General features: G+C 37.5%; 3 protein-coding genes across 6 annotated transcripts; all 3 read right to left on the reverse strand.

Moving 5' to 3' along the window:
- Positions 1–2,925: 2,925 nt before the first annotated feature.
- On the reverse strand, positions 2,926–47,017 carry LOC124156251 (sulfite oxidase). Of its 4 annotated transcripts, none has more exons than XM_046530667.1 (11): positions 46,882–47,017; positions 41,089–41,143; positions 40,790–40,977; positions 29,133–29,426; positions 20,385–20,544; positions 19,339–19,525; positions 17,471–17,602; positions 15,758–15,950; positions 9,774–9,974; positions 5,684–5,859; positions 2,926–4,837 (listed from the first exon to the last, which is right to left on the reverse strand). In XM_046530667.1, the coding sequence occupies exons 2-11, from the start codon at positions 41,127–41,129 to the stop codon at positions 4,697–4,699; spliced, it is 1,713 nt and encodes a 570-aa protein (XP_046386623.1). In that variant the 5' UTR covers positions 41,130–41,143; positions 46,882–47,017; the 3' UTR covers positions 2,926–4,696. The 4 variants fall into 4 exon arrangements, with proteins under 4 accessions (XP_046386623.1, XP_046386622.1, XP_046386625.1 ...); XM_046530666.1 differs by lacking the exon at positions 46,882–47,017 and adding an exon at positions 42,446–42,534; XM_046530669.1 differs by lacking the exon at positions 46,882–47,017 and adding an exon at positions 42,347–42,365.
- Positions 47,018–97,918: 50,901 nt separating this feature from the next.
- LOC124156252 (putative tyramine receptor 2) lies at positions 97,919–942,372 on the reverse strand. Its single transcript, XM_046530670.1, has 10 exons — positions 941,470–942,372; positions 781,702–781,872; positions 701,186–701,230; positions 614,714–614,850; positions 524,683–524,821; positions 406,929–407,007; positions 341,473–341,536; positions 243,833–243,896; positions 167,101–167,220; positions 97,919–103,646 (listed from the first exon to the last, which is right to left on the reverse strand). The coding sequence occupies exon 10, from the start codon at positions 101,908–101,910 to the stop codon at positions 100,243–100,245; it is 1,668 nt and encodes a 555-aa protein (XP_046386626.1). The 5' UTR covers positions 101,911–103,646; positions 167,101–167,220; positions 243,833–243,896; positions 341,473–341,536; positions 406,929–407,007; positions 524,683–524,821; positions 614,714–614,850; positions 701,186–701,230; positions 781,702–781,872; positions 941,470–942,372; the 3' UTR covers positions 97,919–100,242.
- LOC124155235 lies at positions 291,891–293,586 on the reverse strand. The gene is made up of 2 exons (XM_046528952.1): positions 293,473–293,586; positions 291,891–292,415 (listed from the first exon to the last, which is right to left on the reverse strand). The coding sequence occupies exons 1-2, from the start codon at positions 293,584–293,586 to the stop codon at positions 291,891–291,893; spliced, it is 639 nt and encodes a 212-aa protein (XP_046384908.1).
- Positions 942,373–1,146,369: the final 203,997 nt, after the last annotated feature.

Consider the following 1,146,369-nt stretch of genomic DNA (forward strand, 5'->3'; position numbering starts at 1 on the left):
TGTGACTATGCCATTACTAGATTTTGCTATAATATTTTAACCTTGTCTGTACGCCATGTTTTAATTGATTTGGTTAGTTTTCTTTAGGTCATTTGTCACCCAGTTGGTGTTTGGGCAAGAATAGCCTGTGTGTGTGGGCTTTGCAAATAAATGAAGTCAATGAAATGAAAATGCGTTGTCACCAATGCAACCTTTTGTAATTCTTCTATTTGTCACAAGTTATGCCGACAATTACGTAGCAAATAATTTATTTCTATGATGTTAGAGTTGGTATTGTGACCGTATTCCATTAATGCTAATCAAAGAAGTACTGACGTGACTAAATAGTTTTCATTTAATTTTGACAGAAAGATTCTTGTCAATTTTTCAGTTTCTCCTTTTTCGTACAAGGTTCAACACCCACCGTAAGCATTGAGAAATAAAATAGCATTGCTTATAATTGGTTGGTATACCGACGGCAGAAGGTTAGTTCTACTGTTGGTGCGTAGTTAGTCCTACGGTTGGTGGGTGATTGGGCTGACAGTTGGCAGGTGGTTGGGCCATCACAGTTGGACAACAGACAGCAAATGGTCATAAATAACCGTTGTCTAACCTTTATGTCCACTGTTTCACCAACATTGGGCCAACTGTTTGTGCTGCTCGGGTTATTACCAGCGATGAAATGTGGATGTTCCAGTACGAACCAGAAACAAAAGTCAAAGTTCAGACAGACACAAGCAGGGGTCCCTGCATCTGGAAAAAGCTCAGATGTCAAATTCCAAAATCAAAACCATTCAGATTGTTTTTCCCGACCGACGTGACATCGTTCACAAGGAGTTTGTGCAACTGGAACGACCATAAACGCTACATTTATTTACATGTAAATACGGACACGCCTGCGAAATCAGTGCCCCAAAGAAAACGATTTTTCAAAATATGGTTTCTCGGAGTTCACTTAAATAACCTCACGTTCACTGTAAATCACAGTAGCACATGGTTTTAGGGTAAGAGCATATATTATCTCCCTCATTAGTGTAATTGATTCTTCAAATTATAAAACAGCTGGTGAATTCTGAAATATTTCTCTTTTATAAGAAAGATTTGAAAGAGAAGAAATACGTAGGTGTGAAAAGATTAGGTGATAGGTGAATTGAGTGGAGAGCTGTATCAAACCAATCTAAGGCTTGTTGACCAGTGATGACAATGAGTGCTGGGCAGATCTCCGCTGCCGTATTAGAGCACGGGTGACAAAAATAACTAAGGCCACCATTACGACTGGCAGCATCTTAGTTACTCACGATCTAGGTGACCTAGACAGGAAGGTAGTAAGTGTGATTGGAGAATGTTCCTCAACAGGAATAGATAGCCCACCTGACTTGGGTTTCATCATGGGAAGCTTAGACTTTTCTCAGGCAAACGTTCAGAATAGGTGTTTTTCCTTGTGACCAAATAAATAACTTTTTCTATCAATGTTTCCATGCAAATGAATATGAAGTGGCCATAAAACCTGAAATAACAGATGCATCCTGTTACTTAAGAGGATAGGTTTGAAGGAGAAACAAGTGATCTGGAAGAGTGATTTTGCAGTTTTAACGAATGTTTGCACTGCAAAACACTTTGTTCTATTTCCATTATTGTTAGTCTCTTTAATATTCATTGTCTGAAGAAGATAAGTGAACAGCCTATTAAATACCATTATGGCATCGAGTAGACTTCGTTCTTATATTACTTTGAAGTTAAATCCATTCACAGCTCTCTCTTGACAAGTGGCCATAGTTGTCTGTCCTTGATATTGCCCACCAAAGGTAGTCCTGATATCACACTGGACGAAATTGGAAGGGTACCTATATATCAGTTGACCACAAAGGCAATGTTTGCTTTGTCACAGATGGCTCCTAAGAAAAGGAAACAGTAGTCAGAGGGGAACATGAGGCAAGCAATATTAGCTGTGAGAGCTAACGAAATAGGTTTATTACGTGCCACTTTAGTTATATGTTGAGCCAAAGTCAACGTTTAAGTCAACAACATGGACATAAATATTGATGAACTAGTATCAACAAAACTAGGGAAAACCAACATTTAATATTGAACTAGAAACAGCCTCAGTAGTTTATTGTGACATGGCAGACCGTTTTTATGGACTTGGTGCTGATTTAATAAATAAAGGAGAGTAACAAAATTGTGAAATTTACTCTCCACCCTTTTAGTCGCCTCTTACGACAAGCAGGGATACTGCGGTAGAATTCTTAATCCCCAATCCGCTGGGATATGTAGAGCCCTTGCAATAAGGAAGTATGAAATCAATTTAGGCACTCAAGAAGTCACCTTCTCCTGCCCTTTCACAAACATGGTGGCAACTGCCGAGGAAAAAAAAATCAGCGAACAAAAAACCAATACCATTAGACAGAAAGAATGCATTAAGTAAAGACTTCATTGAGTACTTCACCCTACAACTCCCTACTAATAACATAAAAAGAAATTAAGGCATGAAAATTTTGAAACATGAAATCAGATACTTAACTCATTATCTGTAAGATGAACATACACTGGCTAGAACACACTAGATGTTCAAGGAAACTATTAAGAATTTCTGCACAAGAAAGTTGGACACTAATATGCATGCATTTGAAATATGCAATAAACAATGATCAATCATTTTGAAGAAAAAGAGAATATGAATGAGAGAGGAGAACTACATGAAGAAAGGATGTTAAAAGACATCCAAGATAGAAGGATGATAGGTATGCAGAAAAGTGAATATGTCTCACAGGGATTTGAGAAGGAAAGCTCAATTTGGGTGCAATTGTGGCGATTCACAAAATGCTCCATGTAAACCTACCTTAGCCTGCAGAATATCTTTAGAATCAAGCTTAAAAAAATAAATGACAGTCCCTAATGAAATAATACTTATATAACGAGAAATATATCAAAAACATAAATCCTGAGTTGTTAATGGGAGAAAAATTTTTTCCATGTTTAATATTTTCATTAACAAAATACATAAAAGCTATACAAATAACAAAACATGTTCACCCCTGCATTTCCACATAAAAAGTTCACCACAAGTAGAAAAAATGGCTTTTTGTACAAGTTTAACTATAACTTCCCTGGCCACTAGGGCTTTGCCAAGTCCATCAAACAAAACTATTCCCCTGAAAGCAGAAATGACAACTGATTAATATACGAAACATAATAGCACCAATATTTTACAACCAGCCTCCACAAAAGATCAATACTACATCAACAAGCAAAAGTTGGAGCTCAATGATTCTTTTGCTACAGTAGCAAATTCATTCATAAATACATTTGATTCTTTCATGATTGTATACATAAAGTTAAAACATTTTTTCCACACCATCAAACATTATGTGCATAAAAACAATAGATTCAAAACATCTATAACAATTACTTCGATTGATTGTTTTATTACAAATATGGTTAGGGTCTTCTTGCTTTAAGGTGGACATCGCCAACAAAATTTGAATTTTCTCAGTTAAAAATTTGCTGATATTATACTGATAAACCATGAACTAATAATGCTAAATGAAAATTACTTTTAAACTTTAAGAGGATTCACTTCATGGCCAAAACTATGAAAAGCAACTTGGATAAATGAATTGGACAGACGAAGATAATCAGCTAAAACATCTGGAATAGATATAATAAAATCTCACTTTTTCCATAATAGTTAAGAGCCTACAAAAATTTATAAAAAAAGGCCCACAAAGAACAAGGAAAAAGAACAAGGCCCACAGGCATAGATCATTGGCAGAGTCTTAAAGTATACAGACATGATTAAGTTGACCCATACATTTCGTACATCAAGTTAAGGATACTTGTCTACGACCACAATGATACTTATCCTTACATTTCCATAAGCAATGAAACTTGCTTGCACTTACTTTTACTTGAATGCAATAACTAAGATGAATATCATCCAGCACAACTGCTAATAATAAATTGACATTACACAGAGGGTGAATATTATTAGATAAAATATGTACTGATGCACAAAATTCGAGGAGAGTAGCAGTTATTGGCATTACATTTTTAATCATAAGCACTACATGAAACTTAACGACATAATGTACACTTCAATTCCTAAGCATAAATCCCACCTAATCTAACCTTAAGTTCTTGGTGTGATGATGTATGGGTAAACATAAATTATTCAAATAAGTTAGCATAACATTCAGTTTTCATTAATAAAAGCAATGATATAAATTGTACAACAAGGATTGAGGAGCTCACACATACAAAACAGCGGTTCACATAAAATTCAGAAATATGCTCTATTAGAACATAACAAGGATTAATGCTTTTCTTTACAAGGTACCTGCAAGAAGAGGAGGTGCATTGGAAAAACAGAAAACAGTTATAAAATATGGAAATAGCATTGATCATATCATCATGCAACTCCACGAAAGTGACGAGAAAAATAATAAAATGACTTCATTTGATACTTTGTTCACATCATATGACCATATAAACTCATTCCTATATGTAAAAAAATATAATTTGCAAAAACATATTCAGAGCAACCACCACTTGCGATCCACAAATTTTACATGGCCCCTCTCACCAATGATCAAATATTTTCCCCTTAAGAATAAATACTATAAAAAATATTGGATGTAAAGAGTATTCTGAGTGAGTTTGTAGCACAGAAAAGGAGAGACATTTTGCATGTTGCCAGGCACCTATAATGACTATGTCTTTATTTTCCCTTTCTTCCCTTGGTGTTGACTCTAATCCGATGATATGCATTGTTCAATACACCTCGAAGATTCCAAATGTTTTCAAAACTTTCAGGCTGGGTGTTGTAGGAGGAATCCACAGCTTTCACCCATATCTCCACCTAGGAGAGAAAATATTGGATTTGAAGGGAGGATTAACTCCAACTTTAAAACGAACTTGCAACTATCTCAAACACTAAAATTCCTTCTGTTTAAAATATTAATGAATACATATTAGCTGAAAGACTTCATGGAAAATGTTGACTTACTTGAGACTGCAACATAATGTAAACAAGCCACCATGTTGTTTGTAAATAATTTAAAACTAACAATGGTAGTGAGGGACACTGAGATTGTTGTGAACGGAAAAAGGGGAGTCGTGTATGAAGAGAAGGAAGGGATAGACGTGTTAAAAAAGATTCCGAGAAAAATTTAAGTAGTGGTGTATTGAGAGACCGGAGGAAGAAATACGGCAGAATTCAAGATCGGCAGAAAGAAGAAGAAGACGCAGAGAAAAAGCAGGCGTCTACGAGAAAGAAAGAGACCGGAGGAAAGAGATACGGCAGAACTCAAGATTCCCACTGGCGCAGTTTATGGCGGTGGTTCAGTGAGTGGTAGTGCCGATAGTACAAATGGGATTGTAATAGTCATGGCGGCTTGTTGATGTTGTTTATGCTCACGAGTTTTAAATTGTAAATTTTCTTTATAAAGCATTATAAAAATCATTTGTTAAGTAAGAGAAGTGGAAAATTAATTAAAATGTTACAAGACTTTACATGAATGCAACACTAGCATAATTAAGTTCACAATAAATTGGAGAATTTTTAACATTAAACACTTAAGTCTAAAGTTAACGTCAATGCCAGAGAATTGAGTTCTTTTTGCCACGTCTACCGTGATTCATCAAGACAAACTTTGTTTTAGATCTTACTATCATTTTGTTAAAACATGAGACACTCAAAACTTACCTCTCCTCCTGTTTTGGCTTCCACAGGCACTTCTGCTGTCCATAAAGTCCATCCCCAGTGCCTAGGAGGTTTTCTGGAGTCCTTGGCTGTGAATTCAGCAACATGCCATGTTTTACCCTTATCTGCTGTAATGTCCACTCTGATGATTTCTCGACCTCCACCAGACCAAGCATACCCTGAATACAAGATAAACGTATCTTTATATAATACATAATATAATACAAATAAAAGTTCCCTTTTTATTATTGAATAGATAATTTCTTTTCACATAAGTTATTACATGAAAAAGATGCCAAAACATACATTTCTTCTTCTACCTTCTTCTAGCAACCCAAATACACATCAAAGCAATTAAGAGTTACAAATGTACTAATCGTAACATAGACTTCATATACTGACAGGTGTAAGAGTCACCCAGTGAAACACAACTGGGCATTTTTTTGTTACTTTTCACTTTAGCATTTTCTCATGAATATGGAGTACAAAATTTTGCACTAAAATTTAGCACCCCAACCTCCTCTCAGTATTTTTTATCAACAAACTTCTCATGAAGAATAGTATGTCCCAGAGGCATTTAGAATGAAACAAACAGAATAAAATTTTGCCTTGAATTTTTTTCATTTCTCCTCATCTAAGGATCAAAATCTGCCTTACAATGAACACCAGGAGTACTCTGCTTATTCCGATCAAACTTGGTAGAATGGTTGTGATTGGTAATTAACACCTTTGCTGCAGCTCACTCCCCAGAAACCTACCCGCCATATGAGGCAAAAGCACAAAGCCCACAGCAAGGAGGAAGAAAAGGTATGTTTGCAGCAGCCAACCATGTATCAGGTACATTCATTGCATCAAAAGGTCAAAGGCCTATAAGTGAAGTTTTCCGAGGCTCTATGTCTCTGTGATTGTCCCATTGAAATAAATAACTTTATCCAAAATTTGTATTAGTGAAAGTTTCCTACCAATGGAATTCATGGGTAAAAAGTCACCAGGAAATCTTCCATGTCAGAGGAAAATGATATTCAGCTGGTTCAGTGGCTATGAAACTTCATGGTTCTTGTTGTTGTTTAAATACACACCCTAATCTTCCTAATGCATTCTGTCAGCAGCAAGGGCACAGGCCAGTGCAGAGGCTTTCCTCTCAGCTAAAGCTACCAGCCTCCTCACTATTGACAGGCAAGCAAAATGCCTCTTAGAGGAAAATTTTGCAGGCTATATTTGAGGGCGTATTGAAAAGTAAGGCCTCGTATTTAAAAAAAATATTGGAAATAGATTTGTTCTCAACTTAGGGTACATCATTGGAAATCCTGAGCATTTAGCTACTTTTCTACATAGTCACATTGATGATCAATTATTTTTTGCACCCTTCTAAGCAGCTTTTTAATACCACTCTCCTGCTGCATCCCAAAGCCAACGGACAACTGTATCTTGCACTCCCTCATCTGACTAGAATTTATTTCTGCCACAGTGTTTTTTGAAAGTGGGAAAAAGGTGGGACAACTTTCGGACTGCAAGGAGTGTGTTTGATACCCCAGCCAAATTCATTGAGTAGGGCGAGTGCTTGATAGACACATGTCAAGCTTTTTCTTGATTTCTTCGGTGAGCTGCTTAGGTACACGTCTGGCAGACACCTTGCTGTAACCAAGGGCCTCTGACATATTATTCTGCACAGAGAAGTAGCCACACTCTTCATTAAGACCTTGTTTTATCTCATGAAGGGTTATTCTCTGGTTATTGCGCACCAGCTTGTCAATTCGAGCCACCGCCGATTCTGACAAACTCGGCCTACCCTACTGCTGCTCATCATGGTGGTTTTCCCGTACATCAGAAAACTCACAGCAACATTTCTCCACATTTTTGATGCCCATACACTTCTCACCATAGACTTCCACTAACTGGTGATGAAATTCTATCAGAGAAACCTTTTTTGCATTCAAAAATCAAATTACTGAGCATAGTTCGCACCTGGCAGGCGAGCCAAGTGGGAGCTCCATTCTTAAACACTGCTATACAGCGACTGAGCGGCCTAAAGTCACCTAGGTGGTTCTAAACTATGGCGAAGGACCATGGAATGCAGCACTGCAGCCAAATTTTGCCTAGCGACTCGAGTTTGGAAATGGCATCGTTGGAGACCTTACTTTTCCATACACCCTCGTATCTCAACTCAAAGCCCATCGTGGCACAAGAACTTCAACGAAATATCAAAAAAAAAATTTACGCTGTGAGCATTTATACAGCAATGGAGTAAATGGAGTATTTTTAGCATGTTCCGATTGTAAGTTGTCGCCGCACTAGAAAAATATGGCAATTCATAGCTTTTGATTGTTCAAAACGTTTTCAAGAACCAAATTCTGCAGTCGCCAGTGGAATGCCTTGATCTGCGCTCTCTTCTGGCCTATCGGACGAATCATACACCGATGGGCTGCTGTCATGCAAGTGTGCCAGCTATTGTCTGAATCTCAGGCGTTATAAACATGCTAGGTCAATATTTTAGATGGAAACTGCCTCGCCTTCCTTTTGCCGAGCTTTTTTACCATTTCTGATAAACCTCTTCGATGGACACAGCAAACCCTCAACATCCTTGGTTATTCCTGGAAATGTTCTTTCCATGATTAATATTTGACACCTGTCCTCAATCGTTTTCTTCCCAGAAAAATTTTTCTTGCAGTTAATACATCCACTTTTCGCTAAGTCTCTTAAGGAGATATCCAGCAAAGTAAATGATTGAGCAATGTTCCAAATTTAAAACATCTTTAACTTCCACTGTGTTATCCGAGACAAATGATGAACCACTTGAGCTGTCATCTTCTTCCTCCTCTGTCTCTTGGTTTGCTGATGGCATGCTACTACTAGTAATTTGAAATAGTACTAATTGATACAAATATTCTCATGAATGAGATAGTGTTTGTCACCCACTCTCCTCTCCTTAGGATCCCCTTCCCGAAAACAAATCATCAAATTCTTGCTTAACCGACCCCAACCTCCACAGGGTTTTTCTGTCTGCCCATTCTCTTTCCGTATTGTGTTGACCATTTTCTTCCACCTGCATTCCCTTCCGGGAACCCCTGCTAACTCTCACTCCTTTCTCAACTACCCTTCAGCCTTCAGCTAAACCTCTACCCCGCCTCTTTCCTGCTTCACTACTTATTCCCACCTCTCCATTTCTAATGACACGCCACCTCTCTTTTTACCCTACCCTCTTTACTCCTTTCAATCCTCCCGTTATTCTACATATAAGTCTAGTGCCCTCTTCCCATCTTGGATTTCCCATACCTCTCACTGGTACCTTTTCTCACTGTCTCCAGTCTGTACACCTGTTTCCCACCCCTTTTTCAAACATGTCAAATACTCCTCCACCTCTTTTTCAAAGGAAAAAGGTGATGTTTCTAAGTAAGAGAGTGTCTTGTACCAGACGATGGCTCTGTGAGCCGAAACACGTTGTACGCATTAAAATGTTGTGGAAAATTGCTACCAGCTTTTATTTAAATAAATGTGAATTCTTTTGTGTATTTTTTTGCATGATGTCATTCGCAAACTTTTACATTTTATATGTCCTTAATTCCTGAAATATGAAACTCCAAACCAAAAACTCCTATTATCATAAATGCATCTCTGCTTTCACATCAAATTTTCAGCTTGGAACTAATTCACGGGTAATATTTCCTTGCCTTATTAAATGGAATGCAGAAAGTTTCAAAAAGTGGCTCAGCATCATGTCTTCCAACAAAAGACCATCGGTGATATTATCGCTCAAATTTGAAAATGTTCCAGTACCGTATTGCAGAAGGCTGTAGTACTTCATCAAAGAAATCACTGTCTCGCATACTATAACACTGCTAAATGTAAAACCCCTCTAACGTCCATTCGATATTCGATCAAAAATAAGATGCTTATTTAATAACACATATAGAAAACTCCTGGCAATCAAATTTCATTTCCAGAGGTCTATATGCAACATTGCAGGCAACTGGAAATTTTGCCAAAACTGAATTTCCTTAATTTGATTCATCAATGTCAAGAATAAGAAACCACGAAACATTTACCAATTAGGTAAATGCTCAGTGGTTAATTTAAAAATGCATCCTCAACTTACCTCTAACTTTCAGTTTGCCATTTGTGATTGTCACAGATTCTCCATCCACAGGATCACATATAGCAGAGATGACAGGAAGTTCTTGAATGGCAGGTGATTTGGAAAAATCCACATTGTTCCAGTCTACGCTTGGAGAGAATCCTTTGTAATCACCTTGTTGCCAGTGCGAGTCACTCTCTTTGCCAGATACAGTGATTTTTCCTATAAAAAAAAAAACAAAATGATAAAATTATTGAGGCATTTATCATTGGTTATTGATAAATTCCACAACAAACATGGTTCAGAAAATTTAAATTTCCCACAGTTAATTGACCTTTCATTCCCCAAAGACCAGGTGATTCATTTAAAGAAATTTCCTTCGTAAATACATGAAATAGAGAACTTTTTCTGAGGAAGTAACTTTACCTTATCCTACCTTTCACCAACTATAAATCAATGAATACAGTGGAACCCCGATTTATCGTTCCCGCATTCATCGTTTTCTGGTATTCATCGCTCGCCGCTCCTGGTCCCCAATTAAGTTCCATAAAGACAATGTAATATTTTCTTGCATCTATCGTTCCCCGAAGTATCGTTTTCCCGCATTGATCGTTCGAAGATCGCGGTCCCGTCGTATTTCTTTCCCGCATTTTCCCGCATCCATCGTTTGACAAAAATAAGACGAAGTGTTTACAACGTGTTGTTTATGGCTAATAAGAACAGACACAAAGTTTGAATCTTCCCCAGGAGATTGAAATACGATAGGGAGAAGCTGAGTGCCGTGGGATAGTTACATTATCGCATTTCCCAAGATCCGGTATCCCCCTCCATTCAGCACTCGCCTGTCCCCGTCTGAAGCTTTCCTCTTCTCCGAAATAAAAAAAAGGTCCCAGCTCGAGCAGGGATCGTATTACGAAGACCTTAGCTTCGAAAGAAAATATCAAGTTACTCGAGAACAAACGAAACCTTTTTCACGCTTCCCCCTTTCTCAACCGCTGACTTTTTTTTAGCTGACTCGCTTCAAAGATCCCCACCTCAGGAGGTCAACTGCTGCATGAATCACCGATTAGCTCGAAAGGTGTGTAAAAATGAATTTCGGCAATTGGTATTATATTTTTTTTAGATTGAGATATTAGTGATGTGCACGTAATTCAAAAAAGAATGATACCAAACACGACGTATTTCTAACGTTATTTAACCATTCAGTGTGCATGGACCAAAATTATTTTCAATTCAATCAACAGTTTTATAGACAAAACCACTGTCTCTCTATGGGCTCTCCTCTCTCGCCTATCCTGGCTGATATCTTTATGGATAACCTGGAAAGTAAACTGTTCAGCTCTCATCACCCCCTCTTAAAAAACTTGTGCTACTACTTTAGATATGTTGATGACATTATTTGCTTATGGACCGGTAGCAAGAGACAACTGGCCTCCTTCCTTGGGCTACTCAATTCCCTCCACCGATCCATCAATTTTACAACTGAACTTGGAGGTGACTCAATCCACTTCCTAGATCTTACGATTTCCCTCAAAGAAGGCAAACATGACTTCTCAATCTACCGGAAAAGTACTTTTACGGATGTACTTATCCCCGCAGACTCTAACCATCCTTACTCCCACAAGATTGCAGGCATTAACTCTATGTTAAACAGACTCCTTTGTATACCAATGACTGCTTCAAGTTTCAACCAGGAACTTGATGTTATCAAATCGATATGTTCTAATAACGGCTATCATTATGACCTCATCCGTAAATTATTGGCCAAAAAACCCGAATAAGAGTATCGCCCACCCTAACCAGTTTGCTGCCGGTCCCCAAAACGGAACCCAAACGGTGGTGCAAATTACCTTTCCTTGGCCCCCTGTCTTACAGTGTTCACAACCTCATACCCAAAGACAAATACAGAGTGTGTTTTTACTCCCCGACCTCCCTTGGTAAAGTGATTTTTAACTCCAAGGACAAAGTGAATCCTGAAGACAAAAGTGGTGTCTATGCCCTGACATGCGATGAGTGCAACGGTGTGTACGTTGGTCAAACGGGCCGCAAGTTTAAAACTCGTGTCGATGAACACAAAAGAAGTGCTCGTTTGAAAGACTCCATTTCCCACTTTTCTAAACACCTGTCCGAATCCGGCCACAACAGTGATTTTAATATTAAAATTTTACATGTACATGACAAAAGTGTAAAACTGGATATTTTAGAAATTTTAGAAATCACCAAATGCACTCTTGCACGCAACATCGAAATTTTTAATGATATTACTGTATTCAAATGTTCTAACTTTTTATCTACTGTTTTAAAATCTGACTTCTTCCTTGACAATCCTTCCTCCTCCCCTTCTCATTAACCTCGTTACCACCTGACTTTTATCTGCCTGCCCCCACCCCACCTCCCCAAACTTTTATACTTTTTGTTTTGAACCTCCTATCCAACCAACAATGCCCAACCAACAATGCTCAATGCTCCTCCTCATTTAGTTCCCCCCCCTCCTCCTTCCCTCACACTATTGTTGGATAAATAAGGCTGGATGTTGTATGCTTTTCTCAGTTAGTCTTGATAATGACGTTGTAACGTTGAAACTAGTAGACTGCAAATATAAGGTTGTGGAATAGTACTGTGTTTTTTATTTAACCATGAATATCTCATCGTTCCACCAAGTAACGCCTAAATCTGTTGATGTTATTTAACCATTTTAAGCAAGGAAATAGTTGGAATAATACGATGGTGATTTCTGGCGAATATCGATATCCTCACAGCTGATAGTGAGCTTCACGGCAGTTGATGCGGATTTTTTTTCGAAAACAGGGCATCTGGTTACAATTTACGAGTTACGCTACAAGCCTCACTTGTCTGAGGTGCTAATGAAGCGATGTCTTCTCAGGATATTTTGTTTCTCCCTACTAGCAATCTGAATTCATCTGCTCATCTAGAGCTACGCTACTTATTGTTACAAATGAGTGGGTAAGCTGCCTTCTCCATAAAATAAAAAAATTGCGCAGTCTTATGGTCATGCTTCACCCTCTGCAGTTAGCTCTGCTTACGCCGTACGCGATAGCATTAGTGCCGAACTTCGCCTCATACGAGTGGTTCCGTACTTTCCAGGGTGGGTTGACTTAAAACCGGCGAGTGTTTTCCGTGTGGGTTCTATAGAGTCCGGTTTCATTTTTATTAGTTTTATTCTTATTTGTCTTCGGACCGTGGCCCTTTCGAAGACACGAGTGAGAACTTTAAAAGATAGACTGAAAATAATTGAAGACGAAGAAAAGAATCCGGGCTAGAAATGCGATAATATTACAGCACGCCTCAGTATGTCTGCTAGTACATGACAGCAGGGGTAGAGGTAGAGCGAGATCCCTGGTGAAAACAAGAAGTGGGATGAAGCTGAGGATCAGTTGGGCGTGCCGCTGACGATTAATGCCACATTGCCTTAATCATATTAAAAATTTAATTGCAAGAAAGGAACATTTCAATTAATAAACTATTTTTGGCCTTCTTGATCCATCTCATAACCAATCACTGCGACGGCAAAATCGGTTGTTTGAGGCATAACACGCACATTTCTCTCGTAAATACGTGTACTTGAAATGGCATTTGATGGATAAGAATTTTTACATCGGACAGAAATGCATAATAGCAGTGAAAATTCCGAGTGGAGTGAAACATTTTTTAGCAAGGCGGCGTGTTCCTTCAGGATATTTGAAAGATATAATCCGAATCAACAATATGACCTAAGTGTTTCGATAAAGGAATAATTATTCCTGTAATCAGCTAAAATATTTTTTAAATCCATTAATGAATGTCATAATTCGCAAAAATCCAGCGTTTCCTGGGACATAGGCAACCCAGACAAACATTCCCGAATTGATCGTTTTCCCGCATTCATCGTTTTTTTCATCCATCCCCCTGAAAAACGATAAATCGAGATTCCACTGTACAATAAAACTTAAATAGCATTCAACTCTAACCATTGATTCAGCCTGGAGGTTGGTATGGATATATGAGGGTACAGCTTAACCCACATGCATGTAAGCATTACATATTCAAGGTAGGAGGGCCATTTCATTTCTCTGAGCCACCTAACACTCATAGGATTTTTGATTGAGGGTGCCTGGAGGCTTCACTTAAGATTTTAACTCTGGGTCCTTAGGACAATAGCCTGTTGCAATAACTACTGGGTTACCACACTTCCCTAAGCAAATTAAGAAAAGGTCATGAGATTCAGGTCACGGTCAACATGAATTGGGCATATTATGAATGAAGAGCAAACTGGATTTATTATAAAATACAGTATCAATCTAATATAACAATAAATACTTGATAGTGATCGGTAAGAAAAAAATCTGGAGCGGTCAGAGTTAGAGGAATTCCACATCTGATATTCTCACTCCCCTCAAAAGTCCCAATAATAATAATTTCCCCAGGAAAATACCAAAGCCCATAGAACAGTGTGGCAGGTAACTACATACATAGCATACTTTCACCCTCCTTGAATAGAGAAGTCAACTCCTGTTAGCAGTTATGGCAGAGAACAAATTTAGATCTGTGATCAGTATTTCATAGAAGGAGCTTTTTTCCCCTGGAATGCCGACAAACATTCACAAACTTTACTCATATCAATGATTTTAATAGGACTGAAAGAATGACGCTCATAAAAAAGGATGAAATAAATGACCTCAAAAGTCAACCTCCTTTGATCTGAGGTTTCCGCATCGTTTCTTCATATGAGTCTTGGCTTCCGGGCGTTCCTCCGCGTTTAGATGTCCATAAGTGACGACAGTTTCTCCAGCAATCCTGCTGGTGTCTTCAGGTCAGAAGTGACTTCTTGTGAAGTGCCACTTCTGACCTGAAGACGCCAGCAGGATGGCTGGAGAAACTGTCGTCACGTATGGACATCTAAACGTGGACGAACGCCTGGAAGCCAAGACTCATTTAGTCAACCTCCTTACTTTCTTTCCCTGTGTCTTAACATTTGTGAGATGGTTCACCACAACCCCATCTACCCCTCAAGTACATACTACCCAGCAATACTGAGATAAGGCCCACACATCTTACTTCTGCTTCAAAAAGACTTCACCACGACTTACATCTCTTCTTTCAAGTCATGAATAAAATAAAATTTTGAATTTTTATAACAAAATGGTTTTTTGATGACATAAAAAACCAAAATAAACATTATTACAGTGAATTTTAGATATTATACGCCTTAAATCTTTGCCTCAACTGACTGTAACTTCCCTCTACATTCTACATTCCCTATTCATTCTTCACCTCTCTACTTTGACTGTAACATCCCTCTACATTCTGAATTTAATGGTATTCATAAAAAAGCGTGTACATTTTCTCCCAAAAAATGCTGACTACCATTCGCATATGACAAGAACAAAAGACTACCTGCATGTTCTTCCTAGAAAGACAAAAAGGAGTAGTGATGGTCCTCTCCATAAGGGAACAAAACTTTATAACCTTCTACCTGAACAGTTAAGAAATTTATCATCAATTGAACTCTTTAAAGTGAATCTCAAAAGATACCTAATTAAAAATACCTTGTATAGTGTTGATGAATATATGAACTATTGTAAAGAAAACATTTGTAAACGTATTCTATGAGCAGTGCTTGTACTTAAAATTTTATGCTGTGACAAATGTAACTTTCCAAATGTATACTTTTTTATGTGAATGTTACCTGATATATCATCCCATGTTATTCATCAGTGTATTGTATTGACGAAGCCTATACCATTTACTAATCTGTATTGGTTCTCTTGGCTAATAAAACTATTACTATTATTATTATTAACTTAATGCCAACAAACTAGGTCTTAATAGACACAAATTCTATATTTCAATTCCTAGCAGACTAATTTTTTCTTGGGAAATCTTAAGATATATCATGTCTTGAGGAAGTCTTAGCAGTTACGACAGAAAGCAAATTAATATCGTTGATCAGTATTTCATAGACAGAAATACCAGTGAAATCATAAAAAAGAAAAGGCAAAACTCACCCAGCCACTTAACATTTCGTGCACCGACAACACCTGGGACAATTACACGAACAGGGAAGCCATGGTCACGTGACAGGGGCTGCCCATTCATTTTCGTGGCTAGAATAACATCACCATTTGGATCCATGGCTTTTTCGATTGGTATGGAAGCTCCATATGGAACATTGGTAGGATCCGTATCTAAACCTTCAAACTGAGTACATAAAGAAAAATCAGACTTAATCAATATCCCAAAAAAGAAGTGTTATCATGTCAACTCCACTCCCTATTTATGTAACAAATAAGGGGAATAATTTTGAACTCCTTTATAGGATAGCCATTTCCAAGGAGTGAATTTTTTTATTATGTATGTCTTCAATTCCATCAAACCCACAAAAGCAGCAAAAATATTTAAACCAAATTTTTAAACTCCTATCAGTATGCTACCACTGTATTTTCCAATAAACAAAGAAAAAACCATAAGAATAAAAAAACATGAACTTCAACAACATACTTGCAGATTTAGGCTCATTACTGCACTATACGTAGAATAAAAAATTGGGCAAAAAATATTTCTTAAAAATACTATAGAAGGCAGTGATGATTAGCCACAAACATATTTTAATGAAAAATTCTAAGTTAAGATTCTTCCCGTGAAGAATAAATCACCTTAGTAGAAAATTTAAACAAGAAAAGAAGTAAAATTTTAGACTATCATCAGGTTACAAATGAAACTGGTAGTTTCAAGTGAGATGTGATAGAAAAAGCCATTTCAGAAAAGTTGCTAGTTTCGCTGAAAAGTGTTACTTACAAGATTTCTTTTATTCATCCTTTGGTACTATTAAATAAATATTTAATATAATAATAATTGATGCATTACAAAATGATTTTACCCATTCTTATGATTTGCACAATTTACAAAAAGAGGAATTTCATTCATCTTTGCATTACAAATCAACCAAATTAAGCCACAATCAAATTTCTTTATTTTCAAAAGAATTACAATTTTTTACAACATCAGTGGGAGTAATGTGTAAGACTTCAAATAAACTGCTTTAGCTCATACTCTTCTCAAGATAAAATAATTAGGTTCACAGTTAAGATGCTGCCCCAGGTTTTAATCAGGTGAATAATTAAACATTAAAACTATACATAATTTTTAAAAATTACTGATGAAACTAATGATGTCAATCAGATTACAAAAGGTGAAAAAGAGATAGCCAATCAAGGATCAGATAACCAAGAAACTTAAACAAATATGGATGGCTAGAGTACAACAGTTGAAATATTGACGAAAACAAATAAATTATACACAGAGGTAATTGTTACCCCAACAGCAAAGGACAACATAATTCTTATTGAACACAGCCTTATTATACTTCGAAGTACAAATATAATCATCATTATAGATCTACGGCATAGACCAGAGGATAGCAAACACTGCTTGATTGAGAAAAATTTTAACGGTGCAATGATTGGCATTTATTTAGAGCCAATTTTTTCAATCTTAAGCCTTTTAACTATCCCATCTACTAAACTGACATCTGCCAAAGAAAATTAAAATATGAAAAAAATATCAATTTCATCCCCATTGAATGCTAATACCTAAAAATAGACTAGCCATAACTGAATATCAATTTCTGTGCAAGGACCACAACCAAACAGCCAATGAGCCCCACACGGCTTGAAAGTCAAAGTTTGCTAACCACTGGCCTTCACCAAACTAACCCTTACCTGTACATGCTGAACTCCTGGCTGCCCTTCCTTAAGGCCAGCATCTCGAAGAACATCATAAAGACGTGGACCAGACCACTCAGCATTCCCAATTGCACACTGGCCCCAAGCTAACCCTTTAACTGGTTTTACCTGATATTATGAAAAAAATAGGTAACTTATACAACCAAGGTATGCCATAGAGTAAACTTAAACATTAGCTTATTGATGAAGGAAAAAAAAGACCTCTTGAAAGTTTTCTGTGCGACAGAAGATTTCAGAAATGTACATGTTGTCTTGTTATCATGGTATTCTTATTGCTAAGAACTATCATAAGAAATTCCCACTTAAATGGAACAAAAGAATCACCATCATTGCAGCACCCTCACTTAGAATTCTTGCAAGTATTCCTTTGAAATCTGGTCTATAATTTCAATTATAAGATAAAAACATCTTAAATAATCTTTGAAAAAGACAGAACAGCAAATAATTACATCCAACACCCCCAAATTTATACCTTGATGGTGATTTTCAGGTTACTTACATAATTAGTCACTCAAGTACATGGTCTACGATAGGGAAATTTCCTCCTATCAAAACTTAATTATTAAAGGAAGCCATAATATAGGCCTTTATACTTATCTCATGGAGATTTTGAGCAAAAAAGGGGGTCATCTTAGAATCATGCTTGCCATAGATTTGTGCAAATTTTTTTTTTCTTTTTGCTATTCCTCACGTACGGCTTAAAAATATGGTCCCAGCCAATGACCGCTTTGGTCCACAAAGGGGTAAACATGAGTGGATGGGTCTTAATTGGATAGAAGTATTTCTAGAGGTTTATTTTAGCAGAGTAATTGTTTTTTTTTATTTTAATTGTTAATTAGGTAAAATTTATCCTCAGTTCCACATTTCGCAGTTGAGGGAGTGAGACAAGTTCAGAAAATTTCCCTTCCCTCTTCACTCCCACTCACCACTTGCCAATGAGTGTAGTTAAAAATGGCCAAGAGGTCATCACACTATTGGCATTAAATATTATGCAAGGTGGGGCCAACTGATATATTATATAAGAGGTGCCAAATTACATAGGGCTGAATTAATGCAATACAAACTCTATGGAGTTTTACAGCATTCATAAATTTTTGTACCTCTTGAAATAAATATCAAGCAATATGCACCAATAATTAATACCACAATTTAGCATTTTACCATGAATGCCCTGAAAAATTACTGACCAAAATGACCATGTTAAATAAAAACTTTTGGGCTATGTTGCCACATCAATTTTTGGGTGGCCCCAACATTTCCTAACCAATGCAGGTAGCTTTCTCATGGGAATCATGTTTGAAGGTAATCAATTTGAAATTATTGCTCAAGATTCCCACGAGAAAGCAACCAGCATCGGTTGGGAAACATTGGGGCCACCCAAAAACTTTCGTGGTGACATAGCCCAAAAGTTTTTATCTAATACACTCACTGTCGTTTCGGTCATCATGACCAAAGAATAAGTCACATTTTTGCCTTCGCATAGCATGCCATTTGTCTCTGCTACTTTGGTGCCGTGTATATGGTGTGACTGATACAGCACAAATAGCCGAATACATATAAAAACTCAAATGGAAAGGATCCAAGTTTTAAAGAGGCAAGACAAAGAATTACACTATGGCACAATGGGTGAATTTGTCTAAAAATCTGTGGCAGGGAACGTGTAAACATGACGAGCACCTGCCAAAGTTTTAACCAAGAATTAAAAATGACCACATTTTCCAATCGCCCCTCTAATCAAAGCCACATTCATGAAGCATGCTCCTTATATGGCAATCTCATTCCATTATTCCCAGGCATCACAGATCACTGTCACAAACATTAGTTCATAGGAATCATATAGTAACCTTAGACATCTCACTCCTCCTGTTTCCAGCACACTGAATTGCAGCAGTCACAGAGTAAGTTTTATACCTTTCAAGATCTTTCAAATTTAAGGTGACATTCTTCACACCTATTCCAGTTATTTCAAGCTCATATGTTGCAGGGTCAACTTCAGGAACAGGGAGATGATTGCGGACATAGAAAAGGTCACTGGAAAAAAAGAGAAAGATGTAACTTCATTTGCAAAAATCACATGAACATATTTCTTCAGCCCCAAGTTTCTCTTACTCAAATTACTGAATTGTAAATTTCGTTTTGAAAGTCTTTGTGCCCTCACATTACTTACATTTTAACAGTATTGCAGACGCAAAAGGAGGGATTGGGTAGAATACTCTGGGAGTCAAAGAAGAGGTAATTTGGAATTCAAAATTCAAAGAAAATTATAGCATCATTCATATGTATTAAGAACATTGTATATATCTTGAAGTTATTGGAGAGAGACAATATATTGAGTAACATCAAGATATATATAAATGAAAGAAGTCACAAAACATTCACTTTTATTTATCAGCACACTACATATATGTACGAGTCTTAACTGAAGGGGAATTATATCGGCAGGGAACTGAATGATTCCAGCTGGCTACTCTTGCTGGAGGTGCAGAATCATGTAGGATAGGCATCAAGAGACAAGTATGTGGAGGAAAATTGATAGATATACATAATATCACTGACTGACATTTCAAATTTAGGAACATGGAGCCCTCACCTCCAGCAATAAAAAGGAGAAGAACATCTTTCTATAAAGTACATTCAAACTAGAAGAGGTGGAGGCCTAAGTAATAACGGGACTACAGTATTTTACACACAAGTCAAGTCAACAGCAACTTACATAACTTCATGAGACCTCAAAGACTATTAGAGAAAACTGGATATCAATCAATGTTCCACTTCACTACCAATTTAACATCTGTAGTAACACCTGAACTGCTGGCAGTTACTATACCAAGTGCAGCATCATAATTCCCCAAAAACTGAAATAACAACATTAGCAATGCCTCAAACTTACGAGGGTGATAAAAAACTGTCCACAAGAAGACCTGGTGGAGGTTCAGCATTGTAGGGTTTTAGGGAGCTGGGTTTCAAAGCAGGATGACGACGTGGATCTACAGCATATGGATCCTCCATATTTGATGTGGCTGACTTTGCCTCCTCCTCCGAGATATTGCCTAAACAAAAGAAAAAAAACCATGTGATAAATACTGAAAAAAATGTTGTTTTTAAATAAAGATCATCATTCAATCATCAATGTATAAATTAGTAAGTTCAACCGCTTGCCTAAGTTATTAACAAGGCCCCTAGTTCCTTTTAGTCAGCCATTTGCCCTCAAAGGCTCATATGGGGTGCAAAGTCAGCAAGATGAGAGCAGAGCTATAGTAAAAACAAAAATGTTTAGCCTTGAGGCTTGAAAGAATAGCAAAGTCAAATAGTCTTAAGTTTCCTCTTCTAAATCATGTCACCTTCAAGAGCAATGCTTGAGCTACATGCTAAAATTTCAGAGCATTAAAATCAAAGCTACAATTTAGTAATACCCTTTGCTTTTCAAAAACCCCACTTTGAAGCACAAACCCTCAAATTCCATATGGTATGGTATGGCATTTTGAGGAGGTGACCGGCAGCTAAGGTCACTTGCACCATGAGGGAAGGGTAGGTAAGGAAGGGACGAGAGAAACCTGGTGTCAGCATTAGCCTGCTCTTAACGAAAGGCACCAAGAGGATCACAGCTTAACGTACCATCCGACCGAGTATTACCCTTGAAATGTCCTCCACATAACGTTCAAGCAGGGATAAGACACACGCTGAAAATTCTCTGCCACTGCCAAAATTTGAACCCAAGGCCATGGGACACTAAGTTCACGTTACCAATCCGTGGACCCTATCTTTGAACTGAGCACCATAAGAAACCCATTGTGCAATCTTTATTTTTGCTATTACGATTTATCTGCAACCTTTTTATGTATTCTATCCCTTTACAAAGAAAAGAGAAGAAAAAAAGATGTGCAAAGGAGTAATTTGACTGCCTGAGTCCCACCTGGTATTTATTTAAGTCCTCTGTTGTTCAAGGAGAAAAATGGAAAAGAATTAAAATGCACAAAAAACACACAAATTCTTTTGCACCAAACAGTCCTAGGGTGTTTAGTTCGAGGTGGAGATAGACCCATACAGACATTTTCATCAAAATCTGTGACCATATAGGAAAAACGTTCGTTGAATTGAGGTAGAATGACCAATTAAATTGCTTTGTTAAATTTATACCGTATATCTCCGAATATAGTCCCCCCCCCCTAATTTTGAGACCTCAGTTTTGGGAAAAATTTTAAAATGCAAAGGAAGGCAATTTTTCTGTGGTTAGCAAGTTAAGATTCTAGAGTAGATAAAAACTATTATTTTCTGTGAAGATTAAGAACAAATCTGTTCACATATTTTCCATCACAACAAAAGAACTATACCTAAAACATGTTGTGATCCATTGCATGTATCAGTAATTTATAGTTCCTTAACCAGATGTAATGAAGAAATGAGAAAATTTTTTAAGTATCCAAGGCTATTGTATTTTTTAAACATTCACAAATTATTAATATTTTTGATTTCCAAATGACTACAAACAATGTCAATATATAAGCTTTAACTTAAATCCCATAAACAGTATTGCATTATTTGGCCCTGAAACTTCCTTAGATCCAGTGTAACACACCCATCAAGTCATCACAAATCCAAGTGACCTGAAGAATTTAGGAAATCTAAATAAAATTGTGTTAAATAAATTATAAACATTATAAAAATATTGCCATCAAATGCCTGCTAAGCAAAATAATTAAACTACAGGACTTACAAATATCAAAGTAATAAAATTAAGAAATAAACTTTTTCCAACAAACATTAAAACTGAAAAAAATATTACAGTGGAACCTCGATCTGTCGTTTTTCAGGGGGATGGATGAAAAGAACGATGAATGCGGGAAAACGATCAATGCGGGAATGGTTGTCCGGGTTGCCTATGTCCCAGGATCAGCTGGATTTTTGCGAATTATGCCATTTATTAATGGATTCAAACGAGATTTCAGCTGATTACAGGAATATTATTACACTATCGAAACACTTAGGTCATATTGTTGATTCGACTTATCTCTCTTTCTAACATCCTAAAGGAACAAGCCGCCTTGCTAAAAAAATGTTTGCACTCCACTCGGAATTTTCACGGCTATTATGCATTCTGTCTGATGTAAAAATTCTTACCCATCAAATGCCATTTCAAGTACACGTATTTGCTAGAGAAATGTTCGTGTTATGCCTCAAACAACTGATTTCGCCGTCGCAGTGATTGGTTATGAAATGGATCAAGAATAAGAATAAAACTAATAAAAATGAAACCGGACTCCATTGAACCCACGCGGAAAACACTCGCTAGTTTTAAGTCAACCCACCCCGGAAAGTAAGGAACCACTCGTGCGAGGTGAAGTTCGGCACTAATGCTATCGCGTACGGCGTAGGCAGAACTTACTGCAGAGGGTGAAGCATGACCATATGACTGCGCGATGAAATTTTTTATCCTATAGAGAAGGCAACTTACCCACTCATTTCTAACAATAAGTAGCGTAGCTCTAGATGAGCAGATGAATTCAGATTGCTAGTCGAGAGAAACAAAATATCCAGGGAAGACATCGCTTCGTTAGCAACTCAGACAAGTGAAACTTGTAGCATAACTCGTAAATTGTTACCAGACGCCCTGTTTTCGAAAAAAATCGCATCAACTGCCATGAAGCTCTCTATCAGCTGCGAGGATATCGTTATTCGCCAGAAATCACCATCGTATTATTCCAACTCTTTCCTTGCTTAAAATGTTTAAATAACGTTAAAAATACGTCATGTTTGGTATCAATCTTTACTGAATTACGTGTACATCACTAATATCTCAATATAATAAAAGTATAATACCAATTACCGAAATTCATTTCTACACACCTTTTGAGCTAATCGGTGATTCATGCAGCAGTTGACCTCCAGAGGTGGGGATATTTGTAGCGAGTCAGCTAAAAAAAAGTCAGTGGTCGAGAAAGGGGGAAGCGTGAAAAAGGTTTCTTTTGTTCTCGAGTAACTTGATATTTTCTTTCCAAGCTAAGGTCTTCGTAATACGATCCCTGCTCGAGCTGGGACCTTTTTTTTTATTTCGGAGAAGAGGAAAGCTTCAGACGGGGAGAGGCAAGTGCTGAATGGAGGGGGATACCGGATCTTGGGAAATGCGATAATGTAACTATCCCACGGCACTCACAGTCAGCTTCTCGTATTTCAATCTCCTGGGGAAGATTCAAACTTTGTGTCTGTCGTTATTAGCCGTAAACAACACGTTGTAAACACTTCGTCTCATTTTCGTCAAACGATAGATGCGGGAAAATTATACGACGGGACCGCGATCGTCAAACGATAAATGCGGGAAAACGATACTTCGGGGAACGATAGATGCGGGAAAAAATTACATTGTCTTTATGGAACTTAATTCGGGACCGGGAGCGGCGAACGATCAATGCGGGAAAACGATGAATGCGGGAACGATAAATCGGGGTTCCACTGTATATCAATTTTCAATGCCTCGTCGCGAATCATTGCATAAGTTACACAAAGAGCTTCTGCTCTGCATTTGCGCACAAATTCGACGATATTTTCCTCTAATTCTTTGAATCTGCCGCATCGAGACCCCCGAAATGACTTCCGCAATGTATTAGCGCTTTGCAAGCGCTGTGAATACTATGATTTACGGCGTATTCTGCAACGGCTATTTTTAAATTGGCATCGAAACTCTGTCTTTGATGGCCTCTAATCTGCCGCAGGATTGATCCTCATCTTTCTACTTGATCCATCACCTCACTGTTGAACGTAAAATTATTTTTAATAAAGAAAATATCGCGGAAATAATTGCGAAACGTTATGTGACGTAATTTATCGATCCTACTTACCCTGGCGAATTGAATATATTCCTCAATAAATTGATCACACTTTTGATGCTGAGTCGCTGGATTTCGATCAAATGCAGTAATGCCGGCGCTTCTGGTTTAAAGTCGTCGATTATTGCACCTTTTCAGAAACAAATGCATCACCTATTACGCATTCTTGTTCTGTGAAGGCGGTAAAGGCAGTGGTTGTAAGCACGAACCGCACGGACGTATAGTAGCTACGGACGCAATGAAATGCTAAATCGTCACGAAAGGTTCACTTTATCTGTTTATTTTTCGCAATTATTTAAATCGTGTAACTATTAAATGAGCGAAGGGTACATATACTATTGATTCAATTCCAGTGTTCGATTGATGTAATGATAGTGTGTGTTTAGTTTTCATTTTAATTATTTACTGTTTTGCGTCATTAAGTGATCAGTGTCGATTGAATTATTCTAACAATACTTTTCCAAGAAAAATTAACGGCTACCCAATGGATTCCGTGAAAACGCATATTCGATATGCTATTTGAATTGGAAGAATCGTATCTTTACAACATTTGTGGTAAAAATTGTCTAAATTTCCGGTAAAACGTGGCAGTATTTACTAATATCTCCGATTATAATCCTCATAAATATACTCAAATAGAAAGACTACGAGAACATTAGCCACTATGCCGTTATTTATAACTTTATGGTCACCTTTAGTATGCTAAACTGGATTACACTCGATTACCCCCCCTTACTTTTCCGCGGCCATTTTTGGAAAAAAAGGGGGGACTATATTCGGAGATATACGGTAATTTGTTTCATTCACTATGCTGTAAGTACAAATATAATTACTGTAAAGAATCGCTAGACATCTACTAATTTAATTCCTTATTACAATGCTTCATCATAATTATAGCACTTCCATACTCAATTTGAGGTAAAACACTGTTATTGACAGTAATTTATTTTCTCCTAAACCACTCTCAGCACGTCTCGTATCTTTATATAAAACGAGTCGATCGGCGCTTGAATTCATCAAGCTGGTAATTAGGGGGTGGGAACATATTTGTGTCACCTGTGTTCAAGTACTGGGTCCATAAGTTGCTAAAAAAAGCGAAAAAAACACTCAAAATATCATTGAAACGGGCCGAATGGGCGAACAACTCGCTTATTCGCCCTCAACAGTACTTAAGATCGTCTTAGTTACTACGATGATGTGAACGTTGGGAGAACGATTTGAACTTAATATTTACGTAATGGAGAGAAATTTAAATTTAATGACGGATGTACTTGTGAAATATAGCCAATTTTCGTATTTTAGCCCTTACCCTAGGATTGTAGCACCTCCATTTTTTGTGATGAGCGTTTGAACACACCAAACTGAATTAAATTGAAAACATCATTTTTAGAAAATAAACGCACTGAGACTAATTTGGAAATGACTATCAGAATTAATATGTCTCGAATAATGAAGTAATGTTCGGATGTCACTGACGACGTATGTCTATTAATGCTGTCACATTTTTATACCTGAGGAAGGTTTAAACAACGAAAGGAATTGATCACAATAAATATACGAATACGGTTAAGAAACTTGAATTGGAGAAAGAACCATAGAATGCTCAACTATCCCCGTAGATGTTAAATTCTATTGATAATAGCAGTTCGACATATTTTACGAAAACGCAGATTCGAAATGTGTCGAATGGGAGCGTAGTAAGCAAATATATTTCAATAGTGCAGCATGAACAATGCTATGATGAACATATTTATCAAATATCTTCGGACTTACATCAATAGTTATAAAGGTACGACAATTTGCATATTTACTACCATAATCGTATCGAATTATGGAGTATATTGACAGGTGTATTGAAAATTTGCAATCCTATTGATTTAACTTCCAGTCTTTGATCATCAACCCTAAACTTCCTGGTCAACTATGCCCTTGGATGTAAAATCCTATATGTTAAAGCAATTCGATACCTTTGAAGAAAAAGCATATTCGATATATATCGAATGTAAGACTACATAAAAAACATAATTCCATTGAGCATTGTGAGGAATACCAAGATGTACACATTCGCCAAATTTCATTGGCCCAACGGATATAATATTCAAGTTATGCCAATTTTATGTATTTGCTATATTAATCGAATCGATCTTTCGACTATACTGGCATCTGTACTGTAAAATACGCATTGCTATTGGTTTAACTTCCAGTCTATGGGTATCTACTATATATTTCCTGGTCAATTATGTCCTTGGATGAAAAATCCTTTGCGTTATAGCATATGCGATGTATTTTAAGAAAAAGTAGAATCCATACATATCGAACGTGAGACTTAATACAAAACACATTTCCATTAAGCATTGTGAGCATCATTCACCAAATTTCTTCTGTCCAACATATATACTAATCAAGTTAATCCAATTCGCGTATTTGCTATAATAATCGAATCGATCTTTCGATTAAACTGCCACCTGTGCTGTAAAATCCGCAATGCTGTAGATTTTAATTCAAGTTAATGGTCATCTACTTTATAATTTCTGGTCAACTATGCCCTTGGATGTAAAATCCTATATGTTATAGCAATACGATACATTTGAAGTAAAAGCATATTCGATATATATCGAACGTGACACTACATACAAAACATATTTCCATTGGGCATTGTGAGGAATACCAAGATGTACTCATTCACCAAATTTCATTGGTCCAACGGATATACTATTTAAGTTAGGTCAATTTGCGTATTTGCTACAATAATCGATTCGATCTTTCGATTATACTGACATCTGTACATTATTATCCGTAATGACATTGATTTTATTTCCAGTCTATGATCATCTACTATCTAATTCCTGGTCAACTATGTCCTTGGATGTAAAATCCTATACGTTATAGCAATTCGATATATTTTAAGAAAAAGTATATTCGATATATATCAAACGTGAGACTACATACAAAACATGTTTCCATTCGGCATTGTGAGAAATACTAAGATGTACTTAATTGCCAAATTTCATTGGTTCAACGTATACACTATTCAAATTATGCCAATTTGTGCATTTGCTATAATAATCGAATCGCTTTTTCGATCATACTGACATCTGTACGGTAAAGTCCGCAATCCTATTGGTTTAACTTCCAGTCTATGGGTATATACTATATAATTCCTGGTCAACTATGTCCTTGAATGTAAAATCCTATATTTTATATCAATTCGATATATTTTAAGAAAAAGTAGATTCGATATACGATATTCGTATATCGAACGTGAGGCTGTATACAAAATATATTACCACTGAGCATTGTGAGGAATACCAAGATGTACCCGTTCACCAAGTTTCATTGGTCCAACGTATACTCTAATCAAGTTATGCCAATTTGCGTATTTGCTATACTAATCGAATTGTACTTTCGACTATACTGACATCTGTACTGTAAAATCCGCAATCGTATTGATATCCCTTCCATTCTATGGTCACTCCGTTATCCCTGCCATCTCTACTATCCCCGATTTCAAAATTTAGCCTATGTTCTTATATATTGGTGACGTAGATAGACGCGATGCGTGTATTTCTTACGGGGGCCTATTACAAAAAGATATAAATTCATATTGATATGTCTGCATTAGGAAAGATTACTCATCTAAATAATTAATGTGTACGCATAATTCATTCCTTCCCTCACGTATTGTTAAAATTTTTATCCCCGTAACTATGTAAATAGGTCTGGAAAATGGCTCCATCTAATGCAACATTTTATCGATCATAACTTCGACTGTAATTAATCGATCTGCTTGATTTAACTTTTACCGGATGAAACACATTAGCAGTTGTGTTGTTTATGACTTTCATATTCAAAACTTGATTAACAAAAAAGTTATTAGCGATTAAACCGTATCCAAGGAGATATGTATCGATATAACTCGCACATGAATCGATTGAGCGGAATGGCCATCATTGCAAAAGTTGACCATTTTAATAATATTATTACCCTGAAAATTTCATTAATCTAGATGAAACGGTTGCTAAGATATTCAAGATTGTATGCTCTACATAAAAATGGTGACAATGATTTTTCGCGTGCAGGACATTTTTCGGAATTTAATTATGAATTAACCAAAAGGGTTATGGGAAAAGCAGTTAGAACGTGAGGGTACGAAGTACCCTCTACGGTTTTTCCAGAAGATTCCAAATTTTCATATGGCACATGTCTCAAGACCGAAATCCGAGTTTGAAAATTTGCCCATCACGACAATGTAAAATCGAAATCGTTTATTCCTCGGAATTGTTTCGACATATGAAAATTCCAAGATAGCCAAAAAATCAACCAAAAAATCCTTCACCTTATAAGTCAAGGAAATTGTCGTACGATTATGGCAAGTTGGTCAAAATAATTCCTAAAGTTTTCCCATAAGAAAAGCATTGAAAGCGTTCAAACAATAATAAAAAATACTAAATATCAATTCGTCGCTATGGCAACCACATCAAAAAATCGACCAAAAAATCTACTTTATGTCCATAGAATATCATGTTCCTCAAGCGTTTAAAAGTACAAAATAAAAGCAAAAATGTTTTAGTTCCATAAGGCTCCCATGTTAATTCAAGTCGATATATCTCGAAAACTAATAGACTTTTTCAAGTTTTCAGATTTTTTCTCCCGGTGAATTTTTTTTTACTTTTACGTCCAATAAGCCAAACACCCCCACCTATCACAGTTTGGGCTGCGAATTGTGATGAATCAGTCAGTCAGTGAGTGAAATCGCAGCCTTATATATGTGTTAAACATGTGAAGCATTTAAACAGTAATCTTAAAATAAAACTCACCAATTCTGTACTGCTCCAGCATTGCAAGAATGCCTGGTTCTTTGTGCACACCATAGAGCATCCAGAATGGCTCCACAGAACCTCCAGCAGCCAGAAGAATTTTATCGCCACCAGGGTGCTGGTCAATAAAAGGAGTAATGTCATATACTCCAATGCCATATGTAACCCAGACCTTGCCTCCATTTTCTACTGAGGAGTGCTTAGCAACTTCTTCCATGGTGTATGATGGGAGATCTAGGCGTTTCATGCCAGGTACAATTGGTGCAGAGGCACTCACGTTCTGGTGCTTTTTGCCTATGTTGTGAAAATACAATTAAAAGATCATTGGAGATTACATCACAAAAAGTTTTTGATGGGGAGGAGAAGCATTTTGAACTTTGAAATCAGAACATGTGAAAAAATTAGGTTCCACAAAGTTTTCACCACATTGCTACATTTTGAAGACTGTAATACAGTAGAAAAAAATTTTGAGGCACAAAACCCAATCACATAAGTACACTTCTTCCAGCCCCTATTTCTCTGGCAGCTGTAATTTGACAACACAGCCACAACAAGGAATGCCACCTTGAAAACTGTGGATGGCATTGGGAGCCCCAAAGCAATGGATAGCCCTGAGTGTTTCATGCTTAATTAACTGACACAGTGTCCTTAGGGTGAAAGTAGTGATATTTAAATTCTATTGACCTGTTCATGCTACAATAAATGTCAAATGTTGATTCATAAATATTTAATATCTGTAGATAACAATGAAAACTTATGCTGAGTTGAGTTTGTTTTACATGAAGTCACATAAACGTACAGTTTATTTCCCAAAGCATATTTACAAGCCAACACAAGAGAAAAATTCATTTGCATGCTAAGTTTAGAATGCCAAATGCAGCACCCAGAATGGCTAAATGGGGAATATTTTTATCATAGTAACTTATCTTTCCCTTCCATTTATCATATTATGTATTTATATGGCTTACACTTTCGTGTCTGCGTGAAGAACCTCATTCCTTCCAAGAAAAAGAGATACCACAAGTAATTAGGGCATAAATGAAACCTCATTCTAAAAGTATCCTGACATTAGCCTTTTAGGCTCTTAATAGAATACCATTCAATGATACTTGTTGATACTGGTAGTTCATATTCAATATGGATCAATATGATTCTAAGGTCTATGATTGAATCTACAGGCAAACTTCCACAAATAAATTTATTTTTTGCAGAAATTTGACCCTTACATTATATAACTTTTTTTAAAAGAAGAAATTCAGCTGTTTAAATGGTGAAGGTTGTGGTTTATATCACACCTCAATGAGTGTGAGTCCTGTAGGGTGAAACTGCAGTTTTTCAATGAATGAAGTCTACGGAGACACTTGTACCTCCAGAGGGAAATACAGTAATGTCTGAATATAGTCCCCCTTTTTTTCCAAAAATGCCTGCGGCTAAAGTAAAGGGGGGGACTATATTCTAATGCATTTTTTTAATTTTTCCCAAAACTGAAGCCTCAAAATTAGGGGGGGAAGGACTATAATCGGAGAAATATGGTAATTTGTCTCAGCAATACTTTTCATACAATTCTAATGAAAATTTGCAGGTTTACTATAGAAGTCATGAGGATTCCAAATACTAATTGTAAAAGATCCTAAGTGATATAGAACATTCTCTAAACTCATATGTTCCATAATATTTTAGAAAATTTTTGTATTAAAAACATGGTTCTAAAAAAGATCAAATTTTGACCTGAGACAATACGTGAATCAAGCTAAATTATTTTTTCTAACATTCCTTAACGTATGACCCACCACTTGTAAAAATAAAATTCATGGCTTTTTGCTTGTTTTGTTGTTAAAAAAAATTATGTAAAAAATCCCTTTTCACGACTCTGGTAGTCAGTGTTGGGTTTTCCTTCAAGTGTGATGAAAAGCTTGTGTTAACAGTTTTCTTTGACCAAGCAAATATTTATAACATTAATCTAGTGCATAATAGGTGCAACAATTAAAACATTTTTCTACGTGCAGGTTGTTTTTCTCCCTATAAGAAAAATGTATATTTTTAAAAAGAATATTTTAAGGAATTCATAGCACTAACCTATCATTACTGGAGATAACTTGATTGTTGCTTTGGAGTACACATCAAAATACAGAATGATTGCCAATACACGTAAACTTTCTCAATTTTGTATAGACAAAAACTTCAATGATGTGTTGTAGTTATTTAATGGTGCACAACTTAAAAAAAATAATTGTAATTTTATAGGTACAAGAACAATATTAATTTTACTTTCATAAAACTTTAATGGCCACTAGCTCATGGATACATAACACATCATAGCCAACAAGATGAAACCATAAGGAATCATAAATAAAATAATTGCCTAGGACACAGCAATTGTCTCAATGTGATCAACATGAATTCAATCAAATTACAATAATTTGAGGAGAAAATACATTCTCTAACCTTGACCAGCCTTTACTCTAATGAGGACTAGATATTAACTTGTAGCAGTAAATTCTTTGAAAAAATTATACTTTTTAACTTTATAGTGGAACTGAGAAAAGTATCAGATTAGATTGAAATAATGTAACCACATCTTTTCGACCCGAACAGGGTTTAGTTCGGGTTTATTGAACAGAAAGTGAAAATGAACTGAATAAGCCCTGCCACTGTAACTATTTATGTACAAATTAGTTTTTCTCTCAGGAGGTAGGTATTGTTTGCCCTCTGTCTACCCCTTTTGCCCTCCAACTTTGGCAGTGTTAACACCAAGTCTTTTTCAAACAAGCTTTATGGTTAATATTTACCTCCATCTCAAGAAACCAGGTATGTAAACCATAAGGAAAGTATTATGACACAATTTGTTCTTTCTGTCTCACTTAACAATCATTTGTCACTCTCATATTTTGATTTACCATTTAGGCTGATGCTGTAATGCCAGGTATCAAGAGCTAGGTAACTGTAGTCTACGAGAACATATAGTGCTACAGAGTGCCATAAAACTAGCTAAAATCAGTTAGTGAATCTCCTAAAATTTGAAGAATTAAGTGCATCAGAAAGACTATAACTCACATAATTTATGATTGAACTTGGAAGTGGCATAAGGTCTGGGCTTCTTTTGAGTATTTGTGAGCCTCATGAAACCTACTTCTTAAAAAAAGTATGAAACGTATCAAACTACTTGCTATGATCAATTTAGATGTCATAGGAAAAAAATTGGTAAATCACTACAAACAGTAACCCCAGCATTTTCATTCAAGATAAATAGCATACCAGAAATTGTTAAAGCAATCCTGGGACATAAAATATGCAATTCATGTACAAAAAAAGTGGATAAAGACACCATATCAAAGGTAACTGTGGCATTGAAGAGCTTATCCCAATTGCTGGCAGTGATTATAGTATTGTAGATTTGGACTAACAAGGGGAGACCACGTACCTTGCTCCGCCTTTTTCAATGCCGTATTTTTTATGGCCTTCGGAATGGTGAACACATCCCTGAACTAGTAGTGGTTCCGTTGAATGGGCCTTAGTTTGGCTGTAATTAATTAATTTTCATGCGGTACTTTTCACAACCCGCATATAGTGTTATGATATCGCACCCGTCCTCAGAAGGGTCAGGTGGGGTAGTGATTAGCGTTTATGGCTACCACCCGGGGGGCCAGGGTTCAAGTCTCCGTGATGGCTTTATATTTTCTTGTCTTCATTGTGATCACACGGCGTCAACTTTTTCATTAATTTTAATTGCGACAAGCATAGACATAAGACTATTTTTTTATCACCATTATGACGTTTAGGTATTTAAGCAGTGTCATTTCAAACACGGAGATACGACGACTACACGAGCAAGGGTTGGTGTGCGCCAAATTGTTAATTTCTTCATTGGTTATACTGATCAACTTCCACATTAAAAATGGAAACCACTCTTGCAAGAGCACATGGCATTATAGGCTCGCGGCGACCAACAACATGCGTACAGACATAATTAATAAGAACACAAAACGAATATAAAATGCCATATCTCTCGAACACTTGTAATTCACTTTACTCCAAAGGGAGTTTACTTACACAGTACCTATGTGCTAAAAGAACCATTCCGAAATATAATTTTCATTAATAAATAGGATGAAATAAAAGTTTATGACCCTGGACCGGACGTGCTGGCGTATAAAATACGTCAATCTTCGAAAGCCAAGGATTTCAACATCGTACGTACATTCTGGGCTAGAATGGTCTCGTGTATTCCTACAATGTACTTTGACTGTCTATATTGCGAGTTTTCAATGTTCGAGGTATTGTAGCTAATTTTTTTTAGATCAGCAAGAGGAACCCGTCACACGTGGCGTATTCATTACGCCGGGCGACCGGCCGTATACCACCTCTGTACCTATATATCTGTATCACCTATAAATGTACAAGATTATACTAATTTCTACAAATAAAGATTAATTTTAACAAAAATCGAGTATTATCATATATGCACATAACATGGGAAAAGTACGCCATTCGCCCGGTTGTGAAGAAATAACAGTCGCGCCCGCTAGAGGGTTAAAAGCAACAATTACACCAAATGTGTCTTGTGCTCGCCGCTTCTCAAAATCTTCCGTAGCCCTTCCAATATAATAACAAGGTATGCACCAACAAATGTCATTTCTTCCAAAAAAAAGCCACTGCTTTAGCCCCCCGTTAATCTTTCGTTATGTTTTTAGGTAGAAAGTGGAGCCATCACTTCTCCGCGTTGAAAATGACACTGCTTAAATACCTAAACGTCATAATGGTGATAAAAAAATAGTCTTATGTCTATGCTTGTCGCAATTAAAATTAATGAAAAAGTTGACGCCGTGTGATCACAATGAAGACAAGAAAATATAAAGCCATCACGGAGACTTGAACCCTGGCCCCCCGGGTGGTAGCCATAAACGCTAACCACTACCCCACCCGACCCTTATGAGGACGGGTGCGATATCATAACACTATATGCGGGTTGTGAAAAGTACCGCATGAAAATTAATTAATTACAGCCAAACTAAGGCCCATTCAACGGAACCACTACTAGTTCAGGGATGTGTTCACCATTCCGAAGGCCATAAAAAATACGGCATTGAAAAAGGCGGAGCAAGGTACGTGGTCTCCCCTTGTAAGATTCATTGAAAGAAAAAGCACTGGAGGAAATAAATTCATCATTCTAGGAAATGGACATGTCTCCTTTAAAACTCCATGCAGTTTCATCCCACAGCAAATAAATGTATGCTAAAAGGAAACTGACAGTTGCAACTTCTACTTCGAAGAAAAAGGTTTGTAAAGTATTGGATAAATATTTTCTTCCAGAGTATGATTCAGAAGTTCTTGGTAAAGGGAGTGATATGGATGGGCTAGTTGGGTTACTAAAAGAAAAACTGGTGACAGCAGGCAGTCGGCAAGAGATAATTCAGCTACTAACACAGGCTTCGACTTTGTGGAGTAGGAAAAAAGTAGCCACCGACTTTAATGCAAGTGAATATGCAATTTGGTAAGCTAGGGAACTTCTGAGAGTGAAAAGCATCATAGCCATACCAGGTCCATGAAGGGAAAAAAACATAGAACAAAAACTACAGTGGACCTTAGATCAGTCATTTTACCAAAATGATGAGTATTCCCACCTTATGCCGGGAATGAAAGATAAGGTGAGTGTACGTTCCAAAATGTCCAGATGTAAAAGAGGTTACTACTAAGTAACCTTAATGAGCTGTATGCAAATTTTAAATTTCAGTACCCACGTGTAAAAATAGGGTTTTCAAAATTATGTCCGTAGCGACCTAAATGGTGTGTGTTGGCAGGCTCCTCTGGAACCCATTCTGTAAGTGTCTGTGCTATCCATCAGAATGTATCACTTCTTCTTCATGCATGCTCCATAGAGGAGACCTACAACGACCTCATAAATATGCAATTTTCCTGTAAATAATGTCATTTATAATGTGGAAACTCCAACCACAAAAGGCTCAAGAGGTATCTATTACTTCTCAGAGAAAGACATGGAACGTGTGAATCAAAAGCTGTTGGATTTAAAAGGAAAACTTGGAATTACCACTACTGGGAAAGAAATGAAGCTCTAGTGTCAACTGAAATATAAGCTTTTGTTGGGAGTTGCAATATTTTCAAGGCATTCCATGGCACACAAGTAGTGCCATCTGTGTCTTCTGAATTATGTATTGAAAAACAGCTGACAGCTGCGTTAATAAAGAGGCGAAGTCTTCCGTTGAGTGTCAAAGAGAATGGACGTTCTTTCTTTCTAATCCAACCTGCGCCAACAGGGTTATGGGCCCAGATTAACGGACATGTGAAAAAAAGTTCTCTTTCTTAATTCTGTGCGAACTTGTCTGGGCATCGTGCGTACTGACCGAATGTGTCGTGCCGTGTGTGTCGAAGATCGCAGAGTTTAAAATGGAGGAAGAGAGATATAGAATTCCGTTGTTTGACGGTAAAAACTTCAATGGATGAAAATTTTCCTGGAAGAGAAGGAACTTCTTGAACATTTAGATCGTCCGCTACAGGAACAGTTAGATGAATACGAAGAGAATGAGAATGATACGCCATCGCAAAAGAAGTGTAAAGAAGAGAAAAGAAAATTAATTATGAGAATGGACAGAAAGTGCATGAGTGCCATAGTACAGAGAATCCAAGATGGGCAACTAGAGATAGTCAAAGACTCGTGCAGTGCATTTGACGCATGGACAGCGTTAGCGGAAAGATTCGAAAGAACAACGGCAACTTCCAGAATTTCACTTACTAATAAATTACAGAAACTATTCTTTCACCCTAATCAAGAAAGTTTTCATGACTATTGTTTAAAATTTGATCGTCTTGTTCGGGACTTGAGACAGGCGGGAGATAGGATGGATGATCAGGGGGCTGTAATACAGTTTTTGATGCTCGTGCCAGTAGAGCTCGAAAATATCGCAGTTGCTCTGAAAACAATGGCAACGAAAAGGTTGAAAATGGAAATAGTGAGAAATCAGATAGAAGAGTGCCTGAGTACGAGGAAGAATAAGAATTTAAGGTCATATGACGGGCCTATTGCTTTTTCCGGCTTCAAGAAGACGTCTGGCGACAGCAACTATAGAGGAGGAGGCTCCGGAGGTCGAGACTTCACCTGCAACAACTGTGGCAAACGGAACCACAAGGCAGCAGATTGCTACCGGCCTGGAGGCGGGGCATACCGGACTTCCCATACCAGCCGTGGCAGAGCTTCCATCTGGAGAAATCGAGGGGGTCATGCCTATGACTGGAGTCATGGTCATGGTCATGACTGGAGTAGGAGCGGCAACAAGGGCAGGCATCAGGCAAACTTCTCCGACAACTACACGGGTGAAGACGCTGGTGGACCTGACCAGGTTGTAACTTATAGTTTTTGCACAGAAGTAGAGGTTAGTGATGAATTTGGATTTAATGTAGCAGCTAATGGCAAAGTATTAGTGGATGCTGGTTTTGTTGGTAAAGTAAAAAATGCAAATTATGATTGGACTTTGGATTCTGGGTGTTCTGATATAATTGCACGGGATGATACTCCTGCAGAAAATGTTAGAACTTTGATTGAACCAGTGAAGATACAAGTTGCAAAGACAAATGATTTTATATTAGCCAAAAAGATTGGGGATATTAAAGGTATGACTGAAGTAGATGGAAAGTTGGTGAAGCTAGACTTTAATGATGTACTTCTTGTAGAAAATCTTAAATGCAATCTTTTGTCCATATCCAAATTAGAAGATAAAGGGTGTAAAATGACTATTGATCAGGGATTATTTACAGTTTTTCTCAATGATTATAAATCAAAAGTCGCTGTGGGCAAAATACAAGGTAGCTTGTATAAATTGCCATTTGAAATCTCTAGTAATCAACAGTGTTTCCTTGGTGACTCTGAACAACTGTGGCATAGGAGAATGGGACACATTAGTTCAGAGGGTCTTAGAAAATTGTGTAAATCAGCTGATGGTGTAGATGAAATTCCTAAAATTCATGGTAAATTTTGTGATATATGTGTCGAATGTAAACAAACAAGTACCACTCACAACCATCCAAGGAAGAGAGCAGAAAGACCTCTAGGGAGAATACACAGTGATGTATTTGGACCAATAACACCAATTGCATATAATGGGGTTAGATACCTTTTAACACTTGTTGATGATTACTCCCACTTTGCTGCTGCTTATGGTCTTAAACAAAAAAGTGATGTACCAGCACTGATTAAGCAGTATGAGGCTATGGCTACAGCTAGGTTTTCAACGAAAATATGTCACTTCCGATGTGATAATGGTAGAGAATATGTCAATAATGAAGTGACTGAATTTTTCAGAAGTAAAGGAATACAATGCGAAACCACTATTGCCCATACTCCAGAACTTAATGGTGTTGCAGAAAGGCTAAATCGCACAATAGTGGAGAAAGCTCGTTGTATGTTAAGAGACTCAAACTTGAGTAGAACCTTTTGGATAGAGGCATCATTGACTGCAGTCTATCTAATCAATCATAGTCCAACCAAAGCATTATAGGGAGATAAACTTCCAGCCGAGCTGTGGTACGGGTACCGTCCTAACTTAAGCAAGCTAAGAAAATTTGGTTGTGTGGCCTTTGTTAAGAAACAAGCATCTGAGTGTCAGGGTAAATTTGACACAAAGGGAAAGAAATGTATTTTCTTGGGATATTGTCCAAATGGATATAGATTATGGAGCTTAGAAGATCATAAAGTAGTAAGCGCATGTGATGTAAAGTTCGATGAAAGTAGAACTAAATTCCAAGATAGCTGGGAAGATTTCTTTCAAAATGAACAGCTAAAGCCAACAAATGATTCATTTGAAAACGTAAAAGAAATGACTGAGTCAGTAGAGGGTTCAGATGGTGGGGAAGGTAATGCTATGAATGATAACGTAGTAGATGGTGAAACAACTAATGCTAACAAAGAAGTAGAATTAAGGAGGAGTAAAAGACTTAAGAAAACCCCATCATACCTCAAGGATTATATTACAGATAATTGTCATGATTTTGTATCAGAAGAAGAAAGAGAAAGAGTTGAATTTGCTTTGTTAATGAATATTCCCAATGATGGTAATGTCAAGTATGTTAATTTTGATCATGAAGGACTTATGCTAAATGCCATTTCTTACAGTGAAAATGTTCCTAACTCATTTGAGGAAATCCGTGGTAGGCCGGATGAAAATGAATGGCTAAAGGCAATTAGTGAAGAGATGGAGGCAATTGAATGTAATCAGACTTGGGAGTTAGTTGAACTACCACCTGGTAAAAAAACCAATTAAATGTAAATGGGTATTCTCTGTTAAATATGGTGATAATGGTGAAAGAGAGAGATATAAAGCACGTTTAGTGGCAAAAGGGTGTTCTCAAAAGTTTGGGCAAGATTTCACGGAAACATATGCACCTGTGGCCCGAATGTCAACTTTACGAACATTGTTGTGTGTAAGTAACTATCAAAAGTTACATATACACCAGTTAGATGTAAAAAATGCTTTTCTAAATGGTGTCCTGAAGGAGGAGATTTATATGATACCTCCTGAAGGTATGCAAGTGCAAGAGGGACTGGTATGTAAACTTAAGAAAACACTCTATGGCCTGAATCAATCACCAATGGAGTGGAATGACCGGTTTGATAAGTTTGCTAAAAATATTGGTTTTGTTCAATGTAAAACTGATTTATGCATGTATGTAAGTACTGTTAACAATTTCATAATTTACCTACTTCTCTATGTTGATGATGTAATTGTGCCATGCAGTGATCTTGGTGAACTGAGTAATCTCAAGGGTACGTTAATGAGAGAATTCAAAATGAGAGACCTGGGTGAACTGAAATATTTTCTAGGAATTAAAATTGAACGCATTAATGATTCTTTGTTTTTGAGTCAAGCAAGCTATTTGGATAAAGTAATTAAAAAATTTGGAATGGATTCTTGTAAACCAAAATTAACCCCTCTGGGTATAAATGAATTTAATGATATTCCCTCACAACCTGTAGACAGTAAACCATATAGAGAACTTATTGGTTGTTTGATGTATGCATGCTTAGCAACTCGTCCTGATTTACGTGCAGCCATTAATTTCTATAGTCAGTATCAAAGTAAAGCCACACAGGCTCTTTGGGAAGGTTTAAAAAGAGTGCTACGTCACATAAAGGGAACATTGCAGTATGGACTTTGGTTTAAGGGTAATACTGATGTAATTGTATGTGCCTATGCTGATGCCAGTTATGCCAATAATATTGATAGAAAATCAGTAACTGGATATTTACTTAAAGTTTTTGGTGATACAGTTATATGGGGTTCTCGCAAACAGAGCACAGTTTCAAAATCTTCAACTGAAGCTGAGTTCAAGGCACTAGCTTCAGCATCAGCAGAATTGTTATGGCTTAAACAGTTATTAGCTGAGATGAAAATTGAAACTACTCAACCCATAACAATGTATGAAGACAATCAGTCATGCATATGTGCGTTACCAAACTGGGAGCAGAAAAGATTAAAACATATGGATATTGTTTATAAATTTGCTAGAGACCTAATTAAGAATAAGATCATTAATGTAATTTACATTCCATCTGAAAGTCAAACGGCAGATGTTCTAACAAAGGGTTTACCATATGATGTTTTTTTTAAGCATCGCACTGAACTTGGTATGTGTGAAATAAAACCAGACTAATTGTAAGTGTGCCTTGTAAATATTGAGGAGGAGTTGCAATATTTTCAAGGCATTCCATGGCACACAAGTAGTGCCATCTGTGTCTTCTGAATTATGTATTGAAAAACAGCTGACAGCTGCGTTAATAAAGAGGCGAAGTCTTCCGTTGAGTGTCAAAGAGAATGGACGTTCTTTCTTTCTAATCCAACCTGCGCCAACAGCTTTCTCAGAGATGGCCTCAGTGAAGACCTTGGATACTGTGCTATTTAATCTCTAACTGATGCACAGACCAAAATTACTATATTGTGATAGTTGATTTATAAGTTGTGCAACATCAGCCAAGTTTCATCAAAATCTAAGTCGGTGGGTGTCATGCCTGGATGACCTGACATCGAATGACCCAGGATAATCTCTTCAGGATACCCACAGAAAGTATTTTTTCCTCACAAGAGCACCATATTTGGTTAGTGAATTGAGAGATTGGCAAGATATTTGGAGGGATATCCGCCAAGATATTAAGGATATTGGGTAAAATTTTACAAGAGGTACAATCCGGATTTTGCCATCAAACCTTCACTTTCCTATTGTATAGGGAGGTAGAAGTGGGTAAATCACTTTCCGGGCTGGTCAACTAGAAAAAAATATCCCTCGAGCTGGTCCAGTTGGTAGGGTGGGAGGACTATAGGAAAGTGAAGGTTTGAAGGCGAAATCTGGATTGTACCTCTTGTAAAGTAATGCCGGATATTGATTATTCACAGGCATAATGAGTGTATTATCATCATAAGTCAACATTCCTAATATTGGTTAGATGCAGCTCTCCATTCCTCCCTCTTATTGGATAGACTTTTCATAGCAACATAGCCTTCTCTTCCACATCCTTTACAACCTGTCCTATGAAACTTATTTAGGACAGTCACTTGCTCTTCTTCCCTCAACTTCAGCAACTCAAATAAGATCTTTCCCTAGCTCAAGCACCTCAACAAAATGCCGTCAATAATCATTACTATCATGAATCTTACCTTGGTGGTGTAAAAGCCATGACACTGCTGCTGCACCAGCAATACCAAAAGATAAAACCAGTAACTTCTTACTTCGTCTTTCATTAATGCGTTCACTTCTGGAGGAGTAATTTTGCCTCTCCTGATAGTTCACATTTCTAGCTCCCAGTGATGCCATAGGCATCAAGTTCTGGTATACTCCTAAACATCTTCACGAAATAAAAAAGAAAATAATTAGGATGAGCTAGCTTGAAATGTATCACACAGTGATATAACTAACTCAATCTATACTCATTTACTTTTAATGAGATTGCTTTCACCTTTGTTTGGAGGGAAGAGATATCATGAGCCTGAGTGCCATTTTAGTCTAGTGCTCTGAAAAGAAATTGGAATAAATAGCTACCACATCTACAATTAACTTTAAGAATATAGGATAAATCAACAAAGGCAATGTACATCTGTCAACACGCAGAAAATAATTTTTTTCTTTCAAGCACATACGTACTGATAGTCTCTCATTTCCCTTTTCAAATTATGCCATCAGGAAAGCTGACGATTAATTCATAAAGAAATTCATTAAACTCAATTGAGAAATGCGTTTCACAGCATCAACTTCACACGGATACTATCATGGATAACAGGATTCTGACCCCAAAATGAGATTTTTGACCTTGAGAGGATGCTGTAGATACAGTATGAAACTCAAAATGGATTGAGTGAGGCCCAACAAACAATTTCAACCTTGAGAAGCCAAAAAACCAAGAAAAATTTGCACCTTCGTCCAGTGCAGGTGAGGCGATGGTAAAGCAAATATAACACAAAAGGCATATGACAGTCCTGGGGGGTAATCTTTGAATAAGGCATTTCCTGGAGAAGTAACCGCAAATTGAAACAAACCCGAGAATATCTTACAGGGCCATTCCACTTCATCAAACAGAAATTCATCGATATCGTCAAAATTAACAAATGTCGTGTTCATTAGCATTTCAACGACGAGTTAAGCGTGATATGACTGAAGCTGCCTCACCCAAAACTACGGCAGCGATTCGTGGAATTACAACATTTATGAGTCAAAGGGCAAGTTTATAAACTGGGGCAAGCTATGATTCAGTATATGGAATTAGAATGCAGAATCGCTAGGATTTATAAGGGTTCCATCAAGAAATAATTGAGAAATCGAACAAGCAACCAAAATTCCCCCCGATATTAATCATGAAATTACAAATAATGCGTACAAATAATAACACAGAGAGAATAAATGGGGCAATATATGAAACTCGCAGGAAGACGACAACACAAATATGAAAAATTAGCTAATAAATAAACAGAGCCCTATGCGACCGGCTTCTCCGGATTAACGATCATCGCAGTCGTCCTCCACGACATGAAATTCACCAACTAAACAAAACAGATACGAGTAAATTACACATTTTATCATACGGCTAATTAAAGGTAATAGGAGGTGCCAACGACGAACTTTATCGAACACTTAACGGTATATAAAAGCTATGGGATGTCTTCTTAATTTCGAAGAGACTCGTGACATGAACACCCTTCCAAAAATGCCTAGGTAGTTACCTACGCATCAGGCTTTCCTTAACATATCATTGAAGAATGACAGGTGGAGATCTATGGCAAAATCACAAGTCCCTGGTTATATTCAGTTAGATTACTTACTACGTGCCCTCCTTCTCATACCATGACGCCATCTTATTTTTCGGCAGTATGCAAAAGCGGAAGCGCGTTACGGAAACACGGAAACACCACGGAAACACGGAAATATCATGTATCTCATATATTATCCAATAGGTAGCGCTGCAACCTGAAAGGCATTTGGAGGGAAAATTTGAAAAGTAAATTCCATTAACTTATGATGATACCTCCAATTGAATCGTCATATCATATGCTTTTACGAATCAATTCGGTTGATTTATTTCATAATTTACAAAAATAAGTAATTCTTTATAATCATACGCGTATATCGGAGGTCTGTAGGGTGTCTGTAGTCGTCCCGATTTTTACCAGCGGGTTCACACAGGAAAAAGGTAAATAGTTTGGCAGATTAATGCCATGAAAAACCCTCAGAGCCGAAATTTAGCTCTTATTTCAATAACGCTTTTGGGTAAGAAGCACTGGAACTCCCGTTTCCCAAGGGCAGAGCCACGCATAGTCCGGTACACTTCGCCAACAATTAAACCGTAGAACTCATTGATTTTTTATTCTTGCCCATTTCCATGCCTCGAAGAAAAGGAGGAATGAGAAATCCATATAATGCAATTAATTTGCATTAAAATTACCAAAGTACTTACTCGATTTAATACAGTTCTTTGATTCCAAAATAAGACAATCACATTTACATTCTTCCTCTAATTAACCCGGCGGTAGTCGCGCCCATTATCCAAACATAAACGGTCGCGTGGGGTGTCTCTGACACCCCAAAATGTTTTCTTCAATTTCTTTCAAATAGTATATATTATTTAAAAATTTCACATCTCGACGTATCCTTTGTTTATTTAGGAATGGATATACTACATATTTCAAACCATAAATTCAACTTTTATTATTTTTTAGAAAATATTTTTGAATACCCTATTTTCCAGGAGGCAGTCCCAGTTCCTCCGGAAAAATTGCCAACTTTTTTTTTGTTTCAGCCAAAGAACATAATTGAAATGTTGAGATATAAATGCATGGGATATAATTTTATAAACATCAATCACTGTATCTCATGATATTTTCAGCGTCGACCTCTATTTGCCTTACGTAAATACTAATAAATGTACTAAAATAATTTACTTATCGATATTGAATCGATTTCCCAGAATGTATTCTTGAGGAAAAATTTACGATGATATTACTGTCACTTATAACTATTGAAATAATCCTGTTACAAATTATATACAGCATTGGAAAGGTAAATAAAGAAATATGTAGTCCTCAACAGAAGTTCAATTTCGCGCTATTGAAAAGTTTTATTGAATCTAAAGAATGTAGAAAGTAAATCATGTAAACTATTTACTTACTTCTAATCACTTCTCAAAATTATCAGCAAATGTGTACCACGCATTAGTTTCTAACACAGTTCACAGTATATTTTTCTTTTTATATCTGTTGGAAAAAAACACATCTTCCAAATTTTTTTTCTTGTTTTCTCCTCATCCTTTTCTCCGGCTCATTTTACGCATATTCCTCTATTTTTCAAGTCTCTAGAGATCGTGTTCAATATGGATTTATACTGTATGGAAAAGTTAACGATCGAGTTATCTCACGAAGAAAACTTTGCAATTTTGATTGTGAATTGGAATACCGAGGTATAACAAACGCACTGATGTCAGCAGTGTTTGTCAAATGAAAGAAAATGGCCATGGATCATCTACTGATGTTTCTGTTTGTATGATAGGTGCTGCCTATTTTGTCTAATGTGGCTAGACCTCCTTCAGTGCAGTTAGAAAAGGTCAATATTTCCGGTTTTCTTTTATTATCTGATCGTCTTGGATTCATTGACAGAAATAGCTGTATGAATTGTTGGCGAAAGAATTACATTCTTTGACCATTTTACAAAGCAGGAAACTAGAGCTTTTTTCTTCCTAAACCAAAATAAGCTGCTATTTTCTTCTTTCTTTTACTTATACGACTTACAGTGATAAATCTCTTTTATTTTTTGCGCACTGTTCCCGCAACCGTCAAATTATTGCTTAGAATTTCATCTGCTTGCGGAATATTATTGAACCAGTTGTTCAAATTACGTTCCTTCCGTTTCTGTTTACAAAAGAAAAAATTCGCTTTAACTCCTCTTTTGGACTGTTATCTACAAAAAATGGACCCTCTGGTTGCCACCCTGAGTAGGTACATCTTCAAATACAATCGAATTTGCCGATGCAAAAATTTTGATGCTATATTTTGCGGGGTTCGAAGGTAAATATTGCCCATATGAACATCTTATTTGAAAAGGAATCACTTGCTCATCAGCTTTTTCTCATGGCCCAATTGTGTTGGCCCTATAATGTTGCCGTGTACTGCGAGCAAACATCTCAAATACATCTCTACTTTGTGCTAATTTTCCACTTTTCATTTTCTCTACTCTAGCAGTCACGTTATTGAAACGAAAAGATAAAGGGGAAAAGAGAAATATGTTATGGCTCATGGGGGAATAACATATTTCCACTCCTAATCCATTTTGGTTCCAAAACAATAAAAAATTCTGTTACTCAGTTTTATTTGCCCTGGCTAAAAGTAAAATTCTATTCAGGAACACTAAGTCTTTCCTGTCTGTTTCACTATCTCTCTTACGAGAATAATTTTCAGTGACTTTTTCTACCTGAATATTAGTGCAATTTACAATTTTCTCTACCATTTTTTCAATGAACATTATACGAAAACAAACCATTCGTGTTTTGAATTTGAATTTATTTTGCTAATAGTATATAATTATAATAATTATATAATAAAAAATAATTTAATTTGAATTTATTTTTGCTTCTCAGTAACACTGCCACAATTTTATGTCCTTATGTTTGGTCTTGATCCCTGCGTATTACACGTTGCAACTCCATACGTCCCAACGTACATAAGCTCCCTTCCCTTTTACAAAAGTTCATCATCTCTGCACTGTTGTTCAGTGTAAGTATCATGTGCAGCTACATGACACCCATCTTCTTTTTCATCAGAATCAATCTTCTTCCCTCAAAGATTCATTCAAAAGACAAAGACTCTTTCTTTTACTCTAGAGGTAACTGACATCTAGTATGAATTGAAAACGATGAATGTAAGTATTACAAGGCCAACCTTCAATGGTAAATTCACAGAAACATGTAAATAATGATTTTTTTAAATAACTACTGCCCTATCGTTATTGAACGAAGTCTTCAAAAAATCACTTCTAAAAAATCGCATTTTTTACAAAAGTTGACGTCAGAAACAAATAATTCCTCATCCAAATTTTCAATCAAAAGTCAAAGTATATTAGCTTTTTCCTTTTTTTAGAAAGACTGCAGGAATCCATAGTGTACTGAATTAACGTGCTGTACGTACTACATGATCGATTTTTCGTGGCTCACTTCGAGAAAAATCACTGTAACATTATAAGAAATTACTAACTTTCTATTTGTTTACATAAATTTAGGCAAAAAATATACCAATAAATAAATATTTATTGATGTAAACGTAAAAAGACAACTTTCATGGCCAGTTTCAGAAAAGTAGCTATCAAATGCGATGAAAATGGATGATAAATATTCAAGGCGACTTTAAATACTAGGCGGCAAACCGTAACGAGAACGGTCGCGTGGGGTGTCTGGCGCACCCCACTCTGCAGAGCTTTGACAAAAGTAATTTTTCTTAAAAACTTACATTGATTTTTTAATAATCTTTTACATGTATCCTCAGAAAGCTTAAAAAATCAGCTAGAGGAGGTTACAGGTCATTGCAGTCACAAATGCAAGAAAAAATAGCGCTTATATAAGGCTGGGGTGTCTAGGACACCCCACGCGACCACTGCCGGGTTAAAAGAGCAGGCATTCTATTCTTAGCTTAATTAACAATTTATAATTATGCCATTCATTTGTATCATGAATTCTGTTTATGAAGATTACTCATATATTTCCATTCCCGTCCATTAGGAGTCACCACCTCATATCACGTCCACCCAAGGTCAGTAAAAGACTTTTTTTACTGACCTTGCGTCCACCCCGCAGACCTATCGTTGATCGTAATCGTCTCTTCAAGAAGGATGGAAAATGGAATGGAGATGTGATAGTATCACAATAATCGTGGAGCCCTTCGTAATATGTCACCATAATTACGATTCATTAACGAAAAGGAAAAAGGTAACTCTCATTAGGATAATGAGATGGAACCTCAGCGAGATGAACCAAAGAAAATGAATGAAGAACGAAAATCATGGGGCAGGGTCCCAATCTAAGCCAACAGCGAAGACCATGGGTAATACTACGCGACGAATCAAATACCAAAATAGCCCTTTTCAAACTAAAGAGAAATTATCGAGTATTTAATAAAGTAGTGTTCCTATAAATTAGAGCTGAATATCGTGCTCACCAGTTTTTTCGCGGTACTACGATAAAATAGATGTATATGTATATTCAGTTATATCCACTTACATTTACGTTCATATGACTCTCCTCACCGGTCTCTTAAAACTTGACGTATGGGTGAGTTGTTTGTTGGCTTCATTGACGTAAACAGAAGAGAAGTATTCGCCGGACTCAGGAGAAATGTAACTGCTGGCGATTACATATCCGATTCTTCATCTGTCTGGTGATGAATCTTAATAATCGGAACCCACTCAAGGCTTGTTGTTCTTGATAAGTTTCCCAGACAGCCGACACATCTAACATTCGTGCGCGTTGCGTAACTTTACTCGCTGTTTTCAGTGAATATCTTTTAGTTATCTCCAGCCGTCACTTATCTATTCCATATCGTTGGCAGGAGGGGTCAGATTTGAGAGATTTTTTTCGACGCGGAGAATTGGAGGACTCGTTTTTTTATTAACATTGGTATTCTTACGCAGATTTAGTATTTCTATGTTTTCCACCATTCTCTGAAGTATTTGGAAAATGACCGGTGGGTGCCAATAGCGTGGCCAGGATTTTGAAATGGAGAGGGTTTGCCGGAGATATCGCGGCCTTCTGGGGTGTATGAAAACCACCTCAGGGAAAAGGAAGGTCCAGGGATTTTCGAAGATGAAAACGTGACTTTTAGGACTCAAAAACAGTAATTTTGTACGAGTTTTAATTAAATAAAAGTATTTTATGTATTTATTCAGGCCATCTTGCTCGTTTTTGGCGCATTTTTTTAAAGGCTCATTCACAAGAAAACTAAGGTTATGCGGTTTCGTAAAGCATCACGAGCGAGGAATGTGAGACTTAAGATAAAGGTAGGTGGTGAAAAACTTGAGCAGGTTGAGCAATTCAACTATTTAGGCAGTACGTTAGAGGAAAACGGATACAGTAGTAAGGACATCAGGAAGAGAATCGCATTAGCGAAAGAGACGTTCATGAACAGGAAGGAACTTCTAAGAGGATCGTTATGTAAGAGTTTAAAGAAAAGGTTAGTGAAGAGTTTGATCTGGAGTGTAGCTCTCTACGGTGCGGAAACGTGGACACTGAGGAAAGAAGACGAGAGAAGATTGGAGGCATTTGAGATGTGGGAATGGAGAAGAATGGAGAGGGTGAAATGGACGGAGAGGAAAAGGAACGACGAAGTGCTGGATATGGTTGGCGAGGAGAGGCAGATTTTAGATGAGATACGGAGGAGACAGAAGGTATGGATGGAGTCAGTGCTTAGCGGTGAGGGGATGTTGAAAATGGTGTTAGAGGGTAGAATGTTAGGGAAACGAGGGAGGGGAAGGAAAAGAATAGGATTTTTAGATAGATTGAAAGAGAGTTGGCCTTACTGTGAGTTAAAGAAGGCAGTGCTGGAAGGAAAGAAAGGCTCCCAGATCACTTCTTGCGTACTCCATGGAAACCTACCTTAATCGGTAGAATACTATAATAATAATAATTGGGGGGGGGGGGGGGGGAGGACGTTACACGAAAACCCCCAACGGTTACGGTGGCAAGACACGCATCACGAGTCCCGTGGCTCAAATTTCGGTGTTGGCGGAGACATTTCATGGAATTCAAATATTTTTAGAGGGAAATATTGGTAGTTACTCTAGTGCGTTTAATGGATATAACGTTAAGCATAGGCGCTCATGGTGGCATTCCAAAATACAAATTTATACATACCTACCTACTATGAAATTCATGGTTAAAATTCTAATTCATATAGAAATATAGACCGATTGAAAATCATATTACTTTAAGTTACTCACTATCCATTCGCAAGGTTTTACTGTCGTCACGGGGAAAAAAATTAAATTTCCTCTGAAAATGTGGCTGTGGACCGCCGGAAAATGGCAACATGGCTTCAGAAAGGGTGAGTTAGCGGGCTTTTTGAATGGGCTCACGAGCGGTGCCTTTATCTCTTACCCGTCTTCCCTGTTTGGACAGACTATATTGATAGTAACGTGGAAGATCATTTATCCCAGTTATGGGTAAGGCAATAATCTACTTTAGGAAAGGTTAATTTTAATTTAAATATTTACCGATTACGGTAGGTCGGAATGGAGTATTTATGAAGTATTTTGGCGGTATCACCTCCTTTATGGACTTTCGTCTTCAATAGGGTGGTTTCCTTCATCAAAGAAAACGAAAGGCATTGATTGCGATTCGTTACCCACCATTAGTGTATTCATAATATACAAATTATTTTGTTTTAGAAGTACCGGGTTAGACGAATGGCAATGGTCCATTTTTATCCTCATTTGAAAAGGGCCAGATTGGCGCCCATGCGATGCCACTCCACGTGACGTCACAGGGACCTAGTTTCTATACGAGAAGATAGGAGTTATACGTCGTCTGAGGTTACCATTGCATGCATGAGGCGCAGAGCTCAGGGAAACATGTCTTAACAATCACTTATTAAAACTGGCTAATGTCGGAAAGTTTTCCTCGTTTGATAAGTTATTAATAATCCTTATTTAAGCCAAGCGCTACCAGCCAGCAGGGTACTAGGCTAGCCGCTAGCAGCCTGCGTCGTATCAGCGCTATGCCTCGCCTCAAGGTCACCTCGCAGGGCGGGAGGGGGAACCAGAAATACGTCACGCGAAGAGACTTCCCGACATTCATACTTAAGGGTCGCGTTTTCGCGCGCTTGAAAATTTTCACTTTTCATTTAATCGCGAAAAATAGATATCGTCATTTAAAAATCTAAAAGCGTGAAATACGTACTCCAGGAGTAATAATCTTTCGATTTAGGCAATAAAAAAATAATAGGAAACCACCCTATTCACGATAAGTTCTACCCCCTTTATTCTATCAAAAAATCTTATTCCCTTTCCTCGTCTCCTCGTTTACCGAACATTCTAAAACATTCTAATTTTTAACATCCCCTGGCCACTAATCATTAAAGTTCTCGTGAATTTTAAGTAAAGCATTTTCGGGTTAAGGTAAGTACACTTGGAGTATCTATGAATTATTCCAGCGGTATCCAAACCCTTCATGGACTTCCGTCTTTAATTCTCAATATGGTCCACTCCCTTCCGAGGATAACACTATTCCTTCAATCAGAGGCCACAGTACATCCGATCTACCCCCCCCCCCCCAGTAACGGCTTCAACCAGCCACTCTGTTTCGTCCTTATCTCCAGGTTCAGTTCAGTTTTTTAGTTCATAAGTTCAGGTTAGCTTTATGAGTTTTCCCACTCAACCAGCCGTGATGAGGGCTGCTTCCTAATTCGTCCTCTTCTCCGTCAGTCCCTAATCTTCCCTTGGCTCACATTTCCATGGTTTCTTGAATCTCCCACCCCGAGAGGCTTTGGATCGTACCGCTCAAGATCCCGGATGGGTTGTAATGGCAGTGAAAGTTGGTTGACGGTCTTGAAGGAATTAGGCAATCCCACAAAGATTTTTAATTGAAAAATAGTGCTAGGAAAACTTTCTGACAGAATATTAGACTTTTCTAAAGGTAATTAAATCGCCTGGGTAAAGGTGACAGGAATTTGATGAAACTCTGATCACATATTCTTTTTAAAGTTGCACTTTCAATGATCTAAAGAAAAAAGTATTCCCATGTGTCGTTTTTGAGATATTTGATGGTAAAATTAGGATAATTTAACATGGGTTCTTATGGAGAAATGCGGCTTTTTTGAGCTAGCGAAATTTTGTGAAAACTATACAAATGTAGGAGAAACTATACATCCATGATAAAATAAGAAAGATATTTGGGAAAAACTGCCTGAAACTGGCAAAACGGCTGATAATCTCTTGTAAAAGCATTGCAAAACGAAAACCACTACACAGACTTCGCCAACATAACGCAAACATATTTAGCTCCCCGGCTTTTACATACGCCTCACGTATATTTTGTTTGTAAATAATTATATTTATGTATGATTTACCACATAGATTGTGAATACTGTGTCAGAAGTGTCCTTAACACTTCAGCGTGTAAAGGTTCGCATCTTTGTTGAAACTAGTCAAGTTGACTTCTGTAAATACCTTTTAAAAACCATTTTTACGTTTGCATTGTGCTGAGGTGCCAAATTGAACTTACATTTCATTTCTAATTATGTTTTCTTTTGTTTAGATTTTTTGGCGACTCTTATGTTAAATAATAGGTACCTCGAGTGCATCAATTGACTTCAGCCGATGCCGCTCTTAATCGAATCCAATGCAAGAATTAGATAATAGTAATGAGCAGGAATCAGTCACTCACCCGTAACAAAAAAGTGACATTCAATTTATAACTGTAATTCCATTATCTAATATCTTTATAAAACTGATAATCGAGGTGGGATCAAAACAAACATGACGATGCAAGAGACCACCACCAGGAAAGTTAGTTAACCTCACAAAAAAAGGACGCCATAAGATATAGCTCTAGGTTTTCCAAAAGTTCATCATTGACATGACCAGTGGCGCAGCGAGGGGGGGGTTACTAATAGAATAGTGTAAGGATTAATAAAATATCCCTCAGGAAGCCGTAAAACTCACCATTTTGAACCGTTCATCTTAATATTCCGCAATTCATAAATCTCGCACCTACCGTTTATCCTGGTGGGTATTCCATACCCCCACATACCACGGTATTAGTTGCACCTAAACCCCCCCCAGCCTCAATTCCTAGCTGCGCCCCTGGACATGACAGTGCACATTCCTCAAACTTGCTGAAGTTGATTGCGGGCAAGCAGTGGCGTAGCCAGGAATTTCGTTAGGGGGGGGGGGGGGTCCAAAACCAGGGGGGGAAACGGGGTATTCAGTAATGGGTTTTAAACTAATTTTAAAACTTTTCATAATCGAACAAAGTTCATTTCTTAAATAAATAATTTGTAAATTCATGATTTTTCAATATTTTGTTTTCATTTATGAGGGAAAATAACTATTATTATATTTCGGGGGAGGGGGGGCTCCGGACCCCCCGGACCCCCCCCTGGCTGCGCCACTGTCGGCAAGCTTGCTGCAGACTCATCACTTTACTCTGGCTAAAAACACGGATATATCTTCAAAACTTAAACAAACTTCACCCGTAACACAAGGCCATGGATTCATTTTAGAGGGGTTCACTCAAAAAAGGTGCACTGAAAGGTTAACCTCAAATATAAATTGAAAGGATGGGAGGAAGAGGGAAACACTCTCCTTGATTAAATCTTTTAAAAATTGAAAAATTTTTATTCCCTTGAAATTTATATGGTTGATTGAGTCAACCCTTGTCGACTTGCATGTGCTACTCTAATACAGAAATTTAAAATCTGAGAAAATTATGAACTAAAATTTTATACAAAGAAAAATCTTGGTAAGAGGCTACTTTATATATCCTTATAATTTTAAAATTATAGCTTAGCTGTTAATGACGTAGTGGATCACTAAAAAGACCGGTTGAGTACCAATGGTATGCAAGCGTATCCATCATGTCAGACTCGGCGTATACTATCGTTCAGGGAGGGACCGAGCGACGTTTTAAAGCATCAAGTTTATCGCAGTCATAAAATTTATACAAGGTCAGACATTATGATAAAGATAAGAGGACATGACACGAAGAGGAGGGTCTTGGCGTATGGAATATGTTTTTTAACGCGAAAGTATTATTTTATTCAGCTTCAATGGTTGGGCATAAAAATATCACCAACAATGGGAAGCGTGCAGAATTAGGTGGGTAATAAATACAATTCATATTGTCACTCTTCAATTCAAGAGAAAAAAATGGACTGTTTCTACTACGAAAAAATAAGCTTATATCATAGCAAACGGTGCAAAACAGGCAAATTTTATCAATATTTTAACTTAAGCATAATTGGCACCGGTGAAAAATATAGTCAATATCTACTCTATGCAAATGCATTTAAAAAAATAAAAAAATGTAGACGATGGGCTCTATTGATATAATAGATAGAAATGTAGTATAGACTGATAATCTCTCTATAAAAACGTAAAAAATAATGAGATCAGTGGTTGAAATGCACGTGTCAACCAGATTTACTCCTTCATTTAGTGTAATTAGGTATTATCAAACAAAGATAAAAAATAATCAGCTAAAACAAAACGAACTGAAGTTCATAGTGAATAGTAAGCTAAGCAATCGGTAATTTTTTTCGGTGTGTTTACTGAGTATCTGTTGGACATGCTTCAAATCAATAATAGCCGTTGTTGGATCATTTTAAAGACGGCAAACCGTTGAGTTTTCATTCATGAACTCAATTTAATAGTTTTACTTAGACACCATCTATTCTAGCATAGTAAAGTGTAATGAAATAATATGTTTTCAAGCTTTAATTTTTGGACGTTCTAATTTTAAATGTCCGATCAATGTCCTGAGTTTTAATTCTAAATCTCCGTGATTTGAATCTCAAGACTCTATAATGGAGCCTCCGCATAGTCTTTCAGCCAGGTAATTATTAAACCTTAACGGCAACCTGTGGGTTATAATTCAAGACGAGACAAACCCTTGAAAAACTTCTCATTTTACGTGACAATCGTGGAGTCCCAAAATTCTCCAATAAGAACGCTATATTCAGAGAAATTGGAGAGCGGAGAAAATGCGAGAGTATGACCTTGACCTCAAGAAAAGAGGCTCACTCGATGGGCAATTGACGCCGACTTTGGATATTTGAAATAAAACTAAGAGCCCAACTCTTGATAGGGAGCTGAACTGATATTCGTTGATTTTTGATTTCACTCGGCTCAATACAATGACCTGCATGATATGAGGCACGATGGTGGACGTCAACAATATTCGTTAAATAAGTAATTGCAATACTTCCACTGACTTTATTTGAGCTTGACGCGTTTGATTGTTACAACGTTTATTTATGGGTTGAGAATGATAATGCTGTTTTTTCGATACGACTCCTATTTCTCGAGCGGTTCGTGATGAAAAATTTTACTGCCTCCAATTTCTTTGCGCTAGTAATTTTATCGCGTCATGAACTCTTGCCGAGCTCATCACCGCTCCTCCGTTACTTCTCGGCCTTGTTCACAGGCCGCGTGTGGTTCTTGGTATTTTACACACATGTGAGCCTAAGTGAGACATTCTCCATGAACTAGCTAATTAGTCAGATCTCTGATGACGTCATCAACTCTAAAAAAGTGGGCGGCGCGTTTATTATTTCACAATAGCGAAAGGCTGAGTGGTGAAAACAGTTCTTTCGTCGAGACGTACCTTTCCCATCCATGCACTGAATTCTTTCAATAGATTGAATTTTTGGTCAGAGTGAAAGACCCGATTGCATTCCATTTAAATACAAGGGAAATCAAAAATTTAATACAATGTACACCATTTAAAAGGAAATCGATTGAAGCAGGTCCCGCTAGAATCGTCATTTTTACACGCTTAATTCGTCTAACTTAATCGGTCCGTTTGCCGGTTTGATCGATAAAATCTTGTAATTGATTTTTTACTCATTTCCCCATTGTCGCATCGTCTTGATACTTGGCTCACTCACTTACTTTCAATAACAATACAATATTCAATAATCAGACATTTGAAACTTTTTTCCACTCTGACCTAATTAATTAACTAAGTTTCCATGTATAAAAATACCTTTATACTTTCTCAGTAGAGGGGGTAGGTTATACATTTTTGGCGAACATTTTTTAAACACCTTTAATTTAATCGATTACATAATTCATCACGAAAAATTAGATACTAAAAATAATGTAAAAAAGATATAAAACAAGCTTTTTCCAAAAGCAATACAAAATGCACTTAAAAGTAAAAAAATTAGATTTTTATCACTCGGAGAATAAAGCGTGGGGGCTGATTTGGATTAGCTTTTCATATTTCGTGCCCGTCCTAGGTGAGACGTTCTCCATGAACTAGCTAATGAGTCAAATATCTGATGACTTCATCAACTTATAAAAAGTGGGCGGGGCGTTTATTATTTCACACTCGCGACGTACCTTTCCCAACCATGCACCGAATTCTTTCAATAGATAACATTTTTTGATCAGAGTGAAAGACCCGATTGCTCTCCATTTAAATGCATGAGAAATCAATCATTTAATACAATTTAGATCATTTTTTGAAGGAAATCTATTGAAGCTTATACAGTCATGTCTTATAAACCTAATCTCAGCATACGCTACATCCTGTGTATTAGTGATGAGCGGATTTGTGATATTTGAATCACTTCGTCACTACTGCTGGTGCTACTCATCAGTAACGGTGATTCTTAACTGTGATTGTGATAACCGAGGAGAATCTCTCATGCAAGTCAGCCGTGATTTATGGCGCTGCTATTCCTGCTAAATTGTCCACTTACAATGAATGAGCTCTCCACACAAGGAACGAATAAATTTATTGAAAATTAGGAAAACTATTTTTTTGAGGGAAAAGATCTTATTCTGAGTTTATATTACGATAATTAAATACATTTGATATGGTAAAGGAATTGATAAGCGGCAATCAATAAAATCCCGTCGGCATTTTTCAACATATTTGATATTCAAACCGTTAGCTGTATATCTCTTAAAGGATGTCATATTCATCATAGAAGATGAATAAGATATCCATTATTATACTGTTGGTAGCAGTGGTAGCAGCCGAAGCTGTTTTCACCGTATTCACAGACGTAGTGATTTCGAGTATTTAGTGATGTAGTCACCGGCAGTGATCGGCTACTTCTCTTCAATCACAGGTAGCGAAATACCGCTCATCAATTGTTAGCAGCCTGAGCTATCTTCACCGAATCCAGTGATCCAGTCACAGTGATTTTGAGTATTGAGTCACCGACAGTGACTGCTACTTTTCAGTAACGGTGATTCAATCACAGTTAGCGATAAATAGCTCATCACTATTGTGCATGGTGATAAACTTATTTATTAATTTTTAGTATATTTCATACTGTTTTTGGAAAAAGCGTGTCTTTTAATAACACTTTTTTAAATTAATAAATTATAGTAGAGGTAAATATCAGTGACTGACTTGAGATCAGTAGCTACTGTTGTGTATAATTTTTTTAGGCTGTTGAGGACAGAAAGTATTCCAACTTCCATGCTTTTTTGTCAATTATTATGAGCTTGTGCATTTGTGATATTTCTCAGCAAACAACAAATCAAATACCTCTCAACATGAAAATATTATTCGTCGCTAAATATTTCGCATTAACTTCTCAGTTTCCTTTCAGACGACATTTTCTACCGAATGGTATTCCCTCGGTTGAAGCTATGTATAACGATTGGATATCATTGGGACACCTAAATTAAAACTCGCCCATAGACCATAAAATTATTTACTTTTTGAACAGCATGTCAGACGTATCTAAGATAGGAAAAGAAGTTATGCGATACCGGCTATCAGCGATCGTCAAAACTTCTCGAGTCATCGAAAAAATTCTACTTTTAACTTTATCCTCACAGACCGCCTTAAATATCAACTGCGTACGACAGCATGAGAGGGAGCAAAGTCCCTTTCGAAGAGCCCCATTGCACGTGATACAAACATTTTAGCGCTCTTCCACGTAAAGATGATAGAAAATAGGCATCGCAACGGTGGAAAAGTGAACCCGCCCTCTGAAGGTTAGAGTCCAGATTTCTTCACATTTATTTTCACTTACGCAGTCATCAAATCCGAAATTTGGTTAGGTTAACGTGGAGCTCACCACGGGCTAAGCCCCAGACGTGTAAATAGTGGTAATTCAGGGTAGAGGATGCAAATTCTATTCCTTGACCATCTTGCACTTTGATGATTTTTATTTTGGGGATTTGAATCCTGGACCTTCCGATAAGAAGCCCAACCCAACTTTACTCTCCGGGTCACCACGATCCATCACTTTATATTCGCAGCTGAAATTATCTCACTGAGAGAAGCACTAAGAGAAAAAGACTTACGCCAAGCAGTTCGAAAATATTGGTTCTAGTGCCATTGAAAACAATATCTTATGCAATTTTAAGTCCAATTCCAAACAATAAACTTAGATATAGAAATTCATCCAACGGAGAAGTGATGTGCTCAACAAAAATAATGCCACTCCCATTACATGGCCTTCGAGTGTATCGTTTTTGGTATAGCATTGTCAAAGTAGGAATATTTTGTTGAATTTTTTATTTTTGCCACTGATGTATATTTCTCCAGATATGATGGTCTGATGAGACAATCCTCGAGGGACAAGTAAATGGTAAGAACGTTACCAGGGAAGATCTCGAATATAATAAATGAAACAGGTAAAGCAGGGCGTGGAAGAAAATAAATATGAATATGTGAAGATGTGAATATTTTATAAAAATATAAACTTTATGAGTGAAAATATTAGCTGACTGTCGAATTGAGACGAGAGCTGCGTAAAACCAATGTTAAGATTATTGACAAGTCATGACGTTGCCACTGCATACAAACTAGAAATTGAAAATTTTTTTAGTCGCCGTTATACGCCGAATGTATTTTTTTTGTTAAACATCAACGATGGTGGCCCCTTAATTCCGTGAGGTGTTTTGCGATTTTTGGACCCGCACTTCCACTCTTAGTGAGATATCGTTACTCTTGGCTCGTCCCCCTCCCCTCTAATCTCACGTTTGATTGTTCAAACTGCCTATTTTCAGTGTAAATGCGTTAATCTATGCTTCATTTTGTTGGCTTTATTTAAAAAAAACACAATTGGTTCGGTTTTTATTGGTTATATTTATAAGACTAGTTCAGTTACTTCTTAAGATTACTAAGATTGCAATTTTACACTGTTTCTTGCAGAAAAAAGACGTGACACTTGCCAGGACCACTCCTCTCCCCCACGTGAGATTGGGTGAGAATCGGCTTGACCCCCACCCCACCTTACGCCTCACGTAATTAATGGACCCCCCCTTACCTTCTTTAAGGAACTGAATGAAGCTAGCCCCTTGTGAATTAGGCTTAAAACTTGAAAGAGAGGACAAGGTAGAGGTTGTGGATAGAGGAGGCGAGGATAATCACGGAATCTATAATGCTCGAATGTTTACCCTTGCATGTAAGAGAAGCGAGTAAGGATCCTTATCTTCGCGGCAAGGTGGCAATGCTCTCTTAATATCCGAGTTTAAGTTGTTGAAGATGCAATCATTTGTATCAAGGAGCGCATGTCGACAGCTGCGTCCATAAAATACTTATATCATAAAAAGATAAGTTATAAAATGTTGTGATTCACTGATCTCCCAGCAATGGAAGCCATATAATAATTACATTTTATGTATTTGTTTTCTTTGGAACGTGTCTTGACTTTCCAATGGGCCGAAATGTCAGCAATAAACGATTTTTAAGCGTTTATTATAGCAATGCTTTTAATGAATTTCCACAAAGTTAACACGTCTTATTGGGAAAACTTTGTTGGATGTTTTTAATGCATTCATAATGCTGCAATTCATAGTTATCATGTGGTTAGTTAAGTGTCGCTCATCAATTATTCCTTCCCCAGGTTAGTTCATTCATTTTCCTCATGTATTTCTCCATCGAGCCTTTCTTCATCTCCCCAATATACCCCACTTACACTCCTGGGAAGATTTTCCTTCTCTTTTTTCCTCCGTTGTATTTCTCACGTAAGTAATACTATGTCTCATTCAATGACCTATCCACTGGATCCTTCTTCTTCGTTCCGCAGTCCTTCTTTCCTCCGAAGTTCCTTTTTTCTCATATTCTTCGGTACAATTCCTCATTTATCAGTTTGTCTCTGCTTCTCATTTTGAATATTTTTTAAGAACCATTAAAATGATATTTAACCTAAAATATTTTGCTTAAAATCCCCTTTGTGAGAGCAACGAGTTGAAATGCATGGCATATCTATGAAACTAGGCATTAAAATTTTTTTGTAAGCATATTATAACAGTGGTAGGGCTTCAGGAAACGATTTCTTTGGCCATCCTGTACATGAATGCTGGAATTTATTTCTTGTGAGTTATTCATGTTGGGGGAAATATCGATAATGTCCACCTGATGAGTTAAAGTCTGCATGGAACAGTAGGAGATCAATAAAATCAGTAGGAGACAATCGGTTAACCGCCACAGAAAAAAAACTAGTTGAATCGTTCCCTCTAACCAGTGTCACATCCCTGGTGAAGGCGAACGCAATTCAAACGGGATAGAATCCGTACCATTCCGTCAGGTGGTGCCTCACGCTGAGAGGAGAGGCAAATTTGTCACCCGCAGAGGTTTGGATCCTTCGTTTCCATGGAGAGGGATGGATGGGTGCCGCAGCCATTCGGGTGATTGAGTCAATCGCTTCACTCTGAAGGCCAAGAGCTGACAATTTTATGCCTAGTTTCATAGGTATGTCATGCATTTCAACTTCTTACATTCTCAAAGAGGATGATATGTTTTGCTGTATTCACGAATATTACGAAAGAGGATCCTAAAGTCGACCTCTGAATGTGCTGTCACCCACCGCGAATTTGAATGGGTTTACAAAAGTCGCCACTCGCGTCGATGACGGACAAAGTGATCCGAGTCACACGGGGAAATAGGTTATAATTATGGGTGTCGACCGAAATTTTCATTCATGATGATGTGTTTTATCAAATTCATAACTCTTCAATGCTATTCCTCGCAATTACAATGACTTAAATGCAAAATATTGGAAAAAAGTGGATCGCATTACACTCATCACCGCGCCGCGGACATTTTTGAAAACCGAAGTGGCAACAGAAATCAGCCTAACATGGGATTGAATTGGGCCTCCTCTATGCAGCCCCCTTGGCTGTATAATTCAACTGTAAATTTCAAATATAATTATTGGCAAAGCATATTAGATTAAATGATACCTCCCGGTATCATTCATTTAAAATGGGAAATATAGAAAAATTATACATGACGAGTAGGAGAAGAAAAGGAACTGCGGAGGAAAGATGTGCTGTGGAGCGTTAGAGAAAGACTCGATGGACAGGCTATGTAATGAGACGTAATAAATACTCGAGAAATACAATGAACAATAAAAAAATTAAGGAGAAGTCTTCCCAGGAAAACCAAAAGGCATGGAGCAGATGAAGAAAGACGAAATGGAGAAGAACATCAGGGAACTAAAGGGACTAGCTTATGAAAGGAATAACTGGAGGGCGACAGTTTACAAATCATATTATCATTATAAATTACAGATTTATTCATGTATAAAGAACATTCAAAAACGTTTTCCGAATAAGATCCATTATTGACGAGTCAATGTTTTGGAAATTCGTTGTAATAGCTTTTATACGAATTAGATTTAGAGCCGTTAGAGACTTGGATGTAATTTGCGAGGCTTATATCAATTGACCAATTAAGAACATATCCCTTTCATCTTAACACGAAGAACATTACTTTAGAACCCCATTTTATAATAGAAGGTGCTACATCAACGATATAATTAGTGAACCACGCCCCCTTTTCATTATTACATGGCATTAATCGAAGTCTTTTGCTTTCAATGTTGGCTTCAGCTTTCATCTACTGCGCAAAAACGTTAAGCACTTAGCTTATTCTACCCTGAGTTAATGAAATACGGCACAACAGAATTAAAGGAAGTAACATAGGCTTCGAGAAGAAGAAAAGGGGAAAAGAAGGCATATACCTTTAACCCTTCCTTGACTGTGCCTAGAAAACTTACATGAACAACATAGAGGGGTATCTCAGGTTCCCAATTTATAATACATAAATTATATGTCGTATTTTAGTATTTCCTGTAATTCAACGCCATGTCTCTTTTTTTAACGATATAATATCTTGTTTTGTATATTTTATGAATACTTTGTAGGCCACATTTAGGTTTTTAGATTGATTTTGTGAGAAATTGCAGGAATATGTCATATTTTGCTATTGTAACTGTACATTGACTAACATGCTGTGAAAAAACTGGTATTAAGGGTACCATCGTGTAGAATATTGGCGTTATTGAAGTTATACTATAATAAAATTTAAGGAATTCAACTTTAATCCCTGCACTCATATAAAATACATGTTTTTTCCGCCAACAGTTGTGCGGGTTAACTCAGTTACCCCACGAATAAAAATTGACGTTTTCAAAAACAATTCAAATGTTAAAAAAATCATTCGTGGCCTGAATAACGATAGTGTGTTTGAGCTCAAATATAAAAAATATCGAAGGGACAAAATTAAAAATGAAAAAATTCTAAAGCATTAAAATAATTTGGGGTAACTGAGTTACCCCGCAGAGTCACGGAAGGGTTAAGACAACGCATCACGTGACCGGACGTATTTTGTATTTATTCACGACAAATTATTCGTTTTAAACATAGGTTGTCACTTCGAAAGTTTGGTATTATATAAAGGAGAAGTTTTTCGACATTTGTCTGTCTCAGTCTCAAATGTGAAACTTTTACTGTAGAGGAAATACCGAGGTAAACTTTTCGAATTTGAGATCATACCTCAAGTTTTGAAGGAGTAATTCGACGCGTGGAATCAGTAGGAGGACAAAACGAACGTGGAGCGGGACAAATTGCCACGTGGGAGAGATGAATTATATCAAATAGGAGGAAAGAGGGATACGAAGTTATTGTGGCCAATTATAGGATGAGGTGGCCTAGAAGTTTGGTGAATTTTCTTAAGAAAGCGCAAGTGGGTAGTTGGGATAAGGGCGGACGCAATGGTCGTGGAAGATACAGAGTCAGATTTCACCTGCTGTTAACAATGGGCCACGTGAGATGGTTGGCTCCTATCTCTCACCAATTATCAGAGGAGTTAGTGGAGAAACTCGAGAGCCCTCAATATGCCAAACGAGCAAGGATCGGGAGCTGTTAAAAAATATCCTTTGACGCGAGGAGAGTAGCATGAGGACCCTCTCTTTTGAATAATATCCCTCAAATAACGAGAGAAATCAGCCTTTGAATATGAACTTTTATTAAAGGGTCAATTCACCACTTTATTTCAATGCCCAATCGCTCATAATCAATCAGTCAGTGCTACAATCTGCTAATTGGTAAAGATAGAGAACACCCCGTACAAATTTATAATCGAAATATAAAAAAATTCAAGGTAAGGGATCGGATTCTTTCCATAGGCCACCTCACACCGCGATGACTTCAGAGGCAGATTCCGTAAAGTCTTTTTCACAACTACTTTACTTAACTTGGCGTTGCTATGGAGTTGATACTCGATAAGAGCGTTTATTGGTTCACAACAACGTAAAATGGTGTAACTCGACTTACCACATTCACTGGTTAATAAAAAAACTAATATACTTTGAAATCAACCGGTAGATAGGTACACAACGGAGGAGGAAGAATAGTTTTTTATTGAGGTAAAAGTGATTTAACAGCGATTTCACAATTATGGCGTCAACAAATGAAAGTGATCATATCTTAATTTTCAGTCTCTAGATAATTAGAAAAAAAATATTTTAAATTATATAGAAATCGCAATATATTTAATGTACTTCACAAAAAAGGACAGGAATATAGATTTCAATGCGCTATACCAATGGCAAGCACCATGGAAAACCGTTAGAAATATTCTAGTTCGTTCCATTTAAATGTAATATAAGAATGACAAAATGCCAAACAGATGAGTGTGAGATTTTTGAACCGCCACGCGCTATGAATGACTGAGAAAACGACAGAAAGGGACAGTGGGGAAGGACCTCCATTAACATCCATTGCAGTTTTTTGCTTCTTTTCTATTTCGAGTCCATGTCTCTGAATCCTCTGTTTTTCCCTTTGTGTCCCAGATTTCTCACCACAAGGCTCTGAGGCTCCTAAGAGAGGGGCGGCATATAGGCAATAAAAGAAAGATAGGGAGAGATGAGAAGGGAATTAAGAAAAATGGACCAACGAAAGGGACGACGGAGAATGGTGGATATTTTTTATTTTTTTTATTTTATTTTATGCTCAAACCACCGGATACAGCTCTTATTGGCCATTTTACACCGGGGTGTTCAACAAATGTAAGAAGAAAACGTACACAAACGACCATGCCCTGGACGGGGGAAACCTACCCAGGCGGGACTCGAACCCGCGACCTCTTGTTTGGCAGGCGAGAACGTTACCCCTACGGCACCGAGGCCGGCAAAGACTGGCTGGAAAAGGAAAAGGTGTATTGCTCTCGGATAGTTTTCTCAAGAATTTGGAAGATAGAAGAAGATTTAACGTAGAAAAAAAATGAGTGTAAGCATTCTAGCCGAATGATCAGCTAAGATATTCGCATCGCCCACGAACTTCATTAAACAGCTCATAACACGCGTTTCGATTGTTACGCAATCATAATCAGGTGATTATTACACAGTATCATCACTTGAAAATACTCTCTATTACGATTTCTTAACTGCGAAATGCCGCAATAATGGTGAGATACATGGATGATGGTACTGAGAGCAAAGTACGATGTGGTGTTCTCTGCACAGCATCGAAGAGGTTCGGATTTTTATGAAAAGATTATTGCTGCCCCTTAGATGAAAATCAATGAAACCGCAACCACTAGATCCTCACATGCGATTGTTATACGGTCTTCGTCACCTGATGGTGATTGTATAACAATCAAAACACGTGTAGTAAGCTGTTAAGGCGGTTTCACACTGTCAAATTCACGTCAAATTCCGTTCAAGAATCGTTGAACTAGTTTACTCAAATGGATATGACGTCATGTCAATCGTCACGACTGCGGACATTTCGTCTTGAATGTTCTTGAATCCCTTTGTTTCCATCACATTCGTTTTGTCTGGAACGGTTCTAATTTTTATTGAATCTCGAATGGTGTTGAAGCGTTTCGACCAAACAGAGAAGGTTTTCGAGCCTTTCCAGCGCTCCATTGGAGATGGGGTATTAATAAGTATTGACATCATGGCCGCCCTCATTCAATTTTACGAGGGACAAAGGTGTTTATATTAAGTGAACTACCACATGAAGCAGAAGAGAAGGTCGACATTGCAAGAAGTTAATACAAATTTGTTGCCCGTACGTTTAATTATGATTTTAATTCTCTCTCGGTCTCGCTTTTCGTTATCCATTTGTCAATCATGTTTTCTCTCGTTATTCAAGTGAATTCAAGCATCTTACAACAGTTTGAAAGGTCTTTCAACTCCTTTCAAGATATGTTGAACAATCATTTGTGGAAAACCGCCTCGAATCGTCTTGAATATCATTTTAGCGGCAAGGCGACTTGTTCCACGTTCCTTGTTCAACGCATCTCGAGTACTAGTGTTAAAGATGCTTTATAATAAAATTTGTAGTCAATACGATATCTTTGTCGATTATTAGATATGTTATTCCACGACACCTCCCCGCAAAAGGCTGAATTTATTTTGGTCGACTCTAACAAAACCTCATACTACTCACACATATACAATGACACATGTGAGAATCTACTGATTACGGTCTTATTGAGTTTCAAATCTGGGTAAATGGAAAAGTCCGAATCTCTTCGATGCTCTGCAAATAGCACCACATAATACTCTGCACTCAGTGCTTTTATCAATGTATCTCACAATTATTGGGGCGCTGCGCAGTTGAGAAATTGTTATAGAGAGTGCTTTCAGACTCGACCTCGCTAAATTGTAGCATTCTTAATTACTCATTCTCATATTTAAAAAATGTCTTAAGATTTAGAGCTACACAAAACAGGCCGCAAAGTAGCAAGAAACATTTCCTCCTACCTGTCATAAACATTTCCCATGTCATCCAGCATTGAACCAAATCTTAAAGTTGATCCCCTCCTACTTTTCCCCTCCCTACCAAAAGATTACTTTACATCCATCTACATAATACCTCGCAAGCCGAAGTGCTGTGGGGTTTTTAGGGCACTAGCTGATTCCAGGAACTAAAAAATAATAAAATTCAAGTGGAAGATATACTTAACTATTTCATCGCTTCTGCCGAACCTAAAAACACAGTGGGGTATCAAGGAGATGTTCTCTATAAATCACTTTGAAAGATAACAGTTCATAGTGAATCAAAAAATCTACACACTAGCACGCCGCCTCTGAGTCCCCACCGGCTCGCAGCCTAATTCGCATAAAATCTGCGTAACTATCCCCGTTCTCTTTCGTAGCAGTTTTTAAACTGTTTTTGATCTATTCTACATCTATATGTATAGTACTCCGGAAGCTGTATAAAAAGGCGTGGGTATTAGAACTAGAGCCATCCACATGTGAAAAGCAAATTCTCAAACAAAATTACGAATAGCATTCATTAAAGTTCTTTATAGTACGGAAGAAAAACGAATTCCCATATCTATCCGTTCGGCAAAATATCTCTCTTAATTTATCGCTTCCGTCGGACCTGGGCATATAGTGGGGCTCTACTGTAATTTTTGAGCGAATAAAGGAATAAATTTGCGATTCCAGTTACTTCTGACCTTTTATTTGACGAAAATATCGCCAGGTGAAATTCCGGTAAAACCTTTGCCTCTCAGAATAGAACAACCTGGAGAAAATCTCAAGAGCTACTTTACTGAAACTTCAAACCGTCGTGCAAGTCTTTGTTAGGATTTCAAACGAATAAGGCGTTTTGCATCAATGGCCCTCTATTTTTGGCTCCACGTGTATCACAACGCATCCTCTGTTCCTTTGTTTTTTTATGCTCTTGTCTGCGTGGGTGGAACAGTCTTTTATTTCTTTTATTGCCCACGTCAAGCTCTCACCGGCAATTGGATGGAGGAACCATCTCGCACTATCCCTGGTCTCATCTCTGGGATATGGCTCAATGGAGAGCTGTGCGATATAAAAACCCAGCCGATTCCTTCGTACATACATGTATATATGTATAGCAGTAAAGAGTTACTGAAGAAAAAGGTGTGTAGAAAAGGGAATCTCACACATTTTACACAGTTGAAAATTTATTTATATGTAATGCTTATGCATTCTTTCTCCGTGGCATTCACGAAGTTATATTTTTATGCTCTCGATTTTATGGAGGCGCTTCGATATTAGCACTTTCGTAAAAATATATGACGGTAAAGAACCTCATTGAAGGGGTGAAGACAGACCAGCAGTGTAGGAGCATATAATATTATAAAATCGACAAATTTGGTATGGAAGTTTCCTAATGTCTTCCTCAACTAATGAGACGATGGGTGTATGGTGATCGGGTTAGTGTGGTGGCACAAGTGTTGGATTCATACTCCGTAGGCCTGGGATCAAATCGCGGAGTTGGGAGAGAATCAGGTACTGCCCGATCAATGCTTGAGTGTTGATTGGAGGGCACTCCACCACTTTTATTATGATTTTGACTGTATTTAGATTGTTATTTAGAAATTAAAATGAAGAATTAGATTAGATTAGAAGATGGAGATTAGTTAAAAAAACATGATCACCAAAATCTGATGACGACGCTGCCATCATTTTAAGGAACGAGAAGTTTAGACACATATCCACAAATTTGTTTACACCAAAGTTCATTGAAAAATTGATCGAACAAAATGTAGTGGTATTAATTTTAGTTCGTGATAGAAACATTTTTTATAAAAGCTTATTCTCATCTTGTATTATTATTATATGTTATTTATATGTGATTTATTGTAATACTTATATGGTTTATCGTTATATTTATGTGGTTTATCGTTGAAATGCTGGTATTTTATATATATTTATCGTATCATGTTGGCCTGACGGTGGTTTCACAGTCTCCCCACCGTCCTCGGGTGAATGTCGGGCTGATACCACTCCCGTGCCAGTGATTCAAACCCAGTAATGCATAGAAGTAACAAGCAAGTCTAAACAGGTCTCAAGGCCGTTTCACATTGTCGATTTCCGTTCAAAAATCGTTGAACAAGCGATTGGATTTGACGTTATGTCAATCGTCATGACTGCGGCCATATTGTCTTTGATCACTTTGTTTCCATAAAATTCACCATTTCTTGAACGGTTCTAATTTCTATTGAATACCGAATGGCGTTGAAGAGTTTCGACCAATCACTGAAGGTTTTATAGCCTTGGCAGCGCTACCTTGGAGATGGGATGAGTATTGACGTCATGGACCCTTGGGATAAAAATACGCCGTCATTAAATTTTACGAGGAGTAAAGGATAAAGGTTACGCTTTACTTTATTATTTTATCGATCATGTTAACTATCGTTATTCAAGTATATTCAAGCTATCTAAAACAGTGTGAAAGGCCACTCAACTCGATTAAAGTCATGTTTAACAATCACTCTTGAAAGAACGACTCGAATGGTCTTGAATCTCGTTTTAGCGTTCAAGACGACGTCGGCAGAAATGGAGAGGCTGACCCAGTCAAAAGCCCGAGAAAAATCCACCGTAGGGCTTCCCCAGGTAAACACGAAATACCATTTCTTAAGAGTGCTGGAGGTTATGCTCGGAAGGATGACAAAGTTTTGGAAACTAACAATTGATTCACAAAAATTTTATCTCTTGCTGGTGAAGACGTGCCTATTTTAAAGCTTCCTCGACCACTTCCTTTCCACTGTTTTTTCATCCCAAATGAGAAATTGTGATTGGGTTTCGACGATTACTTGCTTCTCTTTACTAAGGTCTGCCTTAGGTAACTACAGTGCCGGATTCTGCAGGAAAATTCACGTTAGGAGACGTCTTATGGTTAGGCTGAACAAAATTAAAACGTGAGAAGTCCGTTCCTTAATTTCCCTAAGGTGTTGCCTACGCCGCGGGGCGGAATAGCGAAACTTGAGAATTTTCTCGCGACACTCTCGTGTTGTAAACCTTTTAAGTTATTTTTTTAATTACCCTTCACAAGTTTTAACGGCAGCATCACGAAGCCTTGGCAAAAAAAAATTCGCTTCCCGAAGGCCGAAGGAGTTTCAGTAACAAGACACGACCCTAGACGACGCGGAGCATTAACCCAGTCCCATGCGTAAAGTGGTGAGAAACAAAAAATGAAAAGACGGAGGCATTGAGCGGGTATTTTATTTCAACGCGCGTTCACTAAGACAAGAAAGTATGCGCTCGCCGAAATTTAATCAGCGCTTCGCTTTCATGATCCTCAGGTTGAATGACTAGGTATATAGGTGCTTCTTTGCGATCGCATAAAGATATTTTCTTCCCTGTAAAAAGGCTTTCACGAAACTGAGACAGGCCTTTAAGGGGCCGTATGTATCCTGATGGGAACGAGTAATGCATTTATGAGCACACTTTAGAACGTGAGTGTCTCGAATACACATTCTTGAAAAAATAAAAAATAAATTTATTCACGGTGGGAAAAAAATACTCTTCCCGAGCAAGCGATCAGCTCGCGGGACTAGGGTGAGAGAACGGCGAGTACCTACTCCCGAAATCATCCTAGTTGTCCTCCATCAATAAAGAAGATGGGAAAATCGCAAGCGTGTCGCACTCGGAATGCAAAAACAGCAAGCTTCCTAAACTGAATTCGATATTGTGATCCATTTATGTTTGAGACCACACAGAGATGTAGATGCGCTCACGTATTCACTTAAAAAAAATAACTCCAGGACCGCAATGCACTCCGATCCTCTATACAGGATCCATCCCCGGGAGAACAGTTATCTTTTTTTGCGAGCATGGCATGAATTTTGCTGCGATTCCGTCCTTACAGGATGTTTGCCAATGGATTTTCTCCTGTGGAAAATTAAAAATTTCGCCCTACAAGAACGGATTCGAGAGGAAAAAAAAACGTTACTACCCCGAGGAGAAGCGGAAATAGGTTGAACTATAACGCTAGCGAGCTGTAACTATGCGGGCGAAAGGAGATGGATATTTTTATTTTAAAATTTCGATCACTTTTTTTTGCAAAGGCCCCGAAGGTTTCCGTGCGGGCGAAATAGGTGAAGCGAGTCTAGAAGCATGTCAGGAATGGAAGAGAGGGCTGGCGGACACCTTGCGGAAGTTCACGGGCACGGTCTCGCCGGGAGCGAGACACACGGACGAGTCTGTGTCCCGGATGTAAGCGTGAAAAGCCGGTAGCTCCGTTCACTCACGACCTTGGTGTCAAAAACTCTGTCGTTCGGAGTGTCATGCTTCCTGCCCTATCTTGGATGAACCTCACCTGCGGCGGGGAGTGACTGCCAGAATCGAAGAGAAACGAACTATTCCCGACCATTAATCAACCCTTAATCCCTTCAATTTCCGCATATATACTGCAAAATCACACTTTATATGTGTCGATTAACACAAGGTTTTATATGTCAATTAATGGCTTTATTGGCTCATAAATTTGGAAAATTCTCATCCTAAGCTTTAACTTCACCGGCCCAAATTTTGATAAGTGATAATTAATTGGGGAATTCGAAATAAAAAGATAAAGATCAGACAGAACATTGATAATTTGCTTAGACAGTTTCAAAGGAAATGATAGGTGTAACAAATAATAGAATAGAATAGAGAGAGAATAGATCCTGGAGAATAAACCACAACAGGGAAATCAAACAAACTTTGCGACTCGCCAGACGTAGTAGCTGAAACTAAGAGCCGCAGATTGCGATGGGCAGGGCACATAATGCGAATAGAGCAAGAGGCCCCAGTAAAACAAGTCTGGGTAGAAACCCCAGATGGAAGACGACCTCCAGGAAGATCGAGAAAAAGATGGAAGGATGAGGTGCTGATTGAAATGGGGAAAATGGGAGTCAGCGAGGCGGATGTAGAAGCTAGAAAGAATTGGAGGCAGACAGTTGACGAGGCTAAATACCATTTGGGGTATATATGTCCACGGGAGTTAGTGAGAGTGAGTGAGTGATTAGCTCATAATAATAAAAACAGTAAGCCATAGCACTTAGTAAAAATAACTCAGAAAGAACATTCAGGAAAAAATATCTGGAGCTTTCGAAGCCAATGGTTTCTTTCACAACGATTAGTGCCGCCTACTACTCGTTGAGAAAGAAGCCATAGGCTCCGCAAGCCCCAGATATTTTTTCCTGTGTGAGAATTCTTTTTAAGTTTTTTTCACTAAGAGGTGGTGACTTCATGTTTTTATGATAATCTATTTAGTATATGCAAGGTCCATTGAAATTTTGATGGCGGCGGCCGGGGTTTGTTTTGCGGCCTAAGCGTGCCTCGGCGTTCATGCCAATGATTCATGCGGTGCAAATAGGTTACTGGCAAGTAATATGGAGCTCAAATGAAGTATTACTTTACTTTTGGGAAACTTCGTCAAAAGTCTGTACCAGCCAAAAATTTTAAATTTCAAATCACAAGTCCATAGGAGATATGGTTAATTCATTATTAATTATGAAAATCTATGCAATTGCGTAGAAACATTCGACGCATGAAATCTTTCTTTGATATTGAGTCCGGACGAAGTAAGATGGGTAATTTTTCAAAGTTCAACCCCATTGATCATTGATTTACATTTTTAATTTTAAACGATATCTCTCACCTTATTCAAATTCATGCGATTATTGTAGTTCCGTGCATCTCGACGAAAAAATTCCAAAATTCACTTCCCAGATATAACGCCTTACCCGCAAAATATACCTATCCGTTGGAAAAAGTGTCCCACATATTTAATCGTTTTGTTGGACATGGAAATATAGAGCGGTTCTGAGACAATATTCTTCTTGTTACGCTTAAAGGAATTTTTCCTTTATTGACTAAGGCTAATATGAGGCTATCAGGCAATAGCCTCCGAGTCTTAGCCCGTCAACGCCCACAGGTGCCATATGGCACCCAGTGCAGTGCCGAGCCAATACTTTTGCAATGCATATAATATGTGAATTTTAGCATTCATTTCGGTGCACATACTTAGTAGAAGGTTTCCTCTATTGTTCAGTCAGTTTGAATTATGCTCACTGTGTTGAGCTCATATGTATCGTAATATATAAAAAAGAACTATGTGTGATTAAAAAAAAACTTTGGGCGCTGACGGGTTAGGTAGCGTTCAATCTAACTTTTTTATGCTCTCTGTTCACTCTGTGATTAGTACAATCCGCAACTTCTTTTAACGAATTCCGCCTATTTCGTTTATTTAATATTTTTATAGGTTAAAATATTTCTTTATCATTGAGTAAGGACGAAGTGAGACAGGCAATTTTTAAAAGTCACCCCACAATTAATTTCTAAAAATTAAAACGATTTCTCTCACCTGATTGGAATTCATATGGTTATTCTTATTCCGTGAATCTCGGGTGAAAGCATTCAACATTAAATATCCAGATATAACTCCTTACTCCTAACGAACACCTTCCCGTTATTCTAATCTTATAGTGCTTTTTGATTCCCGCTACCCTTTTATCTTATATTATCCCATTCGACAATCTCAGCTAATTGCCCCTCATCAAGATTTTCAGCCCCATCTTCAGCCAAATTACAAATTTCTATTTTCCTCTTCAACTAAATGAAAGGCCTAAGTTTTCCTCCTCCCAAACGCTTGAGTAGAAGGAGGGAAGCGGGCTGATTGCCCCCAACGGAGACGACTGGCTGCTGGAGTAACTTGTGCGATCGAGGAAAAGTGGGTAAGTTGGATGGAGACTAATTATTTCTGGAAGAAGTGTGGAGGAAACTAGAGGACGATATTGGCCTACCCTTGACGGAAGGTGCTACGTTATTCGCAGTTAAATATCTTCGCCCGTGAAGCACAGAACTGCACTTGAAGTCAATTTAGCACGTACGTGAGGGAATTCGTATCCAAATCGTTCGCATGTATGCATCGAGTTTTTGGAAATGAAAGGTTGGATTGGGTCGAGGGAGGAATATCAGATTCATGGGCAAAAAAATTGGGGGGGTACTAAAGATTCCTGAGTCCCCCCCCCCGGCTACATGATTGGTTTCAAAGATTAAGACGTGCAAAACTAAGATTAAATTTTGAGTATTTATTCCAGTAACTAGTACACTCAGTGGATTTGATTGGTGTAGTAGCTAGAGTGTTGGCTTTCCACCCCGTGGGCTCGGGTTCAAATCTAGGTGGTGACAGAAAGTTTTTAGAGACCGCCTGATCCCTGCTTGAATGTTCAGTGGAGGACATTTCAAGTGCAATACTCCGTCCGTCGGACGAGACGTTAAGCCGTGATCCCCTTTGTGCCTTTCGTTAAGAAAAGGCTAATGCCGACGCCGGGTTTCTCTCCACCCTTCCTTCCATACCCTTCCCTCATGGCGCAAATAACCTCAGCTGTCGGTCGCCTCCTCCAAATACCATATCACTATGAGTTCATTCTAGAAGATATTTTTTTTATTTAATCCCAAACCACCGAATACATCTCTCATATGCCATTTTATATCGGGATACTCAACAAATTCAACGATTACACGTAACGAACAACCATACCCTGGATAGGGAAAACTTACCCAGGCGGAACTCGAACCCGCAACCTCTTGTTTGGAGGACTTTACCCCGCCGCTACCGAGGTCGACACAAGGGTATAGAAGGAAGAGTGTAGAGAAACCCGGCGTAGGAATTAGCCTGCTCTTGACGAAAGGCACAAAGGGGACCACGGCTTAACGTCCCATTAGACGGACGGAGTATTGCACTTGAAATATCCTCCAGTCAGCATTCAAGCAGGGATCAGGCGGTCTCTGAAAATATCTTATGTCTTATCTTAGATATAAGATGTATCTGAAGATACATATCATATATTCAGCTGAGTCGGCGTGGGCGCCACGGATTGGACTCGTTTTCGGCGTCGTCGGCGCGTCAGCGTCCACCTATTGAGTACGAGGCGATAGATATTGTACTATCGCTTTACAGCGGGATAACCATCATGGCATCATAGTGCTTGAAGTGGGGGGACGGAGGAGGTTGATAACAAGACGAGGAGAAAAACGAGAGTGGTTCGAAAGGGAAGTCGAGATTCTGAGAAAAAAGAAGAAAGAACAAAGAGGAAATTTCACGGTGGTGTTTCGGGCGAAACCCAACCTCTCTCTCCCTCAGCCCTCCCCACGGCAACCGAGATCTCTCTGAGGCTAACCCTCCTCTTCTCGTGTGCCACTTGCCACCGCATCGCTTCTAAGGCCCCCACGGGATTATCTCCTGCATCCCTCCATCACCCGAATACACACCGCTTCTTCCTCGAGCCCATCCCTTCCCCCCCGGCAAACGCACCGTCTACAAAAGCCATTAGCCCAAGGCGGATAAGAGAGCACAAGGAGTGGGGACGAGGAAGAGTTGGATGATGGGGGATAGTGGCGTGGCAGGATAAGTGGTTGGAGGGTGAGAAAGAGGCAATAAGGAGTGGAGTGGAGGCTTCTTTTTTTTACAAGACAGCCCGAAAAAAAGGAGTGTCATGTTTTGAGTAGCCAAGTAAGTATATATAAGTTCCTTCCATTGTAGCTTTACAACGGTTGTATCGAGTATTAAGTAAAAATATTGATTTCCTTACAATGTTTAAAGAAGTGTTGCCTGTGAGAATGATAAAGGTGAAGTGGACCGAGAGGAAAAGGAACGACGAAGTGTAAGACATGGTGAGAGCGGTGTGATACGGAGATACGGAGGTATCAAGGTGAGATACGAAGGAGCCAGAGAGTTTGGACTGATCAAGAACTAAACTGAGATGATATGTTTAAGGTCATGTTAGAGGGAAGAATACACTGGACGGCATGAAAATCGGCCCTGACACCATTCCTGGTGATTCGTATGCAAAATGACTTCCTAAATCCGAATATGAACTCCGTTTTTCCACATCACCCACCATTTTAGGGGGAGCCCCCCTCCAATTTTCATCACTTTCCGGTCATTTGAAGGAATTACAATGATTATTTTCGCATTTGAATTTCTTCTAGTTGCTTTGAGGGGTGCAAATTTATAAAAAAAAAATAATATTTATGGTATGGAGGTAAACATCAGGCAAGCGGGGGGAGGAAATAAATGTTTTTGGGAGAATGAAAGGGTATTGATCTTATTGTGAATTAAGTCGATATCCGAATATTCATGCGTGATGGAGTGGAGTTTTTTCACATCGTAATAAATATTTGCAATTTTCCACCAATGAACAATTTATTACGACCTAGGTTTCGATATATCACTACATCATCTCTATCATGCATTTGAAGATGATGTAGTAAAATCGTATCCTAGGTCGTAATAAATTTTAAAATCGAGGAAAATTGCAAACATTTATTTCAAAATTATTCCGAATTGAAAAGGTAAGTCCATCTTGGGACTGGATACAGGAAGTTCCGAAATGCTCCATTTGCACCCTCTATAACCGATAGAATACTTAAACAATGATAATACAAAATTTTAGAAGCTCTTTGTAGACGATGAAAGGTCAGTAGTCTTGCCAAACAAACTATTAGCCTAGTCTTGGGCAGTTTAACACCTGTTATCCTCCCTTATGATGATTGCCTAAGACAACAGAAAAACCGAGTATGGAGATATTTTTTCTTCTAACCTTAATTGGCATTTGAATTCCCTTTCCCCCACTTATTCTGTGGATATAATGAAAATAGAATTTTAAATTGTAAATCACAGCAGCAAAAGACATGCCATGATTGTAGTTAGCCTATTAAACTCATTAACTGATATCGAATTTCATCACTTCAATATTGGTCCCATACACAATAGCCGGAAATCACTTTCGTACATGTTTACCATCAGATTTCTACACACGGGAGTCTAAACCTGAAGCCTCTCCTGTGTGTGCTGAATTGGGAGGAGTGCGAGAGGGTTAGTTGGTTAATGGGTGGATTGAGGGGTGAAGGGGTCGGATGGAGGTCCCCAGTCCCTTTCCATCCCCTCCAAGCCGCACCCGAAAACAGTTACCTCCTCAATAATGGTGTTTGCCATCTCGGGGGCCTGGAGGCAAGGGTAGGCTGAGCGAGGCTAATGCGTAAGAGGTAGGGCGTAAACTACGCCAACAACTTAGGGGTCCCTAATATCTTACTGCATGTAACGAGGGAGAAAGTAATTAGCCTATTGACAAATGAGTACCTAGTTAGTTGTGTAGTCAAAGAAACGTGTCCGTTATATGGTGCCTGCTAACTTAACTCGCTTTTCAACACGACGTTGACAATAATAGTTTATCAGGAATAAGGTCAGCTGGGTATATCTCAATCTCCAATCTTAAACGTAAACGTAATGTCAGTAAGCCACAGTCTCGAAACTGCTTGTACTGCTACCTAAGAAGTGTTCATGTCATGACATTAATTGTATTTTAGCCTCAATATGTGTGAAATGGAAATCTAGTGTCAATAAGTTCCATGGCGAAAGTTGAAAATAGGACTCGTAAGGAGAAAAAACCCGAAATGAACGAGAAAATAGTTTTAAATTGTAAGTATGAGATGAAGAGGCATCGTAACATTTGAAGGAGTGGAGGGGAATGTGAACATAACACATCTCAAACCATTTTATCACGAATAATAGCTCACGTGGTATTTCTCACTCCCGAAGTCTTCTACTTAAGCTCAATATAAGTATGCTGTTTCCTCCATGATTTCCACATACTATGGAATTTCTCCCATCTTCACCTTCATAAAATGGTGAGCAGAAGGCAGTTACAAGACAGATTTAAAAATGTAAGTAAAGAAGAGTGAAAAAGTATGCAATAATTGACAAAATATTTAAAGGAGAAAGCTAGAATTGAAGATCATCAATTCATAAATTTATCAATACAGTGTATTTTTTCACCATACTATTCGGTATGAAAAATTAAATAATTGGCGGAAGACGTGATCTTTGAAGTAACATACTCACTGTTCAGCGTGACATTTTGGGTCCTATTCTTTTCTGGGAATGAGTGTCGTTTTTAGTGGTTGGTTAAAAATCTGGAATCGTAGAGTCAAATACATTTTTCAAATGGCGGAGAATCTTTGAAAATATTACGTTTCAGTGTTGTTATTCTCGACCTCTTGATTTTATTTTTATTACATCTTTATTAAAACATACGAAATATTGAGTTTACGTCTTACGCAATGAAAAACTTATCCTCCTTAAATGATTCGGATATTTGATATTTCCGTCATCCGAGCTCTTCAAGTGGTAGACCGTAAGTCACAATCAACCACAGTTACAATTTGAGGACCAAATGAAAGCATCAACAACAACGATATAAACTCACAGAATTGATAATACCTTTGAATATTAAAGCATCATTGATGGTCAGATTAATTTGATTTTCGTTGTGTTATTGACACCACGTTTGCCAACTTACAATTAGGGGCGAAGGGGATAAAATATTATCGAGAAAGTGATAGAAGTTTTCGAGGAGATAGACCGAGGAAACTAATGCCGTGGAAACACTCAGCCCCTTGTGGGTTACGGGACCTTGCTACAAACATCTTTCGTGCGGGTGGCGAGTTTTCGAGGGATGAACCTCTTACATGCAGAGCTACGTTAGCGACGCATCGACCTTCTCCGATAAATGAAATGTTAAAAAACTCCAAATTGAGCCTAGTAACTCAAAAACATACGGGCAGAAAATTAAATTCGTGATATATAACTTATGTGGCTTACGCTTAGCTAAATTGAAGAATTAAGATTCCACATTAAGATTAATATATTATGTATACGGATTCCTCATATTTTATTGCTTACTTAAATATATTAATTCAGTAATCGTAATAATAATCAATAAAAGTAATTAAATAAAAGTAAATAGAAACCCTTTTAATAATCGTAGTAATAATTAATCGTAAAGTGACATTTTAATATCACTCTACGATTAATTATTACTTATGATTTGATATGACAAATACAATAATAGGCGGAAGACATGCTCTTTGAAGTAGATAATTCACTGTTCAGCGTGATATACGGAGCTCTATTCTTTTCTTATATTGAGTTTCATTTGTGGGGGTTGGTTCAAAAAGGGGGTGATATTAGAGTAAATTATTAGCTAACGCTCCAGCGCGAGTTGAACTCCATTTAAAGCCACAAACTATTTTATCACTCTGAATGCATTAGGAATAGAATTAAGCAACCATTTACTACTAAACGCTCAAAATATATTTATGTGCTAAGTTGATTCATATAAAAGTACTTTGCCTCATCATAGCCATAAGTAATTAGCCCATAGCCCACTTCTATGTAAAATCTATTATTTTATTTTCAATAATTTGACATAATTCTAAATAAATAGCCGTATTGATTACGAGGGTCACTGTGCATTTTAAAGATTCCATTGAGAGAGGTATGGAACCATAAAATAAAGAAAAGTTGTTCATATAGTTACATTAGTGATAACATACCTACAGAGCAAAGAGAAAACGCCTTAATGCATGAAAGGCTCCCGATTAAAGTATATACAGAATATACCTATCAAATTGTGTTCTAAAAGTACACTAAAATTTTCCGTATTGTAGCCTGGTTAATGCACGAGATAAACGAGTTGGTATTGGAATACAATAGTCGCCGCTTGCATTGGTTCTAACCCGGACCTCATCGAAGTTTTTGCTATTCTTGGTTCCAAAAATATTCAGACCCTCTTATTAGGCCTAACATTACTCAAAATAACATGGGTTCAGCAGAGATGCACATTTTTCTACAATAAATCCATTTTCCACAGAGATACTTCTCTCAGCCTTCGCGTTTGGAAATATGTGTGCAACTGTAAGGGGCAGGATGAAAGAGAATACGTGCACAGGATTATTTCAATGGAGAAGAAGAGTGAAAAAATGTTTTAGAGTCTAAAAAAAATTTAAATATTCGCATAAATATTGCGAAAAAGCCATCGATACGTGGCTTATTTAAACGGCTTTTTGCCGCATAAAACAGCGAAAAAAACTGAAGGTCAAATGCCAATCGAGTTCAGGTCTAAGAGATATGTCCCAAATGTGTGGCTTCTCCTATAAAACGAAATCAAATGCATAAATAAATAATTTTTATTTGATCATCGCATGGTGGAGGGGAGAGCGCACATGAATCCGAAAGTACCCTGCAGGAAGGGAAGAGGGCATGACGGTTTGCGGGTTAGCGGAGGCGTGAAGGCCTCAACACCTTTCGGCCGCACGGAGCTTCCACGGTCGAGGGGATGAAGCGCGCGGCGACGACGTGGGAGCAGAAGTCGACCCACGGAGAGCCCCACCGTGACCGCAATGCCGAAGACCGGGATGAATTTTAAGCGGGGGACGAGGCGTCGCCGGCCGGAACCGTCGCGCAGTGGACGCGGGGCTTGGAGGGAGAGGAGCTGACCTAGGTGTAAAGGCGGAAGGGTGGGAGGGATTCAAAGTGAAGAGAGAGAGAGTTTAGAGCGAGGATAACTGGAATGGACGCAACGCCCTCGCACCTCCATGCAGATTGGAGTCAGGAAGCCCATCGTCCAATAGGTTCAATGGAAGAGTGGCGTAGCTTCGGTTAGCGTCACTCGGGGCAGACGTCAACAAATGTCCCAATTGAGCAAACGCAATGGTTTGAGGCGTGACTTGATGAAACTCCTTCATAACTATCAGGAAAGAATAGAACTATCAATTTTTAAATAAATAAATAAATTATTACCATTTGTGTATAGCCTCAATTCCTTTCTAGATGTATAATATGCTTCTGCAGTAAATTTTTTTTTGATATTTTGGCGTAATTTTTCTATGAGGATTAAAAACCATCTTTTTGGAGCTTTATATTTTCTACCCTATTTCCTCATTTCTATGAGGGAAGAATAAATCTTTGCTAGATCTACAACAGTTAATTAAGTGACCGGTTCCGATACAGTCTATCAAAGGTACAGCCAGAAGATGATAAACAGATGACGTTAGTTTAACCAATAACTTTAAACCTAGTGGACTCTTTCCTCAACAATAGATGCCAGCGTGTAAAACTTCCTGGCTGCTCATCCCAATGGTCACCCACAACATCCGGTGTACCTCAGGGAAGTGTACTCGGGCCATATTTATTTAATCTTTTCATTGACGATCTGGCCTCCCTTGTACATCCCTCTCAAGCCCATACCCTTTTTACGCAGATGACTGCAAAATTTTTAAGCAAATTAACAATATCGCAGACTGCCATAACCTACAGGACGCATTGAACAAGGTTTCAGAATGGTGCAACACCTGGAATCTCCGCCTAAACGCTAATAAATGCAACATAATTTCCATTTCGCTAAAAAAGTTCCCTTATGATTTCAGGTACAGTTTAAACTCCCTTCCCCTCAGACGAGTCTCCACCATCAAAGACTTAGGTGTCTTAATGGATCAAAAATTAAATTACTGTGAGCATATTACAAAAATTAAAAACAAAGCTATGTCTCTCCTTGGCCTCCTCTACCGCTTCTCAGAAATTGCAGACCCAATAGCATTACGCGCATATTTTTCAACTATTGTCATTCCCGTTATAATGTATTGCTCCCCCATTTGTACAATCTCAGCCCCATCCAATGTTTTGGCTCTTAAAAGTGTGACAAATTTTTTCACTAATATAGTTAAGTGCAGAGCCCCTCATCTTCGTAATATGTCCGCTGATTCTGTTTTGCACACTCTCTCTAAATCTAATATTCCAAATTTAATCTTAAAATCTGATTTAAAACTAATACATAGCATTCTAAACTCTTCCATTGACTGTCCCGATCTCGTCTCCAATCTAAACTTTAAAGTTCCATGCAGACCCACTCGAACGCATTCGCTCCTCCATGTGCCCATTCCCAGATTGTCACTAACCAAACGTTCCATCCTCTCCCGCCTCTCTTCCCTCATAAATTCCCTTCCAGATCACATTGACCCGTTCTCCATTCCAAACCACTCCTTTACAAACCGCGCTCTTTCCTACCTTAATGTAAGCTCTTAAGGTCAAAGAGCTTATTACTTCAATGTATTGTTATTTATTTAAATTAATTATGTTTGATTGTGTTTGTGCTTTTATGTTTGTTATACTGTGCCACTATAAAGTGGCAAACTATGCTGTATGTGGACAATTTGATAAATAAATAAATAAACTTGTAACTTCTGAAGGTCCAATAGCGGGTGACGGTAGCACTTTAAGAATTAAGATTAATATATTATGGATACGCATCCAGTATTAATTATTGCTTCTTTAATTTAATTTATAACATCAGCATATTATTTCACGTTTACCATTTGATATGCAAAAATGCATTAATCGGCAATATTCATGATCTTTCAAGAACCATATTCACTGTTCAGGGTAATACACTGAGTCCTTTTCTTTTCTTGGATGGTCTCGTTTGTAGAGGTTGGTCCAAAATGTGGTGCCTTAATAAAGTAAAATATTAAGTACTGCTCCAGCACATGTTAAAGTTTTTAATCTTAAGCTGTATATAACGTCAAGAAATCAAAACAAATTTAACTGCAAAAGCATATTAAATCTAGAAAGGGACTTCAATTATAACGGGACCTCACATAAATAGTAATTATTTATAAGTGCTAAAAAGTTACATTCAAAACGTTAAATGTTAGTCCAAACTACCCTCTCGATGCTATTTCAACGTCAATTACGAAACTGTTAATGATTTGTGAACGAAAGCTGGAGAAGCTAATTGCTGCCAGTAAGCAGCAATGAAATACCTGCAACTTCTGAGTATTCTTTCATCACCATACAAGTTTCCGTGATTATAAAACACATATTTAAGCAGAATAAAATTAGGAACTTAAAAAGTTCTAATATCAAAATTACGGATGTAAATCTCTGACTTTTGCATTACTATACACATTTTCAAAGAAAGATATTATTATGCAACTATAATTCATCGCAAATAAAAGTAATTATTTTAATTTAATAAAGTCAAAGGAATATTACAGAGCTAAAATATAAAAAATTCCTATAATATTAAACATAAATACATAAATATAGAATTATTAAATATAATATTTTAAATTATATAAATGACAAAATTAAATAATTCAATATTTAAAAATGTATAAGAATGTTTATTTTTTTCTACCCTTATAACTAAAATACCATGGAAAAATAACATGGTTTAGCACCGTCAATCCTCACCGAAAAATTTACATATTTCAGAATAAATGAAATTAAGTTTTAAAAATTTATAACAATGCTTAAAAAAAGGTTCCACTACCCTGTACACTGCGATAAAAAGTTTTCATGCAAGACAATCATTTTAAAGTCACCAATCAAATACAAATGAAAATTACAAAAGTTAAAACAAAAGCGCAAAAAGTAATTGTCGTTAGGTTAAAAAAATAGATATCACTCCATTTTAGTGCATGACACGCAATTTTCATCTGGGAAATTAATTAAATAAAATTGAGAGTGCATGTAAAAATAGATATATCGTTACAACTAAAGAATAAGCTATTTTGATCGGAACTTTCCCGCCCACAGCTGGTCGAGGTTGGCTCTGCCTTTGCAACTCCCACGCTGCCACCGAGGCCACTGCACTGGTTTGCGCTCCATGAGAGATGGAAACATCGCCATTCCGTACGAGCGCCTCACGTCCGTCCAACACGTAGGCAAAGCCTGCGCACGAACTTACGCATAAATATACATGCACGAGAAGAGGAATAAAATAGAGTTTGTGGGAGGAAATAAAACGGATTGGATTCTGCGGCATTCTTTCTCTCTCTTTGACGTTTAGCGTTTCCCGGAAAGGTGATGTGAAAGGCCCAGCAATGTGGGAGGTGGTAAAGAACTATCACCTTTCGGGCCAACCTAACCGGAATACGTTCGAGGAAGACCTTTAAAACATCACGCTTCAAGGTAGGACCATAAGTTGTGACCCTAAGCCAAAACCACGGCGACCCCTATAGTGTCCGGTAAATAAATAGATAGATCAATACGATATAAAAAAGTAAGCGATACGAAGTATAAATATACGAAACCTGGTGATCCGGTAAAACTAGTATAACCTCATTATATCTATCTTTATAAGGAACAATCAATTGCTGTTCGTTCGTCTCGCTAAAACTCGAAAACAGTCTTTCAACCACGTTTCGGATTATCGAACCATTGTGTTACAGATAATTATGCCAACAAAAAAGTACCTGCCTACAATTTTTTGGTCAGTACCGTTTGTGGCTTATAACAATTAAATGCGATTATTAAATTAACCTTCCCTACATTTCAAATGAATACAATGTTTTCATACATTAAATAGAACACATGTACAACAGGGTTCATAAATTTAAAGTTTTCCGATAAACTTTATTTTTAAAGTTTTTTTCGGTAATTTAATATACAAACATGACGAATTCATTTGAATATAACTGTTATATTTTCAAACGTTGGCCAAAAATTGTCGAGAAACATTTTCCATTCCATAAACTATGGAGCGAAATGCACAACATAATCCAGTACATTCACCGCTGTATTTCAACGTCTTATAATATTTACAAATGATTTTCATTTCGCCATCTGTTACTTATTTGTTGGTACAATGATCTATACTACCCGACAGTAGTTGAATGCTACTCTTTTCAGGATCACAGCAGAACTGCGTCTGCGGTATCGATTTATTTCATTATGTCGTGCTTGCTGTTGTTGTGTTTGATGTTCACAGACTCTTTGAATTCTAAGCCTATCTGCTTCATTTTCAGTCCCCCTATAACGCATTTGTGCCATATGAGCAAAATAATACTATTATTATTATCTCTCTCTCGCTGGTCATCAGAAGCTCGTTTGATTAAATTCGACGACCTAAGTTAGGTCGACTTCTCCTTTGCATTGTAAATAATCAAGGAAAAGAAAGTTCTCGCGCACTTAGCGGTAAATAGAATCACTCTGTCAAACTACATAAACGAATGACTGTCTTTACATCAACAATAAACGGTTCGTAACGAAATTAGCCTAAGTAAGTAAAAAAGTTTTCGCACGATAAATTAGTGACTTAATAATGACATATGATCTTTTTAGCGACTAAATTAAAGGATTTATTTTGTGAATAAACTTAGAAAGAGATGTCAATCTACATTAACAATGCTGACTGTCGTTAAGGGAATAGTAAGCCGAAAACGCTCAAATTTCAGCGTTTTTATTTATACTTTTTCTAAATTAATCGTAAATCACTAGGAAAACGAAAAAAAATTGGAAGAATAATAATTGTTATTTATTTTTCTTTTCGATGGTGTATGTTTAAACTATATGTGACCATTATTAAAAATTTAAATATGCAAGAGAAAAAAGGTCTGCAGTCATCAATAAGGAAATTTACATGTATTTCTTATAAAAACGAGTCAGGGTCCTGCAAAATAATTTTCTTATCTTTCCTAAACTTTCACAAATATTTTACAACCAAAATTAGCCAAATCAGTGCAGCTATTCTCGAGATTTAGCGAGAATAACGCACAGTGATTCATTTTTTATATAGAATAATCGATATCAAAGGCTATTTTTAAACACATGTTTGTGCACCTATTAAAACAGACTATCCTCTTTCAATAAAGATTCGACAATCCTGATCCTAGGACGGCATGGATTTGGATCCTAGGATCCAAATCCAATGTAATGCGTCGGACAGCATGTGAGCCTTTAACGGCAAAATATAATCCCCTGAACCGTCGTATGTCCTCATTCGGAGGTAGATTAAAAATCCATGAAATAAAATAAAAAAAGAATAATTATTTAACTTACTTAAATGAATAGAGTAGGGTTGCAACAGAGATTTCTTAAAATAATTTGATTATCAGCCCAGGGACTCGAACCCAGGTCACTCATGGCTAAGATTATAGACCGCTCCTCTAAACGCGATGGGGTTTGTTGGAATGAAGCGCTTCATCTATAGGAGAGTACTGCCGCGCCAAATCTTAACTTGCAATTACATCTCTCGAACGCGGGCCTATGGGGAAGAAAGCCACTTTTTCTACGTTTCCTGCATAGTTTCCGAAAATAACATCGTCGTTCAAATCCCGATCGTCACTCTCGCAATGTCTCCTTGTGAAGTCTGATATAAGTAGACAAGTGAATTTTACACATTCATCAGTTATTTTTAAGAATTTTTTATTAGTATCTAAATGAAGGCTGTCATTGAAGAGCCACCTTTAAGATTACTATCTATCCGTCTTCTCAGTTTTATACAGTAAGTACGGTGGGGGAATGGAGGCGGCCGTCATCCTTTGCCCTTTATCCGCCATTGCTGTGTCCCATGCAGATACGCAGACTTGAATCACTAGCTCTCGGGTTTGAAAAGGTCGCCTACGCATGTTCTAGATCGTTCTATGAATAAAAGAAAACAAAAGCTAGGAAAAACGTATTTAAGTGACTACATGCCTTAAAAATTCCGTGAAATACTTCAGAAATAGGACAGAAATTTTCAAAGTGCGCCTTGCTAATGTATAAGCATGGTACAAAAAATTAATAGTTCACGGCCAAATGATGTTAAGCCGACATAAATTTCATTTATGAACCTAAAATAGTTATAGCTTCGAGGAATGCGAACTTAGAGGAATTTTCTCAACGTTGATTAAAAAAAAACACCACTGTAGGAAACAATCAAGATTATTCCAAGAGAGAATTTAATTAGTTTCCAAATATCCAGTTTCCACAGAAATAACGAGACCTCTTGGAAAATTTACTGTTAAAATGAGCTAAAATCGAATTTCAAACATCCTGGCATATTTCCGAACGTGTAATGAGAGGAAGATGCAATTCGCACCCAAAGCTAGAAATTTGTGTGGCATGGCAGAAATTGGGTAAAACATTGTGATGCTGATATGAGGGATTCGGGTAGAAACCGAGTGGTAAACTTATGTGTGGAGAGCTTCAATGTGCAATTAACTGGTTATGAAAGCCTCGCAGTGTAATAGCAATTAACATGATAGACAGAATGCATAATTTGACTCTTGACTTCAAAGACTCGTTCCGGAATGAGATTTAATCTCAAAGATAGGTACATAATTAAATAACTATAAACGCATATCCTAATTGAAGAGAAAATTAGTCGGTCGAGGCCGGAATACCTTCGGGTTATTACCAATTTATATTGTTTCCATCGAAACTGATCGATAAATATCGTATTTAGCGGTAAAAGAATACGCAGGAGAAAATCAATGCAATGTCAATATTACCACAGTGGAAACCTGAGACTCGACAGTGCTTTTTTACTAGTTTAAACATTAACTCGTTGGAACATATGTGATATGAGTGAAGAAAAGCTACGTCAGGATGAGTAACTTCAAAAACGTTGAATTAATATAATTACTGGTTTAGTATTGATGTACAAGAATGTAAACAAAAATGTTTCACTCAAATGATCCGCCTTTTCTCACTATCACATGATATCTTTTTTCTTCATCGTAGCCAAAGGTCTATGACCCTTCATTTTATGTACGAGCGCTGTTGGCTTCCTCATTGTTTCCTGCGTAAACCGCCCACATCTTTCCCTAAATCCACCAAAGCCTGCAGAGAGGGAGTTTTGGGCTTATAGGACCTGACAAATTAATAAGCCTTTGCTTGGTAAATAAAAGAGACCTTCGAACCAAACAAAAACGAATGTTGAAAAATACGAGGCCAATGAATACACAGCAAGATGGCTGGGAGGATGGAAGTTCAAACAGATTTTAGATAAGAAGTGCAAAAAAACGTTTTTTCGCAACGGATGAAGTTATTTAGCAAAATTATATTAGATATCTAGTAATTACTACCGAATATAAAAATGGATAATTATACAAGATGAAATTTCATTAAATATTAGTGGTGATTTGAGCTCATTTAATGCCATGTTGCATCATGAGTACCCATCTGTCTTTCTACTGCATGGAACTAGTACAATTTAAGATTCGAGTTCGACCAATAAAATTTTTCTGATTAGCGAATAAAAACTTAGGATCTTCCAAACGGTGCGAAGGTTTGTATAATAAACAGAATTCCATCACACTATGGCAGCGTATTATTGAATGGTAAGTTTGGTGAATTGGTAAGTAAATTGAATGGAATGGTATTGAATGGTAAGAAAAGTTGAGTGCTTAAAAGTAGAACGGTGACTTTGCCCTTCATTTCAGCTTCACTCGGTAACGTAATTTCGCTAGATTTCGGCTGCTCTAAATCACAATATGGAATAGAAGTTCTGAAAAAGTTGAACGCTAGAAGTTCTAAAAAAGTTGAACCAAATTCCGTGTGACCGTTAAAAAAACGAGCAAAGCTGTGGGGCTAAATGAAATCGTAGGGACGCCAGTCCAAGCTTCGTAAATGCCATCGCTCTTTTACGTAATTCCGCAGATTTATTTTTCCCCTGAGCAGGGGTATGGACGGTAAAGTATTGGATTGCTGACGAAATTCAACGAGGTTTTTGAAACTAGCAAATTCCTCTAATCAAGGAGAAAATTGGGTGGAATAAATGGAAAGGTTTTACTGAGAATCGGTCTCCCATTCACGCTTGTCTAAATCTTTTACTATTAAAAAAGTTTCAACAAAGATTCCAAGCCTTACATTGGAAAATGACTGTGAGACTAGAAATCATGACAAAATGCGGCAGAACTTGGTAAAATAATGTATACCGTTATGTAGCCAGTTAATTTATGACGCAGAATGCAGGAAAATTTAGCGTATCTCAATGTGGACGGGTAAAAGTGTCTAAGTAAGTGCTTCTATATTATTATCACTCACTATACTCTTATTTTCATCTTCACGCCATCCAAGCCCCTCTAATTCCCTATATATTTTGACCGAGCTCCAATATGACTCTTCAGCGCCAAATAGAGGGAAAGATTATCAGACCAGAGAGGCTGACAAAACCAAGCCAAATTTCGTTTCATGTTTGAAATAGGCCGAGAGTCTGTTAAGTTATGAATCGGGCTATTTACCGGGGAATCGGGTTGGTTTGCTTGTTTAAGTATTCGCTTAACTCCTTCTGGGGACGGGTTCAAGCCTCGGCTGCAGCAGAGATTTTTCAAAGATTTCTCCTTTTTTAGTGCTTTTGGGAGGACACTTCAGGTGTTGTGCTGTGTACATGCTACTCTACGTACCACACTGTGCTAAACAAAATCTCTTAACATTCAGCGTCATAATTTTATTAGCAATATACCTGTATTCATTATTTTAAAAAGTTTCGTCGCTTTTTTGCCATCAATTCAAGTCTCACAGCGTTTTTTCTTAGTAAGGCTTGAAATATTATTGAAACTTTGTTAAATAGAAAAGGATTTGGTTAGGCGTGAAGGGGAGACAAGTCTCCGTCCGTCAGATGGGACGCTAAGCTCTGGTCACCTTGACCACGGTTTTTCTCCACCCATTGTTCCCTACTCTTGCGCAAATGACCTAATCTGACGGTCGCCTCCTCCGAATACCATGCCATAAAAATGTATAAAATCATTTAAGGCTTAACTAGGTGGAAGTTCGATACATCCATGATAAAAACTATAAATGGTAATTTTCACACTTAAATACAAAACTCTATGCTTGAAGGAAGGGGAGAATCCCAGAATGCTCCTTAAGTACTCCATCGAAACCTACCTTAATCGGTAGAATACTTTAATAAATAATAACTAGTACAAAAACTAGTGAACTACCGACCATGGTTTCGACATGTTGTGCCATTTTCAAGGTTTTTGGGAAATCGTATGTGGCATTGAAATTGAAGAAGTTGGTGAATTTGCATGTATGGAGCTGATGACGGAGAAAACCTAGAGGGTGTGGAGTTGTTGAGTTTGAAAATGCAGAATCTGTTAAGAAGGTAGTTGAGAAGATGCGCAGGTGGGAGTTGAAAGGAAGAAAATTGTTATTAGGGAGGATTTTGATATTGAGAGGGACAAGTATGCCGGGCCAATGAAGGGAGGTTCCAGTGGTGGTGGAGGAAATTCCAGTATGAGTGGAAGATGTAGTCGCCCCAGAGATGGGCCACGGTCTAGCTGGCACCAATACCTTTACCTGTTCCAATCGGTCCTACCTCACCTGCAATTCAGAACCAGTGGAGCAATACGTATGGACTGAGCCTACAATTTTCAGAATGCCGGGGAATAAATGGACCCCTAAATGGATCCACTGCTTGCTTCTGCCGAGTCAGTGGCAACCAAGCGATTCTTTTCTCCTCCCTCTCCCACGATGGAGCTGCTGGTACGCATATAAAAACATCTACATAAATAATCTGCAATATTGACTTCATTAGCGATATTTAATGAAAATGTTATAAGTACTAGTCTTCAGTTCATCGTACAGCATACATCAGCACCAATTAATTTCAATTTATCCATTGGTTTCGTAGTTGACAGGGATTTGCGATGTTTACAAAAAGAAATCCATCAATTTCCTTGGTATAAACAACTTGTTTTCTGCAAACTCTGAATATTAGGTTCCTCCTGTCATATTCCAAGTAACTTGAACGAAAGTTCAGCTGGGCAACTTGATTTTACGCTAAAAAAACGGGTATTTTTTTCAGAAAAAATGAAATATAGGAAAAAATATCGGGCCAAATTTTTTAAAAGTAAATAATCAAACGTATAAATAAATTCTCTTAGTGCTTTTTTTGCATTGAAAATGATTGCTTCCTTTAGACAATAGAGGTCCTCAAACTCAGGTGTCTCGCTTTTTTTACAGACAGTAGTCAGCAGAGGTTTTTGGAAATGGCATATAGATTTAAAAATGGCATAAAATGTCGAAACCAATTGTCGGTACTTAGTTGAGTTTTGTATTGAAGTACAGAAATTACAATTTTTGTAGTTTTTATCATAGATGCACCATAAAAAATGTTGCAAAATTTAAAAAATAGCAAGAATCGTCAAAGAGCTAGGCTGGATGGGAAGGAATGTTAGGTTTTAATAGTTTTGGTGGGCGGACGAGTAAAAACGTGCTTCGGCACCTCTCCCGCGCTCATTCCAACCCCTCGTGCCACATTCCCGCATTCTTCACCCCCACGCCATCATTCCCACGGAGGAACACGAACGTGTTGGAGGAGAAGGGAGAGAACAGGAGAGGGGATAGTGCAGGGGGCGTTGCCTCCCACACTGGCGGATAACACGTCCCTCAGCTGTCCCAGTGGGCACACGTGCCTCATGGAAAAAGGGACGGACGTGGACGAAAGCCATTGCAGAAGAGGGAGAAGGAGACATGGAAGTGCAATATATAGGATGATAAATGTAAGACACTGCCTCCGGCGTTACTTTATGGAACTACTTCATCATAAAATAAAAATAAAAATACTTTGTTCTATTCCACACTTTATTTTAAATAGTACTACCCGGGTTTCTGAATATCATGCTATCATCAGGTGATGATAGCATCTGATATCACCTGATGATAGCATGATATGCAGAAACCCGGGTCGTACTATTTAAAATAGGTAAAGTGTGGAATAGAACAAAGTATTTTTATTTTATGATAGGATGATAAACAAAGACTTCACATTTCCCTCTAATTTTATTTTAACCCATCATAACCCTTAATAAATATAAATATTATAAACGTCCTTCGGATGGGACGTTAAGGCGTGGTACCCTTGATACCTTTCGATGAGAGATGGCTTATGCCGACGCCGGGTTTCTGTCCACCCTTTTTTTCCCTCTCCTTCCCTCATGGCAAGAATGATCTCCGTTGTCAAGAACCTCCTCCTAATACCATACCAAATATAATGTACCACTTAAAGAATTCTTGTCACATTTAGTTAGGCGATTTCGGCTTTGAGATTTTATTCTGCCAATATCGCGCGATTTATAGCAATACTTGAAGATAATGGCTTGATAATGAGTAGGGGGCCCAGATTAATGTGAAGTTAGAATAACTCATAGTAAGCAAGGCTACCCTTGATACTTCACATCTTAACATTTATTGATAACATTACATACGACGCATTATCACTGGTTACTTCGGCTTTGCTCTCCCGCATTATTCTTTAATTACCTCATTCCGCGGGTTTGGGGGTCAGGCCTCCTCGGCTGCCACTCATACACACCTCCAGGCAGAAATATATATAGAAATAAGGGGCTTTCACCCAATACTAGCGAAGTGGTTTGCTACAGCTTGGTATGGGAAGTGCATGAATTTTTAAACATTGTTATGATCCTCTTTTTCTTTTTAAACTTCAATGTAAGGAATATATTTCATTTTTATGATGCAACAGTTTTAAGTCACAATCATTTTAAGCAGTGCTTTCAGTATGATTAAATGAGTACAAAAACTTTCTCACTTTGATTGAAAAATATTTTGAGGTATTTACCATCGCTGGTGTGTATTTGTGCTGTGAAAGATGCCGTTCAAAAGTTAATTGTGGAGGTTTTGGAAGAAATTGTAATGGTAAGTCACATCTAACTTAAATGAGCCTCAATGAATCCTTGTGATGATTAAGTACTTAAATTCATATAATCGCATCAACTTGGTGATGACCCATTATAGTAGGATAAAAATTAAGTTGACGTACGGCCAGAGGTTAAAGGTCAATTTTTATACTCTGCCGACTACTTACCAGTGAATGTTAGAGTGTATATTTATATCTTGGCTCGCTAGGGTTCTTCTCCGCTTTTCCGCCACTCCTCTCCTTCCCCTTGCACCGCAGCCGAGCGTGTCCAGAGGTGGACCCGAAGAGATATAGCCCCCACACAAATTGGCGAGATTACCTCAGCATTAACGGGGGTGACGGGGCTGGGAACATAAAACCGTTTTCTCTCCCTCCCACTCTTTCGTTAAATCTCCGTCTTATCTTTTTTTCCACACGCCGGCACGTAGTGGGTGCGAATTAGTTCTCACGTTCTTTTTAGGCGACAGCTGAGGACATTCCTGTCACGAGGATAGGTTTGATGAGTCGGCTTGTGGTCAGGATTACCTACTTGGGGAAAGGAAGAAAAACGTCGCAGTTATATGCGGCAGTGAGGACTTGGCGAATGGCTTAAAAAAACCAACGTTTTTTTAAAATGAAGCAGTAGAATTAAAATCTGTTGAATCTGGCATACAGGGGCGGATAAAGGTCGCTGTTATTTTGGGGGTTGGTTCATTACTCCCCGCGGCGCCTTGGTGGTATACAATAACTCTCAGCCATAACGCGTCTGAGGTCTGATTTGCGTATACACGTGCTATTTTGATATTCAGATATGATACATATACATTGATTGTTAAACTGGCGAGGTAAAAGCATTCATAGTTGATGTACATTTAAGAAAACCGTCTTTTCAGTTTTTTGGATATTGCGGAGAGAGGGGCGCGACCGCCCTCAGACTTACTCTTATTTCGCAGCTCCAAAAGCATAATGTGCGAGTAGAATATTTGTATTTCAACTAATCAAGCGCTCTAATCACCGAAACAAATTGATCCTAGAAGATCCCGAATTAATTCAGTCAAAACAGGGTTAGCAAAATGTTCTGGTTTTGAATTAATTTATTTGATTACACTCGCATTTACGACTGCAATTGGAATCTGATTATCACCATCATTGCCTGGAAACAAACCTTAATTGGTCTGAAGCAGACTGGAACCTATTATCTTAAAATAAATGGCTATGGAAGACTTGAAGGCAATGGGAGTTACGACTTGGAAGGAGTAAGTGAAAAACTGAATGAAAGCACATTGTGGAGGAAACCAAATCCCACACTGGGTATTACAGACATGGATAATTGTGATATATCTGGACTATGTCACCTTAGCACGGTCAATTACTAGATAAAACTCCGATGAATTACTGCATCTAGCGGGTCGACAGTAGATACAGAAAAGGATTTGGAGGGCTTGGTTTTGAATTAGAGTGTCACATCTAGACTTTCTCACACCGAGTGGTTGAGGTCTTCCGTTTGCCGAAACTTTATGCAAGTGAAAAAGGAACTGGATCCCTTGTATTATGGAATATGTGAGTTTCGACCGCCGACGGCTCCATTTGAGGTGACGTCTACTATCGACGAATAAAATTAACCATGACGAGGAAACACCAAGAGAATGCATGAATGAATGCGGCGTTGGCTATTGGAGAGACGGGGCGAGTGATTTGAAGTAATTTCGGGAATCGGAAACCGCAGAAAAGGGGACCGGGAGAGGAAAACATGCTTCGCGTACAGAAAAGAGGGAAATTAAATACCAGGTAGCACGAAGAGGAAACGCTTTCATACACACTCGACCAACCCTTGGCACAATGGCTGGCTGAAAAAAAAACGAGCGGTACTTGTGTACACGTATATTTTATCAAATCATTGAGCAGATTATTCGGACTGACCTTAAGTGACGCATCAAATTGAATATTGATTTCCACCTCGTAGCACTTACCTCGTATGTGACATTACCTCGTGCCTTTCCCAGAGAGCAAATAAATTCCTACGAAAAGTATACGTAAGAAAAAAGTACCTTACAATACGGGCAAGATTATATCCAATGGCGACTTAAATTAGGTGGATAAACCTATCTATTTGGATTGGACGCCTTTAGATTCGAAAACAATATGTTTTGGCTACTTAGAGAGCATAGACTCAGATGTACTGGTCAGAAGAGGCGATGAACATATAAATGCCAATAAAGCAGCTTTTAGAGAAGACATGATAAAATATTTCATTATTATGCAATTCCCAAGACTAAAGGTAAGAAGAGTACACAAGCTGTTGTTTTTCTTTTTGCTATTTTTCATATGCTTTTCAAACATGTTATTTTAAGAAACACCGAATACTGAGGAGGCAGAGATAGGACTGCAAGAAAAGAATCAGCTAAAATAATGGCAAAGGAGGAAAATCAAAGCTAGAGTTAATCATGACCTGGGAAAGAGAATTGGTGTCCTCTTGATGAATAAGATATATTGTATCGCAGTTTCGCGTTCCACCTTGCAGAAGGAGAGCTAGTATTGAATTGCTCCAGCAGAAATAGTCCGTAAAAAGATAATCATAGCTATGTCATTCTGAGTTTGTTTAGCTCAAGAAGGGCAGATATAAAATTGTGGCATATTAAATATTAGGCATCACTTGAGAATAGAATGTCATCATCCCATCGAATTGAGTTTATTGGATATGAGCATATTAAATAGTTAACTTGAGCATCTTATTGGATAAAGTGATTATGTCCGCATAGAAGAAATCCAAATACCAATTGAAGTTAATATCTCAGAAACCGATTTTTCGAGTATCTGTGACAATCATGAACGGTAAAAAGAGAGCAGCTAACCCGCAAAATCAAACGCTTCATCAAAATTTTCTACCCGCTATTGGTTAATTTTTAAAATTTAAGTATTCTACCGATTAAGATGGGTTTCCATGGAGTACTTAAGAAGAATTCTGGTGGCCTTCCCTACTTTCACGTACTTCCCTCTTCAATTCACAATATGGCCTACTCCATTTCACCCTGATTAAAGAAATCCAAAATAAAATTGGCTACAATACTTTGTGCTTTAAAAACTCAAGCTATATTAATAATTAAAATTATTATTGTTCTTATTACTATATTCTGCCGATTAAGTTAGGTTTCCATAGAGTAATAAATAACTAATCTGGGAGCCTCCCTTTCCTTCCAGCACTGCCTTCTTCAATTCACTGTAAGGCCTACTCCCTTTCAACCTATCCAAAAATCCTATTCTCTTCCTTCCCCTTCCTCGTTTACCCTCTACCACTACCACTTTCATTCTACACTACTACTTACATTCTACCCTCTACCACTGTTTTCAACATCCACTCCGCGCTAAGTACTCGCTCTATACATACCTTCTGCCACCTCCGTTTCTCATCTAAAGGCCTCTTCTCACCCACCATGTTCAGCACTTCGTCGTTCATCCTCCTTTCGTCCACTTCACCATCTCCAGACCCAATTTCGATCTCCTCCAGTCTTCTCTCATCCTCCTTTCCAAGTGTCCATATTGAATGTTTATGACAGAAAAAAAAACAAAAAAAAACAATGTTGGAGATATTTTCCTTCATAAACTTTTCATCTACATCTACATACTACCCCGCAAGCCGCCTAAAAGGGAGCGTGGCATGGAGTGTTGGGACACCTGTCGTTTACAAATGAAAAAGGAATGCTTTAACAAATTTCCGCATAGCTTTTATTGAAGTTCTTTATTGTTCTGGGGAAAAACGAATTCCCACATCTATCCGTTCGGCGAAACATCTCTCTAAATTGATCACTTCTGTCGGACCTGGAAATATACTGGGGCTCTAAGATAATGTTCTCCGTGTCGGTCCTAAAGATATTTATTTTCCATTGTTCAAGTAATCTAAGCCTAGCGCGCAGCCTCCGAGCCTCTAGCGGGTCCCAGCCTAAATTGCTTAACATTTGGGTGACGCTGTCTGTACGTCCGTAGCAATTTTTGACGAATCGCGCAGCCTTCCTTTGTATTTTATTCAGTTCACAGATTAGATCTTTCGGCATTAGATCCCATATGTAATGGTCACTGCATATTCCAGGTGCGGTGGGAGGAGTGCGAAATAGTAGGGGAGAGCGGGATAATAGCGTACACATAAGCATTTTTATTTCATATCTTTCAATTGAAAACTTCAACGGAAGAGGAAATCATATTATTTTGAAAGAAATTCAATTTCACACCAATTCTTTGCTTTATATTTGAAAAATTAAACTTACTTTGAGTGTTACACCAATTTTACAAAACACTTACACTGCTCAGTATTTTCCCGAGTGGCGGGACAATACCGTACATCAGTTGGGGCAATACCGCTCTGTGCAAACGATACTACAAAGACAGTGGGGGGAAACAAAGATGGAAAACGTAATTTAATGTTTTATTCCTTCATCGAAATAAGTCAAATAAAGCATAATAGCTAACATTAAAATAGAAATAATACCAACCCCTATCTTAGTTGTCATAAAAGTGAGCTAACATAAAAAAATTAAATAAAATCCTTTTCTAGTTACGATTAAATGTTTCATTGTAGCATTAAAATATGAAAATCCATAATAAGTGCAGACAAACTGACGACACGATGGATGAAGGTCGTTTGGATTATTGAGGTGTTCCGACTATCGTGTGCTCGGATTATCGAGGTTCGACTATACTTAGGAGGATTGGCAACTCACACATTCAAAGTCCTTCATAATTCATATAAGCATTTTAATGTTCAAGTTGCTCAGAAAATTTATAAATTTAACTATATGGGGCATTATCGTTCAACACGGGGCAATACCGTACCGCCTTGTACGGTATTTCCCCTAAACAACATGACGCAGCATTTTCAACCCTAACCTAATAAAAAAAAAAAATGACTTGTTTTTGGTATTAAAAAATAGCCCATGATATGAGCTATTTAAAACAGCTAGTTTAAATATAGCCACTTATAACATGTTTCCCTGACCTCAGTTCGAGTTAGTCTTTAAAATTATTATAAGAAAAGTTGACAAAACAGAAAAACTTTCGTCACATGCAGGTGCGAAAAGGCAGAAGCTCTCAGATTTTCTTTATCGGTTTCGCTTTCTTTCCGCTATGCAGCAGTACTTCTCAGCGCATACTACAGACTCCAGTTGATCTAAAATTATGGCGCACGGTATTTCCCCGCCGTAAGGTATTACCCCGCTCTCCCCTACCTTTCTTTTACTTTTTCATCTGAAAATCTTCCCACAACGCTTGACGAATCCTAACTTCTTCAGTGCTATGCCGCAAACATTCCTTATATGCGTTCCTTACAAGAGGTCCAAAGTTAGCGTAACTCCTAGGTACTTCACTTCGTCTATTGCCTTTATGTTAATACCATCCACAGCATAAACATGCTGTGGACTTAAATTGAGCAAGTGCATGGGGGTACATTCTTTGCAGAGCTCTCGCAAATATATACCATCCACAGTATGTTTATGCTGTGGATGGTATATATTTGCAAGAACTCTGCAAATAATATACCCCTAAGCACTTCCTCAATTTTAGTTAAGAGTCCCCACTCTTCGTCTCCACAAATGAACGTTGTTAAATCTGATGATAGAATTTAAAAGTGAGAGTGATCACAACTTTCACGATAGATGACAGCTTCGTCAGCAAATAAACGCATTTTACTGCTAATTCGGGAGCAGATGTCATTATTATATGTAATGAACAAAAGGGGGCCAATTACGCTTCCTTGTGGGACAAATAAGGTCACTTTAACTACATCTGACAATGAGCCAATTCCATCAAGAACTACTTTTTGTTTACGATCACTCAGAAAGTCGCGTACCCAGTTTATCGCTGTTTCGTTTAATCCACTTTTATTATCATTCAAATATCCTTTCGCTGGACATGTTCACTATGAGAATGGTGTCTTAAAACCCATACGTCTTTAATGGCGGCGTGAGTGTTTTCCTGTCCTTTTTCCTTTCCATTCCACTCCCTGGGTGCGTGGGCGTATCAGTTGAATTACTGGGTCCCGGTGCTTTGTAAGCTAGTAAGTACCCCCCTTAGGTTCTCATTCTCTGCCCCATCACCCCCTGCCACACGCCTTTTAGGCGGCTTGCGGGGTAGCATGTAGATGTAGATACTTAGGCCACATGCAAAGATATGGTATGCGTGCGCGTTTTTTTTGAACTTACACTTTTTTTACGATAGAATTTTTTATCAATAACGACCATGGTTTCAACGGTAAAAATTATCTTCTGGTTAAGATGACGGTAACCACGAAACCACAGTCGTTATTTAATAATAAATTTTTTGAGGAAAAACAAAGTTTCAGTTATTCATTCAAAATGTTCAGAAAATTCCACAAATTATCACTGGAAACCTTCAATCCCTGCGATTGACGCAAAGGATTCATGGAGATCTATGATTAGGTCCTTCTACTCCTCGTCTTTCTCATAGAGTGGCATAGAATTCAAATATCGGCCTCAATGGCACTGCCGTTTTGGAGGCGCGCGTGATGGGGAAGTGCACCCTTTGACCGCCATCGGACGGGACGAGGTCATTGGAGCGGTGGCGGACTGAGAGATGGCGAAGAGAGAGTTGCTGGGTTGCTTCAGGGCTGAATAGGAGATCGGACCACTGGTAAGGAGGATGAGGTGGACCATTAGGTGCGGACGTGAAATGGCCGTGGCTAATAGTTCGACCGCAGGCTTACACCCTGAGCTCGTTGACAACCACACACTTGCTGCCAACACGCCCCTGTAGTCACGTGGACCATAATCAGCCCTACTCTGGGGTAAGGAAGAATTTTAGGACGACACGCTTGATGGATATGCTTCGACACAAAGTTAGCTCAATCAATAGTCCACGTCTGTTTCAAGAATATGATCATTTCAAGAAGATGACCCTCTATTATAGGACGGAGAATAAAATCGTTCTAAAATTTTCATTTTAAATGTTTGAATAACAGGTCAGTTGACTAAAAGCACAGAACAAAAGAAAAACCTGTGAATCATATCTATTTAAGAAGAGGATTGATGGCTTAAAGATGCAAGGACCCGCACATTAAAAATTAATTACATTTCTTATGAATACACAAACATTTTAATGTAAAATATGACGTCCTTTGAATAAGATTTTGAGAAATAAAACCCGGAAGAAATGATACTATAGCTTGAGGTCAAAGTCGTAAGCAAAGCTATCATAATATGAGGGAAAGCTTCGAAAAACATGCTGAAATGATTCAAAAAAGCATAGGAAGTTTCCCCAGGATCATCAGAAGAGCCTCATAGAATTAAATCAACACCTAAAACCTTTCCTGAGAATTATTAATTATTTAAAAATGGACTTGATCAGCGGACGCTATTGAAAATGTCTAGAAAAATCAGTGAAAATGTAATCACGCTTTAATACTGATAGGTTTTCTGTGGGTCAGGAAAATTAGTCCAGGAGTGAATAATAATGAAGTTAATTGAGCCTTAATAATAATGAATTGACATCAAATTTGATCAAATTGCAAACTCAATTTTTGGAGACAAATTATGTTCAAATAGGATAGAGCAGATAAACAGGCTGGAAGGTTAATCAACTAAAATAAATATGTGAGGATAATTCATGTTCAAAGATATATATCGCTGACAGAAAAAATGAAAGAATGTGAATTTGAAAAGATTATCTGATTAGAGATTTGAACTGCAGAGTTGTTGTAATCCCATCTTCGAATTGTTGGGTGGTGATGATGATGTGAAATTTATTTTGCAGATGGTATATAGAGTTAAATGAAATACTCATCAATACGATTTAAGAGCAGTAAGGCTTATTTTGTGCTAAGAACTCAAATCTTTGATGATAATTGTCACAAAGTGAAGGCGTGAAATGACAACATATATTCAAGATAGCTGAAGGTAAATATAAAAAAAATTACAATGTCATCCGTATAGGAGAGGATGTTTCAAAGTAGTTATTCCAAAAAAAAACATAGAGAGGTCACCTTTTGGCACTAAAAATAGAAAACATTGAAACGCTTACTTTAAAAATCGACAAGACAGAATCTCAGGCCTAAAGAGTATTAGGTTTTCCTAATTAAAAGCAAAACATATATTAGTATAATATCATCAAACAAGATCCGTTTCCATGTTTACCACAAAAATCCACTTACGAGGACTTCCATAGGAAGACTACTTATGGAGGATGAGGTCTCAAAATACAACAAAGTCAGTAACACATGAAAAGAAATGGAATTAGAGGCTTGGATTAACCGTAGTTGTTAGTTGACGCAGCGAGAGGATGGCTGCATGGCTAAGGAAAGGCAAAAAACACCAGAAATGAATATAGACCATTTGTGGAATCCGTATTACACTCATATATTTCACAGTTTAGACTTAAGTATAAAAAATTGAAATCATAACTTAGAGCTATCTGAAAGCAAGTGATTGGTGCATTGGAGGAGCTCCATCACAACTGCTTAATTTAAAGCTTGTTCCGCAGTTATTCCGGTCCAACTATTCCCGGATGAGAATAAAGGACAAGAAGACTTGTATCTGGAGTGACAAAGCCAACATTACATCATACACGAATCTCTACCGGGGAAACATTCAATTTTACTCTGTACAAATTTGTTTTAAATTACCTTTTTTTTTTTTTACATATATACAACTGCACTCATCTCACAAAATTAACAACTTCATATTTAGATAGAAGTAATCTCTGATAACAGTTTGAGCAATTCAAATGTAACACAAATTTTAAACCCGAGAAATATAGACGTTTCTCTCCTTTTTAAGCACATTTAACGTTATTTACGTATTATAGACATACTCTTTCGAAGGTATCCATATCGTAACCAAACGTTTTGGAAACTTTATTACTTTGCAAATTACGCATGTTGCAAACAGAAATTCTATTCTGTGTCACTACGTTAATAAAGTCAAGGAGTTTTTTATTAGCATATTAGCAGATGTACTCCCGAAGGTATAAGTAAATCTGTCATATTACGGACAATATGGGAACTCAAGTGAAATATTGCATTGGAGAAAAATTGTCTGAAGTTTAAAACTTTACTTTCCGCCCGAATTAAAAAAATCGATGAGTAAATCGATTGCTTCATCGATCGTATGTACCATAAAATAGTAAAAAAGGCAGTTTTTACAGAAATAACAAATACAAATAATTAATAGCTGTAAACTATTTAAATGCATTGAAACTGGATAGATATGACTTGAAAATTTGAAGATTTTTAAAATCTCTTGTTTGAATATATTCACTTCATAGGTCACAACTTTTGGGGTTCTACATGCTTTAGGCAGCACAGAAGAATCTATCTCTGGGCGATGAAATACTAACAGTGAAAGATAATCCTGTCAATTTCATGGTTAAGGTGATAGAAGGCAATATGAAACAAAAGACGCCATAAAAAAATCATGCCATATTTTTTAGCCGATATTCTATGACAGTGGTGGATTCAAATGTAAGGTATGATATTTTATTGAAATATTGAGCCTTTAAAACATTCGCTGAGTGTACCTCCGGTTAAGAGAGAAACATTTAGCGCGTATTACTGATGAATTCTACTTGGAAATGAAAAGGATTTTGGGTAATATTCATGCTTTATAGAAGGTTACATCGTTTGAAAAAATATGAAAATTAACTTAATAATATTAAAAGGTAATCAGAATAGCCCAATTTTGGCATATTTGTAATTAGTTACTTGATTTCACACAAAAAGGCATTCATTTGGAGCATACTACCCGGTGATCAATACTGATGCATAATTTTCATCCATCCCTAGCAAATTCAAAATAACGATTATGTATTTTTATCAGGGAGGACCATCAACATAACGCGAGCACATATACAAGCAAAGCACTTATTTTACATTGGAGAGGTTTCTTATATGTCATGTCAGTCAGTTAAGCATAAATGCACATCCATTCTCTCTCTCTTCGTCGGACAATGGAGCTCATGAATTGTCCGACCGAAGACTTCCTGCATAATTTCATCCCACAGTTTTTTCACCATAGAGTGACATCATATAGCACACGCAAAAATATTCAAGAAAGCTAGCCTTCTAAAAGAAGAGTCCAGGAATATGGAAATAACTGTAATAGTGGAAACCAAGAAAACGCTATATCGAATCAATTACATCCCTCTGATATCGTGTGGTAACGACAGAAGCGAACCAAAAAAGACAACTTTTCAAACAAATGGTTGAAAGGAACTGAATTAAAAGTTTAACTTCCGCCATTCATTCTTCAAGCCACAATATGTAAAAAAACATAGGACAATCAAATGACTTAACAAACGATTTTCGACTCACAAAAGGTTACGTACGGTCATTGAGCAAATGAATCACAAATGTTCCTCAAGAAAAATGAGAAGTTAAAAATCACCGCTGAATCTGCATCATAAATATCACTGGCATTATTATACAATCACAGCTGGTTCACTGTTGCAATAAACATAAACTCACTTTCACACACGCTACACCCAATATACTTATAAAGACACTAGACATATCTATTTTCTCTGCACTAAAGGAACGAGATAAACTTCGATAACGACTCCTAAAACAATTGTTCTGTCCCGCAAAACACTCTTGAAATTAATTAGACGTGTGAGCAAGTACTTCATAACCGTCGTAGTAAATTAATCTATCAGATTTTATCAAGGTTTCATGTGCAAGAGTTTTTTGAAAGCCCTCCTGAAGTCCAGATTGAATATCGTGTATATTATAGGATTGAGAGCTGAGTTGATGTACCCCAGCCAAGTGATAAAGTTGACCAGCTTCTCTGGGGGGCAGCAAGATTTGCAGAATGGCAGGATGACGTACATTAGGAAGAAGGGCAACCAGCAGACCACGAATGACCCCATAATGACACCCAATGTCCTCGCAGCCCTCCTCTCCTTCGACAGCGATATCCTCTGCCTCTCCTCGATGAACTGGTACACTGGGGCAGAGGAGCCGGCCGGCTTCTTGACCAGCGGGGCGGACGGAGACGAGGACACCGCCTTTTCCGCCGCCTTCTCCGCCCGTTTCTCTTCTGCGGCGACCGCGGACGCCGCCAGCGGACCGTCGTGACCTTCGACTCCGTCCGCCGCACTCACCCCGTTCTCTCCGCACACGTCCGTGACGGAGTTATCCCTCACGGACTGCTCCTTGGCTTCGGCGTTGTTCTGCGCCGCCTTGCTACCCCTCCGCCACTTCTTTCCAATGCCTCCTTTAACCTTCCCGCTACCTTTCCTCCTCTTCTTCTTACCACTACCGCCGCCACCGCCCGTGGACGCAGACAGGGGCTGGGCCTCCACATCGTTGTGGTTGGTCTCGCTGCTCACCGACTCCCCGTCGTGAGTGGCTCCTCGGATGGAGTCCGATGACCTTTCGCGGCGACCCACTTCAATGGGCCGGGCTCCGTCCGCGTTACCCTGGGCGGGTGCGTTGGCACCAGGAGCAGGAGACACCACGCTCTGCTTCACGGCGTTCAGCTTGGACGCCTTGGCCCTCTCGCGGAGCCTCCGGCGGGCCGCCACGAAGATCTCGGCGTACACGATGGTCATGACGAAGAGGGGTATGTAGAAGGAACCGAGAGAAGAGTAGACGATGTAGCCGGGCTGCTGGGTGAGCCTGCAGGCCGTGTTGTTGGTGAACTCTTCGGGCCAGTCGTTCCATCCGGCCAGCGGAGGTGAGGAGATGGCCCCAGACGCGAGCCAAACCCCGGCAATCATGAGCATCACCCTGCGGAGGGTTCGCTTCTGGGCGTAGGCCAACGGGTCCGTGATTGCCCAGTAGCGATCCAGCGCGATGGCGCACAGGTGGAGGATGGAGGCGGTGCAGCAGAGAACGTCGCAAGTCAGCCATATTTTGCAAAGGGTTATACCGAATTCCCACCGCCCTATGAGGCTGTAGGCCACGTTGAAGGGCAAGACCAGGAGCGCCACGGTGAGGTCCGCGACTGCGAGGGACACAATGAAGAAGTTCTGAACAATACGCAGCGGCTTGTAGGTGAAGACGGAGAGGATGACTAGGACGTTGCCCACCAGAGTCATCAGGATGATGAGGGTGAGGACGAAGGCCGTGAGCAAGGCCTCCCATTCTGGCACGGCCAGGGTGGTCCCAAAGAGCACGCTATCGTAGGCTTGGACGCTGCCCTCCATGCATCCCAAGGGCTCGCCACCGCTCGATCCGTTGTATTCCGGGTAGCTGTTGTTATCGTACGTGTAGTCATTGATGGTATTCTCGTACCTCAGGTCGTCGCCTTCGTCGAAACTATCTAAAATCACGTCTGGATCCATGGCGACTAGACTATCTTTATCCCCCAGGAGAGAGAGCCGCATCGGGCTCAAAGACGATGGAAAACTTAACACTACTCACATGAAATTGACACTTTTTAATTCTCACGTCGGTACAATACTGAATACCCACAGACTATTATTTGCTGTCTAACCACCAAATAGCTTCATACACTAAATTAACTCGTGGAAAGAAAGTTTGGACCAACAACCTTCCTCTTGGAAGTGAAATATCCTAGATAGACCTTACCTAGGTAAGCGCCTACTCGGTGAGCTTAGCATCTTCTCACAACTTGGGAGAACTTTTGGTAATACCAGAGCTTGTCACAAGGTCCTGGTGATACTTTAAAAATAAATCTCTGGCTTTCAAGTTCAGACTGACACATTTGCACAAGAATATTTCATATTTACACGCATAGATTATTGCATATTCCATCTTCAATTCGCATAACGGACTTTCTTTTAATGGCTTATCGATGAATTAAGTATATTCTATTTCCTGCATTATTTAAATACTTTAAACTGCAGGGTTTATTGTCTACCCAACACTACGAATACGTATTCTCTCCATTATCTAATTTGTGTTTAACTTATGTTGTTATCCGTATCTCATATAAATGCAATCGAAATATTAACATCGCCACCAAAACCCTTCTATTACGCTGATATTCTTCAAGGATTTGTCAAGAAAGAGTGCCTTATTTATAGAAGGCTTAACTCTATGGTCCGCGGCAAAATTCAACAGATAACCGATGATTTTTATTAAATGTTTAAAGTAAATACTTAATCAATTTTCAATAATAGCGACATAGAAGTTGTGTACGTGATCCTATATTTTACTAATTACTGTTGATATTCAAGTCGTAAAATTGATTATTTACCTGAAAATTGAAAAAAATGTTCTTCCTCCGAATAAAAACTAAATAATAAATTTATAGGCAAAAATATGCCTAACCGATCGGAAAACGTATCACGTGTTCTTTAATGATTCATCGGCTGAATTTTTAGCTCCATCTCACAAAAAGAAAATATGATAGAGTCATTTGTTTCTGCGGTTATTCTTCCATCAATGGTAACCATTGTCATTTGTCGTTCCTCCGTGGGATATACCGTTTATATCCGTTACTGAATGGAATAGAGAAAAAGAGGAGAGATAGGTGAATGCAATTTTGTCACCAAACTGCTTCCGACCCCATTACATCTCCGATTGCACAGAAGCCAGGAGAAGGACAGGCGCCGTCCCACTTGGGCCCGCGCCGATGTGGAAATGAAGGAATGCAAAAGAGAAGAAGACCCCGAGAAAGGGACGTCTCGACGGGTCAGCGAGTGGACAGGCGACTATGGGTTCGAGGGAGGAGGAGGATGTCCACTCTGCGAGACGCAGCGAAATCGATTTCTTCCACTCGTTGAATTCTCCGGAGCATCGATCCATCGATGCAGAATCGAGGGCCGCGACCCATCGTCGCTGTCGTCACAGTGACGGTCATCGCCACCTACTCCCTCCTCCTTGGAACCTAAGATGATGAGTTGCCTCGAGTTTCCCTGCCGGTAAGTCATGCCATCCTCCTGCGACTAAACACTTTACACTCCATGGCTCCACGACCATGCATCAGCCTCAACTTCAGTGTATTCCGGGGTCTCTTCCGACGGCAAGTACTGTTAGAGGGAGGATTCTTCTTTTATTCGCCATTCACTTCGGAAAGCTCCCAAAAACAGCACGATATGGCGTGCAGTGGGCAGCAAAGATTGTGGATGCGGTGATGATTTTATGTTTTCCCGCACTGGAAAGAGAGAAGATTTCTTTTAAGTTCTTTAGCGCAGAATAAATATAACAGCTCTAAACATACAGAGACTAAAATTGGCACCAAAATATTTTTTGGCGGTAAAAATGTTTTTTGACTCTTTTTTTGGCGGTAAAAATGTAAAGCCTCTTGGTATGTGGTGAGCTCCTTGGAGGTGGGAAGGAACGTTAACACAAAAACCCGATCCTTTTCATACCAGGCACTATATATATGCATCTTACACAATACAATGCATGTTATCCGTCACTCAGTTACGCACTGACGCCTTTAATAGCGTCTTTTCCATTCTCTCACTTATCTTCCGAGAGAGATTTCTCTCCCAATTGGCTTGCTTGCTCTTGCATGTTCGCGTCCAAATTGCATATTCCCTTACATGGGTAGGCAATAGCTCGAGGCGGCCGGCAGGGGGTGCTGTGTGGGTGGGGAGGTTTAGATTAGCTAAAAGTGTAGGTTAAGGAGTAAGGGTGTCAGGGAAAGGCCGCCAACCGCCTCTTACACTGATAATTTTTAACCAACGATTTTAAACTAGATTAAGAATGCGTTCCAATTGTATTTCCATCTAATATTTATATTACTTTATCTCAAATCACGCTCCTTGGAGGATTCATTTATTTTTTGACTAGAGGTATTTATGGGTGGAATGATTACAAACACTGTCACATTATATTTGAGACTATTGGTAGTCTCAATTGATCCTTATGGGCAGTGTTAATCACGAAGCCAAAGCCAAAGTGGGTATTTACCACTTAAAATACTGAAAATTACCAGAAACTCCTTGAATATGAATATAACAATTTAAAGAGCGTAGATAACGACATTTATTTTTACACATAGATGTTTAAGCTGAATGAATAATGAACATTAAAAATGAAATAAGATGTAAAGTATTGATACCCATGGGATAAATGTTATCAATATTCCGATACCTGTTTTAACGTAAACAATATAGAGCTTCCAAAGACACAAGGGCATTTATTCAGGTTGAACCAGATATTTCCCCCTACATTCAGAAATTCAGAAACACATTATTCACATTCATAAATGCACGCGGTGTACGATTGCACGTTGTGTGCTATTTCCCTGACTATTGAACTATCGCTCTTTAATTGGCAACTACTGGGCCAATAAGTGTACAATATTATCGACAAAATTAGCCCTGTTACACGTTGAATTAACAAGAACGAGAAGTTAATAAGTTCACAGCAGAAAAATAAACCTCTTAGGAGTTCGATCAAACAAATAGGAGTCTAATACAATAGAAACTATTGTGTGTGTTATTTATGAAGAATATAGTGGATTGAAAATATGTTGACATGCTTAGAAGAAATATCACTTAAATAGGGCTATGGTTAGGAGAAATATCACTTAAATTGGGGTAGATAAGTGATGAAACGAATAAAAATATTATACAGGGCTTCAATTAATCAGTTTTAGAGTTGAAGTTGGAGACACCATGCTTGACCAAATGGAATTTCGTATGGGGAGAATAAAATAAAATCCGGCAGAACAATTTTAAAATAGACCCATGACAAAGGAAAAAGTATTTAGAAACAAATTCCTTTCAACACTTCTCGGGTAGGTGCTAATCCATTCCCACCCTTTCCTCACCCTAAAACCATTCTTCTTAAAAGCTCAACTGTCGAAAATGTAGCAGGATGCCAGTTAAAATCCGGATTGTTAGCGGAAAACAGAGTAACCTCTTTCATCTCAACAATCCTCTTGAATGACCAATATTCTCATTTCCACGTCACCATATTTTGAAATTTCTCCTTTTCATATAACTAATGTATTTACCTCCTAACTATGACTATACTGTCTACAATGAGGGATCAAAATGAAATACCGGCACTGAGTTTATAATCAAGAAATATTTGGGGAAAATGCATTTCCTCCTCATCCAATGTAATACGCCATCGTTTGGAACCTAACTCTGGGCCACCTGACTGTTATATTATTTTATTAAACAGCTGCAAGAATATGGAACTAACAACCGATAGAACTAAGAAATTTGTCATCAATACTCGTATTTAAGTCTTTTCTTGATAGTTAATCATAATATCAAGTTAAACTAGCCATGCTGGTGTGATTAGCTACTAATGTGATGAGGGGAGATTATATCTCGTCTTCATGATATAATTTTCTATTTGTGCTACGTTTTTCTGTTAGACCTGAATATTTTCCTGTGAAAAAATAGTATTATTGTTTCCAATGTATTTAAAATCCTTGGAAATGTTGTGCCGCTAGATTCCCGAGTATCCGCATTCGGGATGCAATTTTATGTATGTATATGCTTGTATCGGTTTATATTGTGTTTTTCACCTTTGTTTTTTTTACTTTTTTATTTTCTGAGCCATACTGTCGTGTTTTTTTCTTTGTACCACTGTCAAATGCTTTTTCCTGAATTTTTGTGCACTTGTAAAATATCTCATGGGCCAAAAAAGCTCACCATAATAAATTAATTGAGTTGAATTGAATTGATGTAAATATATTTACGGTAGAGGGATGGCGGAGCACCAACTCAGTACTCTCATCTTTAATCCCAAGGAGATGAATTTAGCGCTCATCTCAATTCATCCATCAGTCTGGATCCGGGGCGAGGAACTAGGTGAGAAAATCCGCAACTGCTGCGGTATTACCCTCGGAGATGGATACGTATGTTTCCCTGAGTAGTAAGTAAAAATTTTATCGCCGAAAACTTAGCAGCTGAGTGAGTGGGATCGGTTGCTTTACGTCCATCTTTCGGTCACATCTCACGGTAAACCAGATGGTCATTACGGCAGCATAAGATGAGGAATAGACGCAAAGATAGGAGTCGGAGAGGGTCGCGGACTTCATCCACCACTCTCTGTCAAGTCACTCACGAATCATGAAAGAGGTAGGTAAGTGACTGCGCGGCAAACACTATTCGCATACACCATAAATAAAATATTGCAGTCATGGATGACATCCGTTGAGGCAAAAGATAAAAATTAAGGAATTGTGGGTATTTCAATCCTTATTTTTAAAAATTAAATGCTTTAATAATTTTAATGCTTTCTTATCATACAATGCATCATTGCAATGTATTATACTATACAATTATAATTAAAGTAGTAAGGAAGCAATTCATCATATGCAACATACGGAGCATGTTTCTCTATGAAAGCGAGGCTTGGATGTTGATAGCAGCACAGAAGTCAACAGTGGAAGCATTTGAAATGTGGTGCTACCGAAGAATGATTAATGTAAAATGGATGGACCGTGTAATGAGGAAGCGCTAAGAAGGGAAGTCTTCGAAAAACCTTACGCAGAAGACGGGACAACTTGGGTGGCCACATAATGAGACATGATGGCTAGATGAAAACAATAGTAGAAGGACCAGTGGAATGGAAGAAGGGCAAGAGACGACCTCGAATGAATAACATACAATAGGTTAGGAAGGATGTAATAGAGATGAAATATGTCGCCACGAAAAGGCTAGCTGATAGGAGAGAAAAATGGAGAGCTACGTCAAACCAATCTTAGGATTGTTGACTAATGATGATATAAATATAAGTAGCATACTTATGATAGGCTATATCATTATTTAATATCCTTGACAAAAAGGGTTTTGTTCTGACTATGAAGACTAAGCAAAGCAATCGATATAGATCCCTCGGAGATGTGTCAACGACGTAATCTAAATGAATGAGATTTGATTGATTTTTAGATACGCACCTGGAAGGTTCATCTTTTAAATACTTTCTTATATGCGTAAAATCTCTCGCCTGTATTCAATATAACTGTAGCCTATTCGAAGAAATACAGAACTCTCATTCAAACTTGGATGGCTTTTAAAATTAGCTTACAACCTCCGCGAAACATCCTTATTCAAATTTTTCTTCATCTATAATTAATGTTTTTGTCCACTTAAAGTCATGTCTCTCATTTTTCATGTTTATAGTCATGTTTCAAAGTCACTTTATAGTTTAAACTATGCAGCATGAGAATTTCAAAAACCAAAACAAAGACTATGACATTTTTAGGAATCAACCCGATACGAACAAAAACTGTTATTGAGGATCAAATCCTGGAACAAGTGTCAAATTTCCAATACTTAGGATGCGATATAGCATATGACGAGGACAAATATATTAAAAATAAAGTTAATAATTTCTTGAGAATATGAGGCAAAATTAGAATAACTCTTTTTAATAAAACGAGATAGAAACAAAAATAAAATTTTACATGGTGATGGCATTCCCTACTCTACTCTACGAATCGGAATGTTGAGTACCAAAAAAGAATGAATTAAGGCAGATGAAATCGTCGGAAATGAATTTTTAAGATCAGTGAAAGGCTGCACAAGTTTTGATAAATTAATAAATACTCAAAAATAGATGAACTGGGTGTCCAGGCAGCTACTGATAAATTTAAAGAATACGAACACAGATGGAAGGAGCATATACTTCGAATGCCAAATTAAAGAATTTCAAAACAAGCAATGGAATATTAATCAATTGACAAGAGAAGTGTTGGAAGACTAAGAGAAAGATGGTAATGTGGAGCCAGAACAGGCTAAGTAGCCTAATCTTGGAAAGAAGAAGAAGCCCGTTTATTGCTCTAGGACTAGAGTGTAGGAGTATGCAAGACTTATTTTAGATTATGGACTTGGATATTCCCTCATTGTATAAGGGGATCCAAAAAACCCAGGGAGCAATATTTGATCATTGGCAAAAGCTTTCAGGATATTCTGTCAAGGCGAATAGATTGTATACAGAAAGACATGATTCCCATCACATTTAGTGATGACAATCGGAAAAAAATTAGTGCCAGCATTAATACATTAGACATTAAACCCGAACGCTAAGGCTATGCAAAAATATAACAATATTTTTCACGGAAAAATTCACTATATGTTGTGCTGCGTGTAAAGAAATTGTTTCTTTCAAGTTTCACAGCAATTAACGCTGAAGTTTTTCCGAAAGTTAAATAAAAAAAATCCCATACCAAGTGATAGAAAGTCACGTGGTCGTATTATTTCCCACTGGTTCATTGTAAACGCAAAATAATAGCTTAGATGAATTTAAAAATATAAATACCGCTTATGGTTTTTATTATACTTGAGTTTCACGCTCAACTAGAGGTGAAATAATCATAATATGATCACAAAATTCAGATGGGATGAATGAAAAACTTTACTCCCGATAGTTCGCACAAATACTTAATATTCAAGGCAAATGACGTTAAAAGAATCTGTGTAATTCTGCTTGATCCGTTAGGTTAACAAAAGTGGCGATACTTTCGAACATATAAAACTGTCCATTTATCACCATACAAAATGTGTGGACCAAACAGAAAGTTATCAGGAAAAGCTATACGACGTGATCCAAAAATTGAAATTTATCAATTGATATCAGAATAATGAATTGTTCGAGGGAAGAATATTGACATAAGCAGGTGTTTTTATCAAATTAAACTGGAGATAGGTTTGCCCTGCACAAAATAGAGTTGCAATAGCGCATTTTTAGGTTAAGTTTTGATGTAAAATTATTACAGCGAAGCGTGATATAGGCCATAAATACTTTATCCACATAAAACAATTTCATGATTTACAATTTCGGAAAAATTATGTTTTCTATTTTTGACGTGAATGTATTTTAAAGGAAATATACAAATAATATTTATGTGTGGCGATAGGGATAGAAAGAAAACTTTTAGAGGAAAACAAAACTGAAAGAAATATAACACCATGTGAAACATGGCCAAAACTAAATATACCCATGATAGATTATTCAGAGTTAAAAGCGGCTCTTTGCAAAATAAACTCTATTGATGCACGTTAATAATGCGTTGAGTAGGTAATTAAGTATCATTATTTTATCCAATGACTGGACTTTATACTTCCACAGAGAGGAACAAAATATGATTTGACTCGAGCTTTTCTGAAATACACAACAGCATTTCAAACGCTTACCTGATAAAAGCAAAAGGAGCAAAAATATAAAAATTCTAAGTTATATGCTCTAGTTCTGAGTATTTCCCGATTTTTTATTTGTCCACCACATGTAATAAAGGTTAAATAAAGATTTTGCGACCCTGAAAGAACATTAGAAATTCATAATTCATGGTTTTGCAATTAAATTACTATTTTTTTTGTTCCAGTTAAGAACTGATTGAATGAAGGTACGGAGGATAAGAGCATACTCGATATAGTAAATGTACGATGCAGGTGATAAGACGATAACGGGCCCAGGATTTTTGCACCGATGAGTTCGAATACCGATCGGCAAGCGTAGAAGCCACTTATGGATTACCAAGCGGAAAGGATCTAGGGGTATATCACAAGCGATACCGCATGATGCACCATTCCAACCTTCCATTCCACCGCCATGCATCTCTTCTTTAGAAGAGCCCCATTAGCGCGGGACCGACTCGTGTAGCGGCGCAAAATATTGGCTCGCGCGCTTCTCGTCCATTCCCTCAGCGCTATCAAGCAAAAGGGTTCCAGCTAATCACTTACTCAAGTCTCAAGGGTCGCAGGATCGCTCGTTACGAGAGGAATGATTAAGGGGGTTTGAAAGAATGGAAGAAAAAAATAATAAAACGAGCCGAGTATGTCTAGGTCACTGATTTGATCGTAGGTATAAGAGCGGTCGCAATTGCGTTAGCTCATTACCAAATACAATCCCAGCTCAGTCTCTCGGGAGATGACGATCATTATTAATCTCGCGTTCCAGCTTGGGCTTTTTTTTTTTTTTAGAACTGCCGGCCAAGAGGGAAGTCTCTTGGCCACCACTATTCACGCCCAGCGTTTAAAATCCAGGCGAGCACAATTAGAGTTCCACCCGGGGAGGAAATTTATGCCCGGTAATTAAGATGAGATATGGCCACATCTTTGGGAGCACTTTTAAAATTATCACCGTCACCTCTACTTGTGTCTGCCAGGCTAATTATTCCGGAAACCGTAGCATGAATGAACGTCCATCATTTTGTTAAAAAAAAAGAATGCTAACCCACAAATATACGATTCGGGAAAACCCGCGCAATAATGATGGCCACATCAATAATATACCTCTAATGCGTGACAAAAAAGATGGACGGACAATTCTGATGAAAATTACGAGGAAAAAATGTGCGAGTGGAGAGTTTCCACTATATTCTCAGAAAATAAACCTCTGGTTCCACTTAAAAACATAAATCTTAGAGAATTTATGAAAAAAATGTCACCTCCGCTGGTAATTTTTACTCTTCTCGACCAGTCTCTGCAAACTTTGTGCCAAGAAATGTATGCAACCTGTAAACTGGCTGTTTATCCAAAAATATTCGAAATCTAGGAGAGTGCACACAATGAAAGGGTTGCTACTTATCTATAATTTTCTGAAATTCCCTGCCTTTTTCAGAATTTCCTGACTATTCTTCATTTTTAAGACTTTGGGATGTTTTTTGACAAAATATTGATTTTTATCTGAGATTAAATTATGATTAAGTGTAGAAAAATAATTTTTAAACCAATCGAGAGCAACATGAAAATGGATTTTAGCATTATGAGTAACATATGAATGATACATCAGGAATAGGATTTTGATACTGAAGATTTACTAATTTTCTGGAGATGAGGTAATGTTACCATATAAAATTCAGAGAAAATACGATTGTGCAGAGTTTTTTTTAGTAATTTTTCCTGATTTTACATGAATTTCCTGGCAAAATAAAAATCCCTAACTTTCAAGTTTCACAAGAGTATCAACTCTGAGTTACACGTTTTCAACGTTTTCCTCTTTAAATCATGGGATTTTCCTCTTTACCGAGGAACATGGGATGGTGGTTTTTCTGTATTCCTCATTGTGTGAAGGCATTTAAGAAACGGGGAGATAGACAAATCGCATTTCGCGAAACAGCTATGGGAGAGTGACTACAGGAGCGATTTGGTTCCGGAAATTCTCCACCTTGTGGAAAAGGGGAGAAGGATGGACTGCTTGGAGGAGTTGGAGATTAGGAAACACATCAGGAATGGAATTTTAGCAAATGAAAATATTTTTGCCAACTATTCCCCCCTCTTGGATATTCCCCTGAAGTTGAGTAACGCTCCAAACCCATCGCAACCCTCCCCTACCAACGCGTAATAGCAACGAATAAACAACAAAATAAATATAAAAATAACGATTTCTGCACCTGAAGATGTCGCCTCTGCGACGAAACCGGTCGTCTTAAATTCATTGTGTGAAAAAGTACCATAACTTTTTATTGTGTAGTATTAAGGCTAGTTAATATCAAAAGCGATAGTGAAAAACGATAATCTGGAGTGACCTTTGCAAGGCATATACACATCAATCGCGAAAATCGTTAAAAAAAATAGCCAAGCTATATTAAGTGAAAAACTAACGGTTTGGTCGATATTGAACGTAGAATAAGCAAATAAGGGGCACATAAGTGAATATTCATATCCTATTTGGTGATTCCACAAAGTAACGCTAATTGATAAACAGTGATTAAGTCGGGATGAAAGCTTCTCGGGTTTCCAACCGGGTCAGGGTCTGCATGGTGTAGGCCGACGTTTCGTTGGGAGACTTTCCCAACATCCTCAGGGCTGATGATGCCCTCCACGCTATTCACCGGGAAAAGCTCAGATTTTTCAGTGATTAAGTCGATAGCGTCAGCATTTTTCCTCAGTATTCGGTATACTTCTGCTAATTACCATGGGGGGGGGGGGGGTAGATAATGTATGCTGAAAAATAGCACGGGTCTCAGAAAAATAAGATCAGGACTAGACTGGAAGATAATATAGAAAATAAATCGATTGTAAGTGAAAATTTGCGGGGTAGCCAGTCAGTTCTTACTAGAACGATTGATGCCGTTTAGATAGATATATTTTAGAAGCATTCTTTTTTTCTTATTTTGTGAAGCAGTCATGGGGAAAAAGTAATGCCATTCTAAGGGAGTATTGGTCCATACCTGGGTATGGCAGACCATTGAAATGATCCCGAAACCGGTCAAGGTACCGTGAAATGGAGACGAAATATTCAAGATTTTCATGGATTTCATTTGAATCAGGATAATATTGATTGTGAAAGGAGAATAAAATTTAAATAGATAATTTTGAACTTCTTAACACATAATCCTACCTTTTCATAAGAATTTCGATATCCTTTGTAAACCCTGAAGTAATAATTGACTTATAACATACTTAACACTAAGAACTACATATTTAAACTATTGATTAGCTGCTTATGGCTATGACCAGGCTACATCCTGAGGAAATTGGTTAAACCCTTAAAAGAATTATTGCCAGGTCCTTGACGTGTGCAGAGCTTTAAAGCACATACGTTTTTCCAACTTAAAATAATATATTTCCTTGAATCAATATTGTATTCGCTTAACCAACAGAGAAGTAACTACCATGGGTAAGTCATTGCTCAATATTTATCAACAGTAGAATGGTACGTAGCGTTAGCTATGTAGCCTGGTCACTTGGCACAAGTTTTGAATAATACCATGGATTACATCAATCGGAAACTTCATTTCCACTCCAAAACCGTTCGGAGTCAAGCGTCACAGAAGTTGAAGCCGATTAAAAATCGAAAACAATCAATAATATACCGTATCTCTAATACACAAGCGGCCTTCCCTGTAATCTAACGTCATAACTTTAGGATTCCGGGATTAAAAATATTTCTTCCCGGACGGAGAATAAAGATTTCCATTCGAGTCGAACATCGAGGAGTGTTTCGGCCGATAAGGAAAAAGGTACGTTTCCCGCGCGGGGGAGGAAATAAATCGGCCGCGGTCTGATATCGTTCGTTCCCACTCCAAGGGTCTTTAAATCAGAGTCAGACGAAGGAAAATTGCCTTTATCAAGAGAATTTTATTGCTCAAAGGAGTTCATGGGCAATCAAGGTCGTATCTTCGACGGAGGAAGGAGGTGGAGGATGGAACGGGTACGATCGTGAGAAAGGGTCAGGCGGAGAGCGAAGTATTTAGGGTTCCGATCCCGTGGAGAGAACGCCGCCGCCGGGCAGGACAGCGGTCTATATCAAAACTTTCAGGTTTCAAAGTGGCACTGCTAACCTAACCTTCCACTTCCAACCGTTGTCGGGAATCGACCTTCGACGGGTTGAAAGAATTCGTGCGAGGTTGTTATCGCTTGATTTCTGTTTTGCGTGTCTCGCATCGTTTTCGATCAGGATGTAGGTATATAATAAAACGTGGCCAAAATTCCAACTAAAGGAGAATTTATATAGGTATGCATTTTCTACAGGGATGGGTCGGAAGGTCTTCGGTTCCATCGATTCTTGATATTAGAACCGCAGCGGAAAACAAAATGAATCCTTGCCGAAGTTATTAGCGCATAGCTCAATTTCATAAATTTCCAAGAGCATAATGTGCATAACTAATTAAAGTAGAGTGATGATATGCACATATGCATCAAATATAGACTTCTATTTTGCGTGTTTCACATCATTTCCATTAGAATGCAGGTGTATAAAAAAGTGGTAAAAATTCCGCTGAAAGGAGAATATTTTTGTATATCCAACAGGGTCGGTGTGATTATACTAATTCTTGATTTTGGAACCGCAGTGAAAAACAAAATGAATCGGTGCAGAGGTAATTTCTGCAGAGCCCAATTCGATAATTTCCCCGGAGTATAATTTGCTTCAGTAATTATTGCATGATAATTTAAGTGATACTATGCACTTTTATTCATCGAATATAGATAAAATATTACATTTGAATACAGTGATGATATGTAATTGTATGCATCCAATCATTAGTGCGGTAACTTGATGCGTTATTTCAGGCAGTTAATACGCTTATCCAAATCACTGATATCTTACGAGAAAATTCAGTGGCAACCAAGCACTTAACTGCGAATTGTAACCGAGATTCGGAACCAGAAATGGCGAAAAATAGAACCGACCCATTCTTGATATCTATTATAATGCAAAGGAAGGAAAAAAAAACCGATAACCGATTAGAGAGGAGGTTTCATTCGTTTCACTGAGCTGAGTTTTGGCACCTGTGAAGCATTGAATTTCTTTCACGTATTTTACAATTTAAAAAAAGTATGGGTTTTAAAAATACTTTCCTTAATATGATCTGGACATCGTTTCGTACAATTTAGTGACCGAAGAATATAATAGAAATATTTGCTTCCACATGCTATTTTGATATCAGTTGGGCATTAAAATTTGTTGAGAAAACTATAGAAACGTGAATACATGATGTAATAGAAAAAACACTAAAGCAACTGTAATGAGGAACTGAATGTCTAAAAAATTGGATCTTCAAGTACACCTCGTATTCTGCAGAGGTTTGAACGCGCTTAGCAGTGGTTAGCTTCACTCCAATAAGTTATTTCCACAAAAATGTTATTACATTGATTTTGAAGTCATTAGTCGGTGTTGCCATAGGTACATATGTTAAAAATCAAGGCCTCGTAGTTCTAAAGTAAATTATTTTTTTTTCAAAGCCTGCAGCAAAGTGAAATATACCTCATACCAATAAAAATATTTAATCTTACGTCTTTAAAGTCCATTATTTACATAATTAGTTCTTAAAATAATTGATTGACAGTGGAATACAATTGAGAATATCAAAATATCAACTGTCAAGAATTATTTACATCAGTAAGCACCAACCATTTTTCTCTTTTCACACGCATGACTCTTGATGATTTACTTACCATCTAAAATATTCATTTCATGAAAATACTTCCTTGAAGGAGCTTCTGTAATGAAATCGAATTTATCGTTTTTAATATAAATCCTATTGTTATTTATTTAATTAAATATGAAATGAATGAACTTTGAAGCTCTATGCTCATCAGTTGGGGATTTTCTTTTTCCAAGGTATGTAAAGTGTTGGAATGTGCTACATTCTGATATAAAATCAGTTTTTACAAGGCGCGCGTGGGAGTGAAATGTGCTGCAAATATTAAAATCGCAGTCCTCTCGACTTTTTTCGCCTTCAGAAAGCGCCACTTTCCCCTCTGCTCTCAAATATTTTCAAACTTGGGCCCTGAGAGGAAATTTCTGCACGTGTCTCGGTTGAATGGGTCTTCGTAGGGAGAGAGAGCTAGAGAGATAGGAAAACCCTCGATGCCAAGGGCATGAACGCCGCTGCGCTGCACCGAGAGAAGAAGAATGCCCCCACGTGTTTGATGCTCTCAAATCCCTATTTGGAGCGATGCGGCGCGCAGCTCGCACGGGATCAGCTGCCAGGCATCTTTGTATCGAGGCTGAGCAGGATTGCATAGCAAGAGGTGAGAGAGGTTGATTGGCATAGAGTAAGAGAGTCAAGTGACTGACGATCAAGTGCTTGTAAAGTAATTTCGTTTCATTTTTTCAAGTTTGATATTTTCCTTCTCCCGGATTTTATTCTTTACTTAAGAAAGACTCAAAATTATTCTTAATGAATGGAAGAATCGCTTCACTTATTAGTTTTCTTTCAGAATGGTATTCTTTTTCTAAAATGATCATTTTTACTGTCATTGATGTTTGCCATTTCATTTATCAATAAGTTTGATGTAATTTTAGAGAATAATTTCGTATTATTTGTTTCCTTAGGATTTAGCCCGTCCTCCACACAAATATGCCTCTCTCTTCCCGTGTGAATTGCAAGTTAAGCCACAAAAAGGATTAAAAGCGTCACAACATCAAAAATAATCGCTATAATATTACAAATATTTGTGCGCGCGTGCTGAGGTGAAATGTGACCAATTTTACCTCAACTTGATGAATGGAAATTTTAATGAGAATTAAAATAACAAAATTTATTGATAAACATACCAACATAACAAGAGTAAAATGAAATTTACCCAAAAAATTTATCTACTGCCACATAATCGTTACTTTATAGAAGCTATTTTTCATAATTAGCAGCAAAAATAACATGAATACGCTTATGTGGCAGTAGATAAATTTTTTGGGTAGATCTCATTTTACTCTTGTTATGTTGTTGGTATGTTTAGCAATAAATTTTGTTATTTTTATTCTCATTAAAATTTCCATTCATCAAGCTGAGGTAAAATTGGTCACATTTCACCTCAGCACGCACACACAAACATTTGTAATATTATAGCGATTATTTTTGATGTGGTGACGCTTTTAATCCTTTTTTGTGGCTTAACTTGCAACTCACACGGGAAGAGAGAGAAGAGAGACATCTTTGTGTGGAGGGCGGGCTAGATCGTAAGGAAATAGGCAATTGATCGAACTTCTAGAATCTATTAGTTTACTTTTCCATTTTTTTTTAATTTTGCATATTCTTTGGATTAGGACTCCTTCTTCAGCCAATGCATTATAACGTTTAAAATGCATTTTTATATACGTAGTTTTGCATAAGCGTTAATTTTCCTGTTCTTAATCTCTGTTATTTCATTTTACCAAAACAGTTTGCACTATTGAAATAAATATTAAAAATCATTTCGGATTGATTTCGTAGCTTAAATATGTATGGAAATTTTCCTCTAATTTCTTCTTCAAGCTTTTTAAGGTTATTACTACAGTGGATTGTTTTTGCACATTTCGTATTTCAGTCATTACACTTGTGGACTTATTTTTATGCCTACTATAATTTTGTGTTAGGTAAATAGAGAGAAATTGATCTCTTTACTTGCCTGAGAGTCATTTATAATCAGAATTTTAAATCTCATTGCATTGCATTTGCGTATGTTGTGTGTGACGTTCTCCTGCCTCTATTTGCAGTGATGCAAATCGTAGCTCACAAGAGCGCCGTGGGCGGTGCATCTTTGTATTGAGTGAATACGGGATCGTAAAGCAAGGGTTGATAGAGGCTGATTGCTAAGGCGAAAGTGAGGAACGAGAGGTAAACAATTGAATATAAATGCTAGTTTAATTAGTTTGCTATTACTGTATTATATTAGCCGGATTTTAATTTATATAAAAGCCTGAATGCATTTTTTGTCTCAGTTACTTTATTTTATGAAACGTTTTTAGGAAGATTTCAGCTATTTTTTTTTAAAGAAAACTGGTCTTAAACATTTATAGGTCTCTGCTTCTTATTTCTTCTACCGTTATTTTTTACAGCAATGATGATGCCAAATGGTAAAATTGGTTGGCACGTAAAACCTAGTGTCTATTATAATAATTAATACGGAAAAATAATACTGGGGATTTTCATGCAAATAATCGCTCCTAATAAAATAATAAACGGGAGCTATTTTCCGATGGAGTGAAGCATATGGTAATTCCTGCAACATGCTTTTCCAATGGAGTAGCTGCTATTCTTCGGAATAACATTTAAGTGGTTTTCTCTCGCCTTCTACATCGCAGTGCCATTGCCGTCAAAGTAAATATAACCACACCTAAGACCAACGCCCCCTCAGAACGCCGTCGATTTCGGTCCGTCACTGCTTATTCCATAAGTTCACTGACTTAACTGTATCTACCTTCTTTATTTACCAATTATCTCACTCAACAGAAATCGTTCGGTTTTTCCCAAAAATGTACACAACTTTTCTCACCATCTCTAGTTAAGATATCCACAACGACCATTTTCGAGTATTAGCCATAAATTTCAATATATATGTTCAAATTTTACTGATATTTTAGTAAAGAGACAAGATGCGAAGTGAGAGACAGAAACCGGTCGGGGGAGGAGAAGAAAGAGAAGAATGGCAGAGTAGAAAATAAGACTAAACGACATATACTGAAATATATTTTATCAAATAAAAATTAAAAGCACATGATGATGATAATTTTGCCAACACTTCTGAAGCAGTGAGGCTAGGATACTTTTCAGCATTATAGGCATCGTTGTTACGTCCTGGAAATTCTGTACTCTCCACGGTCCTTGTATCAACGCATGGCCAATGATCGCGCGATCGAGACTTTAACGCCGAAACGAAAAGAGATGTAGATGGAGCATAAATCAAAATTCAGGGCGTCAAAAGTTTTCCGCGGAGGAGTCAAAATTTTTTTACACCCCTCCCGAACCCCTTCCAAAACACACCCGGGCAAATTTTCGCGCTCTTTTGTGCGCTGCTGGAGGGTAACGACTTCGGATCGATGAAATATGAACTGGAGTGCCGTCGGAAGCTTAAGTCTGCGTGAGCAACGGGGCAGATGGGTCTCTCGCACTTGAAAAACTCCGGGCGTAAAACATCCCAAAAGGGAAGCAAGCGAAGTAAATCTGCGCCCAACAGTCGCAGGGGAAAGTGTATATTTTCGAACAAAATATTGTTTGTGATAGGAGTCGAGGATATCCTCGAAAAAAAATGACAACGCGTGATTTGTGTCGTAAAAAAATGAAAGTTGGCTTCGCATTTTTATGAGTATCGGTATCAGGAGCCGACGAGTATATAAATTGAAAGATGTGAGACAAGGGAAAGGTTGGATTCAATTTTAGATTTACTTTCTCAGGCATGTAGATGTCATGTGTGAGAGAGAATAAGTTTACGTTCAAATTTAATCTAGAAAGATATAGAATACACTTGCTCAAAAGTTTTCAAAGATCAAAGTTTTCATGGTAAATCCGAATCCCTTGGCACCGAAATAGGAAATTACGATAAAAGGATAAAAGTCCTCTTATCATACATCACTAACTTTTATGCTGTAATATATGGTATTAATTGATGAAACCGAGAGATTTAACGAAATACGATGACGCTATTAACATCCCAAAAGTTCAGGTCAGTTCTATTCACTATTTTTCAGCTTATCTCGGAGATTGTCTTGAAATTATTTTATTAGCTATTCTAGTTTATTCCCACCTGACTAAAACTTTTATACGAGTCGTGCATCGTACCACTTCACAAAAAAATGTAAAAAAAACCATAATACCTGGTGAGGAACTCAATAAATTTGGTAGGAAATATTTTTCGAATATATAAATAAGCATGGTATGCAAAAGAACAAATGTGGTTTTTACCAACTTACAGAGAAAAAGTGAATGGAAATTAATATTTTTAACACTTTCGTCGGATTTTTATGCCTTTATAACGTGATCTTGGGTATTCTATGCTGCGAAATACTTTGACAAAGTAGTCGTAACAAAATAACTTCTTAAGGACACATATTTATTAGAAGCCTATAGATAATGGGCGGAGTAATAAGACGAATTTAATAAATCTCACGGATAATTGAGTACAATTTCAGAATGGGTTAAATGTTATTTAAAGTAAGCGATCTACCACTAAAATACATTCAAGCAAAGCCAGGAACGTCTAAACGATGCTTAGAGTGCCTACACTTAGGTACTGCATAGCTATATGATCCTTAGCCTTAATTTAAATTCCTCTAGTTTTCCTTTCATCAATATACTATCTCTTGCTTCAGAACTTTGCCACCATCATTAATTGGTCGGCTTTGTATGGCATACTTGACTTATATTTTCCTGTACCATCAACATATAATCCAGCGAAAGTACGTATTCACTACCTCGTATCCTTCAAAATATGTACCAACCATGTTGAACAGTTCCTCAATCGTCTCCATTCCTAATTGGGCAAAATTTTCGTTCTACAAATCCATATTTCCAACTCTTATATAAAAAGACTATATTAACTACCTTTTACTCCTCATTATGAACGTTATAAATTTCATAATTCATTGCCATATATAACGTGGGACTAGGTGAAATTAAGGATATCAGTTCTTCCAAATCCCTATTAAATAAGCTTATACTTAATATATACCTAACCAGGAAGGAAATCTAGACGCATTTACCGTATATTTTCATATTTTCAACGTTGTCATCCTTTATTTCATCATCATTTTCACAAGCAATTATTTCCCAATCATGAATTTCATTTTTAATTGGACCAAAAAATTTTAATTCAATTATCGTCATTCAATTTTGCGTTCACGTTTTCGTGAATTTCTGCGGAATCGTAATTCATTCGTGGTAAGGTTTTAACGGAAACTCTGAGAGATAATAACCAATTTCTCTCAAAATTCCACTGGACTTAAAAAAATAATCATTTTTTTCAACTGTTTATTCCAAATTAATATTTTTTAATTCCACCATAAAAATCGGGACGAGGACAAGCAAACAATATGACACCATATTTTCGCTACTTAAAACAAGAAATTGAGCACATTTACAAAACTAGTTTATTTCGTCAATGAAATTTCGACTGTGGCAAAAGAAACTATTAGAAAATTATTTGCCTTACTATCCTCAGCGGTAATAGGAGAGAGTTGCCTAAATCGCACCGCTTCCCAAATGGCACAACCATCCAAGAAAACAAAGTATTTGATATATATGCAATATGATTGGTGCATTTGCAACTTCCTACATCACCAAGCACACCGCACTCCAATTGTGGCCACCAGCGTAGTGACAAGTCATGTGCATAGGTGTTAAGAAAAGAAGTGTCTCTTCTGCTATTTTTTCATATATTCACAAGAATATTGTAAACAAATAAGTAGTATTTACAAAGTTTTAGCTACATACCATATTTTTGTAGTCTATTGTGTTTTATTTAGTGCTATTAGCAGCATATGATCACGTACTTAGGCAATGGAAATGATTTCTTATGAAATGGCAGTCGCTCCTAAATCGCACCACGTCTCTCTATACATGTGCGATGTAAGGATTCTTAGAAAAGCCACCGAGAAAAGACAATTCTAAAGCATAATACTTTACAAAAGACTTGTAAAGTTTGTTTCAATTATTGCAGATTGTTCATCAAGCAAAACAACTACATCTATTATTACTGTCAAAGTTATGACTTATTAAATTTTTTCCTCTCCTTATGTATCGGGTATTAATGCACATGTTTGCTATGTTTAGGGATCTAATAAATAACCTTAAATAACTAGCCTCTCTGCCTCTCATTGTCGTTGAAACATCAATTCCTAATTTTTGCCTCTAGTGCACTGCACTGATGCGATTTGGGAAACCGGTTGCCTAAATCGCAGAGGTTTGCAGAGGTTTGACATTGAATTTTTACACATGTTTTCAACTTGGATTTCATTGTCCCCAAAAAATGTGAGAGAAGTAGACATTTTTACTAAGCAGCATTAAAAACTTATATTGTGTTACTTATTTTTGAGTTAATTCGTTTTTTTCCAAAATTGGTGCGATTTAAGCAACCTTCCGCTAAATCCTTGTTACTACCTCGTAGGACATTAAGATGCCAATAGAAGTACACCGAGTAACAATGAAATAATAAGTTAAAATAGCCACCAGGCAAGTAAAGTGACATTTTGCTCCCAGCTTGCATAAGTTTTACACAGTTGTTGAGATTAACCAGTAACTACGGTGAATAAATTACCTAAACTTTGAGATAATTAATAGTGCGTCTCTAAAATGCGGCTGGTACGTGAGCTTGCGTCGTCAAAGAGAACCTCATTCGATGACATTTCAGCAATATAACGCTACTTAGTGGAGGGACCGAAAATTAGGTTCGTTACGAAGGGCTGGGCACAAGGTCACTTCGTATTAAACCCAGGGCCAGCAGGATTCCCATAGCACTGAAGAAGGAGTAGCATTCACCCTCTAGCTGATCCATACGAATTCCTGGTAAGTACCTAGGAAACCCTAGCGCTTGCATTTTAGATGGGGTCGTCGAAAGAGGGTTAACTCGGATTAGGTCCAAAGTTTGCCGGTCCAAAGAGAGCGACCCTTTCCACTCGAATGTCCCGGAGCCATTTTCATTTAAAGCGACATCGAATTTTTGGTAAGTGCGACAAAAGATTTTGATTTCCTTCCTAGATATTTCCGTACAATGCAGCAATGCTCTCTGCGAGACTCTTATTCGCGGTGCAATTATGTTAGTTGAATATATTTTCAGAAAATAAATTCACCTCTCCTCTTTCGTATTAGTTCTTCGCTCCTCCTAATGTAATTTACGCCGGAAAAAATATTTTAAAACGGCATAGTTTATTTGGGAAAATATTTTATTAAAAAAAGTGAATGTAGAACCAGAAGTTATCATAAAATTTATATACCAAGTGCTTCCCCCGGAATGTATGATCGTGTCACGTGGAAAATATACTGCGCATACACTATAATTTGATGAAAAAATAAGCTTAATATCCGGGAAAAATTTTCTTATGGATAACTATGTTTTATAATTAATCGTAGCGGGCGTAACTTGGTGGAAATCCATAATCGCAGGAATACAAGGATCAACAACTTTGCTGTTTCCACGTTGTAATTTATTAACACCGACCATGGTTTCGTTACTGAGTAACATTATCAAGGTGAAAATTCAGGTACATTGACACTATATATAGCGGAATACCGGGAGCCGTTATATATACTGTCAATGTACCTGAACTTTCACCTTGATAATGTTACTCAGTAACGAAACCATGGTCGGTGTTAATAAATTACAACGTGGAAACAGCAAAGTTGTTGATCCTTGTATTCCTGCAACTATATTTTACTTGAAGCTTTATTCATCAAAATCTGCTCCTACTCATCAGATTAATTTCTTTACTATATGACCACGATTTTTTTTGCAGTACCTACCTCAATTTTAAATAGAAAACTTACAAGAATAGCTTTTGAGAAATAAATCGTAGATTAGCAAAGTAATTACCACAAAATAGCGACGTAAAATATTAAACAACGAAAATTTACTAATTCTTTATGAAGAATTGAATCAATAATTGAAACAAGTTATAATTTTCCCTAAACTTAATTTCTAATATTGAAAAATAAATCTTGATATCACGTGATTAAAATATACCTTAAGGATAGCATAGTTAGAACTTGTTAATAAAACGAGCCGGAAAGCATTTCAAGCCATCTGGATCAATTATTTTTTTATGGCCAGAAAGCATTTTAAGCTTACCCTATCCAAGGCTAACACAGAGTTTTCTTCGATAATTATATCTTGTTACTACGTGTAGACTTACTTGCTACGTGAAAATAAATACATTTTCAAAGAAGGGTGTAAAGTAAATAAAAATTTGATATCGAAACAATTAAAAATAAATCCCCCAGTTTTACGATAATGCACCTCAGAAGTTTTGGGTATTGCTGAATCATATTACAGAGATAGAAAATAGTAGTTTTAACCGATGAACAGGTTGTTATAAGATAAAAATAGTCAATAGTGAATATATTACCTCATGCTAATGAAAGGAAGAGAAAAAGTTGGACTATTGCTTACTCACGGCGATCAAAACTCCATCCTTAAATGAGACTTACCATACGTTACTGAGTGATAAAGTACACAACATAACCAACAGTTATAATTGACGATTAAAGGACAATACATCTGACTAGTAGCTATGGTTTTTCAGGCATATCATATAGAAAACAGGATTTTGCTTATCGCACGCATAAGAATTGGTTGAATAATGTTTTACATAGCAATACTGATTTATTTACCGAGCTAGACGCTGGTAATCATCCAGTAAATACATTCACCAGTTTAAAGTAATTGATTGTTAATTTCAGTCTACGCAGGGGCAACATTTGAGGGAAAAGCGGTACAATTTCCAATCGTTTCGCCGCATTTGCATTAGCACTGGCGATGCAGATGGTTACTCGAGGGGACAGGTTAATGGAAACACAAGCGATGAAGATAAAACAAGGGGATAGATACATTGGGCGTAAATGCGGGCTGGACCACTAGAAAATTGTGTACCTTGCGACTTCCACGTGTCGGCAGAAATTGCGCGTCCCGTTCATTTACGTTTCTTCGTTCATGTCCGTCTGTTTAACGTTCCATTTCATCGCCGTTTCGGTACGGAAGCGCACTCTATTTGTCGTGCACTACGCGTGCTCTTGACACACGCCACGTTGTTTTGCTAAGTTCACATTACTACCCGAAGGCTATCGGAGGGAAGCGTTCGAAGATTTTGACGGGGATTTACCCTCCGGCCATTCTATCGAATGTAAATACGTGGAATGTAATGCCTAACTCCTCTAATGGAGATCATACGAGGTTAGAATTGCGCGATATCACAACGAATCAAATCAAATCAACAAATCATTCGCGAATCAAATGAACAAAATATAAGATCTCTGAGAGGATCTCTCAAAATATAAGAGGATCTCTGCAAGAATTTCTTTTGTGGTGTAATTCTGGTAATTTAAATTTTTTTAGGAAATAAATTCCCTCTCCTCTTTATTAATTAAAAAAATTAGCTCTGCCCAAGTTTATTTACTACAAATGAAAATATTTGCAAAAAATATAGCGTATTTCAAATAAATTTCACTGCACAAAAAGAATGTGGTATCCAGAGTTGAAAATTTGAGGATACGTCTTAAAATATTCACCCAATTAGAACTTAAGAACAATAAATTTTAGTCTAAAGCTGACTTTTAGTTATTTTTATTTTATTCTCAAACTATCAAATACAGCTCATTTTGGCCATTTTTACATTTAGGCATTCAACAAATTTAACAAGTTAATGTTCACGAACAACCATGCCCTGGGCAGAGAAAACCTTCCCAGGCCTGACGCGAACCCGCGACCGAGTTTGGCTGGCGAGGACCCGCCACCTAGGCCGGCAAAAAATATGTCTCCGCCCGGAAAAACTAATTTTAGTAGGACAACTTTAAGTTAGTTTTAGCGTTAATGTTTTGTTAAAACTTCTTAGTTAAAAATCCTCAATAAGAAACTTGATACCTCAAAATTCATACCAAACGTGGCCTCTTAAAAAATCTCTTTTAATTTCCACGCATTTCATCGATTCTCAGACAGTTTCATCACCTTTATATCATTGTCATAGAATTTTCTGAGTGATTATCACTTGTCAAAACCATGATTTAATGGAATATCACCACAACTAGTGATAATTTTGAAGACAGTTATCTCAAAATCGATCTGCATTATTAAAAAATCAAATAGGAATTAACAATAAAAAATCGAAATGAAAAAATCCGAATCTAACCTTAATACAGATAGATAATCGTCTACTATTGGAGCAGTATTTTTTAAGACTCAACATTTTCCCCAATTCACTCGACAGGTATCGCAAATAAAAGGGAAACGTTAGACTTTGTGATTAAGAAACTTAATCTAAAGAGTCGGATATTTGGTATGTGACAGAATTGGTTAGACCCAATGGAATAAAGCTGGATTACAGTCTATTAAATTAAATATGTAAAAAATCAAATGGCTACTGCTTAAAATGATATTAAAGTACCGTGATATATGCAGTTTAAGGAATGGAAGTAGTATGACGAAGTCAATTGTAGAAAACGGAAAATTAAAGTCACAGGTGTTAAATGCAAAAGTGCTCAAGAGATGAAGAGAGAAAGCAAATGTCACAGAGAAAAATAATTTTCTAAGCATGCTGTATTTAATTACTGGAGTCACCTTTTGTGTTATAGCTCCAAAGAAATCGGATAATTTAAGAGTAATTTTGGGTAATTATTGGGTACGTTTAACCATTTTTCCATTTTAGGCAGGTTTTCTACCCAAATATGAACCAAACATCGGTAACTATTTTACTCGGTAAATAGGACACTGAATTGGATTTCTCTCTTTAACTAGCTGTGAGGCTCACAATTTCTAAATTGGCTGCTATAAAGGCAATTCTACTCCCTATCTTTATGCGATTAAACCCGATGGAATAAGAAAAAATTCGATCAAGTAAAATTTGGATATGCTATCTCATATAGATGACAGGCAGAAATAATTAATTTTTGGCTCTTCAATTTGGTGTCTGGCTCCGATGGCGTCCGATAGTGAATTTACATAATACATCCGGGGTTATACATAGCATCCAAAACGATGCACTACCGCAATAGGACGATGGTAACCTCTAAAAAAACTGATTTTGTATTTTTTTGCCCAATATTTCATTTAGGGTTAAATAAACAGATATTCAACTATCCGAGGGTTTCAATTCAATGTTTATAAAATAAGCATTCAACGGTTTGCTTGATCCTAATTAGTACACAAGTGTCAATCATTTGTATCTAATCAATTAGCGATAAAATTTCCTCACCCAAAAATATAAAAATGAAAATGTGAAACGCGAGGATAAGCAAAAAATATGCTAATAGGCACTGATTATCTATTGAAATACCTCAAATTTACACTTATTATATCGGCATAATTAATCTCATGGATGAACTGTGACATTTGAATAATTGATTTATCAAAAACGTGGCACTAACGTCAATAAACCATTATCGGGAATCATATTTAAAAATGAAACTTTGGCTTTTGAATTCCGAATTATATTAAAGGAAAACTTCATTATTTTTCCAATTTAACGCATTTCAACCACAGTAAATTATACTTTACTAATTTCCTCTAATTTTGTAAAGACACCAAACTTATAGAATTGTTTTATAGCCATAACAAGGCGAAAAGAAGATTAAACAACAATTCAGTGCCGGCATGCTCATTTTTATTTACACGTAAGGAGGCTGGGATATAAAATATATTTAACACTGCTCAGATAAAACAGAAAAAAAACTACCATCATGAACGACAGAGCTTCGATAAATATCACTCAGCTCATCGGAACACACAACAGAACAACCAAAAAATCCTGCCCAAAATATTATATGCCTCGAAATGTGCACCATAATTCACATAGTCAGAGCACATTAAGCTGAACAACTATTTTACTCGGTATATAGGATTCCGAAGAAAAGTGTGTACTTCATAAACTATGTGAGAACATAAGAAAAGCGTATTGCGAACAAACTCCCATGTTAGAGTATGCTTCATTTGCAGCTTTCTGAAACAGATAGATTTTCATCAACGCCTTACAAAAAGTGAATATCCAGGAGCAAGTGTAAAGGGAATCTTTAATGCGTAAGGTAAAACATTTTACCTAACGTTTCCTATAGATTTTATCAACGGGAACAATGTAAAAATGCTGAACACATCTTCAACGTCAAGTGACTTATGTATATGTACAGGATTAAGAAAAAAAGCCGAACTAAATTTTCATTCAGAGCTGACTGTTTCCCTTTACATAGACTATTCTGGATTCTTCTGACATAAATTCTATCCATGCAACTAAATAGCACCCTATAAGGTACCTATACAGTGATAGGATTTAAATCGCTAATAGATAATAATTTCCACACTTTAATATACAACTCCACTACCGACGATAGTTTTGACACTCTTATGGTATTCTCAATGAGTCGAAATTTATAAAAAAGAGTGTTGAAACCATGATCGGGTTTGGAGTTGTATATTAATATCTGGAAATTACTACTGGTTTATTAAATTTTATCATCAACTAGCAGGCCAGCCTGCGGAACTGGGGAAGGATATTACCCTGAGTAGTGGGAAACTTGGACTTGGAATTCATATGGGATTTTTGTTTTCTCTTTAATCGTGTGAAGAGGTATACCTGTAGGAGCGATAAAGAGAACACCATCTTAGAGCCCCACTATATTTCTAGGTTCGGCGGAAGCGCTAAATAAAGAGAGCTAATTTTCCGAACGGATAGATAAGCGAATTAGTTCCCCCCCCTCCCGAACCATAAAGGATTTTAATAAATGGTAGTCGCATTTTTGTTTGAGCACTTAGGTAAAAAATGAAAATTGCCGAAATCCAATACACGCTGAATTTTTCACCTTGTTAGCAGATAGAATACGTTTTATGACACTGAATCTACGCTATTTGAAGTACCCCATGTTCACAATTACAGTTTTAATGAGGGTTGTTCTTATAATATGTGGGCGGCTGGTGTCCTAATACCCCCTGCCACACGCCTTTTTTTAGGCGGCTTGCGGGGTAGTATGTAGATTTAGATGTACCCGGCAGGATGTCCAACCGCAGAGGTTGTAGGTCGTGACGTAATAAACGGTAATGATAAAACGGCATAATGGAACCGTCGTGCGCCACCGAAAGTAGCACTACGGGGCGCGGTAGCATGCGATGCTTCTATGTACAAACTTTGGTCGAAATCCGTGCGGCCGTATGGAAACGCATAGCGGTAAGACATAAAGACCTCCTCTTTTATATCTATAGATATATTCCATTTCCACCACGTCAAGTCTTAATCGGTTTTATATCTTAGCCATTTTTTATTTTGGTGCTGATATTCATTACTAATTAGGTAGAAAAAATAATATGCACAACAACCTGAATATATTACATGACCATGGATACACCCAAGAATGCTCAAAAGAGGAACTTCGACCATGGTATGAGTGCTTATTGATTCAATCCACAAATAATTAACATACCTAAGTTTAATAATTTCGTTCCAGATATTAATAAAATTGTTCAAATTTTCCGAAAACATGGGAAACCTGGAGGTAAAATATCATCTAAAGAATTTTATTTAACGGCTGACTGGTAAGAGTTGTAATTTTGAAAAATGAAACACGTCTAAAAATGTATTTCTTTTAATATGACTAATGCAATGAATACACCACTGAGGATGAAGTAAATTTGAACATTAAAAAAAAGCGTTACCTCGTTATGAAGCACATAAAACATCCTGACGATGGGAGAAGTATATCCAAAAACTAAAGTCGTGTAACGGAATCAAACACTTGAAAGGAATCGATCGCATCAATTTGAAGTGAGAATCCATAATTTCATCAAAGCCTTTGCCACTTTGCCAATAGATTGCAGAATTACCAGCGGCGGGATGACCACTATATCAATATTTGGTGAGAAGTTTGGGGATTCCCGCCAGAAGCGTTGTGCAAACGATCGGAGAGTTATGATGGCCGTTTGAGTTTATAAGCTGCTCACAGAGATGAGGGGAAGAGTTAAGAACTTTATTGGAAGTTCATGCAAGCTCACGGTTTGCTATCAAACTCCAATTCAAGCAATATCTCATTTCTGTAGTACGATCACAATACATGGAAGCAAAACAGAAAGTCATAGAACTCAAGATCTCATCCAACCATAAAGCCATTCAACACTAAGAAACAAAGACAGATCTCGGCACTTCAAAGTTGCTGTAATAATTTCCAAATTTAGCAGTCATTAAGCTACGATCAAAGACAAAATTGAGGAAATTATCAAAAAGTAATAATGGTACTAAAAAACTGCCTTACACTTTGTATAGGACAACGCAAATCTATCTTTATGATGTAGGTAACTTCTACTTATAGATGATTTCAATTGAATGATTCATCTCTGCGAGTTATTTTTCTTCAAGGATGGTACAGAAACTAAGAAAGAGTAATTAAAATCCAAAGTAAGCACCTCATCAATGATAAGTAATCATCGTCCCCATATGTAGATGTAAGTAAAAAAAATACTTTAAATATTTTTAAAAATGATTTTTTGTTGCATTGCTCTTAAAAAAAACCATTGCATTGCGTTGCAAAAATTGCATTATTTGCCCGTGCTTAGTTCGTGGAACAGTTACATGAAAAGCTATAAGCTAAATTTCACCCATTGATGAGCCACGATGACGCAAAATAAAGCAAAAGCCGTATGGGTAAACGAGGAAATTAATAAGCTTGGGAAGGATACTGCGCATTCCACATCGAAAACGATTCCGAAAAACAAGATCCTGCTTGACAATAATTGCGGTGCTCGTTAAAATTTGCATCTCTTCCCTCCCCACCCCCAATGCTTCAAGCCGGGAACGCTGCGATTCCCATGGACGTAACTATGGTAGAGAGAGGAGAGGAAAACGCAGGAATCAAGACTGTCTCGCTCGTTAAAAATAAATTCTCTCACGGCCATTGAAGAAAGACGGCAGGAGAAACAACTAAAGAAGGAAGCGGGAAACCCCGCAGCGTTTGGACCCCCTCCCGGTTACCATGGGAAAGAGGGCAAGCGCGGTAACGAACTCCGAAAAAGGAGAGAAAAGATTTAGCTTAATGATTTTCCCTGAAATGTAGGTTGAGAAGATTCGCACTTGACATCGTCACACGAGATGGATACAAACAAAAAAATAAGAGAACAAAGGGGAGGATGAGTTAGGAGGTGGGGGAGATAGAAAATAAAAATGGCGAGTGGGATGAGGGAGGAATACCAACTTCGAAAAAAATTGCAGTAATCTTTTAATATTTTTTTTCAAACTGTCGTCATGCTTCGCGCTCTAAGGTTTTTCGTCGAGATGTCTGTGTGTGACTCGGTCGCGAATGAGTCTTAACGTCACCCAGCCATCACCGCAGCAAACAGACAAATTCTCGAGTGTGTTTATACGGTTTATTAGGAGCTACTTAGGAACTGAGATGCGCCCCCCAGGAGACGTGCGCGGTGGAAAACGGAACTATTTTAGAACGTTACGGAAACGTATAAATGGCAAGAGAAGGAGAGAGGGCGCACTCGAAGCGCTTCAAGTGTGTGTGGCGAGGGAAGGATGAAAAAAAAAGGCAGAAAAAAACCATATCGCGGGGCGTTTCGGTGGTTTCAGAGGGGAGGGGAAGGGTGGCATTACCTTGACGCAAGAGAGGGACCGAAATTAGGGTGACGAAGGAATGAGAAAGAAAAGGTGACGCTAAGGGAAGCATTAAGCAGATACGTCACGTTCTTTCCTCCGGTTTATTTTTTTCGATGGTTCCTTCGTGGGCACTCGAATTAAAATCCTACGATAGTCTAAAAACGAAATTTACAGAGGAGAAAAACATTTTTGGGAGCAGGCACCACGGGTGGCATACAAAATTCTCAGTTTCCGCCGTGGATACCCATTGAAATTCAGTGTAAATAGAAAGACTGGGTCGTTTACCTCGATAGGAGGCCTAGTCATTTGCCTATGAGGACCAGGATTTATTTCTGCCCTGAAAATAGGAATTAAGTTCACATTGTATCTTACAAGACACCATGACATGGATGTTTTCGGTATACATTTCCGGATTGGTGAATTATGAATAAAAAACTATCATTCTATCAAAACTAACAAGTTCTATAGAAACCATTGGCGAAAAAGACTTTTTGGTTAAGTTAAAATTACGAAGTAGTTACTTATCTACTAAGTGCTTATATAGACCAAGGTCAACATAAAAAACACCAGGTTGTTTGAATCTGGATACAAAAATATTACGGCGAGTAAAACCGAAAACAATCTCGATAGAAATATTTTGTATTGAGCTCCATTTCCTCAGAAATATTTCAAATAAAATGAATAAATCCGTGTAAATTTTTGATGCCCGGTATGTAAAGTCGGTATATCTATATAAAGTTATTATACTGTAAATGATTTTATTTTACGGAATCTATCCGAATGAAGTTTTAAATTTAAATATATACCACATTCCTATCGATGGTATAATTTATTAGAATATTCAAGGAACATCTCATTCAAGTAAATCATGAAAGGTTAGGAATATACTCAAACGATAGTCGTGAATAATTAAGTGCCTATGTTGGCTGAAATATTTTAAACTTTCATTCACCGACCGATATACGTATTGAGTTCAAGGAAAAATACGTTACGCCCAATTCCAATTCGTTTTTAAATGTCGACTTACAATCTCCTCGATCACTCATTCATTCAATCTATGAATCAACCTAAAGGTTGTATAGAATAGGTGCAAGTTGGGCTCACATTAGTCTAAAGGTACGTTTTCATGAATGTGCTTGGCGAACAAGTCCGCGACCAGACGCGTTATTCTTCGCGTGAACTCTTCTCATGAAAGCGAAACTAGGCACAGGCGAACCTAAGCGTAGGAGATTCCCACCCGCTATCTGCAGCAGAGAAACGACAAAAAAATGAAACGTGACGACCGTGAATACTTCCGCGGTAGCGGTGTTCTAATTATCGCGGTATCTTCTGTAGATCATCTTACGCAAAGAACTATAATTCTTACATTTTCTCTGGGAGTCCACTACTCTCAGCCACACGTCAATTTGCAGTTGGTACAGGATGTGATATTTGTTACGCAGAGACTTCCATCTGGCCGACACTAAGTATATTTCAGTAATGTAAGTATATTTCTCCCTAATTCGGGTATAATAAATTCATCAACAGAGAAAAGACTCTCGCAAGCAGCCATACCTATTGTCGAGTTTCACTTGCTTCGCGTGTCGAAAGTTGAGAAGATTCTCGCATGAACTCACGCGGAGGATTCCAGGCTTCTGATTGGCTGAATATCTCGTTTTCGCCTCTTTTCACCTGAAACGCGTCCATGAAAACGTACCTTAAGCTATAGGCGTGTGGGATTCATGCGCTCATGGCAGGGGAGGCTTTTTCTTTCCATGGGTCATCTGGTGGCATTAGGCGGATTTTAGTTTTAAAGGTTACGAAGGTGCGAAACATCCACAACCAAAAAAATCATTCGCCTTGACCAGGATTCGAACCTATATCCCCCGATTTTCGATCGAATGCTATAGCCAGTTAAGTTACCGATTGTGATTTCGTAATTTTTGATACATTCATTGCGGGTGACTCCGTAAAGTTATCACCATGGCTAGTCCCGGTATACTTAAAATAGTTACGAAGGCTTCAACAAGTATTGGAACCAGGAGGCCTTGAATCAGCGGCCAAGCGCTAAACCGAAAAGACTACCACTATTTCCCTCCCAGTTCAAATGAAGGTGGAAACATGTAACAAAGTTCCTTGCGTTAGCGTGCAGCAGGGAAATCCTGCTTCCAATCGCTGAGATGTATGAACAGTGAGATGAAAATTAGCAGAAAATAATATTTTATCCACATCCTTAGGCTGAGATGATACTTTTCAATTTTCATCCAAAGAAAATTTAATAATTAGGTCCCAACAAAAGAAACGTACATAATACCTGAACCATTAGGGTCACTTTATTGGAGATTGTACTGCCTAAATTTTGCTTTCTTATTTTCACAAAGACGTGTAATTCAAGCCTCCTGTACTTTGGTACTGAAAAAGCTTAAAAGAGAATATGGTTTTACGAATATTGGTAATAGAATAATTAAATATTAGGTTAATACAATTTGAGCGAAAAAAATTTGCACGAGGAAACATTTTTACCTGGGGATTTAAATCTTTTATTTAAAAAACTGGGGATTTAAATTAAAATTCTAAAACTGGGTTATGTGCATATCAAAATAACAAACATTTATTTTCCGCAATCCAATGATAATTCAATATTTACCCTCGTAGCATTTTTATAATTGGCAATTACGACCCAAAAAGATGAAAATACAGCATGAAATATTGTATTAAAAGAAATAGATTACATAAAACGGGGAAATTTCTTATTTGACAACACAATTCAAATCCGATTTCGGCATTCAAAAGCTAATGATATTACGGCGGATAGTCCGGATACCACATTCAAATGTTAGTGTGCAGTAAAGAATACGTGGATATAATTTATGTAATATATATTGTTTAAAAGTATAAAAACCTGCCTAATTACTGCCGCTAAACAAATTTCTCTTTAAAACCTCCCATTAAATGCCCTCTCCCATTAAATCCTCCACCATTAAGACAACAATGTATATAAATTTCATCAGTTTCCATGACAATTTTTCGGAGCTAGGTAATGGAGATTATGGTACGAATATGATAAATGAGATCTCAAGAGATCAATAAAGCAAATTAAAGCAACTAAAAAGGGGAAAATTACTGACGATAAATTTTTAAAGGTATTAACATTAATTTAAGAAAAATGAGCAGTTGTTGAAGAAGAAGGGTATGACATAAAATTAAATGCTTGAAGGCATCAATTTTGGATGACGACCAAATATAAAAGTGTGTCTGTGCAAAGAAAACTAATTTTGTATACCTCACCTAAAAGATAACGAACTAATGAGTGAAATAGAGGGAATCCATAGCAATGCCCTGTAGCTGATGCGACGCTTGACTCTGGTTCTCTGAGGAAAATATTAGTTCCCATCTTAAATGCGGGAGAAATATTCCACAAAATGTGGAGTAAATTATCCAAGAGTTTAACTGATATATGTATAATCAGTGGCAATGCTAGCACAGTAGTAGTATGCAATGCTAGTACAAAAGAAGGGCCTGGATCTTCGGTAATTTATATAGATATCCGATAGAATTCACAGTTTACCAATAGTGTATCTATCTCCTCTCTATGAGGATAAGTAAAATGGTTATAGCAATGAACATTATGAAATCGAAAAGTAAAGAAAAAACATGTAATTAACCGCCATAGAAACCCAAAGAATCATAAATATACTTTTTCGTAATAAACGAATCATTTTATAAAATAAATAAATAAAAGAACTGTGAGTCATAAGCACACTTTTTTGGAGTCCAAAGAAACGTTTAGTGTTGCATAGCGTCACATTATGTCCATGAGAAATAATTAATGAAAAAAGGATTTCAATTCAATTTTCTATTCCAGGAGGCAATCAGCCATCATGAAGCACTACTTACAAACGCTTCAAATTTTAAATAATGCACAGGATGCAAATAAATGAGAATTTCTGGCGAGGAGTGGCAACGAGGAAAATATCCGACAGTTGAACGAACCTCAGCATAACTAACTTAGTACCTATAATGCATAGAAATTATCAATTAATGCTTTTACTGCAAAGAATGAGCACGGCTGTGAAAAGATTTAGAAATATTTCTTCTGCGTTAGAAATGATGCAAATATAAATTTAAATTTATTGTTTATTACAAATTTCTGCTTCATCAAGAAACCTCAGACTTAGAAAAAATATTTGGAGAAAGTCTTTTCTCGAGTCCGATAATATTCCGCCTGACCTTCCACCATTAAGTTGCGATCTCATCTCCCACATCCAATTCCCTGTGCCAAATGAAACAGATGCAGCTCCCTAAAGTTTTTCCATTACCTCTGAAGCCCCCAGGATACCAACAAAAGTCACGTGGGGGAAACCTGCCCCTATTATCACGGTATTCAGTGAAAAAAATAGAGAATAAAATTTAGAGTAAGCAGAACTATTTTTTTTGAAATACCGCTCGTATCGAGCTTGTAGTGGTGACTTTGGAATTTGTTCTGTCTCCCGGATTTTCTTCGCGAAAAATACTCATTTTTAGTAGCCGCGAATAAAAAAAACTTCAGCTCAGCTTGACACCTTTCAGCCGAGACGCACGTAGAGTGCCTTCCATTAAGAGTCTGCTGATGCCACCTCCTCCTTAATATCCACCTCGCGCTAATTAGCCACCCTTCCTAATTGGCATGGAAGGTTTCACGCAACTAGAGAACGGCCTTAGATCATCTAATCTTCTCATTTCCTCGTGATAACCTCCATATTCTACAACAGCGAAGCGATGTTTTCACTCAAAAATTCAGTGGTTCAACCTGTAGGTCGGTATTATAGGCGAGGGTACAGTTCACTCCAGAATAATCCACAAGCGTGTGAAGTTTTACAGGCTAAAGATAGGTGGACCACCGTTTGCCCTTGGATTTTGTATCGGCGTGCTTTTTTTGCGAATTGATGCAACATGATTACTGCTTCTTGAATGCAAATGTTAATTTGCGAAATAAATTTTTCAAATATTTCTAATAGCAGTGTGCAATTCCTTAATTTGAGTGCACAAAATCACCAACTTTCTTTGCGTGAAAGTACGAAGGTGTCTACCTTGCCTGATGTCTGCAATGGCGTGATGTTTATGCATCTACTGCGTACGTAAATTAATAACATGAGATTGAATTTATGCTATTAAACACAAATAATACCTTTATTTCTACGTCAGTGACAAAAAAATTACTAACTCACTCAGTTATTCAACTCGAGGATTGGCTTGGAGTAGGTGAAAGTAGAGCACATCCAGACTAAGCCATGAACGTGAACTGCTTGAATTGTTTTAGTACACACGTCAGGCTTTTACATGCAACCAAGCATGAGGAAATTTTCTATGAAAGGTAAAATTTACTTAGTATTCGTGACAATCATGGGTACCCTACCATATGGATTCACTGTTAAAATCAAAAGTATCACGAATCGCAGTCATCAGCATACAGTTTAATGCAGTAATTTTATTCAAATAAGTCTATCTGTGCCCGAAATAAAGGAAACATTTTATTTAGCATTGAAATTGTGAAAGTCAGTAAAATGATAATGAAAAGGAGGCTAAACTGTAATTGCAAGCGGCGCGGGCGTAAATAAAGGAAAACACTGCTTAAGGTTCAGTGTATGAAAAGGTTGAAATATATATGGGTGACGGTTTAACCTTGTGGAATGTATTAACAGTCATGATGGAAAATTAAACGAGTAATTTAATAAGTTCATATTTCGTGAAGAGGTAGCTTCGACCATATAGTGAAACGTGATGAACGTTATAGACGACACTGAATTATTCATTGATAAAAAATTCACCTATATACGAAAACAAATTCATAAAAAGATTCCAGCTGAACAAAGCAACTCAAATTCCCAAATTTGATTCACCTAGATAGACCACTATTCAAACATAGTAACTGCGAGAGATACCTTTACTTTTTCCGAATTCCTCAAAAACGTTTTTATTAAAAAGCAATTCCTATGCAATCAAAGACACCTCTTGACCGTGCAATTAAAACTCGGATACACTGACGAACTGCGGAAAAATTAATGGGAGAGTGGAATTTAAAAGATTCGGTTTGCATAGAAATCGACATTTTAATCTTGTAGTTATCCACAAAAAGAACATCACGTTTTAGTCCGTAGAGGGATTTTTTTGATTTAACGAGCACATTTCACCGAATACTGACGGATTATAATAATTTTTTCCACCGTGTATCTTCCACGCAAACGTTTTGTTTCCAACTTGCACTAGAGCGCAGGGATTTGTGCTACGAATCCGCAATCGCTATCCCTAAACGAGTTTAGCCCTGACGTCCAGAATCGGGTACGTAAATAAAAGAGAGGCATGGTCAACAGAATGGAGCACTACGTTTTAGGCCGCCACTGAGATTCAATTACGTCTCGCATTTGGCAAAAGAGTTAACTACTAATCCGCAACAAAGAAAAATTTCAATGAAAAAGTATCCCAGCTCCGACGCTGACCTCTCATTTTAAGCTATCAAAGGGTCGTTTTTCCCCTCCGAAAATAACGTTTGCACATGCGAACAAATGGAGGAAAGATTAGAGGCGGAAATTGCCACTCGGTAACGTACTCTTTCCCCTCGTCTCGATGACTGACATGACCCGAATACCCTAAAATGCCCTGAAATCACAAGTTTTTGCGAGCGGTCGCAGAATTATGAAGGGGCCAAAGATGGATAAGGAATTTTCAGGCGATTTTCGATCGTATTTGGGGAAATTTATTCATAAAATATCGGTCGCGCAAAACATGATAAACATGCTAGAAGCAGGAGGCAGGTACGGAGGCGGTCATGAAATTAATCTGGAGTAACGTTCAGGAGCGAATTAATGGTCCACAGATGCCGTTTGCAAAATAATTGCTGCACCGTGCCATAAAATGCATGCGACTCAAAAGATAACAACGGAGTCTGCCCTATTTTCCGAGAGTAAAAAAAAGTATCGCAAACATTCCATATGACGAGTGATCGGCCAGTGATTTTAAGCCGAGTTGATGCCTGCGGCCAGTACCACACTCCAAATTTACAAGAGTAATAATGACCGCGATGCTCGCTTTAAAACCACGTCGATTAGATACGATCAATTACAAACGAAACTTTAAAGCTTAGGGAAATGGAGAAATTATCAAGATGACAAAGCAACGGATGCAAATGAAATAAAATTTAGAGATAGGAGAGATTTGAAATAAAAGAAGGAATTAAAATTGTTATTTAGGTTCATCATAAAAGAAAAGTGTGTTTGAACATAGTCAACAAAAAGAGAATTACTTACAGTTTATGTTTATTTTTCGAATTGGTCGTCCCAAAAAGCTTCTTTTATGCATAATTGGTAAATATCTTTTGCGTGCGATTAGCTCGTCAAGAGAGAGACCCGGCGTTGACATTAGCCTACTGCCAACAAAAGGTGCCAAGGGGACCACGGCTTAACGTTCCATCCTACGGCCGGTAAGCCGAACTTGATGTACCCTATGCGAAGCACTCCAGCAGGAATAGAACCATCTCTGAAAAATCTCTGCCACCCTATCTCTACTTTTTTCCAATGAATTACTGAAACTGACCATTATTCCTATGTTTAGGAATAACTTATCCACGAAGAAGATATCCTAAAATTGATCTAGAGTAGAGTGTATCTAATAACCGGAAGAAACTTAAAAGCATATGTCAGAGACATAGATATATGCCCACCGTACCGCGTGAGTGGCCACAAACTTTACAGTAATTTCAGTAGGAAAAAATTTCCCTAAACCGATAATCGAACCACGGATCTTTGACTTTCCTGGACACCACGCATACCACTACGCTATGCAGATTCCTTAACCTAAATGGATATTTTTATAGGCCATAAAATAATTGGATAATATAATTGCCTCTATCGTAAATACATTAATATCAATATACTCGCAAGTCAAATATTCAAGCTTGGGGTAAAGGTAAATGTCAGCTAAATTCTTTTTACTCCTGTATGCCCTAGATACCCAGAAAAAAATACAAGTTGGTTGCAAAAGTTTTACACAATTAACAAGTCAGCATAAAAGAGCAAATACGATAGCTGGATCGATATTGATAATAAATAGGAAAAATTATGCAGGAATTAAAACAAAATATATTAAATTCATAAATAAATAAAAAAATTACCGAGAAAAATAAATGGGATTATTTTTTGCGGCAGTCAAAATTTCGTGAATTCAGACCAAAATAAAACAGTAAGTGCTTTAGAGTTATCGCCTTCAAATTGCTGCGATACAATTCACCTATCTTATTTAAAATGAATTTATTCTTAGTCTTGAATCATTATCATGAGTCGGAACAGCTCGTTTGACTCGATGGGATTGGGATTCCAAATCAATATTTACTAAAAAGTTGATTTTATGAGTATTGTTTCTTCAATTTTGTGTTCACTTTAATACCCTTATCACCGGATTTTTTTATCGCGAAGCACAAATGAGGTTTTTAATTTCACACCCACTTTCATGATTTTCTCCCTACGATTCGAGGTTGTCAATTTTTTAATCTCCATTTTCATTCACATCGACGCTAAAAATATATATAGCACCTACTGGTACAAAAATAATTGCAAACATATTTTATTAACCATTAGCACCTTAAATTAAAGTCATAAAGGTTTAGAGATGATAAGAATCTGTCACGGTGCGATGGTATTGAAAGTGCTTGAATCCACAGCTTGCATGGTTTGATTTTCCTTGCTTACTTGTTCTTAATTTTGCATTAAGTAATTGTTATTAAAAATTATAATAAAAACTAAATATAAAATATAATAAAGGATAATATATAATTATTCTAATTCTTGAATCAAGGCAATGAAATATTTCATCAATGTAAATGAGGAATGAAATAAATATTCGATAGCTGTCAGTTCTAATATTTTAAGTCATTGCAAACGTTTTACATACTGTATGAATGTATTCCCGGCGTATCAGGTGCAGAAAAGTTTCTCGGGCTTTCCAACGGTTAATGTTCTCCATGTCTCCCGACGTTTCGAAAAGCGACTTGCTGTTCATCCTCAGGGAATCTTCTGAATGCCGTTTCTCAAAAACGCGGGAACCAATCAGGTTACACCTGACCATGAATGGGGTGTATATATACGTGTCAAATTTTGAGGAACGGCATTCAGAAGACAGAGTTTAGCGCTTTATAGCACCTTGCGGTGCAGAAACGTGGACACTCAGGAAGGAGGACGAGAGAAGATTAGAGGCATTCGAGATGTGTGTGTGTGTGGCGAAGAATAGAGGAGGCGAAGTGGGCGAAGAGGAGGAACGACGAAGTGCTGGACATGGTGGGTGAGGAGAGACAGCTTTAAGATGAGATCTGGAGGAGACAGAAGGTATGGATGGAGCGAGTACTTAGCGGGGAGGGGATGTTGAAACCAGCGTTAGAGGGTAGAATGTTAGGTCAACGAGGGAGAGGAAGGAAAAGAATATATTTTTTAGGTAGAATAAAAGGTAGTGGGCCTTATTTGATTTGAAGAGGGAAGTGCTAGATGAAATGGAGGTTTCCATGATTAATCTTAAGTACTCTATTGAAACCTACCTTAAGCGGTAGAATACTTTAATAATGATTAAAGATAGCTCCCTAATTCCATGAAAGTTGATAATAATTGGATACAAGTGATCAGAAAAAAAAATAAATAAAAGAAATTGACGAATCTTCTTACAAATAATGACGGCAAAGAAATTGACGAATCTTCTTACAAATGATGACGGCAACTCAGAAAACTATAAATTAGTTAAATTTTACTGTGATAGAAAGATAAAATACCTTGAGAGACTCAGAAATATGGGCCATTATATGAGATGCAGACATATGTCGCATCTTGCAAGGTTTTCCTCAACCTCATATTGATTGATTTTCTAATCATATTTCCATGTATCTAACTCAAGAAATATTTAGATCGTCATCTCTATCCAATCGAACTTTAACCAAAATTTACTCTTATCTGACCCACGTATAAAAAAAATTGGAATTGCAGCGAAAAGGAATGGTAAGACGGGATATGAGAAACTTTTATGAGATAAAATAAAACTGATAGAATGTCTTTCCCCTTCTCTACTCCGGGATAGAAAAGACAAAGAACTTCAAAGGAGATGGATGAGACAGGTAATCAATATTTAGTGTCCTGGAGGGAGCAATGAAATCGTTGCGGAGTAAAAAAAATGACAAATGATAATGGAAAAATGCAAAGGGATGAAAAGCGCACATATCCAACTTTGGATGGACAGCGAAGCACTGACGGAGAGCTGAGCGCGCACCGGCATGCATCTAAGTGATTGAAATGAAAAACTGGGAGAAGACGTCTATTAGAAAGACGCATCACTGCAGTTACTCCTCAGCGGGGAAATAGTAAACAAATGGGACACGCAATGACTTCAGGCGCCGTAAAATATTGTTTTGCGTTCATTAAGAAGCGAGAAATCAGTAAAAGGAAGAGGGTTTCATCAAACTGATATCACAGTTCTTCAAGAAACCAAGAGAAAAAAAAATACACGCGCCTGTCCTGGCAAAGCATTCATAAGGAAGAGGGTTTCATCAAACTGATATCACAGTTATTCAAGAAACTAAGAGAAAAAAATACACGCGCCTGTCCTGGCAAAGCATTCAAGACGGAGAAAACTTCAGGAGGCTTGGTTTCTTTCAGCAGCCGTGTCCCATTTGCAAGAGGATTAGCCTTTTGTAACCGAAAATGAACATGAATGAAAAACATGACGTGACAGATGTTTTTTCGCTTTGATGACGAGGACCGTGACATGCGTTGGTTTTAATTACTTGAAAATCTAATTTAGTGACGCAGTAAAACCGTGCACGATAGTCTGTCTTCGTCTGATCTCAAATGAATCAGATTTAAAAGTGTATCAACTCAGTAAATGGTCTGCGTCTCTATTATTGTAAATATAAAGGACATATGTCACTAGCGGTTTTTCACGGCTGTTTCTATACCAAACTATAACTCTTTGATGGTTATAGAATAAAAAGTTAAGGACACAATACGAGAGCAAAAGCCTCTTGCGTGTATTCTCCCAGAAAATGCATGAATTTTCTCAGTCAATGAAAGCTTTTGGTGGTTCACAAATCTCAATATTATACACAGATGATTAGATTCAAATCACACATATCAATTTAAATTAGGCATAGTGAAAATAATTTGACTCCACATTTAAGCAATTCTTAGATTAAGCACCGCGTTAATTCACGTAAATTTTGGTAAATAAATAAAGTCGAAAATAAAAAAAAATTACCATACTCAACATTTTCATTTAAGGTCTGGGCGTGAAGAAAATTGTACCTATTTTGCCTGAGAGTAAACTTCCTTGATTAGAGATTGAAGAAAATTAAAAAGGAGAGCTCAGAAAGTCGGAAGTCGCGAGCTTTCCGCAACGCGGTTCCATTAACCTGATTTAAATGGAAGAGAGAATATTGTGCAGCTCGAGGATTTTGTGTTCTCTGATTGCGTTTTTCGCTTACGCTGCATTATATTGGTGCTGCATGGTAAGCGACGGCAAGGAGAAGGCGAGTGGAGCCGATTTGTTCGAGAGCCAATTAGCTCACGAGCTCACGAAAGAATTTTCATTATTCCCACGTGATCTAATATCCAAGCAATTCGATAAATCAATTTCCTCGAAATCGAAAGCATTTTCTTTTTAATAAAAATAAATCTTAAGCACTATCGTTTCGGAAAAAAATTCCTTGCTATTTTTAACAAATTATTCCCGCAAAGAAAGAATATCAGCGCTAATGAAAGGCCCTGTCGTTTCTCCACGATTTTTCGAACGTTAAAGCGCGTTCATCAGGACGTTTTTAAGAGAAATCGCTTGCGGGGATTTATTGAATTAAAAGAAGCCAAAGCTATTCGGAAAGGTCGTGATGCGTTAGATTTTCCGCCCCAATTGTTCGAACGGATCGTTAGGGAGATTTCAAACGCATATTGTTTGTGTTATCACAATTAGTCCGTGCAGTTTCGATAGCGCTCCACCTTAGCAGTACTTTCTGAAACCCCTTGGGGGAATAATAAGCGAGTGGTTACCATCGTGAACGCGGTGCAAACTGGGGTATCTAGATCGCGGTGCGGCAGGAGAGAGGGAACGATGCGGCAAGCCGAACGGAAAAGAAAACGAAACCGTTTTTATTCACTTAGACTGGGAGGAGCAGACGTTTCGCTCGACTGAGACCAGCTCTTTCTTATCCCTCTTGCCGGAAACTTTCCACGCTTAAGAGGACGAATCACTCCCACTTTACCGACTGCATTTTGTCTTTTTTCGTCACGTTGTTCTCGCCTATAAGCACGATATCTCGTTGGAATTTCTTGGGCATAGATAGTACTATCTCGAGGCTGAGGTTAAAGCCACCGAGTGCGTCCACCGGGTTGCGGATGGCGAATCGACGACTAGATATAGAGGTTACTTGCGAGATAAGCGAGTTTTCTCGTCGAATAATGTATGGTCGCAGCATACGGTAGGGGCATTTCAAAAGATGCTGCATCTGTATCTCAGCTGTATGGAGTGACCGTATGAAAGCAGCAAGAGCAGCGCTATTCAAGTGGCAATAATTTAAAATAGGTGCGATGAAAATAGCCCAAAATCTATATTTCAACTGGAAAAATCTGGGGTTAAACGTGAGACACATTAGCATGCATGAGTTGTCTCAGAAATCTCAATAAGAGATAATCAAAGGAAATAAAGCTGGTGCAGAGCGCTAGTCCACCAGGATATCGTTTCTGTTCAGCAGCATCCATATTACCGGAAGACTCGAGCCTGGATTACAGCCTATATTGAGGAGCAAACTTCTCCACACACGCAGTTAGGATTTTTCTATAGCCAGAAGATATTGCGTACTACTTCCGGGGACATTAGCACTAGGTGTTTATTGATAAGATATCATATGATAAGCAGTATCCATTTATAAAAAGAAATGAAATTTAAAAGAACTCATAGCCCTAAAATATAAATATTACAGCTTGTAATCCTTTATTTCTGTCAAGTAGACATGGTTAGTTTTGGAATACATATGTTAATTTTTTGTTATCTTATGCACTGGAAAAAATGGTAAGTCCCTTATAACATTTTCCTTTATCTCACATTCTTAGATTTTACCTCCGAGGAAGATCTGAGGTAAAATTTTTACACTTACGATACGAGAAAGTGTTGGAAATGGTCAACTCAATCTTCCCGGGAGATGAGAAGAGAAAAGAGAATGACAATAAAAAGTAATAAGTAACCCGTGCGGTAATTTCGCAATTTCACGTTACCAGGGAAGAAGTATGACAAGAGAAGAGAAGAGAATAGAGAAAAAGGTGTATCACAAGGTACTTTCTTTATAATTGTTTTCTTGCAAAAATATACAAAACATATGGATACAATAGAGGCAAGAGAGTGCGGTACCAGTAGGAGCAATCGGGACGTCATTGAATTCTTTTTAATGCTTTCAACATGATATTTTTATTTATTCGAGATACACGCTAATTTTTAAGTTCCTTAAACACGATATCTCTTTTAGAGAATGTTTAACATTTTTCATGCTTCTTAGATTTTATTTTTAATATTTTTGCCTGATCATCTTAAGTTTCTTTGGTATAGTTATGGATTTAACTTGTTTAAAAAATCTCTTTTTGAAGTTTAGAACAAAAAAAAGTGTAGAGTCGATATGCATCGAGCGAATAATCGGCATGGAAAAATCGAAAGTTTTAAGTCAAAATAATGGGTAAACAGTGAAGTTTGATCTTGAAATTGTATTATTTGTTAAAAGCGGGTGATTCAGCGTTTAAAATGATACCTTATTTATCACTATAGGTGCAGCAATAACAGAAATATACCTTTCTGTATACATATGATTACGTCACCAAAAAATACCGATCGCACGGGAGTGACGTGACCTATAAATTCCTCCTTCTCTGCCTCTTATTCCCCAGACACAGTTTCCGACCAGTTCTCTGTATCACCCTGCGAAAATATTTACCTTTTCTTTCCATAAAATATTAAAAAAAGGCATGGCTCTATTATATCCCAGATGGCGTCTGGCTATAAGGGTGAGCTGGGTGTCTGCCAAAACGTCAGACATAAGCATGCATGAGTTGTCTCAGAAATCTCAATAAGAGATACTCAAAGAAAATAAAGCTGGTGCACAGCGCGAACGCACTAGGATGTCGTTGCTGTTCAGTAGCATCCATATTACAGGATGACTCAGGCGTAGATTACAACCGATTTTAAGGAGCAATTTCTCCAGTCACAAGGCTTGAACTTTTCTATAGCCAGAAGATATTGCGTATCAATTTTAAGACACGTGCCCTAGACGATCCTGAGATGAATTGGGATACAAAACAATGAGTCAGCACATACAAGTGGGATGTCTACGGACCTTATTAGAAATTCAATGGACGTAGGTTGTAACTATATGCATGGTTACGGTATGGAAAACTCCTTTGGTGAATTCGTAACCATTTTAATTTAACTTTATACTGCTAATCTCTGAATTTAATTTTATTATGAATGACTACTTATTTCTGTAACCAAAAATTTTTTCAATGAATCTTCAGAGACAATAAAACCAACACTTTGAATGATCGCCATGAACTGATATTATTAAATAAGTATAATAAATTCATAGAAAGAAATAGATACAAAAGCACTGATAGCCCCAAAATATAAATACTAAAACTGACAATCCTTTATTTACTTCCGAGTGAACATGAGTCGTTTTAGAATGAATGTATTTATTTATTTAACACCAAAAACATCACTAAGGCCTTTAAATTGGGTCATACAAAAATACTAAATATGTAAACAATGAAAAATGATGAAAAAGGGCTATCAGAATGAAAGGCTTAGCAGTTTTACTGTTGAAACTCGTGCTGGAGGAAAAGAGATCACGAGAAGAAGAAATATTTGGAAGGGAATTGAAAAGGGAAGTTAAACGGGAAGGGATATTTGAGAAATTGATAGTCGGCATTTGGGTAATGTTTCTAATTTTCGGGTCGTGCGGGCTGGAATTTGGAGTGAAATGAATGAGAGGAGATCAATGCACCTGAAGGACCCATTCATGATGCAGTGAAGAAACATGATGATTGGCGGTGGGCGGGGTGTAATTAGCCAAGTGAAATAGTATTTCTTCACGAGAAGAGAGTCTGATGTGAGGTATGCGATGTCGTACCGTTGCTAAGAAGAAATTGAGTGGATGATTGGTTTTAGTGTAGTGCGGGAGGCAGTCTCGGATTGAAATTCGATTGTTTCTGGCTTTACCTTGTGAAAATCCATTCTGAACAATAAACAGTTATGGTACTTTTTCATACGATTTTTTCAAGACGACCGGTTTCGACGCAGAGGCGACGTCATCAGGTACAGAAATCGTTCTTTTTATATGATGTCGCCTCTGCGACGAAACCGGTCGTCTTGAAAAAATCGTTTGAAAAAGTACCATAACTATTTATTGTTTAGTGTCTCAGGTTTCATTTTATTGCATGTAATTTATTTTGTAAGGAAACATATTTGAATTATAGATTTAATATTTAAGAAGACTAAGCATTAGAAATTAAACAAAAATAATCTATAAGTAATTTCACTCGCTAACTATTTTCATTTCTTGTAACAAAACGAAGAAAACCAAGATCTTAGTATGCAGCAGAAAAGAAGAAATCAAGGCCAACATTAAAATAGGGAGGCAAAAACTGATAGAGGTGGATAAATTCTGTTATTTGGGAAGCAAGATAACCAGTGACGGGAGAAGCAAGAAAGAAATTATCAGCAGAATAGCCCAGGCGAGGAGAGCATTCCACCAAAAGAGAGACCTGCTTACAGCGGGAAACTTAAATATGAATGTAAAGAAACAATTTATAAGAACCTACATCTGGAGTATGCTCCTATACTCCAGATGTATACTCCTGGAAGTGAGGCATGGACAATGACCGCAGTGGAGAAAGCAAGGATAGAGGCCTTTGAAATGTGGTGCTACAGAAGAATGATGAAAATCAAATGGATCGACCGAGTTAGTAACGAGGAAGTCCTAAGAAGGGTAGGAGAGAAGAGAAGCCTCATGAAAACCTTAATAAGAAGACGGAACAACCTTATAGGCCACATCTTGAGACATGATGGCCTGATGAAGACAATCGTCGAAGGACAGGTGGAAGGCAAGAATGGAAAAGGAAGACCTCGAACAAAATAGTATATGGAACAAGTAAAGAGAGATGTGAAAGAGAAGAAATACGTAGGTGTGAAAAGATTAGCTGATAGGAGAACTGAGTGGAGAGCTGCGTCAAACCAATCCTAGGATTGTTGACCAGTGATGATGATGATGTAACAAAACCAAAGTTGGGGTATCAACATGAGACTCAGCATTAATCCTCGAGCGGGCGCGCCTGATATTTTTACACGACCGCGATCGTGGCATACTTTGTCCACGATATATGCTTTTATATGATAGCACTAGATTTTTGTTAAAACTTATCATTATTTGTAGAAATTAGGTCAAGTTTTTACATTTATCGGTGATACAGATATAAAGGCACACAGGTGGTATACGACCGGTCGCGCAGCGTTATTTATGCGTCGCGGGTGTCGCGTTCCTCATGCCGATCTAAAAAATATATGGTACAATATTTTTTTCTCCATAAACTCACGATTTAGACAGTCAAAATGACATTGTGAGAACTCACGAGGCCATTCAAGAAAAGCGAAGTACCAGGTACTTGGCCATCTTGGGAATTTTGGCACACGTCAGCGGCCGTACCCTGATAAGGCATTTTTGAGACCAACCACTTTTTCTGCGCATCGTCAACTTTCAAAATCCACAGAGACCTGACAGCTCAGTGGGAAAGAGCCATTTTGGCATTCATGGGTACAGTTTTTTTTGCATGCTATTCATTTTGACGGGACGTTTCTTTCCATCTTATTAAATATTCATCAAGACGACGTATTAGCATTTTACCAGCATCGTCAGCACTCTACCATGTTTTTCAGGAGGAATCTAAAAAAGGCTGAGCTCTCGCTTAGTTAAGCTTCAGATAGTTATAATCGCACATCTTCGTCGAGCCTTAGAAATTTAAATTCCATAAAAAGCCAGAGTCGAGTACAATGCCGAAAAGACTGAATGCCCAAGCAAAATCGTTTTCATGGTAACAGCAAAGTGCACCCAAAAATATTTGCGTTGCCATGGTTCAGTAACTAAGGAAATGAGATTCCATATATGTACGGACAATAAATGCTTAAAATTGTCCCCTATGCCTCCTGAAGTATTGCAGATTGCTACTGAAACACCTGGCATATAAACTGTTATATACCAGCCTAAATGCTGGTTTGCTCAGTGATCCTGAGATCGAATCTTAACCAGGGGTGTCAAAGAGCCGACACGCGCCGAAACGCTGTTCCAGTACTGGTTAACAAAAGGCATAATGCTAAAATAACACTTTTATCAATTTTGTTGCCTCAAAATTCCTAATATATGTATATACATTCGTAACCAAAAAATGTAATAAAGTGTAAATAATAACTTGTAATAAAAAGCACACTCACTTCTAAGAAAAGCTTAGGTAAGCGCGTTCCGGGACTGCCAATTTTTCCATGACGTCACTGATCTTAACCCTTACCACTTCAATTCATTTATAGTAAAAATCGCGTTCGTATCCTCTATTTATTTTTTTCTATACTTCTTTTTAAATGGACTGTTAGGTAATGAAATGACATTTTGTAGTTTGTACTCAACGTGGGACAGTGAAATAAAACATATTGTCATTCCATACTGTAGATTATCTAGTTCAATACATCGAGAACACATCCATCGCTACTCGTGAAAAATCATTATTTATTTCTTCCAATGTCTCATGCTTTATTAAATATGAGATTTTTTTGTACATTATGGATGCTTTAACACTGTTTAAATTTCAAAGTATTTATACTTTTCCCCTTAATAGTACTCAAAATTATATTAATATAGTAATCAAAATAAAAAAATGCCAGCATTTAGGTTTATACATAACAGTTATATGCCGGAAGTTTCATGAGGAATGCTTAGTAATACTGCAATACTTAGTACTTACAAGTAGGCAGTAGTAGACACAATGGAAAGCAACTTTTGTCCATAAACATAGTGTCGCAACTCCGTACTTACCTAGCATTGGCAACATTATTTAAATTTTTTTAATTTGAGCAAAGTGCGTACCCAGGATCAAAACTAGAGGGGGTCAAGCCGTTGTCGTTAAAGTTATAATACAAAAAAGGTTAAAAAACCTAAATTTCAAGAAAATTATAACAGCACTTAAAATTACATATTTTATACTAATGTCACTTTCCTTGAATTAATAGAACATTTTTTTTTCAAAAATTTCGTTTTGAACTAAATTTACTTATGCTTCTAGGGGAGGGGGGCAGCTGTCCATGCATGATTTGAACTACACTCGTCACTGCGCTGTTTGGCATCGGATGTTCACGACGAGCTAGACTCGTATTTTCAGCACAAGGTGTTACGCGTAGCATGTTTCTTGCCGTATTTCGATGGTTCCCCCACCGCTTTCATCCAGCGCCTCCCTAAGGTTGAGGCCTCCATCGCCTCCTCCTCCTATACCGCCTCCTCAAACCGCTTTCACACTCCAACACATTCCATTTGCTTTTCCCCATTTTCGACGTGTATTTCCTTTGACTTACTCGCCTCATCTCACCCATGCCTCTTCCCCCTAGGGCGACGTATCCTGCTTCTCCCTGTGCCCAGCCTCCCTCTTTTGTTCACAAATAACTACAGAGGGAAAGGGCGGAAAAGATGGAAGAGAAGAAATGAATCCCGCGGCGTCCCTTTCATATCGATATCTTCACGCTGCCACTCACACACGTGAGACACACACGTACTCTTTGACGCACATTTTCCCGCGAGGTTCATCGTCCAATCTTTTCTTTTGAAGAACGCGCTGAGGAACGGATCGAGCGAAGAAAACATCAATATTAATATGGGTTATTATGGAATGGACCCTCATTGGAAATATTTCGCAGGGGAATGGAAATTATTGAGAGTGATTGGAAAACAATATATATTGCGTATTAAGAAGGTAAAAATGTTATTCCTAGACAAATATTTAGATAAAAAAGGAATATAATAATGGAGGAAAAATAATAACAAAGGAAAGGATTTTTATGGAATGGGCCCTCATTGGAAACATTTCGATGGGGAATCGAATTTATTAAGGGTGATTGGAAAACTTTGTAGACAAAATGTGTCACATATCATATCCCTCTGTATTTTTACTTAATTTCGAAAACCCTTCAAAATGAATAAGTTTCCAAAAGAGACCTTATAATAATTTCAACAACCATTGCAAATACACATAACTCAAACAAAAAATATGATGCCCTAATAAAATCAGTACAATCGAAATGTATAGATTCGGCTTCAACTTTGTGAAAATTCACGTTGAATGCATATAAACACACTGTAAATTTTCACTGATTTTTTTTGGAACGGCATGTTTCGTTGCTAAGGCGTCATTCTCGAGTAAAAAGACAAACCAAGCCCTCCCACCCCTAGTCTACTAACCTTTCCAGCCTTTCCTCCCCCGAACTTAGTCACACAACCCAAACACTCCCGCCATCCACCCTCGGCTCCACCCAAACCCCTTCCATTACCTCACCTTCTAGTCCCTAGCGGATTAAACTGAGGTTGGCTCGATTATTGTCTTTGTACTTGACAACTACGCCTAAGCGTCGAAACGCGTCGTATCATCAAAAATTCAGTGAAAATTTACGAAGTATGTTTAGCACAATGGTTTCAATTTTTCTTTCAATATGTTCAATCATTTTTTATTCTCAGGTTTCTCACCTACCATTCTCTAATTTATCTCTTAGTGCCTAGGAATAAATGATCGATACCGTATATTCGTAAATTTCAATCATAGATTTTCTTTGTGGTTAGCAATGTACTATGCGTTCGAGACCATTCTGTAGATAATGTTCAATCACCCAGACGTCCGGGAGCTTCGATGTTCAACCCTTTTTTTTTCAAAGAAAGCATAGGGGAGGAGGCAGTGGATCTCTTGCATGAGGCAGTCGCCCAAAAATAGATCCCATAAGGAAGAATATGCCATCGTTCTTTCCAGAATCAATACTGCTCAAACTAATTGAAATTATTGCCAAATTGGCAGGAAAGGTTTTTTTGTTATTTAAAAAAAAACAGCATATTAGTAATCTCTAAAGTACAATCTCCAGAAAAGTTTGCCTTACACACTATATCTAGGTAAATTTATAAGAATTGAAATGGTTCCGTTCTGACAAGCCCTCAAAGATCCTTGGAAAGATCCTTGACTTAAATTTCCTTTTGTATGTTACGAGAATGAGGACCAGATTTCGCTTCGAGTGAGTTAATCTACTTTAGCCTCACCCATAATGTACATTATTTATTTAAATAAACTTGAGGACAAGAGACTATGAAAGCAACCGAGGAGAAAATATGAGAAAAACCCATTGTATCTTACGCAGAATATATAAATAGTGAGTAAACAAAAGCTCAGGCAAAAGATTTTTTTTATCTAGGAAGCCAAATAACAAACGATAGACAAAACATGAAAGAAATAGGCAGTAGAGTAGCGCAGGCAAGAAAGGCTTCTTACAAAAAGAACAATGCACTTAAATGTGAGAATACAGGTGTAGAAGTGGGGAAGCAATTTATCGGATGGTACAATATAAATCATGTTTTTCACTTTGAGATGTTAAGAGATCAAAATGTGGCGGAGATTTTAAATTCTTTGGCGAAGTATTAGTTCAAAAATATATTCAGAACCTCTGATGATGAAAAAAATTGATCAAAAATGTTGTCAGGAGAATTGTAAGCAAAAAAAACAACACATAATTTAACCTGTTTTCAAGACATAATTTAACTTAACCCTTCCGTGACTATGCGGGGTAAATCAGTTTTGTTGTATGAATGCAGGGATAAAAGCTGAATGCAATAATTTTTTTATACCATGGCTTCAACAACGCCAATATTTTACATGATGGCATCTTTTGTACATGTTTTTTCAATGCATGTCGGTCAATGTACAGTTACAATAGCAAAATATGAAAGATTCCTGCCATTTCGCACTAAATCAATGTAAAAACCTTAATGTAAAAGTGTATTTATAAATTATACAAAACAAGGTATTATATAATTGCAAAAAGAGCCAGGGTGTTCAATTACAGGAAAAACTAAAATACAACATAAAATTTATGAATTATAAATGGGGATGCCCTACACAGTCGTTCGCGTAGGTTTTCTAAGCACAATCACGTAAGAGTTAAAAAGGTCAAGGATTTTTATCCATTATATTTACAGAACTATATTTGTATTCGTTGAATTTTAACGTTAAGTTACTAGTTAATACATTCCCAGATATTCGCGCCAGGTCACAACATCAAGTCTACTCTCCCGTGAGGTCCTGCCTGTATTTTCTTGTTTCGATGACACCGGCACGTGGGAGGAAGACGGAGAGAGAAAGTGAAAGAACAAGGAGACTCCGCTTTAATTATTTCTTCGGCGCTTACAGCTGAGAGGGGAAAGGGAATGTGGATCTTATGTAACGAGAAGAGGGAAGAAGGCTTGGAGATTGGGAAGGGGAGCATATTGAGATACGGAGAGACGCGAGTGGAAAAAGGAAGGGTAGAAGGTAAAAGGGGTAGAAGGGGGGGGGGGGCGAGTGGTAGGGGAGGGAAGGGGTTGCGGATAAATACAAAAGGCGAAGAAGTAATGGAAGAAAAGGGAGAGGGGATTTCTCCACGGGCCCCCGTCCAAAGATGACGTCCGCGGGTCCGCCTTCTATTCTCGGATGTCTTGAGCACTCCATTGTTCTTCTGTATATCAGCGGCAGATAAGAGTTTTTATTAATCTTCTCCCCAGGAATTTCCTTCCCTATAGCAATGCTTAGTAATTTTTTTACAATGTTTAATTTATTGACTTATTATTGCATATTGCTACAAGTTGTTTCAGGATTAACCTTCGAGCGGATGAGCCTGATATTTTTACACGACCGGGCGCGTGGCGTACTTGAATGATATATAAAGAATCTGAGCATTTCCCGGTGAATAGCATGGATGAAAGCTTCTCGGGTTTCCAACCGGGTCATGGTCTGCGTGGTGTAACGGGGAGGAGAGTCATTGCAGCATACAGAAGTTTGCATCGCTGCGTAGTGAGAATGTAAAGCTTCTTTGCCGCTGACCGTATCCTAAACCGGACATCCCGGGCCCTTCTAAGGGAAATAATACCACCTAGGCGAAGGAGGAGGGTATATGTAACACAGCGACATCGGCATCATCAGATCTGAGGATGTTGGGAAAGTCTCCCAACGAAACGCCAGCCTACACCGTGCAGGTCCTGACCCGGTTGGACATTTGAAAAGTTTTCATCCATGCATTTATACGATAAGACTCGATTTTATACGTAATTTATATGCGTGTTAGTATGCGTAATGTATATGCCACGGGTGTCTGGTTCCTCTTGCCGATCTAAAAAGACATTCGCTACAATACCTCGAGCTTTAAAAACTCGCACTGTAGACAGTAAAAGTATATTTTAAGAATACACGCCATTCAAGAAAAGCGAAGCATTAGGTATACGGCCGGTCGCGCGGCGTACTTAGTACGCCACGGGTGTCGGTTCCTCTTGCCGATCTAAAAAGACATTGGCTACAATACTTCGAGCTTTAAAACTCGTACTATAGACAGTAAAAGTATATTTTAAGATTACACGAGGCCACTCTAGACCAGAATGTACGTAGAATGTTGAAATCCTTGGTTTTCGAAGATTGGCGTACTTTATATAAGGAGGTTGTAAATATTTGGGGGAGATATTTCCGAGTTTTTATAGTCTATTCACTTTATGTCTGCGGGTGAGCTTTCGTGAGAGCCCGGACACTCTCGGAAGGCTTCGCTGATAGGGGAGGGGTACTACCGAGAGAGAGAGAAGGAGCGAGTACAACGTTGCCAAATGTGAATAGCCGCCCTACTTTGTCACTGAAAACGTTTGAGTCATAGGTGGCCAAAGGTATTTTGGCCCCGGTGCCGAGACAATATACCTACTCATTTGGAAGGCATTGGGGATAATCCTTTCACAAAAGTGCATGACATTGTCAGCTATTGCGCTGAATGAGGCACCGTTGGTGGAAGGCATACTTAGTCACATGCAAGGAGAACGCGTGAGTTTTGGCAACACTGCTCCACGAGCAGATTCGCGATGTTCACTCGGCGGAGGTCTGAGAGCGACTCACTTAGGCCACACCTACTGTTTGCTGATTGGCAAAGGCAAAGTCACATGTCGAGAAACATTCCCTCCCCTCATTTCCACTTGCTTCGGCCACACCTACTCACCCGCAGAGATAAAATGAACAGAGTATAGCGTCGTCAAATTTCCGTCATCTTAGTTTGACAATTTTTGGCTTTAATTTTCGACTGATATTTTGAGATGGCTAAGTTTTGTTCTAAAAATGAAATACATTAAGTAAAAAATGCTACCGTAATCATTAGTATATTGTCGGCGATTGTCATAGGATTTTTCCCATCATTCGCGATACTTCTGCTAATGTATAAACTATGTGCCTGTTAGCCGCTTTACTGACGGAGATATCCTTGAAAATATTTTTTGTACTGTAATTTTTAGATTTCCGTTGACTATAATAAAATTAAATACCACTATAAGTGCAGGTAAATTACTGGTTTACTGTCGTAAAATTTTATTTCCAGCTGAGCTGGTTGTAGGACGTAACCGTGGTGATTGATAATAATTTTTCCCTGGGAAAAGATATTTGAGTCGTGAATTCGCGAAGCCTACCGATGAAGTAAGACAAAAAGGTTTAAATTGTGGGTTCCATAGGTTATTTTAATGTATTAACGAATTATGACCAAATATTTTACCAAATAGTAACCATTGGCCCTAATGGGATTGACAATGTTTTAGTCAAAGTGGGCATGGCTTGTCCTACCCAAGCACCCTCATTCCGGCTACACTTCGCTCCACGCTAGAAACCAGCGGTGCCCCCTATATATATTTACAGCCTCCTTGACTTTATACGCCAGCGCGCTCACTCGAAGGTTGAAGGTAGTAATCTGAAATAAATGAATGAAAAGACTACCTACCTAAGAACAAAGTAAAGGGACAGAAAATACTCCTATAAAACACAAAAATTAAATCATTCGAATATAATACAACTCACAAATAAATTTTGGAGCAAAAAAGCAAATTAATTTGATCACCATAAAACTGAAAAGTTTTAACCAAATAACCCAATTTCCAGCTCTCCCAAATAGATCACAATGTCATAAATAGAGAATCGACGAAGACTAGCTCTAAAAAAATTTTGTACTTTCGGGGAAGACCTTAAAAATATCTTCATATAGGTCGTTCCACTCCATTATTATTATATGCAGTAAGGATTTTTTCAGTATATCCTTTTTCTGCTTCTTGAACTTAATTTTGATTTTGTGATCGTTCTTCCTATGTAGCAGGGTGAGTCCAGCTTTTGACCTATTTCCTTCCAACCTCGCTCTTTTATAAAGGCTTTATAGATCCCACATAGCCTATTTATGGCTCTCCTCACTTTTAATAGTTTCCATCCCAAGCACCTTCATCATCATCACCGATAAACAATCTTAAGATAGGTCTTACGCATGTCTGCAATAAAGCGTACACCAAATCACCTTATGAGCTCTAAAGGGGTATATCAACATCAAAATTGGCACGACTGTTAATAAAATTGAGACATTTTGAAGGATGGTAAAACGTTTTAAATTACTTCTTTAAAAAACTTTTAAACTTCTGGGTTAAAAATTTTAAACTATTTTTAACCCATAAGTGCCTAACGTACCATATACAGTATGGACTCTATCTCAGACCCCAGGCGGAGGTTTTTACACATATTTTGGAATTGGAATAGAATAAGATTTTAAAATAAATTACTGAACGTGGACCAAATTTGATTTAAAATATTTAAAGCGATAAAGGGTTAAAAACGTCAAAAGGAGACGTAATGAGTTTCAGACCACAGTTCACACTTGGTGGACACACCAATCGGGACGTCAATCAAGAATGGGTGCTGCGCCGATAGTTATCTTGCCAAACGAGAAACTTTTTATGCGACGGCAAGGGTGAAGGACCAATAAACACGACAGGGTAGCTAGATTTCGCGTAGTGTTGCATGCTGAGACGCCTGGGCTTTGGAGGCCTTACTTTTCATATGCCCTTCGTAAATAGATTCGCCCATAGAACTACCGAATGCTATTACTCCTTTCTTGTTCAATCCAAAAAGTGATAGCATTTCCTCCCCGCAAAACTATAACTCTGTTATATAAAGTCATTTAAAATGAAAATATTCACTTATCTATTGCGTAATATAATTCGGTAATTTGGTTTTTAAATAATGTTTTCAGTTGTTGTTCATTGCTTTGCTTTATGGGATGTATATGCTTAGGTTGCTTGAACAATTAAGAATGGATATCTTTAAGAACGACACGGAGAACATTTATATTAGATCCACACTATATTTCCAGGTCCGATAGAAGCGATAAATTAAGAGAGATGTTTTGCCGAACGGATAGATGTATGGTTTTCCCCCGAACCATATAGGACTTAAATAAATGCTTGTCCCAACTTCTTTAGAGCACTTCATTTTTTATCTGTAGACGGCTGGTGTCCTAACACCCCCTGCCACACGCCTTTTAGGCGCCTTGCGGTGTAATATGCAGATGTAGATGTATATGTAATGCTATTGGTTCACATTAAAGACTAAAGTAAAAGTACTTTGTACTTTCCACACAGTTTTAATATTTTACAACCGGTTTCGACGTGTTATACGTCATTTTTAAGGTAGACTGCCATCTCCAAAGAAGCCAGAGTTCGTTTTACATACTTTAAGGTGGGTGAGGGGGAAGTAGGTAGTGTGGATAAGGAAGTAGGGTGAAGGTTGGTGGTTTGATTGGTGAAGGTCACGTACTATTGGGATCCGGGTGTGGAATTAGGAGGTATTGATGGATGTGGAAGTTAACGCTGAGGAGGTTGCAAAATATTAAAATTGTGTGGAAAGTGCTTTCACTTTATTCTATCATGCATAGCTTCCACAAAGTTAATTAACCCTCCATCTACTTCATTGGTATTCTTGGTTTAAGTTTCAGTTCTCTATTTGAGTTAAAACAAAAAAAAAATATTTGACCATAATATCCTTCGTTGCTTTCCTTATTTTAAAATGTATTTTCTTCATTTGAATGTCGCTTGTGAAAATAAATGTTATGCATAAGGAAGTTAAAATGCCACGTAAGAGGGGCATCTTTGTTCTTTGCTATTCGCCGCTTGCTATTAATTTCCTTTTTTTCTGAGCTCACCACTATTATTGTTAATAAACATGTGGCGCTCTAAGGGGTGATGTATCAGAGAATATAAAATATTATTATTACCGCTCTTAAAGTCTTAGTAAATCCTCGCTCGCTTTTTTTCCCTTCACGAAAGGATGTAGGACGGGACGAGAAGACGACAAGACGCAGAAGAGGAGGGAATTAAAAAAAGACCTTGTGAGCAAAGGATTGAATTCTCGATGCTGCGTCCGCTGCCGTGACACACTCCACCAGCCGGCAGGACATCTGCCGTGAAAGGAGGAAGCTATGAGGAGTAGCGTGGAGGGGCTCTAAAGGGAAGCTCTTCATAGCGCGGCCCTATCTATGGGTGTTGCCGCCAATATACACAGAATGCGACAACTCAAAGCTCAGGCGTTGCCGCATCGACGAGGTGATTTTTACTATTACTGCTAGGAGAAAGTGGCGGATCTAGGATTTTTTTCCTGGGGGGACACAATGGCCTTCTCATATTTGAGATTAAAAACAAAATACAACAATTACTGTACAACATATTCTATTTATTTTGATATGAAGGCTATTAATATTTAATTAAATGATAAGGGATCCTTAATACAAAAAATAAAACGAGCGTAATGGTAATCGTATTAAAAATCTGGTCTATTTTTTAAGTGCCGGGGGGGTGGGGGGGCACGCGCCCCCGTGCCTACCCCCTAAATCCGCCTATTCTACGAGATATGAGAACGTGATGCACAATAAGCAGTACCTACGATACATTTCTATTCCAATGGAGTGAACCGGGTAGGAATTTTGCGTATATGTAGAGCGGATTGAATTTCAAGAAGTTACCGGGGGAAACCGTGATAACAGCCACTGCAACAGTACTTGGGCTAAATGTAGAAAAATATTAAAATTGAATCAGATGACAACGGCATAACGTACAATAAGTAGTACCTACGATAATTTCTATTTCAATGGAGTGAACAGTGAACGAACATCCCTCGTTTTGGAACGACGTATAGCAGTTTGGATTTTAAGAACATACTGGAGAAAGTAAAGTGAAAGAAAAGTCACTCCAACCGTACTTGGGCTAAACATAGAAAAATATTAACACGAATCAAATGAAAACGACATATTTCTCTATCAGTCTTCCTCCAGAGTGATCTTTAATACAATTTGGAATTGCAGAATTCAATGAGGAAAAGTTATATAAATTGATAAATGGGCGTGTACGAATAATTATAGAACTGTGAAATTTCAAGAAATATTTTCCTTAAGAAGCTCTTTTGCAAATAATACACAATAAAAATGGAATCGAGATAATATCTAAATATGACTACATAAGCTTACACTAAGGCTGTTTTTTCATAATAATGTTTCAAAATGCCTGTTCTGCAGAATGAGCTCGTCAGTAAAATCTGCATTCACATTTTTAAAAATATTTATAAGTGCTTTCTATGTCTGGGAAAAATAAACCAGTGACATGGTAATGCTATAAACTACGGCGTAGGAGGTAAAATTGAATTAAGTTTTTGTGGTGATTCATGTGGAGTAAGTAATCTTAAAAGATAACGCTAAACTGACATGAACTCTTAAGAGTTTATTAGCAGAGGAGTTTCGTTAACGTTTCCTAAAAACTATTTCGTTCCCAACAAATTCAATAGTTAACCAATTGCGTTAAAATTAAATTTTTAATGTTAAATGACGTTTTATATCAAGCATAAGCCATTTTTTTTATTTTCGTAAAGAAGAGCTACTTTATTAATCGAGTAGTATTGGTACCTTTCATTATTGTTAATACCATCGCCGTTGAGAAAATAACCATAAATATGCTAGCGTATTTTTTTAAGCATACGAGCTCGTATCTCTCAAGCAATCTTTGGCAAAAATTCAGATCCTTTTCATAACTTTTCACTGACAGCATTAGACACTATTGGTGTCTTCTGAGCGTCAAGGTACGACCACAAAATTGCCTTCCCCACGTTTAAGTAACAAATCAAACCCACCTAATGCGATACATATAGCCAAATTAAAAAACGCAATAAAATCTTCAATTACAAGGGAGAATGTATTAGAATTTATTTTTTAGGAAAATGTCCACCTTTGTCTATATGCTGTGAAACAGACCCAATAAATTCACGATACCGAGTATTTATAAAAAGAAAAAAATAACGTCCTGCATGCTACTACAAGTGTGACAATATTTTAAGGGCTAAAACCTACCTTAATCGGTAGAATACTAATAATAATAACACAAACAATATTCTAGGTTTAGAACAACCAACTATTTCCAAACCATTTCAATTTGTTGAATCCATCCTGGCCGTATAACTTGTTCTCAGACTTCTATGGAAAAGGAATACTGATAACAGCCAAAACAACACATGGAAAATTTATTTCCCAAAAGAATCTGGTAGAACGGCTAATTAACTCTGAGGCTTCAAAATAACCGCAACTCTGAGGAAGGGTCGTTCCAAGGTGCATCAACGACGGCATTGAATCTTGAACTGCAGCCACGCGGACAAGCTCAAGGCAAGAAGGAATTAAAATAGATGGCACGTTGCCAACAGATACGCGCAGATAACTAGATTAAACGTCAAACATCGTTATTTTCGAGGGTACGTGACACGAATAAGTGCAAACGAGAGTGTTGCTTTCCGCAAGGTGTTCCAGAGTTAACCGCAGCGCAATAATACTTAGAAAATTAAAATTGAGGAAACCCAGTATTCCGCTGCGTTAGCTTCTGAAAATTATTTCCGGCCACATGAAACAGATGCTGAGACATTCTCTAGGCTACTATCAAAACGAATCAAACTGAAGTTCATAGAAAAGTATAAGGATTATCAAGATTACCATGTCAGACGAGTACGTACATGGAATCTACGGTGAATAGAAAAAAAAGTATGGGAAGAAATCATATGCTACACTGAGTTACCTCTTTAAATTTATGATGAAAACCATCTGGTTTCGCATTGCGCAAACGGAGATTTTACATATTTATTCATCTTCAGAAAGTTGGCAGGCTTAATTAACGAAAACTACTTCCAGACCTGAAATGCACATTGAAATGCCCATGGGAGTCAATGATGAAATCGAGTGAGCCTTGAGTATGATCATAAGGAACGAAGGTTGGATGGAAGAAAAATAATTAGAAACTGAATGCACATTTAAATTTTATTAAAATAATGTCTATGCCGACTTGGGGAACATCCTTTGCTCATAACGATGTCATGAGGGTGGTGGAAGGATAAGAAAAAAAGAAGCGTGCGAATAAAATCTATTAAAACATTGGTTTGCGAGAGGGTTATAAAAACTAGAAATAGTGAAATAACTCCTATCATTATCCTGCAGCAAACTAAGCAAAAATTATAGTTTAATTGAAAGAAAAGTGGTAGGTGATACTATTTTCTGTATTTTAACGGATACATTTGGTGGCTTTCCTTTTTCAAAATTTCTTAAATATATCAATTTTATGTTATTTCGTAATCTGTAAATGTTGAAATGACTCTGAAGCACTACTAATGTTTATAAAGTCAATATCATAAGGTACCACTTATCTTCAGCATTGAAAATCCTTCATTACCTACGGCTGAATCAGAAGACAACATATGATTGTCGAGAATGTCTCCTCAAGTATATTTGATATTATATTCTCTAAAAAATAATAGAATTGGCAGAGAAAGACTTTTTGGTATATTCGACCATTCTCATCGTACATGAGGTGCAAGAGCAGATGATAAAAATTAGTGAAACAATTCCTTTCATTAATAAAACCACGCGTACGCCGGAAAGTATGCAATGGGTACAAAGTATATAATGAGTATCATTTGACAAATACGTGGAATTATTTAATTGGTACCTAGAAATTTTAAATACTAAAGAGCTAGGTATTTTAAATTTATTGTGGAAGCAACACAGAGTCTTTTATTGATAATATGGAGCCCTGCCACCACATACCAGCGTCAAGTTTCGATTTAATTTCGAGGGCGAGTCTGGTAGAGCTACTCGTAGTTTCAAATTCCAGCCAGGCAAAATTATCTTAAGCTGGTAATTTTATATTTTGGAGTTTAAGTTTGAACTTATTGCGAAGGACTGAATAGCGAAATTTTAGTGATTAGCCTCCACAAAAACTTCGGAAAAATTCTATGATAAGGAAATAAAAATAATGAAATAATTAATTAAGGAAAACCGTGCACTCAACGACAAAATACCTCGCATTATTTACGTACCCGTTGAACCTAGAAATTGAGGGAGAAAGAGAAAGATAATGTGAGGTGTAGAAAAGCTGTCATCACTTTTAGAAGGGGGAATCAGGTCGCGATTTATGTGACGAGAAGAAACAGGCGCCCTGTTTACTCCACGATGCAATAATCCGCATTGACGCTTAGGCTATTTAAAATTCAAAGCGTCAGAGACGAGGTCATGAATTGGGCTTCGCATTTGAAGAGGGGAGGTGCAGTTAACAAAAGATAGAGGGATAGCGTTCCCTCGCGGAGTATTGGGAAATTGAAAGGATTGGGGAAATTAGGTATAAAAAGGATAAGTAGGCCCTTCGAATACATTCAATGTCAGCAGCTACACGGATCCTAAGGTAAAAATTTCCACAAGTTTATCGCTTTATGCACCTAATTTCACACGATCAAAGTTTTATGCTTAGTAAGCAGAACTGTTTTGCTTAAAATTTAAGGAAAATAAGTTACGTTTATTGGAAAATTAAAAAGGGAACTTATTTTTGAAAGCCTTCCCACTTATTCGAAGTGCCTACATTGGGTAAATATCATAAATAATATAAAAAATAAGGAGTAATAAAAATATATATATTTAAGAAGATAGTTACGATTAAAAGAAGTATAAGTTTTACATCCCAAACAGCCGAAGACAATAACTTAGCATAAACATTAGAACGTACACTTAACCAGACCTAAGACTAAGTAAATTTTCCACACAGGAGGCACCCAAACCACTACATTAAAGTTAGCCGGTGAGAATCTAATTCTACTACCGCAGAGGCTGAAAAGCATTCAGTAACAAAAATTCAGCAAAAGAGAATGAAAAAATATGTTCAAAATTTCTGTTTGGTCATAAATGCGTAAAAATTTAGGAAAACAATATCGCTAATGGTGGCGTTATCATTGAAAACAAGGGGGGTAGTAATAAAAAAAAAACAGTGGAAAAGAATGTAAGGATTTTCATCGAAGAGGTAGAAAATATGAAAAAAAGACGAGAGAGAAGATGGGTGCTCGGCTCGAAGGGGTGAGGTAGGGATGAATAAGACTGGGATCTTGAAGGGCGGTATTACCCTACTTCTCCACTCCGGGGTGGGGGACAAAAATTTACGCCGTAGGAAAGTGCTAATTTTATGCATCTTTCCCGTGGAGGAACGAGAGAAACGGTGGGGTGGTGGTTAGGCGAGGCTAAAGGTCGAAGGAAAGTAGGGGAAGGGGGAAGATTGAGACGACGTAGGAATCAAAAGCGAAAAAGAGACTTGGGTATGAGCATGAGGAACGAGGTTTGGAGATGGAAGAAAAAACAGTAAAGGAGAAGAAAATTAACTCTGAAACTTGAAAATGTCATTCCTGCCAAATTCTTTAAGAGTCTTCTTCGTCAACTGAAGGGTGAGAGAGAGAGAAAGAAAAAAACATAATAATGTTTCCCGAGGATAAGGAGCGAATTGTGCATTCATAGGACGATCTTGACGCATACGATGGCGTAGATAATAGGATTGAAGCGACGAGCTTCGCGCTTCTAGCGGCGAATCTGCACTTCGCAAGATGGTATTCTTCTTGAAAACTACGCCAAGAACGAGGACATCTTCGCAAAAGGTGGTAGTTCATCAAGTTTTTGTTAATACGCGAGTAAAATTTAGTCCCCAGGAGACCATACTTAGAACTGGGCGGTCGAAATTGTAATTTTAATTAAAAAACCACAAAGTTTCCTCTTAGTCCTTGCTTTCCTAAAATTATTTTTCTTGCATCTATTTTTGCCAAGCATTCAAAGAAATCTTATTTTTTATGCATTCACCGTATGGTAGTTAGGTAGTGCAATAATGTATGCTAAATAGGTAAGCCAAGTAAAAGCAATTATTGGTGCCGTGTAAACTTCTAGAAAAAAAGAGTAAATTACCCTGTTTAGACCCATTACATACGATGTTAATATTCGGAAATAACATGAGAAAGAATGGATGAAGAATAGCTTACATATAAAGATTCGCCGATAAATTATGCACTACTTCAAGCGTAAAAGAAATTTAGCGTGTTTACTGGTTGTTTTTATATCGGTTATATTATTATACAAAATTCAGTGATTTGAAACCAAAATAGATACAACAACAACGTTAGTTAGCTTACTTTAATAGAATCAATATAAGGAGTTGGCTCAATCTGGATGATTTAATCTGGTGGCATTCTTGCATGTTAGCAATAAAATTACAGGAAATTTTTCATAAATACGAGCTCGTACTTGAAGATGCTGCATTACCTGAAGTTAATAACACGTAATGGAAATTCGTGAATTATTATTTCAGTATTAATTTGTAGAATGCAATGAAACAATTACCACTCGCTACATGATTATTGGCTGAGAAGCGATAACGTGCTATGACGTCAAGATAGTGGATAACCTGGCTTTGAACCTCATTATTAATGTAACTTTTATGCGAAACCAAGCGCCTTCTTCTGCTCCAAGGACAAAAAAATTGGAGCGGGAATCAGAAAAAAAACCCTCGGGAAATGCAGCCCTATGTTTTACAGTTCTACATGCCTAAAAGTTTCTATCACGTTCCCTAGTCTGAATACGGCCTTGGATACTTCGTTATTCTTCGAGAGGCATTCGTTCCGCGTGCGTAATGGAACGAGTTATCCAAATATTTTGGCAGTCGGAGGGCACATCACCCATGTTAGTGTTCACTCCAATGACATGTCACCTAACCCAGTTCGCAGTTCCATTATACATCCAGAAATTCTTGTTCCACGGAGAAGCACAGAAAAAACATTCGGCAAATGCTAAGATAATTCCATTATCCAACTTCCAATTACAATAACAGGTTATTATCGTCATTTCAGTCCAGGAACCAGAACCTGTTTCCAATTCGGTAACCCCTGTATGAGTTTTCCATTATTACAGTCAACATCGGTTAGTTTTTCCTATTTTCATTCATTCGCTCTATTATCTATTTTTCATTTTCTTTCCATACTCATCCAAGCAAGCATTTTGGAAAGATCTGGATGCTCTCTAGGAGAAATTCCCTCATCGCGAAATAACTCAGGCATGAGGCCCTACAAGACCACTTCATGGAGCTAAATTAGAAGTTTAAATTATGAGACCATTAAAAACTTTATCGTCATAGTCATTATGCTGCATAGGTGAAAAAATGGATCCTAGGAGCATGCCTTACTAGTCGCAATATTAAATAGTAAATACTTTCCACTTAAAATCAACATATTGCTCTCTGATCTGCAGAGCTACTCATTCTATATTAAATAGCAGTTTTCAACAGATAGGTAGTGGAAAATAGCTTCATGTTGCTAACAGCTGTGACTTTTATTGACATTTCCTGGTGTCGTATAGATTCAATTGATAATTATGCCGCTAATAATGAAATGATAGTTGCAGGAATAAAATAAGTTTCTATGTAGCTATTCTTCACATTACGTGTTTTGAGGATAGCTGAGGGTATATAACACTGACGGAGGTTTTTTTCTCCATTTAACCGAATGATGGTGCAGTGTTCAATGTCTGGATGAAGACAGGATGTTTTCGTAGGGAATGCGGAGTTATCAATTTAGGTAGGAAGCAATTCTAATTTTGTGAAATTTTTCATGCTACGATCTTGGTTGAGGAGTGGTCTAATGTTGGTGATGCTTTTGAATTTTGGATGAGGCTCTGCTTTTTCCGGAGTAAAATTAAATATTTTGCATGAGATATCTTTAATTGACTGTGATAGGCAAGTGAAACTATTCCCTCCCTTTCTTTCCGAGTATTTATGGCTAAGGTACAGCTTTAGGGGAGCAAAATACTTCAATGAAAGCTTCCAATGATTTGATCCAGGTGCCTTTCATTACCATCGGTTTACAAAGTAAGAAGATATATAGAGAGCAAAGAGGCTTTTTCATATCACTCTATCAGTTTCTACGTCCAGAGGTTGTTTTGAATTGATGATGTAGAGCTCAACACAGACATGCTTCAAGTGTGTGAAATACACACATTCAGGGTTTGAGGTCTGTTAAATTCCCTGTGCTGCCTCGCAAGTCCAGGATTTTAATTGGGGGTTTCCGAAGACTTCACCAGAGCATATTGAATGGAAAAATTTTATATTATAATTTTTCGGGATATGAAAGGTTAAAACTACAGCATGTTTTACAGCATTTTTACGGCCTATAAAGTGGAAATTATTCACTTAAATATCGATAGGTACCCTTATTCGCGACAGAAATTTTTAAATAAAGTAAACAGACAATCTGTGCCTGCCACTATTTTCCATGATAAACACGTTAACGCTTCATTCATGACAAAAAGTTTTCTTTTCACTTTCTCTCCGAAACGGTTTCCATAAAAAAAATTCTCACAATTGTAAATTTGATTGTGTCACTCTTAATGAAGGCCTATTTCAAATGATAGAAGATTCTTGTTACAGTATAACATAAAAAAAGGAGTTGAATAATTTCAATGAATATCAGTCTCAAGACAAAACAAAAAGAGAGTCTTCAATGGCCGCAAACATTAGTAAGCACGTGTCAAATCAAACTACTGCTCTACCCGAATAACCCTACTGCGGACATTTACGGGAATACTGCTTCAATTTATTAATCAGTCACAAGATCGGGCAATAAAAATTTGAAATAAATACGTTGTGGATAGCGGAACGACTTCTTCCCAATTTTGCGTCATTATTCTCTATCACTGAACTAGCAGGAGCTTTGTTTCAGCACTAGCAGCAACTGTAACATTTACAACTTATATAGTCTTAGATTGGACGTAGGACAAACAAATTTTCACTAGATAATCATTGAGATATCGCAAAGTCAGAATGCATGCTCTAGGAGACAGTTTGGAACGTTATCATGGGTATGAACTAGTTTATTCAAAGTTATACGTGAGTAATCAATGAATGCACATTCAACTCTCAGGGAAATGCTATGCCTAAGGAAAGTCAGATCTGTCATGATCTCCATTGGACGTATTTTCTAATGTACCTCCAATTATTTCAAGATTTCTCGTAATTTAGAACATTATACCATTTCTAAAGCTTTTGAACTATTTTTCACTATTGAAAAGCCTAGCAAGTATCCTAAATTCTTTCAATAACTTTCTATCCATTCCTATGTTAGCCGTTACGCACTTTTATTTTTATCATCAACTTGGCAACTAGACGATTGCAAAAAATATTACTATGCCAAAATCTGCGGTATCATTTTTGCTAAGGCTATTTCTTTCCCACCTTAATTCACAATGTGACGTGATATTTTCTTAAGCCCAAAGGCGATCTAAGGGTATACATAATTTAACTTATACTGACCACACTTATCACCTCTCTAAAATTAGTGAAACAGCGGTAAAAACGTAAGATAACCACTTTCTCAACCCAAATCATACTTATAAATGATACACAATAATACACAAATAAAACAATATATGATTTTCAATTCCGGTTATATTCAACACTATGGCTTCTAATGCCTAATTCCGAAGTAAAGAAAAAAATGGTAAAACCTTGACTGATAATTTTCCAAAGCGCATATGTAATAGTGAATTTTGAACAAACCCTAAATTCTAGCCATAATTAGAAAAAAATACATGCTGGCTTGATGCGCCGAGCCGAGCGAGCGCCGAGCATTTTCCCCAAACGCATAAAAATCGAGAATTAAGATATATTCAACAAATAGTTATGGGGCTGCCAAATTCAGGAAATGAAAAGAGCTAAAAACTAATATAATTACCTCTGATTGCGGATAATCGGATGGAAATACAGAAGAGTCAGCGTTAGAGTGATGTCAGCAGGACATTGGTGAAGTCATCGAAAATCACTTCCCTCCACTTCCAGCTGATGCGGGATTAATCTGGAAGTAAAAAAAAGAGACTCATTCGCCGGAGATCAAATTTTAAGGAAATCCCGGCCTGAGAACGAAATGGCCGTAGCAAAAAAAAGTGACAGTGGCCAGAATTATTCATCAATGATTGAAATCCACCTGATTGATTTCGAAAAATTTCCACGGTTTTTTAGCAAATGACCGTAGTGAGCTCTAAATAATTAATGCAAAAAAAAGGGGGAAGTCCCTCTTCCATACCACTGTCAGAATTCAATGCCTTGAATCCGGCGTCATGGCGGGAATATTGTTCCCGCATCTTTTGTGGAAAAAAAAGAAAGCATTATCCCGTGCAAGTCCTCTCCAGCGAGGACGGATAAAAAAAATTTGAACGCAAAAAGCTTCGAGGGGCAAAAAAAAGAGACTTCACATTTTTGGGGTCTTTATTTTCCTCCAGAGTTCCATCAGCGAACCCAATACTACGGAGAAAGGGCTTGATGGCTTGAAATGGGACTATTTATTCCACAATTCGTCCCGGTTCCGACCCTATTCTCCCGCCAAAAAACTCTCTATGGCACGATTCGTTCACAACGACGGGAAGAACCACGACCGCGAGTGATGAACGCGCTCGGCCGGAAATGACGTCGCGTTGTCCACTAGCATAGTGGTGGCAGCACATTCGACGTCTAGCGTCCTACATCGACAGATGCGCTGTTGGCCTCCCCCCTCTCTCACCAGTGGGACACCAAGGCCCTTCGTTTTCCAAATGGTAATTTTACCTTTTTTTTTCCTCGAAGCAATCGGTACTACCAGATGTAAGTCGCTTACCAGTATCGATATAGCGGATGCGTCATTGGTCCTAGTTGAAATAGTATTTATCCAAATTGGATTTTTGCCTCAATATCCCGATATTTCAAAAAATAACATTGCCATTTGCTTCATTTCGGACATATATTTTCGAAAATAAAACTTAAAAAGAACATTAATCCTTATGAAAACCGACCTTAGCCTAACATTTAGATAGAAGGTAATTGGCAGCAAATATTCTCCTTTTTCTCCAATTTTTCGCTAAATATCCCATATTTTCATACAAAGGGAGCCCTGTAATCGTAATTAACATAAAAATCAGTAAAAGTTGTGAAGTTAGTGATGTTTATGTCAAGATAATTACATTTTGTTTGCATGTCAAATTTCAGCAGTAAAGCATTTATGGTGAAATGTAATCCAATTGATGAAAAATTGGCAATAAAAAATGTAATACTGGGATTTTAATGCAAATTTCCACTATAATTCATGCTTATTTACAATAAAATATGGCCAATGTGACAAAAAAAACAACCATAACTAGGAAAAAGAATTTCAAAATAAAAATAGGAATACATAAATCACTCTTTCTAAGTATATCACACTATCTTCACCCGAAAATCTGTCAATACATATATGTAAAAGAGGACGCCAAAGAGGATGCCATATTTAAATGAAATTAAATTTTTTTGTCTTCCCAAAAATTTTGAAATTTAATTTTGAAACGGCTTACAGAAAATACTAACCTACTGGTGTATAAGATCACTTGCCGTTATGCACATATCGATACTGGTTGGTATATGTTGCTTCGTATAACAGTTCGCTATGAAAAAAATATTACAAAACGAAGGAGCAAAAGGGAAAGCAGCTGGTCCATTCCAGAGCCTCGCCAAAGGCCTACAGCGGGACAGGCAAGAGAGAGAAATCGTGTTTTTCGCCGTCCATCGTTAAGTTTTTTATTAGCCTTCTATCCAATACCTCGATAGGAGCGTTTATCTTCCTATTTCGTTCCCAAGTACTAAAAAAAAATTCCGGTGAACAGTTGAAGTGATCGAGTGAGACAATGCCTACGTATAAGCGATGCGAGGTCTATTGAAAAGAAAATTGGAAATGGGAAATAAGTCATGCGACATTTTTTGTACCGAATAAATATGGGACCATCACCTTGTAAAAGGATACCCAATTGATTATACCCACTCGATGATCAGTTCCGTTGCAAAATTCAGGGAAAAGTTTATTGTTTTGGATAAATGATGGAGGAAGTATTTATAAAACGTGCATTCCAGTGTAAATTAGTAAAGTTATCATGAATTGCGAAGAAAAAATCTAAATACGAATATTGACAACGTCCTATTGAAATGCGATTGCGAAAAAAACACTTTGTGGAATGAGGAAAAATGAGGTATTTGATTCATTAGTTCATTATGTGGTGCTTATTGGCGAACAATAAAAAAAAATTAGTATTTTTTTATAATTTTGAGGTAATAATTCCAAACATTCACTAAAATGCATATTCTGTTCTGTTTTATTTTTTTAAGATGCAATCATCCTTTCAAAATACATCATTTTCGGAGCAGGAGAGACGCCGACGGCAGCATGAGGCGTGATTGTTAATTAACTTAAATAAATACGATGTTTCTCTGATTAGATACCCACGGGACAAAAATCACGCATATCGATTAAGTTAGGATGCCCTTAATGAATGTTTCCCGTAAAATGGTCTCGAGATGTTTACGGTGCCATGCTATGGAGCTGCTGTCACTGTTTCATCAGCACCGGTAACATGTTATTACATTAACTATCATATAAAAATTACAAAATCTTTCCAGAATTGCATAATAATAGGAAAAAAATCCACGATAAGTATTTCCCAAAGTCTCACTGAAACGGCTGAAACACCAGTTATGCTCATATGGCCGTTACAAATAGCAATACCATTTCATGAAAAAATGAAAAGGAAATACCCTTTCACGATTCTGAAAATCATCGAAGAGATGTTTTGTTTGCAAATGCCTGATTTGGACAAATTTTCGGCTTGCGGCTGTTATCGCTAACCGTGAATGAACGTCAAAATAATTTGAGTTTTGATGCTTGAAATTTATTGCGTGAAGAAAAATATTAAAACTTTATATTTGCAGTGCTTATGAAAGTATTTGGAATGTGTCCAGGAATAAATTGAAAATAAGAGAAATAAGCATCAGCAGAATAGCAGAAAGAGAAAATGTTCACTGAAAACTCTTACAACAGCTAGATATAAAGGTTCAAATACCAACTAATATTAACAAACGGAATATTAGTTAAAGCTACAGAAAAAGTAATAAAAAGAAATATTAGGACTTTTTCGAGTATCTATGCCCACTCAAGAGTGGCAACAATATATTATCCTACACAAGCCAGTAGAACTGTGGGCAAAGGTTTTTAAATACGAATATTTTTCGTTGTCCTCAAATAGTCAGTGTAAATAGCCGCATCAGAAATTAAGATGTGGACATGTGCAAGTGAAATCAAATGCATTTTCCATTGACAATATCAATGTGTTAATCGCGTCAAGACTTTAAATGTCCAACGTTTCCTCTCGTATACCAGAGACCTCATCAGGGCTAATGACCCCAATATCATCATCACCCCACCCCTGATGCAGTCTCTTGGAAAAACATGAACTGTGGAGGTTTTAGTAATTATTTAAATCTTGACCATGATTTTTTCCTAACTGTCAATTACAGAGAAAATAAGCTAGATATAAGAAGACAATACTATAACGAGAGTGTGAAAATTATAACCTGAGTAAAATAACTAGGAATGAAATGATTACCCTGGAAATCAAAACTATTGCACATTTTACTAGCGCACATATTCACCGCTCAACCCAGCATGTTTTCGCCAAATATCTGCGGAAATTAAATGGAAATTCTGTGGTGACTGAGAAGCCAGGGAGGGTTGCGACGCGTAATTAGTGAGAGGTTTGGTGGAGGACACAAAGTGGGAATGGTATGTCAATAATGAGGTAGAAAACTATTTGATGACATTTTAGAGGGAAATAAGTGCGTGTCGGCAAGAGAGACAGAGAGTTGGTCAGAGAGTGAGAGAGAGGGGGGTGAGAAAAGGTGGGTGGCAGGGGGTGGGGGGGGAAGCCGAATAATTCCCAATCGAAACTTTTGGGGGTGCTGCTGACGGCATAGAAATTTCTGGCATTGACCACATGCGTCAAGCGTTCGGCTCCCCTCTCTCAGGAGGGCAGGGCGCGACGGCGACCCGTGTGCGCGAGAGTAGGTGGCCCCACGGGGCCTGTCATGGCCGGCAGTTTCGTTCGAAAGCGTCAAATATTTCAGAAAAAAATATAAAGAAATTCACTCCAAGGTGTCGTGTCGGGGAAACGCAGGATCCGAGCACCAGTGCTATCGCGAATGATTAAATCAAGTGAAACAATTTCGAATTCGCTTTTTCCCGTTCGGAACTGATTCGGGCGTTAAAGCCAGCAGAGCTCGAAGATGAATTTTTCATGAGAGAAAACTCGCGCAGGAATTTAGGGAAAATAACATCTCGCAAATAAATGGAATCTGAATATTTCATAAGTGAAGGATTAAGCAAGGATGTATATGAGGAAAAAAAAATATTACCCGTTTTCCTTGACAATCATTGCGTGAAAATTACTTAACTACAATTTTGATTTCCAAAACTATTGCAGGGCCACGGAATGATGAATACTGTCTGCCACATCATGCTTCAAAGAGGGAGGTGATATAAGAGCAAATTCAGTTGCGTTACAACATCGCGCTGCAGCGTCATAAATACTAAACTACCACATGGCAGGCCTTTCATGAACATCGAAGTATGCTATATGGAAAAAAATATTTCCAGACTTTTCATGTAGGGAAATATTGATATTGTGCGTCTTGCATAAAATAAACCACAAAGACGAAAATCGCCGCGCGACAATGCACGCTACCATACTGGATAATTTTCATTCGCATTTAATTTCATGTACTTTTCTGCACCTCGGAAATTAAAGTCTACCTTACTGCCATTTAAAAAACAAATAATGGGTATATTTTATTTTAAAAAGCTATTTTAATATTAATATGTCCTTCTCTCTATAAAAAAAACAATAAAGTGTACAAATAAAATATTTTTCCCGTGACAAGATGAAGAAGACTTTCGTTTCACCGTTCTCGTTGTTTTTTTGCGGGTTTTTCTATCGACTATAGAAGCTAAACTATCACGTCTAAACATTGTTTAATGATTCATCGTTGTAGTTGAATAAACAATGAGTAAAAGGATATATTACACGACCCTGTGGAGCTTCGGCAGAATTCCATATAAATACTTAAAGATCAGCATTCTACCTTTTTTGCGCCTATAGGAAGTATAATGGAGCTGGTAGGGGAGGTGTTTCCTATTTGCCAGGGCAATTTAACTGTCCTCCATGCTTCCAAAACCTCACTATCATGTCCCATCTACCGTCGAAAACTTTCAGAAAACCCCATTGCTTTCAAAATTGGATATTACATCTCATTGTGAATGCTGCAAGCTAAAATAACCTTCGGGCGGGTTTTAATTATGCATCATTCTCATCGCAAAGGGGAAGGAATTTTTCCTCCATTTCCAAAACAGTGAAAATTAGATTTCTAAGAAACCCTTTAATTAATAAAGTAACAAAATATGAAAGAAAAAAAAAACATAAACCCTTTCGAGAGTTCTTCAAGATGAGCCTGAATTGCCGATTCTTAAATATATGTGACGAAGGGGTACATTCATTTATATTTAAATCTAAAAATCGAAACTTTGGTACCTGATTAAAATTTTCATTTTTATTTCACAACATTTACTTGGAGTAATATAAATTGAAGATACTAAAAGTGACCTAAAGAATAGAAAAGACCTCTTATTGCAATAAGAATTGGTTGAGAATTCCACTTTATTAATAAAAAACTTCAACAAATGCGATGGTGGTTGGCGTAACATGGTGAAACTCCTTCATGATGCACAAAGCGCTGTTTCACAAAATAAGATGTATTTGCGACCGTTTTCGATACAGCGTATCATCATCTGGCAATAACAAGTATCAGTACATAGAATTTATACCCTCAAAAACTTATACCCAAAAACCTATACCCTCTATACCCTTAAAAACTTCAACCGCTAAATTAAGTCACTAATTAATAAAATAACCGAAGAAATTGGATAAGTTTTGAAATAAATAGAAAGTTATTGAGTCTCACGAGTAAATGCCAATTTATCTCCAAATGGAAGAAATGCTGAAGTTTAATGAGAAATAGTAATTTCTAGAACATTGAGATTTCTGGATTTTAAGTAAAGAGTTTTTATCCAAAAATAAATAAAAACAGAGTCTGAATTATTCAAAATTATGAGGTATTTTTTCAACAGTCGAATCTCCTGTAGTACTGTTTATTGCATGATGCGTGTGGATGAAGTATTACCAATCCTTTGATTTGATATTGATTTAGTTTCTTTCTAGTTAGCAAGTTGGCATTTCAAGTGTGATGACGAAACACTGCCTTTCGAGTGAATTTGTGGGCCCTCAGTTTGGCTATACTTGTCTGTGCTACCCTATACTATAATACCAACAAAAATATCTAACGAATAAGACGTTGCAGCTATTTGCATGACTAGCCCTAAAGAAGACTTAATTGACTCCTCAGGAGAGGACATATCCTGGTGAGTCAGACAGTGGTACTGGGCAAAAGAACTTCCGTCCATCAGTCAACAATTCGAAGACTGCAAAAAATATTGATTTGATGAGAAAAATTGATTTAATGGAATGATACCCCTTCGGAAAAGACACTATTTTCATCAAAATCTGAGGGAAAGGGAAGATGTTCACAAAAATGTATGCTGAGGCACAAACCCAAGCTGTGATTTAAATTCTCCATTCTCCATTGCTTTGAATATAAGCTTTTTCTCCGATAAAATTGTAAAAAAGTGAAAAATGATTAATATGGAATCATTATTATTTAATCCAAAGTATTAAAATGTGATAATTTTTTGAGACATTGAAAAACTACGCGAATTCTAAAGAAATAATGTTTTACATTTACGATGCCTTTTAGCCTTTATAATGTATTTCCCAAATAATTTGCAGCCCTAAGCTTCTAGCTAATGATATGAAAAGTAGAGAATGGGCAGAATGCATTTTTTAATGTTAAAATAATCGAAGTATCATCTCATACTATATCGTTGGCTGCAATAAAGAGGGTAAGCATTAGGAAAGATTTTATTATTAAAGGCAAAGGAAAACAGGAACTTGTAGATGAGATGTAAAGAGAAATTCACCATGGAAAATGAGCGATATAAATAATAATATAATAATGTTTCTCTTACACATTCAAAAATCATTCCCCAGCTTCTTTCGATTACTACGCCACCCCATACACGATAGCCTTGATGTTGGTATAAATGATTCACTTACAATTCAACATTTGTTAAATATGAAAGCCATGAGCAGGTATTTAATAGCTATGCCGCTGAAACGAGATAAAAAAATTAGTTTTATTTTCCACGTTAGCAATAAAAACCAAGATAAAGAAAATATGGAGTGATATTCCAAAAATGTCCTTAACGATTACAACTTTTATCATTCTAAGTACTGCATTGAGTAAAAATTGATTTTATTCCCTTGTACACCCATAAACAATTATAAATTCCCAACAATGTAGAATTGGTTGATTCAAACCATCATATATTTCATTCAGAAGTAGGTAAGGGCCATATACAAAGCAGAAACGCTTTAATTACTTGATGACGCATCACGCCATTAAATTTTACCAGTATCTGTGGCTAAGGACCCGAATTCCCAAACTACTCCATGCAAGTTTACACCATCGCGTCAAGTTTGCTTCGGAATCCGGTACGCCATTTCCGGCGCTTACACGCAAATATTTCCAGTTTGAGTGGATTTGAAACGCTCCGATGTTACGTGGAAATGAAAAAAAATTATACACATCCGTACATTACGGGAGTTGACGAGGTTAGGAAGGTGGTTGCTTGCCGCGCGTCGCGCTGCTACGCAAAACTTAAACGCTTGGAGTGCCAAAGTTATAGTTTCGCCGTGAGGTATCTTCCCATATCCCGCGGCTCTCTCGATTCGGGGCTTCAAAGAGACACTCCGGAGCCCCGTTGCCGTCGGCGACACGGAACAAATGAGCGCCACGTGGCCCCATAGCGACAATGCACGTACAAAAGAGAAGCTCGAATTTTGCACGAGATGCCTCGAGCGAACGATTCGACAGAGCGTGGATCCGTTTTTCGAGAAGAGGTCTCGACAACTGTAATCACAGCACGCAAAAATTTTTCATTCCATTCGAAAGGGAAATATTTGGGGACCACGAATACAATCAGAATACAAAGGCATGCAAACATACAAAGCAATACATTGGCAACGGGAATTATAATACTTTGATGCACATTGTTTGAATGACTCAAATCAATTTTATACATGTTTTCATACAGGTTTTCTTTGTTTCATTTCCTGAAATTCATTTGATTTTTATTTTACTTGTTTTTTTTTGTTCTTTAGTGTTTTGGTTGATTTGGCGCCTTGGGGACAGGTTTAAAGACAAAGAACTGTTGTATCAGGAGCCATTTTGAGAAAGAGGAAATAAAGAAAGCATAGAGTGTCAAATGATTTTGAAGTATTTATAAGCATCCTATTGAACATCCAATGCACAATTCAATCGATACACTAGAACTTCAATTACTGCGTAACTACTTGCGCGACACTCGAAAAGTCTTGGATCCATTTTTTGGGAGCCATTTCTATTTTTCCTGAGCTCGAAATTTCCTTTCTTTAGAGATGGGCAGTGTGAATTGGATTCTTAAAATCATCATCTTATGCGATACGTTAATATCACGGATATAATCAGAAGGCAAAGCCACGTAGGCAACGAGAAGAATAATACTTGACTGCGGGTAATCTTGTAAAAATAAAAAAAAAAATTTATACCTACCAATGCCGCTAGGTACGTAAATTAGATTTATTTATTTATTCAAAATTTAGGAAGGTTTCGTGAGAAAACACCTTCGGAGATCGAGGCCATTTCTGTAGTAACCAATGATGACCAAATGTAACATGATGCTAACGAAACTTAACACCTATTCATATTGGAATACATGGTTTTTACTATATGTGCGATTTAACAACAACTTAAGAGTCCTTGCAACCCGTATAACACCAATACATATCTAATGACATTCACGTGTCATTTTACTCAACAATGAAAAGGAAACACCAAATGTACTATACGATGAATCAACGTGAACGCCAATTCTTGCGTTACTAACAAAAAAAAACTTAATGCCTTACTCTTTGCATTACGGAAAACGCATACCACCCAGACGCCGAAAAAAATATAGTTAACCGTCTCCCCCAAAGCAAGGACCTGTTTTCGCCCTCGTTTTGAAATTGGACTTAACAAAGTAAAGCTCCTGGAGCGAAAGCACCAACAACGTCAAACACATGCGCCCTGATCAACATTCCTTTGTCGACGCCACCCTTTTTCAATAGGGTAGTTTCCTTCATCAAAGATAACGAAAGGCAATGATTGCAATTCGTTACCCAGAATTAGTGTATTCATAATATAAAATTATTTGGTTTTTGAAATACCGGTTTAGACGAATGGCAATGGTCAGTTTCAACCGCATTTGAAAAAGTCCAGATTGGTGCCCATGCAATGCCACTCCACGTGACGGACGTCACAGGGACCTAGTTTCCATACGAGTAGATAGGAGTTTTCCATCGTCCCTGATTACCAATGCATGCGTGAGGCACAGAGCTAAGGGAAACATGTCTTAATAATCACCTATTTAAACTGCTTAAGGTCGGAAAGTTTTCTTCGCTTGATAGGGTAATAATAATCCTTATTTAAGCCAAGTGCTACCTGCTATCAGAATACTCTGGTACCTGCTAGCATCCTGCGTTGCATCAGCGCTCAAAGCCTCGCGGCGAGGCCCTCGCCCCAAGGTCACCTCACATGCGGCAGCGGGAACCAGAACGACGTCACAAGGAGTTTTCCTAGTATTCATACTTAGCCGTCGCGTTTTCGCGCGCTTGAAAATTTTCACTTTTCATTTAATCGCGAAAAATAGTTATCGTCGTTCAAAAATCTTAAAGCGTGAAATACGTACCTCAGGTGTAATAATCTTTCGATTTAGGCAGTAAAAAAATTATAGGAAACCACCCTACTATGAGTTGTGAGCCATATGAAAGATCTCGCTTCCCTCCCACAGTGAGGAGAGCCGAGAAAAAGGATTTCATGCACATTTTTATGCACATGGTTAAACATTAGGGTGGATCTAAGAAGTATTTTTTACGGGATCGGATTTTCCCACAGTGGATAATTAAACGCCTATGACAATAGGGTCTCAGAGTCTAAACATTTTAATTCTGGATAATGTCAACAAATGCCACTACGTATCTCAATTTTATTTATTTATTTTCAAAAATTCATGTAAGTTTAGTGTAAAAATATCTACGGAGACGGATTATTTATAACTTTGGCCATTTCTATCGTGACCAACGACGACTAATTCATGCGCGACACTCGAAAAGTCTTAGATCAATTTTTTGGGAGTCATTTTTATTTTTTCTGAGCAGGAAACTTTCTTTCTGTAGAGTTGGGCAGAGTGAATTGCATTCTTAAAAATCATATTCCTATCCGAAGAGTTGGTGGAGCAATCCAGGTTGATTCAAAGATATTTCATTGGAATACCAATCCGATATCCGACATGCCAAACGGGAATCTAACCTCCCAGATAGACCATTTTGAGATCACATACCTATCCATGAATCGGATTGAAATCCTATTACCCTAGCCCTGACGGTACCCATATTCATCCACGACAGCGCATAACCGCAATTATGGTCGATTTTCCTTAATAAAGGACAATCTCGACGGCAATTGGATTTATCTCGTGTGATGTCAGTCATAGTGCAGACAGGAGTTGGCCTTTGAAACCAATGAGGACTCTATGTAAAGAGTATCACGAAGGAATCGTTGGCTTATATGACAGAGAACAAAAATGCATTCTTGTAGATGAGAGGTGTTGATTGCAAAATGTTAACCCAATCACTCACGCACCTCCATGAACGAGTTATCTCAATACCTGCGTGCAATTTCATTTGGAATAGACGAAGAACAATGCCAATGAAGGATCGACGACTACTGTTTCAATGAGAAACGAGAATCATAAGTGAACAAATGGAAGCACTACAGAGTAAAAAAATTGGTAAGGAAGTCGGTAATTGGAACAAGTAATGTATTCCTTAAAATCCATCGATATATGTTACATTACAGCCAAAGAACTTATATTAGAAGTAAAGTTTTGCAATGACTGAGTGCATAAATAAATAACAATTAAATGAATATAGTTCAACTCACCCCCTTGGCAATTCATCCGATGAAGCAATTGAAGCATTTAAAAAGATAAAATATCTATCTGCTAATGAGCCATTAAGACTCCGCGTAATATTTTTTACCTTTCACCTATTCTTCATCAATAATTTTCTTCAGACCATTTGACCATTTTATCAAAAGTAGTCTTATTTTCTAACCAAGGTTTTTAAAAGACAACAATCTGAGTAGTTAAATTCAGCGTTATCAAAAATTTATCAACATCTACCCTTTTTTAATTGAATTTCACTTGACACATTATTCCAGCATCACATAAAATATCTTGAATTCCTTCCCAATAGAGGTTAATCGAGTATATTTTTTGTGTGCTGTAAAATGTATCGAAATAATAACAGTTTAGCATAGAAGCATATACCAATTAGCTGTTGCGTGCATAGGCACTCTTGGGCGTTTCAATTATTGCAGTTACTATCTCCAAAATCATTACCAGAGGAGTTCAACTGTTTCCCATCTAATGGGTTACCGTTTAAAGAGTTTTTCTACGCATTCCAGAATGTGAAATCAAAAAAATAATGACGCATAATTTAGAGTATGTTCATAAATAGTGGTTCGATGTAGATTAAACTAATCCAATCAAGCATGGTATAGGAATGTGACAAAATCAAACGAGGATAATTAGTAATGGAATAACGCAGAGAAAACGTGAAAAATCTGCTGCACATATATCACGGTTCACTACTTTATGTACGTATTAAAATTAATGCTTGCTACATGCATTAGAGGTATTGAAAATAAGAACTGAATGCATAATTATTATGCGGGAAAACATTTGGCTGTATGTGGGGAGGCAGTGTCGATTTAAACAATTGTATAACATTAGCTTGTGATACAAATTTTATTTTCACAGATTATGGAGGTCCAAATAAATAAAATGAATGTAGAATTCAAAAATAAATAAAAACTTATCTTTACTTATCTCCAATACGGCCATAAGTCGAAATGAGACGGAGGAAGAAACTTTTAAGAAGGCTTTTTAGCATTGGTGCACTTGGGAGAAAATCAATAACAATTGGAGGGAGTTACTTAGGATTATCTTTTTAAGTAGCTCCAGTTTAACCTTAAGCTATCAGATACTTTTTATTTCATTTGTATAAATATTTACCTCGGAAAAAAACTTTTAAACGCAATCAAAAGTTAAAAGTAAGAAAATGTATTTTGGGCGAATAGATCATAATTATCACCCCATAAAAGATGGAGATTGGCACACATGAATGGTAAAGAAAACTATTTCCGGGAAAAAATCAACGGTTTTAGTTTATTTGGTTTAAAGAAGATTTTTTCACTCACATTTAGCAAGTGTTAGTGAGAAACGGGCAAAGGGCAACATATTTAAAGCTTTTGATTGGTGAGATATAATACAGTAATATTGTGTGGTGCTCAACACAACGTGGCCCTTACGAAAGGAACTATCCCTATTGATTATTTCGTCACTTATTATTCTACCACCCTTGAATGTCGTCGAGCTCTAATATTACTCAACACTCATCATTGATTTACCGTACTATTGATCTGAAAACCCAAAAAGAGTATTTGTTGGTCATAACTCGGCTTACGATCATCATCAGGTGAAAAAAGTCATATTTCTCAAGAAAAAAACTTGGGCCAAGAGAGATAGTTTTACCTATCGAGAGATATCAAAACTCTCCTGAGTCCTTTAAAAACAATTTCGCAATGGTGCAGTGATTTAAGAAGTACGTCGTTCATTAGTAACCTTCATAACAAGTCTAGTTACGCCAACCTAAGTCGTTGCGAACGGGGCTCTCCACTTTTATTGCCAACAATGACGGCCTCCAGAAGTTTGAAGTAGCCTGTGTTAACAAGATCACGTTAGGATGGTACAAGTTGCGTTTCCGTTGCTTTCTGTGTTTGCAAGTGAGTAAGATGGTCTTCCTTGAGCACATTGGATGCACGTGGAAGCCAAGTGGCCTCGGTTTGGCCTTCACTGACCACGCCGAAACACTGCTCAAAGAAACAAAAGCAAAACGATGATCCGTGCTTGAGGCCGGACCTTGTGACATTGCCCTGGTGGCACCAGCGATGAACTCTCGTAAAGTACTCTGTTCCCTACTCTAGTCCCAGTCTACTACACATCGTGACTCCCACTCCATTAGCGTCGCCGTTGCGCGAGAATTAATCAATGGATAAGAGAAGGAACGACGAAGAGAGCGTGGTCTCAGACCGCAGTCAGGATACGGCTCCAGGTACTCTGTTACTGCTTAGTTAGTCCGCCGCGAGCTACTGTAGGGGTCACAAAGGGTATTTTCTGCTCCTACGGAGAATACGTGTCCTTTATTTCAGTTCTGCGGAGGCAGAAGTGCGAGGAAGTGGACGCATATGCAGTCCTTGGAGTGCTATGTGGTTGTGATGCTCTTTTTTCTGATATTTTTCTGCACAAGACTCACGAAAATAAATTTTAATGAGAAAGTTAAGTTCGCACTACTAATTTCATATACCTGAGATACCTATAGATGAGCAAAATTTTAATACAAGATAAATAAATCATCTAATATAGATTAATAGGCAGAAATTAACATTCATCATCATTTGTCGACAATCCTAGGTTTGGTTTGACGCAGCTCTCCATTCCTCTCTTCTATCCGCTAAACTTTTCATAGCGACGTATTTCGTCTATTTTACAGCCTTTATAACCTGTCCTAAGTAACTCATTCGGGGCCGCTCCTAACCCTTCTTCCCTTCCACCTGTCCTTCTAGGATTGCCTTCATCAGGCCATCATTCGTCTTAAAAAGTCAAATATGTCTTCCCATTTTCTGCTAAACGTTTTTAGGAGACTTCTCTTTTCCCCCATTCTTAGAAATTCCTCCTTACTTACAAGGTCAATCCATTTTATCTTCATAATTCTTCGGTAGCACCATATTTCTAATGCTTCCACTCCTGACAACTATGCTGCTGACAACGCCCAAGACATAAAAACATGCTCCGTATATAGCATCTGATGAATTGTTTTCTTACTTCTATGCTTGTAGTCTCAGCCGTAAGAAGATTCCTCTTTTTTTAGAAAGCCCTCTTCGCCTGCGCTATTGTACTAACTATTTCCCTCTTGCTTCGTCCATCGTTGGTAATTCGGCTTCCCAGGTAAGAAAACTCTTTCACCTCTTCAAACTTATGCTTTCCTAACTTAATGTTTGTCTTAGCCTCCTCTATATTGCCGCATATTAATATCTTAGTCTTCTTTTTGTCGATTTTCAGCTGATATCTGGTCATAGTACAAAAATTAACGATTGCTGAGGGTGAAATCATTGGAATTATTTTCCTCCTTTGCGTCACTAATACATTTGAAAAGGAGATTAATTGGAAATTTTTTTACTTTACCGTAAACATGGCTTCCAAAGTAAAAATGTGAGTTGAGCCATATTGCAGATAATGACCATTAATTTTTCAGTTCTTTGGCTACATATTTTAACTCTTATTTTTCATTCCTAATGTGCAGGGAGAAAATGAAAGGGGAAATCGGCGGTTAAAAGGAAATTTGACCTAATAATAATCAGGAATTATGGCTCTTTCAAATAGCCCCTGCCAAATACGTGAAATTGTTTTCACTGTCATCTCTAGCGACTCCGTCCTCATAATGAAAGTTTTATGAAGAAGAAATTGGACTCATATCGCTTTCCCCTGATCAGGTAACTAATCAAGTGTTTTTTTTTCACATGCCCTTACCTCACGATACGGGTGTTTCTCGCATCCGTGACAGAGAACTTAAGTTCATGTAATTAATCGTAGAGGGCGTAACTTGGTGGAAATCCATAATAGCACGAATACAAGGATCAAGAACTTTGCTATTTCCACATAATATTTTATTAGCACCGACCATGGTTTCGTTACAGAGTAACATTATCAAGGTGAAGATTTAGGTAAATTGACAGTATATATATAGCAGGAGTCGTTGGTTAGGGGGAGGTAAGGGTTGGGGTTGGAGCTGGGTTTGGCGTCACTGTAGGCGGGGTGGGTGGAGGGGTGGATGAGTAAGGGGGAAAGTGGAGGAGGGGGGAGCGAGAAGGGTAAAGGTGGTCGTTAACAAGGTATGAGTCCCTGTGGCTTAAAATTTCCAATTCTTCTAAAGCGTCTAATCTCCGTCCTTTCTTCTCAAAATGCAGAATGGTAGGGATGAAGTCACTAATGTGCCCCATGTCATTAAGGTGTTTTGCAAATTGGGAGTGATCCTTCCCCTGTCTATGACACATCTGATGCTCGGCTGCCCGGATGGAAAAACTCCTCCCTGTTTGGCCGATGTAAATCGCGTCACAGTCGGCGCAATTTAGGCGATATACTCCGCTCCGTTCCTCCGGGATATCCCTATCCTTTGGTGACCCCAGCATGCTCCTTAATGTGCTGTGGTTGTAAAAGGCTGGCCTTATTTTTTCTTTGGGAAGTAATCTTTGCACTCTCAATGACAAATTCCCAAGGAAGGGAATCCGGCACCATTTAGGAGATCCCTCCGGGGGATTATGCGTTTTATATAATAGTCGTCTTGCCATCCGAGTTCTTTTTCTGAGGAAAAGTAAAAATATTCATGGTTGAATAATGTTTGCATTCTTACACATTATTTTTAAAAAAGCCAAAGAAAATATGAACAATCATATAAACAACAATTGCGTTGACTAGTGACTACAAAAACCATACATTTTCTCTATTATTTTACTCTTATAATTTCAGTTAATCATGAAAAAGCAACTTCACAAGTGGTTTTAAACCCGTAGTAAAACGGATCGCTTACATTAAGCGACAAACGAGAATGGTGTAGTGAAAATAATGATGCCGAGAATTTCTCCACTGAATTCAATAGGCTAGTTATTACTCAGCGATTAATGATAAATCAATGATTTATTCTGCGCAGACTTTATGCAGCCGCAATGACGATGAATATTTCATCCTAACTTCAATTTTATCTATCCTCTTACGAATGAGGGCGTATATTTCATCTTCCCTCAAGATATATTTTTTTTCAAAAGTAGTTCATTACAATGTGAATCTTTTTCCACATTTGGAATATATGTAGCTGTCTATGAAGACATTAGCTATTTGATAGCACGAAAAACGAATGATGGCATCGGAAAAAAATTAAATGGATTGGAATTACTTCACGATTTGAACTTCATTTGTCATCTTCCTATAATTCCCTCCGGTTTTTAATGTCATACTTCGAGTGTGATCTTAGCCACACTAGTTTCACAGAATATTTCAATACCTTAATGGAATTTTCTTACAAACCCTCTATACCAGTATTTGAAGAGTCTAAAAAATATTAAGCGAAATAATAAACTCCGCCAAAAAAATCTTCCTCGTGTTTTAGGCTATCTTTGAAACGATATACGGAAATAAAGTAATGGAAAAAAGTACAAAAGACGACCCGATGAATGAGTGAGTTTCCAGAAATCTAATTTATCTATTTTTTTTATTTAAACCCAATCACAAATATTCGCTTTTTAGCATATTTTCTCACTCACGTTTTTGCTCCACCACGAAGAAAATGCAATTATGAATTGCTTTATGTCAAAAAACTTTTGTTATGAAATTTAATCAGGTTTAAAAATAAAACCAAGAATAAACTTCACCAATGATTGAACCTCAGTTGCTAGTAAAAAAAAGTCACGATAAACCTTTTCAATTCTAATTAAATTTGCTTCGCATTAAAATTGAGTTTTCAATGCGTTCGCAAATCAATTTAAAACAGCTCTATTCAAAGAAACGTCCAGTATGATTTTTATATTCTTTTTTTGGGAATGAATGAATGATAATATTTTTGTACATTGCTTTTCGAGTACTAGTCACATGCTTATGAATGGCACAAAAAATAATGAACTATGTAATGTGATAGGGTACTTCAATAAATTAGCTTTGATATTTTTTCCTACAAGGACATTTGAATACGTAATTTGCACCAATAAACATAATATTTACACTTGATTATTTAATTGAAAGACAAAGATAATTCCATTTAGATGAAAGTGTAATCGTTTACATATCAATTGAAGCACTCTTGCAGTGAATAGGATACAGTCAAGCTATCTGAAATGCTGATCATGCTTGATAACCATAAACAGATAGAAATATATGGAAAATTTGACAAGAGTAATTTTCTGATGAAAATTGATTCGAATGTCATTGATTCAATGACAGGATCAACTGAATTGCACAAAACTATGGGGCGCCGTTTTTAATACCAGGGCTTCCTTTCAAATTACCCACTCAATTAAATTGGCAGCTGTCCTTCGCACCAATCATGATTGGGTTCTTCATAAATTACCTTGTGAATATGAAATAATGTCTTTTGAATGGATCCATTGATATAAAGTAGAGGTAATTTTTAACTACCACTAAAATGTCATCTAACATAATGATCGCTCAAAATCACACATACCCCATTCTTAACTTATTTTCTACGATAATAAAAGCAATGAATGAATTATTAATTACTCATTTCAACGTTCATCCAATAGAATTCCACATTGGCCAACATGTGAGAAATGGAGGAAACTTCCTCCAAAGTTGGCAGAAGGCTTAGTGAGTAATTTTTATAACAATTTCTTCGATTGGTTTTAACTAATTATCCTTGGCGAAAAAGTTTTATGCATATAAGATAATTTGGTGATAAAACCGATAATTTACCTCTCCCGGTGGAAATATGGCACTCTAAGCTCCCTTTGTACGAGTTAAAAGTGAGAGCCTACCTAGTAAATAGAAAATTCAAGGTATTAGGATCCACCTCGTTAGGGCGTTTATTGTCACATTAGATAAATAAAGTTATGGAGTAAAATGGAGTACTTTGGTTATTGCAAAGGACATTTAATGCAAATCTATCGCTATTTAGGCTATTTAGAAATCATAAAAGCACGTTTAAAGATAATTATTTTTGCACCAAGTGAGTTTTCCGGGTAATTCCTCACTCCAGAGTTTTATGGAATCGTTTTTATTGTTGAAATACAGACAACGGAGGATAAAATTTTTTACTTATGAAGGACGTATAAATGAACGTAATATACCAACAAGTAAATTTTTCTTATTCCTAGCTAATTTTGCTATATTTGCGGGTACCAAAAGTAAATTAATACTCAATTCTTAGTTTTTTACATGATCTACGAAAAAACCCTTTCATGAAAGTAGGCAACTTTTTGGTGACGATAAATCTAGAATGTGTTTAAAATGTGTAAAAAAACCACTTCCTTAGTAAAAACCAATTTGGATTTTTGTGTGGAAAGGGAACGGAGGACGCTTTAGAGAAATACTTAACTCATATTTATGAATCTATCAATAAAAACAAACGTACTGCCAGTCTGTTCATTGACATTACCAAAGCTTTTGATACAATTGACCATGGCATTTTAATGCATAAGCTTCATAGAGCTGGTATTCGAGGAACTCCACTAAAATGGTTCAAGAGCTATCTTTGTACACGAATGCAGTGTGTAAAAATTGGTAATGTATATAGTGATTATAAAGTGATAACAATTGGGGTTCCCCAAGGATCTGTCTTGGGACCTATTCTTTTCCTAATTTATATCAATGACTTATGTAATCTTGAAGTTAAAGGGCACATCACTGGCTTTGCTGATGATATTGCCTTAAGTTATGATAGTGAAAATTGGAACATTGTAAAAAACAATATGCAAATTGATTTGGTTAATCTTAGGAATTGGTTAGAGGCAAATAAATTAAAAATGAATGAAAATAAAACTAAATACATTTGCTACAATATTTGTAACAGGTATATAATTGACTGGGATTTGTACTACCACTCAAAGGATTGTCACATGAATGAGTGTTCGGATTGTTTGCCCTTACAGAGGGTGTCTAGTTTCAAGTATCCTGGAATAATCCAGGATGAGTGTTTAAAATGGCGTCAACATGTTGAAAATGTTGCAAATAGTATGAGGCAAACTATATCAAATTTTTATTTCATCCGTAACAAATGCCCAACATATTTTTTGAAACTCATTTATAACGCTCTAGTAAATACCAGGCTAAACTACGGTGTGTTTAGTTGGGGTGCAGCTTATAAAAATTCTATAAGATCTATTGTTGTACTGCAAAAAAGGCTTATTAGAGTAATTTAAAAAAAAGAGCCGTCTTGAAAGTTCCTTTTCTTTATTTTGTAGTATAGGCTTGCTTCCCTTGAGACATCTTTTTATTTACAAGGTTTTACGTCGATATTTCATGAGAAGTGGAAATACGGGGTTATTATTATACAACCGTCCTTCATTCACCCTACGAAGATCACCTATTACTTTACCAAGGACGAAGCTTACGCTGTATAAACGTTGTTTCTTGTTTATAGGCCCAAAAGTGTACAACTTATTACCTGATTCATGTCTGAAAGCAAAAAATAATAACGTAATTATGAAAAATATTCAGTCTTGGTTGTTTAGAATGCAAAGTATGGAGGATTTTTTTCTTTGATATAATACCATGTAATACATGTACGTACTTACTTCATTTCAAATGTTGTGCTTAAAATGCCTATATGTCAGCATGACCCCATGTAAAGGATGGTAGCCAAAAAACAGGTTGTCATTAATGGCTACCTAAAGTTACTCCGTTTTATGTAATTAATTCTATTCTGTGCTTTTTATTTTTTGGGGTAATAAACAAATTATTATTATAAATAATATTCTTTCGTTATTACGTTTCAACACTGCTTATTGATACTCAGTTTATCCTCAACTAGTGAAGTTATAAAGTCCGCAGCATAATACAAAATTTGGAAATTATTTTATTGACAGATTTCCATGAAACACGCTGAAATATAAGTATCTCAAGGTTTGAATTTTTATAATATACAATTTTTGGTAGCTAGTATGTGTTAACTGGAAAAATGCAGGGCAATTTGGAGAGAATTGCTATCATCTGGGATTATTAATCAATAGAAACCGATTTTGTACTATTTCCTTCTGTGTAGAGCTGATTCTGCTTACATAGTCTCTTTAATCGTTTTTTTAGCGCTACTGTAGTTGTAAATACATGTTCCAATACGCGAAAGCTGAAAGAAATAAATCAACTTCCACATTTTAAAATATTTTTTGCTATTTTAGTATTTTAATAACTATATCTTTACACACAGATTACAGAAGAAGATAATAAATCAATTCATTCTGCAATAGCCTTCCTTTTACATATAAGCATCACTTTTTTCCATTTTATTTTACAGAACATATTATATAAAGTGATCAGTCACCTGGATGAGGTAAAAAGTATATCGAAATTGGGGGTTTAATTTTTGCCCTTAGCTTTTGGATACTGCACATCCACCATAAGTGAAATATTCACATGTACTTTGAGATAAAATACGCTCTTTTTTCCATTGTTTAGGCTCGATGAAAATGGACCCCAATAGATCCATGGCCTCTCTTCCTGCTTCCAAAACGCATTGACGCGCTAAAATTGGCGACAAAGCTGCCCTCTAAAACCCCAGGGACGGAAAAATAAAACGGCAAGGAAATAAGTTTCGACATCCGTTCACTCGAACGGACGGCTCGCGACTCCACGTCTTCTTCTTCCGACTTCCCGTGGGAAGGATGCTCTGGCTCACGCTCAGTCACCGGCCTACTCGGGCGTCAAACGTCCATTCCCCCCCCTCACGAGCGGCGGCTCTCTGAGGTGAGTCCCAGGCAAGTTTCGCGGACGGATCCAAGTTTTACCTCCAGTTGCCTTCGCTATCTTCCGGACCGTGTGACGCTAGTTCGCTGCTTCGAAGATTCGGTTGCAGTTTAACGCCCGACTGCATACATGGCTCTTTGTAGAAGGAGAGACTCAGCCTCTTTCACGACTGGCGAATGTTCCAAATATACGACGTACGACGTAATGACCAGTGATTGATTAAATGCAATCCATCTTCGGCTGATTCCTCAATTGAATAAATACTTTTGGGGGATACATGCATTAATCGATACATACACCGGTTTCGGGGACTATATTTCGTATAAGAAATTGACATCAGGATGCTTATTCTAAATCCATGCTTAAATCAAAGCTTGAATTTCTTGTTATACAGTGGATATGGAGCAGCTTACCATGACATATTCTTAAATTATACATATCACCCCGTTACCATTGTTTTTTTTCAATTCCGTGTTTATAACACGAGTTTTTCAATTGTTTTAATCGCATACATACTGTTGTCTACTTTGCACTCGTGTCCTCGGTACGATACTGTAATATAAAATGTAGAATTTAACTCAAAAAGCTCTCTTTTATCATTCTCAAATCCTTATATTGGGTACACCTGATAAACATACGTATCATTTACATTTAATATTAACTAGCCAAGGAAAAAACATTCGGGAGGAAAATGGAAGAAATATTTTTCCAAGAGCATTTACTAAATTTTGTTTGGCTCTATATATCATCAAGAGGGATTGATTGAGAGATTGCGTTTCGAACTCATGCTACTCAAATCTCATATCAGTAACAAGTTGGGTAAAAATATTTTGAGGCGTCCGTCAAAAAATACCATTCATCAGACCGAAATCCGTTGCTTTCCACGGAATTTCCGAGAAAAGATCTCGAATCCACGATGAAATAGAACATGACTGACTATTCAGCCATCTTTATTTGATTACATCATGCACTATTTCACTGCCGATGAAAGCTGGGTCAGAGATCGAAGGACAAAAACATGCGAAAAAATCTCTTTTTGAAAATTCAACTGAATTGACAATGACAATTTTAGATAAGAGTATGAATCACCTCTGAGATTCTTTATTTTTTGGATGATTTCTGTCACACTTTTTTTCTAATTACTGGAGAAATACTGCTATATACTCGTAAATAATTATTTCTATTCATATTTCTCGTCCTAATTTGTTACCACATTTTCCCACCAAATCCTATGCATTATATTTTAATGCGTCAATAATTATATAATAATACGAAAGCACTAATACTCTTCTTTTTATTTTTTTATCAACATGTCACAGATATATTTATTTAATCTATGCCTTGTAAGTACTTAGGCGTGGGCCAGAAAAAATCATGAATGACCTTCATGAATGAACGAATGCAAAATATCACTGCAATCTGGATTTATTTCCGTTCGAGAAAATTTTTATTAGAATTGTATTTTTAGGGTAATTTTTTCATAGTGCAAAGATATGTTTGGTTCAATAGCGTAACTACTCTAAGCAAAGGCATAAATTCATTTTCACAAACATGTCACGGGTCATATACATTTCAATTTAAAGTCGAATGAGAATTCTCTTTCTGATTGCATTGTGATGCTAACAAAACAAATGTGTAATTGAGATCTTTGAGCAATAGTCGTTTTTAGCACCACCCATGCTGATTTGGAGGAATGATCTCACATTACCATTTATCGCCATTTTGAAACCTTTTTGTAGAGAATGGTGGTTGCTTGGTGAGAGAATGTAAGAAAATAGATATTCATACATAATTTTGTCTATCAGCAAATAAATGCTTTATAAAAAATAGTTTAAAATATTGCTTTCAAAGAGACCTTGAGAATTAATTTTTTCTGCTGTTTTAAGCCAATTCTCTTTTATCAACATAGAACTACCATTCAACTACAGTGGAACTTGGTTATAACGGCATCGGCTGTAGCGTCAACTCGGGTTTAACGTCACATTTTATACAGACCAGCCAAAATTGAACATTTTATGTTGTACGAAAACCCGTTTATATCGTCAAAAATATTGCGACGCTCGGATATAGCGTCAACAATTTTGCGATTCTTAGGTTGCAAAGGTGGTAGTGTGATTGTATTATGTCCCAAAGTTCGTAGAAACCATTTGTAGAAACGTCAAGAGCAAAAACAGGTCACAAGCTGGACGTTGAGCTGGTGACGACGGAAATATTTAATTATGAATATATTTTTATATTAACGTTTTTTTATTATACATATTCCAATGTACGAGTAGATTTCAATAAACAGTGTTGTATAAAGCAGAACATTTGCGTTTTTACTTTGTCTTTTCGCTCAGATTTAAGGCTGCTTTTTTATAACGTCACTCGGATATAACGTTAAAAATCTTCTGGTCCCTTTGATGACGTTATAACCAAGTTCCACTGAATATATATAAAATACTGTATTATGGTTCACAGTTTTGCTTTATCAAAAATTATTTTAATTCATATTAAGTGGTCTACTTTATTTCCTAGCAAGTCATTTCTCATTTCAAATGAATATCATTTGCTTTTCTTCTTTTAAATTAGTAGCCGTTACTCCTTTGATGTGCCCATCAATTCCGGTCACGATTCATCCCATGCATGGATATCCAGGTTTAAAAAGCTCGAATGAATGATTAGGTCAACCGAACTCACTTCGTGCCAAATTTATGCTACCCTCAAATTGCTTAAGTTACAAATTGGACTTCCGGTGATTAGATTTCATGTAAATGAACTGCTCCATTCCAATTGGAGCAGAATTTCCTTGAACCATCAGATCTTTATCTTTCTTCAAAGGTTACTGCACTCATCGCAAGGATAATGAATTTTAAATAACCAAATCTTCGTGGTCTTCCTCATGGAAACTCACCCCAATGTAATTTATCCCAATAAGTTTCTCGTTGAGGAAAGCCTGGGTTAAAGGGAATTGTCATTCAATTCATCTGTACGGGTATGCTGCCCTAGATTTGTGAACTTCAAGAAACGAATATGACGATTCATGCCCAAATTCATCACTCGTAGGAATATGTTACCGGTCAAAACTCAATTTATTATTAATTAGATACATTTTTACGGGCACCAAATATACGGTAAACTATTGATACAGCATCAATTAAGGAAAGGAAAGATATAAATAATTTTGGACTTAGTTGGCATTTTTAATTTAGAGTTCGTTATTTAAATAATTTATGCTAATCTAGCAAGAAAGTAACCGGAGTTGAGTATTCATTTCCATGGAACCCAAAGGATCTCTACTTCAATAAAGGATACTCCCCTAAACATAGACTTTCCCCTCTGAAAGTACTTTAAACCATTGAGTATGTTAGTTCGGTTTTTTTTTGCTCTTTGGGAGAAAAATTTATAAGTTCCACTTTCATCTCGCTAAACAGTGAATTTAGAAAAAAAAGTCTTCAGTCAAAGTGTAGATATTAACGTTCTCTACTTCTATTAAGATGCTACTGAGAGTCTTAAATAAGTTACCTTTCACAAATTACCTTTATGTCAGAGACTTTACGTCACTGATGAGGGAGAAATATATTCATTTCATTGGGTTTTCATATTCTAATAACAGATAAGTACGAGAAGGTATGATTTTTAATTAAGCTTTTTCGCCTAAAGAACTTCCTTGCATCTTTTGATATTTTACGATATTAAATGATAAGTGAATAATACATGCATTATCCTCAAGAGTACCTTTATTACTAAGCAACTTGTCGAGAGACTATTCTTTCTTTTCAATCTCGTATTAATAATCCCAGAGATTTGGTATTTCAACTAATTTAAACTTGAATTCAGTGTTTGTATCACTGATGAAAATTCCACTCCATATTCGCTTCAGGTATAAATTCAGTTGAAATAAAAGATGGACCCTTATCGGTTCTGAAATAGGCACCGGAGTCACTCATTTTCCTTACTGAATTTTTCCTTAAACTCACAACTCGCGCAAAATTTTCCATTTCCTCGTTTTATGATTTAAGTTGTAATATCCTGAAACTTATGATAAATGTAATTTAATAAATTTTAGTTATAATATGTTTAATTTAATAGACCATAAAAAACACTGAATTCACTAATATACAGACTGTCCCGAGGGTCGTGTGTCATTTTTGACCTGCAATTTTGGTAACTTTGCATCGAGCAATACTCATGAAAATTGGCACACTTATGGAGAAAGGTCCTAAGTTTTGTTGAGTGTGAGCAAAAGTTACTAAAATTACAGGTCAAAAATGACGCACGACCCTTGGGACAGTCTGTATTATGCATACCGCACCTCTAAAAGGTATGGACAGCATAAAAAATCTATGCTTTTGCTCCATTTCATACGATTTATTAAGACGCAAAAATTTCCATTTCCGCGAAACCTATGCTGAATTATTGTCCTATATTCAAGAGTTAATGCCTGAACTCTTCGGCAGCTCACATTTGCGCTAACAATAAATCCTTCACGGTTTAGCCTTACGCTACCTCTCATCGTAGGTTATATGGGTCAAACTGAGTCCTTAGCAGACCTTTCAGTCGGAAAGCTGAATCCGATGTTCCGTAGTTCTTCGGAAAGGAAGCCATGGACGAGTTAGACACGCCATAAGCCATGAGCTCACCATAAGATCACGTATCACGAAGCAAGTAGTGGAAGACGGAGTGCAGCAAGTGTATTGATGGCATACAAGCCTAAGGGAAAAAAAATCAATTTAGACTGAGATGATAGACATGTCTGACGGGAAGTTGAAAACGATGCAAGTTTTAGCGCCCTGCTACTCCGAGGATACAGACGCTTTAATTTTCGTGAATCCTTTGGCGTCAGGAAGAAATAACAATTAGAAGCTAACAGAAGATATGTACCCGTATGTTGATCCATATTTCATCCTTGCTATTCCCTATGCTGCTGCAACCACATTAGAACGTATTTACTAATGGCTGCATACTTCTTCCATCTGTTTAGTTTCCTATTGTCACCACTTGAATTTTACGTTTTATTTTGGGGTCATTAGAGTGTCTCATCTTTCATTTTGTTCTTGTAGATAATAACTCCCATCAAGAGATAAAAAAATTCGAAATATAGTAAGATTTTCTTTCAGATTTTTTTATGATACTTCCTTGCATCATGTTCGTTTTTTTTACAGTAGTAAGATATATAGAAAATGAAGGAATGAGGTCAAGGAAAAGTATGAAGTTCGGAAGATCCATTTTCTATATTGAAGATGTTCTGTCAAAAACACAGCGAAAATGTTTAGATACGCTCCAAAATGGCGGCTTCCATTTCGACGATGGTAGTCAGGATGCGCTCATTTATTTCTAGCAGCGGTTTTATAGTTTAATAAAGGAATTTCAAATTTACATCATGTATATTTTTTGTGCACACTAGCAAGATGTGTAGAAAATGAAGGAATGAGATCAAGGAAAAGTATGAAGTTCGGAAGATGCATTTTCCATATTAAAGACGTTCTGTCAAAAAACACGACGAAAATTTTTAGATACGCTTGAAAATGGGGGCTTCCATTTTCACGATGATGCTTTGGATGCGCTAAATTATTTCTGGCCGAGGTTTTATAGTATTATAAAGGAATTTTAAATTCAAGAAAATCGGTGAAAAATGAATAATTTTAAGGAAGTCCTGTCAGAGAAGTTAGGGTCAGGTCAGAGGCCATGAAATACCTGCCAGGGAAATAATTAAAAGGATGAAGGTCGATTAAGCGTGAAATAATGGAGAATGATGAATGCAGGTGTTTGCAGACCACACTTCTATCCAGGAAAATATATTTATTTTCAGTGTCGTCGTTAACGTCATCATCGTCTGCAAGGAAAATAATAAAATTGTGGATTATTTACCATGTATTTCGGTGAGAATGCAGGAATGCCATTAAAAACTCGTTTTGCCAGTTAGGTACTTTAAACATACATGAGGACGTACTAAGAGTCATTTTTAACTCATGGAGATAGTTATCAATCCGCAGCACAGAAAGGCTTTATATCTATTTTTCCGTCTCGAACTCTCCGCTACATTGGATGTGGATAGAAAAATCACTAAATTGTCGGTATTCACGAAATAAATGATTGTTTTTTATTTATATGAATTATATCCCTCATTAATACCACTCACCATTTAATGACTAAATAAAGCAAAAGGTGAAATGTTACCGGTTTAAGATGGCCTAAATTCGGTCAAGTTTTGAAACATGAAAAATATCTCCAAAAGAAATTACTTTTTGGGGCAAGTTTTAGCATGAAAATTCTCTAAAAGGGTCAATAAAGTTATTACATTGTATCTTATCAGTCTCATTATAAGACATTAAGCGACTAGAAATTCGTATAAAGCGTTCAGAATTTCAGCCTTCTCTTCGGCTGAGTTACTTGTAATTTTCACAGCTTCGGGTTATTTTGAGGGGACTTTATACACGGAAGATACGAACGCCGTTTTTCCACAAAGACACCGTTTTCGAGCGTGACTCAGCAGTCCGCTGGGTGAACAACAGCAGAGAGAAGAAAGAGTTTTTTTTCCACAAACGCCCGCTTCGTTTCACTACGGCTAACTCTTTTTTTCCGTAGCTCGTAATTGTTTCTTTCTTTCGAGGTAGGAGAGAAAGAAAGGATTACATGCTGAGAGTTTCTGCCATGCATTTAAAAATGACCCCTCTCTCTTTCCCTCTACCTCTCGTCCCCTCTCTTACACCGATGCTTTCGGAGCACCTTTCAAAGTAACGAGGGCTAAGGGCTTCAAATCCTTGGTACCAATTTAATGGCGGGTCTGTGCATGGTCACTTATTTTCTTCTCCAATTCTCAGAGTAAATGTTTATGAACCACTATAAATCTCTCAAATATATATAATAAGAAATAGGACAAGCTGAAAAGAACGCCTAATTTTCTCACAACTAGAAACTAATGTTCCAGAATGTATTTTTTCAACTTTCGAAAAATCTTTAATCTGTGTTAGCTTAGCGTTATATCCATCAAGAAATCATCTGACTTAGCTAGGTTTTGATCCTGGATTGGTAGCTTTAAAATTGGGTGTAAAAATGTTTTTAGATGGGTTTTTGTTAGAGATTTGATCCCTGGTGTAAATAACGTTGTACCCTTGACCATTGAGCGAAACTTCATATAAAGCTACTCGTAACATCCAGCACTTGGTATATTTTGATCTTGGTACTTCATTTTTCACGACCGTGCGTGTTCATATAAAGCATTTCAGATATTTTTTGCCTGTAGATTTTGATCATATTTTTGAATAATTAATGTAAAACATTATCAAATAAGACATGAAAAAAACTGGTAATAGGATAAAATTTCATATTATGACGCACACTTATTTACTATATGATTTTTAACTTCTGCGCCGTAATAAATGTTGCTACAAGTCTTTGAATAATTAACTCCAGAACCGTGTTCTGACTTTTTACCGATAAAATGCCTCAATTCCTCAGACATATTCCTTAATTAGTATGATCTTTAGAAGAAGAAATAAGGTCATTCACGAATCACAGTTAGTGAAAAAATACCCCGAAGTAGTCTTTTGAAAAGAAATGATGAAACGACGTCCCTGAAAAGAAATATATTTTCCTGGATAGATGTGTGGTCTACAAACACCGGCCTTCATAGTTCTCCATTATTTCACGTTTAATCGACCTTTGTCCTTTTAATTATTTCCCTGGCTGGCATTTGATGATCTCTGACCTGATCCTGACTTCTTTGACAGGCTTCAAATTTCTTAAAATTACCACTCTTTCCCTGATTATCTTGAGTTTGAAATTCCTTTAAAATACTATAAAACCTCGGCCAGAAATAATGTATCGCATCCAAAGCATCATCGTCAAAATGGAAGCCCACATTTTCAAGCGTATCCAAAAGTTTTCGTCGTGTTTTTTGACAGAACATCTTTAATATATTAAATGCATCTTCCGTACTCCATACTTATTCCTTGATCTCATTCCTTCATTTTCTATACATCTTGCTGCTGTACAGAAAAAATAAACATGATGTAAGGCTTTATTTTGTGCAAGGTTGATGAAAGAATACTCGGTGTTGTCTTCGCATGCACAACGTTAAAATGTGAGTGTGCTTTCCCTATCAATCAATAAAATAAGATGAGAGTAGAAATTCATAATTTTGGAAATTGGTTTTCTCGGCAATTTTTCCAAGTGTGTCAACGTCAAAAGACGTATATAATCATGGGTAAAAATAATATAATAATGATAGCCTAGCATACATCACTGAACTGAAATTGCTATGACGATGCTAAATAAAGATACAATTTCAAGTTTAGAATGACTTTTAAAATAAAAAAATGAGAATAAAATATTTTAATAAATCAGTGTTCTAGCTGCATTTATGAATTGATTTGGCCTTCGACAAAAAATCTAATGTATAATAAAATCTAGATACTTAATTCTAAAATATAGATGTAGAATTTTAGATAATATCTAATATCTCTATAACCTTTGAAAAAAATCCAAAAAGAAAACTAATGATCTCGAGTAAATCGAACTATTGGAGGATTAAAATAAACATAAATATAATGTTCTTAAAAAAGAGGCAGAAAAATTATAAGAACGATGTAACCAGATGAAGATAAATATTTGCGCGGCCACGCTCAGCGAAGCAGTGAATGTTATTGAACATACTATTGAACTAACGAACACGTTACTAAGCTAAGGAGAAAGAAAACAAACATTCTATCTTTGAATAAAATTAAAACGGTTGCATGATAAATGCGAGCTCAACCTAAAATGGCAGAGCATTTTTTTACATAGGATTTTGGTGGTGGACGGTACATGCATGTTTTCGGTGGCCAAGAGTACGTAAGATATCGTAACCTGAAATAACAGTGGTCTTTCCTTCTTTGTGACAAAGGCTAAAAGGGCGGAGAATTTGCGAGCGATCGGGGGATTAAAAAGTGCACTTTTCTATCCCTGGCGGGCATGCTTTAGGTCTTCACTCCGACATGAACTCGAGCGCATTTCCTGGTACTAGATTCATGAAAAACCGGTGGAAAAACAGCCACGGTCGGTTAAACCGTCCGGTACGCAAATCTAGAATCTAGACTCCTATTTTCTTCCACCCTTTCTTCCTCCTTTTGTGGACACAAAAAAAATTCGATCAAGAGTTTTTCATGGAAGAACGGCTTTAAAAAAATTCACTTCAAAGGGTTTCATTACTTGACTGCCAGGCTTGTCAACAGAAATGCCTTATAATGCAGGGAAAGAAATGATTTTTGGCTAAACTTTTATTTCCGACGAATTATTACATTGGTATTGGAAAATACGATTTCATTTATGAAACGGTAGCAATTGTTTTATTTCCTTGAAAGCAAAATAACTTCTTGTAGGGAACTGACTTTTAATTTCAATCAAATAATTTTTTGTTGGAGTACAAAAAAATAATTTTAAAGGTATTAAGATTGAAATGTGGAGAATTTACCGATGGGAATACATCGTTTGTCGTGGCTGAAAATTTATACCGAAATGTTTTACGAACGAAATATTTACAGCTTTTTTAATAGTAGATCATTAATATCAACTCATTGACGTTTAATCGTATCATTTTAATGCCATTTGAAATGCTGTAATCTAATTAATCCGCTTCGTTATATTTTCGCGAATTCGCGATGTAGATCTCTGATTATTCCCATTCAGGGAATAATAGTGGTAATTAAAGAGGAAAAACATTCTTTTTTTTTACAGAAACATGCTCCATAAAGATTATTTTGAACGTCCGCTACCTGCTTTTCAAAATTTTTGGCGACCAATTTACGAATCATAATGCAGATTCAGTGGGATGTTCTTGCTAAAAGGAAATTTTGCAGCGTGGTCGGATTGAATGGTCCAAGCAAATTGATTTCTAATTCGATTCGACTTTGCAAATCACTTATTCATGAGAATTCGTGATTGGAGGGGAAAACTTTTTCATTTGAACGATGAATTTTCAAGCTATCGGAAAAATATAAAATGTTATTCCAAAATGACCATTTCATCGTGAAAAGAAAAATTTTTAAAAAATTAATACTGAATCAAAATCCTACGGTATTTAAAAAAAACTTATAATCAAGGTGACCTATTTGAGTTGCTACACGAAAGTGAGTAATTTTTTTGGCTGGGTTTAAATTAAACTCTCTCTTTGCATGCTAATATGTTCACCTAGCTCCATTATTACAATTACTTACGATGAATACGTTTTTTATTTACGTAATAATATGGATTTTCGGCGTAAAAAAGGGACATTGGTTTTAAAAATAAGTTTTTAAAAATGCGGATTAATGAACAGAAAACGTGAGTATTTTTAGCAGGATATTAGAAGATTAATTTATAGCTTCAGTCCCAATTTAGAAAGATCATTTCACTAAAGTTATCGATTAAAACGAAAAAGTAATATAAAAAACATGATATTTGTTAGTTAAACAGGTAATATTTCTATTTCTATGCACGAAATTGAATCCATTTGAATATGGATAGCATTTTTGCATGATTTTTTTAAGTAAACACAATTTATCATACGAAAAGGGCTCGTAATACTTGAAAACAGGTGGAAGCTGATATAAACTTAAGTTTCAACTCACTTCAACAAATTTCGTTGCTTTAAATCCACTAAATACCGTTTTCGAAATAATTATTTGCAGGTAACGATTATCAACATTATTGCATAAATTCTCGACAAGATTCCGGCCATCTCTCATTACGAGACGACAAATTCAGTTCTCAGAATAAATCTGTCAGTGCCTAAGTGTATAATACAAGAAGGAATAAGTTAACCTCTGGCAACTCTCTATCCTTCATCATTACATTCTAATGTTTTTTCGAGAATTATAAATGGAGTTCTTGGGGAATTTCAATTTCTAAAATATCATTAATAAGTAGGTATTCAAATTAATGTTCCGAAAAGTACACTGCTGAAATAAGTTTGCAGTATAGGTGTTATATAAAGTTGGGTCGTATAGATGAGGGCAGACCTGGAATAAATTATAAATAGTCTTAATTTCAGCTTAAGGGGTTGAGTTCCATTTCCTGGACCACCTGGTATTTTGAAGGTCGTATTTGGGAGTAGATTACGGCTAGGCGGGAGGACTTAACCACGTTACCACCGCTAATATGCAAAGACCTCCGCAGGTATCTTAATAAACGATGTTAGAGTTTCCAAAAACTTTTTCAAGCACTACATCAAATACACTCTTAACATTTTTTTAGATCATTCCATGATTTTTATCTGATATACACGAAGCTGTTGCTCAGGGGGAATAAAACTATGGCGGAAAATGTCACACTGGGAAAGCAATGTCAGCGACTGGTCCTGTATTTATTAATGAAAACTCTATGCACACTGCATTTATAATATAAAGGGAAGATAAAGAATGTAATTACCCATATTTTGAAATTTTCCGATTACGCTGTGCCAGCATTCGTGAAAATTCTCGAAACATTTTAAGTAATGAAGCTTTACTTCATAGGTGAATGTTTACATTCAACGATAAAGGACCAAATTTTACAGAAATGGTGTGATATCTTAATTTTTAGAGCATAGGCTGTATCTTAATTACCTTATATCTCCAATATTATCAATGCTGTTTATATTTATTTCACTATTACCGAAAACAGCACTTTCGCATCGGGGTTAATAAAGACAATTCAACGAGTACTTATGCACGAACAAACACTACCTGGATAGGGGAAACCTACCCAGGCAGGAATCAAACCAGCGACCATGTGTTCGGCAGGCGAGGACTTTACCCCGTTGCACTCAGAGGCCAGCTAAAAATTGACCAAATAAAAAACTTAAGTGCGCCACGGCCGAGGTCAAGTATCGAAATGGGAATTGGTGACAGTAAGCAGCGATGTGTTCCGCGGAGTTGGTGACCCCAATTTAGAACATCTCTTGGGCGTGTTGTTTCAAAACACCACCAGGTGAGGAGTAGCCTTTTGGGGGGGGGGGAGGGGCGGAAAGGATCACACGAAACTCGCCTTGCATCGCCAAACGGACCGAGAGCGTAACCTGCCATCTCCAATCGGACGTTCGCGAAATCCCCGCGAACAGCAACAACAATCCCAGAGAATCTCGCGCACCTCCACAGCGAACGATATAAGCGACGCGGCGCGGCGAAGCGAGGAGATCGATTGTCCAATGCCCTCCCTCCCCCCCGGATATGCGCTCCCCACGCTTCGATAAATCGCGGCGGAATCCGCCGAGACATAGCCCTGAAAAACGGAAAAAACAACTCCATCCATCCATTTATCCTTCACCTCTTCCTACACCACCCACGGTGCTCCAGCCAACGGCTTCTCTCTAAGGAACGTCACCCATGAGCAGTGGTGGATCTAAGGGGTCTAGAGTGGCTGTAGCCCCCTCTCGGGTATCGAATTTACACTAGATAAATGTTAATGACCTTGTATAAGTATATACATGGTGTCCCATTTATCTTGACCACTCGAAATAACTTTTTGTCCAGATGCAAATTCGAAAATTTGTCAAGAAAATGTTCATTAGCCATCAGGGGGACATTGATCAGCGTGACTGCCTTCCTTGTAGCTTTGTTATTTGCAAATATATGAACAGCGGTATGTCTTTTTTTAAATGGCACCCTATATTTTTTATTCGGCAATTCAACGGACGATGGTTGAATGAATGACTGCTGTGCATTTTACTATGTCTTCATTTGTTCACTATCAACGTCAGCAAGTGGAGTAGTTCCAATACCCGCGTACCTGCACTAAGCGTTAGAAAGTCAGTAATTTTTCATAACACTGTGTTTATGTTAACGGTCCACTGTGCTACATTTTTAGAGTCTTTACAAGTATTTAGGAGAGGAAATGAATTGCCGAACAAAAAAATATAGGGTGCCATTTAAAAAAGATATAGCGCTGTTCATATCTTTGTAAATAACAAAGCTACAAGGAAGGCAATCATGCCGATTAATTTCCCCCGGATGGCTAATGGACATTTGCTTGACACATGTTTGAATCTACATCTGGTCAAATAGTTATTTCGGGTGATGAAGATAAATGGAACACCCTGTATGTAAAGGGGGATGTCTGCTTGTCAGTCCGCTATGTATTTCCATATGGTTGGACAGATTTCCACCAAAGTTAGTAGGTAGCTGGAACTCAAGCCCCTTAAGTTCGTAGTGCTACTTTTGGTTATGTCCAACGGGTCCTTTTTCTCATTAACGTTTGTCACGTCACGTCATACAACTCCAGAGGTTGTGCATCCGGCAGGGCAGGGATACTTCTTGACTCGCTCAATTGTAAAACATAACTAAAAGGACTCTACACCTGACTATATCCTCTTTGAGCAAACCTTTTTGCTAGAGCATGCGTACACCCGACATTTTTGGTCCACGCACGTAAGGACGCATGATGATCAATGTTGTGGAGTAAAAGCCGATTCGGTTCACGGTGTAGAGGAATCATTTTTTCCATTGTTTGCTGTTGAATTTTTACTTCATCATTATACCTCCTTTGTTCCTTACCAATTCTGCCATGTGGCCATGAATTCCAAATTCCAAGTTTCCCCTTTTGTCAGGGTAGGCACTACCTACTATCCTTCCCGACCAACGCCGGGTGGTTTTCTAGCAAGGAATAAGAACTTAATAAATTGCACAAACTTACTATGATGAAAAGTTACGAAAAATTTACATAAATGTTTGTTTTAACAATTTGATTCTTTGAAAAATTGATTAAGAGACAACCTTAAAGTGTTGTTACAAGCCTCGAAATGCTCAAAATTTGTCGTATCCTCCCGGACCCCCACTACTGCCCCCCTCTTGTCCCTATCCTGGATCCGCAACTACCTACAGAGGAATTTGCGATTTTCACTTATCCCTACTATCTTCATCGATTCCTGCAGTATAGAACGCGAATTGTGGTTATAAATCTCAAATTTGTTAAATAATTTAATAATGGACATCGGAATCATGAGTCTTTCCACGCATCTTCGACAAGTAATAGGGTAGTTTCCTTCATCAAAGAAAACGAAAGGCATTGATTGCGATTCGTTACCCACCATTAGTGTATTCATAATACACAAATTATTTGGTTTTTGAAATACCGGTTTAGACGAATGGCAAGGGTCAAATTTTATCCTCATTTGAAAAAAGGCCAGATTGGCGCCCATGCGATTCCACTCCACGTGACGTCACAGGGACCTAGTTTCTACACGAGAGGATAGGAGTTATACATCGTCTGAGGTTACCAATGCATGCATGAGGCACAGAGCTCAGGGAAACATGTCTTAATAATCACCTAATAAAACTGGTTAAGGTCGGAAAGTTTTCTTCGTTTGATAAGGTATTAATAAACCTTTTTTAAGCCAAGAGCTACCTTTCAGCAAGGTACTCAGCTACCCGCTGGCAGCCTGCGACGTATCAGCGCTAAGCCTCGCCTCAAGATCACCTCACCGGGCGGGAGGGGGAACCAGAAATACGACGTACGGAGATATTTCCCGGCATTCATACTTGAGCGTCGCGTTTCGCGCGCTTGAAAATTTTCACTTTTCATTTAATCACGAAAAATAGATATTGTCATTTAAAAATCTAAAAGCGTGAAATACGTACTCCAGGAGTAATAATCTTTCGATTAAGGCAATAAAAAAATAATAGGAAACCACCCTATTCCGCAATCAAAGTAGACGTTAGTTAGTAATTATTTTGTAGGTCACTATATAATGGAAAAAATCCTTAAATATGTACTGGAAATTATAATAACGATCCGTAGTAGAAGCCTCTGAGGCATTCTTAGCGACTTTGGAGTTGATATTGAGAATGGCTGCAAAACTCCGAACCATTCCGTCTACCTTTAATACAGAGTTATAAAATTTATCGGTGGTATTGAATAGTGCCCTGACTGGTCAAACTCTGACTAAAAGCCCAGAATAACTGACTAAAATCATATTCATGAACAAATCTAAGAATTTTGATTGTTTTGAGTGGATTACCTAATAAAATGCTACGGTTCTAAGACATTTGGAATAAAAAGATGCTTAAAGAATAGACGCAAATCACCAACACGACTTAGCTCATACCAAATGATTTGGACGGTATACACTTGATCCCAAGACTTGGTAAAATTACGTTTTCATAATTCCTTTCCCATTTATTAAAGCCAATATTTCCCACAACGTCCTTTCAAATGCTTAAATTAAAGCTACTCGGGAGAAATTTCCCGTATTACTCCTCCGTGGAAAATCTAGATTGTTGAAAAAATCAACTAAAAAGAGCAAACAGCCATGATTAAAAACGAGATCGCGAATTATTTGTCCTCATAACCACACTGGCCCCACTTTCAAAAAATAAAAACAACTAGAATCCAGCTGTTTTTTCTCCGCGGTCTGATCGTTAACTGCGGATGCGGTATCGGCCCCCTACTGCCCTGATACAATATCTCCCCCGATGACCACCCCACAAACATCTCCACCATCCGAACATTCCTTTTTCCACCCCCTGACCACCGCAGCCGCGGTAACTCCCGACAACATCGTTCCCTTCCTTCAGATTTTATTTTCATCGAATCCAAGCCATTCGAAGTCGTTTTTATTCTCTCTCACCCGGCCGTTTCCACAGAAACAGATCCGCATTCATTGGGCGGGCGGGCTGGCGGGCCGAATCGAGGATTGTTTGTCCATGGTTGTTCCCTCCTGACACACATATATACGAACACCATTGTTGTGGTCCTTTTTTACGCGAGGAAACGAGAATATAAAAATTATATAAAAAGAAAACAAGGGAGTCCACCCTTTATTTGCGTGCTTCCTCGCGGCCATAACTTATTTAAAGGGGCAATAAATCACAAAAGGCTTTCATAAAGCAGTCCTCTCATCAAGGTTCTCTCGTTCTCTCTCTCGTTCTGGCCTTTGGAGATCATAAAGCGCACCCTCTACTTCCCACGCACCCTGATTCCGATACGTACTACTCTATCGTCCGAAAACAAAGGGGAGAGGGTGGCACCACTGCAATCCGTGGAGAGGAGGCGTGCATGTGAGGTTATAGAATAAACTTATTTATATTATAAATTATTTGAGAGATAAATTATAATTTATCTCTCAAATAATTTTGCAATTGAACCCACTTCCGCCCACCGAAGCCATGTGTCTACACCATACCGTGGTGGGCAAATGAGGTTCTTGATGAAAAACTGCGCACTCTTTTTGTTAATGTCTCAAATATGGTGCTAAAAGTTATCTCAACCTAACCCATCCATTAGTATATTTTTATAGTTGGTAGAAAAAATCCCAGTTGTTAAAAAGACTTCGGAAAAAATCGGAATTCCAATATAGACGCCTATTTTCTGTAAATAGCATAAAAAGTAGTAAAGTATAATAAAAGTTTAATTAGAAATGCATTGAAAATGTGATTTTTACCCACAACACGAGTCATTCTTAGAAAACTGTTAGATCATTGTACCACCAAAATATTAAAAAAATAACTGTAGTAACTTTACACGACCGTTGGATCGGAACACCTCAATATCTTCAAAATCGCAAGGAGACATTTTTCATGGAGGAAATGAGTTAATATTGTGTGTATTAAAAAAATTTACATGCTGTCACGCGCAAAGTTCATTACACCATTTACACCATAGATAAAATTCATGTTGACAGTATACTTTTATCGAATGGCCAATTTTCGCGAACTATCACCCAATTCTGGAATTATAACTCGATTAAATTTTAAATAATCCCAGGAGTAGACGAAAGCGCACCGACAACAATTATATTAATTATTTACATGTTACTTATATTAATAAGGGAATGGTACATCGTTTGCATCGGCTTTCTTGGCAGACGAAAAAAGAAGATCTAATCAAAGAACCACTCATCAACACGAATGAAAAAAGACTTTATATTTGCACCTACTTAAACACCATGCCTAAACCCATCCTACCCCGGCATAATGCGGCCTGCCCCCATCAAAATTTTGATACTCATCCTTTTGGATTTTATATAATTTAGAAGGACGAATTTGTTTCCTTTATACAAATACCATGCCCCGACTTAGCACAAACCCAATCCATCTCGGCATAATCCGGCATTTCTGTCGATCTTTTTTTCATCCATGATGGTTGCTGCAGCGTAAAAATTACCTATTCGAAATCAAGTGCCATTATTACCAAATTTTAATTCTTGTCAGCGCTTTTTTCCACTCTTAGGATTGTTTAGAATGTTAAATAATTTAAAAAATCTAAAATTTGGTGAAGACCGGACAAAAATATGGCCATTTGATAATTGTTTACTGTTACTAAATTTCTTCGTTACGGGTTGCTTGTTACAAGCAATTCTATGAGTAACGGCAAAGCACGATTCCATCCCATCTCCTGCAATGTGGACTCGTGAAGCTAGTACTTCGCTCAGAATATCAAACCTATGGAATCTTGCTAAGAGGAGAATGACTTGGTATTGAAACTGGTTACATACGAGACCCATAAGATATCAAAATAATCTAGCCCTTTCAAAAAAAAATATATATATATAATTTTAATGTAAAGTAAAAGGAGAGAAACTGAAATCCTTTTAAAGACGATTCTATTCGAACTGGGCTCGTACATAAGCGGAAATCGGGCATTCGTATTCGAATCCCAGCCCTTTCAAATGATACATAATGGTGAATACAATCCTAGATTAAAAAGTAGAATGAAAGTTTAAAAACAATAAAATAATGATAGTTAACACTATTGAATGAATCCGACGCGCAGCATGGAAACTTTACTGGCTTCGGGGTACCAACCTCTTTCCTAGAAATCGCAAATTCACGTCATTCTCATCTTGTCAACCATTAATCTCTTCTATTAAAACTTTGGCTATTGTCATAAAACTCAACATCAGTAAAATTATTGCAGCCAAATTTTCATCCATTCAACCGACACTACGACACAACTATCCAGGATCAGTGGAAGGAATCTTGAAAACCCATAACCCACTCCCCACTAAAAAAGCAAGCCAATTTATACATGCGAATTCCTGACTTTCGATTCCACCAGCGTGACCCCAGAATTTCAAACTTTTTTCTCGCCGAAAATGGGTTTTAAACAAACTTTTTTTTACATAAATAGTGGAAAGGAAGAGAATGAGAGGATATTTCACATTCTGACCTATCAAAAGATCAGGAATCATAAAAAAACCAGCAGAATAGGTGGCTCAATCCAGGACTCGATCGGTCGAATTCCACCGTATTTTAATCCGGTCCGGATAAAAATCGCATCCGTCTCTCTTTGAGACGACTGAAATATTGACTCCTCTGTGAACGCATTCGCATGCAAGGGCATTTGCCTCTGACGCGCATCACGGATTGACGTGGATTTGGCTGACGGAAGAATGCCTACAAGACGGATAGAAGGCAATGGTTGTCAGAAACCAGTCCCTAGCCTGAACGGTTGATATGCAGAATGTTTAAAAATGATCATGGAGATTTTGGGCTTCTTTTAGTACTTCAAATTCTTTTAACATACAGTAGGCTCGTTCACCAATTATCTAATACTGTCGATTTCGAAAGAGTTTAAAAATAACGAGACACATATTTTTCCGTTTTCATTTGAAATTTATCGCACAATCGAAGAAATCAGAACAAAAAAATCGAATATATTTCTCGATTTAACGGATAATTTTAGGCTTAACTTTGTGAAACCTTTCCATCATGGTAAATGAAAGAATAAACTTAAGTGTGTGTAAAACAAAGTGAACCTTACCAAGTTCATTCTTTTATTTTTCATAAAATTTGTAGAGCAAGGAAGTTGAAAAATGTGCATTACTTTTCCGGTTTATCTTTTACTGGGCCTACGTTTCGGCAAAACATTTGAGGTAAAAATTGAACAAATCTCGTGAAAAATGACCACCCTCGATTTTTTTCTGAAAATTACCAACCTTATCCTCTTGCTGTAGTTAAATGAATGAATAAGTAAAAATCTTTTTCTCCATTTTTAAGTTTTTACTTCCATTTGGTGGCTAATAATTCCATAAACCCAAGCATTATCTGATAACTTTGTCCAGCGAACCCTTCATAATAGTCTCCACACCCGTTCGGGGGACTGTTTTATCCAAAGAATATTTTACCGAGAGACCCGTCTCTATGGTATATGTCAAAGCAACGCTGTGCCTTGATGGTGATGTGGTGGTTTCGCGGTACTTCGACTGATTGTGAGAAGTTCAGGCTAGACCCAAAGGTAATCACATATCTCCACCCTCAAAATACTCTTTGTGCGTCCATTACTCAGGGAATCTGTCGCTTGGTCGTAAAAGTTCACGAAATCCCTTTGACCTTTATTAATTTTTTAAATTACCTCATCGTTTTGCATTGGCAAAAATTATATCTATACCTCCACTGCACAAACGCTCAACAATCGCTCACCGAATAAAATCCGCTCATCTAGTAGCCCTAGTAGTACTAGATGAGTGGATTTGATTCGGTGGGCGATTGTTGAGCGTTTGCGCATTGAAGGTATCGATGTATTGTACATATTTAAAGAGAATATTTCACTTTTTTTAGGAAATTCATTTAGGACCCTTAATAATTGGACCTTTATGCAGTCGGGAGAGTATACGAAAACGCAGCAGTAATAAATTTATAAATGATATAATTTCGTTGCGCATCGGAAAAGATTGAATATAAGAATATGATTTCGACATAAACATGTGAATATTTTAGACTTCGCGCCTTCTTGTAGAATAATGGGGGTGAAGTCTATGTGAGTACTTACTCGGCCACTGTTTTGCTGCATCCGATGTGCTGATAGTTAACTCTACCATCGAAATATCGCCAAAGCTTGATATATGAGTGTGAAAAATGCCCATTTGTACTGTGGCATAAGTGTGCAAATACACACATGGAGCTTAATAAACCCGATATTTACAGGACAGCTCAGAATTGTATGTAAGAACCCATATATTTTTCTGGGCATTTGAGGGGCAATGCAAAGGAATGAATGAACGCCGGAATATTCTCCCAGGCCTTAGGCGGGTACTTTTATGCCTCCATTTGCACTTGATTACTTATAAAATTACAATACTAGTACTAGGACGAAAAAAACTGGCACCATCAGTGAATGATGACGAGTAATTACATATACTTACAGATGATTACGTAAGTACAAAGTGGCGGTCCAAGATTTTGAGTATAAATCTCGGTACCCACTATAATACATTTTTGAGTACTCGAGAATCAATTGAGATCTTAAATACTAGTGGAAACTTAAATTTGCCATTCTTTATGGCCGAAAAATGTCTTCATGGAAGATTTTTTGGGTATCAGCGAGGGCATCTATGTTTACAGCATTTTACGTATTATGGCACCTGGTATGTAGCACACATTTAATGTATTTTCTTATACGCTTATTAACTTAATTTATCGCCAATATTATTCTGAGATTTATGGTTCTAACTCATCGAGTTTGGCGGCGAACAGTGTATTCACCAGCCTTTAATCACTCTAAGGAGACCCCTATGGTCGCAGATGGTAGGAAACATGAGAGACGCCTAGTGTCGGCTGGTTTAATTAAAGCACTACTAATTATTCGCGAATCTCTTCCCACTTTGAAGTCTCGTCTGAAAAGCTTGATTCAGCCAATAGTAGTCTACCTTCACCGAGCAAACTGTGGACCGGTGAGATTCAAGGCGCAAACAATCCTGCGGTAGGGAAATAGGAGAGCCGTTTTAAAAAAAGGGACTGGAAAAGGGTCGAAAGTCATAACCCCCCCCCCCAGACGTGAGCACCACGAACTTATTTTTATGTATTTGCCGAGAGCCGAAGAGCGTCGATGATCTTTGATATGGCACCTCCTTCCGTGATAAAAACAACAAAATTAATGGCTGAGTAGTGTAAAGGGAAAAGAGCGATGTGGAAACCCAACAGAAACTAAAGAAAGTGATTACAGCAGCCAGCGAGTCTGAGAGAGACGGCTTAGCGATGAAAAGTATACCATACGAGAAAGGAAAAAAATATCTCACAATAATAGAAACTTCTGCGCACTACATAACATCAGACTCCTGTGAGAAAATAAATATTGAAATATGCAGGAGAAAGTACGTAGAATGAATCGCTGTTTCCGATGAAGGATGTATGGCTTTTTTTAGTTAGTTAATACTTTCGGCTACACCGGTTACCGTATTCAACTGAGTGGACAACCTGCATGGTTACAATTTATTTAATTACTAACACTGACCGATTATTTAAACTTTTTTCTCTATCGATCAATTAGTTTTTTATCTAGCAAAATGCAATGTGTGTAATTAATTTCGCTTCGTATTCTTTTGAATGAATATCGTACATGGTAATATTTGATCATACTATCCTTGCTTGGGTATTTATATTTTCTGTGTCAAGCAATTAGTTTTTTACGAAGAAAAATGCATTACATGAAGTGATTCATGTATAAAGGGAGCTCACCCTAGCCCCATTTACGTATATGTGTCTGAGCACTAATTTTCAATGGAAATAAATTGTCTGGCACGCTGTGCGTTGAAGGAATTTTGTCTCAAGGAAACATGGTTTAACCAAGCTCGCTGGATCCCACTACATAGACATAAAATAATTCCGTGTTCGCTGAGTTTTTGGGAGCGTGCTGGTATCAATACTTCTCATTTACATTTCCAATAATTGTCGAGGAATACTTCTGCAGGTGGAATATTCATGTTAGCAATGGAAAAACACGAATATGATGAAAATACATTTATTTTATTATGGAAATCCGTTTTACTGGTCACATTTCAAGCAGTTAGATTAAATGTTACTGTGGATCCGGGTTTGATGTATGTTTATAAATGAAAAGTTGTTGCAAGATGCGTAGCGCTCATGGATTAAATGGAGAATGTATTTGGATATAATTGCACAAAGAACAGCCAAAGAGTTTCAATAGGTACACTTTCGGTGTTGACATAAAAATTAAATGCTCTGAAGCATTTCTCAAAATAGATGAAACATTAAAAGTATTTATGCGTGTGATGGAGCTGTTAATTTTGAATTAAATTGCCAAAGACCAGAATAAATACTCCATACTTTTTCTGAGAAACATGTACTCTCATATTTAATGTAAATCTATCTTTTTAAGCACAAGTGAATGTTACGTGGAAAAATGTGAATCTATAAAAATAAAGTTTAGAAAAAGAAGGTTTAGAATAACACGGACATGAACAATGCAAGGCCATAAAAAATATATTTTTCCTTTCTAAAAACAACTTTGAAGTGACCTGAGAAATATTTCTCATTCTGCTGAACACTCATTTCCTTGACATACAAGCACATCAAAGGAAACGATTTCAACAGCGGGCGAAGACGCAGTGGAGTGGAGGAAAGTGCATCGCGTCACAGAGGCACGCGGAAAAAATACCCAACCCCCGATGCAATCTTTTACGTTAAGTTCAAGAGGGAATGTGCTGCATTTGCACCTCTACGTTGTTAATCGAGGAAATATGAGCACGCAAACATGAAGATAGACAAAGCGTCTCCCACCCAAGAGGATTCTTTCGCGGGAGACAAAGACTGAAGTACATTTTTCCTCTCAGTCAGATTGTAAGTATGTGTCATTTTCGACCTCTTCCAATGAAAAGAGTGCCGTCTAGACAAAAAAAAAATTCAAATATTAATCACTACTACTGCATACTCGGCAGAACACTTCCCCTGGCGTACCTTTTCGTCAAGACAAAAGTGTCCTCCTACTTGGGAGAGAGAAAGAGAAGCGGTATTGAACTTCACATCCAAAAGCATTTGAACTAGAAAAAGGCTGTTAATAAAATTATTCGCAGAAATCTTGAGCGCACATACTCAGAAAAATCTACCAATTATTGGGCACAATAAATAAAAATTATGCATGGAAAAAGTTGATGTAATATGATGATAAAATTAATTATTAAAGTAATGGCTAACAACAGGTTTTAGTAAATATAATTAACGCATTATGGTAGTGCTTTTCTCATTTGGTCTAGTTTAATCAATTAGTCTCCTTCACATATGCCTTACTTTGTAATGGAATGGAGGTTTTATTGGTAAAATAAAACATAATTTTTATGTTTATTCGAAACAAAGTAATATATTTGCTTTGCTGAATCAAAACTGAATCAAAAAAGGCGAAATTTAGATCAATCTTTACTCAAAAATTAATTTTATTTAAAAGAATTTCAGGATTATGTTACATTTTTAAGGAATATTTTCAGCCAAATCTACTAAAGGAATTCACAAAGATTTATACACATCCACAGTAAATATCAATTTCCAATTAATTGCAAAAAAGGTTAAAAAAGCATATTTTCAAATAAATCTTCGAAGATTTTGCTGTTTCACCATAGCTCGAAATATCCTTGTTTCTTATAGGGTTTATGAAGAGTCCATTTTTATTTTTTTTTAGATCTGATAAAATAAAGCCTCTACCTATATATGTTCCAGAGATAGGATAGCTACCCACGCAGCCGGAAATCTTATCATCTCTCATGGTTTAAAGAGGACTGGGAAGGGTTATTATAATACCCAAAATTAAATTTATAAAGGTCAGAAATAGCTAGAGCACTAAAGCTAAAGAGAACACATCTCAAAATGAGTGAGATTGCATAATAGCATCGTTGATATTCGCTGAAAGCTCTCGTTTCATGAAGCACAAGAATTAATTAGTCCAGACAATTTAAGTCGTCCAAACTTAATTATTTAATGCCCTAAAAATTCCAGAGTATTAAATAAAATGTCGAAAAGGAAACATACTCAAGAAAAACCGTTTTCATGGTAACTACAAAGTACAACCAAAGACTGTTTGCGTTCAATCTCAAAATGAGTGAAGTGCGTAATCGTATTATTCATACCCACTCAAAGCTCTCGCTCAATTAAGCTCACTGATTAATCCTGGTGTAATGCGGATTCCTCCAGAAACTTTATACTGGCATTTAGAAAGTTGCCATGGTTGGGACGACAATAGTCGAAATGTAAGGATACCTTCCAAAAAAAGAGAAAGGGAAAGATAACGCTGAAGCCAGAGACTCTTACCCGGCTCCAGGGTTTTTACTACGAGTGTGAGAATTATTCAGCCCGGATTCGAAACCTTCGACTGTTATTCAAGCCTAATATACCCAAAGATTTCCAATCAAATTAATAGAAATGACAAATTTTCACCGAAACACACTCGATTCAGAGATTATACAAGCCTCATCCATACGTGATGATTTGTTATTTTGCATCAAGTCCTATTCATAACATCTCGTGATTCATGATCATCATCATAACTCTCCTTTTTTACGACTTAATATGAGCAAAACACGTTTAGCCATAAATTGAGCAAACGAAATATGCGCGAGGGGTCCTAGAAAATAGTGTTAAAGTTTAGTAGTTTAACAGAAAAGTTAGGGTCAACAGTGTTAAAGATTCCTCAGGAACGCTCACCGTAATTTAAATATTTCGACGTTTATAGGAAGGGTTACAAAATAGTTACCATCAAGCTGATGAATAAAGACCTGACTGAGAATTTTTCTGCTAGAATCATAAATTACCAATTGGTGTGGTATGGTATTTCGAGGAGTCGGCCGACAGCTAAGGTCATTTTCGCCATGAGGGAAGGAGGGTAGGGAGGAAAGGGTGGAGAGAAACCAGGCGTTGGCAGTAGCCTGCTCTAAACCAAAGGCGCCAGTGGGACCACGGCTCAATGTCCCATTTGACGGACGGAAGTGTTGCGCTCGAAACGCTCTCCACACAACATTCAAGCAGGGATTGGGCAGTCTCTAAATATTTCTCTGCCACTGCCGAGATATGAACCCGATCCCACGGGATGGGAAGCTAACTCACTATCCAATACACCGACCCGATTCCTAATTACCAATTTCAACCATTAATCGTCTTCCCTACCATCTCCTGAACTATTAAAGATTCTTCCTGTAACACCCTGTATATACTGGCATTTAGGAAGTTTCTCTGCATGGGGCGACAATAGCCTATGTGCAAGGATGCCTTTAAAAAAAAGTGAAAGTAAAAGATCTCTCCGAAGCTCCGAGGACCCCGATGCAAAGATAGCCCCACGGGGGATTATGAACACCAGAGTTTCCGCTAGAATTTTCGGAGAGGAGATTAAGTTCGAGAGCGAATGTCGGCAGGAGTTATTTTTTTTCCTGCAAAGTCGCGAAGAGAAAATGGAAACGTTAAGCCATCGCCACAGCGGGAGGCCTAAGGAACTCGATCGCTTTCGGGAGTCTGGGGGGGGGGGGATGGAATTATTCCTATGGATTAGGGGAACTGGCACAAAATTCATTGCTTCGTTCGAGAAGCGGAATGGTCAAATATTATTCACCAGGGTCCCCTGAAATCTCTCTCTCGTGAAAAAAATTTCAAACTTTCCCACAAAGAACAAACTTTCACCCTTCACTTTATAAATTTGAAGGAAGGGTTAAAAAAAAACGAGGAAATGAATTTTTTCCCTCTGTAAATTCGAGGCTTTTTTCTTGGGGACAAATTAAACTTCACCGTCCGACTGACGCGCCCACCTGATTCTAATTAATTATCGTAATTCCCGAAACCCCCGAAAATCGATTGGTCTCTCATTATACTAGAGCTCTCATCCACTCTCAATCACTTTTCCGGCCCAGGTATAGCCAAAGTCGTTTGATTTCCTTCAAATCCCTCGCCTTTTCCATCATCATATTTCAGGGAATTCATCCCTGTTTTTTTCGTCGCTAATGGTTAATTTGAGCTAGCATTAGCTTTCCATTAGAAGATATATTGACAATCGTAACGAAAGTCGTTGATTTATCTTCAGCTAAGATTGCAAATAATAATTTGATTTTAACGCCCAGGGTGAGGTTTTTACCTCCAATTTACGAGAGGGCGCATGCCCTGTGGCAAATCGGATGGATTGATTTTTTTCGGAAATCTTCCTCATTCAAAAAATAGCTGTGAAAGTATCTCAAAATGAGGCCCCAAAATTTGAGGCATCTAAGTTCAATCCTTGCCACCCGCATCATTGCCGTCTATGAGAATGAGGTTTAAAATGTATAAAAATGTTTATCTTTTATTGGATCCCATTGTATTTCACCAATTTACTGCCTTCCAGAACGAAAACATTCTCTATTGTATCGTATCTGTGACTCTTTAGCGAGAAAACCGACAATATAGAGCACGTTGGTGAGGTAACCTAGGTGACCTGGGCAAAGAATGGGGGGACGGGTAGTGACCGCTTGCACCTGTTATTATTCACCGCTGCGGACGGGAAAAAATTCATTTTCGATGCGATTTTCGAACAGAATAGCTAATACGCGATGTGCAATCAATTTCATGAGGAACAATAGTAGGGAAAAAATAATTTGAAGCAAAAGCAGCAGATGCCCTTAGTTGACCCACCGCTGGTACTAAATCAGAGACAGTTTCCTCATCGTGGCCTTAGCGGAAATTTTTAGATATTTCTTAGAGGTGAGTCCTTCGGGCATCATTTTCCTCATTCAGAACCTCGAGAAATTTAAGAATGTATATACCCTTTCTAAGAGAAGAGACAGAAATTAATCTTCACCTATTTACTATATTATTTTCCAAAAATCGCAAATTGAGACTCGATAGCTCATTAAAGCGCTAATATAGACGAGAAAGTGCGTTAGAAATTTCACCGACATATATTCATTCCAGCTACACTAAAAAATTTGCAGTTACATTTATTTTTCGAAAACGGTTAAAGTAATCAGCCTCTGAAAAGGTGTGAAAAAACTCCGATTTTATACTCATTGAGATTTGATCACGTAGGGAAGAACACACCAGTGTTCACTATTCATATCCTACGGTGATTATTTCATTAAATGCGATTGTTTTTGCTTCTAAGATTGACCGAGGCACTAGTTTCTTGATCTTAACATTTCTTTTTCTCATTCCAGTTGAAAGAAAACAATACTGAAAATTGCTGTTCCTCAAAACGTTTGAACCAAATACTTTTCAAAAATTTTCATCAAAATCCTCTACTGAAGGCTCATCCTTGGAACACGAAAGAGAGATGACCCGGTTTGCTGAAATTTTTCTCTGCAATGTATTGGAAAATTTGAATTCCATCGACGCTTAAAGCTGTTTTGCATTACCAGAGTTTTTATGGAAATGCAACATGCCTAAGATACGTTTTATAAATGTGATTTTCACCTCAAAACAATATAAAAGTCAAATTTTCCTCATTTTTTTCGTAAAAATATCAGGTTTTCTGTATTAACATTTTCCCAAATGGAAATTAATCTGTCAAAGCTCCAAAACACATCCTTTAAAAATTCGCGCCATTCTCTAATACTGAGAAGTAATACTCCGAAGGACGCGACGTCGGGTTTCTGTCACTCCGTTGAGTCTTTCACCCCTTTCACTCCTCATTCCATCACCTTTCCCTCCCCCTTGCCACGCCCCTATCTCCAACCCCCTGCTACCCTCATCCTCCCAAATCGCGCTAATGACCTTAGATGTTGACGTAACTCGAAGCGCTATGCGTCTCTCTAACCATTAACTCCGACTCCCTCCCCCTCATTCCCACGATAATATCCTCCTTGACTTCGTGTCTTTTCATCCTCTCCCTCGTTTTTCCCCACATTTGTTTTCCCTTTCTCTTTTTCGTGCCATCCGTAGCAGTATCTGGGTCTTTCAAGTTCTTAATATCGAAAGATAATGCCAAAAAATTATCATGTCCATAGTAAGCTTAAGAGGAGATGATTGTTGCTAACAAATTTCAGTCACAATATTTGTCTTTTCTGTACTATGAATGTGAAAGAGATTCTAGTCCGTTTATGTTTTGAAATGCAGACTCAATGAAAATTAATTGTCTTTATAAGGATGGATTTGGGGGTAGACGGAGGGGTAGAAATGAAATATATTGAGTATAAATAGGATGAAAGTGATAGGGTTCATACCGCACTAAGATTATAACTAGTCCGTATATATATCGTCATTTCTTTAACTTAATCAAAGGTTTTAAGATGATATTTCATTCCATTTGATACACCGCATAGCTACAGGCAGAGGTAAGGCATTTCTATCGGTCCAATGACATCCGGAATGGGACTATTACAATGTTGGGCGAACAACTGCTCTATAAATGCGACGCAATAACCGCAACTTTAACTATGCGCCACTGCAGTTAAGGACGTTAATAAATGCTACGCGTAATTACGTTAGAGCATTTCCTTTATATTTGTAAACGGTTAGTGCTCTAAAACCTCCCCCCCCCACGCCTTTGAGGTGACCCGCGAGTAGTATGTGGATATAGATAGATGTAGATGATCTTTGGCCCTCGACGACCTTACAATATCTTTACACTCCCCTCCATTTTTACTACTGGTCAGTTGCCATTCAAAAAATAATAAAAAAAATTGACAATTAGAAAAGGAGAAGAAAAACAAAAAAAGGATTACGTACGACTTCGGTGAGTTTTTCATTAAAAAAAATTGTAGGAAGATCCCATAGAACCATTAGGAGGCTTGGTCATCGAAACCCGAGTGCATGTCTAAGCTCTTGTGCCCAAAATACTTTTTACTCCAGGGATGACAGTTTTTCCTCTTCATCTATTCAGTCAAATCGTTCATCTGCCATCCCGTAGGGGCCGCACTGAACATGGTATTCTCATAATATTCATCCATGTGTGAACGATAGCCTATTTCTCTATTTCCCCGACTCGCGCTCTATCCATCAGGAAAAACCGAGTTAAAAAGGGAAGAGGAATCACGGAAAACGCGTATTTTTTTCGAGATGGAAAAAATATGTCACCGTTCTCATTCATTGGAAAATAGGTAGAACGCCAAATATTCCCAAAGGCACCTCTTCCTAGTTTTAGGGAAATAAAAGTGGGTTAATTAAGCCAAACAATAGCCTCATAGCTTCATGCCATTCTATTCATCACTCACCCAGCGATTCAACCCGAAGGTTGGTTTGAATAGTTGAGGGTAGAAGTCACCCCAGACTATTCTAAAGGACAAAAAAGGGCTCACTATTGGGGTTAAGTGCTCAAAGCAATATCCACACTGATTCTCATCGTTTTATTCATAAAATTTGGTAGAGAGGAGTTTCAAAATTTACCAGCATGTTTGATACCAAAGATTTAGAGTAAGACGGCCAGTTCCTTACCCTGGGTCACCTTAGACTTCGAAGATTTTGACTCGGGAATGTCAGAAGCCTTCTACCGGGGTTTTAACCCGGGACTCACATTGAGAAGCAAATAGCTTAAACTACAATGTTAGCATTTACACTCATTCCATTGGTTGACTGAAGTTAATTTATGAAAAATAAAAAAAGGATTTCATGATTTACCAATGGTAGAAAAAGAATTTTCATGGAAAAAAAGATCTTGATCAGTACTGATACAAAAAATAGTAATATTGGTCCAATCCTTGTTCATGGAAATGAAATTTGATGCCACAAAACTGGCATACGCGGTACAATTAATATTAAAGGTGAAAAAATTACGTATGTAGAATGAAATGAACTATAGCCTATGATTACTGAGATTCTTTACACCAGAAAATAGTGTCATCATCTATTTAAGATTTTTCAGAGAGGAATTTCAAGTCTCCCAAGAAAAAATATAAATTTCCTACAAAATAAATAGTAGAAATAAGAAGACTGGAACGTTAGTTCAATTCTTTGGTAAGATACTGAAATAGGTGAAGCGAATTACACAGGGACGATAGAATCTTGCGAAAAGGTGGAATAATTGCAGCGTGCAGAATTGGAGAGCTTGGTCAACAAATGGATTGTTCAAAAGGCATTTTTATGGAGTGAATTATGCCATTACAGACCCACAGCCCCTATTCACTCTATTCAAAGAGTACGGTAGAAAAGATTTTCATGCATTCCTAAGAAAGGAATTGCATTAAAAATCAGCGAATTAAAGAAAATGCTTTGAGTTTTGCGTTAAAAGGATAATACTTTAAGGATACCGCCTAAGTTTCTTATCTTTCTATGCATGGAGTACGGCGGAGAGGAATCTAATGATTTAACTTGCAAAGAGTAGTTTTATGACCACATCAATACTGGAAATGGGAACATTGTAGAATGATGGCTCAGCACCTGAGCACAGATGAACTTTGAGGCATTGAATTTGAGGAAGGTGATAGAAATAATTATATAAGCTGCATAATTGAATCAGAAAGATAGAACTTGCATAAAACCACCGAAAAACATGAAAGAGCATATCTATAAGATGTACTTACGTCGCGGATCGCGTCACGTCGCCTGTGGATCACGAATAATTAAAAAATTATAAAATATTTTAAATTCATGAGTGGACAACTTCTGCTTTATTAATATAATGATTTTATCACCAATAACGCTCATAATGTCTTTTCGGCAATTATTTGACTCCTAAGCCTCCGATCCGTAATGCTGGCTACAGCTCAATTACCTTTCGCCCTCCCCTCCAGTTAAAGGATCGATATTCGATCTTTTTTTTAACTAAAGCGCAAGGTAGTGATGACTGAGTAAGGAATCCGCCAAAGAAAATTAAGAAAAGTTGGAATTTATTACAGAAACAAATGTTGCCATTATTAAACGGTAAATATTTAACAAGTTGGATCTAAGGTTTCCGCGGCGATTCTCCACACGAGTCTCGAATTTCGGGCGTTCCTCCGCGTTGTATTGTTCATACGGTACGACAGTTTCTCCAGCCATCCTGCTGGCATCTTTAGGTCAGGACTTTTCTGACATGAAGACGCCAGAAGGATGGTTGGGAAACTATCGTCACCTATGGACAACTCAACGCGGAGGAACGCCCAATAGCCGAGACTCATATCAATTGTTAACCTATAAGAACACAATTGCCGCATAAACAAGGAGAAGACCTTATCCTAGATTGAATCACATGTTCAGCGTAGGGGAGGGGAGAAGTACCTTTTCGTGGGACCTTTCAAAGTAAATTAATGGAAAGGACAAATTTGAACCAAAAATACAAAAACACACGCAATTCAAAGATTATTCAAACTTCATTCATACGTGATGATTTTTTATTTTTAACCAAGCCCAATTCATAACATCTCGTGATTCATGATGATAACCATAACACTTCTTTTTTACGAATTTATACCAAAAGAACACATTTAGTCATAACTTCGGAAAATAAATTAAGCGCCAGGGGTCCTCGGATATGTCAATTGTGGCTTAAGATAAGACCTTCCAGTGTTTTATAGATTCCTCACGTACGTTCACCATTAACTTAAATATTCAAATATTAAAAGAGAGGGTAACAGTATAAATCCTAATAAGGTAATGGAAAATCTCACAGCCGATTGTGAATTTTTCTGCTAACACCATTAATTATGGTGGTCAACATTGCAAATGCGATAAAATACTTAAACGAGCTAATAGTATGGATCACAAACGTGCGCGTTCGGGCAGGAAAAAAGGTGAAAACAATTTAATAATCGTAAAAATAAATTCAAAATATAGCTAAGAAAACATGTTATATTTAATAAACTATGACTAACTCATGTGTTTTCAGAAATCAGTACACATATTTCATTTTATTTTCGGAACGGCAAATATTTCACTTTGATAATAATGAAAAAAAGATTTCACAAAAATTTTTGTATCTGTATCACAAAATGTAAGTCAGGTACACTTGATACTGATAATGGCAAGTTTCGGCGAAGCAACACGAAAATTTTCAAAAATTGTGAAGCGTTATATTGTAATTATGATGGAAATTTTGGATTGAGGTAAGAGGTAATGAGATGAAAATGTGAGAAAAAGGCTACACAAACACCAAAGAAAACTAGTACATGCACGAGCAAGTGAACGTAACAGGCAGCGTTTCAGTCAACATTTGGTGCGGTAACATTTCCAGCCAATGAAGAATTCACAATGAAGAAGAGGGACTTTCCGTCTGAAGCTCTCCTCCTAAGACGCAAAAGAAGATTAGTGAAGGCTTTGATAACGAACTAAGAGTTTTACAGCTCCAAAAACTCGTCTCCGAGGAAAGTGGCCGAAAGTAAATAGAGGGCTTCTCGGATTCTGGCTGGGAGTTGGATGAAGGAAATAAGCTGAATAAACTGAAGACTATGTTTGGACTGGCCTTTGAATGCCAGAGGGAAGCGAAAAAGGGAAATGCGCGACGGTGAAAATCACAAAAGACGTTGAATACTACTTAAACGGAGCATACTTCAGAAAGCACAAGAATTCAAAGCAAAGAGAGTAGGTAAACATTTCAATCGAATTTACATTTCTAAGACCTATTTTGTACCTTCCTGCGAGAGGTACATAGTATTACTAGAATAGACTGCAGCTCTATATTGACATAATCTATATGAAATTTTCACAAAAAACACTTGCTAAATTTGCTAAGTAATAATATATTTATACCTGGGTTTGTTAACAAGGTATCATATTGTAATATTAAATTGACTCGTTTACAACAATTGGAGCACTAATACGGCTGAAAATGACAGATTTTTGCATTATTTACCCGCGAACTCTCTTTAAATTTTAAGTTTTATCCACTTTATTCACATCATTCACGGCAAATTACGATATGACGCACCATAAAAATTATTTGATGAAGTTATACATAACATAAGATTATCTCTCGCTTGGTGCGAAAAAAATGTACCAAATTTGAATAAAGAAGATGAATTATATATCTACCATACAGTAGGAGTTACAATGTGTAGAAATGTCTTCTTGCCGCACAAATACCCAAAATAAAGAAATAAAAATAATAAAAAACTGAGGGACACGATTCCGGTAATTCGAAGAGGAAATTAAAACCAAACGCAGTGACTTAGAAAAAGTCAACCTCTCCTAATTTAAATTAAGATAAGAAGAAGCAATCGTCAACGAAAAAGCGTAGGCAGGCTGAATATTTTGATGCTATTATAACACTCCACAAGGTGATTTCAAGGTAAGAAGGGGTGTTTAAGAGATTAGAGATTTAATGAAGTACTCATTAGGCAATGGAGAAGGAAATCGTCGATACGGACTTAATAGAAGCGAACATTGATAAGGCCCTTTTCAAAGCGAGTTCTCTTAAATGCTCTCTAAAAAGGAATGTACCGATTAATTCCAAGTGAGGGGATTCCAGAATCGTTTTATCTCTCGAAAGGTCTTGAAAGGGATCAAAATCGAGCTCATTAAAAAGAAATTAGGCTTTGAATTGCTATTAAATGTGCGCAGGATTAATTGAACTTATCAGTTATCACGCATGTCGCTCGGAAACATTGTTTGCATAAAAGCTGAGCCAAAACGCCGTTCCATTGTCGATTAAGCACGTTCGGGCCATTCATCTCCGCCGAAAAAGTTTTCTTTTATTCAGCTAAGCTCATCCAGGGCGCATTTTTAACCACTGCCCATCAAATGAGAGATATTAGGAAATGACTACTTCGTATGAATTTTTTTCATTGACGTTCCACATCAGTTACTTATAAATAGTGCATAGCTTAGTATAACCTGACGTTTCCTAAAAATAATAAAACGTATTACCACTCAGTGGCTCTCGCTTTCACTCAATGTAATAATTTACTGATCCACTCCTTTTTATCTTCATTCATGCCTTTATTTAAAATGTATTCGTTTTCCTTAAAATGTGTCCATCATTTCAAAGTGTACGTGCATTTTCCCACTAGTCGATATGCTTATGATAATGTAGTTAATTATCCAATTAATCACTCATTCCGTAATTATTCCCCATATAAATATTACAAAGATATTGATTATGATTTAGATTACTAACGCATTCCATCCCTAGCCAACTTTCAAAAATATACATTAACGTGAGTTGGGGCCTCAGGTAACATGTGATTTCGGTTTTCTTTTTAAACCATTGATTCCTTGATTAAATTTCATACGGGGCATATATTTATGCAATAATATGCGAAACCATGAACATTCACTACCTACATCTCTTGCAAAATTCGGTCAAATCACATAATGTAGGAGATGAGAGTTATATTCTTCCAGTAGGACTAAAAGTTTCTCGTTGAAACTTTTAGTGACAATATGTATAAAGCTGCAACTTGAATGACTAACAGACTCAGTCATACAAATTCAAAGCCTAAAACGTGAGGGGAACGGATCCGAAATTTTGTTTGCCAAAAGTTAAATATATATACATTTATCGAGAGAGAAAAATCTCGAAATCCGGGAAAGTTCGATAGTCTTCGATATGTATATATCGACTTGAATGAACATATCAGCCTTATGGAACTAAAACTTTTTCGTTAATATCGATGTTTTTCAAATATCCTAAGGCGAATGATCTCGCACTGACCAATCCTAAATTTTTTGGTTGATTTTTTTGTTTACTCAAAATTTCGAAAAACAAACTTGAATATCGTCGAAATATTTTTTGAAAATCAGCAATGCTAATGGCACAATTTTTAAATATTTTTTCACCAACTTGCAACAATCGTACGACATTGTCCTTGGAATAGGACGTACTTATTTTTTAGTTATTTTGTTTTCCCGAAAATTTCATACGTCATACCAATTCCTAGCAATGAACCATTATTATCGATTTTACACTGCCAAGATAGGCGATTTATCGATTTCAGATTTGGGACTTGAGACTTAGACATACGTATATTTGAAATCAAGAGGAAAAATCATCTTTTTGTCAATCCAGTTATCCCATTAGTTAATTTTTTAATAATTTGTAAAACTTATTCCGCCTTACCACTGCGGCGCCCTAATTTTTCGGACACCCGCGCAAATGGGCTGGGCATGGTTCCGAAGGAATAGAAGCATGGCTATATCTTCGTAAGCAATGTCAGTAGACGGGTTAGATTTGCAGGGGGCACGCATACCACGAATCTTAATCAAGAATTGCTGGAAAGGCATCGGTGGGTGGGCTTATTAATGATGCGTATCCATTCTTTTTTTTTATAGATAAGCATTGGTACTTAGTAACTCCTTGGATTCATAACATAAGAGGTTGGTGTGATCGAAACTGGATTCTATTTTTCTAGGACACGCAAATGGGCATATCTTGGTATGTATTTCCGTTACACCAATGAAATTCGGTGAGTGCATACATATTGGTATTCGCCATAATACTCAATGGAGAAGGATTTAGTAGGGGGCCTCATCTTCGATACACATCGAATATGTATTTTCTTGAAAAGTATGGAATGATTACTTCTAATTGGAATGGCCATCACCGGGTATAGTTGAGCCGACATTATATGCAGAATGACCAATGCCTGGAAGGAAAACCTATATAGTCGGGGATTTTTCACTACAGAGGTAAATTAAATCGCAATATCGATAGCAATATTCATCACAAAACGCAAATGAACATATCTTCTTAGTAAATATTTCCGTTTGACCAATGAAATTTAGTGAATACGTGCATCTTAGTATTCCCCAAATTGCCCTACGTGAATGGGTTTCTTGGGTGGACTCACTATCGATATATATCAAATCTGTTTTTTCATTAAATGTATCGAAAGCGAGAAACTAATACTTGATCCCATCACCTGCGTCATCAAAAATAACAAGAACTGAGATATTAGCTTATTAGAGCTCTCACCCGTAGCTATGCTCACAACTTACTATCATAATACAGGAAAGTTCACATTTGTAGCCATATAAGTACACCTACCGACTTCATAATAATATATTATTTCAAGACTTCAAGACCAAGTGAATTTTCAATCGTCGATGCTTCCAGGAAAATTATTATCAAAAGACTCCTTACTATGACCTCATTTGGTCCAATAGGCCAATAAAAATACACTTTCAAATTTAAACTGTTAATATTCACCGGTTATGTTATTTTAGTGAATAAGAAAAGCAAAAGGCTTCGAGATACGAAGTTTTTTTGGGATTTTTAAGCAGCTTTTAATGAACCTTACCTTGACAGCTCAAGTGGAAAAATTCACGTTTCCTCCTAGTGAAGAAAATTCAGTTTTACGCTCCATAGAAATGACTTGCTCACTAATGGACACTCAATTTCCTCGTCAGAAAAGATACCTTCCTCGCAAATCATCATTTATGAATCTTTCATCACGGCAAGGCCTTTGACTGACTTCTTCATAGAGTTTCTCCCGTCTCCGATATCGCATGCCTCAAATTATCCGAAGGGGTTTCTTCCCGACAATGATGAAAGTCCATAGAAATAATCGATGAGATATTTTCTCGAAGATAAAGTGCGAGAAAGTCAGAATTTGTTATTTGAATTGATACCTTATCCTACTGCTAAATATATCTTCATCCACGTGAATTATGTCCATCAGTACAGAAAAAAGCACGCGTTAGAAGCTAGAAACTATCAAATCGTATATTATTTAAGTCGATAAAAGTTGGTGCACACCATCTTAAAAACTAGGTCACAAAGAACCCGTAAACATTCTTGATAAACTCTGACGCCATGAGAAATTCCTGCGTTAACAGCTTTACCAAGCCAAGAGAAATATTTGCTGTACAACTGTCATTACATGCCGAGATTATCCATATGGACAGTAATAGAGAATGTAACTGTTCATTTAAAACGGTGACATTCAGTGTCAATGACTAGAAAGATTGCGGCTAAATTATAGTAGAGAGCCAATAATCATCATTACATAATATAATTCGAAAATGCTAAGTTAAGTGTGAAGTTTATAGAGGCTCATTACAATGTGAAATGGCATTCCGTTATTACCAAAACATCTATTCACAGAGACGATTGAATACATAAAAATCTCGGCGTTTTTCAATCCCGGAGATTTTTCACATAATTTCGGACCTCAACCCTGCTCAATTGCCTTGTGGAGGGCATTTCAAGCACAACTAAATGTTCGTCGGATGGGGCGTTGAGCCGTGATCACCTTGGTGCCTTTCTTTCTTTAAAGGTCTGGATACACGGTACGTGAACCCGCACGAATTAATGTCTAAATGTATGAACGCGTGAATGAACACAAAAATGCACCGTGTAACCACCCAATTTGTGCGAATGCATGTACAGAAAATAGGACGTGTCATTATTAAATCATGCATTCGTACATGTTCCGTTCCGGTCCAACAAAATCATGCATGTAAACAGACAATAACTGGTACGTGTTAATGCATCATGTAACCAGGGACTCAGAGCAGGTTAGCACCGACGCCGCGTTTCTCTCCACCCTTCCTTCCGTCATGGAGAAAATGGCCTCCTACATTCCATGATGAGTCCTCTGAAAGGAAAGTATCCTTCATTTCAAAATAAACAATCGTTCGCTAAGGAAACATTACACATATCGAGATACGCACTTGGTAACAGACTGCTCATAAAATCAAGAATGTATGCTGGCATCGCGCTATCCTGATATATTTATCCTTCCCTTCAAAGTGAGAACTCCAAGCAGCCGAAAGATTATAATACGTACGTGTTAATGAATTTTATAATCAGGCCTTTAGAGCAGGTTAACTCCGACGCCGGGTTTCACTCCGCTCCTCTTCCTTTCCCATGTGGAAATACTGACTTCCTACGCATGCCATGATAAGTCCTTTTAAGGGAAAATATACTTCATTTCAAAAGGGAAAATCGTTACACTAAAAAGGTACATTAGACACATCGAGATAAGCGCTGAGACTGACGTTGCTCATAAACTGAAGAATGTATGCTAGCATCCCGTAATCCAGAGTTATTTATCCTTCCCTGCAAAGTGAATCCTCCAAGGAGCCGAAACGGTAATACGTGCGTGTTATTGTATCGTATAATCAGGCCTTTAAAGCTGGTTAACGCCGACACCGGGTTTTACTACACCCTTCTTACCTTCCCTTATGGAGATAATGACCTCCTACATATGCCATGATAAGTCCTCTCAAGGGAAAAAATACTTCATTTTAAAAGGGAAAATCGTTACACTAAGGGTACTTAAGACACATCGAGATAAGCGCCGTGACTGACATTGCTCATAAACTCGGGAACGTATGCTAGCATCGCGTAACCCCGAGATCTTTATCCTGACCTTCCAAAGTGAAACTTGCAAGGGGCCGAAACGTGCACGTTATGTCCACTGACCGCTGGGCATCCCTTAGACGCCCAGAATCCTCTTATCGGAGTCCGATTACACGGCGCGGTGATTACGCTCGCAATGTTTACGCAGTGACCCCCAGTGGCTGATGACCTGAGGGGGTAGCAAATTGGTCCACTCTCAAAGGACACTGATCCTAATGAGAGCTGTTTACGGGCGGATGCACACCTGCTTACGCTAAGGGATAACATTATTTTTTTTACCGGCCGTTCAATACGAACTGCTTCGGTCCTTACCGTCTTGTTCAAAGACGTAAGAGCACATGCCAAGGCATCAAACCACGAGGTTCATCGAGATTCATCGAAGCGGGAGTACTGATTTCACAAGTGATTTCGTGCCTTTGTATACAGGTATAAACTGCTGCTCAGATGCTTCCATTACATTCCGGAGAAGAGTAGGTACATTTACGCAACTACTATGTGCTGTTTTAAAGTTGATTTTGACATCAAAAGTAAGCAGAATATTTCAATAAAACGATGAGTAAAGTTGCAAAAAACGCCATTAAGAGGTTACAATACATCTAATATCCCATTGATGGTGAAATATTTCCAATGTAATTTCTATTCTAATGGTTGATCTAACAGTACATCTAGATCTACATAATACCCCGCAAGCCGCCTAAAAGGCGTGTGGCAGGGGGTGTCAGGACACCAGCTGTTTACAAATAAAAAGGGAAGTACTCAAAGGAAATTACGACTAGCATTTATTGAAATCCTTTATGGTTCGGGGGAAAAACGGATTCCCATTTCTATCCGTTCGGCTAAATATCTCTCTTAATTAAACGCTTCTGTCGGACCTGGAAATACAATGCGGGTCTAATATTATGTTATCCGTGTCGCTCTTAAAGATATCTATTCTCAATTGTTCAAGCAATCTAAGCCTAGCGCGCAGCCTCCGAGTCTGCAGTGGCTCCCAGTCTAATTCGCTTAACATCTGGGTAACGCTTTATGTACGCCCGTAGCGGTTTTTGACGAACCGCGCAGCCTTCCATTAACATAAACCATGACATAGACCATTATCATAAACACGGTGTTTGGAAAAATGACTGACTCTCTAGCACTTAGTGCAGGTACGCAGGTATTGGAACTACTTCACTTGCTGACGTTGACGGTGAACAAATGAAAACATAGTAATAACCAGTCATAAAAAACTCGTCCACAGTAAGTGGACGAGTTTATTATGTTTTCATAACGTTTTTATGTTAATGGTCTACTGTGCTACATTTTTGAATAGGTCTTTAGGAGAGGAAATGAAATGCCGAATATAAAATATAGGGTGCCCTTTAAAAAAGACATACCGATGTTCATATCTTTGTAAATAAAAAAGCTACGAGGAAGGCAATCATGCTGATGAATGTCCCCCCGACGGCTAATAAACAATTGCTTGACACATTTTTGAATTTGCATCTGGACAAAAAGTTATTTCGGGCGGTCAAGATAAATGGGACACCCTGCATATAATGAAAAGTAGAGGGTGTACTTATTTTTGGCTCAATAATTTTTACTTTTCTTGCATTAGAGATGCAACACTCAATTTCTGATGTCATGAAGTTAAACTTAGAAGGCTGAAGCTCTGCAAGTCTGATGGAAGGTTAGTTAACTTGCACTCGAAACAAAGTATTCAAGGGAAGTGTTTTTTTAACTTTCTTAAGGAATTAATGTCTTGACAGCCGTCAATTTGAGAGGAGTATTCATAACATTAACAACACTGTGTGTAGACATAAACCCGCTAAGTATACTGTCACAACATAACAACGATAAATATAAGAGCCAATAAAAAATCGGTAATGAAGGTCAAATTTTTCGGAGTGCACTTATTCTCTGGGAAGTAATTAAACTGGCGATGATTTTCATGCGGTTCAAATAAATTTCAATGGGTGAATTTACCAACTGAAATAATTAAATTCGATAATATGAAAAATGATTATGCTAATCTATGCTTGTGGGCAATTCCTTGATGCGTTTAGGTTATTGCTGTGAAATTAATGTGCCATAGTCACTTAAAATACCTAAAAACAGAGTTGTTAAATAGTTCTTAGATGACCTCATTAGACGCTGCGTTTTAATTTTTACATGTTGGTTTTTATAAAAGCAATCTATGCTACTTTAGCAAATAATTTCTAAATAATACACAAGTTTTCACACGAGAAAATATTACATTTACTAAAACTTGGCCAGTTTCAAAGTACCAAGCGTGATTTTCAAGGAATAATTGCTGTCTTGAAGTGAAAAAATTGCAATTACATTTATAAAAAAAAACTATGCCATTAAACTAAAAAACTATTAGTAAGGCTCTTCAAACATATTGTTAGAACGTCCAAGGCTAGTTGAAAAAATGACAACGAAAAATGGAGTGAAACTTCGTAGAAATATGTGGCCTTTAATTCGCAAACCCAAGATACAGACAATGATCCCATTGTTCTAGACTGGATTGTTTTCATTCTGCATCCTGCCAGGTTTATTGCATTTGATGAACATGAGTTTCTCTTCCAGGTGCGCTGTCCCGCAAAAGGACCGCGCAAATGATTTAAGGTTGTGTGCAGTAGGGACACAAAATATACCTCAGATCGCTCCAACATTTTTATTTTTGTTTTCACCGGCGTCGTGCAGCTTTAATTAGCCTATATTTTTGCCGTGAAGGCCAATATCTGTGCTCTTGACCTACCATAAATTGGGACCACCCGCTGGGTAGGATACTAAATAAAACTTTTGGCACTCAACATTCGGCTCATGTAATTTTGGAGGAAGTTACTCAAATTCATGCCCCTTTTTAATTGGCCTCTCATCTCTCGGTAGCACTCGCAGTATTCATTAAAAGAGTCATTCCATCCACGGATGAATGTATTTCAAAGCATTCTGTAACAGACAAAACCCTCTTTGTAATCAGTACCAATCGTTCACATAAATTTTCCAGTGTCCCCCGCCGGAAAATTCAATAGAAGGATAAAAAAAATGTGTGCTCGTATTCTCTTTGAAAAATCTCTTACGGTGAAGTGTCACAAAGAAAGGATATATTCTGCCACTCGTTTCCATTAACCAAAATTCATTACTCAAAAACTGGAGGTAAAGAGCCAGATCTAAAACCAAAACTCATGACAAATACTGGAAATATGTTGGTATCAGAATCGTGATATTTAAAATCGCTTGCCATAACTGTTTGCCAATTATATACACGAGAAAATACGAGACAACGATGAGAAATTGATATCCTAGAATAAGCAGGCACATTAAAAATTAAATTGAATGGAAGTGCTAAAACATAACATTACATTTCTTTCAAAATTTCGTCAGAAAATGAACTATTTTACAGAGGGTTAATTAATCATGATTGCAGTTTCATCAAGTAATTTTATAAAAAAATAAAAAAAGAAGTCATAATTGAGAAAATTCTACTTGAAATAAAAATATATAGTAAAAAGTGAATAACAGCTAGACAGCATTACACTATTTATCACTACGAGTTTTTCTCTATGTTCCTAGTTCCATTCTGCATACCCATCATTACGCTTACGCAACGAAAGTATGATTTCCTCAAATTGTTAGTGAAATAGTTGCGTAATGTTTAGCAGACGCTTATGAAACGAAAGTATGATATGCATAACACGTATTTTTAGCGGGATGCATTGTCTTTTGCTTGGCAGGTAGCATATTACAGCATATAATTGCATCACCTTCCATGATGAAGAATAAAAGGCTCAGGGATTTCATTTTCAGCGGGAAACAAAGCGAGTTGTAGCCTTTCATTCCGAGATAGGTAAGTGGCATCAACTTCAAAAAGGTCGCAAGTTAACTGCTGCACCAGTTTTGTCCCTGAAAACATCCAGGGCCGCTGCGCGATGCCAGTATTCCGTTGAAAGAGGTTAAGGATGCATCCGAGTTGCATTATACTCGAATGAGTTGACGACGCCACTTCGCGAATTTTTCCATAAACAGCCTCGGGACATGCGGAGACATTCCGCCATGGGATGAAACTAAAGATCTTGCGGGCTATTTGGGGATGCGCCCGAAGACTATGGTTTTGAATGGTATGGAAGACCTTGTTTGTAATGCAATAGATGAGAGGGAAGAAAGGTATTTTCAGAATTATTATTAGCAAAGCCCCTTAAGGGATGAAAATAATTGGGTGAGGAAATATTCGATGCGAGACTGAGTCCACCCTCCAAGTAAAGGGGTCTACATCATTCAGTGCTTCGAGCAAAAGGTACCCCAAGGTTGATTTTGATAGGTGAGGGTAGCGCTCATCCGTGAACCATGGGCATGTGATGTTTTATCTTGGGTGTGTCCCTGGATTTAGTATAGTAAATACTATTTGTATTAGTTATATTAATAAAGTCACAAATGGGCAATCGAACCAGTGGTGAAACAGATAAATATTGAAAGAACAATTTACACCTTTGCCCTGGTTGAATGTACCCTGAGATTAAAAGATAAAAAACACCCGTCTTCATCCTATTCTTGAATATTTTTTAGGAAGCGTTCGAGAAGCTTTGCTGGTTGGTCGTTACAATCAGTATTGTTATATTTAGGTATGGAAACTTATTAACGCGAGTCCTTTGTGTTTGGCACTTTATCTTAAACTGGTGATCATTTTTTCCAACAAAGTGTGGCTTTTATATTTTCTTCCCTAGGTCCTCCGATGCCATTTCCCCGGTTAATATTCTGCTCATCCCTCAGATCCTATCCCTGTTTCTCCTTTGCTCTAAGCTATCCTATTCTAGTTCGTGGATCATTTTATCAACACTTTCTGTTTTCATATATCATCCAAACACATACCTGTCCGCTTTTTTTTGGACTTTATCCTATTTCATATAATTTGAACCCGATTTTATTAGTTTCCCAAGCGCTCTACCAACTACACCATAGCGTTCTCTTTTCCAGAAGTTTCAGTGACAATTCTGTCTTATTCTGTGGCAGATAAATCCGTTTTTTTTAAGGAGTTAATCATTTTTCGCGGCGCCTTAGGGGGCAATACCCCTCAGGCGTTAGGGGTATGATGTTCGCGTACAAGAGATTTCTATATAATCATCAATTATTTTTTAACATTAATTTTTTACGGTGGTGGGATGAAAACTTTAATTTGAGAACCGTCTTAATGATTTCAATTTTTAAATTTTTCCAAAAGTAACAGATGGGGAGGGCGGTCGCTCTAAATACGCCACTGGTCTTATTTGACGACGAAATTCACGTTTTATTTATCGCGAAAAATTTATATAAAAATTTAATAACTCTCATAAGGTTGAATTAGCCCAAGATATAACCATTAACATAATCAGGGACAGGGTGAAAATGATTTTACCAAACTGACTCTGACAGCTATATCCATAGCTGATCAACCAAATGCACAACTTCAATTTATCTTCATTTTAATTATCACGCAAATTAGAAAGCCAAAATTCTTTATATGATTCTCGCTAACTTTTTAAAGGGCTATTTCGGCTTAACTGCAGCCATAAATGTAATGCGGAATGGCGACTTTCCCGTCAAATTTCGCACCTCAGTTTGATAACTCGCGGAACGAATCGGCGTAACAGAGAAGGAAATGTGACAACAAGGGACGTTATTCCACCGGCCTCCCATCGATCGGAAATTCCCGCAACGGACCCCGTAATTCTTCGCTTCACACGTCAAATTACCAGGCAGAACTCGGGGTCACCTATCGTTCATGGCGCTAGATATTGAATAAAACGCCGATGATTCACTTAACCCTTTGCAACCTTGAAAGTGCATTCTAGAATAAGGAACTCCTCTATGCAAAGAAGTTACGATAAAAACAGTTTCACAAAATTCGTTGTATTCGTGTTAAATAAAATGTGTGTATCCATAGAATTAAGACGAAAAAAAGTTTTCTTCTGATCACATGCAATTATGAAAAACAAGGACAATGCAGTCAAAATTTCTTAAAGTAATCGAGCAACTAATTCTCTAAAGCAAAGATTTACAATCTCCAGGGCAAAATTACACTAGTTAGAGGATTTTTCAACTGCAGCAGGGCAGGGCAGTCTTTTTAACGATTTTTATGGTTATCATCGGATGGGTATCTATTTTTAGTGGCTTACGAAAATCTTTATTGGTTGACATTGAACAAACCAATACCCTACTGATTTGATAGTTAATAGTACACTATCAAAGCTTTGACGACATAAAATCTCATGTACGCGTTTTATTATTCACAGATGATGGAATATAATACGCAGTCAATTCTAAAAGCTGGTATGTACAATATCAAGGTGATAGACTACAAATTAAAAAATCTAAAAATGAAAATAACATTAAAACAGGAATACACCCTCTAAGTGACAACTCACTATAAATAAACTGACTCATTTCTGATGACGCATGTGATGAGTTTTTTAGGAAGAGATGGGAATGTAATATTACATCAAGAAAAATGAAACTTTAGCCTACATTTTCCATTAAACCAACCAACCATTCGATACGCCAATAGTCATAAATAAGGATTTTTTTTGACAATTCCATCAGTTGAAGTAATCCATAATGGAATGTACATGCAACACTCACGCTGTATGACGGCAGGCCAGTGGGAGCAAGTGAATCAAAATAATGCTGTGCACAGAGTAACAAAAACCTGCTTCTTTTATAAAGAAGGTTTTCTGCAATATAGCCGTAGATTAGTTATCTGGCAGTAAACTCAGAGCTGGAACAATGCTGAAAATAGCATGGACTAGAGAGCGGGAGAAAATGGATCAGTTTTTGATTTAAGCTAAGTATAAGTAATTGATATTATCTATGTCGTGTTTGACCTTTCAATGCATATTCATAAAATATCGTTAATAATATCGATGAAAAGGTAACGGATGAAGAAAAAAAGCCATGCCATAATAGATTAGAATTGGAAAAAGAGGTATTCGGTATCTAGATGGAACTTCAAAGGTAGAGTCCAAAAAAACAACAGGACGTGAGCCAATGAACTACACTATTGGTTGTAGGGTAGATGCAAGGAATTGGTAGGTTCGGTGGGTTGGAATTAAGTATAGAGTTTTTAGACGGATTAGACTGTAGTAATGCATTAAGCACTTAAAGACAATCACTCCATTCCTTCAATCATGGTATTGAGATGAAAAATTTCACCAATGACAAGAAATAATTAAAGGCATTCTGATGATGTTGGCCAAAGTAAGAAAAAAATATCCGTTTAAAAATGTAATCTAATCCATTAAAAAAATTGATCAATGCTTTAGTATTGATGCCGGCTGAAAGCTTTAGACCCTCATTCATGGTAAGTGATTAGCTTCGAGGGAAGTATGTGCATCATGGCTATACAAAAGGTAATAGAGCCAACAATTTTCAAACAAGGTACAAAAGCAAGTTAGATTGCATTTATTAGAGCGTCAAGAGCATCCTGTAACGTATGTGAGAGGGTTGTGAAAGAGGAAATTGCATTTTATGATACCGCGTAGGCACGAATAAGGTAAAAGGGTTGATTAAATCATATTATGCACACCTACACCGTTTTGTTAGGTTACCAGCAATTGGTTCATTTTTTTGGGTTTTAAATTTAAATGTAATTATGGTCGAATACTGACGACGATCAATAATTGCAAGGAACAGTCAAAACAAAGCAGCATTATGATGACTATCATTTGGGACAGCAATCAAACATATAGTCGACTATAATATGACTATCATATTTTTAAAAAAAGACAGTTTTTAAATGCCATTTGGGATATTGACCGCAGATATGAAAAATAAATTTAAAAAATATTAAATTGAATGAAAATATACAGTTATTCCTTCTCATTACATAGAAATAGTGAAAAAATTAGCAAAACATAGCAATCAAAATATCCAGCAACTGCAGTAAATTTCCTAAGAATACAATTTCACGGCAAAAATAAAAATAGTATTTAATGCCCTTAGTAATCACAGTGTTAAGTGTTAAAAAAGAAAATATTAATGACGTCGTTTCAGAAATGGGTAAAAAATATTTATGCCATAAAGGAATTACTTTTCCTTATGACTTTTAGCCATTTTTAGCGATAGAAGTGAGATTTTATGGCTACAAAAATTGTCCACAAAATTGTTCACCACAACATTGAACATAAAAAAGAATTCTCTACCCTCTTTTACAACCAATCCTTCTTCCCAACCTTCATCTGAGGTAAGTTCCAGATAAATATTGACCTTACCTCTATGATCAATGTCATAACAACCTATTTCCAGTTCTGTAACACTGTTTATCATGCTATTTGTTTACATAGGTGTAAATATTAACTTGATATGATTTTGCGCTCTAAAAGTATCACTCACGTTAGTATGCAACGTTTTCTTTGCAGCACTAATAATGTAGCCTAAATGAGTTCGACCACCAAAGAAAACTCTCGACAGTTTCTTTAATAATATGAGCTTGCAGAAACCGGGTCACGCAAAGGACTGGAGATATACCAAGATGTAACGAATGAAGCTGAATAGGGTGAAATATCAATTTACTCTGGAGATCATGACTGTAAAAAATATTGAAATATTTAATAAACTCAGATCATACCTCTGAGAATTTACGGTGACTTAGGCCAAATTATTGAATTATTTAAAATCAAACAACTTTTAGGCTCTTTATACAACTGATGGGGACATTTCATGTGATATTGAAGTGAAAAAGAGTCTGAACGAATTACAGTTCAAAATTAAATATACTACGGAAATTATAAAAACAAAATGCGAAAAATGTCGTGCTAAGAACAGAAATATTCCTTAATGATATATATACATCCGGTGGTTTAAAAAAACTATTATATTTTTCCCAGTAATGCAAATAAAAAATACTGCGGATACCGCGGAAAGTACGAGGTGTGTTCAGAAAATAACGGTGATTAAATTCTTCGATTCTAAGAGTTTGGAGAATCCGATTGTCAATTTTTTTTATTATATGTGTGCTTGCATGAAGTATGAATGTATGATAAAATATTCAGCTGTATTAATTGCTTACTTTGTCAGTGGCAGCAGCTAAGGTTAGACGTGTTTTTCTGATAACGGCTCATACTTCATCTCGTGTTCACGAATTCTTGGCCGAAAGCAATACAGTGACAATGCCTCAGCCTCAGTATTCACCAGACGCGGCTCCGTGTAAATTGTACCATTTCCAAAAATAAAAAGAACGTAAAATGCTGTCGTTTTGCAAGGAAATATGACATTAAAAGAAATCGCTGAGAAAGCAATTCCCAAACTAAGACTATGCCAAAGATCGAGTTTGAGAAGTGTTTCCAGGATTGGAAGACGCGCTGACACCAGCGCAAAATATATAATGCGACTGCCTTCAAGGCGACAACATTAATGCAGTTAAAAAAATAATTTTTTCACGAAACTAAAATTCCCGTTATTTTCTGAATACACCAGGTATTCTGATTCTGATTAGATATTTAAAAGAAAAAACTAAGTGGAAAGGCTTGATGCTCTGAGAGTTCCTGGCCCGTGCAAAAAAAACATTTTTTATAAAATTCTAGGCTTACATGACAAAAACAAAACTTTGCCTAGAGCCGCAGGCATTGCCCACTAGTAGAAAATTACTAAGACTATAAGAGTCAGTCCCTACGTAGTTCTCAACGCCTTTTCTGAGTTTAGGAGAGGAAATAGATTCTAGAATTGTAGATAAAGTAAGTTAAATGTATATCAAAAACCCAGTGATGAAAAATACTTCAGCGTAGATTTAATGCCAAATTTTGTAAAAAGGTAAAAATAAATTTCCTCATCATCAGATAAAGATGCCAATTCTAAAGAAAACCAATATGATGATTCAAGTGAAATTAAACGCTATTTTCCGTCCATACCTAAAATTTTAAGGGTGAAATGCATGAAGAAAACAAAAAGTTATTTTGGGCGTTACTTCAAATGAATTTCCAAATGTGGTAGCGGAGAAAGCAGTGAGCATTATGGCTTTATTTTTAAACCTTTACTTCACAATTTCTTCCAACAACATCACGTCAAAATACGCATGCCAACAAAACCACCACTACAATCAACAACAACAACACCGCAACGATAGGACCAAAAAAACTATGGATAAGAAATAAGGAAAATTAAGAGGCAGAAGCAAAATGTTCATAATAAAGTTGAGTCTTGGCATACTTTTCAAATGGATGTGAAACTAAAACGTTTAAATGAAACAAGGACGAGATTTAACGGAGAAAGAAAAATTTATGTCTAGTGTATGCAAGGCATCCGATGAAATTGGATAAAAATTTCGGCCGGCACGGGACTCGGTGGCGCTGGGGTAACGTCTCCATATGCCATCCTTAAGGTCGCGGGTTCGAATCCCACCTGGATGGATTTACCACCATCCAGGGCATGAATGAGCATGATTTTCAAACAAGTAAATTGTATGAAAGTAATATTTTGTCCTCTATTCGGTTGTAGGAACTAAAGACACTATTATTGCTATTATTCATTAACTTCCTAAATCCTAAGTCGAAAGAAAGTGCATGCATTACAATTGAGTTTTGGATTTAAAGTGCGCCTCACCATTTTTCATATTTTATAATTGGAGGGGATAACGAAATAGGGGCCATTCATATAGGATAAAATTCAAAACCTTGAAAGAAACAAAGCAATCACGATCATCATCGATTCTCGTTTCTCCGCCATATTTCCCAAGGCCGCACGATGGTCAATGCCAATAACCTTTGTTCTAACGAACTCCCGCCCACTCTCTCTCTCTCTCCTCGGAAAAACATGGCAAAACTGATGGGAGAGGGGATCCTTCTCGTCTCTCGTCAGGGAACCCATTACCGAGCGCCAGGGCGTGATTAATTCAAGGCTCTCAGGAAAACCTTCCCCCAGCGCACGACTCATTACCGACTCTCAAAAACCATCTTCGCTCTCCTGTTAAACATCATTATACGGCGGTCCACCTCACCCCCCCATCATGTTCCCACATGTCCCCACATAAGCCCTTCCTGATGACCGGGATTCCATCCATCTTCCGAAAAGACACGCCAGCCAGCCCATAGTTTCAAAGCTTTCTTCACTCTCGTCATTGATCACTCATTCCGTGAAATACGCCATAGCTTCCTCTCCACTCGCACTTTTCCGCGGAATGAATAACATCCCAGAAAACCCACACGCACATATTATCCAACGAGAGCACAAACCACTGGCTCCAACAATCACCTCTCACTCAACACTACCAAAAACCTTCGTCTCCCTCATTCTTACCGTTTCCTTCCAATTCGCGCCATCGATTTTTGTCAGATCCCTCCTCTCCTTCTTCTCCTCCTCGCCTGCGCTTTATTTTCGTTTTGATAAAGGTCCTCGTTATGCCTCGAGTCCCCATCAGTGTCGAGACCACAAAATCAACAGGAAAGGGCCAGAGTTATGGATGCAGGGTTCAAATAAAGAGAGGCGAGCGGGAAAGAGGGAGAGAATTACGCCTCTAACATGGATTTAACCATGAAATTAGGAGGAGTGATGAGGAAAAGGGAACTTTTTAACACATTATCGATGAACCCGATCACAAAATACTCTGCTGGTAATAAATATACTCAGTGGAAGTAAAGAGGTTAGGTCATCATATCTTTCATGATGATATCACATTCTGCAAAAATATAATACCACTCTTCCTTGATTTTTTATGGTATAAATAAGGTATTTTAAACCACATTTATAAATGCTTATTTCAACAGCTTACCTATGCTGGTGAATATAGGAATATTAAAGTTTTTTAGACGTATTTTATTGTTTTAACAAAAGAAGTAGCCTCGAAAAACGGTATTTTATGGAGATATTAGCTATATTTATGATGAATAAAATTCAATTCATCGTTGAAGGAAATAAATTTGAATTGAGATACACCTTAAAGTTATTTCCCAAGGAGTAATCTGCCATGAAGATATCCGATTTTTCATCATATTTTAGGAATTCAAAGTTATTTTCGCCATTTTAGAGTGACAATAACCTGTCATCTATGATTCCTCTAAGTACTTTTTAGTGAATCAGAAAGAAAGGTGAAAAAGTCGTAATTGATGAAAAGAGGGTATTCTATTGAAGAATTACATAGAACTCGAAATAAAGGCTTAAAATATTGATTAAAATATGTCCTAATGCTTATAAAAAATAGATTGGGTTAAATTTCAAGAATTAAATATATAGGAAGAATATAACAGAATATAATGAATACTACAGAGTTTGAATGTATAGAGAAAACGCAATGCAATATGAGTAAACGGGTCAAATGGACACTAACTTATAATGGAATAGGGGGATTTGGGCTCATACAGATTTTTTTTGCCGATTTTGAGAGAGTTTGACTGACAAATGTACCCATGTTTTTTCCTCTTTTCGATCTATCACCTACATTTCAAGCTCTTGGCGGCGAAAAATCACCGGCATTGACCCAATCACCGATACGTGTATACAGTCTAGAGCTTGAGAGGCAAGGCCTTACAGCAACCCTTAATTACCATATATAACACGCACTTAACCGTAACATGCATATCAGCTTTTGGGTTAACACGCCTGTCTCCAAAGCACATTACTAGATTAAGTGCAGGACGCTCGCATAACCGTGACTAATGACAGTCAATTTTTCTTGAAATTCAGATTTCACTAATATCATAACATTTGTGTTGAATGAAAATAAAACTATGCTGTTCCTCATAAAACTGACCGTGTTTTTATGTGGAAAAACATAGTTTAAATTTCATTCAATATGAATAAACTCCATCAAGTAACGCCCCAAACCATTAGCATCATAATATCACTGATTTCATATTTAAATGATCAATGATATTTTTATACGGTCCCTCCCTAATGATTCGTATGCATCGTGAAATAAATACTTGAGATTTTCCACGACTATAACATTTAAAACGACCCAGTTTCCAACGTAACTTCGTCACCTTCAAGGTCCGTACTACATCACCTTGAAGATTGTGCGGTAGAATTGAAACGTAGGTCGTAATAAAGTTTATAATCGCGTAAAGTTTCCAATTGCAATTTCAGTATGGAAAAAATTCACTCCATTACGCTTGAACATTTGTATTTTATTACCATGTTTTATTATACTTACTTTCTTGTTTGTCATTCCGTGAAAAATCTTGCAACTAAAATTTAGACCACTTCGTGATAACCTAGAGCGATGAAAATTTAGGGAAAACTCAGAATTGGATGACAATGCCAAGTTCTTTACCATTTTTAACGTACATTAACCATGATTGTAACAGTAACTCGAGTAAAAATCAGAAATATAAATTAAATATGGAGTTCCAAATGTGGCCACTAAAATCCAATGGAGGCGCTGCAATCATAATAGTCACATGATGAGAGAGTAGTGTTGAGAGAGCAATCTAGAGGACTCTGAATAGTCACAGGGCATATAGCCTTGAATAGATACGATAAAATATCTGTTTGTAAATTATCTGTGTATTTTATATTTGCTGTTTATCTTTATGGGAAGAGTGCGATTTACCATTCCTTTTACAACTTGCCCTGAAAATTGAATATTGCTGAGGGGAACATTCGGCTTTGCACATACCCTCTCCCTTCTCTATGTTCCATTCAACAATTGAATAAGCAAAGTTTGCCACAAAAATAATTCAAACTGAAGAAAGAAGTTGAAAAAAATTGAATTTAAAAATGAAAAGAAAGAAAAGAGAAATTGAGGAACTACATAATAATACAATGTGTTGAGACTCCAATTTCAGGGCATCTACATGAGGTAGGTAATGGATTGTAATTAAACTGTGTAGCAAGATACACAGTTTAATTAAAATCGATTTCCTAAATATTGACGTCTCTTGATGAAACTGCTGCATTAGTTCTTAAGATCTCTTGCAAATTTAAAATAATAGGAATTTAAAAAAATGCAGTTTTTTTGAGAGTGAAGAAAGAAATAGGTAAAATAACTGAATTGCAAACAATAAAGTGAAATGAAAGAAAGTAAAAAGGAAGCAAAGAACTGCATAATAATACTATCTGCTATGACTTCAATCAGAGCAAGGTAGTTTGGCAAGATGAACATTTTAATTAGAATATTTTATCAGATTGACGCACTTGGGGAATTAAAAAAAAAATAATTTTAACATAATAAATAAGTGCATTATGAATTTTCACGGAATACATATTACGAAACTCTGGAGGGCTCTTGATGAAACTGTTGCATTAGTTCTTGAGATCTCTTGTCAATTTAAAATAATGGAAATTATAAAATATATTTTCAATTTTATAATCAGATAAATGGTGAATGGAAGTAAATGGAAAACCATCTATTTTTGAAGTTAATGGAAGCAAATGTTGTTTCACTTGATTCAAAATATGAAATGACTGTAAGTAAATAGGAAAATTATGATGATAATAATAACTACCCCACATAAAATAAAAGTGTTTGTATTATTTAAAGATTATTCTGTCTTGCCAACCAGGAAAGCTTTAACATTTTGTTTTAAACAAATTTTCGCACAGCTTGAAATTATAATAATCACTATCCCTGAAAGTTAAAAGTCGGGTAAGTATAAAAGATAGAATATTTGAGGCAACCACATGGTGGATGCACTTAAAATTTCAATCGATTGCAAAATTCCTCTCTAAGATAACTGAAAAGTCTTAAATACTATGGAAGTACAAAAATAGTATTTTTGTAAAAAAACACGTTTTATAAAAACAAAACGTGGTGGGCATGTATGATTATATTCGCTTTTGATAAGAGACAAGTCTGATATGCATGGACCAGCAAGTATTGAATTTATAATCTTAAATGGCACCATGTTTTTGGTTTTTGATGTCTGAAACGATCTTCTAAAACTTATTTTAACTTTCTCAACAATCGTATTTGAAATTTTCAATAATTTAAGGTGCCGTACGCTGCTATTTTCTTCTTTTTAATAAAAACCTGTTTTTTTTATAAAAATGTTAATTTTCTGCTTAAAGAATTTATTGTCGTAAATTATGAAAGCTCGCTCAGCTTATGTTTAATGCGCATTAATTAACTTCAAAAATGCTGCAAAAACACGTATGACGCGCGTTACACTTGAAAGTTTAGGGTATTCCTCAGCGTGTGTTGAATAATAGTAGACTTGTTTTAATTATAAATTGGCTCTCAAATCTGAAAGTCTAGGACTAAAAATATTTTCGTCATGTGATTATCATACGTGAGATAGGGTACAATTTTGACCGAGTTCTTTTTCCACATCACCTGAAAATTTGAAGATGACAATGTTAGTTTTAAAAGCGTGATTTGTTAAACTATGAAAGAAAAATGCGACTGATCACGAGGACGTGATGTGTCCACTGAATTTTTCAATAGCAGAACTTCAATTCAAGTTGCAAGGTGCTTGAAAACTGATTACCGCTCTCACGAATGAAGTCACCTCGTCGGGCGGCTGAGTCCAAGAGATTGAAAGGTGCTTCCGCTTTGAGACACCACTCGCGACAAAATGTCAAAAGCGATGTCAACGATATAAGGATGCCTTCCCGCCCCCCTAGTACCCTCCTTTCACAAGGAGTGTGCAACGGGGACACCTGTCGGAGATATTGGAAAAAAGCGAGGTGCCTGCACAAATATGCACTCTGCCCCCGCGAAGCCCCTCCTTATTATTCCTTTGATGTGAGCTCCGTTCAACCCGTCCCATATTGGAGGCCATTTTATGCATGACATACCCCCTGCAAACGTGTTTCGTCGTCAGAAGAGTTTTTTTTTTGCAAAAATGCCGATGGTTACTTATTTCAGTCACGTTGAGAAACTGGGCATTATTTTTTTTACCTTGTAGCAGAGAAACATTTTTTGGACGCATTGCTATGGGAAATTGTTCTTTCTCCCCTAAAAGAAGAAAGGACTTTAATAAATGCCAGACCCTGAAATTCAAGTCTCTCACAAAGCCAACCAAAAATTCATTCTGATTTTTTCCTAAATTATTCTTACAGGTTGGTGCCGTAACACCTCCCGCCACTTGTCTACTGAGGTGGCTAGCGGTTGAGTAAGTAGACGAAGATGATCAGCCTCGAAATTTAAGAATGCAACTTTCCTCTGAAACATGCATTATTTAGAGCAAATTTTATTATTAACAATGTTAATTTGGGAATGTCAGCGGGTGAGAATACGACTTAAGAAGAAGAAGTTTAAAAAATCATGGTGAAACTAGAACTAAAACAGGAGAGCAAAAATACCAGCATATAACTATTGCATCGTTCAAATTCCACTAACCTTGTTCTGATTACACATGAATGTAACACACAGTGACTATTTTGATCCAAAACTAAGAATGACGAAACTGAGAGGATAAATTGACTCCAATACATATGGTGCCAAATTCTCTTCACATTGAATTTAAACCGTAGAATTAATACAAACCACATCGGAAAATAAGATATTTAGCAATTTTTTTTATAACAACCGCTTTCAATTTCTACGAGCACATGTATTTCATTTCACATGATTATATAGGCAAAACATACCGTAAAGGTTAAACAGTACATCGCTTTCTAGCCTCACCTCTACCATTACTATTTGAGACAAAAGATGATTTAGCATTGAAATCTATAATTCACCCGCTACGTATGATGTTGTAGTTACATTTTAGTCTTTAAAGTATAACATATATTTGAACAGGTATCGATTTCAACCCCGAAATTATATGTTAAATTTTGACTCTAATTCATCCGAAAAAGCAAAGGGTAGCTTAATTTTTTTCGCTTAAGACATTGAATAAATCTCCAGTACACGCATGTAGCCGACATTTTTGAGACTAGAATCGATTGAACAAACTTCCCAGTTACCACGGTAACGCTTTCATCAGCTGTCTACAGCAGCTGTCTCGGCCGCAGATTAGACCTAATTCGGAAATACTATTGTATTACTTCCCGTTCCCCTGTGTGGTTCTTTTCTCCCCAAAATTATAATCCAAATTCGGTGAATTCAATGCGCTGGCCGTCAGTCACACGCTGTGTGTTTTTCAAGCGCATCGACGTTCGTAATGGTTTAAAGGCGAGCGCTTGTGGTGCCATTCGTTTTCCAAAGCCAGGTACAATACCAGTAATTTTGGCGCTAATTCACAAAATTCGCATTGTGCACAATAATCGGTAAGACACACGCGTGGCCAAAATAGGATATTTAAGTATTTCAAGAGCCTTTCAATCCATATTAACCGGCAAAATTGAACCACACCGTTGCGAATTCGTTTTCAACAGGATTATATCGTTTCCACGAAGTGAAGGAAAAAGATTCTTTATTATTTTAATAATAAGATAGCTCTTCAAAATACCAATGATTCGTCAGAATACTAAAAGGATTTTTGGCGTGATATCGTTGTTTATAAAATTCCGTGGCATTTGCTTCATTTTATACCGCAAACCTCATAGTCCAGAAAATATTCCTCAATCGGTTATTTTTCTTGCAAACAGCGGTAACAGATGCATGTAAAATGCCATGAATAAATATTTGGACTGAATTGGAGCAAAGAGTTTAGCGGTTCAGTGGTAAGAAATAAAATTATGAAGGCACAAAATGACCACTTTTACACAGAAATGCCGTTGAATATAAAAAACACGTTCCGCGAGTTTCATAAAATATTTATTATAATATCAGACTAGTAAGTATTCATTACCTAAGATTTCATCAAAAAATTATCAGTCAAATCTCCAAAGGTTCACAAAAACTGCCCCGGGAAAAATTACCCAGCACCCGGAATCAAAGTTAGGGCCTATAGCTCTGCAGATCGCAGATCATTACCCTTTTTCAAGTTCCATAATTTCCAATGCAAATCAGTTGAATTTTAGCGATGTTCACGCCGCAGAACTTAAATACAGTTCACCACACTCAAAAGGGTAAATCCCTGTCTTTGTGTTCTATGTCATTTTTGAGGTTGAACTTCTCTTTCAAATAATTTAGGCCGTTTCCAATGATAAAAGTCGAGGTTCAAGTCATCAATCATTTTTATGTTTCAATAAACCCAAGATAAATATTATTTAAAGTAAGGCCACTTACCGTTGATTGACAGGGGAGTAACGAAGTCTCGAAGAATGGAACGATCAATAGGTATCCAGCAAACCTGCGGAAGATATTATTAATTGATTAAAAACAGATTTTAACTCATAAATTAATGAGTGAGTGAGCCCAAGTTTAAGAAATAAAATATTTTTGAAAAGAAAGGCATCCCATTCCATTTCCCCATTCAATCCCATATTCGCTTTGCTTGGGAGATAAGTATATAGTATCTATTATAAATAAGAGACTATTCTACTTATTCAAAATTATATTTCTGCGAAAAATATGAAACATTTAGGTACATCTTTATTTATAGATCAAACCAAGGATATATATTCGGGGAAGGATGAAGTACAGCTCATCCCAGTCATTATGATTAGTTGAATTTAAGTTTGCATAGATATGAATATATTTATGCAATGAATTTGAGGTATTTTGCTGCACACTGCTACACTGCAGTAAAGAAAGTTATATCTCCTCGTTGCACTCAAATCGAAAAATTCTTATTGATTCTTACCAAAATACCGGTCGAATATTTAGGCAATAGCTTCATTTCTGCGCCGTTTCTCCTCTCATGGAAATTAATGTATAAGTGCAATAAAAAGATAAACTAAGTATTCCAAGATCCATTTAAGTTATCTAAACGCACAAATGTAACTTTTATTGCCAGTAAATCCATGTTGTTACATCACCTTAAAGTGTGACCTTGTATTGAACAAATAACTAAACTAATCGGCAAAAGTAGGAGATATATCAGGCTTTTCCGTCGAAGAAATTCTTATAGAATCAAATAGACGAACTACACATCTAAGTTCGATTTTCCACGATATGAATTCAATACGTGCTATTTTTTACCGAGAAAATCTCACAAACCTGGCCATGAAGTGAAATAGGTCATGCTCTAGAAATTGCATGCTTGGTTTTTCACGAGTAATTTTGTGGTGCACAGGAAGCCTTGGGACGTCCTCCTTCCAGTTGGTCGGTCTTGAAGATTAAATTTAGTCTTTTTTATGCGAGAGCAGGTGAAGTTCAAACATTTAATTAAAGTCTGTGATTAATTATAAGCACTTCATTACTTATAAGTGATTATGAGTTATATCTCTACAATGCAGGGCAAAAGTCAACAATGACAGAAGCTCGTCATTTGTTCAGTACCTAAAATAAAATTCCCACAATACAATCTTGGTCTTGATTGAATAAGGCGGATAATAAAAAAGAGAGAGGATAAGAAATTCGGAAGAATATTGTAGCAGTTAAGACTCCAGCGAATATTATCTAAAACGATCGCATGTATGGACTAATATTTTTACTTTAATTCCACGCTTACATGTTTTTATAATAACGAAAGTTGTAGCTTTAACAAAAATCGACTTATTTTTAATCCACCTATCCTTAAAAAAAATTCGATTGAAAATTTTTTATTCAAGCACACACGTTTTATTTGTTGCAGTAAGGAGGAAATAGTGGAGTAGCAACAGTAAAAAAATATACCAGATAATTTAGCATAAATGGAGATTTATATTGCTAAAATTCCACGAATTAGTTTACATTTTACAATTACCAAACGTGAAAAGGAATAATTTTGCGCCGCTCACCATTGTGAATCATATAATCTAGCAATCCCTCATCCACCTTTATAACCATAGGTGCTAACTATGCTTAAAGCCAGTTGACAAAGCATCGTAATACAAATCTTATTATTTCATAGACATGACTCTACATTGAATAGGTTGACATTAAACACCATAGTCTTCACAAAAAAGCGCAGAGTAAGCTTAAAGAGAAAGGCATACCTGAATCCACCCAAAAATATCACAACAGTGAAATAAAATTCCAACAATTACATTTCCAACCTAATTAATCTCCAGCATGCCAGGAACGGAAAGCTTAATTACGTAATCATGATTTTGAATATCCCCTGGTACCTCGAAAGTTGCATATGTATGCGAATAACGCAGACAATATGCCTCTCACCTTCTCTTTGGAGCAAAATACCTAATGAAATAATCAACAATGCATTTACTTAAGTAGGTAAAATTTTTACAAAAATAAAAAATGCATAATATAAGTCTAAAAACAATTCATATCAATGAAAACTACGTCTTTAAATTTCCACGAAATACTTGACGCTGATTAGTTACATAATAGACTTCTCCTCCATCGAATATTTTTATATAACCTGTATTTTACTTGAAACACACATATAATAATTCAAAGTTGTCCATCAAAGCATAGAAATATTTTTGTTATGCATCAAAAGGTTAATAGGTGACGCATTAATCATGCTCAAATATTTATAAGTAAAAAAAATGGTTTCCATCTTAATTTTTAATAAATGTTTAGAGTTTTCTGATACTGTAATCTGATTTTTTCAAGCAACATTTTGCAAAATGAAACGTAAGCGTATACTATGTCGATTTTCTAAGGCTACTTTTAAAATAATTATCGACATAGTAAAACTTAATCTCAATAATTAACTCAGATATTGAGCTTTAAGTATTTTCTACTACATATTAGATTCTCACGCTGGTAGCAAAATTACTGGGCATTGGACTTTTTTACAAAAACTTTGTTACGTTACATGTTATTTCTGCCTAAAAATCCTAGACAAGTTTAACAGGGGTCACAGTAGTACATGCACAAGGGTGAGAATTCACGTTAGAAAAGGAAAAGACTTTTTTAAAGACTCAAATAAACTTTCTGTTTTATTTTTAGAAGTTTTTAAGGATGGAAAAAGAGGTGAATAAAGCAAACTTCCAATGTTGGCATGAACGGATCAGAAAAAATTTCAACCCCAATTACGATAAACTTCTTAATGCGCACCATCGCGATTCCTTGAAAGGTAGGTGGCTCAAATACGGGAATAACTATCGTTATCCTCGCTAAAGCGGAAATATGGCTCAAAAGTCTCAATGGGGTGTCCATATCGCGCTCCAAGTACGCATTATTTGCCCTCAAAGGTCGAAAAAAAATCGTCGACCGCAAAGAATAGGTGCCACATGAGATGCTAATAGGCAGCGGAAAATGCTCGCACGGAATGCTGAGATTTTATTGACACTCAACGTCACTAGAACCCCTCCCGACAGGCGAGCGTATAAAGTCGCTTCTGCGCTACCTCGAGAAGGGAAGACACGCTATAAATCGTGAGGCGGTGGAAGGTTGCATTGAAAGCTATCCCGACAATGGATCCTATTCGTTGCCATCGGTGACGCCCATGAATGGAAATCATCGGGACCCCTGGCGTTTTATTGACTGTTGAAAGGCGACCGAGTATCGATCCTTGGGCAGATGATTGATATTACAGAGACGTGCGAGCCATCGACACAGCTCGCATAACTACATGTTTGCGTGCTCAACACCATGGAGAGCCATAATTTTTTTCAACACAAGCAAACCACAATAGCGTATAAAAATAACAACAAACGCATGCATAAAAATACCAAATATAAACCACGTGACTTCTTAATCAATCCTCTTCTTCTAAAGCAAATCATAATTGCTACTACAAAGACAACTTTATTTCGAGAAAAACACTGCATTTGCCTGAGAGGCTTTAGAAATACCAAAAACTCTGTTGAACACCACCATGAATATCGTTATGTAAACAAAGAGATTTTAACTAGGAAAAATTGCGGAACAACGTGGTGCGATTAAGTGGAAAACGGTCAGGGAGGAAATATGAGGATGGGATAAACGCCGAAGATAGCAAAAGAGTTGACGAATCATTACACTACTGGAACAAACACTTTCAGTGATTAAACAAATGTGCACTAAAAGGTATTTTAAGCTTTTGAGCAAGAATGAAGAATAACTAATGTTTTTTTCATAAATTTTGTGGAAAATTCATTTCAACTCGTTTGCAAGCTACTCAATCATAAGTGAAGTAAGTGGTAGCTAGTAGTAGTGACATAAGTAGCTAGCTAATGACCTGAATTATTAACAATTATTAGATTAGCCGATAGGCTATCATAACGAGTAATGACAAACAATAAATTTCAGCTAATTTGATGTTTCTTAAGGCCGAATAAAAACAGAAAGTCGGGAGCGAAACATGAGCATTTGACCTAAATAGATACCTTGACATTTTTCTTAGATTTACTGATTCGTAATTTTTTATTGATTGCATAAATATAATATGTTAGATTTTTCTAATAGATCTAAGTTTTTAATAGCCAAATATTAATTACCGTAGGAATGAGCTTCGTTAATAATGCCCAATGACGCAGTTTTCCATTCATTCATGAGGTGTTTTCATATTTATGGCATTTTTATCTGCTCCGGATAAGAAGGTAATTTTCCATAACCTTACTACCACCACCAAGCATAAGTAGCAAATCCCGCTAAAACTTAGCAGTGAGATAGAAAATGATATTTTTAGGGATACGAGAATATTCTATAACGTACTGAGTATATAATGTACTACATATATGATATACTCGTAGATGAGAATTTGCTCAAGCTTCCAATCAGCCTTAGTTTCCGAGATATTATGGAGAGCAAGAAGCAGAAAAGCACTTCGAGTTTTGCAACCCACAAAACGACAGTCTCTCAATATTAAAAATTCCACTACCCCAATTAATATTTACTGTGACTAAAACTAACAAGATTTTGTAAGATTTTTTCCATAGCCCAGACTCGAGGAAGAGCGTGGAAGGGGCTATATTATCATTGCGTTGCAAGATTGTAATTTCGCGGGTTGCAAAAAAAAATATTGCCGTTCTATTAGTTCTTTTTATCAATAATAATTAAAAAACCTATTTCATACTTGAGCAAATACACTTATCTTTTAAACGTCATCATCTATCATACTAAGATTTTCGAACTCGATCTGCTGGGGAAACTTGATTACCTATACTAGTTAGGTTTCAAGCTGGAGTTCTAACATGGCTGAAATGAATTGAAAGCCGTCACCACCTTTTTTCCACCACCTTTAATTCCACATTCACAACCTTCTCTCGACCTTCAAATTCCAGACATGGTTACTATCCTAGAATTTTTTTACATGCATCTCTATCGATACCATCATGAGTACACACAAAGGGATATTATAAGCCTTCAGTGAGCTTCTTCGCACAGTTGGCTTCCATACAATTCTTTCTTTGTCCTCATGGGAGCTCTCTTGTTGCGTTCCACCTCTCTGGTGGATCATTGTGCCCGATCACTAGAGCGAGGAGCCAAACGTGCGGAGGAGTTGAATGAAGCTGAAATAAACACCGGCTCCTCGGCTCGCAAAACCCAAAAACTAAGACCACATGGCCCACGCAGCACATACTACAGCCTAAATGTGTGCGTTAAATTCAAAAAATAAAATACTTAAGCGCCAGAGGAAAATACATGGGACAAGGCTGGTGAGGAATAAAAGTACGTAATTGTAAGATTCAGTCTATTATTATTAATAGTAAATTATTCCTCTTTAATGCACAAAAGAAAATTCATTACGGTTAAATTTTGTTAGACGATGCTCATTATGTTAAAAAGGTCATCTTAATTACAATCATCACGAAAAATAACCAGACGCAATGATGATCATTAACCAGAGCTATGATACACCTTAAAGTCAAAGAAAAAAGCATAACGTGACAGTTCACCTAAAGTCACCAAAGTTAGGAAACAAGCACGATAATATACTGGTGCGCAATCAACATTAGATACCCTAATCGATACATGTCAAGTTCGTGTACCATGCATCAAAACCTTTCAATTACTTTGAAGCAGGTATTAAAAATTGTAACGTTGAATTGCATAAGAGACGTTGAGTTTCCAGGTTTTTTCTTGGGTTTGTTTTCCTGAGACTGTCGGAGAAATATGTAGTATACTGTTTTTTTTTCAAGAAATTTTCAAGAATAAAAGAAATAAATGGTCGAAAAATCGTTAAATGCTCGAATTCTTGGTAACTTTTCGTGGTAACTTCGTAACTTATTTCGACAATTTAGACAGGTCCAAACTTTGTTCACTAAAGCTCACCTCACAAACACCGCACACTAGTGTGCGAGACAAGTGGGACTCAGGAAAAATGACTCTGGAAAAAAGACTCACACGTTCAAGTGGGAGAACTTGTTTAGTACAACGTTTTTGATCGTTAAACAGTAGAATGCAACTTAGGATATGTTTGGTACTAATAAAATGAGACTGCAGTTATTTATAGTTACTTGTTAGTATATAAAAATTTCATTTCATTTCAAAGCGAGTCACTCACTTTTTATAAAATTCTCTTGTCTAAGAAGTTCATCAACGAGAATATTTTGTAAGGTGGTTTTCTAGCAAAACTTGAGCACACTTGAGAGTTTTAGTTACATCACAGTGTAAGCTCAGCCAAATATTTAATAAAAAAGCCCAAGATTTCCAGGTAATGCAGAAAACTTGCGACTGGGGATAACGTTACATATTCTGACCACTTTTGCTGGTGAACAAAGATACAGTAGTACGTAGAAAATAACGAAAATTACAATAATAATGAGCGACGAGATTAGATTAGGGGCCAGTTTTATACTGTCTAGTTAAAATTTTGCAAAACTCCAAAGTTGAGGTGGATGAGTTATACATTTAGGGGCAGTTTTTAAAGTGGCGGTTATCCTACCCAATAAAACTTATTGTTCATTTCAACTATTCTCAAGTTGAGGCCACGGCTATAAAATCATGCTAATTTTTATACTAATCAGATATTTAATAACCGGAGATGTAATTAACAAAAAGATTAGCTACAACTTGATACTGTAACGTTTACAAGAAAACATCAACTAAAAAGTAATCGATCCAGTAACTCGTAACTTCACTCAGATATCTTTGAAAACAGTACCCCATCCTCTGCTTGAATGTATCGCACACTCTTGAGTTCGACCTTTACTAGGTTTTTCCAATCGACGGGAGAAAGAGAGTTCCTTTAATACTATCGTCGGGGAATTCACACATTCACGGCGGGGATGGGAATGAGAGGAGAAAAAAGCCACTTCCTTTCCTCAGGCCACCTGCGGTTCCCGACGAAAGTCTTCGCTAAAAAGGAAATAGCTTGGAAAGGATTTTTTCTTGGCGGCGGGTGCAAAGAGGCTTTGCCGAGATGGGGAAACCTGGAGCCATCGAATCCCTAGCGATGCGATCAATACACCACAGTACAATACCACATCTCCGTTGGGCTCGTATCCTAGATTTCAAAGCTAGTATTGACAAGCATGGATCATAAACGATTAATGTTGCTTTTGCTGGCTTAAAATTCTCATAATTTTTCGAGGACAAAAAATAAGTCCAAAATATATAAGAAATTTCATTATTTTCATATAATTTTCTCATTGCTCAGATACACCTCATGGGTACGTGTATAATTTATATTTTCTCCTTAATATCTCATGTCCAAACGACTTTTCCATTGAAAAAAATATTCATACAGACTTAATTTATATATAAACTTGAATTATAAAATTTAATTTGCATGATGGAAATATTAAATTTATTAAAAGTAATTTTAAAATTTATCGGTGAAATGAATTTATGCTGAATACTCGTGATGCATTTTAGATATAATGAATTTAAATCACCTCCTACATGTTGAGTAACGAGAGCCTACTTAAAACTCAACAGCACTAATGGAAATTCGTACTAGATGTATAGCCCAAGAAGCTTTCAGAAATCGCATTGAATACAAAATATTTTCCATGAAGGGGAAGGCGTTTAGCGGAAAAAGGAAATCATTCATCGAGAAGATTACATAGGTTCTCAACGTAGATTCACAGGACCGCTAATTTTGAGTTTATCGAGGCATCATATCGGTTAATTTTTTAGGTATCAGGAATGGTTTTGATACGTTTCTCATTTTTCGTTAACGCTATCCTTGTCATGTACTTTACAAAAAAAAACGCATCTAAAATCACCTTTTTCATTAGAAAGAAGCCATTATGAGAAAAAAACTTATCTATAACCAATATTACCACGTATTCTGAAATTCATGACGTGAAATTTAGAAACCGATAGCGAAAAAAGCTGAAAATAATCATTTTAGGTTTGGCATATACGGGTTGTCGTTAATTTAAACTTTCAGCCTTGAGATGCTAAAAAACATACAAATGTGTTGCAAAAGACTAATGCGTGGGTGATAGAAGTTGGAGCTACTCTATCGGTCGATCGAGTATTTTTATATAAATCGAGAGAAAAACGTTTCCAAAGTACGTGAAAAAATTATTCCTAGATTTGTTTCTCAGTAGTAAAAAAAATCCATTTGGATAATGAACCTTGGTGCTGAATTCTTATATTTTTCAAAGCGAAAAATATGCAATAACTATGGAACTCCTCAATGAAACTCTTCCACGGAAAAGCGTAATTTATTTAAAAAATTACCAATTTGTTTAGCGTTGTTTAATGTGGTGTCTTACCGATACTATTATCATAAAATTAACATTGCTCAACGATTTATCAGACCCCAATTATTCATTTCAAATGATCTAACAATCTCAAACAGCAATCTTCATTCCTGGTTACAGCCGGGCTGAATATTTTTCATGCTGAAATAAGTAACAGCATCCGAGTTTGAGCTGAAAAACGTTTTCTCATCAAACAGTAATCATATGATTTGGAAAAAGAGAATCCTTTAAGCATGAAATTTATTTATAAAGAGTTTAAGTCGGATGTATTAAATAAAAATTAATTTAGAAAAATGTAGGTAACATGACAGTGGTGCAGGGGTAGCGATGTGTTTAAGTCGTAAAATATTAAAACAGATGAAGCTATTTGCGGTGCCTTATAATCGGATTATAGTCCGTGCAAATCCTTTTCACTTTTTTCTCCGGCATTATGAGTTCGCTATTACGCTTGGATTACATGATTAGAGAGCTACGTGTAACAACTGGCTCTCTCCCCTTCAAAACCTTGCTTTTCAAAAAATGTTTTTAAGGAGTTTCCACGCCTCGTACCAGAAATTTGCCCTCATCTGCTTTTCACCATACTTCCAAGGCATGGTTATTACTTTGGTCATTTGTCCATGTTCTGCTTCGAAAATTAATTTCGACCATATTCGACCAATTTAAAACTGGAGGATGGATGTGCGTAGATAATGCCCTTAAAAACAACGAGGGCAAAAACAAAAACAAGAAAATGTTCTATTAACTGATAGGATAGGAGCCGAATATGCTACATGCAGAAATCCATCATAGCTACATGTGTAACTATTTACCTTTACATCAAATATAAAATTCTACCTCCGGGTAAATACTGAGGTGAAGAAAGATCTGATGCTTTCCTGGCGAATATATGTATTCAAAAAGGCTATTTTTATTGGCAGAACTGAGGTGAAGTGATCATTTTGAGGCACATAAAATTGTTGACGTGGTTATATTCTTTACTCCAAGAAAATTTCATGTCGAAAACATAAGTTTTAAGCCAGTATTTCGTCACTAATAAACTGAAATTAAGCGGGAGGAATGCGTCGTCTTTAATTGATTAAGAAGACCAGTCGAATGCACTATCACCACTATTTTTTTGCGTGTCGAACGGCACTGATTTATGTTGCAGTAAATTTCAAACACGCCGTCAAATCCTTTAACGACCTCCCTCGGTAGTCTCTCACGTAGAAGGTAAACACTCCTCTTGACTCAGTCGATGCCGCTGAGCCAGAAAGATGGCAAAAGGTCAAGAGTAGCACTGCACAGTCAGACAGAGGCAAATACACAGAGAGCTCAGTGCTTAGCTGTCTCCTTTTGCAGCAGTTCTCAGGGACGTGAAGGTTTCGCTAACGAGCAGCTTGGCGCGCATTCCCGTGAGTAAAGAGCTATCGGTTGCATTTCCAGCGGCCATGCAGAAGATGGCACTCCTGGTGTGCCTTAGAGACTTTAAGACCCGCCCGCACGCTAGCCACACATCTGGCGGCGGTTACTGTGGTCGTGAATTCCTCTGCCGAGGCCTGTTGCCTGTATGACGACCGATAAACTTGACGCTTGTCGGATACCTAAAAAATAACAGTTGCCCTAATATAACCAAGATAATAATATCTATTGAAAACATCGAGTCGTAAATATCATAAAATTTTAACTACAAATGCTGGCCATTAACAACTCTGAGCTTTATTTCTACGTAAAACATCAACTACTTCCAGCAACTAAGCTCAAGTCGTTACTGGCTGTCTTATTTAAAGTAATCGAGAGGCGTTAAGTCGGCCCCCAATATAATATGGAATGCGAATCTGCAATTTTTTTATAAGGTGCTTATATTTTTCTCACCAACAAAAGCATTCACGTACTTCATGACCCAATAATGACGTCTGACAGCGGGTAATTCTTAAAAGATAAGCAGAAGGCACTAAATTTGCTCAGTCATGAATGGGTATGCCTAACTTTTTTCTACTAGAAAATGCGTTGCAACGGTTCGCAATGAGCAATGTGAAACATTGAAATTTAAAAATAAGTTATAGATAATTCAGACCCCTTGTTTTTTCACCGATTAAGTCAATATTGTTTACTTCCGTTCATAATTTGAAAGCGCAATACGAGTACTCACACAATAAGGTATTGTCGCCTCTTTCTGAAGCCCTTAATGATCATCGTTTAAAAAATGATGCGGCAGTTCATTATAAAATGGTATTAATTTCTTGAAAGTAGATACATATTTCTTTCAATTTGAATCCATATAATTGAAACTATCATACTTGGATCAAGAATGGAAAAGATTATTAGCGTTAAGAGTCATATCTTCGTAATGATGTAACACAATTTTCAAATATGCAACAACGTACTCGTTTGATAATAGCTCATGAGAGTAAAACTGAAAATATGTAGTAATTAACTGCGTGTTATATCACTACCGTAGATATATTACAAATCCCAAACATAAATCATCAGGCAGATAAAAACACTTAGGAATGTTTTCAACAAAAAAACCCTTTTCGTTTACACATGATATTTTACATGCATTCATTATCTTGGTTTAAGTAAATATATTACAATTTACAATAAGTGAGGAAAAAATGAGAAATGTTCAGGGAAAAAAAAAATCAGCGAATGTGAAATAATAGCCCATAACCATTAGAACCCTAGGAAAATAATAATAAAAGAACAAACCGTATTGTATCAGGGGAAACCTCTTCATGAAAGTTTACTCGGGTGAAGGAGAAGCGATTACCGTAAATAGGTACTCATGGAGAACAATAGGGAGATAGAGCACAGGCATTTGACGGAATCTTTGAGCTGTGAATCAAGGGAGTGATGACCGTAAGAGGAGAGTGGTGTCTATGAAGGAAGTATACATTAAAATGATGGAGGAAAGATGCATCATTTGAATTGAGTGACATTAACCTTAAAAAATTACTGAGCTGAAAGGAATACACAAGACATGGAGAAATGGCAACGATTCGTGGTTGTTTTTCAAATTTCAACTCTACATTCAGAAATTAATAAAAATAAATCCATAAGAAGTTTTATCATTAATGCAGAGCCAGAAAGTGGATTTTCTCCATCCCCAAAGTGAAGAAAAAACATAAAGTGAAAAATACAAGAACTTAGTTGCCACATAATTTCAAGGTGACATCAAAAAGGATGTGGATAATCATTGGCACTGTGAAAATGAAACGGAAAGCTGACGGTATAAAAATGTCCATATTTGCTTTATAAAAAGACTAAGTAAACAATTAATTTAAATAGCCAAGGATAATTGATGCATGCGGACCAATGTAAAGAAATTAGAAGATCGAGATAGAGGATCAGCATGAAAAAAATAGAAAACATGAACATCGACATCGACGGGTGCTTCAGAAGACCTTTCTTATGCATAGACAGTTTGTTGGGATTTTGCTCAAAAGAAAATTATACTGAAAATTATGTATGACTTCAATTGTGTAGTCCAAATGGATAGCATTGTGTTTTAATACTAATTTATATACTTCAGTGCTTAAAATATGCTAATAAAAATAACATACAATCGAATTGAAAATAGAAATGAAAAGATATTTGGCTCATTTGGCACAACATTTTTGAAATATTTGCAGAACAAGGAAAAAGTTCACTTTTGCATTGTTGACTTGTTTTTTAAAACCTATAAAAATCTTGAATACTTAAATTCTTGCAATTGTTGCTCTTTTCAAAAGTTTCCCAATAATTCCGACTTTTTAGATGGAATTCACAGCAAAAATGATTTGGAGCCATAATAATAAAACTAGTGATATTGTTTTTGATTATTGCATGAATTCTAAATTGACCCATCAGTTTTTTAGGATATATCTAACCCTAAAAAAATAAGTACACACGAATAGTACCAAGCTTTACCTCGTGCATGTCATGGGAATTATTAATTAAATCTTATAGAACAGAATATTTTATGAATAGTATTATTTTAAAATATATTAAATGAGTAAAGATTTTTATTTGGAACATTACATTTATATTAAATGAAATTAAACTTTGTTAAATATCTGAGCACAGCAAAATTAATTTATTTTTATCTCGTCCACTGCCACTGGGAAATACTAACAGGGGGCATTTTACCATTAGACATGCCACAAGCAATTGAGGTGAAAGCCTCACTACCTTATCTACTGAGATGTGGTATGAGTAAGTCAGGGCTGAGTACTCAACTCTCAAGCGAGTGATTTCAATCCACGCCAAGCAATCAAGGGGGATTACCAAGATGCACGAGGTTTAAGTCACCTCAGCATGAATTACAAAAAGATTCAATGTCGCACTTCTCGCACCCCTAACGCCTCGTTACGACAATCGGTCTTTCCAACGACCGATGCTATTGGTGTCAGATGAGTCGTAGGGTTTCCTCTCAGATTCTTGAGAGTGTAGTTCAAGAATATTCACATTTCAATGGGGTATTTATATTGATATCCTCGAATCAGCACGCCATACTCGTATTAGGATAGGAAAGCTGCAATTGCACAGGATAATACCAAAATTACTGATATAGATAGGAAAAAACCAGCTGTTCTCTCTTAAAAAATGTGCAGTGTTCATAGTGAAAATACCCTGGTCAAGGAAATTTGAAGAACACATGCAGATGGAAATAAGAAAAAAGGGATAGACATGTGAGATGAATTTTTTGCTTGGGGAAATAATTTGCAAAAATCTGGCAGCTGTTTCGTAAGTATATCCAATTCTAATGACAGCTCATACGTAATAAGCATAATAAACTTTTGAAACAAACGAAATTACAGATCTATACTCGATGCAAAAACTTTTGTTTCGTGAAACCTAGAAGAAAGCGTCGTGTAAGGCGAAATTTTACCATAACATCACCACAAAGTGTAGTTTTCTGCAGTAGCTTACTGATAAAAAAAGCTTAACTTAGTGATAAATGATATTTATTGGCAAAAGCATAATAAGTTTTTTTAAATAAGTAGGTAGTTTTTAGCAAAATATTGGCCAGAGTGAGTTGCCAAATACACGCTGACAATGAAGCTACCTTTGCATACTCTATACACCCTCTTTGAAAATTGAGAAACGAGTCTGTAGCAGTCAGCAGTTACCAAAGTCCGATCAGTTCAAATTATTAGCTTATTTCAGGCTAATTTGTGACACCTATATTTCCCCCATTGATTGGGACAAAGAAAGAGGATTTGCAACGCCATAATAGTGACAAGATGACGCTAATAAGCCGGTTACGAAGTTGATACCCACAAATTACAGATTTCGGCAGTCGCTCTTACAAGCAAAAAATTATCTACATTGGATAATATAGTAAAAAATATGGCGTAAATCAAGCGCAAATATTTTAACGCTAGATTTCAAAATCCAAAGCAACACTTAAAGAAAAAGGAGCCTTTATCTTGTTTTAAAGGGTTTTATCCTATGAATATTTAGATAAATATTTTTAGTACCTAGTCATTAAGAGTTAAAAAACTCCGTGGATGAAGATTAGATCCCGAATATACAACAAAATAGCCTCCTTAATGATTGAATCAACGACCAGTTTAATATCATATTCACGTAAATGCCCGTCTTGGATATACTGTTTATAACAATCCATTAGGTTTTGATTATTTTTGTACATTTAATACTGAAATCTCTGCTATCATGGCTCATTAAAAGAGAAATATTGGGTATATTTTTTAAGTATTATATTGCTTACGAATTTTAAGGTCAATATAGAATATTGTATTGAAAGAAAAAGCAATTTTCGAGATGAAATACTGATGTCAAATTTTATAAAACTTCGATAATGGCAGCTGTGCATCACAAGCGATCTCGAAAATATTGATGCTATTTCTCAGTTATCCCCACAATTGCCTATCCATGTTAATCTGAAAATAATATCGAATTATTAGCACAAAATGAACTACCCACCATTAATAGCAGTTTGATATGTACTGTACATGTATAATGCTGACTATTATGCGGATATTTAGTGCACAACTGTTTTTCTTGATGGTTGACACATTCCTCGGTATTTCAGATTACTAAAGCCCAACAGAATAAGTCTGGTGGTCAGAATCCAAACAGGATCTCACAAGCTAATTCAAAGTGGAAGAAAGAGCTTGCTATTCAATATCACATTGCTTAAGCCTTCTTAATATGATAAATAAATGATTCTGAATACGTTTAAGTTGACACATTTTTTCAGCAGATATTGAATCACTAAAATATAATAACGAAAGGGCTCTTGATAAAATTTAAAGCACCTCGCGTCATAATCATCACGACCCTAGTTGTCATCATTTTGTTTCCACTTTTCAAAGAGTGGGTTCTTTTTATACCATACGCTAGCGAGATTCTATCCGTTCACCATCACTGTGAAGGCATGGCGCAGAACATAAGGTCTTAAGGATGACAACCACAACGGTTTCAAATTACAAAATGCTGCATTCCCCAACTTTCAATTCACAGACTAAGTGTGTACATTTTTATGCATTGATTGCATGACTACATTTCAATACCGCGCGGGTAAGATTATAATAGAGCGCCGACGTTTCGGGCACCGACTCGCTACCCATTCTCACGGCTACTCAGAGAATCTACTGAGAATCTACTGAGTAGCCGTGAGAATGGGTAGCGAGTCGGTACCCGAAACGTCAGCGCTCTATTATAATCTTACCCGCGCGGTATCCCGAGAAGAGTTTTCAAAAGTTGTTCGCCGGGAAAGTGTTAAATCATATATACATTTCTATATTCTACAAAGGTAACAATAATTACGTCTACATTTGAAATTCAATGAACGTAATACGGCAAATTCTAATCGATTTTTTCACAAAATGTCGAATCCAATATAAGATTTTCCCAAATACTCCGAAGACTTAATTGGATCTTCTTACTTGGTGCTAATATATCCATAATAATTTATTGAGGGTGCTTTCTCCATCCGTATTTTTGTGTCGGAGAAACTAAATATATCACCTTCATAGGTGAATATATTGCATCTGTCTTTCAACGTGAAACATGAAAACGCAGATATCGCTGGAGGAAAAAATACACAAAGTCATCATTCTAAAGAAAAAGACAAAAGATCTTGGAGCTAATAATTTCAAACAAGTGAAAGTCATTAATCACATTCGAAATGGGCTGAGTATTTCTCTGTGATGATTTGATTTACTGCACTTTTCCGACCTTCAAAGTGGCCATCTTTCATCTCAGTTTCCTGAACATCGCCCTCCTTATGTTACCAATTCTTACTGACTCAGCTGGAAACTTAAAGAAATAAATTGTTCCTTAAGCAGAAAATAATCCCAAGATTAAAGAACGGAAGTGAGCACACCGTAACTGCCAAATAATGATATATATATGGTCGTGGATAATCTACCGCTGACATTTTATACGATTCGCTTCAAGTGCTGCAAAAAATTAGTTTTGACAAAAAAGATCTTTCTACTAGAATGTGCGTAAAATAAAAAAATGCAGCTATTGTTGGTATTTCTCAAAGTATTGTGTGAGGTACCAATAAATAAAGAAGAGACTTAATTTGGGAACATGATGAAAAAATTAGACGGTAATTTTTTTTCATACTTCGTTAGTTCTAACGCTGCTACTTTCATCACAGTTTCAAATTCTATGAGCAGAATCGGGTCAAGTTAATTGGGCCTGACTTCAGCAGCTAAATGTTTTCATTCCGGAGAAAAGATACATACCTATTTACACTTGGCGTCACTAGTTTCAGCTGCGCTTAAACCATTTGCGGCCAAAGTTGCGGAAACGCAACATTATTAAGAAATGCAAAAAATAGTTTCAATTGAATTTTATTCATAGAGAATTCTCTTTTGTCGATAATTATAAGTTTAAGCTGATTTTTAGTGAGATAATAATGACATTACATAAGTATTGAGATATTTAAAAAAATACTCAAAATTTGTCAATTATCAAATCACTGATACGCAAGATAAATATGTTTTTTTTAAGTCAAATATAATCCTACTCCTTTTTATTCCATGTATTTGACGGAAATCGTCATATTTGATAATTAAAATTCTTAGATCTTATGTTAGGTGATTCATTATTTAACCCATTATTTAGTCCACTATAAAATAGACATGCATAACAGTTTGAAAGAAACGAGTCAAAGCGAAATTTTTCTCAGAAGAGCATGTATTTCACATATTTAATTGAAATTAATTTTACCGGACAATTCCTGTCAGGACAAAAATTATAGATGATAAAATGGTATGACCCCTATTTCATGGCTTGAATTAGAAATTTTTACCACTCGGAATATTTGCGCATTATTTGTCAATTGATGAGAAAATGGTACCTTACTATGTGTCCAAAGCTTGAACGTGTCCAAAAAAACCAAGAAAGATGCAATTGTAAGATGAAATTCTCCAGTAACCGTAACGTTTTCTACTTGTCCGTTTTACTTTGACCCGGATATTACTGCATTGGTTTGCGGAGATGGAATAAAGACCGCAGGGATCAAACACAGCCCACTTTATGACCCACCAATTCGTTACCCCCTTCCACCTCCACATTCATTTTGTCCATTTATTCCGGCGATGTCCACACTTACTTGTCCATCACTTCAACCTTATGTTATTGTGAAGATAATTCTTCGCGTTAAAATGGGCCTTTTGGAGGCCGAAATAGGGCTATTCGCACACTCTCTTATTTTATGTTACATCTTCACTCGCTCTTCTGGAGCTACTTCTCCTAGCATTTATAGCCTGCGTGTGTTAGTGTGTGTGTGAGTGAGTGATTGAATGAGTGAATGCTTGCCGATTGAGAGGCTATTTTTGTCCCTGCGGTCTTTAGTCTATCCCCACAAACCAATACACTGAACCGGTTCGGCGCTGATGGAGCACTTCATCTTACAATTCCTATTCAAGACCGTAAAGCTCTACTCCTTATATTGAAAGAAAGATGCATTTATTTTAGGCTTTAAACGTTGTTAGATAGACTCATTTACCACGTTTTTATCATAGTCAAGAGTTCTAAATCTCACATTGCGAGAGAGTTTTAAAATAAAGAGAACTGTACTTTTTCGTTTTTCAATAATTTTTTACTTTTTGAGATTTTCGCGGCGAAATCATGACTGATAAAATAATGACGTCATAATTTTCTTTGATAACAGCATGACATCACTGACTCTTGCAGATTGTCACTTCATCTCCGCTACCTTTGGGTCACGGCTGTAATGAGCAATTCTATCTATCAAAGATTTACTGTCTGTAAATGACTTAATAAATCAAAACTTTAACGACGTCACTAACTCATTAAAATTGGGAGGAAACTCTATAATTTTCAATTTATGAAAAATGCCCGAATAAGGAAGAAGTTTTTTCGAAATAACTTATATTTTCTATCTATTCACGAGATATATCAATAGATCAGGATTTTGGGTCAGAGTGAAAGGCCTTATTGCAGAAAAATCATAACAACTGAGTTATATTACTTGCATTCTGTAATATCTTTCCCAGATTTTCAGCCAAGTAGGATTAAAATTTTCCACATTGTGGGATACAACGGAATTAAATTTAAAAACATTCAGATTTTTTTTACCTGAAAGCAAATGTAGTAATTTAACGTTTATTTCTATGAAATGTAAAAGAGCTTTAAAATCGAGTGTAGGCGTAGCACTTAACTGAAGCCATGCATGGTGAATGAACAAAGAGTTATTTTCCAAACTTAAAAAAATGCGAATGGTGTTTATGATTATATTGCCATTCTTACTAACATAAATAATGCAAAAAATTTGTTCTCCGATAGAATTATGGCTTATCTGTCAAAACTAACGGTTAAAAAATTAAAGTTCGCAGAAAACACTCATGCTGATGATGAATGGAAGATGGTGCGTTCTAATTTAACTGATAAAAGTGGATACCTCTATCCAAAAAAACGTCCGCCATCACAAAACGAAATAATCAGCGGCAAAGCTAGACGAATCGAAAGAGTGTTCTATATTCCATTGACCCCTCAAAATGAACCACAGGCTTAAGGAGGACGAATATGATTTATTTTCACTGGTGATTTCCTGAAGTTTTCGCAAAAGTAGTGAAATTTACCGCAATAAATAAATAACATAAAATTCAGAGAAGAAAGATGAATGTAAGTCATCAAAATGTCTCCATTGTGTGTACCTTACGGAAGGGAGGCAGGAGAGGAGAGAACGTAATCAGGGCGAGCAGCCCTCGGCCTGTCCCGCTCATCATCTCTTAGATGAGCCTCGGCTTCTAGACAATTACCCAGCTTGACTACGGTGGCCGAGGACGCCCATGGGCATCGCAGTTCCCGAGCCTTGACCCTCCGGTTGCTTGGTCCCGGAGACTCGCCCTACCATCTTCTGCACATAATGAAAGGTCACAAGAGCCTGGCGGCATTCCTCCCACGAAGGTGTTTTCTCGTTTGCGAGACAATAAAACCTAGTTACTGCCTTCGTTTCACGGGATTCAAAATGATGGTTGTATGCGATAATGAGGTTGTCCTCGTAGAAATTAATACGCTTCCATGTATCTGCGCGCTGGATTTCATTTTCCCATGTGCGAGCTGAACGGAAGATGGTGAGGTCTGATTTCGCTGATAAAAGTGGATAACTCTATCAACGAATGTCATAGAACATAGTAATAGGTGGAAAAGTCAGAGCAATCTGGAGTGTACACTGTTCCATTGACCCATTACTCCTTTCGTTCTCACGGCAATTTCCGCAGTCAATCTCATAAAGCTGAAGCCCGACTCAAGAACGCGTCAGGCGCTACACATTCAAATACTTTGTTATAGATAAAAGCTAAATACTGTAGAAGGAGAATATTTTATCATGAGTGATGAACATTCATATTATATCTAGTATAAAAGTAAAGCAAATTCAAAACAATATAAACAAATATTTATATGCGATTAAACACGGGGAGCATGCATCGGCACCTTGAGCGGATAAAGGTTAAAATTAACCACATTTTTCATGAGGAGGAGATTAAATCAACAAGTGCATAGTTTTTATTAAGTTCTACAATTTATCTTTCATCAGTTATCTATCATATTACTTTTAATGCTTCTTGCATCGACCTCTATTTATCTGCATGCCAAGTCTAGCCCCATGTGTGTTATTTGCCGATTAGCGAAAGCAATCTTGCCGCTTTAGAATATCTTTGAATCTAATACAATTACGTGGAGGAGCGTTTCCGTATGCACAATCTCATCATTTGGAAGTATACCATTAGGTATCATGTCGGCATATTAGGCATGTAGGCAGCAAAGCTGAGCATTTTTAGTTTCCAATCAGCATATAGCAGTCGTCGTGACACAACTTTGTGCTACATGCTTCTGAGAAGGCTCCGACTTACCTATTTATTTTTGGCTCTGATGACACATGTAGGCAGATTTAGGCAAAAATATCTACACCGCCTAATTTCTTGGAAAAGTGGGTGATTAAGCTAATACTTATAATGAATGTTTCACATATTCTCAATCTATCAGATCTACCCCAAGGCTCGCTGATGGTACGAGGGTCGTTCCATAAGTCTCTAGAAAAAGCTACAAAGACAAATTATTTTGGGTCAATTTTTTATGTTGTTCATTATAGTCTTCTATCAGCTCTATCAATTTTGCTAGGATTTTTCCAAGCATTTTAAGCCTTCCAAAAAGTAGAATTTAGGGATATCTTCAATCTTTGGGTGATGATCTCCTTTTTACACGTAAACCTTTGAACGCCGAGCCTTTTTTTCAAGTTTTGAGATTAGAAAAAGTTACTGGAGGCCAAATCTGGAGAATATAGTGAATTTTGTAGCAATTGAAACTTTAATTCTGTTATATTTGTAATTGCAACTGAAATAATGTGCAACAGTGCATTGTATTGTTGAAAGAATAATATTCTATGTTTTAAATACGGAAACTTTTCTTGATTTCTACTACCAACCGGTCCAATAACGATGCATAAAACTCTCCTGTTATCATTTTTCCCTTATCCAAGTAATCAATGTAGACCATTCTGCATGCATCAAAAAACATCGTTGCCATGACCACACCGATCCATTTCCCCATCTTTGACTGCTTTGGAGCCCATTCATCCTCAACGTTCGATATTTAATGCGTTCTTTTGTCTCTTTAGTGTAGTGTTGAATCCATATTTCATCAAGTGTTATGTATCGATGCGGAAAATTATCATAATTGCAAAGGAAAAGCACCAAAATGGTGTGATGACCACACGATTGCGTTTATTCTCCACTGTGGGAAAACGCGGCAGCAGTTTTGCCGAGATTTTTTCACACTCAAATGTTTTTGCAAAATTAAAGCAATTACGCATTTCGATATGCCTGTGGTCTCCCACATATCGCGCACTTTGGTTCGTCTATCGCTTAACACCATGTCGTGGATTTTGCCAGTCATTTCGGGGGTCTACAGCACATGTGGAACGATGTTCATATTTTGGGATGCACGGCCTAGTATAAATTCATTAACCCAATTGTGATAATTGTAAACACAAAAGAAAATGTGCTATGAGCCTTATGCAACTCAGCTTTGATTTCCTATAGCGTTAACCTTTTCAAAAACAAGTGTTTGATCATCGCACGAAACTCCCTTAAACCCATTTTTACAAAGAAATGAAAGTTATTCAATACAATTGGTAACGACATTGAAAGTATGGGATGGATATAGCTGAAACTTAAACAGCTGACTTGTATCAAGTACTGCTTTCTGGTTTGCATAAATTTTTTGTACTAAGAGAGCGATTTCCTGGAGATTCTAAGGACTTATTGAACGACCCTTGTAATAACTATTCTCTCACTCTCCTCTTGCAAATGTTGATTAGAGGATGCCTGCGAGTCTTACCCAGTAGCTGTTAGAGAAAGAGAAGCAGCATCCATGGTCGTAGAAAAGCCATAACTGCCTTTTGCATTGAGATATTTGGAAACATTATGAATAAACATAGCTTGTACATTTCAAAGGGGTTCAGATTCGGCAGAAAAAATGTTTTTTGAAAGTAAAATATTTTTTTTGAAAGTGTACATGATCAATGAATTTGACGAAATAGCAAAATTAAATATATTTTTAATTTATGAAGCATATGCTCAATTAACTGCGTTGTATGCCCTAACGCATGAAAGGACGCCCGTCAGCCTATTTGAATAATTTGTAACGGCATTAATTGATGCAATTCTACTTTAATTATTAGTAAGAAGTACTCTAGGGGGGATGCCCTTCCATTTTGCTCATTATATTCACATGAGTTCATAATTTTAATCAAAACAGAGAATGTAGCTTTAAGCAAAACTGAGAGTTTTTAGTTTCCAATTAGCATAAAGCAGTCGTCATGGCACAATGTTTTGCTACACGCTTCTGAGAAGGCTCCGAAATATTTATTTTGGGCTCTCATGACTTTGCATCACGTTTCTGAGGTGTGTCTTTTTGTAGCGTGGACCAAGTCCCAGGAAAATATTATTTTCATCTCGGGTTTGATGATTTTAGTAGTGATTGTACAAATAGCAGAAATGGAATTTAAAGGGAATGCTGGATAGAATATTTCGGTGGTTCATTATTATGATGGAGTAAATGACAACGGTGGTTGATAATAAAACATATATTAACAAGGCACTATGATAAGAGATGTCAGATTCTAGAATTATTACAACAAGATTGAAAAATACATGTGTGGGACGGATACAATATACCAGCACTTCTTTCAGAAATTATGGATTACAACATTATCAGTATTTTTATTTCAATATCGTAAATTGGAGCATATCAGTACAGCAGTCAATTATACACTTCAGAAATATTCATTCATGAACAAGCACAGGACTCAGGAAAATAAATCATGTCGCACAATTTATACTCACTCAAGTTATTGAAGCATGTCCGATAGAACTATAAGTTAGGAACCACGACACGCAGTGGTCAACTTCTTAACAATTTAATGTTAACGTTTCTCAATAATTAAATTTTGTATATCTTGACAACCATTCTTAATGCATATTTCTTTGCCACGTGCATTAGTGAAATCAATTATAATTTACGTTTTCCCCAACTCTCCATTTATAACATTTTCAACGCTTCACTGAATCTGAATTTAAATAAATTTGAAGGATAATTAGTTCCCCTGCCTTATTCGTGTATGTCGCTTAAAGTTCAATGAATATCGGTTAGAATAGCATGTAATTGACCATAAATAGTGTTCTTTTCTTGATCGCAGAAATACTCCGCATCTGTATCACACAAAAAACCTACTCAAATACTGTTTTATTACGCGCGAGTTTTAATTTTAAAACTCTTCAATTTTCTTGAAATGATGTGCACCATTTCTTTCCACCCCTATGGCAATCTTTTTCATTAAGGAGCCTTTTTTTCGTTAAAATGTGTTCTATTGCAAATTTTTGTGAATGAAAAATGCGAAAGTATGACAAAAAAGGGTGATGTTCTTAATGGAGTGCCGACTTTATTTAATTAATGCATATAGTATAACAGCTTATAAATCCCATGAATAAGGTTACATTGTGGAGAAAAAAAGCTAAACTTCTATTTGTACGTTGTTATCAGTCACATTTAGTGAAATTTTAAAAGCGCATTTCTGAGGATAAACTTATTTATTTGAAGGCAAACTTCACGAAAGAGAGGAATTAAAATAATTTTCACCCGAGTTGTGAAATAAAATTTCATATTTATTTCACCGGAGTGGCTTAAGTTAAACCAACATGATATCAAATGATGTCATTTTACCTTTAGATGTCTATTGTTCCACTATAGTCAGCACAACTGCAAATTTGCAAAGCCCTAGGAAATTGGAATCAACAAGCAAAGATATTATCACTCATGCAAGTCCATCCGAACTATTAGAAGGCTGAGGGTTTAAAGACGTGAATGAGAAAAATAGACAAATGTTCACTTCGAAAAATAATTTTTGCAACAAAGTGAATCCTAAGTAAAAAATGGCTTAGTGCAATTTAAGATATTTGTTAGTGCATGCAGCGAAATTTCATTTAGTAGCATTCAAATTTCCCTCCATAGAACTCTACACGAATTCCTACATTAGTGCTATTAGGTGTTTTGAGGACGCAGCATGAAAAGGAAATTTATGGCGATACAATATTAGCAATATGCAGCGTTGCTTGAGTATAACTCCCTAACCTCATAAAAGAATCCATTTAAGCTATCAAGCAAAAACGTTTCCCGACAGGGATTTCGGTCAGAAATCAGCTCAAAAATCTGTGTCTCGAGATGCAGTGAGCAGATATTAGTTTGGGTGTGAAAACAGTCTTTTGAGCTCAGTCCAGTAAAAAATGTAGAAGGATGATTTTGAAACCTATTTTTTTGCCGATGGAAATTTGGCATGAGTTTCATCTAAGACATACGGAGAGAATAATGCTAAAGCACTCGAAAATAGTCAATAATCGACGAAAGAGGTCGATAATTGATGCGGAAATCTGCCAAATGACCAAGTTAAGAGGTCATTACGAGGCGGCTAGCCCTCAAGTATTTTGGCTATCTTCTGAACGGTTGACGGTTACGACAAAAACATCGTAAAGACGACCTTTCAAGCAAAGACCGGCATTCTAGAGATTGCCTTTGACTATAAAGACCTCACTTCAGAGAGATATACCACGCGAAAATTTTTACGCACATTAAATCTAAGCATTATTCAGAAATAATATGTCAAACTATGGCAAATTGCTAACAAAGTTAAGGAGGCAATATAGAGACAGGAGCTCTTAGAGAGAAAACAGGTAGTAAAAAAGAAATCAAGAGCAATTTACCTATAAATTGGTTCGTTTTAGTTGAATTTATTGCACTTATTTTGAGCTACGAAAGTCACGTCTATTAAGAATTCTCTCACAGACACGTAAAACGCAGTTTAACCTGTCTGTGAGATCTAATGTGTAATCTAATGTAATGTGTATCTGCAGTTAGGCAGATGTCCTTTTCTCTTATCAACTTCTTTTATCGATTATCGACTAGTTTCGAGTGCTAAGTCTAAAAAAAATTTTGTGCAAGCATGAAAGTCGCAACAGCACAACTTAAAATCATCAATCTTTGCATGTAAAGCATTATCTTAGTCGGTAATGTCATTCACAGCCTGTAAAAAGAAGGTGAAATTTTAGATGCACTTCCTTGAACGTCGTTTAGACGCAGTAGTCCACGTTGAAGGAATAAAACCAAAATAAACTGTCATGCTGCAAATTGTGCTCGCTATGCACAAACCAAAGGAATGCATTCTTCAAAGTCTGTTCCCACTATGCGCTGTAGATAGTGAAAAAATTGCATTATGAATGGAGTGCATAAATATTTCCTTCATTCATCCACTATCTCGTTTTTTTTTGTGCTATTTTCATAATTTCTCAAGAAAAGGACACCTCGCCCACTAAAACATGAAAATTGCAGTACAATATTTCTCTGCCACTGCTGAGAAAATGAATGTCGAGCGGATAAAATTTCTCTCAAAGGTATCTAATTCATCAAAAAATATGAAAGCAAGCAAACAAAATCTCAATCAATACTTTCCATTCCCCAGTTTCTTTACCCGAAAACTGCGCCGTGGCTCAAGGGCGAGTATGCATTGGTGGAATGCGTAGCGCTGAAAAATTTATAGCGGCGATTGGACCTCTATTTTTTCATTAAAACTTCAAGCAAAATTAAATTTATAACATAAATCTACAGAGCTACAAATATAAAGCTATATGAATACAACAAGTATAATCACACGTATTGCGTTTTGTCGAAAACACCCTGCAGACGTCAGCGAATATATCAAAATTTCTGCAAGTTTAAATGACAATGTAAGTAATGTATTAAATGATGTAGCTTTTAAATTCATATAGAAAGTTTTGCCTACTACTTAAATAAAACTGAAGGACCTATAGTAGTAGCTATTAAGTTATATCTTCAGTTATGGAATCGAAAGTACGTGAATACATATTGTAAGACTGGGGAAAAAGTAATATTTTAGCTTATTTTTACTCAACTTCAATACCAAAACAAGGAATTTCTCCTCATGACTGAAAAAATCACCCTTACCTTGGAATGTGCTGATATATTTCAGTGGCTTGGTGCTAAAAGGGCCAATGTCAAAGTTGCTTACTTATCAGGGGAGCAATTTAAGCTTTGGTGTAAAATTGAACCTTATTTTAAACTGGAGCTGATAAAGTCATTAGCTTGGAACTTTCAGAAAATTATTACCTTAAGATCCTTCCACTTTGTTTTTCCTATATTTTTTATTTGTTTAGATTATATTTTTAGTGTTCAATCGTGTTGTGACAACGGCTCAAAAACTGCTATAATATTTTTCCTATTTGATTCAGGTATTGACCTTTTTTTGCCTTCATAGTTTTCAAGATTTAAAGTGCTATGGAGGTACAATAACAAAATAGCAAATTTTTGACATTGGCCCTTTGAGCACAAAGCCACAGATTTAAGTTCCCCATGTTAATCGTGATCATCTACATGGACCCTTTCCGACGAAGTATTTCAGCTCCCTTCACGGTAAAAACTTCGACATCTTCAACCTCGGCACCCATTACAACGCCCTCGACCGGGGCCACCCCGTAGGTAGCTTGAGTGAACTGCTCTGGCCAAGTGCTCGGGGGAAAAGCGGCCTTGAATACCCTTGCCGTTGAGACTACAAGGGTATATGTGTATAGATTACACCATTCCCAGTAGGGACGGAAATCCGGAGAGAAAGGCGATGGCCAACGGAAGAAGAAGAAAGAGATCCAAAAATTGGTTCGATCCTTCCATTTTGCCCTGGAGAAACCATCGAAGTGGGCCGGCCGGTTTACCGAAATCCCTCGCTCTATGTGGGCGTAGACGAGAGAGAGGAAAAGGGAAGAGAAAGTGGAGTGTGGGTTCACCAGTGCGACGCCCTGCACACCAATCCTGAAAGCCCACTCTCACTCCTCAAACTCCAAAATAGACGAGGATGGTACCTACTTAAAAAGTCACCCGTATTTTACAGACCGGTATCACAGGGTTTTGAAAGTGTCATCTTGTGTATCGGCAAATTATAATATTTAAACGGCACAAAATGCAAAATCACTACTGCGTTATTAATTGACAACGTTCCTCTTAAAGCTACAAGAGTATAATTTCAAAATAAACGTTTAAAAATATTTTAGTTCGTTTGAAAGTTCGATTCAAATAAATTCATTTATTATTTTATTCACCGCCGCGAAAACAGCGCATTGGTATCCTTCACAACGGGGGATCTAACGAATAATAACGTTGGATGATCATAAACATTACTAGCCTGGGTAGAGGCATCCAATTCAGGTACAATTCGAACCCATGACCTCCTGTTAGGCATGCAAGGACTTTACCCTACTACCTCCGAGGACAGCAGATTATTTAATTTAGTTTGATTTTGATAGTTATTAAGAAAACAAATAATACATTAAATTATTTCAGTCTTACGGATATGCCAACGGGAGGAGAAGAAAGGGATTGAGAGAATTAAACTTGATGTCTTTATATATTTAAATCGATTGGAATAAGTGTTTTTTAAATCCTTTGTTCTATGCGGACCTTGGCGGGAAAGGAGGGTGAAATAGGAGAGAGTCCGTTCATCTATGCGTCGCCTACATCAGGTCTCAATAATCACTCCACGTTTGATTAATACTCATGGTCCATGCATTTGAAGACCGGTATTATAAAGCATTGGAAGTGCAATTATGGAGGCATAGGTATAAAAAACTGTCACAAATACATATTCTTTACTTATTTAAAAAAAGCTCATAAAATGAAGACTTCAGAATCAGATTTCGTAATTAATCAGTTTTAAAACGAAGGTAAATTTATGCAAAATAACTTAATTTTATTTTGATTTACTAATTTCATTAAATATATTGATAAATTATTATGACATAAATTGAATTAATTATGGCTAATATTGAAGTACACCAAAAGGCTTGTTTTCCAGCATTTCGAACATCGTAATTCCACTTCCAGGTATTTTTAGTACAAAACTGTCTGTACCTATACGTAGGAATACCATATATTAATTCTGTCAAATGCCACACTGAAATAGTATACGTTCTGTACGTTTCATCTCACGTAATATTTTAAATTCTATTTTTAGTCACATTATTGTCAGTAAAAAAAGATCGATATTACGTTAAAAATATTGCCATCAGGTTAAATACCCATTTACATTTTCTAAGATTAACATTGGAATTTATTCATCAAAACACGGTATACGATTGCAGTTACAACAATAACAATCTATTAAACTTCGATTTTTCGAATATTTTTCCTGAGTATTTTTATGTAAATTTTGAGTATATGATCGGAGAGTACTTGAAGTATAGGTATTTCAAGCTCCATCTATTCTGGACATACCCGTATTCATAAAAGTGAATACCGGCCTGTACGATTGGATAAAATTACCGCTAGTAATGCCGGACGCTGGTATTTTTTATCGCACCTCTCCTCTACGAGCCGGAACGTAATAACGCCCCTTTCCAAAGGCCCTTCCCTTCTCACACAACCCTTTGCATCCTCACCGGTAAGTGGCCAGGAATAAAATAAAAAAACTACGGAAAGTGAATACTCTCAGAGGCTTCATCGAAACGTGTAAGGGTTGAAAAGGCCTCGAGTGGGAGTGATCTAGGGCCATTAGGGCCCTTTCCGACGCCCCCTATCCAAGCGCATTCCCCCCCGCTCCCCCTCGACCACTTTCACGAAAGTAACTCTCCATACCCCTTGTCCATCCCTTTTTCTCTCTCTCTCTCTCATTTCAGGGGTGGGTGATCTGCGGCTCACGAACCATATGCGCCTCTTTTCGCACAGTTAGCCACAAAGGGCACTGAAGTTAAATATAAAATGGGACAGAAATACTTTTCAGAGAGTATTTTTAAGGTGGGGAGAATTATTTTAAAATATTGCAGCACATTTTTAAATCTCAGCATCAGCAGTTTTCCTTTACTTGATACTACAACAATCTTTCCATTATTATGAAGACATTTAATAGTATGAAAGTCGATTTACTTAGTTTCAGTCTACACCAAAGGTAGCTTGCTTGATTGTGTAGATAAACAAATGTGCTTGGTAGAAATCATGTAGCAATACTAGTATAGACATGTTTATGCGACATTGTAGCATACACAGACAGGTGAAGCCTTCAAAGTTTCATAGCCGAGAACTTTTCGTAATACAAAAAACGCCCGTTCAGGAATATGCTTTTCCAGATCGACACTATGAAGGATACAAGTACATTATTGTTGGCTGATAATACTCTAGCGAAATACGTACATAAAATATTTACCAAAGTACTATTTATACTATAATTAGTCCCAAATCATGATTTTAATATGAAACAAATGTAGATTTTATTAATAGACTTTCAAAATAATTATTTTTATAAATGCACGTTCCCATTATTACCTTTAATTATTTTATTGAGAATATTCCCCGTAATGCAAGCGAGATTTTGAGGATTATGAGCTAATGGATTATGACTTAACAATGTGTTCTTTGAGGACAGGATCAAATAATTAATCCACGGAAATAGAATTGGATGATGCTTATCCTTAGCAAACAAGCAGGTACCCGCAAAAGACCACTATTAATTTCAACCTTTTAATAATGATAAGAAAAAATTGCTTGGAAAGTAACTCTTAATGTTTAAACTACTAAGCTCAGATAAATAACCATTGACATAAATGCGCGATAGCGTTCCACGGAATCCACATCCATGCCCAGAGTAGATTTTCGCATCATATCGTTCTTTATACCACTCTGATGCAGTTCCTAATCCTTCGAGCAGGTCAAGACAATGGGTTACAACAAATGATCAATCGCCCATGCAGTCATTACCGGGGTTTTTCTGGAGTGCCGGTAAAAACGTGGCGGAACAAAAGAGCGCGCGTGCTTTAACTCGCCAAAACCGCTTGGACATGGCCAAGCAGCCGCATGAGATGACCTTTGTGCCCGAGGGAAACAAACCGCAAGGGGATGAGTGGGTGGCGGCTTGTGCGATGCGGATGATATTGTCTCGGATGCGTGCGCGTCATTGTTGCCTGAAATCCTGGGGGCCTAACGAATTCGAATTTTGGCGCTAGTTTGCCGAGGGAGGCTTTGCAGCTGATGGATTAACAAACGACAAAGGTTTAGAATGGAGATGAGTTGATAAAAAGAAAGACAATGGGACACTCTAAGATTTACATGTGGCTAAGAATACAATCAAAACCACTTTTGTAGAAAGAACCTATCATAAAAACGAATCGTTAAATGCAGTAATCTCGCAGCAAAAGGTAATCTTCTGACTAAAATCGAAGTTAAAGCCACTGCTAAAGGAATTAACGCAATATGTGTTCTTACATTAATAGACATGCAACCTGATAATATGGCAATGAAAATACCAATATTAAAGATGAAACATTTATAATGATATTAATAAAACACGACAAACATAGTACCTCACTAGAGGCGGAAAGTACTCCAAACATTTAATTTAAAAACTTAGTCATGCATCCTTCAATTATTTATTGCCAATGAATCAAATCACACGATACCAGCAGTGGGCTCTAAGCGTAGAGACTGCACGATAATTAGTTAATAATGGGAAATATAACCATAAATTTATACCAAATAGTATTTTTTATAAGTAATTATTTCAAATACTTTATCACATAATATCGGCAGTAGTATAAGCGTAGATACTGCACGGCAATTAATTAATTATTGGAAATAAAACAATAAATATATACCAAATGACAAGAACTGTCGTGCCATAAAGCTTTCATATTAGGATTTCTTTCGATATTGCGGGTACAAGCATAGAAAACTCAAGGGGTGTGCGTGATGTTTAAGGCTGGTAATTCTCTCATTGGGCTAGAGAAAAAAAATCGCTAAGGAGCCCAAAAATCTCGCTCCCTTTGTAATCAGCGCAATGCGTCTTAAAACCGCTGTTCACCACATTATAAGCGTGAAGGGGAAGTGCATGCATGGGCAACGACCATTAGGGAAATTAAAGAGGAAACAGGCCTGCGAAGAGCCCGGAGCGATGAAAGCGCGGGAAGCAGCGAGAAACGAAATGAAAAAAGAAAAAATTCTGATGGTTAAAAAAAAATAATAAAAGTTTAAGGGTAATGAAGAGCAGCGCTTGGAAATAAAACTTTCAAAATACTCAACTGGTAGACTTTGATTAAAAAATACTACATTCCATTGCACAGTTTTGCGTCATTTGGCAAGTGTAAAATTTGATATTCATAAGTGCATTTCTCTCGAAAGAAACATCATCACATGTATAAAAGATACATCACATGTAAATATAATTTGTTCTTCATTGTCTAAAATTATTTGAATTGTATAATCGGTAAATATCGTTTGACGAGCATATTTATTGGCTTATTCAATCACAAGGCAGCTTTTATTTACCTACGTAGTAATAAGTAGATTTCAGTATTGTAAGAAAACAGCAGAACGGGAAAATATTATTGGCATTTTTCCACATTAATATTAATTTTGATTGTAACCTGCTAGTCTTATCAAAGAGCTTAACTTTTCTACAGCAGTTTATATGGGTCTCCTTCTTGGTAAGATGGAAAGGAAATGTTAAAATCCCAAAAATATATCAATTTAAGGGGACAATCAGTAATATAGATGATATAGATATGTTCATTAATGAATCGAATATTTAGGACATTCAAGGTATAAAAGCGCAAGTGATAAAAAACTGGAAAAATTTTCAAGGTTACGCAAGCACAAAATTATGATGAAAATCCAGGCACAATTTTCAGTAGCAGGAGCAATCTTACTGCGGCTAGCATTATGGAAATATATTCATGAGGCTAAATAATGTAATGAATAAATATTAGGGAAACCGAAATATACATGTGATAAAATAAAGAAGGAGAAAACAGCAATTTTGATGCGTCTTTCGGTTATCTATACGACCAAAACTTTCATAATATTATGTCGATTACCGTTCCTCGATTTAATATGACTAAAATTTCCATTCCGGAGAAGAAAAAGGTAAATTTGATGAATGTGAAGTTGGGATAAATGAAAAATGTCGCTACTCCTTGTTTACGCTAATTTCCTAATTTCGAAACACGAAAAAACCGGGGACATCCATCATAAAAAAATAAAACGCAAACATCTTTTCCTCGGTTTCATATTCTACGCAACAGCAGAGAAAGAAGGATTAATGCGGGGGAGGAATGGGGGGTAGAGGTAGGGGTTGGGGGGGGGGGGGGGAGTTGGTAGAGGTAGAGGAAAATATTTGGGGAGGGGAAAAATTTGATGCCCGCAGGAAGTGCTCCGTAAGGTCCTCTGCTTTAGACAAATATAAATATACGGTGGACTACTGTGTTTTAAAAAAAGGAAGTAACGAAAAAATGAGAGACATGCTGGCTGAAAAACTACTCTTCATTCAGAATGTATGGGGAAGATAGAGCAAAGTGTGCACGCATGTGGAACAGGCTTTATACAAAAAATTTTATCTTCCCAAAACATAGAGAAACACGGCTATTCTTCCCGGTTAATTGGTGGATTTTGCATAACATAGTTACATAAATCAGTCAATGTACGTCAAGAGGTAGTTTAAAAGTGAGCATTATAGGTTAACATTGCTGAAAATACTCCGTTTTAATGAAAAATTACACCAAGATTTAATTTAATATTAGTTTAACGTGCGAAATACATTTCTTTTTTTTTTGGATTTTAAATCTTTGCGAAGATGTTCAAAAATAAATTATTAGTAGCATTAATGAATATTTAATGAGCTAATCAACTGTAAAGCTCACTTTCTTCTCTGATTTTGCAAAATCTTTAAGAATAGGAATTCGTATGGACCTATCGTATTTAGGTTATGACCTTTCTCATCGCAAACTGATAAAACATGACATTATCAACCTCAACCGCCTAAACTAAATAAAAATTTAACTAGTGGTTTTCTAACGTTTATCGACATGTTCTTTCACTGGTTAGAGCTGATACATGTGCTAATTCCTGTACCAACATTATCACTAGAAAAATTGATGAAAACAAGTTAGAAAAATATCATCAAGTAAGGAATAACATTTTATTTTACTAAGCAATGGACGAGTACAAAGCTTGAACAAAGCCAAAACACGCGTTAAATAAATATGAAAATATAATATTTTCTCGTCTTGAATTCAAAATTGAAGCCCTAACTAATTATTATCTCAAAATATGGAACAGAACGAGGAAAATTTCAGAATTATGAAAGAGGGGCAATATTCCAGGGATTCTATAATGCGATAAAGAGAGATGAGCCAAAATAAACTCAAGGTTTCATAACAAGAATTTTGCTTGCTTTTAGCGGAGTGAATGAGGTCAACAAATATTAATGAGTTTCAAGTATGATTATTGGGGTATATGAATATATATTATATGGTATATTAGAATAATCTTAGATACGTTTGGCAATAAGAAGATCAGATAGAAGACATATATATATACATACAGGTTAACTATATTTTTGTCAAACGAAGTGTTACTAATTTTACAGCTTCTGTGCTTAACAATTTGATTCTTAAATCTGTATAGTTATTTGATTAGATTACACCACCTTAGAAATATTTATACGACGAATTAAGTACAAATGATGAGAAGCATTCACATATTCAGGAGTCATGAGTAGAAAATGGAGGCCAATCATGCTAAGAATTTTCAAGTCATTCCAATATTCAAGAGCTAAATGTGGGTTTTAATAATACTTAGGCTGACATTGGCACATATCCTACTTTTTAGACAGCAATGTTTAAAAATATATTTGTAATAAGGGAAGATAAACTAACTATGTCTAAAGTAACTTATTTTGTAGCATTTAAACTTATTTTTTTAAATTTTAAGAGCCAGGTTATGCAATAAAAAGAGTAAAAAAAATTATACTCCAATTTAACAAAGACCGTGATAGCTTGAAAAAATTAAGCATGTTGTAGAAGGAGAAGAAAAGACATCATAGGGGGATTAATTGTATTTGAACATCGAACGAGATGATACCATGGAAAAGAGAAAATAATATGAATAAGAAAAGAATGAAAAAAGAACTATTCTGTCGAGTATTACTTCATGTAAACTACAGATAAACAGAGTTCTGATGCCACATTAGCTGAAAATTTCTGATAGAAGATTGAACTTCAATCTAAATTTGCAAAGGAAACAATGAAATTATTATAACATAAGACTCTAATTATTAATTATTTTAGTGTAAATATTAATAATAAAATAAATTTACATATGACTATTTTAATTTCTATAAAAATGGTCCAACACAATCTCTGGTGCACCACATAATATTTCGTACTTAAAAGAGCATGGATTCCCACCTTGGCTTAACCCAGCGGTCGCTTAAATTTCGGCTCTCATTTGCAACAGTGACTGAAAAAAAACTTACGTAGCACCTAGGAATCATCGTGATCCCCAAAAGATGTGAATGAATATCAAAGCGCAAGTGTTTTAGCTCAGAGATAATCCCTTACTTCACCTCCACCGCTTTTATTTTCGGAAGAGAAGGCGAGAAGCTTGCAGAGCAATGTACAGATTTAGGACAAGCGGTGGCAGAAGAGAAGTGATGGCTTTTTGACGGAGAGAAAGAAGCCCTAAGCGGAGCTTGACCTACTCGCGTCTCACGAGGAGAGGTCGGACACTCATGCAGCTGATCTCTCTCGTCTTGGAGCAAGAGCGAGGGTAATGAGGCAGCATTTGCTTCGCATGCAAGATTTCACACTGCACCCCGATATTTCATTTCTCTCTCTCTCCTTTGAACAATGCAAGAAAATGAATTTTATGTTTCAGTTTTTTTGCGCTTTTCGCCGAAACGCTGAAAATTACTTCGTCGATCTTTCGGAACAACTTCTTTGGAATTGCATGAAATATAAAAATATTTCCACCATGTGCATTTTCTCGTCTTTTGTTTCAGGACGATGATTATTTCGAGGATTCACACTTATTTATTCATTTGCCAAGATATTTAACATTGCAACAGAGCTTTAAAACGTATTAAATTTATTCCTGGTGCCATTTGATTGGCAACATTAAATTGACACCAATGGTACATTTTAATATATTCACTGTTGGAATAGAGGATACAGTAAGGAGAATCTAGAAAACTCAAATAAATCACCATAACTAACATAACAATACCATTATCAGGTGATTGATAAAACTTGCAATTCTCGAAGGAAACCTAATTCGAAATGTTTGAATATTTCTAATTATCATTTTAGGTTTCCAACACATTGGCAAGTACTTTGAAAGTCATTTTACTGAAATCAACGATTGAAAATCCGACAATATTGATTTTGTGAGTACTACATGTCATAAGATACGATTGGTGGAATATTCTATCAGTCAGTCTGATTCATGAAATTGAATTTATGTCAGGTTTGGGGAAGTAGACGTTAGTTGGCTTTAAAGTACCACCTAAATCACTGAAGTATATCTTGACTAAGTTACTTTCCGTGGTAAGAAATGTATTTACCCACCTAACATTTATATAACCAAGTCAATCTGATCTAAAAAATGTATTTTTTTCTTTAAAAACTATAAGCGCATAAGATTTTCCTCCCCTTTTTGCATGCGCACACATTTTTATCATTTACCATACATTTTTTCAACATTTTTGTGCCACTTAGTCCATATTTTTCCCTTTCTATTGAAGCTTATTCTGGCCATTGCACTCATTAAAATGAGCTGGATTTAAAGCTCTCAATATTCATCACATATTTTCTGTCACTGAAGGCTATCAAGAAAATAAATGCTTTAAAAAGTATAAAATAGGACAAAAAAAGTTGTGTTTTTGCATATATAGGCTCAATTCGTGAAGTAAGCTCATATGGAATTACCCAATGACCATTTTAGAATCTGGCAGTAGGATTGCAACAGGTTAAAACGAATTTAATAAAATTTCCATTTTTTTGGCACTTTTAAAATTAAAAATACCTCCGCAGTGATCGGAATGATTCCATTTTTAATCACAAAGACGACACCTCAAAAATAGAATGAATGATGTTTATTTCAAGGCCATGATTGAAGATTCCAGTGACACAATTTAAAGATAATTTTACTTGAGGCAAGTACCCCGTTTATCAATAAGGCGTAGTTTTTAGGCACATACTTTTGAATTCAACCAGATGGTGATGAGCTTCAATGCTATCAAAAAATAATTTCACAAGTTGAAACGGATTGAAAAATATGACTGAAGGCCTTTCAATTCTCCGCCTCACCAAAGTAACTCACGGAAATCTCAAAAACTTGAGCGTAGGACTGTTTTCACGAGAGTTAAGACGTTTGCATAAAGATTTGTACCAAAATGAGAGGTAAATCCTTACCGACAACCAAAATCAGTTGTCGGGAATTTGAGGATTTCATGAACGTGGTGCGTTGAGAAGAACTTCGCGCACTTTGAGGTAAAGTTTTCTGATTTAATATGCTAACCTTAGTGGAATTCACGGCCGAAGATTCATATTTAGTTCACGAGGAAAACGGGAACTTAGTAATCTACTTGAAAATTATTCTATAAAAAGTCACTTGAATTATATTAGCTAAAAAGATGGCTTACATGATGTGGAAGAATGCAAACTTGCAATAAATAAGATGCTGAAAGGGAAAAGATATTTAATCGTAAGTATTAATGAATTCTACAAAATCCTATGAAATCTACGTAACCGAGAAAAATGGTGTTATTAGTTCAGCTGTTCCAGTTTTTGCCCTCTCAGGATGGGGTGGCGAGCTTTCTTCGTCCTTGAAACATTATTTTCCTGGTTCCTCGCAAATTCATCCAATGAATCACTACCTGTCACTATGAGATGACAGGGTATTAGCAAGAGTTTTTGCTCATTAAGTAAGCAAACTTGATCGAATGAGATTCGCGTCTACATCACAGGTAAATTTTAATTATATTACATATATTTCCGTTCACAAAAAGTTATTAAGAAAGATTTAGCTGATCAATGCTTCAATCCAAGTCGTAGCGCTGGGGGAGAAAACTAGTTACCAATAAAATTTAAGCTTACCAGCTTAACCCTCCGTCAGTCCCGTCACATTTTGGAACGCTATTTGTCGGGTGGCGTCTTACAGACACTATTTTGGAATGGATAAACAGAATGCATGAAAGTAGAATTAACATTTTAAACTGCAATAAATCATTCATTGAATGCTTAATTTCATGAATGGGCAACAAAGTTGTGCATGGTAATGATGGAGATATTTGTACTAATAAAGACTAAATACTACTTATTTTGACGTTTATTACAGTTTTTCTTTCATCGAAGTTATTTACGCACGTTTAATTTGGACAGTAAATGCAAACATATTTTTCACAGTTTCGCAGTACGGATTTTGCTTATAAACTGACAAATAATTTTTACTATAGAGGGAATCATTAATTTTGGAGATATTTTATATAGATAGTGAGTTCAGTTGAGCTTGCACCAAAATATCTCCCATCCGATTGGAACGTTATTACTCGATGCCACAATAAAATTGCTATGTGTATGTTTACGGTTAATGTTATGCACCTACATCAACATAATAAGCCACCATAATAGTAGGCTGCAGAGGGGAAAACGTTGTATTATACGCCAAATTTCACTCAAATTATGTGAGAACCATAGTAAATTCTTCGCAGTAATAGTTTTATTCATGTTTTAAATTGATTACAATAAATAAATCGTAGCAATAAGACGCATATCCATAATTTTATGCTTCACATAGTTGTCATTTTAAATTATAAACGCATTTAAAAACTTTCCGATTACGAAGCTATTAGCATGTAACATATTGTAACTCCAGTTGTCGCATAGCATCTACCATACTCCAAAAACAACAAAATATCAAAATTTATTCCACAAATGTGAAAAAACATATTATCATATTGGTGACTACTTCAGAGTCAAAAAATAATAAGATAAAAGGAATATGAGTTTCCTAAATATGAAAATACGAAGTAAGCAAAGAAAATAAAATTACCTGGTGTCTACTAGACGCCACGCAACCATCCGATGGTTACAGTTTAGCTATGTAAAGCTTTTATCTATATATCAAAAGACTTAATCAACTGCTCGTACCTTGACATGACAAGCGTATATCTCACAGTCAAAAGCGTGAGACCTTATTCAATCTTCATTGCAATTGTAGGAAAATTAAGTACTGCATCAGTTGTAGCATTATTTATTTCTTATAGCATGATTGTGTATGCCTTTTTATCTCTTGTAAAAAAATCAGGAAAAATTCATTTTAGACATTAAATACCCTTTGGTAAAAGTATACATTTTCAGTAAAAAGTTTACAGTATTAGTTCTAAGGTGACCATTGATTGACATTTGACACAGAATATTACAATGTATTTCCAATAATGCAATTTTTATGCCAATTTTTTTATTCAAACATATAAATGTTATTGCAAAACTATTTTTAAATAACTACGGAGGTCATACTCGCTTGAACTCGGATGGATTAAGTCGTTCAATTGTTTTTAAACAACAAACGCTTTAGATAAACAATCAGGTAGGTAATATACTTGCGTTAAAAACGATAATGCAATAACGAACGATATGGCAACTGCTGCGTTAAATATTACCCAAAATATCGTGTAGAGAGCATCCAAACAGAGTATAATTAAAAAAAGACCACAGTAAAAAAATTATTTTTCACTCACCCCCTGTAAAACATAACAACCAAGGTATTTTCTAAGGAATGGATGAAGTTAGGAATTTTCGTTAATCCATATAACTTCCTCATCGTACTCAGCGACAGGGATAAACGTCTGTAGGGCCGGAAAAGTTGCGGCTCTAGAATAACAGAGAGCGAATAGCATACCGCCTTGAAAATATCACATTCGATCTTGATCACTGATTCAGCAATCGATGCGAAAGAAACCCAGTGATTCCGAGAGGGAGATCCTTTGAAGGCGCTTTCCGATGCGTTAACTAAACGGAGCCGACGGATAATTAACAGCCGTGTAAACGTAACTCTCGCCAATTTTCCTCTTGCTCCGGAGTTGACACTTTGCTCAGCGACGGGGACGAGCAGAAATATTTAAGAAAGCCCAACCGCTGTTACCTAAGAGACAGAAACCTTAGCTCTGTAATTAACCCCGTTGCGTTTTCCACCTCTCTAAACTCATCGCTCCGCGAGAGAAGCGTTCGAATACTCGGTCGCGCAGCCACCGTTTGAATGCGAATTTGGTAGAAAATGCAGACGTTGAGAGGGGGGGACAAAATGCGTCACGGGAAAACCTTTTGAAGCGATACTTTAAGAGGAGAGGAAGGGCAGGGAGTTGTAAGTTAAAGGGTTGGATGTAGTGAGCAATTTTGAATCACAGACGAGGTCGGTTGGTGTATCGGCTCGAGTGAGGCAGTACAAATGTGAAAAAAAACCTGAGTTTATCCAACTGCACATCACTGAAGTGAAGGACGAGCGGTTCTCTGATTAAAGTTATCCTAATCGAAGTGTAGTCTAACCTACTGCACTATGTAAGAGTCAAATTATCGAAACTTCCGCGGTCCATGCATCAGCAAGACGTGATGATTTGTTGGTTAATTCGCCGCTGAGGCATTTCTCTAAGTACCTTCCTTTTTTGGCGTGTTACCGGTTTTTCCTGGAGTTCCAGTCCAACCGGACACTGCCGAGAAGAAATCGGATTCTGGGAGTTAACCAATCCTCGCCGATAAATGCTTCCTAAAACCTCACCCCACGAGGAAGCAACGCTTCTCCTAAATTATCTTTTCTTGACTCGTGGAGAACGTATTTCCCCTCGCAGACGTAACCCTCACTCGCGAAAGTCTCTCTCTTTTTGCACTTGGCGTGGTGCTCAGACCTCGCCCAGAATAGCCACGCACCGGGCGAATAAGCTTATTAGAGTTTGATTATTAGAGGCGTCATTTTCATATGTTGGTTCGTATCATTTCTAATTAAGAATTTTGGAAATAGACAGCCTAATTTGTTTTCCATTTGGTATCGTTTGATTATGTGGAGTTTTCCCTAATTTGTGCAACACGTGAAAAGAGCTCTTCTTCTCAACTGGGCGTACGTCAGTTACCTCCGGTTCGAAAACATTGCGCTACACCGCGTCAATATTTTAAAAGGCCATCGATATTTCTCATCTATTGGGACTCAAACTCAGGACCAAATGATCAACCCTAATGATATCTCGACACTCCCGAGTTCATTTATCGAATATATCAGTTGGTAAACTCGAGCTTAACATGGATAATTCAATATTTGTACAATAGAGTGCTTTTGAAACATAACACCTTCTTTTCATTGCCTATATTTCACATTTATCTAAGAAAAAAAACAAATAAAATGAGCAATTTGCTGGTTTACCCATTTTTGTATCGACTTTTTATCCTATGAAAACTTTTCTTTTATGTCGAACTGAAAGATAAAGAGTCCCGTATTTGTTCTTGTTGTGATTCGCTCATCACTTCTTGAGCTATTGATGGCGAATAATCGTTGGCCTTAACTTTTTTTTAGAGATAACTTTATGACATCACGAATTAATAACGTGCGCGTCGTCACCTGTCCCATTCTCCTCGTGCTTGTGCTTGGGTCGTGAGCGGTGTGTTTTTTTAAACTCTTGTGAGCGATTGCTCCCCTCAATGAAACAATATCCCTGACCGAGTATATTAACCAGAACTTAATGATGTCACCAACTCATAAAAAATGGGCGGCAACTTTAGTGTATCTTATTTTACGCTAACGAGCAAATTTCTGAATGGAGAAGAGTATTTTTCCACTACAATTTATCTTTCCTTTCCGAATACCGAATTATTTTAACGAATTGCGAACGCAGGTCTTACAGTGAATGATCCCATTTCGTCGTCTCCCTTTACTGCTCTCTCCCGTCTCTTTTTCTTCCTTGGCTTGCACTGAGTTCAAAATAAAGAACAATAATGAAAATTCCTCTCCCGTCGGTCCCCCTTTATTCTCCGCCGCTCCTTGAGGTGCGTTCCGTCTTCCCTTTCGCAAAAACCTTCTTCTTCGTCTCCGGAGAAGTTCGCTTTTCATCCATATCTTGCACCTCGGGCATCTATCAAGCACCATCGCACTCGATGCCAGCCACGGCTTACACAGCCGCCTCAGACCCCATCACGAGGCGACCATTTCGGAAGGTTATGTGGACAAAAGACGAGTGTGGGCGAAGGCTTCAAATTGAATGCGGGTAGCTTGGATGCAGGAAAAGAATGATTTTAGCCACGAATGTGTGGATAGCTAGAGGGTAATAGTAAACAGGAAGGAATACGCACTCTAAAGCACAAACAAGGAAAACCTAAAAAGTATTCGCTCAATGAACACATTCATTTCTAAGGTACACGTAGTTTAGTTGAGCATTACATTTTCCTTATTTTTGTTATAATTTTTTCATTCCCAGTAACCTCTTAAAAGAATTTAATTGACATCAATCTTCATTTTATCAATACAAATGGGAATATACAACTGATATGCAACAGACGAAATTTTATAATTTAACGCGCGTTCAAATATACATCACTTCTGTGGATTTTCCAGAATATCACTACTCGAACTACTCATAGGATACCTCATAGTTCCATAATGGTGCCTTGACAATCTTTTAATCGAATCAAAATGCCAATTTAATATCGGCACACTGTTCATACACATGCGAATTGGGCAATGAAAATAGGGGTTGGGTTTACCGCCTCTGGGCTTCAACATGAAAAAATAAAAATCTGATACAATCATCAGACACATAAATTACATCAACTTACCGCTTCTTAAGGCATATGTGTCCCTATATACTACATAGTTTCTCAAATAATGATTCGTGAAAAAATTTTCAATGTGAAATAGCACTAAGTATTCTTTCCACAAAAAAATAAAAAAAATACCCAGTATCTTGCCCCCCTGGACATGGCTACGAATTAGAGCAAAAATACTATGGAAAAGTTTGAGGCATATTGGTAGTCACCTACTCTCCTTTCCCGTAGAATAAAAAAATGCTAAGCACTGGAAGATAAAACATAATACGGAAAGGGGCTACTTAAAAGAGTAGTTGACTAAGTTTAACGGCAATAGTTTATCAGCATAAAACTAATTATTATCAAGTAAGTGGTGATCAAAATATTACATAATTTATGGCACTCAAATGTTTTGTATTTGATTCTACCTTGTCCCACAGTTATTTTCATTCATTAAAATGTATGCATTATTCATCTCATTCGGCTGGTTGCGGGTGGTTTTAAGACACCAGAAAATAGCGATAAATCTGTAAAAGAATAGTAATAAATTGGGGTACGCGTTATGAGACATTTCGCTGCCGGTGTTCGACTTATTATTGATTGTGTTCTTTATTTTTTGAGGTGGAAACAAATACCTATCATTATCCTTACGGCTAGGTATCTCACGTATTAGGGGCGCTTGAAGAGAAACGATCCAAAGCCTGTAATGCGCAAACCACTGAAGGCATGGTAATATCGTGTGTGTGCAACGAGATGTGGGTCCTACCAGAGAGTGGGAGTACACAGACCGTCGCAAGAGGGCACGCATGCACGTCACGTGGCTCTACAAATGTAGCAGCAGCATGCATCAAGCGTCCAACGCCGCCAGCCGCATTCCAAACGGTGACATGGAGGCGTCAAAAGAAAAGCAAAGACGTAATTTTCGTTTCCTGCCAGCTGAAGGTAAAAGGGGTACGTAAATTCTTCGAAGAATGTTACCAGTGTAACGCGAACACTGCATGTCTTGCAAGGGTCAAGACGTGACACAAGCGCTTCAGGGATGGACGGGTGTCGGTAGCCGATAATGCACGGTCTGGAGCACCACATAGCATTACCGGGCAGTAAAGGTTATGCTGGCGTTCTTATTCGACCAAGATAGCCCCCTTCTGATAAGCTTCCTGCAGCACAGGACAACAGTGAATGCCCAGCGTTACTCGCGACTGACGACGTTGGACGATTGATGCATTATGATGCCAGCTTTGTACAGCCTCGTGGCGTGCACGCCTGTCCTCTAGCGACGGGCTCTAGACTGCCACTATCTGGTGGGACCCACATATCGTTGCACACCACACGATATTACCATACTGTCAGCGGTTTGCACATTACAGGCTCCAGTTTTTTTTTTAACGCCCATAATATTTCATCTATTCTGTGGGATATAAAAATAAAGTGCGCTTCTAATATGATGCTCGTCTTGTCAATTGAAAATGCCTTCTCAGGAATTTCGAGGGATGCGTTCGCGGATGTTTGTTTTCGATTTGATAAACCCTCCAGAAAGAGGTCTCAAATCGAGGGTATCAACAGCTGATTTTTTTGACTAACATAAAGCTAGTCGTATCGGTGCTGCTCTTTTATTAGCTGGTAATGATAATCCTTTTTTTCGTGCCCCGCAAGGCGCATATCCTGCAGCTCAGTTACAATCCATAGTATGGATCCATACGCTAAATTTACCTTATTTTACACTTGATCTCAATCATTTTAAAACCATTATAACCAAACATAGTGGAGAAACATTGAGAGGTTATGTGGGAGGAGAGGGGAAACAACGAAGTGCTGGACATCGAGGGTGAGGAGACAGAGATATTGAGGCCCGGTGGAGACTGAAGATTTTGTTGTAGCGAATACTGAACGGGGAGAGGAAGTTAATAATATTGCAAGAGAGAAGAATGTTAAAAAAGTAGGGTGGGAAAAAATGGAACAGGATTTATAGAAACAAGTAAAGGGAGTATGCCTTATTGTGAATTTAAGACGAGTTAAGTTCAAGCAAAGAGGGTATACAGGCTTCAGTAATCTACAATATGCTTCATGCCCAGCACCTTGTCCTTCCTCGTACACACTTCATCCTCTCCATTCTCATCCGCAGCGTTGGGTCATACTTTAATAATAATAAGATAACTGACACGATTCCATAGGGGTGAAACATCCTCGGTTAGCATATTTGTACACATATTGTTCCGTGTATGAAGCAAATATAATGAAGATGTAACTTGAATGCTTTTAATATCAACTATTCCTCTGTCAAAGGGATGAGCCCTCAAAGGTAGAAGGTAGGGTAGGTTGACAGAGAGCTGAATAGTATGAGGAGACGGGAGGAGAGGCTCTGTGAATGGAATGCGGGTAGCCTAAACTGGCGGGGAATGTTCCCTGAGAGAGGATAACATAGGGTCTGCACCCACGCGCAATCCCTCTGTCTCAACCTATTTCCTTATTTCTCCACTGCCAACAATTCCCGCCCACGTCAAAGCCTTCCTATCCATCGCTAACAGCTTCCTCATCCACATCATCATCAACATTCGCTCATATGTGTGTGTATGTGAGTCCGGGTACATATTCATCCCCACCCCCCACGACAACCACTCCTACTGTCTACGAATTTTTTTCAATCCACTCCAATTTAATTTTGTCGTCCCTCCACCGTATCCATTTCAACACTCCACGCCCACCCATGGATAATGTAACCGCCTCGATTTCCAAACCGGTGTTTACCCGCAGCGGGAAACTAGATTTCGCACACAAGGTCCACTAATTGGAAGGCCTGGATGAAATCACTATCCGGTCGAAGATGTGTTAAGGTGGGTGTACTAGACGATTAAAGGGTGCATAAAGGTCAGACGGCTCGTAGACACGGAGGGAACACAATTCATATCGAGAAATTTCGACCCTTTACGGTGGGTTCTTTATTAACTCATATAGGTGAATTGTGATGAATTTTGAAGTACTAGTCCTTTCGTTATGAGGCATATTAGGCAGGTTCTTAACCAATAAACGGAAATCTCAAAGCCTGAGAACAGTTGATATTCGTTCATCGAGCATTGACTTGCTTATTTTCTTAGGCATTCAATATTTTAGATCTTCAAGTGAATAATGCTCAATAAACTTCTGTAATAATTGACCTCATTCAAGTAAGAAGGTAGAGTAAAAAAGACACCGAAGAATAAAATCCACCTAGTAACGGAGAATTGAATTATTTTATTGAGTCACTATCCATTGTTATTTTTATTACCACTGGTATTCTCCTGGCTAAGATGGGTTTGCAAGTAATGAATTACCCCATCCAGACACTATTTCACACAAAATATACATGGTCAAAGAGGTAATGAATGCAATTTTACTGGTTTATTCTCAGCATTCACAAATAACTATTTAATATTAAAAAAACAAATGCCTAATTTTTTTTACCAGTCACGGTACTTCGGGTATAATTAGAGCAAGATAGTATGAACTGATGTTTACATACTTAGGTGAAATGATGATTAAAACAGTATAAATTTTGACTTAAAGCCGTGGAGAAGTAATTATTTATAAACAGGCTAAAAAGTCTTTCAATTCAAAACTAATTTACAATCAGTTTAACTGAAACCACCATTTCATAAATTTCTTTCATCTCCACGACAAAGCTATACTTTGGGAAGCATTTTTGAGACATGGATGGATATTGCCGGCCGAGACCTTCATGCGCGAAAAGAAACAGTTTTCCAACGCCCAGTGGAGATTTTTCCCATATAGTTGTATGGCTTTGAGGTTCATGGGAGAGCCTAGTAACACGATTCAAACTCGAAAGCTATTCCATAGAAAATGTGAACCTATATTGCTTTTTTCGGAATAGCTCTTGAAATATTCACCTGGAATATTTTACGAGCACACGGAAAAAATCCGAAATTTGGGTTATTTTAAAGAAACCACGAAAACAGTTTTCTTAAACCTTCTAAAAGGAGATATATTGGATGGGCACCCATATTTTCTTATTACCCAGACACCATACTTCATCTACTTAGCCTTGAGTTGATTGGCAAAAAGCACATTTGAACAGTCTCTTGCATTCGTACAATTGGAATTGAGAGCAGTGTTTAGTTAACAACTTTTAAAAAATGCGTTTGGGTTACTACTACGGTGGCTATCACTTGCTTTTCAAAACTGCTTCTTCACTGATTGGTATAAAATAGAAAAACGAAATTATATCAAATTTATTGTTTACTATTCAATCAAGAAAAGCTAATTTTAATTGAATTAGCCCTTTGACTTGAAAGAGGAATATACCCTCATCATCTTCTAGCGAAAAGGAAAAAGCGCAAGAGAAGCATGTGGGCGAAGTCGTGGCTTGAAAGGAAAAAGTTTACTCATGTTAATTTATTAACCGAACTTCAGTGTTATCCGAAAGATTGGAAGAACTATTTAAGAATGGACGAACCAACTTACCTGGAGTTATTAAGAATGGTTACACCTTTTATTGCCAAGCAAGACACTGTTATGAGGCAAGCTACCCTGTCGATTTCTGAAACAACAATGCCTGTTCGCTGTCCGTTTGAAGTCTGTTGATAGCCTGTTGGAGATTAGTGAACAGAGTATAAACAGCCAACGAACAATCTCGGGTCACACACAAGTAGGAACAACTTACGAACAGCCTTCCAACAGTTTGTACTCTGTTTGCAGCTTGTTACTTAACAGGGAGGCAACAAGCATTTCGGGAGCAATAGTGAACAAGCTTTTAACAGGCAGGGGCCGGTTGGTAGTATGTTTCACCGAACAGGGAATGAACAGACAACAGTGAACAAACACTCAACGCCCTATCGATTTACGTAAAAATAATGCCTGTTCGCTGTCAATTTGGAGCCTTTTGGAGATTTTGAAAACAGATTATGAACAACGTACGAACAATTGTTTTAAGTTTCGGAATTTGGACAACAATTTGGATTAATCCAAATTTAATTGAGTACAAGGAAGTTTAATTGAATCCAAAGAAAATATCATCTACTTAAACAGTAATTATATACGCTTGAATTCATTATCACGATTACCATCAACCACGGTTGACGGTTATTGAAGTGAGCACGCAAATTATATCAGCTATCTGCTCGGCTTACGCACGTTAAATAGTTTACTTCGCCAATTACAGGCAGGGGCCGTATGTTTCAGCCAAAGAGTATGTACTCTGTGGTTTCAGCGGACTGGGAACGAACAGACAATAGTGAACGGACACTCAACAGGCAAGGGCCGGTTCATAGTCCGTTTCACGGTACAGGGTACGAACAGAAAACAGTGAACAGCTAGTGAACAGGTTCTCAACAAGGACGGAAAGATAGCATGGTGCTGCTACCTACCTATAGAAGATAGCAAACGCAAACAATGACGCCAATAACCGATATCGTTATACGGAGAGTTTACGAGCACATGTCGACTGTGTTGTGGTGAAGTTGTTGGTTGTGGAGAAAACAGTTATTTATTTGAGTATTATTTAACCTGTGCTAAATGCCCGCAGTGACGAATTAAGTAAATCGTGCATCCATTCAGTGATAGTGAAAGTCGTGAAGTGATATTTGTTCTTGAGTGTGTTTATTTAATAATTTATTGTGTCTCTTAAATTTTTGAGTACTGAGATTTGTATTGTATTTGTATTATGCGTATGTGCGTTACGTCGCCAATAAGAATCGACAAACATTGTCAGAGGACTGTCTTTCTTGTAGGTTTGTTTGTGAGAAGTGAAATCATCGTGTTCATAAATATTCTTTAAAGGCGTGTTTCTCTATTAAAATCACACGTATTATATTGGCATAGTGCAGAATCCGAGTTGTATTAATTAAAGAAGTACATATTTCTTTGATGAAGGCATGTGAAATATTTGTTGGTGTAGTGGTTGTTCTGTTAATGATGACAAAGCTTGCTTTTCTACAACTATTCAAGATTTTTATAACTAATGGAATATGTGGAAAAGCACAATAAAAGTTTTCTTATAATCATTAAAATGAATTTCAACTTTTAATTCTATTTAAACATAAATTATCTCTTGTCTATTATGTCCTACTTAGCATCAGCGAACAGTTAAGGAACAAAGTATGCGCATAGGGAGAGAACAGACAAATAACCGTCTTCCCACATTCTCACAGACAAGGAACAGACAAGGCGTTCCAATTTACATTCTACGAACAGTCGCCTGCCTGTTCTCTCTTGGTCAAGGAACAGGGAACAAACAACCTAAGAAAACAGGCAATGAACTGACAGCGCACAGTCCCCTGCCTGTTCATTGTCTGTGGTCCAACAGGTAAGGAACAGAGAATGCCGCTTTCTTAACAGGGAGGGAACAGACAAGTAACCCTTTTCTCACAGACAAGGAACAGACAAGGCGTTCCAATTTACATTCTACGAACAGTCACCTGCCTGTTCTCTCTTGGTCAGGGAACAGGGAACGAACAGCCAACTGACAGACAATGAACAGACTTTATTGTTACAGAAATCGACAGGGTATAACGCCTCACGAAAAGTTAACAGCAACATTGCGATATTTGGCTACAGGCAGGACACTGGAAGATTTGAAGTTCACTACTAGAATTTCCCCTCAATCTTTGGGACAAATTATACCAGAGACTTGCTTGGCATTAGCAAAAGCACTAAAGGACTTCTGTAAGGTAAATAAATAAAATAACTGATTGTGAGAGTCAAGCAAAATAAGTGGGCACACCTGTTAAAGTAATATATATATATTACATGAGTTATTACGCTATACATAGTATAACTTCTATATGAACAAAATTTTCTATCTCCCGTGTTGTCTTCAAATTATTAGCCTATTTATACGTTCAATTCGTGTATAGGTACTCACTTTACTTGACTCTTAATGCAATGTACGCAATTTGAAGTCAATTTCTATTGAACAACCGATGGAAATACAAATGGAAATACAAATGCAGGGCTGTTTACAAACACTTCAAACATAAATTGACCCGTATTACTGTCCTTGGTAATGTTAAGTACTTAGGGCCAATATTTTAAATTATAAAAAAATATAAGAAAAAGTTATTGTAAATGGGTGTAATAAACTTGGTTCTATAATGTATCAAAAAAAGATTGCTGCTCCTCAGATGTTGATCGGTAGTTAGAATTAGTTTGATGTTGTTGGACGGATATTTGCGACTGGAAACTGTGATCTGATGAATGTGATGGAGGGCCATATTCCAAAGGGAAACCGGTATTTATTGAAGCATTTCTATGGAGTGATCCTAATTCTGCTTCAAACAGAGCATCATTCATCAGTTTCTGTGCAAAGATTCGCTGTTCAGGAATAAGTAGACGAAGTTTTTGGGCAACATGCTTTCCGTACAGATAAAACTGGTCTTCTTTCTTGACCTCCTGTAATCTTTGGCCCACAGTAACCAAAAGTTGGTCAGTTGGCGTTAGGGGTTTAGCTCGCTTAAATGGCTTGGAAGTTACAGCTCCTGAAGGCCCAGATGGTGTTGACTCAGAGAAGCTCAAGTTATCAGCCTGCTGGGCAAAGCGTTGGGCTGACGACACCTGAGTGGTCCGCGGAGAACATGTATTCTGCTCGGATGTCACATCAATACTCAGTTCTTCCTGAAACCCAACATATATGTTAAGTTCCACAAAATCATTTAATATTGGCTTACTTATAATGCTATTTTTATCATGCACTATTTTTTCAGTGTCCAAAATCAGAAGAGGAATGGAGGATAGTGGCCAAAGGGTTTGAACTGAAGTGGAACTTTCCAAATTGTTTGGGGGCAATTGATGGCAAACATATTGCAATAACACCATCTCCAGGATGCGGGTCTTTTTTCTACAATTACAAAAATTTTCATAGCCAGATACTCCTGGCATTAGTTAATGCGAACTATGAAATACTTTACTTTAACTTTGGATGCAATGGCCGCGTATCTGATGGTGGAGTTTTTGAAATGATAGACATTTACAGAGTTCTTAATAATGGACGCCTTAATGTGCCAAAAGAAGACGTTGACGGAGTCACTCTTCCATATGTGTTCATCGCAGACGATGCTTTCCCGCTTCGTGAAGATCTTATGAAGCCTTTTAACAGCAAAATCACTGACAAAAGGCGAAAAATTTATAACTATCGCTTGTCAAGAGGACGACGCGTGGTTGAAAGTGTGTTTGGTATACTCGCAGAAAGATTCGGAGTTTTACAAAAACCTATTTCCTTCATAAATTTAGACAAGGTAGAGAGTGTTACTGTTGCTTGCTGCTATTTACACAATTACCCTCGCAACAAAATACCTAAAGAATACAGCCCTTCTGACTGGTTGGACAATGAAGATTTGGAAACAGGTACATTTACTGCAGGACCTCGAATGGATCCGAACAAAAGTTTGGCACCTGGATCTAATCGGTCAAAAAGTGATAAAGCGAAAGATGTAAGGGAAAGATTCGTGAAATACTTCAACGACGAAGGAGCCGTGGAGTGGCAGGATAGATACGTGCGTTAAGACTAATAACATATCTTAAATCTGAGGTTATGTAATAATTTACTAATTAGAAAGTACTAAAATAAAGTCATATGTTAGAAACCATCTGAGCCTGCGTTAAGACATTGCAAACATTGATCTATGAGTAATTATTGAATAGTATAATAATTATAATTTAATTGTATGCGTACCTGATCACTTCCATCAAGGTTTGATACACCTTCCATTGCCTCCTCTTGATCTCGTAGGAAGTTCAGCTCGTTGAAGCACCATAGTTTCGGAACGTACGCGTCTTCCGTTCCCATCCCCGATTTTTGTGAACATTTAATTTTTTTCAGCTCTTTTCTGTATGAACTCCGTAAGTTGTTTATTTTTTTAACAACACTGTCCTTAGTTGCCTGCGGGTCAATATTTTTCATAAAATTCAATAAATCCTGATAAGCTGCCTCCCTCATGTCCCTGTTGCGGTATTCTTTGGCTTTAATTTTCCAGATACTTCCGTGGCCCCGGTATTTCTCTATGAACTGAAGTAGGCAATCCCTTGACCAGAAAGACATGCTTCACCTAAAGTATTTCACAAAATCCTTCACAATTCACTACAACGCCAAAAGGCACTCACTACACCATCAACAACAAGACAGCTTTGATGATACGTTCATCAAACAGATTTTCTTATGAATATGTATCCATGTTGCTATGCATGTTGCTATGTATGTTGCTATTATGCTTTTGAATAAACAAGGATGCTGATTACGCTCCATTTTAACAATCAGATCTCAAAACAAGAATAAATATCAAACGCTATTGAATATACTGCTGACATTTAACGTGTATGATCTATGTAATTACATTGCTCACATTCTACAGCACAAAACAATGTCAATAAATTTTCAATTGATCCTTTGGTTTCAAAGTTAGTAAATATTAGCGTTGTTTACAACAAATCTATCAATTTTCGTGGTATCAAAAATTAAATTTCTGCAAATTGTTAACACGTTGCGTACCGGGGTATTTAAATTCCTAGGAATTCTGGGTGGAGGTGTTGAGATTGGAAATATGTGCCTATTAGGGCGTAATGCCTTTGTTTTAAACATGGTTAAAAAGCTAATGTTTAGAATATAACTTTACCCAAGCAAACTTAATGATGCATCAATTCATTATGAATAACGAACAACAATTGAAAACGTACTAACAACTACGCATTGTACGCTTTAAAACTGTTTAGGTTGACGCGCCTAAATGACGAAAATCTTCGACATCCGTCCGGAACGTTCGGGAAAAAAATGACAAGAATTCTCGCCATCTGTATGCAACGTGTTAATAATAGATTTGGCTATCTTATATAAAAATCCCAAGTTATTGGATCGAAAACTACGGGACTACCAAGCGCTCAAAGTTGGGAAACTTGATTTTAGGCGCAAAAAACGGGTACTTTTTTATAACAAAAAAAATTACAGAAAACAATATGGGGCGGAAATTTTTTTACGTAGATGATGCAACGTAGAAATAAATTCCCTTTCGTAGCTTTTCGTTGCATTGAAATTGATTGCCTCATCTAGACGATAGAGCTCCTCAAACTATGGCGTCTCGTTTTTTTTTTACAAACAGTAGATGCGAGAGGGTTGAAAATGTGGTGGGAGGGGGAAAACAAGTGTCTCGAACTGCAGGATTCACCCTTCACACTCCGTTCCGACTCCGTTTCGCTTGGCCTTGAGGCCGGACCTCATTGGATTCCCATCCGGCCGTCCGGCCGACGATCCGCCTCAAGGCATCGCCACACACGTTCAGTTTGGCCTCAAGGCCCGGACTGTACAGTCCGGGCCTTGAGGCCAAACTGAACGTGTGTGGGAGGCGGCCAAACTGCGCAGTCCAAGCCTCAAGGCCGGCCTCGAGGCCAGGCCTTGAGGCCGGGCCTTGAGGCCGGGCCGGAACGTGTGTGGTGGGCCTAAGATTTTTCCTTACAAAATCACCGCTTCTCCATTTCCCAGGGCTCTTAGTAGCGTGAGAACTAGTGACGGGACTCACCACGCGAGATATTTCGTCCGATATGCATTTCCGGGAAAACATGGGAGAAACTTACGCCAGGACGTCTTAAAACTTTCTCAGTTTTCGCTCTACTCGGCTCCTTGCACATTTTGCCCTTCAGTTATCTCCCTCAACCTTCTACGAAGATATGTCTTCTGCTTCTACCACGAAAATCTTTTCACTCCACACATTCTCCAACACGTTTTCTCCCCAGCTTCACATCCAGGGCAGAGGGGAGCCTTTAAAACCAACGCCACCAGTGTTTGTATTCCGTGAATATTTCACGTGCGAAACTCTTTTTCGCTGCCGGAAACGGCCATTTTTATAAAAGAACATCGGCCTCTTAACCATTCACGTCGTCGTCTTCAACGTGCTTCCCTACGGAGGGTATTTATTTTTCATGCAAAACTCCACAATTCAATTACAGCACACCTCGGGAGTTTAGTACACCTTTAACGTTCAGAAAAATGGGGAGGGAGAGAACGGTTAAGGGGAAAAGTGAAAACCCAGAGGTGTAGGAACCGCTCTTTGCTCCTTTCCTGACAATAAATTCGCGTTTTTACACAGGCACATTCACTTTCTCTGCACCTCCCTAACGTTCGCTCAAGAGGCCGTTACCACCAACGATTCAATTGCAACAATTCTCTTGCGGTATTATTTCATCCTGAAGTTCTGTGCTAGTTTCAAAATAATATTATTCAACTACTCATTTTTTAAATTGAAAGTCATCCTTAGCATAATTCATTTGCAGAAGATATCCTGAACTTCATTTTTTTCATTCTGTGTTATTATTATGATGTATGATATGTTTATTTCTTCTGTACGAGTGAAAATGTGGAATTTCTGTTAATGGTAAACAGACATGGAGTCTCTAGTAGGTACTACTATTTTTCATGGTAAAGTCACTTTTTCAAACATACATATTGAATTTTCTCCATTAAAAAAATTCTATTCCGGTCCAGATCAACACAATTTGATGTTTAATTGTGTATAGGAGGTCGTTGTTGCCATATGGAAGTTACTTTTCATTTTCTGACGAATGCCATATTTCTGCTATAGTTCTTGGACATTTATTATTTCTCATTATCTCCTAATTGTGTGAGCAAGCTGAATGTTTATTTGCATGAAGTCTTTAGTACCTCGTGGGTCCACGGTGATAAATGTTTATTATTATCATTGCAATTCAAAAATATCCCAATTATGTGCCATATTCTTTATGCGGTACCCCAAATTTAGAATTCACCATTGGTACACATTGATTCACGCGTAATGCATGGAGGAGAAGGGAATGGGGTATCTAGAAAAAAACTATTCTTAGAGGACGGATTGATCAGTTTTAAATTAATTAAATATACAGGAGGAACACTAAAAAACAGATATAACATAAAAAAGCAGAAAAAAGTGTTAAGAACCACAAAAATACTAGTAATCATATTAGAATTTCCTCGCGTAACATTGAAAATAATAAACACCAAAGATATTGAGAAAGTAATTCCTGATTCATTTTATTGCTCGTGCTTTAACTGCAGTATAGGGAAAATCCATAGCCCTTTAGACATACGTGGAATACAACACTTATTAGGAATATGAAACAAGGGGAACTCAACATATAAAACAAGGGTGTTGACCTAGTAGGTAGGTATTTCGGTTACTGACAGAGGAGTCCGGTTTGCTATCTTGGGTGATGGTTTCGGATTCCAGGCAGCAAGATTCATCGTTTTGCGAGGTGCTCCAGAGAAAGCAACGCCCACGATTTTATAATGTCCATAAGACACTAAATGGAATTTCATTACATTTCCCTGCTTGAGAAACGAATCTCTTAATTTGAATCAATCGCATTAGAGTTCACAAATTTGGAAGTAGCCAATCAGGAGTGACCATGAGCTGAAACTGAGGATATATAACCCGGGCAACCCTCCAAACGTTATTTAAATGAAAACATTAGAAAATTGCGTAAGGGTGTAAGCATTGGAAAGTATTTTCCTCATGAAACCGGCTATCGGAACGATTATTCCAACCGAAATCGCTGCTTCCCCAACCTCCAAACATGATGCTTTGGTGTTCTTTTTGGGATGAGCTCCATCTTCACATATCCAAATCAAATTTTGAGATGAAAGTGAGTTAAGTGAGTTAACATTAACTTCACTTCACGCATTGTAATGTAATGAAATCATTTTTTTAGTGAAAACTCAAACATGTTAGGAGGCAATTATTCTCGTCTACTGCCGAGCACAGATTTGACCTTGACCTTGTTAAACGAGGAGCCATGGAGGTTCGGCAGAGGAAAGCTAATTGGTGAAAGGCAGGGGAATGGGCGGGGAAATCGGGGTGGAGAGTCGGTGGAAAGAGATTGGAGGGAGGAAGCAAAGGACACGTGAGAGTTGGTAATGAGGAACATGCACATGACATGACAAGGAACTAAAAGATGGTTTTAAAAGGTGATAAGGTCTCCTCCGTCTGACTGTTAGGGGGCGTCCATTGCTTACCTACGTGAGGTGATGTTGGCGATTTTTGGACGTCCCCTACCTCTATATAAGAGATATCGCTCTACCTCCTTTCCCTATCCATCTAATCTCACGTGATATTGTTCAAAATGCGTATCTTCAAAAAAATAACGCGATACTTACCCGGACCCCCTCTTACCCCCACGTGAGATTGGGTGAGAATCGCCCTAAATGCATCACGTAATTAATGTATTTCCTCTTACCAGGTACGCTAAAGGAGACAAAAAATTAAGAGCTGAGAGAATCCTCGACTCACGTATACATACATGCTCACTGAATAAAGGATCTGTTTTTTTCCCATGTGCGATGCTGAGTCTTCGCGGGTTGTTTGCCGACTAATATCGACGGTGGCTGTCAACGTTACGACTCTTAATGTGACATCATACTCAGAGTGTATGGGGAATTTTAGTGGATTACACACCCTGAGTTTTAACTCAGGTCATTCCTAATTGGCTGCTTACAAAGCTCTCTCTCTTTTTCCTCTGCAGAGAATCAGCTTCAAATAGTTGCTAAGGTCACCTTTTGTTCCGGGCAAAACTTCCATATACTTTCTGTCCCTTCAATCTTATTTTGACATTATGATTCGTGAGAAAGATTCCAGAGTTTGGCGTCATAATATCGATTAACGCCTTCACCTTTCCCGGTGAAGAACCCGTGAAGGCTTCATCATCATCATCATACGACGAGAAAATACCAGATATTATTCTCATTGAGAAAATTCTGCTACAAAACATAAGTGTATCTAGGATTCACGCAGGCCTTAATTTTGCTGCCTTCTTTGTTGTACCAAAATGATAGAGCACAGGAAATTCTGTGAAAAAGGAAATGCCACCTCTCTCGTTGCGACGCATATCCTTAAAGAGAGATATTATTGTGAATTCGACCCGGAGATTGTCTGCGTGGAGAGGAAAGACCAAAGACTCGACGCACTGGAAAAATTGGAAATTGTGCTAGAAGGAGCCAATCCCATGCTGAACGAACAAACATGCACTATGGGAACGAACAAAAGAGGAGGAGTGAGCCTTCTAGTGTCACTGAATCAAAGTGAATTTTAACATGCAGTGGTATTATTTGCTGTGATATTGGGGAGTGCATGTGAGAGTAGCTTTCATATTTTCGCCTTTATTCACCTCTCAAGTATCCATGACTTTACAGAATCTTAGAAAATTGCATGATTGGGGCATTCTGTCGAAAATGTATTGCAAGTTCCTTTAAGTTACTGATTCACACGGTTTTATCACAAAACGGATTTTCTTTGGCTCAAGCATATACCAATATCATTAGGATTTTTTACACATTATTATACAGTTAATTATTATAGTTCGCAATTTAAGTTTGAAAAAATATTTCGCCACCACACGCGTTTTACAATTTCACGCCTCTATTTCACGTAATGCGTGGGCAAACAAAACGGTTTGAGTGAGCGAATGCGTATTAGGGGCCTTAAGGAACTTTTTGATGGGCTATTTAAACGGGATTTCGTGTATAAAGCTGTGGTAGTCTTAGCGATTACAACCGACTCCAACAACAAGCCGTGCAATTTGTGGGTGAGGAAGGTTAAACTTCTGAGCTAAGCAGACACCAAAAGACGCCAGCTGGCTGTTTAAATCTGCCCCTTTCTCTCTGCTTCCCCTCTCACTCAGGGGCTGGGGACCATTAGCTTCCGGCGAGGTTGCGAACGAGAGCTAGGAGAAGATGTAAGGCGAGTTTGAAAGGAGTAGTGGCGAGGATGGGTGCTGATATATACATATGAAGGGGGGAATGAAAAAGGTAGCAAAGGAACAAAGGCACCCACATGTAAACCTCGTTCGGCAGTATGCTTAAACAAACTTTTGGACGCACTCCAAACAGGTCACGCGGCAAAGTAGTTGTTGCTTCCCCTGCCTGAGGGGACTAGAGTAGAATGCGATCGAGTGGGCAGGATTTTTACTATGCAAACACCCCACAAACTAACCTACAAGTACTGCTCCCTGAAAGAAATAGATGAAGGTGAATTTGCGTTGAGGGTAACAAATGTGACTTTAAAAAAAAAGGAAATAGTCAATTTAAAACGTCTCTGCCAGTACTATGATTATTACCTCGATCACTTGAACACTGTTGTTAGTTTACACATCTTTGTTTAATCCTTGATAGTGATTATCACCATGAATGGTCATGTTACCGTGTATAAAAAGACACCAGATATCATTATGAGAGAATTCCAAGCGACACTTTTAGCAAATGAAGAACATCCGTTAATCGTACACGCGTTTAGATTTAAATTTTACCTTAAAAAATACAATTTTACGCATTGCAAGTACGGTATTTGTTTGAAAATATGGTAAATAAAATGTATGATGGATATTGCCTACGCCAGGGTAATTTCATCACTTTTACGGGTCCATTTATCTTTAAAATATGTGATTTGATATTTTAAAATTTTTATTTATTTATAAAATATTTTTTTTCTTATCAAACCCTTTCGGAACTGTCTGTCATTCATTTCTGAATGTTGATTTATTATCTGTCTTTTACGGCTATGTAACTCTTTTGCTTGCAATAAGGTGCAGATAGAAGCAGAAGGTTGAATTCTTGGCAGAAAAAGTATTTGACCTTGTTAAAAGAACGGATTGGAAGGGACTGAAATTGAATGTATTTAAATTTATTTGGTGGTAATACGAAGTTTATTGTTTTGAAATCTAAGAACAAATACTAAACCTTTTTAGTAATCATTTAACGTGAATTGACTAGACGGAACTGTAAGTTGCAACTCAAAAAGACCGTCTGTTTGTCAAAACAACGTAAAATGGTGTAAACCGATTGAGGGTAGTAATTAGTTTGCGCGAAGCTCAAATTTATCCTGAAATTGACCGATGAAAGAGAGAAGTGGAGTCTATCTACATTTATAGAACCTATTACAAGGACTGTGAAATGGTTTTCCTGAGGAATACGCGACTTGGGCTGTAATTGAAGGAGTATTCCATTAATTGATATGGTTAATTTATATACATTGCGCCAAGCTAAGCTTTAGATAACGAGGCCTTAATTTTGACAGCATGTGTTGCATTTTCGGCAAGGAATTTGGGCCGCTCCTAAGCGTTCATGAGTTTTCATTTTATGAAAATTAATCGTTTCATTGATCCTAACATGGGCTATAAACGATGAGATCTGATCAAGGAACGTGGAGAACGTGGATGATAGTAGACGGGTGGCCAAGGGACGAGCAGAATGCCGTTCATTCGGGCATATCCACAAGTGGGATTTTTTTTAACGACCCTCAACCAAATCATCCCTAACCTCCCACGCAATTCCCTGGAGCGGTCCCAGTACTCCGAATTCCTCCAGGTCCCATGCCATCTCTCTATATATCTCTCTCCTTACGCCCTATTAGTTCCCTGGAGATATGTCCCCATCATCCTCCCACCTCTTAATTTCGGAACCGCAGCACATGTTCTGCCGGTCGGAGGGAGAGAGATAAAGGGTATGCGGGATCTCGTGCCACGGTCGGTTGGTTGCTTAGTGAGACATCGGAGATGATGAGTCGTTTGGGTCATGAAAGGAAGCGTGGGTGGAAAAGGTTGGATCATTGGATTTCACCAAGAGCCTCGAAGCTGAATGAGTGAATGTTTCGGAATGTAATCAAATACAATATGCCATTATCTCCAATCCAATCGCCACTGAGTCGTTGTTTGCTTGGATCTAATACGGCTCAGAATGACTATTTTATTCCATTGGGACACAAAGTGGTTTATACAATTAAATTAATTAGATTTTTGAACTCCAACTATACATCTGGATTATTTCTTGGAATCCTCATCATCATAATTCAACAATTTGCGTCAAAAAGGTTCATGCGACTCAAACTCTCCGTTCCTATCTCCTAACCGCTAGCCTTTTCATAGAGACGCATATCCTTTCTTTTACCTGCCTTATAACCTTTCCTATTTAACTCCTTCGTGGCCGTCCCTTGCCCTTTCTCTTTTCCACCTGCCTTCTACCATTGTTTATATCAAACTACCATGCCTCATAGTGTGACCAACTTATTCGTCCCGTCTTCTCCTTTAGATTTACATTAGAAGACTTCTCCCACCCTTCTTAGCACTTGCTCATTGCTTAATCGATAGATCCAATTTATCTTCATCATTTATCGCAAGCACTATATTTCGAGTGTATCAACTCTTGACTTCCACTCTTTCATATGCTTCCGCTATTGACTTCACCTGTCAACCTCCATGCCTCACTTCCACATGGAATCACGCTCCATATGTAGCATCAATTGTTTCTTCTTTACCTGTATTTACAGCTGTAAGTAGATTCTTCTTGCTGAAGAAAGTCCTCTTCGCACGTGCTATTCAACTGGGTATTTCCTTCTCTCTTCATCCGCCGTTGATAATTCGGTTTCTTGGTTGACAAAACTCTTTCGGATCTTCAAGTTTTTGTTTAATGTTTGTTCTAGCCTCCACTTTGTTACTACATACGGACATCTTAGACTCTTTTTTATTTTATGGCGATATCTGACTATATTCCTTTCCATATATGTTAAAATCTTCTTCAAAACATTCTCTGCCTCGGATAGGACTGCTACGTCGTAAGCAAATCGCAGCATACTATTTCTTCCCTGTTCATATTGGCACCAAAACCCTACTCTTTCATTTCATTGATGGCTTTCTCGATGTAAATTTCTTGGGGAGTGGGTGTGAAATTCTTTTTATATCGACTAAGAGAAACATGTAAAGTCAAATTTCGGAGCTTCATTTTGCCATGATCAAGAGTTTCAGGTAAATTGTTCTGTGCATTTTACAAGGCTTTCGGTATTCTCATCTTCATAACCGTATTTCAAAAATCTAGTGATAATAACCGTTTCAGCTTTTTGGAACGCAAAAAACTCTCGAATTTACCGATATCAGAAAATTTTCAGTTGTCTTTCATTTATTTCATGAGCACACTTATACTCTTTCGATGCATTATTATTCAGTGGAATATAAATTTGAATAAAAACGAATATTTTATCTTTGGCATCTTTGTCTTTACAATTATGAAATATTTGTTACCAAGGAAATTTTCATAGTTATCTAATGGCATTTGCAGACTTCTTATGGGCGTAGAGGTCTCTAGTTTTACTTTTTTACATCAGTTAAATGCTTTTCCAATTTTCCGAAATTTCTCACCCAGGAAGTTCAGTTGAGCTCGGATTTTAGTAATGTATGGAAGTAATTTATGACTTTATTGGCATAAAAAAAGGAAAGCCGATATTTGGGAGCTCTATTTTTCAGCTATCAAGGCTTTCATGCAAAGCCTTGTTTGCACTTTACAAGACATGAAATCTTTTCTTTTTCATAATAGTAGTCCACAAACGCAGTAACATAATCCGTTTGATGTTTTATGCACGGAGCCATCTCTTTTTCAATAATTTCCGAATTTGAGACACAGGAAAATGCTGACTAGCTGCTACCGTATATTCCCAGAGATTTTCATAATCATAGAGTTAGTTTTTTAAGGAGGGAGTCGTCGTGAAAGTACCCCGGTCAAGCGAGACCGATGCGTCTTCCTAAGAAAGATTAGAGGGATAGAATGTGGCAGGAATCAAGCAGCAAGATCGAGAAGCAATAATTTTTACGAGATTAAATTGAATATTAAGGGTTCTCCCCCAGGATTACCCCCTTGACTCCCAGGCGAGCCCCGCCTACCGCACAAAAGATAGGTTAAGAAACTCTCCGCCATTTTTTTTTTACCTTTTCCCACTTTCCCCCTTTCACTCATGCGTTTGTAGTTTCGACCTCCGTTTTCTTTTCCCCTTCCGCGGCAGCGCGTGCTTGTTCATCAAATTGTGCTTACGGAATTTAATTTCGCTTCGCAAGGAAGGAGTTTTCCTGGTGGGTTGTGTCGGGTGGAATAAAATGGGATATCCTTTAAGGAAGCATTTGGGCAGGGAAGATTAAAATAGCGCGAGGCTGCTCTGCTCTAAGGGGTTGCAAAGGGGAAGACTTTCCCAGGGGCGAGAGAGGGTTTTTAGGAGTGGTGGAGAGAATGTTGAGGAATGGAGGGGAGGTGGGGTGACGGCTTGAGAATGTTGCACGAATAGGTTGATTCACAAAGACAGACGTGGGCGGATTTAGGGGTGGGGTACTGGGGCAAGTGTCCCTCCCAGACGCTTAAGGAAAAAACAAGTTCTTTTAATACGGTTATCAGTACGTTCATTTTGTTTTCTACATATTATGGAGCCCCAATCGTTTCATTTCATATTAATAAAATTAATTTGAAATTGAAGAGAATATTTCGTACAGTAATTTTTGCATGTTGTTTTTAAACTCAAATATGAGAATACCGTTTGGCTGTAACACCCCTGTGCCAACCCCAGAAAAAATCCTGGATCCGACCTTGAAGACAGGTATAAGTTAACAGATTTAGAGTAACAGATTTTCAAAAACAGAAAACACTATAATGTTTTGTCGTCGATTTTGTGGTAAAAAAAAACCTGCAGCAAACTCCCGGGATTCGAATTTGAATCTTTTTGCAGAAGCAAACGATTTTTCATTTGAGGAATCTTCGGACATTGCGACAGATGTGCTTTGCCGACGTACAATGCATACAAATTTCCTCGACGCTTCAATAGGGTTAAACGCTTCACCCATTCACATAGAGATTCAACTATATTGTTGGTTTGGATAGGTTGAGGTAGAGCTCACCCCATACTAAGGCCAGTGGCGTAGCCATGGAGGGGTTTCCCAGGTTACAATCCCCTTCCCACCTTTAGCCTTTAAAAAAAGCGCAAATACGAGTAAAATGGCTCAATTAATAACTTTTAATAAGTACTCGGACAAAAATTACTGTTTTTGAGTCCTAAAATTCACGTTTACAGCAACAAAAATCCCAAAATTTTCCGGGGGAGAACCCCCATTTGCCTGGCGTTTTCCATACACTCCGGAAGGGCTCCGAAATCTCCGGTGAACCCCCCAACATTTCAAAAAGGGGCAAGTGTGTGAATATTATAGAGTCAGGTTATGGGGGTGAGTTCCTTTACCTAAGCCACCTAACATTTCAAGGCTTTTATTTGGGAGTGTCTGAGTCCGCCGAGAACCGCCTAAACCGTTATACCCACTAGGTATCCATGCTCCTGTTAAGCAGTTATTCGTAGTCAATGTTTCAAATGCTATCGCGACAACTATGCTTCCGGTACCATCTATCTTTCTCCCAAATAAACAAACCAAAGTTCGCGATATGCTGGAAAATAATGACTGAATACACCTGATGCGGATTAAGGTGGCCAATATCAGGGGCCGAGACCCCCAAAATAAAAACAAAATTATACTTCAAGTTGGCTATTTATTTCTTCGCCATTGTTAAGCTCCTTAAATGTGAAAAATTGTTCAATTTTATCTCATTTTAAGAATAAAATTTAATTTGAGGCTCTAAAAAGCGTAAAAATTGGTAGGTATTTAAGAAAACGTGTACGGAATAACTCTCCTTTCTCTCCCGGGCCAAGGCCATGACCACACCCCAAAAATTTAATGCCGAATCCGCCCTTGGAATGCACATACTTCTTCAAAATACAAAATTAATGATACTTAACACGTACGAATTGAACACGTACCATAAAAATTTTACCTTGAAGACGATAAGCTGAGCTAACGACTGAATTGCCGGCAGTTTAATTTGCTGACTAAGTTTGAGAAACATTTCACATGATGGATGCTGCGCCGACTGATAAAAAATGGCGTGTGTAGGAAAAAGGATTAAGTGATGGGATTACTGATGTAAAATTATACACCAAGAGAAGCTTACACGTTTAATTATTTTAACTTTACCCAGTTCTTACCGTTTAAAATATTTATCAATTGGTGTAGAAGGGTGGACATGATCTGTTGTTTTGTTTAATCGAAACAGCTCCAAAGCTCGAGGGTGTAGTGTATTCGTAATGCCATCATTTTTTTTCGAGTGCTCACTCTAACCATGTGAGGAGGTAATTATTCCCGTCTACCGCCATGCTTGAATCTGACTCTGGCCTTGTTAGGCGAGGGGCCATGGAGGTTCGGCAGCGGAAGGTTAATTGGTGAAAGGTAGGGGAAGATGCGGGAGAATGAGGGGAGGGGGGGTCGTTGGGAAGAGGGTGGAGGGAGGGGAAAGGACATATGAGTGAAAGGTAGGGGAAGGGGCGGGAAAGATGGCGTGGAGACGAGGCGGAAAATGGCTGCTGGAAGGGGAAAGGATTTGAGAGAGAGAGAGGCAATGATAAATACGCATTTGAGATTTGAGTGAACTAAAAAAAATGAGTAAAATACGAATAATTGAAGGTATGACAACATTACTTTTTCCGCATGGTGATTAATTTTGTCCGACCATGCTTTCGTTAACACGTAACATTTTCAAGGTGGAGGTACCGAAATTATAGGGGGACAAAATAAATCACCATGTGGATAAAGCAACGATTTTATTCCTTCATCTCCTACGATAAGGGTTTACACCAAGTCACGCCCGCTACTTTTACTTATAATACGAAGATTCAAGCGTGTTGGAGTGGAATTTTTCAATATTGAAATAAACTCTTCCAATTCTCCAAGAGTATGAAATTTAATACGACCTTGGTTTCAATGGTATGGTATAGTATTTGGAGGAGGCGACCGACAGCTGAGGTCATTTGCGCCATGAGGGAAGGATGGGTAAGGAAGGGTGGATAGAAACCCGGCGTCGGCATTAGCCTGCTCTTAACGAAAAGCGCCAAGGGGACCACGGTTTACGTCCCATCTGACGGACGGAGTGTTGCGCTTGAAATGCCCTCCACACAACACTCAAGCAGGGATTGGGCAATTCCGGAAAATTCTCTGCCACTGCCGGGATTTGAACCCGAGCCCACCGGGTGGGAAGCCAGCACTCTAGCCACCTCAACAAACCGATCCCGCTAGGTTTCAATGCATCTGCATCTCCATCTGCATCAAGGAGGGTTAAATTCGCACCTTGAATAAAAATCACACCTTAAAGATGATGTAGTAAAATTTACACATAGGTCGTTACAAATAGGTCGTAATAAATAAAAATAAAAAAAATTATAATCGTGGAAAATTCCACTGTTTATTCCAATACACTAAAAAATGATTTAACCAAGTTGTAAGGTCCGCTCCGAATGACAGTACTTGGTACCTGTTAATGAGGAGATGCGATTTTCACGAATTTATTGAGTAACATACGACGTGTTTCTAGTGTTTAAACCGTTAGGTCATTTTCAAGTACATTTTGAAAATGTCAAATTCTGGAGTTTTATTTGTTCTTTTTGGATGAGTGGAGCAGGGAACCTGGAAGGAGAAGAATGAGGAATGGAGAAAATGCATCACTGAGTGCTGTACTGCATGTATAGAATGAAAAACGAATTCCCACACCAATTCGTTAAGAAAAATATCTCTCTTGGTTTATCGTTTCTGTCGGACCTGGAAATGTAGTGGGGTTTTAATATCATGCTTTCCAAGTCACTCTAAAATATGCCCATTCTCAATTCTTCAGGCAATTTAAGCTTAGATCGTAGTCTCCGAGTCTCTAGCGGCTTCCAACCTAATTTGCTAAACATCTGTGTAGCGCTTCCTGCAACCCCGAGGCAGATTGATGAATCGTACAATTTTCCGTTGCATTTTATTAAGTTCAACGATTAAGTCTATCTGCACCTTACCCCATATGCTCGTTGTGGCCGGATGAGTGCGAAATAGCACCTCTGTTTTACTTTCTCATCCGAATATATTCTCACAATACGCTTGACGAAGACTAACTTATTCAGGGCTCTGCAACAAATATGTTTTACGTGTGTTCCCCGCAATAGGTTCGAAGCCATCGTAACTTTCAGATAATTCACTCTGTTGCCTTTAGGTTTACCCCAAAATATCCCCTAAAATAAATATTCGTTTTGGTTTTACAGATGACTCTATTCGAATTTTGAAGACCGAATAAATTACCCAGTGATCACATGTACTGTCCATGATATCGATTTGTTTTATCAACTTAGGATGGGTTACTGCTTAAAAGTCTAATATTTTATTTTCTCCTGTGAGCTTGTCAACTACTTGTACAAGAGAGTGATTTTATAGTGCGTTTACTAAGATGTAGCAGATTTCTCTAGTCTTTGCATTTGGTTTTGTTGTAAATAGCCCAATTTACAGATGGGAGATAGAAATATCCCCGAGCAATTATAACACATTTGATATCTCTCAAATAAAATGTAGGTATTTGATTTTCTAATTTGTAAAAAATATCATTTCGTTATTTAATTGTAAATCATACGCTTTCTATTTCAATGTCGGTTAAATAACGGGAAACGCTGTATATATATATGTGTGATTTAACGGCTAGAAAATATCCATCACCTGTCCCATCGCGTCGATCGCATTATAGATTTCATATACTGGCGAAAACATTTTGCTGTCACTTATATCAATCGTAAGTCAACTCTCTGCTCCTTTGACCATGTCTGGGTCATGAAATTTGTACTCTATTTTTGCGCTCTTGTTTATAACGCCATAGCAATTAATTGCGGCAAAGTTAATGTCATACTTGGCAGATAGACAATCGGTTGCTTCTTTCCACGCTTGTGTGTACAAGGTGAACGAATTATACCGGAAGTTCTTATTGAATTTTACATGATTGCTTTGCCTGGAATAGCCGTTTTGAAATTTTTGTTATTTTCCGGCATTACCGCTCCTAAACTTCTTACTCCAGTTGATGTGAAGATTTTCGCAACGCGGATTACCGCGTAGGCTACGATTAGTTGGTTAAATTTACTAGTTTAAAAAATTCAGTCATGAATTTTTATTGAGTCACCTGCTATTGATGCCGTGAAATCAAAGGGTGCAGGTTGCTTTATGCGCCAGTTCTCACCGACCCTGCCCAATCAGTTAAGTAGGTCTCGTGAGTGTCTACATATTACTGAAAACTAGGACATTCGGGTGATACGAAAAAGAACTTGACGGTGAAGAATACCTGCCTGAAATATTTACCATATTATTCGGGCATTGAGATTTCGATAAAAATAAATGATGATATCCGAAGAAAACAAAAAATGAATTTTCGCCAGTTAAAATTTTATAAAGACAGCAATGGTTAATATGAGTTAAAGTGGATAAGAAAAATTAGCTACTTCCATAAAATGTCTCTGAAAAACGTTATTCTGGAGAGGTTCAAACCACCGAATTCGAATTCTACCATGGAAAATCCTCCGCTTTACCACTATGCCACCTCAGTCATTCATTTCATTGGTGTTTTATTACAAGCTTTCCTCAGTCGCGCAAGGGAATGAACGAGTCTTCTAGTGACACTTAATCAAAACGAATTTTAACACGCAGCGGCATTTGCTGTGATATTGCGGTGGATATTTTATTTGTGTGTTATGTTCGCTATCTCTCATAAAAAACTTCAGCGTTAATTGTAAGAAAATATGCTTCGAAGGATCGGCTAATTAACGACAGAAAGTAAATTTTATTTAATTTTTTTGGGGGGTTTATTATCTAGCATGAGCTGCAAAATTTATGTGGTATTTAAACATTGCACGCGTATCATGCATACATTCCCTTTAATGATGTTGTGATAAAACATTGTGGGAGGTGGGAATATTGTTCAAATTTCCCTCTTCCTGGTACAATAGAAAATACCGAAACTCAATTTCCAAACTAAGGTGAAAGTGGCGCCGCTTCATTCGTTGTAATACTTTTGAATCTGACTGTACATATATTCTCCTTGAAGAGAAAAAAAATTTCATAAAATATAAAACCTCTATCATTTGTAATTCATTGCCGTTCAAATAATTCCGTTTCAACCCGTTATCCATTACAAAAGTGCAAAGCAGTACCTTCATTTTGAAAAAAATCACCGTGCTAATCCAAAAGGTAATACAAACAAGAACAGAGGCGTTAGTGATTTCAGCCCATAACTTTCTAATAAAAGCTAACCACTTCGGGATAATCCCTAAGGAATAAATGGCAACGAGACAGTTTAAAAGTATATTTATCGTGTTATCGACCCTTCATTAATAAATGAATGTCTATCGCTAGTATTTGTCGGAGACTAATGGGTAGATTAGGTTTTCGAATACTTTGAGATTCACATTAAAACCTCGGATAAATATGGAGAAGGTAGAGGTTTAATCTGATGCTCATGGTTACGGGAGAGATTCTAAAGATATTGGATGAAATAAAATAGGTACCTTCATGCCTAGGAAGTATTGCTAGCCATATATCAATATTTTTTAAGTGAGTTAAATGGCCGAACTTGCTTTTCGTGCGCTTTTTGGTCGAGATTCCCTCGCGGCGCTAGTTGGGTCCAGGGGCTTGTTTGAAGGCGGGAGATTGGGCTGACTGCATGAGTTTAAGAGCGGTGAGAAATGAGAATGTCGGCTCAAAAGAGGCGAGACAGGGAGGTTTGGGGAAGAGAACAAGCCGCGATAGAGCTTCCGAGATTAATTAGTTGATGTGAGAATGCGTAGTGGAGGGGAGTTGGTACAGAGGCCCTTATACAAGGCGAGAAAGGGTTTTGCACGAGAGGCGAGATTGGATATTACTACTTACACACACGGAAGGGATCATCTCAAGGGTCGGTAAATATTTAGTGCTATATTGTTTGGACGTGCGGGTATACACTGATAGCTGGGAGGCTGGATGATAGGGTTGCTAGATAAGCCTCTAAAGTATCGTCTGAAATGAGCTGTCGGTTTCACCAAAAGGCTCAAACTGTTTTCCTGGATGTTTCGGGGCAATTCCTCTTGCTTACTCTGAATGCACCCGCCTCAAACGCGCAAGATCCCAACTGTCTTCCTTTCCCTATGAAGCCCCCCAAATTTACATCCTTTCTAAGAAGCTCATCTACTTTGTAGAGGCAGTTTGGGCCATGTTTTATATCTTTTAAAATCTACAGACTATTCAATTGTAACGCTTACAATGGTTTCCCGACGTCTTTGAATTATGTTAAAAATTATTTGAGGACTCATTAATGTAGTTTCACATTACACCCTAAAATTTACTCATACCTTGATAAAATTTGCTAATAATAAGAAAAACAATATGTTAGCTGTTGATAAGCTCATTGAAATTTTGGCCTGAAAAACTCTTATTAGGACATAAGTATTCGTGAATGCAAAATTCTGGCGTAGTACATTTATAGTATAGTAGCAGATAACACATTATATGTTTAAAGCATGCTCCACTCAGATTTATTTTAACTGATCAGTGTGTCAAAACAAATACACCTAACCAAGTAATCAATGAGGCAATACTAGAGTAAACGAAATTTTGACCATTTTTGGCACGCATTGAATTCAATTTATAAGGTGCTATACAACTGCTACAAACAGAAACTACTAACTAAAACTCAGTTGATGATCAAAGAGTTAGTGATTACCACTACATAGCTTCATCAGGCAGCAGCGTCGCTATCTCAATTGGTATCAAGGAGTAATTGGATTATTTTTAAATTTTAACTCTCTTCGCTTTAACTCCCTCTCTTATTTTTCATCAAAAATGGAACATCATGTGTAGGAAAAGATATTTTTTAGCTGCTTCGTTATTCCAAGTTGTGATAAATAAATAATCTCTGCAATGTGCTGCGATAATTATATTTACCTAGGACAAGGGTATTCAACGCGCGGCCCGCCAGGTAATTCCTTTGCGACCCCAAGAGCATAAAGAAAATATTGAAACGCGGCACACAATATAAAATATATATCGACACACTCGTCAAAAATAAAAAATGCCAAAAATTTCATTGATTGATTGCTCTTTTTACCCAATAAATATTATTCCACCTGAAAAGTATATATTTTTTATAATTTTATTGATGTGGTACTAGTTATGTGACGAGGAGGACTGGCCGTTCGGACGATATTATATCGATTTTTGGCCCTTGCATTTAAAAAGGTTGAAGATCCCTGCCATAAAAGTTAAATAGAGAATGTAAGTAATAAAAATTTAATTATTTTTTATATATTATTGTCTAATTGCTTGAAGAAAATTCTCAGTAAAAGCGATTTTAGATTTTTTTAACAGGGAATTTACTATAGATAAAGTTTTAGTGATAACCTCAAGAAATAAGTTATGTCATTGATTTGAAATTGCCCGAAAAATATTTTTGTATTTAATATATTTAAAAATATGTGATAATTTTAGGCTTCATTGATTAAGGATGCTTCAAGCTATTGGGAGAGAATAAATATGCACATTACCATGTCACCAGTCATGCGTTATTATTTATATAAAATTTTTGCTTAGTGACTACGCCAGTGGCTTGCGGTTGACGAGGCAGCAAATAGGAAATGAGATGTTAAAACAAATTAGAGAATGCAAGGGTACAAAAATTAACGCTCCACAATCAGTAATTATGGTTTAACTCAGCTTCTATATTCTGAAGAGAATAGACTAATTAATGATTATCATTTCCTTAAATTTACACAGACATGCCAGATGTAAACAAATTTTCAATGTCTGTTTCTAACACAATTTACACAATGACAAGAATTTGGGACAATTATTACATGAAAGAATGAAGTGCACCATCACATGCATTAAAATGCATTGAAATCAACATTTGATAGATGTTCCTCCCAAGATTTTCACCAAATGTAATATGTCATGAAATCCCTTCTCCGTAATTGTTGTACAGTTTCCGACCATATGTCTATCTTAGGAAGGTTGCACTTCATGTATTTTATTCAATTCTACCTATCTATATCACCTTCTTCAAAAAACTATTACCTATCTCTGGCCCAAATAGATATATAAATTCTTCGAAACTTCAACTCGTTCCGATATTGGTCCACCGTCCTCAGTACAACTGCATATATATTTCTACAAGTCAAATTTTAACCTCAGTTCTTATTATCATTATCAAATGCTCGATCAACTTCTAAACACGGTGGAAATGAAGCCGCTCCACGTACAACTCACGGAATTCCCCATGAACATTAAACACGAAATGGAGAAAGGGCTTCTCACTGAGTTGTATCATGCATATCTGAAGTGCTTCTCTCGCACAAAGCACTCTGCTATTGTGGACGTCGACCGTGGTTGCTGCTTTAGTCTGTAATACAAACTTGGCCAAGGAACACGGCATCAAAAGCCGGAAATTTTTACAAGACTAGATAGTGCGCGTCTCAAAACAAAGCTCGTAATAAAGAATCACGTGAGATCTCGAACAGGCGGGCTTTTTTACTCTAGAAATAGGTGGATAACGATTGGCGATCCAACGGATCTTCCGGTGGCGGTAAATTCAGCAATATTCTCACCTCCCCATTATGCTACGGCAAAAGGCACAGAGTAAATACTTACATCAGCGCTCAAGGTGCCTCCGCGAGACCCAAAAGCCGAAGCCAAAAATGAAACACATGCTTGACGAGAAAGTAAATAGTAAAAGAGAGAGAATATTTCTAGATAGATTTAAGAATATAAGGGTGAAAAAAGTAGCTCTTGCTTATCAATAGTTACGGTGTAACTCAGCAACTACTTATTAAAGAAACTTCATTAATCAATAATTGAAACTTAGGCAAACAAAATTTCAATGTCTGTTTCTGACATAATTTATACGCCAATGAGGATAGGGAACAATTATACCATGAAAGAATGCACGTATTCAGATATCTAGGATTAAGGAAAAATAAAACTTCAGCGTTATTTCGAGAAGTTGGAAAGGTTGGTACATAAAATATTTATAAATTGATGATGTCAGAATCCTGACACTTCTCCTTCTTAAGTATTAAATTCAAGTGGGAATAAAAGGTTCAATCCACATTAAAAACATGAAAATAAACACTACCATCGTTATTTGACAATAACAGACTTGAGATCTGTCACGAGATATTAGATTTTTGAATATTTTCAAACTTTCTTTCATGTTTCAATGAATGAACGGGGGACTACCCGGAAATGTACCCCTACGGAGCCATTCGTAAGTGCAGTTGAAGCGCGAAAAATCATTTGCATTCGTTTGTTAATTTTTTTACTACTAGTCAAGTACAAAAATTAACACACAATTATAATATACTTTTCTGAGTATCGCCATTTTGATGACTTGAATTGCCGCGGGGCGATTTTCGTTTTTAAGGTATATTTTAAGTAAGAGGAACAACATAAATTTTCCTTACATGAAAAGTTTGAAGATATTTTTTTCGTATAGCATCTTGTAACGTCGATATTCATTTTCTTTTCTACACTTCGGAAGTTGAAATCTACCTTTCGGCCATTAAAAAAATCGAAGAATGGTTAAAATTTAGTTTTAACAAGCAACTTGTATTGCAAAGATGTCATTCTCTCTCTAAAAATACATTAAAATGTACCAATTAAATATTTTGCCCTTGACGAGATGAAGAAGACGACCGTTTCGCCGTTCTCATGGTTTTTCGCGTGTTCTTATTCACAATTTCGACTGTAGAAGCTAAGCGTTAGCGTTTAAACAATATTTAATGATTTATTGTAGTTGAACAAACAATGAGTAAAACGATAAAGATACGACCCTTTGGAGCTTCAGCAGAATTTCATACAAATGCTTCAAGTTCAGCGTTCTTCCTTTTTTGCGCCAATAGTAGGTCCCATGAGCAGTAGCCGATAAAACTTCCTGTTCATGCGGAACATTTCAACTCAGCCGTTTGAGGGGCTTGAGTGGAAAGAATTTCTGGGAATAACCGGTCCAAGGGAATTTTTCCGAAGGCTATCCAGGCAAACTTCTTGTTTATGTTCACTCTGCACGTGCAGATTTGAGGAAAAAATCGTTTCCAATTCGTACATATAAAAATATTAAACTACAATTGCATACCATCTTTTGACGATCGGTATGTGGCGTTGCGTATCATGACGCCAGCCGTTAACCTTACGGGGAATACTAATAATGCTGCAATGTAAAAATATATAAGAAAACAACGTTTTTATAGTGGCAATTCTTCAATGAACTTTGATGTAAACAAATTTGTTATAAGATTTTCCATCATTCTCCTTCCTTTTTGAAGATCGGATTTTGGTGACTTTTTTAAATAAATAATCTCCATATTTAATTTTAAATTCTGAATAAAAGTCGAGGTACAATTACTATTATAATATAAGTGTTAGAATATTTCATCGTCATCTGGTTCTGAATTGTCCTGAAAATTTCAGCATGATATCGACGAACAACAAAGGGATAGATGACAAACAACAAAGAGAGGTTATAGAAACGCTGTAAAAAATTAAGGCTTGCTACGTGAAAGTCTTTTCTTTCTGAGTTTGACTACGTAGTTATTACATCCAATTTAAGAATACCTGTCTCCTCGTTCGCAACGTATTGTAATTAGCCTATTATTTTGATTTTTGACATTGTACCAACTCTTGTTATGTTATCATCATTCATATGGCATTTTTTCATTTTATCATTTTCATTTCCCTATATTGCCATAGTACAGAGTCTAATAGTATATATATATACTTCAATTTTTTCAAATGATATTATCTTAGGACAATTAATTTATTTCAATAGTTCTTATTTCAAAGCATTTCTGCTGGTTACAGGCGGGGTACGGGTTCCATGAAGCACTCTCGTCTCTTTATTCTGAATTTAAAAATTTTCTGGCCATTCTACTCGTTTAAAAAAAATTGATGCTTTTGGTACAGCAATGACCATGTTTTATTATCATTATTATTTACAGTGTTTTATCTCTATCCTAAATTATACACACCAAAGATGAAATTCGCCAGGACAACATCCAGGACTTATCCAGAATTCGAACCCGGATATCCCGCTTTCCGGTCAGGTGTACTACCAGTTCCACCACCAGGTCATATTCATGTCTGGTTTCTCAAATGACTCTGATACATACTGCCTTTCTTTCCTTCTTATTATAATTAATTCAGAGATAAGATCTTTTTACATCGGATCCCATATCCTTGTCATGAATTAAAAGGTGGGGCCAGACATTAGCGAAGGGGCACCTCCCTTTCACCATTTTCTCTGTACCGTTTTTTCGTACCCCAACATCCTTGATGAATCCCATCTTGTTTTGAGTCTGCCACAAAATTTTATCGAATGTACTCGTCCACAATAGGCTTGAAGTTCCTAACTCAAATATTCTCCTCATCTGACCCCGTAAATACGGTCATTACTCAGAAGTAGCGGCAGTAAAAACAAGTACATGGAGTTAGTACGACATCCTATGCAATAAATGTACTGCCATATACTGGCTGAGATTTACTTCTGCGGATGAGAGGATTTCTGTGTCAGAATGATGACGACGACAGCGCAATCAGAAAATACACAAATTTTACAGCTAAGTTGAGGACTAAGAGCTTAAAGCCTATTTTAGAATATGGTTGGTCAGTTTGGAATCCTTATTTCGAAAAGTACATAAAACAACTGTCAGAAGTTCAACGTATAGTCGCCAGATTAGTGAAATGGTAAATTAAAAAGGAGGCTCAGTGTAGCGAAGATGAAGAACTTACTACGAAGGGGGACACTAGAATTACGGTGAAAGAAACCGCGGTTGAAGGGCATTTTAAAGTCCTATGTTGGTGATCCTACGTGGATGGGCATCACAAATGGATTTAAAAATTCCCCCTAGAAAAGACCACAAGAACATAATAGACCTTCCAAAGTAGCTGAAAAACACTTTGAAATATTTTTACCTGAATCGGGGATAAGGGATTGTAACGTTCAACCAAAGGTAGTTTTTGAAAACCTCCCGAGTAACCTAAAGCCTTCCTTCATAGGTAGTTCAAGTTAAATTTTAACTGTAAGAGTCATTTCCATTATTTATGTTTACTATTTTTAGGGTAAATTTCACATTTTATTGATTGTTTGTGTGTTTTTCCATTCATAACTACGTGTTTTTTTACCATTGAAACTTCATGCATTAATTACAATTAAACTAATTAATGTTACTATCCTACAAAATATTCGAGAGATAACAATATTTATAATAATAATGAGACATAAATGAAGATCAAAAGGGGATCGAATATTTGATTGCGTACCCAACTGCCGAAGAAATTTGTGAAGGAAGTTGAAGGTGTGTTGATATGTAAATAGGACACAAATGGATTTGTGAGTGTAATATTATTTCCCTGGTCTAGAAATTCGCAAGGAAGGAGGGATTCGACACAACCTAATTTTCATCGAATCCCTCAAGTTTTTCCGATATATCTCAGTAGAACCTTACATCTGACGGAAAAAATTGAAAAAGTAGGCATAAATGAATGAAAGTAGGCAAGAATGAATGACTGAAATTAGATCCTTACTCTACTTCCAAGTAATCTTCATCACAGTGCTAAATAAATCACTTTTTAATGTTCTACATAATTTTATTATTCCAACCCTGGGTTTCATCTACTATATAGTCATTTACAAGTTGACGAAATGGTTCTCTGCGAGCCCCTTAACCGCTTACTGTCCAATGTCACATTTGGGAACAGATTTTTAAAAATTCTTGAAGGTTATTTTTCGGATATGTGAGTACTTTAATAGCTTTTTTATGTAAATAAATTATGGAAGTATTTTTAAAGTGAATCGCATTACTTTTGTATAAATTGGTCGTTAATTATACATTTTCAAAATTGGTTATTTTCATCACCTCTGTAGTGAGCATGCGGTTTATTCGATATTTTACCTTACACTCGCCATCCAGTGAAAAGTGCTCATTAATTCAAAAGATCAGTATATAATAATTTATTAACCTTAGTTTTTGGTCAAGAGTATATTTATTTTTCAAGCAATAGCAAACTTCTGTGGCGTGTTACCACTTGGGAATATGCTTAAAAACGCATTTAAAATTTTTTCCGGGTTTTCTTTCATAATATCTCTTAATTAGTCGTAAATAAATACGATATGCAAAAAATAATAAAAATCAGTTGGTAAATTAGTTCGGTCTCCAAAGGGCTAAGGTAAAAGTACTGAAGTGCAGTCAGCAGCACCTTTACACAGTGAGGGTGTAAGAACGTAGATGCAACAGCTGTTGAGAAAGATGCAATGCGGAATTTGATGGAAAGCTTCCGCTTTGACTTAGCCTAAGTTGCCGTACTAGCATTACGAATATACTATAGATATGTGGTACCAACAAGTGAAGGCTGAACGCTTGGTATACAATCTTCACCAATTGGCGCAGCACAAAACTATCTTTGTACAGAATTAAAACCCCAAATCTTCGCCATAGTCTTCATTGTCGGATTACTTCATAAAATGAGACCAATAAAATACAGCGTACGTTCTTGCTCGAATGGTAAATACCTTTAATGAAACAGATGAATGAGGGCTGCTTTCATAGAGTGAAACGTGGTGAATGACCTTGGCAGAATGCCATGTACGGTGAAACTACTGTATCCTCTTCACCAGCCAATTTCCCCAATTCGCTCATTCGGCCACAAATTTCCCACTCACTGCCTGTCCCCTAATATCACCTCACTTAAGTTTATGACCAGCTAGTACTACGTAATAGCAACAGGCTACAGGCACTGTTTTCTTGTAATAGTACCCACTGTTGGAGCTATGGTGCCTCATTCAGTTACCAATAGCCACCACCTGAATCACTCTGTTTATCCCGTAAATACGATCTCCTCTTCTCAGTAGCAGCGGCAGTAAACCGCCATCCGGGAATCCGCATCACATCAAGTCCTCAAACCTCTCCTTCCTGTTTTTCTCTCCCAACCAACATTTTCTTTACGTCTTTCCTCTTGGGACAGAAATAACCAAGAGGGATAGCTTTAATTCAACGCAGACGGGGATATAGCCACAGAGTGAGATAGATAATGGAATACATCCGCAGCATATATGTGTCTTTCTGTCTTTGGAGGAGAAATTTCTCTCCTTCGACGACGAAATGATATCGATAAATACCTGTGGACTTCTTATACACACTCGTTCAGAGTTAAAAGATGAAGAACATATATTAGACCATGTGTATTGGTAATAAACTTAACTGATACGTTTTTATTAATTTTGTTTCCCCAATTATAAACTATTTCATCTGATTTAGAGCTGTATTTTCTTTTGTTACAGAGTTGTAATATCAACACATCATTTTAATCATTCACATTTTTTCCATTTATCAGCCACTAATTAGTTACGATAAACATGTTTGATTGCCGATGAGAGTATTATAATACAACAAAAATGACAATCTAATTAAGCCAAACATGAATGCTTTAGTTTTATGCAGGGGTGATAAATCAATTTCCAAATGACAAATAAAAATAAGCTATAGTGAAGATAAATTAACTTTTGACATAATCAAGGATAGAGTAGATGTATATTTTTCGAAGAAAAAGTCACAAAACTTCAACTGTTTTTCACTTTGGTCAATGAATCTAGTTAATACTTAAGTTAAGTCCGTCGTTGATCAGATTTCAGGTCGACAACGTGATGCTATTCAAGTCTGTAAACTTATCTTTGCCGCGTTTCATAAGAAAACAAAATATAAAAGCAGAGATTAGAGATGATAAAAATCTTTGATATAAATCGTCCTTAAAACATGAAATGCGATAATGAGAACCAAACAATTTATCAAAGTATACTGATGAAAAACATTGACAAGGGATATTTGTGACGATTAAAAAGAATTTCTGTAACTTTCAAAGGGAAAATATCACAATTTAGCACGAATCTCTTAATTTCATAGCCTTTTATCCCTTAGCAGTCATTTTCCGACTGTTAAAATCGATTGGGTAAAATTCAAGCAAGTATTAAACATTTAGGAAATGTTCTCGGGCTCAAAACACGGCTAATTAAATTGGCTAATACGACTGAATTAACTTGGTGAAGAGCCTGAAAAGAATTCCTGAATATTATTCACCAGGAAAAATTAAAATCGTTTAATAAATATTTGTCAGAAATTTCTTGCGATTCTCAAGGGAAAAAGGAAAAAAAATAATCTACCAGTCAATTAGAAATAGTTACAAGTAAATAATTTATGGAAAGTAATAAAGTTCAGAAAGAGCGTCAGAGGAGAAATCAATACCTCGTTGTGCCTTGAAATGCTCTTCGAGTCGCCACGGCCCCAAATCACCAACGAGGACATCGTCCCGGTCTCCCAACTCCTCCTATCCCACTTCCTTCTTCCATCAAACCCTTCCGACGCGCTTTACATTCCCCAGTCCTACCTACGCACATTTTACTCCTCCGTATCTCATCTCCAATTCTTCGACCCTTTTCCCTGCCATCGCAATGGGCAACGCGGTCGTAAAAAGCCGAGGGTTGAGTGTGGATGGGAAGGCCTTAGGCCCGCAGGTAGTGTGCTCTCAGCGGCAGTAGCGAACAACGTCATCGAATGGCAATGCTTCACGCACTTCTCAAAAACCCTAGCCCGGGCCGCGTCCTTGAAGAGTTGGAAACAGAAAGGGGTCACCGAGGAAACAAGGGGAAGGGGTGATGAGGAAGGGGTATACAGGGAAAAAGGTACACCTCTACTCACTCCAACGATACGAATTCCAAATGTAAGCGGATGTATACGATTCGAATTTCTCTCGGCAGTTTATGGCACGAGGAATGTTCACGGAAAAAGAGAACGAGCGTTCTTTTGAATGACACCAAAGATAAGAGGAATTTATTGAACCTGCGACTTTTCTCCACGGAATTCCCGTTATTAACATCTCAGGAGAACAAAGAATTTAGCCGTTTCCTCGTAAGGAAGACTTCCAGTGCAGAGAATTTGTGCAGATCATTTGGTTATGAAATAAGCTACATATTTTATCAATATGATTCCAATCTCGCGCTCCTCTGATTGTTTATGCCTTTGAAATGAGTTGGGACTGATTCTCTTTCATATTCTTTAAAAAAAACTTTCATCAAAACGTGGACGAAAAGATTCGTTCAACCATGACTACGCGAGCACAGCTTCCCAGCAAGATGCGTACACTCCAATTGAATATTCTGATCTTCAATAATAAAAGAACACTTTGACATGACGTATATGGCACAGTAGGCCGGCGTTTATTTTTTCAAAATGATCCGATTTAAAAATTCGTCATCCCAAAATGTGCGAAATGGTGATTTAAATTTCTTTTTTTAATATTTCAGTTTCGTGTGACGCCGGATAGCCGTGCTTGAGGTGCCTATACGCGCCTACTCATAGGGCCTTAATGCAGTTATTTTAAATGTTGAGTTTTTGACCGGGATAAAACGTTTTCTTGGGTAAACATGGTATTATAAATCCCTTTCGACAGAGTCGTTTAGTCATATCTCGATTCCTTCATGCCGAAACTCTACCTCAAGCTCCTTTAGGAGCCTCAGGCACAGCTATATCTGACGTCGCATACGAACCTGAAACTTTTATACAATTTTTTCTCACCAATTCGCACATTTTGAGACTACGAGTTTTTAAATCGGATTATTTTGAAAAATAAATAAGCGCCGGCCTAATGGCACACCTGATTTTATACTGAATACAGCTGAGGAAAATAAAACCACACCCTGAGAAAACAGGTTTGGATGCTACACCCTAAACCCTTTTGGGCGGGAAGGTTTGGATGCACCATCAAGAATGATGCGACGTCAGAACTAACTCTTTGGATGTGAGAACCAAAGGCAAAGAATGTCACACCAAACACGTCCAGTCAACGTCCTTTGGATGGGAGAACCAAAGTTATGGTTGGTGCACTCTGCTGGTTTCGGTGCGAAATCTAAATCTATTGTTACGCGCTCTGGTGGCAATCTCATGAAGCTCTCTAGCGCCCGCAGTTCTGTGTTCAGCCGTGGAAGCCGTAGACACGTGTGGACTTGTTGTGAGCAAAACGGGCGAACTCTGCTGACACTTGTGCTTCGTTGCTCTTGCTGCTCGAGATTATGGACGAGGGGACGGCGAATTTCTTATCGAAGGCTGGACTTGGAGCCTATATCCATGTGTTCGCAGGTAAGGTGCAATGAAATTGAGATTTATTGTTAATTCTCACGGCCATTTTGTGTTAATTCTCACCGCCATGTTGCATTAATTCTCATGCCCGCACTACCACCCTTTGCTTATGAGTTCTTTAAACTCCCATTGTTATCTCTATGTGCTTATTAAAACAAAGTTCAGACTCTCAGATCATATTTTGTCGGCTGTGCTGCTGTGCTTATTAACATTGATCTTTATTTCTGTTGTTGAGGTTAAATTTTCTCATGTTTCTTGTCTTTCCCGATGATATTTTAAATATGTTATGATTTTATTTTAATAATATTTTATATTATTGGCATGGAATTTGAAAATGATATTAATTCACTGTGTTTTGTGCACTTTTTATGATATTATAACGGTGGATTCATCGAGAGCCTTGCGGAGTAATCATTGAGAGCGTTGGAAACGGAGGCTATTGACGAGGAGAGGTGAATGAACAAGAAGAGATTGAGAAAAAATGTGTGTTTGGAGTGACTTTAATGTAACTATGTGTTTACATATTGGAAATAAATGGTCTTTCTAGTGTTCTACAAATAGTGATATTTATGTCTCCACCCACGCACGTTATAATATGTTGAATTATGTGATAATAGATATTATGACAACCACAGAGCTAGGTTTTCTCATTTTTTAGCTGCACTGTCTTAGTGGCCTATTTAGAAATGGGTTGAAGAAGAACAATGTTAAGGTATATTGGGGCTGAAAAGGAGGGAGGAAGGGGTAGGCGCGCAATCCTTTGGGCAGGTGATCTAAAGTTTTCCTTCCGCATCCAAACGTTGTTCTGATGAGCTGCCCAACACTTTGGTTCTCACACCCAAAGAACTCGTCCATCTTCTTTGGATGTAGCATCCAAAGGAGTAGTTGGAACATCCAACTCCTCATCACCCATTCCCTTTGGGTGACACAACCAAATGTATGGACAAGTCCTTTCCTTCACCTCAGGTTTGGGTGTGACACCCAAACCTACGGTTCTCATATCCAAACTGTTTTTCAGTGCACTAATGGGCAAAGCATAAGACAAACGTGTATTTATGAAATCTACCATTTACAGATACTGAAATGAATATCTATGTGCAAACAGGATCTCTGGCAACGTTAAGGATAAATATTAAAAAATTAACCTACAAATGAAATATTTATCAGAAACTTAACATTTATTCATTTTCTACCTCAAAAAATGGGAGCTCATTCTTTTGAACAGTGGAGCATTGACTTGATGTTATAAAGTTGGTCATAAAGCCAGGTACAAACGAGCCAGAATGACGTGCAACCTTAAAGTTTTTCTATGTCATAATTCTACAGTTTCTAAATTTTGAAAATTAGGTTCACTTTGAATTGAAGACTAGTTGGCAGTTCCATAGAGCATGTTGAAATATGCCAAAAAAGCTTTAATATGCCATTAAGCTTTACAAGCATAGAATAGGTTTACGGGCATTGGCTAGAATAGGTTGCAAAAGAGATCAATTCGCTAGCAAGAATTTGACCACGCCATTATGAATAACAAAAATAATGCCCCTCCCTGATATTCACTATTATTTGCATGGCAGAAGGAACAAAAATTTTCATCAAGTTATTTTCATATCAGTGGAGGAAACTAAGAGGGTCGATATGAGAGGCAGCTTTTTGAAGCTTAGTTGTGACGCCGTAGTAATATCAGCGGATGCCTCTATTTTTGTACGTCTATTCACACCAGGGCAAATTTGCAAAAATGCAGTCCTGTGGTCCTGTACTTCTCCCAGATTTTAACCTCTAGTAGGTATTACTGTATACAGTTCCTTCGACATTTAAGGAAATATGATAACCCAGACATTGAAAGTCATGAAATAAGGTAGTTTCATAGAACGTATGTACGTTTTATTATTTGCTGTTTATCCTAGTTTTCACATGGTTATATTATCAGTTCTTCACTTTCCTCAATACTGTGATCAGTTTCTGAGATGAACTCACTACGATTGACCGTCAGATGCCTAGTGCGTCAACGCATCGCATAAATGAAAGCGTGGAATATAGGTGATTACGAGAGGATGTACTCTAATGTTCACGGCAGTATGCGGCCTATAAATACCACGTTGCCAATCCCGTTAACATTTCAGTGTTATTGCGAACTAGCAGGCATAAGTCTCCTGTTTTCAACTCCTTGGGTGCTTTCCATTCATGCGACTCACGCGTCGACTAGTGTCGACTCACGGAAACCGTTTATAACTCTCCTATTCCTGTGCGTTACCGTTTTTTGACTTGTGTCGCAACAGTCAGCGACACACACAGAATGAAACACGAAAACCGCGACGCAAGTCGACTTGTGTCGACGTGTCAATGAATGGAAAGCACCCCTTAGTTAAGCCAAGTTGATCACACCAAATGCTGCATCAATTTAACTTTATGGCCGTGAGGGACAATCACAGCTGTCTCATAGAGGAAAGAGCATGCTTAAAAATTTCTCCACGTAGGTACACGAGTGCAGTAATTAGAAATTTCACTCTAACATCTAAAATGCATAGAGAAATCCAATTAAAATAATCAAAAGTAATACTGCATTAATCAAATTGGCTAATATATTCCTTGGCTAGATCCTATTCTAATTACTTACATCTACAACTCTACTATATAAATTAAGTTTGTTGCGTGTCAGTCTGTCTGCCTTTTGTGCAGTCACACTCTAGGGTCTTTCTCAGATGTAAAAAGTGCTACAGGGATGTAGATTAGTGTGTTAGACGCAGAACCTCTGCGTCTAACACATTAACACACACGCGTATTTTAGACTTGGTCCCAGCTCGACATTGCGCAAAGATACGGAAAAAAACGTCCAAAAACAGCCTGCCTGCAAAGCGGGAGACATACATTGGCAAGATTAATTCCTGTATCCCCCTGCCGTGGTTCTCCTTTGCAAAACCCTAGCACTGGCGAGCCAGGCTTTGGGATGCCAAAATTAATTCCATTTCCCCAATACCCATTGTGACCATTTCTCGCAATTGGCCCATGATTCTCCCGAATGGGCCATGATTCTCATGATTGGGCCATGACAAGCAACAAGGTAACCAACGTTTGCCCATTAAGGTCAATCTGGGTACAGAGTACAAAAATGGGCTCTGCTAGTCTCTCATTAACTCTCCAACACCAATGCCTACGCTGTAACCATCCAAATATATTTTCCCGCCCCCGGCACAGGAAACTAGTTCAAGCCGCGGCGCTGACGCTGATTCAGCTGAAAATTAGATCGTGAATATCTCAGTATGCACTCAGTACTAGAAGGCACACTATTAATTATTTACCTTAGTATTGCCATCCATAATACTGAAGTTATTAATTTTAATCTTTGGTGAGCAATTCGCGATGCAGAGACCATACCAGTGGACGCCGGCTCGCGACGCACGCCGCGAATAATACCCCTCGGACGCCACCGCCATCAAATTTTTACAGTCGGCTTTCATGTCTACCACCAGAGACTCCACCAGACGACCAAGAAGACGTTTTTCATTACATAAATGTGCTCAGGAGGGCAAACCGCATTCTCGCTCACGCGAAGCAAAACGCTGTCAAGTCAGCTCCTTCATTTTATACACCTTTTTTTTAAATATGTTGATTATATCTCACCCCGGCTAACCTCTTCCTTCCTTTCTCCGGCGTGCCGTCTAAGGTTTTTTCCGCCCGCTCCCCTCTTGCACCTCCCCGTTTACTTTTATTGTCTGAGCCGGAGAGTGCCACATCCTGCTGCAACACAAACCAGTACAGCGAGACAAAAGAGCCGAGAGACGTGAAAAGGAATAAAATTTGGAGGAGGGGTGTAAAGGAGGGCAACAGGAGGCGAGGAATATATATTTATCGCAGAAAGCAAGTCCCGCACAGTGGAGATATATGTGTATATGTCTGTATGTGTGTGGACGTGTTATGCACACAGATGTTTTCCACACCCACACGTGCAAGAGAAAGCGCAAAGTCTTTTACACCTCGCGTAAGCATGCAACACGCCTCCGCCGTCGTCCTGATAACTCACTTTTGTTTTATTTCGTACTTTCTAGTTATTTTTTCTCCCACCCTTTTCCTCCCGGCGCTACTGTTGTTTCGCAGCGCCGTACTCTCGAGTGTCTCGTTTCATCCCCCGGCTTTTACTGTTTCCCTTTTCGCTGCTTCTCTTTTTTTTTGGCGACGATGGGGTTTTCAACTCTTGAAAAGGAACCACATGGCCCTCCCCAGTTTTAAGTCTGAAAGAAAAAAACGAGGATCGCGAAGCGTTTCTCGCTTCTTTCCCCATATCTTCCCCGCAATTCCCACCATCCCCCTATCCAGCCGCTAGAACACACCTACCCCGGACCAAAGCCTCGCAAAGCGCGACCTTCATCGTCCCAGGGCATTGCAAATACGATACATCGATATATTTTTTCCCCAGTATTTTTAGGGCACACGAGCACAAATTTTATGAAGCCTAACGACGTAGAATAAGGTTTGAAATAAGAACGCTTCATTCCAAAATTAATTTTCCAAAAGTCAAAAAACAAATATTCACACAATGTTTTGCAATTTTCTACTTTTATCCACAGCCAAAAGAAAAATGTAGCATAGCCACAATATATTTTATATTTTATAATATTTCTTGGAGTTTAGGTCAATATAAAACAAGTTATAGCCAACGTTTCGATTTATTTTAAATCATCCTCAGAGCTATGAAAGAAAAAACATGAACAATATAAAATACAAAGATGACAACGATATACAATATCTTTACATAAAAATGTTACGAATGTTAATACACACATAGGTATTATTTTACAAGAGGTACAATCCGGATTTCGCCTTCAAACCTTCACTTTCCTGTAGTATTTTTGCCTCCTGATTAACGTGGTGACATTCATTCCTGGCGGAAATAAATAGTTTTCGAGATATTTTAACTTTTATGGATAGCGATTTTCGGGTTCTGCGCATGCGCCGCCATTTACGATCTTCACTTACTCACCCTTTACTTTGAATCGTTCCGAATGGAGGTTTGGTATACATGTGGACGTACATCTAAATTCAAGATGGCCGAAAGCGGAATATTATTTGAAAATGTAAACAAAGGCGAATTTTAAGGCTCGAGGCGCATAGAAAAGTACAAATCAATTGGAAACCGTTATTATATTATTATTTGATGCACAATTAGGCCCCGGGAGTGATTTTGGTTTCATAACGTTTGGGTTAACATTTTTGGTGAACATCTTAATGCCGGTATTAATAGGCCTTTTACATAATTTAATGACTAGAATATGTCTCAAAATGATAAAGTGGTTTTGTTTTGATGTCATCTTACTATGGGAAATCATGTTAGAGGAATGTATCAGTGTAAATATTCGATGTGAACTTGGGGTAACATTTCTGATGAACATTTTGCTTACGAGGCATTTATCCCTATTTTCATCATTGTGGGGTAAAAATTCAATAGTGAATAATAAAAAGGTAAACTTTTCTTGTTATATTTCAACTAGAACGCTGATTTGATGTAAATTAAAGCAATGGGAGTTATTTTGGTTTCATAACGTTTGGGTTAACATTTTTGATGAACATCTTAATCCCGTTATTAATTGGCCTTTTACATTATTTCGTGAATAGTATTTGTCTCTAAATCATTAAGTGGTTATGTTTTGATGTCATCTAACTATGGGCATTAATGTTTGAGGAATATATCAGTGTAAACATTCGATGTGAACTTGGGGTAACATTTCTGATGAACATTTTGCTTACGAGGCATTTATCTCTATTTTCATCGTTGTGGAGGAAAAATTCAATAGTGAATAATGAATAGGTAAACATATCGTGTTATTATACAACCATAACGCTGATTTGATGTAAATTAAAGCAATGTGAGTTACTTTGGTTTCATAAAGTTTGGGTTAACATTTTTGGTGTACATCTAAATGTCGGTATTAATAGGCCTTTTACATAATTTAATGACTAGAATATGTCTAAAATGATAAAGTGGTTTTGTTTTGATGTCATCTTACTATGGGAAATCATGTTAGAGGAATGTATCAGTGTAAATATTCGATGTGAACTTGGGGTAACATTTCTGATGAACATTTTGCTTACGAGGCATTTATCCCTATTTTCATCATTGTGGGGTAAAAATTCAATAGCGAATAATAAAAAGGTAAACTTTTCTTGTTATATTTCAACTAGAACGCTGATTTGATGTAAATTAAAGCAATGGGAGTTATTTTGGTTTCATAACGTTTGGGTTAACATTTTTGATGAACATCTTAATCCCGTTATTAATTGGCCTTTTACATTATTTCGTGAATAGTATTTGTCTCTAAATCATTAAGTGGTTATGTTTTAATGTCATCTAACTATGGGCATTAATGTTTGAGGAATATATCAGTGTAAACATTCGATGTGAACTTGGGGTAACATTTCTGATGAACATTTTGCTTACGAGTCATTTATCTCTATTTTCATCGTTGTGGAGTAAAAATTCAATAGTGAATAATAAATAGGTAAACATATCGTGTTATTATACAACCAGAACGCTGATTTGATGTAAATTAAAGCAATGGGAGTTACTTTGGTTTCATAAAGTTTGGGTTAACATTTTTGGTGTACATCTAAATGTCGGTATTAATAGGCCTTTTACATAATTTAATGGCTAGAATATGTCTCAAAATGATAAAGTGGTTTGGTTTTGATGTCATCTTACAATGGGAAATCTTTTTTGAGGAATGTATCAGTGTAAATATTCTATGTGAACTTGGGGTAACATTTCTGATGAACATTTTGCTTACGAGGCATTTATCCCTATTTTCATCATTGTGGGGTAAAAATTCAATAGTGAATAATAAAAAGGTAAACTTTTCTTGTTATATTTCAACTAGAACGCTGATTTGATGTAAATTAAAGCAATGGGAGTTATTTTGGTTTCATAACGTTTGGGTTAACATTTTTGATGAACATCTTAATCCCGTTATTAATTGGCCTTTTACATTATTTGGTGACTAGAATACGTCTCAAAATGATAAAGTGGTTTGGTTTTGATGTCATCTAACTATGGGCAATAATGTTTGAGGAATGTATCAGTGTAAATATTCGATGTGAACATGGGGTAACATTTCTGATGAACAATTTTCTTATGTGGCATTTATCTGTATTTTCATAATTATGGGGTAAAAATTCAATAGTGACTAATAAACAGGTAAACATTTTTTATAATATTAACATAAGGGGACTGACATCAATCATCCGGGCCAGGTGATGGACTTATGTTTTTGCTGACAAAGAAATTTTTAGTTAAAAAGAAAATTAGCTGTTTTTCTTTTGGCATTGAAATGAGGCAAGAATACTTTCACAGAACAATTTTCATTTCAAAAAATTATTTTCAGAGACACTTTCCAAAAATACATAGCCTATTTTCAGAAAAATATCTATTTGTAGCTTAAATATTAAGTACATGAAAGTAACACTCCACAGCTATCCATTTTGGTACTGTTGATAAGACTGCTTTTGATATCACCTTTGCTGATTTTATCTGGATTTGACTACCTTTAGTCTGGTTCCTACCCTTGTAAATTATTAGTGTGAATTTACATGACAATGAGAAAAATTTATCATTGCCAATATTGTGCAGATTTCACGGAACACACAAGCCCTTCCTCCATGACAAGGTAGTAGTCCTTGGAAAGGGACATGTAAACTGCTTATCTACATATTTACAATATAGGTGTAGCTCTCACGTAAAAAATAATGTAACCGAAGATGACCATCATTACCCGGCTGATTTCCCGTGAAGATTTCATCATCAGCATTCGCCGGGAAAGCACCAAATCCTTCTTAACTGAAGATAAATAAATTCTTTGCCCATTCTCTTAACATGTTGAGCCTTCAAGACTTGGGAAAATAGAAATATATGTACATTATTTATCAAGGATATATAAGAGCCAGTTGTTATTGAATGGTTATAGACATGCTGCATATGATTAGAAATGGCTATGCAACTCTGCTTGACATATTCATTTCTTATCATGCTGTTTACAGAACGACTGGACAAAAATTTTCTCTCTTAGCAAGCTGTAATGTACAAGACATCAAATGTCAGGACTTAAAATATTGCAGTTTTATAGAAAGCACCTTAGCACTTCCTTATAGATAAAGCTAAATAAAAGTCATGACCTTGTGGAAGACTTAAGGTGTTATGCATGGCAATGACTAGAATAATCAAATAAAAATTGTCTATCTTGGCATACCTTCCAATACAAAAAATAAAATATGACTAGCACATAAAATGATACAAATGCTATATTTCTGAACTAGGAAGTATGCTCCATCAAATTTGAAAAGATAGTAGGAAGAAGTAAGTAGAAGATGCATGTGATGCAAGTCGTCTCAAGATCTGAAAAAATGTCATGCAAAATATTTAAGGCACACAGGAAAATGAAATAGGAAAGAAGAATGAAAAGGTGCAGCTATTGAAGACACAAATATTCCTTTAACCTCTGGCAATTGGGTAGCCTGCAAGCATGGTTTTCAGTGGCTTCTCCCAGTGATTATGTTGAACATTAACTTCCTGTAGGCAATGGGATCGTAAGGATGATCGACTGGTTGTCCTTTCAGATCTTGCTCAGCAAACCTTGATATGTAAACCCCACAGTTAAGGCCATCAATTTGCAACAGATGTTTTGGGTGAAATGTCTTCCAGTCTGCAATCTGACCACCACATTTATGAGCATGGAATATAACCCACCGAGCAATATTGTATTTATACAGATGCTTAATGCTATCACTGTAAGGGTCATAAAAATCAATTTCTTTTTCATTAAGCCTAACTACTATAGGAGAAGCCTATGTGAATTCAATGGATGAAATGGAATAATTAGCTTAGTTACATCTGTGAAGGTAATTTTCTGAAAAAGAGATACATAATACCTTCTTTAATTTCATATTGCTAACTACAAACTGCAGGATCTATAATTCTAGCCGTAGATATAGATAAGCTTACAATTGTTAGAAAAACTGCGATTACAGTATCATACAGCCAGCCTCTTTGAAAATCTGGTGATACACAGGCTAATTGCTCAACTTCTAAATGACTTATAAAATAATCAAGTGATTTAGATGCACAGAATTGACTGTATAATGGCCACTCCTGCAAACAGTTTTCAGAAGAATACTGTTAGAAGAAATTTGATCTGTGAAAGAGCAACACTCATTATTTATTAATGACTCTTTAATGGACTCTTGTTGTTCTCGGCTAGGCCTCTGGAAGTAGTGCTTGGTGGGTTTGTGATCCTTTGAGGTTTGGTGCAACCTGTACTGAGTTGTTAGTTTAGAGTTAGGGGGTACTCTTGCATGCTGTAGTTTAGGAGGTTCTGTGGTATGCTCAATTGCATCCCATTCCTCGAGCAGTAATTTTAAAGTGTTAAGAACATGGAGAAGGAGAGGCTCTGACTTTTTTTGATTGATTAATGATGTTATTTGCTTCAAACTCATTTCTATAGAATGGAGTTACTGTTCTTTAGATTGATCATTATTGGAAAATGATGATGAGCAAAGGTCCAATTTCGCTGTACTTTCAGCTTCAAAGGCAGGGGCACATGAAGTATGATGATTTCGAACTTGAAAAGAGTGAACTTTATGAACGTGCATTCATATTGAATGTTTGTCACTGCATATGTGTGAACAAAGACCCGCACAAGATAACCTACAGCATTTTACGAAGCACAACTCTGGAAGGCTACAATCACCATTGGCCAACTTGACAAAGCACAAAGACTAAAGGATCAGACTGGGCTCTAACATTCCAACACTATAGCCTTTAGTCACTACCATTATATTTTCATCAGGGATTTTGATGCCTTTGTAATGGCGTAAACAATTTACGTTTGCAAATCCAAGAGGTGGCTATTCAATCATCCTATTGTACTTTAGAGACAGGTACGCTGTTTTTTGCATTCTGAAAATAATTGTTACAAGATCATCTAATCTCCTCTCAACATTCCAGTTAAGGTAATGGGTTTTCAGAATGTGGTGAAATGTTTCCACAAACATATATATTGGTATTAGAGTTGGCATGAGGAAAATGTCTAAAGCACGTAGCCCATTTATTACTCTTACTTGATAACTATAACTTCAACTTACTCAATTGATCATAGGAAGTCATCAATATGAGCTTTTTTTTACCATTTTACTGAATTTTCTATACATAGAAGAATAAGTTTTTCTATAAATTCCTTGTATGGAATACAATTGTGGTTGGAAAACTGGTATATAACAATAGACCCTCGTTAATACGAACAACGTTATTAAGAAGTTCTCGTTTTTTCGAAGCAAATCGTTGGTTCTGACGAAAAGGTCTATCCAAGCTGTAGGAAAAGAAACGTTATTACAAAAGTTTCGTTTTTACGAAATTATGAACCTCAGTCCCGGTCCTGGCGGTTACAAAATGAACTTTACTACGAAGTTCCACGCGTAAGCTATGGCATTTAGATGGATATTCACTACTATAAGTTTTAATAATCACGCCACGTTTAAGTTGTCCTCATGTACTGTGACCGAGAGCGTCATTTATGGTTATTTCTTCACCATTCGCGCAACTTCATAAAACAAGCTTCATTCCTTGGGAATCATGGTGACAGACTCACAGCTCGTAATTTTATGTACAGTTAGTTCTCTTCCTACGCACATTCGATTTACGAACTTGCAGAGATGGCAGCATTCAAAAATTTCGAATTTGGCGCCTTTTGACTTCGCCGTTGTTACGCCGTGCGGCGTAGAGGAAATCGTACTCTGGGCATAATCTGAACAAAGTATCATTCATTCCGGTGTGAAGTAAGAAACTGTTCAGCGTTTTGCCCGTTGTTCCTTGCCGCGGAGAGCGATTGTTTTCGGCTCCGGCTGCGTTGCACGCCCAGCTAGATCAATTCGTCACAATCGTAAGCGCACGTGAAGTGTTGGATTCTGCATGATAACCGTACTCCTCGATGCCTTGCATACAGTACCACCGGTCCGATGATGGCACAATAGGAGGTGCGGATAACCCTTCGCCAGCACGGTTTGCAGCCAATCGCTGTCCCCCAAACGCACCTCACACATGCCTAGTCGTACAACGTTGTCAAATGCATACAGAGCAGCGAAATAAGCCTGATCCAAAAAACATGCCCTTCCTTCGAATCTCCAAAACAAGTAATTCTTCCACTGGGTCCTTCACACTCGTCCTTTCCGTCTCCATTCTTCACGGAGACCCTTGTAGCCGTTTCACTTTCTCACCTGGCAACGCTGCCCCGACGTAGACTATTCTGCATGTCATCGGACAACTCTCGGTGGTAGGTTTATCAACTTAAGAGCAAGGTCTTGGAACGCATCTAGTTCGCAAATCGGAATTACTGTACTCGGGAGGATATCAAACCTCGATTACGTCATGCCGCATGCCGAAACTGAAAAGATTTTTCCTGTTTATATATATTTCCGCGTAATTTAATCGCATTTATCACATACGGTTTTTTCTGACGATTCCCAAAAGAAACGTTCATACGAACTTCGTTATTACGAACCTCCGGACTATCGGGCCGTTGAAATTCGTAATAACGAGAGTCTACTGTAGCTGAATTTTTCCTGCTTCTAGGATATTATATCGGTAGGTATCTGTTCTTGTTTATTTAGATGAGTAGAACACCAAGAAGAAGTAAGGTGTTTGGGTTTCATGTTTACGTGGAAAGTTACATGATAGAGTAAATGTATTTCAGGGTTTCAGTTCTTCCTGTGCATATAACATTAGCAGAGCTCTCTAGTGCTCTTTCCATTCAGGTCAGACTTGGACCATTACTAATATCTCGAATGCTTATTACGAAAAATTGCTTAAGAAACAATTCTATTTTAACATGCTATAAAACAGTAAAACAGATGTTTCATAATAAATTAATCCATATTTATCTCTTTGCGACCCATTGTATTTAAATGAGCACCACTAGCTAGTTTTGTCAGTACATGAGAATTATTAGCCCATGCATAAAAAGAAAATGACTTCATGTATAGTACACTCCCGATTATCCGGGCTAATGATGGGGAGAGACGGCACGAATAATCGGAAAACACGGATAACCCAAAAGTTTACTGAAATGTCTGGTAATGTTAATAATTTACGTAAAAGAACAATATAATATTATGTATGCAGGTATTCTGTTATTTAAGAGTTCTTCCCGGACTCAATGAGAGCTTTCTTCGCCAGTTCGCGATCTTTTTAGCGGCGATAAGATTGTTGTGCTTGCATTATTAATGCTCTATATAAGGCCTGGTTTCGAAAACCACACATCCGTGGCTGTGTGATCACGGATGCAGTAAAGTGGTTTGAACGAATGCTTCAAAACCATTACTCGACGTCGGAAACTACTTTCAGGCACCACGCCACTTATGTTAGTTGCGTCTCGCACAAGTTTCCCAGGTTGCAACTGCTGCGGGACTTGTATCCCAAGGTCGGTAAAGGAGTACCCGTGATCACGGAGCACGGTCGTTCATTGCGAGGCTTGGAAAATAGGAACACGGTGGTCCCGTCGATGCAGCTAGCGCGCGATCGCTTCCGTTTTAAATAGGGGATTCTAGCGGAAATAATAATCCCGGAGTATCCTCGCCATAATGCAGTAATTGCGATGATTTTGCGTCCGATTTTATTTTTAATTTATAGCATAAAAAAATGAGCAAGAGTGACAATAATGCATGGATAATCCGCTACCCAGAGAAACCGTAGGCGGATAATCGGGAGTGTGCTGTACTAACAATAAAAATAAAGGTTTGCCCAGAAAAAGACTGGAACTCTTAAAAGCACATGGAAACACAGTATTCTATCAAGGATGTCAGTGTATGAGGAAAATATTTGCCATTAAGGCTGTGGTATTTATCACACTGCTGTATGACTTTCAAAACTGATTTTATTGGTTTGAATTATTATTTCAGTTATATTAACTGGTCCGACAATGAGATTTTATGAAACCAAAATCGCTATATGATGCTGTGAATAGTTTTTATGCAGTACTTAAGATGCTGTGTACATTTTCACTCCTGTAAATTTCTTGAGTAAGAGTAATAATCCTAAATGATTCTTCCCTGCTCTCAAAATTTTGATCACTCAAAATAAAATTTACTGATAAACCTTAAACAAATGGTGATCGGACTGAGTACATGAAATTCAATCACCTCATCAAGAGATATTAATAGGTAATCATTAGACCATTGGGTAATTCTTTTGGCCTCATGTTACCAGGGGTGTAGCTAGGACAGGTGCAGCAAGGAGGAGTTTTGGGGATAAATAGCTCTCCATATTATCTTTAACAAGTCTAGATACTGGTACAATTCCTAGCTCCGCCAAAAAAGCAATTGTGATACCTATGTGTAAAAAGGTTAACACTGTTAAAGATATGAAAAAGTGGCAAGTCACTGCACAATCAAACTTATGTACAAAGGCACAGTCAAAATTGTGTCCTGTAAAGCAGAGAATTCCTAGGTCGCATTCGAGAAGGCATGGACACGAGATGACAAAATAGCCCCTCTTCTAATACCAAGCTCACATTCTCGCAATTTTATGCCATATTGAAAATTAATGCAGTTCTAACCTGCACAATTACGTGCCCCATGTAAAACAGTCTTTAGTGATTATAGACCATGATTATTCAGTCAGTTTTTGCCAAAGTGTTTGAAAACCTGATTACTGCAGTAATCATGATTAAGGGCAAGGATTTAGGTGCGGTATTTCAACTACTAGGTACAAACCTTTTTGCTTTTTCAGCTCTTTGTAGCTACAGATCTCACTGATCATTTTCAGGTAGAGTGTATTGTGATTTTTCCAAATGCATTCAATAAAGATTATCATACTTCTATCAGCAGCAAAACTGAAAGCCAATGGAATATCTGGTCCCATGCTATAAGTGAAAGAGAGAACTCGCAAATAAATTCCAGAATGCAGAACCATCACAATTTTATGCAACATCTACTGTTCCACAGGGCTCCCACCTGGGACCACTTCCTTTATTACTGTTTGTGAATGATAATTATCATGGATTTTCCATAGAGTCCATTAATGGAGAATGGCCTTAAATCTGAGAAAGCACTCCATCTCCGCTGTTAACTTGAAAATCTTCTATTCCATTGATTCACATAGTGCAGTGTCAGCAGTAATACTACATGATGTCATTGGCCTTCAGCAACGGTTAGATTATCTTTCTACTTTGTAGTACAAAAATAATTTATTGCAGATAAGCATCATTAAATGTAGTGTACTTACCTTTTGTAAATAGAAACTCCCTTTTTTTTTAATATACTAATTATCTGAAAACATATTACAAAGGGTACACTAAAAACAGATCCAAGGTGTACTGTTGGACTACAAACTAACATTAGATACAGATATTGATTCAACTGTAAGCAAATAAATATTAGAGTCCCTTGGTTTCATATGAAGGCATTGTAAAGATTACAAAAAATATTCTCAGTTACCCTTTCCTGAATGCCAACATGGACAGATCTGCAATTGAATAATTTACATTGGTATGAGATCCTTGATATCTCAAATGTGTATCCATTATTGAAAAGGTACTGAACTATTTAAAAAAAGTTGCATTAGTATAAATGATAAACAGAAAGAATTATTTACTGGTTCAGATTTATTATCATAAATATACAGGTTAACAATTTTCATTACAGATCTAAAAGCTTATTTTACATATATTAGTTGTATTTGTCGTTATTTTCTGCCAAAGTTTTGGAGAGCAAGAGATTAAAACATTAGCTTTGCTTCAAATAAGTGTTCCACTGATAATATAACAAGAAATGTATACCTATGCATTATTATCAATTGAAATTTATCTTACAAAGATGAAAATAAAGATAAATGCCTCGTGAGCAAAATGTTCATCAGGGATGTTACGCCAAGTTCACATTGAATATTTAAACTGATTCCTCAACCATGTTTACACATTGTCAGATGATATAAAAACCATACCACTTCATGATTTTGAGACAATCTAGTCACGAAATAATGTAAAAAGTCAATAAATACCGAAATGAAATGTTCACAAAAAATGTTAACCAAAACGTTCTGAAACCAAAATACCTCCAAGTGCTTAGGTTTGCATCAAACAAGCATTCTACTTGTGATATAACAATAAATGTTTACCGGTTTATTATTCACTATTGAATTTTTACCCCATAATTATGAAAATACAGATAAATGCAGCATAAGAAAATTGTTCATCAGAAATGTTTCCCAAAGTTCACATCGAATATTTACACTGATACATTCCTCAAACATTATTGCCCATAGTTAGATGACATCAAAACCAAACCACTTTATCATTTTGAGACGTATTATAGTCACCAAATAATGTAAAAGGCCAGTTAATACCGACATGAGGATGTACACCAAAAATATTAACCCAAACTTTATGAAACCACAATAGGTCCCATTGCTTTAATTTATATCAAATCAGCGTTCTAGTAGTAATATAAGGAGAAATGCTTACCTATTTATTATTCACTATTGAATTTTTACCCCACAATGATGAAAATAGAGATTAATGCCTAGTAAGCAAAATGTTCATCAGAAATGTTACCCCAAGTTCACATAAAATATTTACGCTCATATATTCCTCAAACACGTTTGCCCATAGTTAGATGACATCAAAACCAAGCCACTTTATCATTACGAGACACATTCTCGTCATTAAATGATGTAAAATGCCAATAAATACCGACATGAAGATGTATACCAAAAATGTTAACCCAAACTTTCTGAAACCAAAATAACTCCCATTGCTTTACTTTGCCTCAAATAAACGTTCTGGTCGTATAATAACAAGATATGTTTACCTATTTATTATTCTCTATTGAATTTTTACTCCACAACGATGAAAATAAGGATAAATGCCGCATAAGAAAATTGTTCATCAGAAATGTTACCCCAAGTTCACATCGAATATTTACACTGATATATTCCTCAAACATTATTGCCCATAGTTAGATGACATCAAAACATAACCACTTAATGATTTAGAGACAAATACTATTCACGAAATAATGTAAAAAGTCAAAAATACCGGCATTAAGATGTTCATCAAAAATGTTAACCCAAACTTTATGAAACCAAAGTAACTCCCATTGCTTTAATTTATATCAAATCAGCGTTCTAGTTGTAATATAAGAAGAAATGTTTACCTATTTATTATTCACTATTGAATTTTTACTCCACAACGATGAAAATAGAGATAAATGACTCGTAAGCAAAATGTTCATCAGAAATGTTATCATTTTGAGACATATTCTAGTCATTAAATTATGTAAAAGGCCTATTAATACCGACATTTAGATGTACACCAAAAATGTTAACCCAAACTTTATGAAACCAAAGTAACTCCCATTGCTTTAATTTACATCAAATCAGCGTTCTGGTTGTATAATAACACGATATGTTTACCTATTTATAATTCACTATTGAATTTTTACTCCACAACGATGAAAATAGAGATAAATGACTCGTAAGCAAAATGTTCATCAGAAATGTTACCCCAAGTTCACATCGAATGTTTACACTGATATATTCCTCAAACATTAATGCCCATAGTTAGATGACATCAAAACATAACCACTTAATGATTTAGAGACAAATACTATTCACGAAATAATGTAAAAGGCCAATTAATAACGGGATTAAGATGTTCATCAAAAATGTTAACCCAAACGTTATGAAACCAAAATAACTCCCATTGCTTTAATTTACATCAAATCAGCGTTCTAGTTGAAATATAACAAGAAAAGTTTACCTTTTTATTATTCACTATTGAATTTTTACCCCACAATGATGAAAATAGGGATAAATGCCTCGTAAGCAAAATGTTCATCAGAAATGTTACCCCAAGTTCACATCGAATATTTACACTGATACATTCCTCAAACATGATTTCCCATAGTAAGATGACATCAAAACAAAACCACTTAATGATTTAGAGACACATTCTATTCACAAAAGAATGTAAAACGTAAAAAATACCGGCATGAAGATGTTCATCAAAAATGTTAACCGAAACGTTCTGAAGCCAAAATCACTCCCAATGCTTTAATTTGCATCAAATAAGCGTTCTAGTTGTATAATTACATGATATGTTTACCTATTTATTATTCACTATTAATTTTTATGAATAAAATGATGAAAATACAGATAAATGTCTCACAATCAAAATGTTCATCAGAAATGTTACCCCAAGTTCACATCGAATATTTACACCAATATATTCCTCAAACATGATTGCACACAGTTAGATGACATCAAAACAAAACCACTTAATGATTTTGACACACATTCTATTCACGAAATAATGAAAAACGTAAAAAATACCGGCATGAAGATGTTCATCAAAAATGTTAACCGAAACGTTCTGAAGCCAAAATCACTCCCAATGCTTTAATTTGCATCAAATAAGCGTTCTAGTTGTATAATTACATGATATGTTTACCTATTTATTATTCACTATTAATTTTTATGAATAAAATGATGAAAATACAGATAAATGTCTCACAATCAAAATGTTCATCAGAAATGTTACCCCAAGTTCACATCGAATGTTTACACCAATATATTCCTCAAACATGATTGCACACAGTTAGATGACATCAAAACAAAACCACTTAATGATTTAGAGACACATTCTATTCACGAAATAATGAAAAAGGTGAATAATACCGGCATGAAGATGTTCATCAAAAATGTTAACAGGGATATTTCCGCTAGTGGTTACTCATTTGTTTTTTGATTCCAAATATCAGCATAGGGGCGCTGTCATCGATGTTCGTCAGAAATGTATACTATGCCTCCAATCTCTAAAATTCCTTTACTTTACGCACTTCACCTTCTGCGCATGCGCAAACATTACCATGCCGCCAAATTTAAAGTTTACCCACTGAGGAAGACCTGCCTGGGACATCTGGGCAACCATAAGCACTGGAAGGTAAGCACATTTTACCCACTTCTACCTCCCACCCTACCAACTGGACCAGCTCGAAGGATATTTTTTTCTAGTTGACCAACTCGTACATGTGCCCGGAAAGTGATTTACCCACTTTACCAACTGGACCAGCTCGAAGGATATTTTTTTCTAGTTGACCAGCCCGTACATGTGCCCAGAGAGTGATTTACCCACTTTACCAACTGGACCAGCTCGAAGGATATTTTTTTCTAGTTGACCAGCCCGTACATGTGCCCAGAAAGTGATTTATCCACTTCTACCTCCCACTTTGTTATGTATTGGACCATCACTAGGGATATTTTTCTCTTGTTTACAATTTCAAACATGTTCCGTGAAACTCATTTACCGCCATTCCAATATGGCCGCGCATGCGCAGAACCCGAAAATCGCTATCCATAAAAGTTAAAATATCTCGAAAACTATTAATTTCCGCCAGGAATGAATGTCACCACGTTAATCAGGAGGCAAAAATACTACAGGAAAGGGAAGGTTTGAAGGCGAAATCCGGATTGTACCTCTTGTAAAAATTTACCCACACATATATATAAGAACAGAATAGAATACACAAAAAATTTGACATACCTCTTAACTTTGTATATATTTATTGATGTTATGTTACTAAGGTATTGCCACACCTAGTTACCATTAATTTTGATTGATTAAATAAAAATAAATTTTACTGAGGTTATCAATGTCTGTTTTTTTATTACAACTGTTTTTTGTTTTTGATATGTGAACCATTTCTTTGAAAAGTCTTTTTTTCAATATAACCTCATGATCTAAAATTTCGGCGTTGTCAAAATCAAAAACATGGCCATTGCTTATGCTGTGGCTAGCAAGAGCACACAGTGTTATGCCACCTTTTAACATTTTTATGTAAAAATATTGTACATCGTTGTTATCTTTGTATTTTATATTGTTCATGTTTTTTCTTTCATAGCCCTGAGGATGATTTAAAATAAATCGAAACGTGGCTATATTTTGTTTTACATTGACCTAAACTCCAAGAAATATTATAAAATGTATTACTAGCGAAACTAAAATCTGCTATAGAAAAATTTGCCCTTACGTTTGATAAAACAAATAATGCACTGTTAAAAAATCTTTGGGACTACGAACCTCCGCTGAAACCAAAACACCGCCTCCCTAAATGTGCCCTCAAATCCTTCCCATATCCCTATCCCCTAATTCCCTGTCCAGTATTATTATGCCATGACTCTTTTAATCTGCAAAACGTGATCAACTAATCTGCCTGCAACATTACTAAACGAAAAACCCCCAGGAGACAGCTGCAAAGCTGGGAACTGCGGAAAACAACAACGATAAATATACTTGGACTTGGATAAAATGTAGTAAACAAGGTGAAGAATAGAGGAGGAAAAAATAATATATTTTATACTAATGGTCTAAACGCACCATGAGAAAATATTTAAAAAATTGCTAACAATTAAAATAAATAGCAACAGTTAACATCCTCACGAGAGAAAAAATATAATAGAATGAACTGAATATGGCCTTAAACTGGATCTTATAATTAATATTTATAGCTCAAAATAGACTTCGAATATTTGTATTCAGAGCCAGCAGAAACGCGAGTAAGTTTTTTTCGAAGAAGTTATGAAAGGCTCATTGAAATGTGCTTATTTAAATAAGTAGCCTGCGCAATATTTCGAGTATCAGTAAGTTAAAACACAAAAAAGCCTTCACTGAGTTGGAACTTATAATTCGTAGATTACCATTACAGGATTTCATCAGTGAAACCTACTCGGGGTGGTAGAGATTTCCTTTTGCGATCAAAAAAGTGAAGACAGGAATGAAGACAGCATTAGTAGATCAAATTTCAATTATTGCACACAGTGTATAACTTGAGTTGCAATCACTTACGTTTAAGGTGATGCTCATAGATTTGTTCTACCAGGTAGCTGTATCTGTCACAGGCACAGGCGTCCTGAAAAAAAGTTTTATTTTATTTTAGAAAAGAGCATCAGAGAAATAAGTCATCGTCAAACAACGATGGAATTATCTACATGACTGAATCATATTTCATTAAACATTGATGTACAAGGAAGAAGATAAAATGTTGATTCTTCAAATAAAGGCAGATATAAAAAAACTACTCATTGATTTTTCCAAAGGTAAAAAAAACGAACAATTACCCAAATTTCTGCAATTCCTCACTTTTATTCAGCACAAGACGATAAAGGTACTATTATCATAATACATTTTATGCAAATAGTAAAAATTTATTCCAATATTCAAAATATTTTGCCATTTAACATTTAGAATCACACGAATAATTTTTTGCCAGCCATCATTTAAGCATATCGATATATTCTTTATCGATATGTTTAAATGATTATATATATCGATATATTCCGATAACTTTCCGGAAAATAACTATCGAGGTATATTTACGTTAAGCAATGAATGTAATAGCAACAGCTACCGTTTTCGCGAGTGCAAAATAAAACAGAACCAACTGTATTTGGTGATTTATGTATTCAATAATTCATTGGCATATTTCCTGAGGAGATTGCTTCAATAATATTATCTTCGCGGAACGGAATTTCTCTCAGCATCCATCTCCAAAATCATAAACCAGCGAATAAAAAACCTTTTCTCTCAAACGTCTCAGTTCCTGGAAGAATGCTCGCAGGTTATTGGCGTATAGGTACGTAGGCGCACCCACGCGAAGGATGCTCAAACGCTTCTTCTCAGAGGGTGAGTTTCCATCCGAATGGGGGAATGCATGCTGAGGACTGCGATTCACGCCAGGAGGCGGGCAGTAAACACCCCGCTCAAGTCGACAAACTCGTGAGAGGTGAATCCTGAGAAATAAACTCGAAATATGTCCATACCTAACCCGGCAAGCAGGTGCACATCGTTGGAGAAACCTACCCTCAAATAGGCGCCCACACACATGTATTCCGACTTCATGATCATTTAAGAAAACAGATACGTCCCTTTGCACTGGTGCTTCGGCATGCTGGTATTTGGTTCCAAAATCAACCCTGACTATTGACGTCACACGGTAAATATTTTATGCACCCTGGCCATTTATGAATCCTGGTCGCCATCGTTGTTAACTTCACTGCTTGATGTTTATTTGAAGAACTAGTTTTTTTATTGCCTTGCTTTACGTTTATTCCAATTCTGCCACTCTCAATGTGTATTCATTAAATAAAAAAAACATGACTCACAATCAGTGATTTTAACCCAAAGTTAGGGATGTGAAGTATCAATAATAATACGCCTTTATTGGGCGAGATTGGGACTAGAAAGTCCCATCTTCCATATAACCCCTAGTCAAACATAAAATTTATGCAGATAAATATATAATCAAGTTGCTCATGAAATTATATGCAGATAAAGTACATAAAGAGACAAAGAAGTTCCGTTTTCAATCAAAAAACAAAATTATAAGTGAAAAAAGTTACCATTTACTAAAAGTAAAAATATGTAAGCAAACGTGGAAAAAACGTCCTTATTGGAAAAAACCCACTGCAGTAAAACGCCCACACGAGAAAGGGGGCGTGAATAACCTGCGAAAACCTACTGAGAAACAGCTAATGTAAACCTGGGTATCTAAAAATAAAAGAAATTGCCAGGAAATGTCACACCCAGTACCTGGAAAGAAAAAAGAGAGTTAGATGAAGCCGGAGGAGATCTCGAAAAAGTTTTATGTGTGGTGCCCTTTTGAAGGAGGCGAGTGATGATGTTTTACGTAGCGGTGAGTCAATGTTGCTCCATTCGTGGCATACTGTAACTATGAATGATTTATTGAATCTGACATTCCAGTGGTGAGGTATAGTGAGATTTTCATTTCCCCTCGTATTTGAGTCGTGTAATCTACTAAGTGTTTGAAATTCTTCTCTGAGGTACCGTGGTGTATTTGTTTGCAAAATTTGATAGAAACGACCAGGGATATGCAGCCGGCGTCGTGAACTAGGTTTTAACCTGTTGAGATTGTTAATATAATTGGTAGTATGGTCTGATTTTTTAAATTTAATATGAACCTAATGCAGGCGTTGAAGGAGCGATGAAGTTTAGTCGACAGCACCTGAGATATGCCTTGAAAGGCAACATCGGCATAGTCAAAATGGGGAAATGTTAAAGTATAAATTAATTGCTTCTCTTAGGAGAGAGGAATAATATGCCTGAAAAGAATTAGAGGAAATGATGACTTATTCACTGCTTTGCATATTTTAGTTATATGGGATGACCAAGACAGAATTTCATCAATGATCAATCCTAGAATAATAAATTCGTCGCAGTACCTAATAGGAGAATCAGAAATACGCAGTTGCGGAAGTTGATCCCTGTCGACTGACTTGAGTATTTTAGGATATCCAATGAAGTGAGGTAGACTGGCGGGAGAAACGTTTGGCTACTGACCGTCCCCGGTAGTTCCTGGCTCGAGCCGCGGGTGAAGCCTTGGACCGCGGGTGAAGACAACCTTAAAGAAATACTCTAATGAAAAAGTGCACGCGAAAATTTGCACGCTTCTGTCCAACCAGGGTGGCCAACCGAGAAATATGCGTTGATACTTTTCATGAGCAAGAATAACTAAATATAAAAAGCTCAAGTTCTTGAGACTGATTTAAGAAGAAAAATGTGGTTAGAATAGTCATAAAAATTATATATGTGATAAGCTAAACTCATATTTTGTAACAAATGTCTTGCCTTGGGTATTATTAACCTAATGAGTCATTAAAATTATATTTCAAAGATGAGGTCGTAACACGCTATAGTTTGACGGTTTGGGAGAGTACATGCTTATTGGGATAGTACTTGACAAAACAAAATGATTTTACATTAGATAACGAACGAGAAAAATATGACAGAAGGCTATAAAAATGATGATTTACTACGTATCATTAAGAAAATTCTGTAAATTTGACAATGCTTTTTATCTAATACTTTAATAGAATTTCGTTTGATATCGACTTATACACAACTGCGAATAATACTAAGGTTGATGGTAGTAAAGATTTGTGATCTCCATGGCAAGAGATCATTGGCACTTTCCGTAGCTACCATTGTAAACGGATTTCCTTAATCAAATAAAGATATCAAGTGTACAACTGATCTTCAGCAATCAGTAAAATAATTACTCTTTGATTGAGTTGAATAAAATGATAATACTGATCAATTAATTTACTATTGAATTTATACAGTAAAATTATACACATAAAATTACGCTCAAAATGTATTAAATTTATACAAGAGAAATTTATACAATTTTTAAGAAAGGTGAAGGGTAAGCTGTATAGCCACCTTTCTTATAATCTGCACCTTTAAAATTATTCTCACCTTTCCTAATTTCAGGATTGAATCTGCGTGGGTGAAATTATTTCAATTGACAGGTCTTAATTAGGCTTAATTTCGATAAGTATCAATTAACAAGGCTAAAAAGAACGCCAATCTAAAAAGAACGCCAACGCTGATCCAATATACCTTTTTAATGCGCAGTGGGCTATTGGTAGTCATTAGTTGAGAAAAGCTCAAATTTTACTTGAAATTAACCGGGCTGGAGGTAGTTATGCTCATTGAGAGACATAAAACCTAAGTCCCTTAAAATAGATGTTACGATTTAAGCGCGGTTGTGATGTGATTGAATAAATGTGTCACCAATTGGTCTGATTTACACTTAGAGAAGGTGGGCCAAGCTAATTTGAAAATCCGCTAATTTGAAAGAGCGACCCTATTTTATTTCCAATATAATTTAATGACTTTATCGGTGGATCTTCTCGTTAGGGACGGACTTTATCTCGGAAACTTACGTTGATAAATAACATTCAGTCATGCGTTACGATGCATTCTGGACCCACAGACATGTTTTCGGGGAGCGAAGCTAACAAACGAGTTCAGCGTTCGGCAGCCGATTTTAAGGGCCTCGGGTTTAAACCCGAGTTGATCCGTCGGATACACCCAAAGAATAAATTCGTGAAAGATTTATGTCACCCCTGGAAATAAAATGGCCCACGCTGAATATGTGAAACTATACGTCTCTGGCTTAGTCCAAGATGAGCTCCACCCAAACCTAACCAAACCAACCTTCGGGTGGAATCACTTAGGAAGGGATCATCTGATGTTTGGGTTAATATTTTGCCTCTACAACGCATGTACATGACTGAAGATTCACGGTGCTTGGGCACAGTACCACTACCCCATCATCCCACCCCGGGGGTTATTTGACAGTAAGGGGGCAACTTCACACACGGCTTACATTTGACACCTTTTACACCACTGCCCCCAAGGGAGTAATCGGGTCGCCTCCCTATGTGGTTATTCTGGCTTCAGGGATATATCTCGTACAGCATTACCTCTTCAGGTGGATTACCATCGTATTTGTGCCTTACATGCGACATCATTCATTATGACCCCTGGTAAAGACCGAAGGCTTACTCTGATCGAAAACGTAGCTAAAGAAAACATGGGAATGTTTAACAAAATAATTTTGACGTGCACATGCTTTGGTATAATTCGTGTTATCCTCTAAAATAAAGAATGTGACGAAGCTATTCCGCAGTAAAATAATTTCCTGGAAAACCGACAGACATTTCTTTTGGTACATTAAAATTTCACCAGATTTAGAAACCACACTCTCAATTCTTGAATCCCTCAGAAGTGGTTAATTATCGATAAATAGAGATTTTTTTCAAGATTGATTTTGGTAATGCAGCACAATTTCTAAAGATTTATATTGGGGTATTATTTTTCACTCGAAGTGAGTGATAAATCATCCGATAATGAATAATATTTTCATCCTACTAATGTATGGCATATAAATGCTATTTCCGATCCTGATTAATGATAGGCTTGATATGATTTTACGGTATCTTGTTCTTATCTTCACTCGACTACCTACGTAAGGAAATTTTTAAGTGAAAAATGAAAAGGAATGAGATAAATACATAGGAAGATCAAGCTAAGGCAGTCTAAAATTATTCGAAATGGTAATTTAGAAAATTAATTTTCTATCTCTATCTTCCTAATGGAGAGGACATCGATTTAAAACTTGTGATTCAAAACTTTAGATAGCAAGGTGAAATTTCATACTAACTCAAAATAAGGCACCCTCGAGAATTGAAAAATGCATTACAATTAAAATATCTTCTTACGCTGTTCCGAACGTATTCAAATTTTAAACGTAGTGATTATATTTTCTTGAAATTGTGTCAAAAAAATTGTTTTCTTCGCTAATTCAACCAATGCTATTCATATGGTTTTCTCTCGTGGTCAGAAAACGTCGGGAGTGAGTTACGTCAACTGAAATTTTCTTCACATTTTTCCTCATCGTACCTTAATTCCTAATACTGTCAGGTTATATTTAATAAAACATTAAACTCCATAGACATGAAGTTATACTAGGAGGATTAGTTGGGCGTTGGAAGCCGAAAACACGTAACCATGGGGATCACAACAACCTCAAGGTGGACCTTGCGTAAAGAAACCCGTGCCCCATTTCACATTGGTAGCCTGAGCCTAAAGCTCTGGGGCTGTCCGGGCATTATGGAGAGGTAGGGAAGGAAATGACGCCCAAGGGTACGTCACCAAATTATTAAAGACGTGGATGTGGACATTGGCCCCCAAATAGCACTACAGTTGCCGCGTGAGTGACGACACACGCAAGGGGTGCGACACAGCCTAGACAGTCCTCGACTTTTAAAGCACGAACACATCCCTGCCTCTGACTCTTAGCTCCTCCATTTGTCTCTCAGATCGTTTAATGACTGCAGCTGGTTGAATCGTATGAGATAAAAGCCACACAAACGACACTAGCGTACGGCTATGAAGACGATAGGATTGCACTTGGAAAAACGAATTGCAGGATATAGTATATTTATTTACAATTCTAATTTATTTATTATTCTAATACTTATAACTCTGGAACTTATAAAAATTAGAATTATCATACCTCAGCACCAACCTCTCATTAGTTCTCAAATTCTGATAGTGTATTGCAGAGAATAATACGTCATTAATAACTTCAAGATAATAGTAGGAATTGAATGAATAGTATTGCGAGACTGTTTATTCAAAATAACGCAATGCTATGCATGCAAAAAACGATTGCGTATCAAGAATGAATTCACTACATTTTTTAATGGATGAATTGGAATATAAAGCGATTATTTATTATTATAATCAGTTAGATTTTAGGGCCAATGAAAAAAGTTTCGTTGGAATGGGAAAAACGTGTTCCAAATACTAATAGAATTACATCTTCAAGAATGAATTCAATCTAAGTTTTTTTATGGATGCATTGAAAATTAAAGGGATTAAGATTTTAGGGTCAATGACAAAATTGTCGTTGGAATGGGAAAAGGGTATGCCAAATACTACTTTAATGATGAAATAAACACTATGGCTTGATATAAAATAAATTTATCCTTTATGTTTGGTGGAAGACATTGAAAAAACGCTATATCATTCAAAAGTAATGAATTCATGATTTTTGGAGGGTTATAAAAATTTGATGGGTGAAAATAGATGTCCATACGAGTGAAAAATCCATCACGGGCAAAATTTCGAGCAAAGGATGAACTATAATTTCAGATAAGAAGGAAATTCTACATGTCATCCAGACATTTAAGTTTGTCCGTCTAAGTTTGAATTTGAAAAAAAAATGGCGCATGTTTCATTATATTCACTTTCACTTTTTGCTAAGTTAAATAAGAGAGGTCTATTTCCTTCAAATTTCTCGGCATTCTTATCCTCCAACGACGCAGTCTTTAATTTACATTATCGGGAAAAGTTTACCTAGCCACATAATATAACAAATGATATTAATATTAACGTGCCAAAAATTTTAATACTTTTAAATAACGGAAATCATTCCCACGATTGAGTTTCTTCGTGCCAAAAGTCCGATTACTATTATGAGGACTACGTGAAAGTAAAGCCCTTAGGAACCTAATTTAACATTTGCTTTCACTTGTCACCAGATGTTTTAAGATGTTTATTTCCCCGTGTTCCAACCCACCCACCACAGTGATATATCGTACCACTTTCCTTTTAGGGACTCCGAGACCATTCACCTCCACACTTTCGACAATATCGATGCCACTGGTGGGATGATCTAACATCTAACGGATTGAACTTACTTTTTAAGAGGCTTTTACCGCCATTGCTCATTTTATATGAACTTCATTTCGATCAATTTGAGACTAGGATAACGGAGCTTTCCCCAAACCGGAAACATACGGGCCGGCCTTATGCCCACCCAAGAATGAAATGGCAAGACGGCTACTATCGTCATTAAGTCAGGAAATAAGGGTTATTCGCTTTTTTCCTACTCCAAGATCTCCAACTCAATCGTCCCGAACTAACGACAAGGTTTCATTTCCCGTTTTCTCCATCTCAATGCCATAATGAATGACCGCCATAGTAGCGAGAGGGGACTATCTCGTAACCGTACGAAGGTCTGCGATACCCAGTGAGGCGTTGAGGGCAATTGTCGCAAGGAATAATAGTGACAAGAGAGGCGGAAATATTTTTTTCCCTCTTTCTCCCTTCAGTTTCTAAGGTTCTTACTTTATTTTGGTCTCGCAAGAAATCCCGTCGTTTTATAGGCGCCGTCGCCGCTTGCGTCAAGTGGATCTTTTCTCCAGTTAAAACTAATTGAGGACACAATAGTCTTTGCCTCCAGTATTCCACTCCTTAACCAGATATATTTGCTTACAATGAAATTTTACTGCGTCTGAGTAATGTCTAAATAATAATTTAGACGTAGGAAACCAAAATCATAATTTACGTTCTAAGAGACTATTTTCACCATACCTAAAAATTGAATAGAAATAGAAATCACTCGGGATCCACAACACCATTTACATCACATTCCACCAGTCTAAAGATTTCAATGATATGATTGCATATTATTGTTTCTGAACTCTTGACGCGAAAGCCTCTTTGGTTTATAATGTATATTCGGCTACTAATGCAGTGATCTTCTCTTTCCATTTCATTTGAAGCAATCTTCGTTAACTGGACCAAGGGCGAAAAACGGTTGTTTTAAACCTAACTTCTTTCCCCATGAGATATTTTTGGCACACATTGGCGCATTAAATGTCTCTTTGGATACTTAGAGAAAATTAAAACTGTAACTAAAATAATAACAAAAATTTGATTGCAAAGAAAACAGCAAGTACAGCAGAAAAAACTTCCACAAAGCATAAAAATAAAAAAAGAGCAATTTCACTCAAGCATCACAAGTTATGAAAGAAATATATTCAACACTAGGTGGATTACATTTACATGCATCAAAAGCTTGATTAGCTCAGAGAAAATACATAGTATCTCATTGTAGGAAAGCGTTTTAACATGAAATGAGGAGAAGTAAAAATAAAAGGTTGAACGATAAGAAAAAAAAGGCCTCTATGTAACTGTGAACCGTTCTCTGTGAATCATTTCGTAGCAACCAGGGTACATTAAAAATAAAAGTTCTCAAATAAAATTTTCACAAAAAATAAATCTAGTATAAAGAAAAAGATGTATGACGACTTAAAAATGCTACAGTGAATAGGGATGCAAGAAAATGAAAAAAAACTGGGTCAGTTTCGACCTAAATGGCGAGAATATTTTGCGATATAACTCTCAGGTTAACTCGCGAGCAAAATACGGTTAAAGTATTTCTTAAAGTATTACAACCACTGCAGGAAAAAAGATAGTTACACCACTCCCTCTCATAGAAATAAATCTCCACTTGCTACATCTTGTCCATCCCCTCCACACAATCTCAACACGAAGACCCTACTCCTGTACTCCCTAACCCCCATTTTGTGTTCCTGTGTCACATATTTCCGACACTACCGCGCATGTTAAAAAAAATATTTTTCCGCATGACCCGCATTCCTTTTCATAGTATCAACTGCTGAAATATCGCTAACACTTACTTGAACTTTGGACAGTACTTTTTTTAATCAATTGACAGTTATTTTAATGGATTCACTGTACAAAAAGATGTTTTTCATATCCATGCTAATTTTTTTTGATCGCTTGTTTCTTTAAATCTTGTCCCTATCGATAGAATACATGTTTCCTCTTCCGGACAAATTTCCAAGCGCGGCAAAGAGAGAATCATTAAAATAATCCGCTTTTACGTTTTTCTAGAACAGATCTAAAAAGTTTCTCTGCCGCAGTTTTCATTTAACGCTATGCGCGTTATTATGATGTAAATAATGGTAAATGAGTATTAAATTTCAAAGTGTATTTTAAATATATGGCTTGCACCAACTAGGTTTTTTGGATCAATAATCAAGATGAATAACTGCTCATGAACGACTACTATCAATGAATACCTAAAGCTGCCATTAATTTAACAGTTTAATTAAGTAAATATTTACATTAATCTAAAAACAACTAGGTGAAAATTAATGGCGAAAGGGGCTACATAAGCTATACCTACTTAAGTTAGAGAAATTACTTTATCCTGGTAATACAGTACAGTTTTTCACTTCTAATTGTCATTATTCCCCCATACCGTTAGTTATAGACACCCGCCAAGAAGCCAAAGTCAAACCTACACATGTGTATACATATATAAACATATAAAAATGGATGTGGTCACCTTTTATATTTAACCGTTACCTACTGATTATGTTTTCCGTTTACCTTTTTTATTCGTAAAATCACCTGACACTTGTTGAAATCACGCTAAAATAAAGACAGGTAAGTACTCTTAGGGGATGGTTTCAGTGAGCATAAAAAGCAAGAACTACCACCTCGTTAAGTGAATAAAGTTTTTAATAATTCTCACTACTCGTAAACAATGGAGTAAAGTTTCCACGTGGCCGAGTTTTAAAATTTGAAGCTGCAAAAATGCTCTCATATAACCCGATACGAAATTATAAGATCCCTTCACCCAAAAAAGGCAGAACGAAGCTACTTTCCTTTCATAATGGCCGATTATGATATCTATATAATTCCCTTTTCCGTCAGTTGGCTGGCAAATCCTACGAGGAAGCTGAAGTATGCATTCGCAGTTGAAAAAAGCGGTGAATAATCTCCTTTTCCAACGGCGTACGAGAAATTACATTACATTATAATATCATTACGGATGACTACATTGAAAAAAGAAAGCAAATATAAATAGCTGTAGTCATGACCTTTCCAATAATGTATCCAAAAATGTAAATAAATGCCATATTCAGTGGAAAAAAATTGGAAGCATTACTTTTAAGTTAACCCTCGTATATAATAGCACTCACTCAGAATAAAGCAAACTCTATAGCAAAAATTATGAATTTAAGATTTTCCATGATCGCACTTAAATTCTCTCAGCACTAGTTGGTCACGAATAATCCAACAGGTCAAGTAACTATTTGTTAGATTTCAATTTAGTTTCCACGATACCAATGATTTCCAACTTAAACGTAACGAGGATATTTTTTACTCAAATAAAATATCTAATTAAATTGGTACTTTTACGCAAAAGAAAAAGCTTCATTGAGAGCATTTTACCATTATATTCCAAAGGTAGTATCAGTAATAGAAATAATGACAGAGGATTATCATACTACTTCAACTTCGTACATCCATGCTGATTTCAACAACCCATTTCAATATATAACCTCCTTATAGCATAAACAAGATTTTATTCCAAACTTAGACACTGTGCGGTTTGTGAACATATTAAATGCAAGTCACTTCCTCATTAAAGAGTCCTAGGGGATTATTTTCAGTTTTACATCGTTATTATTTGAAGAAAGTTATTATCTACTACCGTTATTGGTACTTTTGAGATAAGAAAATAGGGGCCCACAGGGAAATGATGAGAAGTTTTTTTTAGCCTAATTCTAATGGAAAGCTCGCTTGAAACATGTACCAACGAATTAAAGCTCCCTGGGCTGTCGCAGGATTTCAAAAGTAATGCTAAAAAAACTTCAAGCATTTAGACTCATTTACAGTGGGATTAAATGATAATAAGAGCTGCCGTAGTAATGCAGCACAAGCTGGTTTAAAAACTTCAATTAATCATCTCCGTTCTTTGTACCTCAGCTGCAAGTGTACGAGTTCATCACCGATAGAGCTCTCTTGGCATTTACTTAAGCGCATAAGAGTGTTTTCAAAAGAGACTTTGAGCGTAAAAAGTCTTTTTCACCGCCTTTTTGAAGATAATATCCTCGGCCCATTCATGCACTCCTTGCTCAGGAGAGGATCTTTTATTCGCACGCAACTCATCTCGATGGTTTTCAAGTGGAAACGCACGCCTCGCCAGATTGCCACTCTTCCTTGATCAGCCGCCCCCTGCATCCGAAAAATTCTTTCACCAGCTTCTTCATGAATGTATCACGTGTCCTCCGACCAAGATTCCTTCCTCTTATTTGGGCAAACCCGCGCAAAAACCCAGCCACGCGCGAACTTGAGATTAAAACCGGAAGACTTTCATGCGGTTGAAAACAGGAACTTTTTTTTTTACTTCCCGACAGTATTATTTTATTTTTTTAATCATACAAGATGTTCGAGTCATAACCCGGGGATGACGTAATTTCACCGTGGGTCACGTGATAATGCGTGGGGGCGCGATACCAGGAGGTTAAAAAGAAGGGTTGCTTTCTTCCCCATCAATCATGGACGCTACCCTTTCCCAGGCGCTTACAGCGCATCATGCATAAAAACCGTCCCCATTAAGATTCGCCTCCGTTTTTACTTTCACTGCTGACGCGGCGGTGCATACACTAGCAGATTTCTTGAATCCCATAGGGGAAGCGTTCTTCCACCAGCCCCCACGTGTATGTTTCACATGAATACGGATTTGATGGAACTCCATTCCTCTACTTTCAGTTTCTTAGTCTTTTCAGTCGAAGTAATTTTTAGGGGAACCAGCACTTAGGAATACCATTCACACAAATAAAACTTACAAATTCAGTTCAATTGTAGTTCTAATATTGCTAAACGAGACGATTGCTTAAAAGTAATCGCTACTATAAGTTGCTAAGGAGTATATTATAAGAGGAATTACTTTTCTTTCTAAAGTAGCGATTGCAAGTAATAAAAAAGTAATCGTTACCAGTAAAAGGGATACCGTTAATCGATCGAATAGTGATAAATTCGTTGACTCTTATTTTAACCCCTATTCGGAAAAAAATAATATATAAATTTACTAATAATGTAGTAAGGAATTATTTAATAATGTTTACAAGGTCACTCAAACTGGAAACGTAATATTTGAGACCAATGATTATGAAGAGAAAAATTATTTAATGCTTAATTTTATGCACAGGTAATGCAGGAGAACTGGTTAAGATAACATGCCTATTAGTACTCCATGAAACACTAGTTGAAAAGTTATCTGTTACTTAATATTTATGCTTGAATTTTGAATTATATGGTCTAAGCGTAGAAAAAATTTCTCCTCTCTTTAATTTTAAATTAACTGTTTAGTCGTTTATTTCACCTTTCAACCTTTAAAACTTTTATTTTTGCATCTCAAAATCAGCAGTATAACTTATCAAAGGTTCGAGTTGCTCCAGGAAATGAGTAAAATCAAGTAAAACTAACATTTAGTTTGAAAAGGACCCTCTCAAGCCGGACCGAATTGGTCCAAATGTTTACAATACCTCCTAAAAATAATATGTTTGCAGACACAATGCAGTATCGCAATTAACTTTCCAAATTGGTCTCTGTAAGAAAAGGAGCAAAATCTTATTTTGAAATAGCCAAGTGAAAACATTGAAATTGAGTCCGAATAAATATTTCCTATGATGAACAAGGATTATTAGCATCCAAAAATGCAGTTGAAATGCATCAATGCGAGATTTAATTTACCGAAAATTGACTAGATTCCAATGAATTCTATTCTAGCACCAAATTGTAAAGATAATTCTGATACTTTCTGATTTTTGCAGATAAAAAGCATCAATCAAAATACATAAAATTAAGAAAAATTAATGAGAAAAATGATAAAAAATATAGGTAAATCTGTTTAATGAAGAAATAAAATAGTAAGAAAATCATTATAAGAAAATACGGGATAATTTAATCATACATTTTGTCACACTAAAAAGCTCTTATGATAATAGCTACACTCGCCTCAAGACTACCCTCAAAGACTATGCTAAATGAAGGATAAATAATGCTTTGAAACTCATTTAATAACGAGAAAAATTTTTTCGTTGGCATGGTATATTAACAGCATTGTAGCTTCACTATTAATTGATGAAAAACCCGGTAGGGAACAGTTTTCACTAAGGATGCCCGAGAAAATTTAGTAGATTTAAAAAAGGTTGCAGTAAAAAAGGTCATGTGAATGAAAGAGGAAAGCAGACTTTACGTCACCACAGGTTGCGAAGGGAAATAAATATTGTACCTTTCGATCATTTTGTGTAAGAATTATTCAGTTGCTTGGTAGGTCTTTACAATTGCATAAGCTAAGTCTTAATTTATCGTAAGATTACCTTAATTAATTCCTAGTTATCACTATTGAGAGCTGTTTTTGAATTTAGTTCTGCTAGCCAGTGGGAATGATTTCATATCATAAAGACTCTCCAATGTTAACAACCAACTCCTTTCTTATTAAACTCAAAATTGAGTCGCAAAAAAATCAACACGCATTACTAAAGGTAAATTGAAAATAAGGTAGAAATGTAATTGATTCAAACGTAGATAACGAAGAAGATGCCCATGAATATTTAACGTTGTGTAGTCAAGTTTTTAATAACTAGTTATCTTACCCCTCGGATGTAGATTCACAGAGTAAAGACCGGAATTGATTGCCATAAATATGGTGAACGTCGATGGCATTCTAAGGAATAATTAAAGACCATCTCTTTGAAGGTAAAAAAAGTCTTAAAATTGGAAAACTTGCTATCTATACCATAGCAAAGAAAGGTAACGGTTTAATTGCTCTCCGCGGAGAATCTTCTGTACCAGTTTTCATTAAAGCTGTTCTTTGGCAAAAGCAATACAAACTGTAGAACTCAAAATATCAAGAAAAATTAAATAGAGTTCCTATCTCATAAGGTTCTCTCAATAGTTTCAATGCAATAAACAGTTCTTGGAAGCCTTCATACAAGAACCTTTTCGTTATTTATCGTGAGAAGAGAGCGGAGTTTTTATTTCCTTATGTCCCCAAAAACATGATTTTCATTTCAACAAGAGCACAACTTCAACATAATCACTATTCTTGGAAGTCAGTTAATTCCATTATAGAGTATAATACACATGGTCATGAGGCGATAAACCATTATTTTTTCGAAGAGTGCTGCCTCTATCGCAAGGTGACAAGGAAATAACAAAATACTCTCATCGAACAGATGCCAAAATTCTTGGAACTCAGCACCATAAAATCTTTATTGTGTTTTACCATAGGAATTCAAAAATACTCTAGTGTCTGAGTAGGTATGAGGTCTTATTTCACAAAATAGATCCTTAAACACCATCGAAGAGATTTTTTGCCTTTATATTTTAGAAAGAAATTTTCTTGAATATATAAAGGCAAAAAGTAGCTGAACGTGGTGCAAAACGCTACGTATAAACGGATAGGGATGTTTCTTCAGCCAAAAATAATCATAGATGAGTTGAGACGATTAAAATAAGCAGAGAAGTGAAGTAAACGAAGATTAGAACAAAAAATGTAGCTCGGAAATGTTACGAAAGATATAAGATATTTTTAAAACGATTTTAGCTGAGACAGTTCCACGCGCTGCGATGTTAAAAACGGAAGAAGGCAATTATTTGCGTCTACCACTTACTTTATTCATATAAAATCTTAATGATAGCTAGAGATCACTAAAATTTCTTTATTTCCAAAGAGAGAACGAATTGCCTGTCTCAAGATAACTTTCATCCAGGAATATATTGAGTCTGACGTCAGGGATGAAACGGTGTCAATTTTAGGAAACAATAACTTCTAAAAGATGCTCTGACCTTTCCGTTCGGTGTCCATAAATATCATTCTTCTCTCTCACACACGAGCTAGCTCGGCAATTAACAATTTTCCGATAGCATCACCATTGATTTTTAGCTCCGTCTAAAAGACTCAAGTCTATAAAGAGCTGACGATGACGGAAACGAATACGCTATAAATGAATTTATTGGTTATAGGTTTTGGCTCCGTCATTCAGTCATTAAAAGAGGCCGAAAAAAATGAAACAAGTCGACTTTTCCCTCCTATATTTACTTTGTTCCGATAATTCCCAGTTCCCTCGCTCCGTGTATATCCTCTTCACAAGAGTAAGACGTCACTTCCCGCGGCGGACATAGCTTCGCATATACCTCCAGGCCTTTGCACCGACTAACCTCACTTTACATTGTGCACAGCAAACAAATTCCACCAAGGCTGAAAGCGGCCGAGCAAGGGAGATTCCTTTGCGTAAAGGAAGGATGTTGCGGCGTGTACAGCCAACAAAGCCCCCCCTATCTCATGAGATTACGCTGCCATCTCCTCCTCGTCAAAAATGGAATATTTTTAGAGCACTCCCTTTAATGTCATGCTTTGAGGCAATCGACCGATGTCAACGAAACCATAAGGAAATAAGAAGGCCAATACCTAGCTGATATGCTATCTCCTGCAAGCGCTACTTAAAATTAAGGAATGCAATACGGCTGTTTTACTCATGGATTCAAAAAAGTAGGGTTTATTAATTATTACACGTTTGGTTATGCGGGTGATTTCCATAGTGGTAGCAACTCAAGACTGCTCTGATATCGAAAAAAATCAAAATGGACATTTCACGTTCCTGATAGTTTTACGAGCTTCATATAATATTGTATTTAGCAGTTTTTATTTTGTATATAGCATTTTATACTTTGTATTTTGGGCTTTATTTTTATATTTTGTTGGAGGAATAAAAACTTTGCTCTTTCCTCATGGGGAAAAGCAAAGTTGTTGTTCCTTCAACCGATGAATAGGCTGACGATAATTATTGTAAATTGAGATCGTGAGAAAAACACATGAACTATTTAATAGGGCCCTAAAACACTTCTACATGAGGTTTTATGTCCTTCGAAATACATAGAATAATGAATATTTATTGTAAATATTCATTATTCTATGATAAGTCTAAACTTAATAACTGTACAAGCTGCCTCAAGCCGCTACTAATTCTACAGAAAGCAGCAGTGAAGTAGAGTGTTAGAAAATTTCAGTAGGAGCCGTCCTTCCCCACAATGTGTATTCAGAGTTACTTACCCACGTCATCTCTATATTTTAAAGGCACTGAAAATATCCAATCGAAGAACTGGTGATAAACCTGAGGCGAAAACCCATGCAAAAAATTAACAGCTAAGCAGGCTTCGCATAAACCTTATATTGGCGTTAATCCAGCGTTAATTTATCTAATATGTGACAAAATTATTTTATAAATTGTAGGATGATGTAAGAGCGAATCACAATTTATTTTCATGGTAAAAAGATGGCTTCTTGATACCGAAAATTCTGATACTTTTTTTTAATATTAAGTTTTAATAGTCTTTTTAATACTTTGAAAGACAATTTGAGATTCAAAAATTTTTTTGCGTTTAATTTTTATAACGATTCTTGCAATTCACTTCTACTAAATATTATTAATTTACATTAATGAATTATACACGAATGAATACACGAGAGATAATATCTTTTGCTACATAAACTTCAGCTAATAATTTCAAAAGTATAGTGTTACTTATGAATTTGAGAGACATGCGAGAAACCCATAAAAAATGTTGGAAACATACCATGCTAAAAGCGATTAAAGAAAAGCAAAGATACAGTAGGAGCTACAATAAGTATTCGAAATTCACTAGGGTTATAATTAGCATGCCAAGATTGATGAGCTACTTGGTCGTGTTAATACAGTGCGAGAGATAGGAATTCACATTACGCACGAAACAAAATGCCGATGAGATAAAATAAGGTACTGAAATAAACAAAAATTTCTGGAAGGAATGACGAATATAAAAATTGTACTCCTTGACCTTTTATTTGGTTTCACTCTATATAAATCGGCATATTTAACAAGGATATGAAATAAACTAATGCTATCATTTTGTTAAAAATTTTCATAGTTATCACATAAAACTGGACTACCTCTCTACTTCAAAATTAAGAGGGAGAAAAAGCTGGAAAATATGTATTTTTAGCTAAGTTTTTAAGATGAATAACTTGAAAAGAAATCTGTCACTAAGTAGGCGATTACAAAACAGGAGAATGTTTCGGAGAATAATAAACGGTTTGATGACCCATGTGTCATCATAATACCTAAAAAAGTAAACAACGAAGCAACTGCGATACGGTTGAGAGCACACAATACCCGTGAGCTGTTTTATTTTCCTCACATTGAAACGAGGCAAATGTTTAAGAACATTGTTTTCTTGCTTCCGTGCGACCAGGAATTATTTTCCCCCTCTCCAATCCCAAAAATTCTGAGAAGTACTTAATTTCCAGGATTTGTGTCGACGTATGTGATTTAAGTACGCTAATGGCCTCATAAAATCCGTCCATTTGAATAATAAAAAAGAAGATATTCTCGTGCGCATTAAGGATGAATTGTGTACGTTTTGAGAAAAACGTTGATACTTCAAGAATTCGCATTATGCTGCAACTTATAGAGCATAAGAATCATCTGCTAACACTCGAAGTAATAATTCACGGCAACACCGGAATCGATTGCCAGGGGAAAAAGAAAAAAAATAATCTTTCTTCTGCAGCTGGCGAAGCATAAGGTATCTCAAGAACCTAGGTTAAAGAAGATCCGCTCGGGAAAAATACTTCTTTTTTCAACTCCGCACGATGCAGTGTATAGCAGCAGGATTTCACATCCATGAATCATCCATCCAAGACCGGGGTGGCTAAAGATATCGCCTGCGCAAAAAATGCCTCTAGGCTGCAATGAGGCTCCTATCATGATGCCCCATAATGTATCAGAGCCAAGGGACAATTTTGGCAAGCTATCAACAGATTCTCCATATGAAACAACCATAAATATCCGCTTTGTCTCCATTAACAAAACTGGCCGTAGACACGCGAACATATATTGCGCTTCATATATATATTATATAGCGCGCGAGGGTACATTTTCGAGCTAATGCCGTTGGGTCCCTGCGTATCCTTGAATTTCATTCGCATTTCTTCTCATCTTCAGGGAACACGCTCACTCCATTATCCGTTTCCGCTCCACTTTGCAGTATTTATGAGAGCTTCTGCGACACGATTCCCCCCTGAAAGCACAACCGCGATCATAACGCATAGAGGAGGAGGCTCACTTGAACAAACAGTCGTGGTTGAAATATTAAAGTGCTATCGCGACAAACATACAAGTAAGTTCAAAGTAAATTTAAAATCATCGACATTACAGACAGCAAGAGGAAAACGTTAAGTGGATCCGAGTAATAGAAAATGGATACCTTGGGAAGAGACATCGGCGTTGCAATTGTTTAAGCTACACTACATCTAACGTCTATTGCTAGAAAGACATTGTGCCTTCTGCAGCAGTGAAAATTTTAAAGTGAAATTTTCATAAGCAAAGCAATCCAGATATTTTCCGCTACTCCTACCATACTTGGTTCAAAGCATTTTGATCGTGTCATGAGGAATGATCGTGTCATAAGGATCATGATCGAGGAATTTTTTATTTGCATGAACTAAATTCAGTAAAGTTGTCTTTCATGATGCATAAAACATGATACAAAGAAAGCTTATGATACATTTTACAGCATTTGTTTTACACTCCCGTTTTCTTTCATAGGTGATGTTGATGATGATTATTTGGGGTCTGACCAAATATTTTGTAAAAGTATTGAAATAAAATCATGGGGGAAAGATGTATTTAATTATGAGATATGTTGCGTGAAAATATGTCTTGCTTGGGTAAATATCATTTTATTTTAAATATAAAGAATATTGCAATAAAATATAGATTTGTATATTTTCTCGAGTTTATTGGGCAGGATATTATTATTTGGGCCTGGCTTATTTTGAGAAGAGACATAGTTTATTCGATAGCAAACCAAAAAGACACTGAGGGTGATATTTTTACTCAATCCTCATTACAAATTTCCTCGGCTTCATGACTTTTCTCACACAAATCAGCGTCACGATTTGTCTTACTTTCTCGGAGTAATGAATTTTCTTCCCTTGATCATAAATTCAAGTTGTCTACAGTTTCATAGTCGCTTCCTTCTTCCTAGTGATAGCACAACCACACCATAAGTCATGCCTTCCCACAAACCCTTTTAGGTATATCAACTTTCCTTAGATGGCAGGGAAGTAGCGACTGATACTGTCATTAGACAGCGATGGAGGCTGATAAAAGCTGGACGAGACCTGAGATGGCATAGTGAGAACAACTGAGGAAGCATGAAACTAATCTTTTAAACACGTACTATCTCTTATACAAGCGACTACACTAGGCAGAAATATCAGCTATGACTGATATGACGCAACTTTTAGCTCCACCACCAGTACTTAATTATGACAGATATAATATAGAGAACTGAACACAAACTGAGAGCATGTTTAATGAAAGGATGATGGATTATTTTACAGTAAATTTCAACTCTTACACAAAAAATATTTCCTTATTGCTCTATAGAGCTTGTTTTAAAGGAAAAATTGAGAATCTATCTCTCCTTTAGGGAAATGTATATCACTGTATACGAAGGCCTCAAAACTACTCCAAAAAAGCTATCATAAAACGTCAACTTTTACGCTTCAAAATATCCATTCGCGATGAAAGCGATGACGCAATTGAGCATAATGCCGTAGTGACAAATGCTTAATATTATATTTCGCTTATAGGTACCATAAAATCTGACAAATTTTCATTTCTTCCTGAGAAAAAAAAGAACTAATGAAACACAATAAATATTACGAAGAACATAAGCCATTACATGATAATTGCTGTCACTTTTTTTTTTTTAATAATTAAGGTACTCATAAATTTAAATTTTACGAAAGGCACATCACGAAAACTGGAGTAGAGCAAAGCCCTTATAGCGCCGTAAATCGTTTAAAAAGATTAGCATTTTAAGTGAAAATGCAAGTGCTTTTTAATTTTTAGAATTAATTTAGATTCAGTAACATATGTTGCTTACCAGGAAAATAAGGTTCGTTATGAGAACCCCAAAAAACAATATCTATGGGATATTCATTGCCCAGTTTAACTTGGGAAAAATATTAGATTAAAAAATTAGGTGCGACTGCTGTATTTTAGAAACTGCGTGAATTAAATTTAACTCTCGGGAGGAAGTTTAATTTACGAGCAATGGAGATTCAAAATTCATGTGGACTACGATACGATTAAATGAAACATATATCTTAAAATGCCTCTATATCAGAATGACGAATTGAAGCTTTAGGCTTGAATAAATAAATGCAATAGTTTGATATTTATTATAATAAATAATGAAAATATTAATTATCACTATACTAACCATAATGTGCACACATATTATAACGCTTGTACAAGTTTACGTTCATATCCATTTTAATAAATTTAAATATATTTCATAAAGCATTTACTCGCATGCTACCCTGTCAAACATATATTATGGGTTACGCATGCAATTAATGATAAATTATCTCCTTTCCTAGTTTAGTGAACTTGATAAAGACACAAGAAATGTACCAATAGACTATACCCAACGATGCATGAAGTTCTGACAATAGTCTGAATAATAGAATTGCTGTTTGTTATTACTCGATTTTCGTTGTTATTAGTCTATTTTTTGAAAATGTAAACATTTTATTTATATTTTGGTACCTTTACATAACACCTATTAAACTAAAAGCTTCAATCACTACAGAACATAAAATTCTTTTAACCATACAGATGTGAAAAATGAAGTTTCTTAGTATTAGGAACTTATTTTGCTCATAATATGTGAATGAAATTGAGCCGGTTTTTTCATCGTAACCTCCTATAGAGGGCCTTAACTCCCAAATGATAGTAACATTAGGAAAATACCGTGAAAATTGTCTTCTATAATGTATGAGACAAAGTGATGTGTCTCATATCCTCCACGCAATCTCCAAGTTCCAATTAGAACATAACAGAACTTCTTCAGTGTTAAAAGAAATTATTCTTACAGGTATTATTTTTAAACATGAACTATAGTTTGCACTAACATTGAAGTTATGATAATTACCATCAGGTCACATTCGAACGAACAGAGAAAAACAGTTCAATAGAGCAAGTAAGAGCTAAAATTTGATATGAATATCAGGAAATTTATCATCTATATCAATTATTCAGCTCAAAGATTACTACCAATTTTAGCTATAAGCATCTTTTGATGCAATTATATTTTGCTGATGGGCCGTTTCCAAGTGAATTATCTCTCGAGTTGATCCATAAGTCTCATTAATAGTTTAACCGAGTATCTGCGTGGAGCTATTCTTAGAAGTCGAAGATGATGCTGAAGAACAAGAGGGTGTATAGCATCACTGGAAATGGAGCTGAGTTGCGGGATAAAATAGGCCCTTATAAATCCATTAATAAGAAAATCCCAACTGAATCGACATATTCTGTGAATCTCTGATCTTAATAACGCTAGAGAGAAGCAGAAAAAATACTTAGCGAGAGTTAAGTTTGTGGAATAATAGATTTTTGGCTAATAAGTCGCATGGAGTCAGGCAAAAAAGTTTACGCAGCTGGAAGACCTATTGCGGCATTAAAACTGTGGAACAGCTTATGGAGAACTGGATCAAATCAAGCCCCATAGACCAGCTGCAGCACGATTCAAGGTTGTGATTGAATTCTGTACGCATCAATGATATCGTTCAGCGACCACCTGGAAGTAATCGAGGTTGAGCTTAGGTCTCCTGTCGCATTGGGCTTTTCGGATTTCACGACTTTTCTCTCCACAGATGCTCCTGGAAGCTTTAAAGATTTTGTGGGAATGAAAACATCTTAGGTGGCTTATCTTCTTGGAGTTTGTGGAAGTAGAAACTCTAGGTAATACGTATCCTTTAAGAGGAAGGAGGAAATGAAGATCATCGACAAGTTACCCTTTTCTCGTGCTCTCCAACCTTGTTCCACGAACGAACCTTATATAAACCTCGGCGTGGAAGGGTACGGGGACGAAGTTTCCCAAATAGAGAGTCACGTCCAATAGTGCTTACACCTCATTGCCGATGAAGGACGTGACTAGTCTTCGAATTCGAATGCAGTAAAGTGTAAAGCGAGGTAGCCGTTTTATCGATGAGAAAAGTCACGTTACCCATGCAACTTGTTCTGAACGGCAGAAGTATAAGAAAAAATGATATATTATTGAAGCTTGAGCTTTCAAGTTACAACGATAGGATGTTCAAGGCCAAATATAATAGAGCGAATGGATAGTAGATAAGAAATACGCTAAAATGCATACCTTTTGACTTTTCTACCAAGTCCTCTAAGACAAAAATACTTCTTAGAGCTATTGGGCACGGAATATTTCCGTTTCACTGATTACGTTGAACAAAATGTAGCTTAAAAGCTGACGGATAGATTAGCATAAGAAGTATGCGTGGAGTACAATTGTATTATATCAAAAATTTAATAAATATAAAGTAAATAGCATGTACTAGCCAATCGCTTTAATTAGTCGTGATTTCTCAGCCTCCGTATATATAAATAATAGCCAATTTTTGGTCTTGGCTGATTTCAGTGACCTTCAATAAATACTATTTTATGTGTTAAAGTGCAAATTTTTAAGCCACAAAAGTGAAGTAATTGCTAAAAAAAATAAAAATCACACGCAGAATTACGAGAGATATATTTCAACCCAGCGCCAAGTGCAATTTTAGGGGATTCAGGTTGAACCGTCATCATGGATAGTGAATTTTTTCACAAAACAATTTTCACGAATAATTTAATAGATAACTCCATAAAGGTTTGATGGCGACAAATCCGTGGCCATACCGCGAAAAAAGTGGTACGCTTTAGTTCACAATGCACCACTTCCCAAACCAAAATACAAATCGTCCCTTTTAACTCAATGGCATTCTATTAGTTTCTATAAAAATTTCTATAAGATTGAAACATTTTCTCCCTGCGCCACACAATAAATAGCTAGCTAGTCTAAATTCATGTCTCCCAAGGGCCATTAGCTGTCCACTCTAGCGATCACATTTAAAGAACCAGTCATTCTCATATGGTAGAATATACAACATCAGAAAAAGAGTTAAGCTTGTTTATTAGACTTTCCACCACCACGATATGTTTACGGTCTCCTTCTTTCTGACGAGGAAGAATAAAGCTTGAGGGCATTTGAAATTCGTTTCGAAGCTCGTTACTGCGAATCGAAATTCATTCATCCTCTTTTAATGGCAACAAGGCCACTTATGGACTCCAAGAGGATTTAGTCGATACAACGATTAACTGTGCTATAGAATTTTTAATATTTATTTTTTTGAAATCTATCGAACATCGACAGTATTATATCTAAATACTAAGAATACTGTTTCCTGAATAAATTATAATCTTTGTATGCTTGTGGCATTGCTCCAAATGCGTCATCATAGCAGGCACGGGGAAGTAATTAAGATTAATTTCACAATACAATTCCTGATCTTTATAAAAAAATTAATTGCTCAGAATTCGTGTTTAAAATGCATTTACCTTTAATTCTTTCATTTCATTTACACTGCATCATCTTAATTGTAATTAGTCTGAGAATAATGTGACGCTCAGATTAAACTTTTACGGTCCGAACATCAGAAGAGACCGATTTTCCTCGCAATCAGTATAACTTGTTGGGCCTTTAGCTTGTAGTACGTGAGTTATGGCTAAATAATGGAAATTGGCTGGCGTTCCATACATGATCCTCAACTAGTAGGTAAATCATCATGATACGCGCAGACTTACAATGAGATCGACCTTGACTACGGCTTTGAACCGTAACTAAGTACCCTGGTGGGGCTTGTAAGATTTCCTTTGGCGGTAAGGCCTCACAAGATATGCAATTTTCGCCAGCGTCAAATAGGATGGTAGTGGATGCATGAATCGTTGAAAAATACGACCGCATAATTTCCAGCTCTAGTGGGTCAAAACGATAATCAATTAGCTTCAAGAAATGACTCATCTTATTTCTTGACTTTCCGATTCTCGCATTAATTAAAAAATAACCTTACCAATACCTTAAAAAAAAAAGAACGCATTGCCACAGCTTGCAGCAGATCCATATTTAAAATCCTTTGAATTCCTAGAATAAACACAGTTGTCATTTCCTTTTTTATAAAGATGGATGGTTGTAAAAGGAAAATCGAATCGAAATTGAAAAGTAAAAGACATGAATGAAATTCGATTTGAAAGTGGGAAGTGGATTAGTTGAAATACTTCCTTATTAATTTGTTTTCATTTTAAGGGTAGGCTGCTATGCTTGAAGCTAAGTATACATGACACAAACTTGTATTATGATGCCGTTAAAAGGTTTAACATGGGAGTAGAAAATTGAGAAGACATTCTAAGCAGCTGTATCATGTCAACTTCAAAGGCAGCTTCAATTTTCTGTATTTGAAATGCGACTTCACTAACTGCAAAGAAGGCACTTTATTCAGATTATCCAAAACAGCGTAATATTTAATAAATACTTTTTTTCAGCTCGAAAAGAAATTGTGAAATCAGATTTAATGAAAATGTAAATTACCTACGCGTTCTTAGAAGTGACTCCTACGATTATTAAAAATTGTTAAACGCCATAAGGATGGGCTTTTGTTTGGCAAAAATTTATGCATGGGGAAATAAATGCACAAAAAGACTATGCGAACAAAGAAAACAGCATTTTTATGCGTCAAAGTCGAAAAATCATTAAGAATACACTTTCGTCCGTATCCGCAGCCGTGCAGCCGCCGGCCGTGACTTTGCTCACGCGATTTACACAAACACGACTTAATGCCAACAAATACTCCTTGGAGATAATATTTTGCTTTTTGAGGGGTAAAAAACAGCAAAAATATCATGGGTCAAGTTCCCTGCTCAAGCAGTGAGCGACGTAATTAGGTCACTGGGAATTCAAATACAAGCAGGAGGGAGCCATGTTTTATTGATTGGCATAGAACTCAAATTTAGGTACTGCCAAACTTCGAAACCATTATTGACGTACTTAGTCGTGACATATCAAAAGTTTCATTAACTCAGGATTGAACGTAACTTAAATCTCATAATATTTTTAAATCTTTCTCTCACCAACTTAAGGATTAGGAGGGTTGACAATCGGTCTCTTCCGTTGCTGTGGGTCTTCTGTAATCATGAAAGACTGCGATCACTTAATTTCACATCATTACCACATATTATTACTGCTTAACCTCAAGGGAACAAATATTTGAATCTAAAATCGATTTTTTTTCATATCTATTTTAATTCTACCGTCCCCACGAAATTCGGCCCTACATGTCTTCACGCACAAAAAAATTAACCATAAATTGTTCATTAACGTTTGTGGCTACCCCAGCTTATGGAATTGAACCGTGAATTAGGAACCACATTTTACAAAATTAGATGGATAAATCGTTATACATGCACACATATCTTTTTATGTATGCTGAGTAAAGTTGAGTGTAGCCTAGGAAATCAATTAAATAACTATTCTCGGCCAATACTACGGAAATTTTGTAGTCTTCTTAAGGGCTGAGGATTATAATTATCAAAGGGGGAAACTATATCATACCCATATAAAATTTTATTAAATGTATCAAATTATTAATTGATTAAAGTATATCAATAATATGTATTGCAATAAAGCTGCCAAAACAACGTCTAAGAATGAAATATGCGTAATTATTTTTAGTAGGGTACAATAACTTTAATAAACACTGAGCAACACACAAAAATTACATATATACCAACTGAAGTCTTGCTTTTATCTTAGAGTTAATCAGATAGTGTTTAGTACATGTATTCTAAATTAAAAAGAACCACAAACAAAATGTTATTTTTTATTTTAAACAAATTGATTAAGCAATATTTCATTAATTTTAAGGTAATACTAAATTTTTTAGTTTGCATTTATGTCGCTTTTGTGTATTGTATAGCGCTTATTAAAGTTAATTTGCCCTATCTTCATTTGTTGACAAGTTAATATAGATGACAGGAAAAATTGTATTCCAAAATGTTGGATAAAAAGAGTTTCTTTTTCATCTACTCTGACCAATAAACGCGATCCTCGGTGGTTAATTCATGGAAATATGAATAAAAAGAATGCTTATTATATTATTATTTGCACCATATGTGATAAAACACTATTTTTTAATCATATTATGGTATATTCTCAAAAAATAATAAAACCTAGTCATGTTCCATCACTGTTGAGATTTCGTTTTATGGGAAAAGGTCAAAGATAAACAATCACCACGGAATGACAAAAGTGCACACAAGTACAAAATGTCACCTGGATTGCTCACATCACGCCTCTCTCCTCTCAACCTCTTTGCAAGTACAAACAAACCTCGGAGTCGAAACGTTTCCACACTCCTAATTAATGTGTGCGTAGCATTATGAAAATTCGAAATGGCGTGAAATTACCTTGGCTTTAGCTTAGCCGGGTCGCTTCAAGTTGGATCCCAGCGGAACGAACGTCGAACGACGAGGTTTATAGTTTCTCGCGTAGAGAGACCAGAGAAATTGTGGAAAGCAGGAGAGACAGCGAGGAATTTGGACTGCAGGGAATTTGATGGGAAGGCTTGAAAAGGCTTTGGGCAGGAGAGAGAATATACCATTAAATCAACGCTAAGTGGCGGAAACGGAGGAGATGCTAATGAGTTTCATGAGGGACGATAACAATGGCCTTATGTACTACAAAGGTGAATTTCTCCACGAAAAAAATCATTTGGACTAGCCAGGCTTCGAACCCGGAGAGCCTGATTTCCGGTTAGGTGGAAAACCAATAATTCTGAGTCATCTACCTGCAAGTAGAGATGGCATTTGAAACTAAACTAAAGACAAAACTAGTGAAATATCAATATTTTCGTTCCCGGGAGCGAAATGTAGAAACGAAACGATAGTGAATTAAATCCTGGGAGCTAAACTCAGGGTCGAAACGAAATCGGAGTCAAAACTACTTCGGGTCGAAACTAAACTAAAACTCTAGGACGAAACGAACCACTGATTGTATTTCGCACTGGAGGGGCAACGTGCTTCACCTTCGAACAATTTAGTTTCCACCCGCACAAAAAGTACTAAGTGTGGTTGAATGAAGTAGAGGTTCGGCCTATCGCCGTTATATGCTTATTCTCCCTCATATTTTAACCACAAAGAGGATGACGGTGAACGAAAACTGGCCATTCGATTTTTAAGCTCAATGTTTTAACCTCTCTACGCATACGTCAAACGTAATGGGTCGAAACTATTCCCTCTTTTCCTCCTCCACACAACTTCTGGGAACGAAACTTAACATTGAGCTGCGGAGTTTCTATTAATTTAGTTTCGTTCCTGGGAGTGACAGTTCGTCCCGGGTCGAAACTAAACTCCTTGGTGATTTTTAATATCGAGGGGAACGAAAATAACCCTAGGTCTCGTATTTTCGTTTCCCTCCCGGTCGACACGAAAATTTTCGTTTCAATTGCCATCCCTGCCTGCAAGCAAACCTCAAACTGGGTTCCGATTTTTTTCATGGTGAATTCCTTACCTGGTATTAAGTTTTACCCGTCACTTCACAACGTCACTTGTGATATGGAGTGTTTCTAGGAAAAGGAAAGGCGGCGACAGAGGGCCAAAATATGTATTCCACTTATATTACCCAAAGTAGCCCAAGCATGGATGAATAAAAAAATTGGATCTAGTAGTCAGATAGTTAAATTGAGATGAAATGTATATTTTTTGGGACCAATATACATTTTTAACTGCTGAACAAGAATCTGAGTTTTTCCAATGAAATTTCTGGCAGATCAATTTTTTCTTGAAATATCGAAAAATATAGATTTTTTTCAGTTTATTCTCTACAACATATTTTAGATTGAAGTAACTGAAACGGAAATTGCAACACTTGGATACATTTCCTAAAAATAGATTCTATGCACGTTTTGCAGTAGTAGCGGTTGTCGAGCAAACTGAGGTTTGATGATTGATTTTCAAAATGCTTCTCCACTTTGCCAACCTCCACGTCGCCGCCATACTGTCGGTGCGACAGAGAGACACAGGTATGAGAGATTTAATATCTTAAGACATGCTATATGATTCTACGAAAATTAAATAAATATACGACTAATTTTCATCCACATGGATTTTATAATGGATATCAATATTTCTCTTTTTTCCCGCAGTATTATATATGAACGTATGAATATTATAAACTTAAAATTGATGTCAGAATCACCATCCTTTTACTTCTGAAAGGCAAGTACAAATATAATTTTTCCCACAAAAATTTATTGTAGAGCTCGGTTAACATTCTTTATTTCAACAAATTCAATTATTCATATTTCAACCGATGAAAATAATTTTAATTCATAATAATATCGTTGGAAAAGTTTTGACGCCAAAATCGGGATCGTTCTTAGGGCTCACAGTATCGGGTCGTGGATTGCCGATATGTTACACCCTCAATATCCACTCCCTAAAATTCCGATTGGTCAATTCCAATTGTCTCTCTTTCGCCTCTAATTTTACAAAGAACCGGATTTCAAGTGCTATTTAAAGCACATTCTGTGTTTTGGTTTCAGTTTCCTTCCTGGAATCAGATTTTTATTGCCTCCTTTGTGATACGGTCCCAATATCCACAAATTTCACCGAGTCCTTCGATGTCTTCAAACGCCGCTATAAAATACAAGGCATCAATTAAATTGAAAGGACCTGAGCTGAAACTGAGGGAGTGTATTCTCGGAAACCCTAGACCCAAACCTTGCCTCCCTCCGGAGGATGGTAGAGTCTGTTGTCTAAACACCAGTAGCCACTTACACGGCGGACAACCGGTGAATATTTTATCACAACCATACATCTAGGAAAAAACAGATATTTCATATGATAAATACTAAAATCATTACACAAATGAACTAAAATTATTAATATTAATCACAAGGTATTTTATACTACGAGGCTCGTTAAGTATATTCATCAGGGCAGCTTCTTCAGTACAGAAGCTATGCATTAAAAGTAGGTAATGATCACCCCCAGCGATGATTTTCTGGTAGGATATATTGGTGACCTTGAAGTAATTTTACTGAAGCTACCGTCACGTTAATACGTTATTACCGTCATTTTCTCCTTAAGTTTTTGCTAGGATAAAATTTTTTCTTGGAGAAATAGAAAACAAATAATTTAATTTTGTGAAAAGGCAAATTAGAGCAAAAAAAGGCTAAAAAATAGAAAAATAATCTACGCATGACTGAATAATAAGGAGATATAAATCAATTTGACTAATTTCACCATAAGTTACTTCGATTAATTGACGCAATTTAGAACTTTTAATAGCATAATATTTTCAAAAGTTTACATGAAGGGCTTCATTTAGAACGCCAGCAGTTTAAATTAAACGCGTTGTGTTGATGTGTTTACACCTTTCATGGGATAATAAGCTCCTTAAATACGTCCATTATAAAAATTTCTCTTATATTATACATTATTACGGGATGTCGGAGGTAAAATTAATATTTCTGTTATTGAAATATAACACCATATAATATATACTTACTATACTTACTATGAATGAGTAGCTAGCTTAAATTAATGATTCATGAATTTATTCTATATATTTCTTTTTTGATATATGAGTGCCAATAGGGACATAAATAATACATGTGTATAGCATATATTACTCTGATATGAACTACGGACAAAGACTACGAATCCTACAAAAAATCTTCGCTGAACAAAGCGGTACTATAATCACAAACATACGACAGTATGGTTCCCAGGGTTTTACTAACGGACTCTGGTTTTTCATTATGGGGGTAATATAACACCTGTTGCCAGCTGATACATGCAATTTTTTGGAGGTAACTTTCTGACTCAATGGTCTGCCCGCTCCGCACAGACTTAAATGCATCATCATCATACGACTCGCCTGCTGCTTAGTTCGTGAAGAGCTCTACTCTCTCCTTACTAAACCAACCTTTTGGTTGACAAACTGAGAGGGTGAGTGATATATCGATTACTGACTGGTTAAAGGGGAACAAAAACTGCAAATCATTCAAATCGAGGACGCTATTTAGATTGTACACCCATAGATTGTACAGTAGCATAAATATAAGTTAGGAGAAGTTGAATTGTCAATGTCTATACACAAAGGACAGTTTTATTTCAGCAATCGATTGGATACGTTAGGACTGCAGATTACTGTTTTATTTTGGTAAACACGAACGACCATAGTTGGCAAAGACGAAAGAGACGGTAATCGTTGCCCAGCCAGCAATTTTTATTTCTCGGTTACACAATTGAAAATCTGAGCAGTGAAAAAAGTCGATCAAATTATCCTCTCAGACTGAAAATGTTTCAATGTGCACTTTTCCCACTTATGATTAAATCGCTGAGAACCATTCATCCTTTAATAGGAAAAAAATTACAGAGTCTATGGTCGCCAAAGTGATTATCAAAGCTTGTGTCCATCCAGATTCATTTAAAATCTAGATTCTATCCTCGTTTGCAACATCTCTCCCGCTCTCATGTAATGCAAAATAGTTCGTATGCAGTGAAGAGAGCAGCGGGCAAATGTGAAGCAACTGAAATTACGTGTATGATTTAATTACAAAGATGAGAGGAATGTTGAATCTGTGGGGAGAGAGATGGAGAACCTGAATCAACCACTGATGAACTAAAAGTGGGGACGAAAGAAGACGAGCTTGCATGATAAACGCGGAGAGACCGCCCCCACGTACGATGAGTTGAATTTAACTCTGGGCATAGAAAGGTCAACCTTTGAGAGGAAAATACATAATTCCAAAAAGTAGCTTTTTTCAAAATCTAGATGCTATTTACCATTTCATTTATTATAAATGCTATCTTGATTGATTTGAATTGGAAATGAATATAGTGGGAGCATAAATTGATTTATTCAATCAGATGGCCCACCAAACTTCTTACCTCCATTTACCCTCCGGGTAGAGGCATTAACACGCAACATCAAAATTGCCCAAATGCCGAAACACACGAACGTATGTCCCAATATACAAATAATCCCAGATCAATTTTGTGCATCTATCCGATCATTTGTCCAGCAACCCTCTTTGCACGGGCTAATTCACCGCGTAAACAAAGATTTAAGTTCGCTAACGTGGACTTCAAAATGCATACGTAAATTGCATGAACGCAGGGTGGAAAAATATCCCCTGGTAAATATTCTGTAATGATTGCACGCCCGATTGAGGAAAAAAATGAAGCTTGAAGATGCGCAATTTCATGCCCCGAGCAAATACACTTTCGACATGAATATGGATACTAAAACATAACAGATATCGTTTTTTAATGAAGGCATGGTATTCTTAGTATTCTCCATAAGTAGCAAATTGTGCAGAAGAGTATTAAAGAAAGTTTCACTTCACTCCTTATAATTTTTGCTCCAACTGTCATAACTAAAACTAAGCGTTAGCATTATATAAAGCTGTTTCTTGGTTCCATAGAAAACATTATTATTTTTAAATTCTTAATTTTTAATTAAAATTCTTTATGATTACCCTTTTGCTAACTCTAGGTTGTCCAATTTCCCGTTAAACTTTCGTCCCATCCGGGTTTTTATATTTTTTTTTCAAGATCAAGTTAAAGTCTTGAAACTTGGTGGGTGTTTGATTAAGTGTCAGTTTAAATGAAGTTTAAGTAAAGTCGTCAAGTTTGCGGAGACAGACCAAAACTTTTGTCCGTTCGTTAATGGAGTCAATAAATTAGATACACATCCGCCATAGACGGTAACAGTCGATTTTCTTTCTAATTACTTAGATTCAAAAAGTTTTGGATTCTTTTCCTAGAAAATTTAGGCACCTCAGTGGAGTCTCTCACAATCAATGATCATTTATCTCTTTCTCGTATTCTACAAAAGAGTTTTTCAGTCTGCTAAGTAAAAGACAACAACAATTACAACTAATTCAAACTGATTTAGCACCAGCATTGTGAACAGATGTGCGTATTGAGGACAGCTTCTCGATTTTTTTGAAATAATCCCTCGAAAGCATGATATTAAAAATTCGTTCAGGAACACATAAACCCGCTCTCGAAATTTGTCCAGCATGTATTGCACACTGCGAGTGAAAGTCCCGATTCCAAACTACGAGGTAATGAAAGGATGACGGGTGAACACGCACCCATCAAAGCACCAAGGCACGATCAGATCCTCTTTCCGGAACATTTCATTTTATTTCACTTACTCTCTCTCGCTCCCCACCGTCACCATGAAATATGAAGATTGGTGGAGATGAAAGGGAAAGCCGTGGCCTCGGAAAGGAAGCGTGAAAAACGGTAAGGGAATAGAGAAAGAAAGAGAGAGAGGAGTGGAGATCAACAAGGAGGAGAGGGAGAGAATCGGATGTATAAAATAAATTCCATGGGGGGTTTTGGGAGAAGGATCGGAAAAAGGATGAGAAATATATTTATAGTAGAGAAGAAGAAGAAGCGGGAATGGGATGTAAGCATCAGCGCCAACGCGGTGGCAGCGGTGACGGCCGTCCCAGAAGCGCAAAGGAGGGGTAAGAGAGAACATTCAATTGGCATCGAATGGGGCCGAGAGGGGGAGTTTGACGCGGATTGCGCCAGGCGGCGCTGCGAGACGGGGGAATTGGCGGGAAAGAGAGAAGAGGAGCTGAATAATTCCGCGGAAGGGAGGGAGGTCAGCTGAAGCTGAAGGAAATCGTAATGGAATTTTTAAAATGCGTCCGGGGAAAGGGAGTGGAGAGAGATGGAGAGAGAAAAAAAGACCGCGGGATTGAGTGAGAGAGTGGGGGAAAAGATGAGGTGGAAGGTAGTAGTATTTCAGAAAATTATGGAATGAGTTAAAAGCGTGGGAGTCGGGGGGATATTGCGGACGGCTGGGAAAGGCTAGGTGATGGAGGAGCTAAGAGATAGAAATGAGTGTGCAAGAAATATGGCCTTGTGGTGGAAGCTGGTTCGGAAGGAGGCTTGAAGCTCCGGGGGCTTGTGATAACGTTCGCAGAAATGGATTGTTTGTGAGGAATTGATAATGATAAAAATTTACTATCGTGAACACATTGGTCCTATAGGGATTGATAAATGGACAACAAAAATAATACATTTACCTTATTACAAACGATTAAAGCATAATGAAAAATACAACTCAAAGATCCCGAATAAAGTGCAAACATTTGAGCGAGCGAGAAATAAGCTATGTGATGGAGGAGCTAAGCGGGAGAAATGAGTGTGGAAGAAATATGGCCTTGTGGTGGAAGCTGGTTAGAAAGGAGGCTTACATCCCCGGTGGCTTGTGCTACCGTTCGCAGAAAGGGACTGTGGAGCGTGGAGGGATATAATAATGATACTTAATAGTTTTAGCACAACAACAAACTACCCTGATAGATGTAACAATCCCATTAAATAATATGTACGGAAAGCAAACTCCTCCAAAATTAATAAAGATGCAGAAGTAGCTGCAGAGATTAAAGCCATACGGGCAATGAAGTCGACGGACGTATGCCAAATTGCTATAAAAACAACTGGAATCACATTATGTAAAGTGCTTCATTAATGAAAACAACAGAAGGCATAATACGAAAAATTCCAAAAATCATTCATCTTGGAAACCTGTCATATTGCCCGACGGTTTCTCACTGTAGAATAACTGGTAAAAAGACTGTTGAACTTGACTTGGTCCGTTCATTATGGAGAAACCTTGCAAGATTGGAGGAGGGAAAAAAGAGGAAGATTTTGATAATTATTCACCTTTATAATCGTGGACTCATTGGACCTTTGGACATTGATAAATGAACTACCAAAATATATCCGTCCATATAATCTCAATAATCACTCGCAAATAAATTTTAAAATAAAGGAATATATCTCTAAGACACTGAACAAGATGTGAACTTAGAAGGAATTGAGAATGAAAGCGAGAAATAAAGCTTAGTGATGGAGGAGCTAAGAGAGAGAGAAATGAGTGTAGATGAGATATATGGTGGCATGGTGGAAGGTGGTCCAACTTGCAGCTCCAGGGGCATGTGATACCGTTCGCAAAAAGGGACTGTTAGCGAGGAGGGATATGATAATAATAAACATTTATTATCGCGGGCTCGTTGGTCCTTTAGGCACTGATAAATATACAACAAAAATTAAATATTTACATAATCACTATGATCACATACAAATTGGATCCGAGGGTTTGCGCGGTGTTTCTTCACATTAGTGACGGCTTTCGGGCATCCTTCCGCGTAGCTTTGTCTAAAACCAGCTGAAGCTACTCCAGCCATTCCGCAAGCGACTTCAGGTCACAAGTATCGATGCATGAAAAGAGTACATCTTATACAGGAGTTTGCGTATCGTAGGTTGGCTCTGATTGGTAGGTTTAATAAACAAATGGACCTCCTGGGGCATATGATACCGTTTGCAAAGAGGGACTGTTAGTGAGGAGGGAAATAATAATAATAAAACTTTATTATCGTCAACTCAGTGGCCCTTTAGACTTTGATAAATGAGAAACAAAAATATTACATTCACCGTATCAAAAATAAATAAGACATGATAAAAAATATAATACAAAGATCCTGATTAATGTGCACACATTAAGTGAGAGAGAAATAGGCTAGGTGATGGAGTAAATACGAAGGAGAAATGAGTGTAGAAGAGATATATGGTGACGTGGTGGAAGCTGGTTCGGCTTACAACACCTGGGGCATGTGATACCGTTCGCAAAAAGGGACTGTTGCCAATGAGGGAAATATCACACGTGAGAATTATTGAGGGAAGTAAGTTTAGTGGGACTGGGGGTGTGGGTAGGAGGGGTCTCTAAGGTTGGGATAAAGCCTTCTGAGGGCAGCAGGAAGCGGCAGGTGCGGTACAGACCGTTGCCCAGGGTCCAGAAAGGGTGAGAATGCGATGAAAGGGTGTGAATGAATAGAGTAGGCGAGGACGAGGATGGAAAGGGCGGTGGATGGACACGAGGAATGGATGGCAAGGGTATTAAGGGATAATATGAAGAGAGATTCACATAGTAGACGAGTTTGTAGGGGCATTACGCACTGGAGGGTCATGGTTTGCAAATCCAGACGAAGCCCCTTAAAACCTAAAATAAAGTCTACGGAAAAAATAAAAAGTGGCCGGCTATTTTTTATAGATGTCGAATATTCTCTTAATACAGGACACCATTTTAATTCGACGCCACACAACTTTTTTTTTCAAAAACTTTGCGGTGCCTTGAAAAGGACAATTTTCCCCTGTCATCAATTTTCTATTATTTGTTGTCTGATTAACCTTGCCCAGTGAGAGAAGTGGCGGTATTGTGAGATTGTATGAGCTGAAATTCAATTCCAATTAAAATATAATAGCTTCATTTGGGATTTAAATGGAAAGTGCTTACATGAAGTGTAAAATATAAAGTTTTGTGACCAAAAATAATTTTTTATTATTGATCCATCCCCAAAACATAAAAACAATAGGCAGCAGTAAATGCGAAAATAAATGCTCTTAACACTTTCAAGGAAAATTCTGAAAAATAGGATGCGAATTTCGTTTCCCCAACATTTGAATCATCATATACATTAAAATAAAGCTGCTTTCCCGTGAAAATTTTCGTGATTGCTGATGAATTGGAAATTTTTCCATAGGAGGCAAAATATTTAAATATTTAGACAAACATTTTGGGAGTCTTTATGCCGAATACTATATCTACCTGCACCAACGAACCATTTACGGGAGATAAAGTCGGTGTGGAGGCAACTGTGTTGGCGTCCCACTGTATGGGTCCGAGTTCAAATCCCGGCGGCGACGGATATTTTCACATAATAATCCATATGTGCTTAAGTACTTCGTGGAGGGCGCTTTAAAACACAACACACCGTCCGCCGAATGTTACGTTAAGCCCTGCTCCCCTTGGCGCCTTTCCTCAAGGATAAGTTAGCGCGGTTTACACTCCATCCTATCCTACCTAAACTTACCTCACGGTGAAAGAACCTCAGCTGTCCATTGTCTTCTCAAAATACCATACCATAACGCAATCTTTATGGATCCGTAGGTGGAAAAATGAAATAAATTACTGAAATGGCTGCTATTAAACGAAGGATAAGATTAAATATTTAAAGGAACACTGTACGCTGTAAATAATGGAAAAAGCAAAACTTGATGGAAAAGGAGTGACGGCCACTTACAGCATATATCTTGCCTATGTACAGGAGATATCGCTGGAACTAAGATACAACGAGAGGGCAACATAAGCCCGCCTGCTTTATCACAACTAAAGGGTCCGCAGCATGCATCCCCTTCACTACTCCGGCTTTTTAGACCCAACTTCCACCATTCAACACGCCAATTTTTCTTGGCGGCAGTGAAGGAAAAGGAACCCCTTTTCTCGAGAACGCCAAGTAAGACAAACGGGCATTTACTTTTGCCGCAAAAAATACGCGGCAACATTCCTTCCACTTGACAAGATGAAGAAACGTTTTTTTGAGAAAAAAATGTATTTCTCTTGTCTAGTGGATTCGCGAATCAAATTTTTAGTTGAAGCGATTAGAACAATGGTTAATTTTATCACTGTACGAATGGATTGACAATGGACATGGCCCAAGGAAATCACCTCAAGGTGACCACTTAAATATCATTCTGATATTACTTGACTTTTGCAAACTTCACAGGCCATTTACAAAATATTCCAAGCTATTTGACAGCAAGCATTTAAAGGAATTTAATCTTCTTGCAAGATAAAAAATATTTGGAGCAGTTTCATAGGAACCATACTACAAATATATTAATAGCATGACATGAATGTAAATTTCACCAGTTCAGAAGGAGCACCATAATCACACGCTCGAATATCGAAATAATATATATATACTCCTGTGTGCAAAGGAGCGTTTGCAGTGGGTAACATGTTATATAAACAAGTTACATATAACATGTTTTACGAAAAAGTTATAACTACGTGTCACAAAGTTCAAATAACATTGTCTTTTAAAACAAAAACTCGCTTTATACAATAAGTTCTTGGTTTCTCGCTTCGTTTGGGAAACCAATAACTTGTTGTGTAACACGATATTTTGTTTTATAACATATTGTTACACGGATTTGTAAATTTTTCGTAAAACATGTTTTATGTAACTTGTTTTATATAAAATTTTACACAGTGAAAACGCACATTAAGATTATGAGGAAACTTTTACAGTTTTACTTCTATCAAATATAATTATTCCGAGAATGTTTTGTCATGTTTTCCCGAGTTCTACAACTTCTACTACTTTACGAGTTTTCATAAGAGTAGTTACTCTGCTTTCTGCTGGTAATCACGGGAGAGTATTACAAAAAAATTGCATGGTTCTGTAAAACGCTTGCGAAAACGATATTTGCAATGAAACCTAAGACCTCCAATTTCCTTGAACCTTTCTCGCGAAAGCAATTTGAACAAAGAAAATTTCGCATCAGAGACAATTTTAAATACCGCATTTTATCACGCACCATGTCTACCTATCATTAGCGGCGTCATAATCAGGGTACGCGTCATACACGAGTATGAGTGGATCATCCTAAAATTTCCATTTTTAATGATATCCGTATGAATGACCCATAATTTTGATGCAATAAAGAAACTGCGACCGAGTACTTATTTTGCTTATAGATCTTTCCGTGCTGATCGCGTCACTCAGAGGTAGGTTAACCCACCACAGTCATTGCTGTTTATCTCGCAAGAAAGTTGCTGAGATTGGTGGCCTCCAAACGTAAAATAAAATTCCTTGTTTCCTTGGAAAAAGTAAATTTTACGTCGTATAAAACCCACTTCCGAACACTGGCTGACTGATTCAAACAAATTTTTAGGGTAAACGAGATGAGGAACGACAAAAAGTCACCGAAGCGACCCCCTCTAAAATATTCCGAAACCCTAGGAAAAATTGAGGAAACATTAAATGTTCTATCCTATGCAAAAGGTGGGGGGAGGTAATGTTTGGGGTGAAAGAGACAAGATATCGTTCCGCTTTAGTTAGATTTCTAAATTCCGTAGTTTTCCCATGTAATAATACACGGTATCTCCAGAAGTGATGTCGTGGTGCCGGAACGCGCCGAAAAGCTGTTCCAGCACTGGTTAAGAAAAGATATATGTAATAGGAAAATAACAAACTTACAAATTTATCAATTTTTGAGCTTCGAAATTTCTAATAAATACATTATTAAGCAAAGAAAATAATTTGTATTAAAATTTGAATAATAAATTGCGATTTAAACACAGAGTAACATTTCAATTGTAAAAAAAGTATGGTAAGTGCGTTCCGGCACTGCTAATTTTGCCATGGCACCCCTGATCTCCAGCCAATCACTTTAAAAATGTTCATTTTCCTAAGTTCACTGTCAAAGAAACAAGCTGCGCATATTACAAGAGAGTGCGTGGTACATGAGAATATAAGGAAGTAAACAACAGCAGTGAGAAGGACGGAGAGTGATGGAGGCACTTCCACTTCTCGCTCTTCGCAAGAGTTCTTTTGTCGTCGCGTCGTAATGCATTCCGCTTCCGCGGTCACGATCATCCGCCCAAGTCAGCTCTCCTAGGGAACGATGTTTCTGCTCAGCTCGGCACAAATTTGCGGCTGAACGTAAATTGGCGCATCACAATCCGAGCCACGACGAAGTAGCGGTGGTTGCGTCTACGAATTTCCGACGCTGGAGTAAATGCTTCCGGGAAGGGAAAGTATGATAGATTTTTGGAGGGTGATCACTTGGTATACATTTCGTTAGTGTTTTCAACGGCTCAATGGAAGAAAGTTAATTATTGAATTGTGGATTTGGTTACGCTTACAAAATTAAAACTATGGTCAGCGCCCATTGAGCAGTAGAAATATTTCTAACTAAGCAAAGATTGTTAAATATGTATTTTTCATGAATTTGAATATATATATACCTATCAAAACTTTTAAGTTTCTAAAGATTCATAATTATGATTAACTAAAAACTATAATACTCATATTAAAGAGTTATAATACCTAATCGTCAGTTAGTCACTCCAAATGTATCAGCAATAACTGTGAAACTGTAATTAATTCACTGAATAAATGATTCATCGATTTCTAATTTCAATTTGATAGCTAATATTGTACATCCAATATAATATTTGTTTAAATCGAATTCAGGTCATTTATAAAAGAGCGTTGCTGACAATTACGACATTAACAGAAATGTACTAACACATTTCCCAAAATCCGTTGTTATTTGGTTTTAAAATGTTTTTAGCACTAAACATATATATCTAAATAATCAGCAAAACTTAATAATATAATTGTCTCTAACTTAAATAAGAAAGAGAAAAGAAATACAAAAATCTGAAAGTGAATGCAATGCACAGAGGGCTGAAGTAAAATAATACAAATTATGGTATTATATGTCGCATATTGATAACATGGGGATAGTGTTCTCCAAGAATCCATCTTTCACAGCAATGTATATATGATCACCAAGATAAATAAATTTATACTAAATCGAAGATAAGTCGATCAAGAAAGTATTAAATTTCCATCATGTCCTCGAAATTAATTGACCTGTAATCTAGAAAAAATAAATTTATTATCTGGGCAACAGCCTTCATTGAGGTATGTGCTCCGCTCACTTAAAATGAGTAATAACCATCAAATAGTAAATTATCATATGCTGAATATGTAAGTTCTCGTCTCAAATCAGTTTTCCCTAAATGCTGCGAAGAATATGAGGCTCAAAATTTTCCCGTAAAAAAAAGATGATATTTTAATTTTTTTCTTACGCTTTTGATAAAATACGTGAATATTATACAGAGCTTTTCTTGTAAAAGGGCAATCTCCAACGCTAACTAACAGTAATATTACCCAGTATTTACACCGAAACTCACAAGAATCCCACTACCAGTAAAAAATGTGCACACACTTCGGGAACTATGTGAGATTTTATTTATGGTTTACACATTGGCACAGCGCCAAAAATAGTTTCAGCAAATATGAAATATTTTTTATAGGATAACCTACAAGGATAATTCATAATAAAAATCCGTAAACCAGATGTTTAAATTATGGTGAAAAACTCAGATGAAGTTTCAACCAAATGGAAACCATGCCATTGAAGACTTTACGAATACCCGGGGTCATTATCACTGAGAATACCTTTGGAGACGGAAAATAGCTAATTGAAGTATATTTTTGCAAAGGCTTACATAAAATGAAAAAGATATTTCAGCGTAATCGGAGTTATCACGAATTATGGCCTATTTTCTCGTTACTGTCACACATTGACCTTTTCTTAGGTCGCAGATGACGCAAAATATGTAATAAGTGACATAAGTGTAGAAAGAGAAAGACTATGGGTGCAAAACGATGTTATGATACCTGAGCGTCACCATTACTTTAAAACCTATCCTTAGATTCATACCAAATACCTGTATGAAGGCGTGAACATAAAATTGAATTTAAAAATTAAATGTAAAAAATAACATCAAAAATAGTTCTTCAGTCAAGCGAAAAAATATGCTATTCGTTGTAACCACGTAGTCAAAAAAGACCATGTATCGCTGTATAAGCCATTTCATGCCTACTACTTCATTCATTTTTTTAACAGTGAATTCGGTATTTTACAGGTAGGTATTAATTTCATTTCAAATATATGTTCGAAATTGTTTTTCCATGTAAAGCGCAAAATTAAGCTACAAAAAAACTATTAGATTACCACACAACTTGCTACTGCTTAAAATATACACACTACCTGGTTTTTATTATTTTCCATCTATCACGTGCGTTTTAGTTTTTACTGAGCATTCCTTATTCATTTACTGTATAACATTGAAGGACCTTTTCTATTCAGAGCAACAACCTATACTCATAATGTATTCTAAGATTTTTATCGAATAGCAAATAATATTTTAGCTGTTTACCTCCAATTATAAGTCTCGGATCAGTTGATTATAGGTCCAAATGTAATTATAACAGCAATCTACAAGAACTCTAACCATAGAAAAGAAAAATTGATCATAATTCATCATGATGGACCAAAAATTTCTAAAGGCAAGATGAATATAAAGTTAGGAAGTTCTAATCATGGACAGAAACCATAAATTTATTTATAATATGCAGTCTGGCTGTCATTCTGCTTAAGGGATAGTTATCGCAAACTTTGGTCCTGACCTGGACCTGAGAAACTTTGGACCTGAAAGAAACAGGGCACTATCATTGGGATACCTTATGCGGGAAAAACTAAGACTACAGCCATGACCGCATTGGGTATCCGTCTCATCGCTAGAGGCTCGTTTCTCGGACTTCGGCACAGTTGCTAACAGTTTGCCGCGGGTTTCCTGTCCGCAATTCTGAAGACAAACTTCCTCCCGTGTCGCCGCTTCCCTGCCAAATCATTTGCATTAGTTTTCTCGCTGGGAAGCGAACGCACAAGAATTCGGGTCCGGTTTTCCTCGAGCTGATCGACTGAACATTGCCGCTCCCTCAACCTCCCGCTAAATAAACGCCTCCACTAGTGCGGAAGTTGAAATAGACTTAGAACCACATCTGGGGGAAATTTATGCTGCAAAAACGCGTAGGTATAATTCAGCAACGCACATTCAAGATTTTTTTTTTATCCACGAGGATATATTGGTATTATAATTTTAGACCGCTTGATATTAACTAAGGACGCCCATCAAAGGTCAGAAATAATTGAAAACTTCTCCTGTGCCAATGATTTTTTGTCTATGTCTATAGGCACATGAAAAACAGATGGTACAAACATCCACGATTACAACATACGGAGCACATGTAAACATCTACGCCAATATTAATTTACGAAGCAAATGATGGAAGTGTTTAACTTGCTTTGCGCATGGTGATTTTCTCATTGCTTATGACCTAAACTCGATGTTTATTGTGTGATTTAAAAATATTATGCCCTGGATCAATATCGAATAAACCATAATTTGGAAAATTTCGTAGTGATAATTCTTACAATCCATCAGTACGGAGATTACATTTAATGAATAGCAAAAGACTATTTCTACCTGACTGATATTTTCTTATTCATTTGAGGGCAAACGGCCGGAAAAGGTTTGTTCCTCATTGCCCATTAAAGTCCAACAAATTATTTTAGTTCTTCATTGAAGACAGTGCTTGGTAATAGAGCATATTCATTCAATTTAATACACCACGTATTTAAACAACAAATTGTGAATATGCTAAATGCCTTATATATTATTAAATTAATATTTTTTAATATTTCAAATTAATATTTTATTTACGCCCTACATAGTCCTACAAATTTAGAATTGCAAACTTGAAAACGTGATCGACGGAAATTGATGATGAATAAAAGAGAAACAATAAGTGAAGTGACCGCACTTTAAAGTCACACAGATAATTGAAAACCGCGAGATAATTCAGAAATATACAAATAAATAAGATAAAATAGGCTTAATTTTAAATATTTTATTGGGCTTTAATGCTAGATAAAACTATTCGCATTGTTTCCTCCTAATACTTGCTAATTTATTGATAAAACGGTTCCCATTGTTTCCAAAATACTTGAAAAATACAACTTGTAAAACCGTAGTTTTCAAAATCACCAACGAAAAATTATTTTTGTGCAGAACACCAACACTCAATGCAATGGAAATTTTGCGGTAGTAAAATGAATGCTAAATGTAACACCTTGAACGCAATACAAGGATTACAGTTAACGAAAATGAAACGAATGAGGAAATTTTCAAATTAAGTTCAACCTTCCTCTTAATTTTAATTTCTTAAGCAGTCGGGAAACTTATTAATTAATTCTATCTAGGTATCTGCTTCAAACACATTTGAATGCTGGCCTAGCAAGAATAATACGAATTTCCATTCTTATTCCCAGAAAAAAGAAATTCATTCACCGTAGCTTTGGGAGGCAAGAATTTCCTACCTAATTAAATTCTAAATCCCCAACGGCACTAACGTAACTAAGAGACGAAGTGAAACATTTCACTTGAGACTCGAGTAACACTTTAAAAAATTATCAAAGCAGCAAAATCCAATTAAGAGGCAGTAGTTTTTCCGACAGAAAATTTAATCAGGGACCGTTGACGTGTGATCCAGCCAGTTTGGCCACACCTCCCGCTGTTTACTGTCGATTTATTAAATGAGCACTCGCTATAATTAATTTACCTAGGCTATAAAACTACGAGGCTCACACACATCTTTGCTTTTGCATAACCTCAATTTACCTATTGATTGGCACTCAATTCATCTATGAGGCATACACGTGGCACAGGGTTTAGTACTTATATTAGGAAGCTCGTTTTTTTTTGCTTCAACATAGTTTAAATAAGTAGGACTCAATTAATAAACGAAATCTCTCCTCACTTCCACAAAAAAATAGCTAATTATTTCGATATCTCAATACTCTATTCTCCCTCAAATTTATTTTGATAAACACCAAGAGTGAAAGGGAATAATGTAGGCTTGCATCCGTGCACGTGACTGGCTACTGAGTGACTTTGTATTTGCAGTGATTAGCATTCATACATTCTGAGGATTAATGTATTCCCACAACGACAGTTGATACTAATCTACACAGAATGAAGAACATATGTTGAACAATGGTTTAACATAAATATTGATGAGCGTCACCCATAAAAGGTACTTTCCCTTTTACAGTACTTTGCCCATTACATGTATCTGCCCTAGACCTGATTTTTTATATTTTATTTGAAACAAAATGAAATCAATGATAATAATTTCTGGCATATTGTAAAAAAAATCAATACTACTAATTAATTCTCATCGAAAAATAACCCTGTACCTTATGTGGATTAATAGATATAAAATTTAATTGAAAAAGATGAAAATGAATGACAACCTAGCTCAGACGGGAAAATAATTTACGCGATAGTCAGCTCGGCAAAATCACAATTTCCGAGGAGTCCGACATATTTGAATAATAAGTTCTCTCAACTCGACTGTTGAGAGTTTGCACTAGAATAGTGGTAGCAGTAGCATCTTTAACATGCTGAAAAAGATATATCAGAAATTCGTAAGAGTTGTATTAGTAGAATTTAATAATTATTAATTTAATTGACTAAATAAATATTATTTCAATTGAATTGCTAAAGTTAGTTGACGTAACGTATTCATAATTAAAAATTTCCGCCCAATTTCTCTGGCGCAAAATTAAATAATTCGATTCAGTCCCTCTATTTAAGCAGAGAATCACATATTCCCAGATTTCAAATCATTTCAAATAAGCTGAAGAGCCGTATAGCCATGACGACGGCAACGTAGTGAGTGGAAGCGGCCGCAGTGGTTCAGCTGAACCCAAGAGACCGCCGGGGATAATGAAGTGGATCTACGAACCCTTTCTTTTAATATTTATTTTTAATTTCTAATTTTTTTTCTTCTGATATCATGCTTTCCTATAAATATAATATGAATAAAGTGTTTTGAAACGGTACTTGTACTTTAAAAGACATGAGGTATATTCTTTGCTGATCTTTATAAGACAAATTTTGATTTTACAGTAAAATGTTTATTACAAAAATATAATAACAATTTTACCTAAAACTCCACGAACTACGAGGAATAAAAAATGAAAATTAACTGATGATTACAAATTCTCCATTTACTGAAGTTTGTGATCGATAATCGGCCTCATACTCACTTTGGGATGCATGAAATAGCAATTTTTTATCTTATCTTAGCATGATCAGATAGCATTTTGAATAAATATGCTGTACATTCTGAAAAGTATGTGAGGCAGACAGTGGAAAACAGTGTTATAAGACCAATAGTAGAAATCAGCATGGCTAATTCCCAGAAGGCTAGTTTTTCTCGCACTGGTATCAATAAATATTAGTTATTATTCCAGTTAAAGTACTACTTCCATTATTTCCATTCCAATATACTATTATGGTAGATTGTTTACTGAACTAATGATAAAAAAATCATATTTCCTTCAGGTATTATGTAATTATTCTTATAAAAATGAGAATAATGGGAACATTTTAAAACCATTGAGGCGAAATGCTCCTTCTAGTGGTACGACCTCCTCATGACACTTTTAATAAATTAAGTAGCTAACGTAATAGAAACTTTTCCCGTTCGAAAGCATTAAATTACCATATATAATATATTTCACTTTCAACTGTATTTTCCCTGGGTCTGAGGAGGTTAAATTAGTCAGTGGAGATGCAATTGGGAGCCGCGACCTTGCCCAACGAAAGAGACGATTTTCCTCTCGACATGCAGCGTAACCTCTTTGCATCATCGATCTCAATCGAGCTTCCAATCGCGCGGAAGACCCCGTTATGCGACGCCGGCGATGCGTCGCCCTTCCTGACAACGGCACATAACATCCGCATAATACTTTTTCGACTCGGGAAGCGAGAGGAAGGCACACTTCTACAGTGGGCATCCTACGCAGCATGCAGCAATGTTTGCCATTCTCGTTTGGCCCGTCGTTGGCGCCCAGAGAACCAGTGCAAAATCCATGGTTACGTGCTACCTTGATATGCGAGGGCTGAGGTTGCAATTCCATCCTCCTGGCTCAAATATAGCTGCCAGCAAACAACACGCAGCTTTGGGAACATAATTTTCTTAGTGTGTTGGCTTACGGAATTCTGTTCAGTCTGGAAATCAAATGGAACTGCTTGTAACTTGTGCTTCTAGTGCCGTAGAGTAGCTAAGTTAATTCAATAACTGACTAGAGAAAACTACCATCGGCAGTATATATCTTGTTCTCCGCTTAAAATAAGCACTATAAATTCAAAAAAATGTGAAGGAATTTTGATATATTGATTTGATGATTGAATTGATTGATATATTGATACCTCCAAGGCATAGATAGTTTTTCAAAAGAAATTACAAGCTTTGCAGGCTCAGCGTTTTGTGATACCCTCTTAACCTCATTGGAAAACAGACTAACTGATCAAGAAATAAAATCCACAGCTATATTCATGAACGAATTTCAAGCAATAAAAATGTAGAGGAAAAATGGAAAGAGAAACCAAAAGAAGGAATGACGAGAAGAAAAGTATAAGAGATATCTCAAAAAAAACAATCGATGTGATATAATGCATGAATGAAGAAAACAGCGAAGGAGAAGTACATTTCATAAAACGCAATAATTACTTACAAGATAGGCTGCCAATAATTACTTAGAGCAGAAAATGAAGGATGAAAACAATTGGCCTTGCTGTTAAAGGTAATCTAATAGAGCATTAAAAAAGATTAAAGAACAGTAACAAACTATCATACCATTTTTAATCACTCCTTTTCTGATGCTTGGAAAAATAATTGATTTTTCTGTAACTGAAGGGATAGTTCTTATTACATCAAATTAGGGATTAATCTCTCTACTATTCACTATACTAGAAAGCAAAAAACAATTTGGGGAAAATACAAGTACGCCTATGCTTTGCCTAAAATGCATAAGGGGAAAATTGCATACATGCCTACGTGTAGGTGGAGACTCCGGCGAAATGTTAATGTTTGAATATTGAAATATAACAAAATAAGGGACATATTTTAGACTTTGCTGTGCTAAGGCTTGAATAATAACTTTAATGAGAGAAGTGCAAAGAATAAATACGTATCCTTAAGTTGGTGGTAGTGAATGTGATAGGAAAAAATAAATTAAATATGGATAATAAAATCCAGACTGGAACATGTTTTAGATGGTTTTATCTTCAGGTTCGGGTAATGACTAGAGAAGCGCTGAGAAGTGGATGATTAAAATAGGAAAAATCTGACTGAAGCATGTCTTGAACTAGGTAAACTACTAATATCTGGGTAATTACTAGATAGCGAAAAGGGGAAAGATAAATATATGCCCCGGGGTTGGTGGAGACTGGCGAGAAATGAGCGATAAAGTCACAGAAACCGAGACAAATATTGAACATGGACTTGGTTGCCAGTTGAGACTTGAGTATTGGATGGACAGCGATAAACGGAGAGAATTCATTTCCATTAGGTTGTGACTATGTTTTAATTTTTATCGGATGATTAATTTCAATGTATCAAAATCTTTATGGGGAGTAGAATCAATTTTTAAAAAATCAGGCCGACTGTTCTAAAATTTAGAGGTTACTTAAGAGCCCTGAATGAAATAACAATTGATTAAAAAAAAAACAAACTTACATCAACTCCTAAGAAAAGCTGCAGTACTAAGCGGTATAATCTTTCCATTTCTAGGTCTAAAATCCCTTCTGGCGTAATGAAATACTTTAGCGTCAAACACGCCCACGCGCTTCTCCCTAAATGTTGCCCTAAGTGCTAGGGAGCCGAAGCCAGGGCCAGCAGCCCTGGTTCATAGCATTGGTTCAGCGCCCCTAAATTCCCTACGTCGCCCTAGCGACCTCCCTTGCGAGAGCCAGGAATGGAATCTCTTGTAGGCAACCATAGCAGAATGTTCATCATTCGCAAAAGATTGGGTTCCCAACAAATTTACTCACGTGCATCTTTCATGCGCTAATATAAATTTTCCATAAAGATAAATCCTAAAATTTATGTGCTTGATATATGTATGTAAATATGAACTGCATGAAATATTATTTTTGCACTAAAAACAAAATAGTTTGCACCAAACACTGACGAGAACTTGTTTCGTTTGCAAAGTAAACAAATTGGGTGACAAATTAGACTTCTCTTTTTTCCCACGTTAGGGTAATGATTAGTTGGAGGGAGATGGGAAGGATAAATACCTGTCTCTAGGTTGATGGGGACGCTTCAGGCGGGAAAAACGGACTCTGGGGACCACCTGTGGAGAACGAAAGCGACGGTTTTTACAGAGAGATAGAGTGTGTGTGTGTGTAAGAGTGAGAGAGGGTGGTATGCATGAGCAAAAGGCGACCTTTCACAAAGGGCTGCGACACAGTGGGCAAAGGGGTTGGCTGGGAGAGAGAGAAAGATGGTGCGAAAAGACCTGCCGGGCTAGAGGAAAGGCCTTTATCGCCGAGAAACGAAATCATTTCGCCCTCCTCCAGAGAGGCAAAACTTTCCTACGTGGCGCCGTCCTGCTGCAAGCGAATCCCTACCTTTTTTTCTTCTTTTTTTGAAAGTCCATGCACGAGCCGGTACTTCTCCCATTTCCAGGGGCGCCGACTTATAAAAAATATTGGGGGGGCCCATATCGGAGGTTTTTCCCCGGGAAGAGGTTAAATTCAAAGTGTGTCGCAGCGCCGAAAAGCTGTCATGATTCACACCACCTGATTCAGTTAACCTGCTTAACCTTATAATTATTTGTTTTAACACATTGTTGAATTTATTTTAAAAGGTAACTATCGTCAAAAATTGGAAAAAAATTACCAATATATTTTTGTGATTTCACAAAGCATAATATAACTTAATTATTTTCTTGAATTATTGAGGGGGCTCCGCCCCCCCAAACGAATCTTTGAGGGGGCTCGGGCCCCCTCAGGCCCCATGGAGTCGGCGCCACTGCCCATTTCCAGCTCATCTTCAACCAACCCAAGGTGTACAACTACGAGCGAAAAAAATTTTGATTTTTTCGGTTTTTACGTTTCTAGCATCAATTTTACCCAATTAATTTTGCAGGGTGTTTTAAAAAACTTTTCTTTGCAAATTTGAAATGATTACTATGCAAAAATTCCAACTGTGGAATAATGATTTGCCTTGGCCGAAGCTTGAACTCACAAATATAATTATAAATCTTCACTACCATCTAGGTTTTGATGAAGTTTCAATTTTTGTGCATAAAATATAAGAGGAAAAATTACGTCATTCTTTTTAATCCAAAATGCCTTTGTGTGCTCAGCAGCATGACTATATAAAAATAATATTGACATGAATTCAGTACATTTACTCACCTTCTTAAATAATACTAATATAATAATAAAACCATAACAACCATTGACAATCTATGAATCAACAGCATATAATGTCAGGTATACGGAGAGACTGTAACGCTGATTCAATGCTAACATGCATTTGCCAATGTGTTTTAGTTTATAAAAAAACTGTCAAAAATATTTGTTTATGATATTGACTCGAAGAGACAGGGTTCATTTCCCATCTTCATTGAGGGTGTTCTTTCGATGATGGAGCCTTTTTATCCCTTTTTTATCATTTTTGTGGACTTAATTTTTATTAAATATAGGGCATAATTATAATGAACTAATTTTATAAAACTTTTGTGATGCGAGTCTCAAATGCCGATACTCAAATGGCATTCCATCCAATTGTGATGCTCTCGTAGTTCATGTTAATAGTAGTTTAGGTTATTAATACAGCATTTACGATGAAGAAAATTTACAGGCAAATATATAATTGATTTTACTCTCAATAATTCGTGAATATAGATAAAGTTATAAATTAAGATTTGTTTCCTAGGTTTCCTGAGGAAGCTCATTTTAATAGTGATTTGGATTCTTAATACAGCATATATCGTTAAATTATATTAAAAGAATAAAATTCAAATACATACAGGTAAATATCATTGATTTCCTGTCCATATTAATTTCCATAAAGGTGATGAATTTTGGCATTCCCAAAATTATTTCACGGGATCATACTTTTTCCTCAGTCTGGTGATAAGAGAGTTTGCTTAATCCCTTGATATTAAATAAATGATAAACTAGGATTCGTTCCTTTTTTCCGTAAATGTTCCTTTCATCCCAACTTCTCTCTGAATTTCGTTGCCATTTCCGAGTTTCTCCTGATAGATACTAACTCCCGCGTTTTTTTTTCCTCCGAGTTTCCGGAGGTGCTGTCCACACTGCTCTTTCTCCCACTCACCTCGGTCCAGAACATCATGCGAGTGTTCCGGTCCACACGAGTCCACTTTGTGCGTCCCGCTTCCTATCCTTTGATGTCTCCGTCGTCCGTCCGTCCAAGCGAAAGCTCCCGTTGAAAGGAGAGACACAGTCGCAAGGCGGAGAGGAGGGTGAAATACTTCGAACGCAAAAAGGAAGGCGATGAAGATGAAAGGGAAGTATAAAGAGAGAATTGGAGAGTGACAGGAAGGGAACTGAAGAAGAAGAATGGAGAGCTATTGGTGAGGAAAAATAATGAGGTGAAGGCATCAGGAGATGAGACACGAAAATGGCGTTTAAGTCTTTAAGTTGTTTTATAACCCTCGCAAGAAAAGAAAATATGTAAAATAAAAAACAGTGCAGAAAATATGCATTTTTGCATTTTTTAAAGAAAAACCCTGGATCAATTCTTTTTAATTCAAATCAAATCTGAATCAATTCAAAACATTTTTATTAAAAAATGAAAACAACGTGAAATTTGGATTTTTTAATTATTTTCAAATTTTATAACCAGTAAGCCGAATTCAAGAGATAATTCTTTTTTTAACACCTTTTTAACCTAGCAGCCCTCAGGATAGCCAAAATGGACCTTCAGAAAAGTTAAATCAGCTATGAATCGGTGATATTGAAATCGGGTGCTAGCACATCAATTTATAAGGAGAATAAAACCACGCTGTTAAAATTATACAACTCCTAGCTGACAGAAACATTTTCAGTCCTAATAAACTCTAATATGAATTCATAAACTAAAAGAATATTGCAATATATCTCAGAATACTGACGAGATAGCGCAACTTAAGGTCAGTTTAGAGGAATTCCCCAGTTAATCTCCCTGCAATCTCTTTGACAAAAGTCTTCTTCCTTTCTAAACATCTCCTTCTCAAAAGTAAGTTTGCCCCATTTATTTATGCTCAATGAAGATACCGTATCCCAAGAACATCAGAACTATTTCCATTTAGAAACTTTTTCAACGATATAGCTAGATCCCTCTCCCGTGATGCCCCAGAGATATTTCAGGGAAACTCCTCCGTATCATTTCGCTTACGTCCCTCATAATTATTTTTTATGCCAAATTTCTTTGTCCTGTTTCTTCCTTAGACGTTCCTTTAACCCTTTGAGAGTCAACCGATTTTCTAGTTACTATGCTAAAATCTTCGACGCCTTTTTCTGATTTTGCCGCATTTCAGGAAAACACTTGTGCTTCAAGTGAAAGTAAATATTTAAAAACTTTGTCATATGTTATCTCATCTTCTTGTTATATTATTTTACGATTTTTTTTACAAAATATGAGTTTAGAAAATATTGAAGGGCAATCCTTTTTGTGACGGAATAACTTTTAGAGAAAACTATGCAATAGGATATTTCGATAAAATTGTAAAATACAAAATAATTGCAAAAATTCTAACTGTGCATGATCGAAAAACATATATAAAGGTGATTTTCATATACAAAAACAAAATTTATTATAGAAATACCTTCTAAATATGCCCAAAATTAACATGTGCCGGAATTACTCCCAGGTCAACCTCCTATGTGTAATGATGTCAAACATCTTCGAAACTCTGTGAATCTAAGTGGAATTTGAAAATTTTTCATGGGTAAGGCTCTGAACAATGTTTGAGTCATCGCTTATGATATACTATACTACACAAGACCCACAATGCAAGAGAACACTGCTTATGTTGTTTGTTAATATATATTACTCTGTAAACTATAATGAAATAGTTCTTAACAAATCTCTGGCAGCCATCTTGAATTCAACGATCACCAAATGAGTAACTAAGTTGTTTGAGCAAATCCAATACTGATTTCATAAAATTCAATCATTTAACTGTTGATTTATCAAGGTAAAACATTTCAGTCTAAATTTCAATTTTAGAGAAAAAGCTGACATTTTCGTGGAAATGCCCTCAATCAAAATATATAGTGTTAAAATTGAATGAATATTGACTTGCAGGAGGAAAGCTATCGTGCTACTGGCACATTTTGCGAGAGACATGAGGAGCTCAAAAGCGCTTTCCGGCACTCTCAAGGATTAATCCGGGCAATGTCTACGGCAAACGAAAGTATATCAGTGGGAGGGGAAAAAAGACCGAAAGAATGAGAAAGCCAGCATGAGACAAGACCCCCGACCGTTGCGCAGCGGGAAATATATATCACAGGGGAAGGGGATTATGGTGGAATTAAAGGAAGGCCCTCACTGAGAGGGAATCCGTTGGAGAGACGGTACAGGGTTAAGAAGAATGGCAGCCCTGAAAGACGACTTCTTCCGACGATAACCCCGTGATATACGCAACCCGCCTGTTCGTTCAGTCTCGCACGGTTGCCTCCTTTTGCCAAATGCTCGCATCCAGGACAAGCACCCCCTCGGCCATTGCTCTTCTTCTTTTAATAGCTGGCGATAAACGCCGGTAAACATCGTAGTGAGTGAAATAAAAATAAAAAAAGGTGCGATAGGAGTCTCTGTGAAGAGTTTTAGGGAACAGGCTATGGAGATGTATCGAAAGGGTTGACCGAACATCGTAACACACCATTCAATAGAGCCTGTACAGCCTTCTACAAAGTAAATCCTTCCAATGTCCTTATCCCTGTGCGGGTGACGAGATAGTACTCTACTAAGTACTCTACTAGAAGCGATAAATTAAGACAGATTTTTTGCCGAACGGATAGATATGGGAATTCGTTTTTCCCCCGAACAATAAAGGACTTTGATAAACGCTTGTCCCAACCTCGTTAGAGCACTTCTTTTTTTTTTAATAGCTGTAAACGGCTGGTGTCCTAACACCCCCTGCCACACGCCTTTTAGGCGGCTTGCGGGGTATTATGCAGATGTAGATGTAGATGTACTGTACTGGAATATCGATGACGGGAAACTAATTACCCCCGGAGAGTACAAAATAAAATAGGGGTCAAGGTTTTCAATTAATTAGAACGACAGTTGGCGCCCTGTATATTCTCACTTAAAGGGGACAGTTCCTCTTCTGTGTTCTGTTTCCTTACAAGAGTGAAAAAAACAACGAGAATGGACATATTCCTCAAATTGCATCTAATTTATAGACATGACGTGAATAATTATATCGTAAATACTGACATTTCTTTCCAGTGAAAAAATCAGAAAAATGAATACCCATGACTGAGTGATTTATGAAAAAAAGACAGAACAGACATTGGTCATAGGCCCATCTGGTCTCCCTTTCTTAGAACTGACAGCTTCAGTGGAACTTAATCATTAAGCTGATGTTTATTTTCCAAGTATTGAATATTATCCTAAATGCGAAAACCATTGTCTTTTAGTTCATACGTTCATAAGATTTACTGTGTGATAAAAATATAATATTAAATTGTTTATTAAAGTTTGCATACGTAAAAGTCATCAAACTACGTAATATAATGGTTTTAAGGGTTGATGCCAGAATATGTCAAAGGTGTTCGTTTACTTGGAAGAATTATTCTCGGAGAACCATTTCACAATAAGCTCAAACTAAAGAAGATTCTACATTAAACCTTAATTCAATTTTCGTAGAAAACTTTCTTTTTTACTTTAAAAAAATATTTACGACAAAATCAGATAAATATAAAATTTGAAGCATTCGATTTTTTTAAATTTAATAAAAATGGTTTCGGACTAAGACAGAAAAAATCTTATATTCACTTTAAAACAAAAGAACATGAAGATGGAATGCCGTTAAGCCACTGAGAAATCTGAAGGAAAATAAAATCTTTGGGCTCAGCGCTTCTACCCAAGAGGTTAAGTGGAGGCAAAGTTACGCGAAAAGTACACAATTTCCCGTCCAACACGATCCGCTTACATTAAAAATGGCTCTAAGGAAACGAGGCTAACAGCCTAAGGCTCGTTGGCGTCATTAAAACGAGATAAATTTCCCAGCAAGTTTCGATACTTTGGAGGGAAGATAACGCGACGAATGAGCGAAAACATGGCCAAAATAAATAAACTGCCAGAAAGTCTTCAATGGAGGGTCCTCAGAAACTCATCAAAATGAGAAATACCTAAATAATGAAAAGGACATCGGGAAAAGAGGATTTATGCTATACGGAGGAGGCCAAACGAAAAGGCGTAAGATTATGAGGAAAACGATGGGGCCAATGAGGATCCCCTGGTTTTGCTGAGCGAGAAAATAGGGGATTTAACGCTAAAAATCAATTGACCTTCTAGTTTAGAATAGGCTGATTAAATATCCATGAAAAGGTAAAGAAAACAACTTAACAAAAACAAAAAATATGAAGTAAGCTATCAGAATGAATGTGATTCCTTTTTCATTGCATGTTTTGAAATCCGATGGATTTGAAAATCTTGTTCCTCAGATTATGGTGAAGAAATTATCCAAACAAATTATACATAAACAAGATTTGCGTAATAAAAGTTTTTTATATTTACACGGGTAATTTTCCCAATTTCAGCAACATCAGCAATTTCCCTCTGTAGAACGATATATAGGATTTACTTAACATATTATAGAAGAAATAAAGTAGGAATATTAGCACTGGCTAAAGAAAAACAAGAAAAATCACCACTGGCTCACATCACTTTTAACGAATTTTTACACTCCGCGATATATGCCTTCATTGTAATATATTTTTTTCCTGACTCAAATGGTAGTTTCAGAGCATATACAAAAGAAATAAAAAAGGCATGAATTAGAATACAAATTTGAAAAAAATACTTATCATGAATACTTAGTAAATCATAATTGAAGTCAGTAGCTCTAGCAAGTAAGTGTACTTGGCAGCTTGGCATTCCCCGAACACGAGATACCCTGTCTTTCGTAAGCACATTACTGACTTCATTGGGGAGCGCATCAAAGAATAGTTAGTTCCTGCTTTATATATTTATAAGCTTTATATTTCTTTCCGTCGCAAACACCCTCCTAAGTCACTACAAAATATTTACTTGAAAATAGTTTAGATGACATGGTCAAATTCATCCCCGACGGTGAAAGAGAGATCAATATTTATAATCAGCAATACACTCTGGTAATTTTTCAGAATTTTATTAACTTCTAGCGGTTGGGATCATTAATCGATTATCACGTCTCCGATTATATCGCTAGTAGGTCGCAACTTGAAAGCTGCATAGAAAGGGTCAAATTCCACCATGATTTTTCTGTATCATTAATTCATTACTACCGAGTTTTCTATTTAGTTGATTATCAAGATATCTAATTATCTAGTTAATTATCCATGTAATTAGATGGAACTTATCATTTATCGTGCGACATACTACGAAGAAAAACTTGCCTTTTAAATTCGTTTCGGGCTTGATTTTGTGGCAGTTCACTATATCCATAATGAAGAACACAAATGGTGATTTCCTCACTTTTAATTCAACACTTGACACCGACCATGGTTTCAACACATTGACCTTGAAAATAACGTGTTGAAACTATGGTCGGTGTTGAGTGTTGAGTTAAAAGTGTGGAAATTGCCACCTGTGTTCTTCATTATGGTTGCTTTTTGTTTCCTTGTTCACGGTGATATCATTAAAAAATTGAATGTACCACATGCTGAATAGACAGTTGCTGAAAATAAATCGTCCATTTGATAGGTGCCAAAATAAAAATTAAATAAGGAGCGATTGGCGAGCAATCTTGCGGTGCGTAAAGGGTGTACTAACGCAATATATACATGTATAACGCAATATTATTCTGAGGCGTACGTACATTGAAGGAGTGCTGACCCCCTTCTAGATATAACCTGGACGAGAGGTTTGAACTCCTATCTCATTCATATTCCGTAGAAACTGTAAAGTATTTCTTGGTAAAACAGTAAGTAAGGAATGATCATGAAGACTACTTAAATAAGAAATACAGAAAAATGAATCATAATCAGGAACAAAGAATCACGTCAGTTGTGATAAAGGAAATCATTTACTCCAAAAATCTCACGAAAAGAGGATAAAAAATGGATCATGCTAAGAAATTGTGATGAAGTAATGATTTTTGGTTCCTTTTTCTGTATTTTGTTGCAAAACACGTAAAAGAAGTTTTTAGAAAAAAATTCTGCCTACGAAGCGTTTTCTTTCGAAAATATTGAAAACAATCGAATTGTTACAGTTTTCTCAATCAAATTTTTACAACTAAATTTAATTTTAATTGCTGTGATTAATTTGCGAATTTGAAGCCGAGACAAAATTTCCTACAAACTCGAATGCGTTCATTTTATAAATGGTTGTAAAACAGAACGAGTTCTGAAAATCAGGCTTTCCCTCCTTGCTACCAGTCTCTGCCTTACTGCCGGTTCATACACATTAACGAACCTCGTCATTCATTTTTGCATAAAAAATATTAAAGCGAGGAAGTTGAAACAGGATAGTGAAAAATAAAAATGTTACATACAACTCAGCTCGCAACGGTTAGTTGATGTGTTGAAAAAAAATCGTCAATACTATCGATTAATAGTCTCTGAGATTTTTTCTGGAAATTTCTGCATGGGAATATATTAACCTTACACTACAAACACTAGTTTGTGGTAAAGTTGTTTTGCGCTTTTGCAACTTAAAAATATTTTGCAGTTTTTCCAAAAAAAAACACGAGTTTTCAAGCATATAATTCCTTGTATTTCCCCACTAATTTCTCTTTTGTTGTTGATTTTTATAGTACTGGAATGTATTGAACTGTTTTTTCGCTATTTTTCTTTGACTAAGATTACATTTTTGGAGTAAAAGAATTTCGATTTTATATATTTAAATAATTTTCGCTCACTGACAATGATGAAGAAAATAATTCGATAGATAATAAGCGATTATAATAAATGGTAATTGGCTGACGATTCTGTGGTGCGTTACTGGTGCATTAGCACAACAAACATACTATATGCGGGTGATTTCCTGAGTCGTGAGCCGATTTAGGGCGAAGCGGAAAGCCCAGGCGGGACCCTACAAGAGGGAGACCTGGGCGAAACCACGTCAGTGTGGACTGCAAAGAGGCAAAGGAAACCGGATGGGAACAAAGAAAGAGGCGTAAGGTACCCACCAACCTCTTGTGAACACAACCCTACGGCCACTCTCTCTACGTGTATGAATATTTCGACGCAGCCCCGACGGCTTCTAGTTGGCACCTAGGCTCGCTCGTTCACCCACACCGACGCACGTCTCGCACACACCCTCTACCGGTGCGGTCCGGAATTATAAATGATGGCAACGTTCCGGGCTATCAAGAGTCGTTAACAGGTATTTATCCCTTTTAAGAACGATGTTCGATTTTTTTTCTCTTCATACACCCCGAAGCTGCGAGGGATGTGGATCCTTTGTGGCGGACTAGATTTCACGGACCGGGGCAAGGATATCGCGTGAATACTGCAAGGTGGGAACGAGATTAATATCCAAGGGTCGCGCCCTTGGCGGGCGCAGCAGATTTTAATTACCAATTTCATTGCATAAAATATTGAACAAAGTTTTCGCGGATTGGGGTTCATTAAGAGGAGATATCGCTATGGTTTCCGCATAAGGATCTCGTGGGCTGCGATATCACAGCCAATCCCGGTTCCTACTCGCGATACCCACTGCGCTGACATAATTGAATTTGGGTCAAAAAAGCAATTGATTTAATAATTAATTTAGGTAATAGTAATTGAAAATTGAAAAAAAAATAAATGCAATTGACAATTGAAAATTTTCAAGATTAGTTCACAAAATTTAGCATTCTCAAAATTATTGCATGGGATAGTGTTCCCATTATCAGTCAAGGGAAGAGAGATTTTGCCATATCCATGATATAAACTAAATATTATCTGGGTAAACTTTTCTCGGGATTCCCACCGGGTTAATGTTTTAATATCGGCCGATATTAAAACATTAACCCGGTGGGGATCCCGAGAAAAGTTTACCCACATTATTCGCCGGGAAAGCATTAAATCATATTTCATAAATATTATCTGTGAGTACTATTCACAATCACAATGGCTTGGTGGACAATGGTGTTTAAATGATAAATAAAAACTGGGAAAAAAAATGTATGTTTCCATTGATCATTTGTATCATGCACTTGTTGTTTAAAGCCTGAATCACACGATCATTTTTTTTCGTCGCGAAAGTGATCACTATCGCGAGCACTGCGCAAAATGATCGTCGGCGGCAATTGTTTTTCGCGATGGCGATCGCGATGTGGATTCCCATCGCTATTTTTCATCATTCGTCCGGTCGCTTTTTCCGTCGCTAAAACCGTCACTAAAACCCCATATCAGCCAATCGGAACGCATTCCCCTATGGAGCGATTGCAGCGCAACATTTGACAATTGTGGGAACGACATAAATAAACAAACACGTTAAATAATTTCGTGATGTGGGTCCTATGACAACGAGCTCTGATATTGGAAATGATGCGAAAAGCGACGGCGGGAGTGACCGTGTGATTCAGAAAAATGATCACTGGAGCGATTGCTTTTCGCGACGGGAAAAGTGATCTCGATAGTGATTACTTTCGCGACGAAAAAAAATGATCGTGTGATTCAGGCTTAACACTAGAATGCCCGTTTGGGTCAATTTGACCCAAAAGAGAATATTTATGTTGATTATTTTGAAAGGAAGAAAAATTTTAGAGTCAAATTTCATGGCATTTAGTTATTCAGTTTGGTTCACCACTGTGCAAAAGTTATGCTTGATATTATTATTTTTTTCTATTTTTTCTCATCACTCATATCTGCCATTCCCGGATGGGTCATTTTAACCCAGACCATTAAATCCATTTGAAGCCTTTCTACTGTTCCTTTTGTATTCAATGCAACAGTGTGATTTATACTGATTTTTTTATAAAAATGTTGCTGCAATTTTTTTTGAACCTGATACTATTGAAATTCATTGTACCTCCCAAAACCCATTGGATGAAAAGTGATAGGTATTCACAAATTTGTGGAAGCTAGTTTCCCATAACACCATAGAAATTGTTCAACAACTAGAATTTTAATATTTTTCGTCTAATGAAATTTTCTACTACCCTCCCAAATGCTTTATAAACAATATTAATGAACAAATTGTGAAGTAAATGAGTATTTTAAGTAAAATATGCAAACATAGTCATATTGGGTCAAATTGACACACTCGGGTATTTTGGTGTGTAAGGATTGGTCGGACATGCTAGTGTTTAAGGAATAAATTCATCAAATGTTCACTAGGAACATTCCGAGCTTTACACTAATGTAAGAAATGATTAAAATCATTTGTACCTGTATAAGCATTATTATTGTACAGTCGGATTCAAAAGTATTGCAACAAATGGAGCGGCGCCACTTTCGCCGCAGTTTGGAAATCGAGTTTCGGCATTTTCTATTGTACCAGTGGGAGGGAAATTTGAACAACATTCCTACCTCCCGTAATATTTTTATAACAACATCGTTAAAGGGAAATGTATGCGGGATATGAGAAATGTTTAATACCACATAATTTATGCAGCTCCTGCTAGATAATAAATCTACGTCCAGAACGTCAATTTACCTTCTCTCGTAAGTTGGCCGATCCGTCGAAGTATATTGTCTTACAATTAAAGCTGAAGCTTTTCCATCAGCAATAGCGAGCATAACATACATATAAAATATCCACCGCAATATCACAGCAAATAATGCCACTGAGTGTTTAAAATCAGTTTGATTTAGTGACACTAGAAGACTGGTTCATTCCCTTGCCTGACAAAGGTCGTAATGAATCCACTATGAAGTCAACGAGTGACATGGACTAGTGGTTAAGGAGAAGACTTATCACGGCAGCAATCTGGAGTTGGTGATTCGAACCTCTCTGCCCACATTTTTTTTTCAGTTACATAGTACGGCAGTAACTTTTTTTTATTCACTTTAACGCATATTAACTTAATAAAACACTACTGTCGTTATAATATTTTGAATGCAGAAAATTCTCTTTTTGCTTTCCGCGGATATCATTATACGTTTTTACCGAAATATCAGTGCATCAATAATATGGAAAATATTTCAGTCAGGTAAAGTGCTCCATGAAGTCCTTTTTCGTATTACCCGAATATTCTATCGTTTTGAATAATATGTAGACACTCACGAGACCCGTTTAATTGATGGGGCCGGGTCTGTATAAACTTTGAAGGTTGGCACATGAAGCAACCTGCATCCGTTGCCTTCGCGGCGAGCCGACGAGGACGGACACGGACGCAACTGAGCAACCGAACCTGGAGTCAAACTCCAGGAGCAAGTGCCCAATCGAAATTAAGATTAGCGGATGGAATGCATTGAGGTTATTCACGTCCCCGCTGACGTTGTTCCGTCGGTGTGTTTTCTTTCGGTCTCCGTGGCGTGTTTTTTTCCTATCTTTGGATTCATAATTGGACTCACCGTTTACCTCTTTTCACTACGTGGCTCCGTGGCCGAGTGGGTCTATACTGTGTGCAGTAATTTCGCGAGAGTCCTGCGAGGGATGGAGTCCGAAGTAATCATACGTTTTTCATTTTTTAAAAGATGTATTATTAATATCAACATAATCTATGCAGGTGACTCAAGAAAAATTCAGTACTGAATTTTTTAAACGAGTAAAGTTATCTAACTAAATGTAGCCTCCGAGGTAGTCCACATTGCTAAAATCCTTACATCACATGAAGTAAATATAGGAGCGGTAATGCAGGGATATAACGATAATTCCAAAGCACCTACTCCAGGGAAAGCGATTATATCTAAATTAATTAGCACTTTCATAATGATACACTCATCTTATACACATAAGCGAGGAAAAGAACCAACCGAAAGGCAATCTAAAAATATGACATTAACTTTGCCGCAATTAATTGTCATAGCGTTATAAACAAGAGTGATAAAATCGGTTGTAAATTTCAAGACGCAGGCATGGTCATAGGAACAGAGAGTTGACTTACGAAGGATATAACCGACAGCGAAGTTTTCCCTCCAGTATATAAGATCTACAATTGCGATCGACACGATGGAATAGGTGGTGGAGTTTTGCTACCAGTTAAAACGTACAGCGCCTTAACTTATATTGAAATAGATAGTTTTTGGTGCACAATTAATGAACGAAATAATATTATTTTCCAATTAGAAAATCAAGTATTTGCATTTACTTTTTCAATCCCACATCTATAATTTTGGATTCTTACACTCTAAAACCTAAATCAAGGAATATATAAATCTCCAAAATTTTAGTAAACGCACTAGCAAATCACTCACTTGCACAAGTAGTTGACAAGCTCGCTAGAGGAAATAGAAATTAGACCATTAATCAGTAAGCCATCCTAATTTGATAAAACAAATCGATGTCATAGACGGTATATGTGATCACAGAGTAATTTTTGCAGCCTTAAAAATTGGAATAGAGTCATCTGTAAAACCAAAACGGAATATTTAATTTCGGGCATATTTTGGGGTAAACATAAAGGCAACAGATGAAGTGAAGTATCTAGGAGTTACGATGGCTTCGAACCTATTGCTGGGAACACACAAAAAAAATATTTTTTGAGAGCCCTGTAGAAGTTAGCATTCGTCAAGCGTATTGAGAGAAGATTTTCGGACGATAAATTAAAAGAGAGGTGCTATTTCGCACTCGTCCGACCATATCTTAAATATGCAACGAGGATATCGGATGCGGTGTAGAAAGACTTAATTGTTGAACTTAATAAAACACATAGGAAAGCTGTGAGATTAGTCAAAAACTGCCACGGCTGTTCAAGAAGCTTTACATATATGTTTAGCGCATTAGGTTAGGAGACGCTAGAGACCCGCCGACTACGAGCGAAGCTTATATTGCTTGAGCAATTGATAATGGATATCTTTAACAGTGACACGGAGAACATTATATTAGAACGCTACTAGATTTCCGGGTCCGACAGAAAAAACAAATTAAAAGAGGTATTTTGCCGAACGGATAGGTGTGGGAATTCGTTTTTCACCCGCGCGATAAAGGACTTTTTATATGAAAGCGGCTAGTGTTCTAATACTTCCCGCCGTTCGCCTATTGAGGCGGCTTACGGGGTAGTAATAGCCAGTGGCGCAGCGAGGGGGGGTTTTGGGGGATAACCCCCCCCCCCCCAGAGCTCAAAGAAATTTTTAAGTTTAATCCATTTTGCTTATTTGGATCATTATTACTTATAGAATAGTGTTAGGATTAATCAGATATCCCTCAGGAAGCCGTAAAACTCGCAATTTTTAACCATTATTCTTAAAAATTTTCTGAAGGAGGGCCCTCGCAACTCCTGCTTACCCTGATGGGTAAGCAGGAGTTGCGAGGGCCCTCCCTCCACACCCGTAAGTATTAGTTGCGCCTAAAACCCTCCCTAGCCTTAATTCCTGGCTGCGCCCCTGGTAATAAAATAGTAGGTGTATGAAAATGATGAAGATATACTGTTATTTTTGAGTCCAAATATGAATCCAAAGATAGGAAAAACCTCGCCACGGAGACCGAAAGAAAACACTCCAAGCGCCCAGCGTCTGTGGGGACGCAAATTACCTCAATACATTCCATCCACTAATCTTAATTTCGATTGGGCACTTGCTCCTGGAGTTTGACTCCAGGTTCGGTTTCTCAGTCGCGTCCGTTTCCGTCCTCGTCGGCTCGCCGCGAAGACAAAGAATGCAGGTTGCTTCATGTGCCAACCTTCCAAGTTTTCACCGAACCGGCCACATCAATTAAGCGGGTCTCGTGAGTGTCTACATATTATTGAAAACGATAGAATATTCGGGTAATACGAAAAAGGACTTCATGGAGCACTTTACCTGACTGAAATATTTTCCATATTATTGATGCACTGATATTTCGGTAAAAACGTATAATGATATCCGCGGAAAGCAAAAAGAGAATTTTCTCCATTCAAAATATTATAACGAAAGTAGTGTTTTATTAAGTTAATATGCGTTAAAGTGGATAAAAAAATGTTACTGCCGTACTATGTAACTGAAAAAAAAATGTGTGCGGAGAGGTTCGAATCACCAACTTCGGAATGCTGCCGTGGTAAGTTTTCTCCTTAACCACTAGTCCATGTCACTCGTTGACTTCATAGTGGATTCATTACGACCTTTGTCAGGCAAGGGAATGAACCAGTCTTCTAGTGTCACTAAATCAAACTGATTTTAAACACTCAGTGGCATTATTTGCTGTGATATTGCGGTGGATATTTTATATGTATGTTATGCTCGCTATTGCTGATGGAAAAGCTTCAGCTTTAATTGTAAGACAATATACTTCGACGGATCGGCCAACTTACGAGAGAAGGTAAATTGACGTTCTGGACGTAGATTTATTATCTAGCAGGAGCTGCATAAATTATGTGGTATTAAACATTGCTCATATCCCGCATACATTTCCCTTTAACGATGTTGTTATAAAAATATTACGGGAGGTGGGAATGTTGTTCAAATTTCCCTCCCACTGGTACAATAGAAAATGCCGAAACTCGATTTCCAAACTGCGGCGAAAGTGGCGCCGCTCCATTTGTTGCAATACTTTTGAATCCGACTGTACCTAAATATTTTATATGACATGGGAAAAATTGAAGGAGAAAGGAAAATTTAAAACTGTACTCAGACAGAAATGCAATCGCAAAAGATGTATAATTTCATAATATGCCTTACAAAATGATTAAGGAAAATGGAAAATATGTGAATTGATTTTCTCATAGGTAATTCTGGAATATATTTTGTTAAATGCTTTTATACTGTGTTAAGCCAGTGTAATCTAGTATCTAGCTGTTTCATTGCATATAAATTTTGCTTTAATAACCATTGATAAAATAAATAATGGTTATGTAACAGTTATAAATGCGCAAAACTCCACAGAAACGCGAGTCGCAGTTAATCATAAGTTTGAGCACCACAGAATTTCCAAAATAACTATCCTTCCGTAATTGCCCTTTTAGTAGCGATAAACCGAGATCAGCGGAACCATTAATCTTGGTTTAGTCGGTGCTTTTCAACTGCGCCTTTGCAGTCTGAATTAGCGCCTAGCCGAGCACAAAAACTCATAAATCTATCAAGAAATTCTCTACGCGCTAGAGCCACGCTAAGATCACCCATGAACGCGGGGACCAAATTACGCGGCTCAAGTTCTTTCAGGTCTGCCTGCGCGAAACAAATGGTGGAAAATATATAGCTTTAAGAGAACGCAAGACGTTATCCTATAAAATATTTGCCCTCGGGAAACCCATTTTTATTAGGCTATAGAGAGAAACGGTGGATCGCATGAAATTCAAAGCTTAGAAATAAGCTTAATGCCACAACAGCAAAAGCTCAGTTCTCACGCAATGAAATCGTATGAAGAACGAAGAATTGCCCTATCTTTTCGTTCCCTCAACCGGCTTTCACTATAGCCTTGCGTGAGACTAGACTACTAAAAACTCAAATGAGAATTTTGTCGACAAATGGTAACAAATATTTCAGGAAAGAAGAAGTCATTACTCATTGCGTTGAAAATGACTTTGGTGACAGTGGTGATACCTGCTTATCCCCATAGAAATCTCAGATGAAGCATTGAATGTTTTTTTGCTAATATATATTGACACAAATTCAAAAATATTGCCACATTTTGTTATTGTTACCCCAATTTTTCATTAATACTCTGCGCATTTTAGAAAAAAAATCTTTCGTCATTCACACGAATTAAATTCGAATAAGTAAGTACTCCAGGGAAAACAAATTACTTAAATGACATAAAATAAGATTAGATAAGAGCCTATCGATACCCGAAACACAACAGCAACTGATAACGTAAATGTTTAGGAAATATATACTTCAACATCCATTTCCTCGTCCTTTAAAAAAAATGTTCATTTTATTTTAATCCACTGGCTTCATTCCATTAAGCCTTTTTTAAAATTAATATTTCTATTCAGTGACGAAAAAAGGGCTACGTGAGAAGAATGTCCTATTCTCATTGCAATATTGTTCTCCTAGAAGGATACAAGACAGCCAATGAGAGCAAGCCGATAAGTCGTACATGCTGTTCACAACCGCTCACGCAAGAGGTCCCGAGGACATGACGTGAGAGGGAGCACTAGGAGCATTAGTGATTCGGTTCACGTCCTTTCATCGCTTGAGAAAAAATAGAAAAAGTACAGAACGCGGAAAGCAATATTTCATGTACACCTTGCACTCTATTTCACCAGTTATGGCACACAACTAACGAATAACGATCAACGTATTGGTTTTAGCTAACGTTATCCATCGTTTTATAACGCGGGAGGATATCAATCTATTTATCAGCTGGTTAACATTTTTAACAAGCTCGTGTACCAGTAATATATCTCCAAGAAATTTCAATAGAGATCCGACTTATGAGCTACTCTGCAAACAGTGAATTTTTAAGAATAACTGGAAAAAAGGCAGGGCCACGAAAAGATAATTGACTGATAATTTGAAGGAAATGGCTATCACAGAGTTTTACATAAGCCTTTTTGGTTAAATACTCTTTTTTTGGGTAAAAATATTGATTATATCTTGAGTGTATAAAATGTAAAATGGTCATGGAAAAATTGGGACGCAGAAAATTATATACGTGCAAATGTGGCAAAATGTTTTTTCCTTGAAATACGCTGGAATTTCATTCTCCAACCAAAAGTAGAATTCCTGACCTCAAAATTTTAACACATCAGTAGTAATTCTGGTACATATGAATTCCCTCTCGTTCATCAAAGAGGGAGTGATAAATTAGTATATATAACAATTATACTTACTTCCACTACTTCCACCAAGTGCCGAGGAGGTGGAAGCTATTGCTTCTTGCTTCTCTCTCGTAAAATTGAAGAGTAGTCACTGAAAAGTTAAGTTAAAAATAGAAATTAATATTTTTCTTGAGATGATTTTTATTCAACAAAAGATAGAGAGTTTGTTTTTCATAAGTATTAGTCTGTTTATGAATAATAGATAGGAGTTAATTTAAAAAAATGTTTTCATTTAGTCTTCAAAGTCAAAGCAGTCTATCAATTTACAGCTGACAACGTGAGATGAAACTGTCGGAGTGACTACCAGAAATTTGTCGAATATTACACCGAATCCTCATGCTCATACCTCGATAAGAGATAACTTTTCCAAATAATTTCCTCTGTTAGCATTTATATGATTTAGTTATTTTTTATAGAGGTTCATAATCGTATGCAACGGATATTTAAACCATCTGATGACGACTGCACTTCAGCACCTTTACCTTAGCTATCAATCTTTTCATAAGCTGTAGCGATACAAAGAATATAAACAGTAAAATTTTGAGAGGTCAAAATTAATTATTATTAAAAGAGAGTTGAAGTCAATTCAACTGATTTAACATAACATTTTGGTCACAAGAACATGTACTCATTTAAACAAAAAAATACATTAACACGAACCCCATTGCCTCATGCATGAATGCACTACTTTGGGATTCATTTTTCGTAAAAGAATGCTTGAAAGAGATACGACGCGCAAATTCCTACATGAAGAATTAAAAACTACACAATTGAAAGATTAAAAATTAATTATTGTTGTATTCCACACAGTATGTATTAAGAGGTTCTACCGGTTTGATTTCATTAAAAAGAGGTTCAGCTCGGGAGGATTATGAACCTCTTGATAATGACCTGAAGAGGTCGAAACAGGTGGAGGCTTATAATAAATACTGTGTTGAATGCAACAAAGTTTACTATTTAATCTATTATGTCACGATTCCATAAAATAACCTCGCAAACCAATGATTTCGATCATACATGCACCTGAAGAACCATTCTCATGGCACCGAAGCAGTGGCCCAGATTTTCGTAGCCGAAAAATTCCCCAGTCCGATGGGATTACGTCAAGGGCTGGACCCTCGGGATCTGAACCGCGGGCCCATTGCCACCCTTGCCACCTCACTAATCCAACCCCAGGAGTCAAACATGCACCGCCTCGACCTGTCGAAGGGATTGGCGCAGCTGTGTTGACCTCCGTGGCGGTATAGAGGCAGGGGGAGACGGATGCGTGGTGCTGGGAACAAGGCGATGGATTGGTCGTATTTGCCTTTCTGAGTGCATGCCGCCTCCGTTCCGGTCCAAGCGACGCACTTGTCTCGCAGCCCGATCGTCACTTATTGGCCTGCGCGACTCACGAAGAGCCATTCATCGCGAACGCCATTGGACAAACCCACGACAGATTCCCAATTCTCCACGCTCAATCGACTTATCCACCGATAAGCTGGGAGACCAAGCACGGCTTGCAGGCGTTGACTCAAACATTGACTCTGTCGATACGCCTCGTTCACAACTCACCCAAACCAGACGTTGAACTTGGAGCGGCGTCGAAGTAGAAATCCAAAATATGAGTGCCTTCTCATGGCCGATTCTTCAGTCGGATAATAGGAGTGCCACTGTCACCCACGGTGGATGAAAATGGCTTTTCAAAAGTCACTACTCACGTTACTTACGGTAGAAAGATTCCAATTGTTTTGGGAAATGGCAACAAATGGTAACCGAAATTTATACTCGTGAAGATAAAATTTGTCAAATTCAAAGATTTTTGATGCTATTCCTCGCTAGTACATGTAGTCTATTGAAAATTATTGAAATAAACGGTCCGCCTTTTCTCGGTCTTCTAGGCCTTCTTTAATTATTTCAAGTAGTAACGTGGCCACACTATTGGCAGCATAAATGCTCAAAGTAATCTAGAATTTCTTCCCATTTTAGCCAATGGCAAGGTAAATAAATCTATTTTTTTTTGGTTCTCAACTTTGTTAAAAGATTTTAAATTCATTCTAATGCACAGAATAACCTAGCGAGTCATCATTCATCCGATATTTTACGTAATAGTAAGAAAATATGAAGAGTTTGACATTTTTACGCAAATGAGTAATTCCAAACGATGTTTTGAACTTGATGAAAATAGAAAATAGACGCCAGGTATATAAGAAAACCACAGCCCGGTGTTTTCTTTTTAACTCCTTCGAGCAACCAAAGTTGACTTGTGGTACCTATCTTCGATAAGAGAAAAACTGGGACTTCTCTCTAATATTATAAAAGGTCGATAGTAAAATAAATGCTAATATTCAATCGCAATATCAAAAGCCCTACAAAATCAGTCAAAATCTCGGAAAACAGTCAGTAACCCTTGATTAATTATGTATTTTCTTACCTTTCTTTTGTTAGATGCGAACAAATTATGCTCAGCAAAGCCATTATATGAGAAAACTTAAGAGGATAAAAAAGATACGAAAGGGCTTTTATTCCTGTAGTAAGAGTGCTACATCATTACATTATATTCATTGATATTCAAAAGACAGCTTATATGCATGATAAGATACGAGGGTGCCTGGCTGCGCGAAGCGGACGGAAAGTGGTACGATACCGGCATAGAAAAGTACATCGCGCGGATGCGGAAGGTGTTGGAAAAAAATGGCGATTATGCTGAAAAATAGCCAAGATCCTGGCCTTTCAAACGATGTATCATACTTAGTAAATAAATGTCATTTTGTATTAAAAAAATAGGAGACCTTACTTTCTTGTTACCCCTCGTATATGCGTGAAAGGACAGCCCAAGTAATAGTGGCCTCACCAATTACGATACAAAAGAAACTACTGAGAGGGTTTATATTATCCGACTTAGAATATAAAAATAACGATAAGAAATCGCATTTATAATTTGGAAAATATTTTTTTACGATAGGTTTAAACCTAAATACTATTTAGGATGTGACAAAATCTCGGGATAATCAATCAGTCAATCACATTTCATTCATTAAGAGATGCACGAGAGAAATCAATCACGGACATCATTTCATTGCGTACATGAATGCATGCACATTTTTAATGGCAAAAAAACTCAGAAATTAAGAGTGGTGGTAGAATAACATCAAAGAAATAAAAGATAAGTCCCACAAACGGAGGATGAAACGAAAATTCCTCCGCTGCAACGCAAATGATTTATCAACGTATCACATCAATATATAATACGGTTTTAAGTGCTGTTTGCGAGATCGGTTTAAAAAATACATATATATTAATATTAATTGCAGCATCGATGGCGAATCTGGTTCGCGTTCGCCTCGATTAAAGGGAAGGCCATGGGGTAGGCGAGAGAGATTTAAGAGGAAAGGCGATCCGTAGGACATCGTTGGCCAATGGGGACTGTCCATGAACATACACACACTTGTGTTCTGCCTATCTACTCACCCATCCTCTCAACCCAGCCAGACCACAGATAAGGCCAGCATGGCAAGGGAAGGGCGGGTCTGCAGAGAGGTCAAGTTAGGGGGACTGCTCGAGAATATGTAACGATGGTGACCCACCCTTCCCACTTTCCCTTGATGCATAGTTACCCAGCTCCGACTTTACTTTAGTGGGACGGAGGGGGGAGGTCTCGTCCCAAAATGTCTTTCTTCCGCTTTAAAGCGAGAAAAAGTAGCACTCGGGATCAAAGGGGAGAGCAAGGAAGGGTCTCGGGACCGGTTCAAACAGTAATTTCGAATGTTTCCCCCATCGCTGCGATTGAAAGGGCACACAAATTTTCCGCGAGTTTAACTTTTGATCATATGGATTCATTCCAATGAGGTCAAACACTTTCATTCCTGTATCCACTCTGTGTAAACAACCACCGTCGGAATTCCATTATGTACCGACGGATATAAGCCTCTTTAATTGAGGTGTTATGAAATTGAATCCATATAAAGTTATCACCGCGAGGGAAAAAGAGAACGTAATATGCTATTCACAAAATGTGTGGCCAATATGAAAACATTTTTATGGTTAATCGTTTTCACCGTCAAAAATTTCACGAATGTTTCTGTAACACAAAATTCGTGACGGATTCCAGTAATTTTTAAACACAGATATTTCGTATTTGCGTCCAATTCCAATAAAAGTTAAGCTTTCTTAGTCCAGAATTTCAATTATGCCGCCATTTCATCGGAATAATAAAAAACTGCATTCTAGGAATTTAGATTGTTCTGACGTCAATTATGACGAATGAGCTTTTAATTTTTTTGAATTCTAATCGACTGAATTGGCACTCACATTCATTCAATTCATGATGAGCATCAAATAGTGCCTATAGAAGACTAGCCTTTGCCTAAAATAAGTTTATTTGTGGGTGAAAAAAGTTTCTTTTCCTTCCTAAACCCTGATGGTATAAAAAAAACTATTGACCACTCGAAAGGGTATTTCACCGTTCAGAGTTATCTTCAAAGAAGCAGAACTGAGCTCTTCGTTGAAAAAATAGAATACCTTATTGAAAATTAGGATTTTTATATTCTTTACCTTGAATTCATATGTATTCACGTTTCTAAAATAGCATCAATTCCTTACAACAGCAATGGTTGTCTGGTTGGTTCCCGTATTCATTCATACACGTTCATAGAGAAAACAATGCAACAAATAACTAAAGAATAATGACCAATTCTTCACACTGGGTAGCAAGTATTAAATCTAAAACAGCTCGTCTTTATGACTTTGAATTTGAACATCCGATCTGAGATAGGCAATGTGGAACTTTGATCTCACGGTAAAATTGACATAAATTGTGGTCTTTCGCGATATGAACACGGAAAAGAATTCATGCACAGAGACGTTGCACTAGGAGAATGAACAGAATGTGTCTTTAAAACAAAGACAGGAAAATAGCGGAAAATAGCGACACTCAGGAGAACGCTTTAGCTCGTTAAAGACACAGCGATAGAAATACAGATAAATGCAGAAATGGTGTGGTATAAATAGACGAGGTAGTTACAGCGGTTTTTCTTGCAGTAAGGTGTTTTCATTAGAATATGATGATAGGCAAAAATATTCGTGAAATTAAATTATGCACAATACGGCAAAGATTTTCAAACGATATAGTCTCGAACCGCAGCAAATTTACGTGCTCAGACATTAGACATTTCCTTAATCTATCGATAAAAGGCAACAACAGAAAAGTTTAAATTTGATAAGGAATTAAATTGTTAATATATTGTGAATATCCAAACAAACTCTTAATGTTATAATCCTAAGCATGCATTTGTGCTTGTTTGTAATTAACCTCGACACGGGCTTAAAGATTACATTGTATACGCAACTTTGTTAATATCATTTTAATGAATAGGTACCAATGTTTTCTAAAATAGATGAATTCTTAGTTTTACGAGTATTTTGAAAACGCCAGGGAGGACTTTATAACCCGTAGAAGCATTTTCATTGCTTACAATACTCTATTCCTATCAATTATATTCTACTCATTTCCTCAAATGTGTTAGCCTACAAAGTTGAATGAATTTTACTTCTAAGTACCTCTAATGTAAGTTCTATGCTCCAATGCTCATAAAAAGTTTTCCTTGGTCATGTAAATTAAGTATTGGCTGCCCTTGGCTAGTTATTAACTAAAGAAATTTGGAGTGGTTATTGGTATAAAAAAACAACTATCTTTATACCCTGCAGTTACAAGAAATTCCCGTCTCAGATATCAACGTTTCTTGACTATGCTAGTAAAGAAAATGCTGAAATAACGATGCGGAGTATAACTGCATAACCTAATGCATTCAGCGGATTCGTCCATGATTTGAATTCCCCTCTGATTAGGGAAATGTGATTAAAAGTTACTGGCAAACCTACGCAACGCAAAGCCAATATCCGTCGCAATCTCTGAGAGAAATTTCCAGCGCATAAGTGGCTTAGTGTAAATGTTAAAGCTAGAGTGCAAATGCCGTTCTTCATTCCAGGAAGAGGTCTCTCAAAAAGCTTACTTACTTATAAAGTTGCAATGAGAAAACTTTGTGCTCTCGGCGGCAAGCCTCATTATGCACCTATTCCATCTACGTTCAAAAGAAACTATTTCGGTCTCGAAGAAAGATTAAGAAATGTTCCCACACGGTTTCCACCGAATAAACTATGCCAAGCTGAAAAAGTAATTTACATTTTTAAACGGGTTAGTTCCAAACGCATTTATGGAGCAGTGAACAAAGATTCATTCCACGATGGAAAGTAGTGTAATCGTTCAGCTACATTATTTGTGAGAGAAGAAAAACAGGATAACCGTCAGTTGAGAAAAATAAGTTTTGGAGGAGCATAACGAGACATTCTTTAGCATTTTTACTGAAATTGAGGGATAGTCGGATTTCAAGATCCAGTAATTACATCCTCACCATTGCATTTAAACAGTCTTCCCATCAGCACTATCTTGGAGCTTAATAACTTGATAACTTAAACTTGATAATTTAGAGAGCTGGGTATTTGGCTCATGATATAAGTGTACGCGGTTCGATTTCCGGGTTCATTCTCCAGATATCACCAATAAAATCTCCACTTGAGGGGGGGGGTTGCCCCAAGGAAAATAACTGGCCGCCCTCTTCTGAATGTGTGATACTCGCTGTTGCTTAGTCTGGGTGAACCCTACCCCCAGCTTATGGCACCAACAAATAAAAAAAAAACACTTTCGGCTTGAATCACTCAATGGGGATCGTCATTTATAAGTGCATAGAAAATCTAATGATTTCTTATAAAAAGTTCAGCATTTCCGAGCAAATTTTGTGTTAAAGACCAATATTCAAACTTAAATAGCATATTATTCATTGATAAAACAAGCCATTATCTCCATAATGTAAAAAAAGCCAATTATGCCCTCAAAGAAGCCTATCAAGCAATATGATGAGGGAATTACCTCTAATATTTTACATTAATTTTTTCTGCGGCTGCAAATACTTTTAAATACGATGTGGCAATTGATTGGAGTCAGAAACTGATTATTAAACTAAATAGGAGATAAAATATCAATTTTCCTTCTCATGTCTTAGCATATTCTGGTATTATGTAGCATTTACCTTAGCTTGTAACCACTTATATATTAATTATAAAGAACTCACTCAATTTAGATTAAAAATTCTCTGAAAGCTAAATTATGAAACTCTACACTGAAAAGTATCATCAGAGTATACCGCAGGTTGAAACCATTTGATCAAACATAGTGGGAACATTTCGTCTGTAATTAAAGAGTGGCAGTCGTATCAACAAAAAATAACTACATATTGATGATACCAATTAGAATTGTTTGAAATAATCAGTCAATGGCAATATATAATGCAAATTGTAATTTCTTGTTATCTTAGTTCAAACATCAAATTCCACCCTATCTAATTGCAATAATAAATGTTGACACTACTACAAATTCGATTTGATGCGAATCATGTCTTTGCCGGATATCTTGGAGTAGTGGAACTCAAGGGATCTTGCAGCTACGACGGTAACAGCGTAATTATTAGTACCGAAATCAGCATAACACAAAATCTTCTCCATTTTCCCAACAGACACTTCCAATTTGCGGAATAGATATAACATTGACAAAGATGATTAAAAATTGTAGGTGACGGCAATTTAGCCTCTCTAAGAGAGTTTATTAACACTTAATCAATACTGAACAGAGCTCGTTATACAGTAATAATATTTTCTAAAGGAATAATACTAATGATTTTTACCAACATTGGCTAATTCAATATAATGCCCAGGTCATTGAACCACAGAAATGAAACCTTTTTACTAGAAAAATGGAGAATGCATTTTTTGCGACTCATTGTGTAACTGTTCCATTGCTTTATGTCACTAAGAAAATTTTGTCATGACGAATTCAATTCTCTTTTGCACACAATTCCCCTCAGTATAAAGTTCGAGGTTTGCAGATAAAAATCTAATTTGCTCCGGAGCAAACAATTTCCAGGTTCCTAAACTGCTGGCTCATGAACATCGACGTGATATAATCCCAAATGAAAAGAGCCACTCTATCGCATTATTGCCCCGAACAAAGAGCACTGAAATAAAAGGATGAGGAAGCAGTGCGCTTCTAAACCTGGTGAGCGCGAGAGAAAATCGAGGATGAAAAGCTCTACTTCACTTAACGTCAGCCTCCACGGTCAAAACCTTCGTGCGCTATTATCAGTGCTTGACAACTTCCTTTCAATCAGCTTAACTCAATTTCTAGTGACGACACTTCAGAGGAAAGCGGTAGGATTCGAGGATACGAGACTGAGAGATCGGTGGGTTTACAGGAAAAGTTGGCCATGTTGGTTTCAATGAACGCCGATAAATTCTCATCTCTAATTTAGTGAAGATAAAGAGGAGAATCTTTGCCTTCCTCTTTGCCTCTCATTTTAATAATTTAATATTACGTTTAAGCCTTCCTACAACTATTCTTCGCTGCATTTGACTGAAATATTACGTTATCATCATAAAAAGCGTTGTAACACCGATAAAATGTTGTTTAGGATAAGCAATAGAAATATAGCTATGATAAATAGATACATTACTTAGATAAAGTTTTCAGTCCACGTCACTATAATAGCCAAGCAAATAGTACGTTATGCGTTGAAAGAAAAAAAGACTACTAAGAGAACCAGAAGGAGTTTGAAAAAATCACTTGTAATTAATATTTCCTCTCCAAATAATGATTGGTATTTTAATGTTCCTTATTTTATAATCTTCCACGGTATTATTTTAGCCATGGGAGAACTTTTCTAGGTAGATCAGGTATATTAATAGATTTGACACATCCACATTTGATGAAACGGAAAAACCAACAGAAAACATTAGTTGCATTTTTACACGGGAGTTAAGTTTTTTGCTTATTTCACTAATATTGTATTTAAATAAACAAAAAGTCTCAATTGTTGAATTTGAAGGATAAATCATATTATCAAATACAAATTCCCGTTTCCAGATGAAGGAATTGGTAATTCGGTTGATTGGACACCAGTATGAAATTTTTAAAACATTGAAATTGGCTTTGGAAATTTCAAACAGTGAGATTTGGCAAACTGTCACAATTTAAAAGCAATAAGATACATCGTATTGATTCTCCGTGGGGCAAAATCTCGATATAACACCTGCGAGAACGAAACATGCGGCAGTTGAAAGCATTGTGTACCCAAAAAAATATTGTTGATTAAATAGCTCTTTATTTATTTGTATATGAAAGATTAATAATAAAGAATGATTATGATATGGTATTTAATACTGATAAATAATTTTAACAAACTATACTAATTTATTTAACTATGTCATTAATGTTAATGATGATTGTAAACGAATAAATAAAAAAATGCCACGACATCGTTCTAAAAACCGATTTAGAATGTCATAAAAGGCTCTATTAATGAATAAAATCAGAAGATTCAGACGTAATGGAGTAGAATTTCTCTAAATTGAAATGAATAATTTCAATTTTCTATGATTATAAACATTTTACGACCTAGGATTCAACTATACTACTTCTTTAACACTTTCAAACTTTCCACGATTATGAAGTTTATTACGTCCTACGTTTCAACATTACTACATCATCTTTAGCACCTTCAAGATGATATAGTTATATTGGAGCCTAGGTCGTACTAAATTATTTTAAGTATTTATTTCATGCTTCAATGACGGTTTTCGATGAATCAAATCCAGATAAGATAAGACATTCTTTGAGGAATATGGGATGTTTTCTGAATGGACGGAGTGAAACCGATTCAGTAGCAAAAGGAAGAGAGGAGAGAAACGATCCATGCGTCGAGTAAAGATTGTGAGGACGGAGCGAGACAGATAGGGTAAGCAGATGGAAAGGGGTAAAAAGTGTCCAACCTTCCCTCTCTTCCCCAATGCCATATGCTCCGCCACAAAACGCCATCCGAAATCTCGTACTATTTTACGACCTTTACCGACGAGTGGAAAGCGCCATAAGGAGCTAGAGAGATAAGGGAGGACTCGCTTCCTTTGAGGGGCGTGTTTCCACACAGTGATGGTCATGGCGTCTGAATGAGAGTGGTTGAGAAAGAGGGAGACGGAGGGTAAAACAGCAGGAAAACGCCCCCTCTCTAGGACTCCGTTGCGGGGACAGGTCCTCCAAACCCAACCGCCTTCATCCTTTTACAACGAGAAACCCCTGGACATCACCCTATTTCGCCCAGTACTCAACTCCCATCACCGCCAAACACAGTGATATTCTCCCCCGTCTATTTTCCGCAATCTTCCCAAGTGGTGATGTTCTCCCCGCCATCTTTTCCATGCTACCTCCCTCACCTTCGGATGGAGTGCCAGGTGCTGCAACCACAAAAAATTGCTCGCTTCCTTCCGTCCTTTCCCAGCAATGGGCGTTGAGTTCTGGGGAGAAAAACAGGTGAGTCGGGTCGCCCGCTCCATTCGGCTCTTCAGTCGGCATTTCACACATCCGGAGAAAACCCAAACCATGACCTTTCAACTTCCACCCCAATGTTCACTCGCTGACACCTTGCGAGAGATGGGCAGGCCGCGTAGCTCAAATGGAAAAAGTTGTGGGTTGCGAGCTTCTCTCACTTTAAGTTACTCAGCTGCCACATCCTCCACACCGCATACGAGGTAAACATTGGTGATCCAGTGCAAAAGGATCTAATCCATTCTAACTAATTGAAATACAAAGTAAAGCGGCGTGATTCGCTAAAAAATGCTCATAAATTTGAAAGCATTATACACCTTTCTCACGCATTCCGCTGGGAGCCACATATGCCTTGGTGGCTGCGTGCTAGGTTTATATTGCTTGGGCATTGAGATAGATATCTTTCCGAGCGAACGTAGAACATTATCTTCTAAATGAATTATATATTCATGCCCACGGAAACAATCAAATAAGAGAGATATTTTGCTGAAAAGTTAGGAACTCGTTCTTGCCCCTATGATATTTGTTTACATGAATACTAGATCGGACTCGGGCAGTCAGGATACTCACAACGCGCACTCATTTGTCCTTTTCTACCTTTTTTCACTCAACATTCTCCCGAAGAATACGGCTCGTACCCTAACACCTTTTGCCACACACCAACTAAAGCGGCTGGCGGAGGACCATGTGTATGTAGATACAGTACCGACGGCTTTTGTCATGCATTCACGAGAGATTTATCTTATTTATATTTTTTTCAACCCTCAACGGCCTGCCTTATTCAATCCCTTGCACCTTGATACCGCGGGGCGAGCGTTTCACGCAAGAAGAATCCCTAAGCTTTCCTCCTCTTCCACAAACTGACTCCAAACTCCCATTTTTCTTCTGTCGTGAGGAGCATAAAGATTTTTTTCATCCTGCTCCAAGCTTAAAGGCACCGCCCCTCATGAGCCCTGCAGACCTGCCTCCTCCTCCCTCTCGCCGTGCACTTTGGGAAGGCTCGGTTATGACAGTGCGAAGCGGCGACGATTCACTCGGCCCGACAACACTCTGGACGCTCTCAGAACGGTGCGATACTCCCCTTATCTCGCACAATGGCTCCGGCTCATATTCCCTTAAACCACTCCTATCACAATCAACCGTTTCCTTCTTCCTAAGATTCAACCCTTTCCTTTCCTTTACGACCTCCAAATGCTATCTCAAACCCTTCTTACTCTCTCACTCTTTTTCTTCCTTAAGGCGACTAGTCCATCCACCCAAAAAGGATGCTTAGAAACGAGAAACCAGGTATGATATTTTTTGCATTCATGGGCTAACAAAAACAAATTGATAAAGGATCATCATAAAATATTGATGTGATTTTTAACATGTTATAAATGAAAAGAGGATTACTCACATATAGTTTATGTTATTTTACTTTTCGAATTATCCGTCTAAAATAGTGTTTTTACACAATTTATAAACTTCGATATATACGCCCATAGTCGCTAGATAGGAGAGAAACCCTACTCATTCTATCATCCTCTTTCCTCCTTAACTCTAGTCCATAAATCCATAAAAAGATGCATAGAAACGAGAAAACGGGTCTGATATTTTTTTCGCATTGAAGGAGGGACAAAAAATTTACACTTAGTATAGGGTTATCATTAAAAAATGGTGAGAATTTGAAAATGGATCCAAAAATCATAGATTGATGTTAATATTATGATGCAAGTTAAAAATATATTTATTGTCACCCCAACAAAACAATCTAATCAATATAAATAAATAATATTAATCTAAATAAATATAGAAAGAAAATTGTCAAGCGTTTAAATGAAAACAGAATTACTTACAGATTATGTAGTGTTTTTATTTCTTCGAATTTGCTGTCTCAAAGAGTTCTTTTACATAATTAATACATTTCAATACGTGCGCCCTTACAAAAGATCCGGCGTCGACATTAGCTAACGAAATAGGTGAAGGGTACCACGATTTAACGTCCCATCCGACGGACGGAGTGTTGCACTTGAAGCCCCTCCTCAAGGCACTGAGTAGGGATCCGACAGCCTCTGAAAAATCTCTGCCACCCATTCCCTATCACTATCTTCCAATGAGTAATAGAAACTACATAATTATTTTATAATAATCTTTTATTTTACGGCATTTTCATTGAATTTTAAATTTATCCAGCCAAGAATTTTAACACGCAATAAAAGACACACAATTACAGAGAATACACGTAATATAATCATTAAGACTTGTTGGGAAAACAATATAAGTAATCTGGCCACCATTTTTAATTATTTAGGCCTCTATTTTTTGTTTTATTAAGAATATAGTGGTATAATGTTAACAGAATTATGAATTACTAATTCCATTTTAAGAAAAAATATCGAAATTAAAAACAATTTTGGCATAGTTTAAACATATTACCAAATGAAGATATTTTTTTTAAATTTGTTACTAGTTAAAAAATATTAATGGGATAGTGTTTAACTAGCGACACTTTCCTCTGTCGATCCCGTATAGATTGTTAGCCACCCAGTTTCTATGTGCCGCCCAAATCTCCGCTCCTCTCACCGCCTGCTATCTCTCTACATCGCACAAAACCCTTTCCCTTTACTATCTCAAATACCATGTCACACATCCCTTCTCCTTTCACCCAATTTCCTCCTAAAGGCTAACACGGACCAATTATGTTTCTCATTCGTAAAAAAATTTACACAACTTAAATATTTTTCAGTGAATACAACTATTTAGTCGATATTTTCGCGAGTGCGCCATCAAGTGCTATTGGAGAACACGACTTTAAGAAACTCAAACAAACCAACGGATTTGAGGAATAATACTGGCCTGCGTTTCTAGCATTACAGACGTTAGGGATGATTCCTCTTAGGTTAAAAACCTGGTATGGTGGTCCGTGTTGGCTCTTATACTCGTCAATTGGCATCTGGCATCGTTTGTTCACCAAGAATATTGCGGGAAGAATTCCGGATGGAAAAGTAAAAGAGAGCTGCAATTTCGCCTTCGTCCGGCCACACTTAGAACATTCGGCAGGAATATGGGATCCCGCGCCGAAAGATTAAATCCGTGAACTTAATAAAGTAAAAAGTTAAGCTGCAAGATGAATCAAAACTTACGACGGGCTTACAGAAAACGTAATACAAACGTTAAAAGAATTAGTCTGGAAGCCGCTAGAGACACGGAGACTGCGCTAGAGGCTTAAATTGCTTTAGCAATTGGGAATAAATATCTTTAAGAGTGACACGGATAACATCATATTAAAACCCTACTATATTTCCAGGTGTGACAGAAACGATAAATTCAGAAAGATATTTTTCTGAATACATAGTTTTGGGATATCGTTTTTACCCGAACGGTATAGGACTTTCATAAATGCTATGTAAAACTTCCTTAGAACATTAAATTTTCATTTGTTGAGTGATGGTATCATCCCCGCCACACGCCACTGAGGGTGCTTGCGGGCTAGTTAGCAGATATAAATCTGTTCGTAATGTGTACAAGCTGCGTTGATTTTTATAATTGTGATTCTAGAGCAGGTTTAATAAAATATTCTCAGTATGCCTCACTGAGTTAAGATGATGATGAGCAAACAAGTATCAATATAATGCCATTAACTCCTGTGATTTAAAAAAACGAAACATATTTTAATCAGCTTGCAGTACCAAAATCGGATACCTTCTATTTCTATCCATTCAACTGCGATTAATGGCAAAAGCCACATTCGTCAAAAATTGTAACTATAGTTCGCATTAACTAATGAAAGAATAGGTTAGTGGACACAAGTTACGAGTTAATTATGTAATTATTTCATGGTGAACTGATCTTTTAAGGTTTTCACGAAGTTGTCACTGGGCTACCTCTTCACATATCACCAAATACTCGATGAATGACTTGTCTGTTGGCATTAAGGCGAGTAAGTTCAGTTTGAGTTCATTAAAACCTTAGATTAAAGATAAAAGTAGAGGGTAGATTGCTAACTCCCTCTACGGTAAACACAGTTTCCCATCATATGAATCACGTTACGATAAATTGAGGTACTCATCTAAGAGATCCGGGGGGAAGAATTGGAGGCGTATCAAAATGAAATAAAACATAAAAAAATATTTTTAGCTCTACTAATCAATCAAAAGTCAATGAGCTTCCCTTGAATGATTTTCCTTGGCACACAAACTAACAACAATTGTGCATCATTTGCTAATCATATTCGAATCGCGTGACTCAATACCACGCTACCATTGAGACGCTAGAGGTATGTTGGGACCAAGGTGTTGAATTCAACTGCCTTCTACTAATCTATAATCTGAGATTAACAGGTTGCAAATGGATGGTGATGAATTTTTCTCGTAATTTTTCGCTGAGCGTTCTGAATATATGACGAAGATTCTAAACATTTTAGCCCCGTCAAATTAAACAGTCTAGAAGCGTACTATAAGTATTTCGGAGAACGCTTCTAGTAATAAATCGTTACTTATTATGAATGAACGTATCATAACCTTTGGTTAGTTATTAAAGTTAGTTAAAGTTATATTTTAAACATAAGTTTGTTAACCATGTTCAAACCAAAGGGAGTTCGCCTAAATTGGCATATATTGCCCCATCTCAAAACCACTACCGATGTACATCGTTCCTCAACAGTTAAATACCCCGGCAAATGACATGGTAAAGCCGTGTATATGAATTTATTAACACACAACTACTACTCCTGATAGGCTAACGACACTCACCCTGACGACAATGGACGAGTCTGTGGAAGCGCCCGTGATACTAAAAAATTTAATCCGTTAGAAAATCCTAATTGGCTGAACACTCACTCACCCTGATAACGATGGACGAGTTGTCAGTGGAATCGTTGGAGATATTTAAAGATTCACCCCGGTGGAAAACCCGAGAAGATATTTCCAGAGGGTATGTGGAAAAAAATCATGCTACTTCTGTTACTCCTGATTGGCTGAACACTCCCCCTGACGACGATGACGAGTTCTCTGTGGAAATGTTGGTGACATTAAAGATTCAACCCGGTAGGAAACCCGATAAGACATCTTCAGAAGAATTGTGGAAAAAATTATGCTACTTCTGTTACTCCTGATTGGCTGAACATTCATCCTGATGACGTTGGATTAGTTCTCTACGAAAACGTTAGTGATATTTAAAGATTCAACCACGTCGAAATCCTAAAAAGACTACCCCAGAAGACTTGAGTCTCTTCACCTCTCTTGCTAATTTTTGTCTGCGTATTTTTTTCTCGTACTCTCTATTTCCATCTCTCTTTTTCTCTTTTGCAGCTCGGTTTCCTCCCTTCTACCCCTAATTCTCATCCTCTCTCTCACGGTCTGTCTGTACCTGCTTTCCACCTTCCATTCCCCGCGCAATAACCGCATTTAAAAAATTACTTTCGCTCCGAGAGGAAACGAGGCAATTTTGATGAAACGACGTGCCTAACGAGATAAAGTCCCCTTCCTTCCACCCCCCATTTCTCTCCACCCCACCTCCCGCGAAGGCTCCAATTCTTATCAACATTCAATTCTTTCCGCCACTCCGGCTGCGCTCGACTTCCTCGCCGTCGGTATTCGCATTATCAAATTAAAACGAGGGCGGGATAAGAGGTAACTACTTGGTTTTTCCTACTCTCCTCGTGGTCTAGAAATTTTTCGAGCGGAAGACCGGGCCGGAAACAAGCTTCCTCAACCAACATCCTTCTTCTTCTTATATTCATCGTAGAAGGTGGATGACAATCGTGTTCATTCCCGTTTCGAAGACTTTCGCAGACTCGCGGAGGTTTCAAAAGCGGCGAAAATAGCTTATAGGCGGTTTTTTTTACAGCTCGATTTTCATTTTAATTCCTACAGGTACTCATAAAGTATTAGCATCGCATCACATATATCACAATCTGAGTTATATTCAGAGACTTTAGAGAAAAAATTTAAGAAACATAACGCTACATGTACCTATGTGCTGTAAAGTCCATGATTAAAGCTGAAAAATAATTTTGTACATCGAGTTGGAATGCCTGAGTTGACATAACTAGAAAAATCATTTAGTTGTTTATTTCCACATATTTTTGCAAGAGATTATTTTGATAATTTTTGCATTTTATGTAAACCAAAGAAAATTATTGAAATATAAAGAGAATCGAATTCGACTTCTTCTGCTAGAAATGGCAATGAATTCTGAAATTTCTCTAATTCTGTCTCCTCTCAGGATGGGTAAAATATAAAATTTATCTATAATCTACTTCAATTTGAGCTATGGATGCAGTCAATTAATTATCTTAAAACTATAAAAGAGAAAATAATTGTGAAAAGCATTCAAGCAAACAACAAAGAAATTAACAAAAATAAGAACCTGTTCTTGAATCTCTAATTGTAAGTATTAATTCCAATCGCATTTGAGAGATCTAACTTCATGTATTTCATTTTATTTCGTATTTTTATTTCATTCGTCGTTTTTCCCATGCGTCAGAATATCTTCATTCATACTTTCCATTCAACTGTGTAGTAGGTACACCAATATTGTGTTCACATTTCCTTCTCAATCGTGGCAAAATAAAAAAAAACATATTTCATATAAAATGCTGATTGCTGTAATAAATCGTCTTTGGCTAAATTGTAGAGTTCCACTGAGTTATGAAAGAAAACGGATGTAATTTATGAAATAAATAAAAGAACGAATTAAAACTAAAGAAAAAAAGAACAAACAAGTGTTACACGTTTTACACGTGTTTTTCTATGAAAATATTTTCTTAGATTCACAGTATAGCAGGGAATAGATATTTCCCACCTTATAACATAAGAAGTGAAATACTGGGAAAATGTTCACGCCTTTCCTTGAAGATGTGAGGCAAAAACCCCTTATGTCAAAGTTCGTTACGAAAAAAGCAAGCTTGTGGAGACGCACTATACTAGATTTCCTTATACGAATGCTTTCCTCACTACGAACACGCTCCACCATGCACAAAATTTCCCCGAGTTTTGTTATAAGGAGAGGTCGGTTTCCCACTCCACTGCAGTGTTTGCAGTACGTGTCCTTTGTATGCCAATAGGATTTAAGGCATGCCAGAACGTGTTTGGTGCTCCCTTTGATTTTCGGTGAACCTCTCAAGGCCGTGCACTGGAAAACATTCCCGCAATACCGGCCACTGTGAACGTCAAAAACCATTTCGGTTACCGCTCTTCAACTTTTTTTTTTTACCCCCTGCCCCTAAACTATGTCCTCGTTTCCGCACCGTTTCCCTTCGGGAGCATATCCGCGGACCTTGAATTTTTAATAAACCCTGCCTGAATATTAAAACGTCAACAAGGGCTGGATCGATTTTCTATCAGACTCATCGCGAGTAATTTTCAGTGGAGTGTTCGGCAGTTAAATCCACACATTAATGGATCAGAGGCCCGGGGAAAAGACGGAAATGACTGAAAGCTGACCCGAAAGGCTCTTAAGCCTCATCCTCTCGATGACATTGAAAGGCTTACCGTGTATATATGACCCCTCTAGAGTTATCATTCTCACAAATTGATGATAATTAATCGTTTTCATTATAGAAGTTAATTTATAGTACATACTCTTGAAGGTGACGCATTTTATAGCCATAGATTCAATACCCAATCATATGTGTTTACCGGTAGCAATAAATGATGTATTAATTATTTTTAGTTCACATTTATCATGTCAAAAGTTTTTGCATCTCATTCTCAATAATTGTATTTTGGTTAAACATTCATTCACTGCTACTAATATGATTACATTGGAAAATAGTGTTATAAGTCATTAAAAAAACAATGTTCAATTGATAAATAACAGAATAAAAATTAATTCAATATATATTTCGCTAGCCTCATATTTTCAGCAACTATTACATAGTCCAACCAACCAACCATGTCAAATCTTTCTCACACATAGGATTTATAATTTTAGGAATTTATTAATTGTTTAGTTACTTGCCATATATGTATAAGAAATTTCTCTCGGGCTTCCGAACAGGTTCAAAGACGACGTCAACGTTTCAAAAAGCGCGTTGCTCATCGTGGTCACGGCAGTCTGCCCTAACAGCAAAAAATTCATTATTCACATAGTTCTCCGGGAAGTCTCTCTTCATGTATCACCGCCGTGTATCTTCGTTATATGATTACATAAGGAAAGGTATGAAATCGCTGTTAGTCATTCGTAAATGTAGACTTTCTCAGTTATAAAATCAAAATAAAGGAAAAGATGAAAAAGAATAAAATTACCATAGGACACTTTATATTGAAGATGTTTTTGACTACATACGATATTGTCTCCAATTGTATGTTAAAAAAAATTTGATGTGTCACTAGAATAATGAACTTTTTTACGCCTGATATATTCTCATGAGCATAGAATACATAGATCAATATCTTTTAATTACTGAAAAAATTGCGGTCACATTCCTATATCCAAACTACATCCCATTTCTAGGACTCTCCTAAAGAATAAATACGAAAGAACTGTACTCTAAAAGATTCAAAAGTCGACTTACAGAATGTATGATACAGCGCATAAAATATCTATCCAATCCCCAAATTTTTCTATCTTTGTACCCATTTAAATTAAGTATCAAATAACCCATAGAAGAAGATTGAGAGCGTTAGAGCCATTATTTTCCCCAAGAAAAAATTTTGCTTAAATAATGAACTCCAATTAGCATACACGAATTGAAAATTATCCTCAGGTAATGCCTAGAGAAATCGAGGATTTGCTAGATCTGTTATCTATAAGACAAAACCTGGGAAAATCGGGGTCACAACCTGAAGCAATTCAAGCGTAACTCTAAATAAAACTTGAATTAACAAAAAATAAAATGGAAAAAATTATCAAAATAGTATTGTGGCCTCAATGAAGCGTATATCAAAGAATAAAGTCGCAGATCTTACACAAAAAGGCATTTAAGAAAAGAAAAAAGATTTATACTTCAACATCTTCATAAAATACGTACCTATGACGAAATCACTACGTTCACGGGGACCTAATGTGATAATGCCATCATAAAGTTAAGCACTTTAGGCTCCATAGGGGTTCCCTTTTAAAGCATTTGTCTAGAACATTCCCCAGGGAGATCCACGCTGACACTGCAGAAGTGAATCAGGTTTTTTTTTTTCTTTCGCGGAGAACGCCACAGACTTGAGCACTGAGCAGGCCTCGTGAGGAAAACTTACCGAGAAATTCAACACGACGAAAATATCTTCACCAAAGCTCTGAAGCCCTCAAGAAAAGCTATTTTCATGAAAAAATAAAATGTAGCTTGCCCCCACCGAAATATTTTTCACTTATAAAATATGTATCGCCATGTATTGCATCGCCAATGTATCGCCATGGTAAATGTGATAGGCGATTTGCTACACGCGAGAGAGAAATAAATATGGCCAATATTTGAGCAACCACAATTACGTAATTACCAACTAAATAATCATAAAAGTATGAACGTGGAATGGATAACATAAATTTCATAGTGCATTCATGAATAAGCAAAATGCTGATATGTGTTAATGGTAGCCATTTACCAAATGTTCCTCTTGGTAACGCTTCGAGGAACATTGTGTTGAACAAAGCACTTAAAAAATTTTAATGTCATGATAGCCAACCCCTGAGGGCAAAATTATTGCGTCTTTAGAAATTTTTGTACATAATTTCGTACGGATAATTATATTTATTTTGAATATTAATTCAATCGAAGTCTTATTTACTGATCGAGCAAAAAAATCTATATGAAAAAAATTCCTTAAAAATGAGCGAGTTAAATATTTACTAAAAATATAGGGAAACTTTTAATAGATGATGAAAATATTTAATAATTTTAAGTTTCCATGACTTCAAATAAATGGATTAAAAGAAAATTTAAAAAATTAGAAAAGAAATTTTATAAAAAAATTGAATGCGATTTGAGGGGAAATTTGAATTGAAGATGAACTATTATCGATGATATCGAAGAACATAACCAATTTTTAACACTGCTTCTTGAATCGATTGAACATTTGGAAAAATACACTAAATTACCTTACCATTGATCAAAGTCTTCAGTAAAGTACGAATTTTATGCGAAAACTCATGAAAAAAAACCAACACATTACATTTGAATCGCAGAGAGAAAATTCATTATAGCACACAACCACTAAAGTTCAACGTTGGTGGCTAATTTATTGCTTTAAAAACAGTAACGATTAAAACGTGATGCCATAAGCCCTTTCTAAAAGTATAATTCCGAAGTATAATCCCGGGAAGAAGATTTATCAACTCATACATTAGGTACTGCATTATGGATTGCTTATCATTATCGACGGGAGTGTGTATCGTTAATTTATCCTCGCCTTCGTTCATAAAAAAACATTGGACCAAAACGTTTGCCCTTTCGCGAACCCCGACCAGATATGAAAAAGTTGATGACCCAAGTCGTGGAGAGGCACGCAAGAAATCATGAAAGGCAAAAGAATGAAACCGGCCAGTTCCTTCAAGTTCCAGAGCAAAGTTTCCGTCCGACTGTCTTTCTCCACTTGGCGGCACTCACACTCTGGATTTTCCGAGGCGCGTCTGTTCTCCGAGTATCCAGCGCATTAGCACATATATTAATCCCACGACGTATTAGAAGCAACACGGACTTCTATTGACCCAGATCCTCGCTACATTATTCCCCCGACGCCGCCGCCACCAGCAACACTCTCAAGTGCGATCGTATACGCTACACGCCCCCTCCCCTCATAATCCTCCACTCCCTCAACCCGATGCCATTTTCGGAAAGCAACCGCAGAGGAAGGAGGCGATGGGATTGGCTTGAAGATTGCAACGCAATTGGGGGTGAGTGGGCTGTTTTTTTCTGTGGCTGCCAGGTGCAATTTATGAAGAATTTTTGACATCATGTGCAGGCGGCATGATGTTCACAGTTCTCCTGACACAGATTTCCTGGCGCGAGTTGAGAAATTATAGTGGTTCTGGCATACGCGTGTGTACCTCCGCAAAGACAAATGTTTTTTCAAAAGCATCAAAGCGTATAGGAATGTGAAATGACAACAATGCACTGATATTTTCACCTCGCAGTTGAAAAAATTATCGCTTGGCATAGTTACCTCACAAAAAGTTTTCACAAAACATTGGATGAGCTGAGAAAGGAAATAAAATATCAGATGACTTTAATTTTTTTATTAGAGAAATATGATTATTGAATGCGAAAGGTATGGATTACGAAAACAGAATACCTATGCAGTAACCTGCTTAATGTTAATTAAAATTACCTTTATTTCGTTAATTATTTGAAAAATAAATTCATGTTTTTCTAACCTCAATGATAGATATGAAAAAATGTTTGAAATTAAAAATATATAAAAACGGAATAGGAAGCATAATGAAGATACACTTTTGTATGTTCCACAAGAGTTTTTAATACCGACCCAGGTTTCGGCAGTACACACTGTCATTATCAAGGTGAATATACAAAAATATATATTGTGACGAAAAGCCTCGTCACGGCGCATTCTGCGTCCATCTCTTCTCCCCGATTCATATTGGCGCGCGGCAACAGCGAGTGATGAGCGACCTTCTTTTCTTTTTCCTATGTTGTCTGCTAGAATTTAGCATGTCTCTTGTTTTGTAAAGGGTATATAAGGCCCGGTATTGTGGGATGTGGGGTTGGATTCCTGAGAAAGCGGCAGTTGATCCGCTAGAGAAGACGGAGGTCAGCTGTGACAGTGCCAAGGTGGGGCGACAAGACGGGGCTGCGGCAGACGAGGGCTACGGCAATTTCGGAGGTCGGGCAACGCGACCAGGGGAAGGGCGTGCGGAGAGAGAAGCGTGGAGTACAGCGAGACACGAGAAAAGTGTCCTTGCTTTTTCGTCAGGACATCACGACATCGTCCAAGGATTTGCGGGAGGTGGTTCCCCGCGATCGACGCATCGTGACCCGGCGGCCAGGATTCGGACCCGCCGTCTTTGACACTTAAGTACTCTAAACCCTCTCCCGGGACGGGGAAATAATCCCGATCCCTCCCCCGCTCCAGCCAGCCCACGCGCCCTGTACGAAGAAAGTCCCCCAGTGTGCACGTGTGTCATCCTAATACTCATGTGGCTTCTGACCCAAACTCACGTCTCTCTTTCTCGGTCTAAAGACCATTTTTAATTGTATCACGATTCTCCCGTTCTCGTCATCCCATCTGGTTGACGTCAGACTCATTTTTGATTGAACAGAACGTGGAGCATGTAACATTTGAAAGTAGAACGACGAACATTACTCATAATTGCCTTTGAAGTGCAGCAAGATTTCGAGTGCCCGTGTCATAGCAATCTTTGAGAGTATACAGTGTTATTTTTGTCCATTTTTGTTCATTTACCCCAATAATCATCTCATCCCTCATTTATTAGATATAAGATTTCTCTTTCTTTTTGTGTATGGCATATTTGCTTCATTTTTATTTCTGCAAGTGTATCATTGATGTCTCGCCCAATTCAGCATCACTATTCCATCCCTCATTAGCGTTTAAGGACAGAAGTGTTCGTTTATTTTTCTCTAATAAATTTTTGTATGACAGTCATTCGCTGTGTACGAGGTCATTCATCCCCTTGCTGTGCCATTGTGTTTAATGCCGCGAGTTCCCATCTTGACCGCGAGCCCCAGAACCTACGGAAAATTAGGAACTCGGATAATAATCTCAGTTCGACGGTGCATGGCTCACGGGAGCGTTCCGTCACATCTGGCGCCCGACAACGCGGGGCTCGATCAGGGGAGAACTTGCCATTTAATTTTAATGTTCGTTTTTGATGCCACGAGGTTGGCACGTTTTGATCAAACGGCGTGTTGGGCGCGTTCCGCCACATCTGGCGCCCGACAACGCGGGGCTCGATCAGGGGAGAACTTGCCATTTAATTTTAATGTTCGTTTTTGATGCCACGAGGTTGGCACGTTTTGATCAAACGGCGTGTTGGGCGCGTACCGTCACATCTGGCGCCCAACAACGCGGGGCACGATCACGAGGGGATTTGCATTTAAATTTTAATGTTCGTTTTCGATGCCACTGTATTGGCACATTTTGATCATTCGGCGCTCGCGTCAGCTATTAGTGCATTTCACCCATATGAATGCGCGTGACCACGAGCGAACTCGTGATTATTATGTAATTGGGTTCAGGTTAGTCGACCATTTGTTAGTTATAGTGTCACGCCATTGGCAATCCATTCTCAAGTTTGAATCCGATTGTGTGTTTTTCTTGTACCATTGCGTTGTCGGTTTTCTTTTCTATTTTTTTGGTGTTTGTGGCCGATGAATGGTGGTCTACGGGTCGTTGGGGTATCCCTTTGTTTTATTCCTTTTGTTTAAGGGGATCCAATTATGAATACGTCCGACGATAAGGCACCCGCGTTTACCGTGTATCGGGAGGTCGCGAACGAAGTAGACGACTCCGACGACAAGAGCGCGAATTCGGGAACCGATGATTTAACTGACACATTCCGGGGAATGCTGTTAGATACGCCGGGTTCCGGCATGAATGGGCAAAGTAAAACACAGCGTGAAGGTGACAAGGGGGGCGAAGCCAGCCGAACCGAATCGAGTCACGATTCTAATGATGATTATGTGTCTAATAAAACAATCTTATTGATGTTACAAAAGATAAGCGCTCAGATTAACGCTCGTAACGAGAGCCTGAGCGCTCAGCTTAACGCTAATTTTGAAGCCATACAGAGCATGCGCTCTGAGATGAGTACAAATAATGAAGCCATACAGAGCATGCGCTCTGAGATGAGTACAAATAATGAAGCATTGCGTCAGGAAATTAATCATAATCTACGACAGGAAGTTAGGAGTTGTCATGATATTCTAATGCAGGAAGTTAATAGTTGTCATGATATTCTACGGCAGGAAAAGTCCGTCATTAAAGATAAACTAAACAATGGTGAAACTCATTGCCTAGAAAAGGTGAATGAGATCGCGAAAAATGATCGCGATGAATGTCTAAGGGTGGTTGATTCACAAGTTGAAAACCTAGAGGTGCGCACAGACGCTCTAGAACGCTCTTATAATGACATTGCAAATCTTAAAAAGCACGAGGAAAATGCCGTCGAAATAGACGAACGCAGGGTAAAATCGCTCGAAGCGGAATTTGAGGCATTAAAGGATAGCGGCACGCCAGTAGCAACGGCGACGTTATCAAGTGAGTCATTGACGAAGCCCGTGTTCTCCGCTCGAGACGCCGATCACCCGATAGCGTTTTTAAAAGAAGTGGAAAATTGTCTCTCGATGATTACCGTTCCGGAAACGATGAAATCAAAAATGATTTTTACTGAAGATTCGGAAATCGGGAGGGAAAATTTAATTTTGTTTGCCACCCGCCAGTTAAAAAAGGCTGGGCTCAAAAGAAAGCGTAGTCAAGACAAGACCCATTCTAATTTTCATGTCAGGGATTTAGTCTTGTTAAGAACACCTAAGGTGTCTGATACCCAGCTTGGGTTGATTCATAAGTTTTTTCATTTGCTCTCGGGTCTATTTAGAATCTCATGTTTAGTTTTTAGTTTGTTGCTCGTTCATCTGGCTTATTCTTTCCGCGATATGCATGGATTCATCTCTTTCGTTTGGACACATCTTTTTCATTCACCCCTTAGGAAAGAGATGCATCCATGCAGGGGGGCGATGTGACGAAAAGCCTCGTCACGGCGCATTCTGCGTCCATCTCTTCTCCCCGATTCATATTGGCGCGCGGCAACAGCGAGTGATGAGCGACCTTCTTTTCTTTTTCCTATGTTGTCTGCTAGAATTTAGCATGTCTCTTGTTTTGTAAAGGGTATATAAGGCCTGGTATTGTGGGATGTGGGGTTGGATTCCTGAGAAAGCGGCAGTTGATCCGCTAGAGAAGACGGAGGTCAGCTGTGACAGTGCCAAGGTGGGGCGACAAGACGGGGCTGCGGCAGACGAGGGCTACGGCAATTTCGGAGGTCGGGCAACGCGACCAGGGGAAGGGCGTGCGGAGAGAGAAGCGTGGAGTACAGCGAGACACGAGAAAAGTGTCCTTGCTTTTTCGTCAGGACATCACGACATCGTCCAAGGATTTGCGGGAGGTGGTTCCCCGCGATCGACGCATCGTGACCCGGCGGCCAGGATTCGGACCCGCCGTCTTTGACACTTAAGTACTCTAAACCCTCTCCCGGGACGGGGAAATAATCCCGATCCCTCCCCCGCTCCAGCCAGCCCACGCGCCCTGTACGAAGAAAGTCCCCCAGTGTGCACGTGTGTCATCCTAATACTCATGTGGCTTCTGACCCAAACTCACGTCTCTCTTTCTCGGTCTAAAGACCATTTTTAATTGTATCACGATTCTCCCGTTCTCGTCATCCCATCTGGTTGACGTCAGACTCATTTTTGATTGAACAGAACGTGGAGCATGTAACATTTGAAAGTAGAACGACGAACATTACTCATAATTGCCTTTGAAGTGCAGCAAGATTTCGAGTGCCCGTGTCATAGCAATCTTTGAGAGTATACAGTGTTATTTTTGTCCATTTTTGTTCATTTACCCCAATAATCATCTCATCCCTCATTTATTAGATATAAGATTTCTCTTTCTTTTTGTGTATGGCATATTTGCTTCATTTTTATTTCTGCAAGTGTATCATTGATGTCTCGCCCAATTCAGCATCACTATTCCATCCCTCATTAGCGTTTAAGGACAGAAGTGTTCGTTTATTTTTCTCTAATAAATTTTTGTATGACAGTCATTCGCTGTGTACGAGGTCATTCATCCCCTTGCTGTGCCATTGTGTTTAATGCCGCGAGTTCCCATCTTGACCGCGAGCCCCAGAACCTACGGAAAATTAGGAACTCGGATAATAATCTCAGTTCGACGGTGCATGGCTCACGGGAGCGTTCCGTCACAATATATACTACTTCATTCATTCACACGGCGCCTTAAGCGCAAACATACATATAAATTCAGATATATATATTGTGACGGGTGGTCACGATATTTTTTCTTTTCGTCCCATGTCAGCGCGCCTCACGCGGCTACGATCTTCCCCGTGGAAGATTACGTGGATCGGGCGAAGTGACTCTGACCTTCATGTAGTATAAGACGGTAAAATACCATGGTTTTAGTTCCCATTCAATTGTACCCATAGGATGTAAGGCGATCACGCCACTTGTGCAGTGACGTGATTGGCTAAAATTCAAAGTAAGTGACGTGTGTCAGCTTTCCGTAACGGAAAAATCGGGAATAGCGAGGTTACGTGGTAGGAGGAGAAGTGGGGATGAAGTCATTTTGGTGAACGGACACGGTACTGGTCTGTTGGTCGAGAGGGAGACAAGCCTGTCTCGAGGTACCAGCAGTGAGAGAGCACATAATTGGGAGCTGGCAGTCAATGCTCAGCTGTGAGAGGGAAGGAGACCCAAGAAAGGCAACGGCTGTGATTGCAGAGGTGTGTGACGGAGAGCGACCGGGGGAAGTGGAGCAGTTTCTGATTCCGGAGCACGGATAAAGGTGCTGGCCCAGGCGTTTGAGAAGGCGACATCTGTGCCGAAAGTGAGGCCGTCGCTGCGCTTGTGGGCCGTTTTCATCCGGAGCAGCCAAAAAGCTCCCCGAATCGCTGGCGACGGAGTCGTCGGGAACCACAGACTGCCATGCCCATAAGTATCAATCTCCAGTAATTATTCCCGTATTATCACATTCCCAAGTACTTCAAGCAGTACCAAGAGGGTAAAGATTACCACTCTAAAGTCCGTCTACTTCATCCAAATACCGGTGATTCATGTAAAGACCAATCAAGTCACTTTCGCAAGAGTTCATGCGAGACTGCAAAAAGTCAATAACTGCACCGAGTTTTTAAATAGTTAATTGAACAGAAAAGGACTATTGATTGCACGTCTTACGCCCGTAAATAAGGGCAATTTAATGTATCATAATTTCCCGTCTTTCCAGGAGGCAGACGAGGAACATGTAATGGCTTTTCAATTCTTATTTCTTTGTGTCATCAAGGGTATTTCATCTTTTTGCTTGTGTTCATTCATCCATCATTAGTTTGTAGATTAGGCTTAGTATTGTTCAAGGGTGATTTTTCATCAGTGCGTTGATGGTTTTTCGTTGTTTTCGCCAAAGTCTCAATAATAAATGGTGATTTTTGTGCATAATGTAAAAGGTCAGTGTTCATTCGTCGGATCCTCAAACCCTTGTCCGTGCGTGAGTCAAACAACCAGTGTCCGCATTGTCATATTGTCCACCCGTATTAACAATTATTTAATCCTGGGAGTTTGGAACGTCCTTGCTTCTACCGGCAAAGGCAACAGTTCGTGGGCCGCGGTTTTGGGTGGCGCCCTAATAAACGATCTAAGATCGTATTCTTCTGCAATATTTTTCCCAAAATCACATTCTACCGAAACCAGATTTCGGAGTGGCGAGCTGTCGGGGAAGGAAAGAAGGAGGGGGTAACACTCGGGGGCGTGAGGGCTGAGACGGGTCGACGGGCTGGCAGGGAAACGGGCCTGTTCCGTCACAATATATATATATAAATAAAATTTTAAATAAATTTTCACATTATCATATATCAGCTGTAAAGTATACGTGCAAGCGAGCCAAAACCTGTCAGGAGTGTTGAGAGTTTTGAATGCGACGATGCGGACTATTTTGTTGGATTTTTTCTCATGCCCAGAAGGAGATGAATGGATGATCGAGAACCGAGGTAGCACTTATGTTACAAAGTAAGAGGTAAAAACTATGGTAAATGAGGCGTTTCACTCTAAATAAAAGTATCTGTGGTTTAAAGAAATATATTGACATAATGGAGCATTAATTATTCCGTTTTTGGGTCAGCTTAAGGTTGGAAGGCGATATTTGGTGGAACTTGTTGACAGGAAACATAATGAAGATACACTTTTGTATGTTCAACAAGAGTTTATAATATTACAATTAGATCATAAAAATACAAAAACATATTATGCAAATGAAACGAAAATATAATAATAACTGAAGAATGAGTAAAAAACCAGTTAGAACAAAAATAACTAAATAGAGCTAGAGGTGTTTGTTTCTGAAATTATACAAAAATTTGCATTTTTAGTATCTTTTCTTGAAGAGAGAGAATGATTTCTCCTGACCTGGACTCGATCCAGGAAATCGCGGATTCCTACGGAGTGCTTAAATCCTTTAACCTAACAAGGCGTTTTCCCTCTCCATGGAGAGACGGCTGCTTTTGCACACCTTCTGGTCCCCTAGATACACCAAAATTCAGCAGTGGCGAAGGAAAAGTTTGTAAGCTAATTAGCTGAAGAACTCTGTTCTAAATTTGGGTGGCCTGGTTTTATTCTGAGTCAAGACCATTCGGGCTTTCATTGCGGAATTCATGTGAATTATAAAACAGTACGGTTGAGTAATTTGTACGTTATTCATCAAGGTTTTTTTAAGCGTGCGGTGTATTTTGGAAAAAAAAAATTTTTTGTTACACTTAGTCACCCCTACATTAGCTTCACTCGGAAATGCCTTTGTAAATTTTGATATGATTCGGCCATTCCAAAAAAATTCTACATGGTACGAAATTGCTATTCTGTAAGTACTCCACCAAAATATATTGGTGCTATACTTATTGAGATTACTTGTTGCATCATAATATATTAAATTAATTACATGAATGCAAAATAAATTTTTAAGTAATATAAATCTCTTCCATTTCTCGCCTTGTTCATTGAGAAAGCATGTATATTTTGAAAAAAACGCGCTAGAAACAACCTTACAGTGATGCCTTGATTCAAGTATGTCCAGAATAATCCAGTTTTAATGATTATTGAGTGAAAAAATATTTTAATTAACACCTCACGTTAATTACTTTTAGGTACATAATTGATGACGCAATGATGTTACATGAAGCGCAGAAAGGCAGAAATTGTTAAATGGGCGAAAAAGAAGTCGCACCGCCAAATACGTAAAAAGAAAATGATAGGTAGGTATTTCTACTCTAGAAAGAAAAGGATATTGTTTGTCTAGTATTTTTATGTAACACATGTTCGCTACTTGAAAACACTTCAAAATAGCATTTTTTGATTAAGTTAAGGAGCATTTCTAGCCCATTATACCGGAACATACAAAATGTATGGCTTGTAATCCTGTGGCTGTAAATCTATGACTATTCATTATATGGAAAATAATAATAAAGGATTTGTAATTTTTATAAACATACTCCATCTATCTTTCATTTACCGTAGAATCTCAAAGGGTACTCGCGCTAGTTGTAAAGTAAAAGTTTTCTCTTTCGTAATTTTTGTAAGACGCTCATCTCACGCTCTGAGGTGGTGTGAGTGAGTACCTGCATGGAAAGGCAAGGGAGAAAGGAACGTTTGAAAGGAAAGTGAGAGAACAAGGACTCTCACTCTTGACTAACATGGAGAACACAGACTGTCCATTCACTCCGGAACTACTACTCCTTCAGTTTCTTCCTCATATTCTTCCCGTCCAGTCCAGAAAAATATATAAGCCCCCTGGGGGACATAAGGAAAGAAAAGGACACGCACGAGCAGAGTCAAGATGTCGTTGTCCACAACGGAAGAAAAGCCACCTCTTGGAGAGTTACAGCAGTTGCTTCGTATTGAAGTCAATGAAAACTAAAACACGAAACAGCCTGTACGAAATACATAAAATCGTGAGTAGGTGAATGGTGGTATTTGAAGACAATGATTCCCAATATATTGAAAGGATGCCCAGAAATGGCCATTTATAAACGTTTTTATGATGATTTTAAATAGGAAATTGGCAAATTGAAGTGATTTCATTCCTGATTCCATTATCAATTTTGTTTCCTTCCTTATAATGGTTTAAAGACCCATCAATCAGTATAAATTGGTACAATTAAAGTCCATGCAGGATAGTACAGCAGCTTATGCGGGAAAAGTAACTATCTTTATAAAGTAGGTAACAGTCTAATTAGCATGGAAGTTGGAATATTATAATTGAAAGTACATTAAACTTGCAATACCGACTAGGAATTGTTCGTCATGTCCCAGTTTAGTTAAAACATTTTTCCGAAATATTACTGAAATTTCGCACTTGAAAGTCCACCTTATGGATACCCATTAAAGGTACACTGCAAAATAGTTCTCTGTAGATTCCAATATCTCGCAATGAATTATAAATGCCTATAATTCATTTAATATGTTTTCGATCCTGTTCCTTCAATAAAATATAGCATTTAAGCGCGATTAAATAAAAATTGAACCAACTCGTAGATATTGGGTACTGTTACTTTCAAACTTAGCAGCCATTATTCATCTCAAAACAGTTAAGATATAATAATCTTTCTCAACGACTTCTGCCCTATCGTAATTACGTCCAGAACCGTCTTGGCACAGGTTAATTTTTACATAAAGTTTTCTAGCTAATATCGTAAAGTATTTTTGGAATATTAAGTAGGGTATTACAAAGAATATGAAAAGCCAAGATTAATACAATAGAATCATAAAAATAATGAAAGTTTACTTATCCCTTACTTTTAAAATCCTTAAACCATATTATGAGTATTTATTTACTTCCTTACGGCAGAGTAAGTTCCACATATTGCCACAAGATATTACCAGAGATGATTACATGTATTTAGAAAAATTAGCTCAGCAAAAATGAAAAAACAAGCAATTTAACAATAGCCAGCCAGTATATTATAGTGTTAAAAAATTCTGCTAACAATTTCGTTTGATACATTGAAGTCCGATCATCCATGAAAACGCTAAAAATTATATAAGCTCTTACCCTTCATTCAAAAAAGAATGAGAAAGGTCACTTAATATTTAGCCAAAAAACCTGTGATGAATAAAATCTTTCATATGTTTCCATAACTTGGTTCATGACTCATCTATTGGCTTAAAGGGGCATGCATTATTACAATTCCATGCAATATTTTGGGTAAAAGAGTAGTTTCGTAAGCAACAGTGTATATAATTGGTAATGAAGTATAAAAAATATTTTATTTTTTCGTAAATTGTTTCCATTTTTAAGAATAAATTGGAAAATATTTTACTAATTTTTACGAATGGATTTAAATTATCAAAGCATAAAATATTAAATGAATAAATTTGGTTAGCATTTTACTAAGTGGAGAGCTAGTGCTAACTCTGCATGTGAAGAATGTATTCTTCTCTCGGGAGCGTTGAAAATAACGGATAAAATGCGGAGGAATAGGTTTGTGCCACATATCCCACTTACGCCAGCCGCGCTGAGCTCGTAATGAAAAAACTGATGAAGATTATTGACCAGTAGTCTCATATCCCCGCAACCCAATTCCCTGGCTGGGGCTCCTTGCGAGATTTTTATGGCTTTACACAGTTTCTTTCCCATTTTACTATTTGAAAAAATCCTCTTTCCCTTCGAGATCGATTCTTTTTCCTAGAAAACCACGACTCGGAACTGATTGAACTGAATACGATCGCTTCTGACACTCGGAATGGGGATAAAAGTTTTACTGCCTTGGCCCGGAGTCAAATAAACCCCACTGAGGGAATGTATGGTCTGAATTGCCGTTCTCCTTCGAGGCCCCACTTTACCTTCTTCGATGAAGTCCCTTCATCCCTTTTTCCGGAAAATGGGGAAAACTAGCGTCCCGTGAAGCTAATCCACGCGTTAGCAACGTGGGAACTTACACGCGTGAGGCAAAAATCTCGTGTAAACGCTTTACCTCAATCGCATAGCTCTCGCAACCAAACGCTCCTGACACTAGGAGGACGTGACAGGTCATTTTCACCCATACAGGGTGTTTCAGGAGGCATCTGCAATACTTCAGGTGGTGGAGGGAAGACAATTATAAAGATTTTTTGTCAATAAACGCGGGATCGCAACTCCTCAGTTACTAGAGCTATGGCAACGCCAAAACGTTTTCTGAATGCATCTTGCAGTTACCACTAAAAACTGTTTTTCTTTGGCATCCAGCCACCTTTTCGACTTTTTTTTAATACTCTGGATTTCTAAGACTATTAAATAATTAAATACGGACTAAAATATGTGATTAAAATTGTCTGAAATTATTAATCTTTGAACTTAATTAAACGAAAGCTTTGAGCGAGTAAAAACATTAACAATTGCGCAAACTCACCCACTTTGAGATAACTTATTTCAGACAGTTAACTGTAATCTCACATTTTTGTCCGACCCCTCCTACCTCCAAAAAGCACTGCAGATTTCTCATGAAACACCCTGAGTATCGTATCACAAATTAAATTTTACTCCCGTTTCTATCCTTTACCTTAGGAATTTCGTGACTTAAAGCATAGTTATTGTTACTATGCTGATGCAAAAAAGTCGTGATTACTCATAGGAATTTTTACTACTGATGTTATACCTATGATGACGGACTATGGGTCAAAATTACCCAATACTGTTTCTCTCCCATTACCTCTTATTGAGGCAAAGTTTTCTCTTCTGCATACCATTAGTATTTTATTTACGAGTCAAATTACATGTAATAGTACAGTAAGAGCCTTATTTAAAATCTCATCATTCCATTACACTGTTGTTCCTTGATATAAATGACTGCCCTGATTCGCGGGTTGCAATTACGATTACTACACTCCTTTGTTTCCGCTAAAATTGCATTTGTCAAAGAATTTTTATCCTTAGGAAGTCATATTACCTCCTTTATGGTCTAATTCACACTTCATCAAGGAAATATGCCAGGAAATTGTGAATATTCGTTAAAAAAATGTGCATTAAGCTGGAAAATTTGATTGATCAAAATATACCATGCCTGTCTTCCTAGGTAGTCGAAAAACCCCGTCCTCTCAATGTAAAATCGCAGACTAAAATATAAAGCGGCACCTCCCATCAAGCCTCATCCCAGTGAACAAAGATGGATATAGGAAGATATACAGCAGCCAAAAGGCCAAAAAATTGCATTATTATAACTAGTAAATCACAGAAACCGATGATGTCATTTTGCGTTTGCTTTGATGAATTTATTAAAATTGCGATTTATATTTTTAAGTATTCAAATTGTGATGGTGAAATACAAAATAAAAATTCTTTAATCAATACAGTGATGCATTGAAAAAGGCTAATTTTAGTCAGTTTCACAACCAAGTGTAGGATTTTATTGTCACCTCGTTTTTTCCCTCCGGTTTGTTTTCTCCCATAGCAACGGATTTATTTGCACCGTGAATTAAGTATTAACAAGGTACTCATGGCCGTGATTTACCGAGTATTCACAGCAATGCTTTAAAAAATAAAATTTTCCGAAGTAGCTATTTCTTTCATCAAGGGCATTTGAATCAGAGGGTAAAATAGTAAGTGCCTCGTATCCAAGCAGTGTATGAGCTCGACTGACTTTTAATCGAGTGAAAAAATGAATGCGCCACTGCGTATTCATGTAAGGCTGCAAAGAGGACGCAGACAATTTGAAAAAAAAATTCACGTGCATGCTGAATAACGAGGCTGTTATCAACTTCTAATTGAGAATTGCGATCGGAAATTGAAAAATGGAAGCTAGCCACGGAATCAGGAATAATCATTACGAAAGAATCTGGCCTAGATTCACAAAGGCAGTGGGGCACTTCCTTTCCTATCTTTCCCTTAATCGAAAATTCTCCATATTTGTGTGCTTTCGAAACGAGATATTTACGGTATTCCGCCTCAGTATTCCCATTCAGTATTATAAAATTGAGCTAAACAACAACGTTAAGAATTTTTTATTGTTAAATTTGATTAAACAACCTAAAACAGCGATGTAACGTTATGTTTCCCGTATTACTAATAATAAGTCGGGAAAAAGGCTATAGCTAGTATGCACTTCCACCAATTTTGACAAGCTAAAAATTAATATTTATTCAATAATATCCTCATTCTTGGAAGAAATACCAATAAAAAATACAAATAAAGTTATTTTCATATATATATGAGAATTGCAACACGCGCTAAGAACACTCAGAAAATTTAGTATGATGATGCTTTTCGCCCTTAAATTTTACCGCACAGGTTTTACCATGCATGTACATTTATACAAGTCAAAATGGCATACTTCAAAACATTTACACAAATAGCAAATGCTGCTATCACCACTCACTTCTACAATTCACGTGGAAACATCATCAATGTGGGTTTATGTAAGCTGTGCAAAAGTAAAAGGGAGAAGAGTACGCTGAATGATTGCAGTTGCATGGAATATGTATTTCGCGCTTTTAAAATCTTGGAAATTTTTTTGCATCAGGTGCTAGGAAAATTCTGTTGAAAGCGCAATCAAGGGGGTTCTTTAATGCGTTAGCACTCAGCGATATTTCGATCCAGTATCTCAAAAATCCTGCTCAATTAGATATACGGAGTGGAAAATTTGTAACTCTAAGCTTCTCAAGTTGGCCACACCTATGAATAACTACATTCGCAGGACGAAGTCACGTTGATAAAGTAACGATTCTAAGTATGATATCTTTGAAGTATATATTTATAAATGTAAAATATAGCCAATACCATGTAACTATGCTGCTATTCGTAGTTTTCAGTTGTGTTCTATGTTTGCTTCTTTATCGCTGATGCTTTGTCCTCGTAGGTAGGCGACCAAATATATATATTTATGTAATATCAGAAAATACACCTTCTTATGTGATGTTCTTTAAAAGAACTGTCAATCGACCATATTTGAAGTGCAATTATTAAAGTTGCGTGTTCAACCATTTCCAATCAGTTCAACCAATTCAATCAGTGTCTTCCAGCAAGAATATATAAGTTCACGTTAAGAAACTTACTATATATTGACGTAACATTCTATGACTTACAATGCAAATGGAAACCGAAACTAGATGATAAAATGGTTAACAGTTCTCTATAATACATAACATAACGCAAAATGAAGGTGGGAATCACCAACTTTAAAAAAAATCTTCATTTTGGTTAAAAGAGCCTTTTAATTTGTAAAACATGAGTTGAGAAATTCTGAAAACAGCTGTTTTACAAATTAATTACATGATAATCGTTTAACATACGCTATTGTGTCTCCAATATATTTTATTTTCTCTAAGTTTAAAAACAAAACTCGTTTAAGTTTTACTCGAATGGATTTTTAGGTCATGAAGAACTTGAAATTTCCTTGCGCCCGATAACAGCATGCTTCACTGATGGTCACCACTGTACCGAAGGTTATCCAACTCCCAGGGGTGATTATTCATCCTGCACATTATGCATAGCATCATTCCTTTTCCTACAAATCCCACGAGTTACAGCAAAGGTAAAATTCTGCGGGTTCACCCTCACGCTCACACATAGTGGATAACCTACATCGTAACGACTCCCAAGGGGACCACAACGCTTCGGAATTCTGGTCCACTCCGGAATGGCAGTAATTTTTCTCAATGATGGTACGCCACCGTGAATGAATGCACCGCAGTTGGGGACCCCTCACACAAGTTTATCTCATCCTCATTGTCTCAAATACAGTCTGCGGGTTATTAATTATTAATACAAAATATGACGCATGAAAGTGAAAACATTCCTTGATAAAAGATCATAAGCTTTCCCGGCAAATACTAATGATAAAATCTTCTTGGATTTGGCACTGGGGCTACGACTGACTAAAATATCTATAATTATCCATGCTATATATCTGACTTTGTGAGTCAGTATTTTTCCTGATGACAATAAGGGACTTTTTCATCGAAACGTTGGCCTTAAACAGCCTTACCCGGTGACAAACGCGAGAAGACTTCATCAATATATTATTTATATTATGTTTAATGCTTCCCTATTCATTACTTTAGGTTTATAAAAACTTCACCCCTGAACATAATGAAAAAAAGGATATTCTAGCGATACGTTAAAAAAAGCTACAAACGAATGGAAAGCGTTACGTAGCTTTTAGACCAATTAAAGTTGAATCTACAATAGACTCGGAGGCTACCGTCTGGGCTTAGATTACTTTACCAATTGGCAACATATACCCTTTTTCAGAGCGATGCGGGGAACATCATATTAGAACCTAACCATACATATAGGCCCGACAATACGGAAACGATAAATAGAGACGTTACGTTGAAAAGATATAAGGATCCCTCGTTTCCCCAAGCAACAATGGAACTTGAGATTTGCTCGGTCCAACTCATGACGCGCATCTCATGTTATTTATTTTTTGGTGCGAAGGCTTCCGCAGTGCGATGGTAATGAAGACTGCATTTTCCGGGTTTCACCGTTTCGTAGTTTAGTTGGTAGATGGAGAACTTCTTCCGATTCCTAAGGACCGTATCTCTCCTCATTCCTACGAAGGAGTATACGAGGTTGAATGCCATTGCGGAATGTCATACATCGGGCAGACCGAAAGAGTGTGAAGTGCCGCATACAAGAGCGTAAAAGAACGGTAAAAAAATAAATATTTCCATCTGTCAGCTGTGGCTGAGCATACTTTGTGTGAACTAGGGCACGACATCAACGGGGAAGAGACTTGCCAGAGAATATATTTTATTTAATATATTAATGCCCAATATTTTCCCAGGATCATTCGAGAGGTGATTAAAATATTTAATCGTCCTCATAATTTCAATCGAGATGATAGCTACCAACTGCACAATACGTGGAAGAAACTATGTACACCGATGCTATTGGTCGTAAGGTGACCAATCAGCGACAACACTCACCACCTATGTAACGGCGGCCAAGGCACGGCATCAAGCTCTGAAAAGACGTCATTGAATATCTAGGCGTCTTTCTAGATCGACATGTTGCCACAAACTCACCGCAAAGCCGCCAACATGCTCTCGAGAAGGAACCAGATTGCTTCAATTCTCGGAAATGTCAGCCTGCCGCTACATCGCCGGATCATGCTACACAGGATAATTCTTCGGTCGATCATAGAACACGCCGCCCCGGCGTGGATCGGACTCACCTCCAAGACTGCTCAGCGCATACCCTGTGTTGCCGATCGCAAGAACAACACTACGCCTAGGCGTCATGACACACAATGACGCACTTTGGGCTATCTCGAGGTTGCCACCTTTGGAAGATGTCTTCCAGTCCAGCGCGCGGGATTTCTACGAGAAAACAGAACACTCATCCCACGGCGAAATTCGCCATATTGCTGAATTTCACGTGGGTGAGTTCGGCAGCGGCGGTGACTTCGACACACGAGAGCACCGATCAAGCCTGCTCCGAAAGGGCAAGATGGAAAAGAGTCGGAGCCCGTGAAAAAAAAAATATTTTCTTCTGAAGACGCCTGCTGGAATGCATGAGAAACTGTTTTTTCCATCACAACGACGACGCGGTGAAACCCAGAAAAAAATGCAACCTTCTTAATTTTTTGTTTGTATTTTGTTTTTAAACGGCTGTTTTTTTAAACAATACCCGCCACACATTTAGCGGCATTGAAGCAGCTTGCTGGGTAAAATATCAATTAAAATACTTTTTTGAAGTACCCGTATACTTTCATTCCTTTGAAAATTCAGTTTTTAATGTAAGATGAGACGTAGGAAAGTAAATGTTTTCATTGCTCAATGCTTACAACCGCCAAAAGGTAAATACTTCGACCCTTGACCACAGCTTTCCCGTCGAATAAATTAAGCAAGGTGAGACTGCGCCGGTGACAAGTTGGCGTGGCCTCTATGAGAATAAATCAACGTTTCCGAGTAAATTTTGAGGGACATGCAGGTTCATTAATTTGCAACACGAGTCTGAGGAGCAACTCCCAGGAGTTATCTAATTCGCCTCCGTATGCAAAATATTGTGAACTTGAATCTTTTCCTAATGAGTTGACATTATTATAAACTAATGTAATTGGAATGAATAGAGGCAATATACATTAGAAAACTGAGAAGTATTTTTGAGAAAGGGAAGGGTAATCAAATATGTAACATAGATTTTCAACAAAAATTTTTCTCCGTAGTCAAGGAAACGCTACTTTGGTTTATTTATGGTCTGCTGCACTCATGCGATTTTCGAGAAAATTGAGTTTCACCTCTAGCTGTCGTTGAATGTAATTCACAACTGAGACAAATTAGGTAATAAAAGATTACTACTTTCATTGTTTTCACCATGGTGCACGGAAAGAATATGTTTCCCAGGGATTATACTTCAAACACGAGTTTCACGAAATGAATTCGTCATCATCAACCAAAATGACAGTTGGAGCCCTTTGTAGTCAATGAGGCAAAGAGGAGGGAGTATGAAAGTCACATAAATTACTCACAGCTTAGTCACATAAATTACTCAATAATGACAATCTATCTGTGTTTATTTCGTTTTTATCACTTGTGATGCTTTTGAATTTTAAAAATTATCCGTTATTTGATGTTTTTTAATTTTAAATATCATGACAAATATTCTTATTTTATCTCAAACTACGTCGATCAGACAACTAAAAATTAAAACTTTTAACTTGTGTTATGGACTTCGGTGGGAATCAATTGAAAAAGGAAAACTTTCATTAAAATGCACCAATCCTAGCATCAGCTGGATTTAACATAAACCTTGGGTATTTAATACTCAGATTTTTACTACGAATATGTGTTTGAGAAAACCATTTCATCAGAAATCACAAAATACGAATTTTGCCTGATAATATGATTTTGTTTAATGACTAAATCAACCAATTGATACATATAAAATTTTAAATAATACGTTATTGTTTTTATTAGTTACTGATTCTGATGAACGCCATAAGCCTCAGTTGGACACAAGTTTTCACCACCACATTATCAGGTACATTAACATCATTGCAGGTTATACATGCACCAAGCAAAATATCTATTTCATGGATTAAATGGAAAATTTGAAATAACCCATTGTAGAGGAGGAAAAAAATAATAAGGAATGATTTATTATGGGCACTAATATTGGCGTGATCAAAGTGTCAACGGATATAAAAAGCAAAAAATGAATTATTTACCAAGTTGATTTGAGTCTCTGAGCATTTAACCGCCGCTCACGAGGTAAAATTCCATAATTTACAATACACATTGATGAAGCCTTGGAAATTTTCCCGACCCCCTTTGTAAAGAACAAATGAAATTATAGATTAAGATTATAATTGAAGGAAAAAAAACCTCAACTTCGTAAGGACATGAACGCACCAATTAAGTGCTTGAAATGTATTTTGGGGAGACTATTATTTAGAGTGAATAAATTAACCGTTTCACTGTTAACTGGGTGACATTTACACAATGGTCTCTCTTATTATGGAGCTTCAATTCAAGGTCCGACTCATTCAAGTGAAGAACTCGCCAAACCACGGGATATCGACTTTCCCTTCCTGCAGTTTTAGTGGGTCGAGGGTCGTCCGCTTATATGTCACCACACTCACGTCACCTTCCTCCCTACCGCTTGATATTTCCACTGACTCCCAAATGCAATAGTTTCCACTACATTTAAAATGCACCAATAGGGATATTTGATAACTGAAAAATGGAACCTTCTCCCAATCCTCCAACATTTAAATGGTTGAGTGGCAGACACATGGCTATAATTAAATCGCATGTCATAAGAGCACCGTGTTGAGCAAGACAAAGTCACTAAGAAGTTACTTTTAAATTTCATCATTGCAGTCTAACAGGAAAATGTGTAAACAAGTGTATTTTTCTCAAGGATGAATAAAAGAAAGGTCTATGTCAGGCCGTTGGGTGGGTCACTGCTGCGAATCTTCCCGTTTCAGCATACCAGCACAGTGTTTTGTTTATACCTGCGACGAGGTCCCTGTTACTGCCATTGGAGTTTTTTCATTTCACAGTAGGTCTACGTTAGTTTTCCATAAAGTCTGGTTGATAACACGATTATTTGCTCGCAAACATTTTTCATTTGATATTTCATTTTATCAGTGGGAAAGTCATGCCATATTAATTTAAGCACAACTTTCACTTATAAATTATCCAGTAATGTGTTCCAGTATTACTATGAAATATTCAGTGGATTTTTTTAAGTTCACATAAATCTTACTTTTCAGGCTACGTTGGCAGCAAAGTTCATTAGCACCTTAAAATTCTCCATCCATAATTCAAGATTTTCTCATGCCAATGTAAATATAAATGAAAATAGTGCATATTTATCAAATTTTCTCGATGCACTTTACATTGGATGCTGAAAAAAATCCTCACTTCTTGAACAAAATAAATGCTTGGAAGGCATTCGCAATTTGGTAACCGTTTAACGCGAAAGTACAAAACCTAATATGATCGTAAGATGTAAATTGAGGAGGAATAATGCGTCAAATATTTTTTAATTGGCTAAGAATTAATAATACGTCTCCCCATTTTATTTACCATAAAGTCAGGAACTTTCAGACAAATGAAAAATATACGTGCACAAATTGGTTGGAAAATTAGAGCGAAAAAAACCGAAATGTGTTTGAAATGTGCGGCTAAATATATGGCATCAATGGAGTCACAAACTGCGCTAGGGAGCCCACTTTATGTGAAGGTTTTATGGGGAGAAAAAAAGGTTATCCTGAGGGCCCCACGATCCCAGCTCCCTAATTTATAGGCCTGAAGCACTTGCGTAGACGAGTCTCGTGATAAACACGGCTCCAGCCCCCTCTACCGCACCCAGTAACCAACGCTAAACTCCTGCTGCTCCACTCCGCGCGACGGTTAAGACTTCCAGCCCATTTTCCTCGCTCCATTTCCCAAAAGATGCTTTCTTACAGAACGCCACCGAAATTGCCTCGCCTTTAATTTATCAGCTGGTATTTTTCTTCCACTTTAATTTGATTTAGTTTCTATTGCACGCTATTGAAAGAGGAAATTCCTTTACTACACCGCGAGAACCTTGCTTGAGGAGACACAATATACCTACCTATCAGAAATGTTTATAATCCTATAAGGCTTTCATTTTGCATTAATAATTTTTCTACTCGAAACCTATTAGATATGACTAATTTGGCAATCAAATCCTAATTCATTTGCAATGACATGCATTAAATATTTGATCCCGACAGATAAAATTTGAGGACCCTAGATGCGAAGGAGGTTAAGTGCAATTTTTTATGTTTGGAGATTAGTACAGATAATGGTTGGTGGGGTACACAATACTGCTATGGCAAAGGGATACAAGTGAACCAATGAATAGCACATGCATAGATATTCAGTGATTTAAATTTATCTCTAATATTGTATACCCCACCGACCATTATTTGCCATTATCTAAAAAAATGCACTCATACCCCTTGGCTTTGAAGGTCCTAAATTATGATATTGACATAACCTTTATTCAGTTTATTCCCAAACTCACTTATTTTTATTTTCACAACCTTCCCCGATCTGCTTCAGGAATTATGAAGATATGTTACTCTAAATGATCATCCTTTTTCCCATTTGAAGAATATGGGTTTGTCCACGGGTAAAAATAATGATCATAAATATAAAGGCAGCAAGAGCGTGAAATAAAACGACTGTGAGCTAACTTTATATGCGCTATTTTTTATGTTTTGTATTTTCGCTGTATTTAATACGATTTCCAAAAATTACTTCAAAATATTTATTTAATTCAAACAGGTTTTACGAATTCAATGCGTTATGCACTTTTTAACAGGAATAAAAATCGCGACAGTAAAGACGTTGAACGATGGTTCGCAATCGTAATGGTTTCTAAACCCTTAAACGACCGAACTAACTTACAGACTGATTTTTTGAAATTCTTTTGCATACCCTATTCAACACGTAAAACTTCTTCGATAGCAATACCGAGACATGTAACATCATAGGAACATTAGGAAAGATTCATCACTTATCTCCTCCGGCTTCATCTAGTTTTCTTTTTCTTTTCAGGTACTGGGTGAAATTTTCCATGTGATTTATTGTATTTGTAGATACCCAGGTTTACATTAGCTCTCTCAGTAGGTTTTTGCAGGTTTTTCACGCCCCCCTTCTTGAGTGGGCGTGTTCCTGCAGTGGGTTTTTTCCAATAAGGACAACATTCAATATCCTTAGGTTTTTCCCACGTTTACTAACATTTTTTTACAGTTGGTCAATGGTAACGTTGTTAACTTATAATTTTATTTGTTGATTGAAAATGGAATTTCTATTTCTTTTTATGTAATTTCTCTGCATTTAATTTCATGAGCCACTTGACAATGTATTTAAGTGCATATATTTAATGTTTGACGAGGGGTTAAATGGAAGATGGGACTTTCTAGTCCCAATCTCTCCCAATAAAGACCTAAAGAAGACCTGATGGGAACACGCCACAAAATTATGCTATGCTATAGAAAAATTAATAGATTAACTTGACCAAAAAACTAAGTTTGACAATGTAGAATATATTAATCTTTTGAATAAATGAGCATTTGTTACTGGAGAGCGAGTGCAGGGAAAATATCGAATAAACCGCATACTTACTACAGGGGTGGGTATAATAACGAATTATTAAATAGGTATAATCAATGACCAATATATATACACAAGTCATGCGATTCACTTAAAAAAAATACTTCCATACTTTATTTACATAATAAAAGCTATAAAAGTAACCACTTATAAGAAATATAATTTTCATGAATTTTTATTAATGTGCTCCCATACGGGAACATTGGACTGCGAACGGTTAAGGTGAATTTTCATGAAATACTAGTATCTTTCTAAGATGCACATTCAAAACTCCATTTTATTTAAAAGAGGATATTTTTAAGAATGAGGAAGTTCGGAGTCTCGTTTCACAAACTTCATCTCCGCATACAACGTAATACCGTTACGGTACAAAAGATGCACGAACCAACCCCGACGCATTCGAAACTTTCAAAGAAGGTGTCTTCCCTGAGGATTGCATCTACGTGGCGGCGCTGCAATTACTTCCAACCAATGGTGAGCAGAATTTGTTTCACAAAGCGTACGGATGCCTTTGTACCCTCCGGGATGTTTTGCATGTTGCGCAGCATGGCGAGTGTCTCACAAGTTGAGGTCATGCCTACACTTTCACAGAGGTTCCACGTTAATAGTTCCGGCCCTTCACCGTGCTCTGATTCTCAAAAGCCGCTTGCATGTGACCACACTTCCAACGTGAATATGTTACAGCCTCCTTCAGCCATCATGACGTCATCGCCTGCCATTCTCTCACATATTCTCATCCATAGTCACTATGAACCTTCTTTCAAGTGCAAACAGCTCTATGTATACATATTTTTTACTGTCATTCCTTTTCCTTAAGTTTGATATCTGTATAAACGCAAAATCTCTCTAAAATTTAAAGATATGAATAAATATGAATGCGCAACCGTAAGAGACAACGAAACAAAATTCATCACAGGGCGCAACATCTCATTATCAAGGTCGTTTCTTTACATCGTAAAAATTTTTCTCACAATAATAGAGACAACATAACTTAAGATTCGCTGAAGGCAAACATGCCATAAAAGTTAAACAAATAAATTAAGATCAATGAAAATTATATGGCCTTGGGGTCGACAAAGGAAATAATTAATGATTCGTTTAATTAAATCATGTACATGATGCATGCAGATAAATTTATAAAATGAATTGACCACGCTTCGGAAAAAGGAAGGAATTTGCATCGCACTGCAGGCAATAATGTCCATTTAAGATCAGAAACTAAATTAAAATTTAATAAAATAAAGTGACTTTGCAATAAAACTTAAAATTTAAATAACAATATGTATTTACTTACAATAATCATTCAATTGCAAATTTTTTATTGGTTTAAGTTTCGAAGCATTATGACGACTGAGCCAATGTTCAGCTGTTAATTTTGCGGTGGTAAAGCCAGCCAGGCACATCGAAGAAGTTTAAAAATTCAAAGAGATAGTTGGTGACTTGGTCTTCGCTTGTTACGCAGTGTATCGTTGGCTCACTCAACCATCTATGATTTTTGTGGTTATAAATGATGTTCGGGAAAACATTTTTGATGAGCTCATCTTTCGATGAAACGAAATGGCAAAAGTTTCGAAGAAGTAAAATTAATCCGCTCAATTTGTTGACGGGAACACGGCCATTACCGATAGTCCAAAATTGCTTGGATATTTGTTTACACACACGGTAGTGACGTGTTTGTTGACTACTCAATTCGATATCAGTTGGGATCATGGGACCCCTTGGAATTAGGTAAATAAGATTGATTATCAGTTTTCTTTCACCAAAAGCGTTTCATTGGATAGTTTTAGTTGGTTTAAGTCTAGAAGCATCATGACCACCGCACCAACCTTCAGCTTCCATGGGCTGGTGAGCCAAGCACATCTAAGAAGTATAGAAATTCAAATGGATATTTGGTGACTTCCTCTTCGTTAGTTACACAGTCATTACTTAGAGTGAATTTAGAGTACCTACCTACGATTTAATTCTGAATAACAAAGTGTAAGTATCCACATCTTCGTTCTTAGCCACCAAAATTGCTCACTTACTCAGTCATTTGTGATTTTTGTGGCAATCAATCTATCAATCATATTCGGGAACACTTAGTTGATGAGCTCATCTTTCGTTGGAACGTAATTGCAAAACTTCCGCGGAAATGAACTCAATCTGCTCGATTTGTTGACAAAAATATGGTCGTTACCGATAGTCAACAATGGCTTGGAGATTTGTTTGCAAACACGGTAATGACGCATTTGTTGACGACTCAACTCGAGCTGGGTGTAGATCGAATTATATGATATTAATATTATTTTAATATTTTTTACTATTAAAACGTTTTTGACATCGTTACGAAGCTCAGTCATTAAAGTGGTAAAAACAAAACAAATCATCTGGTTTCGACCGACTTGAGAGCATTTTCAGTGTTACCAAGTCCTAAAACAATACCCCTAAGATAATTTTTTTCGCGATCTTTTACTATTTTTTAATGTTTATTCTGTAATCTGGGAATGAAAGAAATTCAAAAAACCAAATATTGTTTCAATCGGTACAACCGTTCTAGAGTTATAAATAGTGTAGCTTTTAGACTGTTTTACATATAGATATAGAGATAGAAGAATAGATAGAAGAAGAAGATATAGAGATTAATGAGTATTTTCAATGAAAATATTTTGTTTTAACCCCTGTAATTTTTAATCTCTAATGAGAGATGAAAGGCCTATAACATTTGCCAACTATGGTATCGTGAATTAAGAAGATCATTTCTTTTCCTCAGGTCGAATGCATGAAGAATAAATATTTTATAAACCACTGAAATGAATTTATAGCATTCATCGCCAGAAGTGGGTCACGTATATTTTGAAATTAGGCTAAAATAATAAAATAGCCAACTTGATGAGGGAATAAACTCCGTCCGTCCCTCCCTCCGCGAACTTTCATTTTCGATTATTTTTATGTTTGAAATCCGATCTTGGTTTCATTGGCCTTCCCTTCATTCCCAGATGCCCCGTGGGCCAAGTTACCATTTTCCTTCCTCCTTCTCGTGCTTTTTTTGTACATTCAGCCAGCGCAGAGGGAGTGCAAAACATTTTATTTGCATTATTTTTTCTCTCTTCCCCACAACCCCCCCGTATCGCATCCTCCTGAAAAGGAGTAATGAGCCCCGGGAGACTTTTCGGGGAATCCTCGGGAAACTTAAACCTTTTTACGACGGATGGCATTTCAGTTTGCTCGTGCGCCGCGCGGAAGGCGAGATTCTCTTGTTTTTTTTTTATTCTGTTATTTTTATCTCACTGAGCGTATGCGTGAGTGGGAGTTGGAAGGTGAGAGTAACTTATTTTTTCCTATTCCTCAGTCATTCCTCATCCTCCTCGCGCGGAAACTTTCTCTTCACATTTAAACCATCGCTCATCTTTCTCATCCTTCCGCGCTGCTGGTTTTCGGTTTGGCATTGTAGGTTGGCAGTCTTTTATTTTTTTCGTGACGCGTTTTAGATCGGTATAAATCCGCTGATGGCTTTCGGTTTGGATTTGTGGGTTGGCAGTCATCTTTTTTTTGCTTGACGCGTTTTAGTTATGTTTAAATAAAATTAGTACCTCTACGTTCAAGATATTTTTACAGTTAAATTTTATTGGACATTTTCGTTTAAATTATATTAGGACGAAGAAATTTCAATCAAGTTCGTACCATAGTTAGCATTAACATTGCTACATCCTTGTGATTCAAAATATGCTTAGGAAATCTTTAAATATTTTTACATAAACGGGTTGAATTATCTTCCACATTCCACAAAAAAATGTGAAACAATCATGTCAGCATATCAATTACGGTAATAAATAATTACATTACGATAGTCATCATATTTTTACGAGAAAGTATTTGAAGAGAATACATATTTTTTACACCAATTTTTCTAAAATGAAGGAATCGGTACAGTTCTTCAAGGTTGCTACCTACTTCGGTGAATTCTGCGAGGCTTAATTTTTTACCCAATCTCTAGGCACGTATTCAGATATATGAGAATATTTACCAAACTTTTCGGCCAATATTATTCCTTTTAAACAGTCCAAAACATTTGTACAGCAATTTCCTCTAGCGTTAGGGAATGTTAACGCACATTTTGCGCGCATTGTATGAACTAAAATGATCAATCTAAAAGAAGCTGTTTGGAATGATAGCTCTTCTATGCAATAGTGGCTCATAATTAAAGGCCTCACTGGTTTAATAACTTCAACTTTCATTTATATGCCAAAAACTTCAAGAGACCGGTCAAATGCTAGAAAAAATATTTATAACGCAATCAAACTGGGTAACTGCTGCGGGGAAAGCTTATGGTAAAACCCCTCCGTAATATCAATAGGATATAAGCCGCAAATATTAATTTATGACTTTAACAACAAGATTTAGAATGGCGAATATGAAGATGAAAGCGCCATAAAAATAAGAAAAAAAACCACGAAGAGAAAAATGTTTCACTTGCGCTAACTTTCTCTTTTGATTTTGTCTCGTTTGATTCCTCTTAACGGCGATTGGGAAATCGCCTCAATGACTATCACTCCGCATCAATAATTTTACTACAGGTGCCTATTAGAATTCACTAATTTTGCAATGAAATCCAAATTCTTTGCCCTAACATTCATCAAATATTTGACGTCGTTGCATGTATAATTATTACACTGAGAAAACTTTGCCTCTGGTTTATACACAAACTTACTCAGTTTTATTTTCTTAGGCTGTCCCGTTTGTCTCCAGGAACCATGAAGTTATGCATTTCAATAAGATCATCCATTTCCCCATTCAAGGTATAAAGGTTTGTACGCATGTGTCCACGTATTGGGATCCAGGTCATAAATTCCAAAGGCAGTGAGAGCCTGGAATAAAAAAATATGACCTACGTGTACATTAGGTGACCTTATCATTATTAGTAGATAAAAGATGGATCAAATCATCATGAAGGGGAAAATATCCCGCAGTCTCATTGAAAGCAGAGGGTTTCTTTTATATATGTCCTCGGATAAGAAAGTCAGTTCTTCAACTACAACGACTCGATCCCTGTGCAAGCACAATGCTTTACCTCCCTTTCAATTCCTTCAGTTTCCCTTCCTTATCCAATTCTGAGAATTAAGATATCCTTTCCGTATCTCATCTTCATCAAATTCTTATCTCGCTATCATCCATTTTGCATCTCTCCCCACACCATTCCCGCAGTACTTTGGGCTTTTATCCAATCGTATATCCAAAAATCATGTAATGTTTCTGCCTCTAAAATCTTGTACAGCCTACCTAAATAACTCAAAGATTCCTCGACCTTTCTGTTCCAAAGCTAATCATCCTTCCACCTAACCTGTCACTATTAATCGCTTTCATTTATTATTTATGAGTATATTTATTGTGTTTCAATCATAGCTGGAACACCAATGTGTGTTTTCTCATTGCAATGTGATTTTAACCCGCATGGGCTGTATGGATTCGATCCATTTTCTACTCTTTTCCACATTAGTTCATAATGATATTTGATGGTGTTACTACCAATCTTACACATTAAGGAAACTTGCTTCTTGTACTCCATATTTCTTACTTAGCTTACTGTGTTTCTGACATACAGGCGTATTTTATATAAATAATTTCTTCGTTTTCTTATAGCAATAAATGCACAATGAAGCTTGGAACTTGAAATTGGTGCTTGGCAAACGTTCAGGTAATTATTTGCTGAGCTCAATTAAGCTTTGATTCGTTTTTTTCACTCATCACCCACTCGGTGATTCAAGCTGGAGGTTTGCTTCGATCGGTGAAGATAGAGGTCAACCCTGAATAGGCCACAGACGTGAAACTTTAACAAATTCATTGGAGGGTTCCTTTCGCAATTCGACAGTCAATTTCAAAATGGGTGAGATTGCGCAAACGTGTTGTTGGTGCTCGCTAAAAGCTTTCGTTTTATTAAGCTCAAAGATTAATTGTTTCAGAAAATTATAATTGCACATTGTCGTTCAATCTTAATTATTTTATGTCCTTATAAATCCAAAGTATGGGATATAATGTCGAAAAGACTATTTCACAAGAACTACTGTTTTCATTGTAAATGCAAAGTGCATGCGAAAATGTTTGCGTCGCCAAAGTTCAGTAACTAAGGAGTTTCAAACCTGTGTTTGTGGACAAAAACAATCGTAACTCCTCAATCTACCTCCTCCTCAAGTGTTGCAGATCCCTGCTGAAACAGCCAGCTTTAACCATAGATTTTGTTCACATAAATATTCGTTTACGTAACGCCTGACGCATTTTTGAATCGGGCTTTATCTTTCTGGGAGTAAAAACGGAATTTGCCGTGAGATCGAAATGGTTAAGCGGTGGACGTCTGTGATCTTGGTCAAGAGTAAGTGTTATTACTATGTTTCAATTTTGATCTTCATGGGCGTGGCCTTAGAATATCACACTGTAATAGAGGAAATATAAATTTGTTCACATGTGTGTGCGATACCATTCAATTTGAAGGAAAGCTTTTTTGAACAATAGTAATTTCAACGAGTTTTGAACCCAAGCATCGGTGCACGACAGTAATAGAGCCATGATTTTGAAATGGTGGGAGGGGGTTTACTGGAGATTTTGGGGATTTCCAGGGGTACACGGAAAACACCCCAGGGCAAAAGGGGGCCCCCAGAAACTTTTGGGATTTTTAGCGTTATAACGTGATTTTTAGGACTCAAAAACAGTAATTGTGTACGAGTAGTTATAAATAGTTATTTATTGAGGTCATCTTACTCGTTTCTTTTTGCGCCTCTTTTAATGGCTCAAGAGAGTGGGGGGTTGTGATCCGGTAAACCCATCTATGACTACCCACTACATTAAGTCTGGGGTGAGCTCTACCCGCACCGATCCAAACCAGCCTTCTAGTTGAATCTCTGTGTGAATGAGTGAGGTGTTTAACCTGATCGAAGCTTCGAGAAAATTTGAAAGCGTAGTACGTCGGCAAAGCACATCTGTTATAATGCCCGAAGATTCCTCATAGGAAAAATCGTTTGCTTTTGCAAAAAGATTCAGAATCGGGTATAGGGAATTTGCTGTAGGTGTTTTACTTCACAATCGACGACAAAACATTATATTGTTTTCTTTGTTTAATAATCTGTTACTCAAAATCTGTTAACGTACATGGGTGCCGACTTGCAAAAGATATTGGGGGGGCCCAAACGAGGGATCTTGCCCTGGGAAATTTTATAAGTTGTGAGTTTTAATTTTTTAAGCATTTTAGAAGAGTCATACGATCAAAATTAGAACCATGATAGCACAATCTCGATATATGGACACTCCGAGGAAAATCGATAAGCCTGACACATTTTTCCTCACACCCATAACGAATTTTTGGGGGGGCTCGGGCCCCCTCAGGCCCCATGGTGTCGGCGCCACTGTTAACGTATACCTCTGTTCTCAAGGTCGGATCCAGAATTTATTCCTGGGGTTGGCACTAGCGTCTCACAGCCAAATGGTCTTCTCATATTTGAGATTAAAAACATTTGGTAGCGAAAAAAAGGTGTGCGATACCCATGCTCATCTCTCGCACATGGATCTTGGAATTTCCTTCCGCCTCGACCGATCCGTCCCTCTCCTCCTTTTCCCATCTTTCCGCCTTTAGCCGTCCAGAAATATTCATCCTCTCCTAAGCTTACCCCTACGCTCAGATTCCCACGTCGTCCTTGGGGAGCTTGCCCACTGTTTATATAGGCGTAATTTTAACCGCCATAAAACATAACGCCACGCCACGCGAAGGCGGCGGCGCGCGATCCCGCCTAATTTACGGACCGCACATGAGCTTCCCGGGAGTGGTTTGTCCTAGTCGAGTTGATTTAAAATTTCTCGTAGCCACCCGTGCGCCGGGAGAGATGCACAAAACGGCAACAGGAGCTCACCCTCTTCGCTAGTTACCAGAAAGAGGGTTTCGTGAGAAGGCAAGTGATTCAACCGGGGCGTTTACTTTCAATGAAACGGAGTGCGCTGAATAACCAAATGCTTTACCAGCACTGTGGTCCACAGGCGTCAAAAATAATTCTCGGATTCAATAACGTGCTTGCCAAAATCACTCTATAAGAGGTAATTTCCTAAAAAACCTTATCGTATTATGTATGAACTTCACTTGAAATATACAATAAAGAATACAATTAAATAAGCTGAGAAATTCTCCTTCTTTTCATACCCAATCCTTTTCTGTACCCATTCCCTTTCCTTCACCACTAAAGATTACGGCCTTTGTAGCTTTATTTTATTGAAAGAAGTGATAAAGGCTATAGCGAGATTATCATGGAGCTTTTTCCAATTTGATTGTTATTTTAGAACTATTAAATATTATAAATTAGTTTATTTTATGCAAGTAAAACTCCCTCACTCCTTCCAAGGAAGAAAAAAGGAAAGTGATTAAAGTTTAATTTAATATATTCACCAATGAAACATAGCTGTGATGTCTAATTTCATTTCATTTTCGTCAAGACAGGCCATCAGGCAAAATAACTGATGATAAAGCTGTTCAATATAATGATATTTACCGTACACTATTTATATCAATCCCTTTAGATTTAAGCCACTGAATGAATGCGCTGATCTTTTAAGGGAAATTTGACCGAAAAAACGCATATTTTTTCTAAAACTGAACCTAATGAATTGATTATAATTTAATGAAAATATTGACTCCAGTAGCTGACTATCTCGACTTTGAAAAATAGCCAAAAACATGAGGTCAACTGTAGACGGAAAAGGTCCTAGAAAAAATACATTCTGATTGGGAGTAAAACCAACTAAAATGCAAACCTAATGAAAATGCAAAACCTAAGAATATATTATTACAACAACGATACTTCAACCCCCCGGATCCGTAAATATTCCACTACTTTGATCATAAAAGCCCTAATTGAAAAGATACTACGCAAGTTTACTTTTTGAATATGCATGCTAGTTTTCATTAACTTCGTATTGGTAATACCGAAGAATAACTCTCTGGCATTTCTTCTAGAATTCATAATGATTTTTCGAAGCTTTCGTTGCAGTTACTGATTGTAGATATATAATTTAAAAATGAAAAATAACACGATTGACTCCTTCTGTCTGAGAGTGAAAGATTTCCTGACGTCTAGATTCACTAAGGATGCTTCCAATAGCCCTCGGCGCCTGCAGCTGTCACCGTGCGAGGGATTAGAAAACATATATTAAATACGCCCAAAACATCAAACTGAGTTATACTCGCAAGCATTATACAAGTGCACGACCATTGTTGATCGGAGAAGGTTATATTTTGCGCCATTTCATATGAATTCTCTTTATCTCTCTCTTCTCTTCTTCAAGGCATTAAATTAGGAAGGCATGTACAAAAAAAGAGAGAATTTTTGTTGCTCAACTACTCGCATCGGGTCAAAATACTGCACAAAAGCTTCATTAAATCTTTTAATTTTGTATACACTTACCTATCGCGGTCCATATTTTTTAATTTTCCATCCTTAAAAAAGGCGAACCTAAGCGGCCATAAATAGAGATTTTATTCATGAAATAAAATACGCGATGGGAAATACGGCGACGAAACCAGGAAATTCTGGAATAAAAGCTATTTTATGCCATATGGAAAGCGTCCTGAAGATATTTTGCATTGAGATCACATGAAGTATACCTCGTGAGCTCCGAAAGATTAATTACTTCCAAACGGCAGCCTGAGTCAAAAACACTTCATCGAGTTCCTAGCTTGATAGTCCTCTACCGTATATCCGCCTCCAGTAATTTTCGGAAGGGTAGATGACTCCTTTATTAAGCACCTTAAGAAAATGCCTCATGGAAATACTCCGTTGCTAAGACGAGGACATGAGAACAATATTGATCAAAGAACGCGAGAGGAAATAGACGGACAGCCAGGAAGTGCGTCGATAACGTTAGAGCCTTTTTTCTTTCACTCTCCACTTTGACTGAATGTTCCTTTTGTTCCCCTGGGATTCATATCAATGAAAAATTTCTTCATTTCCTGTTTTGAGAACAGTAGACAGTATACCTGAAATATGGTTGGGAGAAAATTACTTTGCTTTTCTACAAAACACACACTTTATTGCCGACTAGTTTCGGTACACTGTACCATTTTCAAGACTAGTTTCACTAAAGTGTGTGTTTTGTAGAAAATCAAAGAAATTTTCTTCCAACCATATAATGGAATTCTACAAAGTAAAGGCCTCAACAATTCAGTGCATATTTGAAATACCTTTCACCAGAAAGAGTATCAGTCAATGGGACGCGCATTTCCACACCTTCAGCAAACTTAACCTCAATTTCTTATTACTAATAAAAGCCATTTCCATTTCCCTCGCCAGTGCCCTGTAGAGTAGGAATTAGCTTGGATTCAACTTAACACCTCTGTTACATTCACTTATAATGAGCCATTCCATAATACTATTGGCGATTTTAATCTTAAAGGGGTGAGCTTCAAACGAAAATCCTATTATTCCAGCTTGGGCACATGTAGAATAAAACTGAGGAGGTTATAACTGAGGATTTCAGGATTACCTGTGTGAAACCTTTCCATTATTGGAAATGGAGGAATACACTTTGCTGGGTTCACTACAATATTTGAAAAATCACGACCCGATTTTCATAACATAGTCAAACACAGTTTCATGACCCAGGTTAAACCTGACGATGTAACTATGTAACGATAAAGGGTTAGACCTGACGATGTTACTATGAGTGTAATCTGAGTGTTTGGAGCATGCCACCTTCCTTTCTCGCCTCTCTTTGTTCGGCATTATGTTTCACGAGGTTTTCGCAGGGAGCGGGGAGGAAAGCGGGGGGTTGAATCCCGACCGGAAGGTATGTTTGGCGACGCAACCGAGGCGGCGACACTTATGTAAGCCGCAATCAACGCGTACCGTCACAATAATATACTAGATACGATACCATTTGCTTCACGATCGGCCCTCCGGAACGGATAACTTAAAACGAGGTTCTTTCACATTTGCCATCCTTATATATCCAAACTAAAAATAAATTCCTCTTCGCTGTTCTCAAATTTTATACCATTTTCTCCAGGAGAAAAATATCTTTTCCGCGGCTTCCTACCCCAAGACACAGCAAAGAAAGTAACTTCCTTCCCTTTGCCACTCTATTATACAAACTCTCACGTCCCCATACCTGAGTGCTGACAACGAAGAAGTTGACAAAACGACGCAAGAATCTCCCGTGACGTCTCCAACCCATCCCACTCATCAACCCTCAACCCCCCCCCCTCACCTCTCCTCCGTAAATTTTTTCCGTAATATCGACAATGCACGCCACACATGCACACGTTCTCAGGGCAAAAATGCCACACGCGGTTGTCGACGCTCGCTTTTTTCTCGTCCCCTAAATCCGACCAACCACCGACCGGATGAGGACCTACCCACCCACCGCGGGCGAAACGTCATACAAAACCTCTACTCGTCGTCGCGGCATCGTCTGTGAAAAATGGAATCACCTATACGAGCTCCGTGGTCCTCCTCATTTATTTCCAACAAGAGTCAGAGCGGTAAATCCCAAAGGGGATGAGAAAATGTTTGCAGCATGTAGAACGAACACAATTCATGAAACCGGCGCGTATTGAACAACAAAACTCCCTCCACTGCAATGTGGCTGTGATTATTCATTCCCTGAAAATCACTAATAGCAAGGAAACACCTTTATATGGATATTTAAATCTTGTATTTTTAGCTTAAAAATATTCCCATGAATTTAACAAACAGCAACCCGAGCGCTAATTTTACGCAACTAAAGTGATTTGACTTCAATAACATCGTTGACTTGTTAATTACTCAAAACGTAGTACGGTGATAAGTCCATGTGCAATTGTGAAGCATCATGGCTGAATTAATCATGTTTCCAAGCGCATGATGATCATTTTATCGGGTTTTTTTTTCCAAATTGGAAATTGTATTGTATAATTCGGTTGATTTGCAGAACTCCGTGGAAGGATTCATGATCTTCTATTTTTCTACTTAGTTACTTACACCACAGCCAGATTTGCCGTAGATAACAGTCTCTCCAATAATTCACTAGGGATTTTTAACTCTTTTTCTGTAGACTTATTTTTTTGAGCTGTTTTAGGTTAAAATAGGTATGCTGATTTCAAAACTCTAGTTTTTCTACCTTGTAAAGTTTTTTTTTAACCATTCCTTGTGTAAGTGTGACCACACCCAGCTTGCTTGAGATTCGGTCACAGGAGGCATTATTGCCCTCCAATTGGCTGATATTAACTTTATGCGACTGTTGCCGGGAGACTGACGCCGTAGGGGGCCAACCACAGGTGCACAGTTGTGTAGTTATGCAGTAGATATTATATTGAGACGCAGGTACATAGGTCGAAATTTGCAGAATAGGGAGCTTCAACGTTGAGCGGGTTGCATACAGTGATATTTTGTTGTCGATTCATATGCATCGGTAAATCATCCCTTTGAATAGATCACCTTTAATTTCTATAGTTTGAATATTGTTGAAAGTGAAATTAATCATTGCTTATTTGCACCTATTATGAAATGTAACTATACCAAAAAGTGGAGGTGTGCTCCTGGGCTAGGTTCTGACATGCTTTGACGTGGATTCTTTTTACAATGCTATAAGCGTTTAATTTTCATCCATATGAACTGAAGATTTCCTGCCTGGTATATTGTATGGTATTTGGAGGTGGCAACCGACTTAGGTCATTTACGCCAAGAGAGAAAGGTAGGTAAGGAAGGATGGAGAGAAACTCGGTGCCGGCATTAGCCTGCTCTTAACAAAAGGCGCAAAGGGGACCACGGCTTAACGTTCCATCCAACGGACGGACTGTTACGCTTTAAATGTCCTCCACATATCATTCGAGCAAGGATCGGGCAGCCTTTGTAAATTCTATGCCACCATTTGGATTTGAACCCGAGTCCACGGGGTGGGAAGCCAGCTCTCTAGCCACCACACCAACCCGAACTCCAAAAAATTCCTGTTTTGGCTTTGCTTATTTCAATATGCAAAAATTTCACTCCATCACGCTTGGATCTTCGAATTTCCTGTCTGTATGCGTTAGTCGATGTCAAAAGATATACAGCCATGCACTTGTCAGACAAGCCTGTTCTGCTTATTGTAAGGTAAAAATTAGTGATAAAAATAAATCATGGGCCCCACACAAAGTGATCTAGCGGTAATAAGACAAGAAATAATGGACCAGGAGGAGAAAACACAATACATCTATATTTCCTATGCACACGATTTTGCGAGAGCCCAAATATCACTCATGTTGCCACTCATGCAGTATTTTATTAGCAAAAAAAAGTTTGTACACAACAAGGAAATGAAATTTATTTTAGAGTAACCTATTTAATATCCGTCTATACGTCCAGAACTTCATTTAGCTGAATTCCCAGTTCCAGTTTTCAAAGTAGGTATCTCATTTCATCTCCTTGCAAATACAGGAATACGAATCCGATAAAGATCCAAGTGACCACAATGATGAATACATTGATGATTATGTTCGTAAGGGATTGGGCCAGCATGATTCGAATGATTTGGTTCAATATTTGGAACCCTCTCAAATAGATTGTCACCGATAAATATCCACAGATGTACTCTAGAAAGAAAATAAGAAGCGAAAAATTTCACCTTAATATTTAAGTTTATCGTTTGCTAAAAAAAAGTCGCTATTTGATTGATCGCATTTTTAATTTGCTGTAATTTTATGTAACCCTTGTAAAAATTTAACCATTTTGTATGAAAACTACATTACGTAATATTTTCCTTTTTAATAAATAAATAAATAAACTTTATTGGCTCTGGGAATCCTTTCCTTTGGAGCCTAAATAAATGCATAATCATAAACACTCAGACTGAGAAGGTTAACATAAAAAAAAGAAGAAATCATGAAACACTCAACGAACCAACTCAAACAACCACCTTTATACAGATTTCCAAAAACATGAAACAAAATCAAAAACCATACAAAAAACATACAAACCCATAAATTGCAAGTTGCAGACGCTTATATAATTCAGGTATCATAAAAATAAAAAGAAAACAAAGACTTTTTGAAATTATTGAATGTTGAGATATTTTTTAACTCTTGAGGAATCGAATTCCATACATGACATGAATTAATATAAACTGAATTTTGGTACATGGTTGTTTTATGAATAGGTACAATTAATTTATTTTTATTTCTTGTAAATCTTGTTTTTTTTTGTTAAGTTATCTATGTAAGGCTGGAAAATGTAACAAGGAGTTTCAGTTTTTAAAAGTTTATACATAAAGAGCCCCATTTGAAATTTTCTTCTTTTTTCAATTTTTAAAATTTTTGATTCCTTATAATATGGAGTGACATACTCATAATATCCAATGTTACACACATAACGCAAGATACAATTTTGTATCTTCTGTAATTTAGATGTTTAGATATTTAGATTTATTAATGTTCGACATCACCAAAGAACAGTAATCAATATGAGGAATCAACAAAGCATTCGCTAGTTTGAGTCTCAATGGTATTGGCATTTAATAATAATAATAATAATATAATAATATATAATTTATTCCATTTACAATCAAATATTACATTTTAGAACATACTTAAATATTTTGGAATATATAGGTACCCCTTTTAGTAGTTTTGGGGCTACCATCATAAACTTTTTACATAGGTCTGGTGCTAGCACACATGAGAAGTAAAATTTCTTTGTATTCAGTTATTTGTTCTATTGCCGATTGCATTCATTATTACAAAACGTATTTCAAATATTTGGACAAGGATAACTATTTTTCTTATATAAACGCATAATTACATACATAGAATATACAATATACCTTTTATTGTAAACTTTTTAACCCACCTTTCTTAGTAGAAACTCTACTTCCTCACACATCATAAGCCATTTTTTAACTGCGGATTTAAATCCCCATCTTTTTTCCGAGTTTGCTACATTACTCGGCAACATGCTAAACAATTTAGGCCCTAAGTAATTGTATGACTGTCGATAAATTTCGGTCGTCGGCCTAGGTATATGGAAGTTTCTCCAAGCTCTAATGTCATAGTTTTGTGGTCGGGCCTTTTCACCACTACGGTTATAGAATATTCTAAGGACTTTATAAATGAATAAATGCCTTAGTGGGAGGACATCTAATTTTTTGAATAGAGGAAATGAGTGGCTTTTCCTATACGATCGTGTTATAACCCTGATAACCCTTTTTTGCGCCACTATCAATGGTTTAATGTTGATAAAATATGCTCCACCCCAGCAGGCTATTCCGTATTGCAATCTTGAATTAACGAGAGCATAATATACCATTTTTAACACTGATTCAGGGCATATGTATCTGAGGAAGTAGAATTTTCTTACAATAGTAATCATTTCTGATTTTAATTTATTTATGTGAGACTTCCATTTACAATTTTGGTCAAAATATATACCTAAATATTTTATGTGACTAACCTGTTCGATCAAAATACATTTATCACAGGAAGTAACATTATCTTTTATACAATTTGCACATTGATAGTATAGTTTACTTTTGTTTGAGGTAGATTTACTCATGCTAAACATAATATATTTCGTTTTTTCACTTAACAACATATAATTAGCCGAAAACCACATATTGAGTGTTAATAGATCACTTTGTATGTGTTCATATAGATCATCAACACTATTAACAGAGTAACTTAGTGCAGTGTCATCTGCGAATGACGTTAATTGACCTTTAAACCTGCCAGCACATAAATTGTTTACATATATTAAAAACAGTATGGGTCCCAACACAGAACCCTGTGGGACACCACAGGTGAGTCGAATCTTTTCACTGTAGCAATTTTTGAGACGCACACATTGATCTCGATCACAAAGATAACTTTGAAACCAATCATATGCGGTTCCACGTATACCCGCTTCCCATAATCGATTCATTAGTATGTTATGATTAATGGAGTCGAAGGCTTTGGTAATGTCTACAAATAAGCCAGCAACTCTACAGTTCTTATTCAGTCCGTCGTTCAGCTCTGAACAGAATTTTAATAATGCATCCTCTGTACTCTTACCACTCATAAATCCAAATTGGTTTTTATTGAAAAAACTATGCTGATTTAGAAATTTAAGAAGTCTGACTTTAACAACTTTTTCTATTATTTTAGCAAATACAGATAATAGGGATATTGGTCTGTAATTATTTACGTTCATTTTATCACCTTTTTTAAAAATTGGTATCACTATTGCAGTTTTTAATTGTTTAGGAAATATTCCAGTATACATACTTAGATTAGCAATATGGGCAAGGACCTCCGAAATATTTGCATTTACTTCTTTTATAACTTGTGTGGAAATATTATCAACACCTTTAGATTTTTTAGACTTTAATTCCTTAATAATGCTGCTAATTTCTTTCGCATCAGTAGGAACAAAAAACAGTGAGTCAATTGAATTGGAGGTTGGGAATATTTCTTTGTATTTATTCGTATTACTTTCAAAATAATTGTTCTGGGTCAATTCTTGAATTACTTTACCATAATGTGAACTAAATTCGTTTACAATGTCCTGGCACTTAGTGACAACGATACCATTACTAGTTCTAATTTTTACACAATTCTCATTTCCTTGCTTTCCTCCCGTGAGTGAATCTAAAATGCGCCATTGAGCAGCGGTATTATTGACATTACTATCAAATAGGTCCCTGTAATACTTTTCTTTGCGCTTTTTAATATCATATTCTAATCTTTGCGTGTACGATACGTAGTACCTATTTAGCTTTTCATTTTCAGGGTGTTTCCTCATTTTTTTATACAGAAAATTTCGCCTAGAAATTCTCCCGCACAAAGCGTAAGTCATCCATGGCCTCTTCATTCCTCCCGATCTGTTACTGTCTGACACGTATTCAGCTTTTTCAATGCAGCATTTCAATTTATTTATAAATATTTCATAGGCTTCATTGACATTTTGTTGTGAATAAACATCATTCCAGTCACATCTTAGCAAACTATTATTTAGATGGTCAAAGTTTATCCGGCAATGGCTTCGATAAACTCGTTCGTATATATTAATGGGTACATTAATATTTAAAGAACATGATACAGCATGATGGTCTGTTAAACCCCAATCGTCCGCTCTTCCCTCATACTTATAGTTATCTCTACTTCTGCAAAAAATGTGATCTATACATGTACTACCCGTTTTGCTAATTCTAGTTGGTACTCGAATAAGCTGGTCCAGTCCATGACTAGCCATAAGGGTTTGATATTCAAAGGAAATATCGTTGGGTTGTAATATACATAAATTAATATCACCAATTACAATTAAATTCCTCTCACTAGAGATGGTTAATACATTCTCCAATTCACTCAAAAAATGTTCAACAGGATTAAAATTAAGTCTATATACACCAATAATGCTTATCCAAGAAGAATCATTTATCCCTACTGATATTTTAACCATATCAGCAGTTTTTAATTCACCCAGATCAATAGAAGAACACTCATAAGTATCTGCTACATATGCAATAACTCCTCCAGCCCTATAGTTATTGTTACACACATCAAAACTCCGATAGCCAGTTATTTGATACATAGATACTTCAGTGTCATTGACCCAAATTTCTGTCAAAACAATTACAGCGGGTTTTATATCGAGATTAATTAGTTGAAATACAAATTTATCAAAATTAGCTCTTAGACTTCTTATATTTTGGTGCAAGACAAGGAACCTGCCACCATTAAATCCACTATCATTAACAGTACTCTGCATTTTGTTAGTAAAGATAGGTTGAAGACATACATAACTCACTCACAGAATGCTTACAGTTTCTCCAGGTCATCAGAGGATTTCAGAGTGATTACTTGATCATTCTCCTTCTTCCTCATGAGTATTGTCCCATGCCTTAGCCATAAATATTTGTATCCCTTTTCTTTCTTCGCAAGACGCGCAGCAGCGAAGAGTCTCCTCCGACCTGGACTCAGGCTCTCGTTTATGTACACCGGAGTATCGGTCGCCAAGCCCAGGTGCCGTGTGGAGAAGGTCCTTTTCACTCGCCTCTTTTGAAGAATTTCTTCTTTTGTATACCTACGGACGAATTTGACTATGATACCTCTCGTTCCGCCTTCGTGTCCCTTCTTTCCCAATCGGTGGCATGTGTTCACCATATCGTCGGTTATTTTAACACCAAGGGCGTCCCCCACACTTTTCACGATTTCTAAGGTATTTTCATTTGGTTGCTGGGGAATGCCGTGTATTTCAAGGTCATTAACGCGAGAATATTGCTCTTGGTCGTCTAACCTCTTTTCTAATTCACTCACTCGAGATTTTAACCCAATATTTTCTTGCCTAAGTAAGTCTATTGTCGCTAAATATTCAGCAATCTGCGTTGAGTTTTCTTGAAGCACTTTAGTATTTTCATCTAATCTATTGTGCACAAACTCAATAGCCTTGTTCAAGTCCAATTCCATGCGTTTCCTGTCCTCTTTAGCTTCTTCTAGAAGGTTTATAATATGAGAGATACTAGCAGTGTCCGTATCCGCCAGTGGAACTACTGACATGCTCTTACGTTTTTCCGCAGCACAGGTAGGACAACGCCAACTTTGCTTTTCAGCGCCAATATACTCGATATCCTCTTTGGACAAGTGAACACAAGTAGCGTGACACTGAGTTTGACATTCACTGCAGGTAATCCTTAGCTGGCGCCTAAGAACATTCACATTACATACACTGCAATTAGCCATTTTAAACTGCGGTTTCCACTTAATATTAGTAACTCGAGCTTCTAAATTGAGTAGGAAGTTATCCTCGTAATTGAATGCACTTATACTCTGGACGCAACTGAACACATCACTAAGGCACCTGCCTGTCTCGAGCGAAGCACCAGCCCACGTCTGTCTCGCGTGGAAGCTCAACCATGACTGATGTAGGTTACCATTAGGTTACGGAAGTATTTTAACTGGTGCAAAGATTTAATTACCTTATTAGAGATGCATGCTATGTGCTCGTCCCAAGTTAGTGTTTTATTTAGAATAAAACACTAACTTGATTTTTTAATTTTGACCCTTTAATTTCATGCATACCCAAATTTTATGACACACGATACAAAAAGAGGGTATTCTGTAGCTTAAAAAGTTGGCGTGATAGATAAAAACTGAGGATATTTTTTTTTAACCGGAGACCAAAAGTTGGTCAAAAAAAGTCAGATCTAAGAGAGCAAAATGGCTGTTCTCCAGTGTAATCAAGGAAGACCACCTGCGAAACGTTGTCTCCGGGAAAATCTGGGCGTTGTTACTCGTAAAATGGAGGATATTCTACCATTAATCAGCATTTTTCACATACTTAGACCGGTGCCCTTCTAAGAGTCTGTAAAAAAAGTGCCTGATTGCGCGTATAGAAAAACAAAACTCCGTACATTGCTATGCGGTGATGATTATTCATTTTTTCCCAAAAAAATCACAAATTAGAGTATACAAGTAGCAAGAATAAAATGTAAACAGAATGAAAATCACTTATCACTTAAGGTTTTCATAAAAAGGTGACTGCATTATGAGTGTAAAGAACAGGATCATTGATGCTTTCCTCCGGAATGAATTGTGAAAGGCGAGACACGGGTATTAAAAAAATTCCGACCGTTGAAAGAGAGGCGACGAATTATAAAAACAAAATCATGATTCTTCTGCTGTGAAGCTTATGCTAGTTTCCTAATGACTTTTATTCTTTTCTGGTTTCCTGAATAAATAAAAAGTACCCGTCCAGGACAAAAAACTGCGCTGCCGTGAGCTTAGCGAGGAGAAGTTGCAATAGTAATTAAACTGGATTCAATTTTGTGAAAATAAAAATCGCAAAGGAGAAGAATAGCTTAATTGCATACGAATCCAAGACAATATATGAGAGGATTCTAGCTTTTATATACAATGCAACTCGTGCATCATTCTACTATTATCTAACTTTTCAACATAAAAAATGAGGTAGTGGCTCTTGTTTGATAATTATGGTAATGGTTAAAAAAAGGAACTCGGTCACTTACTAATTTACCTAAACAGATTAGGAATCATAATAATGGTGGCATTTGCTTTAAGTACGCCAAATTAAAAGAAAGGCAAACAAACATATTTCTTGATGCCTAACAAATGAAAATCAACGCCAAGCACCGGATACAACTCGGCTGGAAGGTGCCTATTTAAAAATACACGATAGGTGACCAGCAGCATAACAATGACTTTGCGACCTTCAGAGGTATACATTTTATCAAAATGCGCGAGCTCCTCGTTATTGGAACCATGAATCGAGGAAAGCTCACCAAGAACACAAAAACATGGGTAATTGGCGGCGTACTGCACTACAAATGGCCTCATATCGCGTAAAATTGGCTAGCACTGTGATAACGCAAACCGTTTGAGCAGGCAATATGATTCTCTTCATAGATTCATAATGAGTCTGGCTCTATGTTCGACGGGAAAACAGATTCAAATCAGCACTGTGAAGCCTGAAATTACGCCGCGCATGATTAATAATGTTTATGATAGCAAAACTGCTTGTCATTCTCGCTTCGATCCGTAAGTTAAAGCGTGCCAAAATCACGTTCGGCGTCACTCCTCCTTTCACGATTTAATCGAAATTTCCCGCGAATGGAACCCGGAGTAGGTCGTAGAAAAACATCCCTTGATAAGGAAACACAATGACCAGCTCTGCTAGCTTGATTTTATATATATATATATACGCAAAGCGCCATCTCAGGACCTAAGGCGGGGAGAATATAAAGACAACAAGTGGCAAATTTAAACCAAACACGGCATAAAAATCTCGCTCGGGTGTGGATATTTAAACTTGAAAAAAATGGACGGAACGCCAAGTTGGGATCGAGAGAGTGAGGTGGAGGAAATATAGCCCCTTTAAAATTCGTCAGTCGATGAAAGCGAACGAACGTGCGAGTGAAATAATCTGTCCGCCCCATCAATTATGAAACGGGTGAAGATAACACGGGAAGCAGAGAGCAGTAGTGTGTGCACACACGAACTACATGCGAAAAAAGCGATGTCGTTCCCACGCATTGCGGGAGTAGGTTAACTACCGGAGGTCAAGTGGAGGATTCGCGTTGAGTTATAAGCGGAGAAGATTCTTTGAATAATTTTTCAGCATCCACTGCATGGGTATTTGAATACAATAACCCGAGGCGGGATGCCATGGATATCTAATATTCATATCGCTGGAACGCGGAAAGCGTTAGAGGAGCGACATTGGGTGACTAGAGAGAGAGAGATAAAATGGAGAGCACAGAACCGCGGAGAGATACAAGGAATACCGAATAAGCCTAATTTGAAATGACAAAGGCACCAAAAACCGCCACCGCATAAAAAAATAAAACCTCACGCCCGACCATTGATGACGACACAAACCGCCACTCCTCCCATACACACGCCCGGCATTGAAATGAAATTTAGAAAGCTCGTACATACATCGGCGGACATGACAACGATTTCGCGAGAACGCGAGTAGGTACCTGCCGTTGGTGGTGGTGGTGGCGGCGAAAGGGGAGTGAAATGACTGGGATGACCACAAATGAAACGAGCCCACGGCACTCTCGTAGTAATGTGCACTCATAAAACGCGGATGAAATGCGAGATTCAACCGCTTTAGGTCTTCCTGGGGCGAGAGGAAATGGGGTTTAATATCTTCGTCGGGCCCATTGAAAAACGGGCGAGCACCCTGTAAATAGGCAGTCGAGCTGCAGCTACATCTTCCGAGTTTGCGAGCGGAGTGGTCTGGTGTCCCGGGGAGTCGCCCGGCGGTTGGTGCTTATTGCAACACCGTTCCCGTGAACGAAAGTTATAATGGGAGCACGACCTCGGGGTGCAACTAATGTCACCAATGATTAACATTTCGAATGACAGATGCATATGAGCTCCAACTTCAGCTAGTGTGGGAAATCTTGCCTCTCCCTCGGCCGGGAGTATTTCGCCTTTTCGGTGACATGCTGGTCGGAAGTTAAATCTGAGCGAAGAATATGCTCCCCTCTCCAAAATTGGAAATTACGAATATATTTTAGAGTTAATTATTTTTCAAGGTTTCGGTGACCTATATAACTCATTTAAAACCTATACTTTCACGATCAAATTTTAAAGATAGGTAGAATAAATCTTCGTAAGAATTTGTCCGTATCTCAAGCTGAGGGCACGTATACCTCTCCCTCGACAGGTGTCTTTTGTCTTTTTGGTGACATATAACTCATTCAAAATTTATGTTTCCAACGAAATATTTTCAGTACTAATGGCATATATCTTTGTTAAAACTTGTCTGTATTTCAAAAATATAAAAAAAGATATTACCGAAGAAATACTGACGTATAACTTTCTAACTTCTGCTTAAGGCCACATGTTTTTAATTAGATAGCCTGGGCATCAGTGGAGTAACTAGGAATATGCTTTGGAGGGGGGTTGAGGGGTCTTTGGGGGTATGAGAGGAGTTAGGGGGGCTACCCCCACAGGAAACGGGGATCTCGGAGAAATTTTGAAATATGACATGCCTGAAAATGCATTTTACATCATTTTGGCAATTAAAATTTAACTTTACGCAGATGCAGTTATTATACGTCAAATTCAGACAAGACGGCAAGGCTGGGCAGAGTATCAACATTTCAAGATAATAACTCAAATTCTTGACGAGTGATCTGCCACCAAAGAAGTCAGATTGAGTAGAAGGTATGAGCCCTCTTAAGTTTAAATAATTCCTCTTCATTTTTTTTGCCGTCCTTGATAGCCGGGGTCTTAAAAATAGAGGCTTCCGTGCTATTTGAGCTGGGAATCACATGAGAAATTATATAGACTTTTACGATGACGAAGCCGGTCTAGGCATATGAAAAATGCAAATGAATGCTAGGATATTCTCCATTTTACGAGTTACCACGCCCAGATTTTCTCGAACACAACGAGGATTGGAAGTTTAAGGCAGGTTTTTATTAAGCATTTGCGTATTATTCTTGCCATCACCCCTCCCATTTTAGATTTTCAACTCCAATTCACGATTAGACCTACTCCCTTTCATTCTATCTTCTACCATGTGTAGTAATTCCTCTTACTTTTCATTAAAATCTCTCCGTTCTTCTCTACAGCTGAGTATCGAGAACGCTTGTAGTTACTCCTCGTCCTCCTTCCTCAACCTCCACGTTCCCGCACCATTAGGCCATTCATTTCAAGACTATTTACAAGCATTTTCTTTAAATTCTTACTTTATGATCCCCTAATCAGCTCAATGCTGTTCACGCCCGCCTCTGTTGTTAACGGAATTCTCTTCCTGATTTTCCTACTGCTGTGTCCGTTTTCCTCTATCGTGCAGCCCTAGTAGTTCACCTCTTGTGATGGCAATGCCTTATAATTCCAAGGTCACGGTCATGAAGTTATCCTTCACGGAAAATTTAAGTTTACATTATCTTATATTAAGTGTAAACGATAGTCGAATAAGCATTAAACAATAAGGAAACAAGTTTGTATCCATGCATAAAATGTATTTGGTTTCTTGACAGATTGTTGAAAGATAGAAAATATATTGATAAAAAAGCATTTTCGCATAGCAACACGTAAAATATACACAGCCAAGTTTTTCAAATGACTTTTTTCGTTTACAGAGAATTACGGTACAATAGCGGCAATTTATAGAACAGAAATCAATAAATATTTGAAGAATAGACAAAAAGCTCACTTGAACCTTAAAATATACCATAACCATATCCGTAAATACGGAAATAAATGCGCAGCTACTTTAACTCATAAATACACATTTAAATCAGTGTTAAATCAGAGCTATCAACGCCCACTTCCGCAGCATATTCCTTTATTTTTGTGTACTGTCAGGTACCTACTAAATTACTTTATCCATCGCAGATATTTTCATGAATTCATAATGGGAGGCTGCATGCAGAATTCCTAAATACCTTAACAAAAAGGGAGGCATAAAATTAAACACTTAAAGCTTTTCTTCTCATGTATAACTGAAATGGCAAGGCAAATATCTGTCCAGGGGCTGGAGAAAAGTAATGAATCCCGTAAAAAAAATTCTATTTATAAACAAAATGTACTTTTTTAAATACTAAGAATAGCAAAGGGGTGTTTACTTAAAACATGGGCCGCATTTTTCCTTCCTAAAACCCATCATGTACTATATTAAACCCACGAAAACAAGGAGAGAGAGAGCCTCACTTTTGATCAATAATAATTTTGCAGCTGATTATTGAATGTGTTTGTAATTAATATGTCCCCGTTGACTCCCTTGTGTGCGACTAAATTTTCTGTGCTGCTTTAGGTTATAGTAAACGGTAACACATATGCTAGCAAATCCAGCCGTAATGGAAGGAATCACTGAAAATATATTTAACCATTTCATAAACATACCCGAAAAGGCAAAAATGGCATACAAAATATGACGTGCTAAAAAAAGTACTACTACGCTTTTTCACGGAGCAAAAATTTCGTAGGCTGACTAATACCTTCGCAATCTTTCTAGGTGACGACTGCTTCAGGAGGCAATATACATGTATAAAAATCCTCTTAGGCAAGTGGCGCTCCAAGATTTTAATATCAATAATTGATGTAATTTCCAAAATATTAATTTGTTCGTTTAGATAGCCAATAAGTAAATGATGGTTAAGAAATCTGCAAGTTCAAATGTAATATTAAGTAGAACATCCAATTTCAAAGGGAAAAAGAGCATGATTATCTCGATATACATTAGTACCTTATCTCCCACTGGAAGCTGCTTCCACCGTAATTATACGATCTCTAACTTGAGCACTCTTATAATTTATACTACATTTCTCATAAAAATTGGAAAATTATGGAAATTAAGTTTAAATTGAGAAATTAAATTAAATTGTTCATTTACTCTACGAAATAAAAGGAAGCAAGGAAGTTTTATCTATAAGTAAATACTATTATAATCTGTAAATATGTATATGCATAACACGGATATATATATATATATTTGCGTACGCCTATGCAAAGGTCAAGTAGCGATGTTTTCGGTGGTGTGACTATAAGTAAATAAATAAGCACGCACTGAAAAAAACCATGCAAAGAATTGATTTTTATGTCACAGAAAACAGTTTTGAATGAGACGGAGAAATTCCCAAAAATACGAAGTCGGTACAAAAATAAGTTCACAGAGTTAATATAAAATAATGGATTAAAAATAGGATCAACGTAACGAATAAAACACTGATTTGCGCAACTAAAGCCATGTGCTTCCTATTTTTTTACTCCACAGTGTTTTACCGGACAAGGCCCATAACTAAACAAGTTTTCGTGGTAACTCAATCGTCTATTCTTGTAGCCACACACTTCGCTAAACTTCGGCAAAATAAGGTAACCTAGTGAGTGGGTGGGCTAAGAGTCTATTTAAAAAAAACCAAACCGGTCGGTTCCCCCAAGTTCTAACAATGCTTAGCCGAAAGGGACGAGACAGTTCCGAACAAATTTAATGAGGAACTGGCGTGGTGTGGGGGCAGGAACTTCGTGCCCTTAATCATGTAAAGGGGGTCTTTTCAGGTGACGACGCCCGAAACAGCCGACTTTTATGAACTCAATTATTTTGTTGCCTCTGCCCTGCCCCGTGGAAAAAAAAGAATGAAGAAAGGTAGAAAGAACTTCTCTGGCGGAGCACCGTCAAATCCTTGGGAAAATCGCACTCACGGGCCCCGTTGCGCAGTTTTTTCCCAGCCCGTATACTCCCGTTCCGACTCCTCGGCAAGAAGAGTTTTCCTTCCCTTTCCAGGGTCATTTTCGAGCGAAGAGTTGCAGAACGCTTGGAATGCACCCAAATGTTGGTCCTTGGAAACACTTTTTGAACTTTGTTGAAGCATTGGAGGATCAAGGTTAACGTCGCAGACCTCTTCTGAATGAACGTCATCATCGCTGAATTGAAACTGCAAATGAATGAATGAGTCTTCCACCAAAATACGAGATTATGATTTCTTCCGTGATGCCAAATGCTGTTGGAATGCTAGTGACAAGGCAAAGTATAGCTTTTTCATGCAAAATAAGACCATTGGGTAATTGGAAATTTGAAATTTTTTACCTCACGCATGCACAAATTAATGCGAATGTCAAGAGGGCTCCAGAGCGGGCAAAAATTTGAAAATACAAGTACAGTATCAAATGAAAGTCTCCCGGGCGAGAATGCTCAATGTTACAGAAAAATTAGATCTCATTGCTGGATATGCTTGTTGCATAGTACGTTGTACGTTAAAAATTTATTTTGGAAAGTTTGTGGTATTGCTGCGAATTCACGAATTCAACGGCATTTTAAATGTTACAGATCAGTACGCCTTGCTATTCATTTTTGATCTTTAAAGAGTATAAACGGTTTGTCAATCAGCAGAGTGTTCCATAGGTATACATTTTGTGTGGTATTTTTAAACCATATATCAAAACTGGTAACCTTGGAAAATAGTGATTAATAATGTCTAACGATTAAAATGAAAACAAAGAAGTATGGTTGAAATTAAATTCACGGTTTTGAGGTTATTGCCTAGAAAAATTCCTCAAAGAAAATATTGTGAATTCTGCATGCAGATATACTTAAATACTTCATGGATTGCTTAAATAAATGCAATATTAAATGCACAGAATGTGAAAAAGGAGTAGAGAAGGAAGTGAATGCCAATAATTTACGATAGACAGAAAAATAAGAAGGGAAGAATATGCAAAAAAAAGTTTCCGTGACTCATATAATCAGGGGCAAGATAGACGAGATAAAAAATAATTTTACTATTTTTTACGAGTAGAAAGGAAAGCTGAACTGAAATGTGTCATTTGTAGTGCAATACAATACTTGAGTTTGAAGTAACAGTCATTATGTTCAAATTCGTAGAACATTCCAATGTCGAACCATTAGCGGTAAATTGTACTTGAAGTACGTAACTCCATTCAATATTTTGCATTTTCCTCATTCAACAACCATTTCACAACAAATATTGCTATCATTTATTGCCATATTAATTTTGAAATTTCATAAAAATATTAATTCGTCGTGAATAAATTTTAGGATTAAACTTTTGGTCAAAATTGACAAAACTCAAAAACGTCTTAAGTTAAAAAATAATGAGATTATAACTTTTTTACTATTTCAATCACGTGAATGTGTGGAAGAATAAATAGTTTTCACAATATATATATCAGCAAGAAATCTGTAAAGCTCACGGCGACATTCATAGTTACAATAAGTAAGTAGTTGGGAAAAAAAATCCTTAGCCCTTTGCTGTGGACGGCGTTGAAAATCAGATGCATTTAATCAACAGAGTGATTCCCGCCTTGGTAGAATAGATCTTGATTGATGCTGACCTTAGGAGTGAATAAACGAGGTTCATAATCACCCTTCGGAACCAGCTGTAAACACCAGACCTCTCCCTCACTTTTGTCCGGCGGAACCCCAACTACTCTCTCCCCTTTCCTCGCCAACCCTGGCTCCAGTCGCACCCCTAATGCAAGCAAGAACTGCACCTCCTCACGGCCGCGAGCGAATAACCAGAGCGGCAAATGACGGCCTGCCGCAGGACAGGAAGGATGAATAAAAAAATGGAGTAGGTACGTCTCCAGCAATGAGAGCACTGGGACGGAGAGTCATCGCAGCAGGGTTTTGTCTTCAACACGACTCCGCAGACAATGGATGCAGATGCTGGTGGTGGAGGAAACGTGAAAAATTTTCCCCTGCGGCATCCAGAGAGAGAGAGAGATAACCGCAGGCATTTTTTTTTCTTTTTCCTCCTTTATCCGTCCATGATTCCTCACTCACTCGTACGAGTCTCTCCCGAACTAGTTGTGTGCCAACAGTAGCAACTGAATTATACACGAGTACCTGCAGTAGCGATTGCATTCTTAAATAATGCAAAGATTGCTTGAGATGTCAATCAAAGAAATTATTACTGTAGAAGCTGATGGAACAGGTTTGTTTTTCCAAATGGTAATTTATATCGTCCGACGATGGTTTCGTTAAAGCATTACATTTCCAAGGTGAGGAGTACAAGAAAATTGAACATTAGGTATACCCAATATAGGTATATACTGCTCAATTTTATGAACACTCAACCATGAAAATGTTACGCTGTAACGAAACCGTGGTTGAACAAAATAATTACCATGAGGAAAAAGTTTTTATTCCTTCAAATCCTACGATAAAGGATTTCCACCAAGCCACGCCCTCCATTGTTACTGAAATTACTACTGTAAACACAAATGAGTACAGGGGTATAACGTAAGGTTACATTATATCTCTAAAGCGTCTTTATTGGCGAAAAGTTTTTTTTCATTATTTCGAAACTGATCCTTAATATAGAATTCCTTATTTAGTCTCGCAGTTTTCCTTGTCACTCATTGAGTAAATAAAAATTGATAAAAATAGGATCTAATTGATTTTTATATGTTATGAGAAATGCATTTCATGAGTGAAGTGTACAGACATTGAAAAACCCTGTGGAATCGAGCAGCAATCACGACACAGCAATTCATCCTCACAAACTCACTGACAATGATCGTGTTCTGCATTAAGGACGGTGAGAAAAATTTCTCATCCCTAATCGTGACAATACACGCATGATAATAATTTGGGCTACCGACGCAGTAATTCTGCTAATAATAGCACTTTGAAGATTCTTTATCCCCATCGTTACAGTTGTCGGTACAAAAATTTCAAAATTCTCCATTAAAGCGTAGAAAAATCACTCTTTATACTTTTCTGTGAATTTTGAAAGATTTCCAGCATAAATATTTATTACATTAGTCCAGTAGCATAATGTTTTTTTGTAATTTAGCTAGAGAGTATACAATACTTTCAAAACAACAGTATAATGTTCGGTAGCGCAACTTAGAAAATTCTTAATAAATCATTGAATCCTTGAAATTAAAATCGCTCTTTTCGTGATCGGAGGATATAATTCGATTTCCAAAATTTCTCTTTTTTTAATGAATTCACCGGTTGCAACTTTTACACTCAAGAGTAACAAAATCATCACTATCATCATCACTGGTCAACAATCCTGAGATTGGTTTGACACAGCTCTCCACTCAATTCTCTCATCAATTAGTCTCTTCACACCCACATATTTCTTCTCTTTCAAGTCCTTCTGTATCTGTTATATATATATTTTGTTCGAGACCTTCCTTTTCCATTCTTGCGATCCACACGTCCCTCGAAGATTGTCTTCATCAGGCAATCATGTTTGAATATGCGGTCTATAAGCTTGTTCCGCCTTTTTATTAAGATTTTCATGAGTCTCCTCATCTAAACAGTAACATTAAACGAAAAAATTGACTTGATTCATAATACAGTATTTATTTATCAGCCATGCTCCTGACTGACGAAGGTATTCCTCGAGGTAATCAGGAAATGAATTCATTTTTGACTTGAGTAATTTTTCGAGCATCATGAACATGGAGTGTCATCTAGAAACCACAGCAATGGCAACACTTGATTATGTTTGTTGTGGCTCGCAGATGACTCTGTTCGCGAATTAATTTGAATTCTTTGGAAATAATTTGGGTAAGAAGGAATTTAGGTCGAGTCACGAATATAAAAAAGAGAATCCACAAGCTGGTATCTAAATGTGTTGTCATCCGACGCATGTTTAAATGGATTTACAAAAATCTTCTCTCGCGTCGATGATGGAAAAAGTGATCCGAGTTTCACGGGAAAATAAGGTATATTTATTGAATTAGACAGATATTTATGTTCGTGATGATGTGATCTAAAAAAATGCATAACTTTCCAAAGATTTTCTCCTAAATAGCAAACACCATGCTGAAAAATATTGAAAAAAGTGGATCGCTTGGCACCGATAGCCGGGCCGCGAAAAGGTTTTCAAACATTTCATTTTAGTCGGTTTCCAAAAGCGATTAGAATGGCATGGAATTGAACTCCCATATGCAGTCCCCATGATTTAAGTACTCGAGATACGAATGAGTTGTTGATCTTAACAAATCGGTATCCGGTCGCATTTCGAAAACTTCCACCTTTTTGCGACGCCGTAAGATTGAGGTCAAGTGTCTGAGGGCAGGCGGAGGAGATGTGTCGGAGGGGGTGGGGCCATTAGCCAGGAGGGGCCCTCAATGACGCGAAGGAATATTAGAAGACTCAGGGAGGTTGAGGGGTGGATCTTGCGCAAATAACCGGGAAAACCTCTCATTCGCGATGAGATATATGTATTTGACGTAAAGCAGCCGGTAAATGATCCAAGTAAAGTCATCGAAACTTTACGTAAAATGATTTTTTCAGTCCATGAACCAAGTGATTAATTTCTGGAGATCAATCTTTAGTCAAAAACAAGTATTTAAAGAATTCAAAAAACAAGTTTCTGATAGCCATTTTAATTAGGAAGTAAAACCAAACAAATCATCAATGACAGGGACCAAGTATTTAGCTCTTAGATTTTATGATGAGAGTTATCATATACACTCTCTAGTAGCAATCAAACAGTTACAAATTTAATTACATAAGTAGCGGAGATGGTATATCTCAATTAATTGGCACTCGTAACTTCATTTATAAAGTCCTTCGAATTGTAATAAACAGCTGACTTCGATTCATCTGATGAGCATTAAGGATTTTGTGAATCAAAAATGGGAGAGAGAAAAGAATGATACATATAATATAATGTAATATTTATAAATAAATATGTACATCAATTCAAAGATAAGAAAAAAAAGGATGGAAACAAATGATATAAATAGAAAAGGCCACATTTTTAATCCCTGACGTATGGCTTTTTCCATCAACCCCGGCAACGTCCTCTTTTTCGATTTTTTTTAATCATTTGTTCCTCTCCCTTTTATTCCTTATCTGGGAATTTGTATTATATATTTCAGCTGATGGTGTTGTGATAATGGTGATTCGTGTATGTTACCTCCAGGGTTTAATGCAGTTTGCCGTGGAACTATTAAGGGGATAAGGTAGCATAACAGGGACCCAACCGGGACGCAGAGGGTGACTGTGTCGGCGTAATAACAATGCATACGGACATAGAAATAGATACGGAAAATGAGAAAACTCGGCTGGAAGAATATTGGTTGAAATCCTTCAATCACTCCAAAATATATTTAAAAAACGGGAAAGTCCTATAAAATGTAAGGGAAACTTCAACATTTTAAAAATGCATATGCTTTTATTGAGGGAAACAAAATTTTTCTTGGGAATTTTCAGGACACTCCAAAATCGTTGTTGAATAATAATTGGAAATAGTTCTAACTGATTATATAAAATCTCAATACTTTTAACGAACAGTTTATATTTTTGGCGCATATGAAAGTTTGAGAGTTATCAGTCAATTTGAAAGGATGGGAGTAATTTTCAATATATACAATCACATTATTTCTTAAGTTAGAGGATATGTGAAGAAAACTAAATCAGGCTTTAAAAGTCATACTTAAGTTGGATACTGACTACACACATAAAAGAGAAACTATTTGCTAATATGCTGGAAGGAAGGCAATAAAACAGGTTGTGGATGGTAAGGAGACGAAAGCAATCGTAGTAGAGCATAATGAGAAGAGCATATGATATAAAAATAAAACACGACGGCCGAGTAGAAAGAATAGTTAAAAATGCGTAGAGAAAACTTTCAAAACTTTCTGAATAACAGATAAGGGATGATGAAATATGAAAATGACATGAAAAGTTGTTATGAAGTGTGAAGAGCGTATAAAGTAGACGAAGAGTCCCAAGACAACTAATTATCCGAAAAAAAGGCCCAAAGTTGCAAGGGCAAATAAGAGGAGACCTTCTCCAGGCACGTAAAACTGTTTACGTTTGACTGCAGAAAAAAATCCTCACTAGCCTCACGGAAATGAATAAAGAGATCGTACAAGGAAGGAAATTAAAATTTTGACGAATATTGTAAGCATAAAAGCTCCCATAACATATCATGACATAAATATTTAAAAAATAAGCGATGGTAGCTATGCATTGCTATTGAGCCATTTAAAAACTACGCAGCTACAATAGTAGCATATCAGAATTGAATGCTGAAGATAGTATCATTGGAATGAGTAATTGATGCTCACAAAAATCATTTACAGATGATTTAATGATAGTGATTTAATAATATAACCCTAGCTTAATTCAGATACGCCATTGTAAAATACTACAAAGAGCATTATGTATTGCAAACTTAGAATTTACTAAGTAAACGATTGTGCAAGAGAATAAAACTTAGAGATAGTAAAGAAAAATTATAGCATTTTTACATTGTTTTAAATACAGAAGTCGCTTTCACTTGTTGAAACATTATTTGATTGATTTTTTAAGGAATGAGGTTTATATCACTACCATCTTAATAATAACCTTCTCTATCTACAATATAAATGTACAAAAATTATAGACACCCCATACAAAAGTACATTCAAGGTGAGGTGGCCAAGGAAGCGACCGTTGTACTTTTTTTATTAATTATTAATTAATTTTTATTAATTAATTATTAGGCTTGTGGCTTAGTCAGCGTATGCTATACACTATAATATATTATCCTCATTTGAAGAGATAAGTAAATGATTAAGCAAAAAGAACTTTCAAACAGATATATTTTTCTACTAGAATAAATAGGTATTCCTTTACTTTGTTTTGCCATTATAAGTTAAGTTTTAAAATAATCACGCCATCAAAGAAATATAATGGGTGTTTACGATATAGAATTAGAGGAGAATGGTTTAGCCTTATAAACAGTATTGGTATTACAATAATCTAAGATCAGAAATGAAATTTAAAAAATACTAAATATAACAAATAGAAATACGGTATTTTATGCACTGAATAGATTGTAACATCTTTTCAGGTCACGCTGATAAAAGTCATTATAGTTAATTACGCACAACTTCCTCGTTTGAATATTTACATCTGATTAAATCCTAGCGCGCCGACGTTTATCATAGTCGTAGAATAAATATTAGACGCCATACCTCAATGCCGCAAGCAAATATAAACCCTATTTGCTCCTACAAACCAGCCGTGCTAAAATTCAATCAGCAAGATTTAATACATAAATAAGAATACTAGAATACTCTACTCTAAATTTATCTATGTTGATTAAAAAATTGGATTACAACTACTCATAACTCAACTATTCCTCATTTTATGAAATATTAATATATATTTATTCCATTTTAACATTATTTACAATTACTGAAAAAATACGGTAGTAAAGTGTAACATATGTGGGAAATGACTTTTTTTTACAATTTCCCATGTTGAAAAAACCAAAGAGATAATCAGGAAGATCCCGGAATGAGTGCCAAAGCATGTATTTTTTAAATTATGATTAAGATTAAAGATTTTTTCAGCGGACTTAGTTTAAGTTTAACAAGACTCATTTTTAGAACCGATGTTAATTGCGGGATATATTCTGGGAGATTTTTTTCTTCCATTGGGAAAAATATTTCATATTCTTTTCAACTATACCAATGCAATAATGCAGAAAAGGCTATGAATTTTATGCTTAGTTGTTCATATTTATTAAATGAAAAATAGATCCTAGAGTGGTTTATATTTTTTAAATAAAAGAACAGATCCTCTAAGCCGCATTACAAGGGGTCCAAAAATTCTCTCAGCCTGTTATTATAAAAAAAATGGACCTAATGCCCGTGCCAATTCAATTTTTTTGTCTTTTCACCAAGACCCGATACGGCGAAAAAATCTATCGATAAGCCCTAACGTTGCCACCGACAGATACGCGGTTAGCTGAAAAAATAAAGACTTAAGAATTAGGTTTTTTTGGCGTAAAAGTTATCGGAAACTAAAGGAGGTAGACAGGGAAAAAGATCCAATTCTATCCGTTTCAATTCGGGCCGGAGGAGGCGTTCGAATTGCATTTTGAAGCATGTCGGAGAGAACTGCTTCCAATCCCGTCTTCTGATCGAAGATATGCGGTGGCAGGAAAGAGTATTGACAGAGACACTGAGGGACACTCCGCTAAAAGATGTCAGCTGCTTGCAATATGGAGTGCAGGGGTGGAAGAATGGATTTCTCGGATATCATCCGTAGATGGATCAAATGGGGCCCAGCAGTAAAAAATGACAAATAGGTTTCAAATAAGAGGTGTAATATCATAAAAAGCGATAGAAAAAGCCGAAGGAGAATTTATAAAATCAAATAACAATCATAAATTCGTCCTAACTTACGTGATTAAGGTATCTTTGAATTTCAGTGATAATATTAGTAATGACATCGCATAATTTTTAAGGCCATTTTTGTAAAAAGTTGCTATTACTCTGAGAAATATGGGGTCGTTCCATAGGCCTACATATACAAATTAATCTAATGGTGCAACCTAATTACCATGTGCTGAGGACAAACATTCAAGCATAAAATTCGTATTGATATGGAAAATATAAAAATTTAGTAAATCATACGCTTGCATGAAATAGGTATATTTTTAAAAATTACGACCGCTCTCCTTTTTCGTCAGTCATATTTTAGAAATATAAAATAATAAATTGAAATTAGCAATGAGTACTCAGAACTAATTGAATCAATCGGCTAATTTATAATCATTCAATCGTGTATCATTTTGGATCATGTAATTAGCACTCGTAGCAGCAGTATTAAAAAATACAAGTTGCAATATGTCTATGATAATTGTATGTTTAATCCGAGAATTGAGGTCAATTCATTTTGAAAATATTTGATTCCCTTCCAAGTAAAAAATGTGTATCCTAAAAGACTTGTTTCGATTGACTTAACTTCATTGGAAAATGAAACAGTAGTTGCACGTTATGTTAAACGGAGACTTTCAAATTTTAAAGAGGTAGACTAATTACCTACTAAACGATTGTTATAGACTTCCCTTGCTTTTCTCATGTACTAAAATGAAGGAGCAATGTGACAGGTGGCCCTTATTTCCTTCCCGTTTGATAATGGACTGAAAATGTCACTTACATTAATACATCTAATTTCAAGCAACTTAGTCATTAGTTTTTCAACATAAATTCCAATTACATCGGTCCTATCACTCGCATATGACCCAATTATGTAAATACATTTTTTTGCATATTTGACCGACAAATTACATTTATAGGCCTTTTTAGTAGTCATATAACATCTTTTACACTATAAACGCACCACATACGAAAATTTAACTTCCCTGGCCTCTTTATTTCTGAGGATATTTAAAACTTAAAAAATTCCACAATAGTAGCCATAAATGTTAAGAACAAATCATATTCTATTATAATCACATTAATTTTATTGAAAAATATAAATTTGCAAAGAGGCACCCGTTTTACTAGAACCTATAACACTCCAGCCAACAATATTCTCTCACAAAAACCTTCCTTCCTTTCACTTGAACGTCAAAAAACACTAATTCCAAACTATGTGAGACTTGTATATTATTAATTATACTAGCGCCAAATTAACATTAAATAATAATAATTAGAAGATTATATTTTTGAAGATTTTGGATGCCATTCCTGGATTCCGTAATAAGCTTCGTTAATGAAACACAGTGCCCACTCACAATTGGCATCTTACCTAGAAGTTTTACTCCTTTTCAAATATCTCAAAATTATATTTGCATGAAAGTATTGGGAGAGAAACGTTGTAGCAGTTGTTTGTATTGGGATTTCAAAGGCAACAATACAGATATAAAAATCTAAATTATGAGGCATAAAGTCAATAACAATGACCAAGGAAACCAAAAATAATGACCAAGAAAGCTTACAATAATGGCCAAGATAGCCACTAATAATGACAAGGAAAATACCCCAGATCGTACACATGGTGGGCGTTTTAAAAGCATTCAATAACAGAATATGATATATTTGCAGGGCTTGGGAGACAATAAAACACTCCGGCGGCGTAAAACTTGAATAAACGACGCGAAAATTGACAGATGTGGACCCCGCAGTGTACGTGATCTGTTTGCGAATTCAAGAAATTAATGGGCGGATGTCGTAAATCACTTGGATCCAAAATATCCACGTATCTTCCGCGCCTTTTTATATCACAGCCTAAATTTAAAAAATACATGTCCCCAGACTAACTGAGGATTCGTGTCGGTGATCGGATGTGTTACATCGAAAATAAAAGCGAAGTGTTAAAGCGCAATATCAAAAATAGAGCGCACGCCATTTATCCTAATGGTGCATGGGAATTAAAACCGTAAATATCGTTGTAACATCAAAAGCTGCACAAAATTGCTCACGCGTAGAAAACAAAATAATTGGAATAAAAATATTCCTCAGAGTACTGTGTTAAAATCAACCATTGGCGCATTGATACTCCGCAATCCTAACATTTTTCTACAAAAGGTGGTAAATACCAGTGGAATTAGAACTGATGATTAGTGATTATTTCGCAGCAAATAGACCGTGCATTAAAGTTAAGTTCTCGATTTGGATACGGCAAAATAGAGTGAATTTTAAAAATATAGTATTCCAGATCCATTTTTCATATACATTAGGCTCGAAACTTGCTATTTTATCACTTCAATTAAGCATCTATGTTTTATTATGCTACCGCTGTAATTAACGTCGAGATCAAATTTAATTGTAATGGCGGTACATATTTAATTCAATAGAAATATTCGCATCAAATATCGAATGATTATGTCCTGGTATCGCCAGTTCCGAATCCATAATTAAATCGACTGAAAAAAATTCTATAAAATACATGGTGAAAAGGGGACTTAAATTCGCTACACAGGTAGGATTCCAATATCTGAAAGGGTAGTTAAATTTCAATTCACATTGATTTCGTGTTATAGCCCACCGATTGGTTGCTTTGTTTGCATACTTGCCTAAGGCCGTGATTAATCAAAGTGATCGTCAGGAGAGTAAATTCGCTGGCGTAATACGCCTAATTATATTCCTGGTTCTCGCAACCTATGTGATCAATCAAACCTTTCTAAGGCAAAGTAAGGGTTAAAAAAATCAGGATCAAAAGCTTTCAGCTATCACGATAGGTACGTAACCCTGAATCGTATCTACTGAGCTCATCGGAGGGAGTACGAATGAAATTAGATTGCTTCAGGAATGCTAAAAAATGTTGGTTATTTAGCGACTCTGCTGTCAGCAGCATAATTCGCGGATAGCCAATGGGATAAGGAAGGATTGGTAGATAGAAGACACCACTAAGGTCTTTGCCGGAGGGATCTGAGCACTCGGTCATAGTGCACTTGTTTATAGGGTTGCAGTGCAAACATTTTATTGGCTATTATGCGCAGAATACTTACCAGTGTCCTCTAAAGCATCTTTTCCACACTTTATATCTCAAAAACTCGCAACATTTGGTTTAAAATTTATGTTAATATGTGCCACAAAAATAATTAGTAGTGTGATCACATCTTAGGCCTCCTTTGAGTTTTGGAGCTCATTGCCAGGAAACGAGCCATGTGCAAATCAAAGTGCATGCATGATATGGAAAATTTGAAATAAACGTAGGCTTAGAGAAAGAGGCAAAAAGACTGGTTGGAAAACGAGGAGGGAAAGAAAATTGAATTTAGAAGAGCCATACGCAAATCAAAGTGCAAACATGTATGTCATGAATAAATTACACGCATTCATGTCGTACTGCGACCCGTTTGGATATTGTTTCGGCTATCTTCTTTAAGAACTAAAGGCATCAATTTCCTTTTCCAACGAGTCCACAATTTTTACACAAAAGTACATAAAGGTGCGTTTATACTGTGTAACATTTTATACAAAAGAAGTTTCATATAAATTGTTTTACGAAAAAGTTGTAAATCCGCGTAACATTTTACATGTTACTGACCCGCAGCATTTGCTTCGGGAGCGTTATAAATCCGTTAAACATGTCGCACGGATTTTTAACTTTTTAGTGGAACAAGTTATACGTAAATTGTTTATATAACATATTACTCGGTGTAAACGGACCTTAATGCATGCGATTTTAAAGCCGACCTCCGGTTAACAATGACAGAATCGCCTATATATGTGTAACATAATTTAAGTAAATGACGTCATTTAGGTGAGTAAATGTACTTCATATCCAATTTAATATGAATCTCCAAGAAGGCCGTTAAGGGCCAAACTCTGAAGAAATCCAATGTATACGGTGAAGCTTCCTCACTTTGGTGGGCTTGAATAAAATTTAATTAAATTTGAAATAAACGCAGGCTTAGAAGCAGGAATGAAAAGGTACGACTGGTCGGTAAACGAGAAGGGTAAGAAAATTGAATGTAGAAAACATTTCTAGGTTTCCCTATGTTGTCGGGTGATATTCCAGCTCGGTTCCAGTAACAATTTCTCGGTTGTGGTTCTACGCAAAATCTTTCCTTAACATTAATTTTCCAAAGCCATCATGAGTGATTTTGTTGAGTCATCATAACAACAACCCAAAATAACTCAATAATTTATCTTAAAAATGACTGGAGCATATCCTATATTGGTGGCATTATCCTATGAAGGACGTATAGTAAAGCTTGTCCACAGCCACGACCAATTCCTAAATCGCCGAGTTCATGATGCCAAAAGGCCACCACAAGTGTGCTCAATATTTATCAATGAAATAATTTTTTAGCAACCACATTGTCCTCTGTCCATGACCCATGGGAGGTTGAAAAAAACGGTCCTCATTTATTCAAATTATTATAGCTGAGTGGGTAAAAATCCAAGGGGTAGAAGTGATTTTTTTCTTAACAGTTTTATGTACAGAAATTTTGTAAAAAAACAAAAGAGATTAACTATAAATTGTTTACTTAATTTTATTTTCCACTCGATGTCAGCACAAAAAAATACTCGAAGACTCAAAGGCCATCAATATTTTGTGCATTTCTTCATTCAATGTCTGTACTGGGTACCCTTATCTGTTTTTAAAAAAAAAATCACTTAGACCCCATGGCTTCTCATCTCCTCAATTATATTCATACCTTGGAAAGATTTTCGAATGGTTTTTGGGAAAACATATTTTGTTGTGATTTTTTATGGATTTGGTTCTGATTCCGGTTTTGTCCTTAACGACCGGTTGGGTCGTGGAAACTACCCGACTCATCCCTTGATCGATCAGCGGCAATAATTCAGTCTAATTCCATTTTTTTGGTGCAAAGATAACGGTGGCGCACGGAGGGATGTATGGACCTTCGCCTGAACGTGGGGATGAAGAGGGCACGGGCTTATCGCGGCCACGCGGTGCTCCGGCCGGAACCCAACGGAGGCGACCGCTCGCTGGAAAAACTACGATTAGAAATTCATAGCCGCGAATATGCGAAGAAATTTCCTTTAAATTCACATTCAAGAATAAGCTCAGTACAATGGCGTGGTGCAAGTCAATCCAAGGGACTCGGCTGTATAATATACCTTTCCTCGGTATGCAGACTGCCCCAATGATCGTGTGTCATTTTTGACCTCTAATTTTGTTCAATTCCTCACGAGATATATATTCATGAAAATTGGTCAACTAATTGGGGAGGATTGTATGTTTTTAAGATAATGTGCAATAAAAATTTTGAAATTTTGACCTTTCGACCTCACAATGTGGATCCAAACCAAAATCTATAATGTGCCTTATGGGGTTTCAATTTTTAAAATTCGATATATAAAAAAGACTGAATGTCATTGAAAAAGATGTCATTTTTTTAGGTTTTTGTGCGCTAGAAAAACACTTTTATTTGTAAAAATTCACCGTTGACCCAGCAAGGGCACATCCAAGATGCAAAAAGAATACCATACCAGCAAATGTGTCGATCCATAGGTTTTAAAGGGTGCCCTAGTCAGTGGTATAACCCAAATACCCATCTCATCCACTAATTGATCGACAAGGCTGTATAAGTGTAAAATTTAGCTAGAAAAAGGGCCCACCACATTGGTAAGAATACATAAACGGTTATAAAATTCATCGGAAAACAATCATATAGAAATGAAATAACGGCATTTTAAAAAAGCATGGAATTTAATTCACGAGGTTGTTCATTAAAGTAGAGCATGAAATTGGCAATTTTCAAGGAAAAATCAATGGCGAGCGATTTTCGCGAAATTCGTCCAAATTTGACCCATCTACACTGTTAAAAAACGACCCAAAAAAACACTAATGGGGAATTCTATGCACAAATTGTTTGAAAATGTTTCTGCTAAGTTACAAATTCCAAGCTTCTGAGGTTCTGACCGCGTTTTTTCGATTCCACAGTGGATCGGTGCGGGTTAGCGTTTGTGAAGGAGGGTGTCCCTGGGGTTGCCGTTCCGGCTCGAAGCGGGGGTCCGTCGGCTTCCGTTCCCCGCTCCGATCCAATCGCTCCCCGGATGCAAACGAGGCAGCCGATCACGATAAATAAATCCAAATATCCATTCACGAACTAAATCGGCATATGGGGGAGTAGTCCGAATACCATTGGTCGAAAACTTGAATGAAATGTGGTGGAAAATATTCCTGAGATCAGCTAGGCTTATAATCTTTCATTGAATATTGAAAAAAAAAATGAAATAATAAACCGAAAATATAGCGGTTTTGATGGGAAAAATAAGGAATCATTAATTTTTCAATTTGGAAATGACACAAAGTGTCGAAACAATGGTCCGTCGTTAAGTGTTAAATTATATAGTGCGGAAAATCCCATTTGTATTTTAATCATAGTATGGGAGGTTCTTATATTCACCTTTGAAAGAGGATTAGCCGGAGAGGGGAAAGTGAATGAAACGAGAGCGAGCAAAATATGCAGAGAGAAAGGTTTTTAAAGCCAAGGAGATGAAACAAGGGTTTTGCGGGAGGAAAAAGTGGCGTTATTTTCACTGAGCCAACGCCAAAGACATATCGGGAAACTGGACACGCGGAGGAATTGGAAAGTGAAAAGCCATAAAGAAGGAACATTCGCGACTGCATGATTCAAAGCGAACACTTTACGAATATTAATGCAGTAATAACGACTCGGTAACATTCCATACAACGTGCGAAATGTCCATACAGAAAAAAATCATTAGCCTTGACAGGAATCCCGGTGAAGTAAGAATCGAAATTGTTTGGGTTAAATTATAGTTCTTAGAAAAATCACTCACTTCTCTTTACTCCCATAAAAATGAGAATATTCCATGAAGATGAGCGAGTAATGATTGAATATTTTTAAATATTTTATACATTTTTTCCTTAGTATACGAGATACAACGAGATTATAAGCAAATTTAAATAAAAAATAATGCAGATATTCAGCCCTTAAATTTCAAAGCAAAAAACTTTCCTTACTTTTAAGCCGACTGTATCACCATTTTTATGTGACTACAACGATTTGACTAAAATTATAGCGTTGATTCGCTTATGAATTAAATAGTAGTCTAATCTCAAATCTTCATTCCCACTGCTAAAAATTTTTAATATGCTAAGCTGGCAAAAGTAAAAAAAAAAGAAATATACATAACCAATAAATACAGAACCAATAAAAATGGGTATATTCAAATTCAATGTCTAGGTTCAGCTCGAAAAATTAATTTTCGTAGCCTTCAGTCCATAAGGTAAAATGTGATCGCTTACTCTGGTTCGAAATCATAATTTATTAAGATAAATCCATAGATGAAAGGGGGAGTTAAGTTAGTGTGCACAAAAGTCTTATCACATCAGCCATTTCCTTGTAAATTTGAAACAAAAGAACTCGAAAGTTGCCGTCGGCTTTTTATGACGTCATAGGAGTGACGAATCATTTCCTCTTTTTCACATGACAGCCTTCACTGGGGGTATATGTCCCTCTAAAGAGTGCAAACAACGACTTACGTACAGTAAATGCTTGAGATAGAGGAGGTTGAGGATCAGCGGAGAAGCGCAAGAGCGCCTCGTGACGTCATCAACTTACCAGAGAAAGGGTTGAAGGGATAACTTGGCTTTTCACCGCAAATACCTCAAAAATAGGCGAAGGATCGAAAATAGATAAAATGCGGGTCACTTTTTTTCTAAAATCTTTTGACAATCTACAGAAATAAAATTGAAGTTCAATTTCACACTCCTTGCCTTGACAGCCTTGAGGATGGAAGACAAGTCGTCTTCCGAAACGTCGGCTTACATAAAAGCTTTAACCTGGATGCAAACCCGAGAAATATTTGTCAGAAGTATTCACCAGGAAAAACTTAAATCGTTTAGAAATAAAATTGTTTAACGAGTCATCAAATTTGAAGAGCAATTTTTGAAATTTTCACCAACGTGACATGTATTCCGTTCCTCAAACCACAACGTCTTTTTTTTGAGGGGAATAAGATAAAAGATGGAAAGCGCGGGTAGGAGGGGGTTAAGGGCAGGGGTCCGGAGGGGAAATTCGGAGGTAGAGGGGAGAGGAGAGGCATTAATATTGGAGAGGGAAGGCAAGAAGGAAGTTAAATTGCCGCAGCAGAAGGAGCGGGCGGTTGGTAAGGAACGGGCGCGAACGTCTTAATAGAAAAAGTGAGCGAGGATGCGGAGCAAAAGGGAATTAGGAGAAATCCATAAATTACTTAAGGGCGGAGTAGGAACGAGAAAAAGAAGGTCAATAGGGCTTTTTTTTCTCTTCACTCGCACACAGGGATGATGGAGGAGACTGGATGTACGTTTGGTAGTCAGAATCAGCTGCTCGTAACACTCCGCGACTACTTTTTGGCGAGGAAGCCAGTGATGACTGTGATTAAGTTTATTCCTCGTTGATTTACGAGTCGGGAGCATTCAAGCATGCCGTGGAGGGGATTACGGAGAAAAAACGAGCAGGTGCGGTGGCGGAAGGAATTTGGGTGGGAGTGGGAGTAATGGGGTCGTCGAAGTGCGTCGAGGAATGAAGGAAGGATGGGAGTCGGGAAAATAAGGACCGTTTTTTTTCTTCCACAGTTAACGAAACCAACCGTGATACCGATACCATCGGCGAATGGCTAATGAAAACATCTCTAAATTAAGAGAAATTACTACTTTCATTAATACTTAAATTTAATTATTACTTTAGCCTGGGAAGTACGCCACGCCACGCCATTATTTTTATCGAGTGAAAAAGGAGCTCCACTTCTGTTTTAGACTTGCAAAGGAATACTTTTAGAGTAAGTTTGCAGGCTTAATTTTAACATATGCACCTCAAATCATCTTTGTTACGTGATGAAACCAGTAATTTAAAAAAAATACTTCTTAAGCTGGGAGTCAGTGGTGTAGAAAATCTGATATCCTAGTCGTCGATCATTAATGAAATCATAAGGGAAATAATTGAATAATTTCCATATCTCCCCGAGAATCACGGTAAATATTTGAACTGGTAAACAATGGTGAGAGAACAGCTAATGCACCACTTATGTAAGGTATTAAAGTCAAGAAACAATAGCTAAGCGGGTATTCAAGTCGTTGAATGATACAAGTTCGTCGGGAAGTGTAAAATCTTTTTTGTCAAACTCTTTCGGAGGACATTTGTTATTGCAATGCCATTATTTATCATAAAGTCAGTATATGACAGTCTTTATGAAGAAATAGACTTGATGATAATTCAATTAATATGATAAAAACCAAGGGCCAATTATATCTAAGCCTACAATACATGTCGGACAACAATGCACAGGCGATATGTTGGCTGAATCTAGGCAAAAATACTGGTAACGTACTCACATCAAACCTAAACTAGCATGTTTTAAAACAATTTTATTTAAGCCACCTAAATATGGATGCAAAATAATTATTATGATTGATCGAGGACATTTAATTAAATGGTTTATCATACAATTTGTACAGAAATGAAACACTAATGAATCCCGTTTCTCCTTCCAGCGATGACAAATATCAAAATCATTTCAGCTGACGAAACCATGTTTTTGAGCAATAACTCCCAAAGTTTACCGAAGTTATAATGCGGAGAAAATGCACAAGCGATGTAACACTCAAGAGAGCGGGAGAGAGAGAGAGAGAAACAGTTCCAGAGCTTTAAGTTTGAAGAGTGATAACTAACGAATATATATATAGAAGGCCAACACAATCGAGGCAGAGCGAGAGAACTCTCCATGGCACAAGGGTGCGATGACTGATTTTTCCGATGAAAAAAGGGATAATGGGAGGGAAAAACGATTGCGAACCACTCATGAGTGGAAAAGCAAGATGGCTGAGAAAAAGTTAGGCAACCCGGGAGGAGATGGAGAAATAGGGAGCGAAGTGAGGTTAATTAGGATGGGGTAAGGGATCGGACGAGGAGCGAGTGGAAGAGAAGGGGAGGCAGATTGGCAAGAAAAGGGTTTGGAGAACCAAGCGGGTAGGGGAATTGAAGAAATGGATCGAGTGGGAAGGGTTAAAAAGGGATGGATGAATTGGAAATGAGGCTCCAGAAAGATGGAAGGATTTTCCGTCCGAAATCCCGCGGCGTCAAGGTCGCGAATATAAATGCGGAGAGCAAGTATAGCTGATGGGAGAGGGTGGAGGAGCATGCCGGGGAGCACTACGAACACAAGAATACGACTAAATGGATGGAACGCACATCTTTCCGAGACGAATGGAGTGAGTTATGGCCATGCTTGGCGAGAGAAAATGAATGGTTATGCGGGGATGATAGAAAATATGGCCGAAATGTGCCAACAAAATGGGAGATATTGGGGTAGAAAAAGGGTTAAAAGTGGGAATAATGCAGCCAAAGAGGAAATGCTGCTGCAAAGTCGTTTTGAAGTAGCACTAAACGTGAATGATATGCATAGAATTGGACGCATCTTTCACTAGAATTGCCATGAGTGTACGAAACTGTGAGAAAAGAATAGCAAAAATATTCTTGCGAAAAGCATCTATTGTGACCTATGCATATCGCATTTCCGCAACTTAGAAACGGCACAGGCATGGTTAGCATGGGATAGTCCATAAAATTTTTCGACCCATTTCTCCTGACGCTTGTGCTTAAGGGCAACGATATGACTTCAGGTTATACTGAGCTTTGAGTCGGCTTGAATTCCTCGATAATATCCTCCATGCAGCTTTAAGTTTCGGCACTTATTGATGGCGCCAAACTTACAAGACCAAGTTTTGTAACAGCAAACCGGCGAGCGGACTTAAATATGTTCATCACCTTACGATTACCACCCTTACTTTAGCGATTTGAAGTACCTATATGCCAACCGTATTTCAAGGCAAAATTGGGTTGGCTGGAAGGGGTAGCGTTTTTTTCATCACGTTTTGTCACGCGCGAGGGAAAGCCAGTTGTTCCCATAATACTATATTGATATGGACGTAATAGCGGTGGCATTTGGTTTAAAATCCGTCAATACAGTGAACTCTCTTCGCTGTAAGCAAGAAAGCTTCGAGATATCGTATGTGCGACACCCACAAAATACGCCTCTTAATTAAGGAGTTTCCTTAAGCATGCTTCATTCAGTAAACGGCATTCTTGACAACGTATTTGTCTTCACACTCACCATTTCCTTCCTTAGCATTCTCTCAACGCACACTCCGTATTGGCTATAATCGATAGCTACCATGAAAACATCTGTAACCATTTTTTATGCACCACTGGAAGTTTAATGGAAGCTGTTTGCATTTGCAGTCTTAAATCATCCCTAAGTCACACAAAGCCGAGTTAGTTATGGATGGAAATCAAAATGTTTTCTCCGCGTTTGCTTTTTTAAGCGTAAAAAAACTTGCGAGATTAAAAAAAAGACAATACGCAATAAATCAAAGCTTTGAACAAAATTGAACATTACCTCCATAGTTATTTCACTACTTCTCTCGTATCATTGAACTACTGCATAAGCACACAGATTTTATAATTTTTATTTTATTCTCAAATCACCGAATACAGCTCAGATTGGCCATTTTACTATGGAGTATTCAACTAATTTAGCATCTAAACGTATACGAACAGCCATGCCCTGAACAGGGGAAATCTGCTCAGGTGGGACTCGAACCCGCGACGTCTTGTTTGGCAGGCGAGGACGTTACCCCGCCGCCACCGAGGTCGGCAAAATGTCTTCTTTTTCAATTACTCAGTCAAAATGCTTAGTAAGTTGGTGTGCTGAACGTCGCTTTAAGATAATCTGCGCTATTATCTACCTTTTCTTAAAATATGTGAGAAAATTTGGCCGAAAACAGGCTCCACTCGTTTGTTAACCTATGCTTATATAGTTGATAATCAATTAAAATCTTTAAAAAACATCAAATATAGCAGAACATTAAAATGGCATGACATTTATTCCACGAGGTAATTCATCTTAGTACAACTAGAGGATAAAGCTGATGACTGCCTCTGACTCTTAGATAAGATATCGATCGACCTGAAGAAGCTTGGGCCTTTTTAATGCACGGGCAGCAATAAATGACTCTCTTCAAAGGCTGCGGCCGCATATTATACCTATACTTATATATTTTTTCCCAATGACATACCCCCATTTTTGATTCTAATAGCTATCGGATGACATAAACGGCGAAACCCTAAAGAGGATGGTGGTCGAAGAAGGTTCCACGAAGGGAGAAGCTTTTTGTTCAAAGGCGGAGGACAGAAGATATCAAGAGCGCACAAGAAGCTGTAAGGGGAAAAAATCGCGAATAAATCGGAGAGCCCGTATCAAAGGTTTTTCCAGGAAAGAGACAAAGGAAAGTGAAGAGAGAGATAGGGAAAAGGAATCTCTCGAATAAAATAAAAAGAGAAGCGAAAGGGAAAGGAAGATGAACAGATTGACGCGAATGGAATTGAGATCCTGTGGCTTCTCCCGCCTTTATTCATTAAACTTGCCGTCAAGAAACAATATAAGACCCAGGTAGGTACTCAGTAAACCAATCATTTAACGTATTGTGTTCAACAATGATCCGAAAAATGGGTACACAGAGGATTCCTCAAGATGGAAGTGAAAGAGGAAGAAAAGGGTGATATTATTTGAAGTGGAGAGTGAATAATCTTTCCGGAATGCATAAAAAAACAGAGAACAACAGCGTGTCGCGGATGGTGAAATCTACAAATTCGCCACTGGGGAAATTAATTGAGGAACCCAGAGAACGAAAAGGAAAGAGGAAGAGGAGGCATAAAATTCCCGAACAGCAATTACGCAAATGAGCGTATACGTTAATTAGAGAGGAAATCAAGGGGTTGCGTTAGGTCCATAAAGGAATTCAACTGAAAAGGAGAGACGGTCTGAGTGGTGACTATAGGGTATCATGGGAGCTAATGTGCACCTAAGTGGATACAAAAAATCCCTTAGACGCCGAAGATAAATAAAAACGACAAAAAGGGGAAGCAGGGAAGGATTTCCCAGGATATTCCCCAAAGGACGAGGGGAGGACTGGAGGTAAAGTTGAAACGTAATCACCTTCCTGATGCCATAAAATTAAACAGAATTCCTATGCCGTACAAAATATTCATTGGAAAATTGTCAAGAATACTGTATGATGAAAAACTTACTCATGAAATCTACAATACCTCTCGTTTGATAATTTTTTAAAAGAGGGAAATAAAAGTAAAACATTAAAATTTATCATTAGCAAAGGGCAAAAAAACGAAAATTTTGAATTAATAGGTTAAAAAAAATCGATTCGTAAGTGCCATAAAATTTTTTTTTTAAATTTCGTTTGGCAATGTTTCAGAAGAAAGAAAAATAAGTTAAACATTTAAATTTATTGTTATAAAAAGCGTAACAAACGGTTATGCTGAATTATATAGCAAAAAGGAAAAACATGGCACGCGATATAAAATCGAGTTTATTTACCGGAGACAATGGACCCATCATAACAAATAAACCTCCGCGATGAAAAATGACAATAATAATTTTTCCCGCTCACATCAACGTTTAGCGGAGACAATAATAGTAATATATCCGAGACGAGTTACGGCCGAGCCAATTTATCACCGCGGGACTCTAGGAGACTCACTGTAATGAACCCCACGGACAATCGGGCTGCGAATAATTCACAAGAGCGGCCAAAAATCGCCGAGGCAACGTGATGCATTATGTACACGACCCTAAAAAGGGCGAAATGAGCCGGTATGACATGAAAAGGGGGAGGGAGGAGGGGTGAGAACGCAGGGCGGAGAGAACATAAGGGTGGAAGATGGAAGAAAAATGGTACAGAGAGGGATGTGAAGGAAGCGGCAGGAAGATGAAGAAGGGATTTGAGAAGAGAGGAAGACAAATGATGAGGTAACATGCAAAGGAGAGTATGAAGATGGATAGTCACGAGACGACTACAAGGTAAGGAAAACGTCAGTTGGCAAGCGAAAAAGCAAGGTGGAGGAAGACGAGAGATAAGACGAGTTGTAATAAAAAAAGGAGGGAGAAAGGCCTACATCATCACAGGGAAAGAAAAAGGGATAGTGAACCAAGAAGGGGGGTGGGGAAGGCTATAAAGAGGATGGACCACCGTTGTTTGAGGTTCCTTTACTCCGGAGGGGGACATCGTCATCCTGAGGTAAGGCATTCTCTGTCTCTTTCTCATCGTCTCGAGTTTGGGGACGCAAAGCACAGCCCTGCGTCGTGATGATGCATTCCACGTGGCTTCTTTTTTATAGACTTAATTCGTCAAATCCGTATACCTACGGTCCTTCGTGGTTTTATGACTTGGACGCATGGGTCGTGAATCTAGAGTAGGAATTCGACCATTGCCACTCAGTTTTGGAGGATGAGAAAAGCATGCTATGCCTTCAGCGGGATGAAGAAAACAGTTCATATCTATTGTATAGCATCCAGTCATACACTTATCTTTTACTTCAGTCCATCTAGTCATACACTCACCTTTTACTTCAATATTTCAAGACAGGAGTTTGTGCTTAGGACTCCTAAGTGAAAATTTGCGCCCGTAATTTCAACAAAATTTAGGCCATTTGTGTACTTTTTTGTATTATTTGATAAGTTTTTTCTTCATTTGCGTTTGCTTCCGTTGAGGCATCTATATAAGGTCCTACGATGTTTTTTTGCTAGAAGTGGCAACTCTAAAATATTTCAGTCCCTGCCTTCTCCCTTTACCCTGCGTAAAATAAGTGTGCCCATACCACAACCAAATTTGACTTTGTTTAAAAGATGTTTTTTGTACGTAGGACCAAAGGTTTTTAATTTGTTACCCCAGTCATGTATTTCAAAGTCTTTGAAAAAGTTTTTGCAAAATGCACATTCTTGGCATCTCACTAAAGAAAGTGTAGAACAAATATTGTTATAAATTATTGATGTAAATGAATTAACGAATTATAAATACTACTTTAGTTGTTTTTTCATGTATACACTTAAGCTATGTTAGTATAGATTATCAAGGTAACACAAAATGAGCTACACTTTATGTAAAGCATAATGTATTATTATTTTGGATGGTAGCCTCAAACAGGTTATCCTTCGCGGCTACCTAAAATTACTCAATTTTGCTATTGTCATGTAATTTGTGATTGGAGTAATAAAATTATTTATTATTACTATAAGTTGTATTTCACGATTTATAAGTGAATTTGTACCTCCTGACTAAAATATTTTCATGGTATGAGGTCCGAGAAATGATGAAATCAAGTGAAATTAAATAGTTAAAACGGGAAGGTGAAGAAGTTGATTGTGTCTTTAACGTGCCATGATAGAAATTCACAACCAAACAGAAAAACTAGAGAAAGCTTTATAAATGTTGACCGTGGCTCCGTTACAAATTTAACTTGTAAAATAAGTATCTACCACTCTGAAGGGTCATAGTATGAAGATATGAATAGAGATTCAAAGCAAAAATGCAAATAAGAAAAAGTACATTTCAGCGTCTACATATTAGCTCCAAAGCGGTGTTTACTGGCGTTTGACGAGGGGTGTCAGGACACCAACCGTTTAAAAAATTTCTGATACATTACTTTTCTGAAAATACATTAATGAAAATTCTGTATGGTACGGGGGAAATATATACAATTTCTAGACTGATCCGTTCGGCAAAATAAACCTCAAAGCAATTTCTAATCACATGTGGATTAAGTCGTTACATAACACGTATGTATACAATCCACGACATAAATATAACATCACGTCAGCCAGCAAAGTGAATTTTTACCGCCAATTTTCTCACGCTTAAATCTCCAAATACGAATGAAATTCACTTCAATTTTCACGATGAGTGAGTGAGTCAAGACCGCATCCCGGAAATGCATGCCAGCCGTAATAAAGCCAGTGCGTACTTGGAAGTTCAGCACGTTAGAGAAGTAACGCCATGAGCTCCAAACCAAGCTCATATGAATATATTTTATATATCTACCTACTCCCCTACCTCGCCAATACGATTTTTTTTTGGAATTGGTTTTCAGCGAGAGTTTCTTCAGCCAAATTCTCCGCAGAAAAAAACTTTGCCTCCTCTTGAGATTCGAAGTCGTTTACGACGCCCCGAAGAACCAAAAAGAATGGGCCATCTGTATCGTTCCCGTAGTAGTTCCCCAAAGGGAGTAGAAAAGGAAAGAAACCGCGACAAAAGTCAGAGATACAGAGAGATAGAGACCCTGGCGAAAGAACGGAGGAAGAATAGCAAAAGAGTGGACGTAAAAGTATAGGGTGTACTTCTGCAACGAATCTAGAAAGAAAAAAAGTACCAGTGGCCCACGGAAGTTACAGCGCGGAAAAAGTCTTACTCATCCGTTCAAACAATGAAAGTGCCGAGCCACGGGAGGAACTTGAAGCGTCACGCAGCATCTACCCTGAAGCAATGGAGGAGTGGTCCATAAAGACTTTATCTTGGTCCCACACACCATGGCGCAAATACATAAAGCACGCCTGCCGGTATCGGGGCTATCGGAGAAAATGCAGCACGAGGGAGGTGTCGTTAAGTGGCTGATAAGTACAAACCTTAGATAAAAATATCTATTATATCCAGGAACCACGTGTGTCAAACCAAATTTAATTTCCATTATTGTAGAATTTAAGTGTAATTACCATCTAAAAATGATGCATCAAATATTCAAATCATAAGAAAAGCATCCCGATTTTCCTGTAATCATTAATTATTTATAGAGTATAACACTGATTGAGAGTAATAAAAGCATGTACTACTAACGGTGCAAAAAAGATAGAACGCTGAAATTCAAGCATTTGTACGAAATTCTGCCGGTGCTTCATAGCGTCGTTACATATAACATTTTTCTTATTGTTTTTTCGGCTAAACATTTTTTAAATGTAAACTTTAAGCTTCTACGGTCGAAAGACTGAAGAAGAACACGCGAAAAACTATGAGAACGGCGAAACGGTCGTCGCATTCATGTCGCCAGGGGCAAAATATTTGATTGGTGAATTTCATTGTATTTTTTATAGAGAGAACAGAACATCTTCGCGTTACAGAGAGCTTTTTAAAATTAAATGTTATCCATTCCTTGATTTTAAAATGGCCGAGAGGCAGATTTAAATTTCCAAGGTTTAGAGGAGTAGTACATGAATATTGCAGTTACGTACCTATGCTATATGTAAAAACTTTTTCTGAACATTTCATGTAAGAAAATGTTTGCATTGTTCCTCTTACTTAAAATAAACCAAATGACGAAAATCGTCGTTTTGGTATAGTGAATTGCCGCAGGGCGTTAAAATACAATAAAATGCACCTATAAAATATATTTCCCGTGACGAGATATTGAAGACAACAGTTTCGCCGTTTTCATTGCTTTTCGCATGTTCTTCTTCACTCCTTCGACCGTAGGAGCGAAACGTTTACGTTTAAAGAATGTTTAATGATTTATTGTTGTAGTCGATTAAACAATGGAAAAAACAATATATGACACGACGCTTACAAGTGTTTCAGGTTCAGCGTTTTACCTTTTTGCGACGATAGCGCCTAAGTTAAATCATGAAAGTAAATATGATGACATGATGCGTTCACGTTTGTGAGAGCCAATACATTTAGTCAATCAAATTAGTATTGGCTTACTTCCCCAAAAGGGAATTATTTCTTTAAATTTCCCTTTAAGTATTCCAAAAACTGTCTCACACGAGATATTTTTTTCACAGAATGAGATACTCATTCATATGAGATACCATTTCTGATAAATTTCCTTCTAACCTTCATTAAAGCCACGTATAACGTGCGACCATCATAGTACAATAGTATCAATCCAATTCTTAATCACATCTGCCAGCAATTGCCTGCACTGAGGGCTTTTCAGATGTGATACAGAATTGGAATGATACCATTGTATTGAAAAGATCGAATGCGACATATATGCAGCTTAATTTAATCCAGTATTATTGTCTTGTCGACTTGTATAACAAAGAAAAAGGAATTGAGCATAAAAATATGGACAATGATGGTGCCGTTGATATTCAAAACAATACCTGAGTATTATTAATCCACGTTTCCAATCTTCAACGTCGAAGAATTCAGAATTAGAAATTTTATGGGACAGCTGACGGAAAAGGAGAAGAGACAATGAAATCCGCAGCGCCGAATAAAAATTAAAAATGTAAAGCAAAGATGAGGTTTAAATGGAGGAAAGGTGACTTAAAAAAGGTTAGGCAATTTTAATTTCAGCTCCTTTATTCAAATCCCTTTTTAACAGCAGTAACAATAATAAGTTCAAATTCAATATTAATGCAATTTAATATACAAATTTCATCAGAAAAATAATAAAGCAAAGGATTAATCAAATGTAACTTCGATTTATTTCAAAATATATTGATCGTCTTCAGCCCAGCACGTAAGTTGGATGACTTAAATTTGAGTAGCCTTTTATATTTGTCGTTCAAATGTTCATTAACAAATGCACAAGTTACATGGTAAAATTCTGGCCAAGATTGCATGCTCTTGAGCAAGCTCCCCGTTTTCTCTTCATATTCAAGCTCCATGGAGACAAAAGCAAAGAATTTTCTTAAATCGATGAGAGTAGGAAATCATTTCTTTAAACACGACGACCGTTAATTCCAGAATTAAAGGACAACAAAAAAAACGGGTGCGATTAATCGACGACTGAGAGAGAACATGAAAAAGGGCGGTGGAATAATTAAAAAAAGAACAAAAGCGAAACAAGAGCGTGACCATGATGGAAAAGGGATATAACGAAATCCAGTTGCAGGGAAAATGAATTATGCACAGCAGAATACAATGCCAGTGACGAGGCGCGATTCGGCAGAACGAAAAACACACACGCATATATAAATATATATATATATATATTACATGCATAAAAAAACGAGGTTGCAATAAATTTTTGAGGGTGAATAATCGGCTTTGTCACGTTGTTGCGAAAAAAATGCAATGGAATTCTCGAGATGAGCTTGGTAGCAGGTGGTGGGTCAGGAGGCTGTAGGAATGCTAACGAGTTATACGAATGAAAAAAGATAAAGAAAACAGTTTTCGAGTTTATATTGTTTTCCATTCAAGTAGGGTATGATAAAAAACTTGAAACAGTGGTAGAGGACACAAGGTATCGGTCCCCATGCAAGCCTGTGATCAGAATATAACAATCGCCCCTTGCTTTACAATAGGTGAAGTTTTTTCATGGATGGAAATAGAAACGAATAGCTCGCTATTTTCACGAAAGTTTGATATGCATGCTTTCTAAATGTATTTCATGAATGACGTCTATGAAAAATAGACTTTTCGTGCTATACTTTCGGTACGTTACATTTGAATTACCATGCTTTCATACTGGCACTCAAGGGGTACTTGTATATGAATGAAAATGTTAATTATTCAAATAATGTATAATCGCCCGTTTGACAAAAACTAATACATTGTTCGTTGCTCCATTGCAGTCGATAGAAAATGAAATGTAAGCATGCTACCGAACCATTCCTTGAGCTATAACTTACAAATGCTGCAATGTGATAGTCCACCAATTTTCAGTTATTGTGATGAGTTTGGAGAATAAGATTCCTTTATATTTCACTATTCCGCATGTTCTATATTTCCGCATCCGCACGCCATTTGAGTTATGATTATATTCTCGATCAGGGAAACATTTCGCAGTGTACCGCAGGAATCCCATGTACATACATGCTATGGAGTAGCTGGTACGCGGTGAATCGTTAGGCATGATTCGTGGCGCCATCAACTTGCTTGTAAAGGCCGTATCACACTAGCGACTGCGACCGCCGCTGCGACCGCGACTGCGGCTGCGTCTGCGACTACACCCCATCACACATTGCGGCCGACGCCACGATCGCGCATGCGCACGTATGAACGTTTCTGCTTGTGGCTTGTTTGTTTACGAAAGCCCAAAGAATAGATAGAGAGCAGCAATTGTTGAAAATGTTCCTAAAATATGTTAAAACGTACTTCATTTTCATTCACCTGTGTACTCGGGTGCAATATCCAATATACTGGGCTTCCATCTTCACTTTAAAAATCCGAAATTATCTCAGCGTTATCTTATAACCTTCTTGAACTTCCCTCGCTACGGTAACCAAAACAAACAAACACGTCTGCCGCAAGCGCGCGAGATTGAAATGGAGCTCTCTGATTGGCTGCGACTGCGACTGCGACTCAGAAGAATAGCCGGTCGGCTATTCTTCGGAGTCGCAGTCGCAGCGTCGACTGCCTCGCTCTGATTGGTCGACGGGCCAGTCGCAGTCGCGGTCGCAGCCGCAGCGCCGGCCGCAGTCGCTAGTGTGATACGGCTTTAAGAGGGTGAATGCCGACGATGTTACTTGGTGAAAGCTTGAAAAGTAAAAACATAGTATTATTCATCAAACTCTACGGTAAACAACAAAAAAGGTACAGTTTCACGCTTGCATTTAATTTTATAGCATAACTGAGAACTTCAGGCTTGACGTCTTGAAACCTCTCCATATTGGAAATATCTTCTAGAAGATGTAACTACGTTACGAAACCCGGGTTGTGCCCATATTAATATAATAATGAACCTGATAATTATTAATGTGATATGTGATGTGTGATAATGATTAATATAATAGTGAACTTTTACTCATTTATTTCATTTTATAGTGATTCTAATGGACACACTCCCGTATATTAATTAAAAGTTCACCCGTCTGTCAATTATGTCATATTCATCGTTTTTTTTTAAATTATCCTCCGCTCTACATTATTCATGTATTTAACCTTTTTTCAACCTTTATCGCCGTTTTTTTTACATATTTTTTCACTCCCAAGACCTAACACTCACATCTTTTCGGTCGTTATGAACGACGAGTTGGATGTAAGGAATCATTCCAGCCCCTCAGACACTGCTCTGCGTGGTGTGGATGAGGAGGAAATGGATGGTCGACGTGCCAACTGTGGAATAAAGATGATTCTTTTCCCCCCTTCCCCATCAGCCGCCTCCCCCCGACTACAGCGGTCTTTCTTTAGCGTGTGGGTGTTCCGGCAGTGACGGCAGGCAAACGAGATATGTCCGACGAAAAAAAGAGCCCTCCTATCCTAACAATTCTCTCCGGGAAAGGAGGGTGGGAAGGATAATGGTGACGGGGATGGGGAGGGAACGTAAAAAAAGAGGGGCATGACTGAAAAAATTGGGATAAATAATAGATCTCGCTGGTCTCCCAGGAAGTTGAGCCACTTTGTCCCGCGGTGCAAATGTACCAATTTTTATCGTGCCTTTAAGAAATCGTGATCCGGGTAAATATTTCCACGGATATTGTAAAAAATACAAAGTAATCGTAGACGCCATCTATCAAGGATAAAGAGAAAATTTAGTGGGCTCAAAAAGTGGATAATTTAATCATCATAATTTCAAGTTAATACATATTTTATGGAAGTTGAGTAACTTTATCCCGCGGTGACTACATTCCAATTGCAATCGTGCCTTGAAGAGATGGTAGATTCACATCTTCGTGACTCTTGACATATATGATCCCCGCTTATTTATAGTAATAATACATAAAGAAATCGTAGACGAAATCTATCGAGGATTAATAGTAAAATTAGGTAAATCAAAATGCGGGTGATTTAATTATCATAGTTTTAAGTCAATAAATATTTCCTGCAGCTACTTTAGATTATCGCAACACCATTTTTGTATAACTATCAAGATTTGATTTCCCTCAATGGTGACTTACATGCCAGAAGCTTATTCTGGAGTGAGCTCTACCCTCAGATATCCATAAAACAACCTTAGGGATGAATTACTGAATGAGTTAATGGAGATGTTTACTCATATATGAAATCTTACATTAAATAAGAGAGTTCGTAACATGGAAGGGAAACATGGGGTTAGATGAAACAAGGAATCATCCCCATTCAGTCGACTTCTTACAAGTTAAAAATTGAAAAAGCGAATGTTTAGGGGAAGTCATTGGAGTTTTGGTTCATATACTTAATTCAGAAATTATTTCACACTGAACCGCAGGAAGCTCATTCACATGGCCGAGGAGCAGCTGATGCCCAGGGAAGCGCTAAGCTGCAGTTGTCTAGCATCACCACCGCGGTAATTGATATTCTTTATGTACGAGTATCGAATTGGCCGTTCGAGCAAGTCTTTCTGGTACTAGATTCTATCTTTCATCACGGTCCTTCCGAAACACAATTTATGCTTTTTGATTCCCACCCAAGGCCCAAGTTTTAAAACGTATATGGGCATTATACTTCTTTCTCTCTTGCTTGTTAAGGTCTTGTTAAGACAATATGCTAGTTTCATATAAATTTAAAAGAATTCTTGCTAAGTAGAACACTACTCATGTATGTGCGAGAAGTTAAAAAGGAAATAGCTACATTATAGCTTTGATGAGTTCATCGTTGAAATTGGAAAGGTCAAAGGGCGAGGATTCTTCGTGGGGAATACCTTGAGAGGTAGGCATCAGTTGTTAACACTCTTGCTAGTGATTTCCTCTCTCACTAATGCGATCAAAATAAAGTTACAAGGGGGGTGATGGTGTGGTGACTAGAGTGTTGGCTTCCCATCCCATGGGCTCGAGTTCAAATCCCGGCGGTGGAGGTTCAAATCCAGAGACTGCCCGATCCCCGCTTGAATGTTGTGCAGAGGATATTTGAAGCGGGCAACACTCCGTCCGTCGAATGGGACGTTGACCCGTGGTCTCCTAGGCGCCTTTAGTTTAGAGTAGGCAAATTCTGAGGCGTAATTTATAAAAGTTTAAGCATTAATGCTAACCCGGGTCTCTCTCCATCCTTCCTTCCTTCCTTCCTCCCTTACCCTTTCCTCATGGTGCAAATAACCTCAAATGTCGGCCGCCTCCTCTAAATACAATACCATACAGTAAAACTCCAAGGATGGAGAAAACATAGGTTAAAAAAAACGGAGAACGTGACCAGAGAGGTCATAAAACTGCAAACTGAAAATACCTAATTTAGTGATGGGTAGAAAAATAATTAATTAATTTATCCAGAGTGTTGCTGAGCAACATAAAGAGGTGCATGTGGACACGTCGGGAAGGGACTTGGAGTTAATAAGAGGAGGAATGGGGCTGAGAACGCCGAAAAAAAAGACAGTGTCGTAGATGATGAACGACGGACGAAAACTGCAAGGGAAGCGTTTCTCAAAATCCGTTTATCCATTTCTTCACTTTTTTTTATAATTCTCCGAATATAACCGAACCAGCACTCGGCACACATAATTATCTCCAGTATAATGTATTCCGTCAGCGTTATTTGACGTCAGTGCCGCCGCAGCGCCTAGCATCACCACCGCGGTAATTGGTATTCCTTCTATAAGAGTATCGAATTCGTCGTTTGAGCAAGCCTCTACGGGACTTGATTATCTTTCTTTCATCACAGACCCTCTGAAACACCAATTAAACTTGTTGAAATTCCCACCCAAGCCTGCCACGTGAGGGAGTGATTTATAAGTTTTAAAGATATTTTTAGTTCTATAAATATTTTCTCGTTTCGTTATATTTCTTTCTCTCGCAGATTCTAACTAAGCCAATGTGTAGGCTTCATATATATCGAGAAGGATTCATGCTAAACAGAACACTGTTCATGTGCGTGCGAGAGGCTAAAAAGAAAATAGCTATATTGTAGCTTACCTGAATCTCTAAATGAAAGATATTCGCGTACAAAAAATATATTAAGAGATACTACGTAGTTAAGATTGAGTTAAAAATATCAGGTTATTCCGATTTTAGTAGCGTCAGTTTTCAAAAGAATTTATAATATACAGACTATTATATAACATATTGATATAAATTCAATTGAAATTTTAAATTACCATTTTTTTAATAACTACGAATTTAATGGATAAAAATCCGTCAATGATCGAATTTTCGGCCGCGATACGGTATTAGTACGTTAGACAGAAAGAATATGGTAAGTATTTACGATATAATTACCTTAGTTATCTACGCATAAAATATATTTAAGAATGAAATAAATGTTCATAAAAGTAATCTCATCTCTAAATTTTCCTAGCTCTCAGTGACATTATACAATAATGGGTACCAATATGTGCCCATTCGAATCACTCGACCGTTATTATATAAATACCCTTTAAGTACGTTGTCATGAAAATCGAAACATACCATCAACCGCTTGTTGCCTCAGTCTCATTATCTCCACCCTCAGGTTCCATCTCCAGGTATTTCCCTATATCTGCGCGAATTAACTATATTACTGGCTCCCAAAATCTCTCATTATTGCATCTAGATAGAGAAACTGTCCTCTCCCTATCCTTTATTACGGTTTCCGCACATCACTAATATCCGCAATTACCTCGTCGCTTCTCCTTCGCTCAACCAACACCATAAACATACGAATTACCTTTAATTTTTATACATTTGCATGGCTAAATTATGTCTGTATTTAGTTGGTAAAAATATTTCCATCAGGTAATAGCTTAATTTCCATAAGGGTTGTAATAAACCGTTTATCGGCAAGTCAGTCCTTTAAACCACTCGGAATAAATACACAAATACAAGGTGTTTCATCCGTTCTCTTCATGCGATGGTAACTTGCACTGTACCACTTGATGGTCATGGTGTAAACTCTTCACCTTAAATATCCCAGAAATTATTTATAAAATCTTAGATGAGGATCCCAATCAAATACATTTTTAATCTAAATGGCTCATTAATGTGTCACAGGATTTACGATGAGTCCAAAACGTAAAAATTAAAGCATACTCAATGGACTAGCAATAAATAGGTTAAAATTAGACAAAACTCCACATTTAAAAAAATACGTCTGGAAGGGAAGATACAGTTTCAATAAATACGCTGACAACTTTTTCAACTAAACGCAGCTTTATTCGGTAAAGCCGCGATCGGTTTCAAAAACTTACTTGCCATCATGAAGAATTATTTTTCCTTTTCCAGACCTCTATAATATGAAGAATGGCTGTGTGGAATAGGCAAAGTTTTCATTGCATTGATTTAGTCACGAGCAAGTTCCTCAAAGTTAACTCTAATAATTGAATATACAAAGATGATGGCGTTACTTCCTGACAGAAGAGCAAATTATGCATTATGCAGTATCGGGAAAGAAATTCACCGATTCAATATGAAAAGATAGTGAAAAAATACATTATGAAGCACATCTTTCCTCTCCATAGACGGAGAAACCCGTCAGACTTCGAACGCATCTATAGGAAGAGAATACCAACTCAATTCATCTGCAAAAAGGTCTTGCCGAACGATTCAATCTATACCATTCCCATTCTGAGATATCACCCCCGCCGGGTCTGAGAAAAAATTACATGCCACCCTCATTTGACATTCGCACCGTCTCTTTATATATATTTTTTTTCGCTCGGGAGGCCCCTCTGTCGCAAAACGGGAAGTGAACGATTTATCGCGGGCGAAAGAAGTCGCAGACTTTTGTTTTTCGTCTCCTACCCTCCACTACTCTGGGAACTTCTTGGCGGCGCGCAGTCTTTTTAAGAGTCCCAGCACGTAGACTCTCCCATGGCATCGGATCGATCGAAGATCGAAGGAATTTCTGCGAATTTGGGAGTGACAGCCGCCGTTGATAAAGAGATCCTCGAAGAGGTGCAGACGAAAACAACCCAATTCAACCCGGGGGGGGGGGGGGGAAATCGAGACCCCCTCAACTCTCGACCTCTTGTCCCTTCAACGACGAAGCCGATGAAAGGCGCCAAATTAAACCGAGCCGCTAGAGGAAGAGAAAGAGAGGACTTCTACGCTTGCGAAATAAATCAATGAGATCCGTGAATGGATAGGAGAATGATTCCATTTCTAATGAGATGTGCCACGACTGTTGATTGATGGAGTGCGATTCAACACTGTCATCAAAAATGTGCAGAAAGGAATAGAGATTTCATAGAAAACGAGTAAGTGCAGTCATGTTAAGATGATTGGAGGTCTTGCAGCCGGAGGTATAGGAAAACTTTATAAACGCCTCTTTGGCGTAAAGCTGATATGATGTTCGTTAGATAAGAATTGGGAAAAAATAAGACTGCCACATATCAATGCTACTTATTGAGTCATTAGCTACTGTCTCATAGTGATTCAACCCTAATAATCATTGGTATATATTTTAGGGAAAACCTCAGCCCGGCTTTGGCTACGGGCATGTGTAATTCAGGTCAGGTAACCTCAGAGGGATCAGTTTCTATCCCTATGTCACGTCGCACTCCAAGACGGGTGGTGGGATTGTGAGGAACAGGCTTCAGGTTTTTGAACCCAGAGCCCTCCCATCGACAGTAGAGCGCTGTAATCACTAGCTTACCACGCTCCATCATATTAAGTATAAAACGCGAAAAAATCGGTCCAAGGTATCAAGGCTGACGTTGGCTAGCTATGTATTTGCATATGGCTCCGAAGAATTCATATCCCTGAGACAAAATATTCATTTATTGAGAGATATTTAAAAAAGGAGCATCTAGTTGGAGCTCAAAAAAAAGAAAAATTATCCAAAAAATTGTTTCGTAGTCATAAATTGCACAAAGTATTGGATTAATTGACTCTCATAAGCTATATCAAATGGTCTACACCTTACCAAAGCCTAAAGAAACCCTATATTCCTCAAATAGCCAATTACTCTCAGCATCAAATATTGCCAAATAAAGCATACGAAGGATCATTCACCGAAAACAAAAACTAATTTTCTAGATACAAGCTTCCAAGCAAAGTAATTCAGAATAAAATTTCAAAAAAGTTAAGCCACACTACAAAGATACTCCATGCATTTTGTACACAACAATTTTAACACGGCCAGAAACCTTATATCACTTAATTGAGAGCATTCACCAGGAATACCATCAGTTAATTTTCCCATCAAAGCGCTATAGAATTGGCAAACGTCAAAGAACCACATTAACGCAATAATGAAGCTTTTGATTGAGAAGAACAACTCTAATGCGAAAAAATTGACTCCTACGAATATTCAGCGAGAAACTGCCATTATGGTCACCATGCAATTTCCACAGTACAAGAGTTTCTCTAAAAAGTAGAAAAAAATTGAGATAGTCGAGGGGTGAAGGGAGAAACAGCAAAAAACTCTGCGCAGCATATCGATAGACGGATAAAAATCTTGACAGTCTATAGAACTATCTGGATGAAAACAGAAAGCAAAACCTAAACAACTGCGACGTGGAGGAAAGTCATAAATCGGAATGTAACGAGGGATGGAGGAGAGACGGACGAAACAGGCTGCAGAGTTGAGATATTCGAGAGGAACGGGAAAAGAGGAAAGAAAAAAAAGGGATGAAAAGGGGTGGGAATTTTGTTTTTCGATTGGAACCGCCAAGATAGGAGGGCGAAGAGAGGAGGAGAAGCAGTGATGATGGGAAGGAGGAGACTGATGAAATTGAAGCGGAGGGGAGGATGGAATTGAAGGGGAGAAAAGAGAGGAAAGAGGGGGGGAGGAGAAAATGACGGGGGAGTAGACGGAGAGAGAAAAAGGATATGGGCAGGGGGTGCGGTGTGGAGCAGAATCGCATTTTGGCTGCACCCATGAACTCAAGTATCAAACTTGTAGCAGATGCAAAAAACGTTATTTCGTAATAATTTTTATTTTGCAAATTTTGGATAATTTGGAGGATTTAGTCAATTTTTTAACATTAGGTACTTTGCCTTTAATTTAAAAAAATCTGTGACTTGCTTATTTTATAACTTTAATCAATTATTTTTTGCGTGACTTCTTGAAAACCCTTCATGATGTAATGAAAAACATTGTAAAGTGCATAATTTTGTTTCTTTTTGCTGGGAAATTCCAGAGAATAAGAATGCTGGGACGATTAGAGCATCTTTTAATTATTAGAACTTTTCTAACTTTCACATAGTACTTCTTGATACGCGATGATTGGTACAAGCGAATATATATCAGATGGAATATCGATATGTTATAGTGAACGCGGTGAAATAATATAACTTTTTTCATAACTAATACCAGGTAATAAAAATTCTTTACTACGAACCGAGGCATATCAGTTTGAAGTTTATACCCCGGCCTGATAGTTATTATTTCACTAAGCTTTCACGGAATTTTAGTCCAGGTCCAGATGAAGTGAATTATTTAAGGAAATTTTATCCTTCATTTCACAGCCACTTACCTTCGTAAAGGCTCAAATCTTAACAACGATGACATTTCAGAGCTATTGCTCCGATTCTTTGCCACCCTGGTTACCTCTCCCGTATTCGATATTACTGTAGATTTACTGTGAGCGAAAATTCGAAATGATGAATATATTGAAAAAATAAGAAATATGCTTAGCGTAAAGAGCAAACAAAATACTTTTATTTACTAGGCTAATTGCTACATTCAGCAAATTTAGAGGTAGCCGAGATTGATAAATTTGTTCACGTACTAGTTACGGATCTATGCGATTCCAGTCCAAGTCCAGGAAGAAGAATAATTTTTCCAATGCATAATTCCTTCGCATTCACTTGAAGTGCACTCCATTAAAATTAAACTTTGATTGTCAGATCTGGAGCTTCAAAAAAGTTTAATAGGCAGTTACCCAAGAGCCCTCAGTGTCAATCCCACTTTTTTCAAGAATTTCATCCACCCTTGTTTCGAACTGATCATATAACCCTCAAGTCTATAAATGAGTAGCATCTTATTATTCATGGATGTCACCCTAAAATTAAATTATAAGCAAAAAAATGGCTAAAACGGCACCCAGGCCCAGCGGATGCGGTCGATATGGCCTAGAGAAGCAGGCACAAAGCCATTGGGGGATTAGAAACATCAAGCAGTCATCTTGAAATTTTCCTATCTAGCGACTGCCCACAGTTGAGTACAATCCTTCATAGCATCCACTTAGAAGACAGCTAGACCAAGGGTACTCATCCTCTGACTTTCTCTGAGCTATTAAAAGTTGTGGAATGCGGTAATGGTATCAGTCCCGAAATTTTCTCCCAATAGAACATTATACACTATTGCCACCAAAGCCCTAGAGTTTAAAATTTTTCAAAGAATTAGGTGATTTCGGAAACAAATGCATACGGAGAGCAAGCAACTACAGCTATGACTTTTTTAAGAAAAAAATAACGATGACTATAAATTTCGGCATTATTTTAAAGGAAACTGAAAGCTTATTTAGTGAAATTGATGGTTTTACGATTATTAGGACTTGAAAATAAAATTACCAGAACAGGCAATCCACAATACAACCAATCCCGCCCTCAAGCAAATTTCTGACGACCATGTGTGGAAAAGTGTAGTGAACTTCCCTTGCACTGAATAATAATACCAACGGGACACTAAGTATTTTACTCTGACACCGCAGTATAGTCACTGATATTTTCCTGATATTATATTCTAACAATAAGAAAAGGATCGACTTCCCACCACCAGCGTAGAGATTACGTAAATGTGGAGAGTGGACAAAGATGCACTACGAGAAGAGTCGTGAAATGAGAGGAGTGGCTGGGTGGGTGCGATACTAAAGCCAAGATAGGCGGAAGATAAGGAGATATGGACGATGGAAGGCTCGAAGAAATGTGGAGGAGACGGGAACCCTTCTCTTGCGACTCCCATTCTTCCTCGACTAGGTACCTACTGCCTTAGAGGCTGCGCGCTAGGCTTAGGTTACTTGAGCATTGAGAATAAATATCTTTAAGAGCGGCACGGAGAACTTAATATTATAAACTTCACCATATTTCCAAGTCCAATAGGAACGATAAATTATGAGTGGTATTTTTTCCAACGCACAGGAATGGGAGTTCGTTTTTTTCCCCGAATAATAAAGGACTATAATAAATTGTCGGCGTAATTTCGTTAGAGTATTTAATTTTAATCACCCCCACCACACACATACTGAGGCGGCTTGCGGGGAAGTAGGTAGATATAGATGCCTCCAGTCAGCCTCATGTCTATTCCTCATGGCACAGTTGGCTATGAAAAGACTTCTTAAACTCATATTTTCTCTATAAAGCATGCCTAATAAACTAGCCTAGTTTTTCCTTGAGCCTTTAAAAGTTATAAACTCAAAAAAAGTCTAAATAAGGAGGAAAAGAATATGGAGACACAGGGGAGACTTTTTCTCCGTATCTCCAATGAAACCTTAAGATATCACACAGAATCGGTCTAGACGTAAAAAAGGTTTTCTTGCAATTTTTAAATTTCCTAATACTCCAAAATGCGATCAAACTTAATCATGCGAAATATCTTAAGATATCGTAATAATATACTCATTGTTTAGTAGTATACAAGATATCGTAACATATAAAACATCGTAATATATTGTAATAATGTACACATTGTTTCATAATATACAGCATATCGTGACACATAAAATATCCTAATTTATAAAATATCGTAACATATAATTCATTCGAATACATAAAATGTACAATATTGTTATATATAAAATATCGTAACACATACCATTTCTAATATATAAAATATCGTAATAATTTATACATTGTTTCGTAATATATAAAATATCGTAATAATTTATACATTGTTTCGTAATATATAAAATATCGTAGTAAATAAAATATCGTAAAAATATACTCTTTGCTTTGGTATCAGTATACCGATTCATAAAGCTTAATATAAGCCTTCCTGAGCGGATCCTTTACAGCCACCTATTGCCCTAGGGTAACCAGTCTACCCATGCATGTGCTGTAGGGTAGACCATGGAGAAACGGGGATGGTAGAGGACACGAGGGTCTACAGATGGGAAATATGCCGAGGCGGGAACGACGAACGATAGGGCGGAGGAAATGTGAGGAGAGGATAAGGGCATCACGCTGGGGGGAGGAGGAAGAGGAGGAGGTGTTTGGGGTCGGAATGATGAGGAAACGGGGGGAAGGGGTGATGGAGGGATGAGGGGGAGGCTGTAGATGGCTCCGCTGAGTGATGAGTGCTAGGGGCGAATCAATCTGCTATCGCGAAGACGCGGGTCGGGAAACGGGGGCTGCTGGGATACGGGTGTGAGGTTAGGGGGCACGGCGGATTGCGAAGGGGTTGAGGGGTATCGGGAATGGAGGGTACGGATATATATACGGGGAGGACCCTGAAAAAGATGGTCTCGAGAAGGGTTGGGCTGAAGGGACGGTGATTGTGGGCGGATGGAAGTGAAAGGAAGTGAGGGGGAAATCTTTGGGGTCATTATGCAAGGGCGTCGAGAGAGGGAAAATAGGTAAACAAGACACCAGCATGGCATATTGTTTGCCACTTTACTATTGGCACGATACATCCATACATGCTTAGAGTATAGGAATAGTTAGATACATCATTAATCCGTGAACTGAATAAAATGCTAAGGAAGGGTGCGATGTTCGCCAAAAAGTGCTACGGGTGAACAGACAGCGTTACCCATATGTTAAGCGAATTAGGCTGGGAAGAGGATAAAAGAAGCGATGATTTAAGAGAGATATTTAGCCGAACGAATAGATATGAGAATTTGTTTCCCCCCCCCCCCCCCCAGCCCCGAACCGTAAAGGATTTTAATAAATGCTAATCGTAAGTTCGCATTTCCTTTTTATGTGTTAACGACTGATGTCCTAACACTCCCTGCCATACGCCTTTTTATGTGGCTTGCGATGTAGTATGTACATGCAGATAAAATATATAGTTTCCGAAGTAATTCGGAGGAAATCTTTGATATTTAACATTATGAAAGGACAAGTTTCTTTCCTCACTTTTTATTTTTTTTTCGTTCCAGGTTGTGGCACATGATGGCATTTTCAAGGCGCATGAGTTTTGGATGAAATCCTATGCATACATGTTACAAGGGAGAGGTCGAAAACATCCGATAGACCCAAAACTTGAAGAGAGATATATTGCCAAAAGGATAGGAATGGGAATTCCGTCTTCCCCCGAACAATGAAGGACTTTAATAAATGCTTCGTCGTTCTGGATGGCCAAAGTGGCCAAATGTAGTATTTACTAATATCAGATTAAATGTAGAATGTACCATTTCTCTCCCATTGAAACATATGTACAGGCTGTCATCCAAAATGCATATACCTTGAAAATGGCATTATGTGCCAAAACCTGGGTCCGATGAGCTGAAGGGGAGTGGAAATTGAATATTTTCACTATGCTTAGAGACATCAAGCAAAACTGCTAATCGGAAGTCCGGATTTGGAGATTCAATAGCTACTCTCATTCACTCCTTCAACCCTACGGTTGGTGTGAATACGTAGGGCTAGAGTTGACCCCAGACTTGGTACCAAGCCTGGGAATTCTCTCATATTCATGTTAGGGGGGCATCGATCACAGCAACGCTTTTTGTTGAGGAGTCGGAAGGCATCACCTGGGAACGTATAAAATCGTTTCAGGCTTGATTTTGGGGAATATTGCTGTATTCATGATAAAAACACAAATGTCAATTTCCACACTATTTAATTTAACACTCAACGACCGACCATGGTATCAAGCCTTTGTGTCATTTTCAAGGAAAACATCGAAACTTTTTACCTTGAAAATGACACAAAGTGTTGAAACCATGGTCGGTCGTTGAGTGTTAAATTAAATAGTGTGGAAATTACCATTTGTGTTTTAATCATGCATCACCTGGGGCTTGAGCCAGAGACTACTCGGCCAGGAGCCGAACGCTCTCTTCATTGGACTACTAAGCCCCGAAAGCTCTTCCAGAGCAATGAAAGGAGTGAATGAAGAATAACAGTGATAAATAGTATTATAGTTTTGATGGTTACCGCGAATAGTATCATTGCCGCTGATCATCACAGGTGCCCCCAATTACGATCATCGTACTATAACTGGGTGGCATATTTAATGCTGAGTTTTATCCAAGTGGGACTCAAATCCACGACTTACGGTTTAACAGCTGAGGCTTCAACCCCATTACCACTGAGGCCAACGAAGTATACTCTAACCAATTTCCATACTAATATTTTATCTGACACGTTTCAATGCAAAATATAAAGCGATCAATGCAATTTCGTCACATAATAATAATGACTGCTTTGCTACAGAAATAAGATCAAATATACAATGCACCCATTGTCTGTGGAATAACACTCTGAATCAATGGAATGACATTTTAATGCCTATGATAAAGTTCCATAAAATCTGGAAGAGATCATAAAATATAATAAATGAAATTGAAATGCTCTGCAACCTAAACTAGGTAATTGACGAAACCTTTCAACTTGCGGACATATTATTTGTGAGTTTGAATGCACCGCGCCATTAAGTAAGAACATATAGGAATATTTACCTGCGGTAATTTCTACGGCGTGAGTTATGAAGATGAGGAAAGTTTTTCCAAGTAAATAGGAAATAGGATAAGCAGAATATCTATCTCAAGAACAACACGAAGAGCTCGTCTACGATTAATATAGAAAATACTATAAATTTGTGCTGCGGGAAGCAGTATAAAAAATAAGAAATATCAAATGTTTATATATTTCTTAAAGCTACGACCACTAAGCGTTGAGCGAGTCATGGTGCTGAAGTGTTTCCTTTTACTTAAAGCAAATGCCATTCCTCTATATTATACTTGACTTTTTTGAGTTTGTTTAGGAAACTGAGTTTTTTAAAAATTAATAAAATAGGATGCAATTTGCTCGAGGTGGAAGAGTATACCTATATCTAACGCGGAAGACATTCATAATTCTCAGTAGATACATCGCGGTAATTAATTTAGTCTCCTCCTAGCATGAGGTACCGAGATTTTGTTCCTTTTCAGCATTTTTTTTAGATGCACACTAGCTCCATCAACCTCCCATGTATTTAACACGATAGGAGAATAGTGTTTCCCGAGCATAATCCGACCCCAGGGAATCACCTTTATTATGCACGCCACACAGATTTCCGAATAAACATCCCGCTAAAAGCCGGTGATGGAGAAATATAAGGTCATGTGCATGAAAAGATTCAATTTTCGCAAGAGACGAGAACGCATTATAGGGATGAGGTTAACGACTTTTTTTTTTAAAAAAAAAGGATATCTGGCCATTGAAGATTTGTGTGTGTGAGCTAATTACAAATGAGGGGATGGGTTTATGAGATTACTCGGCGGGGCACTGAAGAGGATTAGATGGGTTTCGATTCGTGGGATGCATTAGGGAGGTAATAGGGATTTGTATCGTGCGGCGAATGTTTAGCCGCGGGCTTATGTGCGGTCAAAACACGTTAACCCGCCTCAAATCTTTGGAGAAATTATGAGCACACCGCAGGAAATTGGCAACGAGACGTGGTCAATGCAGCAGGGGTACAGCTCATGAATATGAACAACCACCTATTTTGATCCTTTATTTTCTCATGCGATTTCTAAAACAAAAAGTGATCCACAATCACAACCGAGAAACCAAAAATACCACATACGTTCGGAAAGTTATTCCTCGTTCATATTACGATTGCCGAGCGATCGTCCTAACGATAGTTGGCCGAACTAGCCGTGTGAATGCATCTCCTGACAATAGTTCACGTAGTTCTGAACGTTGCCATTTTACGATTGTTAAGCGCTGGGAGACCGGAAACGGAAGCGACAAGAGAAATACGAAAAGTTCGTGAAGCTCTATTTTTTTCATGGATTAGTTCTAGGAAGGAAGAATAGGGCTGTAGAAAAATTATTCGGTAAATACACGTTGAACACAATTATATCTTGACTCTGCATACCTCAACAGCTTTGCTAGCTGTGAATTTCTCGTTCAATTTAGATATCAGCACAAGAGGGCAGCACAGGTTTTAACCATCGTTGTGTGAATGCACGATTGTTCCAGCAATCGTTGGAACTGATCTGAACGAGGCATTAGTTTTCTTCTGAAACAAAGAAAGAAGAAGTACAGGTACTTCAAAGAAATTCATTGTAAAAACCTCAACCACTCTTATAATATTTTTTTACGTAGGTATATCTCATGATTTCCGAAGGCATTTGCCGTAGCTTGGTACAAGTTTTTATATGCCCACTTCGTAAAATGTTGCCGCCTGTATATACATCCACGAGTAGTGATACGTGAAAATCGGATATGCGATACACGTGATTAAATGCGACATGGGTGCGATCACTGGACTTTTACGATATTTAAACCGTAATTTGCCTTTTCGCTGGCAAAATTCATAAATTTAGTGCCAAGCCTGCCTCTCGTTGCGCTACTGGACGTTGGGCCTAACTGCTACATACATATGGTTACCTGTATTTTAATCCGCAGCTACTAGAGAGGTTGAGAGCGAATTCTGGTAGCCTCTGCGATATTAATCAAATATTTCCTGCCATCTGCCTAGAAAAACTGAGTTTGGTAATGCTGAACTCCACACAATCTGGACAGAGGTTTGCGGAGAGGTTTTTCAGCCAGTACAATCTAGCCGTGACAGACAGACGCAACCGGATGAAGGAAGAGAGTTTTGAAACTTATTCAATGTTGCTGTTCAACAAGCGTAAATGATATTCAGGCTACTAATATCAATTTTAATTAATTCCTTTGTGTCTTATTCCTTAATTTATTACTATCCTACCCCATAATTATTTAAACTATTCCGTTTTTTTTCAAATAACCTTGTTTCATCGCACTTTTTCGTCAAGTACTATAGCTATATTATGAAAATACTGAAAAAATAGATGCTGCTAAATGCTATAAACTGTAATTGAAAGTGCTATAAAATTAAAGTGAAAATGCTATTTCACGTATATCTATCCATGAGGTAACAGGATTTTTCAGCTCTTCGTCTTTGTTGTACCACTCAATTTTATTGATTTATTTATTGCTGCGAGGTGGAACAACCAATAAAGATGTTTGATGCGAGACGATTAAGAAAATGTGCCGAGAAATACAGAAGAAACACCGAGGAATGCTCACAAAGGGCGTGGTTTTCATTCACGACAATGCCTGAACACACACTGAGAATATGACAATAAGATTCCGACAGGGCTTTTGGCTGTAATGTTTTTAACCTTTTCTTTTAAAGAGGATGTACAAAAACTTGTGCCACTCTATGAGAAATGCCTGGAAAATCACCGGATTTACGTCGAAAAATGGTGTAATAGTGTTAGAGTTTTGTGCAATAAATTTACTTCAAGTATCTTTAATCATTCTTTTTTATTTCAAAACGGCACTTGCTTTTCAAACGTGCCTCAAATAAACAAATGCATATTCATGAAAATAAATAGTTTTTGGAATTTGAAATTCCAAGGGAATGGTGTACGATACAAAAATACACAATTGTTGCATCCTATTATCACATTTTCACCTTTGCGATTTCTAAAATAAAAAGCGACCCAAAATAACAACTAGTAAATCAAAAATATGAAAAAAATACATATTCATGAAAATGAATAGACCTTGATTTATGAGTTTATAAAGGCACGAACATGAAACACGAAACATAAATACCTAATTTTTTTCGTCCTATTATCACGTTTTTCAACAAGTATTTATGACTTGCCAACACCCTAAACCATCTTTTAATTCTCTTCGAGTGTTTTGAAGGGCTAAAAGCAGTCCAGTTTCTTTAAAAGAGTACAAGTTAAAAGATAAAAAATAGCAAATTTGGCTAATGCATGCATTAAGAAGCATTAGATCAATTTTCTCTTACTCGCTTTAGAACCTTTACGAGGATAAACGACATGTTAAGAGCATAAAACAAAGGCACTTAATGATTAAATGAGAAACACTCTAATGAAAACTAACGCCAAAAAATAAGAAAATATTTATATTCCATCTACGTTTCTCTCCTCGTACACTATGCAGGAAGCAAGAGATGAGAATTCTCCAAAAATATTCCTTATTTTGACGAGCAATGATACTATTTTGACTTTTACCCCTCTATGACATGCTCTGTACCTAATTAAAATAGAATAATCTTCATCAATTTCATATGAAACACTCGACTTTCGTAAAAAGTACACAAAATTGAACAGGGAACTACGTACATCTTGAATTTCAAAGAAGTCTAAAAAGACCTTCCTGACCCAAAAATATCACTACACGTAATCTATTCAATAAGATATTATAGAATTCATCAAAGATTGAAAATGAAATTCTTTCATCTTTAGATAACTGGTTAGAAAAGCTAAAAAGTAATTACTTTTTAATAGTAATCAAGGCACAGTCGTAGCAATTAATGAATGAATCAAAACTATGCTATTGCTATAAACATTGCTATGCTATAATCATTGCTAAAACTATGTGGAAACTAATTTAACACGTTTTTCAGTAGTTCATCCAGTGTAGAGTATAGAAATAATGCGAAAAAATAAATACTTTGCAGAAAGCAATTAGCATTTACAATGCCAACTTAATAATTGAAAAATTTTTGAGGGGTGAAGGGGCCGCAAAAATCAAGAAAAGATTTAAATTTAACCTTGTACTGCACTAAAATGAACATACTATTTTTAAATAAATGTTATTTCATGTTAGTAAATGTATGTTACCGAAAAACATACGGTACGTGATTTTTAATTAATACTGATGGATGAAAACTTAAAAAAGAAAGCCCTGCCGACCGCTGAAAGGAACAATACTCATGGCATTTCCTAAAGGACGACAAAAAGTTGGTCGGAAAGAGAAAGTGTATTCCGCGGGGAAAAATAAGGAAATGTTGAAATGGAAAGAAACAATAACCCAATGTTCAGAGGGAGACAATATATTATGAATAAGGTAAAGCTTTCCCACAGGAAAAGGACGAATGGAAGTTTCAAAGTACGTTCAAGCAACTTTAAAAAGAAAGAAAAAGAGAGAAATTTGGAGACGCCTTAAAGATATTTGAAGGGTGGTAGTTTTATTGACTCTTAAATAGAAAACTTTAGGGGGTCAATAAACTAAGTTTTACAGACTGGAAGCGGTAAAACATTTACGGCCTCCACTCTACTTTCATCCTTCATATGCTGGCCAAATGTATTATTTCATTTCTTAAATTGAAATGAATTAATAATTTATCCACCTGGCTCCTATAGATATGTATTCCCGCACTTTGAGCACAGAGGGGAGGTTTTGAGCCTAAGGGGTGACGCTTTCTCGGTAAACTGGAGGAAGGCCATTTCAAGGGAAGCCGATGGCTCTCAAATTAATTCTCACAGGCACGACCCCTCTCTTATTGCCTCGTAATGGATACGGGAAGGATAAGACTTGCTCCTGAGCTCCTAGTTCCTTATGTCCAAGTAATTGGAATTTAAACTTCTTCCAATTGCTTTCTATTGATTCATGTAAAAAACGCTCCTCATACTTTGAATGCAAGATTTAATAACAACATTGATAACTTTAATGATCAACGAAGATAATGTTTTTCCCACAAATTCCCGTGGATGCTCGTTGATTATCTTAGTTGATCACTGAGTTCCACGTCATCTCTCGGCAAAAAGTTTTATTTATTTTACTTCATTGATAATTTTGTATACGTAAATATTATCTCTGTGAAAAACTTTCACAGGGGAGAATAATGTCTCGCTAGTTTAACTGGCTAAAGCACTCGGCCGGAATTCGGGGGATCCGGGTACGCATCCCTTTCAAGGCAAATGATTTTTTTCTATGTGGATTTTTCGCACATTTCTGTGGTTGATCGCCAAACACACTGAATAACATTCACTCACTTTGATCAAATCTCCAACCGCGATGGCAAGTATTCGCAGCACCTACTCAAACTAATTATTACATGCCAGAGATCACATTGAGAAACGGCTTGATGTGGAGGAAAAACACATTTTACGTGTAAAATTCAATGACTTCATTTTTTTAAAGGCATTCATTGAAATTTTTTTAACATAATTTTAGCGATTAAAAAGGCTATTATATTAGAAAGGCTGTTTGTGGAATTAATTCCTGTACACCAAAACCTGAAAATTGATAGCGCTACACTCGAGGATAAATTATTTGGGTTTCCCTTGCAACCAGAGGTATATTTTCGGATCCATGGCCCCTGTTAAACAATATAGGACTCCGATGTAAGCTTACCTAAGGGGCAAATATAATAGCATCGATGAGCCGCTGGACAAATTTGGATTTCACTTTCAGTATTGCAGAGAATTCTTGAGAAGGCCTTAGTTTAAATGAAATACAACTTTTTTTTAGATTGGATCACATAGAATTTTAAATAATGGGTCACTCTTAAATGTAAGTATTCAAGGAGAATTGAAGAAAAAAAGTGCAAAACTTTTCTCACATACGGTAAAGCCTTAAACTGAAGAGGAATGAAGAATAAAAGGCGATATATCGTGGTGTATATGATAAGCCGACAGAGTGGAGAAAACTGAAATTGGAAGAGCGGAGCTTTTTCCTCGCCATTTCGAAAAACCTCTTTCTTGAACTTAAATGAAATTCCTGCCGCGAAAGGTTAAGTATTCAGATATTGTTTATAGTTACCTCCTGTAATGAATTATTCGCAGCCCTATTATTTATAAACCGCGCACATAAAACTCTAGCTTGATGCCCCAAAAGTCCATGAATCTGTTGTACCATGGGAAGCGAAAATAATTTCAAGATAAAAAACGATTTAAATTTCTCCTGGAGAATTATATTGATGAACTCTTCACAGGATCTCAACCAGGTTAACTCAGTCATATAGGCCGACGTTTCAGAAGACGACTTATCTCCTATTTTCAAGGCTTGTTACTCAATGACCATGAAAATGGGAGTCAAGTCGTCTTCCGAAACGTCGGCCTATACGATGAGTCAACCAGGTTGAGAACCAGAGAATAATTCATAAATTTCATGATAGACCCAACTCAGTCAATTTCTCCATTGAATAAAAAATCATCATAAGTCTGAAAACATAAAAGACGTCAAAACCACGATATAATTGGACTAAACAATTAAGGAAGTAATGACTCTTCTTTAACTTATCCGCAGTTGTACAGGAACAATTCAAATGCGAATGTACGTGATTAACTTCTTTGTTTTTTTAACTAGATAGGGCTAAATGCTTGATAAATAATCTTATTTTTTTCAAACGTAAAGCAATTATCAAAATTTCGAGAACGTTTTTGAGCGAGCTTGTCCAATGCAGTACTGAGTATCCAAGTCTCTCCATCTATATATACTAAATTATCGATTTACGGGCACACAAAAATAAATGTCACGCACCACAAGAAAATAATAAAAAATATCATATCGTTTGTGAAGCTCACTTAATACAAATGTAATTTTCAGTGCTTAACTATTTTATTTGAAATTGAGAAACCAAAATTGTATTGGCAAAGCTATTTAACTATTATTTAAGGGTATTATAACTTTTCCAGAAAAAATATTTAGAATAAATAAAACCATTCATTTAGTAATCATATCAACAGAACGATTATTTCACGATACCAAAACGGTGAAAATCACAGTATTGTCGAGAAAATTCTAACAAATATTTATAATATTTTCCCCATATTTTCCACATGATTTAAAAACGAATTCACAGTCGTAGACAAAAAAGAGAGGAAAAAATACATTTTACCATAAACTACTGGCTTAGATAGGTAACTGAAAAGGTTACTACTTAGATTTATCGATAAAGGAATCCATTGGTTGCTCTATCATGTCAATCTCGTCAGCTGCAGAGAGAGAGAGCTCGAATGCTTGCCTTCTACTCTATACTCAAGAACACTCATCGCCAGATGTGTCATTCAAGAAGATAGCACTTGGGAATTCTAGCACTCTTGGTGGACAGCTGTCACCGAGAGCAAAAAAGTGCGATAAAAAGGGAATCCATTGCAGAGAAAGGATCCGAGTTGCGAGTGTGAAGCTGAATCGGAAGCTTTTATGACGGTAAAGTATTATATTTCAAACGAGAAGTCGAGTGCCGATACAAAGAATGAGAGACATCGCCTACAAGTAATCGTGGGAGCAAAATCTAGGCATTATTCTCCGACAATGAGCACCATAACGGAAATCGTAATTTTCTCTAAGGTAAATAAACAACTGAAGATATTTTAAAAAAAACATCGACTCTTTCAGACCTGAGCTAGTTTGAAAATCAATACGAAGCGAAAAAAATTTTATTACCAAAGCCAATAGCCAGGGTAACACTAACCTGCGTAATTTTACGCGAATGAAGCATTAACTATTAAGCCCAATTTTTGCTCATCGTGAACGAAGATTATAATAGTCCTCAATATTCTTCATGATATTTTTCCCCAGTTCAAGGTATTTGTTCAGAGAAATTTTTAAATATCGAGATAAAGCTGTCAGCATGTGCACTTACCGAATTTCAAATCTACTTCTTCGGCACCCTGCGCGTCAATAGCCTTCCAATTTATGAGTTGTGAAGATTGAAATGTGATATAGGGCACCAGCCAACGTTCATCCACATTTCATCACCATTTCATCCACAGAAGCAATCCCTGAAAAATAAATAAAATATGTGAATTATATGGGCAAGGAAAAAATAAAGATTAAATCCTAAATATTTACGCGTATAATGAGACCACTGAAATGTTAAAAAGACAACAATAATTCAAAAATGTAAATATCTGTTACTAGAAGACATGTGACATTGCAAAAAAAAAATGTCATCACATTTCTTACATTAAATACGACCAATATTGCTATCGAAAAATCAAAAGTTTCATTTCTCAATTATTTTTTATTGTATTACCTACAAGCACTTTAGAAATCATTAATCCATATTCGTTCTAAATACATTGTAAGGTTGAATCCAATTTGCTTTCACCTCAAATAATTTAAACAAATATTAAGCTAGCTAGCTAAGGGATTTCATATGCCGCTTATCAAGATGACCAATTGGAATTAATACCTCAGTTCTATTTAATTTGCACATCCTGTCGAATTTAGCCACTTCAAGCTCAATAGTACCATATTGCGAGGCTAAGACTGTACAGAAGCAATCAGCCACCACATTCTATGTCCTCTGAATCGGCAATGATTTCAAAGGTGACGATTCTATTCCAATAGGACATGGAGGTGGACACAGAGAATACTGGGGTGTCTTAGGGCGGTTTAACGTGGCCTGCATTAATGGCCAAAATGTAAGCGCTCGGACCTAATCGTCGATACGAATGGTTGAGGTCGGCAGCGAAGCATTGAACGGCACTGCATTAAATCGGGGCGGCCGCGTGGGGATTCCAGGCATTGAAGTCGGCCACGTAGGGGCAGGCCTTTTCCCTCAGTCGACTACTAAAGCCCGAGGGCCAATCTGGCGGTTGCAGGGCAAAATCACGCGGCCAAGCAGCAAGCCAGTCAGTCCACCGCCGCCCAGAAGTCCAGAAGCTCCAGAACAGATTTGAAGCCGTAAAAATGATCCGACCGCTATGAGAGAGAGAGGAGAACGGCCGCGAGATCAATTCGAGCTTAAAGGGACCCAATATTTCCGGTAGATAAGCGAAAACGTTAAACCGAGTCCATCTACCACTCATTAAATACAAAGGGTGCAGAAAAAGCTATGGAAAAACGAATAGAATTCATATTTCATTTAACTAACACAATTTTCACGTACCTATTTAATTTCAAAATGAATCCAAAATTGTAAAATGTCAATTAAATATTACGCGATAGCAAATTATTACATGGAAATTTTCATGTAAAACTTTTTAATTCAGACATGTGGGTTTCCAAGGTCGGGAACTGCATGCAATCAAGTGTTAAACATTTTCGCTACAAACCTAAGATTTAATCTACTAGATAAAGCAATACAAGGCCTCCCTCAACGTTTCATTAAGCTTAGTACATCTCTAATGAACCTACGAAAAACTAAGATAAATCAAACGCGTTATATGTATTTGCACGTGATATGTATGCATGCATTCAGGATCTAATGTTGATCTGCGCGTACTAAAATTAAGGGCAAAGATGACGACCTATCCTCCTATAAGATTCGTTCCAACTCTCTTATCTCTCCAAAGTAAAGCTAATTATTGATAATGTAGCACTTTTGATAGCTGTAAAAACCTGAAGTAGTTGACACGAAATTCTCACACCTTTGAATTGTGAAATTAATAATAATTTACCCTTCAACTTAAGACTTTCTCATCATTAATTAACGAAAGCAGTTGGAAATAACTAATAAGTAACTTATCAACATTCTCGTCACATTATTGCCCACCCTATAGGCATTCAAAAATGTACTTTTCATCCCTCAACTCGCCGGGAGTGGCTCTAACTCCAATAAAAATTATCTTAAAAACTAAAAGAAGCCAAATCGCAAGTCATTCGCATAAGCTTGAAGCATTATTATATATTAGTAAAGTAGATTTTGAGAATTCTCCCGGATAGATAGAAAGTGCCTGTATGAATTTTGGTATAATAGCCTACTAATTAATCTGCCAATATTAAAGTTTGGTCTTCTGCCAATAAAAGTATTTTCCTAGTTCGCAACCTAAAAATTACTGACTTATATTCAAAACTACTTTACTAATTGGGTGCAACATAACCCAATGCGCTATTGCAGTATGACAAATCAGAGGAATTTATGGCATGATCTCACACGAATTCAAAGTCATGCCCTTCATATTTACTAGCAGTATTAACTGCGTTCGCGCTGAGGTTCATTGCCGTGAATACAATTTTATGGGAACGCAAATGAATGGAAATGACGTAATACGAAATTGGGCGATGAAGCTTGAGTAACGTTTTTTAATACGTCTTGCTAATAAAGGTAAACATTTTGCGAAAAAAAATTACTTCTGGGCACCCTTGAAGAATTAGCGAGGCTAGAACGGGATACGGCCGTAACTGGGGCGGACTAATTACGGATAAACTATCAAGGAAATTACGATTTGGGAACATCAATATCCGCAATGCAGAATAAATTATATTTAATATTTATTGATATAATAATAATTCTCGAAGTGATGGGGAAATCGTCCATCTCACTTAATGTATCACTTTGAATTTCAACACGAATTTTATTCTAATTCGTCGGTACGAATCGTTGTTTACTAAAGCATTATATGATTAACGTTTTGGAGTAGGGAAAAACGAATATTCGTGACAGAGTCAAAAAATTTGGGGGAACAAGGAATAAAATGTAATTTTTTTAATTTTTTGGGTCCATCATTTGAAAAAATTCGCGATTTTTTTGATGCCCAGGGCTTTGCTTGCTGTCAAATCAATGGCTGTAACCCTTTGAGCAACTTTTCATATGGAGAAAAAATAGTTTGTTGTTAACTTAATATGTAGTGTAAATATTATTCGTTGGCTTCATTTGACAAGGGAATTAAGATAAAACTTGGAAATAAATAGCAGAATCAATAGTACACTTGCTTGAGTTATCAGCATACAATAATAGTTGAATTGCATACTTCCAGATAATCACTCACAAACCGCTACCTTCAAGGATGTGCTGAATTCTCTTTTTGTCAGGGTAAAATGGTCGGTTCTTGTTTTCATTCATAAAATTTTATTACAACCACGCAATATCTCACGCTCAAAATATGAAATGCTTTCTTTCTTTAAGGTAACCTTTAATTTTAGGATCCTTTTTGCCAATAATCTTTAAATATACCCTTATTTTAATTCTTTATAAGGTATAATATTAATGGAAAATATAATTAATTATTTATAGGAGCAAAAATAAGCTCATGAAACTTACGATACAAATTTGAATAAAAGCCGTAAAACTGACGGAAGGAATTCCATACGCTAAAAATTTCCGTCAATGCAAGCTCAAAGAGGTCATATGCCCCGTATTTTATCCTAAATTCTTTAAATAAACAAGGATCTACGATGAAAAAAATAATCTGAAATGTGAAAAAAATCTATGAAGGGTTCTGTGGGCCGACACGCGTCGTACGCATTAAATTTCTCTAGAAAAATGCAACTACCTTTCATTTTATTACGTCGAACTTCCACCATATCTCCCCTGAATCAGTTGAGCTGATTCAGAATTATTCCTGAAAAAATTGTAAGAAAAACCGCAAAAAATTTGGGATGCCATATCCTGAATCACATAACGGAAATTTAAAAAAATCAAATTTTTAGGCTAGCTTTGATTGACTATTCAGCTTGGCCGGCTCGAACAAAATGACGAATTGAAATCACAGGAAAAGTGGTGAAGGAAGCGACACGGATATGTCAGTGCGGAATTACGAGTTCATTAGCAGAAGCATCATTAATCAATGCGGGTTCGCAGTCTAGTAGCGGAAATGTTGAGAATTGGCGCGGATATATTGATTAACTAAAACGCAACGGCGGCAGAAGTGGAGGGCGCGCTACTAGTGAGGCAATTTACATCGCCACGCATGGATGAGCTCGCGGGCAGGCAGAAAGCGGAGGTAGGTGTGGAGTTGAATCGGCTGGCGACGCATAAGACCGCCCGCCGAAATCACCTGTTTAATGGGCCGTCCCTCACATGGGTGGGCGTGACCTCTGCGTAAATATATACCCCGGGGCATCCTAGGTGGTTGCGCAGTAACCTTAACCTGAGGCCAAGATTCTGTGCTTCAATATCGCTCTATAAAATGAAAAAAACGAGCAAATTAATCGCTTATGAAAATGAGTTTATTAACATAATAATTCCTTCCTTTCTTCGCGAGTGTTTAGTTTATCTCCTCACTCATTAATTCAACCTTATTGCCGATTTCTAAACACAGCGTCATCAAGGAGATGTACGAGTATTTTTTTTTATAAATAGATACCATTCGTAAGTCGTCGATTTTCATTATATAGAGTAATATTGAGGCTCGGAATGACAATATTGGCTCCAGGTTAATGCTACTGCGCAACCAACTAGAAAGCTCTTGGGTTCCTCCCTGATTCACTTTCAGAAACAAATTGCCACAGCCGAATATTAGTACAGATAGAAAAAATAGTGCTGATAGAAGTTGAAACAATAGAGTGAAACAAACACATAATACGATGACACAAAGTTGGCGTGGAGATGGAATGATGACCGAAAGCACATGGAAAATTTTCCACCAAAATCACCTCGTCCGAGAATGTAATCACGGACCTACTGCTTTCTGGCAAGTATGTACAGCTGGAAAAAGTTTATTTGTTCCTCCCTTGACAAACCTAATGCCACTGGCTCGAGTCTCACCTGGGGAAGTTTCGCCTTCTAGATCATAAACGTGTGATTTTTCAACTTGCCACATGTTAGAGGGGACACTTCATTCATATTGTAACAAGTTAAATAATGACGTGACTGCATTTAATTTTTTAAGAGTATGAAGTAAGTATTCAGGGCACAAAGGCCACTTTAGTTCCTTGCACCAACTCACACTTCCAGGATTTTTATTTTGGGGTTCATGGACATCATATACTTCGCTCGGGATTTGAACCCGCGACGCGTCAGTTGCTTAACGCTCTATCCCTGGGCAACCGTGCTTACCAAAAAGCTGGCAGGAGGATTTGAGTAGGGACCAGATAAAGCCTGATTCACAGTCTTTTCATGAAGGTATTGAGGGATAAATGTAACCAAACAAATAAATTGATGAACCACTTTATCAATTGCAATTATTTACTTACATAAAGCTTTAAGGATACTGACGCTTGAGGCTTTTCCCGCGTTGTAACATGTAAGCATTTTCCTAAACAGTGTTTCCAATAACTCAATGATTTCGATTAAATTCAAACTGTATTTTTAAATGAGGACACGCATAGGTACATACAAAACATGCATTAACTAGTAATTATGAGAAATTTCATGGATTCGTGCTCGATGTTCATATTTATTCCACGTTCATTTACTATTTTATCCGGTGCTTTCCGATATTGCTCATATTTACTGGAGCGAAACTATTACTACATTTATCCCCCTAAAAATAAGACATCGGCTAAAATCTCTTTCATTTCATTGCCATGGGTACAAAAAATTCTAACACATACATAGTTTATATTGAGTTGATATATTTTCGTACATTTTTCATCGCTGATACATAATCATTTTATATCTACTCCTAGAATTTTCTATATGTGAGATAACTAAATAATTTCTTATATTTTATTGAGTTACCAAACTAGAGAGCCTCGTAAGTAAATAACTTGAATTTGATCGAAGGCTCTAGAGTTCAAATTCCGCGTGTGATCTTCGAGCACCACCAAAATAAATAAATAAATCCTCGAAGGAAAAGAAAGCCTAAGGAAATGATACCCAAAATGTGTGATTTGAAAACATCTGTGTCTTAGTCTGGGGTGAGCGCTACCCTCACCTGACCAAGCCAGCCTTCGGATTGAACGCTGATTAAGTATTTTTTCTACAGTGGATTCTCATCCCAATAGTAAACAAAATGATATCTTCCGTAATTGCTATGTCAATTAAATTCTTAGGTGACTTCCAATAGCGCCAACAAAATGCATTAATGATTACCTTGGCAGTCCTGTAAGATTCGCGCATTTCCTCCTCAATGCATAATTGCTCATTTATATTTCATCCAGTCCTCACAATCAACCTCATTACTTTCCTTTCACAGTCACATTCTTTTCGACGGGAATGCCCTGCGTCGTGCCCTCGGGCTATTATTGAGTCAGGTCTCGGTGTTCGGCAAATGAGCACTCCAAGGCCTAATAGCAAGAGCCCGTGACGCGGGAGAGATAGCTTCCCTGCACCGTAGCCAAAGGATCCTGCGATGCGACATAATTCCGCTCGCTAGAAATTTCATTCATAGCCATTTGAAGGCGTTTAGTTATGACTCGATGACGGAGATAACGCGGGTGCGCTACAAATGATGTCACTTCACCTGAAATAGGGAAGTAAATAGCCCGAGTAATTGGTGGCGGGGTGAATATTAAGTTTTAAGAGGGAGTATGAAAAGGGAGCTAATGACGACTTCCTTCGCGTACGTTGACGCCTTTGACCATTAGTAAATCATTTGTCATGAACCAGAGAATGAGAACCCATGACCATTTTTCTAATCAAAGAAATAAGCGATGGGAATCCTATACCAAGGTAAATTACGAATATATTTTAATATAAAGTGGATATCAAGGGCGGTGAATATTATGATGCTATCACTTTTTTTATTACTTTATTCAGAAAAAATGGAAAAGTACACAGGATTATTATATAACGCAGAATATTTTGCAATTTTTCCCACTAGGTCGGTAACCTAGGCCGATATAAGTTTGTTTATTACGTGGGAAATATAAAAATGTGTGTTCCTGTATTATTATGATGGAAAAATTCCAGCGACCGAACTCTGAGTCGATTTTAATTGAAATATGCAAACAGAGAGAATGCGTTGAAAACGGATAAAAATTACAAAAGGTTAGAGCATGAGCTTGAATAAAATGCCCGATGCGAGTACATATTGAGAGCTTATCAATTTCATATTTTGACCCTTAATTCGCTTAATAGAGATGGCACCACATAAATCACTACTAAGTAAATAGGTCGCTTTTACGATTAGATCCGGGTGATGGGCTGAACTAGCAGCATAAATTAGCGACCCAATTGTAAACGTTCACTCGAAAGGTAGATGATGCAAAATAATGATGAAAGCATGCATTATTTGTCAATTATGATGCAAAATATTCTAATATAAATTTGATAAAAATCAGCATACGCAACTTCAACGATCTTCTCCGACAAATACTACATATTTTTATTCCCCGCGTAAAAACTGATAAAGAAAATGAATTTCAAGAAAGAACGCGATTTGAAAAAAATGTATCACTGAAGAGGTGACTGCAAGTATGGGATTAAATTACCATATATTAAAATTAAGGGTTTTGTTAAAATAAAAAACCAAAACCTGCACATTGGAAACAAATTCTGGAATGAGAAAAATAAAGAAATGAGTATTGAATTGAAGGAAACTTATTTGAATAAAATAGGTGAAAGAAATATGCATGATCTCAGGTCTACAAACTTCGGCGAAAATTTGAGATTAGTGAATCATTCGCGTAAAATAACCACCATGAGTGACATATCATCTGCGCATAGATCAAGATACTATCTCATAGTTGTCAGAGCATTGTGGCGGAAAGCTCTTGTATTGTGGCTCCATTCCGGATGAAATGCTTTTCTCGGTTAAGGCAGCGCTTACACATTGCGTATAAACGTAATAAGACCATAAAATGAACCTTGCGTTTAGAGTCGGAATGCCTCTCATGAATGTTAGAACACTGAAGCATGAAAGCTCCATTACAGATGAACCTAGCTATTAGTGCGGTTAACCCTTGACGATTTAGCTCCCAGTCTAGTCACCTGTTAAACGATTGCGGCTGCTCATTTGAATTATCCCATATCTTCCTACAGCAGTATGTGGCTGAGGAAATTAGGAGGATGGTTGAAAAGTAAAATCTCACAGAATTAAACTTTTATTGCATGAACAACTGTTAACCCAATGAAGTTCCACATCATCACACCTGAATTCTCAGTCATTAAACGTAATCTTTATTTAAGAGAGTCCGACCGACCTTACGTACAGAAAAACAAACTCCTGATTTTGTCTTGATTTTGCGTACCCTTTTATTGCATAAATACTCTCGCCAAGTTAAAATATAATTTCAAAATTGACGGAAAAGCAAAATTTAATGATGCATCCACGATTAAAACCTCTCAAATTACTCGATAAAAAATTACTTATCGACAATGTGGCTATATATTGTGTTATATCACGTGAATTTCTGCTTTTTAGAGTTTTTCCCTCAATAAAATGTCATTGAAATTCTTCTCACTGCGTTCTGAGGCAGCAGCAATTTACAACGTACAATTATTACAGAATAATGTTCATTTGAGTTAGAATACAAAATATACTCTTTAGCTGTGTAGAACACGAACTTTATCCTCTACCCCGTGCTTAATTATTTCATCCTACATTTGTAATAGCAAATTATAATGTCTTATTCCTTATTTTTACATTCACCACTTCATGCATTGAGTCTAGATGATGATAACATGTTCTGTGAAATTGATTTCATCTCTTGCCATCCTTAGCATTGAAAAATTGAAATTGAAAATATGAAAACTTAAAGTTTTTTTTTTCAAAACGCAACTTAAATTGACAATACGAATATACTGATTGGTTAAAAAATCATCGATTAATAATCTATGAAAGCTAGTCAATTTTATAAATGGTCAACGGTTTTAATATTATTAGTATTCCAATAAAATTGTATTAATACTGATTATTAATCCAGGTGAGAAATATTAATGAGTGCAATCAAATGAATGAATTAGTCTAAATTTCTCAATACCTAATTTCCTCAGAGTACGAAGAAAATTTTTCTCTAATGATACCACCAAAAAAGGCGAAATTAAATGAATAACCAGAAAAGAAATCGAAAACTGAGCAAGTTACACGAGACATTACCAAAGTTCTAATTTCACGAAAATATTTGAAAAATGCCTGTTTCAACTTCATGCAAGAGATAACGAGCCATAAACAAATTTTCATCCGCAAGCAAGGCAAAGAAAATTCACCTTCAAATTTCAAAAACCCATCCACAGGCTACGGAAGCGCAGAAGTTTCTGATTATAGCTTTATTAGTAAACTAATTACACGATTAATGCTGTTCACACAGACGCCAATCAAAATAGTAAGCTCCGGGATAGGCAAGGCAAACAGCTCCCCCGAGGGGGTTAAGGAAGCGGGAAAGAAGGAGGCCAAGCATTTAAAAAAATTAAAGGGAAAGCGAAATCAACTCTTGCCTTGAGCCGTTACTCACCCAAACGAGCCACGAACTTACTAAAATTCAGAAGGGCTCCACTGAAATCGCAACGCATTCCGATGAAAGTTTTGCGTGAAAACCGTTCCCTTCAAAATTTCGCTCGCACCCCCTAATGAACTCGCGTCAACTCGATTAGTTAATTGAACGAAATCTTCGCTTCAAGACGCATTGCCGGAGAGGGATTGGATCACTTGCTTTAATGGCAGGCGATGAAGTGTGCTCACTCAAACGAAGCATACATCAACAGGGCTAGTCCTTTGCATCTGGCGGAGGCAGAACGCGCTAAAGCAAAATAATAAAATAAAGAGAAAATTATATAAATACGGAGTTTTTAATGCAAAGTTTGGTAATTTATAATTAATGGGCATTCCGCACATCTGCGTCATAATATGTGATAAATATATTTATGAGTGATTAATATCATAATTCAAGGTAATAACAGGGGAGTAGCTGGTAATGCAAATTTACCTGCAGTCACTCAGGAGTGCAAGTAGGTACAAATTGGAAATTCCACATTGATAAAATCGCATTGACAGGGATTTGATCCCAGTAACTCCGAAGAGGGAAAGCTGGCCCTCAATAACGTAATTCGTAGAGTAAATTTGGGTGATCCAGATTTGAACCTCAGTTAAGGCAAATAATTTTTTCCATTAAGAATTTTCACAGTTAATGCGATTAATATCATAATTATAAAATACCCACATGCTCAGTGATTGGATGTAGAGTTTGATTTTGGATTCGAGAGAGTAGAGCTCAGGCTAAGTCACAAACGAGTTAATGCCACGCTTTCGGTATCATGGGATTATTTCCCCGGGATTCACATTTCGAGCAGTCTTGTTGCGGGCATTCGATGACGTCGCGTGGCCCAGAATACCCGATCATATAGCAATAAAAAGATTATGAAAAATACTTCATATACAGCACGGATGAAATTCGTCATGATGAAATCGTTTGGCTTGGCCGGAATTCGAACCCGGTTCAAACCTTGGAAAACGATAGGTTGGTGGTAGCATACCTGACCGACGATCAGACTCGAAACCAGACGATCTGGTTTCGAATCCCGGTTAAGCCAATTTTTTTCATAGGAAATGTCATACTTAGTGTAAATAACTTTGTAACTGAGCACGTTACTGCGCACAAAGTCACTTTTTCCACACAGTGCTCTAAAAAAGACCACCTGAAATACGTAACTACATATTTATCAAATGTGATACTAACTTCCGTTCATTATAGTGCATCAGTGAAAATTATCGTCTCACATTTAGGCAATTAATTCATAGCGACCAACGGGAGCTTGCTATGAGCCTCCCCCTTTATTCCTCTAGAAACAGCGCGCGGCGGAATTCGCGGGATCATTAGAAAGAGGAAGAGAGAGAAAGAGAGAGAGAGAGGGAATTGGTCCCCAGCATCCTCGGATCAACTCGCTGACGCGTCAAATGGACCACCATTAAAAGCTGCTGTCGCATACGCGTGATAACTATAACGATCTGCCCGTCTCCAAATAGCCCCAATCGGCTCTAACGGACAAAAGAGGAGCGCTGATGATGATCACAGCGCCTGGAGAGGTGAAAGCGTTATTTCCATCCTCTCCCTCCTTTCCTTCTATCGGTTCTCTCTGACGATGCGAAAAAATGTTTGACTGCGCGCTTTGAGAGCTTGACCGAGAAAAAAATGAGAATCGTCTACATTTCCATCATTCCATGCATGCCACCTTCTCAAGCCTTAGCCAGCTGATTTAATTTTTTTAAGGGATGAGTTGGCTCAGTTCTTCGGCTCTCGTCTCCACTGCTCTTTATCCTTCAGTAGGCGCGTTAAAGTTTCTTACGCGGTTGGGCGCGCGGGCCACATTTCAATTTTTTTTATTTCCTTAATTTTTCAAAATTTTGTAAAAAATGTTTACAAACAACAAATTTTGACTAAATGGATGTAAATTAAGGTTTCCCTACACTGAGATCTGCATTGGATACTTTGATTATATCGTAATAGGTAGAATTCAGGATTAAATACATTAGCTTGGAGTTGCTTAAGTATTTAGAATCCAAAACTTTTAGTATTTGATTAAATCACTTCCCAATGTACACGATAATGTTGCCACTCCGAAAAAATAGCGCATCTGAAGGGTTCGAGGACGAAAACAATTTAAAACAATTTAGGCCTAATGATGATGCAAATATCCGTGAGAACGGACCAGAATAGATGTATGGAGCATTTTAGAAATCGCAGAAGAATGCCACCTCCGTGGAGCTACTTGTTTAATTAAAATGGGTAATGAAAATAGCTTATAGCTTAGACTTCTGGTAGAGGAGACGTTTTGGGGTGGTCTAATTTGAATATCATCATTAAATTGACAATGCAGGGATTGGTTTAACGCAGCTATCCATTCCTTTTCCTCTATCCGCTTGCCTTACCATAGCCACATATTTCCTCTCTTTAACATCCGTTATAACCTCTCAAATGAAACTCATTATTTTTAATGCTAGAGAAACTACGACTCCTAGGGATATTAATGTGGTGGTTTCCCCATGCTTTTTACATCGCATTACCAAAGCCGTTAGAGTAATTTAATTTAAAGAAAAATTTGGACAAGAAATATAAAGTTAGACAGCATGGACACATACAACTTTGAAAAATTTACCGACAATACACAGCATTTATTTTTCCAGTGTCAATAACAAATTCTTTAAAGACCTATGACGCTGAAAAATTACACGTATTCCGCCAAGAACGTAAAACAATGATGACCTACATTGCTGACTACATTGATCAAATTAATCAAAGTGCATAATAAATTTGAACTATGACCGAATTCTGTGAAATAAATCTGGCTTTAATGCATCACTGCCACGCGTCACTTGGAGGCCGCTTACACGGGAGAATGGAAATCGGGAAGATATGAGCGAGGAGTCTTCCACTAGGAAATACGTCAGAAAATATATTTGAACTCTGACGTGATTCAAGAAGTTTTAGACATGAAGAAATGATTAATTGTCCGACAAAATTTGCAGCGACCTGAAAACTTCAACGCCCTCTACTAAATTGTTATTTGTAATGCTTTTCGCGCCTTAAGCTCCAAACCTGAACGTTAGGAAGCTTTAATTTTGATGGAAGTATGTTTTTTCCAAAAAATTATAAAAAAAGGATGTATAAACTGTGTTAAGTAGGAGATCTATGTATCATGCAACGCATTTTCCTAACGAGAATATTTCATAGCATAAATCTCTAAACTGTACCACATTTTTCAAAATGATAAATATCCATTAGGTGTCTGTGCCGTATTTCCAAAAATATTTAAAAAAAAACGGATTTGATTGAAAACGATTTCCTAAGCCAACCTATCCTTGAGGTTATAAGTAAAGGCTCTTTTCAATTACTTACAATGAATTCGTTTGTTTTTAGACTTAACGGGTAAAATTAATTCACAAACTTTCCACTCTATACATTTAATCTATGAATGCAACTATTTCTAATTAAATTTAGAAAAGAGTATGTACTTAAACTTTTCACTGAATGCGACACTTTGCATATTAGATACAGTGAATTGTAAATCCCAGAATTTTCTGAAGAAAAGCTATCGCATTTCATTCCTAGTATCAATATATTGATTAAAAAGAAATGAATGGAGAACTTCAAACCTTGCTCTACTTTATAAGTCAAGTTAATGGCGATGAAAAGAAGTAATTCCGGCTATCACTAAGAATTGTAAAGAAAAGGAACGATAAAATTGCCCCTTTAAATCTCTTCATTTTCAGTCTGAGGATTTATTTTGGTCAATAAAAGAAAACATTTCCTCGGAACAAGAAGTTACCAAACCTTGTGAAAGCACCTTGTTAATCCGATGAAAGACGAAGGTCCTCCAATTTCAAAAAGAAAGTTTCAATCTGTTTCTAAAAGGCTTTTCCCTTCGAATTGAAGTAAAATAAACACACACCCTTCCATGAGGTAGGAATCTAAAGCAGTAAATGGACATTTCAAGGAAATTTCCTGCTAGTTTTCTTCAGCCACTACTCTTTGACCATTTGCATTAATCCTTTATCTCCATTTTTTTACAATTTCATCTACTTCGCCTTACCCCAACTTCAGTGAAATACACTTAAAATATAGACGCAAATATTTCGAATAACTCAAAGTATAAAACAAATATTTTTAAAAACATACCTGGGCATGGAAAGAGCAACTGAATATAATCAATATATTACCAGTAGCTGCGCTTCATTTTAGTCAGTACTGCAGCTATTTTGAGTGTAATCACAGAATTTTACATGAAATGACTTCTTCAGTAGACCTGGTCAAGAACAATGCATTCTTCTTTATATCTCTAGTCTTTATATAGGCGTTGATAACATTAAGCATGGATGATATGATGAAATTGAGTATCTTATTGTTAGTAAAAAAACTCATGGAAAAAGGTTCAGAATCAAGCCTGTGTTCTGCAGTCACAAAGTCTACGAAATTGAGCGCCAAAACGCTTTATGTCATCTTCAGATACTTCAACGTGGATAAGAGAAAAAATATACGTTACGTTTGTAGCAATTACTCTTCAATTAATGCGAATGTTAATCGATAAAATAAATCCTTAAAAATAGTTTGTACAATTTGAAATACGCAGCGACTTACACGAAATAAACTTATAAAAAACTTAGAAATAGTTATTGCTAAAATCGTCAATTTCGAAAACTCTATGAAATTTTAACGAAAATCATATAAAATACAAGTTGAGCCTTCATGAACAACCGATGCTGAAAACATATGTGGCTAAAACTTTGCTTTGCCACTTTGCCATTACGATCCGCAATGCAACATTGTGTAATAAATTATAAACATTTAATTTAGCATGTGATTTTATTTGAAATTGGCCAAAATTATAGCTAAGCCAAGATAATATCAGGCTTATGGAAAAATGTCTACAGACAAAAATAAAAATTTCAATTCAAAGTATTAAAATGTCTAAAACTTTTTTAAAGTGACTTGTAAATCATATAAAAGGAGGAGAATACATGTTAGATCATCATAGACTAGGCAGAGAGTGACTCTTAACCTATTGATCAAATGGATATCTCAAATATAGCTCAACCACTTCATGGTACCTACTTCGCTACATGGAAAAACCCTACTTAAAATGCCTACGCTACGTAGGAATAAAATTCCCCTTCACCTCTGAAGGCAGGAGAAAAAAATTAGAGATTACGCTTGATTGCACTCATTTGAATCGATGTTGGGGAGTAGGGAATAAGGCCAAAGAGATTATTAGTACGGCTAAGTGATCGAAAGAAAGGGAGCAAGTATGCGATGCTCAGAATTTTCTCTTTCATTAGGCAGGACGGAAGAGCTCGGTCATCCATTGATTAGCTCCCTCCTTTGTTTCATCAGCGCTGGTGAATATTTTCCTTTGCTTACGAACAAATTTAGCATATTTTTTAACTAACTGCTCATTCATTGTTAATACCATAAAATTATATCGATAATAAACCCATGGAAAAGAAAAATGCGAACGAAAGATTAAAATTAAAATAATATGAGGGCCATTCATTAAATTCGTTCAAATATATTAACCATTCTCCTCATTGAAGCCCTGAAAGAGTGAACGAATGAAATGAATAATTATATAATTTGCTTTACATTTTCCACAACCATACATTGACATATCTAAACCGATTTCTATTCTAATAGATTCCATTTTCTATGCCAAAAAATATTCAATTATTATCCAGTCTTGATGTTACCCTACTAAGTGGTAAAAAAAATCGAACTTCAAAGAATGTTTGTAAAATTCATGTCTCAAAGAAAAATTGCCGTTGATTGCTATTAAGCTTTAGCAAACAGAATTCAATTTAATCACAACAGCGCGAGCGAAGAAAAAATATATTACTAGGTATATTTTAGAGATAGTTTAAGAGGTTGTGCTTATCAATTTATTAGCTCAAGATAAAACTTGATAATAAGACTCTGAGACCCTGGATTTCTTAAATACACGATTATTCTCCCTTTAAGACATGGGATATCAGTTTATCTTATCTAATGAAAGAAAAGAATCTCTTCGCCGAAAGGGTTTCGTAATACCTTTTAAGTCTTTCTCATAAAACATTTTATGGCCGGCGTAGGGCAATTAGGAGTGACATTAAGAGGAGAAAATAGAAGTCCCTGGAGTTTTTATTGGCAACAACACATTATCACAAAAGCTTTGGGGACATAAAGATACAAAAATTCAATTCTTCCCAAATAAAAATCTAGACGGACGATGCTCTCGATACGAAGAAATCACTCTTTGACCACTGAGAGCATTCACATAAATCGCGCATTAAGGAATAACATATCTACGTTTTCCTTTATCCTCATTTATGGTGAAAACTAGCATGCAAACTGTATTTAGAAAACTTAAGCACATAAAAAAAACTATATACGGCATTGCAATTATACCGTCAGCATTGTAAAATATTCTTAGATAATCAAAATATCATGGAAATGAGTAAAAGGAAAATCTGCTCATGTTTTCTCAAAGGAAAACTGTTTGCTTTTTCACCCCGATTAGTATCCCGTTAGTACATATACGATTATTTAGCTTTTCATTACTTTAGAATAGATGCAAGGTCCAAGTATTTTATAGTAGATGCATTAAAAAATAACAGAGTAAAATAGATCATCAAAATTTCATATAGAATATTCACATGATAAATGGAAAACAAAACGGTAAATAGTCATAGTATTCATGATGAAAGATAACAGTAGGCGAATTATAAAAGTTTTAACGCTGATCTATGCAAGTAAATGGAAGTAAGTTCCATCAACCAAGAGTGTCGTGGTGAAATAATATAACATAATTTTTAGAAGAATATAAATATAAATAACGAATTGAACTATCGACGGCAATGGTCAAACATACATTAAATGAACTAGAAAATCATGTATGCAATGGCATTACTAACCAGAATTAAAGTAGTTCACCATATTTAAGACGCACAGAAATGCAGCCCTTATATTAGGGAAAATGTGTTAGTTACCGAGTTTTCCCATATTAACACCGCAACCTTGAAAACTGATGCGCTGATATTGACGATATTAATAAAATAAATAACAATCTATTATCTGTTTTTTCAGTGGAAATGATTGCATATAATTTCGAAAGTAGCCAGAATGATTAATTAATACTTAATATCATGGTGCAGCTCATTAAAACACACATTTTAAAAGTTATCTGGTGGAAACCGGTTCATAAATAGGGGATTTATGGCCGGTGGTTGAATATTTTGAGAATGCGCCAATGAGCTGATGATAAGTCTTTAGAAATAATGCACAGGTCTAATAATAAAATCACGACCGAAGCGTCAGTTGGGAAGTGTGAATTAAAAATCACACCAGTGTGGCTGGACGCGATTTGAGAATTTGAATCACTGCAAAAGAGTTACGAAACAAAGTTTTCTAGGTCTACGGTGCACCACGAGTACGTTTTCATTGAGTCCTAAAAATACCCATTGATAACAAATGCGACTGGAACATGGCGTGATGCCTGGAAAGCACTTGCAGGGCTTGAGTTGAAAACGATATAGTTCTAATTAATAAACCACCTCGCAGTTTGCAGCCTTTCCCAGGATTCACTCAGTTAAACTTTTCAAGCAACGGATAAAGGGAGAAAATGATTTTTCGAGGAACAGTTCACGATTAATCAAATGAGGAAAAGGCTGTTTGTTTTTGCTGAGTGGAGTTTTTGCTGAGTGGTTTCTGCATAGGGAATGTCCCGCTGAGGATAGGATTTGCATCATAACAAAACTATGCCAAACACGGAAAGAGTAAAATTTACGGTGACAGGTATACACAGACATTTTAAAAAATATTCTTGAAAAAATATTGCAAAAGATGCTCAATGTGGCTACTTAAAGAGAAAAAAGATAATAAATGTGTATCCTAATGCTCATGAAATAAATTTATTCTACCTCCACTTCAAAGCTAGCTCGAGCAAAAACGTAAAAGTTAAGTTTGATACTAAAATGAGATCGCTAATTTTTAATTAAGTTTTGTAAACTAAAATAGACTCCATTTCTCGAGGGGATTGAACATTCGAACATTAATTTTTCAAAAAGTGTTTTCTAAAATAAACACTGAGAGACGGATAAAATAAAGTGGAATCGGGGGAAATTGGTGCCATAGTAAATAACTACCCGGCGCTGTGATAGAAACTTTTTCTATCGAATTCCCATAAGTTACCTTTATATGAAAGTTAAAATGTATTTCCTTGAGTGCCTCATAAGAGAAATGGAATATGTTTGCAAGATGGTAATATCCACATTTTCATTTCATTCTATAGATAACGAGCTCGTTGATTTCCAATTCCCCTATCCCTCCTTATTTTATCAATCCATCATTGTTTACTTAAAAAAATATTTTTTTGAAAACCAATATATATTGGTAATATATTTGGAAGTCAAGTTCCAAGCCAGTGGGTCCGGGTTCAAATCCAAGCGGTGTCACAGTATTTTCAGAGACTACCCGATCCCTGCTTGAATGCTTGTTGTAGGGAACGTCAAACTCAGCACTCCGTCCGTCGGACGGGACGTTAAGCCGTGGTCCCCTTGGAACCTTTCGTGAAGACGAGGCAAATGCCGACGCCGCGCTTATAAATAACCTCAAATTCAGGCAAATAACTTCAGCTGCCCGTCGCCTCCTCCATATACTGTAGCGCGAAATAACTCACTTTTTAATATTCCACATTAATTAATTATTCCGACCTTGGGCATCAAGCACTAGATAGTAATTATCAAGGTCCTAAGTTACTTTAGTCCCAAGATACCTTGACAATGACTATCTAGAAATCGAAACCCAGGGTCGGAACAATAAATTTTTGTGGAACATAAAAAAGTGAATTATTTCGCACTATAGATATGTGGTTCCACCAAGGGAACAGTGACGTCATAGCAATATTAGCAGTACCAGTACGCACTACTCTGAACTTATTTGAGAAGTGAAATATTACTCTATTTGTTCTTTTATTACAATTTATTATTTACATTTTATTTTTAAAAATTGTTTTGGTCACAAATGTAAATATTAGAATTTTTTAGGCAAGAAAGTTAATAAAAGTGTTATTTGACTATTATGTCTTTTGTCAAACAGCGCCGTATTGGCGTTACGGCGCGTTCCGGCACCATGGCACCACTGCAAGGGAAGTACGCACCCTTGATATATATTCCTCCAAATACCATATCATAATATGTGTGCTAACAATGCTAGAGAATTTAAGAAAATAAATGATATGGATTTCAAAATGAATGCTCATGAGAGTGGAAACAAGAGAATATTATATCCGATTAATATTTGTTATTAAGTTCATCCTCTAACACATATATGTTACGTTTGGATGAGGGTCAATTTATCGGGTTAATCTACAGGAAAATTACATTGAAAAATTTATAGGATGCCAAAGCAAAAACGACATACTCCATAGAATACCACGAATTCTAGGAAGAGATTCTCATAAAATACGCGCTCCAATCCCACCTGGAGATATCACGATCAAGGCCAAGTATGAGGGTCCACAGGTTTGGGTCCACGGATATCGCGTTGAAAAATCCAATATAAATACTCACGACGAACAAAAAAGGCACGCGTAATATGCTTCAATCGGAATCTTCAATTTATGAGAAAATGTTTGCTGACGAAAAAAGCGAGCGATGCGATTCAAAGGAACTCGTCTTCAAATCCATGCCCTCGAGCCATGTGAGAGGTTTGTGAGACATAAATAAGATGGGAAGGCGGATATACTCTGCCAAATTTGAGGAAAAAATAGATTAGTGAATACATCGGATTCGACGCGCAATACAGCACTTTCCAGTTACACTTAAGACTACACAGTGAATAAGAAAAATAGCTCAAACAGTGAATAATACCACTTTTAAAATGCTGAAATTTAAAAGAAAATCGTTTGAAATATTCTTTAAATCGTATGTTTGCAAAGGGAAATTAATATTGCATTCAAAGAAGTTATCCATTAGTTATTTGGTAACTATCCCATCCAGATAAGGTAATATAAATGCTATAACGACGCAACTAGCACTAATTGTTACACCAAAGAAATAAATTGCAAATAATAGCGTCCCTAAATTTCATGCATATTATTTTGGGGAGATTTTCACTAATATATTGTATTTCTTTGTGGAGATAATTTTAATTTTTGGTCAATCCATACTCCCTCCTGAACTGTAAGCCATATCAAATATTGAAAATTCAACGATATACGATATAGTGTCTCTATTATTTTCACTGTAAATAAAATCAGGGTATTGACATCCGTATCTAACGTTATTTAATTGAATTAATCTTACAATGAACAGCCATAAGTGCTTCGAATGCCCGATATCGCAACACTAACCTCAATTTTTGGATAAAACTATCGCAGTAAATAATTAGTAGCATTTAATGAACAGATTAAATATGCACAAACGAATAGAAGATATAAATAATAAGGCGCAAAGGATAATGCTTTTCGGCATTCTAAAATTTACCTTATCCGTTTCGGGGTTTTCATTTGTCGCTCTAAACTAAGATCAATCGTTGTTAAATCAGGCATAAAACATATAAATACAAGTCCATTGCGTACTTATCATTTGTCGAAGGTTGAGTAATCCACCTACAGAGAAAAAATCATCTTCAACTTAGTGTGTATCGATCTCGCTCTGCTTTATTTTTTCTTTACTGTCTTGGGTCAAGGCCTCAAACGCATACGCTAGATCCCTTCACTTTCCTAAAATTGAGACACTAAATCAGCGCGACATAAAAGTATTACTCACTGGGATCATTAATGCCAAGGATGAAAAAAATTAATATAACCAGCGTGCCTCAATCCTAACAGATATTTTATTACCCTCGCGCTCTCGAAAAATTTCCCCCGTGACGCGTATGTCATAATGGATTGGAACAAATGAATTTCGCAGTGACCCTAGAGGGTTTTCTTTGAGCTTTTCGCCTGAGAAGGGGGAATTTGAAATCCCACGTTACGCATTCATGTATTCAGTTATTTTGCATCCAAATATTATTTTTTCCCCCTTTCGGCCCGTTATATATTTTTTCTCGCGACATCCCGATGAGTCATTTAAGCCATCATTCGTCTTAATTGCTGGGAGCTTAGAAACGCCGCCTAAAATGGGGAAGAGGGACCTACAGTCACAGAGATACGGGACAGGCTAGAGTGAGGGCAGCGAGAGGGAAGGGAGAGAGGCTTACAGCTTTTCGAGATCGTCAGAGATTGCGTTTCCCCTTTCGCTCCTCCTCCTCTTGCTCCCACCCACTTCCGCCGCTGACAAAAAGACTTTTTACCACCAATAACGCCTCCTTCCGGAGGTAGGTTCGCGGTTGTGTGATCCGGAACAAATAGTTTTCGCGTGTGGTGCTTATAAAAAGTTTTGCCACCATTTATACTATCCATTCAGGTTAGAAACAAAAATTTCTTGCTAAAGTATATCGATTCTTTAAATTATATCCTAATTACTATTAAAGCTGTTCAGTGGTTTTAAAAATATGAAAATCTATAACAAATAATGGTATTGTATTATATATCCCAATCTAAATAAAGTAAGAATAAAATATATTTTCATACGGAAATTGCCTTGATTTTAATGAAATGTACCGTCTACACTTTGTTAATTTGTTTTAAAGACGAAAGAAGAAAAATGATTGACTCTCTTAGGCTGAGACCTTAAAAAAAAACAATAATAAAGCCTGATAGGCTCCGCTCGAGTACTCTCCTTATGAAAACGGGCGCGAGCCTATTCACGGTAAATTGAATAGTAACATATGTTATAATAGTATTATTACAATAGATAAATATAATAAGGAATCGTACTTTTTTGAGCTCTTAGTTTTCAGCTATTATAGCCGACTATGCTGCCATTTACATGTAACTATGTGACAGTGGCGCCGACTCCATGGGGCCTGAGGGGGCCCGAGCCCCCTCAAAGATTCGTTTGGGGGGGCGGAGCCCCCTCAATAATTCAAGAAAATAATTAAGTTATATTATGCTGTGTGAAATCACAAAAATATATTGGTAGTTTTTATTTTCCATGTTAGACGATAGTTACCTTTTAAAATTAATTCAACAATGTGTGTTGAAACAAATAATTATAAGGTTAAGCAGGTTAACTGAATCAAGTGGTGTGAATCATGGTAGTGTTTCGGTGCTGCTACACACTTTGAATTTAACCTCTTCCCGGGTCAAGACCTCCGATATGGGCCCCCCCAATATTTTTTATAAGTCGGCGCCCCTGCTATGTGATGTCGCAACCTTTTTCCTCTGATGCAATAATTATCACTTAAGCGCTTTATTTCATTCCCTCCATCCAAAATGGCTCTCCTTCTAACAATCCCCTGTTCACTCCTCATCACCATAGCGCCCTCAACTCCAAAACAAATATGCATATAAATAACAAAAATACAATTTAAACATCAGTGCATAATTAATTATGCCAAAAACCATGGACACGACGTTACACTAACATGATTTGATTCAATTGCAGAAAATGTTTCATGCTTACCCTATCATAAGCATAGCGACACGTCTGCATTTTATTTCTATCACGACTCACATCGTGTAACGAACGTAATATCACTGTTCTGTCAAAAAGACAGGTTTACTGTAGCAGGAGCTGACATTTTTCACATCGAGACAGATACGTAATTATTCTGAGTTTCTCGAGACAACCTAACTTGGCGTACTTTGAATTAGCATTGGCTAGACAAATGAATGAGTTTAGTTAACCGCACCTCAATCGTAGAGTTTCTGATAATTTTCTTACAGCATGAAGGAGTTCTTTTTAGTTCTCGAGTGGGTAATATTATTCATGGCCTGCGTTACGATGCTTGACTCACGCATATTCGCCAGAGCGCATGAATGACGTCAGCTGAAGATAATATGACCCAACGGAGAAACGAGAAGAATTCCTTAAAATAGTTTGCCGGGAAAATCTAAGCTTTTATTTCGATATTGAAATAGTTTATAAGAAATAATATCTTCCTGATCCTGGTTAATGAAATTTTGAGATTTTCCCGGAAGAATGACAATCAGAACAATGAAGTCGATGTTAAAATAACTCATGCATTTTATTCATAAATAATTCATTACCGTGACTACAGATTTGATACTTAAAAGTGCATACAACAACAGCTTTTTCTCTGACAAACATAATACTAACTAAGAAAGATTTCGTGCTTTCCCGGCGAATTGACTTAGTGAAGAGTTCTCGGGATCGCCACCGGGTCAGGAAACGCATAACAAACACATACACTAATGCATATTAATGTGTATTTTTCATGATTTATCTTCCAGTGTATGGTCATCCACTATATAATTCCTGCTCAACTAGACCCTTGGATGTCAAATCCTATATGTTGTAGCAATTCGATATATTTTAAGAAAACGCAGATTCGATATTAATACTAATTGATGCCTGCTAAGGGTAACATTTCATTAGGAAATCAAGTGAAACTTGCCACCGTAATATTGTTCTGTTAAAGAATTTGATCATATAATTTTCAATCATATGATTTTTATTCTTTACTCCTCCTGTAATATAACTTTCTAAAAACATATAGAAGCCCTTCCTTACTAAAGAGTATCTATGCCAACTTACCCCCGTACTAACATTTGAAAAATCTTGTTCATTAAAGTTAGTTTTCTATTATTGAGGTTTGCACGCTCATATCGTGGAATTGTAACATGATAGATTCAAAAATAAACTTTGCTATATTTCTCACAGTGTTTATTAAAAATACCTACTCTATCGGTTTCGACCTTTTCAGATAATTATCAAGAAGTAAAAGAACACTTCTTCTACCTGTTATAGATTCTGATAAACTTTCTGTAACAGATTTAAAAATAAACTTTTTTATATTCCACACCGTGTTTATAAAAAAAAAACTCTACCGGTTTTGACCTATTCCGGTCATTATAAAGAAGATAAAGAAAAATTTTACCTATTGATAATGACCTGAAAAGGTGGAAATCGGTAGAATTTTTAATTAACACTGTGTGGAATATATAAAAGTTTATTTCATAATCAATACATATTTAATGCACCCCTCCCTCGGTTATCGCCGTCACAACCACCGCCCTTCGCCCCCGGTACCACGCCCCCGAACCCCTTCCGCCCCTCGCAGCCTCCGTCCTTCTCGCATCCTCCTGCCAACACCCGGTACGCTCCTCATCGATTTCCGTATCTCGCAGAGGTTGCTTTGCCTCCGGCCGAGACGTCTCTCCCGCGCTCCCAAACTGCGTGGCGGCGGTGTGTGGGTCGTGGTGGAGGTGGTTGAAGGGGGGATGGAGTAGCCTACCTTGTGTACAACATCCCCCCCGTCGGCACACCCACCAAAACGCCCCCGCAGGTAGGAGCGGGTTCAAATCCTCACCCGCGCCGAGCGCAGTTAACAAGACTGAAACCCGAGCGATCATTTTTCGTGGTACATCATTTGTTTAAGTCTAAGAAGGTGGTGAGTTTTCAAGGGGTACCTTCTACCTTCGTTCCTGGTGGGCCATTTTTCAATAATTTCGAAAATTTGTCAGAATCAGTCTTCTTGTGGTATTAGGATTTTTTTAAATTTATCTCTTCTTCTTTCAGTATAGGTGTGATGTTATATGATTAAATCATGATCTCTAAAGATAGAAAAAATAATTTAAAACAGTGGGAGACGTCTGCCACCTTTGAGGTTATAATGTGTATAGACGTAATATTTAGTCTTTAACCTTCCAATTCAAAACTATCATCCAGAAACTTTGAAGTTGGAAACGGTGAATCAATCAATAATCTAGATCATTTTTCGCATTGATTGATAGTAAAAAAAACATAATATTATTGCACAATTTAGCATATTGAACTCATGAAAAGTGGTTTTGAAGAATGATAATGAAATTAAGGTGCATAGACAAAGTGAGAAATGGTCATGTTTTGGATAATATAGACGATAAACGAACACTCAAAAAATTCAATAAGGAGGAGGAATGCGAACTGGTTACGGCACTTCATGAAACGCCTCCGGAGTAAGATAAAAGGAGGAAAAGTGAAAGGAAAACCCTGGGAAGGAAGAAGATAACTTGATGTGCTGACGGATTTGAGGGAGAACAGGTGTTACTAGGAGGTGAAAATTTGAGATCAAAATAGAGACATTTGACGAGTTAAGCCGGGACCTGTCATAGGAAGCTTAAACTCCATAGCCTCACCCGCTGCTCAGAACACAACGGAACCCAGGTTGTTTAATTTCCATGGAAATACTACCGAGGTTCACCGCTGTGGATGCTGGGCCCTTTTGGTCCAACAAAGATGGCAACTTCATCTATCACCTTGAACCTATTTAAAATGTATACGGTAATTGAGAAAGCTAAGTAGCGCAGTAGTCAGATCAGTGATCTGTAGAGCGATTGGCTCACGCTTCGATTCCCGGTCTATGAAATTTTTCTCTTGGCAAAGAATGTGATTCAAAAGTATTAAATTGAAATTTTAAGGGTACATAGAGGGATCCTTGAAGAGATCCTTGAAGATCTATCTAGGCTGTGAAATTTTACCTTGCTATGGACAAAATGATCATCCTTGCTACTGATTATTTGCAAAATTTCGAGTTTTCTCAATTAATGAAAATCCTACGCTGAGTTTTTGTATTCATTTTCAGCTGTCGTGGATCAAAAGACGATTCTGATGGAGGCTTCTGCAGCGCTGGATTGCATTTATTTCCATTGCTTTTCGGGTTAGCTGCGTCGAAGTTGAGTTCTGATGACGTTTTAATAGCCTATGCTGGTCACTTTCTTCAGATCAGGTCTGGGTGACCTGACCTCCTCAAACAGAACTCAACTTCGAAGCAGCTAACCCGAATAGCAATGGAGATAAATGCAAAAGACAATTATTTTGAATTTTTAACGCCTAAAGGCCAGGTTACACGTACAAGTTAATGTAAGTTTACGTGAATGGTTTTGGTGAACCGAAACGGAACATGTACGAATGCATGAACCAAATTTGAATTGTGTAATTGTGTAATACAGAACAGGTTCTATTTTCTGTGCATGCATTCGCACAAGTTGGGTGGTTACACGGTGCATTTTTGCGTTCATTCTGGCGTTCATACATTTAGACGTTAACCCATACGCGTTAACGCATCGTGTGAGGCCTTAAGGTACGATATGATAAGACAAGTTAGGTTGGTGTAAAAAGTGCTTCACTCACTGGGAAATAAAGACGAGCCGAGCGGGCGCTTCCTTCGTGCACAGGTTCAAAATATTAATACACTGGGAGGGAGGCGTCGATAAAGGAGCCAAGGACGATGAGAGAAAAAATAAGACGTCATCGCGTTGGGTGCGAGATTGATGAACACGAAACTCAAAAGGTACAACTTTGGGTGCATCCATCCCCAACAAAAGCACACAATGACTGCGTAAAAGGTTCGGTCAATGTCTCCAGCGGGAAAAACTGATCGAAACTTGATAAATGATTGCAAAAGTTTTACGAATGTACACACTATTATTATATTATTCTTTGTGAGATTGATGCAGACTTCTAAGCGACTTTTATAAACAGATTAATAAAACTGAAATGCTAAAATAAAAGCTCATTTCGCATGCATTAAGATACGCGTATGCTAAGTAAGTGGTTGAGTTTTCATTCCTGCGTTCATAGGAATAATTACTCCTCTTTCGCGTAAAATTTTTTCAAGGCAGTCATAAACCATATGCGCTCGAATAGCTTTGTAATCAGTTGCGTTACGGTATGCTGGTGCCCAACGACGGGACACGGCGCGGTAATGAAGTAGGTACGTGCCCTAAATATGAAGTAGCAGGAAAAACGATGCAAAATATCTTCATTTAAAATGATTTGAAAATCCCTACAGCGTTTAAGTACTAGGTTATAGGAAAAACATTGTCTCCCTGATATTAAAACCTCTCCAAGTGTCATAGATCCTAATTAAGCTATCGACCTGCAGATACTTCGTTGATTGCAGGGTTCATAATCTAGCGTAAATTTGATATAATAAGGTAAGCAAACATCTACTACTATTTTTTTCAGGAGGAAAATCCTCCATCTTAAGATTATCCACTCCATTTTTAGAAATTGCTTGCACATGGCAAAGAGGCAATGACAGCAGATGGAAGAAATTATCCGTGGAAGCTGAGGAAAACGTCAAATATGAAGTAAGGACGAGACATTTTAAATCATTCACGATAATCTTCTATTTATAAATTCACTAAAACTTTTAAAAACCCTTTTATTAAACGTATCACTATACTTCTGGTATGATTACTACCTAAAATTAAAACAAATCACATACTTCAATGGAAAAAATAATTCCTTCGTCTAAATAAATACAAATATGTATTTGAGCATAGAAAATAAATCAAACGTGGATTCGATTCGACGATTGATACTAAAAAAAAATTTTTCACGAACGAGGGAGTGAAATTTAATGCTATTATGATATTGTCATAAATTGAATCAGTATCAAAATTGCCATTAGTAAAAAATCAGCGTTAGGTCCTTTGATAATGAAAAACATAGATACGCGCATAAGATAAAATATGAGACTGATAAGGGCTCTACTCTCATCTTGCTTATCAAAGGTGGTAGAGTGCTATGTATAATTTATCCATACACCAGCAAAGGATTAAATTAGACGGGCAGGGGGTGGTGGTCAGCTGTCCCTTCAAAAATTGAAAAGATGGCACCTTTAATGTGGCTCCCCTACGAAATTTTTTCCTTCAAAAGCTTAAAGAACAGTGATAAAAAATTATACATTAATATCTGAAAGCCACTTGTCAACGCATATCACGCGTCAGACGCATTTAAGACGAGGGGTATTGTTATGCACCGTAGCGCCGCAGAAAATTATAAGACGCACACCCAACACAACGACCTCATTCCTCTCTAGCCGCACGCAAAGAAAAATATCACATTCTATACATATAATTTCTCTAGCCGAGATTTAAAAAGTTTAAACGCTTAAAATTTTTATTTTAGCTCCAGTATATATCTGTTGTCGGAAATGTAAAACGCAAAGTTTTTCAAGCAAATATTGGAAATAAAAAAATGTTATCGAAATTAAAAAAAAATTCACACCCCAATTTAGGGCTGTACACGTACAGTCCTCTATTATAATTTACTGGATGGAAATACACAAATCGTACAACCATGCCTTGGGTGGGGAAAAAACACCCATGTGGAATTCGAATCCGTGAAGCAGACAAGAACCTGGCCACTGAGAACAAGGCCTTAGAGAATTAGAAGAAGACTATGAAGACTAGGGTTAGAACAAATATTTTTTTATGTAGCCAATTCTATAAAATATGAATTTTGAAGTATAATGATATTCGATTTTTTAAGAAAACAAAAAAATGCTTCACCAGCAAAAATTAACAAACAATAATATACAAGACACAATACACAAATAATACACAAGAAAATTTTCAGATCCGAAGACTTCAATTCAAACAGTTTTCGACATTGAGCTAACCAATTTCTAAATGTTAATTGATTTAATTCGCAACTAAAGGCATAAATTAACCTTAAGGTCCGTATTAAACGAGACAAGATCCCTATATCATGCTTAAAATTTGCGGAATTTTCAAAAGAAGCTCTAAATAGACAGTACGCATCTTCAACATAAAATAAGCTTGCCAAAACCGTTCATAATTCAATCTGACGGATAGCTTAGTGCGGCTGTAAAAGAACGGATACACAAATCCCTTTCCGCAATAAAACTTTCTATAAATATCAGTTAAAAATATAGTAAGTTTTATTAGCCGTTATTATATACCTAAAACCATAGATTCTTTTTCTCTCCTATGAAAAGGAGTACACTTCATTTTAAACTTAATACAATATCTAATTACTTTTCACTTTACGTTGGCTACCACTGAGACCGATTAAAAATCACCTGCGTAAATGATGAATTATAGAGCACTAGCTTCTATTATTCTATCCTTCGGCAGGGACTAAATAATTTAATAGTCCGTAGGCCGAAAGACACAAATCTTTAAGCGCTTTAATTTGAAAAAAAATATCAAAACTATCTTCATCATAAAATTGTTTCATTTTAGTAGTCTACTCGCACCCGGAGGCTACGGTGAAAATTTAAATTGGATGAACAATGTATAACATGTTTCCATTGGAAACAAAGAAACGGAGATAAAACAGAGGTCTACATTGCCGAACAGGAAGGTGAATGAATTGAAGTTTCCAGGGAACGAAAACAACTGCAACAAAAATTGGGCTTCGTTCAAACAATGCCTACAAAAACTTATCCTATTCACCTCTTTGTTTCTTCTACATGAATGAAGTCCTAGTATTTGAACCACATTGACACACGGCGATTTTCATTTTAGTACGAATATACAGAACTAGTCACCGTCCGCAACCTATATGATGACGTAAATATTGAGCTACTCGCATTTAGAGAATGGCGTGTTTCGATAAAAATCAATAAAAATGACACATACAACATTGCTTTAGTCGTTCTTACGTTGGAATACAAATTTAAGGAATCATTTATAAAATTTTCGCCCAGGAGGCTTTTATTCTTGATGAATGTAAATAGGATATTGAATATAAATTTGAATTTTCAAGGGATCATGAATACTTCACAATTACCTAATTTGTAATGTGTAATGAAAAAGTAGAATGCAAAAATCAAAATAACAGACTTTGAAATACAACTGATGTAAGGTGTAAAATGACTCATTTTACAGGGATTTTCCACATTCATAGTTAAATCTATCATAAAAAAGAATGCGTTCTCAGTAATAAACATTGCAAAAATAAAGACGTATTTGTGAGTTCAGGCGATCAAACGATCTCATTAGATCATTGAACTGATTTTCGTTTCCGCCGCAGAAAGGAGCTCGCAAGCACGAATTCACGGTAGGTAACTCGACTGATGAAGGTAGGAGTAAATTAAACGCCACCATTAACGGAAATCATGCTGCCTCGTACACGTTTTTGAGCTAAGAGAGAGCTCAATATGTAAGAGCATTGGAGCAACGAACCAGCCAGATAAACTTAATTTGATTTAAACTCCTTAATATTAAAAAAATACTAATAAAACATTTGAGGTAGGAAGTCACATCATGCATGAGAGAGAGTATATCTTAAAAACATTTTACCTTTAAAAAATCCTTGTGATAGCAGAACAGGCTGTTTCAAACCCTAAATTATTTAAACTTATTCTAACGTCGCCCATCTCTCCCAGTTCTGTTTATTCAGTTAAAATTCAGGCTAAATTAACGAAGGACTGCACAAAAAACTAATTTTATCATTAAAAGTTTTAGTTTTTAAAAATATTTATGCTAATGGCTGGTTACCCGGGCACTCCACTAATTAAACATTCTAAAATATGTTATACTCTACAGAAAAGTGTAAAAATTCCTCAAGTTCCACATTAAAATATACCTTTTGCTGCTAAAATATGTTTCGTACATCAACAAAATATATTTGCTTCTTTAATTATCAAATAAATTTAATCTCTATTAGTCAATAGCTTTACCGGTACATTTGAAATATATCTTTCATGAAAATAAAACTAATATTTTTAACAACAAATTAATATTTATATAGCCAAGGGCGTACAAAGGATCATAACTATAAAGGGGGCAAACCATGGTCAAGGGGGGGACAAGCCATGGTCTAGGGGGGGACAAGCCATCGTCTAGGGGGACAAGCCATCGTCTAGGGGGACAAGCCAAGTTGTGGCATTAGTTTATGAGATCATTTCATTGAAAAAATAGTTTTATTTAGTTTTATTTAGTTATATTATACTAATGCAAGTCATTTTTCGTGGGTTAAAAGAAAATTTGTTGAATGCTTTCGTTTCAATTCAGCACTGATTTTGCTTAAAGACTTTTGCGAATTTTGCCTCTGGGGGGGGACTGCCTCCCCCCTCCCCTCGCTAGGTACGCCCATGTATAAAGTGCCATTATTAGGATGTATATGCCTACTAAATGCAACGTAATACGGTTCTAATTAATCTACATATTATATGCAGCATACTTTGTTATACACGTTTCCTCATCGGATACAATAATTCGCCCGCAAAATATATATTTTTCGATCCTTCTCTTACACCTATACTCTGAGACACTAATCAACATTAAATCCAGCGATATACCAGCTTTCTGGACGCTTCTGCTCCTGAACTAACTCGTACTGCATTCACGGAACATTCTGATTGACCCCTGCGTACGCCGCAAGACGCTTCCCGAGTGATACATGCCGGAGCAGCGTTTTATGTCTCCCGCACGAGTTTGAAACCGCCTCTCTCCACCTCTCCGAATCAGCTCCCTATATCGCTGCACATTCTCCTCAGGACTCGGTTCCTTCCCACACACAAAACCCTTACTCCAATTCTCCAGCCTCGCCTACCCCACGAATCAACCCCTCCCTTTTCCGAAGGGCCGCCAGTATTTCCCTGCTTCCCATACAGTCAGACCATACACGCCATCTCAAAACCCCGTCAGGTGAATAAACCATGAGTGAGCTTTTGCCAGAGAGAGAGAGAGAGGTAGAGGGGCCTGGGAAGCGCTTTTACGGAGTTACACCGTTTCCCTTTTGTGTACCGTTAAAATAACTTCCACCTGTCGTCAGACAAAAGGTATGCATGAACACATTCACACACACACACACACGTTTCCTCATAGGATAAAATAATTCCCCCACGAAATGCATATTTTTCCATCCTTTTCTCTCTCTTTATTCCTCTCTCTCTTTCGCACTCCTCATTACTTACGCGAGCGCGCGAAATGTCAACGAAATGTTTTTTAAATATTTTTTCTTCTTACCAACCCCTCGTTCCATTCATAGGCGTCGTCGAGCGCTTCAGCGTAGAAATGGGACGTGTGCGATGCAGCGAGTGGGTACTGCAATGCAGGATGTGGTTCGACTTCCATCCAATCCGCCCTTCCGTCATGGATAAATAAATCCATGACATTGATAAAGTAAAGAATTTTGAGGACGCCTTGATGTGCGAGGGAAGCTTAAGCCACAACGTTTACTCATGTAATCCGGGCACATTCGTTCCCGCAGCACCGGTGAAAAAGAGTCTAGGGTCACATGAACTCCCTCGATTTTTTTTTAATCTCACGCCTGCATCCTTGTGAAATAATGAGCGCATCGTTAAACCGCCTTACGTGTACGCACAGCTCAGGCGAAGAAGCATGAACTTGAGAAATTTAATAAAGAACTTAGTTACAGCTTGCAGCGCATTACAGCGGCTGGCTTAAGGGGATATTTACGTATTTCACAAGAGAAATCTTACTGCACTCGCGAAAAACTGAGGTGCACATAAATCACTAGCAAACCGAGTGTTTTGGTTTAGACCGGATGACTATAGAAAGAACATGCTAGCGTGTTCGAATCGAGATGAAATATGCCAACAAAGAAGGCCAAGTTCGGATACGTAACTTTGTAAATACATGAGTAAAAACTTTAATGATTCCCAACGCATAGGATAAGAAATCATTCTTCATCTTTATGACAACAGTGGGACCACAATCGTCGTCATCATCACCTTTACAATTAATTTAGACAGCATAGTGAACACCACACAAACTGGCTCTTTCAATAGGTGGCTGTAAGACATGTTTTCTATATGGAAGCCCAATTAACCAAGCCAAATTAAGCCAAATTGGGTGAATTAACAATTAATTCACCCAATTAATAAAATATATTTTTGTAACTGTGATTCATATTTCCTATATTTTTAGTATTTGTATTAGCATAGGAAATATGTTGATTAATTCAAATGTATACACGTCGTTCTGAGGAAAGACACATAACGTTCGTTATGCCATTATTATCACAGTGAGCATTAAATGTATACTCGTCATCCCATTCATTTTTGAGTTATCAGCAAGTGAATGCAGTAGTTCAAGTTGAACCATTTAAGCTGATCAACCATTAAAATACGAAAATGACACAACTGTTGGCTAAAATATTCAATGAAAAATGTAAGAATTGAATCGTCGTCATTTTTCTATCCATACTGTGGATGTCGTGATGCTCCTGAGAGTATTTATTTATCGTAGCCACTATCATCTTTACAGGTTGTAAAATCGACATGGTCTTTCTGAGACCGTAATACTACAAAATGAGCATGCTTTTATGCGAATTTATTCGTGTTTCTCATTTGAACTCTTTCTCTCTCAAAAAGATTTGAGCTCTGATCTCTCACGCAATAAGCCAGTATCTCAGTTTTGTTGACATCTTTGCCCTTGACCTAATAGTCGGATTAGAAATTTGTCGAAAGAAAACTCGCCTAAAATTTACACGGCCAAATCACTCCAAATAGTGGTTCATTTTTGCCTTATCCTGGTCTGAAATTTTGGAAAGCAATAGTAAAAATTTTTGTGCCCACGGATTTGAAGTCAATTCGGAAGGTTGCAAATTACTTACAACGATCGTAAGAGAAAAATGCTGAATTCAGTCATTTCTTTCAGTTATGTTAGTATATACCTCGTAGAAAACTTAAGTAAAATAAATTTTAATGACAAACAATAAAATTTTTTGACAGTTGAGTTAGGATCTTACAACTGATGTTTTCTTTTTGTGGAGGAAAAACTTAAAAATGTATTTTTTCAGACTTCACGCTCATTGGGGAAGTTTTTAACGTCAAAATGTTCAGCTTAATTTTTTCTATGTAATTTTTAGACAATTTGGCGATTTTTATGAGGGTCTCTCGTAAAACAATATGGCATGAAATCTCCATTTACCTTACGGCCAGCTTAATGAGCACTATAATAAGGATTTTTATTAATTTCATACACCCTAACTTCGACCTTTTTCTTCACTAGGGAAGCATAATCTCGTGTGGAATGAACCCAATAGCTTGTCTACTTCTGAATGGATGGAGATTGGAGTGCTCATTGCCTAGAGAGTGCTTGGCGACAATGAAATCTCTCCTAGTCCCAGTTACAACCAACATCATTCCCCTTCATTCTAGTTTCGGGCATGCGTCTGATTTCCTCGCCGCACTCGACGAGGTAGATCCCGGCCGTTTTGAGCCCACATCTGCCCCTGGTACTAATTAATTGGCCCCTCAGCCAGAGTGGTGATTGGTGCACGATACTGACCGTTGAGGCCTTCAAGGGATTTCCATTGGTTTGAAATTGATTAGATTTCTGATTTACGAGAGTGTAGACGGCTTAGGTCAATTCGCACCACTCTATTACTTTGACCTAAATGAAAGACAAGTAGTCGATGAAGCATACTAAATAAGGGCTTGTATTGATTCCTCCATTTTTACCGGATTTTCTTCCACCTAAGCTGGCTGGTTCGTTTATTTTTTGAAAGGCAATTTCCGCATAACTTTTTGATGCCGAAAAGCCAGCGGACGCGGAAGAGAACCCGAGAAAATGCAGAGATCAAACCATCACAGCGGAAACCTTTGTTCTAGCTTCGATATACTTTATCCTCTCCTCATCGCCCACTTTAACTCAGGTCTCAACCTTAAGGTTAGTTTAAATAGGTGAGGGTAGAGCTCCGCCCAAACTAAGCCACAGGCGTGTGGATTTCACGCATTAAGGGTATGGGGGTCAGTTCCTTTCGCTGAGCTACCCACCTCGCTGTTTGGGAGAATCCAAAGAGCTTAAATTTTAACCCGAGAATCCCAGATCAGCAGCCTAGAACTCTACCAACTTGATTAACACGCTCCCATTCCATTCATTAAAAATAAAAATACCTACAATAGAATTTACAACAAGACACAGTAATTCACAGTATTTGTAAAAAAAATGGGTTCCTTTATTACTGTGGCAATTTATTGAATGAGAGAAAGCACTCTGAGAATCAATTATTGTACCTTGAGTTCTGTTAACTTTGTGTTTCACCCAACAGGACCGGTAGAAGTTATACTCCATCTTAAACGCCGGATACACAAGATGGGAGTCACATTCATACCTCATGGTGGTCGTTGAAGAGGCAGAAGTACGTCGTGGAAGCGTCGTCTTTTGTACAATGAGCTGGGTTGAAATTATTGTCGTAGAGATTCCAATCGGTAATGCAACCATCTTCTGTAGAGATGTGACTATTAATGCCTTGATAACGATGACGCAGTGAAATGTTGATTGTTAGAATACTGATCGGGTGGGAATTGCGTGAAGACGTCGCCTCTATCACATGCCAACAGCTCGATTCTGTAAATGTCATATGGCCGTCACAAGCGGATTTCGTCAATTTATTGACGGCTATGACGCAGGATCGATTATGAAACTTTTTACCGGCGTCACTCTGACTGCCGCGTCCGTGAAAGTATTCACGGCCAAGAGGGCCCGTGGTAGCTTAGTCACGGCGATGTACTCAAAATTTTCATTATGAATTTATGCTATGATTGTTTATTAATAGCACATTACTCATTAATTACGATGGTGGCTATTTTATATTGTCACTTGCTGTAAGTAAAATGTATTAAAAATAAATAAAAGAAATGCATAAAATTAAATGTTAAATCCGCGTACTGTTTGAATTGATTCGCGTTTATTGCGATTGAAGCCGGTGAGAAGTTAAACCTTACGCTAAGGGTTTGACAATTATCTTATATTTGTGCATCTACTACAGTGTAAAGTTCAATTACTTACAACTTAATGTTCAATATAATTTGGAGTAGAACCAATGGTTACTGCGCTAAACAAGGTGCTGTATAAAAAGCAATGTGCGGTATGGAATGTTAACTGATTTATTCAATTTTTATTTCATAAGTTCAAGCCTTCAATTCATTTTTATTAAGGAGAATAGAGGCTCTTTACATAGTTCCACTACTGTTGCATGAGCAACAACGTTGACGGAGGCAACAGATGCACATACTTCGGCGGCAGATACGCGATATCAACAATCCCTTCGAGATGCGGTAAGAGGATTTAAGAGTTTTGTCCCGCGTATCTCGAGGATTGGCTATGGATATTGTCACTGAGCTCACACCACAATTAATTCGTAGACGTTCAAATGGTTTGCCGGGGCATGCTTTAGTACGTTAAGGTAATTATTAATCATCCATTCCATCTCTTCCACGCATTATTGCTACCGTTCAGTCACACGGCCAGCATGATTCTTTTTTCTGTTGACATAATAGAAATACTAAAGCATTTAACATTTCGTCCTCCACTAAAAACTATTAATTATAAACTAGTATTCGCAATAAAACATTTTCACCAGTATAAATCGTGAATAGCGGCATGTGCTTACGCAATCTGACCTATGCACGACAGCGCATTTGAGTTGTGCACTGAAATTATGAGAACAGCTCAAATGCATACGAGAATGAACCATTGTGAGATAATAAAATAAAACTTGCTCGCATTCCGCGTAAGCATTTGCTCCAGATTATGAGAAAATTACTGCGAATTGTGCAATTACGTGCCTGCTACGTAATAACCTGGCTTTGATACACAGAACTTGACAACATATAAAAGAGCTAATATACAGTTAATAGCTATAAACTAAGCAACCGTAACTTATTATTAATAGGTACTTTTAAAAGAAAAGACTTTACTCAAATTTGAGTAAAGTCTTATCTCTTTAAGGAGCGAATCTGCCATGGAATTGTGTATGTTCCTCTATGGTTATGGAAGTTGCAGTTGGCCGCTAAAGTAAGTTAGTGTCGAAGTTTCTAATTGGTTCTACGCACCCTCACAGCTACCAACATAAGAAACTCAGTCATCGTTCGCAACCCGTCAAACATCTCACGACGCTGGCTTGTAGAATCGCCCGAACGTCCTTGACGGTGAGAGGCGCCAGAACTCCACTGTGGTTCGAAGCACGCAAAACGTAGATATGACATTTACAGAATCGAGCTGCAGGTAATCAGCAGCTATGGCACAATATTGATTTTGCACTTACAAAATATTTTTACGATTATTCCACATGTTTACAGGAAGTTCTCATCATAATTCAGTCCCCTTAATAGCAATATTATCCTACACTTCTACTCAACAGGCGGATATCAATCCCTTTTTCAGCAAGTCCATTCCAAAGAAATTCTGCAGGTCAAGGCGCCCTGCGGCCGTCCAAGTCAATGTAATGGCAACAAGTGCGTCTGACCACCATTGGTCTCTCTGATCGCAAGTAGGAGGACCTAATTCTTAGGTAGGCATACTTTATCGGTAGAGCAAAGGACCTTGCTTAATATCAGAGATATTCATAATCAGGACTCTGATGACCACAAAATCTCTGTTTTAGAGATATCCCTATTTTCAAATAAGTTATTGCTCTCCTAAGCATTGTTATACAGAAATGGGTTTCAGTAGGGTGTTAAAACTATATTTCCATTTTTTTCTTCATTCATCTGGAAATAAAAAAGTATAACTTGCGTAACTTTGAGAAAGGACCACATGATCTCATTTTATTTTATTCATTAAGGTCCTTAATTCTTCGTTAAAACTTTCGCGGGTGCTCGTCATTATGATTAAAAACTTTTGGGCTATGTCGCCGCGTCAATGCTTTGGGTGGCCCCAACGTTTCCCGACCGATGCTGGTCGCTTTTTCAAGGGATTATGGAGAGATGGGAATTTAAGATCTTTTAAATAGGTGTTTGTGTCAGGAGGTGGAGGGAGGGGAGCCGTAGGTTGGGGGAGTGGGTTGCCGCTTGTTTCTTCTTATTACGGGTTGCCGAGTACGGCTAATTTTAATTCCGGTGTCTCTGTTAAAATTATTCTTATCTTCTTTGGATATTTCAATGGCTTCTCTGACGAGTCTCTGTTTAAAACCTTTAACTTTGGCGAGGATTTTGACTTTCTTGAGGTCGATGATGTGGCCAAGCGCTGCGTGTTCGGCTACCGCGGACTTTGTTGATTGCCCCAGTCGAATCGCTCTCTCGTGCTCTTCTAGGCGTGTTTTGACCGACCTGCCTGATTCGCCGATGTAGTTCTTCCCGCAGGTGTGGCAAGGAATTTGGTAAACCCCTTCCACTTGGAGTGGAGTTCTATCCTTGACGGTGTTTAGGAGATGTTTTATCTGTATGTGAGGCGAGAAGATTGTCCTTATCTGGAATTTTCGAAGGATATATCCTATTACGTCTGTCGTCCCCTTAATGTATGACAGGAAGGCTTTCTTCTGGTCACTGAGGTCGTTCATGGATGAGTTCGCGGCTTCTGCGGCGTTGTTTTTCATTTCGTTCTTTTTGATGACTTTATTAAAAGTACGAGAGATAACTCTGTCGTCGAATCCATTTACCCGTAGAATGGCCTCTAGCTTTCGTCTCTCTTCGGCAAAGTTTTCCTGGTCGCTTATTGTGTAGGAGCGGTGAATCAAGGTATTTATCACTTCATTTATTTGGGCTGGGTGATGATGAGATAGAGCATGCAGGTACCGACTTGTTGCTGTTGGTTTTCGATACACCGTATGCCCAAATGATCCATCCGTTTTGTTTTCCACGAGCACGTCCAAGAATGGAAGTTTTCCGTCTTCCTCCACCTCCATTGTAAACTTAATGTTGTTGCCGCGAACTCAGACCTCAGCGACCAGAAGAAAGCCTTCCTGCCATACATTAAGGGGACGACAGACGTAATAGGATATATCCTTCGAAAATTCCAGATAAGGACAATCTTCTCGCCTCACATACAGATAAAACATCTCCTAAACACCGTCAAGGATAGAACTCCACTCCAAGTGGAAGGGGTTTACCAAATTCCTTGCCACACCTGCGGGAAGAACTACATCGGCGAATCAGGCAGGTCGGTCAAAACACGCCTAGAAGAGCACGAGAGAGCGATTCGACTGGGGCAATCAACAAAGTCCGCGGTAGCCGAACACGCAGCGCTTGGCCACATCATCGACCTCAAGAAAGTCAAAATCCTCGCCAAAGTTAAAGGTTTTAAACAGAGACTCGTCAGAGAAGCCATTGAAATATCCAAAGAAGATAAGAATAATTTTAACAGAGACACCGGAATTAAAATTAGCCGTACTCGGCAACCCGTAATAAGAAGAAACAAGCGGCAACCCACTCCCCCAACCTACGGCTCCCCTCCCTCCACCTCCTGACACAAACACCTATTTAAAAGATCTTAAATTCCCATCTCTCCATAATCCCTTGAAAAAGCGACCAGCATCGGTCGGGAAACGTTGGGGCCACCCAAAGCATTGACGCGGCGACATAGCCCAAAAGTTTTTAATCATAATTAAGGTCCTTTTTTTTTTCTCGTATGAAAAATATTTTGTCATATTTTGTCTGATTGTTAATTCTAGCATACGGGTCTTCACTCGGCTTTTCTCATCCTATCCACCACCGATTCTAGAGTGACGTTACGTTTCTTCACTCCACCAATAAATGATCTACAGCATTTTTTTTTCAATCCACACTCAAGACCACTAAACCCGCATTATAGAAGCTTTGCGCTAATCCATATTCGGGGTGTTAACTCCCCTATGAGCCTAACTTTATAGCTTACCTTCCATTTGCAATTTCCTTCGAACAATTCCCCTTGTCCTTGATATTTCAGACACCGACAATGCTTTCAACTCGCTATTATGATGATATTCCATAGGTATTCTATTTTTGATTAATATTTATTTAGAACATGGCATTTTATTCCTTGAGAGTTTACGTATCGTTGAAAGAGCCCAATATACATTCTCATTTGCTACTCTGGGCATTTAATAAATAAATAAACATTCTTTTCACCAAAACTCTTTTAAAAAACTTCAATGAGACTAAAACTGCGACACATTTTACTCCGTTTTGCGATTGGCTGGCCACTGGCATAAAAATAAAGGCTGTGTAGGGATAAACGAAAAATTTATTTAAAAAATAAGCAATCGACTAAATAAGTGCGAAGTGATTTAAATATTTCCCTCAACCTGTTCCAATCAACATAAGATAATGTCCATCAGCACGAATGAACACCGATAAAACTGTAGCCGTAATCGATTCGTAATCGCTCGAGCAGCGTGGTGAAGTCAAGAACGTCAACATAGGTCGGTGGGAAGGGTATTTTTTATCGCTTTCCAAATGTTTTCTTGCTCGGATAACTTGCCCTGATTCCACGCAAGACAATATCACGGCGAAAGTTTCTCATTATCAAAACGTAGCCCTCAGCACGACGCTTACCTCATCGTCATTTTTTTCCTCTCTTTTTATCAACTATTTTCACCTTGAAACACTATTCCTGATTAAACTTTCACTCTTTCCACCCAGCACTCTTGCCGAAACTCCATCCTTTCTCACGTTATCTTTTTTTTTAATTTTAATCCTTTTCTTTTTTTATTTTCGTGAATACTTTTCCAACCTCCCTCCCTTTCCAGATTCCTCCCTACGGTTTCGCCTGTATTTTTTCCCCTCCCATTTCTCCCCCAGCTTACTCTCTCGCCCCCCTCCCCTCTCCAAATCCAAGGTCTACCTTATCCACCTACCCCTTAAAATCCCCCTCCGCACATCAGTCCACCTTTCCTCCAAAATTCGGCCCTTCCCTCCCCCTGTACGGCAGGAACGCACTCACCTTTCAACCCTTCGTGTTCCCTTTTACCCCAAACCACCGCCTATGCTATGACCTATCCGCTTTCAACGCTAACTTCACATAACCCTTCCAGCATTCGCCGCCACTCCATCCTCTAGTTTTTTCTCTTCTTCTTATTCCAAACCATCTCATCCTCATCTCCTCTCTTTAGCATTTCATTTATTTTCCTCATACCGTTTTGTCTCATCCAACTGCCTCTTTATCATTCACACCATTTATCTCTCGGGTACCACCAGATGATCAGTGCTTGAAACTCTTTAACTTATGTTATTTTTGATCTGTCTTTTTTAACGTCGTACTTCACATTTAAGCTTCAAACATCATCTTGAAATTTCCAAGGTGAGTAGGAAAGACACCAATATCGCACTAGCACATTTTAATCATCGCTGCTTGACGTACACAAAAATACAGATGCAAAAGCATAAAAATTGAGATTCTGATATGTTGACTTGGGTTTCATCTGTACTTACAGCCTTATAATTAAAAGAAGATGATGTAATTTTTACCAAGACATACGAAACGAAAAAGGGCTGTTCGGGAGGCAGTGATGCTTTCAATGATATCTTTATCAGCAATTTGTTAAAAAATTAATCTTATTAACTTTCGTATTAAGTGGGAGAGGGTGGTTTACCTAAGACATAGTGCACCTAGGAACACTTGAAACTATCGGCAAGTTCTGCGACCTACGGGATTGAAAGTAAGCTATTATGCCGGCCTCGGTGGCGGCGGGGTAACGTTCTCGCCTGCCAAACAAGAGGTCGCGGGTTCGAGTCCCGCCTGGGTAGGTTTCCCCGGTCCAGGGCATGATCGTTTGTGTGCGTTTACTTGTTACATTTGTTGAACAATCCGGTGTAAAATGGCCAAAAAGAGCTGTATCCGGTGGTTTGAGAATAAAATTTAAAAAAATAAAATAAAAAATTACGTGGAAAAAGTGCTTGAGTGTAGCATAGGTCAATTTTAGTTCGTTTGGGTATTGCTTAAAAAGAAGACGCGTTGGCGTTGAAAAGTAAATGTTTTAGTACCATATTCAAGTATTTTACCAAAAATCGTCCACACTGGCAGTGGTTATCGTAGCAACGGTGAAATTGACATAAAATGGTGAGTAGTATAAGCTATTTATTCGGTATTTTAGATGTAATGTTAACCTAACAAATCAGTCGCCATTCAAAATGTCTACCCGTTGTACAAAGGAACACAAGCACATTATGTTCCTAGGAGCATATTTTATATGAGATATATGTTAAGTATACAGTCAAATACATTATCAGTGGATTTAAGATTCCTGAAATTTTCCTTATGGATCGTGGTGTATTCACATAAGCCTACTTTATGCCATCATACGGTAGTAATCGGCCTCTTCAACGGAACATATCAGTTCTGACTGCCTCTGACAACTTTAATGGTGGTCCTGCTTGTCCAGTAAATTTTGCGGCCTTATTTGTGCCAGCTTTACTACTATCATCCGTTGAATTTCCTCCATTATCTGTAAGGTTCACTTGCATATCGTTGCCAAGATGTTCTACGGATCCTGCATTTTGTTTTAAATCACAACCCATTTTCGACACTACGGAACGATCGAAGTCAAAATCTCAAAGTTTAATAAAAGAGTTGACCTGTGCCTGCAACCCCAGAAGAGGTGCAATCATTTCCAAAAGCAGGTCCAAAGTGAACCACTAGAAAGGATAGAAAACATGGTGGGACCAGAATCATAACGAGTACACCTGAGAAAAACAAAAAAACGGACAAAATTAAAAAGCCTTTGAAAAAGCATACCTTTTCTTAGAAAAAAACACAGCAAAAACTGAAATTAGGGACAGATACAAAACCCGGGTTTGACCTAAAAAATACTTAAAAGACGTAAACTTTGTCGTAAAATTCTGAGGGTGACATGGATCCATCGGTCTCTAATGATGATATTGACAGTTCAGATGTAAAATTCGTCTATTGTAATGAGCCCTCAATCAATGACAAAATAGGAGAAACGTGGATCAGGTGTATTGAATGCCTTCGCTAGAATCATGAACTTTGCGCTAGGTCAGACTGCAAATTCTGTAAAACTTAAGTTCGTGAATTTTTTAGACAGCCGTAATATATGGTCTAATATTCAATAATTGCTTTTTTGTTTTGCACTCATTGTATAATAGACTAAAGAGAATGTTCTAAAAAATTTCATCATGTAGTGTTTAACCTAAGTTTATTTTTACTAACAAAGAGTTATATTTTAAAATATAGTTTTTACCAGAGCTATATTAATTTTCTTATAGTAACATATTATTCAATTTCAAATTTAACAAACGTAATACATATTAATTCTCATTTTTTACTGATCGCAACAATCTAACTTGTTTTCCTTGGTACATGAACATGATGTGACTGAGAACAATTTCCAACACTTTTAGAAGTTTTAATTAGATCCCTTAATAGTGAAGGTACAAGTCTAAAACTAAAAACTTATGTGAAGTAATCCTGATGGATTAAAATGCTACTGTTAGACTAAATATTCAGGAAATATAGTTTGCTTCATATAAAAAAGTTGAAAAAGTGTTCCGCCGTACAACACTCTCCCCTACTTTTTTAAGTCACAAAGTTTTTAACCGAAATCCTACGGTAATAATATCAGGAAAATTAATTGAAAGGAGTATTAAGCTCACTAGAAATCATCTCAAGGCAAGGCCTTTCGTGACAGGAGCTATTTACACGTACCATGAAAGTGTATTGACTACACTAGACGGAAAAAAATATTTTTTTTCGAGCCCTGATACCATTACTGATAATTCTTCAGTAAAATGACGTCCTGAATCCGAACATGACATCCGTTTTCCTATATCACTCACAATTTTTCGGGGAAACCCCCCCACCTCTTATTTTTATTAATTCGAAATTATGTGGAGGGATGGAAAGGATTATTTAAGTATATATTTATCATTTTAGGTTTTTGAGAGGTGAAAAGTTCTAAAACATGAACATTTATGGTAAAGAGGTAAATTTTTTGGGGGATTATTTTCCTTTAATCATTTAAAACAACATTAAATTTTCCTTTTTTCGCAATTTTTTCACCTATTTTTACTTTCTTCATACTCCAGCTCCCGTCTTTCACTCCTCAAAATATCCCAGAATGATGGAATTAAATATCAACAACTTATATCAGCAATAAAAAAATAATAATCAGACTAGGCATGAGAACTGTTAAAAGTGAATTATTTCCTCTCATACGGAAATTTTGTCCAGGAATATGAGTACAATTTACAACTCGTTCCTGGGATCTGAGTGGGATTTTTCAGCCTGAATCTATCCACCACGTGACCAAGTGTTGGGCTACGTCCGTGAAATATTTGGCCCAACGTAACAGATCAAGAAAACAAGGTTACTGAGTTACAAGGAACCTCGGTTATGAATGATCCTCAGCAATCGGTAATTATAAGTTATTTATTTTTAATCGGTTATAGTATTCAATAATATTTATTATAATATGCATGGGTTATTCGCAAAGGCGTAACTATGGGGGGGATAAGGGTTAGATCCCCCCCAGGGCCTCAGAGAATTAAAAATATTTTTTTTAAACTATAGACTAGTTCTGATACATAATAATTGCATCTGCTTAAAGATAAATATAATTTATTAATATCATGGCAGTTAGTCTTTTGAGTCTTTGAGGTGAGTCATTTTTCAAAAACGGACCCCCCATTGCCTGGGATGCCCTACAGGCCCCTCCATCCCCCCCAAATCATATTCCTTGTTGAGCCGCTGGTTATTCGTATGTTAAGCTCCCTGACCAATGATTGCTCCGGACCATCTACCTATCTCTATCATCATGAATAAATGACAATTTTTCTAACCTAAGCAGGAAAAGTAGACCTTAAATTTAAAAAATATGGCCTATAGCGTCCAATTTTTCAATCTTATGTACCTCCGTATCGATCTCTGTCAACAAAATATCGCACCAAAAACTAAAGCGTCGAAAGTACAACTAGAATAACACACTGAAAACAATGGAATGCTGGTCGCTATGCTAGAAGTATATTGGTCATCACTCATTCCAAATAACTTATCCTCCAAGTTGCATCATCATCCGAAATGTGTGAGTGGAGAAAAGTACCGCGATTCACCAAGTATTTAAATGGAGCGCCACCCCTCAAGGTCACCGAATGAGTAATTTCTTGGCTTCATTTGGGAATGGGTAATGGGCTTTCCATAACTGAAGAGTTCAGTGAACTAGACGAAAAACCAAGGGGACTGCATAGAAGAGGCCCAATTCAATCCAATACCAGGTTCATTTCTGCGGCCTCTTCGGTCGCATTTTAATCGGTTTTCAAAAATACCTGCGGCGCGGTGATGAGTGCAATGCGTTCCACTTTTTTCCCAATATTTTTTATTATAATGTTTGGAATTATGAGGAACAGCATCGATATGTTATGAATCTGAGGGATCGCATCATCTTGAATGTAAATTTCGGTTAACCCCTTAATTATTTATTATCTATCTATATATATATAAAAGAAAGTCGAAAATCGTGTTAGTTAGAACACTTATAACTCGAGAACGGCTGCACCGATTTCAATGAGATTTGGTTCTTTGGATTCGTCTCAGGCGGGGTTAACATATAGGTCATTAAAAAAAGGATAATTTCACAAAAAAAATTCATTTCTTTCCTATGGGCATGCTTTTAGGAGTTATAGTAACACAACAATTGATAAGTCGGTCAAAACTACAAATTAAATAATTTGTTTTGTTTTTACTACTTTAATAACTGAATTTAGTAACAATATAACATTTTAATTACTAAATATATTCAAAATATTAATTAAATTGAAATTACATTTTTTAAATTTAATTCGAGCTGATTGTAAGCCCAGCCGTGGCCCAGCTCGAGTTGACACTTCACTACCGTGTTTGTAAACAAATCTCCAAGCAATTGTTGACAAACGGTAATGTCCGTGTTCCTGTCAAGGAATCGAGTAGTTTTAACTCATAACCTTGGAATGATTGCAAATTAGTTTCAGCGGGAGGTGAGCTCATCAACAAAGAGTTCCAGAATATGATTGATCACCAAAAGAATCAAAGATGGTTGATTTAGCGAGCAAGAACGAAGATGTGGATGACTAAAACGAGGTAAATTCAAATAGTTCGTACTCTGCATTGATTCGAATCTTTTAAATGTGTAACAAACGAAGACGAAATCACCAACTATCTATCTGAATATTTTAAGTCCTTGGACATACCTGGCTTACCAAGGCACGATTTACAGAAAAATGTAGTTTCTGTGCTCATGATATTTCGAAGCCTAAACCAACCATAACTATCCAACGGAACGTGCTTGATCATTAAAAAAAATTGGTGATGAATGTGATTCACGCAACTTTACTCAAAGGAAAATTCAAAGGTTAGGAAGTCCTCATTCCGTAGATTCCATGATCTCAACTCATATGCCCTTTTGAGCTAAAACGTATTCAATTTACAATTCGTGTTGCATTCGTGATAACGATTAAAAAATCGCATGGTCATTCTTTCAGTTTTTGTGTTGTTTGTGCTCATGTGCTAATGAAAACCCATGATTTTCTCATGGTAAATTTAGCGTGCTATGTTCACGAGTCGATAAACCATCCTCTGTATTTCTTCCTTCGCTTCAAGTGCGTAGCTAGGATAGGGGGTTTAGGGCGCAGCTGATACCACGGGTCTGCAGGGTATAGAAAACTCGCTAAGGTAAGCGGGAAGTGTGGGGGCACTTCCCCCAGACATTTTTTAAGATAAATGGTTCAAAATAGTGGGTTTTGTGGCTGTGTGAATAGTTAATATGTTTTGTTTGTTAGTCATCCGTCCCCCAAATATTAATAACAAAATCTTTCATAAAAAAATTCTCTAAGCTCTTGGGGGGGGGGGGGTTTATCCCCCAAAACCTCCCCTCGCTGCGTCACTGCTTTGCTTCGCTATATTTATTTAGCTTCATCCGCTTCATCTTGCGCCTGATAACAAAACAAAAACTGTTGTTTCTCAGAGGGTGTTTGACGCAAGACATTAAACCCGAATGTGTAGGGCTCACCGTGGTGCGTTTACGCATGCAGTACGTTTACGCAGTGCATTTTTTCCAAACAGAGATACTAAAACTGGCGCGCCTTAAGTCATTTAATGCGAATGCTGCTTCATAGGGGCTTTTCTTGCACGATTTTGAGCATCAGTCAAGCGTCGGTCTGGGGTCGTGTCAACCTGCCCCCTGAATGGGCCAAGTGTATGCAACAGACTTGGACCTAAAAACATTTTTTTACAGCTAATAACGCAAATAGCCAACAAGTGAATGCGTATAATTTTTATTTCATGAACTGCTTTATTAAACCACAATGCCCAAAATTTCTTAAGCTAAAACGTAAGAAAATTTGTTGAAAAAAATCCGCGTAAACGTGCTCCGATTCACCCTATGTAGATTCAATAAAGAAAATGTCTTTCTGACAAGCAATTTTGGTACTCATTTACGTAGTTTTATTGAATTTGTATTCTTATTTTATTATAATAAATTAATCATGATTAAAAACGATACAGCCGCTCCTGATTTATGAATGGTGTAAGTAAACTGTAAGTTCATTGATTGTTAGGCGGTACGAAGTTCGCCGGGTCAGCTAGTTTTATATACATTATTTCCCCGTGATACTCGGATCAATTTGTCCGTCAGCGAAGCGAGCGGCGACTTCTTCAAAAACATTTAAATGCGCGGAGAATGGCAACACATTTGGTTTTGGACGATTTGAGGATCCTCTTATGTCTTATTCATGCAAAAATAAGTCAGCAATCGAAGCGTATCGAAAATCAACATAATTTAAAACGATTACTTCTGGCTATGCAGAATTGATGACCATAAACAACCGGCAACAATCGTCGACAGTGAGAAATTGATTAGCAACAGATAAAACAATTCCAACCTGCCAAAACAATTGAAAAATCCTTTTCAATCATCGGCAGCAAATGAAATATAAGCATCATCCAATGGAAACAACATAAAAATAAGACGACCGGCAAGAAACGGTCATAAAAAAGGAAGAAAATCGCCAACCAACGATCATCGGCCATACTCCGTATATAAACGATTGATAAGTCGATTAATTTACGCTTCAGATTTGCATTTCGCGGCAAAATACATTTTAGCTACCTAGCTAATTGAACCCTTCAACAATGCTCAACCTTTACTTATGGCGCTCTCACTGCCTCTCACAAAAAGTCCTGACCTCTTCAACTGTCCTTTCCCAAGAAAATTCACAGTTGGATCGCAACCCTTATTCGCCTCTCCTATCCTCTCGTTCCTCACCTAGAATAATGTTCGCTCGCCACTTCAGCCATTCCACTCAGCAGGGGCGCTTTGTGTTTTCACTACCCAGAACTCCTGCGACCTGAGCAAGCGCCGGTGTTTGTTCTGTCCGACCTCTTCAATTCTATCTCGCCAGGTCGCAGAATTTCGAGTGATTGACCCAGCCCATTTCGGTGGCACCAAGGGAAAATGTTGTCGGAGCGTACAATTCGCTTTCCAGTCGCGGTTTTCCTTGTGGCTTTCCGAGGGGGAAATTCTGATCGGATCTTGAAGATGATCGAGCCTAAAGTAGGAGCCGGCAAACACGATTACAGGCAGTTAGTAGTCAATTAAGTCTTGCTTCCGTCGTCATCTTCTAAGGGAATACCGTTACGGTTCCAATTAAACCGTTGTAATCTTTGCTGTTCTTTTAAATTCAACCTAACGTTGATCGAAGAAGTTCTGCAATATTATACCATATTTTCATAGTATAATTTAGCATGAGTACTTGCTGGAAATCTACATCTAGAAATCTTTATCTCTTTAAATAACTTTGCCTCTCCTCTTTTATTTCTCACCAAGCTCAAGGCACAAAAAACTTAAATAGTTATTTAGAAGTCGTTGAGAATAATTTAATCTTGGATACTTAACCTGCGGAGTACTTGACAACTCTAATGACCTCAGTATCAGTTTTGGCTTCATATCTAATTTATTTTTGCCTACGGCGTTTAAGAATAACTAAGAAGATTAATGTTTTCATACAGTCACAGGTCCAGTGCAATAAAAAAATAACAAGTGCTCCCGATATTTTTCTTGCCAATGAACTCGGGAGCAAATTTCATTAATAAATTAACTAAATTTACCTCTAAGTCATAATTTCAAGCAATAAATTATAAGCCTGGATACAGGACAGAAACTTCCAGCCGAATTCGCTGTTAATGGAGAATGGTATACGTTAACGCTTCCATGTTTCAATTTCATGAACATTACGGTATTTAAAAAATATCACTCCCGAATTTAATGTGTTTTTAATGAATGACGAGAATAAAAAAATAAAATTATTCATGCTCTGTGAAATATGAATTTATTTACCAATTGGCAGTTTCTTTTATCCCCCCCTCATTTCCTTGGAAAACGCGAAAAATCTCATGAACGAGCCACATCAAAATTTATTCAGATGAAAAAGGAGAAGAATAAAAGTAGAACGATGCCCACAACTTCGATACAAATTACAGCCTTCCACTGATCTCTTTCCAACTTATCATATTGCAAACGCAGAAAATTCCATGGACACGATATTTGATATTTAATTCTGATAAAGGTTAATGCGAAATTCAGCAACGACCTCACCCCTTACCTCCCTTATCTTTTCTCCACTAAACCTTCTCTTCACGGGTCTCGGTTGCCGTAACAAAGCGATCTCCCACCTGCGCCTTTGTCTAGCATTGAATAAAAGCCCAGTGCAAGTGACACGCCGCCTCGCGGATCACAGGAGAATCACAGCTCCCTGCGCGAGAGCTTCCCAAAACTTCCTCCCCATCCCTCCACGTTCGGCTCGCTCAATTATCTCTTTCCAACCCGCTCTCCTTCCCTCCCTCCACGAGAGGCAGCCACCCATTAGCCCAAAACCTCCATTTTGCGGCCTCTATCCTCTGCTCTTTCATCATCGTCTACTCCACAGGCTTTCCTCTCTCTCTCTCTCTGCTCCCTCACCATTCCGTTACCCATCCCCTCGCGTCTCCTACTCTCAACAAATCCCTGCCTTCCTCTTTCGTATACATCCCTAAGGCCTATGGTAGTTCCATTTAATAACTCCGGAAGCTCATCAGGCAAAATATTTCTTATCATTCTCTTTCGGTCTATCCTACTTAATATTTTCTTCGGAACGAAATAGTTGCTAAAAACTAACGTAATCGTTTTTTAAATTTTCAAGGTATACGTGCAAAGTCAACATATTTGTGAAGGAATACCATGTGCGTATCAATTTCATTTCACTGGAATCTTACCTTACTATGTTGTATTTATTCCGCAGTCATATGGTAGTTCCATTTATTCACTGTATATAGCTCACCAGTCAAAAAGATTTCCCATCATTCTATTTCGAGCGATCTTACATAATATTTTCTTCGGAAAGAAATACTTGCTGAAAACCCACGTAATCATTTTAACATTTTCAGAGTAGTATACATAATACTTCTTTGTAAACCTTTTCCTGAAGGTTAAGAAAATACATAGTAGTCATATAACACTTTTATCTATTTTCTTACCTCAAAACAACGTTAAGGATAGAGCGTTCCGGCACTGCTAATTTTGTCATGACGTCACTGGTACAAAGTCAACCTTTTTCTGAAGGTTTACTATAAACGTATCAATTTTATTTCAATGGATTCTTGCCTTCCTATTTTGTATTTATTCCTTAGGCCTACGTAGCTCCATTTATTGCTGTAATTGCTCACCAGACAAAAACTTCCGCAACATTATCTTTCGAGCTATTCTTCTTAATATTTTCTTCGGAACAAAATACTTGCTCAAAACTAACGTAATTATTTTCACATTATCAGGTTATACGTTGCACTCCTTTTTAAACCTATTCTTGAAAGTATACTATATGCGTATATATTTTGTCAATCTCAAACATCAGACACTTTCTTCTGATAAATTGGTAGGGTAAAATTGCTAAATTAGAAACTGAGAAAATTTTCGCTCGAGGAAAATTACTGCATATATCTCAAATAATTTAAAATTATAACAATAGTTGTAAACAAATGAAAGTGAAAAAATAATGAAACAAGTAAAAAAATGATCGGCCGAACTGGAATTATGCGCGAACAGTCCTTCGTCAAAATCATTTCCTCGGATACATCTTAAGTATTGATATCTACTGTGCAATATGAAAATCATATGCTGATGAAGAATTTACGATCCGCCAATCCTCAATCGGCAAAAACTAAACTACGTCAAAGAAATTACATTCCTTTATTTCAATTAACAAATAAATGAAATGTGTTGCACCAATACTTCGAACACCCGTGGAGGCAACATTGCAGCAGGTGTTAGCCTGTCACGTATCTCCTGCCAGCTAGTACAGGATTAGCGGATTAAGGTCGTTGTTTTGGGAGGGATGGGAAGCGGTTCATTACTTACCCTTGATTGTATGCAGTACCTTGATTGCGATAGTGCATCAGACGCCTGATATGCGTAGACAAGTGGCTTTGAGATGTCCATTGTTCTTTTTAACATTCTTAGTTTACCGGTAGAATAAGAACTTTAATTGGTGAGTCACCTTTATGGTTACCATCTATTAAATTTTTCCAGAAATTCTGCTTTACCCCCTTAGTCCGCCACTGAGCTAGTTAGTTCTGCCATAGCTAGCCGGAACACTGACATACTGCCATTAGCTCCGACACCTTATAAGCCTCCATTACCACCTCCAGCTCTTGCAGCATCAACTTCTGCATCCCTTTACTCTTCTCATCTCACTCTGTTCTTCTTCCTTTACTTCTTACTCCAAATTCTTACTTCTCCGGCACCTCGTCTTACTCCATATTCAATCCTTCGTACTCATTTACTTCTTTCGTTGGGCGAGACAGTTATGAATGGAGTAAAAGCGTCCCCATTCTTATAATCACCTATCCTTCTCGAGGCTAGTCAAACTCGCGAAAATTTACTAGCCCTAAGAATCTGTCTATGGAAGATAGGTTGCATGCTTTAAATTCGCATCAATGACAGCTGCATCGTCAAAGGCTTTTTTCTATTCAAAACGCAATGATGGCTTCAGTTGCCAAGAAAAAAAGTGAGCATCCAACCGGCAAAAATTTAATCTTTCAAAGAGGAGACGAATATAAAGGTAAATCAAAAAGGAAATATGTCATCCGGTGCAGATTTTTCGGCCAAAATAAAGGTGGCTTTCTACTCAGAGATAAAAATTCAAAATAAAGCGAATATTCATCCCGTAGATCATCGGCTTAATCGATACACCAGTATAATACACCAGTAAACTCTAGAATCATGGAACTCCAAAAGAGCTTCCCGCTCTTTGATCAACCCACCTTATTCGTTTTCCTCTTATATTTTCTCTTTATTTTACACCAATATCTCCAACGAGACAATGCGGTACGTCATTTTCCTGCGAATTCAATTCTAGCATTTTGTTCATTCAACTCAACCCCGAAAAAAATGAATAAAGCATTTTGATTACAAATAAAACAGGCTCATGTAAATAATAAGTACTAATTTACATTTGAAGGGCTTTTGGATAATCTAAAATGGAAGGAATTACTTCGCAATATCTGGTCAGCATGAGTCTTTACCATGTATGATTTTGGCGTTAAATGTAGGGTAACTAAAACAAGAAACATAATGAAAGATACACTGTTGTATATTCTTTTATTATTTATAATACTATCTTTTATTATGTTTCCCGTGAACGAGTTCCACCAAGTATCGCCATCTAGCCTTACGTTAATCACTATAGCGAGTTCCCGGGTTCTCTTCTTCCAAAGAGAAAGTCATTTCCAGCCAAAATCAGTCTTATTTTCAAGAAAACAATCTGAATCCCCTTTTCACAACTCATATTATTCCAAGGGTAATAATTAGTCATATGCCTTTTCGTTTTCTTAGCTTTAGAAATTTTTCTTAAGGTTGCCGTATACTTGTGATATCTACCCAAAGTAACATGGATTTGCATAAAATAGAGTCCAAATCTGTAAGGTAATGCTAAGAAATTGAAAGTAAAGACAGCATTCATCTTCTTTTGCAAGGATATTGAAATACTCTTCTCTCTGATATAGCTGCATAAACGGGACAGTACCTGAAGAGTCAGTGGCTGATAAACGAATCGCTGTGGCAGTGGCTGAGAAACGAAAGCTAAATTGCCGATTGCTAGTAAATCATTAACACATCAGAATAAGAGGAATGCAAGCAATAAGTTAAAGTCTAACCAGCTCAAGATTAAACAGTATTACGATCAGAGTGCTGTCAGTAAGTAAGATCTCAAACCAATAAATAAGATTGTGATCAATTTTAGTAGAGCCTGGGAACCTGTTTTTGTAGTGGCCAAAGATAGAACGCCAATTCCATATATAGTATAGAGTCATGCTGACAAGATATTGCGAAGGAATTCCTTCCGTTTGAAACTGCCCAAAAGCCATTTTAGAACGAATGAAAGTAATTTAAAAGTAAGTTAGTACATAATCTGGTCATGTAGCGTCTTTGAGTATCGTCTTTGAGTGAGTCGTGATATTTGGGAACATTGAAATGATTCTTGATTGTGCTACCTTTAAAAAATGCTTGTATTTATAGCATGTTTGTCATTCAGGCATTACATTTATATTGAGTATTATAATATAAAGTTGTTATCGTATTTCTTAAAATTTTAAATACACTGGCATTTATAATGTGCAATGTTTTGATTATATGCATGATGTAAATGGAAGGGGAGATATTGTAATATCATGCTATTATACGATATGAGTGAGTGTTTTGTTGCTTTTTCTGAAAGCTTTTGTAACGACAACCCTCGTGCTAAATTCTGATATAATGTTTGAGAGAACATGACACACACCTCATCCAAAAGTTCTTTTTCCTACCATTCACAGCACCTACGTCTTCTAAGCAAATTCTTTCCGGTTCCCTTTTCAAGGGGAGAAAAGGGCTCGGAGGATCAGTTTTCTATTTGAACTAGGATATGCATGAGGATGCCTGCATAAGGGGAGGGAAGGTGAGCGAAATCCAGGGTGCGCATATAGAGGGCTATACCAGCCGAATGCGCGGGGGTGGATTGTCACGACACTGAATCGCCCGTGCTTCTCGGGTCGTTCCTCTTACGGAAAATGGATGCGTCACGGGCAGCGAGAAGGGTGCAGCCGGTTACTTAGACGGGATTAAAGCCATTCACCACTCTCGCCGAGGGATATGCACGGGGGACCTGAGTCACCTTACCGTGGTGATACCGTAATAGTTGCTACGACAATCCGTCCCCTTTACATCTAACCTTTTTCCAACTGAAATCATATTTATACTGATTCGTACATTAACTGTTAAATGGAGAAGCCCTACTTTTAAAATAACTCAAAACGTATTAATGCTCTAAATTTCTTTGCTTACCTCTACAGATGTTTTGTGAGGGAAAGTAAAGATATCAGTGACTTAACTATGGAGGGGATGAGGGGATAGATCCCTCCCAAAGCAACAGAGAAATAACAAGTTATGTACAACTGTTGCCAATTTTTTTAACATATAATGACTGCATTCGCTTAAAGTTAAATTTGTGATATATTAAGTACTAAGAGTTTCATATATCAGTTGTAAAATGGAGAGGCCCTAGTTATAATGTAACTTTCGAGGTACACACACCGTACATTTCTCCTCTATCCGCTACAAACATTGTGCGTGGGATTGTAAAAATATAATTTCAACGCAGATACTCAATAGTTCCACGAATGGACAGGATCTTAGTCGCCATACCGTTGTGAGACCTCATTAGCTACGACAATCTATCCTATTAGTAAATATGTTTTCCAACCCAGATGATATTTTTTGCCACTCTCCGACATTTGTTCAAAAAAGAAAAGCCTGAACTCTATATAAAAAATGAATTTTACAATTACAACAAATTTTACAAATAAGTACTTACAAATTCCTATTTCAGACAGATAAGGTCAGCACGATATAATCTCCTTAACTTTGTTTCTGTGCCTTCTCCTACACCCCCGATTTTTCTCCATTTTTTACTTTTCCCCCACCACATACTTCCTTAATACCCTTCCCCTCACTACTTTTAAAGGTATATATGTATATGTCTGAAATAGGAATTTGTTAGAACGTTACGATGATTGTGTGGCGATTGAAACACGTTGTTCGACATATTAAATAAAATTAGTAGGCATTACAATATCTTTGTTTTTCACTCGTCATGTTCTTCCGCGATATCACTCCGGAAAAATGTTGACTAAAGTTATCAATATATTTATTTAGCCAGTCTCATGTTAAATTGCGATTATGGGAGGGAACGTACGTCCCTATTCCTACTGCGCGGTGTGTCTTTATTTAATCCCAAAGGCACTTGAGCCCTCACCTATCCGTGTCCGTTCACAGCAGCTCTTCACTCCCTTCCCTCCACAGTCTCCTTCCTCATTCCGCGGCAATCTTTCTTCCCCCTTCCCCATCCTGATTTCACCATCCAATGCACTTCACGCTCTTCCCCTCACGCAATTTTTCGCATCTCTTTCTACCCCCAAAACCACGCCACACCAAGTCACACACCGCATCGTCCAATTTCAGCGCTGGCTTCCCATGTTTTACACATCTCCCGAATGCTGCGTCGTCTCGTGGTCCTAGAGACTTCTTCTCTCCCTCCCTCTACCCCTCTCTCTCTCTCTCTCCCTCTCCTGCGGAGCCAATTTATTTCAATCTACCTTCTTCCATTATTGAGCGTTCTTTTTTTATTATTCTTTCACTCCTTCACACGCGTGGACTACGCCAGCCACCAGCGCGGTAGAATTCTCTCCGAGCTCCAGGCGGCCATAAATTGCTTCGAGCTGTAAATGTCCACGGCCACCCTTCATCCGCTGGCCGACCGCGGGAATATAATCCGACAAAACCACCGAGGCACGTCGCGGCCGACGGAACCAATTCGTCCGTTTTTGCATAATTTCACGGAATAGTGATTTTATTTTTTGCTCCCCCTTTTTCGGCGCAGATTTCCCAGAAATAGAGAGCCCTTGATGAACTAAATCAAGAGGTATTGTTGTACTTTTGCAAAAGCATTTGTAGAGGAGTGCTTTTTTTAGTTTTAAATGTTCATAGCGTATTCGTGGTTTTCTAAACTCATAGCTACAGGATCCACATATTTCAAATTATTATTTTTCAAAAATCATGAATCATACGGTAGCTAACGAAGGCGTAAAAAACATTCTCTTATGTACCACTCAATAATAGTAATAAACATATGCAACAACCGTGGACCGGCATCATCTTCGACCTGAGGACGCTGGTAGCAGTGCCAGCGAAACTGTTGTTATCACTAACAAACCGACGTGGTTGCACCGGAACCATGGAGAAATTGGAACCTGAACACCGCGGAAACCTACGTAGTCATATGCAACAAATTTAGCTGCTCGGTTAAATTATTAACGTTCTCCAAAACATTGTAAGATGCAGTAGATGCCTAATTGAGTAAACTAGTGAAAATTCCTGCTATCTCACGATGAATAACTTTACTTTGATTACAAATCAGTAAAAGACCAAATTCATAAAGGTTGGAAACGTCGAGAATTATGCACATTCTAAAAGTCCTTATGCTCCCGATTAGTAATTAAATTATAAAAGTATACATAACTCCCTGTCCCGTATAACCAGATCGAGCAAACGGGATACTTAGAATACCAAGTTATATAAGAGTCATAGTAAAAATGGCCGTTACCTCTAAAACATATGGCAGTAACCGAGATAGTAGTTACTATTCGGATTTTTTAAACCATTCCTCAATGGAACGAGCAAATAATTGCCGCAAGGTCATGCACCCAGCAACGCCATTCGAACATTACGGATCTCAAAATGCCTAGAAACTATTGACAATCCAATAAACCTAATGCATACTAATGAATACCCTATGCATTAGAGTTGAGTAAATTCTTATATAATATTATGGGCCCCGTATCTTCGATACTAAGCTGCAAAAGAAACCATTTGACCAATTGACGTAGATAGCACAACAAGGTTTTGAGATGGAGTATCATACGAAAATATCAAGAGAGTTACTGACAAGGAAATAATCTTAGAATACAAGGCCGTCAGCGGACTTTTTCCAACATACCATCACAAGAGGTTTTTTTCTCCTTCATTCAAACCGGTCATTCTCCATCAAATGTATTCATCATAAAGAGCAGGGTTCCCACATTCGCGGCAGAGATGTGCTCCTGATCTTCCTCGCGCTCGTCTTCTCTATGCATTGTCACGATGCCCTACTTCCTCACGTTTCTTTCACGAGGCACATCTCCACTGTGCTCTAAGTAGGCTTATTTCAAGCGAATGCCCAAACAGGATCGCACAAAAAAGTGATGGAAAGAAAGAAATAAGAGCTGTGCTCTACGCATGGGATTCTCTCCTTTCTTTCGCCTCTTTCCCTCCGAATTTTTTATTTTGTCATCCGGTAGAGGCACGCAGCTGCTCACCGGGCGTGGATATCCTACGGAAAAATGACCGAAAAAACCGCCCGATTTCTCCCAGGCGAACAAGACACTTACCCGTATTGTCGCCGTCGTTTGATTCCCAGTATTATGCGGTGCTCGCCTCTAAAGTTCTGTGAAGAACGTCCGAGGTTTACTGGCGTACTATGATAGATGGTATGGAGAGAGAAAAAATGAAGGGAATAGACTGCAAAATAGACGGATTTAAGATACCATTCTTTACTCAAGTTATTGGGGAGAAAAACGGTTTCTCCATACTTAAAATTAATGGCGACACTCAATTGAAAGACTTATTGCACGTTTTCCCACTCTCAGTTGCATTCTTTGTTCTCACTCAATTTCTTCAGGCTTTTCTCCATCTTACCATTTTGAATATTGTTTGGCCCAGTGCCGTAACAACTAGGAATATGATACGCTTTGGGGATGAGATGGCCTGGGGTGGCAACTCACCACCCCCCCTCATCATATCTCAAAAAAATGACATGCTTGGATATATGTTTTACATCATTTTGGCACTAAAAATTTAACTTTAAGCCGATGATGTTAATAACTTTCGACACTAGAAGTAGTTTTAAAAAAGGTTTTTTATTTCTCTCGGGCTTTTGGGGGGGGGGGGGGGAGGGGTGATCTATCCCATCATCCACCCCATAGTCACGCCAAAGGTAACGGCATATAAATGGCGATGAGGCGCTGGTATTTTCCAACTGATTTTCTATGGTAACCAACGATACATTGGACATTTTGCATGCTGCACCTAAAATATTTGCCAATTTTCCAATATTTTTCAAAATATTTAAGGTGTAACACGTCAAATGTCCAATGCATCATTGGTTACCATAGAAAATCAGTTGAAAAATACCAGCGCCTCTTAATCGCCAATCATATCCCAAAAAAGGCCAAAAATGCCAAAGTTTCCCTAACTTTGTGTGCGAGGCACGTCTTCCCGTTATCCAATTGCAATAATATTTTACAGGATATTTTTTTACAACAGTTGGCATAAAATGAGGGAGTTTTCCGAAAGAAATTCGAAAAATCGAAAAATTAGGGCAACAGAATAAAATTCCTGTCTACGCACACCGTCCTATGATCACGATTCAACCCTGCCACCCCTTCTTTTCCAGGGCGATTCCACACCATTTTTATCGTCCCCTCTGGCATTTATCGTCTCCTTCCCGAAGATATCATTTCCTTTCTCCTCCCTCCCAAACCAGCGTTCTTCACTTCTCGCCTTCCCTTTCCTTTCTCTTTCGCTTCGCCAAAAAACAAAACCAAACACCTCTCATCACCAACCTCGACTCATCGCCTTGACATCGACGCGAAGCTGCAAACAGAGAGAAAAAAAGGAGAGGAATCAAAATCCAAGGAAAAAAAAGTCTTCACTATTTTTCATCTCTGTATCATCTCCCTCGCTTTCCACTCATCACCTTTTTCCTCTTCGATCTCTCCCCATACTTCACGTAACCGCACCCCGCCCAGCCTCTCTGTTTATCCCGTTCCCCTGCACTCATTTTCTGCTGTCGCTCCTTTCTAATTCACTCCGTTCCTCGATACCAAGGCATTCCTGACTTCTTCTCCCGCCCCATTCACTCCAATCTCTTTTTCTCCTTCTGCTCCATTCACTTTCTTCATCTTCCCTCTACCCACTCATTGTCAGTGTGCTTCAAGCTTCTACTCTTTATTTTCTTTTCTCCACCTTTGATTCACTCGCAACTTCCATGCGCTCAACTAATTTATCTACAGTAGTAAAAGAGGCTAATTACCATTAATGTCTGTTTTCCCCGACGAGCAAAGGCAGTCAATATTTCTCGGGTTTCATACTGGGTAACATTTTCCATATCTTCCTCCAACGTTTCGACGAGCGACTCGTCCATCGCCAATCTTCGCTATCAATATTACTTCAAGCTTCTACTTTTTTATTTTGTCCACTTTAAACGCACTCGCAACTTGTACGCACCGATTAACTCTGCCTATTTTGCTAAACTAGATCAATAGCATATTAAATGCTTGTTTTCCTCGACGTAAAAAGGCAGTAAATATTTCTCGGGCTTCTCGTCGGGTTAAATTTTCCGTACCTCCTACCGACGTTCCGACGAGCGACTCGTCCATCGCCAATCTTCACTATCAGTACTACTTCAAGCTTCTACTTTTCCTTTTATTTTCTGCACTTTTGATTCACTCGCAACTCTTACACGCCGAAGAACTCAGCCTCCTTTACCACACTAGGTCAATACTTTACTACCTTTAATGTTTGTTTTCCCCGGCAATCAATATTTCTCGGGTTTCATATCGGGTGATATTTTCCATATCTCCTTCCAACATATAATTGAGCTACCATTTTGTCCATCGCAAATCATTGGCAGCGGTAGGACATACGAATAAGTTCGTTGGTTTATATAAAGGATCAATATAATGAAAGTGCATGCATGTTTTTGGATGAAGGAAAGTTAAAAAAATCTACATAATGCCAAATTTCTGTTTACTTTTATGATGCTTGCATGTAACTTACAAAAAGTAGGTATCTATATTGAATTTCCGTTTCGAAACCTTCTCTTCCCTTTAATGGGCTTATTTCGATCGCCTTCAAAAATAAACTAATTAGTGAAATACATTATTGCTAGCTTGAAGAACATATTGGTGAAATTCTACACCAAAAAGGAGTATTGGGTTTCTTCAAGAGCCACACGTGTACAGAATGGTAGGATGTAGCCATATGGCTACGGGGAGTAGATTGATTAAGTCAAGTGAAGTTGCTGTGAATAAGACTTAAAGAGTAACTAGATAACGATACATAAGAAAAAAAGGAGTTGAATCTATACATTGAATTGCTTTTACTTGCCAAACTCGCTCTTCACGCCCATAAACTCATCACCCGCCCAGATTTCCATAACCTCTTCGCACTATCCCATATTCTGGGCCCGTAACCCTTTCGCCGATTTCACCGTTACCAGGCTGCTCCTATTCATACCTTCCCACTCACTTCTATGAGATCGCCTGAGTTCTCCCCTCCCACTCTATCCTTCTCTTATTTTCCTTTTCCTCTACACAAACACCGTCTCATACTGGAATGCGTGGTTCCCAGCTGAAAGGTGAAAACACGAGACGCAAAAGGCCTATTGGAGAAAGAGTACCTACCATATTAGAGCAAACTGCGATTTTTAAAAAACCGCTTCCACTCATACGCGTTTGGGATTGAGAAAAGACAAACTCATAATAGTGCAAACAAATTTTCTTACTATTTCATCCACCTGATGGTCTATCAGTAAAAAATTTAGGAATTATTTAGATAATATTCTTTCGAAAATTTGATCAGAGCGCGATTACAGCAAAAGAAAGATATTCTAAGGATGGAGTAAGGCATTCTTCACGTGCAATTTACTGACTCAATCACACTCGCTGAAGTAATTCAACTCGAAGGTTGGTTGAAATAGCTGATGGTAGAACTCACCCAGGAGAAAGTACGTGAATGTCACACATTCAGCGTTACATCGTCTTTGTTCGCCTGGGACACCTCATTATTCTTTTAAATGTATCAGATCCAAAATGTTTCCATTCAATTCTACTTTAGTTCCTTATTTCACATGGATGCTATACAGTCTGAAAATAATCTTAAGGTCCATGATTTATTTTCCGAGCATTGATTTATTGATATTTATGCATGCGATTATTTTTCAAAAATGTTGTTTCATACGATCTACCTAGCCATGAGTATCGTCGAGCCCCGAAAAAGGAGATAAACCTTGGACAAAAAGTTGATAAGTTATATTTTAATTGAACAAAACCTAAAACAGCAATCAGGAACAGCAGCAAAGGCTTAATAATTATGAAAGATTATTATTAAAACGGCTGGTCTCACCTGAAATCTTGACTTGCTCAAATTTTATGGAGTTGGCCGATAGATAAACAGCCACAACACAAGTATTTAAGAGCGAAATGAATCATTTTAGAGATACGACTGTGTCTCTGGCTAAAACACGCGAACACGTTGGTTGTAGAACTCTCATTCAATCCCTGCTGCTTCCTTATCTAATGCAGTACTATGTAAATGTATTCGAACGCTGTTGAAGAGACCGAGATGCTTTGGATAACGTTGACGGGTTTCTCAACCCCAAGAGGAACGCATCAAACATACTCGGCTGGCCTTCACTTCAAAATTGGAACCCAAATAGAACAAGACTGAGCTTCCTCTACCATTATCCACGTCATTCCGCACACATAACGCGAATCAATGACTTGACTCCGTTTCCCAGACGTCCAACTTTTCATTGACCTCGTTCACCGATTTTTCTTGTTTATTACTGTGAAGTGTAAAAAATAAAGAGACTCGCATTCGCCCGTTTTTAGATCAGACGTCTATGTCATGAGGCCTCGTGTGGTTCACTGTTTTCCACAACCTTGCTGTGGATTCCCTTCCACAGTGAAGGGTTCCTCTAGGTCAAGTAAATTATTGAAAACTCAAAAGACGTCCCCAACTTACGAAATGTTGACGTATAATTTAATAACGTTACGACCTCATTTTTTCTCCTAACCTTTGTGCATGGGCCTTGCGTGGTCCATTGTTTTTTAAACGCTTTTTTACGGATTCCCTCCCACATAAAATGATCCTTCCTAATCAAGTAAATGTAATAAAACTCTAATGACGTCACCAAATTCTTGATAAGTGAGCGGAAAATTTCTTCACTCTGTGCATGAGTCTTGCGAGGCTCGTTTTCTTTTACACTCTTTCTACAGATTCCCTCCCACAGTGAAAGGTTCTTCCTGATCAAGTAAATGAATCTAAACACTGATGACGTCACCAACTCATGAGACGTGGGTAGGAACTTTCTTTACCTTGTCCATGTGGCTCGTCGTTTTTTTTTAAATATCACTACACATTCCCTACCGCAATGAAAGATTCTTCCTCCTCAAGTAAATGCATCTAAAGTTTACTGACATCACCAACTTTTAAATAGAGAGACATCTTAAGCATTACTTCCTGTCAAAATAATAAAAATAATAGCTGAACAAGGAAAAATTTATCATTGGCGTCCACCTACCACATTCTTTTACTGAATGCTATTCTGGGTCTAAGTGAACGACCTTTGTACATTTCCTCACGGTAACCTTTTGGAGTGCTTTTGAAGCTCTCCCCTTAAACCATTAACGAGGAGAAACAAAAGATTTTTCTTCCGTGAGCACAGGATCCCATCGTAAATTTCTCCCAAATTAGGGGGCTCAAGAACGCGAAAGTTTCGGAATTCTTCTTAAGACTTGGAAATTTAATTAAAAATCCTGGGATATTAATTCCTAAAAAAAATACGCCCTTGTTGTTTATTTTACAATTAAGACGCAAATACCTCAACGCCTTGCTGCGCTGAAAACTTAATACAGGAGCTGTGAATTTCGCTCCAGTGTCCAAACTAACACTTATTTTAAGTTAAAGCAACTGATGACAATATGAAATACAACTCGGGTAGTCGTGGATCTTAGACGATTGAAAGATGATTTAAAAGCACGGAAGTGATTATTCAAACATACGGAGCGACCCCGATCACCAAAGTGATGTACGAGACTAGAAGAAAGCTTTTTTGAGTTTTTGATGAACAAATTTCTTTTTAATATGGTTACACATTTTCTAAAAAATATATTCGAGGTTTATTAACATAGCAGTATAGCTAATAAATCGCTTTTATTGAAATAAAAAGTAATAAATATTTGACTACTGCAATGATAATTTATAACAGTTCTAAGAAATACGTTTATTTATAAATGTAGAGCTAAAAGGAATGGAAAGAATGCCAAATAAATATATCATACCAGCCTAAAGCACACAATACATGGAATACTCTCCGAAATGTTTTGATTCCAGAAGAAAAAAATTTTAGTCTGAAAAATACGTATAGCAATCGATAATACCACTCCATAATATTTCCTTTATTATAAGAGACACGTCATAAAATATACACAATAAACCGTACTTACAATTAGAAAACAATGCATACTTCAATTTCCAAAATTTATTGATTCCAGAAAAAACGGATATTAATCTATTGCAAATAACAATCAATAATACGTTTATCCCTTTCCATAATATTTCTAGTAATATAAGATAAAAATCAAATAATATACTTTTCAAACTTCAATAAAAATAAATTACTATTTTATACATTATAGCATTCTTCTAATATCACTAAATTTCAATACACTGCAATGCGCTGAAGTTAAGCCTAAAGTAATCCAAATTTTCCGAAGTCGTTTGACGTAATCTCGGGACTCGGATGTTTGCTAATCTTTTAATTTTTTACCGGGATTGCGGCATTGGAAATTTCATCCACTCATGATGTCTGACGAGATGAATCAAACTTCAACGAGCACAGCTGATCTAAGCCTCGCCACTTAAAATCCCACATGATAGCATCCCAGGCGAAAATGTTATTTTCCCCACAGATGAAAAATGAGCGGAGGCGTTTGCCCGATCCAAAAATGTAGAATGTAGAAGTCAATATAAGTAGGTCAACGTCAAACTTGAGCTAGATAAATATTTTTCCCGTCAATGATAATAAATAACTACCACCTTTTCACGGGTTTCATTACTTCCAATTCACGATTGATTGCAGAAGATTAATTTCAATTTACTGAGATGTCTTCAAACTATTTTCAATGAAGTTAATTGACGTTTTGAGTTGAATAAAAATACATTTCGCGTTTATTTCTTGATATTCATAGGGTGTAATGGTACGTTTGAAGACATCACATATTGATGATTAACCAGAAAGGAAAAAATATTAAAGCTAGCAACGACCCACGTGTATGGATGCTCTCTAACAAGGATCTTCAATGCACATTCTCTCTCGAATTGCATGAACTCAAACGAAGTATCGAGGGCTCAAAACAAAGATGCCTACGCTTTGATCTTCATTCTTGATTAAGCTTTCGATTATTTCACCGACTATATGGGCCAGAGCTGCAACTTCGTAATTTTACTGATTTGGCCAATATTGATGACTTAGTCTATCGGGATTCTGTGCGCATATTTTTTGTTAAGCATTGTATCGTGTGCGGTTCCTTTTGAGATTAAACCCTATTTTATAACCTAAAATGAGAAACGAAGATAATGTTTCAAAATATTTTTTTTTGTTTATTTCAGTTAAAAGGGACTTAAAGGTACTTGTATTGAACTCGGTTCATTTCACTGTTGATAATCATGTAATGAGAGACTTAAGCCACTTTTATTTGTGATGTGCAGGATGCAAAAAGAAAGAGAAAGTGCGTTCAAATTTGACTATATAATTCATTATTGCATACAAAAGATGGCACAGCATTTATATAAAAATTTTCTATTTAGAAATTAATCAAAATATTGTCAGATATTAAAATGATTAACTTGAAATTCCTCTTTTACCTAAAAATTATTAAGGATTAAATAGGATAACACCATTTTTAATGGTTTAAATTTGTCGTCAAGAATTTGAAGATGGATCCGGAACTAATACTAAAACGCTGTATTCAATACCCATCCTTTAAACTTTTCTCCTGAGTACGGAAATAAAACAACCATTCTCCCTGGTTCCAATATAGTGATTGGTTTGCATTTGCCTTCCAATTTGTCTAGTCCTACTTCAGTCTCATCAAATTTAAAAATATTTTACAGCATTTTCTCCATAGTAATCTGAAAGCGAAGTCTAATTTCGTGTGAAGTGTTTTCATCATTTGTGTACTTGTACTTAATCACACGCAAGGGGAGACCCCGTAGAAACGTTAGAAAAGATTGTAAACACTTCCAAATTCTTTCAGCCTGATCAAGAGCCTTGTATTTTAACTTTACCATCAAATTCCACCATACAAAATACGAGTGCGCTCAGTTGATGTGTCCTACCCACATCTACCAATCGTGGGAACTTCTTACCAAATTATGCCAATATGTTTATAACGAAATTTAGTGAAGAAATAAATGTACACAAAGTTTTTATCTAAGAGATCTCACATAAAACAAACACATTGAAAAAAAGGTTGTGGAACCAAGTTCTTAACTGCGTAAAAGAATGTAGAAAGTCTCAAATTATTCATAAATTATTCATTATTAAATATCCGAGATCCTGAGATTCTGCGATACGTTTGAGCTCATTAGATATAGAATTCTGAAGGCGAAGGTCATCAGAGATACGGTCAATCTAAATACAAAATGTTTGTATAAAGTGAAGGAAATAATTTTTCCATTTAACTCAACAGAGCTCCCATTATTTCTTAATTTCTTCCCTTTTTATCATCATGTCCTCCGCTCATATTTTTGACTCTCACAACTTTAGAACAGTTTTCATCCCAGCTAAAACGCCAGAGCAATTATTAAGAAAAAAGTTTCCTTTTTTTTAGAATATGAACCTAAAATTGTGCTGACAACATTTGAATATAAAACTATTTCATCTAGTGAATTATTTTACGAAAGCAAAGAAGTAGAGAATGTGGGATTCAATACCCTTTTTGAACGAAAAATACATTATTACTCTAGAATTACCACGAAAAAACTTTATCCAACCATTCGATACTAGAAAATGGCCATCCAATTGAGACACTTTTTACAGAAAAACTCCGTGGCGGCGTTCCCAATGACATTTTGATAGAAAAAAAGGTAGGAACGTTTTGAGTTGCGGAGATGACTGAAGAAATTACGATCCGAACTTAAAAAAAAAAATTCAAAGTTTTGGAGTTCACATAAGTTCCCCGTATCCCGATACCGACTTTCACACAACTTCGTCTCGAAAAGTGAAATGGCACGGCAGATTGATGTAAAGCCAGGGACGTCATCACCACCACACACACTTACGGGTCTCCTCTCTTCCATCTCACGGGCAACAGCGAGGATGGAATTCTCCAGTCTCCAGATCTCCAAATACAGCACTTTATTAGCCCAAGTTTTCAACCCCGAATCACATGACTTTTTATATCCCCACCACCCCGATCGATGAAGGTTAAGCCCTGAATGAGTCGTCCGAAAGAAAACGCCGATCAATAAAGTATTGATATGACGCACCTTGGAAAGGAGTTGGGTATTTATCGGACGATATATATCCATCTCTGACCTCACATTTCCCTCCCTTTCCCGTGCTAAGGCAGCCGCTTTGATCCAATTATCTTCTCTCCGACCTGGCGTGACTCTCTTGGGGAAACGTTCCGTGAGCTGGAGCCGGATCTCAATCTCGTATTGATTTTTTACGCTATTTATTTATAGCGGGACTGACCTCAAGACTTTTTCGACAACCATTTCTTCGCCTCTCATACTTCATTTTTCTTTTCACTTAATATGCTGAATCCAGCCAATCGACATTTTTTCGTTCTCAAGGGACCGTCGCTTTTCCAAGAGCAACTACAGTTTGGAGTGGTGAAGGGAAAAAGATAAGTTCTTCCTCGGTAAAAAATTCACTAACGTCTGGGTCCATATTTTTCTGAAGAATTAATACCCAAAGCCCTCACTTTCCACTTAGAGGTCGCAATCTTTTTCCAAAGGCAATTGTTCTTGTATTTTTTACTTTAAACTGCAGACCTTTCCGTAAAAACAAAAGTGAAAATGGATAATAAACATCACTCTTCCGCAGACACAAAAACGAATTAGTTTTTTTTTTCTACACATGGGTGCCGCTTTATTCCCCTGTTCCGCATGCGAAAACTTCAATTTTCTGCGTATCCATATTGGCTAAGGAGGAATAATCTGTGACACCGGAGTAGAATAATAATTACTAAACAACAAATTATGGCAATAAATAAAGTTACTGTGGTCACCTCATACGAAATAGTCACTGGGGATATTCTTACAATATTATTTACTTCTGAAAGAGATTTCGGTGAAAAGTGTTTAAATCAGCATATAAATTAAGTTCTATCATTGTCAGACTACAGTTTGCCCAGAAAATGCTAACTTTCATAATTTTTTAGACACAAGTTTCATCCCATGTACTACTACTTCGACTCATGATATTCCACAGTCTCTGCCTATTTCTTGGCCACCCAATTTTTCTTTTCCCTCGTTATTTCCTCTTCGAAGACAAAATTCTTCCAACACAAAACTTAGAGATTCAACTGATTTGAGTTGTCACCCAAACTCCCTTCTCTAAGGAGTTTTTATATGCACATCATTGACTTTTTAAAATAGTCTTTTAATCCGGCCCTTAAAATAACCTGAAATCCTACTAGGTTTTAATGAAATAGTGAAATATTTAAACAAAGATAATCAATGACCTACCACTTAAATGAATTAACATTGCTAGCATTGATAAACATTGAACATTGGTAAATTTGGTAATTAAGAGAGTAGATGAAGATGCAAGATAATGGAACCGAGCAAATAATTTTTACTGGTTGTGTTGTTAATGCCAACAAAAAACAACTGCTTGAGAGATGAATTGAAATCCATATTTAAAATTGGCGACCGCGAGAAACGAAAACTAGTGAATGAATTTAATTATAAAAGTTTAAGAAAGATACTTTTGAGAAGGAATATACGAGAACCATCGAGTATGAGACCGAATTACCACAAATATTAAATAATATTAACAAATTATTTAATAAAAAAGAAACATTTTCCCTCGTTTAAAATAAGTTGTTACACATTTTAACATCGTTAGAGCAAATGACCTCCTGTGAACAGGATTCATACCTTCGTTCAGTTCATTGGGTCTATTATTGAGTTTTTTTCTCGGGAGAAAAAAACTCAATAATAGACCCAATTTTCTTACGGATAGTTTTTTTTTCTCTTTCAGAGATAGTCGATGAAGTGATAACGATAAGCCATGGGTTTAACGGCCTCAAACGATTGAGGTCATGTCGCTCTAACTGCGAGCCATTAGCGAGATGGGGCAGACAGCAAAAGTTGGAGCGACGAAACGATCAACACTCCGAATTTGATCCGAACTCCAAGGTCTCAGAGGTGCAACCGGAGTTCCTCAATAGTATTCGCATTGTGGCTGGCCGTTACTGACCGGCCGAATCGCGTCTGTGCATCTGGAAATCAAAAAGGCTCATTAGAGCCAAGATATTTCCGAAAACAAACAGCATTTTTTAACAGGAGGAAATTAAGAACTCTGCACCTTATCTTAGATTGCGTAAAATTGAGTAAACAAACTTATCTCTATAATTGCTAAAGGATTATTTTTATAATTATCAGCTCATTCTGGCCAAATTACTTTCATGCATGCCAAGATATTAATCAATAAGATCGATTGGATAGCATGGTGAACTAGCCAGCCCATCGAAGATTTGAGGTATTTAGATCGCTTTTATTCAGGGCAGAGGTAATAAATGTAAATAAAATATATAAAATGACAAGAAACTCATCAATAGAAGACAATTAAGTAAGCTTTACATGCCTAGGCAAAGTTGAAGTTTGTGAAAATTCACTCGCAAATCAAAATATATTGAAAAGGCCAATATAACACAATAACAAAATAAGAGAGGCTTCACTCATTAGCTCGTAACAATAAAAGATAAAAGTTGTACTGTCAATGAACACGTATTTTTTTCTGAATGCTGGCGCCTCATTACGATGGATATTCTGGAAACATAGAGTAGTTTTTTAAGTAGTTATCCTTCCTTAAATGATTGCAATATAACCATTTTTGCCAACTAAACCTTCATATCCCTGAAATAAAATTCATTCGATAAGCAACTCTCCGGCCCAGCGAATGCTTATTTCATCAGCAAGTACTGATGCATTCATAATACTATGCATTATCATGGCTCATGTACAATTAAAACATAAAACCTATACCCTGGAAACTCAAAAATTATACTTACAGAGCCCGATGCCTTATTTGTTGCCGAAGCCTCCAATGTAGGACATTTTTTTTAATCCACACCTACCCTCGCATCAGTTTTATTTAAATTTCCAAATATGACATTTATTCAGATTTTTTTGAAGTTCCTGAGCGGTTTCTTAATAACAGTAATTTTTTCAATCTAAGTACCTAATAATTTATCGTAATGCAACGATTGAATTATTTTTCTAACCACTACTTGCAGTTTATCATGTTTCTTTCTTCATTTTTCCACTTAATACTTGACGCACAAAAATCATGAACTTCCGTGGTCTTTTCCTCCTCGTCAAAATCAGCAACGTCAAATCAACCATTATTGTTTCCTCCAAGGTAACTTTGATACTTTTTATGATGTTTCATGGAGTTTAGGTCAAATTGAAACCAAGTTATAGCCAACGTTTCGATTTATGTAAAATCATCCTCAGGGCTATGAAAGTGAAAACATGAAGAACAAAGACGACAACGATATACAATAGTTTTACATAAAAATGTTACGATCGCGTTTTTTTACAGTAATGTAATTTAAAGTATACACATATATATATAATAACAGAATATAATACACAAAAAATTTTGACATACCTCTTAACTTTGTACATATTTATTTATGTTATGTTACTAAGGTATTGCAACACCTAGTTACCATTAATTTTGATTGATTAAATAAAAATAAATTTTACTGAGGTTATCAATGTCTGTTGTTTTATTACAACTGTTTTTTGCTTTAGATATGTAAACCATTTCTTTGAAAAGTCTTTTTTTCAATATAATATCATTATCTAAAATTTCGGCGTTGTCAAAATCAAAAACATGGCCATTGCTTATGCTGTGGCTAGCAAAGAGCACACAGTGTTATACCACCTTTTACTGTTGATTTACGTTGTGAAATCCTATTTTTTAAATATTGTGATGTTTGTCCTATATAGCAAGGGTTACGATCGAGACATGAAATTTTATATATTATATTACTTTTCAGATTTTTAGGGGTTTCAGATTTTAATTTTGTGTATAGGAGCTTGTTTAGAGTATTATGATTTTTGTGTGCAATTTTATAATTTATTTTTTTGAATACCTTCGTAATTTATAGTTCGTAGTTTTAGTCTTTGTATTTTATATTGTTCATGTTTTCACTTTCATAGCCGTGAGGATGATTTTACATAAATCGAAACGTTGGCTATAACTTGGTTTCAATTTGACCTAAACTCCATGAAACATCATAAAAAGTTAATTGAACAAGGTCAAGAATAGAAGAGGAAAAGTAGTAATATACTAATTAACTTTGATACTCAAATTTATTGAGGGTTTTCTATACCATTTAGTACATACGTCCATACGTAAAATTGAAAGTAAAAAGGTTTATGCTCACCGTTTCACGGAAAAGGATAAGGAAAATGCATAAACATTTAGCGAACTATTAAATATATAACAAAAAACGTGAGCCGAATCTCATACCATTATGAAAGAATTGTAATCAATCTTTAGTATACTCGACCCAGGGTATTAACTGCTCGTATTAACTCCTGCATCGGCAATGTGAAAACAAATATAACAAGAAAGTAGTACATAACATTTTCAAAGCTTCATGTAATTGTCTGCATCGGAACTCAAACGGTACAACAAATATTCATGGTAATTTATTATTAAATTTTCGTAGAGAATAATTAAGATACATTTATTTAAGTATTAATAAGTATATAACACAAAAGAAATAAGTTAAATAATTTGAGGGAATGGATATAAATATTAAGAGAAAGCTTAGTTAACCCCTTGGGAGAGGTTATACTTACATATACTCTGGTGGCCGAAGGGTAAAGCGAAACTTATTTCTTAGGAAAATTTGCAATATTTTGAAGCAATTTCGGCTTAAGTCATTAACTGTAGGAAATTAGCTCTAGCAAAAAAGGAACACTGACAACTAGCGTACGTGAGCTGTTTCTCATAATTTGGCAACACTGGTCTCCAAGAAAAGGTTCACAAAAGGGGCGTTCTCGAGAAGGTCGGTGATTACATTTTTTTAGGAGGCTTAAGAGCGGTCCATAAAGTGAGCGCGTGGGGCAGAAAAAATATCTTGATGCACTGGTATGAAATGGAACGTTCTGAATACAAAAAGTTAGGGATCGACCGACGCGCGAACCATCACGAAACCAGCTTAACTTTACGTAATTGGCTTTAGCGTTAAACAGAAAAATTAATGCCAATTTCCTGCAATCACAGCGTTAACTGTGCATCTATCGCGAAATCGATTTTAGAGGATCTACGGTAGTTTTATGCCTTTCAATAGCAAAACGAAAACACCCTTTAAACTGGCTATTTTTGATAAAAACAATTATCACATAGTAAATTAATTTATTACTCAAAAGAATTAGAAAATTATTGAGCCTTGATTAGAAACTTAAAGAAGTAACTTTAGGTAGCCTAGAAGAAAAGCGTGTGTTATGGATTTCATCACTCACAATTAGGTTTTGCTAAAAAATAACCAGGGAACCATTATTTGAAAATACAGTAAGTTTATATTATTATTGATATTACAATCAAAGAAAAAAATCGTCCATACTTTGACTTATGAGCAACTAAAACAGGTCAATTCTTCGTAACTGAAGTGCGGTTTCTCAATTCTACACATGGGTTCGGCAAGCAATCATGTATTTTGGGTCATATGAATTAGAAAAATTGTTTATATAACTTGAATGAATTCGTTTCGGATTTCCGACTGGGATAGGTTCTACATGCTGTAGTCCCATAAGAAGCTCACATAAGCCTGAAAAAAGGGAAAAACTCAGATTCTTCATCGTTTGAATAGCATAAGGTTGGGTTTGAACAAAGATATTTGGACTCATCGTAAGGTATTTAAAGAGATATCTAGCTTAGCATAGCTAATGACTATTATATCCTAAGTTGAGCTACGCCATTCCAAGTTGTTGGGAACTAACACAGTCTCTTTTTTTTATAATTTCCTCATCACAGTCACACCAAGTTAAGTCGGGTCATTTTGTTGTGAACAAGGCTGAAGCGAGTAGCGACCGTCAGATCAGATGCTCCATTAATCTTGCCCACTGTGGGGTGCTACGGGAAACAACGCGTATTGATGATGCGATGATAATCATGATACAGCGGCAAGAGAGTGTGCAAAGAGGGAGGGTCGCGGTGCGGTACATGAATAATCTAGGGGAAAACAACAGGGCGCAACTCACCACATAACCACCCACTTCACCGCTCGTGACGCACACCAAGTGAACAACACGCATTAATCACCTCGCACTCCTCCATATCTTAGCTACTGAGTGACACTCGCGCGGGGCTCTTGATTCAGGAAAACGCCGACTAATTTAAGCCCAAAAAAAGGGTTAGCCTATCCAGAATTTCAACTCATTGAGGATGTACATATACGACGATATCTGCAGAAAAAAGTAAAAAAAAATTAACTGATTCCAATAAATCATGACTCACTGCAACGCTGGCAGGGGCATGTATCCGATGAAATGTTCGGAGTTTAAAATGATGCCGTTAATTCACTATGGAGATGGTAAGTGAAAGCTATGGTTTTAATGAATTCTTCTCGGGTTTCCAACGGGATTAGAGCCTGCATTCTGTAGGCCCAAGTTCCGTGAGTAGACTTCCCCAACGTATTCAGGACTGTTGATGTAGTTACCGGTATTGTTCACTGATCAGCCCTGAAGTTGCAGAGAAAGTTTCCGAATGACCGTCCACAACATGCAGACCACAACCCAGTCGGAAACCAGAGAGAAATTCACTCAATTTACTCACCGGGAAAAACTCAGATTTTTCGATAGCTATGGTGATTGGCAGCACATAATGGCGGAGGAGAAGGGAGGATTAATTGAGGAGAAACTTAGAGTTGTCTTTAAAGAAATATGCAGCACTATTTAGATCTTACCCTAGAAGATCTCAGTAAATGATATCCAAATCGGGAATGGAAACTCCATGAAAAACATTCCACCCTATCTGGAATTAGATATAACATTCTTCGATGGATATTCGACACCATATAGGAAGGATATCAAAATAATAACCCAAAACATTTCCCTTGAAAGCACTTAAAATTTTAGATTGGACTATGGAAATAACTTTAGAATTCCTAAAAATAACAATAACATTAACCAAGGCTAGTTTTGCAACGTTGTAATATTATTTAAAATGAAAACATGTACCAAATAGAATTGGATTGATATGGCCAAAAATTTCGCTGCAGTTACTAAATTTTGAGCAAACACCCACCTAGGTACATTGAGGAAAAAGCGAAATTTACCAGTAATATATTTATGAAAGACCTACTAATTTCCCTTCTGTTCCTCTAGTTATCATTCATGACAAACTCTGATAAACATGCTGCATTATGAAATTGGGGAAAACGGAAACTTTGTTGAAATGAATTAATAAATTTATATTTAATTCTCTCCCGGAAGTTATCATTCACAAAAAATCGTGTATTTATAATTCGTATAAAAAGTCGCATTATTATTTAATACGATTGTCCGCACGTATTTTGGGTAGCACTATGTTTTCAGCGATTTTCAAAGCCATTTTTTTTAACATTTCAACCAATTTAACTGATCCGCATAGCAAAAATAAAGATGAAGCATTACGAGGGGTTCTAAAACTACTGGCTTTCTCTCACACAGCGAAAAAATGAATTCTACCGCTGTTGACCAACAAAGGAAGCCACATATTGGGAAATTAAGGTTATAAAGGATTATCAACGGGTTATTTTTTTACAACGCCCATTTTTTTCTACATATACCGGCATAAATAGAACACAGAACTTCAAAAGCTCACCACTGAAGCAACGGCTTTAAATGAGCTTGATTTCACGAGAAAGAGAAAATATCCGGCCCAAAGCTGCAACCCGGTAATCGCCAACCTCACACGCGAATCAGGCCGTACGCAACATGAATGTTTAGTCTTCCGTCAACAGCGGCGATTGCTTCCATAAATAACGAAAATACCCTTTGAAACAACTAAGGAGTCCCAACTCTCTCCACTGAAAAACATCCACAGAGGAGGGAGGATCTATAAGCGAAGCGAGACCAATCGTGCAAAAATAGAACACATCGCAATGAAGACAGTAGGATTCTGGTTGTGAAGGACACGAAATTTTGGAGTATTATATATTACTACCAACGGAAGGAAGGATATTTATGTTCACGCAAATAATCTTTACATTACGTTTCTTATACATTTGCCATTGACTTATGGTTTAATTATTTGAAATGTTAGAACATGAATATATAGACTTTATTTGCGTAGGCAACTTGAATCTCCTAAGCCACAAGGCTTATCAGGTTACCTTTATCCTATAGAGTGGCATTCTGCAAACATAAAATTTATATCACTTATAAAGTTTCATCTTCAAAAACAAAAACAACAATAATATAACACAAAAAGATTTAGGAACTTTGAAACCAAAATAGGAGAATTTAATATAACTTATAAATTTCAGGATATTAATGGCATTACAAATTCATAGTTTCTCCATTAAACCATTCTTTTACTTTTCTTTTAATTTCGGCCAAAGATTTTAGATTACTCGAAGTCTTTGGGATAAAACTAAAGGCATGAGGTACAACATACTTAAGCAACTTTTCACCATGCATAACAATGTAAAGATTTTTCAACAAAGGAATCTTACGTTTATCCATAGAATGTGTATTATTTCATGGTATTTTGAGCTCTTTTTAAAAATAGTAATAATTAGCCATTTTAGAATTTTATCCACAGCTCATACATATCTGTTTAGAACACAGTGGCTTTAAATAATTACAACAACAAAGAGTTGAAACCATCCGTATCAATTAATTTCAATATTCTTTTACCTTTATGACACCTAAAGACCTGTAGCTAAATCATTTTAAAGCATTCAAACCAGGCTCCATCACATAAGTTACTATGAAAGAAGTTTTTCATGCCTAAGATCTTTAAAAGATAGCATTACAGCAGATATGCTGCTAATTTATGCGCTGAAAACAAGGACACCGAGCTGTAATTAATCCTACCTCATAGATTTAACTGTCGTTGGTCTGTATCCCTTACAGATTAGCAAAGAATTTGTCCTTGCTCAAATCAATACATCTATCCGAGGGGAAAACAAACAAGGGTGATTATATTTATTTCTAGCCCAAAGTATTTATTGTTATTAGAGGACGCTGGTAAAAGTCTCCTCAAGTCAAGGGTCAAGAGGTTTTCTGTGGAAAGGCGGATCCTAATTGGATGCTCTGCATAGCAACCCGCAGCTGCCCAGCTCCGATCACTCGATGGCATACTCAAACCGTAGGTACAGTTGCACTCTTGACGCCCATTACTGAGACTGACTGCGCGCAGCCCTCCTTTCTAAGAGATCTGAATGTACTTCACTCGCTAACCTACTCGTTTGTCCTTAATGGCGCAAATGGACTCTTGATCCATTTCTCCTTGGAATAACCGACTCAAGAGATGAGAACTAGCCACATGGTGAATTGGTTTCACGCCCGAGTGGCACGAAAGTGGAAACGATATCCGTCCATATTTTCGATTCTTAAGAAGGCACAATGCATCGGAGTAAGGCGCAACTCTCGGATAGGAATAGCACCTTTATCGTCTTTTTAGGCTCTCTTAATGTTGCATGAAAACTCTATGCAACACTGAATTTAATAATATAAGGGTAAAAAAATGAATAGACTAATGCATATCTTGATTTTGGCCTATTACGGCAAAAAAAGGGGAAAAATGTCGAAATATTCATTTATATTTTTCAAATTTGTATATATTTATGCAGACTTACGTCAACAATAACTCGCATTTCCAATGTAAACATTTTACTTGATGAAATTATTTTATTCAACTACTTCCCACTAAAATAAAATATACCTCCGTATTATCAAAGACTGTTCGATATTATTTGAATTTATACTTAAGGAATGTTCTTTAGTTCAACTTAAAGGTATGTATTGAAATCATCACTGGGACTAAATTAATATAATAAAAGGAATATGCACAGACAATATAGTAGGTAATTATGGGATTAAGCGGGAGTTCATTATTTGTACAAATGCCGTATACGATATTCTTATACCACTGATGATGGTTTCAATACATATCAGATATTTGGTATAAATATAAGATAAAAATGTAATAACTTAAAAAATAACGGCCCAACTTTGAGAAAAAAGAGACTGCAAATGCTGAATCTTCAGTAATTACTGAAATGAAATTTATTTACGTATAAAAAGAACTATCTAGTCTCTTCTTAATAAAAACTTATTGAATATTAATTAATAATTTCCAGGAAAATTATTCGCGTCACGTGTTCTCGGCATTTTCACCGGTAAAAATCAATGATTTTTCACCCTGATGACGATGGACGGTTTGCCCGTTGAGAGTTGGTGATAAAACACGATTTAAATCGCTGCAAATCCCCAGAAGACTCACGCAAGTAGTATTATATTGTTGTTAGTTTTGTTTTCACGGTAAAGATACGTTGGGTGAAGGTGACACTAAATAAATAAGTGGTTTATATTTTTACCTCAGAGGAATTGCTTAGCTATGCCTTGAGACACAAAAAAATACAGCAAAGGATTCTTTCAATATGTCCAGAAAACTTTCAGATCATCATCAATATTAGCCAACAATTTTAAGATTGCTTTCACGGAGCTCTTCATTCTTCTTTCCTATCCGCTAAACATTTCATAGGGACGTATTTCTTCTCATTTTCATCCTATTTAACATGTCCAATATATCTCATTCGGGGCCTTCACTTGCCCTCTTCCCACCCACCTCTCCTTCTACGATTGTTGTCATCTGGCCATCATGCCTCATAATGTGGCCATCGAAGTTGTCCCGGATCTCCTCCTTAAGGATTTTAGGAGACTTCTCTTCTCGTTCACTCCTCTTAGCACTTCCTCATTACTTACTCGATTGTAACGTCAGACGATTGTTTTTTTTCCAAAACACCTGTTTGTTTACTTCAAATTATAGTTTTTTATCGCCTCACTCCTTCAACTTTTTCCTTTAATTCTCTCCTCAATGATTCCCTACCCTATTTTCCCCAACAACTGCCTTAAAACAATAACTAATATTTTTTTAACTTTAAATCGCTACACAATCGATTGATTTTATGATGATAAAACTAAAGTAATCAAAACAGGCTATTCGGTCTTCTAACTGGGATGTCTCTCTCCATTTGGCAGGTCTTTTGGAACTCAAGTCGCGATCAGCCCTGATGGTGAACCGCGACTTGGGTTCTGAAACGTCGGCCGGGATAACCCGGCTAAAAGCCCGGAAAGCCTGTTTTTATTATTTTCGCCGGAAAAGCATTGGGTATTACTTCAAATTAAAAGCAAATATGTAATACATAAGGAAAGGCTAAAAGCCCTTTTTGACTACATTCGCCGGGAAGATTTAGATCTTACTTTAACTTAAAAGTAAATATTTAATACTTTAGGAAAGAGTAGCGGCGATTTGTTCTCTCATAACGTGCATAGATGGGTGTGGGTATTGGAGCGGACTCGCAAGCATCTAGTCTCCTTGGAGCCGCTATTTATAAATAGCCTCTATAACAAACGCAAATGGAAGGAGATAGGAGCGCGAGCTGATCACAGGAAAAAAAGTGGCTAAACGGGGAGGTAGATTATATAGAAGGCTGCCGAAGTGGATTATCACACTAGGATGCCCGATACATAAGCGGCACATTGAAGCAAGATTTATAAGCTCCTCGCCCACTGGGCGATCGTTGATGGTCCAAACGGTGGGAAGAAAAGAAATTTTACGACGAATCCGAAAATATATTCTCCAGTATCTGCAAGATAGGGAGAGTTTATGTCAATTGCACAGATATGGAGCGTGAAGTCAACAAAAAAGAAGCTACGCGGTGATAAAAAATTTACTGTCGAAAACATTTACTACTACGATGTACTAAAAAAGTATTGAATGGTTAAACGAGAGGAAAAAATGCATGGAGGATTCGTTTTGGACTCATCAGCGAAGGAAAAAAATTGGGAAAGTACAGCCAAATCGATATTTTGCAATAGGGAAGGATCTCCAAAGGAGAAGAGCTGTAAGATCAGACATAGTTATCTGTAAGGAGGGCAAAAAGTTGAAGATAGGAGTAAAAATACGTATCGGCCTAAGGTTAGAAAAATTACGAATGTTTTACACAGTTTCCGTTTTAGATGGTCAGGAAGGATTTCGTACGCAGAAAAGGATAAAAATAAAACAAGTTTCCTCGTCGCAAACAAATAAGGTATCTCCCTAAAATATAAATTCAAAAGCATATCTTGCATGAAAAGCATCGATGACAAAGACATCGACTGAAAATAAAATTTATTTTACTTGAGAAGAGGAAAGTGAATCCAAATAGTAGTCATAAATGGTTAATATATTTAGTCTGGGAAAAAATACTTTAAAAAATGAAATTAAAATATTCCATGATATGAAACGCTTTAAGCAAAAGCACCCTGAGCTAAAATACGAGATAGAAACTGAGCTTAGATTGCTAAATGGTGAATAATGCAGTATTCCCCTACCAAGCATAAAAGACATTACAAAAATTGCCAGCAAAAGAACCATTTTTTTTATCAATCAATCAATAATAATACAATAACTAAACGCTGAGCATGTATTTAAGTTTTGTGAAAATGCACCAACAACTTCCCTCGCAACTAAGAAGATACAAAAAGTTTCCATCATTTTTCACCGAAATTCGTTGTGCTTCAATGAGCCTTTAGCAAGCCAGCTTATTAACTTAGATAGCAACATTAATGTTCCGCATCAAACCAAGATTGCGAATATTCCCATTGTTTCGTGAAGAGTGATAGAGTGAATGATAAATGGAGGGAGATCAAAAGACAATGCATTGACGAGGTAATTTACCAACGGATACGCATAGTTAGGCGCAACAAAATTCAATTTTGAAACATCAACGCATTTAAATTTCCTTGGAAACACGTTTCAGACACACGATAATAATGGACGTGATTTAGAAAATGGTTTTCAATTCAGATAATAACCCTTGTCCGTTGATGGATTGAATGAACGATGGAGTTCAAATGAAACACTCACAAAAGGATGCATAAATTTTGTCGAAAACCAAATTATTAACCTCCCGACCCGCTTCCTGGGTGGAAAATAATTTCTGTCACTTAATCAACAAATCCGTCAAGGGAATAAATTTGGCGTCACGCCGCGTTAAAATGTCGACCTCCGCCTCGTAAAATAGGGTAACAAGGACAAGCAAAATCAAGCGAGCCACGGACATTAATTTCCAGACGGCGCCATGGGATGAGGATTTAAAATCTGGTGGTGGAAACTCCACTGGGCAGTGAGGTTGATTGAAAAAAAATCGTCAAACTTTAAACAATTATCGCTGAATTAAAACATGCGATCGGTGAGTGAAATTCAGTAGGGAAAAGCTGTGATGGAGTGAAGCGGACTGAATATTAATGAGCTTAGCGCAGGAGCCGCTTGTGGACGCATTGCAAGATTTTGCGACTGATCGAATATAATTCAAAGCGAAAGAACTTTCATCAGTGGGTGTCCAGAATTATACAAACGAGTATCCCGACACCGACCTACACCAAATGAGATCCACGCCCTCCTGTTTACACTTTTTGAGTTTGAAAACACCTCTAAACCAAACGGCTATTTTATCTACTTTTGTCTTCCAAAATATAATCGTGTTAATGCCTCCTATTAGAAATTTCAAAATAGTAGCATAGAAATTTCAAAATTGTATCATAGGAATTTTAAAATTATATTAATTACCAATATAGATGATGTGCGGGTAATTTGTTCACCTATATATGAGTCAATTAAAATTATTATTGACATTCACTCAATAACATGTAGTATTATCTTGTAATAAAACATACGTATCACATAGGACTTGTCCCTGAACAAACGAATAATGTTTATACTTTCTATTCTATTTCTATATGGCTGGGTATAGAAAGAAATGTCGAAGCTTTTTTTATTAGCATAAGGGATGGGTTTCATTGCTCTCGAGACGGCAAGCGGCACCAGTGACAGAGGGCGCGAGTGCTAGACTAGTTAGAATCCCCTTCCCAAACCTCCCGAACTTAACCTAACCCTTGAGAATTCGCCGTGGTTATCAAGGTGAGACTCAATCCTTGCCAAATTCCAACACCCATCTGTGGAACCAGGGTAGAGTGGAGAATCACATTTAAACCCATCTTCCGAAGTCCAATATCACAAGGTGAGAAGGCTTCAATTCCATTGTGTACTTAGCTGCAGGTTTAAGTGCGCGCATGTCAAGGACATGGCCACAAATGTAGGTCGGAAGGGAGGTCTCAGTCTAACAAAAGTTAATCTTCCTCAACATAACTGATAACTTCAGGCTTTACTTTGTGAAACCTCTCCACATTGGAAATAAAAGAATACATTTTTTTATGATCCACAATTATTTTTAATATGGGCACGACCCGTGTTTCGTAACGTATTTACATCTTCAGGTGTAAAATATGAAGATGTAACAAAGCGTTGTAACGTTGCAACGTTACGAAACCCGGGTCGTGCCCATATTAAAGTAATAGTGAACCTTACAAAGTTTTATTCCTTTATTTCCATTAACCTTCCTCATTTTAACTGGCCACTATATGGCAAGATTTACTGAAAATTGTTGAATTGAGCTTCCAAAAATAAAAGGTTTTTATGAAAATCAACAAACGCCAACTTACCCTTTTTGTATTAGTTGGAACACAATATTTTTGTGACGATGGTACTCTTTTGCTATGAAAACATTTGTCCCCCGTACATAATTACAATCTACTTTGTGTGGCCCGAAGCGATTATACTATTTTTACGATGGATAACTATAATCCGCTCACTCACACTTTCAGGTACCTTTATTGTACTGTGAAGTTTGAAGACGGCAAAATTGTTTCTTTTGACACGTTGAAATATGTAAAAGAAGTGGCATCAGAATTATAAAACGTGATCAGAGGATCAACTATCTGAAAATAAGCTTAACCCTCCGTTGATTGCGTGGCGTCTACCAGACGCCAGGCGTTTTTCTTTTATTTGCCCTCGTTTTTTCATAGTTAGGATACTCACCTTCCGTGTATCTTATTGTTTTGTGATTCTAAAATAGTCACCAACATAATTATATGTCCTGATACATTAATGGAATAAATTTTGATATTTTGTAGCTTTTTTAGACAGGCATACGCCACGCGACAACTTGAGCTACAATATGTTTCATGCTAATATGACATGACATCATGACATATGCATCGTGACATTCATCGAAAAGTTTCATTTTATGCTTATAATTTTAACTGAGAACTACTGAGAGCATGTGAGTGGCCAAGAAGAAGAATTTACATGTTAAAACATCGTTTAAGTGAGAAATCGAGTCACTAAAACGACGAAAAATTGTAATAAACGTCTAAATAAGTAGTATTAAGAACATATAACAAGAAACATTCATAGCATATGGACTTGCTATTCTGCGGAGAGGCTCTATTGATAATATGATTTATTTTCCTACATTGTGATTTGTTTTTCCAGGAATGAAAAAATTTCATGTGATGGTCCTCATAACTTCAAATATTTTGAAATCTTCTGCGACAAATATATCCACTATTATTATCCATAAATTCGTTTTCCATTCATGAAATTAAATATTAATATGAATGATTTTTTGCAGTTAATAAAGTTATTTCTACTTTCATATATTTTCTTTTACCATTACTAAATGGCATCTGTGAGACACCATGCGACAAATAGCGTTCCAAAACGTGACGCGGCAGACGGAGGGTTGATTAAGTGGAGATTTTTCACATCATTATCACGAGTCACCTACCCAAGGATTAGTTTGACGCACCTCTTATCTCATTTCTCCCATCGGCTAATCATTTAACACTTACATTATTCTTCTTTTTTATTTCCTTCATCACCAGCTCCATAAATCTGATCCTTGGCCTCCCCTTGCCAGTCTCTCCTTCCAGTAGTTCTCGACGATAGTTTTCATCAGGCCATCATGCATCATGGCGTGGTCGATTACGTAGCCCTGTCTTTTTTCAAAGAGTTTCAAGAGACTTCTATCCCATTCTTCTTAAAAGTTATGAATAACTGATCTATCCATTATATTCATCTTCATCTTCTATCCTTTACACCACATTCATAATGCTTTTAATCCTGACTTTTCTGCTGATATTATTTTCCATGCTTCACTGGCATAAAGAAGCGCGCTCCAATTATAAGTCCAAGATTCTTTACCTCAATGATTTTGTGAAGAGACTCCTCTATTTTAGGAACACCCTCTTCGTCTCGTGTATTACAGCTTCTTAAGGGATCAGAGGGAATGAGAATTCTGTTCAAGCGAGAAAAAGTTCAAGCGAAGAGAGCAATAGCCAGCAAAGTGTTATTCAGGGGTGAGTTGCAGCAGTTTTGTGCGCAGAACGGGGATATAAGGTGAAATGTTCGGGGAGAATGAGTGAAAGGAACGGACGAGAAAGTGAGTCAAAGGAAGATGGAATAGCCAAAAACGTCCACCGCAGAAATTTAATTCCGGGACGCATTACATAATTCCACGTTCCGAGAGCTGAGCACGTAGCCCACTCCAATGTCCCTACGCTATCTTCGTCAAAGGAAGAACAATTGCCCATCCATCATCTACTGCAACCAAAGTCTGGAAAAATAAAATTACTTAGAATCATAAGATTAATTTAATTTTTGGCAATGAAAATCGTTTGCAAAAACCCGCCGCGTCACACACATTCTCCCGCAACGACCGATATTTACAGAACAGACTATTCCACTTTCAAAATCGTCTACAATGCAATACCATCAGCTTTCGAGAGGATTGTATGCAATGGCATCAATTTTAAGGATAACCATGACCACTCGCAGTGAAAATACTTATCTCGTGTCACGTCAGATGTGTTTGTTATAAATGGCTGTTTCTTCGGCGATTTTGTTTTTATCAGCGGCATTTCCTTGGCATGTTTAAAATTTTAAGCATGACAATATTTTTGGGCATGACGAGGTTGGTAAAGTACGAGATTGCTATATTTTGGGAAGGGTATAGATACTCTGACGCTGCAAAGATAGAAACGTTTTCAGGGCGATCATCCGTTTTTAGTCACTACCATTTTTTGCAAGTAAAGCAATGCATTTTAAATACTGAATACAATGAATAGATATAGCCTAACGCTACATTCATTCAGTAACTTACTGCGACCCTGAAGCAGCGACGTTTGCGACTTAAATTTTTTCATTCCAAGCTGTTATCAGGGTTCCATTCATCAAACCCCTCGTTTGCTGTACCAATCCGGAGACCCGCATGCTCCTTTCGAGACGAACGAAGTTTTTCCAATGGATTCTGTGGACAGTGCACCCACTCCAGTCCAGGAGCGAGAGGCGCAGTAACAGAGGTCGAGGCGGACAAGCACAGGAGGCCCGTGGACACGGCGTTGGAGAGCGAAGAGCCTCGTAATCCTTGTCAATCCGCTACACTGTGCTCCTGTTTGTCCCCCCCTTGTTGAAGCGCCATTGGTAACCATGGCAGCGGCCAAGGAGGAGGAGGGGGGGGAAGAGAGGGGAGATGGCATGCATGCTAGGCTGGACTCGAACGGAAGACAGAGATAAAGAGAGGGATAGGATCTGCGGAAACAAAAGCCATGTAGGGAGCGCACCAGGGGTAACGAATATTCCCTCGAAGTGGATTCGAAATCAAAATGTTCGGAGCTGAGTTAAGGGTCAGACGACGAAATTCGACCGGATTAATGATGACCAGACGTTCTAGCAAGCCAAATATTTTTACCCACCAGAATTGTTTTCGTACAACTATTCTCATAGAATATTACATCTATAGATACATGCGTGATAGCTAAAGAACAACCACAATCTCCTTCAGCCACTCATTACTGACTGGTTGAAGGAGAGTTCATATTGGTGGGACGTGAAACATGGAGCAAGAAAAACCTAGCGTCATAGAACTAGATTTTCACACTGTCTACGCGTTCTAGAATTGAAAGATACAAGTAAATATCAACGACATATCCTGCATAGGTTTTTTTCGACAAAATTATTTTCCAACAACTCAAAGATTAAGGCACAACACGTCTTTTCAATATCATGCAAATGGAACTCAATTTGAAACGAAATTTAACTTAAGTATAAGAAGCAGTGTGAATAAAATACTATAAAATGCGCATTTAATAAGAAATCAAATGTAGTTGAGTTTTATATTGTGCATAGAAATGCTTCCATTGAAAGCCTGGATATTTCAAAAACTTTTCAAATTAATGAAATCTACTAAAACTCATCGGAAATCATGCTTTCAGCAATCCTTGTTCACCATCTCTTCGCGGTTATAATATTTTAGCTTACACTGATGTCTCAATGAACATACATTCTACAGTACCACAGAATCAGTTCAATTATTCTAGAAATCGTGATATATATACATTAATATATTTCCTTAACTAATATCAAACAAATTTTCAAATTAATGAGTTCTACATGAGTTTCACTTTTGAAATGAAGTATGTTAATACATTACTATACAAAAGTAAACAAAGATTCGGATGGTCCCATAGATCAGAAAAAATAACTATTCCTACCTCAAAGCAACAATTACCAGAATCACTTTACGTAAATAAAACCTTTACATCGCATCGATAAGCCACCAAACGCCTTCCGAGTATTGTGAAAGGCGAGGCATTTTGAAAAATCATTCCCATCATCAGAAGTTAATTTCACATACATTTCACCCTTACTACAGAGCTACCACGATCAAAAACCTTTTTTAATTATGAAAGAGTAAAAAAGGTGGAAGGAGGGAATAGCTATAGCAGTTGAAAATTACCTGGTTCGGCATCCTGTGACATGTTTTAGTTTATAATCTCTTGCTTCTTTAGTTAATGGACAGCTAGTAAAGGATAGATGACTCTTATTGTGACCTCACTTCATTGAATTAATTTGAATGGTAGATGGTGTCATCTTTGGTAGATGACCAAATTGTATCTGCCTATGATTATTTCCCTTTAGAGACCTTCGTGATGTTAATGATAATGTAAACTTTTCTCGGGATACCGCCGCGTACGCTGAAGAAACTGCCGCTGTTTTTCAAAAAATACGTGACATTATCCCGATAAAAATTACCGGAGCATCTAATTAACCTCCATTTCCAGAATAACATGTCACAGGCTCACTACAAGTTTCATCGACATCATGCATCTACAACGCCATAGTAAAGGGGAAGGGAACAAAATAAAATTTCAGCTCATATTTCCATTAAACTCCAGAAATTCGAGCCTGCTTTTTGATTAGCGACGCTTAAGAGCTTTCAATAGCTTAGGAGGTGAATGAAAGGCACAAAATCTATAATATTACCGTACTTTCAAGCCTACTACTAACTTAATGATCTCTGCGAGCAGCTGAAAAGAGGAGGAGTTATGCGAAGTTTAGTGTTCAATTACTATGACCCGCTGTAATTTTAACGACTAGAGACTAAAACTCTGAAATAAGAGCTTCTTTTCACAGTGTGAAACAAACGAGAAATGTTTCTCCGTACTAGCTTCAAGTTCAAGCGAAAAAAGCAAAAAGGCTTCCACTATGGTTAAAAGGTTCCTTAAAGTAAGACTTAGCTCGTATTTCGGCATTAATGTCAAACCGTCACCTAAACTCTTTTGTAACTGAACACGTCAAATAGATTGTGAAACTCCTCGCAAAGTTCTGCTTCAAGCAGCAAAAAAAAATTTCTTCTTGATACACGTTTTTAATCTCTTTCTGCAGTTAATAAATCTATTTTTCTTCTTATTTTCCAGTTCATTTTTCATGAAAGCGAACTTAAGCCTGATCAAAGCAAAGTAATTGAATTTAGACTATTAAAATTGGACTTGTTTTTTTTAACCTCCATGCATGTATCCATAGATATAGCACTCGATTAGATGCTAATGGAATTAACTTTGAAATTAAAGTTCAAGCATTCTAAATTTCTTTCTTTTTCAAATCCTTATACATATAAACGATTTGCAACAATATGAACCACGAGCCTCCAACCTTGTGTATTTTTAATCGCGCAACAAAAATATACTATGTTTTTTTAATTAGTATTTATTTCATTAAAATATAATAATGATACAATTATATTAATAGATCCCTTTAGTAAATGCTGTCAGAAAAACTGCACGGAGCTCCGATGTCATTTACGGCATGAAATCATCCAATTTTTATAGTCTATGGGAAGCACCTTTTGAAAAGATCAAGATAAGATTAAAGACACAGTAAGAGCTTTCATGAGGCGCAAATTGAAGCCTGCAACGTCAATAAGAAAATATGTAAGGCCAGACTTGAACGAACCGTTAAATTCATAAAAAATAACGCGTTACCTCTTAAGCTATAGCCAAGAATTCATTCAACTTAAGTCAACTTTGCATTTTTATTTGGTTGTATGCGGTTAACACGAGCGTAAAAATGTGTGGTGCCCCAGTTTTTATAGCAATTTTCAGGTTTAAACTAGGAAAGACAGAGAACGTTTCCCATTTCTGCATTTATTTCTATTTCGCGTTCATCTCGGTCCTTTTTTTTACGCCAAATCTCTCTGTCACCCCGTAATTTTACATTTATAAATCCAAAAGCTGCTACACCTTTTCTTTTTAGTACGGTTAAATTCAAAATGACTTCAACATTTAATATATAAAGCCTTAACCTCTCTATTTATAGCCAAGAATTCATTCAGTTTAAGTCAACTGTTTGGAAGCATTCACTTGGCCAATTCCGATAGATTCTTTTCCGTTAAAAATCGAAATAAATTCTAAAATAAATAATCCCCACTTTTTTATCTCGTTTAAAAGATTAAAACTTAGAATAAATTTGAATATTTCTTTTTTTACATAATTATGTCATTCCTTTCAAAATATTCTCATATCCGACCACATATTGAATTGTATGATAACGTTTTCTTTGCACTGAAAGAAATCAACTACAAAATTTGATTTTGGATACTAATCAAACTAGCTTTTTGAATTTTGCTTCTTTCCAGTTTTATATTCAGAAAATTGAGAGTCTGAAAGATTAGAGGTGTATTGGATAAAAAATTATTTGTATAAAAATTGGATTTGCGCGCTGCTCGGCATTACCTATTCATCGAAAAGTCCTCAAACGTCACCACTCTCATCAATCGACGATACAGCATGTTTCGTTCCCCATCAATTGTAAAAGTAAGCTTGCCAATATTTTCAAACTATTGTGTTTGTAAGCGAGGGGTTATTGTGGCAAGAACACATTTTATTGATATGAGTCTTCGTTCATTTGAACTACGGCAGCAAAATTCAATCAGTTCTGCATTAAATGATAATGTAACAGTTAACCTTAATTCTCAAGTTTACCCATTGAAACCTATATCGGCATAAGTTTGATTTGAGCGGGGAAAATAACAAAAAATTGTGTGTTCTCCTATCATCATGATCAAAAAGTTACATCAATACAACCTGAGTCTATATGTTAGATAATAGGAGGTATAAGACCATTTCGCGTGTTGCCATTTTCTTCCGAATTTGGCGATAAAGGCAAAATTTCTCTAAGAGGAATGATATATTTGGAAGAATAAAATAATTAAAACGATCATCACTTTTTATCTGCACACCTCCTACCAAGCTGATCCTTACTACCACGATCCATCTCCATCTACTACTACCTACTCACCATCAAATCCACGGTTTTTTTCATATACCTATGCGAACAAAATCATAAGAGATTCTTAAAGTAAATATCACTACGAAAGGGCTAAAATATGTAAATAGGCGCTGGGAAAAATCACATTAAAGGTCGTTACTGCAAGAAAAACCATACGTCGAGTGGTTTTTAGATAAGGTGACTCCTGTCTGTATGTTCATAATGACGCTGAGAAAAAATTATTACTAAAAGTAAAGGATATTCAATTATTTTCTGAAATCTTCCAGACTACTTGACTCATAACATACTAAATGCGAGGTAATTATAATATTTCTTGCGTTAAAAAATGTCCCAATAGGCGCAATTCTTGAATATGAATTCATTTTTCCCTTCTAACTAATACTGCCGTGAATGGGTAACTTTTATTCCTTGTTATAAATATCGCACTGCACCAATTACATCCATTTTTTATCTTAGGGACAATCCAATCTCCTCGACGTGAAGAAACAAAAAAGGTCGTCAGATGACGTTCCTAAACCGGTAATTGGCCCTCTGGGTACGCCGTTGGGGAATGTAGATTATTGTGAGGGGGTAGAAGAGAAAAATGTGTTTCCCAGGGTGGGTAAGGTTGAAGAGGCCTCCACCACCGCAGGCCAATAAGAGGGTCTTGAATTATACCAGTAATAATATAAAAAATTAATAGAATCTCACCGGTGGATTTTTTCCATAAATAAGCGACGGGCTTTTGTGACTTATGAGATTGGTGGGGAAGTAGAATAGGACGAAGGGAACGGAATTTGGGAAAGACGTGAGTGAGGAACGAAGATTATTTTTGGAACGAGGAAGAGACCAGCAATAAAGACCGTAATTGGGCAAACGAGAGGTAAAATATAAGAGATTGAGGGAGAGGAGACGGAAATGATGGGAAAAGGTAGGTTATAGCATGAAGAGACCTTTTTTCTACAGTGCTGGGATTTTTAGGTCAGGTTCAATACTACATACCACAACACCACTCAGCACAATGAATGGTAAGTCTTGCCTCCATTTCATTCGAGAAAGAACCATTTACTGAATATTCACGTAGCCACAAGGCACCAAACCTTATAACCAATAGTAATATTAAGTTCATTCTACCTACACAAAAGGTTAATTGATGTGACTATATTTTGAATGGTACAAAGCAAATGCTCACGTTAATTAAATAATCGTTCTTAGCCTAAGAAATGGGACCGATTCGCTGCTGGAATTACATGTCATCCTGGGAGTTATATATAACAGCATAACTTGGAAATTCGCGAAATACGGTGAATTCATCGGGTCAAGGATCTGAATAGGTATATTATAGTTTTTAAATTAGAATAAATAAATAATGAGCGCAATAAATTTTAATTCATGCGCCTGTTGAGAAAACCTTTGGCTACAACACACATGAAGAAAAGTTTCATGTTACCAATCAGTTGGTTCGTAATGCCGTAATAACATTCATCGGTAAGGCAACCAGGAAGAAATACGCTAAAATTCCGTTCATGAACGAATTGCCACTCTTCATTCATATAAAATAGTTTCATGTCATCATTCAACGAAGAAAATAATAGCTTTAATATTGTGTACTTAGTTTTCAAATCAAAATAGTGGACTTTGAGGTTAAATAATATTATCGGTGACTCTAATGACGTCACCAACACATGTAAAATCGGCGGAAACTTAAGTAATTTCTCAAATGACACTTATGGGAGAATAACAGAATGATAAAGATTTTCACTCGTCGTAAATTCCAGTATGATCTGGCGTGAATACCGATGTGAATTTTTGCCGATGATATTTCATTCATTCATGGTTGACAGAGAAATTTCAACGAAGAAACCGAAACACGGTAAGTTTGGATGAAACGACAGCTAAAACGAATTTTTCCACACCCATTCTAGCTCAGAGAAAGAGGAATTAAGGAAGAGAGGAGAAGTAAAAGAGAGGGGTGGAGAGCAGGTGATGGCAAAAAAATTAACCAAGCCAGAGAAGAAAGGGAAGAAATGTAAGGGGAAAGGATGGGAAGAATTCCATCCCTCTCCCACCGCCTCTGTTTCGATTACGGTCGAGTTTTGAAAACTTTTTCACTCCCCCACCCCTTTTCTTTCTTTCTTTCTCTCTCCCTCCCGGGAAACTCATTTTTACCGCAACTTTAATTCATTTTCCTGTTTTGCATTCTTGAGGAGCGCGGCACCCATAAAGGGATCCGACGAGCGCGAAAATTTGGTAATCTGGCGGAAATAATAATTTTTCAACCGATGAGTTTTTCCCGCTTCAATATCATTACGGGAGCCTACGTGAGATGAATACAAACTTATTCAGAATGAGAAATATTTTTTCTCAAAATATCAAGATAAAAGGTGTTTTTGATGACGGGGTTGACGTCAAATTTCAATGCATTGCCTTATTTGAACCGTGATGAGATTTTAAAGTCAATTATTTATATTATTTTAAATCATATAATCGGCTTCTTTCGTATCGGCAAGAAATTTACTGAATTGATCCAAGATTTTATGCTTCAGAAGCAAAGAATTGTCCAGAAAAAACTGAATTTCCCAGTTGAAAATGGTGAAATAGTTAATAACACTTTTAATAAGAATTCCATTAATTATGCTTAGTAAGGTATACATTCTCGTCTGATAAAATATTGCGGACATGTTATTTAAAGCTGATATTAACTTAGGGTAAATAAGGCCAACCACTGTAGACTTGGATAGCCCATCAAATTTGCCATGAAAAGGAAATAAAATGCTAAAGTAAAGCGTGTCACTAAAATGGCCAAATGACTTGGGCGCGATATTACGACGGAGCAAAGAAGTTATAAAAATAAACTCCGCACCGAAAAGGTTTGCTAAATTAGGCAAGATATAGGGCAACACGTGCGGAAACTTGAAAAGGTTATATAATCCTTAGGCATTCGCAGCGGTGATATGAAACTCTAGATCAAAATTAACATTATTTCCATTTGAAGAACCAATTAAAAGAAAAAAATGTGACTATTTCATCGAGGATCAGAAAACCAAGATTGTGAATTGTGCTCGTAAGAATTCGATAAAAATACACACTTGCTTTTAATGAACCGCCTACTGCAAAAATATATACGTTTCACAGTCAAGATTTCAGAAAACAGGAAATATAAATCGCTATACTTAGATCAAAGCTGATCTAAAATGAAAATTCTAAATAAATACGAATAGTTACGAAACGCGCATGTTAACATTCTGGTAAACAAGGATATTTATGAAAAGAGTAAACATGATATTCCCACAAAAGTATAAGAGAAAATTTTCTTCCACCAGGATGAAAACAGAAGAGGTAAATTCACTTACTTTCTATAGATGCAAATCAGTTTTCCAGGTGGAAACTCCGTGAGGGAAAAAATGAAACTGGTGAATAACAAAAGAGTCTTGTGTATCCCAATGCAAGGTGAAAAGCTTCTCGGGATTACTGCTTGGACCTACTGGATCTGTAAATAGCAAACCAGACACAGAATAATTACACTCTGCTGGTAATAAAAATAAATTACTATATTTAGAGACGATTTATAGCTTATAATATGGTACTTAACACTCATACTTCGATACATTTATTAACGACATGATTATTACCGATACAAAAACATGAATTTTTGTCGTCCTCATCGATTTGCTATATTTTTACCGTTAATAGCATTTAAAATAAAACTTAAAGTGTTTTAATTATCTGATCTGAGAGCCCATTCAATTAGCATGTAAAATAAATAGCCTTAATCCATGCTAAAAATGGATACACATTTTCCGTATTGTCATTATTTTTTCATTCCGTTTTTTTGTTGATTTTATTGATTATGAAGAGATTTCCGATAACAGCGGAATGCAGGCCATAACTTTTAAAATTGATCCACTTCGAATTTATCCACCTCCAAACCGCAGGAAATTCTTTTTTATTTTGTTAATAATTATTTTAATTTACTAACAGCCAGGAGTAAAAGTATTCAAAAGGTTATTGTATTTATTAAAATACTCATAACATGCTCATTATTTTTTTACCAAAGTTATAGAAATGATTTTGTTTTTTACTAAGTGTAAATGGGCTTAATTTGGAAAATCGCATCAATAATCTGAAAAAGTGGCTATGGGCAAAGAAATAATAATGGAGAATAAATGTTACACACACACTTCATATATACCAAATATATCCAGACTACTTTCGTATAGAGAAAGCCTCGGCAAGGGAAAATGTTTTCAACGGATTAGCGTAAGGTATAGGAATGTTTAGAATTAAACCCGTTGGAAGCTCGACGACAGAACGCTTTAAACTAAATCATGCGCGCGAAATGATGTAACCGAAGTCTCTCTCTCGTGAGACATCACGTGGCGCGAAATGAACGTGAGAATCTCCCCATTTTACCAAGGGTAATCTTGTTTACCGACAACATTTGGTTTGCCGCGGGGATGAAAACTGCCGAAGAAATCAAATCTTCGTCTCTTTTTTTCCTTTTTTCCTCGAAAAGATCGTCGTTCATATGGACCATTTTGCCAAACGAAAGCGCGTCCCGGAACAAGGAGCAGCATCATGGTCATTAGGAAGGAATCGCGTGTTTCTGGCAAGGTTTTCTCTCCAAAGGCTCTCAAAAAGCCAGCACTGACGATTCTTTCGAGCGAAACGCACTCTCAGAAGCGGCTGAACGCGTGTTGGAGGAACGATCTCTCCGCGGGGCCCCCAACTTCCTTGGAAAATAAGGGATAGGAGGGGGGATGCGGTTGTAAGGAAGAGAAGCGAAGGATGAAATGGTTTCTGCTCACAGAAAAAAAAGAAAGGCATCACGCCGCCACGTCTGGCACAATGCCCGCGTCAATATTCGCCTCTCGCTTCCTCTAGGTGGCCACTCACTAGGTGCCCGCCAATTCCAGACGAGGGTTAGTGATGTAATTCCAAACGCAAGGTCAACTGATCACGCATCCGCGGAGCGCCAAAATAAATGGGGACTAGTCTTTAAAAATACAAAATGGAATTGTAAAACATCACATGGGCCACACTGATGGGATCAAGAAGGCGCATTACGTTTTCCTTTAAGCGATAGAACAATTCTCCCCCATTTCAGAGATAATTCCGCAAAATCAGAATTATTATGCGTCTGTAATCCTTTGCATTCTTTTGCATCAGAGAACGAACTAAGAGAACAGTCATAATAAAAAATGAACAACAATGCTGGAAAAAGTAATGGCATCACAAATTTAAAAGCTATTCTTACACTGTGCTGTCGTTAGTTTTGCATTGAGGGAGAAAAATGTACCAGATAAAAGGTCTTCAACACTAATGTGCATTTTATTACCACCGTTAACATTAAAAAAAAAAAATCATTTCCAAACTACCGAATACAGCTATCATATGCCATTTTATATCGGGGTATCAAACAAATTCAACAATTGCGCGTAACGAACATCCATGCCCTGAATAAGGGAAAGTTACATAGGCGGGACTTGAACCCGCGACCTCTTGCTTGGCAGGAGAGGACTCTACACCACCGTCACTGAGGCCAACGATTGAAGGAGCACAAATAAAATTTCGAATGAAACACTAATAGTAAGGACAGCTTTTAACACTAAAGAAAACTCTTCACTTCCAACACAGTACAATTGTCAATGAGGAAAAAGTTGGTTGACACACTAGTATACATATTGATGCTGTATTCAAGCAAAACGTGGACCGTCGTGAAAGCAGTGAGACATAGACAAGGGACCTTTGAGACGTTGTGTAATAAGAGGCTGTGCAGAATAAGTTGGACAGAAAGAGTGACAACTGAAGAATTTTGAGAAAAGTGAAAGGAAAGCGGAACCTGAGGAATTCAAAAAGAAGACGGGATGAATGTATCTTACATGCAATAATACCATTGAGGAACGTGATTCTCCTTGCCAGATACTTCACGACTTCACGCGTTCATACCTACTTTGGGGTTGAAATAAAATAAATAATTCCACTCACAAGCATAAAGAATATCGATTTAACTAAAAAAGGGAAAATGCACGACGAAATTCGTAAAAAAATATTATGCCTATTCTTACCGCAGTATCGAGCTGCTATATTTTAATCATCCCTGTTTTTTTTACTTCTGTTACACATCGTTACGCAATAAATGTTTTAGTTTTATAATGTGATTACAAATAATTTAATTTTGAATTGAGTTTTTACTTGCTCTCACTATTGAAACAGGATTTATTCACTCAGTGATAAAACAAGGACCACGGAACAGGTAATTAAGCAGGTTAGAGCAGAAGTTACTATAGTATCAGACAAAAAGAGAAATTCAATTTCATGCACTCACTGTTGGAGTTTCTCCAGACCACCTATCTACTCCTACAAAATTCGGACGAATTCGGAAAATCACACTGGGAGGAATTTAAGTGCGGCCAACCGCACGGATTTGTGCCTGTTAGCTTTCAGCTTAGCATTCTACCCTCTAGAAAACCACGTCCGTTCAGAATGATTCATGTGGGAGGAAGTGTGACAAGTGTTCCCATAGTGATACCTGCGCTCCTACCACTCGATCAAAATCTTATGACCCAGATAATTTAAAACTGCTGAGACCTTGTCCTCTGTCTCCTCTAATTAACAAACCCGTAACACGCTTCATAAAGCTTATTCATATCTCTGTCGAATTTATTACTCACATGCATTCCCAACATGAGGTTTGAAGTTTTCTCAGCTCCCTGATATTTTACTTCATTTGACGCCTTCATGTTATAGCTATCCATAAAATATTATCAGATGTCCGAAGCAGGAAAATTAATAAGCCTTAGCAGTGATTTATTATAGTATCTACCCTTGGCTCCACGATGACCATTGTTTAGGTTTGATATAGGAGCTGATGGTGCTTGCTTATATTTTATACGTATTCATGGTTTTGAAAGGAATCAAGACTTTCTGGTGCAATTAGCAAAAAGAGACTTTATACACGGATATTTCATTGAAATAGTGGCTGAATGTGCAGTCATTTTATGAAAATTCATTACCCTGTAAAAAAAACCTTGAAGAAAAATCAAGCATTTGAAAGTTACGCAGTAGGCCGCCTTTGACTATAAGTCGCCACAGCTATGGTAGCACAGGTATGGTGGAACTCGATGGTAGCCTCTTCCTCGTGGTGAGTTCTGGGTAGTTTCTTTACGAAACTAGCAGAGAGCTACTTAGTGAAGTGCTTGGTGTTCAGGTTCTGTTTTTTCTCAGCCTTGGCTGAATTTCTTGTTGAAAATAGCTCCACAGGTACGTTATTCGTCATTATGATTGATGTTAATTTCAAATAATTTACCTTATTATCAATTTTTTTGTGGAATTATTTACTACCATATGATGACTTATTTGATAAGAAATGAAATTAAATCGAAATATATATTATTTTACCTGCAATTTAGCCCCCAAAATGGAGTTTTAGAAATGTAGGCAAAAATGAGTTGTGTTGTGCGGGTGGTCTGTACTCTAATTATGTTGTTAATTCATAGACATTTTTTTAACCATAGATTTTGTCACAAAAACTTCAAATTTCACTTTCATAAACTATAAACATGTATCCACTCTTTTTCGTCATCCATTATCCCATATTTTCATAAAATTCGTCTTAATAGCCGTTTGATTCCGAAATCAGCCTGATTTTTCGCAAAATTTTAAACTTTAGAGCTCGGGCGGCAGTGGTTAATATTATCCGATTTGAAAAACATTTTGTGTGCGAGATCCTTATATCATTTCGCAACTTTCCCGCACAGGGCAAATTTGATCAGGAAAAAAAAAACTTTTTTCGGCCCACCCTACTGTACATTATCTCCCAAAATTCTTACGTCTCGGAATAGTGTTTTTTGTCACGTAATTATAAATTATGCACATCCACAATTGTAGAAGAGAATTACCTTACTCTGTAAACTATTATATAAAACGTATAAAAATATGGAACGGCATAATTTATACATTTTAAATCGTACATATGAGAGATTAATTTTAAAATAACGCTCCAATTTTGATAAAGGGTGCAAGTTAAGTAATCTTTTTCTTAATTCTTAACCATCACAGAATTTCATGCTCACGAAACAAGAATATGCGAAAAATTTTTGCGAAAACGTTTGGAGACTGAAATTAGAACATCGGACAACGGAATTGATAAGGACAATCGGTTTTGAAACATCTTGCATCATCCTCAAGGGACAATGTATCGAAATATCAGATGATTCACGCCCTGTATCGCAACTGGCTGTCATTCAATATTTTCGTGAAAAACTGCCTGTCTATTTCATTAGGGTATGATACCAGATAGCACTTCTAAACACTCCCTGTATTAGTAAACATGATGATACGGCCGTCGCTTAAGATGTAAATATTATAACAAAAAAGTCATAAGCAGCTCTGAGAGTGACATGCGAAGACGCGTTCCCATGACTTTCCCCCACTGGAATTCAAAGAGCCAACCATCGGTTGAAAAACTCTCGCGGTGATCGATAAGCACACATTTTCTGCGTCGAACTCCCATCTCCCGCGGTTAAATCACCCGTTTCATAGTGCGGGGCGAGTGTGTTTTCAATCAAAAATCGATGACGCGAAACATTCCCACGCCTCTTCACTGGAGCGCGGTACGCGATGCGGTGAATGGGATGGATGAAACGGACGGCCGCGTCACATTAAAAGAATACTTCAAACATCCTCCATTCCTTCCCATACTGCGACGCGAATGAACGCCTAGATAGTCGCATATCTGTTTGGTGGTCCTTCCGCATAATTCGGCTGAGAAATCCCGATAGATGGATAGAGGTAGAGATAGACCCACTTTGGAGTCTACTCTAATCCGAAGAAACGGTGAGGCCAAGTAGATTGAAATTCCACAATGGAGTTAATGCGCGGAGTGCGTTCCAATTCACGGGCCACGCACCATCGCACCAAACGCGCAGTGCAGCGAGCGGCGCGGCGAGCACATTTGCCTATTAGCGAAGGGGAGACTAAACTCGCTCATACCATGGAGGAGACTTAGCAGTTTCAATTACGGAAGAAGGGGATTGCGTTGGTTGGTGCGGTTTTCCTCTTTCGATTCACTCTCGAAACGACAGCAAATCCTAGGTGCTCCTCGTCGTCATCAGGGTAAACTACGGCGCTTGGATCAGCCACGCGGTTTTTCCAAACATAATACCTGCTAACGTCCCGGGACGAGCTTATAGAGGCGCGCAGCTCTCTCTCTCTCTCTCTCTCTCTCTCTCTCTCTCGTATCACTGTGAATAATCCTCCGAGTCACTTAAATAGTCATTTGAATGGGAGCACGATGCTGTGTAGCGCTGGGGATCATTATGGTGCTTCAACGCACAGAAAAAGAAATAAAATAACACTCGTAGATGCATGAAGGATGATAGTTACACTGTATTTGTTCACGCTTATTATTCATTATATACTCTCCCAGAAGAGTGTATCGCAGAAAAATAAATACCAAACTGCTTGACAGGAGAAATCAATAAATTGGTTAAAAGCATACCTGTAAGAAGAATAGATGAAATTCATTGCTCTTTAATATTTTAAAGCTTACCTAGCTTCTGAGCTTTATCTGTGAGAAAATATAATGCTTGCATGAATTTTTGCCCACTCTCACCAGTGAAAAAATGGCAAAATCTTAAACGGGTCTTGCATTCATTTAATTTCATGAGTAAATCGAACTTTAGCCATGTTTAAAATTACGTAAACAGATACAAAATGAACTAATGTGAATTGATTTGTTACTTTCTTTTGTTAATATTAAAACACATTTTTCACACTGATTCTCAGGGAGAGAAAAGCAAATGGTATTTCACTTTAACAGAAGTAATTCAAATACCACTATTACTCTTTGTTACTCACTTGATGGCTTCTACAGGATTTCCGATATTCAGTTTCAATTCATATTGTTACATATTGAGCATTTATTTATTCAACCCTCTTAGTGATAACCTTCTTACAGATGTACTGGCGAGAAATCCTAAGGGTGTTGCACCGTAGAAAAAAATTTGCATCATTATGCCGAATTTATACATTACTTCAGTTGAATTTTTTAGCAAAGAGGAAAAAATTTAAATGCGATGGTGGTTGGCGTAACATGGTGAAACTCCTTCATGTTGCACAAAGGTTAAGAAAACACTTAGCTGTTTCACAAAATAAAATATATTGCGACCGGTTTCGATACAGCGTATCATCATCTGGCCAGATGATGATACGCTGTATCGAAAGTGATCCCTAAATCCCTTCCCGTAAATATAATGTCGTTTCTGGCTGGCCAGATGATGATACGCTGTATCGAAACCGGTCGCAATATATTTTATTTTGTGAAACAGCTAAGTGTTTTCTTAACCTTTGTGCATCAGGAAAAAATTTACTCGGCCTAAACAATAAATAGAATTATTGAAATGTCATAGACCTAAACACAAAACGAGCCGATTTATCGGCCCACTGAACTGAGAAGTTTAAGTATGCAATAAGTTTTGCACCACGTTAGATAGCTGGTAAAAAACTGTTAACCTAATATATTTTATTTTTGCAGAGATTAGATGCACTGGTATGAACCATTTTCGGATGTCCTGCTATGTGGAATGAACCAAAATTGCTCAATGTCCCGTTCCTCCAGCTGGGAATGTCGTCAGGAGACTGAAAACTGAAACTCTCGTGATAAAGCAACTGTCAGCAGTACACCTCAAAGTGGTTTGTACTGGTGTCATCCAATCCGATCGTATCCACCCATTGGGTCCAAGACCCTGACCGCCAATGATTGCTCTTTCATGAGCATGATCACAATGAGGTTTGCTTTGGTTGAGTGAGGGGAGAGGACTACGCACATGAAAGGAGGAGGTTGAGAAGACGGATGAACTAAGCGAGCGAAGCGGAACAACGTTGAACAAGGCCGAACAACGCATCGGGGTTTGATGGACCGGGAGGAGTATGGAGGGTTGCGAGGTTGCAGGGGGTTTCTGGCCCGCCGCGGGCAGATTGACTTTGCGGAGGCCGAAACGTAGAGAGTACAATGAGGCAAAAGTTAACACGGGTTTGAAATAGAAGGAATCGCTGAGGGAGAGAGTTGAATCGTTCTTTTGTTCTTGCGACCCGTTGACAATGATTGGATAGGACGCAATCAATTTTTCGCCTCGGTTGCGCCGACAAGCCTACCCACGCGCTTTCTCACCTCACCGCAATCCGGTTAACTCCCCTCCCGGATACAGTGATGAGATCCATCGAAATCGATTCGGAGAAATTCGGAGGGAGAATGCAATGGAGCAGAGCGATGGGAATGGGATTCCTGCACGAACGGTACAGATGCAATGTCATGTACATATACACGGATATATAAGCTTGAGACGTACAACATCGGGTCAAACTTAGGGAAGCCAAAGCCATCCCCGAAAACGGAAATTTCGGCAATTTTACCGACATTGCATTAAAATAGTGACTGAATGTGCAGTCTTTTTATAAAAATGCCTGTAATTAAATATTTATCATCAAAGTAATGTTATCCTCAATTTACTCTATTTTTCAAAACTTTCCCCTAAAAGTTACTCTCACTTGGCTTCACTAAATGAGATTCAACCGATATTAATAAATTTAAATTTCTTCCAACTAAAAATTTATTTTGTTCCTCATTAAGAATATTATCTAGGGAATATTAGGGCAACTATCTCCATGCAGTAAACGAATTTTATACCTGGTTCCCCTGAAGTAGAATCTTTGAGGTAAATTATGAAGCGATAGAATTATGCAGTCAATTGGAAACCTCTAAAACGTAAGTGACATTTTAAAAATATTTATCACCAAGGTACATATTCAAAAAGCAAAAAAAAACGTAGAATGTGGGAAGAAAGCCAAAAATATCAATGCCGATCAGTTTTACTAGCAATCCATGATAGTTACATGAAATAGTTGGTATTTATGATACCTAATTACACACACTTTCAATTTCACCTGTTGCCAGGACTCACGACAATCATATAAAAAGCCAATAGTGGCGAGCAACATGTATAGAAAATAAACATTAATTATCCCACTATCTGAAAAGCACCACGGCAGGGACGAATAATTTTCTCGGAAGAGCATCTACAGTCTTTAAATCAAGAACTCTAAAGGGTTCTAAGAAATCAAAGGTCTTCGGCTCAAAGCCTTAGGTCCACAACTAGAAGGTGTGGTGTAAAGATAATTAAAGCAGACGAAAATAAGAACTGGAAGTACTTAACCTCGGAAACATAAATAAATACGTTTAAGTAATGAATGTCGTGTATAAAAAATGTATGCCCTGAAGAAAGTAATAAGGGAGAAACAGTTACACAGATAATTATGTTGCTGATGAAGTTTTCCAGTTAATAAGACGTTTTTAAACGGCAAGTGTTACTGGTGAATTCCCAAGTATTCTCGGACGAAAAGTCACCCTTTAGCGGCATCACACTCAAATTGCGAGTCAACGATGACATATATGCGCAAAAGTCAATTGAAATAAGTATAGTTCTATGGTAGAGACGAATAATTTCTCGTAACGGCATTTCTAATCTCACAATTAGAGTCTCTAAAATGCTCTATGCGATCCTAGCTTGCACATGAGCTCAAACTCTAAGAAGCATACCTCGTGAGAGGATTTTAGTACTAGGAAAATGAAACAGCAGAAAATAAGCGCATGTTTAAACTCGGAAACGGAAAGAAAAACATTTTTAACTTTTATAATCGCAAAGGTAACTAAAAAATTAATTCTGTGAAGACAGAGTACTATGTGAGAAACAGCAATACAGAAAATTATAATGCTGATGACGTTTTCCAGTTTAAAATAATTTATGATCGAATCGATGGGAATTGTTTTTGAATTATCAAGTATTATAGGACTTAAGCCACTTTCTACCAGCACCACACTCAATTTACAAGTCAGCGATGATGGATATGCATAATACCCAAGTAAAATAAGTGCAGTTACATAGTTGTGACGAAGAATTTCTCATATCGGCTTTTGTTTTCCAATTAGGTGCTCTAGAATGTCCCATACGACCCATACTTGTTCTTTGTCTGAAGCCCTTTGGTGCACAGCAAGTGAGGATAGTTTAGTGTTAGGAAAATGTTAAGAAAATAAAGTTTTCGAGTTTAAAAAAAATTCTAATCTAAATGGTACGAATTATTGGTAAATTTCCAAGTATTCACGGATGTAAAGTCACTTTTTACCAGCACATATCTTAAGTTACAAGTCAACGATGACGGATATGCGAATAAAAAACAAGTGTAATAAGCGTAGCGCTATGGTTGAGAAGACGAATTTCTCAAAACGGCATTTCTAGCCTCACAGTAAGATGCTCTAGTATGCTCTAAGCAATTCTAGCGCGCTTATGAGCTAAAATTCCCGGAAGCACAGCTAGTGAGATAAGTTTATTGCTAGGAAATTAAAACAGCAGAAAATTAGGGAAAATGTAAACTCGGAAAAGAAAAAATTATTTAAGCTATAAAAATTGCCTAGGTAAATACATAATTCATTTAATGAAGAACAAAGGGCATGGGAGACATAAAAACAAAGATATTAATGACGTTGATAAAGTTTTTCAGGATAAGAAAAATATTTGATCGAAACAATAAGTAATAATGGTGATTCTCAAGAACTATCGGACTGAAAATCACTTTCAATGAAGTTAACGATGACAGATATGCGCAAAGCCAAGTCAAGTAAGTGTAGTTCTATGGTTGAGACGAAGAATTTCTCGGTACGGCATTTCTAGTCTGACAATTAGATGCTATAGAATGCTCTACGAGACCCTAGCTCGCTCATGAGCTCAAACTCTTGGAAGCACAGCTAGTGAGGCTAGTGGTGTGGGGCAAGGAAAATGAAACAGCCGAGAATAACAGGAGGAGTAGTAGGTTGGTTCGGAAGAGATGACGGGCGGAGTTTACACGGTCCGATGGGCGATGAGGGTCCGCGGACAATGGTTTCGTGGGATGAGGTACTGGAGGACGTCAAGCACACCGTGAGGTTGAAGGGCGGGGACGAGGAGGAGGAAAAGACGAAGCTCAGACCTCAGTAAATAGGACTCGGTGAAATAGAAGGTTTTAATTGAAGGCAAGGGGAACAGGAAAATAACGCTCCGACGGCAACTTTCGCGGAAGAAAAGGGGGAAAGAAAGAAAACAAAAATGAAAACACAAAATGGGGAAAATTAGACCTCAGGAGAAGTGGGTGAGCGGGTGACAATGATAAAAAAATGAGAAACCACCGTTCTTTTTTTTCATTTAATTTTTTCTGATTCAAGAGATTGTCTCCGACAATTGCTCATTCCTTATTGTTTCCCGTGAGCTCCACTTCCTAGAGGTTGGTTAGGTAGGATGGCATGAATAGCATTGCTGCAAGAGCGCGCCAAGTTACCAAGACGAGCGAGTTTTTCTTCCCCAGCAAGTTTCCTAGGATGCGGAGAAGAAAAAACTGAAAACGCATTATAAAGAGACAAAACTATCCGCTCACTAGATTGGAAAATAGAAGGATGCGCATATGGCTAGGTATTAGAAAAGGAAAGTCTCAGCTGAATGAGGGAAAAGAAAAGACTGAGTGGTCTGCCGTTCGAGAAAAAAGCGATGAAAGACGGGATAAAAAAAATAAAAGAAAGAAATGCCGAATAGACTCCCATACGACATGAGTCACCATATAGACTGGTTATTCCACGAAAACCCACTCCATTAGAGAGGAAAACGGTAAGGTAATGGTCGATAAAAAGGAAATTTTAAATTGGGAAGAGAGAGTAAACAAAATTTACTGACTTCACGTTAGGACACGAGATCGTCTACCGACGGATGCATCTTGAAACACACCTTAACGAAAAAAAATGAGCCAGGTAGCAAACAGGTCGATTATTCTCAACTCAAAAAATAAAACAAAAGAAAGTCACTGAATAAAGAAGGAACAGGTACCTGGAATGGCTTCAATATGCCGTACTCGTCTCGAGTTAAAAAAATGATGATGTACCCCTGAAGCAAGAGAAGCTCAAACCAATAACAACATGCCAAACCCCAATGAAAAGGGTGTATAACGGACGCCTTTATGTCCATCCAAAAATAAACAAGCAACTAAGTTTGGATAAGGAGAAGGCAAAGTGTTGTAAGTTTCGTTTCGCCGAGCTGCAATGTTTGCAACTACAAGGTCAATACTGGTTACGTAGGTACTTAAGTATCGAGCGATGCGGTGTAATAAATTCAAAGAGGGCTAAGCCGGAATGCATGAGATACCCTCTCTTCATTTACGAAGGAATACCTTTGCAAATTTTCAAAGAATTACTATATTAAAACAAAATTCTTCAGTAAAATCAATCCTACGACCTATTAAATAACTCAAAACTTTTTCAAATTACACCTATTTTATGTTGAAATCAAGGTTTCGGCCAGTTAGCAAAGTTAAGCAATGAACGAGGGAAAAATATTTATAATTAAAGAGCAAAAAGTATCAAGAAAATTTCTGAATGATCAATTATGACAATCAATAACTGAAGACTGAGAAGTCAGGGTAGGGAGAGAAAATGAGTTTGACAAAAAATAAAACATTTCACTTCCTCAGCCATATAATCATCGTTAAAACGAGAGATGTTTGACATCATAGCTAGCTCTCCAAATTGATTCCAACATAAAGTGATGTAACATAATAAGACGACAGATGTGATCCCACAGAAAAATCAGAAACTAAATTTATTTTGGTGATGAAGGATATGATTTGATAATTTAAAAATACTTTCAACTCCGTTAAGACTCTGCGTCTCAAAGACGTGAAAAGTATCTTAATGACTAAGGCAATATTCACAATAAGGAAAACCAACCCATATACCAATAATAGACTAGGACACATAAAAAAGCGATTTAGATACACTTAAAAAACAGTTTGACGACGACATTTATTTTTTTACCCATTTCTCCACGAAGTAAAATATGTTTCCAATTTTTTTGAATGTGGGAACCGAGCCAAAATTCCACCCACACGCTCCTGTTCTCCCAGCATTGGTTATTTATTTACGCGAGATGAAAATAAAAAATAATAAAAAATGCATGTGGGCCTTCCTCTAGAACCCACTCTTACTACGCCCAAATATTTATTCCACCAAATTTACTCAGCTGCATCTGTTTACTGCATGGGTGTGGGTTGTGTCTGGAAATAATTATTGATGCTATTTAAAAAGGTTGCCAGTAGTCAGCACTTTATCATATCGGGACAATAAAGCAAAGAGACAGTGGTAGCATGTTATGCAATCAAATGAAGGTAAAATTAAATCAAATATTTGTTCGAAATTTATGACAACCCCCTCAAGTAACCTTAATGAAACTCACCGGAACATTTAAAGGAGCATGATCACTTTATTCGGGTAAAGTCTTACCACGGCTTTTTCTCGATATGGTTAGCAGGGTGGATTAAGTCTTACTAGTGACTGATCGTAAAAAGTAGTTTCGGTTTGCATTTATCGGGGAGAAAAATGAAAATATCACGTATATCATTACGTGTAGCTTTGATGGTCAGAAAATATTGGCAAGAGAACAACAGGAATATCTTAATGTCATTTTTCCAATATGCTGCTTTGTGAAGGAAAGTAGGTAAATTGAATCTTTTGCGATGGAGGGAAATGAAGAGAGTCGATGAGAAAAAGAGCTCACAAAGAAGCAAGACTATCAAAGGAGCGAAACTGGATATCGAGTAAGTACTGACGAGGGAAGAGGTAAATTCTTGCCGGATATTCTACGTCACTCGATAAGTGGATATCGGGGAAACTATCCACACACATGCAGATATTCTTCGGAATAGATAAACCACAGGGATATTTTCACAAAATAAGATAGGCAAATACTTGCTATTCATACAGCTTGTAAGAATTAACAACCCATGGATGGAGAAGGATTATCAAATTAATGAAATTGATACGAATTTTATTCAAGATAGCACATCACCGTTTCAGCTCGGAGAACAAGGCATATGTGCATTTTTGCCAGTCTCGAAGTCCAGCGCATCTAAATACGATATTATGTTGATAAAATTAAACTCCAGGTGTAGTATAAATGTTACGAAATAAGGAGAGAATAAGAACATAGTATTAATAACAACAGAAACAAAAATATTATTTTAATCAGGATGTGGTAAAAGGCTAAAATGAGAGAATTACACTTGAAATAAAAGTATTTATGGAGATTACAAAGACGTGTATCCAAAAAGATCCTTTGATGTCTCCGAACAAGGAAAGAACTTCGCATGCATTTAAATTCTCTAACTTCGTTTATGCATTTCAAGAAATGTTATAAAGCAGGCCTGATCAAAGAAGGCAATAAAGTCATTTTATAATAGGCGGCGCCGTGATCAATTTTATGACCATATCCAACAGATGAGGCAATTAACCGCAACGTGAAAAGCCAGAAGATAAATTTCCTTTCCGCACCTTACTCATCGCCATTTGGGTACTCATTTGAAGTTTCGTAATTCATTGAGTCACGCTACCTGGATTTAAACTGAAAATGAAAGGAGAATAATAATTTGTTTCAAGACTACTACCTCCACATTGGAGGAAAGACTGAATTATTTGCTTAATCAATGTCATATTTTAATTTTTTTCCCTCTTGAATCAAAATTTCCGAATTAATTAACTATGCAGGGCTATGCAAGGAACATATAGGTGCTTCCTTATTGATTTTTGATCCCAATTTTACCACGGATTTACATAACCTGCGTTTTATGTATGCATCACATGATTCTTATTTCGCTCATCCTTTTCTACCGTGAGCAAAAATTCTATACTCATAAATACTCAACGTACTTTCACTTAGGTGGGATGTTTCATTAAAGTTAATTATTTCCCTTGCGAACAAAAGGGACTTGCATGGATGAAACATAGGTGAAATAGTTCAACAGGACAGAATGCTGCTTCAAATGATGTTTTTTAAATTATACAACGAAATTATCACGAGGCAAAGCAGCACAAAGTTGACCAACAATGGTTGTTTCCACCATAGGGGATGACTGGAGTGCGTTCAATAAAATATCTCGGGTTATCAACCAACTAGTCACATAAATATAAATGATACTCTTGATGTTGATTTGCGAATAAAGGATTACCTATTGTTCTAAAAACAGTCATCATATAGGTTGCTTGTATTCCATTTCTAAACGAGTATACACTATACAGATTACAACAGGGAGTTATTTTTGGTCAGTATTAGCCGTCACTAAAGCGACGAAGATTCACCGGAAACCGTCTTAGTAGCTAAGCCATACGTGAGTGACGAAAGAAGCTGATCAAACACCTAGGTGGTGGAAGGGAAACTCAATCAGTAAAGGATACCGTATGGATAAGGTCTTAGGTTGCAAAATACCATTATAAAGCATATTTGATAATTTTTGACACGATGAAAAACGATTTATATCACATGATCGAGATAATAAACACAGATAAAATTAATACGATTCAACTCAGGTAAACCATTCCTTATGCTAAAAATAATATCATTTTAGCTACATAGATGGTTTAAATAATAAAAATTCATATTCAATAAAAACTCAATATCAGGGTAGAAAACTGGAAAGAATTCAAATACGAACAGGTTCCGGTTCAGTCGGGTGCCGATCGAAAAAATGCAAACCATTAGAAATTATATAACAAAACTACCTCCACACGCGCATTTTTTATTCCCGACACTTCAATCTGCGCTTCGAAGGGAATTGGCTGAGAATAACAGGTTTGGATTTTCGGACCGCGTATTTTTCCCACGGTTTTCTTCGCGAATCCATTCCTTTCATTACGCGTCTCGCAAATCAATATATCTCCCCAAGAAATTGGATCTCAAGGTGTGCCTCACAGCCATTGGTTCCTTTCTTTTGTATGAAATTCCTTAGAACCTTTTTCCTTAATCCAATCTACTTCGCCGTGCTTTCTTTTCATTTTTTTGTGCGTTTCATCAACAGATTCTCGTCTTCCACTATATTCGAAGGCACTTATTCTTATACCTCACCTAATGCCTTCAACTCTAAGATCAAGAGACTGAAAGTACTTTTACCCCGTAAAGAAACTTACCTCAGTTGCAGGTAGCAGTTGATAATTTCCTTCTTGCGTCTATTGAAAATCAACATTAGCGATGTGAAAAAAATTGACAGTGATTCGTTGTAGCGTTCTTTTTTATCTAACAATAACCCGCTCGGTCATTTTACATTCGTCATTCTTTAAAATTTCTTTAGTCAGCCTAAACACAAATGCAATTTCAAGAGCCAAAAAATCCTACTTTTTTGTATTTCCAGTCCATGCTATATCTGGATTAGACTACAAGGGTAATTTTCCAGTCACAATAAATCAAACGCTTGAACCTGAGCGTGCACAAGGATACACCGAAGTGCTAATACAGATAAAAACTCATACGAGAACTCACTAAAGGCTTGGCATAAGATATTGGCGAAAATTAGACAGATGATTTAGTCTTGATATATGAGTGGGTTAGAAGCCAAGGGGTACAAGTGATTTTTTTCTCAGCAGTGTAAAGTAAAGTTAATTGTTAGAATAAATAGAAAAAAACCTGGTTGCCAAGGGATACGAGTGAGTCTCTGTTCTGTACTGACATCGAGTGGAAAATCAAATGCATTACTAAGTATTTAATTGATCTCGTTTCTTTTCAATACCTAATTTCTGTACCTAACTCTGTATAGAAAAGAAAAATCACTTGTACCCCTTCGCTTCCAACCCACTCATTTAAGATTGAATCTAAGATGATGAATTCATTTAATGAACTCATTTTACTATGTATCTAAAATCTTCTCCTTCTTATTGCGATCTTTTGAATTTGCTTAGTGCCCACATGTGTTCAAGATTTAATAAAATATCGCTTGCTATATTTAGCAAATAACTCTTTTTCATGAGAAATTCCAATTTTCAAATGCATTAAAAATAGTTGATTTGATCGATTATAAGATTAAAATATTCAACGTTCACACCAAAAACATATTTATTAAGGGCTTAAGTATCTCAGTTAAGAAATTTTGGTTGTTTTAAGCATACAAAATAGTATTCCAAAACTTTCAGGTAACATTTCAATAAATCTGCCCGATGAAAATATTTCCTTGATGTTAAAGGGTAAAATGTCGCAAAACTTTAGAATAAAAGTAAAAACCCTTCTTGAAAACATTGAAATAATATTTCTTACAATACCTGATTAGAATTCATTTGCGATATAAAAGAGTAAAGTAAACGAAAGCAAGGGAAGATGATTTGGTTCCTATAGAAATAGAGAGGCATTATAATATCTGCTTTAAAAAAAACATTCACGAGACCGGATGCCAAAGGGATGTCAATGAATGTTCTACGGCTATGCAGTCACTAAATAAAATGAATTCATCAGGCCGGAGTATTTAGTCGGCAAGTAAAGGGTTAATGAAGGCTTTGTCGGAAGTTAGGCAAAGAAGTAAATCAATGTGCAAGATACTCCAAAGCAAAAAATTTAAAAAAACACAAACAAGCGCTGACTCACCTAGTAGAGTTGCCCAGTGTCCTCGTAAAGGTTTCATGTTACATAAAGGCTTCCTTGTCTTTTTCAACCCAATCCCTTCCTTGACTTTATCCTTTTACGTGCCAAATAAAAAGCACGACCTCCTGGAAATGCATAATATTTAACATTCCCAATGCTGTTTCATAATGACGAAGCCGGAGTGAATATTTCCCTGATGTTAAACGGCATAAAGTCACTGAATACAAATAAAGGGCTCGAATAACAATGCAGCGTCGAGAGAGGACGAGACTCATTTCAACTTTCAACACGAATTTATGAGAGGTACTCGTCGCAAGCCTTTTGGTAATTGCCATCTTTTGTCCCCAATGATGAGTGGAAAATTCCTCTCACACTTTTCACTCCATATTACACCATATTCACCTCTTTCCTCGCCCACTCTCCGTTGCCTTACCTCCCCACCTTTCAACAGCGACCTCTCGACAAGAAAGCTTCCAAGGTTAGCAGTAGATGGTGCGTGTGCTACACTCCAGCTGCGAGTCAAGTCAAACGAACTCGGCCAAATATGAATGTAGCCCTAACTAAGTTCGTGCGAAGAAAGAAGTGTAGTATGGCGTAAAGGCAAAACACCCTGAAAAAGGAGTAAATAAGTAGAAAATCAAATGAGCTACGATGCTGAATGTGAATCCGATGAGCTTATTCAATAGCAAATTGCGTCAAATAAGGATCAATGACTATCAATTTCTGAATGTGATTTCGTTCAATTTCTAACAAATTGAAACGAAAAGCTACGTTTCTTGGGACCACCAAAAATACGAATGATTTTTTTTTCACCGAAATTTTGGCTGAATGAGCCAAAGGAGACCATATTATTAATGATATTTTGATCTTGGTGGACGATTATAAGACATTATCCAATTTGATGTGTACTTTAAAAGAAGCTAGCAGATTGGGAAGGATGGAGAGAAGAAATGAGTTGTTCATTTGAAAGTAATAAACGAATGTTTGAAAATAATGATTCGCTCTATTTACCATATGCACTAAAAACTGTTTTTTGATGTTATAAATTAAGTATTTCATGGGAAAAATATTTTCTACCCAGTACTTATACCCATTGGATTGTCATGCCTGAAAAAGTAAAGAATCATTAACAAAAAATTTATTTTAACTTTCAACTCCCAAATTATTAGTCTTCCGTCAGCAATCACGCGCAAATGAGCTCGCAAAAAAACGCAATTTCACATTAATTTAAATAATTTTTGAGTGTAATCACGTCGTTAAATCATTGCTCCAGTTACTAGGAAGTTCATCTATCACCAAGATAAGCGATTAAGCATGCAATTTTGAGTAACCAAAAAATAAATGAAATAAAATAGTGCAAAAAAATGAATACGTCATGCGAGAAAGTCTGTCCTTCTTCATCTAGACAAGCACTGTTTATGTCCGTCGGGTCGAAGACTACTTATAATGCCAATCACCAATAATACGTAAAAGTCTTTTATAGCCAAAGCAACTAACCGATTTTTCAATTATGAACATCAAATTACCTCGCATTCTATTTTCCAAGAAATCGGATAATCCCTATTATATACAGCCCTTGAGGTAACTGACTGACTGATGGATACAAATTCCCGACCACTTCCAGACGTGCTGGAGAGCTGAAATTTGGCACGCGTGCGGGGAACCCGAAATGATCCGGAGGAAAAATCCGAAAACCGGAAGTTTCCGCCACGTGTCGTCGCTAGGACGACAAAATGGCCGAAATCGCGCTTTTTCCGGGGACCGTCTTCCGGTTTTTATTTTACTGCGCGCGAACCGTGCGTGCCACACGGATCGTTAATGCATTTTTTGAAAGCTGGTAAATGTAGTAATGTAATTATGTTATGTTATAAGTTTCTTTTTAAGAAATTTGCTGCCAAAATGGCGTCCAAAAATTGATTTTTCTAATAAAATTTCATAACTTCCGCTCCATTCCAGTTAATTTAAGGTGTAGGGTAACGAAAATGATTATTATATATGCTTATAACATTGTCTACTAAATGTAGGCAACAATTTTCTTTCGTCGTCCTTGGTTACTCAGAAAAAAAATAAAATATTACGAAAATCACCGAAAATTACGATTTCCAAAAGATTAACACAAGATTTTGTCAGCTTTAACCTTACCGATTTCTTTCAAACTTTGTAGACACATACAGCATTGCATTTTCTTTCAGAAAACATGAACTTTTAACAAATGATTCAACGCATTTAACCGCGAAAAAATAAAAATGGCGGGCGCTACTCACTTTTTTCGGGGACTGGTTTGCTTTTTATTGTATTACTCTCGAAATATGGATGTCATAGGGCTCACTTCTGTTAGATATGAAAGTAAATAAATGTGACCATATAGTATCGTCATCTTTAAGCCCCCCGAAACCGCCTAAAAAATTAAAATTTGCACATAAGTAGCCTTTTCGGGTATTTTACGTCACGATTACGCCGCTTTCTAAAGAATTACCACTCATCGCTACGGAATTAATGTGGACGATTGATGACCCCTGGCAGTACAAAGCTATAAATCCCCGGTTAACCCACATACACCCCCCAAAAAATAAAAAAATTCATAAAAGTCTCCTATTTGGGAACTTCTAGTAAACAATACGCCGCACTACCCGTACACTCTGAGCTCTAGATCCGGAATATTTGATGAGGGCGGGCCACCGCAAACCATACGGGAAAATATACCAGAAACTTCCGGAGGAAAAATCCGAAAACTAGAAGTTTCCGCCACGTGTCGTGGCTAGGACGACAAAATGGCCGAAATCGCGCCTTTTCCGGGGACGGTATTTCCGTTTTTATTTTACTGCGCGTGAACGGTGTGTGCCACGCGGATAGTTTATGTACGTTTTGAAAGCTGATGAATGTAGTCACGTAATTATGCAATGGATTTAGATAATTTTAAAGTAAATTGCTGCACAAATGGCGTCCGAAAATGCTTTTTCGAAACAAATTTCATAACTCCCTCTCCCATCGTCGTAATTGCAGGTGTAGGATACTGAAAATGATTATTATATATGCTCATAAAATCGTCTACGATATATAGGTAAGAATTTTCTTTCGTCGTCCATGGTTTTCCAGAAAAAATAAAAACGTTCCCAAAATCACCGAAAATTACGAATTTCAAAAGATTGACACAAGATTTCTTCAATGTTTTCCCGACCGATGTCTTTTAAACTCCACAATTACATACATCTATGCATATGGTTTCCGAAAATATAAGAACTTAATAAATGTTGCAGTCGATATAACTGCGGAAAAATAAAAATGGCGGACAATACTAATTTTTTCCGGGAAGAGGTTTACTTTTTATTGTACTACTATCGAAATATGGATGTCATAGGGGCAACTTCTCTTAGATATGATAGTAAATGAATGTGATCATATAATGTTGTCATCTTTAAACCCCCTGAAAACCCCTAAAAAATTAAAATTTGCATATATGTAGCCTTTTCGGGTACTTTTCGTCAGAATTCCGCCGCATTTCCAAGCCTTACCACTCATCGCTACGGAATTGATGTAGACGATTGCTGACCCCTGGCTGTACAAACCTATAAACCCCCGGTAAACCCACATACACCCCCCAAAAAATAAAATTTTTCATATAAGTCTACTTTTTGTGTACTTTCCGTGACTATTACACCGCTGGTTCTTACCCCAACGACTAATACCTACGGAATTTATGTGAACGGATGGTGACCGCCAGGAGTACACTCATATAAACCCACGGTATCCCTCTAAAATCCCCCCAAATGTAAAATGTGCCATTAAATCTCCTATTTGGGAACTTCTCGCAAAGATTACGTCGCACTACCCGTCCCCTCTGAGCTCTAGATCCAGAATGTTTGGTGAAGGCGGGTCACCGTAAACCATACGGGAAAAAATACCAGAAAACCCCCGATCACCTCCTGGAACCTCGCCGAAAAAATTAAAATTTTTAAAGTCGCCATTCCGAATAGTTTTCCTCCCATTTTAGCCGGTGCCACTACTACTTATTAAAACCCCCGATAACCCCGTGAAAACTCCCAAAATGTTTTTTTTTAAATCCCCTCTCCAGGTAAAAGAATCGTCAGAATTCCGCCTCTATTTTAGACCCCTAGGACTTATCGGCACAGAATTTATGAGAACGATTTGTGACCATTGGTTTAACACCAGTATAAAACCCCCGGTATTCCCTTGGAACCCCCCGCAAAAAAAATGAAAAAGTTGCCATTAAGTCTTCATTTATGGGTACTTGTCACCACTATTACGCCGCATTGCCCTACCCTTTACAATCATCTTTACCTTCATAATCACTGTGGAGGATTGGTGACCGCATGCATAGCATATTAAACCCCGAATCCCCCGGGGCACCCCTCTCGGTGGAGAAGACCATTTATGAGGACTAAGCGGAGCAGCCGCGGGGGGCTCTTCATCCCCAAGGCGGCGAAACCATTCCGAGGAGTAACTGGCGTAGGCGAGGGGGAGCTTCAATAACCCCCGGGCGGCGATGCCGCCCCGACGTTCAAGCGGCGCAGCCGCTGTGGGCTCCCCCCACCTCTTGGCAGCGAAGCCGCCCCTTAAACGAATAACGGTGAAACAGTTCCGAAATGCCCTCGCCCTCTGGACGGCTATGCCGACCCCAGACGAGGAATGGCGAAGCCGTTCCGAGGAAGGAGAGCGGCGCTTTCCTACCCCCTGGCCGGCGAAGCCGGCCCCTAGCTTAGGTGAGATTATTCGAAATAAAATTCTTCGAACGACCACAAATGTAGACGGCGAAGCCGGAACCGGGGTTTTAAGGGGCGGAGCCCCTTAACGAGCGCGCGCAGCGCAGCGAGTCCTATCTATATACAGCCCTTGTGGTGACTGACTGACTGATGGATACAAATTCCCGACCACTTCTAGAAGTGCTGGAGAGCTGAAATTTGGCACGCGTGCGGGGAACCCAAAATGATCCGGAGGAAAAATCCGAAAACCGGAAGTTTCCTCCACGTGTCGTCGCTAGGACGACAAAATGGCCGAAATCGCGCTTTTTCCGGGGACCGTCTTTCGGTTTTTATTTTCCTGCGCGCGAACTGTGCGTGCCACACGGATCATTAATGCATTTACTGAAAGCTGTTAAACGTGGGCACATAATTACGTAATGTTGTTAATTTGTTTTTAAGAAAATTGCAGCCAAAATGGCGTCCAAAAATTCGTTTTTCTATTAAAATTTCATAACTTCCGCTCCCTTCGACCTAATTTAAGGTATAGGATAACGAAAATGATTATTATATATGCTTATAACATCGTCTACGAAATGTAGGTAACAGTTTTCTTTCGTCGTCCTTGGTTACTCAGAAAAAAAATAAAATATTCCGAAAATCACCGAAAATTACGTTTTCCGAAAGATTAACACAAGATTATGTCAATTTTAACCTGGCCGATTTCTTTCAAACTTTGTAGTTACATACACTTATATATTTTCTTTCAGAAAACATGAACGTTTAATAAATGATTTAATGTATTTAACCGCGAAAAAATAAAAATGGCGGGCACTACTCACTTTTTTCGGGGACTGGTTTGCTTTTTATTGTATTACTCTCGAAATATAGATGTCATAGGGCACACTTCTGTTAAATATGACATTAAATGAATGTGACCATATAGTATTGTCATCTTGAAACCCCCCGAAACCCCCTAAAAAATTAAAATTTGCACATAAGTAGCCTTTTCGGGTACTTTTCGTCACAATTCCGCCCTTTTTCCAAGCTTTACCAGTCATCGCTACGGAATTGATGTGGACGATTGATGACCGCTGGCAGTAAAAACCTACAAACCCCCGGTAAACCCTCATACACCCCCCCAAAAAATAAAATGTTGCATATAAGTCTACTTTTTGGGTACTTTTCGTGACTATTCCACCGCCCCCAACGACTCATCACCACGGAATTTATGTAAATGGATGGTGACCGCCAGGAGTACACACATTTAAACCCCCGGTATCCCCCTGAAATCCCTCCCAAACGTAAAAATGTCATTTAGTCTCCTATTTGGGTACTTCTCGCAAGCATTACGCCACACTACCCGTCCCCTCTGAGGTCTAGATCCAGAATATTTGGTGAGGGCGAGCAACCGTAAACCATACGAGAAAAAATACCAGAAACCCCCGATCACCTCCTGGTACATCGCTAAAAAAATTAATGAATTTTAAAGTCGCCTTTCCGAGTAGTTTTCGTCACAATTAAACCGGTGCCCCTACCACTTATTAAAACCCCCGACAAACCCGTGAAACCTCCCAAACATTTTCAATAAATCGCCTCACCAGGTAATAGAATCGTCAGACCACTGTTCCAGACCCCTAGGACTTATCGGCACGGAATTTATGAGAACGATTTGTGACCACTGGTTTAACACAAGTATAAACCCCCCGGTATTCCGTTGGAACCCCCGCAAAAAATGAAAAACGTGCCATTAAGTCTTCTTTTATGGGTACTTGTCGCCACTATTACTCCGCATTGCACTACCCTTTACAATCATCGCTACGTGATCACTGTGGACGATTAGTGACCGCATGCATGACACATTAAAACCCCCGAATCCCCCTGGGCACCCCTCTCGGTGGAGAAGAGCATTAATGAGGACTAAGCGGAGCAGCCGCGGGGGGCTCCTCGACCCCAAGGCGGCGAAGCCACCCCACAACGATGAACGGCGAAGCCGTTCCGAGGAGTGACTGGCGTAGGCGAGGGGGAGCTTCAGTAACCCTCGGGCGGCGAAGCCGCCCCTACGTTCAAGCGGCGCAGCCGCTGTAGACTCCACCCACCTCAACTCACACTCAACCCCTGGGCGGCGAAGCCGCCCTCCAGCGAGGAACGTCGAAGCCGTTTCGAGGAATGAGTGGGGCGCCTCCCTACCCCCTGGCCGGCGAAGCCGGCCCCTAGCTGAGGTGAGATTATTCGAACTTTAAAAGTCTTCGAGCGACCACAAATGTAGACGGCGAAGCCGGAACCGGGGTTTTTAAGGGGCGGAGCCCCTTAACGAGCGCGCGGAGCGTGCGAGTCCCTATTATATACAGCCCTTGAGGTAACTGACTGACTGATGGATACAAATTCCCGACCACTTCCAGACGTGCTGGAGAGCTGAAATTTGGCACGCGTGCGGGGAACCCGAAATGATCCGGAGGAAAAATCCGAAAACCGGAAGTTTCCGCCACGTGTCGTCGCTAGGACGACAAAATGGCCGAAATCGCGCTTTTTCCGGGGACCGTCTTCCGGTTTTTATTTTACTGCGCGCGAACCGTGCGTGCCACACGGATCGTTAATGCATTTTTTGAAAGCTGGTAAATGTAGTAATGTAATTATGTTATGTTATAAGTTTCTTTTTAAGAAATTTGCTGCCAAAATGGCGTCCAAAAATTGATTTTTCTAATAAAATTTCATAACTTCCGCTCCATTCCAGTTAATTTAAGGTGTAGGGTAACGAAAATGATTATTATATATGCTTATAACATTGTCTACTAAATGTAGGCAACAATTTTCTTTCGTCGTCCTTGGTTACTCAGAAAAAAAATAAAATATTACGAAAATCACCGAAAATTACGATTTCCAAAAGATTAACACAAGATTTTGTCAGCTTTAACCTTACCGATTTCTTTCAAACTTTGTAGACACATACAGCATTGCATTTTCTTTCAGAAAACATGAACTTTTAACAAATGATTCAACGCATTTAACCGCGAAAAAATAAAAATGGCGGGCGCTACTCACTTTTTTCGGGGACTGGTTTGCTTTTTATTGTATTACTCTCGAAATATGGATGTCATAGGGCTCACTTCTGTTAGATATGAAAGTAAATAAATGTGACCATATAGTATCGTCATCTTTAAGCCCCCCGAAACCGCCTAAAAAATTAAAATTTGCACATAAGTAGCCTTTTCGGGTATTTTACGTCACGATTACGCCGCTTTCTAAAGAATTACCACTCATCGCTACGGAATTAATGTGGACGATTGATGACCCCTGGCAGTACAAAGCTATAAATCCCCGGTTAACCCACATACACCCCCCAAAAAATAAAAAAATTCATAAAAGTCTCCTATTTGGGAACTTCTAGTAAACAATACGCCGCACTACCCGTACACTCTGAGCTCTAGATCCGGAATATTTGATGAGGGCGGGCCACCGCAAACCATACGGGAAAATATACCAGAAACTTCCGGAGGAAAAATCCGAAAACTAGAAGTTTCCGCCACGTGTCGTGGCTAGGACGACAAAATGGCCGAAATCGCGCCTTTTCCGGGGACGGTATTTCCGTTTTTATTTTACTGCGCGTGAACGGTGTGTGCCACGCGGATAGTTTATGTACGTTTTGAAAGCTGATGAATGTAGTCACGTAATTATGCAATGGATTTAGATAATTTTAAAGTAAATTGCTGCACAAATGGCGTCCGAAAATGCTTTTTCGAAACAAATTTCATAACTCCCTCTCCCATCGTCGTAATTGCAGGTGTAGGATACTGAAAATGATTATTATATATGCTCATAAAATCGTCTACGATATATAGGTAAGAATTTTCTTTCGTCGTCCATGGTTTTCCAGAAAAAATAAAAACGTTCCCAAAATCACCGAAAATTACGAATTTCAAAAGATTGACACAAGATTTCTTCAATGTTTTCCCGACCGATGTCTTTTAAACTCCACAATTACATACATCTATGCATATGGTTTCCGAAAATATAAGAACTTAATAAATGTTGCAGTCGATATAACTGCGGAAAAATAAAAATGGCGGACAATACTAATTTTTTCCGGGAAGAGGTTTACTTTTTATTGTACTACTATCGAAATATGGATGTCATAGGGGCAACTTCTCTTAGATATGATAGTAAATGAATGTGATCATATAATGTTGTCATCTTTAAACCCCCTGAAAACCCCTAAAAAATTAAAATTTGCATATATGTAGCCTTTTCGGGTACTTTTCGTCAGAATTCCGCCGCATTTCCAAGCCTTACCACTCATCGCTACGGAATTGATGTAGACGATTGCTGACCCCTGGCTGTACAAACCTATAAACCCCCGGTAAACCCACATACACCCCCCAAAAAATAAAATTTTTCATATAAGTCTACTTTTTGTGTACTTTCCGTGACTATTACACCGCTGGTTCTTACCCCAACGACTAATACCTACGGAATTTATGTGAACGGATGGTGACCGCCAGGAGTACACTCATATAAACCCACGGTATCCCTCTAAAATCCCCCCAAATGTAAAATGTGCCATTAAATCTCCTATTTGGGAACTTCTCGCAAAGATTACGTCGCACTACCCGTCCCCTCTGAGCTCTAGATCCAGAATGTTTGGTGAAGGCGGGTCACCGTAAACCATACGGGAAAAAATACCAGAAAACCCCCGATCACCTCCTGGAACCTCGCCGAAAAAATTAAAATTTTTAAAGTCGCCATTCCGAATAGTTTTCCTCCCATTTTAGCCGGTGCCACTACTACTTATTAAAACCCCCGATAACCCCGTGAAAACTCCCAAAATGTTTTTTTTTAAATCCCCTCTCCAGGTAAAAGAATCGTCAGAATTCCGCCTCTATTTTAGACCCCTAGGACTTATCGGCACAGAATTTATGAGAACGATTTGTGACCATTGGTTTAACACCAGTATAAAACCCCCGGTATTCCCTTGGAACCCCCCGCAAAAAAAATGAAAAAGTTGCCATTAAGTCTTCATTTATGGGTACTTGTCACCACTATTACGCCGCATTGCCCTACCCTTTACAATCATCTTTACCTTCATAATCACTGTGGAGGATTGGTGACCGCATGCATAGCATATTAAACCCCGAATCCCCCGGGGCACCCCTCTCGGTGGAGAAGACCATTTATGAGGACTAAGCGGAGCAGCCGCGGGGGGCTCTTCATCCCCAAGGCGGCGAAACCATTCCGAGGAGTAACTGGCGTAGGCGAGGGGGAGCTTCAATAACCCCCGGGCGGCGATGCCGCCCCGACGTTCAAGCGGCGCAGCCGCTGTGGGCTCCCCCCACCTCTTGGCAGCGAAGCCGCCCCTTAAACGAATAACGGTGAAACAGTTCCGAAATGCCCTCGCCCTCTGGACGGCTATGCCGACCCCAGACGAGGAATGGCGAAGCCGTTCCGAGGAAGGAGAGCGGCGCTTTCCTACCCCCTGGCCGGCGAAGCCGGCCCCTAGCTTAGGTGAGATTATTCGAAATAAAATTCTTCGAACGACCACAAATGTAGACGGCGAAGCCGGAACCGGGGTTTTAAGGGGCGGAGCCCCTTAACGAGCGCGCGCAGCGCAGCGAGTCCTATCTATATACAGCCCTTGTGGTGACTGACTGACTGATGGATACAAATTCCCGACCACTTCTAGAAGTGCTGGAGAGCTGAAATTTGGCAGGCGTGCGGGGAACCCAAAATGATCCGGAGGAAAAATCCGAAAACCGGAAGTTTCCTCCACGTGTCGTCGCTAGGACGACAAAATGGCCGAAATCGCGCTTTTTCCGGGGACCGTCTTTCGGTTTTTATTTTCCTGCGCGCGAACTGTGCGTGCCACACGGATCATTAATGCATTTACTGAAAGCTGTTAAACGTGGGCACATAATTACGTAATGTTGTTAATTTGTTTTTAAGAAAATTGCAGCCAAAATGGCGTCCAAAAATTCGTTTTTCTATTAAAATTTCATAACTTCCGCTCCCTTCGACCTAATTTAAGGTATAGGATAACGAAAATGATTATTATATATGCTTATAACATCGTCTACGAAATGTAGGTAACAGTTTTCTTTCGTCGTCCTTGGTTACTCAGAAAAAAAATAAAATATTCCGAAAATCACCGAAAATTACGTTTTCCGAAAGATTAACACAAGATTATGTCAATTTTAACCTGGCCGATTTCTTTCAAACTTTGTAGTTACATACACTTATATATTTTCTTTCAGAAAACATGAACGTTTAATAAATGATTTAATGTATTTAACCGCGAAAAAATAAAAATGGCGGGCACTACTCACTTTTTTCGGGGACTGGTTTGCTTTTTATTGTATTACTCTCGAAATATAGATGTCATAGGGCACACTTCTGTTAAATATGACATTAAATGAATGTGACCATATAGTATTGTCATCTTGAAACCCCCCGAAACCCCCTAAAAAATTAAAATTTGCACATAAGTAGCCTTTTCGGGTACTTTTCGTCACAATTCCGCCCTTTTTCCAAGCTTTACCAGTCATCGCTACGGAATTGATGTGGACGATTGATGACCGCTGGCAGTAAAAACCTACAAACCCCCGGTAAACCCTCATACACCCCCCCAAAAAATAAAATGTTGCATATAAGTCTACTTTTTGGGTACTTTTCGTGACTATTCCACCGCCCCCAACGACTCATCACCACGGAATTTATGTAAATGGATGGTGACCGCCAGGAGTACACACATTTAAACCCCCGGTATCCCCCTGAAATCCCTCCCAAACGTAAAAATGTCATTTAGTCTCCTATTTGGGTACTTCTCGCAAGCATTACGCCACACTACCCGTCCCCTCTGAGGTCTAGATCCAGAATATTTGGTGAGGGCGAGCAACCGTAAACCATACGAGAAAAAATACCAGAAACCCCCGATCACCTCCTGGTACATCGCTAAAAAAATTAATGAATTTTAAAGTCGCCTTTCCGAGTAGTTTTCGTCACAATTAAACCGGTGCCCCTACCACTTATTAAAACCCCCGAAAACCCCGTGAAACCTCCCAAACATTTCTAATAAATCGCCTCTCCAGGTGAAAGAATCGTCAGACCACTGTTCCGGACCCCTAGGACTTATCGGCACGGAATTTATGAGAACGATTTGTGACCACTGGTTTAACACAAGTATAAACCCCCCGGTATTCCGTTGGAACCCCCGCAAAAAATGAAAAACGTGCCATTAAGTCTTCTTTTATGGGTACTTGTCGCCACTATTACTCCGCATTGCACTACCCTTTACAATCATCGCTACGTGATCACTGTGGACGATTAGTGACCGCATGCATGACACATTAAAACCCCCGAATCCCCCTGGGCACCCCTCTCGGTGGAGAAGAGCATTAATGAGGACTAAGCGGAGCAGCCGCGGGGGGCTCCTCGACCCCAAGGCGGCGAAGCCACCCCACAACGATGAACGGCGAAGCCGTTCCGAGGAGTGACTGGCGTAGGCGAGGGGGAGCTTCAGTAACCCTCGGGCGGCGAAGCCGCCCCTACGTTCAAGCGGCGCAGCCGCTGTAGACTCCACCCACCTCAACTCACACTCAACCCCTGGGCGGCGAAGCCGCCCTCCAGCGAGGAACGTCGAAGCCGTTTCGAGGAATGAGTGGGGCGCCTCCCTACCCCCTGGCCGGCGAAGCCGGCCCCTAGCTGAGGTGAGATTATTCGAACTTTAAAAGTCTTCGAGCGACCACAAATGTAGACGGCGAAGCCGGAACCGGGGTTTTTAAGGGGCGGAGCCCCTTAACGAGCGCGCGGAGCGTGCGAGTCCTGAGTATGCCTGTACTGGGATGGTGTATTTTATGCATGTACAAAGTCGGTACATGCCAGTGCCACCAGAGATAGACATACGAAATTTTAGCTCACACAGCACCAGGATTTAACCTCGATACATTCCGAAGTTGCATTCGCTTAAACTACTCAAGTTCTATTCTTCTTACGCATCGTTAAATGTAATGAGAACAAGCATGACAACGAGAAAATGGCGTCCACGCTAAAGCCCCGCTGGTAATTGCGTGCCCAAGGAATTTCAACGACGGTTTAACTACACCCAGGTTTGATTTTCTTTTCAATTCCGTCACAAGCGTGTGCAAATACCTTTAAGGACAGTATTAAAAGTCGTTCCTCTAGGGGTCCCCTAGGGGCACCCTTCCCAAGGGACTCCAAGGGGAATCTTCAACATCGGTATTAATAGTCGTCCCCATAGAGTCCCCTCGTAAGGGGACTCCGAACGTGGTAACTATGGGCCGTAACAACAACAGAGTTGGTGCTGGTTTTTCGGGTTTACACCGCACCATATAACTAACCGCGGAAGCCTCCGTAATAACAACAGAGTTGTTTATTTACTTTATTTTTAGAGGTGTTTTTGTGCAAAGAACTTGAGATGGCGGCGCAAAATGCTTCGTTTGCAGCGACGGAGAAGAAAATATTGTGCGATTTGATTGAAAAATATAGATGTTCCATTGAAAACAAGAGAACGGACAGCGTTCAATGCGAGGCGAAGAAGAAGGCGTGGCTAGCTGTACGGAGTGACTTCAACTGCCACCGCGATGTTGTTAGAAGAGATCTGAAAAGGTAAATAAAAATGCTATGCAAGTAAAGGTAAGTTTAGGATGTCTCTTTCAGGTATTTATCTGCACGTTAACTGATTTTACGTAGTTGGTAATACAATGTTGAAGTACATCCTCGCCTTGCCGGATTCAGCATTTTCTGTCGATTTCATAATGAGATTGCAGCGTACTGATTTAGCAACATAATATTTGAAGTGAAGAAAGTAAAATGTGCATTCATTCTGAGAGGATCCAGTAATGTGGGTTGGAGTAATATGTGGAATGCATTACGGTATGAGTTTGTACCTGCTGACGGGCGCATATTTATTTGCCTATTGAGCCTGAAAAACGGTGTTTCTGTAATGCGGGTGCTTTTTTGCTTTTGAATTATTTTCTTAATTATTGTAATAATTGCTTTGGTGTGCTTGAATGTGAATTGGCTAATTTTAATGACAATGAGTAATAGCCCTTAATATGCCTTGGAAATTGGCCGGGGTAAATAGTGCTAACGTTTTGACAACTAATAATATTGCATTATTAACTTACATGACGTTAGACGTTGGACTCGGTGTCGAAAGTTATTTAAATAGAAGTTTTGGGAGGCTTTGGGATAAAATTTATTACCATCTAAACCACATTTTAATGTAAAAGTTTTCGAAAAAAATATGTCGTTTAAGTCACAATGCTACATTTTCTGTGATAAAAAAAAATGAAAAATTATCATGCTTTCAGCTCTGTTTATTTATTTTTTCCATCAAAATGATTTATTATATATTGTTGTTAATTTATAATTGCTTCCTGGATGCTTTCAGCCAATACTTCCTTGGGCATTGCTGAGAGGGAGTTAAGAGCCAGGGGCCGTATTCTGTATTTCGTCGGTGCCGCACCGGTCGGTTTCCCTTTCAAGCCCACCGACTGGACATCGAACCGTACCGACAACGGATTCCGCACCGACGACGACACTTTCAGCGATTCTGTAAGGTCGTCGGTTTCAAACCAGTCGGTACGGTTCCCCTTCCTTCCCAAACAGGGAAAATCCGAATATATCCGAAGTTTCACGTGTCTCCACCAATGAAAGAAGGGTAAAAACAAGTGAAGACTCATTGGCACAGTTTGTTGTCGTCATTCTCAATCTTTTTATTTGCGGAAATTACGACTTATTGCTAGATTAAGATAAACGATATTGGATAAGTTGTTAACAATGCTTATATAATGTGTGGTAGTATTGCTGTACCTACAGAATCGAAGGAAACAATATTACAACATCACAATAAAGTTTGTATGTGATGGAGATTGTTGTTGCTGGAATGAATTATTGAAACTATCCTTGAGATCGTAGTTTCTTTTTTTAAATATTGGTTCCGTATAATGCTATTTATTCATGATTTGGTAATATAGTTGTCATTAAGTAAGTTCCGTATAAATGTTATCAACGGAAGGTTATGCCATCGGCACCGTAGCAGACGAAAATAGCATACCATGGAACGTGAACGTAGGATTCAAATGCAAATGTAATATTAGAGGAACAAGTTAGGAAATTGTTATAAAAATATGGAGCTGGGTGCAATTAAAAGAAGTGTAATGACGAGGAAGTAAATAAATTGTGATTGGGTGAAATACATATGTATAAGTTGCGCATTCCAAGTGAGAGAAAATGATAATATTGCGGTAAACCTCATACTTATTAACAAATATCTTCTTTTATCGTCAAGGGAATCAATGGCTGACGATGAAATGAAATATAGTTGCCCGTTAAAAATGAAAGAAACTGATACCGTTGTGGCAAACTTCATACTTAAATAAAAAGATCTTATTTCTATGCCGAGAGAAACGCCAAATTGATGATTGAGTGAAATAACAGTCGCCTATTCAGAGTGATATAAAGTGATAACATTGCGGCAAAACTCATATTTAATCAAAAATATCTTTTTTATGTCAAAGGAGCAAGTAAATGATGATAGAGAGAAATAAAGCCTATTACAAGCGAGTGAAAGTGCGGTAACATAAATGAGAGAAAGTCATTATATGTTAGCAAACCTCATTTTTATTAACCATTATCTTATATTTCTGTCAAGGTAATTAATATAGATGATGACACAGTGAATTATAGAGGCGTATTCGAAGGGGCAGAAAAAGATAACATTGGAGAAAACCTCATTATTTACTCGGTGATGAGGTAAAAACAAAATAAAACGTACAATGCGCACCGGGGAATTCATGAAACCCACTAGTCGGTGGCCGTACCGACACCTCTTTGCTGTCGGTACGGCTACCGACGATCTCACGTCCTCACGTCGGTGCCGCACCGACCGGGTTCGTACAGAATCGCACGACTTCTTACCGGGAGTCGGTGTGACGTTGCACCCGACGAATCAGTGCCGCACCGATCGGTTTGGAGTTACAGAATACGGCCCCAGGTTGGAAATGATGGAAGAGGAGAGGAGCTATTTGCGAAGATTGCACGAAATGAAGAAAAAAAAGGTCTCTGGAGAAGGACAAAATAACAAAAGAGAGACTGAGGGAAGCTGTGGCTGCTAGAAAGCTGACAGAAGCACAACTGAAAGAGTTTTCTGGCAATAGTGACCCCTAATTTGTAAATTTTATTTTTTATAAAATATATTTACAATTTTTTAAATTTGCATATAAATTTATTCCTCCAACTATCTTACCTCCACCTATCATGAAAGCTTGACATAATGGCTGAACATAAGGAAATCGGTGCCTGTTATTAAGGGATATGGATTTGGAACAAGTTTTGGTATCTACCAACAGCAATGTAATAATTCATGGGTTTTTAGGGTTTATTTTCTGAATTACATTTTCTACTTGCCTTGACCACAGATTTAAACCGAAGTGTAGTCTTCTTATTTTCAATGTAAAATCATTTCAAAATTTATCATTAATTTTTCTTCCAGCAATGTAGTATGCTGAGTTTCGTATATCATGAATACATTATTAGGTGTAAGAAATAACAATAATAATAAACTACCAACTGAGAGACATTTAAATGAAGGGTGATAGGCTTCAACGCCAATTATTCACCAAAAAACATTATAGAATACGAAGTTGGATTGTGTCAAGGTACCTAATTCGCACTGGTGACCAAAAGCTCCAAGATACAAATTTGCTGTGCCGAAAACACTGATAACTGAGACTGAGGAGGTAATGGTGCAGAATAAAAACCATATGATGTGGCCTTTGTGTTTTAAAGGTTTAAGTAATTGCATTCCCAAGATCAAATAATGCAACTAGTACGCAGTTGGGTAAATTTCTTGGTTCCGTCCGCGTTGTCATTTTGATGGCGTCGTTTCACCGACTGCGCTGTAGGTGTCCTCAGGCCAGGCTGCAATGGAGAGTGATTCTGGTTGCCCGATGTTTATACGGTGGCGCCAGACTGGGGGAGCGCTCGCCCGTCGCTGATTGGTCCCCATACGGGGCAGGGGGGTCCTTCTAGGGTCCAGAAACAAGCGTTTCCAGGTGCTGGAAAGGGTGTAACCGTCCTCCCGATTCATATTTTATGGTCTTTTGGTGATTTACACCGATTCTCTGATTATTCTACTACAATATATTGCATTTCTTTGGCCAAGATTTTTGCTTTCTCAAAATTGATTTCATGACCTGGCTCTGACAAGACATGTTGAACAATTTCTGGTATGGCCCTTTTAGTTTGTCCTACGAATGATTTCATACAGATGTATTGAACCTCGTATACACACTCTAACCTGAGATTCACTAAGGACCAACGAAATGAGGTCGCACCATCTCAAGCAGAGGCCCTCTTATGGCTTCCTTAGGAAACCGGTACCGCTGCAGGAACTCTGTATCTCTAAAAAAATCGAATGGATTTTGCGCATCACGGACGTAAAACCTCTTCAATCTTAGATGTTGGTTCACCAATCTATCGAGACGACGAACCAAGGCCTCCAGGCTGTCCGTCCTCGTCAAAGATAACCCAAATCACGGGTAAATGGGAAAATATGAACGCATATTCAGCGAAGTGATACTCAGGAAAAGGTTGAGATGAAAGAAATATGGTGAGATTAATAAAAATGGGTGAAAACGAAACGATTTTTGAATGGGCGAATTAGCAATGTGACAGGGTGAACAAATGGTATGATATGAATTGATATGGAGGTGAATAAAGGCATGAATGAGTAACTTTTTAACGAGAGCACAACAGCAACGAACGTATTGGAATAAGCAACAACACGAAGTCAATAAAATACGAAAGAAACTAAAGCTTTCAGTTTAAAATTCCAGTAGTACCTGTTTTCTCCGCTTCATGCACATGTCGCAAGGTAAGGCTCACTCCGCTCCCATTGTAGGGGACTGCAAGGGGGTCCCTACAGCCTAGGGGACGACTATTAATACCAGATTTGTGCGTAGGGGACTGTAAGGGGATACCTAGAGCTAGGGGACCCCTGGGGGCCGACTATTAATACGGCCCGTAACCACACACAAAATTTCATTGCCTGCTAATGAATTCTTTTCAAATATTCTCTAGAATTTTATAAAATATTTGGATACCATCGTCATATTTGTAAAGCTTGCTCGTATCGAAGTGGTTAGACATTTCTTTTTCAAAATCACTGCGATTTAATTTATTTCCCTTCGCATGGGAAAATACCTCTATTAATTAAATAGAATTATGCCCTAAGCAAGACTACTTCGCAAGTAAGAGAAAGAATTGGTTCAGAAAAGGATTGGATTATGAACGGCAAAGAAGTAGCAAATGGGTAGCACAATAAGTTTTGAACAAAAGGTAAGGAAAAAATAGACGCGGGAAAACACAAGCACGTACTCGTACACTCACTTACGTGAATCTTAGGTGCGCACGCATTCTTTTAGGCGAAGATTTCCATCATGATAGTGACCTCAACCGTAACAATAATAATGCAAATATTATAATAAAAAATTCATGCATACGCTTATAAATCCACGAGCCAAACTTCAGACATCCAACTAAAGAGGTCCCCTCCGTTCATTCGCAGAGATTTACCTCTAGCCACCACAATGCTCTCCACGCATGAACGTTTCTCCGGACCAATAGGTAAGCAAGTCTTGGAGTATTCAAAATGTGGTGTTACCGAAGAATAATTAAGATAAAATGGATGCACCACTTAAGTAATTAGGAAGTGCTCAGAGGAGTGATTGAAAAGAGAAATCTTATATAAAACTTAAGGAGAAGGCCTTACAACTCAGCCTTATCATGATACATGATGAGCTTATGTCGAGAATTTTCTAGGAACTTGTGAACGGGAAGAAGGGAAAGGAACGTCCTCGAATAGTTACACAGGACAGATTAGTAGAGAAGAAACACTTCGCAATGAAAGTGCAGCAGATTGGAGAGCGGATTGGTGATCTGCGTCAAATCAATCTCATGAATGTTAACATATGATGATGGGGAGAATTTCAAAGAATGAGAAGATCCAAAATTAAAAGAGCTTTGATAGTACATAGGTAGACAAAAGTACTCTTCCAAGAAAACGAGCTAAAAATTAAATTAGAACAATAGAAGTTCACTTGGAAAATATTTGCATGGACAAAACCACTAATTTCAATTAAGGAGAGGACATAGTAGGCCGGCCAATTTCAGTTCAACGCGAGGATGGATAGATGTCAACCGAAAATGTGTGCACCCGAGTGTCAGAGTTAATACAAGTAGAGCGGGCAGCTTTCAATGGGGTACAATTCACGCGACGGGAACTCGCTCCACGTAATTAGCGGCCTTGTAAAGGAAACAAATGGTGTCGGGATAGAAACCCTCTTGTCACCATGAATCTTAATCGCAATGAGACCTCGAAGTTGTAGAGAGATATATGAGGCTGAAGTATTGCAGATTCCAGATCAACGAACGTAAAAGAGAGAAAGAGAAACAACCATAATTTATCACGGGGAATCCCAAAAGAAATTCGACCTCTCCAAGCTATTTCTAGAGTACGATGCCATAAAGGAGCGAAATGATGTTGTATTGCAAAAATATTAGCCACATGTGCGATATCGATTCATCAATAAAACTTAGTAAATATCGAGAAAACTTGAAAACACGACACATAAAAATAATAGTTCATAGCTTTATTTATAGAAATAATTTTTTTAAACGTAAATATTTACAATAAATCTAAAATCGGGAAAGGAATTCGCTCCCATAATATGAGTGTGTGAAGTTATATGCCTGAGGCTTAGTGCGGCGTGACCTCTACCCTTACCTACCTAAACCAACCTTCGGGTTTAATCACTGAGAGAATGAAGAAACTCCCATTCCTATGCTATGTTCATTTTATCTTTGAGGGTGAGCTGGTGTGGCCAAAGCAAGTAGAGGTGAGGGCAGGGAAAGTTTCTCGACATGTGACTTTCCGTTTGCCAATCAGCAAACAGTAGGCGTGGCCTCAGTGAGTCGCTCTCTGATCACCGTCGAGTGAACATCGTAAATCGGCTCGTAGAGCAGTGTTGCTAAACCTCTCGCGTACTCCTTGTATGTGTCTAAGTAAGTATGCCTTTCACCAACGGTTCCTCATTCAGCGTGGTAGCTGACAATGTCATGGGCCTCTGCGAAAGGATTATCCTCAATACCTTCCAAATGAGTAGATGTATTCTCTCGGCGACGGAGCCAAAGTATCTGTGGCCACACATGACTCACGCGTCTTCAGTGACAAAGTAGGGCGGCTCTGTACATTTGGCAACGTTCGCTCCTCCTCTCCCTCTTGGTACTATCCCCACCCCATTAGCGAAGCCCTCCGGGAGTGTCCGGCCTCTCACGAAAGCTCACCCGTGAACATAAAGTGAATAGATTATATGAGACTGCATAAATGAAACCCCAGCCCTTGCCGTAGAAACTTAATAATTTTGCCACAAGTGGCAGATCTATGGGGGGGGGGGGGGTTAAGGGGGCTAAAGCCCCCCCCCCCTTGAACATCCAATTTACACTAGATAGACTAGCATTTTCAGTGCAGACGTGCAATACTTCTGGGAGTTAACCCATATTGTTAACCCCCCCCCTTGTCCCTATCCTGGATCCGCCACTGGTTGCCACCTAGGTGTATTTCAGTCAGTTTTCAAAAATGCCCGTACCGCAGCGATGAGTGATAAGCGATCCGATTAATTAACATTTTTGCTAAAGTATTTAAAATCGCGAGGGAAAGCATTGACAAATTATTAATTCGATAGATTATATCATCACAAATGTAAATTTTGGAATGCAGGCCAAATAATAATTTATTTTCCCAAAACATCCACATCGCTTAGCTGTCAGCCTCGGAAGGTAGTGGCCACTTTCGTTTAGAGCTTCAGATGAAGATGAGTTTAGAACTGGGTTCTTTTAGACACGAAAGAGTAAGAGATATCGGAAACTGAACATGTTTGCGGTCCATTGCATGAAGCAATTTAAACCTTACTCTATCACAGAAATTTTCGTTTTTACTTCCAGTAAGCTCAAGCCGACATAATATTATAATTTAATATTTTAATTATGTGATTCAATACGACATTTCATAGAAATTTATATAGCACACTACATACTGTATAAGTAATACCATTTACTGAGGAGAGAGAAGCATATACATAGTGTCCAGTGAAAAAGTGAAACTAACTGAAAATATAAACAACAAACGTTTTACACGCTATTAAAAACGTGGCCGATATATCAACACTTTAAGTATATAAGACTTAACACACAATTTCAAGGACAAATTAGAATCCTCAGTGACCCAGGAACCTTCTTTCTTTTATTTTTTGGTTCTTGTAAAAGAACGCATCCCTCCTGATCGACAGTTCTATATTTAAGGATGAATTACTTAAAACGAATGCGATGACATTTAAACATTCAGCGAACATGAAATAAACCGTTATTAAAACTTGTCTCCATCTCAAAGTCCTTAATTTTACCGCTTGTTTGTAATTATTTACTAAAATGTAACATTTTTAAATTTTACATACGAGCAAATGTTGAACAGGAATGACGCAAATGCTTCCATCATCTTTTATATCGTATCCTAGGAGGCCGTGTTGATTTATTTATGCTTATGTATCTAAGAAATGGACTGAGATTATAAGGAGAAATTCTTCATATGCTCCAACAAATAATTCAATTAACGTGGAGATATTCTCACATACACAACTCTACAGGGGCATATCTTATTAAAGTGAACATCTCAAAATATTAGTACAATTTTTACTCGATTCATCCGCAACCAATAAAAGGTATGCGTCCTTTAAACCTCTGCTGTGAGCGTACCATTCCACGATTTTCTCGAATATTCTAATCGTGGCGATAGGAATTCTCGATATCAACCCACGCTCTTTCGTATCAGCCCTCTTTCTGCCGCTGAGAGAGAGAGGAGATGATTCAAATACGCCACTCAATATTTCACGTGCCCCGCCTTCAAAACTGGGTCGAGCGACTAGGGGAGGAATATGGGTTGGGGGAGGCGGGTGACCCATACCCCCATCGCTAGAACTGCCCCCTTAATCTAGAAATTCCTCGGAACCAGCGCGAGCAAACAAACTTAACGGAGCTCAAACTGACCACTTTAATCTAGCTCAGGGATCTGATATAGAAACGAATTTTTAGATTTTATTTTTTTCACTTTACCCTTCATTGCTTACATTTGAAGGGGATCAACTTGATGTGATTTTTGAGTTGTACTGGTCAATACGTTCTGAACTTCGTTAAATCCTGCCATATTAGTCAGGGAGGAAGCTATCTTTAATCTGTAGTGGACTCTGAGATCTAATTTTGTGAGGAATTAGGTTCGCAGATGAATGCGACGAAGCGAATTATAAAATATCCGCCATTAAAGTTCTGAGACCAAATTTAAGATAAATAATGTACGAAGAAAAATATCACGCCCATAGAACTGAATCTTAGCCTACTTAAATGACTGGTTTATTGGTAGTTGAAGGGAACTCCTTAGTTAATGGTAAAAGTAGAATATTTTATCCGATTCAGTGGCTTTTTGTACATTAGATATTTCTGAAAATTAGGAGTGTGTTGTGAGCACCAGAGGTATTCTATCGCCATATTATTAATACATAAGATGGCTTAGAGGGTAGATCCAATATTTCTACTCGAAAATATTCCTTCAATAACCCATGCCCTCGTTCCATTTGGTTTTCCATTACATTTAGCCTTAATTTCATTTCATGTGAGTGCATTATATGCATAACAGAGCATTATGATTTATTCATTTTTATTTGTTTGTTATCAGTTTAAATTCTATGAGCCCACAGTTAAAAGCTCTCTGAAGTGCTGCATTGTAGCCTTAGTTAAACCAAGATTTGGAAAATGACAATGACTTCTCTATAACACTAGATCTCATTAAAAGATGAATTATAGTTCAAAGAAATAATCCAAGTAATTTCAATGAAATAAGAGACATGGAGTTCCAAATAATATGTTTTGGTTATAACAACCAAGACATTAATAGAACTGCAAATCCAAGGATTCATTAATCACAGATCAATGATGCATCGATTTCCTTTACAAAGGAATCGAAAAAGTAAGTTCATCAGAGAAAAATTTCGTGCTATAAAGCAGAGAAAACGTCTTGCTTAAGCTTGCTTGTAGCATACACCTTCTGAGCCTGTAGTTAAAGAAATTCTTTTACTGTTAAAACGAAATAACATATGATACAATACCAATTCTGGTGTTGGCAAACGAAAAGTTTGACTCCTCTTTTTCAATTGTCATAGGTTAATTGGAATAAATAAATTGGAATTTGGCTTCTTTGTCATTATATTTTAGAAGTTCCATTGGTGGCATCACCGAAATCTACGCAAAATGTAATATAAATATAAGGTACCTAACCACAGTAATTGTAAACAGTAAAAGGAATCTAGGAAAAAAGAGAAGAAAGCTGGAACCCAATCCCTATTAACAATGGACCTATATATCGGCTGAAGATTATGAAGGAAGCTGGACATACGCGTCACTTCATGTAGCGCTTCTAGGTTTCGGGACCCAGAACAGCGGAGGACCGGCCTTTCACTCGGAAGCAGTGATCAAGGGTCTACGCTCTTTTTTGTGTTGGTATCTCCGTGGAGACTATGGCCATAACAGTTTTCATATTGCTGTTTCGCCGAATATATATTATTGCTATATGCTTTATGCTTTGCTATGTGCTTATATATGCTTTTACAAATGTTACTAAATAGGAATTGAGCTCCTTGTCTTTCGGTGAGCATTTCCAAATCTGGGCGAGTTTTTAGAATCAATGTTAACTGATATTATAATTTAAAGGAAAGATTTTTACCAATAGTTTATATCTAGCATTCAGAATGAACCATTTCAATGTTTAACTAGTAATTTTTTGAAATTCTCATGCATAATATTGTTATTGGTTTAATTTTATTTAACTTTTTTTGTAACCACAAAATAATATTTCTCGTCATTCTTTAGCAGCCGGGCTTTGGACCGGCTCTGGTGAGAGTACAGATATTTTTGCATGTTTTATGTTTTTAGATTCACTGTTTAGGTTCACTGTATTTTAGATTTTTCTCGATAATTGCAAATATAATAAATAAATATAGGGAGCGAATAATTTGGGAAAATGTTTTATCCATCCCTTCACTTTGAAACATTAGCTCCATTTTCTGGGTGGAGGTGGTTTGCTTTTGCATGTCTTCTCTCTCAGTCCATTTCTGGGCAATCGGACACCTGTTACCTTATACCAGTGATAACAACGTCAAACAATCTCTCTTCATTGGAAATGGAGCCACACTACAGACTTGGGTTTAGCTTTGCTTGGATTTCGGATTTTTTTACTAGACTGGCTCGCCGCGGCACCTTCTATAGATTGGAATTGCGATGCAGCATCAAGTGCCGATTCGTTTGGGTTAGTTTCATGTCTATGGCATTTGCTCTTTATGAGGCTACAAAAAAACTGTTGTCATAGCAGGAATCTCTTTTAAACTCGATAGTATTGTGAGCTGCGTTCTAGGGATTGGAAGCGACTGTACCGTCGGTCTCAAGCAATACAAAAGTGTTGCCAACTGTTTGTTTCTCTCCGTGAGGTTTAAGTTAGTTTAACGTGTTTCTTCTCGTAACAGCAAACATTGGTTTTCGAATTTTTCATTGTACATTATTTAATATCAATTTTGAATTCATTTCCTACCGTAGATAATTTTTAACAAATAAGCATGAACTATATTTCTTGAAATATTTCTTTGCGTTTTGTAACTTCAAATTTTCCAGTGCCTTAAATTTATATATTCTCTTTTTAAAAAAGTATTTGGTAAAAATATTTTGATTAAGTCACACATTTAAATGTGAGTGAAATTCGAATTGACTCGTACCAAAAATACCCTCACATGTATATTCTAACAGTAGTGTAGTTAGTTTTCCCATTACTTCATTTATTCTATAAATCCGTGAAAGCTTGGTACCCTTTGACAAATGCGATAATATTATTTTTGAGGTGGAAATGAGAGAAAAAGTTCTTTTTTTAACTTTTTTTAAATGGACAGTCACTTTTACTCCTAAATTTTTATTAGTATTCAAGGTGAAACAAAAACCCAGTGCTGTTCAACAAACTTTTATTTACCGTCGGCTAGTTTCGATGGCTATAGCGTCATTCTATCTAACTCTTGAGAATGGCGCTATAGCCGTCGAAACTATTTGACAGCAAATAAAAGTTTGTGGAGCAATACAGCGTTTTTACTTCACCATGAATATCTCATCGTTCCACCAAGTCACGCCAAATTCTATTGATTTCATCTTTATTATTATTTAAATTTTCGGCCTATTCATCTTTTTCCTCATAACACACAAATTAAACATACTTACCGAGTATTCTGGCAGTAATTTTAATCACCAGATGAAAGAATCACGGATTTTCTGTGTTCTAAAAATCTGTTTTCAACTCTCGTGCGACGATGGAAATTTTGATTATACATGCTAACTGTATGGACTGCGAAAAGACTCATTACGTGTCTTTCTGTTGCCACTAAGGCATTTTTATTTATTTAAAGTTTTAAATTGTCTTACGCCAGAAGTAGCAATGTGCCGAGTGCATCTGATAAATTTAAATTCCATCTAAGGAGTGAGTCAACCATTGTAAGAAACAGACGAAGATTAACTTTATATAAACGCTGCTTTATCTGCATGGGGCCAAAGATATTTAATTTACGTCACGATGAAATTAAACAAATTAATTTTCAAATAAAATGTTAAGATTTGTCAAAGACTGACTTTTTTCTCATCATATGACAATGTATTTTCACGTTATTTCTTTATGTAATGTAAAGCATAATTTTTTTGCATATATTTTTTTTATTTGTTTGCGGCTCAATTCTGGCATTAGGACCTAGGAGACCACCTAAAGCTCCCTCTCCTTGTTATTATCAGCTGCAAAATAAAAATTTTGGAAGTGAATAAATCATTCAAATTATCACGTATTCTTCTGTATGGACCATTTTTCAAGGCATCAGAGGAGTATGCCATCATAGGAATACTCTCACTAATTCCCCTTTGTACCTCTTCTTCCGTGAGTCAATCCGTTATCTCGCACTCAGAGATAAGCAAGGTGGCAAGGGCAAGCTACTATTAATACACTTATTTTACCAAATTTGAGTTTATTGAGTATTCAGGCATTTTTTTATTTTGAAATTTTAAATTTTGAGTTTATTTCGTTTTACTGATCATTTTCATTTAAAAAAAAACTCTACCGTCAAAATTAACGAATTCAATTAACGCACTAATTGCAATGCATGACTGGAGTCTGATGAAAAGTGCTTTGATACCACGTGCACACTCGGCAAATCACATTTCCTTGAAATGCATTAGCAGCGATTAAAATTATTTTCTTAGAAAAGCTCATTTTCCATCACAACAATGAATTCCTTGCTAAAATTTGGAAAATATGCCTGAACACAAGCATTAAATACTCGCTTGGGACTACTGTAGAATTTCATCAACCCGTGAATTCCATCAACGTTTTTCTCGGAAAAAATTATATTCTCGTTATCGTTCACATTCCAGAAGTACTGCTATAACATTTAGTGGCTCTTCAGTTCAGCGTCAGTAGTTGGTGCCTTCGGTTCAATTGTCGTACTGTGCTTGAATACATCTTCCTCCGTGCCGAGAAAAATTTGGATAAACCTGAATTCGGAAAAAATGTGATATGTATCACGTTGCTCTTTGTGCTGCGGGTTGCTTCCACGTATTTTACATTCTAGAAGACTATTAGTGGGCAACGAAAAAAACATGAGTCGAGGCTACCATTTTGATGGCAATTAGTCAGCATGCACGAATGGTTTTAAGGAAAATACCATAAATTTAACGTCCGCGAGTTATCACAGAAATTATATCTTTAAGAGCAAATTACCATCACACAACAATAGCCAGTGCACGACCGAGCTCCCATGGTAATGAATTTCGCTAATTACGCTCCCATTGGTTGCATCATGAACACAAGACTGTCTTCAAGCTCCTATCTTAGGCTGAAACTTATCTTTCGAAGTCCTAAATTTGAAATTAACCAACCAATTAAAATAGCCCATGCAAGCCCCACAAATATTTCGTGAATAATTCGGTAGAAATTATTTAACTCATGAAGGACTCTCCGCGATATTTGTAAGGGCTCCATTGCAACTATGCAGAAGTCCATCTTTGCCTTACTTTATTTCTTCAGCATACTGTAAAGAGCGAACTATTCTATTGCATTTCACCGTAGCCTCCCTGGTAGATAGGTGGCACAAGAGAACAGTATGCAAAATTTTATCCAGAGAAGATCGGTCGTAGGTGTACTACGTCAAATGCCTTTCAAAGATGAAGAAAGCTGAGAGACGGAAACAATCAGAGTAGTGAAGTAGGATTCTTCTCGTAGAAACATAACATTTGACTCATATTTCTTGATATCTTAGTCCAGTTTTCATGGTTTGCTTAACAGCTTCGTTGACATTCTCCTCTTATTTTCAGATTTTATTTTTTGAGGTGTTTAGTTAGGAGCTACCTATCTCTAAAGAGGTTCCGTTAAAAATTTACGGATTTCTGGCACACGGCATGAAAGCACGCATGTTATTTTAGCTGAAGTATTGAGTATTCAATTCCAGGAATACGATTTTGATTCTTGATCTCTGATCACAGTTGTATAGCACAGGAAGGCAAAAGAGGAAAGAGGCAATGCAGTGCATCAGGATTCTTTTGCCTTCTACTTCAATTTCTTTTAGCATAGAATAGTTACTTTTCGCGGAATTCTCTATGACTAAATTGACATTTTACTACGTACTCTTTTCCTTCAACTTATTTCTGTAGAGTTTTGCAAGAAGCGTACTGTTGTTATGGATGGCATGCAAAAGCTTCTACGATTCCTCGGTTACTACAAATGAGACTTTCGAAATTTTAGAGAAATTGGTCTAAGAAAACTGAAAATTTGTTCCTTCATAGAGCATTATGATTTTTCATGCGACTTCTAATTTAAAAATTAAACTTATTGAAGGAATGATTTGGGTCATAATTGATATTTGACTGTAACGACTATTTTCTTCGAACTCATTTTTCTTTTTAATTTTGAAAGAAGAAATCTGTTTCTGATGCCCAGTGTACGATGATGTTGAAATCTCCACGGGCTCTACACCGATGTTCCTACGCCTAGCTCTGACATTACTTTCAGGGTCAATACATCACGAAATTTTTCGTTCGACATTCTACCAAGGTAGAATGATTTCCTTTTCCTTAGATTTTCTATTTTCCTCTGATTCATTTCAGTAGAATCCTGCAAGAATTGGACTTCCCTTAGGGGAGACTATAAAAGCATCCACTATTCTCCGCCTACAATATACGAACCTGTACAGAATTTCAGCTGCAGAAGAGCCTCTACGGAATTTTAGCTATAGAGTACAGCGAATTTGATCAATCTTAAACGATTCTTGACCTCGAGCACGACTGGTTGGTAGAGGAAGGTCAAAGGAAGGAAAAAAGTTAAATATTGAAGCAGAAGTTTCCTCACGGATCTTTAATATTCTTATTCAATCTATTTAAATATTAAAATAGCTTTCACGGAAATTTTCAGAGCTTAAACGAAACTGTACAGAAATATGTGCTTTCAATGGATTTATTTCTGTAGAATTCTGCAAGAAGCGAGCCATTTTCATGCAATGTTTGCAATGGCAATGTGGGCTACTAGCATACTTCATAAGAGCTTGTATAGAAAATTAGACAGAATATTACAAATTAGGTGTGCGATTCTTGATCTCAAGTACCGCTTGGTGACAGAGAAGGGCCTATAGAAGGAAAGATGCAAGATAGTGAAGCACAATTCACCTGAAGAGCCTTTTACCTCCTACTTCAATTTTCTCAAACACCAAAGCACTATTCACGACATTTTTGCAAAGCTCAAATTGCAATGTACTAGGGTTTCTGTTTCCTATAAATTTAAGTATTAAGGATTTGAATCGAATCGTTTTTATGCATAGCTTGGAATGGCATTACTGATTCCACGCATACTACCAACACGAGAACCGGAACGGTATATATTTGATAGAGTGCTGCGAATCCGATCTTGGGGTGTGTGAATCTTGACCTCGATCACCAATGGTTGCCAGAGGAAGGCAGTGAAAGAAGAAAAGGAACAAGATACTGAAGAGGGATTCTTCCTCCTGGTTTTTCCTCCTCCTTCTCCCATCCATCTCGGAGGCCTCACTTTTTATTGAACTGAGGAGCATCGCTTTTGAAGGATAGTGCTACCACCCTTTTCTCTTCTCCAATCCTGACCCCATCTCCTCGACTCCAACCCCCGGTGGTGAATAAATTCCGACGGACAAGCCCTCCCCGGGGTGCAGTTATAACTTCCGAGGCAGATGGAAAGCCGGCGGAGGAACAGGATTTGGGGTAGGGGGGGATAGGAAAAGGGAAAAATAGATCGATCTCTCCGGGTCTGAATAATACAAATGCAGGGGTCTGTGAATAAAGTATGCCTAGGGAAGGTTGCAAAGTAAACCGTGTGTAAAGGGGCATTTTGAACTAAAAATACTGATAGGGTCTTACTCAAAGGAAAAAAATATTTATCCCATTCGATGCTTTAAAAATTTCATTGGGACATAAAAGTAACATCCATTGCAATAAGCATCCAAAGGAGTACTTTTTTTCTAGGTTAATGTTGATGAAAAAATTCATTGAATGGGAATGCAAGAAACGAAATCGCTGCGACAATGTGAGCCATTTGTTATTTTAGTGAAAAATCATATGTGGAATAAAGTTAAGTAGCCAGAGCTTACCTCTACGGAATTTTAGCAATAGAGTATAGTAAATCGTAAACGATTCTTGACCTCGAGAACCGCTGGTTGGTAGAAGAAGGTCGAGGGAAGGAAAGAAGTAAAATATTGGAGCAGAAGTTTCCTCACGGTCCTTTAATATTTCTATTCAATTTATTTAAATATTAAAACAGTATTACCGTATTTTTTCAGAGCTTAAACGAAACTGAGACTCATATTTTCAATGAATTTATTGCTGTAAAATTCTAAAAGGAACGAACCTTTTACATACGAACACGAATGCATACGAATACATAATAAGATCTTATACGGAAAATATGATAGCGGATAAATATGAGAACCTAAGATAATAAAACATAGCGAGCCTTTTAAATAGATGTATGGATTACAGGTGCCATAGCAAACACCAAAAAGGTTAAAATGATTGACTTTGCCTCATCAAAGGAAGGATTTGTCCGAGCGTTTCTTTCATAAAAAGTGATGAATGAATGTTACTGGGATCTTCATCAGCAACGAAGATTGTGTGGGATCTTCTTCAGAAAAGAAGATACCTACAAAAAACATTGTAAGCAGTGTCCAAAGGTGTAGTAGATTTTTTAAAGGATGACTAACATCAATCTACGAAAATATTAAGGGGAATCCGTGTAGTGCAGGAATATCAAATCAATAACAGCTTGAAATATAAGAATACTCTTGGCGACAATCGGCCCCGTTCGCCTTTTTTTATTATTGCTCTACAGTTGGAAAAAATAGGCGACCTTTTATTTCAGTTTTTTTTCTGTCTCCCACTTCTCGAGCCCTCATGGCGAAACATTGTAGGGCCGAAAAAATTTACTCACTCTTGGAGAGCGACTCAACCCTTATCTGCTACTTCTGGACCTCTTGCATACGTCTCACGTGGTTTGTTATCATTAACACTAATTATCGATTATTTCCGTCAGAGGTTGGGCCTTTTTCTACGAATAAACGAACCAGAACTTTAATGACGTCAATAACTAATGAAAAGTGGACGGCAACTTTTTAATATTTTTATTTTCAAATTATTAGAAAAAAGCTGAATGAGGAAGACTTTTTTTTCGTCACAACTTATCTTTCCCACTCATCAAGTAAAGTATTCGATTAAAGGCGACTTCGGTCAAGAGTGAATGACTCCATCATTAGAGGAATAAAGTTGAGCAACCAACTCTATTCAGATAAAAATAGAAATATGGCATTATCAAGCAAAGAAAGCTCTTCAAACTATTACACACGCGTCAATCAATTACTTCTACACATAAAAAAAATAAAAGTGAAATGAAACATATAAGGAGCCATACTTAGTGAATATTTGTTTCATTTTAGGGAAAGGAAAAACAAAAATGCAATTCCACTGCGATAAAAATCACCCACAGATCCTCCTCTGAGGCGCCATTGGACGTCTTACATAATGAAATTAAATCATCCCAGAAAGTGGCACATCCCAGTGAAGTGGTTAATAACTTAACACTGAATAGTAATCTGATAGTAAACTTGTAAAACAGTAAAAATGCACTATATAATTGAGCATTGGACATATATTTTTTTCAAATACAAAGAGGTGCCCACGCAATATACCTTCAAAGCACTAAGTAGATTATTTATGATTATCCTCAAACTCATTTTCGCGCAATTTCCCAGTTCTCTCAAAAATATTTTCTCTGTTCCTGCAAGTATTTTTCGCCCCCGCACGCTGTAACCATATTCCGTCATGAATGCGTCACGTCAGACAGATGAAACTGGCTGTTAGGCTGCCGCAGGGTCCAAAACTCGTTAAATTATCCAGTCCCAGGAAACCAGCACTTTCCGGCCTTGAATAACTTGTGCGGCATTACCTGTGACACTGAAAACCCCCACGCCGCTTCGCAAATCTCAGCGGCTAACACGCTACGCCTCCCAAGTGCAAATTGTCTTGCGCCGACATCCGAGGAAATGCCCAATAATGCCCGCGTTAATTAACCTCTGAATGCGTTCAGAGCTCATCAGAGAAGAACAAAAAAGAAGTGACATTAATTAAGGGAGACTTATTTGAGCCGTCACTCGCAATCATGAGCAAACGCGTCTTGAAATACCACTTCATTAAGCATGAGGGTTGAGTTCAGATTTTGGAAGATATCACTTCACATACGGTACAATTTAGGCAATATGGAGATTCATCAAGATTTTCAGGGAAAATATTTCAACGAAGTTTCCTTAGAAGAGATAGGGGGTCTCACATAGTAAGGTATAAGCGTAGAGGAGGCAATAAATTATCTCAGGCGTGATTCCCTACCAAAACCCGCCATTAATATAGCCATTTTGCAACAAAAATCAATTCCGCATATCCTGCTCCACTAACTTTCACATTATTATAGAAAGTAATACCAATTCATTTCATTTTTAAGCTTGCAGCATGTCATATATGAGGAGCTGAGAAGCTAAGGGGTACGAGTGATTTTTGTTATGCGGAGTTAGGTACAGAAATTGATGAAATAAATATAGAAAATAGTGGTTGCCAAGGGATACAATTGAGTCTCTGTTCTGTGCAGACATCAAGCGGAAAACCAAATGCACTGCTAGACATCTAGTGGATCTCGTTACCTTTATTTACCTAATTCCTCTACTCATTGTGAGTCCTGTTTATAAAAAAAACTGTCGTACCCCTTGGCCTTTCACCCCCTCATATCTGAGGGATGAAACCATAGAAAGAGGATATTTTGAGAACTAACTTCATAATGAATACGATAACATATGCAATCATAGTAGAAACGACAATAGCCTCTGTTATATTCATGTTGTTAAGAATAACAGCAAAAAACTGACGAAAAAGAAGTTTTTGCCATAAATATCTTATTAAAACCATTACTTTTATACATAAAATATTTATATTGAAGAGATATCATCTCCAATCTTAGATCTCCAAGACTTAGAAGAAGAAACCAAATTCCTTAATATGAGACGACCAAGGGCACCCTTACAGAACTCCACCATACACGTCGCTTTCAATTTCGGCTCCTTCAATGTGCGTCCTTAACTGCCGTCGGAAGGCATTTCAATCTCAGGAAGGCATAAGAATGGAATGTATCAGACGTTTCCAGCATACCTGATTCGATTTTATCTGCATGTTATGGAAACCAAGGTACCAAAATTGACGTATCTATCGCGTATATTTTATTTCATTTGTGCTCTTTTTATCATCAAATTATTAGGTAACTGAATACAGCGGAAATTGTAAAAAATATGTCTTATAAGAAAACGAAAATTGGAGTAACTCATATAATATAGTGTGTGATGCATGAAAAAAATAGCATTGCGTCCATGATGTATTGTAATAATGATAACTCAGTTCTACCATGCAGTATACGGCATAAAAACGCGTAATGCTCTGTTCATAAAAAGAGAAGAATTTTCTGCCTTAATGACTCAAAATTTAGAGGCAATCAGATAGGATTTAGCAATCGCAACATCGTAACCAAGTAAAGAATAATAATTCAAATAAAAAATCAACTGAATCGTTAATTTTATTCCTAAATCTATTGGTGAAGTTTATTTAACGCTGAACAAATCTAGTCTTTTCCATTTTTATATCTGTATCATGTATATTTTCGCAAATAAAGATTGACAAGCGCTTTCTTATACAACGAACGAGAGGATCAAGCAATGAGTTTATCTGTTCTCCACATTGTGAAAAAAAATGATTTGTCAATGGCGCACTGCTCGGAGGAAACATACCGAAGGATTCGGAATTTATATTTTGATGAAAAAATGCTCTCGCCTTTGAAAAAAAACCTGGAGAGTACAAAAGGGCATATTCTTGGGGTGCGGGTGCGACTTATTGAGCAAAAAACGGAATCAATGGAATAAATAAAGAGAGGAGAACGTATAACCACAATATGGCGAGGTTAAGAAAAGGGTGAAATCTTTTATGAAAACAGGCGGTATTTCCATACCTGTGGAATCACCATAGAATGTTATTCCGTTTATTTTCCCATCTCTCCACCGCAAATACTTGAGAACGTACGATGCGAAAGATTTAAATGATTGCATTTCCACCGAAGGCAATTCACTCTTGAATAATTTCTCTGGCAATTCCATGACAGAAGCAAAGCACTATTCTTTGAAGAAAATTTTCAAGATTCAGTGGATCAATGGTAAGCCATCTGTCATGACTACCATGTGTAAACAAAGTAACGCTTGATATTCATAAAGCTCCGTGAGCATGCCCTGTTATATCCACTAATCCATATAAAAATATTTCAGAGACAGCTTGCACGGAGTATTTTTGATCAGAAGAAAATTTCTTCTGCGATCATGAAAAGGCCGCCACTTTTAACGGCGTCACCTTTAAGATGAGGAATTGAGTCTTAGACGCAAGCAAGTCTATTTAGTGTCTCCTCCCTCAGAATTTAAAACCACCTTTTGTGAATCATTCATTTGCTCTTGTTTGTCTCGCCAGAAATATCCGACAGCATTGCTTCTAGAAACACCTTGGAGAGGTGGTGATGTTTAAAAATATTTCTTCACGTGCCTGTAATATATTCACGAATTATTTACCTCTTTTTGCGAGAGCACGTGCAAAGAAATGCATTCTAGAAACAGAAACAGTTATTGAATTTTAGATAGGGGTCACAATTAACACACTTCAAGCATGTTTTACTTCTGTCTGAGACGGGGATAAAATTATTTTCTCAAATTCTATATCCAGCCGAAATTGCCGTCGAGCATACCAACATTTCTGCTTTCTATTTTGCCATATAAAACCAGAGTATCTTCCAAACCTGTTATAAGATACAACATCTACCCTAAAAAAAGTTACAAAATCTTCATATGAATATCTGTCTACTCACAGAACCGAACAGTTACCTATCAAAAGTCATTCCAGCTACGAGAGCTTGACTGTAGAAATCCTTGCTAAATTACCAATGTAAAATCTTCTGTAATTTGCATTTACATATGAAATGCATGCCATGGGAAGCAAAAGTACTATTAATTTTTATTCTTATGTAACACGAATTTAATATTGTATACATGTCATATTTATTATATTCTCCGGAACCTAGATGCAAAAAAATATACAAAAACAGAGTTGAACTTATAGCACAATATTCTCAGTGCAATAAGATATCTTACTAAATCTTTGCTATAAAATAACACCTCTTCGTTGGGTATGAGGAATGCTCGCATATTTAAAATCTATCCATTGGATGATTAGGCAAGTAATGGTATAGGGACACTGAAGAATAACATGAGAGACTCGTAGGTCCATTGAAAAACAGACGTGACTTCTATTATTGAGCTAACTCACGGGCCAAACGGGACGGGAGGATTTTGATGAGAAAAAATGGAAAACATGCTTAAAAGTTATAATTAATGTTGAAACACATATATAAAGCTACAAAAAGTATTTATCAAAATATCCTGCAAGTATGACATACATCGGTGCAAGTAGAACTAAATATGGATGTAAATATAATAAAAAAAGAGAAACATGAACAGTTAAAGAAAAAAGGCAATGAAAGGGCTATCATACCTTAATTTTTGTAGCCTAACCTTAATATAAATTTTGGTAGCTGTCTTTAATCAATAGGTATTAATTGGTTGCTCAATAATTATTTGGAAACTATTAGATGAGATTGTGATTGAAATGAATTATGCGACCTAAATAATTTGTAATTATAATTATCGAGGAAATCAACATCAGGCTTTCTTTTCTAATTTTGTCATTAAATACCCAAACAAAATCTATTATGTGTCACAAATGATCCATATGAGAAAAAAATTAACAATCACACACAAACGAGCCTTGATTTTGTGTTGGTCGGTTAAGATAAAGTACACTGGTTAAGAAACCACAGGCTAATATCACTAGACTGATATGTAGATAAGAAGTCTTTGTGAGATCATATAAATCTGAGACGGACAAAAACAATGAGAATAGAGGGAAAAAAGAATGTCAAAAACCGTAAAAAATAACTTCCCTATTGGTCTTAATTTTTCTTCGTGCAATTGCTATTTACGACCAGGGAGTTTCCTCATTCAACGAATTATTTTAGAAGAAAGCAGTGAACTGAAAAATTTTCAATGTGCATCAGCTCTTATAGCTATCAAAAACATCAAATCCAACGGAATATTCCCTACAGTGAAATATCCCTAATCAAAAAATGAAATGCTCGCAGTAGTTTTAAAGTACCCAACAGGAGTTCATTTGTAAGGGTTTAAATTTGCTCATTCCAAGTCAATGTATCAACATGGATGAGTATTAAAGAAATTTTTTACGTTAAAATAATAAAATACACTAGAGAATACCTGAGAACTTGGAAGCATTTGTAGTTTCAACGATCCATGCATGCTCTAGAGGCAATCATTGCGGGACACTGAGAAATGCTTTCCTCGGTTGAGAGGAAAAAGGAAACATTTCAACCCGCGCTCTCAAAACAAAACTAAAACGATTCGATCGTTATTCGAAAGAAATATCTACAAGTACCGTTCCTTTTTGGAACCATGTGAATTCCATTAGCGCCGCTACGCGTTTTTTCTCAATCCGGTAATTCACCATGCTTAGTAGTCCATTTTAATTTTTATATTCAAATTAAATATTTTTTGCCGCCGACAATATTATTCACCGAACACCATCTTCAAATAAATAGTTCTCCTTGAACACACGCTATGGAATATTTCTCAAGGTTATGCTATAGAAAGCAATAATGGAAGTGGTCATACACTCAAAATCATACCTACTTGTTTTCTTCAAATCACCTTATGGAGATTTAGTATAGCCAAAACTGATTTATTTCTTCATCATGCCTAACTGATAAAATTAAAACCGATTTCAAACCACTGATTTTGGAGGTTTTCCCTTCAGAGTTTTCTCCTCTCGAATCCCTTCTCAAAAGAAGAAGAACGAATTTCCAAATATTAATATGCGGCGACAATAACTGTGGCCACGCCTACTTCCTCCACGCTTCTTTGAAGTATTAGAATACGAGCACAATAACCACGTCAGGCACGATATGGTGGAATGAATACTTCATCAACAGAGTATAAGTCGTTAATATTGCACTGCAAAATATTTACGCTAAGTAGAGACTTAAACGTGCTCCGATTCAGATGAATTCGACAAGTACGGTTTCCTAAATGCAGAAGCATGTGATATATGGTTTCAATTCAATGAAAATTTATGAAGTTTGACTCTCCTCAATCTATTTTGTATACAAAAAGCTATATATTACGAAAAAATGAATGGTTTAAGGAAAAAAATTGAGGAATTACTAATAAATTGAAGGGAAATAAAAATCCACAATTTTGCGACGCTGCAAGGATTCTGCATGCCCTCTTCCTTAAGGCGTGGGTATGCTTACAACGTGGACTATCGATCCAAATCCTCTTTCTGCTCCGAGACAGAAGCTGCAGAGAGTTGGTAGCGGTGCCCACGAGAAGCAATATAGCAAAACCTATTCAATTATTCATAAGTAACCACTTTCGCCCGCATATCAGTGTTTCGTGCGTCCCGCCAGCGTACCACTTCGGGTCATTGACTTAATTTCAGCTTACCTCCGCCAGCTCAAGATGTAAGCGTCAGGAAAGAATTGAATAAAGAGTGTCGCGCTGCTCGAGGGAAAGAAAGGGGAAAAAAACGTAGTGAGCTGGAAATTCCCAAGCGTAGTAAAGCATTTACAAGTGGCGCCAATCCCAATAACGAAAGATGAAGTAGCGCGCTGAGATGCCTACATAAAGAAAACGAAGTTATGCATTCCTATAATACCTCCACTCTTGAATTCCCTTGGATGCAGATGAGGGGCTACACAAATGTATGAAAAACACGCCATTTACTGCTATAGTTGAGGAATTCTTCATATCGGGAAAAAACCAGCATAAAAAGGAAAGACCTAAGTAAGAATTTCTCGTACTGAGTAAAATAAAATCTGATGCTGTAATAGGTCTTTTTCACGTCGACTTAAATTGGTGTTACTGTGCAGTGAAGAACTCTAAAAGAGCGGTTGTTGAGTTTTAAGAACTAAAAAAGGTAGCTACTCGACTAAGGATAGATATTCGTCGAGAAAAGCTCAAATGCTTCTTGATATTAACCAGAACCAAGTAAGACTCAAGAATAGGGTAGTTACCTTCACCAAAGAAACCGAAAGGCATTGATTGCAATTTTTTTATTACCCACAATTACTGTATTCATAATACACAAATTATTTGGTTTTTGAAATACCGGTTTAGACGAATGGCAAGGGTCAAATTTTATCCTCATTTGAAAAAGGCCAGATTGGCGCCCATGCGATTCCACTCCACATGACGTCACAGGGACCTAGTCTCTACACGAGAGGATAGGAGTTATACATCGTCTGATGTTACCAATGCATGCATGAGGCACAGAGCTCAGGGAAACATGTCTTAATAATCACCTATTAAAACTGGCTAAGGTCGGAAAGTTTTCTTCGTTTGATAAGGTATTAATAAACCTTTTTTAAGCCAAGCGCTACCATCCAGCAAGGTTCTCAGCTACCCCCTAGCAGCCTGCGACGTATCAGCGCTAAGCCTCGCCTCAAGGTCACCTCACCGGGCGGGAGGGGGAACCAGAAATACGACGTACGGAGATATTTCCCGGCATTCATACTTAAGCGTCGCGTTTTCGCGCGCTTGAAATTTTTCACTTTTCATTTAATCGCGAAAAATAGATATTGTCATTTAAAAATCTAAAAGCGTGAAATACGTACTCCAGGAGTAATAATCTTTCGATTAAGGCAATAAAAAAATAATAAGAAACCACCCTATTGTAACTCAAGTAAGCTCCCAAAAATTAATATCACGTTTGAAGCGCAGTTCCTGCTGTGATTGAAAGAATTCAGTCTGGGTCAAAATAAAGCAATTTACTACCAGTTGACATGAATGTGGACACAAGTAAACGGTCTTTAACCATAATAGGGATTGACACAAAACACAGAGTCACGGACTACTCATGCGTCATCTACAATGCTATAAAGACGTTAATTTAGCTTCTTTTTATTTATTTCATAGATCAAAAGACATAAACTAAAATAAGGTGAAAGTTTTTCATTTCCTTTTGACGTCCTAGAAGTACACGAGTAGCCATTACGCCCGATAATAAATCAACTTCATTACCAGGAATACATTCATCATATTTTCCATTTCTTATCTCTTACACTACCAGAGAGAGATTTAATCAGATACTAGAATCTAATCAGGTACTATCAGCTAATGTATGCGGTTTAGTATGGAGAATTCTATTACAAGTAAATAAAGTAGACTACTTAAAAATTTCCACCAGAAGAAGGTCGTTCCTATGTGCTCTCCGTTCATTCTTATATCCTTTCAAACAAATTATTATGAAATCTCCTTTACAATCAAATATGACTTTTGTGAGATATTGTGCATAATACACTAGTATAATTTCTGAAAAATAGCTTACAATATGTATTCATTACTGAAACGCTACCTCACCAAGGTAAATTTTTTCCGCCCAAGAAAAATAAAATTTAATGCATACTGTTCAAAATATCGATGCTATAATATTCTCTTTTCTTCAAATGCATCGCATGAAATACATAATAAAGAAGGTTCCTCAGAGGTAGAATCAAGAAAATATCCGGGCATGCAGGAGCAGCATCTTGGCAAGCATGCTTTACTAATCTGAAAAGTTTGCCAACTAATTTCCTCCTGCAACCCAGCCCTCTCACAGACTACAAGCATAAAGTTCCTCCAATAGTTAATGGGACAAGCTCAGCAAGAGGGTGCGAATAGATAGAACTTTCCCCTTTCATTTCACTTTCACTCCTCGAAGAGCAAGTATCCTTAAGGGGGTGACTCTCTCTTGGATCCTGCATGATGGACGCAGCTACGTCCATTATAGTCCCTCGCTTGAATTAAATATGCGAGCTCACAGATTTTCATTTATCTGTGTTTTAAAACTTACCATTACGATTATCAATTCAATTGAATTTGATATGTAACAATAAAATTTATACCATGCGACGGTTAATAATTCACCAAACAATTATAAAGAAAAATGGAAGATTGCTTGATAAAATGATGCACTGTACTACAGGCAAAATGAGGAAAAAACCCTGTATCGATTTTTCTGCACATGCAAACCGAATGTTTGGACGCATTAGTCATATACTCAAATAACATTTTAATTTTGAACTGGATATTAAAAGTAAACACAGAATTATTGTCATTATTTAGAGATATTAAGTAATCAAGGCTGTTTATTCGGTAGATATAAAGGTTTGATGTCCAAAGAAAAATAGATAATAGGCGATTAACCATGAGAAACCAATAAGAGAACTCAGGCAAATTCCAAACACTTTTTTATGGTATGCTACATCAAACTTAGATAGATCAAACTGTTGATGAAAGTAAAAGGCCTGAATATATACACCATAATATCAGATATCATAGGAGAAGAATTTCCATTAGTTAAATTTGTATGAGATGGACATGAAAAACACATAAACGATAATTCAACATAAAAGAGAACAGTAGAATAATAAAGTGATTCAGAGAAATAAAATGAAAGAGAAACAAATAGTAATAGTGCGTGAAGTAGGTACGGATTACCGTAGACTCAAAACAAATTAAGATATCCAATATAAATTTCAAAAAGAGTGAAAGATAAGCCATATTAGGCAACGTTTTTTTTAACCTTTCAGCCAATGGATGATAGCGTCATAAGAATTAGAGAATCTAACCATTCCGGATTTGATAATAATCAGTAAATACCTCAATCTTTTCCACAAGATACGTCTTCACCTTCATTAAAATTATTGGCTCAAAACATATTCACTTTCAACTAGATCTAATGGCAGACTTCCAGCAACAGGCTTGCGTTCATAGAATAAAGAATAGCGATTTGACATGGATTGATTCACCATTCCAAGACACGATGCCATCCCTCGCAAATGTCGATTAGCATTAGATTTGGCATGAATAATTGCATATGTCCTCCATATAATACTGAATATAAAAAACCTTAAGACACTTCTATAATTTTGATGCAATCAAAAGTAAGAAATAAAAACCTTAAAAAACGATTTTGTTAGTCATAGTCGTGAAAAAAATCTTGATTAATATATTATTATATTGGCATATTGGTTTCCTTTTCAAATTAAAAGCGTTAAGAATAAATTCAAAAATACCATTAAGGACGGTCGAGCAAAAATAAAACGTACCGAATAGCGAAAAATATTTCAATAATTAAGGAGGATAACCGACCAGTGAAAGTGAAAAGTGGACATATAAAGAACACATATGGTAAACGTAAAGAGCATGAATAGGACTATTACAAGTGAAAGGAACAATGAAAGTGAATTCTGAGCAAATCGGGAGATAATGGAATAGGATAAGGATAATAGATGAGGGATAAATAAGGCAACAAAATAGAAAACAGTATCTTGGTAAACAACGGAATTAATAACAAAACAAATGCAATAACGCAGAAGGATATACCTGATAAGCGCGTGAAAATATTTTTTTCAAATTGAAATAATTAATTTCAACGATTTTATGGAAAACATTAATAGTAAAATAAAAAAAATATTAAATATTGCTCTTGATAATTTATATTCTCGGAAATCGGCAACAAGATTAATTTGTTATTGAAAATGAGGGAAAAATATAAAAAATGGATTAAACTTGTAGAGTGTTCCTGATTCCAAATAGGATGTTATCTTATAATTACATCTTTTAATTATATAGATTTCAAAAGTTATAGCAGCGGAAGATATTATTGATACAAATCAAGGGAATACTGTATGTACGAGAATGATAATGACAACTTATATAAATCTATGTGCTACAACTCCACCGTATAACCGTATAAGGATATTTATGCGTTGAATTACAAAAAGTTAAATGAATAATTGTCCATACTAAGTTAAATCAAGAAAACAATTACAGTATCTACAAGGAACTTAAAGATAGATGCTAAAAATTGGAATAGATGCAGCAATCATCATGTGACATTCATGATAAAATTGTGGTAAGAATGTGATATTTAACGAGACTATATAGATATGCGCTACTTTTTGCACTGCTAAAGCTAGAATGACGAATTTATTCACGTAAACTAGATTCATGCGACGGAAATACCTCTGGGAAGGGACAAAAAAATCAAGATCGCACACACCATCGGAGAGAATGAATGAACCTTCATCATGATACGCCATTAAGGCAACTTGGAAGATACGGCAGATGACTATGATACCTATTCGAGCACCCATTACTGCTTAAAATTCTCGCACATCGGTTGAAGGGGAGACAGAAATAAATCCGTCTCCGAGAAGTGCACTCACAAAGAACAACCCGCGCTTCGGGAAGGGCACCGACACTGAAATGGGGCGACGATTCCCAAGACCAAGGCGAAGAGCGAGCGCTCTCAGCGCTAAACTGTTAGCGTAATCTGGGAGCTTTCTCCCGCCTTCGGTCGCTTTGAGAGCGGAGAGTGCTAGACACACTCAAACCCGCCCGCGAGCTTTTACGCAGATGGTTTCTCTAGGCGCGACCGATCCACCGCCGTCTTTCAAGTCGGCATGCATGCCAAGGAGGAGAAAACGGAGGAGCTCCGCGTTAACATTAGCTCGCTCTATCCACAAAAAACGCTCTTGAAGGATGAGTTTGTACGCATGGGAAACTCCTATGGAGAAAATACACAGTATATGTTTTATATTAAACAAAATATTAATTTTATGATGCTATATTCTACTTATTTGAGATAAAATCCCATTGCATGGCATATCACACCAATGTCATCTGTGCTACCGCATTAAAGGTTAACTTAGACGTCCTGTTAGTACCTGATATAGACGCCTAGCGTTGAAAGCATGGTCGTGTAAATGTGCGATTAAATATTCATGTGAAAGCACAAAGTTCTTCTTTTTAATTATAATGAAGGTTAACTCAATCCGCAAACTGTACCGAAGACTAATCCCTCGTGGTGACTTGCGGTTGTAGCCTAGAAAAGTAGTCTGTTTACTGAACCATTAAGACAGGGAATCAAAGTAAAATCCTGGTTCAGGTGAATAATTTCTCGGAAGGTTCTATGGGGGCACCGAGTTGATCACAAGACGATTTTCTGGAGTTTAAGTGCAATTCATTATGATATGCATTCAACTTTGCTGAGCCATATGGTCAACTTATCGCGCACAAGAAAGTATTATGGTGAGAAGAGAGGAGCCAAATATAAAAATCTGATATTACACTAAAATAACAATGAATGTAGACCGCACGCAGACGAATGGTAAGGAAGCGATGGTTGTGGAATAAAAAAAATGCTCAATGTAACCAAAGAAGGAATTTAGTTTGTTGATCCTGATGTTTAACGTACTGGTACCTGATAAAAAATACTTCTACCAGTAACAAAAATAGCCAAAAACCACATCAAATGAAATTATATTACAAGCATAATATTTTTATTTAACCTATGTCCTTTTAAAGGGCAAAAACAATCTTCAGGATTACTGATTATTACCTTAAAAAACATATATTGGACGACAATTAAAGAGAAAATTAGACTAATAACTTCATTGATGTTATGAATGTTTAAGAATGAAAATAAAACTCACCAGAAAGGTACTGGGTATCTATTCAATGTTAAACAAGAAACTAAGACACATAAGAGGAATACTAAGCGAATAGTACCCTTAGACACCCTGGCCTGGAGATACACATGATTTTTCACGCCTGCAAGAAGGAGAAAAAGAATTTGTTTTAAAGGGATGCGGAAGCAGTGAGAGAGAAAAGAAGCAGAAGGATAAGCTGAAGTGAGAATCAGAATAAATTGACGAATGAAATGTATAAATTTAAGAGTAGGTGCAATAATGTGATTTCGTCTTACCCTCTGCGCGTCGAATTTTTAAGACCTTTTTTTTTAAGTACGACTTGGAAATAATATCGTAAAATTCTGCAAAAACTTACATATTTATAACCGGATTTCTATATTTTCGATGCAGGTAAGTTGATTTGAAGTGTAGAAATTTTTAGTCTTTCAACCATTACTCAACTCACTTACTGCAGGCTAAGCCTTGATATTTACTTGCAATAGTGGATTTAGCAATCACATGAGTGAGAAATTTAAAAAAAAAAGCAACAAATTAGCTTCATCAGGGGTATCTACGCTGGAAATCCGAGACCCTTATCGACTGAGCTTAATTATAGAAATTGGAGCAACATAAAATAAAAGTCTGTAGCAAATAGTTTTGATTTTTTTGTAAAGCAGTCGTTATTAAAACTTAGGCCCAAATTCTTAAGACCATACAAAAAATAAATAAAAAGGATTCATTGGATGCATTGATAAGAAATTGGCGACATTGGTCGTTTCTCACAACTCATCTGCATCTCAAGGAGCGATTACTGGAAGCAACTATGGAAACCCATTAACCGCGGTCCATGATTTATTCCGTTTATGCCCTCGGTAATGAGGCAAGAAACACGTCATTGGCAAACAGCCCCTCCCCCTCATATTAAGGAAGCCGTTTAGCATTCCTCGGGCAGAGCATTCGGGGTAGACCACTAAGCGGCCTCCAGAATCCTCGCCCACGATGAATGGCTCCACGCTGCTGGCTATATCCTTTCGGCCATTATCGATTGTGTAGATCTGTAGCAAGTGAATGCCGAGCCAAGAGTCCAGGAGCCACTGGCCAACCTTGGAGGTTGCGACACAACAACGCTAATCGGTAATTGAGGCAAATGGAGTAATAATCACGCATATATAAACGACAGATACCTTTACGCAGTTATGAAAATATTTTCAGAGTTTTTAAACCATTTCTCTTGGTACCTAATTAAGGTTTTAACGCACAGGATATCCATTTAAACAAGCCGTTTATAAAATGTACCAATTCAAGAATAGGTACTATCATGTGATTTACGTCTTGCCCTCAGCGCTTCCATTTCAGATATTTGAAAAGTACGACTTGGGGATAATATTGCTAACTTCGGCGAAAACTTATATGCATATTTAAATTCCTATAACTCCAATGCAGGTATGTTGCAAACTTTTCTAAAAAACGTGATATGGAAAACGTACAAGGATGAACTACGTATGGCACGTAAAACTAAAAAAAGCTAACGTCACTAGAAAAAATTTCTTTCCTTCCACTGGTTTTTATCCCACTAAAAGAGCAAACATACAATATCGTCCGATATTGAATTCAAGGATATCCTATCGTACTCTCAAACACAATAGCAACATGTAGTGATTAACATATAGAGAAATACTTTCATCACCAAGTATGACAAAAGGTTGAAATACTGGAGGCATTATTTCTCACTTAAGGCTGAAACAAGAGTATTCCGCCGGCGAAAATAAGGCCTAATATCATTGATTGAATAAGTACACTTTGTGATTTCCGCAGATTTATTTCAGACTTGCACCACGCGTTTACCCATACTGAGGCACAAACCTGAAACAATGTATTGCAATCAAAATGCAGCCTCAGATTATTAAAAATAAGGACGCTCAATTTTGCTTTAATGAACATAGCATTTAAAGCTCGACGACAAATAGGGGTTCTCATTAGGCAGTAATTTGATTCATGAATTCTATTAATTTAATATCATCTTATTCAACTTTTCTATCCGAGATTACAATTCCTAGCCTTAGGGTAGTATAACCAATTTAACCAATACAACCAATAATATAACCAATGAGTCTTAACAAATAGTGACAAATCGATTATTTTAATACACACTGTTAATAAGCACGAACACTATTAATGTCAAAAGAAGTATAATTGCTCTACGAGTGCCCGCATGCGAGCTGAAAACAAATTTTCCTCGGAATTGCCAAATTTTTAGCTGGAGAATGAATACATTCTCCATGGTTAAACAAGGGATTGAAAAGGGTAAAAATAAATTTTTTGTTGTGCTAAAATAAATCATCACCGTTAAAAAAGCCTCAGATGAAATTAAAGCAGAGAGGACTCCGACAGAAAAATGAATTCACTCCATATCATCGCAAGTGGGCATTACCGAAGGTGTCAAAACAGAAGTTGATCCGTTCAGGGAAGTCATGTGCGGAGGAAAGTTGAAAAGTTTCCGATAAAAGCCTTCCATCCTCGCCCGGCTTCATGATGGCTGTTGAAGCGGAGGATAGTGGCGCGTCACAAGCCCTCCATGACAGGACGTCACCGCACAAGGGGACAGGGGGGGGAGAAAAATAACACGAAACCGTCCCCGGCTGTTCAACCGGAGGGAGTGGAGAAAAAAAGGGTCAAACATAACGTAGTAGTTGCCCAGTAGGCATGGACTCACAATTTCACCGAAAATAACTCCATAACACCTGAAATTGATTTTTTACTACCATGCAAGTTATAGCAACGGCATTAACGCAAATTCCATGACCGAAGCGCAAACGAAAATAACATCATTCTCTTCGAGCTAACATTTTTGCATATACTTCTGAAAACTAAAGAAATAGTATCAAATTAACGATAATCTTAGCCAACATGTCTCCATTTTTTGTCTACACAAACTAATAGCACATCATATGAATAGATCACGCTAATTGAGGTCTTCGCGTTATATAGATGAGAATAAATAAAAAATAGGGGAAATATAACCTATGCAACAACCTAAAATAACCTTTTTACCGGAAGCTTGCAATCAATGGTCGATTAACCAATTGAATGACATTGCGATATAAGAAGCAACAGCTGGAGATACCTATGCAACAATGAGATAATTCTTTTGAATGTTGGCTAGTTTTTTACATGGTAATTTATTTTTAATATGCAGTGTAATTATTTAGATATGTCTAGTTAGGTTAATTACATACACGAACCTTTCTTGATATAAAGAAGATTTTATATTCGACCTCAGTTATTGACTTTCAAAATTATCCAATGTTTGTTGAAACTCGACCGGATTCGACGTTACGGCGATACCGTTTGAGTTTGTTTTGAGATAATATGGAAAGCTACTACGTTGTCCCTTTTAACATTCAAGTTTAAAGAATACTTCACTTTATTACTGAATTTAAAAACTATATTCTCAAAGAGACTGTTGCAAGTCCACATCAAAAATTTTACGACAGAAGTTATTTAATCACAAAAGATATCTTTAAAAATTGATTCTTGAAAACTTATGAAGATTCATTGGAGCAAGGTTTTTACAATGCACATTTCATTTTGTCGACAAAATACTTTGACTTTCATGGCATGGTACGTGTGTTAAAAAGAAAAAAATTACGGAAATTTCTTATACTCACGCATAATCAACGCTCACTAGAACTAAACGGCATAACTCGACTTAGCACTACCATTAGTAGAGATCAAAGCAGATTCTCAGTGAATTCAACCAGTAGCAAGACAGATAACAAAATTATCGATGGTCAAAAAAGTCCAATATCTTCTGTAATCGAAATCACGTTTGATACATAGTCAGAGCTGTGATCGGAAGAATACTTCCTTTATCTGCCTCGTCCATACTAAGTGAGGTTACGCCAAAGTACGTTGACGTGTACTAGGATTAAAGGAGAAAAAAACAAAGAAAATAGGATGGAATGAGCCGAACTTAGTGCCAGGAGTTGATACTGATAGGGCGTATTGTGATATGATGGCATTTTGTAGGAGTGGATATAAGGAGGAGAACGCTTTCAAAAGCGTGGCGGAGTACAGAGAAGAGCAGCCTTTATTTTTTTACTTGGAAATTCCTCTCTGGTTACCCTCTGGGTCAAGGCCTCCGCTGTAGTTGGCGTTTTGATGTCCGACTTGGGTAACAAAATTCCAGGAAACACGGGGACCCGACCGTGGAGGAATTTGAGCATGAAATTCACTGTGATAATAATTTTTGTGCCGAGGTTCAAAAAGCTAATGCTTACAAAGATATATCGAATTCCTCTTGTTCATCTCTGACAACAAACATTTGCAGGAAAAAATTCTAAAACTTTCGAAGTAAACGGCTAGTTTTGGTATCCCTTTTTCTTTAGCTCGCTGATCTAGAGGTTTGGAGATATTATGGGAGAAGATTGATGCTATCTTTTATTCTAGGAGTTGTTCACTGTATCCCTGTCTTGAAAACCATCATTGTCTAACGGAATTTTTTATTTACATGATCTTTCAATATTCTATCGGTCCAGGTAAATAGTATGAATATGGCCTTTGACGTAGAGCCACCATTTTCAAGAGGAATGAATACAGAGGAAAGAATTCCATGAGGACAAATCAGCCGACAGACGAAAAACTTCATATAACGGACGCAGGTCAATGATGGTGAAAAAAATTTTAAGAATAAAATATGTGAGTAAGGTGTTAAGAGATGTCTACTTAAATACATCGCAAATAAGGAGGATAAAACTTGTTGGAAAGGGTACATTTTGTTGAAAAACGATGGAATTAGTGAAACTTGATTCATTTTATTATTCATTGTAAAATTTTTCCATCATAAAGTAAATGGCAACAGGAAATAATAGGGAACGAAAAACTTCAAGGGTCACCATGACTACCAATTTGTTGATACAACAACTTTACTCACCTGAACGCACAATGAGTGAGAATAGAAGCGAGTCCATTTTTTTCACGGAATTCTGATGCTCCATTTATCAGACGAATATTTCTTCCTGCATTGTATAGAGATTTTCAACCATTGTTCCTTTAAATATTTCTAAGCCTCTTGGTACCCACGGTATAAATCTTGATGAAGAGAGTTTAACACAGCTGCGCAGCAGCCTAAAGCTGGGTATACGATGTAAACCGGACGACTCCAGATAAATGGCATTATTAGTTATAGAAAGCATAAGCCGTCAATCAAAGCACTGAAAACGTTTCTGCTTGGAGATTACTAATTGTTTAATTTTGTGGCTAGTTCCGGTATACTTAAATTAGTCAAGAGCGACCACCTCTATGTGTTCTAAGTTCGGGCTCTGCTCTCCGGCTGTGGCGCTTCGCGCACGATTTGAACTTCTTGACGTATCATATGCTCTTTAGTCCGTACCACCTCGTAGGGTATGGTCCTCAAATTTCCAGTGGGGAGAACGATGCCTCGGTAGCTTAACTGGCTAAAGAACTCAACCGGAAATCGGGTGATCCGGGTTTGATTCCTGGTCAACGCGAATGATTTTATTGCTATAGATTTCTCGCATTAATACTTGCTACGTATTGAGTAAATTTAAACGGTAAAAAACACTGAAAATTGAAAATATTAAGCACTGCAAATCTCATAATACTATAGATGAAATTTGCAATCCGATACTCTCCCATCATAGGTATATCAAAGATGAGGTTAATTGACATGGCTTTCGAATTTTTTAATCTTAGGTATCTGGTACAGGTGCCACATCTGTCTTCTCATCGATACTTAATGGTAGTCACAGATGATCAGTTTGATTCAACTAAAATAAGGTGATATCTCCTTCAAGGAGATCTACCCTCATTCGCTTTTTTTGTGATCCATTAATTAATTACTGCGAAAAACTCAAAACAATGGGGTGTTTCACTCAGACGCGAAATAGGAATTCAAAAAAATGATTCGGTAGATATAAGGAAAGTAAATTTACGACGAAAAAAGGACCTTCACCCATCAGTTACATTCTCGCAAGTTTATAATAAGAAAATGCTAGATATGCCGCCCATATTTCATGAGTTGCTGACTTCATTATAAGAGTTCTGGCTCATGTACTTGATCAGGAAGAATCTCTCTTTCACGGAAGGAATTGCTCTCTCGAATTGAAACAACAAAGAACTACACAAGGCCCATGCACATAGCTGAGAAGTGGCTACACACACGGCATTTATTCGTGACACCATAACCTTATCAACGAAAGGCCTAAGGCCGTCGATTTTTCGTCCCGAACAGCTCGAGAAGAAAACGATCAATCGAAAAATAGAAAAATAAAATTCTATAATTATTAGCAACCTAATAAATCGAAAATAAAATAATAACGTTGTAGTGGTATTTAGTATTTTTTTAGTAAGATATAAAATATTTCGGACTTTGCTTTTGATAAGACTTTCCATTGCTTGTGTCAAAATTAATACGACCATAATTTCCTGGAGAGCATGAAAGTAAACGCATAAAGCTATATAATTTCAGGAGGGAGTGTATTTATTGTTATTTTCGGGAGTAATTCATGATTAAAATTGTAGACGTTGCAAGGTAAGATGTTAAGATAAGTCTTAGGTGCAATATTAACCACCTCCCTATCGGAAAATTCTATTTCCCCTCCCAAAATTCATGCATTTTTTCCGCGCACATTTGACGCATCGCGGGGATGCTAATGTCTAAGGATCGCCTAAAGACAAAGGGAGAGACTACAGGTCACGAAAATAATAGTCCGAGGCCCAAAACGCTTCTGCCACAGGCTCCGTGCTTCGCATGCACATGGGTGTGGAATTCTTGCGAGGGAGAGTCCAAGGGAATGCAGGAAATTTCTCTTCCGCAGCGCCGTGGCCCGAGTGACTGACCTCTTGTTTATGCTGGGACGGGAGGCAATAGTGTACGAAATTATGTCGTGGGATCCTCCTCCTCTGCCTTTGTGAATGCCTCGAAAAGCGTGCTCGGAATCAACCGAAGCCTAAAGATGACCACCCGGCACACGGCTGGTAAAAAAACTTGGGGTGCTCGCGCAAGAAGGGTACCAACGTATATCGAAAACACTGCTATCTTTCAAAATTGAAATACGAAGCGAGGTGACGGAGGTACGCTGCAAGACTGATAAGAATACGAATCTTCCCAAAAAGTAAAAGATGGTTCATAGTTAAAATTCCTGTACATATATGACACACAATCACAGGGACATTTTGAAACGGGCTTGGGTGATTTTTCTCCAACTATCCTACAATATTAGATAAGATGCACTTTATTTAAGTCGACTAGATGTTTATATGAAAGAGGTCAGTATCTTTCCGCCAAAGACTTATCTAAACATTTTACCTTCAACTTATGATCTTCAACTATAATCATAAAATACTCAAGACAGTAATAATGAAGACTTCTCTTACTAAATTTAAAAATTCATGCGTTTACTCCCCTGCTATTCAGGAAAGTTTACACGTATAATTATTGACTCAAGAAATGGAAAGTTCCACCAAAAGTAGAAACCGAATACTTTAAGTATATTTAAAAAATGTCAAATAATAGAACAGGTAAGAAAACGATATTAATTTTATGAACTTGGAAATTTCACTGAATTCCATTATAAAATTGATGTCATGAAACCAATATAAATTATATTAACTTGCGCATTTCATTTAAAAATGAATGGCATGAAATATGAATCCTTACGAAGCCAGCATAACATGAAAACGGAAGTTATTTACCTTGGGGTTTATTAGCATTTATCAGCATCGCCGAATATATAGAAAATCTGAGATATTAACAATATGTCATAAAATTCTTTTTTTGTCATATGTAAAAGAGAACCTGTACTAAGTTTTCATTTCATATTTGTAAAATAAAAACGTTGACTAATATTAAATTAGAATAATATTCAATTCAAATTTAATTCCATATTCAGAATTGTTCACTGAATCAAAAAGGAGGTGACTGTTTCCCCTGAGGATGAAAAATAAGACTCAGATGCTGTAAAATATGCACAAGCGGCAATCGTAAGTTTGCAAATTTTCCTAGTAGATATGTATATTCAGCGTACAGTCGAGTTGTAAAGAGGATAGCTATATATTTATTTTGGTGAACAAAAAATGCCGTGTCAAAGATAGAAATCAATTTAATTTTCCATTCCCTAACTAAACTTTGACCACATAAAATCTCACAATTTATACTCAAAACGTTTAAGCAGTTATTACATTTGGTACAAATTTTTGCTGCACTTATTTTTGTACGAGTTCACTTCTTACACATAAATGTGTTTACTGCTCATTGCAATTAGCCCTTTTTAGGACATTATTGGCTAGAAATTAAATTCTCTGCTTCCCAAACCGTTATTCCAATCCTTCCAATTGCTCACGCCCGAACTCATGCAACTGTCACAGTTCCCACGGTACCTCAACTCCATAGAGAATGACACGCTGTGGTAGCTTGACAGCTTCATGTCAAAATCGGGCTAATTTTGACGTATTCTGCACACTGAGGCTCTCATAACGGTTGCGTTGGAGCAAAAATATAGCACCTGCGTAGAATTGCATGAAAACAAACGATAAACTAGCCAAAGTTAAAATTATTCACAATTTTTAAAATAAAATAACCAAAAAGATTCCATCATGATGTTGTGTTTCACACCCAATACGTTGCTAACCAATTTCTCTCCCTTCCAAAACCTCTAATCCTCACTGCTCGTACCCACCAATAAACTTACATGCCACTTCCCCAGCTTCGATAACTCCTCCACATCAGCTTATGGAATGACGCTCACCGGCAGCTTGACAGTTTCGGGTCAAACGCCGGCTAATTTGTTGTCTTCCTCACCCAACGGCTTTTATCCCGGTCGTGGGGGAGGGGGCCGAGGGGATGCAAGCATTCGATCTTTACACGCCATCCACGAACTTGTTGAACTCGTGGAGATCCATTGAGATTCATCGGGCGCCTCTGCCACCACCGCCTCCACCGAGGCAGGGGCGATGGGGGGCGTGCGAGAGATAGGAAGAAAGAAAGGAGTGGAAGGGGTCTTGGCTGAGAAAGCTTATTGAATCCCACTAGATGGCGGGGGGGTTGGGGAAGGAGTGTTGGCGGAGGCGAGAATTATGATGACGTCATAAAATGAAGGTGGGGGGGGGGGGAGGTGTGAACCAACTTTGGTCCATTAGTCTCGAGGCTATGGGCTTGAGAAAATTATTTGACGCCAGTTTTTTGTGCCACAACTTCTTCATCACCCTTTATTTTACACTCACCCTCTCCGATCTATCCACAAGACCTCCTTTCTTCACCACCATTTTCTTCTTCTCCTCACACCCTTTCTTCCCCGCCCAAATGCGCTGCTAAAACTTACAGCACGAGGGTATAATTGAAGATGGGTTTTAAGGAAAAGGGAAGGCTTTTCTCTCTCCTTTTTTTTAATTCCACCACCCCCAAACCCATCACCGGAATTTGGATTTTTTTTCGGCGGGATATTTATCCAGGACTTGTGGAACTTTCGAATTCCGACCACCCGCCTCCACGCAGACATCTCTCCTCTTAACTCATTCGCCAACGTAAAAATTCAATGGGGAGTCGTCGGGAAGGCGGCGGATAAAAGAATTAAATGACTACACCAACGACCCTTTCCCCTTCTCGCTCCACGCCCTCTTTCGAAGTCCATTTCGAGCCGATGGGGATGAGGGGGTTTTGAAACCAGGCATCCCGATGGGATCCCCGGGGCCCATTACCACCGCCCCTAAATCGGTCCGTTAAAACCTAATCCTGGACTTCGGCCCACGCGCCTAAAGGGCTCCGGCAAACTAACAACTCCGGAGATTGAGGGAGAGGATATGGAAAGGCAATCTTTCCCCCATTAACACTTTGGGGCATAGGGGTGGCCCACGGAACCTTCACCTCGTGGAGGTGGGGGAGGAAAGAGGTGAAATCCATTGGTTCGACTAAACTCATGAAAACTCTCGAAGGGCACAATCATGTTCTTCTATTGATTTAGTCTCTCAGAATTTTTCTTCACTCATTGGCATTTTTGCTGTTAAAATTACCGTTACTACTTAATACAAACTGCCACCCAGGATCGAGGTAAAATCTGAAGTGTAATCCACAGGGTCAACTACACTTTTAAATAAATTCTCGAAGAATGTAATGATTGATTTTTTTTATTTCCTGGTTAAAAGTATCAATGTCAGCCCCGGTAGCGGCAGGGTAGAGATCTCTCCTGCGAAACCGAAGGTCACGGGTTCGAGTCCCGCCTGGGTAGGTAGCTCCTATTCCGGCATAGGTGTTTGCGATTATTCATTATTAATTGCAAAATCCCCGTCGTAAAAGATCACATAGATGCCGTTTCTGGGGAAAATGGGTAATAAAAAAATAAAATGAAGTGTTTTCGAGATTCGCATGTGACCTTATTTCATGTACATGTAGACATTCTTTCTCATGTACACTTCTTTGTCTGCCTCTGTCTTCCAAGCACTAAAGGATTTCATTCTCATGAAAATAAAATTTTCAGTCAATCTCACATTAATTTTTGTCCAACCAAGGTTTCGACAATTTTAGCTAGACTTTATCAAGGTAATGATGGGGTATTTTTTATTGTTTTATGACGCCGTCCGCCTTATCTGTTACGAGCAAAGTAACATTTTTTTAAAACTCATAAGTACATATTTCTCTAATTCCTGTCGTTGTTTACGCTGATTATTTGTAAACGCCTCTAATACAAAATTACGAGTGAGGAGAGGACTCCAAGTTGGACTCGAGGAAAAACCGGACAAGACATAGCTAAAGAGACGTCACCATTTAGAAGCCTATTGATTGGGTGTGGAGTACCAGAAAACTTCCTGAGTGCAGATGTATCTTTTGTTCTCTTCTAAACCCGACTTCTCTTTCTCCCATTAAAATTTAGGGCTAATTTATTGGGTTGGGGTCACCCAAAGGGCTTTAGAGAAAGCCCTTTGGGTGACCCCAACGTGATTGAGGCAAAATCAGGGGTGAAATCATCACAGCTTCAGCTAAGCCCTAAAATATTCACGATGTCATTTTTTTTAGCCAACCTGACTTATGTTCGCGAAAATATTATCAGAGACGACGGTCCGGCGGTAAGGGCTCTAAATCCCTTAGGGGGCTGATAGGATTTTTTCATCACTCCCAGAGATCTTTTCCTCTGGGTAGCACGTTTTTCCTGAGAGAAGAACCATTTCCTAAAGCCATGATGCGCAAGCGCAAATTCAAGAGATCAAACTTTATCACCGTAAGGAATAGCTTTAATCGAATTTGGTACAATCCTTTGGCTTGCCAAAGTATTTGGGGGAAATCTCAGCATCGAATAAAATATCATTGCGACAGCGACATATTCACATCCGTGATCACCCAGTCTTTTCATCCGGACTGGTAAACCAATAGTATTAAACAATAATTTTCAGGGACGCTATAATGTTAACCTCCCTCCAATGCTACTTCATAATACTTCTTCCGAAAATTATCCGAGTCTCTTAAATTTATTGAGGACTTTTCTCCTCATCCACGAGAAAATATTGCTCGGGAATTAAAAATGCACTCTTGTGAGAAACATTTCCCGAAATTAATGAAGGTAACGCTTGAAGCCACCGCAATAAATTACGGTTAATATAATATGTCTTTCAGGCATTAAAAACAGCATTAAAATTTTGTGGGTAATTAATTTAAGATCACATATACTCCAAGACTACAATTAAAACTCAGTGAATGTAAATGGAAAAATAGTAAAAATGAAATAAATGTATCACTACTAAAACCGAGCTGGGAAGGAACGAATGAAAAATGGGGACAAAAAAATCAGACCAGCCAAATGTAACATAAATTTAACACCAAAAACCTAAGCTTTGCTAGTGATAATACACGTAGAAAAATGTAGAGAAGAAATAAATTTATTCAGATGGTGTTTCAGAAAGAAAAATTACTAAAAAAGAGGGATAATTTGTAATCTGTGATACATTAGATGAAGAAAAATGTCCAAAAAGAACATATTGCAGAAACACAAGGGCTTGTTTTAGAAAATATATTGTAAATAAATTCACCATACGATGCTTGCTCTCCACAATAGTGAAGAGAAAAGGAATTACTCGGTTGAAAAGACAAACGTTCAAGGAAACAATAATTATTATTGCTGAAAAACTTGAGACACGAATTAAAAAATAGTTAATGAGAATATCATTAAAAAAACAACTGACAGATTTAAACAGAAGGCAATTTTACGTTATGAAAATCAAGACCAAGTTTTGAGAATATTTAATGATTCTCATGATATTATCATGATGCGACAAGCTCAATCGCTGATTCATCGACAAACAAACTAGGTAACGGGGCAGTGAAAATCACGGCACGTACATTCATCCCTTGTGTATGAACTATGAACGCACGAAAAAATGGACAATGATCAAGGACATGGTCAAGGACACTCTCGACTATGCGCCGCTCTGCGGATGAAAAGGGAAGCGCGACTACAAGCGTTGTCTCATTAGCATGAAATCCCAGTAACAACGCACACTCATGCACAAAGTTCAGAGCAGCCATTCTCTGTTAACCGTATGTCTCCAAACTTTATGCATGACGCACACTCAAATAGTATGTATTACCCTCAGGTCACCCCCAGACCCTTGACTACTGAAATTCATATTCTGGGAGCCATTTAAATTCGCATTTGTCACTTCATTTATATTTGAATGCTTACAGATATGTTTTGGGATAACAGCCAACCCAGTAATTATTACACACAAATCTAAGCTTGTCTACCTTGTGACATTTATTAAATTTGTGAACTCGCTACAAAAAACTGCGGAAATTTTGGAAATAAAATCATGCACAACGCGCGCTTCATACTTGAAAATTAGGAGTACTTCTTTCTGTTGTGATCATAAGAAAACTATTTAAACATTTTTTATACATAGCTGGATCCTTTCATTCCTTGGAACTAGATGCCGATCGCCTGTTATTGGCTAGCTTGACTCTTTTCCAAAGGCCTGGGTCTCCAGGGTAATGGTAAGATGATAATTCTATTTCTACATTCATTTTCTGAACATTGACCAAACACGAAAATCCTCGAGAGAAACGGATTACCCATTACTTTAGCCAGGAAAATAACAATGGAGATTCTCCAGCAAGTCCTTTGACATGATGTTACCCACCGCGCGTTAAACTGGTTTACAAAAGGCGCCACTAGTGTCGCTGAGCGTCCCGGATTCCATGGATAAATAAGCTTTAAATAGACCTATTTAACGAAATTTAAATCCTTGGCTACGCTATCTATAAAATTCATATCTTTTCAAATATGTTCCTCGTCATTGCTAATACTTAACTGAAAATATTGGAAAAATTGGATCGCTCTCCACGCTCCTGATACTTTTGAAAATAGATTGTAAAGCGGCAGAAGTGGCAGTAGAAATAAATTTTAAATTAGAATGAACGAACACGAAGATAAATGAGGAGGTACATGGAAGAATAGGAAAAAGAGATATAGAACGATAGAAACATAGAGAGATAGGAAGAACACGGTGGATTGGCTGCATAATGAGATAAAGCAGTTACGCATGGAACCAAATGGAAATAAAAATGTATTTAAAAGTCCCAAGAGGAAGATGAAGGGATAATAAATCGCGAAAGATCAAATAGGATGCTGGGAAGAAAAGTCTCCGGGAGGAAAGAACTACCAAGCTTGCGATAGGGAGAAATGTCAGGCTGCTGTATACCAATACTTGGATTGCAATACTATGTGTGTATGGGATGGGATATGACAATAATAATAATTTATTCACTCCTACATTTTATTTTTACATCTGAATACAAAAATAACAGGAGAAGGAGCTTTAGGTGGTCTCCAAGGTCATAGAACCAGAATTGGGCCACCATCAAATAACAAAATGTATGCCAATGAAAAAATAATAAGGCAGTAAATGATGCAAGAGTGTTTTAAATAAAAAATATCAAAATATTAATTATTTCTTGCGAGAAAAGCCAGTCTTTAGCAAGTCTTAACATTACATTTGAGGATTTATTATTTTAAATTCTAGTGGGCAGTAGTAAATGAAATAACTTTGGCCCCATGTAAAGAAAACAGCGTTCGTGTAATGTTAACTTAGGTCTGTTAGCTACTGGGCAATTCCACAAAATTGTAAACCTCAACACTATTTTTTCTAAAATGTCAAACCCCTATGTATTATACATTTTTGGAAAGCTAAATGTACCAGTTATAAAGTTCTAGTATTTGTTTTAGAAAATATTGCCATAATAAAAAGATATGGTACTTTGTTTTTCAATTTTATTTAGTGTTTTTCTAGTTGGTTTGTGCAATAACGTCATATTACTATAAATGGAATAAAAAAGAAAAATCATATCAAACCAAAGTTAATGTTTTTGGTTGACTAAGGAACCAAATAAAAAATTCTTGCCATTTACAACTTTATAACTCTCTTAGTTACCATGACAGAGTAGTTCAACTTTGAGTTACATTTCGTTCTACGTCCGACACCAAAAAAGGAGTTTTAGTTTTATGTCAGTCACACACATTTTTTTTAAACTATGTAAGTTCAGATTTAAAGTGAGTTTATCTATAGCTAAAAGACCCTGGAGTTGAAAAAATTTATGTGCAACATTTTATTTTTTATATTGGTGTCGGACGTAGAAAAAGAAGTCTACGTCCGACTCTACGTCCGACACCAACCTTTAAATGCAGCAAAATTCATTTATTTTGTCTGTATTAAGTTTCAATTTTTATACTATTATCATCATTAGTAGGAATTGTGTTCATTTAAACCAATGTTAAGCATAATCCATGTAGGATAACATAAAAATGAAATCTGGTATTAATAATTTATTATACTTTAAGAAAAAATACTTCACCAAAACAGCAATGCTGTAAACCACATTAGGCTCACATTGTTAAGTGCTTAGCCAAGCAGGTTGGTATTTCAGTTATAAATAAACCTTCAACCCGCAAAGTTGTGGATAATGATGAAGTTGATTATAAAGAAGTGGTAGAATTTTACAACAGTGATGTTGTGACCTGGCAGGCTCCGGGTCGGAAGGACCGTGTTATTTACAGAAAAAAATATGAGCAAAAAAAAAAAATACACGATACAGATACCTTGTTGCGAGTTTAACACAAGATTGGACAATTTTCAAAGACAAAAACCCAAATGTTAAAATTGGTCTGTGAAAATTTTGCAGCCTTCATCCTAAACATGTTAAATGTTTCTCAAACATTCCACATAACGTTTGTGTTTGCTCTTATTACGAGAATGTTCGCTTGTTACTAACAGCCTTAGAGCCACATACAGGACTATCAACAAAATACAGAACATTTATATGCAATGTTATTTGCAACTCAGAATCTAAAACCTGTATGTCAAAAAAATGCAATGATTGCGTAAATCAGATAGATCTGTTCAAACGTATGGGTGTCATCGAGCCCTCGAAGTACATTCAATGGCAAAAGGTTGATGGACAGATACAGAAAGTTGAAATAGTTAGTTCTGTTAATTTAATGAAGCATTTGAAGAGTTAAAATCCCAGATAAAATATTTTTTGATAAGTACATACATATATCAAAAGAAGACAGGCTGCTGAATTTAAAAAACTTAAAGCAAAAATAAATGGAATTAAAATACTGATACACGTGGATTTTTCGGAAAAATTCCACCATTCTTCATCAAAACGAAATTTAATCGGCCCATTGGACTCACAATCAGGCTAAAGTTTTCACAAGACACGCTTGAATCTCTGAAGGAATCAGCCAGAGCTAAGTTATTGTATCCAATGACCTTGATCACTCAAAAAATCAAATTTATGTGAGCTTTCTTCTAACACATCTTAAATCTGTTTATCCGGATATTTCGACGGTACGCATTTTTCTGGTGGAACGTCAGTCCAGTTCAAGAATCGTTTCATTTATTTCTGTTCTTCCTTTACTTCAGAGTAAGTTTGACATTAATTTACACTGGCACTATTTCGCAACCTCCCATGGGAAAGGGGTGGTAGATGGGATTGGAGGAACAATAAAGAGAAGTGTTTGGAATTATGCCAAAGTAAATAATACAGAAATCGTTTTGAGCTCTGCAGAAAACTTTGCTGATGCAACCTTAAGATCCCCCCACATTATGATCAAGTATTTGTCTAGTAATGATGTGCAAGAAAAGACACATGAAGAGCAACATGTCTGGGAGTCAGCCATTCCGATCTTGAATACACAAAAGGTGCACTATGTGACACCAGCTGGTTCAAACCAATTTGTGGTAGATGGCGAAACAATTGACGACACTACGAAACGCAAAGAAAGAGTAGTACCAAGACTTGATTCTGACAGTGAAAAGTCAGAACCTAAAGTTTGTGAATATTTTGCAACACCCATCACAAGCATAAGTCTTAAGGACCTATAAGTAACAATGCAGGACTGGGTTGTTGTAAGGTATGATGCCTACTATCCAGGCGAAATTTAATCTGTTTTGGAAAATGAAGCCGTGAAAGTAATGCACTGTTCCAAGTCAGGTTACTACTTCTGGCCTGTCAATGAAGACTGCATTAGTTATTTAAAAACAGAGATTATAAAGAAAATTGTGGCTCCTGAACCATACGGAAGAACAATACAAGAATATAAATTTAAAAGTATCATAGGACCAGATTGATTTAGTTCAGGCTAATTTATAATTATTTTTTAGGGTTTAAATATTGATATACCTATTACTTCTGTGGAATAATCTTTTTTAATAAGTACTATATTGTAAAAATAAAAATATAATAAGAGTTTAAAATTATTTTCCTCAAAAATCCATTTAATATGTGTACATTCTACGTCCGACACCAAAAATCCTACGTCCGACACCTTAGAAAAGAATTTCTTGAAGTAAAACTACTCAATCAATATAGGTGGAATTGGTCCCATTTTGAAGCTTAAGTTCCATTCAATAATCATAATTTTTTCGATTTGCATAGGCCCTCACAAATCACAGAGTTTTGAATAAAAGTTTGAAAAAGAATAGAGTACAACTTGTGCACTTTACGTCCGACACCAAAGAAATTATTTTTTTCCACTAATAATTAAACATATTTTTGCAATGGATTATATGTCAAAATGTTCCTAGAAAAGTGGTCTTTCAAGTGATGTAACTCACAACTAATTTTAATACTTAAAAGTAAATGATATTTTACAAAACAATGAAAATATTTGTACAAATTCTACGTCCGACACCATGGAACTGCCCTACTAGAAATGACTCACTCCACACAAATTGTATTTATATTTATCACATCCACTCGGCATATTTCCACTTCTGGCAAAATAATTTACTCACTTTGAATAAATACAAATGCCTTAGTGGCAACAAATTATTATGTGGTCCCTTAGACTGCAGCATTTACATCCATACAGGAATGTGGAATAACTTCCGGTGAAGTAGCGCCAAATATAGCAACGGTTCAGGACCCCAACAAGTTCGTGGGAAGAGCAAGAGGGTATGCAGACAAAACCCTAAGAACAGAGTCCTCAATCAGCCAACCATCACCCTATTGAGACAATGAGGGCGTCGTAACCTCCTGCTAGTGACTAATACGACGACGATCCGACCAAATATCGGAAATGTGACGCGTCAAACCTCAGAACCCATCCAGTCGTCACGAACTTTCCGGCGGGGATGCACGCATAGTTAAAGAGGCAATATCCCATTTTAAATTAGATTGGACGCATTCCAAGAGGCTGAGAGGAAGGAGAAAGTGGGGGTATCGTGCATGGAAAGCAAGTCACTCTGGGAGGTTCTGGCTATCATTCCCGCACAGTGTAAGCCCAAAAGGGAAAGACTGGCACCGATACAAATTAAAAGCCATGACTATGATGGTGATGCTGCACTGAATGGTTGAGTTCTTTACTTTGTAGAATTCCACATAGAGTTAAGGAAATAGAAAACTTTATTTTATACAACATAACATTTAATCGTCAGCTGATTTCGATTATATGTATCATTTTCAAGACTAGTCTAAAAAAAACACTAGTCTTGAAATAATGCAGTGTATCAAAACTAATCGGTGATATAAAGTTAAGTTGTAGAAAACAAGGATTTTTATTTTCCTAACTCAAATAGGATGGTAATATTTTAGAAAAGTCAGTTCAGGAAATAAAAGCCTTTTGATAAAAAAATAAGTAGTTCAATAAATATAATTTTATGGTAACAGTACACATGGCTACCATTAGAGTGTACGACATTTGTATAATTTTTCGACGTACTTATTACATGATCAAAATCTATGCAATCATTTTGCAATATTTGGAATTTATGTGGTCTTCATTAACGGTCACAGTGAAAGAATAAAAAATATCATGCGGGAAAATACTTAGGCATGCTTTTCAAATTTTATTCACAGGATAATGTTAAATGCGGTTTATCCTATTGTATATGAAACTTGGAAAATAATTGGGTAGGTATTTAGTAAGTAATGAGTATCGTATAGCAATTGGTGGACAGAGCACGACCCCCAGATTGTTAACGACATTTTCCCCATTTTCATGGAAGAATCACATGCTTTCAGCTATACATCTAAATCGAAAGTATTTACTTGTCAGATATATTAACTTATGAGAAATTTTCAAATTATTGAAAATGGTTAGAATGGATAGGATATTATTATCCCACGCCATTCACCAAAAATTATTTATTAATACTAAAAAAGATGCCTACTTTAGATGTACAATACCACTTAGTCGGTTTTATTTCAATATATATTCGTAAGAATAAGCTCGAATAAATTGCCGTACTAAAAAATAATCCCTTCGCGTCTGGAACGTGGGCATACAAAAGATTGTACCCAGCATCCATTCTCATACTTTACCGAGAGTTAGTCATAACTTATCAGCGATGAAGCGACCTTAAATCAACTTGACTTACGTCCTAATACCCTCAACTCCTTAAACAGTGTCCGGACTCACAAATGGCAAATGGGTGTACGTACCAACTCACTTCAACCGGATGTATAAATAACCTAGAGTATGGGCAAAAAGAACATGCAGGTAGCAGAGAAAGGAGAAATATAGCTCTGACGAGAAGATAAACTCATCTCCATGCCCATAAAACTGGAGAGTATATCTTTAAACGAATAATATCCACGAATATAATAAAATGGAAAAAATGAGCATGCTTATAAAATGCTTAATTCAAATCATGTCAACTCCTGATGTAGAAGCCCTCATGATAACCATACAATTTCGCCAAAATTTAAATCCGCCACTAAACCGACTCCCATATTCCTCTGCCGAGGTTGAACTTCGTGCGGTCAGAGGGACTTAGAAAATAGGTATAATATGTATGCACGAAAAATTTTCAGCTGTCCCTGAGGAGTACGCCCACAACTTCAAAAAAATACGCAAGATTTATTATTATGGTTAGAGAAAGAGATTTTGGCGCCTCTTTCCAGCCAGCAAGAGAAGGTTTTGGAAATCCTAGCGGAGTAAAAGGAAAACGCTTGCCCAAGGGCACGGGATAAGCAGTTGATAAAGACCCCAGGAGTGCCTGAGAAATAGAACACGGACTTTTCCCTGGGAGTTAGTAATTTTGCTACGACAACCCTTATTTCTTATCCAAGATGAGTTATCACGCTATGAGAACCATGCTTTATCCCAATGTAAGGAATATATTTTCACATGACCGCAGATGAAGAACTGAAGTCTCAGAGAGATTTTTAAAAATGAGACGTCATTACCTAGGGGTTTACTGTGGTACATCATGATAAAAAATGTGCATATTAAATCTTATTTAAGTGATTAAAATGTCTTCCAAAGTGCTCCAAGATAAATTATTAATTGCCAATCGAGATCAAAAAGAATATTTAGTCTTTTTTGTTCTACCTTAGTTTAAAATAAAAGAGGACTTCAAAAGAAAAAATCGGTTACAATTCATGGACTCCAACCATATTCATGTAATTATTTAAAGGAACCTAATTTGGGAAATCTGGGAGTATCATGAACTACTACATATGAACCGAGAATGAATAAATATTGTACTAATTCAAAAGTTGAACGAGTCTTTAAAAATATTGTCAAAAAGAAAAAAATGAAAGCAAAATTCCTTTTGTGGATGCTTTATGAAATGAGTTTGTAAAAAATCACGTTCGAAAAATTCCAAATAGATTGGTAAGAATAGGAATGGCTCTAATGATTAACAAATTTATGTGGCTGATAACCTACCAGCTGTTCTTACGAAATTTTAATCCTCAGAAAGCGCCGGTCAAATATAAAATTCCTTTCTCGATGTAGCCATAAATTGAATTCATTATTCACAAAATTTTCAATCCAAAATAAAAATGCTCCATTTTGAACAGGACTAAAATACGTCCATGTATTATGACGAAAGCGAATGGATGATGAAATAATAAATGCGTAAAATGCCATGCTCATGTGTTATCTGTGAAAACTTAAACATCGGTAATTTAAAATCGTGACCTTTAAATTACTAAAATAATAAAATTGTTCACGAAAGAATGTTACCCTGTGAATATGTGAAAGAATGTAGAGGATATAATTTAGAGAGGGTTCCCTTAAGACCGCATATCTCAAACATTTCTGGGTAGTGTGGATTTCTTGGAAGTCATACCTGCTGAAGGAAGTAAAAAATCCTATAACGACTGTTATGTAGCCTACTTTTCGAACGACCGCATGCTTCAAAAAGTTGCGAACTGTTTCGTACGATTTTTTAATGGCAAATCCCGATAAAATGACGTATATTCGAAAATATTTGTTTATACGCATGAAATATAATTGTTCATTAAAAATGTTGCTAGGCAATTTTCTAAAATTACCATAGCATTACCCAAGTGTTAAATAAAAATATAAAGAAATAAAATTCTAACAGCATTCGCGTAGAAGTGAACTTAGAACAACGTTAACCTAGAATACTCTGCAAGATTTTACTGGCTATTTATATTCTACAACACCTATAGCGGTAAATTGATTAACCCAATACCTTCAGCACTCTAAAAATCCTTTACCAACAAAGTTGACCTTTTCTGCTTACATACAAATGTCGGATATTTAATTTTCAACTACATTGGTTTTTGCAGCTTGTTTTAATATACCAATTTGGTAAATTAATGTCTGAAATAGAATTTGATTAAAAGTATGGGTGCGTTGTTGCAATTCACAAGGCTAAATATATTAGCCGTGGTGCGAAAAATATACAGAGAAAAAAATTACTGTCAAATCCACTGACAAAAAATTCAAAATCAAAACCCAAATTGCGCAAATTGTGCGAAAAATCCACAGAGAAATCCTCCTTGGCGAATGATTTCTTTCTCCTAGGTGAATGATTACGGGTTACTCCGTAAGGCTATCACCGTGGTTAGTCCCGGTATACTTTCATTGTAAGCAGTGGCATACAGACAAGGTTATCTCATGTTACGATTAAATCTGCGATGATACAGATAAGGATGCCGGAGTCATAGAGAACAGTCCATTTGAAAATTAACTAAATACCCCTTAGATGAGTCGAGTGTAGACTTTTGCGATTGGTTTTATCCATTACTATGCATTGGTCAAACCTTCATAACAAATTAATTCTACCTAGTCTCTAAAAGTACCTAGAACATATATCACGAATCCATCTCCTGGTCCAAATTCAAAACGACTTTTTCATTTAGGGTAATTCAATATATAAGGCCATACGAACTTGATAATTTATGTTCACCTTACTTAATCAAACAATTGCATCAAAAACTGATAACAATACGCATCATTCTGATCGCATACGCTGATTGCATCCAGATTAGCATGGAAAACATTACTTTGAACCGTTTTAAAAGTAGATGGCTATCATATGTTTCCAAAAGGAATATAATTTAGGGATAGATAAAGCATTAACCATTACGCAATTATTCTTGATGGATTTAGTGATCACCAAATGATTATTGAATTTCACTTAAATGCGAACGAATCTCTATATATTATTACTTAAGGCCTTTCTCTAAATTGGCATGATCATTCTCAAGTATCTAGCGCTAATTACCGATGATTTAACTAATGGTGTTATTTAAGCAATTAACAATTGGATTCCGTTTCCTAAGGCGTAAAAGTGTAAGAATAAAATGATATTTCCAACCACTCATCTTCAATATTAGCCCTGCTGACCCAACGTATTAATATTTCCATTAATTTTCCATCATGGACTTCGAGTAATTTCAGCTTCAAAAAGCACTTGAATAGTTAGGAATCGTCATGACTTCTGCATAATTTATTTTCCCAGCAATTAATTATTCATTGACCGAAATTTTGAACTCCCAGATCAAAGATGTATATCTTTAAGGTGGAAGCGGGATTTGTATGGGGGCCCATTTTCTCATTGCAAATCCTAAACTAATATAATAAAAGTAATATTAGGAAATGTAGACTCTATTACTTATTTGGCAAAAAAAATACTCCAAAAAGTTTAGCAAACTATAGCAATTTTATGCGTTGATTTTTTTTAACAGGCGTTGCTCCGAAAATAGGTTTAGTGTAATTCTACTGTAACAATTCCAAATTCGTTAAATTTTGCCTCAAAGCAATACCGAATGATATCTACCCAAAAACAGGCCTTCAAAAGATACTGACGGATTTTACTGTATTTGATGACTTTGGGTCAAAAGGGATATTGTATATATTATATAGTTTTTAAAAAGAAACTTCCTGCTATATATTTATGTAGCAAGCAGAAAGCAACTCTAATACGGAAATGCTACATAATAAAGTATCGCATTCATGCACCTGTTCAATAATGCCACCTTAACTTCAAAAATAACAACTTACATTTTGCCAAGTACCCTTTTCAGGTTCTTCTTACATCTAAATGAAATCAAAAGTTATAACGCGCCATTTTTACTTGGCCTATGATTTATATTTACTTTGTCCACTTAACCAGAGAGAAAAGCAAAATCATTTAATTTAACATTCTAATTTCTTTTGTCGAACGTAAATATTAAATATTGTAATAGTTATAATTTGCTTCATTTTCTGTTAGAAATAAACCCTAACGTATAAAAATTATTTAATAGTACTTCCCACCCCCCGACGACAAAAAACGTTTCCTGAAAAGTTTCTTTTAAAAATGAAGGCCTTAAAAAGACATGTAAGGACTCACCCACGGTATCACACTATACTCACAATCAAAATATCTTTCAAAAATGTAGGGAGTCGGCCCTACACACATCTAATCTTGCACGGCCATTCCCAAGCGATACCGAACTGGGTTTGAAAGACGAGGGTTAAAGCAAACGATGTCAACAACACTTGTCGGAGTGAATGGCGACATTCGCCAGAGGACGTGGAGATCCATTTAGGCGACCCGAAAGCCAAGATGACATCGGAGAACGCTTTTACGCCTTATCGGAGCTGGTCCTGCCTCTTCCGCCCTCAGCTCCATCTTCCAAGACCTCTCCACATCATTTTCCTTCCCATTGCCCGTCCTTGACAACCAACGCCGGAACTTTAAAGACCGACGTTACAACTGGAAATCCGGCGAAATACCTTTTCGCCATGGGGCAACGAGAGTGAACTAGCCAGCTGCCATTAGAAGGCGGACATTACATTGATGTTCCCCGTACTCCTTAAGATTTCCTCTTGCGTTGAGGCTGCTGAATGCCACTTTCGTTGACGATTAGAAATCTTAGTCTCAGTTTCGCTTCCCTCGCGAGAGCAATTACACGCGATGTGGCTTTCAACATCAACAGCACTCGGATTATACTTCTCCAGTTGCGAGGCTCAACAAAATATTGGCCTCGCCTTGATCACAGCCATGAGTCAGTTTTCACATCCGTTCAGTCTTCTTCACTACCACACGAAAAAAAGATTTGATAATTTTCATCAAACAGGTATGATAAGGAGTATTTTTGTTTTATAAATTTAAACATTGATCGATATAATACAACACTTGATATATTTTATCAAGCGCTTTTGCTGAATTTTATTGGACATTTTGAAATTCCATAATTTGGTCAACTGTACGAAAGTGTTCGGTAAAAATAACCGCATAAATTCGGTACGCTTAAGAGTTTGGTTACTTTCATCTAAGTTATGATTAATTTTGTGGGCGTGTTTACTTGTTTGGTAACAATTATCAAAATCTATTGTTTGGTTTTATTGAATTCACTAATCGTTTATCCTAATTTTATGATTTTCTTCAGAGCATTTTATGTTATTCTGGGCGGAAAATTTTCATATGGGCAAGCTACATCCGTTTCATTATCCTTTTGATCTTAGTACTTCGATCGAACTGCGGCCATTTTTATCGAATTTATCAAACTGTTTTGGTTAATGCTACGGAAAGATTCAATGTTCCTTATGAACCCGAAAGTTCGATGAATTTCACCTGAAACCGAAATTTCTGACAAAACATTTTGACTATATAGAACGATTTCTAGTAAAAATGTTTTCAGGGGAGTAGGTATTAATAATTTTACTTCTTTCGTCAGATTTATCAAATAATTTCATATGCTTAACATGATTATATGAGGACCAGTTAAAATCATCAGCATATCTATCTCAAATGACACCAATTATCATTCTCAGAAGCAATGCCTCCGCAATTAGACAGGTATGCATATTTACTCCATGGAAAGCACGTCATATTGTACTTAAATGATGGACAGGAATTGATTGTCACTATATTTTCAATAAAAATCGTGAATATTTGATAAAAGATTCGTATATGTATTCATATATATATTCATAAATTTTATGCTACAAATTGATTAAAAAAACACGCCCACCTGAAATTGAAACTTATTGATGGGAATACCTGTACATAAAATAACCCTTCCAAAAAAAAATTTTAACAAACAATGTATAAATTATTGCGAGGATGATTATGTTAGTGTTTAATTTGAATTCAGCAAACAATCTTCTTCCATCTCATGTATGGGAGGAATTGTTGCAATGAAAGACGGAAGATCGGAATGATTTTTTGTAAGGTTTTCAAGCCGACTCGAATCGACAGAAAGTTATGTTCCCGCCTCCTCTCATGAAAACGTAGGTGGGTAGGTCATTACGCAATTAATAAAGCTTTTATTATTTGCCCGATAAGCTTGATTTCAAGGCACCTTTTCTGCACCGCGAAACGTTCCCGCTTATGGCTTAGAAGCACAAACAGTGAAGATAACATGCTACCTAAACCAGGGTATAGCACCTCATCCAGGCGGCCTTTAATCTACCCGCGTGAATTAGAGCCTCTGGGCTGTTTACCATGTAAAGTAACCCAACTCTCATTGTTAATCCAACAAAATACAACCTCAAACTTTAAGCTGCGAAGGATAAGTTGCCACTTAATTCTGAGAAGAAAATGCACTAAAATTGTAATGTTTCCTATAAAGCCATTCTTGTTTATAAAAAAGTCATGAAGGCAATAAAAAGTAATTTTTCACACTGTGATTTTAAATGCATGAGATTCACGCGAATGAAAACAATGATTGATATTTTCAAACCTAAAAATTGATATTGGAGCAAAAAAACGAAATACCATAATAAAATATTTATTAATGACAGTAATGGATGTTCAATGGATAATTTATATTAAAATGCATGGTTGGAGCCCTTCTGTTTTAGATCCTCACGGAGAGAATTCCAAAATTTAGATGCCGTCACTAGAAATGATGTCTGGTAGGTAGTTGTACGTGGAGTAGGATAACGTAAAAAGTTCTTTTTGCGAGATGACATGTGAGTGGTTACTGATCTGTTCATAAAAATTTCCCGGATATAATTAATATTAGGATAAATAACCATAAAGAATGTAAATGAATAATATTTACGTGGAGTAAAGATACCCTTTGTTATTCCAACGGATCAAAAGGTACCTCAATAAATTTCCAAGATTACATTAGGTATAACCGGTGAATCGGCTAAAATGAATTCAGTTCTAACCAATGGAATTCACAAAGAAATTTAAATACATCAGATAATAAAATTTATTTTTTAATTGAATGTCTCAATCAATATTTAATCTCGTGCACAATATTAGATAAGGATATAGGCTTTCCAACCCATCCACTTCAATTTTATTTTCTTAGTCATCAAGCCGACTAATCAAAGGGGAAAACATTTCGTAAGATTGGACCAAACAATAGGATAACAGATTGCAACTTAAGCAATTTTACTGCCTTCCACATCAACCACTGAGAGAAAAACTTTTTGATACCGCTAAAAAATGATTAGAGGAAAGGAAGAATCAGTAAGAAGAATTAGTCAGGTGAAACGAAACTAAACAGAGAAACGATAAATATGTATATTTAGTGCCTAACATACGCATTTGGTAAGTTCTAACGTATACTCAAATAAACATGCACATTACCAGTAGAAGCATTTCAAATGATTTCCCAGGACTTCATTGCGTACCCTGTAAGGAGAAAAAATCAAACAATTTAGAATGAAATAAATTGCAACTGAGATACCTTACAAGTTATGTTCTAAAATACTTTTCATTGAATAATGAATTAAAAATCAATATTTATTGGCCTTAGTTTATAATAATTCCAATGCCTTGAAAAGTGTGTCCTAATAGAATAAAGTCATTAAAGGAAAAATTAAGGTTTGCTAGTCAGGAATGCGATGCAAGAAATATGCAGAAAAATTAAAAAAAGACTATTAAACCCCAAATATGAAAGATAGCAAATGCATTTCCTTAAAAAGGTTGAAATACGCAGTTCTCCATCGGTGAGGTATTTTTGACCTGAAAATTTAGAAGCGCATAAGATGGAGTACTTGGTCTCTACGGAGATTAATCACCCCCAGGGTTCACTAGATTGCATTTAGCTTCCTCCAACTCACTTAAACATCTAAAATTTAGTAAAACTGAACACCTGACAAGAATCCCTTTTTTATGAGAATCATAGGATTAATAACATAAAAAATGTAAATGAATAATACTTACGTAGAGAAAAGTGGTATATCTTAGTAAGGAACGACTTCAATGCATTATCCAAATTGAATATGTCTAGCTTGAAAGCGTTCATGAAAAACGGCAACGAAAGTTTCAGCATAAAATATTCTTATGTAGATGCCTTTGATTGGAACCATTGGCAATTCATAGAAAATAAAATAGGGGAAAATGGGGAATTCGGAGAGACACTGTGATAGGTGTGGAGCAGAACTATATGAAGAGTAAAAAACGGCAAGAATACAAATTTCACATTTACATTTTTATGGAATGCCACATTTTTATTGGAATAATGAAAATCATAAAAGTGACATTTCCACGGACAGTACTAAACATTTTAAAGATCATCACATTTTTATGATGACGAGGATGTAAAGCACTTCAAATTAGCTACGCTATTTACCTCGTAACGAGTGTGTTCAGGTGCAATAAGCTTACTCAAAGGAACATTATGAAGCCTAAAAATATTTATCTGCACAATTTGATTAGGGTTAGATTTTATTGAAAACTGATAAAAATATCCGCATTTAAGGGATTTTAGTAAATATTAAATAACTCACATGAAAATTAAATCAGTTACAGAAACTTGAAAAATATTTAGTGGAACTTTTTTACTTCAGCAGATTTCTCAGTAAATTTATTTCACTTGAGCACAATGAATTATTAGCTAAAAAATATAAATTGATATCCAATGCGAGATAACACCCAAGATACAACATAAACCTATGATGCATTTTTGTTTTACTTCCAGTTTTTGGATTTTTGGTAAAAAAAATTGTATTATAGCATATGCTTCTAGCCATCTAGTCAACGCTACGACAAATGAATTGCCTACTTCAGAGCTGCGAATTTTGATTAAGTAAACGCTAAATCAATTCTTAACTGCATTAAATATTTTGCGATGGATAAAGGTTTTATATATGCGTTTTCCCAACAACTCAATTATAATTTTCATCCATGAATAAGGTAGAAAATTCACAAAGAGATCTGCTGGAATAAAATTTTTGCTATTTCTTCTTGCAAACACTCAAGAAACTCGTTTTAGAAAGTGGTAAAGGGTCACAATAATTAATTTCCAAAGGATCGGCCAATTATCTTTGAGAATATTTTCTTTAAATAATAAAGGCCTCTTCTGGCTATGTAACGAATTTTTGCATAAAATGGCCTACAGAGAATTAAACATATGTTATTTATTTTGGCAAACAGTCAAGAAACGTGATTTGGAAAGTGTTAAGGGGTTACAATAACTAATATCCAAAAGAATACCCGGATCTCTTTAATAATATTTTCTTTTTCGTGGACAAAGGGATAATGGCCTCTTCTGGCTAAGCAGCGATTTATTATTTTTCCAAAAAATAAACTTTAGTATGGTATTAACGTTGAATGATTTTGGCTCTCGAAAAACGTTACAAAAACTCAGTCGTTACTTATAATACTCATCCGTGTAGTAGATGATACATTTAGATATAATGGCCTGCTGGGAATAAAATATTTGCTATTATTTTGGAAAACACACAAGGCACGCGCTTTTGAAAGCGGTCAAGAGTAATAATAATTTATATTCAAAGGATCAAACGAGTATCATTAAAAATATTTTCTTTTGCTTCTTCTGGCTATGCAATGATTTTGTTTTTGTTTTGCCTAATATTAGATGCTAGTAAGATACTCAGATTAAATCAGTGCGGTAGCCAGGAATTTTATTCGTGGGTGGTCCAAAACAAGGCGGGGAAATTTTGAAAAACAGGGTACAAAGAAGAGGTTATTAAACTTATGTCAACAATTTTTATAACCTAAAAAAAATCCATTTTTCAAAGACATCTTTGGTAAATCCATTATTCATGATTTTTCAATATTATAATATCTTTAATGATTAAAATTAATTGTCTATTTATATTTCAGGGGCGGCGATGCTGGGGGTCCAGATACCCCACATAGCTACGCCGAATGATAAGAATATTTTTTTCTGGGATAAAGACCATTTGGATTTTTTGTTTTGCCAAACAATAAATTTTAGCGCGGTATATACGTTGAATGATTTCGGCTCTCGGATCACCTTAAAAAAACTTAATCTTTACTTTTACGCTAAAGGTTGCAGTAGAACATCACTTAACGGGACGAGATTTCCTCATAAACGGGACACATCGCACCAAAAGAAAGAGAGGCCGCACAACTGGCTACAAGTGAGCAAAAACTTGATGCCAAGAGCTAACATGCTTCAAACTCCGTGTCCGAATTACTTTTTACCGCCATCGGCAAACGCTTGAGAGCTTCCGTTAGTGTTTGGGGAGGGAAGAACAGAGAATCTGTATCGAGCGTTGAGTTTGGCGAGAGATCGCGTTTTTGCCGGACCTTCTCATCTCACGGTCCAGGAGAAGCCCTACTTCGGAATTATGGTCCATGTTATGATGACCTTCCTATCCGACTCAGGGTTCCCATAAGGGAGAGTTAGGCATACAATTTTGCTGCCCCTCCTCCCCAAACCTTGGGAGGATCTGTTACGGCGCCGATAGTCCAACGCATTAAACAAGCATCACAAGTTCCCTCATAATCACCGTCGTGGCGCAAAAAATCCATACACCATGATTTTCAGGATATTTCTTGGAAAGATATATTTTAAGTAGCCATAGGTTTGCTACTTCACGATTTAAAACAAATATTTCACATCTCATTTAAAACATTAGCGTTTCTTATAACAGAAAAATCCACCTTAAATGATTTTTAAAACGTTTTTCATATTCCCCTCCATTCTCTTGCAAATATTAACAACGCGTTCAGATTCACAGCATCATCATCAAGTCGATTAGAATAAAAACACGTAAGTACGTAATGAAAGAGTGGACACTACGAAGATATATTATTTAATTCATTCACTACGCTATTCAATCACATCTCGTCCTATACAGATAAAAATCCCACCACGGTTGAAATAAAAATAAGAGTGCAGGGAGTAAAGATAATCAATTTATTATATTATTTCGTAAGCTCTATATCCAGCTCCTTGAGCCAACCCTAGCACCATTTTAATGCAACTAACGAGATTTGACATGGATACAGCTTTCACTGACTGATAACTCAAACCGTTGTTTGGTTAAGGGCCTAAATTTTATGTCAATCATGACGTAAATGATGAAGAGAATTTTATCTGTTCTCTCTCTAAGCGACAATTATATTCTTGAATTAACCAGGATTATTTCGGAGACTAGGCATGTATCGTCGTAAAAAACTGTAAAAATGTGGATTTTTAAATGCAATGAACATACAAAATATAGAAAATATATTTTATAATTACCGTGGCTGACAGTCGATGAGGTACAAATATTATGCATTGAAATTTTCATGAAAATGATAAGTATGAAGTTTCTACCACGAGCCTCCTCAATGAAAGCGAACAAAAAGCTGTGAAAATCAAACCGAAAAGCATTGCCATCTCCATTAGCACATCCTAAATTAATCTTGGGTTCATGGAGAAATTTTAAAACGTTTAATTAATACTAAGCAATTAAAGCTCGCTGCACACATCCGTTTGACATTATAGCTTAAATTACAGTTACTTATACCACTGAAAATTAATGGATAATTCAGGAGTGATGCACCCATAATTTGTAATTACAAAATAAGTGTAATGAATGGAAAATACTAAGCATGATATATTACTACCAGAGCACATCACTTAAATACCAAATGCATTGTCAATTACAATAAATATTCCAAATTCAAAACCTCTCGAGATATTCCTCTAGAGATTATAAGGATTAAATCAGAGTCCCCTGATAATAGAATTTATATAGTTTTCTCAAAATTTACGCAAATTAAGGATAGGATGTGGTCTTCAAATTCTAATGGAAACGAATGCCATTCCATCCACGTTATCTACTTAACAAAACCGGAAAGTTTTCAGTTATTTTTGGATACGATTGTAGGCTCAATTTAGAGAAAAAAGTTTGCACGTAATTGCCCTTTAATTGTTCATAATTGTATACAATCATAATATCAATAGTGGACTCCACACATAAAAAAATATTTCATGGCATAAGCACGGAAAAAAAATGTCGCTGACTCATCGGCCTGACCTCGAGCGTGTATTCCCGCTTCCTCAACTCCAAAGCTTGGTTGAGTCAGAAGTCAGAACACATTGCATTATAAATCGAAGGTGCGATAATAAAATCAAAAATGGGTATTATAATCAACAGTAAAATTAGCAATTGATAGAACCCAAACCCAAATTGGCACATCCAATGCTAATCAAAGCTAGATCACGGGCTTGAAAAAGATCGCCATGGTAACGTCACCAATAATGGATCAGTCTAACAAAGCATTTATGGATTCCACTTCTAAATTAGCACCTCTCAAGCTAATCCAAGCTTGGTTGAAAAGATTGAGGGAGAAAGCTAAGGAGAAATATTGAGTGGGTTGGAAGCCAAGGGGTACAAGTGATTTCTCTTTTCTATGCAGAGTTAGGTACAGAAATTAGGTATAGTAAACAAACGAGATCAATTAGATACTTAGCAGTGCATTTGATTTTCCACTCGATGTCAACTCAGAACAGAGACTCACTCGTTTCCCTTGGCAACCAGGTTTTTGTGTATTTATTCCAACAATTAACTTTAGCTAACCCTGTTGAGAAAAAAATCACTTGTGCCCCTTGGCTTCCAACCCACTCAATTCAAAGTTTGCAATAATAGCATCAACAATGAAATCACTCTGACGAAACATTCCTAGAGCCAAACCCCGAATTGGCGCCTCGAAAAGCTTATCTAAAGCTCGGCTGTGGGCATGAACAGTTCGCGGAAGGATGCGAAATTGCCACGGCCCGTCAAATAATGCCGGCCCTGAAATGCAAGCGCGCGGCGGAACACGGCCCTGCACTCCATGCGCGAGAGACGCTCGAAAACTGTTGGCCACGAAAGAGAGAAAGTTTTCCGAAAACAGCACCACTCCGTCCACAACACTCCACACCCTCCTACCAAAAAACATCCAGCATCCTGGGCCTTATGTGTGGGTATATACCGAGGCACATACTCTCCGCTATTCCAATTTCCCGTCATCCCACACCGGATCAGTCGGCGAGGGTTGTGCGGGAAAGAGGTTCCAAACAGGAAAAAATGAGACACACCTCTCAGGAGAGCAGAGATATGAGGTCCCGCTGCAAATCGTAGAAAATGACATTTCCTTCGTCTCCGTGGACGAGTTACAGAAAAATCGTAGCTATTCAACTATGACAAGTGACTCTAGCCTTTCACGTTAATTTCCAGATTAGCGAGGGTTAGAGTTAGCTCTGTGAGAGGACATGGCTTGGAAATAGTTCACCTGTAATGTGAGTTTCATAAATTTATGAAAGCAAGGGGAAAAAAATTAACAAAAATAAGATCAATTTCCACTAAGAAGTACCTCAATGGCTCATAAATAACCATAGGAGCCTTAATAAGAATCAGAAGAAATGCGAGAGAACCATAAATGAGAGTGAAATTAGAGAAAACAATGCATCTTAAGCCCTATTTATTGCCGTAAGTGAATGACGATCATAAATTATGCATTCAAGTTCATAACCTAAGTAGTTGAGAGAATACCATGCACTTTCCAACACCAAGTTTCGCATAATTATCTACCGGGAAACCACTAAATATTGTTCATATATACACATAAGTATGTACAATTATGTATATAAATATTCTCTACTCATATTTTATTTAAGCGTAACTGTGAACTAAGGTATGAATAAGATGTCCTACAAAAATTCTTAAATTCATTCACTAATCCGCATGGGAACCTCTCTCACTAGTAACCAAGATTCACTATGAGGGTGTACATTGCGGGGAGTGGGATCTGACAGAAACAACATACGCGATTCAATGAACGAAATGATTTGCAAAGTTGCAAGATAATCTCAATCAATAGACATATGTACCATCCGTAATTGCACTACTATTTGAAGTGAGGACTAAAATAGGAACGATAAAACGAATTGAGGTTGTCAACTGAATAAAATTCTGAATTAGAAGCTACTTCAGCAGATAAACGTGTGCAGTAATAAGGAGGTCTGCGAGTAGGATTGTATCAGCTATTAGGTCAACGGGATACGGTACGGACAACATAGATGAAATAAATATTTGAGGTAAATTACAAATCTGTGTTCAGAACTTTTTCGGCACACCTATGTTCGATCAACTCCGATGAATACCATTAGTAGTCTACCTAAAATTAAGGAAAAAATACATAAGTTCATGATTGCAATTGTTTACAAAAGTTGAAATGAAAAAAACTTTGTGAATTTCATATGACTCCCACTGACTCTAATGGAATAAAGTATTTTTTTTATTTCAACATGAAGCATTTTCAGAAGATAGTTATAAAAAGGCTACATTTAAGATTTATAAATCTATCGCTAGATAATACTCAGTAAGGGGCTTCGATAGGCGTGGGGTGGAAAGTCTTGGATCACCTACCATTTATCTGAATAATTACTAAACATATGATATAGTGTGTTGATGGGGTGATTTGAGGCCATTTTGGGCCAAACATTATATTCCCTTGTTCGAGAAAAGATATTTCGACAACCAATTCACTAAATCATCTCTCTTATCGTTATTCGGATATTGAAATATAGTGTCATTCTAAAACTATGTTCTCCTTGTCGCTCCTATCTTAAATCGACAGGCAATTTAACCTTAGGTCGCACCCCCGGAGGCCTCAACGGCTTCCAATCTAACTCGTCTAAATGTTATGCAACCCTGTCAGTTTGCTCAATGCAGTTTCTGAAAAATCGCGTCTCTTACCTTCCTAAACCCTTCAAGACAAGATATCATCTAGAAAAAACAGCTTCAAAATAGAGAGTACGATGTAGTAGTACTACGGGAGAGCGGACCTAGATAGAAACGAAACGTCTGGATCCAGTACTAGAATTGATTCACGGGATTCACATGGGAACTTCCTTAAGTAGACGAAAAGAGGGGGATTTATGTTTCTTTTTCGCCCCCAAGAGGGTAGAGAGGGGCAGGAAATGAGAGAGAGACGGAGTGGAGGAGAAAATCCGGCTCCGTAATACTCTCTCCTCGCCCTCCGCACGTTGTCTTTACGCCCTTCAAATTCTTGAAAGCCACAATAATCCTCAAGAGGGGGAGGGAGAGAGAGAGAGAGAGAGAGAGAAAAAAAGTGAGTGCGGTCCTGTCTCCATATGTGCGTCTCCACCGTTTTTCCTCTCTCTATCCCTTCTCGCTTTGCCTGCTGGGCCAGACAACTACCACACCACACTGTGGTGGTGGTGTCGTTTTTAAAATGCTTCGCGGAGATTCTCATCGGGACGGTATTCCCTCTCCGCTTTACGCAGTTTTCTTCTTTTTTTATAAAAAAAAGAGTAGGAAAAAAAGGGAGGAGAATAGGTGGGAGAGAAAAAGGTTTGGGGAGGGACTCTCCACGAAATGAATGCCGCGAAAGAAGGAATGTAATCGTGGAGTAGTGACGGATGAAAGGGAGAGAGGAGAGACTGGTTTGAAATATAAGTAGATGGCCGGACAGTGGGTTGGAAGGAGTGGAGGACGGAAAAATAATAATAATATCAATTGCCGGAGAGATTACTTGGCGAATAAAAACAATATTATGACAGTGTAAACATGTTGTGCCGTTCCAAAAATCTGTTCAGAACATTCTACACGTTTCAGTCTCTAAATAATAGTAAAAAAACATAAAAATGCATGCCACGCAGTATATCCTATTTTTGCCCTCCGATATTATGAACGACAAAATCCGATACACTCGTATGACACTTCTTAACCATCATGAGCCGCGAAAGCTCTAATCAAGGTGTAGTGGAACAGCTACAAGTTTTGTCCAGGCTATTTAAATCTAAAACAAGAGCAAACCAAACTAATGGAACCCTTTTCATGACAGAGAGCTTTCCTTGTTTTAGGTCACAACTATATTTTAAGTGATAAAACTCACTTATAAACTATTTGATTTAAAATTAATGAGCAGATTGAAATAATTTTATCATTTGTGTGCTCAAGATATTACACATATCCCCATTAAAAGGATATGAATAGTGCACAACACTCATTACAAATCCCTTTTTACGATGGCATGCCCGTAGAGCTAAAAATATCAGTCTAAACATAGTCGAAGAAAATGTCCTAGGAAAGAAACTTCACTCAGTAACCTAGGTTCACATGTTTTAACGATCACGTATTATCGACAAAATAAAGTGTGGAGCAATGCAAAAAGATTTTTTTTCCCAACTTCCTGCCCATTGTACTACCAAGCATTGCTGTAGGATTTACAAACGTAAAGATATATTCACTGGTTTCCCATTTATTAATAAATACCGACTGCAAATATAGCCTAAAAGCGCAGGATTTCTTAGCATGAACAAAACTTGCTGCACAAAGGATGAGTAAAACTGAACTTTTTTCCTTTAACTAGAGCGGAAATGAAAGAATAAAATAAAGCATTCCGGGAGGAGACCAGGCCGGCCACGGATTCTTCTGGAAACGTGGAGGGAGACACAAAATGGACCAGCAGATTTCACAAACGGCTTCCAAGCTCCGAAAGAAGCGAACGCCTTCCCCACTTTATATTTCTATTTATTTTAATCTATTTTCCCTCACACAGGAATTCCTTTGTAACTTGCCATACGACTAAAACCAAAGTTGGGAGAAGAGAATGCAACTTGTCCCAAATTTAGATCACTCATTAAAGAGATGCAAGCGTAATATATAAAGTCGTTCCAGAAACCTCTCAAGGTACTGACGAACTTTCAAAAGCGCGAGACGCAATCGGACCGAAATTAGCATGTAAATGGGAATATTAAAGGAACAGGGATCAAAGAAAAAAATAAAGCATTCACAAGTAAGAAGGCCAAAGCCCTTGGATAAAATGTGGGAAAGGAGGTCGCCGCATTTCTTTTCATCTCCAACACACATGAGAGAGCCGCCGCAGAGGAGAGGGATGAAGCCGGAAAACTTTAAAACAAAAAACTTCTGGAAGGAGAAGCCTTTGCCTAATTACATGGTTAAAATAACAAAGGCAAAGCGATGGCACTTATATATCTTTGTCTTCCTAAACCACCTCCTCAGGAAACTTGATCTGAGATAAATTTTCTGCGATACCCGAAAAGTTGACTTGTTCACGCCACAAAAAAAATCCTCCTCGTTGAGGAATTAAGTTATTATTTTAAATGAAAAACGATATTGCTGTCATCAAACTCAGGAGTTGATGACGTCATTGAAGTCCTGCGTGATTACTTTTTTCGGGATAAACTGAACTTTGAAGGAAGTGATCGCTCACAATAATGTTGGAAAACAAATAACACGACGCTCATTGGAGAAAGACAGGAGGGTATGCGAATTATAAACTGAGAAGATGTCTTCAATGCACTGTGCTTGCAAAGGTATTTGTGTACTTCTCGTAGATGTACCTACTCCACAATATGCTGGAGTTATAATCCGTCTCTGGTTTAATGTAAAGCTACTGAACTGGGTGGAAGTAATTCATCTTTCGCTCTTTCCGATAATTGAAATGAGATATGGAGAGTTCAAGATATTAATCCAAAGAACGGAAAAAATGAAGAGCCTTTTTCAAAATGCGTCACAGTCGAAGATTAAGCTAAAATAGTAAATAAAACCAGAGTTAATAAGTCATCTAATCTTAAAATTCAGAGGGGCTTTATTATCAATGTTATTTGGGATCACATCAATGACAACTCCAAGATATATAACATTTGAAAGATTTCTGAAATGAATTCTACTGCATTCACAAGAGGGAAATCATGATTGCGTCGTAAGCTACAGAAATTTACCAAATGGCGGAAACGTGGTGCAAGCAGTCTTCCGAGTACAAAATGCCATCATCGCCTAACGTAGAGTGCGATATAATGGATAAAAAAATGCATAAAATGTTCTTACCTACATACAGCCAACCGATACAGCTATTTTAATTCTTATTAGAAGCTCTGTAGCTGGATTTGAAGACAGCCATTAAATGAGGATTTTTGTGGCTTTTTGTGATTTTCTTCCAAAGAGTCCTTAATTTTGTGGCCCTAACTCCCGCGGATGAGCGATGCATGGTCACGTAACTACGCACACACGCGCGCAATATATTAAGTGAAATTAATATACACCGTGAAAATATACAACGACCAACTCGATTGCAAGGAGGAAAATTATTAACATTTCCCCAGTTGAAACTCGCACCGGATATTGATGATAGTTTGAATTTTAGCATATACGACCAAAAACTGCACGGGAGAGAACCAAAGAACGGTGTTCCATTAGCATTCGAGTCGACTGAATTTTTAGCATAAAATTTCGTTGTATAGCATTAATATATCATCACTTACTAAATGGTTCAAACCCGGAGGTTAGTATGAAATGGTGAGGGTAGGCCTCTCCCCAGATTAAGGCATGTGTGTTTGAATGTCACATGGCCAGGGTAGGGGGCCAGTTATTATTGCACCATTCGGCTCTCTACTCATAAAGCTCCCACACTCCACATATATATTATCACAGATGATATTCATTCATACAAGAATAAATCTCATTTGGATTATTTATGATGATTTGCAACTTTTTCCGGCTAATCTAATCCACTCCGGTGAAAAAAAGTTGAAAATAACCAGGAATTGTTACACGCACGGCACACTCTTAAAGCTGGCGTTGGAAAGGCACCTGAAAAGTGGGTACACGGCAGAGTGGATGAAGTGACTCCATCAGCAAACACAATCCCACCCTGCAAAATGACAAATGAATTATCAACCTGCTTACGGCGAATGAGCAACTCAATTGGAATGCCAGTTGCGAGTGGGTGACGGGGCATACGTGTACCTCGCTTCCGAGAATGAAACTCTGCTGTTTGCAGGCGGACAGATTCACTCGCACGACGCCTGAAAATTTGACGACCTCACCACGGTTGACCATCCTCGTGGCAATAACTAACCCGCGTCCTCCGACACCCCAAGAGAGAAATGGATGCAGTACATTGGTTTAAAGGGTTGATAATTGGTTATTTGATTCAGAGATTCGCTCATCGGATCCCTCTGACCTCGGTCGCACTGAAAGTGACATTTTGATATCTAATCGGATCGATTTCGTTGAGAACAGGTTACGCTACCCTTCACGTCCACTCACGAAAGTCATCATTCTAACAACAGCCATGAAAAACAGAGGTTGATTCCTGAGAGGTTACCAAACTCTTGCTGCTTTCAATTATGGATGCCTACATTTTTTTGAATTTTCATCACTTATTGAAATAAAATTTCATAAAAAATCATTAGGTTAAATTTTAATCACAGCAGATAAAATATTCGCAACAGCCAGTAGGGGATCCAGAGATGGGCTACAACCCCTCCTTGGGGTACTTACCTAATTTGCACTGGATAAAATGGTAATTTTTCTCTTAAATATATCTCAGGAATAAGGGTGCATTTAGTCTCAATGCATGCCACTATAATATGATATTGGCTTTGAATTAGGGATGTGCGAGTAGCACTTTTTGATATCGAGTCGATTATCGATATCCCTAATACAAAGCCAACATCATATTATAGTGGTATACGTTGGATGCTTTCCATTCATCGACACACGTCAACACAAGTCGACTTTTCGGTTTTCGTGTTCCATTCTATGTGTGTCGGCGACTGTTGTGACACAAGTCAACAAACTATTACGCGCAGGAATTGGAGAGTTATAAACAGTTACCGCGAGTCGACACTAGTCGACGCGTGAGTCATATGAATGGAAAGCGCCCATTGAACTGATTGCAGTCTTATTACAGATATATATTTACACATTGTTTCGCCTTTAGATGACCATATATCTTTAGATGATGATGTAAAGGCGGCCTGTTTTTAAAGTCGATACGTCGTTCAAATCGTGACGTACTAGACTTCCGTATTGCAACTCGAAACACTCGAGTCGAGTACCAACTACTCGACTCGACTCGAATGTACGAGTACTCGGGCATGCTTATTTTAACGTATTTTAGCATAAAAATGGAGTTATATCTTTTTACCAGGTAAATACAGGAAATCTTTCTATCCAGCATTCTTCCTCTGCTCTCTCAACTCACACAAAGCGCCGAAATATCGAATTTAGATATTTCCTTTTCCCTTCAAGGCAGCAATATACCATCGCAGCCTATGGAATAGGCATCTCGCAAATGACATCACATTTTCAACTCAAGGAATCTCTTTCCATTTGTGTACTTTTAAAGGGAATAGCTTTCATCGAATAAGTTCGACGTTCGCTAGGACTAATATTTTTTTCCATTCCTCGCAGATAAAAGCCAGAGGAGAAATCTGGAGACGAATCTCACAACTCGAACCACTCCATAACGGAGACGACGGTTTATTGAGCTTCGAACGCGGAGGCGAAGCAAAGTCACCCTTCCCCCCCCCCCCTCCTGCGACTCACGCAGTCAGTCCCTCAAGAGCAAATAAATATTTGCTCAGGAAAACAAAAACGCAACAAATACTCGCTTCCGATAAACTGTTTTCCCTTTTTTGTACGTATCTCCCCCCGGCATTTACCGACGTATGACATGACAAGACGCATGCAGGAGAAAAAAAGAAGGCACATATGTCTCGAGCTGGTGCGACAGGAAGGGAAGAGAAATCAAAATGCGGCACAGCTTCTCACTTTACTGAGAAGGCTATTGCATAGGATCGCAAGGCATACAAAGCTCTGAGTATGTACTATACTGTCTGGAGTCCTGTCAACCGGGGCATTTACAAAAACATCGATGCAAGAACAAACAGAATATGAAACTAAAACATATAAATGTTCCCCAATGTGGGGATTGTAAATGTCCATTAAGTATTAGACACATCATGCTAGATTGTGTTAAGTACCGCGAAGCGCGAAGACGAAATAATCTAGGGGGAGACCTAAAAACCCTTTTAGGAGACCACCCTACCAACTTAATCTGTACATTTCGGTTTCTCAGAGAAATAAACATTTTTAATAAAGTCTAATTATGCACACTTTCAACGAAGACATCAGATGCAGTAGAATACTTTATACATAACTTTTGTAATTAAATCGCACAGTAGTGGTGCAAAATGACCTTGCCGTCGACGCACCCTAAATCCAAATACTACTACTACATATAAATGTTCGATCTACTGGGAATCACACGAACTGGCGAGACAAAAAAAAATTAAATCACCAAAATAAGCCGAGTTGTTTTTCTTTACTGAGGTGGCAATGAATCACTCGGTTGACCAAATACCATAAGACAAAAATTTCGACAGATTCTCAACTGTTAGACTTAAGCTTCCTTTCTTTTCGTGAGTAAAATGATCATCCTTGAAATATCCGTGGAATATTCATCCTTGGACTTCCGCACATAATGCATTTCATTATGAGTGCCCTCTTGGAGACGGATACCTTATTAATGTCTCGTTCCTCCCATAAGGTGGCATAAAACGACAGAAAATTGACAGAAAAAAACCGAAATTTCATTTTTTTATGGAGAAGTTAGTATGTGCACATGCAAATGGTATTGACGAAGTAGAAATTCAATAGGGTAGTTTCCTTCATCAAAGAAAACGAATGGCATTTATTCCGATTCGTTACCCACCATTGGTGTATTCATAATATACAAATTATTTGGTTTTTAGAAATCCCTTTATTGACGGATGGCAATGGTCAATTATAACCTCATTTCAAAAAGGCCAGATTGGCGCCCATGCGATGCCACTCCACGTGACGTCACAAGGACCTAGATTCTATACGAGTAGATAGGAGCTTTACATCGTTTGAGATTACCATGCACTATTCACAGACTTCAGGGATACATTTCTTAATAATCACCTATTAAAATTGACAATGGTCGTTAAGTTTCCTTTGTTTTACAGTGTATTAATAATCCTGATTTAAGCCCAGCGCTACCTGCTAGCAGGGTGCTCTACGCTATCGCCATGCTCGGCAGCAAGCAGCCTACATCGTAGCAGCGTTCATTTCCTCGCACCCAGGTGGCCACACACAGCAGCAGCCAGACGTCACACGGGCTTTTCCCGGCATGCATATTTAGCCGTCGCGTTTTTGCGTGCTTGAAAATTTTCACTTTTCATTTAATCGCGAAAAATAGATATCGTCATTTAAACATCTAAAAGCGTGAAATATTTATCTACTCCAGGAATAATAGCTTTTCGATTTAGGCAAAAAAAATAATAGGAAACCACCCTATTAGTGCAATAAATCAGTTGCTACGATTGAAGAAGTTTGTGCACTGATATAAGCTTCACAATAACCTCTTTCTTTCGTCTCCTGTAATATTCATATTTAGTGACTCACTACCTTCCCCATGTAAACGCTTCAATTATCTAAGAACATACGTTGTGTTGATAGCATTGCCTTTGAACTACCCTAGCTCAACCGTTATTCCTACACTTCACAAGCCTGTACGACAAAACGTCAGGATAAAACAAACTTTGATATGACTCCTTCCAAAACTAAGGTGGCATCCTAATCTGTATATCTACCAGTGAATCAACACGTGATTTTTTACGAATAGGTTAAGGAAGAGCTCACCCTAGACGAAACCACTGGCGTTGGGATATCAAACATTCAGGTTTAGGGGGTTCATCAATTCCTTTCTCTGAGTCACCTCGTATTTCGATTTTTTCTGGATCTCCGATGGCTTCGACCGGGCTTTGAACCCAAAAGCCTTCGATCAAAAGCCAAGCGTTCCATCCACCACGCAACAGCCATCATATTCTGCACATTAATTACTATTTGTATCTACCTAGTGTCACACATGCCATAAAAGTACGGTAAAACAGGCTATTATATCACAATATAAAACCACGTTGTTACCATAATCAGGCGGTATTGTGAGGAAACTAGATTACTGAGGAAACGGAGTGAGAAAATACTGGAGACTTTCCAGAAGTGGGGTAGGAGGAGAATGGCGAATTGCAGAGAAATGGAGTGAAACGAGAAACGGCTAGACATGGTGGGCGAGGAGAGGAAACTTCTAGATGAGTTACAGAGGATACTTGCGTTTAAGGATGTAGCTTGCTCTAAATGGAGAGAAAATGAAAAAACCGGGCTAGAGGGGATAACGTCAGATTAGCGGTGAAGTGAGTAGAATACCATAGGAAGTACTTATAGGGAATAGATATTATGGAGCATTGAAGATTTAAGTTCAAGATAAAGAGGAGAGATAATAATGTGTCGTCTTTCTTACAACCGAATTTAGGAATAGATAGTCCTTCCTTTCAATTTACTTGGTTGATAATCACATTTGTCCATCTGGATTGTGGTAAATCCACGCGAGATTCGAACCCACGGGCTTCAGGTTGGCGGTCGACGGGAACAATACCCCAGCGCCATGAAGGCCGGCTATGTGCATCGCAAAATGCTTCATGTACCTAAATATATCTAAACCATCAAAATACCTTTAAATATAATAATGATACACCATTGGTTATCGTAAAGTATTAAAGGCAGTAGTTTTGACGCTTTTTAAAATTTAAAAAAATCTTCAATATCCAATAAAATCTTTGCTCTCGGGAATATTTTTCAAGAGTAAAACGATTCGTGGCATTGGTCGCATTGCTGAATTCCCGCATATAACACGTAAAATACCTTAAATTATAACGCTGCTGCAAATGGATATCCTAAAGTACCAAAGATAGTGAAAAAGATTTAAAAATAAAACAAAAAATTAAATCTTTACAAAAATCTTCTTGTGCAGCAAATATTTTTCAAGAGAAAAACAATCCGTGGCGTTGGTCGCATTCCTGGATTACCGCATGTAACCCGTAGAATAATTTTAATTATAGCACTGAGGTGCTTTTGGTTATCGCAGAGAATCCAAATCAATAATTATGACACATTTTAAAATAAAAAAATCTTCAATCTCCACTAAAATCCTTTGTTTCCGGGAATATTTTTCAGGAGCAAAGCAATTTTGTGGCTTTGGTCGAATTCCTGGATCAAACTGCTATCATATTGAGGCAATATAGTGAGGAAACTAGAACACAAAGGAAAGTGAGTGATAGATAAATAGTTTTTTTTTTAACGTCAAAGTTCTGACATTACACATGAAAAGGCTACCTAAACCACTAAAATACCTTTAAACATAACACTGAGGCGCCAGTGATATTAGTAACGAAACAAATTCTGTAATCTTGACACTTTAAAAATAAAAAATCTTAAATCTTCGAAAACATCATTTCTACCGGGAATATTTTTCAGGGGCAAAACAATTCGCGGCGTTAGTCGCATTCCTGGATTCCCGCATATAACGCGTTTCATTAGCAGAAGCCGTTCCGAGGCGGTCACCCGGTCTCATGGAACACCACTCTGCCCTCTGTCGCCTTCCCACGCATGCACACACACTCCAGGGCGGACAAGCGGTCGCCTCGCCAGTCGTTTGTTTTCGGCCATTGCCGAGTCTGGAATCCGGTGCCCTGCGAAAGAGAATTAATCCGGACGGATGGAACGCCCGCGAGGAACTGTGCAGACGAACGAAAAAAATGCAAACACAAAAAAAAAACCACTAGACGACCTCGAAATGACATGGACTTTTTCAATCCCCGGCAAAATTGCATCCGATATCACAAAACTCAATTGCGTCCGTGCAACCCGACGTGGTTTAATTCTTTAAATTGCGGCGTTATCGTATTGCGCGCGCGATCGATGTGTGGAAACTAAGTGGTAAAAAAAAACAAAACAAAAAAGTCACACGTCGGCACCAAAGTATTAAAAGGTCGACGGTAATCGCTAAATTCGTTCTACGTTAGCATTAAAAAAGACGAAATAAATAAGTATCCCTGATTACATTGGAAACATTGCAAAATAAACGAAATAGGAATCAGGACGAATCGGGTACAAAATTACCTGTTGGTACAAGTAACAGTAATACAAAATTCATTACCTCTGGCTTAACTACGTGGTACTACACTTAATGATTTCTTGGATGAATATACGTTCTTAAAAAGTGGTATGTACCCAAATAACACATATTCATCCGAGAAATGGTAGTACTGCTATAAATATTAGGTTTACTAATGAAACACAATGACTGAAATGCAATTAAATACTAAAGTAAATACTTTTTCAAATCCGGCAGAATTGCATCCGATTTCTTACAAAACTCAATTATGTCTGCGCATCCCGATTTGGTTTAATATTTTAAATAACGTCGTTATCGTGTTGTGCACGTCATTGGTGTGTGGAAACAAAGTGGGTCGAAGAGGTAAAGAAAAGAAGAAGTCACATCAATGTGACACAAACTTCGACGGTAATCGTTAAATTCGTTCTACGTTAGCCCTAAAAAGGGTGAATAATTTTCCCTGTTTACATTGAAAACATGGAAAACTAAACGACATAAGGGTAAGAGAACCAGTTAGCAAAATTGCTATAAGTCATAGCAATACAAAATTTAATCACTCTGGTTTAACTGTGTGGTACTCCACTTACGATTTCTTGGATGAATATCTGCTCTTAAAGAAGTGGTATATGTAACAGATATCTAATAATCCATAGGAATGATTTCGAAATTGCATTAGTAACATGTATAACTTCTTTAAGGAGTGGTATAAGTAATGGCTATTCATACAAGGAATCGTAGTAATACTACAAATATGAGGATAAATACTGAAGTGAAAGATACAGGAAATTACCAGTTGGTTATCATAATTATTTTATTACTCTTGTTCTCCTAATTGAAGAAAGTGAAAGCAATACTGGGCCTTGATAATTTAATATTTGAAATTTCATTTCAGTAGGGTAGTTTCTTCGGACTCTAAAACAAAATTCCGAAACCTTGTGGAATTCACAATGCGTGAAAGTATTTGGTGTAACGTCATGGCAGGCATATATCTCAACTTTCACTCTAAGCGGCTTCCCCAAAAGAAAGCCGGATACAACCATATCGCAAGAGCCGAATTCATATGTTATTCCCTCTAAATTCACGGCATCGTCAGGACTAAAGTTAACATTACGAATCAAATCACAAAGGGAGAGTAGGAAAAATATAAACATTTTTGGAAGCGGATTTCTAGCACAGAAGAAATTCAGCCGCTTCTTTTTTATGGATGCCTTTCACAATCAGAACTCCAACACATAGCAGCCCAACCAGCATGAAATGGAAATTTCGTTTGCATGTTTCCAGAGCTAACGTCACTCACGCAACCGAGAGCAAAAATATAAATAATAAAGGAAAAATTTACATTGGACATATTTGAATCAACGATGACTCAAAATGAATTACTCCCTGTTTCCCCATTTTGTTATCTCCATTTGCATATTCTAACAATCACTGCGAACTGAATTCGAGAAACTATTTTATAGAAAAGAGTGAAATTGAAGGTAAGATTACTTTCAAATGATAGCTGCATTATATACTAAGAGTGACAACTAACTGATAATGCATCAAAATTGGCCAGCAATACACTAAACAATAATAGCGTGCTAAAATTACAACAGACAAAAATTAGAAGTTCCTCACCCAACTTTTCAACATTAGGTGATGAATAAAAACTAATTTATCATGAAAAATTATTATATAATTTTGATAAACCGAATATTCAAGACTATGGCCATTTTTTATAGAATTTAAGAGGGTAAATATCGGTCGTTCACCATCCGGTGAAAAAATGAATAACCTTTTGATACCGTTTGAATATGGAATACCTGAACATTGTGGCGGTTGATTTAAAGTTGATTATTTTTCCCACGTTATCACATTAAGACAAGTTGTTGTGGCCATTTACGTTAATAATAAAATGAAAAAAAAATGGTTTTATTCCACATAATTATTCAAAGATATTACTAGTACCAATAAGTTAGTACTGGTTACCAGGTAGTACCTGATGATGACAACGCTGCATCGAAACTAGAAATACATTTTAATAATAATAAATAATTTTATTGCTCCACACACAAATTACATAACAATAAAAAAATTGAGTAATTTTAGGTAGCCGCGAAGGATAATCTGTTTGAGACTACCATTCAAAATAATAATATTTATGCTTTACATATAGTGTAGCTCATTTTGTGTTACCTTGATAATCTATACTATCAAAGCATAAGTGCGTACATGAAAAAAAACAACTCAAGTAGTATTTATAACTCATTTACATCAATATTTTATAACAATATTTGTTCTACACTTTCTTTAGTGAGAAGCCAAGAATGTACTTTTTGCAAAAACTTTTTTAAAGACTTTGAAATAAAACATGACTGGGGAAACAAATTTAAAACCTTTGGTCCTTATTGGTTGTGGTAAGGGCACGCTTATTTTACGCAGGGTAAAGGGAGAAGGCAGGGACTGAAATATTTTAGAGATGCCACTTCCAGCATAAAAACATCGCAGGACCTTATAAATATATAGATGCCTCAACGGAAGCAAACGCAAATGAAGAAAAAGTGGGAAGGATCTTTCAAATCGGCCCTTTTTCAAAATAATACGTATAATTCTTTTTTGTAAAAAAATCAGCAGGTTTCAAGGAGTTTAGATATGCGCCACCCCAACAAAAAATGCCATAGCCTAGACTGGTATTTACTAAGGCGTTATAAATTGTCTTTAGAAAGCTTCCAGGACATTTATTTCCAATGAATTAAAAATTTGCCAGTGTGTGACGCATAGCATTTGTGAGACTGTCTATATGTTGATTCCACTTTAATGAATCGTCAATTGTTACTCCTAAGTACTTAACACTAGAAACCCGTTCAATGGGTAAACACTTTCCACTTAAAAATCCGAACTGGTTTTTGCTGAAGAAGCCTTTTTTGTCTAGAAATTTAATTAATCTCGACTTGACTAGCTTCTCTATCATTTTGGAAAGTATCGATAACAATGAAATTGGACGATAGTTGAGTATATTTGAACGATCCCCTTTTTTATATACGGGCGTGACCACCGCCTTTTTCAACTCGTCTGGAAAAACACCACTGGTAAAACTTAGGTTAAATATATGTGAAAGAACGGGAGCTAAGTAATCAATTACTAGTTTCAAAGTTTCACTGTTTATGTTGTCGTAACCGGGGGCTTTGCTGGAAGGAAAGGATCTCACTAATTTAGTTATTTCTGCGGGGTCAACTGGTTCCAGATACATTGGTTCGAAGCTATGTGAATAACCGCAACACTCAGCGACAAATTCATCAATACCACTATTATTATTGCCATCAAAGCAAGAAACAAAATAGTCGTTAAATGCTGTAGCTATTTTAGACGGAGTAGAAGTGATACTACCATCTATTTCCAGACAGATTGGGCTGAGTGTATGCGACCGGTTATTTCTTTAAATATTTTCCATTGCATTTTAGAGTTCCCATTTGCTCCTTGGAATCTTTTTAAATAGTAGTTATTGGAGGCAATCCTGAGTTCCTTTTTTAAATTATTTCTACAGTTAGTAAATTCCTTTGCTAAACTTTCGTTTAGTGGATGGCGTCTATATTTTTTAAGTAAATAATTTTTCCTTTCAATAAGGTTTAGTAGATGACTAGTTATCCATGGTTTAAATTTTTGCGTGTGTCATAAGTATTGGATTTAATTCTTGATGCAGATAGCGCACCTATTAGAAAATCATGAAATAACGAAAAAGCCTTTGATGCGTCTACTTCGTTAACAACTGGACCCCAATCTACTTCGGCTACTTTGATTTTAAAATATTCATAATCTATCTTAGTTTTGATAGGCGCAGTCGTTAATTTTTCTTTGCATAATGGGTCTTTCACGCTAATACAACAGCTAATCAAGGACTGATCGGTTATTGCCTCATGAAGCACTTCTGTTTGGAGGTTATGAGAGCACATTTTATATAACCTAGCAAACAAGTGTTCAATACAGGTAGCGGAGCTTGCTGTTACCCTGGTTGGCGAGTCAATTAGACACGCTAATCCCATGGAGCTCATTAAGTTTAAATAATGATCAGAATCATTAGAAGGTACCATAATAGTTATGTTCACGTCACCAATGACAATAATATTATCTTTTATACTATACATTAGCGGTTCAAATTCATTAAAAAATTGTGAGACCGGAAAATTTTGATCCCTATAAAGAACAATTAACTTAAACTCAAAATTTTCAAGTTTGAGGGCCACCTGAACAAAATCAACAGTGACAGCTTGAACAACAGTAGAGCAGCAATCTATATTACTTTGCACATAAACAATAATACCTATAGCTCGACTACTATTACCACATTGGGCAAAGTATTTTTAATCTTTTAATTTGTAATAGTTAAGTTCATGTTCACAACCCCATATTTCACTTAATATGATTATGGTCGGTAAATAAGAAAGGCTTAAGATACGTAGATACGTTTCAAATAAATCAAAGTTTGCTCTGAGACTACGGATATTTTGGTGTATAATACTTAGATAAATTGGTGAAATAAAACAAAGTGTTTTCATTTTATCATTAAAATGAACTCCCACAAAGCTGAGCCTGAGACGACAGCGATAGTCATTTTAGTTATTTCTTTTCTCTTAATGGTATAAAAATATTTTATAATATTTATGGAATTGAAACTTTTATTTTTTTTCTTCAGAGGAAAGATAAAAATGCAAACACTGTTAATCACAAGCGATAATTTACAAGGAGAAATTAAGCAAGAAATATTCCTGAACGCATTGCTTCCTTCGCTTGATATATTACACGCCACCTATTCTCCACGCGCCGTGGTTCACATCACACTTGCAAGTTTTCCTCCATTGTTGGCTTAAGAAAGAGAGCATGTAGGTCAAGTACGAGTTTTCATTCACTGGAGACCGCGCCACATTGGCTGTGCCCTTCCCTCCTTTAACGTGGTTACACAACGATATTCAAAGAGACGTAATAAATGGGACCGCGATAATCATAATTTAAACCGCACCACCGACCTCCTTAAAGGGTCGCGAAAACATTCATGCGCGCATTTAAAGCGCGCTTTAACGACCCCATCCCAATTAATATTTGCCTCGGACGTCACCGAAGGAGGGAGGGGAAAGGGGAACGTAAATTACAAAGCCGACCTTCCGCGGGCGAGTGGTTAGAAGATGAGAATCGGGTCTTTGAGCCTCCGCCTCTCTTATTTATACACACATCAGTTATGCACACATATATGCATGCATATTTAATAACGAATACATATTACACACCAAAAAGGGGTAGGGACAGTAACCAAAGATGCACGAGTTATTTTTCTGCTATACTGAACTAAACTGAGTTGGGTACAGAAATTTGGTAGAGAAATCAAAGGGGATAAACTAGATATTTAGTAGCGCATTAGATTGTTTACTTGATATTAGCACAAAGCAGAGACTCACTTTCATCCAGGGATGGCACTCTAGACTAAACGAAAGTCAAAACCAGTAAAGTTTCTATGGTTTCGTTCCCGAGAGCGAAATGTAGAAACGAAACGAAATGGATGTAAATCCGGTGAGCTAAACTCAGGGTCGAAACGAAATCGGAGTCAAAACTCCTTCGGGTCGAGACAACACTAAAACTCTGGGACGAAACGAAACAGAAATTATGTTTCGCACCGGAGGAACCACGTGCTTCACCTTCGACCAGTTAAGTTGCGACCGACACACCGAGGACGAAGCATGGTTGAATAAAGTGGAAGTTCGGCCTACCGCCTTTAGATGCACGGGGCACTCATATTTTTACCACTAACAGGAGAACGGTGAACACAAACTGGCCATTCGATATTTATGCTCAATATTTTAATCTCTCTACACGTATTATGGGTCCATCTATCTAATGTAATGGGTCGAAACTATTCCGTCTTATCCCCCTCCACTCAACTTCTGCGATCGAAACTTGAGCAGCTACTATGAGCAGCGGAGTTTCGATTAATTTAGTTTCATTCCCGAGAGTAAAGTTTCGTCCCAGGACGAAACTAGACTCCTTGGTGATTTTAATTTCGTGCAGGAACGGTACTAAACCTAGGCTTCGCATTCTTGTTTCCGTCCGGGTCGAAACGAAACATTTCCGTGCTCCCTGCTCGTATCCATCGTTCATCCATTTTTTGTGTATTTATTCTATTAATTTCTGTACCTAATTCTGTTTAGAAAACAAATGACTTGAGTCCCTTGGCTCATCACCCCCTTATATATTATAATTAGAATAAGATCTCCCTTCCCCACAATCGCTACACCATCAGATGAACAAAAAAGAATTCCTGATGAAAAATACATTTAAAACTCAGATAAAAAGTAGTAGAAATAAACAAGGGGAAGCGGCAAAAGCTGACTCCGCAATTTCAATTTCGTATTTTATGTTTGGTGCAGAAGTCAAGTGGAAATGTTTTAGTAGTGTTTAGGTCCAACTCCTCATACTTTCACTGCCATATATTATTTAAAACCATAAAATGTGACTTCCTATTTTGAATCGATTCAATTTCAGTAAAAATACTTCATGCACCAGGGCCAGCATTGTTGCTAAGAAGGAATTTCGCACAATAATTAACAGAATCCTACAAAAAGCTTTGTCTATACCTACCGTATTGCTTTAGCTGAGATCACAATAACATTAAAAGTTATATATGTTTGCATACCTTATTTCATGGGAAAGTTCCCTTTAATTGAAAAGTTAAATGCACTATTTTACCAAAAATCCACACGAAACATACATTAAAAGATTCCAATGTTCGTGTTTCCTTGGCCTAGGTTCTAATATTCTGGATAAAATCACATGAAACGCTTAATGAGTCATTGGTATCGATTGCTTGATAACTATAATAATTTTTCTAAAGAAATTCACGGTGATGATTAAATATTGCCGCCCAACGATGAGAAAATATTCATAGTATCTACACAAACACACAAACAATAATTAACGTATAGAATTTTACGGTACTGATCAAATTATATAATGCCCTGAGGAACATTGCATTAGAAAATTTTCATAGTATCCCCATAGCTATCGCACAAAAACATGCTTATTAATTTAAAACAGTTGAAAATTGAAATTCAGATGCTCCGGCCTGCAATTCTGGGATACTACGATTCATATATTGCATGCTCGCCCCCACATAACAACACACGTTCCTGGGTATATGGTCGGAGGGAGCAAACTCACGCCTTGAATACATGACCTTCCGGGTTACAAGGCGGCTGCGAGGGAGGCATCCTTGCCTGCCAGGACACCGCCCTACTCAGAACGAACGACGGCCAAACAAGAGCCGCCAGGTCGAAGGAGCATGGGAAGAAGGGGACTTGAGGCGTAAAACGCGGTCTGCGGAAGATGAAGGGGAGGCTGGAGGAAGGATGAGAATGTTAGGAGGGATATTGCGAGGGGAAAAGCTGGAAAGGAATGGAGCGGCGGAAAGTGAGACCAAGAGCAGGCAGAGAATAGGAGGAAAAGGGAGAGTCAGGTTGCTATTCAATAACTGCGATGCTTTTTAGACATTCTATTCAGTAACACTAATAATTATTGTCTTCTTCTCATATAATATTAAGTTTTTAACTCTTGAAAATTGGTCTTACACTGGTCTTTCATAGATATAAATAAAAAAAAAATACATTACCTCAATATATCAATGAAAGGGTTAAGAAAAGTCACTCCCGATAAAACCAAATCACTCTTCCCACATATTTTCAACATTACAATTGCCACCATCGAAACATTTCTCCTTCTATACAGTCCTTAAATTATTTAATACAAACAAACCGTTTCAAAGAAAGAGACATTATCCAAGATAATAATAAATTTTATGCACACCCAACTAAACCAAAAAACATCCCTTTAAAATACCATTAACATTTATGGATTCTGAAATGTGTAACTTGTTGCCAAATTATTTAAAGACCAATAGTTAAAGTAAATATATATCAAAATGTTTGATAGTTCAGTGAAGCGGAGATCACTAATTTAATATTACTGTATCAATTTTTTTTTAATTATTTCTATTTGCCTCATGGTTCAGTAAAAATATTTTAGAGGTTATTGTTGCATTTTTCTCATAAAATAATAAATTTGGATTCGAACTTTGGAAAATTAGCCAAGCAAATGATTTATCTTAGATATTATCTAACTTTTTAAAAAAATTAGTACGAACCTGTATTTTTTTCCCTTTCTTTAGGAGGAAATGAATTTTATTTATTTTAAAATTTTATACTAGCGAATTTTCCATTCCAACTTCTAAATAAATTATGCTCACTGCATAATGTGGCTCGAAAATAAATAATTTCTTTCCCTTATTTGATTAACTGGTTTTTAATATCATGTGCCTCATTACAGTGGCAGATTTCAGAGGCAATAAATAAGGCTTTCAGTTAGGTACGTATGAATTTCGCAGGACATATATTGTGCGATAATATTTCCTCCCGATACTTAGACTTTTTAAATCCTAAAGTTATCGCCAATCTAAAATTCACAAGTTAGAGCAAAGTGAGCTTCCAATCTTCTGCATCTAATACCAAGAGACCACGCTAGAAAATGCATATTCAGGACTCCACAAGTGTCATCGTCAGGCTGGTTTGCTTGCAGGTAACAAGGTATTGATTTCACTTTTGACACATGAGACATACAGTGGTAGCTCATTTTTTTTAAATCACATTATGTAAACCATATTGGAGTAAAAAATTATCTATCCGAAAATACCCCTGCACTTAAGTATTACTAGCCTCTACATTGAGATACGAAAATGAATCAAAATCTAAACTAGGCCTCACCTAATATATATTCGTCGAAATATCCTCTTAGCCTCTACATGCCAAATAACCTGAATAAAAATATTCAGCGCAATCGATTACTAAATACGTGGTCTCCTTTTCAGGGGGCAATGCCTTAGACGGCGGATGGAAGGAGAATTGAAAAGGAAGATTTGAGGGGAGAGGAATATTGCGACACCAAATGCTGGAGGATTGTAGAATGTTTGGGACTGACGCAGAGAAAGAGGAAAGGCAGGTACGAGAATGAGAGAGTTGGGAATGCCGTGGCATGAGAGGAGGACGAATGAATGAATGAATGGGGCCGCTGCAAACGAATGGCATTCCGAACGGACGGAGGAAGCTATGCGAGGGGTGGTCCACCGGGCAGCAAAGGCTCGGGGACAGGTGGCGCTTCCTTGTGGGAAAGGGACAACACAGCTCCTATCCCGTAACCCTAGCGACCTTCGACAAGGCCGGTTTGTATCCCATAAGTGGTGCTTCTTACGCTAAGTTGCATCCACCAATTAGTAATCTAGAAAAGTCGCTGTTGACTCGGCAATTATTATACGGTAGGAATATTCTGATGAACGCGGTGAAGCAATTTTTTTCAAGTTTCTTGGTCTAATTTCATAAATGTCTTTTCTTACATTTCTCGACGAAACTGTTGATGCGAGGGAGAGTTTAGGAAACTTCGCAGATTTTAAGGTTAAGATGGACATCGCAGTAGAGTACAATTTATTGGAGAAAAAGACGTAGGATCTGAGAAAGGAGAGGAATGCAATGTGGAGATGGCCAGCACGGTGGACTTAGAACGAGATTTTTCCTCGTCATATCATTTATTACCTCCAAAATCCACCTAAGTTTCATAATTTTCCTCAATGCTTATGTATTTTAGTTTATGCGAGAAAATACTAGTAAAAATAAGTCAAAAATAAAGTCAATAATACAAAATCATATCCGAAACTTTGATATGGAATATGACTCTTTCTAAACCCCAAATTTTTGCAGTTTATTTTCTAAATTTCGGGATCAAACTTCCAAAGACGTTCACACGAGCATATTACCACGCTAACTTTTTTGCGGCTCTATAATTGCTCGATGCTATAAAACTTTTCATCAAATTACCTGAAACAAATATATTTTAATCAATATATATTCAATATACTCAATATTTGCGTGCACATATTCATTGAGTATAGATGATTAATATTTTTACTCGGTATTTTAAAACTACTGAGCCGTTTATAGCTCTCAAAATGTAATCTTCCGACGACAACTAAAAAATGAAATTTAGCGATCATGATTGGTTACGCCAAAAGATTTAAGTTCAACAGTTTTCAAATGTAATGTATATAAACTTATCCCCTTCAGAGTCTTTAAATAAACGCTTTAAATTTGGGCAAAAAACTGTTGATAATTAATTAATTAAAACCAAATCAAAAAGAAAAATCTGTAGGAAGCAATATAGCGTGACACAAATTGTAAGCTTCAAGTTGGATAACAGCAAAAGACCTCATCCCCTTCATTACATGAGCCTTATGGTATTTGTTTCCGTCAAATATATGTAGACGGCGATAAAAATAAGTAAATTTATATTTTAGATCATTAAATTCATTGCCTTTAAATTTATGGTCACAGGGATCGACTGCAACGGATAGGAGTAAAATATATTTTATCATTCTTATTAGGTGAAAAAGGATAGATCAATTTCTAACTATTCAAAAAATAACAAGCATTTAATAATATTTCAAATTGAATTACGGCTTTTTCAGACTGTAACCCAAGTGGTAAAAAGAAACATGACCCGTTGCGAAATAAAATAATCCAACTAAAGCCAATTGTTCTTTATGCAACAGCGTAACCACAGAAGAGAACAAAATGTAATCAGTGATTACGAGTCATTGTGAAGTGAAGCGAAACGGTGCTCAAGCACTGAAACCAGGAGGATATGCTCATTTTGTGGTTGTTCAATAGGTTTCCAAAGCATTATATATGCATGAGATCATCCCACAACTTAAAAGTTAAACGAAAGCAAATATTTAACTAGGTGACATTTAGAGGACGTGCGGCTCCTTTTCAACCATAGACCGATTTAGGGGGGGGGGGTACTTGCCCTCCCCAGAATATTAAAAAATATGGAAGATATTAATAAAGTCCCGTTATCATTGCGTTTGTTTTGTATTACGAGGTATCCTTGTGCCCCCCCAGAACAAAATCCTGGACACGGCCTTGCTTGTGACCCCCAGAAAGTAATCCCGAATCCGCCCCTGTTTTCAACTAATCAAATTTCGTCTTTTTTCACGAAGAATTAAATTTTTTAACTTACGGAACTATCTGGAGATTTACAATTTAAAATTTACATGAGGGAAAATGCTGACATGATTTTTTTATTCGGAATAAAATTAAATGTTTTTTGAGCAAACGAAAAAATATCAGGAATTCATTTCCCTCTGATGTACCGAATTTTGTCCTGTTCGAAGTGTATTTTTTAAACTATTATTAGTATTTTTCACACTAACAATTGCTACACAGCTCCAAATGGCAAATATATCAATCATGATTAAAATAAATCCATGGAAAAAATATTGACATAGATATATTTTACACACCTGGAAAATACGAAGACAAAAACATAGTTTTCAAACGAGTAATGAAAAGCGTAGTAAAAACTGGTCCAGCGAGAGGAAATTGTTTGTTTAAGTGAGCTCACTGCCTCGGCGCAGAGTGTCGCATCACTTCAACCTTGACTTCCCATTTTGCAACTACACCATGACTCTGGTGCACAAAGAAATTTCTGTAAATTCCCAGATTCAAATGAAATTACGTTGCCAGAACGAGACATTTTTAATATCAGTACTTATATTGAGGAATAAATCATATTAAATTAAAGATTTCGTCGCATTTCCATATTGTCGACCCCATGCATAAAGTGTTTGCTCAATAGCTGAAATTATCGATCCACTATCGCCGTATTCAAACAATATTATTAACTCAATTTATAAAATAAAAGTTACATCACCCGAACTCTTAACGGACATTTCAATATTCTTTCATTAAAATTCATCGAAATTTCACTATATAACGTCTGAATCAGTTGAAATTTTTCACTGAATCTTCTGCGTCGTTGGAAGAAAAACTCAAAATATAATATTACTACATTTTGTGCTGCATATTTACGCAGTTTTTAATTCGTTTTCAAGCAAAAATAACGGCTGAAATAAATAACGAAAAGTAATGCCTTCCGGCGTGCTCGAGTGTCCTCTTAAAGATCCTGTTTCCCAGGGTACAAAGCTTGGGCCAGGCGTATGGTGCCAGGATTTGGATGATACGTTGGCGGGGGCAAAATATGAAATATAGCCAGGAGCTGTGGGAATAAAGAGGAAAAGGAAACAGGAAAAAGGTAAAAATAGAATGTCGCTGGGAGGAAAAGGATATGAAGCAGCATTTTTGACAGTGCGCCCTTATAAGTTTGTAAGAAAAAAAAATCCAATCTGAGCAAATAGAGAGGTTTTCAAATGTGTTGCACGTTTATACATTGAAAAGGGTACGCTAAGTATAAACTCAGAAATTTTCGAAATAATAGCTTAAATTTTAATAGGGTAACAATTCACGAATAAACACTAGTCGATGCGTCCTCTTTGGCTCTCATTACGAAATTATCTGAGTCATTGGCGTAACTAAGAGGTACTTCCCCTAGTTACGCCAGTCCCCCCCTCCCTAAATTCTCAGAGAAAAAAAATATTTAAAACTATTGCCTAGTTTTGGTATATAACTGCATCTTCTGCCGAAGTGCCGAAATGATGTAAAATGTATTATTGGTTGTAAATATTGTATATATTGCGAGTCATTTTTTCAAAAAATTCCCGGAACTCCCGATTCCTGGATGAGTCACCCCCGAAGCAACACTATCCCCTCTCCAAAGTATACTCCTAGTTGCGCCACTGATCTGAGTATAATCGCTAGTTTATATTATCAAACATGTTCCACTTTAAATATGTAACCCCTCTTTGCAATCCTGAAGTAACATTTTCATCGCAAATATGCTAGAGATAAATGTTGTCTCAGGGCTGTTCTAAAAGCCCATAAAATGCCAGAATGGTAACGTAATTTTGGAAAAAGCAATAATAGACGATGAAAGAATGGTCGAGAGGGAATGATTCAACCCCTCAAACACCCTGTTGTTCATGTTAGAATGCTGGGGTTGGGTTCATGGTTGCAGGGTCTGGTCACGACGCTGATGGAAGCGGAAAAATAAGATAATACCCGCAGGTTTGCGGGTAAAAAGGAAAGGGAAACATAAAATGCGGGAATATTAGATGTCGCTACGATGAGGAGGATAAGGAGAGAGGTAGGAGGGGATATAATTGAGCATGAGTGATGCGTTCCCTTAATCTCGCAAAATTTTAAAATTTTAGCTTAAACTTAAGAGTGACTCGTCGCAGAATTGGACTGATACGATTTGACTGATTGGGATTAGACTTATTATAACGGAAGTGATGCGTGCTTTTACACTCTAATTTTGCAGTTTTATGGATATAGACCCTTGGTAATATTAACCTTTATGTTCAAATATAAAAATATTATGTCCGAGAAAATTCTGAGGTAACTATTTCATATTCAAAATAGAGACTTATGATGCCAACTGTCAATGTACCCACATAATTTCAGGACGATAGTAACCATTTCAAATATATTTTACAATTTTCTACACTTTTATTTTCGTTTAAATATTCACTAGTCAATAAATACCCCTCCCCCCACTTTTATCTGTAATATTATCTTCTAAAATAGTGAGCTTTCTTAAACCACCAGCAATTGCTTTCATTTGTATCATCACAATTTTTTCAAAACATTTCCAGTAATCATGCTATTATTACTAATTATTATATATTATTATTTTTATTTTATTTATTATTCTATTATTTAACCCCCGTTTATTTTTTCCTTTACAATTGATTCATTGCTGTTTTACTTTTTTACTTTAAAAATTCGCTTATTTAACACAGTTTAATGTGCAGTCTTTTTCTGGGAGTATAAAAGTAATTTATAAAAAAACTCGAACTATAATGCACCCTGAAATAAAATAAATTAGTGCAATGCATCGTGCGTTTAACCCTCAAGCGGGCGAATGGGCGTATAAAGAACGCCAATCTTCGAAAACCAAGGATTTCAACATTGTGCGTACTTTCCGGTCTAGAATGGCCACGTTACCTAACTCTTACGATGTCATTTTGACTGTCTACAGCGTGAGTTTTTAGAGCACAAAATATTGTATCATTAATTTTTAGACCGGCAGGAGAGACCTAACACGAGTGGCGCATATAGTGCGCCGCGCGATCGGCCGTGTACCACCTGTACCACCTGTGTACCTTCATATCTGTATCACCTATAAATGTACAAGCTTAAACTAATTTCTGCAGATAAAGGTAAATTTTAACAAACTCGTGGGTTACCATATTAATGCATATATCTAGAACAAAGTATGCCACGTGCCCGGTTGTGTAAAAACATCGGGCGCGATAGCTCGAGGATTAAAAGCAAATGGAAGCGTAGAATGTGTAAAACACTAAAAGATTTCACAAAAACACACAGGAAGCCGAAAACTATGAATTTTACTATTGCATAGCAGAAAACGCGACCCGAGAATAGACTGTTCGATTAAGAGTAATGTCTCCTCTTTAAGATCCCATTCAGCAAGATACAGTTCTAAGGCCGGGAAGATAATGCCATATATTTTGTGGCCAATGCGAGTCAATATTTATTTAAGCATCAACATTGAGGAACATTTGACTCCACTCGAAAGTTTTCCTCTAGTTGGCAGAATATATCTTATTTTAATGCGGTGCCAAAAATAAAGATATATCATTCAATTGCTGAAAATATCGGTACTTCATCGTTGACCTCAAACACTACTGCACTAGTTACACATTAGTTGATAAGTTCCTCCCCGAATTTATCTAAATAATTATCTTCTTTAAAAGATGTACGACTGAAAAAACTAATAGATATTTCGAAAAGTTTAAACTCAGCTGAAAAAAACTCAAAACGAATGTTACTAACTTCTGTTCTTCATATTTATTCAGTGTTTAATAGCGTTTTCAGGTAAAAATATAGAATCGATCGTCGATATTTCTTTGGAAACGCAGGGCTTTCTACGTAGGTTGAATGTCTCTTTAAATATACTGTTGTACAGGATACAATGCTGGGCTCAGGGCGACAGTGCCACGGTCTGGACAAGCCGCTGGTAAGGGTGAGAAATAAAATATAGCCACGAGGTGCGGATGCAAAGAGGAAAGGGAAACTGGAAAAAGGAAAAAATACAGTTTTGCTGCCGGTACAAACACAACACGAACAAGGAATGCTCGAGAGGGATAATTGCGTCCTCAAGAATAATCGCAAAAATGAAATTCCGAAGCTGAGCAAATACAAAAGTAAAATTTTACGAAACACGTTCATGTCGATAAGGATGTGTCCCTTATATTCTCAAAATATTTCAGAGGGGTTGCTAACATTTAAATAGAGCAATTTTTGTGATGTATTTTTCCAATTTTATAATGCAAAAATGCTTTCGACGATCAAAATTTAATGCACTGTAGTTATCTGGCAACAAAAAATAACTTGTAAGCACCTCTAACCGTAATTTATCGCATCATACGCAGTTGGTGAAACGTAGTATACATTCAATAACGTATTTAAGTTCATAATATCATAGGAAGAAAAAGATTCTACTAATAGATCCTGAAACTGTGGCTTTCACGAAAGCATATATATAGCACGTTTTTGGCCCCAAAAATCTCAATTGAGGGTCCTCAGTACTTGGGGCCCTTGGGACACGGATTGCCGTCATTTTATAGCAACCAAATTTGAATACGTGAATATGAACCTCATTTGGATCATTTGAGACTAGGAAAAGATAACTTTCCTCAATTCTGAAAAATAAGGGCCGGCCTAATGTACACGTATCTCAAAATTTGGCCGGTCTGAGTTAATACCACTAATACTGTTAATAAAAAATAAAATTCAAGCAAAACACAGATCTTTGTTTGCAGACCTATGCTTCTTTTTTCATATACCTACAGTTAAAGTAATAAATCGTTTTTTTCCCCCTGAAAAGATGCTATTTTGGAGAAACGTGTTGATAGAACTTAGCCATCGATATGGGAATTTAATTAATTGGAACACGATGGAACAACATTTCATTTCAAATGTCTGATCATATAGTATTGTCATCAAAAGCGAAGAATGTTGCAAAATATCAAGCCGAAACAGCAGTCAGAGTTTGTTAAATAACCAATAGCAAAAGATTCCATTGCTGACACAGACGAAGCAAGTAAAGAAAAAGCGTGTAAAAAAGAGATAAGCTGAGCGAGAGTGACCCATCCACTTAAAGGTTCTATTCTGAAGGATACAATTCAGAGGTCAGGACTTAGAGCTAAGAACTTAGGGCTTCTTGATAGAACTCAGCCATCAATATGGTAATTTAATTAATTGGAACACGATGGAACAAAATTTCATTTCAAGTGTCTGATTATTAAATACTGTATTGCCATCAAAAGCGAGGAATTGTGCAAAATATCAAGGCGAAATAGAAGTCAGAGTTGGTTAAAAAACAATTACAAAAGATTCCATTGATGACTTAGACAAAGCAAATAAAGAAACAACGTGTAAAAATTGACAGAGTTAACGGGAGTGACCCATCCTCTTAAAGGTCCCATTCTGTAGGATACAATGCAGGGGTCAGGATGATGGTGCGAGGGTCTGGCCACGCCTCTGGTAGGGCGAAAAAAATAAATATAGCCAGTAGAGGGAAGGGACGCAGGAAAAGGGGAAGGATTGGGTATATGCGGCAGGAGGTGGGAGAGGATATGAAGGGACAGTCACGAGGAAGCATGCGGACGCGAGAGATATGCGCTGGAAATATTTATGGCGGCAGGAAAAACCCCAAAATCCCACCAACTTTGGGACCTAAAAGGATGACGGGACCCCCGAACTTTTGCTGGGGGGGCGGGGCGGGGGGTCCACGAACTTTTGACGACCCAGAAATCAGAAGGGTAGTGCCGCGAAGAGGTTATTGTATCATGTCAGGCGACCTCGACTGTTGACTTTGCATATACGCCTTCCATCTATCTCGTCGTGAAGAGGAACTGTATGTATTCTCTCCACGCCGCGACGTCACTCTGACTTGCAGATCCTCCAGATTGTAGAGACCCTAAGTGAAGAGGCCATTAAACGATGAACTATAAGCATAATTTTTACACACAATGCACGCATGTAGTTATAAAAAATAGCCCAAAGCCTACACATAATCCAAATTTGTATTCTTAAAATAAAAATTCCATTTAGTATTGCATTAAAGTCTTACATGTGCTTTAACTAAAATCCATAATAACTGAAACCTCATTAATTTAAACTTAGGCTCACGTGGTATAATATTCTCATAAAGTGCCAATGGACAAAATATTAAGTTCAATTAAAATAAGGGTAAATAAATTAAAAATTTCGGGAAATTCACACTTAAACGGATGGATCGAAACAGCATTACGGCAATTTCACGCAATGCCACCAATTTGAGCATGATTTTAATAAGGGTACAACGTGTTTTTATTTAAATTCAAACACTCAAACAAACTTTGGTACTGTAATAATTTAGGCTTTTAAATATTTAGTTCATATTTCCATAAAATTCACCTGCTATGAAGACCCATGGATCTTCAAAGGGAAAAGTGGCATACAAATAAAATAAATTCGGGTACGAAATAAAGCAACGACGCGACGTGACGTACCTCGCGAGTTTATTTTTATGGGTAAAATCACAATGGGAGAAAATTTTACCACAATTTGGTTTCATACTCGTCAATCACCGTTTAAAAATCCACGGAATGCGAGAATTCTTGCCCACCTAAATCAATCACGAATTGACAAACCACTTCGTCCTCACGTGCAGTTAGAAAAAAAATCCAGTGGACTGTGCATCATTCCCTCGTTCCCATGACACTGAGAATCACCAAGAAAGCATGCGGCGGGAAATATGAGGGCGGCAGCCGTCAGGTAAGGATAATATATTATCCCTGCGGAAAATACGAAATCAGAATAAAGTTGAGGATACCAAAACGGCAGACAAAAATAGTGCACGTATTCACAGATGATGGGACTTTTGCCGAAAACGCGAAATTTACGGAAACAAAGAAGAGTAAAAGGAATTACCATTATGAACGGCTTCATGGAACGCCGAGGAGTCTACGTTGAATTTTACATCAATCTTCAGACCTGCAAGAGTCATACTCGGGACATGACCCGAATATGAATTACCAGAAACATTCATCTCTTAATCTGACTCAAACCGCATGAAATGCGATGAGCATAAAAATTCTACGAGCTTGATGGGTGCCCAAAAAAATAGATTGAAACGTGAAGCACAGTTTTGGTGGCTTAGAATCGGTACATTCACGGAGAGAATTTAAAATGTTCATTACATCGTTTTGGTAATGAGAGAGTATTTGAAACTTACTATCAAAAGCATCCTTTCATATGATGCGAAAAAACAAGAATAGGCCAAACACATCATTTGAATCATAAATGAGACTACACCAAAATATTGGTATGTGCTATCGATGGCTTTCCGCTAAGTTGCTGCTTCTAGTCAGTAGATATCTCCCAGAATGGTCAGATTTTCTGCCCCCCAACAGATAGACGGACCACTTCTGATCACAGCGTTGAGAAAGGGTGCAGAAAATTCTCCGGGATAATAAGGACGAGCGGGTGGCGATGAACTGACCGCGGGGAAGATATTTTTTTCTACTTTGATCCCCTCCGAGGCCCTATGGATACATATTGTTCCATATTGGAGTTCCATATTCCTCCCAAATTGGAGTTTTCTCATGAGTTCATAATAATTGTTGCATTCATTCCATTATTATACCGATTAGGATAGGTTTCCATGGAGTATTTAAGACGCATTCTGGTCGCCACTCCCTTCATGGACTTCCCTCTTAAAGTCGCAGCGAATTTTTCTTCCTTTCATTCTGTCTAAAAATCCTATTCTCTTCCTTTCTCTGTTTTCACTGTTTTCAACATCCTCTCCCCTCTAAGTTTACGCTCAATCCATAACTTTTGTCTCCTCCGTATCTCATCTAGAAGCTTCCTCTCCTCACCCACCATGCCCAGCACTTCGTCGTTCCTAAAATGGAGATAGTAATAATATGTTAATCTCAACCTCCGCACTCTTTTTCATTCCTATTTTATATAACTGATAGAAAATAGAGTTTAAAATTACAGCAGCAACAGGTCTTTTCCTCCCTAATAATAAAAATATATCTCTAGTTTAAAACGTCTCCATACTCCCTTCTCATTTTCATAGTTCCCGGGATTGCATTGCAATTTTTAATTCTCGACGTTCCCTTTCCCAAATTCTTCTTTCTCATCCTCTTCTCTCTTTTGTCCTCGGATATCCCGTCGCTTCCCTTACGCTCTCAAATATCTCCGTTCTCTTTTCTTCCATCTGAGCTCAACTTTTTCTCATTTTCCCCTCCCTTGGGTTTGTTTAGGATCGGAAACCCGAGACGTGAGTCATTTTGAAGCGAGGAAATGTAAGTGTATATTTTTCATATAATGTGGGTTTTGCTTTGTGGCCCCGAAATGAGAAAAAAAAGTTGGATGGTGGTTACCAAGGAGAAGTGGAGTCAGATATCTGAAAATATTGTTTCCTTATTGTATGAATCGATGTAAGCTATGAAAATTTAATATGGATCGTCTTGAGAACGAGATTCAAGTAGCCCATTCGAGATACGTACATGAATTTTAATTTTAAAAAATCATGTATTTCGTTACATTTTTGGTTTATTCGGTGTCATAAACCACAAATATAATTACTTCATTTTTTAAATGGATTTTTAAGTCATCGTATTTCAAAATGAACACTATAAGACCGGGTATCCTGTTCGAATAAGTTCTTGGTTCTTGGATCCCAACCCTCATGGTGGTAACCCCAAGGGTCCGGTCCACTCATGGCCTCCATTCGCTGGTTATCCTGTTATTGGCATTGCATTCTCAGGGATTATATATATGCATGTATTTTGCGGGTACACTTGATTTAAATGAAAATATTATGGATTGTAGAAATACGATGAAAATATAATGGGAAGGAGAAAAACAATGGTATTTAATGGGGTTCCACACCCGGTTACGTCCTCCTTACCTCCTTTCAATTTTTCATACAAATCCCTTTCGGAATCTCTGAGGAAGGCAATGCAAATTGCACAGCAAAACGTTGGAAGGAGATGTGGAGGATCTTACTCGGTGTGAAACCAAAGAAATCTTTCCTGCCATTGTTCGCCAGCAAAAAAAGCAAGACATTAAATCAACAGAACGTGCGGAACTATCCACGTCACATAGCATTACGTTGTGAATATTTCAAAATATCAGGAAGGCAAAAAATGACTAGAGGGTAAAAAAGCTTAATGAAAATAAATTCGAACATCTAATTTTATCTAATGGGAGTTGCATTGCAAGGGATCGATGACGTAAAAATTAACATTCTCAGGATTAAATTACAACGGTGTCACGAGAATGAGCTTTCTAACCACAGTCTTCAGCAAATACACAGGGAGGACTCTGAGATATCATTTATATATAAATTTCAAATGAATAATGAGCCTATAAAATAAAGTAGAACACATAGTTGACGTACAAAGGGATGGATTCACATCTTTTCAGGAGCTCGACGAAATGTATATTTCATACTTGATTAATTAGAGCGCGAATCTATGAAACGCCATATTATTATTCAAGAATTCTACCGACTAAAGTATGTTTCCGTGGAGTAATTAAGAATAATTTCGGGAGCCTACACTTCTATCATGCACTTCCCTCTTCAATTCACAAAAAGGCCTACTCCCTTTCATTCTATCTAAAAATCCTGTTCTTTTCCTTCCTCCCCCTCGTTTGTCTAACATTCTACCCTCTAACATTCTTTTCAACATCCCCTCCCCGCCAAGCACTCGCTACATCCATGCGTCTCCATCTGTCATCTTTCTCCTCCGTATCTCATCTAAAACCTGCCTCTCCTCACCCACCATTTCCAGCACTTCGTCGTTCCTCTTCCGGTCCGTCCACTTCACCTTCTCCATTCCTCGCCACACCCACATCTCGAATGCCTCCAATCTTCTCTCATCCTCCTTCCTTAGTGTCCACGTTTCCGCACCGTAAAACGCTACAATCCAGATCAAACTCTTCACTTACCTTTTCTTTAAACTCTTGCATAACGATCCTCTCATAAATTTCTTCCTGTTCATGAACGCCTCTTTTGCTAGTGCAATTCTCCTCCTGATGCCCTTGCCTCAGATCCGTTTTCTTCTAACGTGCTGCCTAAATAGCTGAATTGCTCTACCTGTTCAACTTTTCCCCACGCAGAATAGTATATAATTTACCGATGGAACAACGTAGTTCGTCGTTAGTAAATCGTAAGAAAATCGCGAATAGGTACTAGTCACTGATACCATTTTTTTTTGCTATTACGACTAAAACATAGAGTATGGAAAAAGTTGGTGGGCAGGAAAGATGGAGTAAGGTAGGATCGCTAATGGAAGAGAAGGGGCGTGTGGGAAGGGAGATCTCAACTCGGAGAAGGGAGTTTAAGGGCAGGAGGAGGTGACAATGAAGTGGAGTCACGGAGGATTTCCCGAGTGGGTGCGGGGTGGAAAAGGGCTCCTGTTTCCCTTTCTCCCTCTCTTCAGCGGTTCAAGTGTGGGCCGTCATGTTAAATGTTTGACGCAGAATAATAATAAAAAAAAGAGCGGAGAGAAAGCCCGCTTTTGGTGTCAGAAGTGGGAGTGGGGAGGAGAGGATGTCAGAAGAAGGGGGGAAGTGGGAAGGGGGTTGGAGGGTTATGGCGGGAATATCCTTCGGCCCAGGGCGGAGGCTCGGGACGGGAGCGGAGGGTTGGATATTCTTTTTCCGACAGACAATCCGAGGTGTGGGAAGGGAAGAGTGAGGAGCGATGGATGGAAAAATGGAGCGGAAGAGGGCTAAATGGTTGCGAGTCAGATATACGTGGGTTGAAGGGTCGGCTGGCTGCGCAGTAGGTGCCAACGCAAAAAAATGTACGTCCGATTTGGACCCAATGAATGGGGCGATAAATTGGAAAACTTTGAAAATGGCTGAAAATGGATGAAAAATACGTAATATGAACACTTGGTACAATACAAAAAATTATCCGCAGTTACTCATGGGGAAAAAATAGCAGTAGAGAAGAAGTGAAAAACAAATTTAAAAAATTCTGTGCCTCAATCATTAGAAGTCATTTGAATTAGTCAAAGTTAGTAAAATCATTTTTTAGTATAAAATGTTTATTTTATCAATTTCATACAGTTATAACCCACAGTATTTTGACATGTGGTATCTCAAAACACGGGTTATGATAAGTGAAGTAATTACCAGTGGCGCATTTCTGTCGTAATTTGGCTCCATGAATGCTAGTGTAACTGATATGATCTCAGCACGAACGATTCAATTGTTCATACATATTTATTTTATAAATGGTACATTAAACATTTGTTGGGAAAGCTTTTTTTATCTAGCACATCTGTTATTTTAATTTACAAATCTATATACATCTCATTCAAGTTGTGGTTCAAAGAGACCATGTAAATGCAAGAGGTTCAGAATTCTGGTGATTGCTCAATATTGCATTAGCACTCCATAGTTAGAACTTGGGGGCTGAATCGGACTGTGGGAGATCATACCTCTTAAATTCTTAGAGGTGGGTAAAAACAAACAGAATTTTGGATGAATTGGCCTTTCCCTTCACTTTTTTCATCGAGATGAAGTTTATGAGCACCATGAAATCCAAATTTTGGTCCTCAGTACTTCAATCCCTCGGAGAACGGGTTCCCGTAAATATATAGTAACCAAATTAAAGCGCGTGGGTATAAACTTCATTTGGGCAATTTTGAGACTGGGATAACATAAAATTTTCCAAGTTCTAAAAAATAAGAGTCGGCCTATTACGCAGTCCACTTGATTCAGGCATGATAACTCTGCGTGTATATAACCACCTTCTACATACATGTTTTTCCTATCACACACATGACGACGAAACACGTTGCTAATGAATATGCGTGGAAGCTAAAAATATCTCTACCCAAACAGTAGCTCATGCATTGGCGTGCGTGAACAGAGGATGGTTGTTTAAAATATTCCTTTACTGGGGAGAAGAAGAGGCAATAGCTAAACGGAGCAAGGGGCCGTTGGTTGGAAACGAGGCTACTGGCCTGCTGATAGCGCGCGGAACGATGGCCCGAAAGCGGAGAAAGGTTTTTCCGAAGCGAACTGGGGGTAAATGTATGTATATATATGAGTCGGTAAAGAGGGTTGGAGAGATAGAGACCAGGGTATCGACACGTGACGCAGGAAAAAAAAGGGTTTCAACGGTATAAGAGGAGCGGTGGGAGGAATAACGTGGAGGGATCCAAGAGTAATATGAGGGATTCCTATCGGTAAAATGCTCTCATCCCTATCCCAAAATTGTGGGCTGGAGCCGTGTCGTTCATGCATGAATCGTTCAAAATGAACGATTCAATGGCATGAGCCGAAAGAATTGAATCCGCGTTTTCCTCTCGAATCGTCAGAAAATGAACGACTTAATGGAAAGTACGAATCCGCCGAATCCAATTCGTTCAATAAGAACGATTTGAAATCTGCTTGACTGCGTTTAACCCATCAACGTAATTGAAATGCATTCTTCATTTTCACAATTTAATGTTTTAATAATTATGAAAAACATTTAATGGATTACTTGCATGCTATGGAACACTTACTAAATGTCTGCAATCTGACGGGTTGAACTTCTTTTAAAAGTTAGTTACGTTGAGACTAATTACATCTCTCATTAAATTAATTGTGGTCCACCAATGATGCATAACTTAGCATAACTGAGAGGCTTTAAAATCTGAAAACAATTAATTAAAGATTTATTTTAAATGAAAAATAATAATCACTGTGAATTGCAACCGTCATAATATTTTAAACGCAATAAGTTGGCACATTCACATGGATTCAAGATCCACACGGATTCGGAATTCGCATGGATTCATATTGATTTGACGTTCGCATGAATTCTAGATTCATTCGGTTCATTATGAAGGATTCAAAGAACCGAATCACTGCCACGAATCAAATCCCATGAACCGAATCCAAGGAATGGATCGAAATTCCCACCTCTATTGAGGGCATTGATGGTAGGAGGGGCGAACTTTTCAATACTTCGCCGCCCCGTTCGGACGAGAATAATAAAGGGGATGGGTATGATGACACGGGAGTGTAAAGGCGGCGGCACCCTTCTCCGTCGTATGAATTAAAGTGAAGGGGCGAGAAATTAAATTATTCGCTTTAAATAATCGCCCGCGCGGAGAGTCGATATCGGAGGACGCCCCCGTGCCGAAAAAGTCTTTCGTCGCGTATCCTCGTTACTCTCGCTTCAGCGCTCATTTCCAGGTCCGCTTTTCCAAATACTCGTCCCTGAGGAGGCTCTTCAAAAGGAAATAGCCTCACTCGAAAGCAATTCCAAGCGCTATGGTTCAGTATTTAATCATGAATGGCGAATAATTCCTCGATTAGATTTTGGCTATTCTACGCAAAAAAAATATTGGAAAAATAAGGGATACGGGTGGATTTTAACGCATTGGTTGGTCAGTACGAAACGAAATTGAATAGATGACTCTTGACACTAGAAAATTGAGTTAAGATACTCCATAATAAATGTTATCAATATTTTTTTCGTAAAAGCATGATTCACCAAGTAATCTTGGCTGAAGTAGTAAATGAAGTTGCCAAACAACTTTATCCAACCCTTTTAATTTTACCACGGAAATGGGTTTGGCTCTACCTAAGGAATTATAAAAGCAACTTCAGTCGCTATGAGCTAAAGTTAGATCATGAAGGGTGACTAGCTACTTGATCGAATTTTGTATCCTATTGAAATTTGAATAAGCACAGGAACTAAGGTAGTTTTCAACAGATATTCTGGTTAAATACGAGATGAAACTGCTGAATACTTTTCTCGAAAATTTTAAGTCAAACCCTCCCTGCCATTAACCGTGCTTTTGTGTATTATCAAGGGTTTTACGTCACAGGTGCATTGTTAACATGTTTTTCATCACTTTAAGATATTTCAGCACCAATTTTCCGCCACACATTGTCCCTACCCAAGAATTTTTTCTTTCCTCCAATTCAATGCGCTTTCCCTTAAATATAAGACTTTACTGGAATTCTGGCCAAAAAACAGTGAAATATATTACAATTTTTTGAACGAACATCTAGACAACTTTTAAATAAAAGCGTACACAATGAATCTCTGATATATTACACATTGGTAAAAGGCGTTATTAAAACATAAGGGTGAAAATAATCGGGAATATTACTGGGGAAAACAATGTAAATTGTCTATATTTCTCGCAAGTTAGAAAATAGAATGTTAAATCACACAGATGAGTGGACGAGTTTTCACAGCGTGTTATACATACTGGCTCATGTCAACATTTAATAACTAAAATAGTACACACATAGTGAAATGTAGTGAAATGAAACAACAGTGGATAGAAACGCGAGCTCAAACCAACCAAACACATCTATCTCCGAGCCACGAAAACATTCCACGAGCAGAAACAAAACAGTCGTACGAACGTCATTCAAGTGGAACGAAGGACTGCAACACAACCATCATCGCTCGATAGCAGCTCTGGAGTTCAAGCATGACTAGACGGTTGACGGGAGAGCGAAATAAAAAAGACCGCAAAACACTCGGGAGGAAAAAGAAAACAAATAACAATCGGGAAATTAATCAGATCCCCCCAGGGGCGAAACGAGCGGAACAACTGGAGAGCCTTCACGCGGAGGAGGGAGAGAGAGGATTATATGGCCACGGCAACCATCGATACGAAATCAACACACGGTTCACCAGAGCCAGTAACGATCGCTAAAAATCTGGACAGGAATGGGCACGAGGAGAAAGATTGGAAGTCTGATGTGGAGAAGGCCATGAAAGAGCCGTTGAGCACGGGATGGAATAACTTCTTCGCGCCGAAGAGACATATGAGGTAGATTAGGCTGCGTGGAGAATGCTTCGTTACTGAACAGGCACACGGACGTGATTTTCCTCCATGCCGACAAGAGAGAAATGGTTCAACTGATTCAGGCGTGATATGGCTGAAGTTCCGCAAATTGAAATGGAAGGTAGTCTTTGCACTGTTCCACAATAGTTTAGTGCGTACGACGCGTTTTAGCACACAAAGCCATCATCTGGTGCAAGACTTGGTCTGTCATATGGTCTTGTAACAGATAGAGAGGGGTCCGGATCCTCCCCGAAATATTTTAACACAATTACTTTGCTTCATAAAAGAAAACAAAATTTTGATATATCATGAATTAAAAGATTTATTTGTAAAATGAAGTTTTTTCGATTACAAAAAGAGTTAAAATTAGTTTAAAACCCGCTACTGGGTACCCTGTTTTTTTAAACTTTAGCCCCCTGGCTTTGGACCCCCCCCGAACAATATTCCTGGCCACGCCACTATTCCAGATGACGGCTCTGTGAACCGAAATGTGTCGTACGCTTTAAATTATTAAGGAATAGAACAACTACCTTCATTTCAAAAGAGAGAAATTGCATTAAATAGAGACGAAAATGTATGTGTATATAGCCAGAGACCGCTGATTATAATTAACTTGGCTAAAAAACAAAAATTAACTCCTTTGCAAATTATTATGCTAGAAAATTGAGTTAACTACGCAGAGGACCGACAGCGGGTAACTTTTTTCCAAGAAAAGAGACATGAATGGGGGTTGAAATTGGGCAAATATTTGAGATCATTTTTATTTAAATTGAAAGATTAAAATAAAATGCATTATCTCTATTTCATGCATGAATGAACGTGAATTTATGTGAGTTGTTTTTTTCAGCAGTATGCTTCCATCAGCTCAAAGTTCACAATTTGGCAAAGATTGCTTCTCTCGATCACCCAATAGTATCGGCGGTCGAGACGAAGCTTTCATTTCTCGGCATTGACGGGACGAGACTCTAGGCGCGACAAGAGTCTCGCCTGGGTTAAGAGTCTTGACGAGACTCGAGAAGTCTCGCCCCTTTCAGACTTCTCGATAACCGGCGAGACTCCCGAGTACTCACAACAAATAAAACAATTTATATTTTAGACACTGAAAATAGCTTTACAAAAACGCTATTTAAAGAAATGGTCTTTCCAAAAACAAAAATAGTTTTAAAAAAAGATCAACATTGACAGTATAAGCATTTTTTAGAATTGAAGTAACCAACATTAACAGCTATCCATGAACCTTAGTTACCATAAATAAATATTTCAAGAAGGGGCGAGACTCCTCCAGTATCGTCAAGATTCTCGATTCAGGCGAGACTCTCGCCGCACCTAGAGTCTCGTCCCGACGATGCCGAGAAATTTAAGTCTCGTCTCGACCGCCGAGACGAGACTCTTGCACAGCACTAGTAATTTGTCCCGGTTTGACTGTCACCCGAAGAAATGGATCAACGCGGAATCCAGGCGAAGAATGCCTTTTTTCAGTATTTTCAAAGAATAAGTCAAGAGATGCCGTCAAAAATCAGAAATATTTTCTCTGCTTAATTATGCATTGTACACTTCAAAAATTATACACTGTTGTTTTAAAAAGAAAAGGAAACGTGACGACAAAAAAGTCATTTATGTTGATGCTCAAAGGTATCTTGAGGACCCGAGCGTCTCTGTAGAGATTTAATTCAATATTCTAGGCAAACTAAGAATTTTGATTCGTAGCATTAAAAAGGAGTATACCTATATTTGAAAAAATAATATATTTAATACTCCAATTTTCACACGATAATTGCGCTTTTAATGCGTAATTGAGGTAAAAGGCAAAAAGAAAAATGGACAATCCAAACGGAAGTGTTTAACGCGATGCAGGTCTTCGAGCTCCGCGTCACGGAAGCAAGAATTAAAATAAACGATCTATTCGCTTCAATTACACATGTCACGCATCAATAAACGATTTTTCAAGGATAATCCGGCGTGAGTGCGGAGCGTGAAAACGAGCGGGAATTAGTGAAAAGCTTTGAAAAACCATTGACTTGGGATAATAAAGAGCTGTTGTTGTTTCTGTAGGGGGGGGGCCGCAATGCAGATCCGAGCACATATAGTACGTGCTCTTTGAAAAGAGCCACACGCGTACACACGTCCGCTCACATGTGAGCAAAAGCACATGTTCGGGCGGAAACAACCGTCTCTCGACAAGCCGAGGATGAAAAAGTGCACTACTAGGGGATGGCGCGGACCATCAGACCGTTCTCTCTCTCTCCTCTCTCTATTTTTCGCTGTTCTTCTTTTTTTCATTATTTCAGTGAAGGGGATTAGCGAGGGACCGGACGATAAGTCAAGATAACGCATCTGAGGGTTTAAAAGTCTCCTTGTCCATGATTCGAAATCTCTCTGACCACAAAAAAAGTCAATTCTGGGGGAAAAACAAAAAAGAACCTGGAATATAGCCTTAAAATACCCCATAGGAGACTCAATTTAATTTGGACTAAACGGCGCGATTGATATCCATTAAAAATCCATACTCTCTTTCATCTGCATATTTCGACTCCCCGAAAATATTGGGAAGAGCAAATGAAAATCGCCGGACGGTATTCCACTTGCTAAATTGCTTGCAATTTCTTATATATTTATGACAACTGAATTTCTGGTATACTTTTGGAATAATTGATTTTTTTATGGATTTTCAGTTATTTATTCGGGAATAGAAAAATGTGAATCACTCTAAAATACAATAGTTTGAAGCAACATCCTGCCTTCATAATTAAGAAGTTTTTTTTAGAGTGCATCGCTTACATTATTTTAATCCCTTACACGAAAAACGCGTTATGCTGGGTCTTGTTCATGATAGCTGCCACGTGTCAGCAAAGTTTTTAGCAATGGAAAACCGAGTTCAGTTGTATTGGATTTAAAAGTTACATTATATGAATTAAGAGAGTTAAAACGTGATACTCAAGGAACTATCATTAAAAATTAATAAAAATGGCACAAGACGTAAAATTTGATTTATCATAGGTATCTACTTACTTTACAAGAGCAAAATGTTTTTGGTCCTTTAGTTAATCATTATAGACTCTTTCACCTTCTTGGAGCGACCTCATGTTTGAGCCAGTTTTGCTAGGGGCACCTAATATTCCATTGAATAAATTTTTTACACGAATGCAGTTTTTGATAGCGCTCTACAAAGAAAGAAATTGATGCAGTTTCAATTCAACCTCTCCATTTAAAGGCTCCTATAAAACCTAAAAGGATTAATTCTCCTTTTTGAATGAATTATATGTTAACACTCAACCAGTTCTTAATTCAAGCTCTTATACATCTCATCCACCATCAAATAGAGTATCAGCGAGTTTTTCATAGGTAAAATGGTAGGTATATAGTTTGATGGCAACTGGAAGAAAATTATGATTTCGAAGCGATCCCCATTGTTACTCTTGTAACGAAGGTGGGAGCCGCCGGAGACTCGGAGGCTGCGTGCCGAACTTACAAGATAGGTTGTAGATTGCCCGAGCCATTATCTTTCGGATTTACATTAAGAACATAATAATAGAACCACACGGTTTTTCCAGGTCCAAAAGAAACGATAAGATAGCGAAGATGTTACATCGAAAGAGTAGGTTTAAGTATACTATTTTTCTTTGGACAATTGGAGAGGACTTTCACATATGTTAGGTTGGACTCAGGTATTCAAATTTCAAAATGATTTTATTTATTTTTTCTGTGCACCTACACTTTTATCCCACAGAGTAGCTGTTAACGATTTAACACCTCGAACCACACGCCTATTGCGGCAGGTTGTGGGGATTTAGGCATACGTAGATGAAGGGGAAAGAGAAAATATGATATCAACGTCTATACGAAAGCCGCAAAGAGATGGATCTACGACAATTATCTTTTACAGTTTAGAGCAATCAGCTACAATTAAGAGCTTGTGAACCTCAGACACGGATGATTTTAGTTGTCTGTGGGTCAATTATATAGATACCATATCCGACTGAAGAACCAATCGTCAATTGTAGGCCGTATTATTTCTGCCCAAATAATCCTGTATGGTCAATCACTTTCATAGAACAATTTCTAACACACATAATTACACATTATATTGTTCGACGCGTTAACTTAAAGGAAATTCATCTCATGGTAATAAGTCAAGCCACTTTGTCGCTCTTATTATCATAACACATTAGAAATTTATGACATCTACGTAATCCAGATATTTTTAGATACTGTTATGGTAACATATTGTGCATTGTCTCTCTTGCCGTATAATGTGACTGGCAAAATGGGATTTAGGATACAATGCAAAATCCACAAAATCCACAACCAGCAATGGATTTCTGCGACGCCGTGAAAGCTTTGCTCTAACTCCCGTCTAGTTTTAATAAAATGTGAAGTATATGTTTCGAAATTTAAAACTCTGGAAGTTTAATTCTACAGAGAAAATGGGATGAATTTCAATATGGATACTCACGACGAAATTTTCTCGAAGAGAAAGATTAAATCCAATTAAATCCTCATTCGCTGTAGCTCTATTTTTTCCATAGGATTCTCGTCATCTACAATCCACAGGTAATTCTGAAAGACAAATTAGTAGGAATTAAAGAGAAATGATGAAAGCCTCTAAAATTTGTGGCTTCTCTGAAAAAATTATCCATATATCAGCGAGAGTCAAATTCTCATTTTTTATTCATTTTTGGAATCATCATTGGATTCTTGATGGCTTGGTAATTACAGTGGGCTTAAAATCGAGGGGAATGGCAAAGTGAAAAAAAGAAATTCCTAAAGAGCAAATATTGTATTTAAGGAGATTCATTTTTTCCTCTCGGCCGTTCTTCATCCCTCTTCCTCACGTAATATTACTCATTTAAGTAATTGCGTTATCTTATTGATATTGCTAGAGCTCACAGAATAGACTTTTGTCTACATCGTCTGCATCTGACTGTGTATTTAGCATCTAAGGAAATACCGAGAAATAATTTTCAAATGGAATAGTATCAAACACTTTATGTTACACAGCCTGAAACTTTCAAGATGATAGCCGATTTATTAACGAGTTAATTGGAAAAAAGTAACCGATCGAGAGAAAGTGATAATTTCTTTGAAGACAACTTTTTTACATCGTGCGTAAGTTTTCTTACCGTTTCGACGCGAAGCAATCCACCGTAGAGAGAGGAGAACGTGGAAGTAAATATATATATCTCGTTTTTGGAGTCGCAAATCGCGAATATCATGACAGAGGATCCTCAAGTCGGCCCCCAAATGTGTTTTCAACCATCACGTATTTAAATGAGTTCGCCAAAGTCGCCTAAAGCGTCACTGACGGACAAAGTGATCCGAGATTCTCCGGAAAATATGGTATAATTAAGGGTGTTAACCAAAATTTATATACAAGATGATGTGATCTATCAAATTCACAAAAGCTCCATGCTATTCGTCGCCATTACAAAAATTATACCGAAAAATATTGGAAAAATGTGGATCGCATTGCACTTATCACCAAGCCACGGACATTTTTGAAAACCGATTAAAATGCAACCGAAGTGCCAACAGAAATAAGCCTTCGATGAGATGGAATTGGGACTCCTCTATACAGTCCTCTTGTCGCAAATCATTCCAAACGTTGGCCGCAAATGGAAGCAGTTCCTCGGAGACATTTTATGAGCTTCGACGAGCAAACACGGAAGAAATAACACCCGGGCTGAATGACACGAAACACGCTCAATAGGCGATCCTGAACAATCGCGTAATGAGACGGCTCAGGAAATTGATTGAAGGGAAAGTGACACAAAGCAAGTCGTAACAAGTTTCCTCATTCCTCGCACCATATACTTCAGTGTAAATTTCAAACGCTTCCGAATCGCTGAAGTTTCGGAGTGCGGTTGCCTTAAGGCGGGCTGGAAGGAGAGGAATGTCGCAGGAAAACGGACCATCTACCCCAAGAGACAAGGGAAAGTGGGGATTGTGTCAATAAGGCTCCATATTCCATTAAACCTCCTCAATATTCGGAATTTCTACTCAAATGATGTCAAAAGGGCCATCGCTATGTCAAAATTAATTGGATGATTAAGGGGTAATGAAGAGTGTTTCATCAGTTTTATCCCCATCTTCATGGCTCTATAGAGATCCTTCGAATTTAACTTTCAATTTATAATCAAATACGGCAACTTGAACTTTATTCTAAATAACTTGAATCCTGAATTTAATATTGAATTTGAATCTGTATTTAGAGGTACATTTAGAATATATCTACAAAATACAAAGTAAGACAAAAGAGTAGGTAATAAATTCATTTCAAAAGAAAATTAAAAAGAATACCGTTAGTTGTTACAAACGGAAGAGAACTGATTTAGGCCACAGGCCAACCGTTTTGCTTATCTCTACCTCGGTGCCGGCCTCGGTGGCGCCGGGGTAAAGTCCTCGACTGCTAACCTAGAAGTCGCGGGTTCGAATCCCGCCTGGGTGGTTTGATCACCACCCAGGGCATGGATGTATGTGTTTGTCAAACAAGTTAATTGTAAGAGAGGACTGTCCAGTCCTAAATTCGCTTGTAAAGTAATTCGACATTATTATTATAATTATTATTATTACCTACTTTAGGTGGAGGGCTCCTTCTTTCACCTGTAAATAGAAATGATAATTCTGTTTCATAAATAAAATTACGTGTTTATCTAAGAATAAGCATTTTCGTAAAATTTCGTCCATGATGAACATGATTAACTTTTCTCATTTACCACCAACAAAATATTTCTTTAATAATTGTAATACCGTAATATTAGCTACCTTTTAATGAACTTGTTTACGAAGGGAAATGCTAAAATTATTTATTTAAGGACCGATTCTTATAGAAATCACTCTATTTTTTATATTTCAGCTTAAAGTTGTCCGCATAATATAGTACACAGGTTACTCATTCACGATAAAATAACACGTAGTGAAATTACTGCTAAAGCGAAACACGAAAATGGATTTTTCTTAAAGAGCACTTGGTACTTAGGTAGGCATATCAGAAAAATTATACGTAGAGCAACAACTGGTAAATCCAAGTCATACTCGACCAGATGTTATCGCGGTTAAGCATTTCGAGGACAGAGTAGGCACTCAGTTCATGTTTTATTTACTGCGTTAACTCTTAAAAATACCCAGTTTCCTTATGCCCAGTGCTAACAGGAACAAAGCAAACACCGTTGTACACCTTTATGCGATGTAAATCATGGGGAACATAGTGAAGAAGGTGAAAAGCCTATAGCCCCATCCGAAAACTCTTTCTGGTATATGCTAATGGAGATAGAGTTAAGCTTTTCCAGCGAGAACTTGGACTGTAACTTTCCTTGCCTCTTCAAAACCAGTTTTGAGAAAACCATTTTTATTAATTCAAAATTATTTTCTCTACGAAGCTGAAATCAAAATACACATATTTAAGTTGATTGTCATTTTCGTAAAGGATTGCGCCACAAAATGAATAAACCAAGAGCTAAAAAATTCGAGAAAAATTTATTGGCTAGCCTTTTAAAATGCCAACCTCACCTGAAGGTTTACGACGATTATCCGGATCCTGAAATCGTAATAGAAGCTATGGGAAAGAATAGTGTGCAATGTGTGTGTGACAGTGACCAAATTGAGAAACTTGAATTACCTTGGCAAAATACTAAATGGCGTAGATAAACAGGTGCGGAAGATGAGCGCCAGATACAAGTGCAGGCTACAGTTGAGGAAAGATTGATGGATAGTTTCAGGGATAAATGGACCAGGTAAAATAGTGGTCAATCTTACTCTAAACAGTCATTAACCAGTGAAGTATTTTTACAGCTCAGTAGTACCTATTACAAGTCTTATGAATCTAACTGAAAAATAAAATTAGGTTGACCGAGAAAACCTCTCTCCTGAGAATTTTCTCTCGGATCACGAAGCATTGGGAAAGGTATGGAATTTTGAGGGAAAGGATAATGGAATGAAGCCAAGTCATTTGACAATGTTTAAAAGATGGTCGTTCCACGTTATGCAATGCTATAGTAGAGATAGATTGGTGTGAACTAATTAATTTTTAATAATTAAATTCGTCATTATTTGATCAACGTGAAATTTAAATAATTTTATTCGTATAGCGGCATTGCCTGGGCCAATAAATGATTAGTTACATCTCAGACAAGGAGAGTGTGATTTTGAGTGTTTTACTTTCCCCGCCAAATTTATAAATGAATAATACTGCATGATCTATGGTTGCCGATAATTCTTACTGGTACGATGAAATTTAAAATTTTCATTGCTATCTCGCTAGTTTTTTCTACGCTTGTACTTACATTCCCAAAGAAGTACCATGGGTAAATCAGTAGTTCAACGTAATCAGATTCCCCAGCTGATGTTGTTTTGATGCCAAACTATTTTTAATATAAAGGAAAATAAGGAAAGGTAAATAAGGAAGGCTTAGTATTACTATAAAATAATGACGTGGTACTATATCTTCCATAGTTGCATTTATATCACAATATTTTACCATATGTCATCTAACTTTAAGGTACGCTTCTACCTCCTATACCACTTGTAATGACGTCACTAATCGTTGTGAAGGCATTCTCTCCCCGTGGTTGCGACTTATCCCGTTGATGTTATTACTGATAATTAATGCCACACATCCTTTTAAGGCCTCAACTGGATTAAAATTTCACTGACTGTGCTTTCGTTTCAACTCGATGAGAAGGAAGCCCTTTAATTCTTCTGTGAAACTATATATCCACGGGGGAAACTCCAATTCATTCACCACTCAGCGGTCAAAAGCAAGTTAGTTGGAAAATTGGAGAGGAAGAGATGTTCTGGATCAAATTACGACATGAAAACATCAGTCGGGAGAGCCAACTTCCGTTTTCCATCGAACCTTGGGTAAGATGTCCTCTCCACTCCACCACTTTGACGTCCTGCCTCACACAAAAACATTCGACAACTACCACCACTAGATACCATTCCGCACATTCCGACGGAACCATTTCAACTTTCGGCCCCTTTCCTCTTTTAACCTAATCCCTAACGCACTTTGCTGACGTCAAACTCATCGCGAAGAGTCAGAGAGAGAAAGAGAGAGAGAGAGAGCTGAAAACTAATCCCAGATAAGCCAATACAGCCACGAAAGAGAAAAAGAGTGTTGTTGAAGGATATAAAAAAGCGAACACAGAAATGGTTTGCGAGAGCTTTGAATACATTTTAACTTAAATAAATGTATTCCATCCTCGCTACTACAAGACATACCCAATACAAGAACTTAGCTATAATGCAGTATTTTTAGTACAATAAAGAATCTATAATTATTGTTTACTGATATCATTTACTTCAAAATCCTTGCGTTAAAGGACTTCTGAAGTCTGAAAACATTTTGATCGCCTTAGAAAACCGAACAATAGTAAGTTGCCCTCGGTCTTTCGTGGTATTATTTAAATAAAAAGTACTACTAAAGTACTTCAGTGTAAATTTCGACATTTAGACAGTAACACCCCTGGAGAATGGAAGAAAATTCGTTTTCCGAAACGCCCCAAAAACGAATGCATTAACCTGGTGTAGAGCCAGAGAGGAACTCGTGAGAAAGTACAATGTTTCATTACATTATAAACATTGTAAAAAAACACAATAATATTACATATATTATGCTCCTATAATTTTAAAATACCATTCGTGTCAATCAAGGGTGAAGGATGTATGCATGTCCTAGAAAATCTTGTTATCAGTGGTCCACAATGACTCAATATCACCGATGCAACCAACCTTACCTAATCCCCTCTAGCTTTTCTGGGGGGATATTATTTATTTCCGATGCATCAATCGTTCAACGAGCCATCCATTGCTCGTGGCAACAGCAGTCACACGATGGAAATCTCACGTTGCTATGGAAATGAGGGTTTTATGGGAGCCATTACTTGCGCGCCGTAGGCTGCCACGACTTTAACCAAACCCGTATTTGGCTAGATTCGTGTCGTCATTCGAATTTGAGGCTAGATTCGGAGACACAGGACTGATGCTCTAGTGAAAGTCGACGAAGGCTTTAGAAATGATAAAGAGGGTTTTCTGGGCAGGGATAACCACGGAAAAGCACGTTAGGTATAGGCAAAACGGTTGATAATAGGCTTATGTTAATTTGCTGATTTTTCCCTCATGGGAAACCATAATTTCCATTGGATTTTTGGCTTTCAATTAATGCCTAACATTTTCACTCGTTGTAGCTAATTAGGGCCAACTTAACCTATGATTCAACGTCTCTAAAGATACGATGTCCATTACTAAAGGCGTGCTTAAGTACCATGGATGAAAAACGTTTCCCAAGAAATTGAGTGGTGTCCCTCATGCTCTAACGGAATTTGAGGTTCTTTAATGTTCTAATTCGACGCACATAAAGGAAGATAATATGGAAAAAAAGAGTAACTGTTCACTTTAAATGAGAAAATAGCATTACGGAGAATGCACCTTTTCTAATACAGTGCTTAATCAATCTGTAATAAAGAAATAACTATGTAAATTTTACCCCTGCTTTTTCTCAAATTCTTGCTTGCCTTTTTTGTAAATTTTACCCTTGTTTTTTATTAAATTCTAAAAAATAAATTTAATCTGAGTAACAGCAACTTAGAATACAACCTCCGCAAATTATTTCTACCTCTAACGACTCGACCATGGATATGACCAACAATAGAGAAAGAAAATGTTTTCCTAGATTAGAAGTTGTACCACTACATTTATAGTGAAACGTATTTGAGTGACAATATATCTAACAAAAATAAACACAGAAACATTCTATGATCAATTTTGACCTAGATTCGATCCTGGATCCTTTCCTAAATTTTAAGTGACTGCTTTAGTCCTAAGTGTGAACTGTACTCGGTGGCGACCTACTTTCACACTTCCGCGCACTCGCGAATGCCTACGTGAGTATACACCATTGGCTTGTTCGCGGTTCCCTACTGAAATCAGAGAGTTTATAAACCCAACGACCACGTTAGCAAACGCCTCAGGATTACGGATGGAGCTGAAGTTACAGTAAGGAAGAGGCAGGAAGGGTAAGAACAATGAGTTTTACAGCAACCCCATCTTCATCCCCAAACGCATTTTCTCGAATCCATGCTGCTCAGGCCCGCGCTCCAGAAGGCTTCCAAAGCGGTTTCAAATGGCAAATAGTGCTTCCGAGGGAAATGAAGGGAAGGGATGCGAGAGAATGCGAGTGTAGAGCGAGAGACTCGTGCGGCACACCACTCTCATCTCATCAGCATACACACCCTGGAATATTTGCAACAATAGATAGACAAAATACATATGCGAGACTATCTAATATTGAATCATTACGTTTGAGGGTAGGTCTTGAAAATTTTTAAATGTAATTTTTGCCGACGTTTTGGTTGATTTTTAAACCTTCATTGAGGCTTGAAATAAAAATGAGAAGATAATTTTGGAATATACAAAAATAAAAGGCTTACAACAATGTTTTCTTTTCAATGATAAATATTCAAAAAGGGAATAAAGACCATAGTGAATTAGCAAATAAGAAGATACTGCAATTTTGACATACCTTTTTACGATTTTTATTGATGGTAACAAAGCTAATACAATTCATGATTACCTCTCAATTTCTATACATTAAAAATATCAAAAACATAAGGCCACTTAATGCAAGAAATACCCATATTTGTTTTCTATATTTTTATGTCACTGAAATGCCTCGTTCATTCGGTCAGTACCTCGTTCACCAGCCAACGTGCTTGTACAAAACCGTGGAATAGGGTGGTTTCCTATTATTTTTAATTGCCTAAATCGAAAGATTATTACTCCTGGAGTACGTATTTCACGCATTTAGATTTTTAAAAGACGATATCTATTTTTCGCGATAAAATGAAAAGTGAACATTTTCAAGCGCGCGAAAACGCGACGAGTAAGTATGAATGCCGGGAAATCTCCGTGTGACGTCGTTCTGGATCCCGCTGCCGCAAGTGAGGTGACCTTGTGGCAAGGCTAGAGCGCTGATACGACGCAGGATGCTAGCAGGTAGCTGAGTGCCATGCTAGCTGGTAGCGCTTGGCTTAAATAAGGATTATTAATACCTTATCAAACGAAGAAAACTTTCCGACCTTAGCCAGTTTTAATAAGTGATTATTAACACATGTTTCCCTGAGCTCTGTGCCTCATGCGTGCATTGGTAATCTCAGACGATGTAAAAATCCTATCTACTCGTATAGAAACTAGGTCCCTGTGACGTCACGTGGTGTGGCATCGCATGGGCGCCAATCTGGCCTTTTTCAAATGAGGATAAAAATTGACCATTGCCATTCGTCTAAACCGGTATTTCTAAAACCAAATTCTTTGTATATTATGAATACACTAATGGTGGGTAACGAATCGCAATCAATGCCTTTCGTTTCCTTTGATGAAGGAAACTACCCTATTGTAATTATTTAAATTTTACTGTTCTCCTTGGAATGTCTCGTCTTCAATGACAAACTCCATGGGGCTATCAACATTTTAGAGGAAAGAGATTGCAAATTTAATTGACCTTCAATCGCACATTCTCTGAAAACCAACATTAATAATTAAAGTCAAATTTTGTCCAAAAGTATAAGGGGTACAAAATTAAATTAAACAGAATTAAATGCGTATAATTAACTGAGAGTGACCAAGGCCTAATGATAAATAACAAATGATGAGACCTCTGCCACTAATCCATCTGTGTACGATAAATCTTTGGATCAATTACTCGACTCTTGAGTATTTATTAATAGCTTATACCCTTTCCATCCTTGAAGGGCTGTGGACAAACCCTGGGACTTATTTACCATCCTCTTTGTGAAGGTGCAAATGAGGACAGCAGGGCTCACTATTTCCACAATTCCTCTCTCCAATTTTCAGAATTTTACCAGATGCTAAATTTTAGTATTTGCAAAGCACTTACCATATCATCGCAAAAATCTTAACATTACCATAATTTTTAATTAATAAATGTTATTTTTTTACAGAAATTGGTTTTCGCTCTCGATGACTCGAAACGATCCCATATCGTTTTTCTCTCCATACTTCCTTTTTCCGGTTTACCCATTAAAAAGATGTAGTATAGTATTTTTTGTCTCTAAAGCACAGAATTAACCCATACTCGTAAGGAAATTTGAAAACATGAAGAAGTACCGCAGTATGACATAGACACTGACATCCGACAAAAGTTCTTGCAGACACAATTCAGGAATAATGCAGATAGCGCAGAGCATCAAATCCCTTTATTTTTCATAGCGTCTCGATTTGGGTACAAAATTATCTCCGGCCGATTTCCACTATGAGATTTCATATCATGGATTGGATTTTTTTTATAACATAGATTTTTGACAATTTTATCCCTGCCCACACTATTGAGCACAGGAGGAGATTTGGAAATTGAAATTCCAGAGAGATCACCGGAGAACCAGGTGAGCCAGGGTAACGGGTGTTAAGATGCCAGCCGTGCAAAGAAATGAGACAAATGAATGGTAAAATGCGTTTTTGGAGTATTTTCACAAATGCCGCGCCATAAATTTGACTTGATTGCTCTCCGATATTAAGCAACATTCTAAGTTAAACTTCGTAAATTTAACTCGACCAGGCGTGCTCAAATTTCTAAGGCCGAAAAACGACACTTGGGTGTTTTTTATCACAAATCTAGTTCTTAGAAAGGTAATTTATTAAAATATAAAGATCCAATAAAAATTAAATTTCACGTTTAAATAATTTTAAAAATCAATACCCTTTTCCTTTTACACGAGATGGATTGAGTTTGGTGAGAATCAAATGCTGATGGCGTGAAATTCAACAAGATCAAGGTTCACCAAGAGAAATGAATGTTTCATTCGGAAGTATAGAAAATTAATGAATTTACTATTCTGACCCCGACCCTATTTCCGATAACTTTTCATCAGCTACAATAGATCTTTATTTATTCACATAAGAAATCATCACAATGAGAAGCACCTAAATGAATTTCCTAAAATTCACATGTACTTTCGTAAATCTTCAATCAAATTAGCCCAGATTTTGGTCATCACCTTATGGAGACATCGAGAAGGATTGCTAGAAGGCAACGAAAATGTAGAATTAAACTGAATACATCTTCATTTATTCGAAAAAGAAAGGCATTATGAGAGGCAAGATAAATTTCTCAAAATTCTCCCAAGTACATTCGTACGTTTTCAATCATATTAGCCCAGATTTTGGCCATCTCCTTATGGAAACATCTTGAGAAGGAATACTTGAAGTCAACGAAAATGTTGAATTAAGCTGATCTGTTCTAGAGAGTGATTTGAAGAAGAAAAATGTAACGTGAAGAATGCGCCTCTGTGCGGTATGCAGTGGTTGTGGGCGTGGCTACGAGAGTAGAGAGAGAGTGAGAGAGATAGAGACACAGAGAGACAGCCTGGAGGCTCGCAGCAATGATGAACGTTACGTCATATTCCCCGCAGACAACGAACGCAGTCTGATAAAAAAAATCCCTCCCCTTCCTCTTCGTTGGATGAGCTTAGCGGTCGGTGCGGGAAGGAAACGCAGTCTTCCGGGAAGTGGGGATGGAAACACGGGGAAGGGAGGAAAGATAGACTGATACGTAGATCTGGTTTTTTCTGTATTTCCGAATGAAAATGACCATGAATTCGGAGACCTGTCAAATCTTCGGATGAGTCGTTCAATAAGTCATTTCTGCTCGAGACGCCAACGATGAAGCGATGTAAATGAAATATTTTCGTTGAAGTGAGCCGTGGCCCGCTCGCACTCACTTATTGAACTTCCAAACAAAGTACTATTACGGATAGCGAATATAGGCCCTTTAATGAAGTTACTATTCAAGGAATTCCTTTCGGGCTCTACACCTGGTTATTGGAGACTCTACACCTGATTATATTCCGCCGGTATTGTGGTTATATTCTCAAGCCAACTCAAACCTCGTCGAAATATAGTCCAAAGATATGGATATACTCGGAATAAAACACGATAAAACGGTCTTTTCCATAGTTAAATTGTTGTAGGAACCATTCATCTTCATTGGATTATTTATAAATGCTGGGAAATGATGCAAACATCAAGATAATTATTAAGTCCTCCGAAGTAGTGACGCTCATTGTGGTTCAATATACCAAAACATGACAGCAACATTCATTAGTTCATCTGCCACACTTTCAAATATACGCGTATCTCCCGTAAAGATATTATTATCATCGACAGCATTGGTACCTATAGACAAAATTATCAGCATCTGCTGCCCATTTTTCTCACCTACGTATCTTCTAAACTTATTCCTCTAACTATTGCACCGTTTTTTTGCTCTACATGTGTAAGGTTTCACGAGTTGTGGACTAATTGTTTAATAAACCCACAGACCTGGTCAAAACTTAATGAAGGAATAGTTTTAATAACAGATTTTAAGTCCTTTTAAACAAGCATCAAAGTGAATACGATATACCATTACTTTAAGCAGGCGCACTAGCACTCTTGCATGATAATGTAGCACAGTCTCTATTCAGTCTGGCATAATTACTGAGCGATTTATATCAATAATTCTCAAAAAAAGAAAGCTAGTACTATTTTCAAAATATAACACTATAAACACAAAACAATGTGTCACCGGTAAAAGATAAAGAACAATGAAGATTGTGCAGAACACTCGATATTCAGGAAGAACACACCGAGACCACCAATCAATGCATTGCTCCGACGAGTTAGATATGACAGGCGCATACTTATCTACCATTATGAGATTTTGATTCCATAAATTCTCTTTGAGGTATGATTTACCTTAGCGAGAGTAGAGGAAAACGTTTTTCAAATAATTATAAATGAAATGATTATGAAGCTACAAGCATTTAATAATTTGAAATAGCCAATCAAGCGTAGGGGCCAATATTTTATCAAGAATATTTTATGAGGTGCAAAGAGGGAGTTTTGGGAGACCATAGAGGGATAGCGCCACAGTGATGAAGACAGAACTCGGAGATTAAGATGCTCGGTTTACCACTCAGGAGAGCGCCCGATAACAAAAGAGATACGCACCATTAAGTACGTGTTTACCGATGGCAAGGAAGTGTTATGAGAGAAAGGGAGACTTGCGGGGAGATAGAGGCGCCTCGGCGCCGAGGGATCCACAAATTAACATCCACCCGATACAGTTGCATCCGGCCGCGAGGAAAACACTAGTTCCCAATAAGTCAGTGTTCATTGCTGTAAGTAAAGCATCGCTTGGCTGAAAAGATATCCAGTGAGAGGTTATAGCCGAGTTCTCTTTATGACACCCCATTTCTAAGGTTAAATCGGGTGAATGCGATACTACATTAGCCACAATAATAATTTGAATCAGAATGTCGTAAGTTTGTCTTGCAGCGAGTAAGGCATTCATAATGAGAAAGCTATACAGCTAAAAATTTGGGAACGTACCAATTATTTATTTTCAAACGCTTTGAAGAGGGCCTACGTTCCTCTAACAAACTCCTAAATCCTACTATCTATTAAAATATCAAGCAAGATCTGCACACATTAGATGTTATTTTTACAACTCAACGAGTATTATATAAAACTCACTTCTCATTTCATCTTAAAATATGGACCCTAACTTCCAGGAAAGATCCCAAAAAAAGAAGGACAAAGATAGGTGGAGATGGTAAAATTATAAATAAAATTGCAAGTTTAATGTAATAAATTTTCTCTCGCTCCCCAAACAACACCATTCTACTATTGTATCTGTAACTATTATTATCGATGACTTCGCTGTAAGAAGAGAAAGAAGAGATGCGGGAGGAAAAGAGACAAGGAAGATGAAAGGCTGAAGGATAGAGAGGGAGGAGAAAAGGATGATTGGTAAATGTATTTGGACGTTCGGAATGGAGAATGGAGCCAAAGTTAGAAATGAGAAAATGTTTGTGCCTAGTTCGCCTACCAATGGGACAAGATTATGAGCAATATTCCGCTGGAAGCGATAATATGCTTCACTGAACATATTATATATAAGTACACACAATATTAAATCCATAAACATCAGTAATTTCAGCAAAACTTGTAAATTGGTACATCCTGTATCATTTATCCATCACCAGAAACCTATCACCGCTCTTCTAAAGAACAAGGTCCAATACATTTATGACAAATGGAGTGATTTTGGAAAGCAAGAGAGCAGACTAGAAGGAAGCAAAAGAAAAGGAAAGACAGATGCACAGGGAAGCGAGGAATAGGAAGAATGATGATCGGAATGTAGGAATGAACAATAGCGAGGAAGCGAAGGAGACAAGAAAGAGTATGGGTAGAAAGACGCTGAGGTTTTGGTTAAGGGATTGTTAGTATTTAGAGTAGGCGAACGACAGCTAAGTTTATTTGCACCATGAGGTAAAGGTGGGGAGGGAAGAGTGGAGAGAAAACTGACGCCGACAATTGTCTGCTCTTAACATAAGTCACCAAGGGTTAACCAATAACCATGGCTTAACGTCCCATACGATGGACGGAGCTTTTCGCTAGAAGTGCACTCCATACAAAACTCAAGCAGGTATCGGGCTGTCTCTGTTAAATAATTACCGACGCGTTAGAATTAGATTCTTCCTCCATGTTTCTATTATTTGACTCTGCTCGTATTAATAATTACTAATATAATCATAAATAATAATAAATTAATAAATTTAAATAAATATTAGGTTTTATCTGGTAATTTTTTAAAAAGGGGACTTGGAGTGGACCTAAGAGATAATTATCAGTTTCTCTCCCTCCAGTCAAATTTCAGTATGGGGTTATAATGGGATAAATTGGCATTTTTTGTACCATAAAGGTCTGTAAAAAAAGTTAGTAAAAATGGCGTGATTGAAATATGTAGACAAGTCCCAAATCGAAAATTATATCCAAACGGATGTATGATAAGTACCTAAATACTTTTGTTACAGTTTAATAATCTACCTTTCTACTGAAATCAGGGAAAAAGTTAAGGAAACCCAGTTAAGGAAAGTTAATTCATGTTTCTAAAGTTCAATTTTCTGGAGACATTACTAGAGATAATTTGAACCCGCACTCAAGTACACAATTTCATCAGCGACGTAGGGACGTAAACCTGGGCCCACGGAATCTTTTGCCACCACCTCAGCCACCAAACCAACCAGTGTTTGTTTTATTTACTCTCTATAGATGAATAAATTACCGCGCGAATGACAGAATGGATCAAGAAGGATACAAGGGAGTATAGAGCATTAATAATGTAAAAGAAATATCTTGGGATGCAGAGAATTGGAGGCCTACCGTATACCAATCATAGCTGCTTTTAACAATGAAAGACACTTCGTCACTCCTATAATTTATTTGAAAATCACTTATGAGAGGATGTGGATTTTTATGTACTTGATAACGGCGTCACAGCCGGTAGTAATTTTTAAATAAATTGTGGAGGTAACGAAGTGTCTTTCATTTCTAATGTGGAGCCCTTCCTTCACGTACAAGCTTCAAGTTTGGATTTAACCAATCATAGCCTTGCATTAATGTTCACGAATGTGAGGACAAGACGGTGGACAAGAAGGGAGGGAAAGCGACAAACAGAGAGAAGAGAGGAAACATGGATAGAAAGAGAGAGGCTAGGGAATAGGATTATCGGAGATCAGAGTGGAGAATGGCGAGGGGAGACGAGATGAGAATGTGTTTGTGGGAGGGAGAGAGGTTTGAGTTTGTGGTTGGTTGAAGTGGCGCGGTTAAGTCGTCTGGTTCGTGCGTTGGCTCCGGCGGGAGGAGGAGGAGAAGGAGAAAATGATGAGATGGGAGGGGAAGGGAGAAGATCGCATTTTCCGAAAGAATGAACGAGATGGATGCGCGGATAAATATACGACCGTCCAACGCCCCCTCCTCCCCCTCTCTGTCCCCCTCAACCCCCACCTCTTTCCCATCCCCTCACTCCATCATTCAGGGGCGCTCCATTTTTTCCAGAAGGAAGGATTGGATGGGAAGGGGTGGGTATGAGGGTGGTTGGGTGGAAAACGTGGTTCGCGTCGGAGGGCAGCGATGGTATGATATCGATTCTCGAAAATCTAGCCTCCCATGTACCCTTCGCATCCATGGTGGCAGGAAGGCAAACAAATAAAATCGTTATGGAATCAAAAAAATGTAAACTTCCCGGGAATGATTTTAAAGACAGGCTTCGTCGCGGTAAGAATGGTACAAACTTAGGAATAGCGATGATGATGATAATAATACTAACAACAAATTGTTTTTTACTACAAAGAATTCATGCATATGGGGAATTGATTACCTTCTAGGAGAAGTCACTTAAGAATGTAGAAGAAAATAACACAAGAACATATTTATATTAACCATCACTCACAAATACATTATGTGCACAAGGAGACACCATGGGGAGCAGTGTGTGAAAGTATAGTGCATACATGTGCTATTGAATGTTACAATCAAAGTAAAACTTTCTACATACTTCGTCTTGTGGGCAATCAAGACTATACATTTTACATAATGTAGGAACGGTTTTTTAATGTCAAATATGAAACCAGTACCTAATACATTAGGCATACAATTTGGTTCCAATGAATACGCAATATACTATGTCATATATACAACCTCAAATACACTTTGTCAATAGGGGCGGAAGGATAGTGACAAAAGGGGATGGACATCTAAGCAGAAGAAATGGGATGGGAATAGGATATCGATCGGAAAACCACCTTCAAAATAATTATACCAGAAATATGTGAAGGATAAAGTGTGTCCTCCTCTGAACGCGGCTGTTCGAAGAGTCCTCAACTTTTCATAACCCTATGTCACCATCTTTTCTCCCTCATTGGCCAAATGTATTAAAGATTTTTCATTTCCTGAATCTGTACCAGAGAGTATCACGACAAAACTGACAGTTTAAAATTATACTTGTAAAACTGACATTTTTTCATCTCAACATGAAGAAATATCATAGGTGGTAACCATAACCTATGTTATAAGCCACTATTTATGTTGAAAAAAACCTGATTTACAACAACTTAACTTGGCATAACATTCTACTTGAAAGTGTTATACGCACCTCTGAGCGTACATTGCAACCTGAAGCAGCGAAATTCCAATTGGAATAACAAATGGACGAGAAAGGAGCAAATTTCACTAAAAAGCAATCATTGGCAAGGAAAGTCCACATGAACTTATAGAAGTTCTCTAAAATAAATTTCACAAATTACACACAGTCTAAACCACCTTTGGTGGATAGTTTTACTAGCAGGCCTTGGTAATATTAACTCAAGTAACGTCAAGTTAATCTGTTGCGAGCGATGCATGTTGTGGTCGAGTAGGTACTATGGTACGGAGAAAGAAGACAAGAGGAATTCCTTTCGAAAATAAGTTTAACGTTACTCAAACATTAGTTCGAATACAAGGATCAAGAACTTTGCTATTTCCACATAATATTTTATTAGCACCGACCATGGTATCGTTACAGAGTAACGAACCCTTGATCCTTGTATTCGTGCTATTATGGATTTCCACCAAGTTACGCCCTCTACGATTAATTATACAAACATTAGTTATTTGCATTAGCACTGCATGACTCAAAATTGGCACAACCCCAAGAAGCCTTGCGAGGGTCAAGTTGGCCAATTCGCCGTTTTGTGTGTGTCATGTGAGAATCATTTTTTGCTGATTTTTTTCTCTTTGACAATCACATTACTAAAGGGGAGAAGTTTAGACACATTGAACTGTTTTGCACATATTTGCATCACTTGTTTTCCTCAATAAAAATATTTTGTGTTCTTTAAGGTGTATTCACATAACCATAAAGGATAATAAGTTTGTGATAATGATTAGTAATCCAAAAACCTTCATATCCCTTTAATATCCCTCCAGCCCAGGAAATGAATCATCGCCATTTTATGCGGCCAGTGATGGAGTAGAAAACAGAGAAAAACATCCACTAGGCTGATTTTTTTTGTTAAAATTGTATCCAGAGAGAGATATTATAACGCTCTTATTAGATTATTTAACGAAAACAAAATTTAAAATTACGATTGCAGCTAAAAAAATAACAAAAGTATAAATAAAAGCTCTCGAGAATGCTCGGTGGATCAAAAAAACCCACGCGGGACTAGGATGAAGTGCTTGCATGTGATGCTAGCAGAAAACTATAGGAGTACCTTAAAAGAATGAGAAACCTATAAGAGATATTAGTAATAGCAGTACGTGAAAATGTAAGTTTTTGCTATGTTGACGGTGTTGGACTCAGCCACGGAAACGTTGGTACTTAAATGCTTTTTCACCTAGTGTAAAGAACGAGAGACAACCTGTCGATTCACCAGAAAAGTACTTCTGCATTAAAAATTATCCTTATAAATTTGAGTAAGAGTAAATTTCAGGTTTTATAAATTAATAAAATCACGTTGGTAAGATTTCTTTCTCCAATAGTTACAGGCCGAACGGTGATTATGGAGATTTTTTTAAATTACTGACCGGATTCTAGTGTTTTGAATGAAGGAAATATAATTATAAATGAAATCCAAAATCTAATTTAAATAACAATGAGATCCACGATAGATATACCTGGCGAAAACTTAGTGGCTGGAGGAAGCAGGAAAAAAAAGATTATTCACGAAAAACATTCGCGGAATTCTCAATTTCTGCGAAAGATTATGAGCTCCAGTAATGAAGCCTCTTGTCCTTCAGGCGTCAGTCATTACTTATGATTAATCCGGAGATTCACATTTTCCGTCGCCTGCACACTCAAGCGAAGGCGTAGAGCGGACTAATGGCACAGCGCATGAAAATAGGCACGCTGCTGGCATAATATTTGACGTGGTTGGCAAACAGCCCTGGGTTTCATGTTGCAGCATTTTTCACGGCCGGAATGTTGATGCATCGCGATGATGTAAAATAGGAGCACGAGTTGTAACGCTTCGGCACAAATTCTGAAAAAGTTCAAGACACGATGTGAAACGGTCCTTATTTCTGCTCTTTCGCCAGACTTGGTGTACTTTTCCGCATTCTTTGCGCCATTGTGCTCATCTTTCTTCTCAAATTTACACCGCTGCCTTTTCCGAATTCCCCGAGAATTAGGCGCTTGGAGGAAAGACGGGTCTAAATTGTTGAACATCTCTGTACCTGATGATGATTGTGTAGCAATCAAAACGCATGTTGTAAGTCTTTATAATAAAATTAATGGGCAGTACGATATCTCTGTTTATCATTCGATATGTTGTCCCACGACATCTCTTCGCAATAAAGTTGACTCTATACGTGGGACCTACTTCATTCAATTAAACCACGAAAGCAACTTTTATAGAATTGCAAAAATAGGTATTGTAACGTCTAAATATTTATGTTTCTCTTTAATTAATATTTTTATTGGTTTTAGTTTTCTACTGAATTTGACGTTAATGTGGAATAAAGAGGGATGGAAGGTTTCCGAAGAGTTATTGTGGGATTAGAGGGGATAGTTGCGAGAATCCATTAAGAAAAGATCGTGAAGGACGGAGACGAAGAAATAAATTAATTTTTTTAAGAAATCATTAGATTTTGGGAGGAAAAAATGTAGGATGTTACGGTATCAAACTGGCTCGCGGTGGACAAAAATCAAGATTCAAATTTCCGGAGGCGTTATTAAAGCAAGAGTAATATCAGGAGTTTGAATAACCCATTTTTGTCGTATTACTCGGACAACCAACTACCAATCCTCCAGGGTCATTCCCACAATATATATTCCCGGCGAGAAAAATAATGGGCTTAATGGAGAATACAGACGTTATGCAGCCTTATACTTGGGCCCCCATGGTGGGCAGGGTAAGCCATCAAATGCAAGAAAGAAAATCGGCCTCACGTCCCCAATTCACAAAGATGGAAACAAACGCCATCCTACACATAGCAGAATGCGGCCTGAGTATCTGGCCTAGTTTCCGCCGCTCTGGTTTGAATACGTCGGAGGCTACTAGGTGGTGCGATATATTCGCGGGGAAAAATTAATCTGGAGCGTGAATTAAGGCTTTCGGGGTAAAAAGCAAAATGCCACCAAACAAGGGCCCTCATCAGAAGTTAATTACAAAGCATTGATATTTCACGCCGAAAAAAAACAGGACGGAAAACACGTGCAATGAAGCACTTGAGTGATTTCCCTTGATACTCCATTCCCCGTTCCTAAGAAGAGGAGAAAATTACGATTGCTCCTTTGCGAAGAAAATTTTTAAAGAAATAAAAGAGTTGAGCATGCTGAGATCGAGTTAAAAATGGAATCATTTGCGCCTTTATTATTTTCCTCATTAATAAACAAAGCAGATCGCATTGGCTCAAAGGCAGTAACTTTTTCTTTCCATTTTAAGGCAATTGAAGGCAAAAATTTTGAAAAGTCACTCGTTTATCAATAAATATATGAAATTTCAAAAAATATTTTCCAACAGAGATTTGTTATGACGCAAAAAATATTCCGTCGTTATACAATATCTCTAATCGCCTTTGTGTGTTTGTAATCCGCATTTACGGCAAGAATAGCTATATGATACTGGAAATGTTCAAGTGATGCTAAAAAGTAATTAATAACGCTTTCTTGAACAACGCCATGTAAGGAAACTCTATTCCAATTAGCTTTGTAGAAGAATAAAAAACAATTCTCGCAATATGAAATTTTTTAAAACTTGTCTCGTAGGAAATTCAAGCAGAAAGCCCATTCACCAAAGTCAAAATAAGTATTCATTTCTTAATTGGAAATTTAATTCATCTTTTCTGAAAATAGCTTACTCATGAATTTTCACAACAGGATCAATAATTAACAGGATATGCTTGGTTGGAGAGGCAGATACGGCATTTACCCGGTAAGGGCTTATACAATTATGATGCTTTGAAAACGACAAACCAAAGAGGTTAACGAAGCAGAAAAGGATGACGAAAATACGAACGTCATTTGAAACGACAATCACCACTACCCATACAACCATACCCATACATACAATCTGTACGAATTAAGTTTTATAATACGCATTGCCCACTCAAACCTAAAGTCCTTAGAAACTAGTACTTCCGGGAACCTGTACCAAACAGTGGCTAAAAAATGATTATTTCAACCCCAAGAGAAGCATCCCATTCCAAATGCTTGATTCTCAGGTAGGTAAGTGTTGAAGAGAGCTATCAAAATGGAATTAAGTTTAACCAAAATATCATTCTAAGTACTATTCAGATATAATAATGAGATAAAAGAATGAAAATACACAAGTAAACTAATAAACAATGGGTAATGATACAAACATGGCTTCGTCGTTTAAATGGTTCGGTTAATTTTCTCCAACGCACCAATTTGTTTTCAGAAACACATGAATCATTCTTGATTATTTCGTAAAGCTTAGTAGTCTCCTGAGACTGAATTTTTCATTATTTTACCTAAGTGCCACGAGTTACTGATTCAAAAAATTATGGACTTAACCATATACGTGCAACCATATAAGGCAAGACCTATTCCATTGATGTCCCGTGGATCAAGCCAAAAAAATTCTCCTTTGTTAAAGGGGAAGCAAAAATGATACCGACCTCTTTGCCAGTTGCCCTTAACTTCGTATAGCCAGTCAACCAATAGTTGATTCTTACAGGTTAATTTTTGTTTTCGGTAGTTTCTCATAAAACCTAGCATTTCCTTTCACACTGAAATTTATCTCTATGGCCATGTGATATTGAAAGAATAGTCACCGAATACCATTGCATTTCATTTCAGTAAGCTTGGATAGAAATGAGAAAGATGCAAAGTACAAAGCCAAAACATGTCATATTTAACTTTCAAGCACGAAATATGAAATGTTGAATGAAGGAATGTGGCATTACGAAAGAGTGGAAGGATATTTAAGAATTATTTGGACAGATTCGACCGTTTGGATAACACTCATATCGTATATAAATAGCTTTCGAAATTTCCGGATCTCAGAACAAACATGTCTCTCATAAAAATGATCGGAACTACACCGTACGATAAGGAAAGCAAAGGAAAACGCTTCAATGCGCCCTAAAAGTTTCGTGAAAGCCAAAGTTTGTCATTGCTACAAATAACCTACCCTTTCGTTTGTTAACGTTATCAAAAGTTTATTGAAATGTATTTTCATTGATAAATGCCTATTGATCTCGGGCACTGATTCCAATTATCATTTTAGAAATTTCACAGGTTTAATTTTATCTTAAACGATCGTTTGGAGAAAAGTACAAGTTAACTGTGCCCTCATTCATTTTTAGATTCTAATTATCATTACTGTGCGTTGGGAAATTAATATTTAAAATTGAAAAGAGCCATGCATTTCGCATAAACGAGCTCTTAAAAATTGTAAATAGGATGAAAAAGCAATAAAACTGTACATCACAATTTTAAGTAAAAAATTTGAAGTTTAAAACTTACCAGGAGAGCTTGATACATATTCATAAACTAAATAAATGTCTTCATAAACTTTTATTGAACAAGAAACTAATTCAATCAGTTAAGTATTAACCAAATTCGTAAGCAGGTAGCCACCAGCATTTTAAATAATACTAAACAGCAAAATGCATTTTTGCTATTAAGTATCTGATTTTTTTAAATTCTACATCACCTGCCATGTACATTTCAAAAAAATAATTCTCTCAAATGACCATCCTACCCAAGTTTACCCATCCTATTATTGTATTAAAATAAAAGCTCTGAATTAAGCGCTAGTAATGATTATGAAATCAAGATCAATCCTTCTTTCAAATTATTCACTAAATCATCAAATGTCATTTTCATCTACAAAGTTGAAAACAAACCGCGTTCAGCTCTTTATCTATGAGCAAAACTATTAAGTAGTATTCAATGGGCAAATAGAAAATATGAACGTAGCTCGGTTTATTTGGATGGAGTAGGATACTTTCGACGAAGTATTTCATTTCTTGGAAGCGATCCAAGGACTAGGCGGAGCGCGCGCTGATAGAATCCACATAATGAAAAAAACAACCATTTTAATGCAACGATAGAGTTACTTTCTGCAGAATCGAAATATTTTATTGGAGAGAATCACTGCTGATATATTTGAACGTTTTCTCGGATTTTTAATACCGCCATGAAAAAAACTACATCTCAATGCTGAACCAAATTCAAATGCCAAAGGTCACGAGGTCACCGCATGAAAGGAAAATGAGAACATTTTCAGGCATGATTTTGGTTGAAAGTACGTTGAAAGAAATAATAGCTGCATATTCTCAGCGATATTAAAATATACTGCGTTTCATTATTGTCTTCTGCTCTCATTAGTAAAATATGAAATATGAATTCTCCATTCCACCTTAATGATTAAGGTGTTGTAAGTATTTTATAAGTTACACCAGAGACTTTAAATATTAATTAAAATTATTTTCGACGAAAAAAGCACGAATTTAAGGGATACTTATCACATCGAATGTAAATAAATAAAATCAATTACCCACAAAAGCCAAACAATTTAAAACATTTATATAATTTATCTTAATGTTCATATTTTTAAGATTTAAAATTAAATAAATATTCAAGTAAGTATATAAATACAGACTATTTTTGCCACTGACATTGATCAATCTTCATCTTAACATCATCGGGAAGATTAACAACCAGCAAAAGCTTTTATTGAATTGCTAGAAAACTAGAAATTGCCGCAAAAAATTTGCTCTGACTCTCCCATTGTTAAAACAAGCAAGATATAAGAAAAATGATCCATAATCAGAGATACCAGTGATTTTCCCCATTTTAAAGTGACATTTCATTTCTCTTCTTTAAATATCCCGCATTAACAATTTTAATGATCCCACATCCATTATCGCACCCGCAATAATTCACCCATGTTGATGGTTTGTAGCAGTACTCATTCAAAAATCGCATTTCACAGGTAAGGCATTACTTGAAGGCATTCGTGGATGGTCTCCGAGACTGGTATTCTTACCCGTTTCCCGGTAAGATTGATGAATAATGACAAGACTGGCGCGAAGAGGCAGAGCGTACGATCATTACGGAGAGCACGGAGGGAGGGTGGGGTGGGATTGGAGATGCAGCAGGGAAGTTGCACCCTTATAATAAGCACCCTTGAAGACACGATTGCAGGGAGATGTCGGGAGGGGAAGGTAAGATGCAATGGGAAAAGGGATCGCATTCCAGTGCACCCCAGGCTCATCAGCCATTTCCCTGGTAGGTAAGTGGGGAACTTTAAGATGCATGGAACCAATGCCAATTGATTGAGAGGCAATATCTTCCTCTTGCGACGGAGGAGATAGATTTTGAGCACAGGATCACTTTAAAACGACTACGAAAAGCCCTGGAAAGTGGGATATTGATCCGATTTCTTCATAGAGGAGCACTTTTTTCCAGTGAATCTAACTTGGAAAATTGCTCAATTCCCCAACCAAAATTGGAGTGGGCATAATACTCGTAACAATATTAATAAAAGCATATAACGCATTTCAAAACGTGTCAAGTTTCATTTGATGGGCTGAAAAACGTTAAAAATTAGGCCTATGGCAACTTATTATCTTCCCACAAGGGAAAATGTTCCAAGAAAGAGTAATATTTATTACAATGAAATGCTCAAAAATTGTAATGGTGATCCATGAGGATGCAAAAGTAAATATTCACCGAGATTAACGATGGAATATCCACAAGCTCTTGTGATTTCGTTATTTAACACTGTTTAAAATATAATATTTAAAAACTAAACATATTATCGGTTGTCTTACACTTTACTTGATGGAATTTCCTGATCGTTGTAACAAAAAATCCACAGCTTTTTAATTTCACGTAAATTTACTAATTCCACCTGGTTTTTGCTGCAATAAATCTACCTGCAACATGACACCTGAGCATTTTTATCGGAGTGCTTGTACCTTATGACGACGTGCTATAACGAAACGCATTCTTTTTAAATAATTTCATGTGGAATTAAAAATTCATTCCAATGAAAGACCTACACTCGAAATTTTCGATAAAAATGTCTACATAGGAATGCACATATATGCTGCAAGATAAAAATCTGCCAGAGGCAATAATGAGACTGCAATACATTTTATTAAGTGATCCTTCAGAGGAGGAATTCCATTGAAATTATGACTGAGCATATTCATTACTGTACAACTTGGTTTAATAATTCCCATAGTTTAAGCGGATATAACTCGCACCTCACGATGACATCGACATTCATAGAAGCCATTATACAAGATAGGCCTCTCCTGACGCAAAATTCCCTTCCATTCTCACGGCTAACAGGCCGATTAAACCTTCCTTTCGGCGCAGCAATTGATGAGTACTTTGCTAAATGGATATTCACCTTGGAAGTTCTTCGTCGGATCTCCCAAGAGGAATAGGATGCAAAAGACACGGAGAGAGGCATTCACTGAACGCACTGAAATGCATTCAACCGCAATCACGAGCAAGAATCACGGACTTTGAGAAGAAGAGCATGCCGTCCGGAAGAAGGCACCAGGGTCGTCGCCGTGACGTCTGGGAACTCGGAAGAGAATAAAGTTTGGGGAAGAGATTGGGTACACGCGTTTCGCTCCGAGTAGACCCTCCTTCGGATCAGGATGCCAACGTCCTCCCCTCCTCACAACGTCAAAAGTTGGCTAACTTTGAAGAATAGCGCCCCCGCTCCTTATAGCTACCAAACATTCTGATCCGTCGCTTCTCCAATATTACAATAGAGGATTCTCCAGGCGTCCTCTATAAGTGTTATCGCCCAGCGCGCATTTATATTGGCGCACAAAAGTCGCTAATCGCGTCGCTGACGAGGAGGGTGATCCGCATTGCGCGGAGAAGTAAGCTATAACTCGGGCTGTCAGCCAAAATTTATATTCATTATGATGTGACCCATTAAATTAAAAAAATGTTCAATGCTATTCAGGGGCGGATCCAGGATTTTTTCTGGGGGATCAAAAGGGTCTGATGGCTCTCCTCATATTTGAGATTAAAACAAAATACAGTACAATCTACAGAAAACATTCCCTTATTTTGACATTAAATTTATTGATATGAAATAAAATTATTGAGGCTCCGTAATACCCAAAATATAACAAACGTAATGATAATCATATGAAAAATCTTGTCTATTTTTTAATCGTCTGGGGGAGCACGTGCCCCCCACTAAATCCGCCTATGATGCTATTCCTCGCAAATTCAAATAAACCATAGTAAACATTGAACATTAACGCATAATTCTACGATTATCACCGAGCTGTGGAAACGTTTAAGAACCTATTGAATTTAGAGTTGAAATGGCCGCAGGATTCAAGCTTCCACGTCGGGGAACACAGTAATTATCAGAGAGAAGTTTGGGGCCGACAATACAGTCTTCGGCCAAATTAAATAGAAAGTGAACTTAGAAGTATTTTAAATTATATATAAAAAAACAACGCACGCCAACGATACATCTGATGATTGCAAATACTACTAAACGAACATAAAGAATAATTAAATCCGTCTCACCTCATCGCCACGGTATGGATAATTTTGAATAAAGATCAAAATACGCCCAAAATGGTAGCAAATATCAAGCAGAAATTGGAAGGACTGGTGCCACCTCTACGTAGTCTTCTTATTCCACTCAGTCATCCCACGATCTCTTGAATTTGGACGCCCAAACTCAGGTAATCTCTGTTCAAAAACAAATTTTAAGCGATTGCCTCGAGGTACATTATTGCACCTAACATAAATGCACCGTGAACGCGACGAACGCCACAAGCAAGGCCCATGAGATGCAACCTTCTAAAGCAAGCAAAGTGGAGAAGGGAAGTTGATATCGTTTTGAAAGCCTGTTTTCCCGCTATTACTCCCCAAGTCGACCTAGTAAAGAAGTGAATATTCGAAAAAGGTTGAGGTAAATAGATTTCCGTCATAGAGCTGGAAAGAGAACGAAAAGAATAACATTCAGCGTAGGGATGTGCGCGTAGTACTTTTTGATCTCGAGTCGAGCTGAAAACTACTCGCGAGTATCGAGTAGAGTCGAGTATAGTAATTTCTCGACCAGGCATTACAGCAATACATGCTCCAACATATTTTCATTTTTCCAATCCCCTCGTAAATTTATAATTTATTCTGTATGCTGAGTCTGATGTTTAAAGGAAAAGATAGAGAAGAACGTTTATTGTAATTGAGTCATAATTAGGAGATGATTGAAAAATAATTTGTCTTAAACAGTTCTATAAGCACTATTGAAATGAATTAACCTCTCGTTAAATGTTGAAAATTTAACTAATACATGTACCCAAACTGCTAGGAATAGCCCCGAGTAAATGTATTTGCACAATTGTAATAATGATTATATGCGTAAATGAATCATGTAATATTTAATCCTTCCTAATTCTCATTCAGAAAAACTAATTGTTTAACATGTTAAGGTAGGAGTTTTTGACATCTTTATATTACATTATTACTGCCTGCAGAAAATTGTCTTACGCTGCACACTTGTTTGGCTGGACCAGCAATTTCTTGCCAAAATTGCAAGACCTTGGGAATTTTTATTAAAAATTATACCAACAATTTTTATGAATCTTGAATCTTAATGGAATCTAAGTGTACGAAGCAAACGAAATAGACCTTAGCTTTAGCGCTTTAGGCCAAAAAAACCTTCATTTCCCACTTCCTTTAATTAACCTTTCAACTTTTTTTTACGTCCAAGAAGGAAACTAAACGCAACAAAGTAACATCGGACAAATATAGTACTCAAATACACTATAAATTGGCACCACTTATGACGTCAAACACCGAGAAAAACCGGTAGTGCCCACTAAAACCAAAAAGTTACATTTTTTTCATAGAAATCTATAAAAAATACGCATTTTCTCGGCGTTTGAGAGAATAGAGTAGGGTTTAAAAGTATTGCATAAGAAAAGTATGAACGGTGCAACGGTCCACTCCGAATACGTAGCCGGGTCGGAAGACGTTCGGTGGCCTCTCTCGGTGTCCAAGTCGTCTACTATAGTGGTTGTCTGCTACGTATACAGGAAGCTGAAACTCCCACGCCAAGGCATTAGACAGACTTATCGAATTTAAAAACGATATTATTGCATAAAAATTCGCGATAGCGCCTCTTATCGACAGTTTTCTGAACTCACTGGCCTCTACAGCTCTCTAACCGAAACTACTCGACTCAACTCGACATTCGTAATGCTATTCAAAACACTCAAGTCGAGTACTAACTACTCGACTCGACTCAACTCGCATTTTTGAGTACTCGCACATCCCTAATTCAGCGGTTTCATTTCAAAAACCTAAAATTTCAAAATGATTATCTATTTTAATCTGCGGAGGCTCATTCCCATTAGTACCATCGGCAAAAATAGTGTATAAGTATACTCTTAACGTAAAAGTAATGTAAACAGCCCTCATCGGATTTTTCATCACAGTTTTTTCGTTAATGATCATTGAAAATGAATCCAGAAGCTAACCAAAATTAACTTTCGTGATAAGAATACCTATCGCAGACATAACTTTTAAATGCTATTCCTTGCGAATAAAAATACTTTGTTGCCAATACTGAGAATAAATGAATCGCTCTGTCCTCAGACAGAAATGAGCCGCAGACATTTTTGAGAACTGATTAAAATGCGCTACACATGACAATAGAAATCAAACTTATAAAGGGACGGACTGTAGCCTGCTGTACGTAGTCTCTATGGCTGCAGCGATGATTGTCCTTCCCCAGTGCCCAGAAATAATAGTAAAATGATTTTTAAGTGGAGGTGTAAATGTCAATGACGAGCTATCGAAAAAAGGCCGAACTCATATTTACCGCACACTTTCCGTCCCATGGAACATTGAGACACGCTCCCCTTTCACTATGGGCAGGAAAGAATCCTGACGGGTTTCTCTACACAGTTTGTTCCCTTCAATGATCGGTGAGAACGAATCCAAAAAGAAAAGCTGTAAAAGATTACAGTTGAGGGCCACTGAATCAGTGATTCAACCCAAGGTTTAGTTTCGACGATTGAGGGTAAATTTCTCCGTCGGACTAAGCCACAAGCGTATGAATTTCACACTTTCAGCGAAAGGGAGCTATTTCCGTTCTCCAGGCCACTTCACATTACGAGGATTAATTTTGGAAATTTCGGAAGACTTCATACGGGTTTTGAACTCAAGAATCTCCGATCAGCAGTAATGCACTCTATTAACTAGGCTCACGAGCCTGATGGTTACATTTTCCGAGACGCATTGTTTGTTTTAAAAATTTCGCTATTACCTTGAAAATTTTAAGAGAACATGAAGTTATACTAGAGGGCATTTTACCATGTGAGTGTATATTTTAGTAATCTTATAGCAGCATTTATTAAGACGAAATTATTTTATATTTCAGATGAACGTAGGTATATATAGACAAATACCTACATGTGCCCTGAAAATTTCCTATGCACTGTGCCTTAGTGCCCTGAAAATTTCATGACGATGATGCAAGTTTAATAAGATTAATGTCATTACCAAAAACGGCAAGAGGACCGCAGTAGAGATCCGTCCTCTTACGGTATGTAGTCCATAAATTTACCGGGAAGCAATATTCATACGTGAAGAGACACAAATTCTAGTCACGTTCTTCCACGAGTGAAAATCATGCTTCCGTATCTATTAGCACGGCAATTTCAAGCCCAGCGACCTGAAAAAGGATTTTCTGGCATCGTATCTCCACCTCACTTAAGGAAATTTCCGAGATATATTCTTCGCTTAGCAGTCCTCGGGAGCGGGCAAGCGGAATACTCTAGAACCGACAAGGAGCCAAGCCAAACTATTCTGGCTGATAGACATCCTGCGAAAGGAATCCCTCTTTCTATCTGCTACTTCTTCACCGCTAAAATGGGATTAAAAACGACCAATTTAGAGACCGAGGCTCAATAACACACACCGCTTTCTGTTATCGAAAGGGCAAAGAAGGATGGAGATAAAAAAATTCGGTGAGATTTAGTGGGTTTTTTTTTTAGGAATTGATCGCCAAAAAAAGACCCGGGCCCACCTTCACAGCGCTGCTGCCAACCCAGAGACCGCGGTCCCTTATCTTCTGCCGGATGTGGCTCGTGTGAAAGTGGGGAAGATGGAATTGTTCACCAAGGGAATTCCATAGAGAAAGTACCCTTTTTACCCTTCTCTTTCTCCCATATTTTTTTTGGAGGAGGATTGGAACAGAATCAAATTCAGGACCGTTGGAATAATTTTTGGGGAGGAAATTCAATTGGTTACCTGGCAACTGGGGCGGGGTCTCTTTTAAAGAGGATACATATATTATGTGGACTACCGCCTCCGTCACCGCTTTTGCCATCAGGAGGGAATGAAAGGAGAAAAAGGAGACCCTAGAGCTTCGCTTTGCAGCACCAAAACTTGAGGGGCTTAAGTACAGATAATACATTCCCAATGCTCCAATTATTTCAATATATATGCCCAATTGGCTCGTTATTTTCGACTTCTCGTTACTCTCGTTTCTGAGGATTATTTCAATAGAGGTGGTCACGGTCCTTCACTTGAAAAAAAATGCCTGTGTAGGTCCATGTAAATGATTTTGCACGAAAAATTCGAGAAATGACTGCATCCTATCAAAAATTAGACAAAATAGGCTGTAAATTCTCACAAATATGATTTCGGAATAAGGTAAAACTATTTTTCATGACACTATATAAGAAATAAATTATTCATAGACTTGACTGTAATACTTACTCTCGAGACTTTTTTGCACTGTTTGCAACAAGGTCTGGATAAAATTCAAATACCAAGATATTTTCATAAGGAAAGACACGCCCCATAATTATTACAGACCTTGTTATAAAATCAACAAGGTAACCACTTCTTTTTCTTTGGTAAAGCGTTCAATGAAAAATATCTTATTTTTTGGGAATATCTGAAGAATTAAAACTAAATTCAACGGGCGCGCGGCATTAAAGAAGAGCGATTCCCATTTTCCTCGGATTTTTATTTCCAATAACCAACCATTGTAGCCATCATCAGTTCATTCCGCGATTAAAGAAACGCTTGTGAATATTTTCAAACGAATGATAAGAATCAATAAAATTCACTGGTTGTACAGAGAGAAAAATTCATTCAAGCGGCATTTATTCCCCGATTATGCTGTTGCTATTTTATTTCTGCAGCTAAAGTTTATTTTTCAATTTTTGTATTTTAACCTTTTTAGTAATTTTTAACCTTCATCTCATACCGTCACTGACACTTGCATAGATGGTTGCAATGACGACCTAAAAATCCAAATGACATAAAGCCCAGGCAGGAAATAAAAATAAAGTGTTTAATTTTCAATAGCTGTTATTTTTTTAATAAAAATGATGCTAAATCTAAAAATGCTAAAAATGCTCCTCAAAGCCATACCTTCACTTCCCAGCAGGTTGCTGCCTCGTACTCAATATTTGGCATTTCCTCCTTTCTTAGCTCCTAGCTTATCTCTATATTGCCACCTTAAGACGCAGTACTTCAGGCAAATCCATATGTTTTTGTCGCGTATACCTATTTTATATATTTTGCTATCCTCATGAAATTAGTAGGTTATGTAGAATATAACGTTTTCTACCTTTTTTCTATTCATGAAATAAATAACATTTAGCTCATTTTTTCAGCTTTAAATACACTACCATAAAAAAAATTGGCTGCTATTCTTGCCTTCATATATTCAAGGAGGTAACTTTAAGGAGCATACAATGGTTTTAACGAGAAATAACCTACCGAAAAAGATAATACACCACCGATCGAAAGAGAGTGACACCTCTGAGGGCACATGGTTAGAAGATGTTTTCATTGTAATGTAAAATAGAAACGAGAAATAAGATTACTGATACAATCACGCATACTTTGGCTTCATATTCCTATGCCAATCGAATATATTGGAAGTGGAATCAAGGCAATCGTATCACTTACTGAGAAAATTCGAAAAAATAGAAACGTCAAAGCCGAAATGAATTCCATTCCAAATCTGTCACCATTTATACAGGTCGACGTATGGGGCGCCATAACTCTAGCTTCACCGACCTTTCAAATTTTATATTTAAACGCGTATATGCCGTCAAGAATATAAATCAAGGCATCAGTGAAATAAGTATTATGGAGATTCGACGTGGGTATGAAGCCAAAATATTAAAAGATGCGTATAGTATCCATTCCATTTCACTAGGTGACAGCGTCATTTCAGCGATTTATTTGCATTGAGACGTATGGCAGTGAATGGAATGTCCTATTCCTATATGAAATATTTTTCCTAAAGCTAATAATTATATTACGTAACTTTATTGTATCCTGGTAAAAATGTAAAACGAAATGTCACTTACGTAAAACGTGTAAGTTTACTATTGGTGATTCCATTAAATGGATGACAAGTAAAGCATGCATTTCTATAGCATCTGAAAAGAAATCAAGACGTGATCCGTGAAAACCTAATATGCTATGCATGTTTGAGCAGGAAAAATAACTCTGGTAACCCAAGGAGAGAACAGTTTGTAAACATTCTATAACATGGCACTATCAAGTTCTCCATTATCGCTGTATAGAACACGAGGTGTAAGCAATTACTCAAACTTAACGATCTAATGAAAAATTAACTCGACATAATCGACTACAGATGTAACATTATTTGCCCAAGATAATTGCAAACGTTTTCTCAAAATGTAAAAAATATAAAACAGCATCAGCAGGCACTTTACAGCAATAGCACTTCACATAAGGTAGCACGAAGAATATCAATTACAGTGCTGAAATCCAACCATCATCGATGCCATGAATTTTATGGCTCGTCAGCGCGTAATTGAAACGAGTAAACCCAATAGAAATGAAATATATATTGACTCATGTCAGGAACTCCATACATGCATACTTTCCCGCTTAAACAGAAACGGTTATAAAGTGATGCTTACGTCACCGAGGTGGTTTCCGGTTAGATTAAATGTGTTATGCAATCTTTTCAGTTAATACCATAATTTCTACAGAAAGACAAATTTATGCTTAGTATTTGAAATACAAATACATCAAATACTTTTATCAACTTGAGCTCCCGAATATCTCACTCTCGTGGAAATAACTGAAAACTGTATAACGCCAAAATAAAAATAAAATGTCCGAATTGTACCACATGTATGCTCATCTATTGCAAAAAAATAAACAATAATATTAGATCATTTACGATCATAAAAATTATTTCATAATTCTCATTCGGTTAAACATGTGCCTTTAATTTTCCAATGTCAAATATGCGTTGACCTTTAACAGAGTTAAAATATCGCAGCATTCATATGCAGTCATCATGAAATTCAGTCATTAATGGGTCAATATGCTTGTTAAATGATGCGGTTATGAATTTGGGAGGCTCTTCTGTAAGTAATCCGAGGATAAATATGAGTCTTGCAAATTTAATCCATTCTCATTTGAGTACTGGGCCACTCGTGAGATTAAATTTTATTTTAAAGTGAATACGAATAATGTAATGAATCAATGAGTGTTAATCCTCATGCTGTTGTTCCCTGCGTCATAATTTTCATCATCATTTCCTGCTCCAGATCAAATTTTCGATGAATATACATTTCTTTATGGAAGAGTTAGAAGGGTCGTTTTACCTCGCAGGAAAACATCACCCAGAAGAATGGCAATTAACTAGTCATTGAACAGATAGCAATTCGTGCCGCTTCGCAAATTTCACATTATTATTCTTGCAACTAAGCAAATCCTAGTAATATGAGGCATTAATACTATCAACAGGGTAGAGGACTAGTACATTTTATCATTGAAATGTAAAGAGAAGGAATAGCCCAGGAAATGTGTTGCACCTATGAGTTCCGTAAGTGAATAGCATGTGCCCTCCTTCAAAATAATGCACAAACACGCATGAAATGCATCTATGCACCAAAAGTAGGAATCGCATAATAGTTATTTCAGAAAGAATACATATTCAGTGAATATGGACAAATAACTATAAGCAGCAATATTTACAGCAAAACGCTCTCTCCGTCAGAGATAGTCTTTGTCAGAGATAGTTGACATATCCTTCCTTCGTCCTTCACGGTATATGGGTGCGAAAAGTTGGTTTTACTTTATTTACCTAAAATATTTGATTTTCAGGTACAATATTCATCATCATATTCATTAAAATGTAGGACAATTTGAGGTTACACAGCGAGTAATTCAGGTATTGTGACATAAAGAGTAGAGGCCACCCTTCAAAATGAGGAGTTGGTCCCTCTAGTGTTCATCTCACCAGCAATGGTTTTATCACAGGACAGAAAATCACCATATCCGCTAGGTACTTCATCGAATACCGGGTAGAATACAAAACTTGTAGGGAAAAAAAAACGTTTTACGGCCATCGACAAGTATAAAATATGTGACACTCACCCGATCCAATCCAATGGAGTATCCAGAGTTCGTTTCACCGTGTCCCATCACCAGTTAGTTTGTCCAATAATTAACTCGCGCACGCACCAAATTAAACCCCAATCAGTCGTCTATTGGATCCTGTTTTCGTAATGATATGGTCCCTTTAAATATCCCGGAGTTTAATTGCACCTGAAAGATAAAGCGAACATATTAAAGCAACAATTATAGGTACAGAGTGAAAAGGTATGATACTAGCATATCAAGCACAAAGACATTTTTTTCGGAGGGGCTAAGGCAATTTTCACACCTTCCGCATTAGGAGTTATTATAGAAGTGTTTTATATGTATCATCTACATATGGAGTGAAGATAACAAGGTTCTGCAGGTTCTTAAATTCTATAATTCATCTCATTAATGATATATTAATCAGCCTTCCATATTGGCTGACAGTGTTCAAGAATAAACTCATTGGCAATTACATCACTCGGTTGTCATCATTTTCAAAATTGGAGATGGAAATTGAACATTGTACATTGAATAATTATATGCGAATAAAAACTTGTTCCGCAGGAAAAAAGTTTCCGGCTATGGGGCTGAAACCGCTACATCCTCTTGATAAGATACGTCCTGCGCAATATGAATCAGGACTCAAAAGCTAAAATAACTTGAAATTTTTCAGGAATGTCACGATGAAAGTAAGGGCTGAGCATTGTTGTACGCCAATTATTCCGCCAATAACATTGAAAACAGACGGTTAGTACAATACTTGGGAAGCGGTATCCGATGACCTCGGTATCGCTGTAGTAGTGCATACGCAAAAAATACGTTTCAGTAAGAAATAAAATACAAGATCCGAGATGTGAACTTACCACATGGTTATCATAAAAGAATGTTGTGGTTTTGAAATTGGTTAACATGAAAACAGAGTTACTTATGGTTTGCATATTTTTTTTGTTCTGAATCTGTCGTCTCAAAGAGTTTCTTCCCATACTTAATAAATTTCAATATCTGCGCCTTAGTCGCTTGACGGGAGAGAGAAACGCGGCGCCGACATAAGCCTACTCCTAACGAAAGGCACCAAAGGGACCATGGATTAGTGTCCCATCTGATTGACGAGGTGCTGCACGTGCCCTCCTCAAGTCTTTGAAGCAGGGATCGGGAAGCCTTGGAAAATAACACTGCCACCGCCGGGATTTGAACCCGGAACCAAAAGGTAGGAAGTCGGCTCTTTAGGAATAGGTTATTGGGACATATATTGAACGCTAGGCAGCGATTATTCCGGGTTTCCTTCCGCATTTATCCATTTCACTGGACAATGTTTCGCCAACGTTCCAGTTGGGTTCTTCAGGTCCGCTGAAGTGTCTTGACTTCAGTTGACATAAGGGAAGCCAACTATAACATTAGCGAAACATTGCCTAGTAAAATGGATAAACGCGGAAGGAAACCCGGAAGAATCACTGCCCACCATCATCATCTCCGCGGAAACCCACTTGGAAACCGGAAATATTTTTATTAATTAATTATTAATTATGCAAAGCAACTGTTTTAGGCGACAAATTCAAAAAATATAAAAAAGCCTAAACCTATGAGTAACTCGGTTTAATTGTTTAAACCATGCTCAAAACCGCACCATTCCTTAATAATAATAATGTATTGAACACAGGGGACACAATGACTTTGACCTAAATGCACGCAAATTATTGTTTGGAGCGTGTGGTCCAGTGGGTACAGCAATTGGCTGCAGGAACAAAGGGATAAAAGTCAAGATAAAATATTCGTATACATAAATGCAAAAAAATCCACGAAGTGAGAGGTGGCCGAGGGGAAGGAAACGCTCCCGATGCTGAAGGTGCGAAGTTTACAACCCGTTGGCTTAGATCAAAGTGAACTCAACCCTCCGTTAACCAAAGCAGTTATCAACAGTCAATGTACGTAATTAAGAAACTCAAATAGATATATTTAAGTAATTGTAACTTGGCGATACAATCATCATGCACTCCACAATATCGTAGGAAAAACATAAAGGTTACTTTTCTGAACAACTGCCAGAGTGGGAGAGAATTGGATAGTTCCGCGTGAAGTGTGGGCGCAAGCATCGGGCCCACATATTTTTTCGTTTATTAAATTTTCACATCCGAAACCACTTTCGCTTCTGATGAGTGAGAGTGGTAATTCCATTGAAGCCTGTGCGAGAACGACGGATTAGATGAAACTTCAGCTCTTAATAAACGTGTCGAAATGAAAATTTCACACGCATAATTTTAATCAACGGTCCCATCGCGGTGCGATATCCTATATGACACAGGTGTAGGAAATAGACTAGGTCAATGACTTTGGCCTAGGCCAAAATAGATGCAAAATAAAGTGACAAAAGGTGATGGAAAGTTAAGTAGGGGATAGGGATCTAAAAAAGTCACCGCAAAGAAAAACCCTTCGTAATTACTATTTTTTTTAAATTTACCTTGAGTCTACCTTCTACTCTGAATTCTAGAATTTACCTTCTACTCTGAATACGTCTGGCGAAGGGGGCTGGGGTGGTGTTGGGTATTCGTGTGGTGCGATGGAGATTTTGAGGTAGAAGGAGAGCAAGGATAATGGTAAAATATAAAGCTATGTGAGTGAAATTAATATTAAAGATATATACGCAATAAATTTACACATTGATTTCATTTCAACGAGACGTAATTTCACCAAGTAAACTATTGATTGTTGATAGACGGAGAACTTGATTGTAATAGAACAAAAGAATGAGTAATTCACTGGAAGGTGGAGATAAAAGATAATATGGGGGAATGGGAGGATAGTTACCGGATAAGGAAGCCATAAAAGACCTAGAAAAAAACTTGAGAATTGGACATGGAGCCAAGATGACGGGGCAAAGGTATTCGCGAACGTCACGCGACAGTAGAGGATAATAATAATGGCGTTCTAGTAGCTTATTGCATGCGTGACATTTTGGTATGAGTCAAATTTCATCTCAGATACCAGTCATGAATCGAATGATTTGCTCCCACCATCGGATATCTAGAGTCAAATCAAAGGGCGTACTAGGTTACACCGATCAGGGGGAAAAACGTCGATATAAATCTAGTTATTTTGCGACCGCCGCGCCGCTGAGTCAACAAAATCAACCCTGATACGTCTCGAAGGAATCACAGAGAGATTACCGAAGAAAAAAAAATAAGGAGCATTGATTTTTTCTATTTCTAGGAGCTTTCCACGTTAATAAACGTGAAAATAGAAGTTTGGTGCCACTCTAATTAATCATTACGTTGATAAAATGGAAGCAGTAGATTAGGGTTACTTTTCAAAATCTTTGATTAAACAACTCGAATATGCATATTTATAAACATAATATTTAGCCAGATATTATTCTGATATTGATTGCGTTTCACTAATGAATGTGTGTCTTTTTTATACGCTTTGTCTTAACTTGCCTCGGTAATTAGTCCGTTTCATTGATGGAATCTTATGATTGATTTTTACAGGACTTCTCATTGTCGGATCGGCTCGAAATGTTACAAACCTGCTTGTATTATATGACAATGCTGTATTATTGAATAATCAGGCATTCAAAATTTTGCTGAGAACGAGCTCAATATGGAAATTAGGTCAATTTAATTAATTCATTAACTACATTTTCATATGAAAAATTAGTTTTAAGTTTTCTCCAAAGATGACGTTATATTTTTATGACCGAAAGTTTTTCAATAGTTCTGGGTTAATCTTTATAATTAGATGTTTCACTATTAAAATGTAGAAAATAAAAATATTATGCATCTAAATAAAACTGCAAGATGGCATGAATTTCTTCCGGGGAAAGGACACCCTCATGGAGGAATCCAAATACCGTCCAAGGTTGTGCGTCGTAATAAAACGTCCCTTTCCGCGCGAACCACCTCGGCAAGGATTGAAAAGGAGGGTAGGGACACAGAGCATAGGTTGCTTCATTTCCCAGAAACTCATTTCTCTATCTCTCTCTCTTTTGCATGCCGACAATACTTCTCTTAACAATACTTCAATAACCGAAGTATACTTCTTGTACGTGGTTCGGACAAAAATCCAATCCTTATCATCTTCACTAGAGTAATGCGTTAAATGGTCAATTAGATTGACCCATTATACTGTTAAGAGTGTTTAAGGTCAATACAGACTATGTGCAATGCTTCAAATAAAGATTTTTTTTAAACTTGATAAATCGACCGCAGTTACCGAGCCTCAGGGTCCCGCGTCGCGAGGCTCAGACTTGACGCGTGATCGAAAAATCGCTTTCATTTCCTTGATCGCTTATTTTTTTCAATATGTCTTAGTGGTATTCTTAAAAAACCTTCAACATCACATAGTGATGTACGTTTCCCGAGTTATTATTTCTTAAACGAAAGATAATGACTACTTTGTTTCAAATTTCATTCGAAAAATGGGTGTGCCATATTTTGTTTTAAAACCATGCAGATGCGAACCAAAATCTTCTAAAATCATAGAAAATCAGCCAAAGTATCTGGTCAAAAGAATATTGGGTTTTTTATTCCATAAATATCATATCTCCACAACACCACCTGCTTAAGTTCAAAGATTTTTGGGGAAAAACGAGATCGCGCATGCTTTTGAAAAATTAGTTATGTTTGAGCTATTGTATCTCAGCAACGGATATATTTTATGTAAAATGGGATATAAGTCCATAACTGACAATCATTTATGAGAATTTTCGTTTCGTTCGAAGTTTTAAGTCTCTACCTCAAAAAAAGCCATTTCGGATTTTTGTCCGACTTTTTCCGATTTTCCTTACTCACCTATCAAAATTTTCTACACTGATTTCCAATAAAACTAAATCATCACTCAGGCTTTATTCTCCAACTGATGTAAAGCTTACCTTTTTCCATTATACACAGTTTTTTGAAACGTGTATTTAAAGTATTATTCATGTTTTTATTACCTGAACTGTGCTGAAAATATACTTGGCATTGATTTATATTTAAACATGTGAAAAAGTTCACCCGATTGAGCACTTGGGATGATGATACTAAAAATAATTCTCTCTCGCTTGATGAACTGCGGTTTAGCGCTCCACCAACAATTCGTTCGAGCGCGCACAAATTATCGACATTCTATTCATGCAAATGGGGGAAAATCTTACGTTTTCTCAGCTGAGTCGCGAGGAAAAATTAGGCCACGAAAACATTCGATGGGCAGCACGACGACGTTATATCGATCATTCTCGATGACGTAATTTCGACAACAGAGAGGAACTCCCGATGGTTTCTCTGAAATCATTACGCGAATCATTCATGCAAATGCGGACTGAGTTGGAAAGGCGCGCGGAGGAGTACGCATTAATAAGATACCGTCATACGTATTCACGACAAAAGGAAGAATGGGTGGGCACAGGGCATCTCAAACTCACCCTTCCACCTCTCTCCATTCCATAGGATGAGGTGGCTCCTCAGAGATGATATTAATAATGGGCCCTTTCAAAAATTTCATTTTACATTGTATTATGATAGCGTTTTAAAATTAAATACAAATAAATTTTTGTTTTCTTTTTCGATACGTCACCTACCAATTGAGCTATTGGTGGAAAAAAAAATCGACGGATTTAACCCTTTCTCAGATAAGTCGATGACGTCACGAACTCTACTTCTCGACCCTGAGCATTGGCCGTAAGTGTTTTTAGCTGGTTACAGCATAGTGAGGGATTCCTTACCGCAAACATCTTCATCTCATTGTTATAAAGACTTCTAACATACAGTAATTTATACACTACGAATGCAAAAGACTCGAGAGAAATTGTGAAATAGTAAAGTACAATTTCCCGCAATGCTCTTGATCTGAAAAAAGTAAAATTTTCAGATTTGACATTAATAGTATGGGTACACTTTCAACTTACACATAATTATCACGGCAACTACATATTTGACCATTCAATTTTACGACCAAAAATTAATTGCTAGTTCAAACATGCCTATTAAAGAGCTGAAAATACACCCATTTCTCTAACAGTGGAACTTCAAATTTGATGTTATTTAGAATAAACGAGGGTTAAAAGGGGTTAACAAAGTCTTCTGCCTTCTCTTTCTGACACAGCCTTCGACATCTCCCCACCACAATCAAGAACGTAAGCATCCCCACGCCCGTTGATACCTGCTCACACTAGCTACTCAATCCGCTGAACATTCCCCTCCAAAAATTTCCTCACCCCACCAGTTATGTACCATACCCCCTCTCCTGTATCTCCCGTATTTCTCTTACCCATTCCATTCGTCTCCGCGCCCCCATCTCGAACGCTTGAGGCTTATAAACGCCTTGTCCTCCGACATTAGAACACGCTATTGTACGTCATCCATTTGATGTGAGATCCCATGGCAAGGTCTTTGCGAGTGGTTTTCGGAACAGAGAGTACAGAAATAACCGTACGGCGCATAAAATCTTGAGCGAGATACTTATCGTTTCCTCTCGGGCCTTCTTCGCTGACGCAGTTTCCTTAGGAGTACCCTAATTGCTAAGATCGTTCTCCTTCGCAGCGTCACCTAGATAATGAAGTTGTGCCACCATAGCCTCTCTAAGCTAGTCTCAATTCAATTTTGATCTTGCAGTCTATGCCTACATGAAACTTTTGATCTTGGTCCTCAAACGGATCTTCTCTTACCCATTTCTATTGCATTTCATCCTTTTAACAGAACTAATGTCAGAGATAAGTCAAAGTTTGCTCGCTGGAGTATATAAAATGGATACGTGCCAGTGACATAATTTGGATTCCCATTCTGAAATTTGTGCCACTAACCTGACGCGTGAATTTTAAAATCCTTTAAATGTTTTAATTGTACGAAGCAATCGTGTAAAGTAACTCTGCATAATTCTGCAACTCCTTACTCAGTTACAGAGCTATGATAGAAAATGCAACGTTCCATTTAAAGTTCCAATGCTACCTACTTTTTGGTGTCTGCATCATAAGTGTAGATTACCTCCCATATAATAAATGTGTGGCCATAGTTCGGTAACTAAGGAGTTTCGAACCCATTATTTATGAAACGAAAAATTCTTAAAACTATCTCCTTAACCTTGAAATAGTTATCATCTTTTTTAGGATTCTTTTCACAGATTTTATCTTTTTTGTGGGCAGAATTCAAATTTTATCTGCATAAAGTATATTCCTGTTCAATCAATTCCATGATACCTGCCGGTAAGGGATAACAAAATGTTTGCTGTCTTTAGCAATTCTTTCACGCTTAATATGATTAAAAAAACAAGCAGTATTTCCCAGCCCTGAGCAGTCTGTTAAAAGAGAAAAAAATTAAATACATAAGAAACCAATAATACCTTTCGAGCAAGTAAAAACACTCCAAAAAGATGTAAAAATGGTTAAACTAGATACACCAACCTATTTGATGACGCGAGGTAAAAATATAACTTATTAAATCACCCATGCGCCAGAAAACACATACCCGCCCTAACACTCCAATCACTAATTGGGTTATTTTCCATTAATAATAAGAAAGAGAGTCATCCAAAAAAATCATATAATATTGAATAACACACGCCCACTCTGCGGCTCGAACGAAAGACACTCAAAACATCCATCCCCAATTCATCTCCCGGAAGGTGCTAATTAGAGCCGGCGCCAGTCCCCGCTCGGAGCGACAAAAACACGAGGAACGTGTGAAGAAATAAGTACTTTAAGGGTTTTATATGGAAGCGAAACTGGGTCGAGGGCGCTGTTTGTATGAATAAGAAGCGAACGAGCAGAGCGAAGACGAACGAGTCCGGGGACGAAAGGGGAGCAAAAAATAACGGAGTGACGTAAGGTCGTAAGCTTTCCCGGCGAACTAACGGCGAAGAATTCTTCTATGATTCTCCAACTCAAAATATTGCGTATGGTATGGTATTTGGGTGCTACAGAGGAATGATGGGGATCAAATGGATCGGCCCAGTACGCAATGAGGAATTCCTAAGAAGAGTATGGGAGAGGAGTGGCCTCATCAAAACCTTTATAAGAAGACTATTTAACTTATCATTTTAAATAAATTTTTTAGCATACATTCTCACACACGGAAGTGAGGCATGGACAATGACTGCAGCTGATAAGGCATGGATTGAGGCCTTCGAAACGTGGTATACAGAAGAATAGTAAGGATCAAATGGATCGACAAAGTGAGAAATGAGGACGTTCTAAGGAGAGTAGGAAAGAGGAGAAGCCTAATGAAAACTTTGACAAGAGGACAGAACTATCTTATAAATGATATCTTGAGACATGATGGCCTGGCGAAGACAATAGTCGAAGGACAAGTAGATGGCAAGAACGGAAAAGGAAGACCTCAAATGAAATTTATGGAGCAGGTGAAGAAGGATGTGAAAGGGAAGAAATACGAAGGTGTGAAAGGATAAGCTGATAGGAGAATTGCGTTGAGAGCTGCGTCAAACCAATCTTAGGATTGTTGACCAGTAATAATTATGGTATTTGGAGCAGTCGACGGACAGTTAAGGTCATTAACGCTTTCAGGGAAGGGTAAGGATGGAAGAAAGGAGAGAGAAACCTGGCGTCGACATTAGCCTGCTCTTAACAAAAGGCGCCGAGGGTACCATGGCATAACGTCTCATCCAACGGAAGGACTGCTGCACTTGAAGTGCCCTTCACAAAAATACTCATGGGATCGGGAAGTCTCAGCTAACCTACTGCGGACAACTGGATGTGAACGCGGGCCCACGGGGTCTGTGGCCACCGCTCCTGCCACCAAACGAACCCGATTCCATAGCCTTCGTTTCAATAACCTACCAAACACGAATATATCATCACTAGAGATGCGTGAAAATCGCACTTTCGTTTTTATTTTATCGCACTTTCAATAACAGTTTATCGCATTTTGTAGCGTCTATTTTTTATTTTCATAATGAAGATGATGACGATAAAATGTTGTGAAACACAGTTATATGACAAAATACGGAATATTTTTAATAATTATGTTGTAGAACAATATTAAATTAAGGAATAATACATTGGCGGAGGTGTAGCTTGCCTGCGCCCTTTTGTAGTTCGCGGCCACGTGTAGTCCCAGCCAACTAGCAGCTGGCCAGTCGCTCACATGCTTTAAGCGGTGAGTGTCTTCGGAGCATTTAGACTGCGCTCGGCACAAATTGTACGAATTTTGCCGTCGAAAAGGCAAATTTGCGTAAAAATATCATAAAAGTCCAGTCATCGCATCTATGTCGCATTTATTTGCGCACATCGCATCTATATCGCATTTCTCGCATTTGCGATTTTCACGCATCTCCAATCATTACCTAAATGATTTTATGAGTTCTTATTGGAAAAAAAAGTTCATCGACCACCAAAACTATACCGCAGCAATTGAGTTAGGCAAACAAGTTTCACTCGGACACGAAAAAAAAACCACCCTTATGTCTAGCATCGGTGCGTCGTCCATGAATCGTTTGACCCGCTGGAGAACACGAGAAGAATTCTTTCACCAATGACGGAGTGAATGAAAAAATAGACATGAGAGGAGAATGATGAAAGGAGGCGAAGAGAAGATGAAGAATGTGTCGTAAGGTGAAGGTGAATGAGGGTTTGGGAGGAACAGGGAAGTAAGCCGAAAGATTTATCGCCGCAAAAGGGTTTGAGAGATGAAAGCATGAAGGATGGGGGGGAGGCAATCAAGCGGGAAGCTTATGCCACGATGAGGGGTGTGGCGTCGGGTGCAAGGTCGCGCCGCGCCGCGCTTTTTCTCGCCAAGTCGCCGAGGGATGAGGGCTGCGCCAACAAAGGTTCCAACACCCTCCATAGCGGCGAAGATCACAAATTTCACGACAATACATATATAGTGGAAGAATATAAGGGGCCTTGGAGACTTATGTTTACTCGCTGCCAACCAAGTAAGCTTTACGCAATTACCCTGATAGAACAGCTAAATAGTATCGTTACATTAGTAGCAGCATGGGTGTACATAAGAATGAAAATCAGTCCTCCCCCTTAAATGAGGAATAAATTTTAGATCGTTGACTGTAATTAAAATCCTCAGTCTAATGGATGGCTGAGCCTGCTGTACGAATTGTGAAGAAGAAATTTTCAGTGATAGGTATTGTGGAATGAAAGGACTTTAAGAGTTTATAAAAGTGGTTAATAAATATTCTGTACTATTAAAGTAAAACGTATAACGTTAAAGCTACCTTGTGTATCCTTATTTAAAATTACTTAATGCAAAATTTTATTGGTTTTGCTTTCCTCCCCAAAAAACATGACTTATATATACTACTGATCGTCACTATATATCACCCTATTTAAAATATATCCATTTCTGACGGCACCGTATTTTTCATTTTAATAATATGATCCTGGTCAAAGACTGGCTTAGTCGGTGGAATTTTCTTAATGCTATAATCACTTCCAGGCCAAAACAGCTGAATCATAAGAAAACGCAGGTAATTTGTATACATCGAGAGGTTTAACTCAAAATTAAATTGAAATTAGTGATGGTACAATGCCGATACGTTGCTTGCACATATCCAGGTTACGTCCCTTCTGTGGGCTACCTCACAAAGTGATGTTTTTTAATTGCGATATAGGAAATTAAAATTAATGATGGATCTACTATTCAGTCAAGTTTAAAGCTCATTTCATGACAAGGGGCACAAGGGATTTGCAATAGGTAGGCCCCAGTTGGTAACTCAGAAGCCTAATTTATGTTGCCACTTCCTAAATATACGTCTTCAAAAATGTCCGCCGCTGGGTGATGAATGCACAGCGATATTAAATACTGAGTAAAAGTAAATTGGCATGGCTATCGATTTTTTATGAATGGATTCTACAAAAATATTTTCAACTACTTAAAATGTCCAAAATTCCAGAGAAAAAAAAAAGCATTTGTTTTTGTCAAGATGCGAACCCAGGTTTCCAGAAATAGCGCAAGATGTTATACCACTTAAAATACCACGGCAACGTCTTTATCAGTACAGTTTCGTATTATGTATTAAACTTGTACTACAAAGTTCCCGAGAAGAAGGAGATACCTAGTTAGATTAGTGACAGAAAAACAGGCGCGAATTAGGAAAATCCCAGGTTTGAACCAAGGTCCAGGAAAATGGCAAGCACATCAAATGAAGTAATTGATGATTTAAAAATTAAACCACTTGATTAGCAGCGGTTCATTTTTTTAATAACAATAACAAAAATTCCATGCACATAAACATGCATAAAATTCTGGGTCCGTGGAAGAGGTAGGATACATATATATCTATGAAATATAGTTAAATAAAAGAGGTAGAGCGTGCGTGGAAGGAACAGGGGGTCAAAGAGAAGACGCATTAGTCGCTATCATATCGAAAAATCTCCCAAGGGGTTCGATCGCAGCCGATCCCACTCTATAATCGGGAGGGAGAACACGAGCACATAAGGTCGCCTTCGATTCAGGAGCTAGTCGGGATAAAGGCGAACTCCCCGATCAATTCTCTGAGGCGCCAGGCGCATGGCGCCCCGAGGAATTAAAGCAAAGAGTCCAAGGTAGTGGAGGGGGGGAAGTAGGAGAGCAGGACTGGAGAGACTAGCTTGCTCCCTCTCATTATACAAGGATGTCCGTTCGATCCAACTGCCAGCCTCGTCGATGGCCATTTCCTCAACTGCTGATCTCCTTCACTTCATCAACGACTCCGACGTACTTTTAAAAAGAAAAGAAGTCCGTGACTTCAGTTCAAAGCGATAATTTGAAATGGGCGCGATTATTTCGATGACTGCTATCCCGGAGCTCATTCAGAGTTCGGAGTCACTAATAAGACACATTATCGCAGAGTTGCGGAGACACCGTTATAAAAAAAATTGGCAGAGCCGTAGGCATCGATTTCTGAGGAAATGTAAAGTTAAATTTATTGCCTGTAAAGAGCGATCATTAGGTTCAGCAAGTAAATTTCTTTCCCACCTAAAATCAGTATTTTTAGATCGAAGATTTTTAGTTTTTTAATCTCAATTAAAATATTGACCAAATGGAATGCAAACACATCATCGTTTCCATATGATAATTGCCATTATTTGAATATTCTGATCCAAGAAATAAAATAGATGATTTTGGGAGAGTTAAATACGTAACAAGATTTATTTTTTTAAATCACAGCTTTACAACTGAAAATAACGATAATCGATAAGTGATGAAAATGTGAAAAATTAGCATTATTCCACTTAAATTTGTGCGGCTCAGCTTTCCTGCTATCAACGTTATTAAATTTGCTATAAAGTCATTTCCACCTTATAATCCGTTGGAAAACTATCAATGTAAAAAAACAGTTAAAAAGCCACAGCTTCAAATAGTAGCAAAAATAGCATACGCTGCAGGAAATTTTTACTTTGATAATTATTTTAAAAATTCACAGGGAATATAATTCTGAAGGTATTATATCTTCAAAGGAATAAAACTCAGAGTTTTATAGTCTCACATTATGTTCTTAGTGCTAACGTTGAATTACACCATCCTAAGAACGGTGAAAATAATATCACGTTTACTAATACAAAACGATCTTGTCCATTTATCTTATTCACAACGTCATACCACGGCTATACATCACGCATCCCTTCAAAAAGCCACATTACTATCAGTCATAACAAGACCGTTCTGCGTAGGAGCACGGAAAGATTCATTTGGAACACATACCCTTTCATCTCGTCCGAGCCCACATTGTGTACGGGGAACACCAAAAGGGACGAGAAGGAGAGCGCTCTCTCCCGCCAGGAAACACATTAGCCGATGAATATTTGGTGGCACAACAATTTGCCCTCAGCCGCTTTGAAATGAGATGGCCACCCCAATGCACAGAGAAAGGAGAACGCAGGGAACACGAGTCATAAGAGCGACCGAGCCCTATGTGTGTCTCAGGGATTTCAATGCGAGGTAAGGACGGACAGACAATGAGCGAGCGGAACTCTTCGTCCCCGGAAGAGAAGCGAAGGAAATACGGGTACCTACCTATGACAAACATCGAAATGCTTTACCTCCCTCACAGGAAACCACGGTAAGGTAAAGAGGTGCGGCAAGAAAGGGTATTCAACGAGGAGCATCCTCCTTTTAAATCGAAAAAGAATAAATAAAAAATTATTCCTTCTGGAGGCCACTTTTTAGTGTTGCCTCGCGGCAGCAGAAGGATGGAGAAGAGTTGTAGAGAATCCTTATTTGACCGGACATTATCCAGATTTAAAAAAATAGGACAAAGCAGAAGCAATAGGAATACTAATGAAATAGATATAATTATACTGTATGGTAAAGTAGTAAAGAGGTGCGGCGAAAAAAGGTACTCAATAAGGAACATCTTCCTTTTATATCGAAAAAAATAATGGACTTTAAAAAATGAGTCGTCTTGTGGACCACTATTTCGCGTTGCCTTGCGGCAGCATAAGATTAGGGAGGGGTTTTCGAGAATCCTTTTTTTCACCGGACATCATTCAGGTAACGAAAATTCGGATAAAGCAGGAGCAATATTAATATTAATAAAAACAACGAGCACTTTGCTATATTAGAAAAATTCAAAATAAGCCAAAGATATTACTTTTATTTATGTCGTTACATATCCTTTTTTCCACTATTAATAAACCGCTGTTCTAATAATAATAACAAAATTATATTACAATGATAAAAATTACAGTATTGATAAAATTATTAAAAATAATAATAACATTAGAAATGATAGTACACTCACATAAAAAGTTCACTAAGCAATAATCATAGTCCAAATTTATTATTTGTAATTTTTTTTACAAATAGTTGATAACTTAAGGCAAAAAAAAAGTGAATTTGGGCCCCTATTGTTGCCCACGCGCCCCACCGCAACGCGCTCACTGAAGGGTTAAGAGTGGTGGTTGAAGATAGCAAATCTCAGGAAAAAAATTGAAAGATTGTAAACATGAAGGCTCACCAGTGAAAGATCTTTCCAAAAGCTAAACAAACTATAATACTCCCTCTATAATCCGGCACTTTTTCGGCCCTGCCAGTAATCCCACGTTTTTACACAAGCAGCTTCCCAGCGGGTAGCTGGGTATTTCGAGAAGTCTACTGCGCTGGTGAACCGAGTCCAACTCAGAAAATAGGGGAAGTAGTGCTTACAGAGACGGGAGACAGGAGCAAACAGTCATACTGAAGTGGAAATGAAGATGGAAATTAGTAGGTGCATTTTTACTTTTCCTTAACACTTCTATTGCATGCATTTCCTCCTGTAATGAATAACAAGATGTATTATATAAATGTATGCGTACAAAATACATAGCTGTTGTCGTTTACTGCGTCATTGTTAGTGATTTCCAGTAATCCGGCGTTTTCGGTAATCCGGCAGTGCTATGGTCCCATATCTTCTAGATTACCGAGAGATCACTGTAAGCTTAAGAATAATTAATGAATATCTAAAAGCCACTTAGCTACGCAAATTGGACTTTGCCATTACACGCATAAAAGCAGATAGGTGTTGCATTCCAAGGCGCCACGGAAAATAATGAGCAAACCCTGCCCTAAATAAACGACTTTAATCCTCCCCCCTCAAGGCACGAGTGGCAGACGAACGAACGGTCATGCCACAAAAACATCGTAGCAGGAAATTCATCCTCGGCGAATGGTTGACGCAAACAAAGCACGGCGAAAATGCGCAAAAGGGGTGGCTCCGTTTGAAGGAGACGGCGTGTATGACGGTGACGTCGCCCCTACACTCACACCAACCCCCGCCGCCAACGACATCTAAGTATAATAGCGACGCCGTCAGCGGCCCACTTCCCCGTTCCAATTTCCACGCGACTCTTCGCCATTTTGCATTTCCAGCGCATATTTCTTCTCCCACGGCCAAGCCTCCAATAAGGCCAGCCAGGATGGATGCAATTCCAATTATTTCACTCATAAATTAGTCCTTTCGAAATGCATGACGTCACGTAGATAATTAACCCAATGCAACGAAAGGTATTCCAGCAAAGTAGGGTTGCCCATTGCGATAGTGACTGGCGAACTTCTCGGATCTAGAGCCCAAGTTGATTGGAGGGAGCCCATTGATGGAGTTAGGTAATGCCTTCAAGGGTATTCTTCTGATCTTTATTGTCCTTGAGTTATTGACGCATTATTCATTTTCAGGAGGAAAATTATTGTTGCGACAAGGTGAATGAAAGCGAAATCATTTTTGCGCAAATGATTCTTTTTAATATTCTTCAATAAGTCTACCTCGTTAAACAGAAAACGTCCGATCTCCGCCTATTGGAGTGATGGGTAACCGAAATAACGGAACCACATATACGCAGATTGGACCACACTTTCATGACGGGCTATTTCCATTAACCCATACCGAAATCATAAACGCAAAAACTTATAACGATTGGCAATTTTTAACTCCAAGTATGGGCAAGAATCACTTTATCATACGAACGCCCATGGAAAGATGACCATATTGTTTTAGATTTAAAAACATGCATAGGAAGAGTAATCTAGGAAGTTTTATTATTTCAAAGGAATGAAAAACCTTGAGTTTTATGACCTTACATAATGTTCTTAGTGCTGACAAACGTTGGAAGTAATTCTGAAAAGTGCTGATAAAACCGTCAACACATAATGATCACTTCTGATCGATGATGCAAAAATAGATACAGTGAGCAAACTCCTTTTGTGCCCGTCGACAATTGACGATCATTGTAACGATATTCGATTATTCCGTCACAACCGACATCCAAGTCCAACAATCGATGAGATAGTATTCATCAGGAGAACTTTTGATATCCAAAAGGGATAGTATCCAGATTCCCAGTTTTAAGTGGCTCATCACACAAATCCTACGTACCAAAAGATATTTTGGCGCATAATACGGCTTTGTCAGCAGCCAACACACGATCCGTGCTGAAGTCCAGTAACATCGGTGTTACATGGGATACAAACATCAGACACAAAGGTCTCCTTTGAAAATCAAGAGATACCAGGGGAGATAAATATTCTGCGAACAAAAGGACGCATGTCCCTCCAGCCATGCGTACAATGCCACGCAAAGCACGCGCGTAATTTCCGGCACTCCATGGTGATAGAAGCTTTTTTCAGTACGATCAGAGCGGACGGGGACGGGTAGCGTTTCATCGATGCATCAATTCTTTCAATTAGTAGGCGTGAACAAAGCAAATCGCTGCCTCTACAAACTGTTACTGCCGTAACCACTACATTATGAACCCTCAATAGCATTTTAAAACATAAAATATGGCTATTGATATTTACCTATTGCTGGATAATCAGCGCTTACAATTTTTTCAGAGTAGAATGTATTGATAAACGACAACACATTTTTTTGAAAATCTAAATACTTCTTCCATATTGATGATTTTGCGATCCCTCCTCAGTTCCCCAGAATCTCTAACGATACCGAACAGTCGCACTAAAGGCTACCTAAAAGGTGCTTAGAAGGGATTTTTATTTCCCAATCACGCTCTAAGTTTTTTACATTTTTTTAGACTTGGCATTACTAACATAAAAACACATGATTCAATAACAGATTTATCAGCCTTTTGTCACACAAAATATATGCTGATCTACAGGTTATTACCAAGTCTAGGAAGGAAGCCGCAGGTACATAATGCAAGATGTTATTCATCATTAATTAATGCCAAGAAGATTTGTTTTACCACTTAGTAGTAGAGAAGTAATTTCTACCGGTTCAAATGATTAGATAACTCAGAAAAGAAAGCATAAGCCATAAATTAAGATGTTATCTACAGAATTTTCATTCTTAATGGCAAAAAAAATACTGATTGCTTCATGACATTGATTCAACAAAAGAAATAAAGTATAAAACTATAAATAAGAGGCTTTACGGGGTTCATCAAAATATTTCAATTACTTCAAAGGTGTAAAATTTTGCATTTCATTTGTCATTATTTAAATAAAAAAATATTGAATGAAAAATTTATGACTAATGCAAACATTTAAATAAAAAATATTATAATGAACTTTTGAAAGCACATTTATAAACCGATTTTGGCTCCAGTTTGAGATGATACTTACACCTAAAAGTCCTCACTACATGCCACTATTTATACTCCTTCAGATGTTTATAAAACCTACTAAGGTCAGGATTTTTGATATCCCCAATACAACACCTCACCTCCCAAATCACCATTATTATTTAACAACTATAAGAGATAATACAACAAATATTCACCCTAAGGGAAGAGATATCCACATCCAAAAGACCGTAACAATGGCAAACCCATTACCATATCGCACCCCAAGCCAACACCTCACTTTTCATATCGCCATAATTATTATATCACATTTAAAAACCAATTTTTGTTCTAAGGGATGAGATATTCACATCCGAAGCTCCCAACTATTGCACATCTATTACTATATTCATATCAAAACCCAAGCCAGCACCTAACCATTCATATCACCATAATCATTTAACCACTTTTTAAGACTAATTTCGACCTTAAGAGAAGAGAGATACACGTCCAAAGCCAATAACTACGGCACAGCCATTATCATATCACAAATACAGCAAATCCCTCGAGAACGGCCTTCATTCTCAATTGCACTCCTCATCTCCCCCGGGGCCGCCTTCTTGGCCGTCGTAGCGAAATGTCTCCGTTTCCCCGAGAGGGATTCCGGCTCTCCCCCTGCAGGTGGGGGGACTCCACTCGGATGGGGATACGAATACGACGGCTGGGAGCGAAGCAAAGCAGATTGGCAGATAGACTGCAGTGGGTATGGAGGTAGAGGGTGGGACGTTAAATAACGTTTACCGCTCGGAATCGTCATCCCATGCCGCCATAAGCGCGCGCACACAACCGTTCCCCGACAAGCTCCCGCTCATTGTATAGAGTGCTTTCCGAACGATGGAGCACTTTGCCCCCGAGCTTCTGACCCGTTCCCTCCCTGTGGCCCCACCTACACATTCCAGTATCCTATCACCCACACGGCGGCGGACGGAGTAAAAGGGCGTAGGCACAAGCTGCAGAGAGGATATGTGAACGTAGCATTCTTGTTATCTACATCTACATAATACCCCGCAAGCCGCCTAAAAGGCGTATGGCAGGGGATGTTAGGACACCAGCCGTAAACATAGAAAAATGAAGTGCTCTAAGGAAAAACTCGATTATTTCAGGTTTAACTTTATGAAAATCCATTGTAAACAATAAAAAGGTATGGCATCTTTTCACACAGTTTATTTAAGACGACCGGATTCGTCGCAGAGGCGACATCTTCAGGTACAGAAATCGTTATTTTTATAGTTATTTTTATAAATAACTAAAATAAATAATTAACTGTAAAAATAACAGTTTCTGTACCTGAAGATGTCGCGTCCATGACGAATCCGGTCGTCTTAAATAAACTGTGTGAAAAGGTACCATATCATTTTATTGTTTACTCTAACGAAGTTAGGGCTAGCGTTTATTAAAGTCCTTAATGGTTCGGGGGAAAAAGGAATTCCCATATCTATCCGTTCGGCAAAATATCACTCTTAATTTATCGCTTCTATCGGACCAGGAAATGTAGTGGTGCACTATTATGTTCTCCGTGTCGCTCTTAAAGATTTCCATTGTAAATTGCTCAAGCAATCTAAGCTTAGCGCGCAGCCTCCGAGTCTTCAGCGACTCCCAGCCTAATTCATTTAACAACTGGGTAACGCTGTCTGTACGCCCGTAGCAGCTTTTGTCGAAACACGCAGCCTTCCTTTGTATTTATTCAGTTCGCGGATTAAGTGTTTCTGAACCGGATCCCATACGCTCGCTGCATATTCAAGGTGCGGACGGACGAGGGCGAAATAGCACCTTTCTTTTACTTTCTTATCCGAAAATTGTTATGCGGTGACAGAACCAGAAAAAATTCAAATTGTTCACCTCATTCAAAACAGTTACACATCGTACCGATTAAAAATGAAATTAGAAGCTACTTGGAGGAAAAATCCATGATTTCCTCCATTGCCTCATTATTAAAACTATAAATTTCATTTTATGACCTCGAAAAGTATAACAATAATACTAATATCTGTAATGATCACAGGTTTCCCCAACTGCGATCGTCCTATCATAATTGGACAACAAGTTTAAATAAACCTATGCCCAGGATCCCGCGACTATCAGTCTGGCAAGCGAGGAAGCAACCCCGCCGCCACCGAGCCCGGTAAAGCGGTTTTTTGATGTATCGTGCAAAACAATACGATGTTATTAAAAGTTACGAAAAAGCTATTACAATCCTACTTCTTTACAGGCACCTTAACTTTGAATATAAATAGACATATGAATGCCTGCATAGCCAAATTTATATGAGCGATTACGTATGGGTAACGAACATTGCTAAACGATGGTTGGGCACGCAGTATTGCTTCGGTACTATTTTTAACTTTAAAATTGTTCTTATGTTACTTTTAAATTTTCATCATTCATCCTGATCCAATTTTCTGTTGGAATTTCGAAAAACTACTCAAAAAAATAAAATATTGTCAATATTTGTCGTTCGAAATTATTGCCACAATTGTTGTGGAAAATGGAATCTAAGTTAGAAAATATTATTATTAAAGTATTCAACCGATTGAGGTAAATTTTCGTGGAGCATTAAGTAAGAAATGAGCATAAGTATGAAGTATTCTGGCAATCTGCCCTTCTTTCATGGGATTCACTCATTAATTTACACTAAGATCTGCCCTCTTTCACTATATCTAAAATTACTATTCTAATCCATCCTCTCCTTCTCTCTTATATATCGTTCTACGTTTCCGTAAATCCACAAATCAAAGAGCCCCAAATTCAATGAAATAATGCTACCACACGATTTATAACGATGATTGTAATCAACAAATCAGTGATATTCGTTGTCATAGAAACGCTACAGTGACATTGATCACGCGACCATGGGATTCTTCAATTTTACCCGCATTTGCAAAGTCATCAATCACTCGCACCATAACATTCTAATTAAGAGATTTTCACAGATACATATCCGGCTAGGAAATCGCTCGATATTCACAGTCACCAGTAACAATAATGATATCAATAATGCTTACAAGTTCCCAAAATTAAAGAATTTCATTCTAATGAAGACGAAACACACTAAAACTCAGTCATGCCTTGGATACACTGGCGGTATTCGAACCCGCGATCTTCGGTTTGGCAGGCGAAGATTTACTTCCGCACGCCACCGAAGCCGCCAAAAAATTGAGAGCTATGGAGTTCGAAATCATGCCCGTGCAGATTAGTGCCATCACTATGACTATCTCAAAAATTATTCGATGGAGTGGAGCATGGAAGATAAGTATCGACATAATTTCAGAATTCAGCGCCTTTTATCTTTTCTATATATCGCGTATACTCAGTGGATTAAAGAAATCCAAAGTGTGCTTCAGAGAAAGCGTGGTCGTGAAAACAAGGCGGCAACAGAAGGTTTGGAAGCGGAGTATTTGCATATTCAATATCGCTGGTCGAGAACAATGGAGAAGAAACAGCATGCATAACACGATACCCGGATTGGGCTAGAGGAAAGTTAATACAGGGGAGGAAAATTATTGCATAAAGCCGTTTTCAGAGACACAGTTATAGAATGAGAAAAAATATGAAGAATGCGAGGAAATTTTTCCATAGGTTTTACGTTTTCGTCTCCAAATATTAAAGTTTTTCACAATGCTACACCATGTTCGGTCTTTCTGATACTAACTGCGTGTTGGTGCGATGGCAGTATCCGCCCTAAAGTCTGAAGATATGTATTTAGCGCTGATTACTCCGGAATTAGCATAAATCTGAAGTTGTTGGAGTTTATACTGTTGCACTATCAAATTGCACAAGAGAAGGCAAATATTTCACTCGTACATTTGCTCATCAGGAATTTTATATGGTTCCATAATACCTTTGCATAAGTAAGAAAATGCTGCTAAATCGATTATTATCCAACCAATTCCTAGAGGCTTACTTCGCAGAAATTTTAAGCAACCATAGACATGTTAAAAGGGGATAAACAACGGACAATCAGAATATAATGATTCAAAATATTAGGAGGGATGTATAGTTAACTTTAATTGATTTGTAGCAACTTAAAAAAATACGAGTACATATGTTGTTGTAGTTCAAAGTAATTATTTTAACGAAATGTTAATTTAGGGCAAGAACCCATGCGATCTATTCCTGCCGGCAACAGTTTACTCACCCTCGGAATAGGTCCGGACGCAATTATTTAGTTGCGGCAATTAAAAATCGCCCGTGCGCGGGGCCGTAGTCAATGCCATGTGTTTCATTTGAACTTCCACAAAGCAACTAAAAAGTTGCCAGTGCGCGGGGGCCCTTAAATCAGCAACATTGTTCAAGTTTATAAATAAGCAAAGGGTTGTCAAGGGTAAGAAATAGTTGTTGACTAGTTACCAGTGTAGTTGAATAAATAAGTTAAAAGAGACAACAACATCGTGTATAATTAAGAAGAATAATTGAGTTACATTATTTATTTCAGCGTTTAAGAGTGATACTGGAAAACCTCCTTTTTTCATTATTAATTCATAAAATAATTTTATGTAAGGCCTGCATCGGCAGCATAACGTATTTCTCACACGACGTTAAAACCTGAGACCATATTAGAACTTTACCCGATCGTCACACTGAATGCAGGGTGCATTGAAATACATGCCAAAAAAAGATAATTTTACTTAAATATTTTACCATCATCAGTCTAGAGTCATTATAATGGTTTGACGCAGCTTCCTGTTCAGTTCCGCAATCAGCGACGTAAACGTTACCATTAAACAGCTTGGGTAAGTTCCCTGAATGGAAAATTGCCACACAATCAATTCTTCGCCAGCGCACTGCGCCGCAAATCGTCCTATTATCCCGGGCAAGGGATGCTTATCTCTCATTGCAATGGCGTTGTATTTCGCTGCGATTAGATCACGCTGGTGAACTCCCGGAAAATGCCATTTAATTTCCCCGCGCCTTCATCAAGGAATGTGATATGGAATCGTAGGGGTGCACCAGCGATGCACCGCCGAGGAGAAAAATCGAGGAATAGGGAGAGTGGTGAAGACCGAGAGGGGAGAATGTTGCAATTAAATTGCTATGGGACAATCCGTGAATAATATTGCTCTATCTAAAGAAAAATTCCTAACGCGCTAGTCATAAAAATAATATTTTGGCATCATAGTCAACTTCCGCCAAGGCTTAAAATGAACAATAGTTCTCTCAGAATGTTGGTAGTATCTTTCTTAGATTTTTAAATAAAAACTTTACCCGGTATTTTCAGCCGGTCGCTTTCATGTAACTAACGTAGTTTGCCTTCGATTTGAGCATTCATTTTCAAATAATTCAAAAATTAGCAAGGATACTATCCTATTTCATATTTTATCATGATTTGCATGATATTAAGAGCATCAGTATTTTTCATTATGATATATTTTCTGTCACTAAACAACAATTTTCAGAAAAAAAAATTTAATTTACAATGTTATTTTAATGTCCAAACACTTAACAAGCCATTATGAAGGCTCTCAGTAATTAATTACGAAATCATTTCCAATTATCTTCAAGTAATTGCCGGCCTCGGTGTTGGCGGGGTAAAATCCTGGCCTGCGGAAAAAGAGGTCGCAGGTTCGATTCCCGCCCAATTAGGTAGCCCCTATCCAGAACATGGATGTCCGTGTACATTTGTACATTGAACTGTTAACTTGTTGAAAATCCCGATATAAAAGGCAAATGAGTTTTGCAGTCTTCCGTGGTGTTCTTTATTCGTTGATTTCTCCATCTTTCGGGGTTTTGCCGCATTTTTTGTCTTAGGTTGATAATTGTTTCACTGGGATTCCGCCAGGCGTCTTAAGGTCGCAGTGCCAATCTGCGGGTTGAAGGGGACTTTGTCCTTAAAACAGTTGGTGGAATCCTGGAGAAACTGTCGTCACGCTATGACAAACAACGCAGCAAAAACCCGAAAGACGGAGATATCAACGAGGTAACTAAAGTGCTGTTTTCGATTCTATTGTTATTTTTTTTTAAATCTCGAAACCTGAAAATTGGTTCCGCGCTGCCTAAACTGTTACAAAATTTAATGTTATCAGGAAATTTGATGCACGAACGTAGGTCTGCACTGGGGAGGTACTACTGCAAAGGAGGACGGAGGGGAGGAAGAGATAGAAAGAGTGGGACAACACGCTGCACCCCTTCCCCCCGGGCGCACGACGAGTCGCATTCGCATAAGACGAGCACTCTTTGCCGAGGAAAAAGAAGGGCATACTGCAGGAGAGAGGCAAAAAAGGAGAAGAAAAAAATGATCATTAAAAAATGAGAAAAAAATGACTCTTGCATTGAGAGGGTGGATGAGAAGATAATGAAAGAATGCGTCGCGCTATTGTGAGAGACAAAAGAGGATCGAAAAGGAGGAGACGGTATGACGACGGGCTGAAGACGCTCTCTCTCTCTCTCGCAGCACAGTGGGGAAGGGGCACTTTGGATAGGCGGGGTAGGGAAGGGGGAAGAGCATCTGCCGCCGCCGTGCGGTATGCAAACGAGGGAAGATGGTCCCGTCTCCGCGTGTGGAGAGGAGAGGGGGAGACGAAGAAATGTGCAATGGGGACATGGAGAAAATTGATGAACGAGTTCGGGGCCACTCAGACAGTGCTTCCACCTACTGGGAATTTTTCACGTCGGAGGGAGTTGTAATAGGTCCACAATAACAGTACCAGCAATGTATCTTTGGGCAGAATTTGCATTGGGTATCCGTAGAAACCAGCAGTAGTGCTCAAAGATTACGCCTTTTAGGGATCAAAGTTGAAGCTAGGGTAAGACTATTACGTAAAGAGGACACTGCATGATAGTTCATATTTACAGTAAATGTGAAATTAAAATGAAATGAAAAATCAGGGAGGGAATTTTTCTCGTCGGTGGGAGCTGTAATAGTTCCAAGATAACAGTACCAGAAAGGTATTTTTGGACATAATTTTTATTGGGTATTCATAGAAACTAGCGGTAGTGTATAAAGATTATACCTTTGAGGGATCCAAGATGAAGCTAGGGTAAGACTAATACGGAATAAGGACATCGCATGATACTTTATGTTTCTATTAAATGTGAAATTTTAAATAAATCAGGGAGGCAAGAAAGCGCTATTACATGGATTGTAAGTACAGCGTTATCTCAAATTAACGCGTTGTGGAGAGCTAAAACGCTAAATATTTCGAAGTTGTTCGCTCCTAAATTATTTTGAGGGAAGGGCTCCCCTTATACACTGATTAAGAAAACTAGTATTTAGTCTTCAACTTTATCACAGAAGAAATGTAAGTTGGCTCGCGTACAGAAAATTGTACCGATAAATCAATTCAAACTCCAGACAGTGTTCTCCCACAATGAGAATAATCCCATAGCAATGAAAGAGGGTTTCAGGCAAGAAAAAGAAAATGAGAGAAAGAACAAAGTTGAAATAGAAGCAGAGAAAACTCATGGTGACAATCCCTGCAGACAACGTCCCTGCCTATAGAGGATTCTCATGTCATGTGGAAGCTCAAATACTCGCGGAGAAAAATTTCGTTTGAAGGGCATAATGTCCCACAGTTGCATTTTGGAGAGACTATTGTGATTGGATTCATAGAAAACAGTATTCGATGCTTTGAAATCTCTTTGTCGCAAACGCTTTTTTTGTTATATTAACTACTTTATGTTAACTACTGCCAAGGGTACCCATAATTTAAAATTCAAAAATTATCAGAGAAGGGGTAGAGAGTCTCTCTCATCAGAGCTTCCTCTAATTACAAATATTTAACCCCAATTATAAAGACCACATTTCCATCCGTGGGCAAAGCGGGAAAATGGGAGGCTAAAAATTGAGCAGCGAAACGGAGATATTTGGTGAAAGAGGTGGGGGATTCCCTGACGGTGCTCCCATCTATCGGAATGTATTTTATCGATTCCGAGAACTAATTGGGTACAGAGAGAATGCGAAATTTAAAATATTGGCCAATTATTGTCGTAATATCCATTGAAACTTTTATTATCTGTTTTTCCTCCCCATTTTCATCAAAAGAAATCATTCACTTCGGTAATGACTAAGCATATTTAAAAATAATGTATCATAAATTATCATACATGTTTAAACGGCGTTGTTTCGGCAACGTAATGTTTCCTATCAGAGGAAAAATAGTGGATTTCGAGAAAATTTTCACAGATATTTTTATTGATAAATGATTGGTTTTTGTGTAGACTGGACCTCATTAAATATTTTTTCCATTGATTAAAAGCATATTTCATCATGCGGAACACATAAATTCTTGTAAATTATTTAAAATTACTGATAGAGGCAAGGTTTAGTTTGCTCCAGAGCAAAAAGTCTTTAAGATGAGGAAGACGTTTATAATGCGTTGCTGTAGTGGCATCTATGGCACTGAATTTACAGTTCTAGACCGGCATGCTTGATAACCGAAGCAATCGTCTATTTTCTGGGAATGAGCCATTCCGTTTTCCAATCAAAACTATAATAACGTTTTTACTTCAATGCGACAGCAAAATTATAAAATTCTTGTAATTATCAATTTAAATAGGCCTTGTTTTTTGTTATCAATTAAAGACACTTTATTACATCCACAATATATTTATTTTTAATTTTTTTACCGATGTCGGATGTTACACCATCATCAAGCAAAGAAAATATCTTATATTTATATTTTATTTTTATGTATGCATATTTTATGTACTTGATAATGGTGTAACAGCCTAAAACGGTCAAAAATTAAATAAAAAATATATTGTGGAAGCAACAAAATGTCTATTATTGATAATATGGAGCCCTTCCACAACGCAAAAGCTTCAATTTTCGATTCAACTTTTTAGTGGCAATGAAACGGGTCTATTTTATATCTTTACAAACATGAAAGGCTTACGCAAAGGAAAATCTAATAGACATCGGTGAATGAGAGAAGGAAGAAAACGACAAAACTTTGTAATGTTCTCTAACAAAAATATAAACAGAAATCTACATCGCCTCATAACAAAGTGTCATCGTCAAGTTATGCTACGGAACCCGGAACTGGCCTATTTAAATTCGTAAGTGGACCTTAAAAAGTACTTTTCTTTCATTTTGTCTGAAGTAAAAGACTTCACATACCGGGGCCTGGAGCTATCAGTTATTCCTTGAGAACTCCAAGAGTTCTATTCTAACACAATGCTAGGAACATGGGGAACAAAGCGTTGGAATTTTGAATAACTCATACGATGCCGTGGCGTTCCAGATGCAAAAGCGGAGAGATATCATAAATGGATGTGTACAATTCAAAGAAGAAAAACGACAGTAGAAGTGTAGAGAGTGAAAGGAAAAGAAATGAAAGATACATGAGGCCGAAAGATGGCAGGAGTGCACGCATATAACCTGCATATCATAAGGGGGGGATATATATTGGATACGGCGTTTTTTGGAATGGGTGTGGGTTGCTAAGAGACGTCCGGGATGGTCTGGAGGGTAGTATGAGAGAGGAGGAGAGAAGAGTAAAACATTAATGGATACGGATAAGAGGTTGGAAGAGGCCGAGGGAAAGGAAATGAGAGAAAGATCCCCATCTCTGGAAGGAGAGAAGGGGAAAGGGCGGAAAAATGGGCTCAAAATCGAAAAGCAGTTTAAGGAACGATGGTTTTCAGCGATAATAGTTTTCACTGCCGGCAATAAAGAGGTCAATAATGGTTGGAACATAAAAAAAAATCAATAAAGTTCACACGCGATCGAACATCATCAATTAAACATTAAAGAACCATCAATTTGGCATCATGTTTATTCATGGATAGTTATATGCTGTCATTGATGATAAGGAACACACAACGACCAAATTTCTCGACTAAAAAATCGAAGGCGCTTGATGTACTAAGCTATGAATTAAATGAATGGTGCAGAAAGTTTTTCGACGACAAAATCTTTTCTCCAATCTATGGTATGAAGAATTGAGGCATACAATAAATTAATCTTGAAAATCAATGCACAAGTTCAGGGTACGTTTAAAGAGAAAGCCTTTTGGCTACGCATGTAATTTTTTATTTCATCCCGTTCGACTGTGACATTTGACATGGCCATTTCAAGGCAGGATGTCTTAAATAGGCCCCTGGGCGATATGCATTACGCAGCATGCTCTCTACTTCTTCCCAGTTCATCATGTATCCCACACAGCCCAATATCATAGCATTTTCTTAGATATCATAAGGGATAGTAAATCGTTAGTTCTAATAATGATAAACGCCACTGGCTATCACGGAAAAGAAAGAAAATTCAATTTACTATATTCCTCGCTTGCATTCAGTCCGTGACCAAAGAAAGTTTGCAGAGCTCAAAACTTTGGGTGACACAAAAGAATGGGTGACGTAACTTAAATAATACGACAGCGAGAAAACATGTGGAAACAAAATGTGTTGACTGGAAGTAGTCTAAGTAATAGCTTTTGGCAAAAACTAAACGATATGACGTTAATACATCTGTAATATTATCGCAACTTACCAAAAAAATGAGAAAATACAGATGGAGAGGGAAGCTGCAGAATTATTGCGAGGGATATACGTGAAAAAGCTTAATCCTGTAAAAGCTAACGTGAGAGAGTACGTTCTCTCGCGCGCCATGCTTCCGCTACAGGGATTATAGACACCTTTTAAAAAAATTAATGGTATTGAAACTTAAAATCTGGTGAAAATAAAAGCAGTAAATATGCACCAAATGGCAAAGAACATCAACGAAAGAAAAGCACTAATTAATGATAATATAAGACATTTACTTTGCATGGATTAAATACAGTCACCAGTTCCCCGTATTGTTCCCTCGTGCACCTTTTAGCATTTATCGCTGCAAAAAAAATTCATAACACAAAATTAAATATAAATATATAAATAATTAAAAAAAGGTATGAAGAAAATGTTTCACAAAGAAAAGGCTCCAACGTTCCTTATTCATTGTTGAAAATAAGAGGGGAGCGGGTCGTACTAAAAAAAAAACTACAAAATAAGAACGGAAGACAGCCGTAAAGACAGAAGTAAGGTCTTTTGAATTTAATTTTCTTTTTGACCGCTGATGCAGAGAAGGAGGGAAATGTCAGATGCGTGGAAAGGGAAGATAAGAAAAAGAAAAAGCAGAGGAAGACCAATCTAAAGACCCCTGAGGAGCATCCGGCCACGGGGGAGCAAAGAAATTACGAAAAAAATGGAGAAAAAGATAAGCTAAAATGCAACCAGAGCAAAGCAGGACATGAGCAACAATTCCAAATTGATGAATAACTAAAATGAGGCCTACAGAAAGACGAACAATGAACTGCATGAAAATAATTTGTTTCAATAAGAACGAAAAATTATTGTTCATATATGTAGAAGAATTCACGACTTTTGAAATAAAAGCATAAAATCTAGCCGAAATCGATGTGTAGCAAATTCCGCGTAGCAGACTAAAGGTTACTATATTTTATCACCTAACAGTTGCAATGTGAAACTCAGGAAAAGGAGGGCCAGAACGAATTTGAGGCTAAATGAAAGCTAGTCTATTTATTTTTGTTTAAACGCTCGAGGATATATATTTTGGAAACGACCTGGAGAAAAAAACTAAAAGTGCACAGCTCTGGAGAAGAGGGAAATTCAGGATAAGAAGAAAGAGGGGGAAAGTGAGGCCGGAGAGAGAGAAAGGTACTTTAAGAGTTGGAGAAGGGATGCAGGGAAATGGAGAAAAAAAAGACAGTGAGACGGCGAAAGGATGTGGTTGAGTGGAAGCAGAGGAAGCGTACCATTGCAATTAATGCATTCTCTTTTTGGTATTAGTACAAGAAATCTCTAACAGGAGAGGAAGCAAGCAAGTTAATTAGCATAAATCATACAACGGCTCATACAGCTCTGCATATATAATGCATTTACCGACCAATAAAGTATTATGAACGCTTAAACACGACCATCAGCTTTTTTTCAAGGCAGCATCTATGATACGATGTAAAAAAGTTATCTTTCTAAATTCTGTTCGAATATTGAACGAAATTCAGCCTTTGAAACGCAAACATGAAATATAGCCTAAGTGGATATCTAAAAATTAAATAGTGAAAATGTATTCTATGATATTTTATTCACGTACAGCTACATTGAGAAACTTTGGCGAAGGAGGTCCGGACCGATTTCTAAGCTCAATGCATGCTGGTCTTCTGAAAATAAATACTAGCAATTTTCCTATGATATAAAACCTTCAATAACTCCATGGAAAATTCCAAGAATTTACTTCAATAAGACATGTATTCATTTCAACATAGAAAATTCCACTGAATCACGCTTGAATCTTAGGATTTTATTCAATGCTGGGCTATTTTTTTTTGTTTGAATTCCTGAGTTTGAATTTTGGAAACTCGAAGTAAAAAAGACTAAATGTGCAAAACTCTGTGGAGGGGGAGGGAAGTTAAGGATGAGAAGCAAGAGGGGAAAAGAGGAGGCGGGAAAGAGAGAGAGAGAAAGGTACTTGAAGGATTGGAGATGAGAGAAGGGATGCAGGGAAATGGAGAAAAAAAAAGACGGCGAGACGGCGAAGGGATGAGGTCTGAGTGGAAGCGAAGGAGACTGCTCTCGGCATGCGAGAGCCAAAGAGTGCAGATGGAGCGGGGAAAAGGATTTGTTTTCGGAGAGGTAGAGGAAAGGAAGAAGAAGGAGAAGAAGAGAAAAATGAAAGGAACGGCAAAAATGAGAGGAAGACCGATAGACGAGAGAGAGAGAGCGCATCTGTGTACAGACGAAATGGCATGGTTTTTGCTAATCTTTAGCCGAGATTGTAAGATTTATTTTCTTCCAACGTGCAAGGCACCAGTCCGATGTAAATTTATTACTGCGTTCTACAAACGCGGGGATTTCGTGCCCTAGGAAAGGAAACCTTCCTGATCCCCTGCGAGAGATTTTCGAGGAAGATTGATCGATGCAAAAATTTTGGGGATATCGTATGGTTTTGGAGAGGGAAAAAGCGACGTTTATGATCGTAATGCATCAAATGAAATGATGACCATCAACGCATTTCACTGACCAAAATATACGCCGGCACTTTTCCCAAAATGGGAATTTAAGCGGAGAGAGTTTATGAAAGACATTTGCTTTTTTCAATACCTACCGCCGCAGATTTTTAAGAAGGATATGTTCTTATTGAGACTAATTATAATGTGATAGATTTTAAACTCGCAATTGTGAATCAAATATTGTTTGATTTACAACTTCCAAGAACAATTCTACCAAAATGCATTAAATTATATGCTTTGGGATCGTAAGACATGAAATTCCATCCTTCACAGTAAACGACTGAAGATATGATCTTGTTGTTACTGAAAGCAATGAGCCAAAAATCACACTTGCAAGTACGATATGGTTATCAATGAAATAAAAATATTTAGTTCGACAGTACATCAAACCATAAAGGAGGGAGCACCAACTATAGTAACTCAATAGAAAATCTTAGAGCTTATGCCCAGATATTTACTATATCAATGAGAATATTTATCTCAGCAATTTGCGAGGAAACATGTCTCTAGCGTTCATATATCAAAGTATAAAATTTAATGTTTCACCATTAAGATATGCGCATTATTAATTTCCTTGAAGGTTTGGATAATTTCCTAGAATTTTCAAAGTGAACGTTATTTACTCAGAGGAGATTTCTAAGATTCTTGGAAATTAATTCATTACGACGTGCAAGACATTTTTTCTCCTCCTCCAAAATTTATGCTACTTCATTTGATATCCCTTGCAGAGTTGATTTTTGCACCCAAATTAACTTGTTCCTTTGATCCCGTCAATGTAAATATGAAGATATTTTTCTCCTCAATCATAATTTTCAATAATATATACGGGGACTCAAGTTATATGATACTATTCACAAGGGCAAAAACACTTTATTTCTTCAAAAACGGGTACACTAAAATAAATAAGTAGAGGAACCCGGGGTAGAATAGGGTATCTAGTTAAAAACATTGAAAAACAAGCACAGAACGGTTTAAGAAAATTACTTCACATTTTGAATAGACCTTTAGACATGTATTGAACATAAAATTACAATAATACCGGGGAAAAATCGTAATTTTATTGTTTATTCCAAAATCAAAAACATTTGTCATTTTCCCCGTTCTACCTCAGGTATGGGACAAAATGGGGTAGTGTGAAAATAAATAACAAAAACAAATTAAATACGGGACACAAAAGAAAAACTGAACTCGTATGTTCTTTGCTTTCAATTTAAATGAATTTTTAGGTGTATCGCACTTTTACGTAGTCTTTTTTGAAGCCTAAGAACAATATTCACTCACAAGTACAGAATCATCTGCTTCGCAATATTCTCCTGCACTCAAGTTGTGAGCCAATTTCTTACAAATAGAACAAGCGACCCAGCCGTCAACTGATTTTTAAGAAAATCGCCGCAGCATACGCATAGAGTTGTCTCTTTACTCTATCATTCTTTTTTCAATTTTTTCTTACTTCCCCCTCCACCTTAACCGTTCTGCCCCAAGGACACGTTCACGCTTACCTAGGAACTGACGCCCGAAAATGACGTTTATTCAGACGTTAAATTACACAAAGCTAACGATGATTAGACGTACTTCAAACACATCAAATCACTGTCATTTAAACGCTTTAATATTACATTCCATCGGTACAAAATCTTTCGAAGTTAGAAAACAACGACTAAAATTCACATTACTCACACTTCACATGTTATCACACAATTATGTCAGCCTACACGGCAGCAGAAGATGAGCAATAACAGGTTTATCTACTTTGAAAGCTCTCTGATAGTTGACATCACCTTCTAGTAGTGAAAAACCCCAAACCCCATTCTTCCCCGGCCCCCGTTATACCCCGTATTCCCCTATATTACCCACTTGAGTGTTCAATGTTAAAATTATATTCCTTAGCCTACTTGGTACACGGGGATATCGGTATTGGATAGGGTAAAGTAAAAACTTTAAACATTCCATTGCATCAATCCTAGGCGGGTGATGCCCATGTATTCTAGGGATAAAACAATTTCCTACTTAAACATCTATACCATTTTTGCGGAAAATAGCTGGAGCTGCCACGAAATTTCTCCAAATCCAAATAAAAATTATCATGAAGAGTAACAGAGGGGGAGAGGTATAAGGGGGTTCCAGTATTCAGGTGCGAACACCTCCCCATTTCCATAAGAAGCAACAGTAGTATGCCCATACGAATGAGGGAGTGCGCCAAAAAAAGGAGATGAGGGAAGTAAAGAGGGTGGAATAAAGAAAAGTTGATTAATGATACGAAGGGTTGGGAAGAAATAAGTCAAGGAAGAAGTTACAACACGAAAATGAACGCTCTAGAAAAAGGAGAGAGAGAGAGATTTGATTAAGTCTACAGACAAAGCCCGAGAATAAAATGAGGATCATGTTATTCTCAGAAATCCAGCTTCCTCACCCTTGCCATAGATGATGTCAAAAATTATTTTTTGTTTTAGTCAGCTTCGAAAAAAAAAAAATCGCAAATTGAAGCAACTGGTGAACGACGAAATAAGTTCTTTCCTGGTAGGAAGTTATTAACTAACGTCGTCTCCAACTTTGACAGAGTTAACCCCTGACAAAAACTTTGACTCGTTATGACTGAATAATATTAAAATGAGAATAGTTTAGATGAAGCTCCGAAATTAGTCTCACTCACTCAGTGATTCAACCCAAGCGTTGGTTTAATTAGCCTACTGACCTAAAAGATCATCCATCCGACTTTTTAAGGTCATCACCAAGCATGAAATGATAAATGACAATGATAGGCTTAACTATATAAAGATAATAAATTTATAGTTTAATTATGGGTGGACAAGAGGCATAGGAGAAATTGAACTAAGCAAGAATATATATTATTAAAAGAACTGGTTAACGATCCAGGTGGTTCTTCGAGGGTAGAAAGTTACCAGGCAACATCTATCGCTGAAACCTTGCAACATTTCATTTAAAAGCTCAGTTTTTAAATATTTCCTTAAAATTATGAAAATATTTCTACAGAAAAAATTATGAGATATACAGATCTTAATGTAGGGTAATATTAAACACAGATGATCATAAATACGATCCACAGTTTGTCCCTGAATCGGTGCGTAGTGCCTAAAATATCATTGGGGAACTATATAGCAAACTTAAGAAATAAACATCATATTTGATATGTAAATTCAGATTGATAACAAATAATAAAATATTTATGAAGAAAACGATGTGGTGTTTACAAATGGAATATCATCAATCCATGAAAATATTTAAGCCTAGGGAAAACAGAGTGATAACAACAGTTGAAAATATGAGTCTTCGATTTACTTGTCAATCATTTTCAAAGAAGACAATACATAATAAAGTATAAATGAGCTGGGGTCAGTGACCTCGGGTCACTCGTACATTTTCAGAGATATTTATATTCAAAAATATCATTTCCAACCAGATTTTCCTGACTATTGTAAGGGCATTTTTACTTTAACCAATTTGTAGATAAAATTAAATATTTTATAATCTTTCTATGACAGAATCAACACCCATTGCGTTCAGCAGCCTAAAAAAACGTTCTTAAAAACGTAAGTACAAATTTTTGCAATGTTAAGCGAATAGTCATGTGTAAGGTTAAGACTTAAATCAAATTATTTTTTTCAGGTACGTAAGGAGTCACAGCTACAAGAGTTTACTTTTTCGGTTGATGAGAGCCTCTTTACCGTCAGACCGCTTTCCACAATAGAGTAGTTTCCTTCACCAAAGAAAATGAAAGGCATTGATCGTGATTCGTTACCCAACATTATCGTTTTCATAACATAAAAATGATTTGGTTTTAGAAATCCCAGTTTAGACTAATGGCAATGGTAAATTTTAACCGCATTTGAAAAAGGCCATATTGGTGCCCATGCGGTGCCACTCCACGTGACGCCACAGGGACCTAGTTTCTATACGAGTAGATAGGAGTTTTACATCGTCTGAGATTACCAATGCATGCATGAGGCACAGAGCTCAGGGAAACATGCCTTAATAATCACCTTTTAAAACTGCCTATGGCCGGAAAGTTTCCTTTGTTTGATAAGGTATTAATAATCCTTATTTAAGCCAAGCGCTACCTGCTAGCGGGGAACTCATCTGCCTGCTAGCAGCCTGCATCGCAGCGGTGCACATATCCTCGCCCCAAGGTCACCTCACACGGCGGCGGCGGGAACCAGAATGACGTCACACAGACTTTTCTCAGCATACTTACTTTCCTACTTACTTACCCGTCGCGTTTTCGCGCGCTTGAAAATTTTCACTTTTCATTTTAGCGCGAAAAATAGATATCGTAATTCACAAATCTAAAAGCGTGAAATGCGCACTCCAGGAATAATAATCCTTCGATTTAGGCAATAAAAAAGAATATGAAACCATCCCTTTGTGACCCACGAATGCGAATACCAATTTGGACCAGAGTTCAAGGGTAAAGTTTAAAGGAAGAAGGAGTAAAATGGGTAGAAATCAGTGGAGGGTAAGCGGTGGGTCGAGAGGTTAAAATATAAGCAGGATAAAATGGGGAAGATTGCAAGGGAAAATGAAAGTAGGATCAGAGAATAAATAAAAATTGCGAGGCTTAGTGACCGAGAAAGTCGAATGGAGCCAGTGGAAGCACCGAAAAAAAATGAGACTACCAAGGAATGGGAATGAAATGGAAGGCAATAGGAAGGAGCCCGGTGGCTTACCGAACTAAGCTCTCGGCGGCGTACCTGTTTCTAAGGTCTCCTCGCCAAGGCAACCAGTACCAAAAGAAATACGAAATTTCATCGCAGTGTAAATATTATTCAAAATGTAATGCTTTTAGATGGCATATTGCTGAGCACAGTGAAGCAATACGAGATGCAATATCAAGCATAAATACCTATATTTCCGATGAATATTTTTGAAAACAGCATGAAGGTCGTAGACATTTTGTGGTTTTCTTTGTTTCCTCGAATTAATGACGTTATTTGAGCTTGGAAATTGGCTTGAGTATTTATTTTAGTGAATAATAAAAAAGTACTCCATTTACTGCCGAAGGAACTTTTTTAAATCTCTGGGTGATGGAAACAGTAGTATGCCGAAGTATAATGAATATTAGCAAGCAGCTGGTGACAACGATATTGAAGAATTTTATTGATTTGGCAGCCCGGCACTCAGACACGCATAATAAAAAGCTAAGGTGTTCCTATTTTACATTTTAATAATCCAAAATTCAACAGAAGGAACGTGGATTAAATAACTGACTAAATTTGAAAATTTTATGGATTCCGACTTTCATTTTCAATTAATAAATACCCTCGAAAATACCCAGCCATGATAATATGAATAAAGTTGAATTCACCGCTGCAGGTAAAAGAGTGTAAGGGAATTAAGATTTCAACTATATAATGATTTAAAGAATGGAATAATTTAATACACTCACTTATCAGATGAAATCTCAATTTTCAAAACATACTTTTCACCATACACGTATTTTAGACTTAGAACAGAACCCACAAGATTGCGATTTCTCGGTAATCATGAAAAATAAATAGGATACAATGTGGCTATGGTTCATCAATGAAGCAGCAGGATTAGCTCCGCGAAAATTAATGGATATCCGTAATGGTCACCTGATATGCAAACGTGCACAAAGCATTATCCAAAGATATAAGGAACTTAATTCTATAGAATTCCGAGAAGCTAACTCACATTTTACGAATTAATTGGAGATACTGAATCTTCATTTGTGTGGCGATGATTAATATTCCTCAGTCACCTTTTTTTTAAATATTTATTCACCAAATACGATCTTAAGACCTCATTAAAACTTCAAAAAGGATAGATTTCCTTCCCATTAAGTTCAAACCAATCAGGTAAAATCCTGCCCAGTACATTTGATAAACGAGGAGGGATATCATTTAGAAGTAGAAAATTGCTTAAAAATATTAAAATTATGAGTGAAATTAAAATTTAATATTTTTTTATCGATTAACTCGATAAAAACACGCTATCAGCTCAAATAATTCAATGATTAGAGAAATTTTTGAAATATAGTAAAAACATTAATTTTTTTAGTAGTGGAAAGAATACCAAATGCAAAAACATATTGATCACAATACGGCCAACAAATATAGATAGGGACCCGACAGCCAATCAGCAGACCCCAGAGAAATCTAAGAAACTCCTCGAGACGGGTGGGGAAAAATATGCCTGCCAATTACTGAGGGGACCCGAAAGATGCTGACTGAAATACTCCTGAAGAAGAGAGGCAAGCCCGCAGTCAGAACAAGGGAATGGAAGGGCAGAAAAAGGCATGCTGAGTTGAATGCAAATGAAGGAAGTGGGGAAGGAAAAAGAGTGAGGAAGACGAGGAAGAAGAGGAGGAGGAAAGGCTAAGAGAAAGGAGATTGGGGAAGACGTGGAAAGACAGTATGAGACGATAATTTGTGGATATGTGAGGCAGTCAGAATTGTAAATGAATGAATTTGTAAATTTCTTTAGGAAATCTCTTAACACCGAATATTTTCTCAGTGAGACTTCCCGTCGAAATTTTACAAGTTTTCTTCTGTGTTTTAGCCACTTTCCGTGTCCATTGCTTCTGAAAGAGTGCATCTCCATGTCTACATACATACTGAATAATGTACCCAATCATAATAATGTGTGCCTCATCAGCAGCAATGTAGTAGAAGTATTTGTAGCTCGAAGGAAACAGAGAGAGGAAAACGAAGAGGAAGAGTACGAAAGGCTAAGACAAGGGAGTTGGAAGAAATCGGGGAAGAGTTAGACTGAGGGAGGGACTGATTGAATGCGGGTTGGGGAGAAATACGAGCGGGACGAGGAAAGACGAATTGGTGGGTCTTGGGAGGAAAGGTTTCGAAACGAAGAAGAAGGGGAAAGAGATGAGGAAGAAGATGGGAAAGAAAGAGAGAGAGAATGGATCCAACGAATTTCCATATCCTCGAGGCCTCCGACGGGTTGAGAAGGAAAAAAAAGACTACAGAAGGGAAGGAAAAGAAAGAAAGACCAGGTCCCTCTCCTGCCTGCTCCTCAGGGTGATGCATCCCAAAGCACACACACCCTAATAATCCTCCAGACTCATGGAATATTTCGCCCTCCGCCCGAGTTTATGCATCCGGGACGACCCTGGAGGCATCGGACCACAGATATGGAGGGGCAGCGCAGCAAGCACGGAGCAGGGAAAGGCCGGGATCGGATGAGGGATGGAAACAATGATGCCCACAGACGCGCATACCTTCACTTGCCTATCAAAAGCCTCCGGGTCGCAACCCCGCGCACTTTGTGACGTCCAAGTGAGCCCCAGGACGTTGGGAGGGCTCACAAAATGGAAGTGGCAGAGGAGTATCAGTCAATAAGCAGTGTGTATTTTGTCCAAGGGTCTAATAAAGAGATAAGAGGGATTTATTGGGGCTAGAGACTGGCTGGTACGTTGATCGGCTTGGCAATGAAGTGAGTTGTGAGCAAAAACTGGCTAGCGAGAATACGATTAAGAGATACGAGTAGACCGCGCAATTGAAAATAAGCCAAAGAAAAAGCATTTGTTTGAAGAAACTGATGACGCACACATTTAATGAGTAGGTACGTTATTCAGTAGGTATAAATAAATTAAAAGCGTAGTTCCACATGCAACAGACAAAAAAAAGTGGGTACAGCACAGAAAACTTCGTCAAATTCAACATGAAGCCTTGCTGATAAAATCTTCGGGTTTTCTTTGAGATTTCTTAAATATTTCGAATAAAATGCTGAAAGCCACACATTTTCACAAATTACTGCCTATATTGTGAAACCTATACGAAATAACTACCAATTTTGGCGATCCTCACATCATATTCCCCAAATAGTGGTAGTTTATTTTCATTCAGGTCACATGCCAAAGACGATAGCGAATATTCCTCTCAAAACGACAGCTGACAACATTCTTACACATTGCAGAGTCCTAGAAGATTGTGTGGTAATTGCTCGGCGGTAGACAAACCTAACACCAACTACGACCTTCCAGTGGCCATTGAGGGATGCAATACCCTCACGAGAACCACAAATCAGGACAATTAAAGCTACAGCCAGGTTTTATGTTTTGCTTAAAAGAGGAGTATAGAGCGAGAATTTTCACTCACTCAGTACTTCAACCCAAACGTTTATTTTTATATACGAGGGTGGAGTTCACCCCGAACTAAGTAAGCAGAAGAGTGAATATATGCCATTCAGAGTGGGTAGGACTTTAATTTTAAGATATCCGAAGGCTTCACCCGGGATTTGAACCCATGACCCTTCGATCAGTAGTCCTAACCACTACGCTACCACCCTCCCTTGCGAGGCATTTATATAATCAAATAAATTTCACCTAATAATCCGATGAAGACGTCTACGCCCACAAAACATCCATGTACCTAGTTTCATATAGTCACCAAAATGATTTATCTTGATTCCGATGGAGATTTCCTTAATGGCGCTCCTGTCCTTTCCTGCTGAGCGACCATTGCAGAAATCTCAGAGGGACATTTCACAGGAGCAGACGACGGAAACTAAATAAGAGAGGAAAAAAAATGCTTATACTCATTTTTCCGTTGAAATCCCTCCACGAGTATATCTCTCCATCAATGAAACCCATAAACTAGATTAAAATGTATAAATTCGCATGGGAAGAAGGTCACCACCAGGAAATGTAGTCGTCGGTACGAGCATGGGTGAATCGAGGGCACAAGTCTTCGTTTGGCCCTCGGCGGGGACCCCTGGGGGTGGGACGAAGGCGTGACACCACGTAGCGTGGAAAAGATAGGCCACCCCACCTCTGACACCAACTCTTCCCACCTATATCCTCGTTTAGTCGCCACGGAGATATAACGTAGACCGACCGACTAGTGGTGGAACCCCTCCGCAGAGACACCGAAAATTGGAATATAAACTAAGAATTATAGAAAAAATGGAAAAAATCCTCCCCAAAGGATTTCGCAGCGGAGCAAGATATGATGGGGTTGCGTTACTGTAACGGATAAAATAAAAATAAAAATTCGATTCGTAGAAACCGCTTCCCGCTTAAGGATGGTATGAAATATATAAGAATCCGGCACAGATGAGTCCTCTTTTCGATGATGGGATTCGGATAGTGGTCTCGAGGATGCGGTGGCAGAAATACTTGCTTCTGGAGATCACGTAATCACGGCAGGACTTACATCTGAGAGGGAGGGATTTGAGTGGGGCAAGAAAGTGGGCAGGAGCACGTGGATATAAGATCCCTTTAAAGAAGATTACAAAAATAGATCAGTGATGGCATGGCATTAAAAAAATCTCAGATGTACATTACTCTACTTAAGTAAGATTACCCCATAAAATCTCTGTTATTCCTAACTTAAAAGCAATATTTGATTAATAATAACGAGCGACATTGCTGAATAATTTTTATTTATGGAAAAAACGCGAGATAACGATGCTTAAAGAAGGCATTAAATTATGTACAACACTTTCACGTATCATTTCACCATTAATCCTCAGACCAGTCACCAAGAAATTTATTGTGGACAAAACAAATCGTTGACATAGAAAGTACCTTAATGAATTCTCAAATAGTATTTTATATCCTCATAATTCATTTAAAACAAATAAGTTTGAAAAAAAATCTATGAAACCCGAGTCCCATTTGCCTACAATGACGCGAGGAGTGAAAGGTATATCAAAATGTAAACATGGACATTAAAAGCCAGTATGGGATCTCTGTATGAATAATTCGTCTTTATAAGACATTATTTGCATCGCTGTCTGAGAATATCAAGGTTCACAGCTTACCACAAGGAAACACGCATTCATGCATTTTACTGTAGAGAAGATAACACATCAAAAAAGAGATTGGTGGAGCTGGTAAGTGGATGTGAACCGCTTGAGATGACAAGATTACCTAACCTCAAACCCCATACGCATTTAAAGTGGTGATCAAAGTAGCAATGACTAACAATTCCGTCTCCCTATTTCTATGTGAAAAATCCGGAGCAAAAATAATGGGGAATTCTGGATGCCTGTGGCTTCCAGTCTCCCAAAACAATAAATATTAATAAAATTAAGGAAGCAAATAAGGGCCTTTTTGTGTAGCAGCATCACAGCTCCTTTATCCCCATCAATTAATACGGATATAAAAGCGCATATTTTTCTATTAAAATCATTCGTGATATCAATATTATAAAAAATTAACTTACTACTTTAAATCTCTTCTTGTATACATCCACATCTATATACTACCCCGCAACCCACCTCAATAGGCACGTTGCGGCGGGTATTAAGACACTAGACGTGCACAACTAAAATGTAAATGCTCGTTAGAAGTTCTGACTAGTATTTATTACAGAAAATTTGATCGGGATTCCTAATTACGAATTACGAATTCTTATGACTATCTGTGTGAGAAAATATCGCCAATAATTTTCCATTTTTGTCGAACGTGGGTGTATAATAGGGTTCTATAATGATGTGCTAAGAGTCAATATGTAAGATACTTACCTATTGTAAAATGAATAATACCGGCTTAAAATTCATTATGAGCCGCAATTCCCCAAAAAACGAAATAAAATCACTCATGCTTTCTCAGGGAACCAACTATGAGGATGGCAATAGTAAGAACAAAAAAATACACATTTAAAACTGGGAGAAATTAGAGCTCATTCCGAGAAGGAATTCTTGGATGAATTTTGAAATAATTGCTTCTAAATGTCACGTGCAGAAGGTAGTTCTTCAGAATTGAGGAGGTAGAAGTATCAGATGAACACGTGGAAGGAGCGCAATAGGAAACACATCGTCTCAAAAGATAGGAATTTTGCTACCAAATGTGCAAACAATGGCTGCTGATAATATCTCCTCGCCACGAGTAAAAATTTTGAGCATGAGCACATAGAAAACGCATTCAAATGGTTCAGCCGCTTGCCGCAATTTCATTACTTTACGCAATGTCTCATTTTGAAACCACGGAGGCGCGTTGAACGTCTCTTCCCATTGGCGGGATAGGCACACGAAGCACGCCGGAAACTAGATTTTTCCCTCTCCTGCTCGAGTTTTAACGTTTGCCGCTACCCTGAAACGATTCCATCTCTGATTTGAGGAGATACGTCGTCGTCGTGGTGTCCTAGTTATTTCTCCGGAAATTAAAGGAAGGAGGAGAGCAGAGTTATTGCATTTCTAAGTCAAACAGTTTTACCGGGAAATGGCACATCGCTTATCAAAGGAGATTCTCATTGCATGAGGATATCGTTAAACGAATCCGCGCTAAAGTTTTCAAATTTCCGAAAAATAAATCCTTGCTCAGGTGGGAGCTACGGCAGTAAACAATTATTTATTGACGATATCTCGCATCAGCACAAATTTTAATTTGATCCACAGCAATTTGCAGCCAGAGTTTAGGAATACCTGCGATAGTTTTTGCCTTAATAATTTTCTAGCCTAGCACGAGGAAAGTGATCATCGTTGGTGGAAAATAATGGGATTGAATATTGCTTGATGAAGCACTCTTGGATGAAATTTCGTAATGACTTTGGAGAATTTTTTGTCTTTTCTAAGAGATTTACTTAAATTTTTCCCACGTGGGTTCACTTATTATTAAACCTAAGGTTTCAATTCATTAATACTTTCTATTTTCTGTCTAGTTTCGATTTTCTAAACAATCGGTAGATTACGTGCTAGATCTTTCGAGTACGTAATTTCTTCACAATTTCCATAACATATGTTGTGTCATTGAAGGAGACAAAATTAAAAATTGTAGTCCCTGAAACTCTTTAAATTGCGGTAGAGAGGATAGAATGTTGTAATTTTGGGTTGTTCATTTGAATTACAGAGAAAATGTTGATCATATTTTGCAAAAGAACTTTTCAATACAATATCTATTTTAAATTTCCAAACTAAAAAGGGAGTAATCTAAGCATATGTTACCATAATTTTGTTTGCAATGAGAATGAAGAGACACCCTTTGCAGAAAAAGTTATAAAATAAACTCTAGAATATCAAAGTAATTTCCTCATCATATATCTAAATCGAATTTCAATTCCAGTCCGTAAAAACTTTCGAGGTAAAATAGTTTTAATACTTATCAGAGAATTGATCTTAAAAAATGAAATCCAATAATGACATTTTTACAATACTACATGCTTTTATACGAGAGTGAACCGTAAATAAGGGAAGGATTGAAGGAAGGGAAACATGCTCGAAAAACTACTTACATCGTTACTTACACTTTCAAGGCTATAAAAAAATTGAGAATATGAATTAAAAAATGAAATGCAGAATTAAAAGCGACTATTTGCGGATAACTTAATCATGACTGCAGATGTATGGTTAAAAAATAAGAAAGTTTACATCCACTCTTAAAGTTTTACTCATATGTTCCCCGAGTACATGGACTGCATACAACAGGACTACAGTGGAATGACATGACGCGATCAAACCTAAAGAGATAGTCAAGTTTATCACATCACTTCGTTTGTTTTCAGTTTTTCCTGATTCAATTCCTTATTCATTGCGCGACTGAAGTAAAAGCCAGTGAAGACCTTGTTGACTTAGTGGGTAAAGTGCTTGGCTGCTGATGAAAGGGTTCTGAGTTTAAACCCTGAGAAAATACTTCCATAATTCTTAAGTCCGCAAAAATCCTCAAAACTCGAGGTTGCCTACGGAAACAAACTGGTCGAACAAACGAATGCGCGAATTTTACGGGCCTGTGGCTTACTGCGGGAGATCTTCTCTCATCTATACAAATAACATTCTGACTTAATGCTTTTAGTGGTTGTGCCAAAAAATAATAATGAGTTTTAGCAAATTAGTTCTCTTTTAACCCTACAGTATATTGGCTTATGAATTTTAGCAAACACACGGTTACTTAATTTCATATATATTTGCATGTTTTGTGGACGATGCATTATTGGAGGCATATCATGATTGCAGCAATGATACCCCTTACTGACGACTTCAAACTGGGAAAATTGAAGTTGATTAATGCGTAGAGGAAAAGGCAAATGAAACAGCCACCTCAATCAACTTGTTTCAAACGCAACACTCAAAGAAGGGCAAAACCCAAACATTCTGAGAGTAGTGCTCGGATTTCCTCATCACGACACTCAAGAAAGGGTCCGATTAGACTGGGAAGCTTCATCATCCGGAGTGATTCATTTTTAATACAATTTCAAGTCTGTCCGAAATGGATTTGCACATAGGGGAATGGATTTTTGCGTTAGGAGAGGAATATCGAGAGGAGCCAAATAGACAGCTATCGGCATTGAGCAGGATACAGTTACGATAATTCAACTTCTCCTCAATCCTATGCATCTTTTTTATGATTGACAGTAACGTTAACAGGTAAAATAGAACAAGTTAGAAACGCATTTTTCGTATTGTATCCGACCAAAGGTATACAAAACTATTATTATGACGGTGGAAAATGCTTCGAAATGCAGACGAATGACGGGCCATTTAAACTTTTAAGCTAAAAATTTAGAAATTGATACATTTTCAAAGTGCGGTATACCAATAAAATCCTACATTAAACAAAAGGATGAAAAGCAGACTCTGCTTCAGATCAATTCCGATGTGGGTATGTACTGCGTCTAATGCTACTCTCGGAGTACAATGCGAAGTTTCGATTTGCTTGCAAAATGCATTCTTCCGCATCCGAGAATTTGAAATAGACCTTGGGGTATATAGCGTTGCCATATACCCTGTGCTATGGCGGCTGCAATACCATGTGCCATCGTGAATCATGCGCTAATTAAAACATATATGACGTTAACTTAGAAGGAATCATCTTCACTATAATACGCCCACTGATAATTTAATTTGATTGTTGGAATTCGAGGTATATTTTGGGAATTACTTAATAAATATACTTTGAGCGAAATGCTATTTCTATAAACTCAAATTTTGTTTTAACGGATTGAAAATGGCTACCAATTAGGCGAGGCATCTGCCAGTAGATTAGATATCCATGAGAAAAAGTACAGAGAAGATTATTTCTGAAATATGGAAAACAAGTTCCATCAAGTTATACCTGAGGATAAACCTGATTATTTTTTTGATTACAGGGCATATACAATGATCCAACTGTTGTAGCAGTTGGATCATTGTATACGCCCTAAACTTCATGGTCCGATTGGTTTTGATGGGTAATAGAAAAGCTCACCCCAGACTAAAGCATGGTCGAGTGAACACAGTGATTATTCAATGATAATTAAGTTTGGAAGGTGAGCTTTTTACTCTGATACCTCAAACTTCCGAGTGTTATTTTTATTATATTTCAGTGATACAACATTGGGCGTATTCAGAGTATTCTACGCTAAACGCTTATATATATTTTAATAAAATGAGTGTATTGCAGCATGGATCTGAAAGAAAAAAACATGTGAAAACCATATACATCGTTCATAGTGCCCCGTCGCTCAAGTACCTCTATTTTCACGCCGGGGGAGATTTTTGCTTGTGATCAAAGGACAAAAATAAGAGAACAAAGTGGTCGATGACCTACAGATGGGAGTTAAATACTTTATCTACATTTCCAATGGGATATTTCTCAACATTAATGCACTCTTGCATCAGAGTTACCGTAGGGTTTTTTTGTGTCGCCAGTTTTTCTCGTATGGCCACCAAATTTTGGATTTAACGCTTATTTTAACCTCTAAACAAACCTAGACTAAATGTTCATATTAGTTCAAGCATTGAGGGATTAAATGTAACGGAATTTACCTATATGTGGCAATTCACGAGAATAAATACTGATTACGATTGAACCAAGGAGGGAAAATATGGGATATACGAGAAATATGAGAGTTATGGCAAGGTAAACTCAGTATTTGCTATTGTGTTGCCCATAACGTTCGCCGCATACCAACGCAAAACCAAATATTTCGACTCGATTTTGCCTTGGGTCTCGGTTCGAAATAAAGTACTCGTGTAAATACAGCGTAAATAGTACTTGAAACTTTTTTCTGTGTCTAGCGACTACTTTTTTATTACCTTTTAACGATCATTTGGCTCTCAGCTCCGGCCGAATGGAGAAAACTATCTTAGTAACACAGTATATTACTAAGTGAATGCATAAGATAGATTTTCAGCTATCAATGGATACATTAAATCTTACTGGGAAATAGATAAATATTTATAAACGCTCGTTATATAATTTTTATTACTCGCATGCTTATTTCCCGCATGCTTCTACTCCACGCATCGCGGTAGTGACGAAGTAATTCTCTATTTTAGGAAATAAGCCGCCATGAGGGAGTCGACCAAAGGTAGACTGTCTTATTGTGCCTTCTTAAATCCCTCTTAAGTCAATTTAACCTTAGAAAAACTGCTACAAAGTTCGAAGATGATTATTTACTTCGATATCTTTCAATCAAGGCTTTCAATAATACCTTAGCGAAGTGGATGGTGTACCTGCGACGACGTCAGAAGGCATTTCAGGTCATGTTACTTCCAGTGATACTCCAGAACTTTCAGAACTTTTAATAAGCATTTGATGACGTTTGTGGAGTACTAGAAGGGTTTTGCCTTATATTTTTGGACTCGTGAGAAAGTTACCTATTCAATCAGCGCTTTTTTCGGACGCTACTTGCACGAGTATTGGTCCCCGATTGGCGGGGGATCAATTCTTAGTTCTAGTAAATCAATTACGTGTTGGTAGAAGATACGTAAGCCCCTACGTAGCGCCCAGTCAACGTTTTCCATTCATGGAGGCTGTGAACGTGTACGTAGCGGTCCTCTCCCGATTTGAGCGTTCATTCCCTCTGAATACGCTCATTCACTCACCCAGTTATTCAACCTACAGGTTTTATAATACCATAATTTTTCAAAAAAGTCCCATAATATTCGTGATTCGAGAAGTCATATCGACTCATACTTTTCCCTTGAATAGAATCGTCCTATTCCGAGTGATGGGAGTATTTTTCGAAGGAAAAACAGAACTTGTTCGCGGCATCAAGAGAGGGAGAGGTAAGTTGGGAAGCCAAAATGGGAAACAGATGAGAGACGGAAGAAAAAAATAAGAATGCGGAATTATATATTTTTATATGTATATGACCAAAGACGAGGAAGGTAATAGGGAGGAATTCAGTGATTCACGAATATATACTCGCTCCTGGGCACGAGAATTTCACACACCGTCGCTTTGGGACGACTCAAAATATCGGAATTATTGGTGCGAGTTCGGTCACACGAAAATTCGAATCCGATGCGCCGAATTTGAAAAGGATGAATGAACTTTCAAGGCGTGAACGGAAAAAAATAAAATGTATTGAGGAGAGGCGTCTCTCCGACTGATTTTCATCGTGAGGAAGGACTTTTCAGTCAGACGCAGAAAAAAATGTTACCATTCTTCGATACCTGAGTTTTCCTCTATAGATATAATCGTCATAATGGTGCAAAAACTACATTTTCGCTACCACATTGAGTTCAACCGGGTGAGATAAAAATGAATTGAAGGAAATTCAGTAAGTTCCACCAAGTATCAGTTCATAACAATGGGAGAAATTTTTAAAAAGTTTTATCACGGTGGATTTGAATAGTACACTACAACACGGCGAAGAAAAATCTACGCTCGATAAATGCCTAACTTTTTGCCTGCGCCGTAATGCAGGTCATTTTAAGGGCGATGTTTAGGTATCAAAAAAATTAATTCTTTTCGTAGTTGCTATTGAGTCATTTTCAGTTGAAGTATAAATATCCATTTTGATCAGGAACAGGTAATATTTTATTCATAAGAAATACAATGGAATCACCAATAAAATCTCTTTATTTATTTATTTTTAAAAATATAGATTACCTTTATTGGCACATACAAACTTGGTCCCTCTAAGCTATATGGCTTATCAGAAGGCTCCATTTATCCTACATATTGGTAGCATTGAAAGCATAGCATTTATATTACATTACAAGTTGCAACTTCATATAAAAAAGAATAACATGGCACAAAAAGGTTTAGGAACTTTGAAACAAAATTACGAGAATTTACATAATTTGTACATTTCCGATTAAATTAAGGAAATTACAAGTTTACAGTTTCACTTATTAACCATTTTTTCAGTTTTTATTTAATGTCGGCCAAGGATTTTAGATTACAAAGAGCCTTTGACATACAATTGAAGGTATGAGGTACAACATACTTCATCAACCTTTTACCATAAAGGTTATCGTAAAGATACGTTTTCAACAAAGAGCTGTTACGTTTATCCATAGAATGTGTATTATTACATTTAATTTTGTGCTCTTTTTTGAAATAGTTCTCTATAATAATGAGCCAATGCAGCATTTTATTCACAGGTAATATTTTATATTCTGTACACAGTGATTTAAGTTGATAGTCATTTACCTCTCATTGATGAAGATATAAATTTCAACATTAACTATCCATTTCCTTTATCCTTCTTTTCGAGGAAAAAAAAAGTTTCATCAATGTCATTCTCAATGAAATTATCTATGCCAATTGTATTGAAAAGTTCTTTTACTAAATATGATTAACATTTTCTTTGTAATTCAAATGAACAACCCAAAAATACTCCATTCTATCCTCTCTACCATAATTTAAAGAGTTTCAGGGACTACAATTTTTAATTTTGTCTCCTTTAATGACACTTACAACATATGTTATGGAAATTGTGAAGAAATGACGTACTCGAAAGATCTAGCACGTAATCTACCGATTGTTTAGAAAATCGAAACTAGACAGAAAATAGAAAGTATTAATGAATCGAAACCTTAGGTTTAATAATAAGTGATACCAACAGCGATATCAGAAACTACATCATAGCATTCTCAGTTACCTGGTTGAATACCAATTATATCTACATTTTTGCTCAATTGAGCCTGTTCAAGGTCATTCACTCGGTTCTGTAGGTTACTTATAATTTTATCTTTTACTTGAAGATTACTTTGAAGACCAAATATAACAGACCTTAGTTCTTTAATTATATCAAGCTGTTGATGTAAGTCATCATAATTGCTGCACAAAAAAGACAAACTGTTTTTAATCTCACTTACATTGTTTTCCACTCTTGTCAATCGAGCACTGTCCTCCCCTCTCGAGTTTGAGACTTAAAGCGATGGGGTTTCCGGGTTATTACATTCTGGTGTACCTTTTCTTGCATTGCGGCAGGTAGGACACCTCCATGACACCTTGTTCTTCTTTGACATGATACGATAGGAACTGTCACGTAAACCAGCACAAGAATAGTGCAAGTTGGTATTGCACCCGTAGCACTTCACATAATCTTCATCAGAGGGTGAATGGGTAAATGTTCTCCACATCGCGAACAAAACTCATTTTCAGTGCAAGAAAGGACAAACTTCGATATCACCAAGGAAAAACCACAAAAAATAGATAGACAATTTTTTATTGTAAAAAATGATCACAAAACACGAAATTAATATCTGACAGGCATTATATTTTACCTCTAACAACATTTGAGGTAGACGAAGGTCTCTTAAATCGTATAAATTCAACGTGGTATAGTCGGTCACAATAATAATCCGATACGACAAGATTTTCAGCAGCTCACAATAAACGTACGTGCATGCACAACCAGTGATGCCACACCACCCAACCACGCCTATTCAAATCAATCATTTTATTTTCCAGGCCAAATGATCCGATTGTGGGGACATGATATCAGTAGCTGAGAAATGGTAGATATTTGGTGTGATAAACAGTAAATTTGACACTAACATGTCCATATTTGTACTGGGTTTTTAGGTCATCACTTTTTGCGATTAAAAATTAAATAACGAATAATATCAATAGTGAATATTAGCAAAATGTTGATTTGCAGTGCTAATATTTTGGTACGATTTGATTGATCAAAAAATTATATTACAGATATTCAAATGACGTTTTAGCGTTTAAATTTTCAGAATATATTTTGACTTCGATAATCGTGATTGCCAAGAAAGAAACAGTGGCAAAAATATACCAACAAATCAAAGTTTACTCACTAATGGAGTCAGCTCCTCCTTCACTGAGAATCTGCATGAACCTACATTCAATGATTACTTAACCTTCAGTGAACACGCGGTGACCTTCAGTGAACAATTACCCACCATAAATTCACCATTAATTATACAGCAAGCAGCAATCACCTAGATCAGTTCTACGATTTATTGCATCAACTGCCGGGCTTGTATTTTAATTTGCTAACAATATATCATTCTTTAGATCTGGAGTCTAATGTAATGAAAATAAGATTTTCTATAAACAACTTTCTCTCAAACAAACTTCTTTCTCTTCCACTCTTTTTCTTCAATTATTGCTTTTTCTTAATGGTTTTTAAGAAAAGAAGACATAAAAAACTAATTTATTGAAATTCATGCAATATTTCTTATTATTTGGTTAAAACAAAATGTCCGGGATAATTAATAAATTCGTTTACTTTCCTTTTGAGGAATAATATACTTGCACCATTTCATATTTATGCAACATGGCTTATACAGTAGAATTTCAGCATCGCAAAAGGCACCGATGCAGGAGAGAAAGACACAAACATAATATCCATTGCCTATAATATTGCATCGAACAATCGTATTTCAATTGTGAGACTCGATAATCACACAAAAGTACTAAGTATCTATAGAAATAGCAATCCGGGGTCAAAAGACTAACAAAAAGCATAAGAGATAAATACATGGCGTGATACCATTTTTTATCCGTTTTGACAGCGTGTACAAAGAACATATTATCAATGGAATAGCATATTTATGAAATAACTGCATATTAATTTCATTCAAATTAGATTCCTTAAAAATTACGGTTAGTAAAACAAACTCAATACCATAAGCTGCAGAAAATATTTCATAGCCCATGAAAAATTACTAGTTTTCTTAACAAAGTGATTTCCCTTCCGAAAGGACAAAAATGAAGATAAACGCCTCTATCTCGCTAAAACCTCACTTCTAATGGGACATCCATTAGTCTTGAAAAGTCTCTATTATTCCGAACCTACAACTCCACGTTATACCGTTCGCACAAATTTCCCGAAACCGCGATAGCATGTCTAGAATGGAATGAGACCGCAAGGATGATAAGGAAAAACGGTCTGTTAGCCACTGACAATACAGTCTGGGAGAATTCTCGAAGAATAGAGCCACTGCGGAGGTCGAGAAAATCGAACGGAAAGAGGAAATTATTAGCCCGGCACAATGGCGGGACAGATTGTACGCCGGGATGTTGGACGTTCATTTCAATGTCAAGGTCTCGCCAGACAACATCAATTCCTCCAGACCTTTCGCAAACCGAATGCGATGCTAGGTGATAACGCCATAGAATCGCTTCGGCAGACATTACACCGTCCCTTCACGCCACAAATACGTGCCGTGCGAGTCGATATTAGCTTTCAAAGCGCCAAGTCATGTCACAGAGTATAAGTATTCTCTCAACTTAGATTTCCTGGATTTTATGATAACCACCTCTTTTTGAATTTCACCACATCTTTAGTAGCCACATAAAACCAACGCATAGAAAAAAGAACAGTTCTTTCATTAAATGCCGATATACTTCCTGATTCTTACAGTTTTTATTAAAGGTTTTCCACTAAACCCTATTCCTTTGCATGGAAAGAGTTAAGAGTGAATTATTTAAATTTACTATCCCACCAAAAAGGCTAGATAACTCTCCACAATTACCATGCACGAGCCAATATTCTACAAGATACTCCACTGAAAATACGGACGAAATGTTAATGCATGAATTATTCAAAATATTTGATTACCTGCTTAAGTAGTTCCAAATAATTAGAAATGATGCCTCATTTGTTGGGAAAATTCATTTGGCAGCTTTGAGGGTATGGAAGTGAAGATGCATGCAGAAAACCCTGACAACGGCGCTATCCAGTTTCTAATAAAAGACTACGAGTGACCCTCAGTTACGCGTAACTACTATTTAATCGATTGAGTACTGTACTCTATTTATCTAGAGACAAAAATTAAATATAGATCGAAATTCCGTTATTTCGTTGAAAATATCCACCAGAACATGGAATACAAACTGAACCCCCGCTTATTATCCTAGCAACTCTACCAAATCAGTTCCCTGCATAGTTGGAATGGAAGTCAGCCGAAATATTAGGAAAGAATGAAACTAGTGAATAGATACGTTGAGAACTTCTAGGAGGACATGTTACATCTAACTTAGGCAGAAACCATGGTTGTCCGGAAAAATCTCTACTACCACTGAGATTTGACATTTTTGGGATCGGAGGCAAATACATTTTCTGCCACTATTCTAAAGAAATAGCTATGAAAGAAAAATGATCAAGTTCGGTAGGAAAATCGAGGACAGATTTTGATTCGATGACATCTGACACATAAATTTTATATTTTATAAGAATTAGATTTTCTCTTGATCCAGCAAAGACCTAAGATACTCCATGACCTCTTACCATTAATTGAAAAAATCGAACCTAATTTTCTATTACTTCTCATTTCTAGCGTGAAAAATATGGATTTCCACTCTCCGTATGAGAAATGAAGCACATTCTCGACATTGGATACATAAATTATTAATAAATGCATTTGAAATAGCTCTTGTAGCAATAATGTGATAATTTGTGAAGTTTAAAAAAAAAATATATAGACGGTATATGTAATCTCGGCATACTTCTAATGATTATATCTTCACCATCTTCAAAAATAATTTACAGGCCTTTTTACATCTAAGGGAATCATTAGGTAGCCTCCAAGAAAAGTCTGTGGGGAGGCTACCATCCCAGAATTTATAGCTGCTCATTTCTTAATAACAGTAAATGCAAGCAATCATAATTACAAAAGTTATTTTACAATATTTTTACAATGACAAGATGATAGAAAATAAATACAAAAAATTAATATATTAATGTTTTATAAATTATTTACACTTGCTGAGCTAGTAGCCATTCCTCTATCTGTTGGAGAAGTTTATTTTCAGAATAATTTTTGGCTAATATATTTGATTGATGAATGAATTATTTAATAATTTGAATTTAATAAGTCCTCAGGCAGTAAGTTATAAAAAGCTCTTCTATCCGTTTGAGAAGTTAACTGTTAGTTTAATTTTTGGCTTTTAGTCCTCGGGTAGACGGTTACAAAACTTGGGTTCCATGATCTTTCAAAATGATCTGTCAATGAGCGATATTTCTGAAACGCTACAGCAACTCCTTGTTAAATTAAGCATTTTTCAATGTTCTTCTTAATTATGAAGTCAAGCATATAATTCACCTTCACTGTCCGTGAAAAAAGTTAAACACATTTTCCAATATAAATGATCTTTCAAAGAGCGATGTTTTTGGAGGCGAACATTAGACTGTCTATATTTTTTGGAGAGGGTGGTTAGAAGAAAGTGGGAACGATTCGGGGATGAATGAGGGTGTTTGGTTTGGAGAGGTGGTACCTAAGAAAGCTAAGCAACCGCTTAGAAACGTTTCATGCGTAAATACAATATTTGATGAGAACTAAATAATCCCATGCTCCAAGAAAGACCTGAAATGCTACCCCATCTCCTTATTAAAGCATTTTTCAATTTTTGTCTTATTTATGAAGGCAAACTTATTATTCACCTCCACTAGCCGTGAAAGAAGTAATCAACATTTTCCAAAATTATTGCATTATATAATATCAGTAGCTAATAGGTCTAGCAATAAGATGGCTGTAGAGTGAAATTTTAAAATATATGTTCAAAATAGGAAATATGGTCTAATTTTATATGCTGTATTAAATATTATGATGACCTCGGTGTTTAAATCATGATGCGTACTTAGTACCTCAGTACACAAACTGCTTATTTGCCATCAATCTATGCGATAATGCCAATCATCTGATGATCTACGCTAATTATGCTAATCTGCCACCGTATGGTCCTATTAGTAGGCATCATCTGCTTGGAAATAATACCTCCCTTGCACAGCATCGCATCCCGCGTGCATGGCAACGTTTAGATGGAGCCGAAGGGTTTGAAGAATGTGGAGTTGTAATGATAACGAGATAGTATATGGCGTAGTTTGGTACGCCGGGTTGGCGCAGAAGAAAGACAATAGCCGCCCTGAAATGGGGTGGCTAAATAACTTCGCGGTCCGTTAAAAGCTCGCATAGCTCGGCCTCGGTGGTTGCAGTGTAAATTCCTTTCGTGCAAACACGAAAGTCCCTGGTTCGAGTCCCTTCAGTTAGGTAGCCCCTACCCAGAACATGAATGTTCGTGAATGTCTATTGTTAGCGTGTTACGAAACCTCTATGTGAAAGGCGAATTTGAAGATGTTACGGTGGAACGGTTACAAATAATTAAATGAATGAAATGACTATATCATATTTACTCATATCCTATTTTACTTCATCTAGCGCATTCTCGGCCTTCTTACAGGTATTGTACCTGATGGTTTAACTTTTGGATTTTGTTTCGTTATTCCTCTTCACTTCTTCTACGAACGTGGCCCAGCCATCTAAATCTCCTGCTTCCGATGATTCCCACGACATTTGGTTCTTTATACAATTCTCTCTTGTTTTTTTCTCATTCTCAACATCTCTCTTTCTTTAATGGGAACGAATATTCTTCGCATAATTTTCTTCCAAATGTTATGAGCATCTGTTGTGATATTTTGGTAAAAGCCCACACTTCAGAACTAAATAATGGTATAGGCTGAATTATTTCTTTATAAATCCTAACTTTTGTACTTTTTAATAAGAGTTTATTTTTAAATAGTTTTATTACGCTCCATCATGATCTGTTAGCTGCTGAAAGTCGGGCTTTTATACATTCCTCTTCTTTGTTGCTGTTTGTTAAAAGTAATCCTAAAAGCTGAAATTGGTCGGTCGACTTAAACGATTATAAACTGCTGTAAACCAAGAGAGACATCTTTGAATTTTATTGATGCCAAATGTTACGGAACACTAGGTAATAAGTTAGGAAAAATGACTAACTTTGTTTTCTAAAACTTAGCCTATAATCATCGACTAATTTCAATACACTGTACCATTTTCCAGAGTAGTGAAAATAATGCAGCGTATCAAAACTAGTTAACGATTAAAGGCTAAATCGTAAAAAGTAAAATTTGTTATTTTTCTAACTTAAAATGGAATTCTAAAAGATTAATGCCTCAACAATTCAGTGCACGCTAATTGTAAGTAGTTGCAAAGCAAGCTTTAAGTCTCTGGCATAGCTTCTCATTCAGTGAGTATGACGGCCTTTAGACGGAGCCTTTGGGTGTGGAAGAAAGCAGAGTAATAACGATGACAATGAGGGGTATTTTGGTTTGTCGGGGTGGCGCGCACGAGAGGGAAGGCCTAACAACCTTCCGGAAATGGAGCGATCTGCCAATGACGCTCGTAAGACCGTCAGTCGGTCGTCGGGCCGGAGAGGAAATCCATTCAAAACGGGGATGGCTAGATGATTTCCCCAACAGCTGATGAATTAATGGATGCAGGGTCGGGTTCGTGCATAATTCGCGCCGCGGGCACGTTAACGGTGTCGATGCCACACCGCCATCGGCGGTTCCGCCGCGGGCTGTTGTTCCTCGCAGGCGGAAGGGATAGGGTATTCTGAACAGTAGTGGTGGTGGTGGCAGTATGTTGGGAAAGGCCTTAATGGGATATATCAGCGACGACGTTTGCATGCGAATAAGGGAGAGGCGTGATTTGGGGGTAGCGGAGACAGGTCACGTAAACGATTGGGGGGGAAAGGGGGATCAGTTTCAGCAGATGATCGTCCATCAATCATAAAGGGTTGGGCTTAGCGGGAGGCTCGGCGTCTCAGTTAATCGGTTGTTACTCTGATGGGCAGTCTCACAGGGAGGAAGGTGAGAGCAGCGATGGCTGAAGGAGTGAATTATGTTCCACCTGCTGCAATGCAGCGGAAGGGTGTCCACCCGAGCGCTTTTCCCTTGATTAATTCTTTGAAAACACATAATAATAACGACTCAGAAAGAGAATTCATTTGGAAGACTGTGATTATCCGTGCTTCTACTGTAATCTCAAAGCTTTCAACTTCACTAAGACTATTTTTGGACTTCTTCTTGCACTGGAATCATAAAAAACTATTTTTTAAAAAGCAAAATTACAGTACTTTTGCCCTTAAACACGTAATCTATTGATCACTACGATGAAAAACTTGTCTAACAACTAGCAGCCGATTCATATCCAACAAAAATGTGTCAAATGATGTCCACCAGATATAAAGAAAATAGTTTGAAATTTGGCTATACCTCCAGAAAAAATGGTAAATCCTCCGAAGGTAAAATGGTAGTACGAAACAAACGTGTGACTAATTGAAGCTTGCGGACGATGCAGGTAAATTATTTTTAATAACACAGGATTTACCATGGGATGTGTGGTTGAATAATAATATTGACTCCATTTTTGATTAATGCAGTCCATATTATGTAAAAACACAAACCCTCCGTAGACCACCGCTGGTATTTCTATTTATGGAGATGGTAACGTGGAGATGGCATCTCGGAGGATCGGTTGTTACTCTAATGGACAATATCATGGAATGTACGGGGCTCAAAGGATAAAGGAGTGAATTACGCTTCAATTGCGTCAATGCAGCGAAAGATGATTCATGAGCTCTTTTTTTCCGTGATTGATTATGCACATGAATATATTGGTAACAAAAAAGGGAGGAAATTAAGCAGATAAGAATATACTAACTCACGCACCACGATAATCAATTAGTAAAAATGCTAAATGATTCAGGAGGGAATAGCAAGGAGAAGTGAAAATTACAACCTGATAGCTTCAATTAAACCGGAGAGAATATGCTGAGCGCATTGTGGCAGAGCAAAAATCTGCAAACTTTCCAAAAAATACGCCTGAAATGCAGATAAAAAGTAGTCCAATTAGTAGGTACGACATAATTTATATGAATGTGAATAATTTTTATTCAGAGAGAAAATTAATTACAGTAAGTGCTCCAGCACAATCAAAGGGTGTCCATATTTTCAAAAAGCTATAACTTATTATAATTATTATTTGGCCTTCAGCCATAAATTACACGAAAATAATTATTTTAACGATTCGATAAACTTGCGAAAATTTTTTATAAAGACTTATCCAAATTAGACAAACCTAAGATAGAAAAAAATTCAGAAAAGTGTGTCAAAGCAGGAGTTGCCATAAATAAATAATGATGAATATTTACATGCATTAAATATATTCTGCACACTATTTTATGAATATAATTTTTAGATTTAATTTTTAAATTATAAAAACCATTAAAAATACATATTCATCCAATAATTACGGTGACGTTTCACTACTTATATTCTTTGTACTTGATTAATTCAGATAAACATTGTAACCCAGAGGCGTTTTAATGTGAATATGCAGTAAATTCAAGAAATTTGAATTTGCAAAAGAAGAAATTAATAGCGAATAACTGGCCAAGAACGAGGCCCGATAACAAGTACAACAGTTAGGACTTTTCGCTTTGCTCGCGTAAGAGTTGAGCGGAGTTTCTAGCAAACCACCAGGTGAGTTGGTTGGTAATAGCCCTGATGACATGACGGTGGCACAATTAGTCTTCAAAACGTCTGTCATGGTTACCCAATCTTCCTATTGATGTATCCGAAGAAACCTTTAATACCAATTAAAGAGAGAATCTATTCTTAGCATCCATACCCTTACAAATACTTAACACAATATATCCATGAAAAATCACTGAAATGGTGCCTGAGTGAGAATAACTAATTCACATCGACCCAAAATAATAGCACTATGTTTTCGATCGTAAAAAGTATATTTTTCAAAGGGACAAAAAAACTGCAATAGCACTACTTCCTCCCCCATGATATAAATATATCCAGAAAACAACAAAATCATTATCACAACTGCACATGACTCATAACATTTTTCCATTTTTTTATATTTCATCAGAGCAATATCTAAAACATAGCCGAATCGACAAATGATGAATGAAATACGACCAAATTTTAATACTAAATCCCATTCATTCGTCGTAAGGGGTGAAGTGAATATCTACATAACCTGTCCATTCGAAGTATTTTTGCTGGCCAAGAGAAAGGCTAGGCTAGACATAAATGTCGTAACTAAAGAATAATCACTGCAATGACATTTTGACAGGCGAGGGAAGACAAGATTTGAATTGCGATAAAATTCGCAATAAACTCGCCGTTTGGTCGCAATATCACGGTCACAAACTATATGCTATACAAATACCGTTCAAAAAGTACCCTATCGGGGCGATAGCGTTCTTTTTGATGGGTATCTTGCTGTTTGCGTGAATGTAAACGGAAGATAAAAATCAAACACTACACGGAACTTTTTCCAATAAACATTTCACTCTAAAAAGAGGAAGACGAGCGAGAAAAATGGCAATATTTTTTTACGCCGATCGAGCGAAAGTCGACCACTACATCCGCCAGAGAGGAGCGGCAGCCTTTAGCCTGACGTCAGCAAAGGGAAACACGCAGAGAGGAAAGGGCGACTAGGACCTTTTCCATGCTGACCTGCATCCATTGCGATGATTCTCTCCCTGTGTTTTCTCTATGTTTTGATATTCCCGTCACTCTTCGCTCGCCGGCCACACCAACGACCCGTATGGCTCGCAAAATCAATTGGGATTCAAAACATATGAATGGTGCATTTTCCTGCCCTCCAGCATGTTAGCGAGTTCAGAATTAAAAATAAATTCGAAGAAAATTGAAAAAATAAAACGATCTATCATTGTGCGAATTTGGTAAAGCGCGACCGCGTCGTCGTCCAAGGCCGGGGGCGATGGAAAATGCAGCGATCGTATTATGGGGCGAATTAGAATGAGTTCTCCCAACATCCAAAAAAAAAAGAGGAAATTATCGCAAATTCCCATGTTAGCAGACGGTGGCGGCCAGTATGGAATGTTCTCATACAAAATAAACAATGAAAAATCAAGGAGAGTATTGACCGCGTGAAAACGTTTTCCATCTTGAAATTTTGTCTATTTCTCACGAATCGACCCAGTTTGAGCCCCCAAATAGTCTCTATGGTCTTTTATTTAAATTTTCAATTGATCATCCGATAAATTACCATGCGATCATAGACAGATGAGTTTACAAAACGTCACGCTAATTAATATATCGGGATTACTCGAAAAATTACAAATAAGCTTATGGTTGTGATAGAAAACCAATATTTTCACTTATTTCACATTGATTTGCTTAGTTCAAAGGAATTGGATATGTAACTATCGTCATTCACAGAGGTATTATCATTTAAACCTCCATTTAGATTATTCACCGTTTGAACGTCAAATTTTTTTCCGAAAAAAACGAAAAATTTAACAGCACCTAAATATTTCACGAAAAGTTTGAAACACATTTTTCTATCCCAATGCGTTCAGTGATGCATAATTAATTGTAAATTCAAGCAAAATTTCCTTAAGAGCTTATGACCTTTAAAGCCACAAAAGAGAAAACATTCTCTTGTTCAGGCTAGAAGCTAAGGAAGAGACCGGGAATACAATATCCTCCACTACACCTTATGCAAGGGTATGCTGGCAAAAAATTTCCAATGAAATAAAGGTATAAAAAGTAAATTGATGAACGTCAGAAATGGAAAATATGGCCAAAATATTATAGAGGAACGATCTTTCTGAGATTTTAATAACGGTTGGCTGTTTAAAGTCGTAGACTACGACGAAATTACGTCACAAGAATGGAAATTAATGATACCTGATGGAAGTTTTGAGGCTATGGGCATACCATCAGGAGTTAGCTTCATACCAACATGAGCCGGCCTATTTTGGTCCAGTAGTATTAAAATATTTTCCAACTATACGGTTATAAACTTAAGAAGCAATTTTCCCATTTTTAAAGACCAAGTAACACTTTTTTACGTAAGTATATTGTTTACGCACGTTATTTCCACGATAATCCATTAAATATTTCTTTATTTCATTAAAAAAATTAAACTAATATAATCTAACGGACATATTAGTAATACTGCGGTACTTGGCTGATAATATCTTCGGAGTTCTCACACGGTTTTCATAACAAATGCTAGTGAAAATAAGCAAAGGCCCACGTATGAAACGTAAAACAAACTCATGCTTACGTAAGTGCATAAAAGTTGTCATTCTCTCTTATCCTAACACAAAGCATGATAATAAACCGTCGTTAGTGGTCTTGGACGGATTGGAATATTTATTAAGCATCAAATGAAAGGTTCAATTGTATATCAGTCTCCTGCTTCACTCCTCAGAGAACGAAACAAATATTTTCCAGCAGTAATGTTGTTGAATGTTTTGAAACACAAAGGCTGAAAAATTTTTCATCATAGAGGAACTTATATTAAAAATACCTAATGGTAAATATGGAACAAATACCACTTCATTAGAGATTAAAAAAGGGCGAAAACAAGAAAAGGTTATAGTGCGAAATTGCGGGTGACTCCGTAAAAGTTATCACCGTGGCTAGTCCCTGTCTACTTAAGTAATAAAAAGTTATAGTAATTGCTTTTATAATTCTACATGTGCTTCCTAACATATTTGGTTGATCGAAAAATTAAAATGAAAAACAATGTTGCGAACGGCATGTTGGATATTCTAAAAACTAAAAAGGAATTAAAAACATATTTTTTTCCTTCTAAGGCCAATGCTCTAGTTTATCATAGCGACTTCCAAGAAATAAACTGTAAAAATGGCACACATACAGATTTATATATTTTTTATAGGCAAGATATATCTTCTAAGTGAAAATTTTCCTCCATTCTTAATTCAATGCAGTGAAATTATGTCAGGTCCATCAATAACTGCCCCTGTTTGCGCTATGCGATGTTTTCCACTTTTCTAATAGGAAAGCACCTCACAAATATCTGGGTTTTTCTTAATTGCCTCAATTCATCCCCACAGAGCAAGGACACCTAAAGTAGCCAAGTTGAAGGGGAGGCAAGATCCACGAAGTGAGTAAAGTAGCGACCGACGAAGTCAGGGACCGCGGCGAACAATTATACTTTAGTATGGCAGGAACTTGAGGTAGTAAGGACATCTTCATCTCGCTCAGCACTCTGAATTAAATGGCACCGCTGTTCATGTCACGAGAACGGCAAAAGGGGACATGGGAAAAGGAACGTGGAACTGATGAGAGGCCAGGTCCTACGTGGTAAGAAGCAAGTAAACCCTTAAAAGGCTCCATTTATTTGAAGACTTCAGCACATCGGCCTTTTGAACAAAATGAGAAGGCGGTAATGAGAACATTTTTTTCCTAATGACTGGAATGAGTCCAACAAAGGGCTTTAATTAATGGATTCCAAGTTTTGTTCGAGGGAGTTCCAGAAAGTTTTCAAGCATTTCGGTAAACGTGGGATGGGTTTCTCCAAGAAGTCGATCGCTTAAAATTGGGGATCTGCTTTTGTGGGAGGAATTTTGAGATGAAAGGGCAAGCTATCGAAGGAATGAAGAGATCCGTCAGAAGCAAGAAACCAATGTCGAGAAAAAATAGTGTGCTTTGATGTCTAAATTTGTCCTGAAAAGAACGACAAAGGCGGCATTCGTTCAATTTACATATCCGTAACTTGTCCAAAAAAACATTCTCCGAGGAAAACTTTCCCCTATCCAAATACGATAAGTCAAAAGATAAATTCTATAGCAAAGTTGGATAAAATGTCGATAAGTCAATCAAAAAAATTAAAAATGTGAGAAAATATATTCGGAACTAATCAAATGATGGCCTATTTACTGAGTAAGGTTAAGATAAAAATTGGAGACAATATTTTCCCTGAAAATTCACGAAAATTTTATGAAAAGCGTAAGTACGTAAAAAATATCTCTTTACATTGCATTGATGGTAAACATTGACGAAAAAATGCAGATTTGATATAAAAAGTAGAATCAGCCTAATTTTATGGACAAAAAGAGAATACAAGCCACCACCGTTCTACTGTATCATTCCTAATATTCTTCGATAGATAATCTATAATTTGAATTTTTGTCCATATTCCTCTTACCTTCTGTACTACTCTTTCTTTTTACAGTTTCTCCACGTTGTATTTATCATTCCGCAATCTTCACCCTTGAGTTCCCACACTTTGGACGCCCTGGAATAGTTTTGTACCATATTCAACTTTGCAAAGTTTTTTGCACCTAATTCTTTTGTATTCTGGAAGCCTTTCTTTTTATGCTCCCTCTATAGAGTTTTTGAATATTTCCCCAACCTTTCACGAGAAAGAATCCCTTAAAATATTTGGGTCCAACTCATGCTATGCAATATCGAGATCTAAAATTAGATCTTTCTTGATCTTGGGGTTAATATTTTTTCCTTGGAATTCAAGGTACAACGGAGCATCTAACTTCTTATATTACAGCACTAAAATTCCATTATAATGATTCCCCCTTTTTAACCGTACTAATTTTTTTATGTAGGTTTGCCCTAAATGGGCAGCAATTACAAACGCCTTCACACACATTATTTATACTTCAAGCTTTATTCTTACATCAAAGATTTATGATCCTTTTCCGCTCATTTTTCTAAAATGTTGCGTTCCATTTCATGTGTTTTATCTTACCAGTCCAGAGTTGGCTAAATATCCTCCAGATTCTGGGGTCCATTATAAATTCATAAAAAGTTTATAATAGCTCAGCATAATCACACTCAAAAATCATGTTAGTCCGTGGATACGATGCTTGCAATGATATTTTTCCATCCAATTCCCTCAACTTATGTACTTGCTATATCCATAGAACTCACTGGTATATTTCGTATCCCAGACCTCAGGGAGCACTATATCCATCTTCCCCTCTGCTTTCTACTTGCTGAAATGATATCACGTACTTGACCCTAATCCCGCATTTGCCCACCTAAATGATGTTCCTCCAACAGTTGATCCCGGGCGGATATCCAATTGTGGACAACCTTCACCGGGAGATTTGCGTCACTCCGTCCAAGAATCCATGGCCTTACCTCGTGGGAAACGTCATGTAGTAGTTTACCTCCCGCTGCCTTCCACGTCGTAGGACAGCACCCTTCTCCCTGTCTCCCGGCAGAAATGGAATTTAATAAAGGACAGAACTCCTAGACCTCGGCTCTCGGTGTCTTAAAGTGAAACTTTCGAGTCTCCAGAAAGTGAAGTGCAACCGCAAAGATAGAAACCATCTTCTAGTGCCTCTTCTCCCTAACGGCATTACCTTTAATAATGGATGCATTTAGAAGACAAAAGTACATATTGGATGTCGGCTTCAGGAGATGTTTCATTAAAACGTGATTCATCGTTTCTGATAGCGAATATAAATACCAGATGGTGTTACCAGGATCACATCTAAATTTGAATTAGCTATGGAGACAGATACTTAAGTGTTCTTATTTAAAATACTTCGCAATTTACGCTAGGCCTCGTTCAAACAAAAGTAAACTCTACATACATATAGTCCAAATATTTTTCCTGACGAAAACGGAAGATCGTTTATGAGATTATGAGAAATAAATGAATTGACTACATACATCCTAAATGTTAGCTTTCCTAAACTGTGAAATAAATTATAAAATTACTGCTAAAAATAATTTAATCCAATTTGCATGCAAATTTTGCGTGCAATTCGTAATATTTCATGCAAAAAGGTCCACTCATCATCTAATGGACAACTTGGGAGGCATGCGAAAGTAAGGGAATATATTATTATCGCAGCCTTCATTTTCATGACAAAAAAATAGCACAAACGTAGGGCAGTATTTCTTAGAAGAAAGTATATTTCTGGCCCTCAAGGATCTAACAGAAACATATGAAATCAGATCCCAACTATGCTTATAATTAATTATAATTAAATTGATTTCTCCTAAGTCTGTGATTGAGGACGATATAGCATTGCGTTATATAGTTTTCCAGAACTATTTCACATTTCAAAGACTTGTTTCCAAATTTGATACGACAAGCCGAAATTGGGTGAAACACTTCCTACATCCATGCACTTGCTCAAATATTGTATTTGGAAATCCTTTGTTTCCTGAAAGTTATGCAACCCAATTTACTTCCCTGTAGTTTGAAACTTCCTCCTCAGGTGATGGGAGAAAAGGATTTTCTTTTTTTTAATGCAAAACCACCCAAGCCGTGTCGTTCCTTCCACATAGGTATCGGGCTAATCTCCTCTCATAACAAAGCCATTAACTTCGTCATCAGTAAAACTATTACTAGTTTGACGGTGCACTCGGGAGATCTAAATGAAGCCAACCGTATAGAGAGCATCATCTCTTCGTAGCTGACACGGCGGGGGATAGATAAGGGGAGAAAGGGGGTTGGAAGTTTGGTCGCAAGTTGCATCCTAGCACGACACCACGAGAAGAGACACGATGATGCGATCCTAGAAATCGATTCGACGTGTGGCCCGTGAGAGGAGAGGTTTTTAAAGTGTGATGGATTGGCCTCTCCCGCTAACAACGTTAACCTCTCCCCATGGGAGGAAGCGGAGGAGGAAGGGACTAGTTTTGAGCTGATTTGAGCCGAAGTTTCGAAGAGAGATGAAATTTTCTCCGACTCCGCACACCTAATTGGCCTCCTCTGATTGTTCCTGCGGTCTTCACGGGCGCGCCACAAAGAAGGTATGCTTCCTGGGGATGGATGAAGAAGCGCAACGAGGGAAACGAAGAGGAAAAGAAAAAAATATAAATAAAAGAAAAGGGAAAGGCACGACTCAAGAGAGACTGCAAACACACATGCAGAAGAAAAAAAATGCCTATTTCAACCGCCGCGAGGTATTCTCATGGGTGCAACCAGGTATAGTGTTGCGACGGTATTTTTTTTCTTTTCATATTTCACCGTATTTTTTTTATTTTCTCCTCCACGTTCCCACCGGTACTCGAGAGAGAGAGAGAGAGAGAGAGCTTCATACTTTTTTCTCCCTTCACTTCGTCATTCCCCTACTTCACTCCGTTTTTTAACCTTCCATCTCACTTCACGGAAGTTACCCGTGACCCGAACTTTTTCCTCCCAAGCTCTCGGCTTTAACGATCGTTTTCCGTTATGGTGAGAAAAAGACGCACATGGAGAGAGAAACGGAGAGATAACTTCATCTATACTATATATATATATATATCCGTGGGCGAACCTCGGAGACGTCAATTATGTTATGCACGCATGGAAAATATCCCCGTAACACAGTGGCTTGGGCCGGTGGTGCGTTCTCCCTCGTACAGTTTGGAGGAGTTTCTGAGGAACAAAAGACGCAGATGACATGGAAAGACGGAAATTCTTGACGGAGAATGCACAAAAAACGGATATGAGGAAGAAAGACATTGAGCATCCACGGAAGAAAAATACTGAGATATGGAAAGCAAAATGGTACGAGAGTAGTTGCAAAAGGGAATAAAATCTTTATTTCCACACAAAATTGTGCCCGTGCAGCCCTTTTTTAGCCTGCGATTCGCGTGGAACAAAGTGATGATGCCAAAAATAAGAACACCAAGTGATAATGACGAGTAGACTTCTCAAATTTAGGTGCAGAAAGGATAAAAAATTACCACAACATAAAGAAAAATTATGCGTTTGATGAGTCCAATTTTAGATAATGGAAAGAAGCGAGAAAAAAGAATTAGAAGCAAGTACAACAAGAATAATAATAAGAAGAAGCCACATCAAAAAACTTGCTGGGGGGGAAACCATTCCCAAATTATGAGATAAATGCATTCAGGAAAGTGCGAACACGAGGTAAATGGAGGGATCTCGGGCTTTTCACTTAGAATAAGACTCTTCGGAAAATGTTGGAGCCAGATTTCAAACAATCTCCTCATTACCTTAAAGATGGCATTAATTCAATGCTCATTTATTTGATTTATCTAGAAGTGAAGCTTGGGTGATTGAGGAGGAATATCCAACTAACATTTTCCATCCGTAAAACATTGTTGGCATCCATTTAAATGACTAGGCGATAAAAGTTTGCAAGGACTCGCTACAAATAACGTTTACGTAATTGATTTGAATCAGTCCACGATCACCCTAAAGACCAGGACTACGACACAGCCTTTAACATGCTTTCAAAGCTAGAGAGAGCTAATCTTCGAGCATCTACAAGGCGCAGTCAAGCTAGAGGAGAGGGTAATATTTCATGAAAGTATCTCGCAAAGTAATCACAACCTGCTCATGACATTTTTTTGCGATTACAAGCCATACAAAGTTTTTGTAGCACACTAACAACAACATGAGTACCGTCCAAGCAATCACGCCGCTTTCAATGGACAGACATAAAGTAAAAATAAAACCTTCCGTTTATTGGATAAAAACATTGCACTCGCAAAGGGTCTCATTCTAGATTTTTTCCGAATCCACATCGTGAATCCCCATACCCAAGAAAACTTTCATAATATCTCTCCAAACTCCTCGAAGATAGAAAAAAATAGGAAACTATAAAATTCCACGGCATGGAAGTGAGTTGTTCCATAACCAAGATTCCATGGGCGTTCAACCTTTAGCTTCCAGTGTAAAAAATTCGGAGGCTCAGGTATAATATTCGTCCGAATGTTGATGCATGAATATATATCAACCAAATATGACCAGTATGTGAAATGTATCTTATCGTAGGGCAAAGAGAGGTCATGGAATAAACATTTACTGCACCTGGAAAGAAGGGGAGAAAAAAAGGAGAAGGGCGACAGTTTAGCGATATTGAAAAGAATGAGGCGAAGTGGACGAAAAAGCGGCTATATTTAAGTGGGATCAGGGCTGTTATACGACAACCCTCGCTCACATTTTAAACTAAGGTTGAAGGAGAATAACAATGGGAAGATGAAAATACAATAAGCAGAGAATAAAAAAAAAGACTAGGCGGAAGGATTGAGAGAAGAATTTCTCGGCTTTGCGTCTGAAGGGAATGGCAAACGAAGAAAACACAAAGGAGGGAGCCAAATGACGACAAAGATGAGACGTAAGGTAAGGAAACTAAACAACGGTAGAGTGGAAAGAATGCGAGCCTCTGATCCCTGAATGAAAATGAAGGGACGGTTACCGAGGAAAAGGGGAAAAACTTGGACCGGAAATAAAGGGTTGTTAGAGGGGAAAGATCGGATAAAGAAGAGACGAGCGGGATAAAAAAGATAAAAAAAAAGAAGAAGGAAAGGCTAAAATTTGAAAACGGAAGGAGGAAAAAAATAAAGAAAGCAAGGGAAAAAAGGTAGGAAAAGTCATTTGAAGAAAGGAAATGAAGATGAAAAGACATAAAAAAAGGAATTATGAATTCAGTGGCAGGTATCACATTGTGGATTCTACTTGGTCCAAGATTTACCACTGGAAAATGCAAATACTGAACAAAAAGTAATGTTTTTGGGCTAATAATCAACTGTAAATTAAGATTTAAATTCTTACTCCCACTTACTTAAACACCTCACCTCACATTTATCCTTTAAAAGAACCCAGTACAAGCTCATCTTTTGTTCCAAAGGAACTAAATGTCCAGACTTTTACGACACATTTTTCTTTTAATTACATCAGTTATAATTTTGCAAACCTGCAACTTAATAGCTAAATTTCATTAATTCAAAAGTATTCTTTGTCAAACCCGTATATTACGTTCAGAAATCAATTATACTGAGTCGCATGAAGAGGTAGAAGAAGAAATCGGTGCTAAAACGCATATCCATGGAGAATAGCTGATGTAAGTGGATTATAATATGTTATATCGCGTGTATTTCATATTTTAAGCAATGGGTTTGCTGACATGCAGGAAGATGTAGAAGATGACAGGTTTGCAAAAAGGCTTGAGCTTGGAGAATCTCTAGAAATTGTGATGACACAGTGCAGAGTAAAAGGGAACTCTAATGAAGAGCAATATTCTCACATCACACTAATTGTAAAAAAAAGGTTTGTAGCAGTGATTAAGAGGAAGACTTCTTGTTTCAACTAGGACTTCACAAGCAGTGCATACTGCGTCCCGTAGTCACTGATGAGTTTAAGAAAACTTTTCAAAGACAACAGTGGACAAGGTGTGATCAAAACATTGCCAACAATTTTATTACAGCAGGGAAATTCCATTTCAAAATGAGTGTTAATTGTGATTTAGGTTCCCTCAAGCAAGAGGCGTCGCAATATGGAAATTATTCGGAATATTTAATAAAGTCATTTTATTTATTTTACCCAACAAGACCATGCACATGTTTAGCAAAAAAATTATCCTCCGTTTCGAAAACACTGAATTACAGAGGATTGTTTTGAAGTTGTTGGGGCAATATCGTTCCTGGCCATAAATTCGAAATAATTCATTAAAACTTGCATAGGCGAATTGTACCCGTGATCTATGCATAAGAAATTACGCAGTTAAATATCTCTATAATGCATAAGTTGACGATTATAGCTGAGGCAGTGAAAAATTCACTTATCATTAAAAATAAATATGTACAATAAGGTGAATATGGCTTACTAGTAGTTTCTCTAAAAACATTTTCATTTTTATGGTAAACAAAATCTGGGTATTACAAAAAATACACCAGTCCATAGCCGAATCAGCGTCTAATATAAATGAACGTGAAAAACAATTCTAACGTTCTGTATTTGAAAATAAAAACTTTATGGAATGCAAAAACTCCGATTTCTGATTAACTCAAAATTAATACATTTGATAATACGTACAGAAAACCAAAACATACATCTATCGGAAAAAAAATATTCTATACAATTAATAAAGACTTTAATAAATCGTAAGGTAAAAATACCTTTAACAATATTCAATAATTTAGTAGTATCCCCTCAAGAACAAATTGAATAAGGGCTGTGCAAACAATAAAATATCTAGCATAAAGACAGACATGATTCGTGTTACAAGTAGACCGTAATACTATCCTTACTTTGTGGCACTGTTTCATCCTATGGTAGAGAGGCAGCTGTAAGATGCGGGTAGGGAAAACCATTCCCATCCCAGCAGTCAAACTACATAAGAGAGTAACGAGTTTAAACAGTGCTCACTTGCATTAAGTTGATCCAAATAAACCGTAGAGTTGTAAAGCAACAAAATAGGGCTTAATGAGTCAAACACACGCACACTATCAGCAACAATAGTAATGAAGTAGGCGACAAAAGTAACTCAAAGCACTGATGAGCTTCACCTAATGCAGCATCAAGAACTAAAATAACCAGATAAGACGTACCCACTCACACATACATACTTGCACATATGTAGTTCGATGTCCCATGTGTGCCGACAAAACAACCACCTACTTTCGTAAGAAGCTAGTCTTGAGATGCGGGTTAGGAGATCCATGGGAGTCCAAAGTCTCGGGAAAGATAGCGGCGGAGGGGTTAAGGGAGAAGTTTATGAGTGGGAGTGGAAATGAGAAGAGTGGGACGTATGACGAGCAGCCCAAAGGGAAGGAGACTGGATGGAGGTGAGTTGGTCGGCGGAGGAGGAGTCGAGGTATGAGGCTTATGAGATCCGTAGACGACGCGGTACACGGAGAGAAATCGGAATATTGTGGCTGGTTCTATGTTGCACGCACAAGAATCAGTAGACGAATATATACACAAGTTTATTTTATTCTAATGTTTTAAATAATAGTTTATAACAATATATTAATGTGCTTTGACTCAAAGTCATCAATTCGAAGATTGTTTTGATGCACACACTTTAAAAAGTCGTTGAAAATTATTTTAAATAATTACACTCATAAAATTCATTCATTCATCATGAATGCAATCACCCTGATAGAAGTTTTTTTTTCAAGAATTTCATAAAATAAAACAAGAATATCAAATTTCCACATCTATAATGTGTTTCCAACGAGCCTTTGAGAACAAAATTAAGGAAAATACGTCTTCTACGCAATTCTTATTCTCGAATTCTGAAGTATAAAAAAAGTATTGGTTGCCATGCCACCCTGCACCATGTTCGTGGTCTAATAAAAACATTATACCAAGGAGAGAGTCCAATTTCGGCAAAAAGGCTTTCGATGGGAAAATTTTCCGAGAGTACATAGTTCACGCCAGAGGATGCCACACGAAAATCAAGGTATATGGAGGATGGTGGTGTCGAAGAAATGGCTACAGGGGATATATATATGTGCTGTGCAGAAACGCGGCAGTGTGTTGGGGAAATAGACATGACAGGGTAGAGAGGAGAAAAGGTAATGAGTCACGAGAGAGACGGTGAATGACGAATCCTCCTACGGGGACGTGCCTCCCGCCATTCGCGTCAGACACTGCCAGCGGGCAGGGGTTTTGGGAAAGGTCGAAGGAGATACCGTATACCCCCGTAGTGAAGAGGCTAAGGGAGAAAGGCAAGGAATACGAAGCAGATCAGATAGTATCTACAAGAAAAGACTTAAGTTCAGACGATTTAATCATTTTGTGTGATTAATGTGAATTACTTATTTTAATAAATGAGCAGAAAATATGATTATAGATTGAATAATTTATTCACTTATTTAAAATTTTAGAGGCTAACCGAAAAATGCTTCGTGTAAAGAAACCTTGACCAGAGTAATAATTTCATGGCCTTTGATACGTACAACACTCTGAGTCAACATTTAGTTATTTTGACAATTTTACTTTCTTTCTCCATTGAATTAATATGGAATTTTAATTGCTGTCTACTTTCTTGAAAATATTTAATCCCTTCATTTAACTAATCTGTGACTTTATGCTGTTGCTCATATTCATTTTTGATATTCGGATTTAGATACAGATGATTCAGGGCTCTGCGTAAAAAGTATCCAGACTGCATTAAGTTATTTTTCCATTAGAATAACTTTGGATCGAATGCAAGAGTCTATAATGAAAAAAATTATACCTGGAATTCAAAACGGGAATTAATAAAATATTTCATAACTCTTCTCGGGCTCTCAATCGGGTTAAATTATCCATAGCCGAAATAACGGCGGATGAGTGATAGCAATATCCGCCCTGAATAATGATGCCCGAGTTGAGTATCAGAACGTCTGCCGAGAATAATTTGACCCGATAAAGAATCCGAGAAAAATTTCTTCGACTAATTAGCCGAGAAAGCCTAAGATTTAATTAAAAATAGAAGATTATGTGTTCCATGGGTGTATTTTCGGCATTATACGTTGACAAATTAAGTTTTAAAGGCATTGATAACCTAACATATCTATTAACGACCATTTTTGCTCCTTAACGATGTGGGAAATCCCTAAATACCAAAAGCATAATGCATCATCTGGTGTTCTGCCTGTCGGAAGGTCCCTTGCGCCAACTCCGTCTCCATTATTTCCTGATTCCGGTCATTTCTTTTAAGTCTGTATATTTTCCCATCTTTAAATTGTCAATTAACTTAGCCTTTTCCTTCCCCTTCTTCTATTCCCTTCCACCGTTCCCTTAAAGGCTACCTTCACAATGCCATTACATCTCATCACATGTCCCAATTAGTTACCCTTCCTTTCATTTATTTTAGCCATCAATGTTCTTTCCTTATCTACTCTTTTCAACACTTCCTCATTTCTTAGCCGTTCCCTCCATCTTCCTCCAGACCCACATCTTGAACTCCCCAATCTCTCTTGCACATCGTCTAAGTCTCAGATCCATACATGAACACACTCCGCACATAACACTTCACCAGTATTTTACTCAATATTAAGTCCAGTCCCTTGCTACAAAACACTTTTCATCTTCTTAAAACCTTCTTTCGCCATTCCTATCCTTCTTTTTATGTCTCAAATATTCTTCCAGTCCTCTGTTCTCAAAGCTCCCAAGTAGCTCTAGGTTGTCATATTCTCCATTCAACCTTCTTTTATCTTCATTTATACACCATATGCATTGTTCACTTTCATCATTTTAGTCTTCTTAATATTTATTTTCATTCCATATGTTTCCATTCCTTCCTCCAACCCTGCTATCAATATCTGCTGTGACTCTGTGTCCTCGGCCAAAACCACCATTTCATCAGCAAATCTAATGCATCTTATTTTTACTTCACCAATTCATCTTCATTTATACTTTTCCTTCTTTTCTTTCATCCAATGTTTTACTTATAATACCTTCGACGTACATATTGAACGGAATTGGCGACAGAAAACATCCTTGTCTAACCCTTCTATCTAGCTCCACCCATTGAATCATGTTTTTATTCACTTTCAATGCTGTCTTTTGTAACAAAACACAATTCACTTATTAGTCTTCTTTCCTTCCTGTTTACTTGCTTCTTCTTTGTAATTTCCATCAGTTTCTTCCAATTTATCGTATTGAAAGCCTTTTCCAACTCAATAAAGTACAGACTTATTCCTTTTCTTCTTTCCATATATCTCTCATCAGTCATACTAAGTAGCCCAATGGCATATCTAGTTCATCTTTCGTGCCTGAAACGAAACTACTCCTCAACAGCACTTTCTTCAATTATACTTTCAACCTTCAATTCAGCACTCATAACAGAATTTAGCAGTATGTGCAATTAAACTGATCGTTCTATAGTCAGTGCATTGTTTTGTTCTAGTCTTTTTTGGAATTGGCATCATCACAATGTAAAGTCTTCCGGCCATTTCCTAATATTACATATTTTGTCGCATAAATCAACTATATCATTCAATCCCTCTTCTGTTAAACATTTGAGAACTTTAATCTGGAACTCATCCACTCAAGTTACCTTCCTATATTCCATTTCCTTCATTGCCTTCTGCACTTCACACGTCAGTATGCATGACCCTTTATAGCCATCCTCTGCTTCCTATTCATTTTCTATATCCAATTCTTCAGGTTTTTCATATTTCATTCAGCATAATAAATTCAACATAAAAATTTGAAGAAGAGCGCTAAATTGCTTCACAAACGGAAATTTATGTGCACGATAACTATCGCACATATGCATAAATTTCTACATCTACGAAGAGCCGTGCAAGCCACCATTAGGGAGTGTGGCACGGGGTATTTCAACAACACCAGGCATGCAGCACCCATTCTAGCCTTAATCAGACAAATGTTTCCCACCAATCAAGATGAGGACGACTCTGTCATCCTTTCTCATTGGGACCATCGTTAAACCTAATACAAAATTACTATTCTTTGGGAACGGCGATATTCACGTGGTGCAATGTTTGACGTCAAACGAGAGGCTCGATGGATTTTACGCAAGAAAATGGACGAGATTTCCCCCAAACCCAGATAAACCTTCAAAATAAAAACCCCTTCCCTTCTCCCCACAGTCCAAGATGTTGAGAGGAGAAACCGTGCAGGGTTGGACCCGAATTAAAGGTGGGCCAACACGACGGAGCGAGAACGGTTAATGACTATTTGGGGCTTAATTGGAAATGAAAGCGAGCACGGGGATGCGGCCGCACCGAGATTAAAGGTTCGCTGCTCGCGTCAGGGCGTCCACGAGGGTTTTTAAAGTGCGGAGGGAGGTACAGAGGGGTTGGAAGGGGTCAGGAGGACGAGTGGGGAAAAATAAAACGCGCGCGGGGGTGAGAGGCGAGGATTTCCGGGGACTCGTTATTTCGCGCTCCTCGCAGATAGACGCGCATATGGGCGTAACTACCCTTGCCTCTTTAATTGCGAGAGGGAGCCGACTCAAAACCGCGGAGGATCCACGCGTTAAAGCAGCTGCCTCCACGGATAAGACCTCTCGCGAAATTGTAGATTATCCCGCGGATCGAGTAAGCAAAAACCATGACGACTGCCGTCATTAAAGTTGACAGCCAAAAACATTTTACCGCAAATTAAATTCTGTTTTTTTTTTTTCATTATATTGTCAGTATTTTTCAGTCAATTCATCCGAGAGATGAAAAATTAAATTGAAAATATATCCACGAGATAATTAAACAGCATAATTCAATGCAACATACATGCATGAAAAGGAGGGCTAATGAAAGAAATATTCTCCCAGTTGTAGGATTCCCAAGTCGGACATTGAAACGTGGACTAACTATAATTTCACCCGACGGAGAACCCGAAGAAGAATTAATTTTACTCATTCGCCGGGAAAGACTAAGATCTTTTTTTAACCTATTAGGATTTTTTTAACCTATGGGTGTGATTTCAATATTTTTTGCGGTAAAATTAAGTTCCCGAGGCATTGTCAAACTATCATATCTTTAATTGACCATTTTAGCTCCCTCATTATAGTCATTACATTTGATAGCAAAACATTTTATCCTAATTGAGACCTTTTTTCTCATTATATTCTCAGTATTTTTCCGTAAAATTATCCGCAAGCGGGGAACATTAGATGGAGAATGTAATACCATTATACAATAGTCCTTTATGTGAGCAATAGCTACTAAAAACTACAAAAATATAATGATTTACCTCATTTCTAGCCATTTCTAAAAAAAGAAACACCGATTTTCACGACTTTATAATATTATGAGATACTTACTTTTTTTGCTGAAAACCTGTAATTTTTAGGGCAAATTCTACTATTAGTAAACGTATGGCCTCTACAGTACCAAAAAAAATAAAATTGGTTACAGTATTATTGATCCACAATCGATTATGTGTCAATTAAAAGCCTAAGAATCATAGTTAACAATGGGTGGAATGAAATCGCAAAAAAAAATTCAGTCGCACGGTTATTACCACAGAGAAGTACGGAAAAAAAACTCGACAGAAAACAAAGAAAGGCTCACAATGGGAAGAAAATCCTCTTAGGGAGGAATTAGGTGAAGGGAGAGAAAATTAAGGTTTATAGCCATGGAGGGTAAACATAGTCACCCAGGGAATCGACGCCCCCAATTTTTTTCCGGCATTACCGGGGTCGCTGGCAGGGTAATGGAACCGCAAGCAGCGGGATCGGGCAAAATTAATTGGGAGTCGAAAAGATAGTACGGTGGCCCGGCAGACGGTCTCAAACCCCTCCGCCGATGGTTTGTGTGGAGCGTGGTCGTAGCATACATGATTCAGGAGAAGGAAATGGACCTTAAAGCATTATTACCCAAATGCATCTTTACATATATTTCATACTTTTTAAAAATTCATAGATACTCATTAGTTGGTTTTCATAAAATTTCTTTATTTGGTATGATATAAAAAATGCTGAAAATGGAATGAAAGTGGTTTCGATTATTTTTGCCTCTATTTGCAATTGTTTCGTTCACTATTCAGGAATCGCAACACTATGGTAGTGTGTAAATTTAATTTTATACTATGGATTGAATTACTTTAATTAAGTTTTTCCTGGCTTTATTTTATATTTATTATAAATATTATTATCAAAATTAAATAAATTTATCATTCCACCTCATTTCAAAAATTATCTGTCAAACGTTGACGTATTTAATTTTAAACGTGTTGCAATATTTCATTTTAATTATTGGTATTATTAATCTGTATTCTGTGTCACCGACGGCAGAATGGTTCCGACCTTTTAACACTTCGATCCCCGTAAAACTTGGCTGGCAATAAAATCCAGATTATCAGCCGGAAATCAGTGAAGTAAAATAAGTACCTTTGTTGGACATTGAAAAAAAACCTATGATATTAAGCCGCCTAAATTTTTTTCTGTATTCGAGGATAGAGTTGGCTCTAGAAAGTACGATCGCTGTTTGAAACTTACAATAAGTATTTCAAAATTTTTTACCCCGGAGAAAACTGTTCCGTGGATGAGTCAATCATTTCCTACTATGGTAGAAACGGCTGCAAAAAATTTATTAAAGGATGACCTATAAGATTTGGGTTCCAATTATTGTGTATGGCCGCGTCAAGTTTAGCTCTAACCCGCACGCTGAAGGAGACACCAACTTCAAGACACCAGAACTTGGTCGAAGATGAGGGCTAATTATTTGATGACGTCTACGTTGTTTTAGGGCACTTAGATAGTTGGCAGGGCTTAAAAGGCAGTGGAACACTTCATGAAAATGGATCAAAGAGTGTTTACAACATGCCAGAAAAAAATGCTAAAAAAAATCCTGTTAATTACGAGAGGAAATGATAACAGTTTGGTAACCATGATGACAAAATGTGTACATTATGAAATTAAAAATGCTTTTGGTTTTATTTTGGCCTCAGAAAAGAAAAATAAAAGCATTCCAATGCCATTAGTCATCGCCGACTACAATTTTCAACAAGATATAAAAAAATTGTGGTTTTTCAATCTAAGGTGGGGTTTGGATGCATCATTTGTACTGGGATGACAAAGATATAGAAAATTAAGACACGGGGCCAAAATGTTTCAATTTAGATGAGATTCACTTTATAATCTTAGTCACTTTGGTACTTCAGCAATTAAAATAGGGCAGACTACATTGGCAGGTATTAACGTTCTTAGGATACATTGACTTGACCATCTGATTGTAAAGGGCCTTGACCATTTCACTGAAAATTAATGCACGTGTAAAATATAATGGTGTAAATTTGCATGTGTGTGCTAATTGTACGGTATCTTTGCGCCCAGAATGTTTCTTTGTGTTTCACCAATGAGTTATGCATATTCACGATGTGTAACAAATGCAAATTAAATCATACCATTCAAGAGTTAAACGTGCATTAAATTCTGATCAAAATTTATCACTTGAATTTGGTTTCCAGTACTTATTAGATTTTAAAAATAGCTTTAAAAATAAAAATACTTTCAAGTAAAATTTCGAAATGCATATACAGTACACTTAGTATTAAACATCAAAATTTTATTATCTGATGTATAAAAATTCAAATTATATTTTTTAATAACGGTGAAGGCATGACGAATTATTTAGCGAAGATGTGCATCCATACAATTAATGATGACCTAAATTTCAACCACTCAAGTGCCCAGACGTATCTTAAGGTATTTATAGGATTAAGTACGACGAAAATGTTCAGAGATCTTTTAAAAAATATTTTCGAGTATCATTAATGATATCTTATCATAATTGAAGCAACAAAAGTCAAACATTTAGAAAAAAAACTTCTGAGGATTGATGGGTAAATATCACCAACGTGACGCAAAAACACGCTCAACGAAGGACACACTGGAAGTAGCCGTTCTCGGACGATAAGTAAATTTTAAGCTGAGCTTCGTCCCTTAACAGACGCCACAGCACGGATTAATTAGGAGCTCCAGCCGGGCAACAACAAAGTTTTAATATATTTCGGGATAACAATGTCCTGACGTTGTTTAGTGCCGAGCAATAACAAGCGCCGCAAGGCCAACAATGGGGTCCCACGGATACCGGCGCAGCAGGGCGATGGAGCGCTATAACGGTGGAAAAACTGAGCATTTTCCTTGAAACGACTAAGCTACCTCACAGCTACCTTTCCTTTTTGGCGTATATTTTCCCTGCCTCTGTAGTCTTCTTTGACCAAACCCGAGTGGACCAGAGTTCCCACGGCTAAGAAAAATAAATACCAAAAATTAAAACTCTTCATGAATCTCAATTCGTGGCACATGGCTCACTACCATCATTTTGACAGCTAACAATTTTGCTGAGGCGAAGGCTAAGAGCATGCGGTGGGCATGGAATCACTCACTGTCACACTTCCTTGTAAAAATTTTAAACTACTTTGGCCTCTTATACCACAGTCATACCATACCATTATGTAGGCATACCAGTTTTGCCGAAGTATTCTAGAATAAATCCCTTCGTATTTTAATGAACACGTCCAAATTAACCCGAATTCCCGATACCTTTTCCGCCCATGCACTTCCCAAAGTTAATTGATTCATCTCCCAATTAGTTAATAATATGAAGCCCACGCTCGGGGCAACCTGTAACAGACAAATGAAAGACATTTTGAATAAAGATCCAAAATATCCACACAACGAACATTGTGCCTCATCAAGTAGCTCTCTAAGTAAGTCTTTCTTTCTTATTCTAGATTTAAATTGCCAATTGGTGAATAAGTTTTTTGTTAGAAGTATTATGCATAAAAATAAAATAGAAAGAATATATATAAATGAAAAAATGTTACCTGCAACAAAATAACAGAAAAATAAAGTTTAAAAGGATAAAATAATCTGAAAAATACTAAATATTATTAATGTTTGAATGCAATTGTATTTTTTTTAATTCCGGTACATGATCTCAATCTTAATTTTTAAGGTCATGCTAACAATAAGTAAAACAACAAAACTAACACATACAAATACGCTTCTAATAATTGTTGTCTAACTGGCTTGTTGGGTTAAACTAGGTTTACCGGGATAGCTTTAATCGCTCATGCATCGAGTCAAACAATTAGAGAGTACTCGATCAATTATTTCTCCATACAGCCGTGCAAAATTCCAAATTTTTTACCCAAATTTATCCTCATATCAATGTCTACCTCATAAATTTAATGATAATAAAATATTGCTCTCTTTACAACTCTTAGAGATCACAAATATTCCTAAATCTTAGATGAATTTCGAAAACTTATCTGTGTTAAAATGTATTATCATATAACTTCCAAATTCTGATTTTCAGCTGTTGTACCTATTTGCAAGTACTATGCCAAGAAGACAAGCCTATTAGAATTTATATCTAGTGAACAAATTCATTCTTTAATAAACCCATTTAATGCAAACTTCTTGTCTCAAGAATATCGTAGGTGAAAGTGAGAAAAATATTTCAGAATTATATAGGGCAATGTCCTATTATCACGATTTTTATGTCAGGTATGAGCGTATAATAACAGCCCCAGCCTATGGCTTGGCAAATAGGAAGTCTGGGGATGAATTCTGTGATCGGAGCGAAAAGGATAGATACAAGTACATCCGCCATGAAAAAACATGTCCGATTCGACCACTCCCGATACAATACCTCTCGCAATTTTCGGGAAAAATACATACGTTTCCTTCGATATATCGCACAGTCTCTTGAGGGTCTCGCAAATAACCAGAAAAAGAAGCAGTTGAAAACGGCGTTTTATGGAGCATGGGAGAAGAAAAGAAGCTTGGTCCTTTGAAGAAGTATTCAATGTCAGAAGAACACTCTTCCATGCTCGGAGAGAGATCCACGCAGGCATATTTGTGGAAAAGTGGAGAATACAAAGTACCTTTCCGGCGATGATACACGGCACTTCTTGACGGTCAAAGGGATGCACCACAAACTTTTTCATTCATAACCGGGATAAAGTAAAACAATGAAGGGTGTAGTACTAATACCAACGATAAGTAAGCATTACACGAATGAGTCCTAGAAGCCAAAATATTCAATTTTCATTACTTATCTTTTACGAAGTCGAATATTCATCCACATGATTCCATCATTAATGGGATCCCAAGAGTTCCCACACGTGAAGATAATTGTGAGGCACAAATAATTTGATGAAAATAATTCCCTGAATTAAATACCCATAAATAAAAGACTACAGACACAATGGAGAAATATACAAAGAGTGAGAACTCATTCTGACCGAATTTTTCCGTTTGATCTGTTGACCTACATATATATCACTCTGCCGACGAAATATGTGAGGTTGCTCAATTTCACAAAACGGTTACTATTATTGAAAATTGATAACTTAAAAATATCTCCCTTCAAATTGATATTATATACATGTAATAACGAGAATAATGAACTAATGAGAATAATTTACCCCCGTAGCCTAAGTGTAGGAAATTACAGTAATTTTCCTTGTCTGGGCACAGTTAATTACTATCTGTTGCAGAATTCTGTCACCCTAGGTTGATGACTTCTCAGAACCCTTTCACTCGATTTTAAACAGTATTCATTATATCTAAGGTCTTTTACTTATGCATTAATTGTATTTTTAACTACTTTGATGTCAATAACTATTTTATTATACCCTCAATGTCGGAATTTTAGCGCATTTCTCTGCTACCCGTTAGGATGCATCGCGTTTAAGCCATTGTTGCAATGTGTTCAAAATTTCCTAAATCATCTATAGCTAAAGGCTAACACAAAAGACATATGATATTTCATGTTATCATGCTCATTTTTGTTCTAGTAATTGATGTCTTGCACATCTCAGATCAGGCAGAAATATGTGAGATTGCTGAGTTTCACATAACTGTTACTATTACTGAAAATAGGTAACTTTAAAATATCTATCTTCAAACTGATATAATTTATATAAAATAAAAAGGCTAAGGCGTGTCTCAGCAGCTGCACCGGTGAGTGCAAAACTCACCCCAACCAGCAAGTTAACAAAATCATTTATATCGGCGCATGTGTTGGCGTTGCCAGTGGAATTTTGATGTTTGTGTGAAAATGAAACTGAAAATTAATCATTTTTTTAGTAAAATTCAGGAGACAATAGAATAACTTGTTCATTAACCCTTAGACTGTGGGAACATATTTACACGTTCTGTACGCTGATTGCGGAAAAATGTTTTTAAGCGTTTCACCATTGCTCGACTATCTTCGTCAGTTCCAAAAAATTTTATTGCTCACCTGGTAGAGTCCAAGTGCACTTCCCCTCACTGTATGGATCGCTAATGCAGCTTAACTCTCTCCGACCGTACCAGAAAAATAAAACGCTTAAAAACGTTTCCGTTGTCTAAGGGTTTCAGCGCGAAGACATGCTAAGCTAATATAATTTATTATAACCTTACTTTATTTCATTTTCGATTATTTTTTAAAACCAATCTGGTAACTTTCTTGTGATCTTTTTGAAAATGCATTTGAATTCGTTCAAGCGAGTTTCTAATATCTTTTGGCCTTGTCTTTCACCTCTTGGAAATGCAAAATGTTGTTATTTTCTGACCCACACACTCGAAGAAATCACAGTTTGTACTGCCTTCTCGCTCTTGAGTTCACCATTGTAAATCCACTAATGATATACTCACGGAAGTTGCAATAAGTCCATATCGTTTAGCATTTATTTTGTTTCACTAGTTTTCTCAACTGTCAAGAGCCAGCCGTAAAGAAAATGCGCGGGGGTGGAATATTGCTGCTTGTAATCGCTGGCAAGATTTCTGCGAAAAAGTCGAATGGGAACACTCGCCATCTTGCCTTCATTGTAGCAAGGACGTTTCGAGTATTTTCGCCGCGGCTTGACGTCATACCTTTGATGTTCCTGCACATTTGGTCCGTCTGAGCCCGCATTTGAGCATCTCCCAGCCTCCCAAAAGGCATTTGGAGGATGGTAAGAAGCTCTCGTGCCTTTTAAGGAAAATGAGTTTTTCAATACACCAAGGCCTTGTTGGCTATTTCCACAGTTACCAGAAGATATCGTCACTCGCAAAAGGTCCTCTTACGCTGTGGGTCTATTTCTGGTCATTGTTGCGCACCGTGAACATGCGTTTTGATATTTGTTGATGCAAGATGTAATTCATTCATAGCAAATATGAATATTTGATGACGCAATTTGCCAAATAAAAATAGGAAATAGTTTATCTTTAAGATTATACAGCACGCATTAATTAGGGGAAAGGAAGACAAAATATCCTCTTCAACACCCAATTTCAGTCTTTTTAAACGTATACTCTCGGATACTTATACAAATAAATTTTAATTACGAGACTTATTTATGAAACTATTGCTGTGAAAATTTTTGAATAGTTTAAAACAGCAATCGAATATATACGACTTGTCGTTCAACGTTCGAAGCATTCTAAATGTGGTATTCGAGAAGAATGAGGGGTTCAAATTGATCGATCATGTGATTAATGAGTAAGACCTAAGAAGAGCTGGAATAAAAAGGGGCCTATTGAGCACTCTAAAAAGAAGAGTCCAAGATATAGTCTTGAGAAGAATAAAATTTCTCGTTGTTGCACGTACTGCATCACAATTAATGTATTCTCTCGAATGGCTTGATATCATCCATATTTAAGATCACAACTATGGGCGATATACGCCAGCGTAGTCAGCTTTGCATAGATATATTTACAACTCGATATATACTGGCGTGCTCAATGATTACCACTGCCATTCTATCAAAAGCCAAACGTAGCGTCACAAATGCAGTTAGCCTCCGAGCGGTCTGATTGGCTGAAATAAGGTGCACGCGAATGTTTCAGTGACGGAAAAATGAACGAGCCGAGTTATGGAAATAGGGATGGCCTTCCCATCCCTGGAGCCATCGTGTAACATTATCACGTGAATCGGTCATTTTCTGCTATCATTAGAGCTATGGCTTAAAGGGATGAAAAAAACGAGCATGTGAAAGCAGCTTCCTGATAGTTATAAACGACTAAACTAAACTAAACGACTAATACTTCAGCGATAGCAATCAAATTGTTCGCGGAACACTCCAAAACGCTTAAAATGCAATTTATAGTACTGCCTACCTTATCAAATTCAATAATCAGTGTTTGATCTGGAAATAACCAAGTTGCTAATTCAAGCATCCGATTTTTGCATAAATTTGTAAATTAAGGACACGGAAAAGAGTCGAGTATATTAGTGAGCAAATTGGTTTCCTCACTAGAATATATCGCTAAACATCATCAACGCCTTAATAATCTCTCATTCAATAATCATACGGGCAATTACCGGAACCTCGTCAACGCAATTATTTCGTAATGTTCCGGTATCGATCATCGATACCAAAACAGTTTGGCGCAGTTTATTTACATTGCTGAGTCAAATGAATATACAAACATCGCCAAAGCGTGAATTGATGATAATAATAGTGGAAGAAACGGGTCAGAGTGGTCGATTACGGATCCATTTTTGCCATAAGACTTTTATGCTCTAAATTAATTGTCTAATTACGTATAACGTTCCAGTTTGTATCATCCATATCCTACGGCGCTTTCAGCGCATGCGTAGCAATAATTGATCAGGAGACACGGCCGATCAAACTAGAAAGAAGATAAGTAAGTGGTAACTGAGCTATCTTTCTGTTTCCAACCCGTAGTGGCCAATCTCGATTATGACGTCACCGCTATCATCCTATTGATGTAGTCAATGAAAGTGAACTCAAATTTCGCGCCCAGTGCATGATAAGGAAGTGCTGTTCATATTTTTTTATTGGTATATATTATGTAAACGAAGGGAATGTAACGGACACTGAGGTGTTCACATTAGAGACTAATGGATTTAGCCCTGAACTAATTACAGAGTAAAATTGCCTTTAAAAATTAAAGTATGAAGTGTAAACATTGTGCAAAGTAATCTGGGGACTCGGCATGTCCCCGCGCCACTACTTTCGTTATAGAAACCTCGTTTTTTTGCATTGATGTAACTACTATTGTGAAGTAAAGTGGTGTTTATTATTTTATTTTGCATTTTGTTATAATAATTGAATTATGAGTTCTCAGGACCTGTATGAAAAGAAAATTAAAAATGATTTTACGTTTTCACAAAAGAATTATAGTCTTTTTTCTAAAAATATGAAAACAAAAATGTTAGATATTGAAAATATCAAAGCCTAATAATCTACAGCTGTTTAAAACAATTTAAACTTTCAGAAATGCGTGCTAATTTTGAAAAAATATCAGTAGCTTTTATGAAATCAAATAAATAATTTGGGTATCTGGTATGTCATCAATGCAGGCACATAACTCACTTCACTATAAAAATAGCTCATCTCGTTACCATCAGCAATAATGAACAGGCCGCAAAGCGTTAGGATGAATGAAGAAGTAGACGCTCACTGTAGCTAACCATCATCTTCACTTCAGGCCACGGAAAGAACGCAGCGGAAAACTCATTATCCTTAAGAGGCAGAGCCTCAAGCTTCTTAAAATTCGAGCGTTAGCAGGAGGAAGACAGCGGTGAATGGAGGACATCAAAACGCGGGAGAGTCGAGGAGACATCAATATATAATTAGGGAGCTACGAATGCGTGGGCAGCAGACGTCGTTCGTAAGGGATTAGCACTCGCTTCCTCATTGGCTGAGGGCCAGGCGCACAGTACATCCCCCTGCTAACGTTCTTTCCTCAACGACGGAGCCGCGCTTGGTGAAAAATTGACCTAGTCAACCCATTGATGTAATCGATGAAACTGAACTCAGAATGTCACGCCTAGTTAATGGCAAGGATGCGCACTACGTATCGTTGTACTGGTATATAAATATCTGTTATGTAAACGAGGCGCATAGGAGATATCTCAGTGCTTTGAGCGATTGGTGTGATGCTTGGAAAATAGATTTAATACTTCATAAAAGTGCAGTAATGAATTTTTGGAAAATACATTGGAAAAAATACAATTGATGTGATATTTAACAATTAAAGTAAATGTTAATAAAGGTTCAATATTAAACTTCATTTGTTATGTAAACGAAGAAGGCGTTGGCGTTAAAGAGAGACCTCAATTCTTTGAGCGATTGGCATGATACTGAGCAATTATATTCAAATCTTTACAAACGTATAGTAATGAATTTTTGGAAGAAGACGTTTGAGCAAATACGATTGGTTTGATAATTGTCAACTATAGAGCAACTTAATAAATGTGCGGTAAAACTTTTTTTGGAAAAAGAAAGACTTTCTCAGCGAAAATTGTTTAGCCAACCGAGCAAAGTAATTGTAGATTCAAGAATGTAGAGCCGACTTAAGTATTTAACTGTCGTCTTTCCCAATTACAATTACGGACCATAATACTTAAGATAGGTCTAGGCTAGCTTAGCTCGGAATAGGTCAAATAGCCTCTGTAGGTACGAATAATAGCTGATGATGTTTGTATCGTACTAAATACCTGGATAAATTTTTGGCATGTTATAACTCATACATAAATCGCTTACTTAGCCATTAGATTTAAATCGTAATAAGTTTGTAGTAATGAATTTTTGGAAAAAGACTTTGAAAAAATACTATTTGTGTGATATGTTGCTATTAAATTTAAATCATAACAAATAAATTTAATAGAAAAAGGAAGTCTTTCCCTGCATAGCGTATTCAGTTAAAGGAGAAAAGTTAATAAATGTAGGGTCGGTTAAATATTTTGGAGTGATTCTTACCCAGGGCTTATCCTAGGGAAAGCTCATTCAGGAAATTTGCGGGCAAGGAAATCGTAAATTAGGATTTGCTAAGAGAATTCTAGGAAAATGCGATGAACAAGTAAAATAACGATGTTATTACTTTCTCGAGAGACCTCATTTGGATTACGCTACGCTTGGGAACGGGAAATGTATTAATAAGCAATGGTGTCGAATATGAAAATAATGCAGAGATGAGCAGCAAGATTTATTAGATATTGCCACAATAAACATAATAGAGTAAGTGAAGTAAATTGGAATTTAGAGTGGAAAAGTCTAACCAATAGAAGAGAAAATTTATATTTAATCTTGTGAGCAAATTTTAAGTAGAATATTTAGTGCTTGGTGATCAAAATATATTGAGAGATCACCATTATAATGGTGTAGTACGATCACATCGATAAGATTAAGGAAATTTACTGCAGAACTGATAGATTTAAGCTGTGGTTTTTTCCACGTACAATTAGGGACCATAATACTTAATATAGGTATAGGATAGCTTAACTAGGACTAGCCAAAATGGGCCCTGCATATACAATTAATAACTTAAATAATGTTTTTATCGTACTAACAACGCAGATGAATTTTTGTAATGTTAAAACTCGTGCATAAATCTCATGCCTCGCTTACTTTAAGTTTTTCTATTACTAACGAGTAGTTTTATTTGCATGGTAGTATGTTCGAGTCCTTTGAACTTCCCTAGTTTTCTACTCTGACCGCGTGTCGTTGTCCTGAGGCCTGTGTCCGGCGAACTAGGGAGTTTCTGATTAAGGCTAACATTATTACTGCGTGCCTGTTGCTTAGTCCACCCGTGCCACTCACCCTGGTTGTAGCTTGCACGGTACTTAGTAGATGTAGATGCGCCCTGACTGAATGACTCACTCACTCAACGCGCAGCCCGAACTGAAAGGTACAGCATCGACTTTCAAAGATAGGAATATTCCTTTCGTCATACATGGCTACACTAATTGCGAATTATGGTTTTTCGGAGAAGTAATTTTTGGAGCATTCTGACCCTATTTGAGTGATCTTTTTAACGCTCATAAGAAAGCTTTGAATTCTGTTCAGGCCTTTTCTCATTAACTTTCTTAAGTAACTTAAATTCGGTCGATTCGATAAGCATGGTGAAATTTATTCCATTAGGTGGGAAAAAGAACACCGTATTTAACAAATAGTTATAAGGAATGCTTCGTAAATACGATCCCCAGGAAAATATACAATAAAATATCGAAAATCTTTCAATTTCGATTACATGCACTTAAGTCTTGCCTTGCCAAAATCTCCTAAAATAAACCTAGAGCTTTTGCGAGAATATTTTGTACCTTTGATTTAAGATCAAAGTCCTTTTTTGGGAATAAATATTTTAAAAATATTTATTTAAGAGTTTCTGAGAGAGAATAGATGCAGTCAAGTATCGAAAATCTCTCAATTTCTATCACATACTTCATATTCTTGCCTTTCCGATGTGTTCTGAAAGAAACCTGGAGCTCTTGCGAGAGTATTTTCTATCTTGATATAAGATTAAAGTCCTTTATTGGGAATCAATTTTTATTCACGAGTATCTGAGCGAAAATTGATGAGAACGTGTCTAGCTTACCAACAATTAACTCGCAGTAATTGTCGTATAGCAACAATTACTTCAGGAAATCACCTCTCTTACTTCATATGTGGCTTATGAATTGGATATTGGCTCTATTAACGAAACAACAGGTGAATGGCACACGCTAATAGCTGTTCATGGTGGTATTTTGAGTATGAGATTTCCACGCCGGCTTCCTGGCATCATTAAACGATGCATAGAAACCATGATTAAGTGCCGAACTAAGTCTAGATTTGGAATGTCAAGCTGGATTTACGCTTGCTATTAAGCTCCTCCAAAATCACACTCGAGAGAGGAATGGCAAACGGGTGCACAAAGTGTACCCACGAGAACTGAGCTCAAGTTGGCAGAAGTTTTGAAGATAACCCGGTTCACATATGAAGTCAACGTAAACTCAAGCCCTTAAAAGGATTATAAATAACGTTCAATTAACAAACGTAGGTGAAATGGACAGCATGGCGGGGAAAAGCGGACATTTAATCGAATATAGTGCAATGACGTCAAATCATTGAGGGTAAAAATACAGAATTTTAGTCTCAAAAGGATTCTAAGTAATACTGTAACGTTTTTTCATAAGAAATTACAATTGCAGTCAAAAGTTCGACAGTGGGCCTTATGCACATACTAAAGCCTTGAGTTCGTTTTAGCTATGGAATATTTCGGTTGAGTTGGAATCGATTTGCAGTGAAGCAAACGTCTGAGCAGTCATGAAACAGACCGGAGAGGAACAAAAGTTAGCATTGTCACTAGCCTCAAATATAGCCATGTCTCCCGGCTAACTCAAATAATTAATAACTGCTTATATTTATAAAATAGCAGTATATACATTCAATCATCAAATAAGGTTGTAATTCAAAGAGAACTTGCCTGAGTTTCGAAATACTAAGAAATGTCATAGCTTTGCCATCAAAATTTTAATAGCTTTTTATTACATACATCCTGAATGTGACATAGTATTTGATTTCTGTTATGGCAAAGGAAACTACGACACGATTTCTGTGAAAAAGGCGTAAATTAACGTTTTAATTCACGAGCCAGCTTGTTTTGCAAAAGAAATCAACTATTTCCGTCACAGATTTTAAAAATCTCTTTGAAAATTGAACAAATTTGTACTTGGTATTTGAAAAGGCATACGAAACCATAAGTACCAATTATGTAATTGAACTTCAATGGGGACGAATAAAAAATTATATTATCTATTTCTTATGTCTTGGTAAATTTATCGCATTTCCTATCTTTCAGCAAATTAAATCTAGCATAAGCGAGAAGTCGTTTTTTGTAAATGAATAAGAAATGTCCAGTCCTAACTCCCCACACCCTCCGCCCACCCCTCCCACCTGAAATATAAAAAGACAGCAAAAACCCAATCCTAACATTATTCCCTTGAATAAGTTACCAGCAGTCGGTCGCGAAACGTCGGGGCTATCTCCATCACGACACGCGGCATACACCCGAATGTGAGTTATTTTTAATCATCATGAGCCGCGAAAACTTCAATCAAGAATATAGCTTAAATTCATATTTTAGACCAAATACGTCAACTGTATTCCTTTAAACTAAACATCGAAAAAAATGACCTTTTACCGGGTATTCCCTCATAGAAAAAGTAGCATACCAAGGCACCTTAATGTGTACTCACAAATCAGGATCGCGTGAGAAATTTTGCCTGCCCTAAAGTTGAACTCATAACCAACTTATAAGGCCCGCAATCCGCCAACGAGCGCCCTTTATTCACTTTGATTCTTTACTAATAGTTTCAAGAAGTGATTAGATATTTGAGAGCCTCAAAATTAATGAAAATCCGAAGATTGGATCAGAGGATAGAAGAAAGTCGAAAATTTCTCGGGGGTTCGTAAAGAAAGAGAAAAAGGTTGCGCGTTTTGGAGCAAGGGCGAAAGATTGAGAATGGGTATTGGCAGTGATAAACGTGGGAAAGGAGAGAAGTTTCTCCCTGCTAAATGATTAATGCACCGGACGGAGAGGAAGCGTTCTCGGTTCTCTGGGATAAGAGTATCTTATGAGGCTGGGTCATCAAAGTTCAGTAGGCCAGCCACCCAAAAGGGTTAGGAATCGCTCTTAATCGCGCCCAAGATTGAGCGAGCGAGTGCGAGTTTGGAATGATAGTGAAAAGGGATATAAATGAGATCCTGAAGAAAATAGATGTCGGAGATTTCTTAAGTTGGATGGCCACCAGAAATGCCGGAGGAAAAAAATTGAAGCTCTTAAGATCTTTAATACTTCTCGGAGAACTAATCGATAATGTCCAGAATTCACACGTGGCTAAGAATACCAGGATTAATCCGTTGAGAATCATGATCTGATTGTGCGCGTAGTCAAGAAGGTGCTCTTCAGCAACCATAGTGCAGAACTGACATTGAAAATCAAGCACCATCCAAATTCAAGCGAGATAAATCATAAAAAACAGCCAGTTTATCCATATTAACAGCCTATTATCCTTAAAGATTCCTTATCCTTAAAGAAAAAAAGAAGCCTATGAATACCATACTATGCAGTTGATTGAATTTTGGGATTCTACAATACCATTCAAAAATTTTACACTATAACGATAACATTTTACTGGTTAATCATACAAATGCGCATCAATGTAAAACAGTATTTCAAGGTTTATATTGGACTTTTTCTTAATTAAAGGCTAAAGAGACATGAAAAAAGGACTCGAAATTACGTATATAGTTAGTATACGTATAGTATGCGTATTAGTTAAAGTGAATAACTTCATCAGTAAGATAAGACACTGCCATATTGCAACTGTTTCTGTGGAATATTGCAATGTCTCACCCAACTCAACTATCGACTTTCCTTTTTTTGGATGTTTTTTTATACTTCGATTTACTTTTTAACGTTCTAGTCTAGTTTTTGATTAATATTGTTGTCTATTCTCATGTAAAGTTTAATTTTTGTTATTCTCATGTTAATAATGTTCCATTGTTCAACAGCAGTTTAATAGTCATCAGTATTGCTTTACATTTATTATTGTTAATTAATAATATGCACCCATTTTTACTGATTGTCGTAGTTTTTTTAAGTTATTAGAATTAGCTGTCTATTATTTCTTCATATTTGCTGGACTGGATTGCTGGACTTGTTTGTATGTAAGTCACAATCTACCGACTACTTTTTTATTCTATCTAACTTCAATGCACTTTTGTGTAGAGTGGTGTTTGCTGTCGAAATAAATACCGAAACTAATATTTATAACTTACACAACATTGCGCTATATGCAATACAATAAAAGTGTACAATGATTCAGCACGAACTTTTAACGCGCGTAACCTCACTTTTTCCATGGCTCATATTCCGCTAATATTCAATCATTTTCAGAGGTAAAAATACATTTTCCTTTGAAAAATACTATACTAGAGGTACTTTCCCTTTGAGATCGAACACGGATAATTTCACTATAACTAACGCCGCCTACTTTCACTGCACGGCAGAGACTTTCGATTAGCTACAATGAATGATGTGGAGAATGTGATGTGAAAAGTGATGAGTAGAATAAAAATCAGCAACAATTCAATGGGTGAAATTGAAAGAGTTTTTTATGACTATAACTAGGAATGAAAAATTGGGCTTTCAGATGCGGCGTAATAAATGCGTGACAGTTATTGTTTACCTAGAATTTTGAAGATACGAGGAATTCCCTAAGGCCGGAGCAATCAGAGCTTATACCCTGGGAGCTTTGAGAAATGAGTTAGGAGCTTACAGAAAGATAGAATTCGGGGAGTGAAAAAAAACGGCCTGACCCGACATGACAGAACTGTGAAGGTTACGAGAGAATATCAATGAAACACCTACGATGGAAATAACAAAAGTTTTTTGACAAAATGAAATAGATGAGAGGATTTAGACTTGGGGAGAAGAACAAAAACAACGAAGGGTAAGCCGGTTTTGACAGGATAAAGGATACCGAAACTGCGAAAGACTTAAGGAGGAAATCACTCACGACAGAGACTTCGAATACTTTTTTCAGAAAATTTTCGGAGCAGTGAAGATGTGGCTGATGCTCAAATTTAAACCAGTTTACTACGACGGCACCAAAATAAACCATCTGTAGAGTGCTTGCAACTAAAAGATGAGCATTTAGTCGAAAATACGTGATAGCTTATTCCATTACTATCTGGTGCATCTAAGCATACTAATACGATGATAAACCGATGATAGTGATAAATGTCACATGTATGTCTCATGAATTTCAAATGGATGTCACATCTATGCCCCATAAATGTCACATGTATGTCCCATCAATAGCCCATGAATACTCCAATTAAGTTGAATAATAAAAATTTGAAAATTACAAAAATTCAATAAAAATGTTATGAATAAGAACGAAGTTAAACAAAACTGTTAACTCTAGACATTCGGGCATAATCATTGATTTAAAGTCGTTAACTTCTCATCTAGTATGGTTACGATCGATTAAGCAATTTGGTTTTGCTTGATTTTCAAAATCCCCATTTGAAATAATAATCTGTTATGTTAAATTATTACATTCTCAATCAAAAATGGACCAACGTTTTACACGGTCTCTGAAAAAAATTTCATAAATTTTCCAGGACTCATTTTTTTATCACCAGCAGTAAACAACATTTGTCATACATTTATTTACTCACATAAAGTTGAAATGTTTGGTGAATTCCCAAAAAGTAGAAACAATCACTTTATTCACAGAATTCATAAGATATTCGAAAATATTACACATGACCAGGAAAAATGAATACCAAGGTAACCACTGGAAAAACTCGTATGGCCATGTGCTTAATGAAACATTTGCAACGTTTAATTTTAATGACTAAAACGTTTGACCACAGCTTTTGAAGTTTGAACTTCCTGGTATGAACTCGCATGCATACATATAGTATTTTTAATTGCATTTTCTGTTTTATCCACGTGAGTAATCATATTAGATTATTTTTAAGAGGATTGCAATGCTTCCATAAATCATTTGAACAGCATACTTAATATTCGCGCAACATTCAAAATAACAATTGTGTACAAAAGACAGAAATTATTCTAGTAAAACTGCAACTAAACCCTTAAAAAATCTTCAGTCTTTGCAAATATACCAATTTCTTTTATGTAAAGTTACGAACTATCATTCCCATTCGATAATATAAAAACAACTACATTCTTAAAAAATAAAAATAATTGCGTATGAATATTTATAGGTGTAACCTAATCAAAGTATCCAATTAAAGCTTTTTTTAGCATTGCAATATCGCAATTTCACTAGTTGACGAAAGCATCTTTGAATGCCCCAAGGAAACATCAATATCTATGAAATTAATTAATATCCATGATTTTCAATCAGGTGTACATTTCAGTAATGATTTTAATGCAAATTAATCAATAGCAGAACGGGGTGTCATTTAAACAATTCATATGTACATTTCTTCCTGAGACCGTCATTCCGTTTGCCATAACAGCACCTCTATCCACATATCCACGGGGTGAATTTGGGAATAAATCAACGAACATCACCCTTGCAATTACTATGTTTTCCCTCGTACTTCAGTGATACAAACTTGGATCTCGGAATGGGTATAAAATTTCTTTATCCATACGCATAACTTTAAATTGGTACCATTGCTGCTGGCGACAGTTCTTTAACCGAATTCCAAAACTACCAGAGAAATCCATAGCTAAGAAAAAAATCTTCGAGGAAGAGGATACATTGACGTTATTTCCCTTGAAGTCCACCGAGATTTTCCGATAGATTACTCATCCCTTGGGACCTCTGCACCCCGATGTCAGATCGTGGAAAAAAAAATTCGCCACACTTGCGGCTGCCCCAAACCCCGGCAAGAAGATCTTCCTCCAGTACTCTGAATCTCATCAAAACCCTCTTAAGAGGGAAGTGATGCTGCAATAGGGAGGGTTCGGCTTCCCTTCTGCTTCAGGGATACCTCTCCCATCCTCTTACCCTCCACATCCAGTGCCGGCCGTGCATAAAGGACACTCCCCGCATGATGCAGCGGCCACTCGACCAGATGGGAAATGCCCCGAAGAAGTGGAAGGAGGAAAAAAAAGAAACACGGAAAGAGGTCGCTACCGGCGGCGGTAAGCGTTAAAGCGCCAAAAGGATCGTAACGGAGCATGCCTTCCCCTATACACTTTTTCTATCTCGCATAAGCTTCACTGATGATGACTCTATCCCGTATATTTTTAGCGTCGATCAATGAAGCGTTCAATTGAAAGTTCTCCTTGCTTTCCTCTCTCTCTGCACCACAAACACGTGGATACAAAATACCAACTTCGATGGACATCTGAAAATTACTCGAGGGAGTTTAGGATGTGGACTAAAGGGATGGCAATGGATATTTTTAAAACTCCAAAAGAGGGCCTCAATGCAGTCATCGCTGCTCAAACGTTTTCCATCTGAAAAGTTTAATAAAATTTAATACCTGCGACAGCATACTGCTTCATTTCGCCTGATCTTTGTAAAAGGAGGCATGACAATACGAATCCAACGCCACTATCTTCATTAAGTTAGATGACGGTTTCAAAAATGAGGTGTACAATCGATGTGGCAACAAATAATCTTCAATCATTTTGAAATTATTAATTTATTTTCACGCAAAGCTTGGCGAACATGCAAAATTAGGTTAAGCTTTCGTAAAAAAATGCGAACTATTACTGTAAAGTAGGTCATTTTCATCAGTAAGATAGTAGGTATGTATGAAGCTTCCGGCCAAAATGATTTCATTGCACATAAACAGTGAAAATTTGAAAATTCTTTCAATGAAATATCAATGATTATAAAAACTTAAGTGTATCCAGAATTCCCGCGTTTCTTCCGAGTAAATGTTGAAAGCGGTAATGGGGTTGTGTGGCTGAAAAAGTCCAATTAACAATAAAAATTGCTCTTAGAATTCAGTTGTGTAATGGATTGCTCACAGCTGTGAAACTAGCATTCCCGGTACCTCACGATTGCTAAAGCTGAAAATGACGCACAGAAACAGAGTGATCTCCACGTAACATGGCCTATTGAAAATACTGCAGGTATTCCGGGAGACGACACTGCAATAGGTTTAAATGGGTGGTAAAATCAGAATTTAAGGAAAGATAACATAATAAAATTTACATCGAACTCAGAAATGAAAAGAGTGGCTATCAAATAGTAAACTACTGTTGACAATCTAAGTATAGCTTTTACTCAAGAGTGCCGATGTTACTGTTACAGTCAATGCAGAAAAAGTGAAAGATCACATAGATTTTGTGCAACATACATTTACAGCAGTATGGCCTCGAAACTTTGACAACACTTTGTTGCAAGAAAACTTTTAACCTCCCTCGTAGCGTAGAAATAATATAGTCTTCTAGACCAGAGCGTGGGGGAAGGTAGAGTAAGGTAAGGTAAAAAAAAACGAAAATTTACTACAGAAGTGGTTATTCCCACGGATTTTAAGCAAGGTAATCAGATCTTTCTACCAGTATCCGCCCAAAAGTTCAAAAACACTTTGGCTACAAGAGAAATTTTAATCTTCCTCTTCATAAAGCCTGTAGTAGCGTATAAACAATACAGTCTTCTAGAACATGAGCGGGGAAGGGTTAGAGCGAGTTAAGATAATAAACCCAAAAATTAACGTCAAAAGTGGAGACAGCCACAGCTTTCATGCAAGAAAAACAGATATTTATACCAGTATGCGATCAAAATTTGGCAAAAGTTTGGCAAGTGTCTACTAGAGAAACGTCAACCTTCCTATTTGTCAAATATGTGGTAGCGTAGAAACAATAGTCTTCCAGACCAGAGCGGGAGGAAAGAGGTGGAGCAAGGTAAGATAATAAAAACAGGAAATTTACGTCAAAAGATGGGACTCCTACTGTTTGGTCCCAACCCGAATCTTGACACGACGACATTGCAAAGGTTGCAGCGGCGATCTTGGCTCCGTGAGGTCTCATAAACAAGAGCAATAAGATGCGGGATTACGGCTCGCGCTCGCTTGACCAGCCCACTCGTTTGTTTCCGGAATACGCCGGCAAATAAAATGTCCCGCGCCAGCGCGTGGACCCAAACACGGAACCATATACCCCTCTCGCCCTGGGCGCGCACTCCTTTATATCAGGAGGAAGTCCTTGAGGGAATATTTTCCTTGCTCGCGTCCGCACGTCAAGGCTGCCTTATTTATTATGCTCGGCCGCCAAAGAAAACACACCAGCGAAAAAAATAATAAAATAAACCCGCGCTGTTGCTGCGTGGCCCGCTTATTAAGAATACAATGCTCTCTCTCTCTCTACGTTTGGACAAGAAAGTACCTACGTGAGTGTTTGAGAGGGGGATGTGGGTTAGAGGGGTCAGCAAAGAGCTGGAGGGCTGGATTTCCTGGATCCAGCGGTGACCGAAATAAAAGAAATGGAAGGAAGAAAAAGGAAACCTTTTCCGCCCACCCACCACGTCTCTTTCCAAGCGATCACTTCTGTGAAATAACTCCATTGGCGGAGCGCACGGATTGCGAAAAGTTTATGTCTTTAAAGATGCGGTCATAGCATCGTGTTACCATTTGCGGGAACAATTACATGGTGAAAATATTCACGACCATTGATGAATGACGACCAGCTACGACTCTTAGAATCATCTCTTATATAAACTTACGAAAATGATACAAAACATTGGATTAACAGGAGAAATTCTCTTTTCTTCCCGTATATTCATTAGGTTTAAAACACCCTAAATACACACGCAACCGAACCATCATCCAATCTTAAGATCAAGAGCACATGGAGACTAAAGTTTAAGACAACTTTAAATGGTCTTCATGAAATGCTGTACGAGATGCAAATATTCTACGATTTTGTTCTTATTCAATTCAAATAAATATAATTAGATGAAACGAAAAAAGCACATTCAAAAAACCAATCCGACCAGTTATTTGTTAATTACTAAATTATATTGCTAACTTATTCTGAAAAAATTACAAGCAGATATCCGCTTATATGAAATGTGAAGTTAATTGAGGTATTTACACCCAACCTCGTCATCAAAATGAACACAATACATATTTAATGAACATAATACATATTTATCTTATTGAAATTTTGACTCTGACTTATATGCTTGGCAATTATTGAATGGGACTGAATAACGTTTACTAATCTCACATCTTTTCAGAATTACAGACAAAATTTTGAATTTTGTTAAGAGGAAAATCCATGACTTTCAAACGAAAACAAACGCTAATTTTCAAAATGGCACGAAGTTAAAGTGATTAGAAAATTAAATACTTCTTCAAGAAAAAACATCCATTTTCTCTTAAGAAACAAATATGTTAGGCGAATACATGAGATTACTTCATCAAACATGTCTTCTACGGCTAAATTCTGACGAGCAATTTATATGCTCAAAATAACGCACACAACGTATCTTATAGTAACGAATTAATGAAACTGTTATATTTGAGTCGAGTCTCTATAAAAACAAATGCTGCACATTTTTAATTTTCTCCGTGAAAAGTGTTGCAAAAAAAATTTGGCCATCATCAGCAAAGATTTTATTACCCAAGAGTTTATAACAGGATCTATATTTTTGATCAAGAATCTTTTAAAGAGTATTAATAAGATTTTGAGGAATTTATACATTTTTCTCGAAAGGCAAAACCTACATTTCCGTTGCGCCAAGGCTGTTTAAATTAATTTTTGGTTGGACTTAGTATTGCTCTTAAGCATCGATAAAAGAATACAGATCATCTTTGGCACGCGGACTCGCATTATTAAAATCAACATATATTTAAACAGAAAGGGCATAGCCGAATGAGAGGGTGAAAAGTCCTCCCTCCGGGATTTTTCCCAGACTTAGGGTGTAGGATTTGGGATCAAAAAGGACTAACCTCCCCGCACTTCTAGACTGCTAGAGGCCCACCAGGGCCGGCTATCTCGAAAATTCGATTTCCACTGTTTTTTTAATGTCTCGGGATAGAAAGCATATTTTTCAATGCAATTTGCGGCATTTGAGGGTTTCCTTAATGGAGTAGATGTCCAATATTTTTCACGCCTTTTCAGTGGCATAAGGAGAAATGGCGTCGATTTGAAAATTTCAAACGCTAGTTTTCATAAAATATTTTTGAGAGGACCACAAAGAAAAAATGTGTTTCGAAGGAGAATTTAAATACCATTCGGCTAATGTAATGAAAAAAATATTTAGGTGGCGAAACACCGCGAAAAACATAAAATATGCGATTTTGGCCATTTTTTGCTGTTTTTTACATGACCTGTGACCTTTTACATGACCCGTTTCATGCCATTTTGCACATATTTAGTCCTCTCACTAACGCTTAAACCCATACCGAAAAATGTCCGGGAAAAATCCCGAAGGGGGGACTTTTCACTCACTTATTCGGCTATGCTCTTTAACAATATGTTGTACGCCAAATTTCTACCTTACATTCATTCCCATCTCCGCGGAATATTCGAGCCTAGCCTTAAAAAAATAGCACGTTTATTTTCTGGATATTACTGGGACAAGAGATTTACCAACCTCAGTTTTTTTACTTTCCTTTCGGCAGAATAAAATAGTTTGGCGACATTGTTTAACTTCCAAAACTGCGAGGATGTTCTGGCCGCTCGATCCTTCCTGCTTACACTAGGAGTTGTTTAGAAAGCCACCAGGCGAGATAATTACATATGCTACCTCATACAGAGCATTCATTGCAATATTACCCAAGATTAAAAATATTTAATCAACTTCCTTTAATAAAACCGTAGTAAATGTCCTTTCAATTTTATCATACCATTTCATCTACACTCATCATGAGACCACTCCACCTGTTTATATGCCAATATTAGATGAAGGCTAGGCTTATGATCTTCTTATCGTTGTGGCAAATACATACCAATTATTTTGAAGAGAAATGATCACATATATCGATATTAAGTGATATCGATAATTTTCATTTTCTCCTATGATATTGACCATACCTGTCCGAAATTTTCTGCATAATACCCTAATGGAAATATGAGATTTCAGTTATCTTTTAATGACATTCCAACTATTGTTTTCATTTCAAATCGATATATAACTTAAATGTAAAGAAAATGAGGTAAAACTCAATTCGTTTTACATAAGATTCTTTTTTAGCGAGATGAGCAAATTTTAATAAATTAATCGTTATAACGAAGGTCACATCGAAATAATAACGACGTTAATCGGTTGTGACTTGTTATCCCATCGCTAAATGATATAATCGCTCACTCAACGATTTGGGATCAACCCAGGGTTGGTTTGGATAATATATCCGCAATATATTCGTGCATTGGTTAAAAAAAACAGCACGTTTATTTTCTGATTGTTAAAAGGATTTACCGAGCTTAGTTTACTTTCCTTTCGGCAGAATAAATTGTTTGGGGACATTATTTAACTTCCAAAACTACGAGGATGTTCCAGTTGCTCGATTCTTCCGTCCCGAATGCTTACACTAGGGGTTTATTTAAGTGAGGGTAGAGCTCACCCCTAATCATGCCGTAGGCGTGTAATACCGTACATTCACGGTATGTATGAGGGATATTTATTTTCCCTTAACCACCCCGCACCTCATAATTTTTGATTGGGTGTGTCATAAGGTTTCACCGTGGTTCTGAACCCATCAAATCCAAGTGCTCCGAAAGCATCTCAAGAGCATTGAAGATTTATCGGGTTCTGCACCGGGTCAGGTCCTCCGTATCTCCTTCCAACGTTTCGATAAGCAATTCCCCCATCGTCTTCAGAGATTTATTAATCCAATTGGGAATCCTGAATCTCCAAGGATTTAAGAATCATCTCTGAAGACGATTGGGTAGTTGTTTGTCGAAACGTTGGAGGGACATACGGAGGACCTGATCCGGTGCAAAACCCGAGAAATCTCCAACGCTATTGTTAGCCGGGAAAGAGCCAAACATTACAGCATCTTAAAAGTTTCAAATATAAACGTTCAATTCTATAAAAACCAAAATCCTCCTATTGTAATTTCATGTAAGCAATAATGTGCCTTAATTAAAAGGAAAATTCAAACGATGACGTACTCAATAAATAGGTGAATTTGACATTTTCTGCAAAAGAAAGGATGTATAAAAAATATTTTGGGTCATCGGAAATCTCAAGGTCATAAGTGATACGGCGACACTAACTTCAAGGGCCTAGTTCTAATTACTTCCATTTGATATTTCCATGAATAATTTATGATACAATTTACAGCTAACTTTTTCATGACACAAGTTACAGTTTTTAAGAGCTCTCGTACTGTTCCGCCATCATCAAAGAATTTTATAACAAGATGTATCCAAACTGCCGTGCACGAAACCAAATGACGGAATAATGCACGAGTTTCTCCTCAAAGGCAGGCATGAGCCTCGCTAAAAATTCTTCATATAAAATCAAAAAAGCTATGCCTACTACAGAGCCTTAGGTTTACTTCGGCCCACTTTAATTTTTTCTTTAACAAGAGCTGCGAGAATTTTTTTTTGTTTCCATACTTGCCACGGGCTGCCATGGAAAAAATCCTCGGTTGTCGCAAAGCCTGTTGATGAACGGGAGCACGTAACTTTTTCACCCAATCTAAGGGAAAGAAGAAAGAAGTAGATGAAGGAATTTCTTCTTTATTTATATACCACGGGGGTGGTAGAAGTTTTTCGGGAACGCGAATGCCGGGGACGAGACTGACTTGCCAAGCGACGTCGTAATTACGAGCCTCTCGGAATTTTTCTCATTCCTTCGTTTTTGGGGAGCGATTTGTGGGAGGTGATTTTGGGCGATGCCCGAAGAATGGACTCAGATACGACCTTGGGTATTCCATGTGGGGGGGCTCTTTTCTCCTCCATTTCCAATTTACTCCCATGATCCCACTCACTCCAAAGGAATCTTATTTTTTTCCCGGGGCCTTCTTCCTCGTCCCATCATTGGGACCCACTGCTCTTCGACGTCCAACCTTCCTCCCGCAAACCTCTTCCTAAGAACTTCCTCCGACTGCCCTCTCCGTACACCATCGAGAACACCCTCGAGCATCAACTCTGCGTCCCAACATAATGTCCCGTGTTTAGAATGCGGTGAAAAATCAACAAAACACGATTGTACAATAGGATAATTTTAGCACTAGATGCACTAGTTTAACCATTAATGGGTACAGCACCTGAGTTCAATTTGGAAAGGATAGTTTTCCCAAAATAAAGGTGTGGTAATCAATACTTGAAACTCATTGTGTTTTCTTTCGTATATTCAATTATTTTATATTGGTTTATTTATTTTTTTGTATGTATTTTGAATCGAAGATTACAATGGTCGGTATTCCAACATTGTCTACGTAAAAACGTATAAATCTCGTGCAATCTACTGATGACGATCCCAGCAGGAAGAAAAAACGTTAAGCATGAGTTAAAAGTTCATTTCAAGCCGCTGTTGTTCCGAAATTGACTTGTATTGTTGGATGAAATTGCTTACCGAGGCTATGAGGTATTTTCGGGATAATCTCTAATCACCTCTATGCAGTTTATTGTATAGGACCTATATCACATCCGCCGAACCAGCCTTTTACACATAAAATTGTCATTCAAAATTTAGACTAGACTCGTCTAATTTAGTCATGTGGACATTTCCGGTTATTAAAATTAAATAAATATATAAAATTTCTTGAAGCAAATGAAATATTTAGAACTGGTAAAGAAGGATGTAAAAGAGAAGTAAATACATAGGTCTTAAAAGATTAGCATGGCATGAGAATTGGAGTGGAGAGCCAAGCCAATCAAAAGATTGTTGACCAGTAATGATTATAGTACTTTTGTGTTTGAGATTCATGTTATTCTGACCAAGGTCTTCTCCATGTACCCTAAGCACTTTAAAATGATATTTAAAGTTTTAATCAAGAAATTCTTTACGAAAAAAGTAACAAATAACGGCCAAATGATGCGTCCATTTTAATGCTTAAGTATGGAAAATTAATGCTCGCCATAATTTTTTTCCATTAGCATCATTTTTCTGTTGGGAAATAATAATGATTTCTATACTCAATAATCCCATTCATGAAGGAAATATTTCCTTCAAGCCAAAAACAAAATCAGGAACGTATTCTTTTTGCTTGGACTCGTATTGTTTTAGTGCGACTTCCTTATTCCATTCATGAAATTCCATTCTCAAAATCGCAGTCCCTACCTCATTCTTTCCCTTCTTCATTCACCGAGAACTCTGAAAGAGAACTGCCACACCCCATAAGGTCCCTATGCCCCAACCGAAAAGACAGACCATCCGGGACCGAGCGAGCCTAAAATCCAAAAGGTTGTTAACTACTCTTTCCTCCCACGTTCGAGATCTTCCAGAAGAAGACCGAGAGAGAGAAAAAGGAGGAGGATGAATAAAGTACGTATAAAGGAATCCAACTTTGAATCGACTTTCTCATATTTAACTTTTGTGTATGAAAGTTTTTCGGGAGAAGAGGGAGGAGGCTGAGTCCATTCCCTCCAGCCCTCAAACTTAACACCACATCGAGTGGGAGGAGACTTGTAAGAAAAAAATGGCAAGCGCCTTCCTTTGGTTATTTCCCCCTCTGTGAAGATTCCCTTCTCATTTCAACCATGCGGAGGAATTGGTCCGCCATTGAGATATCCCCCTCATAACTGCATTGGGTGGGGACTCCGGACCGAGTTCGTTATTTTTTCTCCCTCTCGAAGAGATTGGATTAGACGTCAACAGCCTATCCCACGGGACCATATTATTCGAAGGATAATGCTTTTATCACGGACTCGTCGCCATTTGATGAAGGGGAAGTTATCATCGTTTCGAACGGCTTAGAAGTTTTCACTGTGTAAGGAGGCCGATTAAATACGAATTTTACCGCGTACACAAACAAAAGAATTGTGTAACCATGATAACCTCGTCGTAAAAACATGAAAAATTATGTTTCCAATAACTCATATCTAAATATTCTCAAAAATTAACTGGCATAACTTCTACACGAAATCTAACGCCAAATTTCTATTTATATGAAAGGCATTTCATCAATTTATAATAATTTAGTGTTCTGAGGTTTATTTAACAGCAACTTAATTCAATCGAACCTCAACCCCTTCAACCTTTATAATGTTATCATCAGCTTCAATATCGAAATATACTTAATGATATTCGACTTGAAAGTCTCAGCTCTTACATTTGATAAGCCAATTTTAATTTTCTTCTTTAGTCAATTTTAACATAACCCGGTTATTTTCAAATGATTTGAAAGTGGAAAAAATGGAGTTGAGGTTTCTGGGAAAAGTCTCATCGAGAGCAGATCATTCAAAACCAACAATATAACTATTGATAGAAGAGGATTAAATAGTAAACCTATTAACTGTGCGTCAAAGAAAGTTCAAAATTTTAAGTACAGGAAATTTTCATGGAACCAACTAACCATTACATGTCTTAATCGTAAACTAAATAGGAAGAGGCATCCGATGCCGATAAGGGAGGGGGGGCTTTTTACAGAGGATAAGAGTCAAAAAGTAAATTTGTAGTTCAAATAGAAAAAAAAATCCAAAGTAAAGTAAAACTACGCCGCCTCCGGCTTGCCCTACCTATTTTCTGCGAATAATATAATGAACTACTTTTTTCGTCCAGATCGCGAAAAATTCAGTATCCAAATCGTAAAAAAAGGCTCAAATAACAGGGAATTAATTGAAGATAGTTATATTTTCAAAAATCTATGCGATGATATCACATTTCGTGGTAAATGCTCTAATCGCACCAAAATATTTTTGGAACATGTTATAAGTCTTTCGAAAAAATCGATTCCAAACAAAATCAACCAACCTTGTCGGTGGGGAAGAAAAATTGAAAACTGAGAGCAATAGAACGAAAGGCATTTTCTATTACACCAAATCCGGAGTCATAGTAGCAACTAACCATTACACGTCTTAACCGCAAACTAAATAGGAAGAGGATACGGAATCGGGAGGGTACGGAAAAGGGTGGTTTCCTATTATTTTTTTATTGCCTAAATTGAAAGATTATTACTCCTGGAGTACGTATTTCACGCTTTTAGATTTTTAAATGACGATATCTATTTTTCGCAATTAAATGAAAAGTGAAAATTTTCAAGCGCGCGAAAACGCGACGGGTAAGTATGAATGCCGGGAAATCTCTCCGTGTGACGTATTTCTCGTTCCCGCTGCCGCCCTGTGAGGTGACCTTGAAGGAGGCTTAGCGCTGATACGACGCAGGCTGCTATCGGGTAGCTGGGTACCCTGCTGGCTGGTAGCGCTTGGCTTATATAAGGATTATTAATACCTTATCAAACGAAGAAAACTTTCCGATCTTAGCCAGTTTTAATAAGTGATTATTAAGACATGTTTCCCTGAGCTCTGGGCCTCATGCATGCATTGGTAATCTCGGACAATGTAAAACTCCTATCTACTCGTATAGAAACTAGGTCCCTGTGACGTCACGTGGAGTGGCATCGCATGGGCGCCAATCTGGCCCTATTCAAATGAGGATAAAAATGGACCATTGCCATTCGTCTAAACCGGTATTTCTGAAACGAAATAATTTGTATATTATGAATACACTAATGGTGGGTAACTAATCACAATCAATGCCTTTCGTTTTCTTTGATGAAGGAAACTACCCCATTACGACGGCTTAAAAATCAATATACACAGTTGAGGATAAATATCGACCCGTCGAGATGAAGGAAAATCTTTCATGCAGTGGAAAACAGTCCAAATGACTCAATGAATGAGTCACATGGCCATTCGACAACACTTTGATTCATACAAGAGAAGCCCTCAGTAAGAAATATTAAATAATAAGACAATAGTACCAAAATAACTATCCTCTCGAAAAACATGAAAAACGGAAGACATTAACACAGAAACATATTTGCACCTACAAATGCATCATACTCAAAAGCAAGTCTATATTCATTAAAACCGCATATTCCCTTAATCGAGCCTAATTTTGGGATCGATGAAAATCATAGAAAAATGGGGAATTCGTTCTTAAGACAGTCAACTCCGAGTAGTGGAACAAAAATACAAACATACAAAACTTATTTCTGTCCCGCAATTGTCATGATAAAAAAAGGCTTTCAAAAACTATTTCCCACTACTGCCACTGGAAATGCCTCTAAAATATGAGGGTTAAAGACGAGAGATATCCACGAGCATCCATTCGTAAAACCCGAAGCCTCTAATGAAGTACATTATGAGAACAGAGGGTGAGCCGAAAAGCCATGCTAGCAGTTTCTGGTCCAGTTAAAGATAGATTACTGAAAATGAAAATATGGATATAATTTGTATGGCGCATCACATAAATGCCCAAAAAATTCTTTCATTTTATCGGTATTTTGGCTGAATGATTTATGTTTTGGGAATAAATTGGAATTTTTATGCAAATAATTTCCCACACGAGCCCAGAATCTTTAAGCTGACAAAAATTTACAATTCTAATACACCTTTGGCCCTCCATTCAGTTTTCCCAACTGCGGCTTCTTTAATACACTCTACAACGAGTATTCCGATGCGGTTGCTTTAAGCAAAGTGTGCAATACGTGTGGGTCGCAAATCCAATTGGCACCTTTTTCCTGTTGCTTTGACTTCAATGGCTAAAATCTTTGAATGTACGATCCGATTCCGGAGTGCCCCACTGCCTCCGGTTTATAGTAAATATGTAAATGGTTTTTTTTTCCTTTTCGACTCAATGGCGTTCTAAAATAACATTTCATCAGTTTATATTATTCAGATGCATAATTTAAGAAAGTTTTTGCATCAAATAAATGCGATTGAGATTTTAACTATGTATTTGAAACTTGGTATTTTTGGTATTACGGGAATCTGATTAAAATAGGGCATCAATGTAAGGGATTTACTAGTCAATAATAATAATAAGACGATCGCAAAAATATAGCAAAAATTACCACTTGAAGCACTTCTAATCACTGAAAAACCTTAACGACCAATCATTAAAAAAACCTTGAAAGTAAAAATTCGGATTGACCATTTTCTGTGATACGCAAAAATATTTCGCAAGATGACACTCTGACAAGCTAAAGTAAAATAAAAGGCATTTAGTATTTCCACACTTATTTTAATATTCGGCAACTGGATTCGACGTGTTCTACGTCATTATCCACCGCAATTGCCATCTTCAAAATTCATTTTGTATACTACAAGGTGAGAATGGGGAAGTAGGTAATGTGGACAAGGAGATAGGGTAAAGGTTGGTGGTTTGAGTGGTGAAGGTCACGTACCTATTGGGATGCGGGTGTGGAATTGGGAGGTTTTGATGGAGGAGGGTGGTTAACGCTGAGGAGGGGTGACAAGTGGGCTGATACGTTGTCATTAAGTGACTTCTTACCACATACTTTTAAATATGACACAATTTCAAAGTTTTCTGGGAAGTCCAGGCAGTTGCGCTTGAGAATAACGTAGAACACATCGAAACCGGTTTCCGAGTATTATTAAAATAAGTGTGGAAAGTATCAAGTGCCTTTTACTTTATTTTAGCATTCATAACATCCACAAAGCTAATTCCCCCACCATCAACTTCATCAGTAAGCTGAACCTGCAATTGCGCATTATGGTCAGAATGCAACGCAAATAAAACCTAGATGACGAGAATACAAAAAAAGGCCCTCTATTACGACATGCAATGTTCAATGACATTTCAACAATACACCGCCATCGTCATCGTCTAAGCTAATTTATCAACCGTCTATGACTTCTGTCAACACTCAGGGAAAAAATCCCACTCTTATAAATTCATAAAAAAAAATCAACGGCACGGCGGAAGAACAGATGAGTGCTCTAGTTGGTTTAGTGCGTTTTCGTTTGCATGCCAATCTCCGACAGAGGTTTTTGAGCTGAGGATATCAGCCAAGGGATTTACATTCAAAGCCCATCAGAGCTCGAACAAGACTCCTCAGAGTACTTGGAGCGGCAGGAAAGCCGGGAGAGGGGAGTTTTGAAATTTTTAGAAGCGAAGCTTACATCTGCATTGGAAAAGAATAACTTTGGGGAGCTAGACGATAAATCCTTGTTCGGATGAGGAATAAAAAAAAATTTCATGCATCAGCTACCTACTCAAAAGAGTGGAATGCTTTTCGACTTTAGGATCCGCAGTTGGGATCGCGTCAATGCCAGTCGCGACGATTCCTTCGCCGATAAGTCGCGCACCGCGGGCGAAGGCATTAGGGAAGGATTTAGTGCCACCATGCCCGGTGGAATTAATCACGATTCCCGTTGGATTTAACACGGACTGGGATGCACACGGAACGGTGAGTCTATCGTTTGCATAGACTCGCAAAAGGGTGGTGATAACTGGTGGGTGATGCATTTTCGACTGCCTGACGGGTTTGGAAGGTTGACGCGAAGTGAGCAGGGTCTGAGTAACGACCCGATGTAAGGTCGATTCACGCCAAACGAGATGCTAAGCAAAAGAACCATTCTCGCTGCGTGACGTGAAATCTCCCAAACGGCTATCCTACCAACCGCTAGCACCAAGTGCTAAACAGTCAGGCGCCAGGTGCTAGAAGCGACGCTATGTAAGCTACTTACATCGCATTTAGCTCACATCGCTTTGCTTCTTATCGCTCTGCTGATCGCTTTTCTTTTCGCTAGCTATCTCTCACAGCACATTTCAGCACACTCAAGTTCCAATTTCCATAACTTAGGGCATATGAAAGTATTCAAATATCTTCCTACATTAATTAGATACTGATACCATCATTTATTCTTTCTAGAGACATTTTACACAGACCCGCGCTGTGTAATTTCTACTTAAACCTCTCTAGTTAAATAAAACTATTAAGTCGCTGCTAGACGTTACGTCGTGTTGCTTCTTATCGCTAGGATAATTTATCATCTCTCCGCCTCCTTCAAGAAACATGCCAACTCACAACTGCCACTTATTTATTCAATGCTCCAAACCGATGTTTAACGATACTCACTGCATGAAGATTATTACTTAATGAAGTAAGGAAAACATTATAATTTAATTAAGTTAAATTAAATATGAGTAGGTAATGCTCTTCGCAACCTTTTCATTCTATTTATCAACCTCATGCGATAAGTTTGCCCATTTCTTCAGGTATGAGAATAAAAATTACCATGTGCTAGAGATAATTGTGTAATTTATTACTAGTAGTATTGAACGGAACTGTAAGAATACTCTTACTATGTCGCCCTGAAATTTTCAGAGCGTATAAATTATACACGTTTGCCTGTATTTCAAATTTGACGCCTCGCTTCAGTACTATCGCTTCGCTGCTGTAATCATATGTAAAATGGTTTAGCTTACAACGCTCTATAATCTCATTTTCATGTTTTATTTTTTCATTCAAGTAAACATTTATATAAGTTAATTTCTCTAAACAAAGAAAATTTCGATGGATACTCTACATGCACTAATATAATGCTTTTTTAGTTCTATAGCAATATACCAATAGTATTTTACACGTGAGAACAAGTTGGCAACCCCAAAATGGAGATTCTCCGCACAAAGTACATATATTCCAAGATACAAGTTATTCTATTGAATTATTGTGTGTGAATTAGAGATACAGGAACAGAGCCTGAAATTTATCTTAATAAGGTACATTACGAATGAGTTATCAGTCACGAAAAGAGACAAAGAACGACCGGTCTGAAAGATGCATCCTCCGGAGGAAAAAAGTTGAAGCAAAGCATTAAAAAATGACAACAGAAGATAGCTTCTCAAGCTTTTGTTTTCGCCTCTAAAGCAACTAAGACCGTTTTTCTTCCCGAACACTCGCTCGCTGTCTCTGCAAGTGACTTCCCGCATATAGCCTCACCACCTTCCTGCGAATTGAGTGGAGAACTATGGATTGTTGACCAGTGATGATGGTAAAAGTTTTGCGTTTGAAATACTAGTAATTTTTATGTAAGCCTACTTCATGTAACAGGAACTTTTTAAATGGTACTTCGTAATTCGTCGCGTAAAAAAAACGATGACGAAAGCAGAATGAGCGGGTGTGATCCGAACATTTTTATGCTTATGTATGTGAAAATTTCATTAAATTAGAATATAATAATTATAATTTATGTATACAAAAAATAGTGATTGTACACACCGGTAATAAGAAAGGAGAGGGAGGGTCAGGTGGTCTCCAAGGCTATAAGATCAGATCCTATTCTATGAATGAGTTATCTGTCACAAAAATGACAAAACACGACCTGTCTGAAGGATACATCCCCCTGAAAAAGAAAGTTGTAGCAAAGCATGTAAAAATGACAGGAGAGTATAGCTTCCCAAGCCATTTATTTCGTTTCCCAAAAGCGCCTTAGACTGCATTCCTGCCAAATGCTCGCTCGCTGTCTCTGCAAGTGACTTCCCTCAGATAACCTCGCTACCTTCTATCCCTGCGCCCATTTCCTTTCCCTCTTCCCCTGGCCTCCCTTCCGGTGCACCGCGGTTCGAGCCTCCCTTGACGCGTCGGCCGGAAGTCCACTGGCTCCCTCATGCGGTCCGTTTGCGACATTTTCCTCGACCCAATTCCAGCCGCAATCCTTTGGAGAGTGTTTCTTAGCTTTTAGAGGGATTAGGTTGGGAGCCGCTACAGACTCACGGGAGAAATACGTCGGGCCAAGATTGCGGGAGTTACTCATATCCGGTGCCTTTCGGTGCGATAAGAACAACATAATCATATAGCCATGCTATACTGATAAGACACCCCAAAAAATCTTTAACGATGTACAAGGGGTGATCAACAAAAGACCGGACTGATTTTATACCTAGCTTATTTCGACGCATACTGCTTAATTGAACTTTTCACCCTCAAAGTGCATGCCTTGGCCGACGACAACGTTTGCCAACGTTTCTTCCAGCTCTTGAATCCTGCTTGCACGGATATTACAAAAGAGGATTCTCAAGTCTACCTCTCAATGTGTTGTCACCTAACGCGCATTTGAAAGGGTTCACATAATTCGCCACTCGTGTCGCGGACGGGCAAATTGATCCGAGTATCACGAGAAAATGAGGTATAATTTGCAGTATTAACCGAAGTTTATACATATTTTGACGTGATTTACCAAATCCATTAGTTTTCAATGCTATTCCTCGAAATGTCGAGCACTACACTGCAAAATATTGGAAAAAAGTGATTCGCATTTCACTCATCACCGCGCTGCGGACTATTTTGAAAACCGATTAAAATGCGACCGAAGTGGCAACAGAAATCAGCCTACCATGGTATGGAATTGGGCCTCCTCTATGATGTCCCCTTGATTTTATCTTTGGAAACAAAAAGTCTGATCAAGCCACGTCTGGAGAGTACAGTGGCTGTGGGATCACGGAAGCTCTGTTTTGGCGAAAAACTCTTTCATTATAAGCGTGTGAGTAGCTCCATGAATCAGGAAAAAAATAAAACCATTTTAATCCCCACTACGATACACAGCAGGTGTCTAATACCTCCCACCGCACATCGAAAGAGCAAATTCCTGGGTGGCGTTAACTTGTGCCATTCTTCCCTTTAGCATCCAACAGAAGGTAGAAACGATAGGGAATGCTTTAGCATACACTATTAAAATGGCAAGATAATGTCATTAGTTGGTTTCTGGAAATCATTCTTCTCACCAACCAATGAATTCGGTGAATAGATTCCAAAACACACATAAGTTTACTTCCTCTAATAGTCAAATGCCGAGTTCTAAGAGCTAATACTTTCGCTTTGTTAAATCAGAAAACACCTCACAACTGGATGTTAGAGATCAAGGTCATTTTATGGGATGAGAGAATTCCTTACAAGAATCTCATTTACGTAAGTGGCTTCCTTCACCACACAGCAAGGTTGGGTGGTTCTCCAGACCTCTAGTCCCGAAAAGGAATTACGGAAAGCAGGTCAATGGGAAAAAGTACCGAGAGGTAAAGTGGTATGTAGATGGGTTGGTCGATCTCCATATTCATTTCATCATCCAGCTTTTCCTGGGGGGCAACTTACATTCCTCGAAGTTTAATCAAATCACAATTAATCCCTTTCACCTCCCACGAGCAAAATCACAAGGAATTGGGTTAATCTGAGGTAAACTGACAATAAACATCCATTTAAATGAAATTGATGTCCATCGGGTAACAATGGAAAGGGTTCTCAAAAGGTAATCAAATTAGTGTGAAAGTGTGATGAATGGACAATTCCCAAAGAATTAACGGCGGAAGGGCACATCATTTTTTACGCTATCAACCTAAAGAAATCAATTTTATCATTATACAAACAGTTCTTCTCTTCAACAACGTTGTATTAGAATAATTAATTGTGTCTTATAACGGTTCAACTCCTCGCGGAGGGTTAAGATAACATTATGCAACGTTTTGATTTCATTAATGGAACACAGAAAGGTCTAACATTTAATCCCCAAATAAAATGGATAAATTAAATTCCGTAAATTACTTGATAATTTATCATTTCACACATTCCCGGGCTTTAGACAGTATAATTACGGTACATGACGAATGCTTGATAATTTATTGAACAACCTGTTTAAATAAGGGATAAAAATATGGCCAAAGAGTATACTTTCACTCCATCTAGTAAGGTCATCCATTCGCTCAGGCAAGAATATGACATTCATAGTGCTCTCGCACTAGAAAAACGAGTTATATGAAACATTTATTCACAATGCCTTGACTTAAAGATGAGCCGCTACCGAGACGATTTCTCTCATGCTCATGAATGATGCTCACCTTGCATATATTTCAGATATAATCAATAGCCCCAAAATTATATAAAAATATATGTTTGCATACCTCGGTGAAAGTTATTTTATTATTTTATGACGTGATTTGCGATATTTAATGCATCAAAGTTCACGAGAATTTTCAAATGCAAGTGAGAAGCGAAAACGCCCGATGATTGGCTGGTAGAAAAGTGACGTCATTATTCAGTACGAGGAGGCACGGCGGCACGGCCATAGTAGAGGTTGCATACTTGAATACAAGCGACGGCGTGGTTATGATTCATTTATTGAAGTGCAGACGTATCGGAGTTGTTCATTGTGACTTCAGGGCTATTATTTGATCTATTTCTCCTCCATTGAAAGCGATAGATTGCGTAAAGATGAAGGAATATAGTTATTCTTAGGCCGATCCTAGCAAGCTTCCTGTTACTGATTCCATCATGATAACAGAGTATTTTAGTGAAACTGTAGACTTCGCCGGCGCCGAAAGTCGATGCCGAGAAATGGAAAGGTAGCTGATGTGCATTTGAAATGTTTTATAGTTTATAACAAAGTTAGACTTGCGTATATATTGGCAAAAGCGTATACTCATGGAAATGTGTATTCTTTTGGCAGTCTTTGACAGCCGGTGGAGTCTTATGGTGAACTTATTTCCTCCTCGAAGCTGTCGATGATAAAGATAATGTTTAAATATTTTCATTCCTTTGTAACAAAATGTAAGTTCTAAAAATACCCAATAGCCATTTTATTAATCCGCACTCATGAGTGTAAATTAATGCGGAAGATGAATGCTGTAGACGCAGTAGTTTTCCCTAGGTTGAGTTGTAAAGTTCATGAAGTTGAAAAAACGGCTAATTTTTCGGTGCGCGGAGTCATTTATTGCACTAGCCGTGTCTACATTTTTGAATTTTTTTGTAATAAAATAAATCAGAATTTAGGATAAAATTTCCTTTAAAATGGTGTATAGTTCATTATTATAGCATGCAGTGAAGTCAGGATATAAATTTGCAAAGTACAGCGGCACATCATTTTGACGCCGACAGTGGAAGAAAACGCTGTCTTCTTGGCTAGCACTCGAATGCATGAGGATCGACGTTGCTCTATATTTTCACATTTCCTCCCTTGATTTTAAACATCATGGAATTTTCTATGTCCTTTCGTAACTGAAACTGAACAAGTGCCATAAATAATTTGAGTCCATCATAACCATCGAGGATCCCCTATCTCGATTTTTGTTGAGAAGTTGAGTTTTTATTCTACGGCGACCGAATTATCGAAAAATCTCAGTTTCAAGTTATTGGTTCGATGAAGTATGGAAATATTATTTATATTAAAGTTATCTTCGCTTACATAGCACACGGGTTTATCATTCCGTTTATTATACTCTTATTTTTCCGTAACGCTCATCCCGACAGACGGCATACATCGAGGCTTTTCTTCTAATTTCCTCCGTGGAAATGCAGACGAAATTTTTTTCTGGGGTGTTATTGCACAGAGGAACAATGCACCACTTGTAATTTTTCCTTATTTCAGCCATGTTCTCCTTTAAACGCAACGTGGCTTTTCCAAACCTGCAGTTACTGGGCTTGGATCTTGGACTCCTACTGAACTATGACGTCACGGCCTAAGATTAGTGGGGGCGGTATTTTTTAGCCCGCGAAACTCGGGAGAATTTTGGGAGTCATTTTCTAGTGTATAAACTGAATTTTAAGCGGAAAAAAGTATATTGCGGTACTAAGTGTTTATTGTAGTATATCAGCATACTGTTTATAAGAAGTATGCAATTTCCCTATTAAATACTAATTTGTTTCCATTCGACTGGGTATTTCTTCTCGCATCTGGCTTCATCTTTGCCTTCTCTTAAAAGAATCAAAACCAGATTTCAAGACTTGCTTACATGTTGGAATTGAAAAAAAAACTCACATAATTGGTTTGAAAAACATCTTTCATTCAACTTTTCATCCATTTACAATGCCTTAATGTGGCAAACAGGTGACTGCTTGAATCCGAAGACGTTCCCATTATTCACTGGGAAGAAAGTAAAGCAAATGAGAAAAATGATGATGCTCCCCATATCTGAAACCTAAATGATCCACTTAAGCATCTAATTATTCGAAACTTCGCGAAAGAAATAAATTTTATATGAATAGCACCTCAGCATATTTCTTCTCATATATTTCTCACTTTGCCAACTTTTCGAGAGTAGGAGTTCTAACTCCACCAAATATAACATTGAAGCTCACAAATAATTGATTTTCATTATAATTTTATTTTTCATATCCTCTAGTGAACTGCCTAACCTGTGCAAAACAAGAAACGGCGCCAACGCGAAATCTTCCCAATTTTTCCGAGAAAAAAAGGAAATTTTTCAATTCCACAAAAAAATGCCCTCTCTCTGACGCCTGCATTCTGTTCTAAATTCTTCATAAACGATTCTAAACACTTTATAAAATAAAAGGAAATTGAAATATCCGTCGAAAATTGCTATGCTGATTCCAAACATAGACTGATTGCTAGGTTCGCGATCCAACGCTTCCCAAGATGGATGTTTATGTAAATCAATTGGGCGATCCTTCCCTACATTATGATGCCCTAGATTTCCCATCTCTGGAGTACACATCGTGACATGATACCTAAATTCCCCTTGTCAACAGCTCGTAAATATCACACAAAATAGTAGCCTCGCGACCACCTCACCGCAGAGTTAAACCATAGAGTATGAATATATATACTATATGTAAGTATATATATAAGAATATACTTACTATATGGTTAAACCGAACTCCATTCTCATTCCCCACGAAAATAGAACGCTGAAAAGAGTCTGATTTACCTGCTGGTCTTCTGACAGCTGGATATGGTTCTTTAGGCCCTTGCGCTCTTTGGAAAACATTGCAGACATTATATTCTACGCTAGACATTATATTCTAGAAACTACTAATATTTATTTATTAAAAACATACAAACATTTCCAAAGTCCCTACATATTTCACACTTGATGTTCTTCCACTCACTCATTTAAATTTTTTCGCTGAGAAAAATTGTTCTATATGATTTTCTCGATTACCGAATTCTTTGAGTACGTACCGGGAGACGACACCAACATTCGGAGTGACGGTAGAAAGTAAAAAATAACTCACAATCGCGTGGTCAGTGGAAATTTCATCCCTTACCCGTTTCACCGCGAATACTAAAACTGAAAGGTGTAAAATTTAACCGTCATGTCACCTCCCTGACAATTCAATTAGGTTCTAAAAGCCCATCTAAACAATTTGGAATCTATCGTAATTTACATCGGAAACAGCAATTTCCCAACGCTTTTTTGGGTCAGGTTTTTAATACAGAGGTTTTAAAGTGAATATAATTAGGAAGCGATGTACATGTAAAAGGATGCCACAATAATTTCAACAGGGACACCGTTCACGACAAGGGTCGTGTGTGGCTAACAGCTAACAACATCCAAGTAACCAACCGACCCCTCCTTCCGCCTTCTTCTCCTCCTCCCTCTTCAACCTTACGCAGACAACATAATTCATCGGCAGGTTACTGAAGTTTACGGTCCTGACATAATGGGTGACAGTAAAGTGCGCAAGTGGGTGCGAGATTTGAGCGAGATGATGAAGTGAAAGTAGTAGCTAAAGACCAGCCATCTTCGCAGGCGGCCAATTTCTACAACTTAGGCATTCAAAAGTTTGTTGAACGATTTGGAAAATGTTTAAATAAGAATGGAAATCATCCAGAAAAATAGAGAAAGATGAGAGGAATTTAAATAAAAAAATTCTTTTGTGAAATGTTTTGATTTTTCCATAACCGGGCCTTACTTTTGGAATACCTCTCCTATAAATATAAGTGAAGAAGTTCTGATTCAACATATTCCGTTAAAAGAGCGACCAGCACTGGCAGAGAAGCGTTATGGTAACCCAAACAGTGACGGGGAGGCGTCACTTAAAATGTTTTAACGAACTGTATTCTGTTTTATATTATTCACAAACGATTCTAAATGCTTCATAAAATAAGCAGTTGAAATTTCCGTCGTAAACGGCTATTGCGATTCCGCGAAAGTTTCAGCAAATTATTACTTCCACAAGTAGATTTATGGTGGAGATCAATTCTTTTAAATGATCAACTTTGATTTCCCGTATCTTAAAGTTCACAAGAAGAGATGACACCAAGGCTCAGCATATACTTCACCGATACTTATCTATGGGGTTAATCCAAGCCCTTTCCCTTTTATCGCCTGTATTTCAGCTTCCTAACATACTTTAAAATCAGGTTTCTTGTCCTTCCTCATGTGGAATTAATGATGAGAGCAATGCTTTAAATTATTACCTTGTTTGTCTTTATCTTGCAGTACACGCCAGGAAGTGATGCCAAAACTCTAAGAGAAGACGGAAAGTACAAATACCTCAACACATCGCTTGGCTGCAGTATCGATTTAGACCTTTTCCCGCTTTCACTTATAAAAGGACATTAAAATAGAGCCCGATTCAACTACAGACTCCCTATCTAAAGGTTTAATTAGACCCTAAAAACCATCCGACCTGTACATTTTGAGAAAAAATAAAGTAAAGTAAATTATTTTACATTGGAAGTGGCAATGCATACAAATTTCAAACTTCTCGACATATTTTTGGTAGGATTTTTAACACTTCCTAACCTGGACGTTAGATTGAGAGAAATTTTATTGAACGATAAACTTTGATTGCCTGTATCTTGGTGTACACTGTAGAGAATGATACCGAAATCAGGGATGGCAAGTCAAACGAAATGAAAACGTATCGTTTCGAACAGGAGAAAAACAAAAAGTCTGGGTTTAGTTTCGTTCCTGCGCGAATTTAAAATCGCCATGGAGTTTAGTTTTGACCCGAGACGAAATTTTACTCCCGGGAACGAAACTAAATTAATCGAAACTCCGCTGCTCATAGTTAAGTTACGATCCCAGAAGTTGTGAGGAGGGGAATAAGAGGGGAATAATTTCGACTCATAACGTTTGACATACGTGTTGAGAAGTTAAAACGTTGAGCTTAAAAATCGGATGGCCAGTTTGCGTTCACCGTTCTCCTGTTAGTGGTAAAAATATGAGCGCCCAAAGCATCAAATGGCGGTAGGCCGAAACTCTACTTCATTCAACCATATACATCGCACTCGGTGATTGGGTCGAAACTAAACTGTTCGAAGGTGAAGCACGATGTCCCTCCGGTGCAAAACATTATCTTGGTTTCGTTTTGTCCCAGTGTTTTAGTTTAGTTTTGATCCAAAGCAGTTTTGACTCCGATTTCGTTTCAACCCTGAGTTTGGCTCCCAGGGTTTAAATCTATTTCGTTTCGTTTCTACATTTCGCTCCCGAGAACGAAACTACTGAAATTTTACTGATTTTGACTTTCGTTTTGTTTTGATTGCCATCCCTAGCCGAAACTCACCGCGACGGCAACAAATACCTCGTATCAGATCAGAACATTTCCCCGTTTTCGCGTGCAAAACAAAATGACATTAAAGAAAAAGAGTCCGATTCCATTGCACGGCTTCCATCTCTCTCTCTCTCTTTCTTTTTCTCCCACACTCTTTGACGCCTGGCTCCAATTCTGCGCCTCCCCTATCGTTCCCCCCTAACAGCCTCCATCCAAACCTCTCCGCGTCATTCATTTCTCCACGCCCCCACAATCTCTCACCCACCCCCTCCTCCGCAAACCAACCTGCCCGACATCCGACATAATTGTTCTTTTTTTTCTTTCCTTCCTTCCATTCTATCTCCCATGACGAACGCTTTGACGTTTTCATTCCCTCGGCAGCAGCACCACTGGACCTAATTGGCGGACAGAGACGCGGACGCGCGCGCGCGACGCGATGGTAATTTGGGTCGCAATGTTCCATTAAGAGGCCATGGAAGAGCAGCGGCCGTAGCAGTCGTCGCGGGCGCGAGTTAGCGCCGCTCTCCCCATCGCTCACTCATTAATGATCTAATCACATATTTAGCATCCCCTCTCCCACTCCTCCCTCTTTCTTTCCTTCACTATACATACAGCAGACCCATGCTTTACGTTTAGTTCGACTTGCGATGAATTCGGCATTCGATCTGAGCTGATTTAAAAAATTTCGCTTATTTATCTTCCACTCACACAATGTGTCATCAATTATGTAAGTCTACGTCTTCCTTGTAATTGAAACGTTTTTAACAATGTAAAATGTACAAGAGTAGTGTATATTATATGCAGATATATTATGCACCACTGTTATATCATATGCGCTGGTACTCTTGAAACTGATTACTCGTCCACGTAAATGCAACAGCATTAATTAAAAATGTGAAACTTTGGTGGCCGTTAGGTAATAAGCCGAGTCAACCCTGGATGAACACGCTCTATTATCGGTCCTACGGAATCGATACATTTCATTAAAACAGGATGTACTGTACTCTCTCTCACTCCCGTGATGTCTTCACACGAATTCTCACACAAGAAATCACGTTTTGTAAATATCGAGAGCATAGAACATGAGGTTCAACATAAACGTTAGCATCCTCCCAGTTCCGATTTTTTTCCGTTAACTCTACACACTCTCACTTCGATCAGCCGGCCTCAGTGGCGGCTGGGTAAAGTCCTCGCTTGTCAAACAAAAGGTCGTGGATTTGAGTCCTGCCACCCATGTCCAGAGCATGAATATTTGTGACTGTTCGATTATTGAAATTATTGTAATTGAAATCGATTATTGTTAACTAAAACCCCGATGTAAATGCAGACTAGTGCTGTTTTCGGAGGTGTAGAAATAAATGAATAAATTACGTCTACGCACTGTCACTCGCACAAAAACAAAAAATATATTTTCACAATTTTGAGAGCACGGAACTTGAGGCTGAAAATGAAAGTATTGAGGAAATCACAGTAACCGTTTTCCATTCCACACATGGGGTTCACTCAGACCAAAAATTACGTATCATTAAATTAGATACAAGTAAAAGATAAGTTAGGGCAAATAAAGAAATGCATGATTCACCTAGTCTCTCATACTTCATAGCCAAAAAAAACTCAAGGACGTTGACTTTTAGAAAGGAAAGCTGAGTTAAAGCCTATGTGAATAAAACCCAGGAATTAATGACGTCTGATGGTGATGAATGAAATATTGCGAGAAACGAATTTTAATGACCATTAAAGCTTTTCGCAAAATGACACCCGGGATGGCTGCTAATAAAAGTTGATGATCACGAACTTGAAACGAAGTTGAAAGACAGAAAGGACGTCTACATTTTTATTAAAAATTAGAAATATTAAATTAACTATTAATTTAACGCATCAAGACGAACGTTTTCCAAAACTTCACATCACATTATCTCGGCTTTTGCGTGACCTAACATGATTTATAGTTCAATAGCTTGGGAAACACGCTTTACTTACGAGGAAAAGGGACAAAGCAGCTCGGATATCAGGGATATAGTTGCATTAGCAAAAGTGACGTTCGATAATAGGAAACACATGATGAGAGGTTTGCAAGTAAGTTTTAAAGGAAAATTCAAGGAGAAGAGTGGCGCTTAAAACTCTGTAAACATAAATGCTGATGAAAGAGTCAAGAAAAATACTAGAGGCGCCACAGATATGGATAATGTGGAAACGAAGATAAGGAAAAGGAACGAGGAAGTGCTGGACATGGTGGGCGAAGAGATGTGCACATATAGAAGAGATACCGAGGAGAAAACGACCTGAATGGATCTCGTACTCCCCTGACCTGGCTCCTTGCGAATTTTGGCTTTTTCCAATGATGAAAGACACTATTCGTGGTGCTGTAACTTTATCGGTGTCAAAGAAGTAATTAATTTATGTACATTGACATGTAAGCGGTAAGTATGAAATCAGCAATAGCTTAAATTACGAGGGTCGTTCAATAAGTCCTAAGAATCTCCAAGAAATTACTCTTTTAGTGTCAAAAATAATGCTGAGTAGAAAGTAGTACTCGTAACTGGTCAGCTGTTAAAGTTTCAGCTGTAACCATCCCATATCTTCATTGCTGTTGCCGATTGTTGTGAACAACTTCTATTTGTTTATAAAAATGGATAAAATTGAGTTTTGTGCGGTGATCAAACGCTTGTTTTTGATAGGGCTAACGCTGAAATATATCAAAGCTACCTTGAAAGAAGCTTATGAAAGATCTGCTCCTGTGTTTGAAACTATTTACAGGGTAATTCCATGTCAGTTCAATCAGGCCATCTCACCCACCATCTCAGATTTTGATTAAACTTGGCTTGTGTGTTCTACCCATAAAGATGAGTCACCATGCCAAATTTTAACACTCTACCTCTTACTTATAGCCTTTTAAAGTTTTGCATTTCCGAAAATTCTAACCTATGGATATCGCAAAATGGAGGACGCTTGTTTTTTCGTTTCGAAAATTATTTGTAACTTTTTTAGTTACGATTAAATCTCCGTGAAAATTTATAGGCTTATTTTTAAAACAATGAATATTATAGAAAAAAATACCTCAAACCTCTAAGTTAACCTACTAGGGCTGAAAAAAATATTTTGTTTGCATCTTTGTATTTTTTTTAAACGAAGACATAGTTTAGCGTAAAATTAAATATCATCGAAAGGGTATGTAATAATCACAAAAAAAATTTTTCTAAATAATCCTTACTAAATGGGCTATCAAATGATGAAAAAATATTAATGGGGTTCTGACACCTTTGTTGTGTTTTATTATGTTGAATATAAGTTTTAACATTTCGGTTTTACCGATTTTACCATGTCCTAGAAGTATATATTTTTATACTAGAATTTGATAAATAGCCACAAATTCTATTAAAGCAAGCTTTAACTTTATAACAGTACAAGATTTGATAATAACAAATTTAATTGGGTTTTTTTATTGTTTTTAATATTCCAAACTATCCATGGGTATCTGGTGCTCCTTGTCTGTTTCTGGTGCCCCTTGATGAAACATAGTGTATGTGAATTTACAGTTGGATTACTTATTTTGTACAATGAGTTAATGAGTTAAAGCTTTGCTGTACAACCAAAAAAAATGAATATTGTTCCGGACGCTCTGTGGAAGTGTCTACTCCCAAAATGATTGACAAAATCCCCGATGTGGGTTTAAGTGCTGGACAAATCAAAGTGCGCGACATTGGTAAGGCCACAGGCATATCGTAAGGCATAATGGCTTTAATATTGCACGAAAATTCAAGTGTGAAAAAAATATCGGCAAGATTGCTGCCGCGTTTTCTCACATTGGAGAATAAATGCAATCGTGTGGTCAACGCAAAGCGCTTTTCCGTCACAATCCTGAGGATTTTCCGCATCACTTCATCACTTCTGATGAAATATGGATTCATCACTACACTACAGAGATAAAAGCACGTAAAATAAATGGAAATTTTAACATGAATAGGCTCCAAAGCAGACGAAGGTGTTGAAATGGGCCGGTGAAGTCGTGGCAATGATATTTTGGAATTTGTACAGAATTATCAACATCGATTAATTGGGAAAGGGAAAAACAATAACAGGACAATATTATGCATCGTTATTGGACCGATTGATGCTAGAAATCAAGAAAAGCAACCTCATTTGAAGCAGTAAAATTTCTTCCGTCGACAAGATAATGCACGACTGTACACCTGTTCGGATTCAATAGCATAAATTACAGAACTAAAGTTTCAATCGTTACATAATTCATCGTATTCACCAGATTCGGCCTCCGGTGACTTTTTATAATGTCAAAACTTGAAGAAAGGGCTTTGCGGACAAAGGTTTGCGTCTAAGGAAAAGACCATCGCCCAAATCATTGCCTATTTTGAAGAGATCCCGAAATTCTACTTTTTGGACGGCATAAATTCTTGGAACAATGCTCAAAAAATCGTATATATCTGAAAGAAGACTGCAATGAAAAACATAAAAAAATTGATCCAATATAATTTGTTTTTATTCTTTTTTCTTAAGACTTACTGAACGCAGCTCGTATGCAGCATTTTGAATAAATTCCCCTTCTTCAACCTTTATCTCGATCGCAATGCACTATAAATAAAATTTACTTTAAAGAACATTGCCTGCAGCTCTTTTCATGGAATTAAAAAAAAACATGGAAGGTACAACTTTCCGGCGTTTTATTGTCTCTCAGGTAAGCTGCGTTCCCCAATTTTTGGGTGAGCTCAAAACAAAAATCCAATTTTTTATCCATAGGCCAGCCACTTTGATGTCATAACCTAAAATGGAGACCTTTATAAAAAAATATGAGCTCAATTTATTCTTCTAAGTATGCAAAATGCCTCTCATATACAGATGACTCAAGGAAAGCGATTATTCCCTTAAGCGGTAAGAATATCAAAAAAATCTTTAGGATTGGGCGTAAGCTGCGCATTTTTCCACGTTGAACTTTTCAAATAATTTTTGTAATATCAAAATCAGAGACTTTGGAAGTGCAGTTGAGAGCGATTTTATTTTTTCCTCAGTCGTCAAATTTTCTAGTTTGAAACTGTTAATCTTCATGGAAATAATTCAATCAGAAAAAAACCGATAAACCATCACCAATTCAATCAGAATTATAAAAGACAGGATGGCGTGAAAGGAATTACATTTTTTATCCTAAATCGAAACCCTTTCACTACTCGTACAAATATAGGTCAATTACAAAAAAAATCTCAATAAATCGATCGATTCAATTTCAAAATGTTTATTATTTAATAAAACTGTAAATGAAGTTCTAAGTTAAAAAAGTAGATGTATGTAAAGAGATATCATGCATATAGCAGTAATGCAGTGGTTTAAATGTCGACTAAATTCAATTTGCTGAATTCAGTAAACGTCAATACATCACGAGTATTATCCCTCTATTTCTGCAGATAAAATTAAAAAATCGGTTGATTAGGATATTCGATTTGCACGCATCCTGACACGCTGGCGAGTCAAATAAAATTATTCTCGATTTCAATAGAAAAGATTCGATTTACAAGCATTAGTAACGTTCAAATGAAAATCTCATTGAGATTAAAAGATATAGCACCAAATAAAATGACTTGCGTCAGATGTATGATAGTAAACATTCGTTTATGGCACACGTAAAAATTTTTAACATTCAAAATTCATCTGATGTTTTCTTCTGCATGTTCAATGACTTATGTCATATACAAGTTATTGGATACGAGTAAACAAACAAAAGGAACTGGTATATATTTGTGTACTTAAAAATGAATCCTGTTTATTCAATCCAAATCTTTCAGAATTAAGTTATTCTGACTTGCTTTTGAACAGATTCATTGGATTTAATTTCATTTAATTCAGAAACAGGCATGATATTCGTAATAACCAATTTGAAATGAAAAAAATTAAGCATCAGAGTCAATAAGATGTGGCATAATCGTGCCTAAAATAATAAATATTAGGGATATGCGAGTAGCACTTTTTCATCTCGAATCGAGTGTCGAGTGGAGACTACTCGCGAGTATCCAATCGAGTATGATAATTTCTGGATCAGGCAATACAACAATGCATGCGCCAATATATTCTCATTTTTCCAATCCCATTATGATTTTTCTATCCCAAATTCTTAGCTTGATTTAAAGGGAAAAGACAATGGGGAACTTTGATGGTAATTGTGTCAGTATTAGGAGATAAATGAACAATAATGTGTCTTAAACAGTCCCATGGTCACACAATTTAAATGAATTTACCTCTAGTAATACGTCGAAAATCTTAGTAATATATTTATCCAAACTGCATTTGAACGTTACTAATGCTTTCACATCGAATATATTGGGTGTGAATGAATAATAATATAACTTCGCTCAGCAGTGTGTGAACTCGTATGATCAATAGCTAAGTTCACATGCATTTTCTGACACGGATGATATGTCGGGTTAAATCAAGAATTCGACCCAATTTATTTGTATTCGTACAAAATTTCCTGCCCAACCTCGGTATATTAGTTTGAGCCCGTTCCCATCGGAATTTCGTCGTCATGCTGTTTCAAAAGCGAAGGTTAAAGTGCTCATTCTCCTCCATTCACGGGCGCGATAACGATTACACCGCGGAGAGTCGTGATACCGTGCCAAAGAAAACTAAACACGAAGAATTCACCGAACGGTTTCCCGGATGGAGGCGGCGACGGAATATGTGATGCATAAAAGCTCTCCGTACCTATGTAGGATCTGTATAAACTTCAATTCTACCGTTAGCGAAGTCGTTAGGACGCCCTGCGAATTCAAAGAGGAAATATCATGGTGCATAAAGAGAGAGGGCCCTCATTTTTTTATACACCCTCCGCGCATGCTCCGTATGGCGTCTGTTAATTAACACTCATTTAATTTTCACGCCTTTTTTTAATCCTTATGAACAGAGGGTAGGGTTTGATGAAAATATTCGAGAAGAGAACAGAAGGGTAATATCCAGACCTTTGCCAGGCGCGAGAAACATTTTCCGGAGAATTAATTTTTTTTCGGAGAGAGATCCCTTGAATCTTTTTCCACGCCGCTGGGCGACGTTCATGAATAGCGAAATGAACTACTACAGGAGGTCTCTCCTCTCTTACGACGAACAAAGCCCTCCATAAATATTCACGCGTCACCGACCTCCGATATTCATCCCTCATTACAAATAATTCCGAAAAAAATCGAAATTGAGAAACCCACTAGCCTTACTTTCGAGTACTAAATAGTAAATGACATAGCTGCATCGTTTATCATGAAGATGGTGACATACTGAGCTCCAACAGGGGAACTGCAACTTTGGGTTTGGAAAATCAGTGCATGCGTATGCTTGTCCAAGGGCTATTACAAACTTTTATGGCCGTAGAGTTCTAGATACGATATTTAGTACACTGAAGGAACTAAACAAGATTATAATAGGAGATTGGGAATTAGGAGGGGATAAAGATAAGTGTGGTAGTACAAATAAGTAAGGAAAAATCTTCCCGAAAATAAGGGTTCCAGAAAAAATAAACTAATGGCACCATTTTTCATTCAGTGTTTAAATTCGAACCTTGGTATGGAATTTGAGGGTCGGAACTACCCCTACTAAAGCCACAGGTGTGTGAAATTGACACAAAGGAGTTGGGAGGGATCTTGGGAGTTCATTCCTCTGGGCCACCTTGCATTGTTAGAAATTTTTTTGAGGATTTTATCCATAGGTTTCACCCGGACTTTGAGCCCAGAACCCTTCAAACGAACGCTCTAATCACCAAGGGGGTTGAACTTGACGCTGACCGGAATCATTCCGAACGGTTTGCATTCCGAATATTTAATTGTGATTGGTTATCACTGAAAGCAGAGTCATCGTGTTTGAAAATTATCTTTCCAACGGCAATATGCGCCTTCGTAGTGAGTCGTCGGAGTGAAATTTCTGAAAGAAAGCTGATGAGACGACCCATCGGAATCAACCGTACGGAATGAGAACCGTTCGCAATAATTCTGACCTGTGTCGAGTATATCGTCTCAGATCACCAAAATCCTCCCCATGCAAGCACCACCAGCTATATGAAGACTATAATCAGTGCTAACCAATTGTAATCAATACCACTGTCAATATGTAGCAGATAATGAAACTACGAACAATATTTTCAAAAGACAAAATTTTAGGAAGGAATTTCCGTACGGATATACATAAATAGATGCCTAAAACAAAGAGACCAAAACAAAAGTAAATAGACGCGAAAAATTGCAATGGAAGAAAACGGCTGGCTTTAAATTTCTCCTGTCCACCTTGCTGAAGGATATTCCAATTCTTTCGAAAGACTGAGATTTTAAGTGTGAGAGAGATAAGAGTGAGATTTTATTATGAAATTGTTTTAAAAATAAGAGAATATAAGGAATTTACATGCATTGTAAATGCATACAAGTGGCCATTGTAAGGGCAATTAGTAAATCACACGATCAGACTCTTCAGAGAGCCGGATTGTACTTGAGAGAACCCGTTTTTTCGTAGGGACACATGCATGTACTTAGCATTTTTTAGAGTTCGCACATTCCGTGATATTTGCGTTTGCATTAAAGAAACTCACAACCAAATAGTTACAGACGACAACATTGCTACTTCTCACATCGTCTAGAAAGAAGCATTGTAAATTGCGTGCCATTATTCAGTAACAGACGTCATGATTGTTAATACTGGTACCAAACCCTCTTGCCTGCATTGTACTCATAGTAGTACACATATAATAATATAGTACACGTATAGAGATAGAAATTACCACTAGGTATACAAGGAAGAAAATTTAGCAGTAGGAAATTCAACCACAGTCACTGTTCTAAAATTTTAGTTCCAGTATCAATTCCGGAAGTAGGACATCCTGAATCATGTCGTGGCCTGATTTCTTGGAATAAAATTCTTCTCAGTTCAATAAAACTTTGTAATACCGACGGACTCTTACGCCCTGTTGACGACAAGAAGTTATTTCCAGATTATTTTTCAATAACAGAGAGATAATAACATCCTAAAACAAAGTGGCCTGTGGTCTCAAAAACTATGCAGGATATCCTTTTTTCCTGTGGCAGCTATCAAGATGAGAAAAATCCAAGGTTAAAAGTATATCAGCGTAGATAATTCACAGCAATAAATATAACACAAATTATAATTTCATTCATCTTACTTCTCCATCGAATAACGATAAAAAGAAGAATTGATAATCATTGACGATAATAGACGCAATACTACACGATGTAAAATATTCTATAACACAAGGGTGCCATATTGTTTCTCAGCAAAAGTGAAATTTGCTTTCAGAAATGAATGGAAAATTTTGTCTCTCCATCGAGAAACTTTGACATACGGGCACACATGAAAATTAAGATCTCCAACTTTTTTTCATTGTTGCTGAGATTATTTTCCAATGAATATTACGGGTTAGAAACCATGAACATTCAGCTGTTTTTATATGTAGTAGCCCTTGCACTCGATGACTTCCCGCATCCATCCCCTAGTACATAAAATGCCTTCAAAACAAATTCAGCTTATCCACAGAATCTTCCACCAACCGAATGTTACCGAACAAGCATAACATTATGATTAAAAACTTTTGGGCTATGTCGCCGCGTCAATTCTTGGGTGGCCCCAACGTTTCCCGACCGATGCTGGTCGCTTTTTCAAGGGATTATGAAGAGATGGGAATTAAAGATCTTTTATATAGGTATCTGCGTCAGGTGGTGGGGAAGGGGAGCCGGAAACGCAAGAATTGACGCGGTGACATAGCCCAAAAGTTTTTAATCATAATGACGAGCACCCGCGAAAGTTTTAACGAAGAATAGCATAACATTGAAAAATGATAGAGTACTGAAACAATATTTGAAAAATCGGTCATGCGCCAAAATAAAAAATCAATGAGTGATAGTTTGAACATGGCTCATATGGACACCCGTATATAGCTGGATGATCCTGGTCTATGAAGACTGCGAGTGAGATAGAACGACGTGAAAATAAAACGCTTATCTAAGTAAGATGATTTCAGATGTAGGACTTCACTTTCACATGTTTTCAGATGTTTCCTATTCCACAATAATTCGGGATTATGCCTTGGGAAATGTTATAATATCAAATACATTATCAAAGAATATTGTATACCGATTTTGGATCGCCAAGGCAATGGCAAATTCCAAAAACTACGAGCAACCTCCGAGTTCAAGTCATCCTACGAAACGTGTTTCCAAGGAAGAGAAAAGACGGATAGAGTTCCACAAATCCCATACTTTATTCAGACGTAAGAGAGGGTGGAGAGTACCAACACCAATAATACGTCGCTTCACGCATCCATTACACGAGCATAGACATGGAAGATAATAGTAAAGATTCGATGGCGGCTCCGCGCGGGCGTAATTCTTTGAGGTGCGCCTAACGTTGTCCACGCCCATTGTCTCAACGGTGCATTAACCATCAACCCTCTAAATACTGCGGGCCCATGCATCGCCTTTTTCTTCGCAGCCGAAAAGTGCCACGAGCGCTGCAGTAACTGGACTCCAGAATGAAAAAGCAGGATTGGTTATACAGTTAAAAACTAATTTAATGAGAGTAAAAAAGTAGCATATTGATGCAACAAAAATTGACATAATGAAATTTATTTGTCGAAGATGTATCACTTTATTTAAATACCTTTAGCATTTCTCGCATGCGCCACTCCATGTAGATGGTACGAAGAGAATTTAATACCGTATGACACTTCCCACATATTGGCCAATCCATTGGATATTGGATTATGGTCCAATCGACATATACCCATTTATAGTCCAGTATCCTTTAATTCCTCTACAATTTGGAATATTCCACGAGCTCTATTTTCTCGCGGCCAATCTTCAATCAAAAGTCAGTTTTGTTGATTTCTAGACGCCAAAACAAGAAGCTCTTCGCAAAACATTCGGTTTGGCTACAAAGCATCGGTTTTGTTCCGAGAGTTCGCTTGATATTTCTAAAATGTGGACGAAAGAATTTGTTTCACTATTGATTGAAGTGTACAAATCACACGAATGCTTACACAACGTAAAATCATTGAAATACAATGGCGTTCTCTAGCGGGACATTAGAACACTATTATGGCCAATATTGGCGTAAACATTGATACGCGCCATACTGTACGTAGCGTCCAATATTTTTAACAATATTGCGCGCAGATTTCTTGGCCAATATATTGGAAAGTGTTATACGGGCTTAAGGATTGCGTGGTAGAAATTCGTAAAATACGAGGGTCACTCAATAACTATGGGTTTTGTTAAAAGAATTTTAGGAAAGTGCGACGACAAAGTGAGAGAAGTTAGCTACTTTTCCCTCGTTAGGCCACATCTGGAATACGCTGCCAGTGTTTGGGACCCTCATGAAAAAGGCTTAATAACAGAGTTAGAACGCGTGCAAAGAAGAGCTGCCAGGTATGTGAAAGGTCGTTACGATAGTCTTGTTAGTGTAACTGACCTCTTAGATAAACTCGGATGGGAATCTCTGTCGGACCGTAGATTGAAAAATAGACTAAACCTTTTAGATAAATTCAAGAGCAGTGTCTTTTCTGACGAAGTTAACCATATCTTGCGGACGCCAACGTACTACGGAAGATCAGATCATATAAATAAAATAAGAGAGATAGATTGCAGAACAGACAGATTCCGAATGTCATTTTTTCCACGATCAATAAGAGATTATAACGGCAGCAATAGAACTCGTAAATAGATTGCATGACTTGTAGTGTAGCCTACTAACCTATGTAAAACATAATGCATGTTTCTGAATTTCTATTCTATATTCTATTTCTAACAGCATATAGTAGTATAGTTTGTTATTATACGGGACGTTTTTGGACGGTGTGGTGTGCATGTGGGAGTCCAAATGCATGCTGCATGCTGGTGATTGATCACCCCCTGCCAAACACCCTAGAGGTGGCTCGCAGGGTATTATGTAGATGTAGATTCTATGCATTTCCAATTTTTAGTGTGTGTTAACACATCCTTTAGTGACACCATGTCACTCTGAAACATAATCTCCGTCCTTCTCAATAGCCCAACGCCACCTTGGAACTGAAGCATGTATTCCTGCTCGATAAAACTCTGACTCGGCACGCTCAACAACGGGAGATGTTAGCGTAGAACGGTGTCTACCGCTGCGTCTACGATATTTGATATTGGCGAGCCCGTTCTCACCAGATACTCGTTACACCCACTGACTAATGCCTCGTTCAGATTACGATTGTCCGAGCGATCGTCCTAACGATAGTTGGCCAAATTAGTAGTGCGAATGCATGTCCTGACAATAGTTCACCTAGTTCCGAACGTTGACACTTTACGATGGTTAGGCGCTGGGAGACCGGAAGAGGAAGCGACAAGAGAAAAACGAAAAGTTCGTGAAGCTCCCTTCGCTCCATTTTTCTCATGGATTTGTCCAAGCAAGGCAGAATATGGGCGGAAGAAAAATTATTCGTTGAATACACGTTGAACACAGTAATATTTTGGCCCTGCATACCTCAACAGCTTTGCTAACCTTGGATTTCTCGTTTTCTTTAGATGTTAGCACAAGAGGGCAGAACATGTTTTAACCATCGTTGTGTGAATGCACGATGGTTCATACAATTTCTGGAACAATTGTAATCTGAACGAGGCATAGCTGTACCACGATCGACATCATCATCTCCGTACACCCTCGTCAACCTTTCGTCGAATGTTTCCGACCGTCTCATTCTCACAGCAAAGGAACTCAATTACGGCTGCTTTTGACGGAAATGAAGTATCTTATAGAGCTGCAGCTACCACGCCACAGTTAGTATTGAGCTCAAATAAAGTGTAATGGAATTGGAAAGGATGCTTCTATGCACTCCATCGTGTCAATATTAACAACTGTGGTGTCAGGAAATTAGTGTCAATTAGTTGTGGAGTGTCCCTCATGTGATGGATCGTGGCAGTCTAGTGTTTACAGGGTTCAATATTTGGGTGATTCACTTGGACCTGAATTTGAGAAATGAATACACCTGAGCCTTAGTTCGTGGTGAGCTTTACCCTCACCTCTCAAAACCAAGCTACGGGTTGAATCACTAAATTAGTAACAATATGACACTAAATCTCAAGTGTTCACCATGGCACCGAATACATTCAACACGATTTAGTATTTTATTTCAGCAGACTCTGCGCCGGCTCCGCGGCGTTGACTAGTTTTCGGTGTTGGTGGCGCTGCGGTGTACATAATCGAAGTAAATCAAACTGTTGAGCTCTCACAGTCAGCTCAAATTATTAATATATGAAACTACCAACAATTATCAATTTGACTTGATGATAACGCTGTGCGCCGAAACGCCTGTGGCTAATTTTCACCATCAAAAATAGTGGACCACAGTTTTAATTAGTTCATTTCGTCATTTTGTTCCATCATATATTCACCACCTATCACCATTCCAACATACAAACCTAACTCAGTAGAACTGTGGTATACCTGCCTGTTTCAGTACCTAGACGCAGAACTATCCGGCCTGTGTTTCCAGCAGGTGTCACCGTTAACGGCCATGGAGAGCCTCGTCTGATAATAACCGTGACCGCCATTACTATACAGCGTGCAAACTCCGGGGATTCATCACTCACAAGACGAGTGACTGCGAAATGGAGAGAGGGGGGGCGGACATTGGCTGAACAGAGCCGAGAGAGCGCAACCCACGCAGAAAAACGGACGGGCGAATGGTCGCTAATCTCACCCGACGGAATGTCAGAGGACGAGCGTGATGCGCACCCATTAAGCGAATGCGATGCTAAGCGATTTGACTGGTTGTACAGCAATGCGTGCCCTCTATGTACGCACTCTCACTCGAAGCTGACCTAGCTATGCCATGAGCATATGAAAATAGAGAGAGCACGATCATTGAGCTGATAGATTTAGCTATGCACGATACATTTCTGACTGAGATTATATCGAAGATACCGAAAATGGCAACATAACCTCAAGTATGCATTAAAATCACTATGATTCTTTTTCAAATGGGTTCCACCTGCATCAAAGAAACTATAACTATTAGAGTTACTCATTGTTGCAGAAATATGATAGAATGTTATGAAAGAGTGGGCAATCATTATGTGAATATAAACGGGTGACAATATCATCCTTGTCATTGCGGCAAAAATCCCAGAAGCTGCGGTTGTATAGCAAAGAAATGAATGAATTTGAATACCATATTTTATGCACGAAACTAAAATTCCAGCATATATCAATAAGTGAAACCGTAATTAATAAGCATTAAAAAATTGAAATTTTTAAATATTACTTAGGTGAGCTAGAGGTCTTATTGAGAGATTATTGCGATATGACACCCGTAGGTTTAGAAAATTATGAGAGTAACCATAAATATCCTTGCCAATACAATGTATCCGCAAGTCTCAAGGTCAGACCAGTAGGCGCCATAAAACAAATGTAATAGTAGAACACTTATCACTACGAAGGCCCAAAAATACTTCCTAATACCTGGAGAAAAAAGGGAAAAGTGAATAGAAATCATAGCATAGTTTTATATAGTCTCTGCATCGTACTGATTCGCGAAAGTAGGTACGGACGAGGTGCAGAGGAAATGGACGGACGAGCGATATGCGGCGAAGCAAGGTCAGCACTTAATGAGCTCTTGTTTTATTCTTCAGTAGTCTTCGCGGTTCTTAGTGTTTTAATTTGCATTGGCTGACTACTTTGTCTTCTTTCAAAAGTCCAGCGTCAAGAGAAATACGATTTATGCATATTTTCGGCCAGAAAAAACAACTAAACTGCATCGTACTATATGGCATAGAAATATGGAAATAAATTTGCCGTACATGGCCGTATGCTTCACTGAAAATCCATTTTCAGGTTAGTTGCTTCATATTTACATAGCTTTGAAAAGAATACAAATTTAAAAGAGGGGGAGATACGGGAATAAATGATGAGGAAGGCCATTTGTGCGTATAAAGAGATACCACGCTTTTGTAAATGAGAATGGGCGTGTTACACACTGTCTTTGCAGATGAAGAAAGATCTGAGGTTTTCCCGGCGTATGATGTTGTTGAAGTTTATTCGGGATTGCCACCGGATAAGGTTCTCCATCTCTGCCGACGTTTCGATGGCCGAGTCGTCCATCGTCATCAGGGCTTGATGACGATGGACGCCCTGATGAAGCCCTGATAACGATGGACGACTCGGCCATCGAAACGTCGGCAGAGATGGAGAACCTTATCCGGTGGCAATCCCGAATAAACTTCAACATGTCTTTGCAGATATTTTCCGGGTATTCGAAATTTCTAAAAAGTCTCAATAGTCTAATTTCTGCCCTTTGGATATCAGTGTCATGATAAATCAGGAGAATGCTAATATTCATGATAATTGATATGATTTTATCGATCACCTATTATTTCGGAAATGCCTCAAATGTAGAACGAGTTCACGGGTTTCCCATCCTGTCCGAGGATTGATTTTTTTCCCGGCGTTTCTAGGACATCGTCTGACTTCATCTTCAGGGTGAACTTTGGGACTATTGCTGCTGTCAGTTCGCCGGGAAAGCCTGGTGTATTTTGCCTAAAATGTGATCTCTAATAGGTATCCGCATTTGTTCTCGCCAAGTGCACTTTCTACTAAGGGCTGATCTTTGGAGGAATTGGGAACGGCAGATATGAAAATCTTTGATTATATTTCGCTTATGTGGTCGAAACCTTGTCTTTCTGAATCTATGCTTTAAAATTGGTCTAATCCTTTCCGCAAAGATGCGTTGTAATTCCTAATTGTTGCCTCGCTTGTACCACTGCGATAGGCTTCGACTCGTAGCCAGGGATGCCGACTTACAAAAAAATATTGGGGGGGGGGCCGGGGATCTTACTCCGGAAATTTTATAAGCAGTGAGTTTTAAGTTTTTTAAGCATTTTAGAAGAGTAATATGATCAACATTAGAACCCTAATAATTCTAATCTCGATATCTGGACACTCCGTGGGAAATTGACAAGCCCAACACATTTCTTCTTCACACCCATAACGAATTTTGAGGGGGCTCGGGCCCCCTCAAGCCCCATAGAGTCGGCACCACTGCTTGTAGTACCGACAGCAATGAACGAAACTGCTACTTTCTAATCTCTTCCTGAACCATTACTGCTGCCTGCCTGTGTTCGTGATTCTTAACTATAAATGTGATCGTAGGAAACAGTAGCATATAATAATGTAATATCGAACACTTAGTAACACCCGATTTCTAAAGAACACTTGTTACCCATTTTTCTTTAGGGCGCTGCTGTGTTTGGAAGGCAAACGCTGAAAATAATATTTCCTGGAACGGTATTATGTTTATGTTTACATAACCGATTTACTCTTGGCGATATCTCTTAAGTGCTTAATCACGAGGGTATATCGCCTCGACTCGCATGGCTCACGTTTTGAGCGACGAAAGCTCCATGAATCAAGCTTGGAAAATTGCTGTGCGCGTGGCGAGTCTTCGCATCGCATAGGTTGCGCGGCGGGCATAGCGGGTGTCTGTTGTGCGGTCCACCGCGGTACACCCACAGTTACAACCACCCCTTGGCTCATTCCGAGCACCCACGCCCACCCCGAACCGTCGCACTGTTTAGATGCATGAGCTTTAACATTCCGCGTCGGCGGCGCGGCTGACACCATTAGCCCGGCTGTCAGGCGGGAGTGGCCGCCAGGGTTGACACATGAGGTGGGCCGGACTCACACGGAGGGGTTCGCCAAAGGTGCGCTCGCCAGGGTTGCGGGTTAGGGGGTGGAAGGGAAGGTCAAAAGGGACAAAACCCCTACGGACCGAATCAACCGACATCCGGGGGTGCTGGGACGCAACCACAGCGGCAGTCTAATTTTACACTCGTCTAGTGGGTTGCGGCGTTTGAACAGCTCTAGATTATTCCAAGCAAGAAAACTACGCCAATTTGAGAATTAAACTTAGTACTTAATTTTCACTTGATTTCGCCAGTGTTAATTTACAGAAGTCTAGTGGGTTGTGTTTGAATCTCTCTTATTATTACATGCTATAAACTACGCTAATTTGAGAGATAAACTTTTTGTTTTATTTTCGTTTAAACTTTTTCTTTCTTTTACGACCGGTTTTATTCAACAGTGGATAAGACCAGGTATCAAATGAACCATGAATTTTCACATATGATAGGCTGTAAGCATTCAATTTTGGAACTGCTTTGACCAAAGCGATTAAAAATCTAAAACGCCTCAGTTTATTCCTCTCATATTGAGTTTTTTTTCTCGCTCAGAATGAGTTCATTCACTCACAATCAAAATCGTAATTAATTGAAAGAATTCAATAGGTCAAAGTAAAAGGTAAGTTTGAGCGAAGAAAAAAATCTGACACACTCAGCCACTCTTTCTTTTTATTGAAAAAAGAATCTGCAAAAGGGATAATTTGAGTAGTAGCCGCCCACTTTTCATGAGTTGGTGGCATTATTAAAGTTCTGGTTCATTTACTCGCCCTGGGATAACTTTTCACTGGAGAAATAAATAGCCCAAAAGAGTGTAAACAACAATGAGCCAGACCCAAGTCCGATGCTGATGAGCGGCTGAAGTGCCGCTATCCGCTCAGCATAACCTCGTGAGGTCATAATTCACATGCCATAGGGTAAAGGCCACTACACAAGGTTTGACACTATTTATAGCATTTGCCTGCATCATTAAGTACAAAATCATCCTCATATTTATATTGATAAAATCGTTCCTTAAGCCAAATTTTTAATTCTGGGAGAAACTCAACCTCTGGCAGTTGACCTCGGTGGTTATTATATTGCCAAGCCGATGAGCAAACTCATAAAATCCTGAAAGGGGCATTTCACTGGCACATGGTACCTGAAGCTCGACTTGAGGCTTAGAGACTAACGCACCGAAAGGAAAAGTGAAAGCTATTTTCTTTGTATTTTACGGCACCTTCCGTGGAAACCAGTAATTCACCAAGCAACTGAAAATAATTCTTCCAGGATTTCTGGTAGACCGTTCCTCCGTCGAACACGAAACCGATTATTCTGTGAGCCGCAAAGCTTCAACATTTTCAAGTGCACCTCGCATGTTTTACAGAAAAAGAGGTCATGTAACGTTTATACGAAATACAATACCTTTAAGTGTCAGTAAATCCTTATCATTAAACTAAATCCGGGAATTAACCATCAAAACATCAGAATTTGTATTTCAATTTCAGTATATTTATTGTTTGAATTGAAAGCAAAATGAACTCTAACCACAATATTTCAAAGATTTAAATTATACCTCCAATTTTACACACTGATTTTATGAAGTAGATTTAAAGTTATAGTTACATGTCAAAATGGAAGAGTATATATTTACGCATAAAATCATTTCAGGCTCGATTTTGTCGAAGTTTGACAAATCCGTGATAAAATAACACAAATGGTAATTTCCACACTTTTAATACAAACCTCAACAACCGACCATGGTTTCAACACACTGTGTCATTTTTTTAAATAGAAAATGACACAGTGTTTTGTATTAAAAGTGAGGAAATCACCATTTGCGTTATTTTACCATGAATATATATTTATTTTAAAATGTATGTATGCCTTTGGTACATTATGGATATGAATATAGTTAAAATAAAACTATTCACCAATTCAATATCATTCAACACTGACAAATGAGATTGGTAAATACTCGTCATCAGTTATTACCCCCTATTAGATTGCTGGAAGTTTAAAAATTACCTACGGAGCCTACTTTTTATACTTGAACAGAAAAAAATCCTCATAACCATACCTTCAACCGCATTACATACAATCGGGTGCCCCTATATGCAAATCTTCACGATCGACACACTAAACCAATATTAATTTATCTAAATCTTATGCGACAAAGGTAAAAGAACCTGCTATCCTTATTAGGTGAAATCCAAGCATAAATGCCGTGTATGACCATCAAAATTGCTATTGATTCCTGGAATGTCACAGAGAATGGAGAATTTATACATATAGCACGTGCAATTTGGGATAAATAAATTCGTTTCATGCCAATTTTTAAAAACCATTTTTGATAAATGGAAAAATCTGAGCTCACCTACCTAAAAATGGTATATAATAATCATACTACATCCTTAAATATTTCAAAGTAAATCATACTTAAATATTTACGAAAATCAGCATAACAATATTGGTTAAGTTTTTCTCATTATAAGTTACTTTATCCCTCGATGATACACTTGTCGCTCATAGACTTCGTAACTAGCTACCATTGAAAGATTATTAAAGCATCTTCTACAAATAGCTGGGTTATTTAATTCATTATTAAAACCTCTTTAGCACCAGTGGTACTTGGATTGATTTTATACAGCTGTTCATTCAACACAGAACGAAGATTATCAGGTCACTGACGCAATATTCACTTCTCCCTGTCAAATAGAACGCCCGAAATATGACGCAATATAGACTAGTGTACATCAAAATGCTAATCTCAAAGAACACTAAACTCGCTTGCTATAGACGATACCATCAGAGAGTAGCATCAATAATTTTATTTTATTTCGAGGGTCAATAGGTTTATCCAGCAAAATATGAAACATCCGTCACTCGCGAATCGAGTGAACGAGGCGTAAATTTCTAGTTCCGTCAAAAAGTAAACTAAAGCTTAAATTTACAAAAATATCAATCAAATAGTAACAAGGATTTTGGCAATATATATGCGAACGTTAAAAAATACACCAACCAACAACTCATCTTGCCTGTCCAAACTTTGTTCATCGGACGTTAACATGTATGTCCTGCAGTGCAGCAAATACATCAAAAATACACAAGTTCTGCAGCAAACAGTACCAACATACGAATAGCACAGGATAAGAGTGTGAAATGGAAGCTAAAACTAAATATTAACGAGATAAAATTTTCTGAAATATGAGAGTTCTCCGCTAAGCAAGGCAAGATAGGCATTTGGATGATATTGATTTCTCTTCAAAGATTGGGAAACAAAAAGTGAGGTCACGCAAGAAGCCTTTAGTAGCTATGGGCATTCGTAAACCACGCGACAGAAACAACTAAGACCATGGCTTCTGGGGATCGTTAGCATTTATAATATTTAAAAAACGCAGGAATGAAGTTAAAGCTTTCTATATTTAGTAAAAAGTTGAAATTAAAAAAAATATACGCAAGTAACTGAAACGCACTTTGAGCCCCGGGGGTATGCGGAGGAGTGTAAAGCACGAAAAAATATAAAAATGCACGAATGAACACGAGTATCAAATAATTTAATAACAAATTAAACGGTCGATTAACAAAAAAACACCTTCCTGAACTGTGATAGCGAGAGAACCAACTAAAAGACTAGGGAAAAGGCGAGGTTAGAAACAGGGGTTGAGTTTGGTTACCTTGGCTGTAGGAGGTAGCGGTGGTCGAAAAAGGTGCGTTTGGTCGCCTACCGGGAGCAGCTTTTCTCACGTCCAAAACACTCGACAAGAGCTTTAGCATAGCAATGCACACCGCTGGTTGACAAACATTCCCTTATATATGTTTGGGCCCATTTGCCACCACCAATGTTAGGCCCCTACCGACCGGAGGCCATTTCCTTCGGCGAAGGATTTCACCACCCGCCAAGCTGCTACACTGATAGCGTTGATTGAGGCACGGCTCATAACAACAATTATTCCCGGCGTTCAAATACCATCCTGTACGAAAGAGCTAAATGCGAAGTCACAGGAATAACCTTAGTGATACTTTACCCCAGACTCATAGAAGTGTGGGTAGGAAAGTGGCGTGCAATAAGAATGGGCACTGGTAACTTTACTCCTTCATTAATCTAGGAAAGGATGTAGACAAGCAATCCTAATAAACAAGTAAGCCTGAATATAGGAAGCGAGAGTTTACCATGGAGTAGAGAGGTCTATCTATTGACGGAAGTGTTTCAGGTTCTAATCCCGAGGTGAGGTCATTGAATACCCTAAATAAAACCTTCGCAGGGCATCATTGCCGCTGCGGTTATCATCCTGTCTCCACCATAGGGGCTGAGACGGTTTTCTTCTTTAACAGAATGATTTTAATTTTTTTTATGTACGTCTGGTATCATAAACACCGTGTAACCCTCCTTCCTCTACCGTTTATTGGTCGCTTTCTTACTTTGTACTTCAAATGGTAGAATACCTGGCGTAAATTTTGGGAGATTTGTGTAAGAATCCGGGTCAATGCAAATGATTGCTCACTTTGGAATTTCCGACCGTTATGCTTTTTTGCGGGTGACTCCGTAAAGATACGTTGTAGTGGCCTTGACCGCTGTTATTCACTTGAACTACTCGCGAGGAGAGGTTGGCTAGGGTAAGTTACTTCCCTTCACCATAAATCTGCTTGAAATCCACACTCATGTGGCAAAATCTGAAGTTAGTTGTATCTTAACCCACCCAAAGTTCGCCTCGCAATGCTGAAGATCTGCGAAAGAATGCGAATATATCAATGTGTTTGAGTACCAATTAGTAGCGAAATTTTCGGGACCTTTTACTGCTGCTACCTTTTTCGATCCCAAATTTTTAGTTCACATCATCTAAGACTTACTAATTCAACACGAGTAGTAGTAGGCGCGTACTATCGCGGTTCATCGTAACAGTTTGAATTCACAAGGCTTCTTTCCATCCAGGAGAGTCTCCGGTCAGGAGACACTTAATCCCGTTGTAGCTACGTTCACATTTCGCAATTTGAGCCGTGACACTTTGATTCGGGCGTCGTTTTCACCGGATAATGAAGCACCCTTTCTGCAAGGACGGGCGTGCTCCGTACCCTAAATATCCCCGCAAAACCCCACCCTCTCTTCCCCGCTTGAGACCCTTCGCCCCAAAAATGTTTACAAAGGACCCATCGCACCCCGTGAAAAGACAGCAGATTACCATGGGAGAAACGGGGAGGCGTACGAGGCATTTACATTTCGCTATGGGAAAATTTTATTAAAGGGGCTGATATTCGAGGGGCACGCAGAGAGATTTCGTGGTGACGGCGAGGAAGCGGCAGTTATCTCTACAGGGAGGAGAGAAATTATGTCACGATTTTTTAACCCTGGCCAGTACCTACCAGTTAGAATAGCCACCAATAAGAACCCAAGGGGGATTCTTAGCAGGTTACAACCACCGGGGCCGGGACCCAGTACTACAACTGATGCGCCCGGGCTCCCGGGGAGGGGAGTGGAAGGGAAGAAAAAAGGATTGAGGCGCCGCCGCGATAAGGAGACCTATGACGACTCTAGGGTAGGGATAGGAGTGGAAGAGTAGGATAGGGTCAAAGCGATCAGGGCTCACTACTAGCGGAACCATACTTTATTGTGCCAAATTTTTGAAAAATTTTACTATAAATAAGTAAAATCTAAATATCAAATCTTTGGATAGTTTGAATAGCCAGTGCATACGAGACCCTATGGCGGGCTCGCGGGGTTACTCTCCTGGGCCGAAGTCTGAAGCTATAAGCTTACCCATCTGCACCACAGAAGGGGGAGAACAAGGCAGGAAAAAGGAAGGAGGCGCCGCCGCGATAAGTTTGAATAGCAAGTAGGAACCAAAATTATTAGAGACATTAAGGTGGAAAACGCACCATTTTTAAAATACGGAATTTTTGAGCCAAGCACTACGATTGGCCGTGAGTTATCCATGTTTCCAGATCCACCGCACAATTTACGACTTGGAATGCTTTGCCTGCCGGAGATGGCGATGCATCCAAGGCATTCGGTAACAGCGCAAACGCGCGACCAATCGGAGTGCTTGGCTCAGAGTTTCTGTGGTTTAAAATTGGTGTGTTTTCGACCTGAACACAGTCATAATTTTGGTTCTTACTGGCAGCAGCTACCCAGGGCTGAAATTTCGTGGCACAATTTTTTCCACCCTGTATTGTATAAAATCCACTTTCGACCACTCACAGAATCACTTATTCATACAAATCTTTGGGGTGAACGAGACGAGATAGGACAAAAAAATTCAAATATTCCATTCCCTCTAAAATCGTCATAAACCTTCGGTAAAATTATCGAAACACTTAAGTTCTATTTTCTATATATGACAGTGTTGCCAACTACCTATATATATGCCTCTAATTTTAGGGTGCACTTGGGGTCAAAAACAATATTTTTGAAAAATATTATTTTTCGAATCTAGACCACGTGATACGTCGAGATAACAATTCTCAGACCAACCGGAGCTCTTTTAATATTCGTGACAAAATATAGAAACTATTAATAGTAACTTCCAAAATATAATATAAAACTCCATTACCGATCCTTGCTTCGACAGTCTATGACCTTAGAATATCAAATGACATATAATGTCGACAACATGGTCGGTAGAGGTTTTTTTTTTACTTTTACTGAAGGGTATAAATTACAATTTTTAGTTAATATTTTGTCATGGATATATCACATCGCCACCACGTCAAGCCTGAAAAGATTCCATAATTTTAATTTTGACCAAATCGTGCAATTTCACGAACTATCATCTCAACATTGTAGGGAGATACAGTGTTGCCCCATAGTGTGTGGCCAGAAAAGGCCGGAGCAGTCCCTTTCCGGGTGGGTCTGGTGGGGTATATCCCCCCCCCTCGGCGAGCGAAAGCGAGTCTAATAGCTATAACCTTCACTTCTGCCCCTCCACCATAAGGAAGTGGGCAGGTAAGATTGGCCATTAGAGTATATTACACACTTACCGAGGTTACGTGACGAGAAGCTCCCAGTTAGCACAGTGGTCGGGGGGAAATAACATGTGCACACACACGTATACAGCCGGAAAATTCTTGAAAGCTCGTACTTTATGGGATGGAGGGGGTAGGGGAGCTCAAGTGAAAGGGTTTATTCCGGACATTTTGTGCGAGGGACATCGCCGGAACATTTAACGAGGGTACACGGATTAGGTCGAGATTCCACCTTGTGAATCGATATGAAATTAGGGGAATTTAAAAGGATCCGGGCTGTAATTGGAAGTAGCAGGTGCGGCTCCGGTAATTTCTCATTTACCCATTTACGAATTTGCGTCTTCGTAAAAAAAATGAAGGACACCCCGCCCATAACAGTAAAAATTATGTTGAAGCTCCCATTATGGAGACTTACGACTCCAGCAAGGCCAATACGACAAATCGAGTGGTATGTGAATTTTCAACGATCCAAAATTTCGCGCTTATCGCCAATTACCTAAAACAATGAATAATATCAATTCAATAACCCAAACTTAAGCAGAACAATGATCCCCGAAAATAATCCAGTAGGAGTAGGTGTAATATGAAAAAAGATATGCAAATTTTATTTCAAGAGTAGTTTACGTAACTCATGATCTCAAAGTCACACTTAAACGCTAAATTAGCGATTTCGGACTGAGAAAAATTTAATAACGGCTAAAATTAGTAGTTAGATTGCAATAAAAATAAACGCACGAGCAAGCTTACCTTTTGTACGGGGGTTCTCATCATTTTTTAAAGATATTCGCAGTTTTTTTTATCTATCTTGTAAGTTCCTTTCGGGAACAATAGGAAATTGGATCCCATATACGATCGAGACGAGAACGTTGTTCTCATTCTCTTGATATCGTTCCCAATAAGAGTGAAACGCTGAGCAAAAAATGTTTTTCACGCAGCATTTCCCAAAAGGAACTTACAAGATAGGTTCTCGTTACTTGCTAAATAATGTCATTTGGCTGGTATTAAACGGTATATCAACTATCTCAGACTTAATTTTCCAAAAAAATATTGACGAAAAAAAATAATTGTATACATTATTTCACTTTCTCTTCCTCAGCGTTCACAGAGATATATACACAAAAATAGGATTCATTTACTGGAAAAACTATAATAATAAAATTAGATTATCACTCGCTCGGCAACTTTTCGATGTAGGAAAGAAAAAAGCTTTTGATGATAACGGATTCCGTGACCTTACCGATACCATTGCTTCCACACTTATCTCTACCAAAGCAGTGACCTGATTCCGTCCCCCCAAAACATGAAATTCGTTGAGATTGAATATGATAGGATAAATTTCTCCCTCCAGAAAGCGATGAGATCAGCCAAACGATTAGACACGCATTCGGGCAGACCCAAAGGCTCGGCTAACATCGCCGCTTTCTGCCGCTAAAAGCATGGTACTCCACAAATTGCTTTGAAATTGCATAGAGGCAGGATAAGGTAGCGCGAATTTTGGTCTCTACGCACGTAAAGCTGGACTTATGCTCTAGTAATATTTTGAGCAAGTTACACTCGTAAGAATTTACTTTGATAATGGAAAATGCTTCTAAATTATACGATACCGAATCGCTGTTTAAAAACAACGATAAAATTTAACAATACAATTTGCAAATATACCTCTGGTGCACACTTTTTCTCGTACTGCGAGTGTAAATCAAGCTTAAGATTAATCATTAATCCCACTAAATTAACCCCACAAGATTCCTAATACTCGTTTAATTAGTAAACTATCATCTAGAAATTACCATCTCATACAGAATCGACAATTGCCATAATTTTTCTGGATCTCGAATTTGAAAATTTTAACCAGATATTTTCTCAATTGTAAAATTTCCATCTTGAGATGCAGATAAATTTTTAAAAGATTTTTCACCCTAAATATAAGAAGATACGTACATTTTCCCTTTTTTCTTTCGAGACAGTTGGCTTGTAGACAACGCGAGGGTAGCCAGAAAACGCGATAAAAATTCAAGGACGAACCAACAAGAGCCGCGGTAATCTTAGTTCGAACACGAAGATTTTTCAATAGGTAATATGTCACTAAAGAGGCTAAGATATGGAATTTACCTGTTTATTTTTCGCGATGTCAATAAATGCTTATCAATTGAAAATTATCGTTCCCTCTGGTGCTGGATTTATATTTCTGTCTACATCCCGTTTTATTTTTGCATTTTCTTGCTGGGTTGAAATGGTATAATCCCGCATCACCACAGAGTTAAGTGGCAAGCATGTGCATTAATGTTGGTTCACTTTCTATTACGCTGCTATGCCGCCGGCACGAGCCCTATAAATCATCCTTCCTCTGCTTCAAATTGCATTTGTTTTGACTTTCACGCGAACAGACGGAGTATTCTTTTCAACGATGAATCCCCAACGAATTAACGCCTACACGCAAAACGATTAAAGGGATTTTTTTTAATGCCTCGACACTCAAAATCCAGATAGCGGTACACTGAAACGGCTCAGTTGGGAGTCACAAAACATCACGCATCGTATTCACTGCACAGAAAAATCTGTTTCGTGCAAAAAAGTTGCCAATCACATAAAAAATAAGTACTAAATTCAACGACGCCATCAGTCGGAATTAATAACTGATTAGCATATGAAATGTTGGTCCGAATTCACTCTACCGATCCTCTTTCATTACAGTGGTCAACATCTGGATTCTAAATTAGTAATAACAATGTAAAATTAATTAACTACACACTAATTGACTAAAATGCACCTACTGCAACCTATCATCCTACAGGTCTACCCTGACAAATGTCATATCAATTTGTTCAACACGAAAAGCAAAATCCTACAATCTCATACAAGAAGGTAGGTTTAATTATAAATTCAGAATGGAATACGAGAAAATCTTGTTGTATGTAATTCTATTATAAATAAGTAAACCTAGTGGTAATTACACCTATAAATACATAAAATAAATTACCCACGGTCCAAAAAATACGAATGCGTACATCTGTGGCGTAACTAGAAATATGCTTTAGGGCTGAATGGGATGGCATGGGGTGGCGACCCCACCCCCCTCCCCCCAGGAAATTGGGGGTCCGGGAAAGTGCTTGAAAAATGACATGGCTGAAAATACATTTTAAATCATTTTGCTACTAAAAGTTTAACGTTAAACAGATGCAGTTATTATATGCCTAAACTAAGCAATAGTTTTTAATAATTCTTTCATTTCTCTGTGGCTTTGAGGGGAGATTTATCCCCTCATCCCCCCCATAGTTACGCCATTGGCGTGAATTAACCAAGACTGTTTATTAAGCTTAGATCAGATACCTTACTCACATTCTTACATCAAATCAATCAAATTGCGAAAAATATCAAAATTTTGTTTGGATGATTGGAGTATTTTCACTTCAAAAAATTCTGTATAGGGTGAGAGTGATGAATAAAAATCCCGATCCAAAATTCATATCATTTTTCAATTATTTTCTTAACTTAAACTTAGAAACAAAACCATGAAATTTTCTTCTCCAATGTATTACAAGGACTTGAATTGCAATGTGTTGCAGGCTAATTCTAATTCTTTGACAGGATCCTTTCCAAGTAATAATTATCGTAAATAATGATAAGTTAATCCACTCATATTTAAAATCATTCGTATGAATTAAATTTGTGCTGATATAAACCTTACATCACACTTTTATTAAAAATATTTTTATTTTTGTTAAGATAGCAGTTCCTTTTACTAAAAAACTATTGCTCCAAAAGGCACTGGAAATCTATATAGTTGTGGGTCAAGGACGCAAGATGAATATAGATACTGAAGATGAGATTAGAAATGGATGAGAAATTCCATAGAAATATACAGAGGAATTGGCATATTTTGTCCTAAATCCCACAGCACTCCATCAATTCCACCACACAAATTTTATGAAAATTCGAAACAAGGCTCAACTTGACCCAAGAGACACGCTCCCACAAAATTTATTACGCTCTGAAGGCAATAACGCTCAAGGCTATGCGGCTTCAGAGGGCCACAATTGAGCAAAATCTTACCAAAACAGAATATCCTTTGAACAAACATTGATAAGCATTACGCAACACTGAAACATCGTTGAGTGAATTCAACCCTGATGATATTTCGCGACTCCGTGTCAAAATAATATAATCCTCCTCTTTTCACTCTCCGTTTCCCAGTAGAAAAAATATTTTGAGCTCGGATTAAAAATTGCCGAGAAGCTCTTATACCTGGAGGTATCTTTTGGGAGATTTTGCACGGCATACAGAAACAACTCACGGAAACGCTATACTGAATATTATCACTTAATGGAGCAAACATGTTTCCCAACGGCGCTGAGGCTGGTAGGTGGATGAAAATCACTCATGTCCCGTGGCATGTTGACTTAGGAGTCGCACTTGGCAACGCGAGTGGTGCAGCAAAAGTCTCTGCCTGCCTTAAAAAAAAGGCATTTGAGCCTGCTAAGCCAAGCTGTAACCCATAGAGAAGGATGCACACACGAAAAATCCGGAAAAACGTCACCTTTTACCCTTTAGAAAAAAATTGAATCGAAGATAGGCACTCAATCCTCACATGTTCCCTTGTTTTCACGACTGAGAGTAAATCGCGAAAACGTTGGAGGATCAATAAACTACATTTTCTTCGCAACAAGGAAAAAAAACATGAACTTAGCGGTAAGTACACATGCCGGTTGCAAGCAGTATATCGCCGACGCGACGGTAGAAAATCCTCGCTGGCACTGAATTCAAATTTCTCATAACATTTATTAGATTTTTATTTAAGAGGAACGAAAAATGGAACTGAAGTTATGATCCAATTAAATGCTGTATAGTTAAATATTGGTAAATATATAAATTGGCTACTTTATTTTTGCTAAATTTGCGTTCTTTTATTGCAAACTTACGAGAGATTCGCTGAATGGTCAAGTTCACCAACATTTTTTTAATTGTTTGTGGCGATAGAGTTTGGAAAATAAGGAGACCAATAGGAATAGTTCTCGGGTTTCCAACCGGGAATTGTTTTCAGTGCTTGGTCCCGACGTTTCAACGGCTGTCTGCCATCGTCTCCAGGGGTCGAATGGAGCCAATTTCTTATCAGTATTTAAACCCTCGAGTGCAGTTCAAGATAGCCCTGATCGGTTAGTTCTTAAATAGTGTTCTATTCTTATGCGGGAGATAATTTTGCTCTTCCACCCATTGCTCAACCTTAGTCTTAGCCTTAGTCCCTGTTGATGGTAATTTTCTGTTAGGCTAATTTGTATCGCTTCGTTTACGTGATCCCAGTAATAGTCAGAACGGCATAAAATCTTTGCATTCTTTTAAAATTAATTCTATGACTGAGGTCCAGGCGAAGTTTAATTAAATTATATGAAAAGACACAAAAGTTTCCGTATTACAACCCGTTGCCTACTTTTTGAGCAATTAGCGACGAAAAATCGATGGCCTCAGACCATTCAATGAAAAGTTGATGACGTTAAGAATTCAAAACGAGCGTGTTGTCTCCTCTGCTGCTCATCGCTCTTGCGCATGGGCTTCGCAAAGTTCATCGTCGTTTTCACTTTCGTGAACGATTCATTCCATCGGCGAAATATTCTCCTTTTACGTCTCAATAATATGGAACTCTAATGAAAAATCTAAGTTATTAAAAATGTGCATTATCTGTTGCGATCATCCATTTTAAACTTATGAGAGAGCGCTTGAATGGTGTAGAATCATTCCTTGTAACGATCTTTCCCTTTCATTTACTTTCCTTCAATGCATTGAAAATTTCGTGTCAAAATGAACGAACCCTTTCCTAGTTACTGAAGCCTTCACTGTTCTGTAATCTGAGGATATGAAACCCACTTTTAATATATCTTATTTTGAAAGTATTTTAAATTAGAGAAAGTAAATAAGGTCCTTTTTTCTTCATTGAAGAGTATTCTCATTTAATTCACACGTACGACCTGATTTTTCCTCCATAAGACCTGATTTAAAATGTGTGCCTTTGGCAGTTTTATATTCAATTTTATCATCAAATGTCACACAAATTATCTCATGCTTGTAAATTTGCCCTAGAGCAGGTTAGAGTGTTATTTGAAATTTAATGGGATGAATTTGAAGGAGAAAACCGTATAAATCACACCAAATAAACTCTCAAAAGCAAAAATCGTTATAATACGGATCACCTACTAAATAATGCTCCATTGTCTCCCTTAAACGTAAAGACTTCCGGTGATGTAGTCTAATAATACCTCTTATTCAATTAAGTTGATGCTTTATAATATAGTATTATGAAAAAAATATTTCGTACCCTTAAAATCCTCTAAAAGATGATTTGGAAAGATAAGTTAAGAGCAGAGGATAAAAAATACTTTTATTTCTAAAGCATCGTAATTAATAATCTTCAATAATCTAACGATAAATCAAATACATTTTTTCTTTAATATTAACGTTGGGTTTTCAAGGAATATAATTTAGGAAAAAAGATCTGATGCTTTACGGCATATGCTGGTAGCGGAGGCTGGTTGGGTGCTCCACTGGGTAATGTCCTCCATGTCTGCCGACGTATCGGGGTACAAGTCGTACCACACCCTCAGTATTAAATTCAGCTTTCAGGCCATAGGATGAAGTATCCCTAGTGTCCAGAAACGTCTGCAGCCATGGAGAAGATTACCCGGTGTTGCTTCTGAGCAGCCTCCACTACCAATATAATTTAGGTATTTAATTCAACCAATTTTGCACAGAATTCTAACTTCTCCATTCTATAAAAGACAGCAAAATTTGCAGAGCCAACACCCAAGTTATGTCATCAAAATGTCATGCTCTTCCGCTAACTATAAAAAGCACCCTAGATATGAATGCTTACTCAAAAATTTACAAATAATAGTATAAAACCCTACAATATAGCAAATATCACGTTTAACTGCGTTATTTGCACCTTAATTGTCGAGAATATAACCCAAGATTCATCACAAAATGAGGGTGAAGGATAGGTTTTGGAAGAGAGGAAGCAAGGGAGGAAAGTGCCGATGATATAAATGGGACATCATTACGATAGAAGTCACCCCGGCCGAGTTAATGAGATCTGATCGTACTACGTGGGATTCTTGTAGGGGTGGTAGGAGGAGGAGGAGATCGCAAGGCAATGGTTCCAATTAACGGCAGTTCCGTTTCCTTCCCGGACGAGAGGATATTTTTAACGCAGCTGATTGGCGAGAAATCTCCGGGTAATAAGTTGAATCGATAGGAAATGCTAAAATTCTCGATGCTTCTCTCTGTGTCTCTGAGCCTCAGGAATGTGTTCGACGCGCGCAGCGGAGTTCAATTTTAACAGATGTAACTCCGCGCTTATCGATTCTGGGTTCGGAAAACGAGGTATTAAGCGGATCGGGGAATATCTGACGCAGATGACTGGACGTCTCACGCGCGACCTTTGCCATCGGAGATACCAATATAACGGCCGCGGTCGAGTCAGAGTTATTGCCAAGGAAAAAGATGGCAATTTTTTGGAAAGGCTCTTACATCTGGGGCACGTTTCGTGAGCGTGGCCAAGAAATTGGGGAGTTGGAGTGAGAGAAGTCTACCAGGAACTCATACGTTTCCAAGCCAATTTATCATTCTCCGAGATATACACATAAATATTAGAATCGTCATCAAAGGTCACAAATCATAATATTAGTTTAACGTAGCACTCCACTCAATTCTCCTATCATTTAATATTTTCATACCTCTGTATTTATTCTCTATCACATCCTTCTCTGCCTGTTCAAAATAATTTGTCCGAGGTCTTCCTTTCCCGTTCTTGCCATCTCCTTGCCCCTCGGCGATTGTCTTCGTCAGGCCATCATGTCTCAAGATAAGGTCTATAAGGTATTAAGGCCTAAGGCCGTTTTATTATCGATGTTTTCATGAGGGTTTTCTTCTCCCCCACCCTCCTTAGGATTTCCTCATTACTTATTCGGTCGATCCATTTGATCCTAATCATTATTCTGTAGCGCCACGTTATGAAGGACTCCACCCTTCGTTTCTTCGCTTCTCTCATTTTCCATACCTCACTTCCGCATACTATAATGCATATTAAAAATTTATTCAAAAATCAAAATAAATGCAATAAAGTCAAAGATTATTTTATGCAAAACTGTGGCTGACATTTGCCTCGAAGAAGAGAGATTAGAGCAAGCACAGACATTCACCTGCCATGGGAGCAACATTACCTTAGACGGTAGAAGCACGACAGATATCAGACATCGAACATCTTAAGCAAAGATGGCCTCATGATAAAGAGGTCGCTACTAGGCACTAAGAGCGTAAGACTGGAGACCATGAAAGAGCGCGAGAAAACATTTGTATGGGTACTTTAAGAATATAATTAACAGTGGCTGGCGATATCTTGTAGAAATGTTTGATCTCCATGAGAATAACTAAAATGGTAAACTTCCACACAATTTTATTTATTTAAAACCATGAAAATAACACTACGTGTCGAAACCGGGTCGGTTTTTAAATAAATAATATTGTGTGGAAGTTTACCATTTCGTTATTCTCATACTTTAAGAATACCGGGATTAGCCACGGTTATATCTTTACGGAGTCACCCGCAATTCACAAATTGTGCGAAAAATCCACAGAGAAAAAATCATTCGCCTTGACCAGAATTCAAACCCGGATCCCCCGATTTCCGGTCGAGTGATTTAGCCAGTCAAGCTACCGAGGCGCCATTCTCCCCTATGGAAATTTGAGGACTATACCAGACTAGGTGGTATGGACGGCTAAGCATACAAGCATCACAAGCAGTCCAAATCGTGCGCACAGCGCCACAGCTGGAGATCAAAGCCCAAACTTTGACCACATAGAGGCGGTCGCTCTTGACTAATTTAAGAATACCGATACTAGCCACGGTGATATCTTTACGGAGTCACACGCAATACGCAATTTGTATTAGAAACGGCACTCCATGGTTCAGACGGTTTGACCATTGGTAAAAATTTATCAGAAAAGAATCGAGGCCTTCAAATCCTGGAGCTGAAAGAGGATGCAGAAGATAAATAGGACGGATAGGGTGAGCAATGATGAGGTATATAGCCAAATAGCGATAGTAAAGAACAGTCTTTATTACTGTGCGCCAAAGAAGAACACATTGTATAGGCTTCATAATTAGACAGCAGTTATGTGGGAAACATAATTGAAAGAAAAATGTATGGATGAGTATCAGAGGAAGACTAAGGTATAAATATATTGGTAAGATCAAAAAGAATACTTGTGAAGATAAAGAATGGAAGCATTGATGGAAATGTACCAGAGAAAGACCAAGGGACAAGTACCCTGGACAGATCGTAAAAGATACCCGGAAAGTGCCCAGGGAAGTAAAATAAATAGCTTGGGATAGGAAGAAATACAGTAAAACAATCGTAGGATTGCAATATTATGTAATGCATACATTTAAAATATCGACGCACGCTGAAAATATTTTTTTACATTTCACTTATCAAGAAAAATAGATTCGCTACTTATCTTTTTATTACCCAGAGCTGTGGCGGAAAACCCCTTGCAATACCTATCCTTCATCAATCAAGTTCCCCGTTTCACTTGCAATATTAGTATTCAAGGGCAAAGAAGCACACTCTACGGCCACGTTCCACAGGTAAATATTTAATACCACGAGCGATTTAGTCCTAATAAACCTTTTCATGAAATATGAAATTAGGCCAGAATATTGTATGGGCTAATCATTCTCAACGTATGTACGACCTATGAGAGTTATGCATTCATGTCATCTGAATTCAACTGTAAGCCGGAAACGCTTACCCGAATGACACCACCATTAGCCCTTATGTACAACGTATATTCATCAATTACTAAGCAGAACGGCGACTGTTTGACGCAGACGACTGGCTGTCTCTAGCGCGAACTCTCCCATCCAGGGTGAGTACCAATATAACGATCACGTTGCGCCGAGTTACTGCCAAGGAAAAAAAGAGGGCAATTTCTCAGTAAGTCTACATACATTTGGGACACGCTCCGTCTTGGAGAATTTTTTTTTATTCTATGTGCCCTTATGGGAGTTCTTCCAGGTTTTTCGTAGCCTAGTGAAGTTCCCGCAAAATTCCTTCCACTCCGTCGATGGTCTGCGGTGAAATAGCTTCGACGGGGTCTAGGGAAATTTACATTCCAAGAGAAAACGAGTTCGCGAGTTACCATAAAACCTCCTCCGCATCATATAGAGACAATATTCAGCCCCATTCATGCAAAAAAAAAGAAACGTACGAAATTTCAGTCTTTCCTGGAAACGATTACGGCGAGCGAGGATCAGATAAAACTAACGCAGGATATCGAAATCCCCCCAAAAAATCAATAAGCCTCAATCGATTTTAAGTAAAGGTCTTTGAGAACTTGTCGTGAATGAGAGAACAGTTTTCACAATACTTCAGATTTTATTTCTAGAAAAAAATTCACTCAATGATATTCTTAAGCAATGTTTTCACCTTTGACACTCGTACCAACCGTAGCTATGACGGCGAATACAGAAAATATGCTTGATAATTCTTGTAGCGAGTAATATATGATCACTCCTTCTCTTTTATGATATACCTAGAGATGGGAAAATTCTAAGTAGAATAACATCTAATTTTGCCCATTTAGTTTATTTAGTAAAGATACTAATCAGAAAATACAACATATACCATTCGGAAATGTTATTTGTTCTGATTCCTCAACAAATACATGATATTGCCTGGAATTAAATCTTGATTTAGCTTGATGAAGACAGAATCAGATCTGCTATTATGGCTTGTATAACCAATAAGAATTCTAGATAAATGTCATCTTCACTACAATTTCAGTTAACGATACTTATCCAAATAATATGTGCTAGAATTTGAAGTAAGTTAAAATTAAATTTAAATTTAAATTAAATTAAAAAAAATTAAGTTAAAATATACATTTTTATATGCAAAACAGCTGTTTTTATGGCTTCGTCGGTCATCTTCTATAACATTACGAGAAGAAAATTTTACGCCGGAGGTAGCCTTTTCCCACTCAAAAACATGATCATCTCTATACTTATCCATGTTTAAAGTAAGTTACTCTTAACAAGTTTTTCAAGTTGTCAAAAAAGTGGATACTGTCACGTGCCACGATCGAGGAAACTTTGCAGTTGAAATAAAATCTTTATGTCTGGCCGTTCATATGTTAATAGTGAATTGGGTTGTAAACAGGCTTTTTATTTTGAGTATCACGTTACACTTCCACTAAGAAATGATACGTGACAATGATTTTTTCTTTTATATGAAATTGCACAATATATTGCTCGATCCATCATAGCCACTGAAAGATGTTCAATATTTTGAACAAAGCTTCAATTCTCTGAACAAGAAGTTTCTTTTTGGGCTTTGAAAAATTGATTTTGTTGAGTGACAACAGTACAAAATTTGTAAAGGAACGAAATCTCCCTATAGGTGACAGAGTCTTGGTAACCTGGTGACACTTATGAGGCTGTATAAAGGCACTAATGAACTGTATAAAAACAAGTAAATAAATGTGCAGTAATGTATTACGTAATTATGTTATATTAGGTGTAGTTATCAAATACGAGAATCGATCGAACGGAAAAATATAAAATGTTTTTTTTTTTATTATTACAGCACCTTCGAAGCTCTTGGCAAAAAACATTGATTTTGCGAAGTGATGGTGTATTATCTTGAATGAATTTTTACTCTAATTGCCCTAGCACTGGGAATATGTCAAGAATATCTAAATAGTCAACAACGCATAACTAATCATACGCCTGTACAATAAAGAGAGAATAAACAATGGCGTTAACAAGTTGGCATAATTTATCCAAGCAAAATATTGAATGGGGAAAAATAGGCTAAGAGGAAAGTATTTTTATAATAGCGTGCAGAGCTTCGATGAAGAAGTCTTGCATACTAAGACACTGCATTTGTTTGCATGCTCGCTTAACAATTCAGTAACGCTCTATTTACAGAGATATGTATGTACAAAGAGATGTCATATTTTTGGGATCTTCCAATGAAGCATTGCAGATGTGATGGACCTCAAAACACACTGGAATATCGGGATAATGGGAAAAAAATTTTCACCCGTTCCGACTAAACAAACGCATTCCCATCACTCGGAAAGTGAGCTGAGGAAAAGATTCTCGCACCACAGACAGGGTAGGTACACAAAAAAGGGAAAGTCGCAACACAGGAAAAGGTGTGGATACGAGTACCGTTTCAGAAATACAACAAATAAAGTATGGTAAATCTAAAATAAAAACAAATGACGCATATTTCAAGTGATAAGGTATAAATTATCTGAATCTGAATAAAATCACGAAGAACACAAAAAAATAGCGATGGGAAGGAGAATTTGAAATAGATACTTGATAGTAATCCTAGACCAAATTTAACCGATAAATTTTCCACCTTTGCATGCGGTACTAACGAAGAATCAAGTTTTAGGTAAAATAAATAAGTCCACAATTAGATATATTTTGATTCATACGAAATTCTTGGTATACGTGAAGTTTATCTCAGCACATAGGAAATAACTTAATTTTTCGCATAAATATAAAAAAACTAACTTACTTCGACGTTACTTGGCAGAAATAAGTACTCATTGTATACACCACAAAGTGCGATTCCCCAAACTATACAAATTCATCCCCTTGTTTCAACAACTAATACGTTATTTTCGCCATCAAACTGTTTATCTTTAACATTACGTCATAATCGTCAAAACTACTCGATATCAATAGATTTGTCGAACCGTATTTTACCTTGTTTATACGTGCATACAATTTAGTCTTACGGGTTTTACACACGTAAAATTAGCTCATGGACTGGTATTGAGTGGGAAATTATCGTAGATATATGGAATGCTCCTTTCATTCCAATTAACCCCATTATATTGTGTTGCTAATAATTGGACAATTGAACATGTCACCAGCAATTGCTACCTTTCTTTGCATATTACCTTCGTTTATAAGCAGCGAATATGGTGACTGGCGCATTTCACTTTGTTCATACTCCTTTTAAAATTCTCCACATTCTTATAAACGCACTCCCCATCCTCTTCGAACAACTACTAATCCAGCCGCCCAATACATTTTATACTCTTTAATGAAATATTTTGTGCATTCAAGCCCAATCCATCTTTACTAATATCACAACAAACGAGGCATACACATAACTACCAAGCGCACATCTGTAGCTAAGCATATAATAACGGAACCCTTTATACACACGTATTGAGGCCAATTGTGCCATAAATCCTTCACACGTACGAAACTAATTATTCACCCACTAGTCACCAAAGTGCAACTAATCCTAGCCGAAAGGAAACTGTATCTTAGAATATTTTTAATCGTGTATACGTTCCACCATAATTAAAAAAGATTACAACAGATTCTCAAGCAACGATTACTTGCAAGACAGTTTTGTTGCCCTCTTCGTATTTTCCAGCGCGATTTAGAAAATTTAAAAGACATTATGCTTATTTCAACCAGAAATATTGCTTTTACTTCCAAGCACCAGAGCTATATATGATTGCCGAAACCTTGATAAAAATCAATAGATATAATTATAATTAACAGTTTTAAAAGAAATAAACTATCAGCTCCGAAATCAAATTACCTGAATATTGGTGAAAGTCATATTTTTGGGGAACAGAAAGAGAAGTTCAAAGATTCCTAAGAAAAGGCTAATGCAATTCGGGTTTCTCAGAGCTCAAAGAGAGAGGAATGCTTCACAAAAAGTTAAATGGAAACCAAACACATAGTAAATACTTATATTGGCTAATAAAAATTAATTTAAAAAATCTAGATATTATAGTAAAATATTATACAATATACATATCAAAAATGTTTAACCGTAAGTTTATATTAGATTACAACTTATCCCTTTCTTCGACATATCAAATGATTTTCAGCCGTAATATCATGCGGGCTCGGTGAAATTTCCTCCTTTGGCCCCGATAATACGAACGTGTATTATCTCAAAATTTCTCAGAAACATACCCACCGACCTTCAGCCAAAGTTCAGATCCTGAAAACTTGAGAGTTGAAATGCGGGTAACCTAGCAGGCTAACATACATGATACGGCAGGCTAATATACGTTATACACAGGAACAGAATCCAGAGGAAGTTATGTAATCCGGGGAAAACTACAGGATAGAAAAAAGAACAGAGAATTCCTCAACATAATAGATATTTAAAAAAATTCAACTATATCGGGTAGGAAAGCTTGAAACAGCCCCTTCTTGTAATGAATAAAATATATTGCAATGCATAACTACCTCATCCTCCAACACATTTCCAGGTCTTGAGGTCAATTATATCATTTCGACTGGATTCGTCCTGATGATAACGCAGAAAATTACGTTGGAAAGACGTCATCACTTCTGTAATTACGGACTGTATGATATTTTTTTTTCTTCAATAATTATTCAAAGGGGCCCATACCATTATTTTACCTCTATTTCGTAATTAAAGGCACTTACTAGATCAAAAATAGCAATCCACCCTAATGATTTTCATGTTTAATCTGGAGATTATTATTTTAACGGCAACCAAGCATGAATATAAAATTAATATTCATGATGATTGCACATCTACTGAAACTATATCCCTTGGTCTCTGATGCACGTACGCAGTAAACATAGAAAAGATAATCTGTAACCCTGCTTCAATATTAATAAAACTGAACACGAGTGCGTTAATTGAATTAAATATTAAGTACGACTAGTGGACGCGTTCGACAAATGGGAGTACATTGAAATAGGGTAATGAAGGTATAAATTACCAGTAAACCAATATCGAAAAGGTATCAAATTAATGCACGTTCTTTAAAATGTCTATTCAATTTTTAAGACTAGTGAATAAAAGTGATTTATACTGGAATATCATGGCAAAGCGTACATAAGATACCGATTGTGAATTAATGGATAAAGCTTTCTCTCACACTGAGGGGGGTTGAGTTTTTTTTAGCCTGTCACATAATGTATATTATGAACGGAACCCAAGTCCGTCCGGAGCTAGAGGAACCAATAACGATAAGAGTTATTAAAGATTGTGACATAGATATCATAAACATGGAAGTAGGAATCACCAATAAAATATAATAATTTAAATGCATGAATACCGTAGCACCTTCAATCAGAGAAATTTAATAGACGGTTGTCCTTAGTTGAAACGATGAATATCAGCTTTTTCACTATGATCATATGGCTAATCAGCAATTAATTTCAATTCCGGAGCTTATCTTAACACAAAATTTTTAATTGGGTGCGTCTTGTAAGTAAATTTTCTACCTTGTAATTTTTTAAAACCTAAGGATTTTTATCACCACCGTTTTACACTATAATTCGTTGTAGACTTCATCTAAACAATATTTGTACTTGCAATGCGTTTATAGCATAAAAAATTAGAAAAGATAATGAAAAAAAAACAAGCACAAGGTAATGATACCATTCAAGGTGTATAGGGCACCAAGGAGGAAAGTATTATAACGACTTGGGTACCTTTGAATCGACTTAAGTTCATCAAGCCTATATTTGGATCGCATAAATTCTTCGGAAAATATTTTCTGTTAAATCGTGACACAATGATAGACTAATTGTATTGTTACTGAAAATGTCCTTGCAAATGCATCGGGCAAAATCCTACGTAGCTAGTAGGAAATTTAAAAAGGCAACACGTGAGGAAAATGTCGTTACATAGAAAAATAATATGGATTTCATTCAGTCTTTATTTAGCTTTTCCTCTTCCATTAATGAAAAAATTGATTTTTTTAAGCGTCATGGTGAACTCCGGAAAACCTATTTCGGAGTCTACAACATATACACCAACACAAAATGTAAACTTTACTTAGCTATTACAACCTCAACAAAAGTTTTACTCAGGCATGATTGATGACCAACAAATAGGTCAGATTCAACAATTTACTTCAATGGACATGTCCCTGAAATCTTCCGATCCGATACCAGATGGATGTATGGATAATAAATCGTTCTTGAAATGACAAAAGTTGACTAATTCTTCAAACTAACGACACAAGCGAAAAAAACACGGGGCGAGGCAACTCACATGAGTGACTTTGCAGCATCAATATCAATCAACGGCAAAAATCTGGCGACAGCAACGCAGTAAACATTGACCTACGCGATCAATTCGACCGGTGCGGCGTCGCACGGAATGAATACCGTGGCTCATGGGATGAACATATTTGCGTGACCGAGAAGATATCGTGGACTCAAAATCCGGGCCGTAAAAAAAAAACCTCCACTCCAAATATTCTGACCTTCTAGTTCCCATGGTTATGGATTCCCCTCGTGGGAAACGAAATACCATGAATACAGCCATAAATTATCTTCCAGTACTTGTACCAGACGTGACGCGTGAATACTTCTAGTATTGGCACCCGTCGCGCTTTTAAATGGGTTTACTCAAGGCACCACTTTCGTCGCTAATGGGCAAAGCGATCCAAACTTCACGAAGAGTTAAATTGTAATTAGTGCTGTTCGCCTAAATTAAAATTCATGATACTGTAATATATTGCGATGTTCACTTTTATTTCTCAAACAAACAAACACAAATTAAAAATACAATTTTCCTGCTAAATTACTCGTGAAGAAAAATCGGGAGCGACGACAAGTACTATTTCTTCACAAATCAAATTAACTTAATTCAGAAACACAATTGATAGGTATTCCGGACAAAAAATTCGTGAGGGACGACTCGCACGAAAAACATCACTATTTCCATTACGTGACTCCCTTTTCGTCCAAGAAGTTGTTAGAATATGAAAATCATCACCACTCACTGCTATTACTCACAATCACAGTAAGAATATTTTAAATTTTGAGAATAATTTAACGATGTGAAAGAGAGGAAATGGTAAGCGTGAAGAGATTAGCTGATAGGAGAATGGAATGGAGAGCTGCGTCAAACCGATCTTTGATTTCAAAGCACTGCACGAAACTGCAAATTGAAATACACCTGGGGTGAATTTCGACATGAACAAATATTTGACTTAGCCGCGATTCGAACCCGGATCTCTCAATTGCCAGTCAGGCGAGTTACCGAGATCCGAGTTCGAATCCTGGCAGAGTCAAATATTTTTTCATGGAGAACTTCATCTCTGGTGTATTCAATCTTGACTGCTGACTGATGATGATGATGATGAGAATAATTGAATCAATCCGCACTCACAGCCCCGCTGCGGAGACATTTTTGGAATCAGCTCAAGACGAGCCCAAAAAGACGACAAAATAAACCTTTTACGAGACGGAGTGGGGCCTCCGATACAGTGACGATACAGACGACAAAATAAGCAGTGCTGGAGCGCACTTTCCTTAACCTTATTTAGAAGTGAAAATATAACTATATTTTTTTTATTACAAGTCATTATTTACATTTTATCACTACATTTTTTGTTTTGGTTACGAATGTATAAATTAGAAATTTAGAGGCAGCAAAATTGATGAAATTTTTGTCAGACTGTTGTCTTTTGTTAACGAGTGTCATTACGGCGTTCCGGCACCATGACACCTATGCTCATATATGTAGTCTCCTTTCGAAATGCAATAAAAATCAGTTCGCACATCCTGAATCAATTTCACGCCTCCTCACGTCTAGTCACTCGAACAATTTCATTCGCGAATACCCTTATGTTTATTCATAGCGATGCAAATTCTTTCCAGTTCAAGAGGTTAAAAAGGGAGGGCGTATAAATGGAAGCACGGAAAGGCTTTGCGAATTAGCGGAAAGAGCTCTCGTTTTCGAGGACCGGGAGAGTCTGGCGTAAACATTGACGCCGCCCATCAATACGGTGGACCACTCATCCGCTTTTTTTCACCAACTCGAAAGAATAAAATGTAAAAAAAAAGTCGGGAAAAGGAGTGTGAAAAACGAGAGAAAAAGAACCTTCCATTAGGGTATAAAAAAAGGGGAGAACGAAGTTCAATTAGCAACGGCAGCAGCATATTCATCACACGGGTGATTGAAACGAAGAAGAGAGGAAAATCACTAAATGCCTCTCTTTTTTGATTGGCACGTTCCTGGAGCAGAGAGGCGTGAGTGAGAGAGCGTTAGTTGCAGGATGGTGGCAAATTGCCGTAGGTGAGCTCAGGCATTGGAAGATTTACACGCAATAATTCCTTTAAAAGTCAAAAAAATCCATGAAAATTTTCCACGAGTGAAATATCCCACTGAATAATTCTCAAGGATTCTCCACCGGGCAAAACGAGACGGTGGCTACCGACGTTTAGACGCCTAACTCTTCTTCCTAGCATGGGCTTTTAGTGCCGTGTCGAGGTATCCGGCCTGAGGGCAGGGATGGCAATCGAAACTAAACGATAGTCAAAACCAGAAAATTTTCAATATTTTTGTTCCCGGGATTAAAATGCAGAAACAAAATGGATTTAAACCCGGGGAGCTAAACTCAGGGTCGAAACGAAATCGGAGTCTAAAATACTTCGGATCGAAACTAAACTAAACTTCTGGGACGAAACGAACTTAGACAATGTTTCCCACCCGTGGTACCACGTGCCTCACCTTCGAACAGTTTAGTTTCAACCCACACAACGTATACGAAGAATGGTTGAATGAAGAATATGTTCCGCCGACCGCCATTAGATGCATGGAGCACTCATATTTTGACCACGAACAAGAGAGCAGTGAACGCAGACTCGCCATTCAATTTTTAAGCTCACTAGTTTAACCTCTGTACACATATGTCACACGGAATGGGTTGAAACTATTCCCTCTTATCCCCTTCCACTCAACTTCTGGGATCGAAACTTAACTATGGGTTGCGGAGTTTCTATTAATTTAGTTTCGTTCCCGGGAGTAGAGTTTCGTCCCGGTTCGAAACTAAACTCCTCGGTGATTTAAATTTCGTGCGGGAACGAAACTAAACCCATGCCTTGTACTTTCCTTTCGCTCCGGGTCGAAATAAAACATATTCGACTTGCCATCCCTACCTGAGGATAAGGCCAAAATTAAGTGCTGAAACGCCGTTATCTACAATTTCACTCATCCAGTGGAGAACCCGTGAAGACTTATTCAGCATCACACGGCGGTAAAACAAAAAAAAAAACATGAGGCAGAGGCATCTCATATGAGAGACTTTGTAGCATCAAATTCTATCGATATCCACGAAAAAAATCTGGCGACAGCAAAGCAGTAAACATTGACCTACTAGATCAATTTTACTGGCGTCGCACGGAATGAATACCGAGGCTCAGGGGATGAACATCTTTGCGTGACCGAGAAGATATCGTGGATTCAAAATTCGGGCCGTAAAAGAAACACCACTTCAAGATTCTGGCCCCCTGGCGCCCCTGGCGCCCATGGCTAAATCAAAACTGCTTCCGTAACTCTGCTATCGGAAAGAGACTTCGCAATGGAAATCACCAATTGAAGTCAACGCGACACTCGTGACCATTCCATTCAGGGCGATAAACTCTTCAGCAAACAATTCGCGCAGACGTATGTTAGTGACATAATTACGCCCACTTCAAGGTGAACTGAAATCATCTCCACTCGGGAAATTCAGATGTAGTTGCTTCGAGTCAGCTGGCTTTGACGCAGGTCACCTATCATTAAATGTTTCTCGGGACCATTTCCCTCGAATCTCAGCGCGATCGACGTGGTTGAAGGCATCTTAAGATGGTCAATACAACGGAGTTTCTCAAATTTGATCCTTCCCGAAATGTACGATAGTTGATATAGTTTGTCAAGTAAACACCAGAGAAAATTTTAAATTAGGGAAACTGTAAATGGAGGACCTAGGTAGGCTACAGCATAACAGTGCCGTCTCCACGGCCATTTTCAAGGCTAAGTAAACCTACCATGTATTCCACGGAAACAGGGGTGTAAATAGGATTTGGTGGATCAAATTTAATTGAACTCCACGCTAGGTACATACATTTTGCTTCTTAATGACTGAATATAAGAAATGTATATTAGAATTTAAATTAGAAAAACAAGGCTACATTTATTATTCGTCACAAAGTATTTCAGGTTTTTTTTAACTAAAACTAAGGCGAAGTATCATAATACATAGAAAATAAAATTAGGGTAACTGTACTTAAAATGGGGGGCCTAGGAAAACTAAAGCAATAAACTGCTGCTTCCAACGTCTTGTTCTGGGCCAAGTAACGGTAGAGATATAGCCTATTCCGTGGAAACAGTGGCTTAAATAGAACTTGACTTTGGGTGGGGGAGAATGGATCAGATTGACTTGAACACCACGCTCATCATCATCATCATTAGTCAACAATCCTAAGATTGGTTTGACGCAGATCGCAGATCGCAGATCTCCATTTCTCTCTTCTATCCGCTAACCTTTTCATAGCTACGTATTTCTTCTCTTTTACATCCTTTAAAGCCTGTCCTATATAACTCATTCGGGGCCGTCCTATGCCCTTTCTCTCTTCCACTTGTTCTACAACGATTGTCTTCATCAGGCCATCATGCCTCAAAATGTGGCCAACTAAGTTGTCACGTCTTCTGCTTAAGGCTTTTAGGAAGCTTCTCTTCCTCGTTACTTACACGGTCAATCCATTTTATCTTCATCATTCTTCGGTAGCACCACATTTCGAATGCTTCCACTCTTGACTACTCTGCTTCTGTCAACGCCCAAGCCTCGCTTCCATAGAGAAAGATACTCCATATGTAGCATCTGATGAATTGTTTCCTTACTTCTATGCTTGTATTCTTAGCTGTAAGCAGCACATCACGCTTATTGCACAAATTCTGCTTCTTAATGACTGAATAATATAAATGTATATTGGAATTTACACTAGAAAGTAATTGCAACATAAATTAACAACTATAAGACACGGTCTCCGACGCTACTTTGTGGAACTGCTTCACCATAAAATAAAAATACTTTGCTCTATTCCACACTTTATTTTAAATAGTACGACCCGGGTTTCTGCATATGATGCTATCAGCAGTAAACTACTACAACGTACTATTTAAAATACAGTGTTAAATAGATCAAAGTATTATTTTATAAATTAACAACTATTTTAGTTTTTATGCTAAAATGATGGCGAAGTATCATAATACATGGGAGAGAAGAAAATTCTGATAGGGATTTGGGGGTGGTTCTATCTCCTTCATGCCCCAAAGTTACTCCACCGCACGGTAAGGTATATCAGCATTTCTCATTGGAAAGCTCCCATTCAATCACCTAACGGTATTTCGAAAAAAAAACGCCTCGGAGAGATATGGAATGGCTGACGGTGAAAAAAATATAAGAGAGATAAGATACGCGAAACAGGAGGAAGTGTCGCCCGCGGTGGCGAAATAGTCCACTCGGCCGACGCGGTCGGAATCGCCGGCGATTGGAGACGGCTCCGCTACGGGAAGAACTCGTCACGCTCGGCGGGTCAGAGCAACAAAATACACCTCTTCAAAAACACCTACAATATCAAGCCATCAAAGAGTATTGTATGAAGGGACACGTGAATTTAAATTTCGTCTAATTGAACATCAAGAAAAGAAAAAGGACGGTATACGGGCATGTATTTGAAAATATGAAATATATATTAGTTCACATTAATAAATTAAATTAAGCTAACCTTATAATCGTCTTGAACCCCCCTAATATAATCGTTCCATCATATAAATCATTTTCAATTACCCAATTTTGCGCGATTTATTGAGAGAGGCTAAGTGTTCTGAAAGGCGTGATCGCCTCTTGTCCCAGAGTATACGATCTGCTTTGGGACCAAAGCAATTTTTAGAATTGCTAATGGCAGTTCCTTTAGGGGCTATTACACGAGATAAGGCCTTGGCCACCAGAAATGAGGATCCACAAATGCCAATCGCAGAGGATCTAAAACAACGCGTAAACTCTTTGAACATTTTTCTCTGCTCATTCCCAATGGCTTATTATATTCCGTCCTTTCACATTTCAATTACTCCGTCACAAATTACTCGCAGATTACGAAGCAGCCATTAGGAGGGCCAAGTAAGGACTGTTCTAAAGGAGTCAAATGTGTTAAAAAGAAAGAAAAACATTCAAGACTCACCGATTCGACTCCGTTGAAACACCGCGGTGCGGAGGTGGTGCCAAGGAGACGAGCGCATGGATCACGCCGAGCGACTTGCACAACAACACCTGCTGCGAAGGCCTTCGTCAGCTGAGCGGGAGCAACTCCTCTTCCCCGCGGTGCGTCGCTGAAGACGACGTGCGAACTCCCGGCGGACTCCGCCTTCCACCTCTGCCCTGAAGGGCAGCAAATAGACCCCTCCTCAACACTCCGCCCAACTCAAGGGAAGCAGTTTGATCGGAGGCGTAAAAAATGTAAACATTAAAAGAAAAAAATAAAGAGAAAACACGTGCCGAGTTTCGAGTTAAAGGGGGCTAAATTGGGACTTCATCTCCTCGCGGGGGAACAGTACACACAAAATCTTCGACACTTTTCTTCTTCCTTCACCAAATTTAAATATGGTTGGTAAAGTTCGATCGTGATAATGATGGTTATATATCACCTACGCCGCTGAATATTCTCAAACCTCCACTTTTTCACATTTTAATTGTTCCCTCACCTAGAAGGCTACGATGTATCATATACCACACATGCTGCCACAGGATCTCCGAACGAACAAATACAAGGCGGTCGGAGGGTTTCTCTCTCCGCCTGAGGGTAGGAATTTCGCTCGCAGACTCCGTCAGCTCTCCTCTCTCCGGACTATATTCCCCGACTGCCCGGACGCCGACGTCGGATCCTAAAGCACACACACATACCTACAACACACACACTGTGGCGCACACATTCACTCACACACATTCACAGGGCCCACTCCCTCTCTCAGGGGCGGCACTTGTTGCACTGTTTCAGTCACGCCGCCGCCGCCGCTGCTGCTCCCGACGACGAAACGCGAACCCGTTCACTCGGATGGTGGGCGAGCGCGCGCGCGCCTTTCTTCGCTTCCTCTCCGCTGCTGTGCGAACGGGAATTCCCGACTATACTTCCTCCCGTTCGGTCGGATTGGGTCTGAAGGGAGGGAGGGGAGAAAGAGAGAGAGAGGAGGGGCGGTTAGAGGAAGGAGGGGAGTGGCTGGGGAAGTGTTTTCACATGTGCCGACACAACGCACGCTTCCGCGGATGATTAGGGATGGAGGAATCGCTAATTGGGGCGACAAGATGATGGGATGAGTATCACCGAGGCACCCAAGTGAACTATAACTCAAATTTCCGAGGAAAGAAGTGGTAGTGGAATCTATTTTCACACGTGCCAACACAAGGCACGTTTCCGCGGTTGGCTAGTCTTGATGATTGATTTGAAAAATTACTAATTGGGATGACAAGTCGATAGGATAAGGAGCACTTAAGCTACAACTTAAAAAATCGGATACCAGAAATCGTAGTGGAATCTATTCTCGAGTTCCCTATTTATGAATACTGTGAGCTCATGGTTTTAGAATAGAGAGATTCGTGGATGGCAACAAAATATAACTTTTGTTAGAATTCTGCCCTGACGAAAAATTGACCAAGGGAGAGTGTTTTCATACGAGCCGACACAACGCACGCTTCCTCGGTTGATTAGAGATTGATGAATTACTCATTAGGGCGACAAGATGATGGGGAAAGTAGCGACGAGACAGTGGCGTGGCCAGGGTAGGGGTTCGGGGGAGTTGTCCGGACCCCCCCCCCCGAAATATAAAAACACAATTATTTTCCTTCATTAAAGAAAAATATATAGAAAAATCATAAAATTACAAAATATTTATTTGTCATATAAAGTTATTTCGACTATGAAAAGTGCTAAAAATAGTTTAAAACTCATTACTCAGTACCTTGTTTTTCAAAAATTTTCCCCTATGGTTTTGGACCCCCCCGAACGAAATTCCAAGCTAAGCCACTGCAACGAGACACCTAAGTAAGCTATGACTAAAAGAATCTAAAGAAAGGAGTAATGTAGGAATCTATTTTCGAATATTCTATCTATATGAATTTTGTGTGTTCATGGTTTTTTCGTTGGGAATTTCGTAGAGGCAAAATGTAACAACATGACGGGAAGACAACAAGATCCGATAAGAAACACCGAGACATCTGAAAGAGCTACGGCTGAAAAATATTCGAAACAAGAAGTGGGAGTAGAATCTATTCTGTAATATCCTATTTATGAATGCTGTGTGCTCATGGCTTTTGCGTACGGATACTCGTGGACATTCGAAGTGACAAAATATCACTTTTTATAGTGACGCAGGGAGTGACTGACGAGGAGAGAGTGCCAATAGAACGCATGATGACTGTGTTTGAGTAATTCATTTATCTACTATCTGGGGCGATAAAACAATGGTGACAGACGCATCAAGATACTTAAGTAAGCTACAGCTCAAAAATTCGAGGCATAAAATGAAAAGGAATCTATTTTCGAATGTCCTATTTATGAGTGCAGTGTTCTCATGACTTTTACATAGGGATATTCGTGGGAGGCGGCTAAAATTTCATTTGAGTCAGAGTTCCGTTGTGACGTATAAAGTGACTGACGAGGTGAGAGTGTTTTCGCATGTGCTGATACCACGCTTAATTCCTCTGATGACTAGGCTTGAGGAATTGAATGGCAATAATAGGATGGTGTAAGGCGGATCTAGGCAGGTAAGTTAACTATATCTCAAAACTTCGAGGCAGAAAATGAGGAAGAATCATTTTACGAATGTCTTTTCGATGAATTTTTTGCGCTCGTGGTTTAATCATTGGGAAATTCATGAATAGAAGGAAAAATCTCAATTAAATTTCCGCCGTGATGCTGCCAGAGGTATCACGTTCAATAAGATTTCGTCTCACCAAAGGCGTTAGACACTCATTAAAGATAAACGAAGAAACGCGGGCCCCTATTCAGTGGCGTAGCGAGGAGGGGGGTCCGGAAATATTAAAGCACACTTACTTTGCATCACAAAAGAAATCCAAGTATTGAGAAATGATGAATTTACAAAATTTTGTTTTTCGAAAAATGAAGTTTTTTCGAATATGGAAAGTGTTCAATTTTTTTTAAAACCCTCTACTTAGTACCCTGGTTTAAAAAATTATTTTCCCATCTGATTTTGGACCCCCCGAACAAAATTCCCTTTACAAAAGAGGAATATTTTAAGGAATTACTCATCGGAGAGGGGGGGCAAAACGCATGGGATGAGACGCATCGAGGAACTTGAGTAGCAGCACCTGAAAAATTCGAAGCATGAAACTGTACTATATTCTCTTTTTCGAATGTCCTATTTTTGAATGCTGTGTGATCATGGCTTTTTCTGTGAAATTCAAGGAAGGGAGGCAATCTCAGGTAACGTTCCGCCGTGACGTGGCGTCAAAGTCTCATTTATCTTCAGATATGTTGTCTCACCCATGCCTAAAGACATTCGTTTCAGAGAAAAGAAGAAAAACAGGGGGCCGTATTTTCGAAGAAAGTTTTCAGTGCTTTCAGCGCGGCAATAATAATAATGCATCGACACAGTTTTTCAATGTATTAATAATGGCAGGTCTGCTGTAAATTATTGAGTTCGACGTTTATTGAGAATTTATGGGTTTTTGATCACTCCGTATGTATTATATGAAAATATAAACACCTGAACATCTGAACTTTCCTGATGTTAGTCACCTGAGTGATGCACCCGTTTGGGAACATTTTCTAGGCCATGATTTTAAAATTGGTTGCGTTTTACACCGAAATATATTAAAAAGGGACTCGAAATGTTTGAAGTAAAAAGAATCATTAAATTGGTTCAATTAATATCCGTAAGAAAAGGGTTTATTGCGGCGGCATTCGCATTTTTTTAAATTGTAAACTTGGTATGGTATGGTATCTGGAGGAGGCGACCGACAGCTGAGGTCATTTGCGCCATGAGGGAAGGGGTAGGTAAGGAAGGGTGGAGAGAAACCCGGCGTCGGCATTAGCCTGCTCTTAACGAAAGGCGCCAAGGGGACCACGGCTTAACGTCCCATCCGACGGACGGAGTGTTGCGCTTGAAATATCCTCCACACAACACTCAAGCAGGGATCGGGCAGTCTCTGAAAATTCTCTGCCGATGCTGGGATTTGAACCCGGGCCCACCGAGTGGGAAGCCAACACTCTAGCAACCACACCAACCCGATCCCCCAAATTATAAACTTGAAAGAGAGAATGGGTGAATGAGTTCTTCCAGCAAATCCTTACGATGAATCGCGATTTCGGATCCGAGTGAACGATCCCATTCTAAGACTCCAAGGATGAACAGGAATATAGCTTTCCGAAGTAAAAATTAACTGGAACGGTTATTCATTCACTCAGTGGCGTAACTAGGAATATGCTTTTGGGGGAATGGGTGCCTCTACCCCCCAGGCAACTCGGAGTCCGGGTACATCTTTGAAAAATAACATGCCCGGATTTACATTTCACATCATTTTTGCACTTAGCAGCAGATGCAGTTATTATATGTCAAAACTAGACAATAGTTATTCTTCGTTAAAACTTTCGCGGGTACTCGTGATGTAGAACAAAAACTTTTTGGGCTATGTCGCCGCGTCAATTTTTGGGTGGTCCCAACGTTTCCCGACCGATGCTGGTCGCTTTCTCAAGGGATTCTGAAGAGGTAGGAATTTAAATTCATGTATATAGGTATCCGTCTCAGGTGGTGGGGGGAGGGGAGCGGGAGGTTGGAGGAGTTGGTTGTTGATTGTTTTTGCTGATTACGGGTTGCCAAGTAAGGCTAATTTCAATGACGGTGTCCCTCTTGAAATTGTTCTTCTCCTCTTCAGATATTCCTATGGCTTCTCTGACGAGTCTCTGTTTAAAACCTTTTACTTTGGCAACAATTTTTACTAAAAAAATAGTTTACATTCACAATAGTTTTAAATAATTTGTTATTTCCCTGGGGCTTTGGAGGGTGGATATCTACCCTCCTCATCCCCCCCGTAGTGATATCACTGAATTCACTCGTAAAATGAAGCAGTGACATAGCTTCAAAAGTTGCCACATTATTACAAGTTGGTGACGTCAACGCCGGCCTCTGCTTACACACCCAAGGACGTGAGGGAGGGGTTGCCAAGGAAAGAGGGCCGAGTGTTTTCACACACGCCAGAGATGCCATAACACAAGCTTTCTCGGCTGAGCGGACGTTGGAAATTAATTGGGGCGGCAACGGAACAAGACGTGTGGATAGTTGTCGGGGACCGAACGAAGGTGGGAGTGAAATCCCATTTTCCTCAAAATTCCTGAAGGGGATACATCAACCTCCACCCGACGCGACGGTCGCATTTTGTTCTTCTATCGCGAGGTAAGACTCGTTTTATATGAATTTTTACATATTTCCGCTGCCGTAAAAGGTGAAGGTTGTGTAAAGTCCTCGCCTGCCCAACCGAAGGTCGCGGGTTCGAGTTCCGCTTGGGAAGGTTGCCCCTATGGGTGTTTGTAATCGTTCTCTATTTCTCCCGATCTAGAGGCCTTAAATGCACTGTTTTTGGGTGGTGAAGATAAGTAAACATTGAAATATTCTGATTATACACCCTTGTCAAAATTTGCCTCAATCACCGGCACAAAAATTTTATTATTATAGTATTCTACCGGTAAGGTAGGTTTCTATGGAGTACTAAAGGAGTATTCTGGGAGCCTTCCTTTCCCTCAAGCATTGCCGTCTTCAATTCGCCGTAAGAACTACTCTCTTTCATTCTATCTAAAAATCCTATTCCCTTCCTTCCTATCCATCGTTTACATAACATTCTACCCTCTAACACTGTCTTCAATATCCTCTCCCCGCTAACTACCCCTTCCACCCATACCTTCTGCCTCCTCCTTATCTCATTTAAAAGCTGTCTCGCCTCACCCACCATGTCCAGTACTTCGTCGTTCCTCTTCTTCTCCGTCCACTTCACCTTCTCCATTCTTCGCCATACCCGCATCTCGAATGCCTCCAGTTTTCACAACAATTTTAAGTTTCAGAAAGTACTGAGGTAAATTTTTAAAACTTTAGTTACATGCGAAAAGGGTATGGGATTTGTGCCTGGGATAGAATGTTGGCCTCCCACATGGTGGATCGGGGTTCACTTCTTGTCGATGGCAAAGGTATTTCAGAGACCGTCCGTCCGTTCTATACCTCCGTCACTACTTTTTGGAGGGCCCTTCAAGGACAACACTCCGCCCGTCGGATGAAACGTTAAGCCGTGGGCCCCTTGACGCCTTCCGTTACGAGCAGTCTTATACCGACGCCGGGTTTCTCTCCACCCTTCCTACCCCACTCTTCGCTATGGCGCACATGATCTTAGATCTCTTCCAAATACCATAATATACAAGGAAAAGTTAAATAAGTCCCACGCTGCATGCCATGAAAATTGTTAAGATAATAGAGGGGGTATTGAGTTAGTAATGCGCCACAAAAGAAAGACTGGTCGAGCGGATTTGATGCGTCAGCTGAGTCAAGAATGAGTCACAATGTCCTAAAAAACACTGGATTCGTAGTAAAAATTGCTAAACCGCACATGATATTAACTTGACTGGACAGTTTACACTGTAATTTATCACCTCGATGACCTTTCTTACTTATTTCGCTTCATCATCTGAACACGAGTTCCTTTTTTGCTTTCTGGAAAAATTTGTTCCATAGCATTACAAAAACTTTATCAGATCGTCTCAAAATCTGCAATATTTGCTCATTATATCAACATCGCCTATATATCTTATAAAGGTAAATTAGGAAATTTGCGCCATTGGGAAGGGTTGGGAAGGAAAGGTGGAAAGAAACCCGCCGTTGGCATAAACAAAAGGTGCCAATTAGATCACGACTTAACGTCCTATCTGACGGACGAGATGCTGTACTTGAAATACACTCCACAAAGAACTCGGGCAGGGATAAGGCAGTCTAAACTATTTCTGCCTACCCACCTCACCAGTTAGAACCCATCTGGAGATCCTTGTTTGAGCCCAGGGGAAAGAATTCTTCTTGTAAAAAATTGATGCACAAACTGAAAGGTCAACGAGAACTTCAGGCTTGACTTTGTGAAACTTCTCCATATTGAAAATAAAGAATTAAAACTTTGTCAGGTTCACTATTATATTAATACTAGCTGACCCGGCGAACTTCGTATCGCCTAACAATTAATGAACTTACAGTTTACTTACACCATTTATAAATCAAGAGCGGCTGTATCGTTTTTAATCATTTTTAATTTATTATAATGAAATAAGGATACAAATTCAATAAAACTACGTAAATGAGTACCAAAATTGCTTGTCAGAAAGACATTTTCTTTATTGAATCTACATAGGGTGGATCGGAGCACGTTTACGCGGATTTTTTTCAACAAATTTTCTTACGTTTTAGCTTAAGAAATTTTGGGCATTGTGGTTTAATAAAGCAGTTCATGAAATAAAAATTATACGAATTCAGTGGTTGGCTATTTGCGTTATTAGCTGTAAAAAAAATGTTTTTAGGTCCAAGTCCGTTGCATACACTTGGCCCATTCAGGGGGGAGGTTGACACAACCCCAGACCGACGCTTGACTGATGCTCAAAATCGTGCAAGAAAAGCCCATATGAGGCAGCATTTGCATTAAATGACTTAAGGCGCGCCAGTTTTAGTATCTCTGTTTGGTAAAAATGCACTGCGTAAACGTACTGCATGCGTAAACGCACCACGGTGAGCCCTACACATTCGGGTTTAATGTCTTGTGTCAAGCACCTTCTGATAAACAACAGTTTTTGTTTTGTTATCAGGCGCAAGATGAAGCAGATGAAGCTAAATAAATATAGCGAAGCAAAGCAGTGACGCAGCGAGGGGAGGTTTTGGGGAATAACCCCCACCCCCCCCCCCAAGAGCTTAGAGAATTTTTTTATGAAAGATTTTGTTATTAATATTAGGGGGACGGATGACTAACAAACAAAACATATTTAACTATTCACACAGCCGCAAAACCCACTATTTTGAACTGTTTATCTATTTTGTAAAATGTCTGAGGGAAGTGCCTCCACACTTCCCGCTTACCTTAGCGAGTTTTCTATACCCTACAGACCCGTGGTATTAGCTGCGCCCAAAACCCCCTATCCTAGCTACGCAATTGAAGGGAAGGAAGAAATACAGAGGATGGTTTATCGACTCGTGAACATAGCACGTTAAATTGACCATGAGAAAATCATGGGTTTTCATTAGCACATGAGCACAAACAACACAAAAACTGAAAGACTGACCATGCGATTTTTTTAATCGTTATCACGAATGCAACACGAATTGGAAATTGAATAAGTTTAAGCTCAAAAGGGCATATGAGTTGAGATAATGGAATATACGGAATGAGGACTTCCTAATCTTTGAATTTTCCTTTGAGTAAAGTTGCGTGAATCACATTCATCACCAATTTTTTTAATGATCAAACACGTTCCGTTGGATAGTTATGGTTGGTTTAGGCTTCGAAAGATCATGAGCACAGAAACTACATTTTTCTGTAAATCGTGCCTTGGTAAGCCAGGTATGTCCAAGGACTTAAAATATTCAGATAGATAGTTGGTGATTTCGTCTTCGTTTGTTACACATTTAAAAGATTCGAATTCATGCAGAGTACGAACTATTTGAATTTACCTCGTTTTAGTCATCCGCATCTTAGTTCTTGCTCGCTAAATCAACCATCTTTGATTCTTTTGGAGATCAATCATATTCTGGAACTCTTTGTTGATGAGCTCACTGAAACTAATTTGAAATCATTCCAAGGAAATGAGTTAAAACTACTCGATTCCTCGACAGGAACACGGACATTACCCTTTGTCAACAATTGCTTGGAGATTTGTTTACAAACACGGTAGTGAAGTGTCAACTCGAGCTGGGCCACGGCTGGGCTTACAATTAGCTCGAATTAAATTTTTTTAATGTAATTTCAATTTAATTAATATTTTGAATATATTTAGTAATTAAAATGTTATATTGTTACAAAATTCAGTTATTATAGTGGTAAAAACAAAACAAATTATTTAATTTGTAGTTTTGACCGACTTATGAATTGTTGTGTTACCATAACTCCTAAAAGCATGTCCATAGGAAAGAGATGAATTTTTTGTGTGAAATTATCCTTTTTTAATAGCCTATATGTTAACCCCGCCTGAGACGAATCCAATGAACCAAATCTCATTGAAATCGGTGCAGCCGTTCTCGAGTTATAAGTGTTCTAACTAACACGATTTTCGACTTTCTTTTATATATATAGATGGGCACGACGTAACGTAGTTACATCTTCATACATAGTAAGAAGACGTAACTACGTTACGAAACCCGGGTCGTTCCCATATTAATATTATATTGAACCTGACAAAGTTTTACTCCTTTATTTCCAACTGGAAGGTCGATTGCTTTTCCACCCATATTTTCACCTTTTTGGTTAAGAACAGGGCATACGGGTTTTTCCAGGTTCAAATCTCAGTGAAAACTCTTTTACTCATCCCAATTTGCAACTTTAAAGCTTTCTTCAAGATCATTTGCTAAACCGATTCATTGCTCAACCTAATTGTGACGAAGGGATAAGACGGCTCATGAGTTACCAAGAGCACAAATTAATGGGGACACAAGCACCATTTATCACAAAGTTTGAGCAACTGATGTATTTCGAAAGTCACGCTGTGGATCTGGTGGCTTGGCAGGTAGAGCACAGCACCACAAACCACAAGGCTACTAGTTCAAATCTATCATTTCCATTGATGCAGACGGCGAACGTAATATTTAGATTGGTAGAAGGCTGAATAGGGAACAGCATTCCATCAAAACTTCGTTGAAACACCGGTAGAATAGTGGGAAGTGAGCCATACTCATATCCATTGGCGGATTTAGGGGGAGGGTACGGGGGCACGTGTCCCCACCCCCGGACGGTTAAAAACTAGTTTTTAATAAATTTTTAATAGTTATCTTTACGTTCGTTTTATTTTGTGTATTACGGAGCCTCAATAATTTAATTGAAAACATTCGCTTTATTTTCATATCAAAGTAAAGAGAATGTTTTCTACACTAATTGTTGTATTTTGCAGAAAATTTTCTAAATATCCTCTAAAGATCCCTTCAGGATCCGTTGAGGATGAACAGCAAGTCACTGCTCGAAACGTCGGGAGACATGGAGAATATTAACCGGTGGAAATCCCGAGAAACTTTTCTGCACCCGATACGCCGGGAAAACTTAAGATCATACATTGCTTTATTTTTTTATCTCATATATGAGAAGTCTTGTCAGATCCTTGTGCCCCCAGAAAAAATCTTGTATCTGTCCCTGGTCATAGTCACATCGCCAATCTTCGTTAATCAACACTTGAGATAACTAATTTAATTTTGTACAAATAGCAACTAGAGGGCAGGAGTGTAATATTTATCTTCATTGCCCCGAAACAGTAGTGGAAAGATATGGGGGGCTCATGCATCACCCAATTTTCACCCGGATTCAAAGGTTAGATGCATTAACCGAAAGTTTCAAAGTAGGTCCTACGTCATTTTTCGTTTGGGGATGAGCTCTTTCCAAATGTTATCATTTTCAATTGTAACTGACTTTGAAAATGAATACAGTGAAACTTGGTTTTAACGTCATCAAAGGGACCAGAAGATTTTTAATGTTATATCCGAGTGACGTTATAAAAAAAGCAGCCTTAAATCTGGTTGAAAGGACAAAGTAAAAACGCAAAGTTTCTGCTATATACAACGCTGTTTATTGAAATCTACTCGTACATTGGAATATGTATAATAAAAAAACGTTCCCTCCGGACACCAATTAAACAAAAGAGTTGCATTCCGTCACCAGGTCAACGTCCAGCATGTGACCTGTTTTTGCTTTTGATGTTCCTACAAATGGTTTCTATGAACTTTGGGACATAATACAATCACACTACCACTTTTGCAACCTCAGAATCGCAAAATTTTTGACGCTATACCCGAGCGTCGCAATTTTTGTTGACGATATAAACGGGTTTTCGTACAACATAAAATGTTCAATTTTGGCTGGTCTGTATAAAAGGTGACGTTAAACCCGAGTTTACGTTACAGTCGATGCCGTTATAACCAAGGTCCACTGTATTTCATGTTTTCCGATCTGTAGCCTACTACTCAAGCTAGTTGCCGAGAAAAATCGATAGTCCTAGATGGATTCTACCGGAACGAATTATTAAACCGTGACTCACTTGATGTCTACAGCTTATTAATTATTCTGCCTTTCTACCTTCCGAATTTTTCTAATGAAATGCGATTACGGATCTAAGTTAACCAAACCGATGCGAGAAAATGCAATTATCCATGCCACCATAAGCGGGTCAATGTTGTTGTTCACAACCTTATCCAAAACCTATCGGCAATGTCGCGTCGGAGATCTGATATGCATAGACAAGAGGCTTTTCCATAGTCATTTCATATGTTCAAACTTTTTTTTTGCTTAGTTTTGATATTAAAACTTATATTGAGAACCACCTTAAAGATTACTTTCTATTTAATTATTTCAGAATTTCCTGGGGGACACCACATTCATCCGCCATCTCATATGGCATCAACGACACTGTGCATTAATGACAAATTAATTTATTGTAATTCTTAAAAGCATGGCCTGTGTTCGATGCGCAACCGAGAAGAGCTAATGCGAGATAGTACGAGGGGGGAAATCAGTGGAAGAGGGAGGTGTGGGAAAGAATCGGGGTTCCGAGCCCTGCTGCATGTAATATTTATCTTCATCGCCCCGAAACAGTGGCGGAAACATATGGGGGGCGCAGGGGCGCGCTATCTCCCCTCCCCCTCGCGGGGCCACCCCTCGCGGGGCAATTGTGGAACCACAATTTTTAACTATTTTACATCATAAAATGGCATTGTCTTGTATATGTGTGTAATCAGTTTAAATAAAACTTTGCGTGTGTTTTGATTATATTTCATTGCAATAAAAGACAAGGTAGCTCAAGATATCTTTTCAGCCCCTTTTAGTTCTTTCTGTATCCGTTACTGCCCCGAAACAGGTGCATTTACAGCCTTTACAGCGGGAGATTCCAACGAATAGCTACGAACACAAATATTCATGCCCAGGATTGGTACAACCAACCCAGGCGGTACTGGAACCCGCGACATTCGGTTTGGAGGATGAGAACTTTACCAAACTGGCACCGAGGCCGAAAATAGCAATGTAAATAAATAAAATTAATGATTTGATCCTTTATCTAGCGACTCATTGAAGGTATTTTAGAGAAATAATACGTTGGGTACACGAAATTGGAGAGAAAGGCAGCAGTTTTCCAGGCGAAAAGGAAAAATAGTGAGGTACATTATTGAGTCCAAGTTGCCGTCACCGACGCGGACTTTGTACCAGGGAAATGCTCGCGGTCAACGTGCCACACTCGGGTCAATGTGGATACCAGCCAAGTATAGAGAGCCCAAATTAAGGGAAATATTCAGCAGAGGCAGCAACGCTTGAAAAAGGAAGAATAAAGCTGGGAGTATATTAGAGGAAAACGGGTAGGAGGAGCATGGGCGAAGCTAATATTACTGGCGAAAAGTAAGAGAGAGAGAGGGAAGCGTGGCGGTTAAAAAGGTCCCGTGGCAATCATCCGGACGCATCCAAGAGTGGTGTTGAATGGGGTGCTTAACAACACGGAGGTTATGGTGAAAACAGAAGGGGAGGGGGGTGGATGAAAAGAGATAATTGGGCCAGAGGGGGCTGGGGCGCCTTCACTGGCGCGGATGCGATATCTTACCCCGTAAGGGGACGAGAGAACCTGGCAGTGGTTTAGTGGTCTAATGGGGCGAGAAGTGGACGCCTTCCGCCCGCACCTGCTGCGGAAGGATCCTAAAGACTACATGCACAGCAAAGGGAAATTAGACCGCGCGAGAGAGAGAGAGAGAGATGGAAGATGGTATTAAAGGCTCTCCCTCCCTCTCTCTCTATCGAATGGATGAACTGCTGGAAATTAGGAGGTCAAATGGGGGAGAGCGGAGCATACAATGTTTGGGAACAAACACGCCAGTGATCCGTCACCATGACGAAAAGGAGAGGAATCCAATAAGAGGCGCATTAGAGCGAATAAACGCAATCCGTCTCGCGGTGAATGATCTCCCACATGCCCCAATAAGCTGTTGACCATATATACGAGTCTTGGAAACTAATATGATTAGGACCATTCGTATAATCGCGCTAGTATTTTCATAAAAGGGCGAACATCCCTCTTTACGTCAGCTGGGGATACAAAGGTCAAACCTATAGCAGTTAATACACGCGATCGGTCAATGCATCAAAGCTACGATCGAAATAGAAATGGCAAAAGTATTACGCTCATGATAATTACACCAGAGGCAAGGCTAAAAATTCGCTGGAATTCATGCACCGCGCGCAATTTTTAGCGCTATTCCATCCCGTAAGACTTCTGACCTCTATTGAAAGCGTGTGTGAACGTACCAAATCCCTTTGACGGAACCAAACTCCTAGAGCACATGAGAGTAATTTGATGAAAGAGGCATCATCCCTCCCTACCGGCCAATTGATAGAAGACGAAACTTGCCGTGCATTTATGTTGAATCACACGATCAAACTCGGCCAAATTCCTGTGAAACGAGAATTCCTTTCACCTCACCCACCACACTTAAAACAGACGTAGAAGTTAGAATGTGGTATATCTCTCGCTAATATTTTATCGCACAAAATAATGCTATCATTAGAGGAGGATAAAGTGTAACCCAATTTGATTAATGCTCCTTGGCAGAGTCACCTGCTAAAAAAATCATTTCATAGCGGTTTATTTTATTTTTTCCGTGCAAATGTGGAAAGAATAACAAAGAATACCAACCTTAAAACCGAGGTTAACGATATAAAAGACCGAAAAAGGAAGTAAAAAGAAACACGAAGATGTAACTGTTACGAAATACAAATTTTAACAAGTTGCTCTTGATTAATATGCATCCTATACGAATAAAACATGCATATTATTATCGTCTACATTATGCATGCAAAATTTACACATATAAATTGTCAATCACACCTAGTTCCAACATAAATTTCATTCCAGAAAAATATAGAAATAGCATGTGACGGGGCCTGATACATGTTGACAATTGCAATCACAACGCGATTGGTCTGAGATATTTCTTGTATCAATCAAATAGCAATTAATCTATTTTCCATATCAAAATTATACTGAACGGAGGGTGAATTACAACTTGCAATTGGAATCATGACTGGAATGGATAAGTTAAAAAATGAGTTCTGGGCGAAATAAATCAAGAAATGTCAGTGGAATTTTGTTAAAGTCACTTCCTATTTCTGTCCAATCACCATGGCCAGGGGCGCAGCTAGGAATTGACGCTGGGGGGGGGGGGGGGGTTTGGGTGCAACTAATGCCGTGGTGTGTGGGGGTATGGAATACCCACCAGGATAAGCGGTGAGTGCGAGATTAATAAATTGCGGAATTTTAAGATAAATGGTTCAAAATGTTGAGTTTTACGGTTTTCTGAGAGATATTTTATTAATCCTTACACTATTCTATTATTAATATCAATCCAATTCAGTAAAATGGATTACACTTAAAATTTCTCTGAGCTCTGGGGGGGGGGTTTATCCCCCAAAACCCCCTCGCTGCGCCACTGGCCATGGCAACCACAGATCATTCCCATTCTCTTTCAGCGCTGTAGTGAGATGCCAAATGTTACGAATCACAGATGACGTAATAAGCTCAACTTCATGAGAGTGATAAGTATTTTACGGTATTCACATTTGAAAGAAAGGTTGGGGGTAAAGTATTTTTAATCAAGAACCTCATATGTAGCAATCAATTATTGGCTTAATTAATTACCTTCAGATTAAGCGTCCGAGTCGCAATACCATTTGCCATTTGTATACACTGCTAAAGACTATAGATCATTCAGTGATACAACACTAGGGTTGGTTTGGATATGGTGGGGAAAGCTCAGCCTTGACTGAGCTACAGGCGTGCGATTTTTCACACATTACTTTCCCTGCACCACCTCACACAATAAGTATTTTACCAGGAGGTAATTGAAGGTTTCACCGGGGGTTTTTACCAAAGACATTATAGATTATAGTACAACCCGTCAAATAATAATATTCTTACTACCATTGCAACATTTTTTATTTTCCTTAGCCGATCTTGCGTGAGAGTGCCATTCATAGCGCAAATCATACAGCAGATAGATAGGGCTGAAACCAGCGCCGTATAGGTATGGTAATACTCCTAAGTTGTTTAGCATTACAAATTATTAGTATAACAAACAAGTTCTAACCACACTTTAATATTTACTACACACCAACCAGTTTCGACAAATTGAGGAAATTTTCAAAAAATTGTGAATTAAAAATTAAATTTGAAGGGTGAATGAATTATTATAGGGTGGTAATAACGAGGTTGGAAAATTAAACATAAAAGATGAATACCCAAGCATTGTATCGGCCAACAACTATATTCCTTTAAATTATTTGACACCATTTGTGTTTTGGGAACATCTGCGAACTACAGAAGCCAATAAAATATCAGCCAACGAACAAACAAATGATGCAGAGTAATAATAGTAATCGAGGGCACATCCAGGATTTTTTCTGGGGGGGGAGCTGTCCTGACAGGCAAACTATCCTCTCATATTTGGGATTAAAAACTACAAGCAACAATTACGCCAAGAAATATCCTCTTAATTTTAATATCAAAGTTATTGATTAGTGAATATTTATAACTTTTATATTAAAAGATAAATTTATTAATATTTGCATTAAATATCTCCATTGTTTTTTAAGCGTCTGGAGGGGAGCATGGGTCCCCGTCCCCCTTAAATCCGCCAACGATAGTGATTGTTCTACACCCCAAAATGCTTAACCCTGCTAACATTCAAGGGTGGGAGCTGGATTCTATGGTCTTGAGAAAGATGAAGTATAACACGTTGAACCAAGGCCGGTTCATGCAAGACATTAGAACAGTTAATCATAGGAAGACATAGCGTGAGTTTCCAGCAGCCATTAAGACGCTGTGACATCACTCGCTCCAATTCGAGCTCATACACTATATTCAATATTCAAGGGTAGGGATGTTAGCCATTTAAATTAAATATTTTTTATTTTTTTATTTATCATCAACTTCCCCGTAAACAGCACATAACGGCCTTTTACAACGAGGGTTTCCAACATTAACTAAGAACAACACAAACAAATATGCCCTGGATAGGGATCACCTATCCAAGCGGGATTCGAACCCACGACCTACGGTTTTGCAGGCGAGGACTTTACCCCACCTCCACCGAGGCCGGCAATCGTCAAGTATCACACCGAGAGTCAATTCTATGGTTTTAAGATCAGTAAAATTCTCTCATAGTTCTTACACTATTATCACGAAAAACGAGCTCAGATTTAATAAAATTGTCCCTTAACGGCATGTAAGAGAAAAAAAGCTATGTTTAATAATTAAAAAGACATTAAAAGTATCTTTCTGTTGTGAGAAACTAAATCTGTCTTTCTAGATTTCATTTGACTTCCTTACGAGCATTGGCGTTTCAAATTATTACTAATGAACGATTGTGAATAAGTTTTATTAGAAATAATATTGCAGGCTGGAGAAACGGTCTGTCTGTTAAATATTAAATGGAGACTTTGTAGGACCATTGGACAAGATTGTTATGCGAAATTTATATGAGGATATTTCTATTGACAGCAACTTTTGCGGGATGGTGCATGTAAAAGAGAATAACCTGAGAAAAAAATCCTCTTTTAAAACGAAATCCATGCTTTCCGATAGATTTCATTATCACTGAATTCAATTCGTAATAATCCTTATTTTTCTTACAAATGAATGAGTTATATTTTTATGCATACTCTTTAAACTATGCCTTAATAGATGAGATGAAAATGTATACTACTCTACCGTATCAATTTCCCCCATTGTTTAGAAAAGAGACAGTAAAATAAGAACGACACACAGAACACAGAAAATCATGAAAGAACTAAAGGGTAGTCAGCTCACAACGCATCAAAATGCCATAAGAGATAACTGTGAAGCATTCTCTCAGATTCTAAAAGCGCTTTTGTCAAAGGACTAATGAACGGCACCAATCAATAGGATAGCATTTTTTGGCCACCCGCGTCGCATGAAAAACCTTGCTAAATTATCGTATACACTGAAAATATATTGTTTTTTATTCTCCTGCATCAAAATTCAATAGGCACTAATTAAAAGCAAACAAGAGTATTAATTATCAGCTTTACTTCCTGCAATATTTTCCCTAAATTCATGAAAAACTTCATGAGAAGCAATAACTTATCAATTCAGGAGACCATTGATGCATGAAAAGCCTACCAGCCATCAACAAAATGATGAGGGACAAGTTTGAAAGGAAAAAATCACAATAGAGAAAGTAAGCACCAAAGGCTAGTTTAACTTAAGTCTATTAGCGATTTATACGGGGAGGAATTGGAAAAACTATAACATCGCAGTAAATGTACTAATCTTCTTCGATCATCAAAGACCTACTGAAAAATTACAAATTTAATGTGTTACGATCAGCAGCGGACTAAGACCATTCCTGAATATTGCAAGACCAAAGAATACGGGCGATAATTTAAATTTGAAAAATTTTTGTACGTAAAAAGAACAGGCATTATACTTAGACAATTAATAAGATTGAGTAGGCCACAATAATTGAGACAGCTCTATTTCCTTGAAGATTTAGGAAACCAGCCAAGGAAGTTAATAATGTATTCAAGGGGAAAGGAGTACGCCAGGCATGACGTCAAAACTCAAGAAACCACGCCCACTCATTAATAATACCAATTCACACCGCTCCACATCTCACCGCTCCTTGGATGAGGATTTGTAGTCGACTCGTAAGACAACAAACAGATAACTGTCAAGCGATTACGACGGTAATTTATATCGCCCTGTAAATTGAGACACAAAAGACTTCAGGGAATGACTCACGAGTTCGTAATTCTCATTCGTAAAACTTTGCAAAGGATAAATCCAAGAGCGTCGTTCTTCATAACGCCAGTAATGGCTTTACCCATCGCCTCATGAACAGGCAACTGTTGAACCCACATGGAGAGTATATTCAGTGGCACGGTGTCAGTGTCTTCAATGAATTTTACAACCAATCTCATCTTAATCTCAATCGACCTCCATAGATGCACGTCTCAAAGGCCGCAGTTGTTATGCAAAAATTCCACAAAGAGAAAATCATTCACCTTGACTACGATCTTGTTACACGTCAGGCATAACTTCAAGGCGAATCTTGATACACTTAAGGCATGGTGAAGGCGGATGATTTTTTTCTCTGTGAAAATTCTAGGTCAATTTGTGCATTGCGGGTAACAGGGGCGCATCCAGGAATTAAAGCTAGGGGGTTTTAGGCGCAACTAATACTGGGAGGATGGAATACCCACCATGGTTAGCGGGAGGTGCGGGGGCCCTCCCCTAATTTTTTTTAAGATAAATGGTTCAAAATTGTGAGTTTTACGCCTGTGTGAATAGTTTAAGGTTTTCTTTGTGAGTCATCCGTCCCCCTAATTTTAGTTACAAAATTTTTCATTAAAGTTACCTTAAAATATTTTTATAAAAATATTCTATAGGCTGTGAGGGTGGTTTTATACCCAACCCTCCCCCTCACTGCGCCAATGAATCCGTAAATTTTTCAGCGTCGCTAGTCACTTATATTAGCTACCGTTATTTCTACTGATTAACTATCACTACTTAAATTCGCCACAGATATTTCTTGAGCGTAACAACTTTGGACCTCTCAGTGAGACGCCTATATTTTAAAACCTAGCCGAAAGGGCTAATGGTACACAAGTAACTAATGAGCGTACTCACTTTACTAGTTTATTCAGTCTAGCTTCTACGATCCAATATATTGTGACCGTACGCGTCGTCACATACGTGATTTGGGGGGAGATAATCACGATCGTCTCGAGCAAAGGAATACTGGAGTCAAACAAATCATCACTCACTCTTAAACATACAAGATATATTTTACCCTTCATGAATTATTACATTTTTCACAAAACAAAACAATAAGAATAATACCCTGATGAGGATGATATGATTGAAATGATTCCACTTCGGAACAAAATAATGACGATGATGATATCGTGATGCTTCCCACCCTCCAAAATAGTACAAGTTACAATACAACAACAAAAATCTAATGTGAATTATTTGAGCCACCATCAACTTGTATCCTTGGATAAAGTTTTTTTGTTCTCTTTGAACTTGGCTTTTCTGAGCACTTCTTAAAGTTATTTGAAAGGAAGCGATGCACTATGATCTTGGAGAAAACAATTTCTCTCTTCTGATTAGGGGAAATTAACGGTCGTCTGACCATAAACAGATGATATAAGAACTTTCTTACAGTTTTCTGTTGAGGCTGGAACGGAGAAATGGTTTGTAGCACAAGAAGGTGGATCAGCTGATCCACGGCACCGAGGTAACTCCTCTCGCACCGGGCGTGGGACACTGCCGTAACTCGTCCGGGCTGATGCCAGCGTTGGCCACCAAAAATACTCCGCTCTCAGCTATGATGGCGGTCACGCACATCAAAAACTTTCCCCTAATTCGTCCAGTCAATTATGCTCGCGACGCCTTCCCTTCACGGGCATTTATACTCCTCGGGAGGGGAAAAATCACAGGTGGAAATGGTTGTGGGGAGGGAGGGTGATTTCACTGGGGCCGGAAATAAATGGGTCACTAGCTGGTCCTAGATAACTGGGGCCAACACACCGGCCACCATACACATGACTCATTCACTCTCTCACATACACACGTCGCAGGACGCTATGTCCGACCCCAAGACTAACCCCTGCTCGAGTCGTCACGGTAGCGTGAGCAAAAACAAAAAATGCCCATTCGGCAAATTATAATTAGGAAAAAAAAATACATTCTGTACGGTTTGCTACAATATGGTTATATTTTACTATCTGGTGAACATCCAATCTTCTTCTGGTCAGTCATTCAGTTCAGACCTGAATCGTACCCTAAATAATCCTCCCCCCTTCTCATAATTTGGGCTGACAAGAGAAGACACACTGATTCCCTACCAATCTTATCAAGGCTATTAAGGGCTGGACAAAAATGTTACCTGATTGATATGATGAATTTTAAACAATAATTTATAATTTGCTTTATTTCAAACCTTGCAAGTGAATGGCAGTGAAATTCATATTAATTGCCATATAAAAAACTTTTCTCGTACCGGGAATGGAACCTCGGACCTTTGGCTTCCTGATTCCGGGCCAAGAGAAATTTTTTCACATGGAAATAAAAAAAGAGCAACATTATCATTAATCACATCACATAACCGAGAGTTTTCCATTTTCCTCTTTTCTGAACCGAGAAATAATATGCGACATTAAGCAGAGAGCAATTACCGCTTCAAAAAAATCGACAAAAACCTCCATCTTCAATAAATAATTCCGTTTGCAAACCGCTAAGATTCCTTTGTGCAGCTACGGCACCCATTGTCCCATGTGTGCACCTTGGACCCTCGCAACGGAAGCCATGGAAAGGACCGGCGGGAGATAGGGTGCTTACTATCAATGTGCTTCCTATGTCCTCGCCCCGAATGGAGGAGGGAGATGGGTTTCCAATGAAGGAGGTGGGGATTTGAGGGGGGAATAGGGTCTCAAGAAGGACGGGAGGCTCTTCAGGGAGGGCGGAAGCTGAGAGAGCCCCTGCTTTTTTCTTACCCTTCTCCAAGGAAGGGGAGAAACCCCCTTTTTTCTCTCCTTCACCGCGGAACCCTTTTTCGCGTCTTCCCCGACGAAATGCGCGATTCACTTCCCGCGCGATTCCTTTCTACACGACAGACCCTCCTCTTCCTCCTGTATCCCGAGCAGGGCTACCAACCTTCCCGTATTTATTAAGCAACTCTCGTATCTATACGCAGAATAACTTAATGCAGTGGCGTTAGTATTGGGGGGATGAGGTGATGTATCCCCCAGAAAAAAAATATATATAAAACTATTGTCTAGATTTGATATATAATAACTGCATCTGCTTAAAGTTAAAATTTAGTGGCAAAATATGTAAAATATATTTCTAGCCATGTCATTTTTTTCCCCGGGGGGGGGGGGGAGGCGGTTGCCACGCCAGGCCTTCCCATTCCCCTCAAAGCATATTAATAGTTACTCCACTGACCTGATGCATATTCCTCAAATGACTCACATTACTTTTATAATTGTTTTTATACACGTCATCATTTAACTTTATTTTCCGGATTTCATTTGTCGTTTGTTTTACTTGAGTTTTGATTCTTTAGTGTTTTGGTTGAGTTGGCGCCTTGATGACAGGGACAAAAACAAAGCCATATTGAGATATAACGAATAAATGAAAAACTATTGTGTCAAGTAATGTTGGATTTTTTATAATCGATTTGATACATTAAACTTTTTCATGATTCATTGGCCTTGAATATAGTGCATAGTGATTTCCATTGTTCTAGAGTATTCCGCTGAAGCCAGCAGGAAAGCCACCACGCTGGGTGGCAGTAAGATAGCGGCGTTTAGAGTTTAGTTCTTTCATTTTACATAGTAGAAAGGTCTCACGTAGTTAATCCTGAAGTTATCATTTAAATTATTTCGATTTTGAGCATGCGTGAGTGATCTTTTTATTTAAGCTTCGTTCACATCTCTAAATACAATTATTTTCTAGCAGTATGTATGTTGTCGATTTCGCAGTTTTCATTTTCTTTTTGTTGGCCCTCCTACTCCGACTCCGTCTTCCCCTCTTTTCCGCGGGAATCGTCGTCTCCCCCTCCGACCCCATCCGCGCGCGCTGCCCTTCTTTCCTTCGCCCCGTCAACCCCGATCGGCCCAATTCACCCTCGCTCGCCTCTCCCGCCGCCCGTGCCAGGCCGACCTCGGCACCGCCAGCGACGACCCTGCCCTCCTTCGCGCCGGAGAGAGTGATTTAAGGGTCGTACCTATAGGCGGAGGGAGGTTAGTTCCTCGTGCAGTCCAACTCGGATATTGGAATATCGAGGTGGTATTCGATTACTAAGGTACTCGAGTATACATTTGGTATTCGATCATTAAGGTACTCGAGTATTCAGGTGATATTCGATAGCTAATATACTCCAGTATCCAGGTGGTATTCGATAACTGAAGTACTCGAGTATCAAGGTAGTATTCGACAACTGAGGTACTCAAGTATCCATGTGGTTATCGTTTACTAATATACCTTACCATCCAGGTGGTATTCGATTACTAAGATAATCAAGTATCCTGATGGTATTCGATTGCTAAGATACTCGAGTATCCTGTTGGTATTCGATTACTAAGGTACTCGAGGCACGATTTAAAAAATAAAATTCAAGGTTTCTCCAGTGAATGATATGGTGACTCGTGTTGCCAACCGCGTGTGTGTTCAATTGCTATGGTAGCTCACTCTGATTCTGCTGCAGGGGTGAAGTGTAAGTTCAGAACCCCTGAAGACTGTAGAAGAATGAGCAGCCGAAGCGTTGGATGTGGAAAAAATCACCCCAATTGGTTAACAACCCGAGATGCATGTAAAAAATGAAGACAGTTGCTCAATTATTCATAAATTCGTCAGGGTAGTTAGTATTTGAGTATGGAGAAGAAAACGTGAAATTCCAGGGATGAAAACAAATAACTCACGCCCTGAGGCGGATACAATAATGTCTTCGTAAGCAGCCGATTACCTTGACGAATAAATCGACCGCTGCATTGACTGCAGAAGTGCCGTGACTAGGAATATGCTTTGGTGAGGATAGAGGGCCTGGGAGGGCGACCCCTCCCCCAGGTAAAGGAAGGTTCCGGGAAAAAAAGTTTTCAAATAATGACATGCCTGGAAATATATTTTTCATCATTTTGGCACTTGAAATCTGAGTTTTACTCGCAATTCAATATTTAATGACTCGTGCGAAAAATCCACAGAGAATATATCCTTCGCCTTGACCGGGATTCGAAGCCGTATCCCCCGATTTCCGGTCAAGTGCTATAGCCAGTTACGATACCGAAGGGCCAATCCTCCCGTGTATATTTGTGGGCACTACCGGACAAGGTGTAATGGACTGCTGAGCAATCGAATCCCGGTCATGGCGAATGATTTTTTCTGTGTGGATTTTTCGCACAATTTGTGCATTGCGGGAGACCCCTGTAAAAGTTATCATCGTGGCTAGTCCCGGTATACTTAAAACTATTCAGTGACTCGTACCAGAGCCATGATATTAACTAATGATCTCTCACTTTAAGCAGATGCAGTTATTATACGTCAAAACTAGACAAAAGTTTTGAATATTTTTTTTAATTTCCCTGAGGTTTTGCAGGGGAATCTATACTCTTCTTCTCCCCATAGTTACGCCACTGGACTTTAGAATTTGATTTCCACGTTGATGGTTTATACTCCGCAGATTATTCAATGACGATTGAAAACCAATCAACCAACCTTAGTGCCAATCGTCATGAAGAGCAAAGTAAAGATCAAATATTCAGTATGCGTTACCGTATTAATTGAGAAAATTATGGATGAAGTCTTTTACTCTACCGCCTATTTACGCTTTTCACCCCCAGAAAACTCAATCCCGATTCAAGAACGCGTCAAGCGTCTGGGATAAGAAACAAATATTTTTATTTAAATAATGAAATATACATTTTGGCTTGTAATTTAATTTAATATAAATTTCATCAAAATAATGAATATAAATTTTTGTTTGCATAAAATATAGTAAAAAAATTATAAAACATAATAATATACATGGGATTAGACACGGGACTGATATAGTCTCGCAGACTCGGCGTCGCATCTTGGACGGTTGATCGTTTTAGCGGCGCAAACATTAGTCCAATAATACAGCACGGGCAGTGTAGCCAGTAATTTTTCTGGGGGGATCGAAAACCAGGAGGTTTAAAAAAAACAGAGAAGATACTAAGTAGAGGGTTTTAAACTTATTTTAACACGTTTCATAATTTTAAAAAACTTCATTTTTCAAAACAATTTTCCAAAAAAAGCGACACTGCTTCCATACAAATAACCCTTACAATTTGATAGCCATTACATTAAAGAATTTCACTGGATATCAAGGCAACCTGCCGTTTGGTGTGTTTTTTTTCGAGTGTGATGGAAGTATTTCTTCAAACTCGGGGCATTTTTGCATAGCATAGATTGATAATTTTCAAAGCGAGCGTTGCGTGTTATGTACTCAAAGTCCTATTGGAAGGGAAATAGCCGTCAAACCAAAAGTATTTTCTCTTGTTAAAAATTGTATGAACAAAATCGAAATATTGCGGATATGGACAGAACCATTGCAATATCTAAATCTGCATTTATCTTAAACGTGATTTTTAACCCTAATTGCCAGAGTGAGTTCTTCCAATTAGAGATGTGGGAAAAATATTCCAAAGTCTACTAATACTTAGTCTAATCAAGACTTAATACTCGAAATCACTGTGACTATGGATTCCGTGTAGATAGCTCAGGCTCCTACCAAGTGATGAGCGATATATCGCTAACTATGATTGAATCACCGTTACTGAAAAGTAGCCATCACTGTCGGTGACTCAATATTCGAAATCATTGTGATTGGATCACTGGATTCGGTGAAGATAGCCCAGGCTGCTACTAAGTGTTGAGCGATATATCGCTACCTGTGATTGAAGAGAAGTAGACGATCACTGCCGGTGACTAAATCACGAAATATGTACTCGAAATTACTGCGACTGTGAATACGGTGAGCATAGTTTGGGATGCTACCACTGCTACCAATAGTATAACAAAGGATATCTTATTTATCTTTTCTAATGAATAAGATATTCTTTACGAAATATGCAGTTAATGGTTTGAATATAAAATGTGTTTAAAAAAATGCAAACGGGATTTTAATGATTGCCACTTATCAATTCCTTTACCATGTCAGATTACGTTAACGTTTCAATGAACGTAAACTCAGAATCAGAAATATTCCCTCAAAAAAAATTATATTGCCTAATTTTCCAATTTTCAATAAGTTTATTCGTTCCGTATGCAGACAGCACATTCATTTTAAGTGGACAAAATAGCAGGAATAGCAGCGCCAAAAATTACGGTTTACTTATATGAGTGATTCTCGTCGGTGATCGCAATCACAGTTTATCATTACAGCTTCTGATGAGTAGCAGTCAGATTTAACGAAGCGATTGAAATAACAGAGTTCCACTCACCACCCAATATTACGCATTTGGTCACTAAAGGTAGTACTCCCAGCAACGCGTTAGACGAATTTAATGATTCCAATTATGAGTCCTCTATATTGCCACAGAACTACTACGAGTGGTAATAGTAGAGCAGCAATATAGAGGACTACCTAATATGTGTATATCTCTCAATTTAAAGGCCTAACTGGAGGATGGACGGGTGGACTCGTTGCAATCTTTTCACGTGATGGCTTTCATCAAAGTAAAAACAGTTTTTTTTGCAAAAATTAAGGGAAACATTAAATGTAACATTCATCATAATAAAATACAACTCAATTAAATACAATGAAAAGCTTGATTAAACGGCTCTGAAGCAGTTAAAATAGAATGTACTTTCAACAAACGCCATCTATTATCTTTCTCAGAACTAATACAGAACAGCCGCATGCAATTAAACACTCATGCCATCACTTTATTTGACAATTAATGAAGTGTGCCTTTTGACTAAAGAAGGCTAATGCAAGCGTTAATTCCTGTACTGCAATAAACCAATAAACGCTGCTGTTTAATAAAAATAATACTGTTTACTTACACTAGTTAGGTAATACTGGTCCCTTGGTGATGCGCCCTCTGTCTGCAGTTGACCGTTTTAACGGGATGGCGTGGTGACTAGAATTTTGGCTTCCCACCCGATCGAACCAGTTCAAATCCCGACGGCGGCAGAGATTTTTCAGAGCTGCCCAATCCCTCTTTGAGTGTCTTGTGAAGGGCTCTTCAAGTGTAGCACTCCATCCGTTGTATGGGACGTTAAACTGTGGTCTTCTTGGCGCCTTTCGTTAGGAGTAACGAAATGCCGACACTGGGTTTCTCTCCCTCTTGGCGTAAATGACCTCAGATGTCGGTCGCCTCCTCCAAATATCATACTATACCATGAGGAGGTGCGATGTCAAAGAAAACTCTACGCGATTGACGAGGCACGAGCCTTAAACTTCCAGGATATGTGTGGAAAGCTTGGACCCCATCAACGCATTAAGATCTTCACCCTTGAAGAGTTTCGACCAGTGACATCTTACTTTATAATTTGAGCTCCGCGTCGATGTTTTCTACTCTGCAAATAGATGATTGAAAACTGAGTACCGTTCGCCATGAAGAGCAAAGTAAATATCAAATAATCAATATGCATTGTAGAAAGTGAAAACGATTCTGGTTTAACCCTTCCCCTCTCACGGCAATTTCCGTTTTCACTGCCAGAAAGCTTAACCCCGATTCAAGAACGCGTCAGGCCCTTGAATGAAGTGACATATTATTTTTTATTTGATAAATATAAAATAAAATACATGTTTTTGATTTTAAATTAATTTAATATAATAAGAATAAAAATTTAATATAAACATTTGTTCATGTAAATAAAATAATAAGCTATAAAACATAAGCAGTCACATGATTTTAAAGACAAGGCCGATATATCAGCACCTTTAGCGTCAGACTTCAAGCGTAGTATTACGTCAGTTGGATGGGACATAAAACTGTGGTCCCCTTGGCGTCTTGCGTTAAGAGCAGGCTAATGCCGACACCGAGTTTCTCTCCATCCTTCCTTTCCTACCCTTCCCTGATGGCGCAAGTGACCTCACAAATGGTCGCCTCCTCCAAATATCATACCATACCAGGAAAAATAGCGATGTCAAAGAAAACTCTAAGCGATTGACGAGGCACGAGTCATGAACCTCCGGTATAACGTGCGAAAATCTTGAATCACATCAACGCATCAAGTTGTTATACTTGTTAATTATATTCGTTGGTACAGTATTCTATTAACGGCAAGGGCGTACCCAGTATCAAAACTAGGGGGGGGGGCAATCCATGGTTGTTCAAGTTATAGTTAAGATTTAAACATGGAAAAGGTGAATTAAACCAACATTTTAAGGAAACTGTAACAGCTCTTTATTAATTTTAAAATTATTTGCTTGAAAAAATATTATTTTCCTTATAGGCATTCGCGATTTTTGCTTCTAGGGGGGCAGCTGTCCCCTTCTGCCCCTCGCTGTGTTCGCCCATGGTTAAGGGGACAAGTACATGAATCCACAGTCGTGAATAGCGGTAACTCACGACCTGAAGTGGTCGCCTTCTCCATATATACCATACCACACCAGGATGAAGAGCGATGTCAAAGAAAAATCAAAGCGATTGACGAGGCATGAGCCTTGAACCTCTGGGATAAGGTGCGAAAATCTTGGATCGCATCAACGCATCGTGTTGTTATATTCGTTGGTACAATATTCTATTAACGGGACAAGTACATGAATCCCCAGGAGTGAAGACCGATAACTCACGACTTGAAGCGGTCGCCTCATCCAAATACCATACCAGGAAGAACGGTAATGTTTTAATAAAAAACTGATATTCTTATCTCTTAAATGTACACCATTCATGAAGGCATAGGCGGATTTAGGGGGGAGAAGGAGTCACATGCCCCCCCTAGACGCTTAAAATATAGAAAAAAAATTTAATACGGTTATCATTACGTTCGTTTTGTTTAGTGTATTTACGGAGCCTCAATCATTTAATTTCATATTTATAAGTCGAAGTGCGATGTCAAAGAAAAATCTAAAGCGATAATGTGCGAAAAGCTTGGATCGCATCCACGCAGCGGAGGTCCTTATTCTCAAAAGGAAAGCGGTTCTAGACAGGGGCACGTGACTGGATTGAAGGAGGAGCGGGCACGTTTTTCTCCGGGGAGGAGGAGGAGTGGAGGCAATTGAAAAAAAAGGGTGCAGCACCATGGGAAAGGTATATACGGAGACGCGATAAATCTCCAAAGGAACGGGGTTGAGACGATGTGGGAAACGGGGGTTAGAGGAGGGAAGAGGAGGAGACGGGAGAGAAAAAAAGGCCGTTCGGAGAAATAGGAAGCGAAGTCGGTACTGGGGAAGGGAAAATTGCGTCGGGTAAATTACGACTGGAAAGTTGAAAGGGAGTTAAACTTTTGCGGACAAGAAAAGGAAGAAATGTAAGTAAAGCTAAGATAAATGCTCCACCATTTTTCGAATGGTCGCTCAGGAAACACTTAGGCCTAAGATTGGCGACGCCGGGTCAGACCGGCAACTCGATCTTCCCGATATTGCAAATGAAGAATACCATACCGCATCTCATACTCTGAAGTATAAATCGATCGATTTCAATTGGTGAAAATTCATGCTAAATGGAGACATACATATTATGTAAATTTCCATGGAATATTTTGGTACGACGAGTTTCGATGATGAGGTGTAATTTCCGAACACACAAATACTACTTGAAATAAATATAGCGTCGAAACGCGTCGTACAAATAATAAAATATGTGAATATTTACAAGGTTTTATAACTTCATTCTCCCTAAAGTAGCTTTTTAATTCGAACTACCTACTTCCTCGCTGTATAGTATGAGCTTAAATTTTACTTTGCAAAAACTTTGCAGTCATAGAGCTTCTTTATATCCCTCAGACCGAGCGACACCTTTAGCAACTTAAATGTACACCATTCATGAAGGCATAGGCGGATTTAGGGGGGAGAAGGAGTCACATGCCCCCCCTAGACGCTTAAAATATAGAAAAAAAATTTAATACGGTTATCATTACGTTCGTTTTGTTTAGTGTATTTACGGAGCCTCAATCATTTAATTTCATATTTATAACTTGATATTAAAATAATGATAATATTTAGTACATTAATTTTTTATCTTCCATTTAATCTTAAGTATGAGAGGGTCGTTTGCCTGTTAGTCCTTGTCCCACCACCCCCCCCCCCCCCCCCCCACAGAAAAAAATCCTGAATTGGCCCATGTATGAAGGCATGCTAAAAATACAGGTGAATCTGATATTTAACGAAAATTAGAAACATTTTTGGTTCCTTAAAACCTTCATTTGTTTAGGTATACTGGGACTAGCCACGGTGATAACTTTTCGGGAGTCACCTCCAATGCACAAATTGTGCGAAAAATCCACAGAGAAAAAGTCATTCGCCCTGACCGGAGATGAATGAAATTTTTCCCCGTGGATTTTCCGAACCTTAATTTGCTTGTTATTTTCACAAGAATATCAGTTTTTTATTAAAACAAAGTGACAATTACGCATGCCTCGTTTAGATTTTTGTGATGAACGCACCCTTACGAAATGCGCCGGAAAAGTATTTAAAAGGAATATCGTTTGTACAAAACTTAGACAGAACAGCTAATTTTATATGAATTGAGTATTTTCCCTTGTGTGACATAATAAAATACCACTGACTTCAAATAATAAAAGATAAAGAAAAAACACTCAAAATGTCATTAACCATAATATCATGTTTAAAACGGCCTTTTACAAGGCCTAGCAGTCTCTTTGCTTTCGATTCTAATTTAGTCATTCAGTAAACAAGGCCTTTCATCACAAAAAGAGATATCATTTAGGCATCAATCAAAATTAATGATTGACTCAGCCATCGAGGAACCACATTCAACGTTCAGGACGGAAGATACATACAAACACAAACAAGTACCAAGTTTATGATTTTAAAAAAGTAAGACAGGAACAAAAAAAAACTGCCGAAAAACACCTGACAATATTAAATTCGGACGAGATATTTCCGCGGTGAAAGTAAATAGCACCAGCAGGATTCGTTCACTGCCGATGCTTCCATAGATTCTTATATAATTCAACAACCTTTGTGAGGCCATCTAAATACTACCGTTACCACCGACTGGGCGTATCTCACACGTGACTCGAAGATTACATTTTGATCACTAGTCTTAGTTCTGACGCCTCGGCGAGAAGTTGTTTTTGGCGTTTAGTTTTTTCATTGATAAACTTATGGACCAATATCCGTAAATCTTTAAGGGAAGGTATGAAGAGAATTGTTTTGACCACAGAATCATGCTGCGCTTTAGTGCTAATAGGTTTGGTAATCAGTCAGAAATATAGCCAAACAGATATGGCCATGATAATAATTAAACCAGGAGAGAAACAAGACCAGTAACAAGAAGACAAAGGCACAGATGGACCTCTACAATAACTAACTTTTTTATCCCTCCGAATCGTAAACAGTTGTTTTGCCTCCGAGTTTGATTATTTTTCGACCATGTCCTCATGATCGGCACTAAACCTCTCCTCCTCACATAGACACACTCACTCAAACTTCCAGGGCAAATGCCCCCTGACCGCCGGATGCGAAGTCGAGAAAATTGCTGCAAGGGACGCTTTCAACTCAAGAGTTAACCAGCAAACACCCTTACGCAGACTGTTTGATCTCCTCCCCGCCGATTAATCCGCCTCTTTCCCGAGGGAATCACGCACCCAAGAGTTTACGAGCGACGGCCGACGGAGGTAGTTGTCGAGCAAACAATAACCTTGTGCCAGATGCGGATTGTGGCCGAGGGATGGACCCGAAACGGAGTGATCAAGATTGAGGAAATGAGGATATGGGACGGATGGACGATGAGTAAAACATGCTGAAAACGTCTGGATCAGAAGAGCACCGAAAGGGAAAGATATTTGTGTTTCCATCGAAAAAACACTGAAAACGGCTCTAAAGCCTGAATCACACGATAATTTTTTCCATCCCATTGGAGGGACAGCTCAAGCGATGAAGGAAAAAATGACCGTTTATCGAGATCACTTTCCTCCATAGCTCGAGGAATGGAAACCTCATCCCTTTTTTCATCCCTGGGGACGTCCCTTTTTTCGTCGCTGGCAGCGTCCATCAGCCTATTATAACGCACGGCTGCTAATAAGGATTGCAACTCCACGCTTAGTTTTTTATTAAAATTACAGTTCTTAATACGTAAATTGACGGAATAAGCGGTGGAAAAAGAGACGGGGGGAATGACCGCTTGATTCAGAAAATGATCTGTCGAGCGATCACTCTTTTGGTACCGTAAAACCCATCACTTGAGTTATCACTCAAAGGAACGGAAAAAAATTATCAAATGATCCTGGCTTAAGGGAGCCTGCCAATCTGGAACGCCAACAATATATTCCTTTATTCGGGCGAGGTTGAGACAAATAAGTCCCTTCTTACACCTAACCACTCGTTAGCGTCAATAAGAAATAGCGTCGTTAGGGAAATAAGATTCAATCTACACGCTCAACATTGAATTAATTATTTACGAACACAGACCATATTTTCATTACTACCGGTAATCCGCGCGACATTGATAATGAGGGAAGAAAGGGAAGAAGGTAAAAAGTGCTTTTGTTAATTTATTTTTCATGCCACTGAAAAGAGTTATCATCACTACTGTAAGTATATGACTTTAAATGCAGAGTTTTATAGCGACGGGAAATCTAACTAAGCGGGATCCAAAGCCGTGACCTTCGTTTCGGTAGAAGTAGACTTTACCCCAATGCCAACTAGGCCTGCATTTATTCACCCTACGTGCCATTTTCTTGAAAATATAGATGTCTACACTTCTAATTGTGAATCATTAACCAAGGTCCGAAAAAAGTGTTTCCTGAGCTCCACTTCCAGGAAATTTCATTTAAACAGTACAGGATCTTACGGCGATACTTATCAGGAAAAAAGCTAATTACAGCCCTCCCGTTAGCGTGCGGTAAGCTGCAAAAACCTCGCCCTCGTCGCCGACCAAAGCGTGTTTCCCTTATGCCCTTGCATATGGCAAAAGGGCCTTCCTTCAAGGCGATGTAATCCCTGGAGCCCGCGCCGTCTGCTAGGTTGCAGTGACCAGTAGAGGATCCAGGATAGGGACAACGGGGGGGCTAAGTATGGAGTTAACTCCCAGAAGTATTGCAGGTCCGAACAAAAATTGCCATTCAATCTAGTGTAAATTGGATTTCCAAGGGGGGGGCTATAGCCCCCTTAGCTCTCCCACCATAGCTCCGCCACTGGCAGTGACCCTTATTGCCATGTGTGAGTCGGCCACGAGGGTATCGTCGAAGAAATATGCTCGTGTTTCATTTTGTAACGGTTTAAATAGATAGGAAAAAGGTAAACCTAAAAATGCAATAATTAAATTATTCATGCTTTGAGTACTCTAATCTTGATTTTTAACCTCGACTTTTGCCGTCCATATTGATTTATGTTTTTAGCGGCGCAATCGAAAACTTGGAGTAAGTGTGAGCCTAATGGGTATACCGCTTGGCTGCTGATCTAGGGTTATCGGGATCAAATCCCGGATGAAGCTACCCCGCAAAAAATCATCGAAATGCGAGGTGAGCCAGGATAAGGAACTGCCCTCCTTACCTTGAATATGTGAAATTCATACACCTGAGTGCATGAAGCGAAAAATATTTAGTGTACACCGCGGAGTAATAAATCTCATTTATAGTAAACGATTTATTATCTCGGATGAAAGGTTCTTCGGTTTCCCAAGGGGTCAGGGAGTACATAAGTGACTTGCGCAGTGCGCATATGCTCTGTTGACGTCTGTAGCGTTGTTTTCGAGAACATGAAACTTAGAACTAATTGAATAACAGTATTGGTGAAAATAGAAATCCATGCATAACAATATTATACAGTGATTATTATTCTTTGTTATTACAATTATTTGTTATGATTTGAATCTTGTAACTTTTTTCTTTTGTTAATATATATATATATATATATATATATATATATCTTTTTCATATTTTCATATACATATATATAATCTTTTTCATTGTTTTCAGATATCACCTGGGATTTGAACCCTTTCCCCTCCGATCAGCATCCCAACGTCTAATTCACTAAGACACCGCGGTCTCCCGCAATTATCAACTCAGGTAATTGAATATTATTATGTTCATTATCTCACTAATACGGCCAGTCAACTTGGGATTTATTCATAAGTTCATTGGAACCACTATTTTAACATTCAATGGCACATTTTTAAGTGTCACAAAATAAGCATAAAATTTTAATCAATGAAATATTTCTTGTATCTCCCAAGAATAATTAATCCCACTCTTTTAAAAATTACGAGACTTTGTTTTCGGTAATATCTAATAATTTCGTTGCCTTAATTTTCATTATTCAGTAGAAAAATATTCTAACAGGGCATCACTTAGGGCTTTAAATGTTATGACTGATTTAAGGCATACGCGTAATGATTTAATTTAATTTTTTCCCAAGATACTCTATTTGAGCCACTTGTTGAAAAAAAAATCGCTTGAGAACACAGGAACTATTAAAGTTAGAAGTAATAATAAGTGGAAATGGAAGGTAGTATTTAAACGCAAAGTCTTTCCAAATTTCACGCTAGGACCTAGTCACATGAGGAATCAAACGAGAATACTAAAGAATAAGAAACTAGAATAATATTGGACTAAAGGATTTCTTCAAAAACATTATTCTACAAAAAACACGCCTAGAGGAGCACGAGAGAGCAATTCGACTTGGGCAGTCAACGAAGTTCACGGTGGCCGAGTACGCAGCGCTGAGCCACACAATGGGCCATATATTGATTGCATAAAACGAAGTCATGTCGGATAGTTCCTTAGCCAGATCTACTCCGATTGGATGAAGTCGTACATTCGTTCGACACCTGAACCCGTCTAAAAAAACGACCGACTTGTAGGCATGCATTCGCGTATACACTGCATTTACTCCTTCATAAAGATAAAAAACTATTCAATTAATAAAAACTTAAAATATTTTGATAAAGTTTGGTGGGGTCATGATACCCATAGCTCTCCAAAAATGCGCCGCTGCATGATAGCTTATTTAGCATATTATTACAAGAAAAAAAACAATCTCCATGGAAATGCGAGCATTCAGCAATTTGGTCCCACTATAGAGAATACTCCAGCTTAGCAAACTTCGCTCACGTAAGGAACTTGTAGCCTTGACTTAACAATACCCTCCCTTTGCTTCTTCACAAATGTACAAAAACTTCTCTCACGTAAGGAACTTGTAGCCTTGACTTTACAATACCCTCCCTTTACTTATTCACAAATTTTAAAAAAACTATGAAGTAATCCAATAAAATTTGAAAAATGTTGATAATATTTGGGGGTCATGACCCTATTAATCCCCCAAAATTCTGCTCCTGCATGAAAGCATATGCAACTCATTGCATGAAAAAAAGCAATCTCCAAGGAAACACCAGAGTTCAGCACTTTATTCCCACTGCCCATCTCTACAGAGAAATCTCCAGCTTAGCAACACCTAATGCGTGTGTCGGGTCCAAGAGAGAGAGAGAGAGAGACGGATTCCCTGAGGGAAAAACTGCATGTGGCCGAGAGTCTCAGGGACCAGCGAGGAGAGGGTGTTGAGAAAATAAGGAGAAAGAGATTGAGGGACAAGGGAGGAGTGATCGGAAAAGAAGAAAGAACGCCTGGAGTGGACGAGACACGCTGAGAGACGTAAATTAAAGCGGAACGGACGATAGGAGGAAATGCGATTGTGTTCGATGGAACAGAATAAAGTGACAGCGCTCTGAAAGGAAAAACGGGCAAAGAAACGTGAGCGGAGGTATGTATGTACTACTTGAAACCAATATCTCGCCATGGAATTTTGATACAATTTCTTAAAGAGGATCTTCTTTTCCGATGGTTCTCAACCTCCGTATGTGCAACGTAGAAAAATCAATTGAAATAGAACTTGGGTATCAATTTTTCTTTTATAAAACAACAGCAATATTTTTGATAACCTGTAGATGTTCCATCACCTAGACACAAGGGTTTCGTATAAAAGGTTTGGAAATCAAAAGTCACGTCAAAAGATCTTTATCAGTTTTAAGAATGAAATTTATCCTTCAAATTTGTGTAGCTTCAAACCTCTGCGCTCAATTTCATGATGTGCCCCTATAGTAGCTCCACGTTTGCCATAATCGGATAATAATTTTCCAGTATAAAATCCAAAAGCAATATTTTTGTTAATGTGTGGGTGTTTTGAAATACCCACTGTTAAGAGTTTCATGAAAAGCTTAGTTAAAAATTTCCGAAGTCTCAAAGTGCTCCATAAATTTTATGATTGAAATTGAGATTGCAAGTCAGTACGACATCGAAAAAAGCAAAATCAGGTTGTTTCCCGGCATATGGCGTCATGGATACCTACGTCGGTGTCCCTCCGTCATGGTAGACGTCATAGTAATCGATGTTTTGAAATTCGAATCGAGAATCGTTCGAATTCGGGTGAGTTTTGAGACGTCGGAAACTACATAGTCATTAGTATACTACATGGTCGTTAAAATCGGAATAGCCTTTCGGTGAAGAACCGGAATAGCCTTTCATGTGCAGCACTGTTCTGCCCTGTAAATAGCGTAGAAATCTGGGCATAAAAGACTAAAAATAATATGGAATTCAATCCTTTGGAGATATTCAATCCTTTTCACCTATCTATATTATTATAAATTAATGCACTTTACGGTGATTTTAAAAATTGAGCATAGTTATCAGATATTCCAAAGTAAACATACAATGTTTTCTTGATATAGTATTTCACAGATATCTTAGACACGCCGTCTATATATTATAAAGTAAATAATCGAAGATTTTCATTGACTTGTATATGGATCACCATGGGCTCGTCCGCTATTTTATTTACTTGCGATTCAGTTTGAGACTGAAATAAATAGACTCGTAATTTTCCGTTTTTGGAATCGTCGCCAACTCACTGAGTCCTCGAAGAAAAATCGATGCTCTTAGCCCATTCGCAGGTAAGTTGATGACGTCAAGCCCTTCTTACGAGTCATCGGCTCTGTGCTCCAACTTTCTTCTGGCATCGACTGTTTAAACTCATTTGTTGCTATCTAAACCCTTTAGAGTGCTTTCTTCCCTCAATGAGCGGCAATACATGAAAATGCCAATGAACCGCATCTCTAATGACGTCATAAACTTATGAAAAGTGGGCGGCAACTTCCGTCCTTTATTTCTTTTTAAACGTAAATATGAGAGGATGGATGATTGAGGAACTTTTTTTTAATTCGTCTTACCTTACCTTTCCCTTCCATCTCCCGAGGTCTTTTCATGAAAACGAAACCGGGCCTGAGAACCTATTTTAAATAATTACCACGTTCTTGTTCCAGTACTAATAATTGAATTTGATTCCTTAATCGGGTTGGATAACACCCTTTACATGGTATAATTCCGAGAATACTATATACTGTAAGAGTAACGGATTCAAGTAGGCAAGAACTGGGGCGGGAAGTGCTAAACTGTTGAGCTGAGTGACGAGGAAAGAATGCGATAAATGGAGAAGTTATAAAGACTGACGTGCAAACACTTGATTCACAAATAGAAACGAAACCGCCTAAACTGGATGGAGAAGGTATAACCGACTCTGGATTAAAGCCATAAAAAAAAGCTCCCGAGTAGATAAGAAGACGCTTGCAGACGCGATTACAATTTGATAGGAGGTAATAGAGCCGGCGGAGGCGCGACGGTTTTCAGCCAAGTGGAGCCAGTTGAATGAGAGATAAAACTACGGAGGTCTAGAGAGGGAGAAAGCGGATGGACGGAGGCTAGACTTCTTTTTTTGCCCCGAGCGGAGTCGCATTCTTTAAGGCCGAAGAGGTGAATAGCTAGAACAGGGAAGCCGTGTGAGGCAGCGCATCCCGTCCGAATTAAGGAGAAATTTCTTTGATCTCCTCCTTCACTTAAGTGACCGAGAGACCCAATTTTCTGGTCGCCGAAACATACGAGGAAGCGTCAGGTGGCTTGGGAAATACGAAATTCAAACCACTCATAGAAAAAACATGTAGATTACTAACTTATTACGCCAAATCTCAAAGTTAAGACCGTTTTCACTTCAACACGTTTGAATATTTCTTCTATTCATGTGACAGATAAAATTTTACTTATTTTTATAAACGAGCAATTATCTTACTCACCGTGTATTTGGGATTAAAACATGTGCTTCGTAACTGGAGGTTTAACCCGGAAGCCAGAGCGGAAGTGGGTCCATGGCTAGTCAATAATACTGAAAAGGTAGGCAGGTATGCTTTATTCCTCTCCAGAAAAACATAGTGTTGGACTTCATGGAGCATACTGGAAACCAAAGTTCATTTTAAATATCTGAAGCTAAAAAATAAAAAATCCTTCCTAAATAAATGAAGAATTTATACTAAAATAGCCCAAATTTTTCGACAGAGTGATATGAAGTCTACATTGCTTTAGTTGAATTATGAGCAGATTTGATGACTTTACCGTGCTAAACGTATCAAGCAAAATAAATATACTTATCCATTATTTATCATGAAGTATAAAATTAACCCTTTCTAAACCAGAGCTACTTCTGGGGTAAATCAAATTTCTAGATTTTTCATTTTGAAAACTTTTCCGCCACGAAATAATGCGCAGTTTAGGTATTTCCTGAATAGAACTGAAAATTTAGACATGTTTGACTGTTGCTTAGAAGCAACAGTTATCATGGGTTAAAACCACTATTCATGCCGACTTTGGCATTCATAGGAACTATAATACATACATAAAGACATAAACACAAGAAATTATTGACGAGCAAAAGTGGAGAAATACCAAAGAATTAAGGGTTCTACCAATAAATATAAAGCCAAAAGAGCTGGGAAAAGGCTGGCTACTCAATGTGGAAAATATACTCACTCCTGAAGGGAAATTTGTGCTTCGGAATTATTTTATGAGTGATAGTAAATTTCTGTGTTACCTAACACGACGTTGTTTCAAAGAGTCATATTTGCAAAGAGTCATTTCACGCCAATAAGCGACTTAAAGCCTAGTCTCTGAGATAGAGGGAGTAAAAAATCAAAGCAGTTTATGCAAAGCAGGTTTTTTGTAAGAACATGTGCATAATTGAGAACAAAAGAAAAAGTACGTGCTACTAGTGTCGTACAGATTCTTCTTCAAAGACTTTGGGAATATCCTTTTGAGCTTTAAAAAGCTTTGAAATAAAATGCCTACAGAGGGAAGGAAAAAGAATTTAAAACGACAATAGAAACAATATCCGTCGATAACTTAAAATATATCATGAATCAAAATAAAGCAGATAATTGAGATAAACGGGAATTAGAATGAAAATATCTCCATTTCTTTAATATCAAAACCCAGCATTGCACATTAACTTTGAATTTAACCATGATGATCCGAATATTTTTTCAGAATGCAAACGAAATAAAGGCTTCTTTAATTTATTAGTGAAATAAATTTCCTTAACCTGTTATCTTGGGTTCATTTCATCCATCACATTTTCTTCAGTTCATTTTTCTTAGAAATATTTTGCAATGAGCATAAAATAATCAAAAATACTGTGGAGCAATCAACGAATAAATAGAATTTACCCCGTTTCTCAGAGGAAATACTTTAATGAGTGAGGCTGATAACGATCTTCCTAGGTTTATCCAAGCGGATTTCCTTATGGTCCCAAATTAAAGAGGGAAAAAATCGTTGCATCATCCCCATTTCTATCGGCGAGGATTATGAAAAGGGAACCGTAAGTAAGTCTGCTACCAGCACGCTGCAGCGTGAGATCCAAACGGCAAAATGTCAGAATCTCAACAAAACAAATTGGTGATCAAGGCCAAACCTTGGACGCTTGGAATAGAAATAATCAATAATCTACTCATTCTAATCCCATACATCCTTATCCAAGCAGATAAAATAAAGCTATTCTTCTTCACATGGGAATTTATAACTACAACGGGTTATGCTATGCTTGGAGAGTCTCATGATTCATTCATATCTTTTCGTTTGTCAGCCATTACAGAACAAGTAACACGATTCAGAAGTCATGATGTATTAGCATGTAACTTTCAACGACTCCAATGAGGACCTTTTTTTAATGATGGCTCCTTTACGGGAGAAAGAGTGCCAATATGACTAGATAAATGTAGAAAAGAGTACTTGTAGCCAGTGTGGAGCTTTATATTGGTTATACGTGTATAAGATGCGGTAGCGGCTGCTCCACCATATCCAACAGATGGCTACAGGTAATCAAAGAGAGTCACAGATAAAAACATTTTTTTTTAACCGTGCAACTAATATAATGTTTTACTTGCAAGAATAATAAGCTAGGGGGATCGGGTTGGTGTGGTGGTTAGTGTTGGCTTCCCACCCAATGGGCTCGGGTTCAAATCCCGGCAGTGCCAGAGAATTTTCAAATACTGCCCGGTCCCTGCTTGAATGTAGTGTGGAGAACATTTCAAGGACATAACTCCGACCGTCGGATGGGACGTTAAGCCGTGGTCCCCTTGGCACCTTTCGTTAAGAGCAGGCTAACGCCGACGCCGGGTTTCTCTCCACCCTTGCTTCCCGACCCTACCCTCATGGCGCAAATGACCTCAGCTGTCGCCTCCTCCAAATACCATACCATACCAGAGTAAGCTACTTCCTTATCAGCAATTTAACGAGTTCGTTCGCGTACGTTCGAGTATGGGAGAAAATTCTACATTTTGTTGCTGGAGAAATTGGAACAAAAGTTGAGAACAGGTAAAAGAAACAGTTAATTTATTGATGGGAACAATTTTTTCTCGCCCAATCTAAAATGTAATACAACGGGTTATGTACTTTTAAATCGTACATTTCTCCATTGTATAATGTCAATTCAATCTTCAAACGGAAGAATCGCCTTCCAGCATTAGTAAGTTAAGGTATAAAATCCGGACTGCTAGTTATGCCACCTGGATTCCATTTTGCGATCAAAATTTGCGTACTTAGACAATATCTGAAAATATCGAGTATAAAATCTTGATGATTGCCAAAATTTACCATATAGGTACTAAACTAAGAACGCACAGTACATTGCTATTTGAAGTCAAAATACTCAAATGAAAAATAAAAGAAGCATTTAATGGTTTCTTACGAGATTTCGCTTATTTAGTATACCAATTTAGCACACCAATATAAAAGTACGCATTTATAAGGGATAAATTGAGAGCATTTTGTCTATTTCTTTTTAAGTTCAAAACCTCGCTATTAAAATTTAAGATAACCATTTTCATTTCGCCGCATTAAATCATTTACCTGACAAATTGTTGTAAAGTGTTCAAACGAAGAGTTCTAAACGTCAATGATCGCAAGAAAAAGCTTGAAACGCATAAAAGCATTTGAAAAACTCTGGTCTCTCAGCGTCATAATTATTGCAATTTTTGGCGCTAAAACATCATCAAGTATTCGCAAACACAGTGACAATAAAATAATTATAATATATTTTTATTGCTTATTAAACTTTTGGAAATATTATAATAGACACAAATCAAGGTTGGAGCATTAGGTAAACCCGGAGGCTTATATTTGTTGGTGGGATAACTTTCAGAAAAAAATCATAATTTTTGTATATTTGAGTAAGAATTCTTGCAGACACATAAATAGAACTTTTGATGCATAAATAACACATGAAGGATTGATATATAAGCAATGATATCGTAAATAAAAATTAAACATTTTAATATGATAGATACAAAGCCATGTTGAAACTTTGGGTTATCCCAGAGGCTAACCATACCCAAAATGCATTACACATCGTGTCTTGACTTTCAACACGTTCCCAACTGGTTAGTATGTGTATGAAATGGATTGGGATATCAAGAAGTGTGCCGTTCCCATATTCAATACACGGATGATCAAGGAGCTACTCTTGGCTGACCGCAGCGTTAATCAAATCCCGGCTTTGCTGGAGAACGCACGGAAGCAAAGGGAAAGGGGAATCGAGAGAGAAAGGAAGGCTGCAGAAGAGGAAGTGGGGAAGTATAAGGGAGAGAGAGCGGCTAGTGTATACACTCTTTCACTGTGTGTGAGGCCGGCCTCCTGCGGCCGCCGTCTCCTCTCTAATAAAGTTCCGGCCGCCCGCCCGGGTCCGAAGCGAAGTGCCAAATGGAGGAGCATCAGCAGCGACGGTAAATAAACGCGGGAGACGAGCCAGTAAATATGGACAGCGCAGCGGCGGCGGCGCGATGAGGGGCGGGGGAAGGAAAGAAATGGATAGTTCAAGGCGTGGGGAGGGAGAATAGGGGAGGTAAAGTATGGGGAGGTGTGGAAGGAGGGGAGGTGGATAGCCCTAGGGACGATATCGAAAATTCAATAGTGGAGTCGATAATTAGCGATTACGATAGCATATATCGGAATTAAAAATATCGTTTTGTTTACCTCATTCAGATAACGATTGTTCAAGCAACCGTTGGAACTATCGTTCATTCACACAACAATGGTTAAAACCTATGGTGAACTCCATAGCTGAATTCTGAAGTGAACGAGAAACTGACGGTTAGTAAAGCTTTTGACGTATGGAGAGTTAAGATATTGCCGTGTTCTACGTGTATTTAACGTATAATTTTTCTTCCGCCTATATTCTTCTTTGCTTGGACCAATCCATGAAAAAAATAGAGCGATGGGAGCTTCAAAAACTTCACGTCGTTCTCATGTCGCTTCCGGTTTCGCAGCGCCTAACCATCGTAAAGTGGCAACGTTAGGAGCTACGTGAACTATTGTCCGGACATGCATTCACACATCTAGTTCTGCCAACTATCGTTAGGACGATCGTTGGGACAATCGTAATCTGAACGGGGTAGTTGAGAGGAGAGACGATAAAATATTTTGATATACGACCCAAGGAAATACCAAAAAATATCACCCGTCAAAAATGCCCCAAATTACAAATCACCTATCGAGAACATACCACGATAAGTAGGACTTTGTCGATTTATCTAGCTTGATACCGTGCGTTGGCTCTCGCGGCTGCGCGAATGTTTGCGGAGAGAAAACGGTCGATAACATCAATCTGCACTTGCGACCTGAAGCAGCCAGTTGCAATGCCGGCGAAACCGTCGTCTACACAGATGGACACAGGCGATGTAAATACCGTAAACCTCTCCGCTGAATCTAGCTTGATATATTATCGGTCGACGATTTTTTTAGACTGATCGATTTATCACGATATTGTATGGAGATAAAAATCATCATACTTTTTGTGATATTATTTTGGGCGCGATATTTTAATGTTTGAATAAGGCTATTAGAATTTTATCTGACAGCATTTCAAACAGTCAACACTAAATATCGGATTCCCGATGCACGTATGCAGAATATGGATATTTTCCGATGTTTCGATACATTGCCCAGACCTAGTGGTGGATTCATCATGCGGGGAAGTTAGGGGAAGGGAGTGGGAGCTGTTTGGGGAGGGTCGCCCCTCGAGGCACAGAGATTGATACGTTTGAAAAAGGGATGGATTGACCCAAAAAAAAATTGGGGCGAGGTAAACATGATAGCTGACGGACGCGGGAAGAGATGATCGGAGTGGATTTTCAGTGAAAATCGAGACGGAGGATGGGGGCGTACCCAACACTTATTTGCAAATGGAGACACACATTTCACAACGGCATAAGTTAAGGAACTTGACTTCGACTTGATTTCAGCGTAATATGAAAGAACTGGTCGGGGTTATTTTAAATAGCCCGATCCTCAATGGGAATGGGAACAAAACCAAATCGTAATTTTCTTTGCAGTGTTGACCTGAATTTGAATAAAATTTAACACAACGCTGGCGGAACTTAGAGAAAAATTCGTTTACAGCATACGTAAATGTGATTTTCCTGGAAAATTCTACCGCGAACATATAACGCATATTAGGGTGTCACTCCTTTTCTGACCTGAAAATGTTTTAGCTCTCACCCCCCAACTTTGTTGCAATGCCTCTAAAATATGGTAATGCCAAATTTTAATGAGACGCGAAGTTGCGCGAAGGACATGCCCAGATTTTTCGCGTTGAACCACACTAGGGCCTACCGGCGTGGGAAGTCTGTGTATTGGTTACATATGTAGGTAGTCCTTAATATTTTCAAGCGCATTAGGGTATTTACTTTAGCATAATTTATAGGAATCGTCCCGATGAATGTAAATTTAATCGAAACAAGAATAATAAAGGCCACAAAAAAGGAAAAAAATGTCTTGGCACGTGAAAACATTGGAATATTTTTTTCATAATGCAAGAGAGAAAAACCCCACGAAAAATATTTGTTCTGTGATTTTTGAAGCAGCGTTCATACGTAGGTATCTCGTAAAGAATAAACAAGCTGTAGCTCATTTTCCCCGGAAAGTAACTGACAAGCAGTCTGGCTGAACGAAACTACTATAGACCTCAAATATAAAAAGATATAAACCGCGGCGAAAGAGTGTTAATCAAAAAAGGTCGGAAACTATTACTACAACTCACAATTAGCTTTTAAGGTACAAGGACAATGTTTAGGATATACAAGCAGGACACAGCGCCAATTCCTGGACGAAATACGCTAATTAAGGCAAAAGTGAACCCGAGAATATTTTACAGGAACAGGAGATTTAGAATTTTCCACTCAACTACACCTTTATGCTTGTGAGTTATCCAATAACTGGGACCTAGTGCTACAAATGATTTAAAGAAGCTTCAAAGCTTGAGTTACTCAGCTGAGGTATTTACATTGTTTTCATTTTTTTATTTCACAGCATAAATGATAAAAACAGATTCCTTCGTGAAGTTTGAAAACAAGGCCATGAAAAAATAACTATTAGACACAAAAAAGTAAATTTAAAAGTATCCATTACCAATAATTCATCAGGTATGCCATGAAAAAATATCATTTTTTCCTAGTTCTATGATTACCGGGCTATATAGTATTAACTGCAGATTTTAACCTTAGCTGAAGAAAAGAAACAATCTCTCTCAAATTCTCATTGAAATCCCCATTTATACTTGACGCTAATTTCAGCAGGGGATAAGGACATCGGTTTGAGAAAAAAGTTTTGTTTTCACACAACCAAGAGGAAAAATGAGGGGTGGTTTGAGTAAGAGATTTCACGAAAAAAGATTTTTTCTAAATAAAAGACACGAACTTATAAACGATTATATTACAATGAAAATAACATGGCGCCACAGGACGCTGATTTTCATTACAGCATCATTCAAAGGGTTTTGAGATTTCCATGTACATTTTTCAGGATACTTATGCCTAAAATAGCAGGTTTTTCTAGGAATTAACACCACATTACGGCGAATATATATAAATTGGGGCTAACAGAAATCGGAAGACGTGAAAAGAAAAGATAACCTCGAATGGTACGTGACGGTGAAGTGGAAGAACAGATGTGAAATTTTGTTAACTTTGTGTGTGTGTGCGTGTGTATGACACACATGTGTCCATTTTGGAGGAACAATTTTGAAACTTTAAAAGGAGAAGATTTTAAAACCATTGAGATTAAACATAGTAATGTGTCCTTCACTACTCGCAAACCTACAAAAGAAAAAAACGTTGACTTTTTTGGAAGAAAGATCTGAGGTTTTCCCGGCGTATGATGTTGTTAAAGTTTATTCGGGATTGCCACCGGATAAGGTTCTCCATCTCTGCCGACGTTTCGATGGCCGAGTCGTCCATCGTCATCAGGGCTTGTCTTTGCGTTGAGTGATCCCACTTATATAGTATGGGCTCCAGGTCAGGTGACTCGTGATTGGTCCGCCTTTTCCCGCCTTTTTTCCCGGGCTTCACTGACGTATTTAATCACCGGTTTCCAGGAATTGCTTAGGGCGTAACCAGCATCACGGTTCATGGTGTTAGTCGTCGTCCGAATTAAAATAGCTTCCTTGGTCAGCCTTTCCCAGAATCTGTCCACACGCCACAGGACCTTCGTGTTCTCCCAGCGAATGGCATGGTCGTGTGATATGCTGTGCTCAGCCACGGCGGATTTTTCGGGTTGGCCGAGCCTGAAATGCCGCTGGTGTTCCTTCATCCTGGTGGCGATAGTCCTTCCTGTCACCAGGATGAAGGAACACCAGCGGCATTTCAGGCTTGGAAAAAATGTGTCAGGCTTGTCGATTTTCCCTGGAATATCCAGATATCGAGATTCGAGTTATCAGGGTTCTAATGTTGATCATATGACTCTTCTAAAATGCTTAAAAAACTTCAAACTCACTACTCATAAAATTTCTCGGGGCAAGATCCCCGGTTTGGGCCCCACCAATATTTTTTGTAAGTCGGCATCCATGCATGAGACCCCATTGGCCTTTTAACCACCGACCAGATTCTGCACCTCAGATAGACGCGAAGTGATCTTTCCTGGAAAGGATCAATCCCAAGATATTGAAAGGCTTTATCTTTCGATTATGGGATTGAATACGTAAATGGTGAACAGAATTTCCTGGACATTTCACTCGGTTTTGTTTTTTTTTTACCTTCGAATGATGTTAGAAGCCAAGTGACGACTCCCAAAGCCGCTCGCGAGCGAGGCTGAAGCTTGAGTGGATTGGTTGGGAAGACGGATGGGATGAAAAACGGAATAATGGTTTCGAAGGATGAGAAAGAGGAGAGGGAAGGAAATAACTTGGATGAGAAACCTTAGGCGTCCAAATGCAAACTTTTTCGTCTCCGGAAGCACACAGCCGTTCCCTCAAAACTTTAGGTGGGCAGTCCGGATGCAAGCAGCCCTGTGGGCCATCGGATATCCGGATTCTCCGAACCCAACAATGACAGTTGGATCAGGCTTCATGGTCACAAGCTCCAAGAGAAACTGTGCCCATTTTTCAGGACGAATCTTGAAAATTTTAAGGGAGAGTATTTTAAAGCCATTGACAGAATACAAATAGTTCTGTGCCTCGCACTTCTGGTAAATGCACGAAAGATGCATTTGACCTTTGTTTGGGTTCAATCAATAATGCGTTTGCAATGAATAATTCGTTTACCTCAAAGACGGTTGATGATGAAATTTTACGTACACCTACAGTACAATACATACAATACAATCAAACTATTGTTTATAGGATTGAAAAGAGGACCTATAAAGGTTGAATCACATGTACAACTTAAGCAAATCAAATGTGAAATTGTAAACAGAGACAATCTGCTATCATGTTCTAACATAAACAATTGAAAGTTGTTTTCATGTTGTACAAGTTGACTAGATATCTCTTATAGCGATCCCTAGGGACATCTTGCTTGTGCTATTTTATATTCTATAATTATATTTATTCCGTTTATCATAAGTCCTGGAGGATTCATCCAAAGATGAATTAGCAATAATGAGGTACCTATATAAAAAATTTTAAGATAACTATACCTCGTTATATATACGTTATATATATACGTTAAATAAGCGATAAGATGTAGGTGTTGTACCCTCTTATGATTCCTTTTGTGCAGTCCTGAAGATGGAAATCATTCTATTCCGAAACGTTAACAAAGAATTATCTTTTTATAACCTAAATTGACAACCTGCACTCGATATTTTAACGGATATGTAAAACAAGTGGTCGAAAATAAAGGTACTATAAAGTTAAATACAAAAATTAAAAACAAAGAAATTCAATTTGATATAAGGGGGTGAGAAGCCAAGGGGTGAAAGTGACGTTTTTCAAACAGGATAAGGAACGGAAATTTGGTAAAGAAATTGGTTTTCATGTTTCGGGGTGGTCCGGAGCCCCCCCGAAATATGAAAACACAATTTCTTTCCTACACAAAAGAAAACAAAATATTGAAAAATCATAAATATGCAAGCGATTTCTTTGACAAATGAAGTTCTTTCCATTATGGAAAGTGTTAAAATTAGTTTAAAACCCTCTACTAAGAACCCTGTTCTTCTAAAATTTCCCCCCTGGTTTTGTGACCCCCCGAACAGAAATCCTGGCTGACCCACCGCCTTTTGCTACTAATTGTAAGTTTTTTTATACTTCTTTTATCAATTTCTTTACTTCACTCTATTTAGAAATAAAATCCCTTGTACCCCTTGGCTTCTCACCCCCTCTACCACAGCTCATTTTTATGAATGAAATACACCATTAAACATTCCAAGTGGAATGCTACATTCTTCAAATCGATCATTAAGGCATGAAAAGATATCCATGTCGTAACCATGTCCAGAATCGGCCTTTAATGTACGTAGATGTAAAAATTTGCACAAGGCCCCACATAAATACATAGGTTATTTAAACATTGTTCCTAAAAGAAGAAAAGTATTCCAAATAATTTATCTAAGAATTCCTGATGTCAAAAGAATAGAATTTTTTAGAAATAAAGAAGATAATTTAGAAGATCGTACAACGCCACCAGGTATGTAGGTACAGAACAGTTCAAGCTTCCGGGCGAGGAACTTCAGCATATTGGCCAGAGCAATCACATTCTCCGGGTAAACAAGCTCTCTGGAATGATGTTCTCGTCTTACCAACCCGTTCGACTATTTTCCGCAGTGAGAAAGGCAAAACATTTAAGCGACATGTATTGTGTGAACAGCAGTCGGGAGTTAGGTACCTCCGATTACGACCGGATTTTCCTCAATTCTCCGAATTCGATGTCATGAAAGCAATACAAAGGAGTTCTCAACTTCAGTAACTCCCCAACAAGGCATCTAAATGATCTCTTTAGCAGCGTGTGCTTTAAACTTGAAACAAATCAAAGTCATGTAACGATGCGCAGAGCAGATAAAAGACCGTAATTTATTCTCTATTAAATATTTTCTGTGAAATCAACTGGTAAAAATTGAACGTATATGTACATATTTGAAAGACTTTTTCAATAATCACTTATATATAAACCAGAAAGTTATGTAGACCATAGACCAAATACAGAAAACATTTTTTTAAACTCATACATTACCCAGAAGAATGCTGCATTCCAATTAGGTGAAGAAGTATAAGCAATAATGACTTTCAAAAGAATTTATAATTTTTTTATGATTTTTATCTAAAAAGTGTATATATTAATGGCATAAATTATAATTTATTTCAATTGGATAGTATTGTATAATTGTCTCCCATTTAAATATTGTAAGACAAGAGGAATGTTTTGATTTCTTTGCGCTGTATAGAGCTCATTTTCCATGATCAATAAAAAGTAATAAAAAAACGACAGAAAGTTAATCCTGCAGTATTATGGAGACCATTATTTTCCAGGTGTACCAATAAGCAACATAATTTGTAAATGCACCAAGCGAAATAATATATATTTTAAATGTAGTCTTGAACCTGTAACGTTTTCGCATGAAAGTTATTACAAAATTCCAATTAATACTTATTAATATCAACTTAATAATTCAGGTCGCAGACATACTGTCCGTAAATCTTTTATTAAAATTCACCTGTAAAATCTCTGTTTAATAAAAGCATAACCAAAATTTCACCTAACGAAAAATATGATAAAACCCAAGAAGCATTTCTGCGTATTCTTTCCTGCAGTATACCACCCCGTACATTAAACAGCTACTCCAAACAGGAGGAAAACTGCAGCATTAAAGCTATCTCATCGTTACATTGGCTAGAGAGAATTTTTCAACGATTTTCACAAAATTCGTAGGCATTTTGACTGAGGTGGCGCAGGCTCTCAGCTAAAGATCATCCATTTTCTCCGAAATTCCCCGAAATTTTCAGCCATCCAAGCTAAGAGATAAAACCGAGGAATACATACACAAGCAAGGAGAAGAGGAAAAAAGAATGAGATGAGATTATTCATCATGCACTTCCGGGTGAGGCTAAACGTCACGCGCTGAGGAGAGAGAAGAAAAAATATCTCCTCATGGCTAGGATGGAGCTCACACAGAAGAAGTTTTCACATGATGGAAATATGTATACAAAAGGAGATGAGGTCAGATGGGGAAAAAAAGGTTGTATATTTGGACGAAAAGAGATGGGCCATATTTGACAAAAGTTTGAGGCGGAGGCGGCAGTGCCCTGAGGATACATTGCCATGGCAACCGGAGGCATGAATGGTAGGTCGAGGACGTATCGGAAAATATATCTATGCATAAAATAGTCAATAGTTCATTCGTTCATTCATCCACACAACATCATAAGCATACATCGGTATAAATTCACAGAATAGAAAAGAAATGGACACATGAAAGAATATGGGCAAAGGCAACAGTGATGAGGCAGATTGTGTGTAGAAGCCATAAATCTCAGGGTAAAAATACAGCGTGATATCCTTACATTATCGGATGTAAATACGAAGACCTAAAAATTTGAGGGCCAGGTTACGGGACAGAAAAGGAAAAAGGGGAGAGGGAAACGGAAATAAAACAGGCGCGAGATAGAAGGAACACGGAGATGGGACTCCTATGGAAAAAACATATTTTTCTCATCGGATACGGTTTCGGGGGACAGGTTGGTCATCCAAGAGGGCAGGGAAACTCGTCCCGGGAAATGAAGGACAGAGGGGACGCGATGACTATTCATGCGCTAAATTCGGGGCGAAAAATCCAAAGGGCAGCGGTCAGGAGACTCTCGCTCTAATGAATGGAAGGGAACGGAACAAAACTCGAGTTCTACTTCATCCCGTTCGTCGCCCTAGACCAATCACCTGCCATCATATACCACACAAAGGTTAGCATGCCTACATTTTTAGCTGTAGGTTATAAGTGCGAAATTTGTTTAAATTATTCATAATATTAACTTTTATTCCCACAGTTACTATTTATGCCATAGTATAACTAGTTTCGCTGATCTTCTGCATCATAAGGTACCTACTATTAAAATTGATAGTACTAAACATCGAATCACTACTAAAACTACTACCACTACTGCCACTAACAGTAGCGGCTAGTGGTACAAACAGTAGGCTACTTGGGGGTTAAAATTCCAGCAGTAGTGGGGGTCAGAAAAAAATACCATTCTATCTTGTGTAAATTGGACACCCAAGGGGAGCTATAGCCCCCTTAGCCCCCCCTATAGTAATCCCTGACATTTCGAGCAAAGTCAGTAAAATTGTGTATCAATTAAAACTAAGCAAGGAACTGTTACCTGTTGAAACCAGGAAAATGTTAATATCCTCCATTGTTTCCGCTAATTCGATTACTGCTGTTTAGTTTATAATGTTATCCCAGATGAACTTGATTTAAAACTTTCACGCCAATTAAATTCCTGTGTAAGTTTTGTGTTCAACCTTCGAAGAGATGTACATTGTACATATATTGCCATACCTCAATGAAATTGGATGGCTTTCCCCTAAAAAACGACGAAAATATTTCCTCGCTGCTTTCCTTCACGTATTGTTTCTTTATAAAAATCCAGAATATTTACATAACCTATTTAAAGCTAAGCCTAAAAATACTACAATGACTTCAAGGTCAGATGCTAACTTCAACTATTAGCCCGCTCATCGCACAACTTCTTTACAGAAGTCATTCCAGGTTGTAGCATCCAATCACTGGAATAATCTACCTGATGATGTTAAAAATACTCAGTTTTGAAATCGCTGAAGGCAAAATTTTATAGCTTATTACTTACTGCCCCATAATAACTAATAATTTATCGCTGGCATTGAGTAAGCTGAGTTGATTTCATGATTTTATATTTAATTAATTCTATGTTTAAAACTACTCTATGAATTTGCATGAGTAAATTGTATTTGTTCTTAGAGGGCAAGATTCCTAGAACAATAAATATCTTTTCTGAATCTAAATCTATAGATCCGTTACTGATTACTAATCTTAATAAGCCACAAAAACTAAAAACGATCAGCAGCAATGCGCTCTACCAAAAAGAGGATTTTCGTCTTTTTGGTTTATTTTAAATAAGAGGAACAATATAAACATTCCCTTACATGAAAAGATTAGGAATATTTTGTTCATATAGCATACGTAACTACATTATTCTTTTTTTTTCTACGCACCGGAAATTGAATTCTACCTTTCGGACATTTTAAAAATCAAAGGATGGGTAGAATCTAATTTTAGAAAGCTATTTGTGATGCAATGATGTCATCCTCTCCATAAAAAATACAATGAAATAAATTTATTAAATATTTTTCCCGTGACAAGATGAAGAAGACGTCCGTTTCACGGTTCTAATAATTTTGCGCGCGTTCTTCTTCACTCTTTCGACCGCAGAAGCATAACATTTACGTTAAAACATTTTTTATAGATTCATTGTTGTAGCCGAATAGCATGAGTTAAACGATATACGTCACGACCCTGTGGAGCTTCGGCAGGATTTCATATAAATGCTTAAAGTTCAGCGTTCTACCTTTTTTGCGCCGATAGTATTACTTGATGATCGTGCAGGTAAGTCAGCGAAACTAGTTTCCCTATCAATAAGAAATAATTTACTGCGGAAATAAATAGTCATCATAATTATGTATTAATTGCCAACGAGGTAAGCCTGAACTATTCCAGTACACATTAATCATGTTTACCCTAAAACGTGACAAATTTAACTCTGACACAGGATAAAACCTACATATTTCTATGCTTGAGAGCAGATTATGAGAACTATGAACGTGAGTGAGACGAACGTGAGAGAACTATGAGGTAATAAGAGAGAAAGTAAAAAAATGCATCCAGTTTCCAAAGAACTGATTTTGTTTCCTTCCAGAATGGTTCAATTAGCGCATAAAAATAACATCGACCATGATCCCAGCTCGAAGTTCAATGATGAAGTCCTAGTTCGTCTAAATGCTGATATAATGTAGTCATTCTTAAGATGTATTTTTTTTGCTTTTAAATGATCGTCATACACCGCTTACAAGGAGACAATGGAATCAAAAAATCATGTTATGAAATCTACGGAGCTAGCAAAATATTGCAACAGTCTTCCTGAATCCAAGACCTTATCGAAGGCTATGATATTATCTTACTTAAAAGTCAAATTTCTAGTGGCTAGGACCTTTTACTCTTACCTTTTCAATACTTCTACTTTGAATCCTGTGATGCATTTGCCTAGCTAATTTTTTGCACTATACCTGGCATGTACATGCTATCCGATATTTTTCTGGGTCGGAGCATACAGTCTAAAATGCACCTAAATTCTATCACCTTTTTTGCGAACAAGGTGATGTTGAGTAATATAATTGAGAAAAGAAGTCAAAAATTACCCATTCTTCATCTTAACGTGCATATATTTTAAATTTCCAAATAAGAAAATCTCTCTACGCAATTAAATTCAACAACAATGTGTCGGTCTCAGTACTTCAGGAGGTCGTAGGACAGACAATTTTAAGCATTTTTCGTTCATAAGCACATGAGGTTGCAACTCTTTTGTGACTGAATTATGGCAACGAAAACATTTGTTTTGGATTCACTTTGCAGTAACCATGAAAACTGTTGTTCTTCGGTATCCAGCCTTTTAAACAGTCAAGCCTTTTTGACAGTTTATTTAATATTCTGAATTTTTAAGGACACTAAATAATTACGGTCGGAAAAAATGTGCGATTATAATTGTCTAAGACAATCTCAAAATAGATGAGATTGCGCAATCGTATTTCTGATACTCGCCCAAAACTCTCGTTTAATTAAGCTAAAAGAGTAATTTTTAGAGACAATTATAATCGCACGCTTTCGTCCAACCCTAATTATTTAATGTCCTAAAAACTTCAGGGCATTAAATAAAATATTTGATAGGCTGGATTCCCAAGAAATATAGTTTTCATGGTAACTTTAAAGTGCATCCATGAAAATGTTTTCGTTGCCATAGCTAAGAAACTAAGGCGTAGCGACCCCATGATTATAGGACAAAAAATGGTTAAAATCGTCACCCCTGCCACCTCCTGAAGTATTGCAGATTCCTCCAGTAACACCTTGTATACAGATACATAGTATTATATGCATAATGCAGTACTCATGGGACCATTCAAAGCTGCTCCGTTTTCAATACCTGTACCTTTATAAGAAGGATCTTAAGGTTTAAAAACACGTGACGGCGGACAAGATGTGAAGAATCGGAGGATTTTTCGAAGCGAATTTCCACATTCAGAGTTGAGAATTCACAGAGGTCGAGGCAGAACAAGGGAACGAGAAAGGAAATGGCTACAGCAGCCACAAGAGAGGACCCACAGATGAGAGGGGGGCATTAAAGAGAAAAGGGACGGGTGCCCAAAGGGGATAAGATAGAGGCATGGGGGCAGACTGGGCAAACTACAGGCCGAGGAGTATTTGAAATTCAAAATACCTATCCAAATGTATTTTAAATGAAAAATACAACATGCATTTGACGTGGGTAATAGATAAAAAAAACTACAAAATAGTATTATAAGTACCTTTTGAAATAAAAAATACATTTGTACGGAAAATAAGGGATCTTAAAAAATATAACCAGCATTGGAACGTTATGGATGGTTGCAAAGACGAAGAAAACATTTCCAACGAAAAAGAGGTAATCTATGTAGCATAATGTCACAAAAGTGTTATCAGAGCTACTTCAAAAGTATTTTTAAGGTATTTTTTTTATTTCGTTGAGAAAAAACTGCAAAATAGTATTTTAAGTACCTTTTGAAATAAAAAATACATTTGTATGGAAAATAAGAGATCTTAAAAAATATATCCTGCCTTGGAACGTTATGGATGGTTGCAAAGTCGGAGTAAACATTTCCAACGAAAACGAAGTACCTAATCTACATAGCATAATGTCACAGAAGTGTTATCAGAGCTACTTCAAAAGCATTTTTTAAGTATTTTTTTTATTTTATAATAATTATAATATAATTATTTGGGAAAATACCAAAAAACTGTAAGTATTTGAAATGGGAAATACAAGATTCACTCAGGTCGTGTGTTTTAAATACCAAATAATAATAATAATATCTATACCATTGTATGAAAGTAAACACACTTTGCCAATTTTCACTGAATTTATATGCTAGTACGACGCCTTTCCACGCTTAGGCCTGAGCGTCGCTGCCTTAGCATCGAAACGCGTCGTACCAGCAAATAAATTCTGAGAAAATTGACAAAGTGTGTTTACTTTCAAGCATCATGAATTTTCTCAAAGTCGAAGCCGAATCCGTACAATGCATGTATTCTACTCATTCGTAGACTACTAAGTACAGATATACACAATAAATAAAACAGTAAATTGGAATATAGGTGACCCACAAGTAAACCTGATTTGGGGTCACCAAAATATCTTAAAAAAGCGGCTAATGCAGATTTATGAACATTAAAAAAAAATATAATTGTACAAAAACAATTTTGATTATCAAATATACCTATGTGTGCTGGTCAAGAGTCGAATAAAGAAAAGATAGTTCAAGAATTATAAGACATAACAATGCGAATACAAAATAAATCATGAATTTTAAGGAGAATAGAAAAAACACCAAATATAATCCAAAAGAAAAAATACCAAAAGAAAATCATACAAATCACAAATGTAATTGAAATACGTACTTTAAAATAGAGGGTGTTAATGCCGTTTTATACCGGACACGAAAATGCGCAGGTTTTAACTGAATTAATTTGTAAAATGTCGTGGAATTGCGTGGTATAGCGCATGAACGAAATTAGAACAGGGGCTCATTGGTTAAAGCCAAGCACTCCAATTCCCGCCAAACTTCGCTCCACGCTCGAAACCAGTGGTGCCCCCGCCAGATATTTACAATCTCCTTGGTCAAATCCGATGACTGTGGAGCCTAGCTGATATATGCTAAGTCGCCAACTCCTCGACTATCAATCCAACCGTTCGGTAGAGTTTCATTTAGAGATTCACGCTCTTGGCGACTCCAGTGAGGGAGTGCCCCATCTTCCTGAAAACTGAAGTTGTCTTCGTACAGCCTCGGAAATTAACGAGTCTCTACGATTGATAGGTAGGACGAAATGATACTTTTTAATACGCATATTCAATTCGAAACAACCTGAAATTATATTTAAATTTTTTCCCAGCCCTGCATGGAGGTGTGGGGTAATGGAGGGGGGTTTAGGCAGTGACGTAGACAGGAGGGTCTGGGCACCCCACCCCGAAATATGGAAACACAATTACTTTCATTCATAAAAGAAAACAAAATATTGAAAAATCATGAATTTAAAAAAGACTTCTTTGAAAAATGAAGTTTTTTTGATTATGGAAAGCTTTAAAATTAGTTTTTAACCCCTCTACTTAGTATCCTATTTTTCAAAAATTTCCCCACGATTTTGGACCCCCGAACGAAATTCCTGGCTACCCCTTTGGGTGTCGGGTGGGTAAACGACGAACGGAACGGGAAGATTTCCTCGGGGGTGAGGACAGAGGGAATGAGGAAAACAGAAAGGGTGGAAAGGATGAGGTACCTGATAAGGGAATGGAAAAGGGATCGGATGGGAGAGGTAGGTACGTGTAAGCGTGGACACGAAGGTAAAGTTCCCAGAGCGGGGAAAGTGAGAAAGGTTTTCGGCGGGCAGGGGTGGGTGGGTCGCAGCAGGTGTTGCGAGGCGGAGTTAGCAATGCGCGCGTAGGCGTATCTGCGGAAGCGAAGTCTCTTGGAAGAGAGATGGGGAGCAGGAAAAGTGAACGGTCCATCACCCAGCCGCACCTTTGGGTAAACCGCAGGGGGGTGTGGAGAAGGGATGAAGGACCAGCCATTCACGCATCATTCTCAATATTACAGGCATATATGTAAAGCTACGCAGATCCTGGGAAAGACTCGGCAAGAAGTGAAATATATGCTGCTGGCATAAGCGCCGTTTAATCTCAAATGGAAGACATAATAGATGTTCTACCCCTAAATACAAAAAAATTTCCATCAAAAAAATGGTCTATTTCCAAGGAAAAAAATGGCCATTCGTAAATTTGAAGAGCTTATTTTGAGATTATTACTAATCGTTTTGAATTAATTATTTATCACCACGATTTTTTTGTTACAGTTTTAATTGAGATAATTATGCCCTCGACTATGCAAATGATGGGGTCCTATCAAAACCAATACCAAGGTTATCAATAAAACCAATACGAAGGCAATATGTTTAAGACGGTGAATTATTAAAATAAAATATTTTCGGGACTAATTAAAATTTTCTGTACTTTCACAACTGTTGATAAAATTAAAGTCAGATTAAAGACCAGCATACCTACTTTCTCTGTATTGAGGTGAAACTATTAACCATTTGACTTAAGCGAAAGTGGCATTTCAAGTGAAATTCCAAACATCTGAACGAAGTATATGATTTTCTCCTAGATGGATAGTTTCAGACGTGACTTCGTGAAATTGCTTCAAGTGGAATCATGAAACCTTGTACATTTCACACAAATAATTTTAGTATAGACTACTTTGGTCACTGTACGACATCGTCCGGAGTTTTTCATAATGATTAAAGCATTTTTTTAAATTTATGATGATGTAATGACTATGATACGACGTTTCGCCGAATACTCAGCATTGACTATTCGACAATTTTGAGCTAACTACTCGAAGAGACAGGTGTGCATTTATAATATATTTATTTATGGATTAAAGTATACATTACGTCCATGAAAAATACTAACAATTAACTCAGAGATATTTAATAAATTTTTAATGACACCTACCTCGGTTTCAAATGCACAACAGGACTTATGTTTATTTGATTATTGTGAGATACCCGAATTAAAAATAACTGAATTCGCGTCATCGCTCCTTTCTACTCATATTATTTATTAAATGGAAGTGATTACCGAGTACATTTATAGAAAAAAAGAAAAAATCAAAAGGGCACTTATTAAGACGAAGCAGAGGCTAATACCATTGAATATAATGTAAAATGTGACCACATGTAAAAAAATAATGTCAGTGAATGTCAATAAACGAAAACTCTCATTTAAATTAACATGGGATTTCACAAAGTTACGCCCAGAACAATCAAGCATACTAGGTCTTAAATTTCAAAGCTTAAAAATCCACTAAGTTCCATCGGAGGTCTTTTACTTATTTCAGGGAAAATCAATGAGAATGGCAAAAAACATTGTCACTTTGGCATCGTGCGAAAAGTAGTAGTTATTACTCTCTCCTGATAATTTTAGGCTTGGCCAATTTACCCTCACTCTTACCTCATTACATGAAAGGTATTCAGATTTTCAAAAGGTATTACCTAAAGTTAGGTAATACCTTTTGAAAATCTGAATTAAGTAGGTAAGTAGGTAAAGTAATCAAAAGGTATTACCTAATAACTAATAAACTCTCTTTTTTTGGCGCAACCCTTACGGCAATTTTAGAATAAACGTCGTAATGCATTAAATTTTCTTGTCATTTTCATAAATTGTATGAAAGAAGTAGAGAAAATATAACAGAAGTATCTGATGCCATTAGGATAATAAAAATTATTATTGTTCATCTTGTAACGGTGAAACACAACGTAGAGAGGCCGAAAAATGTAATTGCGACTCATAAAATACTAAAATATTACGTGCGCTTCCCCATTTTCCGAGCTCAATAACGATTTTTCGGCGGGAGGTTGGAAGGAAAGTATGCTACGGCAAATGGAACATGGGATGGAGAAATAAAGACACCTGACGGGCTTAATACGCGAGGCGAATGGAACATCAAGTGAAAACTGCCTGCTTTTCGGCTCTCATTTCGGGCGTCGTGAATTTAGGGCGGCAACGCGGCCGGAGCAAGCAATGACCACTGCGAAAAGGGAGGGCCGAAATAAAATAAACAAGCGAAACCGTAACGAAGTAATGAACACGGAAAACATCGCAGTGGCGAAGGGAGAGACGGCCATAAAGGGAAAGATGATAGGGAGAGGGACTAACGGGTTGGGGGAGGGGGAAAGAAGGAGGATGAGGCGGAGAGCCGCATGGGTTCGGTTCTTATTGGGTTCTACGTGGCTCAAAATTATTATTTACTGCACACTGATGATATTATTATTCGTATACCAATTTTATAGTCTATTAAATCAATTCATATATATTTAATATACAAAATTGTATAAATATATATTATTAGTATTACATACATCAGTACGTGCCCAAAAAAAATTACTTCAGGTGCTATGCGGTAGTTCCTATAAATAGAGCAACAATGTTCATATCATAGAAAAATGTCACTTTACGTGAACACGTGGATAAAAATGCAAGTAATAGATCAGTTTTACTTCGATATAAATTATATAATAAATCCCACTCAGGCCGCATTTTTACCCTCTGATTTCTGACTTTTTCCATCTATCACAGGACCGTTGTCCTCATCCTAGTTCTATTTTAGGTTCCTATCCCTTTCTTTCCTTACCTATGAATTTATTTGTACATTAAAAATAATTATATATTATTCTCTTCACTCTCACTAATTCTATTTTTAAATGAATGCATTTCATGGATATAAACTCTGAAACAGGCACGTTAACGGTAAGTTATCAGTCATTTACTTTCTTTTTATTTGTACATCCAATTATTTGGTTCACCAAATACGATGTCACGGGAATAATATAAATTACAGTAACAAAAGATGCAATCAACCCAATATTTCTATCTTTACAGAAATAAAAAGAATATTATTCAAATATATAGAGGGAAGAATGGGTTGGAGAAAGGGGAAGAAGGAGGATGAGACAGGAAGTCGCATGGGATAAGGGAGTTTTACCGCAGCTACGTGGCTCAAAATTAATATTTACTTCACACTCAGAGTATCACTATTTTTGAAATCCGAAGGTGCTTAAGGAATAAAAATAAGTAAAGGCGATGTTATTAGAGCCTCAGAAAAAACATTTTAACTTTAATTATTCGAATCAATTTACGTAGCCACAATTTTAACTCCTTAAGAGGACGCGTCACTCTCTTAATGACCGGTAGCAATTGGCCTTTTTCACGACAAATTATTCGCTTTAAAACAACTGAATCGCCTTTTAATTATCAGAGTGCATTTAGTAGTATCAACATTTGAATGCATCTAAAAGATAAAAACTGCAAGCCGGGGGTTATACTGAGGTATAATTTTCAAATTTGAAGTACAAGCAAATATTAACCAGGGCGTATTGTATTTATCTACCTAGCAAATTTCAAAGTAACTGCATCAGTTATGGCATTCCACGTAAGTGGACCGGTCAAGTGATAGATTTTTCTGATACGGGAGGCAGCCGCTTTATCATTCCCCGCATAATACCTTATTATTAAGTGAATTTGAATGTGGTATACAGTAAGCATAGCGAGATTACAATGAATGGTCACAAGGTAGAGTACGTGGAGGTAAAAATAATGATGAAAACTTACTGAAAAGATAACGACGCAATAAACACGAGAACACATCGAAGAGTGAAAGAGAGATGATAAAATAAAATAAAATGGTTAATTTCCACACACTTTTTTTATTAACGAACTACCGACCCGGTTTCGACACGTAGTGTCATTATCAAGGTACCCATTTTGGCTTCCCAAGGTCTATATATACCGTCCAGCGGGGGAAAGGTGGGGTGGAAAGGCTAGCACGGGCGGGGGGGGGACAGTTTGACTAAAGGAGCGCAATAAGGAAGGTCTTTGGAGGAGGGGTTGGGAATAGGGATTACGTAAATTAGTGAATCGGTGAGGAAGGAAGAGAAGTCATGACAACCAGGAGAGGAGCGGGTGTTGGCGAAGGTCAGAGATTAAAAACATCTAAGAGCGGGCAGGAATTTTCAGGGATAAAAGAGGCGATTGGGTAAAATACACTTCGTCGTTACAAAGATTATGCGGGCTATTAACAATTGTTAATAGCCCGCATAATCTTTGTAACGACGAAGTGTATTTTACCCAATCGCCTCTTTTATCCCTGAAAATTCCTGCCCGCTCTTAGATGTTTTTAATCTCTGACCTTCGCCAACACCCGCTCCTCTCCTGGTTGTCATGACTTCTCTTCCTTCCTCACCGATTCACTAATTTACGTAATCCCTATTCCCAACCCCTCCTCCAAAGACCTTCCTTATTGCGCTCCTTTAGTCAAACTGTCCCCCCCCCTCCCTTGCTAGCCTTTCCACCCCACCTTTCCCCCGCTGGACGGTATATATAGACCTTGGGAAGCCAAAATGGGTACCTTGATAATGACACTACGTGTCGAAACCGGGTCGGTAGTTCGTTAATAAAAAAAGTGTGTGGAAATTAACCATTTTATTTTATTTTATCATCATGAACATTAAACATTTCCACCATATATCGCCGGACACTGTGAATTAAGTGAAAGAGAGGCTACGGTGCATGGCTATGAGTAGAGAAAGACAGAGGAGGAGAACTTCGGGGGAGGGGAAAGAGCGGGAAGGGAAGGGTGTGATTAAATTAATGAAGACCCACCACAGAGCGGAGTAGATATCATTTCCCTCTTGCTTGGTCCGGCTTGAAAAATACCACGTGGCCTATAAATTAAAAACACCCAACTGAAAAAACGCTTAAAATACCGCGCAATCATTTACTGAATCCATACGAATATAAATGATTTCGACTGCTAGATCAGCATGAAATGCCATTGTGGTATGAAATGTCAATGACATTGTATAAAAAGTTAACTGAAAAATATGGAATATTTTTCTTTTTTAATATTCTCTAGCACACACCATACTTCATCATATTATGGTCATCAAAGCACATATTAACTCGGAGTTTAGCACGATTTCTAATACAATAGCAAGAGGAAGATAAACAAATAGGAATTTATCACCACAAATCGACAAATAACAAGCCCTAATAGTCTCATATTTTGATCGTATTTTATGTTAGGAGAGAAAGCCGCCTTTATCAAAGTATTTTTAAACATGCAGCACAAAAAACTTTATTCAATGTATTGAAATTAGTATTCTTTCACATTTTCGACAAAATCCTGTGAACAATTCACATTACAACTCATATCTGTACTATACTCAATGGCAATGATGGAGAGAAAGAAGCCCTCTAAGATCGGGGCACAAGAAGGAGAAAATGTTACGAATTCCAGGCAGTAAAAATTTTAACGTCGAGAAATATATGTGCGTTTTTTCAACGCAAATTTGGACCTGTGAAGGGTTTTCTCGTATTAGTGCGTTGATAACGCATTCATTCCGAAGAATTGGATTACGGCAAAATTACTATTACAGATATTACGAAGCAAAAAGGAGAAACGGTAGACCCAATATCAAGCGCGTAAAAAGATATTCGCTTTGTGTGCTTAACTATGTTGGCAGTTAGTCACAACATCAATGGGTAAAATTGACGTCTCATCATTTGTACACATTAATAGCCCATTAATAAACATGATTTTCAGCTGATTGCTCCGTATTAGCGGCAGAACACCAAAGAAATAAAAAATGGCTCTCCCATTCCCTCCCCCTCATTCTCATCTCAATCTTCCCTCCACCGCGTTTTTCAGAAATCTGAGAGAAAGGAACATGAACCTTCTCGCTCAGGCTCATTCTATCCAAACCCTAAGTCTCCTCCTTTTGTCATTTATAAGTTAACTCCTCCCCCCCCCACCCCAGCATTTCTCACGCTTCTTCCACTTCACCCTCTCCCCTCTCCTCCTGACCCCCAACTTGCATGCCACCGGCTTATTCTCTTCCACCTTCCTCAGCGACCATGTTTCCTCACCGTAAAGTGCTACACTCCAGGCATGTCTCTTCGCCAGCCTTTTCTTTAGCATAATGATCCTCTCGTCCGCTCTCTCCTAATTATGAACCCCTTCTTTGCTTACACATTTCTCTTTCTAAGGGGAAAAGTAGTCCTTACTAACAAATTTGAGGTCAAATTCGAATGACGTCACAAATTTAGCCAAATACGAGAATAATTTGTCGTTATCTGCGATTAAATGCTGCAAAAACTTCTCAACAGCAGGAATATATTTAATGATATTTTACCAGGTATGTCTGTATGATGAATTAAAACTAAATAAACCAGTATGAGAGGGGAAGCCATTGAAAATTGTGACATTCGGGAGTTCAGTAGGTAACCGCCTACAAAGTAAAGGGTTGTGAGAGCCGCACGATTAACGGCACACTTCAAGTATTCACTTCAACAGGAATGGTTCATCCCCACCGCCTCAAACAACTCATTGAATGATTCATTTGACGATCGATTAGCTCTTCAGATGTGACCGATTTCATTTGAAAATATATAAATTGGCTACTCCGATGTCCTTAATATCTACGTGGTAGCAGGAAAAATATCAGAAAGACATAAAAGAATACAGAATAGGTCTGAAAACTCAACGATGCGTTCCACATGAAAAATACCATGACAAAGGTAAGGATTGAAGCGGGCATCCATGAGGGATATTTTGATATATTTTGCCGAATATATAGATATGGGAATCCATTTTTCCATCGAACCATAAAAGACTTTAATAAATGCTATCCGTGACTTTGTTTGAGCATTTGCTTTTTATATGTCCTAGCGACCCCCTGCCACGCGCTATCATAGACGGCTTGAGGGGTAGTATGTAGATGTAGATGAGGAAAAATGGGACAGAGGAGAGAAATGAAGGAAAGGAGGGTAGAAAGGGAGGATTGCTAATGCGTGGAAGAATGAAGACAGGGTTGGGAACGGCACTTGTGTGATTATGGGGGCAGAGAGAGGGAGCCGCCGTGGGGGAAACAGGTGAGGGTGCCAGCGGCATCTACCCCGGCGCCGAGGTTAAGGGATGATTGGGGCGAGGGACGGACGCATGCCGGGAGGTTGGGGTCGCCGTTTCCCCGTAGGAGGGAGGTCCTCTGGCGGGGACAGGAGAGAGAGAGAGGCAGGGCGGCGAAGCTGATGAGGTGGTGCACCCCTGGGGGTTTTGACCGCGGAGGCAAGGCAGGTGACGGAGGGGTGGACTGAGGAGGGGCTGCTCAATATTCGCCGCCGACTTGAAATGAGTGATATTTACGCAACATTGCCGTGCCACTTTCAGGTGGGAAAAGTAGTTGGCCGCCTTCATAATCGTTATAACCACATGGGCCAAACACGAGTGTATGCACGGTGGCGGTGGGGTAAAGGCTTTGCTTGCCAAACTAAAGGTCGTGGGTTCCCGCCCGGGCAGGTGGTTCCAATCCAGTGGGTGCATGTTTGTGTTGTGCTGTGTTAATGTTGCAATTCCCCGTTATAAAGGCCGTTGTGTGCTGTTTACGCGGAGTTTGGAAATAAAATAAAATAAATATCATCACACATCTCCAAATTTCCTCACAAAGTCATTCAACCAGATGATCGGATGGAATGAGTAAAGGTAGAGGTCAAGCTTTCATGGTTTTCGGGTTTTCACGTTTTTACCTGGCTGTGTCAAACCTTAATGAAAAATTATCGCTACAATCGCCACTTAGGCGTATGTATACAGGCCTATTTTGTATAACCTCCACTTCCGACCAGGAGATGCTGGCGGCATTGCTTGAGAAACTGCCGCCATCAGACAAGAAATAAGACCCTGGGAAATCTGAAAATAATAAGAGCATTTACTACTTCGAAAGAGGGTGGAGCTCACCCGTCACTCGGCATTTGAACCCAGGACCCATTGATTTCCTTTAATCGATAAATAATCAAAATTGTAGAGTTTTCGAACAAATCAATTTTTAGAATTAATGTTATTATTTCGAAGTTCTACTCGGATATTTGTATTCATGAGAGTTGGTCCTTTCATCACAAGGGCACTGATTCATGGATAATTTCTCCACAGAATGGCATCTTAAGTGATGCAATCATTATCCGTGCGTCAAAGACTATACCTCTATTCTTAAGACAGCGGCATGAAAATTTTTCCAATACAATGATGAGTGAATAATGATATTGAGGTTAAAGAGAAACAAATTTCCTTTAACTTTCAGTTAATTTAAAATAAACGAGTGAAGTCTTTAACAAAACAACACATGATACCCGGCCATCTCGGCTTCTTCCAAAGACACTGGGACCAATGCAGTCATGAGGGGCATACCGAAAGATTCCCAGAGAAGGTTGTCTCAGTGAATTGTCACATTCAGATTCTAACACCCAGCGAACTTCGTAAGGTAATAGCGAATGGGCATAACAACATGATTTCTCAAGATACGGTTTTCATAAAGAAGCATTCCCTGAGGTAACTTATGTTTAACGTAAATTTATGACCAACAGTATATCTGGGGCCGTATTCTGTATTTCGTCGGTACCGCATCGGTCGGTTTCCCTTCCCAGCCCACCGACAGCACATCATTCCGTACCGACGACGGTTTCCATACCGACGACGGCTAATTCAGCGATTCAGTATGGTCGTCGGTATCAAACCAGTCGGTACGGTTCCCCCTCCTTCTCAAACAGGGAAAATCCGAATATATCCGAAGTTAGAAGTCATCTAACGTGTCTCCACCAATGAAAGAAGGGTAAAAACAAGTGAAGACTCATTGGCACAGTTTGTTGTCGTCATTCTCAATCTTTTTATTTGCGGAAATTACGACTTATTGCTAGATTAAGATAAACGATATTGAATAAGTTGTTAACAATGCTTATATAATGTGTGGTAGTAATGCTGTACATACAGAATCGAAGGAAACAATATTACAACATCACAATAAAGTTTGTATGTGATGGAGATTGTTGTTGCTGGAATGAATTATTGAAACTATCCTTGAGATCGTAGTTTCTTTTTTTAAATATTGGTTCCGTATATTGCTATTTATTCATGATTTGGTAATATAGTTGTCATTAAGTAAGTTCCGTCTAAATGTTATCAACGGAAGGTTATGTCATTGGCACCGTAGCAGACGAAAATAACATACCATGGAACGTGAACGTATAGGATTCAAAAGCAAATGTAAATGTCATATTAGAGGAACAAGTTAGGAAATTGTTATAAAAATATGGAACTGGGTGTAATTAAAAGAAGTGTAATGATGAGGAAGTAAAGAAATTGTGATTGGGTGAAATACATATGTTTTAGTTGCGCATTCCAAGTGAGAGAAAATGATAATATTGCGGTAAACCTCATACTTATTAACAAATATCTTCTTTCATCGTCAAGGGAATCAATGGCTGACGATAAAATGAAATATAGTTGCCTGTTACAGATGAAAGAAACTGATACCGTTGTGGCAAACTTCATACTTAAAAAAAAAGATCTTATTTCTATGCCGAGAGAAACGCCAAATGATGATTGAGTGAAATAATAGTTGCCTATTCAGAGTGAGATAAAGTGATAACATTGCGGCAAAACTCATATTTAATCAAAAATATCTTTTTTATGTCAAAGGAGCAAATAAATGATGATAGAGTGAAATAAATCCTATTACAAGCGAGTGAAAGTGGTAACATAAATGAGAGAAAGTCATTATATAGTGGCAAACCTAATGTTTATTAACCAATATCTTATATTTATGTCAAGGTAATCAATATAGATGTTGACACAGTGAATTATAGAGGCCTATTCGAAGGGGCAGAAAAAGATAACATTGCAGCAAACCTCATTATTTACTCGGTGATGAGATAAAAACAAAATAAAACGTACAATGCGCACCGGGGAGTTGATGAAACCCACTAGTCGGTGGCCGTACCGACACCTTTTTGCTGTCGGTACGGCTACCGACGATCTCTCGCCCTCACGTCGGTGCCGCACCGATCGGGTTCGTACAGAATCGCACGACTTCTCACCGGGAGTCGGTGTGACGTCGCACCCGACGAATCGGTGCCGCACCGATCGGTTTGGAGTTACAGAATACGGCCCCAGGTAGCGAATTTTTAAGGGCATTGATGAACAAATAAGACTAATTTCAGCTCCAAACCACAAGGCTTCGGATACTGGGGTACTCCCCCTTATAGGTAGAATAGCACACATGGTAAAATTAAAACGTATTGCTCCTGCTGGAACTACTTTTAATTAAACAAAATGAGTTACCTAAATATCTGCTAAACTTCTCAAAAGCTAATGAATGGTAAAATAAACACTACTAAAAAATATTCATTCATATTTCTCTAAATAATTTATTTCTATTTCCGTGAAAGAAAACACTTATGATATAAAAATATTTTCAGGCTACACATGCTAGAGAAGAGATCCAATTTTGCTTAGGTTTCTCTTTTCCTTGTTTTTGTAGGACGACATAGAAGAGAGTTTTAATCATAAAATTTACAAGGAAATGAACACAAGGTATATCAACAAAATCCCACAAAGTAATTTTTCTGCAAGGAAAGAGAGACTATCTCCTGTAAATCATTTATTAAGTGTTTTTTAAAAATTCATTATATTAAATTTTTTGACAGATATTTCCTCACTCAGCCTTCTACAAAGTTTTATTTACTATTCCCAAAATCAATATGAAATGGGAGAAAAACTACAAAAAATTTGCAAATTTTAGAATTATTAAAACGACTAATTTGCTCCTCCTCCTAACACTTTCACACAAAACATATCTCCCCAGTTCGCGGCTACGATCCACGCTATTTCCTCCAAACACTTTTCTTGCTTCCTCCACACTGAGATTCCCAACTTCTTTTCAAATTAAATATGTCTAGCACTTCCTTATAGCTTTAATCTTCCAATCAAAGTACGAACTCATTTCACAATCGCAACGAAATTCAAAAGCCACCATTGTCTTCAATCTCAGGGCCCGTCGTATAGTGAAAGCATTTGATGCATTGAACCGCTATTTAAATAAGCTTAGAGGTTTAATATCCATTCCATTGTTCGTCCAAATTATAATTTCAATAATAGAAGAAATACCTTCCGTGTTAGGAGCTAGAAAGCAAATTGATTCATTTCATATAACAGGCAGATACTTCAAAGAATAGCTCAAACAGACTAATAAAATTTGGCTATGGTTGAAGGTGAATGGCATTTCAGGATAACATTCCAGAACAAAATTTCGATCATGAAGTAAAGTTATAGGGGTAATGAATTAATTAAACTCTATTTTATGCCAAGTAGGCACTCGTTGGAAGACAGCTCCAACGCTTATGAGATTTATTGCGAGGCGTTTGAGTCGCATTTAATCATGGGAGGAAACAAAATTTCAGGGTATTTAATTAAGAAAATAGTAATAAAACAGTAAAAGCGAGAAGCATAAACTTTGCAATTTAGCTCATAATATAGCAATTTAGTGAAGTAAACGAAACAAAAACGTGGTATTTCAATGAAAATATCCCTAAATTAGGCAAAACAGTTAAACTTAGAACAAAATTAAAATAGCTCCATGGCCCAGACGAATCAATAAATGTATTTTATAAAATTAGTCGGATAAAGTTTTCGAATATATTGTACATTATTGTGCAGAAAAAGTTTTCCAATTTAAACATAATTTTCAAGATATAAAATAAATAATATAATCCACGAACTAAGTAGCATTTCAAATTAAATTTGCTATAATTTGAGGTTCTCGAAAGCTAATGTGATTGGAATGACAACTTTTGGCTACATCTATTCAATAGTCGTTCAAGTAGGTACCTATTAGTATTTAGCTTACAATATCCAAGAGACAAATGATTCGCTTTTAACACTAAAGTACATGACATATACCAAACGAAAAGTAGGATGCATGGTTTAAGTTGCATCTTAAATTAACTTTGCTGTAATTTGAGGTACTCGACAGCTAATTTGATCATGTGCAATGGTGAATTTTTGCTATAACAAATCGTTTATACCCTTTAATAATTAGTATTAAGGTATCATCTTAACGGCTATCATGCGACGGTCAACGGCATTTTCAGGTGGTTACCAGAAGAATACGTAAACCATGGTCGTAATTAAATGAAAATTCTAAGGAAAAACTAAGTTTAAATTTTATTCATCCAATAAAGTATTTAGGTTTACAATACTCGTGATTTATTATGAACGGTTTTATTTCACAACATTCAGGAGTACAGCGGCTCAATTTCTCCTTGGGATTTTCCAAGGGAGGAAGGGGATAGACCCTGGCCAAGGGGGTGGAAAGGGAACGGGAAAAGGGTAGTGTGTGCCCTCGCGCTAGGCCCCTTACGTCCACCTCTCTCCCCGCAAACCTTTCCTCCCACGCTTTACCCACACCACCACGAACGCTCGCCCTCTCACGGTGTCCCCGCCGCTATCTCGGCCGCCCAGAACTGCGCTCGGCTATCGGTGTTTCGGGCGAAGCGCTGCACGTAGGGTGGGCGAATATATACACACACATCGAGGGTGGACCCGGGTACACCCCCACCTTCCCCGCGGCGACTCCGGAGCTGCCGCTCGGAGGAAGGAAAATGGGGGAAGGGGTTGTATGTGACGTCCCACGGGGGCGGAAGGATTGAGAGGGGTGAGGAATGGACATCCCTGCGGGGGCGTCGGCCTCCGCCCCCCGTGGGCGTGGCAGTGATGGAGGGGAGAAATTCAAGGGGTCTGGGGGAGGAGGTGAGGTGGGGAAAGAAGGGAGGATATATGTACTATACCTGTGGAGGGATGGGAAAGAGATTTTGAAGGATTGGGGAATCGTAGACGAGAGAAAGGAGGAGGTAATACTTCCACCCCCCAACCTATCCGTCCCCTTTCCTACATATATCTTCAGGGTACACCTTATTTCCCCCGGTGTCAGCAGAGGCAACTGTTGAATCTGTTCAATAACGCGAGAGAAACGAGGAATAGGATTATGAAAAAAGAGGTTATTTTAAAGGGGTCCTACAAAATATCCTCACAGAGATGTTTTATACATTTTATTTTATTTCAATTACCCCCGAAAACAGCACAATGATGTCTTTACATGTCTCAGTGGTTTCAGCAACAAACCACTGACGACAAACCATTACAAACACCCCTGCCTTGGATAAGGGTAATCTATCCATGCGGGACTCGAACCTGCGACCTTTGATATTGTTGGTGAGGACTCGTCCCCACTGCTACCATGGACGATAGTTTGAAGAGATTTTTCAACGTTATAAGCCCACAAGTGACTCAAGAGGAATTCAACAATGATATCGCAGCAGTACCCAATTCTCACTTCACAAAATCTGGCTATAAAAATTAGTTGAACTAACGAATGGACTGACAAGATCAATGCAGCGGATATGAATTCCCAACATATCTTGAAGTAATGCCTAATATTTGTGTGACTTAATTGTACCTTCACCTTAAAATTGGTGAAATATGAGCTTGATCAGACCTCAGCTTTGAGTTTTCCGTGAGAATTGTTCGATTTTAAGAGCAATACATACTTTAAACATATGATTCTCTGTTCACATTTTTATACTCATAAAAAATCTCAGAACCAGCAGCGAAAATGGTAGATGCATAAGGCTTAATAGCACAAGAGACGAAGTGTTAATTTGTTTAGTGCTTGGAAAGAGTAGTACCAGATTCAAAAAGATCGTTACCTGAAATTCCTTCCAGGGACACGTATGGATAATAATCGGTAGGATTACACACACTTGTTGATCGATTTACCTAAATTCAAACAAGATGATCAAAAAAATACTTTTTTCAGCTCACTAATGAACGTTGCGCTACAAATTTTTCTTGAGTTTGAGTACGTTACTGGGTATATCAAAACGAGTGTATTAATTTACTTCTTTATCACATTATATAGCTCTGAGAGTGCTTTCTTGAGCTATGAATGGACAAAGTAAAAGATGTTACATGTGCATTTAATTTTTTCCTAGTATCTCCGTAGGTCTCGGGTCCGTGGCAGTACAAAAATTATAATCCTACGTGGTAAACGCCAAGGACCGCTAATGATAATGCCTATCGACATCATGGTGTTTTCATTTCGATCTTCATGGGTATAGCCTCGGTATTACAAACACCTATAAAGGTTCATGTTATTATGTCATCCAGGCTTCCAGTAGTTTCGAGAAAATAAGATTCTTCGCCTCCTACACTCAATTTCTCCCACAACTTGAAAGTATATGGAATTGATTTGCAGTAAACAATTGGGTTGTTTTTTTCCTTCTCTTGACATCTATTTTGAATGTTGATTTAGTGTCTTAAAGTATAGGTTTTGAAGAATTTTAAATGAAAATTTGAGCCAAAGTTTTGGTATATTTATACAGCTTCAACCGGGCTATGTTGTTGCGTTTGATAAATCTATTTTATTTAGTAATTGCTGAGTATGTGAACAGATAGCGTTATTTCTGTGTATCTCAGGGAAAAATTGAGAGGTAACGATGAACGATAGAAGGTTAGTTAACATCAACAAACAAAGATAAAATCATTGCAAAAAAAGGTGCGTCTAAATTTTTTTCTCTTGAATTACCAAAGCCGTAATTTACAACTGCATTATTTTTTTTAATTTTACAATCGTTAAAAATATTTCTATAACTTTTTATGCATCAAAATGATGTTCTCATATTCATTTATAGCCCTGATGAAGGTGTATAAATGTACCGAAATGTTGAAAAAAAAATTGTTTTTAATATTTCAGGAACTCTACTTAAAGACACTGAATCAGCAATAAACAATGTCATTTCCCAGGCGAACTGTCTAGTGGTGGAGACGAAACTATTGTTAAATTGAGATGCGGGTTCACCCAAAATATTATTATTATTATTATTAAATAATTGGTTACAAGTCGACCATGTAGTCGGGTGGTAACATAAAGTTATTACACAATAATATACATAAACCAAAATGCAAAACAAAATACTTAGTACCACAAATTTTTTAAAAAGCCCTCAACAAAACCATTTTACACAATACATGTCCCCGTATATCTAGCACCAAATCAGCAAAAATACATTACATATCTACATTTACATTGCCCTCAAAATCCATTTTTACACAATAATATACTAAGACCAAAGAAAAAAAAACACAAAATTTTAAAAATATACAATTACAAAGCCCTCAAAATTCAATTTTATCTACCCTTTTGGTAAATATAGAGGCGCGAGTTGGAAATGGCTCAGAAAATTCTCTAAATGGCTCTAAATTATCGCTTGACATCATGGACCGCGAAACCTTGCAACAATTGAGAGTGGGTTAAATATGGTACACGAGCATATATGGCGCTCGTTCACTTGTTGGTAAACTTTTTCTATCCATATAGTGCCTAGAATTAAATTCAAAGGAACGCCTTATTCATATGGTTAACGAAATCATCGCCACGTAATTTATTGGGAAATTTGAATCCTCAGTCCTGGCACACAATGATTACTTTCCCTTTAATATCTATCTCTTCATTCGTATGCGTCGTTTTATCCTTCGAATCCATGAGTCTCCCCCTCGTTTTTAGCACGTTTTTCCTTGGACCGAAGCCCACCAGTGGCAGCGGCTGCAACTGTTGACTCGGGTTGAGACGCGCAGCGGAGGGAGAGCGTAGAAGGAGTAATGAGGGTTGCCGGGAGTCAAGGGGCCTCCCCCCCCCCCCAGTTGGGATGAATTTTGGCCGGTGAGAGATAGGATTTTGGCTATTTGAGACTTGTAGAATTGCCATGACTGGAATAAGTGAATGGGTTAATTTTCGGGGATCTCGTGACACAAGATTGTGTTGCCCATCGCGTTGGCTGCTTGAAGTTGCGCTGTTTATATGCATCAGTCGACAGATCAAAATAAACTTAGTCAAAAAGTTACCCACGAGTAGCTATCAAAATCAAAATGTGATCACAAAGGAGGAGAAGAAGAGACCCGCCGTATATTCGATACCGTGATTCAGTGTGGCGCGTAATGAGCAATTGTTTCTATAAATCTCACTACCGAAGGACGACCACACGACCACGACGACGAAACACGACCACGACGACGAAACACGACCAGTATAAGTAATGTAAAAAGGAACGTTAGTATCCAATAAACTTATTTATTTCTATAGCAGCCATACTTGAGGTTCACGCGTTTTGTTAAAGTAACCAAATTCTCATGCAAAGTTAACATTGTTCATTCTGAGTTCCCAGGTAAAAAAAATCTTATCTTGCCGCCAGTCTTCAAAGTAGGTAAGGAACATGACATATATTGGCGTCTTCGTTTGCAGGTGGTCACCGTCATATCATTTGTGATTAATGTTCATCATCTTACCATCACCCACGATGGTCAGATGACGGTCACAATTATATTCAACGAGAAATCAAAATTCTGGCTAATGAGTTTTCATAAACATATCGCACAAAAGCAGAAATTAGAACAATGGTCTCGCAAGTTAACCAATTCTCGTATTCAATATCATGAAACGTCATGTTTCAATTCCGTGAAACATGGTATGGGAGAGAAGAAGCACTGGTATCCATGTTCAGCTGAGGCCACAGTTTTGTCAAATTGGCCCTATTATAAAGACATGAGATTTACACTGACTTGAGGTGGAACAGAATTAGACGTATACCGTCCACATTATACTTTCTCGATTACTTTAGTAGCTGTCAATTTCACAACTCGCTTTTTCGTGTATTTACTTAGGATAAATAAATCGGATCTCGACCTACAAATAAAAAAAGCTCGAAAAGTTTTTATTGTTAACTGCAGTAAATACACATAAGAATTAGAAGCCCAGAAGATCCTTTGCAATTATATTCATTCACCCAGGATAAATTCAATGCACATTAACTCGCAAGATACACAAGTCTCAAGGAGAAGATAACCTGATTCTACGTTTCTAAGGTAGATAAATACTAAACGATAAATGGAATAGTTATTTACAATTTTTTTCCGATTTCAGTCTAAAATATTATTCACGTGGCATTTTCAACTATAAATTAGGGATAGCAAAGTCCTGGGTACATAATCCCGCTCTTCAAATGTCTGTGCATTAGTTGATGTGCATTGAAAGTCTAATATCTTAAAAGAAACTCCTTTTAAGTTACTTTGAATTGAAATGCTGTTAAACCAACACTGTCTATGACGTAAAAGGCAGGGAAGAAATACACTGAATTGAATGAAAAACTCATAGGTAGAATGGCGTGTTCTTGAAATGCTCACCTCTTTTTATAACTTGGGTGAAAAATAAAATCGCAAATATTGATAATATTAGAATTTCATTGTTTAATAAAGTAAATATATGCTCGATTTCACATTTTATAGAACACATCAAACGGTTAAAATCATGATTAAGTTCCTTTAAATGAATTTAAGATAGAACTTGTTTTCAAAAACAACATTGACTTCCGAAATGAAAAAAAAACCTTGGCTCCTTTTTCTTGAAGGGTGAAAAACGAAACAATAGATATCATTTTGGTAGATTAAACATCTTAATCCACATAAATTCGGCTTTCTTTTTTTTCTAATTTCCTCCGAGGTAAACGCCACCCTCATCCCTCTTCTTTCCCTCCCACGCTCATCGCCCTCGCTCTCTGGGTTACACGGTGGTGATTTCCGATCGGCCAACGGCCGTCTCGGAAGAGACGAAGCAATCGGCGGCTGGGGGAGGAGAGAGAAAATTGGAGAAAGGAGAAAAGGAATCGAAGAGGTTTGGGAAGGATAGCGGTCGAGTGGGTGGGGAGGATTCCGTTTGACGAAAGCAGACTCGTTCGATAGACTAATGCGATATAGTATCGATCGATAAACTTTCGTATCGATAAAAAAGCTGCGAGTAATCAAATGACGACTCGGAATATGGCTTACTATCTTGTGAATACTGCTAATCCACAGCATGAGACAAGATGTGGTTATATTTCTTTAAAATAAGACAAATTCTCAATACTTGACACACCTTTGGCACAAAGCACTATATTTATAAATTTCGAACATCCAACCGTGATGTAGTAGCATTTATCCATATTTAAATAAACACTTGTAATTTTACACGATTATAAGACTTATTTCGACCTAAATTTCAATGTAACTACATCATCTTCAAGGTACACAGTGGTTCAATTTGGACCTTGTATCATTTGGTACCTTTAAAATGATGTAGTAATATCAAAACATGATGTATTAAAGTCATTTTGTACCTTGAAGATAATATAGTATCACCAAAACCTAGTCCAGAATAGATAAATCATGACCAATGAAAATTACAAGTATATATTTTAACATACGTTATTTTATTTATCGAGGAGTTGTCTACATCTCTTTATGACTATTGGCAGAGGAATATCGTCGATTTTTGCTATTTTTAGTCAATTTTTTTCCAAATTTGTGTTTATAAAAGAAAGGTAAGGAATAAAACTATATTTAGCATCCATTTATGTAAAGCCTTGGGTCTGAAATAAAGTTTTTTATCAAGATTTTAAGTTATTTTAGTATCGCAAAGTCATTTAATTTTTTAGAAAAAAATCAATAGATATTTTTGGCATTTACTCTTTGATCATCATATTCATTAGCCAACAAGCATAATATTGGTTTGACGCCTCACGTTCCATGTAACTATCCTCATAACTTATCACAGTTGACCGATTTACCCTCTCGGGAAGTCCCCAACCGGAGATCCGAATGGAGGCCTAGTTTACCTCCGAAATGTTTTACCTGAGAGAATTCCATCATGTCTGATTATTTAAAGTTGGAGTAGCTGCGAATCCTCAAGATAATAATGTGGTGGTTAACGGTGGTTGCCTTCCACTTCGCAGTACTACAGCCGTTAAAGTAAATGTTAGCACGCCCGCAGTGAAATGAGTGTCACTGTACTGACCTCCGTGGTGTCCACCTTCACTCATATGAAGAAGAGCTGCTGCCCTCTCCCCCGGGTTTAAACTCTGATATGCAAGAAATTTTCCCATCATGGAATCATCAGATATGAGGAAAAATTACATGAGATATTGGTAATTGGTGCTGCCGTGCAAGTTAATTCATCAGTAAATCGATGGTTCTACATGCCTTAAAGTATTAAAGAAATCACAAAGTGCGATTAAGCAGTAAATTTATGCAAGAATCGGAATGAATTACAAAAAGAATGGAGCAGAGGACTTCGACCTCCACTTTGTGGAAGTCTATATAATTAAAAAAAACAGAATTTATAAGATTCCTGGATAAAATATGTAAGGTTTGTGCATCAGTCCCTTAAAAATGGCTCTAAAGTGCTGAAACCGGTTGGATACTAAAATAATTGTTGGATAGAACAACTTCTAGTTTTTCAATCGTAACAAAACAAAGACGTACTAAAGGAATAACGAGAGAAGGTTAGGAAGAGACTATTGGCTGAAGGACAAGACTCGAGACGAGGGACAAAGAGAAAGATCCGCGCAATGTCCAGGATGTTCGCGGAAAGGCCCGAGATAGGTAGCGCGGTAAACAATACAACTAAGCCGGTGCTGGTGCCGGACGTGCTGCGGTCGAGATAAAAAAAAACTCATACATATACAGGCGCGCGCCCTCTAACGACCAGAGAAGCGCACACCATAAAAAAAAGAAAAAAAAAACGAAAATGCAACACCGCCTGCTAGACGTGTAAAGCACAAGGAAGCAAGACCGGACGTTCGACATGATTCCGCGAAAATGCTGAGTGGAGCCGCTAACCTCACCTATTCCTCTCGTGGGAGGGATTCAAACCGACTAGGGCATACACGCTGCGGGAACACTTGCCTCCGTAAGTCGCGGAGCACGTTCCGCGTACCTGGCAGGCAAGGAATTCGACAAGGGAGCAAGGATGCACAATGCTCAAGAGCTCAAAGAGGGAGGAAGAGGTTGTAACGCTTTAAGAGGGAGGAAGAGGATGGTAATACAAGCGATATAATGTACTGCCAGGCATTTCAACTCGCGTCTATTGAAAAGCAATGTTATTTTGAGGGTGCGGAGTTGTATTAGGCAAAGCCGGACTAATTAAAGTACAATTCACTCAGTCTACATACACTTCTTTTGACACATAAATTCAGCCATCTAGTTTCTGGCATTTAATCCAATCGGTGGCAAATAGGCTGATGCCTGGTAGGAAAGCACTAAGATGGACTTAGAAGGCTTCAATTATTCATAAAAACAGTACATCATTTTTAGAGCTATTTTATTACGGAGTGATCAGACCTAAGGAACGAATACCAGATGAGCGAGGGTAGCTGAGGTAGGTAGCACAAACGAGATTATGCGACATCACAACAACCGTTTATTTAAATTAAATCCTATTCAGAGGCCCTTGAGATGAGGTTGTATCAAAGGTTGGTAATTTTACTCACATAAATAACAGTAGGTACTGCTTAAATGAACCTTGACAGAATCAAAGACCAAAGACAAAATCCTGAAGCGAAATGGACAATGGCAACAGTTCGCTCTGGCAGGGCACAGTAATGAGCCATTTAGGCGTTATTTCGTGTTATTTAGATAAATAAAAATTATAAATAACGAAGAAACTTTATGCATTCTATATAAAATACTATCATTTTCTGCAGGCTACAGAATAAAACGCAATAAACAGCAGAAAAACTTGCAGCCAAATATTTCCATTTTATTTCCCCCTCACACCTTTGCGACGACAACAATATCTATGTCCAATTCATGATTTCAGAATACATATACTTACTTGGATGGCTCTGCAGCAGCCAACGGCGCCAATGTTACGACTCATACAGTGCCTAGGTGACGTACACGAAAAACATGCAGGCAAAAAATAAAACCGAGGAATCAAGGGACACGAAGTCGGGCAAAAAAGCAAAATTGTTGAATCAGAAACACATAAAAAGAGATAATTTACTACCAAAAAATGGATGAGATATTGCAAGTTCAACATAAAATCTTTATTTAATCCACTACACGTTTCGATGATTTCACATAATTTTCAAATGAATCCCTGTTATTTTCTTGACCTCTTTGGACCTAGAATTTACGTCAAATATCCTTAGGACTGGAAGGCAGGCACAAGTTTTGGAGGGTTAGGGCGGAGGGCACGTGATTTTCTGAAAACCAACCAAAATGCGTACGCGAGGTCTAGCCTCCGGGTTATACAGTCACTTACGGACCCCCGTGGTGTACCCTTCAATGATAGATACGTTGCCCAACGTCCTTTGCCTCCGTTTGCTTGTTGCCTCGCGGTGATTGCTCTTGCCCTTGAAAATGGCCAAAATAAGGGATCCAGGTAGGAAATGAAAGGGATGGGAAAAGTTTTCATTTACATCTACGTGATACCCTACCAGCCACCTCTAGGGTGTTTGGCAGGGGGTGACCATCAACAAGATACAGTATGCAAGAGGACCGCCATATGCACACAGCATGGTCATAAAAATATTATGGATATCAGCAAAATATACGGGCAAATTCATGCAAAGACAAATCTGGCCAATGGTTAGTAATTCCTATTGAAAAATCCATGCAAGGTTGGGACTATACAAGGAAAAAACATGCAATGAGTCGTCCTAGCGTGTATCACAATTAATTTCATTAATTGAGACGTCGCACAGTGGGCGGAAATCGGAAAAAGCCGGACAAAATTACAAAATGGCTTTTTTTGAGTTATAAACTTGAAACTTCGCAGGTATACCCAGAAATGATTGAAATTTATGGATATGTACTTCATTTGACATAGATCCTACCCGTTACTGAGATACAGAGGCTCAAACATGAGCAAATTTCCATAAAAACGCCCGTCTTCAATTTTCTCTGAAAATCTTCCGAAGTAAGTGGATGGTGAAGTTATGGGTGGAATCTTGCGAAATAAAAAAGGACATAATCTGTTGTCATGGTGTTTTTTCTTTAATTTTCCATAATCTTAAAGAATACCGTCCAGAAATTCTTACCGTGCAGTAACAAAATGGCGGATACTGTTTTTCGACAAAGTTTTACATTTAGGTAGAGTTTCAAATAGGTTTTCGGCAAGATCGCGCGGAGTAACTTATATGAGAGCATTTGTTAAAGATTTCTTAAGGTTTTTATGCAGTTTTCTTTGAAATAAGTTTGCGTCGCCGGAAATGACATTGATTTTTCGACCGCCCGGCAGGGTTCGTCTCCGCGCGTCGGGAGTTGGATTAGCCGCGACGCGGTAAGGTTATTGAAGCTGTATGGGTTTTAACGCTCACCATTCACCGTTTTTATGTTTTTCTTCAAGACACCGATTCTCAAATGGTCTATGGTGAAGACAGTGGAGGTTTTTCATGCGATGTAATTGCACGTTTCATCGAAGTTGATTTCGTTTTCTTTGGATACGATCGAAGACCATACTTCTATTAAAAGCGTTCAAACCTCGAAAAAGTGAGTTGTTTTCCTGGGACTCATACAAAAAGACCTACCAGAAAGGTACCAGCTGAGACCCTTATACCTTCTTCACTCTCCGATCCCTGACCCTAAGGATTCTACTTCGAAAACGGTCGTTTTATGACACCGCGGAGTGGAGCCTTTGACCGTCTTAACGGGGGTATTTCCACGGGAACTTCTAGCTTTTTTAAAACGAAGTAGAATCCTGAGGGTCAGGGATCGGAGAGTGAAGAAGGTATAAGGGTCTCAGCTGGTACCTTTCTGGTAGGTCTTTTTGTATGAGTCCCAGGAAAACAACTCACTTTTTCGAGGTTTGAACGCTTTTAATAGAAGTATGGTCTTCGATCGTATCCAAAGAAAACGAAATCAACTTCGATGAAACGTGCAATTACATCGCATGAAAAACCTCCACTGTCTTCACCATAGACCATTTGAGAATCGGTGTCTTGAAGAAAAACATAAAAACGGTGAATGGTGAGCGTTAAAACCCATACAGCTTCAATAACCTTACCGCGTCGCGGCTAATCCAACTCCCGACGCGCGGAGACGAACCCTGCCGGGCGGTCGAAAAATCAATGTCATTTCCGGCGACGCAAACTTATTTCAAAGAAAACTGCATAAAAACCTTAAGAAATCTTTAACAAATGCTCTCATATAAGTTACTCCGCGCGACCTTGCCGAAAACCTATTTGAAACTCTACCTAAATGTAAAACTTTGTCGAAAAACAGTATCCGCCATTTTGTTACTGCACGGTAAGAATTTCTGGACGGTATTCTTTGAGATTATGGAAAATTAAAGAAAAAACACCATAACAACAGATTATGTCCTTTTTTATTTCGCAAGATTCCACCCATAACTTCACCATCCACTTACTTCGGAAGATTTTCAGAGAAAATTGAAGACGGGCGTTTTTATGGAAATTTGCTCACGTTTGAGCCTCTGTATCTCAGTAACGGGTAGGATCTATGCCAAATAAAGTACATATCCATAAATTTCAATCATTTCTGGGTATACCTGCGAAGTTTCAAGTTTATAACTCAAAAAAAGCCATTTTGTAATTTTGTCCGGCTTTTTCCGATTTCCGCCCACTGTGCGTCGCGTCGTTGCTATCCTTAATACGAGAGTGGTTTGATAAGTCCGCGACTCTTTGTAGAAAAGATATGTTTTCGTCAAAAAAGTGTTTTATATATCATTAGTCTCCTTTTAGTTCGATACATTTAGTCCCACGTTTTTCCAATTTTTTATTCCTAATTCTTTTATTGAGGCATTCAAAATAGGCGTTCCTTTCAGTGATTATCTCTTTGTTCGACCCAAATCTCTCATGGCCCAGCCATTTATTCACATTTGTAAACCGGAAGCAGTCGCCGGGGACTAAATCTAGAGAACACGGTGGATTGATTTGCATTTCGTAGCCTAATTTATGGATTTTTGCCATGGTGACTACACACGTGCGCACTCGATGATTGTCTTGATAGAACAGAACATTTTTTCGACTTAAAAATCTGTTTTTATCCCTATAAATCTATATCAAAAATGTCCGATAATATTCGCCGGTGATAGTTTTTACCCTTTCTAAGGTAATCGATGTAAATGACGCCGCGTTCATCGCGAAAAACTGTGCTCATCACCATGTTGGCCAACAGAGCCGCCTTAGCTTTCTTTAATGCACGTTTACCTGCAGAAACCAATGGTCTTGTTATTATTTGGTCTCTGCTGTGTTGACATGTACCCCCACGGTTACGAAACGGCGCAAAAAGTCGTTCGTATAGGGGCTGAACAATGCCACACGCTCCTTTGCAGTGGTCTTACGGTCGTGTTTATGCTCGATAGTATGCAATCGCGGCACCCATCGCGCGGATATTTTTTCATTTACAAATATTCATGTGAAATGTGATGTGCCCACTCATTTGAGATGACTACAGCATCAGTGTTTTCACGCACTTTTATTCTTCGATCGTCCAATATGGATTTTATCGATGATTTCTAGCATAACGTCCTCTTTCGGGCGTCCTGAACGTTCGCCGTCACTTGTGCTGGTACGACCATTACGGAATTCAGTAAATCATTTCTTCACTATTGAAATTGATGGTGCAGTTTTCAAAGTGTTTATCAAATCTTTTCTTGGTTTCGGTTACGGTTTTTTACGTAAAAAAGAATGTTTAGCTAGAACTCGAAATTCACTTTTTTACATTTTCGTGAAAATTGCCAAGGTTGTCTGCTTCCAATGGCTGTCAAATGCAAATTAAATGACAGAACCAGCTCAAAATTTCACAGCTGCTTGGTAATAGATGGTATTTAATCGGAGTAATGTCCTATTTATAGTTACTACGCGGGAATTGCATAAAGTCACGGACTTATGAAACGACCTTGTTAGTAGAGGAAATAATAGTTTTCAAATCTCTCTGTTTTGCAGTCTATTTATTTAATTTATTTCTCGTGATCACGTCTACCATAGCATGTACAACGATAAATGAAGGATACGTTTCACGTCGCCTAAGAAAATATCTTCTTCGAATTTACTGAGTAAATTTAGCCTATACTTTTATTTATGATTTTTTTATTTTGGATAGAACGGTTCCACCTTATGCCACCTGAAACAACCAGTTTCATTGAAAATATTTCTCTATTTTTAACGTATTCTTTACCATTGAAAATAATACAATACCAAATTAAACGGGAAAAAACTAATTTTTCTAGTATTTATGAATGCAAATGGCGGCTGGAATTCATGGAAGCCGAAAATTCCGCCACCCAGTCAGTTCGATTTCAGGCGAAAGGAGATTTATTCACCAGCCGATTATCAAGATTACGTTATCTTTTCTTGATTATTGAGTTTAGGCACGCGATATTTTAAACACGTAATTGGCTACTCAGATGCATATTATCACATGGGCTGAAGTGGAAGTTTTGAAAGGACCGCTCGGGAAACCCAGGATACGATGAGGTACGGAGTTGGAATGTTTCGATCCTTAACTGCTTGTAATTTGAGAATAACTTCAAGTATATAGATCCATCAGCCTGATGGGACGTCAAGTCGCGGTTCTCTTGGTACCGACACAAAAGTGCACGCTAAAGCCAACTCTGGGCTTCTCTTCCAACCCACGCCATATTAGAGCTTCTCTCTGCTTTAATGGTTAATAACCTCAGATGGAGGACATCTACCTAACTATGCACATAAACACTGAGGAAATCAAAAATGAAAATAATAAAACCATACGGGTACTAATGAGATTCCATTTACTCCAAGATAATCAATAGAACTAAAGTCAGTAATGCCATCTAATTAAACAGATATGCCAAATTGTGGCGTCAGGTCAGATTTGTCTAAGAGAATGCATACTTTGCCATGATCATCTTTAAGAAAAAATAAGACATCAAAATAAATTACGGTACTTATTATGGTTATCAAAAAGCTGAATACTGTTATTATAAAGATAGTATCTTAAATTAACATTGATCTAATAATACATTAAATCATATCGGTTAGAGGATATTAGGCCTCATAATTAAAACTAAACCGCTACAAATAAATGACTGCATATCGCTTCCTCAGCTATTCACGATGATTAAAGTGAAAGCATATTTTTTATATAAGGTCGATGGCCACATAGTGCATTGCTGTTCGTAATCAGAATGTTTTAGAATTTTTCACACTAATTGAATTTTGAAACAATTCAGCACAACTAAGATGAGTCTGCAATTAATGAGCGGAGAGCTCAAAATCCTTAACAAATTCCAGTTCCGATATTTTTGAGCTCAATGGCCATCAGAAGCTAAAATTTTAGATAAATAAAAGCGATCAATCTAATGTGAATATTTATTTAATCAATAGTGATTCAACATGCAGTAAGATATAAAAAATGTAATCAGATATCTTACGCAAATTAGAAAGAAAAGATTTACAGCTGACAGGTCTATCACCAAAGTTGGAGTTCCGCATCTTAATCATCACGCTCACGGCTTGATTAGTCTGCCCTTTATCGAATAAAGGGGAGACAATAAGCTTTAGCAAATGATGGAGAACCTTCTTTTGAGGGCTAACTTAGCCTAATCCAACAGCGAACATTAATGAGGCTAGCGTAATATACAAGTTTGAGAAGTTCTCTCTGGAGAAATTCCATTGAAGTGATTTCATATAGTCACTCTGACCTTGAAAAATCTTGAATTTCTTAACATTGCCACTTTTTTAATATTTCGCTAACAATTACATTAATTTTTATATTTAATCCCACAAAAAACAGAGATATGAAAAGTTAGAGCCATTCGGTTTGCATACCAACGATAAATAAAACATGAGTTCGTATAGCAATTAATTGCGGCGTTACTTTATATTAATATCGTATTTATTATCATCACTTATTTGTTGTTTTTTGATAGCCGGAGAAGTCAAGACAGTGATTTATCAAAAACGCTCAATCGTAAAGACATCTAATTTAAAAACATTATAATAGGAATGAAATGAATAGTCTTCATTAAATGTCAAAGTCAACGCTGTGAAAAATTATTTTTTACACCTCATTAAAAATCAGTTTGAATTCAAATTTTTTTCCTTAAATAAAGTGAAAAAATAAGATAGTAATCCCAAATGAATAAGAATTATCTCTTGGCCTCAAGATTTAAAAAGTAGGTAGAAGTGGCTCACTAGTATTTGTAATTTTATGATGAATGTAGAGGTGAAAAAAATTCCTAACAGATGAAAAGTAGAGAAAAATTTATACCACCTGCTGAAACTCGAAACAAGAGGGAAAACAGATGACAAATGGGCAAAAATAAACCCAGTCGTTTTTAAAGAGCGAATAGGTACTATGGGTTATTTTATTAAGCACCTTATGATCGAAAAAAAACGGAAGATACTCACGAGAGATATCCGTAATCAATTTGACAGGCGGTTATGGTTCTGAGCTGCCGACTAGCCATAGGTTTCTGGCTAACCAGTAAAACCATCGCGTAGAGATTGAAAGAAGTGTAGAGCGATGAAACAACCACCCAGGAGTAAATATTCGTGTAGATACTTCGCACACATCTTTTCATGAAGTATTCCTTAAAAAAAAGAAACGCATATTATGATTGAGCAAGTGGCAAATACTTAAAATAGATTTGAGGAGAGTGTTCCGAAATCATCTCACTATCCACATGCAATTCCAAAGAGTGAGTAGCAAATAAATAAATAAATGATAACGAGAAGAGAAAAATAAGGAATCTCCTGTTTTTACTAATAAAAGATAACTTTAATAATCGCGATAAATGAAATGTGTATTTACTTTAAAGCAGCAATTTGTAAAACATCTTAATGCAAAATAATGTCAACTCGCCAAACACATGATTTAAAAGGTGTGATACTAAACTATCGTAATATCCCGCACGCAATTCCAGAGAATAAGTAGCAAAAATCAAAAAAATAAATGATAACGAGAAAAGAAAAGTGAGGAGTCTTCCGTAATTACTCATCCGAAAAAACCACTGCAGGCAAAACTCACATACACACGTGCACAGACACCTTCTATGGAACACCTGCGACACCTACGGGGCAGGTAAAGAGTCAGGCGCAGGCGGAGCAGATGGGAAAGACATTCATGGAAGGTACGCGAGAGGTATGTGCCCGGGGAGGGAGAAGAGAGGATGTGGAATATGAGGCGGCTGACAGGAAGGGAGTGGAAGGAGTAAATGAGAAAGGAGGAGCCAAGCTGGGTGGAAAGGGGAGACGTCGCATAAGCAGGGAAGCGGGGGCAGACGGGAAGCGCCGGAGGAAAGGAGTTGATGGTGTTGCTGAAGGGTCATTTAGTGAGGCATAAACGGTATTCATGTGCTTGACATTGTTGGTGATTATTCCGATCGGTTGTCATTCCTAACGATTGATTCTGATAGGTTTGCAACACGATTGGAATTTGTTGAGTATGAAAATTTTATTTCCGATGGAGAAATCTGCACTCACATTGAGGCGTCTGGGTAAAAGTTTCAAACGCGACAAAGTTCGATCGCATGGCAACCGATCGGAATCAACCGTTCGGAATGATCTATAAAAACCGATTTGAATTATTCAAAATACATCATTCCTATCGGATTCTGATTGGTTTGCAGCGCGATCGGAATTTGTTGTGCATGAAAATTTTCTTTTCGATGACGTCATGAGCCCTTGTATTGAGTCTTCGGGGTTAAAAGTTTCAAACACAACAAATTTCACTAATAACTTCAGGCTTTACTTTGTGAAACCTCTCCATATTGGAATTAAGGAAATAAAACTTTGTAAGGTTCACTGATTGTTTAATTAAGGGCACGACCCGGGTTTCGTAACTTACCTGACGATGTAACTAAGTTACGAAACCCGGGTCGTGCCCTTAATTAAACAATCAGTGAACCTTACAAAGTTTTATTTCCTTAATTCCAACAACAAATTTCGTTCGCATGGTAACCAATCGCAATCGACCGTTCGGAATGAAAACCGATCGGAATTATTCCAAATAGTGTCGAACATACCGGAGGAAAGAAGTTGATGGTGTTGTAGAAAGGTGATTGAGCGACGTAAATACGGTGCACATGTGCTTGATACCGTTCGCTATTATTTCGATCGGTTGATTGATTGGTTTGCACCGCGATGGGAATTTGTTGTGCAGGAAAATTTTCTTTCCGATGGAGCACTCGTAATGAGTCATTGGGGAGAAACGTTTCAGACAAAATACATTTGAATCGTATGGCCGCCAATCGGAAACAGCCGTTATTAATGAAAATTGATCGGCATTATTCCAAATAGTGTCATACTTACCGGAGGAAAAAAGTTGATTGTGATGTTCAAGGGTGATTTTGCGAGGTATATACAGTATATATGTGCTTGGCAATATTTGTGATTATTCTGATCGGTTGTCATTCCGAACGATCAATTCTGATTAGTTTGCAACACGATTGGAATTTGTTGAGTACGAAAATTTTCTTTCCAATGACGATATGAGCACACGTTGTGATCGAGGAAGAGAAATATCAGAAAACACTTCCAGGTAACATATGAGGCACACCGTAAAAATTTATAACTTACCGACGTAAGTCCTCACTGAGGAATTAATGAAAAATATTTTATTTAAAATGGATAGAATAGAGGAAACTTTCATATATGACGGTAATGAATTTCATTGATTACAACTAGATCTGAGAAAAGAATTGATGTAAGTGTTTGTCCGACTTGTAGGATCTAGGAGGAGGGAAGGGTCAGTTCAAGTGGTTCTAAAACCAGATTCTGATATTGGTTTAAACAGTGAATCTTTACGAAGGTCAAGGAAAAATCTAACATATGAATTTATGAGTCACTGAAGTTTGTTCTCTAACTCCAATGGAGTTGGAGAACAAACTTTATTATAGACCAAGGCGAAGTAATCAAGTGAGGAGAGAACAGGCGTTGAAAAAAACTTGTTACGAGTAGTAATTGGAATAAGGGAATTATGCATATTAAGCTGATATAAGTTTTGATTGACCTTATTAGAAATTCCAACCATGAGAAGATTCCACAAGATATTATAAGTAAGATTAATACCACGGTTTCTAGCAGTGTTACTAAATCCAATATCGGCGCCCCCGACTTCAATGTGGTAGGAAAGGGAAAAGTCAATTCTTCCGAGGATTCTTGAGTTACCAAAAATGAATGCCTGTTTTCTGGAGGAATTTAAAACTAAAAAATTTTCAGGGGACCAAGCATGGATTGCTGAAACATCTTCATTGACAAGGGAGATCGCGGCTCCCAATCCATCATGATAGGCATGAAAATAAACTTGGATCTCATCAGCATAAAGTATGTATTTGCAGTGAGTAAGGCTCTTTGCAATATCAAGGATGTAAAGACTGAATGGATCTTATACTAGTGGTTATACCAGTAAGATAATTGAACATTTATTGAAACCGGTTGTGAAGCGAAATTAAAATATTTGACAAAAGTTTCCGGCAACTCTTCACTCATTAATTTGGAGTACCTGCCTACTATTTCATTTAGCATGCGGCGCAATAGCGGGGGGAGACGCCGGAAAAAAGGAGCAGCAGGGAGGGTGAGACCGAGCGCTGAAAATACGGATGTGATGGTGCGGTTAAGGGATGATTTTGCGAGGTTCATACGGACAGGGAACGGGAGATGACGGGAGAGAAGGAGGAAATGGCAGATCGGGAGAGAGAAGGAGAAATTGAGATGAAGGGTAATCCGAGATGGAGAGACGAACGAGGAGGAAGTGACAGCGCTTAATTTGGACGAAATTGAGATAGTTGGGTCTCCGCGTGTATTTAAGCCACCGTCACAGGAAGGGTAAAGTAATAGCAGCGCCAGGGCTTTCCAGACGAGACCGTGCGAGTTGGGACGTCCAGAGTCCCGGTTTTTCCGCATATCCACCACAGAAGGGTCCAGCGAGTGGCCCAGATTGGGGCCGAGCATGAGGAATGAGTATATGAGAACATCGTAAAGGACCTTTTCTCTATGAATGGATGGAATATATGATAATAAATGGACAAGGTACAGAGAGAAATCCGCATATCCACTCAGCGCAGTTAGAAGAAAGTCCAGCTGTTAGGTGGGCTTAACCTATAATCAACGCGGTATTCATAATAAATATACTTACAATTGCTCTCCAAAAAAAGTTTCGAACAACTTTGGAATGAAACACTGCCAGACGTAATGAAAATTAATTTCTGAAAAAACAAATATAGCAAAAAACAAATACAAAAGTGAACATGCTCTACCATGCGAAACTAAAGTAACTTACAAATTGCCGTGACATGAATCACCGCAACCCCTTTCTAGAAGAGTGAACAAGACTGGAGACAAGCATTGAATGCATGCAAAAGGATAGGGTATAAAGTGATGAAGGTATGAACTAGCAACTCCAAAAAAGTAGAATAAAGAAATTGAAAAATTAGTCAATGAGAAGAGATAAATAAACTTATCCGAAATAAGGTGCCGTTGCAAGAATGTCAATTTATAAGCTTGGTGAATCTACAAGAAACAGAACTGATGAAAATATCTCATATTTGCATTATTACATGTGCAAATATAGCTGTTTCGTGGGAAGCAATTTTCACTAGATTACGAGCTGCTAAATTAAAGAAGAAATGGTTACCATACGACATAACTCTAGCCGTAGAATTAAAAAAAACGCCACTATTATCCCTCCTTCTTCGCAGAACTCTCAACTCAGTTAAAAATATACCTCAGGAAAATTGGATTTCATTCAAACATAAGATGAAATGATTAAAAGGAGTACTAAAAAAATACTATGGAGGTTTATCGTAAATCCAGATTATGGGCTGAGAATAAATTCTAAAGACAAGTATATGAAGGAACAAACAGGAGAGAGCGCAGAGTTAAAAGAAGAGCTCTACATCGAGTATTCAAATCCTCATTGTAATCAAAATGTCACCACACACATATATAACGAGAGCCTAACGTAAACCTTTTTCAAGGATATTGGATAAAATACTTTAAAGATAGAGTGAGGCAATTGAAAGTTTGTCCCTCGAGTTTTCACGAGGACACTTCACGAAAAATACGTCCCAAATCTAGTGAAAGCAATGATCAAGAAGTTTTTTTTCACCATAAATAATATAGATGGCCTAGAGTATTTTTAAATCATGAAGTTTGTAAACAGTTTCGTAATCTTAATGAAGCACTTGCAAAGGGAGTCACTGTTTTTAAGCTTTACTTTTAAGTACTGGACGTACAATCGTTTAAGTACCTTGGGAAACTTTCCATCCATCTTTATTTAATTATTAATGCATTACTGTGATGAAATACATGGCGCATAAGCGAAGGTAAAAAAGTCGCAACTACGAGTGCCGTCTTAGAATTACATTCTTACAAGTAAACCTACAGATATAGCCTACTTCATTAGATTTTTCCCAATGATTTATTAAAATACAATACAAAAAATATGAATCATCATTAGTCAACAATCCTGAGATTGGTTTGACGCAGCTCTCCATTCCTCTCTCCTATCCGCTAACCTTTTCAGAGCGACGTATTTCTTCTCTTTTACATCCTTTATAATCTATCCTATGTAACTCATTCGGGGCCGTCCCTTGTCCTTCTTCCCTTTCACTTGTCCTTCATCAGGCCATCATGCCTCAAAATGTGGCCAACTTAGTTGTCCCGTCTTCTGCTTAAGGTTTTTACGAGGCTTCTCTTTTCTCCCACTCTTCTTAGCTCTTCTTCGTCAATAATTAATTATTAGATATAATTATTAAATAAAATAATTAATTCATATAAATTTAATAAATAATTCATTAAATTAAATAATAATTAAAAATATGAAAGGTATGGAAATAAGGTGCGTTTAGGTGCATTAGTTAATAAAAAATCGAAAAGCAGAATTTGATAGGCCCGACTTTTATGCAGACCTAAAGGCCACAAGTCACATTTTTTTAGACACAAATAACCATAAATACTACGGGGTAGTATCCGAAAAAGTACTACAGACAACATCATTATATACAACGGTAATAATGAGATAATTCAATGGTATCAACCATACACAATTTTCACAACGGTTAACCCCACCAATTCAGAAACTAATTAACATCGTTTCAATATAAGATGTATCAATACAACAGTAAAAATCAATCAGTCAATTATGACAGAATTCTCAGCAACCAGAAAAGAAAAACCACCCAGAGTAAAAAAGGACACATTAATTTTCAAATGATGGCAAAACAACAATTCCTCTAACAGTGAAATTCTGTGGTTTTAAATAAAATATTTTAGGCATGAAAATAATTGGTAAAGTGTAATGGATCGTGCATGGCGAATGGACACCTCATATTCGAAACCAATCGCTTCAGGCGATATTTGCATGAACAGCTTTCTATAAAATAAGAGAAACTGTTTTTATGGCCTACTTTGTTGCTACAGAAATACAATTGCACTGCAGGGTTTTTAGCATGAAATTGTACTTTGTTCCCGGTTAACAGAATTCTAGACTATATAAAGCATCTTAGTTTAACTCATTGCCTCCAAACTCTGAACTATTCTACCAATTTAAGTGAGCGGAAAATAAAATTTATTTTAAACTTATCTCCTCACAAATATAAAAATTAAAATCGAAGATAAAAAAATAAAATTTTATAGGAGTCGGACGAATATAGATACGCAAAGGAGAAAGGAGCGAGTATTCACGAATGATCACTATCTCAATGAGAGCAGGACACTAGGCGCTAGGGACGCTAGAGACAAGGAGAGCGGCTATCTCCACTCGACAACGAGAACAGCTGCCTCATCGGTTGGGCTATCCAGTTGCGGCGGTCTCTCCCTACCGAGGGGATTTTACTTAATGCCGGAAAACGCGAATTGGCAATCGCGATAAGGGCTCTGAGGTCATTGGAGTAGCAAACGATGGCCAACGACCTACGACTCCCTTTATCAGGAGGAGGGAAAAAAGGGCCCAATTACGGCAGACGGAAACTGTTTATTTTTTCCATTTTTCTCAGTGAACTTCCACTCCAATTAATTGAAAATCAAGTACCTGAGTGAATGTAAGGCAACAGTGTTGCATGACCAAAAGTTAGCAAATGGTAACATCGGAAAAAAACAGGGACCTGAGAATGTTCCTTTATAATCTTTTTTGGCATTGAGCAAGATGTCAAAATCCTTCTATTGGTGTTCTTCATCTTCTAGAATGATTCATTCAATGAATTAAAAAAGAACACTAGAGTCATTTCAAATCTTTCATTACATACCTAAAAGGTTATAGTTTACGACTCAGAAATTAATAAATTAAATACCGGTTCCAAAATAGTTTAAGAGACCTTTTCCTATCAGTTTAAACATAATGGTTTCAAGGGCTACTCGAGTTTTTCTTTAAAATGTGCAAGAGTAGAATATCTATTATTGTTTTTCGCTGTCTCACAGAGAAAAACTGTCGAAATTCATTTTACATATAATATGTGTACAATACGTTCGTATGTGTACAATACGTACAACTTTGATGCCTACTAAAGAGAACGATGATTTTTTTAAATTAACAAGGGCATTTAAACATACACGCAAATCACAGAGAAAAATCGCTTATAAGCATCAATACAATTCAAGAGTTAAAAATGAATGTAAAGAAAATAATCGCCAACTTTGAAGGAAATATCTAAAGGGCATAGTATACACGAAACTCCTATAAACTGACTAGTGAATAATATTTCACCTGGTAGAGGACTCATAAATACTAGCTGCATATTATTATCCTAGAAAAACTGAGACTTTACTTCAAGATTACGGAATTGTTTTTAGAAAGGGCACGGAAAATCGCAAGTATACCCTATAACATGCCTATTCTTTAAATTTTCCTTATATCCTTCTGGTCTGAGAATATAATAAAATAGAGCTTAGTTATGACGCATCAATGAGAAAAATTTTATAGGCAATAATTGTTAGGCTGCGTCGTTTGATTTTTAAGACACGCATTCTCTGCCACAAGTACGATAATTGCAGAGCTGAAGGTCAAGATGAGAACTTATTTTAAATTTGACCAATGCTTGTAATACAGTGATGGTCTAACAACGATAGGTACTCCCTAACGGAATATTCGTCTCTAGTTGTCAATGATTCAAAAGAGGGGTTTTCTATGTCTTCATTACTGCATGGTCGTTGTCCGTCTTCTACACGGAACGCAATAGTGAACACAATGCATGACCTGGCGATCGAAACGTTGGCGATAGTGGATATATTTACCCCATGGATAACCAGATTATCCTTCACCAACAGAGAACGATGCTTAAGCACCAAATCACTTTGAAAGTAAAATACACCTATTTTTATAATCAAAACCGGTATCGAGACATCATTCAAAGCTTACATTCCGTATCAAGCTACACACCACATTTATATAAACATCAAGTTGAAGCATTCAAGCACTTTTCGGACCGCTGATGTATGAAACATGATGAAATAACTTGTGCAACACACATGAACCAATCAGGTTACACCTGACCACGGATGGGGTGTATATATACTGGACAAATTTCGAAGAACGGCATTTGGAAGATCCCCTGAGGATGATCAGCAAGTCGCTGCTCGAAACGTCGGGAAACAAGTAAAACATCAACCGGTGGAAAACCCGAGAAGCTTTTCTGCAACCGATGCGCCGGGAAAACCTAAAATCATACACACCTCTCTAATGATGATGATGGAGAACCTGTTGTTTACATCACAACGACAACGCGGCGAAAGCCGGAAAATGCTGCCTTAATTATCATCGCACCGCGGAAGCCTTCGTAACAACTGATTAGGTTTCTTAGAAATGTGTGGAAGAGACTTTATGAAACATGAGTAATGATTGGCATGAAAATTTTCATAACTAAAACAATGCAATTTTTTGTAGAAGCGTATTTTTATCTTGTTTTTATTAGAATTTTTTTCTGCGATTTTTTTTAGCGATGAATCATGTAATCCATAAAGCCAGAGCTATTAAAAAATTCTGCAAGTAAATTTTTAACTTACCGACTATTAACTTATTAAGTATTGAGAAAAGTTAAAACTTTTTTCCATAATGAAATTTATTTAATTAATTTGGATGAAATGAAACTAAATTTCAAATACATGAATTTTCTTTTGTCATCAGAAGCGAGAAACAGTGCAATATTAAAATCCGATCCTAGAAAGGGAAGTGCGTTAAAAATCAACTACAAGATTCCATCAATGAAACTGGCAAACAGACGAAGAGAGCCAAGAAAAAGCTCGTGAAAATAAAAGGGAGTGTGAGGAAGAGTGGAAGGAAAGAGAGGAGGTTAAAAGAAGGGGTGAAGCACAGCAGAAGAGCACGATGGGAAAAAAGACGGAGATGGCGGTGACGTTATTTGCAGGTGATGGGTAATGAGAGCCAATTACTTTTTTAAAAAGATGAAAAAATAAAACGAGTGATAAGAGCGGATGGAATTTGCAAGCGCGGGGGAAGGAAGGTTGGAGGAAATAGGATTACGGGGGAAAGTAGATGGGAGATATTCCAGCGGGGAAAGTGGGTATTAGAAAGGGAGATGAGAGAAGAAGGAAAAAAGTGAGAGATATTAAAGGACGAAAGAAAAATCATGAAAAGTGTGCAAGAAAAACAGGAAGGAGAAACAACAAGTAACGACATGTTTTAATGCCATCATTTGGGTACCCTTTAGCCTTGCCTCATTCCCTTGAATTGGCTTTCACCGCGGTGAATTTGTCAAGACACTGGATCCGAATAATATGAAAACCAGGAGATTACATTAGGAAGATATTTGGGGAGAGTCCCTTAAAAGATCGAACCCATTACTGCCTCTCTAAGGACATTGTTCATTCCCAACCGTCGCCCAAGGCTAACGAGACTTGAAAGCATGAAATCGATAAAATGAATTCGGTGTATCATATCGAAAGCAAAAGAATCCTTGACGTGACCCATCTTTCGATGTGATTACTGAGACGAGAATCTGAGTGATTTCTAATCGACTTCTGAAACTTCACCTATCAATCTACTTTTTATGGTAATAGAGAGAGCTATCAACCCACAATGTAAATGAATCCTCTTCACCGAGTTTGACATTGTGCACTCCTTATTTCAAAAGAGAGCGTAAAGATATTTACAGCAACAACTAATTTGTTTCAAAAGATTTCAATTTGGAAGGATTTTTATTTGAAAGAATTTTCTATGTATGGGAAAAACCCTTTCGGAAATTTGAATGAATACAGGATCTTTGGTGGCTGTATATAATCTTCCAAGACCTAAGATCGTTAACGTATACTTCACTAGTAATTTGATCAGTGAGGGAGAGTACCTTTTTCTGGAAGAATTAATTGGTACATCAAATTCCACGATGAAATATCTTATTAAGCGATTATTGATTGTTCCTACTACATGGCAGCATAGGACCGTATCGCATGGACGCGGACAAGGTTCCATAGACGTTATTGGAAGCCTTACACTTGAGTGTGGACCGTCCGCACGCTGAGGAGCCATCCGCGTGGCCCCTACGCCCCTCGGATCATCCGGGCGCGTACGGGCCACAGAGACCGGATTTCATTCATAGTAACCGCCTCACGAATATGGAACTCTCTCCCAGCCCAAATAAGAAGCAGTACAAATATCAGTAGGTTTAAACATAGCACATATGGGTTTCTGAAGAATGCCTCCTTAACCTCAAGTTGAATTTCTTTTGTTTATATTCCTGTTTAGCCAAATTCTTTTTATTATTTTTATTATTATTTTTATTGATACATATGTGAATAAATGGTCAACTAAATTTAGAATTGTGCTAAATCACAGTGTTGTCCCAATGTTATGGTTTCTTTAAAAAAATGTTTGTTTGACAGAATTTTCATAAGGTATTGTCACCTTAAATTCTTGCAAATAGTATGTTATATCTAAGTGCGACTATTTTTTATTTTTTTTATATTGTATTGTTTTTTTTCATGCTCGTGGCGATCTGCACTGGTTGCATGTGTCAGCAATTATATTTATTGTCTTTTTTACTTCTATTTATCTACCAAGAAATGGAAAGAATTATCTACCAAGAATTGGAAATGTAGAAAGCTGTACTTTTATTTTCTCATGGGCCCCAGTGCCTACGAAAATAAACAACATTATTATTATTATTATTGTGCATACACATGAACGCGGACGGCTGAAACGGACCAAGCAGATTTGTCATTAGAAATAGAGCGAGCTGTCACTACGAGTGTGTCTTTTCACCATGCATAGTGAAAGGGAGTGGACATGCGAAAATAATTGAATGGCTTATATTCATCAGAACGAATCTCAGTAAATGTGGTCACGAAAGGTGATTTTAATTTCCTTTGTGCCACGATAGGGTGCACCCTACACCTCCTTTTAAGGGCACTTTTCCTCCGTTTTTCTAACCTGGCATACATCAATAGGGTGGTTTCCTATTATTTTCTTATTGCCTAAATCGAAAGAATATTACTATTGGAGCACGCATTTCACGCTTTTAGATTTTTAAATGACGATATCTATTTTTCGCGATTAAATGGAAAGTGAACATTTTCAAGCGCGCGAAAACGCGACGGCTAAGTATGAATGATGGGAAAAGCCCGTGTGACGTCATTCTGGTTCCAGCTGTCGCCGGGTGAGGTGACCTTGGGGCAAGGATATATGCGCCGCAGCGATGCAGGCTGCTAGCAGGTAGCAGAGTACCCTGCTAGCAAGTAGCGCTTGGCTTAAATAAGGATTATTAATACCGTATCAAACGAAGGAAACTTTCCGAACTTAGGTAATTTTAATGTGTGATTATTAAGAGATGTTTCCCTGAGCTCTGTGCCTCATTCATGCATTAGTAATCTCAGACGATATAAAACTCTTATCTACTCGTATAGCATCTAGGTTCATGTGACGTCACGTGGAGAGGCATCGCATGGGCGCCAATCTGCTTTTCAAAATGCGGTTAAAATTGACTGTTAACATGCGTCTAGACTGGGATTTCAAAAACCAAATAATTTGTATGTTATGAATAAACTAATGGTGGGTAACGAATCGCAATCAATGCCTTTCGTTATCTTTGTTGAAGAAAACTACCCATTTGCTTACATTTCACTTGGCAGTATGACGTTCTTTTACCTTGGCTAGCTGCACCAGCTGATATTACGCCGGACGCAGACGGATTTCGTCCGCGCCTACGCGCGAGCAGTGGCGACCGCTCTCCGCGCCCCGTGCGCGTAGTGTGCACCGTCTGCGCCCATGTGAAACGGACCCTAGAGGACAATTTCGGCGGCAATTAATTAAATAATTTAATTTTTTAATACACTACAATTACAGAAATTACTGTGGTTTCAATACCCTTCATTCCCATGTCACTAACCCTATCAGCAGTGCGTTTGAATTATCGGTTTAGGTGCAGTTTCTAGAGTTTAAGTGGACAATGAAAGGAGGTATGGGTTTAAATAAATATTTCTGTAATAATTTAGACTCATATGCAAAAGTTGTGTTGGGATGCAATATCAAAAGCATAACTTATCCTTAGATAAAAGTTTTAGGTCACCTGCAAATCATATGGTCATTTTCATTTTTAAGTGCATCATGTAACATCTTTTCCGAATTTACTCCAAAATAAAAAACATTTAAAAAATTGCTAAAATACTCATCCACCGAGTTTTTTTTAATTATTTTTTGAGAGATATATGTGATAAGGAACAAATTAAATTCAAACACTGAAAATCCAGAATGTGAACACCTTTCGTATCAAGTCTCTTCAAACCCGAAGTGCCGTCTTGCTTTACCTGCTTCTCTTAACCTGCAGGGGTGGGAAGTTAACATTAAAATCACCACACTATCCCGATGCGTCTTTCTGTATTTGAGAGAAGGGCAGGAAGTGAGGAGACTGGATGTATTATGGTTTATACTTATGATTCTTCTCCCTCCTCACCATGCATCCTCCCAAGATGCAAATGCTGCTTCTTGTTTCGCTCCACCTCATCACCAGTCATTTTCCTCTTCTTCCCACAGCACATCCCTAAATGCTGTCCACCGATTGTTCTGTAGCATCTCATGCTATGGTATTTCGAGGAGGCGACCGACAGCTTATGTCTGAGGGAAGGGCATGGAAGAAAGGGTGGAGAGAAATCCGGCGTCGGCATTAGCCTACTCTTTACGAAAGGCGCCAAGGGGACCACGGCTTAACGTCCCATCCGACGGACGGAGTGTTGCGCTTGAAATGTCCTCCATACAGCATTCAAGCAGGGATCGGACAGTCTCTGGAAATTCTCTTCCACCTCCGAGATTTGAAACCGAGCTCACGGGGTGGAAACCCAACACTCTAGCCACCACACCAACCCGATCCCCTTGTAGCATCTCAACATCATCAACATTAGACATCAATCCTAAGATTGGTTTGACGCAGCTCTCCATTCCTAGCGTTTTCATAGCGACGTATTTCTTTTCTTTTACATATTTTATAGCTTGTTAATCCTGTAGTGTCTGCCCTGGATATTATATTAGAAAATGCACCACGCCAGTATCCATCCGGATGAATAATCGCCGCCTCTCCACGAAGTCCCCCTATTTGATGATTCTATTCCCCAACACACTGCCTCCCACAATAGTACTTTCGACCAGTCCTTTTCCCTTACCCCAGTACAAATACTTCCCGAAAATGCCACCAACATTGCGGTGAGAACTAGCTAATTGGCACACATCTGGGTGTAAAAAGCGTTAAAACCACCCGATCTGATATCGCTCGCTAAGGCAAACCAGCCAACGCTTCCCCTTTTCCCCCCTCACCTCCGCCAACCAACCCAACGCTGAAGACAGTGTCAAGAGACAACAACAACTGTCCATACTTTCTCATTGAGAATAGAGGGTCATCCCACTGAAACGTCTGGAAAAATGTTTGCATCTCTTTTTCTATATATCTATGTTTTAAAAACTAGTTATGTATATACGCCACTTGCATGGCTTCAATGGAGGAAAAGAGGGGATTCTGCTAAGTTTTCCAGGCTTAAGAGCAAAGCAAGACGGGAAAGCAGATTATGTAACGTCTTGCGAAATACGAAGCAGGGCCCTTGAGCATAGCTTTTGATTATTGGCGACTGAGCAGAGGTCTTGCCAACTCATTTACCATGCAAATTCTTACCGCATCGGGAAGAGTGAACTTCAGAGCTGGGTTAGAGATAGAAGGGACGGACCCAGACTCTGTCCATCCTATACTTGGAACAGAGAAACTCGCCACGGCCATTGGAGGGTAACGAAGGGCGCATAATTGATGCCGTTGCAATAGACGTAAGTACATTCCGGAGGGTCACAAACGGTACCGCTTCATTCATGTAATCTTCCTCGGCCTGAATCTCAAGGATACATAAACGCCCTTGCTCGCCTGAAACTAGAATCGTAATGATTTCTATGATATTAATCCGAAAAAAATGGCAACAAGTGACCCCAAAAATCAGCCATGAAATTTTCCCGACATTCCCAACTAGAATGGAAATAAATTTTCACTAGCGATGGTATGTAGCATGTATTCCTGAAATTCAGAATGATATCATAAAGACTTCAAGGCTGAAAGTTTTTGAACAAGTCGCAAGATAAAGTAGATATTGATACTACTTTTAGTCGTTTAAAGTGACGAAAATACGAAATTAGCCCATTAAAAATGACGATGATACGAAATAAGCTCAATAAAAATGACTCACTTATTATATAAAAATATATGCTATTTTTTAACACCTATGGAATAAATTATTGATTCAGTAAATACCCCATGCATTAGAAGACCAATCATAAAAACACTACTATATATTCCACGTATTACTACGAATGGTTTGACATTTGACACTGTGGTACTTTGCATAACTGCAAACCAAGAGCTAGGATTAAGTTTAATAACTTAAAGTTTAAGTTTTAGAATGTTGATGATTACCAACACTGAAAGGAACCTTGTGAACATGGTTTAATGAAATTATTTCAAAGAGGATAATGAAAAAACGAAGCTGAGTACTTGTTTTTAATCAGGAAAAGGCGCCAAAATGCGCTTAAACATAAGGAAATAATAATCTCTATAGTCTCAGGCTCAACTTTGCGTAAGTTCATTTCAACAATTAAAAAGAACAAACTTGGTACTTATCCACCAATTTTTTTCGTGGTACCAAGAGGTAGTAACACGAAAATAAATTGGTGGATAAATAAAAAGTTTGTTATTTTTCATTGCTGACAAGGAAATAACAAAACAACTCTAGTTTATAGTCCTCCCGCGTTACCCGCCTTATAAGTAGGTAGAGCAGACCCATCTTATTTTATAAATTTTGAAAGCGATTCCCAGATCCAGACACCGATAAGATGGCTTATCATCCTGCAGCAAATGAGAAAACCCAATGAGAACGAGTAGCCTCCTAAATCATGACACCATGAATGCTAGCGCAGACCCGCCATCGCCTGCGCCACGGCGTCGATATCAAATTCCACCCCATTCAATAACTTTCAATTATTCCGTGAACACAGGGAGACTAGGATATATCCCAGCACTTACAAAGCCCGTAGACGTGTGAAAGCTCACGTTTCCTGCTTGGGCCAGACAAGCCGTTTCTCTGGGGTAACGGTGGTTTTTGCCTAACAGGCTCTTTCTAAAAAAAATGCCTCAACGCTCGGATTACAGGCAAATGTGTCTCACGCATGCATCACGACCTTGTAGCTTATTGAATTTACATCCACACAATATCCTACGAGCCTCCTCTAGGGTGTTTGGCGAGGGGTGATCAATCATCAGCATGCAGTAGGATTCCCACATGAACACCACACGGTCCAAAAAACGTTACGCATACTAACAAAATGCACTCGTACATTCATGAAAAGGCAAAGCTTGTCAGCCACTCATGAGTAATACAAATCTGCTGTACTATAAGTTAACTAATCTATTTTTAAGCTCTAAAGCTGCCGTTATAGTCTCTCAATGGTCGTGGAAAATACGACATTCTGAATCCATCGATTCTATTGTCTATTCCTCTCATTTTATTTGTATGATCTGATCTACCGTAGTATGTTGGCTTTCGTAAGACATTGCCAACTTCGTCTGAAAATACACTGCTCTTGATTTTTCACAATGGGTTGGGTCTATTTTTCAGTCAACGGTCTGACAGAGATTCCTATCGAAAGATTCGCTCTTTGCTCTCACGAATAGCCTCTAAAGTTCAACCTTCTCCAAATAACATTAAAAGGTTTCTCTAAACTCTGTGGGGATATGACGTGTTATTGCCAAAACCTGGGCTTGGATGACGTCACAGATTTATCTAAATAAGGGCACTGTTTGGAAGTTCAAAAAGTGACCGCCTATGGCATGCGAGTTGCGGCTCACTTAAGGGTTCACTTTCACGGGGAACGGTTCATTTCCGTCGTGTCATTGCTGTTTCCACAGCCAATAGATGACTCTGACTCATTGAACGGTTCATTTGAAGACCCAGCAGCTCTCCTAATATGGTCATTTTCATTTGGAAATCTGAACGGAAAACAAACCCTGAAAAGTTCAATCATGTGAGTGAAACGTCGTCAAAAATAATTGATGAATAAGTTATTATGATATATTAAACCTCCAGAAGACCGAGAATTTGTGTAATATTACCATTGATTTATCTCATTGTTACCTTTTTAAATAATAGTAATTCTGTCGGTTGTTTTTTTCGGATACTCCCACGTGGTATTCAGGGATATTTTTTGGGCATAAAAAGTGGCTCCTGGGTCTGCATAAAATGCCGGGCCCCTCACATTCTGCTTACCGCTATTTACTCTATTTTTTGATCAACTAAAGCACCGAAATTATCTTATTTTCCGTGAGAAAATTCCACGGGAAAAATTATTCGGCTTGACTGGGATTCGGACCCGGATTTTTACGACTTGCGGTCGAGTGCTTCAGCCAGTTTAAGTTTAGCCACTTGGCTAAGAACTCCACCGGAAATCGGGGGATGCGGGTTCGCAATCCGGTAAAGGCGAATAATTATTAATATGCGGAATATTCGCACAATATTGGCATTGCGGGTGGTTCCGTAAAATTTTCACCGCGGCTCGGCCTAGTAATACACTTAAATTACCTTATTACTCATTCGCATAAATGGAAAAATTCATAGCTACACGACTGAGAGAAGTTCTTGGGAGCAATGGGAGAACTGGAGCGCAAGAAATAAAACCACGAGTGTCAATGATGAGGAAGAAGTAGGGTGGAAGGAAGGAAGTTAAGGGGGAGCACTTAATAAGTGCTGTGAAAGGAGTTCCAGCAGGGAATAGGCGCGAAGAAAAGGTGTGGGCGGGAAAGGGTTGAAGGGTTCGGGGAAATGTGGGGAAGGAGGGAGGGCTGGATGAAGGCGAGAGAATGAGTGAAGGAGCTTTGAAGGGCGGTGAAGGGAAGGAAGCGAAAGAGAGGCGTGGAAGTGAAGGGGCGTCGAGGTGTGTGATGGCGCGTAATGAATGCAAGAACGAGGAAAATGGAGAGGAGGGACGGTCGATGGCTAATGGAATGTAGTGGGTAGGGTAAAAGGAAGAGAAGGGGAGATGGGAATGGAAAGTCCCCTAAGGGTATAAGGGGGGTAAAGATTGCCGGTCTCGATGGCGGCGGGGTAAAGTCTTAGCCTCCCAAACAAGAGGTCTCGGGTACGAGTCCCGCCCCGGGTGCCTCCATCCAGGGCATGATACAAGGGGACTGCGTAGATGAGGCCCAATTCAGTGGTGTAGGCAGGATTTTGAAATGGGGGTGTTAACTGGAGATTTCGGGGCCTTGCGATGTTTGGCCTAAAAACATACCTGAATGCCACCTGCATGCATCAGAGGATTAAAATTTACTCCCAAAATGTTAAATTCCAGTAAGGAATCTCAATTATATTCCTGGAGTTTAAGGATTTACTCCTTTACGTCGTCCGACGAAAATAACAACAAGATACCTCTGCAAAACTCTGAAAAAAAAACTTTGAAAACCCCTTTGAAAACACCTATATTCTATTTTTTAACTCACGTCAAAAAATAATTTCTGTATCAAAAGCGTTTTTTTAACACATAAAATATTTAGAAGAATATTGTTTTAGTACTTAATACTTATTTCACCTTTCATTAGTTTATGAAAAGTCCAGCGGATACTTAGGTAACTCCTTTCGTTTACATCTACAATTACTCTGCAAGCCTCCTACAGAGGTGTTTGGCAGGGGTGAACCATCACCAACTTGCTCCAGAGAATTAAAATTTACGTCCACAAACCTACAATACGCGACATGTACGCTGTGTATGACTCCTACGCTATTGGATTGGATACGATCTATCCTACTCATAAAGGCAATCTACCTTTGAAGCTAGAACATACAAAATTTGCTGTTAGAATTTATACGTAAATTCAGGAGCAATCATGCATTTAGGAATATACTAAGCTACACTAATAGTCAATAAACCTATGGCTAAGTCCTAACGCTACCGTTATAGTCTCATTTGGAAAAAATCAACGTTATAAATCCATGAATCCGTTATACAGTATAGATCTCTAATTTTATTTTTATTATCTCATCTAACGTATTACGTTGGCGTTCGTAATTTGGCTTGGGCAGGGAATGGGGTGACGGAATTTATATTAAATAGATTTAAGATGACTCATCACTCACCTTTACCTCTCAGTATTTCGTCTTCTTTACCGGCAAAGCACAGGTTTAAAACGTAAATTACCATGTTGATTATTTTGAGATACATAGTGATACCTTCAAAATATTTTCCTCCTTTATGAATATAAAAAAAGTATATTACGAAATAAAAAGGTGAAACCTTTTATAGCTGAGAAACGGACAAATACAAAAAAACTGTCCGTTCGTCCGTTTACCATGGATTTCAAGATGATAGCGTAAGTGTTATACAAGTGATTCTCCACGAAAAAAGTGAACGGGAGTGACTTGCCTTCTTAAGCAGACGTCACATGGGACATATAAAACTCAGGGAGTGGAGACTAAGTGCCATGAACTCAGCGTACTGCCTTGTGGGACATGCTGTGCCTTTTTATCTTCAGGTTTCATCCCTCAAGTTTTTCCAAGGTGAACGGGAAAGTTATTTTCCTCCCTCAGTTCGGAGCGGAGTAAGGTTCTCTCAGAAGAGCCCTTTTCGTGTGATAAGAAAATTGGCGAGTTTTAATGGGGCATGCTCGCAAGTTAAACGACCAGTGGAACAAAAGAGGCCGCTTTATATTTCTCGCGGATATTCTGCCGAGATGTGAATAATATTCTGAATGTAAGCTTTGTTCTTACGGCTGGCTATTTACAAATACTTCTTGTACTCATCGTGCTTCAACTCGTTTCTTTGAGTCTTAAAATCTTAATTGAGCTCTTTTTAAATACCACCGACATTTTATCATAAACTTTCGATGCCAGCCAGCGCATTGTATCTTACTCCAGAGCTAAATACCTGGGTATAATTGATGTAATTGTTACTTCTTATTGATTTAGCTAAGATTAGTTACAGAAATTTTTATTAACTATGTAATTAAATTGGATAATTTTATTACTCCCTCAATGACTCAAAGCGGAAATTGGTATCGATACGCGAAGGTAGAGTTATCCCGGAATAAGCTCCAGGCATGTGAATTTCACCCATCCAAGCGAAAGGGGTTCCCTCCTTTCCCTGAACCACCACGCAATTTTGATGATTTTTGCTTCAAGTCCAAAGTCCAAGTGTCCAAAGTCTTCACCCTAATTTGAACTCGGGCCCTTACGACTCAAGAGCTCTGTACAATAACATAACACTACCTAAACAATTATATATAGTACTCTTAATTAGCAGGCTACGAAAATTTCCAAGTAGCTTTCGATATTGTCAGAGAAATTTTAACCAGAGTTTTTCGAAAATATACTAAGCTATACAGAATAAGCTATTTTTACCGCCAAAGATAACTAAAATCTGTTAGATTATTTAAAAAAATGTTTAAGTGTTAACTCTAAACTGTCAAAATAAATACATTTACAATATATTTAACGCACCTCTTTTCAACCTAATTTAGTCTCAAAACTAGATTTTCTAGTAACTTTTCAATACTGGCATACCCATCCAATTTGCCCAGCAATTCATACCCTCAAGACTCCCGAGTGTTATTACACCTAATTATGATGAATATTCTAAGGGATATCCAGCAATAAAAAGGTAACAAATCCTTGATTTACACTATTAGTGGCCTCTGTATTGAGTTCAGAAACATTATGGAGCAACCAAAGACAACCTTATGGTTAGAGATACGTGAAAATAGCACTTTCATTCAAATTTTATAGCATTTTCAATTACAGTTTATAGCATTTTGTAGCACCTATTTTTTTCTTTATTTTCATAGTGCATCACCAATAATTGATGACAAAGTGCGATGAGACACATTTATTTGAAATAATACGGAATAGTTTAAATAATTATGGGGTATAGCAATAATAAATTAAGGAATACGATATAAAGTAAGTAATTAAAATGATATTAGTAGCCTGAATATCATTTACACTAGTTGAACGTCCAATATACTACATTTACATTAGTTGTTCATCAACATTGAACAAGTTTCAACACTTTCTTCCTTCAACGGGTTGCGTCTGTCATTTACAACTAGATTGTACTGGCTGAAAAATCTCTCTGCATCCACGATGATAACTGGTGTTCATATTGTGTGGAGTGCAGATGTACCAAACTCAGTTTTTCTTGGCAGATGGTAAGATATATTTGCTTAAAATCGCAGAATCTACCACGGTTCTCTCTCAACCGCTCTAGTAGCTGTCGATGAAAATACAAGTAACTATCTATGAAGTAGTAAGGCCTAACGTCCACTGGCGTAGGAAGGGGCGGGCCCATCTTTAAAAACACGAATTTTGCAATCGAAAATGCAAACTTGCGATTGATATATCATAAATGTCCAGTCATCGCACCTAAGTCGCATTTATTCACGTGTATTGCATCAATATCGCATTCATTGCATATGCTATTTTTATATATCACTACTTATGATGTATCTCCCGCATAATTAAGAAGAGCACAATTTCTGTTAAAAAAATCACCGTCCTCGACATGAATTCGCCCAATCACCTTGCAAGCACGAGGTTAGCAAGAATAATAAGTCATAAGTCAAGAATTAGAAATGTTCTGGTCCATTTAGCAAATCCCGCTAATAACAGCCCCACTCAGACAAATACCAAGAGCAAGAAGATAAGGGCAACAGCCTACCCATGACGTAAACCAGTACGCTCATATCAGCAATTTCAGTATATACTTCGTGTCAACCAACAGTAAATAGCTAAATTCAGAATATTTAAAAGGTGTAATCTAAGGGAAAAGTATCATTACTATCACTGAAAAATCAAAGTTTAAATCAAAATTTTGCGGAATTGGCAGAAATCCATTGGTCTTGCTGTATGTACATTCTCAATCCTCCTAACGCCATTTAAATTTTCCATAGGAACTGGACCCATAAATTCAACGAACATTAGTCCACTTTCTTTTCCCAGTGATATAATTGATTTTCCATGGCCATCTAAACATTACATCTGGATTTTTATAATAATAATAGATGCACATGATATCCAGAGATGAAGGTCGCAAAGCTTAAAATTAATTCAAAGCCTAGGACTTCAGAACGTAGCCCTATTCCCACGGATAAAGAATCGTTTTACTCAGGCTGCCGAAAAAGTTACCATCCAACTTCGAAAGTAAGAGAAATGCACAAGATCGATTTCAGACATGAGGGTCGCAAATTTTCGCATGTGTACAAACCAAGGGTACAAGGGATGTAAGATATATCAGTCAGTCTCGTTGCAGCTTGATTTTTGTTGGAATTTCGGGCGCATTATTGTAGATTATCAAGAATATTTGCAGCGCGGTGTGGAGTAATATGATTAATATGTGGATTTATATGATTAATATTGATGTTATGTGATTAGTGATGCATTGTCTCTCAGTATTATTCATATAATATTTACAGTCGTGAGGAATAGCAAGGAAAATTCAGTTTTATTATTTCTCTTCACCCCAATTTTTAACGGTGATTATTATCTTAGGGTGGAGGTCTTAAAGGATTAAATGCAATTTTTTTTACCACTTTTCGGTACATTTTTTTACCTTAATCAGGTATTTTTGCAATGATTTTGATTTGTTCATTCATGGAAATGCATCAGTGAACAAATCATGTTCATTGCAAACTATCAATAAGATTATTTCATTGATCGACGAAAAATAAAAAAAATCATATTCATTGGAATAAAGCCCTCATTATTATCATTATTACCCTGATGAAGGTATTTGAATATATCGAAAAGTTTGAAAAAAATTTTCATTCTATTTTTAAAGATATACACTCCAAGACACTAGAAAATGAAAATTTATGAAGATAATGAATGACATCATGTTAACAACCCTAGTCAAACTTATTACTTCGTGAAACTTGGATCGCTGAGGGTATCTTACCTCCATTTTTTCCCGGAGGAAAGCACATTACACAAACTGTTCGCGCTGAATTAAAGCACAGCCTAAGTAGCCAGTGGAAGTCTGAGGTCACCCCAAGGGAATCAACGTTTCGAGTGTAGCCAGCTCCTGTAGGAAGCAAGTAATGGGAAGGTGGAATGGGTCTCAATTGGACGAGTAGGAAGGGACTGAGGGATCAGGAGGGAGAGAGATATGACAATAAGATAGCTCCGGAAACACTTTTGTTGTCCCAGGACAATTATTTGAGTCCCCCCGGGAGCCACCATCCATCAGCATTAGCTATCTTTCCACGGAGGCCCCGCGGGGTATTGTCGATTTGCTATCGGCCGACGCCGTTGACAATGCCCAGACCTCATCCTCCACGCGCGACGCCGAAGGCCGGAACAAAACAAAATCGCGGCGCGCACTGCCGCGGGGCAATACATTTGATCAATACGCAGGCAGGCAGCGGCGATAAGAAGAATGTGAGAGGCGTTGAGTGGGGATAGCAAGGTGGCGAAGGGAGTCATAAATAGGGAGAGAGACAGACAGATATGCAAACAAGCGAACAACGTGGCCAAATGCGGAAGATTGCATGCATTCACACATGTGTACACAATTGCGAGTAATGCATTCGAGCTGGCAGTAAAAATAATCTCCGTTCAATGGGGACGGAAAACGATTTTCCTTTCACATATCTCTCCAACCGACCCATTTCTCATTTCATTGTTTCATCTGAACCGTAGGTATTTATCTTTTGGGTGAAGAGAGTTGCATTTGGCATTCACAAAAACTATAGTTTTCCATTGATGATATCGTTGCAATGCAATTGCCACAGGCGCATCTAAATTAAATTTAAGAGGCTTAAAATACTTTAAAACCATGTATGAATCCAATATATTATATAAGCTAATCTCTGGTCCTAGGTGATTTTTTACAGCATATCTATTCATAAAACAGAGCTTGCCTTCATCCCCATGAACAGTGGCTACTTATCGAAATTTATAATTATACTTCTATACTATATATATTATTCTATATTTACCATAAAATATAGCTTCATTTTAGGCTAAAAGATTATAATTATCACCCCTTATCATTATAATCGTGCATTCTAACCAAAACTTAGAACTTTCAATATAAAATTTTCCTATTATTGTTAAATCTCTTCTACAAAACCTCAAGATAAGCACTTAAATGTAACGAAGGAATCAAGCCTAAAACGGTAAAGATATCTAAAAAGAAATTCTAAAATCCCGGTAAGGCGCATGCAGATAAGAAGGAAGAATTTTGATCCCGCCATTTATAACGCGGTTAGTTACGCATCAACAACATCAAAGCGGATTTTACACCCGGGTCCATGACGTCACAATGAGAAACGTGTCGTTTCGGGCCATGGCACTTTTGGAAAATTCTGCGAATTACGAAATTAGATCCCAGACGCGAATCTCTACATAGGAGGTATTATCCATAGACCTTGAATATAGCTATATTCAAGGTCTATGGTATTATCGGCATAAACACGACCCTCCAGACAATAGAACGTCGCCGTCGGTTGGATAAGGGAAGGCAAGGGAGATGGCTCACTACGCGTATGCGTGTACGGCATGCGGCAGTTGAAATTCGCGAAATTGGGTGGAGCGGAAGGAGAGATCCGCCTTTCTCCGCGCCGTTTGCGGAGGGCCCGAAAGCCAAGATAATAACACACGGCTTGGGGGTGTACAGGCAAGGGGTAAGCTCCACCCCTTCCGGGGCAGATTTTGAATCCCCGGCCAAAGGCCTCCCTGTCCGTCTTTCCACCGGTTATGGAATTATCCGAACGGTAATGAGGGCCTTCAAAAGCATACACATGTAAGCGTTATGCTCAAATACAACCCGGATAGATGAGTGCGAGAATTGCTACAGTAAGAGAGGATTATAACAGATTAAAATGGGCGCAAGACCGTTGAGGAAGGATTGAATTAATGGAATAGGCGGTATAGCGAGAATGTTATTGGGAGTTGTGGCGAGTGAAATTATGATTTACAGCGGCATCCAAATTTTAGTGACACACATTTAATTCTTTACAGTTTACGGAACGATGAAAAGGAAAATATTACTTTTCATAAATACATTTATACTGTTTACATTTAAATTAATACACTTCCAACCATATTTCATTTCCTTATTATGACTTAAAAACTTTTGATAAATCTGTTACAGCTCGTAACAAAACAAAAACAAGCCAAATAATGTATGCATTTAGACGCATGATAAAATGTTTAGCTTCTCATAAATGTCCATGAATCTATAGTTCAGTATGTAATTTTACTTCAAATTTCCATACACAAAAAGGTCTGGAAATTTGAAGTAAGCAAAATAACAAAAAAAAAGTATAGCAAGATAGCTTTTCTTATTGATACGGGGAAAAGAGTTAAACAATATGTACGGCATAAATTCCATGTAATTGCATTTTCACAAAATGTGAACACTTAGGTTTCCTTTTTACATGAAAGGAATAACGAGCTTAGTATTTTTAATTTTTAATTCAAATCAAACGGAAGTCTCCCTTCACGAAAACGATTTACTTATAATCTGTGTCCGTCTGGAAGACATGATAGCAAGAGTCCATTTCAATTACTATTTTAAAGCTGCTCCAAATATCTCTCCACTGTCCGAAAAAGACTTTTCGGGCTTCCATCCGGGTGGTCTTCCTCCATTCTGACAGAAAGCTCCCAACTGGAAGCGCTAATAGCCTTTTTTATTTTATTTTTTATTTTTATTTTATTTTTATTTTATTCTCAAACCACCGGATACAGCTCTTATTGGCCATTTTACACCGGGGTGTTCAACAAATGTAACAAGTAAACGTACACAACGACCATGCCCTGGACCGGGGAAAGCTACCCAGGCGGGACTCGAACCCGCGACCTCTTGCTTGGCAGGCGAGAAAGTTACCCCGCAGCCACCGAGGCCGGCAATATTTCGAATATATTCGTCGGGAAAGCATCAGATTTTACATCCCTCCACTGCAATTATTACTGAGCCTGTGGATATTTTCTTTTTTAATTTCATAGCTATGATGGTTATTTTATGAAACGAAAATCATTGTTGCTGAAATTAATTCGTAAACGTTAATATAATTTATCTTTTTTAAATTTTGAACCATTCACACGACGTGAAGTATTTTTCAGTGCTAAATTGCACGCACTTTAGTATGAAGTGAAGAGTTCTCTCCCCTTGAAACCGAGCATACGAAAGGTAATAACATTTACTTAGCACATACCTAATAATATACCATAATCGATACTTCATACTCATTATATTCATATTTTCGGGTTCTTGAGCGTGTGCATCTTCCATTATGCTATATGCGTTAGTACTTACTATTGATGCTCACAACTAATTATAACTGTTGAATTTTGCTTCGAAGTTTTGGCCTCTTTTCCGTCTTATATATTTGTTCTTCGAATACATTGATGCCCTTAAAAAATGCCAGTCTTTGAAAAGGTTCATGAATAAAGGCCAAATCCAACTTATTGCAAGACTCAGACTGCAACATGTGTAACTGTACAGCGCACTCAATATATTATTACCATTTAGGTCATATTGTTCCAAATCCGTAACATTGATTCCGTAAAATTGCATTTATACTGATTGTGAGTATTTGTGTCCAAAAAAAATTCAATTGAATGAAAAAGGAGCCAAATTCTACATGAAGATGATTCCAATCTCAGACTTAAAGCCTTAGCAAGTGAATAACAGAGCTCCCAGGCGGAGAAACAAAGGACGCGACCAAGGGTTTTTACGGACACCCCCTGAATGCGAGGGAAGCCCAATTGAATGTCATGCACCACCCTGATAACATAGCAACCTTCCCACTCTACCGGCACTCGCTGCACAAAAGACTACTTTTCTTTGCTAAAACGAGTTCCGTGAAAATTCAATCCGAAGCATTCTCTTAGAAACAGGTCAATACCAAGAAAGCCTCGAGCTTGCAAATTCAATTCCTGCACTGTACTAAATAGCCTCAAGAAAAACTTGCATGCAACGCGCAAATGCATTAGCACACGTTCGATAAAATACCAAATACTGCGTTCTTTTATTTCTTCTGAAAATGTTTTGAAAACTTATACTGCACGTGTAACAGGTAACCGAATTTCCTGAAACGATGCTTTTTACTACAATTTAACATGTAATGAATAGGACTTGCATTCAAAAATATGGTGAGAGGAAGAATGTGAAACGAAGAAGATAACAGAATAAACACTATCGAAAATAGAATTGCAGTGATAACACATTCCCTAGTAAAAATAACATCACTAACCATTTGAGCAATATCATTACGCTGGCATGAGAGAAAAGATATTTTAGAGAGAATTTCCCATGAATTTTTCCAAGGATAAGGAAGGTTTAATCATTTTTCTGTTGAAACAAATGATATTTAAAAGCAGATATTTGAACCTTTAAGGGCAGGTGGGCCTTATTTCCATGAAAAACTACACTCAATGTAACATATTCCATTGAAAAAGCATAATAAATATAACGTCACACAACCGCCGAAATTGTTAATATTTCCTCTAAGGTTTTCTAAGTATTTCTATATTCTCGCAAAAACGCTCATCTCCACAAAATTTACCATTCCCTTTAAACCCAATTCTCGTCGGTGTATTAGCCCAGAATCTTTATTTTGGAAAAGGAATTTCTATTTTGGGGTGTGAAAATAACAATATATATGCTTTTTCAATGTCATCTCAGAATAATAAACATAAAGAGGCTTTAAAAAAAAACAACCAATTAAAATTCAGTCGCAGGTGTAAAATGCCGTGCGAACAGAGGCGGGATTTGGACACGGGGGTGGGGTTTTTAGGGTTTAGCCTTTATTACTTCGTTTTATGCAAATTAGACACTTTTAAAATACTGTAATTGAGTCCTAAAATCATATTTTCAGCATGAAAAATCCCTAAATTTTATTTTATCGATTAAAAATTTAATTAATTAAAACTACACCCCGGAAGGGCTCCGATATCTGCGGTAAACACCCCCATTTTAAAATCCTGGCTTGACTACTGCGAGCGAGCATTGAAAACAAACACATTGATTAGTCAGGAGACCTCAGTCAGGTCCGTAAAAGTGAAAAATATTTTATCTTACCAAGCTTACATAAGAAGGTTGCAAAAACGACTTCTGAAATCTGGAGAGAATACCTCAGGACAGATATGCAAATCGTAGAGTCAGTACGATGTAAAACGACCCCTTTGTCGACGCTATACTTTGAGTGCCTCGCCTTTCAAGGCAAAAATATCTGCCTCAGCAAGAAACTGCTAGCATAAAAGATAAGCAAAAATAATGGGCCAAGAAGAAGTGAGATTAAACGAAATAAAGAGAAATAAACTCTTAGGCAGGCAAAAGACTGGGAGCAGCCGTAAAAAAATTTAAGAAGAACGATCATCCATAAAATAAGAAATGCTTGAAGTTGGATTAAAAAAATATATAAGGGCGACGAGGAAAAACTAACTCTGTGAAAACTTTAAGGGTATAGCAGCCCATGACCTAACTTTGAATAACTTCCTATAAAAGTTAATTCAAACCGGTGAAGGCAAAATAACCTTGATAGTTACATCTAATAAAATATCTACCAAAAAAAAAACAAGGATATAAAAGGTAAATGGGTAAGTTTACAGTATTTACGTTCAATACAGGATTACGATGAAGATTAAGGAACTTCAAACGATGGTAAAAAAAAGGCAATGATAGCTTACCTTTAAAGATTTAGGCTCACTTCAAAATCGATGGAACTACCAAAATATTGCCAAATACTTACATCATCTATCCTAGCAATATCCATATAATTTCCCAGTGAAGGAAAGATTCAAGAACTATCTGCGTGAGAATGGCATATCACACATTAAAAAATAGTTATAGATGACGCCTTTCTCTCACTGGGATGAAGACATACTTATAGCTGCTTTCGTTTGTATTTTTCCCGATTTCTTCGCATTCATATCTATTTTGAGTTTTAATAAAAACTTATAGTGTTAACAAGTAGCAACACTTCCTTCGAATGCTTAACAAAAATTTCACCAGTTTTCTCCATTAGTATTACCAGAAAAACCCTCAAGGTAAAGCGGCAGCAAACAATATCGTCATAAATAGAAGCGTAATGTAAGAAGTTTTCGGCAAAGTTTAATCTCTTTCTTTCCGCTTTTTTTATCGTAGTTAATATTGCCGGAACAAATAGTACCTACTCGCCAAGCGCTCAAAGAAAATTTTCAACTTTCCGCGAATTGAAATCTCTCACTTTTTTCAATGAACACCGTAACAAATTCCCGTTGATGTTTACCATTCATCGCTTAAAGAAAATTGAATCTATTTTCTTCACAGGTTATTTCGTTGTGAAGCTTACGTTGCGATGACTTCAACAGAATTCTTCGAGTAAATCGGTGCCTCAGAACTCGAAAGAAATGAATGGCGCAGAGATAAAGTTCAAAATACTTTCTCATTTAGAAAGAAACAACGACGCAGATCGCTCCGTCACAACAGCCCAGCTTCAAATATGACTTCCGACGGTGGAAAGAAACCATGGAATACATTACTAAACGATCGTTGGCGGGAAAATTTTCCTAGAGAGAATTCTGTTGCTGTACCTATGTAAGCTAAAACTCTCTCTCTCTCGTAAACAGTAATGCAACATTTCAACGGGGGTACCATAAAAGCTTTTGCACATGCCTTAAAAAAAGGTATGGAAGGATTTTTATTTCACTCAATGCGGACAATATTTTAGCTAAGGTTGACGTTAAAAGCTTTAGAATTTACGACGCGACGAAGTAATAGAACGACACGCTTGAATTGTGGATAGAATTTTCCTACAATAATCTTCTACCTATCACTTTAAACCTACACTGGCAAGGGCTAATCCTTTTCTTCTATTGGTCAACCTTCATACACATTCTTATTAACACAGTTTTGTTAGTAAATTTAATTCCACTGCACTTAAGTAAAAAGTCAATGTTTTCCATGCCTCAGATCACTAAAATATAATTCTTTTGCGATGCGGTTTAACCCTAATACGGGCAACATGTTTTTCTGACGTTATCGGGTAAGGTGAGTCCTATGGACTCTTTTAACTTTCGCTTTTAATTTAAACTATTAAACTGTAAAAAATATTACTTTTCACATCAATTTGTACATATTGTGCACCTTAGAATCATTTAGCATAAAATTGATTATTATTTGTTTAACAAAAGTTTTAACATTACTTATTAATTTCATACATAGTCAAACAGCGAGTACAGTGGACTCTTTTGACTAATTCTTTCTGTTTTTACAACGTAAATCACCAAATATTTATCGTTACATGCACATAGTGATAATTTTGAATTATTTTGACAATTCAAACCAAATATTTGTAAAATGCACGTCACTTTTTACATTTCATGCAGACTCACTTTGCCCGGATTTGTGGGAATTCAGGGAAAAAAATTATTTCTAAGGTACTTTAATTTCGAAAGAAGTTTGAATTGCTCTAATTTATAGGAAATATAAAATAAGAAGAAGTAAAAAATTTACAACATGCTGACATTTCAATAACATAATAAAATTCTCAAAAATGTGATGCGATGAGTCCAAGAGACTCACCTTGCCCGTATTAGGGTTAAAATAGGTAGTCGCACTGAAAACCAATTTCAAGATGTCTCAAATTTTACAGGTCATACCATGGGATATATTTTTATAAAAAGGCAAATTTGGCAGTTTTGGTTAATAAGTTTATAGCACGAGGTCATGATATGATATTGAGGGGATGAAAAGCCAAGGGGTACAAGTGATTTTTTTTCTCAACAGAGTTATGTAAAGTTAATTGTTAGAATAAATACACAAAAACGTGGTTGCTAAGGGAAACGAATGAGTCTCTGTTCTGTGCTGACATTGAGTCAAAAATCAAATGCACTTCTAAATATCTAATTGATCTCGTTTGTTTTCTTTGCCTGATTTCTGTGCCTTAACATATTTAGAAAAAATAAATCCATTGTACCCCTTGGCTTCTCACCCTCTCATGTAATATTGTATTTTAGGCACCTAAACTCTTCAAATATTTAGCCTTCGAGTTTGGGGGACCAGAGGGATGACTGAAATAATTCCAGCTACGAAAAATTCTAGCGATATTTTTGTCTCGCTCCTATCATGTTTCGTCTACTCTGTCGGTGCAGAAGAGATGTGGCAAAAAATTGCACTCAGCGGAGTAGACAGCTCTGAACCAGTGCAGAAGCCTCAATTAACTTGTCAAGCATTGTGGGTCACATTCTAGCAACACGATATTAGTACATCTCTTTATTGACGTTTAATATAAGGTCAACAGCATACATGTTGATATTTAGTCTCGTTTAAATGGCTCTCCATCGTCGTTTTACCCCGTATGACTCCATTACTACATATTTCTTTCGGCTACGGTCACAAAAACACAAGCTCTCCGTTTACCATATTGCTCAACTATTTAAAAAAGAAAAAATCTTTGACCTCACTTGAGTTTTATCTTGCCCAGTTAACTCTTGCTCGAATTTTAATGCACCATAAGCCTATTTACATCTTTCAAAAGCATCATACTAAAAATGCTATATATTACCTAGGACCAAAATATTTTTCAGACAATTTGGAAGAAGGGAGAATGGCTAATAACAACCTTTTCACGGGAATACTTTTAAATTATAGCCAAGACCGCATGTATGCAACTTGTACCACGTAATCCTAAAAAACCATGACGAAGGCTGGAAAAAAGGGAGATTGTGATAGAGAAGGGGAACAAAATGATACTACCTTGGCATTGTGATAATCACTTAAACATCTTAAATATTTTTTCTCTGATTTCAGCCATGTGAGCCGGGCTTCATTGCACCCAACTGGATCACGAAAATGTTTCAGAAAAACTGTGTGAAGACTCAAGCCACCTTAAAGTAATCAGTGAAGTCTTCCAGTGAAACTGTCTTCAGACAGAGTAATCAAATTGGCAATTAACCATCCTGGCAACATAGCGTCCCATGGGTAGCAATGAATGCACCCCCTGATAAGTTTTCTAACGACAACCATGCTTTCACCCAAGAAAGTCCTCACAGCACAGATACATAAATGAAGGCCACTCGTTATTCACGAAAATTATACCGTAGGCACAGCTTTGTTACGCTTTATTCGAAAATTTAAATTTCATAAAAATATTGTTCAAATGTTTTCTCCCCCATTGAAAGCCATATCGTCCACTATCGAACTTACAGGGGTTAAATGCATAACTATGTATTTATTTTAGCCCCGGCTTATAGTAAATTTAAGCTAAAGCAGTGGCTGAGGGCCAACTCACATAATAAGATAGCTACGACTAAGTTCTTTCCAACTAGCAAAACTTCGGGGTAGAGGAACCCATGGCACCAACTCATTAATAGAGAATGTTAGGATGAAAATATTGAAGATTTCCGACTAAATATTTATCATAATATTTACCAATAAAATAGACCCCTAGAAATCCTTGGATGCATGACCTAAATGCTTCATTAACTTTAATTTTAGTTGGAGTACGGTGAATGGAATGCTTCATTTTCCGGTCCGACGACATAAGGTTTCATTGCAATTTCGTCGCACACAAGACCAGTTGAATGCAGAATTTGAGAAGCAAATTAGAATAGTTAACCAAATACCATGGAGTGAAGAGGAATTCTTGGCTCATGTTGACCTGGATTCCTAACCCCTAAAAGCAATTTATACCCCTGGTATTTCGAAGAATAAGAGCGTAAGGTTTCCCGCTGATCGTGGCTAAGTTTGATAGATGCGCTAGGAACTAAGATTAATTGGTCGTTGGCTAAGAGAATCTTGAACGCTTGTTAAAATAACTGTCAAGAAATTTCCAATCACCTGGTCAACTAAATCCACAAGATAATTCCAAAATACACCACACCAAGTAATCGTTTTCTTTTAAGGCACCAGCAAGACAAACTTAAGTAATACCTATGCTAGTTTTTTGTATTGACCTAGTATGTTACCTGAAAATATATAAGATATTACTATGGAATAATGTAACACAAAGAAAATATCATTCTCTTTAACCGGGATTTTTAGCACAATTTGTGCATAGCGGGTGACTCCGTAAGGTTATTCCGGTATACTTGAAATTAGTAATAACATATGTCTGCATGCATGTTCTATACGCGTCATCCTTTTACCTCTGCTACAAGTGTGAGTACGACCCTGGCATTTTCAACGTGTCTCGGGTGTTACTATATGACATGTACGTGTTATTTATATTATTTGACACAACGTTGTTTTAAACTGAGTTCATCCAGCGCAGGGAGTGAATTTACCACTTTAACCGTTAAATTCTCAATAGTAATATAAAAATACTCTTTTACTTCGAGGTACCAAAATTCAGCATCATTACGCTGATTTCGTTCTTAGAAAGGGAAGATACAAAATACAAGATTTCGAAATATTTTAAGAATCGACTTTGACCACGATGAATGTTGATAACTGTATTCTATAGCTAAGTGATATGGACAATTTTAAAGATATTATATAAATTCGCCTAAAGAGGGCACCTTACTCCAATTTCTATTGGTGTTTTCCGCAAAGTACAATTAGTTTAAAACAAATTTTATCACCATGAAATTTTCAGAGCTAAAAGAGGGGAACTTTGCCACCTTTTTTTTCTTTATCGCACATTTTAAACTTTCACCTAAGTACGTTCTCAGATGTAAAATTTTAATACTTGAGATAAAAAAAAGGGCTTACATGTGTTTGCTTTGAAAATTTCAAGATGATAGAATTGTAAACGAGTAAATACGCCACAAAAAAGCCGCTTTTGCAGTACTCGAACATCCCCGCTGTCAGAAACAAAATACGACCTTACAATTACATATCCGACCGGTCGAGATTAAGTGCCGTAGTTCTGTTGAAAGCTTATCTTCGTCTTCATAACCAGGGTGCAAGATACTTATACTCCAGCCGATGAAGCTAGACGATTCCAAGTCAAGGCTCTGCGCATCCTATATCAGATTAAAAGTTTGAGATATTTGCGTTATTTCATGATATCATTGGCATCGACCTTTTTCACTCACTGCTACAGACTACGTTTCCGACGTTTAACCAAAGAATCGGCATGATTTTGGATGGAAAAGAACGTAAACTTGGAAGGTGGCGAAAATTATTGGAATTGAATTTAAAAAAACAATTTCATTTATAATTCGAACCGCAAGTTTTCCCTTGCCATAAGAGAGGATTTTTATATGCCCGGGAAAAATAAACCAATTTCATCAATGCAAGTAAACTTATTGAATTTTTATTTTAAATGTATTCAAATGATGACATTCATGATAGAGTACATATACTTTCAATGACGTAAATGGCGCTTTCCGATGCTGGGGCAGGGAGGGTCATTGAAGCCAACTTTAACGACACCCTACATACATGGCGGCCAAAAAGTGGCCGGGCTCAAAATTATAAATCCGTCAAGCTCGCTTAAGATAATGCATTACTTCCGCTTGACCAATCGTATTTCAGGCAGAATTATTTCCTAAAAATTTGAGTTGTCATCTTGAAATTTTTGGACAACGTTGAAGAGCTCACTCAGAAACTCACGCTCCAAATGAGCCATAATTATACCAGTATGAGCAAAGAATCCATCGCTTTTTAAATACTGAAAGAATTAAAGTTAAAAAACAGATTCAACATTACATTTTACACGGCATATCACGGAATAAACTATGGATAAGACATAGAATCGAATATAATGGCTGTATAAAAGGGAAAAAGGCCCGATGAAAATACTTTGTATTATAAATTATAAAATTTTAAAACGATAAAGACTTGCTCAGCGATAAAAGATGTTTTCAAGAAAATTTCCTCTCAGAGTAACTAATATCTACTTATTATTACTATTTATATAAGTAGCTTTTTACTTCCGTAATTATTTTATATATTATGAGAGTTTTTTCATGTACCTAAGACTATCATCTTTGTACTTATGTTCTTGCGACCATTTTTGTGAATGGGAATTGAACTTGTTCACAAAATAATAATTTTTTTCATTCACAAATGAAATTAGATTTAATCAGTTCCTCTGACCACCCGTCATGGATACAGAATGTAAGTGCCGCTGGGGTGAATGATCGCAGTAATACTTCTACGAACAGCCGCTGAAAACCCGCCGCCGCGTTCGAAACTTCTTACCGAAATCCCCACCCACGCAAAATTCCCTCGGCGCAATTCCGATTCGACGTCACAACCTCAAGAGAGGAACATAAATTAGGCGACTAGAGGGAGAATTCGTTCCGAAAAGGCTTTGCGTAGCTGCGGGCACATCGCCGACTGTTCCAGCCATAAGTTCCGCAAATTAAAACGCCAGCGCGAATCACGCGACAAGCAATTTAGCTGGACGCCCCCTCCTCCACTCCCCGTTTCACACAAAAGCGCATTAGGAGTAAGGTGACGGCGAGCCCCAACGATTTTTCTGCCCGGCGTCGAGACGCGAGAAGAAAGCCATCCCCCAATCAGCGTGCGTAAACTATGAGTTGTTCCCACCATTCGCTTCCGTCGCGTAGCGCGACTTCGGAGAGGCGTCTAGCGGGGACACCGCAGTCGTCGTCTGGCGAAAGGGTTATTTGTCATCGAACTTCCACGGGATAGATTTGTCCGTCGGTCGGGCGGGCATAAATTGGCTCCCAGAGCAACATGGCGAACGATATATCCCTATCAAAAAAGGGGTGAGGGGGTTGATCACGCAAATAAGGCATAAAACGATAAAACAACAAATAAATAGGTAGAATACAAATTTTATGAAACATATCCTGCAGCCATTTTCCATTGATTTACTTTTACTTATTTTTGTTTTCATATGTTTCCTGCTATGCATTCCTGCCTATGGACAAGGGCCAATTTATTTATTTATTTCCACACCTCCGAAAACAGCACTATTCGGTCTTTACATCGGAGTTTAAGATAACATGTAAAAATCAAACGTACACAGGCATCCATGCCCTGGATAAGGGTAACTTACCCTGGCGGGACTCGAGCCCGCGACCTTTGGTTTGGCAGGCGAAGACTTAACCCCCCTGAACCACCGAGGCCGACCAAGGCCAAAATAAGTTAGTGTTTAACAAAATAGTTTAAAACAATAGGTGTACTATATTTTATGATAAAAATGGATCGATAAATGTTTGCGTAATATTTTATACGCAGAGGAACAGAGTAGGACATTTGTTTCAGAGTTCCTTTCCTCAAAACAATGCTATGTAAAGCCACGTTATTGGAACCTCCATTTTCACGAAAAAAAAACGGTTTTACATGGAATTAATATATTCCCAGAAGTAACTTTAGCGTCTCTTTCCGAGTCAAAGATGAAATCCCTCACCCGGTCGATAGCTTGGCGGTTCTTTTGATTCGCGCCTAAAGGCATTATTTGTCTCTGATAGCTTGGAAGAGATTATTTATATCAATTTCCCCCACTTTCCTAGGCTCATTTTCAAATCCCTATTATAATCAAACTATTCTACTTTTTAGGGCAAAACGCGGCGTAAAACTGATTATGCATGGATTAATTACAAACATACAATATATTGGTGATGGTTTCCGGGTTTACACCGCGTTGATTCCTGTTTTTGCGGACGACAGTTTCGGGCGCGTTCCAGCTCCCATCTTCGGGTCCAAATCGGGACGGGAGCTGGAATGCGCCCGAAACTGTCGTCCGCAAAAACATGAATCAACGCGGTGTAAACCCGGGAAACCATCACCAATCAACTCACCGCGGAAGCCTCCGTAATAATTTACAATATATTGGTTCATTATAAACATAGAGTTATAGCTTGAAAAAAGGGTTAAAAAATATTTCATTTTATTATCACGTGAAGGTGGTTGATGATATACAAATTTTCTGAAATAGAGCCTGCAATCATTAATCAAAGACTTTCTCTTACTCATATAAGTTTTCTATCTTGCTTAAATATGCACCGCCACCTACGTAAAAGTCACACACCGCTCTAAATTAAGAACGTACCACTAAAAACTAACTCCCTGAGCTGAAGGCAAACCACTCGATCGGAACTTTCGGAAATGATTCAAAATTTTATCTATCAAAGCAATACCCCCAAAACGGAAATAATGGACTTCAGGGAACTTCATGTAGAATACTCGTCGTGAAAAAATCCAGGCCGAGATCCAAGTCAAGAAAAATAATTTTTTCCCAAACGAAATTTCAGCATTCCAGCGCACTTGAGGCTGGCTCCTATAAGATACGCAACTGACTGGTCCATGACTTGCGAAATTCACCAATTTCGCCTAATATTTCTTCGTACTTTTTTGATTCTGCTGAGTATAATATTTGAATAGGTGATGTTTTTGATAGGTGACCTATCTTCTTTGGTCGTTATCATAACTCTTCTTCCGATACGTCACTCCAGTGCAGGTTAAACAGAAAAAATGTAAAAATGTTATCTGGGTCATATACGCAAGAAATGCTTGAAAAATTGAACAGTATGAAACTCTGGATATTGAAGTTAGCCGAGGGAAGTATTTTTTCGTCGAAAATAATTGATTTTTCTATAATATACACCAAAGATTACTGCGAAGAAGATAGGTGTACCCTGAAATAACTAAAACGTATGATTGTCGTTTAGCGAATATCTGTTTCCCCTTTTATTTTCTTTAAGAAAATAAAGTATATAGCAACAAGCTAACTTGCGATAGTAAGAGATGTTCAATTTCTGTATTCATTGTAGAAATTATAGCAACTAATCACTAATTACTCACAAAATGAGTCACCTAAAAGGAATTATAAACAATTAAACATAAACATGATACCTGCATAAGAACGAGAGAATCATTTCGACTCGAAGCTTATAGAATAGTTCACGTAAGGTACATTTTCACTTGGCCTGTATTTGTTGCAACGATACTTTAAAAACAATGATAATAAGTAAACCGTTAAAATAATGGATTTATTATTCATCATCACTGGTCAACAATCCTAGGATTGGTTTGACGCAGCTCTCCACTCAGTTCTCCTATCAGCTGATCTTTTTACACCTACGTATTTCCTCTCTTTCACATCCTTCTTCACTTGTTCCATATATTTTGTTCGAGGTCCTCCTTTTCCGTTCTTGCCTTCCACTTGTCCTTCGACGATTGTCTTCATCAGGCCATCATGTCTGAAGATATGGCCTATAAGGCTGTTCCGTCTTCTTGTTAAGGTTTTCATTAGGCTTCTCTTCTCTCCCACTCTTCTTAAGACTTCCTCGTAACTAACCCGGTGGAAGCACTCGGTGGCTTTAAGCTCAGCCGCGAGGGATTTTTTATTATTAAATTAAATTGTAGACTCTTTACAACTTGATTTAGTTTATATCGATGAAATTCGATGCTCTGTTAATAATTACTGCATTAGAGTAATTCGCACTTGATCACTAATGATCTAAATGGCAATAAAATATATTAATTGGATGACAGATTTTCTCTCTATAATAGTGCATGAAACTTTAAGCAGATCAGGAAAACTCCAGCCCACTACTAAAGATATATATAAATTATGAAATGAAACTCAGGGTTTTCAAAATGAAATTCTATGTTTTATTAACAATTACTGCACTAAAGTCACCCGGGCTTGAGCATCGATAATCGAAATGGTAATAAAAATATATGATATGGTTGATAGATTTTCTCTATATTAGAGCACGAATTTTTACACTATTCCGGAGCCTTCCCACTCACTACTAAAGATACCTAAGTATAGATAATTACAGGAAACTCAAGGTTCTCAATATTGAGTCAAAATCATTGAAACCTTCTTTTAAACTTTCCTTGAAACACGCAGATGCCCTAGAAAGTATTAAACCCGCTCTAACTCTACCAATACAAGTGTGGCGTTAGACGCAGGAGATAGAATGGAGAGAGAAAAAAGTAATCGAAGGAGCTGCGAGGATATAGAGAGAAGAGGACCAGAAAGCCGCGCTTTGGGGGATGGAACGCAGGCGTGGGTTGGGAGGGAGGGATTGTTGTGGCTTAAGGGATGGCGGTGGCCGATGAAGGTGACGCCGCTCCAGAACTGTGCGGTAAGGGTGGCCTCCGAACTTTCGGCAAGTATCTCCCTCCTGCCGGTCCAGGGAAAATGGTTCGTGGAACTGTGCGAGAAGAAGATAGGAATGTCGGGACGAAGAGAAGGATAGAGAGGATGGGGGCGAAAAAAAATTACTGGAGCAGAAATCGGTGAGGCTTGGTCTTGTGGTTGAGAAGGGGTTTTAGAGTTGGGGTAAGGGAGATTTGAAGAAGGGAGGGGTAAGAAGGAAGCGGTGTTGGCCGGGGAATTCTCGTTAGATATCCGTTGCCTTAGCGCGAGGGGCACACAGGAATGGAGACGACTACGGTGGGTTTATAAGGATTGGGAGTTTTTACCGTAGGCGTGGGTCGATACCGATTTCGAGTGTAGGTAATTGGTCTTTTTTCCGATACCTCGATAATTCATGACTCTTTAAATTATTCTGATATTGTGATTCATCTGAGGAAGAATACGTCGCAGGATACACAATTTAGAAAAAAAACTATGAGAAAATTCTAATTTAGTGTTGAAGGAAGACATCTCGATATATTACTTATTAACCTAAAATTTATGAAGCAGAATTCTCCGAGAATCAAGGTGTCAACGCTGCATTTTTATAAGACATGATATAAAATGATACAATGCGAGCGATAGATCATAGCGGTGGATTGTTGAAAATATTGGCACCATATTAATAAGTGATTAATAACTTTTAAAAATAGCTATTTACGCTTTTACACCCAATAAACTTCGAGAAAACGATATAATTTATGTAAATGAAAGTTAAGTACAGCATCTGAAAGTTTAGCCATCGAAATCGTCCCATAGTACTTGTACTTAGAAAAATGCATCGTAACTCGAGGGCTCTTTATCAAATCCAGCCGGAGGATGAGAGTTTTTTAAAGGTAGCCCCAAAAGCTCATCAGTAAGAATGATATTAAAAGTATCCATAGACTGGGTGAGGTATCAATGTGTTGCCGTGACATAATTTCTAATAATGGTAGTTCCTCCCGTACCTAATCATTTGCCTTTTCTGATAGCTTTCCTTTCTTTGTCCAATGTTCAATAAAGTCCTCTTGAAAACCATCACATGGTTTATAGACAACCGCTTACCAACCGAAAACATTTATTTTACTATTTTTTGCCAAATTATAAGATAATTAATTTATGAAGAAAAATAGAAAATTATTTTTAAATGAAGATTTTACATCAATTTTCCACAGATAATGTGAATTCTCTTTCTTAAACGAATGATGATAGACATCCATTTCCGAATTAGCCGCTCATTTCCTGACGCAATATTTCTCTCGGTCTTTGCTCTTCCTGAATGGCGACCATATCCATTTTCCGGCTCCACTAATCACAAAATAAGGTTTTCTGTATGGAAAATGGCAATTTTTTACGCACTAAACTGGAATTATCTCAATAAATAGAAATGCATTAAACCTTATTTTGCCTTCTTCCATTTTTTTGTAAACAAACAATGATCAGCCCTCGTGACATGAATCGCGGTGAACATTAACTATATACAGCACTAGCTGTCCCGGCAAACTTCGTACCGCCTTATAATCAATGAACAGTTCAGTTATACAATTTATAAATTAAGAATGTCTGAACTGATTTTAATTATTTTTAACATATTATCATAAATTAAGAATAAATAAGAAAACTTAAAAAAGCATTACAAAGGCTCGTTAGAAAGACATTTCCTTTATTCAACCTGAATAGGGTAGACTGGGGCTCATATACGCAGAGAGATTTTCCAATGAATTTTCTAATTTTTATATTTTAACTTAGGAAATTTTAGACGTAGTAGTTTTATAAAGCAGTTTATAAAGTCAAAAATTTTATTCATTCAATTGTTGGGTTATTTGTGTTTCTAACCGTAAAAAAAATAGTTTTAGGTCAAAGTCTCTTTCGTAAACTATACGCCAGTCAGATGCTTGATTGACGCTCAAAATCTCGTGAGAATATGCAGCAGTATTAATATGTGATGACTTTTGGGGCGCACTATTTATAACTCGATTCGGAAAAGTGCACTGCGTAAAGGTGCCTCGGTCTACCTTGCATATTCGGGTATATTCTCTTGAATCAAGCATCTTCTGACATACCACAGTTTTGATATCAGGTGCAATACAAAGTAAAGCAGTTAGTTTAACAACTCGTCAACATACCACATATAAGCGACCATTAGAAAAAAATATTTTTTCTAGATTCAGGCCACAAATACCTTGTGATTTGTTAATCGTCATCGCGAATGCAACACGGTTTGAAAACTGAATTCGTTTGAACTCAAAGGGCATGCCGAAAGGTTGGGATCATGGAAATCCTCGGAATGAGAACTTACTCATTTTTGAATTTTCTTCTGAGTATACCCGCACGAATCACTTTGATTATCAGTTTTATAGTAACGTAACCGTGGTGATTGATAATAATTTTTCCCTGGGAAAAGGTGTTTGAGACATAACTTCGCGAAGCCTACCGATGAAGTAAGAATAAAAGGTTTACATTGTGCGTTCCATAAGTTATTTTGATGTATAAACGAGTTATGACCAAAAATTTCACCGAATAGTTTGCATTGACCCTTCTGGGATTGTCAACTGTTTGGTCAAAGTGGGCGTGGCTTGTCCTACCCAAGTACCCCCATTCCGGCCACACTTCGCTCCACGCTTGAAACAAGTGATGCCCCCTCCAGATATTTACAGCATCCTTGGCTATACCTAACCTTCCCTCATGGCGCAAATCACCTTAGGTGTCGGTCTTCTCTTCATAATACCATGCCACTCAGCATCGGAAGATGTGGTATCGGGCCAAGGCTAATCTCTATGCTACGTATTACTCCCGAAAAGATCGGGAGGATATTTTTCCACTCCCCTTTTAGGTAGAAAAGGTGGAAGGAAGGAGTATGGAGGGGTAAAGGAGCAGAAAGGGATTTAAGGGATGCAAATGAGGAAAGGGGTTGGTTGGGGGTGGATTTATTTTTATCAAGGGAAGCCGAATGGAAAGGAAAACTTTGCGATGGTGGGTTAGTTCTGGAGGGTGTGTGTTCCCAGTTTAAAAATTCCTCTTACATTATCAAACTCATCCCAAACCCTCATTCTAACAATCCCTCCCAAATCCTACCACCAAGCCATCTCATCACTTGAAAAAAAAAACCTTCCAAGCACCGCCAACCTCCCACAATGTGAAATATGGGACCGAAAAAAGTGTCTAGATTAATATGAACCAAATGATTTCAGGACGATAAAAAAAGAAACATTACGATTCCCCCGACCCTTTTCAACTAATGGGATGCGATAATAATGCCATCACGGGAGTGGTGGGTGAAAATATATATAATTTTTTTAAGAAAAAAAAGGAGCGGGCAGGAGTTTTTGCAATGAATATTATCATTCTTTTTTTTATGCGCGAACGGGAAAGTGTCAGACTGGCGAAATGAATGCGCTTATCCGTGGGGCCGCATTTTTGCATAAAATGACGGGGCAAATATTTGGTTTATCCCACCCGCCAATATGGAGCGAGAAAATTTTTCGATTTTTTTTTCTTTCATAAAATGATAACTAGGGTAAACGTTCAAGCTTCCAAAATAGTCTGCTGGCCAGTTAATATAATTTTTTTATCCATTACCCGCTAAAAATTCAGTGGGGCTTCGCAACAACTTCCTCGGACGCTCGCGGTTAGTGATTAAAAATTCAGCATCACAGCGTAAAAAAAGTTCTAAACATATATGCCAAGGGAAATTGGGCTGGAGGTTGAAATTTCATCCACAGCAATGCTTCACGCTTCTCATCAATCAACTGGTAACTTACTACGGCCAGAATATTTACATCATATTTTCACATTTCCCGCGGAAGAGCAAATGCAAAATTAGCTGCGTGGGTCCAGCAGAATATTCTCAAACGGGCCATAAATGTTTTAAGAGAGTGCTGAAACCACAATAATCTAAAAGATACATATATGGGTTCGGCTTTCACATCTAATAATATTTTTTTAAATTAAAGGCAAATCGCTATCTCCATGACAATTATTATTTCCTATCCATAAGGCCTTCACGCTGCTTTGAAATCAAGTAAAAGTACGAAGTAAAAATGGATTTAATAATCATAAAATAATGACCAATTAGATTATTATTCAGAAAAAATAAAATTTTTACACTTAACATTGAGCTATTTTTTGCGAATTCTAATTAGAAAAAATGCTAGATTACATTAATATCTTTATCAATCTATTGGTAATTCAACCTCAAAGAATTCGCTATTGATGAATTTTTAACCTCAAAATTTTCATTTATATAATACGACGTTTACAAATCCTTGCCAGAGAATCTTTTAATTTTTTGTAGTACATATTGGTTTTTTGAACATGTGTCACTATCCCGGCATTTTCATAGCTTTCATATTCTTTGGTCCATTTCTGAAGAATAACAATTGGGCATAGAACAAGTGAAGCATTCCAAGCCATGAGCATAACAGTGGAAATCATACCAATGCGGTAATATACCATATACCGTCATTAAAATATACTATTCCTCAGCCTCATTTTCGATTGTTGCAACATTCAAGTTTCTTTGTTATACTCCATCAAACGTAGCAACATTTGTGCCACTCATATATTGGCTATCTATTTTGGTGCTTACTTCAGGAAATAAAAAAAAATCACAATTAAAAGTAGGCAGCATTTATAAGGAAATCACACATGCGTATAAAATTTCAAATGCGTCAAAAGCTTTTAGACCACTAGACCTAGAACAACAACAATACTAAGCGAGACGCTATGTCAAAATATACATTACCCTGTCATCAATTCCAAACGAGCTGGAAATTTACAGGAACGATAGAAATGCCACTCACATGAAATCATGAAAAGTCCCCACCGATTCAGTGAGTGCAAAAACTTTTATTCAAGGTCAAAAAAAAATTTGCATTTCTGGTCAAATGGTTAGTTCTACGATTTCGCACCAAAATTGTATCTCAGGATGTTATCTACAAAATTGTACTTTCTTCTCTAAGATTTACCATTTCTGAGAAAAAGCCATTCGAGAGTTAGCTGGAGTTGTATTCTCCATAATGTGTATGACTATATTGTTGCGCCCTTAGACCATTATTGGACAGCTACAGCCAACTTTCGAATGGCTTTTTCCCATAAATCTTAGAGAAAAAAGTATAGTGATAACTTTTCAGATAATTTCCTGATCTACACTTTGGTCCGAGCAATTTTTATCGTCAAACTAACCGCTTGGCCAAAAAAAGGCAAAAAAACACATTTGTGGCCTTAGACCTGGAATAAAATTTTAGGCACACACAGGATTGATGGGGACTTCACGATTGGGACTTCACAATGGGGTCTCACGATTTCATTTGAGTGGTATTAATAACGTTCCTGTTAATTTTCAGCTTGTTGGGAACTTATGTTAGGGTACCGCTATTTTTTGGGCTAATATGGCTTATGAAGTTACAGAACCTGAGAAAAGTCTTAAAAATAATAGCGAGAATTTGGTACCTTGTAAATGTTAGAGCACTCTATATAAAAAGAGGGCAACAACGATTAATGGATCATAGTTCAATATTTTTTCTGAAAATATAAAACAAATCGCAGTATAATACGGAAGTAAATTTGACATCAGGTTAGGCGGTAATAATTTCCAGTCAAAATTTTAACCATGGAAATCCTAATACACTCATCTTAAAAGCCATAGACAGAGGTTATAAAAACAATTAATATTGAGAAACGTCTAGTACAAACTCAGAATATTCATCATAACCTGCAGGAAATGATCGTCAATGTGCCTAGGTGAAAATTTCCATTTCGCAAGTCCTATAGTACAGTGCCATGTAAAAATGTCTTCGTCGTGTATCATCTACACCTACATCTGCATTATAGCCTCCAAGCCACCTCTTGGGTGTTTGGCAGTGGGTGACCAATCACCAGCATGCAGTAATGCACCATTTTGTATTTATTGGGGTTAGTGAGGGAGACAGATCAGATGTTAGGAATGGATTGATGGTTGAGAATATCAATGACATTGAGAACGAAAGCTTGATGAATGATATTGGGGAAATAATGATTAAGCTCCGACAGATAACCGTCGAATATAAAGATAAATAGAGTCGTCTACATTGATAGAATAGATTAATATTTCGAGCTTCTTAGTAAATAGAATTATATGCGGAAAAATTATTAACAAGGGACGGATATTATTCTTGGAATTCCTGGAATATTACAATACAGGCAAAAATGAATTTATTAATTTTTCTATCATTTTGTAAAAATGCACTTTGAACTCGTTTTTACAGAAGAGTTGTATTTTTAAAATTGCCTGAAAAAATTATTTATGCTAGCGCCCCTCTTCTTCGAAATCTTAGGACCGTTTGGATACGTTCCTCGTTGCGTATTTCCAAGAATCTCCATCTATGAGTCTTTTACGTGCATTGAATGCGAGATGATATTTAAGAAAAATCCTGCGAGTGGTATAATTTTGCTGTTATTTTGCAGAGTGACTTCTTATTCTCGTCGAAAGAGAAAAAAAATTGGAAAATGAAACTGTCAGAGGTTGCCAGATGATATCTCGAAAATGTGCTTTGCTTTCTGGAGAACAAAATGATATTTTTGCAAAAAAAATTTCATTTTGCCCTGATAATTTCCTTGGCAGCTGTGCAGGCTACGGAATAAGAAAACTTAAAGAACAAAGAATTCTGAATTAGCAGGACCCAGAAGCCGCAGGAAGACAGATAAATCTAAAACTAAAAAGGCTAAATAAGAGTTCTTTTGCTTGGTGTGTACTTATACGATGCAAAAATACAGTGAGCCGGTTATCTAAGTGCAAAGGATGGGCGCACGAGAATTGCACATCATATACAGGAGTAGGCTGCTATTTCTGAAATGATTGTAAAGACTAATTTGTTAATATTTTTAAGTTATCCTTTTTACCCTCAAGGCGTATCCGTTTCCTAGGGTACTATGGGCAAAACGGATAATTGATACGTTTTTATTTAATTGATTTTTGGAGAAGCCATTGTTTAAGTTCTTATTTTTTTAACAGCAGAGTCAAAAGTTTCTGAAACAAAGTACTGATGATTAGCAAAGAAAGTTCTATTGATCATATGTTAGCACAGTTTTTTTCCTGAACTTCCCTTTAGCATACGCGCCTTGCGCGGTCCTCCCCTACTGTGGTCAATTTTTGCCTTTGTGATCGAAATTTGCTCGTAATTCTGTAATTATGCATAATATTTTTATGATCGTGTGGTGTGTATAGGGGGATCCTCTTTCATGTTGGATGCCGGTTGATAAGAAAAATATCATATTCGTTCAAAAGCCTCTCCCGGACTTCGAAATATGGAGCGGTTCTTAGATGATGGTGTATGACCATGCTTTATACTTTTCAGAGTGATTCTTAAAAACACACAGAATAGTATATCTTCTAAAAAACATTAAAAAGTTCTTAGTGCTTAAAACGATTTAAACCTGCTACGTCGCATTCGAGCCTACTACCATCCACAACCTAATGCGTGTAAAATATTTGTAACGACCACTGTTCGCTTTCCTTCGGATTTTCTTCAATTCACGGATTTAATTTTTCTGAGAAAAAATCCATAAGCTTTTTTGGGTATTCTAGGTAAAACCTGGCGAGAGCATAGTATGATAATTTAATCATTCTAAAGAGGCATCCATATTCTCCTGCTTACTCGCCGCGTGACGAACTTTCGACTTGTAGTTAGTAGCTATTCTGGTTTCCGTTTTAATGTCATTTCTCACTTCTTCAATATTTTCCCATTAATCAACGCCTTTCTCTCGATAGTGAGCGTTGATAAGGGTATCGAAAGCAAGCAGTGGTTATTAGCATAATATAGCTGGATACGTTCCCGCCTTTAAATAATTTCCACAGATGACTTCATCAAGGGAATATCCCACCAATTCCCATTTTTCTTCCCTCCTCATAAAGTGACTTTAATATATTCCTTTAGCTCCTCCAGATAACCTTAGACAAGTGAGAAAGAATTCCATTTCGCCGAGGATATATTAGTCAAATCAATACCTTCATCTAATGGTGAAATTATCCCCCCTAGGAGATGACAGTATACCTACAAGGAAGAACGCATTGCACTTGAAAAAAAAAGCTTAAAAGGGCTCACCACCGGGCGAAAAGTTTTTTTGCAGACCATAACGTCGTCCTATTTAGTTACTTTATCTTCAATGTGTTGCTTTTCAGCGCATTCTATGGTAAGGATTAAGTTGTTCAGTCATAACGAGGTATTGTTAATTTTAAAGTTGAGCGTAAGGAATAATAAAATAAATACTTGTGTTTTCTCCAGCTTACCACGAATATTAATGCATTGTTGACCCCTAAATGATTGTATCTCGCAATAGCTGCAATAGTTGGGCCTTCATTATCGCATATAAACAATACGTATGCTCAATGTAGGGACGAAAATCAATATTATTTAAAATTTATGATAATACATAGGTTTTAGGTTTTGCACAGCGTATTCATAAATATTTAGAACATGTGTCAGTGAATTCAATGCTGTACGCATGTTATGAATGCAGTTTTACATACAGCTTTCATACAAAAGGAGAGAACCAATCTTTCCCACGACATTTTAAGCGGAACACTTTTTAGATTGCCTTTATTAGCATATACAAACTTGGTCCTTCTAAGCCATATGGCTTGTCAGAAGGTTCCGCAGTAGGTATATTGCCCCATTAAAGTCCTTGAAGCCCATGAAGTCCTTGAAGCAAAAGCGCATTGACAGAAAAAATGTCGCACCCTTGAGAAAAAAAAACTCAAAAAGCAAGGATCGTCCTAATGTACATCGGTTAAATGGTATATTTATTAGATTTCAGACAAGGCAATGGCTCCACAGACCCATGATGATACGATTTTTATGAACTACATTTCGCATACCAAACTAATATGATGACAGCGGGTAAAAGATCGATAAAGATACATCATTTTATGAAGGAATATCTACTTGGTTACAAGGTGAAATCCATAAATACCCTGTATAGAACTGAAAACTCAGCTAGCTCAGACACAGAATTTGTAGAATAAACTCCATGGGAACAAATCTCCTCGTTTAGTTCCTATATCGTGTTTACTATTCCCGAAAATGCAGAGACGAAACAAAACAGCCATTTTTAACGTTCAAGTTAGCATCAAATGTGGGCGACACAAACCCGACTCAGATTTCACGCTACAATCTCAACCATCACGTGGGCTCAACTCTAAAGGAAACATTTATACCAAGGATGCAAAAAAGTAAATGGTTTGAACGATTTTTGACAGAGAACTCTCAGTCGCTGTTCGATAATTCAGAAAAATATGGAAATTGCATAACTATAAAAAATGTATAACTGGAAAGGTGTGCCTTTGAGACAAAGTAAAAAATATGAGAGGCAATCAAAAGTTCGAATTTTTTACGTGATGATTCAGGAGGGAACTCCAAATAATATAGGAGGTATAAAAATCAGCGGGGGAATGAAACGATGAAACAGACGTCATTTAACAGGAACCTAAAAATGCGAGTGACGTAATTGTTTTCTCTATTCTATTTCAGATAGAAATTAGTTCCTTGTAAAATAGTAATGGATGATTTTGAAGCAGAGCGAACGAATCCGATATCCAAAACATTCGAACACAAGGTTACCCTACCTTTTGCGGGTTACGCTGGACACTTAATTGGATTTCCGATGCGTACCCGCCAGATTCAAGCTTATTTGCAGTTAGGTTTAGAACATCAACCACTGGGCTCTCATTTCTGTTCAATTAAGCAAGAAAATGTAATGGAATTCGTGAGACCCTTATTCGAGCCTTAATTACATGGACGAAATTCAGATAGATACCCAAGTCAAAAAGTAACTCAATCTCATAATTTAAACTAAAAGCCACGACTTCAGTAATTACTACTACATTGATTTACAATTCTTTACAAAATGCACGCCATTGGCTGAATTATATTATGGTCTTGGTTGGATTGAGTCTGCATTATAATAAATTGACCAGTTAACAACATAATATATAATTTTGAGCGTACCCGAGCTATATAAATAGTCCTTAAAGAATGAACATTGTTAAATTTTTGCAGATTCTCTTTATGAATCCTAGATTCTTTAAGGCATCGCAGGCATTTCAGATGCACCTTAAATTAGATTTGGCTATCAAACCAAACATCTAAATCACAAACTGCAGTTGGTCTATCCAATAATTTTAAGATAAATACGAACAAGTCATGAAAAATCCAAAGGATGATACAAATATTTTTTCCACTAAGGATTTCCTCACTTTGGTATATCTCACCTCAGGGGGTGAACAAATACGTATATAGAATATTACATTTTTACTTAAATTAAAAATTTTTGGGTTACGGCGGGGTGTTCGCATTTCCCTGAAAAGTAAAAAGTCCAAAATATTAAAATTATACATATACCAAGCTTCATAACAATCGTAGCGATACTTTGGTAATGAACGAAAGTATTGAATATTGCAACCTAGAAATTACTGCCGTAATTACTTTAGTAAGTAGTATAATGCGAGTCCTACAAATAACTTGCCTGTGACACACTTAAATGGGAACCAGAGTGGAGTAATGCAAATATACCAAACGCCCAATCGTAGACACTACACACGGTAGAGATTTGCGGAATAACAAAATGCCATTTTACGCCAAAGAAAATAAATAATATTGACCAGCAGGCGCAATTACCATGGGTGTCGTATTATTAATGTGACATAACGGCTACTCTGTTCTTATTCAAATTTGAACGTTAAATCGTATATTACCCATTGCATATAATATTCAAAAGTCATTAAAATAATAATTCAGCTAAAATAGTGAGTTTTTGCAAATTATTTTCTACTTAACATTGGCCGCATCAACGGGGTTGCTCAAAAGATTACATTCCATCGAGACAGTTCAAATTTTACTAGTTAAAGAGGTGTAGGTGAGACAAGGCTACATGTGGAGAGTTAGGACAAAAAAATAGTACTAGTAAGTGACAATGTTCAACTTCTTACAATCATTTATACAGACATTTATTCATAGCTCTAGGGTGAAATATTTTTTATTTTTCAATTAACCTTGCACTGAATGTGAATCTCTACCTTAGTTTGTGTAGGTTAAGGTTGAGACCGCCCCAGGCAAAACTGAAGATATATGAATGTTCGCAAATTTATGGACGGGGGCAAGTACCTATCCCTGAGCCACCTTCCATTTCTTTTAGGGGCTGCTTTTTAGTTTTTTTAGGGACTGACAAAAGGCATCGTACTGGATTTGAATCCGAGAACCTTCAGTCAGTGGCCCAAGTCCCTATCCACTGTGCCAACAGCCTTTTAGAAGTCTGAGCTGAGATAACCCAGTGCGCTCAGAGCTCAACTGCTTTAAATTTAACGATGATGCAAGACTTTCTTCCCCAGGAAATTCATCTTACTACTTAAGAAAAATAAGATGTAAATCTGAAACAGAAATTCATTCAATTTAAAGTTGAAAAATGGAGGATAAAAATTACTACTGCTATCGTCATTTTAAAAATGCGTAATTAACTAACTACTTTCATACGTGTGTGTGCACTTACATTTTTAAATTAGTGCATGTCTGAGAAACTTATTTTCTACCTTTAAACCAGTTACTTTTCGTTTTCTCTTTATTTAAATGACATAGTTAAATGAAAGATGTGTTTCGGTGCACCTTATTGCATTTCAGTCAATTCATAAGTTTCATGCATCACTTTCAAACGATTTTTTTTCTATTATTTCATAATAATGTTAATGAATCATTGTTTATATCAGTCCAAGCACGCATTTAAAATGGGATAAATAAAATAAATTTAGCATCGAAACATATCCAATTTTTATATTTATAATATTCATAGTACTGAAAATCTTCTTGCGAAAAAGATTCAAATTTCCGCGAAAATAATGACATTGCGTACTTTTACATCCTTACGTTCAAGTAAAAACTTGTAAATGATTTGAGAACCCTTCTTGGGTAAGTTTGCTTCGTTTTTTTTATAGTTTTGCAGACATCACTGCGACGAGAAATTGAAACGTGACCTAGATGTTATCTACATATCTTGCATACGAGAGACGGTAGTATAGCCAGCCAAGAAATACGACACGTGCGATTGCAATGTCACTCTCCAGCGAAATATGTCTGCAACAGGAAAACGGAATTGCCCCTTAAAATGATTTACTTTGTTTACATTTAATATTTATTACTCTCATGCAGCTAGCAGGGATGAGAGATTTTAATGGATTATTTCCAAGTTTTCATAATGAGATACACGAAGGAGCATTTAAGGGGAATTCATGTTGAAAATTCTGCAATACAAATAAAACTATAAAATAAGTGATTTTTCATGGCTCATTTCTTATCGTCTTTACAGATTGCACAAGCATTGGAAGGGCACAACGAAAAAATAAGTTATAAGAAAATGAAAACTCAAAGAACATGATAACAAGATCATTCATACTACAGGAAATGGCGATGCCGCAATGAAGCACTTGAATGCATACTTATTGAGCCGATTCCTGCGGAATAAATATCACTCTATCGCTCATGATATGAAGGGCCAATCCATTTAAAGAAACACGAAAATCAGCTGATTCTATCCTTAATATATTTTTTGCTAAATTACTATTGAATGATACAATTTAAACCAATTCATGAAGAGAAGTAAGAATACGATAATGCTTTGCGTATTTACTCTCAAGACATATGCTTCCCATTTTGTCATATAGTTCTTCACTTTCGTCGACATTAAGCTAAACTCATAACTTGCCTTCTCCCAGAAATTCCTAATGACATGGGCACGAAAAAAAGACGATACAACTAAAATAGAGAAGTAGGCAGTGTAGTAACTGACGCTGTAAACACACATCGGAAACGATAGAAAAATGAGCAATGGAGCAGAATAGAGAGGAATGAACTACTACATTGATAAGTATTTGTTTTACTTTTGCATAACATAGCAATCAAGCAAAAAGGTACAACTCGAATATAAAATGTATTGGTAAGAGTGGCTAGTGCTACCGAAAAGTACCGCAATTCATTTACCTTAATAGTGTCGGGAAGTTTATTCATGCGAAATTGAGTTTTAATTTTAATGGACCAGAAAATGCTTTGCTTATTACTCAGGGAGTTATAATGTGTGAATAATTAAAAGAATATTCAATTGTACATTTCTATCTATATGCAAATACTGTGGGGGAGACCAGAGCGTGAATTTCAAGAGAAAATTACGAAACAGAAATTTTTAGAAATATCAACTTTCATTTAAGCAACGAAAATGAAAGCTTGGATGATATTACCCAAAATATACCGCAATAGCCAAAAGGTTTCTCCATCACCAATTTCACTTGCCGCAATTAAAATTAATCAAAGTAACATTAAATATGTGGTCTACCGCATTAAGTCTATTTTCACAAATTAGAATGATAGAACTATAGGTTTCAGGTGAGATTTATGGCCGATGTGTTATAAATAAAATAAAATCTTGTAAATTCCATTAACCTTTATCGACTAACCGACGTTTTACTTCACATTCCAGTTGTCGTGAAAGGGTCGTAACACGTAGTGTCAGCGAATTAATTTTAGTGAAACTTACAAGATTTCTTTAATTTATCATAATGATAACTTACACTTTCTATTAGAAAGCACGATCTTCTCTTGGCCATCAACAAAAAACAATGAAACCTGGCAGCCAACTCTTTATTCCTCCGGGTCAGGAAACGATCGATATCATTCTTATTAAATACAGAGAGAAATGTAATAATATATTGTGAAGTCATTAAAGGACAACTCGAATCAAATCCGAAAGAAAGAGAGAAAAATATCATGAATCTATTGATCTACTTTTAACGTATGACGTGGTGGAATAGGACGTAGTTCACGTTTACTCACACGGTACCAATTAAATGATCGAGGCTTGTTTGCCTGGGCTAATGTCATTTCATTTACAGCAAAAATATGAACACATCTGATCAACACTAATACTAAATGCATCATTCCATTGATCTGACGATTCAAATATAAAGAATGGTTATCCCTTGCTAGATTCAGAGTTACACGCAAGTTAATGAAGTATATAATGATTATAATGAATTAATGATGATAGTTTGAGAAGCGTCACTTTTGCTTTATCAAAACGTTTCAGTGTTACATAGAACTTTTAAACAGGAATAAATATGCAAAATCTTTCCCATTCTCGATATCTCAATTTTGCTCCCTACCGTCTAAGACTGTCATTAATGATAGCAAAATGTTTACCGCCACTTATGCTAAAAGTATTTTTCTTGAATATATTCTCATTGGTGTTTAGCATGAAATGTTATTAATTGGAGTGTAGGTATACATGTATATCGGTTAATGTCTTATCGGTATCCGCATCTATTCTTACCTGAAAATAAGGCTGCATGCTTGAATCATGATCGTCTGAGGACTCCACCTACTTCTAAGAGTGAAAATAAATAGGAAATAGTCGTGCCTAAATATTAGTGATACTTGAAAGTTATCTAAGAATGTGGGTAGTTCACATCAGAAACTGCAGGTTAATGAACACACGAAAAAATTTTTGGAGGTAGGGGCTCATTTGGGATCATTTATCGCGGATCTCAATGCCCACAGACAATTATTCTGGAATATTCCACCACTAATTGTCCCTGTGGATAAAATGCAAGCAAAATATACCAGCAATTGACTTAGCCGAGGGGTTGACTCGCCTTTATGAACCAAGAAATATGGTCGGAGTTGTCCAGAAGTGACCCTACGACCTAAGCACGCTTCACGAACGCACGCGTTCTCACGTGCCTATCGCAGAAAATAACTTACTTACTCTTACTTACTTACTCCCAGGGCCATACATATCTAAGTAGATATTTGGCCGCACCAACAATCCTCTTCCATCTATCTCTATTTCCTGCGTCCTCCTCGGTCGCTCCTAATCGCTCCAGGTCTACCTTCACTTGGTCCCACCACCTTCGCCTTGGTCTTCCTCTTGGCCTTCTTCCTTCAGGATTCCTCATTATAACTTGTTTTAAATGATTAGTGTCCTCTCTTCTCCAAATGTGCCCAGCCCATCTAATTCTTCTACATTTAAACTCGCACACTACATCTGGATCCTTGTATAGCTCTCTTAATTCTCTATTGTGTTTTCTCCTCCACTCTCCTCCTTCAGAGATTGGTCCATATATTTTCCTAAGGATCTTATTTTCAAAAACAATTAATTTTCTTTCTTCCTTTTTATCCAGTTTCCAAGTTTCACTTCCATATAACAGTACGGGTCTTATGATTGTTTTATATATTCTGATTTTAGTAGTGTGTGATAGTAATTTTGAGGACATGAGTTTGTTGCAGGCGTAGAAGCATCTGTTAGCCAGATTTAGCCTGTTTTGTATTTCTATTGCTTCTTTGTTTTCTCTTGAAATAAAAAAGCCTAAATACTTAAAGGAGTCCACTTTTTCAAATTTGTGGTTGTCTATGTAGAGAGGATTTTGATTTCTGTTCATTTCATTTCTTGTAAAGTGTATATATTTAGTTTTTCCATCATTTACTTTTAGTCCTAGATTAACTGTTTCTTCCATGAAAAGTTTTGTAAGCCGGCGTATGTCGTCTAAATTTTCTGCTAAAATTACCACATCGTCTGCAAAAGCAAGTATATTTATTCTGGAGCCAATTGTTACGCCTTTGTCCATTTTTGCTACTTTTTGAAGAGCTTCTTCTATTGCTAAGTTGAATAGGATTGGGGATAGTCCATCACCCTGTCTTACGCCTGCCTTTATCCTGAAAGGTTCCGACACCCGTGCATTTATACGTACTGAGCATGTGGAGTCTGTCATACTTGTTTTAGCGAGGTTTATTAGCTTTTTTGGAATTCCGAACTTGTCCAACTTTTCCCACAGTCTCTCTCTATTAATACTGTCATATGCTTTTTGGAAATCGATAAATATTGCAAAAAAATCTTTATGAAACTCCCAGTACTTCGATATAATTTCTTTGAGAATAAATATTTGATTTGTTGTGGACCTGCCTTTTACAAACCCTGCCTGGTGATCTAGAATTATTTCACATGTATATTCTTCAATACGATTTAATATTATCTTAGATAGGACTTTATAAGGAATGCTAAGGAGTGAGATTCCTCTAAAATTACTGCACTCTACTTTCTCTCCTTTCTTGTGTATGGGGACAACTATTGCTTCCCTCCAGTCTTTTGGCATTTCTTCTCTTTCCCATATTATTTTCATTAATTCACATAGCTTATCTATGACTATATCTCCTCCCGTCTTCAATAGCTCTGCAGATATTTCATCCTTACCAGGAGCTCTATGGTTTTTTAGGGCTTTAACTGCTGCTTTGACTTCTTCTCTAGTTGGTATTTCTACTTTGGGTTGTACATGATAGTAGATATCTTCGTTATCGTAGTCAGGTGTGATGTCCACTCCTTCTTCATTTAATAGTTCATAGAAATATTCTCTCCATCTTTCTACAACTTTCTGCGTCTCCGTTACCATAATTCCCAGAAAATAACGAAGACGTGAAAATAATACGCGCCCCTTACTTGCTAAATGGTTCAAATAGGGAGAAACTTCAGGAAACTGAACCTAAGGTTGATGTCTACTCTCAAGATAAGACAGGACAACCTTTGAGCTTATTAATTCACCAAAAAGAAGAGAGCACAGATCATCTTACAAATGGCTGCGTGGTTGACGCTGCTGGATCCTTCGCCTTCCTACGTTTGCTGCGGCTGTATCTTCCATTAGTCACCTGGGGTCGGACACAGTTCAACGGTGGTCGCTGGTAATAACAGTGTACCAGCATTGTAGACCCAAAAGTGACTTGGCTTGCGATTAAACTGCATAAATGCGGTCCCAGAAAAGAAGTTAATGGGCCACTACGATTCTTTGTTTTTTTTATTTACGACACACGATTAATGGGCATTGATTCAATTGTATTGTCATACTTAATTGGAGTTTTCTTCGCAGATGTTGTCAATATACTGCAAATGTCAAAATTTAATCCGGAGACAGAGGCACTCCGTGGTCTTCGAAAAGGTAACCTGTGGAACATTAGAGTGTGTGAAATTACTTTTCTGTTTCAATATTTTGCATCCATAACCATAGAGCAGGGTATGAGCTTGGGAATAAAGGGCTGGATGGGCGACATATCTAGAGAAGGTTGAAGAGCATGGTGACCTTGAGATTATTTTAATAGAGTGTGAACTTAAGTATTCTTATTATCGCGCTGCTGAGAGAGATGTTCACTTAAAGGGAAATTAAATTGGAACATTTCAAGATGATATTTTAAGTTTTAAACAAGTAATTTTGTAGATTTTATGGACTTCGGGGTCAAAAAATTACTTCCTACCGACTCGAGTTTTGAGTTTCAAGTTGAGCTTTTCATTTTATTTAGTCAAGTAACTCAGAATCAAAAACAATGAACATGTTATTTATAGAAACAGCTGATGCATTAAATTGCAATCTAAAAAAATTTGTCGTAAAAAACATGAAATTCTACCAGTGCGGAGGGAATCATATGTCCTCGAAAGATTTCCAAGAAAAATTAATATACTATAAATAAAGTTTATTACTGCGGTGAGTAAATTTGATGCGAGAAAAAAAACATCAAGAGCAAATATTTTTCTAATTAGGCGAGGCAACATAATCGCCTCACAACGGCCGACCAGATGATCTCCCTTGCTCTGGAAACTTCTGTCCTTGTTCATAAATCACCAAGCAGATGAATAACGATGACAAAAGCAACCAGTCAGAGGGATGATATGAGTCTCTAGGGAGACGACCACAATGCAGTTTCAGTAACGCAGAAATCAGGGGTCAATTGAGCTACGAGCGGTATTTGACAAGAACAAAGCATACCAGCGTCAGAAGCAATTGAGTTGCCAGTTAGCCACGATTAAGAAGGTCGTAAATAGAAATTCATCAATGAGAACCATTCAAATCGGAATAAAATATTTCTTAGGTCCGATGAAATTGATAATGTGAGAGACTCATAGATTCGATTGAATAAGCACAGGAATCCGCGTCTTCAACCAACAATTAACCGGCCTCGGTGACGGCGGGGTAAAGTCCGTGCCTACCACACATAAGGTCGCGAGTTCGAGTCCCTCCCGACGTTACCCCTATCCAATGGATGGATGTTTGTATGATTTTAACGGTTAAGTTGAAAACCCCGATGATAAAGACCAACGGTGCTGTTTTCTGTATAACAAAAATAAATTTATTAAATACGCTTAAAACACCAACATATTTTAATAACATACAGCCTTTCAAGTAAACAGCTGGTTGGGGGCTATGCATGGTAAAAAATGGAGCAGTGACGTACTTTATTTATACACACGATTTTTTCCACGGATGGGATTTGAGAGAAAACGTTCTTCAATTCTCATTCATGTCCCACTTTTTATGGAATTTTTTTGACTCCATTTATATGGATTGGTGTCAATGCAAGAAATATTCATGGGGGACTTATAGCATATAGCTTAAGTCACAATCTACTGGTGAAAGATAAAACGAATGGTATTCCGTTAAAAATTGAAGCAAGAAATATTATGAAAAGTGCCAAAAAATGTAAAAACATGCTTTATCTTTCAATGATATGAACACAAATACCTCCAGGCGAAATCACTTCATCCAACGCTCTTACCGCCAAAGTACCATTTCCTATCAGCTTTTTTAAGGTATAATTTTATCGAAAAATTTTAAATAGATAAGGACGATTTTCCGAAGGACAAAAATACCACCGCCCTCAGTAAAAGATTGCAGGGCTATAAGAGTTATTTTCTCCCAGTGGAGAACAAAAGCAAGTACTTTACGACGACATAAAACGAATATCGTCCACACAAACGAGTAGTAGTTTTAAAATAGATGACCCACTACCAATCTATGGGAGTAAATGATAGGATTCAGACGGGAAAGTCGGGCGCGAAAATGAGATAAAATTCACGAACAGTCACTTTTATCGAGCCTTCACCAGTGAGTCGGAACCGTTGAAATTTCGGAATCCACATCACAGCCGGCGATGAAGTACCAACCTCGAGGAGTAAACGATAAAGCGTGGCGAGTAAATGTCTCCCATGATTAATGGGAAGAATCCGAAGAGAGCGGAAAATATTTCAAGTCGAAGAATAATTGTCCGTTAAACGATTTCATTCTGTATATATATATACTCCTTTCCAAAAATGTTTGCTATCTGCACGAAACGATCCCGGCCACATTGCCGATATCTCAGCTTCAGCGCCCCCCGCGAATTTTATTCTCTCGCCATAAATTTCCCATGAGCGTATAAATTCACACCCACGAGGGTGAAGGGAAGGAAGCCGGTTGGAATGGCAGAATGGAAACGGATAGAGGCTTTCGGTGTTGGCAGATCCGTGCGGAGGACGAATGTTATGGTGAGGAGAAGGGCTGGGCTATGATATAGGAGAAGGGTGGCATAGAAAGGAGAAATAAATACGCAGTTTCAGGAAAATACCGCTTCAAAGTGGTGGCGAGTGATGCCCAGCATTTGCACAAATTTCTCCGGAGTCTTTCCAGTAGATTGATTGACATAGACACATAATGCACTTCCCTCCGGTGTATGTATATAGAAAAAAGTTCCAAATGTACATAAAGATAACTATACCAATGAAGTCCATGAAATATTATTTTTGATGAAGCAATTTTGAGAAGTACCTCATTCCAATTTCTTAAAGAACAAAATTACTTATTTAGCTATTAAAAGCCATCTCGACTATTGTTCCATTGTGTACTCTGACATAAATATTGATTGAAATCAACAACTACGAAGGTTACAAAACTGTTGAATCAGTTACATATTTAATATTCCCCTTGGTGAACATTTTACACCACTTGACGCACTCAGGTGGTGTAAAGCCGAATCGATAAGCGATAGTTTTGGATAATCAAGTATACATGTTACCGAATGAACTAATCAATAACAAGTGTCCTAGCTCCTTGCGTGATTAAATAATCTTCAATGTTATTACACAAAAAAATATGGACGAGAAATACACAGGCTCCCTTACTACCGCATTTCTGACCTACTGCGTATTGTAGATCAGTATATGTAGTGTCTTTTAGAATCAAGGAATTCTTTACTGGTGAAAATAAGCTCCAGTGTAATTTTGTGTATGTTTAAAGAGCAGCACATTAGTCACTTAATAAAAACAAAAGTGCAAATGAAATTGTAAAACAAGTGCAATAAAAGATAGGTATCTGCTGTGTGTACGAAAATTTTATTCCATTTTATGTGAATATTTCTGTTTTTAAAATACATCAAATTAACAATATTTTCAAATGGCTTTGTTTTCTTTTCTGTCATTGTGTTTGTAATGGTGCAGTTTTTATTTCAAACTTGCATATATTTTTCAGTTATTTGCCTTAATTCTTAGGAAATTGGGATTTTTAAATAATAATGTTGCATTGGCAACCTTGAGCTGTAATTTAAAAAGAGATTTGAAATGCTCTTTATTTCATGACCTCATGTAAACGTTCCAACGGACATCATGTCCCAGAACTTCAATAAATATACATGAATATATACACCGACCATCATTACCATCCTCTACGCCGCTGCCGGATGGGTAATGAATTCCGGCCAAATTTACCACCATCCCACGCTACACGCTTAACGACATGAGAAGAGCATTTGCTTTTTTCCTTAGTTAATGGATTGTTTTGAAGCCACTTGAAACTCCACAGAATGGCAGATATGTCACAGCACTGTCTCTGACAACAAGAGCATATCGCTACCTTTCACCGTCGCTATGTCACCCGATTAGCTCGAGAAGTCATAACAACAGAGTTTGAACATATGCAACCAGCTTGATTATCTAAATGCCAAAGTATTTTTTTAACCTCTTACAGAAATTACGCATATCATTTCATTAAGAGGAGGAAAATATTAACACAATAACAGCACTAGCTAGAGACATCTCGGGGGAAATTAAATATTAGGAAAATTTCGAGAAAATCAAAAGGAAGAAATCGAGAGAATCTTAATATATTTACATGATTCACGACAAAAATGCATGAGTAAAAAAGAAGTGCAAACATAGAATTACACCAAGGGTTTCTTACTGGGCCAATGCACAAATGCAGGATAAACTATAAGTTAATGACTGAAGTCTATAATGAGTAGTTGTAAGCCTAAAGACCAAGCGACCAAGAATTAAAGGCATTAATTTGCGTATTGTGAAGGTATACCATTTTTCTCGTTAAATGAAATCAACCCTAATAGGTATTGATGAAAATTATCGAAGACGCCTCATATTTGCCGAATATTCTTCTGTAATTTATAAATGAATACTCTGTCATATTTTCACGAGCACTCGGTTTCATGAATTCAAGTGAGCCTTAATAGTTCTCTGAGGTATTACGTTCCAAAATTTCCTTAACTCCCCTCTTTTCTTCTAATCAGGACTGTGAATATGGAGGAAGCGAGTTCCCCACCCCCACAACAATAATAATTAAAGGAAAAATGAATTACTGCAGCATGAACTAGTTTAATGAATCATGCGTGAGAGAATACCCGTGGTATGTAGTGATACTTCTTCGTATATATCATTATTTGTATTCACATTTCTTTACATAAAAAATATGATGGGATGCCCTTATTTAAAATGAAAACTTACATTCATCTTATACAGGGTGTTTCACGTGGAATCGGTAGTACTTCAACGCGTGGTAGGGGGGCATTTTTTATCGTTTTTTGTCGATTAACACAGGATCACAACTCCTTAGTTACTGAGCTATGGCAAAGCAACTAACGCTCTTTGCAGTTGCCATGAAAACGGTTTCTCTGGGTATCCAGTCTATTCGACATTTTATTTATTACCATGGATTTTTACGCACATTGAATAATTAAATTTGGACAAAAATATGCGATTATAATTGTCTGAAACAATTACTCTTTGAGCTTAATTAAACGAGAGCTCTGAGCGAGTACCAACAATACGTTTGCGAAATCTCACCCATTTTGAAATTTATTGTTTCGGTCAATTATAATAGCACATTTTCGTCCTACCTTAATTTATTAATGTCCATAATTAAAATCCATAGTATTAAATAAATAAATTCCGAATACACTGGATAGTTCAACAGATTCAGGCTTCAATTGGTGGAAGTTAGACATATTTAAGTAAATGAAAGGTCGTAGCACTTTTCCACAAAAAAAAAAAAAAAAAAACACTGGATAGTCTCGAGCAATCGCTTTCATGGTGATTACGAAGTGCTTCCAGGAGATAGAGGGACGTATCAGATAGACTATAACATAGTATCATAGGGAGACAGATGTTTAGGAATAGTGTGAAAAACTTTCGCTGCTTCAATGTATCCATCAGCGGGACACGAGTAAAAAGTGACACGACGTCAAAGCTCACTATGATGTCATTTGGCTCCAAGCGGATGTCGGCAAGAATTTTCACAAACCCCGTCGAATTCTTTAAGTGGTGCTCGCAGTGACCGACATGCTGGTATAAAACTCCTGCCAAAAATTTTGCCAATTCATAGGTGGGCGATCCAATGGCACTTACTATTGGCTTCAAAGGCACATTCTTCTTGTGAATTTTTGGCAGTCCGTAGAGCCTGGGAGGAGCAGTTACTAGGGGGCGTAGGCCCCTGGTGATGTCCTCTGAGAGACCTGATTTTTTTATCAGGGCGAGTATCTTCCCAGTGATGGCATCAGTAGGGTCACGGGGAAGCTTACGGTATGCTTGATCCTGGAGGATATATATGATCTTTCGTCGGTAATCTTCGGTGTTCATGAGAACAGTAGCGTTCCCTTTGTCCACTGGCAGAATAGTCACCTCTCGGTCGTTTCGCAGTTCTCTCAAAGGCTGAACGCACCTTGGGAAGATTGTAAGATCATCTCTTGATAGAAGAAATATTGGGAAAGGTTTACGAAGGAGGCCATAAGGATCCGGCTCATGGACAAGAACTTCAACAGAGATGGCGGTTACTCCCTCATTAACGTCTGGAAACCCGTATTGCATAGAATCCGATTGGCTAATACCAAGGACGATTCAGAGGGAACCTGAGATCCCGGCACGGCTATATAAGACGAACACTTTCCAATAAACGACATTCAGCCCTGAGGATGGAGAACGACTCGTACCTCGAAACGTCGGCAGCCATGAAGGAGATTACCCGGAGGAGCACCCGAACAGCCTTCACTACCGGCATATGCCGGGGAAGCATCAGCTCTTTTTTCCCAATATACTTCTTTAGTACTCCATAGATACCCACCTTAATCGGTAGACTAACAATAATAGAACTGATAGCATCCAAATATGCACATTTGTAACAAAATAAAGGTTTTCCCTAAATGTTTCAAACAGATGATATTTTTGTCCCCGTTCAGATACCTTAAAATAATAATACAATAGGGTAGTTTCCTTCATCAAAGAAAACGAAAGGCATTGATTGCGATTCGTTACCCACCATTACTGTATTCATTATATACAAATTATTTTGTTTTAGAAATACCGGTTGAGACGAATGGCAAGGGTCAATTTTATCCTCATTTGAAAAAGGCCAGATTGGCGCCCATGCGATGCCACTCCACGTGACGTCACATGGACCTAGTTTCTATACGAGCAGATAGGAGTTTTACATCGTCTGAGGTTACCAATGCATGCATGAGGCACATAGCTCAGGGACACATCTCTTAATAATCACCTATTAAAACTGGCTAAGGTTGGAAAGTTTTCTTCGTTTGATAAGGTATTAATAATCCTTATTTAAGCGAAGCACTACCAGCTAGCATCGTACTCTGCTACCTGCTAGCATCCTGCGTCGTATTAGCGCTCAGAGCCTCGCCCCAAGGTCACCTCACTTGCGGCAGCAGGAACCAGAACGACGTCACACGGAGTTTTCCCGGCATTCATACTTACCCGTCGAATTATCGCGCGCTTGTAAATTTTCACTTTTCATTTAATCGCGAAAAATAGATATCGTCACTTTAAAATCTAAAAGCGTGAAATACGCACTCCAGGAGTAATAAGCTTTCGATTTAGTCAATAAAAAAATAATAGGAAACCACCCTATTATTGATATCAACGGACAAATTTATTCTTACATAGGATCATGGCTTAATGAGAAGTATATTGAGCAAAGATAGGAATTTAGCCATAAATGCAAGGTATGAGCATTTTTAACTGAATTTCTCGTCCAAAATTACGTCTTCGGGAAACCAAATTGTAATAACAACAGCACTCAACGTCTGTGCAAAACACTCAATGAGCTCACGAAGCTATTCCAAACTCAATTGGAAACCTCTCATCATTCCCAGAAAATAAGGCAGGCGATCAGGGGCACTCAGTTAATACTTACTTTCAGTAAAATAAAATATGCTCCAGCGATCTTTTTCTTAAACATACCGTATCATATCATTATCCAGCGGTACAACACCAAGATTTTTCCTGTCTTAAAATCAACTTTTAGAGTCCCTCTTGTATTGAAAGATTCTCCACTTTAATTAACCTATGTGGAGACCACATCCATAATTCATCGAAAAATGTACATTCAAAACAATGTTATGAGAAAGCAAAATGAAATATATAACCATTTACTATTTTTAGAGGCAAAATTTTGATAACTAATGACATTTACTTATGCATGAGACATATTTATGTATTCTCTCAACTCCTGGATTCCTTTTCTCCTGGACTATATTGAACCTAAGTTTTTTCACTTCATAATCACTTACTGCCGTTGATTGTCCACACATTTTATGGAAATCACAACACATACCACTATCATTTGCAGCTCATTAATTATTAATCAACACTGAGTCGCAGTCACAACTCAATGGACCCAAAACCGAAAAACTCTGCAGAACAACTTAGACTGTTTATTTCCTATTTGTAAACAAGTTTATATCCGTATTCGAGTTCAACTACCTCAGGAAAGATCACAAAACAGTATATTTTATCATATTCTGTGGAAGTAATATCTCCGCATAAATGAACAAATAATATTACAACGCTTATTATTGCACATAGGAATTTCATTATCCGCCGATGAAAATATAAACTTAAACTAGGTGCTGAATTGAGTTTTAATGGAAAAATATTGATGAACTATTAGTAAAATGGCCAAATAACAGGGGTAGTTCAACAGCAAATGAGGATAGACATTCGAAGTACCTAACATTTCATCCTTTCCCATTCCTTCAATACTTTTCTCTATCATGGCAATACAAGAAAATAGAGAACACTGAACCATGAACCGAACAATATTCTAAATTAAGCCTTAAGTGGGGATAGAACTCGATAATCTCAAAGAATGCCTCAAAACGTTTTCTAAAAGGAGAAATAGCAGCATATCCTCATCAAAATACCAACAATCTATTCAAAATTCAACGCCATTAGCAAAACAGAAGTGTAATACCAGCTTTTAATCCATGAATGCGGCCGACTTTATGGTTCAAAACGACATTATCATAAAAATTGCGAGAGTAGAAATAGACGCCGCTAAATACCCGAGGCCGATAGAACAGGAGGCAAACATGGAAGACCAGCGCAGCCATTAAATTTCCAGTGGATAATTTTGTTTTCAGGGACATTAAATCGTAAATTAAGAAGATTGACGCAATCCTCCAACGTTTCCCATGCATAAGGTTATGAAATTGTGAGGGGTGACCTCAGCTCCCTAAAATATTAAATACGAATGTGGACTCAACTTAAATACTGGTTTTCTGTAATTTACAGCATATCATAAAAACAAAAAAATATATTCAGCTCTAGATACAAGAGGATTTTACGATGATACCCCGAATTTATTGGAATTAATCATCTTTAAAGATTAAAGTGATGCGAAGTGGAACGAAGCCGCATTAAAGAGGATTTAACATTTGGGAAAATTACGCTATAAGAACAATGTTTACGGTTTTCCATTTGTTTATTTTATTTAGCAGCCTGCAGCCTAAATTTTAAAATAAAAAATAATAGGAATAAAATACTGAGAGAAACAAAGAGAGGCGATTAAGGATAAGACTGGTGGGTATAATTTCAGGAGGAGAAGTCAATCTGGATTACATTGGAATTTTTAATAATGGCCAAAAGGGGCCAAAAGTTTTAAATTCAACAAGTTGTTTCATGACGTGAAATCAGTTTACAAAGAGAATCTATTGTTCTATTTGCACATTCATTTTTAGAAACAGGTCATTGCAAGGGACCAAAATTTTATTTTACATGTTTCAAGATACTCAGAATTCCACAAGGAAGGAAATTCTTAAGATACTCCAGTCATCCCCTCTCCCCAAGCATAATGTCAACCGTTCCGCCAGAGCAGCTCATATGCTACTCACGTCTGAAATACATACATGACTCTCCCATTTTTCTTCAAATTAAATTAGAAAGCATGCAGTAAGAACAAGAACGACTCTGTTCGACCCGTTTTCCTCTGTGGCGATTACGGAAGCTGGAAATGAATTTTATGGCGTACAGGGGAAGTCATAAAGTTCAGTATGATGCTGAGTACTAGAGTTTTATAGGAAAAGGAGGTATGCGTCAACATTTTCTATGATAGCATTCTTTCCCTTCCCTGAATAGCGACGTCAGCGACTGGTGACGTTTGCGAGAAAAAGGAATGAAATCTCATCGCCCACATATCAACAATTTTTGAGGAGCGCATAAAATATTGGAATATTTATATTTTCCTATTCTAATAAGCTTAACACTTGAAGGTTGAAGGAGCATCCTCGGAAAAATATATTCTGATTATCCCCGCTAATGGGATGACATTAATAAATGAAAAATTTTCAGGAAAAAATAAAGATTATTGCAAGTTGAAGAGAAAAATATTGCTCGAGTCCAGACCTCATCTTGAGAATGTCTTGAGCATATGATCCTCTGTGGTGAAAGATGAAACTCGCATCCAACTTTTGAAAAATGCGGGGAAAGTCATGAATTTTCCCAAAAACACCTGCGACCAAGCGGAAAGTTATAAACTACTTTAGGATGCCACTATGAAATAGGAATCCATACGCGAGACTTTTACCGTAAGTAGAGATCTCAATTTTTTTATGCGATCGGACTTCCAGAACCGTAATAACGCATATGCCTTTTTAAAAAAATCGTCGTGGAAATAAGGTGAACGCGTAAGTTAATATTTTTGTAATCACTTACTATTTATAATGGTGAAAAACAAAATGACGCAATATAAATTATTTCACTCTAATCCAGTTATTACATTCTATATTTTAAGATCACAACTAGGAATCCTTCTCAGCAAGATCACTCAAAAAGTCTATACACCAATAAGAACAAAATTTGTTGATTTTTTATCATAAAATTTGTCCTCAATTTGAAAATGCTTCTCAATAAAATTGCCAGCAGTAAAGTACATACGCGATAAAATACTACAGAAGTCATCCTTTCACAAAAAATATTACTACCCTTAGGTGTCGAGAGCATAGCGCATGCTAGGTATCGCGGGCATAAAAAAACTAGGTGTTCCGCTGCATCTACGGGAATTGGGGGCAATTACGGACCCAGAGCAAAGTAATATCTCCGATAGCAGCCTTAACAGAGATGTGAATGCCGAACAAGGCATGATATGACGAGTGGCGAAAAATTAAAATCCAGAAAATTATTTCAAGTCGATGAAAAAAAATAGACCAACTCAACTACCTAGTCAAAGATTTCAAGCAGTCAAAGAAACGACAAAAGATAAAATTGGTCGTTTTATTAAACTAGACGTACCCTAGCTGGAAGAAAATTGAAGAAAAATGGTCCATTTAAATTGTCTAAACTGTTAACAAAGTCAATAAAAAAGATTTTTTCCCTAATCCAATCTTCTTTATTCTCAAGTCTAACCTTCATTCATTTGTTCAACCAAACAGTTTTCCTTCCCATTCTCCTCGCACCCAATCCCTATGCCCCCACCTCCTACCTTGGCCTAGGTATAAATACTGAAATAGTGCTGGTTGTATCACCTTGAAAATTACACTAATTGTAAGTGTAGAAACCATGTAATGTTGTTGAGTTTTTAATTTAAATTGTGGAAATTACGATTTATATTCTTTCATCACGGAATACTTGTTAACTCTTGAATGCATGAATTTATATATACGTGCCAAAAACATTTCTTTATAAAATATATCCAGAAACGCTTCAATTACTACATTTTAATAACTTTTTCTGCATTTTTGTTTTATTTTTAAGGAGACATTTTGATATTTAACCATACGATACACTATGGTTCTATACAAATTTTGCATAAATGATTACGAATCACAGATTCGGAAATTTTATACAAAATCTACTCATTGCAAAGTCATCATTCGCGCCCGTACCTTTACTAATTACGTTAGTAGATATCACTCGGGTACATCCTCTTACTCGTTTCTCATACGGGGAGCTGCCTTTCTTTAACATAATTAGAAGCTGATCACCAATGGCACCGACTGACTGCTTCGAGAACCACATAGTATAACGACTGGGTGTATCATATCTGATACACTATGCGTCAGAGAGTTGTGCCCTTCAGAAATAACTGGCAATGAATGCAGTGTATCACGTATGATGCAAAATGCAAAAAAGGGGTTAAAACGTATGCAATCTTCTTTTAAACTACAATGATGGGAGTTTGCTACTACCTAAATCAGGGGTCTACAAACTTTTCAATGGCCACATTGTATATTTCCCTTATTTATGTGGGCCGAAGGAATTAAAAATAAAGCAAAGCAGTGCCAGAAACTTGATTTACTCAAAAATTAGTGTTTAAATATAGTAAAATGTTTAAAAAATCTTGTTATAAAAGTAAGGGTAAACTAAATAGATTCTTGCCTTTAGTTTTATGCAACCGAATTATTGAGACGAATGATACTTTCGTTTTGACTTCAAAATTTCATTGAAATTAGGTTCCGGATTTGATGAGCCAATTGTAATAAGTGTATTTAAACACAAAGGGTCGGATGAAATTAGGTGTCGGGCCGGATGTGGCCCTCAGGCCATACTTTTTATACCCCTAACCTAGATGGAGGGGCTTAGTTTATTTTGACCCATGAATTTACCTAGCATGGTCCACTTGTTAAAGTAGATAATATTTCCATCTTATCTAGGATAAAAATATCACACATTACGTTTTCCACGATTTAATTATATTCCATTTTTAAGTATCGTGTACTACATTTGATGAATGCTACCGAAATAAGAATTTTTTCTCTTTAAGCAAGTGTTTGATAAAAAAAGATACGGTGAGCATGCTATGCCAACGCAATTAGCTTACATATAATACTACTTTTCTCTGAAGCTACCCGTAAAAAATGCTATGATTTTTCTAACTATTTGTTCATGCATGACGATGCCTATATGGTTACGTAAAGATTTTAGATTATTCATCCGATGAGAGATGGTAAGTCTCCCGCTACTGATGAGAGATGGTAAACTTCCTCGCCGCTGTCAGTTGAGAGAATTTTTTTTAATATAAACAACCCGGACCAACACAACTCGGAAGTACCAAAGTATCTCATCAAAGCATGATTTTTTTCAATAACATTCGGTCCCAGCCGATCATAGGTATTGCATTAAGGGTTTACAATTAGTGCTATATGTATTTATAAATTGGAAAATTTTTAATAAAAAGGAGAAATACTTTACACGGATTCTTCTTTATTAATACGAAAAAACGTTTATTCGATCCAAGGTGAGTGTAGCCACTTGCACATCAATTATAGAGGCTGTATTTTTGTCCTCATCACCGGTGCTAGTTTAACACTCTCCCTCAGATCTGTGTAGGAACAACACTACATAAAAACGAAATGTGCAGCGGAGCCATGAATTTAACGTATCAATTACACAAGGGAAGTTCAAGTATTTGAAATATTAATTCTAAAAATGGAAAATACTTTGAAGTAAAATTGTTCGATGATGTTCCATGTTAAAGCTAATATATAGTCAATTTTGAGACACCAACTACTTTCAGCGTTACTGTAAAAAGGAAACGGCTAAGATAGTGTTATGTCGAAAATCTAATTCCCATATGTAATTGTAAGTAGAATTAGGTATCGTCTGTGTCAAGAACAAATTATTATTCTTCTTAGAAGTTTTCCCATAGTTGATCATCGGTTTAAGGTTACATTTTATTCACACTTTCTTAGCTGCTTTTGTTTATCTCATAGGGCGCGTAAATTGAGATGGTAATCACAGAAAGTCTTGAAAACCATCAATTTCTTCATTAGCCACCATTAGCAGCAAACCCACCACCCTAATTTTCAACACCCGTGGCTTAAAATCAGGACGCTAAGAAGATTAATCTTCCTCTCAGCTTCCAAAGCTCGCCTCTTCCCTCGAACCGTCTAAGGGCTCACCATTTTGCTTTCCAGTTGAATATACCTTGTCTAGGAAGAACTCAACTGCCAGAAAATAACATGCCATAGTCAGATGCATGAACTTCGTGACTACATCGACTGAGCTAATTCTCAAAGTTAGAATGAAGCCAAACAAAAAACTTGCACGAGAGGAAACTTCATAATACGTCTCTGGGATCACTGGTGAACTACTATTCAGAACATAATACATACGGTGCTGATTAAGATTTATACACACGATAAGAAAGGATTGAAAAAATTGCATATTTTTTTCATTTTAGAGTGCCACCCAACTAAAAAATGAGAGTAGTACGTTAGCAATGGTTGATATATTTTCGTGCTTGTAGGTTATTAATGAAATATTATTCGTAGATAATTGCGTCACAAAAAAGAACAGGCATTAATTCCTGGTTTAGTGGCATGAAAACTTAAGAATTTATTGATGAGAAGGAAAAGCAGATGATTTTGTGATTAAAATAAAAAAAGTAGTACGTAGCAGTTTCGTGGGTAAGAACGTTACATGTTACCCGTAAGTGATATAATTAGATATGATTAGATGAAGACATGTTACCCGTAAGTGATATAATTAGAGGAGGAAGAAAGTTGAATGAAGGCTAGACTAGATCAAATAAAATTTTATCGAATTTCAACAACAGTATGGCTCAATGCCACAAAATAATCGTAATGGATGCATTTAATCGTTTTCCTGCTATTTAACCGGAATCTGTCGTGGTCTTTGACTTTGATACCAGACAGACAGATTCCGTTTAAATAGTAGGAAAACGATTAAATGCATCCATCACGTTTATTTTGCGGCATTGAGAGACAGACACCAGACAAAAGCCTTTCACAAAACTTAAAGGAGAGTTAATATACTCACAGTAAACAACACCCAGAACCGTAAAGATTAACCGAAAAGATGGTTAATCTAGTTTATAACCTAACTAGAAGATTAGATAAGTGTGTCAGCAATAGTGCACCTTCCCGAAGGATGGAGTTCAAAACTAGGCGAAGGAAATGATATTTCAGGAAATTTATAAGTCAGCTTGAATTCAGAAGAGGAGAGGATTTAAGAGTATTTCACTTGGTCCATCTTCTACATAGCATGGTAGACGCCACGCGACAACTTGAGTTACAATACGTTGCATACTAATAGCTTCGTGATATTCATTGCCAATTTTTAAAATACGTTTACAATTTAAACTAACAACTATTTCAAGCATTTATTTTGAATATGTGTCTTATTGCCACTAATATTTTACTGTAACCAATTTAACACCTGAATTAAACTATTATTGAGAAGAATTTACTACCGTTCTCACATTATTTGAGTGAACTTTAGCGTATAATACACCGTTTTTCCCTCTGCTAAATACGTTTATGGTAGCTTATTACATTGACGTAAATGCATTATCTTTACCGTAAACATACGCATAACAATGTTGTGGTTGCATCGAATAATAACTTTCCAATCTGATATTTTGGTTCAAGTTCAACTGAATCTATATAAAATGTCTCCAAAATCCCCCTAAAGTCAACATTATTTGTTAGGTTATTAGCAACATCCGTACTGTGAAAATGTGAAAAATATGTTTGCATTTACTATCCAAATTAAGTATGTTGATATAATTTCGATGAAAGAAAAACTGCAAGAAACGCAAAATAAGTAGTATTCAGTCTTTAATTAATACAAATATCTTCATCATTAATATGCATAAATTTGTTGTCCATTCATGAAATTAGGTATTCAATGAATGTTTTATTGTAGTTAAGACAGTTGTTTTTACTTTCATGCATTTTGTTTAGCCATTCCAAAATGGTGTCTGTGAGACACCGCGCGACAAATAGCGATCCAAAATGTGACGCGACTGACGGAGGGTTTATTGCTCGAGTAATTGAAGCATAGACTCCGAGTCTCCCTGTCTAATTAGTGTAAAAGCTGCCTAGCATTTTCGGTTGGCTCGGAGCAGTTTTTGACAAGTCGCGTAGGTTTCCTTAATATTCTAGTACTTTCAAAAGATAAAGTGTTTCTACGCCGGGAACCATATGCGCGCTCTGCATTCAACGTGTGACCTGACGAGTGAAAAATAGTACTTTTTCCACATTTTCATCCGATAACCTTCCCAAAACATGCTGATAAATCCTAGCTTCTTCAGAGCTCGGCCAAAAATTTTTCTTACGACCGTTCCCATAATTTGAGTTATCCTTGACATATTTTGCTGGGAAGAACTGACACCGATTAGAGTCTTTCTCGATATTTCCCATCCATTATGGCTTAGCGACTGCAGTTTTCAATCGATTCGTCAAAATAATCACCATAATTACGCATAAATGTCCATTCATATCACCTAGAAAGGCTACCCATTTGAAATTATTATTAGTAAAATCTTCTACCGGTAGGTTTGCATGGGGTGCTTAAGAAGTATTCTGGCAGCCTCCCCTCTCTTCGTAGACTACCCTCTTCAATTAACAATAAGGGCTACACACTTTCATTCTATATGAAAGTTCTATTCTCTTCCTTCCTCTCCCACGTTTGCCCGACATTCTAACACTGTTTTCATCATCTCCTCCCCGCTAAGTGTTTGCTCCATCCATACCTTCTGTCTCCTCCGTATCTCATCTACAAGCCGCCTCTCCTCACCCACCATGACCAGCACTTCATCGCTCCTCCTCCTTTCCGTCCACTTTACTTTCTCCATTCTTCTCAACACCCAAATCTCTAACGTCTCAAGTCTTCCCTCGTCCTCCTACCTAGGTGTCCATGTTTCCGCACCGTAAAGCGCTACACTTCAGATCAGACTCTTGGCTTACATTTTCTTTAAGCTCTTAAATAACTATCCTCTCATAAGCTCCCTGTTTGAAATATAAGTCTTTAAATGTTACAACTTATCTCTGAGCCGATTCTGTGAACTATACTGCGCTAGCAATAACTTTTCAAATGATAATCTGGATTTGAATTCCATTGGAACTTCACATCCAGCATTCAGCGCAGCTCGTGTGAATATTGATTTCTGCGAAACTTTCGTGTGATTGACGAGATAGCAGGAGAATCGTCCTTCCGTGTATGGACTTCAACTTTGTTAAGTCAAGTCCTGATCGCCAGCAGGTGGTCTCATAAGTGACAGCACGTAATAGAGCTTCATGGGGAATCAATCATATAACCTGTCCCCTGGTGCAATATTTCGTTTTAGCAAAAAATATATTCGTGGAGGAAGTACCTAAAGTAACTTCATGTCTTCCACTCTCATCTCACAAAAAAACGAGATCAACTTCCAATTTGGGAAAAATATTTCATGTTCTTTCGATTTTGTTTTGTAATGGAAAGATGGAAAAGGTTTCAGGGAAACGAGTAGCATAGAAGGAAGAGAAGATTAAATTGAATCCAGTGTGAAAATGTTCCAGTGGGGAACGAAAAATGAAAAGTTTCGGGAGCGGGACATAAAGAAAGAGTTTCATAATGCCTAAGATTATTTATAATGTTAGCTATTAAAGAGTTGTATGAGGAAATTTGAAGGCTATTATAGTAAAGCAAATTAGTTCAGAATAACTTTTATTTTAACTCGAGGCCTTACATGAAAGCACTCGTTGACAGCGGTTTTCACAATCCGAAAAATGTTACCTATACTTTATAAAACTGGATCTGCATCATGCAGAGAAGTATAATTTTGTGCTACAGTTTAAGTCTCAATCAAATAAATTGGCATACGATAAGCTGCTTGCTTAGTTTCCTGATTCTCACAAGAGTGCTGAATTTACTTGGGATGACTAACGCGACAGCTGGGAAGTTGTGCCCGGATATTGTTGTAGGCTTGCTTCTAAGCGTAGATAGCACGGAGCTGGACTCGACTGATCAGATGGATTCGAAAACAATAGGACGCAATAGTAGTTCAAAAGGAAAAAATTCACTCCTCTTAAATTATATCAACGCTCAAACACTTATGCGTTATTTTATCTTCGTAAAAGAAACATCAAAACCATAAACTATTGACTAGTCAAAAATCGTGTTCACTCTGATGTGATATCATCACGTGGCATAAAATGAATAAAACGTAGGCAGGCTTAGATCGATCGTTATGTAAAAATAAAGATTATTATTAAAAGTATATTTTTCCGTTGTTCAAGTCCGCTTGAACATTTCGATTAAAGATTAATCGAGGAATGCGTTATAAAGGTTATTTGGGCACGTTTTGAAGTATTGGAGCGGTCAAAACACATTTCATACTGAATTATTTAGTTTTTTCTTTGGTTTTAATCATGGTGAGTTGTTCTTGGCTACAGACTTTTTTTACTTTATGAATGTACTATGGAGGATTGGTCAAATTGTTATATTACCTGTTAAATTTTGACCAATTTAAATTGGAGTGTTTTAAGCCTACTACCCCTTAACTTTCGGCTAGCGTTTCACCCACGTATCGCACGAAATTTTAATACTGAAACCCTGAAAACACTCCAATTTAAACTGGTCAAAATTTAACAGGTAATATAACAATTTGACCAATTCTCCACAGTACATTCATAAAGTAAAAAAAAAATCTGTGGCCAAGAACAGCTCACCATGATTAAAACCAAAGAAAAAACTAAATAATTCAGTATGAAATGTGATTTAACCGCTCCAATAATTCAAAACGTGCCCAAATAACCGCTCCAAAAGTGATGTTTCATTCCTCCCGCAGGTGAATTTCTTGCACTCTGTGACGAAATGACAAACAGAAAGCTTGACAAAAAAATAGAATGTCGCAAAAAGAAGAAGGAAGCAAAATGAAACTTCCTAACGAGGAATGGCAAGTGATGAGCTTCGGGAGTGGAAAACAGAAAGAGATTGAGTGAGTGATATAGAGGAAAAGGAAGTAAAGAGTGGAGTGGGATGAGTGGGTGGGTCGCAGAATGAGAAAGCCAAGTTCTCGAGAGAGAGAGAGAAGTGGTAGGAAATGTGGTGCGACGTCGTCGTCATATGGGAAACGGAGAGGAGGGGAAAGGAAGTCGTGGAGAACCTAAAGGGGCGTGGAAAAGAGACTCTCCAGATATTGCTTCCCTTCCTCGCAGCAGGAGGCTGTGCGGAAAGAATGGAGAGAAAAGGGATAAGGCTTCCGGATGATGCGCTCAAAAAAGAAAGGAAAAAAAAACCTAGCGAAAGTTTTAAAATTGCGAAAATTCCTCTCTCAAAAGAGTATTCCAACTAGTTATTACATTTGTTAAAACTTTTCCCATCCAGAATCTACGTGGGGAAAGGGGAAAAGTAAAATAAGGACCGGCTATCATTTGCACAAAAAGATATGCACAGATGCTATATCTACCAAGATCTTACACAGCCGTCACGGTCGGACTCGGAATCTAGATGTCAACTAAAGCGCAGTTGAGTTTCACAACGGAGGTAAGCAAGCATTTTCCCTCGATACATTCTATCTTGAGATCTATGAAGAAGGTCTTACGCTAAGTTTGATTTCAACTACACAATGCAGATGCTCACGCGGATATCACAACGGCACATCGTCTCAAGAAAATTTCTCCCACGGCTGACAACATACAAACTCTTTGTGACACTTTCTTCACCTTAGAAGCTTCTTTACGTAAAATTTTCCCCAGAGATTAAATTCATGAAAAATACCACCAGGCAAACGATTTAAAAAACAAAATCAGAAAAAAATTAAGAGTGGGCGTGAAATGTCAAAATATATCAGAATATGTTGCCATTGACTACGTTAGGCAGTAGAATTTTTGGCTAGAGTTATCAAAACTATCACTTATTAAAATATAAAAAAATACTTTTCTTCTTTTGGGTAAACAAAGCACTTATCAAGTAGATGACATTCACCAATTTATCATCGGAAATAATAAGTGTGTATCGATGAGGTAAATTAAGTTACTTACAGATAAAATTTAAAAAATAAAACATACCGTTTCTATGACAAAAACTTTTCGTTCACGGAGAAAGGTTTTTAAAATCTATGTTTTAAAATCTACATTCCTCAACGAAAGTCCCAAAACGCAGTTCTTCGATTTGATTTTAAATAATTGGCAATTTATTGCAAAGATAAATGCTTCGAGTCACTTTCCTTGCAAAACTATATCTAGTGTCGCAAATAAGTCCATCAATCCTTATCCACCCGTGCCAAAGAAATAGCAAATCAAACGAATAAAATGCTGAAAAACCGCACCAATGAGTGCAGAAAGGTGTGTGATTAAAAATGAGATTATATTGAGAAAGAGACTTCTATTTCAGCCAACATATTCGATCCATAAAGGTAAATTTATTCAGACTAGAGCAAAGCGAAATATCTAATGTTTTACGGTTGATTAGAAATTTACCGACTTCATGTCCAGCATTTTTGAGCAGAAAGTAAAATAAGTGGCTAACACTGGAAAATTTGGCAAATTAATTGGCAAAGATGTAAAGGATGAGGACATACCAGCAGATGCATTAATTCCCATTACTCACTCCCTCCTATTCCATGATTCAACCCCAATATTCGTTTGGATGCTACTTCTCCATCATTCTACTTCTACTAACTACCCCACAAGCCGCCTAAAAGGCGTGTGGTAGGGAGTGCTAGGACACCAGTCTTTTACACATAAAAAGGAAATGCGAAACTACGATTCGCGTTTATTAAAGTCCTTTATGGTTCGGGGGAAAAACGAATTCCCATGTCTATCCGTTCGGATAAATATCTCTCTCAATTTATCACTTCTGTCGGATCTGGAATTATAGTGGGGCTCTAATATTATGTTCTCCGTGTCGCTCTTAAAGATATCCATTCTCAATTGTTCAAGCAAGCTAAGCCAAGCGCGCAGCCTCCGAGTCTCCAGCGACTTCCAGCCTAATTCGCTTAACATCTGGGTGACGCTGTCTGTACGTCCGTAGCAGTTTTTGACGAACCGCGCGGCCTTCCTTTGTATTTTACTCGGTTCACGGATTAAGTCTTTCTGCACCGGATCCCATATGATCGCTGCATTTTTAAGGTGCGATCGGACGAGTGCGTTTCTTTTACTTTCTCATCCGAAAATCTTCCCACAATACGCTTGACGAATCCTAATTTCTTCACGGCTATGCAACAATTATTCCGTACGTGTGTTCCCCACGAGAGGTTCGAGGTTATCGTAACTCCTAGGTACTTCACTTCGCACGTTGCCTTGAATTTAATACCATCCACAGCATAAACATGGATTATATTTGGAAGAACTCTGCAAAAAATGTACCATAGTGCATTTTCTCAGATTAAATTCGAGTCACCACTGTTGGCTCCACAGATGAACGTTGTTTAAATCCGATGATAGAATTGACTCTCAACAGGTAATTACTTGTTTGCAACCAGCACTTCCATGATTTTTTTTACGTTACCACTTCGAAACTGCAGGAGTACTTTAAGTGCAGAAGTTTCATTAGGCTGCCCGGTAGACGGATGAATGGCGAATCAAAAATGTTGGTTTTAATGGACCGTATCCATAAAATTTTTCGGGGAGCAAGTTTTTGGAAAGCGCACACCTATGAGCTTATCTCCAATTCGTTTCGTTGGGTGGGTTCCATCCCCTTGGCTTGCCCTGCTAAGTAAATACGTTCTAGTGGTAAGAGTATAAACGCCTTTCATATCTCTTCGTACGCTTTTGATACACCAACAGAGCAGGCGAGTCTTAGTCACACGTTGAAAGTGCCGACAAAAACTTGTGTAAATCTCAAAGACATGCATAATAAACTATATCGAACATAAGGTAAACAACTGAGAATAATACGGGATATACACATAAACAACGCCATTATTTGTCATCCGAAAGTGTGTCCTTCACCTCATTTCTCACCACGCGAATACGATTGGCGTGGGATTCGTCACGACGCGACGTGCCGCGGAACATTTCGGGCTTTGAGAAATTCTCGGCGTGCGTTATTTGCGGAGGAAACTTAATAGCACGTCAATCGAAGGGCCGAGAGGGCTCGCTTTCTCGTTTGCAAAGCACTTGGCGCCTCCCGACGGAACCGCTGAGAGACACGCGAGAGTGGAAGGAGAGCCTGGGGGGCAACTGGATATGCCCACCCCCCCCCCCCCCAACTCTGAATCCTATCGAACACACGCTCAAGAGGAAATATGTATTGGAGTGCGCATCGGCTTCTGCGCATGATACACACTGAAATGGCAATAAATTAGATCACTTGATACATATAATTGGTTTGATTGGCAAGACTACGTTGATAGTGTTTGTCTTCATGTTGTCCATTGCGATTGGATTATTAGTTAAAAATAAAATCCGATGATCCAAGCGTGATGGAGTTAAATTTTTCCATACTGAAATAAATACTTGCAATAAATATTATAGGCGTGGAAAATGGCGACCTTGGTTTCGATGTTACTACATCATATTCAAGGTACAAATAGTATGTAGTGCATTCCATGTACAGTAAGTCCTCGATATAAGAACAAGATACGTTCCAATGCCTTGTCCGTACGTTGAAAAACCCAAACAACCCAACGAAAAGCGTAGTTATTCTGCAGAATTTTTGCAACTTTGCGATAACATTTTGCGTTAACTAACGATGGTGACGAACTGATCTTGATGCGCGTGCGACGCGGCTGGCCCCGATAAAATTGTCGACAAATGGGGACTGGAAAGACGTCCTAGGATGAGTGAGGTTTGAGGTGTCTAATGTTAAAAGTAAACAACAGCCTATTTCATTAGCAATGGTAGTCACCATAGAACGCTTTAATAAATTAATTTAAACCACCATTCAACCATTAAATAGTGAATTATTTTGCATGTGACTCTATAAAATTTGCATCTAAATAAATGAAGGGTGGCGTTTTTCTTTCTTCAATTCTTTCCCCTCGGCCAACTACAAAGAAATATTTCTTCGGGGATGACTCACAACTACGTTGTCTAAATACCAATTGGGCATGATAATAAAAATTTAACTATGTACAAGGCAACTTGGGCGGACTGGGGGCCTCCCCTTAGTGACTGCATAGAAGAGGCCCAATTCCATCCCAAACAAGGCTGATTTCTGTCGCCACTTCGGTCGCATTTTCATCGGCTTTCAGAAATTTCCGCGGCGCGGAGATGAGTACAATGCGATCCAATCTTTCCAATATTTTGCTGAATGGTCTCTGCAATTGCGAGGAATAGTATTGAAGAGTAATGAATTTGACCAATTACATTACCATGCATATAAGTTTCGGTAAACGCCCCTATTAAACCTAATTTCCCCGTGTAACTTGGATGAAATTTGTTTGCCAGCGAATCTAGTGGCGACTTGTGTAAACCTATTCAAATTCGCGGTGGTTGACAACACGTTTAAAAGCCGACTTGAGGATCCTCTTTTGTAATATTCGCGGCATTCCTTTTGCGCTACACTGCGAGAGAGCTCGCGGCGTGCTCGTAATTTCTATTCCCTTACCAACACGTCTCCCATTTCCCCGCCCCCCCTTCAGTGGATCACTTGTACGCGCAAGTATCATCGACGGGGAAAGAGGCCGAAGTGAAGTGCACGGGAAATCCATCGACGAATATTCCGAATCGGCCTTATCTCACACGCCACTCTAAAGATAGAAAAGATACGTTCCTTGCCCCGGGCTGTTACAGCCGATGCCCCGCTGCTTTCAAGATTCGGCATCTGTTCTCCCGACCCGCTATGAATGAGATGCGCTCTGCGTCGTTCGCATAGGCTGCGCTGACAAAACAAGACGTGTGTGCACCCAAATGGTAGACGTAGGACCTCTCCCAACGTTTTACCAGGTTTTTTTTCTTTCTTCACGTGTAATATATTTTTTTCGCTCAGCTCCGATACTTATTCTTCTCCCCGTCCTCATACAAAGAAAGACCGTCCCAGCAAGCCGCATTGTTGGATGCTGGAAGTAAAAAAAATGTACTCCGAGCCAGATGGAATACGATTTATTCCTCCTGTCCTCCAGCAAAAATAGCACTCTGGCTGGCTATAAAATTATGGTAGCGGAAGTAAAAAGGTCAGCAATAATCTTGCCAGAGTCAAAGCAAATACGAAGTGCAGTCTTTTTCAATTTTTTCCTAAGAAGTAGATTAAATCTGGCATGACTAAGAACAAATTCCAAGGCATCTGAAAGCAAAAAAGGACAATTGATAGGTATGCAATGCTCTAGAAGTACATATGGATAAACTTTAAATTTGACTACATTTAGCTTCTCACGGAGTGATTTTTGCCCCAAAATGCTATCTCGTATTTGTAAACTTAAGGTGAATAAACATTATGATGGATCGTTCCCTTTCAAAATTGTCAATTCATTCTAATTGCATTGATTCCTAAGATGAGAAAGGTTATTCAATGTTATTAGAGGGGCATTGATATAAATACATTAATGAGAATTTAATAGCAGTCAGAATTGAATGGAATAGTCTATTTCTGGAGGCCAAACAGTTTTTCAGTTATTCCATAAAAGATATCATGAAATATTGAAAAATAAATTGACGATATATTTTACTTTAGGCAGCATAAACCACCGAGAAATTAAGGAGCTGAAATGATTATAAAAAATGAATAAAAGCATAGCTATTATAACCAAGTAGCATTCTTTTCAGCCAATTTTATTTTGTAAAAAGTGATATTTCCTAGAAAAATAGACTATTATGTACAAGGCACGCAAGGAGAATTTTGAAAAGTAAGCGGAGAATAACTGTCACACTATGGCCTGCATTACTTCAGGAGATTTGTCCGTTTGATCGCGTAGAAATTTCCTTTTGACTTATCAACTATGCAGACGATGGTTGATGGAGTAAATATGGCGACGAACTTAGCCCTTTACTGCAGAAATTCAGAGTGAAATCGAGGACAAGAAAGGCTTTCAGGCAAAAGTCCTTTTTCTTTCTTTTACTTGCTCCTCGATTACAAAGAATCCGTTTCGCTACTACATAGGGTACTCTACGGAGGGTAATGCTCAGAAAAACACTAGATTAATTTCAAGAAGATAAACCTTCAGCTCAGCGTGGAAGTAAGATTGATAGCCATCTTCGACATCTTTCAGGAATGCATTTTAAATTTAATGACCAAAACTGAATGCCCGTGACATTAAATTAACTAGTGGGTGATTGAGTGAGTTTTGTCACGGTTCACTGTGCAGATTGGTAAGTATTTAATTTGAAATTGAGTATTTTGTGATAAATTTTCGTGATAACCCAAACAAGCTCACCATTTCTGATAAGTTTAACGATTTTTTAAGAACATTTAATAATTGCAGGAATTAAAGTGGCTAAAATATGAGAGGAAACGGTCACGCAAAATATAAATACGGACACCTGCTTACGAGGGTAAAAAGTTGGTAGGGGAATTTTGAATTGACCAAAATGGATGGTATTCTTTCGTGACTCTCAAAAACGTTTCTTTCGGAACATTTCCCTATTTTGTTTTTCTTTCATCATTTTTTCTCAAATCAGAGGATAACGATCGATAGATATACTAAACTCTTCTAGATGCGTTACAGAGGAACATTTGCCCTTTTACTTAAGGCTCTGTCTATTACGCATAATGAGTAAGATCAATTGAAGTAGCGATTTCGTTTGGTGATGGCTGGAAATAATGGCATTAATTGCATGGCAAGACTTCCGTAATTTAGCGAATCAACTAATGAGAGAGTGAAAAGTGTATTATGGAAATTTCAGCACAATTTCAGGGAATAATCAGACAAGGGTACTACCTTTTTTTCTCATCGCTTCCTCAATAGAAGACTTGGTTCGGGTTGGTGAAGCTAGAGCTCATTCCGGACTAAGACTGACGAGTGAATTTCATGCATGTTCAGTGGATGGGCCCGCCCGTTCCTTTCGCCAGGCCACCTCGCATCGCGGGGTTTATTGGAAGTGTTGAAAGGTTTCTCCAGGATACCTTATAATGCCATATTCTAGTCCCCATCGAGTCTTCAAACTACCAATGAAGCAATACTTTATTATAGATCATTAATCCCAGTTGGCTCCGTCGATAAAATGTAATTCCAGTCAAATAAATCCGTAGACGGGCTAAATTTTGGATTCGAATAAGCCTTATACATATTTCTTTCAATAAGGGATTGAGAACATTTGTCTTTGCAGTCAATGTGAAAAATTTGTATTTTTTGTAAAAAGGGAGGTTGTCAGCAGTAATTTTACTCGGCCATCGTATTCATTCACTACTAAAATTTGAATGTGATAAACATTAAACATATTTCACTCTATTCAATCCTAAGAGGGTGGTGAAGTATGCTTCACGTGGTACATGACCGATAATCGACGATAGCAGAAAACAAATTAAACTATTCCACTATCCCAGAGTCCATTTCAAGCTGGGAGTGGCAATGAGTAAGGGCAGCGAACAGGCGGTAGCATCCCAAGCCAAAGACTCAAGGCTCCACCACAACCATGAGAGATTATTTTTACTGAGTAATCTCTGCACTCGGGTAAAATTGAGGCCAGCTCCAAATCAAGATTCTGCTCGCCAGATGGGATTTGAAACTGAAGACCACTACACGACTCTCGTTGGAAGTAGGCTAATCTCTACGCCCTTGCTCCATCCAGCCAAAAATTTTCCTCTTTAAAATAAGGGAGTTTGAAAGGCATCTGACCAAAACTGATAGCACCAACAGCAACAACTGCTCTAACTCCGCCGGTATATAGCAAACGCTTCAAAAATTAACCAAACTTTTCCATTCCCCAAAACGTCCCAAATTACGCCATACATCCCTCATTGAGGCGGCTCAACTGAAAAGGTCAATTCCCAAAATAATTGATCGAATGACGATTTAAAGACCTTGAATTGTTTTGAATTAGGGTTCCCATTAGGTTCTCATTTTCTGAAATTTTATACAAGAACACCCAGAACCCCAAAATTCTTTCACAGAATCTTCTCATAAGGCTAAGGGCTGCCATTTTCGACCGGCAACATTCTGAAGCCTAAAAGGTAAACATGCCGTTCTCAATATCTGGCATTATACATCCAATTAATACGAGCTCAATACTTTCCAAAATTAATAACCCATGTTTCTACAGCCCTATGCATTGTCCGCTAAGTCCACCGAATGGTATATTGTCCCATCAGATTAACCACCTATATACTGCTTGAGGTAGAAAACCAAAGGCGGGGCAAAGGGAAATGTTTAATTAAAGTTTTTAACAATGGGTGAAATAGCAACGAAGATAAGACTACACCAGAGATATCTTCCCACATTTTAGGTATATTCATCATTTGAAGAATGAATTCATCAAATGGCAACAAAGTAAAGTTATTAAACAAATGGATATACTTACCTACGGTTTTTGAAGAAAAACAACGGCGCCAGTGATACCTAATGATGACGTAAAGAGCATAGCGTTTCTATTCCGCAAGGATGGTTAATTTCATGTGGTGCTAAATCCTTGGGAGATTTCAGAGTCCAATAAAACTCAGAGTAAAATCCAAAACAAAGAAGAAATACCTTCAGTTTGACATGCAAGCGCTCGAGTCCAACATGCATTACAGCTTCAATATCTATCCTTGAGACGTACTCACGCAAAGGGTGCCATGAATGCTGAGGATCAAATATTTTCCTGATATTATCCCAGCAATACACAAATGCTCTTAATTTTCGCGAGAAGCCACCTTCATCATGGGAAAAATCTCATTCCCAGCATCCTTTACCAGTAAGATGGCTGGCATTAAGGTCAAGGACAGACAAGTTAAGACATGCAAGCGGAGGTAACCTTAAGAGACGCCATAAATATCGTGGCTACTACGCCTTGAAAAGGTTCTAATTGACAATTTGACCGGAAATAACGTTATGTGGAAAAACTCCTATTATGATCTTATTATAAAACTGATTTCCCCGCCAGTTTTAAAGAAAACAAAGGTAATAATTATTTTTTATCGCTAAATTCAACTCAATTTTGTCATAAATAAAACAACCGCCAGGGGCCAATCTGAATTCTCTTGAAACTAACTTCTTTTTGGTTAAAATCTTGTAAAACAAATGCATTGAATTGGTGACCAATAAGCCATATAGTATGTTCAAAAAATGGTAAAAAATACAAACTATGAACTAAAAAAAAATAAAATTTACTCGTGTGTTTTTCTAATCTCAGAGAATCCCTGTCGGCAATTTTTGAGAAAAAAGTTCTCTCCTCTACTTCTTGGATGGAATTAACCTTTCTATGATTTCAATCAAAGTATTTCTTTCGATTGTTCACCGCGAGTAGGAAAATGAAAAAATAACCAATACAAAACTTAGTCGAGAGTATTTCTAATCTGTTAGAATCTTTTTGGGCAATTTTTGCGAAAAAGGTTATCTTCTCTACTCCTTGGTTCGAGTTAATCTTTCTATGACTTTAATCAATGTATTTCTTTCAATTCTTCTCCGCGTGTAGGACAATGAAAAAATAACCTTTAAAAGTTTAGTCGTGTGTATTTCTAATTTAATAGAATTTTTTGGGCAAATTTCGAGAAGATCTTATCTCCTTCTTGGTTGGAGTTCATATTTCATAAATTTTAAATTAAAGCCTTCCTTTCAGTTTTTCTTCGAAATTAGGACGATGTTAAAATAATCAATCCAAGGTCTCCATAAAAAACTACCCCCACCCACCCTGAGTTGGTTCACCCCAATTATCTGATGATGTGTCCTCCTCCCTAACTTCCAGATCAACCGACCAGCTAGCAGCCTACAAGATGGAGGTAATACGATTTCCGGAAAGGGGGCCGCCTGCGTATTGATGCGCCGAAATAAGGTTTCATGGAAGGATGAATTCCGCACCAAAGGTCGGCACAAGAGGCTCACACACCATATTTCGCATACCCCTCGGGTAATCATTGGGAAGGAAATTGGAAGAGCGCGGAGCGGATGCAGGTAGCCCCGATTCCCCGTGGGAGGGAGTCAAACCGCAGCCTTCAGGGGAGAGAGAAGAATAGCACAGTGGATACATCCTGACCACCATCAGCCCTCATCAGAGGCGGTCTGAGGTGATAGGGGGCCCTCGGCCCTCATGCTAGGGCCTTCCTTACCGGGGAAGGTCCTGCCCCGGAAAATTTAATGAAATTGCATGCCCGAAAATGGATTTTGACGCTATTCTGACTCTTAAAAATGAGATAAAAGTCGATTCAAAATAGTAGTTTCGTAAGAAAAAAATACTGAAAAGTGAAAATTTCACAGATTATAAAATTTAATAATAGTTCAATTACCTATTTAGGGTTATTATATATTATCTATTTATGGTTCAATTTACTATTGCTCTCTTTTATCTTCTGACATTTTTTTTAATTGTTTATTATTTTTAAAAAGTGTTTTGTTAAATATTTTGACGCTGAGTGTGTTGTAAATAAAGCACCTAAAGGAAATGTAGAATATTAAAATTCCATAAAAAACACTGGCTCAAGTAATCTGAGTTATTTTTAATGCTGCTTTCATATACGCTACGCGATAGACGCGGGCGTTGTGGCCCCCCCTGAGATCGGGGGGCCCTCGGCGGTTGCCGACCAGCCGACCTGGCCAAACCGCCCCTGTCCCCCACCCAGTACCACCACACTCACAACCTACAACCTTAACATCCTTGCATAGCCGATATCACAAAAAAGGGGCTAAAGAAATATAAACAGAGGAGAGCAATAAAAAAGCAAACATCGTTACGGCCATCAAGCCACGTGAATGATGTAAAAAAAAGAAAATTCGCACGAGTAAGAGAAGAGACGAAAATGGGAAGGACGTGACCATGGAAGGGGATGTTGAAGTTGGAGGTGATGGAGACTGATGACCAAAATTCCATTTGCCAACGTAAATGAAACAAAAGAAGAAAGAAAATATAAAAAATGGGACAAGTATAGGAGGGAGAGCCAGTGAATAGATAGTGTACTGCAAACCCCTGGAACCATTCCTCCATACACTATCGCCCCCATTTCGGAAACCTGTTTCTGCTGCGCGTTCTGGTATTCGTTAGGACGCTTTGGGTCCTTACGCGAGAGCTATAAATGGTCCATCCCGGAGAGAGAAGCTCGTTTCGTTAATGGAAGCAGAGCCGCGCGGAGGAGAGCCCTGGATAGCCGGCGGGAGAACATTTGGCCGGTGTAAGCGGAGGCGGGAGGTGTAGGAAGGGGTTATAGGGCCAAAGGGCGCGCGAATTAGGTTGCAATCGATAAAATGCAGACGACGATCGAAAACAAAATAAAAGCGATAAAGGGAGAGGAAACGTGTGGCGATGGTGTTGGTGGCCCTCTGATACTCAGCGCCCTCTATAAAGGGGAAAAGGCCCGAATATTTCGTACATCATGCGTGTTCGCCGCGACCCTAATAGTTTTTGTCCCCAACGGAGCTTGTATGTGTGTGTGTGTGACTCCCTACAGCGAAAGCATTAATGGGGCAGTGGCGCCACGGAAACAAACGACTGCCGAAATGCTAATCGCTTCCGTCGTGACAACTGTCGTTTTGATCGTGCGCTCACAGCAAAATAAAAAAATAGCGAGTATTAAGGGCCCATCGATGAAAGCGTGAGAGAGCGAGTGAGCATTTAGAAAGAAATAGGATGGATGGCATTGCGAATTGGTAGGAGGGGGAGAGGAAGCTACTGGGGACGGATGTAGAGTGCGAAATCGTGGGAAATCGACACAACAGCCCTGTCTCAGTCATCGGCTCACTCCTACCATCAACGACCATCTCATTCATCTGCACACTTCCAACTTCGTTCGCTTGTTCCTCCGAGTGATATATAATTATTCATTTGCGTATTTACGTAAAAAATTTGAAATGCGAGGGAAGGCTGCAGTAACTCACTCTTCACTGCTTTTAGTAGTAGTTTACAAAATGGATTAATTGGTTTTCATCTGTTCGATGTAATATGATTTCTTGTTTTCGCGATCAGGAAACATACCAAATAATCCAATTTACTTAATCAGCATTGAAATTCAAAATTAAGTTAAAGAAACAGAAAACAGATATTTTGAAAATATCCTACCTACATAGAGGAATATAGGACTGGAACGACCTACCTGAAGTTATTTTTAAGATCTTCCCCACAAAAGCGAAAATTTTTAGGAATAATCGTTCATCATTTATTGGTTAATTACATAGTGGTTTATTAGGGAGGGTGTGAAAAGGGGTTTATTGGGTCAATGGCCATTTGTTAGTTAGCACGTTAGTTAGTACGATATTAGATTTATTGTATTCTATGGAATGCTTGGAATTGGGTTATATGGGTCATGGTTCAATTGTTAGTTGTACGATAAGAATTAATGTATTATTTTTTTACTATAAGTGTCTTTTCTGTTTCTTGCTTAGTTATTAGAGTGGTACATTTGTTATTCATGTGTGTAAATCAAATGCTTCCACCAGGTAATTGCCTAATTGCAGCAATATTTAACAATAATAATAATATAAAAAATCAGTATCACAATTTTATGTCATGCAATTACCAAAGGCTTAAATGAAGTCTACAAAGTCGACATGTAACCATTCTCCCATTTCTAAAGCAGAGCTACCCACTTTATACATAGCAATCAATTAATATGCAAATTAGTATATTTAAAAGTGTTATTGCACTTAGACACATTGGTGCATATTTATGTACCTGGGGACGGATGTAAACTGTTCCCCAATCCTGGGAAATCGACGCGACACCCCATTCTCAGCCATCCGCTCACTTCTACCATCGACTTATTCATCTGCAAAATTTGCTCGCTCGTTCTTTCGAGTGATAAATAATATTTCATTGTCGCCATTGCGTGAGAAGATATTTAACGCTTTCCGGACAGCGAGTCTTATACACGTCCTTGGCTTGTCGACTGGGCTTTTTGGGTGACGTTTAAGGCAGTAAACATTTATATTAAATAATTACTTTGAGAGACATTTGGCCAAGTGAAAACATCGGAAGGCAGAAAAACTTAAATTACAATATAAATTGAAGGAAAATATCTCCATGACGTGTTTTTCGAGTGTCTCAAGCAATCCTCAACAGGGAGGAGAATAGGTTAATAGACCTGTTGATGATTCAGTCAGTCCCTTACAGATTCCGTTTTTAATAATAAAAACCGTTTTCGGAGACAATTTTCCTTCAAACTTGCCAAGAAAAAAGATATGTGCATGAAAAATGTACACCACCAATGCGATAAGCCATAATTACGTGCAAAATATGTGGAATATAAAGGTTATAGAATAAGAATTCTTTGACCTGATATAAATCAAAGCATACAAATAATAAAGGGGTAAAAAAACATATTTGAAATAATTATTTATTCTTTCTATCTTTTTCTCTATCCGAATGCAAGTATTCGCCCAATGAATTTCGATTTATATGAGTTTGTAAGGGCACACTTACCAGTCATGGATAGAAAACTAAAGGAAAACACCTATTCTAATAGTTTTTGTGGTAAATAATAATTTCACTAGCTTGCGTGAGCCATGAATATGACTCAGGCAGTCATTATTGAGTAAAAATCTTTGGAATATACAAAGTCTTATCGAATTCAATCTGTGATAGGCGTAACTATGTGGAACTATTCAGCATTCATGTCGACAAATCACAATCCCATACTTACTCCCAGACCGAATTTGTTCAATTGAACCAGGTTTCGAAACAATGTATTATTATCTTGTAACATAACGCTGGCCTCGTCATTTTTCTTTTACCACCTCATGGTTTAAAATAACCATAAGGGACCCACCATATTGGGAATTTTGAGAATAAACAATAGACATATGGAGTGGAAGCCGAGCGCGAGGGGAATTGTAGATCAAACCGTCGGAGTGTACGCATGCGCAAAGGGAGAGCACACAAGTTTTTGGCAGGGGGAAGTTCCAGAGTGTGGCATCGTGCGAGACATAGCCCACGTAGAAGAGTAGAATTGACCAAGGAGCTGGAATTAAGGAGAGGAACGGGAGATTTTACAACAGGACGAGACCAAAAAAGTGGAGAGCCCTTCCAAGGACGAACACCACGCAGGTTGATAGGATTTTCCAGACCACAGAGGGACAAACCAACCTGTGTCGTCGAATAATTGGGTTGTAACTATAAACTTTTATTTCGATAAATGATACAAGAAACCATAAGGTAAGGGGTTTTAATTGGTCAAGAATTAAGTTTGTGACTGGTATCTCTTTGCATCAAGTAATTGGATTTTGTGAAAAGTTTAAGTGATGAAGTGTGGCAAATAATTAGACAATATACTTAAAAGAAGGAATAACTATTCATATACCAAATTTATGTCTAAATCGTGTGTTTTCTTTTCCGACGAGCAAGTTGGGGAAAAGTAATTAGGTAAGAGAAGATATCGCAATCGTGGTTTTCTTTTCAGATAAAAGAATCAATAGTTTTTCGTGTTACATGTTTATCCTCGACGTGGTGCATAATACGAAGTAGAAAAACAACTAAATTTCTCGATACAATCTACGGTCATAATAGTTGCCCACGTTCCGTGGAAAACTTGGATGATAAAATTTAGTGTGTGAGTAACGCCTCTTATCTTTTACATGAAAATGCACAAACATCATATACTCCTGGCACACATTACACGCATAGCACATTTTTCAAATAATATAATTATCATTATAATTAATGGCGGTCTCTCCATTTATGTGCTTTTTCGCCACATTAATTATGCTCTATTTAAGATAGCTTATCGCTGAATACACCACAGCAGGCCTACTGATATTTGTATCTGCACCCAGCTTATCGTATCGAATTTTAGCTCACCAGCATAGTTTGTTACGTTCGTCCTTCTACCTTATTTTGGTTCTCCAAATTTCTTCTATTCATTTATGTTTCTTATTCCTCAAATTACTGACGAATTCCTTCCTTCATAAATAACTCTTCCTCCTCGTTGGCCATTATATAGACATGTATTTATGCCCTTAATGTTAGCATAGACATGCATAGGTCGATTACATGAATTTGGATAAAGAAGAAGAAAGAAAGAGTTACGTACATTAGAAAACAGTACAACAGAGCAAAAATAAACTACAGAAAAGAACATCAATTATGTTTTTCTATTATTTTCTTTTTGCATTTACTTTAATTGGTATCAATAAATTTACATGCATATTTCCGTTTATATTCAGCTTTAGAAATATTTTTCTTGTCACACCGATCTACTCCCACGCTTCGAGAACATAACCAGAGCTATTCGATTGCTCTAACCTCTTCTTGCCCAAAATCCCTGACTTTTTCCCTTAATGCACTAATTTTTACCTTGACATTCATAAGGCGGATACATAAATTCAGGGGGAGAAGAAAGAATGAAGAGTAAAGCACAGAACTTCAATTATGTTTTAATCCCTTTCTTTCAGCATTCTTTAACATACATTCATACATTTACATGCATATACTTTCGTGTACACTCGGCGTTTGAATGTCACACCAACGCTTCGAGGACGTAACCAGAGAAATTCGATTGCCCTAACCTTTTCCTTCCCAAAACCTCCGACCTTTTTTTTCCATTTTACCAAACTTACCCCTCTCCCTTTCAGTCACCCTCGGACGTCACGTCGGGGGACAGGGGAGGAGGGGAAGGAGGAGAACGTTTCGTGATTTCGACTCGCGCGCGCCCAATCTCACGCGGGCGATCGGAGGTCTGCACGACAGGCCACACGGCGTCAACCATTTAGCCTTTCGACCGCCTCCCTCTCTTCGTACCAAATAACCTCCCCCTTCGCTCATTTATTTTTCTCTTACACCCTCTCACATTCTCCCCAACACGGTCGCTGTCGAAGGTGACGCGCGGGAACACCAGCCAATAAATAAGCAGGTGCCCGCCGGAGCAGAAAGCTTGAATTCACTACATAATTTCGGTAGAGGGGTCAGCGGAGAAATGGACAGAGAGGGGAAGAGAGGGACAGATCGAGAGAATTCTGCCAATAGATGGGAGGGAAAAAAATGTGAACTGGGGATTGCGCATGCGTAACAGAAACCGAAAAATGGAATGGCAAACTTTTTGTAATATATCGGCCACAAATCCATTGTTTTGCATAAATGAATGTCAACAGATTGATTTTCATTGCCTTAGAAGCACGCCGCCAATGCCACCACGGTTTACCTGATATTGACTTTAGGTAATTAGTGCGCTAGAACAAAATTTTTATAGGAGTATTATAACTTTTATTTCAAATAACTACTAAAATAAAACAGTAATCACAAAATAAAAATATTAATAACACAAATTTACAGGAACAATACATTATTAATTAAGTACTTACTTCAAAAAACAGTATAAAATCGGCACATAAATATAAAAAAATAAATACTTGACATTCAGACATCATTAGCATACTCAAGGAAAAATGTTATTACATTTTTTTGCATGAAACGTATGAAATTTATGAAACTTTTAGGAAAATAAAATTTTCAAGATAAATCAAGGGATGGAAAAAAATAGTCTCAAATAATTTAAGTAAATTATCAAAGCCTTCAAATTTACTGTCAGAAAGTTATTAAGCAGCTTTCCATCCGCAAATAATAGCTTATAGGGCAAAAGAGGTTTAATGGCTATTATTAAATTTAATATTTGCTTGAAAATAAAGAATTAATATGAATTTAAGTTTTAATTTTAACAAAAATGGTAGTATTTTATAAAATGAGTTTTATTTTACTGACCTTAAATTTGAATCTTGTAGTGTAGGCCTTGAAATTGAAATGGAAGTTACTCTCTTCATATTTGTTAACAAACAACTCTTTCCTATTTTTTGACTAAATTCTGATAAAAAACATTGCTGTAGTCTTTCTCGTGTTCATGTATCAAAATTATATACTCATTTTCATTTCAAGTCCTGATTATGAAATATAAATTATTAAAAATGTCGGCAAAACTTGCATTTCAATTTTAAGACTGATTATTCCAGATTCAAATTAAATATTCATTAATATTTGAAATTTTTAACACTCGTCAGATTTGTCGTTGTCTACAACTACGCTGAGATTCATCATGCATGTAGTATTTGAGATATCCTTAACCTACATTCAACTCCATGTTAGGTTCACTTAAATGAAATATTTCGTACCAACAAGTCGTAAAATCAATGTCATCACAATAAGCCATCAACTGGGTCTAAGCACGTACCATCCCATAGATGGCGAAGCTAGTTCAAATAATTATTTTTTTAACTTCAAAAACACAAATAGAGCATTACCATGGAAAGTGGATAGCTCTAGGAGTCTGATTGAATTTAGGACACAAGGTTTCCCCGAGCAATATTTGAAGAGGGAGTTTCCCTTCATGTCAGCTCGTTTGCCGGCAGTGATTTCACGGTTATTCAATCAACAGTCCTTTTGATGAGCAAAAAAATCCAGGAGACAATGCGGAATGTTTGCAAACGGACCGCCAATTGGAGCGTTTAGAGAAGCCTCATCCCTCGCGGAAGGGAAACAATGTGAACATGCGAATGATAAAACCTATTTTATTTCCCATTAGAGCGTATGCAACGGAAATCGACAATATTTGTTCAGTGACGACGAGATGATGCACTGTGTGGTATTCGATTTCCGGTTGGGCCATCTCAGAAATCAGCCGCTCGGTGCATATATTTTTTTCAGGACGATAAAAATCGCTATTAAACGAGCAAATACCGCGAAACCTCGTAAAAGCGCAATGAATTGAGCACCGCCGAGAATATCATTCCCTATAAAGAACATTTGACTTTCATCTGGCTTCCAGACTTCCCATTTTTCGTAACGCGACGGCGTACGAGTAAAATTAAATATAGCAGTTTTTTTTAAATGACTGATTAAAAATGCTATCATGGAATACGAATACACCAGCACAACCAGCCGTTCGTGTTCTATTCCCAATGAATTTGATGTTTGGTACCTGTAAATGAAAAATAACAGAAAATTTTAGTTTGAAGGAATTGTTTTAGTCCTATCATTTGCTTTATGACGGGTTTTCCATCATTCATCTATCCACATTTGCATGGATGGTACCCGTGAGGTAGGAATGAGTGGTAATTTTCTAACTATAGTTCCAATATTAGTGAAAAATTATTTACCAAAATAGAAAGCAGTGGTCTCAAGTACTCGTATACTAGTCACCACTATTTACTTCCTATTTATTAACCGATATATTTATAAAGAGAACAAAATTAGCCTAAAACGAGACTAGTCAGATTTCCACTCTCGTCGTACATTCCACAAAGCAAGAGGAATCTCAAACTGATAACATAATAAACTGATAATCTTCAAAGTCAACCTGTAACTACTCCTTCATTTATAAAGCATATCTACCTTTTTATATATAGCGATAAATTAATATGCAAATTAGTAAATATAAAATATTACATTTAGTCACATGGGTATATCGTTATGTACCGTAGTTACAGTTCAAGTGGCAAACCCTATATTCAGAATAATTTGTCGTTGGCATGGAAATAAAAAACGGCATAACCTTCTTTACAATAGAGACATTTTCAGGTATCATATAATGAGCTAATTTGGAGATAGCCAGCTATCACGAAAAAGACTAATTCAAAAAGGAAATAATAACGTTCCAATAGGCTTGATCTGCTGAGATATTACGCCAAGAATTCGTGAAATTCAAGGCGGTAATTGGAAAAGCCAAGGGCCGGAGGAACTCTCATAGGATTTTCGACCTTGATAATGAATGAGAGAAAGGCTGGAGCGAGTGAAATGGTTCATAAACGAGAAAATATGAGCGATTTAACCAGCAAAGAATAGACCACATTCCACCGAAATGGTAAATGATGCGGAATGCTCATTGACAGGTTCCTGGAATCGAGCCCTGGGGAGTGATTATTTCAAGAGAGTTGAATTGAAAAACAGATGCCGCCATAAAACGTATAGGCATTCGAGAGTTAAAAAAGACCTAACCCAAAGGCCCAGAAGAATTCTTATTGATCGTTAAAAAATCAGCTACTCCCGTCCTTTTTTTTAAGCTAGAGAATTCATCATTCAAGGTCGCGGGTGAGGGAAGTATTTAGTAGGGTTAGAGAATATTTTTACGACTGATTAATGGCTGTATTAACGATACTAAATGACCTCGAGATCCAAAGATAATTAAAATGAGCATCAAAATAGCATTAATTGAAACGTATCCTCCAATTTAGATGACACTGATAGAGATTATCGCGTTCTGTTATTATTTTCACCAAACTGATAGTGACTCCGTGTACAAGGCTTTCCCACCAGCTAACACATTGAGATCCCGCCATTAAATCTTTTTTTCCATGAAGATAGATCTATGAGCAAAGAACAAAGGTATACCTTCGTTGCCTAATACACAATCCTTGCACAAGATGCGTGCAGGTCTGGGCAACTTTCATCTGATACCTGGGATTTTTGCGTGACTAGGAGCAATCTAAATGGTAAGATAATTTTTCTTGCCATGCCATAAGAGGGGAGAGAGGTAAGGCATTTTCATAAAATGGATTTTTTATCCAAATTATCGATACTAAGCATGTGAACGTACCTCTCCAGCTCTCTCGATATTTCCATAGTTAATTTTTTACTCCGGAGGAATAAATCAATAACCAGCCGATCGCGAAAGTTCTCTTGAGCGAAGATCAAAGGAGAATATGTTACCTTCTATGGAAAATATTATGAAAATCCAACCTTTTATAAATGTACTGCGGTTATTTAAAAATTGATTGTGATTATTTATCAAATGGAACTCCATACAAATTCTTAGGTGACAAGTAAATGCACTACAACTATTAAATGAAAGGCCATATGAATAAAACGTTTGTGTTGACTCCAACTGTTCATTATAATTCATGAATATTGAATTTTTGGCATCTTAGATCAGTAGCGGATACATACAAAATACAAGATAGGGCGCATAAGACATCTTGAGCTGCCTTTACTTTTATCGCAATGAAAAATAAACAAGTCACATGCAAATGTTTTCGAAAATTTTATTTAAACTGATTATACACATATACTAGACAATGCTATTTAATGATATAAAAGAGTTACAAGTGTAGATCTGCAATGTTAGGCAATGCGGGCGGCACCGCAAAGGGGGGTGTGCCCCCCCGCGCCCTCCACATGCATCCGCTACCGTCTCAGATTCATTACTAAACAGCGGCAGTCCTTAAAGTTCTGCAGCATAATTTTGACTTAGTAAAGTTATCATGTTATAACGTTCATGAAAGCCTACAGTGTAGTCTGGCCAAGCTGTTGCAATTGAGAAAAATATAAATTGCAGATTTCCAAATAGCGATTATTATTTATTTCCTTAAATAAACTTAAATTTTGCCTGCGCATGTTATCTGAAAGCTTAGTTATACATGATAGAGCGAAGAAAATTGCTATTTATTTTACTTTAAAGATAAACTACCTGGAAAAATAGGACTCACTCTCACAATGTATAAAAAGTCATGGGTTAAAAAAGAAAGGGTTTTCATTTTTATATAAAGTCATAATTATTTCAATTTAAATGAAAAAGACACCCTTTTCAAAGCTCTATTGCGCAAACGATTTTCTACAACATACAAACTGGAAAAATATTCAAATTAAAACATCGGATCTGCAGTTTTACCATACGTTTAGCTTCAATGTGAACATTCTAAAAAAATACCATCAAAATATTGAAGGAAATTGAAAATATACTCATTACTATCTTTTACTCTGACGATTTTCAAAGTTGAAATATATAGTAGCACCTTATTAATCTAATCGATGATGAAAAAACTGAAATCTTAGGTCGAGATACATTTCGAGAATAAAAATAATAATTCACCTTGGAAGAAAACTCGGTCAAGGCGAAAGGCATCTTTCCTACGTCTTGGCTGACACCGATGCGTGACTGCATTTAAGCCACAGCCTTTAATCGTATTTTACTTTAAACGCGCGTGACCTGAATATTTCACTTGATTAATTTTGTCATGGTACTCTCCATGACCATTTCTTAATACGCATGCGCACATTTAAAACTTAAGTAAAAATTCTTAAAACAAAAAAATGTGGCATGAAATGAGCTGCTCTTCATTGGAGGTTGGGAAACAAAAACACCACCAATGTCTGATTCTCTAGTGGTAGCGCGATTCACAGCCAGTATTTTATTAAAAAATAAACTCACAGAATGCACTTCATATTCTACATAAGAAGATCCAAGTCCTTTCACGTAAATATAACGGATACGATTGAAATTTATTCGTGAAGTACGTAACTCTGGCAAGAGGAATTCAGTCAAAATTGAATAACTCGTACAGAACATGGAATCAAATATCTGAGTCCTACACGCAAGTTTAGGCATTCAAAGATTTCGGATTTGCGACCATCTCGCAAACACGTTTTTTATCCCGTACTTAATTAAATAGCGAGGGATAATTTGGGTCACGCTGGTTCACTGACACAAAATATTCTACGAGAGCTTATTCAAGAATTTTCTTCTATATATACGTAGTTTTCATTCGGAGGTGACTCGCGCAACAGCCGGCAAAATTCGTTAATCACCGCTACCGTGACGGAAACGTTGTGATTTCCACGCAGATATGAAGGTACGAAATGAAAATAAATTGAATGTTTAATTTAAAATTTCACATTTAAAGATAATTAACAGTTTTGAACGAGTTGGATACGGAGTGATATTAAAATGCTTTCATGCCGTAGTACTGCATTAATCTATCCGAGTAAATAACATGTCTGGTTAATATAATGTGTCCCTATCAATTCATTAACACTTTTAAAATATTACCCAAAACTTTAAATTAACAAAATTCAACCCTCATATATTGGGATACAAGGTGGCAAAATGATCATAGAGTAATTATGCTGACCAATGTTGCCCCTATCAAAGAAAATTAACTAACGAAACATTGTGGAAGATAGCACGATAGTGAAGCAACCACGGAGAAGTATGAAAACTATTAAGATACTGCTTCTACCAATTTATGGTACACCTATGACAACTAACGCCTAGAATGTGATTTAATGGGTCGCGAATTTTATCATTTACGACGGCTAAAATTTTAATCATACCCATATTGAGCAACTCACATTCCAGTCAGTAATTTATCAGATTTTATATTGAGGGATAATGTAGTTTTCATTAAGTGATATGAACTACATGAGAACCCATTGATTTAAAACTGAGACATGACAAGCATTCTCATAAATTTCTTGTCAATCGATTCAAAAGTTTAACTTTCCCCGGGATATAATTTTGGATAGTATTAATTACTTTTCTTAATATTTAAATAAATAAAAAAAACACCAAGGTATTTTGATTTTCAAGTCATTACCTTGGAAACATGTTAAGTATGAGTTTTCTCCTTATTATTTCAAAGAAATGTGAAACTTGTGCAATCACTCAATGCAATACGAATTTCTTTCTCAGTCATTTAAATCCCTCGAAGATAGGCACCATTGAGACCTTTCCAGATAAGTAAACTTCTCACTCAAATGAATATCAGAAATCATTACCTGAATTTCGACAACGCTATTGAAAAATTGGGGCCAGTCTTTTGTGGCGTCAAATGGAAAATATATTTCAATATGCATATAATTTCGAGAAAAGCGGGACAGAAATTATTTGTACTGCTCATAACTTTCATCACCCTTTATCACCAAGCTGACTTAAAGGAAATTAAATTTGAGGCATAAAGAAGAGTTTGGAAAGGAATATTGCTACAGGAGTATTGAAGGATAATCTCAAGGCAATTAAATGAAACACAAATATAAACTTTGATGATGAAATATTACCATTTGATCATCCAAAACCTTATTGATGGGATGAATTAGATTGATTTCATTCCATTAATGAAATCAAAGAATAAATCTGAGGTCCTCCGTCTACTTGTTAAATAATAACTTTGTTGTTCTTTAGTGCTCCTGCTTCAATACACGATGCTGTCCGTGACCTCCCCTTATTCCAAAGATTCCTGTTCTTGACCCGAACAATTAAGTTTCCGTAACCAGCATTTCGTAACACCCGTTTAAGAACTTGCTATTTATTGGTTTGCACCTTGACAATACCTACGGAGTGGGTGAGACTCATTCATTTGCGATCGATTCATTCAATTGCGTTTTATGGGACATTCGATGATCTATTTTTATCTGAAGTATTTTTTTCATTTTCTAAAACTTCAAATTATGGAAAAACATGGATATAGATTCGCGAGACCTGGAAATATCTATGCTATATAGGTATTCCTCCAAGCTTCCCATTGTTTATACTCTGAATCACTCACCATATACTGAAACTTGCAAATGAAGCAATGTCGCGCATCTTCATACGCTGGCATTCATAAAGCACTGAATAACTGGAGCATACACAATGAGACTCACAAGTATGAACGCAGCGAAAATGTCACGCGCGCCATAAGTGGAGGGCCGAGAATAGAGGGTGGCAATTAAAACTAAGGCATTCTTCGTTCTCCATGCTATAAGTGCTTCCTAAGGGATTTCTGTGAGCGATATACTATTCGGGATGGAATGGATGCGATTTCGAATTTCAATTCGAATTTCTCCCCAAGTTTGAGGCCAGCGCGTTATGCAACCCGAAGCATAGTTAAGAGAAATAGAATGCCTAAGTGTAAGGGTGATACGCGACTCCAGTTGCCTTAACAATGACCTGGGACTCGGAATGAACTGCTCAGTGGTTAGCAACGATAGAATTCCACTACTCTCCATAATGTATGTGCCAGAACAATTGAATCTTTTATTAAAGAACTCCCAGAACTGACATTTATTTTTCGATTTTGTATTTTTAGTTCCTTATGAACCTGCAATTTTAAACACACCGTGTGGTGCAAAAATTGCACAACTGCAACTACTCTGAACGCTTTAGACTGAGCTTATAATTATTCTTTTACTGCAAAGGAGCAAGTTCAATTTTTCATGATTTCCCTAAAATTTACAAATTGTTGGTTACGTGGTTTCTGTAATAAACGATTCAATTGTAAATAGGAAGATCGAGTTAAAAGTTTAATCAGTCAGTGGGATTCGACTGCATACAATTGTAACCAAAAATTTGTTTAACCAATAAGAGAATTTTAATTTCTTTCCCACCTATGCTCAATAAAAATGAATTTTGGGATCACAATTTAATGACAACAAAAAATCCAAATCCAAAATCCTGGAAATTGTTCATAAAACATATTCAAACATTGTTGGAAACATATTCCCCATAATTTAAAATAAAAATGAACGGTAGAATGAAATACCTCAAATAAAAACTGAATTTATAGAAGTTGAATCTAATAAAAATGACCACACACAAAAATTTATCTCTAGTGGCATGTTAAAATAAAATCGACTGGAATTTCGAGGAGAAATCGTTTTTATTTGATTACTTAACATAAAAGAATAAACGGCGTCGGAAAGGGATTTTTAATTAAAGCATCCGGAGCGTAATCCATGTCTGCAAAAAGCATCACAGCGCAAGCGGAGGAATATCCTTCGGAATCCTGCAAACGATATGTTACATATAGCGTTTTTCCTTGATTCAATTTTGATATGCTGGAAGTATCATTCTGAAATAAAACTGAATATACTGTGTATACTGCGGGAAGGTTCAATTCTCTACCAACTGACGGTGACTCAGCTAAGCTTGCAGAATCCTTCGAAGACAAACTCCACTTGAGATTCTTGCTTACTCGAGAAGAATTCAATCAGCCAATGATTGCAAAGCAATTGTGACTTCTCGCAAAAACTCCATAAAAACATTCCTCAAATCCATCTAAGCTTCATGAAATTCAATTTCTGACCTTTTAGCTATCTGCAACATGTTCCCAAGAACGAATACCAAGCAGGGGACTTGAGCATTGGCCGAACAAAAGATAAAATTGAGGCTAAAGATGATCGACACATGACAGCCTGTACTTAAAATTAAAAAATTAATAAAAAAATAATAGATATGTTTTGAGTTTTTTTTTCAATGTGAATTGCTAAAAAAATGAAAAATTGAAATAATATGTCACAAAAGGCCTGAAAACCTATCCTATGTCATCAAAAAAAAATCATTGGCAACAAATTTCCGACAAGGATTAACATAGCTTAAATTGGAAGTTTATCAAAAGTTTATTCGTTATCGAGAAATAAAAAGATAACTTATTAAGTAGCTCAAAATGTTTTTGCTGTATTTAGACTGCAGGCACTGTATAAACTTTAATGTTTTCATGAAAGTATTAAACACGATTATTCATTATTAAAAGAGACCTTCTCTATTGAAAATTTATTGAAATCTTCTCTATTGTCGGCCTCGGTGGCGGCGGGGTAAAGTCCTCGCCTGCCAAACCGAAGGTCGAGGGTTCGAGTCCCGCGTGGGTAGGTTGCCCCTATCTAGGGCATGGTTGTGTGTGATAGTTGTTGTTTCATGTTATACCCTCCGATGTAAAAGGCCTTGTGAGCTGTTTTCGGGGCGATGGAAATAAATAAATAAAACATATAGATAGATAAAAATAAACCCCTTAGCATATAATAAGTTATCTAGAAGCTCTTATCAAAAATTCATTAGTTAACTACACGAAGAATTAGGAGTTTAAATAGTTTTAAAATTAGGATGCTTTTATTTTTCGGGGGGAAGGAGGGGTCGTCTGCGTAAGTAACGCATCACTGATATTTCCCTTTTAAAATAGGGTAATGAAATTGCTCTGCTATCAGCCGTGAACTGATTTTTGCAGACATTTTTTTCATCAAATAAGCAAATATGTGACCGGATTTCCAAGTAGCTCAGGGGTTCACAAAATAACAGCTCCCACCATTATCCTTTTAATGCGCTTCATATTAAGGATTTATATTTTGCGAAATGATTTCACCCCTCGAATGAACATGAGTGTTTTATTCAGTGTAATTTATTAACGACTTTTCCTATTTATTGCTCATTAAAATTTAACCATCACAAACTTAGTTGAGTCACGTACAATAGAGAAAATGTGTGTATAAAAATTAGGACGATTTTCGGATGGGTCGTCTATGTACTCAACGCATCAGTGATACAATAAGCTTCGAAATGAACTCAAATTTTTGTTTCCCCGAGACAGCACCACCGTCATTAAAACCGTATACACGCATTAACAAATTTACAGATTTACAGAATTCAAAAACTAAAGCTGCTCCTCTTCCTCATATTCAAAATTTTATTCAATTGAAAATTATTAAATTTTGACGATTTAATAATATTTCATGACCAGCAAAATAAATCCGGTTTATAATTTCAAAACAAGTAATTAGGCAGCACCATAAATAAGCTCGTATGCACTGAACATCAAGTCAATACATTAACTGATGCATGTAACTCACGAGCATGAAATCTGAACAGCGAGAAAAATTACATCAACAAGGTGATGCAATCTTGCCATTAACAATGAAGTAACAAAACTAGATTTTAAAATATTTTTAAAAGGTGAGGAAAATTAACAAGGAAGTAAAATAAGGAATAATGAGGGACAAAATATAATATCGTTTAAAAATAGCTTAGAAAGTCAATTAGGCTACAATTGGCACCGTTTGATAATTACAAAATATTTATAAACTCTCCAAGAAAAATTATAACTGCAAGCATAATGAAGCCCAAAGGAGCTGAATAGCCCGAAATTGAGCATTAAAAATATTATTATTAAAGAGCTCTTCCAAGCAAAACTCCTTTTACAGTTTCCACAAGGCTGGCCTTTTCACAACACAGAGATGAATCAATGACTAAACTAGGCATCATTAAATGAGGTGAAGTTTTTAGAGTCCAATAAAAGATCTCAGGAACTTTAAACTCGAGAGAAAAGGAGCACGAAATGTCTTCACGTAGAGGGGACAAATTATCCTTTACATCAAAGCACCTGCATGGAAAATTATTTTCTAAAGGCTGCGCATGATATTTACTGCATTAAAGATAAAGTAAAATAGGCTAGAAGTCGTTAAGAAATGGAAAATTTTGTTTCATTGAGTCACAAACAGTGCTAAAATGTCTCTCATTAAAAGACCATCTGCTTTCTAATTACTTCGTCCTGCTCTTAAATTGACTTCTTAGACTTTTCTCCATCATTATTAAATTCAAATTTAGACTATTCCACTACGAGCCCTCGAGTTTATTATTTTTTTGCTTTCATTCCGTTACCGTGCATTTAATGGAGGCTCTCCAAGCGGATGAAGTTCCTCGTACGAAAATTTGCCACGCTTGACGGCAAGCGGGACATAGCGGCCAATGTAGTCCATAAACCCTGTCTTTACGCCTCGTAACTTCGATTTTATTACAAATGTTAACGCCACATTATTCCGTGACAGCAAAAACGAGTGCCCGGAAGAAAAACGGCTGTCATACAACGTCTTATCAAGTCATAAAAGTCTGCTGAAATTACGTAGCACCGTCCTGTTACCATCAGAAGGATTGAGTATAATATTGCTTGCGATATTTTTGCACTTCTGGCAGCTCTTTTGAATGGTTTAAACATAACACCATTTGAGTTTACCTTCCACACTGTTCACTGGCCTCTGAGTAGCATAATAGATGAATATGGAATTGAAACAAGTTAAAGGTAGTAAGATGTTTTTTTTTTGTGAAAATTGCTGTATTTTCTTGCTAATTCAATAGATTGGAATTATATTTTTGGATCTTAATTGTAATTTTCATTTATTTAATTTAATATATTTAATTCGAAGACATGATAAAATTACAGAGACTTAAGGCATTCAATCCGATAAGCTAAATTGCTAAATAGTAACAAAACTTTCATTCAATATTTACAAGCCCTGCACTAAAAATAAATTTGTGAATCGGCTATTAAAAATTGGATTCCTTCATTCGCTATTTCTTAATGAAATGATTGTTTTTTATAAGTGTTACTAGGTTCACGAGATTTGGAGGAATCAATAACTGTCCCGTTGTGTATCAATTTTCATTCCGAATTCCGGATGCATACGCAATTTTTCCATAGCTATTTACTTATCGTTATGGTAATTATGCGGGTGACTGCCAAGCCCGTTGCCAAGGTTCAACTTGCGACTGAATTATTGCGTCTGACGACATTGATCATGGTTTTAAAAACTTATTTGCTAGCGATTTTATCCTTTACCCATCAGTATGTTATTCTATTTAAATTTTATCAGCGCCATTAGAAAATAGCCGGCGGTGGATTTCTTAGGTAGACCGTTAAGCTATGTATGTGTTGCATATGGCGTTAACATAAAGGCGACAGATGAAAGGAAATATCTGAAAGTTACGATAACTTCAAACTTATCATTGGGAATATTTATAAGAAATATTTGTAGCCAGGATTCTTTAAGCGTGTTATGTGAAGATCTTAGGAAGAGAGGTGCCATTTTGCAATCGTCAGTCCACACCTTGAAAATGCTGAGAGAACATGGGATCCAGCTAAAAAAGACAATCCGTGAGCTTACAAAATACAAAAAAAGCCACATGATTCGTCCAAAACTGCTTACGGACAGTCGACAGCTGCACCGTTACACAAATTTTAAACGAATGAGGCCGGGAGCTGCGGAGAGGCGGAGGCTTACATTGCTTGAGCATTTATGAAGAAATACATTTCAGAGCGACGCGACGTGTAGAGCCTAACCATATTTCCAAGTCAGACAGGAACAATGAATAAAGTAAGAAATATTTCTAAACGGATAGATACAGGAATTCGTTTTTCTCCCGCGCAATAAGGCACTTGTAATAAATGGAATAGTGGAATTTCGTGCTATAATACCACACGCCGATTATGGCGGGGTAGCATGTAAATTTAGATCATCAAATCAATAAGTGTCCAGTAGAAGATAAAATTGCAAGGGATAATTCCTGTACAGTATGGCGGATCGGAGAAAACGATTTTTTTTTCAAATCCATCTGTCTCAAAGAAAAAAGTCGAGGAACTGTTAGAAATAATATGCCTAAAAATTTGAGATCTCTAAGTGAAGCCCTGGCCCTCGCTCATCGGCCATTTATATGGGGGGGACGGCCACAAATCGAATTATTAAATGTTTTATGATCATTTCCTAAAGATTTTGCAGAGTTACCGCCGCGCCGTTTAGGGCAAAAGCGGTAAATAGTCCTTGATGACTACTTGTCACTGATGATATGCATGCGGCCATGGGATAAGAATTTTGTCTCTAAGTGAAAAATCCATCCGGTAAAGCTGGATGCCACTGATTTTCAGAGACATTCACTGATACCCCGAAAATTAATTGCAGCTAGGAACGAAAATCCGATATACGAGCGCAATAAAGATGCTTCTGGACGCGAAAAACACATGTGAAGTCCCAACGAGGTTTTCAGGAACAGAGAAAAATACCAATCAATACATTTTTATGTTTTTATCCCCCGTAACTGATTTTGCGAGTGACTAAACTCGCCAGAAATCTGATTGAGACTGCGTCATTTTTTGACAACGCACGTCAAACTCACCCGATTTTAATCTCGCTATCGACAATTGTTTTATTCCACCCTTTCGCATGAAAAAATCTCAGATTAAAACCGAATGCGACGGAATAAATATTCTTGCCCGATCCAAACTCGGACCACAGGCCGTGTTGACCGATATAAAGGTGATAGCAGGAAAATATGATAAACTGTAGCATTCGGATCTTAGCAAATTTTTCAAAATTCAGCGAGCAGGAAAAGAGTAAACGCCTAAATTCCATCACACGGAAAGTTCAAAAATGGTCACGAAATAAAATTCCTATAATGGAATGACTGCCTGTTGACCCAGAGTCTAAACACCGCACCGCAACAAGAAGATACTATTATCATGAATGAACTCAACGTCACGTTACCCAATAAATTTCATGAATAAAATGTAATCATTTCTATAAATACAATAATTAGAACGAAATGAACGCATGTCGTTTTTGCAAACCGAAATAAAATTAGTATAATTAAATAAAACATTCCATACAATACCTGTAAATATTCGATATTAACTGCCGTTACACAACATTTAAATCATTCACCTAATACAAATCATAGTTAGCTGTTTGCTCCGTTTTAAATATTAAAGCTGAAGAAAAATTCATCCATAATATAATCCTAAAATAGCAAATGAAAGATCTCATGCCAAAAAAATGTTCAGAAAATTAAAAAAAAAACATTTTAAAGAAAAATAAAAAATCTTGAATTAATTCGTAATGAATCATATATTCTTCTAGACGTGAGTTAAGTAGACATTCCCTCCATAATAATCATAAGTTTATGCTTGATAGGCAGAAATAAATACTAATTCTATTTATAACTAATCCATTTTTTTAAATTTCGCCGATGTTATGAAATAGAATATTAAACACAGGAGTTTTATAAACTAAAGTGAATAACAATCAAATTTCTTTAGAGAATGCTGCCAATTAATTCAAACAATATAACATCCTGATTGGAAGAGGATAACTTAATTGGCAAGTAACAGCTTTTAAATTCGTAAATTTAAATTTAATTTAAATTCGTAAATCGCATGAATATTTATTTTTTAAATGGAAATATATATGCAATTAGAAGTAAGTATAATTAAACTAATCCGTGACATCCTCCGAGACAGTTGTAAGCATGAACATTTTAACAATACTTGAGAGTGAATTTTCGTATGGTTAACTTTTGAGTGCCTATGATTAAAAATGTATTTTTTTTAAGTTGCAGAGCGTAATTATGATTTTTTTTCTCTTGGGTGCCTTTCAGGGTAGGCCAAATTTCCCCACGCGTCTCTGTTTGTAAATCATTTTTATACAAGAAGCTTCCTCCGCGCCACACTACAACACAATGAGAGTGGTTCATCAGATGCTAAACTGAGCAGTAATCTAGCCTTAAAAAAGTAAACTATCGGCTATCATCCTACATCCATCCCGCTAAATTAAACATGATTAATCCAAAAAGCGACATCAGGTTGTTAAGACGGCATACTTGGGAACCAAAAACAAACTATAAACCTGAACAAATGGAGAACATATAAGTTATCGTTGAGATTTCAATTTAATGCTTCAACTGTTTCTATAAATAACATGTTCATTGTTGTTGTTTAGCTTCTTAGCATAAATAGTAAATACTGTCTACTAATATAAACTCTACGCTTCTGAGTTACTTGACTGAATAAAAGGGAAAGTTCAATACTTGAATCGGTAGGAACTTTTTTTTAGACACCGAAGTCCATAAAATCAACTGTTATTCATAACGCAAATAAATGGCATAAAAACACTATCACTCTTAGCATGGGCGTACCCAGCGCGATGAAGAAGGGAGCAGCTGCCTCCCCCCAGAAGCAAAGGTAAATTTATTTCAGAATGAAAGTATTGAACAAATTTTCTTTAGATCCAAGAAAAGTGAATAGCATAAACGTAATTAAAACAAAAATATTTTATTTTAGAGCACATAATTTTAAAAACTAATAGAGCGCTCTTAAAATTTTCTCTAAATTTTGGTTCCCTTAACCTTCTCTGAGATATAACTTGAACGACTATGGCTACTTAAATCTTGTAAATGATTTTTAACCTACTCCCCGGCTGTTGGATCTGTTCAAATTTTTGCTATAAAACTTGCTTCTGATGGCAACACCTTATTCAGTAATCAGATATTTGAAATATTTTTCCTTATTTCTTTATTACAAATTAATTATTTAACTAAATTTAGCAATGGAAAAATAGTTTTAAAATTTCTCAATAGACGGCGTCATTAGTAATTTATTTGCAAAAATGACGTAAACAGCTATAGTTCAATCGATTAAATGATTTACCAGTAAAGTATGAAATAAAAATGAAAATTTAAAAAGCATGGGTCGGCCGTGCCGAAAAATTATCATTTAATATAGTACAAAGGGGCACAGAAAATTACGAAAAAAGCCCAAAAGGAGAGCTCACTACACATGCGAGGACTCGCCGTGCAAGAACTGTATCTCGCAAAGGCTTAAGAACCAAGAAGTTCCGAGTACTTTGATGAAATGAGACAGAACCCCAATTAAATAGCAGCGTTGATCTAAGAAAGTAGTCCAAAGGATGTGGAGGGGAAATGCGATTTTCAACGGCTCTTTTAGAAACTAATGTGTTTTCTTTGCGATTTAATCATGATAAAATCTTTCCTTTAAAAGAGAATCTAATTTCCACCCGAGCAGTAATCAGGCACCAAATTTTCTCCACAAATTTATCACATGAAAAAGTTGAATTTGAGAGATAAAAAGAAGCCAAACGAAAATACCACTGCGCAGACGATTTTCAACCCTGCATTTTCAGCCGATTGCGACACATGACTGCCATAAAGTTGGCCTCCTTAATTTTTGCGAATTTGAATTTTTGCATGAGTCACTCTTAACCCGGAAAACTTTTATAACTCGCAAAAAAAATTATAAATAGTGCCTTGCAAACTAAATATCGAATTAAAAATAAGAGCAATGTTAAATTAAAATTATTCTGAACACAGCTAAGAGCTCACGATATAGTAGTTTATGTCAACTTATAAATAATGAACACGGATATGAGTTTTTTACTGCTTAGTAAATCGACTGGAAATCGAAAATGCGACGTCTCAAATACCAGTGAAGCCTTATGATCATTTTAAAAGGTTATAAATAACGAAAAAAAAACTTCTTATCAAAATGATGCATAAAATGATGAAAGCCAACTCAAAGAGAATAAAAAAATTATTAATATGTTGCTGAAAACAATACCTGCTTGCTACATTTGATTATTTTGGACACTTTTACCAAACTGAATCGAAAAATAAATGATAAATTATACTTTTAGTATTTGAGAATAATGAAGATCCTTGCATGAGCTTGAAACATAACTTTGAGGAGCTGAGTACACCATGGTGTTAGAAAATTCAGGCGCAAATTGAAGCTGAGCAACGACTTTGGATTTAGTAGTCACCCGCAGAGTAACTAGTAGGTAAGTCTGTAATGGGGAAATGAATCCCTGATGGGGAAGGAAAACTGATTGAAAAAAAAACGACGGGCGAGTTATTAACTCCTCAAAATCGAGTAAACCTAGGCATACCAAAAAAAAAATACCGTTTCATTAAGAATAAGCGAATGCAAGACTCCAATTTTTAATACCCGATTCACAAATTAATTTTTTCAGGGCAGAGCTCGTAAATGATAAATGAAAGATTTATTGTAATTAATAATTTATTTAACCAATTTACTGCTTTATTACACAGCCATTTTCTTGTAACTTTGGTTATCTACCGATTTGATCGATAGATTTTTCTTCCTCATAGGAAAATCTACTAAAATTGGTAGCATATTAATTGCGTAAGCTTGGTTTCGCTGATGGTAGGACCTGCCCGCCTTGTGACGGTGCAGGATTCCTCGTTCCCTCCCTTCCTTCCCCGTCCTTCCCCTGGAGGCGTCGTCGGGCTCTCATCGCGGCGGCGCCTCCTTTCCTTGTTCCTTCCCGTCCTTCCCCTTCTGGTGGCAGAGGAAAAAAGCTGATCGCTTATAGTCCCTGCTCCAGGAGTGTATCCCGCGAGCCCGTCCTAAGGGTTTCGTTCCCACTGTAACTTTGGTTGAAATTGAGGTTTATCGGAAAATTACTTTTAAGATGAACATCAGTTGAAAACATCAAAATGAATTAAGAAAAATGTCGCGGAGTAATGACAGAATTAGATAAGGAATAGTGATTCAAAATTAATAAAAAAATACTCCGGGTCATCGCTAAAAATGCAAATACCGGAGAGAATAAAAATAAATTAATTGAAGAGAATAAAAGTATTTAGTAACATGGTTAAGTGCATTTACACATATTTTCGTACGAGTTAATGCGCCGTTTGACAAGGCCTTAAGAATTATATTCCCGAATACCACTTCATTCGATCGTCTTCCACCGTTATTTGAAGATTTTTCTATCTTTTATACTTTTACGTACACATTCCTCCAAATAATTTTATTTGAACCAATGAATTGAAGGGAGAAGAATCGAATTAGCTAAATATAGATATAAAACCACTACAAGGATGAAAAAACGTAACTTAAAATCATAGATCATATGCTCACGGAAAGGAGAGCAAATTTTTTCGTAGGGGTAATGATTACTATCGTATTTTTTAATGCCTTGCCACATTTCACAAGACGCACCCCAGTTCTGGCGTAGCACAATTTTAGGGGCAAGCTGAAAATATTCATCATGCTCGTTAATAAGTCTTTCAAATACTATCAAAAGTAAAACGTTTCCGTTAATGGTAATTCGTGTAGAAATGACGGAAAAGCGATCAAAGAGTATTAATTTCAACCCATTTTTTTGCAATCCCGTAATAGTTCACACTATTCTACTTTAAATATGTCACCAAGTCTTTAATACCTTCGGCCATTCTAAAAATTTAGTTTGCATCCCTGAGTGAATAAAATGGAAAGGCAAATGAGTCACTCAGTATTGGGTAGGTATCATCCAATTTTATCGATGAACTCAATGATAAATTTAGTAGCATGACAAAAGATACACGAAAATATATAGGAATGTCTGCCTACACTCCCCGGGATATTAAACGCTATTTCCATTACCTTTAATCGCATTTTAGACTACTGTCACTTACCACCACATTGCTACGAGTATGCAATTTTGACGGTGTTTCAGCCAGCGTGAAACGAACGCCCATATTTCCCAATGTTTCGGGGAAACAGGCTGGTTACGTATCAAACCGTTATAACGTGACTACAGATGGCACATTCCCTTCGGAATACACTCCCGATACGGATACCAGTATTCAATTATCGCAATCAGTGGATTAGCCCTGTCTGCTCGACGGACTTGAAAGCATAAGCACTCCGCTTTTTAATGAGATATTTGATTTATAGCTGGAAACCTCTCTCGAAGCATATGGAATTTTGCATAATCTATTCACCAAATATGAGAGATTTAGTGAGTGATTTGTATTTCCAATTGAACCAGAATAATTTCGTGTTATTTCAGCGTCTGCTCACTTCGGACTGCCAGTCAAAATTCACCACCGAATATTATCGCCGTGATTCAGAAATTACCCACTGATGCTTTACATAACCCTAAACATCAAGAAAGACCTTGACCTCCTTGGTGTATTTAGTGATTTCAATCATTTTAAAATAACTATTTTTCAAGTTGGAAAATATAAAAAGCGTTTCAATGAAGCATTGCACCACCTATAACAGTATTTTACCCAGGTCAATTTCGAATCCCGAATCAATTGCACGTCCAAATCAAAAGAGAATACGACCTCTTGTACCGCGAATAGAGTAAATGGATTAAACGTGTTATTATGAGTGCATATCATACTGTTTATTATGGCGCACAGCTATTACATTCAATAAAATGCTCCAAATTCAAAAAACAGGTCGTACTAATTATTCCAAAATTGTAAGGAGCATCTCGCTTTAAATTTAAACGAGACTCCGTTATTTTTATCTATGCCATTGTTTTCTTTTTCTTTGAGTAACTTGTAGATTTTTAATAATAAAGAGATTTATAATTAATTCCAGGAAAGTAAATAAGGGATAAGTTTAATAAAAATTGAAATTTTTTCTTCGCATCTACCTCGAAATTTCGCTACCTGGGCAAGGATACACGAAGGTAAAGCTTGAAGTAATTTCTTTCTCAAAACAATCACGGTTACATTTTACTTAAAGCAAGTAACAAAGTGGAGACCTAAAATCGCAGATCAAATTTCCAAACAAATATATATGTTATCATTTGTAAAAGAAACTTTTCTTACGCTCTAATTTATTCCGGAAAGTTTCATTTCAGGGTTTATCCCTATTTGATTAAATTTGAAAAGAAGGTTAAGCTTGAACCTATTGTCATTAATATTTCAACGTGCATTCCAGTGTAAAATTTACGAAGAGGGATTCCAATGATATTTATACATAAATATTGCTGGTAAATCAGAGATGGCTAAAAATACTCGCAGGCTCACCCTTTGTTCAATTTTTATTTTAATAAATTAAATGTAGAAACTTATCTAAAAAGTGTATCAACATTATCACCAATTGATTAACATGATGAATTAAGCAAAAAATAACCTTGGGAATCCCACATTCTGGCTATCGCAATAATTTCTATCAAACCTCCATTCCATTCAATAGAATTAATTGGTACATTTATAATCAAAAATATAACACCAGTTTACATTAGTATAAATATTTCATACATGTAGCGCATTAATTATTTATGCATTAATTGGAATGGAGCAATAAAATAATATATTTCGCCAACATTGAAATTTACATGCATTATAAACATAAAAATAAATACTTCCTAAATTATAAATAAGGAAATATATATATTAACTTTAAAAGAGAATGACACTAAATACTTTGCTCACATAAGCAGAGGTGAAATCACGAATAACTCTAACAAAACGTTAAAGACTTTAAAATAAGTCAATGCACACTTTCATCGAACCAAATTCTAAACCTCGTATTGGGATACTAAAGCACGAAATAAAATTTACTGGAGTGTTCTCAATCAAAGGAACAAGGATATTTAATAATGATCACCAGAAACCTTACCTCGTATGAAATTCATCTAATCCCATTTTCTCAAAATAGCCTGTTTATCAGCAATTCACAAACGCTAAATAAATATTTCAAGACATCACGCCTATGTTAATATACCAATAGTTTCAACTGAATGAATTATTTCCAGTAGTATTCCTTTCAAGCCCTTTTATTCCCTAAATTCATTGGACCAGCACCAAATAAGATAAATATAAAAGATTCACAACAGCATGAACACGATTATGCTCTATTTGAGATGATCAACATAATTCTGAATAGATATTACCGATAAAATATGCAATTCACTGTCATCACAATGTCATAGGTTATATCCTCCTGAGAAATTGGTCATGTAACTAATGTACAAAAAGATACGGAGGACACACGATTCCAAGTTCTTTCACTACCGTGAAAAATACATTTTTCCATAATAAATCCATATCCATCCATAATATCCATAATATCCATCAGAGGTTATAACTAAAAGATAATAACATTTTTAACCTCTTTCGATTATTTTTCATACTTTTCAGCTACGGAAATTCCAATATGAGGCTGCTTAAATGTTAAAGGCTGATTATGAAGGAATGATACTGTTAGGGTCGTATAACACCCTTTTAAAGGTAAAAAAAACTCGTCCCTGATAATATTAGAAAGTTTCATGCTGCGTGTGTCACAGATTGAAGAAAATATAAGGGCACCCAACAAAAAAAAACGAGCACTCGTGAAACCATTGTCACCCGTGGCCGAATAAATTTGCAACTACTGAATATGCTAAGCAAATCTCTATAATAAATCATTATCTAGAGGAATTCCCAAGTTCTTACATCTAATTCTGAAGCACACTCACCACAGGCTCGAGAGAAAAAAAGTCCCGAAAATTAAGGGGGATGGTGAAAGTCTTAACTGGAGTAAGGCCAGAAAATTAACTACCCCCTTCTATCCATCCATACCGCTGAATTAGTCCACCGCCTGTCAGCAAAACATTTGCATTTATAAGAAAAGGGAGAGAAACTAACCGTACTGAAGATGACCTACTTGATGTATTCAGCGATTCATTCTAAATTAGATATTAAATATTTTTCGAGTTGTAAAAATATAAAATGCGATTCAATGAAACACTGTACCACCTATGAGTGTTTTTACCCAGGTCAATTTGGAATTACTCTCACCACAACAAAATCCACAGGCTCGAAAACAAAAAAAGTCCCCTAAATCAAGGGGGATGGCGAAAGTCTTAACTTGAGTAAGCCAGAAAATTAACTACTCCCTTCTATCCCTCCATACCGCTGAATTAGTTCACCGCCAGTCAGCAAACATTTGCATTTACAAAAAAGGGGGAGAAACCAACCGCACTGAAGTTACAAGTTTCGCATCCCTTCGGTGTTGAGTTTCCCCCACCCTCCACGCCCTCCTTCCTCGAGTCGGTCGCAACCTCGTCCCTCAACTTGAGAGAGGCTCCCATCCCGACTTCCCGTCTTGGCGCTACCCTTCTCTCACATATTATGAAATGCTGTCAGAGAGGAGGTCTGGCTTTGCGGGAGAATGTCCCTTTTTTTGAGGAGGATGGGAATGGGAGGATTAGGGAAAGTAGCGGCAGAGGAAGCAGAGAAAGAGCGGATGAGGGAAGACTTTGAATGAGAAAGGGATAAGAAGAAGAACCTTGGGAGAGCGTACAAGAGGTTGGGTGTCACCAATGGCGGATCCAGGATGGGGTCAAGGGAGGGGGCTAAGTAGGTGGGTAACCTCCAAGCAGTAGTGGGGGCCCGAGCAAAATTACCATTCTATCTACTGTAAAATGGATAACCAAGGGGAGGGCCACAGCCCCCCTAGCCCCTCTCTGGATCTGCGGCTGCATTGTAACATACCAAGAGCATTTAAAATAGACCCTAAGTTTAGAGATAATTTGTGTTTTATTTCGTAAAAGTTGGATATATACTAAATGTATCGTATAATATAACTAAATACTTTGGTACAAAGTGGCAACCTTCAAAAATTTACATTTTATTCAGTGTGTGTTTTGACCCGATGGGAGGGGCTATAGATCCGCCACTGGATATGTATAAAAATAAATTAGGTTAAACTTCTTCTTGCCCTAGGGTGGACGCGCAGAAACACTTAAGTTCTATACAAAAAATAAACGAAAAATAAAAAGACGGAACTTACGGGGAATAGTTCGAATTTTCGTTGGGACGCAGCCCATCTTCTAAGTGAGAAGAGGAACAAAAATGAGGGAAGAAGGATGGGTGCAAGGCAGAGGGTAAAGATGGAGAGGAGTAGGAAAGACGAGAAGGCTTGTTGACGGGGTCTGGGAAGTAGTTCGGAGGTCAAAAGGAGAGAGAGAGAGGGAACATAGGGACAGATCGGGCAGGACGATAAGGTCGAGCGAATTCCCAGATGGGGAATTAAGCTTTATGATCCCTCCACTGCAAACTTGTTTCCCGCGACCTCGTTCTCATCTCAAAACGAGTGCAAAAACATTCAATTCTCTCCAGAAGGCTTAATAAATTTAATCCCAGACGCTGGTCCCGGGAGAGTTAAAAAAAAATTTTTGAGGAAAGTATCATGCTCGCAGCTTATAATGTAGAACATCGAAGCCACAAACGGAGTAAACTGTATTGCCACTGGCAAAGCCAAGGGTTGACGGGGTTTTGTGTGCTACCCCATTGGAAATAAATTTCAGATCGGTATTCTAACAGAGATGAGATTCGATCCAGTAAAATATCCAGTTTTTCATAAAAATATTTTTAAATTCATTCATGGAAGGCGCGTAATTGCATAATAATATACTAGTCCACAGATTTTTTTAATGAAACGACAAGTTTCAATGGGAATGCGTCCTGATGATGATACCAAGGTGTAACAATTATGCATGTACACCTCTATGTTACCCCAAAAGGCAACTCTATAGGCGTGTGGCGGGGGATGCTAAGACACCACCCATTATCTAAAAAAAAGAAAAAGAAAAGCGAGCTCCACCCAGCACTTATTTAAGTTCTTTAATGCTCGGGGGAAAAAGGAATTCCTATATCTATCCGTTCAGTAAAAAATCTCTCTATGTTTATCGTTCCTGTCTGTCACAGAAATATAATGAGATGAGATAAGATTATGTGTGTGACAAAATGTAGCTATGGGAACAAAAACATAATCATCTCCTTCATTCTATTCCCATGATATACATGAGGTTAATATTTTTGCCTAAAAATAAACAATTTACCTATAGCAATCTTCATTTGGAGTGTGGAGAACATGATAAAATAACAGCTCTCCACAACCCTTTCAGTCGTTTTCTGACAACACCTTGTATTTGCCAGCGGTGAGTATCTAATAACCTTCCCATTAAGCATAAGCTCACAGCAACCCTGCTCCTATTTCATCTTATCCATTTATTGAGGCGTAAAGATATGCGCAAGGACCATACTCGAGTGCGAAGAACATTATAAGGCAGAGGGGAACGCTTTCGTCAAAAATAAACGTGGACCGCTTCAGAGTTGACGGAATAAAACCTATGCAAAGGAAAAACTAATTCAGTTTCACTTCCATTGTCTCAATTTTGCAACGAGTGACTCCAAAACTAAGCTTCCAAGAGAAACTGTCCTGTTAGCTTGAAATTTGCTGTAACGTAAGAAATCTTTTCTGTCTAAGGATTTGAGAAGTAAATTTTTTTGTCAGGCATTACACATAACAATGGATTAAGCCATTCATCTTCAAGGATTCCAAGTTCCAATTTATCGAATAGTGTAAAAATCCGTCCATCTATCAGATATTATCAAAATCCAAGAGTAAAATTAATCTTATACAATCAAGAACACTGAAATTAAAGTCATATTTAAAAGCAGTATTAAGTAAAACCACGATCGAAATTTTCTTAGACAAAAATCTACAAAGGAAACGATTTAGCATACTATTTATTATAGTCTTTCAAGTATATTTTCAGTTGGCTTTCGAATATTTTCAATGGCACGTTTAAACGATACTCTTCAATTCTATGACGCCTTTCCAGCATTTATATCATGGAGAAAACTGCGATCAAAATAGCACTCTATTTGCGAATAGCGTTTCTCACTACCAACGTAGAAGTAAATGATAAACGAGGAGCCACTCAACTGTTTCCAATTTTCATCGTAAAGAATATTCAATCCTGTGGATATTTGTAATACATCAACGCGTCGTCTACGAGATAAGAGTTAAGTGAAAACTAGAAAGTTAATCGTTAGGATAAACAGAGGATTTAAATAGACTGGCTGATTTTAAGATCAAATAACTGGTTCTCTGGAAAGCAATTAGCACAGTCAACGAAAGCGTTCAATGAACAAAACTCACTCCTATTCCCAGTCGCGACTGAGATAAGCCAGAAGGAGAGGGAGTTGTTTGTGATTTCCCAATGAATATCAGCTAAAACAGAAGAGAAAATTTGCTCTTAGAAGAGCTCTAATCAGCTATCGTTCACTATGCTTTCACTGTGAAAATGACGAATTTTATCCCAAATCAACGTTGTATAATCGTAAAAAGTTACACCATGGTTTTTTTCATGTATGCATGTACCATTTAAGCCCCATAGAGAAGTTATTTGGAATTATATTATCACTGGATACATCCTTACTCTTCATTTAAGTACAGGGCAGGGGTCTCCAAAATACGGCCCGCGGAGGGCTTTCATCCGGCCCGCGCACTCGTTTCAAGTACCGCGCGATTCTCGCTCGTTAAACTCTGTGAGACGCCGCTAGGAGCATTGCAGATCTCTACTACACGTCAAAGTCGCCTTCAACTGTTCGAAAAAAGGAATTCGCCACCGGATTTTTCAGTAGACGTTGGCATCGAATACTTCAGTCGTGGGCAAATATGCAATCCGGCTCGCGGGGCGATTCGGAAATTGGAATGTGGCCTAGTAAATTGGAGACCCCTGGTATAGGGTCATCATAAAAGAATGGCGCGGTTTAAGTAATCCATAGAAAGATAGTAGGGATAGAGTGGCAGAGATTTTTCGGAGGATGACCGATCCCTGCTGAATGCTCTGAGGAGGGCATTTCAAGTGCAGCACTCCGTCCGTCGAATAGGACGTTAAACCGTGGTTTCCTTGGTGCCTTTCGTTACGAGTTTAAGTCTACGCCGGATTTCTTTTTTGTCGAGTGTCTCAGGACGCACATATTGTACATCATTAATTATGCAAAAAACTGTTTGAGACGACAAAAATAAAAAACAAACTGCTTTTGATTCTGTTTACAGTTTTGAATCTGTGTTCAAAATCGCAACATTTTTATGATAACCCTTTATTATATGACTGACCTTAATTCCATCTGTTTTTCAAAATATTTTGCCATGCTTAGATTTATTACGGGTTTTTTGTACCAATTGATTTCTTGAGTTACGACATTAAGTCTAGTATACTTCTTACCTTTTAAGTGCTTTTTTACAGTGTCAGTATTTTTATTTTTATAGTGAAAATAAAAAAAATTTGTTATTCCACAGAAATGTATTAAAGTACGTTCTATATAGTTTTCCACGGGGCACGTCATCAACCGGTGGGCACGTGCCACTTCAAAACCTAGGTCCAACTTACTATGTGAAAAATCGTGTGAAATAATTTTTTTTTACTTTTCATAATTGTTGATTCGATTCCTTATGTCACGCCTGAGACTAAGAATAAATTTTTATTTCCTTACTAGCAGGCCACTCGGAGTTGCTCGGGAAGAATAGTACCCAGAAAAGTGGGAAACTTGGAAGGTTACATGGCAGGATTTTTAGGTATTTAAACGAAGCAGGTACGGTAATTGTATACATATGCAACAGCGAAGAATGGAACAAAAACAATTTCCGTATACCGCGCACGGGATCAACTTATACCCCGCAACATTGATCGTTTTGTGACTCCACACGTGCGTAGACCAAAAAAGTCGTGCTGACGCATACCCTAGCAAATAGGTTACCAAAAGCGGATTAATAGTTACGTGTAGAATCCTTGGAGGAATGTTTTTTCATTGAGCGTGTGAAGAGGTGTGCCTATTCCACAGGATGCCCAACCACAGAAGTTACATGACGTGGCGCAACAAACGGTAATTTAAAAAGCGACTCAAAGGACGCATCCGACACAACCAGAAGTAGTATTTCAGGGTTTGGGAGAATGAGATGCACCCAGGGGCACAGCTAGGAATTAAGGCTAGGGGGAATTTCAGTCGCAAGTAATACTGGGGGGCTTAGGGTATTGCATACCCGCCAGGGTAAGCGGGAGGTGCGGAGGCCTTCCCCCGGAAAAATTTAAGATAAATGGTTCATAATGGTGATTTTTACGGCCTTCTGAGGGATATTTTATTAATCCTCTCACTATTGTATTAGCAATATTAATCCAATTAAGTAAAATAGATTTAACTTAAAAATTTATGTGAGCTCTGGGGGGGGTGGGGGGGTTTTATCCCCCAAAACCCCCCCCTCGCTGCGCCACTGGATGCACCTATGTACAAACGTTGGTAGCAATCAGTGCAGCCTTATGGAAAGCGTAGCGGACAGATATCTTTTATAAATACAGATTTATAGTCTGTATACAGTAGGGTAGCGCACGGGCCCGCCAGCTACCTGAGTCGGTCCACGAGCCTCAAGCGCCAGGGGAGGAAAGGACCGACCATAAAAACTTTTTGGGACCAACTCAAGTAGCTGGCAGGCCCGTGCACAACCCTACGGTATACAGACTATACGTACACTTAATCTCATTTCAACAATCAAATATATCTCTTTTTCAACTTTTTTTTATTTTGCAGTGGAAAATACCAAAATATTAGAATGATCACGCAAATGCACTAATTAAGTACATAGAAAAATGTCTTCGTCGGTTGTGCATTGGCATAATGATTGACAAAGCAATGATTTGCATGATTTTTATTCAGTACGGCGCTTATGAATTGTTTGAATGGTTGGTTGTTGTTTAAGCAAGGAAATTTAGTGGTGCAAAAAAACATCGCCTTTTGTCTGGATTTATGCTTATGTTTATCGGGTATAAATTTATGTCACCGTACCACTCCTGTTTCTGTATAAATGTTTGCAATAGGTATATTGGCTATTAATTGCTCCACCTCTGGTAAAGCAACAAATTGCTATAGCGAGTGTTTATTTGAGCACCGTGGGGGTCTCGTTTTATCAAGGTTACACTGTAGTTTGTAATGAAATTTTCCATCAAATGACTAACTTTTGATTTAGAGAACGATTGAATCTACAATGAAGTACCTTAGCAAGGTGAAAAAGATAAAATAAAAATGCTTCGTAAAAACACCAAACATGAGGTTCCCATAAGGTTCTTCCAAAAAGATGCCAAAGAATAAGTTGAGGCATTTAAAAAATGTGAATATTTCAAACAGTAATTCCATGTAGGAGAGTATTTGGAGCAGGGCTCTGGTAGCTTTGGACACTAGCTCCATACATATCCCTAACGGGAAGGTAAGCAAAAAATCCATGCAAAAACCCTACAGTACAGCTAATTATCTTTCAGTGGTGGAAGCACTATCTTTCAAATAAAGCAATAGTTCTGGATACATATTAATCTCTCAGCAACAATGCGATTGATTAATGTAAGTAACATCTGATAAGTAGGTTTTGAGGAGAATCATAAATATTCAATGTTAATTAAATTTATCATAAATTCCACCTCACAATTGGCCCAAATTTTTAATATTTAGTCTACCTTACAATTCTAAAAATAATATTTTGTGAAAATTCGCGCATGCATTCATATGAAAGTTTAACATTTGAATTTTTCTCCCTCTCGGCATTCTGGTTCCTAGCTGTAAATATTTTTATACTCGTGTGAGCATTGCACCATGGAAATAGAAAAACTGTGGTTGTCACATTGATCGTAGGATTTTCAGGAAAGTTCTCAGCATATGAAACCGTATTTTTCGGAAATGGAAAAAAGCACATGAGTCATTCCACCTCAATTCAACAAACATTTGTCCCTAAGAGTCTCAGTTATCCTTACGGGTCTTTACAATAAATTTCTGTATGGGTCTATATTCACCTTAAAACAAATACTCAATTATTCTAAATACTTGAAATTTCACAATACAATCTCGGGCCCAAGACCGCTTTGCAAAAAACGTTTTCTGTACGTTTTATGCGCATTTTTACAAAAAAGTGCCTTGAAACATATAAATTGAATTGCCTTGAATACTATGACGTATTTTAAATCTAAGATTTAGCGTAAGAGACAATGATAAAAATTTCATCAAATGCCCTTTCCAGTTATGCCCTTTCCAATATTTAATTTTTTTTAAATTGTCAATTAACTTTTAAAAAATATTTCATCTCGGAATTGGCCAAAATTTTATAATAAAATTTAGGTACACCTTTATTACTATTCCAAGAATAAAATTCAGTTAAAATTCATACATGCAATTTTAGAAATATTTTAAAATTTTCACTATTCTCCCATTCAGCATTCCACCTCCTCCGCTGGAAATATATGCATACTGTGGGACTGTAATGTAAGTCTGAGGATGTTATCATTGCTCCAGACAAGTAATATGAATGATAGTTTCAATAATAAGCTATCAATGCCTCTAATTTTCATTGTTGAGGTATATCATTATCCACATTCTTTTGATGAACCATATGCAAAAGCTGTACTGAAGATTAGCATCAGTGAAGCAGCTTGTAAGACTTAATTTTCATTTTTGCTCAATCCATAATAGTATTAGATATTATTGTGTTTCAAAGATATGTATATGCATTCATCATCATTGGTCAACAATCCTAAGATTGATTTAGTGCAGCTCTCCAGTCAATTCTCCTATCATTTAATATTTTCACACCTACCTATTTCTTCTCTTCCACATACATCTTTACTTGTTTCATATATTTCAATCGAGTTCTTCCTTTTCCATTCCAGCCATTCACTATTCCCTCAACAATTGTCTTCATCAAGCAATCATGTCTCAAGATGTGGCCTTTAAGGTTTGTTCCATCTTCTTATTAAGGTTTTTATGAGACTTCTCTCCTACTCTTCTTAGGATATCCTCATTACTAAATTGCTTGGTGATACATAATCCTATAATCTTATAGATTTTTTCAAGGTGGTCAATTGTAATACCTAAACTAAAGTACTTTTTTATAACCATATTGCTCCACGTCGTTTTGCTTAGACGCTAATGTTAATTCATTAATTTGAATGTGAATCTTATGGCCCAGAAAGTGATAATATTTTCATTTATACTATTTTACCACCAAATGGGTTTGCAATGCCTTCACTCTTTTATGGATGTAATGCCAACTACTACAGGAAAGTTTTCCCATATATTGTTTTCTGTATTTATGCCTTTGAAATGGTACTCCACTCATCAAATGCTCATGAAATGTACTCATGAAATGTGCTCTTTGGCACAGTCAAAATTTTTTCCGTGTTTAGTTTTTACTTTCGGGCTAGGTGGGAGGCCTGGGGGCCAGCCTCCCAGTAGTTGTGAAGGTTTGAACAAAATTACTATTTTATCTGGTGTAAATTGGATACCCAAGAGTGGGGCTATAGACCCCTCTAGCCCCTCGCTGGATCCACCACTGGTTCAGGATACATATTTATCTCTCAGCAGTTGCCAAAATCAGTAAAAAAAAGTGAGAAAAAATGTGACCTGGGGCTAGTGATCTCCAGAGCAGATGTATTGCAGGCAGGCAAAAATTTAATTTCGTAGTGTTGACATTGGAATCATATTTGGTTTTTACTGAAACAGAAATAATTATTACGGCTCTATCTCAGTAAGCATTAGTTCCTGAAATCCACCCGATTTTTCAATAACATTTTTCAATTTTTGCTCAAGAATTACCAAAATGTTTCATCAAATTGTTTTGGTAGCAGACATTACGAAATGTAACTGTACTAAAAAATGTAGAGTCAGAAAAAATGTGCCCTGGGGCTGGTGATCTCCTGAGCAGATGTATTGCAGGCAGTTGCCACAAGGGGCCAAAACAAAACAAACTCGAGGATCTGAAGCCCCCAAACCCCCATTGGCAACATGCCTGTACTTGAGGTAACATTTTTTTCCTGCATTATAAAATTACACAATAACTTCATTGTTCAAGGTATTCAAGTGATCACCTTTATGAGTTCCCTACCCTTTGAAAGTTTATAAATTAGACATATTGGGGATTTGCAAAATATGTTGGCCTCACAGCGGGGATTTTTGAAGAAGGAACAATCATACTATTAACACACTAGAACTGTAAAAGACAGGTTTGGCCAAGGAAGAGCAGGAGTGATACTGTGTGAGTAGAGATAAGTAAACAGTAAAATTAAATGTAAAATACAGTGTTTGGGCAATTATAGTTAACATGGACACTAAACCTATAGATATGTGATAACACACATGTACACTAGGGCGGATCGCAAAAATCGATTTTTTTCAAATCCATCTGGCCCAATGAAAAAAAGTTGTGGGACCGATCAAAAATAAGGCCTGAAAAATTTGAGACCCGTACGTGAACCCCTGACCCTCGCTCAAATGCAATTTAGGGGGGGGGGGGTCAAAATTCGAAAAATATAATATTTTATGGTCATTCCCTATAGATTTTGTCGAGTTACTGCCCTTATAGGGCAAAAATTTCGTGCATTTTGACGTATCTACCACCGTTTAGCCACAAAATGCCTAATTTGAGTCCGCGTCCGCGAAGAAAATATTCCAACGCCCACGCAGCGTCGCGGATACCAGAGCCGCAGGCCGATCCCTTCCCCTCCACGCTCGCTTCTCCCCGTCCCACGCCTCTAACACAGCAAAATTCATCCCGCGCATGCTGCTAGGAGGTCGTTTATCTTTGATAATATAAATCAGAAGATGGTAGAAGGTAAAAAGCTATGCGTAGTGAGACGACTTGTCCCTTATTTGGCGCCTCGTCGGCGTTAAACAAATCGATGTTACCAACTTTTAGAGAAGTGATGAAATAATTTTAGACCTACGTACGCAGGAAAGGAGCCTACGGTCTATGAAGAGGCCGCTGGAGTGGCTATAAAGGTGTGCGAACTATGGTGACGCGCTTCTCTTCCATTATGAAGGTGACTAAATGGATTTAGCGGTACCACAGGAAGTACTAAAACTTACGGAAAGTCGTAATAGGCCAAAAGTAGGGTTTTAATGAAGTATAAGGCTCAAACAATTTTAAAGGAACATTTTAAATTATGCGATAATTTTGCGTGTAAGTGCATGGAGGAGCATAAGGTTCCCCCAATGAGAAGTATTTTGAGAGACAATCTGACGAAAAGAAAGATGATGGCTGCTGGATTGAACCCTAAAGAAACTCAACAACTGAGGAAAAAAGGGAATCGTGGGAGAGCGTTGAGTCATTATCGTCAATTCTTGTACGGGAAAATAGTATCAAAAATTTTCTTCATCAATTCATCCGAAGAAAATTAAACTGGCGAGAAATTAGCCGATTTGTATCTCTACTTTCCTCATGAAATAAACATTATGGACTATAACCTCAAATTGGAACTTCTTCGGAGAAATGCGTCTGTCAACTGTGATAGTGGTATATGCAAGAACCAAGCAACAGCAATGATCGTTCCCGCAACTTTAGCTGACGCAAAAGTCATAACTTCGTAAGATATATCAAAGCTAGTGTACCAGAATTACTTACGTAGACAGAAAAAGATGCTAATTACTGTGAATAAGAAAAGATAGGTGTCATTAAAGGGCCTTTTTTATTGGAATGAAAGACTATACTCTTGTCTGATGAAAAAAGGCAAGAGGACTTATCAATAAAAGTTTAGAAGGGAATGTGTGGTGTTAGTTGAAGAAACAGGGTCCCACTTTTAGAGGTTTGCCTCCCCCGTCGGAGGATTAGCAAAAGTCATAAAGTCTGCGATTATCGATTTCTTTCCAAGTGAAAAGTAGATACACAAAATTAAGAAGGATTTCATTATGATGGTACCAAGCGAATACCGCCCAAAAAGGAGGCATCATCCCTTTGCTATAAGCATAATTCCAACATCCCTTGCGGTGTTGGTAAACTCTTCTCGGGATTCCCACCGGGTTAATTTTTCCATAATGGCCAACATTTCAAGCTCCGACTCTGGGCTAATACCAAGGGATAAATACTGTTGAACCCCGAAAAGAGTGTACCCACATCATTCGCCGGGAAAGCATCAAATCGTATTTCATCCCTTACAGTGGTCTATTTGCTAATTGTATTATGTTGACTTGGATTTGCGACATAAACGTTGGGAGGGTAATCTAGGGACCCAATTTGCGTTTCTGCAAGGATGCGTTTGGCGACCAATCCGAAATTTTTTTAATTGCTGGATTTTAATATCGACATAAAGGCTGATGATATATTAGAGAGAGACTCCGGTTCCTTCGGCTATATCTGAGCTTAGCGCTGTGGAATTTAAAAATCTATTGATGAAAGTTCAAATTTAAATTTCAATATTCCTTTTATTATACACACGGGCGAGAGATTCGCGAAAGAATTTACCAAAACTTTGTTGACAGCAGCAAAAGACGAGGAATGACACTAACATAAGAAATACAGACTGGAAAGCAGGTAATTGAGTAATTCCTTCGTGATTGTTCCTCACTGGACGATGCTGATACATCAAATATTAGTAAGACTAACGAAGAAAGACGCACTTGGTGTGAATTTTGTTGCATCTGGGGCGTTCGAGGGGGGAGCGGGGAGGGTACGCCGGCGGCCTTCAACCTTATTCATCCATTTAGTCACAGCTGTCGCACAATACCGGAATAGAAGTGCATAACCTAAGTTCCCAAACCTTTATAGCCACTCCAGTGGCCTCTTCATAGACCGTAGGCTCCTTTCCTGCGTACGTAGGTCTAAAATTATTTCATCACTTCTCTAAAAGTTGGTAACATCGATTTGTTTAACGCCGACGAGGCGCCAAATAAGGGACAAGTCGTCTCACTACGCATAGCTTTTTACCTTCTACCATCTTCTGATTTATATTATCAAAGATAAACGACCTCCTAGCAGCATGCGCGGGATGAATTTTGCTGTGTTAGAGGCGTGGGACGGGGAGAAGCGAGCGTGGAGGGGAAGGGATCGGCCTGCGGCTCTGG

This window comes from Ischnura elegans, chromosome 3 (assembly GCF_921293095.1).
Source record: "Ischnura elegans chromosome 3, ioIscEleg1.1, whole genome shotgun sequence".
Classification (NCBI taxonomy): domain Eukaryota; kingdom Metazoa; phylum Arthropoda; class Insecta; order Odonata; family Coenagrionidae; genus Ischnura; species Ischnura elegans.

Coding starts and splice junctions, on each gene's coding strand:
- LOC124156251 (XM_046530667.1), bottom strand. CDS start 41,129: ATGGCACTCAGGCTCATGATATCTCTTCCCTCCAAACAAAG. Junction 29,427..40,789: donor ATGGCTTTTACACCACCAAG/GTAAGATTCATG, acceptor TTCACAACATAG/GCAAAAAGCACCAGAACGTG. Junction 15,951..17,470: donor CAGGAGTTCAGCATGTACAG/GTAAGGGTTAGT, acceptor TTATGTACTCAG/TTTGAAGGTTTAGATACGGA.
- LOC124156252 (XM_046530670.1), bottom strand. CDS start 101,910: ATGCGGCTCTCTCTCCTGGGGGATAAAGATAGTCTAGTCGCCATGGAT.
- LOC124155235 (XM_046528952.1), bottom strand. CDS start 293,586: ATGGGAACGGAAGACGCGTACGTTCCGAAACTATGGTGCTTCAACGAG. Junction 292,416..293,472: donor ACCTTGATGGAAGTGATCAG/GTACGCATACAA, acceptor GTTGGGTTTCAG/GAAGAACTGAGTATTGATGT.